The sequence below is a fragment of the Homo sapiens genome, chromosome 3 (genome assembly GCF_000001405.40).
Source record: "Homo sapiens chromosome 3, GRCh38.p14 Primary Assembly".
Taxonomy (NCBI): Eukaryota; Metazoa; Chordata; class Mammalia; order Primates; family Hominidae; genus Homo; species Homo sapiens.
Window position 1 is genome coordinate 11,106,983 of NC_000003.12, and position 1,142,224 is coordinate 12,249,206.

General features: G+C 43.5%; 6 protein-coding genes, 3 long non-coding RNA genes and 11 pseudogenes across 95 annotated transcripts, besides 56 other annotated features; 9 read left to right on the forward strand and 11 right to left on the reverse strand.

Moving 5' to 3' along the window:
- Window positions 29,621–30,820: an enhancer, noted in NCBI's record as "P300/CBP strongly-dependent group 1 enhancer chr3:11178289-11179488 (GRCh37/hg19 assembly coordinates)". NCBI's record gives its function as "activates an origin of replication core promoter dependent on BRD2, BRD4, P300/CBP, MED14 and CDK7 cofactors, with strong dependence on P300/CBP, by STARR-seq in HCT116 cells {active_cell/tissue: HCT116}" and the evidence as "EXISTENCE:reporter gene assay evidence [ECO:0000049][PMID:35650434]".
- On the forward strand, window positions 30,256–156,575 carry HRH1 (histamine receptor H1). 4 transcript variants are annotated; one of them, NM_000861.3, is made up of 3 exons: window positions 145,717–145,786; window positions 146,151–146,236; window positions 152,021–156,271. In NM_000861.3, the coding sequence occupies exon 3, from the start codon at window positions 152,056–152,058 to the stop codon at window positions 153,517–153,519; it is 1,464 nt and encodes a 487-aa protein (NP_000852.1). In that variant the 5' UTR covers window positions 145,717–145,786; window positions 146,151–146,236; window positions 152,021–152,055; the 3' UTR covers window positions 153,520–156,271. The 4 variants fall into 4 exon arrangements, with proteins under 4 accessions (NP_001091683.1, NP_001091682.1, NP_001091681.1 ...); NM_001098213.2 differs by lacking the exons at window positions 145,717–145,786; window positions 146,151–146,236 and adding an exon at window positions 30,256–30,417 and having other exon boundaries at window positions 152,021–156,575; NM_001098212.2 differs by lacking the exons at window positions 145,717–145,786; window positions 146,151–146,236 and adding an exon at window positions 47,511–47,572 and having other exon boundaries at window positions 152,021–156,575.
- Window positions 33,527–33,596: an enhancer, noted in NCBI's record as "active region_19425". NCBI's record gives its function as "activates an Ori minimal core promoter by ATAC-STARR-seq in GM12878 lymphoblastoid cells {active_cell/tissue: GM12878}" and the evidence as "EXISTENCE:reporter gene assay evidence [ECO:0000049][PMID:35858748]".
- Window positions 33,617–33,666: an enhancer, noted in NCBI's record as "active region_19426". NCBI's record gives its function as "activates an Ori minimal core promoter by ATAC-STARR-seq in GM12878 lymphoblastoid cells {active_cell/tissue: GM12878}" and the evidence as "EXISTENCE:reporter gene assay evidence [ECO:0000049][PMID:35858748]".
- On the reverse strand, window positions 34,390–47,418 carry LOC105376951 (uncharacterized). Of its 7 annotated transcripts, XR_940590.3 has the most exons (7): window positions 47,282–47,418; window positions 46,130–46,228; window positions 45,419–45,559; window positions 44,380–44,479; window positions 42,368–42,477; window positions 40,125–40,320; window positions 38,945–39,265 (listed from the first exon to the last, which is right to left on the reverse strand). It is a non-coding gene; the product is annotated as an uncharacterized LOC105376951 (long non-coding RNA). The 7 variants fall into 7 exon arrangements; XR_940589.2 differs by lacking the exons at window positions 45,419–45,559; window positions 46,130–46,228 and adding an exon at window positions 34,390–34,716 and having other exon boundaries at window positions 38,935–39,265; XR_940592.3 differs by lacking the exons at window positions 45,419–45,559; window positions 46,130–46,228 and having other exon boundaries at window positions 34,390–39,265; window positions 40,125–40,267.
- LOC124909345 (uncharacterized) lies at window positions 47,764–54,786 on the forward strand. The gene is made up of 2 exons (XR_007095817.1): window positions 47,764–48,149; window positions 51,956–54,786. It is a non-coding gene; the product is annotated as an uncharacterized LOC124909345 (long non-coding RNA).
- Window positions 59,778–60,278: an enhancer, noted in NCBI's record as "H3K4me1 hESC enhancer chr3:11208446-11208946 (GRCh37/hg19 assembly coordinates)". NCBI's record gives its function as "activates a minimal SCP1, AML or CMV promoter by ChIP-STARR-seq in naive and primed H9 embryonic stem cells {active_cell/tissue: H9 hESC(naive and primed)}" and the evidence as "EXISTENCE:reporter gene assay evidence [ECO:0000049][PMID:30033119]".
- Window positions 60,279–60,779: an enhancer, noted in NCBI's record as "H3K4me1 hESC enhancer chr3:11208947-11209447 (GRCh37/hg19 assembly coordinates)". NCBI's record gives its function as "activates a minimal SCP1, AML or CMV promoter by ChIP-STARR-seq in naive H9 embryonic stem cells {active_cell/tissue: H9 hESC(naive)}" and the evidence as "EXISTENCE:reporter gene assay evidence [ECO:0000049][PMID:30033119]".
- LOC102723663 (uncharacterized) lies at window positions 86,453–118,936 on the reverse strand. 3 transcript variants are annotated; one of them, XR_001740596.2, is made up of 4 exons: window positions 118,718–118,936; window positions 110,878–111,041; window positions 88,011–88,222; window positions 86,453–86,905 (listed from the first exon to the last, which is right to left on the reverse strand). It is a non-coding gene; the product is annotated as an uncharacterized LOC102723663 (long non-coding RNA). The 3 variants fall into 3 exon arrangements; XR_001740595.2 differs by lacking the exon at window positions 118,718–118,936 and having other exon boundaries at window positions 110,878–111,180; XR_001740598.2 differs by lacking the exons at window positions 110,878–111,041; window positions 118,718–118,936 and adding an exon at window positions 100,260–100,416.
- Window positions 118,821–119,115: an enhancer, noted in NCBI's record as "tiled region #13806; HepG2 Activating non-DNase unmatched - State 20:ReprD, and K562 Activating non-DNase unmatched - State 3:PromF". NCBI's record gives its function as "activates a minimal TATA promoter and a strong SV40 promoter by Sharpr-MPRA in HepG2 and K562 cells {active_cell/tissue: HepG2 | K562}" and the evidence as "EXISTENCE:reporter gene assay evidence [ECO:0000049][PMID:27701403]".
- On the reverse strand, window positions 127,074–127,795 carry CHCHD4P4 (coiled-coil-helix-coiled-coil-helix domain containing 4 pseudogene 4; annotated as a pseudogene).
- Window positions 151,184–151,527: a transcriptional cis regulatory region, noted in NCBI's record as "silencer region targeted for CRISPR/Cas9 deletion". NCBI's record gives its function as "negatively regulates HRH1 gene expression in K562 erythroleukemia cells {active_cell/tissue: K562}" and the evidence as "EXISTENCE:knockout evidence [ECO:0001091][PMID:32094911]".
- Window positions 151,257–151,458: a silencer, noted in NCBI's record as "fragment chr3:11299925-11300126 (GRCh37/hg19 assembly coordinates)". NCBI's record gives its function as "represses an EF-1alpha promoter that drives an FKBP-Casp9 reporter gene in an ReSE screen, or a PGK promoter in conventional reporter assays, in K562 erythroleukemia cells {active_cell/tissue: K562}" and the evidence as "EXISTENCE:reporter gene assay evidence [ECO:0000049][PMID:32094911]".
- Window positions 165,013–165,062: an enhancer, noted in NCBI's record as "active region_19427". NCBI's record gives its function as "activates an Ori minimal core promoter by ATAC-STARR-seq in GM12878 lymphoblastoid cells {active_cell/tissue: GM12878}" and the evidence as "EXISTENCE:reporter gene assay evidence [ECO:0000049][PMID:35858748]".
- Window positions 165,013–165,610: a biological region, named in NCBI's record as "H3K27ac hESC enhancer GRCh37_chr3:11313687-11314278".
- Window positions 165,019–165,610: an enhancer, noted in NCBI's record as "H3K27ac hESC enhancer chr3:11313687-11314278 (GRCh37/hg19 assembly coordinates)". NCBI's record gives its function as "activates a minimal SCP1, AML or CMV promoter by ChIP-STARR-seq in primed H9 embryonic stem cells {active_cell/tissue: H9 hESC(primed)}" and the evidence as "EXISTENCE:reporter gene assay evidence [ECO:0000049][PMID:30033119]".
- Window positions 165,333–165,462: an enhancer, noted in NCBI's record as "active region_19428". NCBI's record gives its function as "activates an Ori minimal core promoter by ATAC-STARR-seq in GM12878 lymphoblastoid cells {active_cell/tissue: GM12878}" and the evidence as "EXISTENCE:reporter gene assay evidence [ECO:0000049][PMID:35858748]".
- ATG7 (autophagy related 7) lies at window positions 165,415–469,371 on the forward strand. Of its 38 annotated transcripts, none has more exons than NM_001349232.2 (21): window positions 165,415–165,448; window positions 174,012–174,120; window positions 175,211–175,456; window positions 191,704–191,873; window positions 192,380–192,434; window positions 199,961–200,078; window positions 202,002–202,079; window positions 206,322–206,438; window positions 208,362–208,511; window positions 224,358–224,446; window positions 225,990–226,111; window positions 233,663–233,753; window positions 235,153–235,297; window positions 240,895–241,053; window positions 251,436–251,630; window positions 253,599–253,802; window positions 255,831–255,946; window positions 257,677–257,752; window positions 272,990–273,070; window positions 319,822–319,944; window positions 447,829–450,683. In NM_001349232.2, exons 4-21 carry the CDS (start codon window positions 191,714–191,716, stop codon window positions 447,859–447,861), a joined length of 2,112 nt encoding a protein of 703 aa, NP_001336161.1. In that variant the 5' UTR covers window positions 165,415–165,448; window positions 174,012–174,120; window positions 175,211–175,456; window positions 191,704–191,713; the 3' UTR covers window positions 447,862–450,683. The 38 variants fall into 38 exon arrangements, 36 of the variants coding, with proteins under 36 accessions (NP_001336161.1, XP_047303252.1, XP_011531579.1 ...); XM_047447296.1 differs by lacking the exon at window positions 447,829–450,683 and adding an exon at window positions 403,203–412,552 and having other exon boundaries at window positions 165,415–165,727; XM_011533277.4 differs by lacking the exon at window positions 447,829–450,683 and adding an exon at window positions 403,203–412,552.
- Window positions 165,611–166,200: an enhancer, noted in NCBI's record as "H3K27ac hESC enhancer chr3:11314279-11314868 (GRCh37/hg19 assembly coordinates)". NCBI's record gives its function as "activates a minimal SCP1, AML or CMV promoter by ChIP-STARR-seq in primed H9 embryonic stem cells {active_cell/tissue: H9 hESC(primed)}" and the evidence as "EXISTENCE:reporter gene assay evidence [ECO:0000049][PMID:30033119]".
- Window positions 179,645–179,777: a silencer, noted in NCBI's record as "fragment chr3:11328313-11328445 (GRCh37/hg19 assembly coordinates)". NCBI's record gives its function as "represses an EF-1alpha promoter that drives an FKBP-Casp9 reporter gene in an ReSE screen in phorbol 12-myristate 13-acetate-treated (for megakaryocytic differentiation) K562 erythroleukemia cells {active_cell/tissue: K562(+PMA)}" and the evidence as "EXISTENCE:reporter gene assay evidence [ECO:0000049][PMID:32094911]".
- Window positions 181,596–182,795: an enhancer, noted in NCBI's record as "BRD4-independent group 4 enhancer chr3:11330264-11331463 (GRCh37/hg19 assembly coordinates)". NCBI's record gives its function as "activates an origin of replication core promoter dependent on BRD2, P300/CBP, MED14 and CDK7 cofactors, and independent of BRD4, by STARR-seq in HCT116 cells {active_cell/tissue: HCT116}" and the evidence as "EXISTENCE:reporter gene assay evidence [ECO:0000049][PMID:35650434]".
- Window positions 183,055–183,104: a silencer, noted in NCBI's record as "silent region_14061". NCBI's record gives its function as "represses an Ori minimal core promoter by ATAC-STARR-seq in GM12878 lymphoblastoid cells {active_cell/tissue: GM12878}" and the evidence as "EXISTENCE:reporter gene assay evidence [ECO:0000049][PMID:35858748]".
- On the reverse strand, window positions 183,424–183,681 carry RPL13AP27 (ribosomal protein L13a pseudogene 27; annotated as a pseudogene).
- Window positions 184,300–184,429: an enhancer, noted in NCBI's record as "active region_19429". NCBI's record gives its function as "activates an Ori minimal core promoter by ATAC-STARR-seq in GM12878 lymphoblastoid cells {active_cell/tissue: GM12878}" and the evidence as "EXISTENCE:reporter gene assay evidence [ECO:0000049][PMID:35858748]".
- Window positions 257,299–258,498: an enhancer, noted in NCBI's record as "CDK7 strongly-dependent group 2 enhancer chr3:11405755-11406954 (GRCh37/hg19 assembly coordinates)". NCBI's record gives its function as "activates an origin of replication core promoter dependent on BRD2, BRD4, P300/CBP, MED14 and CDK7 cofactors, with strong dependence on CDK7, by STARR-seq in HCT116 cells {active_cell/tissue: HCT116}" and the evidence as "EXISTENCE:reporter gene assay evidence [ECO:0000049][PMID:35650434]".
- Window positions 373,442–374,047: an enhancer, noted in NCBI's record as "OCT4-NANOG hESC enhancer chr3:11521898-11522503 (GRCh37/hg19 assembly coordinates)". NCBI's record gives its function as "activates a minimal SCP1, AML or CMV promoter by ChIP-STARR-seq in primed H9 embryonic stem cells {active_cell/tissue: H9 hESC(primed)}" and the evidence as "EXISTENCE:reporter gene assay evidence [ECO:0000049][PMID:30033119]".
- CSTBP1 (CSTB pseudogene 1) lies at window positions 422,506–422,773 on the reverse strand (annotated as a pseudogene).
- Window positions 426,123–426,623: an enhancer, noted in NCBI's record as "H3K4me1 hESC enhancer chr3:11574579-11575079 (GRCh37/hg19 assembly coordinates)". NCBI's record gives its function as "activates a minimal SCP1, AML or CMV promoter by ChIP-STARR-seq in naive H9 embryonic stem cells {active_cell/tissue: H9 hESC(naive)}" and the evidence as "EXISTENCE:reporter gene assay evidence [ECO:0000049][PMID:30033119]".
- Window positions 438,027–438,594: an enhancer, noted in NCBI's record as "H3K27ac-H3K4me1 hESC enhancer chr3:11586483-11587050 (GRCh37/hg19 assembly coordinates)". NCBI's record gives its function as "activates a minimal SCP1, AML or CMV promoter by ChIP-STARR-seq in naive H9 embryonic stem cells {active_cell/tissue: H9 hESC(naive)}" and the evidence as "EXISTENCE:reporter gene assay evidence [ECO:0000049][PMID:30033119]".
- Window positions 439,371–439,872: an enhancer, noted in NCBI's record as "H3K4me1 hESC enhancer chr3:11587827-11588328 (GRCh37/hg19 assembly coordinates)". NCBI's record gives its function as "activates a minimal SCP1, AML or CMV promoter by ChIP-STARR-seq in naive H9 embryonic stem cells {active_cell/tissue: H9 hESC(naive)}" and the evidence as "EXISTENCE:reporter gene assay evidence [ECO:0000049][PMID:30033119]".
- Window positions 439,873–440,372: an enhancer, noted in NCBI's record as "H3K4me1 hESC enhancer chr3:11588329-11588828 (GRCh37/hg19 assembly coordinates)". NCBI's record gives its function as "activates a minimal SCP1, AML or CMV promoter by ChIP-STARR-seq in naive H9 embryonic stem cells {active_cell/tissue: H9 hESC(naive)}" and the evidence as "EXISTENCE:reporter gene assay evidence [ECO:0000049][PMID:30033119]".
- Window positions 449,085–614,833, reverse strand: VGLL4 (vestigial like family member 4). 15 transcript variants are annotated; one of them, NM_001284390.2, is made up of 7 exons: window positions 613,412–613,557; window positions 595,989–596,065; window positions 564,280–564,412; window positions 494,851–495,040; window positions 457,815–458,037; window positions 452,350–452,473; window positions 449,087–451,845 (listed from the first exon to the last, which is right to left on the reverse strand). In NM_001284390.2, exons 3-7 carry the CDS (start codon window positions 564,356–564,358, stop codon window positions 451,574–451,576), a joined length of 888 nt encoding a protein of 295 aa, NP_001271319.1. In that variant the 5' UTR covers window positions 564,359–564,412; window positions 595,989–596,065; window positions 613,412–613,557; the 3' UTR covers window positions 449,087–451,573. The 15 variants fall into 15 exon arrangements, with proteins under 15 accessions (XP_047305215.1, XP_024309603.1, XP_024309604.1 ...); XM_047449259.1 differs by lacking the exons at window positions 564,280–564,412; window positions 613,412–613,557 and adding an exon at window positions 614,817–614,833 and having other exon boundaries at window positions 449,085–451,845; XM_024453835.2 differs by lacking the exons at window positions 564,280–564,412; window positions 613,412–613,557 and adding an exon at window positions 612,435–612,547 and having other exon boundaries at window positions 449,085–451,845.
- Window positions 467,782–468,602: an enhancer, noted in NCBI's record as "H3K4me1 hESC enhancer chr3:11616238-11617058 (GRCh37/hg19 assembly coordinates)". NCBI's record gives its function as "activates a minimal SCP1, AML or CMV promoter by ChIP-STARR-seq in naive H9 embryonic stem cells {active_cell/tissue: H9 hESC(naive)}" and the evidence as "EXISTENCE:reporter gene assay evidence [ECO:0000049][PMID:30033119]".
- Window positions 476,437–477,275: an enhancer, noted in NCBI's record as "H3K27ac-H3K4me1 hESC enhancer chr3:11624893-11625731 (GRCh37/hg19 assembly coordinates)". NCBI's record gives its function as "activates a minimal SCP1, AML or CMV promoter by ChIP-STARR-seq in naive and primed H9 embryonic stem cells {active_cell/tissue: H9 hESC(naive and primed)}" and the evidence as "EXISTENCE:reporter gene assay evidence [ECO:0000049][PMID:30033119]".
- Window positions 486,235–486,766: an enhancer, noted in NCBI's record as "NANOG-H3K27ac-H3K4me1 hESC enhancer chr3:11634691-11635222 (GRCh37/hg19 assembly coordinates)". NCBI's record gives its function as "activates a minimal SCP1, AML or CMV promoter by ChIP-STARR-seq in naive H9 embryonic stem cells {active_cell/tissue: H9 hESC(naive)}" and the evidence as "EXISTENCE:reporter gene assay evidence [ECO:0000049][PMID:30033119]".
- Window positions 486,767–487,297: an enhancer, noted in NCBI's record as "NANOG-H3K27ac-H3K4me1 hESC enhancer chr3:11635223-11635753 (GRCh37/hg19 assembly coordinates)". NCBI's record gives its function as "activates a minimal SCP1, AML or CMV promoter by ChIP-STARR-seq in naive and primed H9 embryonic stem cells {active_cell/tissue: H9 hESC(naive and primed)}" and the evidence as "EXISTENCE:reporter gene assay evidence [ECO:0000049][PMID:30033119]".
- Window positions 493,613–493,907: a silencer, noted in NCBI's record as "tiled region #8254; K562 Repressive non-DNase unmatched - State 15:Elon". NCBI's record gives its function as "represses a minimal TATA promoter and a strong SV40 promoter by Sharpr-MPRA in K562 cells {active_cell/tissue: K562}" and the evidence as "EXISTENCE:reporter gene assay evidence [ECO:0000049][PMID:27701403]".
- Window positions 494,293–494,891: an enhancer, noted in NCBI's record as "H3K27ac-H3K4me1 hESC enhancer chr3:11642749-11643347 (GRCh37/hg19 assembly coordinates)". NCBI's record gives its function as "activates a minimal SCP1, AML or CMV promoter by ChIP-STARR-seq in primed H9 embryonic stem cells {active_cell/tissue: H9 hESC(primed)}" and the evidence as "EXISTENCE:reporter gene assay evidence [ECO:0000049][PMID:30033119]".
- Window positions 494,293–495,489: a biological region, named in NCBI's record as "H3K27ac-H3K4me1 hESC enhancers GRCh37_chr3:11642749-11643347 and GRCh37_chr3:11643348-11643945".
- Window positions 494,764–495,203: an enhancer, noted in NCBI's record as "active region_19430". NCBI's record gives its function as "activates an Ori minimal core promoter by ATAC-STARR-seq in GM12878 lymphoblastoid cells {active_cell/tissue: GM12878}" and the evidence as "EXISTENCE:reporter gene assay evidence [ECO:0000049][PMID:35858748]".
- Window positions 494,892–495,489: an enhancer, noted in NCBI's record as "H3K27ac-H3K4me1 hESC enhancer chr3:11643348-11643945 (GRCh37/hg19 assembly coordinates)". NCBI's record gives its function as "activates a minimal SCP1, AML or CMV promoter by ChIP-STARR-seq in primed H9 embryonic stem cells {active_cell/tissue: H9 hESC(primed)}" and the evidence as "EXISTENCE:reporter gene assay evidence [ECO:0000049][PMID:30033119]".
- Window positions 502,542–503,314: an enhancer, noted in NCBI's record as "H3K27ac-H3K4me1 hESC enhancer chr3:11650998-11651770 (GRCh37/hg19 assembly coordinates)". NCBI's record gives its function as "activates a minimal SCP1, AML or CMV promoter by ChIP-STARR-seq in naive H9 embryonic stem cells {active_cell/tissue: H9 hESC(naive)}" and the evidence as "EXISTENCE:reporter gene assay evidence [ECO:0000049][PMID:30033119]".
- Window positions 517,474–517,523: an enhancer, noted in NCBI's record as "active region_19431". NCBI's record gives its function as "activates an Ori minimal core promoter by ATAC-STARR-seq in GM12878 lymphoblastoid cells {active_cell/tissue: GM12878}" and the evidence as "EXISTENCE:reporter gene assay evidence [ECO:0000049][PMID:35858748]".
- Window positions 532,021–532,972: an enhancer, noted in NCBI's record as "H3K27ac-H3K4me1 hESC enhancer chr3:11680477-11681428 (GRCh37/hg19 assembly coordinates)". NCBI's record gives its function as "activates a minimal SCP1, AML or CMV promoter by ChIP-STARR-seq in naive H9 embryonic stem cells {active_cell/tissue: H9 hESC(naive)}" and the evidence as "EXISTENCE:reporter gene assay evidence [ECO:0000049][PMID:30033119]".
- Window positions 535,517–535,886: an enhancer, noted in NCBI's record as "active region_19432". NCBI's record gives its function as "activates an Ori minimal core promoter by ATAC-STARR-seq in GM12878 lymphoblastoid cells {active_cell/tissue: GM12878}" and the evidence as "EXISTENCE:reporter gene assay evidence [ECO:0000049][PMID:35858748]".
- Window positions 537,077–537,156: an enhancer, noted in NCBI's record as "active region_19433". NCBI's record gives its function as "activates an Ori minimal core promoter by ATAC-STARR-seq in GM12878 lymphoblastoid cells {active_cell/tissue: GM12878}" and the evidence as "EXISTENCE:reporter gene assay evidence [ECO:0000049][PMID:35858748]".
- Window positions 598,213–598,507: a silencer, noted in NCBI's record as "tiled region #9131; HepG2 Repressive non-DNase unmatched - State 23:Low, and K562 Repressive non-DNase unmatched - State 4:PromP". NCBI's record gives its function as "represses a minimal TATA promoter and a strong SV40 promoter by Sharpr-MPRA in HepG2 and K562 cells {active_cell/tissue: HepG2 | K562}" and the evidence as "EXISTENCE:reporter gene assay evidence [ECO:0000049][PMID:27701403]".
- Window positions 612,076–612,995: a silencer, noted in NCBI's record as "silent region_14062". NCBI's record gives its function as "represses an Ori minimal core promoter by ATAC-STARR-seq in GM12878 lymphoblastoid cells {active_cell/tissue: GM12878}" and the evidence as "EXISTENCE:reporter gene assay evidence [ECO:0000049][PMID:35858748]".
- Window positions 613,236–613,605: a silencer, noted in NCBI's record as "silent region_14063". NCBI's record gives its function as "represses an Ori minimal core promoter by ATAC-STARR-seq in GM12878 lymphoblastoid cells {active_cell/tissue: GM12878}" and the evidence as "EXISTENCE:reporter gene assay evidence [ECO:0000049][PMID:35858748]".
- An 80-nt stretch (window positions 614,834–614,913) lies between the features above and the next one.
- Window positions 614,914–739,903, reverse strand: TAMM41 (TAM41 mitochondrial translocator assembly and maintenance homolog). 20 transcript variants are annotated; one of them, NR_135609.2, is made up of 12 exons: window positions 739,520–739,903; window positions 737,909–738,114; window positions 737,047–737,229; window positions 732,240–732,332; window positions 726,021–726,169; window positions 723,740–723,892; window positions 722,732–722,882; window positions 710,210–710,355; window positions 702,535–702,700; window positions 701,353–701,601; window positions 700,851–700,913; window positions 683,460–683,599 (listed from the first exon to the last, which is right to left on the reverse strand). NR_135609.2 is itself a non-coding variant. In NM_001321295.2 (10 exons), exons 6-10 carry the CDS (start codon window positions 722,793–722,795, stop codon window positions 683,523–683,525), a joined length of 516 nt encoding a protein of 171 aa, NP_001308224.1. In that variant the 5' UTR covers window positions 722,796–722,882; window positions 726,021–726,169; window positions 732,240–732,332; window positions 737,047–737,229; window positions 737,909–738,114; window positions 739,520–739,903; the 3' UTR covers window positions 683,460–683,522. The 20 variants fall into 20 exon arrangements, 10 of the variants coding, with proteins under 10 accessions (XP_016861214.1, NP_001308224.1, NP_001308223.1 ...); NR_135610.2 differs by lacking the exons at window positions 701,353–701,601; window positions 723,740–723,892 and adding an exon at window positions 703,794–703,915; NR_104314.2 differs by lacking the exons at window positions 723,740–723,892; window positions 737,909–738,114 and having other exon boundaries at window positions 701,693–702,700.
- Window positions 617,767–617,816: an enhancer, noted in NCBI's record as "active region_19434". NCBI's record gives its function as "activates an Ori minimal core promoter by ATAC-STARR-seq in GM12878 lymphoblastoid cells {active_cell/tissue: GM12878}" and the evidence as "EXISTENCE:reporter gene assay evidence [ECO:0000049][PMID:35858748]".
- Window positions 667,373–667,667: an enhancer, noted in NCBI's record as "tiled region #5418; K562 Activating DNase matched - State 12:CtcfO". NCBI's record gives its function as "activates a minimal TATA promoter and a strong SV40 promoter by Sharpr-MPRA in K562 cells {active_cell/tissue: K562}" and the evidence as "EXISTENCE:reporter gene assay evidence [ECO:0000049][PMID:27701403]".
- Window positions 678,187–678,742: an enhancer, noted in NCBI's record as "H3K27ac-H3K4me1 hESC enhancer chr3:11826643-11827198 (GRCh37/hg19 assembly coordinates)". NCBI's record gives its function as "activates a minimal SCP1, AML or CMV promoter by ChIP-STARR-seq in primed H9 embryonic stem cells {active_cell/tissue: H9 hESC(primed)}" and the evidence as "EXISTENCE:reporter gene assay evidence [ECO:0000049][PMID:30033119]".
- FANCD2P2 (FANCD2 pseudogene 2) lies at window positions 764,313–784,215 on the forward strand (annotated as a pseudogene).
- On the reverse strand, window positions 771,535–772,206 carry CYCSP12 (CYCS pseudogene 12; annotated as a pseudogene).
- Window positions 792,053–792,554: an enhancer, noted in NCBI's record as "H3K27ac hESC enhancer chr3:11940509-11941010 (GRCh37/hg19 assembly coordinates)". NCBI's record gives its function as "activates a minimal SCP1, AML or CMV promoter by ChIP-STARR-seq in primed H9 embryonic stem cells {active_cell/tissue: H9 hESC(primed)}" and the evidence as "EXISTENCE:reporter gene assay evidence [ECO:0000049][PMID:30033119]".
- Window positions 793,022–794,262, forward strand: NUP210P2 (nucleoporin 210 pseudogene 2; annotated as a pseudogene).
- Window positions 798,199–799,324, forward strand: MARK2P20 (MARK2 pseudogene 20; annotated as a pseudogene).
- On the forward strand, window positions 799,590–806,447 carry MARK2P14 (MARK2 pseudogene 14; annotated as a pseudogene).
- On the reverse strand, window positions 845,806–846,103 carry RN7SL147P (RNA, 7SL, cytoplasmic 147, pseudogene; annotated as a pseudogene).
- Window positions 854,643–854,786: a silencer, noted in NCBI's record as "fragment chr3:12003099-12003242 (GRCh37/hg19 assembly coordinates)". NCBI's record gives its function as "represses an EF-1alpha promoter that drives an FKBP-Casp9 reporter gene in an ReSE screen in K562 erythroleukemia cells {active_cell/tissue: K562}" and the evidence as "EXISTENCE:reporter gene assay evidence [ECO:0000049][PMID:32094911]".
- Window positions 897,406–1,085,050, forward strand: SYN2 (synapsin II). 6 transcript variants are annotated; one of them, NM_133625.6, is made up of 13 exons: window positions 897,406–897,946; window positions 1,033,669–1,033,726; window positions 1,034,923–1,035,014; window positions 1,038,697–1,038,853; window positions 1,044,255–1,044,344; window positions 1,054,564–1,054,626; window positions 1,055,030–1,055,172; window positions 1,060,252–1,060,326; window positions 1,061,394–1,061,496; window positions 1,062,775–1,062,924; window positions 1,076,330–1,076,390; window positions 1,080,387–1,080,630; window positions 1,083,508–1,085,050. In NM_133625.6, exons 1-13 carry the CDS (start codon window positions 897,570–897,572, stop codon window positions 1,083,641–1,083,643), a joined length of 1,749 nt encoding a protein of 582 aa, NP_598328.1. In that variant the 5' UTR covers window positions 897,406–897,569; the 3' UTR covers window positions 1,083,644–1,085,050. The 6 variants fall into 6 exon arrangements, with proteins under 6 accessions (NP_598328.1, NP_003169.2, XP_006713374.1 ...); NM_003178.6 differs by lacking the exons at window positions 1,080,387–1,080,630; window positions 1,083,508–1,085,050 and having other exon boundaries at window positions 1,076,330–1,078,745; XM_006713311.4 differs by lacking the exons at window positions 1,076,330–1,076,390; window positions 1,080,387–1,080,630; window positions 1,083,508–1,085,050 and adding an exon at window positions 1,071,377–1,073,019.
- Window positions 898,105–898,605: an enhancer, noted in NCBI's record as "H3K4me1 hESC enhancer chr3:12046587-12047087 (GRCh37/hg19 assembly coordinates)". NCBI's record gives its function as "activates a minimal SCP1, AML or CMV promoter by ChIP-STARR-seq in naive and primed H9 embryonic stem cells {active_cell/tissue: H9 hESC(naive and primed)}" and the evidence as "EXISTENCE:reporter gene assay evidence [ECO:0000049][PMID:30033119]".
- Window positions 939,427–939,721: a silencer, noted in NCBI's record as "tiled region #7614; HepG2 Repressive non-DNase unmatched - State 13:Ctcf". NCBI's record gives its function as "represses a minimal TATA promoter and a strong SV40 promoter by Sharpr-MPRA in HepG2 cells {active_cell/tissue: HepG2}" and the evidence as "EXISTENCE:reporter gene assay evidence [ECO:0000049][PMID:27701403]".
- Window positions 952,139–952,640: an enhancer, noted in NCBI's record as "H3K4me1 hESC enhancer chr3:12100621-12101122 (GRCh37/hg19 assembly coordinates)". NCBI's record gives its function as "activates a minimal SCP1, AML or CMV promoter by ChIP-STARR-seq in primed H9 embryonic stem cells {active_cell/tissue: H9 hESC(primed)}" and the evidence as "EXISTENCE:reporter gene assay evidence [ECO:0000049][PMID:30033119]".
- ACTG1P12 (actin gamma 1 pseudogene 12) lies at window positions 963,173–964,578 on the forward strand (annotated as a pseudogene).
- Window positions 1,028,107–1,028,401: a silencer, noted in NCBI's record as "tiled region #15359; K562 Repressive non-DNase unmatched - State 12:CtcfO". NCBI's record gives its function as "represses a minimal TATA promoter and a strong SV40 promoter by Sharpr-MPRA in K562 cells {active_cell/tissue: K562}" and the evidence as "EXISTENCE:reporter gene assay evidence [ECO:0000049][PMID:27701403]".
- Window positions 1,031,117–1,031,226: an enhancer, noted in NCBI's record as "active region_19435". NCBI's record gives its function as "activates an Ori minimal core promoter by ATAC-STARR-seq in GM12878 lymphoblastoid cells {active_cell/tissue: GM12878}" and the evidence as "EXISTENCE:reporter gene assay evidence [ECO:0000049][PMID:35858748]".
- Window positions 1,046,086–1,051,930, reverse strand: TIMP4 (TIMP metallopeptidase inhibitor 4). Its single transcript, NM_003256.4, has 5 exons — window positions 1,051,720–1,051,930; window positions 1,050,403–1,050,500; window positions 1,049,838–1,049,952; window positions 1,047,345–1,047,469; window positions 1,046,086–1,046,730 (listed from the first exon to the last, which is right to left on the reverse strand). Exons 1-5 carry the CDS (start codon window positions 1,051,856–1,051,858, stop codon window positions 1,046,533–1,046,535), a joined length of 675 nt encoding a protein of 224 aa, NP_003247.1. The 5' UTR covers window positions 1,051,859–1,051,930; the 3' UTR covers window positions 1,046,086–1,046,532.
- Window positions 1,058,317–1,058,660, reverse strand: MTCO1P5 (MT-CO1 pseudogene 5; annotated as a pseudogene).
- Window positions 1,069,036–1,069,115: a silencer, noted in NCBI's record as "silent region_14064". NCBI's record gives its function as "represses an Ori minimal core promoter by ATAC-STARR-seq in GM12878 lymphoblastoid cells {active_cell/tissue: GM12878}" and the evidence as "EXISTENCE:reporter gene assay evidence [ECO:0000049][PMID:35858748]".
- Window positions 1,071,169–1,072,368: an enhancer, noted in NCBI's record as "BRD4-independent group 4 enhancer chr3:12219651-12220850 (GRCh37/hg19 assembly coordinates)". NCBI's record gives its function as "activates an origin of replication core promoter dependent on BRD2, P300/CBP, MED14 and CDK7 cofactors, and independent of BRD4, by STARR-seq in HCT116 cells {active_cell/tissue: HCT116}" and the evidence as "EXISTENCE:reporter gene assay evidence [ECO:0000049][PMID:35650434]".
- Window positions 1,080,395–1,080,504: an enhancer, noted in NCBI's record as "active region_19436". NCBI's record gives its function as "activates an Ori minimal core promoter by ATAC-STARR-seq in GM12878 lymphoblastoid cells {active_cell/tissue: GM12878}" and the evidence as "EXISTENCE:reporter gene assay evidence [ECO:0000049][PMID:35858748]".
- Window positions 1,080,705–1,080,844: an enhancer, noted in NCBI's record as "active region_19437". NCBI's record gives its function as "activates an Ori minimal core promoter by ATAC-STARR-seq in GM12878 lymphoblastoid cells {active_cell/tissue: GM12878}" and the evidence as "EXISTENCE:reporter gene assay evidence [ECO:0000049][PMID:35858748]".
- Window positions 1,087,859–1,087,908: an enhancer, noted in NCBI's record as "active region_19438". NCBI's record gives its function as "activates an Ori minimal core promoter by ATAC-STARR-seq in GM12878 lymphoblastoid cells {active_cell/tissue: GM12878}" and the evidence as "EXISTENCE:reporter gene assay evidence [ECO:0000049][PMID:35858748]".
- Window positions 1,117,053–1,117,781: an enhancer, noted in NCBI's record as "NANOG-H3K27ac-H3K4me1 hESC enhancer chr3:12265535-12266263 (GRCh37/hg19 assembly coordinates)". NCBI's record gives its function as "activates a minimal SCP1, AML or CMV promoter by ChIP-STARR-seq in primed H9 embryonic stem cells {active_cell/tissue: H9 hESC(primed)}" and the evidence as "EXISTENCE:reporter gene assay evidence [ECO:0000049][PMID:30033119]".

Below are 1,142,224 nucleotides of genomic sequence, written 5' to 3' on the forward strand. Positions count from 1 at the left end.
ATATGTTTATAATTGTTATGTCTTCTTGATGCATTGACTCTTTTACCTTTATAAAATGTCCTTCTTTGTCTCTAGATTTTTAAAGTCTACTTTCTCTCTAGTAGCTTTGTGATTTTAGCTTTACATATAGCTTGGTAAGTCATCTCAAATTACTTTTTCTGTATGGTGTGAGAGATTGAGGTTCACTTTTTCTGTAGGATTATCCAGTTGTTCCAACACTATTTTTAAGGTATCTTCTCCATTGACATTCCTTATCATCTGGTGTCAAAAATCAATTATCTTTATATGTGTGAGCCTATGTCTAGACTGTCTAGTCTATTTTATTAATTTGTTAGTCTGTCACTGTGCCAATACTACACTGTCTTGATGACAGACTTTATAGAAAGTCTTGAAATCAGGCAGTAAGAATCCTCTAATTACACTCTTTCAAGATTGTCTTGCTTATTCAAGACCTTTTGTATGTTCATATACATTTTGGAATCACTTTGTCAATTTATATACTTTTTAAAAGCCTGCTGAAATTTTTGATTGGTATTGCGTAAAATGCAGGAATCAATTTTGGGAGAATTGACATTTTAACACTACTGTTTCCTAGTTCATGAGCATGGTATTAGGTTCGTGCAAATGTAATTGCGGTTTTGCGGCAGTTAACCATTAACCATTAACCCATTAACCATTATTTTAATGGCAAAAACCACAATTACTTTTGCACCAATCTATTGTATCTGTTTTTTATATTTTATGGTTTTCAAGGTAGAGGTTTTACAAATCCTTTATTACATTTGTTCCTAAGGCCAGGTATGGTGACTCATGTCTGCAGTCTCAGAGATTTTGGAGGCTGAGGCAGGAGGATCACTTGAAGCCAGGAGTTTGAGACAGCCTGGGCAACAAAGCAAAACCCCATCTCTACAAAAAATAACATTTTTTAAAAATAGGCAGGAGTGGTGGTGTATGCCTTCAGTCCCAGCTACTCGGTAGGCTGAGGCAGGAGGATTGCTTGAGCCCAGGAGTTCAAGGCTACAGTGAGGTATGCACATCACTGCACTCCAACTTGAGTGACAGTGTGAAGCCCTGTCTCTAAAAATAAAACAAATTGTTCCTAAATATTTTAATCTTTTTGATGGTATTATAAATGATACTGCTTTTAATTTTTATTTTTCTATTTTTGCTAATATATTGAAGTATGATTGATTTGTATATATGAATGTTGTACTCTGCAAACTTGTTACATTCACTTAATATTTCTGATAGATTTTCAGTAATGTCCTTAGGATTTCTTCACAAACTATTACTTTTTCTGCAAACAGAAGTGGTCTTTTTTCTATCTAATATTTATGCTTTTGATTGCCTCTTCTTGCCTTATTACACTGACCAGAAAACCTCCAATACAATGTTAAATAAAAAAGGTAAGAGTGGACATCCTTGCCTTGTGCTTAATCTCCAGGGATAGTGTTCAGTATTTCACCATTAACTGTGATGTTAACTGTAGGTTTCTCATAGCTGTACCTATCAAATTGAGGAAACACTCATCTATTTCTAGTTTGCTGAGAGTTTTTAAAACAATGTGTAATGAATTTTGTCAGTGCTTTTTCTGCATCTGTTGAAATGATCATATTGTTTGTCTTTTTTATTTTGTTAATGTATAAATACACATTGATTTTTAAAGGCTAAATAAATCTTGCATCCCCTGGGACAAATCCCAGCACACCAAATAAATATATTATCCTTTTTCTATATTGCTGGATTCAATTTGTTAATATTTTGTTGAAGATTTCAAATCTTCAAACAAATATATTGTCCTTTTTCTATACTGCTAAATTCAGTTTGTTAATATTTTGTCAAAGATTTCTGTGTCTTGTTTGTATTGGATATTGGCCTCATAAAACAAGATAGAAAATATTCCTTCGTCTTCTAATCTCTGAGATCATTTGTATAAGGTTGATATTATTTCTTCTTTTAGATGATTAATGAAATTTACCTCTGAAAATATTTGGACCTGAGTTTGTTGTGGGAAGGTTTTTGAGGATCGATGCAATTTCTTTTATAGATATGGATTTTCTGTTGCTTCTTGAGAAAGTTTTATAAGTTGTATTTTTCTCAGTTTGTCAACTTTTTCTAAGTTCTCAAATGAATTGGAATAAAATTGTTCATAATGTTTCTACCTTATCTTTTTGATATCAGTAGGATCTCTAGTACTATCCCTTTCTTCATCCCTGACGTTAACAACTTTTGTTTTCTCTTTTTTCTTGATCAATCTTTCTAGAAGTTTATCAATTTTGTTAATATTTACAACAAACCAACTTTTGGCTCTGTTAATTTTCTCTTTGGTTTATCTGTTTTTTAAATCATTAAATTTATGTTGCACTTATGTTGTTATTTTCTCTTTCCTACTTGTTTCTGCTTATTTTTTCCTTTCTTCTACCTTCTTTGGGTTTAATTTTCTCTTTTTTGATAGCTTCTTAAAATGAAAACATTTTAATTTTTGTTTGCATAGTAAAATTTACTCTTTTTGAAGTTGTGAAACCACAATCACGATTAAGATATGCACAAAAAATTCCCTTTTGCTACCCTTTTGTAGTTAACACTTCTCCCCTTTCTCTAACTCCTAGCAACCATTGATCTATTCTCTGTCCCTTTAGTTTTGCCTTTTCCAAAATGTCATGTAAATGGAATCATACAGTATGTAAACTTTTAATTCTGACTTATTCAACTTACCATAATGCCTTTGCAATTCATTCATGTTGTATTAATATTTTGTTTCTTTTTTCTTGCTAAGTAATAATGCCCTGCATATGTGCCACAGATTGTTTATCTCTTTCCCATTTGAGGAACATTTAATTGCTTCTAGATTTTGGCAATAATGAATAAAGCCAATGTAAATATCCACAGGTAGATTTTTGTGTGAACATCAGTTTCCACTTCACTTAAGTAAATACCTAAGAGTAGGATGGCTGGGTCATATAGAAAGTGTATGTTTAGGCCGGGCGCGGTGGCTCACGCTTGTAATCCCAGCACTTTGGGAGGCCGAGGCGGGTGGATCACGAGGTCAGGAGATCGAGACCACGGTGAAACCCCGTCTCTACTAAAAATAAAAAAAAAATTAGCCGGGCGTGGTGGCGGGCGCCTGTAGTCCCAGCTACTTGGGAGGCTGAGGCAGGAGAATGGCGTGAACCCGGGAGGCGGAGCTTGCAGTGAGCCGAGATCCCGCCACTGCACTCCAGCCTGGGCGACAGAGCGAGACTCCGTCTCAAAAAAAAAAAAAAAAAAAAAGAAAGTGTATGTTTAATTGTATAAGACATTGCTGAACTATTTCCCGAAGTGGCTGTACCATTTTTTTATTCCCATGAGCAATGTATGACCATTTCAGTTGCTCTGCATCCTTGGCAGCACTTGTCAATTATTTTTATCTTAGCCATTCCTGTAAGTATGTAGTGGTATCTCATTGTGGTTTTAACTTACATTTCCCTAAAAACAGCTGATGTTGAGCATCTTTTCATATGCTTATTTATCACCTACATGTCTTCCTTGGTGAAGAGCTGTTCAAATTTTTTTCCATTTTTGAATTCAGTTGTTTCTTTTTTTATTGTTGAGTTTTGAGAGTTCTTTGTACATTCTGCTCACAAGTCCTCTGTGAGATTTGTGATTTGCAAATATTTTCTATCAGTCTATGGCATTACCTTTCATTATCTTACTAATGGTTTTCATGGAGCAAAAGTTTTTAATTTTAATGCAGTCTAGACAATCTTTTATTTTCATTTCTCATGTTTTTGGTGCCATAGCTGAGAACTCCTTGCCTAAACCAAAGACACAGCAGTTTTTTCTCCTGTGCTTTCTTCTCCAAATTCATGGGTTTTTTTCCCTGCTATGTTTTCTACAAAATTTAGGGTTTTATGTTTTCCATTTAGGTCTCTTTTCCATTTTGAGTTAATTTTTATATAAGCTATGATGTATAGACTGAAATTCACCATTTTGCGTATGGATATCCAATTGTTCCTACATCATCTGTTAAAAAAAAAAAAAGACTATCCTTTTCCATTGAATTGTATTTGCACCTCTGCCAAAAATCAGTTGCCCATGACTGTGGGTCTCTTTCTGGACTCTTTATTCTCTTTCATTCATCTATATATCTATCGTTTTGCAAATGTCTCATGGTGTTGATTTCTGTAGCTGTATAATCATTAAATCAGGTAATGTTAGTGTTCCAATTTAGTTCTTTTTCAAAATTGCCTATTCTGGTTCCTTTACCTTTCCATATAAATTCCAGAATCAACTTGTCAACATCTACCAAAAAAAAATCTTGCCGGCATTCTAATGAGAATTGCATGCAATCTATACAAAAAGTTACAGAAAATTGAAATCTTAACAATCGAGTCTTTTAATCCATGAACACAGCGTGTCTCTCCATTTTAGATTATTTATTCTAACCCTTTTTGTTTCCTAATATAAATACTTAAAGCTATAAATTTAAATATTTATAGTTGCAGCATATAAATTTTGATAATTTTGTGTATAAAAATTGCCATTTAGTTCAATAAATTTCCTGAGTTTCCTTGTGATTTCTCCTTTGACCATGGCTTATTTAGAATTCTTGTTTAATTCTGAGATTTATAAATTTTTCTAGTTTTACTTATTGTTAATCTTTTGAAATTTATCAAGACATTTTAAGGCTCATTTTATGGTCTATCTTGGTAAATGTTCTATGCACCTGGAAAGAATAGGTATTCTGCAGTTATTTTGTGTAGGTTCTATAAATGTCAATTAGATCAAGGTGATTGATAGTGTTCAAAGTTTCTATGTCTTTGCTGATTTTTGTCTGCTTTTTCATCAGTTACCGAGAGAGTTGTTAAATTGCCAAACATGATGGTAGATTTATCCATTTTTCCCTTAAGCACGGGGCTTTGCTTCATTTATCAAGAAATTATGTTATTAGGTGCATAATACATTGGGGATTGAACTGACTCTTTTATTCTTATGAAAAGTCTCTATCTCTGATAGTACTCTTTGTCTTAATGTCTGCTTTGTCTGATGTTTACAGAGTAACACCAGCTTTCTTTTGTTTTGTTTTTTGTTGTTGTTTTTGTTTTGTTTTGTTTTGTTTTTTGAGATGAAGTCTCACTCCGTCGCCCAAGCTGGAGCGCAGTGGCGCGATCTCAGCTCACTGCAACCTCCGCCTCCCAGGTTCAAGCAATTCTCCTGCCTCAGCCTCCCGAGTAGCTGGGATTACAGGCGCATGCCACCACGCCAGGCTAATTTTTGTACTTTTAGTAGAGATGGGGTTTCACCATGTTGGTCACGCTGGTCTCAAATTCCTGACCTCGTGATCCACCCCTCTCAGCCTCTCAGAGTGCTGGGATTACAGGTGCGAGCCACCGTGCCCGGCCAAGTAACATCAGCTTTCTTTGGCTTACAGTTTATGTAGTATATATTCTTTCATCCTTTGATTTCCAGCCTATCTGGAATACTACTTGTAACAGGATATAATTTGGTCTTACCTTTCTTTAATGTAGTTTGACCATCTCATCTTTTAACTGGAATGTTTAGTCCATTTACACACAATGTAATTATTGATACAGCCGAGTTTTAGTCTACCAATTTGCTATTATTTTACACTTTTCTGCTTTTTGTTCTTCTGTTCCTCCTTTCATACCTTCTTTTGGGTTAATCATATATTTTTCTATATCCCATTGTAGTTTATCCACTGTCTGCTGTACCTTTTTGTATTAGATTTTAATGGAACTATAATATGGGTCTTTAATTTATCACAGTCTACTTAGAATGTTGTATTATTTCATGTAAAATATAAGATCCTTTCAACAGTGTGTGTCGTCTTACAACAGTATGTGTATATGTATACAAATATGTATATGTATATAAATACACTATTCCATCCCTTGAAGGATTAGTGTTTTATATTTTACTTCTACATATATTATAATCCCATAATATAATCTTAATATTTTTGCATTTATCAGTTGCCTTCTAAAGAAACTAAGAGAATTTTTAAAAATTGTCTTTTATATTTACCCCCGCCCCTTTGTTAAAGTCCTAGGGCAGGGTTTTGAGTGATAGAGTGTGCTGGGCAGTAGTGGTGAGGAGGGGCTGGAAAGGGAGAAAGACATAGGCATGGGCAAGGACTTCATGTCTAAAACACCAAAAGCAATGGCAACAAAAGCCAAAATTGACAAATGGGATCTAATTAAACTAAAGAGCTTCTGCACAGCAAAAGAAACTACCATCAGAGTGAAAAGGCAACTTACAGAATGGGAGAAAATTTTTGCAATCTACTCATCTGACAAAGGGCTAATATCCAGAATCTACAAAGAACTCAAACAAATTTACAAGAAAAAGACAACCCCATCAACAAGTGGGTGAAGGATGTGAACAGAACTTCTCAAAAGAAGACATTTATGCAGCCAACAGACACATGAAAAAATGCTCATCATCACTGGCCATCAGAGAAATGCAAATCAAAACCACAGTGAGATACCATCTCACACCAGTTAGAATGGCAATCATTAAAAAGTCAGGTAACAACAGGTGCTGGAGAGGATGTGGAGAAATAGGAACGCTTTTACACTGTTGGTGGGACTGTAAACTAGTTCAACCATTGTGGAAGACAGTGTGGCAATTCCTCAAGGATCTAGAACTAGAAATACCATTTGACCCAACCATCCCATTACTGGGTATATACCCAAAGGATTATAAATCATGCTGCTATAAAGACACATGCACGCGTATGTTTACTGCAGCACTATTCACAATAGCAAAGACTTGGAACCAACCCAAATGTCCATCAATGATAGACTGGATTAAGAAAATGTGGCACATATACACCATGGAATACTATGCAGCCATAAAAAAGGATGAGTTCATGTCCTTTGCAGGGACATGGATGAAGCTGGAAACCATCATTCTCAGCAAACTACCGCAAGGACAGAAAACCAAACATTGCATGTTCTCACTCATAAGTGGGAATTGAACAATGAGAACACTTGGACACAGGATAGGGAACATCACACACCGGGGCCTGTCATGGGGTGGGAGGAAGCGGGAGGGATAACATTAGGAGATATACCTAATGTAAAGACAAGTTAATGGGTGCAGCACACCAACATGGTGCATGTATACATATGTAACAAACCTGCACGTTGTGCACATGTACCCTAGAACTTAAAATATAATTTTAAAAAAAAGAAAGAGCTGACTGGTCAGGACACTGTGGGCCTGTGCCTGGTACGGGAGATGAAGACGTGATATAGTGGATATTGAGAGGGAGGAAATAGGCTTTCCCAAGGAAGGATTGATGGGACAGGTTAGCCACCACCTCTGAGTGTCACATCCAGTTTTAGGTAGCACATTTTAAGATGTCTGTAAACGAGAGGTTGCATACTGCTGCCCAAAGGTTTTTGTTTGCCTGGATAGTGTTAACGCATATAGTTCTGTCTTCTTATTAATTAGCAATCAACTTAAATTATACGGGCATTTTAAATACAAATCTGAATTCCTTGTTTCTACTGGAAAGTGAGATCTGACAATGGTGAGTCCTCACTTCTGCATGGCAACAATTGGTTGAAACTCCTTTTGGCCACAGTCCCCACCCTCCCTGTTGTTATACTACACACACCAGTGATCTTGGTTCACTGCAACCTCCGCCTCCCAAGTTCAACTGATTCTCCCACCTCAACCTCCCGAGTAGCTGGGACTACAGGTACGCACCACCACATCTGGTTAATTTTTGCGTTTTTACTAGGGACAGGGTTTCATCATGTTGGCCAGGCTGGTCTCAAACTCCTGGCCTACAAGCGATCCTCCCATCTCCGCCTCCCAAAGTGCTGGATTACAGGCCTGAGCCACTATGCCCAGGTTTTTCCTGACACGTTCTGTCTTTTCCTACTAAAGTTTCAATTACATGCATATTGGACTGGTCACTGTGCCTCTGTTCATTTTCTTTTGCTATCTTGTTTTTATTCACTTTTTTTTTACTTATTTGTAATTGACAAATAATAATTGTGTATATTTATGGGGTACACTGTGATGTTTCGATCTATGTATACCCCGTAGGAAGATTCAATCAAGCTAACTAATATATTCTTTTTCTCCTGTTCTTCAGATTGGAAAATGTCTATTGATTTGTCTTCAAGCTCATTGACCCTTTCTCCTGCAGTCTCCAATATATTGTTAGATTCACCCAGTGAATTTCTTATTTCTTATATTGTATTTTCCAGTTCTAGAATTTCCATTTAATTCTCTTAGCTATTTTCCATTTCTTTACTGGATTTCTAATATGCCCTCTCTGAAGTTCATGTTTTCTTTTAGGTTTATGGACATATTGATAATAGCTATTTTAAGGTCTTTATCTGCTAATTCCAACATCCTGATCATTTGGGGATGTCTGTATCTCTTAACTGCTTTTTACTTTGATGTGGATCAGAATTTCCTGCTTTCTCACATGTCTAGTGATTTTATTTTATTCTTCACATTATTGATAATATTGTAGGAATTTTAGACGAGGTTTTCTTCCTTTAGAGAGTATTGAGTTTTGTTCTGACAGGAAGTTAAATTGCCAGCACATCCTCTTGGCCCTGTCAGGTTTGGTTTTGTTCTTGATTATGGCTAGAGTTTTTTGGTTTTGTCCTCTGTACTAGAAGGTGGACCTAATGCTTAATCCTTCTGCCTAACGTGTGGACTTTCTGAAGTCTCAACTCAATGTCCCAGCTATTCAGTGAGGCCTCTTCACTCTGGCTGCGATGAAGTTGCATCATGTGACCACCAGGATCTGCACTCAGCTCTCGGTGACAGCATTCACTGTCTGCAGGGCTTCATGGAGTCTCACCCTGTACATGTGCACACCAGCCCTTGACCAAGATCCTACTAGAAACCCCCCTGCAGACTTCTTCTCCTCCTGCCACCCTCCCCTGCATAACTCCCTCCTCCCTGGTATTCTGCCCTGCAGATGTCACCTGCTCCAGCAGCTTCAAACTCCAATCTCTCCCACCACCCCACACTGTCGTCTGGACAGTGTCTCCAGGCTAGACATCCGGGGACCTGGGGCTTCCCTCATGCCCTCAGGTGCCTCTCTTCTTTCAAAGGTCACTCCTCCATGAATGAAAGTAAAATTCCCAACATTATTTTTTAATTTCATAAATTAAAACACACAGTAAAAAAAATAAAAGTATACAGAAAGTTATACAGTGAAGAGTGTCTCAACCATCTTGACCCTAAATATTCTACTTCCTCTCCCCAGAGGCAACACCAGAATGTTATTTGTCCCTTCAGAGTTATTCTCTATATCCATATAAAGATCAATTCCTTGGTGAAGATGGAAATGGCAGTGCACCATAAGCACTGCATAACAGACACCAGCAAGGTCCCCCTCCCAGTCACCATTTCCATGAACACCAACCCTGCTTCAAACCCCAGTGCCTGAGATTCATTGCACCAAGGCAGTCTGAAGTGCCAGGAAGTTGGTGCTCCCCTTTAAGAGCCAATCTCAACCAGCGATTCGTGGGAGTTGGTATAATTGCACCGTTCTCCTGCCTTTCCTATTGGGACAACTTGGAGACACATCCTACACCACCTCCCAGCGCTCCCCGCAGGGATTGAGCCCAAGTTTTAAAAAGCAGTAACCTGCTCAATAACACACCTTTGCTGGCCTCCTTCTCTCCCTGTCTTCTGTCCCTCTCTCTTCCCAGTGCTTCCTGGGATAAACTGTTTTCATTCCTTTCCTCTCAAGGTCTGCTTCTGGGAAAATGTGGCCTAACACATTGTCCTTTACATCTTGATTTGTCGGTTTAACAGTATGACTCAGATCCTTCCACATCAGTTCATATTGATCTGCCTCATTCCTGTATCCAGTAGCCACCCACTTCTCACCACTACCATCTGGCGCAAGCCACCACCACCTCCATCTCCCACCAGGATGACTGCAGTGGCATCCTAACAGGCTTCCTGTCCCCCGCCTATCCCTGCCAGAGCAGGAGGGATCCTGATACCTCATTCAATGTCACTCCTCTGCTCAGAGATCCCCCAGTGGCTCCCCTCTTTCAATCTCAGAATGAAGGTGGAAGTTCTTCCTGGCTATCAGGGCCCCACCCTCTCATCCTTACTCACTTCATTCTGGCCACACCGGCCTCCTCACTGTTTCTGGAACAAGCCAAACACTCTTCATTCTTGGGCCTTTCAATTCACTGTTGCGTTTGCTTGGGGAGCTCTTTCCCAGGTATCCTCATAGCTCCTCCATCATTTCCTTCAAGACTATTGATATGGACTTTCCCGGCGAGGCCTCCCCTAGAAACAAGCTAAATTTCAACACCCCTCCCTCACCATTCCTGCCTTCCTTCCCTGCCTTACCATTTTTTTCTCTTTATCACATCTGACTAGGACACATGCCCTGGGATACTATGATCTCCTCACTAGCCAAATAGGAAACAATCCCAGTATGGTCTGTTTGTTAGTATCACCGTCACCGGCATCACCATCCCTGTTCAGATGTGGTTCATAACCTGGGCACGCCACACTGCAGTTATTCTCATGTCTGTCTTCTTCACAACACCAGGTCCTCCTCCCGGGGCTGGCGAAGAGCTGTTCCAGCTCCGTGTCCCCCTGCCCAGGACAGAGATTAACAAAACAAAGGCCCTCAGAGTGTTTGCTTAATGAAGCCAGGAGGCCCTTTTCTGGCGCCATAATGAGACAGGACTCAGATAACCAGACCAAAGATGAAACCGGAAGGAGAAAGCTTTCTTGGGACATCTGGGATTGACCTGGCTGCCCTCAGGCAGCAGGAGGAAGGCTCCGATTCCCCAGGCTTAGCTGGTGAAGTCCTGAGCACATACGTCAGGACTGCTGGGTGCCAAGGCAGACACAGGGCCAGGGACTCGAGGAGCTGGGTTTAAACCCAGATCTGAGCCCGGTGGTGCGACTGTGAACAAGTTTCCGTAGCATCGTTGCCTCATCTGTAAAGTGGGCATCATAATACTCACCTCAGAGTGGCTGTGTGCATGCGGGAGCCAGTGTGGCACCTGACACAAAACAGATGCTGAGCAAATGACGGTAAGGATGGGCAAAATTGAGCCCCTGCCATGCGCCAGGCACCACAAAACAGCACTGTACAAACATGGTCTCCTTTAATCCTCACAGTATCCTCGTCAGGGAGATGCAGTGTTATCCCTGATAAGGTTCTATTGTCATCCCCATTTCACAAATGAGGAAACCAAGGATCAAGGAGTAATGTGATTTTGCTGAGAGTGATGCAGCTGATTCATCACAGAGACTTGGAGCCCAAATCTGCCCAATGTTCTTAGCCAGCGCCACACTGATTAGTCAGCAAGCGCACCCTGTGACTCTCCTTACCCTCAGCCGCTCCACCACCACTCTCAGGATCCTCCTCCCCTCCTGCCCCTCGAGGAACAGAGGGCAGCACTGCCTCCTCTGCACCCCAGCTCTGTCACTTAACAGGTGTGTGGCCCTGGGCAAGCGACATGCCCATTCTGACCTTCAGTTTCTGTACGAGTCTCCCAGGGCTGCTGTGATTAATTACCACAGACTGGGTGGTTAAAACAACACAGGCTTGCTGTCGCCCAGTTCTGCTGGTCAGAGGCCCAGGGCATTCAGCCACGTACTGGACTGTAGGGCTGAGGTCCATTTTGCTGCCAGCTGTCAGCTGGGACCAGTCTTTGATTCCATGGCTGCCCACATTCCTCTTCTGCTTTCCATGTGCCCCATCCAACCACAATGGGTCAAATCTCTCTCAGGCTTTCAAAGTCTCCAACTTTTCCTTCTGCTTCATCTTTCTGACTCCAGTTGGAGAAACTTCTCTGCGTTTAGCAGCTCATGTAATTAGACTGGGGCCACCAGGATAACTTTTGTTAATCCCCTTATTTTAAGACACGTAAGTTTATATCTGCAAAGTCCCTTTGCCTTGTAACACAACATACTCACAAGTCATTGGGATTAGGGCATTGATATATTGGGGAGGCCATTCTGCCTATCACAGTATCTTTTCCTTTGCTCATTCTTTATTTCTTTTATTTTGTATTTATTTATTTATTTATTTATTTATTTATTTATTTATTTATTTTTTGAGATGGAGTCTCACTCTGTCGTCCAGGCTGGAGTGCAGTGGCGCAATCTCAGCTCACTGCAAGCTCCGCCTCCCAGGTTCACGCCATTCTCCTGCCTCAGCCTCCTGAGTAGCTGGGACTACAGGCACCCGCCACATGCCCGGCTAATTTTTTGTATTTTTAGTAGAGACGGGGTTTCACTGTGTTAGCCAGGATGGTCTCGATCTCCTGACCTCGTGATCCGCCCGCCTCGGCCTCCCAAAGTGCTGGGATTACAGGCGTGAGCCATCGCGCCCGGCCTCCTTTGCTCCATTCTTTCAACAAGTATCCATTAGCTTTGTAGCAGACACCATGGGTGCCCCACTACATGTCTCCCTCTGTGTCCTTCAGTGCTCACCCAGTTCCCCACTGCTGCACCCACATCACCTCGCCCAAGACTTTCTGACTTTGCAAAACCCATAGAGTCAGACAGAAGTGCTGGGGAACTCAGCCCCTTCTAAGAGCAAACCTCAACCTAAGACTGATGGGATTTGGTAGGTAAATACCCCAGCTCCATCACCCTTTCGGGGGGATAACTAGAGGTGTGTGCCTATACTGGCTCCTAGCAAACTTCCTCTCCAGGTGTTCATAGTAGCAACTCAATTCCTAAAGCACCCCTATTGGTGACCTTCCCTTCCTTACTTCAAATCACCCCAAACAAAATACTTACACTAGCATCCTTGCCTCAGGGACTGCTTCTGGGGTAACCAAGACAAGCACTTGCTCTATGACAGATACTACTCTGTGCTCTGTTATTATCTCCATTTTACAGATGAGGAAACTGAGGCACGGAAAAATTAAGTAACTTGCCTGTGTGGTTAGCATCTGGTAGAGCTAGGATTCAAACACATGCAGTCTGGATCCTGGGTTCCTGCTCTAAAATAAAATTATACCAGTTTTTTCCTTAGCTGCAATTTGAGAGTAATATTCCCTATTTCATAGTGTCACTGTGAGGATTAAATGAGATAGTGCTTGCAAAGGGTTATTTGGGATATGGTACACAGTGAGCATTCAATAAATAACAGCTTAAAACAACACTACAGCTACTATTACCCTAGTGCCAATGAGAGCTGAAACCAAACTCTGAGGCCAGAGGTTGGGCTAGTGGCCTGCCAGCTTAAGGGGACCGGTCACTTGGAAGGCAGATCCATTATCTAAGAGGGAACACACAGCTAAGTGCGGAAGAAGGTGGTGGGTGTTGTTATAGCAACTGGCGAGTCTTTTTGTGTCCTCATAGCCAAGAATGTGGTGGAGCAGGAAAGGAAGAAGCTCCTGCCAGCACCCAAAGGAAGTCAGCAGGAAGTTAAGCAGGGCTAAGACCCATGGGAGACCCCCTCCCAGCCAGACAAGCCCCGTCTCTCTGCCCTATCCTGGCCAGGGAGCCCCGACTTCCATACCCTGGGCTGGGAACAGCAGGGGGCCAGGCAGGTGCCTCCCCGCTGAGGCTGGGGGAGAGAGATGCTCAGAGGCCAGGCAAGGAGAGAGAACAGGGCAGGCCACAGCCCACAGATCTCAGCTGTGGGCAACCACAGGCAGTAAGCTTTGTGGGCCAAGGAAAGCACATTCCTTGCCCTGGGTGTAATGAGGGCTCCACAAGCACCGTCCAAGCCCAAGGTCTGGCAGCTCCACGAAGGAACAGCCTGGCCCTCGTGGACTCCGGGAGAAGAGCCTGCCAATGGCTAACAGCATAACCATCCAAGCTGAGAAACCAAGTCACCTCCCTTCTCTCTCTCCCTCTCTCTATCTTGTATGGTACTGATTTATATCTATGCATTGTCTTCCTCCGTGACTGTGATTTCCTCATCCAGCCAGCCAGCCAGCCAGCCATTGATTCATCCACCTTCCTATCCAACCTTCCATGCATCCTTTAATCCATCCATCTGTCCACCCATCCATCCATCCACCCATCCATCCATCTATCTATTGATTTGCCCATCTATCCATATATTGAGCTCTAATATATGCCAGGACCTAAGCTAGGCATGCAAGATTTGGCTGTAAGCAAGAGAATCATGATCTTGGCCCTCTCAAAGCTCATAGTCTTATGGGAAAAGCAAATAGGCAGACAGGCATTGACCACACTGAGAAGGAAGCACACGATGTCAATGGTAGGCTGAGAGTTTCAAACTGATGGCCTATGGGATAGATTCACCACAGACGTATTCTAATTTGGCCTTGATACTGATTGAAAATAAAGAAAACTTTACATAAATTTAAATCATGTACAAAAATTTACATAAAATTAAATTAAAATCATTTACATAAATTTAAATTTTCAGGTTTTCATGAAAACCCAGGATATCTGGCCACACTGAGCTTTCATTCTTAAATAGCAACAATCACTAGATCCTAACAGCAGAAACTCTCAAGTTCTTCCCATTCACCACCAGTCCCTATTGCCCTACACATGGCCCGATCCCTCCAGACATTTTAGCCAGCCTGTCTAGGAATAGGTTCAAGAGGACTTACTATGGCAAAAAAAGGACCTGAACCTCAAAGGTTTTTATTCAGAATGGCAAACAAGGCTGAGTCATGGTGGAAATCACAAGCCCTCAACTCTGGGGATGTCATGGATAGTGGTATGTAAGCTGGGATGGGAAATTGGACTGGAGTGTTCAGGTAGCATCAGCATACACACAGGCTCTGGGGCCCTCAGGATGAAACTACCAGGTATGGAGCCTCAGGAACATAAACCACCCCAGTTAAGCCTCCAACACAGGTGTCCTGGCTGCCTCTCCAAGGCCACATCCACCTCTCCAGCTTGCCTGACTCAGAGCATTCTCAGAGCTCACTTCTCCCCTAAGATGTTCTTGGCTCTCCTAGAACTCTGGGCTTGTCTTCTCAGACTTGGCATTAAATAATTAACTATTCAGTTTGTGGCTAAAGGTCTATGCTTCAGTTAAGGGTCTTAGGGTGCAAGCAACAGAAGTGGACTCAGGCTAATATTAATAGATGCCAAAGGGAACTTACTGGAGTCATACTAGGGGCTCATAACCAAGTGAAGACTAAAGAACCTGGCTGGAACCAAGGCAGGAAGCAAAGAAATGTCTGAGGGCTGGCTGACGGGCCATGGGTCAGCCCCTTCAGGGAAGAAGGAGGGTCCTAGGCTTTACTCCCATCAGCTGTAGCCAAAGAGTGGAGGTAAGCCCTCAAAGGGAAATTGTCAGGGAATTAATCTGGATGTGCCCTGGTATAGATTTCAGCTGGGAAGTATCCATCCAAGTATTTTATACAAATGTAAGACAAAACCAAAGTTTAAAAAAATACACTAAAAGTAAAAAGTAAAATGAAACAAACCTACAAAAACCAACCACACAAATCATTTTTTAAAAAAAAGAGTAATTTGATTATACATCCTTGGTAGGATATACCCTGAAATCCTTAAGAAGAAAAAAACTGCAAAAAAGGAGAAAGGTACTAAGTACCCACCATGCATCATGTCGCTGTAGATGCTATGAAATGGTGATAAATAAGCTAGGCATCTCTACCCTCCTCTCTACCCTCCACCATCCATATCCCTTTCCAATAGCATCCCAATTTCCTTAAAAACGTTATTATGGAAAACCTCAAACACATACAAAAGTAGACAGAATCGCATAACAAACACTCATGTATTCACCACTCAGCATCCCCCATTATCCATCTTACTTCATTTTACCCCACCCACTTTTCCCCTCCCATATAATTCCGAAGCAAATTCCAGATGATATAATTTCAGTATACCTTCATAAATATTTCAGTATGTCTCTCTAAATGATGACTTTAAAAAAAAAAACCAATACCATTACCACACCTAAAACAAATAAATCCTTAATATCATCAAATATTCAGTCAGCATTCAGATTTCCAATTATTTCATAAACATTATAAAATGTCTCACAGATGGTTTGTTTCAACCAGAAAACAAACAAGGTTCACACAGTGTGACTGCTTGATATGTGTCTGAAGACTCTATTAATTCATAGGTTCTCTCTCCAGTGCTTTCTCCACCTTATAAGGGATGCGTCAAAAAAAAAACAAAAAACAAAAGGCCAGGTGCAGTGGTTCTTGCCTGTAATTTCAGTACTTTGGGAGGCTGAAGTAGGAGGATTGCTGGAAGCCAGGAGTTCAAGACCAGCCTGAGCAACACAGTGAGATCCCACTCTACAAAAACTTAATTAGTTGGGCATGGTGGCACACACCTGTAGTCCTACCTACTTTGGAGGCTGAGGCAAGAGGATCGCTAGAGCCCAGGAGTTTGAGGCTGTGGTGAGATATCATGGCACTCCAGCATGGGCAACAGAGCAAGACCCTGTCTGGGAAAAAAAAAAAAAAAGCTGGCTTGATTTTCCTCTAGAGTTTCCCACAATCTAGATTTTGCTGATTGCATCCCTGTGGTGCTGTTTAACATGTTCCTCTGTCCTCTGAATTTCCCGGAAGCTGGTAGCTGATCTAGAGCTGTGCTGTGCAGTGCCATGGCCACCAGCCATATGAGGCTACTGAGCACTTGAAATGCAGTTGATCCAAATTGCAATGTGCTGGAATTGTAAAATACAGCCCAGGTTTAAAGACTTCATATGAGAAAAGAACAGAAGCTATTTCATTGATCACTTTTTCTACTGATTATATCCTGGAATGCTAATATTTTTGATATATTGAGTTAAATAAAATATATTATTAAAATCGACTTCACGTCTTTCTTTGTACTTTTACAAATGTGATTTCTAGAGAATTCCAAATTGCAGGCATGAAATGTGACTCCCACTGATGTGTTTCATTGGATAGTGCTGGGCTAGAGGCTTGATCAGATTTAAGTTCCATTTTCTGGCAAGACTCCCTTCAAGGTGATGCTGTGTTCTTCCACCAGGAGCCACAGAGTGTCTCCTGGCCTCTCCTTCTGTGAGGTTTGCAGTCACTGGTACCCAAAGCCTGGATCCATTAATCCAATGAGGATTGCAAAATTATGATATTCTCCTTCTACTATTTTATCTTTATTAGCACTTTTCTGTAAAGAACAACTTCTTGTGACCTTAAGGAAATTAAGTCGCTTCCTCAGAAATGTCTTCCCTGATGTCCCTGTTGAAGGGAATCCACAGTAGTTCCTTTCAGTGCACTATCTGTCTCCTTCATGGCCCTCTCTCCTATTGGCCATTATCAATGTATGTGCTTGCTTGCCTATTGACTGATGGCATCCTCCACTGTAGTGGAAGCCCCATAAGAGGAGGGTCTTCCTCTGGCTTGGTCATGCTTGAAGGCTTAGCCTCCCAGCCCGAGATGCCAGGGGTCTATGTGTGGAAGGGATAGAGGGATTCTGAAGCAGACAGAACCCCAGACCCTAACACGGGAAACCTGAGTTCTAATCTTGACTCTGCCATTTACTGAGGGACCCTGGGTCAGGCCCAACTTCTGTGGGCCTCGATTTCCTCAAATGGAGCAGGCAGGTGGGCAGTCTGGTTGCTGAAGCATGGTTGCAGCTCTGAGGGGCTCTCCCTCTGCAAGACTGGCCTTCTACTAGCTCATGCTTCTAGAGGCCTCTCTCCCACCAGGGCTGCACAGGGACCAGGTGGCAGATGATTAAAGAGACACCCTGCAGCTAAGAAATTCAAAAGCTAATTAACCCCAGCTCGGCCGACTCAAGAGAAGCCAGTCTGGTACTGAACTGATGGCGGGTGGCATTAATACCTAATGGTTCATAAATCGCCCTCCTTCCCGAAATTCCTCCTGCTTCCAAAAGCACTTTCAATCAAGCAAAAAGCATCCACAAAGTGCCTCTGAGCCCTGTCCCCTGGGAGAAAGAGGCCATGAAACAGAAAGCCACCCCATCAGGAGCTAATGAGGGAACTGAACAGGCAGGATTTAACATTCACACACGTGTCAAGCAGAGCAGGGTGAGGAGTTTGCTTGCCCCCATCTTGCAAAGTTGTTGGAAAAATTCAGGGAAATAAGGAATGTGAAAGCTTTAACACTCTGTCTGGAGCATTCTTACTGCTCACAATCAGTATTGGTCTCTCACAGTCCTGCAGGGTCATCTCAGTAGACAGGAATATCCCCACCTGGCCTTTTGGGAAACTGAGGCTCAAGATAAAAACTGACTTGACCAAGGTTATACAGCTACTGGGTGGCAGAGCCCAACTCATGCTGACTTATTCATTCACTAAGAAATACTTCCTGGGCATCTGCTGTGTGCTGGACCCTATGCCAGGCATTGAGGACACACAGGTGTGAGTCAGGGACTGAATTGGTCCCACTGAGAGGAAAAGAGGCAGGATTGGTATCCCATGTCAGTCACTGGCCACAGTTTGTCCTGGGTATGAAAGGTAGGAGCTCCCAAACAAGGGGTGTATTAGTCCATTTTCACACTGCTTTGATAAAGACATTACCTGAGACTGGGTAATTTATAAGGAAAAAGAGGTTTAATGGACTCACAGTTCCATGTGACTAGGGAAGCCTCACAATCATGGCGGGAGGTGCAAAGCACATCTTACATGGTGGCAGACAAGAGAAGAGCGCTTGTGCAGGGAAATTCCCCTTTATAAAATCATCAGATCTCTTGAGACTTATTCACTATCATGAGAACAGCACGGGAAAGACTCGCCCCCATGATTCAGTTACCTCCCACCAGGTCCCACCCACAGCACGTGGGAATTGTGAGAGCTACAATTCAAGATGAGATTTGGGTGGTGACACAGCCAAACCATATCTAGGGGGTTCCCATTTGGCTGAGGACAATTCTCAAAACAGGAGGGTCACCAATAGCACCCATCACAGATGATAAACAAGACAAGATGCAGCTTCTACCTCCAGGGGCCGCACAGTATCAAAAGAAACCCTCAGAAAACTCACTAAGGCTTCCTAATACCAATTTATCAAGGTTGTCCCTTTTTATGGGACGCAAGAGGGATTACCAGTCATTAAAAACAACTTTGTGAGAACGTACTGTGTGCCAAACACTGTTGTAAGCCCTTGAGAGACAGAAGTGACAACAGGGAAAAAGCAGAGCTTATATTCCAGTGGAGGGCAGGGCCACCCTGTTGTCCAACTCCAGGAGTTGCCATTGCTGCATTACGTTGAAGTCAATGTGAATGGTGACCTCTATGGCTGTACAGTGCACAGCCTGTGCAGCAGGACATGACTGTCCCAGTTGGGAGAGGCAAGTAACAAACAACATAGATAAGCATAAGATACCATGTTAGGTGGTGATAAATGTTGAAGAACACAAAGCAGGGACTCCAGAGAGGATATGGGCATGGGTAAGGGCGCTATTTTAGATAGGGTGACCAGGGACAGCTCGCTGTGAAGATCACCGCATCAGTCAGGGCGCAACAGAAAGTGGGTCGTTGGAGGAGAGTTAGCAAAGGGCCTATTTACAGCGATGTGGGCAGGATGGAGGGAAACTATAGGGAGAGTGGGGCTATTATCCCCTTGTGGCAGAAAGGGGAGGACACGTGACAGACCACAAAGAGAGAGGGCGGTATGGAGAGCCCACTTGACAGTTGCCTGGAGAGCAAGCCTGGGAATAAATGTCCTGGCTTAACCCCTCTCTTCCCTCAGTCAATCTTTACACAGTGCCCCCATGGGCCAAATCCAATGGAAGCCAGAGGGCCAAGAAGCATGTTGATTTCATCCTAGTCAACACCTGGGGACACAGCAGAGTGGACACCGGTATTGAGTGGATCCGGATGAATGGACCAAACACACTCCTACAGGACACTGAGCAAAGCCCCAAAGGAGGCAGGGAGCAGGCCAGTGACGCCTGCAGGAGAGAACTCCAGGCAGAGGGGCAGCATGGGTGGGTCAGTGGATGCCTGCAAGAGCGCACCCCGGGCAGAGGGGACACCCTGGGCGGGTCAGTGGACACCTGCAGGAGAGCGCCCCGGGTGGAGGGGACACCCTGGGCGGGTCAGTGATGCCTGCAGGAGAGCACCCCTGGCAGAGGGGATGGGCTTCGCCCTGAGGTGGAAGTGTGCCTGCTGCATCTACACAATAGCAATAGCGTACAGGCCTCTGTGGCCGTGGTAGAGTGAGAGGGGGTGGAGGAAATCAGAAGAGAGCAGGGTGCTGGGCGGGGCAGATTGTCTCGGCTTTTGAATGAGATGAAAAGCCCTGGAAGGATGCTGAGATGGGGAGGGGCATGGTCTAACAGGTTTTAGGGGCTCCCTCTGGCTGCGGTGCAGAGAACAGAGGGTACCAGGGCAGATGTGGAGGCAGGGAAGTCAGGCAGGAGGCTGTTGCAGAGGTCCAGGAGTGAGATGGTGGGGAGGTGCTGGAACAGGAGTGAGAGGAGTGAGGTGGTCACACATGGTTGGATAGTGATTCTACTTGAAAGTAGAGCAACGGGATTGGGCTGTAGGGTGTTGCTATGGTTTGAATGTTTGTCCCCCACAAAACTCACGGTGAAATTTCATCCCCATTGTGGCAGTATTGACAGGTGGGGCCTTTAAGAGGTGACTGGATCATGAGGGCTCTGACCTCATGAATGGATTAATTCATTCATGCATTAGTGAATTAATAGGTTAATGAATTAACGAGTTATCATGGGAGTGGGACTAGTGGCTTTATAAGAAAAAGAAGATAGACCAGAGCGGGCATGCTCAGCCCCCTCACCATGTGATGCCTTGAGCTGCCTCTGGACTCTGCAGAGAGTCCCCACCAGCAAGAAGGCCCTCACCAGATGCAACCCCGCAACCTTGGACTTCTCAGCCTCCATAACTGTGAGAAATAAATTCCTATTCTTTATAAATTACCCCATTTCAGCTATTCTTCTATAAGCAACAGAAAACAGACTAAGACAGGTGTGAAAGAAAAAGAAGTTGTGACTCCTGGCTGGCATCCTTAAGCAACTTATCCACAGCCTGTATATGCCCCTTTTCAGACATGGCTTGCTTGTCATTGGTGGAGAAGGAGAACCTATAATGTCTGCAAATTCCCTGTAAAGTCTCTGGAGATGACTGCTGGCTGCAGGTAGGGAAGGAGCATAATATTAGTGTTATGGTTCTGCTTAAAAGACGATGTCCTTGTCTTTTAGAGTTACATTCTGAAATACTTGCAGCTGAAATGATGAAAAGATATACTGCAAAACTATCTTTGCAATATATACTGCAAAATAGTTTGAGGGTAGGTGAGGCTATAGAGGAAACAAAATTGGACATGGAGAGTTTTGAAGTTGGGTGATGGTACATGGTTGCTTATTATACTATACTCTTTACTTTTGTGTAGTTTAAATTTTTCCAAATAAAAGTTTGGGCCAGGCGAGGTGGCTGGCCAGGCGCAGTGGCTCATGCCTGTAATCCTAGCACTTTGAGAGGCCAAGGCAGGTGGATCACCTGAGGTCAGGAGTTCGAGACCAGCCTGGCCAACATGGTGAAACCTCATCTCTACTAAAAATACAAAAATTAGCCAGGCGTGGTAATGGGCACCTGTAATCCCACCTGCTCTGGAGGCTGAGGCATGAGAATTGCTTGAACCCAGGAGGCAGAGGTTGCAGTGAGCTGAGATCGTGCCACTGCACTCCAGCCTGGGTGACAGAGCAAAACTCCGTCTCAAAAAAAAAAAAAAAAAAAGGTGGTTTTTTTAACCCTTTTTAGAGACCCATGTGATGGAATTGTTCTGTATTTTGACTGTGGTGGTGGTCACATGAATCTACATATGTGATGAAATTACAAACATTAATTATACACATGCATACACACACAAATGAGTGCATGTGAAACTGGCGAAATCTGAATAAGGTCAGTGGATTCCATCAATGCCAATATCCTTGGTGTGATATTGTACTATAGTGACATCAGATGTTAGCACTGGGGAAAAATGGTGGGAAAGGATATGGAACCTCTCTGTAGTCATTCTGACAAGTAGCTACATGTAAATCTATCATTATCTTAAAATTTTGTTTAAAAATTCCCAAAAGAATAGGGGAGAAAATAAAAAGTACTGGCAAGGTTGTGGAGAAATTGGAACTTTTGTAAATTGTCGGTGGGAATGTAAATGGTGCAGTGGCTGTGGAAAACAGGATGACATATCCTCAGAAACTTAAACATAGTATTACCATATGATCTGGCAATCCCATTTTGGGTTTATACACAAAAGAGTTGAAAGCAGGGACTCAAACAAATACTTGTACACCCATGTTCATAGCAGCATTACTCACAATAGCCAAAAGGCAGAAACCACCAAGGCTCTATCGAAGGATAAACTGATAAGCAAAATGTGGTCTCTCCATACAATGCAATATTACTCAGCCTTAAAAAGGAAGGAAATTCTGACCCATGCTACAACATGAATGAACCTTGAAGACATCGTGCTAAGTGAAATAACCCAGTCACAAAAAGACAAGTGCTATGATTCCATTTATAGGAGGTACCCAGTGTAGTCAGATTCATAGAGACAGAAAGCAGAATGGGGGGTGCCTGGGGTTGGAGGAGGAGAGGTGTGGGAGTGTAATGGGTGCAGAGTTTCGATTGAAGATGAACACGTTCTGGAGATGGATTGTGGTGATGCTTGCATAACGGTGTGAATGTACTTAATGCCACAGAACTTTACACCTAAGAATGGTTAAGATGGGCCGGGTATGGTGGCTCACCCCTGTAATGCCAGCACTTTGGGAGGCCAAGGCGGGCAGATCATCTGAGGTCAGGAGTTTGAGTCCAACCTGGCCAACATGGTGAAACTCCATCTCTACTAAAAATACAAAAATTAGCCAGGCATGGTGGTGATGGGCGCCTGTAATCCCAGCTACTCGGTAGGCTGAGGCATGAGAATCTATTGAACCTGGGAGGCAGAGGTTGCAGTGGGCCAAGGTTGCACCACTGCACTCCGGCCTGGGCAACAGAGCGAGACACTATCTCAAAGAAAAAAAAAGAATGGGTAAGACGGTAAATTTTATGTCACGTATATTTACCATTAAAAAATGATTAGGGGAAAACAGGTCCATCAGTTTCTCAAAAAAAGTAAAAGTGGGTTATAATTGGATGCCACCAGGGCCCCTTGTTTTCTGCCCTGAATGACATAATAAAAGGCAGAGGGAAAGCCTTTGACAGACTCTCTGGGTGCCCTGCATTTCCATTTCAGTGCCATATAAAGAATCCCAGACAGCGCTCTCTCAGACAAGGGCAACATCCCTGATGTGGGAGTCCCTACAACAGTGAGGAATCAATTGTCAGTCAGCCCACACCGTGGTGACAGCCCTCCAAGACAGGTCCCTCCGCTTTGAGAACACGTAGAGGGAGCCTGGGCAACCAGCTAACTGCTACACAGCCTCCAGATCCTAGCTCCAGTGGCCCTTTCTCAAGAACACCTGTGATTTTCAGAACCAGGTCATGTTTCTATATCTCAGGATCCCTATATATCCCAATTCTCCAGGAAAGTCTCAGTTTATGCCAGTGTCCAGGCATAATTATTAATGGCACCCACTTCCACTCTCAAAGCGTCCAGGCTTAGTAAGTAAATTATGTCGTCACCCCAGCTATTACCGACTTACAGAGCTGCTCATAATTGACTAAGTAAGAAGACGTAATGTCCGTCTCCCTGGGTCCTAGAGGGCAGGGACATGCCTGTCTTCTTCACTGTCATATGTGCAACGCCTAGCACAGAGCTTTGTGTACAGCACTACATGTACTATAGCATACAAGAGTTCTCCCCATAAATCCCCTGCACATCTGCTGTCTCAGTGTCTGTGTCTTAAAGGATCTGAACTGGCGCCCCAGCCATTGCAATAGCACTGTGAGCTGGGAACCCGAGTCTGTTTCTACCGTGCCATCCAAGGCGCCCTGCTTCCCACGGTAAGGAGGTGAGACCTTGCCCAGCCCCCTCCTCCAGTGCTCACAGCCAGCAGTGGAGAAATGCAGTCTCTGGCTAGTGCCCTTGTACCTTCACAGATTTTTCTTTTCCATTTCTCCACCTTGACCAGTTAACTCAAGAAAATATCATTCTCTCTCTCTCTCTCTCTCTCTCTCCCTCTCTCTCCCCCACCATCCCTCTGGGTCTCAACCTTTGAGAGTTTCTCGCCAACTCTTACGTCCTCCCCCTCACCCACATTTAACTCTCCCATCCAAAATCAGCCTTATAAACATGAGTTTCATCCATGGCATAAGCTAAATCGAGAAGAGATATAACAAGAATTACACGACATGTGAAGCTCTTGAATGTATCCAGACATTGTCATCTGCATCTTCACAAATGTCTGGCCTCCACTAATTAAATTTGCCTTTCTCCAGCTGCAATATTCAAGATCAATGAAATAGAAAAGGGCATTGATTAAACTGCTGTAGTTCTAGTGGTGCATAAGCCTGGCTGCACTTTAGAATCCCCAGGAAACTTCTAAAAAACAGCAATGCCCAGGCCCCACCCCAAGAGATTTAGATTTAATTGCTCAGAGGTGGGGCCTAGACATCAACTTCCCTGGGGTATGAGAGTGTGCGGCCAAGAACAACGGTTGCAAGAAGCTTTCTACATGCTTTAGCTAATTCTGTCAGGTGAGTGCTAGGATCTCATTTTGCAACATGAGAGAACTGGTGCCTAGCGACCTGGAAGGAAATAGAACTCAGATGTCCCAAGTCTGTGCCCAGTGCTAGCCAGAGGCAGCCTGGGAGCTAGGAAGAAAGCACCAAGGAAAGCATTTCCCCTCTCCCTCCCCAGTCCCCTCCACCCAGCGAATTATCCAGCTGTTGCTTAGGGCGCTATTCTTCACCTTAAGATGCCAGTCCCTGGGTTGGGTTGGGTTTTCTTATGCGAACATCCTGGAACAGCTATTTATCCAATTATACTGAGGGGAGAGAGAGACCCTCTCATATGGTTTTATATTGTTTTATACTCAGTACCTGTTTTAAGAAAAAACAACAAGGAAGTAAAACCAAAGACAGGCAGTCCGGCACCAGGCCCAAAACCAGGCCTAGGCCTGCCTGGCCTAAACCCAGTAGTTAAAAATCAACTCATAACTTAGAAACTGATGTTATTCATAGATTCCAGACATTGTAGAGAAGAACATTGTGAAACTCCCTGCCCTGTTCTTTTTCTCTCTGACCACCGGTGCATGCAGCCCCTGTCACATACCACCTGCTTATCAAATCAATCACGACTCTTTCATGTGAAATCTTTAGTGTTGTGAGCCCTTAAAAGGGACAGAAATTGTGCATTCGGGGAGCTCGGATTTTAAGGCAGTAGCTTGCCGATGCTCCCAGCTGAATAAAGCCCTTCCTTCTACAACTCGGTGTCTGAGAGGTTTTGTCTGCGGCTCGTCCTGCTATAATACTTTGTAAGATAGTGCTTAGTTGTCATGTCTGTCTTCCTCGTCCCAGAGATCTGGGTCTTACTGTCACGGATTTGACTGTAGAACCCAGCACAATGCTTGGCTCACAGTAGATGCTCCAAGAAGGTTTGTTAAAGATTGTTTGGGCACATGTGAAATGGGACAGAGCGTTAGATGGGCAGTCAGACAGGCAGGAACACATGGTTGGGTGGATGATAAACAGATGAATAGATGAATAGATATAAAGGAAGGCATGGCAATCAATTGGAAGAGTGGATGGGTGGATGAAAGAATGAATTTGTCTATGCCCTGGTTTGTGTCACAAAGGATTTGAGGTGCTTATAGTACAATTTAAAAATAAAATTTTAGCACTCTGTCTGTACCTGGCTCTGTTCTAGGCCCTTGGAATACATCAGTGAGCAAAAGATAAAGATTATTCCCCTTGCAAAGCTTATATTTTAGCTGCATGAGGTAGACAATGAACAATAACCATAATAAATAAGTAGATCATGAAATATGTTAGAAGGTTAAGGGCTAAGAAACAAGAGAAAAGTGCAAGGAAGTGAGAGTGGGAAAGGCAAGGAGGTGGAGGTGGGATGCAAGTCTAAATGGGGAGGTCAGGGAAGGCCTCGTTGAGAAGCTGAGCAAAGAATTGAAGGAGGTGAGGGAGGTGCCTGCAGAGAGCAGGGCTTGAACTGCCCAGGTGGAGGAAAGGCTCGGAGTAGACACGTGCTGCTGTGTCTGAGGGGCCATAGCAAAGGAGCCAGAGTGGCTGGAGGAGCAGAGAGTGAAGCGGGGAGTAGGAGGGGGCCAGAGGTCAGGGGGTGGCCAGGTCCCATAAGGCCTTGTAGGTGATGGTGAGGACTCTATGCCAAGTGATATGGGAGCCATAGAAGGGTGTTGAGCAGAGGAGGGCTATGATCTGGGGTATATTTTTAAAGGATCCCTCTGGCCACTCTGTTGCAAATCAGTAAATCATAGGAGGTCAGGGCAGAATTAGAAAGAGGCACACAAAATTTGTCCAGCTGAGAAGGGATGGTGGCTCTGACCAGGAGAGAAGGTGGTCAGAGTCTGGATATATTCTGAAGGTAGATCCAATCTTCATGGTGGCTTGGGTATGGGGTGTGAGAGAAAGAAGACAGTCAAGTTTAATGCCAGGGTTTTTGTTCTGTGCAACTGCAAGAAAGGAATTGTCATCAACTGAAACGAGAAAATCTGGGGTCAGGTCAAGGGGTAGAGAGGAATTGGGAGTTTAGTTTTGGACAGAAGGGGTTTAGGTGGGCATTGGCTACCCATTGGAGATGTCAAAAAACAGTCAGAAGCCAGGCGCAGTGGCTCACGCCTATAATCCCAGCACTTTGGGAGGCCAAGGTGGGCAGATCACTTGAGGTCAGGAGTTTGAGACCAGCCTGGCCAACATGGTGAAACCCCATCTATACTAAAACTACAGAAATTAGCTGGGCATGGTGGTGGGCACCTGTAATCCCACTTACTCGAGAGGCTGAGGCAGAAGAATCATAGTGAGCCACGATTGTGCCATTGCACTCCAGCCTGGGCGACAGAATGAGACTCCGTCTCAAAAAAACAATAAAAATAAAAACAATTGTATTATTAGTCAGAATTCAAGTGAGAGGACGAGGCTAGAGACGTAAATGTGAGAGCCACATGTAAATGATATTGCAAGCAATGAGACTGGGTGAAATTACCAAGAGAGTGAGCACAGATGGATAAGAGAAGAGGATGGAGAACTGAGCCTCGGGTCATCCCAACATTAAGAGGTTGGGGAGAGGAGAGAAAAGACAGACGGTGAGACCAGTGAGGTAGTAGGAAAACCAAGAGAGCATGAGGCCTGAAATCAAACAAAGCAAGGGCAGTCAACTGTGCCAAGCCCAGTAGGACAAGGACTGAGACTTGACCATGGATCTTGCCATGTGGAGGCCATTGGTGACCTGGATGAAGGGCACCAGTAGAGCAGTGGGAGCGAATGCCTGATTGGAATGTGTTTAAGAAAAATGGGAGGGAGGAACTGGAGAAACTGAGGACGGACAGCTCTTTGGAAGAGTTTTGCTGCAAAAGGGAGAGTGGTGGTTTGTGGCTTGGTGGCCCACAAAGAATCTCATCTCTTGGTATTCAAGTCCTTGTGCAGTTTCCTCCCCTTGAATCTGGGCTCTCCCTGTGATTTGCTTTAACCAATAGAATCTGGCAGAAGCAACACTGTGTCAGTTCTGACCTAAAACTTAACAAGGGTTTTTGTTGGTGGTATTGTTGTTGTTATTTCAAAGATGGGAGAAATAGTAGCATTGTGTACGCTTGATGAGAATGATCCAGAGGAGGTAAAAAATGATGCTGTGGCAAGAGGGACAATCGCTGGAGAGATGTCCTTGAGCAAATGAAAGGGGCAGGGTCTAGGGCACAAGTACAGATACATAAGTGCACCATCAATTCATCTCTAGTGAAGCGTGTGGGTGGAGATGCTGGTGGGCGGGGAGGTGTGTGGTGGGGTCTCAGGACATTCTGATTGCTTCCATTATCTCAGTGAATAGGAAGCAGACAGGACAGGAGAGGAGGCATTAAGGGTTTAGGGGAGGAGAGGAGTCAAACGGTCCCTAGCAGAGCTGGAGAGAGAATGACTAGGGAGGCAGAGTATAATTGCTAGGCAGCATTGAGAGTGCTCTCAACATTCAAGGTCATGACTCAAGTGAACACAGTCAAAATGGTTGTGAAACACCATGTGAAAAACATGGCTTTTCTCTAGGCATGTTCTGCTGCATGGGGGTAAGGCAGGGTTGGCAGAAAGTGGGATACATTATGACCAGAGTGGTGGCTTAGCCAAGCAAGTTGGAAAACATCGATAATAAATGAGGAAATAAAGAACCTGGGAACATGTAATTCAGATTAAAAGCTCAAGACCAGGGGCAAAATTAGAAAGCAGAGGGAGGGAGAAAGAAGGAGAGGGGGAGAGAGTAGAAGAAAAAAAAGAAGGAAATGTGGTCATGTTTTACATTGGTTTTTGTTTTGTTTTGTTTTGTTTTTGAGAGAGACAGAGATAGAGTTTCGCTCTTGTTGCCCAGGCTGGAGTGCAATGGTGCGATCTTTGCTCACCGCAGCCTCCGCCTCCTGGGTTCAAACAATCCTCCTGCCTCTGCCTTTGCCTCCTGAGTGGCTGGGATTACAGGCACCTGCCACCACGCCAGCTAATTTTTTGTATTTTTAGTAGAGGCGGGGTTTCACCATGTTGGCCAGGCTGGTCTAGAACTTCTGACCTCAGGTGAACGAGGCCTCCCAAAGTGCTGGGATTACAGGCCTCGTGAGCCACCATGCTCAGCCCTACATTGGTATGATTAGATAACTGTGCCTCAGTGTGCATGAGTTCCAGATCTTGTACAGAGAAAATGTTTTCATAGGAAGGGTAAGGAGGGGCCTGAAGCAGACATGGAGGTGACAACTGAAGCACCTCCCCCTGTCTCCACCCCACCCACAACAAAACCAGCTTTTTTTTTTTTTTTTTTTTTTTTTTTTTGAGACAGCGTCTGCTCTGTCACCAGGCTGGAGTGCAGTGGCATGATCTCGGCTCACTGCAACCTCCACCTCCTGGGTTCAAGCGATTCTCCTGCCTCAGCCTCCTGAGTAGCTGGGATTACAGGTGCCCACCACCACACCCGGCTAATTTTTTGTATTTTTAGTAGAGACGGGGTTTTGCCATGTTGGCCAGGCTGGTTGCAAACTCCTGACCTCAAGTGATCTGCCTGCCTTGGCCTCCCAAAGTGCTGGGATTATAGACGTGAGCCACTGTGCCCGGCCCTAAACCCAGCTCATTTTAAACATTGGTTTCAATTCCATTCACCCTATGATGGAGCATCCTGCCCCTCCCCGACAACTCCCATACACCACTGAGCCTCCCCTACCCCAGGTGCCTGCAAGCCCCTCAGAGACCAAGGCTGTGTGCCAGGGCTTTTCTCTCCCAGAACATCCTTGATAGCCACATTTAGAAAACAGTCGCCAGAATGGCCTCTGTATTGCCAGCAGTTTGGCAGTGGGAAAGCCAGCTTTTGGCTTCCAGACAGGAAAAGCAAGGCGTGCTGACCACACACAGCCTGCACCTCAGTGACCCTCTGGCCAGAGGCTGCCTTAGGATTCTGGGAGGAGAGCTAGACCTGGTTCCCTGCAGCAACACCTTGGGAGGTTAAAAAATACAGATGACTGGGTCTCTACCCCAACCCAGCAGTAGGATCCAGGGATCCTTATTTCTAACAAACTCCCCCGATGATTCCAACACACGTCAAGGCTGGAAGCAACCGATTCGTTTCTTTGGGCCTCAGTTTCCCCATCCAACTTAAAACTCACACAGGAGTCTAGATAATCTTCTTTGAGCCTCACGGCCATCTAAAAAAATGTCATTGTTCCCATTTTTGAGATGGGAAGAATGGAGGTTTATAGAGGCAAAGGGATGAAGGGGTGGGCCACATGGTCATTAGTCTTTTTCGGCGCTGGGGTTTGAAGATCCTAAGACGACCTAAGGAAGGCAGCTGAATCCGCCTTCCAAACCCCTGGGGTAGACTCAGGCTCTCACACACCCAGGAGAGTCATTTCTAGGCACATCTTCTCGGGTGACTCATGAGCACCAAGGCAGGCCTGTGTGTCCAAGCGCCTGCACAGGCAGAAGCGAGGCTCTTTCCCATAACCGGAACCCTTACCGTGCCCCTAGCAAACTCCCAGCTCCTGCCTGACAAGTTACTGCCTAACCCGTGACTTATTTCGGGAATCCCTGACGCATTTCTTTACCGTCCCTCATTTCAAAGCACACCATGCCGGCAGCACTTGGAGGTGGTATGTGCTGGGAAACTGACCAACAGTTTAGTCAGACTGAGTCACTTCAAGGAGGGGAGTGGAGACAGCAGTGGGTGCCAGATGACACGGAGCTGTCGGCTTCCGTGTGCATTTTCTTTTGATAGTAGCCGTAGAGAAGTTGTCCGCCAGGCAGCCCTCAATGGGATTTTTCATTTAAGAAAAATCACTCTGCTCGTGCACTGATGGAGAAATGAACTACAAGAAGCAAGCCCTGAGGTCTGGAGACAGGAAGCTACTGAAACCAGCCAGGTGAGAGGCAATTACCGCCTAGACTCCGCTGGGGCGTGGGGAAGAGAATGGAGGGGTGACGGGCTCTGGGGGCTGATTAGATGCTGGAATGATGGGGGACGAGTCACCAGGGACTGAGGTGGCTGATTGGATGCTGGAGTGATAGGGAGGAGTTACTGTGGGCTGTGGTGACTGATTGGATGGTGGCACAAGGTGGGAGGAGTCATCATGGGCTGTGATGGCTGATTGGATGGTGGAGTGATGGGGGAGGAGTCCAGTCAGCCCCCAGTGTTCTGGCTTGAGCGTCTGAGTTATTGATTGAGTCCTTCTTGAGGATGGGGAACAGCGACCGGAACGGACCCTGTTATCTTCAGATTCACATCCTCCACGCCTGGCACATAGCAGGCCATCTGTAAAGGTACTGAGGTACTAAGTTGTCCTCTTGAGTGAGGCCACTGATACACTTTCTTTTGTTATGGCGGGAGAGTATCTGGTGCTCTGGCTGAGGAACTAAGGTCCCTACCAGCCCAAAAGGAGCCCCAGTGTAAATTAGAAAAAGGCAGTACCCAGAGAATGGGAGAAAATATTTGCAACTCATATAGTACACCTGATACAGGTGTACTATCCAGAATACACAAGGAACTCTTTTTTTTTTGAGACGGAGTCTCCCTCTGTTGTCCAGGCTGGAGTGGAGTGTCGTGATCTCTGCTCACTGCAAGCTCCGTCTCCCAGGTTCACACCATTCTCCTGCCTCAGTCTCCCAAGTAGCTGGGACTACAGGCGCCCGCACCACGTTTGGCTATTTTTTTTTTTTTTTGTATTTTTAGTAGAGACGGGGTTTCACCGTGTTAGCCAGGATGGTCTCGATCTCCTGACCTTGTGATCTGCCCGCCTCGGCCTCCCAAAGTGCTAGGATTACAGGCGTGAGCCACCGCGCCCAGCCTAAACAAGGAACTCTTACAACTCAACACACACACACAAAAAACAACCCAGCCAAAAAATGGGTAAAGGACTTGAACAGACATTTCTCCAAAGATATACAGATGGCCAGCCACAATGAGGTACCACTTCACACTCACTAGGAGGGCTATAAGAAAATGGACAATAACAAATGTTGGCAAGGATGTGAAGACATTGGAGCCCTCAAACATTTCTAGATGGAATGTACCACGGTGCAGTTACTTTGGAAAACAGTTTGGCAAGTTCCTCAAAAAGTTAATCGTGGGATTACCATATGATCCAACAAGACCATCCCCTGGTATATACCCAGAAAAATGGAAAACATCTGTTCACACAAAAACTTGTACAAGAATGTTCATAGCTGAATTTTTTTTTTTTTTTTTTTGAGTGCAGTGGCATGATCACAGCTCACTGCAGCCTCCATCTCCCAGGCTCAAGCAATCCTCCCACCTCGGCCTCCCAAGTAGCTGGGACTACAAGTGTACACCACCATGTCCGCCCAAATTTTTCATTTTTTATAGAGACAGGGTTTTGCCATGTTGCCCAAGCTGGTGTCAAACTCCTGGGCTCAAACAATCCTCCCACCTCAGCCTCCCAAAGTGCTGGGATTACAGATGTGAGCCACTGTGCCTGGCCATAGCTGCATTGTTCTTTTTTTTTTTTTTTTAGAAAGAATTTTGCTCTTGTTGCCCAGGCTAGAGTGCAATGGTGCGATCTCGGCTCACTGCAGCCTCTGCCTCCCAGGTTCAAGTGATTCTCCTGCCTCAGCCTCCCAAGTAGCTGGGATTACAGGCATGCGCCACCATGCCCGGCTAATTTTGTATTTTTAGTAGAGATGAGGTTTCACCATGTTGGCCAGGCTGGTTTCGAACCCCTGACTTCAGGTGATCCACCTGCCTCAGCTTCCCAGAATACTGGGATTACAGGAACGAGCCGCCCGCCTTTTTTTTTTTTATTTTGAGGTGGAATCTTGCTCTGTTACCCAGGCTGGAGTGCAGTGGTGCAATCTCGGCTCACTGCGACCTCCGCCTCCCGGGTTCAAGCAATTCTCCTGCCTCAGCTTCCCGAGTAGCTGGGATTACAGGCGCCTGCCACCACGCCCAGCTAATTTTTATATATTTGGTAGAGACAAGGTTTCACCGTGTTGGCAAAGCTGATCTAGAACTCCTGACCTCAGGTGATCCGCCCACCTCAGCCTCCCAAAGTGCTGGGATTTCAGGCGTGAGCCACCGTGACCCGCCTGTTCTTAACAGCCAGTGGATATAACCCATATGTCCATCAACTCATGAAGGGATACACAAATTGTGGAATATTCACACAATGCGATATTATCGAGCCATAAAAAGGAATGAAGTACAGACACATACCACAACATGGGTAAAACTTGAAAAGTTTTAATGCCAAATGAAAGAAGACAGTCACAGAAGACAGCAAATTATAGAACTCCATTCATATGAAAGTTCAGATTCATGGTCGCCAAGAGATGGGGAAAGGGGGGGAATTAGGAGTTATGGAGTTGTTTTTTGGGATGATGGAAATGTTCCGAAAACTGCTAGTGGTGATGGTTGCACAACATTGTGACTATACTAAAAGCACTGAACTTTATACTTTAAAGTGGTTTAAATGGTAGATTCTATGTTATGTGAATTTTAGCTCATAAAAAAAATTTTTTTTTAAAGAAAAGAAATAGGAAGCATTCCTTCTGGGCAGGTGCAGCCTTGCAGGCACATGGCTTAGTAAACAAAGGGCCGTCCGGATTTCAGTCCCTTTTGGCCTAGTGCCCATGTACAGTGAACGACCCGCGCAGCTGTTCTTAGCTGCCCTGCGATGGGACATAAAAGCTTCTGCCCACATTTGGACCTCTATCCACCCCATCTGACAGAGAGAAGTAGTGAAGATTGAATGCATTTGCTAAGGCTGGATGAAACCCCGCCCCTCCCCCAAGGAGAACTAAATCACAGGAATGATTTTCACCCAAGAAGCAAAATAAGCGCCTTCCTCCCTCCTTAGGCGTGGCAGTTGACTTTGGCCCCAATACCAAGACCTCTCATTCTGCACACACCCTCCAGCTGCAATTCCACCTAACACACCAAGGCTCTTCCACACACCCAGGCTTTCTCATTCTTTCCACTCCAGCTATGTTCACCTCTTTGCCCTCGTACACCCTGGGAGCCCCTAGGGACTCACTCTGTTTCCTCTCAAACCCTCCCAGGCACCATCCTCTCCCCGAAGCCACTTCCCCATTCTCAGAACCCTGCTCGCGGGTGACCTCTTCCTGAAACCTCCCTCAGAGGAGCCCTGCCTACCTCCTGTCATACCCTTAGCACTTGTAAAACACCCAGTTACTGGGTTTTACCTGAACTCTGCCACTTCTAGGCTGCTTGGCTCTGCAAGAATCACACAACTTCCCTGACCTCAGTGTCCCCATCTGTAAAGTGTACAGGGCCACGCTTACCTGCCAGGTGTGATTCCATGGAATTAGGGATGTATAAGGCTTTGTAAGTGCAAAGTGCCAAGCCCTTAAGATGGGTTGTTGCTTTTCATTATTACTGTACAGGCCCGTGTGTGTTTCTGTGCAGAGAAATACCACACATTATGCATAAGCATCTGAACTTTCTCCCCTTGATTAAGCAGGTGCTCAAGGGCAGGGAAGGTGTTTGTTGCCTTTGGAGTGTACCCTCTGTCATCCCAAGCTATGAGGCCCAAGTAGAAGCCAGAATCCAAAATTCCTCTCCCCATCCTGGGATCCCAGGGCCATATTTTGCCTAGAGTCATAGGTTTTTGAGCTTCTGTCTCTCAGATCTGACCATAAAATCCTTAAGGTCAGGGACTCTGCAGGGAAGAGACTTCACTCATTCTGAACCTCAGTTTCTTTGTCTGTAAAATGGGGATAATAAACTTACCTATCTCACAGCATTACTGGAAGGGTTAAATGAAAAATCACACACTATGCTCCCAATAAACGTCAGTAATGAATACAAGGGTGATGTATTTATTATCTGTTGCTGCATAATGAATCACCCCAACATGTAGTGGCTTAAAACAACAATAATAATTTATTGTCTTTTATAATTTGGGGGGTCAGGATTTCAGGAGCAGCTTAGCTGGGCAGTTTTAGCCTGCTATCTCTCATGAGGCTGGGGCTTCAGTCATCTGAAGGCTTGACTTGGCTGGAGGATCCACTTCCAATTGGTTCACTCACATGTCCCAAGTTGATGCTGGCTGTTGGTGGGAGGCATTGGTTCTCCTTCAAAAGAGCCTCTCCACAGAGCTTCTTGAGTGTCCTCACAACATGGCAGCTGGCTTCCCCCAGTAGGTGATATAAGAGACCAAAGTGGAAGCCACACTATCTTTCATGATCTAGATAGAGAAGTCACATACTGTCACTTCTGCAGTATTCTATTGGTCATGGAAATCAGCCCTAATTCAGTGTGGGTTACCCAAGAACATGAATACCAGAAAGTGTCAGGGCCATCCTGGACACAAGCTATCCTAGATGATGCTATGTACATTCTTCATGTGTGATCACGTGTAGGGCAACTAGAAAGTGACATAGCCAAGATTTGAATTCATGTCTGCCTAGCTCCTGTTCCCAGCTCTTAACACTGCCCTGTGTTGGCACCCACTATCTTCATGCAAACAAAATCTTACTCTTTCAACAAGCCTTGTCTGAGCACCAACTGTACTAGATATGGGTAATGCCCTCTGCCCTCAAGGACCCCTTGGTCTACAAGGTATGTGGGTAGCAGAGCTAGACCAGGTCCCAAGTTCCCTGGCTTCTAGTTCACTGCTCTTTCTACCCTGGCATATGCAACAGAGGGAAAATCACCAAAGACTGGCAGCCCCTTTGGCAGAAACGGGTGGAAGAGAATTACAGAAAATGAACTGACCTTAGAGGCAGGAGTCCTGGAGCCTAGGTCTGTCTCTGACATTGATTTGTAGGACACCTTTGACAAGTCCCTTCTCTTCTCTGGGCCCAGCTGCCTTATTTGCAGAATTGCCTAAGGACCTTGCCTATGCAGATAGTTCATTCAATTACCATTCATTGAGGACCTACTCTGGGCCAGTTACTGCTCTAAGTGCTGGGGGTACAGTGAGGAAAAAGACAGAAACCCTGTGTTTGAGTCACTCACATTCAAATGGAGGCTTAGACACAATAAATAAGTAAACAAAGAAAAAAGACAATCAGAGATAGCAATGAGGACTAAGAAGGCCAAGTGATAAGCAGGAGCACTACCCTTACCCAGGAAAGTCTTCTCCAACGAGCCACAAGTGAGCAAAGACTGAATGATGAAGCCAGGCACAGTGGCTCACGCCTGTAATTCCAGCATTTTGGGAGGCCAAGACAGGCAGATCACGAGGTCAGGAGTTCAAGACCAGCTTGGCCAACACAGTGAAACCCTGTCTCTACCAAAAATACAAAAAATTAGCTGAGCATGGTGGCAGGTGCCTGTAATCCCACCTACCTGGGAGGCTGAGGCAGGAGAATTGCTTGTACCAGGTAGGTGGAGGTTGCAGTGTGCCAAGATCACGCCACTGCACTCCAGCCTGGGCAACAGAGCAAGACTCTGTTTTGGAAAAAAAAAAAAGATTGAATGATGATGAGGTGTCCGTGGCAAGATCTAAGGGATGAGTGTCCCAGGCATAGAGAACAGCGAGTGCAAAGGCCCCAAGACAGGACAAAAGCTTGCTGTGTTTGCAGGGCTGCAAAGAGCTGGAGGACAGTGGGCCCAGGGAACAGTGAAAGGAGGTGAGGACAGAGGGGACGCAGGGGTCAGATGATGTGAAGCCTTGTAGGCCAAAGGGAGGTGTGTGGAGTTGCTTCTAAGTGGGGTGTTTCTAAGTGGGGTGCTTCTAAGTTGCTTCTAAGTGGGGTGAGAAGCCTCTGGAGGGTTTTTAGTAAGAGTGATCTGATGTGTGTCCACAGGGCCCTCAACCTGCTGTGTGGAGAGTGGGCTGCAGAAGGCAAGGGTCTTGGTTCTTTTTGGTCAAGACCTCCAGATGTCCCAGCCTGAGAAGGCTTGTATGACTTGGGGCAGGAGAAGGGAGGGACATTACCACGCTGTATTACTGGGACAGTTCACCAGTCCCTGAGCTCACCATCTATCCAACTCCTGAGCAAGCTGATGGGAAAAACAACATGGAGCTCTGACCCTGGAAGCGATTCCTTAAATTCCCCACGAAGTTTTCCCAAACATCCCTGGAACTTCCAGATGCCTATTCTAGTCCGCAGGTTCATTGGTTGGGTTAATCCAAACTCACCCTGGCATTCCAGGCCTGCCTGGTCTAACCCCTCCAGTCTCCCTTGTAGAGTAGTAGATGAATGGTGACCCCTGGTCTGACCCCTGCAGATGAGTCTGCCTGGTAGACTCATCTCCCCCACATTCTCCAGTGTGGTCAGGCCAACCTGACTACCCACCATCCCCTGAGTGTTTCCTTTTCTTTCCTGCCTCCAAGGGTTTGCTCGTGCTGTTCTCTCCTCCTGAAACACATCCTCCCCCTTCAAGCCGGATCTTTTTTAGGTATCTTCAAGCTCCATCCCAAAATGCATGTCCTCCATGAAAAGACATTTTTCAAAAGATATACAAGTGGCCAAAAAAATATAAAAAAATGCTTAACATCACTAATCATCAGAGAAATGCAAATTGAAACTATAATGAGATGTCATCTTACACCAGTCAGAACGGCTATTGCTAAAAAGTCAAAAACCAACAGATGATGGTAGGGATGCAGAAAAAGGGGACCACTTACACAGTGTTGGTGGGAATGTAAATCAGTACAACCTCTATGGAAACCAGTATGGAGATTTCTCAAAGAACTAAAAATAGAACTACCCTTTGATCCAGCAATCTCACTACTGAGTATCTACTCAGAGGAAAATAAATTGTTGTATCAAAAAGACACCTGCACGCGTATGTTTATTGCAGCACTATTCACAACAACAAAATCATAGAATCAAACTAAGTGTCCATCAATGGAAAATTGGTCTAAAAATGTGATATGTATATGTGTGTGTGTGTGTGTGTGTGTGTATATATATGTCTATATGTGTATATATACATATAGACATACATCTATAGGTATATATACATATAGACATATAGACATACGTCTATAGGTATATATACATATAGACATATATATACACACACACACACGCCACACACATACATACACATCATGGAATACTACTCAGCCATGGCAAAGAATAAAATCGTGTCTTTTGCAGCAACTTCAAGCTGGAACCAGAAGCCATTATCATATGTCCTACAGCCCAGAGATGGGGTCATCACCACTTTAGCTACATAGCCTGAGAACAGGGAGGAGCAGGTCTTCCTGGGACAAACACAGTTCTGACTAAAGCAAAAGCAGAAGCAGGAGCCAAAGAGAGAAAAACAACATCTGGCCAACCACGACAACACTTATAAATGTAGCTCTTCCTGAATTGCTTGAACCCAGGAGGCAGAGGTTGCAGTGAGCCGAGATCACGCCACTGCACTCCAGCCTGGGTGACAGAGTGAGACTCCATCTCAAAAAATATATAATAAATAAATAAATAAATGTAGCTCTTCCTATCTTTTTCTCAGTAAATAGCTCCACCTTGCCATGAAAGGCAAGAACCCATGAGTTTCCTTAACGATTTCCTCTCCTGTCCCGCTATACTGCTGGTTACCAAAGTCTTCCTCCTAAGTATCTCTGGAAGCTCTTCTCCCAGCCCCAATCCCCATGGCCGCTGCGCTAGTTCAGGCCCCATACCCCATCTGTGGATTACTGCAACCACCTCTAAACCACCTTCCTCCCTTCCTCCAGAGTGGCCTCCTTAAAGTCCAACTCCAATCACAACTCTGCGGGGCCTCCCTTGGGCCTCCCTTTGGCTTGTGAGCTGTCAGATCTGACTCCCATTGACATCTGTGGCTTCGTCGTTTTGTCCCTTCCCCACACCCTCCTTCTCTCAGTCAACTTCTCTTGGGATGCTGTGAGTGCCCTTGCATGCTGTTTCCTTGAGCCTGGAATGCCCTTAGCCTTCTCTTTGTTTGACTTTCAGTACAGGTCCTTCAATGTTTAGCTGTCACCTCCCACAAGAAACCCTCCTTGAGTGTCTCTCTGTCCCTACTGCACCCCACACACAGTGTGTCTAATGCCTTTTCCAGGCTCTCATAGTGGGGCTGCCTGCTTGCCTCTATATCTCATCTAAGGTGAGATATTGTTTTTGAAATGTTTGCCTCTGTGTTTTTTTAAGGAAAATGAGATTTTTTAAATTGAGGGACAATTTGCATATGGTAAAATGTACAAATAATAAATGTAAAGTTCAATGAATTTTTGCCTGTCTATACATCTGTGTAACCATCCCAAAGATCAAAGTATAGAATTTTTCCAGAACTCCCTTCTCAGTCAGTAACAGTACCCCTCCTTCTCCTCCAGAGGTACCACTTCTAAAATCATAGATCAATTTTACTAATTATTTAGATAACTCTTCATATGAATAGAATGATATGTTTACTTTTTTGTGTTTATAATTATCAAAGTAGTGACTTTTACTTTCTTTCATGTTGTTGTAGGCAGTAATAGTTCATCTACCTCATTGCTGTAGAGTATCCCACAGTATGAATTTATTCAGGCTTCTATTGGTGAATATTTAGGTTGTTTCCAGTTTGGGCTATTATCAACAATGCTGTTCTGATTTATGTGCAGTCTTTTGTGGGTATATATTTTCATTGCTCTTGGAGACGTGACTCAGAGTGGAATTTCTGGATCATAGGGTAGATTTATGTTTATTAAAGTTGCCAAGGAGTTTTCCAAGGGATCGGTATCATTTTGCATTCCCATCAGTCACGTATGAGTTCCAGTGGTTCCACATCCTGTCCTACTTGACAACTTGATGTTGTCAGTCTTTCATATTTCATCCATTCTGGAGGAGACATGGAAGGAGGTCATTGGGGTTAATTTTCATTCTTGATGATTTCTGTTACCCAGGAGACTTACCTCCCCCTGTTTTAGGCTATTGTCTTGAGGCTACTGTCCTTTTCTGGCTTTGTAGAAAAAGAAAAACCAGAGTCTTTTCCAGGCTTTTGAGTTTCAAAAGTCTAGCATCTCAGGGGCAACAAGAAAAGGATCTTGTGCATTGATGAGATGGTCCCTATGGGGAAATGCAAGGGATTTAGGAGCAAGGCTGTGCCCCACTGAAACTAAAGAAGTGTTTCCAGACAAGAATGAGGGAGAGAGCTGGAGCATCCACAAGGGATGGGGGTAGGGTACAGGTCCCTGAGGTAGGAGGCACTTGAACCTGCTCCTTCTCTAGGCATGGTCCTGAGCTTGGAGACAGACACCAGAATTCCCAAAGGAGTCTGAAAAAATTAAATGTAGAAAGCACCTCAGCACTTCCTAGGCGGACACTCTAGAGGAGAAACGAATGGGTGTTTGGGGGTGGGCAGAAGAACCTCATATGTCTACCAGAATTCTCTGTGTCCTGGCAGCCATGGCAGCTAAGCAAAAGTTTCTGTGCACTTGAAAGGGGCTCTGGAAGAAGCTAAGAGAGGAAATGAGACTTAAGAACAAGGGACAACTCAGCAGTGACCTGTGTGGATGGGTGGCCCCTCCTCAGATAGGAATGAAGATGTGTCAACAAATGTCAGTGTGGATAAGTAATGATAAACCCCAAAGAAGTAGGAAAAACTTGACTTGCCAAAGGTTAAGATTTCCTCGCGTGTGATGGAAGATCTTAGCAGAGACTGAGTTCACTTACCAGGAAAGTTACCGTTCTCACTCACCTGAGTTTGCAGACTGAAATTTGACCACAGTCCCACTTTTCACACTGTACTATGCTTATTTGTTTTCCTTTCCTCTTCTTGAGACTCAAGGGCAGGGATAAGGTCTGATTCTTCCTGGAATCGGCAACCTCCTGACCCAGGGCCTGCCACAGAGTAGGGACTTGATGAAGATTTGTTAAATATTGTTTGTAAGCCCCTTAAAGAAAGGGAGAGAAAGAACCACATGGTTGAGCACCCACTACATCTAGAGTCCTGTACCTTTTAATACACATTGGCTGCTCTATGAGATAGGACTATGAACATCCCACTTTATAGATAAGCACATGACAGTCAGTATTTACTCATTTACTAAGCACCCACAATATGCCATGAAGAGGGCAAGGATCTGCCCTCAAGATATTCCAGTTGAGGAGAAAGATATCCAAATAAGCTACCTCAGCTATGATATGAGGTCAATACTAAAACAACGATGTGACAAGACTGTGATCCCATTCCAGTAGGTGTAGAAAAAAAAAAGACTGGTTTGCCTCTTAATAACCGTTCCCTCAATATCATTGTTCTAGGCACTTTACATGTATTAACTCGTAAGATCCTCACTACACCCAGATGAAGCTGATACTATTATTATCCCCATTTTACAGATGGAGAAATTGATGTGTAGAGTGGTGAAGTGACTTTCTAAATATCATGATGGACTTTAGGCCCAGGCTGTTTGATTCTAATGCCCATGTTCCTCATTCCAGCCCTGTTTCCACGCTCCCTGCCTGGTCCACTCTGTTTGAAACTCTCTTCTGGCTGGGTGTGGTGGCTCACGCCTGTAATCCCAGCACTTTGAGAGGCCAAGGTGGGTGGATCACAAAGTCAAGTGATCAAGACCATCCTGGCCAACATGGTGAAACTCTGTCTCTACTAAAAATACAAAAATTAGCTGGGCATGGTGGTGCACACCTGTAGTCCCAGCTACTCAAGAGGCTGAGGCAGGAGAAACGCTTGAACCCAGGAGGCGGAGGTTGCAGTGAGCTGAGATTGTGCCACTGCACTCCGGCCTAGCAACAGAGTGAGACTCTGTCAAACAAAAAAAAAAAAAAAAAAGAAAAGAAACTCTTCCTTCTCAATCCTGCCCATCTCACTGATTAACTCTTCACAACCTTCACATCACCTCTGACTTCCTCAATGCCCAAGAGTGGGAGATATTCACTCCTCCCTACCTTCACCACTGTTCCCATAGCATTTTATTTTTAGGATTCATATAAGTTAGGATCAGGTTTATCTGCATGTAAGAGAATATCCAAAACACCAGTAACATATGCAAGATAGAAGTGTCTTTATCATGTAAAAAAAAAGTATGGAAATAGACAACCCAGGGCTAATATAGCAGCTCCATGGTGTCAGCGACTGAGGTTATTTCATATTGCTGCTCCATCATCCCAGTACATGGTTCCTTTCCAAGGTGACACGAATGTGACTCAAAATGGCTACCGAAGCTCCAGGCATTACATCTACGTTCCAAGCAGCAGAAAAAAAGAAAGAAGAGTTTCCTTGTTCCGTTTACAGAGATTTCCCAGAAATCATCACAACACTTCCCCTCAGATCTCCTTGGCCAGAATTTGGTCACGTGGCTGCACCTTGCTACAAGGGAGGCTGGGAAATATAATATTTTAGTTGGATATTGAGAGAATAGTTATTAAGAGACAAACCACAGTCTTTTTTTTTTTTTTTTTTTTTTTTTGCTACACCAGCTGGAATGGGATCACAGTCTTGTCACATCATTATTTTAGCACTGATCTCATATCATAGCTGAGGTAGCTTATTTGAATCTCTTTCTCCTCAACTGGAATATCTTGAGGGCAGATGCTTGTCCTCTTCATCCTCATATCCCAAAGGCTAGCACAAGTTGTAGACACTTGAGATAGAGTGACTAGGTGTTATGTTGCTTTGCATGCTCTGTGGTCAATAGCACGGTTCTCTGCCCACAGCAGGCCTCCGCAAATTGTTCAACTGAAATAAATTTAAATGTTCTTGACCTCAGTTTCCCCATTTGTAACACAGGTATAAATGGCCACAAAGGTCAACCCCGTTTGGGTATTCTTAGTATCTATTATATAAAAGGTGCAATCTATAGATATATATTTTTAAAAACCAGCCAGAGATAGCCACTGTGTATAGCTTTTGCTCTTTCTCTATTTCTTCTGCATAAACATATATACATGCTTTGCATATAAATAGAAGCCCACTGTACATACCTTTTTATAATCAGCCATTTTCACTTAATAACACAGGAAGAGACTTTTGCTTTTGCCTATGAAAAAACTAGCTTGTGAAGATCAATCTTCTCCATAAACAATTAGAAAACCTGGGTAGAATTGTTCAAAGAAAATAAAAATCTGTTAGAAGGCACGAAAGAGCTATCCAGGAAGCCAGAACTTGAGGGATCAAGATCTCAGGGTGAAGAGAAATGAATGGAGCAGGGGCCTGACATTCTATGTGCTCTTTTCCATGAATTTGCCAATTCATAAAGAGCTAAACGGAGAGACTGAGAAGCTGAGAAGAAACCAAATGCTAAGAAGCAGAGAAGCTGAGCAGAACTTTCAGCAGTCTCACAGGACCGCAAAGACAAACAGAATTTATGCTGAACACATTTCTGAGCCATTACATGTTCTCCTACAGCGTATATGAACGTTCACTAAAGCTCAAAGACTGTATCCATACAGAGAATTCCTGGAAAGAACTCCAGAAATAATGAAACCAAACATCTAGCAATAGAAACCCAGAGACACTGAGTGACTTGCCTAGGACCACAGAGCCAATTGGTCCAGCCTCCTGGTCCAGTCTCCTGATCTAGCCTTCACTCACTGCAGTGCTCTGCAGCTGTGGCTTCTGCTCCCAGCATTCACCTCCCCATTCCTCCCCACACATCCTTGCCAGAGAGAAAGATCAACTTAATTTCACTTCTCATTGTGATCTTTTAATAAATGAAAGTGCCTTTCTGAAAGGAAATCAAACACAAATCCTTTTATAAAAATTACTGGTCATTTTTTCTAATTGCCAAAGTAATACAAATTTGCTAAAGAAATGTTAGAAAATACAGATAAGTAAAAGCAAGTGGAAACCACAGCTCTGGAGCTGAAATAGGGCCAAGTTGAAAATGGTCCATTTTGATCACTCTAAATAACATGCTGGCCCCTTGGCCACTTTGGTCCTGAAGGATGCACTTTGACTCTCACAAAGTAAGCAGGAAACAAATCAAGAGAAGGGCCATCCTGCCCACTTGGGGCGGCTGCATGAGAAAGAGCCATTTGGATTTCTCAGCACCCAGAGGGTGCAGTCCCCAGAGGAGACGGCTGACTCCATGATGCGATGGGTGGGGAGCTGGACCGGGCTCCCTGCCCGGACATCTCCGTCCACAGCTTGTTGCACAGCCTGGGAGCCCAACGTAGTGACACTCATTTCTTCTGGACCTTAAGGGCTTTGTGATTTTCCCATCTCCTCTGTGCAAATGCAAAGATGACTCCCTTGGTTAGTGGAGGATTTAAAGTTATCAGTGAAGACTTTAACTGGAACTTGTTTCAGAGTTGGGGGACATGGGTTCTGTGGCTAATTAACTGGGCAACTTGGGCAAGTAACTTCCTCTCCCCAGGCCTTCCTCTCCCCGGGCCTTCCTCGATTTCCCCATGTGAACAAGGAAGCAGTTGGGCTGGATTTGGTTAGCCACGATTCCTGTTTCCTAGAGGAGGGAAGAAGGAAGGGGATTTGGTTACCGAGCATCTACCAGAGCCAAGCACTGTGCTGAGCACTTTGCCTGCATGAGCTTATCTAATCCTGACAACAGCACTGTGAGGGAGAGGACATCTGTGTTCTTGCCTCTCCAGGACCCCTGTTATCCTGCTAATAGCACCTCGATTGTCTTTTAAGGAACCATCTCTCACCCACTCCTAGTTCCAGTGGCCTACAGCGGGCTGACTCTACTCCTTGACTTCAGATACAGGCATGTGACTCAGGCTTAGCCAACCAAAACAACTGTAACGGTTTCAGGACTGGGTATGTGATCCAGGCCAAGCCAATTGGAGTCAACCCTGGGATTTTTGCTGGAAATATTTGGAAAGACGTGATCTCTTTGCCTTGAGGTTGTTTAGCCATTTCCACCTCCCTATGGAAAGAGCCAGCCTGCTAATAAAAGTGGCACATATGTATAAAATAAAGCTGACAGAAAAGAAAACAGAGTCAAGACAGAGGGAGACAGATTTATGACAATTACCTTTGAGCCTCTGAAGCATCTGAATCCAGGCCTACTTCCTAAACGTTTTCATTCAAGAACACTTTATAGCCAAAGCCATTTATAATTGGGTTTAAGTTACCTGCAATCAAAAGAAACATCATGAAAATTCCTTTTTTGGGGGGGCGGTGGTGGTGGGTACAGGGTCTTGGTCTGTGGTCCAGGCTGAAATGAAGTGTTCAATCATAGCTCACTGCAGCCTTGATCCCCTGGGTTCAAGCAATCCTCCCTCCTGAGCCTCCTGAGTAGCTGGGACTACAGGCGCACACTGCCATGCCCAGCTAATTTATTTATTTTTTGTAGAGACAAGGTCTCCTCCCCGTGTTTCCCAGGCTAGTCTCAAACTCCTGAGCTCAAGTGATCCTCCCACCTTGGCCTCCCCAATCCTACCTGGGGATTACAGGGGCGAGCCACCATGCCCGGCCCATCACTAAAATTCTGGGTGTGACATAGGCATTACTATTCTTATTTTACATACAGATGAGGAAACTGAGGCTCAGAGAAGCAAAGTAAACACAGAGCTAGTAAGTGGCAGAGCAGGTATTTTTAATCTACTTATTTCTTCTCATTGCCTTCAGTCTCTACTCAGGCATTGAGGTTGTCCCTTTTTTCTGCTTCTTCCACAAAGCACAGAAGTAGGAGTGGGGCTGTGGGTCCAGACTGCTCCAGGCTCCAGATCTGGCTCAGCTGCTTCCCACCTGTCTGATCTTGGGAAGACTTACTAGCTGTATACTCTGAACAAACTCCTTCATCTCTTTGTTTTCTCATTTGCAAAACGGGATGACAACAGTACCTACCTCATGGGATTGTGAGGAATCGGTGCATTATTTATGTAAAGCTCTTAAATCAAGCCTGACACACAGTATGCAGTAAGCATGGGGCTGTTACTTTTCTGCTGCAGCCTGTATGTTGTTAGTAAGTTGATTGTGCCCTTCTGCTCCCCAACCCCTCATACAGCCTGGGGTACCTCCTGATCTGTCAGTTCCAAATGCCACAGCAAAACAACCCACACCCTGCTTACCAGGGGCTTGAAATCATGTCTAACATGTTGTTTCTAAGATGCTGATTTTTCTAAAAGTGCTGATCACCATGGGTTTAGCAGGCCTAAAACTAGCCCAGGAAGTGAAACTTTGGGGAGGAATTCCAAATAACCAAGCCTTTGCTGAAATGCAGAATGGAGAGAGGAGGGATGAAAGTGTGGACGCAGCCATTTCCCAGGCTTCCCCCACCCGCCCTGCCCCCATCCCCCCTCCCACCTCCATCCCCCCCTTACCTCCCTTAAGCCCCACAGCTATAGAGAGAGGAAATGTATTTCCTTTAGAATTTATAACAGTTGCTATCCTGAGTGCTAACTCGGTTCCAAAGGGTGCATTAGTCTGGTAAAGTGTAAAATATGGAGGCCCTGGAGAATCACCAGGGAGTGGGAGAGGGCTTTCGTGGATCCAGGGTGAGTCTTGGCTGTGGGGTTGTGCTAATGTGCAGAGGGCTGGCCAGAAAAACAAATGGGACATCCCTGACTTCTCGAATCCATAATGCCCAGGACAGTGACATGGCCTGCCATTATCTCAAGGCCAAAGTCTCATATCACTGGGCATCACAAAGTCCTTTAATCCCCACCTTGCAGATGGGATCAGTGATCTCTGAGCTACCATTTATGGAGCACTAAGCCCTTTATAGAAATGGCATCATGAAACTTTCCAACAGCCCCACGGAGATGAAGTTATAACAGCACCTTGGACCTTGGGGCCAGGCTGAGTAGGGTGGATGCTCAGTTCTCCTACATGTGACCTTGTGCAAGTTACTCAATCTCTCTGTGCCTTCATTTTCTCACCTGTAAAATAGGGATAATAATAGTTCCTACCTACTAGGACCTATTATTGTTGTGAGGATTAAATGAGTAAGCATCTGTAGCACTTAGAAAAGCATCTGACACAATGGCCCCTGTCTTTATGAACCCTTGTGTTACCGACATGGGCCCTGAGGCCAAGAAAAAGGACCATGGACCTACCATACACAGCTTGTGAAGCTGAGCCTCAGACCCAGCTCTGTGTGGTCCACAACCAGGGCTGGTGGGACTGCTGCTACTGGGAGGAGGCTAAAATACCCCTCTGACCCCCACCCCCACACCCCAACCCACCATGTCCCACCTCCTCAAACACCCTCCTCTCCCTGTGAGCTTAGGTGGTCCCTTCGAAACTGCTGGGGTAAAATCTGAAACCATAACTGTTCAAAGGTTCAAATGGAGTTTTCCCGGCGCTGAGAAGGCAGAAAAACCTCGACCTCTCTCTCCCAGCTCTGGAAATGAAGGCAGCCAGGAAGAATCCTCAAGCTCCCATTGCCAGGGACAGAGGTTCCCGGGGACCTGCAGAGGGGCCTCACCCCCACCCCACTCCTCCCCTTGCTGCTCGGGGTGGCACAGGTTGCTAATTAAAACACATCCTATTTTGAAATGTGGGCTCATTCATCAGGACGGGCTAGGGAGAAACAGAAGAGAGGTGTGAGGTTGTAGACCCTGGGGTCTCTTTAGTTCCCCGAAACCTCTAGGGGTAGGGTTCCTACTGTCAATCTTGTTCCACCTCTGTCTGACTTTGCCTTTTTCGATTTTGGCGCCCCTAGCAGGAATGAGGGGCGCAGGTATCACTATTTGTCTTTTTCAATCTATCTGTGATTGACTCTGCCAAACATCGTTTCATCTCTATTTCCATCTGTGCCTCTTTGTCTTGATTTATCTCTGTCTGTCGTTTTGTGTGCCCGCAGGTGCGTGGGTGGGGGTGGAGTTGTCTCACCAAGGTTCTGACCCTTCTGCCACCCCTCCTTCCAAACCCAAGGAGCAGTCCGCCTCGCAGAGCCCGAGCCCGGGTACCCAGCGGGAGCAGCTCCAAACCTGGGGCGCGAGCTGGGAGAGGGTGTCCGAGCGAGAGGCGCGCCCCTCGCGCCCCCTCTCTCCGCGGGGGCGGCCCTGGGCGCGTGGAACCGGGTGCGGGGGCGCTGCAGGCCCGCGGGGCCCGGGTCCCCGCCTTCCCCGCTGCTCGCGGGTGGGCCCCTCGGAGCGGCTCCTCCTCCGGCGCCCCGCTCCCCGAGAGCTCCCCGGCGCCCCCGCCGCCGCCCCCGCGACACCCAGCAGCCTGGCCGCCGCGGCCAACGCGCCACCAAACTTTCCCCGGAGCCGGCGCCGGTGAGTCGCAGCGGGGCGCGGGCTTGGGCGGGAGCGGGGCCGCCGCGGCTGGGCGAGGCTGCGCGCTGGCCAGGCTGGGTTCCGGGCATCCCGGCAGGGCGGCCGGGAACCCCGGAGCCGCCCGCTTGAGAAGAGCGCGCTTGGGTACCCTCGCGACGCGGGTGGCCTGGGGAGGGTGGCGGAGGGCGGCTCGCTCGGTGGCACCGCTCCCCTCTCCACACTGTGGCCTCAGCACTCGACGCGCAGACACCTTTAGCTTCCCCGGGCTTGGGCAGGGTGCGCGCCCTGAGCGTCCGTCTTTGAGCTCGGGCGAGCAGAGGGGGAGCCTCGTTTTCTTTGAGCCTCCCCAGGGTCTGAGTTCGCTGCTAACCGTAGTGCCAGCCCATTGGTTGAGTGCGTTCACTGTGCCAGGCTTTGGGCATCCATTATCTGTTGCAATATTGTTATACTCATTTTACAGAGGAGGAAACTGAGGCTCGGGGAGGGAAGTTGTGCCCAGGAGCATCAGCTGGTTAAGGGGAGAGAGTCAGGGTTTTGCTCGGAGTCATCCTGATCCAAATCACTTGAATACACTGAGGTAAGCCCCAGGCTCAGCGTCACCTGGAGTCGGGGGTGGGAACTGTCCGGACCACCACCCGCCCTTCCCCTGCAGTTCGGCTGCAGCTGGGGGTGTGGAGCAAGAGGCGGATCACCTCCTCCTCGTTGTACCGAGAGAGGAGGATGCTTTGGGAAAATGAGTGGATATTATGGCCAGGGAGTGGATTCTGGTGACAGAAAAGCATCGGGGCTGCTCTTTCAGAGATCAGATTCTAGAAGTTGCTCTCAGTTTTTCTCGAAGGAGCCCAGGAAGCCAGGAGCAGGAGCTGGAGTACAGCAGCTCCTCAAGGAAGTCACGTCTCCTGCTCTGTTACCCCACCCCCAGCCCCCAGTCCTCCATGAAGATCCCACCTCTTCCCTCCTGATTCCCTGATCCCTCTGAGGTGTCCGCTTGCCTGGCAGCTGATAGTGCAGAGATGTTCCAGGCAGAGTGGCTGTCCTCCGGCAGAGGGCTCCCGCCTCAGCCTGGAGCAGACAAGACGAGGCAGGCTGGGAGTCCTGGTGAACAAGGTTTTCAGGCTGGAAGGTGCCTGAATAACTCATTTCATGATTGCGGGGCCAGAAACCTGTGACAGGAGCACAGACGGAGTGTGTCCCTGGAGCATGAAGGAGAGGGGAATTGAGGGTCTTATAGGAAGAGTCTTGGAGGCAGCCAGAAACCAGCAGAGACTGGGAGAGAGGGAGGGTGTACACATGAGAGCATCATTATGCATTATCCCATCACAGCATTCTTGGAAGGTAAGTACTATTATTGAACAGATAGTCTACTGAGGCTCAGAGAGGTTAAGTAATTTGCTTGAGATTGCCCAGCTGGTCCATGACAGAATTGGGGTTTGAACACCCATGTTGCCTGACTCCCTCTAGATTATGAATGAAACTGAGGTGGCAGATGGGACCTTAGCTCCTTCTTTGCTTGTGTCTGGCAGCAGCAAAGGATGAATAGAGGAAAGCCAGGCAGCAGGTCCACTGCTCACAGGAATCCTGGACAACCCCATGTAAATCCTCGAGTGTGATTCAGGCATTTCTCCTGGTGTGGGGAGAATCTACGGAGAAGGGCAGGGGATGCCTGGCATTGTTTTCATTTTCAAATGTGACAGAGAATCCCGTGGAGGCAGGAGATGGACAGGTGCTGCCTGTCCATGATTTCAGGGCTGGGTGGAGGCCGGAGCAGCCTGCCAAGAGACCCTGCACCCCAGAGTGGTTTGGCCAATGCTGGGCTGGGAGTGGTCCTTCCTGACCCTCAGCTGAGTGTCCAAGGGAGGAGGGACTTATACATGAGCCTCCTCCTCTTCGACTCTCTCAGAATTCTGTGTTGGCACTTTCCTCTTCACAATGAAGGAGTGCCTGGCTTTTCCTTAGCAGAGAAAACACATAGCAAAGACATCAAAAGTGTGGGATTCTGGAGCTCACCTGTTGGGGTTCACATCTCAGCACTGTTGCTTATGAGTTTTGTGGCCTTGGTCAAGTTGCTACACGTCTCCGTTCCTTGGTTTCCCCATTTTTAGAATGGGGGTATTCCTGACACCTTCTTCACTGCGTTGGTAAGAGAATTAGGTGTGTTCATGTGCATAAAGCACTTCAGTGGTGCCATGTAATAGCTAAAAGTGTTAAGAGTCCATTGTTGTTGTTGCTATTAAGGCCAAACAATCCCAGCTCTGTATCCTTTCTCTGCCACCTGCAAATTGCCCAGCCTCTGCAGGCTTCTTGTTTTCTCATCTGTAAAGTGAGAGTAGGTCTGGTTAGATGTAATGTGTGCCCCAAAGTCTTACTGCAGTCTCAAGCTTTAAATAGTCTGAGACTTGAAGTCTCAGTGTGGACCTGTATAAACTTCTGATACTCTGCTAGACACTCAGCAAACGCTGGCCATTGCAACGAGTGTCACTAGTGTGGATGATATTGCTGCTACGCAGTGCAGCTTGAACTTTGTGCTCTGGCTTTGTTCTGACGAGCATGGATTTGGGACAGTTTTCAATCAGCTGTTTTCTAGAGGGACAGAAAGCTTAGGGTTGGAACCCCAGCTCTTGCCCTTAGAACCGAGAGACCCTGGGCATCGGCTTCCTTATCTGCAAAATGGCCATTCGTTCGATTTGCCAGTATCTGTTTCTCAGGATGAATGTCAGGATGGAAATGTGGAGAAAAGAAGGAAAAAAGCAGATGGTATAAATTGCAAAGAATTACATACAATTGTAAGTAATTCTCATTAGCATTCAGGCCGGGAATTAGCTATAATTGCTCCTGATCCAAGATGTTTTATCTGAAAGATGTACCTGGCAGAGGATCATTCAAGCCCCAGTCACCTGCTGCCCTCCCTTTCACAGTGACGCTGAGCATTTCTGAATCTCGGGATGTAATTATAATAAAGCTCCCATATCTCATTTATAAGTGACTCACTTCTGCCATTAATGGTTGTAGAGGACTAAGACGCATACTCTTCGGGAGCAATGCTGCTGATGCTGTCGGAGGGGGGGCCAGGATGCCTTGCCTCTTTTATGCATTCGTCCTCACTGCTGTAATTCTCCAGTGATAATGCAGGGGGATCACATGGGCCAGGATCGAAGCTGACAGCTCTCAATTTGTGCAACAGCTTGGATGGCAAGGGCCATTGAAACTTGTTGTTGCCAGCAGAATGCATGTTAGAAACTATCACATCCCAACAGAGGAATGAGCAGAAGAGGTTGAGGAAGCTGCCCCCAGGGAGTACTTAAAAGCACAGACTCCAATGTCCAACAGACATGAGTTTGAATCTTAGTTCTGCCAGTGTATTTGTTGAGGTGTGATTTCTGGCTGTCTTTCCAACCATAATATCAGCTCTAATAGAGCAGGCAGCACATTTGTTTTATTCACCAGGACATTCACAGCTCCTAGCACGTAGAAGGTATTCATGAATGTCTACGGAATGGATGAATATGTGAATGACAAATTGCTTAATTGGGCCTCAGCTTTCTTATCTGTAAAATGAGGCTAATATAGCACCCACCTTACAGGTTGCTGTGAGGTCTGAATGAAGAAATGTTATGAACAGAATAAACATTCAGCAATGCCCTTGATGATAAATAGATGGGCATAAGCAAGCAAGTTGGCTTAGTCTGGGACATTTAACTTTTCTCCCACCCTTGGACCAACAAGGGACAAAAATACTAGTTGTAAGAATCTCCTGTATTTATACAGCACTCTGCAAAGTGCTTTCTTATCCATTGACTTCTAACAAGTAGGCAGAAATTATTATCCATGTTTTATAAGAGAAGAAACAGGTTCAGAGGGGTTGGTGAAATAAGTTACAGAGTTTAGAAGCAGCAGAAATTGGAATATAAATCCAGGTTGCTCTGATTTCTAAATAGCAGCTGTTACACTGAGCTTTCCATTGCCTTCTAGAGAGTGGAAGGTGTAGTATTTAGTCTTCCATGAACATGGTATCTCTCTACTTATTTAGGATATTTTTAACATCTTTAATATCTCGTGACATGGCTTCCTAATGTTCATTTTGTGTTTTTTATATCTTTTGTTATATATATTTCTATTATTTGATAATTTGTATGCTATTATACATTTTTGATAGAAAAATTCATGTTCTGTTGGTTACTTGTTGGAGAAATATGCTTGGCTTTTGCATATTGATTTTGTATCCAGAAATCTTGTTAAACTCTCTTACTAATTCAAAAAAATGTATTTGTAGATTCTTTTGAAAACACCATATACAATTGTAAGAGGTACAAATAACAGTTTTGTTTCTTCCTCTCTAATCCTTGTATTCTTTCCTTTTTATTCTTGCCTTACTACCCTTCTAAGACCTTAGTACAATAATGAATTGAAGAATGGCCGGGCACAGTGACTCACACCTGTAATCCCAGCACTTTGGGAGGCCGAGGTGGGTGGATCACCTGAGGTCGGGAGTTTGAGACCAGCCTGGCCAACATGGCAAAACCTCATCTCCACTAAAACTACAAAAATTAGCCAGGCATGGTGGTGCATGCCTGTAGTCCCAGCTACTTGGGGGAATGAGGCAGGAGAATTGCTTGAACCTGGGAGGCAGAGGTTGCAGTGAGCTGAGATTGCACCACTGCACTCCAGCCTGGGTGACAGAGTGAGACTCTGTCTCAAAAAAACAAAACAAAAAGACAGTGGACATCTTGCCTTTTACAGCTCTTATGGAAGAGCTGTCCACATTTGATAATGAGGTATCATGTTTACTCTAGGTTTTTGGTAGATACTCTCTATCAGATTAAAGAAGTTCCTTTCTATTCCCAGTTTGCTGAGTGTTTCTTTTCTTTTTAGTTATAAATGGAAATAGAGTTTTAACAGATGCTTGTTCTGCATCTGCCCAGATGGTCACATGATTTTTCTTTTTCAACCCGTTAACATGATGCATGACATCGACTTCTGCATTTCTGGAATAAACCCAATTTGAGTCATCCTGTAGCATCTTTATTTCCAGCTTATATTTACAAACCCTTTTGTTTAGGATTTTAAAATCATGAGTTCATGAGTGCTGTTCACCAGTGATTTCGTTTCTCATGCTTACTTTTCAGGCTTTGGTATCAAGGTTATGCTGGCCTCACAAAATGATGTGGGCAAGAGTCCCACTTTTCTGTTCTCTGGAAGAGATTGCACAAGATGGGCGTTGTTCTTCCTTGAGTGTTCAATGCAACTCACCAGTGAGGCCCCCAGTGGATGGATGCTAACGTGGAGGGTAGGGAGGAAAGCCAGTTTTGAAGGAGGAACTTGCTACCAATCAGAGGCTCAGCCTGCCTCTGGTGGAAGTAAACAGAGACTGCGAACCTGTCTGTCCTGAGTACCATGGGGAGAGCCCAGCCTTGGACTCTGGATGAGAGTTCTTCTAACCAGACATCCAGATGAAGGGGACTCAGCCTAGGGTGAAACCTTAATATCTGCTGAAGTCTCCATCTGCTTCTACAATTGCAGCTGCTTCAGACAGTATACCTGTATATTGTTACTTCCTGGTGGCCACAGATTGAGGGACAGTCAGATTCCATTGACCATTCCTGTGCCAGTTTTTAGGCCAGGCTCTCCTTCTCTGTCATGTTATCAGTTTTTGTGGAATCTCCATATTATGACCTAAGGGCCATGCCCCTTTCTGCCAATTCACCTTTTCCCTACCCCCAGGATAACTAGGTTTGAGCAATTTTCTCGGCTGGAATCTTGCCTCAGTCCTCTTTTTAATAAAGTGCCAGGCACTGTCCTAACTTGAATTATCTCTCTTAACTCCCTTAACAATGCTATGAGGTAGTTACTGTTATTCCAATTATTCAGATAGGAAAACAAGGTTTCTCACTGTCGTTAGTTTAATGGTTTCATATTTTAGACTAAATTATCGCTCTCTAACCTATTTGGGTTTTGAAGAAAGATAAAAGTCTAAATTAATTTTCCTTCTCACATACTTAACCAAGGTCCTCATCCTGTTCCCCTTCCTGTTTATTAAATCTTTCTTCCTTTCTTCCCCACCTTTCTTTCCTACGTCACCTGCAGCAGCACTAAATTACAATATATCTTTGGAGGCAGAGCCACCAAATCACACTCAACTCCAGGGAACACCATTTGCACAGTTCTGTATCTTGGGCCTCAGGGCACGTAACCTGGAAACCCAGTCATTGACAGTAGATCTCTTTCTGAACTGTCTGTTCTGATCTGTTGAACCATCTGCCAATTCTAATAACTGACTATCAGACAGGGCCATGGCAAAAAACAGAGGGCACATCCCAACTGGGTGATTGAGAAAGGTTTTGATAAAGAGCCTGTTACCTTGTATAGACCTTTTGGTCTGGTGAGCTAACATGGGATAGTGCAGTACCCTAGAGTATCAATGGGAAGAGGAGAGTTGTTTCTGCCTCCAAGTTTGGAGGAGCAAGAGAAGGGAATAAACACTCAATGTCATTCTCCTCCTGCCCTGCCTGTGGCCAAACCCAAGAGAAGGGAATAAACACTAAATGTCATTCTCCTCCTGCCCTGCCTGTGGCCAAACCCAATCAGAAGTGGGTGGACAGCAAGAGAGCCTTTGATGTGGTTCAGGGGCACAGAGCACAGGAGGAGGACCGGAGATCTGTGCCATGCTGGTTTGATGATTGTTTGTATAGGTTGTATTTTAATAGCTAACAGAGGCATCTGCTTTCTCTTCTTTTTTCATTTCTTTCAAACTTTTCCAGGCAATTTTCACTTGGTTTGCTCTTTCAAGAGTGTTCCTTTTATTTACTTGCTAGCTTTTCTTTGTTCCTGGAGAGAATCACTAATCATCATTAAATAAGTACATCCTGCTGCCCCTTGCCCTCGGCCCAGGTGAGGCACAATTCCACCACCAGCCCACACCTGTGGTCTGGAGAGTCTGTGGACGTGATTGTTGATCCCAGGCTCATATGGGAAGCCTGGTTTTCTTTCCTCTGTCCTTGGTGTCTGACTACTTGAGTGGCGGGGCCACCCTGATGAGCCTAACATGGGCCTCTGGTAGGGTCTGCATTCATAACAGAGCGCCTGGCACTTCATGGTGCTCACAAACCTTTGAATGGAACGGCTTTCCAGGCATCTTGAAAGTGGTAAGAAACACTGGGCAAGGATAAGTTATTTTCCCTGTTGTATCAGGAGCTCAATAAATATTTTTCAGTTGTTTATTGATTGATTCTCACAGCAGCGGGTTTCACCAAGCCTTGAAAACCTCCATTAACAAGCCAGGAACTCAAGATGGAGTTTTCTCCCACTGGTCTCTCCTGTAGGGGGCGGTGGGAAGGGCCGATAAATAGCACTCCTCTGCCCAGCCTGAGCTCTGTACCAATCGAGAATGAAGACAAAAGGCAAGACAAGGCAGCTGGAGAACAAAATGTCATGGTTATTACTAATCAGAGTGACAGTGGAGCGTGTGGGCTCGCAAATGCTGAAGGCCAGGATGGGCTGAGTTGCCCACTCAGGTACAGGCAGTGCTGGGCTCTGCAGGAGGTGGCCCCTCCCTGTCCTTCCTGGGAGAGAGTGGAAAGGACGCATGCTCCCTGCAGGCACGCTGGCTCCCAAAAGAAGGGACTGAGTTATACTTACTTACCTATTTCATCTCTCAGATTCACTCATAGATACAGTCACCATGCAAGGAACCAGGGGAGGAGCCATTGAGGAGCTGGGGAGAGCCCTGGGTTATAAGGTGATGATGCTCCCATCGAGTGGCAGGATATATGATGAATGGGCAAGAAGCATTTTCCTCTCCTTGGTGGGGGAGTGCGGGCAAGGGGGTTGGGGCGATCCAGAGGTCCCTAGCACCTGCTATTATCTGGACCAGCAGGGTATGGGAGAAATAGCCCCTGACCTTTCTGACCCTCCTGTCCTGATGACTGATGAAAAGAAGTACTGTCTGTTGAGAAAGCACTCCAGGGCTTTCCATTTGTGATGTCACCCAGTCCTCAACAGCTCTACGAGATGCATATTCATGTGCCCATTTTATAGATGAGACAACTGAGGCTAGAGACATGGAGTAACTTATGCTAGAGTGTAACTGGGGAGACCAGTAACAAGGCTATTGCTGTCATCCAGATGGGAGAGGACAGCCCCTTGGACTGGCAGTGGCCAAGGAGAGAAACAGACAGATTGAGACTGGTGTGGAGTCCATGCTTAGGACTGGACAGGTGGCTATGTGTGGTGAGGCTGAATGAGCTGTTACTAGGAGGCAGGGTTAAAGCAGTGTCTTGGGTAATTTGTGGTTATTCTTGGGTTTTGTTTTGTTTTGTTTTGTTTTTTGTAAAATAGACATGACCCTCCTAGGCAAAGATTATTCAAAGAATTAAGAATTCCACAGGCACCACCACATCTGCACATCTTAGTGGAGCTGAAGCTGCTGCTCACTTGCTCTGAATTGGAAGTGCTAGCTGGAGCATGCTTAGGGGGAATTAAAATGTGCAGACCTGGAAGAGGTCTAGTTGGGAAGGAGATCCTGAGACAGCCTCCCCCACTGCCTTCTTGCCCTTCTGATCACCTTAGAGGTGGTCACTGCTGCATCCTGCTGCACCGCGTGTTTCCCGAGCTCCTCCCCACTGTGCATCACCCCATCCCAGCCTCAACGTAGGCCTCCTCCTCCTTCTGCACACCCAACACAGGCTTCTCTACCTCCAGGCAGCCCCCTTCTATCCCCAGAGGTCCCTTTCCGAGGGACATATCTGACCATTTCACTTTCCTGCTTAAAATCCAGTGACATCCTCTGCAGCCATTAAATAGAAGGAAACCTGAATTTTACCATCTGGAAAGATGTCCCTGATAAATGCATTGGACAAGAGCAAGTGGCAGAATGACCTGGCCAGCCTCAGAAGGCAGGGAACAGTGGTCAAAACATGGGCTTGGAGGCTGCAATGAGTTTGAACCCGAGCTCTACCACTTAGTCACTGTATGACCAGGAGCAAGTTCTGAATTTCTCTGTGCCTCAGCTTCCTCATCTGTGAAATGGGAATGATAATAGTCCTCTCCCCTATAAGGTTGTGAGGCCTCACCCCTATAAGGCTAATATGTCAAATGTGCTAGTCCAGTGCTGCTCCTAGTAGCATCCAATAAACACTAGTTATTACATTAGCATATAAGTACATGTGAACACATATAATCATAGGTCACATCGATGCCTAAGATTATATGTGTTCTCATGTATTTATATACACCTCTCTCTCTCTTTTCACCTCATTCTTCAGGACTCAGAGGTATTCTCTTCCAGGAAGTCTTCCCTGAATACCCCCCACCCCTAAGGCTGGATTAGGATCCTTCTCTGGCCTTACAACACCCCCAGACTCACATCTTCCATACATGTCCTTATTGTCACCATCGGTCCCCCCATGGCTGTGAGCAGCTTGAGGACATAGGCTGTAACTGATTTCCCTCCATATCCCTGGTACCCATCGACGTGCAAGGAACATAGTGCACTCTCTGGAGATACTTGTTGAATGAATGAATGAATGAATGAATGAGTGAGCAGGACTTTGAAACATAAGGGATCAATGGGTAAAGACATGGAGGGAGAACAGCCAGGTATAGGGGATGGCCTGAGCCAAGGCATAGAGGTAGAAAGGGATGCTCCAGAAAGAGCACACGGCCTGGGCTGGCCATGCCTTAGAGAGCGACAGGGAGGTTAACAGGAAGTAATTAAGATGCTCAAGGTGGGTAGGGGCCAAAGGAGTGTTCTGTGTAAAGAAGGGAAAGGAGATGTGATGGGGTGGGCGTGAAGAACGAAGGGAGGGATTGAGGGACAGTGTTGCTTCTTTCATTTAAATCCTTATCCCCCAGGCTGGTTTAGATGCTTCCATGACACTGTGCACTCATCAGGATGTAAAATAAATACCTGGTTTACCTGTTTCTACCGCCAGCCTGGAAACTCCTTGAGAGATGGAAATTGATGGTGTTTTGTTTTGTTTTGTTTTGTTTTGTTTTTCTAAAAATCTTGCACACAAAGATATTTCCTCCTCCATGCTTACTTTTTCTCTGCCACGTAGGGCTACAGATGTAGATGGTGTTGTGCATTCTGATAACTGGATATTAATAGAAGTTACTCCAGTTCTTGTGGGAATAGAAAATTTATAGCTTCTCCAATTCAATGGAACCCATTCTGTCAACCCTGCTTCCTTTATTGAGTCCTTGAATCAAGCTGGAAACAGAAACAGCAGTGCAGTTCACTCCTCGGTCAGATGCAGACGCAGGAATTTTGAGCAGTGACCCGCCAAAGAAAAAGTTCTCGCTGAATTTCTTGGTGCTGAACTGAATGAACTTGAACTGCTTGCCACACCCAACAGGGAAGAGTCCCAGCAGCAAGGTGCAGGAAGGTAAAACAGGAGTTGGAGTCTGTTCATGGTGATCATGTGCCTGCTGTACAGTGGGGATGCTGGGACAGACACGGCTGCTGCCCTTACAGGTGACAGAGTAAAGAAGACAGCTGCTAGGCCAGTAACAACAAAGCAGAATGTGACATTCTCATACGAGAAAGCACAGTGCTAAGACAGTCTCAGAGAGGCTAAGTGACTCGCATAAGCTCACACAGCTCATAAGTAACAAGGTTGAAATGGAGATCCTTGACTCCTTCACTGTGCTGCAAAGCCCCTCAAGGTATGATGCTTGCTGCCTGAAACATTTGGGGCAATAGCCCAGCACTTTGTAATCCTTCTCATTCTCCGCTTGGTATCTCACATTGCAATCATCCGTTAATTCCCTCCACCTATAAATATCAAAAGTGCCTATTTCTAGGTACTGGGCATATATCCTTTTTCCTGAGTTCCAGGCTGGATAACAGGAATAAGTCCCAAAACTAATCCTTGAGTTTCTGATATTAAGTGCTCCCCAATACCCAGAGATTTAGGGGGTTTTTTTCCTCTGTTACAGGGAAAACACACACACACGCAAGAAGAGAAGAAAAAGCAAATGAGCAATTAGCTCTGTAGATCGAAGCACAAACTTTGAGGAAGTTTCAGGGATTTGAACATTCAAGGTTTGGAACTGACATTGGGCCGGGTTGCTCCATCAGTGCCAAGAATCGTTACGGTGATCTCACTGTGCCAGTTCTGAATACAGAGGGCTTTCTCTGCATTGGTCACTAGGAGAAACGTCTCTCCGGAATCAAGCATTTTTCTGATGAATGCATTTTACTTCCTTTCATCCCAGACACAGAGCTGTGTGTCTATCTGTGCACTAAATGTTACTTTGAAAACACTGCAATTTGGAGCTGATCTCAGCTTCTGTGCTTATTAGTTTGTAATATTGCCCTCCCGAGTTTTCTTGGCATCACCTAACACGGAGTAAGGGAATAATGGTGTGTACTGAGCGTCTCCTGTGTATGGGGCTTTGTGCTGAGAACTTTATATTTGTCGTTTCGTTTGCTCCCCTAAACAACCTTGTGAGGTCAGGACTATGGTGATCTGCATCTTGGCCCTAAGCAGGACCCATAGGCTCTCTGCATCCTGGCCCCTCCACAGTGGGCAACCAGCCCTTCCCCAGACACATCTTGTGTATCCTCATCACTGCCCACATATGCTCCCACCTTCTCAGCCCACACAAACCCCATGGCCCCATTGAGTTGTAGACTTAAAACAAGTGAATTTTGGGGTATTTTTTAATTGTGATAAAATATACATAACAACATGAGTGAGTGCTAAAATATGTGAATTATTACCCCATGAAGCGTTGAAAAAGAAAGACAAGAAGGGGAGAAACGCTCTTCCCAAGTTCCCCGGTCCATGCACATACCAAATAACTCTCCTCTATTCTCCACTCCACCATTCATTCAACAACATCTATTGAGCACTTCCGGTGTATGAGGTGCTCCTCTAGGCACACGGGATTCCTGCAGAACAGAGCAGACAAGCATTCCTGCCCTGGTGAGGCCTACATTGTACTTTCCGGCTTCTCCAGGCCCGTGACATCTGCTGTCTCCTGCATTCTCCAGGCCCTGACATCTGCTGTCCCCTAGATTCTCCAGGCCCATGACATCTGCTGTCCCCTGGCTTCTCCAGGCCCATGACATCTGCTGTCCCCTGGCTTCTCCAGGCTGTGACATCTCCTGTCCCCTGGCTTCTCCAGGCCCGTGACATCTGCTGTCCCCTAGATTCTCCAGGCCCGTGACATCTGCTGTCCCCTGGCTTCTCCAGGCCCATGACATCTGCTGTCCCCTGGCTTCTCCAGGCCCATGACATCTCCTGTCCCCTGGCTTCTCCAGGCCCATGACATCTGCTGTCCCCTGGCTCCTCCAGACCCACGACATTTGCTGTCCCCTGGATTCTCCAGGCTGTGACATCTGCTGTCCCCTGGCTTCTCCAGGCCCGCAACATCTCCTTCCCCTGGCTTCTCCAGGCTAGTGACATCTGCTGCCCCCTGGCTTCTCCAGGCGCATGACATCTACTGTCCCTTGGCTTCTCCAGGCCCATGACATCTGCTGACCCCTGCATTCTCCAGACCAGTGACATCTGCTGGTCCCCTGCATTCTCCAGGCCTGTGACATCTGCTGTTCCCTGGATTCCCCAGGCCCGTGACATCTGCTGTCCCCTGTATTCTCCAGGCCCGTGACATCTGCTGTCCCCTGGCCTCTCCAGGCCCGTGACATCTGCTGTCCCCTGGCTTCTCCAGGCCCGTGACATCTGCTGTCCCCTGCATTCTCCAGGCCCGTGACATCTGCTGTCCCCTGCATTCTCCAGGCCCGTGACATCTGCTGTCCCCTGGCCTCTCCAGGCCCGTGACATCTGCTGTCCCCTGGCCTCTCCAGGCCCGTGACATCTGCTGTCCCCTGGCCTCTCCAGGCCCGTGACATCTGCTGTCCCCTGGCCTCTCCAGGCCCGTGACATCTGCTGTCCCCTGGCCTCTCCAGGCCCGTGACATCTGCTGTCCCCTGGCCTCTCCAGGCCCGTGACATCTGCTGTCCCCTGCATTCTCCAGGCCCGTGACATCTGCTGTCCCCTGGCTTCTCCAGGCCTGTGATATCTGTAGTTCATGGTTTGTGCAGCCTCATGGTTTTTGATTTCTGCCCCTGAGCGCAATCAATTGGTACCTCCCTGTATGTTTCACATTCAGCCTCCTAAGAGGAAATTTGTTTAGTTCAGTCAGCAGGTATCCACTTGGCTGGAAATGTTGCTGTAGGCTGCCCTGTAAATAGCCTGTGAATGATTGTGTTTGGGCAAGTGCTCATGGGTAGTCATGACATCACGTGCTCAGCTCTCCTGAGAGGGAGGCTTGGGGCCTGCCAGGCCTTGCCCATTCACTTGACAAATATTTTTCAACAGTTAATATTTTCTCTGCCCAATAGGTGTCAGGGATTGTTCTGGGTGCTGAGATACAAGGATGAACAAGGCGGGAGAACCTGCCTTCCTAGGGCTTCCATTCCAGCAGAGGGACATGCAGGAGAGGAACCAAGGTGTAAGGTGAAATGCAGTGGTGAAGATGAGTGAAGAGCATGTGGAAGAATGGAAGGGGTTCTTCTACGTAGGGTGGGATGGGCAATGTTCGAGTCAAGAGAGGATTGAAGCATGCATGCCCGTATCTCAGTGGAAAGCATTCTGGGCAAAGGGGACAGCAAGGCCTGGCTAGAAGGGGTTTGGAATGTTCCAGAAAGAGTGAGGAGGCTAGAGTGGCAGGGCACAGTGAGTGAGGGTGAGTGTAGGAGATGGAGTCAGAGGTCACAGGGCCAGACATGGAGGGCACTGCCGGCCACTAGGAGGACTCGGCTCTTGTTCAGAAGACACTGAGAGCCTGCAGGGTTCTCAGCCTGCAAGGATACAATGGGATGTGTGGATGACGCACAGAGGAAGCGGGGGACCCCACCGGAGGCCAGTGCTGTCCAAGCCAGGGTGGCAGGGGCCTAGGCCAGGGTACAATGTGGAGGCAGTGAGAAGCGAACAGCTTCCAGGTCTGTTTCGAAGGCAGGACTGAGCATAAGGGACATCTCTCTGATGCGCTCGCCCCAGTCACCCCGGTGGACTCAGGCACTGCCGCCGCACAATGCCACAGTTGGTTGCCTCATCTATAACATGAGCGTAATCGTTGTGCCTGCGTCCTGGGGCAACAGCGAGCATGCAGGGCCCTAGCAGGACTCCTGGCACAAAGCAGACACACAATGATGAGAGGTACTCCTGCTGTGAGGAACCCCAGGGCTGGGGGTGCGGGCTGTATGTAAAGAACTCCTCTAATATGGGGTTTACCCCATGGATTTGGGGCACCGCCTAGCAATGCCCCATCCAGGAACCCGGGAGTGATGTCTCTCTGGTTGGAGATGAAGGGAAAGACCCCTTTGCTGAGCTCCAACCAGGAGCCTGGGGTTTTCTCCAACTTATTTAAATCCCCATAGCCCCACAGAGCAGTGGGACTTCCAGTTCCTTTGCAGAGCCTGGGGGAATGAAGGGATTCACACACAGGCCTGCAGCAAGGAGCTGAGCTCTCGCCTGAACAGCTGACCCCTAGCCACAGGGCAGGGTGGTATAGTGATTAAAGGCCTGGGCTTGAGGTCTGCAGGAATCTGAGTTTGAATCACGGCTCTGCCACTGACTGGCTATGTGACTCGGAGCATGTCCCTTCTCTCTGTGCCTCAGTCTCCTCCTCTGTGGAATAGGACCATACTGGGCTCCTTGCCTGGTGGGGGTGAGGAGTAAGGGAGGTGACGGATGTAGCGTCAGACAGAACCCATATGTGGGTGTTTAACAGATAGGAGCTCCCTTCCCTCACCCCCAGGCCTGTGTCTCGGGCTCCTGCATGGCATCCCTGCCAGCAGTTTGAAGTAGACGCCTCATTGCCAGCTGCTGTCATGGAAACGAAGAGATGGGGGAAGTAGGAGAGGTCTGGAGGAGTGAGGAAGGACCATCATTCCATTGCTCACACCCCAGCCCACCTTATCCAGCTCACTATAACAGGGAGGGCTCAGAGCACAGAGTGGGGGCTGGAAGACAAAGTAATGGAGGGGACAAAGGCTGGCTGGGGCCTTTGTTCCTACAGGGAGTGTGGGGTAGGGAGCACCCCCTATGAGGTTTGGGCAGGCTGGGGCCCGGATGTGACTCATTCTAGAAATCCTCGTCCGTTGACCCTTCTCTCTGCACTCTTCAAGAGGCAATACATCCTATTTCCCTTTGATAAAGCTCCCCATCCCATCTCCATCAAGACGAAGCTGATGAGCCTTCTGGCTACTTTTGTGATTCAATATCCACGTGAGTTGCTAACTGTCTTGCAGACAAGAACTGCTCTGTTTGGGGTTTGGACCCAGTCTCCCTCATCCAGGTGTCCTTCAATAACTAGATCCCTTTTTGACACCTCATCCTTAGAAAAGGGTCCCATGCCCCTTCTCCATGCCCCAGCCCTCTGGGACACTGTCCCGCAACTCTCACTGTCTCCTCCTCCCCACAGTGTGCGACCCTTGTTAGGCCCACCTCCCTCGCTAGGAATGCAGATTCCAGCTTTGCAGTCCCCAGAACTCAACAGACGGTGCCTTGGAGCCACCCAGAGCTGAGTTGGAATCCCTGCTCTGCCACCACGAACGAGCTGTGTGACAGGTGAACGACCCCTCTGAGTCTCAGTGTTATGATCCGTTCAAGGGTTTGAAAGCTGGAGCTGCTTTCCATGAGTTAGCCCAGGCCAAGCTCCTGCAAACTGCATTATCATGATTGTCATTTCATGCCTTTTTAAAACTCAGGAACAAAGAAGGAAGCAGAAAAGCAAACCACAAACATGCTTTGTTTATAAAATTAAGTCGTTTCTCTTAGAGATGGAAAGAAGCTGCTGAACTCTTCCCTTGGAGGAGATGTCGCCAGCTTTGGATAAGCTCGCCACATGTTTATTTGTGCACCTACTGTGTGCCACACCCCACACTGGGCAGTGGGAAGATAAATGGGGACGAGGCATGCTCCATGATTTTGAACCGGCGGCCTGGTGGGGAAGGCAGACCCGGAACGGGCAGTATCCCATGGGCGAGGAGCCCACTATGATCCTATTCCACAGATAAGGAGACCGAGGCACGGAGAGGGGAAGGGACATGCTCGGAGTCACACAGCCGGTCAGTGGCAGAGCCAGGATTCAAGATCGGTATCATAGTCAGATGAACACAAGGGTTACGAGCACACAGAAGTCGGCAGGGAGCACTTATCTCAGCCTGAAGACCCTGGGAAAGCCCCCTGGAGGATGAGGTATGCCAGGAAAATTTCAAAGAGGAATAGGATTTAATTCAGCTAAGTAAGGTGAGAAGGGCTTTCAGGCAGGAGGTATAGCTGAGACGAGTACAGTGGTCTGAAATAGCATGGTGTGTGCAGGAGGCTGTGAGGAGATAGGTTAAAGTCAAGCATGAAGTCAAGGTTAAGGGCAGGGTTGTGGGAGACGAACAAACTAGAGAGATAAGCAGTGTCATATTGTTGGGAGACCTTTCATAATTAGGGATCGCCTCCCTCCCTGTCTTTTTCTAACCTAGAATCTCTTCATCAAAATGTGTCTGTTTAAGGGACACCAGGAGACCAAGAGGAGTTGCAGTTGCAGGGTTTTGGGGTTTTTTTTCTTTTCTTTTTTTTTTTTTGAGACAGTCTCACTCTGTTGCCCAGGCTGCAGTGCAGTGGCACAATCTCAGCTCAGTGTAACCTTCTATACCTGGGTTCGAGCAATTCTCATGTCTCAGCCTCCCAAGTAGCTGGGATTACAGGCATGCACCACCACACCCGGCTAATGTTGTATTTTTAGTAGAGACAAGGTTTCACCGCATTGGCCAGGCTGGTCTCAAACTCCTGACCTCAAGTGATCCACCTACCTTGGCCTCCCAAAGTGCTGGGATTACAGGCGTAAGCTACTGTGCCTGGCCAGGGTTGCAGGGTTTTGACTGCCCATTCATTCTCTGGGATCTTGCTCATCATGCAGTGGCCGCTGCTGCACCAATGTGACTCAGGAGCTTTTTTTAAGAAATGCAGAGTCCCAGGCTCCACCCCAGACCTGCAGAATCAGAATCTGCATTTTAACAAGCTCCCCGCATTACAGATTGAAATGCACTGGGCTAGCCCATGCAGTGCCAAGAAGCATTCAGACATCTGCCTCTGGCATCCTGGCAAAGATGAACTTCTCACTCTTCAAACAGTCCAGGACCCCTGAATAACCATGTGTCATTGGTCTTAGAGGACTAGAAGGGGACTCCCCCAACTCTGGGACCGCTCTCAAAAGATGTCTGAACCCCTTTTATTACTTCCCTGTGTTCCTTGGTGACATGTGTTCCTACCTCTGTTGTCTCATCTGAAGCAGGATGAAGTAGGATATCTAAACTCAACTTGCTTGCTTACTCAGTAAGGGGAAAACTTCTTTCTGTGTTCTGTGTTATGGTCTCCAGAGAAAATATATTTGTGCAGGAGATTTTGTAGGTGCTACTTGGTTTCTTCCATGAGCTGATTTATCTTCAAGGACAGGGCACCTAGACCTTGTGTTGTATCACTTGTATCACAGCCTATGTTTGTTCATTTGTGTTCTCTTGAGAAAGGGAAAATGATGACACAGTCTCCCCAATCTCCAAAGACCTTGAAAACCAGGCCAAGTGTTTTGGATTTTTTGCTGGGGCACTACAGAGCCATTGAAGAATTCTGAGGAAGGGAGTGTCAGGTTCAATGTTGTTTATTGAGACACCACTCTGCCAGCGGTGAGGGAGTGGCAATGAAAGTCTGGAGATCTCAGGGTGGAGGTGCAGGGGCCCAAGTGGGAAAGATGAGGCCTGGGTCCGGGCAGTAGCCCTGTTGGGTCACACTGCCCCAGCCCTCAGAGGGCCCCTGCTTTCTCCTACTAAGCAGGCAGTGGCTGCAGGAATTCTGAATTCATTTTCTATTTTGTCTGCTGAACACTCAAACAGCAGATAAGCTTAAAGCAACAATTTAGAACTGAGAATAGAAATTGGAACCCTCTATGGGTCATATATGACCGATGAAGTCATCTATTTAGATCTGAACAATTTAGGAGCTGCTTGCTAGAATCTCGACCTCTCCTGGGAACCCCTCCTCATGCTTACACCAGCCCCTGGGACCTGCTAAGGGACTCAGGACCCCCAGACCCAGCTGAGAAGGGAAAGAAAGAGAAGCAAAGCCTTGAAAATACTTTTGTGGCTTTTGGCGAATCTTTTTTTTTTTTTTTTGAGATGGAGTCTCGCTCTGTCCCCCAGGCTGAAGTGCAGTAGGCGATCTCGGCTCACTGCAAGCTCCGCCTCCCAGGTTCACGCCATTCTCCTGCCTCAGCCTCCTGAGTAGCTGGGACTACAGGTGCCCGCCTCCACGCCCAGCTAATTTTTTTGTATTTTTAGTAGAGACGGGGTTTCACCATGTTAGCCAGGATGGTCTTCCTGATCTTGTGATCCACCCGTCTCGGCCTCCCAAAGTGCTGGGATTACAGGCGTGAGCCACCGCGCCCGGCCAGCTTTTGGCGAACCTTCTAGGAGCAAACTAGAGCAGTGTTTCCCAAAGTCCCTCTGTGGGGCCCTGGATGAAGAGGTTCCCTGGCTGAATAAGCTTGGAAATGCTGAGTATCATATGCCCTTCTTAGGGGCTTGCCATACTTAGTAAAGGGTGGGGACTTTGGGTCAGAGACTACCTGGCTTTGAATCTCAGCTGCACCATTTACTTTATGATCTTGGAAAGTGACTTTTTCTTGGGTTGATTCATTTTTCTTGTCTGTAAAATGGAAATAATGATCATGCTGATGAAATAAAGTTATTATGATTACTGACATAATACATAGCACAGGTCTGGCACATTAGGAAATAGTCAAGAAAGGGTAGCTGTCAAATAATAATTATATATATATATGGGGTTTTTTTGTTTTGCTTTGTTTTGTTTTTTGAGATGGAGTCTCGCTCTGTCGCCCAGGCTGGAGTGCAGTGGCATGATCTCGGCTCACTGCAAGTTCCTCCTCCCGGGTTCATGCCATTCTCTTGCCTCAGCCTCCGAGTAGCTGGGACTACAGGCACCCGCCACCACACCCAGCTAATAATTATATTTTTGATATTTATTATTAGATTATCCTTTATAAAAATATATTTTAAATATATATAAATTAGTTTTTGTTTTACTCTTAAAGGCTCTGAGAAGTCCTGCAGTAAAATCTGCTTGACTTAACTCAATGTTTGTGAATTTATTTGATCTTGGAGTCTCTTTTTTCATATAACATAGAGGAATTTCCTGAGGAATTCATCTTCTGTGGGACTCACTTACAGAAATACTGATTTTGTGTTTTGGAAACAGTTTGGGGAGGCCAGTGTGTCTGAGCCAGGATTCAGTCCAAAGACAGACTCTGCCAGGTGTAAAGAGTTGTGTTTCAGCCTCAGTTCTTTCTTTATTTCCTCTTCCCGCAAGACTGCCACTCAGACATGGGATAACCATGCCAGAATTGTAGGGCTAGGGGTGAGGAGTAGGGCTTGAAGATCTAGCTCAGCCCTGGGAAAACTCCTACTCATCCTTCAATACCACATTCCAATTTTAACTTCTCAGAAGCCTTCACATCTTGCCCAGGCAAAATTAGTGGGCCATTCCTACAACCTCCAAGGCCCAAAATCTCCAGTAGAAACCTCACAATCAATATGTACCACATTGAACTGTAGTTGTCTGTTAGTGACTGTCTCCCCAGCTAGACTGTGAAGTTCTTTAGGGAAGCATCGTGTGTGTCATCTCAGTAATACCTGCTAGCACTTGATCAAGACCAGATTCCATGGCTCACCTTCTAGGGATTTCTAATAACTCAGCTGGGGCAGGAGGTATGAGGAGATAGCCCTGGGTCTTCTGAAGGTGGGAGAGGCCATCTCAGCGCTGACTCCCAGAGCCTTGAGGGAAGAATCAGAACTGATTCCCTCTGATGGCCAAAGGCGTGGCTCAAAGTCTTTCTGGGGTCTCTGAATGCAGGGACCCAGGGGGCAGGAGATGATGCCTATTGGGACTTCTTTTGACATGGACTTGTTTAGAGAAGAGAAAAACACAGCTTCTGTGGTGAAAAGGCAGAGAGAACCGCAAAGGAATGATGATTAGAAAAAAACAAATTCCCAATCTCCACTCCAAAGTTCATATGCCAGTGACAGTAAAACTGGTGGCGTGTTTAGAGTTAGGTCCATGGATGTTTAATCTTGGAGGAAGATAATTGTCTCCAGTGCTTTGAAGGCTGGGGGTGCCCCTCGTGTACAGGGGCTGGAACCTGGGAGGCTGCTCCCAGCTGGCCCCCACAGCCTCGGGATTCAGCTCCAGGCATGCCAGGGCCCCAGCAGTGCTGGTGAGAAGAAGCTGGAAGCCATTGTGGGGTCTGGGTAGCTGTTGGGCAATAGACTGCCCCTCCACCACTCCTGCCCCGGGCAACATTCAGTAAAGAAAGAATGGGTCCCGGATTCAGGCCTGGATCCAACAGGGTCCCACTTGGTGTGGCTTGGTTTCATGGTTCATGTGGACTAGGACCCCTCTCCCCATCAGTGTTTGGTGATACAGGATGCTGAGCTAGGATACAGTAGACAGGAAGTGGGAGGGCAAGGCTGGAGTTGGGATACTAAGGCTTGGTCAGGTCTCAGGGTCCCAGCTGGGGAGGATTCCTCAGAGAAATAACAACAAAAATAATCATGATAATAGCAGCTTCTGCTATTGAGCACTTAACTTGTGCCATTAAACCTTTGAAGTAGGTATTTATCCCCATTTTGCAGATGAGGAAGTTAAGGATCAGCAAGATTATTCAGACACCCCCAGGTCATTTAGCTGGTAAGCAATAGAGCTGGGTTTCAAATTTAGGTCTTTCTGACTCCCAAACTCCATCTCCTGACCATTAGGCCATCCTGCCTATATCCCAGGGGAAATGGGATGGGTTCCCAGTTGTATAGATTATGCTAGTGGGTCTGAATCCTTCAAACCCAGTGTCCCTTTTATAACAAATAGTTTGCAAAGCCCTCTTCAGCACCCTGAAATGCAGTTAATAGATTATATAATCCACCTACAAATACCAAAAGCAGTAGTAATAATACTAATATAGTAACCACACAGTAAAGGAGAAATAAAAGGAAAACCATTTGTAATAAAATAAAATAATAATACATATTTCACTACGTAAGTATTTGGGCTGCCTACACTGGAAGATTTTCTGAAGCAGTCAGATGCCTGTAACCACATCTAGAATCAGGTTAACAAAAATACAGATGGATACACACATATGTCGAATTGACAATTCAAACACCAACAAGGGACTCAACCCATGGTGAGGCCCTGAACAAAACCATGTATCATATTCCTTCAAGTTACATGATCAGAGCAATCTTAGAAAATTCAGAATAGGCGGGGCACATGGGCTCACGCCTGTAATCCTAGCACTTTGGGAGGCCAAGGCGGGCAGATTGTCTGAGCCCAGGAGTTCTAGACTAGCCTGGGCAACATGGCAAAACCCTGTCTCTCCAAAAAAAAATAAATAAATAAATACAAAATTAGCCAGGCATGGTGGTACACACCTGTAGTCCCAGCTACTCGGGAGGCTGAAGTAGAAGGATCACTTGGGCCCCGGGAGGTTGAGACTGCAGTGAGATCACACCACTGCACTCCAGCCTGGATAACAGAGTGAGAACCTGTCTCAAAAAAAAAAAAAAGAGAGAAATTCAGAGTAGATTAAAACTGTGTAATGAGTTTTTGCATTTACAGGTAAATAGAATGACGAACTCTGGTCTCAGATAATTATAAAAAGAGTTTCCCACCCACCTATAGTCCAGGGAACATTTGAAAAGTGGACAGGACAAAGGACAATTCTTCACCAGATGCCAGTTGTGCCCCCCATATCATTGTGATAATCCAAAACTCCCCCTCCCACTATTTCCAGATGCCTCATGGAAGGTGGTACACCCCGCCCCATTGTGCACTGTTCTCCTAGGCTAACGTGGGGTGGGGTGGGGTCTGAGGATTTGTGAAGCAGCTGGGTACCAATGGTACCCACCCCTCCAACACACACTGTGAACTCCAGGGCTCTGCCTACTGCTCCAGGTATGGCCTACTAGCGGACCTGAAGGTGCCCAGTGTTTCTGGTTGGCTCAGGAAATCGGCTAGCTAAGCTTAAAGCCAATCAGGATTAGGGAAGGGAGAGGAAAACTTAATGATTACTGCACATCTCCTCTCTGCCAGGCCCAAAGTCATGCTGCTAATAATAAAATAATAGAATTCGAACAGGACTATCTAACTCCAAATGAGATGCTTCATACTTTACTTTTAAAAATTAAGATAGTAGGCTGAGCATAGTGGCTCACGCCGGTAATCCCAGCACTTTGGGAGGCCAAGGCAGGTGGATCACTTGAGCTCAGGAGTTTGAGACCGGCCTGGCCAACATGATGAAACTCCGTCTCTATGAAAAATACAAAAATTAGTTGGGCGTGGTGGCACACGCCTGTAATCCCAACTACTGGGGAGGCTGTGGCATGAGAATCGCTTAAACCTGGGAAGCAGAGATTGTAGTGAGACAAGATTGCGCCACTGCACTCCAGCCTGAATGACGGAGTGAAACTCTTGTCTCAAAAAAAAAAAAAAATTAAGGTTGTAGCCAGGTGCAGTGGCTCACTCCTATAATCCCAGCATTCAGGGAGGCCAAGTAAGGTGGGAGGATTGCTTGAGGCCCAGGAGTTCAAGACCAGCCTGGACGACAGAGTGAGACCCTATCTCTAAAATAAATAAATTAAATAAATAAATAAATAAATAAATAAATAAAGTTAAGCTTGTAATTTTAGGGACTAATGGCATGGGAGTCTAGAGATAGCATCATGCAGTGTCCAGCGCATAACCAGGACTCAAGTACAACCCCAGACCTACTGCCCATCAACCAAGTAACCTTTGAAATGCACTTCCCTCATTCTTTTGCTGATGAACTCTTGTGCATCCCTTAAGACCCAACTCAAACATCACCTCATTCGTGAATTATCCCCATTTCCTCCAGGGGGAAGGAGTGTCCTCCACTCTGGGCTTCTGCGCTCACATTCATAACTCTCACCACAGCACTCGTCCCCCTGAGCTGTGATTCCTGCTGTGTCTATCTTCCCTGCTAGATGCTGAGCTCCTTGAGAGCAGAGACTTTGTCCAATTTATCTTAAGGCCCCCAGCCCCTTTCCCTCCAGTGCCCAACACAGTGCTGGCCTAGTACATCCCAGGCATTAATCAATGCAGAATGAATGAATGTTTGATGGAATGAATTCACTTTGCTTGCTAAGTTGCTCACGGAGCAGACCCTTTGTGCTGAGTGACTAAGTGGAGCAGGTCAGTCACCTGGGATTCACCAATTGTTGATGGCCTCTCTCCAAACAGCAGATTCTCACTTGGCACAAAGGCAGGAGTCAGAGTGTTCCTGCTGCCACCCCACCTCCCTCTGAAGAGATTTGTCCAAGAGTTCCATCGGTGGGGTTTCTTCTCAACATGCATGCAGCCTGCCATCATCTCTGTTATCTGGGTCCATCCACTCCCAAACCAGAGCTTCCAGCAGCAGAGAAGAGGTGGTGTGATGACATTTAGATCCAGGCCATGGAGGGAGAGTGCTGCTTGCCTGACCCTGTCATCGTCCTTCAGCTCCCATCACTCTTATCTCATGCATACTTTGTTCCTCTCTTGTCCCCTCTGGGGCCCAGGTTCAAGTCCCTCGCCAGCTTCTGACTGCTGGGCTCAGCCCTCCTTTCCTTCTGGTTCTAGCTCATCATCCTCTCCTCTGTGACACACACATTGGGAATTTCTGCCAAGATTAGCCTATGGATGATCCTTCTTGAAGAGGCTGGGGACTTGATGGGCTTTGGGGACAAATGTGGTTTCAAATCCCAGGCCCCTTATTTCCCCGTTGGGTGCCTGGAGGTGACAGTGTTAGTGTTCTGCCTAAATCCCCTTGGATCTCTTTACAGTTTCTGCGCAACCCTCTTCCAACCTGGCTGTACCTTTGCCTCCAAAGGCATGCGCCTGTGATCTTTCTGCAGCGGGGTGCTGTGAGGCTGGGAGCCATTTTGTCTACAAGTGCAGAGTCCAGAAATGCCCAAGAACTTCCACCTTCCACCCCACCCCCTGCGGCCTTTGACAGACGACTGTTGAGTCCAGGGGCATGAAATCCCACCTCCCTTGCCTTGGTTGGGCCAACTCCAAGGTGTGAGTTACACTTCAGGGTCCTCCTGTGGGATGACACAGGATTTTACCCACCACCCAGACCCTTTCTGCTTTCTCCGAGAGCCCTTCCTTCATACGTCCCTTGTCTCTGGGGTGGCGTCTGGGAAACCTGAGCTAAGACGGTGACTTGGGTAAATCACTTCACCTCTCGGAGTCTCAGCTTTCTCCCTTGTAACTGTGAGTTAGGAACTCATACTTTTTAGAGATGTTGGCAGGATTAAGTAAAATAGTGCCTGGCGTGGAGTAGGTCCACAGTTCCTTTAATGATCCCTCTTTTCAGAAGAAAGTCAGCCGGGGGGACACAGTGACTCATGCCTGTAATCCCAGCACTTTGGGAGGCCAAGGCAGACAGATCACCTGAGGTCAGAAGTTCAAGACCAGCCTGGCCAACATGGCAAAACCCCGTCTCTACTAAAAATACAAAAATTAGCTGGGCGTGGTGGCGCACGCCTATAATCCCAGCTACTTGGGAGGCCGAGGCAGGAGAATCGCTGGAACCCAGGAGGCAGAGATTGCAGTGAGCCAAGATCGCGCCACTGCACTCCAGCCTGGGCTACAGAGCGAAACTTCATCTTAAAAAAATAAATAAATAAAATTTAAAAAATTTAAAAAAGAAAGTCAGCCAGGGCCGGGCGCGGTGGCTCACGCCTGTAATGCTAGCACTTTGGGAGGCCGAGGTGGGTGGATCACGAGGTCAGGAGATCTAGAGCATCCCGGCTAACATGGTGAAACCCCGTCTCTACTAAAAATACAAAAAATTAGCTGGGCGTGGTGGCGGGCGCCTGTAGTCCCAGCTACTCGGGAGGCTGAGGCAGGAGAATGGCGTGAACTCGGGAGGCGGAGCTTGCAGTGAGCTGAGATTACGCCACTGCACTCCAGCCTGGGTGACAGAGCAAGACTCTGTCTCAAAAAAAAAAAAAGAAAGAAAGAAAGTCAGCCAGAAGGATATCGCCCTGGAAGTTAGGGGGCCTGACTTCAGTTCTGAACTCACTTATTTGAGTAAGTCTCTTTGCCTCCCTAGGCCTCAGTTTGTTGCTATTGTGCGTGTGTGTGTGGCTTTTTTTTTTTTTTTTATAGAGACAAGGTGTCACTCTGCCACCCAGGCTGGAGTGCAGTGGCAGGATCATGGTTCACTGCAGCCTCCATCCCCTGGGCTCAAGCAGTCCTCCCACTTCAGCCTCCTCAGTAGTTGGGACCACAGGCATGCGCCACCATGTCTGGCTAATTTTTTGTAGAGATGGGATCTCACTGTGTTGCCCAGGCTGGTCTCAAACTCCTGGGCTCAAGCAATCCTCCTGCCTTGGCCTCCCAAAGCGCTGGAATTACAGGCATGCACCACCACACCCGGCCCTCTTTTGTGTTTTAAATGGCCTTATTAAGATGTAATTCACATACCATATTATTCACCTGTCTAAACTGAATTTGGTGGTTTTTAGTATGTTCATGGAGATGTGCAACCATCACCACTATCTAATTTTAGGACTTTTTCATCACCTCAAAAAGAAAGCCTCCAGCCATTACACTCACTCTCCACTTCCTCCTACACCAGCAGTCCCCAACCTTTTTGGCACCAGGGACCAGTTTCATGGAAGACAATTTTTCCACGGACGGGGGTTGAAGGGGATGGTTTGAGGATGAAACTGTGCCACCTCAGATCAACAGGTATTAGTTAGATTCTCGTAAGGAGCGTGCAACCTAGATCCCTCACAATGCACAATTATCAATAAGGTTCGAGCTCCTATGGGAATCTAATGCCACTGCTGATCCGACAGGAGGCAGAGCTCAGGTGGTAATGCTTGCTTGCCTACCACCCATCTTCTGCTGTGTGGCCCGGTTCCTACAAGGCCACTGACCAGTACCGGTCCGCAGCCCAGGGGTTGGGTACCCCTGTCCTATACCACTCTCACCTCCAGCCCCTGGCAACCTCTATTCTACTTTCTGCCTCAATGGATTTGCCTGTTGTGGACATTTCATACAAATGGAATCCTACAATATGTAATGTCTGTGAGTGGTTTTTGTCACTTAGCATAATGTTTTTAAGGTTGATCTACACCGTAGCATGTGTTGGTACTTTACTTGTATTTATTGCTGAATAATATTTCATTGTATAGATAAACCACATTTTGGTTATTTATTCATCAGTTGACAGATATTTGGATTGTTTCTACTTTTTGGCTATTATAAATAATGCTGCTATGAACAAGTTTCTGTGTGGACATACACTTCTCTCAGGCATACACACACACACACACACACACACACACACACACACACACACACACACACACGGCCAGGCGCAGAGGTTCATGCCTGTAATCTCAGCACTTTGGGAGGCTGAGGCAGGAGGATAGCTTGAGCCCAGGAGTTCAAGACCAGCCTGGGCAATATGGCAAAATCCCATCTGTACAAAAAGTACAAAAATTAGCTAGGCCTAGTGGCATGTGCCTGTAGTCCCAGCCACTCAGGAGGCTGAGAGGCAGGAGGATCTCCTGATCCCGGGAGGTTGAGGCTGCTGTAAGCTGCTGTGAGCCACTGCACTCCAGCCTGGGTGACAGAGCGAGACCCTGTCTCCAAAAAATAGTAATAATAAAATATATATACACATACAATATATCATTCATGTATATATAATGTAGGAGTGGAATTTCTGAGTCATATTGAGGAATTTCCTGTTTTCCAGAGTGGCTGGACCATTTTACAATCCCACCAGCAAGGTGTGAAGATTCTGATTTCTCCACATCTTTGCCAACATTTGTTATTGTCTTTTTTATTTTAACGACCCTAGTGTGTAGGAAGTACTATCTCATTGTGGTTTTGATTTGCATTGATGGCTAATGATGTTGAGTGCCTTTTCATGGGCTTATTGACCATTTATATATCTTCTTTGAAGAAATATCTATTCAGATCCCTTGCTCTTTTTTTTTTTTTTTTTTTTTTGAGACGGAGTCTCGCTCCGTCGCCCAGGCTGGAGCGCAGTGGCGCGATCTTAGCTCACTGCAAGCTCTGCCTCCCGGGTTTACAACATTCTCCTGCCTCAGCCTCCCGAGTAGCCGGGACTACAGGCGCCCGCCACTGCGCCCAGCTAATTTTTTGTATTTTTAGTAGAGACAGGGTTTCACCATGTTAGCCAGGATGGTCTCGATCTCCTGACCTCGTGATCCTCCCGCCTTGGCTTCCCAAAGTGCTGGGATTACAGGCATGAGCCACCACGCCTGGCCCCCTTGCTCATTTTTAAATTAATTTGTCTTTCCATTGTTCATGCATAAAAATTCTTTCTTTTATGTTTCTGAGGCGGAGTCTTGCTCTGTCACCCAGGCTAGAGTGCAGTGACACAATCTCGGCTCACTGCAACCTCCGCCTCCCTGGTTCAAGCAATTCTCCTGCCTTAGCCTCCCTAGTAGCTGGGATTACAGGTGCCTGCCACCGCACCTGGCTAATTTTTGTATTTTTAGTAGAGACAGGGTTTCACCATCTTGGCCAGGCTGATCTCCAACTCCTGACCTTGTGATCCACCCCGCCTTGGCCTCCCAAAGTGCTGGGATTACAAGTGTGAGCCACCGCGCCCGGCCCGTAAAAATTCTTATATTTTCTGGATATTGCCCCTTATCAGATATATAGGGTCTCAGTTCCCTCATCTGTAACTTGCTGTGTTCCTAGATTAAATACAAAGTACGTAATGGGCCTGACATACATCAGGTGGCTGTTAGCTGTTACCATTAATAGAACATTCTTTTAATTCATGGAACTTCAGGGCCATATAAGCCTCCAGATATCATCCAGTCTGACCCTCCCCTATCTATCCATTTCATGGATGAAGGAACTCAGCCCAGGGAGGGAAAATTACTTCCTGCTCAGGCCTTCAGCAGTGGTTCTCAGCACATCTGGAATGAGCGCAGCTGCGTGCCTGTGGGCAGGTCATCTCAGTGTATGCATCTGTGAAATGGAGGGGAGGGAGGGTGCTGCAGCAAGCCTGTATGAAGCTTCTCCAGTGTGGTAAGCACTGCCCCAAAGCATCCTGCCCGTATCCTGTTCAGTCCTCCCAACTGCCCTGAGATGCTCCTATTTCACAGAGGTATAGAAACTGATACTCAGAGAGGTGAAGTTTCTTACCTAAGGGCTCATGTTTAGGAAGTGACAGAATCAGTATCAAACCCAGGATTTTCCAGGCCCAGTGCCTGTCCTCTCTTTTGCTGCCACACCTTGCCTCCTAGGATACTCCATCTCCTGGGACCCCTATAAAGCACTTTTCCCTTTTTTTCCTTTTCTGATATTTATTGTTATTATATCAGAAATGTTCTAATAACCACAGAGCAACCTCAGGAAAATGGAAGATGCACTCCTCCCGCCCCCTGGCCATCTCTGATGCTTTCATCATCTCTTAGACCCACTGGAGCTGAAACTTTCTAATGCAATCCAGGCTTAGCCCAGTCCCACCTTTTTAAAGTGGTGGCCTGAGGAGGCTTGGAATGTAACCATGTCCAAGGCCAACCTCAGCCTAGACAGTGCTGAGTTTGGGGGACAAGGATTCCTTGGGGCTGTCCTGTACGTCAGGCTGATCTGCTTCCTCACGGCGGCAGGGTCAGGTGGAGGTGTCCTTTGGCAGGAAACCTCAGATTCTAAAGCAGTTTTTGTTAGCCAGAGGTGGTCTTGACCCTAGGGACACTTGGCAATGTCTAGAGGCATTTTTGGCTGTCAGAACTCACAAAGGAGGGTGCTACTGGCAACGAGTAGGTAGGGGTCGGGGATGCTCCTAAACCTCCTACAGTGCACAGGGCAGCCCCCAACACAGAATTTTCCTGCCCCAAAGCGCCTGTAGTACAGAGGTTGAGAAATCCTGCTCTAGGCAAACACAGCTACAGAACTGGTCCTGCTCTCCCCGTGGGCCCTGCCGGGGCGGCGGCATGCATGTACATGAGGGTGAATCCCACAGCTAAGGAAGACCTTCTTTCCTTGATTTCCAGGGCATCTTTTTGTGCCGTTTGCCTTTCCATGTTCTAGGCTGGAAATTTCTTTTTTTTTTTTTAAGAAGGAGTCTCGCTCTGTCGCCCAGGCTGGAGTGCAGTGGTGCGATCTCGGCTCACTGCAAGCTTAGGCTGGAAATTTCAAATAAGCTTGTGATGAAACCCACAGTAGGAAAGCTTGCTTTTTTTTTTTTTTTTTTTTTTTTAAAGCACTGGCCATCTTATTCCCATGGCAGGTCCTTGCTGCTCAGAGAGGCAGGCCGTGTGACTGGTCCTTGGTGCTCAGAGAGGCAGGCGGTGTGATGGTTTTTGCCATTTCTCCATGCCTGGGACCTCCTAAGGTCAGGCATTGTGTCTCATTCACTGCTGCATCTCCAGTGCCCGGCACAGTAAATGAACAGAGCCAGTGCTCAGGCAGAGGGTGCCAAGTGAAAACAGGATTAAAAGTCCCCCAGTCTTGGCCATAGCTGGCCCCCACCTTCCACCTCCAACTCAAATCTTAACATAATGAGAGCAAATCATTACGTAAAACTTACTATATCTGACAGGCACGATTCTAAGTCCTTTACATATATTAACGCAGTTAATCTTCACACAACCTATGAGGCAGATGCTATTATTATCCCCGTTTTACAGATGAAGAAATAGAGACACGGAGAGGTTAAGTAACTTGCCTAAAATCGCACCACTCAGGAGTAGCAGCAGAAGCGGAATCTGAACGCAGGCGGTCCATCTCCAAGCTCTTCACCACTGAATGTCTTGCTTCCTCTCTTAGAATGGCCAGTGGAGCACAGCCTACCCTCTTTTGTGTCTGAGGTCGGCTTCCTCCCAGACAGGCATAAATTCTCAGAGCTTAAATTCTTCCCTGTCATGTCAGGCATTATCAGGAGTGGCAGAAGTGCTTTCCTAACACGCCGAGATAATGATTTCCAAGCACAAGGAAAAGAATCAGGCTAATCTTGGCCGGGCCCGATGACTCGCACCTGTAATCCAATAGTTTGGGAGGCCGAGGCGGGCGGATCACCTGAGGTCAGGAGTTCAAGACCAGCCTGGCCAACTTGGTGAAACCCCGTCTCTACTAAAAATACTAAAACTTAGCTGGGTGTGGTGGTGGGCACCTGTAGTCCCAGCTATTTGGGAGGCTGAGGCAGGAGAAATCACTTGAACCTGGGAGGCAGAGGTTGCAGTGAGCGGAGATCAGGCCACTGCACTCCAGCCTGGGCAACAGAGCCAGACTCCATTTCAAAAAAAAAAAAAAAAAAGAATCAGGCTAATTTTGATAGGCTCAGTGGACATGGGGTTTAGCCATCGGCTTTGTTTTTCCATTGCATTTAAAGTTTTTATTAAAATGAACAGTACTAATTTAAAAAAAAAAAAAACCCTGCCAGTAGCTTCCCATTGTATCATGGGCCCCAAATATACATCCTCAGGTAAAAACCTGGGGACTGTGAAAAAACATTTGAAGTGCCTGGGTCCTAGTGCTATAAATTCAGATTCAGAAAGTCTGGGGTAAGGCATCCCTGGAAATTCTAAAGGATAGCCAGAGAGGGCAGGAGCCTGGAGCATAGCGCTGAGGCTCAGGAACCTGCACTTTCACTCATTGAGGACTAAACTGCTTCTCACTGATGAAAACATCCTTCGAGTTCTGGCTCATAAGTCACCTCCTCTGGGAAGCCTTCCCTGAATTTTCAAAGTAGTAAGTCACTCCCCTGACCTCCCACAGCACTTTGTCTACCCATTAAATGTGGCACTGCAGGGTAATTATTTATTTGGTCCTTTTGAGCAAGAACTGTGTCTCACCTGCCTCTGTATACCCAGCACTCTCAGTGTTGAGGATGAAGTTGGCGCTCCATGAATGCTTATTGAGCAACTAGAGGACTAAACAGACACTCCACTTTGGCCCCTGTCAAGATTGCCTTGTGGTCTGGCCTTTAGACCAAGAAGACCTGAGTTGTAACTTTGCCACTTTCTCGGGTGAGCTGTGTCTGAGTCTTCATTTGCCTATCTGGAAAATGGGGATAATGACAGTCCCTCCCTCCTGGGGGAGCTCCGATGACACAGGCCAATAGTGGTGATGGTGTTTGTAAACCCTGCGGTGTCGTGTTGGTGCACATGTGTGGAGGAGGTGGGGTGGGGCCTGTTATTCCTGTCCTGGAATGTTGGCACTCAGACGTTGTTTACGGTAACTTCTGGGCTCTGTGCCTGACTTCCCAGGGCTCCGGCACTTGCTGGGGTAGATGGCAGTTCCACGTATGAGTATGTGATGCCTCCCAGCAATGGCATCACCAGATTTGTTAGGTGTTCTGTGGAAGCCCCGACCTCCAGCCCCCTCCAACCCCCTTCCAGATTTCCTGCTCTGCCGAGAATTCCCTTGCTCCTCCTGCCCACCTTGCAGAGCCTCCAGTGGGTTCCTGGGCCCCTCCCAAGCAAGATCGAGCCCTGTTTTAAGCCCTTTCAATGCTGGGCTCTGAGTCAGGTTTGGCATCCGGACAACTCCACCTTTTCCTGTTTCTAGGGACCTACCTGTAGGAGTTCTATACCTCTGGGATGTGGGCAGCCTGACCTCTAGATGTATTGAGCAGCTGTCATAAAGCTATGCCGCTTGCTCCCTGCTAAATTGCAGCCAAAGTGATGGGCATTATCTGCTTCAGAACAGGAGAGAGCTGTTCTGCCATCATGCCAGTGCCCTTATTCATCATCACCACAGCTTTTACCATTGCACCTTTGCCCAGTATCAGATGAGTGGATCCTTGCAGCATGGCATAGATATCATTATTATTATAACCATTTTGCAGAAGTGAAAACTGAGGCCCCAAGAGGTGAGCTAACTAACCCAAGAGTAATCTCCCCTTGAGCCACTCACTGTTGCATTTACTCACTGAATAAATGAAGAGGAAGGAAGAGCTGACTTTAATGCCTGGAGCTTCTCCCTGCCTTGGAGGTCGGGATCTGAGACCACTCTGATTCCTCTCACAGGGCTAAGGGACCATCATCACATAGTTATGGGTGTTCATGTAGCACAGGCTGGGGGACCTAATTTCTAGTCTGTTTTGTGCCACAGGTTGTTTTGGGCTAACACTTTTAGGTCTGAGAGTGCCTGGATCTGCTCTAGGTAATCAGGCAGACAGGCAGCACAGAAGACAGTTCAGAAACAGACCCAAATGCAGATAGGAATTTAGTATGTATGAAAGGTGGCATTACAAATCACTGGAGAAAAGATAGATTATTCAATAAATGGGCTTGGAGCAATTGAAGAACCACCTGGAAAATATTAAGTTGGATTGCAGCACACTCCTTTCTCCAGAATTAATTCCAGATGGATCCAAAATTTAAATTAAAAAAGATAAAAGTATGCAAGTACTGGAAGGTATGACGTTCTTAAAATAATCTCAGGGTTATACAATTCCAGACCTTCCCTTTCCCAAGCCTCAGAGGAGGCTGGGGCCAGAGGGGGTCCTCTGGCCTGGAATAACCCAACTTCAGGATCGTAAGTGTGAGCCCTACTTTCCACTACTGACAAAGATATCTTTTTCTCTGCTGAACAGAATTACTAATACTTAAGCAAAGAGTTTCAGTCTCCTGTGACACAAACACAGATATTTGTTAAAAGGGTATAGGAGGCTCCTAAGAAACTGGGATGGGCCATTTGGAAAGTCAGCTGAAAATCTGTCCGTAATTTTTTTTTCTTTTAACTACAAAGGTTATATAATAGAATTACAAAACATTTTGAAGAAGAGAAAAATAATATCTAAAAATATAATAATATATAAAAATAATAAAACACATGACCTTGCACAGACCACTCAACGTTACTGAGCCCATTCTGTAAAATGGGGGCAAAACCTACCCTGCTCACCCAGAGGGTTTCTGGGAAGGTCAGAAGAGATAACTGATGCAAATATACTTAGTTTCTAAGTCCTGCACATGCTGTAGCAAAGTCAGGTATGCATTATTTCATATTTGGCAAACTTATGCATGCAGGAACAGGAATGAGGACATTAAGTCTAATGATACTCCTGTCTTCAGGAAGCATCAATCCTCAATCCCAACCCTCAATCCCAACTCCTACGATGATTTGTATTTTTGTGTTGTTGTAAACATGTAAACGTGGTGTACATTCTGTTTTCTGTCCTGCTCTTCTTTCTTAAGGTGTTTTTCCACGTTGCTGAAGTCTCTGTAGCCTCCAGTTGTAATGGTTGCATAAGGTTACATCAACTGCTTTTGCCTCATTGACTTAACATTTCCCAATTGCTAAACATTTCAATTTCATCTCATTTTTCCTGTTATTAAAATGTGTGATGCAAAGCTTTCCTGTGTATAACATAGAAAATAATTCTTTAAGGGGATGTTGTTCAAGCCAAGTCAGCAAAGAGATACAAATGGACAGAAAATGTTTGGGGGAAAAATAGCCACCTTCATTAATAAGTAAATTAAAATTAGGATACACGTGAACTATCGTTGTTTAACTTTATCAAATTGGCATTCAATTTTTTTTAATTGACAATATCTAGCATTGGTAAGAATGCAATCAAAGCATAAAGCAGCATGGCTTTTAAGGAGAGCAGATTGATTATATGTAAAGACCTTTAAGAATATCCATGCCTTTTGATTCTGTAATTCCACTTGTAGGAAGTTATAAAGAATCAGGCCAGGTGAGGTGGCTGACACTTGTAATCTCAACACCTTGGGAAGCCGAGGCGGGTGGATCTCTTGAAGCCTGGAGTTCGAGACCAGCCTGGCCAACATGGCACAACCCCAGGCATGGTGGCACCTTAGAAGGCTGAAGCACGAGAATTACTTGAACCCAGGAAGTGGAGGCAGCAGTGAGCTGAGATTGCGCCACTGCACTGCAGCCTGGGTGACAGAGCAAAACCCTGTCTCAGAAAAGAAAAGAATGAATCAGATACACACCCAAAGATTTATATATAAGGACGTGCATTACAATTCTATTTATATTAAAAAATGAGAAACACTCTTGAATGTTCAACAATAAGTTAATGGTTAAGTAAATTATGGCAAATCTGTATGATAGAAATTTTAGGTAGCTATTAAAAGTCACGTTCTTGAAAAATATATGATGACACAGAAAAAAGCTCACAATGTCGTGTTTAGTGAAAAGTAGAGGATATAAAACCAAGACAGCCAAAACGGCATCATCCTAATTTTAGAAGAGACGTATGTTAACAGATCAGGTCCACAGAAAAAAGTAGGTGTCTGTTTTGCCCTTCTTCTTTAAGATCTGAAGTGCTTCCTGAAGACAGGAGTATCATTAGACTTAATTTCCTCATTCCTGTTCCTTCATGCATAAGTTTGCCAAATATGAAATAATGCATACCTAACTTTGCTACAGCGTGTGCAGGACTTAGAAACTAAGTATATTTGCATCAGTTATCTCTTCTGACCTTCCCAGAAACCCTCTGAGTGAGCAGGGAAGGTTTTGCCCCCATTTTACAGAATGGGCTCAGTAAGGTTGAGTGGTCTGTGCAAGGTCACGTGTCTCCTGTGTAGATGCAACCCCAGATTTCTGCATCCTCAGACTAATGTATTACCCTTCCGAGTCCAGGAGACACGCTCAGACTTATGTCATAGACCAGCTGAGTGGGTAGGGGAACGGCTCTGGATTCATAATCACCTTAGATTGAATCCAAGTATTCAATCCTTCTCTGACTCAGTTTCTTTGTCTGTAAAATTGGGAAGATAATAGACTTACCTCAAGAATTAAATAACCTAATACATAGAAAGCTCTTAGAATAGTGCAGGGGACATCATTAGTCCTCAGTCAGTAGTGGTCAGTATTATAACGAGATCCTTGGCATCTGTGGATGTAACAAGTTTCGCAATTCTCTAGGGACCCCTCTGGTCCATGACAGGTAATGGTTTGTTGTTTTGCTGAGACAAAAGTTAACTGCTCTCATGGAATGATATTATGACAATTTGAAAACACACACATACACTTCTTTGTGAAAAGTGGCCACTGGCTGGGCGTGGTGGCTCACACCTGTAATCCCAACACTTTGAGAGGCCAAAGGGGGTGGATCACTGGAGTTCGAGACCAGCCTGGCCAACATAGCGAAACCCCATCTCTACTAAAAAAATAAATAAATAAAATAAAAATAAAAATAAATAAATAGCCAGGCATCATGGCACACACCTGTAATCCCAGCTACTCGGGAGGCTGAGGCACAAGAATCGCTTCAACCCAGGAAACGAAAGTTGCAGCAAGCTGAGATCATGCCGCTGCACTCCAGCCTGGGTGACAGAGTGAGACTCTGTTTCAAAAAAAGAAAAATGGTCACTAAAAGAGCGAGTGTGGTAAAAATGCAGGAAATGTGGAGGAGAGGAATGCTATGCCTCTGAAAGACTGTGATCAGGAGAAGCCTAGCCTTTCTGGTGTGTTCTAGGGTGGCTTTGGGACACCCTGATGGATGTTTATACAAAGGTGTCATCAGGATGATGTTTAGCCAAGGACCCAGGAATGCCTAGTCCTGCCCTCGATCAGCTGTCCCAGCCCAGAATGTCCAAAGAGGGAATGTAAGTACCTAAAGAACACTGACTAGTCCGGGTGTGGTGGCTCACACCTGTAATCCCAGAACTTTGAGAGGCCAAGGCGGGAGGATTGTTTGAACCCAGGAGTTTAAGACCAGCCTGAGCAACATAGTGAGACTCTGTCTCTAGTAATATATATATATATATTTTTTAATTAATTAATTTATTTATTTATTTTGTAGAGATGGAGTATCACTCTGTCACCCAGGCTGGAGTGCTGGAGTGCAGTGGCGCGATCTTGGCTCACTGCAACCTCTGCCTCCCGAGTTCAAGCAATTCTCTTGCCTCAGCCTCCTGAGTAGCTGGGACTACAGGCGCATGCTGCCATGGCCAGCTAATTTCTTTTGTATTTTAGTAGAGACGGGGTTTCACCATGTTGCCCAGGCCAGTCTCAAACTCCTGAGCTCAGACAATCTGCCCACCTCAGTCTCCCAAAGTGCTGGGATTACAGGCGTGAGCCAGCGCAACCGGCTAAAAAAAAAAAATTTTAATTAGCTGGGTGTGGCCTATGGTCCCAGCTACTCGGGAGGCTGAGGTGGGAGGATCGCTTGAGCCGTGAGGTTGAGACTGCAGTGAACCCTGCTCACGTTGAGCAGCCAGTCGCTCTGAAATTGTGGCTCCAGAAACTCTCCTGGCCTCTAAGTGAGACAGGAAGATCCTCCTTCCTGGTCCGCATTTGGGCCTCAGTGCTTGCCACACATGCTGCCTCCGAGGCCACACTGACCTGAGCTTCTTGTTCAGGTCTCCCGAGGACAAGGTAGCAGGCCAACCATCACGTGGAAGGAAGAGTTCACAGTGCGCCCCCTTTCATCCCTTTTTCAGCACTGTGCAGCCTCCACCCTTGGCTCAGTGGCCAGCAACCTCCTTGGCCTTGGAATCTGGCATCCTTAGTAATACTTCCTCCCTCCTCAGTTGCTTTGTCTTGCTTAGGGAATCAAAGTTCAGGAATACTTAAGGAATTAGAATGTTGACATGTCGGACTGTGCTGACCAGGACCTAATTATCTGTAACGGGGTATACACTTGCAGTCAACATATCCTGCTACTAAAACCTGCAGTGAACAGAAGTGGGTGGGGAGCCATGAACAACCCTTTGATTGTCCATGTCAAGCATGTTAGTTTCTCAACACACCTGAAAGGGTCTTAGCGAAGGAAATGTCTGGTGGAAAAGGAGAGGTCAAAGACCCACCTCCCCCTCTTCCCATAGCACCAAAGAACCATATTCTAGGAGCTTCAGGTGTTAGTGGAAGGCTGAAGATGGGATTGGTTTGGCAAACCATATCTCTTAACTTGCCTGAGTGTCTATAGAAGCCAAGTAGAGAATCTGTAATTCCGAGCAACTGTCTGACCTTCATATGCACCCCCCACCTGACTGGGCTCTTTCTACGGGAAAGATAGTCAGTGCCAAAGTCCCCAGAACCTGGGGGCCAGCATGGAGACAGCCCCAGACTCAGTTACTACATCATTGCTAATAAACTAGAGGAATTAAGTATGTAAATCCAGCCAACCCTTGTGGTTTAACTCAGGGTTTCCTCACAAGAGCACAGTTGGCGTGTAGGGAGATAATTCTTCACCTAAGAAATGTGGGAGCCCCTGCACATTCCTGGCCCAGCCCATTAAATGCTATAGCAACCCTAGTCCCTAGGACCACAAAAATGACCCCATGTATTTCCAAACATCCCTATGGGGCTGGCATGGCCCCTGGCCTTGTTGAATTGAATGCAGTGCTAGACTCTTCTTATGGGGAAAAGAGGCCCATGGGTTTAAAAGATTGGGGTGGACAAAGATGGACATGGTTTGAGCCCCCTGTCCCCTTGGGTTTCATCCTGACTCCCACTGGCCAGACATTGTCCACTGGGCATGATGAGTCACCTATCCATGGACCTTTATTAGTAGCAGTGGTAGTAGCAGTACTTTTTATTGAACTATAATATACATGAAAGTATACACACGTTGTATGCACAGCTGGGTGAATTTTCACCAACTGAACACACCTGCGTAACCAGCGTCCCAGTGAAGAAAGAGAACATGACAAGCACCTTGAAGCCTCCTCATGCCCCCTTCCAGGGCAGCCACTATCCTGATTTTTAACAACATAGATGGCTTTTGCCCACTTTTATGCTGGTTTTTTTCGCTTTTAGCTCTACCTTATGTTTGTGATAGCCATCCATGTTGTTGTGTATAGCTGTAGTTCATTCATTGTCATTGCTGTGTCATATTCCACAGTGTAAATACACAGAAATGTATGCATCTACTGTTGAGGTAGGTGCAGGGTGCCCCATTTGGGGTGATGATAAATAGGGCTGTTGTGGACATTCTAGATCTTTTGGTGAACATATGCATGCATCTCTATTAGGTCACAGGCACTTGTTTTTGTTTGTTTGTTCAATAAGAGTAATCACTTGCAGTTCCAGCTACTCAGGAGGCTGAGGCAGGAGGATCACTTGAGCCCAGGTGTTTGAGACCAGCCTGGGCAACATAGCAAGACCCTGTCTCTAAAATAAAATTTTACAAAGACCATTCACAACAATTGAGTCAGGTCTCCAAGTATCATCATCTAAGCAGATAAGATGGGCACTCAACAGGCCACCCATCCTAGATGGAACCCAGTCTTCTTATAGTTCTCTGTCCCTTCATCCATCAGAGCTGGGCCTTGCCGTCTTGGGTTCATCTCTCCCAGGGCTATTAGAGGTATGGGCTAATCTCTTATTAACGTCATTCCCTCTTAGAGTCAGTCAGAGAAGCTATGGCTCAGTCATTATAGACTCAACTGCTTTATCATGTTTTAGGAGACCAAGTTTAGTAATAAATACAAGTTAAAGCATGTTTATTTTCTGGTTGGGCTGATCAGTACAAAATTATTTCTAACTCATCATATATTATAAGCCAGAACATCAACAACATCTAAATATAAGCATGGTTGTATAACTCACATTTTACTCTCCCTGAGGGCAAGCTAATCATAGCAAAATCCTTTCAGAAATATCCCATATGCAGGCTGATGCCTGCTCTTTTTCTCCTCTCCTAAGTTAAAATAATTGCAAACAGAACTTTTAAAAAATATCTGACTCAGTTGGCAAAATGAAGCTAGCAGTAAATTAAAAACTATTAATATCAGGCTAGCAGTTATCCTGCCTTATGGTTTTGAGGTACTGTCTTTTTAAGGTGGGTGTCTCAGTCCATTCAGGCTGCTATAACAAAGTATCATAAACTAGGTGGCTTATAAACGACAGAAATTTATTTCTCACAGTTCTGGAGGCTGGGAAGTCCAAGATCAAGGCACCAGCAGATTCAATGACTGGTGAGGGTCAGTTTTTGGTTCATAGACCGAACCTTCTCACTCTGTCTTCACATGGTGGGAAGGGTGTCTTAGTCCATTCAGGCTGCTATAACGAAATGTCATAAACTGGTTGTCTTATAAGCAACAGAAATTTATTTCTCACAGTTCTGGAGGCTGGGAAGTCCAAGCTCAAGGCGACAGCAGATTGAGTAAATGGTGACAGTCAACATTTTGGTTCATAGACTGAGCCTTCTCACTGTGTCTTCGCATGGTGGGAAGGGTGAGGAGTCTCTGTCAGGCCTCTCGTGTAAGAGCACTAATCCCATTCAGGAGAGGTTAGAATTTCAACACATGAATTGATGAGGAACAAATATTCAGACCTTAAGCAGCTGGATAGGGAGAAAAGGAAAAAAGATTTAGGGCAACTTCACAAGGTATCAGCTTACATATTTACTACAGTGATGAGTTGTTTTCTGCTTTGCAGAGGAGTGTTCTTTATCAGTTTTGTGGGGAAATAAAAATGATGTTGCTGGTCTTGAAGTTTGTTGGTTTGGTCATTGGTTTCCAAGCATAAATGCAAATGTATGTGTAGTATAAGCATGTGCGTAGGGATAAAATGGGCTGTGCCCCAGACCTGGGGCCTTTATGAGATGCTTGTATGAAGGACACCTGTTTTTTCTAGAAGAGAGAGAGGATACTTTCTTATTAAGGGTAGTACAGTGTAGTTGAAGAGTCAGAGAACTCAAAGCAAACAGACCTAGGGCACCTTCTGACTGTATGCATTTGAGCAAGTTTTTTCATTCCTGCAAGCCTAGCTTTTTCAACAGTGAAATAGGAATAACAATTCCCACCCTGTCTGTTGTGAGGATTAGAGATAATAAAGGCACTCATTAAACAGTGGTGTCACCTCAGGCTCCCACCCCGTCTCAGACTCTGCGCCAGACACTTACCCACGCTTCATCTCAATGTTACATAAATTTCACCTTTTGCCTCCTTCATATACCAACTGTACTATTATTTACTTAATAACTTTTAAAGTCAGCTCACAGCAGGGCATGTTGGCTCACGCCTGTAATCCCAGCACTTTGGGAGGCTGAGGTGGGTCAGGAGTTCGAGACCACCCTGGCCAACATGGCGAAACCCCGTCTGTACTAAAAATACAAACAATTAGCTGGACATGGTGGCGTGCACCTGTAATCCCAGCTACTTGGGAGGCCAAGGAAGGAGAATTGCTTGAACCCAGAAGGCAGAGGTTGCAGTGAGCTGAGATTGTGTCATTGCACTCCAGCTGGGGCGACAGAGCGCGACTCTGTCTCAAAAAATAAATAAATGAATAAAGTCAGCTCAGTTTTTAATTTAAGCCTCATCCTGAGCATTAAAAGCTGTGAAATTGCCAGTTTGATATTTTTTTTCTAATACGCCTTAAAATTGATGCATAATCCTTAAAACAACAGCTTCTTTGTGAGATACCGAAAACATCATCACTGTGCTTACCAATGTTTCTATGCATACCACACTTTGGGGTGCTCTAGATTCCCCAGAGACATCCTGGAAAGAGGAGCACTACCCCCTTCTTAGAGACACTGAAATGGGTTTCCCCATCAATATCACACATCCAGCCGAAACCTTTGAGAGTGCAGTTTGGCATCCCTCCAGGACATTTTCCTTTTAAGCAGTATCTCTCAGATTCTGAATCCTCTTGTTACCTGTAACCAAGAGGAGCAAAACATCGTCAAAAGTGGTTCCTTGGAAAACAGGCAGCTTCTGCAAAGTTGTTTTCCTTTTGAAAAGATTCAGTTTCCTCTTAGACCCTTGTAAATCAAACTCAAACTGCCAACGTGAGGAGAAACCATAAACAGCTGTGCCTGGGGCTAGGTGGACAGTCCCAGCTGCTGGCCTTGAAAGCCAACTGTGCTTCCAGCTGGCACCACATTGAGGCATATCTGCCATGTGGTTCCTCAATCCCCCACCACTGGAAGTTCCCTCCACTTCAGCGTACAGAGTGGGAATGACCTGGTGTGGCTGTGCTGAAGCTCGAGGGTCTACGTGTATTCAGCAGAACCAAGTGACTCTCATGACAGTATTGGATGAAATGAGCTATCTGGATAATCTCTTCCTGGTGTCCTGCTTCTTGCCCTTTTGAAAGCCTCAATTCAGGTGCGTTATCCAGGACTCTCTGGGTTGCCAGGGACATAAACCACCTCAAGGAGCTCCTCATAGGGATACAAAGCCGTCCCAAAGAAATCAAGGCAGAGCTGCAGATGAGCTTCAGGAAGGGCTGGAACCAGGGGCTGAAATGTGCAGACCACCCCCCATCCCATGCTTGTCCCCACCCCAAACACGCTGTCTCTCTTCCAGTTACTTCCTGTGTGTCTGATTCATTCTGTTCTTAGCAGACTGTCTGTCACTGTTTCCAGCATCCTGTGGCAGAAAGCAGCCAGCAACAGCTTTCGAGTTTTATGCCCCCCAGGAAGAGACTAAAATGCTTTCTGTCTCAAGCCTAGCTCCACCCTCCCAGGGAAGGGACTCCGCACTCTGGCCCCGCCAAGTCCATTCTCTTTCCTGCAGCCAGAGTGATCTCTTCAAAATGTAAATCTGGCTGTATTCCCTCCTCCCTCTTAAAGCTCCTCGGTGCCCCTGGTGTTCTTAGGCTGGAGGCAGAACTCTCCACACGATCTTGCATGATCCAGCCTCTGCCTAAGTCTCCAGCCTCATCCCTCCCTGGCCCTGCGCAGCAGCCTCACTGCAGTTGCCCGGCTCCTCAGCCGGGGCTTTGCTTGTGCCATTCCTTCATCCTGGAGCACCCTTTCCTCCCTCTTCAGCCTCCCTAAGCAGGTCACATCCCCATCTTACAGACATTCCTCACATTTGCCACAAACACACTGTTACATTTGTCCGTGTGATTCCTTGATTTTTTTTTTCTTTTGAGACAGCTTTGCTCTTGTAGCCCAGGCTGGAGTGCAGTGGCGTGATCTTGGCTCACTGCAACCTCTGCCTCCCAGGTTCAAGCAATTCTCCTTGATTTTTACTCATCTACTCCTCTTCAACTGCTCACTCCATTATGATAGGGACATGCCTGTTTACTCACCTAGCACATGGGAGTTGCCCTATACTGATGGTGAAACTTAATGCTTGCGCCCTTTGTTGAGTCATCTCTCAGAGCCCTTCAGCCCATATAAAATATTTGAGAAGCTGCCCTTTTGGAAACTGTGTATGATGCTGTCACAGGGTATTATATCCCCAGTCATATGTAGCTGTTCAGCTAAAGTGTGATCCATGGACTAGCAGCATCAGGATCACCTGGCAGCTTGTTAAAAATGCAGAATCTCGTCCGGGCACGGTAGCTCACGCCTGTAATCCCAGCACTTTGGGAGGCCGAGGTGGTCAGATCACGAGGTCGGGAGATCGAGACCATCCTGGCTAACATGGTGAAACCCCGTCTCTACTAAAAATACAAAAAAAAAAAAAAAAAAAAAATTAGCTGGGCATGGTGGTGGGCGCCTGTAGTCCCAGCTACTCAGGAGGCTGAGGCAGGAGAGTGGCGTGAACTCAGGAGGCGGAGCTTGTAGTGAGCTGAGATCGCGCCACTGCACTCTAGCCTGGGCTACAGAGCGAGACTCCATCTCAAAAAAAAAAAAAAAAGCAGAATCTCAGGCTGGCCCAGCCATATTCAACTGGAATCTGAAATATAACAAGATCCCCCGGTGATTCATGAGCATGTTAAATCTGAGCAGCATTGGGTTAGGAGACCCTTTTTTATGTTCCTATAACTTCCCTTGATTTCTTTCGATTTATAATTGCTTCTTTGTGTTTGACTTCTCTCCTGGGCTGTGAGCTTCCTGAGGGCTGGCACCCTGGATGTTTTGCCCAACTTTATAACTTCAGTGCCTGGTACAGGGCCTGGCATCTATAGGCAAAGATATTTCTTCCCCTAAAATTATCCCCCAGAAAAGGGGCCATACGGAGCCTTTTATATTGTAGGATGCTCTATAAATTACTTTGTTTTGAACAAAAGGTACTGTCTGGGAAAGGCACATTAATCTGAAAATGACCTCAGTGCCAATTTGGATGTTTATAGTGGCCACTCAATGAATTCAATAAAAAGTAGATAAAGTAATGCAATCCAATTTAGTAATCATTTCTGGAAAGTATGACTTCACAATTGTAATCACTGGTCATCGCTGTAAACATGCCTTTTAAAGACCATCTTTTAAAAGTATTACAGTAAATGATTACATTCTGGGGTCAGGACATACATCCATAAAACTAATTGAAGGAAAAAAACAGCTCATTGCAGGCTCCTCTGCTGTCTACACTGTTTGTAACCCTCCAGCATTAACTCTTGGGAACTGAGGAAAGACCACATTTGGCAGGTCTGTGATTGGGAATTCCTGCTCTGCCTTTTATTAGCTGGTAATTGGAGGTGTGTCTCTCAACTCCAATCTCATTCCCTGCCTGGGAAATGCGGAGGCTGCGCTCGACTCTGCTTGTTGTTCGGCATCATTTATTCTACTGTTTAGCTGAAGCCTCAGTTGCCTGGTTCTCCCTGGGCCCTCATTACTCGCCAGTACCCTCAGTCATCTACCTCCTTTCACTAGCTTTAGCATGGGGGTAGTGGAAGCTTCAGGCTCCGCATCTGCAAGGCTGTGAGGTTCTAACAGCTGCAGTTTGCTGTTTGCATCCTCATGTGTCCTGTCCTGGGACATCCCCTACCTTGCCCGCCGAGGAGTTCAGGCCCACGGTGCCTGCTCATTCCCCTGAGTGTCTGCCCTTCCCCACAAAGTCACATCCAAACCAGCTTCCATCCCCCATCCCCCCACATTCCAATTCCCGACGCTCTTAACATTCTCTCCCTCTGATCTGTATCATTTCCATTTTTCCTGCTGCCAGGATTTTATTTAACGAAGGGACAAGATGACAGTAGCAAATGAATGACTGAGAGACCCAGCTCTTATTATTATAATAATCGCTGCTGTTCATTGAATGTCTGTTTTTGCCTGGTTTCTGGATTAGAGGTGCAGGTAAATGGTAGTGCCATTCTCTGAGATGGAAAAAGGAGAGTGAGGACTTCCTGTCAAAATGCCTGACAGAGACTGGGCACGGTAGTTCACTCCCATAATCCCAGTGCTTTGGGAGACCAAGGCAGGAGGATCGCTTGAGCCCAGGAGTTCGAGGTTACAGTGAGCTATGATTGCATCACTGCACTCCAGCCTGAGTGACAGAGTGAGACCCTATCTGAAAAAAAAAAAAAAAATGGGCGGACTGTTTGAGCTGATAATCTTCATAATAACCATAAGAAGATAATTACAATAGTTAAGAATGTACACTGTGGTGAAAACTTCATAGATGTGAACTTTTTTGAACCCCACACCACCCTGTGTATTGTAAACTCTCTCTCTCTTTATACACACACACACACACACACACACATTTTTTTTTTTTTGAGACAGAGTCTCACTCCATCAGTCAGGCTGGAGTGCAGTGACACTATCTCAGTTCATTGCAGCCTCTGCCCCCCAGGTTCAAGCAACTCTCATACCTCATCCTCCCAAGTTGCTAGAATTACAGGTGCATTCCACCACATGTGGCTAATTTTTATATTTTTAGCAGAGGGTTTCACCGTGTTGGCCAGGCTGGTCTTGAACTCCTGGAGGCTGGTCTTGAACTCCTGGACTCAGCCTCCCAAAGTGCTGGGATTACAAGCTTGTAATCTCTATATTATAGGTGAAATAGTTCAGGGATAGAGAGGTTAAGCAGCTTGCCTGTGGTTGTATTTTCCATTAGTGGTGACCCCAGGATTTGAGCAACTCTCCTTAGAGTCTAGTGCTTACTTATGAAGCACACTGCCAGTCCCGGGAGCTGCCTTATTTGCCCTCACCTCAGGGCCTTTTCGCATGCTGTTCCCTCTGCCTGCAGTGTCCCACTATCTCCTTGCCTGGCTAATGCCCATTCTCCCCTCAGGCCCTGATTTTGACAATGCCTCCTCCAGGAAGCCTTTCCTGCACACATCCTTCCTGTCCTGGGCAGTGAGCTGCCTCCCCAGTGCTCTCACAGTCCCCACTTCCCTGCTGCAACACCTGTCCTGCATGTTGTAATTGCCTGCCTGCCTATCTGTTCCCCTCCTAGGCAGAGGACTGTGCCTCTCTGGCCCCTCCTAGTCCTCCCAGCACCTGGCCCAGAGCCCAGCACACATTAGGGACCCAGGCATATTTGTCGCCTGCTGTTGATGGATCTAAGAGCATGCTTGGCTGAAGAGATGTACAGTTGACCACGTTGCTGGCTCCATTTCAGGTGCTCCCCAGATGAGGAACCTGAGAAATGGTCATTTGGGTTGGTTCATATGATAGTCACAGTTGGCAGCCATTCCCCTGCCTCCTGGTTAATAGAAGCTTCATCTTGTTCAGGTAACTACCCTTCAGAGAAGGTGACCCCATTCTCAGCTCAGCCCATCATGGGAAACCTAATCCTGTTGCTGGTGATTTGTTCAGTAGTGGACATGACACATGTGGGAGGTTGGTGAGGCTGGGGTCCAGGTGCCTCTAGAAAAATTCTCCTTGATCTTAAGAAAGAGATGCAGAGAGAAAGATCCTTGGATATTGTTGTGTCTGGGTGTGACCTCCGGGGCTGTGGCAGCCATCTTGCAACCAGGAGGCAATCTGGTTTGAGGACACGACTGACAGATGCAGAGAATGGCAGAACCAAAGATGGAAAGGATAGGAGTCCCTGATGATGTCTTTAAGGTGTGAAACTAACCAGCCCTGGAGCTGCCCTAACTTGGGACTTCTCATTAGAGGGAGTATACATTTCCTTATTACATAAGCCAAGTGAGTTGGGGTTTTCTGTTACTCACAGCCTAGATCATCCTAATGACTACTCTATGCCATAGAGAGACCATATGGTCTGTGACTGTTTGGAGAATACAGCAGGGACATGGGCTCAGCTCTGCCGTTGAAGAGCCTGGGACATCCTTTGTGCACAGCTTGGATGCCACTTCTCCACAAAGCTTCCTAGAGGCCAGGCCAGGAAATCATTCCTCCCTCCTCTGTCTAGCTTCTCCATGATCCAGGCATTCATCTCTTCCTGCAGCTTGTGAGCTCTCCAAGAGCAGGAACTATGTGCTGTTCATTTCTGCATCCCCACACTTATACCTCGCACAGAGTAGAAACTTGAAAACTGATTAGGGAATACATGGAAGGGTGAGGAAATTAATATTAATATATGACCATTACCTAACCCTTACGCAGAAAGTCATTTCCCCTGATCATTCCATTTGGCTTACAAATGAGTAAGGCATTTCCCTGCTCTGGGGCTCAGCTCCTTCATCTGGGAAATGGGAAGGCTGGACTAGATCACCAGCTCAAAAAAACTCCATGACTTAATATCATTTTATAGTAATGGCCTACTATGTGCAGAGCTGTGAAATAGAGGAAAAGATTAGACATATCCCCTTCCATTAAGATGCTGAGGGTCTAGAGTAGAATTCTTTGTTTTTTAAGGGGGAATAGATCCCTTTGAGGGCCTCTCCTCAGAAAGATGCCCCTGCCCTCAAAATGCTGTGTGCAGTTTTCGGGGATCTATCAGTGGATTCGCTAGAGAAAGGTATCCAGAGGCCCGCTGCTGCTTACTGGCCCTGTCCAAACTGGAGCTCAAACAGAGGAAACATGCCATCTTTCTCAGAGGATCCCCTCAGTCTAGAAGGGGAAGCAGAGTGCACATAAACCAATTGCCCTACGGCCAGAGAGGGGCTGACAGAGGCAAGCCTCTGATGTGCAGGAGAAGGATTTGACTTGCCCTGCTTGTATGGAAGTTTGCCAGGTGCTCAGATGGAGGAAGCCCTTTCATAGGCAAAGGGGACAGCATGTGCACAAGCTCCAAAGTCTGAAAGGGCACGGGGTATTATGGGATGGTGAGTAATGGTGCAACCAGAGCAAAGCAGAGAGACTAGACTTGGGGGACGGTAGAGGGCAGTGGGAGGGGCAGAGAAAGACATGAGGGAGAGGAGCTAAGAGGAAGTCACTGTGTCCTGGATGCTTTGGGGTGTGTGCCTAACAGTGGGGATCAGAGTGAGGGAAACCTCTGCAGAGGTTCATAAGGACCTGAGGTTAAACATGGGGTTCCAAGAAACAGGCTGAAAAAACAGCATATCCTTAGACTAGTCGGAGAAGGGCTGTCTGAAAATTCCAGGTGTCACCAGGGCTGTTGCCACACCCTCAAGGGGGACATGCCCAGGAAGAAAGCTAGCCTGTCTGGGCCTTGCCAAGTGCCTGCTGAGTTGCTCACAGGAAGCATGTCCAGCTGGGAAAAATAAAAGCGGGGACCTTGCCCCTCTCTGTGAAGTCCAGGCTATTGTTAACTTTTCCGAGAAGTTAAAGGAAATCATTTGTCTGCCGCCCAGGCCTGTGGCAGTGTTGGGCAGTCTCTTGTTTTGCCAAATTGCCTGGGCTGGCTGTCTCCACATACTCCCCCCTCACCGGGGCAGGCACCAGGACTGAAGAGCTGGAGGTCTTGGGGTAATTCAGAGGTGGGGAAAATGGATTCTTCCTTAATACATACGGTTGAGTTTTGCGGTAGATAAAATTATTTCTAATTTCTAATAAAAGGAAAGATTAAAAGGAAACTTTGAGGCTGGCCGCTGTAGCTCACGCCTGTAATCCCAACACTTTGGGAGGCCAAGGGGGGCAGATCATGTGAGGTCAGGAGTTCATGACCAGCCTGGCCAACATGGCGAAACCCTGTCTCTACTAAAAATACAAAAATTGGCCCGGTGTGGTGGTGAGCGCCTTGTAATCCCAGCTACTCGGGAGGCTGAGGCAGGAGAATCACTTGAACCCAAGAGGCAGAGGTTGCAGTGAGCCAAGATCACACCACTGCACTCCAGCCTGGGTGACAGAGCAAGACTCCATCTCAATAAATAAATAAATAAATAAATAAATAAATAATTAATTAAAAATAAAGGGAACCTTTGTTTGGGAGCCACTTTAACTAGATGATTTCTAAGACTTCTTCCAGCTTTTAGCATCCTGACCCTATGTGGTATTGACCTCCTGGCCCCCACCCTCCTCCATCCCCTAGCCAAGATGTTTTGTTTTGTTTTAACGAAGACTTTATTTTTCTTCAAGCAGTCTTAGGGTCACAGCAAAATTCTGCTGAAGATATAGAGATTTACATGTACCCTCTGTCCTCACATATGCACAGTCCCCTGCACTGTCAACATCCCCACAGAGTGGTGCATTTGTTACCACGGATGAGCCTACATGACACATCATTGTCACCCAGAGCCACAGTTTCCATGAGGGCTCCCTCTTGATGTTGCACTTTCTGTGGGTTTGGACAAATGGATAATATGTATCCATCATTCTAATACCGTGCATTTTTTACTCTCCTAAAAATCATCTGTGATCTGCCTATTCATCCCTTCCCCTGCCCAAATCCTGCTAACCATTGATCTTTTTACTGTTTCCAAAGTTTTGCCTTTTCCAGGACGTCATACAGTTGGAACCATATAGTACGTAGCGTTTTCAGATGGGCTTCTTTCACTTAATAGTATGCATGTCAGTTTCCTCCATCTCTCCCCATGGCTTGATAGCTTATTTATTTTTAACATTGAATAGTATCTCATTATCTGGATGAACCATAGTTTACCCATTCACTTACCAAAGGACATCTTACTTGCCTCCAAGCTTTGGCAATTATAAATAAAAATAAAGCTGCTTTAAACACTCGTGCAGATTTTTGTGTAGACACAAGTTTTCAAGTCTTGGGTAAACACCAAGGAGTATAATTGCTGCATGGTATGGTAAGAGTATATTTAGTTTTGTGAGAAACGGCCAAACTGTCTTCCAAAATGGCTGTACCATTTTGCCTTCTGGCTTCTCAATTAATTATTTCTTTCAAGGAGCATGCCTTTGGTATTGTATCTAAAAAGTCATTGCCAACCCAAGGTCATCCAGGTTTTCTCCTGTGTTATCTTCTAGGAGTTTTATAATTTTGGTTTTATGCTTAGGCTTATGGTCCATTTTGAGTTACTTTGTCTGAAGGGTGTAAGGTCTGTATCTAGATGTACTTTTTTGCATGTGGATGTCCAGTTGTTCCAGCACCATTTGCTGAAAAGAATTTTTCTCCATTGTATTGACTTTGCCCTTTTGTCAAAAACAACTTGACTGTATTTATGTCGATTTATCTCTGGATTCTGGATTCTGTTCCATTACTCTGTTTATTGTTTCACCAATACCATATTAATTACTGTAGCTTTATAGTAAGTCTTAAAGTTGGGTAGTGTCAGTCTGCCAACTTTGCTCTTCTCCCTCAATATTGTGTTGGTTATTCTGGGTCTTTTGCTCTCCATATAAACTTCATAATCAGTTTGCTTATATCCACAAAATAACTTGCTGGAATTTTGATTGGGGTTGCATTAAATCTATAAATCAAGTTGGTAAAAACTGACATCTAGACAATATTGGGGGTTCCTATCCATGAACATGCTGTCCTTTAAGCTACCTATATGCCTGCTTCTAACTTTTCCTTAATTGAAAGGAATGGGAGAATAGGTATCTCATTCGTCAAACACCTACTGTGTGCCAAAAATCATTTAATGATTTCACAGCACCATAAGGATGAGATTATGGCTCCCACTTGACATTCGCTGAGGCTCAGTGGGATGTTCATATCCATCCATTAAACAGACATGAATGGGACCTACTATGTGATAAGCCCTGAACCAGGAGCTGGAGATGCAACAGAGAACACAATAGAAGTGTTCTCTGCACTCATGGAGCTTACTGTCTGTGGGAGAGAGAGGGACACATATTAAATAATCCCATAGATAAATGATGTTAGGAGAGTTTATTCTGGGGCTAGGGAAGGCTTCCTGGAGACAGTGCTGTTTGAGCTGAGATTGGAAGGATGAGTAGGTACTAACCAGGGGTCAGGTGTTCCAAGCAGAGGGAATAGCACTTGAAAAGCTCACAAGACAGGAAGGAGCTTAGAGCCTTCCCAGGACTCAGAAGTGTGTATGGCCAGAGCATGGAAGGGAGGATGAAATAAGCTGACGCTCACTGAATCACCGAAGGGGAAGGCCGGGATCAGCTCTGCACAACCTTGTAGGCCTCAAAAAGGGAGGGCATGGAGAAAGAGAACAAACTACGTGTTAGGTGCTTTACCAGGTGCTAACACACACGCGATCACCTTTGATCCCTGCAGCTACCCCATAGTAAATGTTATCACCATCTCCAATTTACAAATGAGAAAACAGAGGCTCAGAAAGGGTCAGTCCTCCACTGGTCAGAGGCAGAGGCAGGCTTCCCAAAGCTTGATTCCAAATCCCATGGTCTCCTCAGTTCAGGAGCCTGGATGTACCAGGTGCAGTCCCCGCTGGGTAGCGCCTGGCCCCTCCTTTCCCAGATGCGAGGTTTCCTGCAGGGAGAGCCCAACCAGGCTCCCTCCAGCCCCACGTTTTTGGCTTCTGGCCTGTCTCTGTGGCATCCTTGCTTGAAATCAGAGAGAGAAACGTGGGGTCTGGTAATTGTATTCCATTAAGCCTAATTAAGATGCAAATTTGCACAGTTAATGAAGAAGGCAATTTGGAAGCAATTTCGCCAGTGACACAGGACTCTCATCAGCGCGGCTGTTCTTGGTAGGTAGGTCTGAGGAGATGGGAATGTATGCACTGCCACCCACCAGGCTGCATCTGGCCAGTCTCCAGGGAGAAATTCTTCCTTCTGGAGAAGGACAACCCACCCTAAATAGAACGCATTGTACGGAAACTGCTTGCATCATGTGATCCCCTGTGTGTAGATCATCCAGCTCTGGACCCCTGGAGTCCCACCTGTAGGCTCTGCCCTGCCCTGGCCTCTTGATAGGGGCAGGAGGGCCTGAAGCAGTTCTCTGGAAACAGACTGCCTGGGTTCAAATCCCAGCTCCACCACTCACTAGCTGTATGTCCTTGGGCAAGTTTTTTAACTTCTCTGGGCCTCAGTTTACTCCTCTCTGAACTGGGATAACAACATCAACTGAGAAAGGCTGCCATGAGGCTGAAATTGAATTATGCATGGGAAGTACTCAGCAAGCGCATGGCACATGAATGATGTACATTTTCATGAGCTCTCCCAGCACCCCATGTTTCGCATGGGCAAGAGCTCTGTTCCCCAGCCCCCAGGTTCACAGGTTTTCTTTTTTTTTTTTTTTGAGACAGTCTCGTTCTGTTGCCCAGGCTGGAGTGCAGCGGCACTATCTCGGCTCACTGTAACCTCCGCCTCCCAGATTCAAGTGATTCTTCTGCCTCAGCCTCTTGAGTAGCTGGGACTACAGGCATGCGCCACCACACCCAGTTAATTTTTGTATTTTTAGTAGAGATGGGGTTTCACCATATTGGCCAAGCTGGTCTTGAACTCCTGACCTCGTGATCCGCCCGCCGCGGCCTCCCAAAGTGCTGAGATTACAGGCGTGAGCCACCGCGCCTGGCCCACAGGTTTTCTTTTGCTGCTATCAGATGGCTGCCATTTGGGGCTGGACCTTCCCCAGGCCCTGGATGTCTGAGGTCTGTCTGGCTTGAAGCTGGGGCACACCCGGCAGCTGGGCTCTTGCATGGATTGCCACCTGGTGGTTGGCTGTTTTCACATCTTTGTTTTTTTGTTTTGAGACAGGGTCTTGCTCTGTCACCCAGGCTGGAGTGCAATGGTGCAATCTCGGCCCACTGCAACTTCTGCCTCCCAGGTTCAAGTGATTCTCCTGCCTCAGCCTCCCGAGGAGTAGCCGGGACTACAGGCACACGCCAACACGCCTGGCTAATTTTTATATTTTTAGTAGAGACAGAGTTTCGCCATCTTGGCCAGGCTGGTCTGGAACTCCTGACCTCAGGTGATCTGCCTGCTTCGGCCTTCCGAAGTGCTGGGATTACAGGCGTGAGCCACCACGCCAAGCGTGTTTTCACATCTTTGTATACCAAAGTTGGCCTGCTGGCCTGGACTTCCTCCCAGCACTTGACTCCACTTCACTGGCCCTCCACTTCAGTGGCCAGTGTTGTTTCTAAGTGAGTTACTTAACTGACGTCATTGTTATTATAGCTAAGATTTGTGGACTGTTCACTGTGCCAGGTGCTTTACCTATAATTATGTAATTTCATCCTTACAGCAATTTATAGATGCAGGGACCAAGGCGCAGAAAGGAAGAGTGACTTGCCAGGGTCATACAGCTGGCAAGGGGTGCCCCCGGAAGTCAAACCCTCTGTGCCTGACTTCCAAACTCATTGTTAAGCCTTCTATTCAACCTCTTCTGTAGTTCCCAGGCACCTGTGCCTGGCACGTGGAGCAAAGGAGATGCAGAGACCACCGTCTGCACCCTCGAAGGGCACAAGGACCTGTGGAAAGGGACAGACAAGGGAAAGTCAATGACGGAATAGGGTGGGAGAGCTGAGGAGGGGGAAGCTGGAGGAGGAGTGTGGGGAGGTCTGAGGAGGGCTTTTGTCTTATCGGGGTGGAGTCAAGGAAGGAGGGATTACAGAGAAGGGCACACTCGGTCTGAGAGTTGAAGGACGGATGGAAGTCTCTGGAGGTTTGCAGTGGAATGGGCTTCAGGGAGGGCACAGCAGGTGCAGTGGCATGGAGGTGTGAGATACTGGGGTATATTGAAGTTTGGGGTCTGAGGGTTGATGGTGGGCAGGGGGCAGCAGTGGGAGGGGAAGGCGGGAAAGGTAGACAGAAGCCAGGTCATGCTCAGCCCTGAAGGCCAGGCTCAGGCAGAACTTACTAGAGGTTCAGAGTGATGGGTCCTAGAAACAGGCTGACCTGGGCTGGGCACGGTGTCCCACGCCTGTAATCCTAGCACTTTGGGAGGCCAAGGCGGGTGGATCACGAGGTCAGGAGATCCAGACGATCCTGGCTAACACGGTGAAACCCCGTCTCTACTTAAAAAAAAAATACAAAAAATTAGCCGGGTGTGGTGGCGGCGCCTGTAGTCCTAGCTGCTCAGGAGGCTGAGGCAGGAGAATGGCGTGAACCTGGGAGGCGGAGCTTGCAGTGAGCCGAGATCATGCCACTGCACTCCAGCCTGGGCGACAGAGCGAGACTCTGTCTCAAAAAAACAAAAGAAAGAGGCCGACCTGAACTGGAGCGTGAGGTCCTTCGCTTACTTGCTGTGTGATCTTGGACAAGACCCTTGACCTCTGTGAGCCTTAGTTTCTTTTTCAATAAAATGGGGTCATTCAAAAAGCTTCCCTCCTAGGGTGATTCTGAGAAGGTGTGCAAGAAATTTCAGCTCAGTCTTTGTACATAGTGACCCCTCCATCAACAGAACTACTCCCCCTACTTGGAGGCCCTAGGGAGCCACTGCAGGATCAAGGGAGAAGAGCGGGCATCCTTGTGTACCCAGCGGGCCTGTCTGGCCCATGCCCCAACATCTGTCAGGAAGGGCGGGCGTCATTGACCACCAAAACTGGGTCAATGGGTAAATAAAAGGAAGAGGTTTTCCCACTAAGATGTTTATCACTTAGAAGCAAGAGCAGACAGTCTTTCCACGCAAGAGCAGGATGAAGAATTTAAAACTGTGTTTGCCAAACTTTCACACTCCCCTTTGCCATTTTCTCACATCTCTTTCCTGCCTGTTCTATTATTTCCTCAACACTTTTCTTTAAAGCAATTTTAGATTGACTCCAGTTTTTTCTTTTTTTTTTTTTTTTTGAGACAGGCTCTCACTCTGTCACCCAGGCTGGAGTGCAGTGGTGCAATCTTGGCTCACTGTGACCTCTGCCTCCCAGGTTCAAGTGATTCTCATGACTCAGCCTCCCAAGTAGCTGAAATTCCAGACATGTACCACTGCGCCCAGCTAATTTTTGTATTTTTTTGTAGAGACAGTTTCGCCATGTTGGCCAGGCTGGTCTCCAACTTCTGAGCTCAAGCGATCTACCCGCCTTGGCCTCCCAAAGTGCTGGAATTACAGGCATGAGCCACCACTCCTGGCCACTCTAGTTTTTTGTTTTTTGAGGGTTTTTTTGCTTAGCTTCCTAACACAATACTATCTGTTAAATCAAAAGTTTGAAAAAATATCACTTGAAATCCTTCTACCAAGATAAAGCCACTGTGAACAATCCAGGGAATATTTTTGTAGACTTTTCTGCAAGCATACACACCCATACATACGATGTTACAGAAATATGATTATGTACCGTTTTGTCATCTTCTTAATTTGACAAACTATTATGGACACTTTCCCATGTCAGCAGAGAAAGCCACATGATTATTAATCGCTGTATACCATCCCGGTGTTCTTGTGTGCTAACATGGGACCAGTCCCGTAATGACTGCTGTTTATATTGTGTCCCACTTTCCAGTAATAAAAATAACACTATGGTGAACATCTTTTTGTACCCTGTGGGATGAAAGATTCTCAGAAGTAGAACTGCAGAGCCAAAGAATATGTACATTTTAAAGATTTTGAGTAAAAGCTACAAAACTGCCCACAGAGAGTAATAATTTGCATCACCCCAGCCATGAGATGCCAGTTTCCTTCACCCTCAACTGCCTTGTATTGCCCACGTAGATGCTAAAATCTAAACAGCCCAATCAAGAAATACTTATTAACAGAGAGATTTGAACATAATTGATTTGTGATGGTAATTTTTTTAAGAGTCTTGCTCTGCTGTCCAGGCTGGAGTGCAGTAGTATGATTATAGCTCACTGCAGTCTCAAATAACTGGGCTCAAGCAATCCTCCCACCTTAGCCTCCCAAGTAGTGGGGACTACAGGCTTATGCCACGATGCCTGACTAGTTTTTATATTTTTTGTAGAGGTAGGTTCTTGCTCTATTGCCCAGGCTGATCTTGAACTCCTGGCCTCAAGTGATCCTCCCGCCTCAGCCTCCCCAGTACTGGGAATCCTAAATACTGGGATTATGGGCATGAGCCACCGCACCTAGATTGTGATGCTAATTTTTAATTGCCTAGAGATTCTTGACTCTTTTCTTTGTACCTTTAGTTTGATAATAAAACTACTTTGGATCTGTGTAATGGAATTAAATGTATCGGTGGTTCACAGTGTTTGGCTAGTAGACCTGACTTCCAGAATCACTACTGTTTTAGTTCAGGCTGCTATATATAACAAAATGTCATGGACTAGGCAGCCTTAACAGCAAACATTGATTTCTCACAGGTCTGGTGGCTGGAAGTCTGAGATCAGGGTGCCACCATGGCCAGGCTCTGGTGTAGGGCCTCTTCTCGCTTGCAGGTGGCTGCCTTCTTGCTGTGTCCTCACATAGCAGAGGACTGATGACTTATGGCTCCATTATTTTGGTGAATTAGTACTCTATTTTACAGAGGAGGGAGCTGAGGCTCAGCTAGTACAGGATGAGGCTCGGATGTGGAGGTGAATTCTAATTGCTTGCTCATCCTTATTCTGCTGTGCTGCCGAGATAGACCCTGAACTTCTGGCATTAGGGACCTTGTCTTGCTTGTCTCTGGATCCTATCCCAGTGTCAACACAAGTTAGATCGCATCAAATGCAGTTGTCGTGAGACACAGTGAAGACCTTGGCATTAAATGACTTAAGTTTGAATTCCGCCTCTTCCCTTACTGGCTGGGTGACTTTGTCATTGGTTTTTATATCTCTTATGTGGAGTTAATAGGGCCACATGCAGTGGCTCATGCCTGTAATCCCAGCACTTTGGCAGGCTGAGGCAGGCAGATCACTTGAGCCCAGGAGTTCAGAGCAACCTGGGCAACATGGTGAAACCCTGTCTCTACCAAAAAAGATACAAAAATTAGCTGGGCATGGTGGTGAGTACCTGTGGTCTCAGCTACTCGGGATGCTGAGATGGGAGAGTTGCTTGAGCCCGGGAGGTCGAGGCTGCCGTGAACTATTGAACGTGCCAGTGTATCCAGCCTGGGTGACAAAACGAGACCCTGTCTCAAAAAAATAAATAAATAAATGGGGTTAATAATCCCGACCTTGCAAAACTACTCTGAGGATAAAATGAGATGGTGTGTACACCCAGTACATAGTAAGCACTAAATAAAACAGCTATTGGCTGGGTGCGGAGGCTCACACCCGTAATCCCAGCACTCTGGGAGCCCAAGGCAGGCGGATCATTTGAGCCCAGGTGTTTGAGGCCAGCCTGGGCAATGCGGTGAAACCCCATCTCTACCAAAAAATACAAAAATTAGTCAGGTGTGGTGGTGCGCATTCACAGTCCCAGCTACCGGGGAGGCCAAGGTGGGAGGATTGCTTGAGCTCGGGAGGCAGAGGTTGCAGTGAACCAAGATTGTGCCACTGCACTCCAGCCTATGCAACAGAGCAAGATCCTGTCTCAAAAGAAAAAAAAAAAAAAAGCAGCTGTTGTTATTTTTTGTGTATCTGCTTAGTCCGCAAAGACCACTGGATCCAATAAGTAGAGCATCATGCAGTTAGACATGACTCCAGGGCCCTCAGAACATTGTAACATTCATTCATTTATCATTGATTGATTCATTCAGCAACTATCAGTTGAGTGCCTGTTATGTGCAAGGCATCAAAATACAGTGTTGAACATGACAACGTCATAGCTCTTAAAGAACTTACCTTCTAGATGGATTAAGGCAGATGATAAAGTAGCAAGCAAATAAATCAATTTGTAATTCAAGTAGTGGTGGATGCTCTGAAGGAAAATAAAGTAGGCTAAGAGGTTAGAAATAACAAGAGAAGGGCACTGGGGAAGAGAGTCATTTAGACCAGTGGGTAAGGAAGATGGCATCTGAGCAGAGATCTCAACAAAGTGGAGTGCACCACAGGAAGATTTTAATTAGCAATGTTGGTGCCCAAAGCCAGCAACTGACAGGGCCCTCAGACCAGCTTTGTAATTCATGAGGAAGGGGTGTGAGCCAGGGCTGCATCTGGTGGCTCCTTATTCCAGTAAATTACAGTAATAATAGATGTAGGACCCTTTTGTTTCCACCTGCTAAGGCAGTACCTACTGTCAACATGTAACTTCAACAAATTAAGACGTGAAACAGTGTTTCATAATCACAATTAGGCATTTCTGTTATACTTCATGATCAGAGGCTTAGGCAAGGTCTGACCCCCTCTCCAGCTGTGGCTTGTATCCAAGACCCAGGGCAGCTCCATGCCTCAGCACCGGGGCCTTCCTGGCTATGACCCAGAGAGCAAATGCTCGGCAGAGTCCAGAAGCTCAAGTCAGGAAGATAAATGAAGAGAGTTGGAATGGACAGGGGCAAGGACTGGGATTTCAAGATTCTCCACCACTCTGATTTGGCCAGGAGCATTCTGACCTCTGCCAGGAGCTAAAATGTGCCTCCCTGTGGTCTGAGAAAGGATTGGAGTCACTTCATCCTTTAAGCATAGATGCAGAAGGCTAGGGCTACTGGGACTATTCCTGTGGTTTGGAGAAGCGTTTCTTAGACAGGCTGTATCAGAATCATTGGAGGTTCTCTATTTGAAGTGCAGTGTCCGGGCTTCCTCCCAGACCTCCTGAATCAGAGTTCCCAGAATCTGCATTTTAACGTACGCACTCCCAAGTCAGAATAGCTGGTTAGTTGGCAGTGGGGCTGGGGGAGGGGGGCAGCCAATCAGAAGAATATTTGCTATTGGGATTGTCCTGGGAATGCCAGGGCACACGCTTGCTGTCCTGCCGTGAAATGGCCACCTCCCCAGATATGATATCCTTTTGCCTCATAGAATTGCGACAGGAATAAGGACAGGAATTTCAGAAGTTTGCAGAGTAGATTTTCCTGCTGTGAGGCAGTGTATGTGAGAAGGCTCTGCCTTCCTTCAAATGAGAAGGAAAAAGAAAAGAAAAAGCTTTATATATATGTATATATATTTTGGAGGCAAATGTGTCACTTTCAGATGGGTTCTTTTCCAGTCTGGGCACAATTTTCATTTCTCTCTGGTGAGTCATTGCAGACGTTGGCTTTTTCTCACTGCCTCTTGTTAGCAAAGGACATATTTCATGGAAGGGCTGAGACCCATCTGGGGCAGGCCTGGAAAATCTACTCTGCAAATCCAGGTAGAGGACCCACTGGGGCTATCACGGGGCCCTACACAGTCCTGTGCTGTGGGAGCCTCAGAGACTCCCGGCAACCAAGGCAATGGGCACTTTTCCCCCTTCCTAATTAGCCCTCCTTGTTAACTCACATCTTGCCCTTCCATGCGTTGTTTCTAGACTCTCTGGGCCACCATCCTGCTGGTTTTAATGAGAAAAAGTCCACAAGTACCTTTCGGCATTCATTCACGTAATCCATCAGTAGTATAGCATAGCAATTAAGGACATGGGTTCTGGGAGTTGTCCTTTAGTGGCTCCCTGTTTCATCAAAGTCAAAACCGAAGTTCCTGCCATGACCACGAGGCCCTCCGTGATCTAACCCCTGTCACCTAAGTTTATCTCCCCTCACTCACTCAGCTCCAGCCACACTAAACTCCTCGCTGCCTCTCCAACATACCATAGATGTGCCCACCCCAGGGCCTTTGCATAGGCTGTTCCCACCTCCTGTGATGTTTTTTCCTGCAGATCTCTGCATGACTCATTTCCTTTAGATCTCCGCTCAAATGTTGCCAGATCACCTTGACCACCCTATATAAACAGCAGACCCACTTCAGCCATCACTAACCCTCTTTCTTCCCCATAGCATTTATCACCACCTGACACAGTATTTATTGACTTGTATTTTTCTTTAGGATATGTTTCTTCCGCTAGAATGGTAGCTCCTTGTGGACGAGCACTTTGACTTGATTACTGTTATTTTCCCAACATCTAGACTTTGACTAGCACATTATAGGCCTTTAATAAATAAGTAAAGATTGGTTGATTGAACGAATTAATGAATTCATTAATGAATGAATGCCTGGACCTGTTCCTTACTAGCTGTGTGACCTTGGGCTCCTTAGCATCTCTGAGCCTCAATAAAATGGACATGGCTATAGAGGTTTGCAAGATAAAGGAGATAATACAAGTCTGTTTGTAAGCTTTAATAAAATACCCGAGACTGGATAATTTATAAAGTACAGAAACTCATTTCCTCTGAAGCCTAGAAAGTCCAAGATCAAGGTGCCAGCAGGTTAAGTGTGTAGGGAGGGTTCCTTCCTCATAAATGGTGCCATCTAGGTGTCCTCCTGTGATGGAAGAGGTGGAAGGGACAATGTGTTCTCACATGACAGAAAAGACAGAAGAGCCAGGCAGCTCTCTGGAGCCTCCCTTATGAGGGCATTAATCCCATTCACGAGGGTGGAGCCCTCATAGCCTAATCACCTCCCAAAGCTCCAACATGAATTTTGGAGAGACACAAACATTCAAACCATAATGGCATGTAAGTCCTTTGCATGGTGACTGGCACACTCAAAGCTCTCGATAAACGGTGGCTGCCCTGGACTCTTACTGCTTTAGACCAGCAAAATAAGGTAGAATGTGCTAAATAAAATCGAAGGTGCTTCCAAAGGACTATCACGTAAAGAGATGGCAGGTTTTCTACCCAGGTGGTTGGAATGAGGGAAGGCTCCTTGGCGGGTGGCATCTGAGGTGGGCCTGGGGCCGGGCAAGGGTCTCAGGGGGTCAGCGTGGGGTTTGTGGAAGGGTGGTATGGGAAGATGGAACAGCGCGAACAAAGAGGCAGAAGGGAGAATGTTCAGGGACAGGTCAGATATGTTCCCTGAACTCCAGAGGCTGCAAACAGGAGGGGGAGGGGAAAGCAGAATAAGGAGATGGAAGCATTTTTTTCCTTTCTGGAAGAAGAGAGGCTGGTCGGTGCTTTCCAAAAGCTGTACAGCAGTGAAATAAAACAAGAAGTCTGATTTACAGCCCCCTTCCTGGGGCAGAGTGCTTCACAGTTAGTAACGCAGTCTTCTGGGAATCATTTTGTTGGCAAGTCACAGCCTTCCTGAAGAGAGGCAGAAGTTATTAGTTGTTTATGATTCTGGTATTGAGGTCACCTGCAAATAACTCTGAATGGGATATCACATCCAAAAGAAACCAGTCGGTAATGGTGGGATTTCTGGGCACTGTGGCCTTCTGCTGTCCTATAGACTGGGAGGAAATTCAGAGCACAGGTGTCAGGGGAAACTAAGAAGGATGATGCGAGGGAGAAAGACTGAATGGTGAGCTTTGGAAAGCAGGAGACCATGCATTGTCATTCATTCATTCATTCATTCATTCAATGAACACTGAATGCTTACCATGTATAAAACAGTATATTCAGTCCAGGGGCCCAGGGGCCAGGACTTTAGACACTTTGTATATGTTTAATTTTCTACCTGATTTTTTTAAAGCCTTCTGTAACCTGAGGAGGTTGGGGAGGCAGCATAGGTTTCATGTCACATGACATGTCATCCCCAGTTGATTTGTTGTGGCTAACCAGAGAGTTCTGATACTACAGTGTGGATTTAGCAGGATAAAATCTGGTGATGGGTTCATGATATCAGCCATGGGTTTAGGATGGGAGAATGGTAGGACAAATGCCACATATTTGCCACTGCAGGAATGAATTCTATAGATACCTATAATAGGCTGACCTGAAGGTTTGCAACAGAATAAAAATAGTCTCTTGACTCTACATAGTTGGTGACTATGACATGGCTGATCGCTTACCATGGAGAGCTGTGAAAATTCAGGACAATAAAGGTGAAAAGAATTGGCACTCTAGGTGATAACTCAGAAAGATAGTTCCCCTCCAAGAGGTGGTGTCCCAGGCTTTTACCCTTGTCTGATCCACCTGTAATTTAACACTTGTTTAAGGCATCTTCTCCAAATATTTGACTTTGCTCCCATGGAGACTTTTTGCACTCATATTTCACCTTATTGTGTCATGTGTAATTCATTCTTACCATATATAATACAACTAGAATAAACAAGTTTGGAAACAACTAACTTGGGACTAAGGTGACTCTTACTCATTGTACAACTGAATAGTTGGGAGCAGAAGGTGTAAAAACGAAAGCTATTGGGGCACTGTGTTTTTGGGTTTTTTTTGTTTTGTTTTTGATTTTTTTTGAGATAGAGTCTCGCTCTATCGCCCAGGCTGGAGTGCAGTGGCACGATCTCAGCTCACTGCAAGCTCTGCCTCCCAGGCTGACGCCATTCTCCTGCCTCAGCCTCCCAAGTAGCTGGGACCACAGGCGCCTGCCACTACACCTGGCTAATTTTTTGTATTTTTTAGTAGAGACAGGGTTTCACTGTGTTAGCCAGGATGGTCTTGATCTCCTGACCTCGTGATCCGCCCGCCTCGGCCTCTCAGAGTGCTGGGATTACAGGCGTGAGCCACCGCGCCCAGCCGGGTCACTGTGTTTTACAAGTGGCAGGGGTGAGGGACTTTGACTAATTCAGTGAATCAGTTAAGTGAAGGTCAGTTAAGACAGCTCTTCCTACTAATACACAGTTGTCTTTTTACTAAAACTATGGATTTACCCTACACATACACATTCTGTTTTGTAGCCTCCTTTTTTTTTTAACTTAAACAAGTATTAGAGACATCTTTTCATGTCATCAAATACTCTTCCCAACAATATTTTAAATGGCTACGTGGGATTCCATGTTAGGGATCTATGATTTAATGGATCCCCTGTTACTGGACTTGCATGTAGTTCCCAGTTTGGGACTATTAGAGGGAACATTACCTTTTGGATCCCAATATGGTTAGTCGAGGGCCCTGAACACTCCCTGAATGGTGAGTGGTGGAAATGAACATTAAAAGAGCATAAAGGATGAGAATCTAAAATGGTGCAGCCACTATGGAAAACAGTATGGCAGCTCCTCAAAAAATTAAACATAGAATTACCATGCCACCCAACAATTCCGTTTCTCAGTATATACCCGAAAGAATTGAAAGCAGGGTCTTGAAGAGACGTCTATATACACCCATGTTCATAGCAGCATTATTCACAGCAGCCGAAGAGTGGAAGCAGCCAGTGTCCATCAGAGGATGAATGGATACACAAAATGTGGCGTATTCATACAATAAAATATTATTCAGCATCCAAAAGAAAGGAAATCCTGTGATATGCTACAGCGTGGATGAAACCTGAGGACGTTATGCTAAGATAAATCAGCCAGTCACAAAAGGGCACGTAGTATATGAATCTGCCTATATGAGGTCCCTGGCGTACTCAAACTCATGGAGACAGAAAGTGGAGACCAGGTGCAGTGGCTCATGCCTGTAATCCAAGCACTTTGGGAGACCGAGGCAGGTGGATCTCTTGAGGTCAAGAGTTCAAGACCAGTCTGGGTAACATACTGAAATCCCGTCTGTACTAAAAATACAAAAACTTAGCTGGACATGCTGGCATGTGCCTGTGATCCCAGCTACTTGGGAGGCTGAGGCAGGAGAATCACTTGAAGCCAGGAGGTGGAGGTTGCAGGGAGCCGAGGTTGTACCACTGCACACCAGCCTGGGTGACAAAGCTAGATTCTGTCTCAAAAAAAAAAGACCAAAAAACAGGCCGGGTGTGGTGGCTCATGCCTGTAATCCCAGCACTTTGGGAGGCCGAGGCGGGCAGATTGCCTGAGCTCAGGAGTTCAAAAGCAGCCTGGGCAACACGGTGAAACTCCATCTCTACTAAAAATACAAAAAAATTAGCCAGGCTTGGTGAGGTACGCCTGTAGTCCCAGCTACTCAGGAGGCTGAGGCAGCAGAATTGCTTGAACCCAGGAGGCGGAGGTTACAGTGAGCCAAGATTGCGCCACTGCACCCCAGCCTGGGCAACAGAGGGAGAGTCCGTCTCCAAAAACAAACACACAAACAAACAAAACCAAAAAAAAAAAAACAGAAAGAAAAACAAAGTGGGGCCAGGCGCAGTGGCTCACACCTGTAATCCCAGCCCTTTGGAGGGCTGAGGCAGGCGGATCACCTGAGGTCAGGAGTTCAAGACCAGCCTGGCCAACATAGTGAAACCCTGTCTCTACAAAAATACAAAAATTATCCCGGCATGATGGCAGGTGCCTGTAATCTCAGCTACTCAGGAGGCTGAGGCAGGAGAATCACTTGAACCCGGCAGGCGGAGGTTGCAGTGAGCCGAGATGGCGCCATTGCACTCCAGCTTGGGTGACAGAGCGAGACTTGGTCTCAAAAAAAAAGAAAAAGGAAGTGGAATGGTGAGTGCCAGGGGTTGAGGGAGGGAGAAATGGAGAGTTGTTCAGTAAATATAGAGTTTCAGTTTTACAAGATAAAGAGAGTTCTGGAGATTGGTTGCACAACAATATGAATGTACTTAACATTGCTGATCTGTACACTTTAAAATGGTTAAAATGGTAAATTCTGTATTATATATATTTTACACAATTAGAATTTTTAAGAGAACAGAGGAATAGATATAGGTATTAAGTATAACAGCTGCTAAGATTATTAGAAAATGAGACAAACAGACATTATATACCACCTAGAGAAGCCAAGCCCCACCTGCAGTCTGACCAAAGGGATCAATCCTGAGCCTGAGCCAGTCTCTGGATTCAGCTGGCAATTCACAGGACGATCACAGGACAGAGCAGTGTGTTGAACAGAACCTCGAGTGTGCAGTCAGCAATGTCAGGCCAAGGGAGATGCAACAGTCAAACTTCCAGATTCTTTCAAGGAAAAAGTATAAGGAAATAAAAGGATGAATGAGGAACTCACAAATTTAAAAAGAATTAAAAGGCAGCAAATTTTTCAAATGATCAAGAATGTAGTATCTAGGTATGTACATTTGAGTAAGAAAACAATTTTAAGGCCAGGCGCGGTGGCTCACGCCTGTAATCCCAGCACTTTGGGAGGCCAAGGCGGGTGGATCACAAGGTCAGGAGTTCGAGACCAGCCTGGCCAATATGGTGAAACCCCGTCTCTGTTAAAAATACAAAAAAAATTAGCCAGGCGTGGTGGCAGGTGCCTGTAGTCCCAGCTACTCAGGAGGCTGAGGCAGGAGAATAGCTTGAACCCGGGAGGCGGAGCTTGCAGTGAGCTGAGATTGTGCTACCGCACTCCAACCTAGGCAACAGAGTGAGACTCCATCTCAAAAAAAAAAAAAAAAAAAATTAAAAGACACAAGAGTGATTCCTTAAAAGTCAGGACAGTGGTTTCTTGTGGGGGCCATGGGTGGGATGGGACACATATGAGGAGCACACAGCAAAGTTCTCTTTCTCATTTATTTATTTATTCTTGAGATGGAGGCTTGCTCTGTCGCCCAGACTGGAGTGCAGTGGCATGATCTCGGCTCACTGCAGCCTCCACCTCCCAAGTTCAAGTGATTCTCCTGCCTCAGTCTCCTGAGTAGCTGGGATTATAGCGTGGGCCACCACGCCCAGCTAATTTTTTGTATTTTTCATAGAGATGGGGTTTCACCATGTTGCCCAGGCTGGTCTCAAACTCCTGACCTCAGGTGATCTGCCCGCCTCGGCCTCCCAAAGTGCTGGGATTACAGGCGTGAGCCACTGTGCCCAGCCTTGTTTATTTACTTATTTATTTATTTATTTTTGGAGACAGAGTCTTGCTCTGTTGCCCAGGCTGGAGTGCCGTGGCGTGATCTCGGCTCACTGCAACCTCCACCTCCTAGGTTCAAGCAATTTTCCTGCCTCAGCCTCTGAGTAGCTGGGATTACAGGCATAAGCTACCATGCCCAGCTAATTTTTTGTATTTTTAGTAGAGACAGGGTTTCACTATGTTGGCCAGGCTGGTCTTGAACTCCTGACCTCGTGATCCACCCACCTCAGCCTCTTAAAGTGCTGGGATTACAGGAGTGAGCGACCGCGCCTGGCCTAAATTTTCTTATAAATTCATATTGCCATGTCTAAATACCTCAGGGAGCAGTGACTCCAGAAAACCATACAAACCTAGCACATGAATTAATGGATTATTATAAGAATTCTGGAGATGGATGGTGGCGATGAGTTCATGGTTGCGTGGTTGTGAATGTAGTTAGTATCATTGAACTGTGCATGTAAAATGGTTAAAGTGGTAAGTGTTTTAGTGTAGGTATTTTGCCACAGTTAAAAATAAATAGGCTGGGCACGGTGGCTCATGCCTGTAATCCCAGCACTTTGGGAGGCCGAGGCGGGCGGAGCACGAGGTCAGGAGTTCAAAACCAGCCTGGCCAACATAGTGAAACCCCCGTCTCTACTAAAAATACAAAAATTAGCTGGGAATGGTGGTGTGTGCCTGCAGTCCTAGCTACTTGGGAGGCTGAAGCAGGAGAATCGCTTGGACCCGGGAGGTGGAGCTTGCAGTGAACTGAGTTTATGCCACTGCACTCCAGCTCGGGCAATAAGAGTTGAGACTTCATCTCAAAAAAAAAAAAAAAAAAAAGGAAAGAAAATTTAATTTAATGTGTAACAATTCAATCAATGCACTGGTATCTGCTGCAAGACACGTCCATTCAGTCTACCCTGAATTCCCAGGAAGATTTCTTCCTAAGATGACCTTAAATTGACAAATCCTTTAATGTTAGACCTTGTCAAAATGCTTTAAGGAGCTGTTTAGTTTCTTTCTTATTTATTTTAATTGTGGTAACTTAATGTGTTGTTTTTTTTTTTTTTTTTTTTACAATAAATTTTTCTGAAAAAGGAAGGAAGTATTGGCTACAAACAGAGTAGTCACGCAGACCAAGGTTAAAATCCAGATTCTGCCTTTTGTTAGCTCCGTGACTTTTGGCAAATTACTTAAGCTCTCTAAGACTCAATTAGTAATCTGGAAAAGTAATTGTAATAGTAATTACCTCCTAGCATTGTGGTGGGACTTTAATAAAACAATACCTATCAATCCCCTAACACCACGCCTGGCCTGGGGTAACTGCTATATATGTTAGTTGTTTCGTTCCAAAAAGAATTGGACCTGGGTCTAAGAAACCCCAAGTGCCACTGTCAGCTCCAACCCTGACTTGCTGTATAGTCTTGGTAAAGCCGCCTGTCTCTGAGGCCGGTTACCTCATCACTGTCCTGAGAATCCCTGTCCTCTGTGAGAACAGTACTGCTGAGGTGCAGTGTCCTGTTTGTTGGTATGCAAGGGGCTTAGGAATGAGGCTGCCGGTGCTTGGGTTTCCTACAACCCAGTGCAGAGCCTGCAGCCACTCCAGCAGGCAACTAGCAAGAGGCGGTGTGGAGCTGCAGGGCTGCCCATGCACACCGGCAGGTGAAAATGCACCTTAGACACACAGCTGAGACGGTAAATTGGTTTCCGTCATCCTGTGCAGGGAAGATCATGCTGGTTTTACCCTTCTTGTTGGGCTGCCTCTTGTAAACCTTGTTTGCCCTCCTTTATCGGGCTGCGCTGAACTTAAAGAACAGACAAGTTGAGGTTCATTATAGCAACCCCAGGGAAGGGTGGCCTACCTCTCAAAGATTCACTTTTTCCCCCTGCATTTCTCTGTTTTATATAAGTAAAATAATAATGTACACATTATTTTGCTGCATTTCATGATTTTATGATTGTTCTATGTCAATAACAAAAAAAGAAAACCAATCACAGAGACAGTCAGTTTTATTCAGAATCCTGCTTCCCCAGGGGCATAAAAGAGACGAATCCCCAATTCTTTAACTGAGATGAGAAGGAGAAATCAAGTTCAATGTTAAATAGACTCTCTGGAGTCACTACCCCCAAAGTATCTGGGCGTGGGAATATGAGTTTATAAGAAAATTTGGTTTAAAGTGTAACAACTCAATCAATGCTGTCTACCACAAGACACCTCCATTCAGTCTACCATGAATTCCCAGGAGGATTTCTTCTTAAGATGCCCTTAAGTTGACAAATCCTTTAATGTTAGACCTTGTCAAAGTGCTTTAAGGAGCTGTTTAGTTTCTCATTTATTTATTTATTTTTAATTGTGGTAAAATATCTGTAACACGGGGCCAGGTGCAGTGGCTCATGCCTATAATCCTAGCACTTTGGGAGGCCGAGGTGGGTGGATTGCCTGGGCTCAGGAGTTTAAGACCAGCCTGGGCAACACGGTGAAACCCTGTCTCTACTAAAATACAAAAAAAATTAGCCGGCCATGGCAGCATGCACCTGTAATCCCAGCTACTTGGGAGGCTGAGGCAGGAGAATCGCTTGAACCCAGGAGGCAGAGGTTGCAGTGAGCCGAGATCACGCCATTGCACTCCAGCCTGGGCAACGGAGCGAGACTCCATCTCAAAAAAAAAAAAATGTATATATATATATCCATAATACTTACGAGTTTAACCATTTTATATGCACGGTTCAGTGACACTAACTACATTCACAACCATGCAATCATGTGCCCATCACCACCCATCACCACCATCCACCTCCAGAACTCTTCACTTTGCAAAACTGAAATTCTGTACCCATTAAACACTAACTCCCCTTTCCTCCTTCCCGCAGCCCCCGGCAGCCACCATTCCACTTTTTATCTCTATGAATTTGATGGCTCTAGGGACTTTATATAAGTGGAATCATGCAGTATTTCTCTTTCTCTGATTGGCATATTTTACTTAGCAGAATGTCCTCAAGGTTCATCCAGGTGATACCACGTGCCAGATGCCCTTCCTTTTTTAAGGCTTAAAAATATTCCATGGTATGTGAGGACCACATTCTGTTTCCCCATTCATCTGCTGATGGACATGTGGGTTGCTTCCACCTTCTGGTTATTGTGAATAATGCTGCTATGAACATGAGTATATCAGTTTCTCTTTAAAAGTGTCCAGTAATCCTTTATTCCAGTGATGGTGTAGTTGTTCAGATTGTACAGGGGAGCATCTCGGCTAGATACCAGTAGTCACTTAATAGCTCTCTTGAACACCCACAGTCAGGAACTGGGTAAATAGCAAGGTGGCAGGAGGCACAGGACGGGGTGGGAGTGAGGGTGGGTGCAGCCACAGCTGGAAGTGTGCACAGCTGGAACTTCCCAGCATTGAGCAGGTCCTCATGGGAACAATTTATGAAAACTATGATTATTTTTCCATTTCCTAGACTCTGTGATTGTTTTCACAAGAAGCTAAGTGGTTTCTGTGTGATTATATATCCCAGGTGTTGTGTGGAATTTTAACTCAAATACCAAAATCTAGGGCGATTTGCCTATCACGCATCCATTTATTCCACTTCCTCCAGCAAGTTCACAGCACTATGTAAAATGCTTAGAACCAGTGGAGGTTTTTGTGAGTTCTGGAAAACAAGAGGAGGGAAAAATCAATGGAGAAAAGCAGGAGTGAAGCAGATAGCCACTGAGAAGAAGAAGATGGCAGGCTGACGGGAAAGTACAGCGGCCGAGTGTCTGCTGGCGAGCTGTGCGTCAGGGCCCACTTGCACAAATAGTAAGGCAGAACTAGTGGCCCCCTAGACCCAGGGGGCGTTTAGAGGTCCTGGGAAACATAAACTCTCCATCCTAAGACAACACTACACCCTCCCACTCCTAATCAAGGCCCTTACATTCCACCATTCAAGCGCATTAAATAATAGTTGTCCAAATGTGTGGTAAAGGATTTTCTCTTTTCAGAGCCACTCTTTTAAAATGCAGACGCTCCAGCCGGGCGCGGTGGCTCACGCCTGTAATCCTAGCACTTTGGGAGGCCAAGGCAGGCGGATCATGAGGTCAAGAGATCAAGACTATCCTGGCCAACATGGTGAAACCCCACCTCTACTAAAAATACAAAAATTAGCTGGGCATGGTGGCGCGTGCCTGTAGTCCCAGCTACTCAGGAAGCTGCGGCAGGAGAATCGCTTGAATCCAGGAGGCAGAGGTTGCAGTGAGTCGAGATCGCACCATCACACTCCAGCCTGGCGACAAAGCGAGACTTCGTCTCAAAAAAAAAAAAAAAAAAAAAAAAAAAAGTCCAGGCACAGTGGCTCATGCCTGTAATCCCAGCACTTTGGGAGACTGAGGCAGGTGGACCACAAGGTTAGGAGATCGAGACCATCCTGGCTAACATGGTGAAACCCCATCTCTACTAAAAATACAAAAAAAAAAAATCAGCCGGGGGTGGTGGCGGGCGCCTGTAGTCCCAGCCACTCGAGAGGCTGAGGCAGGAGCATGGTGTGAACCCAGGAGGCGGAGCTTGCAGTGAGCAGAGATGGCGCCACTGCGCTCCAGCCTGGGCGACAGAGCGAGACTCCATCTCAAAAAAAAAAAATGTGGACGCTCCTTACAGAGCTCTCCGAATTTCAACACCCTTTAGAGTTCCTCCAGCTTGACTGTTCTCTAGCTGCTCTGAGGGGCCTCTGGGGAGTGTGGGGCAAAGAGGGGGAGTCAAGTAGACAGGGCTCTGGGTTCCCCCACTCCACTCCAGCTACAGCAGCAAGCTGCTTCTGTCTTATATAAATTGTTACATAAACCAGTAGTTGCGCTACCAAGAAAAGGGGGAAAGGGAAATGTTTGAAAAATCCCTAATCTTGAGCAACCCCCTTGTTTAACAGAGGAGGCCTGGAGAAGTTGAGAGAAGGGTTCAGCGTCACACAGCAAATTCATTCAACAAATATTTTCTACTGTGCCAAACACACAGTAAACAAAGATGAGCACACAAATCCTTGCCCTGAAGACTGGGCCCTTCTCTCCAGGATGACTCTTCCGCAGCCTTGAGGGGACACAGAGGGCACTGTCAGCAAGGAGGAGGATGGCCTTTCCCCATGACATGTTCCAGCCACATCATCCTGACACCCCAAATATGATTGAGGCCATCTCTCCTGTGCATGCAAAAGAGAACACACATTTGTTCTCTTTAGTGTATTGTGCCTCAACCATCTCATTTCACTCTTTCTGAAGCCGTGCAATGTGCATGCCTACCATGTGCCAAGCAGTTCTAGCATGTGAGGCTGAATAAGACGTGGCCTCTGCTCCCATGGATCTTCCAGCCAAACAGGGGAGAGAAAAGCTCTGCATAAATGATCACAGTACAGAGTCAGCTCTACACACTGATAGCTTATCAGCCTTGGAGTCTGGGTCAGGGAAAGAAGAGATACATCTAGCTAGGGGAGGAAGCATTAGAATAGGGCCTCACTTCTCTTTCCAAATTTCGGGTTAAGAAATTGGATGTTGGAGGGCCGGGCGCGGTGGCTCACGCCTGTAATCCCAGCACTTTGGGAGGCCGCGGCAGGCGGATCATGAGTTCAGGATATCGAGACCATCCTGGCTAACACGGTGAAACCCGGTCTCTACTAAAAAATACAAAAAAAATTAGCCGAGCATGGTGGTGGGCACCTGTAGTCCCAGCTACTCGGGAGGCTGAGGCAGGAGAATGGCGTGAACCCAGGAGGCGGAGCTTGCAGCGAGCCGAGTATGCGCCACTGCACTCCAGCCTGGGCGACTGAGCGAGACTCCATCTCAAAAAAAAAAAAAAAAAGAAATTGGATGTTGGAGTCAGGCAGCCCTTGCTTTCAAGCCCAGTGGGCCTCATAACTGTGAGGTTGGACCAGGGGCATAGGTTCCCAGAGCCTCATCTGAAAAATGGGGGTGATAATTACAGTTCCCACTTCCAAAGGTTGCTGTGGGGATTGAATGAGATAACACAGGTCCAATTCTTATCCTCGATAAATATGCCCCTTATTTAAGGACTTTAGGGATGAGGTGAAGATGAGACAGAAGCTCTTCAAAGGCTCTACCCAGGCAGGGAGAAGAGAGGGGAAAGTAGGCAACGTCAAAGTGGATGCTCCACTGCGGCTGCTAAGAGCCACTCACAGGAGGAGTGCTGGGAAGTGCCACAGGAAAGGGGGAGCAGGGCCAGGAGACCAAGGGACCCCTTCAAAGCCAAACTGAGGACTTGGGCCCCTGGAACTCATTTGTGAGTTCTAAAAATTTTCTTGTAGATTCCCCAGGATTTTCTACAAACAAGACCATGTTATCTTCAAATAGTTTCACTTCTTTCCTTCAAGTCTGGATGCCTTCATTTCCTTTTCTTGCCTAATCGCTTGGCTTCTTTTAACTCCTTTTATTTTTGACAATGTGAGAACCAGGCCTGGCCGGCTGGAGTCGGAGAGAGGGACAGACTGCTCTCTGGAAGGCTGGCCAGACACGGGAAGATATGTAGGCCTAGTCAGGCGACTGCCAGGGCAGATCTCTCAAACTCTGATCTGGCAGGCACTCCAGGTAGCCCCGAGGGATGATCAGGGAAGAGGAGACAGGTGAATGCCTCTTTGGAGCACTCAGTGACGGGAACATATTTCTGGAGCATTCAGTAACTTCATTAAGCACCTCCCCACTTCTTGGCTCTGAGGACACAGAGATGACTCAGACCCACATGTGACACCCACAGTCTAGTGAAAAAAGTCTGATCAGTAATTAAGGAATTACAACCTAGCTTTATTATTTATTTATTTACTTACTTACTTTTGAGACGGAGTCTCGCTCTGTCGCCCAGGCTGGAGTGCAGTGGCACGATCTCGGCTCACTTCAACCTCTGCCTCCCGGGTTCAGGCGACTCACATGCCTCAGTCTCCCAAGTGCTGGGATTACAGGCATGAGCCACCGCACCCGACCACAACCCAGCTTTATAAGGGTTGTAATTGAGGTCTGTGCAGAGTTCAGCGAAGCCCTGGAGAAGGAAGTGAATTAACCCAGCCCAGAGGGACGGATGAATGACTAAAAGGAAGTGACATCAGAACTGGGTTGTAAAGAACTAACTGAATGTCTTGCCAGGGTAAGAGGATGAGAACAGGCATTCCCGGCAGGAGAGCAGCATTTGTAAAGGTATGGGGTGTACACGAGCAGGGCCTATTTGGGGAGAGTGGAGAATCAGAGATGAGGCTGCACAGTAAGGTGAGACCAGGTGGAAAAAGCTCTGTGTGATGGGTCGAAGGTATTGACATATACTAGCCACTGCCCGGCACCCTCCCTCCGTTTCCGGAGTAGACCTGTTTGCTTATCTCGTGGGCATTTGCCAGGCTGATTAGAGTAATGAGTAAAGAAAAGAGGGCACTGGGAAAGCTAAGTTCATTTATATTAGAAATTACATGATACTCTTCCATAAATCAGAAAGATTGAAGAGTGGGTGAAAGAAGGGAAAAGGGAATTAAAGGGGAACCAAGGCAACCTGAAGTTTTTGAGAGAGAGAGCAGGAAGATTTGAGGATGAGCAGGTGATGCTGTAGCTGGCGCTATGTAGCGACAGATGGGAGAAGTTCTTTGTGATGGTTTTGCCTCTTTGAGAGTCTTCAGTAAAGGTTGAAGTTACTTTTCCATATCGTTTTATTTTCTGGATGTTGGACTTGAATTTCTTTTTAATGTGATCATGGGGCCAGGCGTGGTGACTTATGCCTGTAATCCCAGCACTTTGGGAGGCTGACGCGGGTGGATCACTTGAGGTCAGGAGTTGGAGACCAGCCTGGCCAACATGGTGAAACCCCGTCTCTACTAAAAATACAAAAAAATAGCCAGGTGTCATGGTGGGTGCCTGTAATCCCAGCTACTCAGGAGGCTGAGGCACGAGAATCACTTGAACCTGGGAGGCAGAGGTCGTAGTGAGCCGAGATGGCACCATTGCACTACAACCTGGGTGACAGAGCAAGACTCAGTCTAAAAAAAAAAAAAAAAAAGAAGATACCATGTGTAGACTTTATTTGGGTTGTTACCCTTGTATCACACATGTGGGGCCAGGGTGCTTCTGTATATCCTGACAACAGTGGCCAGCCATTAAAGAGTTTTGAGTAGGGGAACTGGATTTGTGGTTTTAGAAAGATCATTTGGCTTCTGTGTGAAAGAGGCCAAAACCAGGAGCAGAAAGACCAGTTAGGAAGCTGTGACAGCAGTTGAGAGACGATGTTGTCAAAGTCTGCAGCAGAACAGAACAGGGGTGACCCCACATGGACATCATCTCTGCTCTTCAGTCACCTGTAGTGCAGAGTTTTGAAGTAGGTCTGAGCATGGAACCGTAGTGGTTGGGAAGGAAATGCCATTTGCCTATGGGGTGATTAAGATCTTTTTTTTTTTTTTTCCTCAGGCGGAGTCTCGCTCTGTCCCCCAGGCTGGAGTGCCGTGACGTGATATCAGCTCACTGCAGCCTCCGCCTCCCTGGTTCAAGCAATTCTCCTGCCTCAGCCTCCCAAGTAACTGAGATTACAGGCGCCCGCCACCACGCCTGGCTAATTTTTGTATTTTTAGTGGAGACGAGGTTTCCCCATGTTGTCCAGGCTGGTCTCAAACTCCTGACCTAGGTGATCTGCCCACCTCAGCCTCCCAAAGTGCTGGGATTACAGACGTGAGCCACCACGCCCGGCCTTACCTTTTCATTATGTAAATACACACCCAGAAGGAGGCCTGTCTGAGCTGCACAGGACTCTGGTCTGCACCTGAGCATCTTCCTTTCACTTCTGGAGTGCTTGAAGAGATCTAGACAAGACCACTTTCTTTGTGGTTTCTTGACTTGCCCACACCCCCTAGGAACTTCCTCTCTCTGAGAGTGAATAGAGTCTGTCCTTAGATAGCACTTGCCTGAGGAAGCAGCCAGAAGTAAGATTTGCTATCAGTTACTAGGGAAATGATTGCTGTTGGAGCTGGCCAATTAATCAGCAGGACAGAAAGTTCTTGGATGAACTAGGACAGGCCCCAGCCATCCCTAAGGCATATCAAAAACGAGGGGAGAATTGGGAGTCTTATTCACATTTCCATCTCTAGTGGCTTGGCCTAGCATAATACCTGGTACCACATTATTGTTTAATTAATAGTTCCTGAATATATTAATGAATTAGCATAACATGAAACTCTGAATGTGGTCATGTTGGGTCAGAACTGTGGTGCGTTAAAGGCAGGATTCATCTACTTATTCATTCATCACTTACTGAACTCCTCCTACCATAATTCAGCTTTAGTTAGGAAAGTGATTCACAATATTGGTTGCATTGGAACCATCTGGAGAGTTTTAAAAATCCAGGCCAGGCACAGTGGCTCGTGCCTGTAATCCTAGTGCTTTAGGAGGCCAAGGCAGAATTGCTTGAGGGCAGGAGTTGAAGGTCACAGTGAGCTGTGCTCATGCCGCTGCACTCCAGCCTGGGCAACAGAACGAGAACCTGTCTCTAACAAAATTTTTTTTTTTAATCCTGAAACCCAGAGATACCCCAGACCAATTACACCAGAATCAAATCCAGGAGTGGTGAGTCCTCAGCATCAGTATTTTTTTTAAAGCTCTGTTCATGATTCCAATGTGCAGCCAAGTTTGAAAGCCACTGGGCTAGGTGCTGGAAATATAAGTGAATATCACAGTGCTCCTGCCCTTGTAGGGATCAAAGTCTACGTGAAGGACACCTGAATTCATTCTGTAGAATATAGTGGGCCGAGCACAGTGGCTCATGCCTGTAATTCCAATACTTTGGGAGGCCGAGATGGGTGGATCACCTGAGGAGTTTGAGACCAGCCCGGCCAACATGGCAAAACCCCATCTCTATTAAAAAAATACAAAAATTAGCCAGGCGTGGTGGTGCGTGCCTGTTGTCCCAGCTACTCGGGAGGCTGCGACAGGAGAATCGCTTGAACCCAGGAGGTGAAGTTTGCAGTGAGACGAGATCTTGTCATTGCACTCCATCCTGGGTGACAGAATGAGAGTATGTCAAAAAAAAAAAAAAAAAGAATATAGTGGTAAATGCCTTAATAGAGATATGGAAACAATACTGTGGGAACCCAGAAGAAGAAATGCTTAGATATGGCTAAGGGATACAGGAAAGCTTCAAAAAAGAAGGAACAGTTAAGATGGACGTCGTAGAATAAATAGAAGTTCATTGACATTTTCCTTCCCTCTGCCTCCCTCCCTTCCTTTTTCTTCCCATCTTCTTTATCAACCTTTCCACCTTTCCTTTGTCCTTTTCATTCTTCTCACCTACTTTGTTTCAGATGGGCTCTGAAATAGGCCCATAAGGAGACAATAGTAAACATAAATGAAATGCTAATCTGCAAGACACATCCTCTTCCTGGAGAAGAGAATACTGTGTGTAGAGCCCCCAAAAACTGAAAGAACCTGGGGTGTTTGGGGACAGCAAGTTCATTTTTGCTGGAGTGCTGTGGGTCAAAATATGGAGGAAATGTCATACCAACAGCCTAAGGAGTTTGAACTTTTCCTTCAAGGCATTTAGGAGCAAAACAATATATGACGAGATTTAAGACAGTGGTGTTTACCACATCTTGGGTGTTACCTGAAGTGACTGTAAATGGTACAGAGATGTACCATTAATTAAAATTGACTCTCACAGATTTTCAAGTCTTAACTTGTATATTTCAGTCCTGATTACCTCCAAGAGAGTCTCAATTTGGTGCTGGGAGGTTTTCAACCTCCCATATAAGATGGGTTTTTAACCCATCTTACTCTTGCTAAGGTTTCTCTTTAACAAAGCAAAGCCTTCCTCACAATATCTGGCTAGAATTAAATCACATTGTTTTATTGTCATCTTGTTTATGCCTATGGAAAGTTCTGTAGATAACAAAAAAAATGATAACTTGTTTTTCATACGTGGTAGTGAAATAAACTTAGGCAAAAAAGTGGATCCATTTAAATACATATATAAAGTAAATGGTGGTATAGGAAAGACATAGATCAGCAAGAATTATAATGGGAATAAGTTAGTAACTGAAGGAGAAAAATGTGGATTTAGAAAGATTGCTTGCAGTTGACATGGGTGGGGACTAGAGGGGGTGAGATTGGAAGCAGGCTGGCCAGATAGGGGGCTGTTGCAGTATCCCAGGTGAGAGCAAACTTGAGCTTAGACCAAGTCAGCCTCCAAAGGATGAACAAAAGGAGTAGGTGGCTGGCCTCTAGAAGGCCAGTGACGGACAGGAGACACCAGAGCATGTTCTAGGGAGGTGACACTGACTGAAGTCCACTGGGTAGGTTCAGGGGAAGATGAGAGAGACCAAGTCCCAGGGCCTGACTCCAGGTCTAAGGTAGTGAAAGTACTGGGCGTGAAGACAAGAACTTTAAATTCCATTACTGGCCTTGGGTGCCAAGATGAGCTCATACACAGAAGAATCAAGGAGCAAGAGGCAGCTTGCTGCTGGATCCCAAACCTGGCTGGGCACCACATTCACCAGGGGAGCTATTAAAAAACAGAGTCATCGGCACCAGTCCAGACCTACTGGATCCTACTGAATCGACTAAGCTGGATCCCAGTGTACGATATATTTCACAGTTCCTCTGATAATTCTTATGAACCCAACCTGGATGTAACCACAGTGTAAAAGCCCTTGCTACACAGTGAGGTTCGTGGGCCAACAGCATGAGCATCACCTGGGAGCTTGTTAGAGATGCAGAATCTCTGGCCCTACCTCAGACCTCCTGAGCCATTTTAATGAGACTCTCAGAAAACTTATTTGCATATGAAGGTTTAGGAAGCACTGGCCTAGACCACTGATTTGTTTAATCCTGGCTGCACACTGGATCACCTGGGGACCTTTAAACCATAGTGGCTGGGAATCTGGGAGTGCGGCCAAGGTATCAATATGAGTTTTTTTTTACATTAAGCCTTTTAGGAACACTCAGTTGTAGGAAATAATATAGAGGAATCCTGCATACACTTTACTCAATTTCCTCCAGTGGTAGCATATTACAAAACTGTAGTAAAATATCACAACCAACATATGGACATAAAGACAGTCGAGTACAGAAGAGTTCCGTCACCAATGTTGCCTTTCTATAGCCACATCCCCTTTCCTTCTCACCTCCCCCATCCCTAAACCCGGCAACCACTAATCTGTTCTCCATTTCTGTAATGGTGTCATTTCAGGAATGTTACATAAATGTCACACAGTTAGTAACCTTTTGGGACTGACTTCTTTCACTTCACATAATTCTCTGGAGACTCATCCAAGTTGATGGGAATAGGACTGGTGCATTTCTTTTTACTACTGTGTAGTATTCCACAGTTGGTTGGTTGCTCATTCACCCATCAAAGGGTAGCTGGTTGTTTCCAGCATTGAGCTATTATGAATAAAACTGCTATAAGCATTCATGTTCAGTTTTTTTTTCTGGGCAAATAAGTTTTAGTTTCTTTGAGATAAATGTCCACGAGTGCAATTACTCAAGTTTATGGTAGTTACATGTTTAGTATTTTAAGAAACTGCCATACTCTTCCAGAATGGTTGTATCATTTTACATTCCCATCAGAAATGTATGAGTGACACAGTTTCTCTGCAGTCTTCATCAGCATTTGGTGTTGCCACTGTCTTTTATTTTAGCCATTCTGATGGCTGTGCAGTGATATCTCGTTGTGGTTTTGACTTGCACTTCTCTGATGGCTAGTAATATTGAACATCTTTTCACATGCGGATGTGCCATCTGTATCATCTGTTTGATGAAATGTTTCCTCATATCATTTGCCCATTTTCTCATTGGATTGTCTGCTTTTTACTGTTGAGTTTTGAGAGTTCTTTATATATTCTGAATAGTAGTCCTTTCTTAGATATGTGGCTGGCAAATATTTTCTCCTTGTCTTTTTATCCTCTTAACAGGGTCTTTCACAGAACGAAAATTTTCCTTTTGATGGGGTCCAATTCATTGTTTTTTCTTTTTATGGATCATGTTTTAGTCACAAGTCTAATAACGTTTTGCTTAGCTGTGGATCCTGAAGATTTCCTCTAATGTGTTTTTCTACAAGTTTTGTAGTTTACATTTTACACTTAATGGTCTGTGGAGCATTTTGAGTTAATTTTTTTTTTTTTTTTTAGACTGAGTCTCGCTCTGTCACCAGGCTGGAGTGCAATGGTGCAATCTTGGCTCACTGCAACACCGCCTCCCGGGTTCAAGCGATTCTGCCTCAGCCTTCCAAGTAGCTGGGAATACAGGTGCGTGCCACCGTGCCCAGCTAATTTTTGTATTTTTAGTAGAGACAGGGTTTCACCATGTTGGCCAGGATGGTCTCAATCTCTTGACCTCATGATCCACTTGCCTCGGCCTCCCAAAGTGCTGGGATTACAGGCATGAGCCACGGTGCCCAGCCTGAGTTAATTTTTTTAAAAGACATATGGTTTAGGTTGTTCATTTTTTGCCTATGACGTCCAATTGTGCCAGCACCATTTGTTGAAAATGCTTTCTCTCCTCCATTAAATTAATTTTGCACCTTTGTCAAAAATCACCTGAGAATATTTGTGTGGTTCTATTTCTATTTCTTGCCTCTCTGTTCTATTCTATTGATTTATGTGTCTATTCCTTTGCCAATACCACAAAGTCTTGATTACTGTAGCTATTAATATATAGTAGTTTTGAAATTGGGTAGGTCGATTTCTCCCATTTTATTCTCTTTTTCTCAAAATTATTTGAGTTATTCTAGTTTCTCCACCTTTCCCTATACATTTTAGAAGAGTCTTGTCTATATCCGTAAGACATCTTGCTGATATTTTGATAAGAATTGTATTAAATCTGTACGTTAATTTGGGAAGAATTGACATATTTACTCTGTTGAGACTTCCGATCCATAAACACTCTCCATTTATTTACATCTTTGATTTATTTCATCAGCATGTTTTAGTTTTCAGCACACAGTCCTGTACAAGTTCGTCTGAGAATGTGTTGATTTCCCTTTATTCCTTATAGATATTTTCACTGAGTATAAGAGTCTGGGCTGACAGCTCTTTTCTTTCAGCATCTGAAAAATATAATGCCATTTTCTTCTTGTCTCTATGTTTTCTGTGGGAAATCTGCTATCATTCTCATTATGGTAAGGTGTTTTTCTCTGATACTTTCAAGTTTTTTTGTCTTTCATTTTCAAGAGTTTAATTATTATGTGCTTTGATGTATATTTGGGGGGCTTATCCTGTTTGGTTAACAGCTTCTTGATTCTATAGATTTAGGTCTCTTGCCAAATTTGGGACATTTTCAGCCATTATTTCTCAAAGCACATTATCATTGCCACCCTCTTTCTCATCTCCTTCTGGGACTATGATTATATGAATGTTAGATCTTTTGTTATAGTCCCACAGGACCCTGGAGTTCTGTTTGTTTGTTTGTTTATTATCTCTTTTCTCTCTGATGTTCAGATTTGGGAATTTCTATTGTTTTATCTTCCAGTTCACTGATTCTTTCCTCTGTTCCTACCCTCTTGCTTTTGAGTCCATCAATTGGGTTCTTTTTTGTTGTTGTTGTTGTTTTTCAGGTAGAAATCATGTTTCCTTTTAATTGAATACTTAGTTCACGTTTCCTCTCTTGCTGCTACTCTGGTAATAATTAGGTCCCCACCTCTCAAGAACATTGCACCTGACCAGACTGAGAGCCTGTGTGAACATGGGCCCCAAACCAGGGCTTTCAGAATAACAAGGAACAGCCAAGCCAGCCTCTCCCTTCACTTAGAAAGGAACTGTGAATGGGAGGGTCCAAATCTTCATCGTCCAAACACAGAAAACCAGGAGCTCAATGCCAACATGGAAACCAAAATGTATCGGGAATGAAGTACAGTACCCCTTCACATACTCGAGGTCAGGATGGGTTTGCAGAAATCGTATCTGACCATCTGGCCTCTGCTAGTAGAGGCCCCACCCCAGCATTTTTAGGAGAAGATGTTTTTGTTTCTATTACTTGTATTATTTCCCCAAGGGGCATAATATCTACTAAAAGGAATATAATGAATCAGAATAAATCAGCTCACTCACAAGAAACCTTCCTGGGTAATGGTTTTTAGTTGCTGAGCTTATTCAGCACATGATTTAAAAGTGGCAAAATTCAGGGCAATCTGAGAAGAGAATTCAAAAGTGGCGGCCACAGGTTTGGGTAGGACACACATACATACAACTCCCATTTTTTTTCAGTGTATGTGTCAAGAGGTCAAGACCCCTGATCATCAAAATAAGTTATTTTGTATATTACAGTGCACAGGACAACAGAGGGAAAGACACTTTCTTGGAAGGTGACAACAAGGTCTTTTGCAAAAGGTCCACTCCAAAAGGACTGGAGCCCAGTGCCTTGTGGCCTTCATTAACTTGACCCCACCTCTTCTTTGGTTGCAGTGGCCTCAGTGGGAGCTGTTTCTTCTGCTTGTTCTGCTGGCTTCTTCTCTCTTTCCTCTTCCTCATCCTCATCCTCTTGGGGATAGAGGTCTGGGTATTTCTGCAGGCATTCCTGCATGGCCCGGAACCGGTCTACACAGTCTGACCCCTTGATCTCCTCCGTGCTATAGTGGAAGCAGGAAAAGGCTGACTTGAACTGTTCCCCACAGGGGCCGCTGGCCATTCCCCCAAGGCATGGACGGTTCCAGTTAATGTCTTCATTGGTAGTATCAATCCATGCTCCTCGTATGGATCGTTGGGGTCATCAGCCACCAATTCTGCATTGCTTGGAGTTTCATGGTCTTCTTTGGTTATAAATATGATTCGATCCTTCCCTTCCTGCCGGCAGTAGGACATGGCTGCAGCCCTGCCCTGAGACCTTGCAGAAGTGGCGGTGGCAGCAGCTGTAGCTTCACGCCATGACCTCCCTCTCCTCAGGCAGGGCGGGCACCTCTGGGTTCTTATTTCAATTATTATTTCCATTCTAAATTTCCATTGCTGCTTCTTTATATTTTCTGTTTCTTTGCTGAGACTTATTTTTTTCATGTGTCTCAATTGTGTTCACATTTGCATGTTGAAGCATTTTTATGATGATTACTTTAAATGTTTTGGCCGGGTACGGTGGCTCACGCCTGTAATCCCAGCACTTTGGGAGGCTGAGGTGGGCGGATCACGAGGTCAGGAGATCGAGACCATCCTGGCTAACACAGTGAAACCCCATCTCTACTAAAAATGCAAAAAATTAGCTGGGCGTGGTGGCATGTGTCTGTAGTCCCAGCTACATGGGAGGCTGAGGCAGGAGAATAGCTTGAACCCAGGAGGCAGAGATTGCAGTGAGCCGAGATCACACCACTGCACTCCAGCCTGGGTGACAGAGTGAGACTCCATCTCAAAAAAAAAAAAATGCTATTAGAAATCCCTTCTCATTTTTTGATGTGAAAAATGATTTTCAATTGAAATATGGAAATTTTAGGTATTATAAGACCTAGGATCATATTTAAATCTCCTGATTTATCTGCTTTTGACTGACACTGCTGTAGCAGAGGAAGCCGGAGGACACACGGGGAGAGTATGCTGCCTCATTACTTCCAGGTGGAGGTAGACGTCCTGGCTCCCCACTTCGCTTCTCTTGACACTTGAAGGGCGTGGCTTCCTCACTGTTGCTGAGCAGATGTGGGAGCTCCATCTCCCCACTAGGCCTCTGCAGATAAGTCCCCAGCTGGGAGGGATGAGAGTGCCTCCTCACTGCTCCCCATGCACCCCTACTGACACCATGGGGGTGGGTGCAGGGCTTGTCACCACCTGACAGGATGCAAGTCCCGGCTCCCTGCTAGGAATGGCGGGGACGCCACCCCAGCAAGGGGAGTTGAGTCACTTCATTACAGCTTGACAAGGGTGGAAGTCTTGGCTGCCCTCCCCACTTCACCTCATCTGGCTAGGACAGGAGCGGGGCACAGTGTTTTTCTATGGTGTTTGGCTGAAATAGAGCAGGTGTTGTCTAAAAGTTTTCTACTTTGCTAGGCAGCCTCTTTCCCAGTCCTTTGGCTGGACACAGCAGGCTTTTGTTTTGCCTGTGCCGATTGCCATTTCTGAGCTGCCAGCTACTTCAGGTCAAAATCTCTGATGTATGTGGCCAAAAAAAAGCCCAGGGAATTCATCACTGTGTCGCTCATTGGGCCCCAATGTTCCTCACTGCTTTGCCTTTGCCTCTCCACCTGTCAGAGTCTTCTTGTGTTTGCTTTAAATATAACATCCAGAGTTTTAGTTGTACTAAGCAGAATAGAGAAAGTACCTCTACTCAATCTTCCTGAAAGAAGACATCTCAATATGTTTTAAAAGCTTTTGACACAGTGGCTCACGCCTGTAATCTCAGCACTTTGGGAGACTGAGGCAAGTGGATCGTTTGAGACCAGCCTGGCCAACATGGTGAAACACTGTCTACTAAATACGTAAAAATTAGCCAGATGTGGTGGCAGGTGCCTGTAATCCCAGCAACCTGGGAGGCTGAGGCAGGAGAATCACTTGAACCAAGGAGGCGGAGGTTGCGGTGAGCTGAGATCGTGCCATTGCACTCCAGTCTGGGAGACAGAGCGAGACTCCGTCTCAAAACAAAACAAAACAAAACAAAGCTCTCAGGCAGGCAGAGTTGAGAATTACTGGTATAGGCTGGCACCTCCATGAGAATAGGAACTGTGTTCATCCGGTGGCTATCATAATATCTGTACCTGGCAAGAATATTCATCAGTGAAGATTTTGTGGATGGTTTGATGGAAGGAAGGGAGAATGAATGGATAGATAGATGAATGAATAAATGAATCATCTGTGATTATCAGAATAGAACTAGGAACCAGATCGAGTCACACTCATCTATGCCCCTATATATAAATAACTTCTATATATAAATATATAAATAACCCCTGTATATAAATACCCTGGCCCCAGAACCAGCAAGAGGGCTTGACCAGCAGGTGGTGCTAAAGAGCCCCAGGTGTGGGATGAGGTGGCAGCTGCAGGCAGGTGTCCATCAGGTCACTTGACTGAAAGAGACAAAAGTTACAGGAACTGGTAATCACCTGGGAGCTCTCTCTTATAAATGCCGCATCTGCCTCTCTTTTTCTCCTGCCAGCTCTTTTATTTAGTTCAATATCATCAATCACTTTTTTTTTCCTCAAGAAGAGAACAGCCTGAATGACTTTGGTCTTTGAAAGTGTATTTCTCAGAGTTTAATCTCCAAGGATTCGGAACAAAATGAACACATTATTCATCCTATCCTGAAATGATACTTGTGTGTGTGCTGGGTGTGGTGGTGTAATCACTGTGTCCTTGTCTCATGTTAGCACGGATATCCATATTTTCGAATTCCTTGGAATCTTTATTTAAAGCGTTTGTTTATTTTCCTCTTTTCACAGTGAAAAAGAGGATGATGTATTCACTGTATCCTTTTCTCACGTTAGCACGGATGTCCATGTTTTCAATTCCCTGGAATCTTTATTTAAAGTGTTTATTTATTTCCCTCTCTTCACAATGGAAAAGAGGATGGAGTGGGGGGAGTATGTGAAGTTCACTGGAAGGTCTTAGCAGATGGGTGCCACCTGGGCCTTTAAGTGAAACTTGCTCTTCAGTCACTCTGGGATCTCTTAGTGCAGGCACCAAGCCCTAAAAACTCCAGAAGCCTCTCTTTCCACATCATTAAAATGGGAGGCTGGGGGCAGAATTATTTTGGTGAGGTTACCAGCACGGTAAACGATTAAGGATTAAACGATTGAGGATTAAACGATGCAATATGGAAACTCTCCCAGCCTGATGCAATCCTGAAAATATTTCTTTTCTTTTTCTTTTCCTTTTTTTTTTTTTTTTTTTTTTTTTTTTTGAGATGGAGTCTTGCTCTGTCAACCAGGCTGGAGTGCAGTGGCGTGATCTCAGCTCACTGCAACCTCTACCTCCCAGGTTCAAGCAATTCTCCTGCCTCAGCCTCCCGAGTAGCTGGGATTACAAGCATGCGCCACCACGCCCTGCTAATTTTTTTGTATTTTTAGTAGAGACGGAGTTTCACCATATTGGCCAGGGTGGTCTCGAACTCCTGACCTTGTGATCTGCCCACCTCAGCCTCCCAAAGTGCTGGGATTGTAGGCGTGAGCCACTGCGCCCAGCCTCTCCCTTGCTTTTTGAGGTCAGAAAGTAAGAGATAACTGAGCTGGGCTTTTAATGCTGCCTTTGTTTGTTTGTTTGTTTGTTTGTTTGTTTTGCCATTTAGTGATAATATCCTTCAGTTTCCCTTTCCTGCACTTAGCTTTAAAAATCCCAGCCTGTCACACCAGGGCTGGGGGTTGTGGGGAGCAGACAAACAATCAAACAAGTTCAATCTCTTAAACCAAATTATAAAATGAGAAAGATCACAGATGTGCGGGAGGAAAGGGTTTGATGTAGCTCAGTCATTCCTCTCCTTCCACTTCTGATGACTAATTTAGAAGTTACGCATAACATCTCACTGCCCCTTTCACAAGAAATCATGATATCTATTTTATCTAAATCTTGGTTCTGGCTAAAGCAGTTCTTCCGCTAAGCAACTAGTTTGTTTTCATTTAAATGAAACTGAAGAATCTTATAGCTGATCCTGTTTCCCAGCACTGGTGTAGTGAAATAGATTTTAAAAACAGACAGATCTGGAACCCAGAGCAGCCTCTTTCTTCATCCACTGAAAAATTTTAAAAACAACTTGATTGAGGTGTAATTTACCTATCATAAAATTCACCCATTCTAAGTGAATCATACAATTCAGTTATCGTTAGTAAATGTACAGAGTTGTATAAACATCATCAGAATCCAAGTTTAGAACATTTCTGTTTTTTCCAAAAGATCCCTTCCTGTCCCCCCCTCCACTACCAGGCAACCACTAATCTATTCTCTGTCTCTATAAATTTGCCAATTCTGGACGTTTCATATAAATGGAATCATTCAATGTGTTGCCTTTTGTGTCTGGCTTCATTCACCTAGCATGATGTTTTTCCAGTTCACCCATGGTGTAGCTTGGAACAGTACTGTGTTTCTTTTTATTGACAAATGGACCACATTTTAATCAAAATCCATTCACCAGTTGATGAACATTTGGTTTTTTTCCACTTTTTGGTGGTTATGAATAATGCTATGAGTATCTGCATACAAGTTTTTCTGTGGTCACACGATTAGTTCTCTTGGGTATATATCTAGGTGTGGAATCACTGAGTCATATGGTAACTATGTTTAACCATTTGAAGAACTATCAGATTGCTTTTCACAGTAGCTGCACCATTTGACATTTCCACCAGCAGTGTTTCAGAGTTCTTCTTTCTCCACATCTTCACCAACACTTGTTATTGTCCTTCTTTTTAAATTATAGTCATCCTAGTCCATGTGAAGTGGTATCTCACTGTGGTTTTGATTTTCATTTCCCTAATGACTAATGATGTTGAACATCCTTTCATGTGCTTTTGAGCCATTCCTCTATCTTATTTGGTGAAATGTCTATATAAATCCTTTGCCTATTTATAAATTGGGTTATTTATCTTCTTATGATTGAGTTGGAAGTGTTCTTTGTGTATTTTGGATACATCAGATATATGATATATCAGATATATGACCTATAAATATTTTCTTCCATTCCATAGCTTTTCATTTTCTTAGTGGTACCTCTTGAAACCCAAAAGTTTCTCATCTTGATGAAGTCCAATTTAGCAGTTTTTAAAAATTCCTTATGCCTTTGGTGCTGTGTCTCAGAAATCTTTGCCTAACTCAAGGTCACAAAAATTTAGCTCATACATTTAGGACTATCATCAATTATGAGTAATTTTTGTGTATGATATAAGGGAAAGGTCTAAATTCATCCTTCTGCTGGTAGATCTCGGTTGTTCCAGCATATGAATTATTGCATTTTGTCTGCTGCCTTCTTCTATCCCCTCCTCTATTTTAGCATTCCCAGAGGTGAGCAACACTCCTCCTCTTGCCCCCAGTGGCAGCCCCCCACCCCCACTTAACCCCACTTATAAAATCTGGAGATTTTGCATGAAATCTTTTAGTTTTTAAATGATGTCAATTATTCAATTGTTTCATTTGTCTTCTTGATACATCAGATATATGATATATCAGATATGTGAGACCAACAGACTGTCTTGATGGCACAACTCCAATTCCAGTGTTCCAGAAGAGAGAACTGGGCTGACTGGTTTGTTCTGGGTCAGAGATAACTTCTGGTTCAATCACGTGTGCCCAGGGGTCAGGGTTACATAGTATAACTGTGGCTGCCAGAGCCCACCCTAGGTGAAATGATGGTTCTCAGAGAGGAGGCTTGACTTGAGCTGGGAAAATACCCCAAAAGGTGTCCACTCCTGGGTCATTATCTCATATTCAGCATTCTGCATCCCCTATGAACCAGCTTGAGGTTTCTACCTGGGGGCTTACAAAATTTATTTTGTTTACCCTGTGTAGTGTTCAAGAAGACAAATGAAACAATTGAATAATTGACAGCATTTAAAAACTAAAATATTTCATGTAAAAACTCCAGATTTTGTGTTTCCTTTTAAAAACAGGCAGATCTGAGTCTGCAGCAGTTGGTAGAATGTGAGTGGCAGCTGCCCTCTTCAAGCAGAGGACAGGCTCTCCAGGTTGCCCCGATCCCTACCACTCCCTCTTGCTCCACACACAGTCCTCTGTTCTTAGTAGCTTTTCTTCTCTGACTCTGTAGCCTCTTTGCACATGTACCTCCACCCCTGGAAAACCCACTGGGGCCACTACCTGCCCGCAAGGTCATCTGCCTCTTGCATCTTACCCAGAGGCTGACTCTTAAGCCAGAACTCCTCCAGATTCTAAGTCAGTTAGGTTCCTGTAATACTAGGCCCATAATGGCATTTTGCTATTTGCAGTCTGCTCTGTTCATCACAACCAGTGGCACTGATAAGCCTGGGTGTTTCATGGAAATTATGACCTGGCCAGACTTAATGAGATTATGCAGTACTGGAGCACCCTCATGCATGACACCTCTTTCTCAGAATTAGATCAAAGAAATTAATGTTCTGACTTACTTGACTAGAATAACCAGCCTACAAATGATGAAGAGGATAGAGAAGTTTGGACTGGGGAGTAGCAGGTGAGGCAGTTTAGAATGAATCAAGAAAGGAATCCCAAACTCTCACTTTGTACTAGAGAAAATAAAAGATGTGCTAAGCATGTGGAAAACATTTCTTTATTTTTATTTTTTTATTGAAGGAATCTATATTTTGTTTTTTTCAAAATGAATGCAGTTAGCTCTTATTTTCCCTATTATAAAATAAAGACAATCTCATTGTTGAAATCCTGAGAAATACCAAATATAATAAGTATCATCCAGTACCCAGAGAAAACCATGGTTGATGTAACATAACAAAGATTCACCCTGGATAGAAGCCTGTTAGTTAACAGAATTGACATTGTCCTGTACAAACAAACCACGTACGTCTTCTATAAATTTCATCATAAGCATTTTACCACCTAATTGCTGGTGCTCTGTAATGATTATCAAGGACCCCATGATATTCTATTCTGTAGCCACTGAGAGTTGAAGCCAGCTGGACTCCCTGGGTGGAGTGGGAACTTGGAGAACTTTTCTGTCTTACAAGAGGATTGTAAAACGCACCAATCAGCACTCGGTAGCTAGGAGTGTAAAACGCACCAATCAGCACTCTGTAGCTAGCAATGGGATTATAAAATGCACCACTCAGGCTGGGCACGGTGGCTCACGCCTGTAATCCCAGCACTTTGGCAGGCCGAGGCGGGTGGATCACGAGGTCAGGAGATCGAAACCATCCTGGCTAACACAGTGAAACCTTGTCTCTACTGAAAATACAAAAAAAAATTAGCTGGGTGTGGTAGCGGGCGCCTGTGGTCCCAGCTACTCCGGAGGCTGAGCCAGGAGAATGGCGCAAACCTGGGAGGTGGAGCTTGCAGTGAGCCGAGATGGCGCCACTGCATTCCAGCCTGGGGGACAGAGCGAGACTCCGTTTCAAAAAAAAAAAAAAATGCACCAATCAGTGCTCTCTAAAACATAAAACACACCAATCAGCGCTCTGTAAAACGCACCAATCAGCACTCTGCAAAATGTACCAGTGGGCGCTCTCTAAAATGCACCAGTCAGCAGGAGTCTAAAAGTAGCCAATAGTGGGGACGACTGAAAAAAGGGCACTCTGATAGGACAAAAACGGAACATGGGAGGGGACAAATACGGGAATAAAAGCTAGTCACCCCAGCCAGCAGAGGCAATCCGCTTGGGTCACCTTCTAGGCTGTAGAAGGTTTCTTCTTTTGCTCTTCACAGTAAATGTTGCTGCTCACTCTTTGGGTCCTTGCCATCTTTAAGAGCTCTAACACTTGGCCGGGTGCGGTGGCTCATGCCTGTAATCCCAGCACTTTGGGAGGCCAAGGCAGGCGGATCAGGAGGTCAGGAGATCAAGACCATCCTGGCTAACATGGTGAAACCCCGTCTCTACTAAAAATTCAAAAAATTAGCCGGCCATGGTGGCGGGTGCCTGTACTCCCAGATATTCGGGGAGGCTGTGTCAGGAGAATGGTGTGAACCTGGAAGGCAGAGCTTGCAGTAGCCAAGATCATGCCACTGCACTCCAGCCTGGGCAACAGAGCCAGACTCCGTCTCAAAAAAAAAAAAAAAAAAAAAAAAAAAAAGCTGTAACACTCACTGCAAAGGTCTGCGTCGCCATTCTTGAAGTCAGCGACACCAGGAACCTGCCGGAAGGAACCAACTCCGGACACACTACCTCAAGATACATTTAGTTCCCAAATGCCAGCTCATTTCTCTTTATTTTCTATCATAAATAATGTTGCAGTGAGCGTCTTTGTGCATAAATCTTTATTTACATTTTAGATTACCATGAGATAAATTTTTAACTATAAAGTGTTCAGGGAAAAGTAGAAAAGTGGACCAAAAGGTATGGTACAATATTCGTCAATGGGATAAATCCTACCTCAAACTTCTTTAAGTCTGAACTTCTTTTGAAAATTATGCTTACACTTTCTGCACTTAGTACATCTCCCCTGGCTTCTGCTGTTCTGTATTGGTTTGGGTCTCTCTTTTTTTTTTCCTTTTTTTAGATGGAGTCTTGCTCTGTCACCAGGCTGGAGTGCAGTGGCATGATCTTGGCTCACTGCAACCTCTGCCTCCTGGGTTCAAGTGATTCTCCTGCCTCACCCTCCCCAGTAGCTGGGACTACAGGTGCCTGCCACCACGCCTGGCTAATTTTTGTATTTTTAGTGGAGACGGGGTTTCGCAATGCTGGCCAGGCTGGTCTCAAACTGCTGACCTCAGGCAATCCACCTGCTTTGGCCTCCCAAAGTGCTGGGATTACAGGTGTGAGCCCCTGCGCCCGACCCTGGGTCTTGTTTTTTCAGGGCTCATCCAGTAAACCTCTGTTGAGCACCTATCATGTGCCAGCCTGGTGCCAGGCTCAGGAGAAATGATGGCAAGCGAAAATGCAGGGTCCCTGCTGTCAGCGAATGGGATGTCCCCATGGTGTTGCACTTCAGAGACAGAAATAGTGGACATCCTCCATGCCCTGGAGTTGCTCCCCATTTAGTTGGAGGAGAATCAGCTAAAGAATGATAATCCCACAAGAAAGTTGATAAAAGAGGAGCATGTTAGAAGTTGAGGATACCAAGAGAAAGGAACAAGTAAGAGTTTCAAGGCAAAAGAATGTTCCAGGCAGGGAAATGGCATCAACGTGTAAAGAAGCTTACTTACACCTTGGCCCCAGCGTGTGCTTCCAGACTCATCGTTCTGTGCTCTAGGCACTTCCAATGACTCCTCCCAATTCCTCAAACTCAGCTGTGTACTTTGAGTCTTTCTTCTACTGAGCCTTAAATACCTCTTTCTTCCTGCTGGAGAAATTCCACCCATCCTTCAAAGCCTGGCTTGCATATCACTTCTTCTCTGATGTCCTTTCTGACGTCCGCATTTTGCCTTGAGAGAGGCAGTTCTTCCCTCTGCTGTCCAGCTACCTGCCTTGATCTTATACCAGTCACCACGTTTGTCCCAGCTGAATTCTAGGGTTTTTAATTTAATTGTTTTGATGCTGTTTATCTTGTGTATTTCTTCGCATGCTAATTTATCAACTCTTTGAAGTCAGGGACAGTGTATCAATTAGGATTCGAGTTGGCTGTATGTGATAGAAAACACTAGCTAACAATGGCTTCCATGAAATAGACGTGAGGTCCAGAGGTGGGCAGTCCTCGCTGATATGGCAGCCCCATGATCATCAGGGACCTCAAGTCTGTCCCGATGGCTGCTTCACTTTCCTAATTGTGTGGCTTTTCCTTATGGTCCCAAGATGGCTGCTTAAGCACTACTCATCATATCCACAATCCAGCCAGCTAGAAGAATGAAAGGCCAAAGAAAAGTACACACCTTTATTTTAAGGCTGTTTTCTGGAAGTTGCAAACAACACTTGCATTTACATTCCATTGGAATTTAGTCACATGGTCACACCCAGCTACAAAGGAGTCTGGGAAATGTAGTTTCTATTCCAGGCAGCTGTATACTCAGCTGAGAAGCAGAGTTCTAGTCTTAGACATGAGAGGAGACTATTAGCAGCTTCCACCACAGTGAAAAACAAGGAAAGGTCAAGGATGAGTCCTCTGATCCTGAATGGGCCAGGTACAGGATGGTGGTGCTCACCAAGAAATGGAAGAAAACACAACCACTGCTATTAATTGAGCACCTCATGTATGCCAGACACTGTACTAGGTGCTTTATCTAAAACCAACGTTGCTGAGCTTTATTTAGGTAAATAATTGCATTGCCCTTGAGGAAGTTTGGAGTATTTCTAATTTGGAATCAGATCCAGGTTGCCTCTTCTTTCATGCTTCCCATGTTGGGGAGCTTACTGTCTTTCTCAAGGTAACTTGTTGCATTGTTGGATAACATCTTTTTTAGAAAGTTCTGCCTTACTTCGAGCTGAAAGCTGCACTCTTGGGTGGGAATGGAGTGTAGTAGTTCAGGGTGCATGTTCTTCAGTTGGATCAGTGGTTCTATCCCCCAGGGGATACCTGGCAGTGTCTGGTAACATTTTGGGTTGTCATGACTGGGGGCTTGCAGCTACTGGCATCAAGTGAGTGGAGGCTAGGGATAATGGTAAATGTCATCACCCAGTACACACGACAGCTCCCCACAATGAAGAGTCATGCAGCCCAAATGTCAATGGTAGGACCAAGGTTAAGAAACCCTGAGTTAGGGCCAGGTGTGGTGGCTAATGCCTGTAATCCCAGCACTTTGGGAGACCGAGGCAGGCAGATCACTTGAGGCCTGGAGTTTCAGACCACCCTGGCCAACATAGCAAAACCCCGTCTCTACTAAAAATACAAAAATTAGCCGGGTATGGTGCTGCACACCTGTAGTCCCAGGCACTCAGGAGGCCGAGGCAGGGGAATCACTTGAACCCGGGAGGCAGAGGTTGCAGGGAGCTGAGATCATGCCACTGCACTCCAGCCTAGGTGACTGAACGAGACTTCATCTAAAAAAAAAAAATAGAGAAACCCTGAGTTAGATAGACCTACGTTCAAATCTTAACTTAGCAACCACTTCCCAGCTGCGTGACCTTGAGTAAGATGCTTCACCTCCTGAGCTTGAGCTGACCATTTCCTCCTCTCCGCCCAGATATGCCTCTTGGGCTTGCGGGCATTTAGTAACTGATGTGTGAGAAGCTTGGCTCCTTACTGTTTCAGCTGCCCCCATTGGTGTCGCAGGATGTGCAAGGAGCGCTGACTGGGTTGTTTGCTGGCACATGGGCCTGATGGGATTAGACTGTAATCACTCTAGTAAAAGCCCCTCCCCACCTAATGGTTTCAGAATGGAGTCATTGCCTTAATTCAAAAATGATGGTTTGCTTGTGCACTCTTAGAGAAGATGGGTCCATTTCTGCTTTTTACCAAGTAATCGCAGAGCTTTCCCACTTCCCTGTCTCAATTGATCCTCCCAATGGCCCAGGCAGGAGGGCTTACTAGTCTCCCTACTTTAAAGGTGAGTAAACTGGCACCCCGAACTGTTTACTCAAGGTGCACATGCTCTCACACACACACTCTTAGACACTCACACATACACACTCACACTCACTCATACATACTCATACACACACACTCATGTACTCAAAAACCACACACACACTTACACATACACACATACACTCACACTCATACACACACTCACACATTCACACACATACACACAGACTCTCACACACAATCACACACATTCACACTCACACACACAAACACACATGCACATACACATTCACTCACACATTCACACACACTCATACAGCCCAGCAAGCAGCGGAGCAAGGGTGAGGACTCAGCTCCTGCCTCTAGAGCTCTCCCTAGGCTGCTACTCTGAGGACACAGAGCTAGGGAGAACCTACAGGTGACTGCCTTCCTTGCAGACAAGCCCTCATCTCACATGGCTCCTTTAGCTTTTATTCTCTCTGCCCAGAGCACACCCTCTGTCCAGCACTGTTTCCATAGGCATGGCTTTATCCTCAGAGAGGGCACCTCAGACCCAGCGGGATCTCCTGAGTGGCGTGTAGTGACATGGGATCCATGTCCCCAAATATCTCCCACACTCTTGGCCATAGTATCTGACTTTTCTTTGGAATTTATGCAAGGAAAACCTCAGGGACCAGATTTTTCAAAATACAGGTCCCGAAGGGAGGGAAAAGCACCTTACATTAGTCATCTCACTGACGAGAACTATCCATTCAAGCTATTTTTTTATTCATTTCACAGTACATTGCAGACATTGTTAGATTTCACCCCTAAATGTTTAAAATGCTACAGTAATTTTTAGTTCAGTGATGACAATTCAATCATAACTTTTCTTTCTTTAAACAAAAAGGAAAAATACAGATTTTTTTAAATAAAAACAAATCATGGCTGGGCACGGTGACTCACCCACCTGTAATCCCAGCACTTTGGGAGGCTTAGGAGGGCAGATGGCTTGAGCCCAGGAGTTTGAGACCAGTCTGGGCAATACAGTGAGACCCTCTCTCTACAGAAAATACAAAAAATTACCCAGGCATGGTGGTGCGTGCCTGTGGTCCCTCCCAGCTACTCAGGAGGCTGAGGTGGGAGGATTGCTTGAATCATTTTCTGTCAAATATAATTGTTAGATGATAAATAGTATATACATAATTTTTAAAAAATGTTTTCTCTGATGGGCACAGTGGCTCATGCCTATAATCCTAGTACTTTGGGAGGCTGAGGCAGGTGGATCACTGAGGTCAGGAGTTCGAGACCAGCCTAACCAATATGGTGAAACACCATCTCTACTAAAAATACAAAATTGGCCAGGTGTGGTGGTGCATGCCTGTAATCCCAGCTACTTGGGAGGCCGAGGCAGGAGAATTGCTTGAACCCAGGAGACAGAGTGTTAGAAACAAGTGCCTGGTGCCGCAAAGAAAAACAGCACGTAGGCAGAAAATTCCTCAGCAAGGCAAATTTCCTTCTGCAGGAGGATGCAGCTTGCACCAGTCACGATCGCAAGAGCACACTGAGCAGGGTAGGGCAGGGGTTTTTATCCCTAATGCAGTTCCTAGCACTTCTGTGTCCTTTCCTCATTGGCTAAGGTTGGCCCTCCCAATCTAAGCTAATTCGATTGGCTAAGGTTTAAAATTGAATAGGGTCTATTAGGCGGGAAGGAAGAGGGACTGTCCCTTACTAGGTGGGAAGGCATATCTGGATTTGTCTGGACGTGGCAAAGGCGGGAAGGTTGTTTACCGAACAGGTAGCTAGGAGACAAGGAAGTATAAGGAAGTTGGTCTAAGAAACAAAGAACAGGGAACTAAAGCTTTTCGAAGAAGAATTTATCATCTCTGACAATTTCCCCCTCTTGATTTTATAGTTTTTCCTCTTCAAAATGCCTTAGCATATCTAGGCTCTGTTGTTGTTCTTGGGTGTCAAGAAGGAAGAGTTTATCTGAATAAGGTGGGGGGGAACTAAGGGAGGTTTTGGTGAGCGCTGTTTCTATAAGTCTTTGCACTAAACCGCAAATACAGGGTATGATACAGCATCCTACAAGAATGAGCACACCTATAACGATTATAAGGGAGGTGAATATTGAGGTCATAATTCCTTTCCATTTCCCGAACCATTTCTCCATGAGGGTTGTAAAGGGGTCATCTATTCTAGAATTTTTAGCTAACTCATTTATTTGATAAGGAGGTAAGGCCTTGTAAGGCTTTTGTTATTGTTCCATCGGGGGCGGTGTTATTAGGAATAAAAGTACAACATTGGACTCCAATCGTGACACAAACTCCGCCTTTTTCAGCTAATATCACGTCAAGGGCTATTCTGTTTTTCCCAGGCTATTTGGCTGGTAAGGCCTAATTGTTCAACTGTTCCTTTAATTGCATCTCTAGTAAAATTAACAAAGTGTTGTTGATTATAATAGATATAATTTATTCAAGCTACATTCTTGTTTACAGTTGACCACCAGAACAATATAAATTTGAAGCCTGCAGCTGTTTGATTTTGGGCTTTGAATTCATCTGGTACCCCTCATGGTACTCCGATAGCATCTATATAAACATGAGGATCAAAGGATCCAGGAGGGACGTGTCTCTTTTTACAATATTCTGTCTTCAGCTTTCTTGGTCGATGAAATGCCAAGGTGAGAGGGATAGCCAACTGAATTACAGCACAAGTGCTGCTCCAGGTACTTGGCAGAGTACCCAGCGATAGTCCCCCACAATATCACCACACATCTGCTCCGGAATGAACAAGGGCATACTGATTGGTAAGCTCTTGAAAAGGCTTGGTTTCACTGCACCCTGTTAGGTCTCCAAGGAATGCTAACTTCTCCCCCTGCCATGAAAGGCAAGAGGTGAAGTTAACATCAGGGGCTGCAGGCTGGATGGCCCTCAAGGGCTGACCCGCAGGGCTTTTGACTTCAGGGAACAGCAGTGGAAGAATCTTGCATGACTCATTACACCAGGCTGTGGGGTTCTGGAAGAGAGCTATCACACAGCTCATGCCTCGTTGGTCAGATGACCATCCAAGTGGGAAGGGGACAATTTGGGTTTCTGGCCTACCTGTCGCACAAGCCTAACAGTCGCTTTTATTTAGCTTGCGGATGGAATATTTAATCCCTTCCAACCAGGCATTTGGATCTTGATATCCTGTTTCAATAGCTAGAGTTTGCTTTAAATCTTTAACTTCTATAATGGTAACTTTAGTTTTATCATTGGGTATGAAGTGAGAAAAGGTTTGGTTAGAAGAGGGTTTAGGGCTGGGCGCGGTGGCTCATGCCTGTAATCCCAGCACTTTGGGAGGCCAAGGCAGGTGGATCACGAGGTCAGGAGATCCAGACCATCCTGGATAACACAGTGAAACCCCGTCTCTACTAAAAATAAAAAATAAAAAAAATTAGCTGGGCATGGTGGCAGGTGCCTGTAGTCCCAGCTACTCGGGAGGCTGAAGCAGGAGAATGGCGTGAACTCGGGAGGCAGAGCTTGCAGTGAGCCGAGATCGCGCCACTGCACTCCAGCCTGGGTGACAAAGTGAGACTCTGTCTCAAAAAAAAAAAAAAAAAAAAAAGAGGATTTAGGAGGAGAGGGAGAAGGGGGTGAAGGAGGTGGAGGAGCAATGAAGCACATTGTGAAATATCCTATAGGGTCTGTCCCTGAGACTTCTGCTCCTACCATAAAAATGGCTCAAGGAAGGGTAAGAACCTTGGGAAGCTGGGATAGTAATGGAAATTTGTACAGGATTACACTGGTTATATTGGCAATTGGGAGGAGTACTCCCTTTAGTGAAACAAATGTATGGTTTCAGGAATATACAACTATTCGTTGTGGCAGTCCATCCCTGGTTTTTGGTTGTCAATAGAACATTGGACCAACTGTGGCAGAGATGCTGAGGCTCTGCTTTAGGAGGACAAGTTTCCCAATTAACGGAATCTCCGTTAAAATCTTCCCAGACTAATTGATCCCGGTTAACAGATTTCCAGTCTGAGGAGAGCCAGGAAGGACAAAGATACTTTTCTGAAGTAGAGTTGTCTTTGACCCTGCAGATCTCCACAGGGTATAACAAGACAAGCATAGAAAGTGATAGTTTGAGGTGAGTTAGACTTAGTAACATTAATAATAAGATGTGGGGTAGCTGGGGTAAAGAGGAAAAGGAGGAAGAGGCAGATTAAGCTTTTCTCTTTTTTTTTTTTTTTTTTTTTTTTTTGAGACGGAGTCTCGCTCTGCCGCCCAGGCTGGAGTGCAGTGGCGCGATCTCCGCTCACTGCAGGCTCCGACTCCCGCGTTCACGCCATTCTCCTGCCTCAGCCTCCCGAGTAGCTGGGACTATAGGCGCCGCCACCACACCCGGCTAATTTTTTTTTTTTTTTTTTTTTTTTGTATTTTTAGTGGAGACGGGGTTTCACCATATTAGCCAGGATGGTCACGATCTCCTGACCTCGTGATCCGTCCGTCTCGGCCTCCCAAAGTGCTGGGATTACAGGCGTGAGCCACCGCGCCCGGCCGCTTTTCTCTTTAACGTTACATTTTCGGGGGTAGGTACTTTGGAGAGGGGTACCCGGGTATGATGCGTCCATCCTCTCTCAACGGTCCGGACTGCTGTCTCAGTTGTGAGGAGCACTAGGTATGGTCCTTCCCAAGTGGGTTCGAGCTTTCCCTCTTTCCAACTTCTGATAAGGATGTGATCTCCAGGCTGGTGTTGATGAACTGGTAATTCAATGGGTGGAGTTTGTGCTAGGAGGCCTTGAGTCCTGAGGGAGGAAAGGGTAGAAGATAGACCTAACACATAGTTTCTAAGAAACTGATCTTTTGTTTCGAATGTGGGAAGATCAGTAGTAGAATGTAGATAAGGCAATCTAAAAAGCATCTCATAAGGGGGTAGACCTATGTTTTTTCAGGGAGCAGTTCGGACTCTCAACAGGGCAATAGGCCTTTCGACTCTCCCTGATGAGGGTGGATGCACGGCATGTGGTACTCCCATTTTCTTTAGGTTGTTTGTTGGTTTTTCTGCGCACTCTGAAACGATCTGCAACTTGTCTAGCAAGGGTATAAATTCCTACGCATCCATAAACTCTGAGGACTGCATCACACATAGCTTGGGGGCCCCAGTGAGTTCCTTGATGTAGCTGTGACAATACCTCTCGCATGAAGGGCTTAGACAGCATTTCCTTCTTGTCTGGTTGTACCCATCTTCCCTCGTGACTTTCTTTGGCTCCTATTTCTTTTAACTTTTCTTTTTCTCTGGGGGAGAAAACAGGGACTGTAGCTGGAGGGGGAAGATAAGGGGTTAGGTGGAAAATGGGTGCTGCTTGAGAAGAGGCAACATGTTTAGCCACTTGGTCAGCTAGATTATTCCCTCAGCTCTCAAAGGAAAGATTCTTCTAGTGACCTGGAACATGAACAACTGCTGTCTCTTCTGGCGGCTGTAAGTTCTCTAGTACTTGGATTATCAAGTCTCTATGGACTAAGTTTTGGCCTTTACTGTTAATAAGGCCTCGCTCTGCCCAAATTTTCCCAAAGGTGTGGACTACTCCAAAGGCATACGTGGAGTCAGTATAAATAGTTCCTTCCTGGTTTTGCAGAAATTTTAAGGCTTGATTTAGTGTAAACAACTCACATGTTTGCTCAGACCAGTCATTAGGTAGGGTGTCTCCGTCTACTGCTGAGTACCTGTTATGCCTTTTCCCTTTTATTACTTGAGAAGAACCATCTACAAAAAGGTGTCTTCCGGTTTGAAAGGGAGTTTATCTAAACATCTATGCCCAAGTTCTTCTGGTCTGGGGCATGGGTTTTTTTCTGCGTTTGAATTTCCTGTTAAGAAGGCAGCAGGGTTAAGTGAATCATCTGTAGTTCGGATTAAATCATCTTTTTCTAACAAGATAGCCTTGTATTTTAAAATTCTTGAGTCAGTAAGCAACCTTTCTGCCTTCTGATTTAGGATAGTTCTGTTCTGGTGAGGTGTGCTCACAATGGGGTTTCCTCCAAAAGTTATTTTTCTACTTTCTTCTGTTAGCAAAGTAGTTGCCGCTACAGATTGAATGCATTTGGACCATCCATGGGTTACTGGGTTAAGAATTTTTGACAGGAAGCCTACGGGTTGGGAGTGGCCTCCGTGCTTTTGGGTAAGTACTCCCAAGGCTACGCCCTTGTTTACATTGACGAAAAGATGGAATGGCTGCTTAGGGAGGGTAAAGCTAGGACAGGGGCAGTTACTAATAGATGTTTTAACCTTTCTACCTTTTGGATTTCTGGTAATTGCCAAATGATGGGGTCTGGCTCGTCTTGTGTGAGCTTTTTGTATGAGAGTTCTGTTTCTAGGGCATAAGAGTCTATCCATAGACGGCAGTATCTGACTAATCCTCCTTCAATCCATTCAAGCCCAATTTTCCATTTGCCTTTGTAATTAAATGCCCTAAATATTTTACTTCAGGTTCTACAAATTGGAGTTTGTTTTTCGAGGCCGTTAACCCTTCATCCCACAGAAAATTTAAGACATGGGTTGAGAAAGCTGCTACTTCTTTTCTATCATCTCCTGAAATTAGAAGATCATCCATGTACTGGAGGGGACATATGCACGAGGGCAGGGAAAATTTCTCTAGGACTTGTTCTAATATTTGACTAAGTAAATATGGAGACTCCGTAAACCCCCGGGGTAAGACTGTCCATCAGTATTGCTGTTTTCAACCGGAGTGAGGGTCTTTCCACTCAAAGGCAAGTAGGTCCTGGCTGCCCTCTGCTAATGGACAAGCCCAGAAGGCATCATTTAAATCTATTACTGTACTATCTGATTAATAGCTCTAAGGTCTTGCACTAACCAGTATGACCTGTCTGGCTTCTTTAAAGGCAGTATTGGAGTGTTACAGGGAGACATACAGGATTTAAGAAGCCCATCATGGAGAAGACCTTCAATTACAGGTTTTAAATTTACCCTGGCTTCTAAAGGAATAGGGTATTGCTTTCTCTTTACTACTTCCCCAGGGGTTTTAAATTTAACATGAATCAGAGAAATCTGTAACTTTCCTTGATCCCATCTTTTGACCATACCTCGGGATAAATGTGTTCTTCGTCTGCGGTGGTGAGCAAGATTAGGGAGGGGAGGGGAGGAATTTTCCGTGATTGATTTGGAGGCCTAAGCCTAATTTTAGTATTAAATCACTTCCTAATAGATTTGTCCCTGCTTCTGGAATTAACAGAAATTTGCTGCTAGCTGATCAGTTTTCATATTTCACTTTTGTCTCCTCTAAGATTTTTGCTCTAAATCCTTCTCCTTTTACTCCAGAGATAAAAAGTTTTTCTTGTGAACAAGTTACACTAGATGGAAGATAACAGACTGAGGAGTGAGCTGCTTCTGACTCGATTAAAAAGGTAATAAGCTTAGGTTTAGGTCCCACTTCTAAATTTACCAAGGGCTGTTGGTGGGACTCAAGAGACAAAGATGGAGCCCCTGACCTCCCTAGTCTTCTTCAAAAGCTGTAAGTGGGATGACTTTTTCTTCTTTTTCCCATTTGGGACATTGTCTTTCAAAATGACCTATTTTTCCACATTTGAAACATTTGTTCTGTGATTTCTTAGTAATATCTCGCCAGCTATTGGTGACAAAGTGGAGCTTTAACATTCCTTGTCCGAGGGGGTCTTCTGATTCTAGGCCAGCGTATTTTTCTCATTTGCTCTTTAAGCCTTTCTAAAAATTCTGTCGGTCCCTCATCTTTTCCCTGTTTTATATTAAAGGCCTTGGTAAGATTTTGGGTGCGGGGCACTAATTCTCAAATTCCTTTTATTACCATCTCCCTAAGGTCTCTCATATTTCCTTGATGGGCTATATTGTTGTTATCTCATTGAGGATCCTGGGCTGGGAATTATGTTCAGCCGCTGGAACGTTCTGACCGGGAGGATGTTCACGTTCCCGAATGGTCATAGCAGCCCTTTGTATCATGCTCCTTTCTTCTCCTGAGAATAAGATGTCTAAGATAGACATTAACTCGTCTAAAGTATATATCTGGGGTCCTAAAACTGATCGATCTGATCTGCCACTCCATAAGGGTCATCTAAGAGTGGTTTAAGCTCCTTTTTTAGGTTTAGGGGAAGGGTCTGTGGTGGCAGCTGCTTGGGGGAGAGGAAGGTTCTTCAGTCCAAACAAAACAGCAGTTTTTTATCATTTGCTGCTTTTTCTTGTGTTTGGTCCTTCCATTATCCTTCCAATATTCTAACGTTAGGCCTAGGGGACTATCAGAGGGTATATTATCATGATCATGATATTTCCTATCTTTTGTCTTACTTGCTGTATTTCCCATCCTGGAGAAAGAGTTTTTCCCTGAGTCCATGGGGCTCAATCTCTCTTACTAGAGATTTCTTGCACCCTAGTGAGTCTGTGGGGCTCAACCTCTCCTACTAGAGATTTTTCACACTCTTCAGCTTTTGCTTTATCCTTCTCCATATGCTTCTCTTGCGGAAATTTTCAAGTCCCTCTTAGCATAGGCAGGTTGGTATAAACCCCACAACAGGCAAGCTGCCTTTAAGCCATATGAGGTGACTACAGAACCAGATCCGGACTCTGCACTTGCTCTGCACTCAATTGTGTGTCTTACTCACACACTTTCAACCTCCAGGATGTCCTGACCACCAAGGAAATACTTCACTGCCCCCAAGGTTTTTCTTACCTTGGTCTATGCACAGAGTTACCTGGTCGCCACAGTATCTGTCTGCCTTTTCTTCCCTCATTGCTAGAGTCCAGGTTTATTCATCACACCAGGTGGGTCTCGATCCCTTACCCTTGAGGCCACCGCAACAAAGCAGCGGGCTGCGTCTCCTCACGAGAAATGATCTGAGACCCTCCCCGGAGGAGAATGGGAATCCCAGATGAACCCCCAAGTTTGTTAGAAACAAGTGCCTGGTGCCACAAAGAAAAACAGCACATAGGCAGAAAATTCCTCAGCAAGGCAAATTTACTTCTGCAGAAGGGTGCAGCTTGTGCTAGTCACAATCGCAAGAGCACACCAAGCAGGGTAGGGCAGGGGTTTTTAATCCCTAATGCAGTTCCTAGCACTTCTGTGTCCTTTCCGCATTGGCTGGGGTTGGACTTCACAATCTAAGCTAATTCGATTGGCTAAGATTTAAAATTGAATAGGGTCTATTAGGTGGGAAGGAAGAGGAACTATCCGTTACTAGGTGGGAAGGCATATCTGGACTTGTCTGGGCCTGGCGAAGGCAGGAAGGCTGTTTACAGAACAGGTAGCTAGGAGACAAGGATGTACAAGGAAGTTGGTCTTAAGAAACAAAGAACAGAGAACTAAACCTTTTTGAAGAGGAATTTATCATCTCTGACAGGAGGCTGCAGTGAGCTGAGATCACGCCATTGCACTCCAGCTTGGGCAATGAGAGTGAAACTCCGTCTCAAATTAAAATTAAAATTAAAAAATAAAAAATAACGTAAAATAAAAAATGGTTTCTCTCCCCTCTATGTGCCAGACAATGAGGAAAAGAGAAAAAGGAGACACCTCTGGAGGCCAGGGAGCTGAGAGCCACCTTGAGAATGCCAAGCTGGGGAAGTGTTTAGGGGAACTACTTCCTGCTTCCTTCCGAGCAAAACAGTAAAAAATAAAAATCCCTGAGACAATACTTCCTTAGCCTTATGAACCCCGAAAATCTGAGATAGGTCTCAGTTAATTTGGAAAGTTTATTTTGCCAAGGTTGAGGACGCACACCCATGACACAGCAACAGGAGGTCCTGACGATGTGCCCAAAGTGGTCAGAGCACAGTTTGGTTTTATACATTCTAGGGAGACATGAGACATCAATCAATATATGCAAGATGAACATTCCTTAGGTCTGGGAAAGGCAGGACAACTGGAAGCCGGGAGGAGGCTTCCAGGTCTTAGGAAGATAAGAGACAGATGGTTGCATTCTTTTGAGTTTCTGATTAGCCTCTCCAAAAGAGGCAATCAGATATGCATTTATCTCAGTGAGCAGAGGTCTGACTTCGAACAGAATGGGAGGCGGGTTTGCCCTAAGCAGTTCCCAACTTGACTTTTCCCTTTACCTTAAGTGATTTTGGGGCCCCAAGTTATTTTCCTTTCACAGCCTACTTTCTTCCTTCCAGAAGTGACTGTGGACAATTCCACAGGGTTTGGACTTGATCAGGGCAGAAGGTGAAGCTGCAAGGTATTAGATGTGGGAATGGAGAAAAATACAGGCTGGAGCTGTGGGTTTGAGTGTTGTCCTCATAGGAGGTGATGGCTGAGGGGTAGGTAAGTGAGAGGATGAGATCCCCGAGGCCGACAGCACAGAGTGACAGGAGCATAGGGCAGGACTTTGGGTCACCCAAGGAGACAGTGATGCTTTTGAAGAAGTCAGAGGAGGCCCCATCAGCAATCAGAGGATTGCTCTGATTGGCACCTCAGAGCTGGAGGACATCAAAAAATACCGCTGTAAGAAAGAGACCTGGAAAAGTCTTTAGAGATTGTCTATCCCACCCTACCCATTTGACACATGAGAAGATGGAGGCCAAGAGATCACTGAGAAAATAAATGGTAGAGCTTGGGCAAAATCAGTGCTGCCCAAAATGGTGTTTTTCCAACAAAGACATTTAAAAGGTTCCTTCCACAAGGATCAAACACCTTGGGGTTTTGATTTTTATCTTAAAAAGTTATATAAATTTAGCCTTCTACAGGCCAGGCACGGTGGCTCACACCTATAATCCCAGCACTTTGGGAGGCTGAGGTGGGTGGATCATGAGGTCAGGAGATCAAAAGGATCCTGGCTGATATGGTGAAACCCCATCTCTACTAAAAATACAAAAATTAGCTGGGCGTGGTGGTGGGCGCATGTAATCCCAGCTACTCAGGAGGCTGAGGCAGGAGAATTACTTGAACCTGGGAGGCAGAGGTTGCAGTGAACCGAGATCGCGCCATTGCACTCCAGTCTGGCGACAGAGCGAGACTCCGTCTCTAAATAAATAAATAAATAAATTTAGCCTTCTACTCAAGAACTTATCTGGCTTTGTCTTAATGTAAAAATAATTTCTTTTTGCTAAATTATTGAGAGAAATTTACTATTTATTAGTGTTTATCAGTTTTCTTTAAACTCACCACTTTTTGATGAATATGAAAATCTAAAAACTTGGCCGGGCGCAGTGGCTCACACCTGTAATCTCAGCACTTTGGGAGGCCAAGGTGGGCGGATCATCTGAGGTCAGGAGTTCAAGATCAGCCTGACCAACATGGTGAAACCCCTTCTCTACTAAAAATACAAAAATTAGCTGGGCGTGGTGGTGGGTGCCTGTAATTGTAGCTACTCGGGAGGCTAAGGCATGAGAATCACTTGAACCCAGAAAGCAGAGGTTGCAGTGAGCTGAGATGGTGCCACTGCACTCCAGCCTGGGCGACAGAGTGAGACTCTGTCCTAAAAAAAAAAAAAAAAAAAATGGCTGGGCGTGGTGCCTCATGCCTGTAATCCCAGCACTTTGGGAGTCCAGCGTGGGTGGATCACCTGAGGTCAGGAGTTCAAGTCCAGCCTGACCAACATGGTGAAACCCCGTCTCTACTAAAAAAATACAAAAAAAATAGCCGGGTGTGGTGGCACACTCCTGTAATCCCAGCTACTCAGGAGGCTGAGGCAGGAGAATCACTTGAATTTGGGAGCTGGAGATTGTAGTGAGCCAAGATGGTGCCATTGCACTCCAGTCTGGGTGACAGAGTGAGACTCCATCTCAAAAAAAAAAAAAAAATCTTAAAAACTCCTTCCAGAAGATTTAATACTTACTTTCACCCAACCACCCGACTTGAGTATCACCAATAACAGAGGATACAGTCCGTTTTCAGTAGAGCCTTAGTAGCAAAGGGTTTTCATTTTTATTTTTCAGATACAGGATCTTGCCCTGTCACCCAAGCTGGAGTGCAGTGATGTGATCATAGCTGACTGCAGCCTCCTGAGTAGCTAGGACTATAGGTGTATTATAGGACAATTTTTAAAAAATTTCATTGTAAAGACAGGATTCCACTGTGTTGCCCAGGCTGCAAGTCTTGGCCTCAAGTGATCATTCCACCTTTAACTCTTGCCCTCAAGCAATCCTCCCACCTCAGACTCCCAAAATGCTGGGATTATGGGTGTGAGCCACCATTTCCAGCCTACTAGCAAGGGTCTTGTTACATATTACTTGGCATGATTTATGTAATTTAAAAAAATTGTTTGTTTTTCAAATAGAAAAGTAAAATAACGAATATGCTTTTCCAATAACATAATCCCCTTCTCACTTGAGAATTTTCCTCTAAAAAGATATGCTAGATTTATTTCATGCTTTATGTGCCTCTGGTGTGTCCCCTTATAACCTCCTCCATATCATTTAGGGATGGTCTCAGCTGCAAGTAAGAACTGCCACAACAGTGATGTAAGCCAAAAAAAAAAAAAAAAAAAAAAGCAAAGCCAAGCAAAACAAAGCCCATTTAATTATTTCCCATAATAATAAGTCTGGGAGAAGAAGATTCCAGAGTTGGCTCAGCAGCTTAGTGACAGCAAGGCCCTAGGCTGGCATTTTCTTGGCCTTCCCGATGGTCCCAAGATGACTCTCATGGCCTCAAACATCACTTCCTCACATCCTGTCAGGGAGAAAGAGGCAAGTGAGCAACAACAATTTTTGTTGTTTTGATCATTTGTCAGAGAGGAAGAACGTTCCTAAAAACTCCGCCTCTGCTGTTTGACATCCTCATCCTATTCCTTGGCCATGGTGGTATCTCATGGTCACTCCTCTATCTGCCACTGTAAAGAGGAACTGGATTGCTATATTCTGCTTAGACACATGAGGATGCAGCCCACCTTCCCAGAACATGTGCGGAATTAGATTTCTACAAACACATTTGTCTTGCTTCTGCCCAACTCTCTCACTAGAATGCACATTCCATAGGGGCAAACATTTTTGTCTATTTTGTTCACAGCTATATTCTCAACACCTAGAAGAGTGACAGAAATTCAATAAATAGTTGTTAAGTGAGCAAATGAATGCATGAATAAGGAAAAGGGTACATGGCTATTGAGTAGGTAACCAGCAGTGTTGATCACCCCCAACAGCATACAACTCCAGTCTGATGAACATCATGCTACTAAGTGGCCACTCATCACCCAAGTCTCTGACCTTACTTTTTCTCTCTTTTCTCCCAGGGAGTGAGCCATAACTGGTGGCTGCTCTTGCGCCAATGAGCCTCCCCAATTCCTCCTGCCTCTTAGAAGACAAGATGTGTGAGGGCAACAAGACCACTATGGCCAGCCCCCAGCTGATGCCCCTGGTGGTGGTCCTGAGCACTATCTGCTTGGTCACAGTAGGGCTCAACCTGCTGGTGCTGTATGCCGTACGGAGTGAGCGGAAGCTCCACACTGTGGGGAACCTGTACATCGTCAGCCTCTCGGTGGCGGACTTGATCGTGGGTGCCGTCGTCATGCCTATGAACATCCTCTACCTGCTCATGTCCAAGTGGTCACTGGGCCGTCCTCTCTGCCTCTTTTGGCTTTCCATGGACTATGTGGCCAGCACAGCGTCCATTTTCAGTGTCTTCATCCTGTGCATTGATCGCTACCGCTCTGTCCAGCAGCCCCTCAGGTACCTTAAGTATCGTACCAAGACCCGAGCCTCGGCCACCATTCTGGGGGCCTGGTTTCTCTCTTTTCTGTGGGTTATTCCCATTCTAGGCTGGAATCACTTCATGCAGCAGACCTCGGTGCGCCGAGAGGACAAGTGTGAGACAGACTTCTATGATGTCACCTGGTTCAAGGTCATGACTGCCATCATCAACTTCTACCTGCCCACCTTGCTCATGCTCTGGTTCTATGCCAAGATCTACAAGGCCGTACGACAACACTGCCAGCACCGGGAGCTCATCAATAGGTCCCTCCCTTCCTTCTCAGAAATTAAGCTGAGGCCAGAGAACCCCAAGGGGGATGCCAAGAAACCAGGGAAGGAGTCTCCCTGGGAGGTTCTGAAAAGGAAGCCAAAAGATGCTGGTGGTGGATCTGTCTTGAAGTCACCATCCCAAACCCCCAAGGAGATGAAATCCCCAGTTGTCTTCAGCCAAGAGGATGATAGAGAAGTAGACAAACTCTACTGCTTTCCACTTGATATTGTGCACATGCAGGCTGCGGCAGAGGGGAGTAGCAGGGACTATGTAGCCGTCAACCGGAGCCATGGCCAGCTCAAGACAGATGAGCAGGGCCTGAACACACATGGGGCCAGCGAGATATCAGAGGATCAGATGTTAGGTGATAGCCAATCCTTCTCTCGAACGGACTCAGATACCACCACAGAGACAGCACCAGGCAAAGGCAAATTGAGGAGTGGGTCTAACACAGGCCTGGATTACATCAAGTTTACTTGGAAGAGGCTCCGCTCGCATTCAAGACAGTATGTATCTGGGTTGCACATGAACCGCGAAAGGAAGGCCGCCAAACAGTTGGGTTTTATCATGGCAGCCTTCATCCTCTGCTGGATCCCTTATTTCATCTTCTTCATGGTCATTGCCTTCTGCAAGAACTGTTGCAATGAACATTTGCACATGTTCACCATCTGGCTGGGCTACATCAACTCCACACTGAACCCCCTCATCTACCCCTTGTGCAATGAGAACTTCAAGAAGACATTCAAGAGAATTCTGCATATTCGCTCCTAAGGGAGGCTCTGAGGGGATGCAACAAAATGATCCTTATGATGTCCAACAAGGAAATAGAGGACGAAGGCCTGTGTGTTGCCAGGCAGGCACCTGGGCTTTCTGGAATCCAAACCACAGTCTTAGGGGCTTGGTAGTTTGGAAAGTTCTTAGGCACCATAGAAGAACAGCAGATGGCGGTGATCAGCAGAGAGATTGAACTTTGAGGAGGAAGCAGAATCTTTGCAAGAAAGTCAGACCTGTTTCTTGTAACTGGGTTCAAAAAGAAAAAAATAATAAAAATAAAAGAGAGAGAGAATCAGACCTGGGTGGAACTCTCCTGCTCCTCAGGAACTATGGGAGCCTCAGACTCATTGTAATTCAAGCTTTCCGAGTCAAGTGATTGACAACTGAAGAGACACGTGGCTAGGGTTCCACTGGAGAATTGAAAAGGACTCTTGAGCCCTCCTGGAATGGAGCTGTATAACTGTGCAGAGACTTTATCCATGCCAATAGTTGCTGTCCCCTTCCAGGGGTCACCTTGAGAGGCATGACAGCTGTTCCACAGGGGCTATCCCTTCTCAGAAAACTTCTCTTCTGAGCCTCTTTAACAGCTTTCTCCAGAACCAGTGTCTGAACCACCCTGGAAATTCTGCCTTATTATTTCTTACTCAAACATGTTTAGAGTGGATAGAAAATTATGCAGCTTGCACACCCATCGTCTTTAACCCCAAATTTCCTTTGGCTATTAAAAAAGTGGTGGCAAAAGACATCCTCAAAAGAAAGAGAAATGAAATATTTTTGAATGGTTGCACGTTAAAAATTAAAAGAAGGAATGGGGGCAGAATGCCATATTTTTGAGGGCTGTACTAGGTTTATCTCATTTAAGCCCCACAACACCCCACAGGAGGGTAATTTTCTAACTCTAGTTTGCAGAGGAGCAAATTGAGGTTCAGCAAGGTGAGAGAGGTACCCAAGGTCACATAGCTAGTTATGTGAGAAAGTTAGAGTACAGATCCTCTGGGGTTTCAGCTTATTGTAGCATATTTTCTCCGAAAGGCAAAAATGTGCCCTTTTGGCCGGGCATGGTAGCTCAAGCCTATAATCCCAGCATGTTGAGAGGCTGAGGTGGGCAGATCATTTGAGGCCAGGAGTTCAAGACCAGTCTGGCCAATATGGAGAAACCTTGTCTCTACTAAAAACACAAAAATTATCTGGGCATGGTGGGGCATGCCTGTAGTCCCACTTACTTGGGAGGCCGAGGCACGAGAATTGCTTGAACCCGGGAGGTGGAGGTTGCCGTGAGCCAAGATCACGCCACTGCACTCCAGCCTGGGCAACAGAGCAAGACTCTGTCTCAAAAAAAAAAATACAATATTTTAACAATGTGCCCTCTTAAGTGTGCACAGATACACATACACGGTATTCCCAAGAGTGGTGGCAGCTCAAAATGATATGTTTGAGTAGACGAACAGCTGACATGGAGTTCCCGTGCACCTACGGAAGGGGACGCTTTGAAGGAACCAAGTGCATTTTTATCTGTGAGTTCTGTTGTGTTTGTCAAAAAGTCATTGTAATCTTTCATAGCCATACCTGGTAAGCAAAAACTAGTAAAGACATAGGAACATGTAGTTTTACTTGGTGTTTATGTTGCAATCTGGTTGTGATTTATATTTTAAAGCTTGGTGCTAAACCACAATATGTATAGCATATGGAGTGCCTGTACAAGCTGATGTTTTGTATTTTGTGTTCCTCTTTGCATGATCTGTCAAAGTGAGATATTTTTACCTGCCTAAAATATGATGTTTAAAAGCATACTCTATGTGATTTATTTATTTCTACCTTTCTGAGTCTCTTGGACTAAGAAGATGTTTTGAAATGTACCATCAAATGTTAACAGAGTTTGATATGGGCTTTCTCTTTGGTTTCTCATCACATTTGTAAATGTCTTTTCAAAAGGATTTACTTTTTGTAAAAAGCTTCATTCTCACTCTGCTTTGCATCCCCCAAACTTCTTGTTCAAAACGGGGGGAGTTTAGGAGACTTTAATCCCGGTTTCAGAAGCTGCAGCTGGTCTGTTTCCAGGTCAGAAACCATTGTTCAGAAGACCTCCCTGTGAGAGAGTTGCTCCTCAGGGTCCCTCAGGACCAAAGAACACTCGAAAAGAGCACTTCACACAGACAAGTGGCTAAGTGTCCATTATTTACCTTGAACAATCAAGGCAACTAGTGGAGAGAACTGATTGTGAGCTCTGCCTCTGGGTCAGAGAGACCTGGATTTGAGTCTGACAAGAACAAGAAATGGTCAATAAATATAAATTACCAGCGTCTAAGGAACAAGGTCTATGCATTATTGTATACAGTGTCTCTAGTGCTTGTATAGTGTCTGGTATACAGAGGGCACTCCTATGCATTTTTAAAACATGCTGAGCACATACCATGTGCCAGGCTTTGTGTTTTATCTAATGTTATCTAATGGTATTGGTGCCATTATGTAATGTTGCCTTTACAACAACCTCATGAGGGAGATTTCCATCTTTACAAATAGGCAAACTGAGGCCCAGAGAGATTGAGGAACTGCTCCGAGGTCTGATTCTGGAATGTGCTTCCTTTCCACTTTATCAATCTGCTCTTCGTACTCCTGTCTGAACGATGGAAATTAATTTTTGAATGTATAAAAGACAACAGACTATGATACAGAAATGTCAGCCCCAGCCCACTAAGAAAGCCCCAGCCCATCAGTGGCTAATGGCTTTAATAAATTGGTCATTTGGCTACTTGGCTTGTGGACAATCTCTGACCTCTTTTGAAGATGGGCACTGCATGGACTTCCAGGAGGTGGATTTAATAGTCTTAACTCAGCATGAAAAAGATGCTGGGATGCTCCTGGCTATTTATGCACCCTAAGTGCCATAGAGACATGCTGTTGGCAAGGCATGGTGGCTCATGCCTGTAATCCCAGCACACTGGGAGGCTGACGCGGGCAGATGGCTGGAGTCCAGGAGTTCGAGACAAGCCTGGGCACCATGGTGAAATCCTGTCTCTACTAAAAATAAAAAATTAGCCAGGGGCTGTGACGCACACCTGCAGTCCCAACTACTTGGGGGGCTGAGGCAGGAGGATCACTTGAGCCCAGAAAGTTGAGGCTGCAGTGAACCAAGATTGGGCCACTGCACTCCAGCCTGGGTGACAGAGAGAGACTCTGTCTTAAAATGAAATGAAATGAAATGAAATATAAAATAAAATAAAATATAGAAACATGCTGTTAAAGATCTTATTTGCCAATATTTATCATTCCACAATTTGTCAGGCTTTCAAAGCCTAGCTTGACGTGACATATAATTCTCATTGTGGGGAGCATGTACTCTTCTCAACTCAGATGCAAGACAAATGATGAAGGTGGATTGACCTGAATCACTGTAGCCTTGAATAAGTGTCACAGGGCCTCATGACCCTGCTGTGTCTGAGAACATTCTCTGCCTCTTTAAGTCTCCTGGGTCTGCATCTTTCTTAATGCTCCATGGTCTTGGAGCCCCAATGGTCTGCCTATCCCATTCCAGGCAGCAGAGGCAGGTCTTCTTCCTTAGCCTCACCCTATCTTCCTGCTAACAAGGAAGCCTCATTTGTCGTCTGAGCAATCATTAGCTCTGGTCCCCATATCTATTTTGGATTCCCAGACCTTATCTGTTAATTAACAAATATTTTTCCAGCACTTCTTATGTCTGGCCTGAGCCAGAAAGACATGATTTCAACCCTGTGGAGCTACTTCAGGTTTGCAAGTGACAGAAATCAACTTTGTGAATAGTTACTAGAGTATCTTAAGTCTGTTTTGTGCTCCTATAACAGAATATCACAGACTGGGTAATTTATAATGAATAGAAATTTATTGGCTCACAGTTCTGGAGGCTGGTAAGTCTAATATCAATGTGCTGGCATCTGGTGAGGACCTTCCTGATGCATCATGACATGATGGAAGAGCAAAGAGAGGGCAAGAGAGAGCAAAAGGGAGCAATCCCACTCCTGTAATAAAGAACTCACTCCCATGATAACAGCATTAGTGCATTCATGAGAGTGGAAACCCATGACCTAAACACTTCTTAAAGATCCCACTTCCCAATATGATCACAATGGCAATTAAATTTTAACATGAGTTTTGGAGAGGACAAATGTTCAAGCCACATAGCATGGCATGCTTTGTGGAATCTAGTGATACTTTGGATGACTTTGCCTTGAGGAGGGCTTGAGACAAGTCAGCCATAGGAATCTCAAGCTAAGAATTCAAGGAAACTCCCTCTCTAGGATACTGCCAATGATCTACATAAACTAATCCTATTCCCACTCTATGAACATCAGTTCAAAAGTCCCAAACTCAGGATAAAGAATCGTCCTGTGTCCACTTTACTCCAGTCAACTCTGGAGGGGGTGGAGGCTGGGGTGGCACAGGTGGTACAAACATAGCTGGAGAATCAGCAGTTCCCAGAGAAGCAAGGATTACTGTGAGTTCGGCAGAAGCTTTAAAAGGTGTTCATTATAAAATCACAAAACCCAGCAGTAGAGTCAAACTTATAAAGAACTAACTTTAACTTAGGCTCATATATGCTCAATAGAGTAAAGCCTAGAGGTGGTGGGTATAAGGCATGCCTTCATATAAGAGGTGACATCCCTACTGTTTGTTTTTAAAATCAGCCAGGTGCAGTGGCTCATGCTTGTAATCCCAGCACTTTGGGAGGCCGAAGAGGGGCAGATTACCTGAGGTCAGGAGTTTGAGACCAGCCTGGCCAACATGGTGAAACCCCATCTCTACTAAAAACACGAAAATTAGCCGGGTGTAGTGGCACATGCCTGTAATCCCGGCTACTTGGGAGGCTGAGGCAGGAGAATTGGTTGAGCCTGGGAGATGGAGGTTGCAGTGAGCCGAGATTGTGCCACTACACTCCAGCCTGGCCAACAGAGTGAGACTCTGTCTCAAATAAATAAATAAAAAATAAAATAAAATCAAGTTTGTTACACACAATACATACAATAAAATGCACCCATGTTAAAAGCAGAGTTTGATGAGTTTTGATGAATGTGTATACCTGTGTCAGCCCTACCTCATTTAAGCTGTAGAACATTTCTATCACCCCAGAAAGCTCCTCATGCCCATTTGTTGACCATGCCCCACTCTGCTCCTAGGAATGACTGATCTACTGATCTGACTTCTATCACTGTGTCAGAGGCATTTGAACCAGAGCAACTCCATGTCAAGTAGTGGCTGAGTAAAGTAAGGTTGAGACCTACTGGGCTGCACTCCCAGGAGGTCAGGCATTGTTGTTCACAGGATGAGGTAGGAGGTCGGCACAAGATAGAGGTTACACAGACCCTGCTGATAAAACAGGATGCAGTAAAGAAGCTGGCCAAAACCAAGGAGTGATGAAAGTGACTTCTTGGCTGGGCATGGTGGCTCACGCATGTAATCCCAGTACTTTGGGATGCAGAGGTGGGAGGGTCCCGTAAGCCCAGGAGTTTGAGAAAGCCTGGGCAATGTAGAGAGACCCTGTCTCAATTATTTTTTAAATAAATTAAAAAAAAAAAAACCTGACCTCTGGTCATCCTCACTGCTGATTATACGTTAATTATAATACATTGGCATACTAAAGAAAACTCCCACTAGTGCCATGACAGTTTACAAATGCCATAGCAACTTTGGGGAGTTACCCTATATAGTCTAAAAAGGGGGCCGAGCATGGTGGCTCACGCCTGTAATCCTAGCACTTTGAGAGGCTGAGGCAGGTGGATCACCTGAGGTCAGGAGTTCAAAACCAGCCTGGCCAACATGGCGAAACCCTATCTCTACTAAAAATACAAACATTAGCTGGGTGTGGTGGCGCATGCCTGTAATCCCAGCTACTTGGAAGGCTAAGGAAGGAGGATCGCTTCAGCTCCAGAGGTGGAGGTTGCAGTGAGCCGAGATCACGTCGCTGCACTCCAGCCTGCGCGACAGGAGCAAGACTCCATCTCAAAAAAAAAAAAAAAAAAAAAGTGGGGAGGAACCCTCAGTTCCACGAAATATCCACCCTTTTTTAGCATACAATCAAGAAATAACTGGCCAGGTAGGGTGGCTCACACCTGTAACCCCAGCATTTTGGGAGGTGGAGGCAGGCAGATCACTTGAGGCCAGGAGTTCAAGACCAGCCTGGGCAACATGGAGAAAACCCATCTGTACTAAAAATACAAAAATTAACCAGTTGTGGTGGTGTGCATCTGTAATTCCAGGTACCAGGATGGTTGAGGCATGAGAATCGCTTGAACTCAGGAGGCAGAGGTTGCAGTGAGCCAAGATCACACCACTGCACTCCAGCCTCGGTGACAGAGTGAGACTCTGTCTCAAAAAAAAAAAAAAAAAAACAAGTATAGGTATATTCAGTCAAATAGCCCATAACATTGCTCTGCCTATGTAGTAGTTATTATTTTTTATTCCTTTTTTTTTTTGAGACGGCGTCTTGTTCTGTCACCCAGGCTGAAGTGCAGTGGTGCAATCTTGGCTCACTGCAACCTCTGCCTCCTGGGTTCAAGCAATTCTCCTGCCTCAGCCTCCCGAGTAGCTGAGACTACAGGTGTAAGCCACCATGCCCGGTTAATTTTTTATGTTTTTGTATAGACGGGGTCTCACCATGTTGGCCAGGCTGATCCTGAACTCCTGATCTCAGGTGGCCTGCCCGCCTTGGCCTCTCAAAGTGCTGGGATTACAGGCGTGAGCCACTGCACCCAGCCCTATTCCTTTTCTTTCTTAATAAACTTGCTCTCATTTTACTCTACGGACTTGCCCAGAATTCTTTCTTGTGAGAGATCCAAGAACCCTCTCTTGGGTCTGGATCGGGACCTCTTTCCGGTAACAACTATAGCGATTAGTTTTGCTGATTTTAGAACTTTCTATCAGTAGAATTATTTAATATGTACTCCTTTTTTCCATCAACATTTTGTCTAAGATTCCCCCACACTTCAAATGGGTTGTGAAGACTGAGAAAGGCTTACACAAGCACAGCAAGTGTGAGAGCATTGCAGGGATGGAGATATAAAAGAGCAGTGTGTGCTTGACCAGAATTAGTTTAGTGTGACTCAAGCATGCAGTTTGAGAGGGCAACGGCAGGAGAGGAACCTGATATAGTCAAGAGTTGGCAGTGTTGAATTTTACTTGGACTTTTTGCTCTTGGAAAACAGTAATGTTACTGGAAAGGGGTCCTGGCTGGGTGCAGTGGCTCACATCTGTAATCCCAGCACTTTGGGAGGCTGAGATGGGCAGATCACTTGAGGTCAGGAGTTCGAGACTAGCCTGGCCAACACAGTGAAAACCCGTCTCTACTAAAAATACAAAAATTAGCTGGGTGTGGTGGCGCATGCCTGTAATCCCAGCTACTTGGCAGGCTCAGGCACGAGAATCACTTGAACCCAGGAGATGGAGGTTGCAGTAAGCCGAGATCGCGCTACTGCACTCCAGCCTGGGTGACAGAGTGAGACTCTGTCTCTCTCTCTCTCTCTCTCTCTCTCTCTCACACACACACACACACACACACACACACACACAAAAGAAAAAAAAAAGAAAAGAAAAGGGGTCCTGATCCAGACCCCAAGAGAGACTTCTTGGACCTCACACAAGAAAGAATTCTGGGACAGTCCATAAAGAGAAAGAAGGTTTATTAAGAAAGCAAAGGAGGCTGGGTGTGGTGGCTCACGCCTGGAACCCCAGCACTTTGGGAGGCCGAGGCGGGCGGGCCACCAGATGTCAGGAGTTCAAGATCAGCCTGGCCAACATAGTGAAACCCTGTCTCTACTAAAATATAAAAAAGTAACTGGGCTTGGTGGCTTGTGCCTGTAGTCCCAGCTACTCGGGAGGCTGAGGCAGGGGAATCGCTTGAACCCAAGAGGCGGAGGTTGCAGTGAGCCGAGATCACGCCACTGCACTCCAGCCCAGTGACAGAGCAAGACTCTGTCTTGGAAAAAAAAAAAAAAAAGAAAGAAACCCCATTTGTATTAAAAAAAAAATACAAAAATTAGCCAGGCATGGTGGTGTGTTCTTGTAATCCCAGCTTCTAGGGAGGCTGAGGCAGGAGAATTGCTCACCATATTCTAGGAAGGCTGAGGCAGGAGAATTGCTTGAAACCAGGAGGCAGAGGTTGCAGTGAGCAGAGATGCGCCATTGCATTCCAGCCTGGGCAACAGAGTGAGACTCCATCTCAAAAAAAAAAAAAAAGAAAAAAGAAAAAAAGGGAGTAAAAGAATGGCTACTCCATAGGCAGTGTGTGGTGGCATGGGCTGCTCAATTGATTATGCTAATAGTTACTTCTTGATTATATGCTAAACAAGGGGTGGATTATTCATGAGTTTTCTGGGAAAGGGGTGGGCAATTCCTGGGACTGAGGGTTCCTCCCCTTTTCAGACTGCATAAGGCAACTTTCTGACATTGCCTTGGCATCTGTAAAAGGTCATGGCAATGGTGGGAGTGTCTTTTAGCATGCTAATGCATTATAATTAGCGTATAATAAGCAATGAGGATGACCAGAGGTCACTCTCGTCACCATTTTGGTTTTGGTGGGTTTTGGCACGTTTCTTTAGCACAACCTTTATCAGCAAGGTCTTTGTGACCTCTGTCATACCCTGATCTCCAGTTTTATCCTGTGAGTAAGAATGCCCAACCTCCTGGGAATGCAGCCCAATAGGTCTCAGCCTTACTTTACTCAGCCCCTATTCAAGATGGAGTCATTCTGGTTCAAATGCCTCTGACAGTAAAGGTTAAGAAATCCTTCTTGGCCAGGTGCAGTGGCTCACGCCTGTAATCGCAGCGCTTTGGGAAGCCGAGGTGAGCAGATCACCTGAGGTCAGGAGTTTGAGATCAGGCGGGCTAACATGGTAAAACTCCGTTTCTACTAAAAATACAAAAAATTAGCCGGGTGTGGTGGCATGCACCTGTAATCCCAGCTACTTGGGAGGCTGAGGCAGAAGAATCGCTTGAACCCGGGCGGTGGAGGTTGCAGTGAGCCAAGATTGCGCCATTGCACTCCAGCTTGGGCAACAAGAGTGAAACTCCATCTCAAAAAAATAAATAAATAAAAAAAAAAGGCTGGGCGTGGTGGCTCACACCTGTAATCTCAGCACTTTGGGAGGCTGAGGCGGGTGGATCATGAGGTCAGGAGATCGAGTCCATCCTGGCTAACATGGTGAAACCCTGTCTCTACTAAAAATACAAAAAATTAGCCGGGCGAGGTGGTGGGCGCCTATAGTCCCAGCTACTTGGGAGGCTGAGGCAGGAGAATGTCATGGACCTGGGAGGCGGAGCTTGCAGTGAGCCAAGATTGTGCCACTGCACTCCAGCCTGGGTGACAGAGCGAGACTCCGTCTCAAAAAAAAAAAAAAAAAGGAAAAAGAAATCCTTGCTGGGCAAGGTGGCTCACACTTGTATTCCCAGCACTTTGTGAGGTGAAGGTGGGAGGATCACTTGAGTCCAGTAGTTCAAGACCAGCCCTGGCAACATAGCAAGACCCAGTCTCTACAAAAAATGAGAAAATTAGCCCGGCATGATGGCATGCACCTGTAGTCCCAGCTACTCAGGAGGCTGAGGTGGGAGGATCCCTGGAGCTCAGGAGGTTGAGTCTGCAGTGAGCTATGATCACTCCACTGTACTCTATCCTGGGTAACAGAGGGAGACCCCGTCTCAAAAAAAAAAAAAAAAAAAGATAAAGCAAAAAAGAGAAATCTTTCTTAACCTTTTTGTGCTTCAGAAAATGTTCACTACAAAGAAATACCCATTCTCATGTCACTTAAATGACTCCTGGTTGCCTCCCTTGTTTACTGTGGCAAGGTCAAACACAGTCCTTCTGAATTCCCATTCTTTGCCTCATAAATGATTACAGAGCTGCTTGTCTCCATTGACCAGTTGGAAAAAATGCTTATTAACCAAACTTGGGTTAAGCTTCTTTCCTTTCCCCAGGCTCCTTACTTTAACCTACTCTCAGCTTGAACTAGCATACTGTCTCATGTGTCCGTGTGAAGAGACTACCAAACAGGCTTTGTGTGAGCAACAAGGCTGTTTATTTCACCTGGGTGCAGGTGGGCTGAGTCCAAAAAGAGAGTCAGCAAAGGGTGGTGGGATTATCATTGGTTCTTATAGGTTTTGGGATAGGCGGTGGAGTTAAAAGCAATGTTTTGGGGGTAGGGGGTGGATCTCACAAAGTACATTCTCAAGGGTGGTGAGAATTACAAAGAAACTTCTTAAGGGTGGGGGAGACTATAAAAGAACCTTCTTAAGGGTGGGGGAGATTACAAAGTACATTGATCAGTTAGGGTGGGGCAGAAACAAATCACAATGGTGGAATGTCATCAGTTAAGGCTATTTTCACTTCTGCGGATCTTCAGTTGCTGCAAGCCATCTGGATGTATACGTGCAGGTCACTGGGGATATGATGGCTTAGCTTGGGCTCAGAGACTGACACACACAACCCCTACTGAGAATAGGTTGGCCTCAAGATAAAACATTCTCTAATCTACTATCTGATCAAGCCACCCCTTCATCCCACTTCCCATATTCGGTTGTTTCCAGCCTTGTTTACCTGCCTTTGGGGAGGGTGGGGGGTGGGGGAACCCTCTTTTTCCCTAACCATTGAAACATCTGCGGATGTTTTGGTCAGAGTGATCTCACTATTGCAATAGTCTCCCTCTGCTATTGCACGGTTCCTTCTCTCCCACCTCTCTCACTTCTTGCAGTAATCCTTTCTTTTTTTTTTTTTTTGAGACGGAGTCTCGCTCTGTCGCCCAGGCTGGAGTGCAGTGGTGGGATCTCGGCTCACTGCAAGCTCCGCCTCCCGGGTTCACGCCATTCTCCTGCCTCAGCCTCCCAAGTAGCTGGGACTACAGGCGCCCGCCACCACGCCCGGCTAATTTTTTTGTATTTTTAGTAGAGACGGGGTTTCACCGTTTTAGCCGGGATGGTCTCGATCTCCTGACCTCGTGATCCGCCCGCCTCGGCCTCCCAAAGTGCTGTGATTACAGGCGTGAGCCACCGCGCCGGGCCTGCAGTAATCCTTTCTAATAAGTATCCTTATTAGTCTGGATTTGTTTTCTTATTTGCCAGAATCAAACAAACTTCAGATTACGTTCCTGGCCCAAAAGCCCTTTAACTTTCAGCAAGCCACCTAACTTTTCTTAGATTCTGTTCTTTCATATATAACTTGGGGATATGTTTCAGGACTCTTGTGAGGATTAGAGATGTAAAACCCTGAAAACATGGTGGCTAGTTAATTAATAGCAGTCATCGCTCTTGTTGTTATGAGTCTAGAGTGGTATATCAGAGTTAATTTGTGAAAGGCCTTACAGGCCAGACAGAGAAACTTGTCATAATCACTGCTGTATCTTCAACACCTGTCCAGTGCTTTGCACGCGCAGAGTATCTAACCAAGTATTGAGAGGGAATAACTTTATCTCACTGACAGTGAGGAGCTGTGAGAATGATGGCTGGTTTAGAAAAGGCAGGTTGGTCACTGTCGACGTTCACTGGCCTTTTCCTACTAAAATTCTCATCTCCTGGCTCTCCACACCTGCCACCCTGATGGCCCCTGTGCTGCGTTTGATGCCGCCTCTCCTGGAGAATGACCATGGTGATCATTCCTGTCATCCTCTGAAATCAAAAGAGAGAACGTGGGCACTTTCTTAAAAGCCTGAAGGGAATGTAGACATTCCGACATCTGGTAAGGGAGACGCTCTCCATCGCTTCCCCCGGGGGCGTCACCGCCCCCTGATGCCCCGCCCTCCTCACGACTCAAGTTCCTCCCACTTAGCTCGGTGCTAGGGGCGCATTTCCCCGGCATGCCTCTGCTCCTTTGCGCACGCGCGCCGCTTCCCAGTGGCAAGCGCGGGCAGGACCGCGTTGCGTCATCGGGGCGCGCGCCTCAGAGAGAGCTGTGGTTGCCGGAAGTTGAGCGGCGGTAAGTGAGCCGCGGCGGGCGAGGGTGTAGTGGGGTCTTGCTGGGCCGGTTTTGGAGGCCTGGAGTCAAGGGGCGAGCTCGCCAGGGAGGGCGAGGGTCACAGCAAGTCTCAGGATCCTCCTCTGCCAGTTTCTGGGTGGTCCTTCCTCCTCCAGGGACTCACTGATTCCGGCTGGCGCCCTTCGTCTGTAGCCGCGTCCCCTCAGACTGGTTCAGTCCGGGGTCTTCTGACTTGGAAGCTCGTGCTGATTTCCTAAGTCAGCCCCTCCTGTCCTCTTGGTAGGCAGTGCTCAGAATCTTCAGTGTTGGAACACGGGAGATGGGACATTTGGATTCCCAGCCTGGCTGTGTCTGGATTTGCTGTCTCTGGCACGTTCCTTCCCCATCTAAGCTGCTTTTCCATCTGCAAAATGGGAATGATAATCCGCCATTTGTTTAAGTGAGGAGGTTAAATAAGTTTACTTTCTGAGAAAGAAGATTCTCGATTCCTTGGTTACAGGGTTAGAAACTAATGCACAATAAGAATCAATCCGGTAAGGTAAATATAGGTGTTAGAACATTTGTCAGAAATAGAGTCAAACTTCTAATTTTATAAGTACAGTACTAACGTACATGATGTTGGAGAAGTACAAGCCAAACCGTGTGTGTGTGCACGTGCGTGCAGTTTCCTGATTTTTAAACACTGGCGACTGATGCCATTTTTTAAAAATTGGCAAGTAATTCTGGCGTTTAAAAACATTGGCAACTCAGTTTTTACAAAACCCTGTTCAACTGTAACCAGTCATATCTGTGGCTGTCAGTTTGGGACCTCTGGATCCCAGACTCCCTTTTTCATTGACTACTTAGATTTTTTTCTCTGACACCTCTGCCCACTGGCCAGATTTCTTCAGTGACAGAAAGCTTTCTACTTCTGGTTGCTCCTGTTTGGTCCTCCCCCAGTTCTGACTCTTAGGTTGAGCTGAAAGCAGCTACTCGGTAATCTTAGCTCACTGTTCCTCCTTCAGGCTCTTGGAATCACCCCTGCATTTAATTGCCCTATACATCATTGAAAGCTGCTAGTTTGTCTTCCTCTTCTCACCTTTTCTTCTCTAGGCTAAGCATATTTAATGTATTTGCTCATAGTAAACTTAACAGTGACAGCAAATTTTGTCATGTTTTGTTATATCCCCAGCATATAGAGCAATGCCTAGCATATTATATATGCTCAATAAATATTTGTTGGATGAATGAATAAAACAAATATTTGCCTGTTATGTGCCTGGCATTATTGTGGGCACTGGTGATCTATCAGTAAAATAAGAAGAAAAAGAACCCTGTTTCATGGCACCTTCTAATAATAGTGGTGGTGGTGGCGGTGGCGGCATTGTCAGTAAGGGTTGGTAGGTGTTTCCGATTCTGAAACGTACAGGGTCATGGGATGGACAGTAATTGGGGGGAAGCATAAAAGCTAGCTAGTCAGGGATGGCTTCCCTGAGGAAGTGACCTAACACTTGAATAAAGAAAAGTCCAGTCTTGGAATGGCTCATGTTGCTAAACTGCTTTCCCATCCCCCAACGCTGCTCCAGTCTTGTTAAGCTGCTTGCAGGTGTGTGTCACCTATAGCCCTTTGCTTCTGCTGCTTCGAACATCTCCCCTTCCTCTTCCATTTATCTTGGCCAACTCCTTCCTGCCCTCATGTGACATGATTTTGAAATCCTTTAAGAGCTGAGTACTGGACTTTCCATTACTCAACCACAGGTTCCGTTTTTCGTTCCCAGCCAGCATCTCATTATAGAGAATAAACATTTATTGAGCTTCAGCTGTGTGTCTGGCACTGCGCTGCAAGCTGGGAATACAAAAATGAGTAAGATACACATCCCTGTCCTCAAAGAGTTTACTTTTTTTTTAAGCCAAGGAGATAGCAACGGTATGGCATGAAGCTATTGCGGAGGTTTGGTAGAGGAGGACTTAGGGTACGCATAAGTCAGGCTGACTCATCAGAGAAGGTTTCAGTGAGGAGGTGCTGCTTTAGCCAAGACCTGAAGGACGAACGAGATCTGACAGGTGAAGAGTGGTTCGAAGTGAGATGAGCAAAGGGCTAGAGGTGAGAATGCATGGCCTGCTTGTGGTTCACTGGAGTGCCAGTGTGGAGGTGTAGGATGAGAGGTGACTGGAAAGGTAAGCACTAGCCACATCGTGAAGGGCCCTGTGGACAATAGCATGTTACCCGCACATAGACTTTGGGATCCAAGATAGCTGCGTACCAATATTCCCATTGCCACTGAACTAGTTTTGTGACCCTGGGCAAGTCACTTCTTTCTAAGCTTCAGTTTCCTCATCTCTAAGAAGGGGAAATAAAAACTGTACGAGGTGATATGTTACTCACTTGACACTGGTAGATGATAAATACTCAATAAACAGTAGTCATTAATATTGCCAGGCCCAGAAGTTTGGACTCTAAAATGTGGGGGCGGGGGTGGAGAGCAGGACACTGAAGATTTTAAAACAGATGCGACATCCTCTCATCTGTTTTAAATTACCCAGGCAGCAATGTGGTGATTACACTGGACAGAAAAAGACAAGCAGGGGACCAGTTGGGTATAGTTGCAGTGATCCAGGTGACAGGATGAAGATCTGGATGAAGGCAGTGACAGTGGAGATGGAGAGGAGTGGGAGGAGTTGAGAGATTAAGGAGGTGGAATTTGCTGGACTTGGTAACTGATAGGATGAAACAGAAGAAGGGGACAAGAATCAGGATCCTGATGACGGGAGGGCAGAAATGAATTTGCTGTGTGGAATTGAGCAGTAACAAAATTCTTTGACTAGTGTCTCTAATAGATTAACCCTGACCTCTGATTTTATTTGGAATTCAGTTTGCCTCTGTCGTCCACTTCTACCCATGGAAATGACGTTCGCTAATGTCTTCCTCTCCTCTTTTTTTTTTTTTCTTTTTTTTTGAGATGGAGTCTCACTCTGTCGCCCAGGCTGGAGTGCAGTGGCACGATCTCGGCTCACTGCAAGCTCTGCCTCCTGGGTTCACTCCATACTCCTGCCTCAGCCTCCCCAGGAACTGGGACTACAGGTGCCCACCACCATGCCCGGCTAATTTTTTTTTTTTTTTTTTTTTTTTAGTAGAGATGGGGTTTCACTGTGCTAGCCAGGATGGTCTCCATCTCCTGACCTCGTGATCCGCCTGCCTCAGCCTCTCAAAGTGCTGAGATTACAGGCGTGAGCCACCGCTTCCTCTCCCCTTTCTATCTCCTGATCTCCCCACCCTTCTCCAGTGCGATTAAGGCCTGATTGTATAATCAAGGGACAATAAATACTGGAGGTGCTGCTCTGTTAATTGGTAGTCAGTAGGTATTACCATGATCTTGGCAGACTGAGGAATAGCCTATTCACTCCATCTCAGACCGGCTTCAGAATGATCACTTTTGGGATTTCCTCACACCTTCATCCCAGTTACCATCCTTGAACTTGCTCTGGTTTGTCAGCCTCTCTTTGAGTGTGTGGTACAGAAAGGAAATCCTCTTTCCTTGAGGACTCTAACCATGCAGAGCAAGACTGCACTTTTCTTGTGGTAACCTAAAGCCCTGCCAGCTCCATTATAGACACATTGTGCTTTTGACACTATTACACTAGTGTGCCACCAAATAGGCCCTCAGCGTGGCTCAGCCCTCCCCATATCCTCAGGCAGCTCTCTTGTCCATTTCCCTTTATGTCTTCCTCATATTCATTCCTCTCCTCAACCTCCTACCTTGACTTTTGCTCCACTAAGTTGCAGCCATTAATTAAGGCATCGCAGCTTCCTCTTCTATCCTTTACCAACTGATCTTTAGCTGACCCTATCCTTTTGCCTTTTATTCTAATTCTGTGAAAGAAATGGTGTTTTAAGACTAAGTCCTCTATTTGTGCTTGAGATCCCATCGCCTCCTTTGCCTCAAGGACTGGGTTCCATCATTTGTTCATTTTCTTTTCTGTTTCATCAACCCTTCTCATTTAAATATTCTCTGTTTACTCTCATTTTGGAAAAAACAAAAACCCTCCAATTAACCTATGCTGCACCCTGTCACACCTCTTTTACCCAGCCACCTTTCTTGGAAGAGTTATCTAGAGTTGCTTCCTGTACTTCCCTAAGTCATTGCTAAAATCCTGCTCTCGTCCCACCACTCCCCAAAGTCATCAGACCTCGACATTGCCAGAATACCTGACCACTTTTCCTTCTTATCTTTCTTGGCACATCTGACATTGCTGACCTTGCCCCTCACTTAGGAAAACCCAGTCCTACTTTGTATTATCTCTCTGGCCATTTGTCCCTCAATTTCCATTGTGGGCTCCTTTCTTCCCCTTTGTCCCTCACATGCCAATTTTTGCCAAGACTCTGCCCTCTACTATATTCTTTTCAACCGCAGCTTCAAACTTGTTTATATGCTCATGACCCCTGTTCTGTATCATAGCCCGAATCTCTCCTGAGTGCTACCCTCAAACTCAAACAAGTCTAAAACTAAGCTCCTCATCTTCCCTTTGAACCTGCCGTTCTTTCTCCATTCTTGAATCTTGCCAATTCCTCTCCTTTCATTTAGTCATCCAAAACAGAACCCTGAGAGTCATCTCAGACTCTTCCTCTGGTACTAGCCCTCCTTTCCATCTTCCAAGTCCAGGTAGTCATCAGAGTTCTATAGATTCGACTTTGTTGCTATCTCCTGACTCACATCTCCTCCATTTCCTCCCTTGCTCCCTCATTTCAGGCTCCCCTCCCTTTTTGCCTGTCTTTCTGCACAGCCTCCCAGCTGGTTGCCCTGCCTCAGCAGTCTGGTCCTCACTGCTGTGGATTGCCTTTACTAAAATAGAGATCTATGCAGAAATACAGTTGCATAGCTTTTCACATAAGGCTCTTCATGATATGGCCTTTGCCTGCTTTTATGGCATGGTCCATCTACTCTGCCCCATGTGCCTCTCCTTGCTGCCATACAGAACTCTATCAGGGGAACCTGCCCCCAATATTTCAAGGTATGTTCTTTCTATTTTCCATAAGTGTCAGCTGGCTGAGAAATAAAGAGAAAGAGTACAAAGAGAGGAATTTTACAGCTGGGCCTCTGGGGGTGACATCACATATTGGTAGGACTGTGATGCCGACCCGAGCTGCAAAACCAGCAGGTTTTTATTAAGGACTTCAAAAGGGGAGGGGGTGTGCGAACAGGGAGTGGGTCACAAAGATCACATGCTTCTGAGGAAACAGGACAAGGACAAAATCAGAAACTCCTGATAAGGGTCTATGTTCAGCAGTGTATGTATTGTCTTGATAAACATCTTAAACAACAGAAAACAGGGTTCGAGAGCAGAGAACTGGTCTGACCTCAAATTTACCAGGGTGGGGTTTCCCAATCCTAGTAAGCTTGAGGGTACTGCAGGAGAACAGGGCATATTTCAGTCCTTATCTCAACTGCGTAAGACAGACACTCCCAGAGCGGCCCTTTATAGACCCCCCCCCCCCCACCAGGAATGCATTCCTTTCCCAGGGTCTTAATTATTAATATTTCTTGCTAGGAAAAGAATTTAGTGATATCTTCCCTACTTGCACGTCTGTTTATAGGCTCTCTGCAAGAACAAAAATATGGCTGTATTCTGCCTGACCCTGTAGGCAGTCAGACCTTATGGTTGTCTTCCCTTGTTCCCTGAAAATCACTGTTATTCTGTTCTTTTTCAAGGTGCACTGATTTCATATTGTTTAAACACACATGTTTTACAATCAATTTGTACAGTTAACACAATAGTGGTCCTGAGGTGACTTACATTCTCAGCTTACAAAGATAACAGGATTAAGAGATTAAAGACAGGCATAAGAAATTATAAAAGTATTAATTTTTGGAACTGATAAATGTCCATATTAAAATGAAATCTTCACAATTTATGTTCAGAGATTGAAGTAAAGACAGGCATAAGAAATTATAAAAGTATTATTTGGGAACTGATATATGTCCATATTAAAATGAAATCTTCGCAATTTATGTTTCTCTGCTGCAGCTCCAGCCGGTCCCTCCGTTCAGGGTCCGTGACTTCCCGCAACAGAACTCATTTGTATTTTCTCAAACATACCATCCTGGTTTGTTCTTTCATTGTTTCAGTCATCAACAAGTATTTATTGGGCACCTGTGAGGTGCGAAGACTGGTGTTAGAAAAACAATGACGAATAGGGGAAAATGAGAAGCTGGCACGGTTCCTTTCTCATAGAATTTTTATTTATTCATTCTTTGTTTCAGTCATCAACAAGTATTTATTGGGCACCTATGAGGTGCTAAGTCAGGTGCTAGAAAAACAATGATGAATGGGGGAAAATGAGAAGCTGACATGGTTCCTTTCTCATAGAATTTTTATTCTACTGAGGAGGATAACTGCATACGTGCTATGAAGGTAAGGTAGTTGGTGCTCTTTGAGGACTAGAATACAGGAGGATCGACCTAATCCAGAGCTGAGGGAGTCAGGGAAGGCTTCCCTCAGAAGTGATGATTGAGCTGTGATTTGAAGTGAGCAAAGAAATTCACTAGATGATGGGTATGTGGAGGTGGCCAAGAAAATTCTAAGCTTATGCAGAGGCCATGGGGTGTTTCTGCAGCTGATGATGTGGAGCTGAGTCAGCTTCCTCCCTTTGCCTGGAGAGTCCCCACTCCCTACCTCTAGCCTCCTCATCCAGGGGTCCTTGCATGGGGCTAGTGCTGTCATCTAACCCTCCCTTTCTCAACCATCAGGGGTGGGTTTAGAAGTTTGTGGAGCTGTTTTATTTTGCTTTGTTTTGTGACATTGACCAGAGGGCATTACTGCATTTATTGAGAGAGAGCCAGAGATGCTCAACATTCTGCAGTGTGCAGGGATAGCTCTAAACAAAAAAGAATTGTTCCATCCAGCATGCCAGTAGGGCCCCTGTTGAGAATCTACTTGGATGTTCTTAAAACCTTGGGTTAAGGGTTTCTATAGGATATTCTTAAAACCTTGGCTTGGCTGGGTGTGGTGGCTCACGCCTGTAATCCCAGCACTTTGGGAGGCCGAGGCGGGTGGATCACAAGGTCAGGAGTTCGAGACCAACCTGACCAACATAGTGAAACCTTGTCTCTACTAAAAATACAAAAATTAGCCAGGCATGGTGGCGGGTGCCTGTAATCCCAGCTACTCAGGAGGCTAAGGCAGGAGAATCGCTTGAACCCGGGAGGCAGAGGTTGCAGTGAAGCCGAAATTGAGCCACCTCCCTCCAGCCTGGGTGACAGAGCAAGACTCTGTCTCAAGACTCCGTCTCAAAAAACAAAAAATAAAAAGCAAACAAACAAAAAAACCCCACCTTGGCTTAAGGGTTTCTATAGGAAACACTGTTGCCTCATCAGTCTAATTTAGATATCCCTCCTCCTATAACATTCTGTACAAACGCCAGGCTATACTGTATTTGTTTTACCTCCAAATTGCTATACTCCGATTCCTCTTCTGTTTTGTTGTCTGTTTTGGCTTCAAAATTGTTAGCTCTTTAAAGGTGGGGACCATAGTTTTTTTTTTTTTTGCCATTGAACCCTGAAATGTAGCACAGGGACAAGTATGTAACATAACTGTTTATTGAAGAAATAACTAATGGAAGCCCCAATTTCATTTCTTTTCTTTTCTTTTTTTTTTTTGAGACAGAGTCTTGCTGTGTCACCCAGGCTGGAGTGCAGTAGTGCTATCTCAGCTGACTGCAACCTGCGCCTCCCGGGTTCAAGCAATTCTCAAGCTTCAGCCTTCCGAGTAGCTGGGATTACAGGCGCCTGCCACCATGCCCGGCCCTTTTTTTGTATTTTTAGTAGAGACGGGATTTCGCCATGTTGGCCGGGCATGTTATTGGTAAACAATATGATATTAGTCCTGCTTTTTGAGTGTCTCCTATGGGCCAGATGTATGCATTTTCTAGTTGAATCTTCACACTAATTCTGCACAGTAGGTGGTATCCCCATCTAACAGAAGAGGAAACAGACTCGGAGAAGTTGAATGACTTGTCCAAGGTGGTGTGGCTAGAAAGTAGCAGAGACAGGATTTGAACTCAGGTCTCTCTGGCTCATGAACCTATGCCCTTTCCAGTCTAGCAGACCATCTGCCTTGTCCAGTTGTTTTCTTGAACTTAGATTTAGGGCCCTAGATTTACCTCTATGAAATTTCAAATCTTGTTAAAATAGGCCTGCCATTCCAGATGGTTGGAATCTTTTTTTATCCTGAATTTTAGTCACTTGTATTGCCTGTTTCTTCTTTTGTCATGAAATTGATAAGCAAATCTATATCATTATCCAAGTTATTGGTAAAATATGGTAATAAGAATACTTTATTGAATATGTTTATTTGCCTATTCCCCCTGCTCTTAGCCCCAGCACAGGGTTCAGTGCACATGAAATACTTAGTAAATGTTGATAAATATTCATTCATGTGGATAAATAAAATAAATTGGACAGGCCCAGAGACTAAGCCAAAGACGTACTGCTATTAGCTCCTTTCTAATTAACATTAATTAATTCAGTAACCAAGATCCTTTGAATAAGATTATTTTACCAGTTCTTAATCCCTCTAATTATGTCAGGATCCAATTCCTGTATCTTCACCTTGTCTACCGGGATTTCTAGAGCAGCCTTGTGAGAGACATTTCTGAGACCTGTATGTCCTGCGTCTATGATTCTTCCCTGATCAAGGTAGGAATGCAGTTACTCTGTCATGACTTTTTCTTAGAGAAACCATATTGGCCTCTTGTGATTACTTAGGGCTGCCTCATACAGTTATGCAGGCTGTGCACTGCACAAGAGGCCACATCAAAGGGGGTTCCATTTATATCATAGGTATCATGGGTGCATTTTTGTAATGACAGTGGCAGAGAAGGCTACCATGTCTTGAGCTAATCTAATCAGTATATTACAACATTTCTCTAACTAAAGGAAGTAAAATCTTGAAGCAGAGGTGTAATTTTCTGATTGTACAAAGGTGCTAAGTGGACTAGAGTGGCCCATATGGGCCTTTCCTGGGAGCAAAACTTCTGTCCAGTGGTCTTTAGAACCCATCTTTATTCTTATCTTTGAAAAATCAGGCCGGGTGTGGTGGCTCACGCCTATAATCCCAGTACTTTGGGAGGCTGAGGCAGGTGGATCACCTGAGGTCAGGAGTTCGAAACCAGCCTGGCCAATATAGTGAAACCCTATCTCTACTAAAAATACAAAAAATTACCTGGGCGTAGTGGCGGGCGCCCATAATCCCAGCTACTTGGGAGGCTGAGGCAGGAGAATTGCTTGAACGTGGGAGGCAGAGGTTGCAGTGAGCCGAGATCGTGCCATTGCACTCTAACCTGGGCAACAAGAGCGAAACTCCATCTCAAAAAAAAAAAAAAAAAGAGAAAAGAAACAAAGAAAAATCAAACATTTTGAAAATCGGAAATCAGGCCTTTGCTTGGCCCAGTTTTAAAGTACTTCTCCCGTTTCTCAGGATTCTTTAAACATACCAGAAATGAAAACCACAGAGATGTAATTATTTAGAAGCAAGCCTTCATAACTCAGCCAGCTTTTAGGAAACCATCATAGATTTTAGTTGTTGGTTGGCATAGGGCTCCACAGTGATTTAGACAAATCCAGGTGGGTGTCTCTCAGATGAACAGAGAAATGGGCAACACTGTTGATCAGTGGAGGTAACAAAAGGACTCAGAAGGAGGCACACTGCCCTCCATCTTCCTGGCATTATTGCTTCCTCTCTCCTCTTTCCCACATTTTCTCAGCTGTCACTGTCCCTCCCATGTAGGCTTCTCAAACCCCATAATGCTGGTATCCAGTGCATCCGTTCTCAAAAACTGAAGCTGATGGACACCAGATTGCATGTGAAGGTGAAGGATATTATAGCAGAAGGAAACCAAAATAAAAGAAAAACAGCTCCTGGAAGTAACCAATGAGAAGGACAGATAAGAGTTTGAAGACTGTGGATGTGACTGCTTGTTCCCTGGTTGACACACTGAAGAAGAAATCATGTTGATTCAGAGTTGGCTTGGAGGTGAGGAGGACAACTCACCCATCATAGCAATTTTCCTAACTGCCAGTGTGATCAGCTGTTACCACAGAAATCACCTGAAAGCACAGTCACAAACCAATTTGGCTGACTTGATGATTTGATGTCTTGTGGAGATGTTAGTTTTGCTCAGGGACATCTTGACTCTAATGCAACTTTTAAAAGGAAGTGAGGTTTCTGTACCCAGCTGGTTTCCCTGTAGGAGTCCTGAGTTCTCATCTTCCGGTAGAGCCTACTCTTTCTTCTAAGTTTAGAACTTTTTCCCTTCTTTTGGAAGAGAAGGCTTTAAACCTCCCTCTTTAACAGCCTTGCAGATTGTTTCTGAAACTCATGAGGTTGCAGAAGCATCATTTGTCTATAAAATGTGCATTGGCTCCATATGCCAAAGCAGCCCCCTCCCGACTCCTGGTGATCTCTACCTCCTTTTTACACATCAGCAGCTAAGAACATATGCTGTTTGTCAGCGGGACTTGGTCATGTGGTTTGGTGCTTATTTTAATGACTGCCAGAGCTTGCAGCCCTGCAGCTGGGAAAATGAGAATAGAAGCCTGCTCTGTGTGCTCCATTTTGGCCCAGAGAAGGCACTTCAGGGCCAAATTGCAGTTATTCTGGCACTTCTGCTAAGTGAATGGCCCCACATGGGCTCAGAGAAATCGGACACTGAGTGCTCGCTGCCCTTTAGAACTTGTTCTTTTGGACTTCTCGATGACCTGTAGTGGGAGACTGACCATTTCCTTTTAATTAAGCCTCTGTTGTGCTTGCAGAGCTCTTTTGAGGGAGGTAGGCTTTAAATGAGGCATGTTTTAGGCAGAGGAAATTTTCATAGTGAGCATGGGGAAGGGGAACCACATTAGTCAGGCATTGTTGGCTAATATGGGGCAGTGACAAGAAAAACTACCAGCAGCTACCATTTATTGACTGCTTGCTGTATGCCAGGCACTGTAGCAAGCACCTCACAAACATTTAGCCCTCCCAGCAAGTTCTAGAGTAGTTATACCTGTCCTTATCTTACACCTGAGTAAATCCAGGTGCAGGGGGGTGAAGGAACCTGCCCTAACCTGCCCTAGGCTTCTCAGCCAATAGGAGGTGGAGGTGGAATCCACACTCGGGTTCATCTGTATAAAGACCTGATTCCTGACTGCATTACATTACCTCTCCTTTTAGCATCCTTTCCCTGAACCATTAAAAACTCTCCTGCTTGTGGTGGACATGGTGGCTCACGCCTAGTAATCCTAGCACTTTGGGAGGCCAAGGCAGGTGGATCACCTGGGGTCAGGAGTTTGAGACCAGCCTGGCCAACAAAGCAAAACCCTACTAAAAATACAAATATTAGCTGGGCATGGTGGCGCATGCCTGTAATCCCAGCTATGTGGGAGGCCAAGGCAGGAGAATCGCTTGAACCCGGTAGACGGAGGTTGCAGTGAGCCGAGATCACGCCATTGCACTCCAGCCTGGACGACAGAACGAGACTCTGTCTCAAAGAAAAACAAACCAAAAAAACTCCCCTGCTCTCCTAAAGCAAACAGACAAAAAACTAAAACACACAGAAAAATCAGAGTGTGATAATTTTTAGCATTGTCAGGCTGGTTTATGGAAACTAGAGGCCTGTGTGTCTAGCTTCCCCTAAAGACAGGTTCTTTTTGTTTTTGTTTTTTTCTCTCCCTCTGTTTTTTATTTTCTACAATTACTTCTTCACTTTAAAGTGAATTACTTCTTCATTTAAAAAATCCTGTATTTCTTCATTAAAAAATATCCTACACTTCTTCATTTTAAAAAATCCTATACTGGCTTGATTATTTGCTGTGTCCAATCCTAGAGGGAGAATGGTTGGGCGGTCTCACTCCAGGAAGCACTCCTGCTTCAATTAATTCTATAAGCAGCCAAGCCAAAATAATTCCATCCTTAGCTTCTTTAGTCACAAAATGCCAGAAAACTTTATGGAAATGATTTCTCATTTAGGCTACTTATTTAGAGTAATGAATTGCTTTTTACCAAAGCTAAATTTAAGTAGGTCATCTGTTAACTGTTGGATGAATAAATGAAGGTTCTCTTCGTAGGACTGGTATGGTTTAAAGATAGGGGTTTTGTTCTACTTTTTTATTTTATTTTATTTTTTGAGACGGGGTCTTGCTCTGTTGCCCAGGCTGGAATACAGTGGTGCAGTCATGGCTCACTGCAGCTTGGATTGCCTGGGCTCAGGCGATCCTCCTGTCTCAGCCTCCTGAGTAGTCGGGACCACAGGCGTGCACCACCACTCCATAATAATTTTTTAAAATTATTTGTGGAGATGATATCTTACTATGTTGCCTAGAGTGGTCTTGTCTGGGCTCAAGTGATCATCCTGCTTTGGCCTCCCAAAGTGCTAGGATTACAAGTGTGAGCCACTGTGCCTGGCCTTTTTTTTTTTTTTTGAGACGGAGTCTTGCTCTGTCGCCCAGGCTGGAGTGCAGGTGCGCAATCTTGGCTCACTGCAAGCTCCGCCTCCCGGGTTCACGCCATTCTCCTGCCTCAGCCTCCCAAGTAGTTGGGACTATAGGCGCCCGCCACCATGCCCAGCTAATTTTTTTTTTGTATTTTCAGTAGAGACGGGGTTTCACCGTGTTAGCCAGGATGGTCTTGATCTCCTGACCTCATGATTTGCCCACCTCGGCCTCCCAGAGTGCTAGGATTACAGGTGTGAGCCACCTTTTTTTTTTTTTTTTTTTTAAAAGCCCGGCCTTTTTTTTTTTTTTAAATTCCTTCCTGTGACAGATTCTCACCCTGTCACGCAGGCTGGAGTTCAGTGGCACAATCACGGCTCACTGCAGACTCGACCTCCTGGGTTCAAGTGATCCTCCCACCTCCCACCTCAGCCTCCCAAGTAGCTGGGACTACAGGTGCCTGGCAATTTTTTTTTATTTTTTGTAGAGATGGGGGCCCACCGTGTTGCCCAGGCTGGTCTTGAACTCCTGGGCTCAAGCAGTCCTCCTTCAGCCTCCCAAAGTGTGGGGATTACAGGTGTGAGCCACTGCACCCAGCCCTATTTTACTTCTTTATTCATGGATAACATACATAAAGTGCACTGATAGCAAATGTTTAGCTTGTGGCTTTTTACATAGGTATATGCCTTGTAACCACCACCCAGCTCAAGATACAGAATATTTCCATCTCCCCAGGAGCCTTCCTCGTGGCCTTCTCAAGTCAGTAGCTCCACCTCACCCTGTAATCACCATTCTAACTTCTGTCAGGTTGATTGGTTTTGCCTGTTGAACAACGTATAAAGCTGTGTGTGACACACAGCTTTTATCTTAATAGTAAGATAAAATTATTCTTACTATTTTATTTTGGAACAGTTTCAAACTTACAGAAATTCTACAAGAATAAGACAGATACCTTCTATTTATCCATCTCCCAGAGACTCCCATTCAGTTTTTGTCCCAATAATGTCCTTTTATAGTGGAGCATCATCCCAGGATCACACGTGGTCCCCAGCTGTCACGTCTTTGTGGTCTCTTTCAGTCTGGGACAGCTCCTTGTCTCCCTTTGACTTTTAAGACCATGGCACTTCTGAAGACTATAATCCTGGTCATTTTGTAGAATGTTTTTCAACTTGGGTTTATCTGATGTTTCCTCCCATGAGATCCAGGTTGTGTATTTTCATCCAAACACCACAGATGCTGTGTTCTTTCCATGGCATTCTATCAGATAGCACACAGTGTCTGTTTGTCACGTTGCTGCTGGTGTTAACTTTAATCTCTTCATTAAAATGCTATATTAATGACCAGATATTGTCACTAGTAGCTACCAGAATGCTTTCAGAAAGAAACATTTATTCTTGACTACTTTCATATGCAGTTGCATAAGGTTTTATTTGCACTGATTTGTGCATGCATGTTTCCTGCCCGCTAAGGTCTTAGTCCTGAAAAAACAATAATAGGTTTAGGGACCTAAGTTATATGGCATATCGTCGTATGTTCTTCATGATTCCTTACTCCATATTCTGTGGTAATTGGCTTCTGGGGTTTGTTCTCATAGTCATAGAAGTTTGGGTTATTTCTTGCTTTTGTTTCTTTTCGGGAGGATATCTATAGAAAGTTCCTTGTTTTTGTTTTGTGTTTTTTTTTTTGTCTTTTCTTTTCTTTCTTTCTTTCTTTTTTTTTTTTTTTTTTTTTTTTTGAGACAGGGTCTGGCTCGATCACCTGGGCTGGAGTGCAGTGGTGCCATCTTGCCACCTTGGCTTACTGCAGCCTTAATCTCCCAGGCTTAAGCGATCCTCCACCTGAGTCTCCCAAGTAGCTGGGAACACAGGCGCATGCCACCGCCATGCCCAGCTAACTTTTTAAATATTTTTGGTAGAGACGGAATGTTGCCCATGTTGCCCAGGCTGGTCTCAAACTCCTGAGCTCAAGCTATCCTCCCGCCTCAGACCCCCAAAGTGCTGGGATTGCAGGTGTGAGCCACCGCACCCAACCTTTTTTTATTATTATTATTATTTTATTTTTAAATTAATTTTTTCTAGAAATGGTGTTCTGCTATGTTGCCCAGGCTGGTCATGAACTCCTGCCCCCAAGCAGTCCTCCTGCCTCAGCCTTCCGAAGTGCTGGGATGCAGGTGTGAGCCACTGTGCCTGGCTGATAAAAGGTTTCTAAAATTCATCCTAGTAATGTTTGAGAGCCACTCACAAGGGATTAGGGACATTGAAAGGAATATGAGCCAGGATCTGTATTTGTAGAGTTTACAATCAAGTTTGGTGGAGGCAAACAGGTAAGCAAAGAGTTGAAAAACAATACCAAATGTCTAGGTGGCTTAGAGCCAGGAGTGATTAAATATAGCTGCCAGGGGAGGAGTATGAGGGGAGTGAAGACAGGCGAGGCACCTCTGAGAAGGCTTTCCTGAGCAGGTCACCTCTGAGCTGCTCTGTGAATGCCAGGCAGTCACAGAAGCAAGGTGAGGGAGAACAGGGAACACTTTTCAGACAGAGGGGCTGTGAGTTCTAGGCCATGGGGGCCTGAGAGCGGCTGCTAAGGAGCATCAAGTCAGAGGTGAGGAGTGACAGGGCCGTGGGGTAGAACTAGAAAAGTCGGAAGGCAGCAGCGGCGGTCTGGGAGAAAGCATAAGGAAACCATCAGAGGTGTAGTCATATGCCTGCTTAAGATGTAGAATGCTGCTGATGCAGTCTTTCCGGAACGTTATGAGCCTTAATAAATATCAAATGAGCTTCGTCTTGGCTTAATGATGCTGAGAGATGTGTGAATGTTTTGAGTAGACTGTATTTACCAGTTCATAAAGAAGTATTTGCAGCATTACAAGGTGCCTATTGCAGGCCAGCAGATGTGGCCTTAGAATCTGGCCTTCGCCCTCAGCGCCCTCACTGATCTTTACTGCCCTTTAAAAAGATTATGCCAAAAATATCAGTCTTCCTCAAAACAAAATATACTATTGGCACCTTCAAAGAATCAAAAGATAACAGGTTTGGAAGATCATTTAGTCCAGGAGTCAGCAAACTATAGCCTGTGGATCAAGTCCTGCCCGAGGCCTTTTTTTGTGCAGTCCAGGAGCTAAGAATGGTTTTTGCATTTTTTTAAGGGTTGTAAAAAAAATAAAATACACAGCAGACTGTTTGAGGCCTGCAGTGCCTTAAAATATTTACTATCTGGCCTTCTTCAGGAAAAGCTTGCCAGACCCTGGTCTTGTCTGACTGCCTGATACAGCAATCCTTTGTGCAGTATTACGTGGCAAATAATCATCCAATATATGCTTGAACACTTCTGCTAATGGAGAACTCATTATCTCTCTGATCTATTTCCTGTTTGGACAATTCAAGCTATTAGTAATTTTTAAACTGCTGAAATTTATCTTACTATATAGCATCCATCCATTGGCCCTTTGTGCGAAAAGAGAGCTATTATTTCATTTCAACCTTTACTGAGCTCTTAATATGATCCAGGCACTGTGCTCAGTCCTGAAGAAAGATGAGTAAGACATGGTGCTTGTTTCAAGGATCTCCCAGCTATGATTTCTTGGAACCAAAGCAGTTGAGCTGCTAGTCTTTTATCTCTCTCTTTGTCTTCTTGCCATTGGGTTAGGACTTTTTTCTTTAATTATTTTAGTTATTTCTGTATTGTTTTATATACATAATACAAACTTTAAGAGGCAAAAAAGGTCATGCAGTGAAAATAAGTCTCCCCACACTCCTCTCTCCTCACCTCCTAGCAGCTTTCTTGGGAGGCAACCGCCACTGCACATTTCCTGTGGGGATTTGATCTTAAAAAACAAAAGATTTAGATCCATGTGGACAGAAACTTTTGGTAAGTACTCATTCAGTGACATTTTCTGAGCTCCTACTTGTGCTGAGTGTGACTGAGTTTTATTTTCATTAAAGTCTGAAATTTGCACCAAGTTTGGGTGGTAGACACAGCCCCGGGGGATTGTATTGGTTAACCACACACGCTGCTATTTCAGTTTAATCTTGACTGAACTTCTTGGCTACTGCAGGCTTTCTTACACCACTAGAGTTCTTGCTCATTACAGTGTTGAATCCCTATCAAAACCTTTCCTGTTTAATTGGCAGTGACACAATCCCATCTTGTGTAACTCAGGATGTTTCACATCCTGAAATAGTTTGAAATAAAATTGAAACACACTTACATTGATGCCTATGTTAATTTCTTTCCTTGACTGTGTCTGAATATAATGTTGAAGTGTGATAGAAACAATCCTTTATCTTTCTAAGCTAAGCAGAGGCCGAAGTTTCACTTGCACTGTCCAGGGTTATACAGGCAAGCCTTACTTTTTCAGGAAGTAGGTAATGTTTGGATTTAGATTAGTGACACATGAATAACTCTGTCTATGACTCACTTCCCCCCAAATTCCCCTCCGACCATTACTTCTTAAATCTTCCCTTCCAGCTTAAGCGCTGTAGTGATGTTACATAGACGTGTATGTTCCTAAGTGATACCTTTACCATAGATTGTCCTGTTTAGGTATTTCCAGAAGATTCCTCATCATGCTGATGTTGCTTAAGACTTTTCTGTTTTCAGCCTGTCATGGAACGGTTTCAGCAGCTCAACATCAACTATATCCTCTTATGAAATAGGCCCTTGGATTCTGTTCAGAATTTCCCTAAGGCCAAATAAGTCAGAAAATATTTGAAGGATGTGCCTCTTATGCAAATTACTTTTGTGCAATCATGGATCACTGCAGCCTCAACCTCCTGGTGGGCTCGAGCTATCTTCCTACCTCAGCTTCCCGAGTTGTTGGGACTACCGATGCGCCCTGCAATGCCCGGCAAATTTTAAAACTTTTTTTGTAGAAATGGGGTCTCACCATGTTGCCCAGGCTCGTCTCAAACTCCTGGGCTCAAGCGATCCTCCTGCCTCAGCCTCCCAAAGAGTTAGGATTATGGGCATGGACCACTGCACTGGGCCTTTTTTTTCTCTCTCTGTAAAAGTAGTTTATTTGTTCTGTTTACAAAGTACAGGGAAGGAATAAGGGCAATACCTGGAACCCCTTTGGTCGCACATCTTCCCAGTCTATGCTTCTATAAATAACGTTTGTACAACAGCAAACTCATATTGTCCCCATGTGTTTTCTCACATCCTGGTAGCTGCAGTCTATAGTATAGACCGGGTAGGAAATAGATGCCTGATTCACAGGGTAGGGCTCCCCTCCAATTAGTGTTCCAGCTCACTTTTGCTAATATTGAAACAGAAGTAACTAGTTGTTCTTAAAAACTCTCTCATGAACAAGTAGGTCATAAGCAAATTATGTCTGCACAACTCCTAGAATTGTTTCAAATAACTTTATAGAAAGGCAGTGACTAAGGCCCTTTCCTCTTTCCCATCTTTCTAAGTCCTAGGCTGCCTTCATTCAGCACCTGGACTGCCGCCTGGGTCCCCCACATCCCAGCGCGGTGATGGAGGAGGGGCAGGCCAGGCCAAGCATGAGGAATAAGCTGTCTTTACTGGGCTCAGACCAGGAGCCCATGGTCTTGAGGAACTCTGTATTTATCAGTTTTCTTCTCCACGTTCTCTTCCACCTGTTTCTGCAGCCTCATGGCCTGTTTTTACTTTTGGTAGTGGATCTTGGCCTTCTCCTTCCTCTTCTCCTCCAGGTAGCTGTCACTGCCTGGTACTTCCAGCCAACCTCATGAACCAGCCACCCCCAGGTAGGCAGACTTTATTTTAGGCTTCAGACGCACAACCTTGAAGGCACCAGGAACCACTATCTGCAATTAATATACAAAATGTCTGTTATCTTCTTTTTTTTTGAGATAGAGTTTCACCCTTGTCGCCCAGGCTGGAGTGCAATGGTGCGATCTCAGCTCACTGCAACCTCTGCCTCCCGGGTTCAAGCAGTTCTCCTGCCTCAGCCTCCTGAGTAGCTGGGATTATAGGCATGCACCACCATGCCCGGCTAATTTTTGTATTTTTAGTGGAGACGGGGTTTCGCCATGTTGGTCAGGCTGGTCTTGACCTCCTTACCAAGTGATCCACCCACCTCAGCCTCCAAAGTGCTGGGATTACAGGCGTGAGTCACTTCACCCGGCCATGTCTGTTATCTTTTAAGTAGTCATCCTTAGTCGCTTTTACCCAGCTACCGAAGTGCTGTAGAATAGAGTTTTCTTTTTTGTCTTTGTGATTCTCTGGCACTGGTAAAATTCCATCTTGATGTCCTTAGCAGGTCATCAAAATTATGATGAAAACAAGTTACATTTGTCCTTGAAGAGAAAGTTGTGGATGACTGACATATGTAGGGACTTGATGATCTGTCACACAGAGGATTTTAGATGAAATCCTTTTGTACCACTGTCTGCAACTGTGTTGATTTCCTTCCACATTGGATGATAGCTCTGGCCAGGGCCTTTTTGTTTTGACTGTTGGAGAGGAGGTTAGCTTGTGAATAATTGGTTATTTTTTAGCATGTGTGAGGCTGATGGGCAGTAGAAAGTTCCTGAAAAGAAGTTTCTTCCTTCAAGGCAGTGTAATATAGTGACGAGAACAGGGGCTTTGAAGCTAGCAGACCCGGGTTATCATCTCAGCTCTACCACTTCCTGTGTGACTCTGGGCAAGTTACTTAAGCTCCCAGTGTCTCAGTTTTCTCTTCAGTAAAGTAGGCATAATCTTACCACTGGGGTTGTCAAGGGAATAACATGTAAACTGTTTAGTGTAGTGCTTGGTACAGAATGAGCATTTAATAAGAACAGTTACTAATATGACATTACTACTGCTGTTATTTAAATAGTTTTTAACAGTATTATCAAAACAGCAAGCACAGTTCATGGTGGTAAATGCCCTAATGGAAGTGTTCATCTGTCACCATTGAGAAGGGAACTGTTAATATCCACTGACTGTTACTGACAGCTTCATAAGGACCTTGTGAGATGAGAAGTACTTTTCCTGGTAGAGAGGGGAAAGGTTTCCTAGGAACATCAGCCATGCAGAAGATCAGGAAACTAGCAGGCTAAGGCTGCAGCACCTTATTCTCTGTGTAGTAAGGCCAGTAAGCTTTCGTTTGTTTGTTTAAACAAGGGAGCCACCTGTGCAGATCATTCCTGGTGGCAGTTTGTCACCTTGTTTGGAGGAGATGGGCCAAAGGCAGTGACCCGTGAGTATATCACTGCAAGAGCCGAGGTGTGAGATGATGGAGCCTGGCACGTAGCAGTGGGAATGGAGAGAAGGCAGGCAGACCTAGACAGGAAGCATGAAGTTGCATGAGGAGCATGGGCTTCAGAGTGGCGTGAATCTGGAAGCTGAATCCTGGTTCCCCTACTTTCCTAGCTGTATAGCCTTGTGTGAATTTATTTTTTTCTTTCTTTCTTTCTTTTTTTTTTTTTTTTGGAGACAGAGTCTCGCTCTGTTGCCCAGGCTGGAGTGCAGTGGCACGATCTCCATCTTGGCTCACTGCAACCTCCGCCTCCTGGGTTCAAACAATTCTCCTGCGTCAGCCTCCCAAATAGCTGGGATTACAGGCGTGCACCACCACACCTGGGTAATTTTTGTATTTTTAGTAGAGATGGGGTTTCACCATGTTTGTCAGGCTGGTCTCGAGCTCTTGACCTCAGGTGATCTGCCCGCCTTGGCCTCCCAAAGTGCTAGGATTACAGGCGTGAGCCACCACACCCAGCCTCCTTGTGTGAATTTCTTACTTCTTGGAACCTCAGTTTCTTCCTCTATAAAATTGGAGCTATTCCTTAGGGCTTCTGAGAGAATTGAATTCCCACCACACCCAGCCTCCTTGTGTGAATTTCTTACTTCTTGGAACCTCAGTTTCTTCCTCTATAAAATTGGAGCTATTCCTTAGGGCTTCTGAGAGAATTGAATTCACACCACACCCAGCCTCCTTGTGTGAATTTCTTACTTCTTGGAACCTCAGTTTCTTCCTCTATAAAATTGGAGCTATTCCTTAGGGCTTCTGAGAGAATTGAATTCAATTGAACAACCCTTGCTGCTGTGCCTAGTTTTGGTCTGTGTTCAGTAACTGTTAACCTTCATCTCATTCCAGAGGACTGTTTAAGGTTGAGCTTCTAGGAATTAGTGCTTTATTGCGTTGAGAGAGAGAAAAATTGAAGATGACTTTGAAATTTCTTCCTTGAATTAAGGTGATACTATTAAGCAAACTAGGAAATACAGAGAAAGGGGCAGAATTTAGGGAAAATATATGTTGAATTTTGGATTTGTTGAATTTGAGATTCTGAGGAATCTAAGTCCTGGCTTTAAAGGACACTTAAATATATGTTTAGAGGTTAGAGCTAGAAGTACAGTCCTGAGATTCATTGGCATACAGACAGAACTTGTTGTAGAAAGTGAATGATTTGGCCGGGTGTGGTGGCTCACGCCTGTAATCCCAGCACTTTAGGAGGCCAAGGCGAGCAGATTGCTTGAGGTCAGGAGTTTGAGACCAGCCTGTCTAACATGGTGAAACCCCATCTCTCCCAAAAATATAAAAAATTAGCCGGGTGCGGTGGTGCATGCCTGTAATCCCAGCTACTCAAGAGGCTGAGGCAGGAGAATCACTTGAACCCGGGAGGTGAAAGTTGAAGTGAGCCGAGATCGTGCCACTACACTCCAGCCTGGATGACAGAATGAGACTCTGTCTCAAAAAAAAAAAAAAAAAGAAAGAAAGTGAATGACTGGCCGGGCGGGGTGGCTCACATCTGTAATCCCAGCACTTTGGTACATCAAGGCAGGCGGATCACTTGAGGTCAGGAGTTTGAGACTAGCCTGACCAATGTAGCGAAACCTGTCTCTACTAAAAAATACAAAACATTAGGGCCAGGCATGGTGGCTCACGCCTGTAATCCCAGCTACTTGGGAGTCTGAGGCAGGAGAATCACGTGAACCCAGGAGGCAGAGGTTTCAGTGAGCCGAGATCATGCCACTGCACTCCAGCCTGGGCAACAGAGCAAGACTCCGTATCGAGAGAAAAAAAAAAACATTAGCCGGGCATGGTGACACACACCTGTAGTCCCAGCTACTTGGGAGGCTGAGGCAGGAGAATCGCTTGAACCTGGGAGGCCGAGGTTGCTGTGAGCTGAAATTGCACCATTGCACTCCAGCCTGGGCGACAGAGCAGGACTCCGTCTCAAAAAAAAAAAAAAAAAGAAAAAGAAAGAAAGAAAATGAATGACTGAGGAGAGGGCTGAGCATGGAAGCCTTCAAAAACCAACAGTAGAAGAAAACGCTAGCTGCATTGTAGAGGAAAAGAGGGAAAGGGAGAGATTAGAGGCCCAGGAAACAACAGGAGGCTGTGAGAGTGTTTCTACACGTGTGCCTCAAATCCTCAAATCACCTGTTTTCTTTTTATTTTATTTTATTTTTTTTTGAAATGGAGTTTTGCTCTTGTTGCCCAGGCTGGAGTGCAACTGCAACCTCCGCCTCCCAGGTTCAAGAGATTCTCGTGCCTCAGCCTCCCAAGTAGCTGGGATTACAGGTGCACTCCACTACACCCGGCTAATTTTTTTTTATTTTTAGTAGAGATGGGGGTTTCACCATATTGGCTAGGCTGGTCCTGAACTCCTAACCTCAGGCGATCCCCCGCTTTGGCCTCCCAAAGTACTAGGATTACAGGCGTGAGCCACTGAGCCTGGCCAAATCACCTGTTTTCCATTGGGCAAAATTATAAAAATTCTTTCAAACAATTAAAAGCCAAAAAATATTTAATAGGAGTTGAGGGTGCATTCAAATACATTTGAGGTGATTTTGAGGTGGGGCCTCCAAAAATAAGTGCCAGTGACCTAGGCTTCAAAATAGCACCAAACCTACAGCAGCATCACCTGAGGCACTAGGCAAACTCCAGACTCCTGGCCTCCATCACTATCCCTTCTCTTATCGAATCTTCTTTCCTCCACAGGAAGTGGGAGTGAGACCCAGGCATCCTCATTTTTTAATAAGTGCTCAAAGGCCGGGAGCAGTGGCTCACACTTGTAATCTCAGCACTTTAGGAGGCCTGGGTGGGCAGATCACATGGTCAGGAGTTCGAGACCAGCCTGGCCAACATAGTGAAACCACATCTCTCCTAAAAAACAAAAATTAGCCGGGCATGGTGGTGCACACCTGTAGTCCCAGCTACTCAGGAGGCTTAGGCAGGAGAATTGCTTGAACCAAGGAGGTGGAGGTTGCAGTGAGCCGAGACTGTGGCACTGCACTCCAGCCTCGGCAACAGAGCAAGACTCTGTCTCAGAGAAAAAAATAAATAAATATGTGCTCAAGATGGTGAATGTTGGAAAACGCTTGGTCAGGCGCTATCTGGGGATGTGATGCTGCAAGCCACACTGAGGCAGTGGGGAATTTTAGGGACAGTGATGTGTTGTCTTTTGTGATCAATGAAGCTTATCAATTATATAGAAAAATAATTATTATAATTCCCACCTCATTCCTTCTGTTTGCTTTTCAGTTTTTTTAAGACCTTGTTGTGAGTCTTTCATTCATTCAAAATTGGATTTCTGTTGCCAAAACATCTTTTTAAATGTGGAAAGCATATTCAGCCTGTTGAAAAACAACAACAAACCACCCATTAGGAATCCAGTGGCAGACTAACCTGCCCCACTGGAACTTGCTACGGACACAGTCAGTTACTCCCCTCTGGTGATTCTGCCTTTTATAGCCTGTTCTCTTTTAAGCAATCTACAATGAAATTGCATTTTAGAAAGCCACCACCGCACTCCTTTTAAACATTAAATACAATGTTTAAATGACCAGTCATTTTCTTTGATTCCTAGTGTCCATTCATCATTACTCTTCTCAAAGTTTTTTTACTGCTTAGAGTTGGTAGATATATGTACTGTCCTGGTGTTCCAACTACAGCTTTCTTTGTTTTACTGGTTCTATTTCTTTCTTTCTTTTCTTTCTTTCTTTCTTTTTTTTTTTTTTTGAGATGGAGTTTCGCTCTTGTTGCCCAGGCTGGAGTGCAATGGCACAATCTCGGTTCACTGCAACCTCTGTCTCCTGCAGTTCTCCTGCCTCAGCCTCCCAAGTAGCTGGGATTACAGGCATGTGCCACCACACCCAGCTAATTTTGTATTTTTGGTAGAGACGGGGTTTCACCATTTTGGTCAGGCTGGTCTCAAACTCCTGACCTCAGGTGATCCACCCGCCTTGGCCTCCCAAAGTGCTGGGATTACAGGCATGAGCCACCGCGCCTGGCCTACTGGTTCTATTTCTTTTTACTCCCTAACTGCGGACATTCTCTAGGACTTTGTGGGGCTTTTTCTTTCTCTGAGTAACTTCTAAGAACTGATCATTGTCACCTGTGTTAGCTGTTCTCTCAGTATCCATGTCCAGTTTTCTTGGCTTATCTTTGCCCTGCTGTTGTCCACAGCTGAAAATGTCTTTCATTATTACTCTTCTGAAACTTGCTTTGCCTCTCAAGGGTCTTCTCTTTCACTCAAGCTGCCATTCTCCTAGCCATTTGTGGCTTGACACCCCAAGAGCTTTATTCTCTCTTTTCATTGCTTGAGTCCACCAAGATACCAAGTTAGGTCACCTTTTATTTTAAATCAGCCCCAACGAGGGTCCCCTCCTTTTCACTTTTACTCCTCTGCTCTAATCCAGGTCTTCATAAATTTTTGGGCTTTTAGCTGATTTCCCTGCCTGCCTCTTTCAAAGCCCTTTACCCACTGCGGAATCATATTTACCATGCAGGACTGCCACTGGCTTCCTCCTCCAAAATTCGTTAGCCTCACATTTGAGGCTTCTCCATAGGTGTTCACCCATGTCACCTGCTCAGCTCTGTGTGTGCTGCTCCTGCACAGCACAAACCCTCCACATGAGGACAGCTGGTTTCACGTGTCCCTATTTCTGCCATGAGTATTCCTCTGCTCTTCTTGTTCCTTCTGCCCTCCACCCATCTTCCCCCACCCCTTACCCATCCTTTTCAACATCACTCAGTGCCCATCTGCTTCACGGTGTCTTTCCCAGGGCTCTGCCCCACATTCATCCCATTCTTCTTGATTTGAATACCTTTTATGTAGGAGCACTAACTTTGTATTTCATTATACAGTTTCTATCAATCCAAAGCTCCTTATCTCTAATTCTAAATCCAACAAGTTTGGAAAACTGAAAGCTTTTTAATAGTCTTGGCACAAAACTCAAGCAAAACCTCCCTGAGTAGATATGAGCTGTTTTTAAAAAATATATCCCATTTGGCCAGGTGCAGTGGCTCATGCCTGTAATCGCAGCACTTTGGGAGACCAGGGTGGAAGGATCACAAATCCAAGAGCTCGAGACCAGCCTGGGTGACATGACAAGACCTGGTTTCTACTGAAAATACAGAAAAATTAGCCAGTCACGGTAGCCCATGCCTGTAGTCTCAGCCACTCGGGAGGCTGAGGTGGGAGGATTGTTTGAGCTTGGGAGGCTGAGGTTGCAGTGAGCTGAGATTGTGCCACTGTACTGTAGCCTGGGCAGCAGAGCGTGACCCTGTAAATGTATCCCATTTACAGTGACTGTTCATATGTTCTGCTGCAGAAATACTTGTATGTCTGGTTGTGGGGTAATTGGACAGAATGGAAAGTGAAGGGACCTTATCAATTTGCTTTTTGGAGCTGCCAGATTTCTTTAGTATTGTCCTTCTCAAACTGGGGTATGTTACCCCGGAGAGTATGGAGGGATTATAGAAAGTTACAGTATACGTATGCATGATTGCCAGGAAGGTCAAATTTATTAGATGATTCGAAGGGGGAAATGAAATAATAAAATATATATCATGGCACAAAATACAAAATTTCCATGCATTGAAAAGATAAAATATGAGATTTCAAAGAAATTTAGGCACTGTGGGAGGTGGGGAGAAGCATATCCTCATTATCTGCTTCAGCTAGAGGTGTTAAAGCACTGCTCTCAGACAGAATTCTGACAGTTTGGGTTGTTGCATTTCTGAGTGGCTGGATTTAGGATTTTGTACTTGCAGAGTTCTCCAGGACCACACAAGATGGCAAAAATTTCTGAGACAGTGTCTGTGTCGAAGAAGGAATAACAGTAGTGCATCAGTCAGACTGACTCAAGGAAGGAAGAAGCATAAACATTAAGGCCGCAAAGGTTACTTAGAAAAATCACTGTGTCATCGGTGAAACCCTGTCTCTACCAAAAATACAAAAAATTAGCTGGGCGTGGTGGCATGCGCCTGTAGTCCCAGCTACTTGGGAGGCTGAGGCAGGAGAATTGCTTGAACCCGGGAGGCGGAGGTTGTAGTGAGCCGAGATTGCACCACTGCACTCCAGTGCAACAGAGTGAGACTCCATCTCAATTAAAAAAAAAAAAAATCACTGTGTCATGAGGAGAATCAGCTTGACAACACAGGCCAATTAGGATGGTTTTCAAAGTTGTGTCTTAAGTGAAATAAGCCAGTCACAAAAACACAAATACTGTATGATGCCATTTACATGAAGTAGTCAAACCTGTATAGACAGAAAGTAGAATGGTGGGTGCAAGGTCCTGGGGGTAAGGAAATGGGGAGTTATTGTTTAAAGAGTATAGAGTTCCAGTTTTGCAAGATGAAAAAGTTCTGGAGATCTGTTTCACAACGTTGTGATTATACTTAATATCACCTAACTGTTTACCTCAAAATAATCAAGATGGTAAAGTATATGTTATGTGTTTCTTACCACAATCCAAAAAGAAGTTGTGTTTCAAGGTAGCCTGTAAACATCTCATTACTTTTTGTTTGTTTGAATTAAACTTTATTACAAATGTTCTTTCTCACCAGGTTTTGCATGGATATGTTATTTTGCTGTGTTCTGTTTTGTTTTTTAATAGGCAAGAAATAATGGCGGCAGCTACGGGGGATCCTGGACTCTCTAAACTGCAGTTTGCCCCTTTTAGTAGTGCCTTGGATGTTGGGTTTTGGCATGAGTTGACCCAGAAGAAGCTGAACGAGTATCGGCTGGATGAAGCTCCCAAGGACATTAAGGGTTATTACTACAATGGTAGGTGATTGTAAATTTCATTTTCCATCATCTTCTGTTATCCTCACGGTCCTCCAGTATAGTGTCAGCTTTCCTTTAGAAAGAGACAGCCTTGTCTTTTATAATCAGTGCTCTTCACTAGTTTCTATTTTACTTCCTGACTTTTTGATCCCAGTTCATTTTCATTTATTTTCTCTTGTTGTGGGGAAAAAGAAAGAGAGTAGTGAAACTCAAATTATTAATCCAAATAATACCCATTACTTAGCATTGCTGTGGGAAGAGATTGGAAATATTTTTTCCATTGAATCTTTTTTATATTCTTGGCGAATGTCTCATATTCACAAGAGCTCTGTCACATTCTGCCATTTATCTATCCATACATATATTATCTATGTAGCATAGATAATCAGAAATTGGATGGGGCGCCTTGGGCTCAACAAAGAGAAGAAAACTATTCATAAGCATTTTTGTTATGAACGCTGCTATTTCTGACTTGTCATTGAAAATGTGATAATGCTTCTGTCCAGGTGACTCTGCTGGGCTGCCAGCTCGCTTAACATTGGAGTTCAGTGCTTTTGACATGTGAGTATTTATTTGTTCAAAATCTGAAGTAAAGAATACTACTTTTGGCAAGGAATAAGCATGCTTGCCTCCCTCATAGGTGGACCACAGGAGGACTAGGGAAGTTCCCGGTGGGCAGAGTCAGCCCCCCTCATGATTCTCTTATACCTCCCATAGAGATGAGTGCTGGATACTTAGGTCTGCCTGGTTAATTTTTCACCACCTATTTATCAGAGTCAATTAGGTGCCAGGTGCCATCTAGATTGATTGAGACATAGATAATATCCCTCTTGATTTTGATTGTAGTTAATATTTTGTGTTCTTTTCTTGATACCTCTCTTGATTCACTCCTTTAGTCCATGGGCATTGTCCATGGGCATTGATCAATGAATGTTTATTAGTCTACTTCTGTATACAAGCCACTGTGCAAGGCATTATAGTGCTATATAAAGGAATATGATAGATATATCCTTGAAGAATTTTTTTAAATCTGCTTGGGAGCTGTGGGGAGTTGCTGGAGAGAAGAGACACACTTTTTTTTTTTTTTGAGACAGGATCTCACTCTGTCACCCAGGCTGGAGTGTAGTAGTACAATCTCAGCCCACTGCAACCTCTTCCTCCTGAGTTCAAGCTTTTCTCGTGCCTTAGCCTCCCAAGTAGCTGGGACTACAAGCTCACGCCATCATGCCTGGCTAATTTTTGTATTTTTTTGGTAGAGACAGTGTTTCACCATATTTGCCAGGCAGATCTTGAACTCCTGACTTCAAGTGATTCGCCTGCCTTGGCCTCCCAAAGTGCTGCTGGGATTACACGATCGAGCCACCACACCCAGCCAAGAGACACATTTATTGAGCACTTAATTAGGCATTTTCATAAACATCTGTTCTTTGAGACTCGCCAGGTGTGATTTTTCTCTCTTTTTTCAGATGAGGAAAGCATGGGATGAAAGGTAAAAATGGCTTGCCCAGGGTCACACCTGGCCAAATTTAGAAAGCAGGGGTGAGAGAAAAAAATGTATTTATAAATGTATTTCTGAAACACAGTATGAGTAGCTACAGGGATTTTGCTATCTTCTACAGAAATAGAGAAACCAGGAGGGGGATACAAATTTAGGAGGAGACAAGTTTGGTTTAGAATATGTTGAGTTTGAGATGACAGTGTCTGCTAGAAATGTCCAGGAGGAACTGGAGACGGGGAGAAAGGATCAGACTAGATTTGGGAGACATCCAGGTAGAGGAGAAAGAGAATAAAGATAGTCTCCAACTTATGGTGGTTTAATGACTTTTTGACTTTACGATGGTGAGAAAGCGATACACATTCAGTGGAAATTATACTTTGTGGACCCATACAGCCATTCGGTTTTTCACTTTCAGTACAGTATTCAATAAATTACCTGAGATATTCAACACTTTATTATGGAACAGGCTTTGTGTTAAGATGATTTTGCCCAACTCTAGGCTAATGTAAGTGTTCTGGGCACGTTTAAGGGAGGCTAGACTAAGCTATGTCTGGCAGGTTAGACGTATTAAATAGAGTTTTGATTTATGATATTTTTTTCAATTTATGATGAGTTTATCAGGACATGGTAAGTTGAGGAGCATCTGTATAGTATAAGAACAAAAGGCGCAAACAGTGAATGGCTCTAATTAGGGAGGTGAAAGATGATACAGAACTAGCGAAGGACACAGGGGTTGTCAGAGGAAAACCAGAAAAGTGTTAGAGAAACCAAAGAAGGCAATGCTTTCTGGAGGGAAAGAGAAACTAACAGTGTCAGAAGCACAGAGGTCAATGCGAGGGCCACTGTGTTTGTTGATTAAGTCATTGTGGTCCTTAAGAATTCAGTTTGAGAAAGAGGGTGGAGCTGAAACCAAGATGAGGGCCTTTAAGATTATTGAGAATTGAAAAAGGCTACAGTGTTTTTTCTGCTTTATTGTACCTCAGCAGTATCAAGATGGGGAATTTTAGGAAGGTGAAGAAGTCTTATAGGTCTTTCTGGCTTTTGAAAGTGGCAATGGTCAACTATTAGGATATTTAAAATAAAGTGTCCCTAGAATTTTTTTTAATCTCAGAAAATCAATACTTTTTTTCCCTTTATCTCAATCCAGTTGCAAAATTTGAAAGCACGATGTACATCCACAATGATTTTAGTATTTGTATCTTTAAAAATGTATGTGTTGGTGTTTCTTGTTCCCTTTGGAGCTTTCTTGCTCCATCGTAAACTGCTTGTGGTTACCTGTCAAAAGAAATAAAATCCTAATAATCTCTCTCTTGTTTTGGCAAACTAACTTATTTTGGAGCCAGTAAGATATGACGAGGAAACTACTGGAAATGTACAAGCATTAAATTGTCTGAAGATGGTACGGGGGAGCATCAACAGTCTGTTTTGTGTAATCTGGAGAGCCTCATATTTATCTCAGACTAACCTCACTCCTATCCTTATCCTTCTACTGGACTGTTTGTTTTATAAGGTTTTAATAATTTTATTCTTTAGAATAATTAATTAGAAAAATGCAGTTCACAGAAGTTAGGTTTGAACTTACTACAAAATGTGAGCATCTTAAACTTAATTAATCTAAAAATTTTGGTTGAAGGAGATAAGAAAATCTGTGATCCTGCAGCTATGACTTTCACACAAATTGCTCATTTTCACTCATCATATTTTTTCTTTAACCGTTGAATACCCTCAGTGTGCAAGGCACTGTGGTAGACAGTGGGATGTGAACAGAAATAAGATGTGGTCCCCATTGTGTGAAAATAGCCCTGGATTCGAAGTTTGAAGATTTGGAATCTATGGCTAATTAACTGTGCTACTTCAATAAGCTCTTTTAGTTTTCTCAGCTTTTGTTTCCTCATCTTTAAAATGGGTTCTTGCTTTCTAATGTTCTTTCCAGTTTTAAAAGTCTGTCACTTTCTGAGTCCCTATTAGGATGGCTGAGAAGTTTAATGAAAGTGCTTGGGACTTCTCAGAAGGCCTGATTTCTTTATTCCAAATTATTTCCTTTATTATTACCCCATTTTTGTTTTGATTGCTGTATATCTGCATGGGTTGGTAGAGAAAGTCTTTATGAATTTATTTATCAAAGAAGGAATATCTACAATGTGCAGATGTGTGTGTGTTAGGAATACAAAGACTTATGAAATATGTTCTCCAGAGCTCCTCTACTGTATGAGAGAGAGAAGTAGAAGGCAAATATTTGCATTATAGTGTGCTCAGTGCTGTAATAAGCATGGAGAGGTAATCATTATTTCAGGAAAACTTATTGATTGCTTCCTCTGTGTCTTGATAACAGAATGTGCTAGGTGCTGGGCATACAGACAGGAATGACATACAGTTGAATAGCTAACAATCCCAGTACTCACTTATAGATGTCAAGAGTATCTCAGCTTTGCATAGCACTGGATAAGTCTCTTCTACTCTGTGCCCCTGATAGTCTTATGGATCTCTAAGGATCCTGTTCTCTGAATTGTATTAGATGAATTGTCAGTCAAGTAGTATTTTATCAGGCACCAACTGTCTTAAACTGGAATATGCTGTCTTGAGTTAGGGTATCCTGCTGGATCAGACCCAAAAATGTAAGGGCCCAAACACTAAGAAGTTCATTTCTTGCTCATCAAATAGCCCAGGGCTGCTGGTCCAGTCTTCTTCCATGTTGTGGCTCCATTATCCCTGAGGACTTTGCATTGTGTGCTGATTAAGACAGTTGTCACTTTCAGGTAACAACAGATTAATGAGGAAAGACAGCCAAGGTGCAAACAGGTGGAAGAGACACACTTAGTCTCTTAAAGGCCCTGGAGGGAAGGGACATTTATCACTCCACTCAGATTCTACTGAGGAGAACTCGTGGCCTCACTTGTCTTGCAAAGAAGACTGGGAAGCGTGGAACCCAGCTAAAACGTTATGTGTGCTTTCTGTTTCTGTTGACAAGGAGGAAAATAGATTTTGATTGACAATCTCTATACCTATGTGAAGCTGAGAAAAAAAAAGAATTTTCCGCCAGGCGCGGTGGCTCACGCCTGTAATCCCAGCACTTTGGGAGGCCGAGGCAGGCGGATCACGAGGTCAGGAGATCAAGACCATCCTGGCTAACATGGTGAAACCCCGTCTCTACTAAAAACACAAAAAATTAGCCGGGCGTGGTGCCGGCGCCTGTAGTCCCAGCTGCTTGAGAGGCTGAGGCAGGAGAATGGTGTGAACCCGGGAGGCGGAGCTTGCAGTGAGCCGAGATCCTGCCACTGCACTCCGGCCTGGGCGACAGAGCGAGACTCCGTCTCTAAAAAAAAAAAAAGAATTTTCCTTTCTCTGGGCCTCAAATGATCAACATTTGAATGAAGAACATTTCTGTGGGTTTCTTTCCCTTGAGGAATATTTGTCTTTATTCATAAGAAATTTTCTTTTCGGCCGGGCGCGGTGGCTCACGCCTGTAATCCCAGCACTTTGGGAGGCCGAGGCGGGTGGGTCACGAGGTCAGGGATCGAGACCATCCTGGTTAACACGGTGAAACCCCGTCTCTACTAAAAATGCAAAAAAAAAAAAAAAAAAAAAAAATTAGCCGGGCGTGGTGGCGGGCGCCTGTAGTCCCAGCTACTCGGGAGGCTGAGGCAGGAGAAAGGCGTGAACCTGGGAGGCGGAGCTTGCAGTGAGCCGAGATCGCACGACTGCACTCCAGCCTGGGTGACAGAGTGAGACTCCGTCTCAAAAAGAAAAAAATGTTTTTCTTTTCTATGCCTCAAGTTGGACCTAATTAGAGAAATAGAAGGCATAATTCTTGCCCTCAAAGAACTGAAAAGGTAGTGAAGGAAGTAGGAGTCTTAGGCACACTCGTGTGTGGGGCAGAGGCTGTGTCTTTCTTATTCTCTGCTGTATCACCAGCACCCAACACAGATCTGGGGTGTACTATTTGCTCAATAACTGCCTAATTGAATTACAAGCGGTCTAAGCGCATGGCTGTCAAAATCACATGTGGTGTGGTTGATGGAAAGACACCAGTGGACTGTGTTAGAGGATGTTACAAACAGAAACTCTGCGATTGCTAGGGAAGTCAGGAGATGACAAAGAAGCATGACCCCCAACATGACCCCCAACTGACTGTGACTTTCTGGGTTCCCAGCGTTCCCTGTGGGCATGTGAAGCTGTGTGCGAAGTAGATTCCTCCAGGTATGATGAGCACAGGTGCTCTTCCAGAGGATTTATTCCGTTCTGACCACCTGCCTGCCTGTTGGCCAAGTGTAAATAACTGGTGCAACACAGCCCCAGCACTTTCCTGAGTCATCGCTGTGAGACTGAATGAAGTGAAGGCCAAGTGTCTAGCTGTAATGTCCCCAAAGCAGGCCCAGTCTTCCGGCCTTTGTGAGATCCATTTTTACTAGGTTAGTATACGCATTATCGCAAGTTCACTATTGGCCTTAGTATGTGGAGAAAATTTCTAATTTGAATTCTTTTTAGGAGCTATGTTGAGATATAATTCATATACCATAAAATTCACCCCTTAGTTTAAAGGGGTACGATTCAGTGGTTTTTAGTAGATTCATAGAGTTGTGCTGCCATTACTATTAATTCCAGAACATTTCCATCTCCCAAAAAAGACACCCTTAGCAATTACTCTCCATCCCCCCTCCTCCATACTCACCAGCCCTAGCCAACCATAACTCTACTTTCTGTCTCTGAGGATTTGCCTATTCTGCATATTTCATGTAAGTGGAACCATAGGAAACTAAACTAGGAAGTGTCAGAACCAAGATTTGAACTAAATTCTCTTGTCTCCAAGTCTCAGGCTCCTTCCCTCTCATTATCACTTTTTAAATTCATTTTCCTGCCACCTCCCATGGTGGAACTTTAGTCATGAAAGATGCTTCTCCTTTGAAGCTTCCGATTGTCCTGGCTAATTAACTTGCATAAGTGCTGATGCTCCTAGGAGCCTAGCCATCTTGCAGTTGCTTGAGTTCTTGGTATGCAGTTTTCTCCTTTCACAAAATGAGGCTTTGGTATGGCTCTCACACACCTGGGAAGTTTGGGAAGAAGGGTACCTTCCTCTTCTGTGCTTGTGTCCAAATTAGATCATGGCATTCTTCCTTCTGTTTCCACATCCTGTTTCAGCAGTAATTTCATAAAGCCAAGTCTGAATGTAGAAGGCCTAGTTTACCAACTGCTCTGCTTTCTTTGCCTTCCCTCTGGGCTTAATCTTTTCCCTTTGTGATTTCTCTCTCTTCAAGACCAGCTTGGATGTCCTCATCTCACCTGGATGAAAAATATTCTTTTATTGGAGGAGCATGGTGACAAACAACTTGTGATTTGCTGACTCATACCTCCCAAGAGAAGGTTCTGGCCATTGAAAGCTAGCTCTCCCTGAGGACTTGGCATTTGAGCCTGACAGACGGCATTTGACAGAGCCATGTCATTCATTGCACCCCTTCATACCTGTTCTAGGTTTAGATTTCTACTCTTTCAGCCCCATAAACCCAATTTTACATGGACTTTAAATGAAAAGACATAGGTTCTTCTAAACTATGCAGCTGTCATCAGTGCAGTCAGTGAAAAGGCATTCTGTCTGCATTAGCTGCGACAACATTAGTAGGCTACTAATGAAATGAATATTTTCATTTAACATCTGTAAACTCTGAAATGCAAGTTAATCATTTCAGAGAAGAGACCAGATTTGTCCACATCTGAATTCGTATTCAGAATCAACTCCTCTTCTCTTCTCCTGACTTTGCTTACTCTGAGGACTGTGAGGCCTTTGGGGGCAATGTAGAGTGTGTAAACCTGGTGGCACGACAGATTGACAGGTAGCCCAGGTGTGAGACATTTTGTCTGCAGACAACCGTCAGGGGCTTGCCCAGCAGCAGTTTTGTGCAGAGCCCTGTTTGGGGTGGGCTAGGTTGTGGGGCAGTCAGGAGAACACATACTTTCTATCCTCAAGGAGCTTAGTGTCCTCCAGCTGGGTGGGTATGACTGTAGTTCTTGAAAATGCTAGAAAATATTATGCTGAGTTTTATGTGCCAACTCTTAGCAGAGAAAGTGGAGATAGCTTTCCGGAAGAGGAGAGATTGATTAGAGCAGGACCTTGAAGCCTGGGAGGGTCTGAGAGGTGGCGTAGGCACAGCACAGTACCTTGGACTCAGCTAGTTCTGGTTTTAGATTCAAGCTCTGCCTATTATTATGTGACCTTAGGCAAGTTGCTTAAACCTTTAAATGGGGGAAAAGAGCTGTTATGAGAATTCAAACTGTGCACAGCTCAACAAACAATATTTCCCTCAGGTTAAAGGTGGGAAAGAAGAACAAATAGGAAATGAACTTCTCTTTGGGGGACAGTAGAACAGCATCCTGATAGGTTAGAGTATAGGGAATATATAGGCTTTTAGGGGGGAATGGTGCCTGTTTTTTAGTTCTTGAGTTATGATATTCATCTTTTTCCAAGAAAACATACAGTTAATCTTCTGTTTGCCCTGCAGAGCAATACCCTTTTTATCCCACTACAGTGGTGGTTGACTTGTCTCTCCCTGGCTGAGTCCCAGCTGTGCCTGACTAACCGTGTTTCTCTTGTATCTAGGAGTGCTCCCACCCCAGCCCGTTGCTGCCCAGCTATTGGAACACTGTATAACACCAACACACTCGAGTCTTTCAAGACTGCAGATAAGAAGCTCCTTTTGGAACAAGCAGCAAATGAGGTTAGCTGTGAAAACGTGATGTATGTGTCATATTTCCTGTGGTCCTGGCAGGTGCAGTGTTTGTGATCAGGCACATGGGTCTGCTGCAGAAACTGGCATATGAAGGGAACTTAAAGACACTTGTGGGCTTTGGTATATTTCTCCAGAGAGAATACTCCCAGCTGTCTCCTTCTGTATTGGCAGGAAGGTCAGGGAGAGGACATCCAGGCTCTCACCTGGGATAGGCTGGAAATAACATGGCAGGGCAGAGGTTAAGTAATCAGTTTGCTGCTCATCTCCAGCCAGCATTTTGAAGCAGCCAGACCTCTGAGAGTTGTGTTCCTGTGGCTGAATGCCTCTAGGCACTCTGTTTATTGTGCCTTGGAGAGGCTTGGCAATCCTGTGCACCATGGCGGTAGAGGAGATTATCATGTAGTCTCTGCAGTGTCTTCACTTATCTACTGCATCTGATTTTCAAGGCCTCTGTGGCCTGGCCCTGTTTTCCTCTTTTCCTTTCTGACCTCTTTACTCTTGCCCTTGCATTCTCTGAGTCTGTCATAGCAAATCACATGTAATTCCTTCTACCTACTTTCTGTTCTGTCCTCTCTCCTTGGGAATACAATATCCTCTCTGCCTGGAATGTCTTTCCTTTGCTTCTTTACATTGGAGTTAGTGAGAGGAATTAAAATGGGAGGTGGGGGCAGTTTATCCCAATCCTGTCTAACCGCTGTAATCAAGGAGTCTTTATACCAGTCTTTATCACGACATGAATCTTGTTGGTGTGGGTGCAGTGGTCAGGTCCTGAGGCAGGCTTCCTTCACATCCCTCGGGATGGACGCAGCTGTGACTCAGGAGAGGATGGTCGTTTTTCTTGACCTGTGGCTTGACTGCTCCTGGGCCTCCTGCTTTGGCTGCACATTTAAAAGGGAGTCTCCAAAGAATTGGGTCAGGCCTTAATCATCTTGGAAAAAAGCAGGCTCTGCCCCCACAGGAATATCCCACCCCTCAACTGGGGCCCAGAATTCTCCTAGCAGCTTCTGCCCCATGCCCCCTCGGCTTACCGGAAACTGGGGGCCTCTCTTCAGTGGTCCAGCTTCTCCAAGGCCAGTATGTCAGTAGCAGGAACTTACTTCTGCTTACTTATTTCCCTCTTCCACCCACACTTAGGGAATGATTCTTATTAGTGCAACTGTTTTGTCTTGCTTAGTAACACCAAGTTTAGCTACGAATCTTATCTACAAAAACATCTTGTGATCCACAGCTGCTGACCAGCACCAGCATTTGCTCCTAGTCTCAGTACTTGCTGAGTATACATAAATTTGAAGTTTGTTCTTCTTTCTTCATCTCTCAGGGCAAGATAATCTCAAATAAGACTTCAAGAAACCCCTATGTGTATTTCACAGCATTTCCTTTGAGAGCCCCTCCCAGGCTCTTTACTCTCCCCGTTCCCCAGCAGAGTCTGCAGAGGATTCCTCCCATAAATTCTACCTACTTCTGTGACAGCAAATCCTACATGGTGGTGAAGTTATACATTTACGCCAGTCTCTCTATCTAGACTGCGAGTGTCTTGAGGGTAGGGACTGACTGTGTCTTTTATTTCTGTAACCCTGATGTGCCTGGTATATAGTAGACAATAAGTAAATATTTGCTGAAGGAGATTGTGAAGGCATGAAAATGGCCTGGTTGCCCCCTCGGTGCTGAGATCTGCTGAGAGGAGGCGCCTGGGTTCCCTCACTTGGCTTAGATGTTGAAGGGAGTGTGGCTGGGAGAGAGGCAGTGTGAAGTCGGCAGAGTGAGGTAACAACCCACTTCATTGTTTGGGGTAAGTGGTGCTGGGCCTGTAGGAAAGAAGAGCCTGGTGCTTTTCAGCTCCACACTTCACCTGAGAGTGAGAAACTCAGAGATGCCTGGTAACCTGCCTTGATGCTTTTCTTCTTCTTGCAGATATGGGAATCCATAAAATCAGGCACTGCTCTTGAAAACCCTGTACTCCTCAACAAGTTCCTCCTCTTGACATTTGCAGTAAGTAAATGGGCTCTCGGTTGCACCGAGGTTGGTGAAATCCCCTGGCTTAGCCCAGTGTACCAGTAGAACAGTCTGCTCTTCTCTCCGAAGCTACTACCTTCTGTTACTTAAATAATAGCTGTTAACGAAACGCTCATTTGATTAGTGGCCAGATAGTGCTGGCACCTATTACCAATGCTAACTTAATTCACCCCTATGGATCATACTGGCAGTAATTGCATAGTTTATATAACACAGGGCATGATAAAGTCAGGTTCAGGGAATGTGGTTTCATTGTTGCTAACGCCTTTGTTAAATACCATCCTAAATACCATCTAAATAAAGGAAAGGTGCTTCTGGATTAGAGGAGATCACACTGCATAGCTTGACCACAAAATCGCTTGTTGATTTTTTTTTTTTGTTTTTTTAAAGACAGAAACATGTTTTCTGTAAGCGAAATCTAATTAAAATGAACGTTAAGGGCAGCCTTGAAAAGGAAATCGTATTAGGGTAACATGTGCTGCCCAGTGAAGAAGGGGTAGGATGTAGATGGAAGGACCTGGCCTTGGTGAGGGAAAAGTAGGGAAAAGGTAAGGGTCGATTATAGAGATACCAGCTATGCATGCATGCGCGTGTGTGCGTACACACACACACAGATACCAGTTATACACAGGCACGTGCACACACACAGCAACACACAGATGTGTGTATATATATCTGTGTATATAAAACTAATTTATATCCTTTATTATTATATTGACTATATAACATTCTGTCAAATGTATGTTTCATAGATTCCTGTTATATATTTAGGTGGTTTCTAATATTCACTGTTATAAAAAATGCTAGTCTGGGCACAGTGGCTCATGCTTGTAATACCAGCACTTTGGGAGGCTGAGGCAGGTGGATCACTTGAGGCCAAGAGTTTGAGACCAGCCTGGGCAACACCTTGTCACTTCAAAAAATATAAAAATTAGCTGGGTGTGGTGGCGCCTGCCTGTGGTTCCAGCTACTGGGGAGCTGAGGTGGGAGGATCATCTGAGCCTGGGAGATTGAGGCTGCAGCATGCCATGATTGCACCACTGCACTCCAGCCTGGACAACAGAGTGAGACCCTGTCTCAAAAAAAAAAAAATACTGTGGTATATTGAAAAATATATAATATTAGCCATATTGATCTTTTCTCCTGCTCATTTTACTTCTTTAGAATAAGTTCTTTGGAGCGGGCATATAAACACAGTAATGTTGCTGTGTATTAAGTGTGCTGTTTCACCACAGCATCATCAGCTTTGGACATTAATCCTCTTTCCCACTTCTTTTTTTGGCAAGTTTTCCTTCCCCGACCTCCCACCGTTCCTCCTAGATTCCTAGATGCAGGGGAGGCCTCTGATTTATTGCCCAAGGCAAAGGAGGGTATGATAGCAATCAAACAAGGCCAGTGGGTGGCTATCTACAAGGAACACATTTTCTAACAAGTTATAATGCTTTCTATGTAATAGTGGAGGAGAGAGAAAAATGTTTAAATTTTTTGTCTGATTACTTGGCTCAGTTTGGCATTAATAATCTGTCTATACGTTTGGGTAATTCTGTAGTTTTTTTTTTTTTTTTGAGACGGAGTCTCGCTCTGTCACCCAGGCTGGAGTGCAATGGTGCGATGTCGGCTCACTGCAAGCTCTGCCTCCCAGGTTCATGCCATTCTCCTGCCTCAGCCTCCTGAGTAGCCGGGACTACAGGCACCCACCACCACACCCGGCTAATTTTTTGTATTTTTAGTAGAGAGGGGGTTTCACCGTGTTAGCCAGGATGGTCTTGATCTCCTGACCTCGTGATCCGCCCGCCTCGGCCTCCCAAAGTGCTGGGATTACAGGCATGAGCCACCGCATGCAGCCTGTAGGCTCTTTACTGGGATAAATTGTAAGCATTGCTAGTTAAAGATTTCTAGTTACTTGAACGTCAGTACGCTTTCTGTACCAAGAATTCTCATAGTAGAACATGCTGACAGTTTGCATTTAATGAGAAAAATAACATTAGCTCTTACTTAAAGTTTTAAGGTTTGCCTAGAGTCAGTATGTGTGTTGGTCTTGCTGCCTTGTTTACTGAGCATTCTTAGCCTGACTTAAAAAAAATTGTAAGTATCTACTTTTTAAAATCTTCAGACACCAAGGACTTTATGTTTAATTTAATGGAGGTCATTTCTATCCTGAAAAGAATCCTAAGAAATGCAAGCTTTTTGACTTTTGAAAATGACCTGATAAAGTTTCTTAGAATTCGTGAGGTCCGGCCGGGTGCAGTGGTTCATGCCTGTAATTCTAGCGATTTGGGAGGCCGAGGTAGGCGGATTGCCTGAGCTCAGGAGTTTGAGACCAGCTTGGGCAACATAGTTAAACCCCGTATCTACTAAAATTAAAAAAAAAAATTAGCTGTGCATGGCAGCCTGTAGTCCCAACTACTCGGGAGGCTGAGGCAGAAGAATTGCTTGAACCTGGGAGGTGGAGGTTGCAGTGAGCTGAGATCGTCGTGCCGTTGCACTCCAGCCTGTGTGACAGAGCAAGACTGTCTCCAAAAAAAAAAAAAAAAAGATTTTGTGAGTTTCTTCATCTTGAATTGTTTAACCTTTTACTAAATATCGGTTATGACAAATCATTTAAGTACAAAGAAGAGAAAATAATCTCTGGAGGTGTTTTTGCTTTCCTTCTGCTGTTTTTTAGGACTCATAGGACTAGACAGTTCATTAATTTCAGCTTTGCAGTTCATTTTGCCATTGTGAAGAGGGAATTTTTTCTTAGTTGATCAATGAATAGCAGAATTAGAGACCGCAGAGATTACAATTATTAGACTTTCTCATCTGTACACATGATTACATATACATTTACATTTTAAAACTCATCTAGTATGATTTCATTTATATGAAAAGTCCAGACTAGGAAAATCCACAGAGACAGAAAATAGATTAGTGGTTGCCAGGGGATGAGAAGAGGGGGAATGGGGAGTCTCTGCTAATATGTATGAGATTTCTTTTTGGAGTGATGAAAATATTCTGGAATTAATAGTGATGATGGTACAACCATATCACTATACTAAAAAGAAACCACTAAATTGTATACTTTTTAACATGGTGAATTTTATGGAACGTAAATTATATCTCAATAAAAAGTCATCTAACAACCATCCAATTTTAATTCTTAGCAAGATTCAAGAAGAAATATTAATTAGCTACATAAACTGCATTCATATTCAGTGGTCACAGGCTTGTAGGCAAGCTGCCAAATACCCACATATGTCTGGAATGCTACCATGAATTTAATTAAGGCCCCAAAAGCTGTAAGAATTCTGAAGCAAGAGCCATTAGCGTGAGTGGGAACAGTGTCAAAGACAGCCTCACAAATCCTTTCCCCTGGATCTCCTACCCTGGTGGGGGATCGGTCAGATATACCCGTGAAGATGTAACCTCTTCTATTCACCCATCCAGCTTACTACTTAGAGCCTCTCCATGGCTCTAATCATGCACTCGCTTTATCTCTGCTCTGTCCACAAAGTGAGCTGCCTGGTGTCTGGGACTGGGGTTTATTCATCTTATTGTCAGTGTCTTATGTTTTGCCTTGTACATAGCAAGGGCTTGATAGTTGTTGACTTAAATCCACTAAGCCATTTACAAAAGCAATATTGTATTATTTCAGGCATGCATACATATGTGAATAGCACAGCTTCCTTAATAACATGTAATTTATTTGATTGTGAAGAGAATGGTAACTGTTTGGAAGTTGTGCTTCTGTAGATAGTACATTAAGTATCTATGGTCAGTGGAAAAAAGCTTAAGTTTTGGAAGCAGAGTTCTGATCTCTTCTCTGCCCCTTGCCATCTTTTTTGTTGTTGTTTAGGTTTTTTACCCCTTTGTAAGATTCAGTTTTCTGTTTATAAAATGGGATAATAGTAAATACCTCCCAGGGGGGTTTTGTAGGTTAAAGGATGATGATGATAATATCAATTACATATTGCACATTTTCTGTTAGCAAGTGGTCAATAAAGTATATTATGTTTGTCATCATATTATTAGTGGTGGTATATGAGACTATTTTGGGAATACAAAAGTCCTTTATTTGATCATGAGTTCTGTTGGGGATGAGGATATTTGATAAGCTGGACAGACTTTGTTTGCATAGCTTTGCTATCTTAATTGGCCTTGAGAAGCTACATTAATAGATGCATTTCACCTTAAGTTAATGGTGCTATTCTAATAACTTATTTATACTTTTTTTTCTAGGATCTAAAGAAGTACCACTTCTACTATTGGTTTTGCTATCCTGCCCTCTGTCTTCCAGAGAGTTTACCTCTCATTCAGGGGCCAGTGGGTTTGGATCAAAGGTTTTCACTAAAACAGGTATCAACAAATAACCAAAATGCACATAAAATTGGGTTGAATGTGCAAGAGTAGTTATGTAGTTCTTTCCAAAGACAAACAGGCACTTCTCTGGATGAAGACGTGGTAACTGAAATCCTCCAAAGGTGGTACTAGGAGCAGACTTATTTAGAAAATGTTTGTAAAGTCATTTTTTTGTATATATATTTATATATGTTTTGAGACTGGGTCTCACCCCCATTACGCAGGCTGGAGTGCAGTGGCACGATCACTGCTCACTGTAGCTTCAACTTCTCAGGCTCAGGTGATCCTCTCATCTCAGCCTCCTGAGCACCTGGGACTACAGGCATCCCATCACACCTGGCTAATGTTTGTCTTTTAATAGATATGGGGTTTTGCCATGTTGGCCAGGCTGGTCTTCAACACCTGGGCTCAAGCAATCTGTCCACCTCAGCCTCCCAAAGTGCTGGGATTACAGGCATGAGCCACCCTGCCTGGTCTGTAAAGTCATTTTGAAGATGTAGTGCACAGTAATTTTCCAGGTTTTCAGTGGTATTTGGTGAAATGCTAAGCCAGTAAGGGGGAATTATAGGAATATTTTGAAACACTGAAAGAATTTACCAAAATGTGGTCTTCATTTTCAATGTGGGGAAACATAAGGCAGTATAGTCTGGGAAAGAGTCTTTGAAACAAAACAGAAGGCATTCTCCTACCCTTGTACCAAGTTGCAGAACTTTTCTACCTGGAGCAGTACATGCAGAGTTAGTCGGTGACATTTGGGATAGATAATAAGTTCATTAGAGATGGTTCCCAGAAGAGCAGTTAAAATAATCAGGCTGGTATAACAGAGACCCTAAACTAGAGAATTCTTATTGTTGTTAAGGCAAAGATTATGTGTCAAGATGATTTGAATTCTTGAAACACATCAATCACTAAAGCCCTGAATACTGATGCCATCATTCAGGGAGCTCTCTTGGAGCTGTTCAGGGAGCAGCCATTATTGATTAAATTTTTTTTGTTGTTGTTCGTACAAATCCGAGGTTGTGGTTTTGTGGAACTAATTTCCCAAGAGGAAATATAAGTAAGGAAAAAGGATTTTGGCTGAGTATTGACTGCTGGCAGGTATGGGGTTTCTTTTATTGAGGACAAAAATGTTCTGTAATTATTGCTGTGGTGCTTGCATAACCCTGTGAACATACTAAAAAAACAAACAGCACATTGCATTATGTACTTTAAATGGGTGAATTGGGCCAGGCACGGTGGCTCACAACTATAGTGTAATTCCAGCACTTTGGAACGCAGAGGTGAGCATACCACTTGAGCTCAGGAGTTCAAGACCAGCCTGGGCAATATCGTGAAACCCCATCGCTATAAAAAATACCAAAAAAGTTAGCTGAGCCATGGTGGTGTGTGCCTGTGGTCCCAGCTACTCAGGAGGCTGAGGTAGGAGGATTGATTGAGCCCAGGAGGTCGAGGCTGCAGTGAGCTGTGATTGCCTGGGTGACAGAGCAAGACCCTGTCTCAAAAAGTAGTAAATGGGTGAGTTGTATGGTATGTTAGTCATGTCTCAGTAAAGCTGTTGAAGATTATGGAAAGGTTCGGGGTAAAATTCATCAGGGGTAGATTCATGTTGGGTTATCATAGGAGAGAAAGAATGTTTCGTTACCGCTCTAAAACTCTGATTGACAGCTTAGGGAACTACCATGTTGTAGTCCCTTTGTGCCCCTAAGACACACACCACCATGCCCCTGGAAAGTGTTATATAAAAGCTAAGTGGTATTATTTGGAGGCACTTCTATGTTCACTTGCTGTAATAGAGTAAGAGGAGTGTGATCAGTCATTTCTAGTCTTCTGGTTTTAAGGTACCTTTTTTTTGAGTTAGTTTTTAGCCCAGAACTAGAAATGTAATTTTCTAGAGAATAACAACGTGTTTTCTGTTTTCAGATTGAAGCACTAGAGTGTGCATATGATAATCTTTGTCAAACAGAAGGAGTCACAGCTCTTCCTTACTTCTTAATCAAGTATGATGAGAACATGGTGCTGGTTTCCTTGCTTAAACACTACAGTGATTTCTTCCAAGGTCAAAGGACGAAGGTCAGATAAACTTTGAGTATCATTTTATTATATAGTTTTTTAAAAAATCTGAAGTTCATGTTACAAGAGACCACTGCAAAATTCAAACTTGTTTAGATTTCCTTAGCCTTCAAAGGATGTTTAAGAACATTTCCTTATCTCTATCCTCTCCCACCCCTACAGTTATCGAATCAGCTCCTCTAGGTTTTTCTAGCTCTACTACAGCTCAGAATAATTTTGATACCTTACTCTTTTTTTTTGTTTGTTTGTTTGAGATGGAGTCTCGCACTGTTGCCTGGGCTGGAGCGCAGTGGCGCAATCTTGGCTTACTGCAACCTCTGCCTTCCTGGTTCAAGCGATTCTCCTGGTCAGCCTCCCGAGTAGCTGGGACTATAGGTGCCCGCCACCATGCCTGGCTAATTTTTTGTATTTTTAGTAGAGACAGAGACGAGGTTTCACTATGTTGGCCAGGTTGGTCTTGAATGCGTGACCTGCTTCGGCCTCCCAAACTGCTGGGATTATAGGTGTGAGCCACTGTGCCCAGCCAATACCTTACTCTCTATTAGTGCTAAAGTTATTTCCGTTTTCCCTCCTGATGTATTTTACCCTCTATGTTTTAATTTTTATTCCCAGAACTACCCTGTAGTTCAGGCCCCTCATATCACACTCCTGGACACTTAGAATCTTGTTTCCATGTTGTGCAACACTACTGTAGAAGAATCTCCCTTGAACTACCCACATTTAGTGTATCATTCATTGACCAAGAGCATAATGGTGTCTTCCTTCTGGCTCCAAGCTGCCTTTCCTGCCTTATCTTCCATTATTTTCCTCATAAAGCATTGCTCCAGCTAATCTTATCTATTTTTCTCCAGAATCTCCATCCCCTTCCCGTCAGATACATCTAAAACTTTTTTTGTATCTTTGTTTTTCCTCGTGTTGTATCATCTTCCTAAAACATGTTCTACTTGTGAAAACCCTAAGAAATTCTCTCTGTCTTATTGAAATTCTATCTCCACTGTGAAGCATTATCATGGTGTGGCCATATATGATCTATCCCTATCTGAAGTCACTGCATTTATTCCCTGATCCTCATTTGCAGGTCCAGTACCTTGTACAAGTTTCTTTTTGTGCCATATTAGACTGTAAGCTCCAAGAGGGCAGGGCCCAAGTCTTATGAATTTGTGTCTGCATAGTGTCTAGTACTTGTCTGAGGCCCTCAATAAAATTCTTTTGAGTGAATGAAAGAGTACCGTAAATGTCTTTTAGAAGTGATCAGATATATAGGAAGTTGTCTTAGCCATACAGGAGACTATGAATTAAAAATATCAAAGATTATGAGTGTTATGAAGTTCTGAAATCAAATGGAATCATCTCCATAGCCATGTGAATATATCAGAGCTGAAAAAAGGAAAGCCTTTAACTGACGGTCTGGTTATTCTTTAGCCTGAACTTAGGATGACTTTTTTTTTTAAAAGCACATTTTAAAATCAACTACATTTACATTTTATTTTTCAGAGGAAGCCCACCTCCCCTTTTTTGTTGTATTTTTATTAGAGATGGGGTTTCACCGTGTTAGCCAGGATGGTCTTGATCTCCTGGCCTTGTGATCCGCCCACCTCGGCCTCCCAAAGTGCTGAGATTACAGGCGTGAGCCACCACTCCTGGCCCAGAGGAAGCCCTTTTTAAATTGAGGACTGAAGATTGAATTTTTATTAAAATTCTTTCCCCCAGGTGATTTCACAGAACCACAGCTAAATTAGTATAGCAATAAGACCGTTAATAATTTAAAGTCCAATCTAGTGTGAAGTCCTCTTGTCATAGCAGGCAGGATTAAATGGCCTGTGTTTGGAAGCGACCGTAGGTCAGGTTGTATGTGGTAAATAAGTGGTCCTCCCCAAAGTGCAGCTCTGCCAAAATAATAACAGTTTGAACAGTGCTTTACAATTAATTTAAAAGGGACTTTCACATACTTGATCTTTTTATGATAAGTCTGTGAAACAAGCGTTAGTTACTACCTGTGGTTAGTTAATTAGTATCTGCATTTTCTGTTTGAGACTCAAAGTCACACGACCACATTGTCTGATTCCGAAGCCTATGCCCTTTCTTTCTTTCTTTTTTTTTTTTTTTTTTTTGTTTTTGAGGCAGAGTCTTGCTCTGTCGCCCAGGCTGAAGTACAGTGGCACGATCTCGGCTCACTGCAACCTCCGCCTCCTGGCTTCAAGTGATTCTCCTGCCTCAGCCTCCCAAGCAGCTGGGACTACAGGTGCGCACCATCATGCCCAGCTAATTTTTGTATTTTTAGTAGAGATGGGGTTTCACCATATTGGCCAGGCTAGTCTCAAACTCCTGACCTCGTGATCCTCCCGCCTCGCCCTCCCAAAGTGCTGGGATTACAGGCGTGAGCCACTGTGCCCGGCCACAAGCCTATGGCCTTTCTACCATTCCCTTGACCTTGGGGAAACTGCATAACTTTTCTTTGTATTAGTTTATCTGTTAAATGGTGGTAATGCCACCTCCTTATAAGGTTTTGTGAGGATTAAACATGATAATGTGAATAAAATGCTGAGCACATGGTAGATGCTCAATATGTATCCACTTCCTTTATGTTTCAACAGCAGTATATTTTGAAAGACAACAAATCTCTGGGGTCTCCTCTGAAGTGCTCTGAGGGATTCACCAGAAACCTGTCCCTGAGACTAACTGCCTGTCTGCTTGTCGGATTCAGGCACACTATCCTTCACTTGGTTAGGGTGGTATCTCAGGAAAGCCTGGAATTACTCAGCACACGTGATGAACACCTCCTTATGGGCCAGAAATTTTGAGATACAGTTGTACTTGTTCTCACACCACCTAAGGTCTTCTAGAGGAGATCAGACATTGACCTGTGGAAAATTAAGGAGAAATTCAAGTAATGGAAGATAAGTTCAGAGAATTGATACGGGTGATACTTTGGTTGGTCTTCTATGCCTTATCTTATTCTAGGAAAGATCACCAGAAGCCTTAGAGCATGATGGCCTCATAGGAGTTTTATAGCCTTCATGCTGCCTTTCCTACCTGTGGCCCTGAATGTTCCTGTCTCCCCTCCACACTGCTGTCCAAGTGCATTTTCTAACGTGTAAATTTGATCATGTAACTCTTCTACTTAAAACCCTTCTAAGGTTCCTGTTGACTTCGGGATAACGTTAAAACTACTTAGCTTGGCGTTTGAGGTCTCTTCAGTTCCAGTTCCTGTCCACCACTAGCCTCATTTAATATTTCCCAAGATACATCCTGTGCTCTGGCTACCCCTGTGCCCTCCAAATGCCGCAGCTTCCCCCATCTCTCTGCCTGCAGACATCTCTCTGTCTCCCTTCTGTCACCTGGCTGCTGCCTCACCTACCTTTCTGATTCATTACCCCAGGAAGCACTGGCTGATTGCTTGCGCCATTTCATTTCTCTCTTCTGTGTTCTGGTAGCAGCCTCCTTCCTAGCACTGACTAGTCTCCAAAGTAATTGTTGATTTGCTTTTCTGCCTGCCCCATATCCCCAGCCTGTGAGCAACTTTAGCACAGAATCTTGTTTGTCCCCACTCTGCGTCCTCAACATTTAGTGCAATGCTGGACACTTAAGAGACACATGATGTGAGAATGCTGAGAGGAAAGAGAGAGAATTGTGGACTGGTATGAAAATTAAAGAAGGCTTTTGCCGGGGGCAGGGCCGAACCCTAGAGAAATAATTTCTAGACATCATTTTCAGTGGTTCTTGCTTTTATTGCATTAACCTTGTTCACTCTCTTTAGCATGATTCCAGTTTCCCTTCGAGCCACGACATTTCCTTGAAGGTTTTCACCCTCTTTTTTCAAAAATAGGCATTCTTTTCAGTATGAAATCCTGCACTTGTGTTCTGGCTTCATGTTTTACTTGATTCTGCCCCCTCCTCCTCCTACCAGCACTTTGTTCCCTGAAAAGTCACTGCTGCTCTTTGAGCCCTGTGTCCTCATGTGTAGGATGGAGAAATGTTGGAATCCCTCTGAGTTTCTCTCTTCAACCTGTTTCTCTTCTGGGTTATCTCATTGTGCCTACAACTCCAGAAACCATTTCCTCCCAAGTAATTCAATTTTCTCTCACCGGCCTGAACCTCCCTCTGGACCCCGGGCCATATTATCCAGCCACCTGCTTGCCTCCTTCTGCACCTTACAATCTTTGCCCCAAGGCTGGTCCTTTTCTGGCTTCATTGGCTCAGAATGATGCTGCTTCTATCCAGTCACACAAGCCAGAAATCTGGTTATCCTACCGGACAGCTGTCTTCCCCCTACCACCCCTGTGTCTTGTGGATTTCATGTCCTGAATGTCTCTCAGCCTACCACCTTGCGTTTCTTCTGCCACCACCTCAATCTCTGCTATACTGCAGCAGCTTCCTAACAAGCCTCCTTGTATCTACTGTGGGCCTCTCCAGTTCATTCCCATATCATCCCCACAGTTTTCCTTAGAAAAGCAGATCTGATCGTGTCCCTATCATAATGAAACACCTGAATGTCTTCTTCCCTGTGCTCTAAGAGTAGGGGCTAAATTCTTTAATACGGCCTACAAGAGTCTGTGTGGCCTGGCCCCTGTGGGCATCCAGCCCCAAGTCATTCCGTGTTCCCTGCCACAGGGCTTTTGCATGCACCTTTTGCCTGGAACTCTCTTCTCTCTCTTTTCTTTACTTCTACCCCTCCCTCCCCCTACCTCCCCTTTGCTCCGTTAAGTGCTCACTCTTTCAAGGAAACCTTCCCTGACCTCTATAAAAAGGTTTATTCCTTCTGTTGCGAGCTCTCATAGCACTGTGCATCCCTTCTTCTTTTTTTTTTTTGAGATGGAGTTTCACTCTTTGTTGCCCAGGCTGGAGTACAATGGCATGATGTTGGCTCACTGCAACCTCCGCCTCCTGGGTCCAAGTGATTCCTCCTGCCTCAGCCTCCTGAGTAGCTGAGATTACAGGCATACGCCACCACACCTGGCTAATTTTTTTATCTTTAGTAGAGATGGGGTTTCGCCATGTTGGCCGGGCCAGTCTCGTACTCCTGACCTCAGGTGATCCACCCACCACAGCCTCCCAAAGTGCTGGGATTACAGGCGTGAACCACCACACCTGGTCCATAATTTTACATTTTCTTGAGTGATCTTTGATTAATATATTTTTCTCCCATTTAAATGTAAGCTCTACCAGGACAGGTACCCTATCTTTGATTTCCCACCATTGTGTCTGCATCCCATGGCATCATGCCTGGTGTGTAAAATGCAATGGAAGGATGAATTCATGCATAAATGAGTTGTGAAGACTGGAGATTGCTCATGGGAAGCACCTGGGTCAGTGCCTGGCACACAGTAGGCCTTCAGTGAGTAGAGGGTAGCTCTTATTATTAGTTCATTGTAAGTGTTCTCTTTAATGTGAGCATTCTGTTGTCTGGTTAAGGCCACGTATTTTACAAAGACTTTCCCAAATTGTCTGTACACCTCAATTTATGTCTAATGAGTTACACACATGGTTACTGGCGTGACAGGAGACAGAATACAGGGGAGGTATATGATCTGCATGGCTGATTCAGAGCAGGGGTTCTTAATTTGGAGTAGGGTGCAGATGCGTAATGTCTGGGAATGTTTTGGAAGTAATGGATCCTCACCCTAGAAAAATCCACATGTGCACACAGTTCTGCGTCTAATGTCAGAGACGCACAGAGTGCTGACATGCTTGGAGGAAGATGAAGGAAAAGACAGGAGTTAGCCTGCCTAGTGGGGAGCCTATGGATTGTTAAGGTCAGGAGGTGAATGAGTCCTCTTTGTTCCAAGTCAGAGTGGGAGCTTTGCATGTGGAGGTACTGTTCACTTGTGTGTGAAGCCTTGGCTGACTATGAGAGAGTGGGTACCTGCCCCTGAAGAGGACACATTGCCAGCCACCAACAGCTGGGACTGCCATGGTCTCAGTTTTGACCGTGACCAGCATGCAGCTGGTCACTCATACATGTTATCACTTATCCTTACATGCCCTGCAAAGTGAGAAGTGTTGTCTGCATTTTACAGATGAGATGAATGGAAAAGAGACTAGGGAATGGAAGCCTCTTCAAATGTGAATGATCTTACCTCCTACAGTGAGAATGCTTCCTATAGTGAAAAAGGAAGCAGCCATTTTTTTTCTGCTCAGCTCACAATGTGTTGGGGTAGAGTAGGAAGGCCAGACTTCAGTTCCCAACAGCTTAATGGGTCGAACCCTCTGAGCCTCAGTTTCCTCAGTGTGTATAAGCATACAGTAACAACACCCCCTTCCTTGTAGGTGGCTGTGAGAACTAAGAATCATTAAGTTTCACTCACATGTTCTAATTGTTCCCACTATATTTTCTTAGAATGTTTTTCAGTTTTCATTTTCAAAGGAAAATTTTCTTTGATTAACCCCAGTTTCCAGCTATTCCATAAAAATGGAGTTTTAAGGTCCCGAGTCACACAGCCAACTCTGCCTTTACCAAAGGAAGGCATAAGAGAAGCCCCTCCTGAGATTGGCAGGGTTGCCAGTTCAGCAGCCCCCGGGACATCCAAGAAAGTTTTACCAGTTCACTGATGGTATTGTCTTTAAATGAAAGCTCAAAAGCAAATGCGCCTGTGATTGGTTTCATCTCACTTCTTGGGTGATGTATGGTTGTTACTGTGATTGCTTAATGCTGGAGTTCTTTGTCATTTATAGTTAAAAATACCTGTTATAACCCAATACATGTCTTTGAATCTGCACCCACACATACACATAACAAAACAAGACTTTTGCAAAATAATGCTTTCCTTTTTCTGTTTTATCTTTTTGAAAAATTCTAGTTGTGACCCAGTAAATGATTTAAGAATCGCAAATAGCTCACCACCTGCAGTTTGAAAAATGCTTTGTGACCATTTTATGACCATTTTGGAAATACTGGCAAATAAATGAACTGTACTAGGTGAGGTTCCATTCATTAGTTTTACTTCCAGCTATATATCTCTGTTTTTAAAATGTCGCAAAGGTTTTCAGCTATTCTTTTACATTTTTAGGTTTTTTTAATATACAAACTTTTTGTATATTTCCTTTTAATCCTGTGCATTTTTTAAAACTAAGATTGTACAGTATTTTGTTTTATTGTAGCATTTTAGCATAATAGTATTATATTCTACACAACATCCTTTTTAATGGATGTATGATAGTATTTTTACCAAGGTTTTGACATTTATATTTCTCATAATTTTTTCACTATTAGGACTGCTTTGTGCATCAAATTTTTCCTCTTTTTCCTCTCCTTATCCCCTGTAGTTTTAATTATTTCCATAGAAAAGATGTCTAGATGCGGAATTACTGCGTTACAGAGTTTGAGGCTGAGCGTGGTGGCTCACGCCTGTAATCCCAGCACTCTGGGAGACCTAGGTGAGAGGATTGTTTGAGGCCAGGAGTTCAAGACCAGCATGGGCAACATAGCAGGGCTCTGTCTCTACAAAAAATTTAAAAATTAGCTAGGTGTGGTGGCACACACTTGTAGTCCAAGATACTCTGAAGGCTGAGGCAGGAAGATTCCTTGAGCCCAGGAATTTGAGTCTGCAGTGAACTGTGATCGTGCCACTGCACTCTAGCCTGGGCAACAGAATGAAACTGTCAAAAAAAAAAGTTAGAACATGTTAAGGTTCATAATCAGTGGTGTGCTGGTAAATGTTTAACAGCCAGCTCTTGTGAGGTAGGAATAGTCCTGTTTTTGTAGTGTTTTCTTACTTGTATGGTACCAGTACTACCACCATGGCCAATTGCAGGCTACCAGTGTGAAGTCCTGGAATGCCGAATTGAAAAGAGACATTAACAGTTGGCTCCCAGAAAAGCCTGTATGGGCCAACTCCAGCACAACACTGCTTATCATAAATGTTTCCCCAAGACCCTGCCAGCTTCCCTCCTACCAGCTGTGTACCCTTACCAGGATCAGATGTTGTAGTATTGTACACATGTGTTAGGTTGAAAATGGGCCTTAAGTTCTTCTCTCAATGAAATGTGGATTCCACAGTCGCACTCCATTGCTACAACAGATCACCATCTTTCAGGCCAGTTCTTGTGATTACATTAAAAATAGCTCATAACATTGTCCCATTACCAATCTTTTGGGGAAGGTTACTTGACTCTTCTACTTCATTCAGAGCAGTTATTGAAGATTGAATGTTTGGGAAATGTTGTGTAATTTCAACAACATTAGCCTTTAATTCTAGGGCTTTAAAATCTGTGGACAAGAGCAATAGCCAAGGAGCAACAATTTATATGCTGTTAGTTGGGCTCTTTCTTCACTTAGTGATCTCTCCGCATCTTGGCAGCTGTCTGTGACTTTGAAGTGCATTAGGTATTTCAGTTTTTTCCCCCATACTTTAAAAACGTGTAATCTCCTTTGTGCATTTCCTGTTATATCAAGTGTTTGAGTTCTAAAGACAGCCATTTGTTAGATTAGCATGTTTTATGGGATCATTGTGGAAAATGTTCTTGCTGAAGACAAGCAAGTTGGCAATTTTGCCCTCTTTTCTTTCTCACAGTGTACTTTTTCAGCAAATTGCTTGGCAGACTGATCATGACTGAATCATTTCAATGAATTGTATGCTCTCAGCCAAGTAGAAAGGAACATTTATTTCATAAAGCTTCTAAACAAAGTTTTTCTTCAGTTACGTTGAGCTTCTTTCTGCTGATTTGTATTACAAAAGGAAGTGATTTGCCCAAGTTCGCACAATTAATTTGTGGCAAAGCCAGTTCTAAAACCAGAACTCCTAGTCAGTGATTATTTATGAAAAATATTTTTTAAAAAATTCTGTTTAACCGTAGTATAAGCTGGCTTACCTAGCATTGTGCCAACTAATCATTCCTCCAATGATTAAGATAGATTCTGAGTTGATTCCTAAAGCACTTAAAGATTTTGGGGTCACTTTTGAATCATCAAAGAAAGATTAAATGATGTTCAGCTTAGTGTTAAATGGATTTTGTCATTTTCCTATTCGACGCCTGCCTTCTGCACTTATGCCTCATATGGGTAGGAAAGTTACCTTAAACCATTTTCAAGCTGACCTGCTTTTATGGGTAAGTGGTAGATTTTCCTCCTTAGCAGATCATTCCTGCTCTCTATAGCCCATGTTAGGTCAGGTTGCTCTAAGAAACTTATTCCTAGTCTTTTCTGCTCAAAAAAAGATTTTTTTTTCACTATTCTACCCCATTGCCTTTGTCCTTAGGGTAAGAAATATGCTTATTCTTTGAAATTAAGCATCCACTTGTAGCATCTAACATAATATTCTAGTTTATATAATTTAGATATCATTTAGTTCCAACTCTACATTTGCACATGATAAAGCCTAGACCCCGAGAATATTTGATAGACTAGAACTTATCCCTTTCTTTTCTTTGCCAGTTAAGAAAAAATAACCTTGAAACTGAAGACAGCTAACTATGTACAGTCACATGCCACATGATGTTTCAGTCAACAATGGACCACATATACGGCAGTGGTTCCATAAGATTATAATACTGTATTTTTACTATACCTTCTATGTGTTTAGATTTGTTCAGATACACAAATACCATTGTGTTACAGTTACCTACAGTATTAAGTATGGTCACATGCTCTCCAGGTTTCTAGCCTAGGAACAACAAGCTATACCAGGTAGCCCAGGTGTGGTGTAGTAGGCTATACAATCTAGGTTTGTGTAAGAACACTCTGTGATGTTGGTATGACGGTGAAATTGCCTAACGATGCATTTTTCAGAGTGCATCCCCATCGTTAAGCATGACTGTCATGGTGGTGGATTGGACTGAACAAAGAGGTCAATGAAGTTACTGCAAGACAGTGTATTTATGTTGCTTTTGTTGTTACTATTTGTTAAGCGCTGGCCTCATTCTCAGTTTCTGTGCTAAGTGCAGTTAAGAATTATCCTATAGGCCAGGCGTGGTGGCTCACGCCTGTAATCACAGCACTTTGGGAGGCCAAGGTGGGCAGATCACCTGAGGTCCGGAGTTCGTGACCAGCCTGACCAACATGGTGAAATTCTGTCTCTACTAAAAATACAAAATTAGCCGGGTGTGGTGGCGCATGCCTGTAATCCCAGCTACTCGGGAGGCTGAGGCAGGAGAATTGCTTGAACCCAGGAGGTGGAGGTTATGGTGAGCTGAGATCGTGCCATTGCATTCCAGCCTGGGCAACAGGGGCGAAACTACATCTCAAAAAAAAAAAAAAATTTTATCCTATAGATGAGAAAATTAAGGCATAGAGAAGTTAAGTAAATTGCTAAAGGTTACACAAGAGCAAGTGATCCAGAATGTTTGATTAAGGGCCCAGGTTTATGAAGTCATTTGCAAATTGTAACTCAGTGTCTCTGTAGGAACGGCATTTTCTAGATTGATACTGCCTAGGTTCTTCCTAAGTAACCCATTTAATAGCCTTTGTGTGTTTTTTGTTGTTGTTTTTCCTTTGCTGGTTTGAATACCCTTTAGATACTCTGTAAGATTGAGCTTTGATATAGTCTGTGTTGTTTTGTGACCTATAGGGTATTTTCTTCTTAAACATTCTCTAAAGTTCTATGATTCTGGAGCCTGAAGAAATCCTTTGAGATGAAAGGTTCAACCCCTTCATCTTGCAGGAGAGAAAGGAACTTCCCCCAATGTCTTAGGATCAGTTAGCTGCAGAATTAAAACACATACCTGCTTACTGTTAAGCAAGTGAGTTTTTCACTACATCAGGCCATTTTCTAATTGTAAGCTGTTTCAATGTTTTGGAAGTAGAAATGCTAGTTTCTCCCTTCTCCCCCTTTTTACACTTGATAGAGTTGTAAATGCTGTTTTTTTTTTGTTGTTGTTGTTTTGTTTTTGAGACAGAGTCTTGCTTTGTCACCCAGGCTGGAGTGCAGTGGCCCGATCTTGGCTCACTGCAACCTCCACCTCCCGGGTTCACACCATTCTCCTGCCTCAGTCTCCCGAGTAGCTGGGACTACAGGTGCCCGCCATCATGCCCGGCTAATTTTTTGTATTTTTAGTAGAGATGGGGTTTCACTGTGTTAGCCAGGATGGTCTTGATCTCCTGACCTTGTGATCCACCCGCCTCTGCCTTCCAGAGTGCTGGGATTACAGGCGTGAGCCACTGCACCCGGCCTAGAGTTGTAAATGCTTTTTATGAATAAAAGCAATGTGAAGTTGAAGCGACGATTGCTAAATAAATGTAGTTGTGTGGCAGACGCTATCTGTCATGATTGGCAGAGGGGAGCAAAATAAAAAGATGTCCCTGATGGAAGAGTAGCAGGTGGGGTGGCCACATGGACCAGAAGAGCTCAAGGAAGACAACTTCTTAATTCGGTGGAAGCCCTGGACTGGAAATCTTGTTCTCAGAGTTCTCTCACTTCTCATCCGAAGCCCTCTTTTTTTAAATCTTACTTTCACATTCTCACCTAGGAGAATCCCAGGGTTAAAATGCCATGAGACCCTGTAATGTTGAGAAAGGAAAGAAGGAAGGAAAAGGAACTTGCTGAGATGCTGCATCACAGTTTTGTATGGAAGCTTCAGGTCTGCGTCAGTCAGGCATCACTTTTCCTGCTCTAGCTGCCTCCCAGGATCCCTGCTCAAGATCTTTGCAGAGGGGGAGTCCGTGTATTGAAGCCTGGAGAAATGTACTAGTCTGTCATCTATTCAATAGATACTTGCTGACTCTCAGGCACTGTGCTTAGGTAACTAGAGATGGAAAGATGAATACAGTGCTCTTGCCTTCACAGAGAGTTATAAACCAGCAAGACATCAAATATAACATGCATCCTGTGTTTTCTTTATTCTAAAATGCTTGTTTCTCCATATTTTAATTTTTCTACAGTCAGGAATTTCTTACAATTGTGTATATTTATGCAGTGAACCCTCTTTTAAGCAAATATTTTCTTCTTTTGACTGTAGACAGCTAGTGCTAAGATGATAGTGTACATAAGAATCACATGCGGTATTCACTGGACATGCAGGTATTGGTGGTACCTAGAGAGGTCTGGGATCAGATTGAGTGTATGTATGTGTGTGGATAGGGTGTTGTGCAAGTTCATCAAGCTTCTAGGCAATTCTGATGCAGGTGGTCTCTGCTGGACCATACTTTGAGAAATTGCTGCAGACAATCAAGAAGTTTGTAACTTGCACATTAGAATCACCTGAGGATCTTTTAAAATGACCAGTACTCAAGCCAGACTCCAGATCGATTAAACCAGAACCTCTGGAGGTGGGACCCAGGCAGCAGTATTTTTGATAGCTCCCCAGGTGATACCCAAGCATCTTCAAGTTTGAGATCCACGGCCATTAGAAGGTTGAGGAGGAGCAGTGCTTCTGAAACTTCCATGGGTGTATGAATCACCTGGGTTCTTATTAAAATGCAAACTCTGATTCAGCAGGTCTGGGGAGGAGGCCGGGGATTCTGCATTTCTGAAGGCTCCCAGGGAAGGCTGATGGATGCATGCTGCTGGGGCATGGACCACATTTTGAGGAGTATGGGAAGATGTAGGGCCAATCCAGAGTTTTCAAGATAATGACAGTTCAGAGATGTTTTCTTTGGTCTGTAAGAGCACCCTCTCTAATACACCCCAAATTCAAGTCCATGGAGTGGACCAGCTGCATCAGAATTATTCAGGAGCCTGGTACAGATAAAGATACAGATTGCTGGGCTCACCACTGGAGATTCTGAGTCTATCACCAATAATGATATTAGTAGCTCTATGTATGTGCTGGACTTTTCATGTTTAGTATCAGCTCATTTAATCCTCACTACAGCTCTATGAAATAAGTAATATATTATTTCCTCCATGATTAAACTGTGGCTTGGAGGGTTGAGTACTTTTCCCTAGGCCTCATTTAGTAAGAGACTACTCAGCGTAGTAAGCTCTGTTTTTAAAAGTGCCCTAGATGCTGAAACCTTATCTCTGTGGGAAAGGAAATCTCAAATAAAAATATTTCCTGAAAGGATGACCATATCTATGAACCTGTTTGTATTAAATTAAATACGAATCTGTCTATTTGCGTTTAAGAAACGAACATGCATTTAGAAAAAAAATGCTTCAATTTTAGGAATAAGAAAATTTTATATAACGGAAAAGGTAGCAAATATTTTAAAGAGTGTCTTTGAAATAATACAGTAAATATCTGATAAGACCATAGTAAAATTCATTTTCAGAGATTGAGCAGATGAAGACTACTTAATTGTCCTTCAAAAGGAAATAGAAAAAATTTGGTACATCAATACAATGGAATGCCATTCAGCCATTACTCACAATGGTTATAGAACATTTACTAGCATAGAAGACAGTTCACAATACAATAAGAGATATGAAACAATATTTAGGCCAGGCGCAGTGGCTCATGCCTGTAATCCCAGAACTTTGGGAGGATGAGGCCAGTGGATTGCTTGAGGTCAGGCGTTCGAGACCAACCTGGCCAACATGGCGTAACCCCGTCTCTACTGAAAAAATACAAAAAATTAGCAGGGCGTGGTAACACATGCCTGTCTGTAGTCCCAGGAACTAGAGAGGCTGAGGCACTAGAATTGCTTGAATCCTATGAGGTGGAGGTTGCAGTGAGCCGAGATCGTGCCGCTGCACTCCAGCCTGGGTAATAACGGTAATAACGTGAGACTCTGTCTCAAAACAACAACAACAAAGACAGTATTTATAGCATGATCCCATGTTTGTTTCAAAGTCCTAGTAATTAAAATATATTTATGCAAAGAATAAGTTCATGGGCAGTTATACACCAAGATGTTAATAGTTCTCTCAGGATGGTGGGGTTATGGGTATTCTTCTGAATATTGGTTAAGCTCCTACTTTGTGGCTGATACTATACCAAGCATTGTGGGAAATAAAAGGGAGTGTTTAGGGTGATTCCATCCTTACAGAACTAACTGGATCTAGATTTAACAAAAATTTATCAGCCGTGTTTTCATTTAACCCATGCTATGCTTATGAAGGAAACCTATGGGTCAATTTATGGTTCTCTGCCAGCAATTTCCCTCCCTCACCCCTACTCACTCTACATCCTTCCTTTCTTTCTTCCACCCATTTATCCATCCATCTACTTTTTTATCATACAAAAAACATTCACCGAGTGTCTGCTCTGTATTTATGAAGGAGAGATGAAAAAGATACTTTCTGCTCTCCATATGCTCTTTGTCTTCCTTTTATTAAAATAAACTTTTTATTTTGGGATAATTTTAGATTTACAGAAGATAGTGGCAAAGACAGTACAGAGAATTCCCATGTACCTTCACCCAGTTTCAGTTTTTTCTAATGTTGTCACATTATATCACCACGGTTCATTTGTCAAAACTAAGAAGCCAGAATTCTTACATTACTATTAACTCAGCTCTAGACATTTCCGATTTCACCAGTTTTTTCCTGCAATACTCTCTGTTCAGGATCCAGTCCAGGATACTACATTGCAATTCGTTGTCATGTCTCCTCCTTAGTTTCCTCTGATCTGTAATTGCTTCTCAGGCTTTCTTTGATTTTTTTTGATGACCTTGACATTTTTGAGGAGTACTGATTAGTTATTTTTATAGAATGTCCCTTAATTTGCATTTGTCTGATGTTTTCTTGTGATTAGACTGGGGTTATGGGTTTTTGGAAAAAATACCACTGAGTGAAGTACCCTTATCACCTGATATCCACATGACATCCTTGGTAATGTTAAATTGATTGCTTGCTTAAGGTAATATTTGCCAGGTTTCTCCACTGTAAAAATACTATTTTTTCTTTGAAAGTAAATCAGTAATTCCAGCTACCTTTAAGGAGGGGAAGGTTTAAATTTTGCTTCTGAAGAGGCCAGTATTTGCTTATATAGTTTGGAAATTTTCTTTAAGGAAGACTTGTCCCTTCACATTTATTCCATTCTTTATTTATATCAGTGTGGACTCGTAGATACTTATTTTATACTTTGGGTTATAATTCAACATCATATTATTTATATTGTTGCACAAATTGTTCCAGCCTTGGCTATTGATAACTCTTACAGTTGGTGCCTGTATCACCTTGGCATGCCCCAATTCATTTGTTTTTTGAGTACCTCCTTCTTTCCTGATATTATAAGATGCTCCAAGCTTCTCTTGTATTTTCCCTGCCTGAGCCCTAGAATTAACCATGTGTCCAAGGAGCCCCGATTTATTTTCTTGGAGAATGGTATTTAGAAGTCAGTATCTGGGTGCTGGGTGCTCATTGTCTTTGAAAGGAAGGAGACAGAAAATGAAAAATGTTATATACAAGGTTCAAAGAGCTGTGAAAGCAGCAAGGACAGGCCAACTACTTCTGCCAGCAGAAGTCTTCACTGAAGAAACGGTATTTTAAATTGAGTAGAGTTTTCCAGATGAAGATCGGGATTGGAGTGGGATGGGAAAGGGGAGGGAGGAAATATATGTTAGCAAAATCAAGAGTAACTGGCTGTTTAACTTGATCTGACTGTACACTTACATTGGTAGTGGCCCTTCTTTGATTTTCTCATTGCATAAAAATGAGCAATTTTCACAGATTATATTTCTTTGTTTACAAGAGGATTTTCTCTACAAACTCTCTTGACTGTCCTCCTTCATTCCCCATCTTCCTTCCAGTCTTTTTTCCTTCTACGTGTATTTAGCTCCTACTTTCTGCCAGGCACAATGCAAGGCACAGGGGGTGCAGACAAGAATTTGATAGCCCCTGCTATCAAGAAGTTCTGTAGTGCAGTGTGAGATCCTGTGGCTTTCTTCTCCTCCCCTTAGCCCTTTACCAGATGTTTAATTTTTAAGGCTTTGCAGAAAGCATAAAAAAGCAAAGAGGAAGTATGAGCAATGTCTGTATTGTGAAGCTGACATGATACTCGACTTACTCAGAAAGTCTTTTTTGTTCACAGATAACAATTGGTGTATATGATCCCTGTAACTTAGCCCAGTACCCTGGATGGCCTTTGAGGAATTTTTTGGTCCTAGCAGCCCACAGATGGTATTTACAAGAGTGTGTGTTTGTCTGTCTGTCTGCCTTTGCCAGTATATGTTTTACAATGTGTCTGTTTCTATTTGTATCTCTGTTTTCCTAAATGCATTATTTTTTCATTTTGGGCATGGAAACCAGGTAATCAATAAATCAGTCATAACCCAATTTCCATACTAGTGAACCTTAAGCAGGTCTGTTAGGGACCTGCATACTCTGATCATTCTGTGCTAAAGATGTTTTAGTGTATGGTAGAGTTGGTAGCCAGAGGTCCTGACACAAATTCTGTAGCCCTCCCTTCTAGCTGTCTGGGTTTCTTTCAGATAGGATTTTCCTACTGCTGTCATTCTCCATTTTTCTTAACCCTAAAATAATTAAAACAGAGGATATCTTAAAAGCCAATATACATTTGAAAAGATGCCCAACATCATGTCATTAAGGAAATAAAAATTAAAACCATAATGAGATGCTACTACATATCCACCAAAAGTATTTAATAAAAATGTCTGTACCAAGTGTTGTCGAAGATGTGGAGCAAATACTGCTGGAAAAATGTTGGGCAGTATCTACCAAAATTAAAAATATCTATGGCTCAGCAATGTTACTCTCAAGTATATTACTCACTGAAATACCTACATAGATAGAAGCAAAACACATATACAAGAATGTTTACAGAAGCATTATTCTCAATAACCAAAAGCTGGGAATAGTTCACACGTTCTTCAATAATGAAATGAATAATAAATTTAAGTATATCCCTTATGATGAAATGTCATATACAATGAATCTGAGTGAACTATTAATACAGAGATCAGCATGGCTGAATTTTAAAAACATAATATTAAGTGAAATAAGTTGGACCTAAAATAATACATACTCCATGATTCCATTTATGTAAAGTTAAAATAGGCAAAACCAATGTATGGACTTAGAGTAGTTGTTACTTTTGAAGGCAGTGGTTAATGACTGAGAGAAGGCATAAGACAGCCTTCTTTATACTTGGGATTTGTGTAATGTGTCTGCTTTACTTAAATAAAAATGTTTATTTAAAAATATGAAGATAGATAAATTATAGATTGTTCTCTGAGGGAGACAATCTACAATTATCCAGGTGGTAAGTCTACACAGTGCAAATGGGCTTCCTAACTACTGACTGAGGTACTGCTGCTTAATATGGAAGTTCAGATGGGGAGAGCAGAGGGAACCAAAAGAACCCACGTCCTAGAGGATTTTTTCTAAATGTCTTGTGAGCATTTTTTCCGCATTTAAAAGATTTACTTGTCGGAATTATTTATGTGCAATATGATTGTAGAAAGAAATCACCTAGAAAGAAATCACAGCCAATTCATTTTTCAGCCTCTAAACACTTGGACAGAGGAGCCATATATGAATATGTTCAAAAGAGTTAAGGCCATCTCCTGTGGGTATCAGAGAGGCATAATTAGAATGCATTGAATTCTCTCCAACTGGTTTGCTGAAGCTCTTATGTGAGCTTTTTCTTTTCCTTCCTTTAAAAAAAAATAATAAATAAATAAAAATCCGGGCATGACAACAGGAGTAGCAGTTTCCAGTCTGTTGAAGTTGTTTGCTTCCGTGACCGTACCATGCAGGGGGCGAGAGACGTTGCCCACAGCATCATCTTCGAAGTGAAGCTTCCAGAAATGGCATTTAGCCCAGGTAATTTGCCGGTCTTTGAAAATGCATATAATTATCATTTATCAGAAACGGAACCAGGTTTACTTTCTTTTCATATCGTCACAATGGCAGAAGAAAGGAAGAGAAAAGTACAACTTGTACCTCTTTGCCAATGCAGACACCTACTTCGAACAGAGGGCATGCTCTGCTATTCAGACTGGAACAAAGGCAAAGATTGTGACCAGGAAATTTTCTCTAGGCAGTTTTTTCAGTCTTCAGGATTTGTTCCCCTCTGCTCCCCCCGTTTTCAATTTTACTTTTCTTTAACACAAAATCTTTATTCCTGTCCATTCTTAAAGGAAGGATGAAGTATTAATGCACTTAAATATTTATTTGTTATATACTTAAAGTTGTATGTGATCCTGTTCTTCATATAGTAAACCAGTCAGGAAAAATGCCATTTCTCCTTCCACATTTAATATCTTCATTTGATCCTTATGTGACAGTTATCAGCTTTTACCCCCATTTTATAAATTGAGAAACTTAGACTGAGAGACATTTTATCTATAGAGAGATATATGTGTGTGTGTGTGTATATATATATACACATATATATATTTACATATGTCACAGAGATTGAATACATATTCAAGTTTGAGTAAAATAAGGATATAATGCCCAGCTCCGGATATATTTCTTTTTTTTTTTTTTTTTGAGATGGAGTCTCACTCTGTCGCCCAGGCTAGAGTGCAGTGGCGTGATCTTGGCTCACTGCAAGCTCCGCCTCCCGGGTTCATGCCATTCTCCTGCCTCAGCCTCCTGAGTAGCTGGGACCACAGGCGCCCACTACCACGCCCGGATAATTTTTTGTATTTTTAGTAGAGACGGGGTTTCACCGTGTGTTATCCAGGATGGTCTCCATCTCCTGACCTTGTGATCCGCCCACCTCAGCCTCCCAAAGTGCTGGGATTACAGGCATGAGCCACCGCTCCCGGCCAGCTTCGGGAATATTTCTTACCCGGAATCCATGTCCTATGTCAAAGTCAGAGCACGATGTCTGGCACATCATAGGTGCTTAATAAATGTTATGTAAATTTCCTAGCTCACATAAAGCCCAGCACTTTTATACTTCTTGCCAGAATAATTCCTCATCTCTATGTGATTTATATGCTTTTCAGAGCACTTTCACAACATTTATTATTATTATTATTGAGGCAGAGTCTAGCTTTGTCACCCAGGCTGGAGTGCAGTGGCATGATCTCGACTCACTGCAACCTCCGCCTCCCAGGTTCAAGTGATTCTCCCTCCTCGGCCTCCCAAGAAGCTGGGATTACAGGAGCCCGCCACCATGCCCAGCTAATATTTGTATTTTTAGTAGAGACAGGTTTCACCATGTTGGTCAGGCCAGTCTTGAACTCCTGACCTCAAGTGATCCACCCACCTTGGCCTCCCAAAGTGCTGGGATTACAGGCATGAGTCACTGAGCCTGGCCTCATATATATTATTTAGCTTGTTCCTTATATCATCCTCATGGTTCCAAGGCACATTTCTTTCCTTATGCCATAGATATGCCTTAAAATGTGTGTGTGTGTGATGGGGGAGGTGGTGTCAAAATCTCTTCCAAGGCCAGGCGCCGTGGGTTATGCCTGTAATCCCAGCACTTTGGGAGGCCGAGGCGGGTGGATCACCTGAGGTCAGGAGTTCGAGATTGGCCTGGCCGATATGGCGAAACCCCGTCTCTACTAAAAATACAAAAATGAGCTACGTGTGGTGGCGGGCGTCTGTAATCCCAGCTCTCAGGAGGCTGAGGCAGAAGAATCGCTTGAACCTGGGAGGTGGAGGTGTAGTGAGCCGACTGCACTGCTGCACTCCAGCCTGGGTGACAGAGCAAGACTCTGTCTCAAAAAAAAAAAAAAAAAAAAAAATCTCTTCTGAGATATCTTTTCTAGAGTGCTACAGTCAGAAGGATTCAGGATTGGCCCACATGACATTTTTTCAGCGATTCTATGCTCTAACACAGATGTCTTTACACAATTCGCTGAAAGATTGACAGAGTACTTCTGCTTGATCAAAGGACGATGCTGCTTTTCAGTTTAGAGCCTTTGCCTTTCTGCTGTTTTTAGATATTTGCATTGGATGTAGCACCCTCTCCTGGCAAATTCTAAAATAGCTCCTGTGTAATGTTAACTTACATGCTATACCTTTGTTTTATTAAACCACACTTAAAGATAGTCGCAGGGGTGTCCAATCTTTTGGCTTCCTTGGGCCACACTGGAAGAAGAATTGTCTTGGACCACACATAAAATACACTAACACTAATGATAGCTGATGAGCTAAAAAACAAATGCAAAAAAACTCAATGTTTTAAGAAAGTTTATGAATTTGTGTTGGGCCACACTCAAAGCTGTCCTGGGCCATGGGTTGGACAAGCGTGGTCTTAGGGAATGAGGTGAGAGTTAGCTAAAAAGTAATGTGGGTCTGGTCTGTGTGTCTGACAAGCTGCCAGGCACCTTCCATGGGGTAATCACTTAATTCTGCCAACCACTCTGCAGAGAGGCAGTTTTCTTTCCACTTTTATGACAAAGTCACTGAGTTATTCTTACATCCTACTCTCTATGATAAGGCTCATGCTTGATGATGCTGACATTTTTTTTGCTTTTTTTGAGACAGAGTCTTGCCCTGTCGCTTGAGGCTCGAGTGCAATGGCACGATCTCGGCTCACTGCAACCTCCGCCTCCTGGGTTCAAGCGATTCTCCAGACTCAGCCTCCCGAGTGGCTGGGATTACAGTCGCGTGCCACCACGCCTTGCTAAGTTTTTGTATCTTTAGTAGAGTCGGGGTTTCACTGTGTTGGCCAGGCTGGTCTCGAACCCCTAATCTCATGATCCACCCGCCTCGGCCTCCCAAAGTGCAGGGATTACAGATCCACCCGCCTCGGCCTCCCAAAGTGCTGGGACTACAGGCATGAGCCACTGTGCCCGGTCATTTTTTTTTTTTTTTTTTTTTTTGAGACAGTCTCGCTCTGTTGCCCAGACTGGAGTGCAGTGGCAGGATCTCAGCTTACTGCAATCCTGGGTTCAAAAGCAATTCTTCTGCCTCAGCCTCCTGAGTAGCTGGGACTACAGGTACACGCCGCCACACATGGCTATTTTTTTTGTATTTTAGTAGAGACGGGGTTTCACCGTGTACCCAGGCTGGTCTTGAACTCCTGAGCTCGGGCAATCTGCCTGCCTCAGCCTCCCAAGGTGCTAGGATTACAGGCGTGAGTCACACGTCCAGCCGATGCTGACATTTAAACTCAGGAACCACACCGTACATTTCCATTTGAAAAAGGTTTTCTGTCGTCCACTAATGCCTTTAACACATCTTCTTAATGCCTGATATTAAATGTAGATTATTTAGCTTAGGAAAGGCAAATGAATTTCCTGTTTTTCATGTAAATTAATATGTTCCCTCTTAGCTGTAAATAAAACTTTATGGTAAATACAACTTCATAAAGAATTTTTCTATATCATAATGTAAACTGAAAATATAAGTATGGTTGTACTTTTCAATACTTCTAAGACATCCCATAGTTGCCATGGTAATGGTATAAGGAGTATTATTTTAAATTATTTTATTTTATTTTATTTTTTGAGACAGGGTCTTGACCTGTCACCCAGGCTGGAGTGAGTGCAGTGGCAAAATCATAGCTCACTGCAGCCTTGACCTCCCAGGCTCAAACCATCCCCCCAGCTTAGCTTCCCGAGTATCTGGGACTACAGGCATGTGCCACCACACCCAACTAATTTTTGTATTTTTTGCAGAGACAGGGTTTCACTATGTTGCCCAGGCTGGTCTTGAACTCCTGGGCTCAAGCAATCCTCTAGCCTCAGCCACCCAAAGTGCTGGGACTACAGGTGTGAGCTACCTTGCGCAGTCGAGGAGTATTATTTTAAATATCCTATGTCTTCTTTTGCTTCCTCATGGTGTGTTGTGTTACAGCTCTGGCACCTGGTGGAGGAAGATGGCAGACACTGCTGCGGGTAGAGATCCCATCTTAACTCTGTTTTTTCTTGTGCTGCTCCTGCTTGCCCACTATGGGAGACAGCACCTAATTTTTTCCTAAAAAATATTTTCTTGGCCAGGTGTGGTTGCTCATGCCTGTAATCCCAGCATTTTGGGAGGCCAAGGCAGGCGGATCATGAGGTCAGGAGATTGAGACCATCCTGGCCAACATGGTGAAACCCCGTCTCTACTAAAAATACAAAAATTAGCTGGGCATGGTGGTGCGCACCTGTAGTCGCAGCTACTCAGGAGGCTGAGGCAGGAGAATCGCTTGAACCTGGGAGGCGGAGGTTGCAGTGAGCCAAGATAAGTGCCACTGCACTCCAGCCTGGCGAGACAGCAAGACTCTGTCTGTCTCTCTGTCTTTCTAGCTCTCTCTCTCTCTCTCTCTATATATATATATATAATTTAATTTGGTGTATGTCTTATAGGTATAGATTATATGGATGCAGGTATGGTAAATTACATACTATTGCCATATGTGTTATTTTTTTCATTATTAAGTTTAAAGGGCATCTAATTTTCTTAGAAATGGCTATAGCCTTTATTATTATTATTATTTTTTGAGAGATGAGGTCTTCTTATGTTGCCCAGGCTGGCCTTGAACTCCTGGGCTAAATCCTTCCTCCTGCAATCTTTCCTCCTGCCTTAGCCTCCCAAGTAGCTGGGACTACAGACATGAGCCCAGCATCTGTAACCTTTTGAGTATAGAGAACTTTTAATTTGAAATTATGTCTTATTTTTGTCTAATAATTTCTTACCTGTATCAAGAGAAAACCTAGGCTGGAGTTATGGATTACAATACTAGGCTGTGATTCTGTAGTTCTTGTCAAGTTCCTTGCTATGTATCAAAGACACATTAAAAAAAAAACTTTTATTTTCGGTTCAGGGGTATATGTGGTTTGTTATATAAGTAAACTTGTTTCCCAGGGGTTTGTTGTACAGATTATTTGATCACCCAGGTACTAATACCTAGTACCTAGTATTTTTTCTGATCCTCTCCCTCCTCCCACCCTTCACCCTCAAGTAGGCCCCAGTGTCTGCTGTTCCCCTTTGTGTCCATGAGTTCTCATCATTTAGCTCCTACTTATAACTGAGAACATGTAGTATTTGGTTTTCTGTTCCTGCACTAGTTTGCTAAGGATAATGGCCTCCAGCTCCATCCATGTTCCTGCAAAAGACATGATCTCGTTCTTTTTTTATGGCTGCATAGTATTTCATGGTGTGTGTGTACCACATTTTCTTTATCCAGTCTGTCATTGATGGGCATTTAAGCAGATTCCATGTCTTTGATGTTAAGAGACACATTTTTAATTGAATCTAAGAGTAGTAATAAAATCAAACAAAATATCAATTAATGGCAGGTGGGAACTCTTTTTTTTCCCCACAGAAAAACAATTCTGAAGTCTTAACCTCTTTATGAAACTCAAATCTGACTGGGTATGGTGGCTCATGCCTGTAATCCTAGCTGCTCCGAAGGCTGAAGCTGGAGGATCACTTGAGCCCAGGAGTTCAAGACCAGCTTCAGCAACATAGCAAGACCCTGTCTCAAACAAGAAAACTCTATTATTTCAGTTTTAATTTTTCATGGCATTAAAAAATACCACATCAGAGTGCCCGATTTAAAAGGGGGAAGGACGTTTGTTTTCTGGCTTCTTGCTGTGAATGATACCCTCAGCCAAACTGGGGCCCAACTAGCTTTCAAGGATAATTGGTCCTATGGTTTCTCATTGACCGTCCTATCCCAGAAACAAAAGATCGTGTAAAGGAAATCAGTACCTTCTAGGTCCCGTAATTATATTGGGCAATACTATTTTTTTAAATGTCAACAGCTGAAAAGTTTCCCAAGGAAAGGAAAATTGTGATCTTGATAGAAATTCAAAAGTAGGAGAATGGACAAAGAAAACCAGTGTACAGGCCGGGCGTGGTAACTCATGCCTGTAATCCCACCACTTTGGGAGGCCAAGGCGGGTGGATCACGAGGTCAGGAGATCAAGACCATCCTGGCTAACACGGTAAAGCACCATCTCTACTGAAAATACAAAAAATTAGCCGGGCATGCTGGCGGGCGCGTGTACTCCCAGCTACTCGGGAGGCTGAGACAGGAGAATGGCGTGAACCCAGGAGGTGGAGCTTGCAGTGAGCCAAAATCGCGCCACTGCACTCCAGCCTGGGCGACAGAGCGAGACTCTGTTTCAAAAAAAAAAAAAAAAAAGAAAAGAAAAGAAAACCAGCGTATAATTAGAAACAAAATTAAAATTCCCCCAGTCCCATACATCTTAACTTCAAGTCAAGGAGTTTCTCTTCCTGCAGAGTCTGTTGCTTAAGGCAGACAGTGGAGGTGATGCTGGAAGTGTAGGCTGTGGTGGGGTGAATTTCTTGCTTAGTAGTTCAGGTTTTATTGTGAGCAGTGGGAATTCAATGAGAAAGGGGGAGTAGCAGAGGTCCTGAGATGTAGGGAGCGCAAGAGAGTGGGATCCACTAGCAAGATTTACAAGGCTGTGGTTCCACCAAGGCAAGCAAAGCTTTCATTAACATGAGAAGGTAGCAGGTGTGTTCTGCAAAGCAATTGAGATGTTTAAGAGAATTTTGCAACAGTAGAATACAGCAGTGTTTCCCTGAATGTGTCCCTTGAGATTGTAATTGGTATACAGGGAAATGAAGGGAGATATGGAGAGCCACGTAAGTGTGGGAAACACAAAGCCAAATCAAATCACGTGGGTTCTGTACTGCAGGTTTCTCAGAGCTTTTATCTCCCTCATGTGCAATGTGAATGGCCAGGTTTGAGTGGTAGTGGGGGCTGGATATAGAAGACAGATATAAGTATAGAAGCATTTCCAAAGTCTGTTTAGCTACAGGATCCTTATCCTCTGAGATTATTGAATAGGACACACTTTGGGAACTGCTAGAATTGGAGTTAATTGGAGTTACAGAGGCTCCCATAGCAGGGATTAAAAGAGGGCTGCGGGGAAGGGAGAAGTCAGGGAAGGGAAACTTCTGAATGGATAAAGATGAGCTTAAAGGAAAGGGCAGCTTAATCAAATGACAGTCACCTTGGACTGTGATCTGCTCACAGGTACAGAAGGGACATACTTAATTTAAGGTTCAAATCCCAATAGGAACCTCAGTGAAGGGGTGCTGCAGTTACATTGGCTTGGCTTGCTTAGATAGAGAAGCCTCAGTGGGGTTATACCTACCCCAGAAAAGATTGTCTTTTTTTTTTTTTCAGCAACTTCCAATAACAGTGAAAGTTGAGCCACCTTGGGCCAGAGTTGAGGGCTATTTCAGAAGCTCCTGTACAGGAAGATTGCTTGGGTTTGATGGTCCCTAAACAAGATTCCCAGTAGTTGGGAAAGATGGGGAGGCAACTGTGGCAAGTCTGTGGAAATTCAGGCCCTCAAGTCTCTTTTAGAAAGAAGCAAACCAAAAGCTTGTCAATGCATGGGCCATTATGAATGTCGATCTTTTTTATGTAAGGTCGTTGCTTGATCTGCTTGTTTTTATTCTTCCCTCCTTCATTAAACTTTGTGTTTTATTTGCCTTAAGATTGTCCTAAAGCAGTTGGATGGGAAAAGAACCAGAAAGGAGGCATGGGACCAAGGATGGTGAACCTCAGTGAATGTATGGACCCTAAAAGGTATATTTGGGAAGCTGTTTTCTCCAGTCGGGCTTTTTGTAACCAAGACACACACCAAGTTCTGTCAGGCCAACACAACATTGTGTAATTCAGCCCAGGGGGTGCCAGTCATGCTGCCGTGTGTTACTCTGCTCTTCAATTGAAGTTTGGTTGTGAGAATTAATATTAACAATGCATATCCTGAAGGGCACACTCTTCATCTGTTCTAGACATTCTAAATTTTGTTCTTGTTTAAAGCTCATGCTCTCAGACCACCAGCGTACCTGTACTGCCGTTCAGTCCTTTATGCATTGTCCTCTAGCTTGGTCCTATTGGCCCACTCCCCCGCCCCGTCCCCCACCCCGCCCCAGACAGAGTCTTGCACTGTGCAGGCTGGAATACAATGGCGCAATCTCTGCTCACTGCAACCTCTGCCTCCTGGGTTCAAGTGATTCTCCTGCCTCAGCCTCCTGAGTAGCTGGGATTACAGGCACGCGCCACCATGCCCTGCTAATTTTTTGTATTTTAGTAGAGACAGGGTTTCACTGTGTTGCCCAGGCTGGACTCGAACTCCTGACCTCGTGATCCACCTGCCTCGGCCTCCCAAAGTGCTGGGATTACAGGCATGAGCCACCACACCCAGCCCTTATTGGCCCACCTTGAAGGATATTAGAAGAATTATTTCATGGAAGCCAGTATTGTGTTTAAGGGCGAATCTCAGTGCACTCTTTTTTTTTTTTCTTTTTTTTTGAGACAGAGTTTCACTCCTGTTGCCCAAGCTGGAGTGCAGTGGCATGATCTTGGCTCACTGCAACCTCTGCTTCCCGGGTTCAAGTGAATCTCCTGCCTCAGCCTCCTGAGTAGCTGGGATTACAGGCGCCTGCCACCACACCTAGCTAATTTTTGTAATTTTAGTAGAGAGAGGGTTTTACCATGTTGGCTAGGCTGGTCTCGAACTCCTGACCTCAGGTGATCCGCCCGCTTTGGCCTCCCAAAGCGCTAGGATTACAGGCGTGAGCCGCTGTGCCTGGCCTGAGCGCAGGAGATATGGGAGGCCTTATTAAGGAGATATGGGAGAAATTTCTGTTTTCAGTACTAGGAAAAACTTTCCTCTTAATCAGATGGTGTGTTTTTATTCATGGACACCATGATTCCTATCACTGGTCATGCTCTTCCCTTTTCACCTTGGCTGCTGGAACTCAGTATCAAATCTGTGGCCCCCTCGTTGCAGAGGACTCCAACAGCATGCTGCTGGGTGGGAAGCTTTCTCCTCCCTGCTTACCCTCCAGTTTAATTTTCTTTTTCCTTTGATCCCAATTTCCTTATTATTTCTTATTTTCTTGCATAGCCACTTGAAATCTTTCAGAACAAGATTATTGCATAAAGGAGTGACTGAATAAGTAAATCTCTCCTTTTCTAGGTTAGCTGAGTCATCAGTGGATCTAAATCTCAAACTGATGTGTTGGAGATTGGTTCCTACTTTAGACTTGGACAAGGTTGTGTCTGTCAAATGTCTGCTGCTTGGAGCCGGCACCTTGGGTTGCAATGTAGCTAGGACGTTGATGGTAAGTCGGAGGTGGGGGGTGCAAATGGCACCTTTGAAGTTGTAGCTTCTCTTCTTGTTTTACTCTCATGATTGCCTTCCATCTCCCAGCTCCCCATCCCCTCCATCTCTCCCTCCCTTCCTTTTTCCTTTTCTTATCTTTTTAAGTGTAAAAGAAATACAACCTTTTATCATCAGATAGAAACAGAAAGTCCTCCACACCCATCGCAAGTCCCATTTCCTATTAAGCAGACTTTGTAGATTAGTATGCAGCCTTTTTCCCAGATGTTATTGTAGACATATCTAAATATAGAGAAATCAGTATCTTTGCTGATATTTATTTGTATTTATAAAGATTAGATCATAGCATACTATCTATAACAGGTTTTTATTTTTAACTAGATAGAAAAATGACTGTAGCTACCTTTCTGTGTTTCCATAGTATGTATGTGTAGTATTTTGTTGTATGACTATGTTCTTTATTTAATCAATTTCAGATTACTTTCTATTTTTTTCTATTAGATACTGTTCTCTATTAGAGAACATTCTTATACTTGTATGTTTATATATCCATAGGATTTTTTTTTTTAGGAAAAAAACCCTGGACATAGAATTACTGTGTTAGAGAGAGTATAGAATTTGAATGTCAATATTTTATATATTTGTTTGTCATTAATTTTTTTTTTTTTTGAGACAAAGTCTCACTCTGTCACCCAGGCTGGAGTGCAGTGGCATGATCTCAGCTCACTGCAACCTCCACCTCCTGAGTTCAGCGATTCTCCTGCCTCAACTTCCCGAGTAGCTGGGACTACAGGTGTGCACCATTACACTTGGCTAATTTTTGTATTTTTAGTAGAGACGGGGTTTCATCATGTTGTCCAGGCTGGTCTTGAACTCTTGCCCTCAAGTGATCCGCCTGCCTTGGCCTCCCAAAGTGCTGGGTTTACAGGTGTGAGCCACCACGCCTGGCCAAACATGTTTTTCAAACGAAATTGCCTTCCAAAAATGTTACACATATGAGACACAGAACTTTTTTCCACGCTCTTGCCAAAACTGGATATATCAACTTTTGAAATCTCAGTCAGTTAAGTAACATTTATTGTTTGAATTTGTGTTTCTTTAATTAGCAAGGGTGAGTTTAATTTTATTTCTTTTGTGAGTTTTATTTCTTTTATTCATGTTCTTTGGGTTGTGTCTTTTATTGATTTAGAGTTCTTTTTATTGGGGCAATTAACCTTTTTTCTGTAATATGATGCAAATATTTTTCTCAGTTTATCTAAGGTGTCTTTAGCCATATAAAAGTTTTTTTCAGCTTTATGTTATTATATGTGTCAGTCTTTTCCTTTGTGGGTTATGGAACTCTTGTTTTTATGTTAGAGCTTTATGAATGTGGAAATTTTTTGGTTACATGATAAGGGGTAAAGATCTAGCTACTTTTGCACAAAATGGATTGTTAGTTGTTTTAATGGCATTTATTCAGTAATCTAAATCATCATTTTTCTGTCTTTATCAAATGCTAAACCCCCTTATATACCTGAGTCTCTTTATGGATTCTCTATTTTGACTCATTGATCTATTTTTTTATTCCTATATTCATGCTCACTGTTTTAGTTGAAATTACAATGAATTTATAGATAAATTAGAAGGGATTGATGTATTTTTATGACATTAATCCTTAGTTCTGGGAGCATGGTGTATCTCTTAATTAGATCATCTTTGTTTTTCAGTAGCATTTTCTTTATATAGGCCTTCCATGTATCTAATTGGGTTTAAATATGGTATTTCTGCATATTTAATGATGTTTTTTCCTTTAGAGATATTTTCTCCCGTTAAACTTTCCAGTTGACTATTACTGGGATGTAGGAAAAATAGTGAATTTTGCATATTTGTCTTTGGCCATCTTTCTAAACTCTCTTAGTTCTAAGAGTTTTTTGATTCTTTTGTAGCTTAATAGTATTCCTCACCAACACTTATATCTTCCTTTTCCTTGTCTTATAAGATTGGCTAGAACTCCACAGTAATGTAGAAGAATGGCAGTGAGAGTTGATATCTTTGTTTTATTGCTGACTTTAATGAGAGTGCCTCTTGTTTTTATCTTTAATTTTGATGTTGGTTTCTGGTAAGTGTTCTTTATAATTTAAAGAAGCTGATTTCTGTTTCTGCACGTTTATATCAGAAATGTCGAGCTTTATCAACTACGTTTATCAAGACAAAGTATTCTAATGTTGAGCATTCCTAGAATAAACCCTATTTGTACGTGGTATCTTATTCTTCTCATATACTCTTGAATTCAATTAGTAATGTTTTGTTTTTAAATGTTACATTTTGGCCGGGCACGGTGGCTCACACCTGCAATCCCAGCAGTTTGGGAGGCCAAGGTGGGCGGATCGTTTGAGCTCAGGAGTTCGAGACCAGCCTGCACAACGTGGCGAAACTCCATCTCTACAAAAAAAATATAAAAATTAGCCAGGCTGTAGTGGCGCGTGCCTGTAGTTGCAGCTGCTCGGGAGCTGAGGTGGAAGGATTGCCTCAGACCAGGAGGTTGAGGCTGTAGTGAGCCAAGATCGTGCCACTGCTCTCCAGCCTGCGTGATAAAGCAAGACACTGTCTCAATCAACCGATCAATTAACCAATAAATTTTACATCTCACTTCATAAGTCAAATTGGTTTATAGTCATGTTATTCCTTGTTCTATCTTTGTATATTTTATAGCTACATTATGCTAGCTTTATAAAATAAACTTAAAACGTTCTGCCTTTTTCTAAGTTCCAGAACAATTTAAATAAATGAATTATCTGTTCTTTGATGGTTAGGTAAAATTCAGTTATAAATCCGTCTGGGCCTGATGCATTTAAGAATTTTGTTGGGCCGGGCACGGTGGCTCACGCCTGTAATCCCAGCACTTTGGGAGGCCGAGGCGGGCGGATCATGAGGTCAGGAGATCGAGACCATCCTGGAGAACACGGTTGAAACCCCGTCTCTACTAAAAATACAAAAAAAAATTAGCCGGGCATGGTGGCAGGCGCCTGTGGTCCCAGCTACTCGGGAGGCTGAGGCAGGAGAATGGCGTGAACCCAGGAGGTGGAGCTTGCAGTGAGCGGAGATAGCGCCACTGCACTCCAGCCTGGGTGACAGAGCAGGACTCTGTCTCAAAAATAAAATAAAAGAATTTTGTTGGTTGGGGTAGTAAGGGTGGTGGGAATCTTTGTAAACTTTTACAGATGTTTCTGTGTTGACTCACCTTTTTAGATTTTGTACTGCTTTTCTAGCTTTAAAAATTAATTGACATAAAATACATATGGTATTCTCTTTTAAATCTTCCTTTTATCTTTTAAAAAATCTTTTCATATTCCTAATGTTGTATATTTGTGTTTTCTCTTTTTTCCTCATATTAAGCCTTGCTAGAGAGGCTTGTCTATCAGTTTTTTTGGAGCATTACTTTATTTATTCTATAATTTTTGTTTCTGTCTCATTTTGCTTTCAGATTCGTAAATATCTACTTTTATCTTTATTAATTTTTTCCTCCTTCTGTGGAATTTATTTTACTGTCTTTTTCTAGGTTCTAGAATTTTTAGATGCTTAGATTTTCCTAACATTTTTCAAAATTTCAAAGTCAACATAAAGCCATTATAGAAAATATAAAAGTCATAAAGCAGGAAAGAAGACACTCATTTTCCTACCGCTTTTTCACTTGTCACATTTCAGTGTTTAATGTGTATTTTAACATTTTATTAGATATATAATAATGTCCTTTGCTCTTACCAATTAACATGTCATTAAAAATGATGCCTGTCTATGAGGCCTTTTTATTTTTTGGGACAGGTTCTGGCTTTGTTGCCCAGGCTGGACTGGACCTTGTGATGTTCCCACCTTGGCCTCCCGAGTAGTCAGGACTGCATGAGTTCACTGCAATGTCTGCTAAAGCTTTATGACTGTAGAATATGCCTTCTGATAGGATGAAACATAACTTACTGAACCCTTCTCCTAATGTTCAGCATTAACATTGTTTCCAGTTTTTTACAATTGTAAATTGTGCTGCAAAGAACATCTTTGTGACTGCATCTTGGTCAGTATGTCAGATTATTTCTTAGGATAAATTGCTGGAAATAGGTCATAGGATATGGGTATTCTTAAGATTCTAGAAACATACTGCCAAATTGCTTTCCAGGAAGATTAGACCACTTTAACATTCTCAATCAGTAGGATGATTTTCTCCCTACCACATCCTCACCAGCATTGAGTATTGTGATTTTCTTTAATCTTTGCAGATTAGCCATTTAAACTGTGTAGCATTCCAGGAAACCAAAAGTTAAGTGTGTGCAAATACACCTGCATGTGACTAACCTATGGCATGTTTGTAATGTATCTGGCTTTCTTCCCACTACCCAGCACGTTCCCAGAGTGCCTTCCTTGCTATCCACTCATCAGTTGCTTTAAGGAATGCAAAAATACTTCAGAAATAAACATTCCCAAAGCAAGCACAAGTGACTTTATTCTGCCTCCATGGTAGGTTGCTTAGATGATGAAAATAATTTACAAAACTGGGTGGGTAGACCAAAAGGTTACCAGTGGGCTTCAAAACAGTCAGTCTAACCTATGCTTATGAAAGGCAGATTCTGGCCTGTCGTTCTCGACACAGAAAACAAATCTTGGGTCCTTGTTGGCTGGATCTCTGAAACCTTCAATCTAATTGAGTCTCTCAGTTTCTAATGGAAAGATATTGAAATAAGAGAGAGCAGAATCTTAGCCTTGTAGCCAGTCATGGCAGGACATCTCTTAGGTCAGTATGCTTACTTATGATCTACTAAAATATACCCACTGTACCCTACCCCAAGAAGTAGGCAACTTCATTTGGTTGCACCTCTGGAGAGCTCATTCATTCCCACCATTAACCAGATGTATCTCTTAGGCAAATCACTTATCTTTCCTGGGCATCAGTTTCCATATCTGTAAAACAAAGTAATTGGACCAAGGATTTTAGAGATCCCATCTACCTTTAAAATCGTATGGTTTTATAAAACTGTTATAGGAGACATAATTGAAGTCTATAAAACCGTGAAAACTATTTCTAAGAATATAGACTTGTTCCCTAAATTCCAGATTATTAATAAGGCTTTGCCTCTTGAAGAAATGGTACAAAATGTTCTAAAATATCATACAGTGGGAAATAATTTGTGAGTCATTTTTTGGAGGAGTTCATTCAGGCTTTAAATGAGCTTCAAGAGTAGTTGTTATTTATACTTAATTATTCGTTAAGGGAAATCAAGGACATTTAGGGGCTATTGCTAATCTTTTTAAAACAACAACATAGACAATTCTTATGGGATTCACCTCCAAATCTTTGGTGACACTGTCAAAAATAATTATTAGTCTGTTCCACTTGACATTTTTTAGTCTTATTACAGGAAACCAGGCACTGAGTATATAATTATGTTGTTTTCTAAGGAAAGTCAACATTCTGTTTATCGTAACCTGAATTTGCACAATTCAGTTTCTGAAGTTTCTTGTGTTTTGAGGTTCCCAAGCTTCTCCAAACCAATATTCTTTTTGAGATTTCAAGAGACAGCACCCTGTGAAATGTTCATCAGAAACACACCATGATCTCCTGTTTCCACACAGGGTTGGGGCGTGAGACACATCACATTTGTGGACAATGCCAAGATCTCCTACTCCAATCCTGTGAGGCAGCCTCTCTATGAGTTTGAAGATTGCCTAGGGGGTGGTAAGCCCAAGGCTCTGGCAGCAGCGGACCGGCTCCAGAAAATATTCCCCGGTGTGGTATGTTGTTGCTTTTGCAGAGGTTTTCTGTTATATGTATAAATGTTTAAGTCTTGGGAAATGAGGCCTGTGGCATTGAAGAAAGAGAGTCAGATATCTGTCACTTTCTACCAGCCACTCGCTATGTGGCTGAACCTCTGTTTCCTCATCTCAGAGAGGGATAAAAAAACACAACCAGGTCAGGCATGGTGGCTCATACCTGCAATCCCAGTGTGTCTGGAGTTGGTTCCTTCAGTGCGTTCTTGGTCTTGCTGACTTCAAGAATGAAGCCGCGGACCTTCGCAGTGAGTGTTACAGCTCTTAAAGATGATGTGTCCAGAGTTTGTTCCTTCAGATGTGTCTGGAGTTTCTTCCTTCCAGTGGGTTCGTGGGGTTCCTTCCGGTGGGTTCTTGGTCTTGCTGACTTCAAGAATGAAGCTGCAGACCTTCGCAGTGAGTGTTACAGCTCTTAAAGATGATGTGTCTGGAGTTTGTTCCTTCAGATGTGTCTGGAGTTTGGTGGGTTCATAGTCTCGCTGACTTTAAGAATGAAGCCACGGACGTTCGCATGTTACAGCTCTTAAAGGTGGTGTGGACCCAAAGAGTGAGCAGCAGCAAGATTTATTGTGAAGAACAAAAGAACAAAGCTTCCACAGCGTGGAAGGGGACCCAAGTGGGTTGCTGCTGCTGGCTGGGGTGGCCAGTTTTTATTCCCTGATTTGTCCCCACCCACGTCCTACTGATTGGTCCATCTTACAGGGTGCTGATTGGTCAGTTTTACAGAGTGTTGATTGGTGCGTTTACAAACCTTTAGCTAGACACAGAGCGCTGACTGATGCCTTTTTACAGAGTTCTGACTGGTGCATTTACAATCCTTTAGCTAGACATAGAGCGCTGATTGGTATGTTTTTACAGAGTGCTGATTGGTGCGTTTACAATCCTCCAGCTAGACACAGTGCTGACTGGTGAGTTTTTACAGAGTGCTGATTGGTGTGTTTACAATCCTCTAGCTAGACACAGAGCGCTGATTGGTGTGTTTTTACAGAGTGCTGATTGGTGCGTTTACAGTCCTCTAGCTAGACACAGAGTGCTGATTGGTGTGTTTTTACAGAGTGCTGATTGGTGCATTTACAATCCTTTAGCTAGACACACAGCGCTGATTGGTGCGTTTCTACAGAGTGCTGACTGGTGCATTTACAATCCTCTAGCTAGACAGAAAAGTTCTCCCAAGTCCCCACTCAACCCAGGAAGTCCAGCTGGTTTCACCTCTCACTAGCACTTTGGGAGGCTAAGGCAGGAGGCTTACTTGAGCCCAGGAGTTTGGGACCAGCCTGGGAGACATAGTGAGACCCTATCTCTTTAAAATAAAATTAGCCAGGTGTGGTGGTGGTGTGCATCTGTAGTCCCAGCTACACTAGTGGCTGAAACAAAAGGATTGCTTGAGCCTAGGTGGTCAAGGCTGCAGATTTTGAGCTGTGATCATGCCATTTCACTCAAGCCTCGGTGACAAGGCAAAACACTGTCTATATAATAATAATAATAATAAATAATCCATCTCACATATTCTTGTGAAAACGAAAGGAATGTATGAATAAATGTTTTGTAAGTTGCACAGCATTATGAGTTTAAGTTGAGGAATTTAGGAGTGTATATATTTTTATATCCTGCCTGGTTCCAAAGAGGTTTACAGTGGCTCAGATCTAATGTGTTATTTTTCCTCCATCACCAGGATACTTGGTGGTTACTTAGTACAGGTTTATGAAATTAAATTGAATGCAAGTCTTCATGAAGAAGAAAGATTGGGCTGAAAGTTTAGCTTTTTGCTCTAGCTGCTTCTGGTTTTTGAGTTATATCATTAGAAATACCAGATAACAAGAGAAAAGTCATTCAGCTCCTTTCATTTAAAATCTTGACAGTTTTCTTTTTTTAAGGTCAACCAGCAAATGATATCCTGCCTCTTGAAAACTTAATCATTTTATCTGACAGGAGTTAGATTAGGTGTCTCCAGAGCATTTGCTTATACTTAAAGTGCCAGAAGAGGTTCTCAGTCCTAACAAAACAAACAAAAAAACCCACTTTCTCAAAGTTTCTCTCTTTAGTCACTTTGTATTAGATTCATCCATTTTAAAAATCTTTGCTTTAGAAGCATTGTTAATGTTTTTGTCCATTTCACTAGAGTCCCTGAGGAACATCATCTTGGGTTTAACAGTATTAATTGACCACCCACTGTGTAGCCAGCTATGTGCTAAATGCTGAAAAAAATAAGAATACGTTGCAACCCTGTCATTGAGGAGGCATATTAGTTAGATTTCTGCTGTGACAATATTGCATATCACACAATCCCAAAATCTCAGTGGCTTACAATTGCAAACATTTATTTCATGTTCATGGGTGTGCAGGTTGGCTGTGGTTCAGCTGTGTCACTAGGCTGAACTTACTCAATAAGCCACATAACTTCGAGTCAGGTTCCAGTCCATTGTATGTGTTATTTTCAAAATCTAGGCTAAAGGAGGAACAGTCATGTGGGTCCTACTCTTCCTATGGTGGAAGGTTTAAGCTTAAAAGGGTTGGTGATTATTATGCCTTAAAGTCTTAGCTCAACAGTGGTACAGTGCAATGTCTTCCATTTCTGTTACCAAAGCGAGTCACAGGACCAAGCCCAAAGTCAATGACATTAGTCAATGTACTCTTCCTGGTAGGAGGTCTTGCAAAGGTCATGTTGCAAAGAGTGAGGATATATAATATTACTAGAGGGAGGAGGTGCCTAATTGGGAAGAATAATCCAGTCTAGGCTGCGCACAGTGGCTGAAGCTTGGAAACCCAGTGCTTTGGGAGGCTGAAGTGGGAGGAGATCGCTTAAGGCCAGAAGTTCGAGACCAGCCTGGGCAACCTAGTTGAGACCCTAGCCCAAAAAAAAAAAAAAAAAAAAAAAAAGCAGTGATCCAATCTATCGTTGGAGAGTATTATGAACTCCCTTTAGGACCCAGACAGACCTGGCTTTGAACCTGAGCTCTGTCACTTATTAGATGCCTGAAATTTTTGTTTACTCAAATCCTAGTCATTGTCAGTGACCCAATACAATTCCCCCTTCCCACTGTTTATTTGTTTAGTTGCTCTATTACTTACTTGCGTGTCAGGTAGTGTATTTAAGACCTCCCGTGTTCCAGGGACAGGGGAACTAGACAGACATGTGGAGCTTAAAGTCTAGTGGGGGATGGTCATTAACAAATAATTTCACAAATACTTATCATTGTAATACATGCAGGAAGCAGGAGCTCAGTTGCCATGAGAATATATAACAGGTAGGCCTGACCTAGATGAGGGGTGGACTGGGAAGACTTGAGAAAACAAACCCCTGAAGGATGAGTGGGAGTTAGCTAGATTGAGGGTAGCAGAGCTGTCTGTGCAAATGCCTGAGGTAGGATGAGTGTGGTACTTTTGTGGAACTGAAAGAAAACCAGGGTGGCTGCAACATAGAGGTCAAAGAAGATGAGGAGGAAGAGAAGGCTGAGGTGGGAGCAAGGGACGCCATGCTGGGCCTGAGAGAGCAAGTCCAACTGTTCTTGGAAACAGCCCCCTGGCATCGAGCCTCTTCCTTCACACTTACATTGTGTTACTCTGTTTTCCCTGTTGGACTATTAAGTCCCCCAGGCCACGGTCCAAGTCTTTTATACTTTTATCCTTCATGCCTTATAAATAATAGGAGATAATATACACAACCCATCAAAGTACTGGTGTAATTCATCACGTTCATGAAAAATACTTGCGAAACTATTTAACTTATTGGTTAGCCAGCCTTAAGGGGCTTTCCTTATATGCTTGATTTAGTATAGTTTCTTTTTTTTTTTTTATTATACTTTAAGTTCTAGGGTACATGTGCACAACATGCAGGTTTGTTACATATGTATACATGTGCCATGTTGGTGTGCTGCACCCATCAACTCATCATTTACATTAGGTATATATCCTAATGCTATCCCTCCCCCCTCCCTCCACGCCACGACAGGCACTTGTGTGTGATGTTCCCCATCCTGTGTCCAAGTGTGCTCATTGTTCAATTCCCACATATGAGTGAGAACACGCGGTGTTTGGTTTTCTGTCTTTGTGATAATTTGCTCAGAATGATGATTTCCAGCTTCATCCATGTCCCTACAAAGGACATGAACTCATCCTTCTTTATGGTTGCATAGTATTCCATGGTGTATATGTGCCACATTTTCTTAATCCAGTCTATCATTGATGGACATTTGGGTTGGTTCCAAGTCTTTGCTATTGTGAATAGTGCCGCAATAAACATATGTGTGCATGTGTCTTTATAGCAGCATGATTTATAATTCTTTGGGTATATACCCAGTAATGGGATGGTTGGGTCAAATAGTATTTCTAGTTCTAGATCCTTGAGTAATCGCCACACTGTCTTGCACAATGGTTAAACTAGTTTACAGTCCCACCAACAGTGTAAAAGTGTTCCTATTTTTCCACATCCTCTCCAGCACCTGTTGTTTCCTGACTTTTTAATGATCACCATTCTAACTTGTGTTAGATGGTATCTCACTGGATTTAGTATAGTTTCTTCATTCAACAGATACTTATTCATCACCTTCCTTCTACCAGGCCACGGAGAAAAGGCTTGACCTAAGTAAACAAGACATGGTTCTGCCCTCATAGAGCTTATATTTTATTGAATTATAATTGAAATACTAAATGCTAAAAGGGATAAGTAGACATTGCTCAGGAAATATAGAAGAGCAGGACCTGGACAAGTGTGGGGCATGTGCCAGGGAAAGCCTTCTTAAGGAAGTAACATTTGGTCCAAGCTCTGAAGGAATTGATCAGAAGAGGTCTTGAGGAGGGAGGCAAGGACCAGAGAGTGGTGGGAAAGGCCAGTGGCCAGGAGGAGCATTCCAGGGAAGAAAATTGGCCTTTTGAAGGTAAGAACTGTGTTAAATGCAGACTTCCTAGATATTTGGTTACCTGGAAAAGTTAGAAAGATTGGTTTTATTAATGCAAGATTATCTAATTTGGGGTATTCCTTACTTGTTAAGTTATTGCAAGATTCTAATCTCAGTGCTTGAAGTCGAGTGACATTTGACTTGGAAAAGAAAAAAATAATGGGTGATAGCCCCTTTAAAAATGTTTAAATTTTGGGCCGGGCACAGTGGCTGATGCCTATAATCCCAGCACTTTGGGAGGCTGAGGCGGGTGGATCACGAGGTCAAGAGATCGAGACCATCCTGGCCAACATGGTGAAACCCTGTCTCTACTACTAAAAATACAAAAATTAGCTGAGTGTGGTGGCGTGCACCTGTAGTCCCAGCTACTCAGGAGGCTGAGGCAGGAGAATCATTTGAACTGAGAGGCGGAGGTTGCAGTAAGCTGAGATTGCACCACTGCACTCCAGCCTGGCGACAGAGTGAGACTCTGTCTCAAAAAAGAAAAAAGAAAAAGTTTAAATTTTGAAATAGTAAATTCATAGGAAATGATTTGATTTGGATGTTTGTCCTCTCCAAATCTCATGTTGAATTGTGATCCTCACTGTTGGAGGTGGGGCCTGGTGGGAGGTGTTTGGGTCATGGAGGTGGATCCCTCATGAATGGCTTGGTGCCCTCTCCACATTAATGAGTGAGTTCTCGACCTCTTAGTTCACGTGAGCGAGAGCTAGTTGTTTGAAAGAGCCTGGCATCTCTCTTTTTCCCTCCCTTGCCATGTGATGCATCTGATCCCCCTTCACCTTTCACCATGAGTGGAAGCTTCCCTCATCAGAAGCAGATGCCAGCACTGTACTTCTCATACAACCTGGAGAACCATAAGCCAAATAAACCTCTTTTCATTTAATTGCTTCAAATATTCCTTTATAGCAGTGTGAAATGGACTAACACAGGAAATACAAAGAAGTGTACCAGGAGGTCATGAGCACCCTTTACCCTGCTTCTTCTGGGTGACAGACTTCAAGGACAGGGTGGTTTCACTGGGTAGCTGGCCTGAAAAGCCTTAAACACTCCCTCAGAACTAGAGAGTTTGACATTTGTTTTTTGCTCTAAAATATATGTATCCCAGACTAACCGTATTCTGGCCCCAGACCTTCCAGTATGTCAAATGTCAGCTCATAAGAAACCCTTGCATTTTATCTGCATGGTATTCTTTCACTAATTCCTTCTCTTCTACTCCAGGACATAGGTGTCATATTGACCCTTTCCAGGTGCCTTTAAAAAAGCTATGATAAAATTACATGAAAAGAAGCGCTCTGCTACAGATACCACACCTGATCCTGGGGAAGAGTAAATTGAATAAGAAAACAACTGATCTTTTATAAATCATATAGCTATTTGAGGCAATAAGATGTCAGATTATGAGGCCGGGCGCAATTGCTCACGCCTGTAATCCCAGTGCTTTGGGAGGCTGAGGCGGGTGGATCACGAAGTCAAGAGATTGAGATCCATCCTGGCCAACATGGTGAAACCCCGTCTCTACTAAAAATACAAAAATTAGCTGGGCGTGGTGGCGCACACCTGTACTCTCAGCTACTTGGGAGGCTGAGGCAGGAGAATCGCTTGAACCCGGAAGTCAGAGGTTGCAGTGAGCCGAGATCACGCCACTGCACTCCAGTCTGGTCACAGAGTGAGACTCCATCTCACCAAAAAAAAAAAAAAAAAAAAAAAAAGATGTTGGATTATGGAGCCACACTTGAGGTTTTAAAACCCAAATCTGGACATCTGCTTCAACCCTAATGAGTAGTGGATACTGGACTAGCTCTGCCACCATAAACAATTACACGCTGGGACAAAATACGTAAAATTACTCTTTTCAGACAGTGAACAGTAGGTAGTGAAAGACTATGGTCATAGGTAGTGAAAGACTGTGGTCCCAGACAGAGGGAAGGAAAGATTTGTCCCAGCTTATAACATGAAGGCACTTTCTGGCCCATGCCATAGCCCGTGAGAGCCCAGGGAGATTCTCTTGGTCTCAGTGAGCTGAGGAAACAACCAGAATTCAGAGCAGCTGAGGTGGCTGGAATTTGCAGGACGTAGTACCAGAAATGAGGGAGCTGTGCACAGGAGTGCCTCGGTAGCACCTTGAGTCTTTGACTGAATAGCGAGCTGTGTGTACTCACAGCACGACTCTCGTCAGACCAGGCAAAAACACACTACCAGAGAGCTATGAGCAGAATGGAGATTCCAGAGTTCACACGAGCTGGGAGACACTGGAGTTCTGTATACGGAGTGGAGAGACCTCATTGAATACTCTGAGCCCTTATGTGATACCCAGAATGGCCCCTATAAAGTTTCGAGGGGAAAGCATCTTAGTGGTCTTGTGATAAAGATTTCTTAGGACCTAGTAAATACTATGAACAAAAAATGGTAACTTAGTTGACTTTATAAAAATTTAAAACTTCTGCTTCTCAAAAGATGCCTTTCAAAGAAGGGAAAAACTAGCCAAACTGAGAAGACATGTGCAGTCCTCTTATCCAGAACACGCAAGATGAACAACTCCTACCACTCAAGACACACAAAGCAACTTGTTTTTAAGGGGGAAAAAAGCTTGAACAGGTACTTAATTTATGGTGAAGATCTATGAATGGCCATTGAACACGTGAAAATGCTCAACGTCAATAGTCATCAGGGAAATACAAGTTAAAACCAGAGAGATATATCACTATACACCTACTAAAATGGCTAAGATTAAGAAGCCTGACAATGCTAAATGTTGTCAGGGTGTGGAGCAACCAAAACACTTATACATTGCTGGTAAAATAACTACTTTGGAAATCTGGCTGTTTCTCATGAAATTTAACATATGCCTACCTTGTGACCCAGAAATTGTACCTTTAGATCTTTACCTAAGAGAAATGAAAACATATATACATGAAAATACTTATACAAAAGTGTCCATAGCACCTTTATTCAAAACAGCCCAAATCACCATCAACAAGAGAATCGATAAATTGTAGTATAATTATACCACGAATGGAATGTATTATTGATACTTAACAATATAATGAACCTCAAAAGCAGTATGCTAAGCAAAAGAAGCCAAACACAAACAAGTATATACCCTAGCATATCATTTATGTGATATGTTCTAGAATAGTCTAATCTATGGCTTATGAAGTCAGATCAGTTGTCATCTGGGGGCAAGTGGGGACCGACTGAGGGGGAGCACAAGACCATGTTCTGGCGTCATGAAAATGTTCTATATCTTGATAGCTGTATGCAGTGGTTAATCTATCATTTGTCAGAATACATTGAACTGTGCATATGAGATCTGTGTATTTCACTTTATGTAAATTATACCTCAACTTGGCTACACCTTTGAATCATCAGGGGAGTTTTAGAAAATATTGGTGCCTGGGCTCATTCTTAGAGATTTCCATTTAAATGGTCTGGGGAAAAGCCTGGCCATTAAACTCTCTAGGTGGTTCTGATATACAGCCAAGTAGAAAACCACTGTGTTGAAAGTTGCTGAATTCCAGCCTCTTGGGTGTGGACATAACTGATGGGCTCTAACGTTAGCTTACTGGCTGAAATTTTAGCAAGTAGAGATTTATTTAGGTTAGCAAAGTTATTTTATTATTCAAAAGTTCAGAATTGGTATTGCATGATTATACTTCCATCTTGGTGTCATGAAAATATATACTTAATAGTTATTTGGATCAAGCTACCACCATTTAACATGCTTTGTCAATTGTAGTATGTCAGTAAGGTATTGCAGGTATTATTATTACTGTAGTTGTTGCTTTTATTATTGCTTATTACGGCATTTGGTACATAGTAGGTGCACAATACTTAATGGATTAATTAATGAGATCCTGATAGCTGTGCTAGTCTCATTATTAAAATAGATGTGTGCTGTGCTAGTCTCATTATTAAAATAGATGTGTTTTTGCACCTTTCTTCTTCCTGAAATCCTTTCTGCCTCAGGTCCTTTCCTGCTTTGCTTGCCACTCTTTTTTACATTCCTTTTGAAATTGTTGTTCTTCCTTTCTTGAATTCCAGAGATTAGGTTTAAAGTTGAAGATAATAAAAAAAATCCACAATCTACAAATTTGATATTTCTTTGTAAAAAGATCTGCTTGCTGTGTCCCTTGAGCTATTTTTCCAGTAGGTGAGGGGTTTTGGCAAATGAGTGAAAAAGCTGATGTTTTCAAACACTTCCCTATGGCCAGTGATATACAGGGGTTAAAGGTACAGTTTATGATTCTAGAACACATTTTTTGTGGAAAGTCAGTGTCCCTGGCTTCATTAGCACCCATATGTGACTCACTGTTAATGTGCCAAAATATTATGTGGTCATCAAGGGGCAGATGGTAAATTATAAAGCTGTTCTAAAGCCCATATAAAAAATCCCAATTCAGGGGAACTCAGGTTGATGGACAGCTTCTACTTTTGGACAGAGAGTGAAGCCTTACTCTGTCCCACACTCTGACATCACCCACCATAACTCCTGCCCCGATAAAAATATCTACATACTCCTAAGTAGATTTTTTGGCTCTAAGTTAGCAAGTAGAGTTTTTTGTATTTGAGGTTTTTTAAAATGCATATACCCCTGAAAGGATTAAGACAAGATCATCAGTCATTGTAACCTTATGTGAATGTATTAAATCAAATTATATTTGCTAGAACACTCCATATGGAGATGTTTAACACTGAGGAAACAGAAGGGAGGGCAATTTGGAAGCAAATAGGAAGAGATAGCCCAGTTGGAAAGAGGTACTTTGGCAGGGTACGGTGGCTCATGCCTGTAATTCCAGCACTTTGGAGGCCGAATCAGGAGGATTCCTTGAGCCAAGGAGTTCGAGAGCAGCCTGGGCAACATAGTGAGACCTATCTCTACTAAAAATTAAAAAATCAGCCAGGTGTGGTGACGTGTGCCTGTAGTCCCAGCTACTTGGGAAGCTGAGGTGGGAGGATCCCTTGAGCCCAAGAGGTCATGGTTTCCGTGAGCTATGATTGTGCTAGTGCCCTCTAGCCTGGGTGACAAAGTAAGACCTTGTCTCAAAAAAAAAAAAAAAGAAAAGAAAAGAAAAAAAAAGAGGTACTTGGGTAGGCAGAAGGTGCTGTGATAAAGTTTCTTGGCCTTGGATGGCTGGAAAGAGCCAAAGATACACAGTTTTCTCCAGTGTCCTTACCTCAGGTAGGATGTGCCCCCTCCACTTTGGAACTGAGATCCGTATGTCTCTGTTTGCTGCCCTGCCCTGCCTCAGGGCCCTGGGGTGATAGGTCAAGGTGTTCTAGGATGCAGAGGTGAAGAAGAGAGAGGGCGTGGGAAGGGTGCAGCATAATAGTGCACAGGGAGCTCTCATGTATGTGAACACAAGTAAGTGCAGGCAGCTGTGGGAAGTGTGGGCTCTGAGATATTACCTATACCATTGCTCCAGACATAACTACGTCCTGGTGTTTCCCTAGAATGCCAGAGGATTCAACATGAGCATACCTATGCCTGGGCATCCAGTGAACTTCTCCAGTGTCACTCTGGAGCAAGCCCGCAGAGATGTGGAGCAACTGGAGCAGCTCATCGAAAGCCATGATGTCGTCTTCCTATTGATGGACACCAGGGAGAGCCGGTGGCTTCCTGCCGTCATTGCTGCAAGCAAGAGAAAGGTAGGCCCTGTCTCTAATTATGATTTATGATTTAATGCACCACCACTCCAGAGGGAGGAGTGTCCCTAACCTTCCCTTCCCCAGGGCAGAGATGTGGTTTGTGTGACCTGGTAGCATAGTGCCAAAGGGCTTCTGCTTCAGACTCTGTCTTTGCCTCGCACACCATCACCCAATGTAATAAGTACCATTTACTGCTTAATTTTCATAATAATCTTTTGAGATACTCTACACTGAAAGATATACTGTACTTACATTAAAACGTAAGCTCCAAGAGGACAGAGACTTGGTCTTATTCACCACTACTTGGTCAATGACAACTTCAAGGGGCAACAATGTTGAATAGTGAACTAAATCATGGTGCATACCTATGATGGAATAGTATGCAGCCATTCACAGTTATGTTTTCAAAGGACTTTAATAAGATAGAAAATGCCACATTATATTAAATAAGGAAGATACAATATTGTATATATTTTATACCAATTATGTTTATATATAAACATTGATATGTATTTTCTTAAGTATCTACTTATCTGTCTATTGAGAGAGGAGAAAGAGGACAAGAAGAAGGGAGAAAGAGAGGGAGAGTATGGGAGAGAAAGGGAGAAAATAGTAGGTAAAAAATACACCAAACTATTAATAGTAATTTTTTGAGCTGCGGGTTGTGAGTGATTTTTGTTTTCTTTTGTAGTGTGTTTATTCTTATTTTTCAAACTTTCTATATAATCAGATATTTGGGATAATAAGTTAAATTAGAACTATGAAAAGTTGTTATAGTATAATGAAAAAACGGTTTCTTAAAAATTTATGTGTTGGGCTGGACATGGTGGCTCACATCTGTATCCTAGCACTTTGGGAGGATTGCTTGACCCAGGAGTTTGAGACTAGCCTGGGCAACATGGTGAGACTCTCTCTCTAGAAGAAAAACAAAAAATTAGCTAGGTGTGGTGATGCACACCCGTGCTCCCAGCTACTCAGGAGGGTGAGGCAGGAAGATCACTTGAGCCTGGGAGGTTGAGGCTGCAGTGAACCGAGATCACGCCATTGCATTCCAGCCTGGGCAACGGAGTGAGATCCTGTCTCAAAAAAACCCCAAAGAAACAAAAAAACAAAAAAAAACCAACTATGCGGAGCCAGGCATGGTGGCATGTGCCTGTAATTCCAGCTACTGGGATACCAAAAAAATTCTATGTGAAGGGTGAATTATATGGTATGTGAGTTATATCTCAATAAAGCTGTTATAAAAACAAATCTATGTGAACATGACAGTATAGCATAATGGTGGAAAGAATGTGTTTGAGAACTATGTAGACTTGGTTTTATATACCTACCTCTTGCCAGATAAGTGACCTTGGGCAAGTTATAGAACTAACTTCTCTGACTTTCAGTATCCTCATCTATAAATAAGAAATGTTTGTTATGAGTTTTTTTGTTTGCTTTTTTCTTTTTCAGAGATAGAATCTTGCTCTGTCACCCAGGCTGGAGTGCAGTGGCGGAATCTCGGCTCACTGCAAACTCCATCTCCCAGGTTCAAGCATTTCTCATGCCTCTGCCTCCTGAGTAGCTGCGACTACTGGCGCAAGCCATCATGCTCGGCTAATTTTTTGTATTTTTAATAGAGACAGGGTTTCGTCATGTTGCCAGGCTGGTCTCGAACTCCTGACCTCAGACAGTCTGCCCGCCTTGGCCTCCCAAAGTGCTGGGATTACAGGTTATGAGCCACTATACCTGGTCTGTTATGAGTTTCAAATGAAATTAAATGAGATAATTTATGTTCATCACTTATCAAGTCTTTTGTAATTAATAAGCCCTCAGTAGTGGGTAGATTTTATCATCATTAGCTTTTATAATCTAATTACACTTACATGCAAAAAATAAATTTTAAAAAGTTGAGCAAATATGGAATTAGCCACAGCTTGAAATATATGTGTCTTTTAACTCTGCTCTTTCATTCCTTGAAACCTGCAGCTGGTCATCAATGCTGCTTTGGGATTTGACACATTTGTTGTCATGAGACATGGTCTGAAGAAACCAAAGCAGCAAGGAGCTGGGGACTTGTGTCCAAACCACCCTGTGGCATCTGCTGACCTCCTGGGCTCATCGCTTTTTGCCAACATCCCTGGTTACAAGCTTGGCTGCTACTTCTGCAATGATGTGGTGGCCCCAGGAGATGTAAGTGGATTTCTCTATAGTTCCAAATATTTCCTATCACCAACTTGTACACTGAGGCAGACCGACTTGGCCCTTTCATTTATGACTATTTAAATATTATCTTTTAACAAAGAGAAGAATTCTCCAATTTGGGGAGGATGGCATTATCTCATTATGAACCTTGACTGGCGTCATCAACTGTACACCTGTTCCTTGTTCACCAATATAAACGCGGCTACAAACCATATTTTTGGAAAGCTTATTGAGGAAACCACAGCAGACTAGTCCCTGATAGCACTCCGTATTGTCTCCGGTGCTTCTCTTAGTCAAGATAACATTACAAATCAGGAGTCTAAAGACCAGATTCCATCAATGGCTTGACACTGCCTCCCAGGTAGTTCTAAAAAGTCTCTTAGGTTCCCTCTACCTTTGCAAAATAGGAGTGATGTGTAGGCTTGTCAGATTTAGTAAGTAAAAATATAGGATTCCCAGCTAACTTTGAATTTCAGTTAATAATGAATTCTTTTTTTTTTTTTTTTGAGACAGAGTTTCGCCCTGTCACCCAGGCTCGAGTGCAGTGGCACAATCTCGGCTCCCTGCAACCTCTGCCTCCTGGGTTCAAGTGATTCTCCTGCCTCAGCCTCCTGAGTAGCTGAGATTACAGGTGTGTGCCACCATGCCCAGCTAATTTTTGTATTTTTAGTAGAGACGGGGTTTCACCATGTTGGTCTGGCTGGTCTCGAACTCCTGACCTCGTGATCCACCTGCCTCAGTCTCCCAAAGTGCTGGGATTACAGGTGTGAGCCACCACGCTTAGCCAATAATGAATAATTTTTTGGTATATGTCCCATGCAATATTCAAGACCCACTTATACTAAAAATTTATTTATCTGAAATTCAAATTTAACTGAGTGTCTTGTATTCTCCCTAGCAATGCTAATAGAGGAGGGAAGAATACCTGCCCTGTCAACTCACAGTGCAAAGTGGGTCAAGTGCGACAGTGCTTTGAACAGCAAGACTACACTGTACAAATTAAGATTCTATGACTTTCAGAACTCCACACAAGTCAGTCTGTATGTAGGTCTGTTCCTTTATCAGAACAGATAACGATTTCCAGTGAAACAATGCAGAGATGTTTTCTGTAACCTCCCCTCTATTTTTCCTTTGTTTTAAAACTTTTCCCTTAATAACTCATATCTCTTTTGGATGACTGGCTTTTATGCCCTCCCAATATAAAGAAAAGAAGATGACCATTCTCTTTTATGGAGAAAGATGGCTTGATGATCTCTGTTATGGTGTTATAATATATAGCTGGTCTTGTTATTTAGTGATTGTCAACAAATACGATTAGTGGTCCCTTGCAGTAAAGTCCCATCTGCTCATAAGGTAAAATTTTTATAGAGTCAAAAATATCTCTAACAACCTCTTAATTTGCCCAGAGTTGGATGGTTAGACTCTCTTTGGTTGAACCAGCAAAGGCTTGTGCTTAGAGCCATGTTGTAGAAAAAAAAAATACTTGTAGTAAACCCTAGAATCACACAGAGAGGTGATGCCCATGTTGTGAGAGGCACATAGGAACTGAGGGCCGCAGGAATAGTAAATTGTTGCTCCCATCTCACGGTCACTTTGAGGTGTTAGCTCAGTTAAAATGGCAGGGCAGAATCATTTGCACTTTTCAAATCATTGTTCCTTTCTGTGTCTCTGTCACTTAACTACCAAGCACAGTAGAACTGAATTGAGTCACTTAAAGGAACACATGATGCAGTTCCATTATATGAGGCAGCTAAGCCCTCATTTTTGGTTAATATCCCCCAATCTGTTTAGGCTACTGATCCTTTTTAGCATATCACCTCATTTAGTTACCTAAATTGTATATTTTGTTTATCTTGATAATCTCAAGAAATGATGTACTTGAGGCTGGATGTTCTTTGCCAACAATGAGCATCTGGTTATAATTTAAAGCTTTGTCACAGAGGATTTCATACTTGAGACAGCTAGAGTTGAATGGAGTAGAACGTTCTGCACACACCAATGATTGTTTCTTTGCAGTCAACCAGAGACCGGACCTTGGACCAGCAGTGCACTGTGAGTCGTCCAGGACTGGCCGTGATTGCAGGAGCCCTGGCCGTGGAATTGATGGTATCTGTTTTGCAGCATCCAGAAGGGTGAGTTTGCTAGTAGGAGATGAGTATTTAAACAAAGCTTTTGTAGGCAGTTGTTCATCAGTGTCTCCCATGGCCTTTTCTCAGTCTGACTTTACAGAGAATTTCACTATTTCACCCTCAAAAAAACAAGACTAGAAAAAGCAGGTCTGGTTCTTTGGGCTGAGATAACTTGGCATGTTTCCTTTGTGGCCACATTTCTGCATCTTTCCGGACAAAGTCACTATGGTTTATTTTATTTTTCCAACGCTTATATAGGGCTTACTTTGTGCTAGGCACTGTTCTAAGCACCTTAGAAATTTTGCCTCCTTCAATCTTTTTTTTTTTTTTTAACGAGACGGAATTTCGCTCTTGTTGCCCAGGCTGGAGTGTAATGGCACGATTTTGGCTCACTGCAACCTCTGCCTTCTAGGTTCAAGTGATTCTCCTGCCTCAGCCTCCCAAGTAGCTGGAATTACAGGCATACGCCACCATGCCCGGCTGATTTTTGTATTTTTAGTAGAGATGGGGTTTTGCCATGTTGGTCAGGCTAGTCTTGAACCTCTGACCTCAGTGATCAGAAGTGATTCACCCACCTTATCCTCCCAAAGTGTTGGGATTACAGGCGTGAGCCATTGCACCCGGCCTCCTTTAATCTTCATAGCAAACATATTAGGAAAGAACTATTATTATTAGTCGCAGTTTTGATGGGGAAATCAAGGCATAGTGAGGATAAGTAAGTGGCCAAATTTACATAGTAAATGGAAAAGCCAGGGTTTAGCTCAACCAGTGTGGCTCCAGACTATGTTTAATGACTTTGTTATGCTGTTTGCAATACAGGCAGCAGAAAATCGAATTTTTGAAAGATTTATTTTTCCAGTTCTCAGAAAGTCAATATGCAAATTAACATGAATATTCTATTTCTTGTGTGACTCAAAGCTTTCCTCAGCAGTTGAAAATTGTGGTTGTATATGTAACTAGTATGGGTACTCTGAGATAAATGAAAAGCGGGGCTTTTTTGTCTTCCTCTTTGTCATCCACCTTAGCTATCTGTCATTTAAGTTTATTGCCACTCTCTGACAGGAAGTATTTGGGATAAAATCTTTGAGAGCTGACTTTATGCTTCCTTGACACTGAGCCTCTGTCTGCCACATTTGCCCTGGTCATAGTTTAAACACCAGGTCCTGTGTCACATCTTTTTGGTGCCACAAGTATCACTCCATTGTTCAGAGAGTAGTGTATTAGTTCTGCCCAATTCATTCTTCACTTTTATTTCTTCCATTTCATTAGCATTTATATCAGCTCAAGAAGTTAAGGTTAGAAAATTTTCCACTTCAAATTTTCAGTACAGAAATGTGCTGTGATGTTTGACAAGACTATTTCATAGTAAGTGAGTTAATGTTTATTGGCCTCTGATATGCCGAACATTGCACTCGGCAGTTGATGTAGTAGATTCCTCATTTATTAATCAGAGCTCCCTCATTCCTACTTTATAGATGATGGATCTGAAGCACAGAAAAGTTAAGCAACTTGCCTATGGTCACAAGCTCAGGTCTTTCTGACTCCAAACCATGCATGTTTAAATTACTCTTCTTGCCCTTTGTCCCAGGGAAATTAGTTTTTTGCTAACTTACACTGCCCAGCAAGGGGCATTTTAGTTATCCTTATGAATCTTATGTAGATTTCTGCTAGATCATCCTCCCATGTGTTAAACTTGGATTAAATGAGCAGCTCTGATTGTTTCCTGTCCTCAGGGGCTATGCCATTGCCAGCAGCAGTGACGATCGGATGAATGAGCCTCCAACCTCTCTTGGGCTTGTGCCTCACCAGGTTAGTGATGTGGAAGTGAAATCACAATTCTTTTGGTACAGGGGGAAAGCATGTGGGGTCTCTTTGCCATTCCATCTGCCCAGCCCACTTCATATCCACCCTACTTACCCTGCAGCTGGGATTTCAATGGGAGAGCTTTCTGACCACCTGGAAGGTATTCCATTCTGCGGGATAGTGATGGGAGGAAATCACGAACGAGAAGCATTGCCCAGAGTCTTTGATGCGTTTTGTAAACTGACTAGAGGCCTCATAATGCAATAGGAACAGAAAAAACAGGCTTTGGAATCAGTCATACAATGGTTTAAATCCCAGCCCTGCCGTTATAAAGATGGCCTTCTTTGGCCAAGTCACTAAACTTCTCTGAGGCTTAGTTTTCTTATCTGTAACATAGAGAAGGTAATGCTGACATCACCTGGTAGTTGTATGGATTATGGATGGTTGCTAGAAAGGGCTCAGCAACAGTGTATATCATAGGCCCTCAACAAACAATGCCTGCTGTTTCTTTACTGTTGCTTGTTATTATTATTGACTCTGAACCCAAATAGAAAACCTTTATAGGCAGGCATGAGAAAAACATTAGAAGCATGCAGGGTCACCAAAAAGTGGGGTGTCTTTTCAGAAAAAGAATCCAAAGCATCATGAGGAAGTTCCATCCCTTAGGGAGTAAAAAGAAAAAGGCAGTGGGATGATCTTTTAGAATTCATGTTGCCTCTTCAGTCATTTTCATTACTATATTTTTGGGAGATTGAAGAGGTTTTCCAGTCTTATTTGGAAATCATTTTTTTTTAGATTCCATGTATGTATCCTCTCCTGTAATGTGACTGCTGTTCCCATCAGTGAAATCGTGATGGTGCCCACCAGTCCTATCTGGTGATTTGCAAGGACAGACTCAGACGAGTGCAGAGAGCAGAGTGACTCAGCTCATGCTTGTCTCTCTCTTCCTCCTCGCCACCCACCTTCTGCCAGCTAGGGCGGCACTGTCATATTCAGTTTAGGATGAGAATCAGAAGAGGGGAAACGACTTCTTCATGGTCACAGAGACTTAGTGGATGAGCCACAATCCATACCTAAACTTGGCAGTCTGACAAATGTTCTTTCAAAGGTCTTGTGAGTTGAAAGATCCGTGGCCTGCATGTTGGGAGATTTTGCTTCCTGTTGGTACCCCAGCCCCCTTGCACAAAACCACCCATAATAGAACTTGTGGGCCGGGCGCGGTGACTCATGCCTGTAATTCCAGCACTTTGGGAGGCCGAGGCGGGTGGATCACGAGGAGAGGAGTTTGAGACCAGCCTGACCAACATGGTGAAACCCCGTCTCTACTAAAAATACAAAAATTAGCTGAGCGTGATAGTGTGCACCTGTAATCCCAGCTACTCAGGAGGCTGAGGCAGGAGAATCGCTTGAACCCGGGAGGTGGAGGGTTGCAGTGAGCTAAGATCGCGCCATTGCACTGTGGCCTGGGCGACAGAGTGAGACTCCATCTCAAAAAAAAAAAAAAAAAAAATAGAACTTGTAGAGTTCACTTAGCCTCCCAGAGTCTCAGTTTCCAAATCAAGAAAAGCAGGTGCTTTACTTTGTGTCCAGGATTACATCTGACACGGCCTTGAAAACCACAAAACACTATGAAAATGTGCCCCCCTCTGTCCCCCACACACAAGGTGGCATTTTTTTTTGACATGCATGTGTTAATCTTTTCTACAGAGACATTTCACGTAGGACCCAAAAGACGCGGTAATAACCATCTATCATAAGGAAGCTGATCTCCAGAGCCTACCTCTGCTATTTATGCTGTCGTATCTCATTTGAATCTTTCCCAAGTCTCCCGCCTTCTTCTGACCTTGAGATGTGCCCTCATCTCCTTTACAGACTTTATATTGAGAAGGGCCTTAATTAAATTTTCAGTCATGCCCCTGCACTGGTTTCCTTCTTTAAGTCCTTTATGTTAAATTACTGCAGTTGTAGTTTTCTCAGTGCTGAGGCCAGAGGGCAAAACAGTCTCTTTATAGAAGGGGCCCAGTGTCAAAATGCATGTGCCCATGTTTTTAAAGTACTATGGCAACTAATCCCTCTCGGTGTTATTTATCCCCATTGAGCCTCAGAATTATTTGTCATTCACCAACTCTTCTAGTTCTTTCTCCTCGTTTTCAAATGTCTGAAGGATTATTTTGGTTGTTGGCCATCTCTTCATTTGCCCTTTTCAAAGACTGAAGAATAACGCAGCCATATATGGGAAAAGCTGTGTGTGTGTGTGTGTGTGTGTGTGTGTGTGTGTGTGTGTGTTTACTTGCTTACATTGTTTCAAGTTTCAAGCCTTTATTTTTAGCTACTTTCTAAGAAAGAAAGTGGAGAAAGAACTTTAAAAATTAATCAGGGTTGTGTGGTCCCCATGTATAGGCTTTAAACAACTTTTTTCCCCCTAAGTGGAGTGAGTCCATTTATGCAACCATGTTTTGATTAGGGGACCATCGTTTCCACGTTTCCACAAAAACACTGGGCTGTGTTGCAATGCCCTGTTGCAAACTCAGCACTTCCCTCCTCCTCTTCCTGGCTCCTAGAGACAAATGATTTCCTGTTGGAGAGGAACTTGGTAAACTCCTTTGTGTACTTTGTATGCAAAGAAGACCAGTGAAGTTTACTGGGCTCATTTTTCTCAGTTCCCAAGAGGAGAAGTTTTATTAATTGGCCCCTGTGGAAGAGATGTAGTAGAAAAGTGATAGTCCTTGGACTGAGAATCACAAGGCCCCCCACCAGCAACTCATTGTGTAATTTGGAGAAAGTTCCTTAACTTTTCCTGTGCTCTCTGGGTCTCTGCTCTCCTCTGTGTCAGACCTAGGAGGCCTGAGGATTACTTAGTTGTTCTGTCTCTGGGTCCACAGGCAGAATTTGGCCCATCCAAAGACTGGCCAAGTGCCAAAAAAAGGCCTGATTAGGCCCTGAAATTCAGTGAAATTCTGCCTGAAGAAACCTCTTATTGAATTTGAAAACCATAAACCATTTCAGGTGAGCTTATGGGTTTGTTTTGGGTTTTTTTTTTTTTTTTTAAGTCTCTGGCCCAATGTACGTGGATTAGATTCTGCAAGCAGGCAGCAGTAAGTATAAGCTAATTTCTGTCTATAAAAAGAATGATTAAAAAAAATCATTTTGTTGATGTGTGGAATAGAGATTATCACACACATCATTAAGTGGTAATGTGATGAATGATCACAAAACGAACAGTCTTATACCCAGCACACAGATCAGAACAAAGTAACTATCAAGCACCTTCAATGCCCCCCTCATGCCTCTTCGGATTATTATTGCATCCTTCCTATAGAGAGGTAAGCACCTCTTGATTATCAGCACCATGGGAGATGTTTGTCTGATTTTGAACTTCTGTAAATGAAATCATATAGTATATACTCTTTGGAATCTGTTGTCTTTTGTAGAGGGAACTTTTTCATTATAAATCTTATAGTAGTGTTGTTCCTTCTTCCCATCAACAGTGTTCTTTTACTTAAAAAAAAAAAAAAAAAAAAAAAGAAGAAGAAGAAGAAGGAAAGAAACACTGCTTTTTCCCTCCCGGCTGGTGGCTGAGCTCTGCAAGGCCAGATCCTTTTTCTGGTTCTTTGGTAGGAGGCACAGTTCAGGATTTATAAAATGTACAGGCCACTCTTGATATCTCCAGGAAGTTGGTTTGCCGGCTGGCAAGAGATCCTGGATGTGACAGAAATTAACAGCCTGTTGGCCTGCTAATTCTTTGGCTGTACCTCCTCAAAGGATGATAATGAGGTGACAAGGCTAGGCACAGTGGCTCACCCCTGTAATCCCAGCACTTTGGGAGGCTGAGGTGGGAGAATTGCTTGAGCCCAGGGGTTCAAGACCAGCCTGAGTAACATAGGGAGACCCCGTCTCTACAAAAAATTAGCCAGGTGTGGTGGCACGCACCTGTGGGAGTTTGAGGCTGCAGTGAGCCAGTATCACACTACTGCATTCCAGCCTGGGTAAGAGAGGGAGTCCCTGTCTCAAAAAAAAAAAAAAAGGAATCAAGGTGACGCTACAACAGTTGTCCAAACACCAAGGTAATTGATGGGGCATTCCTGCTTTATCCCACTTGTGGACCAAGCAGTTCACATCTTTTGTCTTTAGGTGAATGAACTCTTGGTTCTAAAGTACTGATAAAAAAAGACCCTGAATGTGTATATGCCATTCTTCTGAGCTTGGAATTGCCAACCCCAGGGTTTTCTCAGCTTCATGAATTCTTTTAGCTTCAGAAAAGTAATACAAAGCCAAAACTAGGGCAGGACCCTGGGAGGGACCTGGCCTGGGAAAACTCTAATTGAGTCACATGCTGAGGTGGAGCTGGGATCTCTAGCCATATCTCGGGATATTTGGCCTTTCTGCACAGGCTGTGTCCCCCAAATCCTCAAGCCTTTAGATTTTGAAAAAATCTCTTTACTGTGTTCAGAAATACTTATCTCAGTGTGCTCCTAGGGACATGGACAGATGGACTGCTGAGGAGGGAAATCTTAGCAGATAAGCAATAAGAGCATATTTCCTGAGATGCAGCCCAGGAAAGGAGCCTCCTTTACCCCTCTGGTTCTAAACCTCTCTGGTTGATGATGATGGATATAGCAGAAAAAATGGGCAGGCCTCATGTTTCACTATATCAAGTGCTATCGTTTGTGACCTGTTCATCTTATTTCCCTCCCTCCAGCCATCCCCTCAACAGGTAATCTGACTCTGCCAAGTGCCAAGCACTATGAAGTTCAGGGAAGTTAAGTAACTGGCACAAGATCACCCAGTGTTGAGTTCCATTTGCGTTTGGGGTAATCTAAGGTGATGGATGTATCCCAAGCCATTTGGATGTAGTAGAGTCTGGTTCCAGTGGGGAGGCCTCTGAATACAAGGAAGGATCCGGGTATAGGTCTAACAATGTCTGGGCTTCCTCTGTGAGGTCCCAGAAGAAGAGTCAAGATTGCTGTTTCCCTGGAGGATAAATTATAATGTCAGCGTTCAGAAGCATCTCAGATTGCATCTCTTGTCCCAGGAGGAGTTGGGCCTAACCTTACAGGTTGAAGGATGTCACTTTGCCCCATGAGTTTTACCCACTGGATGAGGCTGTCCTGTTTAGGAGGTGCGTGTTTAGGAAGGCAGCCTGAAGGTTTTGTGATCATACAGATCTGATTAGAACCCCAGCTTTGTCTGTTAATTTCACATTCAGTATCTCATTTTACAAAACCAGTTGGGGCAGCTCTTAGCACTTGTCCCTGTTTGACCTTGGGCACGTTACGTATCTTCTCTGAACCTCATGTTTTATATCTGTAAAATGGGGATAATATAATAAGCTCTTGGAATTCATGGATGGATTAAGTCACACGTACTAAGCATTAGCACAGTTCTGGGCACATAAGAGACCCTTGTAAATATCGGTTTCATCTTTCACTTTTAATTAAAATGGAAACTTATCCACTCTCCTAAAAAGGAATTTATAAAGACTCTCATAAAGCTCTGAAAGCAATGAGTAGAGAGGGAGTGGTTGGGAAGATTTGCTCCATTCTGCAGTGTTTTTCTAAGGATAACACTGGCTCATGTCCAGCTTAGTTTTTCTGCCCCCTTGGTGACTCTAGCTTAATAGCGAGAGTTGGGTCAGTGGTGGGAGCTGAAGCTCTTAGCTGAAACAAAGACCATTCTGGTGTGCTTAGGGTTTTGCAATTGCTACACTCTCCATTTTGGCATTGAACTTGATTAAGACTCTTTTCAGCATCCAAGATCGATCTGGAGTTTGGAGTTAGTTTTTATTTATGCGAACTCCAAGCTTTAGAAATATTGCCAGGCCTGCTGGAAGCTAGTGTGAAGTTAAAGCAGCAAGTTCCAGTTGTGGCTGCAACTGTGCTTTCTCAGAATGGCTGTTTGTTGCTGGGCATTGGATCTTAGCCTCCCATCGAGGCCTGGGTCTGAAGCTAATTTTACTCAGCTTAGGTGAAAACACCACCAGGGGTGGGTGGCCCAGAAAGAAAGAGGAACCTTTCTATTCTTGATCTATTTATTTTGTGGCCAACTGGGCATAATTGACTAAAGATAATTGAATCCACCTGATAGGTGTTAAGCCCTCTAGGTGTTGAGTTTTTGTTCGGGAGTTTTGTTTTTTTTTTAATTCCTCTAGCCTCTTTCTTCCTTTCTACCTCTTTGCTTTTCAGCTTTATTCCTCAGGCTTTAGAGCCAGAAAGAACAAAATTCAGATTCCTGGCTTTGCCACTTGGTAGCTGTGGACCCTTGGGCAAGCCATGTCACTTTCCTGAGCCTCCTATGTTCCTATTTGGAGATCTGTGCCACAAGATGGTAGTGAGGCCAAAATGAGATGCAATGTATGAAAACACCCAGGAGCCCTGAACACAGGCATGGAATTCAGTAAATTTTAGTGCTCTCCTCCCTCCATTCTCTGGGGTATCATTTTCCACATTATTCAAGGACATGCCTTCCTGCCTGGCTTCTAGGATTAGGAGGGAACATTTGTTTATTTGAAAGGGAAAAGGAAGAGAAGTAAGTGCTTTAGCAGGGGGACGTAGAACAGGCAGAAACAATGGCTGGGAAAGGTGCTCAGCGAGTTTGAGGAAGGGAAAGGCCAGTTTACCTGCGAGACAGCGAGTAAAGGGGCACAGCGGAGAAGGCAGGAATGCAGGGGCCATTGGAAATGCCTGGACCTTCAACCCGGGGCCCTGGGAGGCCGTTGAACGCTGAGGTGTGATATGAGTAGATTTGGTTGCTGCATGGAGAATAGACTGGAGGTGATACGAGTGGCTCTGGGAATAGGATTTGAGTCGTTTGGTCTTAAATCAGAAGACAGCCTAATCCAGGGATTCCCATACCTGGCCTTCCATCAGAATCACCTAAGGAGCCATTTCAAAATACCCATTTCCCAGCCCATCCCAGAGCCACTGAGCGAAAACCTCCAGGGACATTAGGCATTTGAGAACCACTGCTTCTGTCCATGAAAACATGGCTTCTTGATAGCATCACCTGGGACAAAGTACTTAAGTCCTTAAGGTAGCACACCAAATCCTGCTTTTTGAATTTTGTGCTTCCACCAACACTAGTTGTGTTTCTAAAAGACCCTTGGCACCTTGTTCCCAGTGCACATCTGCAGCCCCAACAGGTGTTCCTGCCTGAGAGCCTTTGGAAGCTAATTAGACACGCACAGGTGTGCCTAATGAATTCCTGCCGGACCACACGCTGTCCAGCTGGGAACAGCCCGGGAGCGAGGCCAAACAACCATATAAAGCGAGGCCAAACGACCTATTCTGATGCTTTTTGCATGCTGTCTGCCGTGTTTTCATTCCCCACGGTGAGGACGGTGTGTCCTGTCTCCTAAGGCCCTGTGAGCCAAGCTCAGCTACAACCTGGTGCCCCACATCTGACAACAGGGATTTCCACTCAAAGTGCTTGGCCCTTTTGGGCCTGGGGGTGATGAGTGGGACTGGAGCCAAGAAACCACAGGTAATTGGGATTCTTCTAGGCTCTGTGATTCCCAGGTGGGTTTTTTAATATTCAGGGAGTAGCAAAGATACAAATATTGTAGAGCTAGTTTAGGCGTACAATTTTTTTTTTCTAGACGTTTCTATGGAACACTAATGTTGGTGATTATTTTGCAGGGAGAGGGAATGGAGGTAACAGGGACTTAGGGTTTTCATTTCGTACTTTTCTGCAGTGTTTTGAAAAATTAAGATTATAAGCCTTTTTTAAAATCACCTTTTTCAAGACATAACTGATATATAGTAAAATGAACCCATTTTAGTATGATTTGACAAGTGTATACACTCACATAACTATCACTTCCACAAATGAGATACAGAATTTTTCTGTCACCCCAAAAAGCTCCTTTGTGCCTTCTCCCAGTTCATCTCCCCACCCTCAGCCCCAGGCAACCACCAACCCAATTTCTATATGGACCATTTTTATTTTTTCTGTATATTTTACTGTACTAAGGGAAAAAAAATGTAATGGAAATCTTAAAATGTTCAGAGGGAGGCAAGGTTTGGTCACTCTGAGGAATCCCTCTTACTAGCTACAAAGTTGGTAGGTAAGGGCTGGGTGTGTGTGTGTGTGCGCGCGTGTGCGTGTGTGTGCGTGCGTGCGTGTGCGTGTGTGTGTGTGAAATCGGCCATGTTTTCCCCTTGTGGGGAGAGGGGAGAATGAGAAAACAATATTCAGGTGAGGCTGTTTAAAAGAAAGTTAAATGTTTAGATAATTTTTTAAAAAATAGGAAAATGGAAGTAAATATGTCATGGGAGTATGGGTTATTGTTTTGTTTGTTTTGTCATGTGTTTATCGTTTTTATTACAGAAAGAGTTAACTTTTTTTTTGAAAAGCTGTTTAATGCTTACCCTACTATAAGGAGAAACTGACAACAAATAGGAGAACAAGAGTTGAGAGTAAGCTGTGTGAGACTTACGTTATGACTAACTCCAAAAGGTAGAAAATTTACTTTCAGCAAGAGGCTTTAGTTTCCTGTGTGGATGGCAAAACACCTTTGATATCACTTTATAAAGCCTTTTAATTTAAATGTTAATTTAACATGAACTAAATTAGGTGGTGTGGTGGTACTATTTTTAGAAAATGCGCAAAGAATTAGAGGCTTGCTAAGTGCTTCCATCCGTTTTCTGACAGCTAACAGGTGATGCTGAGTGGTACAGAGCAAACCACGGGAGGGTGTAACTAAGGTTAGTAACAAAGCATCCTGTTTCCCTTGCTTGCCTGATGGGAACCACCTGGAGCTCTTGTTAAACCTGCAGATTCTCAGGCCTTTCCCCAGACCTTTTGAATCAAGTTCCAGGGGCTTCTTCTGATGAGGCAAGTTTAGAAAAACACTGAGCAACACTTTGCTTTATAGACTTTGCACACTTCTAAGTAGGAAGGTCACGGTGAATTTTTCTCCACCCAAGCAAAGGACAAATCTTTTTAACTTCTTTGGGAGTTGCGGCCTGGCCTCTCTCAATAGGTATGTGTATATTTATTAGGACCTTTGCATAAGGTACTTGGATTTTAGATTGCTCTGGGGTTTCTATGCATATGTAAGTAAGGTGCAACTTCTGCTCTTTAAATTTTATGCAGTTCTTATAAGATTGAGGAAGTGCAATGCAGAGCATATGAATGGTGGCAAGTCAGAGTTTTTCTTGTGGTTTGTGTGGGACCTATTTTCTCTGTATAGTCCAGATTTGAATAATTTTGTAAGCTTTGGGTTTTTGTTTACTTGTTTATTCATTTCATAATTTATTGTCTTACGAGCAAATCACTGTGCTATGAGTAAATACAAGTAAATACAAGTAGCTCAGCCTGTGTCTTGTCCTCTAAAAGCAAGAAAGATAAAAACATTTCTTAATTATAGTATTCAGACTGATCCTCAAATTCATATGGAAGTGCAAGGGACCCAGAATACCCAAAACGATCCTGGACGTGAAGAACAAAGTTGGAGGACTCATACTTTCCAGTTTCAAACTTAGTACAAATCTACTGTAATCAAGATAGTTAAGTACTCACATAGAGATAGAAATATAGATCAATGGAAAGAATTGAGAATCCAAAAATAAACCCTTAATGGCCAACCAATACAGTTCAATTGGGAAAGAATGCCGTTTTCAACAAATAGTATGGAGACAGCAGCATTCCACATGCAAAAGAATGAATTTAGACCTTTATTTCATACCATGTTAAAAAATTAACTCAAAATAGATCATAGTCCTAAATGTGAGAGCTAAAACTGTAAAATTCCTAGAAGAAAATATCATAAATCTTTATGAACTTGGATTAGACAATGGTTTCTTATGTAAGATACCAAAAGACCAAGCAATGTAAGAAAAAATGGTAAGTAGGACTGCACTAAAATAAACTGTTGTGCTTCAAGAAAGCACAAAAAGTCCATGTGTGGTGGCTCACGCCTGTAATCCCAGCACTTTGGGAGTCCGAGGCGGGCAGATCGTGAGGTCAGGAGATTGAGACCATCCTGGTTAACATGGTGAAACCCTGTCTCGACTAAAATTCAAAAAATTAGCCAGGCGTGGTGGCGGGTGCCTGTAGTCCCAGCTACTCGGGAGGCTGAGGCAGGAGAAGGGTGTGAACCCAGGAGGCGGAGCTTGCAGTGAGCTGAAATCGCTCCACTACACTCCAGCCTGGGCAACAGAGCTCAAAAAAAAAAAAAAAAAAAAAAAAAAAAAGTCTGGGCATGGTGGCTCATGCCTGAAATCCTAATGCTTGGGAGGCCAAGGTGGGAGGATCGCTTGAGCCCTGAGTCCAAGACCAGCATGGGCAACACAGCGAGACCTCATCTCTCTTAAAAAAAAAAAAAAAAATCAAAAGAATTAGCTGAGTGTGGTGGTGTGTTCCTGTAGTCCCAGCTACTGGAGAGGCTGAGGATCGCTTGAGCCCGGGAGTTCAAGGCTAGAGTAAGCCGAGATCACACTGCTGCACTCCAGTTTGGAGAACAGAGCAAGACACTCTATCAAAACAAACAAATGAACAAAAAAACCAGAATGGGAGAATATATTTGCAGATGATATATTTGATAAGAAACCTTTATCCAGAATATGTAACAAACTTACAATACAGCAATTTAAAAAATGTTTAAAACTTGGCAAATGATTTAAATAGACATTTCTCCAAAAAAGATAGACAAGTGGTCAAGAAGCACATGGAAAGATGCTTGACATTACCAGTCATTAGAGAAATGCAAGTCACAACCATAGTTAGATACCATTTCATACTCACTAGGATGGCTATAATCTACAAGAGACAACAACAGGTGTTGACAAGGACGTGAAGAAATTGGAGCCCTCACACTTTGCTAGTGAGATTTTTTTTTCCCCTTGCCCCCAAGATGGAGCCTTGCTCTGTCATCCAAGCTGGAGTGCAGTGGCACGATCGCAGCTCACTGCAACCTCTGCCTTCCGGTTTCAAGCAATTCTTCTGCCTCAGCCTCCCGAGGAGCTGGGATTACAGGCATGTACCACAACACCTGGCTAATTTTTATATTTTTACTAGAGATGGGGTTTCACCATGTTTGCCAGGCTGGTCTTGAATTCCCGACCTTGTGATCCGGCCGCCTCAGCTTCCCAAAGTGCTGGGATTCAGGCGTGAGCCACTGCGCCTGGCCAAGATTTTAATATGATGTGGTCACTTTGGAAAACAAGTTGGCAGTTCCTCAAAATGTTAAACAGTCGTCATATGACCCAGTAATTCTACTCCTAGGTATATTTCCAAGAGAAATGCTCATCTACTGATGAATTGCTAAATAAATGTATTATAGCAACACAATTGAATATTATTTGGCAGTAAAGAGGAATGAAATGCTGACATGTGATACAATGTGGATGAAAATATGCTAAGTGAAGCCAGTCATGTGTGATTTCATTTATAGTAAATAAGCAGAATAGGTAAAACAATAGAAGCAGAAAGTAGATTAGTGGTTGCCAGTGTCTGAGAGAGGGGAGAATGAGGACTAATTGCTGGGTTTCTTTTGGGGGTGATGAAAATGTTCTGAAATTAGATAGTGATGATGGTTGCAAAACTGTTCATATACTAAAAACCACTGAGCTGTACAGTTTAAAAGATGAATTTTATGGTATGTGAATTATATCTCAAACCCGTTATGAATTTTAAACTCCAAAACTATTCCTCAAGGTATTTTGGGCATAAAGATCAAAAGGATTTCAGAGGGTAGAGATACTATTTCTAGATTGGGTAGTAGATTGAGAATTTGTGAATGAGGTGTGTTTGAGCTGAGTGGTTTTTAAGGAAGGTGAACACTTAGATATGTAGCTGTCACCAAAAGGAAGAGTTTTGAGTCACAGAATTCAGCATGAGGCAAGCTCAGGAAATCAAGAATATCTTTGGGAGGGAAGTTGTAGTTCAGCTTAGCAGTTGTACAGAGTCTGTAAAAAAAAATTCAATCCAAAATTTAATTGGAAAGGTGGGTTGGGCCCAGAGCAGAGGGACCTTGGAGTGCAAGGAATTCTCTGCCTTATTTATTATTTATATTTTATTTTTATTTTTTGAGACGGAGTCTTGCTCTGTCACCCAGGCTGGAGTGCAGTGGCACCATCTCGGCTCACTGCAAGCTCCACCTCCCGGGTTCACGCCATTCTCCTGCCTCAGCCTCCCGAGTAGCTGGGACTACAGGTGCCGACTACCACGCCCAGCTAATTTTTTTGTATTTTTAGTAGAGACGGGGTTTCACCGTGTTAGCCAGGATGGTCTTGATCTCCTGACCTCATCATCCGCCCTCCTCGGCCTCCCAAAGTGCTGGGATTACAGGCGTGAGCCACCGCGCCCGGCCTTGTCTGCCGCCTTTTGTCAGCTATAGGGAGTGGGTAAAAAATGACAGGCCTCAGAGCTGTGTATTAGGAAAACTGACAGCTGAGCCTTTGCATTAGCTAGAAGGGAGGGAGCCCACCTGTGGAAGTACCCCCTTAGGAGTCTCTTGCAGTCGGTTGAGAAGAAGGGTTTCCTGTCTTGAATTATCTAAAACTGGAATTATTTTGGTTAAATTGTGGGCCTTCTGATACAAACTTGGTGAATTTGAAAGTCCTCACACACATATTATTCTACTTCATTTTCTGGGAAAATAAATCTGTTTCCTAGTAAAGAACTGTCTGGGCCTGCTGAACGGTGGTGTGTGGACCCTCATTCAACCAATACCGTGCACGGCATCTTCTTTTTCTTCTATTCCTCGCCACCTGTGGTGGTGTTGTTGTTTTTCTTCTCTATTTCCTCTCTCCCTTTCTACCCCAACTGGATCTACTTTCTCCCTGTCCCTCAGCTTTACCTGCCCACCTCCAATGATAAGACAGTATCAGAGAAAATTACCAGTATTTGTGCAACATAAAGTAAGTTTGATGAAAACCATATTAGAGAAAACAGCATGCAGAAACCTTTCCATGAAACATAGATGGACACATGACTTGTAGGCTGTGTTAAAAAACTTTAATGGAAAAATATGCTAAATGTGATGAAGTTCTTTTCTAAGTAAACTTAATATAAAAGTAATTGGGGTATAGAGGAGACTCACTGTGAGTATTCTCAAGCCTGTAACTTCCAGAGCTCGTGAAGATTTCAGCATTCCCATTTGTGACTTGCTATTAAACTCTTTTCTGCTATTTTGATGTCTCCTATTTTGACGTCCTGAATAGCAAACTTATGACCCTGATTATGCCTCAGGTCATGGATTATGAAATGGTTACCACATTCCTGAGATGTTAGGAACTAAAAGGTTGTCATATTTTCATATGTTTATGATGAGGCTATCTAACTTATACCAGTTACCAATTTTTTTTTTTTTTTTTTGAGATGGAGTCTTACTCTGTCACTCAGGCTGGATCTCAGCTCACTGCAACCTCTGCCTCCCAGGATCAAGTGATTCTCCTGCCTCAGCCTCCCGAGGAGCTGGGATTACATGGGTGCACCACCACACCCGGCTAATTATTTTGTATTTTTAGCAGAGGTGGGGGTTTTGCCATGTTGTCCAGGCTGGTCTCAAACTCCTGACCTCAGGTGATCTGCCCGCCTCAGCCTCCCAAAGTGCTAGGAGTACAGACGTGAGCCACTGTGCCCTGCCAAATTTTTAAAATGTCTTTATCAATATGCTATGTGTTTTTTAATGCAATCCGAGATCAAGTGTTTGATAGAAATGATAAATTCGGGCTGGGCGCGGTGGCTCACGCCCGTAACCCCAGCACTTTGGGAGGCTGAGGCAGGCAGGTCACCTGAGGCCAGGAGTTCAAGATCAGCCTGGACAACATGGCAAAACCCCATCTCTACTAAAAATAGAAAAAACTTAGCTGGGTGTGGTGGTGGGCGCCTGTAATTCCAGCTACTCGGGAGGCTGAGGCAGGAGAATCACTTGAACCCAGGAGGCAGAGGTTGCGGTGAGCTGAGATCACACCACTGTACTCCAGCCTGGGCGACAGAGTGAGACTCCATCTCCAAAAAAAAAAAAAAAAAAAAAAAATTGCTGTAGGCATGTTTTTCCAGGTTTGATTTTTTTCCAGAGAGAAGTATGCACAAACAGTTAACACTGTTACAGTGTGAGCATCAGGATGGAGTTATCCAAAACTCAAAAGAAGCCTTTTTCTTTAAATAGTTTGTCAAATTGTTTGTTTTTCGGGGGGTGGGGGATTTGAGGGAGAGGGCATGGTGTTAATAGGATGGCTAAACGGTGGTGGATCGGGTCTTCTGTTCTGTTCAAGTGAGAGTGTTAAAGTTGTGAGAAGACCTAGTGTTGAAGACAAACGCTGTGGTATTCTGAGAGGGAGGGAAGCAGAGAAGCTCAGGCCGGGGGCAGGTTCACATCAGGAGGTCCATTTTTGAGTCTTGGCTCCATTACTTACTGTTTACCTGAGCCAAGTTGCCATTCTTCCTGAGCCTGAGGTTTTTCAACATAAAATGGGGAATTTGAAAGGTCAAATAAATTAATTCATAATATTTGTGTTGTCTGGTTTATTATAAACGTTGAGTCCTATGGAGAGTTTAGAGATGTTACCATTCATATTTTTATGATATATAGAACAGCTTAAAGCTCCCCCTTTGGTGTAAGTATAGTATATACAGGTATAATGTTCTGAATAAATTACTTCAGTTATAGTTTGTGAAACCTGATTATAGCTGATACTCTGGAAATGTAACTCAGTTGTAGTCCAGAATTTTATGCTCAAGGTGGTGCTGTTTCCCCATAAATCTGATGATGTTTTACATTTTATCTCTATCTGTTCCAAATCAAGCAAATAACTGGATATATGTCTAGGGCCATTTCGGCCTTCCACAGTCCCCCAAGCCATCTTTCCTTGTGAGACCCCACCCAAAATCATGTCATAGAAATGTGTATTTACCCCATATTCACTAGAACACATGTGGGAGCTTAAGAGTTGAGTATACCAGTGGACCTGTTCAACATTTTGGAAGACATTTGTTAAAAAATACTTTAGATACTACAGCTTGCTTTTTGTATTTTAGAGTCAGTTTGTTTTTAGGTCAGAAATATTTGAAAAGCTTGTAAGCCCTGGCTCCTAATGGAATAAAGGACCTAATATAGTTCTTCTGCAAACTGATTACGTTACAAGGGAAAATACTCATTTCGAACTTATTTTTGCTCATAATCTCTTTCCGGGCCGCCATATTAATCATTTCCTACTTGTTGTCAGAAACCAGACGTGCATTTCATAGATGTGGTCGTTGTGTGTTTGATGTGAATTGTTTTGTTTTGTTTGTTTTTAGATCCGGGGATTTCTTTCACGGTTTGATAATGTCCTTCCCGTCAGCCTGGCATTTGACAAATGTACAGCTTGTTCTTCCAAAGTAAGTCATTTTGTATTGGAGGGACTTGTTTTTAAAAGTGAGCGGGTCAGCATTTGACCGCAGCCTCACCAGCTGGAGCCCTTGAAACCAACTAAGGGCTTTTTGTGGGGGAAGGGTGGGGTCTAAACCCTCAGAAAGGACTTTGTTTTCATGGATCTGTATTCATTCTCACAGTGGTTTAAAACCAGCCTGAGAAAATGTGTAGGGAGACTGAGTTAAAATATTTCAACTCTGTATCAATACTTGCATCATGCTAATTTTGTCTTGAATTTGAACTTTACTGCTCTTTGTTCCTCCCCAGAGGGTTCCCTCCTAGCCAGGACCCTCATAGAGCAATTTTTTAAAGCGTTACTCTGAGGGTGAGGCGGCCCTGGCTATGCATCTTCTGCAGATCCACATAATTACAAAGAAAAAGTAAACAGAGATTAGGGGCCTGGATGGGGAGCCACTAAAAGGGCCCCTTCAGCTTTGATCTTTCCAGAAGCTCTAAAAATAGAGCTGGTATGTTAGCCATCGTAATGTGAAACGGCTGATATATCTCAAAACTACAGTGATGGCATCTCGTGTTTTAATAGGCTTTCGGATACCATCTGAGTGATTTTTACATGCACACTGTATGTGATAGCTGATTTCCTTTCAAGTGTTCCTTTCAGCCTTCTGCTGCCCAGCGACTTGACCTGGGCTTTTAAGGCTCATGATTGCTGATAAGTAAAGATTTTCATGTTGAAGTGCTATACAAAATAATGTTGGTGACCACTAATCCCCAACTGTGGCTTCTCAGTTACAATTTGGAACTATTTTTCGTGTAGCCTTCGTCTGTCTGCCACTGTGGAAGAAAGAGAATTCTAGGGATGTATTTCTCTATTCTGAGTTGACAAGCTTCCTTTGAAAACTGTACTTGGGCTATATTTTATGGGAAGCACAATCCTGACCAGTTTCTCTAAAAATTGAATGTAGAATTGACAAGCAATGTTGATAAATTTGGTTACGTTTAGATGCTCAAAAATTGAGACTAATTATTTTCTTTTTGCTTCCGAAGTAAACTAAGCCTGTTTTATTATGCATCCCAAGTGCCTATGTTGAGATTTCAAGCTTAGACTTTGTCAGTAGTTACCCATGAGCCCATTCTTTCTGTAGTTTCCTTTAAGATATATCTGCTCAAGCCAGGACCTCAAGGATGTCTGCATGCACCCCCATCTTCAGAAATGCAAGTTTTAGGATTGTATACTACATCTTTAGTGGAGCAGATTTTTTTTTTCTTTGAATGGTTGAGCTAACTGGTCTCAAAATAACTTGGCAGTATTAATTTTCATACTGAAATCATTTGGCACAGGTGCCAGGTTTTCTATGGCTTTATGTTGGTCTGGCTAGTCAATGAAATAAAGATAATTGGGTTCTCTAAGTGAAATGCAAACACTCATTCATTCTTGTTCTATTTCTAATTAAATTAGCCTTTCAGATACTGTTTATAAAAGAATCACAAGCATACCATCTAACTGGGCGTTCCTTATACTTTAAAAGAGAATAGCTTAGCATTTTTCTTTCACACTTATTGTAAGCTTTTAATTAAATATAGGTATCACTTTTTTGTTAGCAAAATTATTTCCTCTTGGTGATCATTTTGAGAGTCCTGCTTTACATAAACATGTTGGACGATTTAATACAAACTGACTTGGATTTTAACAGCTGTGCTATTCCCATAGCGGTCACTTTTCATGTGGTCTGAGTATTAAATTTCTTTTGTCCTGGAAAGGTTGCTTCATTGGTGCACGTATTTCCTTACAGTAGAAACGCAGCATTTACTTACTTGGCTACCTTCTTTATTTGCTTAGGAGATTGTCATTCTCTATTATCTGCAAACCCAACATTAATACTTTAAAATGACAAATCCAATTACATTTTCATTTCTGTGTATTTGAATTTTTCTTAATGTATATTTAGTATAATACATGTTATACAGAGTCATGTCATAGTTGTTGTTTCAAAAGATTGGGGCTAAAAATTACTTTTAAAAATTTATCCTTTGACATTCATGAAGTAATTTTTTCCTTTGGTAGTTTTCAGTATGTTTCCTCCTCCCCACCAGGATCAAGGCCATGCTTGTGTCTTGATTTAACCACAAATAGAGACAGACTGGGGAAGTAGAATAAGTTTCTGCTGAATAGTGAAGCACTTGTTCATTATCTTATTTATTAAAAACAAACAAAGCAATACATTATATACACATATATATAGAGAGAGAGAGTGCGAGCACGCACGCACGCGAGCGAGAGCTTTTTATGTAGCCTGAGGTGGGGAAGAATACAGTGCTTTGCTTCTAAAGCAGGAAAGTTGGAACATTTATCCATAAATCATTTCTTATCCTATGTGATCTTAGGTTGGCACATAACGAGGTGAATTGTTCCATCTTAGGGGAAAAATATTGAAGGATGGTGGGGAGAGGTGGGTGGTGAGGAGTCACTTTCATTCCAGTTTCTACTTATTGTCTTGCAGAACTTTCTAAACAGATGGTATTTGTCAATGAAATTTCAAAAGACCTTATTTGACGTTTATATGAGTTGCTCTTTACTTCTACAAAGAAATTCCAAGCTAACTAGAGTATTGTGGTGTTACTACCAGAGGGAAAAGTATAATTTTTAAAATCAATATTCCTGAAAGAATTTCCTGTAGTGCATTAAATTACTTTGTTATTGTTAGACTTTCACCTAAATATTTTTTGGCAGAGTATTTTTGGGTAACTTTCTATTGATATAATTTTAAGCTTAACAGAAACATTGGAAGAATAGTACAAGGAACTCCGGTATACACTTTACCCACATTCATCCATTGTTAACATTTTGCCCCACGTATATTTGCTGTCGTCCTCCAATCCCTCCTTCTTCCCTTCCCCTACCCCATTTTTTTCTTGAAATTTTGAGAGTAAGTTGGAGACATTCTGATCCTTTAAAACTGAATGCTTCAATGTGAATTCCAAAGAACAAAGACATTCTCTTACCTAAACACAATATCCTTATCAAATTCAGGCAATTTAATGTTTGCACAATACTATTTTCTAATCCACAGTCTGTGTATTCAATGTTGTTGTTTATACCAGTTAATGTTCATTATAGGTTTTTTCCTTCCAGACCAGGATCCAGTTGAGGATCAAACATTGCATTTAGTTGTCGTGTCTCTGGCTCCCTTCAATCTGGAAAAGTTACTTCATCTTTCTTTATCTTTCTTAACTTCAGTGTTTTGATATTTTGCCAGTTATTTTTGTAGAATTTCCCTCCATGTGGATTTGTCTGATGTTTCCCTATGATTCGATTCAGGTTATGAATTTTTGGTGGAAATACCAAAGAAGTGATGCTGTCTCCTCATGTCAGGAGTTATATAATATATTATATACCTTTCGGTGATGCTAGTTTTCCCTTTTCCATATTTCTGACTACCTTCTCCAACAGTGAGAAACCTGCAATCTCGGCTCACTGCAACCTCCGCCTGCCTCCCAGGTTCAAGCGATTCTCCTGCCTCAGCCCCACAAATAGCTGGGACTACAGGCACTTGCCACCATGCCTGGCTAATTTTTTGTATTTTTAGTAGAGACAGGGTTTCACTCCATTGGCCAGGCTGGTCTCTAACTGCTGACCTCGTGATCCGCCCGCCTCAGCCTCCCAAAGTGCTGAGATTACAGGCGTGAGCCACCGCATCCAGCCGTATCCTGGATATATTTACTCACTTGCTGAAGTCTAGAATAATACAGGAAGTAGTTTCAAAATTGCTAGCCCATACTACTACAGAAAATAAACCTAGAACCTTCAGTTCCTATTTGTGCATAGTTCTTTTTTTCCTAGGTAAAATTTATATATGGTGAAATGTATGAATCTTAAAACAACTCCGTAAGTTTTAACAAATGTATACACCCATGTAACCCACACTCTTCCTATCAAGATATTAGTGTTTTTCCATCACTCCAGAAAGTTCCCAGGTACCCTTTCCCAGTCAATTCTGGGGGAAGGGGAAGTATGTTGTATATTATGACTAGTCCTTCTCTAAAAGGAGTAAAGCTAGGCAGCTTCAGGTGTTCTTTGCAATAATAACCTTGTTTCTGGTACCCAGAAGTTGACCAAAACCTTTTTTCAGACCTGCAGAGTCAGGAGCAGGACTGTGCAGGAGGAGACTGCGTGCAGAGTATTCTTGCTCTTGTTGCACAATTCTATTACTCACAACCTTCTTGATAGTGCAAGAACAGCCTGTTGTGAAGAATCAGGCTCCAAACTTGGTTTGCATACCATCTGGGACCTGCGCAGATGCAGCAAGATGTGCCCAGAAACCTGATCTTGAGATTTCAGTGATTAGCAACCTTAATAATACACTCATTCTGGTGTTGACTATGCAATAGGTTCTTCTGTTGATGGGTTATGATTAAACTCCTCAAAGTGACTTGCTATTAGCTTTCTGTGTGTATCTGGGCATATATCTTGAAGAGTGATAGGGTAAGGGTTAGGTAGGAATAATAAATGTCAGCTGGTAAATCGTACTTTGTTTTGGCCTTGGTTATAGCCAGCCTGTCCATTTATTTTTTTGATATTATATAATCCTACCTACCTTCTATCATGTTTTCTTGTTACTTATGAAGCATGAAAGGCTAGGCATGGTGGCTCACACCTGTAATCCCAGCACTTTGTGGGGGCTGAGGTGGGCAGATCACCTGAGCCTAAGAGTTTGAGACCAGCCTGGGTAACATGGTGAAATCCTGCCTCTACAAAGAATACAAAAATTGGCCAGGTGTGGTGGCCTATGCCTGTAGTCCCAGCTACTTGGGGGGCTGAGGTGGGAAGATCCTTGAGCCCAGAGGTTGAGATCATGCCATGGCACTATAGCCTGGGCGACAGAGCAAGACTCTGTCATGCCCATGCCCCAAAACCCCCGCCAGAAAGAAGCATGAAATAACAAAAAGTCAACTTAGCTGCTTAAATAGTGTTTTTGTTTGTTTGTTTGTTTGTTTGTTTGTTTTGGGACGGAGTCTTGCTCACTTGCGAGGCTGGAGTGCAGTGGCGTGATCTCAGCTCATTGCAGCCTCCGCCTCCTGGGTTCAAGTGATTCTCCTGCCTCAGCCTCCTGGGGAGCTGGGACTACAGGCGTGCGCCACCACACCCAGCTAATTTTTGTATTTTCAGTAGAGACGGGGTTTCACCATGTTGGCCAGGTTGGTCTCAATCTCTTGACCTTGTAATCTGCCCACCTCGACCTCCCAAAGTGCTGGGATTACAGGCGTGAGCCACTGCGCTCAGCCAGCTACTTAAATGTTTAAGAGAAACCTCTGTCCCAAAGCAACTTGTCACCTAAGGACTTTGCAAATGCACCACTTAGAAAGGCAAATCATAGATTTGAAAGGAATGGTTAAACTGTTATCTGTTAGCAGACATTCATTTAATTCAACTGACATTTGAGTCCCTGCTGTGTGCCAGAGATACAAAGATGATTACAATAGCCACTGTCTTCAAGGAACACTGCCTAGAGGGTGAGACAGACTCATAAGCCAATAATGATCTGTTCAGTTGTGAAATGCCCTACAGCAAGGTCTGTCCTCTTGTTACGGCATCCCAATACCAATTAATTTTGTAAATGTGGAGGACTAGGGAAGGCCTTGCAGAGGATGACTTCTGAGTTGATGTTAAAGGGTCAAGTAGGAGTTTCTAGAAACACCTAGGGGAGAGAACACAAGGAATTCCAGGCAGTGGAGAATTGCATGTATAATAGCCAGAGACAACAAAACATGGCAGTTATGAAGTTGTTTAGTAGAGCAGTTGTGGCTGAGCCTGGGACACCCAATTTTCTACAAATCGTCCTCTTGTCTTTGTGAGTGCCGTTTTAATTTTGGCCATCCTTGGAGTTGGAATCTGGTATACGTTGTCTAATGCTTAAAGCTGCTGTTTTGAATTTTACAATAACATGTAAAACTCTTGCTCACCTAGCACCGAGCTTTTTAGGGAGTTTCCTAGCCTAAGGAATCCAGCAGCTGCAGCAGGGTGGTGTGGAGGGCAGGAAGTCAGGGGATTTCCAGGGTCCTGGCTCTGCATCCCTTGCTGGACTGCCAAGTGACCACAAGCAAGGTGCTCCCCCACTCTGCCCGCCTTCATTTATTTTCTTCAGTGAGTCAGTTGAATGAGATAAGTTCTGGCTCTCTATTGACACTTTATTAGCTTTTATATTTTATATTTCCTTTATTTCACAAGCAATGGATTTTTAATTGCAGAAAAATCAGAAAATATATTTAAGAAAGAAAATAACCACGATCCAGCCATTTAGATCACTGTTAATTGGTGATGTCAACACTTCTTGACTTAAAATATATATGTATGTATATAGGTATACATAGACATCATTTTTCCCTGAACATTCCTACTATAAGGGATTTATGGTACTATATTGAGGATACTCCCTGCTTCTCAGATTTGATAGGGTTTTAAATCTCAATCATTTACAAGGACTGGCCAGAGCCCAGTCGGAAGAGCTCTCTGCAGCCTGTGCCAGGAATCTTTGCATACAGCTTCTCAGTGGCAAATATTACTCAAAACTGGGCTGCAGCCAGATTTTCCTTCTCCTTTCCAAAAGGGATATAAATCTCTGATTTGGAAAATGATGAGTAACCCCCAGGTTCTCTTTTCCTATCTCATTTACCCAGCAAGGCCTCAAATCTTCTATTTTAATGTATGATGGATTCCATATGTATGATTGTGTGGTATAAAATATATCCCACATCTTGTCCTTAGCAACTAGTGTTTTCTCCAATCTCCAGAACTGCTTGGTTCCCAAAAGGAGATGGAATATACAGCCAGAGCTGGTGAGGAGTATTTAGCTACAAGCCTTAACCTCAGAACTCTTGGCTCTTCACTGCCTTGAAAAACCTTGGACATTTCTCCCTTTGCTTCTATTTCCTCATCCATACAGTGGGGAAAATATTTTCTGTTTCCCAGGGAAATTGCAATGGCTGACGTGTATCCAGTTCCCTGTGGCCAAGTACCAAGGCCTTTGCCCACTCCTGGGACTGGTGTTGACATCAGAAATAAGAAAACAAAGACCCCTGTGATTGCATTAGGTCTCCTGAGATACATGCAGCCTTTTCTGGGCTCACTGTCCACACACAGGTATAATGGGAGGGATTGAATCAGGGATTTGAAGGCCAAGGCTGCCCTGGCTTTGAAAGGCTGCAGAAACCTTCCGTTCATGTCTCTTGACAATGACAGCCAAAACCTTTTCCATGATTCCAGAGAACACGGCCTTGCTTGTTACTTTTGACCTGTGGTTTTTAAGACTACCTAATTAGTAGTTAGAACTTGTGATGATTACTCCTTTCCCTGTCACCTGTGGTCACAAACACATCTAGTTTTCCCAGACAAATTTTTTCTTACAGGATCCCTTTTGCCACTCAGACCAGAAAGTTGAGGGCTGTGTTCTCCTTAGATGGTTCCATTGGCAGCCTGGCCCAAGCATAGTCTTCAGGGTATTGAAAAATTGGGTTCCTTTTAGTTTGGAATTAATCTCATTCACCTCTAGTCTTATCCCCAAGCCTATTCTTAAATTTTTTTGAGTCATGGATTGTGTTCAGACTGATGAAAGCAGTCACCACTGTTCCCCTTAAAAATGCAAAGCCAGCTGGGCGTGGTGGCGCACACCTGTAATCCCAGCACTTTGGGAGGCTGAGGCAGGCGGATCACGAGGTCAGGAGATTGAGACCATCCTGGCTAACACGGTGAAACACTGTCTCTACTAAAAAGGCAAAAAATTAGCCAGGCGTGGTGGCAGGTACCTGTAGTCCCAGCTACTCAGGAGGCTGAGGCAGGAGAATGGTGTGAACCTGGGAGGCAGAGTTTGCAGTGAACCAAGATCACGCCACTGCACTCCAGCCTGAGTGACAGAGCAAAAGAAAAAATGCAAAGCCACACAGTTTTACAGACAATTTCAGAGGCTTCATGAAGTCCCTGAAACATCTCTGTGGATCCTAGTAAAGCACCATTGCTCTATGAGTGTTTCTTTGGTACCATTCCCAAGCTCTCCTAGATGAGACACTAGGATATGAGAGTTGCAACCAGTCCCACCATGGCTGCCCCTATGGCTTTGGGAACTGACCATCTACCTCTGGGGACTCCTTTTCCTCAACTGTAGTAAAGGGAGATGCAGGGGCTGATTTACCACTAGTTTTTGTGTCTCTGAGATTGTGTAGTCTCTTGATCAACTATTTCATTTCTTTAGGCCCAGCTGTATCCAACTGGGTGATGGAGGACGGTACTAACTCTCCTCAGAGTTCAGACGGTTAGTTCTCCCTCTGCTAGCAGGGTGCATTGACTTGACTCCTGATGGGCAAAGGTCCCCAACTAGCCACTGCTCATGTTCCTTCTTTTTTTTTTTTTTTTTAAGGAGTCTTGCTCTGTTGCTCAGGCTGGAGTGCAGTGGCGCTATCTCAGCTCACTGCAAGCTCCGCCTCCCAGGTTCATGCCATTCTCCTGCCTCAGCGTCCCAAGTAGCTGGGACTACAGGTGCCTGCCACCACGCCTGGCTAATTCTTTGTACTTTTAGTAGAGACAGGGTTTCACCGTGTTAGCTAGGATGGTCTGGATCTCCTGACCTCATGATCCACCCACCTCGGCCTCCCAAAGTGCTGGGATTACAGGTGTGAGCCACTGCGCCAGGCCCCTTCTTTCTTTTTTTTATTCATATAGTACATTCATCTTCATCCTCTTGCCTATACCCTCAATAACTTTGTAAGATAGGGAGGGAGGAACATGGACTTGTAACTGCTACCCAGCTGCTGAAACAAGGGAGCCATCAGCTGGAACTGGGAAAGCTTTTATGGACATATATGGTCTTACACACACAGGCTTTATACAATGTATATATCACTACTTAGAGTATTTTAAGTACCTAAATATAGGCCTGGCATGGTGGTTCACACCTGTAATATCAGCACTGTGGGAGGCTGAGGGGGGCAGATCACCTGAGGTCAGGAGTTCAAGACCAGCCTGGCCAACATGGCGAAACCCTGTCTCTACTAAAAATACAAAAATTAGCCACACTTGTAATCCCAGCTACTTGGGAGGCTGAGGCAGAAGAATCTTTGAACCCAGGAGGTGGAGGTTGCAGTGAGTCGAGATGGTGCCACTGTGCTCCAGCCTGGGGAACAGAGAGAGACCCTGTCTCAAAAAAAAAAAAAAAAAAAAAAAAAGATGTGAAAGAACTGTTTGAGAATGTCTTATTCCTGAAGTTACCCTTATGACTTGTTCATATAACATGTTATACTGTATTTATGATAGTGATATGGATATGAACTTAATCATAGTTTTCTAGAGTGTCTGACCTTCTCTAGTTTTATATAATTCTTTCATTATGAAAGTTTTGTTAGTGCTTTTTTTTTTTTTTTTTTTAACACAGAATAAGCTACATGGTTCTCTTCTCTAGAATATCTAATGACTGGTTAAATCACATAGCAAAGTTAGACATCTTGAATTTACAGCCATCATACTAAAACGGGAAAATACCGCCTGTGTGGGCCTTAAGCTACTGCAAGTGTGCCAAATGTGAACAGTCAGTGGGAGAATACACATGAGCAAGTTTTGCAAATTAGAGGAGTCTTCTTGACAGTACACAAGGGTGTATTCAGCAGAGTCTTGAGTAAAGGCAGCATCATTGGAATATATGTGCAGCCTCCCACGAGGACTACTGTGGAGCATGTGTTGAATCGTAATCTGAACTCACCTGTCGTCATAAGTCTTGGCAGCTAAGGTGTCTTTGTAATTGACTCTGGATTCACTGAAGCATTTGGATATTTTAAAGAACTCTATTGACCTTCCAACTTGGGATAGAAATCCATGCAAAAGCATATTTTTGTGTTATGTGCGAAGGCCTGGGAAAAATTTGGATTTCTCTTAGTTCTCAGTTGTACTTTGCATTTTCCTTTCTTTATATGTCAGCTCTTCCACAAAGGACCTTGAAGGGAGAGGGTAACGAAAGTGGGGATTGAGGCAAGTGGTAATTACTCATTGTTGTGTTGAAACCTCCTACGTATCCCAAATGTGGAATGTGAGCTCAACATCGCTCTTTCTTAAAGAAGACTATTTATTTTGTTGCCTGAGTAAAACCTTCCATAAAATTGCTAATAGGCCTATGTACAATATTTTCGTTATTTCAGTTTGACTTGACTGATAAGGAAGATTGATTTTAATCATAAGGCACACAGATTTTTTAAAAAGTGAGTGCAAAATGACTTGCTAATAGACTAATGTCTGAGTAAGAAAACAAAAACATGTGTCTCCCAGCTCTATTGGAGGAGCAAGAGTTTCATTTAACAATATCTGCTGTCTTTGCCTAATCACTCACTAGTTGCTATTTTTGATAATATTCCAATAGGCGCTGAAAGTATACCTGGAAAATGAGACCTATGTCATCCTATCCCACTCAGCAGAAGGACTGCAGTCCCAACAAATGGACCCTTTCACAGTGCTCCCTGGAGGAGACTGTATGTTTCTGTTGGGCTGTGCTAGTTTGATCTGTTCTTCTTGGGAAATTGCTTTTACTCTCACAGTATTTTCCTCATAATAGCCTCAGCAGTGGTAACTTTTTGACCTTTGTGGGTGGGTTTGATTTTTTTTTTTTTCCAGAAAGTAATTTGAAGCTGTGTGTTGTGAATAAAGAGAATGAGCAATTTGCAGGAAATTTTTAAAAAACTGCAAGTTAAAGTACTGCAAGGCTTAAAATGGCACATGGGTGTGAACAAATGAGAACGTTAGAAGGGAATTCAAAAGTATCCTATCTTTTGAGCTAAGAGCTGGCAGGACATTTTGATATGACTAGTGCAGCAGCAGTGAGCACTGGCTTTATCTGCTACCCACTAACCATGTGACCTTGAGCAAGTATCTCAAACTTTGAGCTTCAGTTTCCTCAGGTATGATGTAGTTGCAGTACCATAGCCATGAAGTTGGAATAAGAGCTCGTGTGATGGGTGTCATGTAGTTGGCACTGTCAGTGTTTTCCGTTGATCTTTTGTCTGAACAGAGATCAGGTGCCGTTCCCATTTCCTTTCCTGAATATACTCATTTTTGTCATTTACAGCCATAAAAAACTTTCCATCTTTAGAAGTTGACAAAAAAGGAGGGGAACAAAAAAGGGCCTGGCCTCAAGATGTGAGCAAATACTAATGTGCAAGTTTTTAGATTCTTTTTCTTTTTCTTTCCTTTTCCCTTTTCTTTTCATGACAGCTGTAAATCTAGGAGCTTAATTATTAACCTAAATGAAGCTGAGGTTTAATGTTCCCCGGAGCATGCACTGATGGGGAAGGATGAATTCTCATTTCCTGGAGGCTGAAGATCTGTGCAGGTGTCTGTGGCCAATGTTAAGCCTACGACTTTAGATGAGCTGGCATAAATCTTGGGAGAGTTTTCTTGTCTGTGTTCCCTCTGAATTTCTCTGTGCTGTTAGAGGCAGGGACAGAAGAGAACCAGCATGGCAGTGCTGGGCTCAGGGTGATGCCTGCCTGCCAGCACAGCGGTTCTTGTCCCTGTCCCACATTGCTTCTTGGAAGCCTTTTTACAGCCTCAATCATCTTGCTTTTTCTACCGCAGCTATAAATGGGTTGGAAGCCAGTGCAACATGGGCAGGGAGGACTTGGTTTAATCTTTTCAAGTGCTACAGCATTTCTCTGTTCCTTTGGCATCGTTTTATGGATGTTTTCCCAGTATCCCTTTCCAGTGTCTTATGAATTGGCTAGCAAGAGCGCTTCCCAGTCTATCAGATGGAGAGAGCATTAGGCTCAGAGAAATTACATGAAAGTCCAGGATTTCCAACTTCTTGTTCACTTTTCTACCATATTAATCATCTCTCAGACAGTGATGTGGTAGGATTCATATGCATAGAATTCCATTGTACTTATTGGGGGGGGGGTAATTTCACTTTAAATTTTTAGCAGCTTCGAGGACTTAATTGGTTAGGCTCCTTCAGGCTGTCTTTGGAAATCTTGTCCTTTGAAAAGGGAATGCTGATACCCAGAGGAATGTATTTCTTATGGTCATGTTTCAGACTGTAGCATCTTGAAAGTCATGTGGGCTAGAGCAACTTCTAGGTGTCCTTTAGCACAGATGCAGGCTGGGGGTTGAGAGTTTAAAAGCTTTTTCTCAAACTGTTTATGACAAACATAGTTCATCTCCCATTTTGGTTAATTCTCAGCTTAAGTATTTTAAGAAACATTTGGAGGGCAGGGACATGCAGCTGCTAAGAATCCAAGACAGTGCTGTTTTGAAAATGCAAATATTTCTGGTTTGCATTTACTTGAAGTAGGGTAGCTTTCTCCCATATATTCCCTTGAATACAGATATTCTTTAAATGACATCATTTTGAGTAGAATACAGAGTCCAGGTGGTTTTGGGGAAATCATTAAAAAAACAAACAAAAAAAACAAAACAAAACAAAAAAACAAAAGCTTAGGTATCATTGCATTCTAGGGGCCAAGAAACAGAACGATGGTATTTTTGGCAGGCACCCAGGCCCAGCAAAACCCACACCCCAAGGCTGTCTCTGTAGCTTCCTGTGGTTTTCCCACTGAAGAGAAACAGCCTTTCTCTTGGAGGGCCTGGGATGGCAAATATGTATATCAGCTTGATCAGAATCATAATATTCCGGCTTTGAGGTTATGTCCCAACAGGCTTCATTTAGGAAATTTGATGCACCACAATTGTTGCAAACTGAGCTGAACTGATTTTGTGGCTCCTAATGGTGCAAGTTTTTTGTTTGTTTGGTAGAAACTGGTAACGTCCTATATTAGAAGTTATGCTACCAGGTGATCTGTAACAATAAAGTCAAGTCTCAGACTAAATTTTGCCACAGATAAGAACATTAGCAAGCAGGCACAAAAGTTAGTCATTCAGCATGTTCCTGTGGACTGGGAAAAGCCCCAACCTGTCCTTTGGGTATGTATCTCACGTCAAAGTTTAGGTAGAAACAGATGCAGAAAAATTCTCAATACAGGACACATCTAAACTTTTCATTGGCGCAGGTGATGGAATCCTCTGTTAAGTGTCCAGACCCAGGACCAGAGTGCCACTGCAGAAAGTGTTAGGCTGCCTGGTTTGCCAGATTCTTATAACCCACGTATATATGCAAGGTTAGAGATCCCTGTACAGTATTTCCAGCCAACACATATATATATTGAATTCTATTGTTTTCATCGGAAAAATTATTTCTACCATCCTTTATACTTGTGAGGAAATCCTCTAGTATAGATTTCAAAGCTGTAGCTGATGCTTTTGTAATAGCCACACCTGGGGTATGCACTCCTGATTAGGGTACCTCAGATACTAACTAGCTACCCATAAGAGGAAGGGAGGGAGGGAGGGAGAAAGGGTTTGTGTGTCTTCCCACATACTTGCATGCATTCATACTGTGTATTCAGAAATATTTAAAAATAAATTACAGATAATAGGTATCTCTTTATTTGACCCTGGAAATATTATGTCTTGTATAATGTTGCCAGCCATTCATGAGTGACTTGAAATGTCAACTGACCTTTGGCCTGCCATGGTGTTTTAGTCAGAGCCATTGATGAATGGCTCACCATGGGGCAGAGAAGAGAGAAGAGAATGATAATTTTTGATAGTTTTGTAGGTTTTTTTTTTCTTTTATCTCAGTCTCATTCGGTTGCCCAGGCTGGAGTGCAGAGGTGCGATCTTGGCTCACTGCAACCTCCACCTCCAAGGTTCAAGGGATTCTCGTGCCTCACCCTCGCAAGTAGCTGGGAATACTGGTGCATGCCACCACACCAGGCTAATTGTTGTATATTTTGTAGAGATAGGGATTCGCCATGTTGCCTAGGCTGGTCTCAGACTCCTGAGCTCAAGCAGTCCTCCTCCCTTGGCCTCCCAAAGTGCTGGGATTACAGGCATAAGCCACCATGCCCGGCCAGCTTTGTAGGCTTTTTCAAGCTTTTTTGCATTCTTTCATTTGATATTCTGGTATTGTGGAGATGTTGTATCCCCCACTCAATTTTATACACAAATCGTTGTCCAGGGTCATAGAATGAGTAAATTACAGGAACTATAACTTGAACGAACTCTCATCCTTTATAGTTCCTCTGTACTATAAGGGCAAGTTACTACCAAGAAGAGCTATTACTATTCTTCAAAGAATACCATAGAACTTTTTCACCTTGGGGCAGTTATTGCCAAGGTAAGACCATGTACTAAGGATATATTATATAACAGAATGCTGGGAGATTTCTGTCTTAACTAGTGATAGGACAGGTGATTTAAACCAGCTCTCTTACTGAAGTCACCTTAAGAAACTGGATCAGTTGCTTCTAAAAATCTTCTTAAACATCAAATCACTATTATAAGGAGATTCTGAGTTGAGCTTTGAGAGAGAATGTAAGCACAGAGGAGCAAAGCCGTAGTATTAGGGCAATTTTTTGTTTTATGGCCATTTGCTGATCAGGAAAAGGAAGTTGAGAGCGTGAGCCACACCTTTAGTGTCCTTTCAAGGTGAAGGAGATAAAACTTGTAGTCTGGGTGCTTTCAAGCCTGAGAACCCTTATAAATCATTCTTGACTTTGGGTTGGAACTCTATCAAGAGATACACCTAGGAGTAAGGGTGAAGTGGGTGTAAACCATCCCTCACATTGGCTGTAACAATTTCACATTATTTAAGTGGCCCGGAAACCGTAAGGCTTCCTTGCATTAAGATAATTCTATTTAGCTAATGCCCATAGTTGCCAGGTAAAAGCAATGAAATCTTAGAGGGAAATATGATCCTAGTCCTAAAATTATTTATATAGATAATTTTGCTGTTACAATATCCAGCCACAGAGGTAACCAGGCACACAAGAAGAGAAGGTACCATAAGTGAGAGTTGGCAGAAGCAAAGACAAAAGAAATACAGACATACAGAGATTCTAGATATTGTACTTATTAGACATACACTATGAAATACTATTCTTACAGCATTAAAGGAAGTAAAAGCCCAAATTTTAGTTGTATTGGGGACTGGAAACTCTAAAATACGGCTTTCCAGATTTAAAAAACTGAAATCTAGAACTGAAAATTCAAAAACAAAATGAATAGGTGTATAGGCAATTATATACATCTAAAGAGCAAATTAGTGAAATGGAAAATAGGTTAGAAGAAACTTCAGAGTGAAGCACTGTATACACAAAGATGGAAAATATAAAAAAGGTAGAAGATAGAGTGAGAAAGTCTAACAGTCATAATTGGAAATCTAGAAAAAAAGAAATAATGGTTCTATAGCAACATTGAATGGGATTATAGATAAACTTTTTTTGAAACAAATGAAAAACCTGAAGCCTCAAATCCAAGAAGCCCAACAAATTTATAACAGTACAAATAAAACTAAATCCACACCAAGACCCATCATAATCAAACTTCAGAAAATGGAATATAAAGACATCTTAAAAGCAGTGGGGGATGGGGAAAAGACATTAACTTCTGAAGAATGATGGTCAGGCTTACAGTTGACTTGCAGAGTGTGAGCCACATGACAATGGAAATAACTTCTTTAGTGTGCTGAAGGAAAGAAACGCATCCCACAATTTTAAACCCAGCAGATAATACCGTTCAAGAATGAAAGGGCTGGGTGCAGTGGCTCACGCCTGTAATCCCAGCACTTTGGGAGGCCGAAGCGGGCAGATCACGAGGTCAGGAGATCGAGACCATCCTGGCTAACACGGTGAAACCCCGTCTCTACTAAAAATACAAAAAATTAGCCGGGCGTGGTGGTGGGCGCCTGTAGTCCCAGCTACTCGGGAGGCTGAGGCAGGAGAATGGCGTGAACCGAGGAGGCGGAGCTCGCAGTGAGCGGAGGTCACACCACTATACTCCAGCCTGGGCGACAGAGCGAGACTCTGTCTCAAAAAAAAAAAAAAAAAAAAAAAAAAGGTAGGGGGGGAAGAGTAAAAGTGAAGGTATTAAAGGTATTTTGTATAGACAAGAACAGAGTCCACCACTAGCATGTTTACACAAAAGGACTTTTATTGGGTCTTCTCCAAATAGGAGGAAGGTGATCCAAAACGTTAAATCAGAAGTATAGGAAAAAAAAAAAAGTATAGAAAGTGGTTAAAGATGGGGATAACTCTAGGCCAGGCACAGTGGCTCATGCCTGTAATCCCAGCACTTTTGGAGGCTGAGGCAAGCGCATCACTTGAGGTCAAGAATTTGAGACCAGGCTTGCCAACACAGTGAAACCCCATCTTTACTAAAAATACAAAAATTAGCCAGACGCATGCCTGTAGTTCCAGCTACTTCAGGGGGTTGAGGTGAGAGGATTGCTTGAGCCCAGAAGTTTGAGGCTGTAGTGAGCTATGATTGTGCCCTGTACCCCAGCCTGAGCAACAGAGCGAGACTGTCCCAAAAGAAAAAAAAATGTGGGTAACTCTAAATGAACATTTGAACATTTACTGTATAAGAAAATACAATATTGAGTGGGATATTTTTTAAAAATAGAAATTTAAGGCCGAGGTGGGCGGATCACTCGAAGTCAGGAGTTTGAGACCAGCCTGGCCAACATAGTGAAACCCCACCTCTACAAAAAATACAAACTAAAGTTTAGCCGGGCATGGTGGCAGACACCTGTAATTCCAGCTACTCAGGAGGCTGAAGCAGGAGAATCACTTGAACCTGAGAGGTGAAAGTTGCAGTGAGCCGAGATGGCGCCACCGCACTCCAGCCTGGGCTACAGAGCAAGACTCTGTCTCCAAAAAAAAAAAAAAAGAAAAGAAAAGAAAAGTATTAAAACTTGGAGGAGGTAGGTGATTGGAATTAGTCTGTTCTAAGGTTCTTGCATTGTCTTGGAAGAGGTTAAAGATAGGAATTAATGCTTGACTGAGATAAGTCAAGGATATATGTTATAACTGATAGACTAAACAGTAAACAAATAGAAAAATTGTATAACTTCTGATTAAAAATGAAAAAATTGAAAAAGATGATTTAAAGGAAGAAAAAAACAAGTACAAGATACAAAGCACAAGAAGTCATGGTAAACTGAAACCCACATGTATCAGTAATTACATTAAACATAATTGGTTAAATGCTGGCGGTAGAAAGATTATCAAACCAGATTTTTAAATTTATATGCATTATACAAGCAATATATCTTAAACTTACAGAATGACTGAAAATAAGATATAAGAACATAATATTTTAGTATTGAATTTTCAAAAATCAGTTGAAAATAAACTTAAATACCACAAGAAAGCTGCTGTAGCTATATTAGTATCAGACAAAACAGATTTTAAGGCAAAAAGCATTAATTTGTAATACAATTACTTTATAATAATTGGTTTTAATTCACCAGGTAGAATTTCTAAATTTGTATGTATTTAATAACATGTCTATAAAATATATAAAAAATTTACAAGAACTACCAGAAATAAATGATTTTTCCCCCCTAAGATGGAGTCTTGCTCTGTCACCCAGGCTGGAGTGCAGTGGTACGATCTTGGGTCACTGTAGCCTCCATCTCCCAGGTTCAAATGATTCTCCTGCCTCAGCCTCCGAGTAACTGGGACTACAGGCACATGCCATCTTGCCTGGCTAATTTTTGTATTTTTAGTAGAGATGGGGTTTCACCATGTTGCCCAGGCTGATCTCGAACTCCTGACCTCAAGTGATCCGCCCACCTCGGCCTCCCAGAGTGCTGGGATTACAGGCGTGCACCCACGCCCAGCCCGGAAATAAATGATTTATAATCACAAGTAGAAAATTTTAATGAATCGGCTGGGCGCGGTGGCTCACACCTGTAATCCCGGCACTCTGGGAGCCTGAGGTGGGCGGATCACCTGAGGTCAGGAGTTTGAGATCAGCCTGGCCAGCATGGTGAAACCACATCTCTACTAAAAAATACAAAAATTAGCTGAGCATGGTGGCACATGCCTGTAGTCCCAGCTACTTGGGAGGCTAAGGCAGGAGAATTGCTGGAACCTGGGAGGTGGTGGTTGAAGTGAGTCGAGATCACACCACTGCACTCCAGCCTGGGGGACAGAGCAAGACTCTGTCTCCAAAAAAAAAAAAGGAAAATTTTAATGAATTATTCTCAGTAATTGATGAAAAAAGGATACCAAAAGAAATCGGGAAGGGTTATTGAACTTGGTTAACATGATTAATAAGCATATTCTAGTGAATACATATAGAATACTGCACCTAACTGAAATATAGAATACTGCACCTAATTTGAAAAGAAATACATATTCTTTTCAAGCACACACATAATATTTTACAAGAATTTGCTGGCATAGACGGGATAATTAAACAAGTTTCAACGAATTTCAGAGTGAAATTGTATAGATGTATACTGATTCCACTGTAATTATGCAAGAAATCAGTAATAAACAGATAACTAGAAAATCATCCCCATGTGTTTGGAAATTCAGATACATACTTATAAAACTCATTAATTAAGGATGACATAATGGAAATTAAGAACTATTTTAACTGAATGATTAAAAAAATTATACCAAAATTTGTAGGATATGGAGAAAGCAGTACTTAATAAAAATGTGGCTCATGCCTGTAATCTCAGCACTTTGGGGGGTCAAGGCAGGAGGATGGCTTGAAGCCAAGAGTTTGAGACCAGCCTGTGCAACATAGCAAGACCCCGTCTCTACAGAAAATTAAAAAATTGCCAGGTGTTATGGCACATGCCTGTAGTCCTAGCTACTTGGAGGCTGAGATAGGAGGATTGCTTAAGCCCGGGAGTTTGAGCTTATAGTGAGCTCTGATCATGCCACTGCACTCCAGTGTAGGTGACAGAGTGAGTTTGAGCCCTTGCTAAGAAAAGCCTTAAAACAGGCCCGAAATTAATGAGCAAATATTTGTATCAAGAAGTCAGTAAAAGCAACACAATAAATGCAAACAAGTAGAAGGTAGAAATTATTACAGAGAAGAACAGAAAGACCTGTAAAATTGCTAAACCTATGGTGAGGCTGAGCAAAAGGAAGATTAACATGTATCTTAGCATTGAATTTTTAAAAATCAGATGCAGGCTGGGCGCAGTGGCTCACGCCTGTAATCCCAGCACTTGGGGAGGCTGAGATAGGCGGATCACTTAAGGCCAGGCATTCAAGACCAGCCTGGCCAACATGGTGAAACTCCATTTCTACTAAAAATTAAAAAATTAGCTAGGTATGGTGGCCTGTACATATAGTCCCAGCTACTCAGGAGGCTGAGGCAGGAGAATCGCTTGAGCCCCAGAGGCAGAGGTTGCAGTGAGCTGAGATGGTGCCACTCTACTCCAGCCTGGGCAAAAGAGTGAGACACTGTCTCAAAAAATAGAAAAATATAAATCGGATGGAAAAGAATAAATTTATAGTTCAATGTTAAAAAACAAAATGAAGTGATATTATTAAGGAGGCAGGCAGATTTAGGTGAAAAATTATGAGGAAAAGTAGAGAAATTATTATATAAGTCGCTGGTTTTAAGAGGTAAGTAAGGAGTTGTAATGTAGAAGTGGCCTACCTTTCCTTCCTTCCTTTCCTCCCTCCCTTCCTTCCTTCCTTCTTTCCTTCCTTTTTTGACAGTCTCACTCTATCGCCCAGGCTAGAGTGCAGTGACACAATCTCGGCTCACTGCAACCTCCACTTCCCGGGCTCAGACGATTCTCCTGCCTCAGCCTCCCGAGTAGCCGGGATTATAGGCATAAGCCACCATGCCCAGCTAATTTTTTATTTTTAGTAGAGACAGAGCTTCACCATGTTGGTCAGGCTGGTCTTGAACTCCTGACCTCAGGTAATCTGCCCACCTCGGCCTCCCAAAGTGCTGGGATTACACGTGAGCCACAGTGCCTGGCGTGGAAGCGACTTTGTAGGGACTTCGGATGTAATGTGTTGATGTTCTTGACTGGGTTGTAGTTACACAGATGGTCACTCTACACTATGTATAGAGTATAATGTAGCCTATAGACTATATTTTACATTTCTGTTACTTCACAATGAAAAATGTTAAGAAAATAAATAGGTGTTCTGCATGTATGCTTCTGCTGGCATGCCCATCATTTACACTGTTCTTTATGCCAGACAGGAAGGTTCACAACCTGACACTGTGTCTTTCAGAGAATGCTCATCCCAGCTTGAAGGCTCTTAACACAAGAATTTCCAATTAGTAGAGGTAACCTGCTGGTAGATCATATAACTCATCAACCTTAGGCTGTAAGAGACTGAGTCCAATGTAAGTTTTCAATAATTTACCCACCCACACCATACTTAATTTAAGCCAGGGTATATGAACTTCCTGAAACTGAAACTGTTCCCTCTTATGCTGAGTACCCAGATAATAGGGGTAGGCCAATAAATCAATGAGCAGAGAAGGACTAGCTTGAAGACAACAGAAAATAAATAGGGACTGTGGCCAACTAGAGCTCAAGTTCTCTCCGTGGAGCAGCTGCAACCCAACTCTGGATGATTGTTACTTGCAGACTACTGGGAATAACGTTGCCATATTTTCTGATTTTTTTTCCTTCGAAGAGTAGATAGAAATGTGAATTTTAATGTGCAAGTACCTGATTTTTAAGTGTTGGTTCACACCGCACCCCCCACCCCAAAATACTGCTTGAGTCAAACCAAACCTGTACCTGGGATATGTCCAGTTAGTTTATGAGAATAACCTCAACAGCCATGCAGATTGGAGAGAGAGAATAATGTATAAAATAATGTACTATAACCTTCTTGATGGAACTTGCCTGCGAAGCATGTTCTTATATAATTCTCAACTTCAAAATTAAAAGAAACTCAACCAAAATTCATACATTACAAACGTCACTCAGGGTAATAATTTTCTTAGTGAAACCTGGCTCTCTCTGCAGGGGAATGAATTTTTTTACCGTAAGTAATTTATTAAAGGGATTGAGTAAAACTGCTAAATAGTGATATCACGCAAAGCAATTTCTTTTAGGAGAAATAGCTAAAGATGGACTTTAAAAATGTGCTGCTTAATGGGTTGAATCCCAAGATGTTGTGCTCCTGTTTAGATGTAGCAGGCATTTTCAAAGTGGTCCGAGCACCAGCAGCATCAGTGCCATTTGGGAACTTGCTAGAAATAAAAACTCTCAGACCCCGCCCCAGACCTAATTAATCAGAAACTGTGGGGTTGGGCCCAGCTACTTCTGTTTTAACAAGCCTTCCTGGGGATTCTGAAGCATGCTCAAGTTTTGATAAACCACTGCTATAGCTTTTGTGCTTTGTGACTTTTTTTGTAGAATGACTTTAGAAAGTTAAACTTTGTTATTTTAAGGTTTCAAGTGAATATTTTCTTCAATGTTGACATCTTCCAAGTATCCTTCAAATAATATCTTTGGTTTGGCTTATGTCAGTCAAGTATGTGTTGGTTTAAAAAGATGACCGAGAATAGAAAGTTGTATCTTCTAAAAATTCATTTTAAAGTGAGATTCGTATATAACAGCAGACACAATTTTATCCTCTTTCTGCCTTTCTTATCCACTACACTCATGGTATCCACTCACAGCCTCACTAAGGAAGTCAGTCCACTTCATGCTCAGCTTTTAACTTAGGGGTTTTTTAAATGTATGCATAGCATGTATCATGCACAGAATGCCATAGAATCCTTCTCTGACCCCTCCTTCTGTTTTATAAGCCATTCTGTGCATAAGGCCACAGTGACTTCACACTGGACTCTGGTTCTGCCTCCTACTAAATGGCAGAGTCCAGGAGGGTCCCACAACCTGTGTACTCCAGGCCTACAGACTATAAGCTCTAAGTAATGGATGCTCAGCAAATATTTTTTCTTTGCTCTAGGGTCTCAACTCTCAGCAGGATTAATAGCTGTTTAACCTACGGTGATCCTTTTATTAGTTTGTTACAGTAAGAAATGCATGTTTTAATTGGATTGGAAGCCTTGAACCTTTTCTTAAATAATAAACATTTTTATGTTGAGGTAAAACTTAAAAACAGTAAGTACACAGATGTTAAGTGTACAACTTGGTGGGTTTTTTTTCACATGTAAATACCCATGCAACTGAGACAGGAATAATAACAGGGTGGTCGCAGGAGAATAGAAAATTCCAGGCAGCAGTTTCACATGACTAGCAAAAGGAAACTGTTGAAATAGCTGCATAGACTGGGCGTGGTTGCTCACACCTGTAATCTCAGCATTTGGGAGGCCAAGGCAGGCAGATCACTTGAGGTCAGAAGTTCGAAACCAGCCTAGCCAACATGGTGAAACCCGGTTTCTACTAGAAATACAAAAATTAGCTGGGGTGTAGTGGCAGGCGCCTGTAATCCCAGCTACTCAGAAGGCTGAGGTGGGAGGATTGCTTGAATCCAGGAGGCAGAGGTTGCAGTGAGCCAAGATTGTGCCATTGCACTCCAGCCTGGGCAATAGAGTGAGACTCCGTCTCAAAAAATAAATTAAAAAAAGAAATACTGGATAAGCTAGGGGCTGATAAGACCCTGAAAAACCAGGGTGTGAACCAAGCTGGCTAAGAATGACTGCACCCAACATGGCTGTGGATTTGACCTAGGTTTCACCTAGAACCTCCTTATACATTCATTAACATATCACACATGCACCAGCCCCGTGAAAGTCAAGGCCAGCCTGGGCAACATAGTGAAACCCCAGCTCCAAAAATATAAAATCACAGAATAGAAGGAAAATCAACTGTCAGATGCTGCTGAGAGACTGAATGAGGATTATAAATGGCAAGATACAGGTCTTCAGTGGTCTTTTTATATTAATATAACACATTTTTTAACAATTTTTTTAATGGAGTCAGGGTCTCATAGCCACCACACCCAGTTTATTTAACAATCGACGTCAACAATTACCTGGTTACATAGACTTACCAGATTAATTTATCAATTTAGCAGTTAATCAAATTAGATTTCTCCTGTTTTAAAAATATTGAATATAAATTTCAATGCTTTTAAAGTCTTAATTAAAACCAGGAATCTATTCTCTTAAATGCTTAAAGTACATTAAGACATATCAAACAAACACTTTGCTGTAGTGATTACAACGTTGAATAGTACACTAACATACCATTTATAAATATGTTGATGCTATGGATCTAAATTTGTGTTTCTTAAAGATATTCAAGAGCTTTATTGAGATACAATTTACATACCAGAAAATCCACCCATTGTAAGACTAGAGTCTGATAATTCGTAGTAAATGTAAACTGACGTGCACCTATCAATCTGAGGAAGTCTTGACAAGAGTCTTTTGGAGTGCGGAGAGGAAGTCCTCATTGGAGTAAGTTAAAGAGAGAATGGAGAATAATATAGATGTTTCAAGGGTTTTCTTTTTTTTTTTTAATCTCTTAAGGGTATTGGGGGAAGGTAGTAAGGAGAAGGAGATTAAGAGGGATTATGTCTAAAATGGTAATTGTTTCATCTTGTTTGTGTTCAGAGAAAATCTGGAGGGATAGCTTGTCTGATTCCTTCTGTTTAGATAATAAAGGATGAAAAGACATCATTTAAGAAATGGAAACTAGCAAATGTAAACTTTTATGTAGTTTTTAAGGTTTTTTCTTCTGGTGAGTTACTTGCATTTCATTGGGAGAAAAATCTTCCTTTAAATGTTATTGATAATCAATTATTAAGTAGGTGAAGCAGTCTGGTTCCTTTTTCCTCACATTGCTTTAGAAATTAATACGAATGCTAATGAAAAGGCAAGGAATATAAAAACCAACAACATATTAATGACCCTGAGGTCGAAGTATGAATATCACAAGGGCAAAAATAGTTCTACACATTGGGCATTTCAGTGGATATTGGTTACTCCTTGACAAAAGATGGCACTCCTTATGCAGAAACACGCTGGATTTCCCAAAGAAGCGTATAAACTAGAGCAGGTTCTCTTAAATCTTTGAATGAATGCACTGAGTTAGTTTTGGCTGTTACTGCTCTTGGAATGTCTTTTTGTTTGCATTTTTCCAATTTACCTCCTTGTTGACATATCAATATTTAAAAGAAATCTCCCCCCCAGATTTTTGACCTACAATAGTATAATCTCAAATATTGGATTAATTGGTCAGAGCATCCATTTAAACATTTTGATTTTTATAATGTCCTGCTTATTAACCAGCTCAATTTTTTTTTTTTTTTTTTTTTTTTTGCGGTAGAGTCTTGCTCTGTCGCCCAGACCGGAGTGCAGTGGTGCGATCTTCTCGGCTCACTGCAACCTCCATCTCCCGGGTTCAAGTGATTGTCCTGCCTCAGCCTCCCGAGTAGCTGGGATTACAGGTGCTCGCCACCATGCCCGACTAATTTTTTTATTTTTAGTAGAGATGGCGTTTCACCATATTGGCCAGGCTGGTCATGAACTCCTGACTTCAAGTGATCTGCCCTGGTTGGCCTCCCAAAGTGCTGGGATACGGGCATGAGCCACCATGGCCGGCTCCAGCTCAAATTTTTTTAACCAGCCTTCAATGCTCAGCCAAGCCATTAATACCTCTGCCTTGCCTTTTATCTCCTGCTTGCATTCTTAAGGTCAGCTAGACTGAGTTTAGGGCCTTCTCAGATCTTCCCTGAGCAGGTGTGTGGTTTTGGGCATGTACCTAGCCTTGTGCCTGTGCCATGTTGTATTAGTCTTTCTCATGCTGCTCATAAAGACATACCTGAGACTGGGTAATTTATAAGGGAAAGAGGTTTAATGGACTTACAGTTCCACATGGCTGAGGAGGCCTCACAATCATGGTGGAAAGCAAAAGGGAAGCAAAGGCACATCTTATGTGGCAGCAGACAAGGGCTTGTGGAGGGGAACTCCCTTTATAAAACCATCAGATCTCGTGAGACTTATTCACTATCATGAGAACGGCATGAGAAAGACCCGCCCCCATGATTCAGTTACCTCCTATTGGGTCCCTCCCACAACACATGGGAATTATGGGAGCTACAATTCAAGATGAGATTTGGGTGGGGACACAGCCAAATCATATCACATATTTTCTAGATTCTTAAGAATATGCTTCAGCTTTTCAAAGCCTCCTTTAGTATTTTCCAGATTTTTTAAAGCTTTTTGTTGGCTTATTGTTACTTCAGCTGTTACATACCAAGTCAGGAGATCATGATGTTAAACAGTTGCCTCTGATAGTTTTCAACAGTTGGCCCTGGAAAAAAGGCTGGGTGAATTCTGAATCAGGTCAAATGAGGACATTTTGTCAGTGGATCTTCCTGACACCATACAGGTGACATTTTCTAAAAATGAAGATTTATAGAAGCTCTGACTCTAAACTCCACCCCCACCCCCTTGCCCCCACTGACTATTGGGCTGCCGGTTTTCACTGTGATTATGTGTTACTGATGTTCAAGGCTACTATGGAGCTTGAGGGGGTGAGGCGATGAGAATAGGAGAAGTTGAAATGCCAAAAAGCTTATTGTTTTACCAAGATTCAGTTTTTCTTGAATACACAGCCCCAGATTTTGTCAGCCTTCTCTTTCCCCTTATAGAAAGGATTTTCAGAGGTTCTTACTCCACTATTTTTGCTGACATTGCTATGTGTCATCTTGTCATGTATTTTCTGTGTTTATCAAGCCCTATTTGGCAATAATTATATTTTACAAGTAGTAAGTATGTAGCATTTCTTTTTTTTTATTATTTTTATTTTTGAGACAGGATCTCTCACTCTGTCGTCCAGGCTGGAGTGCAGTGTTGTGATCATGGCTCAGTGCAGCCTCAACTTCCCAGGCTCAGGTGATTCTCCCACTTCAGCCTCCCAAGTAGCTGGGACTACAAATGCATGTCACCACGCCTGGATAATTTTTTGTAGAGATGGGGTTTCGCTGTGTTTCCCAGGCTGGTCCTAAACTTCTGGGCTTAAGACATCCACCGCCTTGGCCTCCCAAAGTGCTAGGATTATAGGCATGATGCCTGTAATCCCACTGCACCTGGCCATGTGTAGCATTTCTCTTTCCTTCCTTTCCTTTTCTTCCTTCCTTCCTTGCTTTTTTTTGTTTTTGTTTTTGTTTTTTGTAGATGGAATCTCACTCTGTTACCCAGGCTGGAGTGTAGTGGCATGATCCCGGCTCACTGCAACCTCTGCCTCCCAGGCTCAAGCGATCCTCTCACCTCAGTCTCCCAAGTGGCTGGGACTATAGGCGCACATCCCCACGCCTGGCTAATTTTTGTATTTTTGGTAGAAATGGGGTTTCATCATATTGCCAAGGCTGGTCTCTAACTCCTGGACTCAAGTGATCTGCCCACCCCAGCCTCTCAAAGTGCTGGGATCACAGGCATGAGCCACCATACCCAGCCCATATGTAGCATTTCTATTGCCATGTTTTTTTGAGACAGTTTCTTGCCCCATCACCCAGGCTGGAGGGCAGTGGTGCAGTCATGGCTCACTGAAGCCTCCAATTCCTGGATTAAGTGATTCTCCTGCCTCAGTCCCCCACCAAGTTACTGAGATTACAAGCACCTGCTACTGTGCCCAGTTAACTTAAAAAAAAAATTTGTAGAGATGACATCTTGCTATATTGCCCAGGCTGGCCTTGAACTCATGGCTTCAAGCAGTCCTCTTGCCTCGGCCTCTGTATTAGTCCATTTTCATGCTGCTGATAAAGATATACCCAAGACTGGGCAGTTTACAAAAGAAGGAGGTTTATCAGACTTACAGTTCCACATGGCTGGGGAGGCCTCACAATCCTGGTGGAAGGTAAGGAGGAGCAAGTCACATCTTACGTGGATGGCAGCAGGAAAACAGAGCTTGTGCAGAGAAACTCCCATTCTTAAAACCATCAGATCTCATAAGACCCATTAACCATCACCAGAGCAGCATGGGAAAGACCCACCCCCATGATTCAATCATCTCCCACTGGGTCCCTCCCATAACATATGGGAATTATGGGAGCCACAAGATGAGATTTGGTTGGGGACACAGAGCCAAACCATATCATTCTGGCCCCGTCCCTCTCAAATTTCGTATCTTCACATTTCAAAACCAATCATGTCTTCCCAACAGTCCCCCAAAGTCTCAACTAATTTCAGCATTAACGCAGTAGTCCAAAGTCTCTTCTGAGACAAGGCAAGTCCCTTCTGCCTATGAGCCTATATAAATCAAAAGCAAGTTAGTTACTTCCTAGATATAATGGGGGTACAGGCATTGGGTACATACAGCCATTCCAAATTGGAGAAATTGACCAAAACAAAGGAGCTCAGGCTCCATACAAGTCTGAAATCCAGTGAGGCAGTCAAATCTTAAAGCTCCAAAATGATCTCCTTTGACTCCGTGTCTCACATCCAGGTCATGCTGATGCAAGAGGTGGGAAGGCATGATTGGTTCCCATGGTCTTGGGCAGCTCTGCCCCTGTGGCTTTGCAGGGTGCAGCCTCCCTCCTGGCTGCTTTCACAGACTGGCGTTGAGTGTCTGGCTCTTCCAGGCACACAGCACAGTTGTCAGTGGATCTATCATTCTGAGGTCTAGAGGACAGTGGCCCTCTTCTCACAGCTTCACTAGGCAGTGCCCCAGTAGGAACTCTGTGTGGGGGCTCTCACCCCACATTTTCCTTCCACACTGCCCTAGCAGAGGTTCTCCATGAGGACCCCACCCCTACAGCAAACTTCAGCCTGGGCATCCAGGTGTTTCCATACATCTTCTGAAATCTAGGCATAGGTTCCCAAACCTCAATTCTTGACTTCTGTGTACTTGCAGGCTCAAAACCACGTGGAAGCTGTCAAGTCTTGGGGCTTGCATTCTCTGAAGCCATGGCATGAACTCTGTGTTGGCCCCTTTCAGCCACAGCTGGAGTGTCTGGGATGCAGGGCACCAAGTCCTTAGGCTGTACACAGCACAGGGACCCTGGGCTCAGCCCTTGAAACCATTTTTTCCTCCTAGGCTTCAGGGCCTGTAGTGGGAGGGGCTGCCACAAAGTTCTCTGACATGCCCTGGAGGCATTTTCCCCATTGTCTTGGTGATTAACATTTTGGCTCCTAGTTACTTAAGCAAACTTCTGCAGCTGGCTTGAATTTCTCCTCAGAAAATGGGATTTTCTTTTCTATTGCATTGTCAGGCTGCAAACTTTCTAAACTTTTATGCTCTGTTTCCCTTTTGAAACTGAATGCCTTTGACAGAACCCAAGTTACCTCTTGAATGCTTTGCTGCTTAGAAATTTCTTCTGCCAGATACTCTAAATCATCTCTCAAGTTCAAAGTTCCACAAATCTCTAGGGCAGGACAAAATGACACCAGTCTCTTTGCTAAAACATAGCAAAAGCCACCTTTGTTCCAGTTCCCAACAAGTTCCTCATCTCCATTTGAGACCACCTTAGCCTGGACCTTGTTTATATCACTATCAGCATTTTTGTCAAAGCCATTCAGCAAGTCTCTAGGAAGTTCCAAACTTTCCCACATTTTGCTGTCTTCTTCTGAGCCCTCCAAACTGTTCCAACCTCTGCCTGTTACCCAGTTCCATATTTGCTTCCACATTTTGGGTATCTTTTCAGCAACACCCCATTCCTGGTACCAGATTACTGGATTAGTACATTTTTATGCTGTTGATAAAGACATACCCGAGACTGGGCAATTTACAAAATTAAGAGGTTTATTGGACTTACAGTTCCACATGGTTGGGGAGGCCTTACAATCCTGGTGGAAGGTAAGGAGGAGCAAGTCACATCTTACATGGATGGCAGCGGGCAAAGAGAGAGCTTGTACAGGGGAACGCCTCGTTAAAACTGCCATATCTTGTGTGACCCATTAACTATCATGAGAACAGCATGGGAAAGACCCACCCCCATGATTCAGTAGTCTCCCACTGGGTCCTTCCCATAACACATTGGAATTATGGGAGCTGCAAGATGAGATTTGGGTGGGGACACAGCAAATCCATATTAGTCTCCCAAAATGCTGGGATTACAGGTGTGAGCCATCTTGCTGGCCAGAGCATCTTTTCATATGCTTACTTGTATATCTTCTTTGGTGAGGTATCTGTTAAGATCTTTGGCTCATTTTTTAATTGGGTTGTTTGTATTTTTATTGTTGTGTTCTAAGAGTTCTTCATGTATTTTGGATAATAGTCCTTTATTAAATGTGTCTTTTGTAAATAGTTTCTCGTGGCCTGCAGCTGGTCTTTTCATCCTTCTGATAGTTTCTTTTTCAGAGCAGAAATGTTTAATTTTAATAAAGTCTAGCCTACCAGTTACAGATGGTCCTTGACTTATAATAGTTTGACTTACAATTTTTCAATTTACCATGGTGTGAGAGTAATAGGCATTCATTAGAAACATATTTCAAATTGTGAATTTTGATATTTTCCCAGGCTAGTGATGTAGTATGATATTCTCTTGAGATGCCATGCAGTGGCAGCAAGCTGCAGCTCCACTCAACCACACGATCGTGAGGGTAAACAACTATTGACTAGTACTCTATGTTGCACTGTGTTGCCAGACGATCTTGCCCAACTGCAGGCTGACATAAATGTTCTGAACACGTTTAAGGGAGGCTAGGGTAGGCTCAGCTATGATGTTCAGTAGTTAGGTGTAATAAATGCATTTTATATTTAGGGTGTTTTCAACTTATAGTTGGTGTATACCCCCATCATAAGTTGATGAGCATCTGTTTTTCTTTCATAGATCATGCCTTTGGTGTTGTATCTAAAAAGACATTGCCAAACCCAGAGTCATCTAGATTTTCTCCCATGTTATCCCATAGGAGGTTTATAGTTTTGTGTTTTATATGTAGGTAGGTCTGTGATACATTTTGAGTTATTTTTTGTGATGGGGTGTAAGGTGTGTGTCTAGATTCTTTTTTTTTTTTTTCCATGTGGTTGTCCAGTTGCTACAGCACGATTTGTTGAACAGATTATCTTTTCTGCATTGTGTTGCCTTTGCCCCATTGTCAAAGATCAGTTGACTAAGGTGGGTCTAATTCTGGGCTTTCTATTCTGTTCTGTGATATATTTTTTTATTCTTTCACCAACCACACTGTCTTGCTGACTGTAGCTGTACAGTTGGTCTAGAAGTTAGGTAGTGTCAATCCTCCAACTTTGTCCTTTAATATTATGTTGGCTTATCTGGGTCTTTTGCCTCCCTACAAAAACTTTACAATCAGCTTGTTTTATATCTACACAATACATTGCTGTGATTTTGATGTGATTGCATTGACTCTATAGGTCAAATTGGGAAAAACTTGACATCTCGACATATTAAGTCCTCCTATCCATGAACAAGAAATATCACTTTATTTTTAGATTGTCTCCAACTTCTCTCAGCAGTAGTTCTCCATATGTACATCTTGTACACATTTTGTTAGATTTGTACCTAGGTATTTTTGGGTGTTGCTAATGTGAATGATATTGTATTTTTTTTTAAATTAAAATTTGATAGTATTTGAACATCAATTCAGAAATTTGTCTTGTTGACAAATGTACTTTATTCATAGATTTTTCTTTCAATTTTTTATGTGATAGAATACATATAAAATTTGCCATTCTGTTTTTAAATGTACAGCTCAGTGGTATTAAATTCCTTCATAATATTGGCAGTTATCACCACCACTTACCTTCACAATTCTTTTCTTTTATAGAACTGAAACTCTATAACCATCAAACAATAACTCCCCATTTTCTTCTCTCTCCAGCCCTGCCAGCCACTTTTCTAAGTCCCTCATAAGTAGAGTCATACATTATTTGTCTTTTTGTGATTGGCTTATTCCATTTAGTATAATGCTCTCAAAGTTACTCCATGGTGTAGCATGTGTCAGAATTTCCTTCCTCTTTAAGGTTGAATAATATTTCATTGTATGTAGCATATACTACATTTTGTTTATCCATTCATCCATGGATGGACACTTGGATTGCATCCACATTTTAGCTATTGTGAATAATGCTGTTATGTACATGAGTGTACAACTATTTCTTCAGTTCCCTGCTTTTAATTCTTTTGGGTGTATAGCCAGAATTGAATTGCTGGATTCTTTTGGGTATATATCCAGAATTGAATTGCTGGATCTAATAATTCTCTTTTAATTTTTTTAAGTAACTGCCATGCTATTTTTTATGGTGGCTGCAGCATGTTACATTCCAATCAGCAATGTAGAAGTCTTTTTTTATCGTCACATGCTCATCAACACTTGTTATTTTTCTTTTTCGTTGTAAAATAGTAGCCATTCTAATGTATGTGAGGTGGGGTCTCACTGTTTTACTTGCAGTTCTCTAATTATCAGTGATGTTGAGCATCTTTTCGTGTGCTTATTGGCCATTTGTATATCTTTAGAGAAATGTCTGTTCACATCATCTGCCCATTTTTAAACTTGGTTGTTTGTTGTTGAGTTTTAGAATTACCTGTATGTTCTGTATATTAATTTCTTATCAGGGCTGGGCACGGTGGCTCATGCCTGTAATCCCAGCACTTTGGGAGCCCAAGGTGGGCGGATCATGAGGTCAAGAGATGGAGACCATCCTGGCCAACATGGTGAAACCCCGTCTCTAAAAATACAAAAATTAGCCAGGCATGGTGGTGTGTGCCTGAGTCTCAGCTACTCAGGAGCCTGAGGCAGGAGACTCACTTGAACCTGGGAGGTGGAGGTTGCAGTGAGCCGAGATCACGCCACTGCACTCCAGCCTGGTGACACAGCAAGACTCTGTCTCCAAAAAAAAAAAAAAAAAAAAAAAAAAAAATTCTTATCAGATATGATTTTCAGATTATTTTGTCCCATTCCAGAAGTTGCCTTTTTACTCTGTTGATGTTGTCCATCTATGAAATTCAGTCTATTTTTTTTGTTTCCTGTGCCTTTGATGTCATATTTAAGAAATCATTGCTAAATCCATTGTTGTGCAGCTTTTGCCCTGTGTTTTCTTCTAAAAGTTTTATAGTTTTAGGTCTTCCATTTAGGTCTTTGATCTATTTTGAGTTAATTTTTTAATATGGTGTTAGGTGAGAGTCCAATTTCCTTCTTTTGCCTGTGGATATCCAGTTTTCCCAGTATCATTCATTCAAAAGACTGTCCTTTTTTTTTTTACTGAAACACCAGGGTATTCTGTCTAGGTCCTGCTGCTGCTTGGTGCACAGAAAGCCAATCACTGAGACAAGTGTGGCCAAGAAACAAGGCTTTAAATCTGGTGCTGCAGCCAAGGAGATAGGAGCTCAGTCTCAAATCCATCTCCCTGACTGACTAAAACTAGGGCTTTATATAGCAGGGAGGAAACATAACAATATGTAAGAAAATAAAAACTAGAGAGGGGTAAGGAAGCATCTGGTGCTGTGATCTGATGAGTTCCAGTTATTTGATTCTTTTTTTTTTTTTTTTTAGTAGGCCTGAAGGTCCTTTCCTGAGGGAAGGAACTCAGATAAAACAAATATGAGTTTCAAGCTTTAACAGCAGAAGGGTCAATTTCCATGTTTATCCAAAAACAACTATCTGTGGGACTCTTGGGTTGGTTTCACTTTTTTTTGTTGGATGATCTTGGCACTCTTGTCAAAAATTGAGACTGTATCTGTGAGGATTGTTTCTGCGCTCTCTATTCTGTTTCGTTGGTCTATGAATATGTCTTGTCTTTATGCGGTACTATGCTGAACTTTGTAGCTTTGTACTATAGTAAATTTGATTACTGTAGCTTTGTAGTAAGTTTGGAAATCAGGAAGTGTGAGTCCTCCAGCTTTGCTCCTCTTCTTCAAGATTGTTTTGGCAATTAAGTGTCTCTTAAGATTACATATGAATTTTAGGATGGCTTTTTTTTTATTTCTGCAAAAAACACCGTTGGATTTGTATAGAGATCACAATGAATCTGTAGATTTCCTTGGGTAGGATCTTAACAATACTAATTCTTCCAATTCATGAATATGGGGTGTGTTTCCATTTATTTATGATGGGGTGTATTTCCATTTATTTATGATGTCTTTAATTTCAGCATTGTTTTATAATTTTTATTGTATAAGTCTTTCACCTGAAGTTAATTCCTAAGTATTATATTCTTTTTGATGCTATTGTAAATAAACTTATAGTTTCTTTTTTTAGATTGTTCATTATTAGTGCATAGAAACGTAACTGGTTTTTATGTTAACTTTGTATCCTGCTGCTTTGCTGAATTCAGTTTTTGTAGACTGTAGGGTTTTGTACATGTAAAATCATATCATTTGCAAGCAGAAATCGTTTTACTTCTTCCTTTTCAATTTGGATGCCTTTTATTTATTTTCCTTGACTGATTTCTCTGGCTAGAACTTCTAGTACTGTGTTGAATAGAAGTGGTGAAATTAGGCATCCTTGCCTTTTTCCTGATCTTAGAGAGAAAGCGTTCCTTCTTTCATCACTGTGTATATTTGCTGTGGGTTTTGTTGCATATGGCTTTTATTATGTTGAGGCAGTTTCCTTCTATTCCTAGTTTAAGTGTTTTTATCATGAAAGGGGTTGAATTTTGTCAAATGCTTTTTCTGCATCAATCGAGATGATTGTGTGGCTTCCCCCCCGCCCCACTTTCTTCAGTTTATATGGTGTGTTACATTGGTTTTTCGTCCTTGCATTCCAGGAATAAATCTCACTTGGTCATGTTGTATAATCCTTTTAATATAAGATATAATCTAATATGTAGAAAACTGTAAAGATGTCACACAAAAAACTGACTTAATAAATGAATTCAGCAAAGTAGCAGAATGCAAAGTCAACACAGTTTACTGTTATTTCATTGAGGATTTTTGCATTAATTTATAAGTGGTATTAGTCCATGGTTTTCTCATAGTGCCTTTGTCTAGCTTTGGTGTCAGGCTACTGCTGGCCTCATAGAATGACTTAGGAAGTGTTCCATCTTTAATTCTTTAGAAAAGTTTGAAAAGCAGTGGTACTAGTTCTTTAAATGTTTGATAGAACTCACCAGTGGAACCATCAGGTGCAGGGCTTTTGTTTGCCAGGAGATTTCTGATTACTGATTCAATCTCCTTATTGGTTATAGGTCTATTCAGATTTTCCATTTCCTTGTGATTTCATTCTGATGGGTTTTGTGTTTCTAGGAATTTGTCTGTTTCATCTAGGTTATGGTATTAGGTTTGTAATTTCAAATTCCACTTGTTCATTGCTGGTATACTGGAAAATAATGGAGTTTTTTGTTTTGTTTTGTTTTGTTTTTGACATGGAGTCTTGCTCTTGTTGCCCAGGCTGGAGTGCCATCTTGGCTCACTGTAACCTCCACCTCCTCCCAGGTTCAAGTGATTTTCCTGCTTCAGCTTCCTGAGTAGCTGGGATTCCAGGTGCACACCACCACACCTAGCTAATTTTTAAATTTTTAGTAGAGATGGAGTTTCATCTTGTTGGCCAGGCTGGTCTCAAAGTCCTGACTTCAGGTCATCCACCCACCTCGGCCTCCCACAGTACTGGGATTACAGGCATGAGCCACCGTGCCCAGCCTAGTCTTATTTATTGACTATGTATCCTGCACCCTATGTATCCTGCAGTGTTGCTGTGATTGCGTGTTAGTTCCAACAGTGTTTTTATTTATTTGGATTTTCTACGTGGGCAGGCATGTCATCTATGAACAGACAGTTTTATTTCTTCCTTCCCAATCAGAATACCCTTTATTTCTTTTTCTTGTCTTATTTCATTAGCTAGGCCTTCTATTATGATGTTGAAAAGGAGTGGTAAGGGGATTTTCTTGCCTTGTTCCTGTTTTCTTGCCTTCTTGCCTTCATGGAGAAACTTCTGGTTTTTCATCCACCATTAGTTAAATTCTTAGATGTAGAGATTTTGTGGATGTTCTTTATCAAGTTGAAGTTTCCCTCTGTTCCTAGTTTACTGAGAGTTTTTGTCATAAATGACTGTTCAATTTTGTAAAATGTTCTTTCTGCACCTATTGATATGATGTGATTTTCTTCTTTTGCCTATGGATGTGATGGTTTATATTGATTTTCAAATGTTGAACCAGGCTTGTGCACCTGGGATAAATCCTACATGATCGTGGCATATAATTCTTTTTATATACAGTCATGTGTTGCTAAACGATGGGGATACCTTCTGAGAAATGTGTTTGGTGATTTCATTGTTGTATGAATATCGTAAAGTGTCCTTATACAAACCGTGACAGCATAAGCCTACTGCACACCTAGGCTATATGGCATAGCTTGTTGCTCCTAGGCTGCAAGCCTGTACAGTATGTAACTGTAATGAACACTGTAGACAACTATAACACAACGGTAAGTACTTGTGTATCTCAATGTATCTCAATATAGAAAAAGTACAGTAAAAGTATGGTATAAAAGATTTTTTTAAAATGGTACACCTGTGCAGAATACTTACCATAAATGGAGTTTGTAGGGCTGGAAGTTGCTCTGGGTGAGTCAGTAGTGAGTGACTGTGAAGGTCTAGGACATTTTGTACACCACTGTAGCCTTGAAAAACAACACTAAACTTAAAAAATATTTTTCTGTCTTCAGTAATAAATTACCTTTAGCTTACTGTAACCTTTTTCACTTTATAAATGTTTTGATTAAAAACTTTTTTTACTCTTTTGTAACAACACCTAGCTTAAAACACAAATTGTACAGCCATACAAAAACATTTTTTCTTTATACCCTTATCCTATACATTTTTTCCTTTAAAAATTTTTATTTTATTATTTAAACATTTTTGTTAAAAACTAAGACACAACATACACATTAGCCTACGCCTACTCAGGGTCAGGATCATCAGTATCACTGCCTTCCACCTCTACATCGTGACCCACTGGAAGGTCTTCAGGGGCAATAACATGCATAGAGCTGTCATCTCTTATGATAGCAATGCCTTCTTCTGGAATGCAGTTAACTTTTTTTTTTTTTTTTAAATAAGTAGAGGGATTACACTTTGCTAAAATAATGCTAACATGTATAGTATAGTAAATATATAAACATAACATAGTTGATTATCAAGTATTATGTACTATATATAATTGTACGTGGTACACTTTTATGCTACGGGCAGCACAGTAGTTTATTTACACCAGCATCACCACAAACATGGAAGTAATGTTGTTGCACTATGACATTGTGATGGCTACAGCTTCACTAGGGATTAGGAATTTTTCGGCTCCATTATAATCTGTGGGACCACCCATTGTATATGCAGTTCCTCCTTGACTGAAATGTCATGTGGTGCATTACTGTATCATTGGATTCGATTTGCTAATATTTTAAGATTCTTACATCTATGTTCATGAGATATATTGGTCTGTAGTTTTCTAGTAATGTCTTTATCTGGCTTTGGTATTAGGGTGATGCTGGCCTTATAGAATGAATTAGGAAGTATTCCCTTTGCTTCTGTCTTCTGAAAGAGATTGTAGATGATTGGTATAATCTCTTTCTTAAATGTTTGGCAGAATTCCCCCAGTGAGCCCATCTGGGCCTGGTGCTTTCTATTTGGGAAGGTTATTAATTATTGATTCAATTTATTTTATAGAAATAGGCCTGTTTAGAATTTCCATTTTTTTCTTATTTGAGTTTTGGTGGATTCTGTCTTTAAATAATTGGTTCAATTCATTTAGTTTATCAAATTTCTAGATACGGAGTTGTTGATAGTATTCTTTTATTATCCTTTTCATCAATACAGATCTCATAGACATGAAAAGGATAATAAAGGAATACTATCACTAAAAAGTGATTCTCTCTTTTTATCTTAGTCTAATTGGAGGCTTATCAATTTACCTTGTCAAAGAACTAGCTTTTGGTTTTATTGATTGTTTGTTTCTCCATTGATTTTCTGTTTTCAGTGTCATTGATTTCTCCTCTAGTTTTTATTCTCTTTTCTTCTGCTTACTGTGGATTTAATTTGCTGCTCTTGTTACCTAAGGTGTAAGATCAGATGATTGATTTTAGGTCTTTCTTCTTTTCTAATATATTATTTCAGTGATACAGATTTCTGTCTCTAAGCATTTCTTTCCCTGCATCTCATGAATTTTGATACATTGTGTTTTCATTTCTATTTAGTTTAAATATTTTAAATTTATCTTGAGATTTTTTATTCATGTGTTATTGTTCAACCTTACATATATTGAGATATTCCAATTATCTTTCTGTTGTGAATTTCTGGGTTCCATTGTGGTCTGAGAGCAGACTCTTTATGATTTCTTTTCTTTTAAATTTGTTAAAGTATGTTTTATGGCCCAGAATGTTCTACCTTGGTGAATATTCCATGTGAATGTGAGAAGAATGTGTATTCTGTGGTTGTTGGATGAAAGAGAGAGGTGAATTCTATCCAGTTGATTAATAAATAGTGTTTTGAGTTCAAGTGCGTCCTTTTTAACCTTCTGTCTGCTGGATCTTTCTACTTCTGATAGAGCAGTATTGAAGTCTACAGCTACAAAAGTAGATTCGTCTATTTCTTCTTGCCGTACTGTTAGTTTTTACCTCATGTATTTTGATGCACTGTTGTTAAGTACATACGCATTAAGAACTGTGTCTTACTGGAGAATTGAGCCCTTTATTATTATGTAATGCCCTTCTTTATCTAATAACATTATTTGCTTTGAAGTCTGTTCTATCTGAAATTAATTCAGATACTTCTACTTACTTTTCATTAGTGTTAGCATGGCGTATTTTTTTCCATCTACGTTTAATGAATAAATGTCTTTATTTAAATTGATTTTCTTTTAGATACCATATAATTGGGTTTTATTTCTTGTTCCATTATAATAATCTGCCTTTTAATTGGTACATTCAGATCACTGATTATTGATATAATTGGATTAATATCTGCCATATTTGTAACTATTTTCCATTTGTCACCTTTGTTCTTTTTTGCTATATTTGTCTTCTAGTCCTTTTTCTTGCCTTTTGTGGTTTACCAGCATTTAAAAAATTATTATTATTATTATTTTATTTTATTTTATTTTTTTTTTTTTTGAGACAGAGTCTTGCTCTATCACCCAGGCTGGAGTGCAGTGGTGCATCTTGGCTCACTGAAAGCTCTGCCTTCTGGGTTCACGCCATTCTGCCTCAGCCTCCCGAGTAGCTGGGACTACAGGCACCCACCACCATTCTTGGCTGATTTTTTGTATTTTTTTTAGTAGAGACGGGGGTTTCACTGTGTTAGCCAGGATGGTCTCGATCTCCTAACCTCGTTATCCACCCGCCTCGGCCTCCCAAAGTGCTGGGATTACAGGCATGAGCCACAGCGCCTGGCCTGTATATTTTTTAAGGTAGGGTCTCACTCTGTTGTCCAGGCTGGAGTGCAATCGTGCGATCTCAGCTCACTGCAGCCTCAACCTCCCGGGTTTAAGCCATCCTCCCACCATAGTCTCCCAAGTAGCTGGGACTACAGGCATATGTCACCATACCTGGCTATTTTTTTTTTTTTTTATATTTTGTAGAGACCTGGTCTACAAAATGTTGCCCAGGCTGGCCTTGAACTCCTGGACTCAAGTGATCCTCCTATCTCAGCTCCCCCAAAGTGCTGGGGTTACAGGTGTGAGCCACTGTCCCCAACCAACATATTTCAATATGGCTTCTTTTATCTCCCTTTGCTGGAAGCAAAAGAGATTTTTCTCGAGTATTTACTGAGAGAACCTGGTTTAGCTCCTGTAAGTAAAACTCACAAAAGCATGGGGGCCTCCCTATAACTAGGTCCCCCTGGAGTTTTTATCACTGGGGCTTGTCCACACCTAGCAATTTTTGTCAGCTACAGTTTGTTTTTCTGCCCCTCTCCCAGTTTCTGTGGAGGTTTCTGCTCCAGCCTGTTGTGATTCTCTGTATCCACCTGACTGTCTCTCCAGTTCTGGGAGCAGTGGTGTCTTAGCCTGTTTTCACACTACTATCAAGAACTACCTGAAACTGGGTAATTTATAAAGAAAAGAGGTTTAATTGACTCACAGTTCCACATTGCTGGGGAGGCCTCAGGAAACTTACAATTATGGTGGAAGGGGAAGCAAGGCACTTCTTACATGGCGGCAGGAGAAAGAGAGCAAAGGGGGAAGTGCCACTTTTAAATCATCAGATCTCATGAGAACTCGCTATCGCAAGAACAGCATGGGAAACTGCCCCTCCCCCCCGATCCAGTCACCGCCCACCAGGTCCCTCCCCTGACATGGGATTACAATTTTAGATGAGATTTAGTGGGGACACAGAGCCAAAGCATATCAAGTGGTTTCTCCTGTGACCTCACTGAAGTTTTTGAGAAATACATGCACGTGTATTTTTTAAGTCATCAAGAGCAAGTAAGTATAATGCTAAACAAGAAGTTAATAAAAACTTCATGTTTCCTCCCCTCTTTGAAAATACATTAGCAATTGTTTTTAGATAGAGTGTACATTTCCTGGAGTCATTGTTTAAGAATAATAGACAAACAAGCTGGGCATGGTGGCTAACACCTGTAATCCCAGCACTTTGGGAGGCCGAGGTGGGTGGATCGCTTGAGGCCAGGAGTTCTGAGACGAGCCTGGGCAACATGGCAAAACCCCATCTCTACTAACAATACAAAAATTAGCCAGGAATGGTGGTGTGCGCCTGTAATCCCAGCTACTGGGGTGGCTAAGGCAGGAGAATTGCTTGAACCCAGGAGGCAGAGGCTGCAGTGAGCCAAGATCACGTCACTGTACTCCAGCCTGGGCAACAGAGTGAGACTCTTGTCTCAAAACAAACAAAAAAAAACACACTACAAACCCATTTTGCTTCTCATGAATTGAAAATCATTATATGGTGTTGTCAGGAGATCTTAGACTCTGTGAAAGGCATTTTCCAGAGAGTTGCCGAAAATTAGAAGGGTGTGGGGGCGCTGAAATGCCTAGGCAGAGAAGATAGGTTTGATATAGTAAAGAGTAAGGAGTCACCAAAGTGTCTTAGCAAGGCAATACTCTAAAAATCATGTTTTAAGAAGAGATTCTACCATCTTTGTCCAAGGTGTGTGTGTTCATAGAGAAAACCTAGCCTCCCAAAACAAGCAAGGAAAATCATGGATTATGAAAGGATCTTTCTACTAAAAGAGTCATTATTACTTCTCTATTTTGCAAACTCTCTCAGTACCTTCAGAATATTTACAGCCTTCCAAAATGTAATGTATACCCTTCTCAGGACTATGCATAATGCAGTTCACTTAAGAATTGTGCTATGTTTTACATAGACTGACAGGTTCTTGTTCAAATTCTTTGTGATAACATCTTTTCATTTTCTTTTCTTTTTTGGGTAGTTTTAAATACATTTTCCTTTTTAAGAAGGCTAGGATGTTTGGGGGGAAAAATCCTTGTACTTTTTGTAAGCCACTTATAACACAGATTAACTTCACAGCACATAAAAAGAATACTGGAGAACCCTTACATGATTAAATATGCCCCTAGAGGATTAAGTTTTTCCACATATTTTTAAGCCAGTGCTATTAATAATGTTCCAGCATTAAACTTTCTGTACATCCTCATTATGGAGGAGGCCTTTTTTTGTTTTTTTCATTCTGCCCTTGCTGTTAGTTTTTCCGTGGTCAGATATGTAGCACTATAAAATTATCTGTGGAAACATACAATCTGAATGTTTAACTGGAGTCTAACAAAGTATCATGTCTGGGGCTCTTCCAATTTTTATTCAAAGATGTTGTCAATTTTTCAAACTTAATTGTTCTTTTGTCTTACTGGAAACCTGGCAGAAGATGGCTATTTACAGGCATATCTTAGATTATGGGGCAGACCACCACAATGCAGCTAATATTGCAGTAAATCAAGTCTCACAATTCCTTTGGTTTCTCAGTGCATATAAAAGTTACATTTTTACTATACTGTAGTCTATTAAGTGTGCAATAGCATTATGTCTAAAAATACATGCATACCTTAAGTAATACAAAATACTTTTTTTTTTTTTTTTTTTTTGAGACAGAGTCTCACTTGTTGCCCAGGCTGGAGTGCAATGGCGCGATCTCGGCTCACTGCAAGCTCTGCTTCCTGGGTTCATGCCATTCTCCTGCCTCAGCCTCCTGAGTAGCTGGGACTACAGGTGTATGCCACCTTGTCCGGCTAATTTTTTGTATTTTTAGTAGAGATGGGGTTTCACCGTGTTAGCCAGGATGGTCTCAATCTCCTGACCTCGTGATCCGCCTGCCTCAGCCTCCCAAAGTGCTGGGATTACAGGCGTGAGCCACCACGCCTGGCCACAAAATACTTTTTTTTTGCTAAAAAATGCTAACAATATTGAGCTTTCAGCAAGTTGTAATCTTTTTGCTGGTGGAGGTTCTTGCATTGATATTGATGGTGGCCACCTGATCAGGGTGGTAGTTGCCAAAGGTTGGGGTGGCTGTGGCATTTTCTTAGAAAAAGACAAGTTTGTTGCAGCAGTTGGCTTTTCCTTTCAGAAGATATTCCTCTGTAGCATGCAGTGCTGTTTGATAGCATTTTACCCACAGCAGAACGTCTTTAAAAATTGGAGTTGTCCTCTCAAATGCTGCTGCCACTTTATCAACATGATGTTCTAAATCTTTAGTTGTCATTTCAACAATGTTCACAGCATCTTCATCAGGAATAGATTCCATCTAGAAACCACTCTCTTTGCTTACCTGTAAGAAGCAACTCCTCATCTGTTCAAGTTTGATCCTGAGATTGCAGCAATTCAGTCACATCTTCAGGCTCCACTTTTAGTTCCCTTGATTTTTTCACCACACCTACAGTGACTTCCTCTTGAACCCCTCAAAGTCATCCATGAGGGTTGGAATCAACTTCTTTCAAACTCCTTTTGATGTTGATATTTTGACCTCCTTCCATGAATCACGAATACTCGTATCTAGAATGGTGAATCCTTTCCAGAAGGTTTTTAATTTGCTTTGATCAGATCCATCAGAGAAATCACCCTGTATGGCAGCTATTGCCTTATTAAATGTATTTTTTAAATAATAAGACTTGGAAGTCAAAATTACTCCTTGGCACAAGGGCTGCAGAAATGGATATTGTCTTAGCATGCATGAAAACAACATTTATCTCTTTGTACATCTCCATCAGACCTCCTGGGTGACCAGGTGCATTGTCAGTGAGCAGTAATATTTTGAAAGGAACCTTTTTTTCTGAGCAGTAGGTCTCAACAGTGGGCTTAAGATATTCAGTAAACTGTGCCGTAAACAGATGTGCTGTTACCCAGATTTTGTTGTTTCGGTTATAGAGCACAGGCAGAGAAGATTTAGCATAATTTTTAAGGGCCCTAGGATTTTTAGAATGGTCAGTAAGCATTGGCTTCAACTTAAAAGTCACCAGCTGTTTTGGTCTTGACCAAGGGAGTCAGCCTATTTTTTGAAGCTTTAAAGCCAGGCATTGACTTCTCCTCTGTAGCTACGAAAGTCCTAGGTGGCATCTTCTTCCACTAGAAGACGGTTTCATCTATGTTAAAAATCTGTTGTTTAGCCACATTTCTCAATTTTCTGAGCTAGATCTCATAATAACATGTTGCAGCTTCTACATCAGTACTTGCTGCTTCGCCTCTCACTTTTATGTTATGGAGACAGCTTCTTTCCTTAAACCTCATTAGCCAACCTCTGCTAGCTTCCAGCTGTGCCTCTGTAGCCTCCTTACCTCTCTCAGCCTTCATAGAAGTAAAGGGACTTTTAGCTTTGCTCTGGATTGGGCTTTGCCTTAAGGGGATATTGTGGCTGGTTTGATCTTCCAGATCACTAAAACTTTCTCTGTAGCTCTTTTACTTTATTTTTGTGTGTTCATTGGAGTAGCACTTATAATTTCCTTCTAGAACTTTCCCTTGGCATTAACAACTTGGCTGTTTGGTGCAAGAGGTTTAGCTTTTTTTTAGCATGTCTCAGCTTTTGACATGCCTTCCTCACTATGCTTAATCATTTCTAGCTTTTTTTTTTTTTTTTTTTTTTTTTTTTTGGAGACAGAGTCTCACTCCGTTGCCCAGGCTGGAGTGCAGTGTGGCGCAATCTCAGCTCACTGCAACGTCCGCCTCCTGGGTTTAAGTGATTCTCTTGCCTCAGCTTCCCAGGTAGCTGGGATTACAGGCGTGCGCCACTATGCCCAGCTAATGTTTGTATTTTTAATAGAGACGGGGTTTCACCATGTTGGCCAGGCTGGTCTTGAACTTCTGACCTCAAGTGATCCACCCACCTTGGCCTCTCAAAGTGCTGGGATTACAAATAGGCATGAGCCACCGGGCTTGGCCTATTTCTAGCTCTCGATTTAAAGTGAGAAATGTGTGACTCTTCCTTTCACTTGGACACTTTGAGGCCGTTGTAATTGGCCTACATTCAGTATTGTTTTGTTGCAGGAAATAGGCCCAAAGAGAGGGAGAGAGATGGAGGAATGGCCAGTTGGTGAATCGGTCAGAACACATACTACATTTATCTATTAAGGTCGCCATCTTATATAGGTACAGTTTGTGGTGCCCCAAAACAATTACAATAGTAACATCAAAGACCACTGATCACAGATCACCACAACAGATATAATAATAATGAAAAAGTTTGAAATATTGTGAGAATTACCAAAATGTGACAGAGACACGAAGTGAGCACATGGTGTTGGAAAAATGGTATTGATTCCTTTGCTCAATGCGGGGTTGCCACAACTTTCAATTTTTTTTTCTTTTGTAATCACTAAACACATAGTACTCAACATTTCAAAAAAGATCACTTAATTTCAGTGGACATTTTTTCCTGACGTAACATTCTGGTTTATAAGGAATCTTGTTATTACTGAGGAATTGAGTTATTTATTAAATGCCTTTTTTTTTTCCAGGGGGTTAGGCTGTCAAATTAATTTCCCATGGCTAATCAGCCTGGGCTTGACTCTACGCACGTAATGGTCCTACACTCCCCCAGCTCTCTAGGACTTGCAGTCTCTCTGATCCTAACAGCCTGCAGGTCTTTTCTTACCAGCCAGGACTCTTTCCCAGTCCCTTCAGTGGTGCTCACCAGCCCCTCAGTTTCTCTGACCTTAACCTTTTGATCCTTATTCTGCCAGTCCCTTGGCTTAGATGGGTTCTTAATTTCTTTTCTCCCCAAATTTGTATTTTTCTGTCCTGACCAGAGGCGTCAGATTGTTCCACACTGTTTAAATGTGCCAGTCAACCTCTCTTCTCCGACTCTCTGCACAGCTGGGCCTCAGGGTCACCACTCTTCTCAAGCCCCATAGTCTAACCCTTCTCGGGTCACAGAGGACTTCCTGCCAGCTATCTAGACCCTAGAGCTCCCCTGCCTCCCGTCGCCTGGTCCTTTCGCTTTTCACTGCTGCAGCTTTGCTCAACCTTCCCTCCTCATTCCTGCCCCTGGGGGAGAGCTGCCCCTCCTTTCCAGTGCCAACCTCTTCATCAGTGCTTTAGAGTTCTGCCTCAGCACTAAACAAAAACAAAAACCAACTAAAGATTTTAGTATTTTTATATTAATATTTAAAATTGTCTAATTTTAATAAATGTTAAATAACATTTGGTTTTAAGAAATATTAAATATTCAATGTTAAATAATATTGTTTATTAACATTAAATAAAGGTGGGAGGATCACCTGAACCCAGGAGGTTGAGGCTGCAGTAAGCTGTAATTGTGCCATTGCACTCCAGCCTAGGTGACAGAGCGAGACTGTCACCAACAACAACAAAAAAAACACTGATTGCAGCAACAAAAGTTAGAAAGCACTACCCTTTAACAGAGAGCTGATTAAATTATGGTGTATTTATTATCGGTGGCAATTAAATAATTTTAATTTTAATAAATATTAATTTTTAATATTAAATATTTAAAAATCTTATTTTAATAAATATTGAATAATTATTAAGTAACACATGCACATGGATTTAAAAGTTAAAGTAGTATAAAATAATCTACAGAGGCTACTATTTGATGTCAGTTTGTGTGTATTTGCATTCTGCCAGAGATATTCTTCCATAGATGATACATGCATAAACAAGTATGTACATCCATGCATTTCTTCTTCTTCCTGTCTCCTCCTTCCACTCTTTTTGAACACAAATACTATCTATACACAGTCTAGATATTGCTTTTTAAATATATTGCTATGTTTTGGAAAACAATTTGTGTCAGTACTATAGACCTGCCTCATTCTTTTAATGGATGCAAAATATCCCTTTTTTTTGTTTTTGAAGACTCTGTCACCCAGGTTGGAGTGCAGTGGTGTGATCATAACTAGTTGCAGCCTCAACCTCCTGAGTTCAGGTGATCCTCCCACTTTAGCTTCCCAAGTAGCTGGAATTACAGGTGCACTCCACCATGCCTGGCTAATTTTTAAGTTTTTTTGTGGAGACAAGGTCTCACTATGTTGCCCAGGTTGGTCCTGAACTCCTAAGCTCAAGCAGTCCTCCTGCCTTGGCCACCCAAAATGCTAGGATTACAGGCATGAGCCATCGTGCCTGGCCCAAACAGTGTTTCAGTAAGCATCCTTACAACATAAGTCTTTGTGCCCATGTACAGCTTTATCATTATGAAGTCTTAAAAGTGGAATTGCTAGATTAAAGGGTGCCTGCATTTTCATCTTCTGAAAAGAAAAAAAATCTATTTCTTGTATAATTACTGTTCTGGTCTGTTTATGCATTGTTGATTTCTTAGATATGTCTTCAATGTCTGCTATCTTTTTAAAGCATTCATCTCTTTATTTCTTGTGAGTTCCCAGAGAATTTCTGAGGCATTCTGGTTCAGCGTTCTACGTTTCACAGTCCCTGTGATCACTGAATTCCTAAATGTGATACTCATTGTTTCTAAGAACTCTTTACTGTTCTCCTAGTCTCCTCTCAAGTGTATAGGCCTTTTATTTCTTAACTTTCTATGTAAGGATAACATATATCCAAAAAAAACACATAAGTCTTCTGTTCAACTTAATGAATTCTCAAGAAGTACACCTTATGTAACCAATGCTTAGATAAATAAATTATTGCCAGCACCTTGGAATGTCCCTTGTGCCCCTTACAGTCTCTCTGTGGGTAGCCACTATCTTTTCTCCTAACACCACAGATTCATGTTGCCTATTTCATTTTAATTTTATATAAATGTAATTGTACAGTACATACTGCTTCTTTCTTTTGTGTAACATTATGTTTGAAGGTAGTTTGTTCTCACTGATATATAGTATTCCATTGCATGACTATACCACAATCCATTTGTTCATTCTACTGTTGATGGTCACCTCAATGGTTTCTAGTTTTGGGCTATCATGAATAGCGCTGCTGTGGACACTTTTGTTTGTGTCTTCTGGTGCACATATGTACACATTTTTGTTGGGTGTATATACACATAGAGTAGAATTGCTGCATCATAGGGCATAGAGTCCTGGTTGTTCCACATCCTTGCCAGCACTTGGTATTTTCTTTGTCATTTTAGTCTTTTTGATAGGTGCAAAGTAGTGTTTCATTGTGGTTTCAGTTTTCATATCAACTACTCATGCCATGGAGCCCATTTTCATGTTTATTGGCTCTTTGGATATCCTCTTTTGTGAAGTACCTATTGAAATTTATTTTTCCATTTTAAAATTATTTTTAAAAATATATTTGGCTAGCTCGTATGTCACACTTTTTTGACAAAATCCTTTTTCTCCTCCCTTCTCATTTATCCTTTTAAATTTATTTTCTTGGCTTTTCTCTCACCTGTTCTTTTCTAACCACTGAACTTTAGAGCCACTAACTACTCCTAACTTTTCTAGAATTTTTAGTGAATTTGCATGAAACTTACTTTGAGAAAACATTGGTACTCAAACTGGAAGATAATGTTATTGTTATTCTAAGAAGGGAAAAGATGATAAATACTAAGCCGTACTAGTTTTTTGGCCACTAGATTGCATTATTATCCCCATGTTTAATTCTCATTTTAATTTTATTTTTGACAAGAGCTTGTTAGAAGTGAAAGTCTTTTAATTTGCATTTTAAGTCTGGAGACTCCTTTTTAAAAAATGTAAATGTTTTACAGGTTCTTGATCAATATGAACGAGAAGGATTTAACTTCCTAGCCAAGGTGTTTAATTCTTCACATTCCTTCTTAGAAGACTTGACTGGTCTTACATTGCTGCATCAAGAAACCCAAGCTGCTGAGGTAAGAACAAAACAAGCTTTCTGTAGTGAAGACTGACATGCTTAAAACTATTTGATATTCGCCATATGGAAAAGGAAGAAAGCAATTAATTTTAATTTTTGTAACTTAGAGCAAATATCACTAAATAAGTCTGCTAGTTACCAGAGAACGAATAACCCTCAGCAAGTGCTGGATACTGATGTGTGTAGGTTGCTGTCCAGTAGGTGCCTAATACACAAAATCAGTGTGATAAAGGAAGTATAGGTTGTAGATTTCCAGGCACCTCTTGTCCTTACTGAAGATCTGCATGTGTATGACCATTGGAGAGAGTTGGCTTTAATGTCCATATATCAAAATGTAAGTTGGTAAAGACATTGGACTCCAGCTATGTTCTTTAGAAAGAAGGTATTGGACTCTGGCCATGTTCTTCAGAAAGAACATGCCTGGCTTTTTCACGATTTGATCAGTCTTCTTAGACCCTGAACCCCACCATGAAATGGCTTCCCCAGACACAACCCGAGAGAGTTATGCTTTGTTTCTCAGCTAAAATATTTTGCAGATCTTAATTTCCTGGGTCATTGCATCATTTTTTTTTTTTTTTTAAAGACTGAGTTTAAGAAATAAATTATCGGCCGGGCGAGGTGGCTCATGCCTATAATCCAAGCACTTTGAGAGGCCAAGGTGGGTGGGTCACAAGGTCAGGAGTTTGAGACCAGCCTGGCCAACATAGTGAAACCGTGTCTTCACTAAAATAAAAAAATTAGGTGGGCATGGTGGCAGGCACGTGTAATCCCAGCCACTCGGGAGGCTGAGGCAGGAGAATTGCTTGAATCCTGGAGGCAGAGGTTGCAATGAGCCGAGATTGTGCCACTGCACTCCAGTCCGGGCGACGGTGCGAGACTCCGTCTCAAAAAAAAAAAAAAAAATTATTGTGTTTTTCCAAATGCTCGCTGTTCTTAGAAAAGGGAATGCTGTGTATGGTGGTAGAGCTATTTGGATCACTTGGCAAAATGTGCAATTCCTCAGAATTGATGAGTGAGATTAAATCAATCTTTTCCCCTTAGTTACCTGGATAAAGAAGCCATGAGGAGAAATGTAGCTTATGTTGTGTTTCCACAAACTATATAAGGAAAACCTTGACTTCCTGTGTCCTGCAGGGGTAGTGCACTTGCCATTAGTCCTTTTAAGTTGCAATTCTTCCCACCAGCTAAAGAGAAATATATAAATTATTTCTAGCTAGGTGGCAAAACTCCCCCAGCCATCTTGTCAAATGATTGCATGGGTGCAAAGATCTATAAATTCCTCCATAGGTTGCATATCCTCACCATTCAGGGAGGCCCCAAGTTGTCAATGAATAGATGGCCAGGCCCAATACTGGACCAGCCAGTGGTGAAAGGGCTGCTGTTTGGAGAGGTGGAGCTAGTGCTGAGTATAGGAAGACCATGTAGAAATACCAAAGTCAGACCCATTGGAGGTTTGAGCAGATTGTGAGATTTTTCAGGTACACCAGGGAGGCAAGATAGTACATCTCTAGTGCTGGACTTAAACTGAAGGCAGTCCTTCTTTAAATTGTTTTGGTGCCCTCTGGGCATTAAACAGATGCAGTCTTCCACTTATGGCCAATAGTTAGAGCCACAAAGAGTCTATTTCAAGTTTCAGGAGATGAATGGCATCTCTGCTGCTCTTTGAGAGACTTTAAGGTATTTTTCCCCTGAATTGTGATTGGGTTCCCAGGCAGGGTTCAGAACATTGTGTTTATTGTCTGCCGTATTATCTTTTAAGCAATGCTGTACTGCCTGATGGTATGGAAGAGGTAACATAGATGTTTGTAAACATACAGTCATTTGATGGCTAAGGAAGTTTTGCCACCCAGCTAGAAGTAACTTATGTATTGTTAGCTAGAAGAATTTCAACCTGAAATTGACCCAATTTTTCACTCTTTAAAACAGAGCAGTTGCTAGAATAGTGGGTAGGTTTCTAGATTTAACCTGGTTTATCTTACATTTTAGTTGGTCAAACCTTAATGGCTTTTTCAAAGACTTAGAGAAAGTTTAAAAGCAATAGTGACTAAATAGATGGTGGAGCAGAAGGGAGCATGGTTTCATCCACGAGCCTGAGTTTTCTTTTTGAATTTTCCTCTACTAAATTATATCTTTAGTTTTGGAATCATACGTCACATCAAATTTTAGATTAGAGATGGTAAACTGTTTGGCCTGTGAGCCAGATACGGCTTGCAGGTATGTATTTTTTGGCCTGCCCAGTTTGTTAAATTCTGAATAAAGCCATCATTTAAAAACCACAAGTTTTAGGCGGGGCGTGGTGGCTCACAGCTGTAATCCTAGCACTTTGGGAGGCCGAGGGGGGCAGATCACCTGAGGTCAGGAGTTTGAGACCAGCCTGGCCAACATGGTGAAACCCCGTCTCTACTAAAAATGCAAAAATTAGTCGGGCATGGTGGCACATGCCTGTAATCCCAGTTACTCGGGAGGCTGAGGCAGGAGAGTGACTTGAACCCGGGAAGCAAAGGTTGCAGTGAACCAAGATGGCGCCACTGCACTCCAGCCTGGGCGACAGAGCGAGACTCCATCTCAAAAAAAAAATCACAAGAGGGTCTGAATTTTCCCATTTCCAACTTTGAAAAATCAGATCTGGGAACTCCAGACATGCATCTCTTAATAGTGATGGTTAGCTAGAGCCAAGAAGCAAAGTTTATAGATAATGCACTTGATATAAAATTTAAAGGTATTACGAAATACTCTGGGCTGGGCATGGTGGCTCATGCCTCTAATCCTAGCACTTTGGGAGGCCAAGGCTGGTGGAGTGCCTGAGCTCAGGAGTTTGAGACCAGCCTGGGCAACACGGCGAAACCTCATCTCTACTAAAAATACAAAATCTAGCCCGGTGTGGCAATGTGCGCCTGTAGTCCCAGCTACTCTGGGATGAGGCAGGAAAATTGCTTGAACCAGGGAGGCAGAGGTTGCAGTGAGCTGAAATCGCGCGACTGAATTCCAGCCTGGGCGACAGAGCGAGACTCTGTCTCAGGAAAAAAAAAAAAAAAAAAAATTCTGTGAAAAGGATATCTTCCTTCTATACAGGTCCCTTAGCTCCTCAGTTCCTTTCCTGGAGACAAACACTGTTGTTACTTTCCTGCCCAGAGATATTCTTTAGGTTATATTCTTTATTTAGATGATGCCCTTTAGTAGGTGACCCTTAATAGGTATTTGAGCTTATAACCCGTCTTCAAAAAGGATCATTATTTTTCTTAACTCTGAATAGGACTGTGTTTTAAGATAAGGTTTGAAATATAGTACTTAGTAGAGGACCTCCTAGCAACAAAAATTACTGTTCTAACTACATCATTTTCTATTACTTTGAAAAATGTGTGTATGCGCATATAAGCAAAATATATAAATATATGTTAAAATATATATATACCTTTACGTATATCTGTGTAAAAGTAGTGTTTTGATTTACATACTTGATTCTCAATGCGTTTACAGGTGGTCAGTAATAAAAACACAGAATTCTGCATTCTACGTAGAAAGGTCTCCACTTATTTATTTTAGCAACACAATCAAGATGCTAAATTAATTCTCATTTTGGGTTAACTATTTACATCAATCAACATTGGAATTGCAAACGATTCAACTAGATAATTATATGTGACATTACCATTATATACTTTGTTTATAAAATACGTGTTTAAAAAATATACTGAACATCTTTTGAAAATCTGATACCAAGCACTGTGCTAGTAACTGAATACAGAAGTTAATGAGACACTGACCCTCAAGGGCTCATAGTCTAGTGTGAGAAGCTGACATGGAAATAGTGAGCTCTAATGCAATAAAAAATGTTTTAGTCATTTGTATATTAAGTGCTGAGAGAGCAGTTACTTCTGCCTAGGGGAATAGGATGTCAAGAAAAGCTTCACAGGAAGAGAACAAATATTTCACTTAGTTTTAAAGGATGAGTAGACTATTTTTAAAAATAAAAGTTGGATTTTGGCAGAGAAAGAGTAGAGAAGGGAAGGGCAAGAAGCCTAGGGCGTTCTAGACTGAATAAAGGTCTCCGAGGCCAAGTCTTTAGTATATTACTCAAAATCATGAGTAGTGTGATGTACTTGGAGCCACAGTTACCTGAAGTCAACATAATGTTTTTTAATAATAGCTTTATTGAGTTATAATTCACATACCATAAAACACACCATTTTGGCTGGGCGCAGTGGCTCACGCCTGTAATCCCAGCACTTTTGGGAGGCCGAGGTGGGTGGATCACTTGAGGTCAGGAGTTTGAGACCAGCCTAGCCAACATGGCGAAACCTTGTCTCTACTAAAAATACAAAATTAGCTGGGTGTGGTGGCATGTGCCTGTAATCCCAGCTACTCGGGAGGCTGAGGCAGGAGAATCACTTGAACCCGGGAGGTGGAGGCTGCAGTGAGCTGAGATTGTGCTGTTGCACTCCAGCCTGCAAGGGCGGGGGGAAAAAAACAACCACACACAACACACACACACCTTTTTAAAGTGTGCAGTTCAGTGGTTTTTAGTATATTCACAGAGTTGTGCAACCATTACCACTCTCTGTTTAGAAAATTTTCATCCCCCACACCCAAAACAAACTCTGAACCTATTAAAAGGTCACTCCCTGTTCCCTCCTCCTTCCAGCCCCTGGCAACCACTAATCTTCTTTCTGTCTGTAAGGATTTTTCTATTCTGGACACATCACATAAATGATCCTTTGTGTCTGGCATCTTCTATTTAGCACAATGTTTTTAAGGTTTATTCATGTTGTAGCAAGGTACGCAATTGTTTTTCATTTAAAGAAAAAGTCTCAATGCTATTACAATTTTCCATATTCTTTGCACCTGTGGTCTGTCTCCCTAAATATAGCCCCTTTATGAAGGAGGAATGCAAAGCTGATCCAACTAGAGACTACAAATTCCTTTATATTTATATAGAAAGGGGCACATAGTAATGAATTGGAAGCCATATCCAAGCTAGAATCATCTAGATTTAGTGAGATTGACTAGTGCAACCCAATTTTTTGCACTCATCCCCTGTCCATCAGGTACCTGGAAATGATTGCAATGATTTTGAACTAGGTTACTGGTATAATCATACTGCTGTTGAGATTAGCAGGCAAATTACCAAGTTAGTTTTTTATTGGAGGGGGAGAGGTCAATGTGTGAGGGTGCATAGTGGAGACTGGGGACCAGGCTGACAAAGATGAATTGTTTTAGGTAGTGATGACTTTGAGGTAATGGGATAAGTGAGTGAAAATGACTGGTTGGCGTTGGAGATGGGATGGAGATGGAGCTTGGAGAAAAAGAATAGCACTAGTAAATGGATTTAGCTAGACAAAGGAGATTTACCCTATTCCATTTAGCACAGTGAGGAGAGGCTAGACAGCTAGGATGCAATAAAAAAAATTTTAATGAGAAATGTGTGTGGTAGATTAATTTTATTAATCTCAAGTTATAGATTAAAAAATTTAAGTACCACATAAATGCCATTTGCCTTTGCTAATGTTACATTTTTATGAAGAAGGAGCCTTGCATAAGAATGATATAATGGACTTTTGGGACTTGAGGGAGAAGCTTGGGAGGGGGGGTAAAGGATAAAAGACATATTGGGTGCTGTGTGTACACTGCTTGGGTGACAAGTGGACTAAAATCTCAGAAATCACCACTAAAGAACTTATCTACATAACCAAAAATCACCTGTACCCCAGAAACTATTGAAATAAAAAAAAAGAAGGGGACTTGGACAGATAGCCGTATTCTTTGCCAAATTATAGTTACATTCTGCTCATGGGGGATTAGGAGGTTCAATGGAAGAAAGGCCCCACTCAGCTTTCTTCCCTCTTAAAATGTTGCCTTGTAAATTAGGGAATTTTGCATAAAGCTCTGACCTTTACTTCCAAGGCCTTTACTGAGAATGGGTTTGGATACTTGGAGATAGATCCTGACTCCCTATCCCTCCTAGATCTTTATTTATCCTATTTGGAACCCAGGGAAATGGCCTTAAAGCTGATGAACCACAGGGTGTCCAAGTCATGGAGCTATTGAGGTTCTCCCCAAGTATCTTTTAAATTGCTGCATTTGGGATGGGTACAGTGGCTTACACCTGAAATCCCAGCACTTTGGGAGGCTAAGTTGGGAGGATTGCTTGGGTCTGGGAGTTTAAGGCCAGCCTGGGCTAGATGGTGAGCCTCTGTCTCTATTTAAGAAAATTAGAAATTAGCCAGGCATGGTGACACACCAGCTACTTATAATGCTGAGGCAGGAGGATCACTTGAGCCCAGGAGTTTGCGGCAGACAGTGAGCTATGATTGTGCCACTGTACTCCAGCCTGGGTGACAGAGCAAGACCCTGTCTCTTATTTAAAAAAAAAAAAAAAAAAAAAAAAAAGCTGCGTTTGTTGAAGAAATGCTCAGTCTAAATCAAACATATGAACACCTTAGCCATGTTCCACAAAAATTTGCTGTGACTTACCTTCTTAGAGTTATTTCTCATCCTATGAGTAGAATAAGTATCAGTTCACATGTATTTATTTGTTCCAACTGTGGGTTCAACATCATACTATGAGAAATGCCAAAATATTTTCTAACTGAATGTAACTAGAGATAAGACTAATTTATAAGAGAGTTAATAGAACAAGCTATATTGGTATATCCCTGAGAAATTCAAATTCCTAAGTCCCTTTACCCAATTTCCCTGAAATACTTCATTCCTATTCATGAAAGTTTGCACGTTCCATGATTCCAGGATTAATTTTAGGCTGTTTTACTTCCTTGCCTTGACCATATTGTCAGTATTTGATGTTGTACCATGCAGTTATGATTTCAGGGTTGCAATTACAGTGCACCATTAATATAATTTGCATTTTGTCAAGGTTGTGCTAAATAGAACTTCCTTTCTGCAGATTTGGGGATTAATGAATGATCATCTAAAAAGAAAGCAACAACCATAACATAGGCTATAAAATCATAAACAGACCAGCAGAAATGAACAGGGCTGAGCTGATTAATTGGTTATGAATTAAAATGTAGATTGTGATTCATTCACTATAGAACTCAGAATTCTAGAAAATGCCCATTTCTCTCATAGCCAAAAAGTCATATGAAAAACATTACGGTCATGTGATATGACTTCATTGGCACAGCAATTTACTATTCAGCAAAGTAAATAACACAATTAACAAGTGTTTCTGCTGGGCCTTTTGCACTTACACTGAGATTTTGGCCTCTCCCCCACACAGCTGGTTTTGATTTGGTTCCTGTGGAATATTTTTGTTTTGTTTTGTTTTGCATTTAACAACAGTCAGATATTTATGTACAGCTTCATCAAGAGCCTCTGATGACAAATATGCCTTTGGAGGCCAGCAGAAGCTGTGGGAAACCCCCGTGTCAGCACTCAGACCTGTTTCCAATGGAGAGAAATCGCTCTGGGGACTGAACTAGCCTGCTCATGAATCCAGTTCCCTTTTCCCAGAGCCTTCTGCTAGCTCACTTCCAACCCATGCTGGCCATCCTGGGACTGTGCCCTGCCTTGATTTTTCCTTATGAAGCAATCCCTCAAGACACAGCCTTGGCCCTCTCTCCTGAGTGAGGGAGGAAAGGCAGAAACAGGCAGAAAGCCATTTACTTCTTAGATTGGAAACTAGAGCCTGGTTTTTGAAATAAAGCTTGGCAGTATCTCACTTATAACTTACTTTATAAAATGTGTACCTTTTATTTGCTGTCAGAGTTATCTACATGAATTTGAGATGTTTGGATAAATCGTTATTGGGGAAAGTTGCAATTGGAAAATAGACAATGAAGTCTGGGCAGAGTTCCCCACCCTTCGGAAAAGAGTCTCGGATGGTATAATCCGCTTGGAGAAGTCTAAGCGAGAAAGAAGGGGGGAAATCATAAATGCTGAAAGCAAAGCAAAGACAGCTAATATTAGGAAACAGAACATGGGAATCCAGTCCTTCTTACATTGTACTCCTGGTTCCGCCAGTGTTCTCATGAGTGACCTTGGATGAATCCTTCAGTGTCCTGTGCATGCTTCCCCACTTAAAATGAGAGGATTGAATCATGTGAAATTCTTTTTTTAAGCCTCCTTTCTAGAAAAAAATGAAATGCTTTTCAACTCTAATTTAGTGATTTTGATTCAAATATACCATGTATAACCAAAAAGGAAAAAGATGGATAATTTTTACATAAAAGTGTTTAAAAATATATCAAAGTACTTACTTTTTATACATTTTATAAATATTCTTTGGTATCTATTATATCTAGCTACCATTGCCAGAAACAACTTTTTGCAGATTTTGAGATTTACATCTACTTTGAGCCTTAATAGAACATTGCTTATACTTTGTATTGATGTGTGTCACTGTACGTATAAATCTAAAATGGTGTAATTCAGCCTAATAACTTACCTCCTTCACCAGACTCGGTGCCACTTTTGACTTCTTTATAAACTCAAATCCACCCTGGCCATAACTGGGTATGTTCATGAAACATGCTACTCACTACCCCTCAGTACAGCTTCCGAAGATGAGTTCCAAAGCCCTCTTACTTTAATAGCAGCATCCTTAGAATGCTGAATGTGTAATAACAGGAGAGTTACTTTAATAATCAGCCATATTACATTAGAATACTCATAAAGTGTATGAGTAACCCGAATCCTGGCCTGGTCAGAAGGTCTGAGTTCATACCTCAGCTCCCACACATAGCCAAGACTGCCATGTTCCTCTGTGTGGGCCGTGTCAGGCAGGACCGTGTGCAGCAGTCATGTGAGACCTTGGGTTATTTACTTCATTGACCTTCGTTTCCATCATTTTGTAGGATGTGATTAATAATTCCTACTCCTCACAATTACCATATTAAGTAAGAAGGCACCTTACAAAAGAAAAATACTGGACTCCATCAAAATTTTAAATTTTGTGCTTCAAAGGACATAAGAATACGAAAAAGTGGGCCACAGTATAAGAGAGAACAGCATTTTGCAAATCATACCTGATAAGGGTGTGGTATCTAGAATATAGAGGGAACTCTAAGCTGGGTGTGGTGGCATGTGCCTACAGTCCCAGCTGCTTGGGAGGCTGGGGTGAGTGTATCGTTTGAGCCCAGGAGCTGGAGACCAGCCTGGGCAGCACAGTGAGAACCCATCTCTAAAAACAACAACAAAACCCAGAATATATAGGGAACTCTTACAACTTAATAATATAAAGATACAGAACTCAATTAAAAATGGGCATTAGATTTAAAACAACATTTCTCCAAAGAAGATATACAGATAATCACATGATAGCATAATCAAATAAGATGCCCAACATCAATAGCCATTGGGACAATACAAATTGAAACTACTGTGAGATGGCATTCATACCCAGTAAGATGGCTATAATCAAAATGACAACATCCAATGTTTATGAAGATGTAGGGAAATTAGAAGCCTCCTACCTACTAGTGGGAGTGTCAAATTCTGCAGCCACTTTGGAAAACTGTTTAACAGTTCCTTGAAAAATTAAACATAGAATTACCATGTGACCCAGGGATTGTACCCCTAGATATATACCCAAGGCTACTCTGGACACCCTGCCTATAGGGTAGCCCTGTTCCACAAGGAACAGTACCAAAAATTGTATATGTGTGTGTGTGTATAAATATAGCCCAGAGAAATGAAAATGTGCACACAAAAAATGTACACAGTGTTCCTAACACTATTATTTATTCATAATTGTCAAAAAGTGGAAACAATGCAGATGTTCATTAGCTGATGAATGGATGGATAAAATGTCAGCTATTACGCTGGAATAATGGAGTATTCAGCAATAATAAGGAAGTACTAATACATGTTATAGTATGGATGAACATTGAAAATGTTACACTAATTGAAGAAGCCAGTCACAAAAGGACACATATTGTAGGATCTCATTTATGTGAAATGTCCAGAGTTTTAAAGTCCATATAGTCAAGAAAGTAGATTAATGGTTGTCAGCAGGTGGGGATGGGGGATTAAGGGAAAATCAGTGGCTACTTAAAATGTTTCCTTTCGAGGTGATGAAATGTTCTAATCTTAGATAGTGATGATGGTTGCACAACGGTGATTATACTAAAACCATTGAATTCTATACTCTGAATGGATGAATCATATGGTGTGTGAATTATCAATACAGATGTTTAAAAAGCAAGACAAAAAGTGCCCATAGTTGGGGCATTTTGTTTCTCCTTCCCTCTCTCCTTTCTCTGGTTCTCTCTGCATGCAATGTTGATTTTCTCTCTGTGACAGGCTGTCGTAGGATGTTAGCTCATTGTTTTTAGGAATGCGTTTTCTGTAGATTATGACAAGGATCTCTTCCATTTTTATTGTGCCTCAGTTTTCAAAGCCTTAGTCTCTGTGCACCTCCTTTAGCCTTTTCTTATGCTATGGATAGCCTGTAAACACTGAGGGAAGAGATGGAGGGGCCTACCAACCAAATGCCTCCCCTCTGTGCTTGCTGTGGGGAGAGAAAGCCACAGTTGGCTCCATCCATAGAAGACATCGCAGATAAAGGGGTTAGGGGAAGATGAGAGCACGTTGCTATCTGTTTGTGTAAGTTTAAGCAGGTGTTTAGAGGATCTAAATCCCAACCTGGATCTGAATTTTTAAAATTTCCCTGTTTACCACAGGATTTTTCCCCCAAGATTTTTTAGCTTGAAAATTCCCAAATATACCAGAAAGTTGAATGAAAAGTACAGTGAATACCCACATACTCCTACCTGGATCCAACAATTAACATTTTGCCACATGTGGTTTATCTCTCTGTGTACGTGCATGCACTCCCCCGACGTCTTATCACAGTTCGCATATATACTTGCTCGTTTTCTCTTTTAAACCATTTGAAAGCAAGTTTTATATACAGCGGCACCTCACCCCTAAATTTTAGCATGAATCTGCTAAGAATATAGACATTCTCTGATGTAAACAGAGTACCATCATCACAGAACAACAAAGAATAATTCCATAATACCACCTAAAATCCAGTACATGTCCGAATTTTCCCAGAAATGTACAGGATTTTAAACTATTGTTTGCTTTTTCCTCAAGCTGGTAATATTATACTTAGAGTTTTTTCCAATAATACTTAAGCACTGGTCATACATACCAAGTGATATCCACTTAAGCATATCTTTTTAATTCCCTTGACACCCTCACGCTCCTCTCTAAATGGGGAGACACAATTACCCTATTAGGCAACATGCCCCTGAGGTCCTGCTGCTCCAGCAGGCCTCTTCTAGGTGAGCGTCTTCTCTGGGTGTCACCAGGGCATCCTGGTCTGATTGAAGCAGCCCTGAGAGCCAACCAGCCCTGAGCAGTGGTTCCCACCCATCCTCCATCCAGGGTCCCCAATGGTGGAGGCTTTTAAGGAGGTAGGAATGGGACTATGAAGGCTATTTTCAATATTTTGAAAAGTCAAACAGGAGTAAAACATTTAGGACTTGAAAAGATTACATTGACCAACTGAACTATCAAGATTTTAGCCAGGCGTGGTGGCTTGTACCTGTAGTCCTAGCTACTTGGGAGGCTGAGGTGGGAGGATCGCTTGAACCCGGGAGGTGGAGGTTGCAGTGAGCCAAGATTGTACCACTGTACTCCAGCCTGGGAGACAGAGGGAGACCTTGTCTTAACTAAAACAAAACAAAAATAAAGATTTTTTTTCTTTTTAACCTAAATTCTGTTGTCTCAGAATGGAATGGCATACTGTTATCTGACCTGGCCAGAAGCTCTGATTGGTAGTTATGAATCCCTTTGAATTATTAAAAAAATTAGGCAAATTAGTGCATTTGCTGGGTAGGAGAGGTTTTTCAAGATCTAATATGTGAGAGAGAAAGTGAAAACTAAAGGAATTCTTGGAGATCAGGAAGTGGAGAATCTCTGGCCTGTGGCGCTGCTGAGCCTAACTTCCTGGCTTCACATCAGCAGTGGAGGCTTCCCTGGGAGGTGTTCTTGCAGTTTGCCCTGTGACCGCTATTCTAGGGGCTGTATTTTTACAGCTGACCCTTCTCACTTGCAAACATAACAGCTGCTATGTGTTGAATTTGGGGAGTTTCCATATTTTGAGACTGTAAAATTAAATTGATTTTTAGTTCTGAGCTCTTAGTCTTATTTTCTTTTTCTTTTCTTTCTTTCTTTTTTTTTTTTTTTTTGAGACAGAGTCTCACCCTGTTGCACAGGCTGGAATGCAGTGGCGTGATCTTGGCTCACTGCAACCTCCGTCTCCCAGGTTCAAGCGATTCTCCTGCCTCAGCCTCCCGAGTAGCAGGGACTACAGGCGCCCACCACCACGCCCGGCTATTTTTTGTAGTTTTAGTAGGGATGGGGTTTCGCCATGTTGGCCAGGCTGGTCTCGAACTCCTTACCTCAAATGATCTGCCCGTCTCAGCCTCAGAAAGTGCTGGGATTACAGGTGTGAGCCACTGCACCGGGCCTGAGCTCTTAGTCTTGATCCATCTTGCTTCTCAGCTGTAGGGGAGCAGGGAGGGAAGGGAATGTGAAATATCCTAAGGTGTGTGTTTTTTAAAATTAAATATTGTTGATCTTTTATCATGGCTTCTATCAGTCAACAGATATTTATTGACCCTTTGCTGAGTTCATGGTGTGGGAGTCAAAGAGGTACAAGCCAGGCTTTTAGGAGGCAGACGCAGTATAGTTGGGGAGATAGGACAGGAAAGTCACTAGGACTGCAAGGCAGTGGGTGTGCACGTGGTGCAGTAAGTTCTGCAGGGTTTCAGGAACATCAGGAGCAAGAGAGAGCTCCAGGGAAGAGTTAGGTTTTGAGGTGCGTCTTGAAGGTTGGAGCTCCAAGTGCAGGAGAGAAAAAGCTTTCCAGAAGGGCCTGTGGCATGACCACATCCAAGTCTCTGATGAAGAGTACCAAGAGAGGTATAGCAACTAATGTTAATTGCGTTATCTGTGATTTTCAGGGCGCTTTTGTACCTGCCCTTTTGATGCCCATAACAATCTTAGGAGGTGACTATTATCCCATTTTATGGATGAAGTTGTCAAGACTGTAGCTATGCTCAGGATTTATCTACATCTTGAGGTTTACAGTACACTTCATAAGGCTGGAATCAGAGAGGAAGAAGTGCATAGGGTGATGCAGAGGCATTCTGCTTTATAGAACATATCTCTACTTTCATATTGAGCAGTTTCCAAAAGCGGTTTTGCTTTTTGTCTGTGTCCTTACAACTACTTCTCAGATAGCATAGTTTCTTTCACTGTACCATCCTGGGGCCTTACTGTACTTTCTTACTCTTAAACTGGCTTCTAATAAAATCCGTGGGAATGAGATTTTACTTGTAGATGAACTTGCGACTCCAATCCCAACTTACCATTGGGAAAAGAGCAGGTAAGAGATAAGTCCTTTCTTTCTGGCCTTTACTCTTTTTTTTTTTTTTTTTTTGAGACGGAGTCTCGCTCTGTCGCCCAGGCTGGAGTGCAGTGGCGGGATCTCGGCTCACTGCAAGCTCCGCCTCCCGGGTTCACGCCATTCTCCTGCCTCAGCCTCCCAAGTAGCTGGGACTACAGGCGCCCGCCACTACGCCCGGCTAATTTTTTGTATTTTTAGTAGAGACGGGGTTTCACCGTTTTAGCCGGGATGGTCTCGATCTCCTGACCTCGTGATCCGCCCGCCTCGGCCTCCCAAAGTGCTGGGATTACAGGCGTGAGCCACCGCGCCCGGCCTTTACTCTTAATTTCCCTTTACAATTTAGGGAAGAGTTGGTCCCCATTTGCTTTTTTTTTTTTTTTTTTTTTTTTTTGAGACGGACTTTCGCTCTTGTCGCCCAGGCTGGAGTGCAATGGTGCAATCTTGGCTCACTGCAACCTTTGCCTCCCGGGTTTAAGCTATTCTCCTGCCTCAGCCTCCCAAGCAGCTGGGATTACAGGCATCTGCTACCATGCCTGGCTAGTTTTTGTATTTTTAGTAGAGATGGGGTTTTGCCATGCTGGTTAGGCTGGTCTCAAACTCCTGACCTCAGGTGATCCACCTGCCTCGGCCTCCCAAAGTGCTGAGATATAGGCATGAGCCACTGTGCCTGGCCCCCATTTGCTTTTATTCAGCTATCTGGTGAAAAAAATTCAGTATTAAACTAGAAATATTTATATCTTATTGTTGCAGGACAAAGTTGTTGAGTTTCTAATAACAAATATGTAAACTGCTGTGGGATATTTTTGTTTTGTTATAATTTGCTGCTAGCTTTCAAGCATCTGTGTTTATCCTACCTTAATCCTCTTTGAAAGAGGCCATACTTAATTTTACCCAATGCTTTATTAAAAGGAAAGAAAGTTGGATTTTTAAATTTTTTATTTATTAATTTTTTGAGATGGAGTCTCACTCTGTTGCCCAGGCTGGAGCGCAGTGACATGATCTCAGCTTACTGAAACCTCTGCCTCCAGGTCTAAGAAATTCTCTACCTCAACCTCCCGAATAGCTGGGATTACAGGTGCATGCCACCACACCCAGTTAATTTTTTTGTATTTTTAGTAGAGACAAGGTTTCAGCATCTTGGCCAGGCTGGTCTTGCACTCGTGACCTCATGATCCACCCACCTCGGCCTCCGAAAGTGCTGGGATTACAGGCGTGAGTCACCGCAACCAGCCTGCATTATGTTTTAAAGCACCAGTTTGGAACCAATCTTTTAGAGGTAACTGTTACAAGTTTCTGTACCCAAATATTGGTTTATCTGTACTCTGTTTCTTCCTTCCCCTTTCTCCTTTTTTTTTTTTTAATTTTTTTTTTTTTTGAGACAGAGTCTTGCTCTGTTGCCCAGGCTGGAGTGCAATGGCGTGATCTCAGCTCACTGCAACCTCTGCCTCCCGGGTTCAAGCAATTCTCCTGCCTCAGCCTCCCAAGAATCTGGGACTACAGGCGCCTGCCACCACACCTGGCTAATTTTCATATTTTTAGTAGACACAGGTTTCACCATGTTGGCCAAGCTGGTCTTGAACTCTTGACCTCAGGTGATCCACCCACCTTGGCCTCCCAAAGTGCTGGGATTACAGGCGTGAGCCACCGCGCCTGGCCCAATTTTTGTATTTTTTTATAAAGATGAGGTTTCACTATGTTGCCCAGGCTGGTCTTGAACTCCTGGCCTCAAGCCATTCACCTGCTTCGACTTCACAAAGTTCTGAGATTACAGGTGTGGGCCATCACACCCAGACTCTTCTCTTTCTTTCAACGGTAACCTGTGGAAATACAATGTTATCATCCAGTACCATGATCGCTAGGCTGAAGTAATAGTAAGCCAAGCTCTCTTCAGCCCTTAGCAGTGTGGGCCCAGAAACAGGGTGGTCTTATGGAAGGGAGCATAGGATGTGGGTCCTGAAGAGAAGGTGTTCACTCCTGGCCCCATCGCTAGTTGCATCACTTCATCTTGCCTGGATTTCATCTGTAAAATGGGATAATGCCTACTCCACAAAGTTGATGTGCTTTGAAATCTTTAATACAAACATTTGTTATTGGAAACTAAATACAAACGAACCAAATGGAAAACTAGATTTTTTTCATAAAAATGTTTCGGGATATATATCATAGGCCTTTGAACGTAAATATCTTGAACTTTAAACAATCATTAGCCATTAAAATTTTAATGTGTATTAAATGGATATTATTAGACTGTCAAAGTGATTAGCAATAGGTGGTTTCATTGTAGAATAACCTATTTTAAAGTATTTTAGGGCCAGGTGCGTGGGATTACATGCCTGTAATCTCAGCACTTTGGGAGTCTGAGGTGGGAGGATTGTGTGAGACTAGAAGTTGAAGACCAGCTTGGGCAGCATAGTGAGACTCCATCTCTACAAAAAAAAAAAAAAAAAAAAAAAAAAAAAAAATTAGCCAGGTTTGGTGGCACATGCCTGTAGTCCCAGCTACTTGGGAGGCTGAGATGGGAAGATTGCTAGAGCCCAGGAGTTCGAGGCTGCATTGAGCTAAGATTGTGCCACTTCACTCCAGCCTGGGCCACAAAGCAAGACCTTGGCTGTACAACAAACAAAACAAAAGGAAAAACAACTATTTGATTTTAGTCAGGGTGTAAGAATATGTATTATTGTTCCCAAAAAAATCTGTGTAAAAACTTCATAGTGTGAAACAGTGGCAACTGCTTGATTAAAACATCATTTAGAAAAGACACTCTTCCCTGTTTTGAAATTGACTCCTCAAAAGGACAGCTGAACATGGCCTCTTCTCCAGGTGTCGCCATGCACTCCCTCTGGGCCACCATACACACTTCTGTGTGGGGCGTGCTCCCACCTCCAGCCTGCTCAGCTGATCTTTTGTTCAGCAATGCCTGTCTACTTCCCCATGAGATCCACCTGGCACTCCTACTAGTCTTAAACCATTATCTCCCTTGAAAAATGAGTTCTGGCTCACTCCTTACTACTAAGGCTGAGGGGCAAAGGAGATTATATAAATGAAAGCACCATGCATGTTTGAGGTGGTTTCCTTTTCTTCGTTGTTGTTTTTTGAGACAGGGTCTCACCTTGTCACCCAGGCTGGAGTGCAGTGGCACAATCTTGGCTCACTGCAGCCTCAACCTTCCAAGCTCAAGTGATCCTCCCAACCTCATCCTCCTGAGTAGCTGGGGCCACAGGCATGTGTCACTATGTCTGGCTAATTTTTTGTATCTTAGTAGAGACAGGGTTTTGCCATGTTGCCCAGGCTGGTCTTGAACTCCTGGGCTCAAATGATCCACCTGCCTCAGCCTCCCAAAGTGTTGGGATTACAGGCCTGAGTGGGATTACAGGTCTGAGTCACTGCACCTGGCCGAGGAGGTTTGTATTATTACTTGTGAATGGAGGAATAACTTGAGCTTTAGAAAAGTTAAAGTGACAAAGATCAAGAAAATTTCCCCCCCTGCTTTTTTCTCTTATATTTTAATATTTCCAAATGAGCTATAACATATGCAGAAAAAAGCTTAAAACATTTTATATAGAGAACAAGTATGAATTAAACACCCAGGTCAAAAAATACTCTCGTTGCCCTTCACCCATCTCATATTTTACTTTCTGACCACAGGCCTAGAAGTAACTAGTAACTAGAAACAGTAAACTTTTCCTGTACAACTTCAGTCTGGTATATGGGTCTTAAACAATATAATTCTATTTGCCTGACTTTGAATTTTTCAAACAGAATTATGCTATAATATGTAGATTCTTTCGTGTCTTGTTTTGCCCAATATTGTAAAGGTTACCCATTTGCTGTGCGGCTAAAGTTCATTTTCGTTGCTATGTAGTGTTTCATAATTGGATATATTGAAATTTCTCCTCTACGGTAGCATTTCTAGTCTCAGATTATAATGAAGTGTGCTGTTTGGAGCATTCTGGTATATATCTCCTGGGGTTCATGTGCAGCATTTCTCTGGGTGTTTCTCAACCTTCTTTTCATTATCACTCCTCCTAGGGGGATAATTTAATGCCAACAGTTTAGAATTTAATTAATACTAAAGAATAGGGTTTGTCAGATAGGGCTGAGCTTTGGAGAGCCACTAAACACTGTCATATCTAAGATTTCTTTTGCCTGCCAAAGACCAATTTTTGCTCCTTTGGGGGTGATATCACCCTCTTTGTGAAGGCATACTGTAAGTTATTTATCTCATACTAGAATTGTTGGGTCGTAGAAAATATGCCTCTTCTGGACCATGGACTTAAATGTAAAACCCAAAACTATTAAAACCCTGGAAGACATCCAGACATCCTGGCCCTTACTTCTGGACATAGGAACAGGCAAAAATTTCATGATGATGCCAAAAACAATTGCAACAAAAGCAAAAATTGACAAATGGGATCTAATTAAACTAAAGAGCTTCTGCACAGCAAAAGAAACTATCAGTAAATAGATAATCTACAGAATGGGAGAAAATTTTCTCAAACTATGCATCTGACAAAGGTCTAATATCCAGCACTACAAGGAATTTAGACAAATTTACAAGGAAAAAACCCCATTAAAAAGTGGGCAAAGGACATAAACACACACTTCTAAAAGAAGACATACATGTGGCGAAAAAGCATATGTTAAAAAGCTCATCATCACTAGTCATTAGAGAAATACAAATCAAAACCACAGTGAAATACATCTCACACCAGTCAGAACGGCTATTATGAAAAAGTCAAACAATAGATGCTGGCGAGGTTGTGGTGAAAAAGGAACGCTTATACACTATTGGTGGAAGTGTAAATTAGTTAAATCGTTGTAGAAAGCAGTGTGGAGATTCTTCAAAGACCTATAAACAGAAATACCATTTGACCCAGCAATCCCATTACTGGGTATATACCCAAAGGAATATAAATCATTCTGCCATAAAGACACGTGCACACAGATGTTCACTGCAGCACTATTCACAATAGCGAAGACATAGAATCAACTTAAATGCCCATCAGTGGTAGACTGGATAAAGAAAATGTAGTACATATACACCATGGAATACTATGCAGCCATAAAAAAGAAGATCATGGATGGAGCTGGAGGCCTTTATCCTTACAAACTCATCGAGGAGCAGAAAACCTAATACCATATGTTATCACTTATAAGTGGGAGCTGAATCATGAGAACACATGGACACATGGGAACAACACACACTAGGGTCTGGTGGAGGATGGAGGGTGGGAGGAGGAAGAGGATCAGGAAAAATAACTAATGGGCACCAGGCCTAATACCTGGGTGATGAAATAATCTGTACGACAAGTCCCCATGTCATGGGTTTACCTATATAATAAGCCTGCACATATACCCCTGAACTTACAAGTTTCAAAAAAAGAAAATATGCATCTTCAATTTTATTAAATCATGACTGTTTTCCAAAGCAGTTCACTGACTTACATGAATACCAGTAGTATATGGTAGTTTCTGTGGTCCCTTATCCTTGCCAGAATCTTGGTACTGTCACATTTTAAAATTTTTGCCAATCTGTATAACAGTATCATATTAGGCTTTTACTTTGCATTTTCCTGATCACTGATGATGTTAAACGTCTTATGTATATTACTTATTTGGATTCTTCTTTTCTGATAGTTTCTCTACTTCAACTCCAAAAATTTTCATATGTTATGCTTGTGTAGCCCCTGTGAAAAGAAAGCACAGTAGGATGACCTAGTTATTCACTTGAAAAGTATGATGGAGCCCAGCGACCTTTGTTCTAATCCCAGATGTTTGACTTGGTCAGAGTCCCACACCTCTGGCCCTCAGCATCCTCATTTGCTAAATAAAAGTATTGGCTGGGTTAGAGCAGCAGTTCTGAACCTTGGCTGCCCATCAGAATTATCTAGGATGCTTTAAAAAAATGTTTAGACCACATCTGCACCAGAAAGCCTGATTAAATTGGATTAAAGGTTACTATATCCATTTCAACATTCTGTGATAACGATAGAATAAGTCTTTAACACCTAGATTTCATGGTTTCAATCATCTTCCTTGTCTGCACCCTGAATTAAGTATGCCAGAGACTCTTTATTTGTAAGACTATAATCTACTTTTGTAAATGCGTTATATAAAGGAGGAGACTCCTTAATTTAGTCCGTAGGGGAAACTTGGCGTCATCATTCAAAATACTTTATTGTATCTGGTTTACTTTTAGCACTAAGAAGATTTTCTTACATTGATACCTACTGTGACAAAACACACATCCAATGACAGTGTTAAAATGTCATAAATGAGCCTTTAAAAGAATGAGGCACATGATACATCATGGTACTTGAGCAGACTGCAAGCCTGACCAGACTGAATTCATGAATTCCTGACTTTTGACTTCTTCCTGTAAGATGCTACCCCACTGCCAGGGACTCAACCTCTAAATCCAGTCAAGGGGCTACTTGGGCCTGGAACCAAGGCACAGTCAAGGTGAACCAGCTATGCTCCAGGGGGAGGTGGTTGAAATCACTGGTCTCCTGGACTGGGCCATGAGTGATGGTTATTGGGGCTGGGGAGGTATGAGAGACATCGTGTTGTCCATCTACCTCTGTGTATCTTCAAAGGTCTCTGTAATAAAAAGTTTTCTGAAATTTACTGCCTGACATCAAGTCAGTGGTGTTTTTTAGTGTCCGTCTGTCACATGTAACCATATCACATGTGATCAGTATCTGACACTTGGGTGGCACCTTGTCTTTTTCAGAGGGCATTTACTTGCATTTACTCACTTGATCATCATAGCAGTCATTTTCAGTGAAAAACCTTTTGTAGCCATCCATACCCTGGTTACAAGTGATAGAAACCAAAAGCTTGAACTCTTTTTAGCATAAAAGAGTAATTTATTGGCTGGACACAGTGGCTTACGCCTGTAATCCCAGCACTTTGGGAGGCTGAGGCGGGTGGATCATGAGGTCAGGAATTCGAGACCAGCCTGGCCAACATGGTGAAACCCCATCTCTACTAAAAATATAGAAAAAATTAGCCTGGTGTGGTGGCAGGCATCTGTAATCCCAACTACTCAGGAGGCTGCAACAGGAGAATCACTTGAACCTGGGAGGTGGAGGTTGCAGTGAGCCGAGATCACACCATTGCACTCCAGCCCGGGCAACAGTGCAAGACTCCGTCTCAGGGAAAAAAAAAAAAAAAGTAATTTATTGCTTAATGAAACCAGGTCATGAAATCTGGGCTTCAAGGACTCTAGATGGGGGCATTTAGTGTCAAGACCATCTTAGTGTTCATCAGCTCTGTTCTTTGTTGGCTTTATTCTCTCTCACTACCAACAAGTTCTTTTCTTCCCCATATAGCAAGAAACATGGACTCGGGCAGTTCCAAAATCTCATTCTTACATTAAGAAATCTTTCCTAGTGGCTCCAAAAAGAAAATCCCAGATAAGGACTGTGATTGGCCAGGCCTGGGTCACATGCCATCTCTGGACAGCTGGCAGTAGAAAGGGAAGGGCTGCCATGATTGGCCAGCCTGGGCCAGGGGCAGGTCATACTGATTGGCAGCCTCCCTCAGAACTACACGGTTGGAGTGATGGGGGATGGTCCTCCTCAACAAACTGATGCAGATGGATGGGTGTTGGGCATATATGATAGAAGTCCATTGTAAGTTCAGTCTCCTCTTAGTTCTATTCCTGTGTCTGTTCCTGTCCCTTCCAAACAATGCTGCTTTTCTATCAGCAATTCATTATTAAGGAGTTGAGTGAAAGTCATGAAATTCCAGTCCCCAGATTTGTCCCCAAGCTTGACTCACTCTGCTTTCTGGATTTACCCCCATCTTCTCACCTAACCACAGATACCAGAAAAGAAGTCTTTATTCACTGAGGCTTTGAAAAAATTAGCTGCACAGTCTTCCTTACCACCACCTCCAAACAAAGAACTTTCTCTGAGATTGGAGCACAGTGCCTCCTCCTTTCTCCTTGCTACACAGAAGCCTCATTCTAGGCTTTTCCTCCTTCCAGGCTCCTCCATGCTCTCCTGAGGCCACCTCTTGGGGCGGGGAAGGGGAGTGCTCTCTCTGGCTGCTTCTGCTCACCCAGGGTGGACTCAGGAGCTGGAGCCCCTGAGGTCAGCATGAGGCTTCATCTCTCAGCCCAGATGGCCAGGCTCAGTGACAGCATCTCTGCTTCAGGACATGTGCCTTTAGTCTCCTCCATAGTCTAAAAACTTACTTGCCGTGCTGAAACTTGTTGATAAAACCAAATCTGTAATCAGGAACATAAACCAACACAATACAGGCCTTGCACAAATGAGCAGTTGTGGGGTATCATGGGCCCCTGTGGATTATTTGACTGAAGAGAATGATGGAGGCAAAGCTGGTTGTTGTTGAACAAATTGCTGCCAGATGTAGATTTCAATAAACACCACACTGTTGTTCCCCTGCCCGAAGGTGCTATGAATTTCTTGAGGCAACAGAGGCATCAGTAAACGGGGCAGTGGGGTGGGTAAGGGGGTCGCTGTTCCAATATGAATGGAGCCTCCTAGTGTTTTCTGTCCCTGGATGTTTGTCCACAGAATCCAAGGCAGGCCCTGGGGGTCTCTCTCCCCTGCCTGACATTTTACACCAGAGTAATATACTTAAACTGTAGCAACCAGACTCTGTGGAACCTAAAAGAAACCTGGAATTAGGGTAAAAATGTCACACAAAGTCTGTATTGAGGGTTAACTGTAAGACATGATGAACAAAGCACATCATCCTTCCCTTCATTGAACTTACAAATGGGAGGGAGATGAGTGCTAAAGCAGTAATTACAAATAAATAACAGACAAGCCTTCAAACATCCTGTGAAGGAATGCAGCGTGAGCTTGTAATGCAGAGGCCACTGTCTCTGCCTTCACCATCTGCTAACTAATAAGCTAGGTGGGCCAAAATATGAGCCTATTAGCTGGGCATGATGGCTCATGCCTGTAGTCCCAGCTATTCAGGAGGCTGGGGTGGGAGGATTGCTTGAGTCCAGAAGTTTGAGGCTGCAGTGAGCTATGATTGCCACTGCACTCCAGCCTGGGTGATGGAACAAGACCCCATCTCTTAAACCAACAACAACAAAAAACCCTGAGATTTGGGGCCTGTAAGGCCCCAGAGTCTTCACTACCCTTGGTGGCTGTACTTTTAAGGGAATGAAAAGGAGAGAGAGATTGAGATTGAGACTGAGAGGGTGAGAGAGAGTATGATTGGTTTTAGTTAGTATACAAAGAAGCTTCTCATGTTCCATACAATGGAGTGATTCTAGAGAGAATGATTTTCCCGACCCTTCCCTTGGGTTATGGCTCGCTAAATCAAGCATCAGATGAACGCTTGGCATAAATCTAACGTGTGTATTTGGATCACCAGAGAACTATGTGGTTTTCTAATCCCGTTGTCCCAGTTAGATGCAAAGCTTCTGGAGGACAAGGGCCACACCTTTCCCCCTTTGTGCCCTCAAACACTAACAGGCGCTTTGCCATAGTACTTGGAAAAATATATATTAGTTGAATGATAGGACAAAAAAGCGGTTGTAGATGGAAAACGCATTAACTGCTGAGAACACGTTTTCATTTTGAGTTGTCTATAAGAGTTTAAGGGGCAGGGAAGCCCTGGAGTTGAAGTAAATTCAACAGCATCAAGTTTTGTGTTTGGCCCTCAATAAACTAGTCTCTCTGTACCCCTGGCAGGGGGTGGGAGGAGTCCTGGGGGAGCTCCCTTCCAAATCTTACAGGGTGGTCTGTTTCTTCTTTGGATAATAATGATGTAATGGCTAGTCTCTTGAGAACTTGCTGTGTTCCATACATTGTACTAAGCATTTATTTGGATTATCTCATTAAATCTTCACAATCACTTTATTTAACAGATGGAGAAATTAAGGCACATGGAACCTAAGTGTTCAAGGTCATGGAGCCAGTAAGTGTTAGAGCCAAGTCGTTTGGCTCCAGAGCCTGTGTTCTTAACTACTACTTTGTAGTGTCTTTCTTACATATTAGTTGGGCCTGTGTATTGCTAGTTGAATTCCTCTTCCCAGTGGCAGGCCTTCACGTGTTTGACCATGGTTTTCATGTTCTCCAAACCTCAGTTCTCTAGATTTGTACTTTGGTAGGTCATCATTTTCCACAGATCCTACCTCTTTAGGTCAGAAAATCTTGCCAGTTTATAAAGATTCTCTGGGACTAACTCCCACAAAGCAAGGTCACAAGAGATCAATGTACAAATGAAGCAGTTCAGTGAGTTTTGTCTACCATTCTCCATAAGTACATGGGAGACAACTGATGATTGGAAGGTTTGGTGTTCACCTCATGGAGCTGTGATATCTCACTCACCACACAGATCTGCTCTTCTGAGGGACCATCTTGCCAATTTCCAGAGAGTTGCAGGGATATTAAATTTTTGCACATTAAGCTTCCTCTTTCCAAGCTGCACATGGGCCCTGCTACCGTTTGTGAACAGTCTTCTAGAGTGATATAGGTTCTAGCTTTCTTAGTTAAGATCGTATTTTCTGATACCACTCCCTTGTCACTTTGCCTGAAATGAGAAACTCCCAACCTCAACTGCTTTTCTAGTCTCTTCCAATGAATGCCTTCCAAAGGGCTGGTGTCCTCCAGGGTGTATTAGTTGTTACTAATTTCATCCTCCAAGGCTGATCTGATTTTCAAGATCTGTAGAGAGACCTTAGTATATTGCCTTGCCTGTACCAAATACAGTCATTATGGCACAGGAAAATCTCAAATACCTTATTGGAAACCCAGGACAAATATTTATTTGACCTTAATGAAATGAAAAAGACATTGGATGCATACATTTAAAGAAAACCCAAAACTTTGGAATCTTTACCAAGGAGGGTATCTTTTGAAAAGGACAGGCTGGAACAAGAACTTGATAAAATAGAAGTAAAGGTTGACACTTTTTTTTTTTTTTTTTTGAGATCTATATCACTCTGTCACCCAGGCTGGAGTGTAGTGGCATGATCTTGGCTCACTGAAACCTCGGCCTCCTGGGTACAAGTGATTCTCATGCCTCAGCCTCCTGAGTAGCTGGCACTATAGGCATATGCCACCATGCCCAGCTAATTTTTGTATTTTTAGTAGAGACAGGGTTTTACCATGTTGGCTAGCTGGTCCTGACCTCCTGGCCTCAAGTGATCCACCCGACTTGGCCTCCCAAAGTGAAAGTCGGCATTACTAGCCCTGTTCAGCACATGAGACAGGGCACTGGATGGTGTCTACCTAATGATTTTCAACCCAGGGGCCCTTGGCCCAAGCGTATCACTGGTATAAAGGGCCTCTGCCAGCTAATGTGAGGGTGAGTGTGGCTGTTGTGTCCATGAGAGAACTCCTGGGAGTTCTACACTCAGCAAACGTTTGTTGTTGGACTATGAAGGCGGACACAGATTTTATACGAATTTGTAATGCTAACATCTAGCATAAGAATTGGCAACCATAGAAAATATTACGTGTATATATATGTTTATAGTCTCAAAAAAAAAAAAAACAAATTAAAAAAACCCCAGGCTGCCCTGTCTCTCTCTATCTCTCTCTCTATATATATATACGCCTTTACATACACACACACACACAGACACACACACACACAGACACACACACACACACATATACATATCTCTTAAATGAGATTCTATTTTTGTGAAGTGTTCAGAATAGACAATCCATAGAAACATAAAAACAGATTCATGGTCACCAGGGACTTGGGGGGTTGGGGGGTTGTGGGAGGGAAATAGGGAGAGACTACTAATGGGTACTGGGCTTCTTTTTGGGATAATGAGAATGTTCTGGAGCCAGGTGTGGTGCCTCACATCTGTAATCCCAGTACTTTGAGAGGCTGAGGCAGGCAGATTACCCTGAGGTCAGGCATTCAAGACCAGCCTGGCCAACACAGTGAAACCCTGTCTGTACTAAAAATACAAAAACTAGCTGGGCATGGTGGCACATGCCTGTAATCCCAGCTACTTGGGAGGCTGAGGCAGGAGAATCACTTGAACCCAGGAGGTGGAGGTTGCAGTGAGCCATGATCACGCCACTACACCCCAGTCTGGGCGACAGAGCGAGAACCTGTCTCAAAAAAAAAAAAAAAAAAAAAAAAGGAAATGTTCTGGAATTAGATAGTGGTGATGGTTTACACAGCTGTGAACATATTAAAAGCCATTGAACTGTTAAATTGGTGAATTCATGCTACGTGAATTATATCTCAATAAAGCTGTTACTTTAAAAATGAACAAGAAAGTAAAACCCATAAAAAGGTCCTCTAGGCACTTCAGCAAACAGCGTGGTAGGGAAAAGACCAAGGAGTTCTTAGCCCTGGAGGAATGGAAAACCAGTTAACATGGTTTATTCACCCAGGCCTGAGATCCATAATGAAGGCCATTTTTAAAGTTGAGTCACCACAGGCTTGAAGACTGGTTAGGATTGGGGAACTGAGGGTTAGAGAGTAAAGTAGAAGGGATGGCACTTTTCTTGATAGGAGATAATTATTGCAGATATTAGTGTTAAGACCTATTCTTTTTAGTATTTTTTTAAACACAAAGTAACACCTCCATGTTACCAGCAATATTTCACATTTCACCAGTGTTCACTAAGCACCTATTGTGTGCCAGTTCCTATCTGCTGGAAGTGCACGATTCCGTGGGCTGTAGCGAGCACAGTAGCAGTCCATTGGGCCCAATTACTGCTGACCTGAGCAATCTGTTAAAACCCGGAAAGGGTATTGGAAGCAGACAGTCCTTCCTTTCTTACCAAGCCTGGAGAATCTACAGCTCTGTCCACCACGCCTTTAGAGAGGCACACCCAAATTGGAAGATTGTACAGTAAAAAGAGGGAATGTCCAGTTCAATGTTGAGGGGGCTGAGAGTTCTCTGGGTTCCCCAGGTGGAGAACAGACGGGGGGCGTGGGCCTTGCCATGTGGTCTGAGCACTGAATGTCCTGAAAGTGTGGAAAGGCCTGTCCCCAAGCTTTAGTAACTTTTTTTCCACCTAGAAGCAAGCCAAGTAGTTTCAGAGTAATTCTCAGGGTAATCCAGAGCCATCTTCATGAAAGATAATACTAGAAAACTCAGAGGGATAAAAGGATATGCTTGCTAAGAAGATTATTTCCCGCCGTGGCTGTCCCTGCAAGCCAACAATAGCACACCCTTCGTCAGGATGTAACGAGTGAGAGAGAACAGCTAGAAAAGGGTGGAGAAGTAGGCGGGAGGAAGCTATTTAAAAGACCCTAAAGTGCTGCAGCTGTTTTGGCTAATTTTTCTCATCTCAGTGATGTTCCAAGCTCTTTGTCTTCTATGTGGGGCGACATCATTTAGCTCTCTTATGAGTCATCCTTCCCACAAATAATCTCTCTTGGAGTAGCCCTTATGAAAACAGACAATTCACATTGCATTGTGTGAATTGGCAATTGTGTGTCCCTTCCCTGGGTGGGCCATCCTGCGTCTGCCTGCATCCACACATGTAGGACTTCTAAGGCCTGAGCAAACCCTCAGTGATGGGGGAGTGCAAGGGGTGGGGGGGACATCTGGAGCCTGAAGCAGGCATGGAAAGCCACCAACAGTGTGCCCTGGTCAGCTGACTGCTCCATCTTAAAGGTTTCTGGATACCGTAGTTGTTACCTTTCCTCACAAGGGTTTTATGAGAATTATCTAGGAAAAAGCAGACATCAGAGGAAATTCCGTGTAAATAAATGTGACTGCCACTTCAAACCTCAATCTTGCTAAACTGAGCTTTTCTTTTTAGATAGTCTTTTCTTCTGTCTGGCTAGCAGGTCTGACCAGCATTTTAATTAAGGCTTCCCTAGAGAGACACTGAGCTCTTTAAGATAGAAACTAGACTGGGTATCTGCTGGTTTTTCTGCCTAGGAAAATGTACTCTAATGGGTACCTTGATTTTTACCCAGAGAAGCCCAGGGTCTCACTCTCATCCCATGTTTTTCTGGTGGAGTTGACTCCGCCCTTGGCCCATGGTTGGGGCAAGGTAGTTGGGACCCCAGGCAATCAGCACATCGTGTTTCCCTGGCCAAAATGCTTGGGTCAGAAATGGGCACATGACCCAATCTTAACCAATGAGGTATGATGAAACTTTGGCTAAGAGGCTGCGATTAGAATTTGGAATTTGACGGCATGAGTCTGGGCTGGGGCAGCCTTCTAGTGATTGTGAGTGGAGAGCCAGTTTGAGTATGGAGACCACACATGGAAGAGAGCTGAGCCTGGCTGGGCTGAGAGAGCAAGAGGATGGTCATGGTATTGTTCTCTAAGCCCAGAACCAGGCTTCCCTGAAGGTACCATTATCCCGGTCTTTCTGGGCATATGAGGCCACATTTCCCTTTTAGCTTGAGTAAATAAAGGTTGAGATTTCTGTCCCTTGCAACCACAAGTTCTGACTTGTTCAGGGGCAGCGTTTCAATCTACCTAACATCTAGCAGAATGCCTGGCAGGTAGAAGGAAGCTCAGTGTGTGTTTACTGAATAGATTCTCATTGAGTTAAACAGATGTTCATCAAATGCTAATGAGGTTAATGGCTACCATATTGGATGATACAGATATAGAACACTTCCATCATTACAGAAAGGTCTATAGGATAGCACTACTATAGAGAGGACAAACTCAAACCCTGCCTCCCAGAAGCTCTATTTTTGAGGGTTTTTAAAATATTATCAAAACTAGATAGCATAACATATGGAAAGATAGCCTGACTTACTGATTTATAAAAGTTCAGCTTTATTTCTCTCGAGTACAGTTATTTACATATAAATTCTAATGAAGGAGTTTAACAACAATTACTATACAGATAGAGTCACACATTATACAAAGTAAGGTATGCCTAAATATTCTTTTACATATGAGGAACTGGAATTTACTGGGCCTAGAAACTAAAGCAGTGTAGAATGCCTTGTTGATTTTTTGCAGCCTTTTCATGAAGCAAGTTATTGATTTTAAGTAGAACTTAACTACAGTAGTAAAGTCCTAAAATTTCTCACAGAACCTATTCCATGTCCTTACCCAGTAAGACTAGCACTTGCCACCCAGAATGATGACAATTCTAGAATAATGTGGTTTAGAGTAGTCAGTTTCTGCAGGTGATTCCTGGACATCCCAGTGCACCTGTTCTGCTTTTGCTGGTCCACATTTGGTGGTCCACTCATACCTCCTTCAGAGTAGGGCATCTGAGCCTATTCTGGCCTCCAGCATACTCATTTTGTATAAAAGCCATCCCTGTGTACAATTCCTTCTTCCGGTGACATCCATTTTTCCTAAAAGTGATGTGAGAACAACTGATCGTGAGCTTGTCCATGTATTGTTCCTTGTTGGCCTGAAAACCAGGAGCACTTGTAAGGCTGAATGGATTCTGCCCAGACCGGGGCTGTCTTAACCCCTCAGAGTTAGCCCGAGCTGGCCACAACTACATCTTCAGCCTAATATCTTTAGTTCTACAGTTATGGATCCCACCTTAATCAAGCTGATTTACTCACTGTCCCAGAGCACCTCTGACCTTGGGCTCACACCCTTCCCTACTCATCAACCCCACAGATGGTTAATTACTTCTCAAAACTTACCTCAAATACCTAACCTGTCTTATGTTCTTTCAAACCATCTAAGCCAGAAATTCTGTATCCCTTCTTTGAACCCCGATGGCATTGTCTATATTCTTGTTTTGTTGTAGTAGCTTTATTTAGATGTAATTCATATGCCCTACAACTCACTCTTCAAAAATATACAGTTCAATAATTTTTTTTAATATTCAGAGTTGTGTAACCGTCATTGTCTGTTTAGAATATTTCATCACCCCCAAAGGAAACCCTGCTAAAGAGCAGTCATCTCTCAGTTCCCCTCACACCACCCTCTGGCCCCCTAACCCTGAGCGATGACTAATCTTTCGTCTCTTCGGATTTGCGTGTTCTGAACATCTCATATAAATGGAATCCTGTAATATATGGGCTCTTGTGACTGGCATCTTCCACTTAACATGCTTTCATGGTTCATGCATGTTGTAGCATTATCAGAACTTCATTCCTTTTTAAGGCCAAGTCATATTCCATTGTAGGATCTGCCACATATTGTTTATGGATTCATCAGTTGGTAGGCATCTGGATTGTTTCCACTTTTTTGCTGTTATGAATTATGCTGCTGTGAACATTCGTGTACAAGTTGTTGTATGAAGTACACGTTTTTGTTGTTTTGGGTATATGCCTAGGAGTGGAATTGCTGTATTGTGTCGTAACTTTTTTGTTCTATTCTTTTGGCAATATGATATATTCTGATACTTAAACCCATGGTGTTTCGCTTAACACTAATACACCTTGCCTCCCCTAGGAAATATAAACCCTTGAGAGCTGAAAAGAAGCCTTATTTCTTTCTACTCCCCCCACTACCGACCACTGTGTCTAACAAAAGCCACAATTACTGTTTGGACTCAAAAATGTGACGGAAAGAAGTAGACACTTGTGAAGTTTTTTTCCTCTCTTTCTACTTTAACCCTAAACTGTGTCACATTTTTTCGCGTTCACACTGTATGTGTACCCTTTTCTGAAAGTGCTTGTCCTCTCTGAGGCCCCAGTATTGGAGGCTACTGGATGTGTAAGTAGTTGGTATACAGCACCTCTCAGGTGTGACCATTCCAAGGGAGGAGATCAGCTTCCAGCATGTCTCCTCCAGACAACAATACACACTGTCCTCCTGCTGAACAGTCAGTTGTGGAGTAATAATGCACCTCTGCAAGGCTTTGCAGGGTTTTTACTCATGTATCACCAAGGATGAAAATGGGGCAGGACACAGTAGAAGCCGTTAAAAGGAAATTATGTCTTCTTGCCTTTTCTCCCTTGATCAGACCCTAAGAAAACAGCTTACCCAAATGAGCGGAAAGATGCCAGGTTTATAAAATGGAGTCTAGCAGCTGTCTTTGGTTCTACCTTGGGATGAGGTTAGAAGTATTGTTTCCCAAACTCTTGCGGCGGGAAGATCTGTACTAGGTGGGACTGCCGGTAAATCACTGGGGAGGAGAAGCAGCTGCTGTGAACTGAGTGGTGTGGCAACTCTGGCTTTTGATTCCCCAGCAGCAGATGGCAACTTTGAGTAATGACACACACAAGATAGAGGCTGTGCTTCCTTATCTGAAATGGGAATTTCAAGTGAAAGATAACTGGAGTCTCTTCTTGGGGCATAATTGATCTTTCATGAGCCATTATCCAGGGTTTTTACAGTACCTACAAAAATTGTTCTGTACCCAGGAGTTCAATAAACACTAAATGTGTGAAAGAATTTGCATTCTTTGCCTCCGGATCAGGGGGAAACATTTCCGGAACATACATTAAGAACTTCAAATTGCATAGCATTTAGTAGGCACAAAGTGACTATACTAGTTAAGGGGTGACAGATCAATTTCAATTTGTGTGCCCCTCGCTTATGGGTGTTTGGAGGGTTGTGTTGGGAAGGATTGCTGAGGCCAGTTAATAAATAAATTAATACATTGGTTATGTCTGTCATGAACACCTAAGAGACTGTGCAGTGGTAGCGCTTGTGTTGAATATTTTCCCTAGACCTTGAGCTCCTTGAAGGGCAAGGACTGTGTCTTAGATAATATACCCTCAGGACCGGACCTAGTGCATTGCCTGGTATGGAGGAAGTAACCGGTAAGTATATATTGGTTGAATGAATGATTTGATTTCCTAGTTTTTGGAATTGGCCCATGATTCTAAGTGAATGAGCTCACCTCAGATGCCTTAATAGTAAATGAAATTTTGCAGCAGAAATATTTTCTAAAATACATTGATTTTTATGGAACTAGTGTCTTGTTTTCAAAACAGCCCTCTGTTTTGCTACAACAAAACATTTCAAGAGTTTCAAATTTAAATTGGCTACTCAAAGCCAATTTCTTCATTTTTTTCCTATCTCAGTGGTCTAGAGGGGCATCTTGGTGTTTTAAGTGGAACACAGGCTTAGAAGTCAGACTTGGGTTTTTTTGTTTTGTTTTGTTTTGATGGGGTCTTGCTGTGTTGCCCAGGATGGAGTGCAGCGGCACCATCTCCGCTCACTGCAAGCTCCGCCTCCTGGGTTCACGCCATTCTCCTGCCTCAGCCTCCTGAGTAGCTGGGACTACAGGCGCCCACCACCACGCCCGGCTAATTTTTTGTATTTTTAGTAGAGACTGGGTTTCACCGTGTTAGCCAGGATGGTCTCAATCTCCTGACCTCGTGATCCGCCCGCCTCGGCATCCCAAAGTGCCGGGATTACAGGCATGAGCCACTGCGCCTGGCCTAGATTTGGGTTTTACTTACAGCCAGCTCAGCTATTAACACATTGTGTGACCATAGCTAGTTACTTCTCCATGCTGGAACTCAGTTCCCTCTAAAAAATTGGAGAACTGAAGCAAATGAGCTCTGTAATTCTATGAAAATAAACGCACAGGATAAAAAAAGAGAACTTGTTTCAACAAGATAATTCTCTGTCTTTGGCCTAGTTGAGGGGTCCCCAACCCCCAGGCCATGGACCAGTACTGGTCCGAGGCCTGTTAGGAACCCGATCGCGCAGCTGTAGGTGAGCGGGGCAAGCGAGCATTAACGCCTGTGCTCTGCCTCCTGTCAGATCAGCGGAGCATTAGATTCTCATAGGGGCGGGAACACAATTGTGAACTGTTCATGCGAGGGATCTGGGTTGCCCGCAGCTTATGAGATTCTAACACCTGATGATCTGAGGTAGGACAGTTTCATTCATCACCCCCCCATCTATGGAAAAATTGTCTTCCTCAAGACTGGTCCCTGGTGTCAGAAAAGTTTGGGACTGCTGGCCTAGGCGATCACTTCTCTCATTTCAGCTTCACTTTCTGACACAGGAGCAATAATCCTAAAGTGAGGAGGGGGAGTCACTTTAAAAAAAAAAAAAAAACAGCAAAAACATCAGTCATTATGGTGAAATGTCAACACAGTAAGTCTTTTCTAATATCTCTGCAGAATGCTACATGAGATTTGCCCTGATTCATAGATGGCTATGGTATGTGTAATACATAAAAATATAATGTATCATCTCAGACATATGTCTTGGCTGACATTCAGCACCAAGAATCTGACAAATGTTTTTATATTTATGTACATTCTGCCTGATTTCAAAAACAGATTTAAGATAGCTATACTCAACATCATAGAAATAATTAATTCTGGACGTCTTTAGAATGAGAATAAAAACAGGAGCCAAGTGTTTTTTTTTTTTTAAGTGATTATGTTAGGAAACTTAAACTCTGAGAGCTTCCAAAATTCAACATGAATTGTAACTTCATGGTTCCTGGAAGCCAGAGCCAACAGGGAAGTAATGGGCTGCCTAGCTCTTCTTGTCTGATAACAGCCAGAGTAATGGGCTTTGTGGGGAAAAGGAAATATACTGGCACAATTCTACCTCAGGCCTGTTCTGATAGCCTTTTGTCGAGGCAATAGCCATTCGTTCATAATGAAACCATTGAATTACAAACAAGAGTGGCAACATAGACCAAGCCTTATTTGTTTGTGGGGATTTTACTAGTTGTTTGGTAGACTTTAGCCAGGCCACGTATAGTAACAGTAGATGATGCTTAATGTGCCAGATGCTATTCTAACCGTATTAACATATTAAAAATCCTTACAAGAGCCCTGTGTGTTAGGAACAGTGCTTTGGGGTCTGTGCTCTTATCCACTGCACCATACTGCCTCTTACATGTCTCAAATCGTACAGAGATTTATCTTACTGCAGTCACACAGCTCAGCATCCCAACTCTGGGTGATCTCAGGAAAGAACATCTCATTTAAAGCAATAATAACCAGTTTAAATGTAGGCAGCCTCAGTGCTACATGACCAACCAGATGGATCAGCTGTTTACTTATTGAGTCCACTGGTTCTTTTGGCGTTGTTTTAAGGTGGCTTCTTGAATGTTAAAGGAACAATCTAGGCTCTATCTGAACCTCCTTTTGCATCTTTCATTGGTGACATGAGGAGCATACATAGGCCATGTGTCCTCTTGTCCTTCGGTATCTTATCTACCTTTGGGCTGCTAAATATGCCAAATCAGCTTCTCTTGTGTGCCAGCTCACTCAGCAGGGGTGGCTGCCTAGAAGACTGTGTTGAGAAGGGCTCTCAGGCCTGGCTCAGATGTCGTGAGAGAAGGGGTCATGACTGAGCAACAATGCCTGATGTGGGCAAGGGAGAGGGTAGCACCAGAGCGTTGCCTTTGCCAGCCATGGCCTAGTTCAAGATGAGGGCTTGCCTCTATGCTGCATGGCTTCTGAGGTTATTTTCCCTCAGAGTACTTCCCATTCAAGAGGAGAACAGAATGTAGCAATTCACAGAATTCATTCCATAAAAATGAATTCCCTCCCTGTACAAGACACACAATAGGAAGATTAATAAGTCAAAATCCCTGCCCCCTCCCAAATTTCATCCCAGTCAAGGACATATAAATTTTGACAAATAATATCTATACAGTGAGATAATGATTATTCTTATAAAGTACTGAGGGAACACAAACAAAAGAGTCACTGTCTATGCCTGGTAAGGGCAGACAGGTCAGGCTGCATGGAGAAGGTGCCAGTTGACCCTAACCCTGATTCCATCCATGTGTATGGAGCCCAGAGGGTGTGTGTTTTGAGAACCACCTGGTATGACCAACATCCTCAATATGTCTTTGCAACCTTCCTTTTCAGAATATATACAGTACCACCAGTAGTAAGTCATCTTTTTGGAGTCTTGATATAATGACACACATGAGAGAATGGATGAATCCAATCTACCACAATGGGTCAATATTTTAGAATTTTAGCTGTGGCAAAGACCTTTAGGGAAGGCAAAGGGTGGGGCAGGGTTTGTGGAAGCCATGGATATAGGGTGTCAGTGCTGGGCAGGTTGAATAGACTTTTCTAAAATGAAGTGGAAAAATAAGAAATGCAGAGACAGCCTGCACTGGCATTTTACCCAAGGCCATTCTGTGTCCCTTAGGAAATGTGTTCTTTACAGGGATTTGAAAACTATAGGGAATAGTGATTGGGGTCAGAAATGGCATCACTGGGGCTAAGAAACCAAAGATAAAGTCACTTTGGAGCTAACCTTTGTATTCAGAGAGCTTTGTCCTAATCCTGCTTAGAATTTCCACGGCGTCTTTTCTTCCCTTAAGAGAAATCAAAAGGCTTTCACTTTTCCCCTCTCTGCCCTGTGAAGACAGGCATTCAAAACCTCGTTTTGCAGGTTAAGGAAATTGAGTTCATGGTCTAAGATCACAGTGAATTGAACAGACTCAAAAGCAAGCATTTAATCTCTCTCACTCTCTCTCTTAAATGTAGTTCTTAGAATGAGAATTCTTAGTGGTTTTAAGAAAATGGTAATGTTTGTACTATAATTAACCCCCAGAAACAGAACATCAAAACCAAGACACTTTGGCAATCGTCTTATCCAATGTTCTCATTTTAAAGATGTGGACTCTGGGCCGGGCGCAGTGGCTCACACCTGTAATCCCAGCACTTTGGGAGGCCGAAGCGGGCGGATCACGAGGTCAGGAGATTGAGACCATCCTGGCTAAGACAGTGAAACCCTATCTTTACTAAAAATACAAAAAAAAAATTAGCTGGGCGTGGTGGCGGGCGCCTGTAGTCCCAGCTACTCAGGAGGCTGAGGCAGGAGAATGGTTATGAACCCGGGAGGCAGAGCTTGCAGTGAGCCGAGATCATGCCGCTGCACTCCAGCCTGGGTGACAGAGTGAGACTCTGTCTCCAAAAAAAAAGAAAGAAAGATGTGGACTCTGAATCTAAGGGACAACTCCAAATAACTCGAGGATATCTGGTCATTAAAACCTACTCGGCTCTCAAGGTTTCCATTTCTAACTGGAAGCCATTGCCTTCAAGAGCTGTTTAAGAGCGTCTGCCACCCTTCTAGAACTCAGTTTAAGGACTTCTGCTGGAGCCTTGGAAGGTTCAGGGCCCTCTCGTCACCATTGCTAAGGGCTGTTTTATGTTCTTTTATGAGATAGTCTGTTAGGTGCAGCCACAAGAAGGAGACACAGGAGAGGCTCAGGAAGACAAAGTTTATCGTGGTCACAAGTCCTAGAGGCAGGAGACATGGCACACCATGCAGGTCCACAGGGGAAAGACACCAGGGCAGTCAGGAGGCAGAAGACAGGAGCAAGGGGAAAGCATTAAGGTAAAGCCATGATGGGGGTTTCCTTGGAAAAGTCAAGGCAGGGCAGCGTGAACACTTTAGGGTTGGCTAGTTTGAATAATCTCAGGGGCCCTAAGCTATAGGAATGGTCCCTAGTTGACTGTACCTGGCCCTGGGATGATGAAAGCAGAGGAATTTTGCCTCTTCGGGTGTTGGGCCAGATAGAGGAGGTGTGGCTCTGAATTGGTTAGTTCGCATGTCAGAAGTGTACTCCTGGCTGGGCCCTTTGCTGGCTCTAAGAATTAACTATCCTCTCGCCACCCCCCCAGGGGCAGTCTTCCCAGCTAGAAAGGTTTTTTAAAAGATGTTCAAACATCGTAACATACATAAATATGTAACACAAGGGCCCTGGCTCCTCTCAGATATTTTTATTTATTTATTTATTTATTTATTTATTTATTTATTTATTTATTTATTTATTTATTTTTGAGACAGAGTTTTGCTCTTGTTGCCCAGGCTGGAGTGTAATGGTGCGATCTCTGCTCACTGCAACCTCTGCCTCCTGGGTTCAAGCGATTCTTCCACCTCAGCCTCCCAAGGAGCTGGGATGACAGGCATGTGCAATCATGCCCAGCTAATTTTGAATTTTTAGTAGAGATGGGGTTTTGCCATGTTGATCAGGCTGGTCTCAAACTCCTGATCTCAGGTGATCTGCCCTCCTCCGCCTCCCAAAGTGCTGGGATTACAGGCGTGAGCCACCATGCCCGGCCCCTCTCAGATATTTCTATCCATTGTCATACTCCCACTCTTTCCCTAACTACTACTGACTTCAGCTTGCAGCAGAAAATTCAGCCTTTGTAAGCTTGAGAGGACTCAGGTTGCTGACCAAAAGCAGAAGAGGCCTCCCTTCAAAATGTATGGAATGTTGCAAAAAGTAGACAGTGATCCTCAATAATCAGATACTTCCCTCAGAATGGTCTGCTAAACCTTCAGTCTTGTTGAACCAATTGGTTCAGTACTTTGTAACAGAACTTGGGAATTTCTCCACCCTGGATGGGATATTTCTTATGGCCTCCCATCCCAATTCATGTCAGCCCTTCCCGCATTTAGACTTGGTTACTTTCAACTCTTTACTCCTGGCATCATTTTTAAATGATTCAGGACTCTTGGTTTCAAGTGACATAAACCCACCTTGAATTATCATAGGTGGAGAGTGTTGGAGCATTGAACATAATGGAAAGAAAAGTTAGCTTTTTTCTACAGTTCTGATAGGAACAGGTTCTCTCCCTGCAGACTGGCGTCTTCTGCTAGACAGGAAGTGTGACTACTGGCAGCTCCAGAGCCTCATAATCCATAGCTTCAGTTGCCTGGCATGCACTGGCCCTGGACTTCTCACACCCCAAACTCTCATATGTGGGCCCAGCTGGCTCTCTTGCTCATTTTGGGACCAGTCAAGTTAGACTAGAGAGGCAGAGTCTGTAAAGGAACGTGGTTGGTGTGGGGGAAAAAGCAGTTTCCATAAGAAGGTGGTGGTCCCAGGAAGACAGGATGGTGGCAAAACCAAAGGTGTTTGTGACAAACCTGAGAGCATATCAGGAAGAGGAATGATTAAATCATTTAAGTGACAAGAGCAGGTTGAAAAACAACAGGTGTAGTATGCTTTTGTAAAAAAATTGGCCAGGCATAGTGGCTCATGCCTATAATCCCAGCACTTTGGGAGGCCAAGGCAGGCGGATCACTTGAGCCCAGGAGTTTGAGACTAGCCTGGGCAACATGGTGAAACCCCATCTCTACAAAAAATACAAAAATTGGCCAGGCATGGTGTTATGCACCTGAAGTCCCAGCTACTTGGGAGTCTGAGGTGGGAGGATTGCTTGAACCCAAGAGGTCGAGACTGCAGTGAGCCATGACTTGCACTACTGCGTTCCAGCCTGGGTGAACGAGCAAGACCCTGTCTCAAAATTAAAAATTAAAAAATTATGTATTCAGTAAATCTTTTCTAATTGACTTTCCATTAATGGAATGTCCCAGTTGGTTAACTCCGCACCCCCTCGGTAAAGTACGGGGGGAGGCTGAACATTCTTAGCTGGCAGCCTGGTTCCTAGGACACCAGCACACTTCTGCTCCCACCAGCTGAGGCCTGGGCTTTCCAAGAGTCATTCTTGTTTCTTGCCAAACCTGGGAATGCCAGATGGACTTGTTGTTTTAATTATACCATTTAATTAAATATCCCCCAAACGAAAGACAAATACAGAAAGTTATTTCTGTGAAAGTCATTGCGAGTAGCTAGAAGCAGTGGCTTTTTGCAGAGGGGACAGGGCTTTTACCTTTTATTGCCGAATAGGTTCTGGAGTCTGACCCCCTATTTTCAAATTATAGCTCTACTGCTTCTTTGCTGTGTGACACCTTGGGCAAGTTGCAGAGTCATCCTAGGACTTGGCCCCTTTACTATAAAATGGAAATAGCAACCTTGTTTGGGTACTGTTAGGATTAAGTAATATAATGTATTTGAAGCACTTTGCACAGTTCTTGGGCACATAGTAAACACTCAACAGATGCCACATCTATCATCATCGTCATCAACAATCACAGCCTTATTAAAGATGTAGAGAGAAGTCATTGGCTGTAAAGGAAAAATTTTTTTTCTTATCAAATCAATCTCTAAAAACCTAAAGTGTGTGTGTGTGTGTGTGTGTGTGTAAGGACACCTCCAGAGAGTTCTAGAGCTGAGTGAAAACCTGGTTTATTAAAATGAGCCTGGGCCGGGCACAGTGGCTCACACCTGTAATCCCAGCACTTTGGGAGGCCGAGGCGTGTGGATCCAGATCGAGACCATCCTGGCTAACACGGTGAAACCCCATCTCTACTAAAAATTCAAAAATTAGCTGTGCATGGTGGTGGGCACCTGTAGTCCCAGCTACTCGGGAGGCTGAGGCAGGAGAATGGCGTGAATCCAGGAGGCAAAGCTTGCAGTGAGCCAAGATCACGCCACTGCACTCCAGCCTGGGTGACAGAGAGAGACTCTGTCTCAAAAAAAAAAAAAAATGAGCCTGTAAGTCTGGGTGCACATCTGTAATCTCAACACTTTGGGAGGCCGAAGTGGGATGATTGCTTGAGGCTAGGAGTGTGAGACCAGCCTGGGCGTGAGTGAAACCCCATGTCTACAAAAAGTTAGTAAAAAATAATAATAAAAAATAAAAATTAGCTGGGCGTGGTGGCACACACCTGTAGTCCTAGCTACTTGGAGAACTGAGGGGGAAGGATTGCTTGAACCCAGGAGGTCGTGGCTGCAGTGAGCAGTGATTGCACCACTGCACACCAACCTGGGCGACAGCGAGACCCTGCTTCAAAAAAATAAAAATAAAAAAGCCTGTAGCCCCTCTTCCTTCCCTAATATATTTGGCTTCTATAAAAATTAAAAACCCAGGGATAAGAAGAAGGGGAGAGAATTGGAAAGCCCCTGGTTAGCTTTAAGGGCCTCTCAGTGCAGCAGAACCCATGCTGGCTCTATTCATAACTTTGCTCTCTGGATCAATATTCTGAAAGTTGGTACATTCTTTTCATTTGTGTCTTTCACAGAGGGCAGTAAAATTTAGCTCTAATTATATTTAGGGCATCTGGATTCTAGTCAGCATTTTCTGGCTCCGTTTTAGAACCTAAAGTCTGCGGCTTATTCCTAATGTGGAAAATGGAATAATCCCCCAGGCATGAGAAGAACTCCAGCATTGAGGCTGCTGTTCCTCTAGCGAGAAGCTGCTGCAGACATCACAAGACTTGTTATACAAGGAAACATGATTACAGTGGATTAAAGAAACTTGCCAGGGGCTTGAAGGATTTATTGCTTTTTGAATTCTGAATGAGACATAAATATGTTTTTCCCCTCTTAATTTTGGACCCCATACGGGTAAGGTGAGAAAATTCTTCAGCAAATTCTAGAATGCTTAGCTGCTAAAGATCAGTTGGTTTTGTGTCCACGTCATATTGCAAAGGGCATGAATACTTGCTTGGCAGAGACACAAAACAGTCACTCATTTCTTTCTGTTCTGCCAAGTTAGTTACTGCCTTGTCTCCCAGTGGGAGAAAAATGTAACTCCTTGGGGACTCTTCTGGAAGGCAGCATGGTGTAATGGAAAAAGCACTGTAGTCACAGGCACGAGGCCTAGACTACAGCGTCGGTGCTTATAAGTTCCATTATTTACAACAGGTTTCTTAAACTCTGTAAGCCTTTGTGCTCTTACTGCTCTTTTCGGAAAAAGCAGTTCTCAGAGGGTTGTATGAAGGATTATAGCACCTTTATGTTCAATATCATCTATAGAAACTCAACTGTTGGATGCATTAGCATCAGAATGACAGCTTGTAGTACACTCATTTGTGTTCACAGATCTCAGAAATTTTTATGTCCTAAATGGAGGGACTTTTAAAAATAATGATGGAGCTGGGCATGGTGGCACACACCTGTAATCCCAGCACTTTGGGAGGCCGAGGCGGGCAGATCACCTGAGGTCAGGAGTTTGAGATCAGCCTGACTAACATGGTGAAACCCCATCTCTACAAATACAAAAAATTAGGTGTGGTGGCGGGCGCCTGTAATCTCAGCTGCTTTGGAGGCTGAGGCAGGAGAATCACTTGAACCCGAGAGGCAGAGGTTGCAGTGAGCTGACATCATGCCATTGCACTTCAGCCTGGGCAACAAGAGTGAAACCCCATCTCAGAAAAAAACAAAAACAAACAAAAAAAACTGATGGCTTCTTAACCCTATCACTTCTGCAGATTCTTTGGTTTCTCAGGAAGCCAAAGAGATAGCATGGGGCAGTGGTTAGTAACAACTCTGGAGTCAGACCAACCTGAGTTTAAATTCACTACTTATTAGCTGGGAAGTCTTTGAACAACTCACCTAACCTGTTGTTCTCATTTTCCTAATCCGTAAAATGGACATAAAATATTACCTCAACCGTAATTTGTTTTGTTTCGTTTTGTTTTGAGATGGAGTCTCCCTGTGTCGCCCAGGCTGCAGTGCAATGGTGCGATCTCGGCTTACTGCAACCTCCGCCCCCCAGCTTCAAGCGATTCTTCTGCCTCAGCCTCCCGAGTAGCTGGATTATAGGCATCCACCATCGTGCCTGACTAATTTTTGTATTTTTAGTAGAGGCGGGGTTTCACCATGTTCGCCAGGCTGGTCTTGAACTCCTGACCTCAGGTAATCCACCTGCCTTGGCCTCCCAGAGTGCTGGGATTACAGGCGTGAGCCAATGCGCCTGGCCCTATTTTTTTATTCCTTTGTCCTGTTTCCTATGTGGGACTTATCACCGTTTGGCATTATTATTTATTTGTGTTCTGTCTACCACCCCAGCCCCACTCAAATATAATCCCCATAAAGGCAAAGACATTATATGTCTTATTTACTGCTTTATATGTCTTGCCTAACAAAGTAACTGGTACATTATTGTTACTTAATATTTTTACCTTTGAATTTTTTTGCCAAAATAATACAGAATTAGAAAGAATTCCTCCCCCAGTGTCATGGCTAAATTTATATACAGTAGCTGACTTGGAAACTGGGCAGAGTTGTTTTGCGTTTGGAAATACTGGTGTTCTTACAGTTGAGTTTCTATTTCCAAAAGATGCTTACTCAGCCTTTGATGGCACAGTTTGACTTGTGACATCAGAAGGTTGACAGGCAGAAGTCTGAGTCAGAAATTCAGCTATAGAAGAGCGTGACTTTCATCCCTGCTCGCCCTTTGAGGTATGGCTGGACACAGCTCAGAAAGGTCTTGGATTTCAATTTGTCTAGGAAGGTATTTAGCAAATTATTTTTACCATTTGGATTTTGGTACCAATCACCCGAGGAATCTGCAGTCTCTGCGTAAGTGAAGAATGAGAATGGAAGGGGTAAGTGGAGCTAGTGGGAGAGCACAGGCCAGCCCGCCACTTCCCTGGAAGAACTGATGGCTTTTTCCAAGGCCTGGATCATGCCTCGCCTATCCTCCTCCCCACTCCATGTCCCCAGTCCATCCTCTGACTTTTATTTACTTACCACCTTGGAAGTCATAAGATTCTGAAGTTTTCCACAGCTGCTGGGACTTAGGCACTGGGCCACTGAGGACAAGCTGACAGGTCAGTGTTTGGGCTCTGGATTTCACATCATTCATTAGCCCTCTCGATCCCCACAGAGAGGGACGTTCATGCTATGAACTGTGTCATGGAGAAAACACAGCCCTAGAAAGAGGAACTCTTGATCCCCCACTACTTCATTCTTTCAAGCCCTGTGACCTGTTCCTCTAAATGCCTGTGGGACCACAGGTGGGCTTGGGATGGGGATGCTTCCTGAATGCCCAGGGACTGTACGCAAAATGTTACGTGTGTGTATTATGGGCAGCCAGGGAGGCTCGGTTTCATCAGACTCTCAACAGATACCATCTTTGGTCTAAAATAGATTTGGAACCATGACCCTGAGTGGACCTAATGTATTTTTGTAATGTTTGTAGACTGCACATTTGCCCCTCTGGCCCTCCAGGCTGTGTGTGGGCAGATTGAGGATGGAAAAGCTGAAGCGGTGCACAGCTGCCCAATCTTGTTGGGTTGTTGCATGATGGCTCTCTCATCTCTTCTTGAGTTTGCTTATTTACACAATTAAGCTAGGCCCATTGTGAATCAAGTCCTGACCTGTCAACAGAAGATGAGATGGTTGAAGAGGGTAGCAGGCAATTCTGTGAACAAAATATAGCTATAGATCTGGCTTTAAGAGTAAAATAAGGCCGGGTGCAGTGGCTCATGCCTGTAATCCCAGCACTTTGGGAGGCCGAGGCAGGTGGATCACCTAAGGTCGGGAGTTCAAGACCAGCCTGACCAACATGGAGAAACCCCATCTCTACTAAGAATACAAAATTAGCCAGGCGTAGTGGCGCATGCCTGTGATCCCAGCTACTTGGGGGGCTGAGGCAGGATAATTGCTTGAACCCGGGAGGTGGAGGTTGCGGTGAGCTGAGATCGTGCCACTGCACTCCGGCCTGGGCAACAAGAGCAAAACTCCACCTCAAAAAAAAAAAAGTAAAATAAAATCATGCCACCAACAAACCTACCTATTAGTCCACTGATTTTCTTTCCTCTGTGACAAAATGTTCATCTCCATACTCTTAAAGGAGTGATGATACACTTGGCCTTTCACCTGAGGAAGTATAGGATGGGAGCTGCATGTCCCAGCTCAGGAGTATTGACGTTCCTCTTCTCAGTTAGCCCTGTCCACTGCAGCCCAGCTAATGTCTTACAGGCTATTAGAGATGGTGTACTGGGGCCAAGCATGGTGGCTCCTGTCTGTAATCCTAGCACTTTGGGAGGCTGAGGCGGGGTAGATCATTTGAGTTCAGGAGTTTGAGAACAGCCTGAACAACATGGTGAAATCCCATCTCCACTAAAAATACCAAAAAAAGTAGCCAGGCATGGTGGCATGTACCTGTAATCCCAGCTACTTGGAAGGCTGAGGCAGGAGAATCTCTTGAACCTGGGAGGCGGAGGTTGCAGTGAGTGAGATTGTGCCATTGCTCTCCAGCCTGGGTGACGGAACGAGACTCCATCTCAAAAAAAAAAAAAAAAAAAAAGAGAGAGAGAGATGGTGTACTGGGCTGTGCGTGCTTCAGCTACCCAACAAAGCACCTCTACCTTGTGCTTACAACGAAATTCAGTTAACTGTAAGATCTGGAAATCCCTGGCAAGTGAAAAGCTGCTGCCTGGTGTGAGTATGTCTTTGTTTTCTAGCAGTGCAAATTACTTCATCTTCAGCAGGAGTGTGGCACCTCTGTAGTCACACATCACTTAACGATGGGGATGCATTGTTAGGCGATTACATCAGTTGTCATAGAATGTCCTTACACACCCTTAGGTGGCATAGCCTGCTACATACTTAGGCTATATGGTCCAGCCTATTGCTGCTATGGTGGAAACCTGGATGGCTTGTGAGTGTACTGAACACTGTGGGCAACTGGAAAACAATAGTAAGGATTTGAGTATGGAAACATAGAAAAGGTACCACACAAATGTGGATTTTGTAATCTTATGGGGCCACCCTCATATGTGCAGTCCATTGTTGACCGAAACGTCATTATGTGGTGTGTCACTGCTTACTGAGTGCTGATAACATGCCAGGCTATGTGCAGGGTGCTCTACAAAATCTATCATGTTTCATCCTGTCCTTTTCCTGAAGTAAATGTCAGCATTCCCATTTTACAGATGGGGAAGTTGAGGCTCAGAGGTGTGTCAGTGAACAGGTCTAAGAAAATGTGTGGGCTGACATAATGTGAGGGCCACAGGGGCCACCAGAGGACATGGAGTAGAGGCCTTCCCTGAAGGGCCTCGGGAACTGAGCCGAGCCAGGAGAGGAGATGGGATTTAGGCTGAGGAGAGAACACTTGGGAGGAGCTCGGACTCCAAGTCTGAGGAAGGCACCGGCATTTATTACTTTCTTGCCGTATTACTCTCGTTCAGTCTTTCTCCTTTGAGGTGCAGATAGTCCCCTTCTCCAGAATTATTCTCCAGTCATCTGCATGGGATTTGTTTTCAGTGTTTTTTGAATTAGAACTGTAGACACTTCCCTCCTAGCCTGGCTTTTCTCCATCAAACTCCCCATAGCCATTTCTCATTGACTAGAGCAGGCCCTAGCGAGCCCAGCCCTTAGTCTCTGTCCCCTCCAGGCTACCCTCCATGGTAGCAACCAGGCGGCCCTTTTGGAAACACACATATGAATATGTTACTCAGGGACTTCCAAAGGCTGGCTAGCCTTTGCTTCAGAATGAGATCAGCTCTTCAGCATGGCAGCGGCAGACAGCTCCTACCGCTGGCCCCAGCTTCCTCTCAAGCTGGCCCTGGCGCTCTGGACTCCTCACACTTCTGCCTGGCAAACACCTACTTGGTCTTCAAGCCTTCATTCTTCATAGAGGCTACTTGGGTTCTGCCCCACACCTGTCACCTGAATTGTCATTATGTGTGAGCTCCTTGAGAAAAAATATATGACTTGGTCATCTTTATACCCTCAGTACCTAGCATAACACCTGGCATGTAGTCAGCACTTAGTAAAAACATTTAAAAAATTTTTACTGTCTCCATTTTGCAGATGAAAATAAGAAACTTTAAATGAATAAAATGTTTGACTCTTGGGGTCAAGGCCATAATAATTAGAAAGTCTCCTTTCACTGTGTGTTGTCTCATTTATATTCCCCAGGTGATGGTCAAATGGTATAAGAAATGCAGGTGGCTCCCCAGTCTCGGTGTCTCACATATTCCAACTCTTTTTTTTTTTAGAACTCAGAAAAGTACTTCATAGATTGGCTTTTTAGATTTCTTTTTTTTTTTTTTTTGAAATGTAGTCTCTATCGCCCAGGCTGGAGTGCAGTGGTACAGTCTCAGCTCACTGCAACCTCTGCCTCAGGTTCAAGCGATTCTCCTGCCTCAGCCTCCTGAGTAGCTGGGATTATAGGCGTGTGTCACCATGCACAGCTAGTTTTTGTATTTTTAGTAGAGATGGGGTTTCACCATGCTGGCCAGGCTGGTCTTGAACTCCTGACTTCAAGTGACCTGTCCACTTGGCCTCCCAAAGTGCTGGGATTACAGGCGTGAGCCACCACACCTAGCCTTTTTCAGATAATTTCTTCAAGATTAAACTCTACAAAATTATTATATTAGTCTCTTTTGTTTGGAGGTTAGACTCTCACACAGATTTAAGCAAACATGAGAATGTATTTGTTCTTAAACCTGAAAAATTCATGGAGAGTTCTAATGTAACCTCCACTAGATCCAAGTTTTTAAAAATGTCAATAGCAAACTTTCCATCTCCCCCTCTTGCCTGGGTTTTCCCTGTATCGCTTCATTTTTAGGCAGGCTCTTGCCTCCTGCTAGCAAGATGGCAATTGGTAGCTCCAGGCTTACGTCCCCAAGCTTAGTGACTCCTGTGGAAGGAGAGCGTTGTTCCCAATGGCACTAGCTAATGTCCTGCTTGACTCATCCACCAGTGACCCTGTCACTATGGTAGAGGAAGGGGGAACTGTAACTCTTTTTGGTCGGATCTGGGATATATTCTTATCTCTAGGGTTAGGGGTGGAATAGTCCCACCTAAGTCACATAATCTGAGAGCCAGGGAGAAATTGGTGAAAAATTAGAAAACCGGTGAGTTTATCAAAGGGCTGAGCAAGCAGAGCAACAGATGTCCACTGTGGTTATCTTACCTTTCTTTTTTGTTGCTAATACGTCTGTTATTTCCTAGAATGGTATGATAGACCCCAAGCAGGTGGCTTGTGTCGTCCTTTTTTGGTAAATGCCTACCTCCCAGGACTTTTGAAAATGGTTCAACTGCTGTCTTTGACTTTTTTACCCCAGCCTTTGTGATTGGTCTGATAGCTCCAGTGTTTGTGCTGGAGACTTGGAATGCCAAATGCGCTGATTTGCACACCGTTTTTCATGAAATCTTATTTTTCTTGATAAGATCAGGGAATCCTTAAAATTCCCAGTGGTTTTGAGCTAGAATCCTATTGTGAGTTCTCTGATATTACATAGATTTAAAGCAAATGCATTTTTCAGGAGCATACTTTCCTTTCACTTTTTTTTTGTAACTAATCAATGATTTCTGACATTCAGTGACTGCTTGCTTCTGCTATTAGGTGACTTTCTGATATTCAGCCCTGACTGCCACTTGTCCCTCTGACCTAGCCATAAAATACTAATATTTGCAGCTCCCTCTTATATGGTGAGGAATAATAAAACATTATAGCACTTTGGGCTTTGTTTCATTTCTTCCCATTGATAGCTTTTTTCCTGCCACTGTCAGCATAGCTATTTCCCAGCATGTTTTTCCCTCCAGTTCTGCAGCCACATAGTATTTTCTGACTGCTATCACCTACCCAGGAAGAAAATTGTCACTTACTGAGTACCTGTTTTCTGTTAAGTATACCAACAGGACTTTCCTGCAAATCATCCCATTTATTTTTCATAGCATCCCTTTGTGGGATGGATATCATTATCCCCACTTAAAAAGATGTGGAAAGTAAGGCTAAAGGGAGGATAAATAATTTGCCAAATGTTTTAGAACGGATGGAAAAACTCGGGATTCAGTTCTGAGTCTACTAACCCTGAAAGGCCGTTCTCCAAGAATAAGGCTAGAAGCTTTAAGATACTGGAAAAGTATGAGACCCCATTTCTGACCTAAAGGCAAGGATCAAGACTAACACATTTGAAACAATGAGAGTGAATTTAAGATAGAGTCACTTCTGAGTGCTGTGTGATATCATCTATTTGCAGTGCTGTTGAAATTCAGAAAACAGTTCTGCCTCCAGATTCTATTTATCTTTGAACCTGACTGGGAATATATATTAATATTAAATCAAGACTTTATTTTTAAATGTAACCCTAGTGCCAGTTTCATAATATACCAATTCACTATTTGGTTACTGTGCTGTGCTCAGACTTCTGTTGAACCCCAAAACATCAGCGAGCCCTCAATTTCTGTGCATACGTTCAAACCTCAGGTCCCCTGCTTTGTAGATCCCGTGAACTCCCTGATAAGCACAGGTCACATTTACCAACTCTTCATTATACATCTGATTTGGCAAGACAGTGGCCAGGGGAAGGTGTTAATCTGTGCCCAGGTTATATGCCACTTAGTTGAGTTCAGTTCAGACTTACCAAGTGTGTAGTAAGCCAAGTGCCACCACCTGGCAGGTGATTTGCAGGGCTCACTGGGGGATACGACATATTCATCCAGTGTCTTCTGAATGCTCAGCACTCTTCTAAGCACTGGGGACAGTGGCAAGACAGACAAGGCAGGGCCTCTGTTTTCATGGAGCCTACTTTTCTAGTTCTATAAATAAATGAAAAAAGTCACTTTCAGCTAGTGATGAGCACAGTGATTAAAATAAAACAGAGGCTGGTGCGGTGTTTCACACCTGTAATCCCAGCACCTTGAGAGGCCCGAGGTAGGTGGACCACTTGAAGTCAGGAGTTCGAGACCAGCCTGGGCAACATGGTGAGACTCTGGCTCTACAAAAAATACAAAAATTAGCTGGGCATGGTGGTGTGCGCCTGTGGTCCCAGCTACTCTGGAGGCTGAAGTAGAAGGCTCATCTGAGCACAGGACTTGGAGGTTGCAGTGAGCCAAGATCATACCACTATACTCCAACCTGGGTGACAGAGTAAGCCCCTATCTCCCCATCTCAAAAAAAGAAAGAAAGAAAACAGAGTGTTTGGATGAATTGGTGTGGAGGGTGGGAGTCGAGAATAGATGTCAGGAGTTAATATAAACTGGCAGGTTGTCAGTAAAGGTCCCTCAGAGTAAGTGGCTTCTGAGCTGAGCCCGGAATGCAAAGAAAGGAGCCAGACATGTGAGGAGCTGAGATGACCCTCGTCTAGGCGGAGGGAACATCCCATGTGAAGGCCTAAGCAGGGAATAAGCATGCTCAGTCTAAGGATGGGGTGGGAGTGGGGGGCCGGAGCCAGTATGGCAGCAGTGCAGTGAATTAGTGGGGAGTGGTAGGAAGTGAGGTTGGCAATAGAGGGAGCACGTGACACGGGCTCTTGCAGGCTGTGAGACCTAGCTTATGTTGTGTTTGAAGCAGGAGAGTAACAGGAGTGACTTAACTTTTTTTTTTTTTTAAATCCTGGCCACTGTGTGGGGAATGGATTGGGTTATAGAGGAGTAGAAATAAGAAGGTTTGGGGTGAATGCTGGGCAAGGTAGATTATATTGTTATTGTTATTGACATCATAGACCAGGCCAGGGAATTTGGATTTGCTCCTAAAGCTAATGATGTGTAACAATAATAGCTCCCATCTCTTGAATACCTACTGTGTTCCAGTCATGCGGGTTTATGTGCATTCCCTCCTCAAGTCCTTATACACACCCACAAAGCCCCTATCCACTGGGCTTATTATTAATGTCACTTCTTATAAAGGAGGAATCTGAGGTGGACAGAGCCTAGGTTCTGAGCATTCCTTAGTGAGGAAAGGGAACCAGAGCTGCATGATGGGCAGGGGGCTGGCGAGATGCGTCAGGATTCACATGGCAGGACCTGGAGTTTGGCAGGGACTTTGAGGTGCAAAAGAGAAGACCCCTGTTGGGAGCACACATCCCAGGGCGGCCTGCATGTAAACTGCTGGGAAAAGGGCTGCGGGGGAGGCTTAGATAAAACAGACGCGGATGCTACCCTCTGCAGTCTGCAGATCAGCAGGTGATCAGGTAGACCTCTCACCCAAAGCAGAACATGGCAAGCTCCTGAAGGAGAATTTGTTGATACTGTTAACTTAGCATGTCAGAAAAATGTCCCAGTGTCAGAATTGAATTCCTATACCTGCTAGGTCAGTTTTAAGCTAAAATGATCTTGCAAAACCTGTTGACCCATTGATACCCTGTACCCTAAGTAGGCAGTTGGTATTATTTCTTAACTTTGGTTCGTCTATGTCCATCTCTCTGTCTCTGAGACACACACACACACACACACACACACACACACACACACACCCCCTCCCAGAGTCCGAGCATTCTAGAGTTTCCTAACAGTGCAGTTGTCCTGTCTGAAATGTTTACATTGGGGAAAAAATGAACCCCTGCTGTGATTTTATTTCCCCACAGGCTCTAGGGGTCTTTTCATAGCCGCAAGGCATCATCACAGCTTCCCAAGGACTAGGGTGTTTATGTGTGCACAGAAACCACACTGCAAAGGGTCAGGTCCTCTCCTTTGTACCCTAAGGTGTAGAGAAAGCTGGACCTCAAAACTGATGTCACCTGTAAGAACAGTTTTTGCTTTGGTTCTGGCTTTTTCTTTTCCTTCTTCCTTGAGAGGGCTTACTATGTTGCTGTTAGTTTTCTCCCAGCATTCATTCACTCTAGCAAAATCTGGCTACATATCAGTTTGTAGAAAATGGGCACAATTCTAGGAATAGCTGTCCTAATGTGTTAGCTCAATGCCGTGGATGCGTCAACAATGGCTGGTAGCTGCCACCAGTTGACCTGAACTTTATGTGGTTTTTCTTTTTTTTTTTTTTTGGTTTTTCCTTAGATGAGAACTACTGTTTGCTAGAGCTGAGATAAAACCATTTCAATTAGAACCTTGTATCAGAATATAATTACTCCTCCCAGAGATAGAGTCCTGGCCTGAAAAGTGAGTACAAAAAATAAATAGGGACAAATAGAAGGAGAATGATTACTGGTACAAGGTAGATGGAATGGTAACTCACTTTATTCTCAATGATGTTATACAAATCAAATAAAACTCTATTCCCATTTATTTTATTTTAGCCGAGTATTCTTGTCCAAAATGAAAATCAGATGTTTTTCTTCTTTTTCATTTTTTTCCAAAGCAAATGGTTACAAACACTTACTTAATATAATTTACTGGAGCTTTTTTCTGAAAGAACATTTATGTTAACTTTCTTTTATGCATGTAGTAACTTTTGATCAAAACATGACTCCACTCCCTTGTTTAATGTTGAGCATCTGGATTAAAGGCTTCTTTTAATCTTAAATACAGATTATGGCCCTCTTTCCCTTTAAGCAAACTGCCATAAAACCCTGGCACCTTTCCAGTTTTCCTTATTAAAGCCCTCTTTATTACAGTGTTTTCCGATGGCAGTCATTAAATGATTGTTATGCACAATGGGCACTTGATTATAATTATTTAACTGGCAATCAGTTATTGCAGCAATTTGGTGGTGTAATTAAAAGGGAGCATGTTTGTACCTGCCAGCATCTTTGAGATCTTCGGCTCTGGATGAAGCAGGAGAGGCAGAACATAAACAAATGGACGGAAGAATCAAGCACTTCTGTGAATGGAATCTTTTATTCCTCGCCCATCTGATTCTTGGCTGCTTTGTTCCATAAGGTAGATGAACAATGATGATAAAATAAAATGTAAATAAGAATTTTTGTGCTACAAACTCCTGAATCGATAAATACGTTCAGTAATGAATGTAAGTTTCTCCATGTGCTGTGAAATGCTAAATGGATAGAAGTGTATTTATATAATTCTATTTCTTTTAAACACAAGCATCAGCATGTTTTCTCCCTCTAATTTATAAATGTCAGCACTTATTTCTTGATATATAAATTGATACAGGATGCCACAAACAAAAAGTTGCCGCAAAAGATAAGGGCGTTTGTTAGACACAGCTGGAAAGCTTTTTAGTCACTATAGAAGTTAGCAGGAATGTGATTCCAAAGTTAAGATGGCCCTCCTGAGTTATTCAGAACTCTTTCAGTTGTAAGTTGCAAATTTTAACCAACCTGAACAAGGGGGAATTTTTTTGCTTATGTAGTTGGAATGTTACTGGAACTACTCATAGGATTACAGGAAGAACTGCAGGAACCAGGACTCAGGGCTAGGAACTGGGAATCAGTACAGCCTAGACGCATTCTCTGTCCATGTCTCAGCTGAGCTTGCCTGTGTTTGGCTTCATTCTGAGAATAGTCTTACAGCTTATTTCTCCCTGTGGCAGGAAACAGGCCTGATATCAGTAGCCCCAGACTCCCATCTTCTTAGCTTAACTCCAGTGGAAAGCAGTCTCTATCTTCTACCTTTCATAAGTCAGTCTCGGGAAAGGATTCTGATTGCCCCTACTTGGCTCATATACCCATCCCTGGACTAATTCCTGTTGCCGAGTAAATAGCACAGTATGATTATCCTGCCTGGATCCCATGTAATACCTGTGGGTAGGGCAAGGAAGTTGGAGTCCTGTGACCGACAGTCTTGTTAGAGACATTATTAGTATGACCCCATCGGTGGTAGCTAATGACTGAGAAAAACATGGTGATTATTTTCAAAAATGAGTATGAAAATCTAAAGTATCCAAACTTAAAAAAAATTATTTAAATGTTTTCCCAGAATGAATCTCTATCTCTCTTTTAGAAACATCCCATTTTGTAAGACCAAGGTATGAAAGTATTCATCTGAGTTTCAAATGATTGCCTAATCTTACCTGTAATCATTATTGAGAACCAAACACCCATTAATGGTGTGGTCTAAGGACAAGGTCCTGAAGAGATGAGACTGGCGCATATTAAAGATGCCTGCTATGATGATGTGGCTGTCATGGCTACATTATCATGAGGGATTTGGAATCTGGGGTTCCAGAGAGCACGTTTTTAGCCACTATCTCTGACTATTAAATCACTTACAACAGCTTTGGATAATAAAATTCTCTGTTTCTCTCTTGGTTTGGTTCCATATTAGAATCTGCAAGTGCAAAGGCAAAACAGTCAGCAAAACAGCAGACTTAAATAGAAAAAAGCCCCAAAAGGAAAGGAAAACAATTGAAAATTTAAAAGAAAAACACCCCCACCCCCAAACATGATCTAATCAGTCTTCCTTATGGAGAAGTTATGAATCATCCTACTTAGCAAATAAGACAATTGAATGTGCAAGCCCAAACTTGAATTAAAGTTATTCTCAACTTCCTGTTTCTCTTATTAACATGCATTTATTATTTAATAAGTATTTATGTATATAATTGAGATATTTAAGCTCTGGGTAACTTAAGTGGCTGTAGAGTACTACCTGAACACACAAGGAGAAATAAACTTTGAATATGTGCCTGTATATTTACAACACACACACACACACACACACACACACACACACACACACACACACACACAATTTTTTACTTTGTGGATACTGGCCACCACTTGAAGAGTTTCTTGGGAATCTAATCTTCTCAATGGCAGGCTCCAGCATTGCCTTTGCCAGTAGTTTAGTTCATATGGACTTGATGCCAATTTTCTTTTCACATATATGAAATAACAGTTTGGCACATAGTAAATAAAACAGTGATTCCACAGAGAAGACTGGCACCTTTCAAAAAGTGAATTGGGCAGGTTCAGAGCTAATTTTTTCTTTAGGTGAACTGAGTTTAAATTAAATGTTGCAAGAGATTACCATATTTGTGTGAATTTCAAGAAGTCAAAGGCCGTGGCAATAAAGTATTTTCATTTTATAGAGTTTTTCTTGGAAAGGCCACACACCATATGACAGCAGAGTGCTTAAAACCCAGAGCCTGGTGCCAGCACAAAATCCAAACATCGTAAAGTTACTTCCAAAGCCCAGATATTGACCGATCCCCTCTCTTGGAGCAGTGCATCTTTCAACTAGTCCAAGTCCACCAGCCCAGAATCACCCTCCCAGCCTCAGATTTCAAGTTGGAAGCCCAAAGTAAGGCATGTTTTCTAAAAAGGAAAGGAAAAGCTATTGGATAGCAATTGTCAAGAGTCAAAAAATAAATAAATAAAAATAAGAATAAAATAAAATCATCCCCAATGGAGGAGCTTTAGCAAAAGAAAAGGGAGACATGCCATTGGTCACTGCTGCATGTATGCATTGTCCCTCGGTTGGTTTTTAATAAACCCAGCTAACCTCCCTCCACCAAATTGCCTGTATCTCTCCTTCTCCACTTAGGGCTGTGTACCATTACTAGAATATGAAATAGTGATTTGAAGGGGTCATTTGTTCAGGTTTTCCAGGCTTCTGCACTGCCTGCCCTGGAATCAATTTTTTTTTTTTTTTTGAGATGGAGTCTCCCTCTGTCGCCCAGGCTGGAGTGCAGTGGCACAATCTCGGCTTACTGCAAGTCCCGTCTCTGGGGTTCACGACATTCTCCTGCCTCAGCCTCCCAAGTAGCTGGGACTACAGGTGCCCGCCACCATGCTCAGCTAATTTTTTTTTTGTATTTTTAGTAGAGACGGGGTTTCACTGTGTTAGCCAGCATGGTCTCGATCTCCTGACCTCGAGATCCACCTGCCTTGGCCTCCCAAAGTGCTGGGATTACAGGCATGAGCCACCGCACCCGGCCTGGAATCAATTTTTAAAACCTGTCTGGGTGTGGGTGGCTTATGCCTGTAATGCCAGCACTTTGGGAGGCTGAGGTGGGAAGATCGCTTGAGGCCAGAAGGAGTTCAAGACCAGCTGGGCAACACAGCAAGACCCTGTCTCTACAAAAACATTTAAGATTGGCTGGGCGTGGTTGTGCATGCCTATAGTCCCAGGTATTTGGGAGGCTGAGGTGGGAGGATTGCTTGAGAGCATTATTGGGAGGGGGTGCGATGGTTTGCGGCAGGGGGCCGAGGCTGTAGTGAGCCATGATCACATGACTGCCCTCCAGCCTGGGCAACAAAGTATGAGACCCTGTTTCAAGAAACAGACAAAAAAACCTTACAATCTGTGCTCACTGGTTTCCTCGACTTCACCTAAAGGGTATCTGGGAAGGTTCTGCCTCCCCTCTGGGCTGGGAATGTATGCAGAAGACTTCTTTGAAAGCTTTGCTCACAAGGACTTGAAACCCAGGCTTCTCAGTGAATTTCCATAACAATTCACTGCCAAGTCACACAAATCTGTCAAGGAAGGCTTTCCTGGGAGAGCGAGGAGGGCCTATCCACTGGGTGACAGCTCGGCAAGTAGCCTCCAGTCCTGGCCGGCTGGGCCTCTCTTCTTCCCAGTCCAGCATTAGACTTCACTACCACCTGCTAATACATCTGAGGAGAGCAAGAGGTCCTGGTCACAGCAGATGATCAGAGTTGGTGCCAGGAGTGTAAACAAGTCATAAATTACTCTTAATTCTTCTAGGCAAGGGATACTATTAGTCTTCAGTTGTGGAAAAAATGTACTCCCTTTAATGTCTTATTTATGTAATAGTTGATCCTCTTGTATGACTATAAATTTGTTTTCTTCGGCAAGCATTTCCCAAGCATGTGCTTTGTGCAGAGCACTGTGTAAGCACCTACTGTTGAGAACAAATATAGGAGTTAGGGTTTAACCGGTACAAGGTTTCAGCTGGGGGCAGATAAGAAGTTCTGAGATGGATGGTGGTGACGGTTGCACAACAGTGTGAATGCACTTAACGCTACTGAACTGTGCAGTTAAAAATGGTTATAATTGTAGGTTTTGTTAGATATATTTTACGATGATAAAAAAATTTAGGGTTCTTACACTTTTTTAAAGTCAAGGTGAACTATGTATTTGCTGTAAGTTTTAAGTTTCACATATTTCCCCTAGCAAAATGTAAGTGTATGTGACTTACCACAAAGACCTAGAATTTCACATTTCTTATATTTTACGTGCAGGTGCTGAGGTCATTATTTCTCAGATTTGTCCTGTTATGAGAATATTACCTAAGATCTTATCTAAGTTAACAAATTATTATCCTTTGCATCAGAAATAAGAGCAGGATCTCCTCTAATGAATTGTATAACCTTTCCTGGGTTGGGCCTTGGACTTAATGTCAGCACCACCACAGTGCCAAGAATGACGAGAGCTTTGTTGAGCTTGGAGCACAGGGCTTCAGCTCCTATCTTGAGACTTGGTGAAGTGGATAAAGCCCTGAGCTTTAGGCTCTGGTTCCTGCCTCTGCCTTTGAGTAGGGGTGTGGCTGTGCACCAGTCATTTAATCTTTGTGGACCGCAGTTTATTTATCTGTAAGATGGGAGTGAAGGCCAAAGGCCTTTGGCCTGGCAAGAGTTGTCAGGCCCAAACACGGGAATGTTTGTGAGAGCACTTAGTGCTATGCTGGGGACCTAGCAGGTGGTAAGTCAGTGTCATGCCCCTTGCCCTTGAGGCTCCTCCTGTGACAAAGGGCTGTAATGAAATGGGGCTTCAAGGAGCCCTTAATTCTCCACGTGTGGGAGCTCATGAGCGGTCCTAAGAATCCTCTTCTCTCTCTCCTGATGCCCCGGTTCCTTCTCTCATCACTGCTTTCTGTGCTCCGCTCTGTCCCGCTTCCTTCCAACTGGAAAGTTCATGAGAGAAGTATATTGATGTTCTGTGAGAAGGGGAATGGCTCTCCCTGAGCCCTTGGCTGGGCGCCACAGCAGCTGTGGAAACACAACAGCGCTCAGCATCTCCTGGTGTTTGGGCTCCGAGCTCTTTCAAGAAACACCCCATGTCCTCACCATCTTACTCTTCAGACCCACCACCTTTCCCTTAGGTTGGAATCTCTTCCCTTGGCTTCTTCTGACCTCTTGTCCCTCAGTCTGTAGCCAGCAGCAAAGAAAGATGCTTATTACTACCGTATCTTTTTGGTGGGTACTTTGGCCTGCTGACTCCTTCAGTAGAATGGAAAGTTGTATCTGGGGGCTGTCACCCTTCCCTTCCTCCTTGTAGGTCCCCCTGCTCCACCTGGGTCTAGGGTACAGTTGGGCCTTACTGAGAGCTAGAATTCCATTTGTTGAAAGACTAGAGTACTTTGATAGGTGGTGTAATTGATCAGCCTCCCCGAATTTATAGTATCCTTGTATATCTTATAAACATCTGAGTGATAGAGAGCTGACCTCTTCCATACTAGCACCATGATTTATAGGGGATATCTAGTGCCAGGCTACTAATCCAGTGCTTTTCAACCCTTTTATTATCATTTTTGTACCTTTTTTTTTTTGAGGTTTATATCATTTGTATACAATTAAGTGCATATATCTTAAGTATACATCTCACTGAATTTTTGTTATCTATATACCTATGTAAATACCACCCAGATTGGGAGATAGAACATTTCCAGGACTTGAGAAGCCCCCCCTTGAGCCCCTTACAGTCAGTACCCCTAATGATAACTACAATTCTGACCTCTATCACCCTAGTTACTTGGGATTCTCAACGTTTTTCCACCTATACCCACCTCTAAGTCCCACCTCTCCTATTTAATATGTAAGAATGCAAAATTATCAGCTATTGTGGCAAAAAGAAACCAAAGTAGTGGTAAATTTAGAAATCCCTTTTCTGCTCTCCTTGCCCCTCACATTTTAATAAGCATTCTCCCCGTCCCCCTGCCCCTAACCCAGGTCATGGAGAGGTAAAGTGATATCCCCATCCTCTCTGGTCAGTCTTGGCATCACAGAAGCTTGACGAGAAGAGAAACAGACACCAGGGCAGCTTCATCCTATTTTCCAGCTGCCCAAAATCACCATATAGTCTTTCTAAGAAGAATCAGACTGTGGTTCTTAGAATTGTCAGATATCCACTGAGCTCCCAACACGCACAGATCTTGCTTTCCTTTTTCTGTCAAAGTAGGATTATCTTTCCCTTGATTATGTTTGAGTTTTCTTGGGGGTAGGGAATACATTTGAAGAGGAGTAACCACTGCACTCCCCTTCCGATGTGCGAATGTCAAGCATGTTGAATTGTCAGTGGCAAGGAATGTGATGAGCAGGTTATTTTACAGGAGGTACACAGAAAGCCCCCATTTTGGCTTCTTCTGCCATATTCAAATCCTTGTATATAGAAGTGGAGCTTAATCTGTTTATCCTAGAGTAAAAATATCTACAAGACACTATTATTATATTGACACTGGAGCCAAATAGGAAATCGGAGGACTCACAGATGTTATCTGCTTTAATGCAGTGGGTTTTGTACACAATGACCCTGCAGCCAATCAGGATGGACTCTACGGTAGAATTTAAAGAACATCTTATTGGCACAATGTTTATTCCTTGGGCTTCGTAGGCTACATTGTGTTCCCAGCATTCTGAGGGCAAGAAAGATGGAGAGAGAGAAAATGAACCTAGCAAGAAAGTATTGGGATAAATTCCATCATTACCCTAAAAATATAATTATAGCACTCTTTGATATAGGGTAGAATTTGGTATAATTTGACAATTACTTATGGGCATGTATTATATGGGTAGTATTGCACAAAGGATAGTTTGCAGCCTAAGAGGAAGGTGATAGGCCAAAACGGTTAAGTCTTCAGGCTGGGCACAGTGGCTCACACCTGTAATCCCAGCAATTTGGGAGGCCGAGGCAGGTGAATCACTGGAGGCCAGGAATTCGAGACCAGCCTGGCCAATACAGTAGAACCCCGTGTCTACCAAAAACACAAAAATCAGCCAGGTATGGTGGCGTGCACCTGTAATCCCAGCTCCTCAGGAGGCTGAGGCAGGAGAATTACTTGAACCCAGGAGGCGGAGGCTGCAGTGAGCCAAAATCATGCCACTGTACTCTAGCCCGGATGACAGGAGACTCCGTCTCAAAAAATGAAAAAACAAACAAACAAAAAAACCACAAAAACGACAAACCCAAAAGGGTTAAGTCTTCAAAGCTGTCTTTTTCAGCATTTTAATCCATAATTTAGGACAAAATTGGCACATCTAGCAGATTCTTGGTGATCCAGGATATTTTCTTTTTCTTTTATTTTATTATTATTATACTTTAAGTTTTAGGGTACATGTGCACAATGTGCAGGTTAGTTACATATGTATACATGTGCCATGCTGGTGTGCTGCACCCATTAACTCATCATTCAGCATTAGGTATATCTCCTAAAGCTATCCCTCCCCTGACCCCACGACAGTCCCCAGAGTGTGATGTTCCCCTTCCTGTGTCCATGTGTTGTCATTGTTCAATTCCCACCTATGAGTGAGAATATGCAGTGTTTGGTTTTTTGTTCTTGCGATAGTTTACTGAGAATGATGATTTCCAATTTCATCCATGTCCCTACAAAGGACATGAACTCATCATTTTTTATGGCTGCATAGTATTCCATGGTGTATATGTGCCACATTTTCTTAATCCAGTCTATCGTTGTTGGACAGTTGGGTTGGTTCCAAGTCTTTGCTGTTGTGAATAGTGCCGCAATAAACATACGTGTGCATGTGTCTTTATAGCAGCATGATTTATAGTCCTTTGGGTATATACCCAGTAATGGGATGGCTGGGTCAAATGGTATTTCTAGTTCTAGGTCCCTGAGGAATCACCACACTGACTTCCACAAGGGTTGAACTAGTTTGCAGCCCCACCACCAGTGTAAAAGTGTTCCTATTTCTCCACATCCTCTCCAGCACCTGTTGTTTCCTGACTTTTTAATGATTGCCATTCTAACTGGTGTGAGATATCTCATTGTGGTTTTGATTTGCATTTCTCTGATAGCCAGTGATGTTGAGCATTTTTTCATGTGTTTTTTGGCTGCATAAATGTCGTCTTTTGAGAAGTGTCTGTTCATATTCTTCGCCCACTTTTCGATGGGGTTGTTTGTTTTTTTCTTGTAAATTTGTTTGAGTTCATTGTAGATTCTGGACATTAGCCCTTCGTCAGATGAGTAGGTTGTGAAAATTTTCTCCCATTTTGTGGGTTGCCTGTTCACTCTGATGGTAGTTTCTTTTGCTGTGCAGAAGCTCTTTAGTTTAATTAGATCCCATTTGTCTATTTTGGCTTTTGTTGACATTGCTTTTGGTGTTTTAGACATGAAGTTCTTGCACATGCCTATGTCCTGAATGGTAATGCCTAGGTTTTCTTCTAGGGTTTTTATGGTTTTAGGTCTAACATTTAAGTCTTTAATCCATCTTGAATTAATTTTTGTATAAGGTGTAAGCAAGGGATCCAGTTTCAGCTTTCTACGTATGGCTAGCCAGTTTTCCCAGCACCATTTATTAAATAGGGAATCCTTTCCCCATTGCTTGCTTTTCTCAGTTTCGTCAAAGATCAGATAGTTGTAGATATGCGACGTTATTTCTGAGGGCTCTGTTCTGTTCCATTGATCTATATCTCTGTTTTGGTACCAGTACCATGCTGTTTTGGTTACTGTAGCCTTGTAGTATAGTTTGAAGTCAGGTAGCGTGATGCCTCCAGCTTTGCTCTTTTGGCTTAGGATTGACTTGGTGATGCGGGCTCTTTTTTGGTTCCATATGAACTTTTAAGTAGTTTTTTCCAATTCTGTGAAGAAGGTCCTTGGTAGCTTGATGGGGATGGCATTGAATCTATAAATTACCTTGGGCAGTATGGCCATTTTCATGATATTGATTCTTCCTACCCATGAGGATGGAATGTTCTTCCATTTGTTTGTGTCCTCTTTTATTTCATGAGCAGTGGTTTGTATTTCTCCTTGAAGAGGTCCTTCACTTCCCTTGTAAGTTGGATTCCTAGGTATTTTATTCTCTTTGAAGCAATTGTGAATGGGAGTTCACTCATGATTTGGCTGTTTGTCTGTTATTGCTGTATAAGAATGCTTGTGATTTTTGCACATTGATTTTGTATACTGAGACTTTGCTGAAGTTGCTTATCAGCATAAGGAGATTTTGGGCTGAGACAATGGGGATTTCTAGATATACAACCATGTCATCTGCAAACAGGGACAATTTGACTTCCTCTTTTCCTAATTGAATACCCTTTATTTCCTTCTCCTGCCTAATTACCCTGGCCAGAACTTCCAACACTATGTTGAATAGGAGTGGTGAGAGAGGGCATCCCTGTCTTGTGCCAGTTTTCAAAGGGAATGCTTCCAGTTTTTGCCCATTCAGTATGATATTGGCTGTGGGTCTGTCATAGATAGCTCTTATTATTTTGAGATATGTCCCATCAGTACCTAATTTATTGAGAGTTTTTAGTATGAAGGGTTGTTGAATTTTGTCAAAGGCCTTTTTTGCATCTATTGAGATAATCATGTGGTTTTTGTCTTTGGTTCTGTTTTTTTTTTTTTTTTTTTTAATTTATTTTTTTATTGATAATTCTTGGGTGTTTCTCACAGAGGGGGATTTGGCAGGGTCATGGGACAATAGTGGAGGGAAGGTCAGCAGATAAACAAGTGAACAAAGGTCTTTGGTTTTCCTAGGCAGAGGACCCTGCGGCCTTCCGCAGTGTTTGTGTCCCTGATTACTTGAGATGAGGGATTGGTGATGACTCTTAACGAGCATGCTGCCTTCAAGCATCTGTTTAACAAAGCACATCTTGCACCGCCCTTAATCCATTTAACCCTGAGTGGGCACAGCACATGTTTCAGAGAGCACAGGGTTGGGGGTAAGGTCACAGATCAACAGGATCCCAAGGCAGAGGAATTTTTCTTAGTGCAGAACAAAATGAAAAGTCTCCCATGTCTACTTCTTTCTACACAGACACGGCAACCATCCGATTTCTCAATCTTTTCCCCACCTTTCCCGCCTTTCTATTCCACAAAGCCGCCATTGTCATCCTGGCCCGTTCTCAATGAGCTGTTGGGCATACCTCCCAGACGGGGTGGTGGCCGGGCAGAGGGGCTCCTCACTTCCCAGTAGGGGCGGCCGGGCAGAGGCGCCCCTCACCTCCCGGACGGGGCGGCTGGCCGGGCGGGGGGCTGACCCCCCAACCTCCCTCCCGGACAGGGCGGCTGGCCGGGCAGAGGGGCTCCTCACTTCCCAGTAGGGGCGGCCGGGCAGAGGCGCCCCTCACCTCCCAGACGGGGCGGCTGGCCGGGCGGGGGGCTGACCCCCCCACCTCCCTCCCGGACGGCACGGCTGGCCAGGCGGGGGTCTGACCCCCCCACCTCCCTCCCGGATGGCACGGCTGGCCAGGCGGGGGGCTGACCCCCCCACCTCCCTCCCGGGATGGGGCGGCTGGCCGGGCGGGGGGCTGACCCCCCCCCAGCTCCCTCCCGGACGGGGTGGCTGCCGGGCGGAGACGCTCCTTACTTCCCAGATGGGGTGGCTGCCGGGTGGAGAGGCTCCTCACTTCTCAGACGGGGCAGCCTGCCGGGCGGAGGGGCATCCTCACTTCTCAGACGGGGTGGTTGCCAGGCAGAGGGTCTCCTCACTTCTCAAGACGGGGCAGCCGGGCAGAGACGCTCCTCACCTCCCAGACGGGGTCTCGGCCGGGCAGAGGCGCTCCTCACATCCCAGATGGGGCGGCGGGGCAGAGGTGCTCCCCACATCTCAGACGATGGGCGGCCGGGCAGAGACGCTCCTCACTTCCTAGATGTGATGGCGGCTGGGAAGAGGCGCTCCTCACTTCCTAGATGGGATGGCGGCCGGGCGGAGACGCTCCTCACTTTCCAGACTGGGCAGCCAGGCAGAGGGGCTCCTCACATCCCAGACGATGGGCGGCCAGGCAGAGACACTCCTCACTTCCCAGACGGGGTGGCGGCCGGGCAGAGGCTGCAATCTCGGCACTTTGGGAGGCCAAGGCAGGCGGCTGCTCCTTGCCCTCGGGCCCCGCGGGGTCCGTCCGCTCCTCCAGCCGCTGCCTCCCGGGCGGCACTCGCCGGCGCGGCGGCAAAGACTGAGACAGCTCCGCTGCCCGCTGAACTCCATCCTCCCGGCGGTCGGGCAGCGGCGGCTGCGGTCGGTCGCGGCAGCGGCTCCGCTTCATATCTGCAGCTGGGGCCCGCGGGTGTCAGCGCCGCGACTGTCCCGGCTCCGCACTGCCCCGGGCCGCAGCGCAGCGGCGCCAACCACCACCCGCGGCCACCATGGCCGGACGGGCTCCCTAAGCCACCGACCCCAGCCCGCGGGCCTTCGAGCCTTCTGGGGCCTCCGGCGCCGTGACCTCCTCTCAAGATGTGAATGATTCTTCTGGTTCTGTTTATATGCTAGGTTACATTTATTGATTTGCATATATTGAACCAGCCTTGCATCCCAGGGATGAAGCCCACTTGATCATGGTGGATAGGCTTTTTGATGTGCTGCTGGATTCGGTTTGCCAGTATTTTATTGAGGATTTTTGCATCAATGTTCATCAAGGATATTGGTCTAAAATTCTCTTTTTTGGTTGTGTCTCTGCCAGGCTTTGGTATCAGGATGATGCTGGCCTCATAAAATGAATTAGGGAGGATTCCCTCTTTTTCTATTGATTGGAATAGTTTCAGAAGGAATGGTACCAGTTCCTCCTTGTACCTCTGGTAGAATTCGGCTGTGAATCCATCTGGTCCTGGACTCTTTTTGGTTGGTAAGCTATTGATTATTGCCACAATTTCAGAGCCTGTTATTGGTCTATTCAGAAATTCAACTTCTTCCTGGTTTAGTCTTGGGAGGGTGTATGTGTCGAGGAATTTATCCATTTCTTCTAGATTTTCCCAGCTGTATGCTGGGAGAACCACTGCTCTCTTCAAAGCTGTCAGACAGGGACATTTAAGTCTGCAGAGGTTACTGCTGTCTTTTTGCGTAGAGGTGTTTGTAGTATTCTCTGATGGTATTTTGTATTTCTGTGGGATTGGTGGTGATATCCCCTTTATCATTTTTTATTGCGTCTATTTGATTCTTCTCTCTTTTCTTCTTTATTAGTCTTGCTAGTGGTCTATCAATTTTATTGATCCTTTCAAAAAAACCAGCTCCTGGATTCATTAATTTTTTGAAGGGTTTTTTGTGTCTCTATTTCCTTCAGTTCTGCTCTTTAGTTATTTCTTGCCTTCTGCTGGCTTTTGAATGTGTTTGTTCTTGCTTTTCTAGTTCTTTTAATTGTGATGTTAGGGTGTCAATTTTGGATCTTTCCTGCTTTCTCTTGTGGGCATTTAGTGCTATAAATTTCCCTCTACACACTGCTTTGAATGTGTCCCAGAGATTCTGGTATGTTGTGTCTTTGTTCTCGTTGGTTTCAAAGAACATCTTTATTTCTGCCTTCATTTCGTTATGTACCCAGTAGTCATTCAGGAGCAGGTTGTTCAGTTTCCATGTAGTTGAGCGGTTTTGAGTGAGTTTCTTAATCCTGAGTTCTAGTTTGATTGCACTGTGATCTGAGAGACAGTTTGTTATAATTTCTGATCTTTTACATTTGCTGAGGAGTGCTTTACTTCCAAGTATGTGGTCAATGTTGGAATAGGTGTGGTGTGGTGCTGAAAAAAATGTATATTCTATTGATTTGGGGTGGAGAGTTCTGTAGATGTCTATTAGGTCCGCTTGGTGCAGAGCTGAGTTCAATTCCTGGGTATCCTTGTTAACTTTCTGTCTCTTTGATCTGTCTAATGTTGACAGTGGGGTGTTAAAGTCTCCCATTATTATTGTGTGGGAGTCTAAGTCTCTTTGTAGGTCACTCAGGACTTGCTTTATGAATCTAGGTGCTCCTGTATTGGGTGCATATATATTTACGATAGTTAGCTCTTGTTGTTGAATTGATCCCTTTACAATTATGTAATGGCCTTGTCTCTTTTGATCTTTGTTGGTTTAAAGTCTTCTATCAGAGACTAGGATTGCAACCCCTGCCTTTTTTTGTTTTCCATTTGCTTGGTAGATCTTCCTCCATGCTTTTATTTTGAGCCTATGTGTGTCTCTGCACGTGACATGGGTTTCCTGAATACAGCACACTGATGAGTCTTGACTCTTTATCCAGTTTGCCAGTCTGTGTCTTTTAATTGGAGCATTTAGTCCATTTATATTTAAAGTTAATATTGTTATGTGTGAATTTGATCCTGTCATTATGATGTTAGCTGGTTATTTTGCTCGTTAGTTGATGCAGTTTCTTCCTAGCCTCCATGGTCTTTACAATTTGGCATGATTTTGCAGTGGCTGGTACCGGTTGTTCCTTTCCATGTTTAGTGGTTCCTTCAGGAGCTCTTTTAGGGCAGGCCTGGTGGTGACAAAATCTCTCAGCATTTGCTTGTCTGTAAAGTATTTTATTTCTCCTTCACTTATGAAGCTTAGTTTGCCTGGATATGAAATTCTGGGTTGAAAATTCTTTTCTTTAAGAATGTTGAATATTGGCCCCCACTCTCTTCTGGCTTGTAGAGTTTCTGCTGAGACATCAGCTGTTAGCCTGATGGGCTTCCCTTTGTGGGTAACCTGACCTTTCTCTCTGGCTGCCCTTAACATTTTTTCCTTCATTTCAACTTTGGTGAATCTGACAATTATGTGTCTTGGAGTTGCTCTTCTTGAGGAGTATCTTTGTGGTGTTCTCTGTATTTCCTGAATCTGAATGTTGGCCTACCTTGCTAGATTGGGGAATTTCTCCTGAATAATATCCTGCAGAGTGTTTTCCAGCTTGGTTCCATTTTCCCCGTCACTTTCAGGTACAGCAATCAAACGTAGATTTGGTCTTTTCACATAGTCCCATATTTCTTGGAGGCTTTGTTCGTTTCTTTTTATTCTTTTTTCTCTAAACTTCCCTTCTTGCTTCATTTCATTCATTTCATCTTCCATCACTGATACCCTTTCTTCCACTTGATTGCATTGGCTCCTGAGGCTTCTGCATTCTTCACGTAGTTCTCAAGCCTTGGCTTTCAGCTCCATCAGCTCCTTTAAGCACTTCTCTGTATTGGTTATTCTAGTTATACATTCGTCTAAATTTTTTTCAAAGTTTTCAACTTCTTTGCCTTTGGTTTGAATTTCCTCCTGTAGCTCAGAGTAGTTTGATCGTCAGAAGCCTTCTTCTCTCAACTCGTCAAAGTCATTCTCCGTCCAGCTTTGTTCCATTGCTGGTGAGGAGCTGCGTTCCTTTGGAGGAGGAGAGGCGCTCTGCTTTTTAGAGTTTCCAGTTTTTCTGCTCTGTTTTTTCCCCGTCTTTGTGGTTTTATCTACTTTTGGTCTTTGATGTTGGTGATGTACAGTTGGGTTTTTGGTGTGGATGTCCTTTCTGTTTGTTAGTTTTCCTTCTAACAGACAGGACCCTCAGCTGCAGGTCTGTTGGAGTTTGCTAGAGGTCCAGTCCAGACCCTGTTTGCCTGGGTACTAGCAGCGGTGTCTGCAGAATAGCGAATTTTTGTGAACCGTGAATGCTGCTGTCTGATCGTTCCTCTGGAAGTTTTGTCTCAGAGGAGTACCCGGCCGTGTGAGGTATCAGGACAGGGACATTTAAGTTTGCAGAGGTTACTGCTGTCTTTTTGTTTGTCTGTGCCCTGCCCCCAGAGGTGGAGCCTACAGAGGCAGGTAGGCCTCCTTGAGCTGTGGTGGGCTACACCAAGTTTGAGCTTCCCGGCTGCTTTGTTTACCTAAGCAAGCCTTGGCAATGGTGGGCGCCCCTCCCCCAGCCTCGCTGCCACCTTGCAGTTTGATCTCAGACTGCTGTGCTAGCAATCAGTGAGACTCCGTGGTCATAGGACCCTCCGAGCCAGGTGTGGAATACAATCTCCTGGTGCGCCGTTTTTAAAGCCCATCGGAAAGGCGCAGTATTAGGGTGGGAGTGACCCGATTTTCCAGTTGCCGTCTGTCACCCCTTTCTTTGACTAGGCAAGGGAACTCCCTGACCCCTTGCACTTCCCGAGTGAGGCAATGCCTCGCCCTGCTTCGGCTCGCACACGGTGCTCTGCATACACTGTCCTGCGCCCACTGTCTGGCACTCCCTAGTGAGATGAACCCAGTACCTCAGATGGAAATGCAGAAATCACCCGTCTTCTGTGTCACTCACGCTGGGAGCTGTAGACCAGAGCTGTTCCTATTCAGCCATCTTGGCTCCAGCCCCTCCAGGATATTTTCTTGACACCCTTTGCTGAGGGACTCGTGACAGGGGTTCCCTGTTTACTCAGTCCGTTGTGCTCAACTCCTCGCGGGAGGGAGCACGTGAATGAATAAGTTCAGGAACCAGCTGCTGCTTCGGGCACTGGCAGGAGCAAACTCCCTTAACTTGGGTCCACTCACTCCACCCTCACTGGAGGGAATGCATAGGTGAGCAAGTGCAGGAACTAGCCGGTCACTTTAGCACTGGCAGGACCAAACTCTTGTTTGCTCAGGCCCATCGCACTCCACCCCTTGCGGGAGGGAGCATGTAGGCCAGCAAGTGCAGGAACTGACTGGCCACTTTGGTGCTGGAAGGAACAAACTTTGTGCAGACCCCACGGCAGTGTCCAGGTGGGGGTGCCTGAAACTCCAAGGCCCCAGAGGGCATGTTACAATGCTCTCTTAGCTCCGCCGTCCATGGACAGCAGCGTGTTATCAGCTTAGTGGGCCCTTTGCCTTGTCACATGGGGCAGATGCCCTCCACCAGCAAGGGCAAAGGGCCAGTGTGACAGCCTTTTTGGGTACCCACACTTGGTGGATCCCAAATTGTTGTCCAATGCCAAAAAAGAATGAGGTCACGTAGACGAATTGAAGTTATGGTGAATGCAGACAATTTTATTGAGTGATGAGATCAGCTCTCAGTGGAGAGGGGAGCTGGAAAGGGGGTGGGAAGGCCAGGTCACTCTCCCCTGAAGTCAATTTGCCTCTCTGCCCCTCTTCTCCAAAGTCAAGTTGCCCCTCTCTTTGCCATCCAGCCACCATCTCTGAAGGCAAGTCGCCTCTCCCCAACATCCAGCTGCTTCTCCTCTCTGCCAGCTGAGCCTGGAGTCTTTATAGACACAGGATGGGGGGACAGGGCTGGCCATAGGTAGTTTTGCAAAAGGCAACATTCAATTGGTAAAAAGACATTATTCAGAAAGAATGACTCAGGAGAGAGCAGGCAAACAGGAGAATAGAAGTTCTCACCCTGGGCCAAGGGTTTCAGGCTACTTCTGGCTTGAAGGTGGGGTTTCCACTGGGGACCTGCCCCTGTCTGCCTAGAGTTTCTCTGCCTTCTGCCTCCCTCAATGGGTGATGCTAAACCAGGATGAGTAGTAAAATCAGGATCAGAGAGATCAGGACAGATAAGAGTCTAAGCCTAACCAGGTAAAACACAGCAGGCACAAGGTAGGTAAATACTTAGATACAAAAAACAAAAGTTTCCGTGATACAGCCTAGGGGAAACATGACTAAGTAGTCCTGTGAAGAAGAGGTTTTTGATGCTTGCAAGCACAATCTGGGGCATCACAAAGAGATTCGGTACCAAGTTAAACTTCTAGAAGTTGAATGGAGAGAACCCATGCCTAGAGGACTGACTTCACTGCAGATTACTACACTTAAAACTACTGAGGGGTATTGAGAACCATGACTGGAAACTGTGTTATAAGAAGCATTCTTAAATGTAAGGAGTAGTAGTTAGGTGAAAGAGAAAACCAAAGAGACACCAATATCCCATCCTCAAATGCAAGAAGGTGTTACCAAAATGCCAGGGATTCAGTCTGGGTCCTGCTGCTTGCCACACAGAAAGCCAATCACTGAGACAATGACTGTTGCCAGGGAAGAAGGCTTTAATCAGGCGCTGCAGCAGGCAAGATGGGAGATCAGTCTCAAATCCATCTCCCTGACTAAAATCAGGGGTTTATATGCCAGAGAAGAAATGAAACTACATGCAGGAAAACAGGAATTAGGGAGGGGTAAGGAAGAGGAGTTGGTCAACAGGAAGCAGGTGGTCACTTAGGCAATCATGATGGGTGAGGGGTCTGGTGTCTCATTGTCCAGCTGTAATTATCAGCTCCTTGATACCATCTGGGTAGGCCTGATGGTTGGTTTTCTGAGAAGGGAACTCAGATTAAGACAAATGTAACTTTAAGTTTGAAAACTGGGAGAGTCCATTTCTGTGTTAATTCAAAAGAAATCATAAACATCGGTTCTATGGGACAGCTGGGCCGGTTTCAATGGGCTGTTCTGTATGTGAGGCAGGTGCCCTAGAAGGCAAAGCTAGGATTAGGAAGAAGTTATAGGAAATAGTCTTTGGTTCCATTTGGCAAAGTCCTTTTTCATCACTTTAAGCTGTTGAGCAGAGCAGAATAGATCATCTCTTGATGGAACACAGATATGGAGGACTCACATTTATGGAGGTTGTGTCAGATACTAGTCATAGGGCTTTGGCAGCCATTTGTCAGAGGTGTTGAGGAGGGGACTCATGCACTCTGTAAAGGCTTGAACAGGCCAGGCATGGTGGCTCACACCAGTAATCCCAGCACTTTGAGAGGCCAAGGTGAGTGGATCACGAGGTCAGGAGTTCGAGACCAGCCTGACCAACATGGTGAAACCCCGTCTGTACTAAAAATACAAAAATTAGCTGGGCATGGTGGTGCACACCTGTAATCCCAGCTACTCGGGAGGCTGAGGCAGGAGAATCGCTTGAACCTGGGAGGTGGAGGTTGCAGTGAGCCGAGATTGCACCACTGCACTCCAGCCTGGGTGACAGAGCAAGAGCAAGGCTCCGTCTCAGAAAAAAAAAAGGCTTGAACAGATGTTCTCTAAGGCCCTGTCCAAACCTGACAGTCTATGACTGCTTATGTGCTCATGTAATCAAAGCAGACAGGGCAGGCTCAGTTGGGTACGTGGCTTAGACTCCCCAGGGAAGGAGGCAGGGATTGTCATGGACCTTGAAGTATGGACAGAATTAAGGATCATGGGATGAATGATGAATAAAAGCTGGACAGTAGGAAATGGAGATTGGGGCTTCCTGCTACAGGTAGTAGTGTACTGCTAAAGCTTTACCGGGTGAGGGATAAAGTGTCTCATCCTGAGGAGAGATGAGGCACTGAAATCCATGGACACCCTTGCTCTCAAGTGGTCTCATACAAGGAGACAGGCTGGCAGAGACCCCCAGACATCTTGATAATGCCAGCAACTCCCTGCGCTGTTGGTCAATAGAGAGAGGGTGCCCAGACCAAGCCACTGACTAGTTGTGCTCCAGAAGGGTGCAGGCAGTTTCCTAACGACTGGAAAAAGACAAACTGTTTAGGAGATGAGGAATTAGACTTAATGATCCACCTATGGCCGTATTTGAGGTTTCACATTTCTCCTAATGCTGTCTTTAAAACTCCTGAAGCTGTAAGTCAGTCATGACTGATGGCCATCATTCTAACAGCCGTGGATATCACCAAGTTTCTATTTTGCCGTGTTTCATAAATGTGGTTCTAGAGAACTCTAGCTTTGTTCTAGCCACTAGCACACATTTTCAAGTTTTATTTAACTTCCCACATTCTCCCTTTATTTTCTCTTAATGGAATGGCCAACAGCAAGATGCAAAATATATATAATGGATGTTAACGCAGTTCATGTGCACCGTAAGGACTTATACTATATTGTGTCATTTTCATAGGCGCGTCACGCTAGCATTTCCAGGCACTTTCCACATGGTAGCCCTATGACGTAAGTAAATTTGGGCATGCTCCCTGCATCACAGATGAGGAGGCTAAAGCAGGAGAGTTTAAGTGACACAGTGAGAGTGGGTACACAAGTACAGAGAATAGCCCATTCCGTGAGAGGAAAGGCCATTAAAAGGAGGACGTTATCGCTCTTTAACTAAAAAAAACATCCACAGAGAAAGGGTTTGGCATTGGCAAGGCCAAGTTAAACAGGATGCAGCATTCTCTCCAAGCGTTTCCACTGCTATGCAGCCTCTCCTCACACCGGTGCTTTTGGGTCACTTCCTAATCCCTGAATGGGTTCGCTGACCTGTAAGGAGCAGTGGGAGGTGGAGATTGCTTGCATAAACTCATTGAGGGAAGTGATCCTGCAAGTTTCCCAAGGATAAGAGAATGTTTTCCCTCCCTCCCTTCCTTTCTACTCTCCCTCCTCCCCTACTCTTGAAACAACCCTATCCCACCTACCATAGCACAAGCTGTAATACCAAGTTGCTCTTCTCTGAGGGCTGCTGAGGCTGGGACTTTGTGTCCTCGCTGGACCAGTGCATTAGGGACTATCAAAGAGATTACAATAGCCAAGGGCCATTTAAAGAAACCAGAGAATGCCTGCATGACTCTTCATGAAACCTTGACATTTAATAATCCCATCACAGGAGGGGTCCCAAATACTGTCTCATTTGATCTTGTTGTACCCTGTTTGAGTAAAGAATTGAGAGTGTTTTATGGGCTAATTCTGTGGGATGTATTATCATACTTTCTGAAGCTGGAAAAGAAAAATAAAGCTGTTAATACTTGGATCTAAAATAAACAAAAATCCATAGGCCTTTCCTTATGTCATGTCTTTTTATTATTTTTTATTTTATTTTATTTTTTGAGATGGAGTCTCGCTCTGTCACCCAGGCTGGAGTGCAGTGGTGTGATCTCGGCTCACTGCAACCTCTGTTTCAAGTGATTCTCCTGCCTCAGCCTCCTGAGGAGCTGGGATTACAGGCGTGCACCACCATGCCCAGCTAATTTTTGTATTTTAGTAGAGACGGGGTTTCACCGTGTTGGCCAGGCTGGTCTCAAACTCATCAACTCAAGTGATCCGCTTGCCTCGGCCTCCCAAAGTGCTGGGATTACAGGAGTGAGCCCCCACGCCCAGCCCCTAATGTCATTTCTGATGAAACCTTTATTGTATATTTCTCATGTTTGTAATTATTTCAGTTTCAAAATATGTTATTCTGGCCAGGCACAGTGGCTCATGCCTGTAATCCCAGTGCTTTGGGAGGCCAAGGTGGGTGGATCACTTGAGGTCAGGAGTTTGAGGCCAGCCTGGTCAACATAGTGAAACCCCGTCTGTACTAAAAATACTATATATATATATATATATATATATATATATATATTTAGCCAGGCATGGTGGTGGGTGCCTGTAATACCAGCTACTCAGGAGGCAGGAGAATTGCTTGAACCTGGGAGGTGGAGTTTGCAGTGAACCAAGATCACACCACTGCACTCCAGCCTGGGTGACAGAGCGAGACTCCACCAAAAAAAAAAAAAAAAAAAAAATTCTGTCCCCCTATTTCCCCTGATTTTCCGTAGTCTTTACCCTATCTCACTTGGATGTTATTCTATCTTAATGCAACTCGTACAGTGCTTGTCTAGTCCCTCGAGATACAAAGCAGATCAGTTACTTAATTTTCATTTTAAATGTTGTTTGTGAGCCGTTGTTGAAGGGCAACTTTGGTACACGAGGCTGGTTTTAGTTTCCCATGTCTCTGCCAATATTCCCATCTGCTGTATACATTCACTGCTATTATAATAATAATAGTTTACAGGAGCCCAGATTATGATATTTTAATAATATAGAGCCCTTTGTTGACATAAATGGTTCACGAAAGTTGAAATGAAATATTAAAGCCACAATTTTGGTTCTACTTATCATTGCATGGAAAAGACTGGACCTGACTCGTCGGGTAGACGTGAGCCTTCTTTGGAGATTTAATATTTCTTTGCATCACAAGTCATTGAGTCCTCATTTTAAGAGTGATGTTGAGGGCTAGGACCCTCTTTGGTGGTCAAATTAGAATTCAACCCCAGTTAAATCCTGACTCTCAATCCAGTATTCTTCCTCCTATTCCATGAAATCCCTGCATATATACACACATATACATACATACATACATATGTACATAACCCACCTCTTTCTCTAGAATTGAGGCTGTAGTCTCCAAACAGAATTTCCAAAAATTTGATTCCAGTGTGCCCCTATTAGAATTCCAAAACAGCAATCTTCCCAGCACAATCAAGGGACACAATTCCTGCTATCTGGGATGATATTTTTGGCAGCTTTGCAGTGCAGTCCCCTGTATGGCACTGCTGCTGAAGAAGCGGGCAGGCAGCTACTCTGTATTGTCATAGGCTTTTGCTGTGTTGGTGAATGGCTTTTTTCAGGTGCTATAATTTCCTTCACTTGCTATATGGGCCACCTGCCTCTACCTTCTCATTCCTCCAATCCATCCACCACCTCCACTAGGATTAATCTTCCAAAAACATTGGTTTTCACCGTGTCACTCCTGTGACCAAACCCCTCCCCACTGCTACCAGATTAAAGCTTCTAACGCCTCAGCTGGTGCTCCAAGACCTGCTGGCCAGACTGGTGAGGCCAGGTGTCCTCACTGACTCCAGAAGAGGCTGTGTTAATTCCCAATCCTCTTTTTCCTCTTTCCCCTTCTAATTGCTCTTTCTCCTTTCTGTAGGTCAGCCCTTCATACCACACAGGGGCCAGGCCCAACCCACTTGTTTGACTCTGTCCTAGGCTGGGCTCCAGGCCAACTGTGCTCCTTCTCTCTGAACTCCTGAAATGGCTGCCGATCCTAGGAGAGTGTATGAGCCAAACTGTTCACATCCTCATTGATCACTGCCATGACTTCTGGTCTCTGAGTTCAGCTATGAGCTCTTGCAGAACAAGTTCTCAAACCTGCTTGGTCCCTGGTGCTCCTAGAGTCTCAGGAATTACTCCACAGAGCCCTAAAAAGAAAAAACAGTCCATAGCAGTTCCATTTATTAAGTAGTTAGGACCAAACAATTTCATAGGTAATTATGTCCTAACAATTTAGTAGCCACTTGAAAAACTGCACATAAATTGAAAGAAAATATAATCATTTTATTCTGAAATAACCACAGTTATTTACTAATGGGCTGTGTGCTCCTGTTGGGGACTACACAGCTTCCCAAACCTTGAAGTCAGATGAGACATTGCCACATTCCTCTATCCTTTCCTGTTCTACATGGGTTTTCACACATACTTGCTCTTATGAAACGACTGCCAAAAACCCAGTTTTCCAAAGATATGAGATCATCAGAAGGAATGCAGATTGAACTAATGTTGAAGCTGTGACCCACCTTGATCTAGTGGTTTGTGCAGTGCCTGACAGATGTTAGTATCATGTTGCTTTCCTTGAAAATCTAAAATACGGCCAGGCGCAGTGGCTCACGCCTGCAATCCCAGCACTTTGGGAGGCCGAGGAGGGCGGATCACCTGAGGTCAGGAGTTCGAGACCAGCCTGGCTAATGTGGTGAAACCCTGTTTCTACTAAAAATACAAAAAATTAGACAGGTGTGGTGGTGCACACCTGTAGTCCCACCTACTCGGGAGGCTGAGGCAGGAGAATCGCTTGAACCGGGAAGGCAGAGGTTGCAGTGAGCCAAGATCATGCCATTGCACTCCAGACTGGACAACAAGAGCGAAACTCCATCTCAAAAAAAAAAAAAAAAGAAACAAAAAATCTAAAATATCCCATGGTGCAGATTCACTGCAGTGCCCAGGGCACCTCCACACGCAGTTTGGGAGCCACAGTGCTAGCTGTTACACAGGTGTAGTATCATACCAGTCTTGTGCATCCCCCAAGATGCATTGGGCAATGCAGTCCTCATAGTAGGTGGCCAACAAATATTTTATGAGCATCTTAATCCTTATTTCCTGATGGGCCACAAACGCCACAAGTTCAGGAGTGTTCTGAGTTCCCTGGTCCAGCAATAATTCAAATAAAATCCATTTTAACATCTTCTGGGGATGCTGTAAAGGATATATCTGTACTGAGTGGAGGTTGGCTTAGATGACCTTTTAATTCCCTTCCAGGGCTAATGCTCTTTAATTCAATAGCAGCAACGCGCAACATAAAGAACAATATGAACACAGTTGTATGGCAGTGGTGAGGATGTAATGTCTCAAACCCCCATGCCAAAATATTAAAAATTTGAATTCTAACATGTAGAATTTGGTTGGAGTAAGGAGGTGGAGACATAAAACTGCTGTTTAGTTAATATGATATTAATGTATTAATTGATGAACCTTCTTAGTTGCCACAAAAATTGATCATATCGAGTAGGACACCAAGAAAACCACAGTAAATGCCAAAAAAATAGAAGTAACAATAACATATCTGATCACTATGCAATACAACTAAAAAATACAAATTAAAAGACTAAAAACTAGAAAATAAAACTCCACCATTGGGAAATTTTAAAACTCCCCTTAGGTCAACAAGAAAATCAAAACCAAAATTCTAGGCCATGTAGAAAATGATGTGAAAGTTCTACACGTAAAATTTTTGAGTATAGATAATACAGTGCTTAGGAAAATTCTTCAACTTAAGGTTTTTTTGTTTGTTTGTCTGAGACGGAGTTTTGCTCTTGTTACCCAGGCCGGACGTCTCACTGCAACCTCCACCTCCCAGGTTCAAGCAATTCTCCTGCCTCAGCCTCCAGAGTAGCTGGGACTACAGGCGTGCGCCACCACACCCAGCTAATTTTTGTATTTTTACTAGAGACGGGGTTTCACCATGTTGGCCAAGATGTTCTCGATCTCCTGACCTTGTGATCTGCCCATCTTGGCCTCCCAAAGTGCTGGGATTACAGGCGTGAGCCACTGCACCGCCCAACCTAAGTTTTTGTATAAATAACAGAAATGAATGAAAATAATAGGGCCGGGCATGGTAGCTCACCCTGGTAATTTCAGCACTTTGGGAAGCCAAGGTGCGAGGATCACTTGAGGCCAGGAGTTCAAGACCAACCTGGGCAACATAGCAAAATGCTGTCTCTACTAAAAATAAAAAATTGGCCAGGTATGGTGATACGCACCTGTAGTCCCAGCTACCTGGGATGCTGAGGTGGGAGGATCACTTGATCCTGGGAAGTTGAGGCTGCAGTGAGCCATGATTGTGCTACTGCACTCAGCCTGGGCAACAGAGTAAGACCCTGTCTGAAAAGAAAAGAAAATCATAGAAATTTTGTATCATGCTTAGGGAGTTATAAGAGGAACAAGAAAATTAACCCAGGGATATCAGAAAACCTGAGAAAAGTGCCTAATATATAGAAAGCAGTTAGTAGATACTAGCTGTTATTATTTGTCAGAAGGACTGAGAAGTTTCTATTTCAGTGTTATTTTTGAGTGGTACAGAAAAATCTACAGTGTTACATTTAGAAAGTAAAGTTCATTTTTGAAACAGTTGAGGAAATTTAAGTACGGACTCCATATTATTAATAGATAATGATATTAATAGATAGGTGTGATAATGTTATTATGGTTGTATAGGAAAATGGTTACATAGTAAATTATGTATTATGGTTGTATAAGAAATTCCCTTTATTCTCAGGGAATATATGCTGATATATTCTGAGGTTAAGTATCATGATGTCTGCAATATACTTTTTATTTTTTAGACAGAGTCTCCCTCTGTTGCCCAGGCTGGAGTGCAGTGGTGCGATTGTGGCTCACTGCAGCCTTCGCCTCCCGGGTTCAAGTGATTCTCCTGCCTCAGCCTCCTGAGTAGCTGGGATTACAGGTGTGCGCCACCACATCCGGCTAATTTTTGCATTTTTAGCAGAGACGGGGTTTCACCATGTTGGCCAGGCTGGTCTAGAACTCCTGACCTCAGTTGATCCCCTGCCTCGGCCTCCCAAAGTGCTGGGATTACAGGCGTGATCCTGGGTTTACTTTTGATCCCTCTTGAAGCTTCCTAAAATGGTAGTAAACATATATACACACATACACACATATGTTTATATATATGTTTGCTGTCATGTAAAATAACAGTAACATATGTCATTTATGTGATATATGCAAAACTCTGAAGGATAATGAGAGAATAAAAGTACAAACAAGAGCAACAAAAATTTTGGATCCTGAAAAGATGGACAAGAACGTTAAATTCTTTTTTTTTTTAATTTTAATTTATTTTTTATTATTATTATACTTTAAGTTTTAGGGTACACGTGCACATTGTGCAGGTTAGTTACATACGTATACATGTGCCATGCTGGTGTGCTGCACCCACTAACTCGTCATCTAGCATTAGGTATATCTCCCAATGCTATCCCTCCCCCCTCCCCCCACCCCACAACAGTCCCCAGAGTGTGATGTTCCCCTTCCTGTGTCCATGTGATCTCATTGTTCAATTCCCACCTATGAGTGAGAATATGCGGTGTTTGGTTTTTTGTTCTTGCGATAGTTTACTGAGAATGATGGTTTCCAATTTCATCCATGTCCCTACAAAGGACGTGAACTCATCATTTTTTATGGCTGCATAGTATTCCATGGTGTATATGTGCCACATTTTCTTAATCCAGTCTATCATTGTTGGACATTTGGGTTGGTTCCAAGTCTTTGCTATTGTGAATTGTGGCATTATTCACAAGAATGTTAAATTCTAAGCCAACCAGTAGAGAAAGCCAGTATTTCCCATAGAGCCTCCTGAAGACTTGGATTTGGGACTATAGATGCATCTGAAAGTGTGAAGTATGGGGCTTAAATAGGAGAGTTGGTTGAACTTCCTAAGAAGCAATTAGATCCCCAGGCCCCCACCTTAGCTTTTGTGCAATAGGACAGACAACTGCCCTCTCTTATTCCATTTTGGAAACTGAAAGTTTGCTTTCTGTTAAGGGTAAAACAGGCTTTTGGATTAGGATACACCAGCCAGAGTTGAAAGTAGCGTGTATACCACTGAAAATATGGGATTAAATGAATGTTTACATACCAGATACAGGGGTATCCAAGCTTCTCCCCACACTAGGATCCAACAACACAGGTGGTCAGGCTCAAATACCTTCCAGGCAGGAGAGTGGGCAGTCCTTCTCCAGAGCCTCTGACCAGCTCAAAAGAGCAGTTGTCGGGGGCTCTTTGAATGACAGTCGGCCAGATGACCCTATACTGAAGGCCATAGTGGACTTCAGACAGCTTCTGAGTACCTTCTCCTTAAGTAGGAGCAGAAACCAAGTATTCCCAGATGTCTAACTCAAAAAAGACTAGACTAAATTTGAAGGAAAAAAGACAATGTAAGGAGATAAAAATGTTACATGTCCCAAAAAATTCTACTATCATTTATGTTCTCAGTAAGAACATATAATATGTACATATATCTTATCCCTCAGTGAAAGAGGTACTACATTCATGAAACAAAAAATGCTATTAACAAAAAAAAGGATATTCAGGCCGGGCGCAGTGGCTCACGCCTGTAATCCCAGCACTTTGGGAGGCTGAGGTGGGCAGATCACGAAGTCAGGAGGTCAAGACCAGCCTGACCAACATGATGAAACCCCATCTCTACTAAAATACAAAAATTAGCTGGGCATGGTGGCGCGTGCCTGTAATCCCAGCTACTCAGGAGGCTGAGGCAGGAGAATCGCCGGAACCCAGGAGGCGGAGGTTGCAGTGAGCCAAGATCACGCCATTGCACTCCAGCCTGGGCAACAGACCGAGACTCTGTCTCAAAAAAAAAAAAAAAAAAAAAAATCAAATGATTAAAAGTACTCTTAGAAATTAAATATATAAGTTTAAAATTCAGTAGAAGGATTAGACAGTGAAATTTAGACTATCTTCCAGAAACTAAGCAAAAAGACAAAGAAATGGAAAATAAGGGAGAAAAGATGAAAAGATGGATCAGGCTAGAAGCAATATTCAAATAATAGAGTTTGCGGAAAGGAAAACATAGAAAACAGGCCAGAAAAAATAAGGAAGAAATTAAAGGCAGTTACCCACAATTGAGAGAAACAAATGTCTCCATTGAGAGAGTCTACCAACTGCCCAGAACAGTAGATGAGACTAGACCAACACTAAGGTTCATCATAGTGAATTTCAAAACAGTGGGAACAAAAGACAGTCGAGAGGGGGAAAAAAGTTGATATACAAAGAATAAAAAATCAGAGTTGTTTTTGGACTTCTGAATAACTACACTGGAAACTGGAAATCAATGCAACAATGCTTTCAAACAATAAAGGGAAATTATATCTAATCTACAAGTCTGTATCAAGCCAAACCGCTCATTGAATATGAACATAGAATAGATACTTTCAGATACACAAGATCAGATAAACAAAACATTTGTCTCCTAGTCACCCTATGCAAACCATTGGAGGATGAACTCCAGAAAAGTAAGAGTAACCAAGAAAGGGAAAGAGATGGAATATAGGGAATGGGAGATCCCACAAAGGAGAGATTGAAAGGCATCCTCAAAACAGTAGCGAAGGGAAGCCTGGGGTGGCAGCTGGGCCTGAAGCACTGAGGATGACTAGAACAGACTGGATCCAGGCCAGAGGGCTCTAGGACAGATTGTGTTAAGATGAAATGGCTTGAATACCTAATGTGTCTGAACATATATTTAGGAGGTTTAGACAGTTGGCAGAGAGTTTGCGATTAAATTATTGATAAGTACATAGAGACAAAGTAGAACAACAGAAAAGACAGTTGTTAATTCCAGGGAAAACAATGTTGTACAAGAAAGAATAAGTAATCCTAGTATATTACATGGCTTACCTAGATACAGCAATTAAACAGTCAAAATAATGTCAACACTGGATGTAGATCTAACCAAAATTATAGTATAATTATGTTGAAATGGTGGAAAGATAGGGAGGCAAGAGTTTGCCATGACAGGGGTAAGGGGGCTCACAGCAGTGAAAGAGCCAAATCCTCATTTACCGAGCAAAATGGGAAATATATATAATGCCTAAACCTGAAAAGATCGAGAAGTCAAGAGGTGACAATATGAGCACGTTATTTTAACATACAGAGGTAACTAAAAGTATCAGGTAAGTCTCTACGGAGTATAGTATGGAAGCTGGGAGCCTGTTAATTTTCATAACAAGCCTTGGAATTATTTGGCTCTTTAAACTATGTTCATACATAATTTTACTCAAGTGAAAACGTTTTAAAAAGAACAAAAGTGCTATGAGAATGGGCAGACTGGGTTTTTAAAGGACGAGTAGGAGTTCTATAGGCCTAGGGAATGGAGGAGTGTTCGCGCAGGTAGAGAAAAGAAGACTAGCGGTAAGCCAGGTGTATCCTGGCTCTAAGGAAGCTTGGGATGTAGGATATAGTCACACTTAAGTATATGGGCTTTTCTCCCTTGGTGTCTGTGTTGTTTAGAATTGAAGACATGGACCTTTTGTTACTGATAAAATTATAACCTATTACTATTTTTGGTTATTGTTTTAACATAACATTATTCTTTGAATTGATCTCAAAGAGAGGAAAATGAGAGGTCACTGAAATGACCCTGGCAGTAAAATTTGCTGAAAAGCAGCGTCCTTTACAAGTCCTTACCTCCGACCGCAAAAGAGTCTTCTAAAGACCACTCTCAGCCCTCAAGGGTCCTTGCAAGTCAGTGACACCACAGGAAATGGGAACCTTGCCAAGAATTAGGGAAATTCAGGTGTCTGCAAGTCCCTAAACCCTAGGGCCAAAAAAAGGATTTGGCAGATGTTTGTGTGTCCTGGAGGCAGATGGATGAAAGTATCAGTAGGCTCCGTGGCTTAAGTGCTAGTCAGTGCTCGCCATTGGTCTTTTGCAGTCTTGTCACTTCTGTCTGGAGGCATTCAGAGAGCTGAAAGGTACACAGTGCAGTGGTAACATCTGGAATTGACCCCTGGCTCCACCATCTTCATGATTAGTAAAGTCACTAAGCCCCTTTGAGAGCAAGATCAAGGCAGTCACAGTCACAGGGGCATTATGAGTATCACGTAAAGTCATGTATTCATATATGGGAATGCTTTGTAAATAGAACATTTCTGTATAAATCTTGCTTTCAGTTAGTGAGTTTGTGTATTTTTTGAGTTGGTCTCTCTGTAAATGTGCCTTCTTTCCCTAGTACATTTATTATTACTGAGTCCAGGTACGTTTGTGTATTAGTTAAGGTATAGGCTAAGGTACTATAATAGACCCCAGAATATCACAGTTTAAACATGGTAGAAATTTGTTTCTCCATGTAACAGTCTAGAGCTGCACCATCCAGTGCGGTGGCCACTAAGCACATTTGATTATTTAAATGTAATTCGAGCAAAATAAAAAGTTAACTGCCTCAGTTGCACTGGCCGCATTTCAAGTGCTTAGTAGCCTCTTGGCTAGAGGTTACTGTATTGGACAGCACAGATAAAACATTTCCATCATTGGTTGGGTGTGGTCATCCTATGTGCTTATGCGTATCAGCACTTTGGGAGGCCAAGGTGGGCAGATCACTTGAGGTCAGGAGTTTGAGACCAGCCTGGTCAACATGGTGAAACCCCATCTCTACAAAAAAAAAAAAAAAAAAAAAAAAAAAAAACCCAAAAATTAGCTGGGAGTGGTGGCAGGTGCCTGTAATCCCAGCTACTCAGGAGGCTGAGGCAGGACAATCACTTGAACCCAGGAGGCAGAGGTTGTGGTGAGCTGAGATTGTGCCACTGCACTCCAGCCCGAGTGGCAGAGCGAGACTCTGTCTGAAAACAAAACAAAGCAAAAAAATGCTTCCATCATCACAGAAAGTTTAGTTGGGCAGCCCTGGTCTAGAGGAGTGGTCTAGAACTTGATGGGTGCTCTGCTGTACAAGGTCATCCACAGGCCTGAGTTCCCTAAATATTATTGCTCTGCCATTCCCTAGGTAAGGATTCATAGCATTTTTTGTGCCATGGATCACTTTACAGAGTGACAAAGGCTAGGGACCACTTCACAGACTAATGCTTTTAAATGTGCAAAATCAGGCTGGGCGCAGTGGCTCATGCCTGTAATCCCAGCACTTTGGGAGGCTGAGGCAGGCAGATCACTTGAGATCAGGAGTTTGAGAACAGCCAGGCCCAACATAGTGAAACCCCGCCTCTACTAAAAATACAAAAATTAGCCAGGTGAGGTGGCACGCACCTGTAGTGCCAGCTACTCAGGAGGCTGAGGCAGGAGAATCGCTTGAACCCAGGAGGCGGAAGTTTCAGTGAGCTAAGATCACACCACTGCACTCCAGCCTGGGAGACAGAGTGAGACTCCATCTCAAAATAAATAAATAAAAATTTTGTTTAAATGTGTAAAATAAAACACAGAGTTACAAAGGAAATTAATTATGTTGAAATACAATTATCAAAGTATTTTAAAAACCCAAAATTTATGACATAGTAATATGTACTTTATTAATACATCAAATAATGATCTAGTGTCAATTCTAAAGGCTATTTTTGTAATTCCAAAGTAGTGATGAGTATTTGTGATATTTCAAGACAATCCATAAGTATAATGTGATATGAAAATACCTATAATTTCTGTTATTGACAGAGTCATGGACACTGCTAATAATGTGGTTTGTTCCCTCCATTATAAGTGAAGGAAATGCTAAAGTTATGGGTGTTTTTTGTTTTTGTTTTTGTTTTTGTTTGTCCTTCCAAATTTAAAGACCAGTGAATTCTATTCATGGACTCCTTGAGGGTCTGAGGACCCCAGGGTTAAGAAGCCCTGCTGGGAATTATTAAAGCTAGCCCAGCAATTTTAAGTCCACACTCTAGATGTGGGAAGGAAGAGAGGAAATGGAAGGCAACCATTTCCTGCTTAAAGGACTGGACCTGGCAGTTGCTCACATCCCATCTCATTGGCCAACATTAGTCACATGGGGTGTAAGGCATGCTGGGAAACACAGTCTGTAGTTGGGCAACCCTGAACCTTGCTGGTAATTAAAAAAAAAACAAAAAAACAAAAAACAAAACAAAACTGGGAGAGTTCCATCAGTAAAAGGAAGAAGGGAAGAATGGCTAGTAGGATAAACAACAGCCTCTACCACAGCTTGGCTCATCTCTATGGAATTAAAACAAAAGTGTTTTTTCAAAAATGTGCTGTTTACTCTCCGACACTTTGTATACCTTCAGGTCTACAGCAGATGTCAACAGGAAGCATTTCACTCTTACTAGCTATGGACAGGCCCCTATGGTGGTGCCAGTTCGTGAGGCACACAGTGTCTAAGGTGGGGGGGTGTCCAATCTTTTGGCTTCCCTGAGCCACGTTGGAAGAATAATTACCTTGGGCCGCACATAAAATACACTAACGATAGCTGATGAGCTTAAAAAAAAAAAAAAAGAAAAAATTCATACTGTTTTAAGAAAGTTTACAAATTTGTGTTGGGCTGCATTCAAAGCCATCCTGGGCCACATGCGTTAGACAAGCTTGGTCTAAGGGATATAGCTTTATTTTTTAAATAAGAGACAGAGTCTTGCTCTGTGGCCCAGGCTGGAATGCAGTGGCCTGATCATAGCTCACTGCCTACCACAAATTCCTGGGCTCAGGTGATCCTCCTGCTTCAGCTTCCGAAGTAGCTGGTGTACCACCATGCCTGCTAATATTATTATTATTTTCTTGTAATAGAGACAGTGTCTCACCATCTTGCCCAGGCTGGTCTCCAACTCTTGGGCTCAAGTGATCCTCCTATCTTGCTTTCCCAAAGCGCTGAGATTACAGGTGTCAGCTACCATGCACAGCCCTATGTAGCCTATTTTGAACTAATAATCCTCAGTTCTGTGCCTGTAGTTGCTGACAGAGCCAACACTTCACAAGTGTTGGCTTCTGAAGTGTGTTTGTCTCTTGCTTAAAGCAAACTCGGTACAACGTGATCTGCACTTACAAAACTAATAACAAATTAATAACAAATTAGATCTCTGCTCCTGTTACCAATGACCAATATTCTATGTGCAAGAGAGCATAAGTAGAAGGAGACAGACTTTTTCCAAACAAACAGATCCCTTGAGCAAATGCCCTTTAAACTTTAAAATAACAACCCCCTTGGGTTGTGCAGGCCTTTAACTTTTCAGAGAGCTTTAAGTACCTTAACTCTTCTTATTTTATTAAAACACCCAGGTCATGGGTTGGTTTTTTTTCTTTCCAAGTTAGTTAAATAAATAAGCAATTATGACGCAGCGCCACATGGCCAACAGCTTTTAGCTTATAAACATAGAGTTTGAAAAGCAGTACTTAGAGGCCAACTTGGTTGGCTGCTGCCGGCAGGAGGGAGCCGAGCTGTTCCCGGCCCAGATAACACTTAAAGGGCCAGGCAGGCCCTCATGCATGCACATTTGTCTACATCCAGGGAGCTGTTTTTTTTCTGATGCAACATGAATTTCAGTGTGGTTTTTTTTTTTTTTAAGTGCCAAATTGTGAGCTCCTGATGGCCAGCCACTTGTGTCTTATAAGCCTCCACAAAGCCTGGTGCAACTCCTTGTATGTCACAGACATAGACATGTTTGCTGACAAATTGTTTGTATTTTATGAGCGTTTATAATGGCCTTTTAAGTAAGTGACGTTTTAGAGTTTGCTGAATGAAGAGTGATTTTTATTTAGTCTCAGAGGCACAGTTGTTTGGTGTGGTTGGTTTTTTTTGGCCACCCCTCCCCCAATCTATCTCTAATTTTAAGATGTGATTCACTAGGAAAATATGATTCTGTTAATTGAATTCATTTTATAGCCAACTTTTCAGGAACCTATCTATTTCTGTAAAGTGAGAGCCACTTGTAAATGTACCGTTTGGTGCCAGCACTCAAATTTTCCCTGACTCAGTTGCTCCAGTGGTGTTTAAATATCTTCCCATAAATCAGGCAGCCAGCGCTCCATACTTATTTACTGGGTCTTGTGATTCAGCCCAGGATCCTGATAGTGATCTTGGATGGGTGATATAAATAGACTAGGATTTGCCAATGGCTATTTTTATCAGGGAAGCTTTCTAAGTTGATTTCTTTGAACCCAGAACAACTTCCTCCCTCTGGCTTCCCCTGTTTTCCTCCAAGACTAGGGAGATCCTTTCTTTATTCTGCCCGCCCATCTTCTGCCCCTCCCCCAGCCAGCTGGTGTCTGCAGAAATTAGAAGGAAGGTACGTGCCTGACACAGAGTTGCCTGAAATCATATATCTTTACCCCCTTTCAGGATCATCTTTCTTTCATCCGGCCCAAGAATGGCACCTTCCCCGCCCATCAGGCCACCTGCACTCAGGAGTCGGCTGCCTGTCCTGAAATAGATCTCTACCAGCTCTCAAGCAGAACAATTCCTTGCATTCATACTTGAATGTATAATTTGTGTTATTACCTCTTATTTGTCTTTGTAAGTTTGTCCCTGCCCCAGTTTAAAAAAAAAAAAAAATCTGAGTTACTGCTACTGAACCAAAGGGCCTCATTCGAGGTCTTCTTTCTCCCCACCCCCTCCCCCATCCCAGTGATACAGATGCTGCCTTGTCTGGTCAGGCCTTCAGGGAGGATGTCCTGACCCCCTCAACCCCCCATCTCCAAAGCTGTCCCCTCGCTCTTTGTGCAACTCGCCGCCCACATCCAGCACAGTAAAAGCAGGCTGTCAGCTGGGAGAGGCTCGCCTTGGAGGACTGTCCTTTCTTTACATCCTCTTCCCAGGGCTTCATGCTGCAAAACAGCACATTCTCAACATGAAACAAAAATGGATTCTGTTTTCTTTTTCACCTAGTGTTTTTGGCCATACTGTTCTTGGCAGTCAGACTTCCAGGCTTGGGGTAGAATCGATAGCTTAAAAGATAAATGTTTACACTGGTCAGCAATGTGCCATTTGGAGCCTTGGTGCCCCTGGATAATTTGCCAGAGTCTGTGGCTTTGTGTCCGGAATTGGTGGGTTCTTGGTCTCACTGACTTCAAGAATGAAGCCGCGGACCCTCGCGGTGAGTGTTACAGCTCTTAAGGTGGCGCGTCTGGAGTCTGTCCCTTCTGATGTTCAGATGTGTTCGGAGTTTCTTCCTTCTGGTGGGTTCGTGGTCTCGCTGGCTCGGGAGTGAAGCTGCAGACCTTCGCGGTGAGTGTTACAGCTCATAAAAGCAGCGTGGACCCAAAGAGTGAGCAGTAGCAAGATTTATTGCAAAGAGCAAAAGAACAAAGCTTCCACAGCGTGGAAGGGGACCTGAGCGGGTTGCCAATGCTGGCTCAGGCAGCCTGCTTTTATTCTCTTATCTGGCCCCACCCACATCCTGCTGATTGGTAGAGCCGAGTGGCCTGTTTTGTCAGGGCGCTGATTGGTGCGTTTACAATCCCTGAGCTAGATACAAAGGTTCTCCATGTTCCCATCATATTAGTTAGATACAGAGTTTCGACACACAGGTTCTCCAAGGCCCCACCAGAGCAGCTAGATACAGAGTGTCGACTGGTGCATTCACAAACCTTGAGCTAAACACAGGGTGCTGATTGGTGTATTTGTAATCCCTGAGCTAGATATAAAGACTCTCCATGTCCCCACCAGACTCAGGAGCCCAGCTGGCTTCACCTAGTGGATCCTGCACTGGGGCTGCAGGTGGAGCTGCCTGCCAGTCCCGTACTGTGCGCTCACACTCCTCAGCCCTTGGGCGGTCGATGGGACTGGGCGCCGTGAGCAGGGGGTGGTGCTCGTCGGGGAGGCTCCGGCCGCACAGGAGCCCATGGCGGGGGTGGGAGGCTCAGGCATGGTGGGCTGCAGGTCCTGAGCCCTGCCCCGAGGGAAGGCAGCTAAGGCCCAGCGAGAAATCGAGCACAGCACCGGTGGGCTGGTACTGCTGGGGTACTCAGTACACCCTCCGCAGCCACTGGCCCAGGTGCTAAGTCCCCCACTGCCTGGGGCCAGCAGGGCTGGCTGGCTGCTCCGAATGCGGGGCCCACCAAGCCCACACCCACCCAGAACTCCAGCTGGCCTGCAAGCGCCGCATGCAGCCCTGGTTCCCGCTCGTGCCTCTCCCTCCACACCTCCCTGCAAGCTGAGGGAGTGGGCTCCAGCCTTGGCCAGCCCAGAAAGGGGCTCCCACAGTGCAGTGGGGGGCTGAAGGGCTCCTCAAATGCCACCAAAGTGGGAGCCCAGGCAGGGGAGGTGCCAAGAGCAAGCGAGGGCTCTGAGGACTGCCAGCATGCTGTCACCTCTCAGCTTCACCCACCCAGTGACCTTGAGTCTCCTTAACTTTCCAACTAGCCTACCTCCCAGAGGTCCCCCACACCCCTCTCCCCTCCTTCGGCCAGCCCTGAGGGCCAGGCCCTTTCTCACTTCCTGAACCAAGTACTGGAAGTAGAAGAAACTGTTGTCAGGCTCCGAGTTCCACCTCTGGGTCAAGGGCTCCAGAGCCTGGTGCTGCAGCTTGGCCAAGGGAACCCAAAAACCAGGTCAGCAGTACATCCACTCTCTGAGCTTTGGTTCTGTCATTGCACAGGATTAATGTTCCATCTCAGATTAACTCTGAAATCAAATGAGGTAATGTATTAGTACTTGTGTGTACAGAATTGGTGGGTTCTTGGTCTCACTGACTTCAAGAATGAAGCCATGGACCGTCGCAGTGAGTGTTAACAGTTCTTAAAGCGGCACGTCTGGAGTTATTTGTTCCTCCTGGTGGGTTCGTGGTCTCGCTGGCTTCAGGAGTGAAGCTGCAGACCTTCACGGTGAGTGTTACAGCTCATAAAAGCAGTGTGGACCCAAAGAGTGAGCAGTAGCAAGATTTATTGCAAAGAGCTAAAGAACAAAGCTTCCATAGTGTGGAAGGGGACCTGAGCGGGTTGCCATTGCTGGCTCGGGCAGCCTGCTTTTATTCTCTTACCTGGCCCCACCCACATCCTGCTGATTGGTCCATTTTACAGAGAGCTGATTGGTCCATTTTACAGAGAGCTGATTGGTGCGTTTACAATCCCTGAGCTAGACACAAAAGTTCTCCAAGTCCCCACTAGATTAGCTAGATACAGAGTGTGGACACAAAGGTTCTCCAAGTCCCCACCAGAGTAGCTAGATACAGAGTGTCAATTGGTGCATTCCCAAATCCTGAGCTAGACACAGGGTGCTGATTGGTGTGTTTACAAACCTTGAGCTAGATACAGAGTGCCGATTGGTGTATTTACAATCCCCTAGCTAGACATAAAGGTTCTCCAAGTCCCCACCAGACTCAGGAGCCCAGCTGGCTTCACCCAGTGGATCCCGCACCGGGGCTGCAGGTGGAGCTGCCTGCCAGTCCTGCGCCGTGCGTCTGCACTCCTCAGCCCTTGGGTGGTGGATGAGACTGGGCGCCGTGGAGCAGGGGGCGGTGCTCGTTGGGGAGGCTCGGGCTGCACAGGAGCCCACGGGAGGCAGAGGCTCAGGCATGGTGGGCTGCAGGTCCTGAGCCCTGCCCCGCGGGGAGGCAGCTAAGGCCCAGGGAGAAATTGAGCGCAGCACCAGTGGGCCAGCACTGCTGGGGGACCCAGCGCACCCTCTGCAGCCGCTGGCCTGGGTGCTAAGCCCCTCATTGCCTGGGGCTGGCAGGGCCAGCCGGCCGCTCCCAGTGCGGGGCCTGCCAAGCCCACGCCCACCCGGAACTCCAGCTGGCCCACAAGTGTGGCGTGCAGCCCCAGTTCCTGCTCCCGCCTCTCCCTCCACACCTCCCTGCAAGCTGAGGGAGCCAGCTCCAACCTTGGCCAGCCCAGAAAGGGGCTCCCACAGTGCAGCAGTGGGCTGAAGGGCCCCTCAAGTGCCGCCAAAGTGGGAGCCCAGGCAGAGGAGGCGCTGAGAGTGAGCGAGGGCTGCGAGGGCTGCCAGCATGCTGTCACCTCTCACTTGGAGTGCTTTATGAAACGTAGAGAGCATAACAACAGCAAGAATATCGTAGCTGCTGTCTTATGAACATCTACTGTGTACCAGGCACTGGGTTTCTTTTTTTGAGGCAGCATCTTGCTGTGTCACCACTATGCAGTCTTGATCTCCCACGCTCAAGCAGTCCTCTCACCTCAGCCTCCCAAGTAGCTAGAAGAACTACAGCTACTCATGTGCCACTATGCCAAGCTAATTTTTTTTTGGTTTTTTAGTAGAGACAAGGTCTCAGCCACTGTGTTTAGTTTAACACATGACTGTCTCATCTAATCCTGATAAATACCCTTGAAAATATTAACACCGCTCTTTTATAGGTAAGGAAAGTCAGGCTCAAAAAGATGAAGTAAGTGGCCCAGGATGACAAACGAAGGAAAGTGGTTGAGTCAAGATTGGAATCTGGCCAGTGTGACTTTTAGACCCATGTTCTCATCTACTAAGCAAACTGTTTTCCTTCCCATAATCAGGATTTGCAAGAGAAGCATAATTAACTTTGAAGATGGGCGTTTGCAATTCATTTTCTTGGGATGCCCATCTGACCTTCCCTTTTCAGATCAGCAGGCAGTTTCCTGTGCTTAGGACTCATTCCCCTCTGCAGAAGGAACTCTGGTGATTTTCCCACCGGGAGAGGGAGACATGAGATGTGGCTTCCTGTTCCAGGAAATACCGCCCAGTCTTTTTACCCACCCTCAGCCACCCCATGCACTATGTTAGTCATAGTCAGTGCATGGCGCTAGCCAGCTCTATGGTGATTCTGCCGGGTAAGCCACTAGCTGTTGAGATGACCAAAGCTCAGAAAGTGCTTGCTGCATTTCTGTTTCTGTTGTTGACAGTGGCCTGATATGCATAGCATACTTACATAGCTCCACTTTTCAGAGCCTCTGGCAGGTACAAATTAATCAATCCCCTGGCACAGCACAGTGCTAACCACAAGGAGAAAAGAAAGAGAAGTATGTTCCACGCAGGAGAAACTGCCAAGTTGCCAAGTGCATCTGGTCTAGGTTTTTTTTTTTTTTTTTGGAGAGAGAGTCTCGCTCTGTCACCCAGGCTGGAGTGCAGTGGCATGATCTCAGCTCACTGCAACCTCCACCTACCAGGTTCAAGTGATTCTCCTGCCTCAGCTTCCTGAGTAGCTGGGATTACAGGTGCGCACCACCACACCCAGCTAAATTTTGTGTTTTTAGTAGAGACAGGGTTTCACCATGTTGGTCAGGCTAGTCTCGACCTCCTTACCTGGTGATCTGCCCTCCTCAGCCTACCAAAGTGCTGGGATTACAGGCATGAGCCACCGCGCCTGGCCTAGGTTTTAAAATGCTTCGTTCCTGAGAAGATCTGATAGAAGTTGAATTTTAGTTTTAATTCAAGAAAAGGGACACTATAACACTTAGCCACTTTTCAGTGTGTTCATGTCTCAACTGAGAGGTGGTGTCGGTGTTTCTACTCACTGTGTCTCTTGCGCGTGTGTGTGTATGTATGTATTTTTGAGACAGAGTCTCGCTCTGTTGCCTAGGCTGGAGTGCAGTGGCACGATCTTGGCTCACTGCAACCTCCACCTCCCCGGTTCAAGCGATTGTCCTGCCTCAGCCACCTGAGTAGCTGGGATTACAGGCCCGTGCCACCACGCCCAGCAAATTTTTGTATTTTTAGTAGAGACGGGGTTTTGCTGTGTTGGCCAGGCTGGTCTTGAACTCCTGATTACAGGTGGGATTACAGGCAGGAACCACCCCGCCCAGCCTCAAGTGTATATTGACAAGACATTGTCCCAGGGGTAATGACAGAATTGAAAATGGTGACATGGGGCAGTGGGCTGCACGGCCACATGTATACATTAAGCCTCATAGAACTGTTCTCTCTTTCTCTCTCTCTCATACACATACACATCAGTTTTATCACATGTGAATTTTTAAAATATTTTAAGTAAGATGGACCCTTTTCCTCAAAGAGTGTAGGTACAGTTTAATGGGGGATAAGACAATGAATTCTCTTGCTGGGCTAAAGACAGTCTAAACCACAAGAGAAGTTGAAAAAAGCAGTGCTGTGGGGCTTGAAGCCAGCATGAGACACTGCTGGCCACGGGAAGTCTCAGCCTTGATGGTTGGGTAGTGTGTGCTGAAGATCAGAAAGTTTGTGGAAGGGCAGGGTAGAGGCATGGGGGAAGGACATACGTTTTGGGAACAGCTCACATTCCTTTTTAAAAAAAAAAAAAAACAAAAAAACATAGGACATAGTTCCTAAGCTGATGTTTGTTGAGCACCAACTCTGTACCAACTGCTATGTTAGTTTCTGGGGACTCTGAGATGGAAAGAATGCATCCCCAACTCATCAGGGAAGATATACAGATGGCAAATAAACACATGAAAAGATGTTCCAATAGCATTAGGAGATATACCTAATGCTAAATGACTAGTTAATGGGTGCAGCACACCAACATGGCACATGTATACATATGTAACAAACCTGCACGTTGTGCACATGTACCCTAAAACTTAAAGTATAATAATAATAAAATTAAAAAAAAAAAGATGTTCCACATCATATGCCCATTCAAATGACTAGATACCATGTAAACACCTACTAGAATGGCCAAAATGCAAAACACTGACAACACCGAATGGTAGTGAGAATGTGGAGCAACAGAAACTCTCATTCATTGCTGGTGGGAATGCAAAATGGCACAGCCACTTAAAACTAAACACACTCTTACTGTGTGATCCAGCAATTGCACTCCTTGAGATTTACCCGAATTAGTTGATAATAGGTCCACACAAAAACCTGCACTTGATGGTTATAGCAGCTTTATTCATAATTGCCAAAACTTAGAAGCAACCGAGATGTCCTTCAGTAGGTGAATGGAGAAATAAACTGTGGTCCATCCAGACAATGAAATATTCCATGATAAAAATAAATGAGCTATCAAGCCATTAAAGACATGGAGAAAGTTTAAATGCATATTACTAAATGAGGCTTGGCGCAGTGGCTCACACCTGTAATCGCAACACTTTGGGAGGCTGAGGCAGGTGGATCACTTGAGGTCAGGAATTCAACAACACCCTGGCCAACATGATGAAACCCCGTCTGTACTAAAAATCCACAAATTAGCCGGGTATGGTGGCACGTGCCTGTAGTCCCAGCTACTCGGGAGGCTGAGGCAGGAGAGTCACTTGAACCTGGGAGGTGGAGGTTTCAGTGAGCTAAGATCGCACCACCACACTCTAGCCTGGGCGACAGAGCAAGACCCTGTCTCAAAAAACAAACATATTACTAAGTGAAAGAAGCCAATCTGAAAAAGGCAGCATACTGAGTAATTCCACCTGTATGACATTCTAGAAAAGGCAAAATTATGGAGGCAAAAATTAGTTGGGGATGGTAGCGCATGCCTGTAATCCCAGCTACTGGGGAGGCTGAGGCAGGAGAATCGCTTGAACCCAGGAGATGGAGGTTGCAGTGAGTCGAGATCGCATCACTGCACTCCAGCCTGGGTGAAGAGCCAGACTCCACCTCAAAAAAAAAAAAGAAAAGAAAAGAAAAGAAAAAAACAATGATGGAGACAGTAAGATCACTGGTTCAGGTTAAGGGAGAGAAGAGGATGAATAGGTAATGCACAGAGGATTTTTGAGGCAGTGAATTAAAAGAAAAAAAACTCGATCCCTGTCCTTACGGATCTCTGGTCTAGTCGGAGTCAGCAGGCACACAGAGGCCTGCTGAGATGGAGAATCGATGCTCAGATTCTTCCTCTGTATCCAGAAGAAGCCAGAGGAGGGTACTGCCTGGCCCTGGGAGGCTTCACTAGAGGTTTTCGAGAGGAAGATGCACGTCTAAGGTGTGACGGGAAAGGGCCAGAAAGAGAATGAGGGAAGAACATTCCAAGCCACAGAAATGGCACATGGAAGAGAGCAGAGATGAGAGGAGAAACCATCTGTGACTTAGGTGGCTCAGCAGAGCTGGAGAGAGTCGGGCAATTGAGTTGAAGCACAGGCTGGGGCCGTGCCATGCAAGGCTTTGCCAGCTATACAAGGGCACCACATGCCGTGGGGAGAACCAGAGTGTTTTTAGCAGGGTGGTGTGATCAGATTCCTACTTCAGAAAGATGGGCACAGTGTGAGGGATGGATTGGGGTGATCAGGCTGGCTCAAGGAGTCCCAGTCAGAGAGGGCAGGCTAGAAAGAAGTAGACAATTGAATCGATGTTGAAAATATAGAATGTACAGGCTCTGGTGATTGGTTGGATGGTGAGTGGGAGAGAGGAAGGGGACCAAGGTGCTTCCCTGGGGTCTAGTTTAGATGGGTTGAGGGCGGGGCAATCAGAGAAAGACTAGTTGTAGAGAGAGGGAGCAGGAAAAGGGAAATAGAGCTAGAAAGTTAATTAGAACCATGCTGTGAGGATACTGAATGCCAAGGTCAAGACTGTATTGAAAAACCTGAGCCGAGGCTGGGCACAGTGGCTCACGCCTGTAATCCCAGGACTTTGGGAGGCCAAGGTGGGTGGATCACAAGGTCAAAGAGATCGAGACCAGCTTGGCCAACAATGGTGAAACCCTGTCTCTACTAAAAATACAAAAATTAGCTGGGCGTGGTGGCATGCGCCTATAGTCCCAGCTACTTGGGAGGCTGAGGCAGGAGAATCTCTTGAACCCAGAAGGTAGAGGTTGCAGTGGCCTGAGATCGTGCTACTGTACTCCAGCCTGTCAACAGAGCGAGACACCCTCTCAAAAAAAAAAAAGAAAAAAAAAACCTGAGACAAAACAATCTTAGTGCAGATCACTCTTTGTTACTCTGTTTCTTTGCTACATCAGACTTTGACCAGAACCTGAGATGGAGATGGACATCTGGGAGTTGCTGGATTCTAGAATAAACATTTGACAGCCTTTCCCAGAGTGGCCCATACCCAAATTGATAATCAGGATTGTGGAAGCATAGGGAAACACTTGATAGGAGCTGAAAAGCAGTGTACTTTTAAGAGAATAACTTTCACTGAATTCTAACAATTATTTCTGAAAGTATTGAATTCAACTGGTAAGATAAACAATCTTAATCTCCTATGACCCCAAGTTTCTCAGCTGGTAAATGAAGGAAAAAGACCTGTTGATCTCAGAATTCTCTTGCAGCTCTGCAATTCTAGCCTAATAAAAATTTTCATCAAGATTTAAAAAAAAAATCTTATATAAGTAAATATAGAGTCCAGTGCTATTTTTCATTGATCTTCAAACATTTTTTTCCCCAAATTTTAATGCTGAAACACCAACTTGCCAAATTTTCCAGAGTGCAAATCCCCTGCCCAGTGAGCTGTTATTATTTGAAAATATTGTGGCCTCTAAAGCTGACTTTATCTTTAAAAAACAATTTTTTTTTAACCAGCAAAAGGAATAAATTTCCATGTTTATACCAATGAGTTTCCTGAAACTAAGAAAAACTAACCATTATATTGTTTCATGTAAGGAACTTGGGTACTATCATAATCCCCATTTTAATGATGAGGAAATAAATAGGCGAAGGTAATTATTTCAGACTGTGTTTCCTTGACGCAGTATTTCTGGATGGTGAATCTTACTCAGATTTTGTTTTGATGCTATTCTTGGGATTGACTTGAGAAGCACCAGTGGCTGACTCTTTCTTTCTCAGTGCGGAGGGGTAAATTGGGAACAAGCTGTCTTGCTTTCATCATATTATTTGCTGTCATCATGAAAGGCAGGCAGTGAGAGGAGTTTTTTTTTTTTTTTTTTTTTTTTTTTTTTTTTTTTTTGAGACGGAGTCTCTCTCTGTCGCCCAGGCTGGAGTGCAGTGGGGCGATCTTGGCTCACTGCAAGCTCCCCCTCCCAGATTCACGCCATTCTCCTGCCTCAGCCTCCCGAGTAGCTGGGACCACAGGCGCCCGTCACCGCGCCCGGCTAATTTTTTTTGCATTTTTAGTAGAGACGGGGTTTCACAGTGTTATCCAGGATAATCTCGATCTCCTGACCTTGTGATCCGCCCACCTCGGCCTCCCAAAGTGCTGGGATTACAGGCGTGAGCCACCATGCCCAGCCGAGAGGAGTTTTTATACTACCTTAAGCATCTTTTGTTTCAAACCAAATCATCTTCACTTCCTCCTTCCCCTCCCCACTTGCAGATAATGACAGATTTTTTGGGATCTTACCACGGAAATAGCTTTGGGGCCACCTTCATACAGCTCAAGGCTGTGCTGATGTTGCAGGAGTGAGGGAAGGAGAGATCCCGTCCCATCCCCCAGATGGCAGCTGTGTGTTTGAGACTTTTGCACATGAATTTGTTTAATTTTCACCAAGGTCTTGTGAGACAAGGAAACTGAGGCTCAGAGAATGTCAGTAAACCCACCCAGAGTCACACAGCTAAAAGATGGCAGAGCCAGGATTCGAACCCACTTAGGCAGACCCCAGCTCATGCTCCACACCTCGATATGCTCCTCTACCATGAGTGGCAAGCCCTGGTTTATTAAAACTTTCCCAGCAGTGTTAGAGAACTCAAATGTCCGAAAGGCCATTCTCTTCCATTAGTTTATTCACTCAGTAAACAAGTGGAGCTGATACATCTACTTCCCTCCTATTTTGAGGGATATTTTGAGGATTAAAGAGCTATAATTCTGCTTATAGCTCAGCAGCGAGTGTGTGCTAACCAGTAGCTATTATGGCTACTGATGGTGGCTGCCGTGCCAGGCACCATACCGGATGGGCTGGGGACATGGGGATGAGGAAGATGCCGTGCTGGCCCTGGAGGAACACACACACAGGCAGCAGAGGAAATGGCCCCACAGCAAACAACAAGTGTGGGTGAAAGCAGGGCCTCAGCACACACATTCTACACTTCTGAGCTCGCCCTGTACCTCACAGCAGCCATTATGGCCACCTGACAAGCTTGGTCTCACAGTCATTCTGTGGATCTGGGCCTTGGCTTGTCAGTAACTGGCAATGTGTTTGGGAAGTGATTTCTCTTTCTTCATTATGTCAGCATTTAATAATAATAAAGAAAAAGTCAGCATTTAGTAGGAGCCACCCCACACCTCACCCGCCAGCATTCTTCCCTGAGAAGTAGGCACAGTTGGTTGTGAGTCTTCTCCATGGGGCCAACATTCTGCAAACAAGTGAGCATTTCCTTGCACTTAAGGCTGCCTATTAGCATCAGGGGAGTAGTAGTTGCTCCAGGCCCCACGCAGGAGCTTGAGAGGGAGAATAGCAGAGTGGACAGCTGTAGACCATTGGGTTCCCAGTTTCCCCTTCCATGATATGGGGAACATGGTAAAAATGCCTGTCTCGCAGCAATGCTGAGACATAGTTCCAACAGATGACAGATCATGAGATAATACATGTGCAGCATTTCAGATCAGTAGAGCCCTAGGCAGCCATTGGTTGCCATAGGCAGCCATGAGTTGAGAAGGCCAGTGCCACAGGAGCACAGGGGCCTAAGAACGCTGGCCATACGTGCTAGATGCTGACAAAGACCAGGGGAAAGCAGAGTGTGACTGGGACCGGCACAGGAAAGGGTGGCTAAGAGTCACAGAGGGTGACCTCACCTGGACTCATAAACCCAAAGATGAGGGAGGGGTATGTGGTGGTGGAGAAAAAGAGGTGACGTTTTAGACTGGGGAAAAGGCGCATCGCACAGCAGGGCACGGGGAAGGAGCAAGCCAAGCAAGGGATCTGCCCCTGGTCTGCTGCCAGGGCTGCCGTGGGAGCAGCATGGCCTGGCCAGCCCAGGAAGGGTTTTTTTGTTTTTTTTTTTTTAAGACGGAGTCTCGCTCTGTCACCCAGGCTGGAGCACAGTGGCGCGATATTGGCTCACTGCAAGTTCCACCTCCTGGGTTCACGCCATTCTTCTGCCTCAGCCTCCCGAGTAGCTGGGATTACAGGCGCCTGCCACCACGCCTGGCTAATTTTTTGTATTTTTAGTAGAGACGGGGTTTCACTGTGTTAGCCAGGATGGTCTCGATCTCCTGACCTTGTGATCCGCCTGCCTCAGCTTCCCAAAGTGCTGGGATTACAGGTGTGAGCCACCACGCCCGGCCCCAGCCCAGGAAGTTTTGTGGGGAATTTTCCTGACATGGAATGACTCTAGACTGCCGCCGCTGCCGACAACAATAACAAAGTAGATAAAGCCTACTGGTATGGCACTCAACTCTTTATGCCGTTGGTCCTCACTGCAGTCCTGACGTAGCTACCATTGTTATCTGCATTTTGTAGAAAGGGACACTAAGGGCCATAGAGTATTAAGGGACTTGCCCCTAGGTTATCAGCTAATAAGTGACCAAGCCAGGGTTCCGTTTCAGATCTGTCTATCCCTAGAACTCAAGCCCTTAACCCAAGCATTACAAGGTTATTCTTGGGAGGAGAATTGTATGCCTTCCAAGTGCATTCACCTCCTTTCAGCTAGCTGTGCCCTACTTGGGAACAGCCCTGTGGAAGAGGTAAGTCACCACGCAGAGGCTGGCAGATCATGTTGATGGAGTATCAGGGAACTCTGACACCCTGAAGCTGGGGAGAATCATGTATTTTTAGAACTGCCCACCTTTTGTGCCTTCATTCCTTTCTGCTAACTATAGGTGGGTTTACAGTAATTTGGAGATGATTCTGGGCTTGCTAGGGGACACTGGGGAATTCCGGAATAAGCTCACGATTTATTAGTGAGATGAGCGGATGAGCCTCATACTGTGCACAGTTCTGCAGGTCGGCTGAGTTAGTCACCAGGACTTAGGCAAGGCCACTGAGACACTCCTGTAAGAAGCTGGACAGAGCTGGGAGGGGCTTGAACCAGAAGGAATCGTGCCCCAAGGCAGCAGACATAATTATTCATAGAATTTAGACTAAAATTCTAGAGGTCATTTATACCAAAATGGTCTACCCAAAGCTTTCAGTGGGTAATTTCATATGACTGTGAACAGTAAATTCAAGTAAATCGTAACCTTCAAAATCGCCTGTCAAATGCCCACCCCAGGCCTAGACTGCTCTGAGCTTGTGGTACAGACTGTGAACATGCATGCTGTTTTGATTTAGTGTCTGAAGGCTTCCTTTCACAAATTAGTAGATAGCTCTGGATCTAGAACAAACGTATCTGAGGTCAGGTCCCAGCCCGCCACCTACCAGCCGCATGACCTCAAGCCACTTGCTTTTCCTCTCTCAGCCCTGTTTTCTCATCTGTAAAATGGACACAATGATACCTTTTAGGGCTTTTCAGAGGTGCCGATGAAATAGCCTGTACTTTATAAAGTATGTTGTAAATGTTGCTGACATAATTTTGTGTCCTGTAGGAAATGCTTCCTTGGGTGTTTGTATTATAGCCCAATCCAAGTCATCCCTGAGAACATCCCCAGGTTGTAAGGATTAGTCAGAAGTCATGATGACTGTTCTATATAAATATTTGGCCTATTAACTAAAATTAGTACCTTTCCATTTCTTCTCTTTCTTGGGCGGGGCAGCGGGGGAGTGCAGGGGAGGGGAAATAGGGAACGTTCAATTGTGTTTTAAGTAATGCTCATAAAATTCTTAGCCAAAGATGATCTTGCCCTCCACCTTGGTGACCCACCGCATACGGGGTACATCTATCTGGCCTGTCTCTAGGCCTAGACAGAAGAAACAGGGAGGATTATTGTTAACTTTTACCACATGTATGACTTGTTCCCGGACAACCCATTCTTCCTTTAGGCAGAGGTGATATGCACTGAAGTGTTTGATTTAGAGTGATGGAAAAGTCTGTGCTGCCATTCCTCAGGGAGTCCTAAACGTTGATTTGCCTTTGGGAGGGCCAGGCTTCACGAAAACCTGATTTACGGTGTTGCTCTGGGCCTGATTTCCTTTGCACACTCTGGAGGAAGTGCTCTGGTGATGTTGGCACTGAGCAAGCAACAAAGGTTTTAAAATGTCGGCCCTGGAAACAAAACTGTACCTTGTGATGTTAGAATAATTATACCACACTTGATCTCTGATTACGGCCAAAACAGCAGTTGCTAAATCCAGCTAACATGGAAAAACTAGAAAAAGTGAGGGGAAATCAGCCAAATGCATAGCAAGGGATGGGGAAAGCGGACCTGGACTGGACACAGAATCTTCTGTTTCCACTTGTCTGGTAATAACTGCAACACTTCATGGTCCCCAGCCCCAGCGCCCACCCCTTGTCTAGAGCCATTGCGCTCTGCATGTTGACACTAGCTGTGGGAACTCTGTGATTTAAAGTTGAGTTGAAAGAACTGCTTTTATCATTTCAAGTATGTAGCCCCAGGCCAAAACAGACAAAACAATTTTTTAAAGTCTCAGTTCAAAAGCAGCTTGAAATATTCTCTGTTCCATCAAAAGGAACCCCAAATCTCTCCACTGTTCTGTGGGCCCCTTTCCTCTGATTGTCTACCTGGCAGGCTCCCCTTCACTAGCTGTGCTGTGGCTTAGTTAAGCTGAAGTTGAAACACAGACAAAGGAAGGCATTGCTTTCCAGCCACAATGGAGAAGCCCATTCCCACTCTTGTCCCCACTGGGAAACTGGGTTAGAGTTCTGAGAAATGGGATTTTGGGGTTTCCCTTCAACTGTGAAATATTACAGAAATACACAAGTTCCATACACAACGGTGATAGCTGCTACATATTTCTCAGAAAAGCAGAATTCTAATAAAGAATGTATAGTCTGTTTTTTATGCTTTAATAAATACCAGGCACAGTGACTCATACCTATAATCCCAGCACTTTGAGAGGCCTAGGCAGGAGGATCACTTGAGCCCAGGAGTTCGAGACCAGCCTGGACATCATGGTGAAACCCCATCTCTCCTAAAAATAAAAATAATAATAATTAGTCAAGAATGGTAGTGCATTAGTCGAGAATGGTAGTGCATATCTGTAGTCCCAGCAGCTCGGGAGGCTGAGGTGGGAGGACCAGTTGAGCCCACAAGTTGGAGGCTGCAGTGAATTATGATCATGCCACTGTGCTCCAGCCTGGGCAACAGAGCAAAACCCTGTCATTTAAAACAAAAACAAAAACAAAAAAAAACAAAACAGGCATTCTGAGTCGATAGCAGATCCCCATTGTCCTGTCATCCTCCAGGTGAGGTTCTGTGTCTTACAGATTAAGAACATGACCCTAAATCAGCAGCAGATGTTTAAAATAACACAGAAACAAACCTCGTATATTCTATATTTTCCCTAGCCGCTTCAGAATTTGCTATGAAATTTAAGGGTATTTATTCCTCTGTCTGTGCAAATCTCACTTTATTTATTTATTTATTTATTTATTTTTGAGACTGGCTCTGTCACCTAGGCTGGAGTGCAGTGGCGCGATCTCAGCCCACTGCAACCTCCACCTTCTGGGCTCAAGTGATTGTCCTGCCTCAGCCTCAGCTGGGACCACAGGCGTGCACTACCACACCCAGCTAATTTTTTTATTTTTAGTAGAGATGTGGTTTTGCCATGTTGGCCAGGGTTGTCTCGGACTCCTGACCTCAGGTGATCTACCCGCCTTGACCTCCCAAAGTGCTAGGATTATAGGTATGAGCCACTGTACCCAGCCAGTGAAAGTAGAAATTATTTATTTATTTAACTATTCCTTGAAAAGAGGAAACAAAATGTTCCCTCTTTAGCCTGAATGATTAACTTTACTCATAAGAGGTTCACAGTAAGACATGTGATTTTTTTTTTTTTTTTTTTTTACTCCTTTGCCCTTGTATGTGACAGATGCTCATTTGTTTGTTGATTAACACCTTTTACACAGCCAACATTAATATCTAGTTATAGCCTTTTTTTTTTTTTTTTTAAACGGAGTCTTGCTCTGTCGCCCAGGCTGGAGTGCAGTGGCGTGATCTCGGCTCACTGTAAGCTCTGCCTCCTGGGTTCACACCATTCTCCTGCCTCAGCCTCCTGAGTAGCTGGAACTACAGGTACCCGCCACCACACCTGGCTAATTTTTTGTATTTTTAGTAGAGACGGGGTTTCACCGTGTTAGCCAGGATGGTCTCGATCTCCTGACGTTGTGATCTGCCCGCCTCGGCCTCCCAAAGTGCTGGGATTACAGGTGTGAGCCACTGCACCTCGCCAGTTATAGCCATTTTTAAATCAAAAGACCACTAGCAGCTGCTGAAAAGTTCTGTCACCTTTAATTCCTCATGTGTAGAGACTCTACCTCTCTCACAGGATTATTTTGAGAATTTAAAATGTTATTGTGATAGTTGACTAGGCTTGGTAAACTGTTCAGTGCTGTGCTGATATAAATGTGATAACTGCTGCTCTGTTTCCCAAATTCACAGGCAGAATATGAAATTCTGTAATCTTGAATCATAATCTTCATCAAGGGCCAGGCACCATGGTTCATGCCTGTAATCCCAGCACTTTGGGAAGCTGAGGTGGTCAGATCGCTTGAGCTCAGGAGTTCAAGACTAGCCTTGGCAACATGGCGAGACCCCATCTCTACAAAAAATACAAAAATTAGCCGGGCCTAGTGGTGCATGCCTGTAATCCCAGCTACTCAGGTGGCTGAGGCAAGAGAGTCACTTGAGCCCAGGGAGGCCGAGGCTTTAGTGAGCCGTGATCACTCCACTGCACTCCAGCCTAGGTGGCAGAGTGAGACTCAAGTCTCAAAAACAACAAAAAAACCCCCAGACAACAAGAAACATAATCTTCATCAAGAACTCTTACCATAATAGAATTTTGACTATTTTTTAAGATGCTAATTTATAAGCAATAGGATTATTAGCAATGTCCCTGATTCTACTACATTTTGTCAAAGTGGTTATTATTGGTGTATAGCAAAACTATTGATTTTTGTATGTTGATTATATTCCACCAGCATTGTTGACCTATCTTGTTAGTTGTAACAGTTTGAAAATTCTTTCAGATTTTCCACGTAGACAGTGGTATCTTTTGCAAATAACAATAGTTTATACTCTTGTTGTCTGTGTACCTCATTTCTTTTTCTTGTTTTACTGCATTCACTAAGGCTACAAAATAATGTTGAAATGAACTGCTTATGGAAGATTCCTGAAATTGTTCCTGACTTTGTTAAGAATGAATCTAAAGTTTTACCATTTACCATCATGTTTGCTGTAGATTTTATTAAGGAAGTTCCCTTTTGTTACTGATTTTCTGTTTTATTAAAATTGTGAGTGAAGGTAAAAAACTTTTTCTGCATCTTTTGAGATGTTTAATTTTTTGTCCTTTTATAAAAACTAATAGTGTGGTATATTAAATTACTATATATATAGTATATATATGTGTGTGTGTATATATGTGTGTGTGTGTGTGTGTGTGTGTGTGTGTATATATATATATATATATATACATACATATACATATACACACATTTTTTTGAGGTGGAGTCTCACTCTGTTGTCCAGGCTGGAGTACAGTAGCACGCTCTCGGCTCACTGCAACCTCTGCCTCCCAAGTTTGAGCAGTTCTCCTGCCTTAGCCTCCTGAGTAGCTGGGATTGCAGGCACATGCCACCACACCCAGCTAATTTTTGTATTTTTGGCAGAGATGGGGTTTCGCCATGTTGGCCAGGTTGAACTCCTGACCTCAGGTGATCCACTCACCTTGGCCTCCCAAAGTGCTGGGATTACAGGCATGAGCCACCACGCCTGGCCTTTTTTTCTTATATTGAACCATCCTTGTCTTCCTGAGATAATGTCATTCTCTTCTACCTGTCCCTGGGTAACTATTTAATACCATAGTTAAGAATTTGCATTCCTGGGAACTCATGGGATATCATCAGTGGCACTGAACTATTTTTCATGCTACATAAACACCTCAATTATCAGTATTATCAGGATTGCATGGGAAGGAATACAGAGATCTGTGGTCATAGGCATGAGAGTTACAATGTATGCCCCACAATCATATAGAAGGCAAACATATCAAAGTTTGAGAAAATTCTATCCTAGAAAGGATTTTAACTGCTTTAAGATTTGCCTGTAACAAATGGGTTATAGTTTAAAGAGGCTGAGTAACACTCTTAGTTTTAATTTAAAAACTCAAGTTACAGTTATATAAGGCCTTTCAGATGTCTTTTCTATTTCAGATGTTGTAACAGCCAACATAGGTAAGATTTTGTTCCAAAGCAGGTATTTTCATTTCCTTGTTTGTGACTACAAACACAGTAATGTGTTGCCCGTATCCATGCAGAAATGCAGGAGTGGGCTGATTTGTGATGCATCCTGCAGTCCTGCCTGTCATCTTGAATCATTAAATCTTCCCTGCTTTGCCTGTTACTTGAAGATCACCCACGTGTGGTCCCTTCTGCTTCAATTGTGGGCCTTCTGTTGCCTTCTCATGTTGGGGACCAACATGAGAAGTAAACGAACAACTTAATGAAGTAAAGTTCTGTTTACTCTTCTGGTTTGAAAGATAACCATTTCACGGGGCAAGGTTTTCTGCACTGAATCTTCTTTATAGCCTGCAACAATATTGACTTCATTCAACAAATATATCTTGAGCTGCTGTTATTAAATCAGCAAGGAGCAGCCCCTGCTTATGTGCCCAGGTTTATTGAAGTCATAATGGCACATACTTTAAAAAAACATAAGATAGCTATCTTACCTTCAGAGGAATCGCAGTCAGTCACTTACAGTCACCAATATCCGGGAAGTCAGATGGTCACGTACCTCCTATGTGTCAGCCATCATCAGAGACCTTGAGAAGCCTACAGAGAAAAATGCTTACCTCTGATATCACAGTCTGACATAGAGTCTACCAGAGGACACAATACAAAATGCATATAGAAAGTTAAAATAGTTTGGGCGCAGTGACTCATTCCTGTAATCCCAGCACTTTGGGAGGCTGAGGCAGGAAGATCCACAAGGTCAGGAGTTTGAGACCAGCCTGGCCAATATGGTGAAACCCCATCTCTACTAAAAATACAAAAATTAGCCGGGCATGGTGGTGCGCACCTGTAGTCCCAGCTACTCGGGAGGCTGAGGCAGGAGAATCACTTGAACCCAGGAGGCGGAGGTTGCAGTGAGCCGAGATGGTGCCATTGCACTCCAGCATGGGCGACAGAGCAAGACTCCATCTCAAAAAAAAAAAAAAAAAAAAAGTTAAAACAGCATTATGAGAATAAAATCACAATTCAGGGACACAGCAGAAGATAAGTCATAAATAAGATGTTGGACTCATGACTGCATATTCGGTCAGACTGTCAGCTGGAGGGAGAGAGGTACAGATAGGCTTTCTGCAGAATGGATGGGAACTGCAAAGGTGGGCCTGGAGGACATTTCAGGTAGAAGAAATACCATATGGAAGGCACTGTGGAAAAAAGGGGGCGGTACATTCAGGTGACAGTGGAAACTACACGTGTAGGTGGACAGGAGGGCATGGGAGGGGGACGGGGCAAGGAAGGCCTGGGAATGAAGAGGCTGAGGCTGACATCCTGGGGCACCTCCAAAGCCAGCCAGGTTGAAGAGTTGGGAGTTTGCTTTGTTTTTTAAGACTTAACAAATAAATATTTAAAGATAATATATAGCCCTTTTTGAAAGTAATTAAGATCATTGATTGGGAGGAAAAATCCAATAACATTTAGGAACCGTAACACAAGAGAAGCTGCTTGCCCCTCCTACCACAAGCAGTAAAGCCTATAGATGACATTGATTTTATGTTCCCAGATACGTGGCTTCAAACAGAGAATTGTTTTAAGTCTTAGTCATATGAATGAAGGGCCTTCTTCAAAATCAGGACTTAGAAATACAGCAGCTTGTCCTGTTGGCCTTGGGCTGGTAGTCAGATGAGGTCAAGGGCTTGTTTTCATGAGGGAGACTTGTTAAATACTTGGAAGTATACGATGTTATCAGCAACGTGAAGTTTGTCCCTGTGACCACCTGGCTCTTGAATACCACAGCCTTAAAAATAGGGAACTTCTTGATTTTTTTCTCATAATTGAGGCTTCACCTGGTTAGCAACGTCCTGGTCTCTTCAGTGGCAAGCATGGCAGGGGACACCCCACACGTCATCGTGGTAGCAGTGGGAGGGGACAGGGCAGAAAGGACCAGAGAGTTGATGTCTCTGCCCGAAGGTACCAAGGATGCTGAGATGGCTCTGTGCTCGTCAGCCCCTCAGGTGTTGGCTCTGTCACCTTTTGCTCCTTTGCCCTTTTCTTACTCACCCTAGCATGACCCATCTGCACCACCATCCTCTTGCCCAGGAGACAGGAGGGGCCCAGAGACTTCCTTCTCACTCCTTTTCTTTTGAAAGTGCATGTATGTGTTTTGGACAGAGGAGGACCTTCTACTTGGATCAGAGGTGTCGTTGGCTTTTTTGAGGACGCCTCTCGGTCTTGGCTGGAGGGTGGTGGTTGCAGGCAGGCCTGAGAACTGGATGACCCATGCAGAAAGAGCCAGCACAGATGTGTTATAATACCCTTCCCACCTCAGCAGACATGACTAAACAAACTCTGTCTGCTTTGAACAATTAAAGCATTTGTCAGAGCGGCTCCCAGAGAGAGCGAGGCCCTGCAAGCAGTGGCATGCTCTCAGAGGAAAGCAGTGTGTGTGCGGTGCGCGTGCAGTCCCTGTGCTGTTAGCAGGCTGCCTGGCCGTACTCCGAGAAGCACTCTGCATCGCCACCTTCTGCATTTAAACAGCCAGAATGACCTGAGCTTGGGTACAGGAGTGTAGCTTCCAGACTGTCTTTCATCAGTTTTGAGAAACTTGGATGCTGAATTGGGAAATGATGATTTGCTTTAAAGAAATGCAAGAAATGCAAAGATAAATACAAGAAAAACCCCAATTCTTTCCAGTCGGCACCCATTCCAGACTTGATGGTGAAATGAATCCCCTCCTCTGAGACCAACCGCTGTTGCCCTCCTGACCCCACCCTCCAGCAGTGACCCCCACTGAGCCAGTATCTTTCTCTCTTCAATCCTTCTTAATAATAAATAATAATTTCCACGTTCTACCTTTAAAATGAAGCCTGAGCCTGTAATCCCAGCACTTTGGGAGGCTGAGTCAGGCAGATCACTTGAGGTCAGGAGTTCGAGACCAGCCTGGTCAACATGGTGAAACCTTGTCTCTACTAAAAATACAAAAATTAGCCAGGCGTGATGGTGCACACCTGTAATCACAGCTACTTGGGAGGCTGAGGCAACGGTGTTGCTTGCCCCTGGGAGGCAGAGGTTGCAGTGAGCCAAGGTCACGCCACTGCACTCCAGCCTGGGTGACAGAGTGATACTCTATCTCGGAAAATAATAATAATAAAATGAAGACTGCCTTCCTCACTCACCGTGGTCCTGGCTAAGTGTCTGCTCACCACAGGACTATGGAGTCGGCAGAGCGGGCTTCTTGCCTCTCTGGCTGGTTGGCAGGGAAGGGCTGAGGCACAGAGAAGTTATTCTCCTGCCTGGTGCTGTCAGCAGTAGGTACAGAGTCAAGACTAAAACCCCGTTGTTCTGCCCCAGGTCTGGCAGTCTAGAAGAAGGGGGGGCTGTGCAGGGTACCCAGCCAAGGCAGAGTCCAGAGGAAGTCAAGGAAGAGTATGAATGTGAGTGTGGGGCAGGGAGCACTGTGCATTAGCCTGAGAGGTGGGGGGCACAGAGGAACAGGTCACTTAATGCTTGGCACTTAGGTCTGAGCCTGTTTATGAATGCACTGGGGTGCAACCCACCTGGCAAGGCAAAGCACCTTCCTGAGGTCCCACCACCCCCTGTGTGCCAGTCCATTACTGGCTGGCATTAGGGTGCTCACCTCTCTGTAGATTTCCTTAAGCCCAAGGGGCAATCACATGGTCCGCAAGTCTGCATATTGGTTTGCACTAAACTCTACCCTGACAACATACCATAAAAATGGTCTAGGCCAGGTGCAATGGCTCATGCCTATAATCCAGCACTTTGGGATGCCAAGGGAGTTGGATTGCCTGAGCCCAAGAGTTTGAGACCAGCCTGGGCAACATGGCAAAACCCTGTCTTTGCAAAAAATTAGCCAGGCATGATGGCACATGTCCGTAGTCCCAGCTACTCGGGAGGCTGAGGTGGGAGGATCACCTGAGCCCAGGAGGTTGAGGCTGCAGTGAGCCCAGATCCTACCACTGCACTTCAGCCTGGGTGACAAGAGTGAGACCCTGTCTCAGGAAAAAAAAAAAAAAAAAAAAAGTCTAATAACAGAGCAGCTAACATTTATTGAGTGCTTACTGTGTGCCAAGCACTGCGCTAAACACTTTGTTGGCATCATTTTATCAAATTTCTCCCAGAATCTTCTCTTAGAAAATGATTAGTTGTTTTGACTTAGAAACTAAAATATTGGATTTTATTCCTCCTCCTCCTCTTCCTCCTCTCCCCTCCGCCCCACACGCCACCCTGTAAGGGACTGTGGGGCGCTGCAGGGCTGGGGTTCTTGCCCCCAAGGTTCCTAAGAGTCAAAAGAAGATTTGCTCATTCAACAAGCGTGTATTGAGTATGATTTCTGATTTGTTGAGCATTTATTGATGCAATGCACCACATGAGATGCTGCAGACACAAAACTAATGCATACTCGCTGATCTCAAGGAGCCGGCACACATCATCTGCAAGGGACAAACCGGAAGTGTTGTGTGCTATGGCCCAAAACAGAGGAGGAAACGGAGGAGGACAGAGCTGAGTCTGGAAAGAGGAGGTGGAGGCAGAGAGAGGGAGATGGAATCAGTGGTGAGGAACACAGGCTTCTCAGGCTGGGTGCAGTGCCTCATGCCTGTAATCCCAGTGCTTTGGGAGGCCAAGGTAGGAGGATTGCTTGAGCCCAGGAGTTAGAGACCAGCCTGGGCAACATGGCAACGTCCTGTCCGTTCATAAAATTCAAAAATTAGCCAGGTGTGGTGGTGCGCACCTGTGGTTTCAGCTACTCAAGAGGCTGAGGCAGGAACACTGCTTGAGTCCCCAAGGCCGAGGCTACAGTGAGTCATGACTGTGCCACTGCACTCCAGTCTAGGTGACAGAGTGAGACCTGTCGTAAAAAACGAAACAACACCAGCTTCTCTCCCAAGAAATGAGGTTAACAATAACACCATCTCCCCTTGTGGCAAGGATGGGTCTAGATACTGCATGAGATGTCGTTAGCATGGTGCCTGAAATGCAATCAGCAGTTGGTAAAAATGAATTATTTTGTTGAGAGTTAAAAGTGCTTTGGAGGAGGACCTGAGTCTTGTTATCTTTGCACCACCCCAGCCCCCAGAGTCAGCACTGCCTCACATGAACACCGTGCCCCAGGATGCTAGCTAGTAAGGTGTCACAGACAGGGTGGCGAGGAGAAGCAAGCCCCAGCCTGAGCGGGAATGACTGGAGGAAAGGTCAGAGACAGAGCAGCCCGGAGGTGCGCTGGTGCGCAGAGCAGACAGTGGAGGGTTCAGTGGGCAGTGCTCTTCACCCCGGGTCTGAATAATGCCCGGGGCTTGGGAGGCCCCTTTGGCTGGGCACTTTCTCAGGGTGGCCATGCTGAGCTGCTGACCCCCAAGCCCTCCTCTCCAGCTCCCTTTCATCATCACCGTGAGTGTTCATTTAAACTCAGCAAGACCCATGCCAACAAAAACAAAGAAAATGATCTCTTAGTGGTTATTTATATGGTAAACCTCCTCTGGGGTGATTTTTTTTCCAGTCCAGCTTGCAATAATTTCTTAAGAAAGATAAAGTGATTTTTAAGTGTAATTTTAAGGAGCAGGCCCATACGTTAGCTTGCTTGCTGTTATTCTTCTGTTCATGTTGTTCACAACATGAACTTTGATTTGTCTTCTCCAGGTAGTTTGGGACCACAGAGAAAAATCCCCCTTCTGTTAAAAAAAAAAAAAAAAAGCCATTACACAAATACTTGAAAGCAGAAACTCTTCTCTGAAATCTTCTCTGAAATGACGAAAAACTCATTAAAAACTGCTTCCTGAGAAGGTAGAACAGATGCAAGGGAACACATGGAGCTGATTCTTTAAAGATGTTATTTTTTGAAGCCACAGTTGTTATTTCTTTTCTGTTAGCCAAAATGTAGCCTTACATTTTGAACTTAGCACCTCATATTTATCAGCAGAGAAACAGAAAAGAGTAAAACAAAAGAAACTAGAAGCAGAAAACTCTGAATTGTTTATAAAATGGGCTTTAAAAATACTTATTAAGAGAATGAACCATGCTTTCCTATTTTGCTCTTAAAAATTTAAGCACTTTCAAGTGATGGCTGATTAAAAAAACTTGGAGCGCATCTTGAGGCCCAGGTTTCCCACCATCAGAAATGTGCAGCCACAAAGGAAAAGTCCAGAATTTCAGCACTTGTGAGCCGTGCCACTGTCAGAGTTGGAAAAGTACTAGCCAGCAGAAAGCCTCCTCCTCCCCCCCCAGGGGAAAGCTGCCAGCCTATCCAGTTGGCACAGCCATGCCCCTTTGCCCAGGGCTTGTCACCTGCACACACAGATGAGGATGTTCAATCTGAATGAGAAAGGAACTGGAGATTCCAGCAGCACCCTAGGTCTAGGAGTGAAAAGCTCCCAGAGTCTTAGCACTGTGCCCTTCTGCCGCAAGCTGGACTGAGTCGATTCTGCGGCAGCAGGCAGATGCCCGTTCTGCAAAGGCATCTATATTTAGGTAGGGACACCAGCTTGCCAAGGTAAAGAAGGGCATGATGGGCGTCGCCTCAGAATGCTGTTGGTCTTGGAACAGAGGCCCTCAGCATCTGTCCTCACATCTTCTGCTCACAGGCAGGTCCTGTGTTGCCCTGTGGGTTAGACATGCTCATGGAGGAGAGGACACCTCCCCAGAGCCAAGGCGGTCTGGAACGCATCAGGGTTCTTCCTGAATGTGCGTCCTTCATGCCGGGTGGCTACGTGCCGCCAGGCAGGGACTGCATACTGCGGTTTCGTAGTCGCTGTGCTAAGGGGAGCTGCCACACGCCGTCTGTTAGCAGGACATGGAGTTGGGCCCCAAATGGCCCTAGTGGTGTCAAAAGCAGATGTCTTCAACCCACAGTGGGACGCTGCTCCCTCCCAGCGCAGCCTGGTAGGCCTCTTGACCACCTGGGGGGAGTCACTGTCTGCCTCGAGGCACCTGGCCACTTTGGGACTGCACAGCACCCCTTCTACCCTAGGGAGGAGTAGCTCAGCTCAGCTCTTCTTCCCCAGGCTCAGCCCAATGCGCTTCAGGCCCACGTAGGCGCAGCCCTGCTGCGGAGGCGCCTCTGCCTTTCCCTTTGTGACTTCCTGGCAGAAGCCTCCACTCCAGCTGCAATTCAGTGCTCATCTTGCACATTCTCATCCCAAGGTCTTTGCTCCCTTAATGGCCCCAGCTGTATGGTCCTATCCCTGCCCTTGCGGGTCACCTCCTCAGGAAATCTGTAAAGGCCCAGCGGATTCTTCCTAAGATGTGTTGCTTGGGGGCCCCCCTTGAGGCTGACATTTCTGCTGGAATATTTCATCCTTCGGGGCCTGGACCCGGGCCATGCCCTGCTGAGCCTTAGCTGAGTGCCCAGCCCTTTGCCCCCTCTAGCTCAGGCCAGTCTTTGCACCCCTTCATCAGACACCCTGCCTGGTGTCATCTGAGGTGTCCTTTACCTGCCTGGCTGGACTGAAGGCTCTCAGAGGGAAAGGCCATCTCGTGTTACTCATCTCTGTCTCCCAGTGGCACCCAGCATGGTGCCCAAGTCCCTGTGGAGGAACCCTGGCTTTTGTGATTCTCAAAGTCTTCTGCGTCGGCCCTCCCTGAGCAGGTTTGTATGGCAATCACAGGGGCCAGGCAGGTCTCAGAGCAGGCTCTCTTTGATGGATTAGGGGGAGGTGGTGACAGTGGGACAGTAGCCCTGCCTGGGGACTCTCAGGCCAGTGAACCGAGGGGACAGCTACAAGCCCTACAGGAGGACTCAGCTCTTCAGCAGTGGACTTGACTGATGATTGACAGATGAGGCACACAGGGTCCCTCTGAGGAGGGCTCGGCCCTCTCTCTTTTCAACCAGGCTCCTTGGTAAAGAAGCGGGGGCGTGCGCTGGGGGGAGAACCTTGTGTTCTCAGTCTTAGGAGAGCTGTTCTCAATTCCCGCCTTCCCAAGAGCCCTCTGGGGCATTTCAGAACTCCCGTGGACCTGCCAGCTTCGCACCCTTGCTTGAATGGTGAAGCATATCAGTCCTTTTTAAAGAGTGTCTGCAGATCCCCTAAAACAGGAGCCCCAAAGCTTATGCTCCTTAGCAGAGAAAAGATGATTCCATGTGGGATGACGCAGCGTTGCCTGCCAAACCAGCCATCAGGCCATCCAGTGCAGCTGTGGGCCCAGGAGCCCCCCAACTGCTGGGGCCTCCATCTCCATGGGTTCTAAAGGAAAGGGGCCTCATAACTGGCTAGTTGGGGCAAGGAGACCACCCTCCCAGCCCAGCCAGGCTGTTTTCTCAGGGCTGGTCTGTGAGGGGGAGGAATTAGAAAGGACTGCCCCCGGGCCAGGGGAGTGGGATTGGAGGAGAACCGAGAGGTTTTCAGTAGATTGAGAGGCTCATTAGGGGTGAACTAGGTAGCCAAAGAAACATCTTTAAGAACTGCAGTTACTGAATACAGCCCCTCATCAGCGCTGAGGTTGGTCCACTTAACCTTTGGTCCACTTAACCTTGCTATCAATGTGGGCTCAGGGAATGTGCCTGCCAGGACAGGAAGACAGCCTTGGGCTACCGGCTCCACCTGGCCAGCGCCCTGTTCCCACAGCAGGACCAGCTCCTTCCTAACTGCTTTTGTTTTGTCCTGGGACAGAGCCTGGATTTTGGGTTAAGTTTGTGCCTTCCAGGCTGGGGAAGAAGCCAAAACTTCTGTTTCCCATGCAAAACGCCACCACACACCTAGGGAGGATGTTTGTGTTCCACGGAGGTCGCCACCCATCTGTTTTCAGAGTAAACGTTTGTGTGAGCGCACTCTGGCGGGGAGTCCCGAGAGCGGACCCTCTTGCCACTGCACCCATAGGTGCGGAACGAACCTGCTGCCCCGACCCTGCGGCTCCGACCGGGGCCGAGCAGCGAAGGACCACCCTGGTCTGGTCACCTACGATTCTGGGTCCAGCTCAGCTGGTGACCTTGCTTAGGCCACACCCCTCTCTGAGCCTCCATCTTCCCTTCAGCAGCTGTGTAGGGTGAACTTAATGTTGTGCAAGATCATGTCCAGCTCTGGAATTTTAGGATTATGAGCTTATTTACGATCAGCCTGTTGATTCTACCTCTAAAATATAATCTGAACCCGTATACTCCCCTCCATGTCTCCTGGTACTCCATGATCTTGTCGCTTCCTGCCCGAGTTCTGCAGTTTAGAATAAACCCAGGCCCCTCTCCGCGGACCCTCTGATGGCAGACCTCCATCCCTCTGCACAGGGCCTCACCCACCCAGCCACGTGCTCTGCTGTCAGCCCCCCGGAGCCCCTGGGATCTTTGCACCTGCTGTTTTCTCCGTAGAGAGCTGCCCTCCCTCCACTCCTGGACGGGCTGGCTCCTTCCTTCCTTCCCATCTTTCAGAGCTCAGCTTCAAGTGTTGGCTCCACTGAGAGGCCTTACCCCCAAGTCCCTTTCTAAAAGAACTGTTCCTCCATCATTCCACCTCTCACCCCATTTTTTTCCTATATTTTGTAGCTCTTTCCTTGGGTGGATCTGGTTTTGTGTTAGTCTCTTGTCACCTCCACTAGGCAGGGACCTCCCAGGGCAGGGACGGACGCACCTGTCCCAGTCATGGCTGATCAGCGAGAGCCAAACATATCATAGCACATGGGGTACTGTAGGTGTTCAAAGGATGCTGGCTGAATGGATGGAGACTTCCTTCATAGAGCCCCATTTTCCTTCCTGATTTCTTAGTCTCAGTTCCCATTTTCTCTCAAAGATCCAGGGGTCACAATGAGAGTGATTATAAAACAAACTACACATGCAACACGAACTCCTCAGTCAATCCCAAGAGGGCTCTCACTCCACACTTCATCATCTGCCCTGTGACCTCAGATTAAAACTCAGGCTTAACATTTCCTGAGGCCCTGCTCGGTGCCAGGTTCTGGGTCTGTGCTTTCCAGTTGTTTTATGTATCCTTGATAACCTCTGTATGGTTGGTGGTAAAATGGAGAGATGTATTTTCCTGCGGGGAAACTGAGTCCTGAGAAACGAGCTAGCCCACAGAGAGCTGGTGGCTGGTAGAGCCCGGATCCAAAATTGGGAGCGTCTTGCCCCAAGTCCAGTGCTGTTTCCTTTATACCCAATGCCACAGAGCCAAAGTGGTACCTGGCCGAGATCTGGCCCTGAATGTAGAAGAGGCCAGGGAAAGGTGGAGGGAAGAGGGCATAGGTCCCAGTGTGGGATTCCAGATGACCCCTGTTGTCCAGCTGGCTAGGAGATATGTGGACCCCAGGGCTGACAGATGTTCCTGAGGGCCACAGGGAACCTGACGGAAGGTTGGTGGCATTTCTAGAGGCAAGTGGTCAGAGAGAGCATGGGGGTTTTGTGGGGACTGGGAATAACCGAGGGCCTCGTGGCAGGCTGGGTGGCACTGCCCTCTCAACGCTGACCTGTCAGCTGGTTCAGGAAGGCCTTTCTGAGGCCAGCACAGACTCTATCACACCATGGACCTTCAAGGGATAGCTCTCTTGGCAAAACACCCTTTTGCCAGACCTAATTGCCAGAAGCTGCAGTGGAAATGAGAACCCAGGACATGGGACGAGACAGACCTATGTGTGGATCTCAGCTCTGCCATTTGCTAGCTGTGTGGCCCTGACAGTCACCTGCCTTGTGAGCTCTGAGTTCCTTAAGTGTAAAAATGCCATGGTATGGTAGAGAGGAAAGAGACTCATATTTGAATATGACACAGAATAGGCCCTTAGTGCCAGCCTCAGGGGCTCACACCTGTAATCCCAGCACTTTGGGAGGCCAAGGCAGGCAGGTTGCTGAAGCCCAGGAGTTCGAGACCACCCTGGTCAGTGTGATGAAACTCCGTCTCTAAAAAAAAAAAAAAAAAAAAAAAAAAAAATTAGCCAAAAAAAAAAAAAAAGCCAGATGTGGTGGTGCAGGCCTGTGGTTGCAGCTACCCAGGAGGCTAAGATGGGAGGATCACCTGAGCCTGGGAAGGTCGAGGCTGCAGTGAGCTATGATTGTGCCACTGCACACATACTGGGCAACAGAGTGAGACTCTTGTCTCAAAAAAAAAGAAAAAGAAAAAGCCCTTAGTAATTCTTGAGAATGAGTGACTGAAGGAAGGAATGGACACCTACCTAAGATGTCCTCCTGGAAGAGAGCATGGAGAAGGGATCTGAGCTTCTTGCTATTTTCAATGTGAAAAGCTTTAATCTGGCTGTAATACAAGGTCGATTACCCACAGCTTCCAAGAACTTACCACAAAATGTTAATGATATCAACTGAGATTTTTTTTTTTCAGGTTGTAAAGTTGTGTTCTCCATCATTGTAAGCAAGTAACAACACAGATGATGTGTACCCTGCATCAGGTGCAGTTCTGAGCACTTTATGCCCACTAACTCATTTCATGGTCACAACAGCCCTACGAGGGAGACAGCATTTTTGTCCTCATTTCTCAGATGAGAACACAGAGGCACAAAGAGATTAAATAAATAGCCTGAGGTGACATAGCTAGTCAGTGGCAGAGCAGGACCCAATCCTGGAAGTCTGGCTTCAGAGACAGAGCTCTTAACTCCACCTGATAGTGATTAATGGCTATAGCAGAATCAGATCAGGGTAAGAGAAGGCATGGCACTGAGCCGGGGAGGCCAGGGAAGGTTGGGCTGGAAGGATTCTGTTCTCCTTAAAATGGTTGGGAAATAAGACCTCTAACTAAATGAGTGGGAGACTGCGTTGGTGCTTTAGGGGAAGTGGGCCTGCTGGCGGGGGGTCGCCCACTTTCCACCTTTGGTGGTTCTGAAAAAGACACGGTATTTCTCTTATGACATTTTTGGTAATTATTGTAAATATGTTTTTATATTGTGAAACTCCCCCCGTCTTAAGCTATATTCGTTTTCTCTTATGAATTTAAAAAATAAAATCTATTGATGCGCATACAATCAAATATATGTAAAAGTGCACATTTCTGAGCTTTGAGAAACGTACTCGCTTGTGGAACCAGCACAGTTCGGCGACATCGAGCAGGTCTGTCTGGCCTGTCCTGCCCTGCACAGCCGCCTGGAGGTTCACCTGCATCATTGCGTGTGTCAGCGCTTGGTGCCTTTCTGTCGCTGAGTAGCGTCTCGCTGTGTGAGTGTACCAGAATTGTTTACTCACTCACCTGGTGAGCTGTTCTTGGGTTGTTTCTAGTTTGGAGCTGTTATAAATGAAGCTCTGATGAGTGAGTGTGTTTTCACTTCTCTTGGGAGATTATCTAGGACTAGAATTGCTGGGTCCTATGGTGGAAGTGTATGTTTAACTTTTAAGAAACTGTTATTTTTCAAATTCACTGTGTCGTTTTTGCTGTTGCCACCAGCAGAGTTTGAGAGTTCTGGTTGTGCCATGTGCTTGTCAGCACTTGGAAGCTGGTAGTCCTTTTCATTCTGGCCATTTGAGTAGATATGCAAGTGGCATCTCATTATGGCTTTTATTGTAGTTCTCTGATGACAACATCTTTCCCGCATCTCTGATGGGGAACATCTTTTCATGTATTTATTTGCCACCTGTAGATCTTCTTATGTGACCCTTCTTTCAAATCTTTTGCCCATGTTTCCATCGGGTTGTTATATCTTATTGAACTGTAAGAGTTCTTCCACCCTGAGCAACATGGCAAGACCCTATCTCTATAAAAAATAAAAATAAATTCACTGGGCATGGTGGTGCGCACCTGTGGTCCCAGCTACTCAGGAGGCTGAGGTGGGAGGATCCCTTGAGACCAAGAGGTGAAGGCTGCAGTGAGCAGTGATCGCACCACTGTCCTCCAGCTAGGGCAACACAGTGACACCCCATCTCAAAAAAAAAAAGTCTTATATTTTCTAGACATGAGTTTTTTGGTCAGATATTGGTATTGCATATATTTTCTCAATGTCTTTGGCTTGCCTTTTCATTTTCTTGATGTTGTCTTTAAGAGAGGAAAAGTTTTGAATTCTGAAGTTCAGTTAATAATTTTTTTCTCTTACAGTTCCTGCTTTTAGTGTCCTAAGAAATCTTTGCCTATGTCCAAAGTCTTACTGATTTTTCTTTTTTTTTCCTAAAAAATTTATAGTTTTAGCTTTTTTTGGGGGGGGGAGGGGGGGAGTCTTGCTCTGTCGCCCAGGCTGGAGTGCAGTGGTGCAATCTTGGCTCACTGCAAGCTCCGCCTCCCAGGTTCACGCCATTCTCCTGCCTCAGCCTCCCAAGTAGCTGGGACTACAGGTGCCCACCACCACACCTGGCTAATTTTTTTGTATTTTTAGTAGAGACGGGGTTTCACCATGTTAGCCAGGATGGTCTCGATCTCCTGACTTCGTGATCCGCCCGCCTCGGCCTCCCAAAGTGCTGGGATTACAGGCGTGAGCCATCGCGCCCGGCTGGTTTTAGCTTTTACATATATGTTTGTGATTGATTTCAAGTTAATTTCATGTAGGGTATGAGTTAAGGGTGAAAGTTCATTTTTCTCTATGTGGTTATCTAATTGTTCCAGCAATGTTTGTTGAAAAGATTGTCCTTTCTCGTCAAATTACTGTGCCACCTTTGTTGAAAGTCACCTGCCCGTGTTTGTGGGTCTGTTTCTACCTCTGTATTCCTGGTTATCCTCATCTCAGTACCAAACTATCTGCTGCCTGAAGCTTTATAGAGTCAGTGGGTCAGTGTCTGCCTTGTTACTTGGTCTCCGATGGTCCGGCCCAGTGGCAGAGGATGTCACCTTGCCAGCACATGCCTCCCTAGGATTGGATCATGCCCCTCTCCTGAGAAGCCATGTCACCTGCATTTGCATTATTTGAAGGTGCAAGATGTCCCTTCTCACCAAGTGAAGTTGGTGTGTTTATATCCTGCGTCCTCCCCACCTCACCCTGGAACTCTGAGCTCTCCAGTTTTCCTCCTCCTCTTCTCCCTCTCTCTGATGTTGACCCCAAAAGCCCTTTGAGGTAGAGAACAAACATGTAAAAGTGCCTGCCTTTTTAAAGGGAAACTTTTCAAAAACTTTTCTAAGGAACTGGAAATAAGAACTACGTAACAGAAACCATTTCACAACCTTCAGCATGGCCATTTATCTCAATAACCATTTCGTTTAAAATGTGGGCCAAACATATAAATCATATCTTGAAAGAAAGCATGTGGGTGCCACAAAAATCACCCTGTATTCTTACCATCTAATTTTAAAAATGTGTTTCGAAGCCTGGAAAAAGGCAAACAAGCCTGGGGCCCGTGCCCTCCTCCCACAGGGCCAGGGATGCAGCGGAGAGGCTGGAGCACTGGACAGCATACCCCGTTGCTAGCCATTCGCGTCAGCGACAGGAGCCACTGCTCTTGAAACCTCCCTCCTCTGCATGTCACTTGGTAGATCAGGAGCTGAGAGCCCCAAAACCAGTCTGCTTCTAACCAGTGCTTGGACAAGCCCTTGCACTTAGGCAGTAAACACTCCAGGAGAGATCGTGTAGATATTGGTGCTTATTTAGCGACATCCCCAGAGGGAGGGTGCCAAATATAGCGGGACCCTGAGGTCCATTTTCCAGACTAATAAGAGGGGGAGACCTAGAGCAGCCTGTCGCTGTGGGCTGGGAATTCCAGAGTCTTCTGCCGGAAACCTCACTAAGGATTGCAAGGCTAAGATGTCAGCATTTCCTCTTGGCAGGTTTCATATTTGCTTCTTAGCACTTCCTGGGAGGGAAAAACAAAAGACACCGGCAGATGTACCTTGCCATGGGCCATGGCCCTTCCTGTGGCCCGTGTACCTCTCACCTGGGTCCCTGGAGACACCAGTATCCCCACTGCTACACTGACCCTTTTTTCTCATCTGGTCTTCCATATTTCCTCTTTCCCAGCCTAGTAGCTGCTCTCAACCACCCTCTGCTTCCCTCTTGCTCCTCCTTTAAGATGACAGTCCCCTGGGCATCCTCCCGGGCACCCCCTCCCGGGCGTCAGGTCTCTGTTTCCAGCCTGGGCTCTGTTCTTGGGAGTGAAGAAGGTGACGTTTGGAACGGCTGAGCATAACCTGTGCCTCAAGTGTAGCTCGGAGGTGCTGACCTTCCTCTGGGTCTAGGTTCTGAGGCATGAGACTGTTCCTTCAGACTCCTAGCTCCTTGTCAGTTGCAGCCCTGAGCATCTTTGTAGGGGGAGTGGGGAGGATTTGGGGGATGGAATGCCTCTGGAGGTGGCATGCCAGCCCACACGTGTGCACAGGCCTGGTCTGCTGCCCCCCTCCCTGGAGGTGCCTTTAATCAGCTGCACAGGCCACAGTTAGATGGCGGCGTCCTCCAACCGACCCCACGGTGCAGGAGCAGCCCCACCCTGCCAACATGAAACCTGTCGTTTTCTCCTTTTAATCTCCTCATCCCTGGCTGCCCGATGTTCCTTGTGTAAGTCACGCTTTACATCTTACCAGCCGCCTTGGCCATGACTGTCTTTGTAGTAGAACCTTAACCTTGTTCCTGGAACCCCGGAGCAGTGGGTGTCATGGGGCAGTGCACGTGCTCTCTGGACTGGCAGCAGGGGGCTGGGGTTGGAAAGGCTGGGAGAACTCCTCCCTCAGAAGACTAGAAGTAGCCCCCACAGTTCTGTTTCCTTCTTGCTCCCATCTTCCCCCCTGCCTCAGCCCTCAGCTGCCTGTGTCTGGAGAGCTGAGTTTGGGGCAATGGTTCCCTGAGAAGAGGGGTTTGGTCTTAATTCCTCTGCCAAGTCTGGTGCCCAGGCTCGAGGAGGCAGTGAGTGCTTAGAGTACAAGAGTGGGAAGGCAGGCGGGTGTCTTTCCAAAGGGAGGCACCGGGGTGGTGTGTTAGGAGGAGCACAAGGCTGGCCGCGGTGGCTCATGCCTGTACTCCCAGTGCTTTGGGAGACTGAGGTGGGCGGATCACCTGAGGTCAGGAGTTGGAGACCAGCCTGGCCAACATGGTGAAACCCCATCTCTACTAAAAATACCAAAAAATTAGCTAGGCGTGGTGGCGCACGCCTGTTATCCCGGCTACTCAGGAGGCTGAGGCACGAGAATTGCTTGAACCGCGGACCTCTGGGGACGGGAGGGGGAGGACCCATTTCATCTCTGCTGAAGGATGGTGACAGGCTGGGGATGGAGGGTGGGCAGGGGCAAGGGCTGGGGCTGCTGGCAGCAGACATCAAGGGCACCCAAGTCCCTACAGGGCATGAACCATCAGCCCCAGGCTGGCCTCACCATCTGCTCTGGCCTTCCCTGCTTTGTGCAGTCTGCCTGCTCCCTTCCCTCTTGGTTCACTCCTTCAGGCTGCTCATCTGCCCGCACCAGCAGTCTGAAGCAGTCACACCGGCCATCCTTGGCCCAGGGGTGAAGGGATCTGGGAGCTTTTGCTTCTGGATTCATTGTGAGAGTAGGCAGGGCTAATTCTGAGTTGCCCCAGGTCCCCATGCTGCGATGGGGCTCCGGGCAGGAATCTGGGAGCCAGGAAGTCAGACCCTGGGCCTTCACCCGGCAGCACTTCCCTGTGGCCCTCTCCAGGGCCCAGGTATGGCTGCAAAAGCAGACCTGGGTCCAGCAAGGGAAATGGTTAACCCGTGAGGCCCCCCATCTGCAGAGCCCCACAGCTACTGCCTTGCAGAGCACCCTTTTTCTGACCAGCCCCAATCCTGCCTGGGGCCTCTTAGAGTCCAGAAGCAAGAAGTACCCACCGCTGTGTGTCCCTGTGGCCTCTGGCCCAGAGCCAACCCACAGTGAGGCCAGGAAGGGGAATGAGGGCGTCAGTGGCCTGGGACCCAGACTTCCCTCAGAAAGCTGGCCTGCCACCCCAGCTGCTCCCGCCTGGGGATGCTCACAGTGCTTGCCCCCGCCCACCCCTGTCCTTCTGGGCCCTGGAGTCCAAGGGCCTGACGTGCTGGAGTCCTCAGAAGCCAGCTGGGCCGAGGGGCCCGCCCTTGACTGTGTGTGTCTCAGGTATTATGGTCACACCAAAAATCCCCCTTTCTTTTCTGCCCTATGGAATCATATCCAGAACAGATGGTTCTGAATCATTGTTCCTGCAAAGCCTCTCTACTAGACCAGGCTCTGAGCCGGGGCTGGGGATACAGTGGTGACCAGACAGACCAGGCCCTACCCTCACGCAGCACGCAGTCCCCTGGGGAAGTCAGATGCACAGACTACAAGGTGACAGCAAATTATGGTGGGGTCGCAGGAGGAACCAAGAGGGCTGAGAATAAGGTAGGCCAGCAGGGAAGTCGCTGCAGACCCAGCGGAGCCAGCTGTGTGGGAGGGGCTGCGGAGAGGAGCTTTCTAAGCCAAAGAAGCCTGTGAAAAGGCTGAGCAAGGGGAGAGCCAGGAGGCTGCGGCCGCTGGAATCTGGTGGGCCAGAGAGAGGGTGCCGGGGTGGGGAGCTTGGAGGGGTGTGCAGGGCCAGGGCTGGGGGCCTAGGGCCCTGAAGAGTTTGGACTTCACTCTCCCTCTGTGCAAGGGGAAGATTTTGAAGGCTGCAAAACTTGGGAAAGATGATGGGATTGTTTTTTTGAGAAATTCAGTCTGATGCCCTGTGGGTGGAACAGTGCCAGAGGCTTATGGACACCCCAGAAGAACCACGGTGACGGATACCTGTGGGGACAACAGATCCTTCTCTTGTGGGCATCGAGAGCCTGCGCAGTGACCCTGGAGCGAGCCCTGCCTCCCATCCTCGGCTCCCGGCTGGAGAGTCTCCACGGCCTGCAGCCGCTCCTTCCTCTCTGCTCTTTCCTGCCCCTGCCAGGCCACCTCCCTGTCTCTTCTTGTCCATAAACCTGACCTAGGACTTCACGGACCAAGCCCTAACCCACAGCCTTCTGGCCTTGGCAGCCCCGCCAGCCCTGTCCCCTCTCTGGGCCTCGGGGCTGTGCTTGGGCTCCGTGTCCCGAGCAGCCCTGCCAGGCCTAGCTCTCCTGGGCGTGTGTCTCTCTGTTGTCAGCCCCCCTGGCGGTTCTTCCTTGGAATCATCTTCTGGATGTCCCCTCTCCTTTTTCTCCTCTAGTCCCTGTAGCCACCCCCTGGCAGTGCTCAGTAAGGGCTAGCAAACTAGCAGCCTCCTGCAGAAGAAGTGGGGGTTAGCACCCCCATACCCCCATTGTTTCCCGGAGGCATTTTGGGAGGCCAAGCCAGAGGATTGCTTAAGCCTAGGAGTTTAAGACCAGCCTGGGCAACATAGGGAGACCCCATCTCCACAAAATATAAAAAATTAGCTGGTTGTGGTGGCATATGCCTGTAGTCCCAACTACTAAGGAGGCTGAGGTAGGAGGATTGCTTGAGCCTGGGAGGTCAAGGCTGCAGTGAGTTATAGATGGCACCACACTCCAGCCTGGGTGACAGAGTGAGGCCCTGTCTCAAAAAGTAAAGAAATGCCAAAACTGGATTTTTTTTTTTTTTTTTTTTTTTTTTTGAGATGGAGTCCTGCTCTGTCACCCAGGCTGGAGTGCAGTGGCGTAATCTCGGTTCACTGCAACCTCTTCCTTCCGGGTTCAAGCAATTTTCCTGCCTCAGCCTCCCGAGTAGCTGGGATTACAAGCACATGCCACCATGCCCAGCTAAGTTTTGTATTTTTAGTAGAGAGGGGGTTTTGCCATGTTGGCCAAGCTGGTCTCGAACTCCTGACCTCAGGTGATCCGCCTGACTTGGCTTCCCAAAATGTTGGGATTACAGGCGTGAGCCACTGCGCCCAGCCTTATTTTAAATGTTTACATTTAACAAATGAACGCTTTTAACGGACACACAGAAATATAATTGTGCCATTCCCAAGGTAATTACAGTGTTTATAAAAGAAGAACCTTAGTTCATGGCATGCTTCAGGCAGTGTGGTCCAGAAATGGGACCCAAGTTTGAAATTGGATGATGAGGGCTCCTTTCAAACTCGTCTGTCTCCTTTGGAGAGAGTTAAACCTCAAGGCCCTTTGGGTGTGTGTGGTCCAGGCTGAGCCTTCTCCCTCATTCCTTGTGATGGGCCCAATTGAAAGGTCCCTCTTCCCCTAATGCAGAGTGGCAGCCCATCCCTGCCCTCTTCCATTGCAGGGCAGCGGCCAGTGGGGAGCGCTGAGGTGCTCAGGTCAGGCTGACCAGAGGGGCTGAGCCCACCCTTGCCAGCGGAGAGCAGCACAGGCTGATGCCATCCTCTCCCTAACTGTCCAAGCCATGGGCTCTGCCTTCTGAACTGGGTCATACCAAGGTGGGGACTTGGGAGCCAGGTCAGGAGCTGGCCTGTCCTTTCGGCTGCCCAGGTTTATTCATGGTGCTGGTGGGTGTGTGCTGTTGCTCTTGGGCACCTATTGTGCATTTGCGTGACAGGCGGTGAATGGAAGAGTGTCTGGGGCCCAGAGGGCAGAATCAGAGACTGTCCTTAATCGTCTTTAGAGGGAATTATGTTTAACAGGAAGTAGTGAGAGAAAGTGGAAAAGGCCTCTTCCTTCGCCCTTGCTAGCTTGGTCTCCTTGACAAGTTCTGCTGTTTTCTCTGTGCTTCAGTCCCCTACTTTGTAAAATGGGGGCAAACATGTGACACCATTGTCCTCAGGGCTGCCGGGAAGAGAGTGGAGGCAGGGGTTTGAGTGACATTCCCCTGTGTGGACAGACCACGTTTCATTTATTCATCAGTTGGTGGAAACTGGATTGTTTCCACTCGTTTCCTATTATGAATTCCACGTTTAACTTTTATGAATACTTTCCTATGAATACTACTGTGTTTGTGTACAAGTTTTTATGTGGACACGTTGTCATTTCTCTTGGGCAGTTACCTAGGACTGGAATTGTTGTACCATATGGTAACTGTGTTTAATTTTTGGGGTAAACTGCCAGCTGTTTTTTATGAGGTGGCTGAACCATTTCACATTTCCAGCAGCAACGTATGAAGGTTCTAGTTTGTCCACATCCTTGTCAACACTTACTATGATCTGGCTTTTTCACTGCAGCCATCCTAGTGGGTGTGAAGTGGTAGCTTATGGTTTTGATTCACATTTTCCTGATGACTAATTATGTTTGAGTATCATTTCATGTGCTTCTTAGCAATTTGTGTCTTTTTCTGGAGAAATGTCTATCCAACATCTTTGCCCCTTTTTTTGTTTTGTTTTGTTTTTGAAACAGGGTCTTGCTGGAGTGTAAGTGGCATGGTCATGGCTCACTGTAGCCTTGACCTCCTGGGCTCAAGGGATCCTCCCACCTCAGCCTCCAGAGTAGCTGGGACTATAGGTGTGCACCACCACACCCAACTAGTTTTTAAATTTTTTTGATAGAGACAGGATTTCCCTGTGTTTTCCAGGCTGGTCTTGAACTCCTGGGCTCAAGTGACCTTCCCACCTTGGCCTCCCAAAGTGCTGAAATTACAGGCATGAGCCACCACGCTTGGACTTTTGCCACATTTTTAAATTGTGTTTTCTTTTTATTATTGCGTTGTAAATGGCCTTTGTATTTTTTCTTTAATTTCTTAAAGATGGGGTCTCACTATGTTGCCCAGGCTGGTCTCAAACTCCTGTCTTTATATATTCTAGATACAAGTCTCTTATCAGATACATGATGTGCAATTATTTTCTCTCATTCTGTGGCTATCTTTTCTCTTTCTTAATAGTGTCCTTGGAAGCACAAAAATTTTAAATTTTGACTAACTCCAGTTTACTTATTTTGTTGTTGCTTGTATTTTTGGTTTCCTTTTTTAGTCTTTAAAATATATAAGATATATGATTCAAAATTAAAAGGCATGCTCAGAGCAGTCTCGCCTTCATCCCCACCTGCCCTCTATAGGGAGGCATTTAAATTAATTTCTCCTTTTATCGTTCCTGTGTTTATATTTGCAAAATTAAAAACCTTTTTTTCTTAAACAAAGGTGGTATGCTACAGATACTCTGCATTTCTTTCTTCTTTTCTTTCACTAAAGAAATCCCGGAACTGAGCCCCCGTATCAGCCGATTGAACTCACTGTGTTTCAGGGCCACAGTAGTCCAGGTGTGGATGTGCATCAAATGGTTTAGTCAGCTGGTTCCCCGCTGAGGGCCTCTTGGGCCTGTTCCCAGTCTTTTCCTGTAAGAGATCATGCAGCAGGGGATAATATCCTTTCGTATAGTGGAGGTGTGTCTTCAGGACAGACTCCTAAAAGTGAGACGGCCGGGTCAAAAGTTAAGCCGTAGGAATCGTGGCTGTTGCCAGATTGTCCTCTGCAGGGGTTGGACTGCTCTGTGTGTCACCAGGGAGGTATGAGAGTGGTTCCACCACAGGCTCACAAACAGAACATATTGTGAAGCAGTGAGGTTCTTGCCAGCGTTATCTCAGTGCAGCTTTTTTTTTTTCAATCAGCTGTATTGTGTGATTTACATACAATGAAATACACCCACTTTAAGTGTCCAGTTTGTTGAGTTGTGACAAATTATCTACTTCCTGTCACCACAGATGGGTTTTTGCCCTTGTAGGATTTCATATAAATGAAATATGAAGTATGATGTCTTCTGTGTTAGGGTTGTTTTCTTAAAAACTGTATATATTCAAAGTGTGTAAGGTATCTTTATATCACATAGTGAAATGGTTACTACAGTCAAGGAAATTAACACATCTGTGAACTCCCATAGCATGTGGTGAGAGCACCTAAAATCTACTCTTAGCAAATTTCCAGTGTACAGTCCAGCATGATTAACAGTAGTCCTGTGCTGTATATCAGACCTCCAGACTATTCATACTACGTAACTGCCACCTTGTACCCCTCGTACCCTTCGACCCCATTCCCCACCCCTTCCAGTTGGGCTTCCTTGACCCAGGATAAAGACACTGAGATTCATATGTGTTGTCGCACCCATCAGTAGTTTAATGGCTTAGGAGTATCCACTGTACGGATACACCACAATTTCTCTGCTTTCCCGTTGATGATCATTTGTGTGGTTTCTAGTTTGTACCTATTCTGAGTAAGACTGCTGCGGACATTCTGGCTCAAGTTTTTCTGTGGACATGTGTTTTCGTTTCTTTGGAGTAAACAGGAGTGGAATGGCTGGATCACATGGTGAGCGCACACTTAAACAGTCACTAGACCTTCCTCCAAAGTGGTTTTGCCAGTTTCCATCCCCACTAGGAGCAGTGTGTGGGCCCTTCCTGCCCCACATCCTCACAGACATCGGGCATCGCTGGCCTTTAGCTTCAGCTCTCCGAGGAGGTGGGGTGCACTGTCTCTTTATGGTTTTGATTTGCATTTCCCTGAGGACTGCAAACTGCACGTCTTTTCTTATTTGCCATTATATTTCCTCTTTGGTGAAGTTTCTCTTCCAATCTTTTCCCCAAAAATCAAGTTTTTGTCTCTTTATTATTAAGTTGTAAGAGTTCTCTTTATTTTCTAAATACAAGTTCTTTTAATATAGAGATATTTTCTCCTAGTCTGCAACTTGCCTTTTCATTTTCTCAGTGGTATCCTTCCAAGATCAGAAATTTTAATTCTTGTGAAATGCAAACCCATTTTTTTTTCTGGTTAGTACTTTTTGTGTCTTAAGAAACCTTTGCATTTCCTTTATTATGAGTAGGGCTGTGCATCTTTTTTTTTCTGTTTAAGGGCCATTTGCTTATTTTTTCTGAGAACTGGCCGTGTCTTTGTCCACTTTTTAAAAATTTGGTCTATTGGTCTTTCTCTTCTTGAATTTTATTTATTTCTTTGAGACAGGGTCTCACTCTCTGTTGCCCAGGCTGGAGTGCAGTGGTGCAGTCACAGCTCACTGCGGCCTCTACCTCCCAAGCTCACACCATCCTCCTATCTCCTGAGTTGCTGGGACTACAGACACATGCCACTATGCCTGGCTCATTTTTAAAAAATTATTGTAGAGAAAGGGTCTCCTTATGTTGCCCAGGCTGGTCTTGAACTCCTGGGCTCAAGTGATCCTCCCGCCTCAGCCTCCCAAAGTGCTGGGATTATAGGCATGCCTGGCCTCTCTTCTTGATTTCTAAGAGCTCTTTGTCTATTACCGAGATGAGCCCTTTATGGTATGTTGTTATGTTTTCTCTCAGTTTGCCTTTTTGACTGTTTTCCCGTGCATATTGCATGCATGTGTTTTTGCAGAGTCCAGTGTATCCATTTTTTTATTGCTTATGGATTTGGGATCATAGGCCTTCCCTACTCCCAGGCTATAATGAGCTTACCCGTGTTTGTATCTAGTATTCTTATGGTTTCATTTTCTCTAACGTTTGGATTTTTATCCCATTTGGAGTTGATTCTAACATGCGGGGTAAGGCATGGAATCAATTTTATCTTTTTCCAAGTGACTCTCTACTTCTCTTCATATCAGTTTTTTAAAAAGTCTATCTTTTCGTAATGAGCCGAGATGGCACTCCCCAGGCCATTATCATTAAAATCCTTGATTTCCACATGTTCTTGGACATGGTCTTCTCGTTTCTGTACTCGTCGTGTCCTGCGGGCCGTCTGAGTGTTCCGTGCTGACGCACCCTCTCCTCCTCGGGGGTTTCATGGCGTCTCCCTCGGCCCATGGTGGGGGCTTCTCACCGCTCTTCTGTTCGGAGGGTTTCCTGGGTGTGTCTGCTTCCTGTTTTTCCACATAGCCTAGAACCAGCTCGCCCGGCTCCAGAAAACATTTGTTAACTTTGAAAATTGAGACTTTGTTAATGTATTCACTTTGAGAAAGCTGACATCTTTATGGATGTTGAATCGTCCTATGCAGAAACAAGGGGTGTGGCTCTATCTACTCCAGTTTACGTCTTTCCAGGAGAGATTCTTCTAGGACTGTCGCAGCTGTTTTAGAGGCTTCATATGGATTCTGTACATCCGATGTTAGGTTTATTCCCATGTGTTTAGCTTTTTCACTGCTTTTATAATTTTTTTTAAAGTTTTTATTTTTATAGAGAGAGGGTCTTGCTCTATTGTCCAGGCTGGTCTCAAACTCCTGGCCTCAAGCAGTCCACTCGCCTCAGCCTCCCAAAGTGCTGGGATTACAGGCACGAGCCGCTGTGCCCAGCCAATATAATGGGTTCTTTTCTTTTCTTTTTTTTTTCTCGAGGCAGGGTCTCACCCTGTCGCCCAGGCTGGAGTATAGTGGTGCGATCTCAGCTCACTACAACTTCTACCTCCTGAGTTCAAGCCATTCTCCTGCCTCAGCCTCCCAAGTAGCTGGGACTACAGGTGCCCACCACCACGCCTGGCTAATTTTTGGATTTTTAGTAGAGACGGGGTTTCACCATGTTGGCCAGGCTGGTCTCGAACTCCTGACCTCAAGTGATCCACCCGCCTTGGCCTCCCGAAGTGCTGGGATTACAGGCGTGCGCCACCACGCCCGGCCTCTTTCATTCTGTTTTGAACTAAACATTGTTTGCACTGCATGTGGTGGGTTATAATTGGTTGTTGTCAATTTTATATCTTGCTCTTACTAAATACTTTTTCATTTGTATTCTAAGGATATCTTAGCACTTATTTTATTGGGGTTTCCAGGTGTGCTTTGATATTACCTACAAAGAGATCATTTTTCCTTAGGGTTGAATGTTTTTAAAGGTTTGTATTACATATTGCCAAATCTTTTAAAAAATATGGTACCAATTTATACTTCTCTTGTGGCAGTGTTTTGCCATACCCTTGTCGGCACTGAGTATTGATATTTTTTAAAATGTGCCAGTTTACTATGATCTTCACTAAGAGGACATTCACTGTGCCCCTTCTCCACACCAGTTGCACTGCCAAGGACACAGCTGCGGTGAGGACACAGTAGAGCCTGCAGATCCCAGCCCCCAGTCCCACTCCAGTCCCTGTCCCTATCCCCAGGAGTCCCTGTTCTGGTTATTTCTTGAGGTTTCAAATGAAGATGGCTGCTGCCCTCTGAGCCCAGCCAATGGGACGAAGCCAGTGGAGAGCCCGTCCCTGCCCCAGAGATTCGCTCTGGAAAATCCCTGAGTGGTTTTGTAAAATGCATTTTACAAAATAATAATCCCCGCACAATAAGTCTTCTGGGTGTCTCGCAGGATCCCCTGCACAGCTCAGGCACTGCCAGCAGCCGCATCCCCTCGAGTGGCTCAATCTGTCCAGGAGCAAGGGGTCAGCCAGGCACCTTCCAGGGCCAGTCCCAGGCCACCCAGTCCCAGTGTGGCTGAGCACCTATGCCTCTTCCCCATAGCTAAAAACCCAGTAAAATGGATGATAAAATGGGTAACACCTCCCTGAAAGTTTCTACTTTCCTATAAAGCCCAGCCCCGGCCCAGGCCCGAGTCCTCTTATGAACAGAACAACCCCAACCACCCATTTGCAGAGGGCACTGCTGTTTGGTACTGACCCTGCCCTGCCCAGGCTGGCAGCCCTCCAAGGAGGCTGGGCAGGAGGTCCCGGAGGACACGGCCCACAATGCTCACCCTTTTCATTCTCCATCTTGCCCCATCACCTCCCACCTCGGCCCCTTCCTCCAGGCAGCCCGCCCCGCCCTTTTCCACACACCCCTGGTTCCCAGCACTGAAGCTTGCTTGCTGTGTGATCTCAGGCCAATTGCCTTACCTCTCTGGGCTTGTTTCCATCTTCACCTCACAGGTAGATGTGAGGTCACCTCACAGGTAGATGTGAGGAGTGAAAGAGGGAGTATTCGCAGCAGGTCTACACAGCGTGTGGCACAGAGCTGGCTACATGAATGTGTGTTCGTTGAATGGGAGAGTGAAAGAATGGATGGATTGTGCTGGCAAACCCTCCAGGGGCTCAGTTTCTTCCACTCGGACCATCAGAACCCAGAGATCAGATCCAGGAGCTCCTAAATGCAACCTTTGTTAGAAACACAGCTCCCCTGCCCTGCACTGCTCAGTCCCACCCTGGGGGAGTTTCCAGCCGCACTGAGGATGAGCTCGGTGGGGACCTGACCCAGAGATAGGGACACCTGGTCACTGGACCGCAGACCGGCCCATCCACAGCCTGGCTGGGCTGGCATCTAGACCTCGCTTGGCAGTCCCCTCCCAAGAGCTCAGATAGTTTGGCCTCGGGAGACAGGGGCAGTGAGAAGGCTGCCTCCCCTCAGCCTGGGAGCTGGGTCCTCAGGAGAGAGGAAATTTCCTTCTATTTATTTTCGACATCCTCGACTTTGAAAGCCAAGCTGGTGTTGATATTTACCTTGGCCAGGCCTCCCATCTCCCCGGGCCAGCCTCGTGTAAACATGCTGTTCCTTCTCTCAGCTCTGCTAGCACTGAGGTGGCCTTTTGCAACCAATTCTAGGAATTTGGAAGTCTGAAGGCGTAGGTTCAGGGACTGGCCCTCCAGGGAGCCCTGGGTGCCAGGGGCCCTGGGACCTGCTGTGCTGGCCTTGGGCTCTCTCCCTGGGGGCTGACACCAAGGACTGCAGGGAATGAATGGGCCTGGGCCCATGGGGGTGTCGGCCAGGGTGGCTCTTGCTGGGTCCCTCAGTTCTCCTCACAGCCACGTTGGGGCCTCCTGCTCCCCAGGTTCACTGCGAGGCTCAGACTCGGAGGACACGCATTGAGGGACTGTGGCAGGATCTGGCTGTCTCCACTGTCTTTGCTCCAGGCCACCTCCACCCTGGCTGGTGGGGAGGGCTTGCTCTTGAGCCAGCTCTCTAGTGTGAGTTGGGAGTGTGGGCAGCTGGACTACAGTTAGAGGGAACATGGAGCAGGTGCCCAGGGTGCAGCCTCCCAAGGCAGCACGTGCCCATGCCAGAATTCCTGCCCTCAGGGAGCTTGCCTTCCAGAGGGCAGGTGGACCACAAGGAGAACAAGCTGGCTTGGGGTGGGGGTGAGTGCTGCAGAAGCCAGGATGAGCAGAGGCTGGCTGGGTCAGGGACGGTCCCCCGAGGTGGACATGCAGGAGGTGAGCAGAGGCACATTCCCCAGTGCAAATCCCAGCCCTCCCCTGTTGGTTCCACCAGGTGGTTCACACACTAGTGACGCCTTGGCAAGTCTGAGATTTGGTTTCCTTGTACAGAAATGGGGTGACAGTCCCTCAGAAACAAGGGAGTGGTTCTGCAGGTGGGAGCTGCCATGACTGCTGCGGTTTTGAAGCATCTGTGTGCCCCCCACCGGGCAGTGGGACATCTCGGCTGAGCCTCTCCCCTTCTCCATGCAGATCTGGGACATGAGCGATGATGAGACCATCTGAGATGGCCCCGCTGTGGGGCTGACTTCTCCCCGGCCGCCTGCTGAGGAGCTCTCCATCGCCAGAGCAGGACTGCTGACCCCAGGCCTGGTGATTCTGGGCCCCTCCTCCATACCCCGAGGTCTGGGATTCCCCCCTCTGCTGCCCAGGAGTGGCCAGTGTTCGGCGTTGCTCGGGATTCAAGATACCACCAGTTCAGAGCTAAATAATAACCTTGGCCTTGGCCTTGCTATTGACCTGGGACTTGGTCCTCCATGCAGTTTTTATTTCTTGTCACAGTGACTGATAGCCATCCCCCAGGATCCTTTCCCCTTGGCCCTGAGGGGGTGACCCAACACAGACCAAATGGGGAAATGAGCAACCAGCTCCTGCCCAGAGCCACTGCGGGAGGTGGCACCCTCATCCCCGGAATGTGCTGCCCACCGCACCGCAGGCTCCTCCTGTGGGGGCCCTGGGCATGGGTGAGGGTGGGACCCCGTGAGCGCACTGCACCCTGGCCCTGGTGGAGCGGGAGGAGGAGGAGAGCCGAGCTGGGTACGAGACTAAAGGGCCCACATGACCCAGTGACGCCAGATTTCCACCAAGGACTGAGTGAGCTGCTCAGACATGGCTTTCTGCCTCCCAGCCTGTCCTCCACTGTGGGCATAGCATCTGTGCCTGCCTGCCTGCTTGAGGGAGAGGAGTTTCTGCTGCTGCCTTGAGCTGGGGGGAAGAGCCCAGGGGCAGATCCTGGCAGCTGCCTGGATGGGGCTCCTCCCTGCCCTTATGAGCAGGCCAGGCCCAGAAAGGCCGAGCCTGGGCTGCCTTCCTGCCCCAGCCGAGGGAGGGGTCAGACGGCTCTACCATGGGTAACTCAGGCAAGAGCTGGTTTTCCTCTTTATTCTGGGTGTGTGCAGCTGTGAGGCCCCAACCCAGGAGAGGCCATGGCCTAGGTACCTGTGACCACCCTGCCCCCGTGTAGAGGGCATCGTCTTTCCTGCTATTTTATTCTTTCAGCTTTTGTCTTAGGCCCAGAATCAAAGTGAAAATTGAGTCGAGCTGACCCTTACAACAGTAGGATTTAGTAGGGTAGATTTCAAATGAGGCTTCGCTTCTCCCAAAGTAGCCAGTCCAAGTTCCAGTGGCTGTCGTTCAGCTCATGGGAGCTTCATGGGGACACAGCCGGCACAGGTGCAGGGCCCGAGTCCGCCCACCCAGCCTGGCGCTGAAACTGCACACGTACACTATGTGGTTTAAGAGCACTTTATTATTGTTCTTAAGGCTACTTTTAAGTACAAAAAAAGATGGCCTGCCAAACCTTTTTTTTTCTTCTTCCAGGAAAAACAGGCCACAGAGAATGGTATATTACAGATTTACACACATGAAGAGAAGGTCAGAGCGCACTGCAGGCAGCGCGGCTCTGGGAAGAACTTCACGGAGCCCCTTCTTAGAGCAGGGAGGGGGCTTTCTCAGTGAAATGTTTGGTTTTCTGCTGCCTCCTCTGCCCCAGGCCCCCCTCCAGGGTACTGCCTATCCCAGATAGGTCAGTGCACCAGGGACCCGGCCGCCAGCACCGCCGACCCCTCCCAGAGTGACGCCCTTGTTCACTGACAAAGAGACCTGTCCCAGGAGTGTCCTCCACCGAGCCGGTCAGCTGTGGGTGGTTTTCCTGTTACGACGCTCAGTAGCCTGTAGCAATAACAAACTCGTGGCTATGAATGCAGATGCAGTGTTCTCATAGAATAACTGTTCCTGCACTTTTACAGACAAATCTACGACAAAAAAAAAGATCAACTTTTTTTTTCCGAACAACAAAAAAAATGAATGATTACAATAGGAAAGGGAAAAATTAAATAGCTACATATCATTAACAAATTAATGTTCTTCAAAAAATACCTACAAATTTCTCTGTACATTCTTTACGCACAGCGTAACGATGGTCTCAAAATCACCCATATAGAAAAGTGTTCTCAACGATTTTTCCTACAGAAAATATAGGGGCCTGAATGCCAAAGCTTGGAAGCCCAGTACAGTGGGAGTGAAATGTGTGCGGGGCAAGGAGAAGGGCTTTTCTTTCCTCCACTTTTCAAAGGCCTGCAGCCACTCTGTGACTACAAGAGCCAGTCCTCCGACCTTTTCACCCAGTGCCAATTTCCAAAATTCAACAGCTAAAAACTGTAAAACCGGGGGTCATACGGTGTGCAGAGTCCACAAAGCCTTGCAGGTGAGGTGACCACGCCCACGTCACCTGGTCAGGTGCCATCGTCGTGAGCCTCTGGTGGGCCAGGTGGGACACAGCACACCCCAGGGGGAGGGGATAGAAACGCTCATTGACCAAAAAGGAGCAGCTGTGACCTCCACAGCTGTGTCTGTCATGCTTGCTTCATCTAATTTCTAGTTAGTAGCTATTAATATAGCAAATAATAAATGCAGTAATAACAGTATAAAGTCAGAGGAATGTATACTGCCTTGGCCCCAGCGTACGAGGAAGCGTATAAAACACCATATCACAGATTGTCTGTCAGTAATCTGCTGTTCAGCCAAGAGAGTTCAAAGGGAGCAGTTTCTGCATGTAGGGAAGTTGGAAGACACAAACCCCACCTCCCCTGGGAGCTTGTAACAAAGCAGACAGGGATGCAAAAATAAATGATGTCAGCCTGCAGCCAAACTCCAGCATCCCACACCGCAGCTGACCCACTGCTCATCGCGAGGGCCTGCCAGGAGCTGGCCTCCCGCACTACTTGTGAGTAAAGTGAATATCAAATACCAATCTTAGAGTACAACTGTACCAGCAGTAAGTATATCTAGGACTGTAACTGACAAAAATAAACTAATTCTGAAAAGAAGATAGTAAGTATTAAGGTTTTTGTTTACTGTCTATATAATTAATAGAAACCAGCTATTTTTTCTCCATTAAAACATGCATCACGTTTAAAGCACTATGGAATCCTCCAACCTCAGCTCTAGTCTAACAAACTGCAGTGTTCAGAGAAGATAAAATGCCCGTGATTGGTAGAGTCTGCAGTCCAGTTGCAAGCACCTGAAATCTAGAGAGAGAAAGACCTATAACCTGTATGAGACTTCCCCTTCCAAAGCTGTATTGTCTACATTAAAAAAAACAAAAACAGTAACAACAACAAACACACAAATGGTCAGAAATGTCATCCTTAAACCCTTTGTTTTTCAGCAGTTTGCCCTCAGAGTTCTGGCATAACACATAAAGTTGTCAGGCAACTTTAGTCCTCCTCCAATAGTGCAAATCAGACACGACAGTTCTCTTCAAGTATACACACGCACACACATGGACCGAACCAAACACGCCGTGGAAGCTGAGCCACACACACCCCGGTCTCAAGAAGCAAAGGAAAAAGCACAAAGCGTCTGAGTCACCAATTCATCATGGCTTGTGACTGAGAAAGCGCTGTGGAGTCCTGGCCCCGTCGGGGCAGCAGACCTGCATCAGAGGTTTCTTTGGTAACTGAGGCAGGAAGTAAGGATGCTACATTAGACAGATGTTCCACGCGTAGTTCCTGCTATCATGTTTGAGGGCCCCCTTGTACGGATACCAAGCAAGTACAAAAACAGAACACAAATCCCAACAACATGGTTTTTGCAAATAAACCATCCCTTCCCTTCCCCCCACCCCACCCCCATGATTTTTTTTTTTTTAAGTACTGACTGTTCAAAGCTCAGGCAAACCATGCAGATCCACGTGTTGTTGGAGGAGGCGCTCCCTTCAGGAGACCACAGAGGGGGAGTGACTGTGGCTGACCATGTGGGCAGAGGGGCTGGCGGGCTGGCCCCTGCGAGAGGCGGACTCAGGGCTGCTGGATGCTCCGTCCTTGGCCGCTTTGATCTGGAGCCACGTGTCACCCAGAGCTTTGGCAAAGTGGTCGTCCACGGAGCCCGTGATGGACACGGAGTTGGGTGCCGGCTCGGGCTCCTTGTAATTCTTGCCCAGGCTCCTGCGGAAATGCTCCTCCACCACGGGGTCACAGGTGGTGGCAGCTGCAGGCAAGCAGGAAGGCAGGCAGTCAGACACAGGTGGCTGCAGACAGACAGGCACGGTTGCAGCACCCTCCCTCAGGCAGCCCAGAGCCGGACTGGCTGCCACGGTCAGCGTGGGCTCTGCAGACAGAACCCACCTCCCCCGGCTAAGTCAGGCACTTGGGCAGGTCACTTTTCTGTAAAATGGTGATGTACCAACTGCACTGGGCCAGAGTCCGAGTTCAGAAAGAGAATGTGGCATTAAATTTAAATAACAGTAGCCGCTGCCCTCCCTGCAACTAGGGCATGAGACCCTGGAACTGAGCGAGGCGGTGTGTTTCTCATGCCCTTCCCACCCAAGTCATGCGCAACGCTAGGCGCACACTGGACGTGCTCAAGAAATACTTTTTCAACCTCAGCAATAGATGGGCTCAGGGGCGAGAGGTTTCAGCCAACAGCATGACAGAGAAGGGCTCTGCTGCCACTAGCACAGCTGTGACAGGTGAGGAGGCCCGGGACACTCACCGCTCGGTGGCCTCCGGTAGCTGGCAGGCCCGGGCGCGGCACAGCCGCTGTGCGCGATGGGGCAGTGCGAGAGGTTGCAGTTGCGGGCGCCAGCCGAGGCACAGGTGATCACGGAGGGCCGGTTCTGCGGGGAGGAGGGGTGTCAGTATGTGGAGACCAGCTTCAGTACCGGGCACCACCCCTGGGGCCCTCCCCAGCACCCTTCAGGCTCTGTCCTGGTGCCCTTCCTGACCCAGTCTGCCACCTCCCACTTCAATACTGGAGTCCTGTTGCTAAACACAGCCAATCCACAGAGTGAGCGCAGCTCCAAGGGTGTGTGTAGTGGCCCTTGGTCGTGGCTGTTTGGATCAGTGAGGGTACAAAGGACAAAAGCTCAACTGTTGAGTTGGTCTGTCCCCATCTCTCAAATCTGTTAAGACAAACACCGGGCATCCTGTGGAGGACAGAGGGTTGCAGGAGGGACCTCGATTCTCCCGTTAACGTCCCCAGAGCCCTTCCCATCATGTCCACTGAGCCGCGGGTGTGCCTGGAGCCATCCAGGACACTTCAATACACGGCAATTAACTGGAAGCATTTTGCTTGAGCCAAAGCCAGCTCGAGTTGGCCTCAGTGATGACCTACAAATCGGGACAGAGAGGAAATGGAGGAAATATGCCTAAGTGTGGAACGGCACACATCCCACCCCAGCCCGATCTGCCCTGTGCACAGCCTCACTCTCTCCTTCACCCCCACCCCCACGCTGTCTGCCTGGCAAACTCCCCTTGTTCCTTCAAGCCCTGTTCAGATCTCTCTCTGAAGCCTTTCACTGGCCACCGCCCCACCACCACCGCTTTTCACTCCTGCTCCCCTAACCCACCAAGATTCAGCAAGTGCATCGGTCTGTCCAGGTGCTCCCGTAAGACCATGCACACCAGGCAGTATGTCTGGCCCCCCAGCTTTGGTGTGGAACCTGGGACAGAAAATATTTGTGAACTAAACAGAACTTCCTCAGGTTCCCCCAGGAAAAGTATCTTCCAATACCCCCGAGGACAAGGTGGTGGAGTATGTGGGCTAAGTTCCAGGACAGCCAGCAAGGAGCTGGTTGAAATCACCCCACAGGGACCAATGGTGACAGCAGTGTCAGCCAGAGGGACGCTGGGCCTTATCCTCCCCAGCCAGCCCTTTCCATTAAAGTTAGAGCAGTAGCTGGTATAAAGACACAAAAGGCTTGCATGCCAGACCTTCTCATGATAGACGACAGTGATTGGGAATGGTGAAAGTGGATTCTAGGATGAAAATGTGGATCCACAAGGATGAACTGGGATTGAACACAAGGACCTGTGCTTGGGTCTAACAAGAAGCGACACATGCCAGGGTAGGGGGGGATGTGGCTTAGCAACAGCAGACCAACCAAGAATTCAGGGTTTCTTAGTGGCCCGACACTTAGCAGCGGGACAGAGCTGCCCAGGGTTCGTACGGCCTCCATGGTGTGCACAGGTGGCAGCGCAGAGAGAACCCGGGCAGGTGGAGCTGGGCTGAATGTCCACGTTCTGCCTGTGGACAGGGCCTCGGGTGAGAGACTTCACAATGCTGAGCAGACAGGCTCGGAAAGGGGGTTGGGGACCGACAGATGAGGCCTGGAGCAGATCTCACACTGGCTGACCACAGGGGTCAAGCAGCAGCAAGAGAGCAGAATACCGAGACCTGGACACGCACAGAGCCAGGAGGAAGGAGGGCCCTGCCCCTGTCCAGCTCTCAGAGATGGCCAGGCCCTTCCTGAGCCTGGCTGCACCCATGACCTTGGGCTCTAGGAGACCCCCCCCCAGGGTCCTCCCAATAAAACTCCCTTTTGTGCTCAGCCGGCTTGTTCTTTGCAGCGAGCGTGTCCTGACCCACGCAAATGTGGGGAACTGGGGAGACATTTCGAGCACAGGGAGGGGGAATCAAGGAAGATGAAGAAATGAGCTCACTGTCCAGCCTTTATGTCAGTCTATCCAAGGCAGGAAAGGCCACTTCAGAAGAGACTCTCTAACAAGGGACCAGCAGGGCAGGCTGGCTGACTGGTATCAGACCACCTTCAGGGCATCTCCTGACCTGAGCTGGGGCGAATTGCCTTAACCGGTCACCTGCAGATGTGAAGATGTTCAGTGTCTGGGCATCCTCTCCTCCTCCCCACAACCCAGGCTGCAGGGTGGCCCGTGAGCCCTCGTGGGACTGGCTCCACCACCCCTCCTCCCCAGCTGGAGTCAGGCATCTTGCCCCTGCCTCTGTGGTTGAGTGCAGGCTGGGACTCGTCCACCTAGAACGGGCCCCAGGCCTCCAGATGGTGAGCGTTTATGGGATCCCGAGGCTCCCCTCCCCCACACCCTTATTTTCCAGATGGGGAAAATGAAGGCCAGAAACACCCTGTTGGAAGTTACGCTGCGGATTTGTGGCAGGGCCAGTATGAGCCCTGTCACTAACCCCTTCACCCGCTGTCCCACCCACCTGTGACTGTCCTCAGACAGAGGCTGCCCCGGGGGAGAGGGCTCCCACCACCTCTCCTATCTGAAAGCAACCCCCAAGGCTGGCTGCGCCAAACTTTTTTTTTTTTTTTTTTTTTTTTTAAAGACAAAGTCTCACTCTGTCGTCCAGGCTGGAGTGCAGTGACGCGATCTTGGCTCATTGCAAGCTCCGCCTTCCGGGTTCAAGCGATTCTCCTGTCAGCCTCCCGAGTAGCTGGGATTACAGGCACCCACCACCACGCCTGGCTAATTTTTGTACTTTTAGTAAAAACAGGGTTTCACCATGTTGGCCAGGCTGGTCTCGAAATCCTGGCCTCAAGTGATCCGCCGCCTCAACCCCCCAAAGGGCTGGGATTACAGGTGTGAGCCACTGTGCCCAGCCCTCAATGTGCGAAGCTTAACCCCATCTTGCCTCTCCTCACTGGCTGCTGCCCAAGGCCACCCTCTTGGTGTTTGTCTGTCCTGAGCTGCTATCACAAACATGAAATGGGGGGACACTTTCTGTAGCCTCCCCATACATGCCCCTCTGGGAACTTTCCTGTCCCAGTTCCCAGAGATCTGAGACACATTTTCTGCCACACAGAGGAAGGCTTCCACCGTGCCCACCCCACAGGGCTGCAGCATGCGTCCTGCCTGCCTGTGGACACAGAGCTTTGCTGTCACCCCAGGAAGCCCCCTCCCCACTGCCATTTCCCTGGCTCTGAGCTGCAGGATGACACCCAACAGACTTCCAGGAAGAGACCTCGGAGCTGCTGGAGCACAGGCAACGTGGCTGCTTGGTGTCCTCAGCAGGGCGCCCGAGCCCAGCTCGGATTGGTGTGCATGGCCTCAGCCCCGCCACGCTGCCGCAGGAAGGAGCCCCACGAATGGTTACGACATGAATGACATGTGCTGACAGCAGCCACGGCAAGGAGGGCAGGACTGACCAACCCCAGCCGAAAATGACAGCTCCGGTCAGGGCCACTGTGCCCTTCCCAGGAAAATGGGCAGCTTGGGGTACCCCGTGGCCCCTGGCTTTGTCCTCAGTCCAGGCCAGGATCCCATAAAGATATAGCTGGGGGGTCGAGGTTCTTCCTCCTAGGAAAGCTGCTCAGGAGCCCCAAGGCACAAGGAGGGGCCCTTGCCACGTGTGCCGTGGGCAGCCAGGCCCATTCCAGGCTGGGGAGAGGGAGACAGGGTAAAGAGAGTCAGGCCACTCTGTTCAGCAGTTCAGTTTTTGCAAAGCAACTGTGACCGAAAACCAACTGCAAGATTCTCAAGAGCCCTGAAGAGTCAAGGAAATAAATCATCCAAGAACACACTAAGCCCGCCAAGGGCCCACCCTGACCATGTGGGCAGAGATAGCTTGTAAGGCTCACAGTTATGTCCCCCAGGTCATCAAGGGCCAGAGGCTGGATGTGGGTGCTCCGAGATTACAGCTGAATCCTCCCCTCCATACCCGTGTCCTTCAGGGACTCCCCAACAGCAGTGGCAATGGCCAGAGAGCCAGGTTCTGCCTGCACGGTTCAGGCCATGGCTCATGGCAGCATTACAATGCCTGTTGAGCTTCCCAAAGCAGAAAGGTCCACTGCCCACCCCGGGGAGCAGTGAGCGGGTCCCTGTGGGTCGCACTGCGCACACGCCTCTGTTCCAGCCCCTGCTGCTGCCCAACAGCACAATCCTCTCTTCTCATGTCCATTTCCCCAATTAGACTGGGAGCTCCCTGTGGCCGTGACAGTGTCCACACACACGTCTCTGGCTGCCCACAGCTCTGCTCTGCAGAGGGCTGGGTAAATGGTGAGCGCTCGTAAAACGTTGAAATGAACAGCAGTGATAACTTGGCCTCGGGTTCCATCAGACACATCAGCGATCTCTCCTCCAGACTAAAACTGAGCGTGCTGAGAACAAAAACTGCATCTTGCTTGACTGGCTTCTGGTACCCCCTGGCACACAGCAGGGGTCTGTGCCATTTTGTTAAATGGATGAATCAAACAAACAGGATTACCATGTCAGGCTCTGAGGCAAGATGGGCAACTGTTCTCAGCTTCACCAGGATTCCCAAGCACCAGAACCACCTCTCCCAACTCCCAGGGCCTACCCCACCCACAGTTTCAACAGACCCCATCAGACACGGACACCAGGCAGTGCCACTTGGAGGGAAGCCCCGGTGAGGCCACAGGGACACAGAGGCTCTTGCAGCTGAATGCACAGAGCCCGGAGGCACCCCCTCGGGGCACGGCACCATCCTCTCTGTCAGTCTTAGCAAATGCTGACTACTGACTAAGGACCTATTAGGTCGCAGTCCCTGGAGATTCGGAGAGCTCAAGCAGTAATTTTGAGCCTCCTCAATGCTGCTGCCTTCTCCCATATATTTCCCCAGGAACCCCATTTTTAAAAAGATTTGTTTCTACCAAGCAAGCTGTGTTTATTAAGCAATCATTTAATTTCCTATTTTCCTTTCATAGAAAAAAATCCCTATGTACCAATCATAGGCTTCTGACCAGCATGGGCTCACAACCCTGTGACCATCAACTGTGCAGGACCCCAGCCCAAGGCAAAGCAACCTGACATTTCCCTTCATCCGCGTGACCGTCTAAAGGAGAAACGTAGGACCCCCCCACCCGAGGATGACTACATTCATCCTAAGAGAATCAGGCCTGCCACAGAAGACTGCTGGAGGAAACACCTCAGTACACCACCCCTGTACTGGGAGAGGAAAGAGATGAAGCCCCAGTGACATTCACCTTGCCCAAGGCCGTGAGTGCTAAGAGGCAAGGCCCGGGCAGGTCTGGGCAGGAAGTAAAAGCAGAAGAGGACTCCTGTTCTGCTGTCCCTTGTCCCAAGTGCACAACAGAGGCGAAGGGTGGCATCCCTCACCACCTCCCTCCCTCACCACCTCCCTCCCTCACCACCGCCCTCGGAGTCCTCTGCTCGGGGCTCTCCATCCAGCCCAGTCCCCCAGCCCCTGGACTCCCCACGCCACCCTCCCAGACAGAGGCCCACCTGCTGCCGCTCCCCCGGGGTCAGTGTGGGCGAGAGGCCGGCTGGCCTGCTGGCGTCCAGGCTGTTCTTGGTCAGTGCGAGGGGCTGCTCCAGGCCAAGGCTGGGGAGGGAGGTGTACAGGTGGCTGCCGTGCAGGCTCATGGTGGGGGCCACAGCGCGCTCGATGGGGCTGCGGCTCCGCTCCCGGGGGTCTCTGCGGCAGTCTCCATTGGCAGTCTTGTTCCTGAAAAAGAGGAATGGGCATTCAGGGGGCGTTTTCTCAAAGGCAAAGGGGACAGTGACTGTGCGCCAGGCACTCCGTGTTGCTTATTTAATTTTTTACCCTGAAGCTCAGGTCGTGTGGCTGGGCAGCACGATGAGGAGCCGGTTGCCAGCCCGGGTCAGCCGGACACCAAAGCCTCTGGGTGCCGGAGAAGCTGCTGCCAGCGGAGTCCAAAGTCAGCTCCATAGAAGATGGAGCCCCCGACTCAGTGGCGTCCTCTGCCTGACTCTGTGTTCACTTCTATAATAATCTCCACTCCCTGGGAGCCTGGGGAGCTGGAGGCCAAGCTGGTTCGATAAGGACCTGCCATTTGGACAGGACGGGGACGCTGACAACGATCCAGAGTCACTGGCTGCGTCCTACATGCAGGGCCCTATTCAAAGCCTCCACAGCACTGCTCAGCCCATCTTCCTCACAGTACTGCTCAGCCCGTCTTCCTAACAGCACTAAGCAGGCAATGCTGCCACCATCCCCTTTCCAGACCAGAACCCCAAGACTCAAGAGTGGTGGAATAATCAGCTCAGACTCCCAGCTGACATGTGGTGGCACGTGCTCTGGGGTTCCCGGGGTGCTGTAGGGAGCCGGCGCGCAGCTCTCTCGTCCAGGACACACGAGCAGGAGTGACCTGCGTCCAGAAGGTCCATCACTAGCCCTGGCCATGTGCTGAGCACCCAGGCGATGCCACGTGGAATCCAGGTGAGACAGTCAGCACCACCTCCATCTGATGTGTTAGTCTGAAGGCAGCGTTACGTGTTGCATCTATTAGACACCAACCCCACACAGGTAAGCCATGGCCAGCCCTGGTCCACCCTCCCTGCTTTATTCCAGGGGTCCCACAGTTCCATCTGCCTTGGGTCTTGCCCCTTCAATCCACCATATTATCCGCTGACAGAGTAACCTTTTTCCGTAACTCATGAGCTGGTCATTTAAAGAAAAAGGTGGTGAATTATGATTTGAGTGAATTTTAAGAAATACAAATTATTTTCAGAGTCTACAAGTAGTCACCTGTCTTAACTAGCAGAAAAGCCTAGGCCTGCCCTGGTGAAGCAGCAGCCACAGCCCCCGTCCCGGACTGGCTGAATATGTTACACACACAATGAATGTTACACACACAATGTTACGCATGCACACAGAATGTTACACACACACTGAATGTTACACACACGCACACCACACACACACACGCATGTGATAGGCGTACCTTTCTAAAACTGTAGATTAACTTCAGTTGTAAGAAACAACACACGGCCATCCCATGCACCCTTTACCTTGACTCCCGCGATGGTGACATCTTGTAAAACTACAGTACAATATCACAACCAGGATATCGACAATGAGACAACTACCAACCTTATTCAGATTTCGTGTTTTGCTTGTATCCATTCCAGAGCAATCTCTTTATAAGGCAAATCCAACCACATCCAGCCCTTAGTGAATGTTTTTAGCAGCTCAGCACGGGCCTTGGTAGCCTCTGGGCCTGACCACCTTCCCGTCCTCATCTCTGGCTTCACGCCTCCAAATGTTGTGTTCCGTAGTTCCAACCATCTACTTGCCATTCCTCAAATAAGATGCGGCCACTCTCTGCCTCTGTGGCTGTGTACACGCGGTGCCGCTCTAGCCTCCCTCCTCCCCGTCCTGCGCTGCCAACCACAGCTGCAGTGTAGAATCCCAAGGCGCCCCGTGCAAACCTTTAATACAGAATCCATCCCCCACCGTCAATGATCTCTTCGTCTACGCACCCGCCCCTCCTCACACACGGCAGCCTCTGAGGGCGTCGAGTCCCTCCTGTCTCATTACGCTTGCTACCAGGGGTGCACAGAGACTTAACGGGTGAATGAAGAGAAGCAGCATATGGGTGACCGTGTAAGAAAGGCAGGTATCGTGGAGTGGAACTGTGGGTGGGCAGAATCATGGAGAGCTGGAGGGCTGAGGAGTCAACTGGAGGCGCATTCAAGCCTTTAGATGGACCCTGCGGCCCAGTCGGTGAGCTGCTAAGGGCTGAGCAGGAGAAGCACCAGAGGGGGCCTGAGTGCAGCCTCGGCTGTGATGTTGTGATGTCATTCTGCGCCATCTCCAGCAGGGGCACGCGCTCAGCTTAGTGACCCGAGGCGTTCCGAGCCTCGGCGTCCCCATGTAACCATGTGGTCACAGTAAGATCCACCCAGAGGACTCTAAATGGGGGACAAACAGCACACAAACAAAAACAATCAGAGCGGCGCAGTGCAGCCCTCAGTGAGCGCCAAGAGAACCCTGTCAGCCCTAAACCGAGTATATTGATTATAGGGTGATTAGCTGTACAGGACCCAGTATTCGTTTATGGGGTTTTTTTCTTCCCCTTTATTTTCTGGCTGATGATACAGAATATCTTAAAAGCAATTAAGGATTAAATGTTCAGCCCATTAAGACAATCATGGAAGAGAATGTTCTGGCAGAGTCTAGATAGTAGGTTCCATCCACGCCACACACATCCTGGCGATTTTCAAAACGTTAAAATACTAAAAACCTTAATACTGAAACCAGCCTGTCCATAATGTCATCTGTCTGTGGCGATTCAGAAGACAGCACAGGTTTCTGCAATGAATGCCTCAAGGGTTATGATCCCAGACACCGATGTCACCAGAAGACCTTCCGCGGAACGGACGTCAGGCCAAGCAGTCCTGAGATCTGCTGGCTTCTACCTAAACGGGACTTGGTTCCTGAATACTCAGTTCATCAGTGTCACCACACATCCTCATCTTCAGTGTCCCGCTCCCTTCTAAATTCAGATAAAGATACAATTTTATTGTTAACAACATGAGTGAATGGCTTCTCTCCACCCCAGGTGATGCTTCCACGGGCCACTTCATGAAGTGCATAGACCTGGGGGCTCATGTCCCAGATTCAGGAGAGCCTCAGACACAGTCTGCCTCCGAATTTAGACGTCTGTTTACTCAACCAGCGCTAGTTAAGTCCCTGTTCTGTGGAGGTTCCAGAACTGCAGGGTTACAGCCCTGCCTTCTCATGGGCTTACAATCTAGCAGGGACAGAAAGGCCCGGGAGGGGCTGCAGCTCCCAAGTGACAGCTCTGGATCCGGGCAAGGATAAAGACACCCCCGGGTGGCATGGAGGAGCAGACTAAAGGTCAGGCGTCTGCCCATGTCCAAAGCCAAAGTCGTGGTACATAAGGCACTGCCCACCCCTCGCACCTTATGTCCTAGGGGCACGGCACAGTCACGCAGATGACTCAGCTGCGCCTTAGGAAATCCAAGCATGACTATGAGACCACATCACAGAGGAAAGGGGTGCCAGGGCCGCCAGCTGCCAGGGCAGAGGTAAGGACGGGGCAGCCCTGCACCTAAATCTGCCATCTATGCTCCCACAGCCCCACTGTGCGCCCACCCTACGCAGGGCAGCAGGGAGAAGGGGACTTCCAGGCCCACTAACTGGAAAGACAGTCCGTGGAACACAGCACAGTGGGCACTATGGGTCAGACAAAGACACTGAAAACAGCGAGAAAAGGCCTGGAGAACTGGCTGGTTAATTTTAGTAAAATTATACATTACTCACATTTCCAGCTCATTTTCCTGGTTCCCGGAGCTTCAAGACAGACATTGTTTTCCAGGCCCCGCTCGCCCGGATGAATCACCTCCCGGCCACTGCTTCCCAGGCGTCATGTGCTCCCGGGGACGGCAGAAAACCGCACGCATCCTGCCCGGGAGATGGAAGTCGCCTCCGCTCCTGGTCAGGACTGTGCCCGAGAGAGCCCACGGCATCCCCGCGAACACCCAAAGGACTCTGAGTGGCTCCGTGCCAGGCCTATCAGAGCCGCTGAGGCTGCACGGCACCCGGCCCCGCCCCGGGCCTCATCCCCATCCTAGGCGGGCACTTCCACTGCCAGCTGCCCACGGAGAGAAAGATGGAAAGAGGAGGGAGGGAAAGAGAGGCCTACAACACCATCATCCAGGACAGAGCTTTCTGAGTACTGAAAGCCACACGCTCTCTAAGCTAAGAAACCAAGAATGTCCATAACATCTGGGGAAAAGTAAACCAGATTCCAAGCAGTGACATTGAAAGAATCCATCACGTGAAAGAAGTGCACTGCGTCTATTTGATACTCATTAAAATGAGTTTCCCACCCTCCAACAAACGTGCTTTGGGATGCTTAGCCCTTAGCCCCATCACCTGACGTTCTGAGCCTGCGCTGGGCTTCATTCACCGTGGACTGCCACAAGCTACACTGATCTGAGTCTGAGTTCCTCTGCCTGGGGAGGGGGTATGGGTACAAGACATTTTGAGGATACATTCTGGGGTCCCCAAAGGCCCCTGAGCACCATGGCATGGCAGGTGCTCCCACCCAGTGAAAGAGATGAGGCCCAGGGCAGCCTTGGGCCCTGGCCTCCCAAAAACCAACATCCTGAGGCGGCAAAGCAGCCCGTCCCCATGCCAGGCGTTGCCTGGCAGGAGTAGAATGAAGGCTATGCAGAGACATCCCCCAAGCACCAGAGTCCAGGTGGAGACAAGAGATTCAAAGGAGGAGGGGCCGGCACAGGGCCAGTGAGTGGGCCGGGACACAGCCCCATCTCCAGCCCTTTCGTCCTCTCTCTCCCACCGCAGCAGTTACAGGAGAATCCGACATCTGAGAACTGGCAGGACAGCCAGTCGTTCACACAGTCTTAACACATCATAATGAGACTGCTGGCTGGGCATGGTGACGTGCACCTGTGGTCCCAGCTACTTGGAGGCTGAAGTGGGAGGATCACCTGGGCCCAGGAGGTGGAGGCTACAGTGAGCCATGGTCACGCCACTGCACTTTAGCCTGGGTGACAGAGCAAGACCCTGTCTTTAAATAAATAAGATTGCTAGCACATCTTTAATCTTAAAAAGCTTCCTCAGAAAACAGACTTAATGCCACTGAAGGGTGCCCTGAAACCTGGTTAAAGTGGTCAGCTGTATGCTCTGCTAATTTACTACAGCTTTTTAAATAATAAAATTTTACCTGAATAATATAGACAGAACTTCCTCCCAACCTTTACCTGCTGCCCCCTGGGGTTTCTGATGTGCACAGGGCAGGTCAGCACCATCCCAGTTTTACAGAAGAGATGACCAAGGTGGAGAAGATGAAGGCTTTGCCTAGACATGCTGCCCACCACAGACACCGGCCCTGTGGCATCAGCCGCTCAGGGTCGTCACACCAGGCCCACCAAGAGACTCTCCATCACCTCGCAGCTCCATCCCAAGCTGCCAGGAGGCCTTTCCGACCCACCAGCACCATTTCCACCCACCTTCCTGCCCCAACTGCAGAGACACAGGAAAGGAGCAGTGCGGAGATGCCGGCCACCAAGGTCTGTCCCCGGACAGTCCTGCCACGCTGGCTTTCTCAGTCAGTAAGCTTCTGAAGCACAGCTCCCAGGGGACCCCGGTCCCTGGCTGGACCGTGCACTCCCGGGAAGGCTGACACTGCAGCCCCCACGCCCTAATCTCCTTGGCTCCGCACGGGTGACCACATACCAGATGTTCTAATAACTGTCCATAGAGTAAATAAATCATTAAGGTACACATAGTATGTGTGAGTCCAGTTAACAGCGTTTGTGGCAAATGACAAGGGAGTTAAGGAGATTTCAGAGAAAATGACTGGTGGCAAAGACTTTTTTCTGAAAAAGCAAAATTTAAGGAACATTTAAATGTTGGGCATAAACAGTGGTGAGATGTCTTCTCCCTTTTAGTCCCTTCCTCCAACTTCTGTTGTCCTCCTCACCTCCTCCCTGCTTCTAAATGTCCCCGAGCTCATCCAAAGCACCCCACAACACACACACAGGAGTGAACTCATCACCGTGGCTTCTCTCCCCTTGTGAGTGGGAGAATTCACTGCTTCCCAGTGAGCAACAAGGTGCCTGGGTGTGTCCCCAAGACATCCTGGTCAAGCTGCGTCACTCCTCTGTGCCAATTTTAGACGGGAAGTGAGGGAAGTGGTTGCAAAGGAAGGCCTGGGTGAAGACGATGTTTGCCGAGGTGGCGGAGGCTGAGGCAGAGACACCCTCCTAAGTACAAATGGCAAGAAGTGTGTCGTGGGCAGGAAAAAGCTGGCAAAATACCGGCATTCGGACTGTCCCAAAGACAGAGATGACCCTGAGGCTCCTGGCTTCAATAGCGGGGTCCATCCTCGCTGGCAGGGACACAGGGCAGAGACTGTCTCTGCCTTCTATGCGTCAGCAACTACTGCCATAGCTTAACATTGCTTAATAATTGAAAAAAAGCCACCAAAAAGTCAAGGGAATGAAACCCGAGTGCGAATGCCGCCACAGCCAGCATCACTGCCACAACCATCCACCCACGTAATGTTTCCCCCATTAACTCTCCATAAAGGGGCCAGGTGCAGTGACTCACGCCTGTAATCCCAGCACTTTGGGAGGCCAACGTAGGTGGACTGCTTAGGCCCAGGAGTTCGAGACCAGCCTGGGCAACATGGCAAAACCCCGTCTCTACAAAAAATACAAAAATTAGCTGGGCATGGTAGCGCCTGTAATCCCAGCTACTCAGGAGGATGGCTGGAGCCCAGTAAGTTAAGGCTACAGTGAGCCATGACAGAGCCACTGCACTCCAGCCTGGGCAACAGGGTAAGACCCTGTCTCAGGAAATAAAAATAAAATACTCCCCACAAAGGTAGTGTCCCTCTTTTTGCTGGTTCAGATTTCAGAAATCAACTCCATGGACCCGGCAACACAGGACTCATTTGCTCCATCTATTGCGAGACAGCTGTGGCTTGCGGTCCCAGCGTGAGAAGCCTATTGGCCGGGCACAGTGGCTCACACCTGTAATCTCATCACTTTGGGAGGCCGAGGCCGGCAGATGGCTTTAGCCTAGGAATTCAAGACCAGCCTGGGAAACATGGCAAAACCCTGTCTCTACTAAAAATACAAAAATTATCTGGGCGTGGTGTCACGTACCTGCAGCCCCAGCTACTCTGGAGGCTGAGGTGGGAGGATCACCTGAGCCCAGGAGATGGAGGTTGCAGTGAGCTGAGATCTGCACCACTGTATTCCAGCCTGAGTGACAGAGTGAGACCCTGTCTCAAAAAAAAAGTTGGGGAATCTCTGAGTAAGTGATTGACGTTGAGTATCTTTATTATCATCAGCTCTCATTTATTGAAGGACATGCCCAATCATATGCTAGACCTCATCTTAGTAAATTCACTGCCCCACTGCAAAATAAGCATCATCTCCATTTTACAAATAAGTAAACTGAGCTTGAGAGAGGCTAAGTAACTTTTCTAAGTTTACAAAACTAGTACAACGATTCCAATATATATTGGACTGGCTCCAAAGCCTTTCCATTTTCCGGGAGGGAGGAAAATACAAAGACTCGTGTACCTACCACTCAGAACTAGCAAATGAAAATGTGCTCTCATATTTGCTTCGGGCCTTTTCTTTCCTCTGGCCATGATGAAAGCAGCAGAACATGCAGACGCATGAGGTCCCTGCTCCAGGCCCTCCTCAGTCCCATTCCCCTCTCTTCGTCCCCTGGGGCATCCTCTGTTTTGTATTTGGTGCCTCCTGCTACCTGACTGTCGTCCTCTTGCCACACGTGGATGTGTCCGGAAGCACACATCCGTCGCATGCTTCACACTCCAGCATGCCAGCACACTGTATGTCTTGTTGTACAACCGTGTCTTTCCCTCATGTTGGTCTTGGAGCTCTACCCATGTTCCAACACAGAGACCTGGCTTATCCATGTTATTTGCCTGCTCTGTGGTATTCTTCCATACGAATACACCACTGCATATGTACCCGTTCCTTTATGGACCGGCGCCTGGGCACTCTTTGGTTTTTCCTTCTGAAAATGACCCCCGTAGGCCAGGCGCAGTGGCTCACACCTGTAATTCCAGCACTTTGGGAGGCCGAGACAGGTGGATCACCTGAGGTCAGGAGTTTGAGACCGGCCTGACCAACATGGCGAATCCCCCTCTACTAAAAATACAAAAATTAGCTGGGCTTGGTGGTGGGCGCCTGTAATCCCAGCTACTCCAGAGGCTGAGGGAGGAGAATCGGCTGAACCCGGGAGGCGGAGGTTGCAGTGAGCCAAGATCGAGCCATTGCACTCCAACCTGGGTGACAGGGCAAGACTCCGTCTCAAGAAAGAAAGACAGACAGACAGACAGAAAGAAAGAAAAGAAGAGAGAGAGAGAAAGACAGACAGAAAGAAAAGAAATAGAGAAAGAAAGAAAGAAAGAAAGAAAGAAAGAAAGAAAGAAAGAAAGAAAGAAAGAAAGAAAGGAAGGAAGGAAGAAAGAAAGAAAGAAAGAAAGAAAGAAAGAAAGAAAGAAAGAAAGAAAGAAAGAAAGAAAGAAAGAAAGAAAGAAAGAAAATGGCCCCATAGTGCTTAAGTCCTCAGACATGTGTCCTGGTGCTGGGGACAGGGCTTCTGACATTCTCTCAGGTCAGTATTTGCAGGTCATCCACCTTCGACTTCAACACATGTGACCAGAAACCTTCCCAAGGCAGCCATCCACTTTGCTGTCCCTCCGACGGCCATGGCTGACCACTGCTGCTGCTGTGTATCCTCGGTGACATCTGGCCTTGGCAGCCTATGGATTTCTGCCATTCTCCTGGCATGAAATCACTCCTTCTTGTTGTTTTAATTTGCATTTCTTCAGTTACCAGCGCAGTTGAGCATCTTTTCATACACTTACTGACCATTCTACTTTATGCTGTGAACTGCCTTTAATTTCTGTAATGGGTTGAACTGTGTCCCCCTGAAAAGACATTGAAGTCCTAACCCCCTAGGTTCTCTGAATGTGAGCTTATCTGAAATAGGGTCTTTACCGAAGACCAAGTAAGCTGTGGTTATGAGGGCGTGCTCTAATCCAATGTGACTGGTGTCCTATTAGAAAACACTGGAAATCTGGATACAGTGACAGACACATACGGAGGGAAGAAGATGTGAAGACAGAGAGAAGACCGTCATCAACAAGCCATGGAATGCCAGAGGCCACCAGCAGCTGAGAGAAAGGCCTGCACAGACGCTCCCCACAGCCCTCAGAAGCAGCCAGCCCTGCTGACACCTTGATCTCAGGCACCAGGAACGGTGAGACAATACGTTTTTCTTACCCTAAGCCACCCCATCTGTGGCCCTGTGTTATGGCAGCCCTAGGAAACGAACACAATTCCCTAGGCCGTACCCACCCGCTGCCTTGCTTTACACGGCTTTAGATATTTGCCACACCCATGTTTCTTCTGCTTTATCTATGATCAACCTAAAAGTTTTTAAAGCTTCCTCTGGACATTTAAAGAGAGGTCCTGAGATCCACTGGGCCTCGGTCACCTGTCCTGTATGCCTGTCATCCTGAGGCACTGCACGAGCACCGCACAATGACAGTCCAAACAGAGACCAGAGCTGGGCAGGCCAAGTCAGCCCAGACCTGCCAGTAAGAAGCTGAGAGTTCCAGAGGCTGGGAAGGGTAGGGAGAAGGTAGGGGCTGGAGAGATTTGCTAAAGGATACAAAATTACAGCCAGGTAGGAAGAGTAAGTTCCAGCACTATGGTCACCTAGACCACTGTAGGGTGACTGCAGTTAACAATAATACACTACACAGTTTCAAACAACATCCATATATTGGATGTTCCCAGCACAAAGAAACGATTAATGTTTGATGGAGGCTAACCACCCTGAGCTCATCACTCTACATGACACATGTCGAAACTTCACTATGTACCCCATGAATATGTACAATTACTGTCAATTCAACTATATATGTGTGTGTGTGTGTGTGTGTGTGTGTGTGTGTGTGTGTGTGTGTGTGTGTGTATTTTAAAAGCTGGAGGGCTAGCTGCCCCCAAATATGGTTCAGGAAGCCAGGAAAAAGAGCCCCATCTTATGCGCCTACATACAAAAGGGAAGAAGCTTGTCGGCCGAGTTACCATCCAAAACCCTTTTGGCTTGGTAGTGTTTGGGGAGGATGAAAGAATAAAGCCGCAGATCTTTTCATTACTCCTGCATCTCCTCCTCTCTCTTCTTCAACGCTCGTGCCAACCCCCCATTCCCACTTTACACCGAGGAAAAGTGGATTGAGAGGTGGAGGGATCTGCCTGGGGCCATGTGGCTGGCAGGTGGCAGAGTAGGGACTTGGGTCCTTGCTCCCCTGCTGCCAATGCCCGGAGGGTTTCAAAAGCAGCTCAGGTCTGTGGTGCGAGAGGGAAGGCGGCCGCACTGAGTGCTGTCAGAGCAAACGGGCGTCCATTCTGCTGCTCTCCTGTCAGTGTGGACTCTGTCTCTCTAACTGCGCCAAGGGTTTCCAGTCACTGTGCTCTCAAGAGTGACAGTCATTAAATCAGCATAGCCAGCATCTCCACATGCTCCAGCCTTCGAGTTTCTTTTGACTCCCTCCAGCAGCTCAGCTGGAATGTGCATCGTGTGTGAGTCTGCCCCTCTCTCTCCTTGAGACTGGAAGGAGCTCCGAGGGCAAAGTGGGTCCCTCCTTTCCTTGGGCACAATCGGTCCTCAGATCTGTGCAAGGGACGGAAGACACTTGGGAAACCTGGCGGATCCGGAACCACAGTGTGCACTTACCCAGCGGCAGCCGCTTAAAGAAAGATCCCAGACACCAGCCTTAGGAGAGAAACTCTAAGTGATTTTAGTTAGAGACCTGTCGGAAACGCTGCTGCTGGAAGTCTCCATCTTTCCATTCTCCCTATGGTGGCCCAAAAAGCCAGGTGGCTGGTTTGGCTAGAATGAGGCGTAAAGTCAGAGCAAACAGGTTCTGAGTGAGTCTGGGGCCAACCCCTGCAACTTTCCCATATCCAATTCCAGCATTCAGAGACCCTCTTTGCTTGGCAATGTGTGCAGGCTTTCCAGACCCGTTGCCTCTAGAGAGGCGGGACTCACGGAAATGCTGGCCAGCAGCGCGGAGCCCGTCCAGGTTGCCCAGATCCTCAGGTCACGTTTCTGAATAGCTCAACTCTATGTAAATAAGGTACCAGTTTTCTTTAACCAGAACTGTCTACATGTGTTTTCCATTATTAGCTTTAGTTTTTTAAGAAAAACTGATGTTTGAGAAACAGGTCATGGCTGAGAACATGACCGGTAAAGCATCTCACCTGCCCCCACGTTAGCAACTGTTGCCAGGGAAGTAGTTGTGAGAGCACAGCCAGCAGTGGATGCCCACCTGCGGCCATGACCCCCAGAACTTAATTCAGATGGGGCAGGAATCCATGTGCATGCTAAGCACTGTTTACAGGCAAAACAGATGTGTCCCACATTAGAGTTTTCAAATGAATGGAGATGTTGCTGAGATTAATAAAATTGAAAAGAATTTAAAATTCCTACTGCTAATTTGTAGTTGTTTTTGTCATTATGTAATCTCTCAAGGAATATGTTAAAAATACAACCACTATCATATTTTTGACATTAAATAGAGTCCTTGTATCACAGAAGGGATGAAAAACACTCTATCTTTCCTTCCTCACTGAGCTGCAGTGTCTGAGGTGGACAAAACCCTGGGAGACACGGCGATCTCTGCACAGCAGCAGAGGCATCAGCATGTCGGCATCCTGCCTTGCCATCCTCCGGGGACTACTTGAGACAGCTGAGGCGAGGACTAGAGGGAGGGGTGAAGAAAAGGCATTTGACCACTAAGACCATCCAGTGCTAGTCAACCCAGACGTCCTGTTCTCCCTGCTGCTTCACTCCACCCCACACCCTCAATCTGACTCTGAGCTCCGCTGGAAAGGCCTTTCCTGTGCTGGAAAAGTGGAGGGCAGGACCCACTGCCTCCGATGCCCGCCTCAGGAAGGCAGAGGGTGGAGAGAGAGCCCATCCACCAACTCAAGACTAGGAGAGAAGACACATTCCCTCTAGACACCCCTGGAGGGAAACGGGAACAGTGTCTGCTCGGTAGGCTGCTCAGAAGTGTCTGCAAGTCACTGTCTAGAACAGGGCCTGGCACACAACTATTTTATGAATGAGCCAACCGAAAACTAAACAAATTCTCAGGAGAAACCAGCAGCAACAGGTTAGAGTCAGACAGAGGAGCTCATGAAGCTGGGTGACCCAGGGCTGGGCCATCCATGGCCCTGGGGCTCCTGGGGAAACCCAAGGAGAACAGCCCTGGCCAGCGCCAACCCCCTAGAAACGAGTGGTCTGAGGAGACCTTCTGCCATTCCCTCTCTCGTTCTTGCGACTGGCACTGTCATCTTTCAAAATTTCAAATTCTTTTGAAGGCTCACTCTTAGTTTTTACTCCATATTATGCAGCAAATTGCTGGAAAATATTATAAAACTGTTTAGTGGCCAGGTGTGGTGGCTCACGCCTGTAATCTCAACTTTGGGAGGCTGAGGCGGGCAGATCACTTGAGGCCAGGAGTTCAAGACCAGCCTGGCATGGTGAAACCCCGTCTTTACAAAAAATACAAAAATTAGCCAAGTGTGGTGGTGCATGCCTGTAGTCCCAGCTACTCGGGAGGCTGAGGCAAGAGAATCGCTGGAACGTGGGAGGCAGAGGCTGCAGTGAGCCGAGATCATGCCACTGCACTCCAGTCTGAACAACAGAGCAAGACCCCACCCCCCAAAAAAACTGTACACTGGAAAGATTGGATGCTTTGTCCAACTCAGGAGAACACTTCACACTAAAATGGTTTTAACAGGAGAGAGATGTGGAATCCCAGCCTCCCTCAAGGAGCACCACACAGCTGCTGCTTAAACACTATCCAGACAGCTGCCTACCTCCTTCCTAAAGGTTCTCCCTCCTAATGAATGAACTCTGCCTTCAAATACAATTCTTTGGTCCCAGGTCTGCCCTTTGGAAAAATTCAATGAATCTTATTTCCTCGTCCAACTACTGAAAAGGACTTCTATGTCAACCTTGCCATGCCCAGAATTCTCCTTCAAATTACTCTGACACAAGACTCCTTATCCAACCTGTCACCCACAGGGCACATGCCACAAGTGAACATTCATATTTAAGAGGGTCACACTCCAGAAGCAGCCTAAGGAAATAGGGCACACAGGCAAGGACTCACTCCCTTCCATTTATCGTAGCACGTTTCTGAACGAAACACCAGCGTAGACAGTCTAATAAAAACTAACCTAAAGCATCAGGATTATTCCAAGACCTGCAGTCACCAGTACTATCCTTTCATCAAAACAACCCAAGATGCCAGTAGGCACTTCCACACCCATGTTGCACAGTGTGGTCACATAAAAGTCTCCAATCCTTTTCTTCCCATTATTTCAGCTTTGTGACCCCATACTGGCTAAAGACCAGACATGAATGAGTGCGTGCAGGCATATGAGAGACAAATAATCAGACTTCCTTTCTGCGTCACGTGGTGTGTGGCAGTCTCCTCCTCCCCACACACCGGAGCATGGTCACAACTGCCTGAATGCCAGCCGCCTTCCCATGGTCCAGCCCTAAGGTTGGTAGGAACCAGTTCGAAATTATTTTGTGGACTTCTCCGTACTACAGGAAGACCTCTGGTTCAATAAATTTATTCAGCACTAAATAAAAATATCAAACCTGATTTTCCTCTTAAAGTTACCGATCTACCCTGACTGAACTCAGAAACTCTGCAAAAAAAAAAAAAGTAATAATAATAAATAAATAAACCCCAAAACTATTGAGCTAAATTATTATACACCCATTGAAAATTTGAGTATTGAGTATACGAAGTGATTAAATGCTCATCTAGTAAGAGATTTTGAGGCATCTACTGTATATTTTCTTTTTTTTTTTTTTTTTTTGAGATGGAGTCTCGCTCTGTCACCCAGGCTGGAGTGCAGTGGCGTGATCTCTGCTCATCGCAAGCTCCACCTCCCAGGTTCACGCCATTCTCCTGCCTCAGCCTCCCAAGTAGCTGGGACTACAAGCGCCCGCCACCACGCCCGGCTAATTTTTGTATTTTTAGTAGAGACGGGGTTTCATCGTGTTAGCCAGGATGGTCTCAATTTCCTGACCTCATGATCCGCCCGCCTCAGCCTCCCAAAGTGCTGGGATTACAGGCGTGAGCCACTGCACCTGGCCTCTACTGTATATTCTTTAAAGTACTAATAGACCGTAAGGACCTTCCTCCTGAGAGCCAATCATGTAGTGTGTTAATTCTCAACATGAACTGCCTCTGAGCATCCAGGTAGTCAGGGCTACGCTCCATCTTTCCAAAACTAGGGGGAAAGGGTTGGCCAAGCTAACTTTCTAAAAAAAAAAAAAAAAACCAGACTGCTTTACAGAAACAAGATTTACATTACTTAAAGAAAAAATTATTTTGAGGACCTCCAGGTACTTAGCAAGGCTACTGCTTTACTGACAATGGACACCCTAATGACAAATAAAGCAGAGTTCCCACGGGAAAAAAACAGTACTGAGAGCCTATTTCATTGATCTGAGTTATAAAACTGCATTTCTTTTAAAATAGTCTCATTTTCAAATTCTGCAAAAACTTCAGAACTAAGCTATCTCTGGAGCTTCACTGTAACATCACTCACATCTAGATGCAACCCCCTGGCTATAAAATCATATTTCACCCAGAAGTGTTCGTCTGTGGAGTGTGCAGTGTGGAAGACTGAAAAGAACGTGGGGGGAGTTCAATCATTCCATTCAACACTGAAGTGGCATCTCTTCCCCCAAACTCGTGAGTTGATGATTCAAATAATGCCTCCAGAGAATTCAGAAGCACCCTCCCCCCCAAGTTTCATGCACCCCAAGTTTCATGCACCTTTCCTTTGTACGAGGGCTTCCAAACCAGATGGTAATGGTGACTCTTCACTACTCTTTGAATTAAATTAAAATTACCACCCCCGGTGGTCATCACGCATCACATCTGTCGATTATTAGGCACCAAATACTGTATTCCTGGAGCTCGGTCTGCCCTCCAAGCTGCCTGACTCTCCTTCACAGCCTCAGTCACCCCAGATGAGTATGGAATATAAAGGATTCACACACAATGGACTCATTAATGTTTATTCAGTTGACCTGAAGTTGGTCATCACAGTTTTTCATATTTTTTTTACTATGGTAAAGTACTACATACATAAAATTCACCACTTTTCAGTGACAATAAGTACACTGGTATGTTGTGCCGCCAACCGCACCATCCGTCTCCAGAACTTTTTCCTCTTCCCAAACTCTGCACTCATTAAACACCAACCTCCCATTTCCTCCTTCTTGCAGCCGCTGGAACTACCATTCTACCTTCTAGGACTTTCACTACTCTAGGAACCTCATGTCAGTGGAATCATACAACATTTGTCTTTCCATGACTGGCTTACACAAGGTGCATCTGTGTGGTAGCATGGGTCCGAATCTCCTTCCTTTTTAAGGCTGAGTAATATTCCATTGTGTGTACAGACCACATTTGGTTTTTCCATTCATCCGGTGATGAGCACTTGGGTTGTTTCCAACTTTTGGCTATTGTGAATAATGCTGCTATGAACATGGGTGTGCAAGTATCCGTTCAAGTCTCTGCTTTCAGTTATTTCGTGTGTATACCTATAAGCAGAATTGCTGCATCATATGATAATTCTGTTTAATGTTCAACACATCATTGGTAGTAAAGGAGGTGGGAAGTATAGGATGCATTTTTCATTTAACGTTTGGCCCTCTCTACTAGAGAAAAATTAAAGGTTTCCAAAAGGATGGATCTTGTCCACAACAATAACTGAAATTGTAAGCCTTTGTGAAAACAGCCCAAGTGGTTCATGAGAGAAATGAATGTTCATCAATAATGTAAACACTGGACATAAAAGTTAAATCAACAAAGAATATTCACCACCCAGCTCACTAAATCCAGCAAACTTGGGCACACAAGGGGCCCACTGGAGTCAATGATGTTGTAATCAACAGTGAGCATTTCGGAGACTTATAAGCTACATATTTGTGGTTCTCATTTCTCACTGTGAACCTTTAAAAATTGTTTCAAGTCATCGGAGGATGGCTAATGTTAACAGCAATACATATTGACCATTTGTATAACATTGGTGTACAGTGTTACAAAGTGCTTTGCATATACATTATGTTAACAGATCCTCTTCAATCTGCAACTCCTTTTTTTTTTTTTTTAAAAAAAAAGATAACTCTTTCTCTGTCGCCCTGGCTGGCATGCAGTGGCACGATCTCAGCTCACTGCAACCTCTGCCTCCTGGGTTCAAGTGATTCTCCTGCCTCAGCCTCCCAAGTAGTTAGGATTACAGGCATGCACCACCACGCCTAGCTAATTTTTATATTTTTAGTAGAGACGGGGTTTCACCATGTTGATCAGGCTGGCCTCAAACTCCTGACCTCAGGTGATCTGCCTGCCTCGGCCTCCTGAAGTTCTGAGATTACAGACGTGAGCCACCGTGCCCAGCCATGCAACTTCTCTTTAATGGCCAGAAAGTGCATTTCTCGAATGATGAAACTAAAACCCGGAGGGTCCTCATCTGTGCAGGCAGGTGAGCATACCTAGACACCCGGCCCTCAAGCAGTCACTTACTCCACTCTCCATTTTCAACCCAGCTTCATTCGGAACAAGGAGGGGACAAAAGGGTGGGAGGAGAGGCTGCTCTGTGGAATGACCGTACAAGTTACTGAGAGATGAAACAAAAGCATTCATTTTCTATTAAATGTGAAAGATCTCTCAATCTCTAATTGGTCCTGCACTCTAAGGCAACTTAGCAGGGACTCAAGTACAATTTCCATGGAGAGAAGTGGTCAAATAGCTGAGGTCAAACCCTCCAGACTCCAACTGCAGCCAAGTGCTTTTATTTCCCTTGTAATTTTCTTTAAGAATAAATGTTAAACCTAAAACATACCCCCTTTTGGAGGCGATCTTGGCAGCTGGACTGAGTGGGAAGAAAAAGCACCTTGTACTCCCCGAATCAGCAGCCAAACTATGCACCATTGTCTAGAGGCGGTCACATGACAGCCATCACCTGAAACTTGGTTACTTCCAATCCATGAAGGAAACAATCACTAGTGTGCCTTAACCCTTCCAGCTACTGCAGGCAGCCATGCTGCAGCTGCTCTCAGCAGCCCTCTCTCCCATTCCAGTCCCCGCTTAGGAGAAACTGTGCATGGCACAAATCTGATTGGGACAAGGTGGCGTTTGGGGAGAAGGGAGGGACGAGAAGGAAAATCACTGCTGTCCCTTCTAAGCAAAGACTACTCTACCTCTCCCAGCACTTGCTGTCTCGCAGTTTAAATTAATTACAGCTGAAAATACAGGGTTGCCATCTGGTTTGAAAAAGCAAGGATAAGGGAATAAAATGAAAGGGTTCTTGGTACTAACCTCACTTTAATCATTGCCAAAGAGCATGAAGACAGCCCAGCGTCCTCCCACAAGAAAGCCTTGGGCCTCACAAACTTGGCAAGCAGTCTCAGGCACAAAACTGGATGGGCGGGCGCTTGTCAGAATAAAAGTCCTCCCTGAAAGGAGGGTTGCGAGGTAAGGGGCCTGCTTGCCCCCTGCACTGCAATAAAAGTTTCCTATGGGTCCTGGGGTAGGTCAGGAACTCCTGGGAGGGTTTATTTATAGAGGGTGCCTTGCCAAAACGCTACACGCATCATTACAGTTCCATTTGGTGAGAAAATAGATTTGCTGTCAGAATTACAGCACGCGATTTCCTCTTTCTTTGTTTCTCCATCTTCCATAACATAAGGCTTTTATAAAACTTCAAAATAAGGCTAAAGAAAACACAGGAGAGGAAGGTTGCTGCAGAAGTGGAGACGCTCCGAAGGCACGATGCATGCAACTCCACAGCAGGGCTGCAGCCGGCCCCTCAGAGAAGGAATGCCAGAAATCCCCTATTCTCTGCTGCAGCCGCAACTACAGTCTCACTCCTGCACTGTAGGAAGCAACTTCCTTCTGCCTCCCTTCCACCAGCAGAACCCTAGGTGAGAGGCTTTTCTCTTAGGACTCAGGCTGCCACAGATGGTGACTCCAGGCACTGGAGAAGCAAAGGTGCCACAGCCATCCTAGGTTTGTCTTGGTGAACTTACAGGTGGGTGCAAGAAGTTGCTAAGTCTGCAGATGTCTTAGCCATACGCCAGCATCAAGTAGCCCGGAGAAGTGAAGCAGAAGATTTTCAGCCCAATTTAAATTTCCACCTGCCCACTACCTGAGTTCTTTTACACCCAGGTCAGTTTTGCAAACAAGACCCTGATATACCCAAGCCCAGCTGCTTTCAGAAAGTAACACCAATTGAAGCACCACGGTATTTATCAGAGTAAACTCTGATCAACCAGATATAGTATTTTATAAACCAGAGGTTCTAATTATAAAAGACAAGATAAAAGCAGATTATGAAAATAGCATTTCTGTTCTGGTGAAAAACACATCTTCAACCCCAAAATGATGTGAAAATTGTCTTCCAAATCCTGCCCTGACAGAATCACTGTCTATAGCAACAGTGTCCATAACATTCCAAATCTCAGGAGTGTAACTTTCTAGTAAATGGTACATCTGTCAAGCCACAGGAAACATCTGGTAAAATGGTTAAATAAAAGCAGAATTTAAACTTTTCTGATTTCAGAGCTTACTAATGGTACTCAACAAGAGACTATCAAATACTCTAAAAGCTCAATGTGACAGTGAAAAATATCCTGGAGGGGACCAGGTGAGAAAAAGAGGACAAAAAAAGAAGACAACCCGGGAAGGAGTGGGCTGCAATCCCACTCTCGTCACGATGACGATGCTCCCATTCCAGGCCTGCCTCTGGGAGACAGTGGCCATAGCCCCCTCAGCTCCGCCAAGGATGGGCACATTCCTGCCCATCACCATGGCAGAAACCTTCTCTGGCCTAGTTAAGTTCCTCTCTACCCAGGGCTGACTCCCCCAAGCATACTCATATCTCCCCAACGCACCCAACCCAGGAGGCCCTCAGGAGAGGTTTGGGGGGATGGACTGACGAAGTGATGACACACAAACAATAAGCTTCCCTCCGCTCCACGGCAGACATGTGTATTAAACACATACAATCATTCTACCATCAAGACACACCCAGGCCAGGTGTTACACAATACATTTCAGTCCCTTCCAGAACATTTTACGAGGCTTTTCCATTAAATAAAAGATTTAATGATTTGGCCACATCCAAATTTTAAAAATCTATATTTCAAAAATACAGTAAATAATGCTGAAAAGCAAATAACATTACTTATTTTCCCCAACGCATTTGACAGAGCATCCTTAATATGAAGAGTCGTAACATATCAAGAGAAAGAAGATGAATACTCTAATTTACAAAAAAGACAAGGTATAAACAACATCATGGTCACAGAAGAAGAAATGCAAACGGCCAATAAGGATATGAAAACATCATTCAAGTTCTCTAGTAGCAGAAAACAAACAAACAAACAAAAAAACACACAATAACAATGTTTCTCCCCGAGAAACTTGCAAATATTATATAAATGAATAAATGGTAGCAGTCACCTGTGGGAAGATGCCGAGAGAGAGACAGATGCATACAGCTGCTGGTGGGAACAGATCAGTAAACCATATAGAGTGAAGCTGGCAGAACACACCAGCGAAAACAGACATGGAAGACCTCTGACCCAGAAATTCCACTTCTATAAAAGTGGGAATATATGAGATGGGAGGAAGGATGGAGATATTCGAAGTTCTGCAAATGACAGTAAAACAATGTAAACAACCCAAATATCTGTATTTGTTAAAAAGTTCTTTTGGTTACAAGCAACATAAAACAAACCTAGTTTAAGGAAAAAGGGGCAACTTACTGGAAAGATACTGTGATATTTCTTGGAAATGAAAAAATGCTGACCAACCAATCCTTGAAAAGAGAAAAAAAAAAAAAATGAGGTGGCCCCAGGGATCTGGGCTTCAGGAGGCGGAAGGCGCCCATGGTGGGTCCATGTGCAGCATCTCACCAGAGCCTGCCTTCTGCCCTCTCCCAGCACCCAGGGATCCACCACCACCACCACCACCACCACCGGCTCCAAGTGTCACAACTTGGTGACCTTCCTAGGTCCTATGTACATATCATCCTCCAATCACTGCTCCATTAAGGAGTTATTAACATCAAGTCAAAATCCCAAGAACACTTTTTATTATACATCAAATATGCTGCTAAAAACTAGAACATGCCCCAACACACACTTAAATGCTACCAGTTTTCACAGTCAAGAGACTTCACTGGGCTGGACACAGTGGCTCATGCCTGTTATCCTAGCACTTTGGGAGGCCGAGGCGGGCAGATCACTTGAGGTCAGGAGTTCGACACCACCCTGGCCAACATGGTGAAACCCAGTCTCTATTAAAAATACAAAAATTAGCCTCATGTGGTGGCGCATGCCTGTAGTCCCAGCTACTTAGGAGGCTGAGGCAGAACTGCTTGAACCTAGGAGGCAGAGGTTGCAGTGCACCGAGATTGCGCCACTGCACTCCAGCCTGGGTGGCAGATTGAGATTCCATCTTAAAAAAAAAAAAAAGAGAGAGAGAGAGGGAGAGAGACTTCAATGGAGCCTTGAATGAATTATTTATAAGTAAAAAATTGAGGGATCTCCCAAGAGAGAAATCTATTATGGTCTTGTTTCAGATTTGTAGGTTTAAGGAGAAAAAGGGACAGGGGAATGTTCCACCTCTGCCATGAATAAGATACTGGATTTTTTAAAAAAGTAAAACTGCTGGAATTGTTGGCTAGACAGAGATGAGCCTTTGGGGCAGGAAATCAAATATTATGAAAAGGTGATTTATCTTAGAGCAGGCATGAGGTGTTTAATTTATTCCATGTATCTCGCCATCTTGCATTCCAAATCTTCTGCCTCCTCCAACAGCTCTCTTGCTTCCCTTGTCCTCTTTCTGAATGCACACTTCCCACCACAGAGGAACCACACATATCCTAAATCCCTCCTTTATCATATACAACGTCACCCCTCCCAGTGCTGATGGACAGGCGACCCCCTGCCGTTGGTCCCTGGGTGTTTCAAAGAGAGGCCCTGAGGAGCTGACACTCCAGAGCAGTCTCTGGGTCCCCTCTTCCCATGAAAGCCCCCAACCCTTCCCCCTGCAAAGTGGGACAACTCCTAGATTAAAGATTGCTAGAAAATACAATGACTAAGTGTAGTGTGATTCATTACTGAATCTTGAATTAAAAAGAATGTAAAAGAATTTTTTAAAAAATCTTAAAGTATAAAGGGCATTACTGAATATGAAAAGATGATGTGAGATCATATCATTGTCTGCACACATATGAAAGAAAGATAAAGCAAATACGGGCAAATGTTAACAACCGATGAATGCAGGGAAGGGTATGTGAGTGTTCACTGTGCTAGTCCTTCAGCATTTCTGTAGGTCTGAACTTTCTCCAAAATAAAAAGTATCTATGGTGAGGAAACGGTGCAGGAAGGATAGAAAGAGGAGATTATCACCAAATTTGGCTGGAATATGTAGAATGATGTGATTTAAAGCACAGGTAATATGGTATACACTGCCCTCCATATCCTCAAGTTCTGCATCCACAGATTCAACCGATCATGGATGGAAAATGGAGTCAGGCCTCTGATGGTACAGACTTTTTTCTTGCTTAGGAATAATAATTCCCTAAACAATACAGTATAACAACCATTTCCACAGCATTTACATTGTATTAGGTATAAGTAAGCTAGAGGTGACTTAAGTATACGAGAGGATTTCCATAGGTTATCTGCAAATATTATGCCATTTTACACGAGGGACTTGAGCATCCTTAGATTTCTGTATCCTCGAGGGTCTTGGAACCAATCTCCCAAGGATATCCAGGGACGGCTGTATATGACAATCGCTTTGTCGGGAGCCCTCAAATAATCTTCCCCAAGAGTTGGCACAGGGATACCAGGAGGAGCCTGCGTGATGGAGAGAGGCCTGACATGCATGAAAAGATGCCACTGGCAACAAATATGTTAGTTTCAAATATTAGCCTCAAAATGAAAGTCACAAGGGAAGTTGGAGAATCCAAACTGCTTGCCCTGAATTGCACGAGACCTGCTTCTCACACAGACAACAAACTCTGTGTAGCTTGCCGAAAGTCGAGAAATAATAGCAGGGATTTAAATAAATTATTTTGAAATTAAACCATGGCTAGTGGCCAAAGAGACTTTCAAGGCAAGGCCAAGGAGGCCATCTTCTGAGTAATAATACTGGGAGAGGGAGTTTGGGAGCAGATCACAAAGTCCTTGATGGTCATCCTAAAGGAACTGTGTCTTATTTCACAGTCCAAAGGGGGCCAGAGCCACAATCCAGTGATAAACTCAGCAAAGTCCTCCAATGAGGTTCTAGAGGAATCCCTGCCGATGAAGGAGCTGCATGGCTCAGGCGCCTTTCAGCAATGCCTCCCCTACCAAGCGTAGCCATGGTAGACAGTCAGCTTCTAGGTGACATGGAGTGTCTGTGTTTCTATCACTGGACGTAACTTGCTCAAAAGCCAACGGCCTAAGACAAAATGATGTGGTGTCATTCAAAACCAACACACAGAGGATGACAGCTATTAGTGATACAAGCACAAATCTGTCACACAAAAATAAAATAAACGCAACAACAATCTACTAGAAAACAGCCGAAAAACACTTTGGCTTTGAGGACTTTTTGGAAAAATTTGAAAAATACCAGAACTGGTACATACTTGGGCCGAGATGTGTTTGCTTTTCTAGCAGAGTATGAGCAAATCTGCACTTTGGGTCAATTTCCACCCAAAAGAAATGTCTGGTCATCTCTCTGCCCTGTGAGACTCAACCCAAATGCACTGAATTCCTCACTTTCATATACCTCACTTTATGTTCACACTTGGACTGGAGCCAGATGCATAAGCAAGAAATACAGAGGAGTGAAAAAAATCATTTCATCCACACAAGAAACCTGGGGGGCTTCTTACTGAGAGTCAACACCGGGATGAGATCACGTGCCGTGAAAGAAGCATCACGGGCAGGGCTGGTGCTACCGACTGAACCTCGCGCATGTGTGCGTTTTCGTTTTCTGTTTTCAAGAGCTTAGCAGGGAAAGGAGAGCGGTGGCGCTCTGTTCTGGCACATGTGGAAGTAAACATCAAGGCTCTAAGGGAGAAAATGGAAGTATACTAAGTGGTGCCACTCAGGGTTTATGTGGGCTTAAAAGTGATTCTTAACATCTGTCCCAAAGGGAAGAGTGTTTCCACAGAGCTCTCCTCGTGGCTCCTTTTTCATTCACACATTTACTCAGCACCTGGTTGGTGTCAGGCACTGGGAGGGTATAGTGCTACAGACCTGAGCAAATTCAGCCCCTGGTCTGGTGGAACTTGTAGACCAGGGAAGGGGACAGACAGCTGGACACCCAACTGTAGCAGAGTGTCATCGTTTTACACAAAGTAGTATTCACCTTGAAGCAGGAGGAAGTGCCACTTGCCAGAGGAGGTGGCTTTCAGAACCACACTGGAGGATGAAGTGAGTGTGCAGGCCCCCAGTTGGGCTGCAGCCCAGGGGGTCCTACAGGCAGACGCCCATGGAGATGGGCCTTGGCAGTGTCACCCTGTGGTGGACTGGGAGCCGTGGAAGGATTCCAAGCAGAGATGAATACTTCAGAAACCACCTTCTGACACTCGAGCACCAGTAAGACCAGCCAGGAGGGCACTGCCGTGCAAACAGGGGGCTAAACTACAGCCCCAGCCAGGGCCTACTGGGAAGTTAGCAGGCTGATCCACAGGCAATGACAGGAGGAAGGAGGAGGCAACGTCCCAGACAAATGGAAAGAGAGTTGTATCAGTCATGAATAGGGGGACAGAAGGCAAGGAGTAGACTTGGTGAAGTGCTGGAAGAACAATGGAGCAGCTGATGGCAATTCCAGTGAGGCGGTGCTGAATTTAGGGCACACATACAACACCCAGTGAGAGGGTGGATCTATGGGGTGTGAAGGCTTGGTCTAGGCTAGAGGTAAAGATGTGGGACTCAACCTATTGTGGCAAGTCCAGCCACGGGTTCATGTGTGACTTGGTTATAAGGGTCTGTGCAGGCAGAATGCCAGAGCCCTGGAGAATACCAATAACAACGAGTCTCTGGAAGATCCTGAGGAGTGGCCACAGAGGTGGGAGGGGACCACAGAAAGCCAGAAAAGGGCCACAGGAAGCAGGGGAGGAGAGCCCTTCAGGGAAGAGGAAATCAAATAAGACAAGGGACTGCACTCTTTCCTGAACCTGGCAACCAGTAGGTCACTCCTGAATGCAGGGAGAGGATTCAACAGAATTGTTGGTATGGATAACAGCACTGGACTAGGGAGTGGATATAAAAGAACAGGTGATCTCTCTAGAAATAGCTATGGAGGCGGGGAGAGGTAGGGATGGAAGATAAGCAGGCACAGGGTCAAAGGAGGACAGAACCTCAAGTTTCCTCAATTTCTCTGGCCTCAGTGAATTTCTCTGAAAGCCCCAAGCATTAAAGATGGCACCCAGCAGCCCCAAGTCACGGAATTAAACACCATTTCATGTTCATACTTAAACTTTACAGCACCAGAGCCTTGCAAGTCTGAAGGTTTGTGATAAGAGAATTTTGGAACCAAATAAAATGCTCCTTTTGTTAGGCAATATTTATGGGGCAAGTATGCTCCAAGGAATATTAAAAATAGGTCTTATGAAAAGGGGATGAAGGATTCTGTCTTAGCTTGAGCTGCCATAACAAAATACTGTGGACTTCGTGACTTAAACAGACGTTTGTTTTCTCACAGTCCTGAAGGCTGGCAGTCTGAGATTCGGACGCCAGCATGGTTGGTGACTGGTGAGGGCGCTTTTCCCGGCCTAGAGACAGCCGCCTTCTTGCTGTGTCCTTATGTGGTGGGGAGAAAGCAAGCAAGATCGCTGTTTCTTCTTATAAGGGCACTAATCCTAACAGACCAGAGCCTGCCCTCATGACCTCATGAAACCCTCATCACCTCCCAAAGGCTTCATCTCTAAAGAGCATCACATCGGGGGTTGAGGCTTCCACACGAGAATTTTGAGGGGACACCACTCAGTCCATAACAGATTCAATGGCCAATTCCATTTGAGAAACTCGGCTAAACAGTGTTTCTGCGCATAAGACTTCTCAAAGCCTGAAAGGTGCTAACATGCAGGAGCAGACCTGGGAGACTGAGTTTGGGACCACCGAACTTTGACCAGGGAACACTTCCGTTTCCCTTAGAGCATCTTGAGAGAAGAGTGTTTTGAGACAGTCTGAGCAGTGGCGAGGGGTGTCACTCCAGTTGTCAGATGCAGCTGAGGAAATGACTCCTAACAAGCTAGAAAACTCATAACCATCCCTAGTTGGGTTCAATGACATGGAAATTTAGGGATGCAGCAAGATTTCAGTTCTCAGATGTGCTTCTACATTGACCTGACGTAATAGGAGTTGGTTTGTCCTTTCTACTTGGCCTTGACCCAGTTTCTGGAGCTTGTTTCTATGTAGATTCATTAGCTGCATTATTCTTAGGTCTCTTCAAGAAGAAAGGCAAGAGGTAGTATAAGAAGTTGGAGGAGAGGGCAGTAGCAACAGTTGCTTCCTTCTATTCTGCAGTATGTGTTGCCTCTGCTGGGGCTGGAAGGCTCGGATCCAGAACTCAGATCCCTTGTCTGGCACAGTTTCTAGCTACTGCCAGACCCAGAACATTACTGCAACATTAAGCCCTCTAATTATGTTTTGGAGACAATCTGTGAAGAAATTTCAAAATGAAGAGTGTGTGTGTGTGTGTGTGTGTGTGTGTGTGTGTGTGTGTGTGTGTGTTTTAACCCATAGAAACAGCAAAATGGAGAGAGAGCAAGACCTGCCATTTAACTAAAAACTACACCAGATACAGAATGTGGAGCTTGTAAACCACCTTGCTATGTTCCAGCTGCCATGTGACACAAGCAAATAATTGCTTTATCAGCAAGAAATTAGAGGAAAATAAAAGAACCATCAATAGCCACACCTAGCCAAATTTGTTAGCATTTCTCTTCCCAGTCTTCAATCAAATCTATTAATGTAGATTTGGGACAGCACTTCATATACATTCAGGACAAACTGGTTTTGTGTCACAGTAAGAGGTCTATGAAGGTCACAGGCAATGTCGAGGTTAATCCTCTAGCTACGGATAAAAAGAGCTGCTACATATGTGCCCAGAGCAGAAGCATCTTCGCGAAGACAGCATTCCAAAAAGCACACTCAGAGGATCAGGAAAACAGCAGAATCCTGGGTTGTTTTGTTTCCTTACATTTTGAATACACTTGCATCATGTTAAAAGGTGACTCTGCACAGACCAATGCACATTCTGTCACATACCCCAAACGTCCTCTAATAGGCGTTCCTCTTTGAGAAAAAAGTCCTTTCAAGGTTTTCGTCCCACTTTTATAAACTTCATGGCACAGATCAGAACCACAGAGGCTAAAGCCTAAGTCCCCAGTGCAGCCTGGAACAGCCTTTGTTCTGCTTCTCTGACTCCTGTCCCCCCTTGGCATTTCTTCATTCTGTGTCGTCGTTTGGCCAGAAAAAATGCCAGCAGCAAGATGGGGAACTGCCTTCCCAGCTCTCTGCGAAGACTCTTAAGGCAGAAGCGAGGCCTGCTGGGAGAAGGCTGATGTCAGCTCTTAAGAGCACAGCTCCCTGCTCGGATAAGGAGGCCTTTGTTTTCAGCTCAACTGTGAAAATGAGAAAATGCCTCTAGCCTGACAAACAAGAAACCCACACAACACAGGTCAGGCCTGTGACCTTTACTTAAAGGTACCACACTCCATTAGCAAAACACTTCCAGGGAATCTGCAGATCCAAGAGTGGCCCTCAGAGAAGAGCAGCTCTGCTTCCACCTCAGGAAGGCAGGTTACAACCCTGAAGCAAACCTCACAGAGAATCAGTTCCTCGGTGACGATCCTCCCTAATGGGAATGGAAACACACACAACTGACATACATGGGGCAAAGTGGGGGGATGCTAAAGAAACTAAAAATCCCGATGTAACAACAATATTGCAGTTTCCACATTAGTAATTTAGGACAACTACATTTATGACCATAAAATATCCTCTTAAATCCCCAGAATGCCTTTGGGAATACTTGTAAGATACAGTATGAAAGTAAAGAATATAGAATTTCAGCACTGACCCTACCAAGTTTAGACTATGCCAAGGAGGCGTGGCAGAAAGAAAGAGCAGATAGTTTGAAGGATTCCATTCCATAGGCTTTGATTTATGAAATCTAGAGGGAAAAAAAACACATGTCTTCAAATACTTAAAGTAAATTATAAAATGCTCCAGTTTGAATCTTTTAGGCTAAGGTTACTATTGGCTTGGGCCACTAACTTAAAATTGGGCCACAGATTTTAAACAAGAATTAAAACAATCTAAAAAGCAGCTTCCCAAGCGTAAAGAAAACCCTTGTTTGTTCCTGTGGGATTCTCACCTGTACAAAGACTCATTTCAGGCCTCTTGGGGGCAGCTGGACAGCACTCCCCCTTCCACAATCCCTGAGGGAACCCTGGTGAGGCTGTGGGGACCTGGAGTGTGCCGAACTACTAACGTCCCGGGGCCTCCACCCCTTTACTTCCCTCCATCCTCCTTTGTGTGTGCTAAAATGAACAGTCCCCACCTCCCAAATATCCTCAGTAGTGTGTGGTTTGAGAGTGCTTAGGCTGCATCGTCCCAAACTATCAGGCATTAGGGTCCAGTATCGAATGATTCATCGCAGTTGGATATGTGTGCTATTAGCATAAATATCCCATGGTGGCTGACAGCACTGGCTCTAGGATCACACAGCCTGAGTTTTGAATCCTGGCTCTGGTACTTACCAGAGTGTGTGACCCTGAACAAGTTACAGAACTCTCAGTGTTACCATCTGTAAAGGAGGGATAACGATAGTCTCCACCTCATAGAACTGTGAGGATAAAACGATCGTGCCCATGAAGCACGCAGCACAGTGCCAGCGCACAAGGGCTCACGAGTTGCTGTTACTAACAAGCCCTGGAAAAAAGCCCTCCCAATTCTCTGGATGCTGAGAATCAGGACCTATCATCATTCTCCATGATGAAAAGTTCACCTCTCTCTAAAGCTTGTGTAGACATGAACACAATAACTTGTTTTGCCTATAAATACACATTACTGTTTACGACGTCCCAGCTGCTAGCAGGGTCAAGGGACTAAAATAACCTCAGCTTTTCCATTTCCTCTGGGTTCACTTTTAACCTGAAATGAGGAATTGCTTCCTTCACTCTCATGGAATTTGTGAAATAGTCTCTTGGTAACTGGTCCATATACATCCAAACTAAAGGCTCTAAAGACATAGAAGCAACAGCTGCCAAAGAGGGTATGATCATGTTGCCAAAGATTTTACATCCAGATACCAAAAACTACAGATACTGCAGAACATTTGAGGTCTCATATATATAATCAACTCTTCTGCAAAAGATAAAGAAAATCCAGGGAAAACCCCCAATCCCATTTTAGCCAATCATCAATTTCTTCTTCTTACTGAGTTCCTATTATATGCCCAGCACCTGATTTCAAAGGCTTCCTCCAACCTTTTGTTAAGCTGAATGAATTCGTGGTTTTGAGTTTGTTTTTCCCTCTTTTTCTATTCACCCCTATGGTGAGAAAAGTGAAGTGACAGGGCCAGGAAAAAACAAAACAAAACAAAACACCAGATGAACAATGAAGGATGAAAGGACAATGCAAGCAAAGGAAGAGGGAGGGAAGAGGAGGAAGAGGAGCTGCAACAGGAACCGGAGAGCCCAAGCCTGGAATACACACTCAAGGGCACACCAGAATCGGGACATCGGGCTCCAGCAAACACTTCAAAGGAAGCGTCATAGAAGCAAAGACAACAAGGGGCCCATCTCACACCAGGACCGTGTTTCAAAGGCCCCCCATCAGCGAGGGGAGGCTGCGTTTTCTTTCACTGGGCCCTTCCTCGTTCATTATGGGTTGCTCAGTGGGTCTGTGGCAAACACAGCTGGATGGAGCACAAGGCTAGTGACCATGGCTTTGATCCCAGTGTGAGCCTAGGGGCTCTGCCCTATTCTGTGGCCGGGGGCAAATACACTGTAAATATATACTGCTGATCAAAGAGAGGATGCCTGCTCCAACGGGAACGTGGGCTCAAACAGCACTTCCCCTAGAGACAGGGTCCAATTCAAGTCAACATAAAATTATTTAGCACCTAACACATGCCAGACATTGGACTGGTCAAGTGTCATCTTAAATACATGATGTGCACCTCTAAAGCTGCATGTAATTCCCCAGGTGGGATGTAGCTATGGCATCATCAAATGATCACTGGTGTTGGTGTCACACACAGCAGGGTTAATCCCAGCTGCCAACAACTTAGACACATCATCCTCTCACAAACTCAATTTTTGCTTTTATAAAATCAATCTGATATAGACAAAAAGACAGAGATAGACAGATAGATGTAGAAATGTGCCTACCTAGTGTAAAGGGTCACAATTATTGTGAGAGTTAAATGAGATAATATATTTCAAGTGTCCAACACACGGCCAGTCTGAAGTAAGCACTCAATAAATGTTCCCTTCCTCACAGGTGACACATCCCACTCTAAGTCTACACACACACAGGTGACAACCTCTTCATTTCAGCACAGAGCCCTCTCAAGGTTCTACCCACGAAGCAGCCTAGAATGACTCTCACAACCGATATGAATTTACCATACTGTTACACTGCACCCACTGTTTGCCTTCAAGAGTTTTAATTCTATTACAAATACACAAGATATTAAAATGCACGAGGTCATCCATTGCAGCACTGTTAGTATTGTAAAGCACCTGAAATTGCCAAAATGTCCAAACACAGGGGACTGGTTGGATGAGCTTTGATGCATGCAGGTAATAGAGTGCCACGCAGCTGAAATCCAGAGTGAGGAGCTGGTAGGAAAAGATTTCCATGATGTGTCATTGAAAAACACGAAGGCGGCCAGGCACGGTGGCTCACGCCAGTAATCCCAGCACTTTGGGAGGCCGAGGCGGGCGGATCACCTGAGATCGGGAGTTCAAGACCAGCCTGACCAACATGGAGAAACCCCATCTCTACTAAAAATACAAAATTAGCCGGGCATGGTGGCGCATGCCTATAATCCTAGCTACTCGGGAGGCTGAGGCAGGAGAATCGCTGGAACCCAGGAGGTGGAGGTTGTGGTGAGCCGAGATTGCCTCATTGCACTCCAGCCTGGGCAACAAGAGTGAAACTCCATCTCAAACAAACAAACAAACAAACAAAATAAGAAAACACCAAGGCTGAAGTGAGTACACACAGTAGGCTATCGCACATGTAAGAAAGAAGGGGAAATGCAGAGAAATGCAAATCAAAACCACAATGAGATACCATCTCACACCAGTTAGAATGGCAATCATTAAAAAGTCAGGAAACAACAGGTGCTGGAGAGGATGTGGAGAAATAGGAACACTTTTACACTGTTGGTGGGACTGTAAACTAGTTCAACCACTGTGGAAGTCAGTGTGGTGATTCCTCAGGGATCTAGAACTAGAAATACCATTTGACCCAGCCATCCCATTACTGGGTATATACCCAAAGGACTATAAATCATGCTGCTATAAAGACACATGCACACGTATGTTTATTGCAGCACTATTCACAATAGCAAAGACTTGGAACCAACCCAAATGTCCAACAATGATAGACTGGATTAAGAAAATGTGGCACATATACATCATGGAATACTATGCAGCCATAAAAAATGATGAGTTTATGTCCTTTGTAGGGACATGGATGAAATTGGAAATCATCATTCCCAGTAAACTATCACAAGGACAAAAAACCAAACACCGCATGTTCTCACTCATAGGTGGGAATTGAACAATGAGAACACATGGACACAGGAAGGGGAACATCACACTCTGGGGACTGTTGTGGTGTGGGGGGGGCGGGGAATAGCATTAGGAGATATACCTAATGCTAAATGACAAGTTAATGGGTGCAGCACACCATCATGGCACATGTATACACATGTAACTAACCTGCACATTGTGCACATGTACCCTAAAACTTAAAGTATAATAATAATAAAATAAGATAAAATAAAAAAAAAGAAAGAAGGGGAAATGATAAAACATTCACATATTTGCTTGATTTACCAAAACAGAAACACAAGAAGGATGCTTTGCTTCCAGGGAAGGGAGTAAAAGGTGTGAACAAGACAGGGTAGGGAGTAACATTAAAAGCACACTTTTTAGTACAGTTTTAACTTTGGGGAGCATGTTCATATCTTACATACTCAAAAAATAAAATTTGAAAGGATGGAAAAAGTCTAAAACTGAATGCAAACAGAAATGAATGAACCTAACAATATATTTCAAATAATACAACAATACTGAGGAGAAAAGGGAAAGTAACTCTTCAAATTCATCCTGTGACTATTATACCCTCAGCATGGGAGAAGGAAAAACCATAAACAAATCCTGAACTCTTTTTAGTTTGTTTTTCAAAGTGGTATTGGCACCATGCTTCTGAAACTACCTGAAGTGCACTGCAGGAGTGGACCATGAGTACATGTGTGGATGTAGTTCTTACTGGTGAACCAGGGAGATAGAGTATGGAACGGGGAGGGCGAGGAGGAGCTCGGGAGAGTTGGGTTAGCCCTGGAGCATCGCCAGGAACTCATTATCTCCTAGCTCTTTCCATGGAAAGGATCTAGAAACAGCACTGTTCAATAGAACTTCTTGTGATGATAGAAATGTTCTGTATCTGTGCTGTCCGATATGGTAGCGAACGGCCACATGTGGCTACTAAGCTTGAAATGTGACTCCTGCAGCTGAGGAACTAGATTTTTAATTTTAATTTAAAATCAACACCTGTGGCTGGTGTCTGCTGTACTATTAGACAAATCAAGTCTAGAAGCAATGTGATCATAGTAACAATAAGTTACCATGAAAAACTATGTAATCCATAGTAACGATAACACCTAGCACCTGGATCTGGGCTTCTAAATCCTATTCCCCACTAAAAGGATCTGGAGTCCCCTGGAAAAACGGCTAATTCCATGGCTGGAGCAGGTAGGCTACAAGATGAGCCTAGAACAACTTGTAGGCCAGAAAATAAGAAAGTGCTCAACAACCACAAGGAAATAATGGAGGTTATGACAAGGACATAGGACCAGTGGACAGGGTTCTTGTTTGTCAACTCTGGGACAGCTACAATTCATTCAGTAAGACAGGAACCCCGGAGTCCATATGGATAATAAGTAGATAAATAGGCAGGCAGGCAGGAGAAAGGGGAAGAGCTCTTTCTTACCAGATTGCACTTGAATATCAAGGGCCATTAAAAAAAAAACTTACTGATTTTTCCACAAGATGAATCCCACTCCACCTCTTCCCATCCTTTAATCCACTCTTTCCAAACACAGAGTACTTTTCAACTTCCAAACAGACATTCATCTTCTTAAGACTTTTCTTAAGAAATAAACAGAAATAATGTATTTCTCAGGGTCACCGTATTGGAACCAACCCAACAGTGTCATGGATAGGTTAATGGATAAATGCAGAAATTGACCTTTCTAGTCTTAAAACTTAAAACTTACATTTGTTTTATCTGAGGTCTTTAAGAAAAGACCTTCAGTCCTCTCAAAAACAAAAAACAAGTGTCAAAGAACTGAAGCCCACCAGGTAACTACATCCAGACAAAGAGATGTGGGACCGTCCTTCATCATGATTGTGTCCTTGCTCCTCCCAAGTTCCTATTTGTTAAATCTTGTTTCATTTCTTCCCTGCTATATAAACCCCAGCTTTAGTCCATCAGGGAGATGGATTTGCCCCATCTCCTGGACTGTAGCACCCAATGAAAGCCTTCTTCCTTGGCAATACTCCTCATCCCAGTCATTGGCTTTCTGTGTGGTGAGCAGCAGGACCCAGACCAAACCCCTGGTGGTTCGGTAACAATATCAACAAAAAAATTAATAATGAGTTCAAATACACCAGGTCCTAAGAGGCTGGAATAAAATCCCAGGAATTCTAATTTTCAAAATTCTGAAGAAATCACTAAGGAAACCTCTCTTTTTTTCCCCTTCCCCTAAATCAAACTGGATAGAACTCAGTCTTACTCTCTGTTGCCTTTTTTTTTTATAAGACATCATCTCGCTCTGTTGCCCAGGCTAGTGCAACGGCATGATCTCGGCTCACTGCAACCTCTGCCACCTGGATTCAGGCAATTCTCCTGTCACAGCCTCCTGAGTAGCTGGGACTACAGGCGCACACCACCACACCCAGCTAATTTTTTTTGTATTTTTAGTACAGACAGGGTTTCACCATATTGATCAGTCTGGTCTCAAACTCCTGACCTCATGTGATCCGCCCACCCTGGCCTCCCAAAGTGCTAGGATTACAGGCACGAGCCACCTCGCCCGGCCTCTGCTGCTTCTTACTCTGGCTCAGAGCCACCTGATCTCTCCATCTTTCTACTAGAAAATGTCTCCATATGATGCTTATAATAAAATGCAGCCAAACCGTGCACCTTTCAGGCCTTGTTAGCTAGCTACCGAAACTATTTTTTCTTTCTTCCTCTCTCTCTCTCCCTTCCTTCCTTTTTTAGAGGCAGGGTCTCCCTTTTGTACCCTGGCTGGAGTGCAGTGGTGTGATCACACCTCACTGCAGTCTTAAACTCCTGGGCTAAAGCTATCCTCCCACCTCAGCCTCCCAAGTAGCTGGGAGCAAAGGAACACTCCACCAGGCCAAGCTAATTTTTAAAATTTTTTGTAGAGATGGGGGTCTTGCTATATTGCCCAGGCTGGTCTCAAACTCCTAGGCTCAAGCAATCTGCCTGCCTCAGCCTCCTAAAGTGCTGGAATTACAGGCATGAGCTAGCACACCCAGCCAAAACTCTTTTCCAATAACACTCCTTTCCCCAGAATTATTATGACTGCTTTAGTGATAAAATACATCACATTTTCATTACATGTTATTAACAAACTCTAAGAAGATAAAGCACAAAAACCATTTTGTAATCTCCTTAAAGAGATACACTAGGCTATTCCTTTTCAAATAATTATGAATCTGTCATTTATTGCAGATAACTTCTTAGGCATTAAATATAAAGGAGGGAGCATGCTATAGCCCAAATAGGAAACATTTCATCAAACAGCAGCACTAAATACCCTACAACACGAAGAAGTAAGACAGGCAGCATCTTTCCAATCTGCCTGTGAAATCTGTCATTAGGCTCTTAGAAAACACAGTACAAACAATGGTAATGTTACTAAAATAACTATCACACAGTAAACAAGTAACACTCAGAAGGACCTAACCACACGCCAATCGCCTTTCCTCCTTACACTGTACACTTAAGAAAATACATTTTATAATATATATATTTTTTACCACAATAAAAGAAAAATGAGGGGGGAGTCACCTGGCTGGTGTAAGGGAGTCTGAGAGAGGAGGTTACTCCTGTTTCTATTTTCCTAAAACTTTGCATAATAATGTCAATTGTGATTTGCACATAAAATTTGGCGATTCTATTATTTACACTTAAAATTATTTATAGTGTCATCACAGACCCGTACCTCAAAGTCTTATTTTTAGCCACCAAGAGAGCTACAAAATTATTTTCTTTTTTTTTTTTGAGACAGAGTCTCGCTCTGTCACCCAGGCTGAGTGCAGTGGCGCGATCTCGGCTCACTGCAAGCTCTGCCTCCAAGGTTCAAGTGATTCTCATGCCTCAGCCTCCCGAGTAGCTGGGATGACAGGCATGCACCACCACACCCAGCTAGTTTTTTGTAATTTTAGTAGAGACAGGGTTTTGCCATGTTGCCTAGGCTGGTCTCGAACTCCTGGCCTCAGGTGATCCACCCACCTTGGCCTCCCAAAGTGCCAGGATTACAGGTGTGTGAGCCACTGCGCCTAGCCACAAAATTATTTTCTGAACATTTTAATATTCTAATAATAATATTAACAATGACTAAAGCTGAGTACTTACTATCTGCCAGGCACCATTCTTAAGTCCTTACAATAATCCTATGAGGAAGGAATTAATATTATCTGTGATGAAAGATAAAGAAAGTGGGAATTGAACCCAGGCATTTTGATTAAAAGGCACATACTATCAAACATTAAATCCACCATATATACATATGTATATTTTCTTACTCTCTATCATCATAACCAGTATCTGAACAATGGAATAAAAATAACAACCCCCATCAACAAAGTGCTATACCATGCCAAGCTCTTTGCATATTTTAACTCTAGTCCTCGTAATAGCTCTATACATTAACTATTATCATTGTCATTGTCATTGTCCAATGACAAGGATATCACTGTCAAGGATACTGGGCCCAGCTAAATTAAGTGACTTGTCCAAAGCCTCACAGCTGTTGTGTGGCAGAATCAGGATTTAAATTAAGGCATGTTTGTCTGCAGGCTGCCTTCCCCTTTCTTACTTATGAAAAGAAAAAGAAAAAAAAAAAAAGACCAAATGTTCTTATTTGGGTTTGGGAAAAGCAGATGGGAAAGTATAAGAAATTCGTGGGAATAAAAGAATGAACTGCAAGAGCTGAGCACCCAGGAGTTAAGCTAGCCCTGCCTGCGGAGTGCACTGTTTGCAGGGCCTTCCTGCTGGATTCCTGATGGTAGCAAATTCCAGGGCTCCAGACTGCAGGCTCAGCCTCTGACTAACACTGCAGTGATTTATTTGAGGATAAATACCTCTGTCAGTGTCTTATGACTGAACACAACAGTCCAAGCTGACTGGAACGAGCGGAATGCGAGGACGCTGGAGCTGAGGCAGTAGAGGCGGGAGCTGGGCCACCTCTCTGCGGAAACTCTGCCTCCAAGGAGGAGCCCTCACAGGAAGGTATTCCTGTGGGGAAAAAGCAGTGCCCTCAGGAATTGGAGCATCTTGAATAATGAGGAAACACTGACTCATGCTAGAGTGAGCGCTTGGGAAGGGGGAAGGAGGAGGACCTCTGTACCTGCACACACAAAGCTACTCCCTCCAATACTCAGTGCAACCTTGCCAGGATTGGCAAGATAACTCCAAGAACACCAACCGCCCTCACCACTGTACCCGTAGACTCTCTGGGCAGCTGGTGGGGCGTCTCCAAGTCCTGAAAACTGGGGAGAAGCCTCTCCCTCTGCGAGGAGGGTGTGTGCCGAGAGGAGAGTGCAAAGGGGAGAAGCCGGGTGCACGGAAGCGGGAGGCTTTTCCAGTGGAAACATGGTGACGTTGCACAGATTCAGGGATCTGTGGTTTCAGCCCGTGTTTCACAAATAACAAAACTGAGGCCCAAAGAGTTGAAGCAATTCATGTCAAGAAGGTAGACAGTGTCAGTGGCAGATCAAGGACTGGCTGGATGTGGTGAGTGGCACCTTGTCATGAGCATAGGAAGCTGGCTTCCCTTTATGGGAAGGTCCCAAGTTTGTACCAGGGGCACATAAGGTGGGATGAACACTTCTTCGTGTGTACAATCCTAGACTCCTGAGTAAGAACTTTACAGACGTCTGCTTGGTCAAAAAGGTGCTGAGCTTCCCTTCTATTTGTCTGGTGCACAGTGACATTCACTAAATGTTGATTCTCCTAAAAACAATCAATATGTATGGGCAAAAAAAAGCGAAGCTTAGCAGATGACTACTCGACTGCTCGCAGAAGCTCTAAGGGGACATTAACTTCTATGGAGTTTAACATGCGGAAGGTCCTACAAGTAGGCTGGAGGGAAGCCAGACTTCCACCTCACCGCGAGTTATCAAAATGAGTTTACTACCTTCTTTTTGGCAGATGAATACTATTTTTCTTTTGTAAATAATATCCTTTTCAAATAAAGTATGCAAATGATAACATCAGAATTAGCACAAAGTTGCAAAACAAATAAGGCCCCAGCACGGAGCACCCTTAAGCCAAAATAAGAACAGAGGAACTCACAGATGGGGGTTGAAGATGCGACTCATTTTGGAGACGTGGTCGTTGTCACAGTCTAGGTCCTCGTCACCTGGCTCCATGCTGAACTTCCTCTTGCTGGGGCTGATTGGGGGAGGGCCGGTGCGGTGACTGCTGAGGGCAGAGGCCACCGGCAGGGTCTGTATTCTGGGTTCTCCCCTGAGAGCAGCTTCGCCTACGCAGAGAGAGATGATGTAGTCACTAAGCAGGAGAAAGGCCCCCATCTCAGTCCCCCAGGCTCCCCGCCCGCCCAGCCAGCCCCTTACAAAACTACTCCCAGTGGAAAGTTTTTGGCAATGGGACGGGGCCGCCTGCCATCCTCTGAACATGGTTTGAGTGTGGTTAGCTGCCAACCATGAGACATTTTACATCAACGTGGTTTTCTAGCACAGTCACTCTTTAGGGTAGAGTTTAAAATAAAAAGTTGCAATAAAATAGCAGGGGGGAGGCAAAAAGCATTTTCTGTAAACAATTTCAAAAGTTAATTTAAAACACCAAAGGTCTTTTCACGTGTGGGTATTCCACTCGATACAGATAGGAGAATGACCTCACTGCATTCATGAAACCACTATGCCCAACTCACTTTTCCTGCTTGTTCTGTTTTTTTTTTCTAATATAGTCTTGGTATTTAATTTCTTTTAAAAGAATGAGGAAAGTGTGTGGGCTAACAGTTCACACATTTGTACCGAAAGTTAAAAGAAATATAAATACATCGTTTAATGGGAAATAAATGTTTAATTCTTACAGTACGCTAAATATTGCACATTAAAATATTATCAGCACAAAGCTTCGGCATATAACTTATCGCAAGCATAATACGTGGGTAGGTGCAGTTCTGAAACATGTTTCGAAGTTAGGCAATCAAATTAGGGTCCACATTTCCATTTGATTTGACATCTTGGCGTTTTTCATTATTATTTTAAAAGGTTTTGTACTAGGCAATCACTTTGTGCCTCGCTGTGAATTAAAATAAGCATAGCCTTTCATAGTAATAAAGCTTGTGTACCTTCTAAACTTTATAAAGACGAATGATTACTTTAAGAGAAAACTTCAAACTTTCTAAGTCACATGGGGGGAGCACCTAAATTTTTCACAAATAATAACCCTTTTGTTGTGCTGTACATTTTGGTCTCTCGGACCTGACCAATTTTCTTTCCATTTGGTCACAATTTGAGAGTAATACGAGGATAAAGTCAACTTCATCCGAGGCCTTGTGGTACCTAAGAAAAGGAATCTTTGTTTGCCACCACTAATTTTCATATCATCACAGATGTGTGGACAGTGTTAACAGTCATTTACTTCATACACATATGACAAATATGATTTTGTTGGAGAAAGGAGTGAGGAAAAACCCTCTGAATATTTACCAGGAAAAATAAAAACTTGGCCAATTTACTCAGCAAGATATAAACTAGCAAATATACAGTGACCCATAATACACCTCCAGCCAGGATTTCTTTTAAGGATTCTGGCCCCAAAGCAAACTGGAACTTTCCATTTTAAATGAGATACCTAAAACACAGGCCTCACGCTGGCCTGCCACACTCAGAAATTCAGTATGATCTTGGTTGGCCTATACTCCCTATTTAGTAATTTTCATTTTAAAAAACAAAAAAAGCAGTGCTCATCTTTATACCTTCATAAATTAGAAAAATATCCTTTCTAATTATCTCCGTTATTTGTGATACTTCCTCCTCCACAAAGAGAGAAGAGGGTGTTTCCAAGGGAAAGCTTCAGAAGCCCAAGCCCAGCTAACTTTCTGGGAAGCCCTGATGATACCCCCAGGAACGCAGCAACTGCAAATCAAACCTCATCAAAATGGCACCAGCTGACCCTCCTCTCCACCCAGGGTTTCTCAACACCCCTGGCAGGATGCGAGGGGATGAGGAGTCCTCGGGCTTGGACCCCCGAACTGTGGTCATCATTTCATCAGATGCCAGCTGTGTAGCAACAAGAGTTGCTATGGAAAACAACCACTACAGCAACAGACTGAAATCACTCCAAAAAAGGAGCCGTCACTCATTCCACCAGCATACACTGTGACGCGGAAAGCAAAACCCTTGGGTTAAGAACAACATTCCCACTCCCCTCCCCAGTTTCCATCCTAGTAAAAATTCTCGTGCTTGTTTGCATTTTTAAGTTCATCCAACGGATGCAGTGCTTATCTTTAAGACTGAATCACTGATGTCTAACATCGAAAAAAATTCCACAAGAATCCTCAGAAAACACTGGAGATTTCTAACCCACGGGTGGGGGTGGGACCAGGGCTGGGGCTACAGGCCCCATGAAGGCACTCCAGGTGTCCTTCACCAGGGACTGTGACAGACGCCTCCACCAGGTCCCGGGGAGACGGTGGTAAATGCGTGCTGTAGTACTTCAGCATCTCAGCTTGCCGGCGCCGGAAGGAGCCCAGGAAGCACGGTTTGCCTCATTTGATGGATGACGAAGCTGTGCCCCAAAACATAGCGTGACTTACCCAAGATCCTCCAGTTAACAGGTTAGCTGGAGGCAAGAACCCATGGCCTCTGCAATCAGACAACGCCTCATCCTAAGACTGTGCAGCCTCACACAAGGCTTACAGCAAAGGAAAAGAATCCGCACATAAGGTCAGGGACAGGTCCGTTCAGTTATGTGCCTTTATGCATCTTTGGGGCCCCTCCCTAGATGGCCTTAACCCAACACTTGTATGTTAGACAAGAGTGGTAACTGTTGTATGTGTGGTGGGGTTAAAATTATTTTTGTAAAACTGAAGCAGACATTTGTTCTGGGAGATAAGACACTTGCATTGCAATCTTGACTCCTCCTTTATTTAGGATGGGGTGAATTTGGGCACGTGCTTCCCCTCTCTGGGCCTCCCTCCATACAACAAGGGGCTGGACTAGCTAATGTGTCATGTTCTTTCCAGCTCTTAGAATTACTGATGCAATTCTATGATCAACAAGTGACCAACCAACTAACCAACATTTACAAAGAAATTGCTACTTGTGTAATGGTGAACTAAGACAGCAAAACTCAAGGTATGTACCTCAGATGTTATTCATCGAAAAAAACAAGGGTGACCCTGGGGTCAAATAAATTTGGAAACCGTGAGATTGAACAACTTTTACAGGAGTTTAACTACAGGCCTTTCTGTCTTCTAATGCATCTCAGTCTCTGAGATGGAAACCCCGCAGGGCTGCTTTCCATCGCCCGCCACGCCCCCGCCCACCCCCAATCCTCCACAGCTCTGTGAATTCCATCTTCCAAAGCGCCCCCACGCCCACCCCCCACCCCCAATCCTCCACAGCTCTGTGAATTCCATCTTCCAAAGCGCCCCACGCCCCCGCCCACCCCCAATCCTCCACAGCTCTGTGAATTCCATCTTCCAAAGCGCCCCCACGCCCACCCCCCACCCCCAATCCTCCACAGCTCTGTGAATTCCATCTTCCAAAGCGCCCCCACGCCCACCCCCCACCCCCAATCCTCCACAGCTCTGTGAATTCCATCTTCCAAAGCGCCATTCTCAGCATGTTGGCCCATCCTCACCCCAGATATCCAGTGACTGCAGACTTCTTCTGCATTCGAAACCCCAACTGCCTTTCTCATTTTTATTCCTAGTATTCCTCTTTATGAGCCCTGAAAATTTCAGCCCAGTAAGTTAAACTAGACTCATCACCATTCCACAGAGAACTTGTTCTTCCCCCAATCTTCTCATTTAAGTTCATACATCCTGCAAAACCACTTAAAATGCCTCCTCCATCAGGCTGTCCTCCTTGATTCCTCCAGCTGAAGGTCATCTCCTCTTCCTCTGAACATCTATAGAAACTTATCACTCTGGTGCTTCCCTCCCTACTTTATTTTGTGCTCCTGGAAGCAGGTGGCATTTAATTCATTTAATAAACCTGACAGTGCAGAGCACAACTGACCTACTGAATCAATGAGGCAAGGTGACAGGGTGGGCAGTTTACAGAGCTTTAGGATATGTTAAAGATCAAAGATGTTATAGAATAAGGAGTGTTTAAAGATCTATTTAAAAATATAAGAACTCTTACAACAATTAAAAAGATAACAAAAAATAGAAAAGGATCTAAATAGGCATTTCCGAAGAGAAGATATGAAAATAGCCAATAAGCACATGGAAAGATGTTGTATTAGTCTGTTCTCACGTTGCTGATAAAGACATACCCGAGACTGGGTAATTTATAAAGAGAAAGAGGCTTGATGGATTCATAGTTCCACATGCCTGGGGAGGCCTCACAATCACGGAGGAAGCCGAAAGGCATGTCTTACATGATGACAGACGAGAGAATGAGAATGAGAGAAAGGGGTGTTCCCTTATAAAACCATCAGATCTTGTGAGACTTACTACCACGGGTACAGTATGGGGGGAAACCGCCCCCACGATTCAGTTATCTCCCACCAGGTCCCTCCCACAACACGTGGGAATTATGGGAGCTACAATTCAAGATGAGATTGGGTGGGGACACTGCCAAACCATATCAGATGTCCAACATCGTCAGCCATCAAGGAAATGCGAATCAATACCACAAAGAGATACCACTAACACCTGTTAGGATGGCTATGATCAAAAGACAATACAAAAGTGTTAGCAAGGATGTGGAGAAGCTGGAACACGTGTACGCTGCTGGTAGAATTGTAAAGTGGCATTGAGAGGTGAGGCCAGCTGGACTTGTAGGTTGGGTGAGGACTTAGAGAACTTTTCTGTCTTACAAGAGGATTGTAAAATGCACCATCAGCACCCTGTAGCTAGGATTGTAAAATGCACCCAATCAGTGCTCTGTGGCTAGCTAGAAGTTTGTAAAATGTGCCAATCAACACTCTGTAAAAACACATCAATCAGCTCTCTGTGGGTAGCTAAAGGTTTGTAAAATGGACCAATCAGCACTCTGTAAAATGGACCAATGAGCAGGACATAGGCAGGGACAAATAAGGGAATAAAAGCTGGCCACTCCAGCCAGCAGCAGCAACCCACTCAAGTCCCCTTCCACGCTGTGGAAGCTTTGTTCCTTTGCTCTTCACAATAAATCTTGCTGCTGCTCACTCTTTGTGTCCGTGCCACCTTTAAGAGCTGTAACACTCACCGCGAAGGTCCCCAGCTTCATTCTTGAAGTCAGCGAGACCAAGAACCCACCAGAAGGAACCAACTCCGGACACAGCATGGCCATGGTGGAAAACAGTCTGACAGCTCCTCAACTGATGAAACACAGAGTTACCACATAACCTAGCAATTCTAGTCCTGGGTACATAACCAAGAGAAATGAAAACAATGTCCACACAAAAGCTTGTACATGCATGTTCATAGCAGCATTATTAAAATAGCTAAATAGTGGAAACAACCAAAATGTCCATCAACTAACAGATGTAAAAAATGAAATATCCATGATGTAATATTATGCAGCTATAAAAAGGAGTAAGATACTGATTCATGCCATGACACAGATGAACCTACAAAACAGTATGCTGAGTGAAGGAAAGCAGACACAAAAGGCCACCTACTGTCTGATTCCACTTCTATGAAATGTCAGAAGAGGGAGGCTCACAGGCAGAAAGCAGGTGAGTCGGTGCTGGGGGCTGGGAGAAGGGGGAATGGGAGGTGACAGTTCACGGGTGGCAGGTTTCTTTGGGGGAATGACAAAAACCTTCTAAAATTGATTGTGATAAAAGTTGCATAACTCTAAATATGCTAAAAACCACTGAAGTGTATTGTAGACTTTAAATGGGTGAATTGTATAGTATGTGAATTATGTCTCAGTAGAAATGTTACCTCTTCCTCCTCCAAAATAAGAATATATTTATAAGCAGTATAAGGCTCCAATATCATTAGATTCTTTTTTCTCTCAGGCTTTTCACACTAAACTATTAAACAATTAAGAACAGGCATTTGTGAATTTCCCCAGAAATAAAAACAAACCTTTTGTTATTACAGTTACATCTCCCTAGAATATTAAAGTCAGATAATTTTTAAAACATTATTTATTAAGCTAAAAAAAGTCAAATCAGTGAAACACTTGAGGTGACTTAGGCTCTTGGATTCATCAGATCCTATAAAGCTGCAGCTCAGCTTTTAATCAGTGTGTCGAGTGCCTGTGACACACTGAAGGCTGTGCAAAGTACTGTCACAAAAATACATGATGAAATGTATACAGACCCTGACCACAAGGGTGGGAGGCAAAAGCACATACACCAAAAGGAACTTATCTTGGGAGTGCAAGAGGCTTTTCCCTCTTGTTCTAACATGTATTCGAAATTTCACAATGGTCTGGCAATTGAAAAAGGAGAAAAGATTATCTTTCTTTTTCAAGAATAAACAGAAGGAAGATTTGAGCTGAGTAACCCCGTATTTTAAGCTTTACAAGTTGGCTTAACTACAACTGTCAGTTTTACTTCTTTCAAATTCCCAATGACAACTAAAGAAGTTTTATTTTTTAAATGTATTTGGCCTTTTACATGAAGATAATTTTATCTAGGCACACGTTAGAAAAATGCCTAGATAAAATGAAGAAAAATGCCGAATATATACAAAATTAACTCCTGTGGTTTTTTGGCATGGTGGCAATTCTAACACATGGATCAATAATATTCCTTCAAATTTCCCCAAAGAAGATAAGCAAAGATTTTGGCCTAAGATTTCACAAGAATCAGCATGTTTATTTCAATGGCAGAGAAGTTTAACAGAGAGAAATGAAAAGAGAGAATCACCTCGCTTTATGCTGTGCTATAATATGATTTTGACAAAATATCACAAGAAAATTCTGCTTTCAAAGTCAAAATAGAAAGAGGGGAGGAGAACAGGGAGGAACCGTGGAAAATGTAACCCCACTGTAATCCTGTCATTACCATATCTCAAAGATTCTAAGACTATTTCCTACATTTTAATATTGCTAAGACTGAAGTTTATCTTACAAATAATTGGCATATATTAACAGCCAAGATTGCTTCTTTTTCAGTGGTACATAAAATAATGATTCACACAGAACCTAACTCCAGAGGCTTCAAAACAGCACTGGTCTCTTCAACCTCCATTTTTTTTTGGAGACGGAGTCTCACTCTGTCGCCCAGACTGGAGTGCAGTGGCGAGATCTTGGCTCACTGCAACCTCTGCCTCCTGGGTTCAAGTGATTCTCCTGCGTCAGCCTCCCGAGTGTAGCCGGGACTACAAGTGCTCGCCACCATGCCTGGCTAATTTTTCTCAAATTTTTTAGTAGAGATGGGGTTTTACCATGTTGGCCAGGGTAGTCTAGAACTCCTGATCTCAAGTTATCTACCCACCTTGGCCTCCCAAAGTGCTGGGATTACAGGCCTGAGCCACCGAGCCTGGCCTAACCTCTGTTTCTTTACTCACAAAATTAAGTGGTTTGATTAGATCATCTTGACAGCCTCCTTTTGGCTCTAATGGACTACATCTTCCATAAGAGATACATCTTCTAAAGTTAAGTTTCCTTTTACTGCTCATCAAGAAATACTTTCCAAACTTTTACAGAACACACTTTACATAGTGGTAGAAAAAGCAGATTCAACAAAGCAATCAACTAACAAAATTTTTTGAGATTAGCTAATTATTAGCATCTCATGATTAAGGGAGATTTCATTAAAAAACAAGGACTCTTCTAGTTCTCAAAGTTCCAGCAACATTCATTTATTCGAATACTACAAGAAAGTTGTAGCCAGCTGAAACCTGGACAAATAGAATCTGGTTCACCAAATGCAGATTCGATTTTCATAGAACAGAACAATCAAGGCCATGACCTTCAACACAGAGATGGGGCGAGTGATTGGGTTTCAGGGGGATTAATGGACTCTCCCAGGGATAAGGCGGCGTTAGCAATGGGAACCCGGGTCTCGGCCACATGGCCCCTCACCAACTGTGCAGGCCCATCGCCAGACTGGGGTGTGGGCTGCATGGGAGGCGATGGCATGGCTCTGAGCAATTAACCAAAATAATGGTATTTATGGGCATTTTCTGGAGATTAGACCAACAGCACAGGGTGAAATGAGAATGTCTTTATGGAGAAGGAGAGGGTAAACTACAGTCAAATGTATCTTGCTGTAACTTTTAAGGATAGATTTTTGACAAAGATCTCTATGCCGTGCCGAACAGAGAGTTTAAGTCCACAACTTAAATCTCCGCTGTGTCTAAGGCTTTACGTTCAGCCCCCCTCCCAGCCCCTTTATCATGTTTGAACCTAAATCAAAGAAGCAAAACCATAGCTCGGTCGGCCAAGCCAGCCGCGCTGCACTGATGTGTCTCCTTCAGGCTGACCACAGCCCATGGCAACCGACTGACATCATGTCCTGGCGAGAGGGCACCCTGGTAAGAGGACCCTGCTCCCAGATTCCACGCCCCTCTCACATCTCACCCTCTCATCACTGTGCAGGGCAGAAGCCCCCGGCAGCCAGGGCTTACTCACTTTCTTTCAAATAATACTTCTTTGTCTCACGGTCGAGCAGCTGGGGAGAAGACACCGTGAAGTCAATCTCCTTCAAATTGTTCAACTTGTGGCTAGCCCCATTCTGGCTCACTTTTTTCTTTTTTTATAGGACGCCCATTGCAATGCGAGCCGGCAGATAAAAGCCGTGACGTGCTGTCTGCCCAAGCGCAAGGATCGCCTGCAATCCCCCAGCCCTTGGGTGGCAACACAAAGCACCTCTCATACTATAATGCTCTGGGCGGCCCCAGGCTCAGCTCTAATCGTGCAGAGCCTGACCTCGCCTCGGGGGAGCCGGCTGGACTGGGAAGGGCTGTGCAGGGTCCACACCCTGGACTGGGCTTGGTTTGAGCAGCTCTACTCTTTTTGTTTAAGAGCAAAGATGAGATTGTGTTGAGAGAGTACAGCCTCTATCTTGGACTGCTAATAATATAGATAAGGATAACAACAGCACAATAAAACTGGTAGAAGTGAAGCATATGCCATCTTCACTAGAATTTCAAGGAATCTAAATCATTTCATACACACTATACTTTGTAGAAGCCTTCCTGTATCTTCTATGAGTGTGTTTTATTTTATAAGCGTATTACAACATGATCTATTGTTCTGACTTTTCTTAATGCAGCCCTGTGAGGGAGGCGGGGAAGAAGAGCTCCCGCCTTGCAGCCGGGGAAACTAGTGTTTCAAGAATTAAGTGAATTTCTCAAGGTCGCAAAGCTGATTAATGGAAGCACTGGAAGTAGAAACCTGGGATTTAGACTCCCCAACTTCCATCATCTTTCTAGGTGTGCAAGATGCTTCACTGGTTGAGGAAAATAAATGGGAGGAAGACAGTTGAGGAGGGAGGAAGGCGGAGAAGAGAGGGGGAGGGGGCGGGAGGAAGGGGAGCTTATTGGCTGAACCATGCCCACCCCTGGAATTAACACGTTAAAGTCCCAAACCCCAGTACTGCAGAGAACATGGCTGTATTTGAAGACAGAGACTTTAAAGAGGTAATTAAGGTGAAATGAGGTCATTAATCCAATCTGACTGTTGTCCCTATAACAAGAGATTAGGGCAAAGACACATTGCAGAAAGGCCACCATGCGAGGATATGGGAGAAGAGAAGGCGGCCATCTGCAAGCCAAGGAGAGAGCCTGCCGGAGAAATAAGCCCGCTGAGTCTTTGATCTCAGACTTCCAGCCTCCAGGACCAATGAGTTAATACATTTCTGTTGTTTAAACCACCCAGTCTGCGGAATTTTCTTCTGGCAGCCCCAGGAAACTAATCCAGAGAGGAAAGAAGAGAGGACGGGACTGAAACCTGGTTCTGACACCAAAGATGAACAGCTGCAACTGTCCCATCTGTCTGACCTAACATAGTGGGACTGAGATGAAAGCAACTGAACGTACAGATGCCGCTTCCAGACCAGAACCACCTGAGCACAGGAGGAAACAAACACATGGACTGGCAAGGGAGGAGAATGGGTTTCCTGGCTGGGCACTGGGCAAGTGGACAGCTGCGGCCTGCCCCTCTGACTTGGTGATCATCTGCCCTGCACTAGCCAGAGGAACCTCGACCTCCCAGGAATTCTTCTGCTTGCCTGTAAGAGAGGAGGACTAGGTTTGTGTTCACAAACCAGGCTGGGGCCTCCTTTGGATGGGGAGGCAGTGGGTCTGAGGTGGGACCTGCTCCCAGACATGTCGTACTGATGATACTGGTGCAGGAGGGATGGTGTCTGCTGGCGCCTCTGGTTTTAAGTATTAATAGCTATAATTTTACAGGGGCTGAAGGGAAAAAGATAAAAGAATGCCAAAGAAATTATGTCTATAATTCTCAACATCTATTGTGAATATACACTAGTTTTTTAATGAACTGCAGTTACTCTGAATACCAAAAAGCACTAAAAATACTTTAAATTAAAACTTGTTATCACATCCACACATTGTTATTCATTTAATTAGGAAGTTCTATACTGCTTAAAATCATTTTATTATCTTCAGGGCTAATAGAAGTCCCTGCTGTCTCATTTACCCTGTTGGATTTAGTTTACAACTGAACTGTATCTTGATAGACTATGTAACACTGCAACCTCCGTGGAATTGAGTAAGTGGGGTCAAACTAATGTCTTACTATACATATCATTTTGGCTTGAAGAAAACTCAGGTATGTAACACAACACAAACAGCCTGAAGATCATCAGATCTAGGTTTGAGGTTGGGTTTTAGCTTTGTAAATCATAAGATTCAAAAAGATCAAACACAAAACAAACAAAAAAGAATGAACACTCATCCACTTCCCTGGTTTCCCGATGCAGATTTAGTAACGACACCTACCTTCTATTCTTGGTCCTCCATTCCCTAGACTCTGGCTCTCAGGTAGCCTCAGAGGCCTCTGAGTAAACTAGGAAAGTGCAGTCCCCGCTTAGAGTGCGAGCTCCGCTGTGGCTGTGCTCGTGCAGGCTAAGGACTGGCATCTGCCTATTAGAACAGTGGTCCAAAGGGTCACATGCACTGACATGGCCCTGACACATCACCGGTGAACCCCAAGGAGACAAAGCCAGCTCAGAACCTTTAACACCAAGTGCACAGTCCTCCTTAATGGAAAAGGCTCTTAAAGCCTGGCAGAAATTCTGCACTATATTTACTTGCAAATCTACTTTTGTAACATTTTACTGTTAATGAGGAGGAGGAGAGTTATGAAAGTAAATTGTTAGCAGATGGTATTGGAATCAGGCACTTTGCTGGGGGCTCAATTTCCTCCCTGGTAGAGCTTATAAATGTTTAGAAGGAGTAGCTGGATGAGGGTAAGCAAAAAAAAAAAGAGGCTTGTTCAAACCTCTTCAGCAGTTGAGCCAAGCCTCCGGAGGGACCCTGGTTGCCACGAAACAGAGGGATTAAGCTGGTAATGGTATGATCTCTTCAAAATGTAAGTGTTTTGGTAAAAATACTCAAAAAACTTCTGTCTGCAAGCCCTGTACCATGTGACAGGTTAAGCACCGAAGGTCATATGCTACCATCTGCATTTTCAAGACATTCTTTAATTGGAGGGAGTTCCAGAGGGTACGACTGCCACAGGCCCTGAGATGGTTGAGTCCTGGAATCAGGCACTGATCACTAGAGGGGGAAAAAAGAGACACAGTCTTGCAAGTGCAGAGAGAGAACAGAAAACTAAACTTTCCCTCTTCTGATCTCCCGTAACACTCCGAGCCTCTAGAATGGCCCTGCCCACAGGCTGCCTAATGGAAGAATTCACCACGTGCTGCTCTTCTCTGTAATACCTCGCACGTGGTCCCGGGTACTGTTCTGGGAGGCACGGAGCAGCTCATTCATTTCTGTATCCCTGGCCACTCTACCAGTGACAGAGAAACATAGTAGAAAGTGGGCTGTGGAGTCAGAAAAATGTATGATCTTAGCAGTCTCTTCATCTCTCTTGAGCCTCTATCCAACTACCGTGAGGGATTTCTATGCGAATCAATGAGAATTCATATAAAGGTCCCAGCCCAGAACAGGCAATTTATTTATTACACTGTTTGTTGGATTCCATCTGTTGGTGCAATTCCCATTTGAAGGATAAGATGGCTGAACAAAGGGAACCTCTAACTGTCCTTCTCGCTACTCATGACAGGCCCCCGCCTCGAATACAGTCAGCCACTAGCCGATGGAAGGGGTCAGGAGACACAGTACCCAAGAGCCTGGGTGAGTGGGTGCTCCGAATCTGCTCCACCAGGAGCCGGCGACGTCATCTCAGAGCAGCTGCCTGACTTTCTATGACTGTTTCCACATGTGTGAAAATGGTAGTGTGAACCCACACACAGGCTCAGAGCGATACCCGGCACGGTGCCGCCTCCTCCCCACACACACTCTGGACTTACAGGCTTTCTTCCATGCACGTTTCTCCCTCCCTAGAATGTGTTCAGAAGCCCTCTCTGCCAATGCATACTCATCTGCACTTTCAAAACCCGACTTGAGTGCCTCTTGTCAGCCTCAGCCCCAAGAGCACCCCTTTTGGTGCCATCTACCTGGGCTGAGCTGCCTGGCAGCGTCCCTTGTGACGTGCTGCTGGCTCCAACTCAAAAACTACTCATTTCTCAGCAACACCATTGTGTGCTACCGCCAAACAGGCGATCTTGCTCTCTGCAGTAGGTTCCAGTCCAGACCCTGAGGAGTAAGATGGTGGTCCCGGAAACCAGTTCAAATTTCTCACTGGCATACAGAGTGCTGAAGGAAGGCTGTGTATAGGCCCCCCGATTCTGATCGTGAAATCTCATTATCAGTTCCAAGCCCCCCACGGAGCTGCAGTGGGCAGGTAGCTGGGACGAGACACATTCCCAAGTCAGATATCTCAGCCAGCCATCCAGGTTTCCCACGGAAATTCATTAACTCACTGTATTCCTTACTATTGCTAAATATGCTGGTTTCAGAAGCCACAGAGTGAATTTTCCAAGGATTAAAATAGGACACGAAGTTCAAAGATGTCTCAGTCCTGACACAGTGGAAGCAGCATTAGGGACTTGGGCACGCACACCATTCGAGAGCCTGACAACCCTGAAGACAAGTAAAGCGAGTAACTTAAAGTCAGCTTCAGTCAACCTTACTGCTGAAACAGCTACATGCCCAAGTAAATCATTTTAATTTTTCCAACTTTTAATTTCAAAAAATTTTAAAGCTACCCAAAAAGTTGAATGAGAACAAGAACATCCCATTCTCTTTACCTTGATTCACCTATCATAAGCATTTTTGTCAGTTTGTTTTAGCTACATGCATACACGTTTTCTTGCTGTGATTTTTGAAAGTATTAATAAGTGGGAGACATCTTATTTCACCCATAAATACTTAAGAACAGGGACATTCTCCTTCAGAGCCACAATACCATTATCATACCCAACAAAGTTAAAGTTGACGTATTGTCATTATCTAATATCCAGTTCACATTCCAACTTCCCGAACTGACCTGTCTCTTTTTTGGTGGCAGGGAGGGTTGGGGGAGGACTTCATTAATTAAGGGTCATATGCTGCTCAGTGAAGTTGTCATGTTTCTTTAATCTCCTTTCATCTAAAGGAATTCTTTTCTCTTTCGTGACACTGATGTTTTTAAATAATGCAGACCAATGAGCTGTCCCTACAAATTTTGGTGGCCTAATCATTTCTTTATGATTAGATCTGAGTTAAATCTTTTTGGCAAGAATACTACCCAGGTGATACTGTGTGCTCCCACCGCACTGCACCACACCGGAAGGACCTGGCGCCAGCCCATCCCATCACTGGGGAAGCAGAGCCTGCAGTACACACAGATTGCTCCTTGCTCTGTTAGAAACAAGTAAGCTCCTCCCTTTTGTAGTAATAGTTTGGGGGTGTGAATCCTGTCATTGTCACTCAATCACATACTCATTTTTTTGTTTGGGTTCTGTTTTTCTATTATTTTTATTTCCCATACTCATTTATTACACACCTTTAATTTGCAGTTTGAGAGTGCAGAGCTAAGCTGGATTAAAGACAGGGTCCCCAGATACAATTCAGCACAAGTCCAACTGGGGACACATTTTCATACAAAACACATTGAAAGAAAGACAGACAATACAATCAGGAGTAGCTTATACTCTGCCTGGAATAAAGCAGGTGCTTAGCAAATATTTGTTGAATAAGGGACCTGTATGGTTCAGGCAAATAAAAGCTATTAGGCCAATCTGCATCCTTTCCATTCTTCCTTCTCACATCACCTCACCCCTGGGGCTGAAAGGAAGTCTTCGAACGTGGCCACCCTGCCTCCCACCACGAGAGATCAGGATCCCTGACTGATTGGATTGCCGGAGTAAAGGCTCAACTGCCTCAACCTGATCAGCCCATCTCACCCTCTCTCTCCAGCCTTACCCATCTCTCTTTCTCTTCCCTCCCCCGCCCCTCAGACTCCACTGCTCCTGAGGTGTGGTCTGCACACGCAGGGGATGCCTCCCACCTCCCCTCCCACCTGCCTGGAACAGTCCCTCACTTTCAGGTCTGGTCTAGAGTGCAAGCCTCACCTTCTTCAAGCTCTTCCTCAGCAAGTAAGTGTTCCTTGGTCTTCAGTGTCTGAAAACATTTACAAGCATCCTGCGTTATGGCTCTTAATCCTATCGCCTAACGGTGGTACTATTTACAAACATTTTCACATGGCTAGGAAGCCTTCAGGCCACTTCCTAGACCCAGCTCATTCCCTAGGGCCTCCTTTCCTTTCCTAGAGCAGGCTCCAGGGATAAGCCCTGTCCTTGTCCTTTGCTATGTCCTTTCATAAAAGCTGCCACCCATGCTCTCTTATTGAGACAGTCCTCATCCCAAAACGATAGTGAAGTGGGACTTGTGTCCCTGCCACATCACCCCAAAAACTGACACATGGACATGGAACCTTTATTTAAAAGGCTAATTGTTGAATCCAGTCCTGTCTAAAGAATGTATACAATTTAGGACTGGCAGAAAAAAAATCAGAGGATGTGGTTCAGTGAAAGGCATTGTTGTGCCTGGGATGTTTGTAGGACTACTCCAGGAACTAAGGAAAACACACAGATGTTTGAGATCTGGTCTTTGCCTCGAAAATTTTAGTTCTAGTGGGAGTGATAAGTTATGGAGATAAAGAACTGTAAGGATGGAACATTATAAATGCCAAAATAAATCAGATGCTCTTGAAATGGGTGAATTGCATGGTATATTAGTTATATCTCAATAAAGCTGTTACCCCCAAAGAGCTTCTGGTTATGTAGGTTAATCTACTGACATTTATCATAGTAGGAATTAAAATGGGGAAGTTTTAAAATATTAATTAATTTGAAATAAAAAATAAAAAGAGATGCACTTTTTATTTTTTTAAAAAAAGAGAGCGATGCCACACACATTTTATATGAGGGAGACAATAATTCTAACTCTAACAGGAGTGGGATTTGAAAAACAGGCAGGATTTGGACACTTAGAAATGATGGGTATGAGCATTCCAGGCAGGTACAAGAGTATGAGGCAAGGCAGAGAGCAGGAATGATGCCATCTTTGTGCGAGAGCAATGGGACTAGAACAACGGGTTTGTTTCCTTAGACTTAAGGCTGGATACAGAGAGGTGGGTCAGATAATAAAGGGCTCTGAACACAGGTGAACGGCTGAGACCTGACGAGGCGGGTCACTGACAGGGAGCCACTGTAAGCACTGACACAGCTACAGGGAGGCTTCCGTGAGGGGTGCTCCAACACACCATGCCAGATGGGTGCACACACCTGAGTCAGGGAACAGGGCAGGGACGCAAGCGTTACGTGAGGAAGCTTCAACAATGTTCCTATCAGTGAGGATGGAGAAGAGGCAGGTTGAAGACACATTTTAAGGAAAGATCAGAGAGCTGGTATTCCAGCTAGTATTATACATTGACCTGATCTTTCCGAAACAGGCCACCCTCAGCTTCTTCCTAATAACTCTCTCAATGTTGACCCTTCCTTCGTATAAATTGAGAAACTATGAGATGAACAAGCCAGGAAGCTACACTTGTTCCCTAGCTTATCAATATGTAACAAGGAAGAGTGAGTTAGTGCTAGAACTCCATATTTTAAGTTCCACAGGTTGATCTAACAAAGTCTAATTAACCTCTCATATTTACATTTCAATCACTGTCAGGTGACGTTTTTATGTACTAATAAGATTCCATTTTTATTCTTGAAGAAAACTGTCAGTATACTCATTTTCTTTAAACAATTTAGATGTCCACTGTTTGATGGCAGGGGTTGTGCTAAGAGCTTCCATTTATCCATGATTAATCAACATTTATTCAACAGACATTTCCTAAAATCTGAGTTGTGAAGAACATCAAACAAATCAAATAATAATGCATACTTATAGAGGGAAAAATCTGAATACCGATGTTTAAAAACTGACTCCAATGAAATCTACCTATATTAAAATAAACCAATTCTAAAAAATCATCATCCTTCATTAGATTGGTGTCAGGCTAATATACAGATATGTTGGGTTTTTCACAGTATATGGTATATTCTGGAGTGCTTTTACAGATAAATTTTACTCAATAATTATAGTTTATGTAAGCTATTATTACAAGATGTCTGTATTATCCAATAAAAAAACTAAGAGGCTATTAGAACTGAAGTCAAAAGTATGTGACTAGCTTGAGAAAGTATTAAAATATTTATTGGAGAGTTACTGGAGAGTCAAACAGCTAATTTCATACATGGGTAAGTAATTAAATACCAAAATGTATTTATTTCTTAAGAAAAATGGCTTAATAATGGTGTTCAGCATAACCAAAGAATAGGTAAATCTGTAAAGCTGCTTTTTAAAGGTGCAATTGCAGACTTATTCCACAGATTTTAATGTTAATGGGAAATCGTAAGATCCTTATGCAAAAATTATACACAATCAAGGACTTTTGTTTCCTTACCAAGCTCCAAGAAAAGAGACTATTAAATAATAAAGTAAAAAAGTCATAGAATTTAACCTGAAAACAAATATTCCATTAGCATGTAAAATTTAATGTGTTTCCTAAACAAAATCATCCCCATGATGCCAAGAAGTTTTCTACTGGAGTGTGAAGGTGAAGGAGGTTTCCCCAAATTAATCAACCTAAAATATTGGGGGATGGGGATGTTGCTTACTTTTCATTTCTATTTCTTTCTATCCTCCCACCTCTCTCTCTTTTTACATTTACATTACCCAGTGAGCAAATTTTATCAATGAGAAGCCAGGAAGGGCTGACTCCCTTTGGTATATTTACTTAAGATATAAAGGCCAATCAACCATTGTGCTCAGAAAAGTTGTGGCCGTTTCTGGGCCTACTTCAGATCTCTCCTTAGCTCCAAGTGACTTATTATGAAGCCAAAGAAAGAGGAAAACTGAGCTGATCAAAGGCCAGGCTGTCATTAAGTGAAAATGATGGAAGATGAAAGGCTTGCCCTGCACTTCAAAGGTACAGCTGAGCTCGGGTGAGCTGACAGCAAGCGATCAGGGATCAGAGAGGCAGGCGGTAGCTTAATGGACTAGATGACATTCCTAGAGCCATTCATCTTTATACCAATCACGAAAAATAGAAACATAACGACAAACATGCATTTAAATGCTTTCCTACTGGATATAAAGAAGAGTGGGTAACCCAAAAATATAAAGTGACATACATCACATCTACACTTACAGAATATAAAATAATGAGGTCCAAGAACTGTTGAAGAAGTTGGCATCTCTAAGCAGTGCAGAATTACATGTTAACAGTTTTTCCTTATGCCCTAGGGTGTGTAATGCAATGAAGCTTAATTTTGAGAGACCATGGATGCAGCAGTCTCACTTCCCTGGTGGGCTAACGCAGAACACTTGGTGTGTTGACGCGGAAGGGCGGTCAAACTTGCTTAAGATTTTGGGGTTAGAGCTGGTCTAGAGCCACCATAGGGCTGGGGAAGGAAGGTTGGAAAAATCAGGCCGATTGATGATTACACAATATTCCCCTTATTCCACCCCATTCACCCCTGTACAGTGCCCTCCCACCCATACACAGAACCTCAGCAGACAGAGGCCCCTCTAGGCAGCAAAGATGTTACATTGTAAGAGGCCTCAAGGCATTAACTCGAGTCTCCTTTCTTTTCTTTTTCCTCTGTAGGAACCAACATGCATCTAATCTTCTAAGACTCCCTAGAATGACTTTAATACAATGGAACAATATTATCTGTACTTCTGGTCACACTGGAGACTTTTCAGGGAATTGACTGGGTTTCTCCTCCCTATAGTTTATTGTTAGTGGTGGCAGCACCTGCAAAGAGCAGAGAAAAAGAGGAGAGAGTGCCACCCCCCGGCAAATTAGTAATCAGGATGTTGGGTACTGAGAAGAGATGCTCTAGAAGCTTTATATATGTGAATTCATTTCGTACTCCTATTTACCTGTGAAGTAGGCACTATCATTAGTTTCATTTTCAGGAGGAAATGGTCACCAAAAGTGGCTCAGCAACTTGCCCAAGGTCACAGCTAGAAATAGGAAAGACTGGATTTACACCCAAAGGTCTGGCCCCAGGGACTATGTTTCCAACTCCTATACCACTCGGAGAGGTTTCACAGAGCAGATGGTGAAGGGTCAGCAGGAGTGGCCCAGTGAACAAAATCCTGCAAGGTCGGCACAGCCTGAGGGGGCAACAGCACAGCACCCCTGAGCCAGCAGGGTGAGGGCAAGGGTGAAGAGCAGCAAAAGGTGCCGGAGGGCAGGGTGAGCCTTGGTCATCCAAAGGCGTTAGCACCCCAGGGCCGCTAAAGTAAACATTGATCATACGTAAAACCTTTGCTTGCACCTCTTCCAATCAGACCTGCCACTACCAAAACTCTCCTTCTCTATGGAAATTCCAGAGCTACCTTTTCTACTGAGCCACGCTAAATAAAGAGCTGGGACTTACTTCGCGGAAAATTTGGGAGCCAATGACAACATTCAGGCTGGACAACAATAAATTCACAACTCCCCTTGGCCATCTCTGTCCTGGGCCCTTGCTGACCGGCTCCACCTGGAATTCCATCCCCTCCTTCCCTCTCACCCCCAGGACCCGACCGTCCCACCCTGTGTGCACATATCATGCTCTGTAAAGATCATCTGAATGTACACGTAGGATGTCAGTTTGCTTCTTGTAAGATAGCTAGTACTGATTATAAAGAAAACAACAATTCCAGATTGTCAGCTCCTCAAGAAGGGCCCTGGGTGGGGTGTCCAGAGAGCAGCAGTGAATGCCCCTTACCACCAGACACAAAGCCTGGCACTCAGGTGTTCTCTGAATGACCGATAGGTGCCATTAGTAAGATTTATAATTGAGCTAATACTTTGCACAATATTTTAATGTAAGCAAATGCACACACACAAAGAACTTTGCAAAGAATGGAATGAATGGAGCAACAATATTCTCCACATTAAGTCTCCAACTTTTATAATAGCTTTATTGACATATAATTCACATGCCATATAATTCACCCATTAAAGTGTCTGACTCAATGTGTTTATAATTGTGGGGCTGTGCAACAATCACCATGATCTAATTTTAGGACATTTCTTCACCCCGAAAAGAAACCCATACCCATTAGCAGTCACTCCCCATATTCTCCTCTCTCCAATGCCTAGCAACCACTAACCTACTTTCTGTCTCTATAGACTTGCCGATTCCAGACATCTCATATAAACTCAATCATATAATGATTTGGTGTCTTTTGTGTCTGGTTCTTTCACTCATAATGTTTTAAAAGTTCATCCATGTTGTAACGTATGTCAGTACTATATTTCTTCATATTGCCAAATAATATTTCATCGTATGGAGAAACCGCATTTTATCCATTCATCAGCTGATGGGTATTTGGATTGCTTCTACTTTTTGGCTATTATAAATAATACTTCTATGGACATTTGTGGACAGATTTTTACAGGGATGTTTTCAATTCTCCAGTATGTACCTAGGAGTAGAATTGCTGGGTCAAATGGTAACTCTATGTTTAACATTTCGAGCAACTGCAAAACTGTTTCCAAAACAGCTACACCATTTTACATTCCCACCAGCAACGTATGAGGCATTCCAATTTCTCCACATCCTCACCAACACTTGTTATTGTCTTTTTTATTTCAACCATCCATAGTAGGCAGACCTCACTGTGGTTTTGATTTTCATTTTCCTAATGATGTTGAGCATATTTTTCTGCAATTCTTGGCCATTTATCTTCTTTGGAGAATTGTCTATTCAAATCCTTTGCCCATTTTTAAATAAGATTATCTGCCTTTGTACTGTTGAGATGTAAGAGTTCTATACATCTCAATACAGGTCCCTTCTCAGACACATGATTTATAAAAATATTTTCCCATTCTATGAGTTGTCTTTTCCTTCAAATCTATTATTATAGTTACCTACAGCCTTCAGAGGTACCAACAAGAAACCTTTACAAAAACCTAACCTTCATCTTACATCTTTTACAAAGCTTACGAATTTGATTACAAATGTTCTTCTAAATGCCATTATCTTCCCATCCGGTTTCTTGATAAGCCAGCCTATGCTGAAGCCCCAGCCATTGCTAGATACCCACCACCGATAGCTGGGTAGCAAACTCCTGGATAATAAATAACAGTGATATTTACCACTGACATTCTGGCATTTCAGAAATTCAATCTGTCTTCCCAATGCCTTATTTTAATGGTTTTTACAAAAAAAAAAAAATCATACTATTACTAGATGGCAGAACCTAATGTGTGTTTGGCCAGCCTATTTTCTTTAAAGCCATGCTGACAATGATTGTTAAAACTGCTCCCATGCTAGAATGCTCCTCAATTGTTTCCGTCTTGACACAAGGTCAATGGGGACTAGAGTAATGAAGAAATAAAGCAAAACTGAAACATTTTAATTTGGGGTCTACAAGACTATATTAACTTCTAGCAAATTAAATGGATGAGTGGTTTGCAGCCACTGACATTTATATTTCACGATTAGTTCTCTAGGCCCCTTATTCTCTCTGCGCCATTAACCTTTAGGGTGTAGCTCTTTGTCAGTCTCACTTCAATTATGCTTTCGAGGGATTATAGAATTAGCAATTCCAGTTTTGATGGCACGAGCTCTGTCAAATCAGAGAGACAGATGTGAGCTCATGTAACTGAGAGGCTTCCATCTGTTGGACTGAGAACTGAAACCTGGAAAGGCTCTTGTATTTCCTTTCTTACGCTTCCTTGGGCTGTTCCAGCTTGGAATTACCCATTTACTTACATACTTGGTATTTGAGCAAATATCTTAAATAGCTGAGGTAGCAACCTTTCTTGCCAAAGGTGGATGGCTACTCACCATCCACCTTTTAGTTATGGATTCCAATGCTGGTGACAGAGGAGAAAGTGATGTCACCTCATACATATCCAAATCCTAGCATCCACAGGAACCCACACAGAATCAAAGCCCCTCACTAAGTTAACAGGTCATCCACTGGGATCACATCAAGGCTCTGTCGACTGGCTGGAAGGAACAGAAGGAAGAGCCCATGGAACAGAAGCAGCAAAGGATTTTATTTTCAGCAGAGTGAAAATTAGGTGTTGTATACTAAAGAGAAATTAGTCATCCTTTGGTATATATACTCAGGGGATTGGTTCCAGGAATCCCACCAATGGCAAAATCCACACATACCCAAGTCTCAAAGTCCACTCTGCAGAGCCCGCTTATAGGAGAAGCTGGGCCTCTACACACATGGGTTTCACATCCTGCAATATTTTCTGTCTGCAATTGGTTGAAAAAAAATCCTGAGTCGAAGTGGACCCTCGAAGTTCAGATGGTATTGTTCAAGGGTCAGCTGTGTATTCTTTCTGTCAGGGTTTTCTGTAAGTTGGGAATGCTGAAAATTTCTACAACTGTCTAGGTCTAACTGTCTGCAGGTGACAAATGTATTTCTGAAAATTAGATAGTAAATTAAACCTGATCGTGATTTAAAGGCTCTGCTGAGCTCATATGTAAAGCAAAAGTGGTTCTCAGTTTAATTTCACCAATCTGTGAAAATTTTCTTTTTTTTTTTTTGAGTCAGGATCTCTGTCACCTAGGTTGGAGTGCAGTGGTGCCATCATAATTCATTGCAGCCTCAACCTCCCAGGCTCAAGTGATCCTCCCACCTCAACCTCCCGAGCAGCTGGGACTACAAGTGCCCTCCACCACGCTTGGTTAATTTTTTGTATTTTTTGTAGAGATGGGGTTTTACCATGTTGCCCAGGCTGGTCTCGAACTCCTGGGCTCAAGTGATCCTCCCACCTCTGTCTCCCAAAGTGCTGGGATTACAGGCATGAGCCACAGCACCGGGGCAAATTTTCCTTATTGTTTTTCATCCAGCCACTCCTATTTCATGTCTAGTACAATGCTTTCCAAAGTGAGTTCCTGGATGACCTACGTCAGAATCACCTAAAAGACTTATTTAAAACACATATTCCTAGGTCTGGCTCCAGTCCTAATAAAAAGTTGTCCAGGGACCCCCACGATATGTCATTTTAGCGTGCCCCAAGAGGTGTCTCTTCTCATGCCTCTTCCACTTTCACAACTGATCAATACCAAGATCAGCCAACACCACATCAGACATTTCTAAGGACGTGTCAGCAGTGACGTGGCACATGGGAGAACTGATGATGTATCTCAGTACTCACATCCACTCAGGAAATGCCTGATGAACGAGTTTCAGAAAGCAAGATTTAGGCCGTCCTGGTTACCTCCTGCCAGCACTAACACGTGAAACAGCTCAAGACCAGCTTTAGGAGGGCTCACCTCTATTTTCAAATAATGACGTCTTTCTCTAATTTTTTTTTTAATGTTTGCCTCTTGAGAGATCAGGGACTTCATTAAGTAACCCTCCCATGCCTCAGTTTCCCCATATGGAAAATAGCTATACTATCTGCTGCCTTCTATTCCTATAAGGCATACAGTCATATACTTCCTATTTGTCTTTTGCACAACAAAACAACTCATTCCCCAAAAGCTTTGAATTAGGCTTGCAAACATAGTCCTTAACTACCAAACTGTAAATTTCTCAAAGTCTAGAAAAATGAGAGGGGCAAGGAAAGAAACAAAAAGAAACTTAGGCTTAACTGTACCAGCTAGTCTCAACTTGATCCGAAGGAACACTGCTAGCATTCTCTCAGCTAGCTTCTCACGATTACATTTAAAACCACCACAAAGCCACCACGATCACGCTCTGAGAGGCCGCCGCAGGTAAACAGAGGGATAGGGTAGGAACAGCCCAGCATAACTGACAATGCTCTTTAGGGGATCTGCAGATCTGCCTTCTCAAACATCTCATTTCACTTCATGAATATTTACAAAATATTTGCAAAAGAAGAACTAAGGCAATGAACATGTCCAGAAAGAACCACATGCTAACTTCTAAAGGTTTCTCTCTCCAAAAATTCAGTAGTGCCAGAGGCCTGTTCTTTTGTCCCAGGTTGTTTTTCAAGTGCTACCTCATGACAGAATGGATCACTCATAATAACTAGATGTTAGCATCTGTGTCACATAATTCATCTCTGGCAGTCCACTTCTTTTAAATCCTAATAGTAGGCCTCCTAAATAGGATTGCTAGCATTTGGCATCTCATTTGCCTCTATGACAACAAAACTCTAGAAGACGTAGTTTATAATACATTATGGTTTCAGCTGAATGACATTTGGTTCTAAGGTCTTTGAAAGTACAAGTTTGAAAATGCCAAATTTTATCTATATCCATATCTATAGCTCCATCTGAAATTAGACAGATTACCAAACAGAAAATGTCACTCAGATTCTAAAAATAAACCATGCTATTGCTCCAGACAGGTTACACCAGAGGGTTAGGACCATGACATTTTGCTGGGGTTCAAGTGCAAATCAGCAAACAAAATGGCATGTTTTTCTCTTCCTTTTTCACAGCTAAAGATTAGTGAAGGCAGCATTGTAGTCTGTGTAACTGCTCAACCCAACCTTTATCCAGGAGCTAGTATTGCTTCTTTAAAAACATTTTTTTTTTTTGTAAATAAAATGTGGTACAGCCATACAAGGAACTACTACTCAGCAATAAAAAGGAATGAAGTAACAAAAGACCAAATATTGTATTATTCCATTTATATGAAATGCCCAGAATAAGCAGATCTATATAGACAGAAAGTAGATCTGTGGCTGCCAGGGACCAGCAGGACGGGGGAATGGAGAGTGAAACGGGTCAAGGTTTCTTCCGGGAGTGATGAAAATGTTCTAAACTTTGATCCCAGTGATAACTGTACAACTCTGTGAATATATTAAATACCATTAAATTGTATAATTTAAACGAATGAATGGCATGGTGTACGAATTATATCTCAGCAAAGCTGTTAAAAATCTTAACTTAAAGAAACTATCATCTTTTAAAAGCTATAGCAGAAAGAGAGCCAGCACTGGAGAGAGTAAATATGGTGGCTTTTCACCTTTCCAAGAATCTCAATGAGCCCTGGGCATTGCAAAAATTAGTCAAGCAACTGTCACAACTGCAGTGGTAACCAAATACGGAAGCTGAATCAAATACGGAAAGGAAATTCTTTTGAACTCAAAGACACAACCTTTCCAAAAAAATACACTGCAAGCACACAAACAGACCACACAAAGTCAAAACAAAACAAGTACCTGTGTGGGTGGAAATGTATCCAAGTGCCACTCTTTTCTTCAAGTCTTTCATTCTCCTCTTATTACTTCAAAGATAAGCCCTGGATGGGCAGGAACTAAGTTGTTTTGGTTTTTTCTCATGACACAAAAGATCTGGCAGAGCTGGAGATTTCATTACCTTGAAAGGCAGTAATATTTGAAGGTACCATGACTATTCCCTGAACAGTGCTCTAAACACATTGTGGTGGCTAAGAGCTATGGTTATCCCACCTCTTCAATGAGAATGGGGCATTCATTCTACAGAAAGCCACTTACAGACAAAATGGGTATCACATCATCCATAAAATGAAGTAAAGAACAGTTGGCTGAAACTTCCCAAACAGCCCGTTACTCCATGTGATATAAATGGGTTTGCAAAGCTCAACAAAGGAAGACAAGCACTAGGAAGGCAAAGCCAGTCTTCCTAGCATGATAACCAAAAGTGTCTCAGCCCTCTAAAGAGCTCTAGGATCTCAAATCATGTGCACAATACAGAGAAGTGCTAATGGTGGAAGGGATGCACAAGAGATGGTAGATGTCTTGCCCTCAAGGAATTCATATTTTAGATAGGGTGGCTGGGGGTGGGGGTGGGGGGCAGTGAAACTGGATTATTTTTTGGCAAACATGCAAACGAGTGTTATCACTTAAATGTAGTCATACTAGAATGACTTGACCCTATTCCAAATAAAATTGCCACTGATTAAAAGACACTTGCAAACTCCACTTGTGGAACTGGCTTCAGAATGACAGAGAAAAAACTAGCTCTTCACTTTATAGGCATACTTATGTATAAGTATGGCAAGGAGTAAGCACTGTGTTTGTTTTATACACACACACACACACACACACACACACACTCTCTCTCTCTCTCTCTCTGTCGGTTTTTAAATTACTGGCCACTGGTGAGAAAACCATCAATGTGTCCAGGCGCAGTGGCTCACATCTGTAATCCCAGCACTTTGGGAGGCCGAGGCAGTTGGATCATCTAAGGTCAGGAGTTCGAGACCAGCCTGGCCAACATGGTGAAACCCCGTCTCTACTAAAAAAAAAGAAAAATTAGCTGGGCGTGGGTTAGCCGGGCGTGGTGGCAGGCGCCTGTAATCCCAGCTACCCAGGAGGCTGAGGGAAGTGAATCGCTTGAACCCAGGAGGCAGAGGTTCCAGTGAGCCAAGATCGTGCCATTGCACTCCAGCCTGAGTGACAAGAGTGAAACTTCATCTCAAAAAAAAAAAAAAAAAAAAAAATCAATGTTCTGAGAATAAGATCATCGCAGTATTACGTTAAATGTGTAATTTTCCAAGGTAACTATTACTTATTTAGATGTGTAGGTTGTTACATTTGTTTGCTTTTCATCAGTCACATTTACATTAAAGACAATAAAATACAAAGTGATATAACTGCCAAATGTATATTACAGACTATAAACTCAACAGAAATTCAAAAGAGGATGATATAAACATATCACACATTGAAAGAGGACAAAGCATCTTGCTAGGCACTGACATTTTAAAAGGTTAAAGTACAAAAGTTACTTTAGATAGGAGGAATAAATTCTGCTGCTCTAGTGCATAGGAGGATTACTATGGTTAACAGTAAAAGATTGCATATTCTAAAATAGCTACATGAGAGGCTTCTGAAGGCCCTCACAACAAATAAATGATAAGGTAATGAATACAAGAACTACACTGACTGGATCATTATACAACATAAATATGTATTAAAACATCAAATTGGCCCAGCATGGTGGCTCATGCCTATAATCCCAGCACTTTGGGAGGCCAAGGTGGGCAGATCACCTGAGTTCGGGAATTCGAGACCAGCCTGACCAACATGGAGAAACCCCATCTCTACTAAAAATACAAAATTAGCCAAGCATGGTGGTGCATGCCTGTGATTCCAGCTACTTGGGAGGCTGAAGCAGGAGAATGGCTTGAACCCGGGAGGCAGAGGTTGCGGTAAACCGAGATCGTGCCATTGCAAGCCAGCCTGGGCAACAAGAGTGAAACTCCGTCTCAAAAAACAAAAAAAAAAAAGAAAAGAAACATCGAATTGTACCCTAAAAATAGATACAATGTGTTGACTAAAAAATAAAATTTATCAAAAAAAGTTTAAATGTTTTCCCAAATATGAAAAATTAATAAGCATTTAAAAATTAATCAATCTCGGCCGGGCGCGGTGGCTCACGCCTGTAATCCCAGCACTTTGGGAGGCCAAGGCGGGCGGATCACGAGGTCAGGAGATTGAGACCATCCTAGCTAACACGGTGAAACCCCGTCTCTACTAAAAATACAAACATTTAGCCGGGCGTGGTGGCGGGCGCCTGTAATCCCAGCTATTCTGGAGGCTGAGGCAGAAGAATGGTGTGAACACGGGAGGCAGAGCTTGCAGTGAGCAGAGATCGCACCACTTCACTCCAGCCTGAGTGACAGAGCGAGACTCTGTCTCAAACAAAAACAAAAACAAAAAAATCAATCTCACTGCTAATAACTTTAAATTTAAATATGAGATACTACTTTGGACCAAACAATTGCCAAAGATTTTGGGGAAAGCATGCTGATTAGCATGCAGTAAAATAGGCACTTCCATAATCTATTAAGACCTTTCAAATATAGGAAATATCCTTAATGACCAACTACAGAGAGGTGTTTGCATAAATGATGCCATAGCTATAGGAAAAATAAGTAGACATTAATGATTTTTTGTAGAATTTCAAAACCAAAGCCAATTTTCACAATACTGAATGAAATAAAATTCAGAATATAAAATTTTAAACACACTATGATTTTGGTTGTGTTAAATTATATACACTCAGGAGAAAAGACTGAAATCAATAGTGCAATATGGTTGTTTCTGGGGTGTAGCCAATCTTTTCCTATTCTTTATACATGCCTGTGTTTTTAAAAGATTCTACAATTCTCTATATTTCTTTGGTATTCAAAAATAAAAGCAGACAATAAGAAGAAATATTCTTCCCAAAACATGTAGATTGAAAAAAAAAAAAGGTTAAGGTCCAATTCCTGCCTATAAGATCTTCCAGGTAAAATTTCATAAAACGAGGTTGGGCCACACCTTGAAAGATACATAGAATCCACATAGCTGGGGCTGGAACTGGGGGCTCACACCTGTAATCCCAGCACTTTGGGAGGCAGAGGCAGGTGGATCACCTGAGGTCAGGAGTTCAAGACCAGCCTGGCCAACACAGTGAAACTAAAAACACATAAAATTAGCCAGTTGTGGTGGCAAGCGCCTGTAATCCCACCTACTCGGGAGGCTGAGGTAGGAGAATCACTTGAACCCGGGAGGCAGAGGCGGAGGTTGCAGTGAGATGAGATCGCTGCACTCCAGCCTGGGCTACAGAGCGAGACGGGTCTCAAAAAAAAAAAAAAAAAAAAAGAATCCACGTAGCTGGAAAGGAGTAGAAAGGGCATTCCAAATGGGAGAAAAAACTCAAAGAATCTAAAGAGGGAATAGTTGGCAAACCAGAAGATAAATCAAATTGGAGTTACGAGAGCTTAATCCTTGAGCTTTATTTTAACAGGCCAGTGGTTGGATGAATCACTACCAAATAAGAAATAAAGCAAAGCTATACTAAGCTAAAGGAAAGTGTTCTCAAAAAAGAGTCTTCTGTGCCACGTTGGTGTTTTTTCACATCCCTCTATCTGGCTGCCTGCTGGTTTCCATGGCTTAGATTTACCCATTTGGAAAAACAACCCCTCCCCTGACAATACCAAAATCACTACCTCTGCCATGAAATTAGGCAAGAAATATACATACTCCAGCCTCTAATTTAGACAATAAACTTGCCAAAAGTACGGAATATATCTTTTTTTCACATAGTACCAATCAACAGTGTCATAATAGGCATTCCAATAAGTAATGAATTACAAGTTAACAATGAGCAACACCTTAATATTGTCCATAAATCCCCACCAGAACTGAAATTTTACAAGTTGGCAATATCAATTATTGGTAAAGATTTAGAGTTCCTGGCCGGGCGTGGTGGCTCACACCTGTAACCCCAGCACTTTGGGAGGCCGAGGCAGGTGGATCACCTGAGGTCAGGACTTCGAAACCAGCCTGTCCAACATGGTGTGACCCTGGCTCTACTAAACACACAAAAAATTAGATGGGCGTGGTGGCGGGCGCCTGTAATCCCAGCTACTGGGGAGGGTGAGAGAGGAGAATCACTTGAACCCAGGAGGCGGAGGTTGCAGTGAGCCAAGATCACGCCACTACACTCCAGCCTGGACAACAAGAGTGAAACTCCGTCTCAAAAATAAAAAATAAAAAAATAAATAAAGATGTAGAGTTCCTGAAATGCTTATACACTGCTGGTAGAAGAGTAAGATGCTATAACCACTTTGGAAAACAGTTGTGCAGTTGCTTAAAAAGTTAAACGTACCCAATAATCCGGCAATTCTACTAAGTATTTACCCAAAAGAAATGACCACATATGTCCACAAAAAGCTTGCATAAAAATGTTCGAACACTGTACAACAAAGTGTACCTCTTAAAATGGTTAAAATAATACGTTTTATGTTATATATATACTTGGCCACAGAATAAACAATTCTGAGCAAGTTCATTCATTATAGTTGAAAACCGGAAACTTAAAACATCATCCATCAAGTTTAGAAGAGATGAGCAAATTGTGGTATACGCATAAGACGACAATGCCAAAGAACAAACTACTCCAGGAGCATGCATGAATCTCAGAAACACTACGTTAGGCACAAGAAGCTGGATCCAAATTACTTTATACGACGTTCAAGACCAGGCCAACCTAATATATAACTGCAGAAGCCAAAACAGTGGTTCTCTTTGGGGGATGTGCGTACTGACTGGTAAGGAAGCTCGAGGAGGCTCAGGGGCGATGAGAATGCTCTCCCTCTTGATCTGGGTAGTCAGCCCCAATCAAAAAGACTATTAACAATAAATACAGAATAATGGAGGCCAAAGTTTAGACAGCCCAAGGCCAACCACTCATAACCAAAACTTAAGTCATCCTGATTTCCCCAAACACTAAACCTAAATATAAAAGAAACACAAATCTGAGTTTTTTGTCCTTATCAGCAGATAAGGACAAAAATAAGGTTTGATAAGGATCAAACCCATCAACTAACAACAAATCAGCTTAAACAGCTGTCTGCCTTAAGGATCTATACATGACAGCCATTCATGAAAAAGGTCAGGTCATTCCTCCTTTATGCTCTAAACTGCACCGTAACTGCTATAAAGTAAGACTGTGACATTTTTGGGTTTGAGGTCTCCCAGTCCATGAACTCTCCTCTTGTATGTATGAGAAACACTTAAAATTCTAACTTGATCTAATTTTATGTTTGACAAAACATGGGGGGAAAAATTTACAAAGCTATACCCTTAGGAGTTCATCATAATTAATTATGCCTCAATAAAAATAAAGGAAGAAAGAAAACAGAACAAGTGGAAAATCCCAGTCCATTATCCCAATTAAGCCCCAGGTTTGCATTTTATCTAGCCCTCACGAAGTACTCCACTATCATGAGGTCAGAGCTCATCATCAGAAATCCCCCTCGGAGTGCTGTAGTGTCTGTCCTATTCAAGGCAGCGTTAGGTCTGACCACAGTATTTTCAGAACATACAACTAATCCATCAATTTCTTAAGCCTTTTAAAATTCACTGAACTTGGCCGTGCGCAGTGGCTCACACCTGTCATCCCAGCACTTTGGGCAGGCAGATCGCCTGAGGTCAGGAGTTCAATTCCAGCCCAGACAACACAGTAAAACCCTGCCTTACTAAAAATACAAAAATTAGCCGTGTGTAATGGCACGCACCTGTAGTCCCAGCTACTTGGGAGGCTGAGGCGGGAGAATGGCTTGAACCCAGGAGGCAGAGGTTGCAATGAGCTGAGATCGTGCCACTGCACTCCAGCCTGGGTGACAGAGCAACACTCTGTCTCAAAAATAAAAAAAAAATAAAATAAAATTCACTGAATTTAAAAGTTCTACATATATTTCATTCCTATTAAGACCCAAGACGAACCATTTCATCTTTCTTTTTAAAAAAGGCTAATAATGCTTCAATAAATGCTAGTTCCCAGTATAGTGACAGATACAATGGAGTGAGGCAGTCTGACTCTGGCCATAGTTAACAGATCAAGGAAAAAAATCCCACACTCCTAAGATTCCAAAGAAATTTTCTGCAAGTTTCCTTAATGTACTTTAAAATCCTTCAGAAGACCATGGGGAAAATAAATCATCCTCTCAAATTCATATTCTGAAGTTTGAAAATAAAAGCAGTTCCTTTTCATGTTTGGATATAGTCACTCTGAACAGTAAATCAGCTAACAGACATCAACCTGGCATAAGACTCTTCATAACCTGTAATTATCTTCTTTATTTCCCTGTTGCTCATCTGTCTCCCCTGCTAGAACATACACTCCATAAAGTCAGGGATCTTGCTGTCTGTTTTGCTAGCAGCCATATCCCCAGCACATAAAACAGTTCCTGGCACATAATGGGTATTAAATATTTTCCCATCAGTGATCAGTTCGTTTAGCAGACTGTCCAAAGTCAAGTAACTAGAAAGCAAGACGAACAAGGGCAGCTATCTGTAATCAAGCAGCCAACTTCAAATGTTTTCCTACAGAAGCTAAGTCCTAAAGAGTTTTTCTTCTCTCTCTTCCCCTCTTATTAATATTCCTCCTTTTCCCAGCTATCTTTCCTGCCTCTAAGAACAGTATTCTAAGAATTAAGAAACTCACTTGTATCACCAACTCGCTGAGTATCCTTGGGCTAGTCAGGCAATTTCAATGCTTATCTTTAGTCAAAAGACACTGGAGTCATTCATAAGGAGACAACACTTGCCTGGTGTGAAGAACGAGTAGCTGCAAGACAAAATCCTAGCCCTCCCAGAAATTAGAGTAAGCCAGACAGAGGAGGGAGGTAACACAGCGAGATAAATTCCATGGCAGAAGTATGCACAGCATGCCATGAAAATACAAACACCTAATCCCTCCAAGAAGGCAGAGGAGGGCCAGGAGCGGTGGCTCACACCTGTAATCCCAGCACTTTGGGAGGCCAAGGCGGGCAAGATCACGAGGTCAAGAGATCAAGACCATCCTGGCCAACACTGTGAAACCCCGTCTCTACTAAAAATACAAAAAAATTAGCTGGGTGTGGTGGCACGCACCTGTAGTCCCAGCTACTCAGGAGGCTGAGGCAGAAGAATCGCTTGAACCTGGAAGGCGGAGGTTGCAGTGAGCCGAGATCGCACCACTGCACTCCAGCCTGGCGACAGAGCAAGACACCGTCTCAAAAAAACAAAAAAAAGATGAAGAAAAGAAGGCAGAGGAGAGGAGGGTCACTTTCCAGAAGAAGCCCTTGCCCTTGAGGGACTAATAGGAGCCACGAGAAAGGAACAGGGAGATTTCAGATAGAGGCAAAAGGGCTTACTCACAGGAAGCAGTTTCACGTTATGTGGACTGCAGGGTGTGAGCGAACATGGAAAGTAAGGCTGAAGAGGTAAGCCGGAATGATATTCTGGTAATATTACAGATGTAAACCTAGAAGAAGATGAGATTAGAGGCAGGGAGCAGTTTAGAGATTATTTTAGCAATTAACAGGAAAATTAATGGAGACCTCGTAAGAGAGGAGTTCCCAGGACCTCTTCAACCTATTCCACCCTTTGCCCCAGGTGACCACGCTCACTCAAAGCTTCAAGTATTCTCTATCCAAGTATCTCCAGCAGCAGCCTCTCCTGAGCTCTAGAACCATATACCCAACTTTCTATTATTTATCTCTTCTTCGAAATCTCAGAGCCTTTAAACTCAACGCAGCCGAAGCTAAGCCTATGAGCTCACCCCAGAACCTAGTCCTCTTCCTGTGTTTCCTGTCTCTGCAGATGGCAGCACCACCCATCCGCTTGTAGGAGCTGGAAACCTGGGAGGCACCCTTAGTGTCTCCTACGTCCTCTCCCTCATCCGCTGTTCAATCCATCACCAATCCCTGCCAGGCTCCTCCCCTAAGGATCTCATACGTCTATCCACTGCTTTCCTCTGTGGCCACCGTCAGAATTTGCCTTACCCCTATCTCTTGCCTAAGCCAGTGCACCAGGTTCACATCCTCTCCTATTACTATTTCATCTCTTATTCCCTTCCAGTCCATTCTCAAACTGTGACAAAAGTTTGTTTTTAGTGCTCATCAGCCTGCGTCACCCTTTTATGCCCGCCTACTCACCCCGAGGAGCTCCATCAAGCCCCTCTTCACTGGTGTTGCTCACCATATGTGCACCAGCACCTTATTTCTGAAGGAATGAGGACTCAGGTTTTTTTTTTTTCTTTTGAGACCGAGTCTCACTCTGTTGCCCAGGCCAGAGTGCGGTGGGATGATATTGGCTCACTGCAACCGCCGCCTCCCAGGTTCAAGTGATTCTCCTGCCTCACCCTCCCGAGTATCTGGGATCGCGCACCAGCATGCCTGGCTAATTTTTATATTTTTAGTAGAGGCGGCGTTTCACCACATTGGCCAGGCAGGTCTCAAACTCCTGAGCTCAAGCAATCTGCCTGCCTCAGTCTCCCAAAGTGCTGGGATTACAGGCGTGAGCAACCGCCCCTGGCCAGGACTCAGTATTTGAGCAAAGGGAGGCAAGAATTTTAAGAATTTGTAAAAAGTCAGTATTGCATGGCATAAAGAGACTAAGGTAAAGACTAAAAAAGACTGAACTTGCCACTAGGATATCATTTAGTGACCGTGTCTGGAACAAATTCAACAGAGTTGTGGGAGCAGAAATCAGAGGACAGCAGATTAAGAGGGAAAGGGCAGAAAGGGAGTAGAGGTGAGCTGGCCTTCTTCCAATAACGTGGATGGCAAGGACGATACAGTCTAATGGCTGGAACAAACACAAGATTTAGGGAAGGGTTTGTTTTTGTTTTAAAGTTGGGAGAGACTTGTATAGGAGCACATGATGAAGGGAAAGAAGCAGGAGAGGAAGAGGAGGGTATCAGAACAGAAAGAGATCTGTGAGCACCAACAGAACAATCTGCCTTCATTTCCCCTGAAGGAAGGAACATGAATGGTGATGAATTCAGAAGAGCTTGCAGGCAGGGAAGCAACATGTGGTTCTTTTATTTTCTCTAAGATATAGAGCAGATTCTTCCAGCTCCACAAGAAGGTCCTCTCCCACTCACTCTCTCTTTATTGGACAAAATATAGAACCAAATACTGTATGCACTGTATCAAACACCAAGAGCGCAATGCTTGATGTCCACTGTGAGTTCTGGAACTTTACCTTGTTCCCTACCAGTATCAGCCCTCTTTTATTGGTATGAAGCCTCTAATAGAAAAAAGCCTCCCAGCCTGGTCTCCAGAAACTGGTGTTAACTGCTCCGAATTTTGAATTCAGCAGAGCTGTGCTAGAAAACTGCACATAAGGTTTATACTGAGAATGACAGCTATTTTCCATTCCCTTTACTTTCTAGTCGGTAGAACTTAAAGCCTGGCACAGCTGCTATTACATATTCCTTAAACAGCGAACCAGATCATTCTCGTGGGTGATTTTAAGCATTAGAGAAGAGGTCATAACTTTTCAGCAGGAAAATAAAACAAAGGTTCTTTCTGGGGTCAGCCAATAGTTTATCAGTGGCTCATCAGAAAAACAATAGTTTAAAAGGACTTGCGTAGTTAAGAATGGAAGAACATGGGTAAAGAAAAAAACTGCTGACATTAAAATAGAATTTTAAATTAATCTCTTGTCGCGTTAATAGTACTGCCATATAATGGAAGATGCATTTATTTTCTAAGGGGAAAATGTCCAGAAACTTGCACTCATCACTCCCTTAACTGTTATCAGGGAAGAAGTGTAGAGTCTCCCAGCTGGATTATGGGTAGTGTAAACATCTTTGCTAAATTGCTTGGCAGAGTACATCTGCATCAAACCATTAGAGTCTGGAATTCACTCTATTAAAATCAAATCATTAGCCAAGAAGAATTAACAGGAAACTATTTTCATGCAAAACAGATATAAAATAAAAATCAAGAGCAATACATGAGTAATTCTTTTTCATTCACAATTTTAGATGGTGCATAATGCAGAGTATTGTTTTAGAAACGTGCTGCTCTCTAACAGCCATCTCTATACAATATAGGGTATTGTTTGGATACTGGAGCAATTTAAGCTTTTTCTATGTATCCAAAAGTCCCTGGATTAAGATCCAAAGAAACCTGGCACAGCAACAAAGTTGACTTGTAACACATCTCAGCCTTTAAGCAAATTGTTTATTAATGCAGCAGGAAAGTCGCTGTTCAGGCCCTAAGTAAGCTATGTATCTCCGGAAGTGTCCCCCATGTTGCATTCTCCAAAACTGTGCAGAATTTTCTCCTAGTTTTCCATTACACCAAGGATGGTGGGAGGGCTTCAACAGGTGATGAAGAATGTGAACAAAATACTAACTGAAAAAAAAGTTCTTCCCAAAGTATCACCAACTCTGTTTAATAAACAGTGGAGCTACAGATGAATGAGAAGGGAAGCTGGGACATATATTATCTGTATATAATGTCTGTATATCCCACAGCCAAGAGTTCTCACACTCAAAGAGACGCTGGCTTCACATGGAGAAAACAACCTCTCAGGATGTGTGCACTACTTTAAAAGATCTCACAAAAAAGATACAAAAGAAGGCATACAGGCATCTCCCTATACAGGGTAAAAAAAAAAAAAAAGCTAGAATTTGTTTAGAATTAGACACATGGTAGTAAAGGTATAAAGAAAAGCAAGTTACAACTGTGGTGAACTCTTGGGGCTGGGAGGGATCTGATCAAAAGATAATACCTGGAAGGGGCGATTTACTATTTCTTGACCTGGCCATAGTCACCGGGTTGTTCATTTCTCTAACCATAAAATACACATTTTTATACACTTTTCTGTATGTATATTTCATTATAAAACATGTTGAGAGATCGATCCCTAATACATTTCTTAGTAGAGTATAGGCATTCCATAAATGTTTAATAACAGAATGGATAACAAAATGGTACTAGTACTAAGTTTTCTCTAATCACTTACTAGATATATTTCAGTTTGTCATGTTTACAGACTTCTTTGCAAACAAAAGAGTGAAATATTAAGAGTTTGGAACGATCCTATGCATAGCAACACATTAAAGAGGACTTTTAAGAATAGATTCTCTATTTCATTTAGAGTAAATAAACATTCTTTCAACTAGTCATGATTCACATTGATAGGATTAAAACATTCTATACATAATACCTTGAAATTAAAACAATCAACAGAATTAAACAACAATGCAGAAAAGGCAAGACAGCAAAGCAAAGTGACAAAAATAATTCCTTCGAACTTACAGAACATGTAACATTCAGAAAGGAAAGGAGAGCAAATGAAGAAAGCAAAATCATTTTCAGGTCCTGCTTTTAAAAATAAGCAACCACGGTTAGGATTTTGTTGTGGAGTTGGGGGGTGGGAAATGACACATGAGTTCATTAAAAAATAAAAGACGGAGAGAAAACTGTTTTGGAATACAATGCAGAGCAAGTCTTAAAAAACAGTTGCCATGAGCTTCAATGTGCAATAATAAATACCACTAAATAGAAACCGCCACTGAATAAACGTCAGATACTTTGAGATGACAAAGATCGCCAGAAACATTCCCTGGTCCGACTGTTTTTATATATTTGTGTACATGCGTAAGTGCTAAATCTGGATCTAATTTCTTCCTGAAAAAATCCAGTTTTCTGCAACATCCTCACAGTCAGGGAGAACTAAGCTATATTGAGAAGTTTGGAATCTCCTCACGTGCCAAGGAGGATTGCTTTCTATCTTTACCGCATGTTTTAAAAAATCTTCACAGCAACACATCCAGGCACCCTAGGAATACAAGGCCACGCAGACAATAGGGAACGGAGGAAGGAGGGAGGAAGACAAACCTGGCCTCCAGAAGGAGCCAAGTGTAGGCTCCAAGAGATAAACAGCCAAGTACAATAATCTTTCGAGAAGCGGGCTGAGAAACAAGGGTGGGAGCTGGAAGGAAGGGTATAATCACACCTTCCTTCACAAACTGTAATTAGGAGAAAGACACCAGCCAGGCCAGCTCTCTCGCAGAGCTCCTGGGCTCACCTGGGCATGTTTTACTAACCAAGCTCCTCCTAGTTTCTTTCTCTCTCTCTCTGTCTCCCCCTTCCTCCCTAACCCCCACTGGCCCCCACTCCCTATCCTTTCCTGCAAGTAAAAAGCTAAAGTAAAATGACTTTCCACAGCAAAACAGTTACAGATGTTCTACCTCGGAATACATCCCAGATCAAGAGCTCGTCACTTGATATGCAGGGCTGGGGACCAGGAGAGGGTACGAAATGGCCCTGCGCTGTGGCCTTTTCACCTACCCAAGCCTCCTAAGTTTCCTGAAGGTTCTGAGCTCATTAGACAAAGAACAATGAAGCCAGGACTCCACTCAACCGCTGGTGGTTAGACTGGTGGAAAACAAAAGATCACAGGGTCTCACTGAACTCAGCAACTCTCCAGTGTGCGTCTTCCCTTCCATTCCAGAAAATTAATTTAAAAGTTGCCCGTGATGAAACAAGGGATAACTGTGCCTAAAACAATGAACCGTTCTAAAGCTTGAAGTCGGAATAATTCGCTCTTAAGCTTTGAGAGGATCACACTATGCAATGTATTCCTACTTTCTCCCAATATAAATCACGCTATTAAATTAAAAGGAGAGAATTCTTCCACCAAATTACACACTAATGGCTCTTAACCCATAATTAAAGTATCGCTACCAGCAGTGTAAAGCCCCAGCCAGCCAGGGCTCAGACCCAGGTCTCAGCCCCAGGGATGATGTCAGTGCAGCGACAGCGATCTTGAGGAAAGCCCGTGGTCTAACCTGTCCCTGTCCCTGCTCCCTGGGGACTGGCTCTGGAGCTGGCATCCACGCAGGCCTCCTCCTCTGCACAGGCAGACAAAAGGAAAGCAAGCCCAGTGCCAGAGCAGCACGAAGAGCACCTTCCAGCGAGGCCGGTCACTCAGAGGTGTCTCACCTACCCTTTCCCCAACATCACAACAGCCTCGGAATTTGGACCAGCAACTGGCTTCAGAGCAAGGAGAAGTGGGAGAGGCTCCACTGTGTGCTGTAATCCAGGGTGTTATCCCCGTGCTAGGCCGTGAGGGCACCCAGGACGGGGCATGACCCTAACATCACGGAGCTAATGAGGAGATAAGACATGAAATAAGCCCGGCGCGGTGGCTCACACCTGTAATCCCAGCACTTTGGAAGGCCAAGGCGGGCGGATTACCTGAGATCAGGAGTTTGAGACCAGCCTGGCCAACATGGTGAAACCCTACCTCTACCAAAAATACAAAAATTAGCTGGTCATGGTGCAGGGCACCTACTGTAATCCCAGCTACTAGTGAGGCTGAGGCAGGAAAATCACTTGAACCCGGGAGGCAGAGGTTGCAGTGAGTGGAGATGGCGCCACTGCACTCTAGTCTGGGCGACAGAGCAAGACTCCGTCTCAAAAGAAAAAAAAAAGACATGAAATAATTCTGGAGAGGCAGCACGGCATAGAAGATTCATAGAAGAGTCAAAACTCAATTCAATCCTGCCACAAACTTTCTAAATAAACTAAATCAACTCTCTGAAAAACAGAGTTTCCCTCTCTGAGCCTCACTTTCCTTGGTGAAAACAAGGCAAAGGTATTAGATGATGTCTGAGGCCCTGGATAGCTCTGCAATAATTAGATAGAGAATACAAGGCAGTATATAATCAAGTATTAAATTATACAGGAGCAACTACAGCTGCCATTGAGAGCTTGCACTGATTTTTTTTTGAGTCAGCCTTCATTCTAAACCACTTCCTGAAAGCCCACTCAGACCCTGTGCTAGGATTCAGGGATGCAGCGGTCACCAAGACAGAATGCTCTGCCTTCACGAGGCTTTCGCCAGTCTAGTAAGGTATTCTCAGGTGTTCAGAGGAGGGAAAAAATGAGGGCTGGGGTTGGCCTATGACCTTTGCATGGAGACAGAGGCAAAACTGGGCTTCAAGTGGGTATCATCTGAGCATTCAGTGGGGTGATGGACGCAGTGGTTAATTGCTGAGTACGGTAGTAATAAGCCATGAGGTTCTGAACACATAGCACAAGCCCAGTTCTACTAATCCGCTCATCATTAGTGAAGGGAATTAGTTAGCTTCCAGAAGTCAGCCAGACTTCGATTCTTCCGGCCCTCTCCCTAACGTCTCCTTCTCCCACCCCAAACCTGCTAATTGTGGTTAACTTTTTCCCTTTATTCTTTTCAGTTATTCTTGCAGACAACTATGGTGGAGGGCAGGAGCCAGGAAGCAGTTACCAAGGAGGGAGTCCACATCTAAGCAATATGGAGTCAGTCAGGAAGGAAGACCTTGTATGCTACAAGGTAAACGGCTAAAAAGATCGATTTGCGTATTAAGTCACAAGAGAGGTTTAAGAAAGACAGTACAGGCTGAGTGCGGTGGCTCATGCCTGTAATCCCAGCACTTTGGGAGGCTGAGGTGGGTGGATCACCTGAGGTCAGGAGTTTGAAACCAGCCTGCCCAACATGGTGAAACCCATCTCTATTAAAAATACAAAAATGGGCCGGGCATGGTGGCAGGCACCTGTAATCCCAGCTACTCAGGAGGCTGTGGCAGGAGAATGGCTTGAACCCGGGAGGCAGAGGTTGCAGTGAGCCAAGATCGCGCCATTGCACTCCAGCCTGGGGGACAAGAGCGAGACTTCATCACCAAAAAAAAAAAAAAAAAAAAGACCAGACACATGGTTTATTTTAGAGTAGAGCTATGTCTCATACAACTAAGGAATATGGTATAATTTAGCTGGTAAGAATAATTAACCATCCGCATCTTAATTTTTAAAACTAAAATGTCATAAAATTAATTTGTCCCTTATTCTTAAGGGGCATGAAACTTGACTGTGCCCTAAATGAAATCAAATGTTGCCTACCAACAGTACATTCCATTTTCCAAACAACTTCCCTGGAATGCTGGGGAGCTGATATGTTTAAAACGAATATTCTCCAAGTCCAAGTGTTGGATTTTAAAGAACCATAACCTTTCCAACTTTTCCTACAAAAAAATCCCGTGTGTGATTTATGCCCATCTTCAAAACACCCTCTGGAGTTCAGACCAGATGTGTGCAGTGTTTACACTGAGAAAACCACTAGGACATCAACAATTCACTATAAACACCACTCAAATTTTGCTGTGCTTTCCTTCATTTCCTCTGTATTTATTCTGGTGTTAAAATAATGTTAACTCTCATAATAAGGAAAATAGGAGCAGATGTTTAAACCAAACAGACTTCAGCCCATTATCCCATATAGCTACTCAATCTTCAAAATCAAAGTTTCTTCCTCCCAAATACCGAGAGAGAAGAGCAGAGCAGAGCACTCTAGTTTCCTGGGTGTTGCATGCTACACAACAACTCGACCTGGGCTCGCTGTCCGTAAGTTGGTCCTCACCAATCGGAGACAGGAAAAACTAATCTGGTATCAATTTCCTAACAATCTTATATTTCTCTCTTAGGCCATTATGTTTTGTTTTTAAAATATCGTATTACTTGTTGGCAAAGACAATACAACAGAAATTGCCTCAGAAGTTTTTCTTTCTTGTTGGGGGAAGCGGGGATGGTTAAAAAAAAAAAAAACAAGAAAAACAAAACCCTGACTACAATGTGTGAATGTCACGGGAAACAAGCCCAGCAATGGCTGCTTACGGCTTTCTAAAGTCGGCTGCCTTTTTTAAGTGAGTTCAGAAGCAAGATGTTACTTAACACATCAGATGCAAAGAAAGAAATTCACGAAAATTCTCATAGCAGGAACTAGTAGGAGTAAAGAAAAACAAATACTCTTTTTAAAAAACGTTAAATATGAGATCCTCATCCATAGAGTTTTAAAAAACAACGTGAATGAGGGTTGTTGTTGTTTTTTTTCCTTGAAGGGGAAAAATACTCTTGAAAGGGTGAGTTTTCAACTGATTAGGAAACAGGCCTGAAGTTTTTAGATTAAAAAAATACAAGTGAATCACCCTCCCAAGTTTTTGTAACTGTTTTCTTTTTCAAGAGAAATGTCCCGTGTATTATTGGAGAAAAAATGGAAACTGCTCCTGCTGAATGAGAAAGAGAAGAGTCCCGGATGTGTGTGTGGTTACAACAGAAAACACTCTTCCTGCCAGGCCGAACTCCCCCGGAGATGCCCTCGGCGGCAGACCCAGGGCCATTGCCACTTTTTCAAATCGCACGTAGAGGATGTCCGAGGGCTTAAGAAATAGATTTTTCTCTGACTGCTACCAGAGACAGTTGGAAATACAAGACAGTGGGGGAAGCACCTCGCGGGCAGTAGGAGGTAATAAATAACAGTTCGGCGCGGCTCTCTCTTTTTCAGGGCAGGCTGGGGGTCGGGGTGTTGTGTAATCGCTCCCACAGGGAGCGGAGCGCGAGGAACACCCCCCAGTGTCAGCGCTCCCCGGGCTGCACAGGAAGCGCCAGCGAGACAAAGAGCCCGCCTGTGCTCGCTGACACGGTGCCCTTCCGGCCCCACGCGGGAGAGGGACATTCTCCGCTGTTTGGGACGCTCACTCGCGAGCACAAAAACTCGCTGTAACTTTGGCTCCCCCTCCGTGAGCTGCAGGGCGCCGTGGCCCACAGCAGGGTACAGTAGACGGTGCAATCCTTACCAGCCCCTCCCCCAAAGAGGCTCAACTTTTACCGGCGTCCTACAAGTCCTTCCCCTAAAGACAATATTAACGGAAATCAAAAATACATACATTTTAAAGAGTTAAAAATGTGAGGCGCGAGTACGTTGCAAGCAACGAGCAAACTTTGAAGGGTTTCTACTTCACTGCCTCCCCGTCCAGCCCCCTCCACCGCCCCCCGCAGCCTGAGATCCGAACACACTCGGTGCCGAACCGAACCTAAGAAACGCCGGCCTTTCAAGTGCCCTACACCCCGGAGGAGGACAGCGGGCGCTTAGAAGGCAGGCACCCAGCACACTGAGGAGGAGTGGCCGGGACGAGCAACGGGCAGTAATTCTACAACGGGACATCTACCTTCGTAGCACAGAATGCCGATATTGTTGTTCATCTTGTCCAAGTACTGATAGTTCAACAGGTCCATCTTCATAAATAGCATTTATTGGGCTAGCAAAGAAAACCAGCTCTTTGCTTTTGCCCCAAAAGAGTTAAGTTTCAAAAATCAATTGTTGCTGAGTAGCTCCTGGCTCTTCAACTTCACAAAGGCAGAGGCCCAGCCTCAGACTATCAAAACAAAGTATGCAAAAGTTAAAAAAAAAAAAATCAGGCACAAAAAAATCGAGCTCACACGAAACCCTTCAAGGGCTTACTGGTAGACGGTGTATGTACTGTATCCCCGATCGAGTATGAAAACAGCGTTTCAGAAGTCCTTACAAGTCCTTCCTGGAAATGGAAAAGAGTGAAAAAGAGAAACGCGCAGCCCGTTTCCTAGGACAAAGCGGCGCCGGCCCCTCTCACAGCCCGCTGCAAGCCGGCAGCGCTGACATGAGGGCTATGCTTGGCATGACTCCTATGCCGCCGCTTCCTCTTCCCGCAGGAGGCCGAGCATGCTCACTGCGCCGCGCTGCCGAGGCAGGGAGGGCTTCTGCACAGGATCAGCCTCTCAATGTAGCAAGTGTTGGAAAGAAAGAGAAAGGGGAGGGGGAGAGACTCTAGAGACGGGGCCTTGGCAGAGTGGCTCTTGACAGGAAGCAGCCAAGCCGCTGCAAAACCGTAGGAGGAAAAAAGAAAACCCAGGAAGTTTCTTTTTCAGGAGCTAAGTACAAAGTAAAAAATCCATCATGGAAGCAAACTCCCATGGAATGCAACTTTCGTGAAACTTCATGTTGGGGTTTCGGAAACCCAAAGTGCTAGTGATGCATAAGCCATATATATATATATAGTGTCTTTGTTTCTTTTAAAGATTGTTTTATAATATCCATTTACACTTTAACTGGATATTTAAATTTCTGATGTTAATGTTACATATAGCTTCTTCCATAATCCCCATAACAACTGAGATGGACAGGGCAAGGAGGGTATCACCCTTTCACAGCAGAGGAAACAGGTTCAGATGGATTAAATGACTGGCCCACAGCCCCCAAAATAGTTGACAGAACTACTTTTAAAGTGTTTTTTCCCACCTAATGTTATAATTTTATTTAAAAAAACGAGGGGGCCGGGTGTAGTGGCTCACACCTGTAATCCTAGTCGAAGCAGGCGGATCACTTGAGGTCAAGAGTTCAAGACCAGCCTGGCCAGCATGGTGAAACCCCATCTCTACTAAAAATACATAAATTAGCCTGGTGTGGTAGCGCACGCCTGTAGTCCCAGCTACTCAGGAGGCTGAGGTGGGAGAATTGCTTGAACCTGAGAGGAGGAGGATGCAGTGAGCCAAGATCGTGACACTGCACTCCAGCCTGGGCAACAGAGTGAGACTTTGTCTCAAAAAAAAAAAAAAAAAAGAAAAGAAAAAAAGGAGACAAGGAGAGGAGAAGAGATGGAAGAGTGTTTAAGCAAATAGGGCTATAATATCAAAAATTAAAAGTGTACTTGAAATTATAGAGGGAAAGGGTAAAATTATTTTCATTTGGCATGTATGTCACCCACCTGTGTGTAAGAAGCTAGTGGCATGCAGCTGTACTATTTGCTATTGGAAGAACTTGGGGCTTAAACTTTGATTACCCAGTGCCTAGCACAACCAAGTTCAGGTGCCCAAAAACTGTTTACTGAACGAGTGAACCACTGAATGTTCAGTTTTCAGCACATCAAGAACGTGTTAACAAAATAGAAAAAAAAAAAACAAAAACTAAACATTTGAATTACTATTCTAAAAATATATTTTTAATATTCCAAAATAATATTTGAATAAATAATTTGAAGGAGTTGTATGTTAAAAATCCAGCAATAGGCCAGGCGCGGTGGCTCACGCCTGTAATCCCAGCACTTTGGGAGGCCGAGGCGGGTGGATCATGAGGTCAGGAGATCGAGACCATCCTGGCTAACACGGTGAAACCCCGTCTCTACTAAAAATACAGAAAATTAGCCGGGCGCGGTGGCGGGCGCCTGTAGTCCCAGCTACTCGGGAGGCTGAGGCAGGAGAATGGCGTGAACCCGGGAAGCGGAGCTTGCAGTGAGCCAAGATTGCGCCACTGCAGTCTGCAGTCCGCAGTCCGGCCTGGGCGACAGAGCGAGACTCCGTCTCAAAAAAAAAAAAAAATCCAGCAATAGTTGCATTGGGTTTATTAGGCACACTCATGGCAAGGTGTTCTAATGAAATCTTACTTGGGAGTCCGGATGCGGTGGCTCACGCGTGTAATCCCAGCACTCTGGGAGACTGAGACGGGCGGATCACTTGAGGTCAGGAGTTTGAGAACAGTCTGGCCAACATGGTGAAACCCTGTCTCTACTAAAAATACAAAAATTAGCCGGGCATAGTGGCATGTGTCTGTAATCCCAGCTACTAGGGAGGCTGAGGCAGGAGAATTGTTTGAACACGGGAGGCAGAGGCTGCAGTGAGCCAAGATTGTGCCACTGCACTCCAGCCTGGGTGACAGAACAAGACTCCGTCTCAAAAAACAAAACAAAACAAAAAAACTATATGACATCTAAATACTAAATACTGTTGCCGTCATTGCTGCAACAGTAATCACTGGGGTGACATCAGGGGAAGTAAGTAATAGGGGAATCAAGATTTCACAAGCTTTCATTTATAAGAATATTTATTGACACTATATTACATGTAATAAGCTATAGTGAAAGATATGTATCCTATCAATTGTAATTAAAATACTTAATGGTATTTGGTGGGGAGGGTTGAAGAAAACTCAAAACTCGTAACATCCAGTATACATGAGATCATTGCACTGAAAACAAACAATATCAGGTATCAGATTTAAATTTAACTGATAGTTTTGGAGTACTCTTACTGTGCTACGTTTTTACATAAATTCTCAATCAGAAAACTTTATCCATCATTGTCCCACATGGAAGAGAGGTGGCTGCACATTAGAACCAGGGGGGAGCTTTTAAAAATCTTGCTGCTGAGGTTGCATCCCCAACTCATCTGAGGTGGGAACCAGCAGCAGTAGCTTCTAAAGTCCCAGGTGATTCCAATATGCAGTCAAGGTTGAGAACCATTGCTTTCATCTAGGGAGGAAAAAAAAAAAAACCCTGCCTTAAGATATTTCATTTTATTCACTTATTTTGACATGAAGAATTTTTTTAATAGTAATTTAAGCAAATGATTCAAACAATACCATTGTAGAAAATGAATAAAATATTTGGTAACGTCCCTTAAGGGACTCAGCATCACTTAGAACAGCAGTTCTCAGCCTCCGGGTGGCAACCATTTTCGTGGACACCGTCTCACAGGTCTACCTTGACTATTGTAACATTCCCAGCCACAGCCACCACGTCTTTCCCGCTGATCCGGGAGGCTAGCACGGTGCTACCCAAGTGTGATCCAGAGGGGTTCGAGCACCAGGTGTTCCTAGTCCCCAAAAGCTAGATACAGAAACGGAGAATGAACATTTAAAACTTTTATAGCAATTCGATAGACTAATTTTATGTCTCTCAAATCTTAATATTAAAGAAATTTGAGGGCTGTAGTTTTCGTATTTCTAGTTATAGGGCTGCATTACATTTTATAAACTATCAGTCTGCAACAAAGTCTTGGGGAAAAATGAAACAAACCTGGTTTCACAGAGAAGCTTGTGCTCCAGAGGGGCCAGCTACAACAGCCCGCCTCTGCAGGCTGGGAGCGCCTCCTGGACCGGCTCTAGGCCTTTCCATCCCAGCTCCTGACAACTTTCACCTTAGTTTCAAGCACACTGGATGACCTGCAGTGAGTTATTCCACAAAGCACATCAGTATGCTTCTCGGTGTGCAGGACGTCTCTTCTTTCCCAACCTGTCTACTCAGCAAACATCCACTCTTCCTTGAGACTTGTCAGAAAGCCCCTCTTGTCCTGTGAAATCTCCCTACGATCCCATCCTACCATCTCCTCACACCCTACGCCAAGCTATCCTTTTACAGGGTAAGTAGTCCTTATCCAAAATACTTGGACCAGAAGTGTTTTGGATTTCGGACCTTCTTGGATTTTGGAATAGTTGCATTATACTTACCAGTTGAGCATCTCTAATTTTAAAGTCTGAAATCTGAAATGCTCCAATATGAGCATTTTCACCTGAATGTTGTGTCAGCACTCAACACTGTTCAGATTTTGGAGCATTTTTCATTTCAGATTTTTGGATTAGGACGCTCAACCCATACCTTATATGTGCTTCTTTCCTAGCCTAGATCTTCGGAGCAAGGACTATGCCTTCCTCACCTTTTCGAGGTCAGTCTGGCAGAAGTCTGGCAGAAGCCTGGCGCATGGTAGGCCATCAATAAATACCAGCTGAATAAAATCAGTAAACATCTAAACGGCAGATTCTTCATTTCCCCATCCCTACTTCCAGCACACTCTGGATTATCTTACTCGATGTCATTAGGTGGCTGTCAACATCTCTTGGAGACCACAGGTCCTTGCCTTTAAGAAACACCATGTAGATTCTGATTGTACTTCAGGGTACAATCAGCTCATCCATAAAAAAAAAAAAATACTAGAAAATATCAATCCTTCTCAGATTCATTCATAGGATAATATATTCATAATTAAAGTAGCAACAGGATAGTTTTGTAGGGAATTGGAAAGATGGGTCTAAATTTTATCCACACACACAAATGAGATGGGAAAAGCTAGTTCTTTTTCTACGAATGAATAAGTTTGATCTATCAAATATTTAAAACATAAAGCAAAGAATATATTTTGGAGTGTTACTGGGTAGAGACTAGGTAGGACCAGACAGATACTGTGGATATAGGAATCAGAAATCCAGGCCAATGGGGAAGAAGTGGATTACAAAACAAACATTACTGAGAAAAGAATCCAGATAGCACTTTGCCTTATACTGTACATCAAAATAAATCCCAAATGTTTTAAAGATTATTTAGATGCTTTTAAAGTAAGGTTTTTGCTGCAAAAACTTACAAAACTATAAGGATATGTTCAGACTATCTGATGTGGAATAGGAAAACATTTGCTAAGCCAGAAATAAAATTTTTAATCAAAGACAGAAGCCACCAAGGAAGATGTAGAATTTGATTGAGAATACAGATTTTATGCTTTTATACATCTAAAAACACCAAAACCAAGTAAAGGCAAAATACAAAACTGAAGAATATATTTGTGTCATATATTACAGTGAAGGATAAATGTTCTTGGTATTCAAAGAACATTTAAAAATAGAAAGAACAAAGGAAAAAATTGAAAAACCACTTGATCTGAATAACATTTTTTAAGAGCATGAGAAACAAATGGCCAACACATTTTTGAAAAACTATTCAACCTTACTAATAATCAAAGAAATATAAATTTTAAGTGATTTTCCAGCTACCAATTTAACAAAAAGACTTTTTCAATCTTATTTCTTGCTGGTGAAACAGGATGCCATTGGAATCTTTGCTCACTGCTAATGCAGTATAAACAGATAACGCCTGTGTATAAAGCAGGTTGGCACACACTAGACTGTTTTATGAAAAATGTCCATGCCTTTGTCCTTGCCTTGGACTCTACTTCTAGACTTCTGTCTTAAGAAAATAAGATTTGAAGAGTTTCATAAAGATGCTTATCATACAGCTATGTGTAAAATGAAAACCTGAAAACCTAAAGTCCAAATAAAAGGATGCATTAAAACCGTGGCTTATCGATGACAGACTATTACGCAGCCATTACAACACCTTCAATAATCTATAATGACATGAGGAAATGCTATGCTATATACTGTGTGACAGTACTACATTTGTTAACTGAAAACAATAAAAATCGGATATAAAACTAAAACACACATTATTCACCAACTGTGCTAATGTATTTATGAAAACATACATATATATATAGGAAAAAGTATACATTAAAAAGACTGGAAAGTATTCCAAAATGTTAATAGTGCCCATCTTTGAATGGTGGGCATTTTTTCCATTTTCCTGAATTTCTAACTAGCCTACAAATAGTTTATTCTTCCTATAATGAAGATGCGGATAAGGAAAGTTCTTGATTTTTAAAAAGCAGCAACACAATGAAATAATATTCCCTGGTGAGACATAAGCAATGGATATGTATATCTTATTATAGCTTACATATCTCATGATATCTCCTTTTGATTTGGGTTTAACAACTTAAAAATAATAAGAATCCAAACATTTCTTTAGAACTTTGGAACATTCAAAGATGTTTAAGATGGGGTATCTGTCTCAAAGAGCAAAATTGACAGAGACAGCTCTACACTTGCAGAGCTTATAGACATGTGTACGTGCTTTTTATCTTCTACTGCTTACTAATTATGTCATATGTCAGTACCAATTCCCCCAAACTAGACCATAAGCTTCTAGAGGGAAGGAAAGCTAAGCCTCAGTCCTTAGAGTAAAACTCCCCCACAGCACACAAGTGCTCTATTTGGTTTGGTTTGGTTTGGTTTGGTTTGGTTTGGTTTGGTTTGGTTTGGTTTGGTTTTTTTGAAACAGGGTCTCCCTCTATTGCCCAGGCTAGAGTGCAGTGGCTCAATCACAGCTCACTGCAGCCTTGACTTCCCAGGCTCAAGTGATCCTTCCAACTCAGCAGGACCACAGGTGCATGCCACCGTGTCTGGCTAACTTTTTTTTTTAATCATTTTTTGTAGAGACAGGTTCTCACTGTGTTACCCAGGCTGGTCTTGAACTCCTGGCCTTAAGCCATCCACCCGCCTCGGTCTCCCAAAGTGCTGGGATTACTGGCATGAGCCACCACGCCTGGCCCAATAAGTGCTTTATAAATGTTAATTATGGTTGTGCCTCAGCATCTTTGTGGAATAATGGCAATATGACGATAGAAGAAAGCCCAGGCTAATTACTAGGCTGATCTGTTTAATTAGCTAGAGGTTTGACTACCACTTTAGAATAGATCACCAAAACTGCGAGCTGTGTAATAAAAGCCAAATACTCTTCTATTTAATATCAGCCTGTGGAAAGAAAAGCCAAATGATCAAAATCACTCCCCAGACATTTATTTAAAATAAAATGCTTTCATTTGAGCACTTGAAGAGAGGGGAAAGTTTTAATGTTAAGTCTAACATAACATCTCCAAATACCACATTAGAAAATATGAGTAACCCTACTGCGCTATCTGTTTCCCCTACTGGGTTCCGCTGTGCTCTTCCTCCCAGGGTTTCAAGTAAGCTGGATATTTAGTTAATACTTTCATTTTAAAGTGCTTTTTTTCTCTTCTTGCTACACATAGAAAACACACACACACACACACACACACACAGACACACACTTTAACCTGATGTAAATAATATTCAAAACAGACCTTACTAATAACAAGAAAATAAGTTTGACTATTCCTTGAGCTAAAGCATCAGTTAAACAATAAGTTGGAGGTGCAAAACTGTCATGTTTCAGAGGATCTCTAGGTCCGTCGCAATTTACCAGCACATTCCTCAGTGTACTAAGAACAGTACCAATGATGATGATGATGGTGGTGTTTGTAAAACACTACACTGGTCAACACATTTTTGCTTCGTAATCTACTTAATTTAATTACTAAGACAAGGTTGTAAGAAGGAAAGCATAGAAAAGGGTTTAAGGGACCAGGCGCGGTGGCTCACGCCTGTAATCCCAGCACTTTGGGAGGGCGGGTGGATCACCTGAGGTCAGGAGTTCGGGACCAGCCTGACTAACATATTGAAAACCCATCTCTCCTAAATACAAAAAAATTAGCCAAGTGTGGTGGCAGGTGCCTATAATCCCAGCTACTTGGGAGGCTGAGGCAGGAGAACTGCTTGAACCCAGGAGGCGGAGGTTGTATTGAGCCAAGATTGTACCATTGCACTCCAGCCTAAGCGATAGAGTGAGACTCAAAAAAAAAAAAAGAAAGAAAGAAAAAGAAAGAAAAGGGTTTAAGGTAAAACCTAGCATTGAGTAATAAAAAAGGAAGACTTAAGAAACCAAACTTTCTTTTCTTTTAAACATTGTTTAGAATGCAAATTCCTTAAAGGCCTAGCTGAATTACCAACCCCCCGCCCCCACCAAGAACCATTAGCTAGGATTAATCTCTTCATCCTGCATTATTTTAGGTTTATTCTATACTTCATTCTAAAACAAAGCAGACTATAAGATAGTTTCTGTGTCTGTCCCCTACCATATTATAAAGACTGCTTTGTACACGGTAGGTCAACAACTAAGCTGCTGAGTTAAAGGAGAAACCAAAACAAAACAAACTTCAAATGCCTTAAATATCAATGACGTACAGTAAGTACCAGGGAGTAGCTGATTTAAAAAAAAAAAAAATCAGCGACATAAACCAAATATCTAATAAGCTCCCTTTGTTGTTACTTTCTTTTAAGAATTCCTAAATATATCATAAAATAGTGATTATTTATACAACTTGGGGCTGCTCAAGGATGATTTTTTTAAAAGGACAGTATTTTGTGGAATTTTTCACAAAAGCAAATATCATTAAACTATGTCTTAGATTTTATTATTTACAAAATACTACCATTTGTAAGTTAAAACACACTCAACTTCTATTAAGTAGCGACTGATCATTCTCTGTAATATAAGATTTTAACACAAATCTATGGACTTTTCAAAAACTTTAAATGGGTCTTCAGATCATATTTAAATTTTCAATACAACACCACCCTCTAGGGGTGAACTTTAAATTACAAAGACCATTTTGAAAAAGCAAACTGCAGAATTCGTGCTATTCTTGCCTGATGTGCATTATATTTCAAATACAAAAATAAACCTTATTTTATTTAATATTAAAATTCATAGAAAATATCTTTTAACAAATAGTTTAATTCTTACTAAACTCTGCAAAAGTTAAAACAAAATACAAAATCAATTAAATTGATGCCAAGTGATTAAATAGGAAATGTGCTTTCACATAAATTTAACCTTAATAATCCTAAAAAGTGCAGACTGGGAATGGTGTTTTTTGTTTTTTTGTTTTTTTGACATGGAGTCTAACTCTGTTGCCCAGGCTGGAGTGCAGTGGCGCGATGTCTGCTCACTGGCAACTTCTGCCCCCCGGGTTCAAGCGATTCTCCTGCCTCAGCCTCCAAAGTAGCTGGGATAACAGGCACGTGCCACCACGCCCGGGTAATTTTTGTATTTTTATTAGAGATGGGGTTTCACCATGTTGGACAGGTTGGTCTCGAACTCCTGACCTCAAGTGATCCGCCCATCTCAGCCTCCCAAAGTACTGGGACTACAGGCTAAGGAATGGTGTTTTAAATAAATCAGAATAAATCAGTGCGAGGGAAGGGAATTTAATTAGATTAGCATCCCCAAGAAAAGAGAAATCTCTTGCAAAACACTTTAACTTGTTAGTTTTACAACTACTGTCTTACATGTTTGACAATACAAATATTTTCTTGCATGTTTACATACATGATTATTTTAGTGATTTTCGCTACTACAACCAATTTAGGTTCAGTAAGTCCCATTCAAAGAACATTCACAATTAAAACGCTATTCTGATATTCACTTTGTACCAAGTCATAATTACTCATAGATGTATTCCTGCAAGATTGACTAGAACTGACTTCCATGGTAAAAATAGAAGAACTGGAGAAAATGTCCCAAATATTCAACAACTGAAGGGCTAAGTTCGCTGCTAGCCCCAATGTGTGACCCAACTTCATTTCACAGGTCAGTCTGCCTGCACAGTGCTTCATTCATTATGCAGCACGCTAAGCACCTCCACAGTCATCCTTCCAACCAGTTAGGGTGCCGTCCAGGAAAGAGAAATCATGGCTGTTATTTATATAGGGAGAATTTTAATGTATCCCACCTCCACCTATTCCTTCTTCCAGTAACTACCCCCATAGGGTAACTTACTATCCTAACCTTTAAGAACGTAGATCAGTTGTATAACACTTTATAGAAAGAGAATCGTATGATGCTAGCTACTCTTGTGGCTGGATTCCTTCACTCCACATATTTTATGAGTGGTAGCATTATTTTTATGTGCAGTTGCATAGCATTCATTTGCATTGCTGTCTAGTACTCCATTACTCCAATATATCGCAGATCCTTCATTCTACCACTGATGGGCATTTAGGTAGTTTCTACCTGGGGGTTATTATAAATAGTGCTGCTATGAATATTCTAGTGTGTGTCTCTTATCAGCCTCGGAATGCATTTCTGTCGCACATGTACTCAGAAGCAGATACGCAGAAAGTGTATGTTCAGCTTAAGTAAATATTGCCAAATAGTTTTCCACAGCAGTTGTACCCGTTTATACTCCTACCAGCAGGGTATGAGATTTCAAGTTGCTCCCCATCCTTGCCAACAGTTTTCCAACTCTTTCATTCCTGTTATTCTGGTAGGTCTGGAGCAGCCACACTACGACTTTACTTCGCACTTCTCTGATGGACAGTAAGAACTCTGTGACACTTGTAGCAGGCAGAGGGATAGAATTCACCCGAGACAACACAGAGGGAAGGGCCCCGGCCAGAGGCTCTCAACCAAGGAGATTCTGCCCTCCTCAGGAGACATCTGGCAATGTCTGGTTATTTCAAATTTGGGGGTGTTGTTAACATCTAGTGGTTAGGAGCCAGGGATGCTGCCAAACATCCTACAATGCATAGGACACCCCCCACCACCACCACCACAACAAAGCATTATTTGGCAAAAGTGACAATAATGCCACAAATCAAGAAACCCAAATCAAGCAAATCATTATTGGGCATTTTCTCCTTAGCCAAATCATCATTCTCTGATACAGCACAAGAGGTCAATGTCCTATTGTCTTAAAATGTTATTTTTCCTAGAGTTGAGGGGATAGAAAGACAACAAAGGATACTAAGTGCCACACTCCATGGCACAGTGCATATCTTCTGCATATCCTGTTTCTTTCTCAGTTCTCGCGACAATGCGGAGATGAGGAAACAGATACCAAGCAGGCTCCTTGGCTCCTCTAAACTCACGCAAAGAGCAGCAGAGCTGGGACCAGAAGCTGTGATTTTCCACTGCACCCAGGGTCTTACTTTTAACTAAAAATAAGGGGAGTTTTTAGAGTCCACAATTCCTGTTAACTTGCAAGGCATGAATTTTACCTTATTAGCTTTGCAAAAGGCAGGCAAATAAAACGAGGTATGAGAAAAAGATCATTTGCAATGTTAAGATTATTAACCTGCACCTGTAAGTATCTTAAAATATTTCAACAAATCCACCTTCCTCATCACACGGTGATCTCTTTGAAATGAAACCCATACCATATTTTTCTTTGTCTATGCCCAATACCTGTAAGAGCAGGCATTCAACAGTTAACATGTCCTGGATTAATTACTGGCCTGAAACCCCAGTGAGAGAAGACAGAATCTTTATAAAACAAGCAGGTGGTTTAGATTTTATTTCATCACCAACACAACTATATTTAGTAACATTAACTAGAATAAACGGTTTTTGTTGAAAAATATTCAATTAAGTCAAATAATGGCCAATACCACAAAATTCTTTTTGAAATGCAAACAATTCAATTTTTCCAAGGATGAGTTTGCCAGCATTACCTTATCCTCCTGTGGATCTTCTATTTGAGGCTTCTATTTGTGAGGCCATTGGCATTATTAGGGCCAACAGAAATCCACCCACTATTAGAGCAGTTTTGAACCGTGGCCATACATTACAATCACCCAGGAGGTTTTGAAAGCCATGGGTGTCCAGGAGGATAATTTGGTAAATCTGCAGTAGATGAATTTTGAATTTACACCCAGGAAATAACTACACTTAGCAGTATCGTTTGAAAATAGCTACCCACGTAATTTTTGCAAGCTCCCCTCCCCTTAGGGGTCAGGACCACTACCCTGGAGATTCTGAACTGAACTGAGGAGGGCACCTGGCTGCTTTTCATACCCACCAGAGTTCAACATCCCAATGAGTTAGTTGCTCGTGGGCAGGACTAGGGGGCGACGTGAGCCCACCTAACAAACAGCCTGGCTTCCTTCCCACAGGGATGGCACCACCTGGTCATTTGTATTTAAACAATTCCCATCTGCTTTACACAGAAGGGGCAAACCAAACCCACCACCCCCATTCTCAGCCTATCTTCTTAAATTATCAACACCCAGTAGCTGGAATAGGACTTGAAATGGATAAACCTACCAACACTTGACTGCAGTGAGCCCAGAAATGGACAAGGCAGGATTTCCTGTTTACCCCACATAGGGTGGGGAGTGCGGGGACTAAGGGGTCCTAAGAAGAGACAGCATTTGCCGGAGGAAACAGTGGGGTTTCCAGTTTGTGTCTGGTTCCGGCTGGTGGCGGGGGGTTTCTAGTGACTCGTCTCACTGCATAGGAGCCTGCCCTCAGAGGACGCAGGCAGGTGTCATTTCAGGCCTGTGTACTCCTCTGATGAACGGCCATCTCCCTCCCATTCACATCCGTGCTGTTTTGCCTTATCATTGTTTCCCCAGCACCTAACACAAAGCCTGACACTGGTGGGTGACCACTAAACATTTCTTGAAAGAACAAATGGGAAGGGAGAGCTCCAGAATCTAAGCTGGGAACAGAGGAAAGCGAGAAGCCTAAAAGAAGGAGCGAACTGAAGAATGAAGGAAGTCAGGAGGGAGCGCAGGTGCACAGCTTTGTGATGCTCTGCGTGGTTACAATAAAGAGATGATCAAAGTATGATTTCCTGAAGCACATGGTCTATTGCCATACAAAGGCTCATGATCCCTAAGGAGGGGAGAATAATGAGAACAGGCCTACCAGGGAGCACACACGACAGACGAGGTCCATTCACCACACAGGGAGTGCTTCCCAAATATTAAAGTCCAGTTGCTCACTTAGGATGGAAGCAGGCCTCTGTGGAAAGTGACATCTGATTAAGTTTGAGGTGTGCCTTTTATATGAGTGGTTCTCTCCAGAGATGGTGTCCAACACAGGGAGGGATCCACGGTGACATATAAGGCCCCCGGAGGCTAGAGGAGTTCCCAGGGGTGCTGGTGTTGGCAGGGCCTTTAGGCTGGAAGGCTAACAGGCTAGGAGCACCTGAGCTGGGGATCTTTGCAGAAGGGGCTGGCAGAGCTCAGCCTGCTGTGGCTAAGCCCTCAACGTATCTGTCAAACTCTAGAGCTGAGATGTCCACTGGGGTGCAGTAGCTGAGGTCAGTAACTCCTATAGGGTCTGACAGTGTGTGGTGTCGCATTCTCGAGGGGAGGGAGAGCACACCCCAAGTTCTCACCACAGCAAAGCAGGCCACTCGCATAGCAAGCCAGGTAAGCACTGGGAGTCACTTCAAAGCTCCATACCATGTGAGAACCAGGGATGGCTTTGAGAAAGAACTAGGTTTCTAGCCAGGCTCTGAGGACTAGCCACAATCCAGGCTCTCAGAGAAGCAAGATGACTGTGACCCCAGCAACAACGAAGCACGGCCCTGGTCAGGCATTCAGATGCCAGGAAAGAGAAGAGGGGGTCTGGAAAGGAAGGACTGACCCGAGGAGGAGAGGACTGTCCTAAGAGCGTCTGCAGGGAGGCTGGGAGTAGGCAGCAAGGAGGTAAGGAAGGCCAGCCTGGAGCTGAGAGCAGTGACGGGCCTCCCAAGCTGAGCCCTCTGTACTCTTCACACTGCTTTCTAGCAAAAAGAGCACTGGATACAGAGTCAGAAAAATCCAGTTCCCAGGCCATAACCTTTGCTAGCCATGCAATCTTCATCAAGTGATTCCACCTCTCTAAGCTTGGATGTCCATCTCGGCAGCCTCTGTGTTGTCTGCCCGAGCCCTAAAATCCAAGGACTCCGATCATTCCTCTTTTCCCTCTCCACTCTTCCCCACCCAACCACAGGCCGCCATTCACTGCAATCTCAAGACAGAATGTCATGTTTTATAGAATACACGACGGTAACTGGTATTTCTAGGAGGGTTGGCTCCTGGGTTTATGCTGTTTTTCTTACAAATGTGGCAAGCAAATGAGAGCTTCACCTCCCAAGACAAAAAAATAAAAAAGAGACATTTTAATCTTAACAATGGGCATGAAGAATACTGTTTGGCTCATTTTCCTGCTGGTATGAATTAACAATAACAATTACAGGGAACAATGGTGAGAGGATCTTAACTAACCCAAAGTTCTCTGTGTCTCTGGAGAGAACACTGAGGCAAAACAGCTGCTAACTAGGAGGAATCTGGCTTTCTCTTCCGTAAAATGAAGAGATCTAAAACTCCTGGCTGTCACTAGTTCTAGGTGAGTCTGGCTACTAGAGGGTTAAGGAGACTAACCCTTTCACCCATAAAAGTTTCAGGTGTAATCCTATTACTTTGGAATGGCTAGCAGTGTTCTACGAAACTATTCAAGGATTAAGGTTAGAGAATGCCTGTGCCCTATGGTACAGGCTGCCATAAAGAAAATTATGATCCTAGATGCAGTGATGCCAATTTACATGGTATCTACATAAATGATTCTTCCAGCTCCCTCTTCTCCATTTTCTCAGTAAAACAAGTTTTTTGTTAGTTTTTCTTCTTGAGACAGGGTCTTGCTCTGTTGCCCAGGCTGTAGTGCAGTGGTATGAACCCAGCTCACTGCAGCCTCAACCTCCGGGACTTTAAAAAAGGCGATCCTCCAACCTCTCAGTCTCCGGAGCAGCTGATACTACAAATGTGCACCACCACACCTGGCTAATTTTTGTATTTTTTTGTAGAGATTGTGTCTGGCCACGTTGCCCAGGCTGGACTGGAACTCCTGGGCTCAAGCGACCCACCTGCCTTGGCCTCCCAAAGTGCTGGGATTACAGACGTGAGCCACCATGCCCGGCTAAAACAAGTTTTTAAGAGGGAGAGAAATGAGCAAATACAGCATTGCACCTGCACGTTCAGGACTGTCTACTCCCCAAAGCAATAATCAAACTACCATATTTTATTTATAGCTGCTCTCAAGGCACAACTGCTTCCAAAGTACAAGCTAGAACATTTCTAGTTTGGTCTGGAACCACAAAGGAAAGGTACACCAACATGCTGTACCTTGGAAAGCTGACCTGTAAAACGGAAGCCTTCTTCGTAATATTTAACCAAACACAGGGCCTGACACCTTCCAGTCCTCTTCTGACAGATCACTGCAATATGTTTGCTGTTTTAATATCATGATTAATTAAAGAGCCAGCTGACAATTTTACAAACTAGGAAGGACACAGAGGAAACAGAATACGCGAACTATTCCTGGATCTTTCCTTTTATCCAGCCGGCATGTGGCACGCTATTCTTCATGAGTGAGAAAATCCATGCCCTAAATTCTCACTCATAAATGCATATTTAGTTAATATTGAACAAAAAGAAAATAGTCCAAATAATTTGTCAGATATGCACTTATAAAACGCACTGAGTCAATGAATGCAAAAATATTTTGAAGAGCCAAAAAGTGCTATCAGCTGCTAATAGAAGACACTAGACAAAGTACAGCATCTAGAATTGTTTTTATTGAGAGAAGAATTTTGCTGAGCCCAGAAGCAGAAACATCCAACATAGGTACCTAACACCACACACATACAGCACCTCCAGGCGTCAGGCACAACTATCCTGCCCAGAGTCATGATACAGGTGAACACCTAGAAGTTAAACCCAATATATATACAATTTCCATGCCTCTAAGAATTATTTACTTGTGTCTGGGACCCTAGACATACAGCAAGCAAGGCATTCAAACAACATGAATAGAGTGCCACGTTAACGAAGATCTCACTCCACTGGCCCAGAAGGGATTGGGATCCAAAGATGAGTAAGACACAGTCCCTGTCCTTGAAGAGTATATCACAGAGGGCAGAACATAAGACCTACAAACAAACAATAGAAGGCAGAGGGAGGACAAATCCTATTTTCTTTTTTTTTTTCTGTTTTCTTTTCTTTTTCTTTTTCTTTTTTTTTTTTTTTTTTTTTTGAGACAGAGTTTTGCTCTTATTGCCCAGGCTGGAGTGCAATGGTGTGATCTCGGCTCACCGCAACCTCCACCTCCCGGGTTCAAGCAATTCTCCTGCCTCAGCCTCCCGAGTAGCTGGGATTAGAGGCATGCACCACCACGCCCAGCTAATTTTGTATTTTTCAGTAGAGACGGGGTTTCTCCATGTTGGTCAGGCTGGTTCTTGAACTCCTGACCTTGGGTGATCCCCCCCGGCTCGGCCTCCCAAAGTGCTGGAACTACAGGCGTGAGCCACCACGCCCAGCTTCAAATCCTATTTTGAAGGGACTTGGGGATTTCATAAAAAAAGTGGCATTGGCATGGGCCCTTAAAAGAACAAGATCTCAAAGCAGGTTTGAGGAATGCGGCATTCTAAACACAGTACTTCAGTAGACACAAACAAAGTATTTGCTATAACCCATTGATTATTGCATGAGCAGATTAAGTGAATTTTAACTGATTACTAAGAACAAGAGTTCCGTAAACTGTAAAACTATTTAAAATTTCCCATCTTGGCCGGGCGCGGTGGCTCACGCCTATAATCCCAGCACTTTGGGAGGCCGAGACTAGTGGATCATGAGGTCAGGAGATTGAGACATCCTGGCTAACACGGTGAAACCCTGTCTCTACTAAAAAATATAAAGAATTAGCCGGGCGTGGTGGTGGGCACCTGTAGTCCCAGCTACTCAGGAGGCTGAGGCAGGAGAATGGTGTGAACCCGGGAGGCGGAGCTTGCAGTGAGTGGAGATCGCGCCACTGCACTCCAGCCTGGGCGACAGAGCGAGACTCCATCTCAAAAAAAAAAAAAAAATTTCCCATCCTGCCAGCCAGCAGTTAGCTAGAAGCAGGTTCTGATCTTGGTTCTGCCACAGACTGGCTGCGTGAGTTTAGGCGTGTTACAGAATCTCTCTGATCTACTTCTGCATCTTTGAAAAATTTGGATAATGATACAGCCTGACCATTCTCCTTTGATCATACCACTTTTCTCATGGCATTTAATATGGCCTACTATAATTACACATGGCTTTATCTCCCCTGTAGACCAAACCAAGAGCTCCTGAGGGCAAAGGCCTTTGCTTATTTACTCTGAAACGCAGCCCAGTGCTAGCTGTGCTAGCAGACACATTGTCAATGCCAGCTTCTACCCTTTCTGTTGGATTCCCACTTGCTATGAAAATCCTTTCCTTTGTTCTACAAAGTACACTGTTCTTCAAATCATGAAGTAACCCAGTTTCAAAATTTTAGTTTTACTTTGTAAGTTTCAGCATATCTCTATCCCAGTATGGTGGGGTTTCTTGTTGTTGTTGTTTTTGTTTTGTTTTGTTTTTAATATTGTAAATGTTATAGGTTTCAAAGATTATCTATTTGGGAACTTGGGCATAAACTCAACATATATACTTCTCATGCTTCCAAGTACTGGAAGCATGTGGAATCTGAGTGGAAAAATCATTTAAATTTAGCTTTAAAAATTAAAAAATTAAATAACGTTGGGATCCAAAGGAAAGACTCTTAAACTTTATGTTAACTGAACTTTCATTTCGGCCTTGTTTCCAATAGATTGAGAAAAAGATTGAATACCAAACAGCAACAAAAGCAGCCCATGATGCATTTCAGTGTCATCAGGGTGGCTGTGGGGCTGAATTGTAGGATTATGATAGCCAAAATTCTTTACAAAACTGAACACTACCCTGCTAGTTGATCGATTCAAACACAAAGTGTGAGCAGCAGTCAAAATTCCTTCTGTCCTAGAGAGAAGAAATGCCCTCAGGATGGAGGGCTGGAAAGAAAGCTCTCTGAGGCGGCTGACTGCAATGAAGGTTGCCAGTGCCCCCCGACTCCACCCCAGCTCCTCCCAGTCACAACCACTCAGCAGGCTGGTAACGCAGAAAGAACGATCCACATTGAAAACTGAGTCATCATGAGAAAGGCTCCATCACAGACAATGCAAATAAGGTACAGGACAAAGGAAGGAAAGGAATATTGCCAAGAAAAGGTCAATGAAGACACACCAGACAGCCAGAGAGATTATGCTGGAAAGAATTGGAAAGTTATGAACCAACATTTTTCCTTTTATTTATTTATTTATTTATTTATTTATCTATTTATTTATTTATTTATTTTTGAGAGGAAGTCTTATTCTATTGCCCAGGCTGGAGTGCAGTGGCATGATCCTGGCTCACTGCAACCTTTGCCTCCTGGGTTCAAGCGATTCTCCTGCCTCAGCCTCCTGGAGTAGCTGGGACTACAGGTGTCCACCACCACGCCCAGCTAATTTTTGTGTTTTTAGTAGAGATGGGGTTTTGCCGTGTTGGCCATGCTGGTCTCCAATCCCTGACCTCAGGTGATCTGCCCGCCTCGGCTTCCCAAAGTGCTGAGATTACAGGTGTGAGCCACTGCGCCCAGCCTGAACCAATATTTCTCTATGAGACTTTAAAAAATAGGCATAGCCTCCCTGAAACAGGAACTCAAATAAGAAACAGGACAACAAGGGGAGATTAAAAGATAGCAAAGTTCAGGGAAGAAATGAAGTTCAAGAAGAGTGAGGCAATCCCGGAAACGGATGCCGCACTAAACAGCAATAAAGGAAGTGGAGACACTGATGGAAACACAACCAAATATATGGAGGACACATTCCAGAAAATCCCAGTGATTGGCTCAAGAAGGAGCACATGACTCACAGACATTAGCTGCAGACTTTCTGGAACAAAGCCCAAGAAAGCTATCAGAAGAAACATTCTCCCTGGCTAACATTATGTCGCCAGCTGCTACCACGGTGGAAGTCAGCCCAAAGACAGGGCCACATAACAAGAAAACCCCAAGAGAAATGAAGGCAGAACCTGAGAACACCATGATCCTCTGAGTCAAACTGCACCCGAAGCCCACCAGACCTTCAGACTTTTCAGCTATGTGAATCACTAAATTCCTTTTATTTTAAAAAATTCATTAGAATAAGTTTTCCATTACTGGCAATTGAAAGCTTCTTGATACACTTAAGAACAGCTGAAATGAAAAAAGCAAAATGTTCGTAATTCTAAAACAATACATTGGGAAGGCAAACAACTGAAAAATTATTCAAAACAGGAGAATGTAGTAAGGTGGCTTATTATAAAATGGATTTATCAAAATCCAATATGAAAACAACATTTTATGTGCAGTAGGCACAATCCAATGGCCAACTCAAAATATACTCCCAATTCCCTTCTCCCACTGCCTCCACTAGAGGGACTGAGAAAGCTGAATGCTCTCTATTCCACAATTTCTCCTAACTAGGAGTGCCATGTAATACGGATCTGGCCAATGAGACAGGAACAGAAGTCTGCTTTGAGCTTCTGGGAAAGTTTTTGCTTTTCTTAATTAAAAAAGGCCAGATATGGCTCATGATATCTCATTTTCTCTCTCCTTGTCTTACTGCCTGGAATGCAAATGTGATGCCTGGAGATAAGGCAGCCATTTTGTGACTGTGACATGAAAAGCAGGAGAAGGCTACAAAATAAACAACAGTGATTACCTCAGAAAAACTAGGAACTTGAGATGGGAGGGACTTTCTTCACAAACCGAGTTTTCTTTTTTTAAAAAACACATTTTATAACATAAACTAGGAAATAAAATTATTTTGGAAATATAAAGGAAAGATTATTAGGGTTTGCTTGCAGTAGTTAGGAGGTTTCTGAGAGGGGAAGAGTAAAAGTTGGGAAAGCGAGGCAGCAGAGTAAAAGGTGATCAAGCTATGAAAACAACATGAGCCAGGAGTTTACTGAAGCAGAGTTTTTCAAAGTAGAAAGCAGTAGAATATACGAGTGAAAAGATAAAGGGGGCTGGAGGATGAGGATAAGCCAGACAGAAATCAGACCTGACTCTACAGTGATGGACACTCCTGAATAGTCCCTAGAGGTTCCTTTTTAGCAGGGCCGGGGAAGTGGTACAATAAAAACAAAGTTTGAAGTCCAGGATACAGAATAAGTTGGCGTTTAAAGCTAAAGAAAACAGAAGTGAAAATCAGAACAAATTCATCCAATTCAGTTCTCAAGATTTCAAGATTAAAACTGCAACATTTAACTGTAAGAATCCTAGGCAAGGCGCGGTGGCTCACGCCTGCGATACCAGCACTTAGGGAGGCCGAGGCAGGCAAATCACCTGAGGTCAGGAGTTTGAACCAGCCTGGCCAACATGGCAAAACCTTGTCTCTACTAAAAATACAAAAATTAGCCAGGCGTGGTGGTGGGCACCTGTAATCCCAGCTACTTGGGAGGCTGAGGCGGGAGAATAGCTTGAACCTGGAACACAGTGGTTGCAGTAAGCCGAGATCATGCCACTGCACTCCAGCCTGGGTGACAGAGCAAGGCTCCACCTCAAAATAAAAAAGTAAAATAAAATAAAGAAAGAATTTTATTGCTGTACACACTGAAGGGTTTGGACGGTTCTGTTATTACATACTTTCTTTACATATCCTTGTTTCTGAAGTAAGCAAAACAATGGAATTTAATTTCTCTATGCTGTAAGAAAACACATTTGTCATTTCTTTTTACATTTCATTAAAAGTAATGGCAAAAAACACAATTACTGTTGCACCAACCTAATACAATGTAATGTAAAAAGAAATGTAGGCTGGGCGCAGTGGCTCACAGCTGTAACCCCAGCATTTTGGGAGTCCAAGGCGGGAGGATCACCTGAGGTAAGGAGTTCCAGACCAGCCTGGCCAAATCTCTACTAAAAACACAAAAATTAGCCGGGCATGCTGGTGCACACCTATAATTCCAGCTACTTGGGAGGCTGAGGCAGGAGAATAGCTTGAACCCGGGAGGCGGAGGTTGCAGTGAGCCCAGATCGCACCACTGCACTCCAGCCTGGGCGACAGATCAAGAGTCCGTCTCAAAAAGAGAAAAATAAAAAAGAAATGCAGCTGCAAATAGAACAGAAGCTGGACACAGACTGGTCCCTGGAAGGAAGGCAACCAGAGTCCAGTGCACTACTTTTGGATAGGGAGGTAATCAAGAGAGCACTCTATGGGGAGTCCAAAGACCTGGACTCTGGTTTCAAGTCTACCTCTAGCTCCCATGTGGCCCTGGGCAATCACCTCTGCTTTCTGAAGCTCAGCATGCTCGTCTGTAAAATAAGGGAATTGGACCAAAAATTCGCTACAGTCCTTTTCAATTCTAAATTCTGTGAATAGTTTACTTCAGCCTTGGAGCTGGCAGGGACGGTGGCTGAGAGAAGAATCTGGGGACCAGGGCTGGAGAATCAGGGCTGAATAACGTGGGACTGTGCAGTAAGGGGTCACCCATGAAACCTGGAGTGTGTATCCATCTAATAACACCATTTACATTCTTGAATATTCCGGAAGTCCTACACTTAGGAAGAGGTACTACCAAATTCCCTATTTGCCCTGAATATGGGGACACATAAGAGCTATAGTAACTATAAAACATGTTTTATAGATCTTTTTTAAAATTGTGTAATTAGTGCCTTAATATGTATGACAAAGAGTAAAAATTCATCCAGCACGCCATGATCTTCAGCCAATTCATACCAGTAACTAGTGATCAGGCATCCCAATTTTCTTTTCTCTATTTTTTTTTTTGAGATAAGGTCTGGCTCTATCACCCAGGCTGGAGTGCAGCAGCAACTACTAGAGATTGTCTTAAATGTCTCTAGTTAATTTCTAAATCATTTTGATTAATTCCAAAATAAAGTTCCAAATGCTGTTCACCAAAATGAAAGCAATTTGAATATTTTTCTTTTTTTTTTTTTTTTTTTTTTTTTTTTTTGAGACGGAGTCTCGCTCTGTCACCCAGGCTGCAGTGCAGTGGCGCCATCTCGGCTCACTGCAAGCTCCGCCTCCTGGGTTCACGCCATTCTCCTGCCTCAGCCTCCCGAGTAGCTGGGACTACAGGCGCCTGCCACCACGCCTGGCTAATTTTTTGTATTTTTAGTAGAGACGGGGTTTCACCGTGTTAGCCAGGATGGTCTCGATCTCCTGACCTCGTGATCCGCCAGCCTCGGCCTCCCAAAGTGCTGGGATTACAGGCCTGAGCCACCGCGCCCGGCCAAACATCTTAATCCACTCTAAAAAGTCCCCCATATTGAAATCCCAACATGCCTTCATACACCTGCAGCTTCACCAAAGCAACTTCACACTGTGCTGCCAGCCACAGCCTGAGGCTGAGTGACTCCGGAGTGGCAGAAAGAGCCTGCTGAGCAGCTGTGGGGGAAGAGGGCATCCAGCATTGCTCCCTGCAAAGGAAGCCAAGTCCTGACCATGCCTGAAGGCGCCTGACAAAGTCTCCACAGAACACCACGGCCAGGAGAGGCTGTGACAGCACTCATTCATTCAGCATATATTTACTGATCACCTCCCAGGTGCCAGGCACTGTGCTAGGCACTGGAGATTCCACAGTCAACAAAATGAGACAAAACTCCCTCTTTTCGTGAGCTGCACATTCTAGTGTATGTGAAAGACAAATGAGAGAAATCAAAATAAAGCAGGAAAGTGCAAGCAAGGCACAGGTAGGGGCAAGAGACAAGGAAGGCTGCTCTGAGAAGGTGCCTCTGAGTGACGACAGGAAGGGAGGACACAATCCCCGAGGATTAGAAAGTTCATTCTGGGCCGGGCGCGGTGGCTCACGCCTGTAATCCCAACACTTTGGGAGGCCGAGGCGGGCGGATCACGAGGTCAGGAGATCGAGACCATCCTGGCTAACACAGTGAAACCCCGTCTCTACTAAAAATACAAAAAAAATTAGCCAGGCATGGTAGTGGGCGCCTGTAGTCCCAGCTACTTGGGAGGCTGAGGCAGGAGAGTGGCGTGAACCCGGGAGGCGGAGCTTGCAGTGAGCCGAGATGTGCCGCTGCACTCCAGCCTGGGTGAGAGCGAGACTGCGCCTCAAAAAAAAAAAAAAAAAGAAAGTTCATTCTGTGCTGCGGGAAAGCACATGCAAAGGCCCCGAGGCAGGAGGAGGCCAGCGTGACTTACAGGTCATGGAAGAGCCACAGTTCTTATCTCTGCATGAGATGGGAAGCTCCTGGAGGGCTTCCGAACAGAGCATGGCCAGAATCTGAGTTCCCATTTTAAAGGCCCACTCCAGCACCAGCGTGGAGAACAGAGAGAAAGGAGATGGAGTTAGAAACGGGAAAGCAGCTATCTGTGGACTAGGGTGCTAGTCACAGTGATGGCAAAAAGTGATCAGATGTGAGATATATCTGAAGGCAGAACAAACAGAATTTGCTAGCAGACAGTTTGAGATGTGAGAGAAACAGAATCGAGGATGACTGTAAACTTTCTGGGCTCCATAAAAGACAAATGCATATCTGGACATAATTACTACTCACACTGGACACAGGCTTGGAAATCCAGAGCCAAAGACATTCTGTAAACACCAAAAGGGCATCTCTAAGGACCTGAAAACCTACAGGCTTCTAAGGCTCCTTAAAACTCCAACCTTACAAAGAAATTCACTGTAATAAGTAGTTACTTACAAAACATGAATGCTACAACCCTCCTCTGTGCTCCCCTCCACTCCGGTGTGCATGCGCTCTCCTATCTGCGGCGCCTGCTCTCAGGTTCCCCCTCTCCAGCCTCCTTCCTGACTCCGCTTCCTCATTCCACACACCTTGATGCAGATCTTCTCCAAAGATCTAGCCTCATTTGCCCTTTCTTCTATCTCTACAGTCTTTCACTCAGCAATCTCAATCACTTCCAGCAACCATCTCTTCAAAGAAAAAGACCCCATAAATTTCTATCTCTGGCCTCTTTGCACCACAGGTTGAGAATTCAAATTACATCCTTGATGCTAGTAGTGCAGATGCCTGCCGCATCTCAAACTCACAAAGCCCTACACTGAGACTCCAATCTTCCCATCTCTTTGGCTAAAGCCAGGGGCTTATGACTGAGTGACAGGTTACAGAGCTTGGGCTTCATTCCATAGGTTAACATGGTGCAAAATACGATTGCTGAGCTTTGCAATGATCTGTCCTTATCTTTCCTTCTGAACGTTCATACATGTTATCTGTTTAACCTCTTTAGCATGTCACCTTCTACCTTTATATTACGTACCTTTATATTAGGTAAATTGTGACATATACTATTTACATATTGACATATAGTATATGCTATGATCATTTATCATATACCATTTATCTGCATGTTTTATCTTACCTATTAGGCTATATCACCATTTAGGACCTATTGGATTTACCTTTACATAACTTCTGTGTACTACCAGTGTACAGGTGCTGCCCATAGAAAGGCCTCAATAAACATTTGTTTGATACAAAACACATGTGTAGAAGACCATGGAAAGCGACCAAACATCAAAGCCATCTCATTACAAATTTCTTCAAAAGGTGCTTCCTTTAAAACTCCCCCAGTATCATTATCCCTTGGGTTACATTTTCTTTGTTCTACAATTAACAAACGTTCCTTACAAATAGAGAACCTTTCTGACTCATTTCATGAGGGTCTCAAATTTCTATCTTCTTCTTTTTTTTTTTTTTTTTTTTTTTTTTTTTGAGATGGTGTCTCACTCTGCTGCCCAGGCTAGAGTGAAGTGGCGTGATCTCAGCTCACTGTAACCTCCGCCTCCCGGGTTCAAGCATTTCTCCTGCCTCAGCCTCCCAAGTAGGTGGGATTACAGGCACACACCACCACGCCTGGCTAATTTTTGTATTTTTTTGTAGAGACCGGGTTTCACCATGTTGCCCAGGCTGGTCTTGAACTCCTAGCCTCAAGTGATCTGCCTGCCTTGGCCTCCCAAAGTGCTGGGATTACAGATGTGAGCCACAAATCCAGCCTCAAATTCCTATCTTCAAGCCACAGGAAACAACTCATTTCTTCAAGATATAAATAAATAAATAAATAAAGAGCAAACAAACCCCAAGACTAGTATTTTGGAGGGAGACAGAATTTCAAATGTCAAAACAACTTTGCTCTCATCTTCTGAGATGCCCTTTAGGGTAACCATTTTTTCTAAATGCATCATGCTTACTATTGCTTGTGGAAATTTGCTTATTCAAATGATCCAATCCCTTCTCCTTGCTACTAAAAGTGCAGCCACCTACCAGCAGCATCAGTGGCAGCTGGGAGCTTGTCACAAATGCAAACTAACGAGCCCTATCCCAGACATACTGAGTCAGACTCTTTGGGGCCCAGGAATCTTAATTTAACAAGATCTCTGGGTAAACGTTTGAGAAGGACAGGCCTATCCCATGGCCAGAGTTACCTTTCGAAAACCCATCTCAACGTGTCATCAGAAACCTTCAATGGCCACAGTATAAAGTCCAAGCCTCTGCAGAAAGTGAAGGATCTTATCATTTAATTGCCACAATCTTCCCATTAAGTCAATCAGCATGTGTTGACCACCTGCTCACACGCCAGGCTCTCTTGCACGTTTGGAGAAGATAGCAGTGAACTTGGCTGACAGCCCTGCTCTCATGGAACTTACCTTCTCAGAGGGAAACTGACCTCAGAACTCATCTCCCAACTAACCATCCCATTACCTGTGTTCTACTCACACTGCTGTCTTCACCCTTCTCCAAGTACATCCACACATTTTACATTTCATGCCAGGGTTCGTGCTGTTTCAAACTCAATACCAACCAGGCTGAAATCATCCTCCTTACTCTGGGCTTCTGCTCGTCCTCTAACACAGCAAAGGCTGCATCCCTAGACTGTGATTCATATTTAAATGTCTTTTTCTCCTCTGCTGGGCAGTGTGAGCCTCAGGGGCAGAACCATAGATCCTTCATCCTTGTATACGTGGCACCTAGCCACATGGCTTAGAATAAATAGCATTTAATTAAATATTCTTAAAAATACAACTCAGGGATAGAATTTTGGCAGTGTTCAAAATGCTTCCTTTGGAAATCTTTAAATTTTCCTCTAAAGCCGGTGTGGTGGTGAGAGCCTGTACTCCCAGCTCAGGAGAAAGCCAGGAGGATCCTTGAGCCCAGGAGTTCAAGGTTGTGATGAGCTGTGACGCCACTGCACTCCAGCCTGTGCGACAGAGTAAGACCCCGCCTCTAAAAAAAGAAGAAAGTTTTCCTCTAAAGTCTAAGACCTTCTTTTTTAATGATATTCATTTAAATAGTGGAAAATATCCTTTGACAGTATAATTACAATTTTGGCAATGGTCTAATAAATGGTGTAAGAGGGTGATGAAGATGGGCAATGCAACTGCTATTCTAAAACGAACTTTAAATATTAATAGAACTCATTATTTTGGTACATTTTATGACTGAAGGCAACTCCAAAAATGTCTTGCACAGTGACAGCCTCACTGTAATATTTTTATTCTAGAGTAAGGAATTAGAATAACTTTTTTTTTTTTCATTTTATAGACACAGGGTATCGCTCTATAGCCCAGGCTGGAGAACAATGGTGTGATCACAGCTCATTATAGCCTCGACCTCCTGGTCCCAAGAAATCCTCCCATCTCAGCCTCCTGAATAGCTGGGACTACAGGGCACACACCACCATGTACTGCTAATTTTTTAATTTTTTGTAGAGATAGGGCAAGATTCCTGGCCTCGAGTGATCTTCTTGCCTTGGCCTCCCAAAGTGCTAAGATTACAGGCTTGAGCCACCACACCCAGCTAGAATATCACTCTTTTCAATGTTTCAATTCTGCCATGCTTTGGTAAAACTAAACAGAATCCCTCTTCCAGCAGGTAAATCTTCTGTTAAGACAATCATTCATGTTTTCAAGAATGCATTATGTATGGGAGGAGGGTGCGGGGAACATGTCTGTTTCTAAAACAAAAAAAAAAAAAGCAAGAATATTCAGATGCGGATGGGCTACCGTAAGTCTTCCCTATCATCCTCCCTTTTTCTACGCCCCTCCCACAACTTGGCACTTGAGGCACCTCCAGTGTTCCCTGGAAGACATTCAAAAGCAAAATAAATAATGGAAAGAAAACTGAAGTCTACGTTGGAAAACCTTTGTCCTAATCCCAAACGTTATGACCTCAGGAAAGTACTTCTACTGTCTGCACCTCAGTTTCTTAAAAGGAAAGCTGAGGTTCCTTCCAGTTTAAAATGCTAGCACTTTCGAATGTTTTCGTCTCTAGAGATGAGAGAACATGCCAATTCACCTGCGTCCCAACAGCCCTTTTGGGAGGTATGCACGCAGCTCTACTTAAGATTTGATTGAATGAAGTCACACACCATTAAACATTTTCAACATTCCTATCCTAAATATGCCTTCATTTTTGCATTACATATAAGTAATATAACCAATAGCTATAGTAAACATTACTGAGGCTTTCTTTTTTTTAAGACAAAAATAAGTAAATGTCTATACTGACTTCCCATACTGTCTTTGGAACCCACTGATTGAGAGACCAGTATCCTGCCTGGATATTAATGGGCACCTGCCACATAAAAGAGAGAGTGGTGGGCCAGGCACAGTGACTCACGCCTGCAATCCCAGCACTTTGGGAGGCTGAGGCTGGCGGATCACCTGAGGTCAGGAGTTTGAGACCAGCCTGGCCAACATGATGAAACCCCACCTCTACTAAAAATACAAAATTAGCAAGGTGTGGTGGCGCATGCCTGTAATTGCAGCTACTCGGGAGGCTGAGGCAGAAGAATTGCTTGAACCCAGGAGGCAGAGGTTGCAGTGAGCTGAGATCGTGCCATTGCACTCCAGCCTGGACGACAGAGATTCCGTCTCAAAAATAAATTTTAAAAAGGAGAGGGTGGTGCATTAAGGAGAGTCGACAGCAGCTGCCCCCGTCCTTAAGACCACAGTCAGGACTCAAGCACAAAAAGTGTTTTCATGAAGTAATGAGGCTTTAGATAAACATACCACACTTTTCTTTGCAATACTATTTTGCAAATTAATTAATTTCAATTAAGAAATGTCAATTAAGAAAATGTGAAAATCAAAAGAACATTTTTACCATGGTGCAGACCTGGATGTCTCCAACTTTTGAGTGCACAGGACTCAGGGATTTTGTCAAAATGCGTATTCTCAGTCATCAGTTCCGCAGCGAGGACTACGATTCTGCATTTCTAACAAGTTCCCAGGTGACGCTGTGGGCCACATGTAAGTAACAAAGAGGTAGAAAACACAGTTGTCCCTCAGTATTCGCCGGGGATTGGTCCCAGGACCCCCAGGTGTACAAAAATCCATGCATACTCAAGTTTCGCAGTCTGCCCTGCAGAGCCCACCTGTATGAAAAGTCAAGGGTTCCACATCCCACAAATACTCTATTCTTGATCTGCTTTGAAAAACATTCCCATATGGGGTGGTGGACCCTCACAGATCAAACATGTTGCTCAAGGGTCAACTGTATATGCCAGGCAGCAATATGCTTCCTAAAGGGACTCATTCTGAAGATATGTGATCTAAAAATTCACTTTTTTTTTTTAAATAACTTCAACTGGGAAAATTCCACGAAGCCAGACCCTGGGCTCAAAGCCCAGGATCCCAGCCACACATCTCTTAAAAATAGGTTTTCAAAATGCCTTGCATTTTTTAAAAAAGAATAGCATATTTGCCTAAAATTCTAGCCAAAATGCTTGATATTCACCACTCTATTATTATTTTTTGACTAACTTCTTCCTTGTTCAGTTCTCACTTCCTCCTCGCCTGTCACTAAGCTGAGTCACAAAGCTGTCAACGCTCTGCTGCTTGCCAGGTAGATGCAACTCCTTTCTCCATTTGTTTATCTCCTGCAAAGCGGAATAATTTTTCTAAATTCACTCAGATTCCCAGTGGCACACAGTATCATGCAGAACAGTTGTGGAATTAGGAAACCAACAAGAAATTTTGTACTTCCTGAAATTTTGTGGTTACTTCAAATCATCATCCTGTAAAGATAACAAGGATGAGTCCCTTTGCAAAGCAAAAATGCTAGTTAACTACAAAACTGGAATTTAAGTACGGAAGGTCAATTTCAAATGAATTCACAATGCAAAAATCTTTCAGACACCTGAGAAGTAACTTGACTATTGAACACTGTACTCGTAGAGTTAAAATAGCTCAAGAAGAACGCATATGCTTCTATTTAGTGTTTTTTTTTAATCCTGTTGCAAATTCTACTATTCTAGTATTTTCTTATGTTTAAAAATATCTTAATTCTCATTTACTATCCCTGGAGCAATATCCCTGGCAAATTCTTCATAATTCCCCATGAGTCTTCCAGCACAGATGCAGCTTTCCAAGTCAAAATTTGTACAAACATCATCTGTCAAACTTCTGCAAGGTAATGACATACTCATCCTGAGCTGTCACCTCCCCTTGCAGAGACTTTGCTAAAATTCTTAGCATAGCAAGGACTTTCAAACAGCTTTCTCCAGCCCATTCACTGTACAGGTGAGGACACGGAGAACCGGTAACTTGCTTTACTTCTACAAAAATGCTACAATGCAAATTTATAATGCTACGGAAAAGATTATCCTGGCTTCTTCACTTATGCATTTTCTAATAATCTACAGAAGGCAGAGACAGCCAATGATGAGAAATAAAAGCTCTCTATTTATAAACACGTACCTAAGAAGCTACTAATAAAAAATTCTATAAAAGGAAAACGAGAACACTGAACTCTCTATCATATTTGAAAAAGAAAGGGCAGACATCGCACAATTCAAACCCAGCTTCCAGACTTCAGGGAGCTCTAGAAACCTGACCAGCCCACAACAAAAGACCCAGCCACCGGACTGGGGGTTCCACAAACAGTCAGCCCTCAGAGATCACCCAACATTGGGGCTCAGAATATAAGTTTTGCACATCCCCTTTTTTGAATTCAGGAATGTCTTCCCTGCCCTTAATCACAAGCAGACAACCAGATATCTGAGGAAAGCTACTAACGTGGAAGATAGAGACCAAGTTAAACCAGAAAAGCAAATCAGAGGACACAGAGACTATACAAGAAGAAAATTAAAATATATATATATACCAAGTACCTCAGAATTACAGTATCCATAAAACAGGGTGTGATTTTTTAAATAGTTCTAGAAAACAAAAAACACAATAGCAGAAGTTTTGAAAATACTGACAGAAGGATTAGAAAATAAAGTTGAGAAAAATCTTCCAAAAAGCAGAACGAGTCCGGAAGGGAGAAAGGGGGAAAGGGGGGGAAGTAGACTAGTCCGGGAGGTCCAAAAACTGAAAAGTACAATTGCCAGAAGAAGAAAAGAAAGGAAGCTGAGATATGAAAATATATCAGTGGAATCTAAGAAATATCCCCCAGGAATGAGTTTCTAGATTGAAGGGGTTTACTGAGTGCCCAATATAATAGTTGCTTTTTCTTCTAAACCCCCAAGTCATGGCATTTGAAATTTCAGAACACTAGGGACAAACAGAAGATCCCAACAGTTTCCAGAGAGAAAAAACTGGTCACACACCAGCAGATACAAAATCAGAATGGCCAGATGTGGTGGCTCACGCATGTAATCCTAGCACTTTGGGAGGCCAAGGTGGGTGGATCACTTGAGGTCAGGGGTTCGAAACCAGCCTGGGCAACATGGTGAAATCCTGTCTCTACTAAAAATACAAAATTAGCTGGGCGTGGTAGCGGCGCCTATAATCCCAGCAACTCAGGAGGCTGAGGCAGGAGAATCACTTGAACCCAGGAGGTGGAGGTTGCAGTGAGCTGAGATCGCGCCACTGCACTCCAGCCTGGGTGACAGAGCGAGACTTTGTCTCAAAAAAAAAAAAAAAAAAAAAAAAAAGAAATCAGAATGGTTTCACATTTCCCATTGGTAACACAAAGCCAGAAGGCAATGGAGCTCGCCTCCAAAACCCTGAAGAAAAATCTACAACTGGGAATGCTACACTCAATCTATCAATCCAATGAGAATGGAGAATAAAGATGTTTTCTGCAATATCTCAAAATTTATCTCCCACACACTCTTTGTCAGGATAAGCTCTTCCAGCATGGAAGAGTGACCCCGGAAAGAGGACCACATGAGACACAGCACATGGGAGAAAAGTGAAGGATTCCCCAGAACGAACGCGAAGAGGGATCCCAGCATGGCACTTGTGTGTCCCAGACACGGAACTGCGGCTAGAGAGCCAAGACACAATCCCCGAGAGTTACTCTGTGCAGTCACTGTGCTAAGCAGTGCACAGACAGCATCTCATTTAAATTCTACAATAAGCCTGGAGATCAGCAATTATTAGCTGCTATTATGGGAATTTTAAAGATGGGGAAAGAGTCAGCTAGGTTAATCTCCCCACTGTCACACAGCTTTACATGGCAGAGATGAAAATTCAAACCCAGGCCTGCCACCCTTTTACACCTACACACGTGTCCACTGCAGGATTCTGTGAGATAAAACAGAAACCTGGAAATGTGAAGGAAAGAAAGGAAACACGGATTAAAAAGGCAAAGAGGACAGACACAAGAAACGGGACACCCAGGAAGAGATGAGCGATGGGTGTTATGCTGTTCTGTATTTATTTCCTATTTTAATGATTTTTCCAAATTGAAAAAGGAAGGGGAGAAATATAAGTGAACAGGAGGAGAAGAAAGTAATAAGGGGGGGAAATGGAAAGACATAGGAAAAAGACATGAGACTAAGGAATACAACTGGAATGACACTCTTTGGCATTCAGAAAGTGTAGTCTTAAATAGCATATTCTCCCTCGATGATGTGAAGTGATACATCTCATTCATTACTAAATGTTCAAATCCAAGGGATTCCCAAATTCCTTCCAACCATCTTTTCGGTTTTAACCAAAATGCAACATAGGCTGGGCGCAGTGGCTCACGCCCGTAATCCCAACACTCTGGGAGGCCGAGGTGGGTGGATCACCTGAGGTCAGGAGTTCGAGACCAGCCTGGCCAACATGGCGAAAACCTGTCTCTACTAAAAATACAAAAATTAGCCAGTCGTAGTGGCAGGCGCCTGTAATCCCAGCTACTCAGGAGGCTGAGGCATGAGAATCACTTGAACCTGGGGAGCAGAGGGCGCAGTGAGCCGAGACTATGCCACTCACTGCACTCCAGCCTGGGGGACAGAGCAAGGCACTGTCTCAAAAAATAAAAAATAAAAAAATAAAAAAATGTAACATAGGCCAGAACAGGCATGAACTATGCGTGATGTGCTTACTACATTCAGGGGTTCTAGGGCAGTATGGGGCTTGTCTAACTCCATGGACTCCTCCACCCATAAACCAACTCAGATGTGTTTGTTCATATGCTTTTAAACAAATAAAATGTTTTACACAAATGTAAAACCCCACGGAGAAAGAAAAAATATAAAAGTGTAATATATAAGTTATCCATTCCATAGACCTTTACAGAAGCTCACCTTAACAATGCTGTTACTTAGATATGGAAAACTCATTTGCCTAACATCTGCAAAACTGCTCAGAGATAACAAACTTAATTCTTTTTAGATACCTTTCTTAAGAGATTAGGCAATAAACATCATTTAGTTAATAATTTTCAACTAAAGCAAATACATTATATAAGTTATACCCAATAGAGTTGAAATATCCAATTCAGTAAAACAAACTGTTCAGTTAACTAGATTAATGGTAGCCTCATTAACAGATGTTCTGACTTGATTTGCGTGTTTTTCTTACATTTTACTCTCATACAAAAATGTCTGCTTGCCTTACATAAAGATATACATTGCCTTCAACAGAACCTAATTTACTTTATCATGTTTTATTCTTTACTCTCACTTTATCTTAGTTACACACCATATGTGACCTTCAAAAACCACAGAGAGCCAAGGACTATGAGCAGTTCAGAAATCCCACGGATTTGTATAATTAAAAATAATTTTTGGCCGGGTGCAGTGGCTCACGCCTGTAATCCCAGCACTTTGGGAGGCTGAGGCGTGTGGATCACGAGGTCAGGATATCGAGACCATCCTGGCTAACACGGTGAAACCCCGTCTCTACTAAAAATACAAAAAATTAGCCGGGTGTGGTGGTGGGTGCCTGTAGTCCCAGCTACTCGGGAGGCTGAGGCAGAAGAATGGCGTGAACCCAGGAGGCGGAGCTTGCAGTGAGCCGAGATTGCACCACTGCATTCCAGCATTCCAGCCTGGGTGACAGAGCGAGACTCTGTCTCAAAAAAAAAAAAAAAATAAAATAATAATAATAATAATAATAATAATAATTTTACAACACCTATAGGCTATTGATCTGAGTTAATAATTAAAGAAATATAAAAGAACATGGTGCTGAAGTATAATATTTCATCTACTGAATCACAAATCTTGAAAAGAAAGGCCAATATCCAATACAGGTGAAATTAATACAACTGTAACTATTTTGTGGCATGATAAATTTATTACAAACCATTTAGAACAGTTTGAATATATTTGGATATAAATATAAAAGGTTTGCATATAAATATAAAAAACATCTAAGAAGTGTTGTTATTTTATTCAGCAATCTTCCTAGAATTAGGAAAAAACTGAAAAGAAAAAGAATATTAAAAAATAGTCCCTACAATAATTATTATAAGCAGCCTACTTAATAAAAAGGGTAACGGATTAATAAGTAAATTATATTACATCAACTCCACATATTATGCTGCCACAGTAGCACTGTAAAATGGTTTAAAGCATTTGATCACTTTGTATTTAATCTATTCATTAAATTTTTTTGATATAAAAAAATTTAAAAAATAAAAGTCATGCGTAATTCTACCATTAAGAGATAACTACAGCTAAAACTGTTACACTTTTTTTACTGTGCAACACATGCATTTATGGCAGAGTTACTATCATCCTATATATGTAGTTTTATTGTTAAATATTTTGGTTGTTTTCAGTATTTTACAACACTACAATAAATATCACTGTGCAAATCTCAGATGATTTTCTTAGCATACATTCCTAAAAGGAGAACTATTGAGTTAATGGTATGAGTAGTGTGCCAACTGGTACTCCCATAAGTGAGTGAGTGTGGGTATAATTTGTAATATTTTTTAAAAGAACAGACTGCAATTTTTTTTTTTTTTGACAGGGTCTCACGCTGTCGTCCAGGCTGGAGAGCAATGGTGTGATCATGGTTCACCATAGCCTCAACCTCCCAGACAAGTGATCCTCCCACTTCAGCCTCCTGAGTAGATGGAACTACAGGCAAGTGCCACCACACCCAGCTAATTTTTTTTGTATTTTTTGGGAAAACATGAGGTCTCGCTATGTTGCCCATGGTGGTCTCAAACTCCTGGGCCCAAGTGATCCACCCACCTTGGCCTCCCGAAGTCCTGAGACCACAGACATGAGCCACCGCACCCAGCCCAGATTGCAAATTTTTAGAAGTGCTATAGCGCGTATGAACAAAAACTAGAATATACAAGTAACCAAGTTTTAAAATTTCAGTTAGGCCAGGCACAGTGGCTCACACCTGTAATCCCAGCACTTTGGGAAGCTGAGGTGGGTGGATCATGGTAAAACCTAGTCTCTACTAAAAAACAAAAAATTAGCCAGGCGTGGTGGCATGCACCTGTAGTCCCAGCTACTTGAGAGGTTGAGGCAGGGGAATCGCTTGAACCCGGGAGGCGGAGGTTGCAGTGAGCTGAGATCGTGCCACTGTACTCCATCCAGCCTGGCGACAGAGCAAGACTTCGTCTTTCAAAAAAAAAAAAAAAAGGAAAAGAAAAAACATCAGTTAATGTGTAGCCATATTGCTTTACAGTCTAAATGAATAACTTCTGGGCTAGCTTCAACGGACGCCATCATTCTCAGATTTTAGCCCTCAAGAATAGAGGCTCCCTAGTTTGCTTTTTGTTTTTGAGGCAATAGAGTCTCACTCTGTCGCCCAGGCTAGAGTGCAGTAGCGCCATCTCAGCTCAATGCAACCTCCCACCTCCTGGGTTCAAGTGATTCTGGTGCCTCAGCCTCCCAAGTAGCTGGGACTACAGGCGTGCGCCACCACATCTGGCTAATTTTTTGTATTTTTAGTAGAGATGAGGTTTCACTATGTTGGCCAGGCTGGTCTCAAACTCCTGACCTAAAATGATGCATCCGCCTCAGCCTCCCAAAGTGCTGGGATTACAGGCGTGAGCCTCTGCACCCAGCCCAAGGCTCCCTAGTTTGATTCACACCACATAAAATGCCTCTCTGACCCACAGCTAAATTCTTAGTGTCATGGTATTTTCCCTCCAGAACACAGAGTAGTAATTCTGACTTAATGACCTTTCTGCAGGAACGCCACTCGTGGCAGCAACATTCCTTTCCTTTAAAGTGGCTTTTGCTTAGCTGTGACCTTAGCATTTCATCCTAACCCAGGTGAGGAATATAAAGTCATTCATTATAATATTCTCCCTCAATCACTTGAGTCCAGGAGGTCGAGGCTGCAGTGAGCCATGATCGCACCACGGCACTACAGCCTGGGCAACAGAGTGAGACCCTTAATATACATACATTCTCCCTCTTTGTTTATGTTGGAAATTTTTTATAATAAAAAAAATTTAAGTACATTAAGTTTTAAAACAACTCATAGCAAAGGAATGTTCCTAAGAAGTGCCATCTAATTTTGTAAGTACAGTCATGCCCTGCATAATGACGTTTCAGTCAATGACAGATGGCATATGCCACGGTGGTTCCATAAGGCTATAAAGAGCTAAAAAATTCCTACTGCCTACTGACATCATAGCCGTCATAATGTTGTGCAACGCCTTACGTGTTTGAGGTGATGCTGGTGTAAACACACCTGCGCTGCCAGTCATATAAAAGTTTGGCAGATACAATTACGTGCAGTATATAATAATAATGAGAATAAATGACCCTGTTATTGGTTTATGTATTTACTGTACTTTTTATCACTCCTTTAGGGTACACTCCTTCTACTTACATGTATTTTTTAAAGTTAACTGTAAAACAACCCCAGGCAGGTCCCTCAGGAGGTGTCCAGAAGAAGGCATTGTTATCACAGGAGGTAACAGCTTCATGCAGTTACTGCCCCTGAAGACCTTCCAGTGGGACAAAATGTGGAGGTGCAAGACAGTGATATTGAGAATCCTGACCCTTGTCTAGGATAATGCGTGTGTTTGTGCCTGAGTTTTTAACAAAAAAGTTTTAAAAGTAAAAATTGAAAAAAAAAAATTTAGTAGAAAAATGTTTACAGAGCTGGGCGCGGTAGCTCACGCCTGTAATTCCAGCACTTTGGGAGGCCGAGGCGGGCGGATCATGAGGTCAGGAGATCGAGACGAGCCTGGCCAGCATGGTGAAACCCCGTCTCTACTAAAAATACAAAACTTAGCCAGGCGTGGTAGCATGTGCCTGTAATCCCTGCTACTCGGGAGGCTGAGGCAGGAGAACTGCTTGAACCTGGGAGGCGGAGCTTGCAGTGAGCCGAGATTGCACCACTGTACTTCAGCCTGGGCGACAGAGCAACACTCTGGCTCAAAAAAAAGAAGAAACATGTTTATAGAATGAGAATATAAAGAAAGAAAGTATTTTTGTTCAGCTGTACAATGTGTTTGGTTTTAAGCTAAGTATTATTATGAGTCAAAAAGTTTTTTTAAAAAAAGTTTATCAAGTTAAAGGTACAGTAACCTAAGGTTAGTAATTTACTGAAGAGAGAAATATATTTTAAAAATAAAGTTAGTGTAGCCTTCATGTACAGTGTTTGCAGAGTCGTAGGACACACGACTGTCCTTGGCCCTCCCATTCACTCACCACTCACTACTCACCCAGTGCAACTTCCAGTCATGGTAAGTGCCCTATACAGGTATTTCAATGCTTATCTTTTATTCTGTATTTTTACTGTAACTTTTCTATGTTTAGATACACAAATACTCATCACTGTGTTCAAACTGCCCACAGTATCCTGTGCAGTTGCGTGCCACAGGGGTTTGTAGCCCAGATGCAACAGGTGATCCCACACAGCCTAGGTGTGCAGTGGGCTGAGTGCAGTGGGCTGTGAGCCTGGGTTCATCAAGCACGCTCTGCGATGTTCGCAGATGACACAATTGCCTAAGGACGCATTCTCAGGAGTATCCCTGCTATGCAAAGCCTGACTGTACTCCCTGTTATAACCATGAGCTGTTTTCCACAGCAGCATGGTCATCACTATCCCCAGACACCACCAAATTTACATCTACTCAGAGAAATAATTATATTCAATTTAAAATTTTAAATAAGTACTACACAAAGATACTCTGGAAGGTCAAAAGCCGCATCATCCTTGGCCTGAGGAAATCAAGATGATCACAGGGCTGTGCGGGAGACCAGTAGTGCCAAAACACAAGGTCCAGTAACACACTAAGACGAATCCCAGGAAGACAGCGGGAGGACATCGCACAACGTCTCAGTGCACACCATTCAGCCACTCTTTTCTCACCCACACACTGATGCCAACTTCCTGAGTAACATTCCGAGTAAAACGTGCACGACTCACTCCAGACAGTCCACTTAGTGTCCACCCACACTCACGTGGCATAATGGAAAGGACGCCTGCTAGGAAGTCAGCCAGGCCTGGTTTCCCATCCCATCTCTGCCACCGACTTGCTGTGAGACCACAGGCAAGCTGCGAGCCCTGCAAAGCAGAGATGACGCTTCTCACCTCAGCACTTAGTATGGCACCTGGTGTGGCACAGGCACGCGATGAGTATCTGTTGAGTGAATGGGAGGGTGGCGGAATCCCCGCCGTGAAGCTGCCTACACGATTTCAATGGGAGCCTCCCACTCCCCCGCCCCCACGCCTCCCTTCCCTTCTCTTTCTATGGGTCTCTGCCTTCCCTCCCTCAGAAACGTGCTAGTCCCATGGCGTTCATAATTGTTCTTTCTAAATACATTCCAAATCATATTTCTTTTTTTGTTTGTTTTGTTTTGTTTTGAGACGGAGTCTCGCTCTGCCGCCCAGGCTGGAGTGCAGTGGCGCGATCTCCGCTCACTGCAAGCTCCGCCTCCTGGGTTCACACCATTCTCCTGCCTCAGCCTCCCGAGTAGCTGGGACTACAGGTGCCCGCCACCACGCCCGGCTAATTTTTTGTATTTTTAGTAGAGACGGGGTTTCACCATGTTCGGCAAGATGGTCTCAAACTCCTGACCTTGTGATCCACCTGCCCCAGCCTCCCAAAGTGCTGGGATTACAATACCCAGTGTGCCTTTCTTCATTCATTCATTCAGGAGCCTGGCTGTGCTCTAGACACTGCGAACACAGCATTAAGTAGGCTCGGCGTTGGGAGCCCGCTGTGATACAGCCCGTCGGCTCATGGAGGAGCTGACCTTCCACCGGGCACCATGGGCACAGGGCCTTGGGCCCACAGCACTTTTGGGGCCCATGAAAATTGTTTGTTTCCACAATCTCAGAAGAAAAAACATGAACTATTAGGATGAAAAAAATGTTTTACTATATAGTATTAATATTTCATTTGCATACCAATGCAGTTGTAAAATATAATTTGTAATATCTTTTTAATGAAGGAAGGGGCCTACAGAGGCACAGATGCCTCAGGCTCATGAGTGTCAGATGCAGCCCAAGGAAACACATGCTAAGGATGGAATGCAAAGGAGCCAGCGAGTAAGATTCGAGAAGGGCGTTTCAGGCAGGGAGCATAGCTGCTGCACAGGTCCTGAAACAGGGCGACGGCCATAACAGTGCGAGGGAAACAGGTGACATGACAAAGGCCGGGTGTGGCCACATCTCCAAGGCATAAAGACAAAGTGGGACACAGTTAAAAATGATACGGGATTTAGGCCGGGCACAGTGGCTCACACCTGTAATCCCAGCACTTTGGGAGGCCAAGTGGGTGGATCACTTGAGGTCAGGAGTTCGAGACCAGTCTGGCCAACAAGGCGAAATGCTGTCTCTAATAAAATTACAAAAATTAGCCAGGTGTGGCCGGGTGCAGTGGCTCACGCCTGTAATCCTAGCACTTTGGGAGGCTGAGGCAGGTGGATCACTTGAGGTCAGGAGTTTGAGATCAGCCTGGCCAACATGGTGAAACCCCATCTCTACTACAAATACAAAAAATTATCTGGGCGTGGTGGTGGGCACCTGTAATCCCAGCTACTTGGGAGGCTGAGGCAGGAGAATAGCTTGAACCCGGGAGGTGGAGGTTGCAGTGAGCTGAGATCGCACCACTGCACTCCAGCCCGGGTGACAGTACAAGACCCTGTCTCAAAAAAAAAAAAAAAAAAAAAAAAATAGGCAGGTGTGGTGGTGGGCACCTGTAATCCCAGCTACTCAGGAGGCTGTGACACAAGAATCACTCGAGCCCAGGAGGTGGAAGCTGCAATGAGCCAAGATCTCACAATTGCACTCCAGCTTGTGTGACAGAGTGAGACTTTCTCCGATGAAGAATATAACTTTCTCTGATGCTATTGAAATGCCTCCTTTCAATAGCGATGGAAAGTGGAAGAGTACCAGGAGTAGTTACAAGGTGTAGATTTCCACATAATTGAACTTGTCCAACTCCTAAAACTGTTTAATAACGGACAGTTTAGTGAAGTAACAAACTTTCCATCTCTTACATCCAAGCAGAGGATAGAAGCCAAATGTCAGGAATCTTGCAAAGGGAACCCTGCATAAAAAGGAAGATTGAACAAGAGGACAATCAAGGTCCTATCCATTCCTACAGGCCTAAATTAGCATCTTCTGCATGGAAGTCTTCAAAGGGAAGCAGAGGTTTCCTGCAAGTGGGGCAAATTAAACTACACGAGAGGCCAGGCGCGGTGGTTCACACCTGTAATCCCAGAACTTTGGGAGGCCGAGGTGGGCAGATCACCTGAGGTCAGGAGTTCAAGACCAAATGGCCAACATGGTGAAATGCTGTCTCTACTAAAAATACAAAAACCAGCCGAGCGTGGTGGTGGGCACCTGTAATCCCAGCTACTCGGGAGGCTGAGGCAGGAGAATTGCTTGAACCTGGGAAGCGGAGGTTGCAGTGAGCCGAGATCACAACAGAGCGAGACTCTGTCTCAAAAAAATAAAAACAAACCACATGAGATATGACCTTACCCCAATCAGAATGGCCATTTATTAAAAAGTCAGGAAACAATAGATGTTGGCATAGACATGGTGAAAAGGGAACACTTAAATACTACTGGTGGGATAATAAATTAGTACAACCTCTATGGAAAGCAGTATAGAGATTTCTCAAAGAACTAAAAGTAGATCTGCCATTCAATCCAGCAATCCCACTACTGGGTATCTACCAAAAGGAAAAGAAGTCCTTATATTAAAAAGACACCTGCATGTGTACATTTGTTGCAACACAATTCACAATTGCAAAGATACTGAATCAACTTCAGTGCTCATCAATCGATGAGTGGATAAAGAAAATGCGATGTGATAACCTGAGGTCAAAAGTTCGAGACCAGCCTAGCCAACGAAACCCTGTGTCAACCAAAAATACAAAAATTAGCCAGGCATGGTAGTGCATGCCTGTAATCCCAGCTACTCCGGAGGCTGAGACAGGAGAATTGCTTCAACCCAGGAGGCAGAGTTTGCAGTGAGCCAAGATTAGACGACTGCACTCCAGCCTGGGTGACAGAGGAAAAAAAAAACCAAAAAACTCAACCTTGTAAAAATAACTCAACTCTTACCTTTGATTATGGCATCCTGTAATGAAAATTTTAAATCCTATATATTCTAAAGGTTTTACTTTTTAACTTCTGGATATTAGTCTTACTTAAGGACTTCCCAGACAGGTGTGATGGATCACACCTGTAATCCCAGAACTTTAGGAGGCCAAGGCGGGTGGATCACTTGAGGTTAGGAGTTCGAGGCCAGCCTGGCCAACATGGTAAAACCCCGTCTCTACTAAAAATGCAAAAATTAGCTGGGCCTGATGGCACTTACCTGTAGTCCCAGCTACTTGGGAGGCTGAGACAGGACAATTGCTTAAACCTAGGAGGTGGAGGTTGCAGTGAGCTGAAATCACACCACTGCACTCCAGTCAGGGTGAGAGTGAGACCCTGTCACAAAGAAAAAGGAAGGACTTCCCTACCACAAGTTTGTTATTATAATATATATGAAGAATATAAACTTTTAAATATATGGTTAAGTTCTTTAATCCATATGAAATTTATTTTGGATAGATTTTGGGATGGAAATTTATGCTAACAAATTTAGCATGAGGTAAAAAACTTTCCCTTTTTTTTTCTTTAAAAAAAAGACAGGGTCTTACTTTGTCACCCAGGCTGGAATGCAATGGCATGATCATGGCTCACTGCAGCCTTGAACTCCCAGGCTCAAGTGATCCTCCCACCTCAGCCTCACAAGTAGCTAGGACCACAGGCATGCACCACCATGCCCAGCTAATTTTTTTATTTTTTGCAGAGACAGGGTTTTGCTATTTTGCCCAGACTAGGCTCGAACTCCTGAGCTCAAGCTATTGGACCACCTCAGCCTCTCAAAGTGCTGGGATTACAGATGTGAGCCACCACGCCTGGTCCCTAACATAACTTTCTTCCAAATAACTGGCCAACTGTTTCAACCTTTTTCTGTGTGTGTGTGTGTGTGTGTGTGTGTAAACAGAAAAGTAAAATTTCTATTTTCATTTGCAATTCCTTTTGGTTTTCTTTTCCGTTTGTTTGCTTTTTGAGTTTTTTGTGATTTTTTTAAGTTCAGAAATAAATGTGCAGTTTTGTTTTATAGGTAAACTTGTGTCACAGGGTTTGTAGTACAGATTATTTTGTCACTCAGGTACTAAGCCAAGTACTCAATGGTTATTTTTTCTGATCCTCTCCCTCCACCTGCCTTCCATCCTCAAGTAGGCCCCAGTATCTGTTATTCCCCTCTTTGTGTCATGAGTTCTCATCATTTAGCTCCCACTTATAAGTGAGAATGTGAGGTATTTGGTTTTTTGTTCCTGCGTTAGTTTACTAAGGATGATAACCTCCAGCTCCATCTATGTTCCTGCAAAAGACATGATCTCGTGCTTTTTTGTAGCTGCATAGTATTCCATGGTGTTGTTTTTTTTTTTTTTTTGAGATGGAGTCTCGCTCTATTGCCCAGGCTGGAGTGCAGTGGTGCGATCTCAGCTTACTGCAACCTCTGCCTCCCAGGTTCAGGCAATTCTCATGCCTCAGCCTCCTGAGTAGCTGGGAATACAGGCGCGTGCCCCCACAGCTGGCTAATTTTTGTATTTTTAGTGGAGACGGGGTTTCATCATGTTGGTCAGGCTGGTCTTGAACTCCTGACCTTGTGATCTGCCTGCCTTGGCCTCCCAAAGTGCTGGGATTACAGGTGTGAGCCACCAGGCCTGGCCACATTTTCTTTATGTAATCTGTCACTGATGCACAGTTAGGCTGATTCCAAGTCTTTGTTATTGTGAACAGAGCTGTAATCAACATTCACATGTGTCTTTATGGTAAAATGATTTATATTCCTTTGGGTATATACCCAGAAATGTGAAAAGATAATCTACAAAATGGGAGAAAATATTTGCAAATCATTCATCTGATGAGAGTCTAGTAGCCAGAATAGATAAAGAATTGTTACAACTCAACAACAGAAAGACAACAACTCAACTCAAAAATGGGCAAAGCAAGAGGTCAAGGCGGTGGTGAGCTATGATCACACTGCTGCACTCTAGCTTGGGTGACAGAGCGAGACTCCATCTCAAAAAAAAAGCTTTTTTAAATGGGCAAAGCACTTAAACAGTCATTTTTCCAAATCAGCTATACAAATAGCCAACCGGCACATGCAAACATGCTCAACATCACTAATCATTAGGCAAATACAAATCAAAACAACGAGATACCACCTCACGCTTACTAGGATAGCTACTATTTAAAAAACAAAATAACAAATGTTGGTGAGGATGTGGAGAAATTGGAACCCTTGTGTATGGGAATGTAAAATGGTCCAGTCTCTATGGAAAACAGTAGGGCAGTTCCTCAAAAAATTTTTAAAAAATTTCCATATGATCCAGCAGCTCTGCTTCTGGGTATATACCGAAAAGAACTGAAAGCAGGCTCTCAGAAAAAATATTTGCACACTCATGTTCATAGCAGCATTATTCACTTGGGTCTGTTGATCTGTCCATCCACAGATAAATGAACAGTGGCCTATACATACAATGGAATATTATTTCGTCCTAAAAATGAAGGAAATCCTGATACATGCTACAATATGGATGAACCTTGAGGATATTATGGTAAATGAAGTCAGTCAGTCACAAAAAGTCAAATATCGTATGATTCCACATATATGAAGTACCCAGAATAGTCAAATTCCTAGAGACAGTGGAGCGGTGGTTGCCAGGGGCTGGTAAATGGGGAAATGGGGAGTTACGTGTTCAAAGGATGTAGACTTTCAGTTTTACACAATGAAAAGAGTTATGGATGGGTGGTGGTGATGGTTGCCCATCACATGTATTTAATACCACTGAACTGTACACTTAAAATGGTTAAGATGGTAAATTTCATGTTATGTGTATTTCATCACAATAAAAAACAATTTTTTAATCATTCTTCCTCCATGGATTTTAAATTTTGTCCCTATGACATATAAATTCCTATACCTCACGTGTATACATGTTTCTGAGCTCCATTCTGTTTCGTTTATTCTATCTCGGCATTTTTCAAACAATAAGGCACAATCCATTGGTGGTTCCTAAAATAGGTTGAATAGATTATAACCACCATTATTGTTGTTATCTTCTAATGAAGTAGAATAGGATAGAAAACAGAATACGTCTAACATAGTAAAGTATTAACCCATGAAATTTGTTTATATACATACATATGTATAGGTGGTGTTGGCTGAATTGTAAAATACATTTGTTACTATGGATTTGTAGCTCAAAGTTTAAGAAACACTGCTGTAATTATCCCTATGTCAGTATTATCCCATTCCAACTACTTCATAGCAATAAAATTTATAAAGTGTTTTAATGTCTGATATTAAAATAAGCAAGCAACTCCCTTCCCTCCCCACCTCTTATCTTTCAAAATTTTTCAGGTAAACTTAAGAATCAGCTTATCAATTAAAAATAATACTTTTGATATTCCAATTAGGATGTATTTAATGTACAGATTAATTTGAATGTAACTGACATCTTTGACTGAATTTTCCTATGTAGAAATATAGTATTTCCTTTTATTCAGAAAAGGAAATACATGCCATATTTCTATTTCAGTAGTTTTATGATTTATTCACAAAGGTCTTAACATGTATCTTGTTAGATATGTCCCTAAATAATTGAAGTCTATGGTTGATATGGGAATGAGTTTTGTTTTTGTTTTTGTTTTTTTGTTTAAGAGATATGGCTCTTGCTATGTTACCCAGGCTGGTGTCAAACTCCTGGCTTCAAGCAATCCTCCCACTTCAGCCTCCCACAGTGCTGGGATTACAGGTGTGAGGCACTGTACCCGGCCCTGAGACTTTTGAGATAATTTCTAACTGGTTATTTCAAGAGAACAAAGATAATATTGATTTTTACATATCACTCTTATAACCAGCTGCCTTAATTAAGTCTCTAATCAGTCCTAGGAGGTTTTCCCCCATTTATTGTTACGATTTTCTGGTAGGCTATTATGACATCTGAAAATTATAGTTTTTCCTATATCTTTTCAGTTTTTATATATCCCTTTTTTAAGAAAAATCACTAGCTAGAACGTCAAGTTCAATGCTACTTGAGTTGTGTCTTGCTCCTAACTTAATCTGTTCCACCATTAAACATATTCATTGTAAGTTTCTATCAGATATATTTTATCAATTAAAGACAGTTTCTTTTGATTTACATCTTATTGTTTTTATCACAAATAGGTGCCGAATTTCATGAAATACTTTTTTAGACTTCTGTCATAAATATATTAATTTTTCCTTTAATCTGTTAAAGTAATATAATTTATTACATTACAAAAGTTACTATTATTGAAACATCCTTGCATTCTTGTGATGCAAATGGCTTACTTCGACATGGGATATGTTACTCTTTCAATATAATTGCTAGCCTGAATTTTATTTAACTTTGTACTCTCATATCTATGTACTTGATTTTATATACATACAACTTTGTGTTTTATTTGGCTTTAGTATCATGTTATATTAGCCTCACAGAAAGAATTACAAAGTGCTCTATACTATAAAATAGTCTTATAACATAGGGAAATCTGTTTCTTTAGGATTTGGTAAAATTCACCTATAAAACCATATGGGCCTCACATCTCTGACTACTTGTTAAATTTTTACCATGATTATTGACCAATTTAGGTTTTTAACCTCTTTCTGATTCAAACAGAATCATCTATTTCATCTACATTTTCCATTTTTTGGTTACATGTGCATATATTTGTATAGTATTCTCATCTATATACATAGTAATATCCCTTTTCTTGTTTCATATATGTTCTATAATTATACATTTTGTTCTTTTTCTTAATGAATTCACCAAAGGTTTGTTTAATTTATTGATCTATTTTAGAAAACAGTTTTTGGTTGTCAGTTTTTGGTTGTATTTTTTAGGTTTATTGGCTTATCTTCATTTATAAAGATAAAAGTAGACTGGGCGTGGTGGCTCATGCCTGTAATCCCAGCACTTTGGGAGGCCGAGGCGGGTGGATCACCTGAGGTCAGGAGTTCAAGACCACCCTGGTCAACATGGTGAAACCCCGTCTCTACAAAAATACAAAAATTAGCCGGGCATGATGGTGGGTGCCTGTAATCCCAGCTACTCGGGAGGCTATGACAAGAGAATCGCTTGAACCCGGGAGCTGGAGGGAGGTTGCAGTGAGCCAGTATCGTGACACTACACTCTAGCCTGGGGACTGAGTGAGACTCCATCTCAAAAAAAAAAGAGAGAGAGAGATCAATTTTTTTTCTTTTGGAGGGATTGAGGAGATACTGGTTAAAAAATACAAAATTTCAGCACAATGAACAAATGTTCTTAACTGAAAACAGAGGAAAAAAGTTTTCTTCTTTCTGCTTTGGGTTTGTCTTGTAGTGGAGGGTGTTCCTTTGGCTCACTTACTTCCCATTTTTCTAATAAATGCATCTTCTTTTCAATGTTTCTTGGCCTCAGCCCACCAGAACATGCATCTGATGCATGTTAAGACTCTGGGGTTGACCTCCATGCCTGTTCCTTTCCTCGTCCCGCTTCCTATCTCTGACTTTTTGATCGTTCTGCAATGTTTTGCTCTCTATCTTCCAGACCGCTAATTTGGTCTTTAATTCTATTTGCTTCTCAAGCCAACCTAGTTAACCTTTTAAGTTCAATCACCACATTTTTAATGTCCATGAACTTTCTTGTTCTAAAAGATCTTTTTTCACAACAGGCTACTTAGATTCACTATACAGCAGCTCAAATCTCTTTGAAGATACCGACTAACATGTTTTTGGCTTCTGCTATGCGCCCCAAAGTCTGCTTACTCTGGGCTTTTTCTTTCATACTATTTATTCTCCTCAAATGTCTGGTGATCCTTTGATGTGCATTCACACTTTGGAATAAAAGACTGGGCCAATCAACAAGGGAAACCACTGCATGCTTCCAGTCTGGTATTAACGCTCTCCTGGGGAAGGCCAGCTACCTGCAGGCTCCGTGTAAGAGGACAGAAAGTGTCCAATGATGGGCTTTGCTTTAAGGTATACAAGTAAACAAGCACGGAGGCAGAGTGGGGGACAAACACCAAATCTGCCAAAACAGTCTCTCCTCCAGTGGCGAAGGACGTTCACAGATACCGCCTGCTAGAGGGCCTACATTTCCTTCCCAGGACCCCTGTTACTGCAGGAGCCCGCAGGGATCTGACACTCTGCTCGGCTTCTCTCTCAGGCCCCAACACCCCCTCAAGGATCCCTCCCCAGACACAGTTCTCAGTTTTTAGCCAGAGACCATTGTATAAATGTAATGCTTCGATTTCCTAAATATTACTCTAGGGCCCCTTCCTGTTGGTGGTTGTTAGTCACTGTAAACTCAGCTTTTAATCCCCCCCTTTTCTTTTGCACCTGTGTTTTGAGTTACAATTGTTTTGTTTTTGTTTTCCTTTTGTCAATATAATCCCATCTGTTTTCAGTCTTCCAGGAATTCTTCATAACTTTTAGTTTAATAGAGGTAGGCATCCTTTCAAATTTTCTAATACTATTACAGATGTTTTAAAATATTTACCTTTTGTTATTTAAAAAGATTTTTGGCAAGAGAGAAGCTGGATGCATGTGTTCAGTCTGCCATTTTACTCCTAAAAATCCAGATTGTCCTCCTGAATGCCTAAATACTTTTTTCTAATTTAAAATGCTTTATTCAAAGCACCCTAAACTAGTACTTCGCTAGGAAACTGAAAAATATTCCTCTTAATTCTGCTTGCTAGTGAACAGAACAGACTTTAGGCCTCTTGAATTCATTTTAAAAGTAACTACAGTCCAGTTAAACAAGGTAAGGTCCACAAAAGAAAAGACGTTTAAGCAACATTTTCCAAAGAGAGAAAAAAAAACACATATATGTAAGGTTTGATGAGACAGGCAGTCCTAGAAAAACAAATGGTACTTCACCAGATTTCAAATGTAAAGATTTATTCATTTACAAGGAATCAAAAGTTTGATCCAATAAAAAGGCAGTTACAATAAATCTAAAGCCAATGAGGATTAAGTTTGATTTTTTCAAGCTTGATTTGATTTCTATAAAAGTATAAACCCCAAATATATTGCTTCTACACATTATATGCACATCAGATGCCAAGTCAACGAGTATTTCATAAATGTATAACATAAATATTTAAGAAAGCAAAAGAGTATAAAGAAAAGATGTGGCCTTTGTCTTTTAAAAACAGAAAATCTGAATAGGAAAAAACTATACACGTATCTAAATCTCCACACAGAGATAATGATAGACGTAGAAGATGGTGTCATGTTACATCCCACTTTTTCAGCTCTTACAGAATTGCTACAGTAATTCACAAGTATGGTGAGGGAGGGAGAGTAGCTGAAACAGGTTGTTGTTGTTGTTGTTGTTTTTTATCTGTTATTTTAGGTTTTACTAATGGAAGTATTGAGACTAGAACAAAAAGCACATACTAGATAGATACTTACCTGACCAATCCTGGCAAGAGGACTATTGTCTCACTCACATGGAATTTTAAAAATCTGAAAGTCTTACATAAAAATCCAGGTTTCCAGTTTGTCTTGAGTAGTCAGAAAAGCTGACAAATCCAGCCCCACATTCCTATGGGAAATCATCAGCTGGTGTGCTGGTAAACGTTAACAACTGGCTCTCTATAGAAGAAAAACAAAAGCAAAAGCCCCTGATCTGTATAGCATTTGCCATGGTGTAAATACACCCATCATGGCTGATTTCAAGCTCCCAACGTGATGCCTGGAAATGACAGGCACAATCAGCTCATGGACAACAGTGGCCAGAGCTGAGTGGTGGCTGCCCCTTGGACAGGAGTTACGGGCCTTCCGTCCTCACTGCTCCCTATAGTCTTACAGTGGCTGCTACCTGCACTGGCACCAGCCCGCCCCACCCCTTTCTCTCTCTTCACCCCCAAGAATTCCTGAGCCAGATCCAAGCTGGTGGTAGTGCTGGGCACAATGTCCTCCTAATCCTCATCAGACCACATGGAAAAATCATTGCTTAGGTACCACATTTTAGGAGGGGCACTGCCAAGCCTGAGTAGGTAAAGACAGCAATGAGCTCAGAAGACATCTCCAACACAGGATGGCTGACAGCACTGGAGATGTTCACACCAGATACTGACCGGGGCAGTGACTCTCAAAGTGGAGAGAGAAGAGATGATGGGTAGGGAGAAGTGCACCAAATGAAAAAAAAAAAAAAAAAAGAACTACTTCATCCAAAAATTCTTGACTCTGATATGTTAAATTCAATTGCAAATGACATTAACCATCCACAACACTTTTATGTGTATTAAAGGAAAATATGGATCTCTAAGGATTGTGAAACATTTGTTTAAAGGAAACAGTCACCCTCCTCAAGTGTCTAAACAGCTATTCAGTGGAAGAATCTATTTTCAGCATCCATTATGCTAATTAACAAGGCATGTTATTTTCACCAGTGGATATCCAATTTCTAACATTTATTATGCTAATTTGATCTGATATAAAACTATAAAAATAGCAGAGACACTGGTAGTAGCTGTCTCTGGAGGGCAGCCCTTCTGATTAAAGGCCAGATGTCTAGCCCTGGATGCCCCCACTTAGAGAATGGCTTAAATAAGCACCTAATCCACCTGATGTTTTATGAAGCCTTTTGAATTAGAATAGACTACTGGGAGATGGTATTTTTTGATGTCATTGTTCACAAAAGGGAAGCAACTGAAAGCGCCGACTTTTAGAAAGAACAGAAACATCAGTGCTTATTTTAAACCTAATGGGAGCTTAGGAACATGGTCCAGTCAGAGGAGGAGCGCTCCCCTGTGGTGCCTGAAGCACTCGACTGTCCACAGCTGCCGACACTCACCTGGGAACTACTGTTCTGATGATCCCAGCAGCAACGCACAATTCAGTGCGCCAGCACCAAAGGAGGAAGGAAGACAGAGGTTTGTTTGGGTTGGTTTTTTTGAGGGGGGGTGGGGGGATGTTTATTTTACTTTAATCTTGAATTAGGCATCCAACTTCTCCTAATTTTTATTCTCTTAATTTTTTCTCTGATACCTCCCCCACCCAGTCTACTGCAAAGGCTCTTGCTATAAGAAGTAATGAAAATAGGCCAGGCGCAGGGTCTCATGCCTGTAATCCCAGCACTTTGGGAGGCTGAGACAGCGGAGTTGCTTGAGCACAGGAGTTCAAGACCAACCTGGGTGACGTGGTGACACCCTGTCTCTACCAAAAATACAAAAAATTAGCTGGGTGTGGTGGTGTGTACCTGTGGTCCCAGCTACTCGAGAGGCTGAGGTGGGAGGATCACTTGAGCCCCAGGGGGCGGAGCTTGCAGTGAGCCAAGATTGTGCCACTATACTCCAGTCTGGGCAACAGAGCAAGACCCTGTCTCAAAAAAAAAAAAAGTAAATGAAAATGTTTTGTAAACTACAAAGTATTATCAAATAGAAATAGTATTCCTTGGAATTTGTACATTATTAGTAGCAACAGTGATCTTTAAAATGAGTCATTTCTGCTAGTGTTTAATAAATTAATTCCTTAGAGATAAGCCTCCCTGCAGGGGCTACTTCATTACCAATAAATGTTTACTAAATGCCCACCATATGCACCAAATGGTAGACGATTGGAATACAAAAGCAGAAGGGAGCAGGATTCTCGTCCTCAACAGGCAAGGATCTGCTATAGACTCACACCATCCTTCAAGTCTGGCCACCCTCCCCATGACACTCCCTTCTATGTTGCCTCTGGGTTATCTTGTCTCTAATTAAACACTTTGGCAAAGTGGGATCTCGTTACCTGGGGAAGCAGCCCTTTTCCCCTGAATCAGTTCCTTTCCTTCAGTTAGCTGAGGTACTTACTGGGAAAGAAAACTCCATACATATGAAGGGGAGTCCTGTGGCAGCGTGCACCTGAGCCATCACACACACAAGAGGGCAGAGCCATGAACGGGGGATGAAGGACTGTCCCCGAGCACACGCTACCACACGTCCTGAACGTACGGCTGGTTACAGCTAGTTAATATTTTGGAAATGCTATTTTATTGGCTAGGAAGCCTTTTCCAAATGAAAATCTCTTTACTGATAGATTAGTGAAGGTAGTATAGAGGAGTTTTATTTTGTTTTTGTTTTTTTAATCAGCAGAAAAGTCTTTCCCGTCCTCTGGGCAGACAGATAGCAGAGAATTACGCGCTTAGGTTTCACAGCCAGGCTGCTTCCGTTCAATTCTCAGCACTGCCACAACCAGCTAAGTGTACCTGGGCAAACTACAGAAGCCCTATAAACCTCAGTTTCCTTATCTATAAAATGGGACTAATTATAGTACCTACTTAATAGGGGTGTTCTGAGAACTGAATGAGATGATACTGTAATCCTTCAACTGAGGTCCCCAGACAAATGCTCAGGAGTTCATGAGAAATTTTTACTTTTGTTATTTCATGGAGAATCTTTTTTAAAATTTGACATAAGCATCCTCTGAATCAGATGGCTAGGTGCTATGTCACCAAGTATTGCTGTAAGATTTCAGTGACTATGTTTGTATTTTTCTGGTCTAATGAAAAAAGGGGTCAGGCGCGGTGGCTCATGCCTGTAATCCCAGCACTTTGGGAGGCCAAGGCGGGTAGATCACTTGAGGTTAGGAGTTCAAGACCACCCTGGCCAACATGGTGAAACCCTGTCTTTACTAAAAAATACAAAAATTAGCTGGGCATGGTGGCCAGTGCCTATAATCCCAGCTACTGGGGAGGCTGAGTCAGGAGAATTGCTTGAATCTGTAGGGCAGAGGTTGCAGTAAGCCAAGATTGTGCCACTGTACTCCAGCCTGGGCAAGAGTGAGACACTGTCTCAAAAAAAAAAAAGAAAAAAGGACAGAGACAAACCCAATATATAACTGAGGCATTTGCACTAAGAAATAGTCAAATTATGTCACCACAACCTGTATGATGAAAAATTTTACAAGAGTTTGCAAGATGAAAGTGGAGGGGAAATTGCATTAGCCGGCAAGTGGCATGATAGGTAGACTAACATTACAGAACCAAATCCGGCAGACTGGCAGCATATGCCACAGTTGTGGAACAGAGGTTTGGTTGCAGCAGATCTTCATCTGTTGTGTCACGGCTAGCTTTTATTGGCTATATTTAGTTTATAAATGTGTATTCTAGTTATGAAGTTGTAAAGAAACTGCAAGCATAAGGGCCAGGCCCATTTTTATGCTTTATATATTCAAGTAACATAATAAAGATAATCATATTGTACTTACGTAAGGGAATGTTCTCATTCTTTTTTTTTTTTTTTTGAAATGGAGTCTCACTCTGTTGCCCAGGCTGGAGTGCAGTGGTGCAATCTCGGCTCACTGCAACCTCTGCCTCCCAGGTTCAAGCAATTCTCTGCCTCAGCCTCCCGAGTAGCTGGGATTACAGGCGCCTGCCACCACAGCTGGCTAATTTTTGCATTTTTAGTAGAGACGGGGTTTCACCATCTTGGCCAGGCTGGTCTCAAACTCCTGACCTCATGATCCACCTGCCTCAGCCTCCCAAAGTGCTGGGATTACAGGTGTGAGCCACCATGCCCGGCCCAGGAATGTTCTCATTCTTAAGAAATGCACACTGAATTCTTTAGGAGTAAGGAGGAATGATACTGGCCACTTACTCTCATATAGAAAAATAATACCCAACTATATATACATACCTATGTGTGTATATATATATAAAACATGTACCAAAAGACAGAGAGAACATGTGCATGATGAAGGAAATAGGGGTAGATAAAAACAACTGGTGAATCTGGTTAAAGGACATGTGGTAGCCAAAGAACTATAGCTTCTCATAACTAGAAGGAATGCACTTAAAAGTTCAGATCCAGAGTTCCCCTAGGAGGATCATTATTAGACCAGTGATTCGTGTGGGGAAAGGGACCTGATGTCAGATGCACCTGGGAAGGCTTTGTCAGAATGCCAGCAAGTACCCCGTCTCCTCTCTGAGGATCGCGGATAGCAGCGAGCCACTCTTATGGATGAAAATGCACGGCACACCCCTCTGGTATTTTAGGATATGAAAGTAAAAATCACTGATGCAGTGATCAGATAAGCCTCCAAACTATCCGAAATGATCACAGAAGGAAGTACTTAATGAACACTACAGAAGAGCTGGCAGAAAAACGATCCAAAGGCCATGTTATATTGAGCATTATTTTTAGACTTAACTTTTCTAAAGTGCAACTTTACAAAACCAGGAGTCCTCGAAATACATAGAGAAACAGACAGACATAGGCGACAAAACAACAACTGCATTTCCCGTTTGGGCTTTCCTGATGAAATTCTCCCACAGTTGCACACACAGTTGCTAGAAAGCAAGAGTACAGTGCTCTTTCCCTCACTAAGGGAAAACCAGACTCAACACCAAGACTCCAAGGGGAATGGGCAGGAATGACATCAGTATGTTGTTCTCTTTCCAGGGCACCAGAGGACTTGGCACTCTGATCACAAGTAAACACAACTACTCCATTAGAGGCAGTTCCTCCCTATTCTAAGCCTTTATTATTCCTGGGTTTTAGAGTCAGTACTCCAGAAAATGGTCACTCCCTTTGGTGAAACCTATTTGTCTCCCTCCTGTGCTCTGGGGCATGCCTGCCCCTTTGCTGTACCATGCCTCAATCGAGTCCACCTTGTAGATGCTGATCTACTCCGGCATGTCTGAATATTACCGGCTCCTTTTATTTTCATGGCCCACGTGGCAGTCAGATCATCCCAGTGCATACAACGGAGGAGCCAGGAGTAAAGTTTATCACACGAAGGAGATGTAAACCAAATCATGTTTTTTCAAACTGTCGGTTCCAATGTGTTAGTGGATCCTAAAATCAATGTAAGGAGCCATGACTCAACTTCTATTTAAATAGAGTGCAAAGACCAGAAAAGACACATCAAACTGCACTGTGCAAAGTAAGGGTAACCATTGTCTCCTCTTTTTATTTTTTTAAACATATTTTAGAGACAGGGTCTCAGTCGTCGCCCAGGCTGGAGTGCGGTGGCACCATCACAGTTCACTGCAGCCTAGTACTCCCAGGATCAGGTGATCCTCCCACCTCTGCCTCCCGAGTAGCTGGGACCCCGCCGGGTATGTGCCACCCATGCCCACCTAATTTTTAAATTTTTTGTAGAGATGGGGTCTCATTTTGTTGCCTACGCTGGTCTCAAACTCCTGGGCTCAAGTGACCATCCCACCTTGGTCTCCCAAAGTGCTGGGATTAGAGGTGTAAGCCACCACCTGAGCCAGTACTGTCTCTTAAAACTTTTGGATTGGTTATCTCAGTATATGTATATGAAGATCACAATATGAAATGGCTTTTTTGAGATGGGGTCTTGCTCTGTGGCCCAGGCCTGAGGGCAGTGGCGCAATCACAGCTCTCTGCAGCCTTTAACTCCTGGGCTCAAGCCATCCTCCTGCCTCAGCCTCTGGAGTAGATGGGACTGTAGGCACACACCACCACACCCAGCTAATTGTGGTTTTTTTTTTTTTTTGGAGGATGAGGTCTTCCTATTTTTCCCAGGCTAGTCTCAAACTCCTGGGCTCAAGCAATCCTCCCTCCTCAGCCTGCCAAAGTGCTGGCATTACAGGCATGAGCCACCATGCCCAGCCTAAAATGCTTTTTTACTGTGTGCCACAGTCAACCATATTCAAAAGCCACAGTATTAGATGCTGAGAGAAAAGGAGAGAGAAAGAGACAGAAAGATCAGGAGTGGGCCCAGCTGAACTAGTCACAGGAGCAAACCCCATAAGAGGTTCACTTGGCTGATGCAGAAGCCGACCAGAAGTCACCATGATCTTGAGGAAAGAAATCATAAGAGAAAAGAGTATATGAGTGCAACTAAACATTACGTTATCATTAAGCTGACCTGGTTTGCTTTCCTTTTTTTAAGGCAAATGTAGACTACAGCCTAGAAATATAAACATATTCCATACAAGAGGGCCATGTGTCCCCATTATAATAAAAGCTTGGGTTCTTAGGAATGCTTACTTGAAAGGAGTATGGTAATCAATGCTTCATCAATTAGTCAACCTTCAATAATCATCTCCAAACAAGGAGTTAGTGAATTTCTTGGGGCAGATGCAAACGCAACCCCTGCAAAAGCTGCTGTCCTTGCCACATCACTCACACCAGCCCCATCCAGCCTTGCTGATCATCTGCATATTCATTCAAAAGCACTATTCCCTCCACCAAAACCCTCAAAGTTTTAATTTAAAGTTATTTTAATCTAAGTGAGGAAGTCAGCGGATGCAATTAGATCTTAAAATTAGAAGATATGGTTACCAAACTTAACCATTTTGTAAACATTGCAATAAAATGGAATATCATGTTAAAGACATGCCAAGGTGTTGTTTTATACATTAGCACCAAGCACCTTGCCCTCCCATTTTCATCAATTTACCCTATGAAGAAACAGCTGGAGGCTGGCACAGTGGCTCACACCTGTAATCCTAGGTGTGAGGATTATTTTGGGAGGCCAAGGCGGGTGGATTGCCTGAGCTCAGGAGTTTGAGACCAGCTTGGGCAACATGGTGAAACCCCTCCTCTACTAAAATACAAAAAATTAGCTGGGCGTGGTGACACACGCCTGTAGTCCCAGTTACTCAGGAGGCTAAGGCACAAGAATCATTTGAACCCGGGAGGCAGAGATTGCAGTGAGCCGTGATCGCACCACTGCATTCCAGCCTGGGCGAATGAGCAAGACTCTGTCTCCAGAAAAAAACAGCTGGAAAAAAGCTGGGACTTCCCAGCACCAGTATTACCAATCACTGAAAGGAGAGGTTCCTCAAGCACAAGGAAGAACAGCAATCTCAAGTTGTATTTCCATTCAGTACCTTCCAGGGTTACCCTAGACACTGATTACATCAATGTCTCATGAGCAGTGGAATGATTATTTTAAGTAAATTTATCCCTTCCAGGCCATCCAGATAAGCAACTATTGTGTTACTACAAAACCACCATTTTACTATTTATTTTAGCTCTACAGTGTACTATTGAAATATTTCTTTTATTCTCCACTAGTAGACATACTGAAGCCTTAATACTATCAGGTATTATAGACTCAAGTCATAATAGGTACTGTTCCCTTCAAAATGCTGAAACAATAACATCCTCAAAAATCCCCAAGTTTTCAGTTCTCCAGGAGCAAAGGAAAAGAGAATCATTTAGGTCACCTTGATGAGCTGGGAAACTGATCTCAAGTAGTAGAACATTTTTCTGTTTGTAATAAGAGGCCCAAATCAGATTACATTCACAAGGCTTTTTTAAAGTGTTGAGGAGAACGTTAACCTCCCCTAAAGTCTGAGAGCAATTTACAACAAAAGCTAAAATAGAATTAATGTAGGGCAGAGAAAGCTGAGTCAGGCTGAATCAGCCCAAGTAAGTCTAAGAAATCCACTGAAAGACATCGAAACCTAATGTTCAACTTTGTCTATAAATTGTATGACTTTTCACACACTTACATAATAATACATAACTAATGAATTAGGTAACAGAAAATACAATGCCTGGTTTTCGAGCTCAGCATACTTGAGAGTGGTACACATAACACAAGAGTAAGAAAGGTTTCCCAAAAATGTTAATAATAATTGAAGACATCTTTGGACTTTTTTCCTCTCATTCAAATGTAAAAAATGATCCTAAGAAGCTGAAACCATGATACAGGGATTCTAGAATTATGCCAGCCCATCTCTAAAGCAACTGGAGTCATTTGAGTCAAAAGAATGTTCGGCTAGGCATGGTAGCTCACACCTGTAATCACAGCAGTTTGGGAGGCCAAGGCGGATGGACTGCTGGAGGCCAGGAGTTTGAGACCAGCCTGGGCAACATGATGAAACCCCATCTCTACAAAAAAAAGAAATAGAAAAATTAGCTAGGTGTGGTGGCACACGCCTGTAATCTCAGCTACTCAGGAGGCTGAAGCAGGAGGATTACTTGAGCCTGGGAGGCAGAGGTTGCAATGAGCTGAGATCATGCTATTGCACTCCAGCCTAAGTGACAGAGCAAGTTCTGTCTCAAAAAAAAAAAGGAGAATGATCTAGGATAAAGTCTACAGTCTATTTTCTGATTGTTAGAGCCTTATAAGCGAATTTATCCTCATTCTTCAAAAACACCAATGGGCTGTGTTCAACACAGAAGGAAAGTAAGAGTTCCTCTTTCCCTTAGCAGTATCGTTTTGTTTCTCCGAAAACAGCTCTCCCAAACCATAGGTTCCAAAGGGAGTCTTGCATCTACATTACCAGCTGTGCTTGTCCCCACTTCTATACATTTTACAGCCATAAGCGTCTGCACACAAACATATTCATGAGTCCCATGAAGGCAGGAACTGTCCCTTCTTTATCTTTATATGCCCCTTATATATAAGGGTTCAATCATCACTCACTAAATTGGAAACTAGGTAGGCCTCCAACTGGAACAGAATGATCAAAAGAGGAGACAAGAAAGTCTTTACTCTCCCCACTTAAAGACACAAAAGGTTACCCTGAGGTAATTATTTCTATTTTTCATTGTATAAACAGTATTTTGTTTTATTATTCCTAACTAAAGTTGGGCATTGTAAAAGAGAGAAATTCAAACTACTACCTTATATAAAAACTTCTAAACTGACTATATTGGCGCTCAACAAAGTCTGCAAATAGCTATTCAAATCAGCCACTTCTCCAGGGTCGTCACTGCTCCCTACAGTCTTACAGTGGCTGCTCCCTGCCCTGGCACCAGCCCGCCCCACCCCTTTTTCTCCCTTCACCCCCAAAAACTCCTGAGCTAGATCCAAGCTGGTGGTAGGCCTGACACGATGTCCTCCTAATCCTCATCAGATCACATAGAAAAATCATTGCTTAGGTACCACATTTTAGGAGGGGCACTGCCAAGCCTGGGTAGGTGAAGACACAGCAATGAGCTCAGAAGACATCCCCGACACAGGATGGCTGACAGCTCTGGAGAGAGGTGATATGCAATTGTAGAAAGTCATATTTCTTGCAATCTTAGAGGAATAAAGGAGTTTTGTTGTTGTTTAGGTAAAAAGCCTTCGGCCTGAGCTGCCTCTCCCGAGCTCCAATTCCTCAGATTCCCATTTAACATCCTTGAACTTCAATTTCTTTAGTAAGGAATAATTATACCTCACCATCAGGTGGTTATATCCTCACAACAATCAAAAGCTAAGTAAGTGTGAATTATACAAGAGGTTGAAAAAACCTTACTAGATACCTCACGCAATCACTGGTAGAATGATGATCTTGTAGGGGTGGTGGCAGGAGGGTGGGAAGACACAGACGCATGATGATAAGGTTTGGATATTTGTCTCCTCCAGATCTCATGTAAGAATGTGATCCCCAACGTTGGAAGCAAGGCCTAGTATGAGGTGTTTGGGTCATGGGGGTGGATCCCTCATGAATGGCACGGTGATGAGTGAGTTCTCACTCTACTAGTTCACTCAAGAGCTGGTTGTTTAACAGAGCCTGGCACCTCTTCCTCTTTCTTGCCCTTCCTCTCACATGTGACATGCCTGCTCTCCGTCACCTTCTGCCAGGAGTAAAAGCTCTCTGAGGCCTCTCCAGAAGCCAAGCAGACACTCATGCCATGCTTGTACAGCCTACAGCACCGTGAGCCAATTAAACTTCTTTTCTTAATAAATCACCCAGTCTCAGGTATTCCTTTACAACAATGTAAATGGACTAAGACACATGTTAATACAGAAGACTGGGAGAAGCCCTATCAGAAGCCAACAATGTGCCAGGAGAGAGGGCAAGGCAGTCCCAACCAGGAGTCAAAAGCTAATCAGTAAGCTCAGTACACACGACAGCCCGTTAATCCTCATCAACACTTTGTAGGTAGGTATTGTTGCTCCATGTTACTAATGAGAAAACTGAGGCTTAGAAAAATAAAAGTCTAACAGCCAGTAGAGAGGTAGACCTCAGATTTTAAGAACATACACTTGCTGTCTGCCAATCCAGGAAGGACTAAACTGGAAAGAGCTCATCTTCGAGAACTTATAATGTATAAAACGTCAACCTAAATTTTTTTGTTGTTATTAATATTTTAGTGCTTAGAAAAAGAACTGTTCCTACATGAAACAGTAATTCTTACAATATTGTTTAGCAAGTAATCTTAACTTTGAACAAGAACGTTTAAAAATAAATATATTGTTGGGTGAGCAGGAAAATCACTTTAAAATGTTGTAGAATAATCTTCCAATATTGTTCCTTTCACCCATCCCTCAAACTACACTAATGAACATTTTTTTTCTCCCAGTATTTGCTCTTTCTCAGCAATGCAAACATAATTTTCATGACTGTTTTCCATTATGACACATACTGTACATTTCCAACGACATAAATGACGTTCGATGATTTTTTTTCCCATCTCTAGCTCTCTGCTGGTCAATTAGTCTATCAACTAACACATATTTATCTCAACATCTGAGACACATAAGGAGTATCTTCATTCCAGATCACTGATAGTAACCTGAGAAGGAAAGAACGACCTACAATTAACGGTTCAAACTCTAGCATACAAAGTTAAAATACTGATTAAGGCCAGACGTGGCAGCTCCCGTGTGTAATCCCAGAATTTTGGGAGGCCGAGGTAGACGGATCATTTGAGGTCAGGAGTTTGAGACCAGCCTGGCCAACATGGTAAAACCCCGCCTCTACTAAAAATACAAAAAAAAAAAAAAAAAAAAAAAATTAGCTGGGCATTGTGGCAGGCACCTGTAATCCCAGCTACTTGGGAGGCTGAGGCAGCAGAATCACTTGAACCTGGGAGGTGGAGGTTGCAGTGAGCCGAGATTGCACCACTGCAATCCAGTCTGGGTGACAGAGTGAGACTCCATCTCAAATAAATAAATAAATTAAATTAAATACCAGTTAAATACCAGTACCCACACTTGAGTCCACGAGTTTGAAACCAGCCTGGGCAACACAGCATGATCCCATCTCAAAAAAAAAAAAACAAAAAAAAAAACAAACCAGTATCCATAGTTAAGTGCCAGTTAAAAGACTTACATGTTCTTGAAAATACAAATGAGGATGTGAAGCTGTTATCTCTAAGGAAAACCACCAAAATTAACAGCAAATAGCCAGAAAACCATGTAGAGAAGCATGTAATTTTGTTATGGAGCAGAAGACAAGGGATCATTAAAGCACTTAAGCTATTTTATAATAGACTCCTCACTTACGTTTTTCGTCATCAGCATGCACCAGAGATGCTGCCCTGGACAAAACATCCAATGGCGTCTCCATTCCTGGTTGGAGCCTAAGAGGAAAAAATAAAAGGGGAAAAAATAATTTAAACAGAATTCAAAAGACTCTTAGAATCCTAGTCATTAACAGAATGAGTCCTCAACCAAATGCAAATCATTCTTCTAAGGATGAAATTCTTCCCACATGAGGAAACAGAATGGGCTTGGTTCAGGGAGAGAGAAAAGGGTTAAACTCCATTTAGTCTACTAAGCTAAACTTTGCCAACTACAGGAAGCAGCTGATGTAGGAACTAAAAGAAGGGATATTGTGAATATTCATGCCCATGTTATTTGGTGCTTATGTTTATGTGCATGCATAACATGCCTGTATAAACATGCCCAATAAAAGAAAGGTTTTCAGAACAACGGCTGCTCTATGAACACAGCATCACTACCAGTGAGGTGGTGCAGCTTAACACACGCCACGTACTCATGGAAAGCTGTGTGAGAAACCCACTGGTAGGTTAATTGATATTTTAAGTCCAATAAGAATCTTTATGTTAAAACGTCATGTTTTGTATAATGGTATATTATATAATCACCACCTATCATCAATTTATCTAGCATCATGTTTTTTAATAAGACTGGATTTTTATTGTTGTTTCCTTAAATTACAGCATACTATAAAAGCTAAAACAGCAAAAGATTTAAAGCTCGAGGAAAGCCCTGGAAAACCAGAATGCTTTTTACCCAGTTTCCCTTTTCTGGGTTATTTAAACACACACACAGTTACTGGCACACACACCCTACTAGCTCACCAGCTGAGAAAAACAACTCCTTAACTGTACCACTTTACAGACACTTGGAATTTATTCAGCATTCTTCAACACTTATGGAGTACCTACTACGTATGCACCGGTCACAACATGTGGCAGACCAGCTTTTCTTTGTAATATTCATACCTCAGGCCTCCAAAGAAACACTGATCCACGAGGCATGGTAGCTCACGCCTGTAATCCCAGCACTTTGGGAGGCCAAGGCGGGCAGATCACTTGAGGTCAGGAGTTCAAGACTAGCCTGGCGAACATGGTGAAACCCCATCTCTATTAAAATTACAAAAAATTAGGTCGGGCGTGGTGGCTCACGCCTGTAATCCCAGCACTTTGGGAGGCCGAGGCGGGCAGGTAACCTGAGGTCGGGAGTTTGAGACCAGCCTGAACAACATGGAGAAAACCCATCTCTACTACAAATACAAAAAAATTAGCCGGGTATGGTGGCCCATGCTTGTAATCCCAGCTACTCAAGAGGCTCAGGCAGGAAGATCGCTTGTACCCGGGAGGCAGAGGTTGCGGTGAGCCGAGATCGAGCCATTGCACTCCAGCCTGGGCAACAAAAGGGAAACTCCGTCTCAAAAAAAAAAAAAAAAAAAAAAGAAAAAAAGAAAAGAAAAGAAAGAAACATAGATCCCTGATCATGCAATATGACTTCATTCAGTAAACGTTAAATATCTACAAGGAGCTCCAGGCGGGAAAAATAAACAAAGCCCAGTAGCTGCCTTCGAGGAGCTTTCAATCTGCACGGGAGGCAGGCCACCGAGACATCTAGTTTAAGGCAGCATTCTTCCAAAGCATTCTGCACTGGGTGTTCATATTTTGTAAGAAAAAAACGTTTTTCTATGGTAAATAAGTTTGAGGAAGCCTGGAGTAAACCAAGCTAAGCAGCGTATTTTCCTCCCCGTGCCTTTAATCTCCCGTTGTGGGGACAGAAAGCCCTGTACACGCGAAACCTCGTAGACGTCATGAGCCATTTTCAACCCAAAACGCATCTCAGGGAACATCTGGGGAAAATACTGGGTTAGGGCAAAATGTGCAAAGCGTCAAAACAGTGCTAGAAACAAAGTCCTACAGAAATAACAGATGAATTCTGAAAGGCTTTGTGAAGAAAACAGAACTTGAGCGGAGGCTTTGAAGAACGAATATAAAAGTTCCTCCCCCAGAAGGGAAGAACAGAAGCAGAATCGGTTTAACAACACGCTGCCCAAATCGCCTACAAGAGTAAAATGGGGACAGAAAGTAAGCGACAAGGTTGGAAATTTAGATTGGGACCACATCGTGAAAGGACTGAGGGCTTCGATGGGACCGCGGCTTGACACGCATTAAGGAGCCACTGAAAACTCCATCTAAGCAGAAAAGCGGCTTAGTCATCCATGCGTTCTGGGCAAGTTATCCTGGCCGCACCACGTGGAACGGAGTAGATAGAGCTCGGGAAGCTGAGCGCAGGGCGGACAACGGGAAGGCCAGAGCCGTGGGCAAGCACGCGGAGGGCAGCGAGGGGCACTGGCACCGGAGCCGCGGGGAGGCAGGAAAACGCAGAGGCGGAGCTCACTGAGCTTGGCAGGCAGAGAGAGGAGGGGAGGGCCACGGAAGACTAAGAGTGGCAGGGAGGCAACGACCTCCTAACACACGCACATGTCTTCTTTTTCAGAGAGGATGGGTAAAAGCAGCGGTCTAAGAGGGAAAACCTAACAGTGCTCACATTCCTGATCTTCTTTGTAAAAACAGAAAAGACCATCTCCTAAGAGGAAGGATTTGTGAACTTGTTCAACAATGGAGAAAACCAACAAGAACTTGGAACTGACTAACAGAAAAAAGTCTGCTGAACTCCCAAGAACTAGGTAATATTCTCTTCACCCAAGCCAGCTTCCTATTCAGGAAAGATCTGGGTTTAAAGTCTTGTGATTTGGTCGAGACCATCCTGGCTAACACAGTGAAACCCCGTCTCTACTAAAAACACAAAAAATTAGCCAGGCGCGGTGGCGGGCACCGTAGTCCCAGCTACTGGGGAGGCTGAGGCAGGAGAATGGCATGAACCCGCGAGGCGGAGCTTGCAGTGAGCTGAGATCGCGCCACTGCACTCCAGCCTGGGCGACAGAGCGAGACTCCGTCTCAAAAAAAAAAAAAAAAAGATCTTGTGATTTGGGGTAGTAACTGCTGATAAGCATCCTACTTTGCAATAATACAGCATTTAGACTCATAATTCTCTAAATTAATTTTACCCCATTAAGTTGAAGGACAATGCTTTCAAAATTCTAGACCTAAATAGATTAATACATACCTTAGGTTATATAAAGTATGCACAGAAACAAAATATCAAAGCATAAAAGTATCAAATGACATAAGGTAGACCCAGAATTCTAGCATAGCGGAATATTAGACATTTAAGTTTATACAGATGCTATGAAATCCTAAACCCCCAAGCAACTTACATTCAAAGTAGGTAGATAAGATAATGGGTATTAAAGGTTCATCCACAAGGCACCTGCCATCTGCTGCAACCTTATTAATGAAATCAACCAATGTTTATTACACAATTATTCTAAGCTCAGCAAAGTGCCCAGAAAAGGTTAAGGAGAAACAGAAGATAGATCTCTGCTTTCAAGGAGTCACGCTCTTGTTCGGAAACTAAATTTTATAAGATAGGATAATGACAGGCAAAATCAAAAAGAGGATAAACAAAGACTAAATATTATTTAAAACTAAAATGGGTACAGTGTCATAAAAGAGATCAATGTCAGCTAACGTGTTTGCCTTGTGCACATCTATTTTTTGTTTGGGGGTGGTTTGTGGATGCGTGTGTGTTTCAAAAAGCCACTTGGAAAATTTCCTTCCCCGGTTGCCCTGCCCCAGGCAGTCACTCTCCTCTCTGGCCTCCCTCACCTTCCTGGATCGCACTGTGTTTCTGTATACTTCCTAGGTGCAAGGACCCTGTCTTATCCCCAGTGCAGTCATCCTGAGTCAACAACAGTCTGAGAAAAGGCACAGGGGCAGGAATGAGCACCTGGGACAGGTGGCCAGACCTGACTAGCTAGAACTGAAAATCCACGTTAGGAAGCAGCAGAAGCTAAATTCAGGTGAGCCTGATGCGGGTGGCCTTAGGAAAGAGCTGACAGCTGGCCTTCAGGTTGATACTTAATGTCACAGGCAACAGGCAGTTGTCATCATCTGTCCCTGAGCTGGCCCGTGACATGATGTTCACACTATTTTAGTTTAGAAGTTCCATGCGTCTAGGCATGTGGCTCACGCCTATAGTCCCAGCACTTTAGGAGGCTGAAGCAGAATAATTGCTTGAGCTCAGCAGTTGGAGAACAGCCTGGGCAACATAGTGAGACCCCATTTCTAAAAAAAAAAAAAAATTTAAATAAAAAATGAGCTGGAAGTGGTGGCATGGGCCTATGGTCCCAGCTACTCAGGGAGCTGAGGTGGGAGGATCACTTGACCATGGAGGGTTGAGGCTGCAGTGAGCCGTAATTGCACCACTGCACTCCAGCCTGGGCAACAGAGCCAGACCCTGCCTCAAAAAAAAAAAAAAAAAAAAAAAAAGACGAAGAAGTTCTGTGTAGGATGGTTTGACTGGAGAGGGTGACTCCAGAAGTTACTGGAGGTGGATGAGTTAAGAGGCTTCTGTAGGAAGCAGGTGCAAGATAAGGACAATACAGCTGGGACATGAGGGACGGGGACCAAGCATTATCTAGCCATGGAAGAACAAAGCAAAGGTGGAAGATAACAGTTATTAAAAAAAAAAAAAATGGTCTTCCAGGTGGGTGTGGTGGCTCAGCCATGTAATCCCAGTGCTCTGAGAGGCCAAGGCAGGAGGATCGCTTGAGCCCGGGAGTTCCAGACCAGCCTGAGCAACACAGAAATTTGGAAATTTACTCATTTCTACAAAAGATTAAAAAATTAGCCGGGCATAGGGACGTATACCTATAGTCCCAGCTACTCGGGAGGCTGAGGTGGGAGGCTCCCTTGAAGCCAGGAGGTCGATGCTGCAGTGAGCTATGATCACACCACTGCACTCCAGCCTGAGTGACAGGGTGAGACCCCATCTGTAAAAAACAAACAAAAAGTCTTCTGCATTTTATGTCTTATATACATCCTATCCACAGCACTAAATAAACCCAATAAAACATATTGATAATGTGGGAGGAAAAACCATGGCTACAGTATTAGATGGAGGATCACACCACATTGACAGGCAAATCAGCATCATGATTATTTCAGCATCAAATTAGCATCAGGATTAATATGAATCCAGGTAAACCACTTCCAATCTATGTAACCCTGGGAAATGACAACCTCTGTGTGTCTATTTCCTCATCTGGAAAATGGAGATATTAATATTACCTCCCTCATACGGTTTTCTGAGAAGTGAATGGGCCTTATAGGTATTGAAATAATTATTTGCCAAAACTTATGCAAATATATTGAATAAATCACAAATGACAGTAAATGTACTGAAAATGACAGGGCACTGTCCACTACTTTAGCTAGCGTGGTCTGGGAAGATTTCGCTGAAGAGAAGAATGGAAGTTGAGACCTAAAGAATGAGAAGAATTAGACCCAGAAAGAGCAGGGAGGGTGGGAAAAGGTGGGAGACAGCAGCACATGCTGAGACCAACACACAAAAAAGCTGGGCAGGTGATGTGGGGGGCGGCCAGGGTGGCTGCCCTGAAGTCAGCAAAAGGGAGGCCTGAGGTGGGCAGCACAGGGCCAGGTCACGTGTGCCTGGAGGGCCTGCAACACCGATATTTTATTTTAAGTCCGTGAAAAGTCCTGGAATGGCCCGAAAAGCTTCAAGCAAGGAAGTGACAAGTTTATTTTATTTCCTTTATGAGCCACAAATTATCCTCTACCTTACACAAAAAATTATGCTGCATCTGAAAAACAAATCTAGGTCTATCCCAATAATGTCTTATTTCTGTGGTAGTTTTGCATTAGGATATAGTGATAACCAAAAATAATCCATTGAGGACCAGGCATGGTGGCTCACACCTGTAATCCCAGCACTTTGGGAGGCTGAGGTGGGCAGATCACTTGAGGGTGGGGGTTCGAGACTAGCCTGGACAACATGGTGAAACTCAGTCTCTACTAAAAACACAAAAACTAGCCAGGCATGGTGGTGATGGCACCGGTAATCCCAGCTACTCAGGAGGCTGAGGCAGAACTGCTTGAACCCGGGAGACGGGGGTTGCAGTGAGCCGAGATTGGGAAAGTGCACTCCAGCCTGGGCAACAGAGTAAGATTCCATCTCAAAAATAATAATAATAATAATCCATTGAAATGCTGACACCTGGAACATAACAACATTTAAGTGAGTGGAGTGTGGCTCTAGAAAAAGATACAGAGGGCCAGGTGCAGTGGCTCATGCCTGTAATCCCAGTACTTTGGGAGGCCAAGGTGGGCGGATCACAAGGTCAGGAGTTCAAGACGAGCCTGGCCAACATAGAGAAACCCCGTCTCTTCTAAAAATATAAGAAATTAGCCAGGCATGGTAGCAGGCACCTGTAATCCCAGCTACTCGGGAGGCTGAGGCAGGAGAATAGCTTGAACCTGAGAGGCGGAGGTTGCAGTGAGCCGAGATTGCACCATTGCACTCCAGCCCAGGGAACAGTGCAAGACTCCGTCTAAAAAAAAAAAAAAAAAAAAAAAAACAGATACAAAGTACACTGTGTGCTCCACTGCACTGCAAACCAGTTTCTGGTCTATCTATTCACCTTTTTCGTGGTTGTCAAATGTGAAGTTAATTCATCATGAATAGACATATATTTTGTTGTTGTGGATTTTTTTTTTTCAGGTAATGGTCATATATTTTCTCTGCCAGTCCACATGCCTTTCCTCACACTCCCTTAGCCTCAATTCATATGTTCTTCCAAATAACTAAAGGTTGAGAATTAGGGAACAAGAGGTATCGATTTTAAAGCTACAAAAACTTAGGGGCACTCAGTGCTAACGGCAAGCTCAGCTATAAATCTGACAGCCATTTTTTGGCCTTCCACAAAGAACTGTCCCTTTTTAGTCAACAAGGGGACATGAGTACCTATCTTGGTGTGTTAGTCCATTTTGTGTCACTATAAAGTAATACCTGAGGCTGCGTAATTTATAAGAAAAGAGGTTTAACTGGCTCACAGTAGACTGTATAAGCATGGTGCCAGCATCTGCTCAGCTTCTGGTGAGACCTCAGGAAGCTTCCAATCATAATGGAAGGCAAAGCAGAAGCCAGCACATGACATGGCAAGGGCAGGAGCAAAAGAGGCAAGAAGGTGCCACATTCTTTTCAACAACCAGATCTCCCATGAACTACCAGAGAACTCACGCATCACCAAGGGGATGGCACTAAACCATTCATGAGGGATCGCTCCCATGATCCAACCTCTCCCACCAGGACCCACCTCCAACATTGAGGATCACATTTCCACATAACATTTGGAGGGGACAAACATCCAAACCAAATCACTTGGGAACAGCACTGTGGGGTATATTAGATTATATTGTTTTTCAAGCAATGGAACACAACTCCAAAATATGTTATGGAAGTTTTCCAAGAAGATTTGCACAATAAAAGCTACAGCACCAGGCATGTTCACTCCATGTCTGTCCCATGGCAGTGGCTAGATATGATATACTTTAGGTAAGAGTACGAGAACATGGAGCAACTACCTTGTCTAGATGTGGAGGCCAGGGGGGTGAGCATCGGAGGAATCACATTCAAACTGCCAGGTGTTCCTGCCACACACAGTAACAGGGCCAAAAGTCAGAAACAGACAGACATCACTATCCTTAAACACCTGATGGCCTCTCCAACTTCCAGATGCACACAATAAAATACCCTAATTCCTGTTGGCCCTGTTCCTTCATGAGTCCAAACTCTGGCCTCCCCAGGACCACTCCCTGAGCTAAAACCAATTTGGTTTCAGCTAATAATATACAATGGTAGGACAAACCCAAAAGTATGAACTATCACACCATGGCATGGGGTGTACTTCTTGGCCATCAAGAATTTAGAGATGTGGCTGGGCACCGTGGCTCATGCATATAATTCCAGCACTTTGAGAGGCTGAGGCAGGCAGATCACTTGAGGTCAGGAGTTCGAAACCAGTCTGGCCAACATGGTGAAACCCCGTCTCTACTAAAAATACAAAAATTAGCTGGGCGTGGTGGTGAGCACCTGTAATCCCAGCTACTCAGGAGGCTGAGGCAGGAGAATCACTCGAACCCGGGAGGCGGAGTTTGCAGTAAGCTGAGATCGCACCATAGCACTCAGCCTGAGCAACAGAGTGAGACTCCATCTCAAAAAAAAAAAAGAATTTAGAGGTGGCTGGGCACAATGGCTCATGCCTGTAATTCCAGCACTTTGGGAGGCCGAGGTGGGCAGATTACCTGGGCCCAGGAGTTTGAGACCAGCCTGGGCAACATGGCAAAACCTCATCTCAACAAAAAATACAAAAATTGGCCAGTCGTGGTGGTTCACCCCTGTAATCCCAGCACTTTGGGAGGCTGAGGCGGGCAGATCACAAGGTAAGGAGATCGAGACCATCCCGGCTAACATGGTGAAACCCCATCCCGGCTAACATGGTGAAACCCCATCTCGACTAAAAGTACAAAAAATTAGCCAGGCATGGTGGCAGGCACCTGTGGTCCCAGCTACTCGGGAGGCTGAGGAGGCAGAAGAATGGCGTGAACCCGGGAGGCAGAGCTTGCAGTGAGCCGAGGTTGCGCCACTGCACCCTAGCCTGGGCTCCATCTCAAAAAAAAAAAAAATTAGCCAGGTATGGTGGCGTATGCCTGTAGTCCCAGCTACTTGGGAGGCTGAGGCAGAAGGATGGCTTGAGCCCAGGAAGCTGAAGCTGCAATGAGCTGAGATCACGCCACTGTACTCCAGCCTGGGTGACAGAGGGAGACCCTGTCTCAAAAAAAAAATAAAAAAGAATTTAGAGGTATTTACTGGGTATCTCCTCTATTAAAACACTGTATTTAGACGTTACAAAAAAGGAAAAGTAAACTCCCTGCCCTTGAGCACCGTACACCAAATATGGATGATACTGGGTGATACACTGGCTGTCAGGCTCAGTGAGAAGGAAAACTGAATGAGAATCAGACCAAATGTCACCAGATTCTGGTGGCGACATGCAAGCACAGTTTCACGGTTTTAAATCCTCCAGCTCTTTCTCCTCCCCAGAGTGTCCGGTGATGCCCCACCAACTTCGTGCAGCACATATTCTTCCTGTTAACATCCCATTCTCAAACCACCCCTCTCTGCTCTTCTTGCTAAAAATATCTCTCATTTGAGTAATCCTTTTTTCTTCTCGCACTTTACCATCTGTTAAGTCAACAGAGCCAGGACTTTAGCATCAGGAAGCCCAAGTTTGAGCCCTACTTTAAATCTTTCACTCATTCAGTCAACAATCCCTGAAAGCCTATTTTGCTCTAGGCTTTGCCCTAGATGTCTAACACTTAATTGTATGGGCCAGTCATTTACCCTCTCCAGGCCCTAGTTTCCTCCTTAAAGAAAAAAGTAAAAAACATTGCCTAACTAACTTCCTATGATCACAAGCTTATCACATAGATTAAACGATGTAACTGAGAATGTCTTACAAACTAAAGAGAGAAACAGATTTTATTAGTCTACCACCACCATCTTCCAGGTGTATAGCATACATGTTTTCAAAATACATTCACATAAATGACCTGATTGGATTCTCACAATCAAATTATTACTTAGGCCAAATGGCCAAATATGATTATTATTTTTCTTCTACAGATTAAAAAAAAAGAAAAATTGAGGCACCAAGAATGGAAGTGACTTCCTGAAGCAACTAAGACTAGAATTCAAGTCTCTCAATTCTCCCTCCAATGCTATTTTTACTACTCTTAAGTTGATCATGCTAAAGAGGTTTTAGTGACAAGCACAATTATTTAGCCTAGGTCAAAGCAAACCTTCCATTAGCAAGCACGACTTCTAGCCCTGTGCTCTTTCCTCTACACCTTGAGATACCTATCAGGCAATAATGTGACCGTTTCAACAGCGAGCAAGGGGAAGCAAGCCCTTACCCGTCAGGAACACGCAAACCATGGTATATTTGAAATTCTTCTAACAGAGGTAGGCATGGAGTCACATTAATAGTAACCAAGGCAGGTAAGAAAAGAAGACTGTCACACCAGGTCAATTGATGCTGAGACTGTGGCCAACAATGACACCGGCAACAAACTACCAAGACATAGCGATTTCTGGGGCCACAGCCACAGAGGAGTCAAGCTAAAACCCTGAGGACTTTGAGATCCACGAACAGGTACAGTAGTAGGAAGGATGGTGTCAACTTCACCATGCTCAGGAAGACCTGTGGTCAAGCTCCAACGGCTAACTGTTAAGGTTCAGTGAGAACATTTTTAAAATTTCACCTTGGTGCTCGAACTGCTCACAACCTTAAATTGTATGTTACCTTTCTAAATAGAAGCCAGCCCTTATTCAAAATATTCTCTCAATAGTCATATTATCAAAGAAAGAGCATGACCAGACGGATCATTTGCTATTCCAGCTTTCCTCACAGAGGCATGTCCCAAGCAGGTATAACTGACTCACGCTGCCGTAATTTGAAGCATCAATGCCAGAAGAACTTGGCTGCTTCTGCTTGCGTCAAATTCCTTACTTCTACACATGATCACTCCTGAAAATTCATTAGAAGGCCAAACGTTCTAATATTTGAACAATATATCTTCATGTTCTATATCTACCTCCTGAGAACTGTGTGTATATATATTATTTATATATATATATATATATATATCTGCATAAAATCCCTAATTAGGATTTTTTCAGGTACCTGCCAACCTCAAGTGTGAGCCCCAGATCACACCCTTTCCATAAGGCTTAGCACCCCTCCTGTGAAACCTCTGCAGGAGGGAGGTCTACAGGCTGGGCAGCTGTCAATCTCTTACCCTCCAATGTAGGCTGGAGGCTGTATAGCAGGAACAGGTAACCTTAGGTGCCTCCACCTCCCATGACCTCAACAGAAAGTGAGACCCCCATTAACTCAGACCAAATAAAGGGCTAACACTCTGGATGGAAACACTGAATGAATGCTCTGCTCAACCACTCAAGGTTTCCTGATGCTAACGTGGCTCAGGGCTTGAGTCTATAGGACTTCTCAGCCCTGCAGGAGGGCAGGGGTACGATACTTAGTCATCACAACTACCCTGGCAACAGGAGCTAGCAGATAGTGCCACCACACAGTGACAAAAATCCTCGGTTATTGTAATACAGTTTGGTATCAGTGTAAACTATACAAATGCACAGACTGTATGAAAGTTGATCATGTACCCGGTGAGGTACATCTATACAGGCTCTGGGCTGCAAAACCCAACTTACATTACAACACATTTCACGGCCCTATGCAATGCTGCCTGATGCTGGTGCAAAATTCTTACTGCTGGCTGAAGTCCACCCATCTCCCTAAAGTGTCCCATGGAAAGTGACTATATGGTGGGCCCACACTGAAACTACTGTTATCTAAGGGGGACAAATAAAAATCAAGTCTGAACTTTCTGAGCAGACTACCAATTCCCAACATTTTTCAACACTGTTGTCAGCACAAATAAAAATGAGGCCAGGCACGGTGGCTCACACCTGTAATCCCAGCACTTTGGGAGGCCAAGGCAGGTGGATCGCTTGAGGCCAGAGGTTCGAGTCCAGACTGGCCTACATGGTGAAATCCCATTTCTACTAAAAATACAAAAAATAAAATAAAATAAATAAATAAAAATACAAAAAAAAAAAGAAAAAAATGAACCATGTTTTTCTTTCTCATTTTAGGATATTATGAATCTCTCTCTCTTCATTTTCAAGACCGCAGCCTTATACAGCAAGGCATATGAAATAACAGAAACTCTTTGGCATTTTTAGTTTCCTCTGGATATGCTTGCTCTTGCATTTATTTGAAGACTTAAAATTTGAATACTTATGTGAATAGTTAGTATTTCCTATTCACAAGTGCTAAAGCGACACATATTCTTAGGGACCTATTACTCCCAAGAATAAAAGATGAATTTGGGCTGGGCGCAGTGGCTCACGCCTGTAACCCCAGCAGTTTGGGAGGCTGAGGCGGGCGGATCACGAGGTCAGGAGATCGAGACCATCCTGGCTAACACAGTGAAACCCCGTCTCTATTAAAAATACAAAAAATTAGCCAGGCACGGTGGCGGGCGCCTGTAGTCCCAGCTACTCGAGAGGCTGAGGCAGGAGAATGGCGTGAACTCGGGAGGCGGAGCTTGCAGTGAGCCGAGATCGCGCCGCTGCACTCCAGCCTGGGTGACAGAGCGAGACTCCGTCTCAAAAAAAAAAAAAAAAAAGATGAATTTGCATCACAGCCCAAGTTAGCAAGCTTCCCAGAACAGCCCAGGTCTAACTCTCCATTGTTCCAAAATAAAATCTCAGCCCTCAGCCTATTAAAGCCACATAAAGTCATCTAATTAATGACACAGTGCAACATTAGGTAGCACTGTAGTTATTACCATCAGTAAATATTATTGGTTCTTTTTTTTATTTTTTGAGATGGAGCCTTGATCTGTCGCCTAGGCTGGAGTGCAATGGTGCGATCTCAGCTCACTGCAACCTCCACTTTCCGGGTTCAAGCAATTCTCCTGATTCAGCCTCCCTAGTAGTTGGGATCACAGGTGCCCACCACCATGCCCAGCTAATTTTTGTATTTTTAGTAGAGACGGGGTTTCACCATGTTGGCCAGGCTGGTCTCAAACTCCTGACCTCAGGTGATCCACCTGCCTCGGCCTCCCAAAGTGCTGGGATTATAGGTGTGAGCCACCGGGCCCGGCCCAGTTCTTGTTATTCATAGTAGTTGTGTTCTGTAAAATCTCTGTGAACATTGAATTAGTGGATATTGAACCAGTGTTCCTAGGGGAAATGAGAGTGAGATTCCTTCCGGCTTCTGGTCACATTTTTGCAAACTGATCAATACACAACCTTGTTTTACGTATGTTTCTGTTTAAAGACACCTTATTTAATACCTATTGTTGATTCATTAATGTTGAACTCAAGGCCAACAGCACCGTAACTCAAGCCTGAATGAAGCTCATCTAACATGTATATTTTCTCCATGAGGCTCATCACAGCCTTCTTGGCTGAGGAACATTAGACAGCATTTTAGCACCATACTTACGGGCCACTGTAAATAGCAAAATCCCCAATAAAAAGCACAAAAATGGGCAGGGTGCAGTGGCTCACACCTGTAATCCCAGCACTTTGGGAGGCCGAGGCAGGCAGATCACGAGGTCAGGAGTTCAAGACCAGCTTGGCCAACATGGTGAAGCCCCGTATCTACTAAAAATACAAAAATTAGCCAGGTGTGGTGGTGGGTGCCTGTAATCCCAGCTACTCGGGAGGCTGAGGCAGGAGAATCACTTGAAACCGGAAGGTGGAAGTTGCAGTGAGCTGAGATCGCGCCACTGCACTCCAGCCTGGGCAACAAGAGTGAAACTCTGTCTCAAAAAAAAAAAAAAAAAAGCACAAAAATATATAAAAACATGTTACTAAATAGACTGCAAAAAGCACACTTGTTTACAGCATGAGAGCTCAAACAAGAAGGCAGGGTAGTGCCTTGTCTGAGCTCTACTGGGAACATGTGCATTGGGAGGCTCAAATTTTTCCCCATACTGCACATGTCCACAAATGTCGAAGAAAGTGTCAGAGGCATTGATTTGGGGCTTACAAATAAATTTTAGTGAGTAGACAAATTTATAAACATGGAACCACGAAAAATGAGGATCGACTATATCTGGCTATTAGACCTGAGGCATGAGACACAGAAAGTACATTCTACAAAGTTTTCTCTCTTTGCAAAAGTGCTATTATTCTGTATTTCAAGAAGGTATAATTGTTCTGGTTTTAGCACCTCCTACATTCCTTTTCCTACCTTGGCAGTTTGTATCTGCCAAATCTTGCATCAAGATTTTGCAATCTAGTTCTTATGATACTGGGTTTTTTTTTGCGGGGGGGTGGTTTATGTGGACAGATCCTAAATGCTACAGATTAGCAGCATTCACTTTACTCTTCTATTAAACACCCACCCATAGCTTCATTAACTTTAGGTGAGTTCCCTGAAAGAAGCACAAATGAGCCTCAGTTAACATACCTCGAAGAAATTTCTTAACTCACACACACAAAAAACTTTCTCTTTCACCAGGTTCTCATAGCTGCAACAGCTCATCTCACACAAGCAATAAGCAGACACATTGGTATGTTAAAATCACCACACCAAAACAAGAAGGCAATACCCTGCCTTCTTGTTTGAGCTCTCATGCTGTAAACAACTGTGCTTTTTGCAGTCTATTTAGTAACATGTTTTTATATATTTTTGTGCTTTTTTTTTTTTTGAGACGGAGTTTCACAATTTCAGTGACGTTAAAATTTTCCCGTGTATTTTATTTTTCCTTCCTGAGCTTACAACTTTTAGTACTTTTGTTAGGTCATGTTCAAAGTTACAAAACAACTTTTATTGTTAACCTACTCATTATTTTACTAAGGCAAATTAAAAGCTGCACAGCAAAACTCTCCAAGACAGATACCTAGAAGAGACACGAAATAAACTCTCCCTTTGGATTTGTTTTGGCAACCACCAGAGACTGGTAACAGGGCTGCCTCCATAAGGAGTTAAGAGGAATTTCCCACTACAGATTTTTTTTTTTTTTTTTTTTTTTTGGTACAGTTGGGAGCCGGGAGTCTCTCTGTTGTCCAGGCTGGTCTGGAACTCCTGGCCTCAAGCGATCCTCTTATCTCAGCCTCCCAAAGTTCTGGGATTACATAGGTGAAACACCGCGCCCGGCCCAGAACATTTAAAAGTGAAAGTTTTTACATAATTATCATGTCTGTAAGAAGTGTTAAAATCTTCAGATAAAGTCATAATTTTAAATCAGTTGGGGGATAGCAGTAACAACTGTGTTTATGTAGCTCTTTCAAAGCTTCAAAGAATTTATAAATAACACAAAATACTTTCAAAGCACATTATTCTCTGTAATTCCTGAAACTCTGTGATGTATTGGAACTAATATTACCACCCTTTTACAAAGGAAAATAAGATACAAAGTTTGAGTACGAGTAACATTTCTGGTCATAAATCTAGTCAGTGACACTGATAGGACTAGAACTCAAGTCTCCAGAAATAATAACCCAGAGCTGTTTTTACTACAACATTCACAGTTTTGGAATGTAGTCCATAGTTATTTATAGCAGAATTATCTTCTTAATTGTATTGTGTTTTGGTCAACATAAAAATTAGTTTGCATTCACTTCCAAATGGAAAGCAAAGGCAGGCTGCCCAGAAGTGTGAAAAAACGGTGGCCGGGGAAATTAGCCTGGGATTAAAATTTTGCCAAAGTTAAACAACGAATTGAAGGGTTTACATCATTTCCACCGTGGGGGAGATGACTTTTCAGGCCAGATGTAACAGGAAATACAAGAAAAAATTCAAAACTGTCTTGAGTGTAAGACAAGAAACTTCTGAATCAAGTATTTCTAAATCCTTTATTTAAATTGAGAGCATTGGGACTTAGAGATAATAAATAACTTGTCCCAAGATCACACCACAGGGACAGCTTTACTGCTCCGACCCCAAAGGTCTCCTTAAACTGCCCACTCTACTCCCTCCCAGTCATGCGCAGACTCTTCATTAGATGCAAGCAGGAAACAATGAACAGTACAAGTCCGTGGACTCAGCGAGTAGAGAAAGAGTTAAAGTTTGGTATGCTAACATGGTATGCAAAACTGACCTTCAAATCCTAATAGGCAAATTAATTTTTTTTTTGTCTTTGACTATTTAGAGGAAACAACTGCCAGACTCCTTCTGAGTAGAGGTAGGCTTGGGTATAGAACAAGATATTAAAACTCCACAAACTGGGAGACAGTGCCTTTCAAAGAGAGGGCAACCAGCTGTTGATAAAACCCAGCAGAACCGCCTCCACTTCCCCACACCCCTACCCTCCCGCGCCAGGCTGCTGGTTCTTATTAATCACAGAGAAGGGACTACAACTAGCAAACATACAGCACCGACGATCAAAGTGAAACCGATTTTTTAATCATCTAACTTAAACAGACGAACACATGCCAGCAACGTACATAAATACGAATAGCCCCAGCAAGCACTGTCTTCATAACCTAAGACAGTTAAATGTCTCAGGGTGATGAATCAAAGGAGACTTCAAGCAAAACAAAAAGCGAACAGCCCTGTGCTCTTCCGCGAGGCCTGCACTGGGTGCAGGGAGAGTGTGCAGTCCTGTTTTGGGGACCGGGCAGGAAGCACAGGAAGAGTACGGTGCCCCTTCCCGCAGTCCACATCACAGCCCTCCCTGAGGCCGGCGGGGACCGCGGGGTGCCAGGCGCGGGCCTCCTCGCCCGCCCCGAGCCTCCGACTCCCAGGACGTCCTCCGGGAGCCTAGGCGCTTCCGCTCCCACCGGCGCCTCCCGAGCGGCCCGGCAAGGACCCGCCACCTCCTCCCTCCCGCAGGGCATCCCGGTTCTGCTCCGACAGCCCACCCCAAGGCCCCTCTCAGGCCAGCCCTCGCCCAGCCCGGGTCCCGCCCCGCCGACCGGGTCAACCGCACTCACCGCCCGGCGGCTCTGGGCGCGCCCGCCTGGGGCCGGCCTGGCCCTGCGGGGGACCCAGGGGCGGGGACGGGACCTGGGCACGCGGGGCGCACCCCGAGGGCGCGCAGACGCACAGGCGGGCTCGCGCCCGAGCCCCCGCACGGGCCCCCGCCAAACACGCACACGCACACGCACGCGCGGACCGGGCCGGCGGACGGGAGCGCGGGAGCGCGAGGAATCCCTGGAATGAGGCACCGGCCAACCTGAGCCGGGCTCCGCCAGGCCAGCCAGGCCACGCCCTCGGTCACGCCCCTCACGGAGCAGGTGGGGGCTGAGCCAGGTGAGCCGGGAGGGAGATAGGGGCGAGGCCTCCCGCGGCAGGGAGAGGCCGCTTTCCCTCCCCCGCCAGCTGCGCGCCCGGTGCCAGCTCGCACCTCCCGGGCCGATGCCGGCGCGCTGGGGCAGTGAGGTTTGTCGGGGCGGGCGCTCCCGAGAGGCGCCAGCGGGCAGGGCGAGTGGACATGGCGCACACTGCTGTGGACACGGCATCTCGCACGCCCCCGCCCCCGAGGCCCCGCCAGGGGACACAGCGCCGTGCAAATGTACAAACACAAACGCACATTTCGTGCGCGCCCAGGTGCCCGCCGCGCTCCCCACGCGCGCACAGTAGGTCCCTGCTCCCGGGGGACAGCGCACGGGACGCCGACGTTCACAGTCCAACCAGACCCGTCCCGCGGACCTGCTGCCCTTCCCGCCACACACACCCCGCCAAGCGCCCGGAGTTCAGCCGAACCTGCGGCACCCACGCCGCCCTCCGCTTCCCCCGGCTCGCGAGCAGCCGGATAAGGGCGCACCACCCGCCCGCGCCGGTTCGCCGTCCACACCCGCTCACCCCCGGAACGCGGCGCACCTTCCGTCCCCCGCCTCCCGGGCCCCGTCGCCCCCTCTCGGCACCCGCATGCCCGAGCCGCGCTCCCCGACGGCCGACGGCCACGCACCTGAAGGGACAGGTCACACCGGCTGCGGGAGGGGCTGCTCGGCGCCACTGCGCTCAGAACGGCCGCGGCGGTCCCGGGCGCTCCGACGCCGCTGGGTTTCCTCCCATTACAGCATGTTGCACTCCAGCGCTGCACTTCACACTCGCACACGCGCACACGCACACGCGCACAACTCCAGGCGCTCGGCGGCGTCCTTCCCCCGCCTCGCCCGGAGGAGGAAGTCCTAGTAAATCAAAACAGGCTGGGAGGGAGGGAGATCGGAGTGGAAAGAGTCCCCTTCAGCCGCTCACACACCAGTGTTTGCTGTGTTTGGCAAACTCCTGGCGTCCACAACCCGGACTGCTCTGAAATGTGCCCGGGGAGGGGCAGGGAGGAGGAGGTAAAACGTTTCTAATTGGCGCAGGTTCTTATATTACAGCAGCAGGGCAGACATGTGACCACGAAAAGAAAAGGCCTGTCTTTAATTTTTTCCTGTCTTTCTCTGGGGATTTGGTGGTGGGGGGCCGGGGGATAGAGGCCTGATACCCGCCCCCCGCCATCCCCAGCAACCCTTGCCCTGTTGTTTTCTTGTACTGCCACAATTAAGAAAACATTTGCTTAACATATCCAGCGGCTAACTTCATAAAATAAATAGAGACTGGACTTCCTCTGGTTTGCTTTAAAAGGCTTCATGTTGCTTGCCTTCTGGCTGTTCTCAAACCTCAGTCATTATTAGGAGCCCCTACCGTAAGGGCTTTCCCTGGGAGAGGGCTCTGCTGAAAGGGAATGATAACAATGAAAACAAATACCAGCTTACATTCGTGCTGGAAAAAAAAAATGCTTTGCAGTTTTCAAACTGTTTTCCCATCTGTTGCCTCATCTGATCATATCAAGGAACAGCACGGTGTCTCACTGGATCTTAGCCCCTGTTGGATATGCAAAGACAGGTATGCGTAGTTCCATGTTTCAGTGAGATTAAATGGTTTACCTAAAGCAGGTGGAGGTGTTGCCCGAAACTTGGGGCCCCTTGTGAAATGTACTCTCCTCCAGTCCATACAGGGCCTCTGGAGATGGGACAACCCAACTTACAAGTCAACCTAGGAATAGGTCCCCTGGCTTTCCTGATTCCTGGATAAATATTCACAGATTAAAGCTCGGAAGGTTCCCAGTCTTCCCAAAGGTACTCTTACATAGACTCCGTTTTAGTCCATCAGTAGTCTCGGACTAGGAAAAGAGAAATCCTGAGAAAGACTGTAAATAGGAGATTCATCCTGCCAAACTCAGACAGGGAATGAGGAAGGAATGAGGACTGCCTGGGCAGATTCCAGGAAATATGGTAAGACAGAAAAAGGGTTTTAGATTCAGACAGAATTTGAATCCAAACTCCGCCTCTATTTGTTATAGGATTTGGGGCAAGTTATCAAACCTCAGTTTTCTCATCCGTAAAACAGAGATAATGCTTCTTCGAAGAGCCGGTGTGGGGTTACAGGCTTCGCAGAGACGTTTAATGAATACTCACATCTTCCTTCTCTTCTGACTTAAATCCAGTCCAGGTGGGCACCTTATGAACAGAGGAAAATGAAATGCCCAGACAACGCAAATGAATAATGATAACAATAATAGTGCAACTGCATATTTATAAAAATGGCCCAAGGTTTACAAAGTGTTCCCACGTATTATTATCTCATTTGATCTTTATGACAACATTGCCATTTGTTTGCTGCTAAATGATTTCCATTTTGGGTCAGTGCGGAGGTCCTAAAGCTGCCTCTTTAATTTCCATCACTGCTTGGAGCGAACCTTACTCTGCAAATAAATCATGGGGACAGAAGACCTTTTCTCATGGATGTGACCAGTCTTCGACCTTTGCAAGGATTAATCTCACTCTTTGCCTTACATCAGCATTAGCGTGACTTAGCTCTGGCAACATCTAAGCCTGGTCGTTTTAGTCTGGCTCTTTTAGTTGTGCAAAGGAGAGACACACTCAAGTTACTGTAAGAAAAAGGGGGGTTGTTGTAAAGGTCTAGGGGGACTGGAAGTGGAACGTGGCAGACACATAGAATATTATACAGTAACCTAAATTAAAATGACTTACAGTGACCTCAACAATACAGATGCATCTTGACAATGTTAACTGAAAAAATTAAGTCCCAAAAGATTACATACAGCATAATACTCTATTTGTAATGTTAAAAATAAAATTAAAAATAATTTTAGTGGTACATATATCTGCAATAAAATGATATAAAAAATAAGTCAGGGCCAGCCTGGCCAACATGGCAAAGCCCATCTCTAGTAAAAATACAAAAAAAAAATGGTCAGGCGTGGTGGCTCACACCTGTAATCCCAGCACTTTGGGAGGCCAAGGTGGGCGAATCACGAGGTCAGGAGTTCAAGTCCAGGCTGGCCAACATGGTGAAACCCCGTCTCTACTAAAAATACAAAAATTAGCCAGATGTGGTGGCACGCTGCTATAATCCCAGCTACTCAGCAGGCTGAGTCAGGAGAATTGTTTGAACCCGGGAGGCTGCAGTGAGCCGAGATCATGCCATTGCAGTCCAGTCTGGGTGACAGAGTGAGACTCCGTCTCAAAACAAAAAATTAGCTGGGGATGGTGGCTCACACCTGTAGTCCCAGCTACTCAGGAGGCTGAAGCAGGAGAATCACTTGAACCCGGGAGGCAGAGGTTGCAGTGAGTTGAGATGACACCACTGTACTCCAGCCTAGGCGACAGAGCTGAGTCTCAAAAATAAAATAAAATAAAAACAAAATAAAATAAAAATTGAGGGGATGATGATGCCAGGATTACCTGGGTGGGGGTGGGGGCAGGCATGGGATTGGATGGGAGAAAACCATTTGGTTAAACATTGTTGTCTAGGTCCTAGCTTGGTAGGTTCACAGGTTCTCTATTAAAATAACTACCTAGGCCAGGCGCAGTGGCTTATGCCTGTATTCCCAGCACTTTGGTAGGCCAAGGCGGGTGCATTGCTTTAGCTCAGGAGTTTGAGACCAGCCTGGGCAACACCGCGAAACCCCATCTCTACAAAAAATCCAAAAATTAGCTGGGCGTGGTGGCACATGCCTGTAAGTCCCAGCTACTTGGGAGGCTGACATGGTAGGATCACCTGAGTCCAGGAAGTTGAGGCTACAGTGATCTGTGTTGATACCACTACATTCCAGCCTGGGTGACAGAGTGAGACCCTGTCTCAAAAAAAAAAAAAAACAAAAACAAAAAAAAAACTTAAGTGATGGTTTTACAGTAGTGTGAATGTACTTAATGCCATACTGAACTAAACACTTCAAAATGGTTAAAGTGGTACATTTTGTATTATGTATATTTTACCACAAGTTTAAAAAATGTATAAGGAACATAACTGGGCAAATCAAAAAGAAAACAATACTGCTTAAGTAGCTAACAAATAAAGGTAGGCTGTACATAGACCACTGATGAGAATATATTTCAACCCAAGGATTTTATAAATGCGCCAGAAGTGTATTTTAAAAACAAAATAATCAAGGGGGTGACTGAGTGGAGGTAGCAAAGACACAAGATTGGCCCAGAGTTGATCGTTGTTGAAGCTGAGGATGGGTACAGAGGAGGGTGTTGAGGTAGCCCCTCAGTGGGGGATGGGGGGGGGTGACACTACTCTATCTGCTCTTACATGTTTGGATTGTTTCATAGCAAAAGATTTTATTTTATTTTATTTTATTTTTATATTTTTATTTATTTATTTATTTATTTTTTATTTTTGAGATGGAGTCTCACTCTTGCCCAGGCTGGAGTGCAGTGGCATGATCTCGGCTCACTGCAACCTCCACCTCCCAGGTTCAAGCGATTCTCCTGCCTCAGCCTCCTGAGTAGCTGGGATCACAGGCATGTGCCACCATGCCTGGCTAATTTTGTATTTTTAGTAGAGATGGGGTTTTACCATGTTACCCAGGCTAGTCTCAAACTCCTGACCTCAGGTGATCAACCTGCCTCGGGCTCCCAAAGTGCTGGGATTACAGGCATGAGCCACCGCACCTGGCCTATTTTTTATTTTTATTTTTATTTTTATTTTGAGACAGAGTCTCGCTCTCTCACCCAGGCTGGAGTGCAGTGGCATAATCTCAGCTCACTGCAACCTCCACCTCCTGGGTTCAAGCAATTCTCCTGCCTCAGCCTCCTGAGTAGCTAAGGTAGCAGGCGCCTGCCACCACGCCCAGCTAAGTTTTGTATTTTTAGTAGAGACGGGGTTTCGCCATGTTGACCAAGTTGGTCTCGAACTCCTGACCTCAAGTGATCCTCAGTCACCTCTGGGTGATTCTCCACTTCTGCCTCCCAATGTGCTGGGATTACAGGCATGAGCCACCGCACCCAGCCCTGTTTCATAGTAAAACATTGTAAAAAGGAAAATGAAAAAAAAGTGCAGAGTAGGAAGGACGCGTTGTGGCTGTGTTGTGCTCTCACCCATCGACTGCACAGCTTCTCAGTTTCCCTTTCGCTCTGTTTCTTTGTGCGTCCTCCCCAATCTAGTTCTTTCTCATCTCTCTGCCAAGGACTTTCCTCACAGCTTTGGCTCCCTTATTGCTATCTCTATTACCCCTTTTAGCTTTTGCCCCCATAGGTAACTGACTCCTTCCGTATCTTCATAGTTCAGATTGCTCAGAGAATCTGATTCTTCTCTTTCTTCTTCCTGTTCTTCTTCCTCTTCCTCTTTTTCCTCTTCTTCCTCTTCCTCTTACACTTCCTCCTCCTGCCCCTCCTCCCCCTCCTCTTCTCCTCTCTCCTCTTCTCCTTCCTCTTCTCCTCCCTCCTTGTTCTCTTCCCTCTTTTGCTCCCTCCTCCTTCTCCTCCTCCTTCTCCTCCCTCTCCTCCTTCTCCTTCTCCTCCCCCTCCTCCTTCTCCTTTTCTTCCTCCCTCTTCTCCTCCTTCTCCTTCTTCTCCTCCTCCTTTTTTTCTTCTCCTCCTCCTCCTTTTTTTCTTCTCCTCCTCCTCCTTTTTTTTCTTCTTCTCCTCCTCCTCTTCCTCCTCCTTCTTTTTCTTCTTCCTCTTCTTCTTCTTCTTCTTCTTTCCTCCTCCTCCTCCTCCTCCTCCTCCTCCTTCTTCTTCTTCTCATTCTGTCACCCAGGCTGGAGTGAAGTGGTACAATCTCAGCTCACTGCAGCCTTAACCTCCTAGGCTCAGGTGATTCTCCCACCTCAGCCTCCTGAGTAGCTGGGACTACAGGCATATACCACCATGCCCGGCTAACTTTTTGTATTTTTAGTAGCGATGGGGTTTCAGTGAGTTGCACAGGCTGGTCTTGAACTCCTGGGCTCAAGCAATCATCCCACCTCAGCTTCTTAAAGTGCTGGGACTACAGGCGTAAGCCACCATGCCCAGCCTGACTCTTCCCTTTCCACTAATCCATAGAAATGATTGCCGGCTGATCTCCCTGGAAGCCACACAGCCATGAGGGTCAGTGAAGTCAAGCACAGTCCAGTGATGAGAAACATGGTCCATGTGGGCGTGGGGTGGAATGGCTTTAAGATGGCCACAACCAATGACACGTGTGGAAGGGGCTAAGGAGTTCAGTTCATCAGTTAACAATTTCTTAAGGCTGTTCAATGGGTGAGTGTTATAAAAAAAGTTTTCCCTTCCACGCCAATTGCCAATAAGTAGTTTGTATTCCAGTTTGTCCTCCCATGTCATACTTCTAAGGGGCAAATAAGGGGAATATCAACGGCTGCCAATCTGAATTGCTCGTAGTACATATAGACATCTACTGTTCCCCTCATTGCACTAACCTGGCTGTGGAAAATGTGTTTTTCTAGTCTATATCCCTTTGCTTATGATGTACTTTCATGAATCTCTCCTGTTTTCTTCTCTTCACTCCGACTTGTTCCACAAAAAGCACTGAGGAATCTGAAGATGTGGGTTCTAGTTCACACTCCTCTCTAGGTGACAAAGTGAGTCATTCTATACCTCTGCATATTCCAAGTCTTCCCCTCTGTGGGGAGCTGAGACCAGATCAAGTTAGGCAAACAGGTTTCCTTTTGAGCACCTGCTCTGCCTGGAGCCCTCTTTTGAGAAGGGCTCTGGCAGCACAGTTGAGGCTTAGTGACAAAGTGTCGAGATTGATTATTAATGTATGCTATGGGCAGGGAATAAAAATGAGTGAACCTGGCCGGGTGCAGTGGCTCATGCCTGTAATCCCGGCACTTTGGGAGGCTGAGGTGGGTGGATCACTTGAGGTCAGGAGTTTGAGACCAGCCTGGGCCAACATGGTGAAACCCCGTCTCTACTAAAAGTACAAAAATTAGCCAGGTATTGTGGAATGTGCCTGTAATCCCAGCTACTTGGGAGGCTGAGGCAGGAGAATTGCTTGAACCTGGGAGGTGGAGTTTGCAGTGAGTTGAGATCGCGCTGCTGCACTCCAGCCTGGCAGCCTGGGCGACTCTGTCTCAAAAAAAAAAAAAAAAAAGAAAAAAGAAAAGAAAAGAATGAGTGAAGAGTGAACCAGATGTTTGCCATTTTTGGTGGAGGAGCGCTAAAAATCCCATCTAGTAATAACTTCTTTCTTTTCTCATAGTGTGAGAACAGGTGCATTTCTACTTTTCTGGGAACCAAAGAACTCAGTGGAAAAACCAAATGATCTTATTTCAGGGAGAGAGGAAAGAATAAGAAATAATCTAAAATAATAATAATAACTAATGTTTGAGGAGCACTCACTATGTTTCAGGCACCACTCTAAGTGCTTTACAACAAGTACCGAATTTTGGCCTCATAACAATTCTATTGTAAGGTAGGAACTGTAGGCATCCTCCTTATGCACACAAAGAAACTGAAACATGCAGACATTAAATTACTTGTCCAAGGTCTTAAAGACAGTAAGAATGCAACTAGAATTAAACCCTGGTGGTCCAATTCCGGAGTCCACCTGCTTATGCCCCTCACTCCTCAGGATTGCCTGCAGACTAATTGCATCCAGCATCCCCTGAGAGCCTGCTAGAAATGCAGGCTTGCAGGACCCACCCAGACCTGCTGAATTGGATCTGCATTTCAGCAAGCTTCCCAAGTGACTCATATTCACAGTGCACTGAGAAGCAACTGCTTGCTTACAGATGTTACTATTATTATTATTATTTCAGACAGGGTCTTGCTCTGTTGCCCAGACTGTGGTGTAGTGGTGCAATCTCTGCTCACTGCAGCCTCCACCGCCAGGGCTTCAGTGATCCTCACACCTCAGCCTCCTGAGGAGCTGAGACTACAAGCATGTGCCACCACAGTAGGCTAATTTTTGTATTTTTTTCTAGAGACAAAGTTTTGCCACGTTGCCCAGGCTGGTCTCAAACTTCTGGACTCAAGTGATCCTCCCGCCTTGGCCTCCCAAAGTGCTGGATTACAGACATAAGCCACTGTACCTGGCCTATTTCTTTTTTTTTCTAATTTAATTTTTTTTTTTTTTTTGAGACAGAGTCTAGCTCTGTTGCCCAGGCTGGAGTGCAATGGCGCGATCTCGGCTCACAGCAACCTCCGCCTCCCGGGTTCAAGTGATTCTCCTGCCTCAGCCTCCTGAGTAGCTGGGATTACAGGCATGCACCTCCACACCTGGCTAATTTTTCTGTTTTTAGTAGAGACAAGATTTCTCCATGTTGGTCAGGCTGGTCTCAAACTCCCAACCTCAGGTGATCCGCCCACCTTGACCTCCCAAAGCGCTGGGATTACAGGCGTGAGCCACCGTGCCCAGCCCCTGGCCTATTTCTTATAATCACATGTGAATCTGCAACTATTTCAAAAAAAAAGAAAGTGAAATTTTATGTAGGTTTTATTTTTCCTGCTTTTGTTGTTGAGGAAACAGAGCTTTGAAGAAGCTAAATAAGCAGCCCACTTGGTAATTCAACCTATGTATTGAGGCCCCACCTGCTGTGTGTAAGACACTGCTTTCCGCACTGAATTTCCAGCAGTGAACAAATCTTGCCCTCGTTGAGCTATCATTCTAGTGGGTACTCAGTTCAAACCCACATCTGGGTGCCAAGTCCTCTACTGCTCAGAAATATGGTCACAGATTCAGAGAGTAGTAAATAATAAAGCTACACAAGGTTCAAATATTTGCAAAATGTCTGTACAAGTATATATGAAAGCATTAACAGTGCTAGGTACACAGTAAGCACTCAATAAAAATTAATCCTCTTCCTTTCTTTCTTGCAGTTGCCTCAGAGCCTGGAAGGAAGCTCATCTCCACTGTGACCCAACTGGATGGGGTCCACGATGGGCCCATTGTGAGTAGCTGTGACCTGAGCTTCATGCCCCTCTGGCGATTAGTCGAAGAGCTGTGATTGAGGGCGATGTTCCAAGGTCTGGAGATGGACCCTTTTAAACCTGACAGGGAGGCCAGGCACGGTAACTCACGCCTGAAATCCCAGCACTTTGGGAGGCCGAGGCGGGCGGATCACCTGAGGTCGGGAGTTCGAGACCAGCCTGGCCAACATAGTGAAACCCCGTCGCCACTAAAAATACAAAAATAGCCAGGTGTGATGGCAGGTGCCTGTGATCCCAGCTACTTGAGAGGCTGAGGCAGGAGAATCGCTTGAACCCGGGAGGCGAAGGTTGCAGTGAGCCGAGATCGCGCCATTGCACTCCAGCCTGGGAGACAAGAGCAAGACTCTGTCTCAAAAAAAAAAAAAAATACAAAAACTTGCCAGGGAGTCGGTGATGTGTGTTCCTGTGAATGTCAGTTCTTTTCACAGCATGGTTCTGAGAAAGTGCCCTTAAGCAAGACCAAATTTATGGCCAGAAGGATTGCTCAGACCCAGACATCTGAGTGGCATCTAACACTATTCTAAAGATTGACTTTGTCCTCATGCAAGGAATTTTCCTTTAAATACTATAAGAACAATTCAACATGCAATATATTCTTGCTGTCTTTCCTATAAATAAATTTCACTGGGCTGGGACGGGAAATAAAAGCCTTTTTCAACACACTAAAAAATTGTTGCAGATGCTGGATTCAAGGCCAGTCAGAATTTGGCCGCTGCTGTCAGACAGAGAGTGGTTTGAATGAGGAAGCTTACCGAGAATGAATGTGTGTTTTCTTCTGTAGGTGGAATACAACAACACCCCAGAGTGAAATTCTTCCAACTGGGATTGCCCTGTTACCCTGTCTTTTTCTTTCTTTCTTTCTTTCTTTCTTTTCTTTCTTTCATTTTTTTTTTTTTTTTTTTTTTTTTTTTTTTTTTTTTATGAGACAGAGTCTCACTCCGTTGCCCAGGCTGGAGTCCAGTGGTGCCATCTCGGCTCACTGCAACCTCCACCTCCTGGTTCAAGCGATTCTCCTGCCTCAGCCTCCAAAGTAGCTGGGATTACAGGTGCATGCCACCACACCCGGCTAATTTTTGTATTTTTAGTAGAGACAGAGTTTCACCATGTTGCCCAAACTGGTCTCGAACTACTGACTGCAAGGAAGGAAGGAAGGAAGGAGGGAGGGAAGGAGGGAAGGAAGGAGAAAGGAAGGACAAGGTTATTGGGTGCCAAGTGTGTGCAGTGTTGAACATTCTCATTTAATGCAGTGTGATCCTATGAAGAAGATTGTCCCATTATGCAGATGAGAAAACAGGGGCTCAGAGAGGGTAGGACATTTGCACGGGCAGTGCAACACTAGGATGCAAACCAGCTGGTCCTACTTCTCATTGAACAATCTTTCAATAATACCACTAAATTCACCCAGAAAAGACCTTTGGAGAATCTCTAAATAAATAATTGCATTTGGCAGGGCGCAGTGGCTCAAGCCTATAATCCCAGCACTTTGGGGCACGATGGCTCAAGTTTGTAATCCCAGCACTTTGAGATGCCGATGTGGGTGGATCATCTGAGATCAGGAGTTCAAGACCAGCCTGACCAACATGGCAAAACCCCATCTCTACTAAAAATACAAAAATTAGCCAGGTGTGGTGGCACACACCTGTATTCCCAGCTGCTCTGGAGGCTGAGGCAGAGAATAGCTTGAACCTGGGAGGCAGGATGCAGTGAGCCAAGATCACACCACTGCACTCCAGCCTGGGCGACAGAGCAATACTTCATCTCAAAAAAAAAAAAAAAAGAAAAAGAAAAAAGAAATTGGCTGGGCGCGGTGGCTCACGCCTGTAATCCCAACATTTTGGGAGGCCAAGGCAGGTGGATCACGAGGTCAGGAGTTCAAGACCAGCCTGGCCAGCATAGTGAAACCCCATCTGTACTAAAAATACAAAAAATTAGCCGGGCGTGGCGGTGGGCGCCTGTAATCCCAGCTACTTGGGAGGCTGAGGCAAGAGAATCACTTGAACCTGGGAGGCGGAGGTTGCAGTGAGCTGAGATCACGCCATTGCACTCCAGCCTGGGCGACAGTGTGAGACTACATCTCAAAAAGAAAAAGAAAAATGAAAAACAAAAAGAAAAAAAATTGTATCTACCTTCTTACAAAACCGCTTCCATTCTGAAGGGAAACGTTTCCTCCTGGTTTCCCATCTTCTCTGCACCACCACATGGAGCTGGAATTTGCTGGGGTTCGAATGTGAGCACCATGTTTACCAAAGGATGGGAAACCCCTGGCAAAGGAAAGTTGCTGATACGTTGGTATTGGACGGACCTGAGTTCAAACCTGGGTCCTACCTGCTCAAGCCTCTATTTCCTCACCTATATGATGGGGATGACTCCTACTTAGAAAAGTGTGTGTATGCGTTAGAACAGCCACATAATCAGTAAAAGTGGGTCCCAGGTCAAAGTCATGTGAGCCCCTACTGCATGTAGTGCTGCTGGATTACCCAGCAAGCAGGCTATGTCTGTATTTAGGGCACCGCAATGTACAAAATGATTTTTGAAATAATTTGATATATATAACTAAATGACCAGATTAGTCATCTTGGGTAAAATCAGATCTTGTTTAGACTATTTTATAGTTTAATATCCTTCTAAATTACATATATAAGGAGACATCATCCTCTTTCCAGGACATAGAAGCGTTAAGAACTCGAATTCTGCAGGGCATAGTGGCATGTCCCTGTAGTCCCAGCTACTTGGGAGGCTGAGACAGGAGGATCATTTGAGCCCAGGAGGTTGAGGCTGCAGTGAGCCGTGATGGTGCCCCTGCATTCCAGCCTGGGTGACGGAGACCCTGTCTCTACAAAAATTAATAATAATAATAAAAGACTCAAAAAAGTGAAGTGCCCTGCTACTTTAGACCAAAAAGAAACCCTCTCCTCCTTAAAGCAGTAAGGGAAATGGGTTTGGGTCCCAAATAAATGAGATTTTAGTACAGACGGGGGAAAAGGAGAGCAAGGATGTGTTTGTTTTTATTTCCAGGGTGGGAGAGAGGCTTTCCAAAGACTAGCAAGCTGATGCCCCATGGCAGTGGATAATGTCATTTCTAGATCTTTGAGGCTGCTACAAAAGCCACAGTGATGCCCAGTCCAGCTTCCACGTGTCTCCCCTGCCTGCCCCTCCTCTCCCCAGGGACTTTATGTGAATCCTGGGGTTGCACTGTGAGGGGTCTCAATCTAATTAGGGCATTTTTTTTTTTTTTTGAGATGGAGTCTCACTCTGTTGCTCAGGCTGAAGCACAATCTCGGCTCACTGCAACCGCTGCCTCCTGGGTTCAAGCAATTCTCATGCCTCAGCCTCCCAAGTAGCTGGTATTACAAGCATGCATCACCATGCCGGGCTAATTTTTGTATTTTTAGTGGAGGCGTGGTTTCGCCATGTTGCCCAGTCTGGTCTCAAACTCCTGACCTCAGGTGATCCTCCTGCCTTGACCTCCCAAGGTGCTGGGATTACAGGTGTGAGCCACCACACTTGGCCCATTAGGGCAATTCTTCTTCCTTCCTCCATGTCTCCCTTTCTTCCTTCCTCTATTTCTTCGTTCATCCTTTTGCTCTCTTCTTTCCCTTTTTCCTTCCTTCCTCCCTCCCTCCCTGCCTTCCTCCCTTTCTTCTTTCTTTCCTCCCTCCCTTTTTCCCTCTCTCTCTCCCTCCCTGCCTTCCTTCCTTCTGTCTAGAGCACCATCTGTTTGCCATTTACATTCTAGATGTTGATGTTACAACTGTCAGTAAGACAAGCAAGGTTTCACTCTCATGGAGCTTCTCCTCTAACACGGAGGTGTTGGGGAAGAGGTGGGGAGAGAGATCATTAGCCAGGAAACATAATTTAAGTCATGTAAGTTAACATAAAAGAGATCATTCGAAATAGTGAAAAAAGACCGTTTAAAATAATGGCAAGTGCTATGAAGAAAATAAAACAGAGCAATGAAATACAGGGTGACGGGTTGTGACAGCAGAATAGCATCACTCCAGTAGGGTGATCAAGGAGGGCCTCTCTGAGGAGGTGACATTTGAGCTGAGGCCTGAATGATGACAAGGAGACAGCCGTGCCACAATCTAGGGGAAAAAGATTTCCAGGCAGAAAGAATAGCAAGCACAAAGACTCTGGGACAGGAACACAGTCACCATGATGGAAGGATGGAAGGAAGGCCTGGGTGGCTGGACCATAGGAAATAGGGGTTGGGGGGACAAATTCAAGAAAAACCTGGGAAGTGGTCTGGCTGTGGTAAGGAGCTCTGACTTTATTCTACATGCCAAGGGAAGCCACTTGAGGGAGTTTAGGGATTAGGGTAATATGATTTGAGTTTTTTTTTTGTTTGTTTGTTTGTTTTGAGATGGAGTCTTGCTCTGTCATCTAGGCTGGAGTGCAGTGGTACGATCTTGGCTCACTGCAACCTCCACCTCCTGGGTTCAGGCATTTCTCCTGCCACAGCCTCCGGAGTAGCTGGGACTACAGGCGCCTGCCACCATGCCCGGCTAATTTTTGTATTTTTGGTATAGGCAGGGTTTCACCATATTGGCCAGGCTGGTCTTGAACTCCTGACCTCAAATGATCTGCCCACCTTGGCCTCCCAAAGTGCTGGGATTACAGCCATGAGCCACCGCACCAAGCCTGTGTGAGTTCTTAAAAGAGCTCTCTGATGGCTGTGTGGAGAATAGACTGTCGGTGGGGCACAGATAGATGCCTGAGGCCTTTTACCCTTCTGCAGGGACCTGGCTGAGGCATAATGCTAGTAACAGCTATTCATCTGGAAGGGGGTGTTGCATGACTCAGCATCCAGGCCTTATAAGGAGTTTGGGGGTGTCCTGAGATTTTTTTTTTTTTGAGACGGAGTCTCGCTCTGTCACCCAGGCTGGAGTGCAGTGGCACCATCTCGGCTCACTGCAAACTCTGCCTCCCGGGTTCATGCCATTCTCCTGCCTCAGCCTCCTGAGTAGCTGGGACTACAGGTGCCCGCCACCACACCGGGCTCATTTTTTTTCGTATTTTTAGTAGAGACGGGGTTTCACCATGTTAGCCAGGATGGTCTCGATCTCCTGACCTCGTGATGCATCCGCCTCGGCCTCCTAAAGTGCTAGGATTACAGGCGTGAGCCACCACGCCCGGCCAGGGGGGTCCTGAGATTTTTAAATTTTCGTTTCCAAGTCCAAACAGGTATTCTGGAAGAACAAATGGCTCTCCTCCAAGTAGTGACTCAGGGACCCAAGATCCTTCTATCTTGTGCCTCTGCCAGCCTCTGGGGCCCCAGAGTTCATTGCATGACCCTCTTTAGCCAGCAAGCAGATGGAGAAAGAGCATGGAGAAGGCACACGTCCTTCCTCATTATGTGGGCCAGCACACAACACTTTATATTCCATTGGTGAGAACCAGTCACATGGCCTCACTGAATGAAGACGGGCTAGGAAATGTAGTTCCGGGGTGGGCAGCCACTTCCCATCACCGGCTCTGTGCAAAGAGAACCCGGGCCTTTGGTGGCCAGCTGGTCATCTCTGTCAGCAAACCTTCTGGGAGGAATGCGAGGCACCCGGGATGACAAGTTGGCTTTTGGCCTGAGAAGAGATGAAAGGTGATCCTTAACCAAAATGGGAAGCTGGGGGAGGAGTAGAATTATCCTTGGGGCAGAACCAAGAGTTCCATTTTGCACGTAGTGTGAGCTGTCTGAGAGACATCTGAAAGGAGACATTGGGAGGGAAACTGGATATATGAAACGGGCACAGAGGTGGCGTCCAGACTGAAGACTTAAATGTGCATTTTCCCCTTCACCCAGTGGCTTCTGATCCTGACAGCTCCTCTTACAGTCATATGGGCCCTTCACTGCCTTTGACCCTGAGTGCACTAATTACACTGGTGTAATTCACTCCTCTATTAGAAAGAATGTTTGTAATTCTCTTACTCACTAAATGATAGCTCTATTACATGCAGCTACTCATTCAACACATAGTTCATTGAGTGTCTACTATGTGCTGGGCACTCATGATTAGCAGGGAAGAAGATCTAGTCTCTGCCTAATGAAGACTGCATTCTAGTAGGAAAAGACAGATAATAAACAAATTAAAAAGCAAATATGGACCGGGCACGGTGGCTCACGCCTGTAATCCCAGCACTTTGAGAGGCCGAGGCGGGTGGATCACAAGGTCAGGAGATCAAGACCATGCTGGCTAACACGGTGAAACCCCGTCTCTACTAAAATACAAAAAAAAAAAAAAAAAAAAATTAGCCAGGTGTGGTGGCGGGCGCCTGTCGTCCCAGCTATTCGGGGGGCTGAGGCAGGAGAATTGCCTGAACCCGGGAGGCGGAGCTTGCAGTGAGCCAAAATCACGCCACTGCACTCCAGCCTGGGCAACAGAGCGAGACTCTGTCTCAAAAAAAAAAAAAACAAAAAGCAAATGTGACTCAGGCATGGTGGCTCACACCTATAATCCTAGCACTTTGGGAGGCTGAGAAGGGAGGATCACTTGAGCCAGGAGTTCAAGACCAGCTGGGCAACAAAGTGAGACCCTGTCTCTACAAAAAATAAAATAATCAGCCAGGCATGGTGGTGCATGCCTGTAGTCCCAGCTACTCTGGAGGCTGCAGCAGGAGGATCACTTGAGCCCAGGAATTTGAGGCTGCAGTGAGTTACGACTGCGCCACTGCATTCCAGCCTGGGTGACAGAGTGAGATCTTGTCTCTGAAAAAAATTTTAAAATTCTTTTAAAAAGTAAATATGGGCTGAGGCAGGCAGATCACTTGAGCTCAGGAGTTTGAGACCAACCTGGGCAACATGACGAAACCCCATCCCTACAAAAAGTACAAAAATTAGCCAGGTGTGGTGGCGGGCACCTATAGTCCCAGCTACTTGGGGGTGCTGAGGCGGGAGGATCACTTGAGCTTGGGAGGTGGAGACTGCAGTGAGCTGTGTTCATGTCATTGCACTCCAGCCTGGGTAACAAAGTGATACCTTATTTCAAAAAGGAAACAAAAAAGAAAGTAAATATGTAGTGAATCAGGTGCCCTAGAGAATAATGGAGAAAGTGCCTGGGAAGTCAAGGGTAGGATTAGTAGAAACAGAAAGACTTCTATAATAAGGCAACATTTGAGCAGGAACGTGAAGGAAGTTGAGGGAGCAAAGCACGTGTATATAATGAGGGAAGAATGTGATGTGCCAGGCGAGGGCGCAGCAGGTGCACAGGCTCAGAGGTAGGGGAGTACCCAGCATGTTTCCAAACCACGCAGGGCCCAGCGTGGCTGCAGTGGGGTTGGAATGAGAGATTCAAATGGGGTTAGGGGTTGAGATCAGAGAGGCAGGGGGTGAATAGATCATGCAGTAGCCAAAGCAAAGGGGTTTTCTCCAACACCTTCATGTAACTGGAGAAGGGAGAAAAACAAACCTATTTCCTCGTGCAGAAATCTCTCCAAAGAGAGCAATGTACAATATCAGGAACTTCCTGTGTAGTTTCCAAAATGAAACACCTTCAAAGTGGAGGATTTGCAGCCCAAATAAGAAAGGGTAACCGTCTCATAATGTGGAGTACAGAATACACCATCTCTCCTCGTGCAGCAGTTTTCTTCACAGTTAATTGCAGCCACATGTGCCCATGGAAAGGAAGCATTTTTAGCAAGTACTATCAGAGACCTGGGCAGGCGCTTCCCATCCCTCATGCTCAGAGCAAAACCAATCATGTGATTAGCTCAGGAGGATGGGAATGTAACAGTGCTATAATGATAAATACTCTGTTTTCTGAATTTCAATTCCAAAATCTGAGCAAGATGCCTTTTATTAGCTTGTTTTGATAAATGTCAGAAGCAGCAGGTTTAAATCAAGGAAGACACAGTTTCTCATGGTTTCTGTTAGGTTACCTTGGGCAGTTCCTCCTGATAGGCCCACTGTAGTGAGGGTCATGAAACAAAAATACCAAGGATGGCGTCTGGGTCTTTTATCGCTGCTCTTGATCACAGCGGGGCCTCAGCGCACCCTGCTTCAGCAATTACCACAAACGTGTGGGCAGGACTTCAGAGTGGCTGCTCGCCAGTTTATCTCATTTAATGCTGGCATCCCTGGGACTGGTCCCATTTTCTGTTCTATACAAGAGGGTATAGAGTGAATATTGGTGTGAGTTTGGCTCCCAAGTGTCTGGCCACTCTTCCTATTTAGGGGAAATTCTTCTGTAGACTTGGTCTACAGAAGCCAAAGGGAGCTGGATAATCCCTCCCTGGGGCTAAGACACAGGCTCAGCCAACTGGATGCACCTGCCCAGGACCAGAACTCTTCAGGGGATGATTCGAAGGCTTGGTGGTGGCAACATCAAGAGTCCAGGAATGGCAGTGCCCAGGCTGCAGTGCAGGGAGAGTCAGGAGTCCGTCTGCACCAGATGGCTCCCGGGGCAGCCCTGGCCACCTTCTCTAGCTCCTGACCACTTTCTCGGACTGATTCTCCAGCCTTCCCATCTGTTCTTCAGCCACCCAACACCCAGCCAGTGGGCTCCGTTTCTGCTTACCTTAACCAGAGACCACTCCTGTTGTCTATAACCCAGAACCCTGGCTTAATCTTAAGTAATTTCCAGACACCCACCCCCACCTGCCCCCCGCATTAAAGAACAGAAATTCCTGTTGGCTTACATTATTATTATTATTATTATTATTATTATTATTATTATTATCATTATTATTTTGAGACAGAGTTTCACTCTTGTTGCCCAGGCTGGAGTGCAATGGCACGATCTCGGCTCACTGCATCCTCCGCCTCCCAGGTTCAAGCGATTCTCCTTCCTCAGCCTCCAGAGTAGCTGGGATTACAGGCACCCACCACCACGCCCAGCTAATTTTGTATTTTTAGTAGAGATGGGGTTTCTCCATGTTGGTCAGGTTGGTCTCGAACTCCTGACCTCAGGTGATCCGCCCGCCTTGGCCTCCCAAAGTGCTGGGATTACAGGTGTGAGCCACCATGCCCAGCCAGCTTACATTATTTTTGTTATCATGTAACTCAAATATGTATATCATCAAACTAAATATAAACTCCTTAGAGGCTTGTAGCTTTTAAGCAGCTATAAAACACAAACACATTTGCAGGCAAAACACAAGCAATACCACAAAGTCAGCAAAGTTGAAATTAACAATATTAACTTGACATGACAGATGATACGATTTTGTGAAACTAAATAGCTGTTCCAAATGGAGATATGGAGCTGACTGGTCGCTGGGCTCCTGTGGTTTTCTTATTGCCATGGGCCGTTTGACAACGTAACTCTTCCACTTTTCTTCTCCATTCAAACCACTGTGCACACTTCATTCACACCACACGTTACTCACAAATGAAAACTGCTGCTGCTCTTATGTCATTTAGCTAGGACAATTAAAATTGTTCCAGGTGGCCCCAATGCCACTGTAAACACAAAGGCAAAAGCAGAGCTTGAAATTAGATGAAAAGGTCGTTCAGATGAGCCACGACTTGAACATGTCCATTTTTAAAAGAACATCAAAAATATTAACTTTTTAAACATCTCATAGAAAACCATAAATTCCTAAGAGTACCTTTGTAAACTCCAGTTTCAGAAATCATGAGAAAGTAATTAGGAGCATAAGCCGTGGAGTTAAAAAAAGAAAATCCTGGTTTTGAATCCCAACTCAACCCCTTTGCTCGTCTTAGAACCTTGAACAAGTTATTGAGTATCTCTGAGCCTTAATTTTCTTACCTGTGAAATGGAACAATAATACCCATCTTTTAGGAAAGTTGTATTAAACAAGATGATGTGTGTAACTGGTCAATACATGGTGCTAGTTATTGTTCCCGATGTCCTATTCAACTTTCAAATTGGCTAATGTTTTTGCCTGGTTCATACAGCCAGCTGGCCACAGAGACAGCGCTGGAACCAGAGCTCTAAGCCCTGGCCCTTAGGAGTACCCACCGACCTTTTAGGGCTGTGCTCAGAGGGAGTTGCTGTATCCGAGGGGTTTATACTCTGTAGACAATCACTCCATTCCTGGGTAATTCTGTGGATGATCCTCCCCAAAAAATGAATCCCACTTTCCCCTACTTGACAACTTCTGTCCATCCCCTATTCCTCATACCTGTGGTTCTCACAGTGGGGTTTCCTGACCAGCAGGAGACATGGCAGAAACGCAAATGCAGATTCTCAGGCCTCGTCCCACACATACTCAGTGGGTGGTGGCACCCAGCAGCCTGTGTTTCAGCAAACTCCCGCTTGACCCTGATGCAGGCTGAAGTTTGAGAATTACTGCATTCTAGGACCAAGTCCAAGTTCTTAGCACAGCATCCAGTGCTGCCTGTTCTGGGCCCAGCCCACCTTTTGGCCCCTTCACCCATCACTCCTGAAAGCACCTTCCACTCCAGCGACATTAGACTCTACTCTCTCATGTCTCCAACATGACAAGCCCTTTTGTGCCTCTATGCTTTGGTGTATGCAGGGCAGTTCCCTCTACTGGGCATTTCTTCAAAAGGTCTCCTTCTCTTTGAACCCTTCCCTGATTGCTTAAGGCTGAATCTGTGGCTCTCCAACTTTTCTGTCACCTTCTATTACTACCACAGTTACCAGGCTGTACTGTCACCAGAGTTACATTCTTGCCTCCTCCCCTAGATGATAAGGTCCTCGTGTTTGCAGCAGCTAGTGACCAATCCATATCCACTCTCCCCTTGCCCTAATCAGAGAATCTGGATTTCCCAGCTCCCTTGCAGACAGGAGTAGTCAAATGACTAAGTTCTGGGCAATGAGATGTGAGCAGAAGCTGATGGCTCCAGCTCCCAGGGGCTGGCTCTTCCCTCCTGCCTCCTTACAGTGAGTGGGCATGCTGTGGCCATCTTGCAACCATGCAGTGAACTTAAGGATAGAAGATGCGTTAAGGGCTGGGTGCGGTGGCTCACTCCGATAATCCCAGCTACTCGGGTGGCCGAGGAGGGAGAATTGCTTGGACCCGGGAGGTGGAGGTTGCAGTGAGCCAAGATAACACCACTGCACTCCAGCCTGGGCAACAGAACAAGACTCCATCTCAAAAAAAAAAAAAAAAAAAAAAAAAAGAGACATGTTAAGGATGGAGCAAAAAGATGAGTGAGGATACTGGATATTCAGGATGTTGTATGCTCACTGCACCAACTCTGGACCTTTATCCCCAGACTACAGGTTCCCAGAGACTCAAATAAATTCCTTTCTTATTGGAGCCATTGTTTCTTTCCCCCGGCTTCCAACAACGCAGTCTCAGGGGCAAGACTGTGTTTTATTCACTGCAGAATCCAGTGCCTGGCACAGAGCCTGACTCAGAGCAGATGCTTCACGCATGTTTTTGGAAGGAAGGAAAGAATGAATCCTTCCTTATTATTTCTGTTACAAGAGGAATCAGAGCTCATGTATTGGGCCTAAAATTACTTTTTTGGAGACTCTGGAAAACCACATAAGGCAAAAAACAAAACAAAACAAAAAAAACACCCCAGATCTTTTACATTTTATTTTAAATTAAAATGTCATAGTTTTAACTTAGACCAGAATAATATTATCCCACCATTGGACAGAAAATAGGTGTTAAATGAAGATGCGTGTCATTACTGCTGAAAATCCCTCAATAGTTGCTCACAGCCCTTAAAATAAAGTCCCAAATCCCTAGTGTTTTCTGGCTTCTCACTGCTTTTTCTTTCTTTTTTTAAGTGGATATAATTGCAGATTCATAGGTGTTTATAACAGATGATACAGAGGGGTCCCATGTATCCTCTGTATCATTTGCCCCAATGGAAACATCTTGCACAACTCTGGTGCAACATCACAAGCAGGATATTGCCATTGACACAATCCACCAATCTTGGTTTTCCCCAGTTTTACTTGAATTCATGTATGTGTATATGCATATTTGTGCATGTGTGTGTCCTAGTCCTTTTGTGCTGCTATGACAAAATACCTTAGATTGGTAATTTCTTTTTCTTTTTTTTTTGAGACGGAGTTTTGCTCTTGTTGCCCAGGCTAGAGTGCAATGGTGTGATCTTGGCTCACCACAACCTCCGCCTCCTGGGTTCAAGCCTCCCGAGTAGCTGGGATTAGGGGCGCCCGCCACCGCGCCCGGCTGATTTTTGTATTTTTAGTAGAGACAGGGTTGCACCATGTTGGCCAGGCTGGTCTCGAACTCCTGACCTCAGGTGATCCGGCTGTCTTGGCCTTCCAAAGTGCTGGGATTACAGGCGTGACGACTGTTCCCAGCCTGACCGGTAATTTCTAAGGAACACAAATTCATTTCTTACAGTTTTGGAGGCTGAAGTCAAATATCAGGGCTCCAGGCCGGGCGTGGTGGCTCACGCCTGTAATCCCAGCACTTTGGGAGGCTGAGGTGGATGGATTACGAGGTCAGGAGTTCGAGACCAGCCTGGCCAACATGGTGAAACCCCGCCTCTACTAAAAATACAAAAATTAGCCAGGCATGGTGGCGCATGCCTGTAATCTCAGCTACTCGGGAGGCTGAGGCAGGAGAATAGCTTGAACCTGGGAGGCAGAGGTTGCAGTGAGCTGAGATCACACCATTGCACTCCAGCCAGGTACAGAACAAGACACCGTCTCAAAAAAAAAAAAAAAAAAAAAAATCAGGGCTCTGGCACTGGTGTCTGGTGTGGGCTACTGTTTCCAAGATGGTGCCCTGTTGCTGCGTCCCCACACAGCAGAAGGTGGAAGGACAAGAGAGCTGAATTCACTCCTTTAAGCACGACCACAAGGGCACTGAATCCCATTCATGAAAGTGGACTCCTCATGACTCAGTCACCTCCTAAAGTCCCCACCTCTTAATACCATCACCTTGGGGACTAAGTTATCCCCTTATCCTCAGAGAATACATCCCAAGACCCCCAGAGGATGCCTGAAACCATGGCAATCAGAACACATTTCTCTTCATGTCTTCCACCCACTAACTAAGCACTTATCATTCACAGTGGCCATAACTTTTGCGGTTTGAAGTGCAACAGCAAAACCAGCACAAATTTCTTTTTCCTTGTCCCCAGTTTCATGGGGAGAAAATTTGTTTTTACCATAGATCTTGGCAACTTCAGCATATGATTTTTTTGTTCTTTCTTTCTTATGTTGGGAACTTTCACCTTGTCACTTAAGTGGCTTCTCTTTGGACTATCCCAATTGCCAGCGTCGCTACTCTGGTGCTTAAGGTCGTTATTAAGTAAAATAAGGGTTACTGGAACACAAGCACTGGGATACCTGACAGTCAATTGGATAACCCAGATGGCTGCTAGATGGCTAATGGGCAGGGAGCGTCTGCAGCATGGATATGCTGGACAAAGGGATTATTCACGTCCTGAGCAGAACGGCACAAAATTCCATCATGCTGCTCAGAACAGCAATCGGTTTAAAGGGTATGGGATTTTCCATTTAATATTGACCTTGGCAAATAAATAAGGGGGTCTACCGTATGCATTTTAGAGGAACACACACATTTAGACCCTAAGAGTGCATGTGTGTATTTAGTTCATGTGTGTAGGCCCATATATCCAATTCCACAGTCAAGACTCAGAACATTTCCATCACCACAAAAATCCCTTGGGGTGTTCCTTTGTAACCCCACTCCCCTCCCCTCCCACTGTGCCCTCTCTCCTCATCCCAGACCCCTGACGACCACCAATCTGTTTTCCATTCCTAAATTGTTGCCATTTCAAAATGTTATATGAGTGGAATCATACAGTATGCAACCTTATAGGACTGGCTTCTTTAGCTTGGCCTAATTCCTTGAAGATTCATCCCAGTTGTTACATGCATCAGTAGGCCTTTCCTTTTGTCGCGGAGGAATCCTCCATGGGATGGAAGAACCACAGTTTGTTTAACCACTCACGTGCTCACAGACACCGGCACCATTTCCACTTGCTGGCTGCTGCAAATCAAGCTGCTATGAACATTTGTGTATAAGCTTTTATGTGAACATGCCCATCGCTTGCTTTTTTTTTTTTTTTTCCTGAGACAGGGTCTTGCCCTGTTATGCTGGAGGGCAGTGGCATGATCATAGTTCACTGCAGCCTTTAACTCCTGGACTGAAGCAATCATCCTACCTCAGTCTCCTGAATAGCGGGGACTACAGGTGTGCACCACCACACCTGGCTAATTAAAACAATTTTTTTTTTTTGGTAGAGACAGGGGTCTCGCCATGTTGTCCAGGCTGGTCTCGAACTCCAGGACTCAAGCGATCTTCCTGCCTTGGCCTCCCAAAGTGCTGGGATTGCAGGCATGAGCCACTGTGCTCAGCGACCCAGTGCTTTTTGAACCCCTTCCTATGACTGGGGAGCTCTCTCCCTTATAAATGCTGCCTACTAAAGACTAAAGCCAGAAAAACTCATTTTCCCAACTTCTCTTACATCTGGGGAGTGTAGGCCCCCCCAACCAGACACAGCCACGCAAGATTTTACGCAGAAGTGAGCAGTGTGAGGAAGCAGGCACTCCAAAGAATCCATCTGAAGACAAGGATGAGAGCAGAGGCCACCAAAAACTTTTGGGGATCAGCAATAATGGAGGTTTGCGTGTCCATGTCGCTGAAGCCAGTGAGCTTCGGGGTCTATACCAGCAGAGTGGTGGCAGTGGAGTCTTTGCTGAAAGTCCTGTGGGGTGGTTTGGGCATTGTTTCTGGTCCCATGGTCCTCCAAACCCCATTCTCTGGCCCTTTCAGAGATGTAAACTACCTAATAATCTCTTTTTTTTTTTTTTTTAAGAGGAAGTCTCGCTCTGTTGCCCAGGCTGGAGTGCAGTCGCACAATCTTAGCTCACTACAACCTCTGCCTCCAGGGTTCAAATGATTCTTGTGCCTCAGCCTCCCAATTAGCTGGGATTATAGGCACCCACCACCATGCCGGGTCAATTTTTGTATTTTTAGCGGAGACGGGTTTCACCATGTTGGCCAGGCTGGTCTCGAACTCCTGACATCAAGTGATCCACCTGCCTCGACCTCTCAAAGTACTGGGATTACAGGCGTGAGCCACCCTGCCTGGCCCCTAATAATCTTCTGTAAATTTATTTTCTGCTTATATAAGTTGGAGTGGATTCTGTTGTTCACAGCTGAGAGCTCTAACCAGCCTCCCTCTGTCGCCTCACTTCTGGCCACTCTTACCCTCAGTGCTCCCACTATACAGCAGCGCTTTCAGTTTCCCGGAGGTACCTTAGGGCATCAGGTGCTTCCCGTGGCACAGTGGAGCCTCTTCACTTACCTGCCTCCCTCATGGAACTGCAGACCTAGTATCCCCAGCCTCTGTCACCCTTCCATTGCCCTCAGTATATGCTCAATCCATGCCCAAATGAACCAATCGCTCATCTTTATCATTGATGAGATAAGAACAAGCCAGTACAACCATAGCCAGTGCTATTATGGTTGCCTTCTCACTCTGCACTACAGTCCCCTCATCTATAAATGGAGTAACACTTAAAATTTTTTATTTTTTATTTTTTGAGATGGAGTTTTTGCTGTATTGCCCAGGTTGGAGTGCAATGGTGTGATCTCGGCTCACTGCAACCTCCGCCTCCTGGGTTCAAGTGATTCTCCTGCTTCAGCCTCTCAAGTAACTGGGATTATAGGTGCCCACCACCATGCCCAGCTAGTTTTTGTATTTTTAGTAGAGATGGGATTTCCCCATGTTGGCCAAGCTGGTCTCGAACTCCTGACCTCAGGTGATCCACCCATCTCGGCCTCCCAAAGAGCTAGGATTACAGGTGTGAGCCACCATGCCCGGCCAAGAATAACACTTCTAAGAGAAGCACGGTTTAAAAGTTAATGGCAGCCGGGCACAGTGGCTCACACCTGTAATCCCTGCACTTTGTGGGGGCCAAGGCTGGTGGATCACAGGATGTCAGGAGTTTGAGACCAGCCTGGCCAACATGGTGAAACCCCATTTCTACTAAAAAAAGAAAAATTAGCCAGGCATGGTGGCACGCACCTGTAACCGCAGCTACTCAGGAGGTTAAGGTATGAGATTCACTTAAACCCAGGAGGTGGAGGTTGCAGTGAGCTGAGATCCTGCCACTGCACTCCAGCCTAGGCGACAGAGCAAGACTTTGTCTCAGAAAAAAAAGAAAAGAAAAGAAACAGAAATAAAAGGGAAACAGAAAATAGATTGGGCATGGTGGCTCACTCCTGTAATCCCAACACTTCAGGAGGCCAAGGCAAGAGGATTCCTTGAGCCCAGAAGTTCAAGACCAGACTGAGCAACACTGCAAGACCTCATCTCTACAGGTAATTTTTTTTTTTTGAGATGGAGTCTTGCTCTGTTGCCCAGGCTGGAGTATAGTGGTGCGATCTCGACTCACTGCAACCTCCACCTCCCAGGTTCAAGCGATTCTCCCGCCTCAGCCGCCTGAGTACCTGGGATTACAGGTGCCCACCACCACACTCGGTTAATTTTGTATTTTTAGTAGAGATGGGGTTGCACCATGTTGGTCAGGCTGGTCTCCAACTCCTGAACTCAGGTGATCTGCCTGCCTCAGCCTGCCAAAGTGCTGGGATTACAGGCATGAGCCACCACACCCGGCCTACAAATAATTTTTTAAAATTAGCCAGGTGTGGTGGTGCACACCTGTAGTCCCAGCTACTTGGGAGGCTGAGGCTAGAGGATCACTTGAGCACAGGAGGCCTAGGGTGCAGTGAGCCGTGATCGTGCCACTGCACTCCAACTTGGACAACAGAGTGAGACCTTGTCTCAAAAAATAAATCAATAAAAGGGGAACTCAAAGAGATATTAGTATATCCATGCTCATAGAAGCATTATTCACAATAGCCAAAAGGTGGAAGCAAAGCAAATGCGCATTGATAAATGAATGGATAAAAAAACTGATCTATGCATACCACGGAATATTATTCTATCTTAAAAAGGAAGCGAATTCTGACACATGCTACAACATGGATGAACCTTGAGGACATTATGCTAAGTGAAATAAACTAGTCACAAAAAAACCAAATACTGTATATTTCCACATCTATGAGGTACCTAGAGTAGTCAAATTCATAGAGACAGAAAGTAGAATAGTGGTTGCCAGGAGCTGTGGGAAGAGGAAATGGGAAGTTATCATTTAATGGGTACAGAGTTTCAGATTTGCAAGATGAAGAAAGATCTGTGGATACATGGTGGTGATACGGGCATAGCTGTGTGAATGTATTTAATGCCACTGAACTGTACACTGAAAAATGATCAAGATGCTAAATTTGAAGTTATACCTATTTTATCAGAATTTTTTAAACATTAGTGGTAAACTACAGTTAATTACCACTTCATATTCACTGAAATGGCTAAAAGTAAAAAAGCCTGACAATACCAAGTGTTGGCAAAGATCTGAAGAAATTGGAACTCTCATATACCGTTTGGCACTTTTTATAAACATTTAAAAATTTAGGCCGGGCGCGGTCGCTCACGCCTGTAATCCAAGCACTTTGGGAGGCCGAGGCAGGTGGATCACGAGGTCAGGAGATCGAGACCATCCTGGCTAACACAGTGAAACCCCGTCTCTACTAAAAATACAAAAAAATTAGTCAGGAGTGGTGGTGGGCACCTGTAGTCCCAGCTACGCTGAAGGCTGAGGCAGGAGGAGAATGGCTTGAACCCAGGAGGCGGAGCTTGCAGTGAGCCGAGATCGCACCACTGCACTCCAGCCTGGGCGACAGAGTGAGACTCTCTCAAAAAAAAAAAAAAAAAAAATTTAAACATGCACTTACCATATGACGCCAGAAGTGTACAGTGAGCTGTTTACCCAAGAGAAATGTAATGTTACTAGAAGACTTGTGCACAAATGTCAGAGCAGCTTTACCAATAAGAGCCAAAAGCTGAAAATAAGTTAAATGTCCATCAACAGATGGACATCAAGAGATAAACAAATTGGGGAATATTCCTGCAATGAAATACTACTGAGCAATAAAAGAACTACTGATATACACAACATGGGTGAATCTTAGAAACATTATGCTGGGGGAAAAAAAACATATATCAGAGGCTATATATTCTAGGATTGCTATTTATTATTAATTAATTTATTTATTTATTTTTAAGGCAGAGTCTCTCTCTATTGCTCATGTTGGAGTGCAGTGGTACAATCACAGCTCACTGCAGCCTCAAATGATCCTCCTGCCTCAGCCTCCCGAGTAGCCGGGACTACAGGTGCACATCACCATGCCCAGCTAATTTTTTGTATTTTTTGTAGAGACAGGGTCTCAGTATGTTGCCTAGGCTGCTCTCAAACCCCTGGGCTCAAATGATCCTCCTGCCTCGACCTCCCAATGCACTGGGATTATAGGCATGAGCCACTATGCCAGACCCATGCTGTATGATTCCATCTATATCTAGAAATTCTAGAAAAGACAAATCTAATCTGTGGTGATAGATATTAGATCAGTGGTTACCTGGAATAGGGCTTAGGAGAGAAAGACTACAAAGACGTGTGGTAGAACTTTATTTATTTATAAGACGGAGCCTCCTTCTGTCACCCAGGCTGGAGTGTAGTGGTGTAATCTCGGCTCACTGTAGCCTCTGCTTCCCAGGTCCCAGCAATTCTCCTGCCTCAGCCTCCCGAGTAGCTGGGACTACAGGCGCACGCCACCATGCCTGGCTAATTTTTGTATTTTTAGTAGAGACGGGGTTTCGCCATGTTGGCCAGCTGGTCTCCAACTCCTGAACTCAGATGGTCCACCCACCTTGGCCTCCCAACGTGCTGGGATTACAGGCATGAGCCACCATGCCCGGCCAGTGTGATGGAACTTTCTAGACTGGTAGAAATAATTTATATATTGATTGGTGGTTACATAGGCATATGTGATTGTCAAAAGCCTTTGAACTGCACACTTAAAATATATCTAAATTATACTTCAAAGATGGGGCACGGTGACTCACACCTGTAATCCCAGAACTTCAGGAGGCCGAGGTGGGATGATTGCTTGAGCCCAGGAGTTCAAGACCCCTGGGCAATATAGCGAGACTCCATCCCTACATAAAATTCCAAAAAACTAGCTGGGTATGGTGGTGTGCGCCTGTAGTCCCAGCTACTCAGGAGGCTGTGGGAGGACTGCCTGAGCCCAGGAGGTTGAGGCTGCAGTGTGCTATTATTGTGCCACTGTACTCCAGCCTAGGTGACAGAATGAGACCCTGTCTCAAAAAAATTAAAAAATAAAAAATAAGTTATACTTCAATAAAGTTGAAAAATATTAGTGGGACGCAGATGAGAAGTGTCTATTCAAGTCTATTCAATATTTACTATTTATTTATTTATTTTTTTTTTTGAGACAGGGTCTTGCTCTATCCCCTAGGCTGGGGTGCAGTGGTTCAATCTCAGCTCACTGCAACCTCTGCCTCCTGGCCTCAAGAGATCCTCCCACCTCAGCCTCCCGAGTAGCTGGGACTACAGGCGCACACCACTACACCTGGCTAATTTTTGTATTTTTTGTAGAGATAAGGTTTCTCCATGTTGTCCAGGCTGGTCTCAAACTCCTGGACTCAAGCAATCCACCTGCCTTAGCCTCCCAAAGTGTTGGGATTACAGGCGGGAGCCACCACGCCCAGCCTCTATTCAGTATTTATGAATCAAACACGAGTATCTCCCTCTTCAGCCTCAAAGTAATTCACATGTCTCATATTAATATTAATATTTTCTGTACTCTTTTATTTATTTATTTATTTATTTATTTTTTGAGATGGAGTCTCGCTCTATCACCCAGGCTGGAGTGCAGTGGCATGATCTCGGCTCACTGCAGCCTCTGCCTCCCAGGTTCAAACAATTCTCATGCTTCAGCCTCCGAGTAGCTGGAACTACAGGCGGCTGCCACCACGTCTGGCTTTTTTTTTGTATTTTTAGTACAGTGCAGTGGTGTAATCCCTCCTACCTCACCCTCCCAAGTAGCCGGGACCACAGGCATGCACCGCCATGGCTGGCTAACTCTTTTATTTTTAGTAGAGACGGGGGTTCACCATGTTGCCCAGGCTGGTCTCAAACTCCTGACTTCAAGTGATCTGCCCCCCTCAGCCTCCCAAAGTGCTGGAATTACAGGCGTGAGCCACTGCACCTGGCCTGTTTTTTGTACTCTTAAATGCAGCAGTGAAATAACAGAGAAGGAAAAGGGACAGAAACTGACATTTTTGAGAGCTTTACTTTCTGTAGGCGCTATCAGAGGGGTCATGTGGATGGTGTGGTGGAGAATGTGAGATTTGTATCTGTGACAATGAGAGCCTGGAGGTCCCAGGGGTTCCTGCTTGGAACTTTCCCATGTGTTATCATTTAACCCTCAACACCCTGGGAAGTAGATTTTTTTTTTTTTTTTTTTGAGATGGAATCTCACTCTGTCACCCAGGGTGGAGTGCAGTGGTGCCATCTTGGCTCACTGCAACCTCTGCCTCCCGGGTTCAAGTGATTCTCCTGCCTCAGCCTCTCAAATAGCTGGGATTACAGGCATGCACCACCACACCTGGCTAATTTTTGTATTTTTAGTAGAGATGGGGTTTTGCTATGTTGGCCAGGCTGGTCTCGAACTCCTGACCTCAAGTGATCTGCCCACCTTGGCCTACCAAAGTGCTGGGATTACAGGCATGAGCCACTGCGCCCTGCTAGAAATGGATTTTTATTGCACTCGTGTTTACAGTTGAGCAAAGAGGCTCGGATTTGTTAAATTACTTCCTTGTCACATAGCCAGTAAGTGGTGGAACCAGGACTTGAACCTGAAGGTGTCTCTAGAGTCCATAATCATTTGACTACAAAACTGGACACTGGAATCTTGTATTCATAATCCTTGGGTCCTGGCCACCAAAGCCTGTTTCCTGTGCTTTACAGTGATCAGGGTCCCCAGGAGAGCCCTCGAATTCTGTGCAACGCCAACCTACATGAGTAAGACATGGAGAAGCCAGTCCATTGTTTAGTACTAGAGTTGCTCAGGCTCTGTTAACTGACCTTTCTTTCTGTTCTCTTTCTTTCCTTATTTGTTTTTATTTAGTTGTGTTCAACACAAATCAATTCCATACCATGAAGTTACTATGAATCAGAGCATAAATACACAAACACAACGTGCAATGAGAAACAGATGCAGGACACCCAGATATGAAGCGGAAGGGAGGGCTCATTCACACCCACAGTGCCTGGAGATCCGCTGGGTCTGCTTGTTCTCATGTTGGCTTCTAGGGATGGCAGAGCTGGCTTTGGTTAGTGAGACCCACTGTGGCCATTTGGATACCGGAAATCTCTGCATGCATGTGTACTCATGTGAACCAAAGGCTTCATGGAGTGTCAATTTCTTTTTCTTTCTTTTTTTTTTTTTTTTGACGGAGTCTTGCTCTGTTGCCCAGGCTGGAGTGCAGTGGCACGATCTGGGCTCACTGCAAGCTCCACCTCCCGGTTCATGTTATTCTCCTGCCTCAGCCTCCCGAGTAGCTGGGACTACAGGCGCCTGCCACCACGCCCGGCTAATTTTTTGTATTTTTAGTAGAGATGGGGTTTCACTGTGTTAGCCAGGATGGTCTCGATCTCCTGACCTCGTGATCCGCCCGCCTCGGCCTCCCAAAGTGCTTGGATTACAGGCGTGAGCCACTGTGCCCAGTCGGGAGTGTCTGTTTCTAAGAAGGTTTCTCTGGACTGGGGCCATTGTGAAAGATTAACTTTACAGAATTGAGCCTACTTTAGGCTCAAGACTAACCCTCTACAGTAACCCTCAGGTTCTAACCATTGAGGGACAGGGCCTTACTCTGTTGCCCAGGCTGAAGTGCAATGGTGTGATCATGGCTCACTGACTGTAGCCTCGAACTCCTGGGCTTAAGGGATCCTCCTGCCTAAGCTTCTTGAGTAGCAGGGACTACAGGCGCATACCACCATGTGCGGCTAATTTTTACATTTTTTTGTGGAGATAGGGCCTCACTATGTTGCCCAGGATGGTCTTGAACTCCTGGGCTCAAGCAATTCTCCTGCCTCAGCCTCCCCAAACTCTGGGATTACAGGTGTGAGCCACTGCGCCCAGCTTCCTCTGAAATATTGACTGCTACTGACAGATCTGGAGAATACTGACATCATTCTGGTGGCTGAAGTCTTGTGGCTTGGATTCACATCATAGCTCAATAAAATCTGTTTGAGAGCCTGGGTATCCACAAGCTAAAGTCCAGTCTATCCTCAACTCACCAGGTGCACAGGCTGACAACAGTTTTATTGGTCAGGACTCTTTTTCATTCATAAGGAGACTTTATTGATGCATGGAACTGGCATGTTCAGAGGGAACCTGCTCTAGATGGGGCTCGCTCCTGTCCCCAGGCCTCCATCCCTCTCTCCTTCTCTCTCCCTTCTGGAGGGCTTTATCTGGCAGTGCCAGGCTGGATAATGTCTAGCCTGGACAATAAGACATCGTCCAGGGAGCACAATGTCAACCACAGGTCCAGGGTGCACACTCTCATCCCACAATGCCCGGAGGAAGAGGAGGAGTCCTTTCCAGAAGCTTACAGATGATACTTTTTTTTTTTTTTTTTTTGGACACAGAGTCTCACTCTATTGCCCAGGCTGGAGCACAGTGGCGTGATCTCAAATCACTGCAACCTCTGCCTCCCGGGTTCAAGCAATTCTCCTGCCTCAGCCTCCTGAGTAGCTGGGATTACAGGCATGTGCCACCACACCTGGCTAATTTTTGTATTTTCAGTAGAGATGGGGTTTCACCATGTTGGCCAGTCTGGTCTCGAACTCCCGACCTCAAGTGATCTGCCCGCCTCGGCCCCCCAAAGAGCTGGGATTACAGGCATGAACCACCGCGCCTGGCCAAGACTTTTCCTTATGAGCCCAAGCAGCATCTTCTTGGACATCCTTAGCTCTGATTTGGCCCCACGAATAGCACTGAGCCAAATGCCTCGGGAGGTAACCCTGTTGTGTCCAGTCAGAGCCTGCCGTGCTGGGGCCAGGCCTACCGAACCTCATGGTTGAGAATGATAGAGAATGAATCTCTCTGAGGACAACCAGGGCACTGTTGGCAGAAGACAGGGCCAACCCTGGAGGGCCACCAGCGTATTTCCTCCAGAGCTGCATCCTCCTTACCTTGAACTGACCGGCTTACCCCCGAAGTGTGTCAAGTCTGGACACTGCTCAGGCCTTAGATTGTGAAACTCCCTGCCGCACTTGCCACTGCTGATCCTTCTTGAAATTCTCTACTTTAATGGTTCTTGACCCTGTCTGTCTTCTGACTACGTTAATGTGGAGAATTTTGCACTTATCGATAGCCAGGGGGTTCAGATATGCTGGGTATGAGACTGGGGTAGGGGTCAGGTGTCTGTTTGCTTACAGAGAGTCCTGGGTGACCTTGATGCAAGTAGCTCCAACTAGGAACCACTAGGCTTCTGTGGCATCACCCTCTCCTGGTCCACTGTGCAGGTATTTACTGAGTATGTGAGGGACACTCAGGCAGGTGCTAAGCATCAGAGATGAACAAAACAAGGTCATTGTGTGTCCGGAGTTGGTTCCTTCCGGTGGGTTTGTGGTCTCCCTGACTTCAAGAATGAAGCTGCGGACCTTCGCGGCGAGTGTTACAGCTCCTAAAGGTGGTGTGTCCGGAGTTTCTTCCTTCCAGTGGGTTCGTGGTCTTGCTGACTTCAAGAATGAAGCCATGGACCTCGGCGGTGAGTGTTACAGCTCTCAAAGGTGACAGGGGCCCAAAGAGTGAGCAGCAGCAAGATTTATTGTGAAGAGCAAAAGAACAAAGCTTCCACAGCATGGAAGGGGACCCGAGTGGGTTGCTGCTGCTGGTGGGGGGTGGCCAGCTTTTATTCCTTTATTTGTCCCTGCCCACATCCTGCTGATTGGTCCATTTTACAGAATGCTGATTGGTCCATTTTACAAACCTCTAGCTAGCCACTGAGCGCTGATTGGTGCGTTTTACAATCCTAGCTACAGAGTGCTGATTAGGGCATTTTACAATCCTCTTGTAAGACAGAAAAGTTCTCCAAGTCCCCACTCGACCCAGGAAGTCCAGCTGGCTTCACCTCTCAATTGTTCTTACAAAGCTTTTTTTTTTTTTTTTTTTTTTTTTTTTTTGAGACAGGGTCTTGCTCTCTATCACCCAGGCTTGAGTGCAGCTGTGCAGTCATAGCTCACTGCAGCCTCCAATTGCTGGGCTCAAGCGATCCTCCTGCCTGACCCTTCAGAGTAACTGGGACTACAGGTGCTATAGGCGCATGCCACCATGGCTGGTTAATTTTTATTTTTTAATTTTTTGTAGAGATAGGGTCTTGCTATGTTGCCCAGGCTGGTCTTGAACTCCTGGGCTCTAGCGATCGTCCTGCCTTAGCCTCCCAAACTGCTGAAATTGTAGGTGTTAGCCACCACGCCTGGCCCATATGAAGCTTATATCACAGTGGGGGATGTTGAGAGAGACAACTAAATGAGTACATGTCCGAAGGGGTTCAGATAGTGCTGTGAACTATCAGGATGAAGCTGATAGGAGGAATGAAGAAAGTCAATCAGGATGAAGTGATGGGGGAATGGAGAGCTGTCTTAGATAGGATGCTCAGCACTGGCTGCCCTGGCCAGCGCAGTGGCTCATACCTGCAATCCCAGCACTTTGGGAGTCAGAGGCGGGAGGATCACTTGAGCCCAGGAGTTCAAGACCAGCCTGGGCAACATGGTGAGACCCCCATCTCTACTAAAAATACAAAAAAAGAAAAAATAGTGGGGCATAGTGGTGTGGCTTGTAGTCCCAGCTACTTGGGAGGCTGAGGTGGGAAGATCATTTGAGCCTGGGAGGCAAAGGATGCAGTGAGCCAAGAATGCACCACTGCACCCCAGCCTGAGTGACATAGCAAGACTGTATCCAAAAAATATAGGCCAGGTGCAGTGGCTCACGCCTGTAATCTCAGCACTTTGGGAGGCCGAGGCATGTGGATCACAAGGTCAGGAGATTGAGACCATCCTGGCTAACATGGTGAAACCCTATCTCTACTAAAAATAAAAAAAAATAAAAAATAAAAAAAAGTGGGCGTGGTGGCGGGCGCCTGTAGTCCCAGCTACTCGGGAGGCTGAGACAGGAGAATGGCGTGGAGACAGGAGGCAGAGCTTGCAGTGAGCTGAGGTTGCGCCACTGCACTCCAGCCTGGGCGACAGAGCAAGACTCCGTCTCAAAAAAAAAAATAAAATAAACTGGCTGTCTTGGGAGGTGATGAACTCCAGGAGGAGCAGACCTAAAACAGGAGTGTGCTTGGTGCACCCCAATAAAGAAGGAGATTGTATGTCTGACGTGAAGAAGGAAGGGCAAGGGGCGAGGAGGCCGATGACAAGATAAAGGGGGCATGGCCAGATCCCACTGAGTGCTTCAGGATGCAGCAAGGAGACCAGATTCATTCTCAGTGCAAGGGGCGGCCTCGTGTTCTCCTCACATCCCTGTCCATCTCTGTTTTTTGCCAGCTGCTGTTTCTCCACCTGCTCCTAAGTGCTGCTGTTCTCCCAGCTCCTCTCATTCTACCTGCAGGAATCTTGGTTACTTTCACGTGGTAACCGAGACCCCCTGCTCCTCGGCTATGGACTCAGGTATCAAACACTGGCAGGACCCTCTGTCTGTATATCCTGTGGGTTCCTCAAAACTTGCGCAAAGCCACCTAGCATCATCTGTCAATCTCCTCCACTCCCTGTGTCTCCAGCTCAGCTACCAACATGACCCACTACCCAGGCATCTAATCTAGAAACCCAAGTGTCACTATGACTTCCCCCACTCCTCACCAACTACTGCCAATGCATTACCAATTCTTTTTAAAAATTTTTTCTTCTTATTATTTTTTTAGGCAGGGTCTCGCTCTATAACCCAGGCTGGAGTGCAGTGGTGCAATCATGGCTTACTGCAGCCTCGACCTCCTGGATTAAAGTGATTCTCCCACCTCAGCCTCTCGAGTAGCTGGTGCAGTCCATCACGTCTGGCTGATTTTTAAAAAAATTTTTTATAGAGAAGGGGTCTCTTTATGTTGCCCAGGTTGGTTTTGAACTCCTGGGCTTAAAAGATCCTCCTGCCTTGAACTCCCAAAAATGCTGGGATTACAAACATGAGCCACTACATCCAACCACTAACTCTTTTTAACCTCTGAAACATTTCTCAGATCTCTTTTTTTTTTTTTTTTTTTTTTTGAGACAGAGTCTTGCTCTGTCACCCACACTGGAGCGCACTGGCATGATCTTCTGCCTCCCTGGCTCAAGTGATTCTCCTGCCTCAGCCTGCCGAGTAAGTGGGATCACAGGCATGAGCCACCATGCCCGGCTAATTTTCTGTATTTTTAGTAGAGACAGGGTTTCACCATGTTGGCCAGGCTGGTCTCGAACTCCTGACCTCAGGTGATCCACCTGCCTCGGCCTCCCAAAGTGCTGGGATTACAGGTGTGAGTCACTGCACCTGGCCTCAGATCTCTCTTCTCCTCACTGTCCTTCCTTCTAGGATTCTGAACTGATGACCACAGCTCTTCCCTAGGGAGCTGCAGCAACCCCTAATCAGAGCCCCTGCCCTCAAATACAGGCCTCCCCTCCTCCCCTCATCCTGCTCTTCCTGACTTTGGCAGACAGCAAAGCCTGGATAACAAAGGGTGGACTCAGGGTAGAAGCAGAGAGGAGACTCGGCCTAACACACACAGGCTTTCTGCATCCAAGGCCACTATCTGGGCTTTGAGAAAAGTCTGTGACGTGTAGATGTCTCTCCCAGCCCCGCAGGCACTGGCATGGGACCCTCTCACAAGGGACCCAGGAAGAAACTAAGAAGAGTCGGCTTGTGGGGAAGGAATGCGGAAGGACTAAAGGGATTGAGGAAGGCCTGTTGCAGGAGAGAAAGAAGAGGTGATCAAGACCAGAGGCTTTGTTTCTGAGGGACCGTGGGAGGATGGTACGGTGCTTCAAGCACTGGAGTCAGAGAACACATTCCTGTTAAGGAGCTGGGGAAAGGAATTCACACGAGGAGAACTGCTGCCGAGCACTCTGAACATTCTGTGTATTGTCGGGCGGGGATGTCCAGCTTGAACCTAAAAAGAAGGGCATTTCACGTGCCCTTGGTCATGACCCACATGCACCGGATGGCCAGCACTAAGGCTGCCTGGCAATGTATCCCTCCCTCCAAGCTCACAGTGCCACAAAGGCCCTATCAGGCTCTGCTCTCCTCCCACACACCTCTCCAGCCTCACCCTCTCACCACTTCCAGAACCGGCTCTTACACTCCTTAGGGTCCACACATGCCATGCTGTTCTCACTGTCTGCAATAATTTCACCCCATGAAGCACTTCCTCCCTGAGCTTTCTCCTGCCTGCTGTCTGTTCGTCCCCTGACTGATGTTAGCATGGACGAGTATTATATAATGGGGGGCAAAACATGTTTGGACATCACACAGTCTTGGATTAGAATTCCAGCTTTCCTCTACACTCCCTGGATTAGAATTCCAGCTTTCCTCTGCACTCCCTTTAAGACCTTAGCAATCACTGTGTCCATCTTACCATGAGTGAAATGGAGTTTATTCCAGGACTATTTGCGGCTCAAATGACTTTTATAAAGTGCTCTGCACATAGTAGGTGCTCAATAAATGTTAGCGCCCCTTCTCTGCCCTTGAGGCACTCGATTAATGCTTTTCAATTCTAGAGTCACTGAACAGCTACCATTTGTTGGAAGCTACCAAGTGTCTGGTGGCACTGTCTTTTCTCCTTTTCCATGACCACTCTTACTTATCCTGAGTGTGATTCTCTTTTCTCATGCATTGGAACTGATGTGCTGGCCATGCAGAGGAATAGGCAGGACCTGTCATTTACTGAGGGTCCACTCTGTGCCTGACCTTCACGAGCTGTTTTCCAGACAGTCTCTCAGTTAATATTCACAATGACTCTTTGAGGTTTGTTGTATTAATCACTATCTTATATATGAGCAAATTGAGACTCTGGGAAGTTAAATAACCTTGCTGAGATTAAACAGCCAGGACTGATAGAGCCAAGACAGAAATCCGGTCTTCTGGGGCCAGGTGTGGTGGCTCATGCCTGTAATCTCAGCACTTTGGGAGGCCGAGGCGGGCAGATCACATGAGGTAGGGAGTTCGAGACCAGCCTGACCAACATGGAGAAACCCCGTCTCTACTAAACATACAAAATTAGCTGGGCGTGGTGGCACATGCCTGTAATCCCAGTTACTTGGGAGGCTGAGGCAGGGGAATTGCTTGAACCTGGGAGGCAGAGGTTGCGGTGAGCTGAGATTGCGCCACTGCACTCCAGCCTGGGCAACAAGAGCGAAATTCCGTCTCAAAAAAAAAAAAAAGAAAAAAGAAATCCAGTCTTCCAGATTCCAAAGCCCATGATCTTTCAAATGGACTCCATTTCCTGTCAGAAAGGATACTATATACTAGTAACAGTAATAAAAATAGTTAACACTTAGTGATTACATATGGACTGGGAACTATTCTAGCTGAGTACTTGTGTTAATTTAATTAACCTTTGCAAACATCCCATGCCATCGTTCCTATTATTATCCCATTGTACAGATAACTGAGGCACAGAGGGGTTAAACAACCTGCCCAGGTCACTGAGCTGAATCTGTGTGCATAGAAATTACAGTCTTCATTCTATTTTCTTCTTTCAAGGAGCACGGTAAGATCCATGTTCACATGAGAGAGAATAAGTGGAAACATTTTACACACTGTAAATGCTTGAGAGATGTTCGCTGTTATGTTGAAAGTTGAGTGAGGGGAAATTCTGAGTGGACTCAGAGTTTGAAAACCAGGGAACAAGAGCACTGTTCTGCTGGAACTCTCTTGAGAGTCCAGGGGCGGCCGTCTCCCCAGGAAAGCAGGGTAGCGTCCAAGAATCATGCAGCGGTCAGAGGAACTCAGAGACTGACATTTGTCACCTGTCCCTGGAGAGCTGCAGAACCATAAGCCTTACAAAGATGATTAGCAGCCCACGAGACCACAGACAGCTCTTCCAACCAGCAAACAGAGTTGGCACTCTTGCACAATCCCCTGGGAGTGCGTCACCATGATGTCACCTTGTTTATTCCTCGCGTGGATATCAGGCCCCAATGGGCCTGATGAACTGCCGGCCACAGACAGCAAAATGACAACGCTTTGTAACTTATCCTGGTGCTTTAATCTTTGCTCTGATTCTGCGATTTAGAAGCAATTCTGTGTCACTTCCCCTCAATCACTGGCCATGTCACCATACCAGTGCAGGGTGACAATCATTCATACAGAAAACATGTAGGCGCTGAGAGCCTCTTTCTAATCCTGCTCCCTGAGCAGCTGCTCAGGAGGCGTTGGTGAATGAGAATAGCAGGGTCCTCGTTGTTTAGGAACTGAGTCCAGCAGGGTAGGGGGACACTGAAGAAACCAAGTTGTACTGGGAGTTTTTATAAAGGAGAGTTACAGAGAGCCATGGAAGTGTAAGTCTGGGGCCCCCATTCAGTCTTGGGAGGGCAGAGGATGCCTCCCAGAGGAACTGATGTCTAAGCTGAGCCAGCAGGTTAAGTAGGAGTCAGTCGGGTGAAAGAAGGAAAGAACAGCACAAGTGGTGGCAGCAGACAGCAAAGCCCCAGGAATGGAGACGATCCCAGTTGTCTGGAGGTTAGAGAGCCCGCATCTCAAGGTAAGCGGGAGCTGCTAGGACACAATGCTGGAGGCCGAAGTGAGCTGTTAAGAGTTCTGGGACATTTTGTTTTTGAAGGGCAATGGAGACATTCCAGGATTTTAAGTTGGGAGCAACATGATCCGATCTGTGGGGTTTTTGTTTTGTATTGTTTTGTTTTGTTTTTTTGAGACGGAGTCTCGCTCTGTTGCCCAGGTTGGAGTGCAGTGGCATGATCTTGGCTCACTGCAATTTCCACCTCCCAGGTTCAAGCGATTCTCCTGCCTCAGCCTCCTGAGTAGCTGGGATTACATGCACGTGCCACCATGCCCAGCTAATTTTTGTATTTTTAGTAGAGACAGGGTTTCACCATGTTGGTCAGGCTGTCTCAAATTCCTGACCTCAGGTGATCCACCCACCTTGGCCTCCCAAAGTGCTGGGATTACCGGCGTGAGCCACTGCACCCGGCCAGATCTGTGTATTTTTAGTTTTTAATTCTGTTTTTGTTTTTGAGATGGAATCTTGCTGTGTTGCCCAGGCTAGAGTGCAGTGGTACTATCTCAGCTCACTGCAACCCCCGCCTCCCAGGTTCAAGTGATTCTCCCGCCTCAGCCTCCTGAGTAACTGGGATTACAGCCATGCACCACCACGCCCGGCTAATTTTTGTATTTTTAGTAGAGATGGAGTTTCGCCATGCTGGCCAGGCTGGTCTTGAACTCCTGACCTCGTGATCCACCTGCCTTGGCCTCCCAAAGTGCTGGGATTATAGGCGTGAGCCACCTTGCCCAGCCTGAGAAATATAATTTACCCTCATATTCTTTAATCTCCCCCAAATCCCATTAATTATTGCTCTTAAATAAAGAGCATTATATGCTTTAATCTCCCCAAATCCCATTAATTATTTAAGAGCAATAATTTTTAAGAGCAATTATTAATGGGATTTGGGGAGATTAAAGAATATAATGGTAAAAAATCAATTATTTTTCATCTTTGTCATTAAAAAAAAATTTGTCAGAGACCCACCTGCATTTGCTCGGCACTACTCAGCCCCACTCCGTACTGCTCACGTGGAGGGAGTGATCGCCATCTAAGAGCTTAGCGGGTGATCAACGGCACATCCATTCTTTCAGGAAACACCTAGATGCTTAATAGCAAGCATCTCTCATGTGCCAGGCACTGCACGAGGCCCTGTAAACGAGATGCCAACTCTGCTTGGAAGTGGTACGGTGGAAGGGGCATTGGGCCAGGCAGACATGGGCTCAAGCTCCTACCCCAGCACCTCCTGAGGGAACTCCTTCAACCTTTTAGGACCCTGATGTCCTCACGTGTAACACTGGAATAAAGACACCTGGCTTCCACAGCCCATGTATGGATGAATGGGAATGCATACGGAAAGCAATTGCTCAAATACATACCAATTCCTCCCACCCTACCCCAGTTCCTCCACCTTCCAGGTTTTAGCGTCTAGATGAAAACCAAATTCTATAAATCAGGTTTAAGAAAACATTCCTGGCTGGGCATGGTGGCTCACGCCTGTAATTCTAGCACTTTGGGAGGCTGAGGTGGGCAAATCACTTGACGTCAGGAGTCCGAGACTAGCCTGGCCAACATGGTGAAACTCCATCTCTACTAAAAATATGAAAATTAGCTGGGCGTGGTGGCACGCGCCTGTAATCCCAGCTATTTGGGAGGCTGAGGCAGGAGAATCGCTTGAACCCAGGAGGCAGAGGTTGCAGTGAGCCGAGATCGCGCCATTGCACTCCAGCCTGGGGGACAAGAATGAAACTCCATCTCAAAAAAAAAGAAAAAAGAAGAAGAAGAAGAAGAAAACGTTCCTGAGTAGAAAACCCACACAAAGTGGACAGACCTAATAATAATATTTCCAAAACACATCTATTGTCATCATTCTGGATGGGCAAGTAGCTGCCCTCTCAGTAAGCTTTTTTTCATTAAGGAAATATATTAGCTTACCTGTCAAACTTGTTTTCTTCCCTGTAATGCAAGCAATTGCCTATGCTTCCCAAAGCCTGGAGGCCAATCTACTGCCACTGCTGACATTGACCCAGTGGCCAGTTAGACTAATATTCAGGACTTGCCAAGGTGCTCTCTCCCTGGAGGCCTCCTAAAATCCTTAAAGCACTAACTCAACATTTCCTCTTGAGCTCTCTTCAAGCCGAATCAGTTGCTTCATTTTCACTTCTTCATAAACTTAGTTGTTAATAATTTTATTTTTCATTTTTAGCATTTGCTTGTTTTTCTAATTTCTTCCAATTTTAATTTTCTAATGTCTTGACCTTTTATAAAAGAAATGGATGATGATGCTATTCCTTCTTCTATTCCTTAGAGGACTGTAAGTACAATTTTTTGTTTTGTTTTGTTTTGTTTTGTTTTGTTTTTTGAGATAGGGTCTTGCTCTGTTGCCCAGGCTGGAGTGCAGTGGTGCAATCTTGGCTCACTGCAACCTCCACCTCCCGGGCTTAAGCGAGTCTCATGCCTCAGCCTCCTGAGAAGCTGGGACTATAGGGGCCCGCCACCATGCCTGGCTAGTTTTTGTATTTTTAGTAGGGATGGGGTTTCACCATGTTGGCCAGGCTGGTCTCAAACTCCTGGCCTCAAGTGATCCACCCGCTTTGGCCTCCCAAAGTGCTGGGATTACAGGTGTGAACCACCACGCTCGACCAAGTCATCTTAAAATCATTTTCAGGCCCAGGCGTGGTGGCTCACATCTGTAATCCCAGCACTTTGGGAGGCCGAGGTGGGCAGATCATGAGGTCAGGAGATCGAGACCATCCTGGCTAACACGGTGAAACCCCGTCTCTACTAAAAAGATACAAAAAATTAGCCAGGCATGGTGGCAGGCACCTGTAGTCCCAGCTACTCAGGAGGCTGAGGCAGGAGAATGGCGTGAACCTGGGAGGCAGAGCTTGCAGTGAGCCGAGATCGGGCCACTGCACTCCAGCTTGGGTGACAGCAAGACTCTGTCTCAAAAAAAAAAAAAAAATCATCTTCAGGTTGTTGTTTTATTTTCATTTTATCTGGAATGAATTCATCTCTTCTTGATTGCTGATTTTGTTTGGTTCTGTATCTTATTATCATTGATTTTCCTAATAGACTTTGGGATCTTGGTTTGCTCAGTCTTCTTGAGGGCACTTTTCCCCTCTTGATCACCCCAGTTTCTCTGCTGCGCTCCATCTTTCCTGTCTAGCAGTTTCTAGTTGCCTCTATCCAGCCCCTGTGGCTCCTAGTCCAGAATTGAGTCTCTGTTGGTGCCTGGGCTCTCCACTCATAGAGGAGAAATGCAGTTCCAGGCCCCAGGTCACTGCAAAGACTGGCCCAAGTCTTGGTTTCTCTGTCTCCTGAGAAACATAAGTTTATAAGCCATAGTTCCAAATAGCTGCCGACTGCAGATTTCTTAGCTTCCTTTCACAGATGCAAGGTATCTGTGCACGTGCATGTGCGTATTTGAATAAAGAGATCCTTCCCCTTCCGGGCGCGGTGGCTCACACCTGTAATCCCAGCACTTTGGGAGGCCGAGGCGGGTGGATCACCCGAGGTCAGGAGTTCAAGACCAGCCTGACCAACGTGGTGAAATCCTGTCTCTACTAAAAATACAAAAATTAGCCGTGCGTGGTGGCGAGCACCTGTAATCCCAGCTGCTTGGGAGGCTGAGGCAGGGGAATCACTTGAACCCAGAAGGTGGAGGTTGCAGTGAGCCAAGATCACGCCATCGCACTCCAGCCTGGGCAACAGAGCAAGACTCTGTCTCAAAAAAAAAAAAAAAAAAAAGAAAGAAAGAAAAGAAAAAAAGAAAAAAGAGACCCTTCCCCAGGCCCCAATTTGAAGCAGGAGGTCTGAGTTGTTCTTGCACTTTGCTTGGTGCCCTTGCCATGCCTGTCACTGAGTAAAAACCCAATTCCTGCTTCTCCACCCAGAGCCCTGCAGGCCCATTCGTCACTCATGTATCTTTGTTACTACTCCGCAGAAATATGTATTACATGTTTCAGTATAGTGGGTTTTTTTCTGTCTCTTTTTATCATTTATCTGTCATTTCATATATTTGGAAAAGGGAAACCCTCAAAGCACAATCTTAAGAAATTATCTTGACCTGAGCTCCCACACTGCCTGCACAGACCTTTGCTAGTGCACTTATTACATGGAATTATAACTGTCTACGTTGCTGACACCACCAGTTCCCCAAAGCCATGGGTCAAGTGGCAGAGCCAGGATTTGAACCTCAGTCTACTGACACCAAGTCCTCTTACCTAGTATGCCGATGGATGAATACAACCATTTACATCTTCCCATCCTGAGTGCCTTGCACAAGCTCTGGCATAAAATATGTGCTCCGTTATTATTTGTTGAGTAACTTAAACTTAGACTCCCACTACTGTCTTCTAGATTTATCATAATTCTCTTGTCCTTTTATTCCCCCTAAATCTAGCACAGTATCCCTCTATTTAGACATGCAAGGTAAGTGAACTCCTGACTCTCTCCCTATCCTGGCCTTCCTGTGCCCATAACAAACATCATGGCCAAAGAACTCTCTCTCTCATGGGTCTGACCCTTTCTGTACAACCTTTTAAGAAATTGATTGTGAGGCTGGGTACGTTGGCTCACTCCTGTAATCCCAGCACTTTGGGAGGCCAAGGCAGGTGGATCACCTGAGGTCAGGAGTTTGAGACCAGCCTGGCCAACATGGTGAAAACCCGTCTCTTCTAAAAATACAAAAAATTATCTGGGCAGTGGCGGATGCCTGGGGATGCAGGGGAATCACTTGAACCCAGAAGGCGGAGGTTGCAGTAAGCCAAGATGGCACCACTGCACTCTAGCCGGGGCAACAAGAGTGAAACTCTGTCTCAAAAAAAATAAATAAATAAAAGAAATTGATTTTGATAATCATTTGCCCTCCCAGTGTAGACACAGATTTCTCTTTTGCCAATTGGAAATCCTAAAGCCATCCTCCACCTTTTTGTTTTTTGAGACAGGGTCTACCTGTCACCCATGCTGCAGTGCAGTGGCCTGATCATGGCTCACTGCAGCCTTGACCCCTTGGGCTCAAGTGATCCTCTTGCCTCAGCCTACTGTGTGGCTGGTACTACAGGCATGTGCCACCATGCCCAGTTGATTTTTAAAAATTTATTTGTAGAGATGAGGTCTTACTATTTTGCCCAGGCTGGTCTTGAACTTGTGGGCTCAAGTGATCCTCCCACCTTGGCCTCCCAAAGTGCTGGGATTACAGGTGTGAGCCACCACACCCAGTCCCTTAAAGCTTTTGAAAGAAAAAAGATGGGAAAATTGATAAATTAAGCTCATGCAGTGGTCTGAAGGAGTGATCTGGAATTTTACTTCTCTCTTTAATTTTGGCCTAAAATGTGAAAAACAAACACATCTCGACATGATGCAATTCTGTGATCCTGGGTTATCTATAAGCAGCCTCCAACTAAGAAAATCACAGTAATTTCCCATAATATTACTTTATATTTCAATAACACTCATCTCAATTTCATACCAAACCAATTACGTGGGTGTTATCGTTCATGTTTTAACACATGATGAAACTGAAGCAGAGAGGTTAAGTGTCCTGGCGAAAGTCACACAATGGATAAAGGGCGGAGCCTGTACCCAAACCCAGATCTTTCTTTCCATTTCTAAGCCTTCTGTTGCCTAATACATCACTGCTATACACTAATTTTCAAGTGCCAGAAACATGAAGGTGACCTTCAGAGTCATTTTTGTTTCAATATTATCTTTGAATAATATATAAAGCATTCGCAGGTCACTGACTTTTATTTATTACGTGTCTCTCTGTCTTTTTGTTTTGTTACTTTTTTGGTTGTTGTTGAGACAGTGTCTAACTCTGTCGCCCAGGTTGGGGTGAAGTGGCGTGATCTCAGCTCACTGAAGGCTCTACCTCCCAGGCTCAAGCGATCCTCCCACCTCAGCCTCCCGAGTAGCTTGGACTACAGGTGCACGCCACCATGCCCGGCTAATTTTTTGTAGAGACAGGGTCTCACTATGTTGCCTAGGCTGGTTTTGAAGTCCTGGGCTCAAGTGATCCTCCTGCTTCAGCCTCCCAAAGTGCTGGGATTACAGGTGTGAGCCATGGCGCCCAGACCTGTTCTATTCAATTTTATAGGTGCAATGCTGTGTGTGCCTGGGGTCAGGGACTGCTTTGCGTTCCCAGTGGCTTGTGAAGTGCCAGACCCTGACACATGTTTGCAGAGCTCCCAGACCTTTATCCCGAAGGCCACACAACCTGAAGGCCCAGGGTAACCAGCAAGGTCCCAATGTCCCATAATCTTATTCTTTTTTTTTTTTTTTTTTTTTTTTGAGACAGAGTCTTGCTCTGTCTCCCAGGCTGGAGTTCAGTGGCGCGATCTCGGCTCACTGCAAGCTCCGCCTCCCACGTTCACGCCATTCTCCTGCCTCAGCCTCCTGAGCAGCTGGGACTACAGGTGCCCGCCACCACGCCTGGCTAATTTTTTGTATTTTTAGTAGAGACGGGGTTTCACCGTGTTAGCCAGGATGGTCTCGATCTCCTGACCTTGTGATCCGCCTGCCTCGGTCTCCCAAAGTGCTGGGATCACAGGCTTGAGCCACTGCACCCGGCCCATCTTACTCTTTTTCAATAAAGACAGCTAGGTAAATGTATAACCAAATTTGATGTAAGTTATATACAAACCTTTTCATATATAAAATACCACAAGTCACACATATTTTTACAATTGTTTTTGAAACTCAGTTTTCCTGCTTTAGCCAGAAAAATAGTCATTGTCAGATCATGATTTGTATAAAATGCTTTGTGACTCAGTCAACCACCAGCTGACCTCACGATACAAACCTTAGTTGGCCTCACCTTTCCTGTGGTTTTCCCACACTGTTTTTATAGCTTTCATTTAAAATAACATTCAGTTGAGCCTCCAATGAAACCAAGCCTTTGTTCTCTTCCTCCTGTTTTTCCTCCAAAAGAACTGACAATATAAGCCTTTTCTCTGGCTCTGGTTAAGTACAAACCCATGATCAAGTGGACCCAGGGACTTGCTGGGTTCCAGGCTCTTACTACCACCACCCTGACAGTCAACCACAAATACCCGTCACCGCCATCCTCGGTATTTCATCATCACAATCGCCACCACTAGCTGAGCTCTTACTATGAGGCAGGTACTTACTAAGCTTTCACATGAATCAGGAATTCATGTAATTTTAATTGCCACAACAACACTATGGAGTAAATACTACGATGTTCTTTTAATATATAATGAAATTGAGACTCAAATAAGTTAAGAAAACTTCTCCAAAGCCACAGAGCTACAAGCGTAAAGACAGGATTCAACACCAGGTCATTTCCAGTTTCAAATCCTCAGGATACCCCATATTAAATATGCAGTCTGTACATATAACACACACATACAGACATATGAGAATTGAGTTGCAGCTATTTGATATAAGACCATATTTTAGAGACATTTAAACATTTGTTAATGATGTTATTATGATTATCTTTTCACCTTCTGGAGTCAAAATTTTTTTTTTTTTTTTGAGATGGAGTCTCATTCTGTCGCCCAGGCTGGAGTGCAGTGGTGTGATCTCAGCTCACTGCAAGCTCTGCCTCCCAGGTTCAAGTGAGTCTCCTGCTTCAGTCTCCCGAGTAGCTGGGATTACAGATGTGTACCACCACACCCGGCTAATTTTTCTATTTTTAGTAGAGACTGGGTTTCGCCATGTTAGCCAGGCTGGTCTCGAACCCCTGGCCTCATGTGATCCACCCACCTCAGCCTTTAAAGTGCTGGGATTACAGGCGTGAGCAACCACACCCAGCCTGGAGTCAATAAAGATTTTTGCTCCATCCAAAACTTTGGTCAGCTCTTGAGAGACTCATAGAGTCCACAGGGTAGGCCTAGGATTCCTGACAAATAAAACAATGCCATCAAATAGCAACATCATTTAAAGAATACAGACATGCTACTGCTGGGAAATTCTTTTTTTGTTGTTGGTTTTTTTTGAGACAGGGTCTAACTATGTTACACAGGCTGGAGTGCGGAGTGAGGACCACGGCTCACTACAGCCTCAACCTCCCAGGCTCAGGTGATCCTCCCACCTCAGACTCCCAGGTAGCTGGGGCTACAGGCATGCACCACCATGCTCGGTGAATTTTCTGTATTTTTTTGTAGAGACGGGGGTCTTGCTATGTTGCCCAGGCTGGTCTTGAACTTCTGGACTCAATCAATCAGCCCATCTTGGCCTCCCAAAGTGCTGGGAATACAGGTGTGAGCCACCGTGCCTAGCTGGGAAATTCTTATTTTGGAAGGAGAAGTACAGAAAAGAGGTAGAGTATGTTTTTATTTTTATTTATTTATTTTATTTTATTATTTTCTTCAGGCCAGATGTTTTTATTTTTATTTTTTGAGACAGAGTTTCACTCTGTCACTCAGGCTGGAGTGTTGTGGGTACAAATGGCTCACTGCAGCCTTGACTTCCTGGGCTCAAGCAATTCTCCTGCCTCAGCCTCCCTTGTAGCTGGGACCAGGTGTGTGCACTACTACATCTGGCAAATTTTTTTTACTTTTTTGTAGAGATGAGGGTCTCACTTTGTTGCCCAGGCTGGTCTCAAACTCCTGGCCTGAGGGGACCTTTCTGCCTCGACCTCCTAAAGTGTGGGATTACAGGTGTGAGCCACTGCATCCGACCTAGAGTATGTTTTTAAATTAAGTTTTTTATTTTGAGATCGCTGTAGATTCACATGCAGTTGTAATAAATGATAGAGAGTGATCCCATGTAACCTTTACCCAGTTCCCCCCACTGGTAACATTTTGCAATGCTGTAATATTAATACAATTTCCCAACCAGGATATTGATAGATTCACTGATTTTAGCTCTTATTTGATGTAGAGTATCTTTTTTTCTTTGGGACAGAGTCTCACTATGTCACCCAGGCTGGAGTGCAGTGGCATGATCTCAGCTCACTGCAACCTCCGCCCTCTGGGTTCAAGCAATTCTCGTGCCTCAGCCTCCCGAGTAGCTGGCACTACAGGCGCGTGCCACCATGCCTGGCTAAATTTTGTGTTTTTAGTAGAGACGGGGTTTCACCATATTGGCCAGGCTGGTCTCGAACTCCTGACTTCAAGTGATCTGCCCGCCTCAGCCTCCCAAAGTGCTGGGATTACAGGCGTGAGTCACCAGGTCCAGCCAGGGTACTTATCTTGTTTCTACTATCTTGCTATTATGAATGATGTTGTGATGTTGCTATGGATATTGCTGCATGAGTTTTTGTGTGGATGCATGTTTTCATTTCTCTTGGATATATACCTAGAGGCAGAATTCTTGGGTCATATGATGACTACACGGAACTATCAAACTGTTTTCTGTAGTAGCTTTACTATGTTACATTCCCACCAGCAATGTACGAGGGTTCCACTTACTCCCCATCCTTGTCAACACGTTGTGCATTTTTTTTTTTTTTTTTGAGACAGAGTCTTGCTCTTTTGCCCAGGCTGGAGTGCAGTGGTGCAATCTAAGCTCACTGCAACCTCCGCCTCCCGGGTTCAAGCAATTCTCCTGCCTCAGCCACCTCAGTGCCTGGGATTACAGGCATGTGCCACCACACCTGGCTAATTTTTGAATTTTAGTAGAGATGGGGTTTCACCATGTTGCTCAGGCTGGCCTCGAACTCCTGACCTCGTGATCCGCCCGCCTCGGCCTCCCAAAGTGCTGGGATTACAGACGTGAGCCACCGCGCCTGGCCATCTGTCCTTTTGATTATAGATTTTGATTATAGATCAAAATGGGTGCAAATCAAAGCCACAGTAAGACACCACTTCACACCTGTGGGGGTGAATAGGTGTGAAGTGGCATCTTACTGTGGCTTTTATTTGCACTGCCCTGATGGCTAATGATATTGAACATCTTTTTATGTGCTTATTGGCCATTTGCATATCTTCTTTGGATGTAGGTGGAAAACTTTTTTGTTTTTTTTTTGAGATGGGGTTTCATTCTGTAGCCTGGCTGGAGTGTAGTGGCGTGACCTCAGGTCACTGCAACCTCTGCCTCCAGGGCTCAAGCAATCCTCTCACCTCTGTCTCCTGAGTAGCTGGGACTACATGCATGTGCCAGCATACTAGGCTAATTTTAAAAATTATTTGTAGAGATGGGGTCTCCCTATATTGCCCAGGCTGGTCTCAAACTCCTGGGTTCAAGTAATCCTCCTGCCTTAGCCTCCCAAAGTGTTTGGATTACAGGCGTGAGCCACTGCACCCAGCCAAATCCTTTTTAAAGTCGTGAATGTACTTGATGACAAAGTGAATGTGACAAGGTATTTCCCACAATTTTATGTTAGAATAGAAGAAAAACATATGTTTTATGCAATTACATACTCACTCATTCATTTTCCAAGTACCTATGCTATTCCAGACACCAGGAAATTTAGAGAAGAAGGAGAAACCAGTTAGTTGATTATCAGAAATGGCATAGACAAGATGTTATAGTCCTCCTGGCACTTTTGTAACAGTCTGCTTCTGACTTATCCAAATGGTTCAGCTCCATTCCTGGCAGGGCAGAAAAGGCAATGAGACAAGGTTCCTGATTTCCAGTAGCTCACTATCTAGTGGGAGAGAGAAACACATAAATATGTCATTGCGGTCGCAGATGGTTATCTACCCACAGAGCTTAGGAGCACAGTGGAGGGAGCAGGTAATTCTGCTAGGCACCTAGAAGGGGTGCAGGAGGAGGTGACATTTGAATTTGGTCTTAAGAGATATTCAGACATTTGACAGATGGTGAAAGGAGAAGGACATTCTAGCCATCAGGCACGGCCTGGTCAAGGGCATGGCTGAGGATGTGAGAGCCGAGGGTGAGCAGAGACAGAGGGTGGAGGGGAGGAGTGGAAGGGAGTGGACCACGTCATGAAGAGCCTCACTAAGGAGCATCCATCTACAAACAGTCTCACTCTGCGCCCAGGCTGGAGTGCTGTGGTGTGATCTTGGCTCACTGCAACCTCTAACCTGACGGGTTCAAGCGATTCTCCTGCGTCAGCCTCCTGAGTAGCTGGGATTACAGGTGTGTGCCACCACGCACAGCTAATTTTTGTATTTTTAGTAAAGATGGGGTTTCACCATGTTGGCCAGACTTGTCTTGAACTCCTAACCTCAAATAATCCATCTGCCTTGGCCTCCCAAGAGATTTTTTTTTTTTTTTTTTTTGTAAGCAGAAGAGTGGTGTGGTTCGATCTGAGGTTTAAGAGATCACTCACAGGCAGCCAGTTGGATGGATTAAGGGGTCAGCAGGCCAAAGGGTAAATATTTGTGGCCTTGTGGACCACACAGTCTTTGTTACAACTTCTCAACTCTGCTGCTGTAGTGTGAAAGCAGCCATAAGACAATACATTTAAGTATTTCATTTAAGAAAGAACCCGGCTGTGTTCTAATGCACATGTATTTACAAAGCCAGGAGGTATGGATCTGTCCTGAGGACCATCATTTACCAACTCCTATATTAGACTAAGGTGGGAATGAAGGCAAGGAGACCACTGACTATGTGGAAATTCTCTCATGAATGGAGAAAATCAGAATGGGGTGAGGGAAGTGCAACCAAGGCAGAGGGTATCTTTCAGCCTCAAGAGGAGTCAGGTCCTCTACCTCGGCTGTGCTGGAAAGTGTGACTACACGCCTCACGGCCCAGCTCGCATTTCCTACAAAGCAGGCAGAACACCTAGTTATGCAAAGAGCATCACTCACAGCCACTGCAGCCACCTGGGAGGTGTGGAGCTTCTATCTGTGACAAGCCTGCCAAGGAACTCACAGGCCCAGGCAAGGAGAAGCCTAGAAAACAAGGTAGAAAGTCTTGGAAAAGCCTCATTTGGTCTGCGATGTAAGAAAACTTGATTCCAGTTAATTGAGGTAAAGAAGAATTGGTTCAATCTCATAGAATCCACAGGGGAGATGTGTGATTGGTCCCGCACTCTAAGAGCTGGAGAGCGAGAAGCAGGTGCCTCTTCTGGCCTCTGTGGGGCTGCACAGACTCTGTCTCCGTCTCTTCTGCAAAATTGGCATCCATGTGTGGACTGCTCATCAGTCAGTGTGGGGTGGAGACACAGAGAAAGTTCAGGAGTACATAAGTGGCCCCATAAAAACATGCACCCTACCACTACCCTGGAGGGCAGCTGACCGGGGGTGTCTGGTCCAGCCTCTCTAACAACTCCTGCACCTCTCTGTCCAAGCCCCTTCCCCTTGCTGGGCAAAATAAAGGGGGCAGTTTCGATCACTGGCTCTCAACTGGGATTTCTCCCAAAGTAGTAATGAGGTCGACTTGCAAGCATTTTTGGCTTTCAAAAAGCCATTTAAAATGCTCTGCTTGCTGATGAAAGCTGTGGTTTCTTTGCTCTCGGCTACGATTCTGTCAACTCAGGGTAGTAACACTGCTGAGCGCGTGCTGATCTGAAGCTCTGATTGGCTGCTGGTGACATAATAGGAAGGTCAGGAACGATTGGCTGGCAGCTGAGACCGGCTGAGCCACATACCAGGAAGGTGTGTTGGGCGTGAACAGAGCACGCTTAGAGCAGGAACAGAAGTACGAGCGACAGCCTACCAACATCCTTCAAGCATGGGGGCAGGGGAGGCATGTGTTAAATAACAGAGTCTTCAAGATAGTGAAAACTATGCATCATTTCTAGGGTCCTCTTTTGTGTAGCTCCTGTCTCCCCCTAGTCCCAGGTGTCTCTCCCCAGAGGGCTGGAGGGCCAGGCCAGGCTCGCAGACAAGTGGGTACATGTACCCCCTTCACTCCCAGTTCCCTCCTCTCTGCCCAGACCTGCTCTCCGCAGCCCTGAGGCGGGCAGCTGGTCCACCCTTCTCCCCTGCAGTTCTCTCTAGGCTTAGGACCCAGGTCCCTCCCTGCTCTAGGTGGTCTGGATGTCAGCATCTCAAGCTGCGGCCTCAGGCAGCAACAGGCACGCCCTTTATGAATTATCTGAGCAGAGCACAGCCACAGTGGGAGGAATAAAAATAACAAGAAACACAAAAGGTGCCTCCTTGAACAGGAAGAGACACTAGGGATGGGGGACTGGCTCACCTGGTGAGTCACCCTGCGTTCCCTCTTCTTGGCTGGCTATCAAAAGAGAAGAGAACACAGGCAATAACCTGTGGCCTCCAGGGACGGGCTGGGCGTTTTAGAAAGGCCCTGGGTTTGCAGAAGAGAACAGCACGCATGGTGGGGAGGCTGCTGGAGGTTGGGATTCTACGTCTGGCTCATGGCAAACCTGATGGATGACTTTGGGCTCTTTTCAGAGTCTCTGTTGCCTCATTTGTTTGTTTGTTTTTGAGACGGATTATTTATTTATTTGAGTCGGAGTTTTGCTTTTTGTCGCCCAGGCTGGAGTACAGTGGCCAGATTTGTTTGTTTGTTTTTGAGATGGATTATTTATTTTTGAGACAGAGTTTAGCTCTTTGTTGCCCAGGCTGGAGTGCAGTGGTGTGATCTCTGCTCACTGCAACCTCCGCCTCCCAGGTTCAAGCGATTCTCCTGTCTCAGCCTCCCAAGTAGCTGGGATTACAGGCGCCCGCCACCACGCCCGGCTAATTTTTGTATTTTTAGTAGAGATGGGGTTTCACCATGTTTGCCAGGCTGGTATCAAACTCCTGACCTCAGGTGATCGACCCACCTCGGCCTCCCAAAGTGTTGGGATTACAGGCGTGAGCCACCACGCCCGGCCTGTTTATTTATTTTTAATTTTAAAAAGTTTATATATTTAAGGGGTACAGGTTCATTTTTCTTACATGTGTATATTGTGTAGTGGTGTACCCATCATCACCCAAATAGTGAACACTTTACCCAACAGGTGATTTTCCAACCCTCACCCCCTCCCACTTTTTATAGTCTCCAGTGTCTGTTTTTCTTTTTCTTTTTTTCTTTTTTTTTGAGACAGAATCGCTCTCTGTTGCCTAGGCTGGAGTGCAGTTGTGCAATCTCAGCTCACTGTAAACTCCACCTCCCAGGTTCATGCCATTCTCCTGCCTCAGCCTCCGGACTAGCTGGGACTACAGGCGCCTGCCACCACAGCTGGCTAATTTTTTTTTTTTTTTTTGTAGTTTTAGTAGAGACGGGCTTTCACCGTGTTAGCCAGGATGGTCTTCATCTCCTGACCTCGTGATCCGCCCTCCTTGGCCTCCCAAAGTGCTGGGATGGCAGGCGTGAGCCACCGTGCCCAGCCCAGTGTCTGTTTTTCTACTCTGTGTGTTCATATGTACCTATTGTTTAGCTGTCACAAGTGACAACAAGCGGTATCTAGCTGTTTCGGAGTTATTTCACTTAGGATAATGGCCTCCAGTTCCATGTTGCTGCAAAAGACGTGATTTCATTCTTTTTTTTAATGGCTGAGTATATCCATGGTGTGTGTATGTATCACATTTTCTTTATCTGATCCTTGGTTGATGGACAGTATATCTGTGCGATTGTGAACAGTGCTGTCATAAACACATGAGTGCATGCATCTTTTCCCTTTGGGTAGATACCCAGTAAAGGGATTGGAGTCTAATGGTAGTTCTATTTTTAGTTCTTTGAGAAATCCCCATAATGTTTTTCATAGAGTTGTCCTCCTTTATTAAGCCTCCTATTCAGGGTGAGGCACTGTGCCAGGGGCTCTACATACATTGATGCTAATCTTGAGAATCATCCTGCCAAGTAGGGTCTTTATCGTCTCCATCTTAAAGAACAGGAGGCAGTTCCGAGAGATTAAGTAACTTGCCTGCTGTCACACGGTATACTCTTGATTCAAACTCAGGTCTTTCTTTCTCTCTCTTTTTTTGGAATGGAGTCTAGCTCTGTTGCCCAGGTTGGAGTGCAGTGGTGCGATCACAGCTCACTGCAACCTTCGCCTCCCGGGTTCAAGCAATTCTCCTGCCTCATCCTCCCGAGTAGCTGGGATTACAGGCACACACCACCATGTCCAGCTAATTTTTATATTTTTAGTAGAGTTGGGGTTTCACCATATGGGACAGGCTGGTCTCAAACTCCTAACCTCAAGTGATTCACCTGCCTCAGCTTCCCAAAGTGCTGGGATTACAGGTGTGAGCCACCATCCCTGGCCAAACCCAGGTCTTTTTGATTCCAAAGCCCCCAAGTATTGCTTATTTTATTTTTGATTTGCTTAAAAAAAAAAAAGCTAGTTAATGACTAGCACTTTGTGAACTATTTTTCTCCCAACATTTTTAATTTTTTATAAAATTTAAAAAATAGAGGTGGGGTCTCGCTATTTTGGCCAGGTTGGTCTTGAACTCCTGGCCTCAAACAGTCCTCTTGCCTTGGCTTCCAAAAGTGCTAGGATTACAGGCGTGAGCCACCGTGCCCAGCCCCACCCCGACATTTTCTTTTTTGACTACCATCAAGTACTAGCAGAACATCCAGACCTGTTGGCAAACAAGCAGTAATGGAGACACTTGGAAACTTGACCCTGAGTAGCTCAACAGCTTGTTTTCTCCATGAGCCAGTAGGCTTCTAGCTGTGATTTCATTAATTTATAACAGTATGCACATTTAATTAAGCAGAATGTTTCTTGCCCAACCTAGATGCTAAATCCATCAATGTGTTATGAGCTAAATTGTGGTTCATACAATGAGAAATAGAAAAGTCAGTGTTGGGGGCCGGGTGCGGTGGCTCAGCCTGTAATCCCAGCACTTTGGGAAGCTGAGGTGGGTGGATCACCTGAGGTCAGGAGTTCAAGACCAGCCTGGCCAACATGGCGAAACCTCGTCTCTACTAAAAATACAAAAATTAGCAGGGCATGGTGGTGCATGCCTGTAATCCCAGTTACTTGGGAGGCTGAGGCAGGAGAATCACTTGAACCAGGAAGGAGAGGTTGCAGTGAGCCAAGATCATGCCACTGTACTCCAGCCTGGGAGACAGAGCAAGACTCCATCTCAAAAAAACCAAAACAAAACAAACAAAAAAGAAAAGTCAGTGTTTCATCATCTTATGCAAAGGAAGCTATAATTTCCAGGTGTTCTGCCACCTACAACAGGTTTGAGCACTCTTGTTCTCCGACTCTATGAACGCACACTTTGTGCACAGGAAAACTTCCTGGATAAAACAGAGCCAGGCAGAGCTCTCTCACCACTGTAGAATGAAAGTTGCTTTCTTTGCTTCCTTGGGAATCAGAAAGGTGCTCTGCCCCTTTCTATGTGCACCTGGAAAGTTCTCCATCAAACCAAGCTGACAGGGAGGCTCTCCAGCCTGCCAATAAGAGCAGTGACTGAGTGCCAGAGGGACTGTTACCTAGATGGCCAGGCTAGCCCAAGATGGACAGAAGAGGGAGCACTTTCCGTAAAACAGCCACATGTCACAGGCCCCAGCTGCCGCCTGCAATCCTCTGGCTCCCAAGACTGCCCAGGGCCCTACTGCTCTCCCTGGGAGGTTTGTCTTGGTCTATTTGGGTTGCTATAACAAAATGCCATAGACTGGGTGGCTTATAAACAACAGAAATGTATTTCTCAGTCTGCAGGCTGGGAAGTCTGAGATCAAGGCACTGGCAGATTCAGTGTCTAGTGAGGGCTTTCTGGTTCATAGATGGCCACTTCTCATTGCAACTTCACATAGAAGAAGGAAGAAAGGATCTCCCTGGGTCTTGCTGATAGTGTCCTAATCTGCCCTCATGACCTAATAAATTCCCAAATCCTCATCTCCTAATACCATCACATTGAAAGCATTTTTTTTTTTTTTTTGAGACGGAGTCTCGCTTTGTTACCCAGGCTGGAGTGCAGTGGTGCGATCTCGGCTTACCGCAATCTCCGCCCCCCAGGTTCAAGTGATTCTCCTGCCCTCAGCCTCCTGAGTAGCTGGGATTACAGGCGGCTGCCACCGTGCCCGGCTAATTTTTGTATTTTTAGTAGAGATGGCGTTTCACCATCTTGGCCAGGCTGGTTTGAACTCCTGACCTCGTGATCCACCCCCTCAGCCTCCCAAAGTGCTGGGATTACAGGCATGAGCCACCGCGCCTGGCCTTTTTTAATATTAAGATGCATTATTTTTGTACAGGCATTTTTTTTGGTTGGGGGACACACAAATTCAGACCATAGCAAGGTTCCAGCCATAAGCCAGAATACTTTCCTTATAACTATCACTGAAGGACCACTGGTCAGCCCCCACGTTTGCCAGGCTTTGGGGCCCTAGTCCCCCTCTTCCTGTCACATTCCCCGCCACCACCCTGGTGATTTCCGAAACCCATGTGAACAACTTACCCCTCGACTGTCTTTCAGGACAGTGTTACAATTTCACCAAGGTGGCCAGGACCTAGCCATTCTGCAGTCACATCTCCAACACTTGTGTGCAAATGGTTATAGATTTAGAGAGATGTGTGTGCTGAGTTTAAATAAAGTCACGCCACTGCACTGGTGGAAGTAACTTAACTCAGATTCAGATACAATCATTATTTACTGAGCTCCTAATGTGAGCTGGGTGTGACCATCTCTGTCGTCCCATTTGATCCTAAAGATAACCGTTTGCGCAGCATTATTCACAATAGCCAAGATATGGAAACAACCTAAGCGTCTGTTGACAGATGAACAGATCAAGAAAACGTGGGGTGTGTTTATGTATATATACAGCCATGCACTGCATGCCTGCCGATGTTTCAGTGATGGACCACAGACACAACAGTGGTCCCATAAGATTATAATACCGTATTCTTACTGAACTGTTTCTTTTTTAAGAGAAGTGTGTGTGTGTGAGATCAGAATTTCAGTGTCCCCATGAACTCAGTACATTCTACACTTGTCTTCCAGCTGTTTGCAAATGTTTTTCTTTTGGTTGGTAATTTTTTTAGAAATAGATCTTTTATTTTTTAATTAATTAATTTTTTTTTTTTTTTGAGATGGAGTCTCGCTCTGTTGCCCAGGCTAGAGTGCAGTGGCCTGATCTTGGCTCACTGCAAGCTCCGCCTCCCAGGTTCATGCCATTCTCCTGCCTCAGCCTCCCGAGTAGCTGGGACTACAGGCGCCCGCCACCACGCCCGGCTAATTTTTTGTATTTTTTTTTTAGTAGAGATGGGGTTTCACCGTGTTAGCCAGGATGGTCTTGATCTCCTGACCTCATGATCCGCCCACCTCGGCCTCCCAAAGTGTTGGGATTATAGGTGTGAGCCACCGCGCCCGGCCATTTAAAATTTTTTTTTTAGAGACAGGGTCTCACTATGTTGCTCAGGCTGGCTTTGAATTCATGAACTGAAGCAATCCTTCTGCTTCGGCCTCCAAAGTAGGTGGGACTACAGATGTGGACCACTGTGCCTGACTTACTGTACCTTTGCTATGTGTGGACATGTCTAGACACACAGTGCTCACCACTGTGTTAACAACTGCCTCGGTATTCAGCACAGTAACCTGCTGTACAGGTTTGTGGCCTCGGAGCAGTAGGCCATCCCATGTAGCCTAGGTGTGCAGTGGTAGGTTAAGCCATCTAGGTTTCTGTAAGTGCACTCTATGACGCTCACGAGAAGAAAATTGCCTGACAACGCATTTCTCAGAGGGTATCCCTGTCATTAAGTGACACGTGACTGCAGAGACAGACCATCCAGGACTTAACGCTCTTTCGACTTTACGATGAATTGATGGGGACGCAGCCCCATTGTAAGTCAAGGAGCCTGCAAACATTATTTCACCATAAAAGAGAAAGAAATCTTGCCATTTGCGACAACATGGATGAAACATTGGAGACATTATGCTTAGTAAAATAAACCAGATATGGAAAGACAAAGACTGTGTGATCTCACTTCTGTGTGGAATCTGAAAGCATCAAACTCATAAACACAGTAGAATCGTAGTTCCTAGGGGTCAGGTGGAATGGGAAGATTTTGGTGAAAGGGTACAAACATTCAGTTCTGGGGATCTAATCTACAGCATGGTGACTACATTTAAAAATAATGTATTGTCTACTTGAAATTTGCTAAGAGAGTAGCTCCTAAGTGTTCTCACCACACAGACAAAAATGGTAACTATGTGAGGATATGGGTATGCTAATTAACTTGATTGTGGTGATCTTTTCACAATGTATACATACATCAAATCATGAGATTGTATACCTTAAATACATATAATTTTTTTTGTCAACTATACTTCAATAAAGCCGGAAGAGGAAAAAAAGGTAACTATTTGAGCTTTTGCTTCTTCAATTAGAGCTAATCCAGCTAAAAAATGGTTTGGGCATTTCCAAAAAGGAGTTGAGGTACTACTAAATGACGTCAGGATTAATGTTTTAACCAACCAAGAAGCAGCATTGAAAAACTTTCTAACAGCTTCGTTGAGATATAATTTACATACCATAGAATTCAGCCATTTAAAGTGTACAGTTCAGCAGGCCGGGTGCGGTGGCTCACGCCTGTAATCCCAACACTTTGGGAGGCCTAGGCAGGTGGATCATTTGCGATCCAGAGTTCGAGACCAGCCTGGCCAACATGGTGAAACTCTGTCTCTACTAAAAATACAAAAATTAGCCGGGTGTGGCAGTGTGCACCTATAATCCCAGCTACTCGGGAGGCTGAGGCAGGAGAATCTCTTGAACCCGGGAGGCGGAGGCTGAAGTGAGCCAAGATCCTGCCACTGCACTCCAGCCTGGGTGAGGGAACGAGATTCCATCTCAAAAAAGAAAAAAAGTGTAAATTCAGCGTTTTTATTTATAGAGTTGTACCGCCATCATACAGTTTTAGAACATTCCCATTAACCTAAAAAGAAAACTTCCCAATTCTTAGCTTCACTCCTAAGCCCCCAAGCCCCCCATTACCCACTTCCGGCCCTCAGCAGCCACAAATCTACATCGTGTCTCGGTACATCTGGCTATCCTGGCATTTCATGTAAGTGACATCGTATAGTATGTGGTCTTTTGTGTGAGGCTTCTTCCATTTGGCATCATGTTTTCGAGGCTCATCCGTGTCACAGTCTGCATCAGTATTTCACTCTTTTTTATTGTCGGTTAACAGTCCACTGTCCAGTTTTTGTGTGGACATATATTTTCATTTCTCTTGGGTATATATACCTGGGAGTAGAATTTCTCGGTTATATGAGAACTCTATGTTTTTTTTTCCTTTTTAGAGACAGGGTCTCGTTCTGTCACCCAGGCTGGAGTGCAGTGGTGCGATCACAGCTCACAGCAAACCTCCAACTCCTAGGCTTGTCAAGTGATCCTCCTGCTTCAGCCTCTCAAGTAGCTGGGGCTACAGGCACACATACCAAACCCAGATAATTTTTAAATTTTTTGTAGACACAGGGTCTTGCTATGTTGCCCAGTCTCAAACTCCTGGGCTCAAGCAATGGCCCACCTCTGTGTCCCAGGAACTCTATATTTAACCACTTGAGGAACTGACAGTTTCCTCAGCAACTGCCCCACTTCACATTCCCATTAGCAGCCCATGAGGGCTCCACTGTCTTCATGTCTCTGTAAAATAACACTTGTTTTTTTGTCCTTTTTTTTTCTCCTTTAATCTCTTTTTTGGAAAAAACATCGGAAAATGACTATGTGTCTTTTTTATTTAGCCTTCCTAGTGGGTGTGAGGTGGTATCTCATTGTGATTTGATTTGCATTTCCCTGATGATGAGTGATGTTGGGCACCTTCTCGTGTTTATTGGCCATTCGTGTATCTTTTTTGGAGAAGTGTGTGTTCAGATCCTTTGCCTATTTTTAATAAGGTTGTCTTTATATCCTAGTTATAAGTGCCTTATCAGATACATGATTTACAAATATTTTTTTCCCATTCTTTAGGTTAGCCTTTCACTTTTTTGAGGGCGTCTGCTATGCTACGGTTTGGATGTCTGTCCCCTCCAAAGCTAATATTGAAATTTGATGCCCAACGTTGGAAATGGGGCCTAATAGGAGGTGTCTGGGTCATGGGGGCAGGTCCCTAATGAATAGATTAATGCCCTCCCTCAGTGGTGAGTTCTCACTCTGTTAGTTCCTGTGAGAGCAGGTTGTTCAAAAGAGCCTGGCACCCGCCTTTTCCAGCTCTCTCTCGGGCCATGTGACCTCTACACACTGGTTCCCCCTTCCCCATCTGCCATGAGTGGGGGCAGCGTGAGGCCCTCACCAGATGCAGATGCCCAATCTTGAACTTTCCAGCCATCAGAATCACGAGCCAAATAAACCTTTACTCTTTACAAATTAAAGGGAGAGCAAAGAGAGGAGGAGGAAGGTGCCAGGCTCCTTTTAATTGCCAGGTCGTGCAGGAACTATGAGTGAGAACTCACTCACTCCAGTGAGAATGGTAAAGCTTTTCATGAGAGAGCCAGCCCCATGACCAACACACCTCTTACCAGGCCCTACCTCCAACACCGAGGATCCAAGTTCAACATGAGATTTGGAGGGGACAAATGTCCGAACTATACAGTCACCATCCATCTCCTGTGACTTGACCCCTGCTCTCCGTGTTTTCCTCTGATTACCTCTCAGGTTTGTTTGTTCTCTTCATGCTGGTGTTTGTTGTTGGTGTGCCCTTGGGTCTCTTCTCTGTGCTCCACAGACTTCCTGAGAGATCCTCATTCACTCCCATGGTGTCTTTAGTCACTATCTATTAGCTGCCAATTCTCACATTTCCATTTCCAGCTCCAGACCTGGGGAGCCAACTGTTTACTCAACATCTTCCACAGACATTCCAAACGCAGCATGTTCAGACCCGAATTCATCACCATCCTCCTGCTATCCCCAAATGTGCCCCTCCTCCTGGATCCCCAGCTGAGGAAACAGGCATACCATTCTCCCATTTGTGCCAGCGGGAGCCTTGGCAAGCCCTTCTCCATAGTCAGTCATCAAGTTGTACTGAGTCCACTTCCTAGACATCACTTCAATCTGTCCCTTTTGGTCCATTCTCAGTGATCCTGCCCTGGACCACCATCATCTCTCAACTAGATGACTACAGTCTTCCCCTTTCTAGTCTATTCTCCATAGTGCAGCCACACTGATGTTTGTAAAATGCAAATCCACTTTTGACACTCTCTAGCTCAAAAATCCCTGGCTGGCTCTCCATTGCTCTGGGGATAACAATGAACAGACTAACAAGAATTTTAAGACCTTTCACGATCTGGCCTCAGTCATTTCTCCAGCCTCACTCCTGCACAGTATATGTCTGGCACTTTATTCATCTTGAACTAACTTTAGTTCCCTCAACACACTGTGTTCTCTTCATTTAGGGCTTTTGAATATCCATAGTCCTATGTCTGGAATACTCTTCCTTCTCCTCTGGCTAACCCCTACTTGTTCTTAAAGTAACAGGCTAGACATCACTTGCTGCTTCCCTCCAGATTGGGAGAACACCAAGTGACTGAAAGACAGTTTAGTCAAGAGGTTAAGAGGGAGGGCTTTGGAACCTGATGGCCCGGTTTGGGATCCAGGCTGTCCTGTTAGTTTTCTGTGCCTCTGTTTCCTCATGCATGTAATAGGGAATAATAAGAGTCCCTGTTACATAAGGCTGTGGTGAGCATTAAATGAATAAATATATAGAAAGTGCTTAGAAGAGTGCCTGGCACACTGTAATGGCTCAACCAGTTTCCTGTCACTTTGAGGTATCTCTATAGTTACCCTATAGTTACCCCTGTAATTAAGTACTTATCAGAGAAATCTAATTCACAATTTACTTTACTTTTCTGCATTGTAAGATCCTTAGAATTGGGACAACTCTCCAGGGCTCCAGCTCTTGGTATGCAGAGGGCATTTATGAAATTTTTGTTAAATACTTGACTAAATCAGTGAATGAATGAACTTCTGTTCACAGCATTGATCGCTTCTCACCTTGCATTATGAGAGTGGATTTTATCTTCTCTATTTGATTTACTGTAAGCTTACTGAGGCAGCACCACAGCACCGTCATCTTGGCATATCCCATCTCCTCCAACCAACACTGTCTGGGAACATTTTATTCCTGTAATTCAACTAATACCAGTTGAACTAAAGCCTCCTCTCTGGGAATAGGCTTTAGACTTCTCCTGCTTTTCATCTGCCACGTCCTGTCATCCTCTTCTATGTAACCCACTGCAACCTGGAATTTTAGGGACTTTCTTGTATCTGTAGCTCAGTTGTCACAGTAGGACAGTTATACAAGGAGTTGGGGACAGTGAAATTCAAGTTAGTTAGGAGCTAAATTTAGGCAGATGTCCTGTAGTGTTTGGAAAGAATGATGGGCTCAGACGTTTTGTTCTTCCTGATCTCAGAAATGCTACTGAAGCTCTTAGCCCTGTTATAATTTACCCATATGTGGGGTGGGTAGAACAGCATGCTGAAGCGAAAGGGGAATTAAGTAAAAAGTAAGAGACCCGGTCAGGTGCGGTGGCTCACACCTGTAATCCCAGCACTTTGGGAGGCCAAGGCTGGTGGATCACCTGAGGTCAGGAGTTCGAGAGCAGCCTGGCCAACATGGCAAAACCCCATCTCTACTAAAAATACGAAAATTAGCCAAGCATGGTGGTGCACATCTGGAATCCCAGCTACTCAGGAGGCTGAGGCAGGAGAATTGCTTGAACCTGGGAGGTGGAGGTTGCAGTGAGCCAAGATCATACCACTACACTCCAGCCTGGGTGAAAAAGTGGGACTCCATCTCAAAATAATAATAATAATAATAATAATAATAATAATAATAATAATAATCATACAAATAAGAGACCCAGGTTTTTGTCCCAGTCGTCAACAAATTGGTGTGACCTTGGAAGTCACAGCCTGCCTGGGTTGACTCATCCCACCGGTAAGGTGAAGGAGTTTAGATGGTTTTAAAGTTTCCTATTAATTCTGACATATCATGCATGTATCATCTCTTCTGATGTAGCTCATTCTAGGAAGGAATTTTCTATGGTCCCACTTCATCTCAGAAGGAACAGAGAAAAGAAAGCAATGACACCAGGTGTCTTTAGCTGCATGGCCAGTGATGGCTGAAAATAATCATGGGTCAGATCACCTGGATACACATGGAGAGAACAACCCACATCCTGCAGGCATGGCCCAAAGATGGGGTGTGATACTGGAAAGTGAATGCATTTTTGAGTCATACAGAACTGAATTCAAATCCCACTATGGGGCTAAATTAACCTCTGTAATCCTGTTTTCTTGGTTGTAAAATTTTTTTTTAAAAGTTGGGCTGGGTGTGGTGGCTCACACCTGTAGTCCTAGCACTTTAAGAGGCCAAGGTGGATGGATCACTTGAGCCCAGCAGCTCAAGACCAGCCTAGGCAACATGGTGAAACCCCATCTCTACTAAAAACACAAAAAATTAGCCAGGGGTGGTGGTGCGTGCCCATAGTCTCAGTTACTTGGGAGGCTAAGGTGGTAGGATGGCCTGAGCCCAGGAAGTCAGGGCTGCAGTAAGCTGAGATTGTGCCACTGCACTCCGGCCTGGGTGACAGAATGAGACCCTGTCTCAAAAAAAAAAAAAAAGAAAAAAAAAGTGGGATCGTATCTACGTTGTAGGAGTAGGATAAGGATTAAGTGAGGCTGTTTACATATTACACCTTCTATAAATCATAGGCCTTCCATAAACCTTAGGTTTTCTCCATTTTTATACAGTCCACTAGTTCAAAGTACTTTCACAGATAATGGCCTGTGCCTGTGAAACTTTAGTTTACTCCTTTATTCCTCCCCACACGGTTGGAGTTTGGGGCATGGACTTTTCTGTGGGTTCAAGCTCAGTGATTTTTTGGTGGGACAGAGTGCCTGAGTCAATGAGCATCTTCCCTTAGTTTAATGCAGCATCTGATGAGATTCAGTCCTGTGTGTCCTCTAGCTCACTGAGGGTGTTTTGGAGGGACAGGGCTCAGGTAGGACTCGGAGCTTGAAGACTCACTGCAATGGAGAGCCTCAAAGGAGTAAGGATCCATGATTCAGCTGGAGCTGCAGACCAGGCCTCTGGCCATGGAGACCCTCAGCAACCCCGAGGGTGCTGGACAAGAGCTTCTCCTTTCTAAAGTCCTGCTTATGTGCCAGAGTATAAAAGAATCTCACTGAGCACATGGCTATTTTGACTCTCATTTAGTGGTCACTTGGGCTCTGATATTATTGCACTTGTGGGCAGAGGCAGCTCATCAGTGCTGGGCTTTCTTGCATTTATGGTTTTGCCAAACCACTTTTTCTCCAGTCTCCCAGGGACTGATGATTTTGGAGCACAGTGAGGAAACTCAACCATCAGCTCCAAACATCACCTGGCTCAACCATAAAGCCCAACATCACCTGGCTAATCTGTGACAGAGCTGACCTGGGGGGTATGACTAGCCACCTTTGGTCACCAAATCCAAAGCTTTTCCCAGGATCACCTGGCTAATAAAGGGAAATGTTAGGATTAGAAGCCAGGGCAAGCAACCTGGAGACAAGCTCTCTTTTAGGAATCAGACTTTTCATGAGATAGTTGTAAATTCTGAAACAATGTTTTAAGGAATTCTAGCCACAAATCAGGACGATGTCATTTGCCAGGCATTGTTTAGTCAACTGGTTATTTTTATAAGTGAGTATAAGATTCATAACTCCAAGAGACAGTTATCAAATGGCAGTAATATCAACAATAACAGCTACCATTTACTGGGCACCTATTGTGTGCTTAGCTGTGGTATGGTATAGAGAAACACCTGCCCATGATGACTGAGCAGTGGTTAAGAGCACTGAGACCGGATTCAGACCATTCAAACATGGGCTTGAATCCTGGTTCTACCACTTAACTAGCTGTGTGACTTTAGGCAAGGTACTTAACCTCTTTGAGCCTGTTTCCTGATTTGTAAAGTTAGAATAATAGTATTTGCCTTATTGGGTTGTGTAAGGATGAATGAGTTAATACAAGAAACATTGCTCCAAATAGTAAGCACTATCAAATTCTCATTACTCAAAATGTAAAATGTGGAACCATGTTCAATAAAAGTTAAAGACTACAACAACCCGATACAGACAGGACCCATAGGGACAGCTCTTCAGTAGTGGAGATTTGGGCCCCAACCAGGTAAGGAACTCTGCCCAAATGAAGTACAGGCTGAGGGCAACAGGAACACAGAATGAGTAAAGGGAGAAAGATGCCGTATCTACTGTGATATCATAACCTTTTTAAAAAATGATGTGGTGGCTCATGCCTGTAATTCTGGCACTTTGGGAGGCCGAGGAGGGCAGATCACTTGAGTTCAGGAGTTTGAGACCAGCTGGTCAACATGGTGAAACCCTGTCTCTACTAACAATACAAAAAATTAGCCAGGTGTGGTGGTGTGAGCCTGTAATCCCAGCTACTCAGGAGGCTGAGGTGGGAGAATCACTTGAACCTGGGAGGTGGAGGTTGCAGTGAGCCAAGATCGTGCCACTGCACTCCAGCCTGGGCAACAGAGCAAGACTCTGTCTCAAAAAACAAAAGAAACCAAAACCAAAACAAAAAAGGTAGGCATATTTCCTTCCTTGCGTGGTAATGTGTATATACATACTCACGGACAGGCACACGGGTATTTTTAACCCCTTCCCTTCAACTATTTTCTATGAGGAGAGTGGGTGGTGGTTAATGTTATAGGCTAGTTTCTAAATTATACAAAATCCAGTTGGGATTCTAATTAAAAGAGGCATTAACATCACCCACAGATGAATACAGTAACTGTAGGGACTTTGTTTACTCTTTCCTGCCAGAAAAGTGAGAACACTTCTTTTCTTTTCTTTTTTTTTTTTTTTTTTTTTGAGGAGGAGGAGTCTCGCTCTGTCCCCCAGGGTGGAGTGCAGTGGCGCAATCGTGGCTCACTGCAACTTCCGCCTCCCGGGTTCAAGTGATTCTCCAGCCTCAGCCTCCCAAGTAGTTGGGACTACAGGTGCCCGCCACCACCCCTGGCTAATTTGAGAGCATTTTCTTTTGTACAAAGGATAGCTGCATCACGTTGGGTGGAAACAGGAAGCTGCTGCTGGTGTATGGAAATTTACATATGATTGAAGGGTGGATCTGGATGCTCAGTCACCACAGGGAGGTGTTTCTCTGGTGAGCTCGGCCATTCCTCTGTACTCCACTCTCTACTGCTGGGTAGGAGCCTGCAAACTATGTTGCCCAGGTTTCTCACCAGCTGGCTTTCTATTAGGTTTTGCTGATTGGAGACCGTGGTGTCAGATCAGAAGATAGGAGGAAGAGAAGTTCCTGGGTTTGTCTGCAACTGCAGCAGCAGTTACTGGTGGTTGTCAAGTGGCATCTGGTTTTTGTTTTTGTTTTGTTTTGTTTTGAGATGGAGTCTTGCTCTGTCACCAGGCTGGAGTGCAGTGGCGCAATCTTGGCTCACTGCAACCTCCACCTCCTGGGTTCAAGTGATTCTCCTGCCTCAGCCTCCTGAGTAGATGGGACTACAGGCACCCCCTACCATGCCCAGCTAAGTTTTGTATTTTTAGTAGAGATGGGGTTTCACCATGTTGGCCAGGATGGTCTTGATCTCTTGACCTCGTCATCCACCTACCTCGGCCTCCCAAAATGCTGGGATTACAGGTGTGAGCCACCGTGCCCAGCCTGTTTTTTTCAGTCAGAGTCTCGCTCTCTCACCCAGGCTGGCGTGCAGTGCCACGATCTCCGCTCACTGCAGCCTTGACCTCCCGGGGTTCAGGTGATTCTGCCATCTCTGCCTCCCAAGTAGCTGGGACCACGGGTGCGCACCACTGCTCCCAGCTAATTTTTTGTTTACTTTTTGTAGAGATGAGGTCTCACTATGTTGTCCAGGCGGGCCTCAAACTCCTGAGCTCAAGCAATCCACCCACCTTGGCCTCCCAAAGTGCTGGGATTACAGGTGTTAGCCACCGTGCCTGGCCCAAGTGGCATCTGGGCAGTGGTGGTGACTCTGGCAGCTCTAGCAGTGGCAAAGGCATAAGTTTTCAGAGGACTTGTATACAGTATCTAATGCTGTGTACAAGTCTTCTGAACTGTGTACAAGTCTTCTGAAAACTTAATGACTTTTTAATCTTTTTGAGAGACAGAGTCTCGCTCTGGTGCCCAGGCTGGTGTGGGCTTGTAGGTTCCAATACAGGGCTGTTAGCAGCTTCCTGATGTGCAGCTTCTCTGCACGTAATCCTTCCTTCTCCAGGGTACCCCTTCTTTTTTGTTTGCCAGCCCTCCCAACATCTTTGTAACAAAATCCCTACATTAAGTTCCATTTATTTATTTATTTATTTATTTAATTTTATTATTATTATTATTATTATTATTATTATTTTTTGAGATGGAATCTTGCTCTGTCACTTAGGCCGGAGTACAGTGGCACGATCTTGGCTCATCGCAACCTCCACCTCCCAGGTTCAAGCAATTCTCCTGCCTCAGCCTCCTGAGTAGCTGGGATTACAGGCATGAGCCACCACACCTGGCTAATTTTTGTATTTTTAGTAGAGATGGGGTTTCACCATGTTGGCCAGGCTGGTTTCGAACTCCTGACCTCGTGATCCACCCGCCTCAGCCTCCCAAAGTGCTGGGATTACAGGCGTGAGCCACTGCAGCCAGCCCCTTCTATTTATTATACTTAGGGTTGTTTTCATTTTTCTTGACTAGATTGTGCAGTGGCACAATCACAGCTCACTGCAGCCTCAACCTTCTAGGCTCAAGCAATCCTCCCACCTCAACCTCCTGAGTAGCTGGGGCTACAGGTGTGTGCTACCATATTTTAAAGTTTTTGTAGAGATGCGGAAGTCTCACTATGTTGCCTGGGCTGGTCTTGAACTCCTGGGCTCAAGCGATTTTCCCACCTCAGCCTCCCAAAGTGCTGGGATTACACGTGTGAGCCACCACGCCTGGACAACTCAATGACTTTAAATGACAATGATCATTTTCTTATTCTCCCTCACACTTCCAAAAGCTGACTGGGCTTGGCTAGGCAGGTCCTGCTTGGGCTCTCTTGTTCTGTCATAGTCACAGTGGCTGGGGCTGGAGTTAAAGGCTTGCTCACTCACTTGTCTGGCAATTGATGTTGGACATCAGCCAGAACACCTCCATGTGGCCTCTCCCAGTGGCTTGGGCACCCTCACAACATGGCGGCTGGGTTGCAAGCCAAGTGTCCTGAGAGAGAGCCGGAAGGAAGCTGTGTCACCTTTTAGGACCTAGCCTTGGAAGTCATAGAGCATCTCATCTGTTATATTCTACCTGTTAGAAGCAAGTCACTAAGGCCCACCGACATTCAAGGAGGGAAAATGAATGCTACTGCTAGGAGGTGGGCCAAAGAATTTGTGAACATATTTTGAAACCGCTACAGGGAGCATCTCCAGCAACACAGCAGCAGGTGTGGGCTTGTAAGTTCCAGTCCAGGGATGTTAGCAGCGTCCTGATGTGCAGATTCTCTCCACGTCATCCCTTCTTCCTCCTCCAGGATACCCCTTCTTTTTTGTTTCCCAGCCTCCCAACATCTTTCTAACAAATTCCCTATATTAAATTCCTTCTATTTGATATACTTAGGGTTGTTTCCATTTTCTTGACTAGACTGACTAATATATGAGGGACTATCCCATGCCATCTAAACTCACCATCTGAACTGGATAGCAGAGATACTATCATGATGTGCCAAGAACCACGTTAGGTAATTTACGTTATGTCATTTAATTCTAACACCAAACCTGACAGATGGGTATAAGAATACCTACATCATAGATATAGAAACTAAGGTTCAGAAGGGTTAAGCAACTTGACCAAGGACACAGCTGGAAAGAGTTGAGAACCAACTCCAGGTGTGACACCAAAGTACATTTATTTCTTGAGCCTTCTGGAATGAGAAGAGCTACTTACTCCCGAAGAGTTCCACTTCCCTCAGAGAAAGTCTTACCTCTCCTCCTTATATGGCTTTTTGATGAATCACCTTAGATTGAGGAAAAGGAAGAATACATCTGGGGCAGTGGAACACAAAGACACAAGTATTCATCATTTGTGAAAACTGCAGGCTGTGTGAGAAAAGGCACTACACTGGAGTCTGGAAGCCAGGGTTCAAGCCCCAGCAATGTTACTCACATATGTTGGGACCCCAGGCAGTCACTTCCTCTCCAGAGGCCTGATTCCATAGCTGGAGAGTGACCCTGGTGTTCTGTGCTCCAATGAGTATCTAGTTGGTAAAGTATCTACTTTGGGAATATAAAAAGCTCTATCAGATACAGAGGACAGAAGTTAAAGTAAAATAAAGCCAGATTATAGTGGGTCTTGAATAGGCTGAGGAAAAATTCGTATCGTATAAGCAGTGGAGAATCCATTTTGTCGCCCAGGCTGGAATACAGCGGCACAATCACAGATCACTGCAGCCTTGACCTCCTGGGCTCAAGTGGTCCTCCCTCCCAAGTGGCTGGGACCACAGGCATGTGCCACCACATCTAGCTAATTTGAAAAAAACTTTTTGTAGTGATGTGCTCTCGCTATGTTGCCCAAGCTGCTCTTGAATTCCTGGGCTCAAGCAACTCTCCAGCCTCAGCCTTCCAAAGTGCTGGGATTCCAAGCATGAGCCACCATGCCCAGTCTATTTTGGGTTCTGAAGGAAAAAACTTACACAAATAAACAAAAAGGCTTATAGAAGAAAATAATAGGCCAAGCACAGTGGCTCACGCCTGTAATCCCAGCACTTTGGGAGGCCGAGGTGGGTGGATCACCTGAGGTCAGGAGTTCAAGACCAGCCTGGCCAACATGATGAAACCCTGTTTCTACTAAAAATAGAAAAAATTAGCTGGGCGTGGTGGCAGCCACCTGTAATCCCAGCTACTCGGGACGCTGAAGCAGGAGAATTGCTTGAACCCAGGAGGTGGAGGTTGCAGTGAGCCAAGATCATGCCACTGCATTCCAGCCTGGGCAACAAGGGCGAAATTCCATCTTGAAAAAACAAAAAAGAAAAAAGAAAAAAAAGAAAGAAAGAAAAAGAAAAAGAAAATAATAACAAAACCAATAATACAAAGGAACCACAGCAGCAACAACCATTTGCTCAATGCTAGGCACAAGGTGCTACCCTAGGTGTTCTACAGGGGTGAGTGCACAGACCAGCACAACTCGAAGAGGTCTGTAATGTTATTTCCATCTCACAGACAGTGAAACTATTCAGAGGCTCGATAACTTGCCCAAAATCACATATCTGGTCAGTAGTGGCGATGAGATATAACTCAGTTTGGCTGAATCTGAAGTCTGCACTCTTCACTATGCTATGGGTTAGAATGAGCTGAACTCAATAGTAAACAAAAAATAAGTAGACAAGGAATTATTCAAATGTACAAGAGAGCCTACGGGTCTGCACTAGAATACTTGGCAATGCAAATACAGAGTGTGAGGTGGGACAAAGACGATTTGCAGGAAAAAAAGACAAGCTGAGGTTCAATCAAATAGATTCATATAGCTTGTTAGGTGGATGAGGTGGGAGGAGGTGGTTGCTTCCCAACAGCTCTTTCTCCTCAATTCCCATTTAAGTGTCTACTCCTTCTCTGAAGCCTGTGAGCCTGAGGGGAGGGAAGTTACCTCTTGGGCTGGGGCTGGTGGCTCAGGCCTGAGCCTATCAGCTTAGTTCCATCCTTTGTCCATTTACTGGCTCTGGGATGGGCATGGCACCCAATCAGCATCCGTGAAACCAGACAGAGGCTTGCTAGGGGCTGTTGGGAAGGTTTCTTGCTTTTCTAAGAGGCCATCTGAAAGGAGTCTTCTCTGTGGCTCCCAGTTGTGATTTGGAAGCCCACAGCCCTTGAAGCTGCTGCCAGCAGTCTCATGACAGAGCAAAGCCAGCCTCAGCACGATGCTAACACTGCAGAGGGCAGAGAGATGGAGAGAAACTGGGGTACATGATTCTGTCCTTTGTTGTTCAAGGCACTCTGCAGTGGGTTTCCTGTTGCCCAAACACGTCCTAACTGTTACAATAAGGCAGGCTCTGCAAGGTGTCTGTTCCAGGCTCCTAACCCAAAAGTCACTGCCATACACTTTAGTGGAGAACAAAGAAACACACGAAAAGCCTAGATCCAGGGAAATGTTGACGTGACACTTGCGAGCCCCTGCTGGAAAAAAAACAAGTGAACAGGATGGAGACTAGAGACATAACAAGCCAGGCAGAGAAAGTCAAGCTTCCACACCCTGTAAGTTTCCTGGGCTACGTGTTGACAGCATACAAGAAATTTGTCATGTCTGACTCTCACGTACCTACAGAATGCAGGACAGGCAAAGCTATTCTGCAGGACCCACATGACTTTGTACATGGAGAGGGTTCTTTTCTTCTGATGCTAAGCCCTCTAATATATTTGGGTCCCAACTGGATAAATGTCTGATGCATACATTTAAAAAACCAAGTATTATGCAAACCAGGGTATCTTTGAATTCAAGCAATGGGTCAAAGTAACAAACACTGTTCTGTCAAAAAGGATCAAACACTTTATTCATCTACACATAACATATATAAAAGCAAGCAAAATCAGGATGTTTTCCTCAGCCACCCTTTCCACATTTTGTGCAGTTTTAGTGAACTATAAATCACTGACTTCTTCAGGCCTAAAAGAGAAAAGATGAGAAAGTAAGAAGATGGAGGCTTGTTGAGTGGATGCTCAGAGTTTCAGTGACATTCTGAGCAGACTTGTCTTTGGAGGAGGGCAGTGAGGGGCTGACCCGTGGCTCTAGGAGACCAGGGAGCTGAAGGTGATTAAAGGTCACTGTGATCAATGTAGGGGGAAATGATTCTGATTTCGGCATTTTCCGATTTAGGGCTATGGATGCCAACGGTTCCTAAGTTATTGGGATAAGTGATCCTTTTGAGTTATGAACATATTGGCAGCCTCTGAATTTAGCTCTTTCAAAAAGGTAGGACAAGGATAAGACTCTGTATGCCACTGGGTCCCCGTTCTCTCAGGCCTAAATTCCAACCCCACCTCACTGTCTCTATGTCACTGTGAAAGGCACCTGTCTGACTATGACAAATGCTGTTCCCATCACTTTCTGCCTCGTTGACTTGGAATCCCTGTTTGGATTTCTTCTCTAGGAAGTGCTTCCCTGGACCCACAGGGTGGCCCCACAGCATCTGTGCTCACTCAACACACTGTGCAGTACGTGTGGGCCGATTCACCCACGCCTCTGCCTGGACTGGGAGCTTCCTGAGGACAGGGACCTTGCCCTGTTCACCTAGGTGGCCCTGTCACCTAGTACAGGACCCAGAACACAGCAGGTGCTCTGTGAAAGCTTTTGAAATGACAAGACAAATGTGCCTCATTCGGAGAGCTGGCCCCCTAGCACCCCCATCTACTTAGTCAGGAGTGTGTGATGAAACTGGAGAAAGGCTCTCCGGGGGCTTAGGGGAAAGAAGAAAAAGGGAATAAAATAAATGGGTGTTATTTGTCAGATCTAAGAGTATCCTATCTGTGGATGCGATTATGGACTCAACTTCCTTTGTGTTGAGGGTGGGATCATTCAGTTTGTGTTTCAGGGTGTGGCCCAAAGATATGAACAGTCTTTTTCACTGTGAGACACAAACTGTGATCTGTGCTATGAGTGTAAAGTGCACACCCCTGGCAGTGCACTTTGGTGAGCATGCCGACAAGGTAACAGGTTTCGCTCTGGACATGCCTAGCACTGGGGTTTGAGTGATGGCTTGAAAATATCTGGCCCTGTTACCTGTAAACTGCTTAGTCCACTTAGAGCCTTGGAAAAGACCACTGCAGACAGTGGCAGGGGAGCAGTAAAATCATTAATGAATACTTCCAGACACTCTGGCTTCGTTTGTCTACCAGCTGACTACTTGCAAACCAACATAACCTAGTCAACAAACTCAGAGTTCCTTTCCCTGCCTCCACCCCTTTTAATTTTCTCCCTGGAGCAACCACTCTGGTAAACCCCACCCACTTCAGCATTGAGACTAGAAGCTTATTATATAAGGTGGTTTTTAAAATTCCAGCCAGAACCAACCAAAAGACCAAGCCGAATACAGGTAGTTATACATGGAAAGGTTCATATAGCAACCCCAGGGCACTGAGTCACAGCTAGAGGAGGATGCATGGGCCATGATAATTCCCAGCTCAACTTCAAAAAGCAGTTCCTGGATCTTAAACATTTAAGGTAAATACATAAAGTAGAAGAGTGTCACCATGTAGCCATTTTTTTTTTTTGTTGCTGCTAGTGGACAGAAATCTCCCTTGACTAAAACATTCTCCCTTTCATGGTTCTGCCAGTGAGACATTTTCAGAAAGACTGCAGCAGGGAAATCTGTTAGAAAGAGCACTAGAATCGGAGTCAAGAGACCTGGACTCTAGTTCCAGGTGGGCCACAAACTAACAGTGGCCTTTCCCTGGGCCTCAATTTCCTTATCTGTAAAATGACTGGGTTGGAATAGATGAGGGGTTCTCTAACAAGGGGTCCACAGATTAAGTCTGAGTGTCTGTGAACTCCCTAACACTGCAGGAAAATCTACTGTGTGTGTGCGTAGGTGCACTTCTGTGCAGGGCGTCCAGAGTTCTAGTCAGATTTTCACAGGGATCCTGGACTTGCAAAAGGCTAAGAACCAACAGATCAGAATGAAGAGTCTTTTCTGCCTTAATATTATAATTTCAACAGAGGTGGAGAACTTAAATTTCATGATTTTGGAATAGGCAAAAATTTTCTAAACAGGACACAAAAAACTGCTAAACATATAGAAAACAAAATGGATAAACTGGACTACATGAAATTATGAACTTCTTTTCACCAAAAGACACCATTAAGAGAGTGAAATGACATGGCTTACAGCCATAATCCCAACACTTAGGGAGGCCGAGGCGGGCAGACCATGAGGTCAGGAGATCAAGACCAACCTGGCCAACATGGTGAAACCCCGTCTCTACTAAAAATACAAAAAATTAGCCAGGCGTGGTGGCATGTGCCTGTAGTCCCAGCTACTTAGGAGGCTGGGACAGGGGAATCGCTTGAGCCCGGGAAGCGGAGGTTGCAATGAGCCGAGATCACGCCACTGCACTCCAGCCTGGCCACAGAGCAAGGCCCCATCTCAAAAAAAAAAAAAAAAAAAAAAAAAGAGAGTGAAATGACAAGCCACGGAGTGGGGGATTTTGACATCACATGTATCCAACAATGGAGTTGTGCCCCGACTACAGAGAGAATTCAGTAAGCAAAAGAGACAACTCAGTAGGAAAATGAGCAGAAGACTAGAATAGACGCTTCACAAAAGAGCATATCCAAATAAACAAATGAAAAATGCTCAACTTCCTCAGTCATGAGGAAAATGTAAATTAAAAGATCAATATGGTACCACTAGTCACCCACTAGAGTGCCTAAAATGAAAAAGACCTAAACAGGCATTCAGGGAGGTGCTGCAACAGAAGCTCTGCTAGTGCAAGTATAAATGTGGACGATTGTTTAGCAGTTTCTACTAAAGCTGAACAGTCACATGCTTTATCATCCAGGTATTCTACCCCTCAGTACATACCTGACAGGAATGCATACACCCACCCACCAAAAGACAGGTACAAAAATATTCACAGCAGCACTACTTCTAATAGTCCCAAGCGGGAACAACCCAAGTATCCATCAATAGTAGAATGGATACATTGCGGTATATTCACACAGCAGAATACTGCACTGGGCAGAAATGAACCACTGCTACTCCCAACACGATGAATCTCCCTATGTTATAAATGAACAGGGAAAGGCACAAAAGAGGACATGCTTATACATGGTTAAAAAATGGGTAAAACAGAACCGTGGCACTGGGAGTCAGGCTGGAGCTTACTCTCGGAGAAGCAATGCCTGTGACGGGCATGAGGGGTACTGGGGACTGGAATGACTGTATTTCTTTACCTGGGCACTAGGTCTATGAGGTGTTCCCTTTGTGGAAATTCATCAGATTTATGATTTTTGCACTTTTCTATCTATATGGAGATATTTCCTACTACCAGAAAATTTAGAATCTTTCATTTATTTGGTCACACATAGAACAAATATTTATTGAGCACCTGTATAAGCAAGACACTGAACTAGTTGCTAGGGATACTGGTACAGATAACAGCTATGGTCTCTGCCCTCACAGAGTCCACAATCCATAGACTTCTACTTGGTCTACACTAAGCTTACTTTCTTCAATTTTTTTTTTTTTTTTTTTACTCTGTCGCCCAGGTTGGAGTGCAGTGGCATAATCAAAGCTCACTGGAGCCTCGATCTTCTGGGCTCAAGAGATCCTCTCTCCTCATCTTCCTGAGTAGCTGGGGCTACAGGTACATGCCACCACGCCCGGCTAATTTTATTTTATTTTTGTAGAGATGGGGTCTTGCTTTGTTGCCCAGGCTGGTCTTGAACCCTTGGCCTCAAGCCATCCTCCCACCTTAGCCTCCCAAAGTGCTAGGATTACAGGTGTGAGCCTCTGTGCCCAGATTACATTAAGCTTACTCTTTCTACAGGAAAGGATGATGATTTAGGAATTCTGCTCACTCCTTCCCCAGTGGATAAAAATGCAACATCTCTTTAGATGCATTCCCTGTAGAGAGATCCTTATTTACCTAAAGCTAGTCATTATGAATTCTGGTTAGAATCTAAAGTCAGGATTTTGTTTTAGAAGCATGCAGAAAGCTATGTCACTATATGGCTCCTTAGGTTTCTCTTCTGATTTCCAGCTTGTTTCACATGACCTACAGCGAAGTTAATACACACGTAAGACTATGAACTCCCCGTGTGATCTTAAAACAGATGGGCTACTGACAGACAAACTCTCCAGGAAACAATGTGAGGTAGAAATATGGCTAGGCTGTGAAAGATCTCTATCTTTCCATAATCTTACGTTTCAGACCTTTGATAAAATTAGTATCCCCAAAACATCCTTCCAGTTCATTTCCAACCATAAGCAGATATATCGACAAAGAAAATCTCTTCTGAGGCAAAAGTACAACTTATTTTAAGAACTCACAGGCTTAAGTGATAAGCAAATCAGCAACAGAGCACCAGTGTTCTTCTAATTTAAATATATAGATACCAACAAATGGAAGAAATGCTTCAGTTTTAAGAAATCAGAAGCAGAGGATAATGACTAATCCATTCTACTGTGTTCCCGGAAAAGGCTGGTAAGGATCAACTGAGGCATGCCTTTTAGGAGCAAGACTGAACCTGTCTTGTTAATTTAGTTTAGTTGAATCTTTTGAAGCTAGAGAGGTAAACAGGTATTTGTCCCCAGAGTTAATTCTGATTGACCACAAAGTCAGGTGGGAAAAAATAGGATTTAAAAATTAAACTCATCATCCTCGCCCAACCTCCCCCTCTGCTCAGGGAATGAATGGCTCTACTGCTTCCCAGGCCAAAAACCTGGGAGTTAGTTCTGACTCCTCCTTCATGTCCCATATCCCTTTAGTCACCAAGACCCAGTCGTTCCCTTCTAAACACGGCAAATCTTTCCTGTCTGAACTGCAATGACCTGAGTTCAGGCTGCTGTAACTCCTCAGCTGACTGGCTGTAGCCATATCTATTTGGTCTCCCTCGCAATAGGTTTACTGCCCTTCCATTTGATCTCTATGCTCTAACTACGGTAGTCTTTCGGCAGTCCTATGGTGACTTCCCTCTGCCCTCAAAAGAAACCCTGAACTCCTTAACATGGCTTTTAAAGTCTTTGTTTGGCCCCTGCTTATCTCTCCATCTGATCACTAAACTCCCCCATTTCTCATCTACCTATTCCCACACCAGAGTACTCAGACAGTTCCCCTTCTCTCCACTCGCGTTAGAAACTTTATAAAAGGCTGCTGCTCGAATATGCAGTTGCTTAGCTGGTCTTTTGTTGCCAGTTTGAGATGTGAGGTCATCTGCTGCTACCATGAAAGGAAGAGCAGGCAAATTTTAGGAGGCTAAATAGTCTTTTGGTACTCCTAAGCCAGCTGGCTTCAGTTGCTGATCTGATGAGAATGATGTTATTCTACTAGCAGCACAGTCTAAGGGAAATTAAAACGATTTGCTAAATAATCAACTCCCAGGCTAAAGGAAAAGGAAAACAGTGTTTGGTTTTGGAAGCAATTCTCTAATCACATTTGAACATGAGTGTATGTGATGGTCAGGGAATTTCAAGGGAACTAATAAAGACAAAGCATCAGTGAGACTGCATTGAGGACATACTGCCATGTTATCCAACAGTGTTTACTAGGAAGGGCAGTCCTCCGAGCTGGTTATAGATGCCTGGCTTCCATCTTTTGTAGGAGTAGAGTGAAATTTAGATCTACATTCATCTAAATTTATAAAGCACCTCTGGATAACACCCTGGACGCTCTCATGTAAGCCTCAGAACACCTTGTGAGTTGGGTATTAGTATTCCCACCACCTCACAGAAGAGAGAATAACATACCATAGTCATAGAGTGAAGAAATGAATAATTCAGAACCCCAAAACCCTATCCTCTGACCCCAAGCTTAGCTCCTTCACTAAGCGGATTCCCGGAATTTAACTGAATTTGACCTTTGTATTGGCTGGCTAAGGGGAAGACCAAATCTTCCTTTTTATCCCATTTATGAGTAGGAGGTTGCACAGGGGAGGAGGGGTAATGGCTACAAAAGAATAAAAAGTAAACCAAATATGCTAGGGTTTTCTCATCCTACAGATGACATACGAGCTGGCTGAAAAACTGAACAGAGGCAGAACTTGAGAAATTTTGGGGAGAAGGACCTAAAAAAGTAAGGCAGAACAACAACAGCTATGATGACAACAAAAGGACTCATAAAGAACAAGGTGGATCTCAGCTCAAAAGCTCCTTCAGCTGATAAACAACTTCAGTAAAGTCTCAGGATACAAAAATCAATGTGCAAAAATCACCAGCATTCCAATACAACAACAACAGTCAAGCCAAGAGCCAATTAAGAACGCAACCCCATTCACAACTGCCATAAAAAGGAATACATCTAACCAGGGAGGTGAAAGATCTCTACAAGGAGAACTACAAAACACTGCTCAAAGAAATCAGAGATGACACAAACAAATGGAAAACTTTCCCATGTTCATAGATAGAAAGAACCAATACTGTTAAAATGGTCATAGTGCCTAAAGCAATTTATATATTCAAGGCTATTCCTATTAAACTACCAATGACATTCTTCACAGAACTAGAAAAAAACTATTTTAAAATTCATATGGAACCAAAAGAGCCCGAATAGCCAAGGCAACACTAAGCAAAAAGAACAAAGCTGGAGGCCTCATGCTACCCGACTTCAAACTATAAATACAGGGCTACAGTAACCAAAACAGCATGGTGCTGGTACAAAAACAGACACATAGACCAATGGAACAGAACAGAGAACCCGGAAATAAGGCTGCACACCTACAACTATCTGATCTTTGACAAAGTAGGCAGAAACAAGCAATGGGGAAAGAACTCCCTATTCAATAAATGGTGCTGGGAAAACTGGTTAGCCATATGCTGAAGATCGAAACTGGACCCTTCCTCATACCATATACAAAAATTAAGTCAAGATGGATTAAAGACTTAATTGCAAAGCTATAAAAACCCTGGAAGACAACTTAGGCAATACCATTCTGGACATAAGAATGGGCAAACATTTCCTGACAAAGATGCCAAAAGCAATTACAACAAAAGCAAAAATTTTAAATGGGATCTAATTAAACTAAAGAGCTTCTGCGCAGCAAAAGAACAAGACAGTGAAGAACAGAGTGAACAGACAACCTAGGAAATGGGAGAAAATTTTGCAAACTAGGCATCTGACAAAGGCTTTATGTCCAGCATCTATAAAGAACCTAAACAAATTTACAAGAAAAAAAACAAACAGCCCCATTACAAAGTGGGCAAAGGACATGAACAGACACTTTTCAAAGGAAGACATACATGCAGCCAACAATCAAAGGAAAAAAAGCTCAACATGACTGACTGATAATTAGAGGAATGCAAATCAAAATCACAATGAGATTCCATCTCACAGCAGTCAGAATGGTTGTCATTAAGTCAAGAAACAACAGAAGCTGGTGAGGTTGTGGAGAAAAAGGAACATTTATACACTGCTGGCAGGGGTGTAAATTAGTTCAACCACTGTGGAAGACAATGTGCCGATTCCTCAAAAACCTAAAAAGAGAACTGCCATTTGACCCAGCAAGCCTATTACTGGAGTACATACCCAAAGGAATATAATTCATTATATCACAAGGACACATGCATATGTATACTCATTGCAGCATTATTCACAATAGCAAAGACATGGAATCAACCTAAATGCCCATCAATCGTAGACTGCATAAAGAAAACGTGGTACATATACACCATGGAATACTATGCAGCCATAATAAAAAAGAGACCATGTCCTTTGCAGGGATATAGATGGAGCTGGAGGCCATTATCCTCAGCAAACTAACACAGCAACAGAAAACCAAATGCTGCATATTCTCACTTACAAGTAGGAGTTAAATGATGAGAACACACAGGACACATAGAAGGGAACAACAGACACTGGGGCATACTGATGGGTGAAGGATGGGAGGGGTGAGAGGATCAGGAAAAATAACTAATGGGTTCTAACTAGGCTTAATAAATAGGTGACAAAATAATCTGTGTAACAAACTTCTATGGCACAAGTTTACCTGCATAACAAACTTGCACATGTACCCCAAACTTAAAATAAAAGTTAAAAAAAAAGAACAAGGTGGAGAAGGATAGAGGTTCTGAAACTTACTGTGAGGATGAGGAAAGAGAAACAGGCAAACCAGTCACTCGGTGCCTGTCACTGTTAGTTTACTCCAGCTGGAGACCTGGGCCAGGGGCTAACACTATTCAAATATGACATTGTAAAGAGGCTTGTTTTAAAGAGAGGTCAGGAAACTTTTAGGTAATGATACCAAAAGAAGAAAAACCAGACACAATGCTAGATGCCTTAATATATCTTAAAATATAATCTCCTGGCCAGGTGCAGTGGCTTAACCCTATAATTCCAGCACTTTGGGAGGCTGAGGTGGGAGGATCACTTGAGCCCAGGAGTTTGAAACAAGCCTGGGCAACATAGTGGGACTCCATCTCTACAAAAAACAAAAACAAAACAAAAAAACAGCCAGGTGTGGTATTGCATCCTTTAGACCCAGGTACTTGGGAGGCTAAAGTGGGAGGATCACATCATTGTACTCTAGCCTGGGCTAGAACCTGTCTCCAAAAAAACAAAACAAAAACAAAAAAACAAACGTAAAATACACCATTGCACTCTGGCCTGAGCTAGAACCTGTCTCCAAAAAAACAAAACCCAAAACAAACAAAAAACCAAACATAATCTTCACAACCTGGTGAGGCAGGCATAATTATTCCTATGAAGTTAAAACTCAGAAAAATTAGGTAACTTGCCCAAGTCACACTGGTTAGGTTGTAATTTGAGCTCTAGTCTCTGCGGCTCACAAACCTCTGCCCTCAGCACTATGCTAGGAAACCTTTGTCACAGCCCTTGGCCATAATAAACAGAGCAGCCAGAGCATAAGGCCATTTAACCCACAGAATCTGAAGGGGTGCTCATCACTTTCCATGCTTTATGTCACCTCAGTGTGAGGTAACATACATTCTGTCACTCTGGACTTCCACAATGCAATGTGGCATCATTAGAAGTGAAGAAAAGGCTGTGCAGGAAGAGAGGTTAAAATGTTTAGAAAAATTTATTTAAGGAAATAATCAATGAAAGCTTCCCAAGTCTAGCAAGTGTGTCAGATATCCAGATACAAGAGACCCAATGACCCCCAGGTGAATACACTGCAAAAAGGACTTCAACATAGCATACTATAATCAGAAGGTCTAAAGTGAAAGTAAAAGAAACAATTTTAAAATAAGCAAGAGAAAAGCATCTAGTCACCCATAAAGGAAACCTCATCAGACTAACAGTGGACTTTTCAGCAGAAACCTTAAAGGCCAGAAGAGAATGGGATAGCATTTTTAAAGTGCTGAAGGAAAAAAACCCTGTCACCCAAGAATTTTATATCCTGCTAGAATAAGCTTCATAAATGAAAGAGACTAGTCTTTCCTAGACAAATACTAATGGAATCTGTCACCACTAGACCAGCCCTATAGGAAATGCTCAAAGGAGTCTTAAACATGGAAACAAAACGCTGATATTCACCATCACAAAAATACCCAGAAATATAAAACTCACAGTTCTTATAAAACAATCTCACAAAAGAGGAAAAGAAAGAAATCAAATTACAGAATTTCATCAAAACACAAGGACAAAAAGAGAAAAAGAAAGAAAACAAAGAATTTATAAAATAACTTGAAAATAACCATGTGACAGAAACAAAACCTCACATATCAATATTAACTTTAAATGTAAATGCATTAAATGCTTCATTTAAAAGATACAGACTGGCAGAATGGATTAAAAAAACATAATCCACCTATATGCTACCTACAAGAAACTCACCTTACCTGTGAAGACACAAATAGACTGAAAGTAAAGGGGTGGAAAAAGATATTCCATCCAAAAAGAAATCAAAAGGAGAACTATATATATGTCAAATAAAACAGACTCTAAATCAAAAACAGTTAAAAAAAAAAAAAAAGACTAAGAAGGTCATTATATAATGATAAAGGGATCAGTTCACCAAAAGGGTACAGCAAATCCTAAATATATATGCACCCAACATAGGACCACCCAAATTCACAAAACAAATATTACTAGCTCTAAAGAAAGAGATAGATAGCAACACAATAACAGTGGGGGACTTCGACATTCTACTCACAGCACTATACAGACCATCGAGGCAAAAAATTAACAAAGAAACACTGGACTTTAGACCAAATAGACTTAACAGACATTTACAGAACATTCTTCCCAACATCTACAGAATATATGTTCTTTTCATCAGCACATAAAACATTCTTCAAGCATGGGCTACATAGGGAGACTTTGTCTCTACAAAAAATAAGATTAAAAATAAATGTAGCCAGGCATGGTGGTATGTGCCTGTGGTCCCAGCTACTCAGGAGGCTGAGGTGAGAGGACTGCTTAACCTTAGGAGGTCAAGGCTACAGTAAGCCATGATCACACCACTGCACTCCACCCTGGGCAACAGAGCAAGACCCTGTCTCAAGAAAGAAAAAAAAAAAAAAGGAAGAAGAAACATTCTTAAAGATAGATCACACATCACACATTAGGCTACAAAACAAGTCTTAACAAATTTTAAAAAATCAAAATCAAGTATCTTCTCAGACAATAGTAGAATAAAGCTAGAAATCAACATAAGAGGAACTTCAGAAATGATACAAGTACATGGAAATTAAACAGCATGCCCCTAAATAATCACTTAATCACTGGGTTAATGAAGATTTTTTTCCCCTGAGACCCCTGAGACAGGGTCTTACTGTGTCACCCAGGCTGTGGTGTAATCATGGCTCACCGTAGCCTCAAACTCCTTTGGCTCAAGTGAGACTCCTGCCTCAGCCTCCTGAGTAGCTGGGACTACAGGCACATACCACCATGCACAGCTGCACAGCTAATTTTTTTGTAGAAATGGGGTTTTTCCACGTTGCCCAGGCTGGTTTCAAACTCCTAGGCTCAAGCAATCCACCCACCTCAGACTCCCAAAGTGCTGGGATTACAGGCATGAGCCACCATGCCTGACCTTAAAAATTTTTGGAAACAAATAAAAATGAAAACACAACATACCAAAGCCTGTGGGATGCAGCAAAAGCAGTGCTAAGAGGGCATTACTAATGTTTACAGCATTACATGTCTACATAAAAAAGTAGGAAGATCACAAATTAACAACCTAATGCCATACCTCAAGGCATTGAAAAATATAACGAAAACTATAACAAGAAAAAAAATAACTAAACTCAAAGTTAGCAGAAGAAAAGAAATAACAAAGATCAGAGCAGAACTAAATAAAATGGAGACCAAAAAACAATACAAAGTATCAACAAAATGAAAAGTTGGGACTAGGTGCAGTGGCTCATGCCTGTAATCCCTGCACTTTGGGAGGCTGAGGCTGGCGGATCGAGATTCTAGGAGTTCAAGACCAGCCAGGGCAATGTGGCAAAATCTCACCTTGACAAAAAATACAAAAGTTAGCCAGGCATGGTAGTGTGCACTGTAGTCCCACCTACTTGAAAGGCTGAGGTGGGAGGATTGCTTAAGCCTGGGAGGCAAATATTCTAGTAAGCCATGATTGTGCCACTGCACCGTGTAGCCTGAGTGATAGAGCCAGACCCTGACTCAAAAAACAAAAAAGAAAAGTTGGTTCTTTGAAAGATACACAAAATTGATAAACCACTAGCTAAGACTAAGAAGACAAGAGAGATACAAATAAACAAGATACAAGACAAGAAGAGATACAAATAAACACAATCAGAAATGAAAAAGGAGACATTACAACTGATACCACAGACATACAGAAGATCATCAGAGACTATTATAAACAACTAGATGTCCACAAACTAGAAAACCCAGAGGAAACTGATAAATTCATGGAAACATAATCTTCAAGATTGAACCAGGAAGAAACAGAGTATCTGAAAAGATCAGTAATGTAGTAGCAAGACTGAATCACTAATAAAAATCTCCCAAGAACAAAAAGAAGCCCAGGACCTGATGGAGTCACAGCTGAACTCTACCAAACACAGAAAGAATGAATACCAATCCTTCTGAAACTATTCTAAAAAGATCAAGGAGGGAATTCTCCCTAACTCATTCTATGAGGCCGCTATCACCTTGGTACCAAACAGACAAGGACACAACACCACCAAAAAAGAAAATTATAGACCAATATCCCTGATGAACACAGACACAAAAATCCTCAACAAAATACTAGCAAATTAAATCCAACAGCACATCAAAAAGAGAATACATTATGATCAGGTGGGATTTATCCCAGGGATGCAAGGATGGTTCAATATATACAAATCAATAAATGTGATACATCACATAAACAGAATTAAGGACAAAAACCACATGATTGTCTAAATAGATGCAGAAAAAGCATTCAATAGCCTGGGCACAGTGACTTATACCTGTAATCCCAGCACTTTGGGAGGCCAAGGTGGGCAGATCACTTGAGATCAGGAATTCAAGGCCAGCCTGGCCAACATGGTGAAACTCCGATTTTACTAAAAATACAAAAATTAGCCAGGCATGGTGATGCATGCCTGTAGTCCCAGCTACTCGGGAGGCTGAGGCAGTAGAATTGCTTGAACCCAGGAGGCAGAGGTTGCTGCGAGCTGAGATTGCACCACTGCACTCTAGCCTGGGTGACAGAGATTCCGTCTCCAGCTACTCAGGAGGCTGAAGGGGGAGAATCGCTTGAAACCAGGAGGTGGAGGTTGCAGTGAGGTGAGATCGCGCCACTATACTCCAGCCTGAGCAACAGAGTGAGGCAGTTGCTCTGTCTCACAAAAAAAAACAAAAAACAAAAAACAGATGTTGGTGCAGATGTGGAGAAAAGGGAATGCTTATACACTGTTGAAGGGAATCTAAATTAGTATAGCCTTTATGGGAAACAGTATGGAGATTTCTTAAAGACCTAAAAATAGAATTAACCTTTGATCTAGCAATCCCATTACTATGTATACATCCAAAAGGAAAGAAATCATTATATCAAAAACAAAAACAAAAAAAACCACTCGTATGTTTACTGCAGCACTAGTCACAATAGCAATGATATGGAATTAACCAAAGTGTCCATCAATGGAGGACTGGATAACAAAAATGTGTATATATCTACATCTATATCTCACCTTGAATACTACTTAGCCATAACAAAGAATGAAATAATGTCTTTTGCAGCAAGATGGATAGAACTGGAGGCCACGTGTATAAGTGAAATAACTCAGAAACAGAAATTCAAGTATCACATGTTCTCACTTTAAGTGGGAGCTAAACAATGTGTATGCATGAGCATACAGAATAGAATGACACTGGTGACTATAAAAAGTGTGAGGGTGGGAGGAGATGAGGGTTGGAAAATTACCTATTGGGTACAATATTCACTATTTGGGTGATGATGGGTACACTAAAAGCCCAGACTTCACCATGTAAGAAAAATGCACTTGTATTCCTTAAACGTTTTAAAAATTAAAAAGAAAAAAAAGTGAAGGGGAAGCAAGCAGTAAGCACTCAGGGGAAGCAGCATCAGCACTCCAGGGCCACAAGGACAGCTGAGCTGTGGGTTCTGTGATCAACTGCCCTCTGCTGGTGAGTAGAAATAATGAGTGGAAAGAGGACCAAAGGCTCATTTCAGGTTGAAGGTGTCAAGAAGATCTTTTTCAGCCTTTTATTAGAGAAAAATTCAAACTTAAATAACAGACAGAAGAGTATAAAACAGCCCCATGCATCTTTACCTAGCTTTGACAATATATCAGCTCATGGCCAATCTTGTGTCATCTACCCATTACCCACTGCCCTCTGCCATGTTTTATTTTGAAGCAAATCCCAGACAACATATCATTGCATCTGGAATTATTTTAGTATGCATCTCTAAAAGAAAGGGAATTTTTTAAAAAGCTCCATAACACCACCATTGTCACAACTGAAAAATAATTAACAATAATTCTAATAATTCCAATAATTCCTTATAGCATGGGACGCCAACAACAAAACAAATCATTAAGCCTCACCCAAGGAGGATCATGGCAAGGGAAAGGCAATCATGCAAAATTCAGATTAACAGCATGAATCACCCAAACAAACAAAAGTACCTCATCTTCAGTCTTGCCAGAGTAAACTAGCAGGAACATAGATTAAATGAATATCTTAACTGGAAATGCAAAGCCATGCACCCAAATGGTAGGAAAATCTTTAGTTCAGCAGATGTGACACAAGTGCTACTAAGTCTTTGTTGAAACTTTTATACAATGTTTTTATTATTATAATTTTTTTTTTTTTTGAGACAGGGTCTCACTCTGTCACCCAGACTGAAGTGCAGTGGTGCGTTCTTAGCTCAATGCCGCCTCGACTTCCTGGGCTCAGGACTACGGGCGCGCACCACCACGCCCAGCCCTTTTTTTTTTTTTTTTTTTTTTTTTTTTGAGACGAAGTCTCACTCTCGCCCAGGCCAGAGGCAGTGGCACAATCTTGGCTCACTGCAACTTCCGCCTCCCAGGTTCAAGCAATTCTCCTGCCTCAGCCGCTCAAAGGTGGGACTACAGGCATGTGCCACCACGCCCAGCTAATTTTTTGTATTTTAGTAGAGACGGGGTTTCACCATGTTGCCCAGGCTGGTCTCAAACCCCTGAGCTCGGGCAATCTGCCTGTCTCGGCCTCCCAAAGTACTAGGATTACAGGCATGAGTCACCACATCCAGCCTATTTTTTCTATTTTTTTAGAGACAGGGTTCCACCATGTTGCCCAGGCTGATCTCAAACTCCAGGACTCAAGTGATCCTCCTGCCTTGGCCTCCCAAAGTGCTGGGATTATAGGTGTGAGCCACCGCATCTGGCCTATTTTTGTTATTTTTAAAGAGACAGGGTCTTGCTGTGTTGCCCAGACTGGTCTTGAACTCTTGAGCCCAAGCAATCCTCCCGCCCTGGCCTCCCAAAGTGCTGGGATTATAAGTGTGAGCCACCATGCCTGGCCTTGTTGAATCTTTCCAGTGATTCAGGAGGGCAACACGGTCCTTGAGGGCCAAATGCTCAGAGGAGTATCCAAGCAGCTGGGCTATGAGACACTGAGAGGTGTGACCATACCAGCTCCCCAGCAATCTCAAACCCAGGGATTAGAATTAGGTTGAAAGATCACTCCCCTTTTTGGGCTACCTCTGTGCTATTTCTCCCTCTCTTGCAAATTTCTGTTAGCATGTCTCTTTTCCCTTCTAAATTATACGCCTCTGCAAGTCAGTATAGCATTTGATATGGTTTGGCTCTGTGTTCCCACCCAAATCTTACCCTGAATTGTAATAATCCCCACGTCGTGGGAGGGACCTGGTGGGAGGTAATTGAATCACGAAGGCAGGTCTTTCCTGTGCTGTTTTCATAATAGTGAATAAGTGTTACGAGATCTGATGGTTCTATAAAAGGGAGCTCCCCTGCACATGCTCTCTTGCCTGCCGCCATGTAAGACATGATTTTGCTCCTCATTCACCTTCCGCCATGATTCTGAGACACCCCCAGCCATGTGGAACTGCTAATCAATTAAACCTCTTTCCTTTATAAATTACCCAGTCTGAGGTATGTCTTTATTAGCAGCATGAGAACAGACTAACGCAGCGTTGTGTTCACTTTTGTATCCCGAGCAGCTGGCACATGAGAGATGCTCAATGGATGCTTGCATGAAGAAAGCCTGAACTAGAAAAGTCTATCACTTGATGATGCCAAATGTTGGAAAAAATGGGAAGAAAAGAGTATTCTCCTACTCTGCTTGTGGGACGATGAACTGATACAGCCACTTTGTCCTCCAAAGAGATGTCAAATATTTAGGCCATAAAACAAGAATAGGATGCAAAAAACAGGAGCATTCAGAGAACAGCAAGAAAAGAGAGAGTTCCTGGAAATTATAAACACTCAACAGAAGGGTTGGAAGCTAAAGTTGAGAAATTCGAGAAAATCTTCCAAAGCAGAGCAAAAGAAAAACAGATAAAAAATAGAAGACAAAAGAAAGAAAACCAAAGACTAATCTAGGGGGTGCAATATCTGAATAAAAGGAGTTCCAGAAAGAGAACAGAGAAAACAGATGGGACAAAATTAAAGAAAAAATTTAAAACATTTTTCTTATATGCTTATATTCTGAGTTTCCCAACAGAAAGGGCAATGAATTCCCGGTAAAACAGATAAAACAGATAAAAACAGACTCACATCAAAGCACATCACTGAGAGAATTCAGAGCACTGGGGAAAAATAAAGACCTAACATGCTTCCAGAAATAACATACACAAAGGATTAAGAATCAGATTGGCTTTAGACATAGACAACAATCCTAGAAGTAAAAGATAAATGCAGCAATGATCTCAAAATTTTAAAGGAAAGTGATTTCTAATCAATACCCAGCCTAAGTATTAACTATGGGTGAAGACAGACAAAAAAGACTTTCAGACATACGTGGTCTCCAAATGTGCCTTCCATGTTCCCCTTCTCAGGAAATTACTGGAAAATGTGCTTCACCAAAATGAGAGTGTGCACCAAGCAAGTGAAAGACATGAGATACAGTAAATGGGGGACCCCCTAGAGGGGACAGCGAAGACACTCTCCATGAGAGAAGAACATTATGCAGGGAAGGAAAGGTGTACTCTGTGGCTCACCATACCATCAAACTGAAAACTAATTAGCCAAAACCACCAGACAACTATATTAGGAGGACAGAGGGATGGGAGGGTGCGTACATTTGATGAGGGTGGGTGCCAGAGTTGACTTCTAACCTCCCATAGAGAGAAGTCAATAGATGATACCTAAAGTTGAAACGTAGAGAAGGAGCAACGAAAACTTACCATTTAGAGAAATGGCAGTAACAACAAAAATAACCCACTAAGACAGATGGAAGCAGTTGTCTCAGAGAAGGGGAAGAGGAGGGGGAGCACAGATGCTGCTGTTTTTGCAATCCTATGCATCTGTAACTTTGATAAATAAAACAATATGAGGGAAAAACCCTGCACACAGGAAGTGTCTCAGAAAATTCAGAAGGGCAGTAAAGCTTCCAACAGCACTGCCAATGGTCTGACATTGTTCGACCACCAGGTTCTGCTGCTGTTATGCCTGTTTGTACCTTACTGCAATATCCCAGTTTATGGCCATCAAAGCTCAGCATTTCACAAGCACCTAAAAGATACAAAGCTTTACACTGTAACCAAGAGTGTGGAAGCCACTCAGTCAGCAGGTATGTTACACACGGATTTCCAAAGCTCTTACCAGCAGTAAAAATGCCTTTCGTGCTCTGTCTTATACTAGACGGTCTCACGATTGCTGAAAGCCCTGCGAGAAAAAAACCAAAAAGGAGACCAAAAAAACCCAAAACAGATGTTAGTCATCTTAACAGTTTTAAAACTTGAAACTAAATATTCTTTCTAGTCAGCCAATCAAACCACCAAATCTATCTCTGTCCTGCTGTCACAGTGACAATGAAAAGGGCAGTGGGATTGAGGGCCAGGAGACCAGAGCAGCCAGCCGTGGCGCCACCCGGCTGTGTGAGTCCAAGCCGATGACCGAACAGCTCTGTGCCTCTTCCCCTTAAAACAAGGGGATGGGTTAGCTGACCCTCAAAGGGCATTTTATGACTTAAATCTGCTTGAGATTTCTGGTTCTCAATTCCATAACATGAAAAGATAAAAACCAAATGATTACATCTACGAGAAAAACTTTCATTCTGAAAACACACATACGGATTCCACAGTGAGGAACAAGTTTCACTCACCTCAAAGAGACGGCCCAGATCACACTGTTGCCAGGATCATGTTCAAACAAACAACAGTGTGCCTCGTACAGAGCTATCTTCAGGATGGGGAGCTGGTGACCTAAACACACACTCTGCAAACCTAGTGCAGGCCCAGGAGGAGAGTGGGCGTGGAGCGCCTGCTGCAGCTCATCCACTGCAGTGCGATGGTCTTTGCAAAGCATTACTGGAAATTCTATCTGGCACGCGGAGGAGCTCAGTAAATATTTACTGAATGAAAACAGGAGAATGCACTCAATTGACAGAGGGACTCATTCTCAATTTCATAAATATTTCTTGATTGACTGATCTCATAAATTACCTTTAGCACCTTAAAGGGAAGTTAGTCTCTGAAGATAAGGTTCAGGCTCTTTTTTTTGTTTGTTTTTTAAGAGATACGGGCTGCTCTATCACCAAGCCTGGAGTGTAGTGGTGCGATCCTAGCTCATTGCAGCCTCCAACTGCTCAAGCGATCCTCCCACCTCAGACTCCCAAGTTAGCTGAGATTATAGGCATGTGCCACCATGCCCAGCTACTTTTGTAATTTTTGCAGAGACAGGGTCTTGCTCTGTTGCCCAAGCTGGTCTCAAACTCCTGGCCTCAAGTGATTCTCCCTCCTGGACTTCCTAAAGTGTTGGGAGTACAGGCGTGAGCCACTGCACCTGGCCTGGGTTCAGAGTTTTGGATAAACATCAGGGCAGTGCTGGGGAAAATGCTGTGGAACGTGGGCCATGTCTGAGGGAATGTACTCAACAATGTATGAGACACATCAAATGGAGTTGATTGAGGAAAGCTGTGTTCTCGATGTTATAAAAGCACAAAAAAATGCCACCAATCTCTTTTCTCAGACCACCACAAAACACAGACACATCTTTTAAATAAATTCTAGAAGTTGTGCTCTAGGAACCAAAAGAAACATTGTTTCTCCCTTTGACAGTGATTTAGGATCCAGGAATTTAAAAACAGAAGTATTTTCACCATCTTACTTCAAACAAATAAAAATGCAGATTTAGAAAACCCTCAAATTTTTAGTGCTTTCTTCTTCTGAGAGGCAATCTCTCTATCTCGCTAAACAAAAAGGAAGAAATAATACATTCCAATCACAAACAAAGTCTGCTTTTCCCCATGGCTGGCATTTCCTCAACATCAAATTCATAAACGTACCTAGTCGCACCACATCTCCACAGTCGGGATCATGAGCCACTTGGAATAAAGTTTCTTCCACATCTCTGTTTTTTCCAGGAGGGTCCATAATATGATTTATCTGTTGCTGTAAGGTTTTGGGCAATGTCATCAGCTGAGTGAACTGTCCTTCTGGGCTTTTATCTATCTGAAGGGAGGAAAAAAAAGACGACGTCTATGGAAGTGCTTTAAATCCTACAAATACTCCAAAACTCAGGGCTTCTCTTTAAAAATCACACAAACATATATGCACCCACACCCCTGGCGAGGCAGCAAGCTAAGGAAACTCTCTTTTTCTGAAACTGAATGGGTAAGTGTTCAGGAGTCTAAGTCCCTTCAAAAAGGACAATTCTTGTCCTATAATATTCCATTTCTACCTGAGAAAAGAATAGAAGCCACTCTCAAGGATCAATTTCTGACTTTTGGTTTTAAAATTTATATTTGTCTTAAATCCAGCAGTCAAAGGAAGTGGTGCTGCAGTTGACACTCGTGGAGGCCGCGTCAAATCCAGGCACTGAGATGACCCCTCCCATTTCAAACACAGGGAGACTGGCGTGCCCTGATCACATCACCAATGAGAGTAAGTGGGATCTGAATTGTGTCTCCTGCCTGTAGGGCCTTTTAGTATGCTGTATTTCACAAACTGTAGGAATACACTGATGACAGAAACTAATCTTACTTACTTTTAATCCCCAGCACACAGTAGGTACTCAAAAAACAATAAGGAAATGAGTAACTGAATCAATACAACTTAGTTGTCCTAAAGCTACTATGCCAGCGGCTTCGGTTCCCAAAGTATTCTAAAACATACTAAGGTGCTGAAGATAAATATATAAATAAAACATGTAAAACTATGTGTCAGACTTTACTCAGAAACCCTTGAATCAAAAGTTAGCCACAGAGCTGAGGCCAGACCTAGCTTTCCTAACTCCAAGTTTCATACACTGTGCCTCGTGGAATGAATTTTTAAAAATCTTGTAAACATTGATTTCCTGCCAAGTGCAGAACCAGTAACACTGCCCTCAACAGCCCATCACATTATTTCCCAAGGAAGAATCTGTCTTGTATCCTTTTAACAAATATTTAGGTTTTAACTTCAACTAAGAGAAGAGTAAGAAAAAATCAGATCAATGTATTACATTTTAGGCTTAGAGTTTACAGATAGGACGAACTTTCTTAATAATTAGAATCCACTCATTCTACCATTTTTTAAATTGAATAAATATTTATTAAGTACATACCAAATGGGCCAGGAGCACAGGTTCACACCTGTAATCCCAACAGTTTGGGAGGCTGAGGCAGGAGAATTGCTTGAGCACAAAAATTCAACATCAGCCCTAGCAAAAGAGTGAGATATCCGGCTCTACGAAAAAAAAAAAGAAAACAAAAAAAAGCCAGACATGGTGGTGCAAGCCTACAGTTCTGTCTACTTGGGAGGCTGAGGTGGGAGGATCACTTGAGCCTGGGAAGTTGAGGCTACGATGAGTGGTGATTGTGCCACTGCACTACAGCCTGGGTGACAAGACCAAGATGGTATCAAAAAAAACAAAAAAGTATATACCAAATACCTGAATTTTCTAGTTTTGTCTATAAACTCTATGAAGAGAAGGAGAAAAATGTTATTATTTAATGGCTCCATAAAGCTAGAGGGGTAAATATTTAGGTTTTTATCTAAATATTTGATATTTATCACTAGGATGGTTCTAAATTCACAGGCCCCATCCTCTACTTAGCTTTGGCTACAAAAATGACAACAAATTTGAGTATTTATGTAAAATAATCTTAGAAATGACATTTATGGACTTATGTTTTGAGGCCACATATTGGGATTAGTTAGAATAAACTTATATTTAAGTTATGCTTTACCTATGAAGCTTCCAACGGCTTGAGTGACATATAAAAAAATTAGAAAGTACTTATCTGCCACTGCTTTCTCTTGAGGAAAATAATGCACTGGAATTTTCACTTGAAAGCATGAGTGTAAAGATAAAATACCAGGTGACATGATTTAAAAATTTGGTAAATTCTCATTTTCCTTACACTAACTCTCATTAAAATAACGAAAGTGAAAGCATTCAGCTAAACTGTGAAAGTCAAATTGCATTTTAAAAGCGGACATGGATACAATTATTATATGTCAACTTAAGAAAAAAGCAGATATGGAAAAAACTTTATATGATTCCATGCATATGAACTGTCCAGAACAGAAAAATTACAGAGACAGAAGTGGATTAGTGGTTGCCTGGGTGAGGGGAGAGCTGGGGACGGCTAAAGGGTATGGAGTGACAGAAATATTCTAAAATTACATTGTGGTGATGGCTGTGCAGCTCTGTGACTATACTATAAACACTAGCTTTTATGGTGTATGAGGTATTCATCAATAAAGCTAATATTTTGTTATTATTATTTTTGAGACAGAGTCTCGCTCTGTTGCCCAGGCTGGAGTGCAGTGGCGCGATCTCAGCTCGCTGCAACCTCCATCTCCTAGGCTCAAGTGATTCTCATGCCTCAGCCTCCCGAGTAGCTGGGATTACAGGCGCACACCACCATGCCTGGCTAATTTTTGTATTTTTAGTAGAGATGGGGTTTCACCATGTTGGCCAGGCTAGTTTTGAACTCCTGGCCTCAACTGATCCACCCACCTCAGCCTCCCAAAGTGCTGGGATTAAAGGCATGAAGCTGCCATTCTCTCCCCCTGGCCAAAAGAGTAAAGAAAAAATAAAACCATATCCCAGGACGAATGGCAGAGATGAGCACCACCTGTAGACCTAAAAGATGCAAGGGTAAGGCAGATAATTTTATGTGTCAACTCAGAGCAGTGGCACAGCCTGAAGACACTGTCCTGCGAGGATGAGTTGTGCTACACATCCTGAATCAATCACCATTACGCTGTACTATATTCCCAACTGGCAGAAGACATGGGCCTGGGGACCAAGGGTAGAAAGAGAAGTGACCTTGCTTATCGTCATTCCCAGGGACCCACTTGGGAACACTTTGCTTCCTATCACTACAGCTCTAGATCTGTGGGTCTAGAGGTCCCAGTTCCCAGAGAAGGGATGCTTCTACCAGAGGACATAGTAAGCATCCCATTAACTTTAAGTTACGACTGCCACCCAATTAATTTAGAATCCCATGCCGTAAGTCCAGCAGACAAGGCAATGAGTCACTACACTGGCAGAAGCAATCGGCCCTGGTCATCAGGAGCTGGGGTGCTGATACACGTCTCTTAGAGTACCCCTTGCCCAATTTTGATGGTTAGTGGACAAGTGCGGTAGCCAGGGTCCTCCAGACTCCTCCGAGATGAGGGTCTGGGCCACCCTGTCTAGATAAGCAGAAGTGATAGATGAGGGTGAAGGGAATCTGGAGGAGTAGCAGAGATGGGAGAAGATGAGTCTCAGTTGCAGCCTCAAGGCCAGATACAGCACTGGGAGCTGTAGCTCAGTCCCCCAGTCTTATTCTTGTAAGTTTCCTGGGAAAAGAAACTGATGCGAAACTAGATCATGCAGGCTTTTATAGGCCATAGGGAGGATTCTGGATACCTTTATTTTTATAGTTAGAGAAAATTCCTAGCCCTTTTCCCTTGTTCAGTTTCTAGAAAGTTGGTAGACAGACACATTATACTTCCCTGTCCTCTAGCCAGAGAATAGAAGATCTCTGGAGAAATTCTACAGACACTGATATTTGAGATCCTCCAATAAAACAGCTAGGTCCTTGGCCAGGTGCAGTGGCTCACACCAGTAATCCCAGCACTTTGGGAGGCTGAAGCGGGCAGATTACTTGAGGTCAGGAGTTCAAGACTAGCTTGGCCAATATGGTGAAACCTCATCTCTACTAAAAATACAAAAATTAGCTGGGTGTGATGGTGCATGCCTGTAGTTCCAGCTATTTGGGAGGCTGAGGCACAAGAATCGCTTGAACTTGGGAGGCGGAGGTTGCAGTGAGCCGAGATTGCGCCACTGCACTCCAGCCTGGGCAACAAAGAAAGACTCCATCTCAAAAAAACAAAACAAAACAAAATAGCTAGGTCTTTGCCTCATAATCCTATAGTCAAGCCCACCAGTTGACAAGCCTGATATATCACAAAGAACTTCCAGCCTGTATTTTAGTGCCTCATTCTTTAAAAACAGGCCAGAGCCAGGAACGGTGGCTCTTGCCTGTAATCCCAGTACTTTGGGAGGCCAAGGCAGGAGGATCGCTTGAGCCCAGGAGTTCGAGACCAGCCAGGGCCAACAAAGTGGGACCCTGTCTCTACAAAAAAAAATTTAATGTCTCAGATCATATGGGTACAAATATATGTGTGTGTGTGTGTGTGTGTGTGTGTGTATGTATGTATATATATGTATATATGTATATATGTGTATATATGTATATATGTGTGTATATATGTATATATGTGTGTATATATGTGTATATATATGTATATATACATATACACACATACACACACACCTGTGTATACACACACACACACACACACACACACACATAAAAAAATCAGCTGGGCATAGTGGCATGGGCCTGTAGTCGCAGCTCCTCAAGAGGCTGAGGTGAGAGGATCACTTGAGTGCAAGAGTTCAAGGCTGCAGTGAGCTATGATCATGCCACTATACTGTAGCCTAGGTGACAGAGTGAAATCCCCTCTCAAATTGATTAATTCATTAATTAATTTAAAAAATCAGGCCAGGAAGGAAACTCAGACATTTGAAAAAAGCTTCTAACATAACAGACTAGAGTAAAAACAGACAAGAGGAACTAAGAGAAAGAAAACAGTGTGAGAGAACAAGACAAAATCTTCAAAAGTTATAATAAAGATCATTAAAGAGATTAGGAGAAAATAATGCATCCATAATACAAGAATAGGAAGCTATAAGAAAGAACATTTTGGGAAAATTAAAAATTTAGTAGAAGTGTTAGAAAACCAATCAGAAATATTCTCCCATAAAGCTAAATTTAATAAACGAAGAGACGAGAGAGAGAGAGAGAGAGAAAGGAAAAAAGGTTAAACCAGGAGGTCTAGCAACCACCTAACAGGAATCCCAGGAAGAACAAACTAAGAAAATGGGTATGAAGAAATAATTACAGAAATAATAAAAAAAATTCCTTAGAATTGAAGCTTATAAAATTCCAGATAGAAAAGGCCCACTGAGGCTGGGCGCTGTGGCTCACACCAGTTAACCCAATACTTTGGAAGACCAAGGTGGGAGGATGGCTTGAGCCCAGGAGTTTGAGACCAGCCTGGGCAATATGGTGAAACTGTTTCTACTAAAAACACAAAAACCAGCCAGGCGTGGTGGCGCGTGCCTGTAGTCCCAGTAGTTACTCAGGAGGTTGAGGTGGGAGAGTCACTTGAGCTTGGGAGTTTGAGGTCGCAGTGAGCTGGGATTACGCCTCTGCACTCTAGCCAGGGCAACTGAGCAAGGCCCTGTCAAAAAAGAGAAAGAAAGAAAAGAAAGAAAGAAAGAGCCCACCAAGTGACTGAATAATGAATGGAAAACAGACATAAATAAAGAAGGAAAATTATCTCCACCCTAGAATTTGATATCTAGCCAATACTATCTATCAAAGGGAGGGTAGAATTTTCAGAGGTATATAGTCTCAAAAACTTGCCTCCCTCACACCCTTTAAGAAGGTAATAAAAGACAAACTTCACTAATATCAGAGTATAAACCGTGGAAGAGGAAAATGCAAGACCCACAAAACCAAAAACTAGCACGGGGGAGGCAAAGGGAATTCTCAGGGTGATAATGAAGGGAAGGTGGAGGAGTGCGGCTGTGCAGTGAGCTAGAAAACAACCAGTTGAGAAAGGAACAGGGCAGGGGGCTCCAGGAAAAACATTCCTGTGAGAAACAAGAAACAGAAAATACCCAATAAATCTGTCTATAATGGGAAGAGTTTTACGGATCTGTCAAGAGTTTGAGGATGACTGACCTAAGCAACTGAAAAAATAAGACAACTATTAACTCCAGGAGAAACAAAGTTGTACAGGAAAAGGAACTTCATAATGCCACAGCTCATCAATAAAGAAAAGGCTGTCACAATAAAATAAACATTGAATATTAAGCTAACAAAAAATATGAAGTAACTTTATGTGAAGCATGAGGGCGTGAGGTAGAAGGGGAAGAGAATGTGTGTGCTAAGTGCATGTGTGTGAGTGTGTAATTGGTATAAGAATTGATGGGGTAGTGTAAGACGGTAAAAAAAATCCCCTTCTTCCAGGATGGCAAAAATAAAGTGTAAGATTGAAAAAAAATCAAGAAATAATAGTCGAAGCATATTATTTAGAACATGGAGGTGAATATCAGAAGAATCAGCTATAGAGACGAAAGCAGCTGCCTCTGGTAAGCAGGGCTGAGAATGTGGGAACGTATGCAGCACGGAACTGCTCTTTTTGTTATAAACTTGAGGTATCATTTGGCTTTTAAATCATGTACATGCATAAAACAAAAAACCTCAACCTGAACCAAATGTGGCAAAATCTGTTAAACTGAGTGGTGGGTATTCTCGCATTTCATATGTCACTCTCTATTCTTTTCTTGTTTTAAAATAATTCCTATTTTTTTAAATTCCCTTTTTAGCTCTAGAAATTCCATTAATCTATTACTCATTACAATGTTAGTTGCCCCTACTATGTGGATGGAGAAGAGCATAAATGAAGAAAAATACAGTGTTCTTTACATTAAAGGAAAAAAAAAAAAACCTTTGGCCCGGCCTGGTTTTTATTTTCAAACAAACACTTAATATTAATTGAAACAATACCTTGATAAGAAAGTTTTATTTGATATATCAAAAAGAAAAATTCCCAGACATAATAAACAAAACAAGTGGGGAAAGAAGAGAATTTTGAATATGTATGAGCCCATTAATGTATAACAAAACCAAACCTCTTCCTATATGCATACAAACATATACAAAAGTACACGTGAAAAGATCTGGAAGAACAGACAGCAGGCTGGGTGCAGTGGCTCATCCCTATAATCCCAGTACTTTTGGACGCTGGGGCGGGCAGACTGCTTGAGCTCAAGAGTTTGAGACCAGCCTGTGCAACATGGCAAAACCCTGTCTCTACAAAAAAAATACAAAAATTGGCCAGGTGTGGTGGCATGCACCTGTAGTCCCAGCTACTCAGGAGGCTGAGGTGGGAGGATGGCTTGATCCCAGGCTGGGGGGTGTTGAGGCTGCAGTAAGCCGAGATCGTGCCACTGCACTCTAGCCTGGGAACAGAGTCAGACCCTGTCCCCCCAAAAAAAGAAAAAAAAACAACAACAACCAGACACCAAACTGTCAGTACAGTTACCTCTGGGGAGCTAAATGGGTCTGGGGATGGAATGAGAGTGATCTAAAAGTTTATTTTCACTTGTTTTGATTGGTAATTGATAGACATGGTAATAATTTCCAATGGCAAAAAAGATATACATGGTCAAAACAAGTCCCTCTCCCACTTCTGCCCCTAGTTCCCTTCTCCAAAGGCAGCCTCTTATTACTAGTCTGTTACCTTTTAGCATTATTCCAGATACACAGAAGCCTATGTTTACATACAGTACTTACTTTTTAAACTATAAATGTTCTCACACCAGTCATGCTGTTCTACCCCTGACTTTCTTCCTGCAAATAGCCTTTGTCTTAGAAACAATACAAGCTATTTTCCACATACAGTTACCTCCAGCCAGCCTTGCTGGCTTTTATACACCACTTGAGGATTTTCCTGTAGTATGCTGCCATAGAGCTCTCGAAAGTGGGCTATATTGGGCTTCACAATATTCAACACTTTTGTTTTATCTTCTCCAACCACCATCCGAAAGTCACCTAGTTAAAACAAAGAGATAAACACATCTTCCATTAAGAATCCACACTCTCGACCTATGAACGACGCTCCCCACACTGATACCGCACGGGTTCACTCTGGCAGGATCCCTCATCAGAACACTTGCTTTTCCTCCTCAAAACCTGGACACTTTACCCCAAGAAATGTGAGCACTTGTTTGGAGGAAAAGAGGGTCTCTCAAATCACAAAGCCCTTTATGCCAGTTAAATTATAGTTACCTAGTTACACAAGGTAATCACAAGCGAGTAGCTAACTTGTTTTAGCTTTTCCAATGCAGAAGCTTCTGTACCTACAAAGTCTTGTCTTATGGGCCAAATTCTGCCTGTGGCCAATGAAGGAGATAGGAGCTGTGCACCATCACTGTAGACTTGTCCTTGCCATTGCTTCCTCATCGTTGACCTGTCTGTTTATGAGGGCTTTTGAGGCACTTGATGAATATAATCTTATCATATTTTACAAAGGCAAAATAAGGCTTAAAAGTTCTGTAAGAGGAGGTTTGCATTTAAGATGAAATTGAAAACAGATATAACTTTTTAAATTGCAAGTGATGAGAAATGAGGAATGTTACATTTGCCTATGGGATGAATTGAGCTGAAAAACACCTAATTCTGAAAGACAAAAGCATTTCTGAATCAAATGAAAAGTGCCCTGCCAATGCCACTGACAACCATCGGCAAGATGGAGGAGAAAGGAATGGGAAAGTGGACACACTTAAGTGCATGCCTACTGGGCTAATGTGAAATCACAAGAGGCTGGACACACGCAGAACCTTCTGAGTCAAGCGTGGTGAAAGCAATGTGGCTGAATCCTTTGTTGGAGAGGGAGCAAATTGTCAGGGGGAGTAGAGAGGTGGCAAGTGTAGGCAGATAACCCAGCTGCTGAGGAATCCCCTGGGGCTAGGATGACAATATAATTTATCATCCAAACTAGGTCACTTCTGAGGGTGAAGGGATCGCTATAAATAATCACACTACGACAAGTATAAACTGAGCAAACCAGGACATATGGTTACCCTCGCCAATTTCTTTTTTCTGGAGAGGGGAAGGGATCATAGAGGTCATTATTTGCCACAATGGATTTTCCTAGTGCAAACTGTTGGCTTGTTTTAGAAAAAGTAAAAATACAAGGAAGACCAACAATATGTACTTCATTGAGTAAGGAATAAAATATGCTAGGTTTTAAGCTTCAAAGGACCAACTTACACTACAATTTGGTGGAATGCAACTGGGGACTGCAAGCTTAGAAAAACAGACTTCCAGGCTGGGCGCGGTGGCTCACACCTGTAATCCCAGCACTTTGGGAAGCCGAGGCAGGCGGATCACGAGGTCAGGAGATCCAGACCATCCTGGCTAACACAGTGAAATCCCGTCTCTACTAAAAAATACAAAAAAATTAGCCAGACGTGGTGGCAGGCGCCTGTAGTCCCAGCTACTTGGGGGGGGGCCGCAGGAGAATGGCGTGAACCCAGGAGGCAGAGCTTGCAGTGAGCCGAGATCGCGCCACTGCACTCCAGCCTGGGTGATGAAGCAAGACTCCATCTCAAAAAAAAAAAAAAAAGACTTCTAAAGAGCCTCTGGAACCCGATCTTGGTGTACAGGGGGTCTGACTGTTCAGGTGAGTGAGCAGAAGCGAGTCCCAGTCCTAAAAATCTGCTCAAATATGGATGAACTTGTTTTTGTCACTATTATTTTGAAGGGAAAGAGAGTTAGATAGTTAAAACCTGGGATCACTGCTAATGAGGAGGTTGAGAAATCAGTCCTTTCACATATTGCTGTTGACTGCATAAACTGCTAAAATTCTTCTGGAAAGCACTGAAGCAAGAAACCCCATCTCTGGAGCAAGCTTAAAGAAATAAGCCAGAAACACAGAGTAAGACAGAAACACACAGGTAACGTTTACCGAGCATCTGGTAAATACCAGCCACTGTGCCAAGTGTGTTGTGGTATTGCTTCATTTAATACACACAGCTCTCCTCTCAGGTAGATAGGATTCTATCCCCATTCATACACAAGGGAACAAAGACAGTGATTAAGAAACTTGCGTAAGGTTTCCAGGAAGTAAAAATATACTACATATATAAAATTGCTCACTGAAGCACTACTTATAATACTGAAAGCATCCCAAATGTCCAACAACAGGGGAAAGAATGCACTATGATGGCATATGGTTACTATCACAGACAGTAATCACACACAACAAGATGGAAAGTGATCATTTAATATGCAGTAAGAAACAAAGAGATACAAAAGTATAACAGGCTGGGCATGGTGGCTCACATCTATAGTCCTAGCACTTTGTGAGGCCAAGGCCGGGGGAATGTTTGAGCTCAGGAGTTCGAGACCAGCCTGGGCAACATAGCGAGACTCTGTCTCTATGTAATTTTTTTTTTAAGCATACCAAAACAAAAAAAACTTCATAAAAAATGAGAAAAACAAGACAAAGAGACTATATAAAAATGCTTATTTTTGCTCTAATAAAATACATTTATTGTGGGTTTTTGCATGTGTGCTTTAATTTGCTATCTCATTTGGTCATGGCAAAGCTCCATAAAATAAGTACTATTATTCTTAATTTTACAGATGAGGAGATGGACGTGCAAAGACAACATGCCCCAGGTCCAACTGCCTCTCGGTATTAGGGTAGTGAAATTTTAGGTGATGATTTTACTCTATAATTTCCCCCCATTTCCCTCACTTCTATAATGCTGGCATATTACTTTCTAGCATTTTAAAACACATTTATGGGATACACAGATGATGACGTGACAAATGTGAATGGAGTGGTGGCTGAGTTAACTTCCAACTGTGTAAATCCTTACACGTATAAAAATGGATTCCATTAATCTTTGAAGAGATGAAATGTCATCAAATTCTGACTCTAACAAGGCTGGCCCTGAAGTGAAAGATCAGTTTCTAAAACTGTTGAATTCTAAATATTTGTGTCATTCCTTCTTTCTGTACATTCCACAAACAAAAAGTTCCTCAATTTTAGACAGTCACTTTCTGAGAGAAGGATTTACCATTTTAAAATATCAAGGATTATGTTTTACAATCCAAATCTTCCCCCTAAAAGAACAATTGCATGCCATGATTAAAGGACCTAGAAAACACTCCAGGCTCTCGGAGAACAAGGACCGGGGCTTATTTATGTCTGCATCCTTAGCTCCTTGTGCACTGCCTGGCACAGGGAACACATACATCAATAAATGTGTGCAGAACTGAATTTCTCTCACTGGTGTGCAGCTGAACTAGCTCAACCGCAGGGGATAGGAAGCAAATGGGCTTATGACTCATTTCTTCAGAACAAAATGAATAACATCATGGGCACAGCACGAACCAGCATCTGATCATAACAATCAATTTTTCTTACCTTGGGAGATTTGTTTTCAACAAAACTACAGCAATGGATTAAAACTGACTGCTGACTTTATTTTATGCCTCTAGAACTGCCAGTACAATAGGCATCCAAAAGGATTTCTCCTTGACCTTGAAATGATACAAACTCCAAGGCCTGCAAGCCACCTGTAGGTGGCCTTCCCTGTGATTCAGGCATGCAGCCAGCAGTCAGGGACCTCATTACAAGTATGCAGATGTGAAGGGCTGCACAGTACAGCGGCAAGGCCCTGGCTTTCAAGTCTGGCAATGTCCCAGGGTGACTGAGGTCAAGTTACTTAAACCTTCTGAGTCCTTCACTGTAAAATGGCTTAATCACACTAACCTTACAAAGTTGCTTTCAGATTTAAGGAGTTAGGGCAGCAGTCCCCAAACTTTCTGGCACCAGGAAGAGGTTTTGTGGAAGACAATTTTTCCATGGATGTGGGTCCAGGGGACAGTGGTTTCAGGATGATTCAAGCACATTACATTTATTGTGCACTTCATTTGTTATTATTACATTGTAATATATAATGAAAGAATTATACAACTCACCATAATGTAGAATCAGTGGGAGTCCTGAGATTATTTTCCTGCAACTAGACAGTCCCTCTGGGGGTGATGGGAGACAGTGACAGATCAGGCATTTGATTCTCATAAAAAGCCTGCAACCTAGATTCCTCATATATGCAGTTCAAATAGGTATTGCGCTCCTATAAGAATCCAACGCAGCTGCTGATCTGACAGGAGGCGGAGCTCAGGCAGTAATGCAAGTGATGGAGATTGGCTGTCAATACAAATGAAGCTCGCCCACCACTCACCTCCCGCTGTGCGTCCTGGTTCCTAACAGGGTTCCCAAGGGTTGGGGAACCCAGAGTTAAGGTATTAGAGAATGCTTTGTAAGTAGTAAAGCAGATACTACTTATGATATGTATATAGCATAGTCGAAGGATGGAGGGTAGAGGAAGCGCTGGGTCTTGGAGATAATAATTACCGGCTAACTTTTCTCCCTTTAAACGAATTGCAAGACTGCTGTCATTTCAGTTCAGTGAATATCTGAGTGGCTACAAAGTACCAGGAGCTGTGCTAGGCAATGGAGATCCAGGTTGGGCAACCCTAATCTGAACACCGAAAATGCAAAATACCCCCAAACCTGGAAACCTTTTGAGCACTGGCAGGACACCACAAGTGGAAAATTCCACACCTGACCTCATGCAGTGAGTCGCACATATTATTAAAAATATCATATAAAATCACTTTCAGGCGATGTGTATGAGGTGTATATGAAACATAAATGAACTTCGTGTTTAGACCTGGGCCGTCCCCAGGATATCTCATTATATATGTGCAAACATACCAAAATCTGAAAAATTCCAAAATCTAAAATACTTCTGGCCCCAAGTATTTCAGATAAGGGATACTCAGCCTGTCCAGATATAGGCTCTACCTCAGGCAGCAAACAGTATGAAAAAAAGATCATTTCAGTGCAGTTTTTTATGTGGTAGTGTTTAAGGACTGCAGCCCAAACTGGATATTGATATGGCAAAATAATATTCATTTTCATGACTGTTTTTCAGATATAATTCACATACCATGTAATTCATCCATTTAAAGTAAATAATTCAGTATTTTTAATTCTGTTTACAGAGTTGTACAATCATCTCTCCAATCTAATACTAGAATATTCCAGCCTCCCTACAAGAAACCCCATACTCCTAAGTGATCACTCCCCAACTCCCTTCATTCCCCATCCCCAGCCTGAATTTAAACATTGCTGTCATTTTGGTTCAGTGAATATTTGGCTGGCTACAAAGTACCAGGAGCTGTGCTAGACAATGGAGATCCAGGTTGGATCTAATCTACTTTCTTGCCACAGATTTGCCTATTCTGGACATTTTATACACATTGAATTATACACTATCTGGAGTTATTTTTACGACCTTAGCAAAATGTTTTCAAGGGTCATCACACTGTAGCATTTATCAGTACTTCACTCCTGCTTATGGTTAAATAATAGTCCATCGTACAGATGCACCAATTTTATTTATCCATTTCTCAGTTGATGAACATTTGTGCTGTTTCCACTTTTGGGCGATTCATTATGAATAATGCTGCTACGTACAAGTTTTTGTGTGGACATATGTTTCATTTCTCATAGGTAGATATATAGGAGTAGAACTGCTGGGTCATATGGTAGCTATGTTTAACATTTGGAGGAACTGCCAGGCTTTTTTCCAAAGCAGCTGTACCACTTTACAATCTAATCAGCAATGTATGAGGGTCCCAATTTCTCCACATTCTCAACACTTGTTCTTGCCTTTCTTTTTTATCACAGCCATTGTAGCAGGTATAGAATGGCGTCTCTGTGATTTGTATTGATGTTTCCATTTCCCTAATACCTATGATGTTTAACAACTTTTCATGTGCTTACTGGCCATTTGAATACCTTTTCTGAAGAAATGGCTATTCAAATCCTTCTCTTGTTTTTAAACTGGATTGTCTTTTCATTGTTTTGTTGTTGTTGTTGTTTTTTTTTTTTTTTTTTTGAGACAGAGTCCTGCTCTGTTGCCCAGGCTGGAGTGCAGTGGCATGATCTTGGCTCACTGCAACCTCCGCCTCCTGGGGTCAAGCTATTCTCCTGCCTCAGCTTCCCAAGTAACTGGGATTACAGGTGCACACCACCACGTCCAACTAATTTTTTGTATTTTCAGTAGAGACAGGGTTTCACCATGTTGGCCAGACTGGTCTTGAACCCCTGACCTCAAGTGATCCACCAGCCTTGGCCTCCCAAAGTGTTGGGATTACAGGCGTGAGCCACTGCGCCCGGCCTTTCCATTGTGTTTTAAAAATTCTTTATATATTCTGGATACTAGTCCCTTATCAGATGCATGATTTGTAAACATTTTCTTCCATTTTGTTAGCTGCCTTTTTACTTTTTTTTTTTTTTTTTTTAGACAGAGTCTCACTCTGTCACCCAGGCTAGAGTGCAGTGGCATGATCTCAGCTCACTGCAACCTCTGCTTCCTGGGTTCAAGCTGTTCTCCTGCCTCAGCCTCCCTAGTAGCTGGGACTACAGGTCAGGTGTGTACCACCATGCCCGGCTTTTTTTTTTTTTTTGAGACAGAGTCTTACTCGGTCGCCAGGCTGGAGTGCAGTGGCATGATCTCGGCTCACTGCAACCTCCGAATCCTGGGGTCAAGCTAGTCTCCTGCCTCAGCTTCCCAAGTAACTGGGATTACAGGTGCACACCACCACATCCAACTAATTTTTTGTATTTTCAATAGAGACAGGGTTTCACCATGTTGGCCAGACTGGTCTGGAACCCCTGACCTCAAGTGATCTACCAGCCTTGGCCTCCCAAAGTGTTGGGATTACAGGCGTGAGCCACTGCGCCCGGCCTATCCATTGTATTTTAAAAATTCTTTATATATTCTGGATACTAGTCCCTTATCAGATGCATGATTTGTAAATATTTTTTTTTTAGACAGAGTCTCACTCTGTCACCCAGGCTAGAGTGCAGTGGCATGATCTCAGCTCACTGCAACCTCTGCTTCCTGGGTTCAAGCTATTCTCCTGCCTCAGCCTCCCTAGTAGCTGGGACTACAGGTGTGTGCCACCATGCCTGGCTAATTTTTTTTTTTTTTTTTTTTTTGTGACAAAGTCTCGCTCTGTTGTCAGGCTGGAGTGCAGTGGCACCATCTCAGCTCACTGCAACCTTCGCCCGCCCGGCTAATTTCTGTATTTTTAGTAGAGATGGGGTTTCATCATGTTGGCCAGGTTGGTCTCGAACTCCTGACCTTGAGTGATCCATCCGCCTCCACCTCCCAAAGTGCTGGGATTACAGGCGTAAGCCACCATGCCTGGCCTTCCTTTTGTATACATTAGAAAATACAAAAGTAGGAAGTAATAGGGAGGACTCAGGTTCACTATATTGGTTCAGGAAGGAAGCAGTATAATCCACTCATCAAATATTTACTGAGCACCTAGTACATGTCACATACTATTGGAAGCATCCAAACAGAAGGAGCAAAACAAGACAACAATTCCTTCCCTCCACATCCTCAGTGGTGGAACAAAGACCAAAGATCAGCCAGCCAACCAACAATAAGATACAGTGTAGCCGACTGTGGAAAGTGCTATGGGGAAAACACAAACAGGGAAAGACATAGGGAGTGGTGGAGTTGCAGTAGCAGTCAGGGAAGGCCTCCATGATAAGCCAGAACTGAGGCCCACTGGGGTGGGTGTGGGGAGGGGAGGTGTGACCCAGTGGGTCCTGGGGAAGGAGTGACCTAAGTGTGAACCAGGAGTGACGCCCACCACCAAAGACCTTTCATAGAACAGTGAAGTGTTAAGAGCAAGCATTCCAGGAAGAAGACTGCCTGGGTTCAAATGCTAGCTCGGCATTTACAAGCTATGTGACCCAGGGCAAGCCACTTAACTTATCTGGGCATCAGTATCCTCAAATGAAAAAGGGGAGCAATAACTAGTTTGTACATTTCAGGGACTGAATGAATGTTACAATACCTGACACACAGTACTAGTCTAAAAAGTTTGGGTATTGTTCATGCTTTCTATCCCTTCAGGAGTGCTGCGTTCTCAGAAATTAGCAAATGACTACTGAGTAACCTGAGTTCCGGCTGAGGCACAGAGAAGCAGGCTTCCAAAGTCCTGAGGCAGTCAGCTCCCATATGCTGATACAACCACACTGCTTGTAAGGTTTCAGATGGCTTCATCACCACAGAATAAATCTTACTAGCTTCCACTCCAGAGAAAACGTTTCTTTACTGGCTTCTACCAGAATCCAGAATCCACACTTTAGAGAGCTGGCACTGAATGCTAATTTTTTTCCCCAAGAATCACTCAACTGGCAACTTCCTCACTGCTTCGTCTTATTCCTAGAAGTAGCTGAGGCTGTGTTCAGACAATCTGGCAATTAAAGAAACCCATTCTCTCTCTCATAGGAGAGTGCCCGAAAGTGTTTTTCATTCCATGAGGACCTTAACCGGCCAGATGAAATGGGGCTGTCATGTTTCAATCCATCTGATCTAAGTACTCAGCTAATTTTTTTTTTTTTTAATTTAAGAAACAGGGTCTGGCTCTGTTGCCCAGGCTGGAGTGCAGTGGTGTGATCATAGTTCACTGCAGCCTGGAAGTTGGGATTACAGGTGTGAGCCACAGCACCCTGCAAATTTTGACAGGCATTGTTTGTCAATATGTAACAAGTTTTATAATTTTTATAGCTGACAACATAATTCCACTTTGGAGAACACATCCAAGGAAGTCAGTGCCTCCTTTGCCCCTTTCCCAACGAAAGTAATCTGTACAAAGTGATTCACAGCAGTGTTGCTAATAAAACAGTGAGAAATGGAGCTAATATAAGTGTCCATCAATCACTGGATGATTGAGCAAATAACAGTTTCTCAACCTGAGGAAAACCCATCTGACCAACAATAATACATAAAAATAATAATAACAGCAATCATTTTCTGAACACTGACTATTAATGAGATAAGATGCTGGAGGCAGCCAGGCGCAGTGGCCCACACCTATAATCCCAGCACTCGGGGAGGCCGAGGCGGGAGGATCGTTTGAGCTCAGGAATTCGAGACCAGCAGAAGCACACAGCGAGCCCCTGTCGCTACACAAACGAAATTAGCCAGCCGTGGTGGCGTGTGCCTGTGGTCCCAGCTACTTGGGAGTCTGAGGTGGGAGGGTTGCTTGGGCCCGGGAGGTCGAGGCTGCAGTGAGCTATGATCTCACCACTGCACTCTAGCTTGGGCGACAGAGTGAGACCTTGTCTCTCAAAAAAAAAAAAAAAAAAAAAAAGATGTTGGAAGCTATTATACGTATTATCTCATTGATAATTTCTTTGTGAGATAGTTATTTGTTTTACAAATAAGAAAACTGGGGGCTCAGAAAGGTTCAAGCTTGTGTTTCAGGAAATAAAATAATGAAAAACAAATAAAACAAAAAAGAAAGGTTCAAGATACCTTTAGAAAGCTGGTATTCAAACTAGTCCACCATGTACCAGATGAGTGACCTTAGACAGGGAACCATTCTGGGCCTCAGTTTTCTCATCTGTAAAATGGGGCAATGATACAGCACCCAAATCAAAAGGTTAATGTGAGGATTAAACTAGTTACCAAATTTAAAGTATTGAGAGTAGTCCTTGGCACCCAATAATAAAGGCTATTTTCCCTGCCATTAAGCCACAGACTTCAGTCACATCAGTCTACTGCTTTCCTCCTAAACACATCATGTTCTTTCACATCCTTCTTGCCTTTTTCACACGTGTTGTTTTTCAAGTCTACCACTGACTCACTGTGACTGCATGTTATTAATGTGAAGCTCCTTAGAGCAGAAATTCCATCTGCAGTTCTTCAGGGTATGGAATGCTAATTTGCTTGATAAATATTAAACCAAGGACCATTGCCTAAAATTAGTCATTTTAATAGTTGTACTGACATAACAAAGTTCAAGGTGACTCTTTAAAATGCATTTGGTGCTCCTTTCCTGTTCATTTAAATGCTGACTTCTAAGAAAAACTAGAGTTAGAAAGCTTTCTTTCTTTCTTTTCTTTTCTTTTTTTTTTTTTGAGACACAAGACAGTCTCACTGTGTCATCCAGGCTGGAGTGCACTGGCATGATCTTGGCTCACTGCAACCTCCACCTCGCCGGTTCAAGTGATTCTCCTGCCTCAACCTCGCAAGTAGCTGGGATTACAGGCATGCACCACCACGCCTGACTAATTTTTGTATTTTAGTAGAGATGGAGTTTTGCCATGTTGGCCAGGCTGGTCTTGAACTCCTGACCTCAAGTGATCTGCCTGCCTTGGCCTCTCAAATTGCTGGGATTACAGGGCCACCACAGCTGGCTGGGTTAGAAAGCTGTCTTAAAACAGAAAAGAGGAAAAAAAAAAAAAAAAAAAGGAGGGGGGTGGAGGAAAAATAATAAAAATAAAAAATAAAAAAAGATAAAGCTTTCTCCTTCCCAGTTTGCAGCCTCTCATCCTCCACCTACTCTCTTCTCACCCATAATTTATAATAATACTGACCTCAGGGCAGTCAAAGTAATCCTAAAATACTATATAAAATGTAAAGGATTGTTATTGCTACAAATAATACCAATCTCGCCTCTGCCTAAGTAATTACTGGCAGGAACTTGTCCAACAACATGGACAGACATGGTTTTTCTGTTCCTTCTCCTGCCCACTCCCAGGAAAAATACTGAACTTCACAGATTAGGGACCATATATAATCTCACAACTGGAAAAAGATGGACAATGCAAAGTTATAAATAAAAATGAGATTAGTAGACAATATGAATTTTGGCATATTCTCAGGGCTTCGGAGATTTGGGTGGTTTGCCAAGGGATAGAAACCAATCAATTCTACAACACTGGGTTCTCAGAAGCCTACAAAAGTCAGGAGGAAAATGTGCCTTTCAACACTTTGCCTGGGGTAGGTCTCATACCTATGAAAGAGATCTACCTACAGAGCCTATGTCATTTTCTACCTTCATTACTCTCTTCTTGTTCCAGCAAAAATCAGCTAAACTTGGTAGCAGCTTGAAGGCTAAATTAAAAGTCTTCAAAGAGGTGAAAGCAGCTATGTCATTTGGTAAATTTCCTTAGTAATATTCAGAATTTAGAAGGAACTCCCAGAATCCATCCAATGCTACGAAGATGTTGACTAGAAGGGAAGAAATGGAGGACTGGTAGTGGTAGGGGCAGAGTAGAGATCAGTCCTGCATCTTCTCCCACCAAGTCAGCTTTCATAAAAGGCTTCCGTTCCATCATTTTTCACAGGGGAGTATGGAAAGGTAATCACTCTAATAAAGTGACTTCCTTTGCTCACACAGTGTGCATGTGACCTGCTCATTCCAGCACAGGGCCACGCCACTCTTTGCCCCTATGTCTTTTGTTGGAAGGCAGGGAGGCTGCCAGGTGAAGCTGGAAGCACCCAGAGACCAAGGTTGCTTCAACGCCTTTCTCTACAGTGTTGCAAATACAGCCGTAGTCATGGTAGATGAATTTTGGGAAGATGGAAGAACAAAACCTCTAAGGTCTCTTACAGCATTAAATTTCCATGAAATCTTACCTGTCTGTACTGGGATTTGGAGGCTAAGTAAACTGCTTTTCCAATGTTCTGAGCATAAAGTTCTTTGACTCATACTCAAAAATCGGGAAAGATGATTTTTTTTAAGATGGTGGTTTTCAAACTTTTTAAAAAGCGGCAGAGCACTTGTTTTGTAAATGAAATCTTAAACGGAACCTTACTATAGTAAAAAGATAGATGGGGGCTCCTCTGGTTGCAGCGAGGGTGAGTGGCCAGGGGCTCTACCCTCTCAGTTGTCTCAGTTTGGGACATAATATGTGTGACCTACCCTCAAACAGTTTAGAAAATAAATATATATATAGTATGTTTACACATACAGAGAAAACAGTGGTTCTCAAAGTGGGATCCCTGGAGGGGCATCAGCATCACTTGGGAACTTGTTTCTAAAAATAAAAATTATTGGGCCCTACCTCAAACCTATTAAATCAACTGTCTGGGGTAGGGCCCACGAGTCTGTGTTTTAACCTGAGACTTCCTAGTTGTTCAGACACAGGCTAAAGTTTGAAAACCACTGATACAGAAACAATGAGAAAACAAATATGGTGCAATGTTAAAATTGGCGAATCTGGGAAAAGGGCATAGGGAGTTTTCTGTATTATTCTTGAAACTTTTCTGTAAGTTTGAAATTACTTCAAAATAAAAATTAACAAAAACAACAAAATTACCCTGGGACAATAAGCATGGAGATGTGGAGAGGGGACCCAGGAGGTAGGGAGGCAAATCACGAGGTTAGTGCAGGAACCACTCAAGAGTGACGTGATTTACAACTAAGACTGTAGCAGCTCCAGGGCCGAGTGAGAACAGGATATCCGCAGTCTTCAAATATAAATCTCTCCCTTGTAGAACATCTGGGCAGCAACCATACTAACCTGAATAGGAGAGACCGGCAATCTCTATGAAGAGGTCTTCTTCAGAAAAGCTTTCGGGGAGCATGAGGAAAGCAGCGGTCACAGCACTCTTCAGATTTCTATCGAGGGCTGATCTAAGAGTGACATCCTCGTTCACTGAGATAATTTTCACCTGAAAGAAGCAGAACATTGGGAAGAAAAATTCCAGAAGTGGAGTATTGCTCAAGCATGGGTTACAAATGCACTGGAACTATCTCAAACTCTCTTCCCACTGAAGATCTTGGAATACTGGTTCAGGTGACACAAAATTGTTCCTCTAATAAGTAATCCCAGAATCTCCTTGTTTTATGCCAAGGTCAAAGAAATCATGACACAGGAAAGGATCAAAATGCCAAAGAAAACAAATATTCTTCTTAAATGAGGAAATGCAGCATAGGTTTAGAAAAAGAGCAAAAGTCCTTTGGAAACTTTAATATTTTTAAATTTTATAATCTCACTGTCGTCACTTAATTTTTTAGTCGACAGAGGCATTTTACCTCTTTATTTAGACCTCATCTGTAATCTTGGACCATATCTAACATAGGAAGTTCATGCTCTATTTCGCACTTTCTAGATACATCGATTTTGAACTTGACTAAGGAAAAATGAAAGAAAACTAGCTACAGTAGAAAAAGAACGGGTTTTAGAGATAGGTATGGGCTCAAGTCCAGGTACTTACTAGCTATGTGAGTTTGGGCAAATGATTTGCATCAAAGAATCGTCACAAAGATTGACTATAATAATAAATGTAAAGTGCCTAGAATACTAGCAACTGCTTCGCTCAGAAAGAATTTTTCTCCTCAATACAGAGTAGAAGCTTCCATCTGAGACTTTCTGCAAATCCATTAAAATACAAAGAGTGACTGGGTGTGGTGGCTCACATCTGTAATCTCAGCACTTTGGGAGGCCAAAGCAGGGGGATCATGAGACCAGCCTGGGCAACATAGTGAGACCCCATCTCTATAAAACAAAAACAAAAAAAACAAACACCTAGCCAGGCACAGTGATGCACATGTGTGGTCCCAGATACTCAGGAGGTTGAGGTAGGAAGACAGCTTCAGTCCAGGTGGTTGAGGCTGCAGTGGGTTGCAGTGAGCCATGATCATGACACTACACTCCAGCCTGAAAGACACAGTTGAGACCCTGTCTCAAAAAAAAAAAAAAATACTAAGAGCTTCAGTCTGTTCTGAGATTCTTACTTTTAAAGATTGCACTGCAGTTAAGAGATGTGTTCAAATGCCAACTCCATCTCTTACTAGCTCTGTGACTATGGGCATAATTCCTTATCAGTAAAATGGAGTAAATAACAGAATCAAGCTCATAAGGCTGCTAGAAAGATCAAGTGAGTTACTGCACACAAACCCTTCAGTGAAATGAGCTTCCTTGTGTGTGCTTCTCAGTGCACAAGGCAAGAGCTTCTCTGGGCCAGCGGTTCTCATCTTTAGCTAGCATTAGCTTCACCTGGAGAACTCGTTAAAATGTGTATTATCGGATGCAACTCCCAGAGTTCTGTTTCAGGAGGCCTCGGTGAGGGCTGAAAAATGTACATTTCTAACAAGTTCTTAAGCAATGCCCAGGGACCACATTTTGAGAATTACTGCTCTAAGGTGCATACTTAGCACTGTCAAATTGCTCTTCAGAGTGGTTATGCCAATTTACACTCGTACCATGATCTTTTAAAAACATCATACTGTTTCTGATTGACTTTCTATACAAAGTAAAGGGTCTAGAAGTCCCTTAATAAGGACTCTCATATGTCTAAAATATATCTACCATCTCTAAATCTTTTGGTACTATCGACACATTTTCTACCTATTCTAGAAAACAGGGCATAAGTTGCCTTTTATTTGTCAAATACAGATAATTTCTGACAAAATTAAGATAGCACATAAAAGACACACTATGAGAAACTCCAAAATAAATATTAGAAAGCAAGGAAAGAGGAGAATGCTGCAGTATTCCAAGGCATAGCTTCTTCTCTTCTAATTGTAAAAAACAGTATTATAAAACATATAACTATTATTTTATAAATCAGGCTTCAGAATCTGAATTCTTTTACCTTTTTTCCCTACTTTTTTCTAAGGGAGTATTTGTAACATACAAACATCATATATGGTAGGTAAGCCACTTGATTCAATAACACCCCCTCCTCCCTTACAATTCTGAGGACTTAATGGACCTTAATTAAGCCTTTCAGCACTTAGGTGAGTTTAGTATTACTGCAATCATCTGCAGAGAGTAACCCATGACCAGCCAGGAACATGACTTGCCTACAGTTGCATAATGAGTTGACAACAAAAATCAGGATCACATTCTTTTACTTGGCAAATTCAGCTCTAAATATTCTGAATTATTCTCATGCATTCATTTAGGGTTATATTCTGGTTAACTTATCTTGAAAGATGATTAAAACAAATTTTAAGGTCCTATAAAAACACCTATGCTTATTCCTTGAATAACTTTCCTAAACCTTATAGAGTTGGCTCTTCGTATCTGTGGGTTCTGCACCCATGGGATTCAACCAATCACAGATGGGAAACATTCAGAAAAACAAAAAAAAAAAATCCACAAAGTTCCAAAAAGCAAATGTTGAATTTGCTGCCACATGCCAATTACTACGTTGAAGGCAGGCGAATGATGTGAAGTGTAAGCACGGTATTAGGTATTAACAGTCATCCAGAGATGATCTAAAATATAAAGGAGGATGTGCATAAGTTATATGCTAATACTAGGCCATTTTATATCAGAGACGTGAATTCTGAGGGTGGGTGCAGGTCCTAAAACCAATCCCCATGGACACCAAGGGATGACAGTATTCCATACTGAATGATTAATCTAGGAGGGCAACTGCTTCATCTTACTGACAGAAAACTTAGGCCTGGAGGGGTTAAAGGGGTTAAAAGATTTCTCCAAGAGAAGTAGTGGCGAACTGGACCGGGATCCAGTCCCAGGATTCACCCAGTGCTCTTTCCACAACTCTGTGATGTCTCTCTACTTCCACATTCCCGTTCTTCATCCCCATTCATCACACATCCTTCTCAATAATTCTTCACCTCTCTGTTTTTGATGGCTTTTACAGAAGCCCAGTGAAATTAGAAGCTATTTTGAGATGCTAACAATTCAAAGATGCAAAGAAAAGACTAAGTCTTGGGAAATTTTCCCAGTTAACAAAATACCACTTGTTCTCCAAGGAAGTTGTTCTACATAGGCTGTAAGAAAGCAGTCTGTTTGCTATTTAAGATTAAGAGGATGAAAATAAAAGCATCCTTACTCAAAGGAAAAATGTCAGTTCGGAAGATTCTGCTACTGTGCTGATCTGGTTCTTCAATGAAAGGTGAACTAGGAACTTGTCTCAGCAGCACTGTTATTTGTTGTTCAGAGTGAAAAGCCAGTGAACTCTTGGGACACTGCCAGAGAGGCCTGGGAAAAAAAGAAAGTGCTCAGATTTGTGAATAGCTGTTTGTATCTTACTGGGAATGCCCCGACCTGAACTGCATAGATAACATTAGCACGACTGCCAGGGAGGAAAATCTTTACTGTAGAGAAAGGGGCATTGGCTTAAAGGGACTTTCAAAGGAGATATTTGTGAGTACCTTTCAAGACAGGAAAAAAGAGAAACTCACATGTGGGCTCCTCTAAAACTGTCACAAGGAGAGACTACTTGAATTGCAGAGTGAAATTTTAATCACAAAGACCACAGCCCTACCTACTGTTCAAATACTCAACCGCCCACCAGAACTTTTCCATTCCAAACGACCAGGAGGTTTAACTCTTCTAAATAGTCACTGCTTAAGGATGAAGAAGAAACGCTGAACATTAGAGCTGGATGAAACCTTACTCAATATCTACCTGCTGGACTCTGGGCTCTTCGAGGACAAGCAACATGATATCATTTTTAAAAATTCCTTTGGCATACACAGAGAAGAAACAGTTGTCTTTTGAATAAAGAAATGAATGACTCAATCTGTGCATTTCAAACGCTAGCGGCCCAAACATTTGCTTATAGTAGGGCAGAGCCAAAACTAGTAAGCCAGGTTTTCCAACTCCCAGTTTAGGGATCTTTTATAGCACTGGGGGTTTTTCTATCCACACAAAAAATTAATCAACAAAGCTGCAATATGGTGATAGTTGAACTCTGAATATAGTAAAAATCATTGAATTGTACTCTTTAAATGGTTGAGCTGTGTGGTATGCGAATTTTATCTCAATAAAGCTGTTATTAAAAAATAGGCCAGACAAGGGGGCTCATGCCTGTAATCCTAGCACTTTGAGAGGTTGAGGCAGGTGGATCCCTTCAGCCCAGGAGTTCAAGACCAGTCTGGGCAACATGGCAAAACCCCATCTTCACAAAAAAATACAAAAATTAGCTGGGCATGGTGGCACGTGCCTATAGTTCCGGCTACTCAGGAGGCTGAGATGGGAGGATTGGTTGAGCCCGGGAGGTCGAGTAAATTGTGTTCATGCCACTCCACTTCAGCCTGGGTGACAAAGCAACACTCTGTCTCAAAAATAAAATTAAAATAAAATAAAGCTACATTACTAAAAGGCAAAATATATTGCAATGAATACATTAAATCAAAATCCTCTTAACAAGGTGGCAAAAAAACCACTGCATGTCAATATAAATGTCTTAAAAACTCAAGCACAATTATTTATACACTAAAAACAATGTAAAATACAAAAATCCAAAATTATGTTAACTAAGGAAATAACTATTAATTATTACTTTAGAGGTTTCTTGGCTTAAAAAAAGTTTGGTCACAATGCTATATTAAACACTTTAAATTCCATGATTTTTTACTTGGGAAAATATTAGTAAACTCAGAAACTTAAGGTTGTACTGGAAATAAAAATAGGGTATTCCATCAATTATGAGATAAGTTAATGGTAAAGTATGATAAAAATTTAATTTACACTCAACTTTTCCCAGAAAGTCCATCTTTTTAAGCAAGATACTCAAATATATATATTTGGAGACATGGTCTTGCTCTGTCATCCAGCTTGGAGTGCAGTGGCATGATCTTGACTCACTGCAACCTCCACCTCCTGGGTTCAAGTGATTCTCCTGCCTCAGCCTCCCTAGTAGCTGGGATTACAGGTGCGCACCACCTCGCCTGGCTAATTTTTGCATTTTTTAGTAGAGACGGGGTTTCACCATGTTGGCCAGGCTGGTCTCGAACTCCTGACCTCAGGTGATCCCCCTACCTCAGCCTCCCAAAGTGCTAGGATTATAGGCATGAGCCACCGCACTCGGCCTATATCCCTTTTAAAGACTTGAATTACTAGTGATTGAGGAATTCTATTTCAATTTGCAAGATGCAAGACAATTCTGGGGCTTTAGACAATGTAATTTAATGTGATTCCTTTTAAAACACAAAGATAAAGAATTCATACTCATATTCTCATAATTCTTTCTTAAGATATTTACCCAACTTTCTTGTCCAAGATACTACCACCCTCTTTTCATTAGATTTGTTCAAGTCTGATTAATATTTGCTGCCACCTAGAGGCACAGATAGTTTGTTTAAAAATCATCATTCTGGTTAACAGTGATTTCCACATGTTGAAAATTGGGAGCAAGGTAGAAGAGAGAGTTAATTTGCCCATTTATCATTCTCAATTAAAAAAAAAATATGTTCATCACTTTCAAATGACTTTATGATACCCTAATTTTCTTGTGCTAGAAGCATTAAAAGCCTTAGAAAATAATCATTGCTATCAGTAACATTTTCTTCTCCAAGTCAGCTGAGAAATGCAGAGTTTTGCATGAAATGAGCATGGGTGCTACTACTTGTCTTGAATTGCTGTTTTTGTTTTATAAGGATATAACAGTTAGATAAAACCTGAGCTCATTTCCAGTGCTTACATTCTGAGATTTCATGGCATTTCAGCTTTCTAAAGCCTTTTTTAAAATTTTGAAACATTCTAAGCATAAAGTATAATACAAAGAACAATACAACATTTTAACATTCAATTTCATTTCTATCTCAAAATAACTGAGATAAGCAAAGGCACAGAGAGAAGGCAAAGACCATTTTCTGAGTGTCTACTAAGTACCAGGCATTTCAGAACCCTCTGAGGTCAGCGCCATCAGACTCATCTACAGATGAAAACACCCCGAGGCTTAGGGAGACTGTCAGTGGTGCAGGGTCACAACATTAGGAAGCATCAGAGCTGGGATTCTAACCCTACATCTGTTAGATTCTGAAACACTGAGTTCTTCCCAGCAGTACTACTCTGCTTCCAATATTCCTTTTCCTTTTTTTTTTTTTTTTTGAGACTGGGTCTCGCTGCGTCACCTAGGCTGGAGTGCGGAGTGCAATGGCACGATCTTGGCTCACCTCTGCCTCCCAAGTTCCAGCGATTCTCCTGCCTCAGCCTCCCGAGTAGCTGGGATTACAGGTGCATGCCGCAACGCCCAGTTAATTATTGTATTTTTAGTAGAGATGGGGTTTTGCCATGTTGTCCAGGCTGTTCTCGAACTCTTGGCCTCAAGTGATCTGTCTGCCTCAGCCTCCCAAAGTGCTGGGATTACAGGCATGAGTCACTGCACCCAGCCCTGCTTCCAATTTTCAATACCTTTGTGGACCTTTATTCTACAGATAACTGAAGTTCAGAAAGATAAAACAAGATGCCTAAGTTTATGTAACAGCTAATAGGTGGCAGGACTGAATATGACTCAAGGCTTCTAATTTCATGTCCACTATTCTTCCCATCAAGCTATATATTATGTTTTTGTTTGTTTGTTTTGAGACAGAGTCTCGCTTTGTCACCCAGGCTGGAGTGCAGTAGCGCAATCTCGGCTCACTGCAACCTCCACTTTCTGGGTTCAAGTGGTTCTCCTGCCTCAGCCTCCCGAATGGCTGGGATTACTGGCGTGTGCCACCACGCCTGGCTAATTTTTGTATGTTCAGAAGATCTGGGGTTTCACTATGATGGCCAGGCTGGTCTCGAACTCCTGACCTCAAGTGATCCACCCGCCTCAGCCTCCCAAAGTGCTGAGATTACAGGCGTGAGCCACAGTGCCTGGCCCATCTTTTGTATATTTAAAACAAACAAACAAAACAAAAAACAAAACAAAAAACCCTTGGAAATAAAATATTTACAAATTTCCAACTGCTCAGTTATGAGCTTTACTAGTCATCCAACTTAGAAATGAGAAATGTATCTGTATAGACATGAAATTTCAGTAAGCCTATCATTTCTGGACTTTAAAAAATGTTTTTAATTAAAGTAAAAGTTACAGTGAAGTGCACACATCTTAAGGGTACAGTTTGATAAATTTGTCCATGTGTATACCTGTGTAACCCCTGCCCGGATCGAGTATTTCTGGACATTTTAAGGAGCTACACTATGAAATTGTAAGCCCAGGTGCAAAGCAGGAGAATCCAGACAGCCCATGCACATCAATAAAGAGATGTTTATGACACAAACCAGTGAGCTAAGGCTATGGAAATCTGTCATTTTTCCCATAGATAGCTACAGAAGCAGCACATCACTGTTGGGGGAGACACTCGAGAACAATCTATCGGCCTCTTGTGGAGCCTGGGACCCTCTCACGCACAGTGAAAATCTTCCTTATAGTAGGAAGTGTGAGATTAGCAACTGTAAATATTTAACACAGTCCTCAAACTATGGAAAGACCCTTTCTCAGAGCACAGACTGATTATCTGGAAAAAAAAAAAGAAGAAAGAAAAGTGACATTGCAAATACTTGTTAAAAGTTTAAGTTCTCTCCCACTTTTTTTTTTTCCTGTTTTGTGTTTGTTTCCTGTTTCTACTAAAGCCCAGGGAGAAGCCGACTCCCCACAGCCTCCTCTAGCTGTGTCCCAAAAGAGCTAAGACAATAGAGAAAGCATCACCACTGGCCTGAGAAAGAGAATAAAAGGGATGGGAACACCAGTCCCTTGGAATGACTACTTGGTGCATTCATTTATTCAATGGTTACTGAAGGATCCCACGACTCAGGCACTGCCCTTGGGACGCATCAGTGGACAAACGGTGCCTCCATGATACATGTCCTAGCAGACAAGGTGACTGGGTGGTGCTAAGGGAGGCTCCACTGAGGCACCAGGCACCTCCTCTGCCACCCTTCCCCCAAATGGGTCAACTTGGAGCCCGATCCAGTCATTGGAGAATCTTGAGGGGGAGGGCAGCAGGAGGGAGAGTGGACTGTGACCCGGCTTCTACTCCCAGCACTTCTGACACCAAATGTGGGTGTCACACCAACCAATTCTCCAGCCCTCCAGACACCAACTGAGTGTCCTACAACTGAATTCGATTCTGACCCTAGCTACCTGGAGTCAGAGTCAGATCCCACAGGTTATGGGCTCAGTTCCACAAGCCTCCCCCACTTCAGACACCAATCACAAGTCCAGGCTGCCTGTACTCTGATCGTTCACTTGAAAGGGATGGGGGCTACTTCCCCTCTCCTCTGGTTTCATAATTTGCTAGAATGGCTCACAGAGCTCAGGAAGGCAGTTTTTTGTTGCTGTTGTTTTTAAGACGGAGTCTCACTCTGTCGCCCAGGCTGGGGTGCGGTGGTGTGATCTCGGCTCATTGCAATTTCCATCTCCCAGATTCACGCGATTCTCCTGCCTCAGCCTCCCCCAGTAGCTGGGATTGCAGGCATGTGCCACCACGCCCAGGTACCTTTTTTGTATTTTTAGTAGAGACGGGGTTTCACCACTTTGGCTAGGCTGGTCTTGAACTCCTGACCTCAAATGATCCGCCCACCTTGGCCTACCAAAGTCCTGGGATTACAGGTGTGAGCCACCACACCCAGCCGGGAAGGCACTTTTCTTGCATGTACTTGGTTATTATGAAGGACACAACTGAGGAACCGCCAAATGGAAGAAATGCTTGGCAAGATATGGGGTAGCAGAAGGGTGTGGAGCGCCACGACTTCTCCGGGCATGTCACCCTCCCAGCACCTTGATGTGCTTACCAACCCAGAAGTTCTCAGAACCCCCTTTTTTTTATGGAGGTTCCACTGCCTATGCACAACTGATTAAATCATTGGCCGTTGGTGATTGGCCCAATCTCCAGCCCTTTTCCCCTCTGTGAAGGTGGGAGTGGGGGGCCTGAAAGGTCCAGCCTCTTATCACACGGCTGGCTCCCTGGCAACCAGCCCTATCCTGAATCTATCTAGGGGCCCATCAAGAGTCACTTTATTAGTATAAACTCAGGTACGACTGAAAGGAACTTGTTATGAATAATAAAAGACCCTCTCATCCCTAACACTCAGATATTCCAAAGATTTTAGGACCTCTGAACCAGGAGCCCAAGGAAAAAAACCAAATACATATTTCTTCTTATATCACAATAGAATATGTGGATATTATTTGGCAATAAATTTTATAGGGAATAGGAAGAGTCAGAAACTCATTTCTATTTCCAGAGTTCCATCTCATTGCAATCACAATGATCAAAGTAAGGTTAGGCTCAGAGAGGAAAGGCATCCTTAACTGTGCAGCCTATAAAACACTCACCGGTTTTTGGAGTCGTCCAGCAATGTATAAGTTATTCCAGTTGAGGAGATCTTCAATCAGAACGTTAGTGCTAATAACTCCATATTTGATAAGCTGAAGGAAAAAAGAAATGGCACAAAACGGAGTAAAATACCATGTTATTGCTTATACAAGTATAAAATATAAGGAAACAGATAAAATTCTTGACCAGAGCAGTACCTTGATTCCAAAGCCACTCAAAACACCTGACTTGTGAAAACACACATCTCCACCAAAACTTTTGAGAGGTTAAGTGTCCAAGACTGATTTAGCCCCTAGGGTATGTAAGGGGAGGTTGCAACTGTCTTCACAAGATTATAACAGAGAAGTCTAGCATGGCTGACTCCATCTTGCTGCCAGCCTCACAGGCTGGCTATCCAAGCTCATGCCTGGGCGTAGGTCAAGCCAACCAAGGAGGAGGAATATAGTTTATAGTTTAATTTTAAAGCAAGGATGATAATAGTCCCTCCCTAAAACTGTTCCCCTCCCCAGTCCAGAGCTGAAATCCCCTTTGTAAAACTAATGAAAGTCCACAAGATTAGGGTTATGGGAAGGGCCTGAATTCTGCTAAAATGTTGGGATAGTTTCTATGATGTCTTACTGCTCAGGAGACATGTGTCCAGAGGTCACAAGACTTGTGAGTTCTCCAATTAATCCTATAGATAACATCACTACTGTAGAACCTAAGGTTGGTCTTTTGAGATGTTTTCAGACTTTTGCATTCCAGCAACTGACTGACCCCACCCAGAACCATGACTCAACACTCAATTGGTCCTGTTGCCCCTCCCTCAGCAAAAGGCCCACTCAGCCCATGAGGACTGTTTTCCACACCTGTATGATTGCATCCCCAACCAATCAGCAGCACCCATTCCCTAGTCCCCTGTTCACCAAACTATCCTTCAAAAACCCTAACTGCCGAGCTTTCAGGGAGAGTGATTTGAGTGACAACACCAGTTCTCCTGTGTGCCCAGCCTCACGTTAATGTTAATTAAACTCATTTTTTTTTTTTTTAAGATGGAGTCTCACTCTGTCACCCAGGCTGGAGTGCACTGGCGCAATCTCAGCTCACCACAACCTCCGCCTCCTGGGTTCAAGCCATTCTTGCACCTCAGCCTCCTGAGTAGCTGGGATTACAGGCACGCGGTACCACATCTGGCTAATTTTTTGCTATTTTTAGTACAGACAGGATTTCATCCTGTTGGCCAGGCTGGTCTCAAACTCCTGACCTCAGGTGATCCACTCGCCTCGGCCTCCAAAAGTGTTGGGATTACAGGTGTGAGCTACCATGCCCGGCCTGATTAAACTCTTTACAGCAATACCACAGTCACAGTGAACCGATTTTGTCCATGCGACAGGCAGGAAGAACCCACCAGGCAATTACAAGGTGACCACTATTTCAACTTAGGTCCATGTGATGTTAAAGGTGGAATGGCTCTTAGATGCTATCTAGTATTGGTCCTCAGTGGATTGGGAGTAAAAAAAACTTGTCCTTCCCCAAAGACAGTTTGAGAAGTGATAATTTAGTTCATGTTCCTCATTTGAGAAATAAAAAACCTAAAGCTCAGAGACAACAAATGACATGCTCAAGGTGGCACCAGTAGTAGCAGAGTCAAAACTAGGTCCCAGAATTTCAGTCTGGTCTTCCAATGCTCTTTTCATTACAAAGTACAAGAAATTTTCCTTTAATTAGAAGTTTTCACTGACATGCTTTACATAGTGAATTTCTCTTTTGCTACTGACTATTTCAAACACTTTTGTAATTACAAAGCAATATCCAAAAATAAAACTTCTTTATTCATGCTAAAAAAAGAAATTATAGTTCAGCCCATTTCTATTTTTTTTTTTTTTTTTTTTTTTTTTTGAGACAGAGTCTTACTCTGTTGCCCATGCTGGAGTGCAGTGGCATGATTTTGGCTCACTACAGCCCTAACTCCCTGGGCTCCAGTGATCCTCCCACCTCAGTCTCCAGAGTAGCTGGAACCACAGGCATGCACCATCACACCTGACTAATTTTTGTATTTTTTGTAGAGACAGGGTTTCACCATGTTGCCCAGGCTGGTCTTGAACTCCTGGGCTCAAGCAATCCATCCACCTTGGCCTCCCAAAGTGCTAGGATTACAGGCATGAGCTGCCGTGCCCGGACAGTTAAGCCTATTTCAATAATAATTTGTATAAATCCTGTAGATTTCCCAGGTTACAAAGTCCCATTTGCATAAACAAGTATCTTCAGACCCACTTTGCTGAACCTCAGTATCCAAACAGCCTTCTCAGGCTGCAAATATATAAAAAGCAGTTAAAAATTATCAATTAAAAAGTAGTCTTTTGGCATATAATTATGCCCAAACATTTGGTTACTGGAACTTATAATATTCTTTGAAAATTACTAATTACAGGTAGGTTTGGCATAATATTAACTGTGGAGAAAGAACAAAGCTAAGTGTCCTGCATGACTCAAGTGGATGCAGAAGGCTGTGCTGAGTGTCAGCCTTTTCCCCCCAACTCCAGCAGCAGCACTGCAGAAAGCCCTTCTAGCTGCAGGCAAGTAACCACTGGGAGGTAACAGAAACACCACGGGCCTGGAAGTCAGGGGACCTGTTGCAAACTAGCTGCACAACCTTATGGAAGTCATTTCCTCTCTCTGAACTTCAGTTTCCTCAACTGCAAAATACAGGTGAAGCAAGGTTGGATCTCAACCGGAAAAGCAAATATATGGCCCAAGGGGTATGCAGACGTCACCAGTCAATCACAACACTCACTCCTTAGCCAAGTTCAGACAGACCTTCAAATCCTTCTCAAGTCAGTACTCCAACCTCCTGCCCTTTAAAGCGTGGGCCTTTGACCAATGGCATTGGCATCACTTGGGAGCTTATAACAAATGCAGAATTACGCCTGTAATCCTAGCACTTTGGGAGGCCGAGACGGGTGGATCACCTGAGGTCAGGAGTTCGTGACCAGCCTGGCCAACATGGTGAAACCCCACTCTACTAAAAACACAAAAAATTAGCTGGACATGATTACAGTAGTGGGCTCTGTAATCCCAGCTACTCGGGAGGCTGAGGCAGGAGAATCGCTTGAACCTGGGAGGCGGAGGTTGCAGTGAGCAGAGATCGCACCATTGCACTCCAGCCTGGGCAACAAGAACAAAACTCCATCTCAAAAAAAAAAAAAAAAAAAGCAGAACCTTGGTGGGGCATGGTGGCTCACACCTGTAAATCCCAGTACTTTGGGAGGACTGTTTGGGGTCAGGAGTTCAAGACCAGCCTGGGCAACATGGCAAAACCCTGTCTCTACAAAAAATACAACAATTAGCCAGGCGTGGTGGTATGTGCCTGTAGCCCCAGCTACTTGGGAGGCTGAGACAGGTAGATGGCTTGAGCCCGGGAGGCAGAGATTGCAATGAGCGGAGATGGTGCCACTGCATTCTAGCCTGGGTGACAGAGCCAGACCCTGTTTCAAAAAAAGAAAAAGAAAAAAAAAAGGCAGAATCTCAGGTTCCATCTCAGACCAACTGAGTCAGGATCTGCACTGAAATGGGATCTCCAGGTGGCTCGATGCCGGCCAAAGCCTGACCGCCTTGAACAATGAGTGGCAGAGCTGGCACAGCAAGTGAAACCCATATGTCATCCCTGGCCCAGGGAAGCTCTAGGAAGCATCTGATTTAGACCCCTACTGATCCTTGCAGGCTGGGGTTCTGCCTAGGTCTTGACAGCTCTCTTGGAGACTGCGATGCTTCAGCTGAAAGACAGTTCAGCAAAGTTCCTGCTGTCAGATGAACCACCAGCAGGAATCCATGCAACTTACCTGCTCTCCAACAGCCCACTGTCAAATTCCACGCGTCTCCTGGCACCAAGAGGTTCCCGTCTATCACCTGACACACATGCTCTCAATCACCTGTGATATCCTCTTCACTTCCAACTTCTTCCTGGGGGTGTCTGCCCCTCCTTCTAGATAAAATCAATCTCCAACCTGACCCAAAATTGGCCTGCCTATTCCTCCCACTGACCAGACCAATGGTTCTAGACCAGCAGCTTCAGCACTGTTTGGAAGTGTGTTAAGAGATGCAAATCTTCAATCCCTACCCCAGACCTAGTGATCAGAACTCTGGGGGTGGGGCCCAGCAATCTGTGTGTCCAATGGACACACAACCTAGGGGATTCTGATGCACACTAAAACTTGAGAACCACTTGGCCAAAGACAAAAAAATAAAGTCAGTGTGGCCGGGCTCAGTGGCTCACGCCTGTAATCCCAGCACTTTGGGAGGCTGAGGCGGGCAGATCACCTGAGGTCAGGAGTTCGAGACCAGCCTGGCCAACATGGTGAAACCCTGTCTCTCCTACAAGGTGGCACACGCCTGTAATCCCAGCTAACTGGGAGGCTGAGGCGGGAGAATCACTTGAACCCGTGAGGCGGAGGTTGCAGTGAGCTGCGATCACACCACTGCACTCCAGCCTGGGCAACAAGAGCAAAACTCCGTCTCAAAAAAATAAAAAAAATAAAATAAGTCAGTCACACCCAACCACCTCCTCACACTGCAATGACAGTTAATGGGACATGAGGAAGGACTCCAGTCCCTGCTCTGTCCCCAAGTTCAAGACGTCTGGCAGGAGTGTGAATGTTTCCTGACTATAAGAATATACATACTATAAAAACATACATATTTCCCGACTATAACAACGTCCAGCAGGAGTGTGAATGTTTCCTGACCACAAGAACATACATATTTAGCTGGCACTCTAATAACCCAGGTAAATAACCAGCCAAGTTAAGACAAAGGCCAGCAGTCACTTACCCTACCATTACACATGATCAATGAATTGTAGTAAACTCCAGCGCCATAGTTATTCTGGATGGACGTGATAATCTTGGGCCCTAAAACTTTTAGGAAAGAGTAGTGACTCCAATTTTTCTTCAGGTTCTTTGAATGCCATGCGACAGGGTCATCTACTGTGAACACAAAGTCCAGCATAGCATTCTGTGGAGTGAAGAAAAGAGAATAATTTCAGTATTAATTCCTAGAAAGGCAGCAAGAGAGCATGGAAAAGCTCTAACATACTACGCAATTATGATCAATAGTCAGAAGGCCTGGTGCTGTCATCAGAAATGTGAGCGAGTCTCTGGAACAAATATGAGCTTTGTTTTCATCAATGTAATAATAGCAAACACTTCTTTAACATGTATTGTTGTGCCAGCACTCTTTAAACACTTTATGGGTAACATACGCAGTCACTCCATTTATCCTCAGCACAACCCTACAAGGTAGCTACTGCTATTATCTCAATTTTATAAGAAACCAAGGCACAGGGGATGCTCTTTGCCCAAGGACACAGAGCTTGTGAGTGGCAGACCTAAGAGGTCTGGCTCCAAACTGTGTGTGCTGAACCACTGCACTACACTGCCTTTCACAAATGTAGCTAAATGTGCTCCGCTTTTCTTCTGGATCAAATTAGCACCACCTGGATAAACTCTACAAAATACTATATAAAAGGAAGTCAGTTATTTTATCTCTTACCTATTCACCAACCACTTATTGAGTACATAAGTAATGAACTCTGACAGGCCCTAGGGTAGAAGTATAGAGCTCAGAGTCTACTGGAGAGAATAAACAAATTATCACTACATTGACTTGATAGAGGAATGCAAAATGTACTAACTGCACTCAGCATAGGGATCAGATCAGGGGCACAGGAGGGAGAAATTCTCCTAGAGATGACAAATCTGAGTCTTGAAGGACACGTGAGTTAAACAGACTTGCTGGAAGCACTGGGGGAAGCACAGGGAAGGGTAGGGAGCCGTGTTGGAGGAAAGTGCTCTGTGGATATGGGAGCCAGCATGTTCTGGAAGCTGCCGTCAGATATGACTGAAATAGAACACATTTATGCGGTGGGAGATGAGATCAGAGAGGGAGGCTGTTTGCCATGCTAGAAAATTTTCCTGCAGAAGAGCTGACTGGAGAGAAGAGGGACTAAGGGGGTGGGGGAATTAGATCTGAAGCCATGGCAAGATTCCAGGGGAGAAATGAAATTATATTAGCTAAGGCGCTAAGGATGGGGACTGATGTGAGAAAGATGTAGGTGTTGGAATCTACAACTTGTTCACTTGAATGTAAGGAATCAAAAGTGAGGGAATGGGAAGGAAGGACCTTTTCTTGCAGGGAATTCCAGGTCTATTCAAAGGAAAACCTCCATGGAAGAATGAAGAGGTGGCCATCAGGAGGCTAACGCCTGCTCTGTAGAGTGTGACTCTACAGACCACTGGGGACACTTGAGATTTGGTGGCGAGGCAGGTATGGAATAAACATGTTTTTTAAAAATGTGTAATTATGTTAAGGTAAATTCGGGAAAAATAACTAGCCTATAATAACCTATAATTTCTCATATGCTGCCAATTTAAAGAAAAATATTAAATAGTAGTGTAAGTGGGAAACAGAGGAAATCCAAGCAACAGCATAGATGGCCTCACCAGGAAGTGAACAGGCAGGATGTTAATCAGAAGACAGACTACAGTCAGGTATCCAGACGCAGGGGGCCCCATTAAAACCTGCACACTGAATTCTGCAAATTACAAGGAAAACTGTACCCTTACTGAGGCTGTGCTGAGCCAACTCTGAAAAGTAACAATGCCTAGTCTCAAACAGACCGTTGTTAAAAGTGCTGAGCGAGGGTAAATACACTGGTCACGCACTAACTTTTGATGTTAGTTACTTTCACTGCACCTGCCCTGGCCCTACAACCAGTCCGCCAACTTCCTGAAGTCAGAAGATCATTTTGCATTTTCTCCTACATTTATAGAGGTGACTCTCAACAAACTTGGCTGCGCATTAGAATCACCTGGGACGTTTCTTAAATTCCTGAAGCCCAGGCCTCATCCCAAACCAATTAAATCAGAATCTCCATCGGCGGAAGCCGAGCATTAGGATTTTCTTAAAAGCTCCCCAGAAAATTCCGATGTCCAGCCGACTAAAACACTGAAAGAACCTGATAACGATTTCTTTTCCTTTCTTCCATTTGCCCCTGCAGCAGTTTTTCCTTCTGCCTAACTGCTTCTCCTGCTCTAGACCCACGTGGATTCCTAAGTATCCTTCAACACCGTCGCTTCAACTCGCGCTGTCGTTATACTAGGAAGGCAGGCCTATGGTTCACTCTGCTAGTGGACACGTGGAGTGTGCAGAGCGGACAGGCAGCTCTCCGACTCTGAAGGAATCGAGGGCAAAACGGGACTCGTGAGAACAGACAGTTCCCCGTCGTGGGGCTGCCCGGGCTCACCTTCTGGTCTGAACTCGGCCCTGCCTGGCGGTACACCCCGGAGCCGTAGACGAAAGCCAGACTCAGCTCCTCGGGGAAGTGAGACAGGATCTTGCGGAAGGTCACCCACGAGCTCTGCAGCGTCTGCAGCGCCATGGGGTCGAGGCTAACAGGGGACACTCAGCGCAGCAGGGCGAGGACAACCGGGCGGGGAACAGACACCGGGTAGGCGGTTTAGGGTGGGAAATGGAAGTCGGAGACTGGATCGAGGGACACAAGGCTGAGTGTGGGGTGGGACTGCAAGCACACGCAAGGATTGGGGCGTTGGGCCACGAAGAGCAGCGGCGAGAAGACGCAGCCCAGATAGGCTCGGGTGGGCGGCGGTCGCACAGGCAGAGCTTCCGTCCCTTGCTACGCCCCACGCACGCACAGGCGCTTCCAAGACGCAAGAGGCGGTGCTCGCCTTAGTGTGGGGAACGCGAGGCTTTGCATTGTCCCCTCGTGGTCGGAGGAGTGCCCTACAGGCTGGCGGCTAGGTTGCGACTTGGACAAATCGGCGGAGGCGAGCGTCACCCGACTCCGCGGGCCCTGAGCCTTGATAGCCTCTGTACTTCTCTCTTCAAACTACGGTTTAAAGAATGACTATAAAATCGGGAGCGTATTGAAGGTTTTTAAGTGAGGCGACACTCACATAATATGGAACTAGCCGTTCTGAAATGGACAGTGTAGTAGCATGTAGTGCCTTCACAATATTGTGCCCCCATCATCGCTCTAGTTCCAAAATTGCAGATTTCGAAGATTTGGAAAAACACAAAATTAAAATGATGCCCAATCCCGCCATGTAGAGAATACCACCGTCAAGATTTGACGGAGACTTCTTCACGCTAAAGCCCTTTTCAAATACAAGGGTGGATATGGGAGTGCACAGACGTTCTCTGATACTTGCATTTAATTTCAAGGGTGGATCACAGTTTTTGCCCCCTTGCCTTGTGGAATGGTCTCACAAAGGGTGCTTCAAATGCAGTTTCTGGAGGAAACAGGACCCTAGGAGTAGAAAAATCTTACAGCTCTCCTCTTTGTATAACTGGAGAAACTTGCTGAAGATTACCATTCAGGAGGTGGTTTGACTTCCAGGACAGAAACTTTTTCAACTACCCTCTCCTTCCTCCCCAAAATACACTACCTCTCAAAAATAATAGAAATAGTAATAGCTAACATTCAGGTAATGTTGACACATTTTCACATGCACTTCTCACTGAGCACCCTCTAGTGCCCTGTGGCAGGAGGGCCTTGGTTTTACTGATGGCCAAGCTAAGGCTTAGAGAGGTAAAGCCAGGTGATAGGATCACATCAGCCTGTGGCAAAACTAGAGCTAAACCCAGGTCTGGCTCCAACTCTGGGATTTTTTCGGAAATTCTGCTCTGTCCTTGAAGGGTTTTGAGCAAGGACTTATGTAATTCACATGTTAGCCTGAATTGTGGGGGACTGATTAGACAGTTGTTATCATAGTTCCCCCATGAACTGGAAACGGCTAGGCCAAGGTCTTAGGAGCAGGGATGGGATTAAATCAATTGGAAAAATGATTACTTGCACTCACACTCTGGGCCTGCACTGAGATGAAGAGATCTGAGCTGCCTGCTGCCCTGCAGGAGCTAGGGGTCTGTAGAGGAGAGGAGACAGAACTGCAAATCAGAGTAGAATTTGGGTAATGCAGCCAGGTACCCAGCACAGTGCCGGAATGTAATGTCCCTCCAATGGGAACGTCAGTCAGTTCTGGGTGTTGGGGAAAGGGACCAGAAGAGGTTTCACAATGATGGCATTTTGAGCCAGGCCTGGAAGCTGGGTAGGAGTTTATCAGGTAGAAGATAGATGGGAAAATTCAACCAAGAAAGAATTGAAAGGACTCGGTGACAATAATACTAATAATAGGTGTCATTATTAAGCACTTAGTATGCCCAGGCACTTTTTAGACTTCTTTGGGGCTTTTCTGTTTTTGTTTTTTTTTTGAGACCGAGTCTTGCTCTGTTGCCCAGGCTGGAGTGCAGTGGCACGATCTCAGCTCACTGTGACCTCTGCCTCCTGGGTTCAAGCAAGCATGCCTGGCTAATTGTTGTATTTTTAGTAGAGATGGGGTTTCACTGTGTTGGCCAGGCTGGTCTCGAAATCCTGACCTCTAGTGATTTGCCCACCTCAGCCTCCCAAAGTGCTGGAATTACAGGCGTGAGCCACTGCACCCAGGCTTTTTATACTTGTTTCTTTTCATCACTCCAGAGATCCTATGAGGCAGGTTCTCTAAGATGATGATATTTTTCATACGAGGAAACAGAGGTCCTAAGAGGAGCAGTAAATGTTCCAAAGTCACACAGGAAAGTGGTGAAGTCGGGGTTTGAACCTAGGGCTACCTACCTCTAAAGGCCAAGGTCTTTACCACCATGTTTAAGTGTCCTCTACAGCGGCTTGCAGGGTGAGAGAAGGAAATGGGAAGAAAGCAGGCACTCAGGCATCAGCCAAGAGTCAGGAGCAGCAGCAGTAGCCGCAGCAACAAGCAGGAGACCAGGGCAAGGGAGCGGAGAGAGGCCGTTTGTCTGCGGCCCCTGGTGTGGGCATGGTCACTTCCGTTCATTTTTACTACATATCGCCCTTGCCCAGGGTGCCGGAATCAGAGTGCACTCACCGTGGAATTACACTGAAGCCTCTCACCCAAAGACAGTGAATAAATCTCATTACCAGCCGGTTCCTTTTTTATTTCCTTCCTTCCCTTGGGGAAATAATTCAACGTCATTGGATTTTTCCTGTTTGCAAAAGTAATCCATGTTCATAAAAATGTAAACATTATGAAATACATACATCATGCCCCAGAAATAGCCACGGTAATCTTTGGCACATATTCCTTCCAATATTTTTCTATGAATATATTAACATTAAAAACAATTTTAAGTGGATTCCTAGGATAGATACTATTTTGCAATTTGCTTTTTTTGCACTTAGCGTATCAGGGACAATGTTCTGTGTCAGAATATATAGATTTCCCTCATTCCATGTATTAGTAGCAAATTATTCTAAGATATGGATATGCCATAATTTTGTTTAAAATTTTTTGTTTAAAAGAAAGTGTTTAAACATTTTCTTTCTCTTTCTTTCTTTCTTCTTTTCTTTTGTTTCTTTCTTTTTTTTTTTTTTTTTTTGAGAGCGAGTCTTGCTCTGTCACCCAGGCTGGAGTGCAGTGGCACAATCTAGGCTCCCTGCAACCTCCACCATCCGGGTTGAAGTGATTCTCCTGCCTCAGCCTCCTGAGTAGCTGGGATTACAGGTGCCCGCCACCACATCTGGCTAAGTTTTGTATTTTTCGTAGAGACAGGGGTTTCACTATGTTGGCCAGGCTGGTCTCGAACTCCTGACCTCAAGTGATCCACCCGCCTCGGCCTCCCAAAGTGCTGGGGTTACAGGCATCCTGGCCTGTTTAAACATTTTATTGTTGATGGATGTAGGTTATTTCTAGTTTTCACACCTGCAAACAATGCTATCATGAGCATCCTTGTACATTTTATGTGCATGAACAAGTATTGCTATAAGACAGATTCCTAGAAGGGGAATTGCTGGGTCAGAGTGTCAGCACGCTGCTAAATTCCCCTCCAAAAGATGGTGCCAATTCACACACCCACCAGCAGAGTTCAGCCCTTGATAGAAATAAAGATGCTGCAATGTTTCTCCATTTGTCTCCCTTACAGGCGTTCACACCCAATTATCAGCAATTTTCATGTTCACAAACACTTTTCTTCCTGCAATGCAAAACCACCAGCTGGAAGGTTCCATCACATTCCTGTGTGCATTTTGCCTTTCCCCAGAAAGAGGCAGAAGCAACGTAGCCACGAACACATTTGTATTCTTCAGCAGAAATCTCCCTGCTCCTGGCCCTTCATCCACCCACTCTCTTTTAAATTACCATGGCTTGTGAAATTAGAGGCTATTAGGAAGACCCAGTGTTCTATATAATCGCTTTAGGGTTCTGTTGGAAAGCTTATACCAATGAAATAAACATGTTAGAGAGCCACTTACAAATATAGATAAATGCCTGGTGACTCGAGTGAATATTGGGCCTCATTCTTCTGATTTATCTAGCAGTTGTCTTTGTATTCCTTAATAATGACCTTGTCAGGCTTTCACTAGGAGAAGGTTCATCGAATCCATGTAATCCATTTTTTTTAAAGCCCTGTAAAAAAACATCTATGGCTTTAATGCTTTTTTTTTTTTTTTCTAATCAGTGTTTAAGTACAGGAGAGAAAAATGTTTGGGGAAGAATAAAAATCCAGGCTCAGTGGTTCTTACAATTAGCCACATGTTCAATTGGTCTGCTGATGGAGGGGAAGGAGAGGGGTCTTGATCTCCATCTTGTCAGAGGTGGGTCACCCTGTCCCATTTGTCCATTCTCGGCTGATTGATGGTTAGAACTGGGACAGACTGGGAGCATTTTTTCGTTTTTTCTTTTCTTTTCTTTCTTTTCTTTTCTTTTTTTCTTTTCTTTTCTTTTTTTTTTTTTTTTTTTTTTGAGACAGGGTTTCACTCTGTCACCCAGGCTGGAGTGCAGTGGCACGATCTCGGCTCACTGTAACCTCTGCCTCCCAGGCTCGAGTGATCCTCCCACCTCAGCCTCCTGAGTAGCTGGGATTACAGGCATGTACTACCACACCAGGCTAATTTTTGTATTTTTGTAGAGAATGGGGTTTCACCATGTTGTCCAGGCTGGTCTTGAACCCTTGAGCTCGAACAATCCACCCACCTAGGCCTCCCAAAGTGCTGGAATTACAGGCGTGAGCCACTATGCCCAGCCAACTGAGAGCATCTTAATACATCTTTAGTGTCTGATCAGGGGCTTGAAGGTACCACCTGGGTTGGAATCCAGGCCCCAGGATTTAATAGCTGTGTGACCTTGGACAAGAAGACTTAGCCTCTCTGTGCTTTCCTTTCCTCATCTGCAGCCTGGGGAGAGTAATGACACCTCACTCACAGGGTTGTTGTGACAGCAAATGAAACAGTATCTAGAAAGTACATAGAATAGTGCCTGGAGTAAGCTTTCAATAAACGGAGGACATCCTCCTGAATTCTTAAGAGACAATGTACAAAAGGAATTAAGAAGCATAATTATACCTACATCTTTATGGCGTTTAGCATTTTACACAAAGCACTTTGCAGACATGATTTTATTTAGCTCTTAAAACAAATCCTGGGAAATTAGTAGCTACTATTTCAGTTTTACAGATGGATAAACTGAAGCTTAGAAAAAAGAATTGATGTGCCTGAAGTCACAGGGCTAATGGCAGCTGCTAATACAGCCTCCAAGTCCAATCCCTTTCCTCTTGCACGAGAAAAATAACACGGGGTGTTCATTTCACCAAGGGACCCATTCATTCATTGATTCATTCTCCCATTGAAACCTTCCTCATCCTTTAGTCCCAGCTCAGCTATCAAAGTGTTCTGTTCTCTGTGCCTTCCTAACCCTTTGCTTTTAGCTCTCTAGCTCTTGTCTTAAATATCAGATATGTCCATCAAGTACAATTATAAAAGGCTTAGGGGCCCTTTGAGGTCAGGAACCATATCTTATTAATCTTTCTGTCCTTTAGTGCCTAGTACAGTGCCTGAAACAAAATTTCTGCATTTGCAAATGTTATAGTCTGGTGGCAAAAAATTCACATGCATGCAAAAAAAAATACACTATGGAGAGTATAAACCAGATCTATACCACCGCAATGGTAAGACAGCAGGGGTTACTTTTTCTTCAGGGTTTCTGGGAAAGCTTCTTAGAGGGATGACATTTGGATTAGACCTTGGAAGATGACCAGCAGTTCACCAGAGAGTACACCGTGAAAAAATTCTAAGAAGAAAGAATTGCCTCCATACTGGGTCTTAGAATCCTCCTTCTAGGGGGACACTGAGTTTTCCAGTGGAGTTCAGGAAGACCATGGACTTTTACAGTACCAAAGAAATGAATAAATAATGGTGGAATTCCAAAGAACAGAGCAGGTATCTCATCTGAGAGGCAGAATGTGGAATCTGGATTGAGACTGCTTGGTTTCAATTCTCAGCCACTGATGATCTGTGTGACCTGGTGCAAGTTGGCTCTGTGTCTCAGTTTCCACAAGTATAAAATGGGGATAATAAGAGCGTCTACCTCCCAGAGTTGTCATGACAACTAAGCTGGTTAGATCAATCTCTGACATGTAGTGAGTACTACGTATGTGTTTACCCTTCTGATTCTCCACTATCCCTGAAATTCAAGCTGGTCAGCAGCTGCCCACTTTATCTCTCTGTAGAACTGGCCCTGAATTTTGGGAGAAACTGAATTGGCAAAGAACTGAGTTAGAAGAGAAAGAATTAGTTACCATATACCAAGTCTGTCTCTGGCATGAACCCCTGCGATCTGGGTTTGGTGTAAAGCAGCTTGTCCCAAGGAGGGTTATTTGATAAAAAATTCTATCAGCTAAGTTTGGGAAATTCTGGATTAAACAGAGGCAAATCGAGATCTTTGATGTGGGATTCCTCCGAGCATTAATATATTAATAAGCATTGTGAATCTCCAAGAGAGAAGCAGAACATGTAGCATTTTCCAATCTCCCAGACTAGGTTTTCCTCCATCCTCTGCTCCCTCCACCTTCTCTCTCAGTGTCTTCTGGGATTCATATTCTGTGGCATAAATTTAGGAAGCGCTGGTGCCAAGCACTCCCTTGCTGTCCCAGAATCATCTCAGTGTCCCAAACCAATCAAGACTAATTTTCACGGACCTCTTTTGCCTGAAGGCACCAGGGGATCCTATAGCCTAAGAGAGAGATTGGGGAATTTCTCAACACATGAATTACGGTTATAACTTGTGGGTGTAAAAAGCCAAGAATTTCTACGCTTTGGACTCTGAGGATGTCTTTGTTCAGACCCAGAACTGACAAAACTCTAGGTACAATCTTCCTAGACTTACTTCCTACAAAGCGTTTAGAATGACACTTTCCAAACCTCCAGGGTAACCCTTTTGTGAAGTCCTAATTAGAGAAAAGGAGTTAGGCTGGTGAGAGCACGGGAAAGCAAAGAAAGAAAGAAAGCAGATAAGCTATGAGTCTGCCTTTCTTTGTGGTCCAGGACACGTAGCCCTCCTGTGCCCAACTTATCACTAGACACCTGTACAGCTCGCTGTAACCTTGGCGTTATCAATACTGCACAAAGCTCTTTTCAGTACACAGCAAAGAACCATCCTATAAAATCTCCAGCAAGCCTTTGTTTCCTTGCAGTCAGCTTCTCTCTTGCTGATTCTGCCTGTTGCTCCTTTGCAATGTACTTTCATACTTTCTCTACTAAATCTGCCTTTCTTTACCTACAACTGTCTTGGTAAAGCCTTCTTACCCCCACGCCACCAGCTCAGATAGTTGCCACTTACCAATGACACCTTTCACCTGGGTAAATTCCTCTCTTTTTGGGGTCCCAAAATATCTTGAGCTTCCTGGGCCTGTTAGGAAGTGATATTCTTTACTTACCACAGGTCAGGAATCTTGTAAAGAAACTATGTAGACAAGGTACCAGGCAATCTTTTGTTTGTTTGTTTGTTTTGAGACAGGGCCTCCCTCTGTAACACAGGCTGAGTGCAGTGGTAATCATAGCTCACTGCAGCCTTGAACTCCTAGGCTCAAGCATTCCTCTGCCTCAATCTCTCAAGTAGGTAGGACTAAACATGTATGCCACCACTCCTGGCTTTTATTTATTTTTTTTTGGTAGAGACAAGGTCTTGCCACGTTGCCCAGGCTGGTCTTGAACACCTGGCCTCAAGTGATCCTACGGCTTCGGCCTTTCAAAGTGCTGGGATTATGGGGGTGAGCTGCCATGCCTAGCCTAGGCCAATCTCTTCAAGGGGCTTTTTATTAGCACTGTAAAGTCGATGTCAATTCCTCAACATAGTCTGGTCATATCTGAAAATAGGTCATTCCAGTCAAAGCCTTGGTAACATAACCAGTTTCTCTAATTGTGTCATGTTACAAAAGAAAACAGATTCTTACTGAACTTATGTAAATAACTATATTGTCATAAATTAAGAATACTCACAAATAGTTTCTAAATTCCAAATAAACCAGGTAAAGAGAAAGATATCTGTTTTAAATTTTGCTGACAAAAGTATACTTTACCCATTTGTTATAAGCTACGAATAGCTGAAACAAAAAAGTTTTTTGACTCTGAAAACAAAACATTAAAAGGACTGGCAATGTTTTTTAAAAAAGAGGCTGTGAAAAAATCAGTTTAGTCTTTTATTAGTTTAGTTCAATGTAATTAACCTTGTTCTGCTTGATGTTGAGTTAGCTATCTTCATAAACACATCAGCCTTTTAGTTAGAGTCCTAGAAGTTCTTTCCTAGTCTAATGGTATGATAGCTAAAGTTATCAGAAACCTGTATTTAAAAGTCTGTGGCAGAGCCTTTTCTATGATTTTTTTTAAAAGAAGCAGATTTTGGGCTGTAGCTGATCATAAACCACTTTTTGAGAATAACCAAAGTAAAACAGTAATTGTCTGTGGTTAGGAAAGGCAATATTCATGGTTAAAGACACAATTGTCAAGGAAATTTGATTGTTTTTGTGGCATACTGCAATTAAGCATAATAATCAGAATTATTCCTGATGACAAATACTAAGACATATCAGAATTTAAGGAATCTTACACAATTTTGGAACATATATTAATAGCACACGTATGTAAATATAACCCAGAGAAAGTTAAACAGCAGTTTTTTTTTGTTTGTTTTTTTGTTTGTTTTTGAGACAGAGTCTTGCTCTGTCACCTAGGCTAGAGTGCAGTGGCGTGATCTTGGCTCACTGCAACCTCCACCTCCCAGGTGCAAGCAATTCTCCTGCCTCAGCCTCCCCCGTAGGTTGGATTACATGCCTGGCTAATTTTTGTATTTTTAGTAGAGATGGGGTTTCGGCATGTTCGTCAGGCTGGTCTCAAACTCCTGACCCCAAGTGATCCACCCACCTTGGCCTCCCAAAATGCTGGGATTACAGGCATGAGCCACTACGCCTGGCCAGCATTTCTTATTTGATAATGTTTTTTGTCTGATTTTAACATACGAAATGAGCTTAATATGTCTCTCTTGGACTTCCAGGGACCCTAATATCCAAAAAGTTAGTTTGAGGTCAAAAAGACCAAATTTAGAATTCACTGCTGCAAGGGAGGTGGGGCTGGAGATTATGCTCTAATAAAACTCTTGAACAACAGATTTGATTAGCTTCTAGGTTGGCGAACACATCAAGGTGCTGGAAGGGTGGTGTGCCAGGTCAGGGCATGTAAGCCTCACCTTCCTTTCTCATACTTTGCACTGTGTACCTCTTCATCTTGCTGGTAAGTGTTGTTTCCTTGAGTTCTGTGAGCTGTTATTGCAAAATATTAAGCTGGAGGAGAGGGTCATGGGAACCCTTGATTTGTAGCCAAATTAGACAGAAGAGTGGATAACCTGGAGACCCACTGTTTGCAATTGGCATCTAAAGTTGGGGAGGTGCAGTTTTGTGAGACTGAGCCCTTAACCTGAGGGGTCTGTGCTAACTCCAAGTAGTAAGCATCAGAATTGAAATAAATTGTAGAATATTCAGCTGGTGTCTGCGGAATTGGAGAATTGTTGGTTGGCATTGGAAAACACCCTAGACACCTGTCTGTTAGTAGCTTCTATTTATGAAACACCAAAGTCCTATGAGAGAAGTACCGTTATTATAATATTATTTTTGCTTTTAAATTATGTAGCAAAATAGACTTTCTGTTGATGTATATAGTTCTGTGAATTTTAATACATGTAGATTCATGTGAATACCACTATAATCAGGGTATAAAACAATTCCTTCACCCCCCTTCCCCAAAACCTCCCTGTGTTATCCTTTTGTAGTCCTGTCCTCCCTCCCATGCCCCAACTCCAGGCAACCATTGATCTTGTCACTATAGTTTTGTCCTTTGTGGAATATCATAGAATATGTAACCTTTTGAGTCTGGCTTTTGTCATTCAACATAATGCTTTTGAGATTCATTTAAGTTGCTACATGCATCAATAGTTTATACATTTTTATTGCTGCATAGTATTCCATTGTATTGCTGTACCAGTTTGCCTATCTGTTCACTTGCTAAAGGACATTTGGGTTGTTTCCCATTTTTGGTGGTTATGAATAGGGTCGCTATAAACATTCGTGGATTTTGTTTGTTTGTTTTGTGTTTTGTTTTTTGAGATAGAGTCTTGCTCTGTTGCCCAGGCTGGAGTGCAGTTCAGCTCACTGCAACCTCGGCCTCCCGGATTCAAGCAATTCTCCTGCCTCAGCCTCCTGAGTAGAGTACCTGGGACTACAGGTGTGTGCCACCACGCCCAGCTAATTTTTGTATTTTTTTTTTTTTTTTTTTTTTTAGTAGAGATGGGGGATGGGGTTTCACCATGTTAGCCAGGCTGGTCTCAAACTCCTGACCTCAAGTGATCCAGCTACCTCGGCCTCCCAAAGTGTTGAGATTACAGACATGAGTCACCGTGCCTGGCTGAATGGTTTTTATTTTTTATTTTTTTTCTGATACAGAGTCTTGTTCTGTCACCCAGGCTGGAGTGTAGTTGCACAATCTTAGCTCTCTGCAACCTCCACCTCCCAGGTTCAAGCGATTCTCTTGCCTCAGCCTCCTGAGTAGCTGGGATTACAGGCACGCACCACACCCAGCTAATTTTTGTATTTTTAGTAGAGATGGGGTTTCACCATGTTGGTCAGGCTGGTCTCGAACTCCTGACCTCATGATCCACCCGCTTCAGCCTCCCAAAGTGCTGGGATTACAGGCATGAGCCACTGTGCCTGGCCACTAAATGATTTTTTAATAAACATAAGATTTCATTTCTCCAGGGTAAATATCTAGGATTTGGGTGCGGGACCATTTGGCACATACTTAATTTTATGAGAAACCAACAAACTGCTTTCTGGCATGGCTGACCTTTTTGCATTTCCAGCAGCAGTAGCTGAGCATTCTAGTTGCCCTGCAGCCTCCCCAGTATTTGCCTTTGTCAGTTATTTTAGCCATTCTAATAGGTGTGCAGTGGAATCTCACAGTGGCTTTAACTTGCATTCCTTAATAGTTGCTAATGTTGAACATCTTTTTCATGTGCTTATTCGCTATCTGTATATTCACCTTGGTGAAGTGTCTGTTCACATTTTTTGCTCATTTTGTTGTTGCCAGTCAGGATTGTTTGTTTTCTTGATGTTGAGTTTTGAGAGTTTTTTATTCTTGATACCAATTCTTTGGCAGATATGTTGTTTACAAATACTTTCTCCCACTCTGTAGCCAATCTTTTCATTCTCTTGACAATGTCTGTCACAGAGCAAACATGCGTTTTTAATTTTCAATAGGTCCAATTTATCAACAGGAGATAAATTTTCCTGCTATGATCATGCTTTTGGTGTCATCTCTATGCACTCTCTGCCCAACTGTAGATCACAAAAGTTTTTCTCCCATATGTTCTTCTTAAAACTTCATAATTTTACGTTTTGCAAACTAACCTATGATCCATTTTGAATTAATTTTGTATAGGCTGTGTAGTTTAGGTTGTAGTATAAGTTGTGTAGTTTAGGTTGAGGCTCATTTTTTTTTTGCAAATGGATAATTTTTCCAGCACCATTTATTGAAAAGTTTATCATTCTCCATTGAATTGCCTTCATACCTTTGTGAGAAATCAATTGGTCTTATGTTGTGTGGGTGTGTTTCTGGACTCTCTATTCTGTTCCATTGATTTATATTTCTGTCCCCCAACCAGTACTACACCATCTAGATTAATAGAGATTTATAATATCTTAAAATTGAGTAGTCTTAAAATTGGTGTTCCTTCTATTTTATTCTTTTTCAAAATTATTTTGTATTCATGTTCCTTTGCCTTTCCCATATTTCATTTTATTTTAATGATGTTATAATTTTTTTATGCATTTTATTTTTTTAGAGATGAGGTCTTGCTCTGTTGCTTAGGCTGGAATGCAGAGGTGTGATCGTAGCTCACAGCAATCTCGAACTCCAGGGCTCAAGTGATCCTCTTGCTTCAGCCTCCCTTCGCCCCCGCCTTTTTTTTTTTTTTTTAAGGAATCAGCTTGTATATATTATCAATAATCCCTCTGAGATTTTTACTGGAATAATGTTAAATCTATACATAAATATGAAGAGAATTGACTTCTTTACTATGTTGGGCCTTCTAATCCATAAAGATGGTATATCAGTCTCTCCATCTATTTAGATTTCTTTTGAAGTTGCTTTCTTTTAACACTTTAAATCCCTCACTCCACTTTCTTCTTGTTTGCCTAATTTCTGACAAGATATCAGCTATAATTTTATCCTTGTTCCTCTATAGTTAGGCATTCTCCCACCCACTCCCCAGCTTCTTTCAAGAGTTTTCTGTCATTGGATTGTTGTCTGTCATTAGTTTTGGAAGATTCTCAGCCATTATTATAATACTTCAAATATTTCTTCTTCATCTCTTTTTCTTCCTCTCTCTTTATTCTTCTAGAATTTTAATTGTTTTACTTCGCTGATGTATTTCTTCTTCACGCATACACACGCACACACACACACACACACACACACACACACACACAGTTTAAAATCTAAGCCAGATTTTAAAGACTGTATAACTCATAATAATTTTCTAAATGAATTTTTTTAATTTACAAAAATAGAAACAAAAATTTTTAAGACATATGATTCTATTTACATGACATTTTAGAAAAGTCCATTACATGACTATAAAGGGACAGATGGCAGCTTTTCGGTTTGCCAGAAATGGTGGTTACATAACTGTATAAATTTGCCAAAACTTATTGAAAGACATACTTGTAAATAATACATTTTATTGTATATAAATTATGTCGATAAACTTAATGTTTTCAAAATATCAGTTATTGAAATGATGTGCACAGGCCAGGCATGATGGTTCACACCTGTAATCCCAGCACCTTGGGAATCCAAGGCACTTTGGGAAGCCGAAGCAGGCGGATCTCTTGAGGCCAGGAGTTCGAGACCAGCATGGCCGACATGGTGAAACCCCATCTGTACTAAAAATACAAACATTAGCCAGGCATTGGTGGCACACGCCTGTAGTCCCAGCTACTCAGGAGTCTGAGGCACGAGAATCTCTTGAGCCTGAGAGGCGGAGGTTGCAGTGAGCCGAGATCATGCCACTGAGCTTCAGGAGAAGTTGGATCTGCAACATTATGTTTTGCCATCACGGTTGCAGGCTTCCTAAGTAAATTTGAAAAGTAAAGGACGAGCAAGGTAAAGAGTTCATGGAAAATTGCCACCCTTTTTCTCACATAGGATGTCACAATTTTCTGACATCCCACAGTCAGAGTTGGAGCTTAATACTTACAACTACAAATAATGGTACTATTATGACACTTACATCTGGTATTGTATAGTGTTTCAAATTACATATATGTATGTGAGTATGTATGTGTTTATATATTTTCTTAGCCATTCAGATAGATCCCAGACAGACTGCAGTGCACGTTTATTAGCCATCTTATACATGAGGTTGTCATTTGCTCCAGGGTACATGGCTACTAAGCAGAAGCTCAGATCTTGTAAGTTCTTTTCTGGTAGGTAGAAGAGTAACTTTTTCCACTCTGCTACTTGTAGTTCCTCAGGAAATCAAGAAAGCAGCATCAGAGCTGTATTAGTCTCCTCTTCGATGTAATAAAGTCAGCTATTAGATATGAGAAAACCATTTCAGAAGCCTGGATTAAGGTGAGATCTTTGGAACTTTGATTATCAAGGAGGAAATGAGTGGCAATTAGTGACAGATGTATAACTAAGGTAGATTGAAATAAAAATCTCAAAAGTCATTCAAGGGGAAATGATAGCTGATGGTTGCCATATGGACACATTGGCTCTTAGATGAGATAACAGGGCATGCTGAATAAGGTGAAATGTGTTTTGCTGATGTGTCATAATATTTTTGTGACTCTCTCCTGTTTTTTCAGGCAATTGAAAACACTGCCTCAGTGTCTGAACACGAGGTAATGTTCATGTACTATGCATTTTCAGTATTGCAGACTTAAAAGTAATGACATTGGCTAGCTTGCCTTCCCACTTTCTTTCTTTCTCCTCCCTCCAGTCACTCTTCTCTCTCTTCCCTAGTTGCTCTAATAAACATTAGCTGTCTGGGGAAGATAATCTGAGGTGGCGACTGGCCAGATAGCCTGCCCCTACTCACTCTGGCTGTAAAATAAGCCTACAGTATCCACAAGGGGAAATACTAACAGTGTAAACAAGCACATCAAGGTGCAGTCAAAGAAGCCAGGTCCCCACCGATGAGATGAAGAAAATAACCACCTAAGTCTCAGGTCCCTATATCTGCCTAATTGCCCTTCCTTCCACCCAGCACCACTGTCAAGATAATGGCATTCCATGTTTTACTTTACTTTGCTCATGTAGACCTGACTGGAGTAAATCAGTCTGTCCACCGTCAAGGCAGTGGTACTGGATCTTATGTCCCTATTAATTCTAGAAATACCTTCCATCAAAAAGCCAGATGATTGGCCTGGCGTGGTGGCTCACGCCTATAATCCCAGCACTTTGGAGGCTGAGGCAGGCGGATCATCTGAGGTCAGGAGTTTGAGACCAGCCTGGCCAATGTAGCAAAACCCCGTCTCTACTAAAAATACAAAAAATAATTAGCCTGGCCTGGTGGCACACGCCACTGCACTCCAGCCTGGGTGACAGTGCAAGACTCCATCTCAAAAGATAAAAAGCCAGATGATTGAGTTCCTTAGGTGCTGATTGGTTGCCTTTAAAGATTTTTCTTTGGTTGGAATCTGTTTTGTGGGATTTTTGTCAGTTGTGTTAGCCAATTTTTGGATGACCATCTTAAAAGCTTTCATGATGCTGAATAAAGCAATGAAAATTCAAATTTTTTTGTGCTGAAAAATATCAAAGTACTCCAACACACTGTTTTTGGTTTTGGATAAACATAAATTTACCACCTTGGCTGCCTGCATACCTATTTTTACATATTTGTAATCATTGTATAAATATAATTTGTATTCTTTTTTCTCAACATTTTTTCTCCATGTGCTTCTGCGTTGTCTTCACTGTTATCTTTAATGACTGTATTCTGGTCTAATGACTCTCAATTTTGGTGTCCTAAGGAGTGGGGCATTCAGTTAAGAGAAGTAGTAAAATTTGTTTTGTTTTTTCTTTTTTGTCCTGCTTACCTTTTTTTTTTTTTGACAAGAGAAAACCACAGATGAATATTTATGCAAACACAGGCTAAGAAAATCATTTTTTTAAATATAAAAGAAAGAAATTATGTTAGAGAATGTTGATGAATATGACCATATAAAATTTATGGTTACAAAGATGAGTTGAATTGACCAATTTGCTTCTCGGAAAATATGAAAATTTGAATGCTTCTTGAAGGCACTAGAAGAAGGTCTGTTCTATGATCTATTTTTTCAAGTGATCAAGTGAATTCCCAGGATAAAAGGGATATAGTTTTTTTTTTAATTATTATACTTTAAGTTCTAGGGTACATGTGCACAACATGCTGGTTTGATATATAGCTATGCATGTGCCATTTTGGTTTGCTGCATCCATTAACTCGTCATTCACATTAGGTATTTCTCCTAATGCTATCTCTCCCCCAGCCCCCTACCCACCGACAGGCCCCAGTGTGTGATGTTCCCCGTCCTGTGTCCTAGTGTTCTCATTGTTTAATTCCCACCTATGAGTGAGAACATGTGGTGTTTGATTTTCTGTCCTTGCGATAGTTTGCTGAGAATGATGGATTCCAGCTTCATCCATGTCCTTACAAAGGACACGAACTCATCCTTTTTTATGGCTGCATAGTACTCCATGGTGTATATGTGCCACATTTTCTTAATCCAGTCTATCATTGATGGACATTTGGGTTGGTTCCAAGTCTTTGCTATTGTGAATAGTGCCGCAATAAACATACGTGTGCATGTGTCTTTATAGTAGCATGATTTATAATCCTTTAGGTATATACCCAGTAATGGGATCCCTGGGTCAAATGGTATTTCTAGTTCTAGATCCTTGAGGAATCGCCACACTGTCTTCCACAATGGTTGAACTAATTTACACTCCCTCCAACAGTGTAAAAGCGTTCCTATTTCTCCACATCCTCTCCAGCACCTGTTGTTTCCTGACTTTTTAATGATTGCCACTGTAACTGGTGTGAGATGGTAGCTCATTGTGGTTTTGATTTGCATTTCCCTGATGACCAGTGATGATGAGCATTTTTTCATGTGTCTGTTGGCTGCATAAATGTCTTCTTTTGAGAAGTGTCTGTTCATATCTTTTGCCCATTTTTTGATGGGGCTGTTTTTTTCTTGTAAATTTGTTTAAGTTCTTTGTAGATTCTGGATATTAGCCCTTTGTCAGATGGGTAGATTGCAAAAATTTTCTCCCATTCTGTAGGTTGCCTGTTCACTCTGATGGTAGTTTCTTTTCCGTGCAGAAGCTCTTTAGTTTAATTACATCCCATTTGTCAATTTTGGCTTTTGTTGCCATCGCTTTTGGCGTTTTAGTCATAAAGTCCTTGCCCATGCCTATGTCCTGAATGGTATTGCCTAAGTTTTCTTCTAGGGTTTTTATGGTTTTAGATCTAATATTTAAGTCTTTAATCCATCTTGAATTAATTTTTGTATAAGGTGTAAGGAAGGGATCCAGTTTCAGCTTTCTACATATGGCTAGCCTGTTTTCGAGCACCATTTATTAAATAGAGAATCCTTTCCCCATTTCTTGTTTTTGTCAGGTTTGTCAAAGATCAGATGGTTGTAGATGTGTGGTGTTATTTCTGAGGTCTCTGTTCTGTTCCATTGGTCTATATCTCTGTTTTGGTACCAGTACTATGCTGTTTTGGTTACTGTAGCCTTGCAGTGTAGTTTGAAGTCAGGTAGCATGATGCCTCTAGCTTTGTTCTTTTTGCTTAGGATTGTCTTGGCAATGTGGGCTCCTTTTTGGTTCCATATGAACTTTAAAGTAGTTTTTTCCAATTCTGTGAAGAAAGTCATTGGTAGCTTGATGGGGATGGCATTGAATCTGTAAATTACCTTGGGCAGTATGGCCATCTTCACAACATTGATTCTTCCTATCCATGAGCATGGAATGTTCTTCCATTTGTTTGTGTCCTTTTTGATTTCTTTGAGCAGTGGTTTGTAGTTCTCCTTGAAGAGGTCCTTCACATTCCTTGTAAGTTGGATTCCCAGGTATTTTATTCTCTTTATAGCAATTGTGAATGGGAGTTCACTCATGATTTGGCTCTGTTTGTCTGTTATTGGTGTATAGGAATGCTTGGGATTTTTGCACATTGATTTTGTATCCTGAGATTTTGCTGAAGTTGCTTATAAACTTAAGGAGATTTCGGGCTGAGACTATGGGGTTTTCTAGACATGCAATCATATCATCTGCAAAGAGGGACAATTTGACTTCCTCTTTTCCTAATTGACTACCCTTTTTTTCTTTCTCTTGCCTGATTGCCCTGGCCAGAACTTCCAACACTATATTGAATAGGAGTGGTGAGAGAGGGCATCCCTCTCTTGTGCCAGTTTTCAAAGGGAATGCTTCCAGTTTTTGGCCATTCAGTATGATATTGGCTGTGGGTTTGTCATAAATAGCTCTTATTATTTTGAGATACGTTCCATCAATACATAGTTTATTGAGAGTTTTTAGCATGAAGGGCTGTTGAATTTTGTTGAAGGCCTTTTCTGCATCTATTGAGATAATCATGTGGTTTTTGTCATTAGTTCTGTTTATGTGATGGATTATGTTTATTGATTTGCATATGTTGAACCAGCCTTGCATCCCAGGGATGAAGCTGACTTGATCATGGTGGATAAGCTTTTTGATGTGCTGCTGGATTCAGTTTGCCAGTATTTTATTGAGGATTTTTGCAATGATGTTCATCAGGAATATTGGTCTAAAATTCTCTTTTTTGGTTGTGTCTCTGCCAGGCTTTGGTATTAGAATGATGTTGGCCTCATAAAATGAATTAGGAAAGAGTCCCTCTTTTTCTATTGATTGGAATAGTTTCAGAAGGAATGGTACCAGCTCCTCTTTGTACCTCTGGTAGAATTCGGCTGTGAATCCGTCTGGTCCTGGACTTTTTTTGGTTGGTAGGCTATTAATTATTGCCTCAATTTCAGAGCCTTTTGGTCTATTCAGAGATTCACCCTCATCCTGGGTTAGTCTTGGGAGGGTGTATGTGTCCAGGAATTTATCCATTTCTTCTAGATTTTCTAGTTTATTTGCATGAGGTGTTTATAGTATTCTCTGATGGTAGTTTGTATTTCTGTGGGATCGGTGGTGATATCCCCTTTATCATTTTTTATTGCATCTATTTGATTCTTCTCTCTTTTCTTCTCTATTAGTCTTGCTAGCAGTCTATCAATTTTGTTAATCTTTTCAAAAATCCAGCTCCTGGATTCATTGATTGTTTGAAGAGGTTTTGTGTCTCTATCTCCTTCAGTTCTTCCCTGATCTCAGTTATTTCTTGCCTTCTGCTAGCATTTGAATTTGTTTGCTCTTGCTTCTCTAGTTCTTTTAATTGTGATATTAGGGTGTCTATTTTAGACCTTTTCTGCTTTCTCTTGTGGGCATTTAGTGCTATAAATGTCCCTCTACACACTGCTTTAAATGTGTCCCAGAGATTCTGGTACATTGTGTCTTTGTTCTCATTGGTTTCAAAGAATATCTTTATTTCTGCCTTCATTTCGTTTTTTATCCAGTAGTCATTCAGGAGCAGGTTGTTCAGTTTCCAGGTAGTTGTATGGTTTTGAGTGAGTTTCTTAATCTTGAGTTCTAACTTGATTGCACTGTGGTCTGAGAGACAGTTTATTGTGATTTCTGTTCTTTTACATTTGCTGAGGAGTGTTTTACTACCAATTATGTGGTCAATTTTAGAGTAAGTGCTATGTGGTGCTGAGAAGAATGTATACTCTGTTGATTTTGGGGTGGAGAGTTCTGTAGATGTCTATTAGGTCTGCTTGGTGCAGAGCTGAGTTCAAGTCGTGGATATCCTTGTTAACTTTCTGTCTCATTGATCTGTCTAATGTTGACAGTGGGGTGTTAAAGTCTCCCATTATTATTGTATGGGAGTCTAAGTCTCTTTGTAGGTCTCTAAGGACTTGCTTTATGAATCTGGGTGCTCCTGTATTGGGTTCATATATATTTAGGATAGTTAGCTCTTCTTGTTGAATTGATCCCTTTACCATTATGCAATGGCCTTCTGTGTCTCTTTTGATCTTTGATGGTTTAAAGTCTATTTTATCAGAGACTAGGATTGCAACCCCTCCTTCTTTTTGTTTTCCATTTGCCTGGTAGATCTTCCTCCATCCCTTTCTTTTGAGCCTATGTGTGTCTCTGCACGTGAGATGGGTCTCCTGAATACAGCACACTGATGGGTCTTGACTTTTTATCCAATTTGCCAGTCTGTGTCTTTTAATTGGGGCATTTAGCCCATTTACATTTAAGGTTAATATTGTTATGTGTGAATTAGATCCTGTCATTATGATGTTAGCTGGTTATTTTGCCCATTAATTGATGCAGTTTCTTCATAGCATGGATGGTCTTTACAATTTGGCATGTTTTTGCAGTGGCTGGTACCAGTTGTTCCTTTCCATGTTTAGTGCTTCCTTCAGGAGCTCTTGTAAGGCAGGCCTGTTGGTGACAAAATCTCTCAGCATTTGCTTGTCTGTAAAGGATTTTATTTCTCCTTCACTTATGAAGCTTAGTTTGGCTGGATATGAAGTTCTGGGTTGAAAACTCTTCTCTTTAAGAATGTTGAGTATTGACCCCCACTGTCTTCTGGCTTGTACAGTTTCTGCCAAGAGATCTGCTGTTAGTCTAATGGGCTTCCCTTTGTGGGTAACCTGACCTTTCTCTCTGGCTGCCCTTAACATTTTTTCCTTCATTTCAACCTCGGTGAATCTGACAATTATGTGTCTTGGAGTTGTTCTTCTGGAGGAGAATTTTTGTGGCGTTCTCTATATTTCCTGAATTTGAGTGTTGGCCTGCCTTGCTAGGTTGTGGAAGTTCTCCTGGATAATATCCCGAACAGTGTTTTCCAACTTGGTTCCATTCTCCATGTCACTTTCAGGTACACCAATCAAATGTAGATTTGGTCTTTTCACATAGTCCCATACTTCTTAGAGGCTTTGTTCATTTCTTTTTACTCTATTTTCTCTATTCTTGTCTTCTTGCTTTATTTCATTCATTTGATCTTCAATCACTGATACCCTTTCTTCCACTTGATCACATTGGCTATTGAAGCTTGTGCATGCATCACAAAGTTCTCATGCCATGGTTTTCCATCAGGTCATTTAAGGCCTTCTCTACACGGTTTATTCTAGTTAGCAATTCGTCTAACCTTTTTTCAAGGTTTTTAGCTTTCTTTGGATGGGTTCGAACATCCTCCTTTAGCTCGGAGAAGTTCGTTATTACCGATCTTCTGAAGCCTACTTCTGTCAACTCATCAAAGTCATTCTCCATCCAGCTTTGTTCCGTTGCTGGTGAGGAGCTGAGATCCTTTGGAGGAGAAGAGGCACTCTCGTTTTTAGAATTTTCAGCTTTTCTGCTTTGGTTTCTCCCCATCTTTGTGGTTTTATCTACCTTTGGTCTTTGATGTTGGTGACCTACAGATGGGGTTTTGGTGTAGATGTCCTTTTTGTTGACGTTGATGCTATTCCTTTCTGTTTGTTAGTTTTCCTTCTAACAGTCAGGTCCCTCAGCTGCGGATCTGTTGGAGTTTCCTGGAGGTCCACTCCAGATGCTGTTTGCCTGGTTATCACCAGTGGAGGCTGCAGAACAGCAAATATTGCAGAACAGCAAATATTGCTGCCTGATCCTTCCTCTAGAACCTTCGTCCCAGAGGGGCACCCAGCTATATGAGGTGTCTGTTGGCCCCTACTGGGAGGTGTCTCCCAGTTAGGCTACACAGGGGTCAGGGACCCACTTGAGGAGGCAGTCTGTCTGTTCTCAGAGCTCATACGCCATGCTGGGAGAACCACTGCTCTCTTCAGAGCTGTCAGACAGGGATGTTTAAGTCTGCAGAAGTTGTCTGCTGCCTTTTGTTCAGCTATGCCCTGCCCACAGAGATGGAGACTATAGAGGCCTAGGCCTTGCTGAGCTGTGGTGGGCTCCACCCAGTTCAAGCTTCCCAGCCGCTTTACCTACTCAAGCCTCAGCAATAGCGGACACCCCTCCCCGAGCCTGGCTGCCGCCTCGCTGGTCAATCTCAGACTGCTGCACTAGCAGTGAGCAAGGCTCCGTGGGCGTGGGACCTGCTGAGCCAGGTGAAGGAGAGAATCTCTTTGTCTGCTGGTTGCTAAGACCTTGGGAAAAGCACAGTATTTGGTTGTGAGTTTCCTCATATTCCAGGTACAGTTTGTCACGGCTTCCCTTGGCTATAAAGGGAAATCCTCCGCCCCCTTGTGCTTCCTGGGTGAGGCAATGCCCCACCCTGCTTTGGCTCACCCTCCGTGGGCTGCACCCACCGTCCAACCAGTCCCCATGAGATGAACCAGGTACCTCAGTTGGAAATGCAGAAATCACCCGTCTTCTGTGTCAGTCATGCTGGGAGCTGCAGACAGGAGCTGTTCCTATTCAGCCATTTTGGATAAAAGGCCCTGCTTGCCTTTTTAACTCTTTTTGTTTGTTTTTGTTTGTTTGTTTTTCCTAGAAGCATAGACTCAAGTTGCCCTGAATATACTCCCAACGTTTTCTATTTTTTTGTTTTGTTTTGTTTTTTAAGAGACCAGGTCTTGCACTGTCGCCCAAGTTGGAGTGCAGTGGCAGCACCATAGCTCACTGCAGCCTCAGACTCCTGGGTTCAAGTGATCCTCCCACCTCAATCTTCAGAGTAACTGGGACTACAGGCAAGCACAACCAGGCCTGGCTAATTCAATTTTTTTTTTTTCCTGAGACAGAATTTTGCTCTTTCGCCCAGGCTGGCACAATCTCAGCTCACTGCAACCTCTGCCCCCTGGTTTGAAGCAGTTCTCCTGCTTCGGCCTCCCTCGTAGCTGGGATCACAGGTGCCCACCACCACACCCAGCTAATTTTTGTATTCTTAGTAGAGACAGGATTTCACCATGTTGGCCAGGCTGGTCTCGAACTGCTGACCTCAAGTGATCCACCTGCCTCAGCCTCTCAAAGTGCTAGGATTACAGGTGTGAGCCACCACACCCAGCCAATTCTTTTATTTTTTATAGAGATGAGGTCTTGCTGTGTTTCCCAGGCTGGTCTCAAATTTTTAGCTTCAAGTGATCCTCCTGCTTGGACCTCCCAAAGTGCTGGGATTATAGGCATGAGCCACTTCACCCAGTCCTCATATTTTTCTTTTTTAAATGTAGATAAACAAGCTAATTGTGGAGAAAAACCCACAAGGAATCTACAGATGTAAAAAATACAGTTTTTCTCCATTCTCTGTCCCATTCCTCAGGGATAATCATCCTTCCAAATTTTTTCTGTTCATATACGAGCTGTAATTGTGTGCAAGTACAGGTATACTCTTATGCCTACACATATGTATGTTTATATATTGTTTTTACAAAAGCAGAATCTTAACTATGATTATGGGTGGTGGTGGTGTTGTTTAAAGAGACAGGGTCTCACTCTGTCACCAGGCTGGAGTGCAGTGTCACAATCATAGCTCACTGTTGCCTCCACCTCCTGGGCTCAATGATCCTCCCTCCTCAGCCTCCCAAAGCAGTGGGATTATAGGCATGAGCCTTCATGCCCAGCCTGATTATCCTTTTGCAGGCTGCTGATTTTTCCACTTCATGTCAGGAATGTCTTTTCTCTGTCAAAAAATAGAGTATGGCTCAGCAGTCCCTAACCTTTTTGGCACCAGGGACTGGTTTCATGGAAGACAGTTTTTCCACAGACCGTCTCGGGGCCTGATTTCAGGATGAAACTGTTCAACCTTAGATCATCAGGCACTACTTAGATTCTCATAAGGAACGTGCAGCCTAGATCCTGCGCATGTGCAGTTCACAATAGGGTTCGCGCTCCCGTGAGAATCTAATGCAGCCGCTAATCTGACAGGAGGCGGATCTCAGTGGTAATGACCACTTGACCACCCCTCACCTCCTGCTGTGCAGCTTGGTTCCTAGCAGACCACGGACTCCATGGTCCAGGAGTTGGGGACCCCTAGTCTAGCTTATTCTTTTTTTTTTTTAATTTTGTAATTAAAAAGTCTTTTTTAGACAGAGTCTCGCTGTGTCACCCAGGCTGGAGTGCAGTGGCACGATCTCGGCTCATTGCAACCTCCACCTCCCGGGTTCGAGTCATTGACCTGCCTCAGCCTCCCGAGTAGCTGGGATTGCAGGCAGTTGCCACCACGACTGGCCAATTTTTTTTTTGTATTTTTTAGTAGAAATGGGGTTTCACCGTGTTGGCCAGGCTGGTCTCGAACTCCTAACCTCAGGTGATATGTATACCTCAGCCTCCCAAAGTACTGGGATTACGGGTGTGAGCCCCCACGCCCAGCCTGGCTTATCCTTTTTGATGACTATAATATTTCAAAAATTAAAATTACTCCATCATAATTTACTGAACCCTTTCCAGATTGATGGGCATTTATAGTCTTTCCAACTTTTCACAAAGTAATTTTCCTAGTAATAGTGAAAATACATACTGGAGTTGGCAAGTGATTGAATCTTTTAATAAATGTGAAGATGTTCAAAGTTACTTCTGTAGTAGTATCACTTTCATGTATATTGCAATGTATTCTTAAGAGATACCAGTGGCTAATAGTTGTGGCACTTTATTTCTCTGAAAAAAATTTCTGGGTTTTGTGAAAAGTGTAGATAAGCCTAAGGGAGTATGTGGAACGAATGAGTATCATCCATTCTGTGTTTTAATCGGGAAAAGCTGCTGTTTCATTGTAGCAAATGTACTGATTGGTTAACTGTTTTTCTATTATTGCATATTTATTGACAATAGGTTTTTGACCTGGACTTCAGCCTCCCAAAGTGCTGGGATTATAGGCGTGAGCCATCGGGCCTGGCTGAGACACATTTTAATAGCATATATCCAGAGAGGGAGGACTGTATTTGTGGAAAATGTTTATGAAAGCAGGTAAAGAACAGTGTCTTATTTTGTATTTTTACATATATTCTTCCTCTTATTAACAATGTTAAAACGCATTTGAATGGAACTTTTAAAATGAAGATTTGTAAAAATTTTTTTTTTTAATTTAAAGTAGAGCAATAGTTGCGGCTGACATGAGGTAGCTGTTGCAGTTGAGAATATAATTCTGTTATGGCTATGGTGGAGTGACAGTATAAAGGGAGAATGGCATCTAAGACATTTTTGAATCCTCTTAATGTCTTAGAGACACTGTCATGATCCATGTTTGCTTGGAAACATGCAAGTCTAGCCTGTACTATATGGAGAAAACCTTTAAAGCTTTTAGCTCCTTGAGTGCCATCTTTTTGAGGAATTTCAACTGATCTTGTACAACCTCAACCTAAAGGGTAAAATTTAACCCATATGGGAAAAAGAAAGAGGAAAACTACGCCAAGGAGCAAAATCAGGAGGGCTTAGGTAGAGCTCACTGATAAACTGTGGGAAATAGGTCAAGACGGGATGGTCAAGTTACACTGGCATATTCCTAAATCTCCTGAAGCCAGCATTAATGAAAACTAGATAATAGATGATGGGATTGGGTTGATTGTGATTTTAACAAAGAAGAGATTGGAGAGGCCTTGGGGGTGAATCCCTTTAGAATGGCCATCCATATTTTGTTTTACACTGTCCTGTTGACTCTCCCCTGTATAGGAAGTGGTTGGTGCCTTAGTGACCCACATCTGCAGTGGGAATGAAGCTGAAGTTGATACTGCCTTAGATGTCCTTCTAGAGTTGGTAGTGTTAAATCCATCTGCTATGATGATGAATGCTGTCTTTGTAAAGGTATCTTATTGGCTTCTTGTACTTTAGATATTGAATACTATAATTGGTGGGAGGTGGTGGGAAGGAGGTGAGATGATGGGCAAGTAATATAAATAAAAAGTGACTATTCTATCTATGTGTTAATTGATTCAGCAAACATTTCTTTATATCTAACCCACAGACTAAGCTCTATTCTGGGTGCTGTGAATGTAAAGTAGGTCCTTGCCTTTGATGTTAAAGACAAAGACACATAAGCAAGTCACTATAAATACAACATGGTGAATTCTCTGGTAAAGTACTATAGATACAACAGAGCAAGAATAATTAAAGTTAGCCTGGGAAGCTGGAGAGTTCTTCAAAGAGGTGATTTGAGTGATTGCTGAAGGATGGGAATGACTGACAAGAGAAAGTATGGGAAGTGCGTTCTAGGCAGAGAAGAGTTTGAGCAGAAGCAAACTGGTGCCCAAGTCAGTGGTGTGACTGAGGAATGAGAAGCAAACAAGCATGACTGGAGAATAGGATATATATGGAGAGGAGTGATGGGAGGCAAGGCTGGTAAGACATAGGACAGGCCCGTGTTGCAAAGAGTTTCAAATAACATGCTAAAGAGTTTCAATTTTATTTTCTAGACAATAGGGAGCTATTAGCAGTTTTTACATAGAGTTGACCTAATCTACTCAGCGTTGAGAGATAACTCAGTAGGCTATATGATGGGTGGATTGGAGACCACTGAAATGGTCTAAGGGAGTGAGAGTAAGGGCCAGATTTTGGTCACAGGAATGTAGAAGAAATGATGGTTTAAGAGACAATTTGGTGTTAGAATTAACATGACTTGGTGACTGTTAATATGTGGCAGTGAGAAACAGAAAAACTAGGTCCGAGTTTTTTCATCTTAGGAAACTAGATAAATAGTCGTGCCATTTTCTGAGACCAGGAGGGGCGTGCATCTTCTGTAGGAAGTATGATGAGTTCACTATGGGATAGCCACGTGTAGGTGGTTAGTGGATAGTTGGAAATTCTGGTTTGGAACCCTGTGGGGCACCCTTTGGTGGAAGATTTAGTTTGGGTGTTCAGAACCGTATAAATGTGAGCTCAACTGAGGCAATTTTGAGGCAGAAGACCGTAGAAGCTTAGAAGAGCACAGACATTTTGAGACAGTTAAAGTTTAAGTGGCAGACGGAAGCAAATGTCCGCAGAAGGAAAATGAGAAAACTAGAAGATGAATAATGTGAGCTTGAAGGATGTCAGGTAGCAAAAGCCCAGGAATGAGTTTCAAGAGTGAGGGATTTATCTCCAGTGATGGATACTGTAGAGGTTGAAGATGGAGCAGAGGCTATTGGCTTTGGCAATTAGGATACCCCTGGTAACCTCTGAGAGAACAATGTTAATTGAATTATAAGGGTGGAAGCCAGAGAGCAGTAACTTGAAGACTTGGGGAATACAGTCAATGTCAAGAAGCATCAAGGAGGAGAGAATAAGAAAAGTAGCTTGAGAGAGAAGCTGGTTGCGAGGGAGATATTTTTTAGATGAGGAGGTTTGAGATTGCTTGTAGGCTGACAGAAAGGATTCAATAGAGAGGCAGAAATGGAAAATTTTAAAAATTGTTAGAAGTTTACAAAGCTGTTTTACTACTTTATCCTCAGACAAACCATGAAAGGTAGTATAGCTATTATTATCGCCCTGTTACAGACGAGAAAAGCTGAGACATTTCCCAAGGTCACAAAGTAAATAGTTTCCTTGTGACTCCTTCCAGATCTGTAGAGAAAGGAGAAATAATTTATGGAGTAGAAGCTGGGGAGGGATGATACGGCAAGGAATAGTAAAGACATAACTTTTTATAGCATATTGTTTTCACTGAAAAAAAGGGAAAGGTGGAGGTAAAGAATACGGAGAACTGGGAGGTGCATTAGAATGACTAAGCAGTAGATGATTAAAGCCCAGGATTGTGGTTCAGAGTGAAGAGGATAAAGAAAACTTTATCTTTCCTGATAGTTAGTTCCTAGTCGCTGTTAATAAGACATTTAGAAAGTTGTAAGAGTTTTCTCAGTTTATATCCAGCCTATCAAACCTCTGGGCTCTGAGCATAGCTTTTGGAACTTAAGCTTTTAAGAGAGCTAAAAAGTTTAGATACCTGGCTATCTATGTATGCCTCTCTTACAGGGATTTTAATTTTTTGATTTTTAAGGGAAAAAATGTTAGCTGCCAGCCTCACTGTTGGCATCATTTTTTCTGCAGGGCATTTTAGATTATCTGGATAATATATCCCCTCAGCAAATACGAAAACTCTTCAATGTTCTCAGCACACTGGCATTTAGTAAACAGAATGAAGCCAGCAGCCACATCCAGGTAAGAGGCAATATGTTGGGAAAGATTTTTTTTTTTTTTTTTGATGGAATCTCCCTCTGTTGCCCAGGCTAGAGTGCAGTGCATGATCTCGGCTCACTGCAACCTCCATCTCCTGGGTTGACACAATTGTCTTGCCTCAGCCTCCCGAGTAGCTGGGACTACAGGCGTGCGCCACCACACCCAGCTAATTATTTTGTATTTTTAGTAGAGAAGGGGTTTCACCATGTTAGCCAGGATGGTCTCGATCTCCTGACCTCGGGATCCGCCCACCTTGGCCTCTCAAAGTGTTGGGATTACAGACGTGAGCCACTGAGCCTGGCCTTTTTTTTTTTTTTTTTTTTTTTTTTTTTTTTGTGACACGGAGTCTAGCTCTGTCACCCACACTGGAGTGCAGTGGCATGATCTCAGCTCCTGGGTTCAAGCAATTCTCCTGCCTCAGCCTCCCAAGTAGCTGGGACTACAGGCACATGCCACTGCACCTAGCTAATTTTAGTATTTTTAGTGTTTTGTATTTTTAAACCTCTTTACTTGAAATTTGCTGGAAAAAAATAAGCAAATGATAGATTTGCTAGTGTGTATTAGTGGAAATGGAGTACACAGCCATAGTTCCAGCATTTTTTTAATTCTTACCACAAACATTAAGTGCCTATTCTGTGCCAGGCACTGATATATTAGATCCTCTGCCCTCAAAAAGCTTTGTCTATTAGGGTAGAGATGGGTCTGGGATCAGCTAACCATGAAACTGTTCAGGTTCTGAGTGCAGTGGGGACACAGAATTGCCTTGTTTTCTAAGAAACATCTCCATCTAATGTGAACTTCACATGGGCTTGTTTTTGGTTTGTGGACACCATTCGCTGAAAAAGCCAGGCTGTAATCCCAGCACTTTGGGAGGCCAAGGCAGGCGAATCACATGTGCCAGGAGTTTGAGACCAACCTGGGCACCATGGTGAAACCCTGTCTCTACAAAAACATACAAAAATTAGCCAGGTGTGGTGGCACACACCTGTAATCCTAGCTACTCAGGAGGCGGAGGTGGGAGGATCCATTGAGCCCAGGGAGTTGAGGCTACAGTGAGCCATGATTGTGCCACTGCTCTCCAGCCTGGGCAACAGAATGAGACTCTATCTCAAAATAAATAAATAAATAAATAAATAAATAAATAAATAAATAAATAAATAAATAAAATAAAATAAAACAAAAGGAAGAGATTAGATTGGAATCATAACTTGTAACTCATTTGTATCTTTAGTGCTACCTTATGGCAGTAATTCATACTGGACTGTGACTTTGAACAACCAGCATATTTTTTTATCTCCCCTCCCACCCCTTTCTTGGATCCCCAATCAACACATTTTTTTAATTAAAAAATTTTTGGACTAGGTAATATACATGTGTCATACAAAATTCAAAACATATAGAAGGGTATCCAGTGAAAAATAACTCTCACTTCTTCTCAGTCCTCTAGGCACCTGGTTTGTCTCCTACAGGGGCAATCACTTTATAAGCTTCTGAGATGTTCTGAGAATTTACAAATTTGTATTTACCTGTAGTTTCCTTTCCCCTCTTGTTCTACATCTTACCTTCTGCATTTAGCAGTTTATTTGGGAGATTGCTTCTAATCAGTAATATAAAGCTACTTCATTATTTTATTTTATTTTTGAATTTTGATAAAATACACATAACATAAAATATACCATTTAAATTGTTTTTAAGGGTACAATTTAGTAGCAGTAAGTATATTCACAATGTTATACAACCATTACCACTATCCATTTCTAGAACTTTCTGATCATCCCAAACAAACTTTGTACCCATTAGGCAATAATTTGCCATCTTCCTCTCCCGACCTCCTGATAATCACTAATCACATTCTGTCTATGGATTTGTTCATTCTAGATGCTTCATATAAATGGAATCATACAATATGTATCTTTTTGTGCCTTGCTTATTTCACTTTAGCATAATATTTTCAAGGTTCATGTATGTTGTGGCATGCATCAGAACTTTATTCCGTATTACAGCTGTAATAATTCCATTCTTTGTTTTTGTTGTTGTTGTGTTTTGTTTTGTTTTGCTTTGTTGAGTCGGAGTCTCACTCTGTCGCCCAGGCTGGAGTGCATTGTCGTGATCTCAGCTCACTGCAACCTCTGCCTCCTGGGTTCAAGCAATTCTCTATCCTCAGCCTCCTGAGTAGCTGGGATTACAGGTGTGCACCATCACGCCTAGCTAATTTTTGTATTTTTAGTAGAGATGTGGTTTCACCATTTTGGCCAGGCTGGTCTCCTGACCTCAGGTGATCCACCTGCCTCGGCCTCCCAAAGTGCTAGGACTACAGGCGTGAGCCACTGCGCCCGGCCCCCATTCTTTGTTTATACCACATTTTGTTTATCCATTCATCCACTGATGGACACTTGAGTTGTTTCCACCTTTTGGTCATTTGAATAATGTTGCTGTGATCATTGGTTTACAAATATTTGTTTGAGTCCCTGTTTTCAGTTCTTTAGGGTATATATCTTAAGCATGGAATTGCTGGATCATATGATGACCATATATTTACCATTTTGAGAAACCACCAAACTGCTTTCCATAGCAGCTGCATAATTTTACATTCCCACCAACAATGTTTGTAGGTTCCAATTTCTCCATATCCTTGCCAACATTTATTTTCCATTCTTAAAAAATTTTGTTTTAATTTTAATTAATTAATTTATTTCTTAATAAATAAAAAATTATTTTTTTTAGATAGGGTCTTGCTCTGTCACCCAGGCTGCAGTGCAGTGGTGCGATCATAGTTCACTGCAGCCTCAAACTCCTGGGCTCAAGCAGTCTTCCTGCCTCAGCCTCCTGAGTACCTGGGACTACAGGTACCTGCCACCTCTCCTGGCCCTATTTTTTAATTATAATCATCCTGATGAGTACAAAGTGGTATCTTATTGTGGTTTGATTTGCATTTCCTAATGACTAATGATGTTAAGCATCTTTTCATGTACTTCTTGGCCATTTCTATATTTTTGTAGAAATGTCTATTCAAGTCCTTTACCCATTTTTTTTTGTTTGTTTGTTTTTGAGATGGGGTCTCACTCTGTCACACATGTTGGAGTGCAGTGGTGTGATCTTGGCTTACTGCAACCTCCACCTCCCAGGCTTAAGCGATCCTCCCACGTCAGCCTCCTGAGTAGCTGGGACCACAGGTGTGCACCACCATACTCAGCTAATTTTTTGTATTTTTGGTAGACATGAGGTTTCGTCATGTTACCCAGGCTGGTCTTGAACTCTTGAACTCAGGAGATCCACCCACCTCTGCCTCCCAAAGTGCTGGCATTACAGGTATGAGCCACTGTGCTCAGCCCTTTGCCCATTTTTAAACTGGGTTTTTGTCATTGTTGAGGTATAGGAGTTATTTATATATTCTGGATATTAATCCCTTATCAGATATATGATTTGCAAATATTTTCTCCCATTCTATGGGTTTTCACTCCCTTGATAGTGTCCTTTGATGCACTAAAGTATTTAGTTTCAATAAAGTCAAATTTATCTACTTTTTTTTTTTTTTTTTTTTGTGATGGAGTCTTGCTCTGTCACCAGGCTGGAGTGCAGTGGTGCGATCTCAGCTCACTGCAACCTCCACCTCCTGAGTTCAAGCGATTCTCCTGCCGCAGCCTACTGAGTAGCTGGGACTACGGGCGTGCACCACAACGCCCAGCTAATTTTTATATTTTTAGTAGAGATGGGGTTTCACCATGTTGGCCAAGATGGTCTTGATCTCTTGGCCTCACGATCTGCCTGCCTCGGCCTCCCAAAGTGCTGTGATTACAGATGTGAGCCACCACACCTGGCCTTATCTATTTTTTTTTTCATCTGTGGTTTTCTTTTTAATTATCTTAAGTCTTATGATCACACATAATGTTAAAATTTGTGTATATCTCCTCTACTTTAATCCTTTTAAGTTGGCAAAAGCACTATTTTCAATCACAAATACACAGCAGTTTCAGTTTTATGTTTCTGAATGGCTCCTTTAAAGACAATTCTAAATTATAACTTAGTTTGAGTTAGATCGTAAAGAATTCAAGAGTGAAGTTTAACTTGCTACTATTTTAAAAGCATGTGACTTTATAGATCATCTATAAAATGTGAGAAGTGTTAAATAATCTTTGACATTACACATAAACCACACTAAAATGCCTTTCAGTAAGTTAAAGAGACCATTTTAAATACAGGGAATTCTAATTAGATTGGCATAGTTAAGGCCAAAAATATAAACTAGACATTGCTCCCTTATTTATCTTCCACCCTTACCTTTAAGAGGCAAATGAACACAAAACACAGGTGAATCTTGCTTGGTTCTGAGACAATGAAGGAATTTCCTCAGTATTTAAATATATTCACATAACGAGTTATATAAATCTACATATAAAATCAGTCCTCATTAAGTTTTTGGTTTTGTTTTGTTTTGTTTTATTTTGTTTGTTTTGAGATGGGGTCTTGCTCTGTCGCCCAGGCTAGAGTGCAGTGGCACAATCTCAGCTCACTGCAAACTCTGCCTTCTGGGTTCAAGCAATTCTCCTGTCTCAGCATCCCTAGTAGCTGGGATTACAGGTGCCCGCCACCATGCCCAGCTAATTTTTGTATTTTTAGTAGAGACAGAGTTTCACCTGATGTTGGCCAGGCCAGTCCCGAACTCTTGACCTCAAGTGATCTGCCCACCTCGGCCTCCCAAAATGCTGGGATTACAGGTGTGAGCTACTGCACCTGGCCTCCATTAAGTTTTAAGATAGCACTCACCATCTTTGTGAAAAGTTGAACATTACTAAGGAAGTCTAATCTTATCTTTAGAAGGGGTAAACAATGATAGCATTTACTGAATTGGAATTACTATTAAAATTCAAAAACAACATATTCATTTAACAACAAGCCAGTCTTAGTTTTAAATCATGAGTACCCAACAAAATATTCTGTCAGTCATTCATGATCTGAATTCCTGTGTATGAGATCTATTAAAGTATGGAACACATAAAAAAGTCATGAGACATTTGTTTTGTAATAAATAAGGCAGTGGCCAATCATTACTCATTAGTAGCTTTTTTTTAGATAAGCTATAAAGTCTGCCCTGTCTGCCTTCTTAATGCTGGCAAAGATCAGTTTTCTTCCAGGGATGTACTTCTTGGGATTCTCCAAATCCTCCATCAGTGAGTGTATCCTCTCCCCAGGTGATGCCTTTGTTCTTCTTGGCGTCTGTGTAAGAGAATCCAATGGCCCAAAGAGACCATGGAGATTAGGCCCAGTCTTGTGCTTGCCTCTCTTTTCCACCGTGTGGCACTGGGCACACTTCTGAACAAAAATCTTCTTGCCTTTCTCAGCATCACCCATATTTAATTCTCTTTTTCATCGCTGGCGCCACAAAGGTTGCCACTCCAAAGCTGTACGACCCACTCTCTATCAATTTGTTTTCTTGTGTTGCTTGTCCTTTTGGTTGTCATGCTTAAGATACCGTTGCTGAATTCAAGGTCATGAAGATTTTCTTTTATTTTCTTCTAAGAGAAAGTTTTAGCTCTTAAATTTAGGTCTTTGATCCACTTTTTGTTAATTTTTGTGTATAGTGTATTGTAAGGATTTAACTTCATTCTTTTGCACATGGATATCCAGTTTTTCCAGTGCCATTTGTTGAAAAGATGGTCCTTTCACCATTGAAATGATTTTGGAACCCTTGTCAAAAATCAATTTGTCACATATATGAAGGCTTATCTTTGAACTCTGTATTCTATTTCATTTGTCCATATGTCTGTCCTTCTGCCATCACCACACTGTTTTGACTACTGTAGCTTTGTATTAATATTGAAATCAGGAAGTGTGAGCCCTCCAACTTTGTTCTTTTTCAAGGTTTTGGCAATTTGGGGTCCCTTGAAATTCCATGTGAATTTTGGTATGAATCTTTCTATTTCTGCAAAACATGTTGTGGGACTTTGATAAGGATTGCATTGAATTACTTTGAATGGTATTTTCATCTTAACAATACTGAGTGTCTTCCAATCCACCAAGACAATAGCTCTTTCCATTTACTTATGTATTTAAAGTTTTTCAGCAATGTTTATTTTATTTTATTTTATTTTATTTTATTTTATTTTATTTTATTTTATTTTATTTTATTTTATTTTATTTCGAGACAGTGTCTGGCTCTGTCACCCAGGCTAGAGTACAGTGATGGGATCTTGGCTCACTGTATTCTTGACTTCCCAGGCTCAGGTGATCCTCTCACCCCAGCCTTCCGCGTAGCCGGGACCACAGGCATGCACAAGCACAGCTGGCTAATTTTTGTATTTTCTATAGAGATGAGGTTTTGCCATGTTACCCAGGCTGGTCTTGAACTCCTGGGTTCAAGCAATCTACCCGCCTCAGCCTCCCAAAGTGTTAGGGTGACAGGCATGAGCCACCACGGTTAGCCTTGCCTCCATGTTTAAATCTGTACCTAAGTATTTTATTCTAATTCATTATTTTAGCTGAGCAGTCATCAACATTATGATAATTTTCATATCCTTATAGAAATAATAACAATTAAAGCTATTATTATTGAATGTCTATCATGTGCCAGGCACTGTTCTAGAAGTTTTTTATAATTTATCTCTAATCCTTAAAACAACTTTCCGCATTTCACAGATGTAAAAATTAAAACTTGGAGAGATGAAATGACTTGCTAAAGACACACAGGGCTGGGTGTGGTGGCTCACACCTGTAATCCCAGCACTTTGGAAGGCCAAGGTGGGTGGATCACCTGAGGTCAGGAGTTCAAGACCAGCCTGGCTACCATAGTGAAACCCCGTCTCTACTAAAAATACAAAGTTAGCCAGGTGTGGTGCCAGGCACCTATAATCCCAGCTACCTGGGAGGCTGAGGGAGAATTGCCTGAACGCAGGAGGTGGAGGTTGCAGTGAGCTGAGATTGCGCCATTGCACTCTAGCCTGGACAATAAGAGCTAAACTCTGTCTCAAAACAAACAAACAAACAAACAAACAAACAAAAAACAGTAAATGATAGAACCCTTTATAGTCTGGCTGTGTGGCTCAATATCCATACCTTCTTTTGCTGTGCAATTCCAGCGTTACCATCTTTCTTCATTATCTCATTGCAGGATGACATGCACTTGGTGATAAGAAAGCAGCTCTCTAGCACCATATTCAAGTACAAACTCATTGGGATTTTTGGTGCTGTCACCATGGCTGGCATCATGGTGGCAGACAGGTACACATGGAGATTCTGACTTCTGTGGTTTAAGATCAGTTAATCTTGCCAACTAACAGTGTTACATCGCATAGACATCATTTTAACAGTAGACGTTACAACTGTAAGAGAAATGAGCAGGCCAGGCTCGGTGGCTCACACCTGTAATCCCAGCACTTTGTGAGGCCGAGGTGGGCGGATCGCCTGAGGTCGGGAGTTTGGGACCAGCCTGACCAACATGGAGAAACCCTGTCTCTACTAAAAATACAAAATTAGTTGGGTGTGGTGGCGCATGCCTGTAATCCCAGCTACTCGGGAGGCTGAGGCAGGAGAATCACTTGAACCTGGGAGATGGAGGTTGCGGTGAGCCGAGATTGCGCCATTGCACTCCAGCCTGGGCAACAAGAGCGAAACTCAAAAAAAAAGTAAGAAAAAAGAGAAAATAAAAATATGTATAACAATCTTTTGCTCTAATCTGTATTTTGTATGGACAAAATAAATACTCTTCTCTGCCTTCATGTACCTTTATCTTTACCCTACCCTAGGGAAGTCAGAATTCTTAAACTTATTGGAAATTGTTACAAAATATTACAAAAGTGAAATTAAAATTCTTTGTTTTTAGAAGTGGATCATCTAGTTTGACCCAAGAGGTAGCCAACCTGAGTGATGAGCAGTGCACACATGTGAGTTCTTCTCTAAATATACAAAAAAAAGTTAGCCAGGCGTGGTGGCAGCCACCTGTAATCCTAGCTACTTGGGAGGCTGAGGCAGAGGATTGCTTGAACTTGGGAGGCAGAGGTTGCAGTGAGCCGAGATCATGCCACTGCACTCCAGCCTGGGCAACAAAGCGAGACTCCATCTCAAGAAAAGGCAAAAAAAAAAAAAAAAAAAAAGAAGAAGAAGAAAAAGAAGTTTTACTGAACTCCTGTCTTTGTGGTTTTCTGATACTTGGAAACTACTGGCTTGGGTTGCATTTTTTTTTTTTGAGATGGAGTCTCAACTCTGCCACCCAGGCTGGAGTGCAGGGGTGCCTCCCAGGTTCAAGCGATTCTGCCGCCTCAGCCTTCCAAGTAGCTGGGATCACAGGCATGCACCATCACGCCCAGCTAATTTCTGTGTTTTTGGTAGAGACGGGGTTTCACCATGTAGGGGTTTCGCCATGTTGCCCAGGCTGGTCTCAGACTCCTGATCTCAGGTGATCCGCCCCCCTCAGCCTCCCAAAGCACTGGGATTACGTATGTGAGCCACCATGCCCGGGCCGGTTGCATTTATTTCTATATCCATTCAATCTCTCCAATTAAATTATAAAGTCTTAGCAAGAAAGGTATGCCATATTTATGGCATAACACTTTGGTTGAAGCATGGGGACAAATAAGTGTATAACTGGAAAGTGGGACATAAAGCTAGTTCAGGCAGGGCACGGTGGCTCACGCCTGTAATCCCAGCACTTTGGGAGGCTGAGGCAGGAGGATCACTTGAGGTAAAGAGTTTGAGACCAGCCTGGCCAACAGGGTGAAATCTCATCTCTAATGAAAGTACAAAAAAATTACCCATGCATGGTGGCAGGCGCCTGTAGTCCCAGCTACTCAGGAGGCTGGGGCAAGAGAATTTATTGAATCCGGGAAGCGGCGGTTGCAGTGAGCCAAGATCGCTCCACTATACTCAGCCTGGATGACAGAGCGAGACTCTATCTCAAAAGGAAAAAAGAAAAAGCTAGTTGAGAGAGAAAACAGAGAGCCTTGCATGTAAAGCAATACATTTTTATTTCATTCTTTAGGCAGAGGTATTCCTTAAGGGTTTCTTAGCATGGAAATGGCAAAATCGAAGCTTTACTTTAGAAAAATTAATCTGGCTGCAGTGTCTGGCAGATTGGAAAAGGGATGATATCAGAAAGAGACAGACGGGTCAGAACATTCAGGAAAACTTCAAGTGAGACATAGAGCTTTGCCAGTAAAATCAGAAAGTGAAAAAACAGTCTTGAATGGGGCGAGTGGAGTTTGGGAAAGATTGGCCGCCCAAGGTTTAAACCATTCTTCCTCTTTGCTCCAGGTGACCTCCTTGTTGCAGTTGGTTCATTCCTGCAGTGAGCAGTCTCCTCAGGCCTCTGCACTTTACTATGATGAATTTGCCAACCTGATCCAACATGAAAAGCTGGATCCAAAAGCCCTGGTAAAGGCCAATTGTCTTTTCTTAAAGCAATAAAGCATGAGAGCTGCTTTACTACACTCTTCAAGTCTTCTGTTGCAGTGTGAAAATAGATCATCCTGTGACCTCTCCTAAATTCTAACTGGGAAAGGCTTTTCTGCCCTACCCTGCCTCACGGCTCTTCTCTGAGGCCTCCTTCACTTAATAACAATCATAATAGTAAAGAAGAGATGGACTTTGTTAATGATGATGGCTATTATCTGTCTGAGAGCCCTGTTCTGTGCTAGGCCTTGTGATAAGTGCTTTTCGTGCACTCTCTCTTTTCTACTTCACAATAGTGAGATATTTATTATTACTTTCTTTTTAGAAATGAGGGAACTGAGACTTAGAAAGGTTAAGAGTAATTTATCTAGGGCTGTACAGCAAGTACACTCTGCACTGCCCTTTTTGTTTGTTTGCTTCCTGAAGGAATGGGTTGGGCATACCATCTGTAATGATTTCCAGGATGCCTTCGTAGTGGACTCCTGTGTTGTTCCGGAAGGGTAGGTATTTTTTACCTGCTGGCTTGGTTGTACTGGTGAAGTTACATCAATTCTGTCAGTAGCTGATACAAACTTCAGAATACCCTTCACCTCAGCCACGGCTGCCCAGTCCCACAGCTTCTTTCCTTCCAACCCCAGCACCCCTGCACCCTTAGCTCCAAAATTCCTAAAAGGTTCACTGTTTGTTCTTCTAATTTCTCCCCATGATGTTGTGTTTGAAATTGGTTTGCTTTAGTGGTTTTCCCTGTAGCCCTGCATATTCCTGAGCTGCAGCATCAGATTCTGGTTTTTCTCTGCAGTGACTTTCCATTTCCTGTGAAAGCACTGTACGGACTGGAAGAATACGACACTCAGGATGGGATCGCCATAAACCTCCTGCCGCTGCTGTTTTCTCAGGACTTTGCAAAAGATGGGGGTCTGGTGACCTCACAGGAATCAGGCCAAAAGTCAGTATAGTTTTTCTTTTCTAAACCTGTTAGTGTTCTGAATGTTCACGGGGAATTCCACAGTTCTTGGTGGGGAAGTTGAGTCAAAAAAGTTTCTCTCGGGACAAACGGTATTTGGAGAGGTTAGGGAGAATGGGGCAGATTCCTTGTTTTTTCTTGGATCCTTGGCTTGAGATTTATATTGCCTTGTGTGAGCCAACAGATATTCTAAGACTACTTTCTCTTCTGTTCCTTATTTTTTCCCTCCCTTGAACATCCTTTGCTACCTCTGTGTCTCTTACCTTCTCTTTCTATCTTATTTCTGGTTCTCCTAACACGTGGACTTTCACTCCTGATACCTCTGCCTTCCTACAATTCAGCTCATTATATTTATTTTCTTAATGGAGCATCCATTAAGTTCCTTGCCATTTTTTTCTTAAAAGTAGACATTTGTTTTGAGGAAAATTCTTAATAAGTTGGTGGCCGGGCATGGTGGCTCATGCCTGTAATGCCAGCACTTTGGGAGGCTGAGGCGGGTGGATCACTTGAGGCCAGGATTTGAGACCAGCCTGGCCAACATGGGAAAACCCTGTCTCTACTAAAAGTACAAAAATTAGCTGGGCATGGTGGCATGCGCCTGTAATCCCAGCTACTCAGGAGTCTGAGGCAGGAGAATCGCTTGAACCTGGGACGCAGAGGTTGCAGTGAGCCGAGATCGTGCCACTGCACTCCAGCCTGGGTGACAGAGCAAGACTGTCTCAAAAAAAGAAGTTGTGCTCCCTGTGTATGTGGAGTAATATCTCCCTATGTATGTGGAGTAATACACCTATGAAGTGTGGTCTAGAAATTTATTTTTCCTTCTCAGATTGGTATCTCCACTGTGCCTGGCTCCGTATTTCCAGTTACTGAGACTTTATGTGGAGAGACAGCATAATGGAAACTTGGAGGAGATTGACAGTCTACTAGGTATGGGATGAAGTCATCAGATCCTTTCTTCTTTATACTCTTCCTTTGGTAAACTTAGGGAAAGGGCAGATCAGTACATGGTATATATGGGGAGGAATTTTCTAACTTCAGCAGAATAGTTTATCATTGGAATTCCAAAGACAAAATAGTACAAACAGAATCCCATTATGTTAACAAATCAATTGTTGCAAAAACTTTCTAATTATATTTGTTGATTGCTATATGATATGCAAATATTTTAATCAGATCTTGGCCTTCAAATATGAGTTAAAGGGGAAAGTAAGTAGCAAGGAGAGCTAGCTCCAGAGGAAACCTCCAGGTTTTATTGGCTTGCACTAAAGGTAGTTGGAAATGTTTGTTCTCTCTCAGATTGTCCTATATTCCTAACTGACCTGGAGCCTGGAGAGAGGTTGGAGTCCATGTCTGCTAAAGAGCGTTCATTCATGTGTTCTCTCATATTTCTTATTCTCAGCTGGTTCCGAGAGGTGAGCAGAGTTAATAGGATATTTCACTTATTGTGCATAGTTTTTCTCAAAACTATTTTCTTAGTTCCCAGAAGACTCCCTAGAAGTCCTCACCAAGCACTAACCCCCGTGTGCTTCTCTAGCTGTTATGTCCCACCACTCCCCAGTTATATGAACCTCCGTAGGTAGCCAAATGAGAATACTTAGAATTCACTTCACATTGCCCATGCTTTATTTTCTCCAAGCTGCCTTCTGCCTAGAATGACCTTCTCACCTTCTTCACTGTGGAACTACTGTTCGTCCTGGCACAGGCATATGCCTACTGTCTTGATTCAGTGAGTGGTGGTAGTTTCCCTCCCATTAGAATGTATTTGTGTTTGGTGATAATGACAATGATGGCAACATCTTATATCTCTACCTCACTGTCTTCCTCTCACATATTATTTCAGGAATGTTTGTGCACTTGAATGAGCTTATTTGATTACCACATCTCTATTATGATGTGGGCAGGATAGGGATTGTCCTCATTTTACACATACTGAATTTCAAGTACAGGGAGTTCAAAGTCAATGAAAAAACTTTAAGTACTTACACTGTACCAAGTGCTGGACTCATTTCTTTATGTAGAAATACTTAGAAAGATTAAAGACTCAGCCAAGGTCACACAGTAAGTAGCAGTATAGAACTTGTTTCACCAAAGTATGTGCTCTCTGGCTATTCCGCCTTGTAACATAACTAGTAATAAGCAAAACTAGGATCAAAAGTCAAATCTCCTATTTTTTTCTTTTCTTTTTCTTTGAGACAGAGTCTTGCTCTGTCACCCAGGCTAGAGTGCAGTGGCCCAATCTCGGCTCACTGTAACCTCCGCCTCCCAGGTTCAAGCAATTCTCTCCTGCCCCAGCCTGTCCAGTAGCTGGCAGTACAGACATGTGCCACCATGCCCAGTTAATTTTTATATTTTTGGTAAAGATGGGCTTTCTCCATATTGGCCAGACTGGTCTCAAACTCCTGGCCTCAAGTGATCCTCCTGCCTCAGCCTCCCAAAGTGCTAGGATTACAGGCGTGAGCCACTGTGCCTGGCTGAATCTCCTATATTTTGGCCCAGAGATTTTTTTTCTCTACACCACCTTGCTGAGGACACTTCTATTATAGACTAAACTTAAAGATCCTGCTGTTCATAGACATCTCTCAGCTCTGGATAAATAATACAAACAAGGTTAAAATCTGAACATTTGAAAGTATGAGAATGTAATTGTACTTTGCAGATTGTGAATGCCTTCTGCCATGAAACATCACCTGAGATGAAGGGGAAGGTGCTCACCCGGTTAAAGCACATTGTAGAACTGCAAATAATCCTGGAAAAGTACTTGACAGATGAGGGAAGTGTCCTATACTGGTAGTCCTACTAGGACAGTAGTGAGGTGATAAAGCACTCAGCTTTCCCTGATAACCAGAACCAGACAAAGACACATCAAAAAAAGAAAATAGAAGCCAATATCCCTGATGAACATTGATACAAAAATCTTAACAAAATACTAGCAAACCTAATTCAGCAACACATTAAAAAGATTAGCCGGGCGCAGTGGCTCACACCTATAATCCCAGCACTTTGGGAGGCCAAGGCGGATGGATCACTTGAGATCAGGAGTTTGAGACCAGCCTGGCCAACATGGTGAAACCCCGTCTGTACTAAAAACACAAAAATTAGCTGGGCATTGTGGCACGCGGCTGTAGTCCCAGCTACTCAGGAGGCTGAGACAGGAGAATCACTTGAACCTGGGAGGCAGAGGTTGCGGTGAGCCAAGATCGCACCACTGAACTCCAGCCTGGGCGACAGAGCGAGATTCCTATCTCAAAAAAAAAAAAAAAATTATTCCTCATGACCAAATGGGATGATTTATCCTAGGGATGCAAGGATTGTTCAACATACGTTAATCAATGTGATACATCATATCAGCAAAATGAAGGACAAAAACCACATGATATTTAAATTGATGCTAAATTTTTTTTAATAAAACTCAACATCCCTTCATCAAAACTGGGTATAGAAGGAACACACCTCAACACTCTAAAAACCATATATGACAGACCCATAGCTACTATTAAATGGAACAGAGAAAAACTGAAAGGCTTTCCTCTAAGATCTGGAACTAGAAAGGATACCCACTTATATAATACCACTATTATACAACATAGTGTTGAAAGTCCTAGCTAGAACAATTAGACAAGAGAAAGAAAGGGCATCCAAATTGGAAAGGAAGATGTTAAATTATCCTTGTTTGCAGATGACATGATCTGATATTTGGAAAAGCCTAAAGACTCCACCAAAAAACTATTAGATAAACTCAGTAAAGTTGCAAGATACAAAGTCCTCATATAAAAACGAGTAGCATTTCTGTATGCCAACAACTAACAATCTGAAAAAGAAATCAAGAAAGTAATCCACTTACAATAGCTGCAAATAAAATAAACAATAGTTACAAATAAAATATCTAGGAATAAACTTAACCAAAGAAGTGAAAGATCTCTACAATGAAAACTCTGAAACATTGATGCAAGAAATTGAAGGGCACACAAAAAAAGGAAAGATACTTCATGTTTATGGATCAGATGAATTATTATTAAGATTTCCATACTACCCAATGCAATCTACAGATTCAAGGGCAATCCCCATCAAAATACCAATGACATTCTTCACAGAAATAGAAAAAAACTTAAAATTTATACAGAACCACAGAAGACCCAGAATAGCCAAAGCTGTCCTGAGTAAAATGAATGAAACTGGAGGGATCACATTACCTGACTTCAAATTATACTACAGAGCTATAGTAACCAAAACAGCATGGTGCTGGCATAAAAACAGATGCATAGACCAATGGAACAGAAGAGAGCCCAGAAATAAATCCACACACCTACAATGAACTCATTCTCAGCAAAGGTGCCAAGAATATACATTGGGGAAAGTTGCTTTCTTCAATAAATGGTGTGGGGAAAACTGGATATCCATATGCAGAAGAATGAAACTAGACCCCTATCTCTTGCCATATACAAAAATCAAAATGGATTATGGACTTAAATCTAAGACTTCAAATTATGAAACTACTAACAACAATAACAAAAAACATTCAGAAAACTCTTCAGGACATTAGAGTGGGCAGGACATTAGAGTGGGCAAAGATTTCTTGAGGAATATCCTACAAGCACAGGCAACCAAAGCAAAAAATGGACAAATGGGATCACGTTAAGTTAAAAAGTTAAGTTTCCTTCGTCTGCATAGCAAAGGAAACACCAAAGTGAAGAGACAACCCACAGAATGGGAGAAAATATTTGCAAACTACGTATCTGACAAGGGATTAATAACTGGAATATATAAGGACAGGAAAAAAATTTTATTCGGATTGAAAAATGGGTAAAAGGTCTGAATAGACATTTCTCAAAAGAAGACATACAAACGGTGGATATATGAAAAGGTGCTCAACATCACTGAGCATCAGAGAAATGCAAATCAAAACTGCCATGTGATGTCATCTCACCCTAGTTAAGATGGCTTTTATCCAAAAGACAGGCAATAACAGATGCTGGTGAGAATATGGAGAAAAGAGAACCTTTGTACACTGTTGGTGGGAATGTCAATTAGTACAAACACTGTGGAGAACAGTTAGGATGTTCCTCAAAAAATGAAAAATAGAACCACCATATGATCCAATGCCACTGGTAGGTATATACCCAAAGAAAGGAAATCAGTATACCAAGGAGATATCTGCACTCCCATGTTTATTGCAGCACTATTCACAATAGTCAAGATTTGGAAGCAACCTATGTGCCCATCAGCGGGTGAATGGATAAAATGTGGTCCATATACACAATGGAGTACTATTCAGCCATAAAAAAGAATGAGATCCTGTTGTTTGCAACAATACAGATGGAACTGGAGGACATTATGTTAAGTGAAATAGGCCAGGCACAACATATTTTCACATATTTGCGGGAGCTGAAAATTAAAACAATATAACTCACGAATATAGAGTAGAAGGATGGTTACCAGAGGCTGGGGAGGGTAATGGTGGTTGGGGGACTGGGAGAAATGGGGGTGGTTAATGGGTTCAAAAGTATAGTTAGATAGAATGAATAAGATCTAGTTGTTTTTGTTTTTTTGAGATGGAGTCTCGCTCTGTCACCCAGGCTGGAGTGCAGTGGCACAATCTCGGCTTACTGCAACTTTCGCTCCCCAGGTTCAAGCAATTCTCCTGCCTCAGCCTCCCGAGTAGCTGGGACTGGAGGCTGCACCACCACATCTGGCTAATTTTTGTACTTTTAGTAGAGATGGGATTTCACCATGCTGGCCAGGCTGGTCTCGAACTCCTGACCTCCAGTGAGCCACCTGCCTCAACCTCCCAAAGTGCTGGGATTACAGGCATGAGCCAGCGCACCCAGCCAAGACCTAGTTTTTGATAGCACAACAGGGTGACTACAGTCAACAATAACTTACTGTACATTTTAAAATAACTAAAATAGCATAATTATATTGTTTGTAACACAAAGGATAAATGCTTGAGGTGATGGATACCCCATTTACCGATGTGATTATTATGCATTGTGTGCCTGTATCAAAATATCTCATATACTCCATAAATATATACACCTTTCCTTTTTTTTTTTTTTTTTTTCGAGACAGGGTCTTGCTTTGTCGCCCAGGCTGGAGTGCGGTGGTGCAATCTCTGCTCACTACAACCTCTGCCTCCCAGGTTCAAGCAATTCTCCTGCCTCAGCCTACCTAGTAGCTGGCATTACAGATGCCTGCCACCGCACTTGGCTAATTTTTGTATTTCTGGTAGAGGCAGGGTTTCACCGTGTTGGCCAGGCTGGTCTCGAACTCCTGACCTCAGGTGATCCACGTGCTTCGACCTCCCAAAGTGCTTGGGATTACAGGTGTGAGCCACCCCGCCTAGACACAATTTAGATTTTAAATGTCTGTTTTAGTCCTTATCTGTGTGTTAGTTATATATGATTATTTACAGTGGTTTTATGATAATTGATCATACTTAATATGATATTTCTATGTTATCTCTGGCCATTTTGCTATGGCAAAACAATGTCAGATGGCTCGAATATGTCTTTTTTTTCTCTCTCTCTCTCTTTTGAGACAGAGTCTCACTCTGTTGCCCAGGCTGGAATGCAGTGGCACGATCTTGGCTCACTTCAAGCTTCGCCTCCCGGGTTCACACCATTCTCCTGCCTCAGCCTCTCGAGTAGCTGGGACTACAGGCGACTGCCACCATGCCTGGCTAATCTTTTTTTTTTTTACTTTTATTTTTTATTTTTAGTAGAGACGGGGTTTCACTGTGTTAGCCAGGATGGTCTCGATCTCCTGACCTTGTGATCCACCTGCCTCGGCCTCCCAAAGTGCTGGGATTACAGGTGTGGGCCACTGCGCCTGGCGACTTGAATATGTCTTATAAGCATTCAGCCACACTTGGTAATTTTGGAAACCAGTTTTTAGCCAATTGAGTGATTGAATTTCAAGTCTAATGGTGGTGTGTAATTGGTACACATTGAGCTTCAGCCTGCTGTTTGTTTCAGTCGCCCCAGACTATGTCCCTCCTCTTGGAAACTTCGATGTGGAAACTTTAGATATAACACTTCATACTGTTACTGCTATTTCAGCAAAAATCAGAAAGAGAGGAAAAATAAGCAAGTATGTTATTTTCCTCTTGTCTTCTGTCTCCAAATGAACTGCATTGAATTAACCTAAAAGTTATGTGTATCATGGCATCAGTAATTGGAGCAATTGTATAACTGAACCCTTTCTTTATTAGATTTATAAATACACTGTAATTTAGGGTTATAAAATTACCTCTTCTACTGCTAAGCAGTTTCCAACAGGTTGTTTTCTGAGGGCAATGATATTTGGCAAACATGATTATTAATTACTTGAGTCACTTTTCTCTTTTTAATATAAAAGAAAGGAACCAAAAAACAGATGGCAGCAAGACATCCTCCTCTGACACACTTTCAGAAGAGAAAAATTCAGAATGTGACCCTACGCCATCTCATAGAGGCCAGATGAACAAGGTACTGGAAAGATGGGTATCCATGAAGGTTTGTGACATCCAAATGAGTTTAACAGAAACCCAGCTTTATTCTCTGCATTTTACAAAGAAAAAAAAAATAGGAAACAGTGAGTCAAAACTCTCTTAGGCCTTGGAGTAATCTCCTTAGTAGCAAAGTTCAGATTAGACTTTAGGTCCTTATTCCTGCCACACACTGGTTGACTGGTTTTTTCTAATTATTTTCTTGACTATTTTACTCCCTTTTTGGTATCCCAGCAGTACATTGAATTCTCTCTTGAGGTACTTGATTATCAGTAGTTCCCTTTTACTTTACATTTGTACTGTTCGCAGAATGAGTTTCATGTGTTTGAAATTGCCTGGACCACATGGATCCCAATTATTTCTGTTGATCAGCCACCATTTATTGTATATTTATTAGGTATAGTTTCTGTAAGAGCCCAAGTTTCATATTAATACTACATTTAATAAAGGAGGAAACTAAGACCCAGGGAGGGCAAGTGACTTGCCCAAAGTCACACAGTTAATAAATGCTGGAGCTGGGGTTTGAAGCCAGATCATTCTGGCCCCTAAGCTCATAGTTTTCTATACTAGACGTTAATGCCTTGATTTGCCTAATAGATCATCCCTAAATAGAAACCAGCTAAGGGTCTTGATGTGTGACTTGTATCCCCATCTTTTTTTTTTTTATACTTTAAGTTCTAGGGTACATGTGCACAATGTGCAGGTTTGTTACATATGTATACATGTGCCATGTTGGTGTGCTGCACCTGTTAACTCGTCATTTACATTAGGTATTTCTCCTAATGCTACCCCTCCCCCCTTCCCCCACCCCACGACAGGCCCTGGTGTGTGATGTTCCCCACCCTATGTCCAAGTGTTCTCATTGTTCAATTCCCACGTATGAGTGAGAACATGCGGTGTTTGGTTTTCTGCCCTTGCAATAGTTTGATGAGAATGATGGTTTCCAGCTTCATCCATGTCCCTACAAAGGACATGAACTCATCATTTTTTATGGTGGCATAGTATTCCATGGTCTATATGTGCCACATTTTCTTAATCCAGTCTATCATTGATGGACATTTGGGTTGGTTCCAAGTCTTTGCTATTGAGAATAGTGCCACAATAAACATACATGTTCATGTGTCTTTATAGTAGCATGATTTATAATCCTTTGGGTATATACCCAGTAATGGGATCCCTGGGTCAAATGGTATTTCTAGTTCTAGATCCTTGAGGAATCGCCACACTGTCTTCCACAATGGTTGAACTAGTTTACACTCCCACCAACAGTGTAAAATTGTTCCTATTTCTCCACATCCTCTCCAGCACCTGTTATTTCCTGACTTTTTAATGATTACCATTCTAACTGGTGTGAGATGGTATCTCACTGTGGTTTTGATTTGCATTCTCTGATGGCCAGTGATGATGAGCATTTTTTCATGTGTCTGTTGGCTGCGTAAATGTCTTCTTTTGAGAAGGTCTGTTCATATCCTTCGCCCACTTTTTGATGGGGTTGATTTTTTCTTGTAAATTTGTTTAAGTTCTTTGTAGATTCTGGATATTAGCCCTTTGTCAGATGGGTAGATTGCAAAAATTGTCTCCCATTCTGTAGGTTGACTGTTCACTCTGATGGTAGTTTCTTTTGCTGTGCAGAAGCTCTTTGGTTTAATTAGATCCCATTTGTCTATTTTGGTTTTTGTTGCCATTGCTTTTGGTATTTTAGTCATGAAGTCCTTTCCCATGCCTGTGTCCTGAATGGTATTGCCTAGGTTTTCTTCTAGGGTTTTTACGGATTTAGGTCTAACATTTAAGTCTTTAATCCATGTTGAATTAATTTTTTTCCAAGATGTAAGGAAGGGATCCAGTTTCAGCTTTCTACATATGGCTAGCCAGTTTTTGAGCATCATTTATTAAATAGGGAATCTTTCCCCATTTCTTGTTTTTGTCAGGTTTGTCAAAGATCGGATGGTTGTAGATGTGTGGTATTATTTCTGAGGTCTCTGTTCAGTTCCATTGGTCTATATCTCTGTTTTGGTACCAGTACCATGCTGTTTTGGTTACTGTAGCCTTGTAGTATAGTTTGAAGTCAGGTAGCATGATGCCTCTAGCTTTGTTCTTTTTGCTTAGGATTGTCTTGGCAATGCAGGCTCTTTTTTGGTTCTATATGAACTTTAAAGTAGTTTTTTCGAATTCTGTGAAGAAAGTCATTCATAGCTTGATGGGGATGGCATTGAGTCTATAAATTACCTTGGGCAGTATGGTCATTTTCACGATATTGATTCTTCCTACCCATGAGCATGGAATGTTCTTCCATTTGTTTGTGTCGTCTTTTATTTCATTGAGCACTGGTTTGTAGTTCTCCTTGAAGAGGTCCTTCACATCCCGTGTAAGTTGGATTCCTAGGTATTTTATTCTTTTTGTAGCAATTGTGAATGGGAGTTCACTCATGATTTGGCTCTCTGTTTGTCTGTTATGGGTCTATAGGAATGCTTGGGAGTTTTGCACATTGATTTTGTATCCTGAGATTTTGCTGAAGTTGCTTATAAACTTAAGGAGATTTTGGGCTGAGACGATGGGGTTTTCTAAATATACAATCATGTCATCTGCAAAGAGGGATAAATTGACTTCCTCTTTTCCTATTGAATTAGGAATTCCTAATTGAATACCCTTTACTTCCTTCTCCTGCCTGATTGCCCTGGCCAGAACTTCCAATACTGTGTTGAATAGGAGTGGTGAGAGAGGACATCCCTGTCTTGTACCAGTTTTCAAAGGGAATGCTTCCAGTTTTTGCTCAGTCAGTATGTATTGTCTGTGGGTTTGTCATAGATAGCTCTTATTATTTTGAGATACGTCCCATCCACACCTAGTTTATGGAGAGTTTTTAGCATGAAGGGCTGTTGAATTTTGTCAAAGGCCTTTTCTGCATCTATTGAGATAATCATGTGGTTTTTGTCTTTGGTTCTGTTTATATCATGGATTACATTTATTGATTTGTGTATGTTGAACCAGGTTTGCATCCCAAGGATGAAGCCAACTTGATCGTGGTGGATAAGCTTTTTTGATGTGCTGCTGGATTCGGTTTGCCAGTATTTTAGTGAGGATTTTTGCATTGATGTTCATCAGGGATATTGGTCTAAAATTCTCTTTTTGTTGTTGTTGTGTTTCTGCCAGGCTTTGGTATCAGGATGATGTTGACCTCATAAAATGAGTTAGGGAGGACTCCTTCTTTTTCTATTGATTGGAATAGTTTCAGAAGGAATGGTACCAGCTCCTCTTTGTACCTCTGGTAGAATTTGGCCGTGACTCCCAGTAGGGGCCAACTGACACCTCATAAAGCTGGGTGCCCCTGAGAGACGAAGCTTCCAGAGGAAGGATCAGGCGGCAACATTTGCTGTTCTGCAATATTTGCTGTTCTGCAGCCTCCACTGGTGATACCCAGGAAAACAATGTCTGGAGTGGACCTCCAGCAAACTCCAACAGACCCGCAGCTGAGGGACCTCACTGTTAGAAGGAAAACTAACAAACAGAAAGGAATAGCATCAACAGCAACAAAAGGACATACACACCAAAACCCTATCTGCAGGTCACCATCATCAAAGACCAAAGGTAGATAAAACCACAAAGATAGGGAGAAATCAGAACAGAAAAGCTGAAAATTCTAAAAACCCCAGAGCGCCTCTTCTCCTCCAAAGGATCGCAGCTCCTCGCCAGCAACAGAACAAAGCTGGACGGAGAATGACTTTGACGAGTTGACAGAAGTAGGCTTCAGAAGGTCGGTAATAACAAACTTCTCCAAGCTAAAGGAGGATGTTGAACCCATTGCAAGGAAGCTAAAAACCTTGAAAAAAGACTAGAAGAATGGCTAACTAGAATAAACAGCATAGAGAAGGCCTTAAATGACCTGATGGAGCTGAAAACCATGTCACGAGAACTACGTGACACATGCACAAGCTTCAGTAGCCGATTTGATCAAGTGGAAGAAAGGGTATCAGTGATTGAAGATCAAATGAATGAATGAAGCAAGAAGAGAAGTTTAGAGAGAAAAGAGTAAAAAGAAACAAACAAAGCCTCCAAGAAATGTGGGACTATGTGAAAAGACCAAATCTACATCTGATTGGTGTACCTGAAAGTGACAGGGAGAATGGAACCAAGCTGGAAAACACTCTTCAGGATATTATCCAGGAGAACTTCCCCAACCTAGCAAGGCAGGCCAACATTCAAATTCAGGAAATACAGAGAACACCACAAAGATACTCCTCGAGAAGAGCAACCCCAAACACATAATTGTCGGATTCACCAAGGTTGAAATGAAGGAAAAAATGTTAAGGGCAGCCAGAGAGAAAGGTCAGTTTCCAGCAAAGGGAAGCCCATCAGACTAACAGCAGAAACTCTACAAGCCAGAAGAGAGTGGGATCTCTCAGCAGAAACTCTACAAACCAGAAGAGAGTGGGGGCTGATATTCAACATTCTTAAAGAAAAGAATTTTCAACCCAGAATTTCATATCCAGCCAAACTAAGCTTCATAAGTGAAGGAGAAATAAAATCCTTTACAGACAAGCAAATGCTGAGAGATTTTGTCACCACCAGGCCTGCCTTACAGGAGCTCCTGAAGGAAGCACTAAACATGGAAAGGAACAATTGGTATCAGCCACTGCAAAAACATGCCAAATTGTAAAGACCATCAATGCTAGGAAGAAACTACATCAACTAACGAGCAAAATAACCAGCTAACATCATAATGACAGGATCTAATTCACACATAACAATATTAACCTTGAATGTAAATGGACTAAATGCCCCAATTAAAAGACACAGACTGGCAAGTTGGATAAAGAGTCAAGACCCATCAGTGTGCTGTATTCAGGAGACCCATCTCACGTGCAGAGACACACATAGGCTCAAAAGAAAGGGATGGAGGAAGATCTACCAGGCAAATGGAAAACAAAAAAAAAAGCAGGGATTGCAATCCTAGTCTCTGATAAAACAGACTTTAAACCAACAAAGATCAAAAGAGACACAGAAGGCCATTGCATAATGGTAAAGGGATCAATTCAACAGGAAGAGCTAACTATCCTAAATATATATGCACCCAATACAGGAGCACCCAGATTCATAAAGCAAGTCCTTAGAGACCTACAAAGAGACTTAGACTCCCATACAATAATAATGGGAGACTTTAACACCCCACTGTCAACATTAGACAGATCAATGAGACAGAAAGTTAACAAGGATATCCACGACTTGAACTCAGCTCTCACCAAGCAGACCTAATAGATATCTACAGAACTCTCCACCCCAAATCAACAGAATATACATTCTTCTCAGCACTACATCACACTTACTCCAAAATTGAGCACATAGTTGGAAGTAAAGCACTCCTCAGCAAATATAAAAGAACAGAAATCACAATAAACTGTCTCTCAGACCACAGTGCAATCAAATTAGAACTCAGGATTAAGAAACTCACTCAAAACCGTACAACTACATGGAAACTGAACAACCTGCTCCTGAATGACTACTAGGTACATAACAAAATGAAGGCAGAAATAAAGATGTTCTTTGAAACCAATGAGAACAAAGACATAATGTACCAGAATCTCTGGGACACATTTAAAGCAGTGTGTAGAGGGACATTTATAGCACTAAATGCCCACAAGAGAAAGCAGGAAAGGTCTAAAATTGACACCCTAACATCACAATTAAAAGAACTAGAGAAGCAAGAGCAAACACATTCAAAAGCTAGCAGAAGGCAAGAAATAACTAAGATCAGGGAGGAACTGAAGGAGATAGAGACACAAAAAGCCCTTCAAAAATCAATGAATCCAGGAGCTGGTTTTTTGAAAAGATCAACAAAATAGACTGTTAGCAAGATTAATAAAGAAGAAAAGAGAGAAGAATCAAATAGATGCAATAAAAAATGATAAAGGGGTATCACCACCGATCCCACAGAAATACAAACTACTGTCAGGGAATACTATAAACACCTCTACACAAATAAACTTGAAAATCTAGAAGAAATGGATAAATTCCTGGACACATACACCCTCCCAAGATTAAACCAGGAAGAAGTTGAATCCCCGAATAGAACAATAACAGGCTCTGAAATTGAGGCAATAATTAATAGCCTACCAACCGAAAAAAGTCCAGGACCAGATGGATTCACAGCTGAATTGTATCCCCATCTTAAATTAGGTGCTCTGTCTTGGGAATATTTAGGGACTTTGGCTAGAGGAAGTTGTTGTTATAATGAAAATGTAATCTTTTGCATTAAAGAAATGCATATTTGCCCCCGCCCCCGCCACATCATGAACCTCCCCACCAGAGTGTGCACCTGTTACGCTCTGGAAGCCTGCAGGACACCTCAGTATCACCCAGAGTCCCCAGTTTCCACGCGGGCTCACTCTTGCTGTTGCACAGTCTGTGGGTTTGGACAGATTCATAATGACCCTTAGCCACCATTACAGCATCACACAGAATAGTGTCACTGCCCTATAAGTCCTCTGTGCTCTGCCTGTTCAGCCCTCTCTCCCCCAGTCTTTCTTTTTTTAATTGTAAATTTTGGGATAATTTTAGATTTATGGGACAATTTCAGAGCTAATATGGAAGGGTTCCTGTAAACCATCAGGCAGCCTCCCCTAATACCGGCATCGCAGGTAACCAGGTGTATTTGTCACAGTAAGAGGTTACCATTGGTACCTGACTACGCACTAAACTCTAGACGATTTCAGCTTCACCGGTTTTTCCACGAAGGTCCTTTTTCTGTCCCCAGATGGAATCCAGGACCCTGCGTTTTATGGATTTGTCGAGCCTCGTTAGTCTCCTCTGCCGCATGTGACTTTTCTAATTTGTCCTTGTTTCCACATTCTGTTTTGTGTGCTTGTGTGTGGGAAGTTTAACGCCCTACAAAAAACACCACAGGGCTCTGGTACTGCCAACAGTTGGACACAGTGTTTCCAGCGGGTATGGGCCGTGTTCACAGGCACCTGCTTCCCGTCTCCCGTGTGCGCTTGTGCCTGCTTTGCTGTCTTCTGGGAGTCTGTGCCGTGCTATTTTCTTGGAAGAAATCCACGAGGGGCCACAGACGCACTTCTCTGGGCATAGATTGCTTTCCTTCACTGATTTTCCATGAACTTCCAGTAGAGGTGGTCCAGGCTATAAGGTCCGTCTGCAGGCCACGCGTGGCCGGGCGGTGTTGGAGTAGTCGGCGTGCTCAGGTGTGTTGGAGGGCTGGCCCCCTGTGCCAGCCTGGCCTGGAGAGACACTTGGCATCCAGCCAGAAGGTGGAACGTCTGTCTGGTTGTGTTCCACACCATTGCTTTTTGACACCAGGCAGTTTCTGAAAAGTCTCCTTCAGAATACCCCAGGCTGTGTATGTGCCAGTGAATTTAGGCAAAGTTGAGGAGGATGAGGAAACCCTGGAGTGTCTGCTCTGTGTCAGGTGCTATGCTGGGTGCGGCCCGAGAGACAAGCACCAGGCACTGCTCAGTGGCTCCTCCTGGGGCCTTGGTCACACTGTAAGCTGAGTGCAGCAGGGCCGGCCGCTTCCTATGGCCCTGCCTCACCCCAGGTCCTGCATTCCCTGGGAGGCTTCATACTCCACCTTTGCGCCAGGCCTGAGTGCCCATCTGCAGACAGCATGTACTAGCTGGGAACGCTCAGTGTGGAGTCTGCTGTCCTCTGCCGCTCATCCCCCTCTCATCTGGGCCTGGGGCTGTTATCCCAGTCCATGCCTAAGAAATCAAGGCACTGACACCAGATAGCTACCCGCCCCCACCACCCCAAACACACACGCATACACACACTTCGCTTCCTCCTGTAATCCCCACTAGGGAAATTGGCTCACAGACTGTCCAGGCTCATTTGCGGATGTGTTTATTTGCCTGTGTCCCCACCATAGCTATAATGTGTGCTCCGCAGGTGCTGAGAGCTCGTGCTCTCATTACAGGCAGTGATTTCCAGGATTAGTAGAACCTGTTGGGGTTGGAAGCGGACACCTGGAGCTTGCTGTGTGCCTGGCCTGGGTTAGAGGTCGGCCAAGATGCCTGTGCCCCCTCCCTGTGCCACGTGTCCCCTCACGGGATCCCTTGAGCAGCTTTCCTGCTGGTACTGAACGACTCCCACATCTGCAGGAGTCTTGGACGGTGGCCATCTGTTGAGCCTTGAGGTCATTTCCAGGTGTGAGGTCTCCTGTTTGATTTGCTCCATGGGAACTGTGTGCACAGGCCTGGAGCCCTCACCTTGTGGAGGTCTTAACTGGAGAGGCCTCGGCAGGGCCCCACGTCTCCTCTGGGTTTGAAGCTGGTGTTAGGCGGCCCACCTCACTTCTGTCTTTGGGTCCAGCACTGTGCCCTAGACGGGAGCTACAGCCTGGTGTCTGGACCCCACTGTGCCTTGCAGTGCAGCTCCAGAGAGTAAATGCTGTCTTCTTCCACTGCAGGTTGTCCACCCGGCCGGAGGTGGCCAGCATCGAGTCGCTGGGCCTGGACGAGCAGCAGTGCTCCCAGAAGGCGGTGGTGCAGGCCCACCTGACCCAGCCTGCCCGACTCACCAGCATCATCTTTGCAGAGGACATCAGTAAGGGCTGACTGCCCTTACAGGCATAAGCCACCTCGCTCAGCCTATTTGTAAGGCTTTTGATACATGGGACTTATTGCTTTCCAACAAAACAATCTTAACAATGCATAAGTACCTGGAGAAGAGTCAGAAAAATGTTGTATCCTGCTGCTATCCTTACATTTGAGAATTCCCCGGGTAATGCCATTCATGTACCTTTTTTATGGAGCAAGTAAAAACCATCTGTATGAGTGTCCATGTGCCCCTTCTACATTATACTTGATAATCATATAAATACACCATCATAGGCCAGGCGCAATGTCTCACACCTGTAATCCTAGCACTTTGGGAGGCCAAGGCAGGAGGATTACTTGAGCTTAGGAGTATAAGACCAGCCTATGCCACAAAGCAAGACCTTAACTCTATAAAAAAGTTTTTAAAAATTAGCCAGGCATGGTGATGTATGCATGCTTGTGGTCCCAGATACTAGGGAGGCCAAGGCAGGAGAATCAGTTGACTCCGGGAGCCACTGCACTCCAGCCTGGGCAACAAATTGAGACCCTGTCGCAAAAGAAACAAAAATAAACAAAATCACCAGTGTAATTCCTAATCTCAGTGGAGGGACAGGGCTCTCATCTTTGGGACGGGAACTCATCCATATTGTAGCACTTGTCACTTCACTGAATGGTTACACCCTGAACAAAATGAAGTTTTCCTGGAGTTTTCTTTGCCCACAGCTTTAAATGCTGATTCCCCGCTGGAAAAGCCAGACCAGGTGGTGACAAGGCCCCCACAGCCCTTCCTTTCTGGTAGTCCCTGTTAACTTTCAGTGGGGCCACGTGCGAGGCAGCTGCTTGGCTTCTGAGGGTGAGGCTGGTGGTCGCTGTGGTCTTTGCCAAAGTGTAAGTCTGCAAGGCTTGGAGGTGGCGCCAGGGGCAGCTGCTGTCTTCAGTGCTGACTTCTCCCTGGGGTTCCTCCAGCCACAGACCAGGTCCTGCACTGTGACGCCACCGTGGACCTCATCCCCGGCATCCAGATCGTCTCCACCACCCGCAAGCTCAACCTGGAGGACTCCCCCCTGGAGCTGAAGATCCAGGCCCTGGACTCTGAGGGTGAGGACGTCCCCCTGCCTGTTTGTCCTCTGCAGCCCATGCTGGATTGTCCCTCTCCTCTGAACCTGGCCTCTCTGTGTTCCCCACTCCTCTGGCATCCAACCCTGCAGGTCCCCTAGAGGGCAGCTTCAGTCAGGGAGGTGAAGGTGCTGCTGGCGGAGGTGCTGAAGAGGCAGAACCCACCTGTGAGGTGGGCCCCAAGCCCTGGGTAGAATCGAGCCTGGCGCTCAGGGGCCCCTGCAGCAGGGTCTGTGTGCTCAGAGCTGTGGCGGACCCTGGAGCCAGACCCTGCTGGTCACAGCGCTGGTCCTTGGTGCAGCACATCTTGGGGAAGCCAACATTCTCAGCCATGATGAGAGGCTAGGAGAGGCTGGCTGGGGCCATGCCTCCTGCTCCGGCTTTCGGGGCAGGTTTTGCTTCCTGGTCCAGACCTTAGAGCCAGTGTGCCAGGCAGGGAAGGTCCTTTTATTCTGGAGGAGACTGAAGCATGGAGTGGGGTGAGATTCAGGGTGTACAGGTCCCTGCCTGTCAGCATGGGATTCACCTTTTTTCTCTAAGCAGAGGGAAGCTGAGGAAAGGGTGGGTGCAGAAGGTGATGGGATCCTGTCTGCAGGGTTTATGGGGAGTATAAGCTGTTCTTGGGAGCAGAATGAGCAAAGTTTGAGTCCACCTTGCGGCCAGGCATTCCTACGGGCACTTCACACACCCTAGCTCATTTCCCGTATGGCGACTGGACGATGCATAGAGAATGAACACACCCACACGCTCACCCGAGTGTGCACACACAGAACCCACACGCTCGCCAGAGTGTGCACACACACAGAGAACCCACACGCTCACCCGAGTGTGCACACACAGAGAACCCACACGCTCGCCAGAGTGTGCACACAGAGAACCCACACGCTCGCCAGAGTGTGCACACACACAGAGAACCCACACGCTCACCCGAGTGTGCACACACAGAACCCACACGCTCACCCGAGTGTGCACACACAGAGAACCCACACGCTCACCCGAGTGTGCACACACAGAACCCACACGCTCACCCGAGTGTGCACACACAGAGAACCCACACGCTCACCCGAGTGTGCACACACAGAACCCACACGCTCACCCGAGTGTGCACACACAGAGAACCCACACGCTCACCCGAGTGTGCACACACAGAACCCACACGCTCACCCGAGTGTGCACACACAGAGAACCCACACGCTCGCCAGAGTGTGCACACACACAGAGAACCCACACGCTCACCCGAGTGTGCACACACAGAGAACCCACACGCTCGCCAGAGTGTGCACACACACAGAACAGATGTGGAGCTAATATGCAGCCGAGCCTGGCCCCAGAGTTTACCCTCCTAGGCAGGGGGTGGCAAACTTCTGTGGAGGGCTGGATGTAAATATTGTGGGCTTTCCTGGCCACATGGTGTCTGTGGCAACTCAGCTCTGCCATTGTCCCACTACAGCAGCCTTAGATGATGTGGAAATGAATGGGCATGGCTATGTTCTAATAAAACTTTATTTATAGAAATAGGGGGCTAGATTTGCCCCAGGAGCTGTAGTTTGCACTTCCTGTTCATGACTACTCTGTTCTGTTTCCTGCCTAAGTCACTTTTTAAAAAATAGGTATTTATTTTTATCAACATTTGTATCACATGAAATTCACCCATTTTAAGGATACTATTCAGCATTTTTTGGTAGATTCATACAGCTGTGCAACCATCACCAATATCCAATTTCAGAACATTTTCATCACCCCAAAAGGAAGCTCCATACTCACTGCAGTCACTCCCTCTTCTCTCCTCTCTCCAGCCCCTGATAACCACGAATCTGCTTTCTGTCTCTTTGCATTTGCCTGTTCTGGACGTTTCATGGGAATAGAATCGCACAGTGCATGCAGCCATATACATCCATGCGTACAGTGTTTGGTGACTTGTTTCTCTCACTGAGCACGTTTTCAAAGTTCATCTGTGTTGTTGCGTGTGTCCACGCTTTGTTCCTTTGTGTTGCCACATAACTTTCCATTGCAGGGATCAACTGCGTTTTGCTTCGCTGTTCATCCTTTGATGGACTCGGGTTGTTCTTACATTTTGGTGGTTATGAGTAATGGTGCTGTGAGCATTCACATGTGGATGTGTGTTTTCCGGTCTCTTGGGTAGACATGGAGGAGTGGAACTGCTGGGGCGTAGGAAAACTCTGTGTTTAACTGTTCGGGAGCTGCCAGGTGGTTTCCCAAGTGGCTGCCCCTTTTCAGATTCCCAGGGGCAGTGTGTGAAGGTGCCACCATCTCCATGTCCTGGCCAGCACTTGCTATGGCTCATTCTCGTGGTTCTAGTTAAGCCCATTTAAAGTCACTTCTTTCCTGAGTGTGCATCTGTTCTCCCCAGGCGGGTGGTGGGGATGTCAGGACTGGGGAGGCGCCTGCTCTGGGCCTTCCCTGGCCACCATCATGCCACGACGTCCCAGCAACCCTGGTGGTTTTCTCTTACACTCCCCCCACTCCTGAAGGGTTGATGGCACCTGCATCCAGTTCCAGAGTAGGATGTCATCTGGTCTCCAAAGACTAGCTCATTTACCAGCAGCCCATCTCAAGGCCCCACCTTTGCAGCAAGGAAATGGTTAACTCCCTTGTTTGCCCACTATGAGGGTGTCATGCTTTCTACTTGGTCCTCCTTGCCCCGAAATACTTTGATGAGTATTTTTGTCATCCCTTTTGCCTTTTTTTTCTGAGCCTGCAACCTCTTTTCTGGTCAGAGTCTCCATTGTGAAGATGAACTTGACCCTTGGAAGCTTTTAGAGTCTGGCAGTCCCAGAAAGGATGTGCCTTATCTAGATTGATGAGTGTCAAGAAAGAGAATTGCTGAATAAACTGTGGTAGGTGGCTGCCCCTGGGTGTCGGGAAGTGTGCTATTCCCTTAGTAAGTACAGTGTCTTATTGTGCTTATAAATGGTCTGATGCCCACTATATAGATGAGGAAGCTGAGGCCCAGAGAGCTTCAGTAACTTGCCCACGGTCACACAGCTCATGGGTGGCTGAGCAGGGGCTGGGATCCAGGATGTCTGACTCTGTCGCCTGAGCTCTTTCCCACTGGATGCACTGCCTGTCTCCTACTGCTGCATTTTCCTGGGCATTGGGGGCCCTCCCCACGTGGCTGGGATCTGCCTTTTTGGCCAGAAGCCACCTGCAGAGTGCCTGCCTCCAGTCAGTGTTGTCATAGCTATTTCCTGGCCCACCCATGGCTCTTGTATCAGCAGAACTGGACTAGCTCAGGGTCTCTAAAGATGCGCCTTCCTCACCTTTCCTTTTGCCACCTCTTCTGCCTGGAGCACCTTCCCCTCCTGAACTCTGCTTTCAGAAGCCATGCTTCCTCTGGCATTGCCTCTCAGGTGTCCCCTCCTCCAGGGAGCCCTCCTTGGCTGCCCAAGGTGGGACTTGTTCTTCCCTTCGATGTCCCTCAGCTTTGCAGTGGCCCCTGCCCTAGGGTACAAGGACATTTTCTACTGTGGCTTGTCAAGGTCAGCACTAGGAGGACAGAACTAGGATCAGTAAATTCTTTTGGACCCTTCTGTGTCTCACACTGGATTTTGGGCCCAGCCGGCATTGGGTAAATGTTTGCTAGGTTGAATTACCTAACATTTTCCTTCAGCTCTCCTGCAGGACAGGGGAGGTGGATCCTCTGGAGACTGGACCCCTGGCTTTCCTGGATAATATCTAAACTTGACTGTGAGGCTTTAAGGTCTAGGGCTCTGTCTGTTGCACATACTAGGTACTGATAGCTTCTTCTAGGGTGGAAAAAGCAAACTTTGGGCAGAGGTTTCCTGAGAGCTTTACCTGTCCCCTTGTCTCTCTTAGGGGCACTCACCTGCAGCAGGCCTGGGAAGGCAAACTCCTTGCCTTGATTTCCCCAGAGCCCACGCAGGCAGGTAACATTAAGGATGGTAACATTAAGATCACGAACTTTGGCTTCGGTACCACATTCCATGAGGAACAGCTGATAGCCCTTTATGGCACCTACCACTACATGGCCCTGAACTCTTCCTGGGCCAGGGCTCCCAATGCCCCGCCATGAATGTTTGGAGCCTTGGAATAACGTTATATCACATGGTGGGCAAAGTTCTGCCCTTCTGCTCAGGCAGCGTTACGGTCTTCACGGCAAAAATTTAAAATGGAAGATATTTTTCCCCATTGTATTTTTCCCAAGGTCTCAAAAGCCTCAATAATAAACTATTAAGAGTAGACCCCAGGAAGCAGACAGCACTAGAAGAAGTGATGAGGGACCTGTGGGTGAACAGTGGCCAGGAGTTGCCTCTGACAACATATGAAGAACAAATCCTGGACCACTTATACCCCAAAACAACCCAGCTCTTGGTGGCCATGGGATTCCAGGCCGAGAACCTATCCATGGCAATCAAAGAAGAATTGTTCAGTTTTCCCATGGCCTCCTACATTATTTTGGAAGAAACAAAACGAAAGAAGCAGTTTACTATCAGACCACAGTCCCTTCCTTTTGGGGTTCCCAACTGTTTTTCCCTATCCATTGAAGTTTCCACCTTTTTTCTCCCACTGAAGTGGACTCATAGCATTCAGCAGAAGAGCCCCTTTCTGGCCAGTGCACCTGCTGGCGTGCAGAGAAGCCAGAGAGCTTTAATCAAGCCCCCCCAGTGTGATCCTGTGGCGTCTCTTTTCATTCAGCGCACCAGCAGCAGTGGTGGAGACCCAGAAATATTCCTGGCTTAACAAGCCCCCCAGCATGACCCTGTGGCCTTTCCCTTCACCCAGAGCACCAGCAGCAGTGGTGCAGACCCAGAAACTACCCAGGCTTAACAAGGGCCCCAGCATGACCCTGTGGGCTTCCCCTTCACCCAGAACACCAGCAGCAGTGGTGGAGACCCAGAAACGTCCCTGGCTCAACAAGCCTTCCAGTATCAGCCTGTGGCCTTCTTCTCCACCCAGAGCACCAGTAGCAGTGGCGGAGACCCAGAAACGTCCCTGACACAGCAACAACCATCCCAGGACGCCAGCGTCATTCAAGCTGGGCAGGCTGAGGCTGTGATGTCAGCCTCGCCAACAAGAAGCTGGCACTCACCACAGGGCTGCCAGGATATCGCATTTCCATTATTTTAAAATGTTTTTGCCTGTGTCCACCACAGAAAAGGAGGAACTAGATGACCCCAACATAGTTGCATGGCTGAAGACAAAAATCAAGTAGGTAGGGTCAGTATTGTGAGCATAGTCACTACACTTAGAGTAGTTTTATAGTCAGTGTAGAGCGGTGGTACCAGGGAGCAGGGATCCGCCTCCACTCCACCTGACCAGGAGCTCCAGAATTGTAAAATCCTGGACACCATCGGCTGTGGCACGTTCAGTGAGGTCAAACTGACTCCTCACGTGCTGACTGGGACCCAGGTGGCCATCGAAATCATACCTAAGGCTGGCTCCCCCGGCATCACTCTCTAGAGAGAGAGAGAAGTATTTTGAAGTCTCTCTGCCACTTCAGTATTGTACAATGATATCAACTGATTGACACCTCCATCATGCGTTATTTATTTAGTAACAGAGTGTGCAAGAGGAGAAGACCTGCACAACCGATACACCACCGCGGCCTCATGAGGGAGGAGAAGGCCTGGACCGTGTTCAGGCCGATTCTGTTGGCCATGTAGTACAGCCATAGCAAATAAATTTCACACAGAGAGAGACCTGAACCTGGAAATTATTGTCCTTGATGAGGACGGTAACATTAAGATCGCAGACTTCAGCTTCCGTACCACATTCCATGAGAAACAGAAGCTGATAGCCCTTTGTGGCACCTACCCCTGCATGGCCCTGGAACTCTTCCTGGGCCAGGGCTACCAGTGCCCTGCCATGAATGTTTGGAGCCTCGGAGTAATGTTATATCACATGGTGGGTGAAGTTCTGCCCTTCTGCTCACGCAGTGTTAGGGTCTTCACGGGAAAAATTTAAAATGGAAGATGATTTTCCCCAGTATACTTTTCCCGAGGTCTCAAAAGCCTCAATAATAAACTATTAAGAGTAGACCCCAGGGAGCAGACAGCACTAGAAGAAGTGATGAGGGGCCCATGGGTGAACAATTGCCTCTGACAACATATGAAGATCAAATTCTGGACCACTTAAACCCCAAAACAACCCAGCTGTTTGTGGCCATGGGATTCCAGGCTGAGAACCTATCCATGGCAATCAAAGAATTATTCAATTTTCCCATGGCCTCCCACATTATTTTGGAAGAAACAAAATGAAAGAAGCAGTTTACTGTCAGACCACAGTCCCTTCCTTTTGGGGTTCCCAACTGTTTTTCCCTATCCGTTGAAGTTTCCACCTTTTTTCTCCCACTGAAGTGGACTCATAGCATTCAGCAGAAGAGCCCCTTTCTGGCCAGTGCACCTGCCGGCCTGCAGAGAAAGCCAGAGAGCTTCAATCAGGCCCCCCAGTGTGATCCTGTGGCCTCTCTCTCCACCCAGAGCATCAGCAGCAGTAGTGGAGACCCAGAAATATCCCTGGCTCAACAAGCCACCCAGCATGACCCCATGGCCTCCCCTTCCACCCAGAGTACCGCAGCAGTGGTGGAGTCCCAGAAATGTCCCTGGCTCAACAAGCCCTTCAGCGTGACCCTGTGGCCTCCCCCTCCACCCAGAGCAACAGCAGCAGTGGTGGAGTCCCAGAAACGTCGCTGGCTCAACAAGCTCCCTAGCATAACCCTGTGGCCTTTCCTTCCATCCAGAGCACCAGCAGCAGTAGTTCAGAATCAAAAACCTCCCTGGCTCTCCAATCCTTCCAGTATGACACTCTGGTCTCCTTCTCTATCCAGTGCACCAGCAGCAGTGGTGGAGAGCCAGAAACCTTCCTGGCTCACCAAGCCTCCCAGCGTGACCCTGTGGCCTCCCGCTCCACCCAGAGCACCAGCAGCAGTGGCGGTGATGCAGAAACATCCTTGGCTCAGCAAGCCTTCCCCGTGACTCTGTGGCTTCCCCCTCCACCCTGAGCACCAGCAGCAGCAGTGGTGTTCCGTAACAAGGCTCCAGCATGACCCTGTGGCTTCACCCTCTACCCAGAGCACCAGCAGCAGTTGTGCAGACCCAGAAACATCTCTGGCTAAACAAGCCCCCCAGCATGACCCTGTGGCCTCCCCCTTCACCCAGAGCACCAGCAGCAGTGGTAGAGACACAGAAACGTTTCTGCCTCAACAACCATTGCAGAAAGCCAGTGTCTTCCAAGCTGGGCAGCCGAGGCTATGACGTCATCCAAGCCAGCAAGAAGCTGGTGCTGCTGCAGAGCTGCCAGGATATGCCTTTTCATTCAGTTAAAACGTTTTTGCCTGTGTCCAGCAAAGAAAAGGAGGAATAAGATTGCCCCAACATAGTTGCATGACTGAAGACAAAAATCAAGTAGGTGGGGCGGTCAGGCCACACTTCTTGCATTTTACTATATTTATTCTGTCTTTATTAGCATTATTTTAATTGGAAAATCATGCTTGTATTCATTCATGGGGTACAATGTGAGGATTCGATAGATATGTGCACCGTGGAATGAGGAAATCCCGCTACTTAGCATCTCCACCACCTCAGAGAGACCAATTCCACATGATGTCCTGGAAGTGTTGATCTAAAAACGTCGACCCCATAGAAGTAGCAAGTAGATCGATGGTGACCAGGGGTCAGAGAGTGGCAGAGGGAGGGAATGGGGGGTTGTCAGTCAAAGGACCAAAGTCTGGACAGGAGGAAGAGGTTTTGACATCTAGTGCACAGCAGGGTGACCAGATCAATGAGAATGTATTGCATTTTGCAAAACACCTGAGAGAGTCCATGTCAAATGTCTCCCTGCATTTAGATTGGAGAGGACGAAGGCCCTGAGGTCCAAGAACATTGAAACCTGACAGTGGACGTCAATGGCTGCAGGGAGGAGCCTGGCGAGACGCCCACGCTGCCACGTGCCCAGCAACGTTGGAGCCTGTAGCACTTCTCCCCTGCCCTGCTCTATTTTATCTTTTTTAATAAAGATGGCTCCTGATAAATGACTATCTCTTCCAAATCTTGTAGCAGCATCGGAAAGGTGGCAGGTGGGTCACAGACACTCTACTGCTTTGCGCCCTCCCTGCGCAGAACGGGGGCTGTGCACGCCCTAGTTTAGGCGGCATGCAGTCATGTGGTTCTCGCTGTTACTCAGAAAAACTGAAAGGAAACGAAACCTCAGAGAAGAATCGGGGTGACCCCACCCACAGCAAATCATTATTAGTGGCTCTGAAGGGCTGAGGCTCTGAGTGGGTGCAGAGTCCCACATATTGCGCATGGCCTCCCCACACTCACACTGCCTGATGAGCATTTTCAGAACGACCAGCAGCCCCTTCAGGTCCCGTCTGCCTGTGTTAATCCTTCTGAGAGGTTCCCAGGAGGATCCCGAAGCCCTGGGAACCGGGCTGTGCTGGGGTCAGTGGCGGGGTGTGGTCCCCAAAGCACCTTAAGGGGCCACTTGTGCTGCTGGGCTCCTGGCTGTCTAGTGTGGCATTTGCCTTTCTGCTGCGATGGTTTCCCCTTTTGCTAAAAGTGGCAAGGAGCCTTCCCCCTCAGAGGTCTGATGGAGGAGTGAGCCTTCATCCAGGCCCAGGTTGTAGGGGTGCTTCTAGGCAAGGCAGGTGTCCTGTGGGTCAGAAGAGGGTTGACGGCAAGACACAGGAGCAGCCCCGAGGGATGGAGGGGGTGGTGGGAATGAGGCCTTTCATAAGGCAGGTTCCAGCTTCCCAGGAACCTGGTGTTTCCGTGTCAGGCAGTGAATCTATGGGTGCAGATGCCCCATCAACACCCATCAGGGAGCTGCCTTGTGGGTTCCTAAGGACCCTGAGGAAGGTCCAGAAGGCACCACCCTTGTGCATGGCCGGCATCTCAGTGTGCCCAGCCTTGAGCATGCGGTGATCCTGCCCACTGTTGAGTCAGGTAAGATTCTCCTTCTCCAATAAAGAGCAGGACCAGGAAGCAAGAAGCAGGCTCAGGAGAGGGTGGGAGTGTTATAGGGCTCCTTGTCTCCCCAGTGAGCTGCTGTCCTTTAAATCCACATTGGGGGTGAAGGTCCCTCAGGTGTCAACACTGAATCTCCCTCCACCCAATGCCAATTTGTACCCCCAGAAAGCGGGCCACTGTGGATTCTGCTTGAGCTCCCCAAGGGCCCATCAGAGTCTGTCCCTCCACCTTGCTGCTGTGCCCCCTCTGGAAGTGCTGTCCTGTGAGAAGGCACCTTCCCCAGGCCCGGCTTTTACTATCATTGGACAAGGCCAGAATTCTTTCTGGCTGTGACCTGTGGTAGAGCTTGACATCTCCTCTTCAGAAGCCAGGGCTTCCAGCCCATACAGCTGGGCTGCATCAAGGGACTATAGGGAAGGGGCTCCAGGCACCAGGGCAAAAACCCACAAAGAGAGAAACTCCTTTCAAGTGTCCACCTGGGCCAGCATGCAGGCCGGGCAACCTTGGCTTGTTCATCTCCCTTTGCTGCCAGCAGCCTCCATATGGCAGACATTCTTCTCCTGGGGGGCTGACAGCCATGGAGGGTGGGGAGCAGGCCTGAGCAGGGCGGGTTCCCGAAAGACAGCCCAGAAAGCAGGGTCAGATAGTGGGGGGTGGGTTCAGCTCCACTGTCCAGGTGAGGAAACTGAGGCTGAAGAGAGATCAGGTAGCATCCCCAATGAAATCTGGCCAGGAACAGATGGCAAAGATTTGCTGTTTACCCCGTCCCAGGCTGCCCCGCACCCACCCAGCCACTTCCCAGTACTCTGCTTTGTCCCCATTCTCGGGTTCTGAAGTCATCCTGTTTTACACCCATAAGGAACAGGGACCTTGCCTCCCTGGCAGCCACACAGCCCTGGCACCCAGGAGGCCCTCAGTCAATATTTGTGGAATCAGTGAAACCCTGGGATTCAAGCCCGAGGTGTGTCTGCAGAGCATTGGAAATGCAGCCCTGAGTCCGTCCCCAAGGTCGCCTGATAGAGCAGGCCTGGGGACCGGCAGGGGAAGCGGATGCCTACCGTGACTCTCGGGAAGACTGGTGGGACTGTCACTAAGCTTATTTGCCTGTCCAATCTTGGGGATCCTGAGCTCCCTACTGGGCAAGCTCGTAGGGGTTCGGCTCCGCTTACGGGTCTCTGGCTCTGCCTCCCAGTCCCGGCTCCGACTCAGCCCAGCCTGGGTGGGGCCGTTGGCCGTTGGGAGCAATGCCCCCGCATTGCATCACTGCCACCTGGCCCTGCCCCCATCTCCATGGAGACCTGAGGCCGCTGGACCAGATGTCAGAAGCTGCTCCAGAGCCTGGTGCATATATATCTTCCATATACTTGCTAGTATCTGTCCCCTTTTCCCCCAGACCTCCTCCTGTGCAACATGGAATGATGAAAATCTAGACACAGGAATCTCACTCCCGGCCTAGCCACGACTCAGGTTTTGTGAAGGGGTATGAGGCGGGAGGAAAAGCAAACCCCATGAAACCAACACCTAGTCTAGAGCCTGATCAAAGTGCCACTCAAAGCACGATTCCTCCCTTTACTTTCCTATAACCTGAGAATTCTTCCTGAAAATGGTGGCCCTTGAGAACCATCTAAAAGCATCATGGGGTGGAGGGGCAAGGGTCCTGAGAGCTGCTCTTGCCATCCCTTGTCCCAGTTTTCTTGAAGCCGAGCTCCAGAGAAGAGGCGGGGCCCGTGGGGCCTTTGGATTACACTCCAAGTCCAATTCCCAGTCCAGCAATCCTGCCCTCAGAGGCTCCCTTCATCTGTCCACTTGGCAAAGGAAGGGGCGGGTCGGCCCACGCCCCCTGTCTGGCTGCAGACGACAACCATCAGAAGGGTGTCTGTGTAGCCGGGGCCCCAGAACCATGTCTGCATGGAAAGGGCCCAAGGAGCTGGAGCCCTGTAGCCTCAAGAAGAGCGTGAGGGACCCAGCTCCGTTCTGAAACCTAAACTGCATTCTGGCCTGTGCCCTAGAAGGTTGTGAAGGCCTCTAAGTGGGTCCTCCTGCTTCCCCATCTTCTGAGGCCCAGGCCTTTCTCAGAGCCTCTGTAGGTCCCACCCCTGGTCCCTTCCCGCCTCAGGCTATGTGACAGTATGACTCCCCACCTATTTATTCATTTCTACGGGAAACACTAGTAAAACAATTCCTCAGCCTTGACCCCAGGGAGCAGCCCCCACTAAACCAGCTGACGTGGCACCCCTGGGTCAATGCCGGCCAGAAGACACTGCTGACACCATACAGAGACCCTGGACACCTATGCCCCCTACAACCCTGGTAATGGTGGCCATGGGATTCCAAGCAGCACACATCTCGGAATCAATATTCTCCCCCACAAAAAATACGTATGTGATTATCCCATGGCCACGTACCTAATCCCGGGGTAGAGAAAAGTACAGAGGAGGAAGCGTTCCATCATTGGAGCACAGCCCTTCCTCCTGGGGGTCCCACCTGTTCTTCCCCATCTGACAAAGTCTGCCTTCCTTGTGGAACCAAAGAGGGCTCAAAGTGAGCCAGCTGTTCCCACTTTTAATTTTCAGCTGCCTGAGGAGGGTCAGAAGTGAGGGCAAAAGACCACCATTCCTGCTCAGAACTCTTCCTGGGCTGGGGTACCAGTGCCCTGCCATGGACATATGGGGCCTCGGTGTCATACTCTACCATACAGTGTCTGGGACCCTGCCCTTCTATTCAGGGAACACGATGGACCTTGAGAATACAATTCTCACAGGAAGCTACCATGCCCCACCATTTTTTCCCCCTTCAACTTGAAAGACTCATTCAAAAGTTACTAACACGAGAACCCAGGGAGTGGCCCCCACTGAAACAAGTTATGAGGAACTGGTGGGTGAACTGTGGCCAGGAGATGCCACAGACAACATACAAAGAGCCACTACTGGACCACCTGAACCCCAAACCACCCAGCTCATGGTGGCCATGGGATTCCAGGCCAAGAACATCTCTGTGCCAATCAAAGAAAAAGCGTTTCACTATCCTATGGCCACCTACCTCATTTTAGAACAAACAAAAGCAGCAGTCCACCATCAGACCATGGTCCCTTCCTCCTGGGGTTCCCACCTGTCCTTCTCTATCCACTGAACTTTCCACCATCCCTCTCCCACTGAAGCAGGCTCACAGCGAGCCAGCTTGTCCCATGTTCAGCATTCAGAAGAAGACCACCATTCCTGCCAGTGCACCTGCCGGCCTGCAGAGGAAGCCGCACAGTTTTAGTAAAGCCCCCCAGCATGACCCTGTGGCTTCCCCCTCCATCCACACCACCAGCAGCAGTGGCAGAGACCCAGAACCTCCCTTGCCCAGCGACAACCATCGTAGGAAGTCAGCGTTGTCTAAGCTGGGCAGCCCGAGGCTGTGACGTCAGCCTCGCCAACAAAAAGCTGGGGCTGCCGCAGGGCTGCCAGACGATGCACCTTTCAATTCTGTTAAGATTTTGTTGCACGCGTCCACCGAAGGAAAGGAGTAATAAGATCACCTCAACATAGTCGCATGACTGAAGACAAAAATCGAGTAGGTGGGGAGGTGAAGCCACACTTCTTGTATTTTACTATATTCATTCTGTCTTTATTACTATTATTTTAATTGGCAAATCATGCTTGTATTCATTCATGGGGTACAATGTGAGGATTAGATAGATGTGTGCACCGTGGAATGAGGAAATCCCGCTACTTAGCATCTCCACCACCTCAGAGAGACCAATTCCACCTGATGTCCTGGAAGTGCTGATCTAAAAACGTTGACCCCATAGTAGTAGCAAATAGATGGATGGTGAACAGGGGCCGGAGAGCGGTAGAGGGAGGGGATGGGGGGTTGTCGGTCAAAGGACCAAAGTCTGGACAGGAGGAAGAGGTTTTGACATCTAGTGCACAGCAGGGTGACCAGAGTCAATGAGAATGTCTTGCATTTTGCAAAATACCTGAGAGAGTCCATGTCAAATGTCTCCCTGCATTTAGATTGGAGAGGACGAAGGCCCTGAGGTCCAAGAACATTGACAGTGGACACCAACGGCTTTGGGGAGGAGCCGGGCGAGATGCCCACGCTGCAGTGTGCCCAGCAAAGTGGGAGTCTGCAGCACTTCTCCCCTGCCCTGCTCTACTTTATCTTTTTTAATAAAGATGGTTCCTGATAAACGACGGTTTCTTGAAAATCTTGTAGTAGCACTGGAAAGGTGGCAGGTGGGTCACACTCTGCTGCTTTGCGCCCTCCTTGCCAACGCAGGCTGTGCAAACCCTAGTTTAGGCGGCATGCAGTCATATGATCCTCTCAGTTTCTCAGAAAAACTGAAAGGAAAAGAGACCTCAGGGAAGTATCAGGATGACCCCACCCACAGCAAATCATTACCAGTGGCTCTGAAGGGCTGAGGCTCTGAGTGGGTGCAGGGCAGAGTCCCACACATTGCGCATGGTCTCCCCACACTCACACTGCCTGGTGAGCATTTTCAGGAGGACCGATGGCCCCTTCAGGTCCCATCTGCCTGTGTTAATCATGCTAAGAGGTGCCCATTGGGAACAGGCTCCAGGAACCAGGGCAAAACCCACAGAGAAAGCCCCTTCCAGGGTCCACCCAGGCCGGGCCTCAGGAGCCATGGGGCCCTAGGTACAGGCCGGGCAACCTTGGGTCGTTCATCTCCCTCTGCGGCCAGCGGCCTCCTTTTCGGGGGACATTTTCAGGAGGGACTGACAGCCATGGAGACGGGGAGCAGGCCTGAGCAGGGCAGGCTTCCTAGAGGCAGCCCAGAGAGCAGGGTCCGGGAGTGGGGGGGCTCCAGCTCCACTGTAAAGGTGAGGAAACTGAGGCTGAAGAGAGATCAGGTAGCATCCCCAATGATATCTGGCCAGGAACAGATGGCAAAGATTCACTGTTTCCACCATCCCAGGCTGCCCCGCGCTCACCCACGTCCCAGTACTCTGCTTTGTCCCCCTTACCAGGTTCTGAAGTCGTCCTATTTTACACCTGTCACTCCCACTGCAGCAGGGACCTTGCCTCCCTCACAGCCACAGAGGCCTCACACCCAGGAGGCCACAAATCAGTTATTTGTGGAATCAGTGAGATGGGATTCAAGCCCTAGGTGTGTCTGCAGAGCATTGGAAGTACAGTACTGGGTCCCCAAGGCCACAGGCAGAGGGGTCCTGGGGACCCGCAGGGGCAGTGGACGCCTACTATGAGTTTCCAGAAGGCTGGTGTGACTGTCACTAAGTTTATTTGCTGGTCCAATTTTTTGGAATCCTGAAATTTCCACTGGGAGAAGCCAGAGTTTCCCACTTCAGCAGGTGCGGTGACCACCTGGCCCAGGGCATCATCTCTTCCTCCTGTCTGGCCCCTGCTTCCCCTCTCCTGCCATCTCCCCATGCCTCCCTGCCCAGGGGTGGGCAGTAGGGCAGGGTGGGGTGGGAATCTGTTGTAACCAGGAAGGGAATTGCCCCCAGGCCAAGAGAGTTTGTAGCCTGGGGTACCGTCACCAACAGCCCGGGACCTGGCAGCTGGGCCCTGCCCTAGAGTCCTTCTGCAGCAGGGCTCTCCTCCCGAGGGGCTGTGAATGTTTCCCCAGGGTGCGGCTAAGCCAGAGCCCAGAGGTTTGCCCCTAGGTCATGGATTCCCCAGGTCACTCGCCTCCTATAGGCTTTAGTGAAGGAGGCACTGAGGGGAGGATGGCTCTTCCCCTGCAAGGAAACGAGCCCCAGGGAAGGCATTCCTGCTCTGGGGACTGCCTCCCTCCCCCACATGAGAGCCAGCCACTGCAGAAGCTTGACCAAGCTGACCTTGATCTCTGCCAGAGAGGCTGAAAGAACATCCAGCCCCACCTGTGGTCCCCTCCCGCCTCAGGCTAGGCTACATCTAGGCCTGCCAGGGAGACTGGTCTCCTCACGAGCCCCCTCGCACAGATGTCTAGATGTCCAGAGTCACAACAGAACACACACAGGGTTAAAAACTATATACTGAAGCAGGCCAAGCTGAAAGCTGGTGCCTCCCCAGGACACGACCCAGCCATGGGGAGCAGGCTTAGGTTCATTTTTGCTGAGTCTGCAATCAAATCAAGAAGCCTCATTTCTTTGGCTTTGTGGTCTCAGCACCAAGCACTTAGGAGGTGCGTTTGTGGAACCTCCTGTCTGGCCTCTAATTCTGGCATGGGTCTGTGCTTGTCATTCAATCCTACTGGCTGGCTAGACCACCTTGCCTTGGCCCCTCCTGTTAGGAATCAGATTGACTGTCTCATCAGAATATTGTTGAATCGGGGAGAGTCTCATACCCCAGGTAGTAGGCAGTGACCTCTGCATGGTACAGTCCTTGTCAGGACCTTTGTCCTCCTTGGCCAGGCTCCAGCTCTGAGCTGGCATTTTCACTATCTCAGGTGCTGGTGTGTAAACACTGTGGTTTCCTTCTGGGTCCTCTTCTCAAGGTTTTCCTCTGCATCTTGCTGGTCGGGAATTGCAGCAACACTTAAAATATTCCTGAGTGTGAAGGTTCTTTCAGCAAACACTATTCATTCATTTATTCAATAAATATTTATTGAGCTTCTACTCCATGTGTCAAGCACTGTTCGAGTTGCTGAACAGTTACTACAGTGCACAAAACAAGAAAATTCCTGTCTTCAGGGTTCCGATTTCAGTGAGGAAAGCCAGACAATAATGGTGATAAATAGAGATCATATGTTGTGTGTTCTATTGGAAATGTGCTCAGGAGAAAGATCGAGCTGGGGTGGGTGGTGTTGGCATGTTAGGTAGAGTGGAAGCAAAGGCTTAAAAGAAGTGGGTGAGTGAGCTGTGTGTGCAACTGGGAACAGCCGGCCTGGCCCTAGGGCTCAGCCAGTGCAAAGACCTGGAGGTCTGCAGGTGCCTGGCTCATTGGGGGAATGGCGAGGAGGCTGGCGTGGCTGAGGGGGAGCCGGCGGAGGGTAAGAGGAGGCAAGGACTCAGAGGTCAAGAGAGCAGGAGTTCGCACAGGGCTCTGGAGTACTCCGCTTTTTACACCGGCAGGGAAGCCTCTTCTGAGCAGAAGAAGAATGCAATCGGGGACCTGAAGCCCTCTGGATGCTGCATGGGCCAGGGACCCAGGAGCGGGTAGGTGGAGGGAGGGAGCCCAGAGAGGCCACTGCAAGGATCCAGGCCAGTGATGACAGTGGCAGGACCAGAGGGGTTGCAGCAGGGGTGGGGGGAAGGGCTGGGTTCCGGACGTCCCTTGAAAGTGGGGCCAACGGCACTTGCTGACAATTATCCATTAGACATCACCATGGCACTGCTGTTCCCATGGCTGTCACATCAGGTCCCCACGTTTGTCCTAGCAGCTGTCATTTCACACAGGGTCGGTGCTTTCTGTGTGTGTGGCCGAGCCTCAGCCGTCTTGCCCACTTGGTTCCTACCACCCCCGGAGCCAACTAATGAAAGGCCCCCTGAACTCTGCTCAGAATTCAGTTAAATGGTTACCAGTCATTATTCTGGAGGTCACAAGATTTACAACTTTCCCAATTCACTATTATAGAACCTAAGACTGGCCTTTTGAGATGCAACCCTTTCATTTCAACCAAAAATCCTTTCAGATTTTTGCATTTCTGACAACCGGATGGTCCCACCTGGACCCCTGACTGTTGGCTCAACCAGTCCTGTGGCCCCACCAGGAAGCAGATTCAGTGCAAAAAGAGCATTTCTCACACCCCTATGACTGCATCCCCAACCGGTCAGCAGCACCCATTCCTCTAGCCCCCGCCCACCAAACCACCCTGGAAAAACCCCAACCTCCACATTTTCAGGGAGATTGATTTGAGCAGCAACTCCATCTCCCAGGTGGCATGGTCAGCCTCACATCAGTTGAACTCTTTATTGCAATGCCACAGTGTCAATGAATTGGTTTTGTCTGTGCAGTGGGCAGGAAGACCCCATCAGGCAATTACAAACCTATGAAGGAAGGTCAAGGTGAGAGGTGAAGCCAGCTGGACTTCCTGGGTCGAGTGGGGACTTGCAGAACTTTTCTGTCTAGTTAGAGGATTGTAAAAACGCACCAATCAGCGCTCTGTGTCTAGCTAAAGGTTTGTAGATGCACCAATCAGCACTCTGTAGAAACACACCAATCAGCGCTCTGTGTCTAGCTAAAAGCTTGTAGACGCACCAATCAGCACTCTGTAAAAACGCACCAATCAGTGCTCTGTGTCTAGCTAAAGGTTTGTAAACGCACCAATCAGCACTCTGTAAAATGGACCAATCAGCACTCTGTAAAATGGACCAATCAGCAGGATGTGGGTGGGGCCAGATAAGGGAATAACAGCTGGCCACCTGAGCCAGTAGAGGCACCCTGCTGGGGTTGCCTTCTACACTGTGGAATCTTTGTTCTTTCACTCTTCACGATAAATCTTGCTGCTGCTTACTCTTTGGGTCCACACTACCTTTATGAGCTGTAACTCTCACTGCGAGGGTCTGTGGCTTCACTCCTGAAGTCAGCGAGACCACGAACCCACTGGAAGGAACAAACAACTCGGGACGCGCCACCTTTAAGAGCTGTAACACTCACTGTGAAGGTCTGCGGCTTCACTCCTGAAGTCAGCGAGACTATGAACCCGCTGGAAGGAACAAACAACTCCGGACCTCCACCTTTAAGAGCTGTAACACTCACTGTGAAGGTCTGCAGCTTCACTCCTGAAGTCAGTGAGACCATGAACCCACCGAAAGGAAGAAACTCCGGACACATCTGAACATCTGAAGTAACAAACTCCGGACACACCATCTTTAAGAACTGTAACACTCACCGCGAGGGTCTGAGGCTTCATTCTTGAAGTCAGCCAGACTGAGAACCCACCGGAAGGAACCAATTCCAGACACAAAGGTTTTCTGATTACCATTCTGATGCTTACCAGCCTCCCAACTTAAAAAAACAAACAAACAAAAACAAAACAAAAAAAACCAACCAGTATGCACAATTTTGCAAGGCAAAGTGGGAAGAAAAAATAATTCCATACCCTTTGGCCCAGTAAAACTGCTTCGAAAACCAAGGAGAAAAAGGCCAGGGGTAGAAAGGGGTTCACTATAGCATTGTTTGCCAATGCAAAGATAAAATGAGTCTCAAAATGGGAAACATAAATTGTCCTGTGGTGAGCTCTACGGGAGAAATCAATTTAAGACATCATCGCTCAGTCACCCAACATTTTTTGAATGCTAATTCTATGGCAGGCCCTGGCATCTGTGTGGCGGAAACACAGATCGACAAGACTCAGGCCCCTCCCCTGCAAAAAGGTCACCGAATTGTCAGAATTAGGCTAAGTGTCAGAGTTAGACTACAGCATCACAAACTGTCTTGCAAAATGCTGCTGGGGAGGTGCAGAGAGAGAAGAGCCAGTAACGGAGGCGCAGTCTGGGAAAGCTCCCAGCAGGGGTCTGATTGATGGGTGGTGAAGAACTAATGAAATTCCCCAGGAGGAACAGGTGTGTAGGGGGGCGCCGGCAGAAAAGGAGGGGAAAAGCAACAAAGAGAAACAAGATGTGAAGTGGGAAAAAGGCAAAGAACAAACAGTTCCAACCTACAATGACAACTGTAGAGAAGTTCCATGCAATCTCTGTATTGTTTTATTTGCCAAGAGCACTATAACTTTCGATTCATGGTTTGCATTAGCAAAATACTGTCAATACATCTAAATCCATCAGAGGAGTGGCTAACTCAGCTCTAGCACATCTGTACTATGGAGCCACTGAGGGAAGAATGCATAGTTCTATAGGAGCTCATGTGAATTGATCTCCAGAATATATTAAATCAAGAGGAAAGTAAAGGACAGTGTGACTAGAATAAGCATATGTGTATGTGATTGATGTCTATTTCTTTTTTTTTTTTTTTCTTGAGATGGAGTTTTGCTCTTGTTGCCCAGGCTAGAGTGCAATAGTGCAATTTCTGCTCACCGCAATTTCCACCTCCTGGGTTCAAGCGATTCTCTTGCCTCAGCCTTCCGAGTAGCTGAGATTACAGGCATGCACCACCAGGCCCGGCTAATTTTGTATTTTTAGTAGAGACAGGGTTTCTGCATGTTGGTCAGACTGGTCTCAAACTCCTGACCTCAGGTGATCCACCCACCTAGGCCTCCCAAAGTGCTAGGATTACAGGTGTGAGCCACCGCGCCCAGCCTGTAATGGGTGTCTATTTCTTAGTTTTACTTACATCCTTCTGTGTTTCTGAAAGTACACACAAAAACAAGATGGTGTTTGCTCCTGAAGGAATCAGATGGGGTTAGATGAATGATTATGTTTACCCTTTGGAACCGCTTATTCTTCTAGAATTTTAATTGTGCATATATTTCACCTGCTGAAATTGATCCACAGTTCTTGAAACTTTTGTTCTTTGTTTAGTTCCCTTTCTTTTTTCTCTTTGCATTTCGGTTTGGTATGTTTCTGTTCACCTACATTCAAGGTCACTGATGCTTTCCTTGGTTGTGTTCAGTCTACAGGTGAGCCCTATCAAAGGCAACTTCATCTCTGTTAGTGTTTTTCATTCCCAGCATTTTCTTTTTATTCCTTTTTAGAGTTTCTATCCCTCTGCTTGCATTACCCATCTGTTCTTGTCTGTTGTCTACATTTTCCGTTAGAGGCCTTCACGTATTAATCATACTTCTTTTAAATTTCCTATCTGGTAATTCCAACATCTGTGTTGAGTCTGGTTCTAATGATTGTTCTTCAGACTGTGTTTTTCGCTTGCCTTTTAGCTTGCCTTGTAACATTTTGGTCAAAGTAGGGCATATTGTGTCAGAAAATGGGAACTAAGGCATATAGGCCTTTAGAGTGAGGTTTTTATGTTAATTTAGCTCGCAGTTGGGCTGTGTTTAATTTCTGCTGTAGCTGCAGCTGCCAGAGGCTTCACATGCTTCTTGGTTCTCTCTTCTCTGTTGTCTTTGGGCTTTGCTAGGCACCCTGCCCGCTTCAGATCAAGTCTGTATCTTGCACCTTTTTGGATGTAATTCACGATTATTATCCTGAAGCACTGTTAGTATGCTGGTTAGGTGTGGGAGAGGGGAAGTGTTCTACAATCTCATGATCAAATTTCAGTCTTTTTTTTTTTTTTTTGTGAGACGGAGTCTTGCTGTGTCACCCAGCCTGGAGTGCAGTGGGGAGATTTCAGCTCACTGCAACCTCTGCCTCCCAGGTTCAAATGATTCTCCTGCCTCAGCCTCCGGAGTAGCTGGGACTATAGGTGCCTGCCACCACGCCTGGCTAATTTTTTGTATTTTTAGTAGAAATGGGGTTTCACCATGTTAGCCAGGATGGTCTCCATCTCCTGACCCCGTGATCTGCCCACCTCCCAAAGTGCTGGGATTACAAGCGTGAGCCACTGCACCCGGACCCTCGAATCTCAGTCTTTTAGTGGGCCTGTGTGCCTAGGCTGTGACCTTCACACGTGTTTCTCCCTCTACTCTTTTAGGTGAGACAGGAAGGGTGAGGCAGCTAGAGTCAGAGAGCTGCACTTCCTCCAGGTGGAATAAGGCTCTGAATGGCCCCTGGAGAGTAAGCCTTTGCCATACACAATGCTCTGGGCAATTTTACTATGGTTACTCTTCTCCTTCCCCTGCCAAAGCAAAGAGGAAATCTTTCCTGGCTCTTCACCATGAGAACCTGGTAAGTAAAACCCACTCTAAGACTGTGGCCCTGAGGAGCTTCTCAACCCCGTGCTAGTCCACACTTGGCCTTTAGCAATTCATCAGAATTACTGTTTCAACATCTCTACCACCTTATAGCTCCAGCAGCTTCTGTTCCAGGGAAGCAGATCTCAGGTGTGACTCTGTATTCATCTATCTCTACAGATTTCGGGCAGCAGGTACAGTTTGTCCTGAGATTTCAGTTCTTTAATGGGCTTAAGAAAAGTCACTGGTTTTTGGTTTGCTGAGCCTCTTCTTGTTGTATGGACAGCAGCGATGACTTCCAGGCTCTTCACGCAGTGGAGCTAAGGCTGAAATTCTGTTTTGTAGTTTTCAGCATACATATCTTGGACATGTTATGTTAGATTTCTACCTAAGAGTTTTGTTCGTTTTGTTTTTTAAACTCTTGTAAATGGCATTGTCTTTAAATTTTCATTTTCTGATTGTTCACTGCTAGTATGTAGAGATAAATTTGATTTTTGTATGTTGATCTGGTATCCTATAACCATGCTAAGCTCACTCATCAGTTCCAAGAGTTTTTGTAGCTTCCTGGTGATTTTTCTTTTTCATTTCATTTCTTTTCTTTTCTTTTTTTTCTTTTTGAGACAGGGTCTCACTCTGTTGCCCAGGCTGGCGTGCAGTAGTGCCCTCACAGCTCATTGTAGCCTTGACCTTCTAGGCTCAACCGATCCTCCCATCTCAGCCTCCCCAGTAGCTGGGACTATAGACAAGCACCATCATGCTCTTTTAATTTTTTGTAGAGATGGGGTCTCACTATGTTGCCCAGGCTGGTCTTGAACTCCTGGGCTCAAGCAATCTTCCTGCCTTAGCTTCCCAAAGTGCTGGTATTACAGGTGTGAGCCACCACTTCCAGTAACTTTATTTTCTATGTAGAAAAATCACTAAGAGGCCAAGCGTGTGGTTCATGCCTGTAACCCCAGCACTTTGGGAAGCTGAGGCAGGAAGACTGCTCAAACCCAGGAGTTTGAGACCAGCCTGAGCAACATAGTAAGACCCCATCTCCACAAAAAAATTTAAAAATTAATTGAGTGTGGTGTGTGCTGTAGTCCCAGCTACTTGGGATGATCGCTTGAGCCTAGAAGATTGTGGCTACAGTAAGCTGTGATGGCACCACTGTACTCTAGCCTGGGTGACACAGTGAAATCCTGTCTCAAAGAAAAGAAAAGAAAAATCAAATAATCTGTGAATGGGTCCAATTTTATTTCTTCCTTTCCAACATCTGTGACTTATATTTCTTTCCCTGTCTTATTATACTGTCTAGGACTTCCAGTATAAAGTTGAATAGAAGTAGTGAGAGTGGGCATTCTTGCCTTATTCTGGATCTTAGGGGGAAAGCTTTCAGTCTCCCTAAACCTTATGTGTGATGTCAGTTGTAGGCTTTTTTGTAGATGTCCATTATCAGGTTGGGGAAACTGCACATTTTAGTTGTGAATGGATATTGCGTTTCGTCCAATTCGTTTTCTGCATAAACTGGTATGATCATGTGGTTTCTCTTCCTTTATTCCTGATGTCTCAGTTTTCCTACTGGTGTGATTCCCTTCTGTCTGAAGAAATTCCTTAAGCAATTCTCTTAGACCAGGTTTTCTGGCAATGAATTCTCTTTGTGTTATTTGAGAATGTCTTTATCTCATCTTAATTTCTGAGAGTTATTTTTACTGGGTAAAGAATTCAAGATTGACAGTTTTTTCTTCCAGGACTTTAAGTATGATGAGACTCTGGTCTCATGTATTGAATGTAACCCCATTTCTTCATGTGTAGAATCCATAAAGTAAGAGTAAGGTCACAGGGCTAGCAGACAAAGTATTTCTGTTCCCACCCTTATACTTTAAGAAATGTGTCCATTTGGTGACTTTCTGCTACACATAAGAGATCTGGACTCAATGTAACTTCATATAAACTCAGAAGTAAAGTAGGCTTCTGAGGACTGCATTTTGAAAAATGTTCAGGGCTCTGGTTCCATTTTTCTATTCATCTGTAGATTCTACCCTCCTCTGGCTTAGCTTCTTGGTCTCAAGATGGTTGCTGGTGGCAACTGAAGCAGCATGTGTCCTCACCCAAGTCCAGTAGGATAGAACAAAGCTCCCTCCACCCTCCTGATTGCCTTCAGCCTGATTGGGTCACATGCACACCCCTGGACCAATAATAGTTGACAAGAGAATGACATGCACTGATTGGCTTGAACTTGGGTACTTGAACCAATCAATGGCAAGGTGGACTGTCTTAGTCTAATAGACCCTCTCCTAGAGCTTACCCTGCTATTGGCTTACCCCGTCTGCATGGGACAGGTGGAGTAAATCCCTTGGACAAAAGCAAGATTTGCTAGTAAGGAGGAAGCAAGGAACAGTGGTGGAAATGGATAGTGGGTTGGTGGGTCAGAGATAATGTGTGTTTACCGCACTATTTTCTTCTTTCTGGGTACCCAGGAAGACTACATTTCCCAGTTAGGTTGGGACCCTGTGATTAAGATCTGACCAAGAGGGATGGGGAGAGGTGATGTAAACCTCTTCTGGGCATCACTTTTAAAAACATCTTGTGTTCTTTTCCAGCACTCTTTTTCTGTGGAGTAAGAGAGTTCTTACTCTTCCACAGTTAAGTTGGCATAGGTTCAGTATGGGGGAAGATTATCTGAGCTGCATGGAACTGAGATGTGAGTGAGAAATAAACTTTTATGACATTAAGCCTCTGAGATTTGGAAGTTTATTTATTACTGTAGCAAAGCACCGCTTATCTGGATCAATACAGTACAGCAGTGGTTTTCAAAATGTAGTACTCAAACCAGCTGCATCAGGCCTTGCCTGGGACCATTTACATGCAAATCCTCTTATTCCCACCACAGACAGTTGAAATGGAATCTCTAGGGGTGGGGCCTGGCACTCTGCAAGCCCTGCAGGCAATTCTGAAACATGCTAAAGTTTGAGAACCACTAATTTAGGGAATCAACAGTGTTGGGAATCACTTTCTGGTCTTCTCAGGTGCTGTGGAGTGAGTGCCATGTTCCTCTTCTCCTCTTCCCTCTGTTGAGCCCAGCGCTGGTTGTTGCAGAACCTGGAAGCCTGACTGCATCAGCCAAGATGCCGTTTCTGCCCCTACCACAAATACCTGTGCCCATACAGCTATGACGTGCTTTACTTCTTGTCCGGCTGCAGCTTCTGCAGCCCACGTTCAAACTGCTCTCCCCTTTGCCGGCTCTGATGTGCTTCTCCAGTGAGCCTATGTGGCCGAGGTCCCCTCCCCACCACCAGTAGTAGCTGTTACATAAGTGGCTTGAACCCATCCCTCCCCTCTCTATAAAAATTGTAACTAATAACCTGTGAGTCCACCCTGAGGTCCTATAATTCCTGTCTACAGCAGAGAAGCCTGATGTTTTTTATTGCTCTGGGAAGGCTTTTGGAAGGTAAGATAATGAGTTTTATTAGGAAATATTGCAAGTAATCAGAGAATTTTAAAAATTGTGTTTGGCATCTGCCGGGGTCCTGAGACTCCGAGCTAGGAGGAGTACTGGATCCAGTCCTACCCATCCTCAACCCCAAGATGAAACCACTGAGGTACAGGGGGTGTGTGGGCCTCCCACTTCCTCTAAACTTAGCACCAGTGACTTTCACAGTATTTGACCTTTAATGATCAACATGCTATCTTTTTTTAATGATGTGGTAAGTTTAGGCAATTACAAACATTCTTTTATTTATCATTATGGTAAGAATATACATAACATAAAATTTACCATTTTAACCGTTTAAAAAATATATTTTTCGCCAGGCATGATGGCTCATACCTGTAATCCCAGCACTTTGGAAGGGTGAAGCTAGCGGATTGCTTGAGCTCAGGAGTTCAAGACCAGCCTGGGTAACATGGCAAAACCCTGTCTCTACAAAAAATACAAAAATTAGCCAGGCACGGTCGTGCACGCCTGTGGTCCCAGCTACTCAGGAGGCTGAGGTAGGAGGATTGCACCACTGCACTTCAGCCTGGGAAAGAGAGGAAGACCCTGTCTCAGAAATTTTTTTTAATGTATTTAATTAATTAATTGATTGATTGTAGAAACAGGTCTCACTTTGTTGCCCAGCTTGGTCTTAAACTCCTAGGCTCAATGAGTCTTCCACCTCAGCCTCCCAAAGTGCTGGGATTATGGGCATGAGCCAATATGCTTGGCCTTTTTTAAGAGAAGAGTTCAGTCTATGTTGCTCAGGCTGGCCTTGAACTCCTTGGCTCGAGCAATCCTCCTATCTCAGCCTCCAGAGTAGCTAGGACTACAGGCATGCCCCACTGCACCCAGCTCATTTTAACCATTTTTACGTGTACAGTTCAGTGGCATTAAGTATATTCACAGTATTGTACAACCATCATCATCCATCTCCAGTACTTTTTTATCTTCCCAAACTGCAATTCTGTACTCATGAAACACCAACTCACTATTCCCGGCTCTCCCCAGCCCTGGGTGACCACTATTCTAACTTTCTGCCTCTATGAATCTGAGTACTCTGGGTACACAAATAAGTGGAATCATACAATATTTGTTCTTCTGTGACTGGTTTATTTCACTTAGCATAATGTCATCAAAGTTCATCTGTGTTGTAGCATGGGTCGGAATTTCTTTCTGTTTTAAGGCTGAATCGTGTTCCATTGTATGCAGAGACCACATTTTGTTTATCCATTCATCTGTGAATGGACACCTGGCTTGCTTCTACCTTTTGGCAATTGTGAATAATGTTGCTGTGAATATAGGTATACAAATATCCTTTTGGCTTTTAGTTTTTTTAAATATACATACCCCCCAGCAGTGGAGTTGCTGGATCATATGGTAATTGCATATTTACTTTTTTGAGGAAACACCGTACTTACTATCTGTCTTTTTAATAGTAGCCATAATAGTGGGTGTGATGTTGTATCTCATTGTGGCTTTAATTTGCATTTCTCCATTGGCAAAGGGTTTTTAATTTTATCCAGAATTTTTATCTAAGAGTTTTATAGTTTTAGCTCTTACATTTTGGACTTTGATCCATTTTGGGGTAATTTTTGTATATCGTAAGGTAGAGTCTCAACTTCGTTCTTCTGCAAGTAGATAGCTAGTTGCCCTAGCAACATTTATTGAAAAGACTATTCTTCATTGAATTACTCTGGCACCATTGTCAAAAACAATTGGCCTTAGATGTAAGAGTTTATTTCTGGACTGTCAATTCTTTTCCATTGATCTATATGTCCGTCCTTATGCCAGTACCACACTGCCTTGATTTCTGTACCTTTGTCTATTCTGGCTTACCTGAATTTCCATATGAATTTTAGGATCAACTTTTCAATTTCTACAAAGAAGCCAGCTTGAAATTCGATAGAGATTTCATTGAATCCGTAGATGAATTGAGGGAGTCCTGATTATTTAGTCCAGTTTATGTTGTGGTTGAAGCAGGCACAGAAAGAATGAGGAAGACTTCCCTGAGTCTCCGAGGCGACTCTTGAGACACCTCTGTCAAATAGACACTTTCTATTTGAAGCACAAATAGAAGTTAGTTAGGAGAAGGGCAGGGGAAGAGAGGAACATTCAAGCCCGATGAATAAGATTGTATGGAGCCTGGGGTGGGTGAGTGTGCTTGAGTGAGATGCAGAGTTAGACTAAGAGATGAGGGACATAGAAAGAGATGAGGAACAGAGAGACAGACCAGGGGACCCCACATGCAGGGAGAGATTTAGGGGGGTGGTGGGAGAGAGGGATATGGGAGAGAGATAGAAGAGGGATAAGGGAGACGAGACACAAGGCAGAGAGAGGCCTAGTCCATTTGCGTTGCTATAAAGGAAGACCTGAGGCTGGGTAATTTATAAAGAACAAAGGTTAATTTGGCTCACAGCTCTTCAGGCTGTACAAGAAGCATGGCGCCAGCATCTGCTTCTGGCAGGGGCCTCAGGCTGCTTCCACTCATGGCAGAAGGGGAAGGGGAGCTGGTGTGTACAGATCACCTGGTGAGAAAGGAACACAGAGAGGCTCTTCAACAACCAGTTCTCACGGAACTAAGATCAAACACTCACACCCTCCAGTGAGGATGGCACCAAGCCATTCATGAGGGATCTGCCCCATGATCCCAACACCTCCTACCAGGCCCCACGTCCAACACAGGGGGTCAAATTTAACATGAGCCTTGGTGGGGGCCAAACAAACCACATCCAAACCCTAGCACACAGAGAGAGACTGAGGGAAAGAATGGGGCTGAGGCCCTAAGGAAATGCAAATAGCTCAGTTCTGTGGAGTAAGTGGCAAGAGATGAGGGAAAAACTGGATCCTGAAGGACTTCTGAAAACAGAAGAAGTCATTTTCCCAGTTTCTGGAGTCAGGACTCCATTTGTTACCCTGTCTCCATGTGCCCCCACTCTAACAGGGGAGGCTGACACTTCATTTAACAATGTCAGCTCAGACCTTCTAATGGTCCTCAAAATATGTGTGCATTCACTTTTCCCCAGAGAACAGTTACCAGAGTAAGTGGTCACAAGTCCCTTTAGGGGAGGGCTGAGGGCGTCATTGCCATGTATGCTGGCCATGGGCTTGCCAGGCTCCTTCCTCCTGGGGACCCAGCCTCCTTTTAAAACAGTTGAATTCTAGGTCCAAAAACTGGCCGCAGTGTAGAACTGAGCAAGGGATTATGCTCATTCTTGGGACAATTGCCTTGAGCCTCCAGCTCATCCCTCCTTCGTTTCCTTTGATGGTACCAGCTGCCCATCTATTTTGCCCTGGGCCATTGTGCACTATTAACCAGCTCTGTGGGTCAAGCCCTCTTGGCTGCCACTCCAACTGCTGTTCATTATGATAATTGTCTCCACCTGCCTTCTGGTGAGCACGTGCCACCACCACCTGGCCTCTATTGTTTTGGGGTCCTGTCATCTCCACTGCTATCCCTGAGCCTAGTGCTTTTTTTTTTTTGAGATGGAGTCTCACTGTGTTGCCCAGGCTGGAGTGCAGGGGTGTGAACTCAGCTCACTGCAACCATTGCCTCCCGGGTTCAAGTGATTCTCGGGCCTCAGCCTCCCGAGTAGCTGGGACTATAGGTGTGGGCCACCATGCCTGGGTAATTTTTTTATTTTTAGTAGAGACAAGATTTCACCATGTTGGCCAGGCTAGTCTCAAACTCCTGACCTCAAATGATCTGCCCACCTCGGCCTCCCAAAGCACTGGGATTATACACATGAGCCACCATGCCTGGCCTGAGCCTAGTTCTTGCTGGCCTCTTCCTCCTGTCAGTCCCTGCTACAGAGGAGAGCCATCGCTGAATTTTTAGTGATGCCAATGCCCCTCTTACTATCCCATTCTTTATGGCCTTAGCAGACGGTGTATCTTCCAGGCTGTCCCATGGAACATAATCCTCTGGTGGATCTTTTTGTCCCACCTTTGGAGTCAAACTGAAATATTGACCCTTCCTGGGTCTCAAGCCTGCTGGCTTTCGGATTCCACGACACCATTGGCCCTCCTGGGTCTCCAGCTTGCCGACTGCGGATCTTAGGACTTGACAGCTACCGTGGTCACATAAGCCAATTCTGTATAATTAGTCGATCTCTGTCTCTCCATATACATATTCTCAAACACAAACACACCCACACATCCTATTGGTTCTGTTTCTCTGGAGAACCCTGGCTAATATAGTTCCACCTCTTAGAGCGTTTCAGTCACTTCCTCTATGATCTTCAGTGGCAGTTGCAGCTTCACCTAGCATGGGCCACCACTTTTCCCATGCTTTTAGGAACCACCCTAGGGTAGACTTTGCACCATCTCCTGGTGTTCTTTGCCAGGGTGTTAACTCCTGTGTCTTGGGAGTGTGCTCAGAAATCAATCAGCTCTCCCGAGTGCAATCTTATGTTCTTGGTCATAAGCTCCCTTGATCAAGCATCCTCCGAATCCAGTCCTACTGTGTCCCCGGCTCCTGCAGACACATGCTCTCCAGGTCTTAGAGTCTTTGGCGGTACAGTCCCTTTTCTTCCTGCCTAGGCCCAGCATTTCACCTAGTTAGAGGCCTAGTGGCCAGTAGAGGAGGTGGGGACAGATCCTGAGGACAGCATCTGTTGTCTTGGGGAGAAGTCTCTCTATTATTTTCTTTTGTACTTTTTTTTTTTTTTGAGACAGAGTTTCACTTTTGTTACCCAGGCTGGAGTGCAGTAGCGTGATCTCGGCTCACTGCAATCTTTGCCTCCTGGGTTCAAGCGATTCTCCTGCCTCAGCCTCCTGAGTAGCTGGGATTACAGGCATGTGCCACCACACCCGGCTAATTTTGTATTTTTAGTAGAGAGGGTTTCACCGTGTTGGCGAGGCTGGTCTCGAACTCCTGATCTTTTGATCCGCCTGCCTCAGCCTCCCAAAGTGCTGGGATTATAGGCGTGAGCCACTGTGCCTGGCCATCTCCATTATTTTCAAGCAAGAAGGGGAGTGTTGGTTCTTAATAAGGAGGGCTGGGCTACTTCTGCTGATTCAGGGCTTCTTCGGGAGTTCTGGACAGCATATCCCCGTCCTGTGTCAGGGACCCATTTTTTAACCGGGACCTGACCTTGGCATTCAGATCTAGCTTGATTGAAGACTTAATCTTCTCTGGAGCTTGGCCACTCTGACTGTGACGTCTGGGTCTGGTCCTAGGCTCCCTGCCTCCTGCCAAGTTGATGAGAGCCTCTTTTGTATTTTTGGGAGGTTCTTTGGCTTTGTTTGTGGGCTTTAATTGCCTATTGATCCAGCAGCTTTTCATGATCTTTCCCTAAGGCGTCAATGGCATTACGCAGTAACCATCTGTAGTGGGCTGAATGGTGGCGCCCCAAGAGATGTCTACCCAAAGCCTCAGAATGTGACCTTACTTGGAAAAGGGGTCTTTGCAGATGTAATTAAGCTAAGGAACTCAAGTTCATCCTGGATTAGAGTATGCCCTGAATCCAATTATTGGTGTCATTATAAGAGAAAGGGGAGAGAGATTTGAGAGAGAGACACAGAGATAAGACAGGAAGACAGAGGCAGAGACTGGAGATTGAAGTCCCAAGGGTTGCCAGCAGCCATGAGGAGAGGCATAGAACAGATTCCCCTTCAGAGCACCCAAAGGAACTAAACCTGCTGACACCTTGACCTTGGACTTCTGGCCTCCAGAATGTATTTCCATTTCTTTAAGCTGCCAAGTTTATGGTACTTTGTTAGAGCAACCTTAGAAAACTGACACTCCCCCCAATCCCATTGCTTTCTTTTTTTTGAGATGGAGTCTCGGTTTGTCACCCAGGCTGGAGTGCAATGGCACGATCTTGCTTCAGTGCAACCTCCCCCTCCCGGGTTCAAGCGATTCTTCTGCCTCAGCCTCTCGAGTAGCTGGGACTACAGGTGCGCACTACCATGCCCGGCTAATTTTTGTGTTTTTAGTAGAGACAGAGTTTCACCATATTGGCCAGGCTGGTCTCAAACTCCTGACCTTGTGATCCGCCTGCCTCAGCCTCCCAAAGTGTTGGGATTACATGCGTGAGCCACCGCACCCTGCCCTGTTATAAATCTTTAAGAAAGAAAGAACTAAGATGGAGAGCAACTACGGGCCAGGCACTTTAGGAAATTTCTTGTTGGTTAAGTTAGAACAACCCTAAAAGCCCTTCATTACTTTTTCTAATTTTAGAAAGGAGGAAACTAAAGCTCAGAGGAATGAAACATTTTGCCTAAAGTCAACAGCGTTAGTAAGAAATGGAAGCCAGTTATAGTGGCTCACCCTTGTAGTCCCAGCACTTTGGGAGGCCAAGGTGGGTGGAGTGCTTGAGCTCAGGAGTTCAAGACCAGCCTGGGCAACATAGTGAGACCCCATCTCTACACAAAATACAAAAATTATCTGGGTGTGGTGGTGTGCGCCTATGGTCCCAGCTACTCAAGAGGCTAAGGTGGGAGGATGGCTTCAGCCTTGACTGCAGTCAAGGCTGCAGTGAGCCGTGATTGTGCTACTGTATTCCAGCCTGGGCAACAGAGCAAGACCCTATCTCGAAAAAAAAAAATAATACAATAAATGAAAATAGCCAGAATTTAAGCCTAGTCTATGTGACCCTATAATCCTTTAAGAAGAAGCCAGGACCATCACAGAAATGCAAATCAAAACCACAATGAGATAGCATCTTACAGCAGTTAGAATGGCAATCATTAAAAAGTCAGGAAACAACAGGTGCTGAAGAGGATGTGGAGAAATAGGAACAATTTTACACTGGTGGTGGGACTGTAAACTAGTTCAACCCTTGTGGAAGACAGTGTGGTGATTCCTCAGGGATCTAGAACTAGGAATACCATTTGACCCAGCCATCCCATTACTGGGTATATACCCAAAGAAATATAAATCATGCTGCTATAAAGACACATGCACACGTATGTTTATTGTGGCACTACTCACGATAGCAAAGACTTGGAACCAACCCAAATGTCCAACAATGATAGACTGGATTAAGAAAATATGGCACATATACACCATGGAATACTACGCAGCCATAAAAAATGATGAGTTCATGTCCTTTGTAGGGACATGGATGAAGCTGGAACCCATCATTCTGAGCAAACTATCACAAGGACAAAAAACCAAACACCGCATGTTCTCACTCATAGGTAGGAATTGAACAATGAGAACACCTGGACACAGGATGGGGACCATCACACACCGGGGCCTGTTGTGGGGTGGGGGGAGGGGGGAGGGATAGCATTAGGAGATATACCTAATGCTAAATGACGAGTTAATGGGGGCAGCACACCAACATGGCACATGTATACATATGTAACAAACATGCACATTGTGCACATGTACCCTAGAACTTAAAGTATAAAAAAAAAGCCTCAAATGTAACCTTGTCACCTGCAAATAAGTAAATAAGTAAGTAAGTAAATAAATAAATAAAAAGCCAGGAAGGGAACATTGCCTCTCGTGTACATGTAGCCAACTCAGAGAAGAGAGGATTGCAATTAGCGAGAGCTCATCTGTTACCTAGTGAAAGGCAGAATGTGTTTGTAGTCTTTATTTAGAAAAACATGATTGCAGGCAAAATCTGAACCAGAGATATCATCTGGCAGCTTTGCAGGAGGTCCCTTGTTAGAAGGTTTGACTCCTTCTTGGGTGATATGGCATAGGATAAATGGTTAGTCACAACGTATGACCAAAAAAAAAAAAAAAAAAGACTGGATTATTAAAAAAAAAAAACTGGAAAAAAGGGGCTTCTAAAAAAGCACTGATAGTTTGTTATGAGAGAATTCTCATGTTGGAGTCAGAAAGCCTTAGGTTACTAATTTTTTTCTAATGCATGTTTATTAGCGAGAATACTGAACAGCAAATAGAAGAGAATCACAATCATTTACAGCCCTACCACACAGAGATAATCATGGCTCACATTTTGACGCTGAGCCTTCTAGTCTTTTTCTTGTGAATAAATGACTATTGATAGATCAAATATATTTATGTAAAAATATATTTATTTGTATACAATTACATGTTTTATGGATTTTATTTTACCAATATGGAACCATAATGTACAGATTGGCTTTCTAAAAAATAGCAATTTTTTTCTAATTAAAAAGTAACATATGTTCGTGGAGAGATTCAGAAAATGAAGAAAAATATGAAGAAGAAAATAAAAGTCACCTGCAAGGCTACTGCATTAGTCTGTTGTTGTGTTGCTATAAAGAAATACCTGAGGCTGGGTCATTTATAAAGAAAAGAGGTTTAATCGGCTCAGAGTTCTGGAGGCTGTACAGGAAGCATGGCACTGGAATCCGCTCAGCTTCTCGGGAGGCCTCAGGGAGATTTTACTCGTGGCAGAAGGTGAAGGGGGAGCAGGCAGTTTCCATGACCAGAGCAGGAGCCAGAGAGGGCGAGCAAGGTGCCACATACTTTCAGTAATCAGATCTTGTGAGAACTCTCTCTATCACGAGGACAGTACCAAGCCGTGAGGGACCCGCCCTCATGACCCAAACGCCTCCCACCAGGTCCCACCTCCATCACTGGGAATTACATCTCAACATGAGATTTGCAGGGAACATCCAAACTCTATCAGTTACTTTCCATAAGATTGACTGTTTTGTAACTTGATGTTTTATTTATTTTTATGTTTTCAATTTTTAAATTATTTACATTTATTTATTTATTTTTGAGACAGGGTCTTGCTGCGTTGCTCAGGCTGGAGTGCAGTGGTGTGATCATGGCTCACTGCAGCTTCAACCTCCCAGCCTCAAGCCATCCTCCCGCCTTAGCCCCCTGAGTAGCTGGGACTATAGGTGCACACCACCACATCTGGCTAATTTTTTTACTTTTTTGTAGAGACTGGGGTCTCTATGTTACCCAGGATGGTCTCGAACTCCTGACCTCAGGTGATCCACCTGCCTCAGCCTCCCAAAGTGCTGGCATTACAGGCGTGAGCCACAGGGCTTGGCCATGTAACTTGATTTTTTAAAAGCCAGTGCTAAAATGGAACTCTTGAATCAGGTTTATGAGATTCCAATGTTAACACCACGGCTTTCTGTGTAACCAAAGGCAAATTCCTAATCCTCTCTCCAGAAACCCTGAGTTTCCTCACCTGGAACGTGGGGATTATGAGAGTTTCTTGACCATTGCAGGTCAAGCACTTGGTTTAATACATGGTACATAGCAAGCAGTCACATATGCTTGCTCATAGAATATATTAAACTATGAGTTGCTCTTACAACAGGAAAATTTATTTAAAATAACTATTTTTGTTACCCTTTGCATTTTTTTCTTTGTTGTTGTTTTTTTTTTTTTTTTTTTTTTTGAGACAGGATCTCACCCTGTCACCCAGGCTGGAGTGCAGTGGCGTGATCTCAGCTTACTACAGCCTCAACCTCCCAGGTTCAAGTGATCCTCCCACCTCAGCCTCCTGAGTAGCTGGGACTACAGATGCACACTGCCATGCCTGGCTAATTTTTTATTTTTATTTTTCATTGAGACAGAGTCTCGGTCTGTCGCCCAGGCTGGAGTGCAGTGATGTGATCTCGGCTCATGCAACCTCCACCTCCTGGGTTCAAGCAATTCTTGTGTCTCAGCCTGCCAGGTAGTTGGAATTACAAGCTTGAGCCAACATGCTTGGCTAATTTTTGTATTTTTGGTAGAGATGATGTTTCACCATGTTGGCCAGGCTGGTTTCGAACTCCTGGCCTCATATGATTTACCCGCCTCAGCCTCCCAAAGTGCTGGGATTACAGGCATGAGCCACCGTGCCTGGCCCTGGCTAATTTTTTGTATTTTTAGGAGAGATGGGGGTTCCACTATGTTGCACAGGCTGGTTTCGAACTGCTGGGCTCAAGCCACCCACCGGCCTCAGCCTCCCAAATTGCTGGGATTACAGGCATGAGCCACTGTGCCCAGCCCTACTCTTGGTATTTTCCATTCCTCCTTGAACCTTTCTCAACCCATCCCCCTTCACCACTCAGTCATCAGCTGAGTAGTAGTTTTAAGTAACCCTGGAGGGCTGGTTAAAATACATTGCTGAGTCTCATTTGCATTTGTAACAAATTCCCGGGTGACACAGTTGCTGCTAGTCCAGGAACCATGCTTTGATAACCACTTTGCTAGATTATTCTGAGACAAATTATCCTAGAAAAGGGATGTGTTGGCAGCGGAAAGGGCGCTGCTTCTGGCTTTGAGTTTCTTAAGCCTGGGCTTCCAAGGGAATGAATAGAACTCAGGGCATATTTAATATATTTGGGAGAAAAATTTGAGGACTCAGATAAAATCTGCTTGTCCTTAGAACTACAAAATGATTCTTTGCACTAGAGTGGAGGAGACAGACAGAGACGGCATGAGGAGGTGGAGAGTTTGTGGGTTTGGATCTAAAGGGATCACCTGGACTGGAGCTGAGCTAGCTTCTGCACACCAGCCAGCTTCTACCTGTGTTAATACCGTCCCCACCTGCAACAGGGAGCATTTGGGAAAGGAGTCCATGTCTGGGGGCTTCCTAGCCTCCATTTTAAGGGCTGTGCTGTCTCCTCTTGCTGGTGAGCAGTGAGGACTTCCTCCAACAGCACCCAGCAAAGTCCTTCAGGAGCAATGCTTATCTATGCTCTCCGACGGCTCAGTGCCTATCCAGCAACACGGTCCAGGGCACAGGGTAACTAACTACACCTAACCACTCCTCTTTCTATATTCAGGGACACTTCCAATCCTTCTGAGATGGAGGTGGGGTCTTGATCTGAGCGCCCAAGCTTCTCATGTAACACTGTAAACTTTTCTCTTTAGAATTATTCTCCCCAGCCTCTGACTTGAACACAGACAGGTGTAAGATTTAGTCCAGTCACCTCAACAGGTGTTGTTGATTGGAGCGTCCCTTTGCACATAATGGGGGCTGTAAATATGACTACCTGCTCACAGGTGGACTGAGCCTTAGGAAAGTAAGTGCTATGAAAGGGAGGGGAGATAAAGGTTACATTTTATTGAGCATCTACTATGGCCCATCCTTGCGCTAGGTGCTTTTGCATGCATATCTCATTAAATACCCACCTCAGCTCCTACAGGCATGTGTAAGAAACACCGAGGCTCAGAAGGTGGAAGTAGCAGGTTCAAAGTCACACTCCAAACACTAGAGAAACCTACATGGGTATGAAGATTCTTTACCTGTCAGGAGGCTTTTTTAAATTTTTTTTAATTTTTTTTCTTTGAGAGAGAGGGTCTCTCTCTGTGGTCCAGGGTAGAATGCAGTGGTGTGATCATAGCTCACTACAGCCTCAAACTCCTGTGCTCAAGTGATCTTCCTGCCTCAGCCTCCTGAATAGCTGGGACTACAGGGGTGCGCCACCATGTCTGGCTAGTTTTTTAATATTTTGTAGAAGTGGGGTCTCACCATGTTGACCAGACTGGTCTTGAACTCCCGGCCTCAAGCGATCCCACTGCCTCGGCATCAGGATGCTTTTAAACTCCAGCTGCCTCTACCCCTCAGCGCAGTGATAGAACCTCCTCTTATGTGCGCTGACATCCTGTGTGCTCCTGTACATCACGCACAGCCCAGATTTTGCGTTGGCAAAAGAGGGTACATGCCATGCTTGGCATCTTGACCTGGACCAGCTAGCAGTGACTACACTCGACTGGAGCTGTACAAGTAAGTCACTAGCTTTGTGTGTCATTGGGCAAGGGACAATCCCTCAGTTTCTGTAACTCTAAAATAGGAATAAGACTTCATGCCTCGTAGGATTGTTATGAGGGCCAAAGGGGATGACACTGGAAAGACGGTTTCCGACACCTGAGGAAGGAGTGGATGGACTGAGAAAATTTTGCATCTTGTTGACTCCTTTTCCTGGCTGTGCAACCTGATATTTCGTTTTTTGTTTTTTGTTTGCTTTTTTTTTTTTTCCAGACAGGGTCTCATTCTGTTGCCCAGGCTGGAGTGCAGTGGCATGATCATGGCTCACTACAGCCTTTACCCAGCACAAGTGATCCTTCCACTTCAGCCCTCCCAAGTAGCTGGGACTACAAGCATGTGCCACCATGCCTGGCTAATATTTAGAAATTATTTTTTGTAGAGATGGGGTCTTTCTACATTGCCCAGGCTGGCCCTGAACTGCTGGGCTCGAGTGATCCTCTCCCTTTGGCCTCCTAAAGTGCTAGGATAACAGGCATGAACCACTATGCTTGGCCTGATATTTTTGAATTTTAGTTTCTTCATGGGGTTGGGAAGATTGAATAAGAAACTTTAAATAAAAGTGTTTGCCATGGTACCAGTAGACATTTAACACAGTGAGTTGGTCACTGTGAATCCCTATGTGATCAGTAGAGAATGGCTGGGTGGCTGGCTGAATGAAATGGCACTATGCAAACACTACAGCTTCTCCCAGGACACTGTGCCTTCCTTTACTTACGTTATCTTTTTTAGCATTCACGCATTTCTGAGAGATGAGTATCATTATCCCCAGTCTACAGATAAGGAAACCCGGAAACTGAGACTCAGTGAGGTTGAGTGATTTGTCCAGGATTCAGCTGGGAATTGGCAAAGCAAGTTCAACATCCAAGTCTGTTTTAGTTTGAGAGAAAGGAAGGATAAAGAGAGAACAGTCAAAAAAGCAAGGAAAAACTGACATTTTTCAGTGGATTTCCAGAGGTATAAAACAAAAAGAAACAAACAGAACTGGATTTGTCATGCGTTACCTTCTGCATGCTTCCCATTTACATTGTTAATGACTTCTTCATAGTACGACCTTCTCATTTTTCAAATTAAAGTATAATTTACATGTAGTAAAGCACATCCTATTTAGTGCATAGTTCTACAAGTTTTGACAAATGTATGCAATTGTGTACCTACCACCACAATCAAGATGTAGAACAGTTCTGTCTTTCCCCCAAATTTCCCAACCCCTCAACCCCTGGCAACTTATTATCTGTTTTCTGATCTTATAGTTTTGCCTTTTTAAAAATGTCATATAAATCAAAGGCCAATATCATATCATAAAATGATATTTGGCCTTTTGAATCTGGCTTCTTTCACTTGGCATATCTGTACAGTGTATCTTCAAATGTTTGCTAGGCACAGACTCTTGGCTATTATTCTTGTAAAGTTTTTTTTTTCCTGTTTAGGATGCAGAGAAAAAAATCTCTGTAATTTTCCAAAGGCAATTTTCTCTTTAAATAGTGTTCAAAAGGGGATGAGGGGAAAGAAAGGAAATTTAAGCTATTTTCTCTTCAAATCTTCTGTGCCCTGGGAAACACAGTAGAGTCTGGTCAACTTTTCATGATGTCAAAGATGAAAATTTGTATCATCCTAGGTGATCAGTCGTTCCTGATCAAATCTTCAGGGGACTCTTAGGAGTTGGCGCAGCAGTTAAAGGGAAATGAGTCTTGATTTTAAGCAATATAAAGACTCACTCCCGGTTGGGTGCAGTGGCTCACACCTGTAACCCCAGCACTTTGGGAGGCCAAGGTGTGCGGATCACCTGAGGTGGGGAGTTCGAGACCAGCCTGACCAACATGGAGAAACCCCATCTCTACTAAAAATACAAAATTAGCTGGGCGTGGTGGCACATGCCTGTAATCCCAGCTACTCGGGAGGCTGAGGCAGGGGAATCGCTTGAACCCAGAAGGCGGAGGTTGCGGTGAGTCGAAATCGTGCCATTTCACTCCAGCCTGGGCAACAAGAGTGAAAGTGAAACTCTGTCTCAAAAAAAAAAAAAAAAAAAAAAAAGATTAAGCCCCAGACATAAGGCATTTGCTTGGAAGATAGGGGAGGCGGTGAATTGATTAGAGATGAGCAGATCGGAGATGACAGGGATAATGAAGGGTGTGCACTCTTGTTGGCCGGAAGACATGGAGACCAAGGAGAAAGTTCTGTATCCATCCATCCATGTATTTAACAAATGTTTTCTGAGCACATATGTTATACAAGAGTGAACAAGATATAGTCCTCCTGCTCTTCAAAGGGGTCACAGTTAGGGCTTCCACGTGTAGTTGTGTAGGGTGTACACTGGATAACTCCAGGGGCCACCCTTTACAGCTCTTGTGAGTTGTGCATGTATAACCCATGCAGCTATGCCACAGTCTAGAGAGGAAGACAAGGCAGGTAAACATGCAATTATGGTACACTATTTAAGTTAAGTAAAAAGGGAGATTGTTCAAGCTCTTGGATGTGAGGGTGGATTTCAGATAAGGCTTCCCCGAGGAAGCGATACCTAAGCTGAGCCTTGTGGATAAATAGGAGTTAGCCAGGTGAATATGTGGGGGTTGGTGGGGGGAGTTCCAGGCAGAGAAAATAGCATTTGAAAAGCCCTGGGGGCAAGAACAAGGGATCTGCGAGCAGTCATGTGGTTGGAGTGAGGAAGGAAGGCAAGTGAGGACTAAGACAGATGAGTCTAGATAAGTCGGCAGGGGTCCCATCATAAAGGGTCTTGCAGGCTGAGGAGCGTGGACTTTATCCTGAGGCCAGTGAAGACACATTGAAGGGTCTTGAGGGATGTGACATGGTCAGAGCCACTCTTTAGAAAGATCGCTTAGCCAGCTCTGCGGAAGATGGGTTGGCAAAGGGACTAGACAGAAAGCATGGAGTTTAGTCAGGAGGCTGGGACAATAACACAGGTGCAAGATGAGAGTGGCTCAGAGTAAGGTCGTGGCAGTTGGTGTGGAAAGAAGGGGCTGGAGATGAACTATATTAGAACAGTAGAATCGTCAAGGTTTGGTGATGGGTTAAATGCTACAGGGGATAGAAAGGCCAGGACGAAGGGTGACCCTCAGGTTGCTGGCTGATCGTTGGATATACAGTGGGCCTGTTTACGGAGCTGAACTAGGGAGGTGAGGCTTGTGGGTACAGCGATGAGCTCTATTTGGGATGTGTTGAGTTTGAGGTGCCTGGGGACCCACAGGTGGAGATGACGGTAGCTTATATAGCTCTGATGCTCAGAGGGTGATATGGGGGTCCACATATACCCACAGTTACTGGAGATGATCACCCAGGGACCTTGTGAGAAGTCAGAGGAAGAAAAGACCTGGAATAGAACCCCAGGAAGCACCCACACTATGGGACGGACTAAAGCCAATGAGAGGAGATGAAGAAGGAGAGCTACACCACATCCTCCCTCTTCCTGTGACTTCCTGGGTGGCCAAGTTTGGCCTTGGCCAAAATGAAACAGGGTCAGGTTGATCTATGAGCTCTTAAAATATTCATCTTGGCACCCTCAGCTATTGGCATAGAGCCTGGCAAATAGGGGTACTCATCAGATGTTGGCTGAAAAAAAAAAAGGATTAAGTGAATAAATGTAAAAGTGTGGCTATAAAGCACTGAGCCTTTAAAAGCAATACACCAGTGTTCATACAACATATCCAAAAACATGTTGCTCTCTGCAAAGCAGTTGCCTTAGTGAATATTGATCTCCGTGTGAGAAAGGCCTTTAAAAGTATACAAGCAAAGACAGATCTGTAGAGAAAGAGATTTATATATCCAACTACAATGAAAGTAAAAAAATATAATTTAAAAAACCATTAAAGATTGAAAAGCAAATGACAAATGAGAGAAGGCAAAATATATAACATACAAAGGTTAGGTTTCTTTAGTACATAAGCAGTCCTCACACAAACATTTAAAAGATAAATACTTCAATATGAAAATAAGCAAAAGTCATGAACAGGCAACCCATAAAAGAATAAATACAAAAAACAAATAAGTATATTAAAAAGTTCCATCTGGTGGGGTGTGGTGGCTCACACCTGTAATCTCAGCACTTTGGGAAGCCAAGGCAGATGGATCACTTGAGGTCAGGAGTTCGAGACCAGCCTGGCCAATATGGTAAAACCCCATCTCTACTAAAAATACAAAAATTAACTGGGCATGGTGGTGGGCGCCGGTAATCCCAGCTACTCCAGAGGCTAAGTTTGGAGAATCGCTTGAGTCGGAGAGGTGGAGGTTACAGTGAGTGGAGATCTTGCCACTGCACTCCAGCCTGGGCAACAGAGTGAGATTCCATCTCAAAAAAAAAAAAAAAAGTTTCATCTTATTAATAATCAAAACATTCACCTTAAAATAACATTTTTCACTTACTAACTTGGCAAAGAATTTTTTTTCTGGGCATATTTTACCTCCAATGGCAATGAATTTTTTTTTTTTTCACTCTGTCTCCCAGGCTACAGCTCAGGGGCACCATCACAGCTCACTGCAGCCTCCACCTGCCAGGGTAAGGTGATCCTCCCACCTAAGCCTCCCAGGTAGCTGGGACTACAGGCATGTGCCATCACACCCAGCTAATTTTTTGTAGTCTTAGTAGAGATGGGGTTTCGCCATGTTGCTCAGGCTGGTCTTGAACTCTGGGCTCAAGCGATCCACCCACCTCAGCCTCCCAAAGTGCAGGGGTTACAAGCATGAGCCACTGCAACTGGCCTGCAATGAAGTTTTAAAGTTTTTAAGATATACATACTTTTTGACCCAGAAATTCTATTTCTCAAAATTTGTATTAGCAAATAATCAGAGGTATACAAAAAATATCTAAATACAAAATATTCATTGCAGCATAATTTTAATAGCAACAAAACTGGAAACAACAAAAACAATCACATTGCAAATAATTCATGTTCTTGTTTTTTTTTTATCTTTTCTGTTTTCTACTTTCTACAGTAAAGATAAATGGTCTTTGCAATTCAGAAAACAAACAAGAGCTGCTTTTTTGGAAAAGAAAAAAATCACCTTAACTACAAATATCCTTTTGGAGGGTTGCCATTGTTCAAAATCACCAGAGCCCCCTCTTTAGCAGTCTGAAGAGCTAGTTGCTGAGGCACACAGGAAATTGCTCTCCTTATTCCGTTGTCATCATTTCATTTTACATAAACACAGCTATGGATAGCCCACCTTTCTCATCTGCCTCTATACCAAAATGACTTCGGGGTCTTGTGAAAAATCACTCTCTCAAAGAATGAAAATTTTCTTTTCACTAAAGAAATGCAAAGGAATGGTGTTTGGATTTTCGGTATATATTTAGGATTTTAGGTATATATATTTAGGATTTTCGGTATATATATTTAGGATTTTCGGTGTATATATTTAGGATTTTCGGTGTATATATTTAGGATTTTCGGTGTATATATTTAGGATTTTCGGTGTATATATTTAGGATTTTCGGTGTATATATTTAGGATTTTCGGTGTATATATTTAGGATTTTCGGTGTATATATTTAGGATTTTCGGTGTATATATTTAGGATTTTCGGTGTATATATTTAGGATTTTCGGTATATATTTAGGATTTTCGGTATATATATTTAGGATTTTCGGTATATATATTTAGGATTTTCGGTATATATTTAGGATTTTCGGTATATATATTTAGGATTTTCGGTATATATATTTAGGATTTTCGGTATATATTTAGGATTTTCGGTATATATATTTAGGATTTTCGGTATATATATTTAGGATTTTCGGTATATATATTTAGGATTTTCGGTATATATATTTAGGATTTTCGGTATATATATTTAGGATTTTCGGTATATATATTTAGGACTTTCGGTATATATATTTAGGATTTTCGGTATATATTTAGGATTTTCGGTATATATATTTAGGATTTTCGGTATATATATTTAGGACTTTCGGTATATATATTTAGGACTTTCGGTATATATATTTAGGACTTTCGGTATATATTTAGGACTTTCAGTATATATATTTAGGACTTTCGGTATATATATTTAGGACTTTCGGTATATATATTTAGGACTTTCGGTATATATATTTAGGACTTTCGGTATATATATTTAGGACTTTCGGTATATATATTTAGGACTTTCGGTATATGTATTTAGGACTTTCGGTATATGTATTTAGGACTTTCGGTATATATATTTAGGACTTTCGGTATATATATTTAGGACTTTCGGTATATATATTTAGGACTTTCGGTATATATTTAGGACTTTCGGTATATATATTTAGGATTTTCGGTATATATGTTTAGGATTTTCGGTATATATGTTTAGGATTTTCGGTATATATGTTTAGGATTTTCGGTATATATGTTTAGGATTTTCGGTATCTATATTTAGAACTTTCGGTATCTATATTTAGGACTTTCGGTATCTATATTTAGGATTTTCGGTATCTATATTTAGGATCTCCGGTATCTATATTTAGGACTTTCGGTATCTATACTTAGACTTTCGTATCTATATTTAGGATTTTCGGTATCTATATTTAGGATTTTCGGTATCTATATTTAGGATTTTCGGTATCTATTTAGGATTTTCGGTATCTATTTAGGATTTTCGGTATATATATTTAGGATTCTCGGTATATATATTTAGGATTTTCGGTATATATTTAGGATTTTCGGTATATATACTTAGGATTTTCGGTATATATATTTAGGATTTTCGGTATATATATAGGATTTTCTGTATATATTTAGGATTTTCGGTATATATATTTAGGATTTTCGGTATATATATTTAGGATTTTCGGTATATATATTTAGGATTTTAGGTATATATATTTAGGATTTTAGGTATATATGTATACTGTTTATCATGGTGCTTAGCATATGCAGCTCAGTAAATAGTAGCAGTTGTTATTCTCATTTTCTTATTTGGTTTTATTTATTTCTGCAGTTGTCTAGGAGGCCAGATTGCTAAGGCCAGTTGGGTGAATTCTCCAGCCAATGCTTTTGATAAAATAGTAACTCATTCCATCAGTTATTTTGGGTTCATTCTGTAGCCTACTACCTTAAAATGTCAAGATTCCAAGACCTAGAGAGGCAAATACATACTGGCAATGAAATGCCTTAGCAACACTCAGGGACTGTGGGAATGGACATTATAATTCCTCAGTGCACATTAACGTGTGATCTTAAGGCAAAGACTTAGGGCTGAACTCTGGTCTGCCCTTCACTGCCATTTAGCCATGGGGAAGGGAAGTGCTGCCTCCTTTGCCTGGTACCGCGGTACCGTTTGAAGAAGACTGGATTGCACAGTGTCACCTCTAGAGGGAGCTTAAGCTTGTCTTCCCAATTCCAAAGTTGGGTCTGGATGGAGGTGAGAGATGATAAAGTGGATTAAAGGACAGACTGGGTTTGTTTTTCCCCACAAAAAAACTATCTTTGTTGTTTTATTTTCATATTATTCATTAATTTTAAAAAAACCCACCATTTATGTTGGAACTACTCATTCATCAGTTACAACTCTAAGTTGACTATGAATACGAGAATTTGGAAAAAGCCAATACAAATATTCTTTCTTTTTTATTTTTATTTATTTATTTAGAGACGGAGTTTCACTCTTGTTGCTCAGTCTGGAGTGCAATGATGTGATCTCGGTTCACTGCAACCTCTGCCTTCCAGGTTCAAGTGATTCTCCTGCCTCAGCCTCCCAAGTTGCTGGGACTACAGGCACACACCACCATGCCCAGCTAATTTGTATTTTCAGTAGAGACGGGGGTTTCTCCATGTTGGTCAGGCTGGTCTCGAGCTCCTGACCTCAGGTGATCTGCCCGCCTCGACCTCCCAAAGTGTTGGGATTACAGGCGTGAGCCACTGTGCCTGGCCTCTTTGTTTCTTCTTTTTCAACTTTTATTTTAGGCTTAGGGGATATACATGCAGGTTTTTTGCATGGGTAAATTGTGTGTCACTGGGGTTTGGAGCACAAATAATTTCATCACCCAGGTAGTGAGCATAGTGCTCACTAGGTAGCTTTTTGATTCTCACCCTCCTCCCACCCTCTACTCTCAAGTAAGCTCCAGTGTCTATGATTCCCTTGTTTGTGTCTATCCGTACTCAATGTTTAGCTCCACTTGGAAGTGAGAACATGTGGTATTTGGTTTTCTTTTCCTGCATTAATTTGCTTAGGATAATTGCCTCTAGCTGCATCCATGTTGCTGCAAAGGACAGGATTTTGTTCTTTTTTATGGCCATGTAGTATTCTATGGTCTATATGTACCACATTTTCTTTATCCAGTCCACTGTTGATGGGCATCTAGGTTGATTCTATGTCATTGCTATTGTGAATAGTGTTGCAATCAACATGAGTGCATGTGTCTTTTTGGTAGAACGATTTATATTCCTTTGGATATATACCCAGTAATGGAACTGCTGGGTTGATTAATAGTTCTGTATTAAGTTCTTTGAGAAATCTCCAAATTGCTTTCCACAGTGGCTGAACTAATTTACATTCCCTCCAACAGCATATAAGCATTCCCTTTGCTCTGCAACCTTGCCAACATCCGTTATTTTCTGACTTTTTAACAATGGCCATTGTGACTGGTGTGAGATGGCATCTCATTATGGTTTTGATTTGCGTTTCTCTAATGATTAATAATGTTGAGCATTTTTTTCATATGTTTGTTGGCCGCGTGTATGTCTTCTTTTGAGATGTGTCAAAGGACAGACTTTGGAAACGTGACAGATCTCCTTTTGAATTCAAGCTCTATCACTCACGACTGCATAAGCTTGAGCAGTCATTTTCCCTCTTTGAGTTTCATCCATTGTTGAAATGGGGTTATAAAAATGGCTATTTCATAGAGGTGTTATGTGACGAATTGAGATAGCAAAAATAATCACTGTAAATAAAGCCTAGTACATTGCAGGTGCTCTACAGATGGTATCTCTACTAAAAGATTCAAAGCACACAATTAGGCCATACCGCTAGAGGGGTACAAAGAGATCATAAGTAGAACTAGATGGGGAGGGGAACTCTACTGGCCTTTTCCTTCCTTGAAATTTCGGGGTTGCACTTCTCTCTCTTACCTCCAATGAACCCAATGCCAGGGCTGCCTCCCTGACTCACGGGCTCTAGCCCTTTGGGCTCTACCCAAATTGGATAGAGTAGAAAGGAGGGGTAGAGTGGATGGTCGTGACAGCAGCTCTGCAGTGTTTGAAGAACCAAGATTAGAGTGTGGGGCTGAACAAAAGGAACCAGGGATAATAGTTTTCATTTGCATGCCTAGTCTGAGTTTGGGAGTGGAGGCATGTGCTGAGGAGGAATCTGGGGCCGCATTCAAGACTAAATGTTCTGATCAATTAGCATGGCCTGCTGTGGTTGTGGGATAGGTTGTGGGGTAGTATGCACATATACCACACATTTGCCTTCTGTGGCCTGGCAAAGTGCTATTTCATCATGTGCTGTGGACCAGTGCTTGCCAGTAAACTATTTGAAACTGGCCTGCAACAAGGTAAAAAGTGAAATTGAGGTGGTTTAGACATTAAAAAAAATTTTTTTTTATTATACTTTAAGTTCTAGGGTACATGTGCACAACGTGCAGGTTTGTTACATATGTATACATGTGCCATGTTGGTGTGCTGCACCCATTAACTTGTCATTTGCATTAGGTATATCTCCTAATGCTATCCCTCCCCCTCCCCCCACCCCACGACAGGCCCCGGTGTGTGATGTTCCCCTTCTGTGTCCAAGTGTTCTCATTGTTCAATTCCCACCTATGATGAGAACATGTAGTGTTTGGTTTTTTGTCCTTGCGATAGTTTGCTGAGAATGATGGTTTCCAGCTTCATCCAATTTCCTACAAAGGACATGAACTCATCTTTTTTATGGCTGCATAGTATTTCATGGTGTATATGTGCCACATTTTCTTAATCCAGTCTATCATTGTGGACATTTGGGTTGGTTCCAAGTCTTTGCTATTGTGAATAGTGCCGCAATAAACATGCGTGTGCATGTGTCTTTATAGCAGCATGATTTATAATCCTTTGGGTATATACCTAGTAATGGGATGGCTGAGTCAAATGGTATTTCTAGTTCTAGGTCCTTGAGGAATTGCCACACTGTCTTCCACAATGGTTGAACTAGTTTACAGTCCCACCACCAGTGTAAAAGTGTTCCTATTTCTCCACATCCTCTTCAGCACCTGTTGTTTCCTGACTTTTTAATGATCGCCATTCAAACTGGTGTGAGATGGTATCTCATTGTGGTTTTGATTTGCATTTCTCTGATGGCCAGTGATGATGAGCATTTTTTCATGTGTCTGTTGGCTGCATAAATGTCTTCTTTTGAGAAGTGTCTGTTCATATCCTTCGCCCACTTTTTGATGGGGTTGTTTGTTTTTTTCTTGTAAATCTGTTTGAGTTCTTTGTAGATTCTGGATATTAGCCCTTTGTCAGATAAGCAGATTGCAAAAATTTTCTCACATTCTGTAGGCTGCCTGTTCACTCTGATGATAGTTTCTTTTGCTGTGCAGAAGCCCTTTAGTTTAATTGGATCCCATTTGTCAATTTTGGCTTTTGTTGCCATTGCTTTTGGTGTTTTAGACATGAAGTCCTTAACCAAGCCTATGTCCTGAATGGTATTGCCTAGGTTTTCTTCTAGGGTTTTTATGGCTTTAGGGGTTTAGACATTTTTATAGCAGTTTGACACAGTAATTTTATGTCTATTGAATCTAATAAAACATTTCGGCTTTGACTTTGTATGTCGTTTTTTCTTTTTTCAAGTAATTCATTTTTATTGTATTTTTATAGAAGTATCAAAAAAAATTGCCCTTTACTAAAGACTAAGGAACACTGGCTGAAAGGTTAGGCAAGAGGGGTAAAAGGAGTTCTTTCTGCTCCAATATAAACCACCAAGCTTATTTGAATAGGAGATGACAAAGTAGTAAGGGGTAGGCATTGCCTGGATTTCTGCAAATCTCCCTCAGGAACCTGCAGCAGTGAATGGCGCGGGGAGAGGTCAGCAATTTGGGATCCTGGCTGCCTTTGCCTCAGAGGATGGCCCATAAACCAAATACTCCCACTTGTTTTTTGCCATTTGTCCTCTCAAAGGTTGAGTGTTTGGGGGAAAACTGAGGCAGCTCAGCAAATAAGATGTAAGTTCTCACAAAAAGGTTGCAAGGTGCAGCTGTTAGAATGTGCACATGGCCTCCCTTGGAGACCCTGCAAAGAGAATGCACCGACTTGGGTCTATGTATAAGCCTCCTGAGTAGCAGCCCTGAGATCCACCGCCAAATGAGTGACGTGGATACAAACGTGGCGGGCTGCTTTCCTTCTCGGTTCTGGATGCTTACAGGTAAGAGTATTTGTATTTCCTCTATTGGATTCAGCTGTAGATTTGAGCAATCAGATTTCTATAGCAGGCCGAACAGGTCTAGGGAATGACGATTCCTGGTAAATTGTTTATATTGAAATCATAAAATATGAAGCCCATAACAGGGAAAGGCAGGGCAAAAATGAGTGCTTAGCAGAATAGGGGAATCTTGCAGACAGATGGCTGGGTGGGTGGATGACAGCCCTTCCCTCACCTGGGAGCTCTTTCCACTCCACCCACAAGCAGGAGCATCTTCTCTGCAGCTGAGGCTTTGCACAGCTGGCTCCAGAGGCACCATTCTCAGGAAGTGTGGGGACTAGTATTGGTAGAGGCCACGTGTTACTTATGGTGATCTACAGCCTGAGACAGAGTCAGACAGACCTGGGTTCAAATCCTGGGCAAGTTGCTTTATGTTTCTCAGTTTCCTCATCTTTGATGGCGGGGTGGGGGTGGGGGTGGGCGGTGATCTTAGGACCTCCTGCTATGATACTCAGGATCTGAGCTGACGAATACTGAGGGACAAATCCTGAATGCCCTTGCATGTTCTCATGGGGTGGGTTCTAAAAAGAGTTGAGGTGGGCTGAACATGAGAGGCCATATGGTCCAAGTCTTTTATGGTTTCAGATAGAGAACATGAGGCCCAGTGAAGGGAATGAAATTTCCTAACAATAATTAGCCAATGAGTGCCAGGATTGGGTCTAAACTCTAGGTTTCTTGATTTGCCAGCTAGCTAAAAAAATTCAAAACTGCTGTGTCATTCAAGGTCTAAAGTGCTCTGAAGCCAAAATGGTTTCCTAGTTTGGGGCTTACTTATGTGTGTAGCCAGGGTCCCAGGTTGAGCCTGAGTGGGGCTTCAGATCAGAATCCTGGCTCACTATAGCACTAGTACCTAACTGGGCAAGAAGTCATCTTGAGGAAAGGTGGCACCTAGCATAGCCAGCTTGACTCAGTCATAAATTCTGGTCCTCAATGGGGGCAGTGTGTGCAGTGTGGAGGTTCTTGCTTGACTCTGGGCTCAGCCCCTGACACTGGTGTCCTACCAAAGAAGAGAGCTGTGAAGTGAACTGTTTTACCAAAAAAATCTTTAATGTTTTGGGCACAAGTGGCACTACTATGTGACAATTCTAACAGAGGGTAGCGTGAAAGGAGACAAGAAGCATTTGTTCAATTTGGCAGCTACATCGCAGGGCAGATTGACCACCTGGAGGCTCCTCCAACTGTAGCAGAAAGTGGTTTTGTTCAGGGGGGACAGGGTACCCAGTGGATGCAAGAGAGAGCAGGCAGAAGCCTGTTGTGTTGTCGTAGGCCCTGCTAGCTGCCTACCCAGTACCACTCTCCCTTCTTTGCTAACTGAACTGCCATTTTGTGCAAAGAAGCACTGTGTCTGGCCCAAATTATGGATCTCTGAGTCAATTGGGATAATTCCATATCCCACTTTTCCGGGATCCCTTGAAATTAGCAGAGACCACATGACAAGAACTAGGGTTCTTGCCCGCTTTCTTCTCCTCTGTGCCTTGAATATAGATGTGATGTCTGGAACTGCAGCAGCCATTTATGTAGACTCTCCTGTAGGTAACTCCCTAAGCAAACAACAACAAACAAATGGAAATTTTCTATTTGTTTATGCCACTATAGTCAGGTTTTCTGTCCTTTGGGCGAGAAAGCCTTTGATAATGAACACGTGTAAAGAATACCTGCTGTAGGATCCTAAGAACTGTCGGATTTGGGAGGGAAGAGGGCTCTACAGAGAACTCTGGTGTTCTGCATAGCAATTTTGATGGCAGCATAGTAGTTAAGAAATGAGCTCCAAAGCAAGAAATATTAATAAGAGGCCTCATCATCAGAAAGGAAGCAACAAATATGTCATCAATTGTTGATATTGTATAATGATTGTGTACGTAAACCATCCAAAAGAATATATACAAAAACTATTAAATTAATAAGTGAATTTAGCAAGGTCACTGGATACAAGGTCAGTATACAGAAATTTTTTGATTTCTCAATACTGGCAACAAACCAAAAAATAAAAAATAAAAAAATCTATTTATAATGGTATAAAAGACATCAAATTTCTAGGACTAAATCAAATGAAACATGTATAAGACCTAAAAAAAAATAAAAAAGAAAAAACCTACAAAAATTATTTAGAGGAATTAAAGAATATCTAAAAAACAAGAAAGATATTTCATTTGGAAGACCATCTATTATAAAGATGACTATTCTCACCAAATTTATTCATAATCTTAATGCAATCTCAATTTAAAAAAAATCCCAACAGATATTTTGGTGGAGATTGGTAGGCCTGGAAAAGAGCTAAGAATAGCCAAAGCAAGCCTGAAGAAGAACAAAGCTGGTGGAATTCCACTGTCAGACGAAGATGTAAATAAAGATGTAACATAAAGCTATAGTAGCTAAGAGAGTGTGGTATTTGTCTAAGGATAGGCAGACCAACAGAGTAGCATAGCGAGGCCAGCAACACACCTTTGTATATATAGTCACCTGATTTACTTTCAGTACATGATGATGAGTCAACTTGATATTCACAAAGGCAATTCCAAGTGGATTGTAGATCTCAATGTGAGAGGTAAAACAATAATAGTTTTATAAGAAAACTGAGGGGAATATCTTCATGACCTTGGAGTGTGCAAATATTTCTTAAATAGCTCACACAATGTACAAACTATAAGGGAAAAATGGATGAATCAGACTACATTAAAATTTAAAAACTGCTACAGTGAGCAGATTAGTGATTGCATAGGGTGGGAGGGATGGGTTGGAGGGAAAATGGAAAGTGACTGCTAGTGGGAATGGAGGTTCTTTTTTGGAGTGATGAAAATATTCTAAAATTGATTGTGGTGATGATTGTACAACTCCGTGAATACACTAAAGCCACTGAGTTGTACATTTTCCGTGGGTAAATTGGTACATAAATTATATCTCAATACAGCTGTTAAAAAACACTTCTGTTCTATTAAAATCTATTAAGAGAGTGATGAGGAAATCCACAAAGTAGGATATAGTTGCAATACATATGTCTAATGAAGGACTTACATCCAGAATACTAAAAGAGTTTCTACAAATCAACAACAGAAAGCATGAAACTCAACAGGAAAATGAGCCAAAAGATAGAACAAGAACTTTACCAAAGAAGATATCAAAATGGGTAATAACCTCAAGAGAATGGGCTCAACTTCACTAGTCTTTGGGGGAATGAAGTTAAAACTACAATATGATATTATTATACACCCACCTGCATGGCTCAAATAAAAACAGCAGACACCTAAGAGTTGGCAAAGATGTGGAGCAACTGGAACCCTTAGATTCTTCTGGTGAAAAGTGTTTGGAACTATTTATGAAAGTTGAACATACCACATGAACCAGCAATTCTGCTCCCAGATAGATGCCCAATGGAAATGCGCACATATATGCATGAAAAGACAAATCACAGCACTATTTGAAATGGTGCCTAGCAGAAAATAACCCAAATGTCCACCAAAAGTAGAATGGAAAAATTGTGGGATAGTCATTCAATGAAATACTACATAGCAATAAAAATGAGTGCATTATTGCCCCCTTGGAACTGCATGGGTGAATCGCATGAAGATTATGAGGAAAGAAGATAGACACAAAAGGGTTCATATTGTAGGATTAGATTTATATAAAGTTTAGAAATAGCCAAGTGAGCTGTGGTCAGTCAGGACTGGCAGCGCCAGGGCTCATGCCTGTAATCCCAGTGCTCTGGGAGGCCAAGGCAGGAAGATGACTTGAACCCAGTAGTTCAAGGCTGCAGTGAGCTGATTGCACCACTGCATTCCAGCCTGGGTGATACAGTGAGACCATGTCTCTAAAAAGTAATAAGTCAGGATGGTTCTCCAGGTGAGGAGCTAGGGAACTGAGCAGGAGGGACTTCTGGGGTCTGATACTGTTCTTTTTCTTGATCCTCATGAGCCTTTGTACTGGGTTATATTCACTTTGTGAAAATACTTTGAACTGTACACTTATGAGTTGTACATTTTTCTGTATGTTTGTTATTCTTCCATAAAATGTTCACAATTAAAATGTAAAGAGAGTATGGACTCTGGAATCGGACTGCCTGGGTTCAAATCCTGAGTTGGCTTCTTCTTGTCTGTGTCCTTGGACAAGCTACCTACCATCTGTGTCTCAGTTTCTTAATATGCAAATTGGGGAGGTAAATAATACCTGCTTCATAGAACTGTAGCAAACAGTAAATGAGATAATACATGTAAAACCCTTGAAACTGAGCCTGGCAAATGGTAAATACTCTGTCAAGGTTGGCTCTTATTATTTCTATTACGTGACCATTTTGCAACCCAATCCTGGTGAGAAACAAAGGGAGGGAAAGAACTGAGAAGAGTTTTTTATTATTAATGTTTGGGTTTTGTAGCCAAAATGATTTTTTTTAAATCAAGATGATCTCTCAAACAACTTATTTGTTTTTTTTGTTTGCTTTTAGAGACAGGGTCTCGCTATGTTGCCCAGGCTGGAGTGGACTGGCTATTCACAAGGCGATGCCACTACAGATCAGCATGGAAGTTTTGGCCTGCTCTGTTTCCCACCTGGGCTGGTTCACCCCTCCTTAGGCAACCTGGTGGTCCCCTGCTCCTGAGAGGTCACCATATCAATGTCAAACTTAGTGTGGACACCCAATTGCCATAGCGCCCTACAGCCTAGAACTCCTGGGCCCAAGTGATCCTCCCACCTCAGCCTCCTGAGTAGCTGGTACTACAGGCACAAGCCATTGCACCCAGCCAAACAATTTGTAAGCTTGCTAGCAAAATAGTTTCCAAATCAAAACGAATCCAAGCCAACCAAAGAGCTCGAAATGCACAATGGTGCCCAGTTAGTCCCTAGCTTGTGATTAGCTTTGAATTTGAGGGAAGAGATTTTCTCATTAGCTTGCAGGTTTAAAAAAAAAAGGAAAAATATTCCTGGCTCACCAATATGTTAGCAAGCTAAAAGCCTGAAACTGAAGACTTCTCCCAGCTTTTTGCTTACTGTTGCCCTTGCCACGACCTTCCTAGTTGTGAGCTGCTAAAGGACCGACTCAGGATTCCTGATAATTCTAGCTCTTTGCTGTCTGATGGGCCGGAAAGACCTCACCTTGCCTTCGTGGTGGCTCTTGGCCTTGAAGCCTCATCTCTAATTATGGCATGAAACCTTTTGTCCTCCCTGAAAGGGTTTTCAGGCTTCAGAGATCAGATGGGGGATGTAGATAATGTTGGATCCTGGGAGTCACCTTGGTAGAGGACACAGAACCATGCCATGCCCTGGGGTGGAGGGATGAAATAAGAGCTAATAACAGTCCTGCTCTTTAGAACAAAACCCTGCCGGCTGGTTCAAAATGTCACCTGGCCCTTTTTTTTTTTTTAAAGCTAGGCAATTAAATGGCTACACCTGTAGTTGTTTCTGCATGAATCCTTTGGAACAGAGGGATTGTTGTTCCAGATCCCCAGGGCAAATGAAAACTGCATAAAGCTCTGATGAAAAACCAAAGACACCAGACATCCAGAGACAGACAAACACATTCCAGCCAGCTCAGAGCAACCTCACTCTGTGGTGCTGGCACCCTTCAAAGCCGAGCATATTCATTAGTTTCTCTCTTCGGGTCCCTCCAGCCATCTCAAAATCAGTCCCTTTCATGGCTGCAGAGCGCGAACTTGCAGAGATGGATGTAGGGACGGAGAAACAACTGGGCTCTGTTTCTCCTTGGCTCAGCAGGAACGATTATTACACTCCACAGTCAGTGGAAGAATATTTCTTCCTTTGTTTAAAGGCCAAGGCAGGCAGTGATATATGAGGCTCAGCCACACAGAGTGAGAAGCAAAATACAAAGTATTTTAAAAGGTGGGGTTGAGTTCAAACCCCAGCTCTGCCACTTCCTAGCTGTGTGATCTTTGTACTTGTGAACTTGAACTTGAATCCCCTCCCCTATTCCAAGGGGCCAGGAGTACCTACTTCACGGGGTGCTGATGAGGATTAAATGAGATAGTGCATGGAGTCTGGCACAGGGCAGGCCGTTGATACATAATAGCTTTTATTTTTATTATCTGTGTCAGGTGGTGCCTGTTATGGCTTCTGAAATTACAGCCAGTCTTCTTTGACATCCCTTCTCCACTTTGAGTCTTCCAACTGAATTTTGTGGTTGGAATGTGTTTGTCTGTCTCTGGAGGTCTGGTGTTCTACTGAATCAGGCCACAGACTTCATTCCTTGGAGACACAGCGCTAGGATAATTGCTAAGAAATTGAGTTAGGGGCTGCTGTAGCTTTCTCAAGGTTGTCCAATTGTGCCTCTCTCATTTTGGGGCTGGGACTGCCTGGCTTTTTTCTCTATCTTCAAAAAGCTATGAGTGTGGGTGTGAGGTGAGTGCAGGGCTCGGCAGCTGCTCATGCCATTTGGAGAGGAGCCAGCGAGTGACGGGAGTGGCGCACACCCACGTTTGCCTGCTTTTGTCTGCCTACAGCTGCGAGAAGGAGCAGGGATCTCTCTCCTCAACTGTACCCTATTTGTACTGGTGGCCCAGCCCAGCTTGTGATAGTGACTTCCAGATCCTGACCCCAGCTTGATGTTCTTTGGCCTTATTTATTTACTTATTTATTTATTGAGATGGACTCTCGCTCTGTCGCCAGGCTGGAGTGCAGTGGTGCGATCTTGGCTTACTGCAAACTCTGCCTCCTGGGCTCAAGTGATTCTCCTGTCTCAGCCTCCCAAGTAGCTGGGACTACAGGCGCGCACCACCACGTCCAGCTAATTCTTGTATTTTTAGTAGAGACGGGGTTTCATCTTGTTGGCCAGGATGGTCTCGATCTCTTAACCTCGTGATCTGCCCGCCTCGGCCTCCCAAAGTGCTGGGATTACAAGCGTAAGCACCTGGCTTTTGGCCTTATTTTTGAGGTCTCCCTCTTTCCTCCAATAATGAAAACACTAGTAATAATATCAGGTCCCATTTTGTTTACTCTCTCACAAGATACTCGGCTATGGGGTCGGATAGACATAGGTTCATATGGCAGTGTGGCCATTTATTGGCTCTATGAATTTGACCCACATGATTCTGGCCTAAACCAGTGGTTTGCAAACTTTCCTATATAGTAGAATCACCTGGGGATGTTTTAAAAAGTCCTCCGCCCAGGCCATGCCCCTAATTACATCAGAATCTCTGGGATAGGACCTAGGCATTGGCATTTTTGCCTGCCACCAATGTGCAAGTGCCTGAGGATGGGTGAGCTGGCTCTCTAGGGTAGCCCCTGTGGCTCCGTGTGGGCCTCAGGCTAGCTGCATCAACACCACCTGGGAGCTTGTCAGAAATCCTTGACCTCAGGCCCCCCCACAGACCTACTGGATCCGAAGACCCAGGTGACTCCCCAGCATGTTAACATGTGTGCGAGAAGCGCTGGTCAGAGCGTCACTCTCCTTATCAATAAAGTGGGGGTCATAATGGTGCCCAAACCTGCCTGCTCATAGCAGTCACCTGGAATGCCTGATACACTATAGATTTATGAGGCCTCACCCCAGTCTTGCTGAATCAGAATGCCAGGGTGAGGGGCTGGGGATGTGTATTTGTACCATGTTCCCTGAGGTGATTCTTATAATCAGGCAAGTTTGAGAAATGCTGAGTTATAAGCCTCAAAGGATTACTGTCAGGATTAAATGATAAAATAGAGCTCTTGTTTTTGTTATTATTGTCACGTCTGGAGGATTTACTATCAAATGACACAATGCTAGCTGCTTTGTGCACGCTCTGAATGAGATAAATGTTATTGCCTCCATTTTGCGGAGAAAGAAACTGAACTTCAGAGGAGGAAAGTGACTTTCTGTAGGTCACACAGCTGAGGTATGACAGAACCAGCCCGACTCCGAAGTCTGTGCTCTTACCACTCCCTGCTACTGTGGAAATTTAGTTCATGCTTTTCTTTTCCTTGAGAAGAAAGTTCAGCTTTCAGCCAGGTATTAACATTGCAGATTCATCTTTCAGTTCACATACACACTCACTTGTTTTATTCATCAAATATTTACTGAGTAGCTATGATGGGTCAGATGCCACCTAAGCAGTGAGGGTACAGCAGTGAAAAAGACAAGTCCTGTTCATAGGAGCCTGCAGTCCAGTGAGGGAGACGGATGACACATGAGCTATCTCACTAGTGGTTGATTAGTTACAGTTGAGATGCAGGCTAGACAGACAGCACATTAGAAAAGCACAAGATGAGGGACCCTAACTTGCCTGTGGAGCCAGGGCAGGCTTCTCTGAGGAAGTGACTTGGATGCTGAGATGCAAAGGATGAGAAGGGGTGACCAGGTCTGAGGTGAGGGAAGTGAGCACCAGGCAGAGGGACTCTCTGGCTGATAGGAGCTGGAGTTTGCACGGACTGATAGGCTCAAGCTACCCACCTGACCCAGAGTTTTACTTACATGAATCTGGTCTTTATGCTGGTGCCAGAATGATCTAAAATACACATATTCCTGCTCCAGCTCTCTGACAACAATCCCTCAAAACTGCTTTCTCTGGCTGGATCAAGTCCCAGCACCTCGGCTGGGAATTCAAGGCCTGATATAGTTTGGATATGTTCCCCATCCATATCTCATGTTGAATTGTAATCTCCAGTGCTGGAGGTGGGGCCTGGTGGGAGGTGTTTGGATCGCGGGGGCAGCTCCTTCATGGCTTGGTGCTGTCTTCACGATAGTGAGTTCTCACAAGATCTGGTTACTTAAAAGCGTGTGGCACCTCCCCTCTCACTCTCTCTTTCTCTTGCTCCTGTTTTCACCATGTGAGACGCCTCGCTCCCCCTTTGCCTTTCACCATGATTGGAAGCTTCCTGAGGCCTCCCCAGCAGGAAGCTGCCATGTTTCCTGTACAGCCTGCAGAATTGTGAGCCAATAAAACCCCTTTTCTTATAAATTACCCAGTCTCAGGTATTTCTTCATAGAAATGGAAGAATATCCTAACATAAAGCCCTTTCTTGCCTCACCACTTCTATCTTGGATGATATATATCTCATACTTTAGCCATGTCCAACTAGGTAGAGTTTCGGCTATATTCTTTCGATGAGTCCGTGTCCTGTCATAAGCTATCCATACTGTCTGTCTGTCTGTCCACTTATCCGTCCATCTATCTATCCATCCATGCATGCATCCATTTCTGAGGAGGAGAGAGCTATTCTGCTTATTATTCGATACAGAGCTCAGATGTTACTTCTTCCACCATTCACCGGGCAGAGTTAGTTGACCCCTGATCTCTACTCCCATAGTACTATATTTTCAGTATAGCCAAGGCTGACTACGGACATACAGGCACCTGGGGCAGTATTTATCTAAGATAGACCAGATTATGCTGCAATATTACCACATTAGCCCTAAAACCTCAAAGGTTGAACACAACAAAAACTTGTTTCTTTTTTTTAAAAAACTATACTAGATAAACAACTACACTAGATAAAATTCATGTATAATAGTCACCCGTTTAAATTGTACTATCCAATGGCTTTTCGTATATTCACAGAGTTGTACCCCCATCACCACTATCTAATTTTAGACCATTTTTATCACCCCAAAAAGACACCTCTGTACTGGTTAACAGTCACTCCCTATTACCTCTCCCAGCATGGCCCTAGGCAATCACTGATCTACGTTCTGTCTCTGTCCTTGCCTATTGCGGACATTTCATATAATTGAAATTATAGATTATGTGGCCTTTTGTGTCCGGCTTCTTTTGCTGAGTGTAATGTTCTCAAGGTTCATTTATGTTGTAGCATGTATCAGTAGTTCTTTCCTTTTTATTGCTGAATAATACTCATTGTATGGATATACCATATTTTATTTATTTATCAATTGATGGATATTTGGGTTGTTTCACTTTGGGGCTATTATAAAAAATTTTATTTCTTGAGTGGTTGAAGTACACTGAGACCCCATCCAACACCCCAGGGCAGCTGTCTCCACGTGCTGACACTCAGGGCTCCCAGGTGGCTTCAGTTTTGTGGCTGTACCATCTCGACCTCTGCCTTCACTACAGCAGGGGAAGAGAGAAGCAACAGGAACCCACATTGCTCTTGGATGCTTAGGCCTGGAAGTGAAATGTGTCACCTCTGCTTACCACTGGCTAGATGGTCACATAGCCTTATATAAGCACCAGAGGGCTGGGCAGTGTACTCTTCCTATGTGCTGACAAAGAGGAAAAGGAGAAACGAACATGAGTGAGCACAAGTATTGATAATTATCCCAGGCAGGCTAATGATTTGGCATCCTTTCAAACCACTATTCTTCAAATGTTTGTTAATAGAGTATTTGGAGAAGGGGCTGAACATTGTGGGGTGTTAAGAACAGAAACAAATAGGACTCTTGGGACTCTTTGCAGTATTTAGTCTTTCTGTTGTCCAAGCAAAACACCTCTATATTAAAACTTACATCTCCATTCAGCAAACAAAAGGCCTACAGTTAATCTGAATGCTCCTTCCTAAAAGATGAGTTTTAGGGTCAGGAGCAGTGGCTCACACCTCTAGTCCCAGCAATTTGGGAGGCTGAGGCTGGTGTATCACTCGAGCCCAGGGGTTCAAAACCAACATGGGGCCAACATGGTGAAACCCCATCTCTACGAAAAATACAAAACTTAGCCAGGCGTGGTGGCACACACTTGTAGTCCCAGCTACTTGGGAGGCTGAGAAGGGAGGGTTAATTGAGCCCAGGAGATTGAGGCAGAGGTGAGCCTTGGTAGTGCCAATATACTCCAGGCTGGGTGAAGAGCAAGAACCTGTCTCAAAAAAAAAAAAAAAAAAAAAAGATTAATTTTAGAGTTCCATAAATCTCGGACCATTCTTCTTGGATGTTTTATCACCTACCTAAGTTCCTCAAAGAATTCTTCTCAACCACGTGCAGCATTCTCCTCAGAAGGAACTTCAGGAATGGTGTAGTACAGATAGCTAGCTGCCTACCCAACATTTATTCTCCTTTTCTATTTTACCCCTAATTTTAATTTAAAACTTTAAAGATAATTTAAAACTTTAGAGATGGGGTCTTGCTATACTGTCCAGGCTGGACTCAAACTCCTGTGCTCAAGTGATTTTCCCACCTCAGCCTCCTAAGTAACTGGGACTATAGGCATGTACCACCACACCTGGCCTTTCCTTTTCTTCTTTCTGAAAGTAGTACAGTACCAATAGCTAGCTGATTACTCAGTAACCATTCTCCTTCTTTTCCTTAATACCAGGACTCTGTTTTGGTTGAAAGTAATGATGTACCCATATGAAAAACTTTATTTCTTAGTCTTCCCTGAAGATAAGTGGCCAAATGACAGTACTTGATTGGGGCTTCCAGGAAAGATCTTTAAATGGCATTGACTATGCAGAGTCATCTCTTGTAATCTTGCTCATTCCTACTACTTGGAATATAGATGTGATGGCTAGCAGTACAGCATCAATCTTGTCACCATGAGGTGATTTTGAGAATGGAAGCCATGAGTTCAGCAAGACCGCCTGATGATGGAGCTACCACATCTGCCCTGAACTACTCACCTCCAGACTTCTTTTATGTAAGAGAAAGAGAAGAAAAATAAAAATATGTTTAAGGCACTGCAGTTGGGTCTCTGATACAACCAGTGTTATAGGCAGTCTTCAGCTCCAGGCTCATGGCAGAGGGAACAAGATAGAGAAGGGAAAGTAAAGATAAAGGATGGCAAGAATGGACAGGGACAAGACAAAGACCTGCATGCCAGGAACATGAAGGAAGAGTTGGACTGTGAAGGAAAGAGGAAGGAGGTAGGTAAAGATGGTGAATGAAGGCAGGTTAGTGGTTGGGGTGCTGATTCAGAATCCGATAGTGGTGAGTTTAACTCCTGGCTTCACCCATAACTAGCTTCATGTCCTTGGGCACATAGCAGGTGTTCAGTATAATAATAACAACAACAGCAAAGAGGTATGTAACATGTTTGATGCATCAGGGATTGTTCGAAGTGTTTTTCATATATTAACTCATTGAATCTGCACAACCCTATAGTACTCTTATCCCCATTTTCTAAATATCAAACTGTGATACAGAGACTTTAAGTAACTTGACCAAGATCACAGCTAGTAAGTGTCAGAGCCATGATTCAACCATCTGTGCTTGAAGCGACACACTATTATAAACTTTGCAAACTGATTGGAAACTCAAAGTTTGCTCATAAATCCACTTGGTTTAAGTCCACAGTGACACCATACAAGTGACTGCTTTGATTGACAGAGAACAGAGTTGTGACCTTGTGCACTGGCTTATTGCTGGCCTGAGTTCACAATAATGCAATAATAATAATGCATAATAATGGAGACTGACATTTCAAAAGTTGTTGAGCTTCTGTATCATGACAATTACTGTTACCGTGATTGAGCACATACTAAGCATTGAAAACCATGTGAGAAGCTTTGACATATGCTGCTGTGTAAATTATTAAATTAGTCCTATGACATAAGTAATAATGTTTTCATTGAACAGATGAAGGGTTTGAGGCCCAGAAAGTTGACACAACTTGCTGAAGGTATCATGGGTAGTAAGTGGTAGAATCAGAATCAGACTCTGGTGTAAATGAAGATAAAGCTGGAGCTCTTTCCACTGAGTGACACCTTGCCGTGGGTGGCAAGAAGGAAGGGCCGGGCAGAGAATGTGGGGGGAAGGACAGAGAACGGAGGAGGCAGGAGGGACATGGAGAGGGACGGGCAGTCAGTACCAGCTTAATGCACCTGACTCAATAGGGCTTGAAATGTGGGAAATGGGCCTTTTGTGCTTGTGCTTAATTAATTTTCCTAGCCTCTCTATCAACTTAACTGTGAAGTTTCATTTATAAGCTTCCTGATAGTTAACAGCAAATTGGTATCCTCCATCAGGTGATGGAATCTGGATACCTGCATTCTTTGTTGAGCATTGCCAATAATTTGCAGGTGCCTTGGAAAAGTCATTTGACATATGAGCCTTACCTTCTCCTAATATGAGGGCAAGATTATACAGAGGGCAAGGAGTTGGGAGAATCAAATGAGGCCGTATATTTCATTTCTGAATATTATTTATTAGTATTTAATTACATATAGCACTTACAAACACAATACTTGTCAATGGTGGAAAAATTAGCCTTGGCACAGTGGCTTGCACCTCTAATCCTAGCACTTTAGGAGGCCAAGACGTGAGGATCACTTGAGGACAGGAGTTCGAGGCTACAGTGAGCTATGATCTATGATTCTATGATCATGTTACTGCACTCCAGTCTAGACAACAGATGAGACCCTGTCTCTAAAAAAATAAACGATTTTGTAAGTGGAAAAATTTGGGATGTAGTAGTTCACGCCTATAATCCTAGCATTTTTGGGAGGTCAAGGCAGGAGGATCACCTGAGGCCAGGAGTTCCAGACCAGCCGGGGCAAGATAGTGAGACCCTATCTCTAAAAGAAAAAAAATTTAGCTGGGTTTGGTGGCTCATGTCTGTAGTCCTAGCTACTTGGGAGGCTGAGGTGAGAGGATCACTTGAGGCCAAGAGTTAGAGGCTGCAGAAAGCTACAATTGTGCCATTGCACTCCAGCCTGGGTGGCAGAACAAGACTCTGTCTCTAAAAACAAAAATAAAGTAGAAAATGAGAAGATACAGAGAAACAAGAAAAGCAATGTAAATATCCTTTGCGCTAGGTGTGGTTGACCGGCTAACCCAATGCCAACCTGCCCCTGGTTTTCCCAGCCTACCTTGCAGCTGGGGTGACCATGTGACCTAGTGTTGGCCAATAAGATAAAAATGTAAGGCCTTTGCTTTTCTAGTTCAAAAGAACAGATGGGGTTGGTGCCATCCCTTCCGCCTTGAATGTGAGATTTAACATGTTGAGTGGCAACCATCTTGAGACCTCGGGGAAAGGCCAAGGGAACCGCAAAGATGCTGGCCCTGACAATGTTGCGTTGCTGAGCCAATGCCAGCAGCTGCCTACCTCCAGACTTACTGTGCCAGAAGAATAAACTCTTGTTATTTTAAGCCACTGCTAGTTGGGTTCTCTGTAATTTCCACCATAACTGTTACCTTAATATACTCCCAGCATCCCAAGATCATAACTGCTGACACCTCATCATGTATCTTTTCAGATCTTTTCCACTGCACAGGCAGAAGGAAAATATTTTGAATTATTAAGAGGTTATTTCCTTCTAACACATGTTACCTTGTATCTTTTGTGTTTTACACCCACCATTCGGGCCTTTTAAGGTACTGCCCATAAGGACAATAAAGAGTCTAGAAAAACAAAAGGCCAAATTCTTAGTTACTCATAAAATGACTTGAAAACCTATAGCATGGGCATAAGTTTGGAAGCCAAAGTACTTCTTATTCACAAAAGCCAGGATTTTTTTTGACAGAAATTGTTTATCTCCAGATTTGCAACAGCCTGACTTGGTACAGAAAAGAGCAAACGTGGAAAACTTAGAGCACAGCGTTTGTAAGATAAACCCCAGAATGAAAAAGAAAGAAAAAAAAGACAGAGAGAGAGATAAGAGTAGGAACGTCTGGAGAGGAAAGGCAGAATTAGACAGATGAGACCACAGCTGACGCATTGCCTAGGTTCTGAAAAGGGGCTCGGAGCACTGCCCCACACCTGAGAGTGGGAGTGGACACTGGGCGTCCTAAGCAGGTTTAGCGAGAATACAAAAGCAGAAGGAACTTGAACCTTTCTTCCCAGGATGCAAGTTCATTAAAGTTGCTCCATGTCAAATCTGGTACACTGAAGGGCAAAATAGCCATTGATTGGGCAAGGCTGAAGGCATACTTTCAGATGTGGAAAAGCATCTAAAAATTTCTCATGGACCCCTACGATGGATACCAAACAAGCTGAGAATAAATTGTGACAAGGTAAATCAGGAGCGCATAGACATCTCAACTGGCAGCCAGGGCAGGACCACAGATATTAGCAGCAGATGCCAGTGCTTCATGGTGGGAACCAGGTAAGATAATGTGTAGAGGCCAGGGAAGAACAGGCAGCAGCACAGGCACCAGATGCTGCTTCTCTGGATTCTAGGATGATGCATCTGTCCACCGAAGAGCTAAAATCACCCAGAGAAGGATTAGAAAATGGGAGGATTATGAACTGATCTTTTATTGATTGATTGATTGATTGTTTTGAGACGGGGTCTCGCTCTGTTGCCCAGGCCAGAGTGCAGTGGCACAATCTCAGCTCACGGCAGCCTCAATCTCCCGGGTTCAAGCCATCCTCCCACCTCAGCCTCCCAAGTAGCTGGGACTACAGGCATGCACCACCACGCCCGGCTAATTTTTGTATTTTTTTGTTAGAGATGGGGTTTCACCATGTTGCCCAAGCTGGTCTTGAACTCCTGAGTTCAAGCAATCCGCCTGGCCTCCCAAAGTGCTAGGATTACAGGCGTGTGCCACCATGCCTGGCCTGAACTGATCACTTTAAGTCAGGAAACGTCTGAATTTACTTTAAGCTGCAAATTTGTTTTCTACAATCATCAGGAATGTGATATAGTAGCCTAAGATAAGTTCAATTTAAATTAATAAATAAAGCTATTTTTTGGACACCCAAGTGTGCATTCTGTGTATTTTAGCCCACTACCATGCATGCTTACATTGATAACATATATGCAATTTTTCCAATATGGAAGAATGGTGTACATACTCTTTTATAAATTTCTGTTCCCTCAAAATATTGTGAACATCTTTCTATGTTTACAAATAGTAATTTTAATACAGATCGAGTATCTCTTATACCAAATGCCTGGGACCAAACATGTTTTGGATTTTTTTATTTTTTTTCAAATTTTGGAATATTTGCATTATACCTACCAGCTGAGCATCCCAAGTCCAAAAGCCTCCAATGAGCATTTCCTTTCAGCATCATGTCAGTGCTCAGAATATTTAGGATTTTGGAGCATTTCAGGTTTTGGGTTTTCTGACTTGTGATGCTCAACCTGTAGTGATTCTTCAACTTTCTTGAAACCCCTTTGAGAGTCTGATAAACATTATATTCTCAGAAAAAGGCACATATACACCCACAGAAAAATGTCTGTAGGTACTTGTTTAAGAACGCAAGTTTAAGAAGTGCTTGTCTGCAATGCAGTTTTCAATAATTGAATAGTATACAATATATGGCCACCCTATAATTTATTTCATCAACCTCCTTTTGTGCACATTTAGACTGTTTCCAGTTTTTCCCCATTATAGGTAATCTCTATGATAAACTTCTAGAACTAGAATTGTTAATTATATTAGCATGTTTCCACTGTAGGTAACAGGATGCCCAAGTAACAGTAGTTTATATTTCTCACATAACAAAAGATTCAGAGGAAGCAGCCCAGTGCAGACTCAATAATACCATTGAGAACTCATACTTTTGCTGTCTTTCTGCTCTGCTGTGCTTAGTTTTTTGTCTTGTCACCTCATAACTACAAAATAGCTGCTGCAGCACCATGTATCACATCTTTTCTCAAGGCAGGATGAAGTGGGGAAAGACAATACTTTTTATCAAGAAAGCAGACTTTTGCATAAATCTCAATAGCCAGAACTAGGTCACGTCTTGAGGCAGCAAAAGTAAATATTTTTTTCGAGCTTTTTTTTTTTTTTTAATTGAGATGGAGTCTCACTCACTCTGTCACCCAGGCTGGAGTGCAGTGGCACAATCTCGGCTCACTGCAACCTCCACCTCCAGGTCCAAGGGATTCTCCTGCCTTAGCCTCTCGAGTAGATGGGACTACAGGCACATGCCACCATGCCTGGCTAATTTTTCATATTTTTAGTAGAGATGGGGGTTTCACCATGTTGGTCAGACTGGTCTCAAACTCCTGACCTCAAGTGATCCGCCCACCTCGGCCTCCCAAAGTCCTGGGATTACAGGCATGAGCCACCACGCCTGGCCTTTTCCAGGCTATTTTAATATAGGCAGTGAAGGGAAAAGAGTACTGGTGGTGGGTTTTTGGTTAATCAGTCTGTTACATAGGGCCCGACTTTCTAAGCATTTTAAGGGAGTCTATCTGCAGAGGCAACAGACTTGAAAGGGCTTTAAAAACCAAAAAATTCTGTGCAAATGTGAGCTATATAATCTCCTGGAAATAATGCTGTGTTTTCTCAGCACATTGAATATGTAGTGTAACTGCTGATCCCCGGGCGACTGCCTTCCTAATTGACCACCTCTGTTCAGAGGTGGTTAAAACACTCTTTTTACAAAAACAGTTTCTCCATACCCAGTGACCAAATTGCTTGTTTAGACCCTGTTGTGACATTCCAGTCACCTCCTACAGGGTGTCAGGGAAACAACATTAAGCATGGGGTCCAAAGACCTGAGCTTATTTCTTAGCTCTGCCACCTGACCACAAGGAAGGCATTTATCTAGGCCTTGGATTCCTTACCTGTAGGATGTGAGTAATAACTTCTACTTTACAGCATTGCTGGAGGGACAAGATGAGATTATGGATGAGAAAGTGCCAGGAAGTGAAATATAGATGTTGGTGGTTGTTGTTGTTTAACAGTCATTCTAGTTTGTTGTTGAGTTTTTTTTTTTTTTTTTTTTTTTTTTTTTTTTTGAGACAGGGTGTCACTCTTGCCTAGGCTGGAGTACAGTGGCACTATCACAGCTACAGCTCACCGCAGCCTCCAACTCCTGGGCTCAAGTGATACTCCCACCTCAGCCTCCCAAGTAGCTAAGACTACAGGTAAGCACAGCCACACTTGGCTGAATTCTAAATTTTTTGTAGAGACAGGGTCTTGCTATGTTGCCCAGCCTGGTCTGGAACACTTGGCCTCAAGCAATCCTCCTGCCTTAGCCTCCCAAAGTATTGAGATTATAGACATGAGTCACCACCCCTGGCCAGCAGTCATTCTTGCTGGACGTTTTGGGACCTATTGAATCAAGGTCAGGACCTGTGATTTGCTGGTAAACTGATTCTCCAAGGAGGAAAATGTGCCTTGATCTGTGGCATTTCATGATATCCGTGGGATAAATATTCTGACCATGGCTGATATCCAGCTACCGACGGTTTAACAACCAGTCATGAAATTCCCAAATATTTAACACTTCATCTCGTTAGCTAATATAAGTCAGTTCTAACACACCCAGAGCACAAAATCAACCACCCTCTACTGAAGTGTCCTGAATCGGTTTATTGGCTTATCTAACCAAGACATTCAGGACTAGTTCTGGCTTCATGCAAGCCTGAATCCAGGTGCTCACACAATGTAACCAGGAACTCAGGCACGTTTTCCCCTCAAGGTGGCAAAATGGCCAGTAGCAGTTCCAGTTTAGCAACCCTGGTGGAAAAAAAAGCACTTCTTTCTCTCTCTCTTTTTTTTTTGGGGGGGGGACAGAGTTTTGTTCTGTCACTGAGGCTGGAGTGCAGTGGCATGATCTCAGCTCACTGCAACCTCCGCCTCCTGGGTTCAAGCGATTCTTGTGCCGCAGCCTCCCGAGTAGCTGGGATTACAAGCGCATGTGCCACCATGCCTGGCTAATTTTTTGTGTTTTTAGTGGAGACGGGGTTTCACCCTGTTGGCCAGGCTGGTCTCAAACTCCTGACCTCAGGTGATCTGCCTGCCTTGGCCTCCCAAATTGCTGGAATTACAGGTGTGAGACATTGTGCCTGGCCTTCATTCTTCATAGTCCCAGTAAAGTTCCTATGAATCACTCAGATTGCCAGCTGCAGTCATGTGCTAATCACTGAACCAACCATGGTAAACCAGAGAATATGGTACAGGCAATGGCCGGATCTGAGCCATGTGCTCATTCCTGGAGCTTGAGATGTGGCCCACCCATCCAAACTACATAAGCCAAGAATGAATGAGGCTGGTTCCCCAAAGGAAAAGTGTAATTCTATTACCAGAAGCAGCGAGGATTGTGGCGGTTAATTTTATGCGTCAACTTGTCTGGGATAATGGATGCCCGGATATCTGGTAAGACATTATTTCTAGGTGTGTCTGTGAGGGTGTCAATGGAAGATATTATTTAAATTGGTAGACTGAGTAAGAAGATCACCCTCACCAATATGGGTGGGTGTCATCTAATCTAGTGAGGGCTTGGATAGAACGAAAAGGCAGAGAAAGCGTGATTTTGCCCTCTCTCTCTCTCTCTGAGATAGCAATCTTCCCCAGCCTTTGGGCATCGGTGCTCCTGGTTCTTGGCTTTCAGACTCAGACCAGGGCTTCCACCATTGGATCCCCACTCTCAGGCCCTCAGGCTTGGACTGAATTACGCCACCAGCTTTGTTGGTTCTCCAGCTTGGAGACAGCAGTTCGTGGGACTTCTCAGCCTCCATAACTGCATGAACCAATTCCTATAATAAATCTCCTATTCTATCTATCTATCTATCTATCTATCTATCTATCTATCTATCTGACTATCATCTATCTATCCTATTGGTTCTGGTTCTGTGGAGTGCCCTGACTAATGCAGGGCAGATGTTCACTCCAACTCTGATGTGTTCCCATTGTCCTGGGGAGGTGTGTCTGTCATGAACAACAGGAGATCCAAATATAGCTCAAGCATCCCTCGGCTTCATCAGCAGGTGGTTCCCAAGGAGGTCATGTTCACATTCATACACAGATTTTCTTCATTATGAAACACTGCTTTTCAAGATGGCCCCTGTGCTAATTCTGAAGGTCCCTCCAGGACACATCCACACAGCCTCGCAAATCAGTCTGGGCTACTGCTTCCAACAAAACTGCTCAACCCATGCCCTGGTGTTCAATGCTACGTTCCAGGGCCATGAGATGAAAAAGCCATAGGCCCTGCTTCCTGGAGCCCACAGTTGAGCTGGAAGATGAGACGGGTGGTAAATACTGTATATTAAACACTTACTATATACCAGGCATTTTACGGGTCTTTTCTCCTTTAAACTTTGCAATCACCTTTGGAGGTATGGATTATGACATGCACTTTACACATGACAGAACTGGTGGCTAAAAATACTGTCCAGGCTAGCGTGGCTGGGAAGTGGTAGACCCATGGTTCCATGATCAGCTCTTCTGATGTTCAGTCGAGGAGTCTAGTTCTCATCTCCCTCTCTACCTCCTGACCAGAGTCAAATCGAATTCAGTTTAGTACTAGTCCCAAGCCTAAAACAGTGCTCCCCTCACAAGAGGTGTTCCATTCAAGTCAATCGAGTCTAAGATTTAGTCTGTACCTGTTCCTCAGAGGGCCACTGGTCTCAAGGGGTCAAATTCATTCACCTAGACCAGTGTTACGGGTTGAATTGAGTTCTCCCAAAATTCACATGTAGAAGTCCTAATCCCCATACTGCAGAATGTGGCTCAAGCCTGTAATCCCAGCACTTTGGGAGGCCGAGGCGGGTGGATCACAAGGTCAGGAGTTCAAGACCAGCCTGATCAACATGGTGAAACCTTGTCTCTACTAAAAATACAAAAATTAGCCGGGTGTGGTGGTGCACGCCTGTAATCCCAACTACTCAGGAGGCTGAGGCAGGAGAATCACTTGAACCCGGGAGGCAGAGGTTGCAGTGAGCCGAGGTTGCGCCACTGCACTCCAGTCTGGGTGACAGAGCGAGACTCCGTCTCAAAAAAAAAAAAAAAAAACAAAAAAAGAATGAGACTGTGTTTTGAGATGGGGCCTGTAAATAGGTAACTAAGTTAAAATGAGGTCATTAGGGTGGACCCTAATTCACTGGGACTGGTGTCCTAATAAGAAGAGAAAATCTGGACACAGACACAAGTGGGGAAGACCACGTGGAGACCAGGAGAAGATGGCATCTACAAGCCAAGGAGAGAGGCTTCATAAGGAACCAACCCCGCCGAATTTGATCTTGGACGTTTTGTCTCCAAAACTGTGAGATACCGTTCAAGCCACTCAGGCTGTGATTCTTTGTTATGGCAGCCTAGCAAACAAATACAGTCAGGAAGTTTTGGGAAGAAGAATGTCTTTTTGATTATTTTTTCTTTTTTTATAGAGACTGGGTCTCCCTATGTTGCTTTGGCTGGTCTTGAACTTCTGGGCTCAAGTGATCCACCCGCCTTGGCCTTGGCCTCCCAAAGTGCTGGGATTACAGGAATGAGCCACCATGCCCGGCCTATTGATTTTTTAGAAGTTGAGGTGTTTGAGGCCAGCCTGGGCAACATAGCAAGAACTTGCCTCTACAAACAATTAAAAAATTAGCTGGATGTGGTGGGGCATGCCTGTGGCCCTAGCTGCTCTGAAGGCTGAGGCAGGAAGATGGCTTGAGCCTGGGAGGGTGAAGCTGCAGTGAGCCGAGGCCACACCACTGCACTCCAGCCTGTGTGACAGAGAGAGACTTTGTCTCATAAATAAATAAATAAATAAAATAAACAATTGAGTAGGTAACACACATACATTCAAAAGGCATAAAGCCTCCGTCCTGCCTATGCTCTACCCCCACTCAGAGTACCTCCTGCGACACAAGTGGTTACCAGTCTCTCATGTCTTCTTCCAGAAATATTTATTCTTTCTTTCTTCACAAACACACATGTATGCTTAAATTATTTTTTCTCACCCCATACACACAGTTCTGTACCTCGTGTTTTTGTTTAATAAAACATCCTGAAGATCCTGCAAGAATGACTTTAACGAAGCAGGTTTGGAAAGTTGGAGAAAGAAATACCCTGGTGAATCACCAACACGACTGAAAAATACAAGCAATGCATTAAGACAATACAGCCAGCCTGCTCAGGTTTTTCAGCCTGCTGCATTCTGAGGAGCAGGGAGGAGAGGTGTCAGAAGGAGGTGGATGGGTACTGCCTAAATCTTTAGCAGGCTGGGGAGGAGCCTGGGTCTCTCAGGAGGGCAAACCTTTGGTTTCTCACTCCCTTCTTACTGCTCCACTCTGCCCTCCTCTCCCCCACACACAAAGTAGGTCAGCGTGAGAGATGCTGCCTCCAGCGAGCAAGAGGGAGATGGTCCATGCTGAGTGGGAGGGCACGATTCGGGGCCCATATTGGGATGCCATCTGTAATTGTAGACTCTCAGAGCTGGAGGAAATCTTAAAGATCATCCTGTGTAATTCCCTCCTTTTGCAGATGGAGAAGCTGAGCCCAGAGGGAAAAAAGAACTTTCCTTAGGTCACATAGCCAGGTGGGGACAGAGCAGGGACTACAGCATGGGTGTCCTACCTTTTGGCCAGTGCTCCTTTTATGTCATCACAGTGCCTCTGCTGGTTCTGAAATCTTTGTCAAGATGCCCAGCTTTTACTTTGCCTCCTTTGTCATCCCCTCTGCAATTACAAATAAGAGAATAGACCACGAAGTCAGGCAGCCTGGGTTTCAGTACTGGTTCCACTCACTAGCTGTGTGATGTGGAGAAGTTAATTAGCCTTTCTGTGCCTCAGTTTCCTCTTCTACAAAGTGAAGAGTATGAGAATATCTACCCCTTAGAATTGTTGACAGGGCAGCCATGTTGCACAGGTCCAAGGGCCAGCATTCACAGTACTGTCCATAATATAGACAATATATTGTGGTGCCCCCTGGAATTGTGCAGTGCACAGCTTGGGAGGCTGTATAGAGTAGTTCTGACTGAAGAGAGTTAAATGAGATCATGCTTGTCAATTCATTTGCATACTAAGAGCTCATTAAATGTTGGCTATTATCATCATCATTTTATTGTCATCACAAAGAACCAATTGTTTTGTCTTCAGAAGCAGCAAAGAATAGGAGATGTGAGAAGAAAAGTCCTATTTTCTTGTTTCATTTGTCTAATTTAAGGTAATAAGCATTCGGTACAGAAAACCTGGAAAATGTCTAAAAGAACAGACAACAAAAATCACAATCCCACCAACCGGAAATAATCTCTTTGACATATGGTATATGTTTTTCTAGACTTTTTTCTCTGCCTGCTTTTTTCACTTACTGATACATTGGAAACACTTTCCCAGTCAGTAAATTTTCTGGCCAGGCGCGGTGGCTCATTCCTGTAATCCCAGCACTTTGGGAGGCTGATGCAGGAGGATTGCCTGAGCTCAGGAAGTTTGAGACCAGCCTGAGCAACATAGTGAGACCTCATCTCTACTAAAAATGAAAAAAATCAGCCTACTCTGGAGACTGAGGCTGGAGTATCACTTGAGCCCTGGATGTAGAGGCTGCAGTGAGCTATGAAGGTGCCACTACACTCCAGCCTGGGTGACAGTGCCAGACCCTGTCTCAAAAATTGTTTTTTCATTTACAACATCAGTTTCAATGAAAGGACTGCAGCATAGTGATTAAGAACATAGATGCTGTGTCCAGGTGGCCTAGTTTCAAATGTCAGCTCTTCTGCTTACCAGCTGTGTGATCTTGGGCACGAGAGTTAACCTGTGTTTCAGTTTCCTCACCTATAAAGTGTGTCTATAATATTTACCCTGTGGGATTGTTGTGACAATTAAGTGAGTTAACATATGTAAAGTTCCTAGAGAAGTACTTGGTAGAGTGACATGTTATTGTTATTAGATTCATTTTTTGGATATCCTACCATTTGTGAATCTGGTCTCCTACTGTTGGTCTTTTAGGTCATTTCGTTTTCACTGCCACAAATAATGTGGCCACAGATATTCTCAGCCATGTGTCTTTGAGCACACCCATGATTATTTTATAAAAATAAATTCCTAGAAAATGGAATTACTGGCTAATATAAAATATATGTACCAAAATATTCAAAATTTGTGCCAATTTACATTCTGGCAACATTTGAAGGGACAGGAGAGCATCATGAGTCCCTGGGGTCTTGAGAAGCAGAACAGGGACACAGTTTGTGACTAGGAAATGTGTTTTAGTTGGTGGGGGATCCACGTAGTTCCCTGGAGATGATATTCACATCTTTGTCCTTTGTAGCCCAATACATTGTTTCCCAAATTTCAATTGTTTGAGTACCATCTTCATGATTTTTTTTGTTTCCAAAAACCATCTATACCATAATATATTTAATATTTTAAAATACATCTGCTTTTTAAAAAAACATGAATACATTTACTTTAAAAGAACATTTTCAATTACTAGTATAAATGGAAAACCAGAATCACCTGCCATAAAAGGAAGTAACTGTGAGAATAAATACAACGCAAGCAAAATGTTATTAAATTGTAGCTAGACACTGTTGCTCGGCAAGGCTCTGAGCTCCAGGCCATGGACTTTGCATTGTTAGAGAGGTAGAGAAGGGAATTAGTAAATGAGCAAGAGCTACAGGGGTGTTAAAGACTTACTAGCACCAAGCTGTCGCTTTCTCTTTGGTATAGTCGAAAGAATCAACAGAGAATTGAAGAGAGATTTAATTTTATTTGATTTGTCTTTGCAGAGTGGGGAAGATGGGGTGGCAGGGGCATGTGGTTTTATGTTGAAGGACCTGTGAATTTTCCTACTAAAATTATCTCTATAACTATCATTTTCCTTACTTTAAGAAACATCAGCCAATATTGCCTCACTGAAAAACAGCTTCCTAGGTTTGAAAGAACTCTTTACGGCACAAGTTCATGTAATCTTCACAATAACCTGATCAAAAAGGTGCTGTAATTATCACCTCCATTTTACAGATGAGAAAATGAAAGCATAATAGAGTTAATTAACATGCCCAAGGTTGGTACAGCTAATCAGTAGCACAGCTGAGATTTGAAACGCAGGTATTCCGGCTCCAGAGTCCAAATGGCTCCTGATTTCTGTATTACACTGTCAATGGGTGGGGCCATGACCAGATATTGGCTGCATCCCTCATCCTTCACTCTCATAGCTATAAGCTATATTTAGACAATGAGACTCTCCTTGGACTCCCTTAACCCTGCCTGATAATCGGTTTCTCACGTTGCCAGTTTGACTCTACTTTGACCTTGACCTTATTTTGTTACCTGGAATTGGTGACTCTGAGACACTGAAACCCTCTGCTGGTACTGATGGCTGAAGGTCTTCTTGCACCAAGGATGCTTGGGTCTAGAGATATTATATTTGCATGAGCCTTATGGGGGCTAGGGTGGAGGGGTAAGTGACTTTGCCAAGTGTTACAGAGTGAGTTACTGTCAAAGCTTGGACTAAAATCCAGATCTGCTGACTCCTCCTTGAGTGTCCTATTCACCACACCTTTGGCTTTCTTAAGTTACATGAACAGTTTACCTTCATAACCATTGTCTTGTTTATTTTTCCCTGCAATTTGGGAGATAGATAGGTATTATTGTGAGTGCTTTATAAATGAGGAATCTGAGGCTATGTTCAAGGTCATGTAGCTAATAAGTGGCAGAGCCTCTTGCATACATTAGAGGACATTCTGTCAGAGAGGGGCATGATTAGGACTAGAACCCAGTCCTGTCTGGCTTTAAGTCCAGATCTCTTCCCACAAAGTGCCCCAACATCCACTTTCGCCCTTTAGTGCCCTAGGTCCTGACACTATCTCCAATTTTCTAAGATTTTAAACCTTATCTCTTTTCTAAAAGGGATGGGGGAGTAGTGCCAAGTATGAGTGACTCATACTAAAGTGTGAACGACTACCTGGCCTCATATGTTTCCCCATCTGGGTCTGCTGGCACTTAGAGAGGTTGTTCTCTAGTGCAACCAAGGAATTCACTCCTGCATTAGTAATCTACTGCTACACAACAAATCAACCCCAAAACTTAGTGGGTTGAAATAACAATAATCCATTTCTTATAATCCATTTATTATAATCTCACAGTTTCTATAAGACTAATGCAGAAAAGGCAGAGAGAAGGCATGACTGTACTTCACAATGTCTCAGTCCTCAGCTGGGGGCAGGAATCACCTGAAGGTTCACTCACTCACACATTTCTGCCTCATCTCACTGGTTGAGGCAGTGCCAAAGGTCCAGCAAGTTTAGAGGGAAGGAACATAGGCCCCACTTCTCAATGGAGAGATGTTGATGTCATCCTATAAGAAGAACTTGAGGCTGGGAGCGGTGGCTCATGCCTGTAATCCCAGCCCTTTGGGAAAATGAGGCAGGCTGATCACAAGTTCAGGAGTTTGAAACCAGCCTGGGCAACATGGTGAAACCCCGTCTCTACTAAAAATACAAAAATTAGCCCTGCATGGTGGCGGGCAGCTGTAATCCCAGCTACTCAGGAGGCTGAGGCAGAATTGCTTGAACCCAGGAGGCAGAGGTTGCAGAGAGCCGAAATCGCACCACTCCACTCCAGCCTGGGCGACAGAGCAAGGTCCCATCTAGAAAACAAAAAACAAAAAGCAAAACAACAAACTGTGAGGTTGATATTTGTGCAGCCGTCTTTGGAAAATACAATCTGGCACAACTCTCTAATGATGGGATTTCATGCACAAGTCATGAACAGATTTTTGGGCAGTGGGGGCTCCTCTTGATGTGGCCCCGATGAGACCCCATTTGGGGTTGTTCTCCAGCTGCCTGCATTCAGAATTCTGCTTTTCTCTGCATTTATGCTGCAATTGTTCTGTAATCCATTTTTCTCAGAAGGCTCAGACAGCCCTCACTGCTGATAGGCAGGGGTGTGATCCTGCTGCCAAGAGGACCCGACATTGACAATAAACAGCAATAAAAGTGCCGGTCTGCTTCTGTGCCGTCAGATGGAGCCCAGCCAGTCATGACTAGAAAGTTTCGTATTTTGAAGTAGGACTTCCCTGTGCCCATGAGGAGCCTAAAGACTGAAGGTGGGTCAGATCCTGGGTGAGGGAGTGTATGTGCTGCTGGTGAGGGATATCAAGATCTGTCCAGCGATCTAGAATTTCTCTATGGGGGCTTTAGAAGCAGCAATCTGGCTGGAAGAAGGAATTAGAAGTTCCATTTGCATAACACTTGACATATGCTTGAGAAAGCATTTGTTGTTGGTTTCAAAGATCCAGGAGTGAAGGCTTACTTGGTTTGGATCTGACCAGAAGAGGACTCTGAGACAAAGACTTGGGGATGGGAAAGTGACACAAGTAAGGGAAAGCAGGCATCAAGGGTACAACATCAAGCTAGCTACCACCGTGGGAGAGAGAAGCTTATCCCTCTGGGGAAACTACGGAAGTCAGTGTAAAACCCTTGCCTCAGAGTTATCCCACCCAACAGTTGAAAAAGCTGGGGTATTCGTCAGCACTTTGGGAGGCCGAGGCAGGCGGATCACAAGGTCAGGAGATCGAGACCATCATGGCTAACAGAGTGAAACCCCGTCTCTACTAAAAATACAAAAAAATTAGCTGGGCGTGGTGGCGGGCGCCTGTAGACCCAGCTACTCGGGAGGCTGAGGCAGGAGAATGGCGTGAACCCGGGAGGCGGAGCTTGCACTGAGCCGAGATCGCGCCATTGCACTCCAGCCTGGGCGACAGTGTGAGACTCCGTCTCAAAAAAAAAAAGCTGGGGTATTCGTACTCCTGTTGCTATGAGGGATGTGCCAGTAAAGCAGGGTTAATCCCAGCCTGCTGTTCTGAGTAGAGTAGGCTCCCATGGCTTTGGAGAAAGCCCAGAGACACAGAGAAGCAGGTACTGGTAGCAGGAAGGTGGAACACACCCAGTGGCAAGGAAGGTTGACAATGTGTGCTCCAGATGACAACTGTCTCAGTGTGCCCCATACCAAGGGGCTTCCTGGGATGCGGGACTTTCCGTTTTAAAACCAGGAATGTCCCAGACAGACCAAGATGAGGCAGTCACCCTAGCTACAAGGGCAAAGCAGCATGGGGAACTAAAGCCCATCCATCACCCAACCTACTGTCTGAAAGGAAGGATCAAAAAAGGACTTAAAAATGATAAAAGTGTTCCGGACTTAGACAGTGATGATGGTTGCATGTTGTACAATTTTGTGAATATACTAAAAACCACTGACTTACATACTTTAAAAGGATGAATTTTATGGTATGTGAATTATATCTCAATAAAAATGATTCACATAAAGACGGACATGCAGATCAATAGAACAGAATTGGGAATCCAGAAATAAACCCTTATTTTTATGGTCAATTGATTTTGATATGTCATTGGATTTAGACTCCACTGGTTAATCCAGGATGATCTTATCCTAAGTTCCTTAACTTAATTACATCTGTGAAGACCCCTTTTTCAAATAAGATCACATTCATAGGTTCTGGGGATTAGGACATGGACATATATTTTTTTGGGGCCACCATGCAATCCACTACAACTCCTGTTTTACAGGTAAGGAAACCGAGTCACTTGCTAAGGCAATACAACTAGTGATAGCAGGTAGAGATGTGAACCTAGGCAGTCTGTCTCCAAAGCCCGTGTTCTTAACCACCCAGAAATGAAGGGACAAGACCACATAAGATTTCTCCAGCTGATGGTAAAAGATGGACGGGCTCTGACCACAGCCTGGAGGCCAACTCCTTAAATCCAGCCCCTGCCTCCTTTCCTGAACTTACCTCCTTTGTCCAATTTCCCCTCAATTACCCTCTGCTCCATCAGGCGGTCTGTGGCCTGTAACATTTGTTGGAGAAGTGAGAAATGAAAATGGTCATGACAGTAGTAGATTTTTGCTTAGCAGGGGAGACTGACAGGTGAATCTTGAGACTGTAAAATCAGGCATGGCTCAATGAAAGAACATGGGATTGGAGTCCAACAGATCTCGGTTCACATTGTGGCTTTGCCACTTACTTGCTCTGAGACCTCAGCCAAGTTACTTAATCCTTTTGAGCCTCTGTGTTCTCATTTCTTAAAGAGAGAGAGAGAGAAGACCTATTTCAGGGTGCTGTTGCAAAGATTCAATGCTTCCAGTTCTACCATCATGAGTTTTTCTGAATTCTTCACTCTGCTCACCAGTGTAGACAAGCCTAAGGAAAACAAAATGATGGGGCTGAGCTGATTGAGAATTTCTCTGAAGATAGCAACATCAGTTTGGGAGAAAAGAGCTTATTTCAATGAGCCTCCATTAGCCAGAAGGAGGAATGTTTTGGCTGAATATCAAACATTCTCTCTTGCTCTTTCAGCACACACAGAGCTGCTCCTGGGTGGAATCCTGTATCACTGCCATCACCTGCCTGGCTTCCTGCCTTCAGATCCTTCTCATACCCACAGCTGAGATCCCTGTCACCCATCCCCTGCAGGCTCAAAGCCACCCCTGCAATCAGGCAGAATTTAAGGAGACCGAGGACAGAGAAGTACCATGGTTACCAATGAAATACCATTTCACGGCTTACATTTGTTGTTTATTTACTACACACCAGATATGTTAAGAGTTTCATATGCACATTCTCATTCACTCCTCCCCGCAAACTTATAAGGTAGGTACTATTATTATTCTCATTTTCCTGATAATAAAACTGAGACCCGAGAAAGTTATATAAATTGCCAAAGCCCCCTAAGCCATAGCTGAATGGATCAAGATTGGACAGCTGACCTGAGGTGGACCACTCAGATTCTCTCTCCAAGAAATTTGGAATTGTATTTGAGAGACAGATAGTCTCTGCTGGTCACTCAAAATGAAGACATAAACTAGGCAGCTGTGGGGTGGTTATTAATGGTATACACATAGCAGAAAAGCCATTCTGTAGGTGTAGAGAGAAGGAATTAGGCAGATGGAGAAAGAAACAGAAAAATGGGCCCTTGGAGAAAGAGTGTGAGCAAAGGACTGGCTCTCTGGATTCCCTGGTTATACTTCTTGCCTCTATTAGTTAAGACTCCAGGAAATAAGTGATAGAAATATAACTTCTATTGGCTTAAATGAAAAGGAATCCACAGACACTAAAAATAACAGCTTCAGCCATAGCTGGATCCGATGTTCAGTGTTGTCGGGAACCCGTCTCTATTTCTTGGATCTACTTCCTTCTGCGTTGGCGTCAGCTTCAGGCAGGCTCTTTCTTCAAGATAGAAATATGGCTGCTGGAGGCCCCACACATAGATTCTTACACTTTCATGCCAGGCAGAGAGTCTAGAAGTTCCAAGGAAGGTCTCACCATTGAGCCACTGGTTGGATTGGGTCACATTCCCAAATCTAAGGCTATTACTGTGTTTGAGGAGATGGAATGCTTGATTGGCCAGATGTGATTCAGGGGTTGGGATTGATTCCACCTGAATCACATGAACTGAGAGCAGGGAAAGGTGGCTCCCCAAAGGACAACCATAGTGCTATCATCAGAGAAAGGAGGACTGGCCATAGGACAATAAATACCACGGGTGTTTATACACGCTGTTCTATTCTTATAAAACATTTCTTTCCTTTTCTTTGGCTGGCTTACAATGGTTTTGAGGAGGATTCTGTTATTTGTAACTTAAAGCAGGCTTGATTGACAGAGCTAGATTTCTACCATATGCTTTCAGCTGTCTTGCCCTACAATCTGGCACCATTCTCCCAGCCACAGCCCCAATGACCTGTCGTACCTGCCTTTATACCTAATTATAGTCACAGCTAAAGACTGCTATATTCTTTCTGTTCATACCAGCGTGGTGCAGACCAGCATCATGGAGGCTTGGTGGAGAGGGAAGAGCCTCAACATTGAAAGAGCTTGGGTTCTTGAGCCACCACTTACAGGACGACCTAGCAATCAGAAATACACACATTGGGCTAAATGTACACAAGAAGGAATCTGTTGTGTTAAGCTTCTGAGATGTGAGAGTTGATATATTTCAGCAGATACTATAACCTTAACTAACATAAAAATAAAGAAGGGGCCGGGTGCAGTGGCTCACGCTTGTAATCCCAGCACTTTGGGAGGCCAAGGTCAGGAGTTCAAGACTAGCCTGGCCAACACAGTGAAACCTGTCTCTACTAAAAATACAAAAATTAGCTGGGCATGGCGGTGGGTGCCTGTAATCCCAGCTACTCAGGAGGCTGAGGCAGGAGAATTGCTTGAACCCGGGAGGTGGAGGTTGCAGTGAGCTGAGATCGCGCCACTGCACTCCAGCCTGGGAGACAGAGCTAGACTCGGTCTTGAAAAAAATAAATAAAATAAAGTAAAATAAAATAAAATAAAGAAGGGCTTCAAAAGCCAATTTAAGGAGTTTCAACTTGATTTTCATGGATAGCTAGCTTTACCAATCAGGGATCTTAGTTGCAAGCAACAGAAACCAACTCTGGATTACATAAGCAAGAAGGGAATTAATTGAAAGTACATTTGAATCCCAGCACTTTGGGAGGAGGGCGAGGCGGGCAGATCACTTGAGGTCAGGAGTTCGACACAAGCCTGGCCAACATGGTGAAACCCCATCTCTACTAAAAATACAGAAATCAGCCAGGCATGGTGGTGGGCACCTGTAATCCCAGCTACTTGGGAGGCTGAGGCAGGAGAATTGCTTGAAACCTGGGAGGTAGAGGCTGCAGTGAGCTGAGCTTGTGCCACTGCACTCCAGTCTGGCCAACAGAGCAAGACTCTGTCTCAAAACAACTAAAAAGAAAGTACATAAGTACATTGGGTAGCTCACTGAGTTGCCACCAAGAGTAGGGAACCAGGGTTAGAAAATGGGCAGGAAGAAAGGGAAGGTGAACAGCCAGAACCACAGGTAAAAACCAACCTCAGAACTAGACTGTCGAGGATACTGCCACTCTCACTGCTGCACACTGGATATTCTGGTTTAGATGGCCTACACACTGCATACCTCTGTCACTTCCACGCCTAGAAATTGGGTCAACACCCAATTTGGGTGTTGGACTGCTCCTCTGTGTTTGTTTCTTTTCATCATCAACTCCAGATTCAAAATCCCAAGAGGATGCAGCAGCTTGGCCAAACCAAGGGCAAGTATTCAGGCTCTGATTGCCAGAGGGTCTGACAAAGAGAGCATCTCTGGGCTTTTCAGCTCCTGTGTTGGAGGAGGCCACCTTTGCCTTCCATCAAGAGTCGGACAGTGAGGCATTTCCTGAACTTGGAAGGATGTCAACCAAACCACCACTCCAAAGCAAGGAAAACTCAAATCAACAGCAACAAAAACAAAAACTACCATTATTACTACTAGTGAAACAAATGTCCACTCCAGGGACTGCTGAAGAGTTTTAAGCTGGAAAGTAATGTTGTCAAATACACTTTAGAAAGATTCTTTTGTTGGCAAACTATTGATTGGATTGGAAGAAGGCCAGGCTGTAAGGAGGAAAATAAATGAGGAGAGCCGCATTGGTCATCACCTGGGAGCTTGTTAGAACTGCACAGTGTGGGTCCCCACCCCGACCTGGTTTAAGGCAGCATATTTCCAATTTTAAGGTGCATATGAATCGCCCCCAGAAAACTTGATAAAACATAAATTCTGATTCAGTATGTCTGGGAAAGAGCCTGCAACTTTGCATTTCTAACAAGTTATCAGTTAATGTCAATGCTGCTGGCCCATGGATCACATTTTAAGGAGCAAGGATCTAGGTGAGACAGGAGAAGGGCTTGACTTAGGTTAGGGGGCCATGGGATGGAGAGATTTCAGATTCCAGTGTTACTAAGGAAGTGGAATCAACAAGACTTAGGTGATTGTTCCAATGTGATCTGATTTGCGAGAAGTCAAGGATGCCTTCTAGGCATCTGGTTTTTTGGGTAAGTAGATGGCAGAGTTTGGGGGATATTTTTTTCTTTTTGCTGATCTATATTTCTGATAAAGAATCGGCATTTACTTGTACACTAAAGAAAGGAGATGCAAAAGAAATCAATGACACTGCAAGGAGCTCAGGTGAGTAAAGGGATGTTTCAAAATATGATAAACATTTTAACTTTTGGTGAACAAAACACACCATTTTTATATAGTTTCTTGGATGTACTTCACACCAACTGTGAGGGGGACTGGAATTGCCACTAACTATTGCATGGCTAGAATCCAACTTTATTACCAAGAAGGCTTAGTAAAATGTGATATTTTTTCTCTTTAATTTCAGAACTAATCATGTTATAATGCTGACCAGGTGTGACATACTGATTTCTCTTTAAAAATACTTTCCAGGGAGCTGATTATGAAAACTACAGCAGGATAATATGTTTCTTTCAATACTGAACCCAATTAATTTCAGTGACTCATAAATGCTAGGGTGAAAATTAGAATATTAAAGCTCCATTTGTTTAAGAAAGAAATCATTTTGCTTCTTCATAATAGACTTCCTATTGTTTTGGACATAAATTTCTCTCTGAAGTTAGGTTAGAGAATCAGTAACACTAACGAAAGTTTCATTCCCCCACTTTATTGAAACAATTTTCACCCAACAGATGACAGGCTGCAGCTTGAGGAAGAGCTGATCACCTTTTAACTGAAGGTGATGATTATGACTAATACTTATTAAGCCCTTTCATGCAACATACATCTTGTTGAATTTCTCACAACACTCCAAGGTAGGCACTTTTAATCCCCATTATACAGATGAGGAAGATAAGGCTTGTGAGGGTCAGTAACTCGCCAAGTTCTCTGTCAAGGGCAAATGAGTGACAGAAAAGGCATCCCAGTCCAGGTCTGATTGCTTGCAGGTCATCACCCGCAAAAATCCACCACTGAATTCTACCAATGTTAAGTGTGAGACCATAAGGTACAACCTCCAATACTTACGCATGAGAAAAACAAAGTTCAGATGATTCCTGGGCCAGTGTGGTTTCTGATGCACTGTACTGCCTCTTACTGAAACTGGCCCAAATCTATAAAGTTGGTTAAATTGATCTAATTTGTAATATATATAGATGGTTCCTTGTTGGAATGAATTTGGGTGCCCTGGGAAGACTGTTTTATTAAGATATCCTTTTCAACATTAGATAGTTTCTAAAGTTCTACCATTAAATATTAATTCCTCTAACTTAGGCCATTCATATCTCTTTGTTAAAATGCAGTTGCTCAAGCATTTCAATGTGGATATAAGCAACCTTTTCTGAAAATAGGTTTTAATTGGAGAGAGGGAATGAGGCCAGAGAACAGAAGCAGGTTGAGATGAGTCTTAGGGCAAGAGGAAGAGGAAAAAGGTAAAACAAAAAAGCGGGGGCGGGGGCAGGGTGGAATCTAAGGACCTCAATGATAAATCATCTCTTTAACTACTTTGCTGAGGAACTGATTTAGACTAAGGGAGACTCTTAGGGTTAATGACAAACTTTTGTTTTGAATTGAGTAAAAGATGACATCAAGTAGGCCTGATTTTTCTCCTTCAGATCATCTACAAATACAATATAGATTTGGAGAACAGCTACAAACAGCTTGGAGAATAAGCCCTGAATCTGTCACCTCCTTGTTCTGTGACCTCAAGCAAGTCACCTTTCCCCCCACTGAGCCTTAGCTTTTAACATAAACTGCTATCAGATGGGCAAGACAGGAAGAGCCAGAACTAAGAATCGACTTGGTTGCTGGGCAGATGATATTTTTGAAATGCTCTGAGTCTGTTCTAACATTAAATCATCCTAGAGCTTATCTGTGCTGGACATGCTTCAAACCAGTTGACATTAAATGTCTTTCCAGAGACATCTCAACCTCCAGTGGCTTCTCTGATTCATATCTTCTCTTGTTAGTCATTACAGGATGGTCATTAGTGAGCCGACTCAGTTGTCCTTCTTAGCATTCTTGTTTGGCAAGAGAGGTCTCTGCCACACTCCTTCTCCTTAAAGGGTCCTTTCCCACTTCTGGATGAAGCAGAAGGAGAAAGAAACAGTTTACATAATGGTGTGATTGCACCAATGCCTCAAACTCATTTTTCCTCCAATTACCACATTTTCTGACAGCTAGCTTAGAAGTTGTTACCAATTTTTTTTCAGCCAGAGAGCTTCATTTATAGATCCAAGCTTATCAGAGGATAACTTTAAAGAACACATTTAAACAGAACTTCAGGTTTTAAAACAGAGATGAACGAGTGCTTTTTCACTGATGACATAGATTGGGAAGAGGGCAATTCCTCCTCTGTGAAAACTAGTCAAAGAGGTTAATGTTTGGGAATTTCCCCAATTAATCCTATGGATGAAATCCTTCTTAAAGCAACTTACTTAGATTGCAGCTGGGCTTGGGAAGCAGCAACAGACCTATTTACTCAGGCGATCATAGAGAAAAACCTGAGAAAACGGGAAGGGCCCTGACCACTAGCAGGCATTTGTGTGGTTGGTAAAACCTAGGGTTTGACACAATCCCTCAAACTTTGGAGACAGCCCCTTCTCATTTTATGACCATGATGGGCTAGAAGAATAAGTTGATTAAAATAAAAACTAGAAAAATGCAGTCTTCTGCTATGAGAAGAAAATGGGTTTAAGAGTCAAAAACACCCGGGCAGGTGCATATATCAAATGCTTTCTTCCTGGGCCTGAGAAACTGAAACATAGGAGTTAGGTGCATCTTAAAGGGATCACAGAATCCATCATTTCAGACCTGCTCTGTGTGAATAAGCTAGGAAAGGTGATGCAGCAGAGGCAGGACTGTGAAGAAATGTCAACTTGGAGTCAATGGGACCTTCAGGGACCTGTGTCCTATAGAGTCAGAAATAGGAATCAGAATTTCTAAAGTGGAATTCAGGCTTGAGAAGTTCATCCACCCAGCATGGATGAACATATAGAAATGGTCAGTAATAAAGGGAACATGTAAAAAAAAAAAAAAAGAAAAAGAAATAAAGAAAAGAAAAGAAACACCTGGGTTAGATTTCTTGCTTTGCTACTAACTAGCTAAATGGCCTTAAGCAAGACCCTACGCTTCTCTGAGCTTCAGAATCCCCATGTGTCTGGTGGGATTGCATACAGGAAGAATGGATAAGAAGAATCCAAAGGAAATGCTGAACACAGGGCTGGGTGCAGAACAAGTCCTCAATATGTGGGTGTGAGAGTGGCTTAGAAGACCATTTCCTGGCATCTACCCCCGTCTCATTCCTGATGGACTTGGCCTCTCCCATCCAATGTTGTCATGTTGCTCTGGCCATACCTGAGCTCACTTCTGAGACTGCATAGCAGAGAGATGGAGAAAGGGGTGGTAGGTGCAGTGTCACCTGAGAGTGTCACACAGATCTTAAATGGCTCCCCATTGCCTCAGAAGCACCCTGGCTGTGGAATTAGCCAGGCCCAGATTTGAATCCCAGTTCTGTCCTAACCTTCTTTGACTTTGGTGAAGCCACTCCCCTAGCTGAGCATCTGCATTTTCTAGCTGTAGAAAAGGGACTATAATAGTGCCTATTTCATACGATCATTGAAGGATTAAATGAGATGATGCATGGGAAGTTTTCAGGACAGGACCTGGTATACATCAAGCACGTGATTAATGTTTGCTATTGTTGATACTATTTATTATTCTTTTATCAATATTTATCACCACCTGGTTCCCACTTGTTTGTTGCCTTGCCTCCCTCCATCTGTCTTCACACACCACCATGCTTCAGCTACTTTGAAATACTATTCTTAAAATGTATTGAGCACCTACTGTGTTCCAGGGCCTTCCTAAGTATTGGAAACCCACTAACGAATAAGACTTAGTTTATATGACACAGGAGCTTGTGGTCTAGACAAATTCTCTTTGCTGTTTCTAAAACTTTCTCATACTTTTATGCCATTATGTCTTTTTAGATGCTTTCTGCTGCTTAGAAAGGCATTTTTGCCTTCTCTCATTGCTGTAGTCTTATTTATTACTTATAGTCCAGTTTGATGGTAAAATATTTTCTGATCCCTCAAGGAAGAATTAAATAATCCTTGTTCTTCAATTCCATAGCATCTTGCATAAAATTCTATTATGGCACTTACTGTAGTGGGGTTTTAATTTTTAATTTTTCTTCCTTTTCTTTTTTTTGGAGACAGGGTCTCTCTCACTCTGTCACCCAGGCTGGAGTGCAGTAGTGCGATCATGACTCACTGCAGCATCAATCTCCTGGGCTCAAGGGATCCTCCCATCTCAGCCTCCTGAGTAGCTGGAATCACAGGCATGCACCAACCACTACACCTGGCTAACTGTTTTTTTTTTAAATTTAATTTTGTAGAGATGGGATCTCACTATGTTGCTCAGGCTGGTCTCAAATGATCCTCCCTCCTTGGCCCCCTAAAGCATTAGGATTACAGGCGTGTATTTTTATATGTCTGTTTCCACTTCTAGCAGTGGAAACAGACATATAAAAAAAATGTATGGGAGCTCATTGAGGGCAGAGACTCCCTCTCATTTATCCAATAACTATTTATTGAGACTTATGTGCTAGGGGTCACTATACATGCTGGAGATATGAGAGATACAATACATGGTTCCGACTCAAATAATTCAAAGTTTAGTAAAGAAGCAGCCATTTATCTATCACATTCAATTTAAATTGACAATTGGGTTTTGTTTTTGTTTTTGTTTTGAGTTGGAGTCTTACTGTGTCACCCAGGCTGGAGTGCAGTGGCACAATCATAACTCACTGCAGCTTCAAACTCCTGGGCTTAAGCAATCCTCCAGCCTCAGCCTCCCAAGTAGCTGGGACTACAGGTATGCACCACCATGCCTAGCTAATTTTTAAATATTTTGGAGAGGCGGGGTCTTGCTTTGTTGTTCAGGCTGGTCTCGCACTCCTAACTTCAAGTGATCCTTCCACCTCAGCCTCCCAAAGTGTTAGGGTTATAGGCATGAGCCACTGTGCGTGGCCTCAGTTGATAATTGTTGTAGGGAACACCTACATCAGTCTCATTTGTCTGTGTATTCCTAGTACCTAGGTCCTGTTAGTGGACATGATTTGAATTCCGTAACCAAAAATATTTCCCCTAATGGCTGGTCACAATGCTAAAATTTCACAATTCAAATTTGTTTCCTTTAGGTCTATATTTATCAGGATTCTTTTGATGGCAAATGACAGAGACCCAACTTTAATTAGTGTGAGCGAAAAGAGGAATTTATCGGCTCAGCAAGGAAAATATGAACAGCTAAACAATGCAACAGGCAGGCAGAACTGGATTTCAGGAAGAAGTGGTATTCAGGGCTTGGTGCCGGATTCTCTCTCTATCCTCTTGCTCAGTATGTTGATGTCATTCTCGTGGCAGGCTAGCTTTCTCTCTGCGTGGTGGTGTTGGAGGCTATGTAAATGCATCACTCAGGTCTCCTTGAGGTGGCCATGAGAATGTGCCTGAGGGAACTGCAGCTACCGAGAGTTTCATGGACCTCCCTCCCCAGCTGCTGAAATTCATTGCCTGTTTTTGTGCTGAGATGATGCTTTCCATGTGCTGCTCCCAGCCAGTGACTGTGTGTGTCAGAAATAGGAAGGCAGGCCCATTCCTGGAAGACCTGGAACCCCCTCAAGACCCATTTTGGCTTGAGGACTTCCCAGCAACATTGTCAGGCCTTCCTTGGACCACATGGTAGTTCAGGATGCTCCTTCTCACTCCCTTTCAGCTGGGGTTTAACTTGCACTGCAGTCCAGCGGTTCTCCCATCCTTCCCTGGCTCCCTTCCCCATTTCCTCTCCACCTAATAGCATCTTTGCACACTGAATTCTGTCTTGGTGTCTGCTTCTTGGATGACTGGACCACTAGACTCCTTTAAGAGAGCCTCTGTGGGGAGCAGAGAGGGCTGAAAGGCCTAGTTGTACCCCTCTGGATTCAGAATAGCATTTTGCTGAGGACACATTTCCCTCACACTGTTTCTGGCCAATGACTGAACATGTTGTGGGTCTGTTGCTGGTCTAGTTCTCTAACGCGCATTTTTTTTTAAAGATGGGTCTTGCTATGTTGCTCAGGCTAGTCTTGAACTCCTGGGCTCGGGTGATCCTCCTGTCTCAGCCTCCCAAGTAGCTGGGACCACAGGGACATACCACCAAGCCTGACTCACTGGGCAACTTTGGCTTAGCAATTCTCCAAGACCTGGCCAAAGCTTTCTTAAAACTGTGCTGTAGTCTGAGGCTCTTCCTAACCAATCTTCCTTCCTTCCCCCTCTCATTTCAGGTGTCAGAGCTGCCTCACAGTCTGAGGCTCTCTCTCCCTGCCTTTCTCTTGCTTCTTCCCCTTTACCCTTTAAAGGTGTTTCCCTAAGAAATCTCTTCTGTGTCTAATACCATCTTGGCACCTGCTCCTCTAAAGACCTGAACTAGCTGGGCACAGTGGCTCATGCCTGTAATCCTAACACTTTGGGAGGCCGAGGCAGGAAGATTGCTTGAGCCCAGGAGTTTGAAACCAGTCTGGGCAATATAGTAAGATCCCATCGCTACAAAAAAAAAAAAAAATTAGCTGGGCGTGGTGGCGCACATCTGTGGTCCCAGCTACTTGAGAGGCTGAGGCATTGAGATCACTTGAGCCTGGGAGGTTAAGGCTACAGTGAGCCATGATTGTGCCACTGCACTATAGTCTGAGTGACAGAGCAAGACCTTGTCTCAAAACAAGTAAGAAATTAATAAAGTAAAAATTAAAAAAGAAAGAGTCATGACCCAGCTGAGATGGAGGCAAAGAAAACCAAATAATAAAACAAAGACCTGAACTGACACAGGTGGTAAAAAGGGTTGTGAATAAGTCTTGTGTTTTTACCTTATAGCTCCCCTAACCATAACAACTAATTATTATTCTCTATTTTAGTTTTTTTGTTTTTTGTTTTTTTTAAACATTCTCAAGGAAAGACTGACTGGGTTGGGCTGGGTCAGGTGAACCAACTAACTGTTATCAAGACAGTGAGTCACATCAAAACATGGCAGCTGGCCTGGCGCCGTGGCTCACGCCTGTAATCCCAGCACTTTGGGAGGCCCAGGTGGGAGGATCACTTGAGCCCAGGAGTTTGAGACTGGGGTGAGTAACACAGACTCTCTCTCTACAAAAAATGCAAAAATTAGCTGGGCATGGTTGTGCCTGCCTGTAGTCCCAGCTACTCAGGAGGGTGAGATGGGAGGATCAGTTGAACCCAGGATGTTGAGTATGCAGTGAGCTGAGATCACACCACTGCACTTAGCCCTGGGTGACAGAGTGAGACTCTGTCTTAAAAAACAAAAGGCAAAAAAAAAAACAAAAAACAAAAAAACACAAAAACAAAAAACAAAAAACACAGCAGCCATGTGGATGGAGTATAACAGAAACTACCCAAGAAAAGGTTGGGGAAGGGGATGCTAGACAATACAATAAAAAATTTCCACAAGGTCTTGCAGGCATTGCTGGTTCTCGGAACTTCTTGGAAAACCCACAGCCTTATGAGGATGGGGGGAATCATTCTTAAACCTTCTCAGTTGGTGTCTTAAGGGTAATGGTGATTGTCAACTCAGAGCAAAGCATTGTAAGTAGTGCCAGGTGGGGCAGAAGCATCAACTCTGGATTAGGGGCCCTGAAATGAGAATGGGAAAGCAGTAGAGGCAAACTTGTATCTTCATCACAATTCTGTTGGGGACAAACCTTATCTGAGTCCTCCTTAATGGGGAGCAAAGATAAAATGCCTAACTTCTACAATGGTTATGCAAATCAAAAATTATTCAGGAGCCCTGAGATCCAAATGTCAAGAGGAAAGACAAGATACAAAAATTTAGAAGGGGACAGAGGTAGGGATCAAAGTCAGGGAATGGAGTCAGGAGTTCAGACCAGAGAGACAGGATCGATTGGGGTAGGTTAGGATCAGATAGCAGCGGCGATCCACTGTCCTTGAGGGATCTCCCAGGGTATCAGCTACCATTTATAATTGGCTTTCAAGGTCTGGCAGGAATTTGATGAGTGGGTGGAACGGCCTTGTTGACAGGACTACGGGTGGAACAGCCATGGCAGAGTGCAACATGCACACACTGAACTCTTACTGCAAGCTGAATTGAGCCACAATTATAGATTAGTATATTTGGAACTTTAATGGAATTTTCCAAGAGAAGTCAGGGTGGGAGAGCCCTGTGCTAGTCAACAAAAATCTGTTAATTTTTTGGTAGCAGAGGCTTTGGGAAATAAAGAGAATGACGGCAAAAGAGGATTTAAAGTGTCTATTTCTTACGGATCTTCTGAGCTAAAGAAGGTGGCTTTGTCACTGCCAGACAGGAGGTGCAGATGCAGCCTCACAGTCAAGCTGGGGAAGTCAGAGGTCGAGGACTCTGTATCTATCCTGCATAGCCACTAAGCTACCATGCCCACTCGCTTCTGAACACATTCAAGGTGCCCTTCATGTGCTTACTATATGCCAAAAATTGTGCTAAGCACTTTTCATGCATCACTTCGTTCGACCTCAGATATCCCTATGAAGTCATTACAATGATCATTCCCATTTCACAGGTAAGTACATTGACGATCACAGAAGTGAAAGCAATTACCAAGGTCACACAGCTAGCACAAAGTGGATCTGGAATTTGAACCCAAAGCCTGTGTGAATGATTACCCCATTGACATGCTCCCTTAACCTGGTTTTAACTCTTTTAACTCCCTCAGTTACCATCTTTTATTACTTGCTTTTCCACATATGCCCTAGATGCCCACAGCTGTCATTTCAGATAGTACCCTGAATTTTACTATTATTAAAAATCAGTTTTGTTCTTTTTTATCGAGCTTGTGTGTGTGTGTGTTTTAAACTGGGTAGTGTAAGCAAGTGGTACAACATTTAGAAATACGAAAGAGCATATGGAAATTTCCCTTAGTCATCCCGTTCTCTTATTATGTGTGATTTAGAAGCCATTTGTATTTCCTTTCTTTCATGTCCATTATCTATTTTGCTATAACATTGTTGGTATTCAGTTTAGCCTAAAGCTGCCTTCTTACATATTCTAAGTGTGGCCTAAAGGTTTCTCCATACATAGGGAACTGCAACCTAACGTGATGTGTAAACAGACTGGAACCTACTATTGGAACAAGTGGCCCAGTCTCAGCCAATCAAAGCGGCCGAGCTTCAGCCAATCACAGGCAGCTAAATGTTCAACTCGACTTCAAATAAGGCAAACGCCCAGCTGTAACCAATCTAGCCGTTTCTGTACCTCGCTTCTCTTTGCTTGTACTCATTCACATTCCTTTTTCTGTTCATAAGTATTATCTGACCAGTGGCATCCCCGGAGTCACTCTGAACCTATTCTGGTTCTAGGTGCTACCCAATTTGCCAATCATTCTTTGTTCAATTAAACTCTGTTTAATTTGTCTAACTTTAATTTGTTAACCTTTCATTTAACTCTGCTAAAGTTAACTCGTCTTTCATTTTGTTTTCTTTTAACATTGTTTTTCCTTTTTATCGAAATGTAGATGCTTTTAATATATCGAGGATGTATTTTAAAATATATCATTTGTCCTATGCCTATGGTATGGATTGCAAATACTTTTCCCATTTTGTCTTTTGCCTTTTGGATTTGTGAAGGTGTTTTCCACGGAGAAACATGCTAGTCGAATTGATAAATTTTTAAATTTCATGAATTCTGTGACATGTCATTCTTAGACAGCTATTCTTTATTCCGAGATGATAAAACAAAATTCCTCTATTTTCCTCTATTATTTTCCTCCATTATTTTCAGATCCATCTGGAATTTTTTTAATGCAATGTGTGAGATATGGACCTAACAAGTTTTTCCCAAGGTAACTATCAATTATTCCAACGTTTATTGAATAATTTTGTACCCCACTGATTTGAAATGCCACATTTATTCTATAGTAGATTTCTGGATACATTTAGTTTTATTTCTGAGCTTTTCACTTATTGATCTGTTTCTTGATGCACAAGTACGCTTTAAATTACTGCAGCTTAATACCAGTTTTAATACTGGTGGAGCCAGTTCCTCTCTTTCTACTGTTCCTTTTCAGATTCTCCTTGGTATTTCTAGTTGTTTATTTTTCTGTATGGATTTCAGAGTCAGTTTGTCTAGTTTTCCCCAACCCCTGTCCCCCCAAAAAATCTGTTGTTTTTTTCTATTTAAATTGCATTACATTTCCAGATTAATTTAGGGAGAAATAACATCTTTATGATATTGTCTTCCTATCCAAGAACATGATATACCTTTTTTTGTTCATTTTCCTTGGTGTCCTTTAGTAATGTTAATTTTTTCCAAAAGAATTTGCACACATCTTGTTAAGTTTATTGATGGATAATTCATCTTTTAAAATTGCTATTATAAATAATTTTTTTCTCTCCCTCATATTTCCTAATTGGATGTTGTTCTGGCGAGAAATTTACGGTCTTCATTCTGGCTGTGTTGCCTCGGGCTATCTTGGGAAACTTCACATCTGATTTGACTTGGGTTTCAGTTCCTGGCCCCAGCTTGCATGCAAAGACCAGACCCTTTGAGACAGAGATGCCCTATCCATTATACCAGGGCACCTCTAAGATGGTGCCATGGATACTAAGACAGGTTGCTGATGTTATGTATATTATAAACAACTACAAATCTGTATGCATCTAATGCCTTTTCATCCACTCCGAAATGTCCATAGCAGGGCAGAAGACAGCATATTAAAGCTTATGTTGCTTCAATCTGAGACTCTTTGGATAGACTTATCTTTGATGTCCCGACCATTGACCACCTCGAGGAAATTCAGGTAGCATTCAGTATTATGCTTTCTAAAGATGTCACACTATTTTCTCCTCAATTCATGAAAGGTAATGAGATATATCAATGTCTTCGCAGAAAAATGGGATCTTGCCCCCCGCCCCAAGAAAACCCCTCTAACTGCTTCTACAGCTAGTACTGGGATTAGTTAATGTTTGTTAGCATTCTCAACCATCGCTTATATTTAATGAGCACCTGCTATCTATGTGCCACCCTGTGCTGGGAGCTAGGACGCAAAAATGATAAGTCATACTTCCTGCCCTAGAGGAGCTCATGGTCCAGTGAGGCAGACAGAAAGTCTCTATAATGTACTAGGATAGAATTGTGTTCCACATGCTCTGGGAATGCAGAGAAGGGGGCTGTGTAATTTGTTTGGGATTAGAAGTAATGACTTTTGAGCTGGGCCTTAAATGATGGGGGGAAGCTAGCTAGATTAGCAAGAGTAGCAGATGGTACTAATGCCCTGTAACTCTCTAATTGAGAACTTGATGTGGTGCAGGGATGTGCCTGGCTCTTGCACAGAGCAGCTGCTGGGGGAGTTAATGCTCCTAAGAGCACTTCTCAAGCAATTTTGAATGGGATTTGGTGGATAAATGCCTTAGCTTACTCATCCCTTGTTGGGCTAGCTCCAAAATGTGTCCTACAATATCTACCAAGGTTCTCAGTGGGATTGGACCCCAATTGCCCAGCGTGGTCACCAGCTCACTAAGGCACCTTTTCCTGGCTTCCTTTCCTTCCCTGTCTCACCTGTCCATGCTCCCAGTGGCATTTTCTGGGATTTGCCTCTTAAGTAAACAATAGGCATATCTCCAAGATATTGTGGGTTCTGTTCCAGACCACTGAAATAAAGCGAGTCACATGAATATTTTGGTTCCCAGTGTATATAAAAGTTATGTTTACATTATACTGTAGTCTATTAAGGTGCAATAGAATTATGTCTAAAAAATGTATATACTTTAATTTTAAAATGTTGCTAAAAAATGTTAATGATTATCTGAGCTTTCAGCAAGTTGTAATCTCTTTGGGGTGGAGGGTCTTGTCTCCATGTTGATGGCTGCTGACTAATCAGGGTGGTGGTTCCTGAAGGTTGAGGTGGCTGTGGCAATTACTAGAAATAAGGCAACAATGACGTTTGGCACATCAATTGACTCTTCTTTCACAAAAGATTTCTCTGTAGCACGTGATGCTGTTTGATAGCATTTTACCCACAGTAGAACTTCTTTCAAAATTGGAAACTATCTTCTCAAACCCTGCTTTATCAAGTAAGTTTATGTAATATTCTAAATCCTTTGTGATAATTTCAACAATGTTCACAGCTTTTTCACCAGTAGATTCCATTTCAAGAAACCACTCTCTTTGCTCATCCGTAAAAAGCAACTCCCCATCCATTCAAGTTTGATCACGAGATTGCAGCAATTCACTCACATCTTCAGGCTCTACTTCTAATTCTAGCTCTCTTGGTATTTCCACCACATCTGCAGTTACTTCCTCCACTGAAGCCTTGAATCCCTCAAAGTCATCCATGAAGACTGGAATCAACTTCTTCCAAACTCCTGTTAATGTTGACATTTTGACCTCCCATTGATCATAAATGTTTTTAATGGCATCCAGAATGATGAATACTTTCCAGAAGGTGTTCAATTTACTTTGCCCAGGTCCATCAGAGTAGTCACTATCTATAGCAGGTATAGTCTTACAAAATGTATTTCTTAAATAATAAGACTTGAAAGTAAAAATTACTCCTTGATCCATGGACTGCAGAATGGATATTGTGTTAACAGGTGTGAAAACAACATTAATCTCCTTGTACATCTCCATCATAGCTCTTGTGTGGCCAGGTGCATTGTCAATGAGCAGTAGTATTTTGAAAGAAATCATATTTTTATTTTTCTGAGTGGTAGGTCTCAACAGTGGGCTTAAAATATTCAGCACCTCATGCTGTAAACAAATGTGCTATCATCCAGGCTTTGTTGTTCCATTTGTAGAGCACAGAGAGAGAGTATATTTAGCATAATTATTAAGGGCCCTGGGATTTTTTGGAATGGTCAATGAACATTGGCTTTAACTTAACGTCACCAGCTGCATTTGTCCTGGACACAAGAGTCAACCTGTCCTTTGAAACTTTGGAGCCAGGCATGGACTTCTGTCTAACTATGAAAGTACTAGATGGCATCTTCTTCCCGTAGAATGCTGTTTTGTCTACATTAAAAATCTTTTATTTAGTGTGGCCACTTCTATCAATTATCTTAGCTGGTGCGTTTAGATAACTTGCTGTAGCTTCTACATCAAAATTTGCCACTTCACTTTACACTTTTATATCCTGGAGTTGGCTTCTTTCCTTAAATCTCATGAACTAACCTCTGCTAGCTTCCAACTTATCTTCTGCTGCTTCCTCACCTCTCTCGGACTTCATAGAATTGAAGATAGGATTTTACTCTGGACTAGGCTTTGGCTTAAGGAAATGTTGTTACTGGTTTGATCTTCTATCCAGATCACCCAAACTTTCTTCATATCAACAATAAAGCTGTCTCACTTTCTTATCATTCTTGTGTTCATGGGAGTAGCACTTTAATTTCCTTCTAGAACTTTTCCTTTGCATTAATAACTTGGCTGTTTGGCACAAGAAGTCTAGCTTTTGACATGTCTCAGCTTTTGACACACCATCTTCACTAAACCTAATCATTTCTAGCTTTTGATTTAAAGTGAGAGATTTATGCTCCTTCTTTCACTTCAACACTTAGAGACCACTGTAGGGTTATTTATCAGCCTAATTTCAATATTGCTGTGTCTCAGGGAATAGAGAGGCCCAAGGAGAGGGAGAAAGATGGGCTAAGAAGGAGTGGTTAGTGGAGCAGTCAGAAGACACACATTTGTCAATTAAATTAATCATCTTATATGAGTGCGGTTTGTGGTGCCCCAAAACAACTGTAATAGTAACATCAAAGATCACTGATGGGGGCACATGTTCTCAGGACCTCCTGAACTGTGTAATGTATAAAAAAAAGATCACAGATGGTGGCCACAGATCACCATAACAGATATAATAACAATGAAAAAGTTTGAAATATTGTGAGACTTACAAAAATGTGACACAGAGACATGAAGTGAGCACATGCTGTTGGAAAAATGGCACCAATAGATTTGGTCAACACAGGGTTGCCATAAAACCTTCAGTTCATAAAAAATGTGATATCTGCAAAGCACAATACAGCGAAGCACATAAAACAAGGTATGTTTGTGTTTGCACTCAAATCCTGGTCTCAGTCTGCTTCTGGGAAACTGAATCTGACACAGCAGGGCATGGACACAGTACATGCCAGGAAGAGGGAACAGCATCTGCGAAGGCATAGATGTCTGACAGAGGATGCGTTGTTTGGGGGATAGAAATAAGTCGAGTATGGCTGAAGAGCAGTTCAAGGAAGGCCAGAGGATGAGCTAGAAAGGTAGTATGGAGAATCATGAATGCCTTGCTAAGAAGTGGCATTATTCTCTGTGGAGGTTGGTGGGATTAGAATGGACTTTTTAAGAAGTCCCTCATATGGTTCAGTAGTGGCAGGAGTACTGTCTGGAGAGTCAGGAGAAAGAAGACCTTCTTTCACCTGCTGCTTTTGACCAAGGCTTGGAGCTCCAAGTTCCAGCTCTGTGGAGCTCTGGGGCTCAGGCCCCCACCTTGGCGAGCTACCTGCCTTCCTGCTGTGTCTGCAGCTGCCTTGTCAGCTGCCAGGCTCAGCTGTTACTGGGGCTGCAGTTGCAGTTGCTGGAGGTGGGCGGAGCTCGTTCAGCCAACAGCCTGTATACACTCTTACCAGCCCTGGGGCTGCACTCTATCCCCATCAGCTGCACAGATGGAATTTTCCTTTCTGCAGCTGTGCCTTACCACTCATCACTTGCCTGTCCCCATGCGGGGTGTGGGGCTCATCTGAGGCTTCCTATTCAGGCGGTCATTGATATTCCTGTCTTGTCAGCTCCTGTCATTGGAGAAATTGGGAGGTGTTTGCAGAGGAAGATGGGCAAAGACCAGGTGCTTTTCTGTCTGCCTGGATACAGAGAGGTGATATTTTTTTGGAGCAGGTTTTCCTGTGTCTTGTTTTTTTTCCTTCCTCCTTTTCTTTTTTTTAACTTTTATTCTTTCTTCTCCTTTTCTTTTCTTTCTCTCTTTCTTCCTCCTGCCATACCCTGGACTAGGCAGTCAAGATTCAGGGGTGACTCAGACAAAATCTTTGCCCTCAGAAAGAGCCCAGTCTAATGGGGGAAATGGAACATGACCCAACAGTCACAACATTGCATGCTGAGTACTATGATTGAGTTGTTGTTTATGTTGAATGAAGAAAGAAAAAAATGAATGAATATTAGGGCGCAGAAGAGGGAGGCAGTCAGGAGGACTTCCCAGAGGTAATGGTGTCTGAGCTGCATTTGGGAGGATGGGTTAAAATCATGAGCGTCTGCTAATTGTCAGGCACCAGGCTAGGTCCTTTGAGCTCAAATCCTCATGCCAACACTGTGAAGTGGATAGCCCTCTTTTACAGAGGAGGAAAAAAAAACCTTAGGGAAATGAGATGCATTGCCTGAGATTATAAAGCTGTGGGTGATACAATCAGGATTCCAAAACAGCTCTGTTGTTTTTCCATTGCACCATGCTGCAAGGCAGGGGAAGGTTACCCCAAGCAGAAGGAAGAGCCTGGGCAAAGGTGTGGAGGTACACTAGCGATGACACAGGGGCTGATTTTCTGGAACCCTTGGCTGCCATGCTCTGTAATCCCCAGCATGTTCCAAGTGCTCACTATGGCCTGTTGGAAAAGCAAGTGGCCAGTGAGTGTTCAACTTTTCCTCTTAAACTCGAAAATTAGAGTTTGAATCTCAGCTCTTCTGTCATTGGATGTGTGGCCTTGGGGGAGCCTCTTCCCCTCTTTGAGCTTCTGTTTCCTCATTTGTTTAAATGACAGTGTGATCCCTACCTTGTATAAATGATGTAAGAATTCAAGGCAATATATGCATTCATCATTATTATTGATCTGTTCAAGGTGACTTTAGGATTCCCAGGACGGGTTCATGATGGAGGGGTTGGCTGAATCATTAAGCAAGGAGACTTTTAGATAATTGGATGGGGGATGCCTTCTATCCGCCAAGAAATGAGGGTGCTGGCAGACAGCCTACAGCCAGCCTGCTTCAAATGGACCAGATGCTATTTTGGAGATGAAAAAAGACTTTCTCTTGACACTGGCAGTGCAGGGAGAAGATAAAAATCAGGAGATAGGAATACTGACTCACTTCTGATGAGAGGGCAGGAACAGAGGGCAGGCAAGCCAGCCAGGTATCTTCAGCACTCCTGCATGCTGGCAGATCCTGCAAACATGCACATGAAGGGGAAGGGATGGGGAGAAAGTGCTCATAGGCTCCCTGGCAGAATCCTACTCACTGAGACAACAGTCAAGTGTGAGACCTTGGACTATGACTCTGTTTTCTGAGATTCCTGGAGCTGGCTGTTTTCAAGAGAAGAAATGGGGCCATCTGCACAAAGCTAGCCCTGGTACTAAGGAAACTTTTTCTGGGGACACCTGTGTAGGAACTCATACAATGTGGTTTCGTGGGGGTGGTGGTGAGGAAAATTTCTTCTCAATGTACAGATACGATAAGGGCAAGGTTAGGATTTGTTCATTTTTATTTTTCAACTTACTAACAAGTTTTCCATCCTTCTTTACTGCAAATTTGGGAAAATGATGCCCAAGTCATAGGGCTGTTGCCAGGATTAGATGAGAGACCGAATGTGTAGCATGTGCCAGTGCTTAGCACATAGAGGATGCTTAATAATAGTGGTGATTACCATGATCTTATGCCATCTCACCAGTAAAGAGGAGGGCACCTCTTTCTTTTCTTTTTAAAACAAATCCTCAGATTCCCAGGAGAGATGCTATACCTATACCTTCACCTATACCTTCACAACAAAATCTTCACATAGAATCTCATAGGTCATCCTAACCTCTTTTTTTTTTTTCTGAGGTCTCACTTTTGTCACCCAGGCTGGAGTGCAGTGGCATGATCACAGCTCACTGCAGCCTTGACCTCTCAGGCTCAAGTGATCCTCCCACCTCAGCCTCCTGAGTAGCTGGGACCAACCTCTTCATTTTATATGTGAGGAAACAGACTCAAAATAAAATATTCTCCAGAATGTTACATATTAGGCTATTAAGTGATAAACCAGCGATTCAGACATATCTGTTTCCAAATCAGAACCTGTTTCATTATCTTTCTTTAAAGTAACTGCTCTCATGAATATGTACCAGAAGCATACTGCCAGACTCTGTATTGGGCACTATTTATATATCATCTCATTTAATTTTCTTCAACAACTCTGCAAAGAATGACTAATTTCAATTAACAGATAAATAAACTGAGTCTCATTAAAGAAATTGCATGAGATTGCTAAGTGGCTGAGGCAGGAGATAAACCCACATGGGTCTAACTCTACAAATCTAATTGGTCCACAATCCAGGAGTGGCCAGGCAGGACTGAAGGGTCGGGGGCCGCACAGTGCCTGTAAACACAGCAGCTCATTCACTGACCTCCTGTAAGTATCTCTTTCTACCACCTGGAAGATACCTCCGTTGAACAGAAACTGTACCAGCAGTAGAGGGAAGAGGTTGCCTTCTGCATGGACTTTGTACAGAGGCCCAGCACTGTCTCTGGGGTGGATTGAATACTAAGTGAAAGGGCTGCTCTTTCATTCATCCTTGAAGCGGTTGAAAGATGCTGCTGAAAAACAACCTCTGATGAGTCTTCTGAGTTTCCCAGGTGGGGGAAACCCACTCTGCGCTGCTCACGTGTGCATAACAGAGATGCTCCTCCATCACCATGGCAACACCGAATACACCCGCATCCCACAAGAGGCCAGAGCTTCTCTGTGGGGAGCTGTGGTCCTAGCTGGGTGGGAGTAGGAGTGGGGTATACTGCGGGGGAGGGGTGTCTCATCAGCTAGATTATTTTTGCTAGAGGTTAGCTTGTTTCTTGGGCAGAAATGTGTACACAAGGTCCTTGCTATATCAAGCCGCTGATGACCGCAGGACTCTGGGCAGAGGGAGATGGCTGGAACGCTTACAAGGAGGTCATGTTATTTCTCCTACAGCTTCTGATAAATGCATTTATTAGGCAAGCTGATGATGAATGGCAACTTTCTTAGCGGTCCATCAGTACATCCTAATACAAAATCTCATGGGCTTTGCAGACAGCCAGACCTGCCTTTTAGCTCTGCAAATTTTTAGTTCTAAAATCTTATGTTAGTTCGTGTAACCTCTCTGAGCCTATATTGCTTCACTGGTAAAAAGGGGATATGTAACATCTCCCTCATGGGGGATTAAATCAGATAGCACATGGGCAGTTTCCGGCATGTGGTCAGCATCTAATCAGTTGCAGTTCTTACTGTGTCTCAACAATGTCGGAAAAATAGTGACTTGGTAAGGGGACCATTTCTAACTCCCTTTAGTCAGGGTAGACTTGGAATTAGAATTCACGTCGCCCATGCTTCTCTTGGGCACGCCTGTTTCTCTCTCTCTCTCTCTCCAAAACCATCTGCCAGTGTTCAGTGTTTGTTCCACAGAGGCTGCCCCTGTATTCCCTGGTTCAGCCTGGTGATATCAGGTGCTGTTTTCTCCCTGGGGGGCTCCGCCCAGAGAATCTGGCAACACTAGACCTTGGGGATCACCTAGCTCATCTCCCTCTGCTTCATTTTCCAGGCCAGATAATGGAAGCTGGGAGAGAAAAGTAAAGTGCCTTGTTCAAGGTCACCCAGGAAGGTAGAGGCCATTCATTGAACTGGTTGTTGCATTTATTTTAGCAAGTACGACTAAGCCTGAGAGTCCCTGCAAGAAGGTCAAACTCACGCCTGTCTCAATTCTTTTGGGTGTTTAGTGTTGGGATAAGTGTGTGTGGGGAGAATCCTTTTTTCTATTTTAGTTGTAGTGGTAGTGAGCTCTGTGGTTCCCTGCGAGTCAGAAATATTAATAGCTAACATTTGCACAGGCCTTTACAACTTATAAAATACACTCATATACTTGGTCTTCTTTAGTACAATAGTCCTTCAAGATAGTTATGATAATTATCATCATTCTTTTACAAATGAGGAAACTAAGGCTAAAAATGACTCACTCAAAGTCACACAGTTAACATGAGGAAGATTTATGGGGAATTGAACTTATATTTGTGTGATTTCTAATTTTAGCAAACTGGCCCAGCTGACATGGTCACCTTTTGAGAATTAATGTCAGGGCATAGTTGTCCTCTGCTGACTCTATACCGAGGTAGAAGAAGGTATCCACAGGCTGCTAGCAGCATTGTCAAGAAGGACCATCTAAATGGAGATGACAAACTCTCATCATTGGGGTCTCCAAAATGACAGGTAACAAGATGGTGTAGAAGGCAATAATGATGCCTCTTCTGGTACAGCTTTGTCCCTTTCAAAGTGCTTTCCAGATTATTTTATGAGAGGCCCAAGTCAGGCAGACACTTTCATTCTCCATTTGCATATGAGGCCCAGAGACCAGAGCAACTTGTGTAAAATTGCAATGCCAACTAGTGATGGAGCAGGACTAGGATGTACAATTTCTGAGTTCCAGATTCTTTCTACTTTCCTCTACAGCAGGCGAGTCTAAATGGGGTCCCTGACCCTGGGTAGTGAGCAGGAGCCAAGGATGTCATGGTTTCCTTTCTTATTTGGGAGGAAACCCAGACAACAAGCATTTTGCCAAGTGGCTCCATGCACCAGGCTTTCCTTTAAGCTAGGTTTCTGAGCTCTGCCCTACAGAGACAAAATTGCTCCTCAGTCATGTACCCAGCCTCTCTCTCTGTGAGCTATCTCAGCTGCACTGTTGCTCAAGGGAAGAGAGAAATCAGGCGATAAAGCATTTAAATTGGTGCTTGATTTTAGCAGGATTCTTTCATCTGCAGTTGCCAGATGCTTAATTGTGTTCAAAATTCAGTGGGAAGATAAAGATTACAAAGGAAGGATCTCAAAGAGTCCTGGGCTTCTAGAACTGGAAGAGACCTCTGAGATTCTCACAGTGAGAATCTCAGTGGCTAAGTCAGACACTGAGGGATGAAGAAAGGTGGGAGAGACCCCCTACACCGATTGCTGTGGGAGAAATGCCTTCTACCTGGAGATGACGGGAAAATGCTGGTTGGTCTTAAGAGGGAGATAGGTAGAAAATTTCATATTTTATAGACATTCCTGAGTCCAAATCCAGTTATCCTTTCATATTCCAGGTAAAAGGTAGGCGACAGAGTAATAGTGCTATGTTCTACCTGTATCGGGAACCCAGATCCACAGGTAAGGATAAGGGAAATATTGTCATTACAGCCCATTTATAATAAGACACGATGCACTGCATGTTTCTGCAGCATGCAAAAACACTTCTTGGCAAGGACTCACTGCAAGCCGGAAGATACTGATTTAAGCAGATGTGATTTACAGTTGTACTAACTAATGAAAACTTCTGATCATACACAACTGATCAATGACCACTTATGCCCAATTATATGAAAACAGTCTGTTCCTCCACAAGAATAATATTCTTATTAAAACCTACCAGAAAACAATGTAATAAATTAATGGAATATTTGATAAACATTTTTAAATGATCTTGTAGGCCTCCATGGTTTCTATGAAGGGCTCTAAAATAACATTTTAGAGAACATTCTGATCTAGCTCCCACAACTGGGTCACTTACTATGTGTTAGAGGCTTTGTAGATCATTCTGAGAAAATCAGAAGACAGAATCCCTCACCTTGAGGGGCTTGCAATCTAAAAAGAGAAGCTGGACAGACACTAGCAACATAAACATATGCATAAGTACAGCCTCTCAGAGCCACCCCTACAAACACTAGAATGCATATGCCAGTGCCATGAAAAGCTCAAGAAAGACAGTGAGAAACAACACAGACAAGGTTTTTGCCTTCAAGGAGGAGATTCAAGAAGTTCAAAGGGATAGCCTTTGCTCTGGCTATCCTTTTTACCTTGGCTGCCTTCTCCATCCACTCTTTCCTGCCTGTCAGAATTCCGCCCATTTTATAAGGCCTGAGCCTTTCTTTCTCTGTGAAAATTCCTGTCCCTGAGATCTCTTCTTCCTCTGGCTCCTTTAACACTCACTGCCTGCTCTACTTTCAGGTCACTCACAGGCTGCTCTGCTATTGCTAGTTATGTGTTCACATGTTTATGAGCTGTCTTCTTAAGAACTTGGGTTTCATTCATCCCTGAATCTCCTTTACCCTCCTGTCCCTAGCATAATGGCTTGCATGTATTAGGCATGAAAACACGTCTGTTAATTGGTTGATTTTAAAAATATATGCATATACTATAAGCTTAACGGTTGGGGAAATTACTTACTGAAATATTATTTTAAAAAACCTATCACCCCCAAAATTGAAGTGACACAGTGTCTGAAATCCCTTCATTAGAGATACATGCCTTTGATGGCCGGACGTGGTGGCTCATGCCTGTAATCCCAGCACTTCGGGAGGCTGAGGCGGGCAGATCACCTGAGGTCGGGAGTTTGAGACCAGCCTGACCAACATGGAGAAACCCCATCTCTACTAAAAATACAAAATTAGCTGGGCATGGTGGTGCATGCATGTAATCCCAGCTACTCAGGAGGCTGAGGCAGGAGAAATGCTTGAACCCGGGAGGCGGAGGCTGTGGTGAGCTGAGATCGTGCCATTGCACTCCAGCCTGGGCAATAAGAGCGAAACTCCATCTCAAAAAAAAAATTTTTTTTTAAGAAGGGCAATAATTAAGTTTATTTAATTATGTTATTAGTGACTTATCAGTTTTATTCTCCAATAAACACAAAAACCGAGTTGGGTAAGATTACAGTTCAATTCTCAAACAACTGAGTCCTTATTACATGCCAGGTCCTGTGTTTGGTGTGAAGCCCAAAGATAACTAAGACATAATCCTGTCCTAGAAAAGCTTACATTCTAGTCACCAGAATATTGTATGATAGTTTCTTTGGGGTCTATGACAAAGCCAAGCACAGGATATGGAACACTTAGCCCGCCCTGGAGGATTGACGAAAGGCTTCCTGGAGGAACCATCAACTTACATACCTTCTCCATGCCTTCTCTGGCTGCCTGCCTGCCTGCCTTCTTCACTTTTCTACTGGTAAACATAGCTGCCTCAAGATCCACCTCAAATGTCACCTCCTCTGAGAGGCCTTCCTAAGTCTCAGAGGCAGAATGAGTCCCTCCCTCCTTAGGCCTCCTAACCCTCTTTGCCCAACTGTATGATAGCATTTCTCACATCTTATGTGGTTCCTGTGTCTATCCTCCCTCCATCCCCCAGCCCACATAGATCATGAACTTGCAATAGACAAGAGCCACTTCCCATTCATTTCAGCCTTTCCAGCTCTTACCACTGTGCCAAGCATGTAGTAGATAGGAAGACCACTGTGTTATTATAGTTGACTGGAGACTTCTCTGATAGCACCGGCTCAGAGCTGGATTGTGTATCTCTAGGCCCTGAGTTGAGTGCCAGCTGGGATACAGGAAGCAAGAACTGCCCACCAACATTAGTGACAAGCCACTCCCTGACTCCATTCAGCCCAGTACATACTTACTGAGAACCAATTGAAAAAAGAATTCAGGCATCACTACTGGAATACCTACTGCTGTGTACCAGATGCTTTACATACATGATCTCATTTACTCCATGTAACAACTCTGGAAAGGGTTACTTATTCCTTTTTATCAGCTAAGGAGAGAGGCTCACAGGGGTTATTGATCCAGGGTCACATATCACCCGGGGTAGTCTGCTGTAAAGCCTATCTGCTGTGTCCTGCTCCATTACAACACAAGGGAAAGTATATCTAATGAGAGATGAAAACTAAAGGTCCAAGAGTCACGCAAGATTTAGAGAGTGCACATGGGAAGGTGGCCATCAGAAATGTCTTCACAGAGGTCAAGGCAACGAATAAAATGGAAAAAACAAGTAGAAAGATCTTGAAGAGATGTCCTTCTTGGTATAGCACTGGATGCATCAATGCATGCTAGGAAAGAAACACGGTGGGGTTGGGGGATCCTTAGATATCCCTCTTGGGGTGGAGACCATGTCTCCAGTCTTCTCTTGGTTTTCTCTCACTGGTCAGTGAGGAGGGGGAGAGAAGTACATACTGTTGTTGTCCCTAGAAGTGCAGGAGTGAAAACACACCCCACCCCTCCTTCCATGACAGAGTAGAGAGGATCTGTTTCTCCCCTTTCCTCTCCCTCGCCTTGGAGTAAGGAGGCTGCCTTCCTCCCTAGAAGAGGTATTTCTTTTTTGTCTCACCATAGGGTGTGTGTGTGTGTGTGTGTGTGTGTGTGTGTGTGTGTGCGCGCGCGCGCGCGCGTGTGTGTGTGTGTGTGTTAGTAACAGCGGATTATTCCCTTCCCCCTCTTCTGGGGGCTGGGGAGATGACATCTTTCTCCCCAGCGTTGGGAAAGGAGGTGGTTCTTTTCCTCCTCACTACAGGGTGTTCGTGCTTGTGTGCGTGTGTGCGCGCGTGATTGGGATGACTCCTTTCGTTCTCACCTCCGCATAGGGAGGCTGACACCTCTTATCCTTCCAAAAGGAGTGGGGTCGGTTTCCTTCGCCTCCATTTCAGCTGGGACACGGCTCTTTTTCTCTCCAACCAAAAAGATGGTGGGGCCTCTGGTTCCTTTTCCTTCCCCTGGGGAGAAGGCCTGGCTCCCACGCCCTCCCCGCATAGTCACGCTCAGGTTGCTGGAGGCCTGGGTCGCCCCCTCCTGCAAGCCCCGAGAGTCGCCAGACGCGCGGCTAGGTGCCCTCCGTGAGCGGGGCGGGGCCGCCTCTGCGGCGCGGGGCGGGGGCTATCTCTGGCCCCGCCCCTGCCCCGCCCGCTCCCTCTCCGCGAGCCTCGCGCCGCGCGGGTTGCCTGGCCCAGACCGCCGCTGCTGTCTGCGGGGTCTGGTGCCGGGGCCTGAGTCTCTGCTGGCTAAGCCGCCGCCTCAGCCGCCTCAGTCGCCTCAATCTCGCCTTCCGCCCTCGCTCTCCCTCCGCGCCACCAGACCCCGTAGCCCCGCGCGCCCCCAGCCCTTTAAGCCAGATGATGAACTTCCTGCGGCGCCGGCTGTCGGACAGCAGCTTCATCGCCAACCTGCCCAACGGCTACATGACCGACCTGCAGCGGCCCGAGCCCCAGCAGCCGCCGCCGCCGCCGCCCCCCGGTCCGGGCGCCGCCTCGGCCTCGGCGGCGCCCCCGACCGCCTCGCCGGGCCCGGAGCGGAGGCCGCCGCCCGCCTCGGCGCCCGCGCCGCAGCCCGCGCCGACGCCGTCGGTGGGCAGCAGCTTCTTCAGCTCGCTGTCCCAAGCCGTGAAGCAGACGGCCGCCTCGGCTGGCCTGGTGGACGCGCCCGCTCCCGCGCCCGCAGCCGCCAGGAAGGCCAAGGTGCTGCTGGTGGTCGACGAGCCGCACGCCGACTGGTAGGTGCCGGGCGCCGCCGCCCTCGGGGGTCGGGGTCCGCCGGCAGCCGCAGGCCAGGAGAGGACGGTCCCAGGTCGCCGAGGAAACGTTTCAGACCAATAAAAAGGAGGGTCCCCGAGGTCCCGCTGGGAGGAGGTGCGGGCTGAGCGCGCGCGCGTTTGCGGGGTGAGGGAGGGCATCCATCAGCCCGGAAAGGCGAACCCAAAGCTAAAATACCCCTCAATTGCCCCAGGTCCCCCAGGTCCCATACAAGAAGGAGCTACTTTATGCAACAGGAAAGGCCCTTAGGAAATAGTTTTTTTGGGGGTAGAGGAGGGGACACACTTGTTAGCTTAGACACATAAAATCTGAAGTGAAATAGTCCCAGGAGGCCGAAGGAACATTTAGGGCCAGTAAAAAAGGTTTAACTTCATGAAGCACGGAGTGAATTTGGAATGGAAATTGGTATTTTGGAGGGAGAAGGTGGTGGTGGGTTTTTTTTAACCAGGACCCATGAAGGCTGATATCAAGTATTGACATCAGGTTGATGAAATCACACATGTAGTGGCCCAGGTGTACACGGGCTTGTTCCCCGGAGCATGGCTGAAGTCTCTTTATGAATAATAAAATTGTTGTATTTTGTGCAGCAGGGAGGGGACGTGTGGAATTTTTTTTTTTTTTTTTTGATTGCTTGTTTTTCTGAAATGTGCGTGGTGGGGGGCGGGGCGTGGAAGTGAATGGTAGCTTTTTCTAGCTGAAAGATGAAGACCTTGGTAAAATATACTGGATCATTAAAGGGGTACAAATAAAAGGAGACCTGCCTTAATGTAGTAGATGGGAAACTTCAATAATTTTTTTTTTCTTCTAAAGAGATAGGTAGCATGTTTCCAACTTAGAATGGTGAAGGCTGCTGCTTGGTAAAAGTACGAATGAGGTCCACTGAAGACAAATTAGTTAAAAGCGGCTCTATTTTATAGTTAACCTAGGGAATGGTGGGATGGTGAAATTGATAGGTGAAGGGCTTGGAGAAATGAAGAGGCCGAGAATCTGGGGGTGCCTTTTCTCCAGGAATGTGAGCAAGGGTTTTGTTTTTTTTTTTTTCTCATAGGGGTTGAGGTTGGAGACTGGACCTGAGTGTTCTTCCCAGGAGGGGTGCACAGAGAGACCACAGAGCTATTTCTCTCCATTTCCTCTTTTGGCTGCTTCACTGCTTTCTCTCTCTAGCATTCTCTCTTTGGGAGACCCAGAGGGAGGGAGTGCTGGCGTGTGGGTGTGGTGGAAATGAGATGCAGATGTGGAGATGCCCTCCTGCTGGCTGCTAATGTCACCATTCTGAATAGTCCTTTGGGTGACTTATGTGGTTGGCCTTTTCAAGAGAGTAGAGTAGAAAATCCGAAAGGACTTTTGCCAGGAAATGACAAAGGCACATGGAAGAGGGTAATGGGGAAAGTGTAATGCATATGATAGTGCCACTGGCAGCCCTCCTTAGAATTACTCTGACTCAGTTCATATCAACAAGTGCTTATTACGGAGGAAGGGAAGGTAACCAAGCTAGTAAAGGTGCTCAGTCAGAGCATCCATTATATGCCAAATGCTGTACTCTCAGCATGATATCTCATTGCATTTTCTTCACAAAACTGAGGCTTAGGAAAGGTAAGTAATATGTTTACAATCATGTAGCCAGCAAGTGGTAGAAGCAGGATTTGAACTTAGGCCTGTTTGACTCCACTGCTTTCATTCCACTGTGTTATATTGCCTCACTATTATTATTAGCAATATTAATAACAAGCTCCCTCTAGGCAGTGTGGGGGCCTTTTAAGAGAACTCACTCAAATTGGGACACAAAGTGGATACATGAAACAGTTAAAAAGAAATCTAGAATTATTGGTTGAGACTAGTGTTTCAGGCAGTCAACAAATGGAGTGGTTAGTGAGAGCCAGAGTTATTGGAGAAAGCTTCACAAAAGATGAATCTTGAAGAAAGGCCAAGAAAAGGAAGAGGAGAAATGAGAATGACATTCGTGCTTTATTTTTCTGTGCAGGAATTTGACCCTTCTGTACCTTGTCCTGATTTCTTATCCTATTAAATGCACTTGTTTTGAGTCTTATTGCCAGTTAGGTATCTATAGATAGGTACTGATACTTATTTGTATGGGTATGATGAAGCTGCTGCAGATTTCTGTTTAGTTATAAATGCTTCTGTAGCTTAAGATTTGAAACTCTCTTTGGATAGTATTCTCTAGGAAGCCTATTTGGCATAAACTAGAGAATTTGCCTTGCCCTGGAGACTAGAAGCCTCTGATGGAAGTCATAGAAGCCACTTTCCCGTGGGCTGACTCCCAACTGTTTTCCTATTTTCTCTGAAGTAATAACATTGATTTATTAAAACTCATAAGCCCAGTTCAAGTCTAGTTCTTGACAACAGTTTTTTGCTCCTGTGTTTCTGTGCTTAATAGCAGTTCCCAGAATTGCTCTTCTAATATGGGCCTAAATTTGTCAAAAAATCTCAGTTAAAAATTGATGAGTGGTTTTATTGAAAAGTCTCTATGAGTTAAGGAGCAGGTGCTTGCCGTGACAAGCGCAGTGACTTACACAGGTGATTTTTGCACTGAAGACTGATTTTAGTAAAATTGTCTCACAGTTTAAGCTACCTAGATAGTATTCAATGAGTGATATCGTATATGCCCTATATTATTTTTCTGGTGCTGGAATAGGAAGTCAGAGTGTAGACTCATTAGAACTTAAGAATATTGGTCCCCTCTGAATTATATAATGCTAAAATAAAAAGAGTCTGAACAAGCATTTAAATAGCAAGAGATGTAAAAGAAGGGCTTAAAATAAGCAGCCTCTCAGAGCATCCTTAATACAACAGCAGTTTCCTTTGAATTTCTGTCATTGTAATTGTGGGCAATTGGAGACCCCACCACTGACCAGGTTGATGGGAAAATTGGAAGATGTTTTTCTTTTGCTGGAAATGTTTTCATTGGTTGTTTGAGATCTTTAGATTAATCGCACACTAAAAGATCGTTGAAAAATTTATCTGTGCCATTAAAAATTGAAATCAAGCTCTTTATATACCTTATTATTTATTATTAGTATTTTGTAAATATTGTCAGAAAATGTCCTCTTTTAAGGTTCATGGCTAAATTTGAAATGCAATTAAGATTGCACTTTAATGATCGTGCTTAAACAAGGAACAGGTGTTTATGTTGTTTCTTCTGTGTGTTATACTCTCACCAGCGAAGAGATACGTTTTCTCTCAGATTCTGTCCTGCCTTTGTTCCGGAGATTCTGACCCCAGTGATCAAGTGAGCTTTTCATCCTGGCATGATGTTTCAGTGTTTGATTCAGTATAGCACAGGTACTCTTGAGTGTCCAGACTGCAGATATAAGGCAACAGATATTTATGAAGCACCTTCTCTGTATAGGGGATATTTACTAAGAAAAATGAGACACAGTATCTGCCATCTAAGAGCTTGCTGTCCAGATAGGTAGATAAGATAAATACTTTTGAAAAAAAATTTACTAAAAAGTAGGGCCTTTGGATCAACAGCATTGGCATCAACCAGGAGCATTTTGAACTGCAGAATCTCCAGTCCCACCTCACACCTACTAAGTCAGAATTTGCATTTGAATAAGATCCCCAGGTGATTCATAATCACATTAAATTTTAGATGCACTTAGCTGAAGGATATGCCATTAGTGCTAAGGGTATGGCAATAACACCAACTACTGTCATTTATTGAACAACATATGCCAGATTTACTAAGCTTTGTACCAATCTCATTTACTCTTTACATAGCAGTGTAATACTGCAGAAGTTTAGAAGAGTTAAGAGATGGATCTGGGCTAGAGTGGGAATGGAAGGTTTCTCGGAACAAGTGAGGTTTTAACTGAGCTCGAAGAATTGGAATCAAAAGAGATAGGTTTGTCTCAGTCCAGACAGTGGATAGCATAAGGAAAGTACAACTGCAGAAAAGAGGGGGACAACGAAGAGACTAGATTGATGCGTTATCTAGGCGGTACCTGTCTCCATTCTTTTCTAGCCAGCCTTTGAGCATTTCATCAAGAATAGAGGAATTCAAAGTACTGCAGTCTGCTTGAACCAGTGCTTGTGAGTGGCTCTAAAAAATACTTGAATTTGAACTTGAAAGAACACTCAAATAAGGTTTGGGGCTTCTCTTTGTTTAATACTTTAAGCGTCTTATTTCTAACATAAATATACTGATTGCACAGAATTTGATTGTTCATAGCAGCAGTTGCCTGTACTTTAGAATTCTCAGATATTAGAGCTGAAAGATCATCTGAGTTACTTTATAAATGGGGAAATCTCGATCTCGAGAGGGGATGTGGCTTGTTCAAGGTTACTCACTTAGCTAATGGCAGAACCAGAACTAGAATCTAGAACTTTAATCTCTCTACCATGTTTTTTTTTTTCCCAACTCTACCACAGTATCCCTCCATTTTTACTATTTTCTACCTTTAACTTTTATATTTTTCCATCCCTTACTATCTCAAGGACTGGTGGGGACTTTTAGTCTCATAATGATAGCATTTAAACCTGAGGGAACCTGAATCATCATCTAGCCTAGAGAAATGGAACATTTTGCCCAAGGTCAAATGAGAAGTTAGTGAAAGAATGGGAACTAAAACTCACATCTGACTCCATTTCAAGTTTCTTTTTACTCTTAAGTCGCTCTTTGAGATTTCTCAAATTCTTTTTCTCCTGAAAAATACTGTTTGTGTCGGCTTCTTTTAAAGACTCATCATGGAGCTGTTAGTAAGTGCTTAAAAAGACCATGTAAGCACGCTCTCACACTATTAGTGACACCAGCAATTACACTATTCCTTGTTTGTGTTCATTTATGTTATTGTTGTTTCAGCAAAGTTCATTCTAAAATGGTTGAAGAAGGTTGGGCGCGGTGGCTCACGCCTGTAATCCTAGCACTTTGGGAGGCCGAGGTAGGCAGGTTGCCTGAGCTCAGGAGTTCAAGACCAGCAACACGGTGAAACCCCGTCTCTACTAAAATACAAAAAATTAGTTGGTTGTTGCGGTGTGTGCCTGTAGTCCCAGCTATTCGGGAGACTGAGGCAGGAGAATTTCTTGAACCCGAGAGATAGAGGTTATGGTGAGCCGAGATCGCACCACTGCACTGTAGCCTGGGCGACAGAGCAAGACTCCATCTCCAAAAAAATAAATAAAATAAAATGGTTGAAGAAGACTCTTGGAGACCTAGTCGTCAAAATCCAGCAATCTAATAAAGTTAGTAGGACTGTGCCGTAATGCTGACCTTCCCTTCAGGAACCCATTTTTAAGTTAGCGTTCCTATCTACCTAAGGTTGCTTACTGTCTTTCTGTACCCAAGTTCAGATCTGTAATAACCTTGTTCTTTTTAATATCTTCCTAAGGAAAAAGGAATGGAGGCCTAAATAGGAAGTTTTCCAGATGTGCATACCTCCTCAAATTTACAAGGGATATAAGGATTAAACACAGGCCATGTCTATTGGAATCGTCCAGTCCAATGGGAGAGGACAGGCATTTAAAGAGGATTTTAATATTGTATGGTAATTAGTATGCATAGGATGCTATGGGAACACAGAGATAAGTTATCCTGGGGAATGAAGATCTTGTACTTAGAAATGTTCCATTAAAATGTGCCACCATGTATTCTTAGATAAACCACTTCGCATCTTTGGACTTTGATTTTCTAAAATTTGTCAAATGAGAGGATTGAAATATATTCTCCAAGATCCTTTCCAGTACTGTATTATTTCCGTGGTTCAGTTTTTGTGCCATTTTCTTTTAAAAGCATTAGCTCTAATTTTTTTCTATATGGTAATGCCTGTAAATCTTTGGAAGCAGAGACATACGTCAATAAATGACTAAACATTTCCCGGAATGAAAAGCTCACCTTTGAATGGTCTTAATTCAGTACCTCCTTGTTACATTATTGCTACCATATGTTATCGTGAAAAAAGAGGCTAATCCTGTGATGCCTGCTGTGTATATTTCCTCATCAATGATGGGAATTGGGACTTGTGGCTAAATCTATGTGGGAATCTAAAACAAAAGATGACAATGCCACCTGATAAGCTTGCAGAAGTTCTTACAAGATTTACAGGTGTACACATAGTGGGAGTGCCACTAAACACACAGAAAAACCAAGATACAACTCTGTCTTGAGGCTACTGCATTTAACCATGACTTCACTCTAGGTGGTGGATATGATCCTGAAAAAGCTGTGTATATTGAGTTTTTGTAAATTGAATAATTTCAAAAACAGTGGGGCACTCACTATTTAAATGAATTGTGGAAAATCTTTTGCAAGAGAAATTGCCTTTTTTATAAGAAAAAAATTGTTACCTAATTTTTTTTAGCTTCCCACATAGAAGCAATTGGGTATCATAAAGCTACAATATCTCTTTAGAGAAAGGAGAGGATGATCTAGAAGGCTTTTCTGTTCTGCAGACACTGCTTCAATACAGCAGGAAGACGTAGTTTTTAGTAGGGCAGTGACCTGTGGAGAGAATAAAGTGAGCAGATACCACAGGTGCCTGAACTCTAAGGATGTCCATGCTGCATGACTAAGAATAGGAGGATGTATATGGGCCTTGGTGTTTGTTGCTTGACAGCAGGCATTTCAGAAATTTTAACCAGTTCATGTAAGATTGTAAAATAGATTAGATTCAGTCACCCTGCCCTTCTTTCCTTTTCAGCAGCATGAAACAATGTGAGATACAGGATTGAGGGTCAAAAGACTTCGAATTGAGATCTGGCTCCACTGTTAGCCTTATGGCCTTATCAGGTTTACATAATCTCCTTGAGCCTTTCTCCCATCTATTTGACAGATTTCCGCTGGAGGTCTACTATATATCAGGCACTGTTCAAGGTTCTAGAATAACAGACAAAAATTAGTTTCATTACCTGTAAAGTGGAGATAACATTATGTATTTCTGATACCACTGTTGTGATAATTAAATAAAATAAGGTACCATAAAAGCATTTTGTAAAAGCTAAAGAGCCATACTAGTAGTTAGTGTTACATCTTTCCCTGTTTCCAGCCGCAGGTATCTGATCTACCTTGGTTCCTTTTTTGAGTTCCCAAAATTTTGTTATGTAAGTGATTGTTTATTTTGCACACTTCTGGGATGAGGAATCTTCTTTTTGTTGTTGTTATTTAGTTGAGGGCCACCGACTCAAGACAATATCATCAAAGGCTTTCTTTTGTGTTTTTCAAAAGGCAATATAACTTAGTTTTTTTTTTTAATGACAAAAACATTACCCATTAACTCAGCTATATTTAATAATTAGGGGCAGAACCACATAAATCTTAATTTTATTTAATAAGTGAATTCTAAAATAGCTCTCCTTCAGTTTTACTTGTAACTAATTAAGGAAGGATGGCTACAGAGGAAAATGAAGGAAGAGAGAAATACACAGAAGGCCTTTAAAAGGTAGTGCTTGTATTTGTTTCCCTATCCAATCAAAGCCTAGAACATTGCTTTCAGAATATTTTTAAGCAAAACAAAAGCATTCACGGATCTTAGAAAGTTAGCTTCTTTCTTAACATTCTTCCCTAACACGTAGTTGCTCATTGTGCTTATTCACAGTTTGCCTCCAGCTTTTCAGACTCATTTCTCACTGTCCCCTCAATCCTGAATTTTGCTGTACTCTGGATTACCCTCTCCCTGCACACATGCTGGACTTTTAAGACCTGGTGCTATTATTGCACAGCTGCCTTTGTTTGGAATGCTCTTGTCCTGGTTCTCTTACCTTAACGTTGATTTTCTTTATTTCATTCTCCGAGGATAAAGGCATTGCCTATTGTTGAAAAAGACTCATCTCTTGTCTTCTGCATGACCTTGCTTAAGATTTCATCTCTCTTTTTCCTTCTGTTCATATTCTCATTTTCTACTGATTGCTCTTTCTATGGGTTGCTCCATTCTTGTAAATAAAGTAACAAATGAAAAACTCATCCTCACCTTCCTAATCACTCTTCCAAACATGAAAGATAAATCTCACTCGTTACTTATCCAGTTATTTGCCCTTTTCCACTGACACTGGCCTTCTGCCTTCTCTGTAATATTGATACTGTTCTTGCTAGGGAACCTAATTGCTAAATCCAGAGGAAGGTGTCAAATGTTCACTGATGTGTTTGACACTGTATATCTTCCCTTTGGAAGTCGCTTGGCTTCAGGACACTGCATTCTTTGTTCCTTTTTAAAATTTTTAAATAGTTTTGTAAAGACAAGATCTTGCTATGTTGCCTAGGCTAGTCCCGAAGTCTTGGCCCCAAGTGATCCTCCTGCCTCAGCCTCCCAAAGTGTCAAGATTACAGGCATGAGCCACCACCCCCAGCCTCTTTGTTCTCTTCATACTTGTTTTATCGAAGTTTCTTTTCACTCTTCTTGTTCTTTCCCTTTGTCTACCTCATTAAATGTAGATGTTCCTCCGGGCCCCCTTTTCCTGCCCACTTCTTTTTTTATACTGCATATTCTCCCTGGTCCATCTACTCTCAAGGTGTCAGTTACCTCTTAAGTACAATCAGTTCCCTAATCATTACCTTTAGTCCAAAACTTTGTCCTCATCTTTAGACATATGTGCAGCTGCCTGCTGGACATCTCCATCTGGGTGGTTAAGAGTCGTTTGATCCAATATTGAAATCCATGTTTTTCCTTCCTATTCCAGCTCTTCTATTCTGTATTTTAAGTGGGACACCGATGGTCACCTATTTCAAGTTCTCATTAACTTTCACCTAGAACTTCTGCAAGTCTCATCATGATTTCCATTTAGTAACCTGAATGAACTATTTAAAATGCAAATTTGACCTTTTTACTCCTTTGCTTAAAGTTTTTCAGGAGCTTCTTACATCCTATAGGTAGTTTATGGCCCTCCTGTGATTTGACCCCTGCTTTCTTCTCCTGCCGTCTCTAATTATTTCCATGTCCAGACTTCCTTTTCCAGCAATACTGAACTGTTTGCACTTCCATACACACATTGTTGCATTCCTCCTCCTTGTCTTTACTGTCTGCTACTACAGTTTCCCTTCCTCCCCTTTCCTTTTCTTGATTAAATTCATATTCATCTTTTGAGACTGAGTATTTCCTTTTCCAGAAACTCTTCTCTAACTCTCTAGATTGTATTGAGCGTCTATGCCCCCTCCATGCCCTCTTTCAATACTGCAAGTATCTTTATCTCTGGACACAACACAATGGTCTGTTTATGTGTCTGCTTCCCCACTAGATAGTGGGTTCTCTGAGGACAGACAGGCTGAATGTTTCATTCCTTTTTGCATCCTTAGCATCCAGCATAGGGCTTGACACATAGATTGAGGACAGTAAATCTTTGCCATATTGAATTGAGCAGCAAGAGAGTCAAAGGATGAGATAAGGGATAGAAGGTAACAATGAAGAGAGGGAAGTATCCTAGGATTAGAAGTATATGTTAATATGTTGGAAGTCATCCTTACTGTCTTCAAATATAAGCTTTAGAATGCTTTCACTCTTATGTCCTATGAAATATAAATTAATTACTAATTTTCAACCATACCACATCATAAATCTTTAGAGATTTAGCTCTGAATGAGAGAGCCATAGCAGCCCACAATACTGGAAAGTATTATCTAGTCCATGGCAGCTCTGAGCAGAGCAAAGGCAAATGGAATAAAATTGAGGACCAAGTTTCTCTTACCATATATTGACACTTGGCTCTCAAGGAACCATTTTTCTGAAAATTCGGTCTTCTTTTTTCCTCAGTGTGAAACTCCAACCTCAGGCCACCCAAGCTGTGTGTTTCTTTCTCTTTAGTGAAAAAGTTCCTTTGGGCTATTGCTTTGTCTATACCTTTATGAGTTTTGTGTGCCTTCTTCCACACAGCTTTTTTGGCTTCCTGTTTTTTCAACTGCAAAGTGGGATTGTGGGAATGGTTTAACTTCCCCATTCTAAGGGCTCTTCAGAACTATCACAAACAATATATTTGTTTTCTTGAAAACAGCTTTAATTGTAAACAGTTTACTAATGGTAGAATAGAGATTTGGAGAACCAAAACATCATTGTGATTGGAAAATGTTGAAAGTACACAGCAAGCATTCATGATCTGACTGCTTACTTCTCCTGCCTTGCCTTTCTTTGATTTGCCACATACTTTGATGTAACCATGAGACACTACATAGAGTTAATTGAATGTGCCGTGCCCCTGTGTCTTTATTTGTACTACTTGTGCTTCCTGAAAGGCTTTCTTCTCCTGTGTCTTTACCTGGATAATCTTCAAGACTCAACTCAGTTGTTGCATCGTCTAGCATCAGGACTTAATCCTTCCTTAAATTATTTCCATTTGTGTTAGAAACCACAATACCATTGATTACCTGTCATAGCAGTTAGCCCACTGTATTATAATCAGGGTTTGTCTGTCTTCCCCAACACCTCACTTTCGACAACACTGAGATCCCCTTGAAGGCAGTGACTATAACTTTTATTTCAGTATCTCCAGGACAAAGAAAGTTTTCAGTACTTATTTGTTGAACTTATCAGTGACTTATGAAAAAAATTATGAAAATATCAATGATGAGCAAAAGCAACTCGTTGGTTCCCTGTAAATATAAACAAATGACAGCTGCATTAACCGAAGTAACTAGTCAGCAAGTAGTGGTATATATAAAATCTTTTTATAAAGTGTAAAGTGCTATAGAAGCATTAATTATTGTTACTGGATTAGAATTTCCTACACCTTCCGTTACATAAGGCTGATTACGTACCTGCTCGCACCTCTCCCTCATTCACCCTTGTCTGATGTTCCTAAACACCCCATGCTTGTTTTTTTCTGAAGAACAGCTGTTGTGCTCTCTGCTTCTCCTCTCTCAGCCTAGGCATTAAACTGCCTTTGTTTCCTTGAGCTTTTCTCAAGTTCTAGGGTTTGTTCGTTCTTTTCTTCTTTCTATCTAGGACTGTTCTTCCATTCCTGTCCTCCCAAGCACAACTATAATCCCTTTTCCAGGATATATACCTCTTATCTCTTTCTCTGTTCAGGGGGCCTGACAACTTCGTACAATAATTTCAGCCTGATTTAATCCTGTACAAAGAGGCTTGGGCTTCGTGAGAGGAAATTGAGATCCCCTTTCTCTATCATGGACTGAATCTTTGAAGGCCCTCAATAACACAACTGAAAACTGTTTCTTTTATATTTCTAGATTCCAGTGATATAGTGTGAATCCTTTTTTGTTGTACCTTGTAATGCAACTGTAGCAATACATATGAATATATATTTCCCTCTTCTGTCCCTCTCTTCCCCTGATGAATAGCTAATGGTGAGAATTTAAGTTCTAGAGTCCTGTGTTCACTAACATTTTAACTGTTAGATAAAAGGGCACCAATGAAAGATTGATGAAATAATTAGCAAACTGCTACTAACTTGAATGTGTTAGTTGCCATGAAGGCTACGAAACCAGTGAAATACTTGAAATCAAATAATTATAGAATATATGCTTTCAGTCTTGTAGGACTTATAGAGAATCTCAAGGAAGACAGAATTAGGATAGTGTAATGGAAAGAGCATTGCAAACACTTAAAACACCTGGGTTCAAGTCTGTACTCTGCCAACTAACTTTTTGTGTCACCATAGGCAGTTTAACTGTTCAAGTCTCAATTTCTGTTTCAAAAATTAGGGATGTAGGCCAGGCGTGGTGGCTCACGCCTGTAATCCCAGCTCTTTGGGAAGCTGAGGCGGGCAGATCACTTAAGGTCAGGAGTTTGAGACCAGCCTGGCCAATATGGTGAACCCCATCTCTACTAAAAATACAAAAATTAGCTGGGTGTGGTGGTGGGCACTTGTAATCCCAGCTACTCGGGAGGCTGAGGCAGGAGAATTGCTTGAACTTGGAAGGTGGTGGTTGCTGTGAGCTGAGATCGCGCCACTGCACTCCAGCCTGGGTGACAGAGACTCCATCTCAACAACAACAACAAAATTATGGATATAGGCTAAATCATCGATCTTCAGAGGCCCTTATGAAATCAAGTGATCTGTAGAAATCAAGTGGTTTCTAAAGGTTGGACTGTTTGACTATATAAAGAACTCTTTATATAGTCAAACAATATCACAGTCTCAGTGGACTGTAGAAGTCAAAATGTTTCACAGAAGTCACAGATCTGAGCTGGGTTTTGATGGAAGAATGGGATTTAGATTAGTGAGGTGGGAGAGAGGCATTTCAGTTAAGAGTAAGAGAAAGAGCCAAAGCATAACATCAGTAATGAGTAAGATGTGTGTAGTGCAGATGTAGGCTAGTTGGCATAAAGGTTTCAAGGCAGGGAAAAGAGGGAAAGGCTTGGATAAACAAGGTGGGAAAAATGATAATACATAATGTATTGGGCATGTATTTTGTGACAGGCAGGCACTGTTCTAAGTAGATGTATTAACTCATTTACTAGGATATCAAGTAGATTACTACTATTAACCTAATTTTACAAATGAGGAAACTATAGCTCACAGTGAATTCGGAATTTGTACCCAGGGAGTCCAGCTCCAGAGTTCATGCTTCCATGCTCCTAACCATCATGCTCTGTGATTAATGGATAACAATTTGTTCCATATTTCTCCTTTCCACTGAACACCTTGGTATTTCTTTTTCTCAGTGACACAGATACATGTTTGACCTTGAACAATTTCTTATTCTCTCTGAACTTTCTTCATCTAAAAAGAGGAGATAAAGTATATCTCAAACTAATTGAAATAAACCTTGAAAATGTCTAACAATATGATTGACACTTGACAGATGTTCAGTGAATGTTCCACCATGACAAGCAGATTTTCATAGCAGCTTTAAGACAACAGCTTACTACATGAGTATTTATAGGAGCCTTCAAGTGAGGATAGGAGCCTGTCATTTGTGAACAGATTTTCATGACACTAAAAAATGATTTAGAAAAATAGAACAAACCTAGATGAATATTCCTTCATTTTGGTTCGAGCAATTTGTTGTACATGGTTTGGAAAACATTGATTAGCACTGTTTTGAAACAGTCTCTGGGGAAGATGTTTTTAAGCTGACTTATATGTGGAAACTTCATACTTTGAGCACTATCACATTCATGTCTCATTTAATCCTCCACACAATAGAATCTGTGGTGCAGTACTAATACTATTCTCATTTTACATATGAAGGAATTAAGGTCTAAGTAGGTTAAGATGATTACCCAAGCTCAAATAGCCAGGAAGTGATAGAGTCGGGACTAGAACCCAGATTTGTGGGTTCTATAGGTTCTGTGGCCTGGAAAAGAGAATGTTCTACAGAAGGGACAAATCTGAGCTGAGCTTTGAAAGATGAGTGGGATTTAGATTAGTGAGGAAGGAAAGAGGCATTTCAGTAAAAAGGAAGAGATAGTAAAAATATAGTAACAGTAATGGGAAAGAAGTGTGTAGAGCAGATGTAGGCTAGTTGGCATAAAGGTTTCAGGGCAGGGAAAGGAAGAAGTTTGGATAAGCAGCGTGACTTTGGATCCTGTGTGTATTTCTTGAGGCTTCCTAGACTGAGTGCCAGGTGCCATAGAGCCAGGTGGTTAGCTAATCTGGTTGGAAATTTTGTGGGCAAAAATATCAGTTCTTCCAACCATTTAATAGACTTGTTTTCCAAGGGCATTTAGCTTAATGATTTCCCTTTGGTGCTAGCTTGGAATTCTCTTGCAGAAACATCTAGATTCTGATACAAAAGGCCAATGAACAGCGCCATGAAGAGTAGTGATGGGAGGATTGAGACTAGTTTAATTCATGCCGTAACAATTTGCTATTCTTCTCTGAATCTCAGTTTCCTCATCCTTAAAATTGGAATAATTTTACTTGTCCTAATTTCTTCATGAGATAATGTCTATGGGAGGACTTTGCAAACTGTAACAAAAACAACAGATTTCAATATGTATTGTCTGAAACTCTAGTAACTGGTGGGATTGAGAGTAGGTAGATATGAGGAAGAGTTCCCCACTTAGTTTCCTTTTAGGTATGGTCATGGGCACTTTTTCTAGTTATGAGAGTAAGAACTTAGGGGAGGAAATAGGTTTTCTCAAGTATCAGGGCTGTTGAGTCTAGTTAGAACTGTGTAGGTAGTGAATTTTGTTTTCTTACTTTTTGGTGCCTTCTCTCTCCAATGATGCCTCTTATTCTCTGTCTGTGGACATATATCTTATGACCTGGGACTCATTCCAGATGTGAACGTGTTTTCTGAATCAAAATTGGGACATGAAGTCTTATTTGCCAGTGCAAGAAATAGTCTGGGAGATTTTTAGATGCTGAAATGGGGGAATTTGGAGGGAATTTTGGTGGTTGGAGACTACAAGACTGAAAATGTGAAATCAGCAGGTTCTTGGGACATTTAAGGCAAATTGTTGTTGGCATCCCTATTTCCTAGCCCTTAGTATTCAGTAGAGTGAGCCCGTGAGCTAACCATGTTAGCTCAACTATGAGTTGCTAATGGTTACTGGCAACCCTTTTTCAGGTTTCTGCATTTTCATAGAAGGAGCTGGGAAACAGAAAAACTTCTCTGACACTAAGTCATGAATAGTGGAATTTCAGCACTATGATCAGAGGAAAAGGAAAAGTATTCTTTATTGCCACCCACCTACATGAAAAGTCTACTCTTTGAAAGAATAAAACATCAGTTAACTTGGCAAAATGGGATGAGACTAATTTTCCTGTAGCCTCCAGATAACTTATGCAGTCAGGTTTGTTTGAAAAAAATGCACTCAACTTAACTGTGACCCTTGGAAGGAAATTGTAGTATTTCTGATTCCTTATTAAGGTCATATATTTAAGTAAAACTTTACAATTTATGTACTTTGACTTGTATGTACCATTGCACTTAATTGTCACCTTGACCTTGTGAGGTAAATTGGTATAATTTCCTGCTTAGATTAGGAATCCAAGGCTCAGAGAGCTTGCGATTTTGCTTAAAGTTATAACACCGAAATAAAGCTGTGTCTAAAATCAATACTCTTCTCACTCTGTACCCTTTCTCTGTGCGGCTAAGCTCCTTTCTGATCTCTGCATTAGTCAATTGATGATGCTTTTGCTTAGAAGCACCAGGGATAGATAAAAAAATTGCTTAAGATGGCAAGAGCCTGTATGGTTTGTGACAGATGTTGCGTAGGTTGGATGAAAATAATTTAAAGATCGTCTCCTTTCCCTATATGTTTTTGTTAATGCTTATAATACTTCTATGACTTAGAGTTCTTCTGGTATATTTCAGACTGATTCTGAGTTGTCAGGAAAGAGGATTTTCACTCCAGAGCTCAGTTCTTTTAAAGCTTCTTATTTTTCTTTGTACCTGGAAATTTATTTCTTAGCCAGAACTCAGAGTGGCATCAGACTTAAACTTAAGTTCCTACTAAAAAGACTGTTCTCTGCTGGTCTGTTTTTTTTCCTGTCCTCTTCCCCCCCACCCTGGCCCCCCACATAATTAGTCCCTCTTGCAACATCCTCCTCTTCTTCTGTCCCCCCAGTTGATTCCAGCTGTAGTGATATGGAAGGTTCCTGGAGTAGAAGGGCAGTGGGTTTTGGAGTAGGGAAAGGATTTGAAGCACCTGGCCCTCTGACTCGGGATACCCCCTGAAAGTTTTGGGAGGTTCCCTGCTGCTATGCCCACTTCCCAGGATCCTGTGCTTTCCCCCAGACCCTTAGGAGAAAGATCTAGGTAGCAGCTTTGAAGGAAGAAGGACTCTCCAGAGATTCTTCAGTGCTGATTTAGTTTTTCCCCTAGATGTATCTTAGAAACAGGCACCTAGATATAAACTTTTTGTTTGACTTTAATGATTTACCTCCTCTCCCCTTCTTGGGGGTATTTATTTTGAGGTTTCCCATGTACTTCATATATTCTTTCATGAATTATTCAGTAGGAATTGGTGCTGTAACGCGAGCACAAGAAACATTGCCCTGTCTTCACAAAGCCTATAGTTTAGTGGAGGAGACAAGCTATTAAACAAGCAATGTAATAAAGTATGATTTATTATATCAGTATGATTAAAGGATGTTTTAAATAGAAAACATTTATCTCATAATTTTACCATAGCAGTAGAGGAGCTGCTTTCACATTTTTTGTATTCTCTTCTAATATTTGTTCATATACACACATTTTTACATAATTGTGGTTGTACTCTAGCTATAACTTCATATTTTTTTCACTTATAAATAATTTTGACATATGCCAGTCTTAAAAATTGTATTTTTTCATGGCTAATGTACCATGATTTCTTCAATTTATAATTCTGTTAAAGAACTGTATTGACTTCCAATTTTTCACCATTATGACATAGTACAACCATAGGCATTCTCAATTTTCAGGAGACCAACTACTTGATCAAAGATTATTATATCTGTAACTCTTGGTAATGTTACTATATTGCAATATCTGAAAAGATTCTATGAAAGGTTTTTTTCTATTATATTTGCAGTCTATCAACCATTTTTACCTCACTTTGCAGCACATGGTATTATCTTTTTTAGTGTTAATATCCATAAAGCAGTATTTGCCCATTTTAACATGTATTTCTATGAGTATACCAGGTAAGATTAAATGTTTTCCCCAATGTTTGTTTAAAAATATGTGAAATGTCATGCTACTTTGGAGGCTGAGGTGGGTGGACCACTTGAGCCCTGTGACCAGCCTGGGCAGCATAGCAACATCTTGTTTCTACAAATAAATAAATAAATTTTTAAAAATGTGAAACGTCAGTTCTTGTCTTTTGGCAGTTTGTTTGTTTACTTGGTGGTTTGATTTTAAATGGGCTATTCACTGTTAAAGATGAGGAATGGGTAGCAGCAGCTAGAATGGCTTCTTGGGTGTTCGTTCCAACTTGGCAGAAAACATCAGTGATTGTGAAGATAAGAATCAGATTCTTGGCTGGGCGCGGTGGCTCATGCCTGTAATCCCAGCACTTTGGGAGGCCGAGGTGGGCAGATGACCCAAGCTCAGGAGCTCGAGACCAGCCTGGCCAGCGTAACGAAACCCCGTCTCTATTAAAAATATGAAAAACAAATCAGCTGAGTGTGGTGGTGTGCACCTGTAATCTCAGCTACTTTGGAGGTTGAGGCACAAGAATCCCTTGAGCCCAGGAGTAAGAGGTTGCAGTGAGCTGAGATCACACTGCCTCACTCCAGCCTGGGTGACAGAGTAAGATTGCAAGGCTCTGTGTCAAAAAAAAAAAAAAAAGAGGTTCTTTCAGCTAAAATCAGTACTACATACAGGACTGACACCTGTGGGGTCTATACTAGGCTGTGAGTTCCATCAGGGCAAAGGCCATGCTTTATTCTTTGCCTCAGCCTTTAGCAGCCTGGCTGATGGTAGGCCTCAAAAAAAATGTTGAAGAAATTTCAAGTTCTTGGGACACTGGATAGTCTCCTCCAAATATCACTTCCGCATCTTCTTATATTGCCTAAAGTTTCACCATTTAAGTTTCATTTCATTCTTTGGATTTTAAAGAATGAAAATCTAATCTTGGAGACCTCTAGGAAGTTATTATTATTATTATTATTATTAGTTTTTGAGACGGAGTCTTGCTCTTTTGCCAGGCTGGAGTGCAGTGGCGCGATCTCGGCTCACTGCAACCTTTGCCTCTCGGATTCAAGTGATTCTCCTGCCTTAGCCTCCCGAGTAGCTGGGACTACAGGTGCACGCCACCATGCCTGGCTAATTTTTGTATTTTTTTAGTAGAGACAGGGTTTCACCATATTTACCAAGATGGTCTCGATCTCTTGACCTCGTGATCTACCTGCCTCAGCCTCCCAAAATGCTGGGATTACAGGTGTGAGCCACTGTGCCTGGCCTATTCTTTAAATTTTTTTTTTGTAGAGACAGAGTCTTGTTATGTTGCTCAGGCTGCTCTCAAACTCCTGGTCTCAAGCGATCCTCCTGCCTTAGCCTCCCAAAGTGCTGGGATGACAGGTATGAGCCACCGTGCCTGGCCAAGAAAATTATTAATGCCTATAGGAGGATGAATATGGTGGTCTCAGGTAACATACTGGAGATTATAGCTGCAATATGAGAGCAACACCCTGCAGAGATAGAATGTAGAATGCACACCCGGTGGTGGAGGAGTAGAGAAATGCTTACAAGAGTAGTAGGAAGTTGTCAGAAATAACAGCTACATTTATTGACCAGAATCCCAGGAATACGAGAACTGGCAAGTAATCTTAGTGTTTACCTGAGCCTTGGTGTCCTTATATGTTAAATGTGGATGAGAATGCCTATTTTCCAGGGTTATTGTGCCACTTAAAGTGGGTTATGAAAGTGCTCTGTAAATTCAAAAGTGCTTTATAAATAAAAAAAAAAATCATTGTCATCACCATCATGTAGGAAGCTAGGGAATACAGGGATAAAATTTCTTTTTATTATTTTTTCAGGAGCTAGGTTTATTCTTCATATTTTTAGCTAATCTTTATCATTTGAAGGTGAAATTGAAGTTTATAAAGTAGTATTTTCCCCCCCCACCCCCAAAGAAACAGTGAAGAAGTAGAGAGGATAGGGAGGTAGCTTTGGGGAGTGTAAGACTTCTTTAGCTTTTCATCATGTTAAATGAATAGCTTCTTTCTGCCCAAGTCTTTTTCTGAGAGGATGGTGAAAAGAGGAAGGCACACTGTGGACCATGTTCAGAGTCAGTATTTTACTTGATTGAAGCAGTGGGACAAGATGAGGAGGAATTATGAGTTAATCTTTGAATAGTAGGATGGAATCTGCTAAGGAGAACCTTGAATACAAAGCTCACATATTTTTTCTTTATCTTGTAGTCAGTAGAAAGTTGTGAAGGTTTTGATCAGGGGAGTGAGTTGATAAGTGCTGTACTTAAGAAGGTTTATCTGAAGACAGTGTAGAAAATGGGCTGTGGGGGGCATGGGTGGAGAACTTGTGCAGTCCTGGAGACCAACTAGGAGCATGTTTTGGTTGTCCGTCTGTGAGGTACTGGATGTTTGAACTAGAACCGTAGCAGTGGAAAAGAAGGAGTGGATACAGGGGTGTCTTGAGAGTGTAGTCCTGGGGTAAAGGAGCTTTGGGGACCTTATGACCCTCAATCTGTTATTGCTTCCAAAGGTTTGTTTTCTCTGTAGACTTTTAAAAAATCAAAGTATAAAACTGACATACATAAACGTGCAGAAATAGTAAGTTTGTAACTCATTGAGTTTTTAGTATAAAATTATAAAGTATGACCCAAGATGAGATATGCATGCAACATTACCAGCGCCTGCTAAGCCTTCTGTCCATCATTACTTCCTTTTTTTTTTTTTTTTTTTTTTTTTGAGACAGAGTCTCACTCTGTCGCCCAGGCTGGAGTGCAGTGGTGTGATCTCAGCTCACTGCAACATCCACCTCCAGGGTTCAAGCGATTCTCCTGCCTCAGTCTCCTAAGTAGCTGGGATTACAGGTGCATGCCAACACGCCCAGCTAATTTTTTTTGTATTTTTAGTGGAGATGGGGTTTCACCATGTTGGCCAGACTGGTCTCCAACTCCTGACCTCGTGATCCGCCCATCTCGGCCTCCCAAAGTGCATTACTTCTTTCAATCTTGACTTCTTCTCCCTGAACAGATAACCACTATTTTGCTTCCTTCAGCATATGTTAATTTTGCCTACTTTTGAGCTTTATATAAACGAAATCCTACAGTAGAAACTCTTTTTGTGTCTGGTTTCTTTTGTTTAACATAATATTCATGAGATGCATTTGTTTTCTTGTAGATAGCATTAGTTCATTCTTTGACATTGCTGATTTGTATTTCATTCTCTGAATATATCACAGTTTATGCATTCTGCTATAATGGATACTTAAGTTGTTCCCAGTTTGGGGCTACTGTGAATAATGGTGATAAGAACAATTTTTGTACATGATGTTGGTGATTATAAGCTCTTATTCCTGCTGGGTGTGTACCCAGGAGTGGCATTTGCTGGGTTATAGGGCATATGTATATTCAGCTTTTAGTAGTTTTACAGTTTTACAGAATGATTGTACCAGTTTACACTCCCACCAGCAGTATATGAGAGTTCCTCACCAAAACTGTGTCTTGTCAGCTCAGGCTGCTGTAACAAAGACCTTAGACTGGGAGGCTTAAACAACAGAAATTTATTTCTCACAGTTCTGGAGGCTGAATGTCTGAGATCAGGGTGCCAGCGTGATTGGGTTCTGGTGAGGGCCCTCTTTCTGGCTTGTAGACGGCACCTTCTTGCTATGCCCCTACATGGTGAAGGGAGAGAGCCTTGGTCTCTTCATCCCTTTATAAGGACACCATTCCCATCATGGGGGGGGAGGGGCTCTCTTCTCTTGACTTCATCTACACTAATTACTCCCAAAGGTTCCACCTCCAAACGTCATCACAATGGGGGATTAGGGCTTTAATATATGTGTTTGGGAGTGACACAAACATTCAGTCCATAGCAACGTGGTATTGTCAGTATTTTAAATTTCAAAGGCTTTTATGTTATAGGAAACTTGACTAGAGAAGGCTGTACCTAACATAAAGGAAGAAAGGGATTATTGGTTATTGAATGCCTGCTGTGTATGAGATACTGCCTAAGTGCTTTTCCTAATATTGTCTCATTTAATCAAGGTAATCTCATGTAGATTTTGAGATCAGTGTTGTGTTGATTTTACAAGCCAGAAAACTGACGCTACAGGTTAGTCAGCTTGTAATTGCCATCCAGAATCCAGCCTAGATCTGCTGGAGTCTAAACCAATCACATTACATAGAAACTACAGTAGTCAGTGAGGTGTGTGGTTTTTTTTTGTTTTTGTTTTGGTGGATGGGGGGGCTTTTCCTGATGACCCTGAAAGTCCGTCATATAAGTGGTCCCCTTCTGATACATAGTGCCTAGCTGGCCCTGCAAACAGCAGCCACCCAACCAGGCACCTCCCCCTACCCTGTGCCTTCTCTGCTGCCTCACTGAATCTCTTAGCAGCCAGTCATTCAGACTGTCTCAAGGTAGATATTATACTGACACATCCTCTCCTCCAGCTGGCAAGCTCACGGAAGAAGCTTCCATTGAATTTTAAAGACTAGCCAAGCCTCTTGTTTCTTTCACCAGTTTTTTTCATGTAGCTTTTTTCCCCCTAAGAATGGGAAGGCAGGAATGCCATGTGATAGAAAGAGCTTATAGGTGCTATTATTAAATTGTTGTATGACCTTGAATACCACATTTTCCTTGTCTTGGCCCAGATTTCCTAATTCATAAGAGAGTGTTGGGTTGGGGTCAGTGGTTCCATGGACCCTCCTCATGGCCTACAGTGGGAAGAGCCAAGTGGGAAATACTTTGGATCCTCTGGATATTATTACAACCAGTGTAGCTCTGGTTTCATTTATTGAATATGCACTGAGCTTTCTCCTGAGAATTTGGTTAAAGCAAATAATTATATGACAAATATATGCTTGAAATCCACTATAATAGATGATACTAGATGATCTCTACTAAGGGCCCTATCAACTTCGTGAAAGATCATGAGTGGCAAAACTGAAATGAGCAAAATTTCTACCCTTAACCTTTAAAAAAATATATATACAAGGCCTTCATGCTACCCTCTGATCACTATGAGAAAATAGAAGGGGCTATAATTAATTTGCCTAGAATAGGAGGCTGGGGAAGGATTAACAACAAAGGCGGCATCTGAGTTGGACTTAAAGGAAGAATAGAAGTTCACTAGATGGAGTAGGAGATTAGGGGAGTAAGGCCTCTCAGGTAGAGGAGTGAGGCAGAAGATATGAAAAGACATTGCTCTTTAGGAAACATTGTGTTCTTGGTGCGGATATTGTGTGTGATGAAAAGGGCAAGAATGAGGAATGCTAGGAGACGTGGCTGGGAGGATCACTGAGCCACTTTGTAAAGAGACTTGAATAGTACAGTGGTGGGGACTAATGAAAAATGTTAAATATTGTTTGGGTTAGCACTGCATAGTTGCTAATCTGCAACTGCATGTTAAGCTCCTCTCAACTCAGGACCCTGATCCACACAGCAGTGTTTGGATGTTAACTAATGCAGTGGCAGTGCCCACAAACTCAGAAGTGATTCCAGTTAGAGCCTTGGTGACTTGGGGTTTACACTAATTTCTTCTTCTTAATTGTCTCAGGGTGTTGGATATACGCGTAATGCTTGTATAAAATAAAAGGGTAGGAGAGTGGGGGGAGGCTCTGCTGATAGGCAGCAAGTCTCAGACTGCAATAAACTCAGTGGTGTCCTTGCCATTCTAAACTCATCATCAGAGGTGAATGTGGCAAGATTGTAATTTTGCCTCCTGTGTGAAAAATTAGAGTCAGCTTCATGGCTCAGCCTTCCCAGCTCTTCTCCATAAAGGATCTCCTCATTCTGTCTCCGGAAACATATGTTTATTTGTAATGCATTTCGTTTGTGGTAATTGGAGCAGCGTGCCTTTTCATTCTCTTGTCAAACACCCATCTCCCTGCCTAGAGAGCTTCGGAGCCTGATATAATGAGCCTGTGAATTACATTAGGTTGGAAATCAGGTTTCTAATTAAACACATATGAAAGATGTCGTACCCATTGTCCCCCTTTTTATCATTTGTGATCTTGAGATGTCCCTAGATCCTATGAGATTCCTGTCCTGGTTGATGAAAGATTTCAGATTGGAGCACAGTACCTGATCAGTTGGGGCTAATGTCAGCTTCATCCATTTTACAAAACACTGAGAAGAGTGAGTATATTGACATTAGTTGAAACATTGCTGTGACTAGGCACTTTACATATATTATCTCATTGAATCCTTATGTCTTCAAAGAGATATTATCTCCGTTTAGCATATGAGCAGATGGTTAAGTAACTTCCCCAAAGATGCATACAGTTAGAAAGTGGTGAATGAGGATTTGAATTTTTGTCTGAATTCAAAACCCATGTTTCTTTCAATTCATGCCTCTGAGAGCAGAATGATTGTGCTATTAATATTTCATGGCCCAGTGGAAAAAAGTTTAGAGGGAGGACCTTAGGCATCAATGTCAGGAAAGGGGCTTTGGAGAATCAACATTTAATCAGAAGAGTAACTTTCATGACTTACATAGAGGAAAGAGGTTATAAGTAATTCTTTTTTTTTTTTTTACTGTGCTCTACTTCTTTTTTTTATTTTTTTATTTTTTTATTTTTATTTTTTCTTTCCCTCCCCCCTCCCCACCACAGTCCCCAGAGTGTGATATTCCCCTTCCTGTGTCCATGTGATCTCATTGTTCAATTCCCACCTATGAGTGAGAATATGCGGTGTTTGGTTTTTTGTTCTTGGCGATAGTTTACTGAGAATGATGGTTTCCAATTTCATCCATGTCCCTACAAAGGACATGAACTCATCATTTTTTATGGCTGCTTAGTATTCCATGGTGTATATGTGCCACATTGTCTTAATCCAGTCTATCATCGTTGGACATTTCGGTTGGTTCCAAGTCTTTGCTATTGTGAATAATGCCGCAATAAACATACGTGTGCATGTGTCTTTATAGCAGCATGATTTATAGTCATTTGGGTATATACCCAGTAATGGGATGGCTGGGTCAAATGGTATTTCTAGTTCTAGATCCCTGAGGAATCGCCACACTGACTTCCACAATGGTTGAACTAGTTTACAGTCCCACCAACAGTGTAAAAGTGTTCCTATTTCTCCTCATCCTCTCCAGCACCTGTTGTTTCCTGACTTTTTAATGATTGCCATTCTAACTGGTGTGAGATGATATCTCATAGTGGTTTTGATTTGCATTTCTCTGATGGCCAGTGATGATAAGCATTTTTTCATGTGTTTTTTGGCTGCATAAATGTCTTCTTTTGAGAAGTGTCTGTTCATGTCCTTCGCCCACTTTTTGATGGGGTTGTTTGTTTTTTTCTTGTAAATTTGTTTGAGTTCTTTGTAGATTCTGGATATTAGCCCTTTGTCAGATGAGTAGGTTGCGAAAATTTTCTTCCATGTTGTAGGTTGCCTGTTCACTCTGATGGTAGTTTCTTTTGCTGTGCAGAAGCTCTTTAGTTTAATTAGATCCCATTTGTCAATTTTGGCTTTTGTTGCCATTGCTTTTGGTGTTTTGGACATGAAGTCCTTGCCCACGCCTATGTCCTGAATGGTAATGCCTAGGTTTTCTTCTAGGGTTTTTATGGTTTTAGGTCTAACGTTTAAATCTTTAATCCATCTTGAATTGATTTTTGTATAAGGTGTAAGGAAGGGATCCAGTTTCAGCTTTCTACATATGGCTAGCCAGTTTTCCCAGCACCATTTATTAAATAGGGAATCCTTTCCCCATTGCTTGTTTTTCTCAGGTTTGTCAAAGATCAGATAGTTGTAGGTATGCGGCGTTATTTCTGAGGGCTCTGTTCTGTTCCATTCATCTATATCTCTGTTTTGGTACCAGTACCATGCTGTTTTGGTTACTGTAGCCTTGTAGTATAGTTTGAAGTCAGGTAGTGTGATGCCTCCAGCTTTGTTCTTTTGGCTTAGGATTGACTTGGTGATGCGGGCTCTTTTTTGCTTCCATATGAACTTTAAAGTAGTTTTTTCCAATTCTGTGAAGAAAGTCATTGGTAGCTTGATGGGGATGGCATTGAATCTGTAAATTACCTTGGGCAGTATGGCCATTTTCACGATATTGATTCTTCCTACCCTTGAGCATGGAATGTTCTTCCATTTGTTTGTATCCTCTTTTATTTCCTTGAGCAGTGGTTTGTAGTTCTCCTTGAAGAGGTCCTTCACATCCCTTGTAAGTTGGATTCCTAGGTATTTTCTTCTCTTTGAAGCAATTGTGAATGGGAGTTCACTCATGATTTGGCTCTCTGTTTGTCTGTTGTTGGTGTATAGGAATGCTTGTGATTTTTGTACATTGATTTTGTATCCTGAGACTTTGCTGAAGTTGCTTATCAGCTTAAGGAGATTTTGGGCTGAGACGATGGGGTTTTCTAGATAAACAATCATGTCGTCTGCAAACAGGGACAATTTGACTTCCTCTTTTCCTAATTGAATACCCTTTATTTCTTTCTCTTGCCTGATTGCCCTGGCCAGAACTTCCAACACTATGTTGAATAGGAGTGGTGAGAGAGGGCATCCCTGTCTTGTGCCAGTTTTCAAAGGGAATGCTTCCAGTTTTTGCCCATTCAGTATGATATTGGCTGTGGGTTTGTCATAGATAGCTCTTATTATTTTGAAATACGTCCCATCAATACCTAATTTATTGAGAGTTTTTAGCATGAAGGGTTGTTGAATTTTGTCAAAGGCTTTTTCTGCATCTATTGAGATAATCATGTGGTTTTTGTCTTTGGCTCTGTTTATATGCTGGATTACATTTATTGATTTGCGTATATTGAACCAGCCTCGCATCCCAGGGATGAAGCCCACTTGATCATGGTGGATAAGCTTTTTGATGTGCTGCTGGATTCGGTTTCCCAGTATTTTATTGAGGATTTTTGCATCAATGTTCATCAAGAATATTGGTCTAAAATTCTCTTTTTTGGTTGTGTCTCTACCCGGCTTTGGTATCAGAATGATGCTGGCCTCATAAAATGAGTTAGGGAGGATTCCCTCTTTTTCTATTGATTGGAATAGTTTCAGAAGGAATGGTACCAGTTCCTCCTTGTACCTCTGGTAGAATTCGGCTGTGAATCCATCTGGTCCTTGACTCTTTTTGGTTGGTAAACTATTGATTATTGCCACAATTTCAGCTCCTGTTATTGGTCTGTTCAGAGATTCAACTTCTTCCTGGTTTAGTCTTGGGAGAGTGTATGTGTCGAGGAATGTATCCATTTCTTCTAGATTTTCTAGTTTATTTGTGTAGAGGTGTTTGTAGTATTCTCTGATGGTAGTTTGTATTTCTGTGGGATTGGTGGTGATATCCCCTTTATCATTTTTTATTGTGTCTATTTGATTCTTCTCTCTTTTTTTCTTTATTAGTCTTGCTAGCGGTCTATCAATTTTGTTGATCCTTTCAAAAAACCAGCTCCTGGATTCATTGATTTTTTGAAGGGTTTTTTGTGTCTCTATTTCCTTCAGTTCTTCTCTGATTTTAGTTATTTCTTGCCTTCTGCTAGCTTTTGAATGTGTTTGCTCTTGCTTTTCTAGTTCTTTTAATTGTGATGTTAGGTTGTCAATTTTGGATCTTTCCTGCTTTCTCTTGTGGGCATTTAGTGCTATAAATTTCCCTCTACACACTGCTTTGAATGCGTCCCAGAGATTCTGGTATGTTGTGTCTTTGTTCTCGTTGGTTTCAAAGAACATCTTTATTTCTGCCTTCATTTCGTTATGTACCCAGTAGTCATTCAGGAGCAGGTTGTTCAGTTTCCATGTAGTTGAGCGGCTTTGAGTGAGATTCTTAATCCTGAGTTCTAGTTTGATTGCACTGTGGTCTGAGAGATAGTTTGTTATAATTTCTGTTCTTTTACATTTGCTGAGGAGAGCTTTACTTCCAAGTATGTGGTCAATTTTGGAATAGGTGTGGTGTGGTGCTGAAAAAAAATGTATATTCTGTTGATTTGGGGTGGAGAGTTCTGTAGATGTCTATTAGGTCCGCTTGGTGCAGAGCTGAGTTCAATTCCTGGGTATCCTTGTTGACTTTCTGTCTCGTTGATCTGTCTAATGTTGACAGTGGGGTGTTAAAGTCTCCCATTATTAATGTGTGGGAGTCTAAGTCTCTTTGTAGGTCACTCAGGACTTGCTTTATGAATCTGGGTGCTCCTGTATTGGGTGCATATATATTTAGGATAGTTAGCTCCTCTTGTTGAATTGATCCCTTTACCATTATGTAATGGCCTTCTTTGTCTCTTTTGATCTTTGTTGGTTTAAAGTCTGTTTTATCAGAGACTAGGATTGCAACCCCTGCCTTTTTTTGTTTTCCATTTGCTTGGTAGATCTTCCTCCATCCTTTTATTTTGAGCCTATGTGTGTCTCTGCACGTGAGATGGGTTTCCTGAATACAGCACACTGATGGGTCTTGACTCTTTATCCAACTTGCCAGTCTGTGTCTTTTAATTGGAGAATTTAGTCCATTTACATTTAAAGTTAATATTGTTATGTGTGAATTTGATCCTGTCATTATGATGTTAGCTGGTGATTTTGCTCGTTAGTTGATGCAGTTTCTTCCTAGTCTCAATGGTCTTTACAATTTGGCATGATTTTGCAGCGGCTGGTACCGGTTGTTCCTTTCCATGTTTAGCGCTTCCTTGAGGAGCTCTTTTAGGGCAGGCCTGGTGGTGACAAAATCGGTCAGCATTTGCTTGTCTGTAAAGTATTTTATTTCTCCTTCACTTATGAAGCTTAGTTTGGCTGGATATGAAATTCTGGGTTGAAAATTCTTTTCTTTAAGAATGTTGAATATTGGCCCCCACTCTCTTCTGGCTTGTAGGGTTTCTGCCGAGAGATCCGCTGTTAGTCTGATGGGCTTCCCTTTGAGGGTAACCCGACCTTTCTCTCTGGCTGCCCTTAACATTTTTTCCTTCATTTCAACTTTGGTGAATCTGACAATTATGTGTCTTGGAGTTGCTCTTCTCGAGGAGTATCTTTGTGGCGTTCTCTGTATTTCCTGAATCTGAACGTTGGCCTGCCTTGCTAGATTGGGGAAGTTCTCCTGGATGATATCCTGCAGAGTGTTTTCCAACTTGGTTCCATTCTCCGCATCACTTTCAGGTACACCAATCAGACGTAGATTTGGTCTTTTCACATAGTCCCATATTTCTTGGAGGCTTTGCTCATTTCTTTTTATTCTTTTTTCTCTAAACTTCCCTTCTCGCTTCATTTCATTCATTTCATCTTCCATTGCTGATACCCTTTCTTCCAGTTGATCGCATCGGCTCCTGAGGCTTCTGCATTCTTCACGTAGTTCTCGAGCCTTGGTTTTCAGCTCCATCAGCTCCTTTAAGCACTTCTCTGTATTGGTTATTCTAGTTATACATTCTTCTAAATTTTTTTCAAAGTTTTCAACTTCTTTGCCTTTGGTTTGAATGTCCTCCCGTAGCTCAGAGTAATTTGATCGTCTGAAGCCTTCTTCTCTCAGCTCGTCAAAATCATTCTCTATCCAGCTTTGTTCCGTTGCTGGTGAGGAACTGCGTTCCTTTGGAGGAGGAGAGGCGCTCTGCGTTTTAGAGTTTCCAGTTTTTCTGTTCTGTTTTTTCCCCATCTTTGTGGTTTTATCTACTTTTGGTCTTTGATGATGGTGATGTACAGATGGGTTTTCGGTGTGGATGTCCTTTCTGTTTGTTAGTTTTCCTTCTAACAGACAGGACCCTCAGCTGCAGGTCTGTTGGAATACCGTGCCGTGTGAGGTGTCAGTGTGCCCCTGCTGGGGGGTGCCTCCCAGTTAGGCTGCTCGGGGGTCAGGGGTCAGGGACCCACTTGAGGAGGCAGTCTGCCTGTTCTCAGATCTCCAGCTGCGTGCTGGGAGAACCACTGCTCTCTTCAAAGCTCAGATGGAAATGCAGAAATCACCCGTCTTCTGCGTTGCTCACGCTGGGAGCTGTAGACCGGAGCTGTTCCTATTCGGCTGGTTATAAGTAATTCTTGTGCTTTCTTTACTTTGGGAATGAAACAGACTGTGCTGTGACCAGTGGTAAGCTTAGATAATTTCCAGGTGTGAGGCAGACTAGGGTACGAGAGACTAATACAATATGTAGCTGGGACTCTCTTTTTTCCCAAATTGAGATATTATTTGCATACCATAAAATTCACCCCTTTAAAATATACAATTCGTTGGTTTTAGTATATTCACAAGATTATATAACCACCACCACTTATTTCAGAACATCTTAATCACCCCAAAAACCATATACATGTTAGCAGTATTTCCCATTCCTCCCTTAAGCAGCCCCAGGCAACCACTAATTTACCTTCTGTTTCCGTGGACTTGCTTATTATAAGCATTTCATATAAATGGAACCATACAATATGTGGCCTTTTGTGTCCAGCTTTTTTCATCTTAGCATAATGTTTTCAGGATTCATCCACATTGTATCATGTGTCAGTGCTTCATTCCTTTTTATGGAATTTTATTCCTACACACAATATTTCCTTTATAGATATACTGCATTTTACTTGTCTATTTACTTATCAGTTGATGGACATTTGGGTTGTTTTCACTTCTGTGTAATTATAAATAAAGCTGTTATGAATATTTATGTACAAGTTGTTGTGTGAACATACGCTTTCAGTTCTTTTAGGTATATCCCTAGGAGTGGAAGTGCTGGGTTATATAGTAATTTTATTTTTAACTTTTTGAGGTACTGCCAGACTGTTTTCCAAAGTGGTTGCACTATTTTATATTACCACCAGCAATTTATGGTTCCACTTTCTTCACATCCTCAGTGACAGTAGTTATTGTCTGGTTTTTTTATGTTATTATTATAGTCATCCTACTCTTTGTGAAGTAGTATCTCATTGTGGTTTTGGTTTGCATTTCCCTAATGATTAATGATGTCAGCTATCTTTCCATGTGCTTATTAGCTATTTGTGTATCTTCTTTGGAGAAATGTCTATGCAATTCCTTTTCCCACTTTTTGATTGGGCTAATTTAATTGAGTCTTTCTGTTGTTGAGTTGTAAGCATTCTTTATATGTTCTAGATAAAAATACTGTCTTAGTCTGTTTTGTGTTGCTATAACAGAATATTACAGACTGAGGAATTTATAAAGAAAAAAAACATGTTTCTCACAGTTGTGGAGGCTAGGAAGTCTAAGATCAAGGGACCGTATCTGATGAGGGCCTTTTGGCTGCATCATAACATGGGGGAAGGCATGACATGGCATTACATTGCACAAGAGTGAGGGTTAGAGGGCCAAACTTATCCATTATCAGGAACCTACTACTGCAGCAACTAACTCACTCCCAGGATAACAGCATTTGTCCATTCACGAAGGCAGAGCTTTCATTAGGCCCACCTCATAACACTGTTGCATTGGGGATTAAGTTTCCAACACATGAATTTTGGGAGACACACTCAAACCACAGCATTCCACTCCAGCACCAGCCCCCTTCTCACATGCAAAATATATTTATTCAGTGCCGATGGCCTTCAAAGTTTTAACTTGTTCCACATCAACTCAAAAGTCCAAAGCCCAAAGTCTCATCTAAATCAGATATGGGTGAGACTCAAGGCACAGTTCATCCCGAGGTAAGTTTCTTCCAGCCGTGAGCCTGTGAAATCGAAACAGGTTGTTTATTTCCAAAATATAATGGTGGGACAGGCATAGGATAGACGTTCCTATTACAAAAGGGAGAAATAGGCAAGAAAAAGGGGTGACAGGTCCCAAGTAAGTCCAAAACCCAACATCATGAATAACGTTAAATCTTAAAGCTCCAGAATAATCTTCCTTGATTCCATGTCCCCATCTTCGGGTCACTCTGGGTCAGGGACTGGGCCCACAAGGCCTCAAGCAGCCCTGCCCCCTTGGCTTTGCTGGGCTCAGTCCATGCAGCAGCTCTCACAGGTTGGAGTCTCGTACCTGCAGCTCTCTCAGGCCAGAGTTGCACACTGGTAGTTCTGCAGTTCTGTGGTGTTAGGGGGCTTATTACTGAACCAAACTTGGGTCCATCAACCTGGCATAGCAAAGCCAAACACTGGCATTGAGATTTGCAGCGAGAGAAGGTGAGGCATTTATTGCAGGGCACCAAGCAATGAGAATTGACAGCTAATGTGTAATACCTGAACTCCCCAATGGCTTACATGTAAGGGTTTTTAAAGGTGGGAGGCAGAGGTTACAGGCAAAGCCATACATTGATATACGGAGGCTATCATAAATTGATTTGACCGGAAAAGGTGGGGCATCTCAAGAGTGGGGGCCTGCAAGTCATAGGTAGATTCAAAGATGTTCTAGTTTGTAATCGGATAAGAAAATAAAGCTTTGTCTGAAAACTTGGGGTCAGTAGAAAGGAGTGCTAATCTCTGGTTTGTGAGTGTGGACTTCCTCCAGGCCTCTCAGCAAGAAATTTAGAACAAAGAATGGTGGAAGACAGAGTTCAGTCCTCATTTCCTCTTTGTCTGAGGTCTGCATGCAAGAGGATGGCATTTTCTGTTGGTGAGGGTCCAGGTTTTTTTGAAAACAACTAAGGACATATGTTAAGATATTATCTTTAGTTTCAATAGGGAACCAAACATTTTATGGCTCTAACTTCCTTGCTATTGTTTTAAGCTATTACTGCCTTCTTGTTTATCAGATGGCTCTTTGGTTTTTAAAGCCAGCTAGGTGCCTGGAATTTTTCTTGAAGGAACTAAAGATTTTACTTCATTTCCATGCTTGGAGTGGGGCCCAGCAGACCCCTAAGAGGGGTACCTGCTCCATCTTAGGCTGACCCACTCACATGGCTCCACTAGGCATTGCTGTAGTGGAGACTCTCTGTGGTGGCCTCATTCCTATGGCTTAGCTAGGCATTGCCCTAATTGTAGGGGAGGGGTGCGGCACACTAGCTGTGGTGGCTCTGGCTCTGTTCCTGTGACAAGTCTCTGCGTTGGCCCCCAGGACATCTGCAACATCCTTTGAAATCTAGGAGGAGATTGCCATGGCTCCACATTTCTTGTATTCTGCATATTAGCAGAGTCAGCACCCTGTGGATACCACCAAGGTTTACCATTTATGCCCTATGGAGCTACAGCCTGAGCCACACCCAGGACCATTTGAACCACAGCTGGGGAGTCTGAGGAACACTGTACTGGCATGCAGGGAGCAGTGTCCTAATGAAACCCGAGGCAGTAAGTCCACTGAGGGTGTGCCAGGCATAGTGAGGAAACCATTCTGCCCTCCTAGAGCTCTGGGCCTGTGATGGGAGGGTGAAAATCTCAAAGATCTCTGAAATGCCTTCCGGGTCATTCTCTCATTGTCTTGATGAATAGCACCTGGCTTCCTTCTAGCTGTACTACTCTGTTTAACAAACTGTCAATTGGCTACATCCTTAGTATTCTCTCCTGAATACACTTTTTTATTCTTTGCCTTTCCAGGCTGAGAGTTTTCCACATCTTTCCTTCTCCTTCCCTTTTCATTGTAAATTATGTCTAAGTCATTTCTCTTTTCCTTCACTTTACTATAAGGGGCCAAAGGAAGTAATGAAGCATCTTGAACACTTTGCTGCTTAGATGTTCCTCCTACCAGATATCCTAGTTTATCACTGTTAAGTTCTGCATTCCACAAAGTCCTAGGACATGAAGACAATTCCACTAAGTTCTTTGCAACTGTGTAACGAGAATAGACTTTACTCCAGTTTCTAATACCTTGTTCCTCATTTCCATCTGAGACCTCATCATCAGAATTGCCTTTACTGTCCATATTTCTACCTACATTCTGATTATGGCCACTTAAGTAATCCCTAAAAAGATTTAGGCTCTTCCTACAGCTCTCATCTTTTTCTGACCCCTCACCAGAATTGTCCTTAAGACTCTATTAATGGCAGTCTAGCCTTTTTCTAGCCTGCTTCTCCAGATTCTTCTAGTCTCTACCTATTATCCATTTTTAAAGCTACATCCACATTTTCAGGTATTTGTTATAGCAACAGCCCCACTTCTTTGCACCAATTTTTATCTCACTCTGTTTTGTATTGCTGTAACAGAATACCACAGACTGGATAATAGATACAAACATTTATTTATTATAGTTCTGAAGGCTAGGAAGTCCAAGATCAAGGGGCTGTATCTGGTGAGGGCCTCCTTGCTACATCATAACATGGAGTAAAACATCACATGGTGTGTGAGAGAGAGTGTGAGCACAAGAGCAAGTGAGAGCAAGAACTAGAGAGTGAGCAGGCTCAAGTGGAAGGGGGTTGAACTCATCCTTTTATCAAGAACCTACTCCTGAAATAACTAACCTGCTCCCATGATAACAGCATTAATCCATTCATGAGGCCTCACGACCTAATTGCTGTTAAAGGTCCCACCTCATAACACTGTTGCAATGGGGATTAAGTTTCCAACATAAGAACTTTGGGGGACACACTCAAACCATAGCAAATACCTTACCATATATATGATTTGCAAATATTTTCTCCCATTCTGTGGCTTATCTTTTCACTTTGGTAGTGTTCTTTGGAGCACATGTTTTTAATTTTGATGAAGCCCAATTTTTCTGTTTTTTCTTTTGTTGCTTGTGTTTTTTGTGTATATCTAAAGAAACTGTTGCCTAATCCAAGATCACAAAGACTTACACCTATATTTTCTTCTAATAGTTTTATAGTTTTATCTCTTACACTTAGATCTTTGAATCCATTTTGCCTTAATTTTTGTATATGCTGTGAAGAGTCCAAATTCATTCCTTAGCATGTGGATACCTATTTTTCCCAGCACCATTTGTTGAAAAGACTCTTTTTCCTCTATTGAATTGTCTTGACACCCTTGTCAAAATCAACTCACCATAGAATTGTGGGTTCATTTTTGAATTCTAAGTTCTATTCCATTGATGCAATAGATTGCAATGATGCATTATTTGTTCTTATATCAATATCATATTATCTTCATTACTGTAGCTTTGTAGCAAGTTTTGAAATTGGAAAGTGTGAGTCATCTAACTTTGTTGTTTTTTAAAAAAAAACTTTTTTTTGGCTATACTTTGAGTCCTTTGAATTGCCATATGGATTTTAGGATCAACTTGTGAATTTCTGCAAAAAAGGCAGCTGAAATTTTGATAGGGATTTAATTGATAGATTAATTTGGAGATATTGGCATTTATTAAATATTACAATCCATGAACACAGATTTTTTTCATTTATTTTGTTCTTCAATTTCTTTCAACAGTGTTTTCTAATTTTTAGTCTATAAGTCTTGTACTTATTTTAAAATTCTTATTCCCAACAATTTTATTCTTTTTGATGCTGTTGTAAATTGAATTGGTCCCTTTATTTCATTTTTGGATTGTTTATTGCTAGTATATAGAAATACAATTGATTTTTGTATATTGATTGTGTATCCTGCAACCTTGCTGAACTCATTTATTAGCTCTAAGAGTGTGTGTTCATGTTTGTGTGTATTCCTTAGAATTTTCTATGTATAAGATCATCTGCAAATAAAAATTTTACTTCTTCTTTTCCAATTCGGATGCCTTTAATTTCTTTCTCCTGGCTAATTGTCCTGGCTAGGACCTTCAGTATAATGTTGAGTAGAAGTTGAGAGAATGGATATCCTTGTTTTATTCCTCATTTTTGGGGAAAGCTTTCAGCCTTTCACTATTATAATGTTAACTGTGGTTTTTTATAGATGCTCTTTATTAGGTTGAGGAAGTTTCCTTTGATTTCTAGGTTGTTGAGTGTTTTTATCATGAAAGGGTGTTGGATTTTGTGAAATGCTTTTTCTGTGTCTATTGATACGATTATTTAGTTTCTTTTTTTATTCTATTAATATATATTACATTGACTAATGTTCATATGTTGAACCAACATTGTATTCCTGGAATAAATCTCACTTAGTCGTGTTATATAATCCTTTATCTATTGCTAGGTTTGGTTTGCTAACATTTTGCTTGTAGCTGGGGCTTTCCACAAAGTGTGTTTAGTAGATTTTCTGACATTGTACAGAGGGAAATACAAGGTCCCTCATGTTATTTCACCAGCTGCTATGTGCTACCACCATGCCACAGGCCTTACATACATTATCTTGTTTAAACTCTACCTTTGTGCTAGGTAGAGGTCACTTCAGTTTTCACTGTATTCTTGATGGTGATGTTCCTATCCTGCAGATGAGAAAACAAAGAAGCAAAGATTTTTTTTTTTTTTTTTTTTTTTTGTCATTCAGCATTTATCCTGTCTTTTTTGGGATTAATGCTGCAAGAAGTGAGACAGAGCCAAATAAAGCAATGGATTTTTTTTGAAGGTGTGCCATGAGTTATTTCTGATAAAGGTAGCTTTATGTATGTAGTAACAGAATTGGTCCTCTCATGGATATGATCATAGACAAGAGATCTTGTATCAGATCAGGTATTAAGGATCGGGAGGAAGAAACTAAACTTTTTCCTAAAAGAAGGATGTTGCCACCCTTTTTCTGAGATCAGATAAGATCAGGTCTTAATTCCTAAATCAGAATCCTTTTATGACATGTTTCCTGCCTTTAAGTAGTTGATAGTCTAGTATGAATGAAATGCAAGTTGTACAGTGAGGTTCTGGGCCTCTACCAATGGCCCACTTTAGTCATGTGGGCATTGGTGTTGGGGGAGCCTGGAATACTCATTATTTACTTAGCAATTATAAAGTATAGAATGATTAAAGTACAAAGTATGCTGATTTGGGACATAAATTGGTGATTTGGGAGATTTGTGTCCATGTTTGAGGAGGAGAGACTACATGGATTTTCAGCACTTGTTGGATTTTCATTAACTAGGATTTGGTGAGGATTTGTCTTCCCAAAGATAATTGTAATCTGGTGGAAGATGGGCTGGCAACTGTGTAGTTGCAGACAGAAAGGGCAGTGAAAGTGGATTTCAGAGTGGTAATAGGAGGCAGGAGGTCTTTGGATTAATCTGCCTCTGATGAACAGGAGAGAATGTTAAACACAAAATCCTGCATAGTGATTACTTCTGATGGAAGCCAGAGTGAGGCAGGAGGGTATTGGTAGACAGCATCAACGGTATTGGCAAGTTCTGTTTCTTTTTTTTTTTTTTTTTTTTGAGACGGAGTTTCGCTGTGTCGCTCAGGCTGGAGTGCGGTGGCGTGATCTCGGCTCACTGCAAGCTCTGCCTCCCGGGTTCAAGCCATTCTCCTGCCTCAGCCTCCCGAGTAGCTGGGACTACAGACGCCCGCCACCACACCCGGCTAATTTTTTGTATTTTTAGTAGAGACGGGGTTTCACCATGTTCTGTTTCTTAAAATGAGTTGTAAGGCCATGAGTGTTCTTTTTATTACTAGGCTTTATAACTTTCATATATATCACATTTTAAAAATATATCCAATATTTGATTCAAAAAAGAGGATAAAAGAAAGATGGAAGGATAGTGGAAGAGGACTAAGTCTCAGTGAGGAACTAAGGTGTTGATAGAAAAGTCAGGCAGCCTTTGCTTAATGTAGATTGTATTATAGTTTTCTTGCCCATTTGGAGTTATTAGGGGAATATGTGCTTCTCTCTTCTCTTCTATAACCTTTAACTGAGAGGTACTTTCTTAGAGCTGGAGCTTGGGAAGAGGAGAAAAGATGAAGCTTTGAAACAGATTTTGTTTCTACTTCTCAGAGAATAAAGGGGTGGGTGTAGGAGTGAGAGCTTATGTGTCCAGGCATCAAACTTGGCAGACAACTCCCTCAGAGCAGATGGAGTGAGGATTTCATTGCTTGACAGACTGACTCAGACCTGCCTCCCTGCAGCCAGCCACTACTGGGTATGGCTTGAATCTCTGTTGAAAGCTGCCGGATCATGGTATCCCTACTTCTACTCTAGCAATGATGAACTCCAGCCTTCCCAGAGGAAGAGCTGTCCAAGGAGCTGATGTGTTTGACCCTTATTGCTTGCTGGGATGGTGGCTTTGGTGAAATGGACATTTCTTAGACTGCAGTGTTTTTTCAGAGATTGTATAACTCCCCCAATCTATGTTGCTTTAGAGAGGATTTTTACATTGGAATAGAGCTTGCCTCTGTGTCCTCCAAGCTGTTTTTCTGCCATGAGAAATATGAACTGGAAGATTCTACACAATTGGGTGATTGGTTTAGTGAGGTCAACACAGGAAAAAACCCTAAGATGTAGAATTCTTGTTTAAGAAGTAAGCAGCTTTCCAGAAACTTCAGATTTCTCTGCCAGTCATGATTTTAGCAACCAGTGAAGATGAGCATGTTTTGGATTAGAGCCACAGCCTTCTAGTTCGTGTCCTTGCCTTTAGTCTCCCTCCTGCCAGTCTAAGGTGTAAATGCTGCCAGGCTTTTTTCCATAAAGCCCTGCTTTCATCATGGCATTCTCCATTCAGATAACCTCTAGTTGCCACTCCTGTGCATCAGGTCTAGGCATACTGTTTAGCTTTGAAATTTGTTATATCCGGCGTTATGTCTGATATTCCTCCCCAGCATTCACCATCTGCACCTGACAGGCTGGTTTTCTCTCAGTCCTCCAGATATAATATTCATTTCCACTTATATCCCTCGCTCAAAACGTTCCTTTCTTCTCTAGCTAAATCCTGCCTGTCCTTCTAAGACAGCTCATTTCTTCTTCCTTCAATGCTAGCATTGGTCACAGCCTGCTCTGCTCTGCCAACATATATAGTAGTTTCCAAATAATTTAGTGACAAGTTGTTTTCTATTTTTTGTATATTAGCGTTGGTCTGTAAGCCTTTTGAAGTCTTGGAACATGTTTGCTTCTCTTATTTCCCCATGGAATTTAAGATGGTACCTGGCATGTATCAGTATATTTGGTTAAATAATTAAACATTGCAAGTTTTGTAAATAATGACTAGTATTTGTATATCATGTTAAAGTTCACAAAATGCTCTCACATTTATTATATTTCTTAATTCTCCCCCAAATTTTGTGATACTTCTATTTAAAGTTGAAGAAATTGCATCTTAAAGAGTTGAAATAATTTGCCCAAGGTCTCACAGTTGATAACTGCTCTAGATAGGACTAGAGCCCAAGCTTCAGGTCTGTTAAAAATGCTGACTTGCCTTGTGTTTTCTTGAAATCCCAGTTTTCTTTAAGGGATTTGTAGATATTGTTGTTTAATACTATGGAATTATCCTGGGAGCTCAATGGAAAGGTAATGTCTTCCTGTGAACTAGACAGTTATAGGAGACCTGAGAATGTTTCAGCTGCAAGTGGATCTAAAGAAGGAGGGTGTAGTGGGTTGAATAGTGTTCCTTTCTGCCTGGCCCTCCCCATCCCCCAATTCAGGTCCACCTCAAAATGTGACTTATTTGGAAACAGTGTCTTTGCAGCTAAGGATCTTGAGATGAAATCATTCCAGATATAAGGTAGATCCTAAATCCAATGGCTGGTGTCCTTATAAGAAGAAGAGAAGATACAGAGAGCAGCACAGAGAGGAGAAGCCCATGTGAAGATGGAGGCAGAGATTGCAGCTAGGCAACTACAAGCTAGGGAATGGCAAGGATTGCTTGTAACCACTAGAGGCTGGAAGAGGCAAGGATTGGATGGGCCCTACAGCCTTCGGAGGGAACATAGCCCGGCCAACACACCTTGATTTTAGACTTCTGGCTTCTAAAACCGTGAGAATAAATCCCCCCACACCTTTTTTTTCCTTCTCTTTTCTCTTTTTTTTTTTTTTGTGAGACAGCATCTTGCTCTGACACCCAGGCTGGAGTGCGATGGGGTGATCACAGCTCATTGCAGCCTTAAATTCCTGGACTCAGGCGATCCTCCCACCTCGGCCTCCCAAGTAGGTGGGACTACTAGTGAGCATCACCATGCCCAGCTAATTTTTAAAAAATTTCATAGAGATGGAGTCTCACTGTGTTCCCCAGGCTGGTCTCGAGCGCCTGACTTCAAGCAATCCTCCTGGAAAACAAACCTCTCAAAGCACTGGGTTTACAGGTGTGAACTACTGGTGCCCAGCTGCTTTTTTTTCCTCTCCTAATTTCACTTTTTTAAAGCCACCAAATTAGTGGTAATTTGTTATGACAGCCTTAGGATACTAATCTAAAAGAGAAGAAAAATAAGCATTTACTGCAGGGTCTCCTATATAACCCGGTATATTTTAGGCACTTTAATGTGTTATTTTATCTCCCAACAACTTTGTGTGGTAGGCATTATTTATCCATATTTTACAAATCAGAAAAATAAGGCTCAGAAAGATAAGCTTGTGTTTTAGGAATATTCTGTCATTTTGTTTTCAGCTGTCTACTTTCTTCTGTTGATTGCCTGAGGAATTTATTATGTGGCCCTCAGAATGACTGGGCATAAAACTGTGATGTCCATTCTACTGGGTTGGTTAAAGAAATGCACCGTGGATTAGTCAAAGGAGGGCCAGACATATCATATGACCTTTCCTATGGAAAAGTCTCAGCATCTGTCTTCCCCCACGTCTGTACCTATTTCTCACCTACTATATAGTCAAATCTCCATCATGAAACTTCCCTAGATTTCTTTACCTAATATTTTATCTGTTTCTCTCTCTCAACTGAACCTCCATAGCAGTTTATCTACTTCAATTTTATTGTACATACTGCATTCTACCTTGTATTATATGATTTCTGCCTTGTGCCATTTGTCCAGGTATATTGTAGGTCTCATGAGGATGGAGATCTTGTCTTGTTCATTTTTATATCTTCCATATTACCTACCAGAAATTCTTACCCATAACATGTTAATTAATTGTTGAATTTCTGTTTTCCTCTTCTCCTTCTTCCCCACTTTCCAGGTTCTAGTGTCAACCTTTAGAAGGCAAAGTTCTCTCTCTCTCTCTCTCTCTCACACACACACACACACACACACACACACACACACACACACAGGTGTGAGGAGGATTCAAGTGAGGAGAGGGCAGTAAGACATGAACATGAATAGCATGAGCAAAAGCAAAAAAGAATGAAATGCTTCCATAGTAGTCAAACTGGTAGAATATCATATTCATTTTGTCTTTCCCATTTCATGAGTAATCAGGATATTGAAAGATTTGAAATGAGATCCTTCTGAAAAAGCAAAGGGTTCCAGAAATATGACTGAAAACTTAGTAACTGTCTAAAATTATTTTGCTCTGTGATCAAAATAATTATGAGCAACCATTCTTTTAGAGGAAAGAACCAGGATAATGGGTATAAGATATTTAGAATCTGATGAAGACATTTGATGAAACAATTAGAACCCCTGAAAATAGGAGGAATCCTTTTATGTTGAGTCTTGGTCATTTACTTTTATAGGGGTGTATGGAGGCACTATTTTTAGACAAGCAGTTAGCATCCCTCTTCATTATAAGTCTACATGGTAAGTCTACATGTGCTGTGAACTATAGTACATTCTTGCTATTGGGGAATAAGAAAAATACCTATAGTACAGGTTTTTTATTGTGCTCTATGGCATTGGGTTTATAGAATCATAGGACTTCAGAACCAGAGAGATAAGAGTAAGATATCAAATATTTATTGAGTACAATTGTGTGCTACATACTGTGCTAATCTCTTTATATATATTTAAATTTCACAATTACCTGAAATAATAGGTACACTTATCTCTATTTTATGAATGAGAAAATTGAAGATTAGAGAGGTTGGGAAATATACCCAAGGTCATGCAGCTAAGAAGTGGTGGAGATGGAATCATTAGAAAATCTGATTATATGCCTTAAAGATGATGTGATCCAGAGGTTCCTATCCTGGGCCCTCCAGGCATCTAGTAATCTAGTTAAGTTCCAACCCTGTCTCATTCTACTGTACCACCACCAGAGAGCTGTACATGTGGTATACCATAAAAATGATGTTTAAAGGGGGGTTTACTGCATTTAGTATTTTGGTGTTTTTTTTTAAACTTCAGCAACTGCTTAATGACTGAGATGTGATTATAATACATGAGAACTGTCAGACTTTTGAAGTTTTTCTGATGCAGTAAAAAGGAGTAGATAAAAAGTGAAATGGATTGTTCTTTGCTGCAAGCGGAGTTTTGTTTGTAAAATGTAGAAAGAGTTAAAATGAGATGGTAAGAATGAATGAGGAGAAATGCATTTCAGTTTTTTTCTGGGTTAAATAAGTAAATGTCTCTACTGTTTTCCAATTTGAATAGATGTTTTTCCCCCTTTGGAGGATGGGGGATTCCGTTACTTAGAGAGACTACCACCACTATTGCTATCACTAATAACAATCATTTGATTAGTGCTTTACATTTTACAAAGTACTTTCACTATGCTGTAGCCCGTAGACAATTAATCTTCCCATATCTTGCATTCCCATAGTCCTTTGCACATACCCTGCATTGTACTGAATCCCTTTGCCCCTACAATCTCCACCTCAGTGCTCATGGCGAACTGATTTGTGTGCCCTGTGGAGTGGGAGTACTGCAACATTGAGTAGTGGGGGGCTCAGGAATACCTCCCAGAAGCACAGGAGAGTACTATATAGAATTTGAATCTGGCGGAGTTAAGAAGAAAAAAGTTAAAATCAGTTATGCTTTTAAAAAATGAGGCTTGAATTTACAGCATAGTGTAGTGGGTGAGAAGCATGGGATTTGGAGTCAGCAGAACTGAATTTGAATAACTTGCTTCTTTCATTTACCAGACATTTATTCATTCTCAAAGGAACCCATATTTCTCCTTTATAGTACTTACTACAACTCTAACTAAATATTTGTTTAATGATTATACTTTCTACTAGGATATAAGTTTAATTAGGAAAGAGACTGTCAGTATTGTTCAGTTTTATTCTCTGTACCTAGTACAGCTACTAGTGTGGTTTAGTTGTTCAGTCAACATTTGTTGACTGAATAAAATGAATGAATGTCTGGTAAATTGGGTGGGTGAAACTGACCAAATCTGAGGAGTTGGGAAAGGTTTTGGTGAGTATATTACATTTAAAATGAGACCTGAAGGATGAATAGGAGTTGGCTAGGTAAATAAGGAGAGCAACATCCTGGGAGAAAGAACATGAAGCTTGTGAAAGGGAAAGAGCATAGTTAGTTTAAAGAAAGACATTTCTTTGTGACTGGAATGTAGAGAGGGGGAGAATGTGTGAGATGAGGCTAGAGTAAACAGAGGTTCATGCAGAGGCTTATAGGCTTTGCTAAGGATTTTGCACTTTATTCTCCTACTGTAGAAATAGGAAGCTATCTAACAGTTTTGATGGAAGAGAGACATGATTAGATGTTCCTTTTGATATTTTGAAATGACTGCTCTGGCTGCCATCTAGTGGAGACTGGATTGGAGGAAGGGAAGAGTGGATGTTCGGAAATTATTAAAAGGCTATTGCAAAAAACTAGGTGAGAGAAGATGGTGGCCTGGACAAAAGTAGCAAACGTGGAGATGAAGAGAGTTGGAATAATATAAGAAATATTTAATAGATCATCAAGACTTGATGATTGATTAGATAAGAAATGAAGGAGAGGTCAAAGTATGACGACTAGGTTTCTGACTGCACAGCTGGGTGGATGGAGGTTGCCATTTACTGATACGAGGAACATTGAAGGAACCTGAAGGACAGATTTTAGGGGGAGATGATGAATGTTGTTTTAGATATGTTGTAATTGAAGTGCCAATGAGACAATAAAGAGAATGATTATGGGAAGTTGGGTGTATGGGTTTGAACTTCAGGAAAACATATTGTACTCCATGACTGTTCCATATCAAGATGGAAAGCACTACCTTGTTTTTTTCATGACTGAATGGTATTTCATTGTATATATTAATGTTCCAATTATGTGCCATAATTAAGGGAAAGGCAAATTGTATGGAAAGAGAAGAATACTTAATAGTGTGAGTTTCCTTTAAGAGGAGGAGGAAATGAGATCTGGCTCACAGGTGTTTTTGGTCTTAGATAAGAGGAGAGACACCTGATCTATTATTTTAACAGAAGGGATGGAGGAGAATATGGGTGAAGATACAGAAGGGTGTGTAGATTGGATGGTGGGAAGTTGAGGATGTATCCATCTGGTGGCTTCTATTTTCTCTGTTAAGTAGGAGGCTAGGTCATCTACTGAGAAGAAGGAAGGATGATGGAAGGGGTACTATTTGAAGGAAATGAATAAGATTTTAAATCATCATATTTTGACCAGACAAACTCATGATTTAGTGAGAGTTGAAGGCCTTGTTGAGGTGACAATCTGTTCTGTTGTGTTATTTCTTTCTGGCATTCTTCAGCAGCTTGGGGACACAGAAAGTGGATACTTGAGCTCATTAAGGGTTTTTGAGGTTTTTGTCAGATGGAGACGATGAAAGGGAAAGGAAGTTTAAGTTATTGAAATACTAGATCATGGCATCTAAGTTGGATAGAGAGGCGAGTGATGGATTGGGGACAGTGATTCTCAAACTTTAGTATATATTAACATTATCTGAAGGGTTTGTTAAAACAGAGATCACTTCCATTTGTAAAACAGGAAGCAGTGTTCTGATGCTTTTCTCATTAGTTGTTGGAGTTGTAAGGTGGCAGCATGTGATGTTCTGTTTAATTTGAAGAAAGCATTTAACCTGTTTTTTGCTGTAAACCATTCAGATTTAAGATGGTTCAATAAATCAGCAGTTAACTCTGGGTATGAGAGTACTTTGGTTTCCTTGGTACCTGATTGTGAGACCCTCTACAAGTTACGTACGTTGTGTATTCCAACCTTTTACTTCTGACTTACAGATAAAATGCCCATTGTTTGTTTCTAGGGTTTTGAGCATTTTCTGTAACCCTAAGTGAAAGATTTAGCCTTTTTATGCCTTTTTAAGATGAGACAATTCGTGTTTGCTACATTTTACTTTCCCAAGGGCTTATTATGAGATTTTGTTTTATTATTTTTTGAGACAGGGTCTTGCTCTATCACCCAGGCTGGAGTGCAGTGGTATGATCACGGCTCACTGCAGCCATCGGACTCAAGCGATCCTCCCACCTCAGCCTCCCGAGTAGCTGGGACGACGGGTGTGCACCACCATGCCCAGCTAATTTTTGTATTTTTTGTAGAGACAGGGTTTTGCCATGTTGGCCAGGCTGGTCTTGAACTCGTGAGCTCAAGTGATCCACCTGCTTTGGCCTCCCAAAGGCCTCCTGGAGTGGTGGGATTCTAGGGGTGACCCACTGTGCCAGGCTGAGATTTTATTTTAACTACAAAATTCTTTTAAGACTGTTTGCCATATAAAAAGTCTACATTTTAATTGTAGAACCCAGTGATTTATTGTAAAGATGATGATGATAGCTAACATTCATTGAACGCTTATTGTGTGCCAGGTATTGTGATAGGTAGATAGTGGATAAGACAATCTAAGGAGTGCCTACTTAGTTAAGTGTTTTAATATAGTATCTCATTTCATCCTCTCAGCAGTTTTATGAGGGTATATACTATATTTCCCCCACTTAAAAAGTATGTGAATTGAGGCACAGGAAAGATAATATGCCCAAGTCATGCAGCAGTAAATGGTAGCTCGGGTTCAAATCTAAGTTTGTCCAATTCTGGACCCCTGCTGATAATCACTGTACTGGAATTGCAGCAGTCGGTAGTGACTATTTTATTCATTATATCGTTGGTTTATGGATTTTACAATCACTTGCAGACCTAAACCGTGGGAACCTATATGTCAGTCTTTTCAGTTCTGTGTAAGATGAGATTGTCAGAGTTTTGTGAATATGTAGGTGAGATGTGAAATTAGAAGCCCTTGAAGTTTGGGAATGTACATGGACCCTTCTTTCTCATTCATTGAGCACATGCTTATCGAACACTTAGGGTATGTCAGGCCATTGTGCTATGTGTAGTAAGATAGTCTGAATGCTTACTAGTTTAGCATAACTTTGGGAAAGTTAACATTGGGCCCAAAAGAGCAGCTGAGAGGAGTTGTAGGAAGAACATTAGAGCCCTGGCTCGGTGGCTCATGCCCATAATCCTAGCACTTTGGGAGGCTGAGGCAGGTGGATCACCTGAGGTCAGGAGTTCAAGACCAGCCTGGTCAACATGGTGAAACTCGTCTCTACTAAAAATACAAAAATTAGCCTGGTGTGGTGACAAGTGCCTGTAATCCCAGCCACCTGGGAGGGCTGAGGCAGGAGAATCACTGGAACCCGGGAGGCGGAGGCTGCAGTGAGCCAACATTGTGCCACTGCATTGCAGCCAGGGTGACAGAGTGAGACTCCGTCTCAAAAAAAAAAAAATAATAAAAAATAAAAAAACTGAAAGATGAGGGAACTGAGTACTAGTTTAGTATCAGAGTGCTATAGATGGCTTGGGAGTTATATAGGAAATGATACAGTAAGTTCCTATAAAGTGACTGGTACATGTTGAATGAAAAACAGGGTTTGGAACTCATTTTGTTTTGCAGTCTTGTGATGTTTTCTGCTATGACATTCTTCTCTTTTATTCATTTATATATCCACTGGACGATACATTATGTTTGTGCCACATCTGCCTGGGTGGTTGACAGATTTGGAAACATGGCTTATATTTAGAAGAGTGGAAAAGCAGAAACTTTCCAGAGATAAAATCAGTACCTTGGAGAGCTCTAAGCAGGCACCAGAACTGTGCAACACAAAGCAATCTCGACAGTTTTTGTTTGTTTTCTTTTTGTTTTGTTTGTTTTTGTTTTTGAGGGGGCTCACTGCAACCTCCACCTCCAGGATTCAAGCGATTCTCCTGCCCCAGCGTCCCAAGTAGCTGGGATTACAGGCACCTGCCACCACGCCCGGCTAATTTTTTGTATTTTTAGTAAAGACAGGGTTTCACTATGTTGGTCAGGCTGGTCTCGAACTCATGACCTCAGGCGATTCACCCGCCTCGGCCTCCCAAAGTGCTGGGATTACAGGCATGAGCCACCGAACCCAGCCTCGACAGTTCTTAGACTGTTAATGGTTATAATTCTCTGCAAGATTCTTGAAATGTTAGAGTTTATTAGAGTAAATCCGTAAGTTACACCTTTCATTTAATGTTGATTCTTTGACCCAGGAATGGCTCCAGTTTGGAATGATTTTTTTTTTTTTTTTTTTTTTGGAGATAGAGTTTTGCTCTGTCCCCCAGGCTGGAGTGCAGTGGTACGATCTTGGCTCACTGCAACCTCTGCCTCCCAGGTTCAAGTGATTCTTCTGCCTCCGCCTCCCAAGTAGCTGGGACTATAGGTGTGTGCCACCATGCCCAGCTAATTTTTGTATTATTAGTAGACATGGGGTTTCACCATATTGGCTAGGCTGGTCTTGCACTCCTGACCTCGTGATCTGTCGGCCTCAGTCTCCCAAAGTGCTGGGATTACAGGCGTGAGCCACTTTGCCTAGCCTGGAGTGATTTTTTAGGTTTGTAGACTTGTAAAGATCTTTGGAATAATCTCATCTTTCTTCTCTTCTCTTTTTTTTTTTTTTTTTTTTTTTTTTTTTTTTTTTGAGACGGAGTCTCGCTCTGTCGCCCAGGCCGGACTGTGGACTGCAGTGGCGCGATCTCGGCTCACTGCAAGCTCCGCTTCCCGGGTTCACGCCATTCTCCTGCCTCAGCCTCCCGAGTAGCTGGGACTACAGGCGCCCGCCACCGCGCCCGGCTACTTTTTTGTATTTTTAGTAGAGACGGGGTTTCACCTTGTTAGCCAGGATGGTCTCGATCTCCTGACCTCATGATCCACCCGCCTCGGCCTCCCAAAGTGCTGGGATTACAGGCGTGAGCCACCGCGCCCGGCCTCTTTTTTTTATTTCTATATAGATAAAACAGAGACCCAAAAATAGAATAGCAAAAGGATTAATGTCTTGTTGACAGAAAGTCATTAGAAAATTCTGGATAAGAATCCTAGTCTTTTGACTTCCAGACAGATGCTTAGTATGTAACAATGGACCTATTATGAGGATAAAATAATAAGTTCTACACAATGTTTTTATCAAAAAATTATAGCTTTCTAAACAGGATTTTAAGATGACCTTATAAAACTGTGGCAAGGGGAAATGTGTCAATTTCTTCAAGTTCCCTGGTGGCTTTTTTTTTTGAAATGTAAAGCAGAGAGTATTTTGCTTAGATATGAGCTGCTACATTGTTCTACATCTCTGGCAGAGGCACAGAGCTACTGCTGGTCTTCTAGTTTTGTCCTCCAGAGCTACTGCTGGTCTTCTAGTTTTGGGTCGTAGTGGTCTGTTTCTCAAATTGCTGCTGCCCCAGTGCTGCCCCTGAAGTTTTTATTTCTTTTAGTACATATGAATCCTCAAATGTAAGAACTGAAAGGTCTTAGAGATCCTATAGTCTGCCGCCTTCATTTTATGATTTTCTTTTAGTTCTGTGCTAATCTCTAAACTTCAAGTAGATCTCAGGTCTCTGAAACTGAACATGCAGGCTTATTTCTGGATCAGCCCACTTGGAAATAGCTTATCAGAGATCTTCTCTGGACCAGAGGAAATATTCCTTAAATGGGTCAGTTGTCAAGAATGTTCTTTGGAACACATTGTATAACAACATCTGCTTCAAGGCCTTGTGTATGCCTGAGGTGTTAGGATCTCATTCCTTCATATGGAAGGTTTCTCAGGAATTTATTCAGCTTCTCCAAGAAGGAAGCTTTTCAGAGGTTAGAAATCTTACTAAATTCACCGTGTATTTCCCATGTGGGCTGTTGCCTCTTAGTTGGCTCCCTGCTGGTTTTCTTTTTCATTCAGTTTATTTTGTATTTTTTAATGATAATAATTATTCACCTTTGACAAATGTTTTGGTTTTAGAGCATTTTTGACACATCTTTCTTTAGCCCTAGCAGCAATCATATGGGATCGATATTCACATTTTAGTATTTATATTCAGGAAACATTTATTGAATGCTAGCTACATGCTAGGCGTTGTGCTAGACTGTATGCTATATATCATTTTAAAAGTCTCACAGTATCTGTAAAGTATTATTCAGATTTTGCAGAAGAGAAACTAGAATTTTAAAGAGGTTAAGTAAGTAACCTCTGTTCTATTCATTTCTTTTTTTCTTCTTTTTTTTTTTGCACCTACTGCCTGATAGGAGCTGTGCTTAGCACTTAGGAGAGACATGTTTGCTGTTCTCCAGAATTAATGCAGTGCCTGAGGAACTCAAGATTTATAAAGTTACATTAGAATTTAATCAACTGTTAAGACTTAATTGTTGGCTATACTTTCAAGAAAAAAATTAAATTGACTGTTAGAATTGGGCAAGAAGAATCAAAATTTGTGTGGACCAGGGAAATAAATACAAATTTATGGAGAAGGAATAGAACCTAAATTGAAGAATGTGGCACCATTGTAGATCCCTGATCTCTGGATAACATGATAAAGAGTTAGGTTAGGAGTGTTAAGGTATCTGGATGGATTGGTAGGAGGAGAGACTAGAGGCGAGAAAACAAGTCAGGAGGTTGTTGTAATCAAGATTACCCATAGGAGCCAGCCTTGGTCATGTCTCCTTTCTTTCCAGAAAGAGAAAAACAGTTTTTTTTAGGCCAAAGCATCATAACATTCTTGAAACTCTTAGCATTGCCCTTGCAGTTTAGCTGTCAGAGAAATGCTAAGTTAGGAGATTTGAACTCACATCCTACTTATCTTCCTTTGACCCAAACATGCTACTTTGAGCTTGCTGCTGGTTCCCATATCTCTTCTGAAGATGACCTTTTTGTTTTTTGACATAATTTCCATACATGTTGTTTCATTTTACCTTTACAACAACCCTACAGCAAAAGGCATGGTAGATATTATTCCCATTTGATAAATGAAGAAACTGAAACAAAGGTAAATTAACTCATCCAAGATCATACATTGAATTACTTTAGAGCTGGAAATAAGATTCTGATTGATCCGGCCAGGCACGGTGGCTCATGCCTGTAATCCCAGCACTTTGGGAGGCCGAGGTGGGTGGATCACGAGGTTAGGAGTTCGAGACTAGCCTCACCAACATGGTGAAACCCCGTCTCTACTAAAAATGCAAAAATTAGCCAGGCATGGTGGTGGGTGCCTGTAGTCCCAGCTACTCAGGAGGCTGAGGCAGGAGAATTGCTTGAACCTGGGAGGCGGAGGTTGCAGTGAGCCGAGATCACACCACTGCACTCCAGCCTGGGCAACAGTGCGAGACTTTGTCTCAAAAAACAAAAAACAAAACAAAACAAAACAAAAAAATATATATAGATATGATTCTGATTGATCCTTCTTTCTCATTATCTGATAAATGTACACTTAGGTCTCACAGCCCCCCTCTACACTCCATCTATCAAACATAATTATTCTGTAATTTGTATTTATATCAGTGTTTACATTATTCTCATATATGTTTCTTTCTGCAGAGCTAGGTGGCATACTTACTATGATTACAATGTTTACCATACAGGACTTTTCCCCCCTAGAGTTAATAGTATTCTCATGTTTTTTACATGAAAATTTTTATAACTCTCAAATTGAGAATAATTTTTGTAAACCTCAATTAAAATTTTTGTATGCCTCAAGTAATTAACTTAAAATAAGTTAAATTAAAAAATTAAGTTTTTTGTAAACCTCGAATAATTAAAAATATAATTAAAATGATAAGTTTTGCAAACCTCAATTAAAAATTTTCATATTATTTTATCAGAATCCATCATATACCTGTGACTTGGTCCATGTTCCTTAGATAACAGAGCTTGAGGCAAACATTAAATGCGAATCCTTTACTGGGAGGTGCAATCCCAGGGCAGCAAGAATGATAGTAGGGGGAGTGAGGCAGGAAGGACAGGAAGCAAATGCAAGGTAATGCCTTATCACACTTGCCGCTGCTTTACAACAGGCAGTGAAGAGATAACAACTGGTCATTTGGCAGGTACACCAGTCTGCCCACTCAGGACATTTCCATGTGGGCTATCCTGAAAACTGTTAGAGTAGTCCATGAGAAAGAGGGAAAGGGGCTCTATCTGTTGATTCCCCCTTATGTTCTGTCTCCCACTGGTTAAAAATTGCCCATGAAGAATAACCCTCCTCCCCATGCTTCCTGGTTGCATCATCAGATTTGTCCTTTGCAATTTTGGGGGAAGCAAGATCCTACATAGTGGCACTTCATCTGAATCTGGGAGTTGTAGGAGGAGCCAGAGACTTGGGGTGTATAGCCGGTTGACACAGAAGGTTTAACTACATGAGTCCATCTAGAATCACTCTGGTGGCCCCTGAAGGCAGAGTGAGTAAAGCCAAGAGAATCTGGGGAGGAGCAAAAGATTTGTCTGATTCAACCAATTACTTACATTATCTGAAAAATCTACCAATTCTCCCCTCTCTGATCCCCTGCCCAGAGGTCTCCCTTTGTAACCCTCTATCCTATTTTAATCTGGACAATTTGGTATCTAGGATTATTGCATCCTGGGACTTTTTTTTTTTTTTTAACACTACTGTCTCCTGGGGAGTAGTTCCAGTTTCTTGGATCCCACTTTTTCTTTTTTGCTTAGCTTTACTTCCTCATTCTACAGGAACATCTTTTCCAGGAGTTTTTAAAGAAAGGGTGCCTAAGAGATGAATCTTCTGAGAAATTAGATATTCAAAAATGAAATTATTAACCCATACATTTGATAGTTTAGTAGAATATAGAATTCTGGGTCAAAAATAATTTTTCTTCAAAATTTAGAAAAGTACTGCTTTTGTTTTCTAGCATCCTTTATTAGTGTTGATAAATTTAATATTGATTGGTCAAGAAGACAGAAAGTGAACAGTATAGGAGATCTGAATGCCAAAATTAAAAAGCTTGATACTTGACCTTTTGGACATATAGATTTTTATATTTAACAATTTAAGAACACACAGTTTCTCAAATATTCATGGAACATTCATAAAAATTAATATGAATAAAGCAGAGAACACATCAACACATTTCAAAAAGATATAGAATGATCTTTGACTATAATGAAATTAGAAGTTAATATAAAAAGATGAAAATCTTAAAAATTCCCCATGTATTTTGAAAATTTGAAAACACCACTAAATAATTAATGTAAATTAAAAATACCTAGAAGGTAATGACAATGAAAACACTACATAACGATATTTAAGAGATGCAGCAAAGGCAGTATTTTGAAGAAAACTTTTATTTTAAATATATTAGACAAGAAAGCTTTAAAAATGAATGAGCTCCATTTTGTGAAGTTATCAAATGAAGAGAATAAACTTAAAGGAAAAAAGAAATATGAAAAATAATGGATTTCCTTGCATACAGGAAAGATCTGGGATTTTGTGATTGTGTTGATTCTGTGGTTCAATTTTTGGAGAAATTATATATTTGCAGTTATGAATTTTTAGAACATGAACATGGTATATCCCACCAACTGTTTGAGGCTTTAAAAACTCTCAAATTATGCTTTGTGGTTTTTAAAGGCAGAAGTCTTTTACATATTTAGTTGCCTTTCTCTCTGGGTATTTGGTGGTTCTTTTGATGCTATTATAAATGGTATTACTCTTTGAATTTCATTTTCTATTTATTGGCTGTTGGCACATGGGAATAAAATGAATTTTTGCATAAAAATGATAAAATTAGAGTATTACCGTTTTGCAACTCCCATTGAATTAATGCATCTAGGTATTGAACATCAACAGCTGTTAATATCACAGAAAGGCAGACTTTATGAGCTCCTGATAAAAGGAATCTAACAGGAGTCTGATCAAGCCTCTGCGTCCAGCTGCCAATTTGTGGGAAACACAAAGAATGGAGAAAGACGATCTTCCTGGTGAGAGTGTAATCAGCAAAACTGCTACTATGGGAAATTCTACATATGGATCAAGATGCTCCAGGCTCTTGAACAGATCAACTCTAAGGAAAATAAAGGGATGCACAGGGAAACCTGTGGATTAAAAGAGATTTGGAAGACAAAGTTGTGTTTTGTTTTTTTTTTTTTAAATAGGCAACTGTAAACTGTAGTGTTTAAGAATATACACTTGAATACAAGCATAAGGAAGTAATTCCATAAAAGTCAAGAGAGTGGTTACCTTTGCGGGGAAGGAGGGGGTCAAGACTGGGACTGGGTATTGAAGTTGCTCCTGGGGTGGCTGTCAAAATTGGTTTATTAACCTGGATGGTGGATACATGAGTGTTTGCCTTATAACAACTCATTAAACTCATTAAGCAATACTCTTTTTTTTTAATTTTGATGTGGCTTTCTGTATCTTTGTTTTATTTTACAACATAAAGTTTAAAGAAAAAAATGTTTTCTGTTGTATGAACAAGAGCAAGAGGATTAGTGGGCAGAGAGGAGAAAAGAAGGGCACCTATATATTAAAAATATTTTTGCCTAAGGTATACTAGACTTTGTACTAGAGCATTTCACACCTGTTATCTTGACATTCAAAATGGATTATTCTTATTTGGCAGAGTCTCAGAAGTTAAATAATTTCCTCATGGTAATGAGTAGGGGGCAGGAGTTCAAGCCCAAATTTGATTGATTCCAAAGCAGACTTTCTACTTCCCTCATTTACTGATGTTGGCAAATAGAAGTGTGGGTGGTATACCAATGTCTCTCTAAACCTAGTGTCTATAGTATCTAGCCTTCAGTTAGTCACCCTCCTAAAAAGTTGTGTCCTTTGTGTATATTAAAAATTATATGGAAACATGTATATTCTCACCCTCTCAACTAATCTGTTATATAAAAGACTGGTTATATTACTTGTTCTAACAGAACAAAAATGATAATTCTAAGACAAGATATGAAAATATAGTGACATCTGGGCCAGGTGTGGTGGCTCACGCCTGTAATCCCAGCACCTTTGGGAGGCTGAGGCAAGCGGATCACTTGAGGTCAGGAGTTCAAGACCAACTTGGCCAACGTGGTGAAAACCCATCTCTACTAAAAATACAAAAATTAGCTGGGCGTGGTGGCATGCGCCTGTAATCCCAGCTATTCGGGAGGCTGAGGCAGGAGAATTGCTTGAACCCAGGAGGCAGAGGTTTCAGTGAGCCAAGATCGTGCCACTGCACTCCAACCTGGGCGACAAGGCAAGACTGTCTGTGTGTGTGTGTGTGTGTGTGTGTGTGTGTGTGTGTATACTTTTTGACATCTTTAAATCCCTTATTTTTAGGGGAATTGTTTTTCTAGTGAAACATGAACAAAGATATTTGAAATGAGTTTCAAATATAGTCCAGCAGCTGAGAAGTCCTAGAACAATCTTAAACATATAAAAATTAGGCTACAGGAAGGGATTTTATTTTCAGTCCTCTTATGTGATATGACTTTAGCCATGAACATTGTATAAATTTGGATTAGACATGCCTGTAGGATGACTAAGATTCAAACTTATTTCTTTGGTTACAGTTTGATTTTAGAAAGTTGGCTTTATATTTTGTAGTTTTGATTTTGATTATTGATTTCTCAGCATTTGATTCAGTCTGATAACTTTGGGCTCTTAATTTATGGATAACTGGTTTCCAATCTCTATAGCTTTCTGCTTTTCCACTCCCGTGACATGCTTTTACTGTTACTATGAGACAATCAGGGAAGATTTTATGAAAAAATATAGTGGAAATACTTAAAAATAAACATGTAAGTAGAATTGGTTCTATAATTTTAGAAGAACATTAAAACTGAAACATATAAACATACTCGAAACATAGTCTTTATTTTGATCCTTTTAGAGCATAGTATTTCATCGTGTGGTCCTCTATCTGCATCAAAATCACCTGGGATGCCTACTTTAAAAATATATTCTGTGGTCCCATTCCCCAACCCTTCTCCATCAGAATCTACATTTTTTAACAAATGCACATACCTAGAATTTGATCCCTGTCCTTTTCAAATGTCCATATTTATTTCTTCACTTTAAGTTTCTTACCTACAATGTCTATAAGGACACTGTAGATAAGTAGGCCATCTGGAGGTTGATTTGGTAGACCATTTGCATGTTTTTGAAACAATAGATTTCTGATGTAAGTTGATTATCTTAACAGTTTAGCATAAATATGTTTTCTTTCCCACAAATTAATGATCCCTTTAATGACGGTAGATGATTTCTGAATGATTCCCAGCTGTATTGTTAAAGACATTAAATTAAGATATGCTATTATGCTGTGTGTATATATAGGACTACTAAAGGAATCAGAACTCAGAATTTTTTTTAGAATGAGTTATTCCAGTCATTAACCTTTGTATGTTTGTGTGATATAAGACAACAGTAATTTACTTCTTTTCCTGACAAATGATTATTCTATCTCTGAAGCAAACTGTTCCTTCCAGTGCTGGACAATTTGCCTCAATTATTTCCACTTACTCTAGTATCAGCTCTTCTGATAATAATTAAGCACTAGCATGTCTAAGTGGACCCAGTGAATAAATCAAGATAAAATCACTGGGGAAGGGGAATATGAAAGCAGTGCTGGAACAGGGGGAGAGGGATGGGCAGAGAAAAACCCAGAAAGGGAGCATGGGTACTAGAGATGTATTTGATATTTTGCTTTTCCTGACCTAGTCAAAAGATTCTGTTAGAGTGTCATATCAGTGCTGAGAATGGCTTCTAAAAGCAGCAGTTACCTTTATCATTCCCTCTTTCCTCATCTCCTGAGAGTCCCTTCTCATTACAGTTTAATGCTGGTTCCAGCTGTTTTCTCTTATAAACCCAACTTCTAGGGATAGCACTTGAGTCCCACATTCCCACCAGTTTGGATGAGAGAGTTTTAGTATTTGACCAAGAGCTGGATTCCACCACTGAAGTGTATCTAAATCTACCTGTCTGGTTATATGCATCCAAGTCATGTGTTGCCAAAGTAGTTCTGTTATAGAACTGAACTGGGGTCTACTTGCCTGGCACAGTAAGACCAGATATCCACACCAAGGTTTTGCAGTGGTAGAAAGGAAAACGTTAATTTGCAAGGCACCAAGCAAGGAGGACCAGGCAGCTAATGCTTAAATCCTGACCTTTCCTATGGTGTATAGGTAAGGGTTTTTATAGGCAGGAGTAAATTTCAGGAAAGCAGAAGTACAAGGAAAATCATAAATCAATACATAGAGGTTACACATTGGTTTTGGCCTAAAAGGGTGGGACATCTTGAAGCAGACGGGATAAGTGGGTGGTGGGCCCACAGGTCATAGGTGGATTCAAACATTTTCTGATTTGCAGTTGCTTAAGGAAGAGAAGCTTTGTTTTAAAAGCTGGAATCAGTAGAAAAGAATGTTAACTCTGGCTCCTGGGTGTTACTCCCTCCAGGCCCCTCAGGAAGAAATTTAAAACAAAGAACGGTGGTCAGAATTCAGTCTTCATTGCCCTTTATCTGAGGTCTGTGTGCCAGTGGATCTGCTTGGTGGAGGTCTGGGTTTCTGAAAAACAACTCAGGGACATACGTTAAGATGTTATCTTTAGCTTCTACAGGGGAATCAAACATCTCCTGACAGTAACTTCCTTGGCTATTGTTTTAAGTTACTGTTACCTTCTTGCTGTAAAGTTGCTTATTTACTTCTCAGGGCTAGCTAGGCGCCTGGAATTTTTCTTGAAGGAACTCAAGATTTTCCTTTATTTCCATGCTTGGCGGGGGGCCCACAGGCTCCTCTAAAGGGGGTCCCTGCTCTGTCTCAATTCCTCAAGACACCAATTCATTAAACTGTAAGGATGAAAATGAAAGCAGCGGGTATCAGCTCTGACATTTATAGAGCATGGAAATCATCATACCTAGCCTTGCTCAAGAAACAGCTGAACAAAATGAAAATCAGAACTTTTCTTGCATCTATCAGAGAAATGAGATTGCAGAGCAAAGTGCTGCCCTAAAATATGGAAAGACAAGCCAATCTAGGAAGTCTCAGTTGAGATCTGCATACTTGGAGCAGAAGCTGCTGGAGTCTTAAACTGGTAGGAACACTTCAATGGTAATTTTGACAAATTGCTGAAGGTTGTTTATGGGCTAGCTGGAGATTGAGAAACTCCTGGGTCTGTAGTCTTAACAGTGGCATCACATTTTTATAGATTTTACTTTTAGGAACCCCACAGGTTTGTACAGTGTAGAGCCAAGAAAAATCTCATATTGGTTCTGGCAGGAAGAAAGGGAGAGTAACCATTGTGAAATACACCCGGAGCCTTCTCCATAACAAAGACCTACTCTCCAGAGGAAAAGACTACCAGAGTCTTATCCCACCTGGGAGAAGGGCATTTCTCTGACTCCAGCCCCCTCTAGTTTTACTATCTCACCTAAGGGGGAAGGGGAAAGAAACTGAGAAATACTCGTGAAGGTGACAGGCCCACTGAATGACTGAGATTTAATCGTAAGATAGCAGAATGCTTCCTTTCCCCCAACATCTTACCACCACACCAACAGGGCTACAGTGTAACTGCTGGGTTACAGCCAAATGAGTTATAACACACAGACTCTATCTGAGGGGGAGTTCTCAGGGAAGCCCAAAGACAACAGAGGACATACAAACAGGGACACTGGAGGAATTTGAAGCCTCTGGCACTTACCACTGCAGCATGTATTAAACACAGCCAAACTCCTAGCTAGATTAACATAAAACTTCACACTAAAGGCCTATTTAGACCAGTTCCTATTCCCAATACATCATGTCTGGCTTACAAAAAAATTACAAGTCATGCTAAAGGGAATAAATAACACAGCCTGAAGTGTCTTCAAACCAAGCATCAGAACCAGCCTCAGATATGACACATATCTTGGAATTAACAAGCAGGACATTTAAAGTAACTACGATTAATATGGTAAACGCTCTGATGGAAAAAGTAGATAACATGAAAGAACAGATGGATAATGTAAGCAGAGAGATGGAAACTGTAGGAATGAATGAAAAGCAAATGCTATAAGTAAAAACTGCAACAAAAATGAAGAATGCCTTTGATGGGCTATTCTGGACACAGCCAAGGAAAGAAGCTTGAAAATACATATGTCAGTGAAACTTCTCAGAAAGGCAAAGAGAAAAATAGAGTTTAAAACAGCAACAGAACATTTAAGAATGTGAGATATTTTCAATAGGTATAAGATGTGCAATTATATGAGAAGGCAAAGAAAGAACAGAAGAAATATATGGTAAGATATTTGAAGGCTAGGAATTGATGCTTAAAAAGCCTCTGACAAAATGCAACGTTGATTCATGATAAACATTCTCAGCAAACTAGGCATAAAGGTGAATTTCCTCAACTTATTAAAGAACATCTTACAAAAAAAGCCTATATTGTACTTAATGGTAAGAAACCATACTTTCTCCCTAAGATTGAGAATGAGGTAAAGATGTCTTCTGTCACCACTATTAGTCAACATCATATTGGATAACTTAGTGAAATAAGACAAGAAAAGGAAATTAAAGCTATATATTTTGTGAAGTAAGAAATAAAACTGTCTTTGTTCACAGGTGACATGATTGTCTATGTAGAAAATTGCTAGGAAATGATAAACCTCCTGGAACATAAACAAGTAGAGCAAGGTTCCAGGACACAAGGTGAGTATATATAATTAGTTATTTTCCTGTATACCACAATGAAAAATTAAAAAAACACTACCATTTACAACAGCACCACAAAAAAAGAAAAAAGTACTTAGGCATAAATCTAACAAAATAAATTCAAGACGTATAAGCAGAACACTGCAAAACTTTGATGAAAGAAATCGAAGATCTAAATAAACAGATTCTATATTTATAGATTGGAAGACTCAATATTGTTAAGATGTCAAGTCTTCCCAACTTGATCTGTAGATGCAGTGGAATCCCAATCAAAATCCCAGAAAGCAATTTTTGTAGAGATTAACAAGTTGATTCTGAAGTTTATATGGAAAGCCTAGAAACCCAGAATAGCCGACATAATACTGAAGAGGAATAAAGTTGAAGGATTCACACAACTTGATTTCAAGACTTTTTATTACATTGTAGTTATCCATGCAGTATGATGATGATGATGATATGAAACAATAGATCTATTTCAATCAATGGAACAGAGAGCCCAGAAATAGACTCACACAGATAATAATCAAATGATCTTTGACAAAGGAGCAAAGAATTAAATGGGGAAAGGACAGTCTTTTCAACAAATTTACATTCATATGCAGGGTAGTGAACCTAGACACAAATCTTATACTTTTGACAAAAATTAAAATGGACCATAAACCGAAATCTGAAATTTAAAACTAGAAATCTTCTGGAAGAAAACACAGGAGGAACTCTAGGTGACCTTGGGTTTGGCTGTGAGTTTTTAGATACAGCACCAAAAACATAATCTGTGAAAGAAAAAAACTGATAAGTTGGACTTTATTAAAGTTGAAAATTTCTGCTCTATAGAAGACATTGTTAAGAGAATTGAAAGACAAGCCACAGACTGGGAGAAAATATTTGCAAAATATGTACCTAATAAAGGAATTGTATCCAAATATACCAATAACTCTAAGACTCAATAAGAAGCGTAGACAGTTTGGCAGTTTCTTACAAAACTAAACATAGTCTTACCATACGATCCAGCATTCATGCTCCTAGGTATTTACCCAAATGATTTGAAAACCATATGCCAAGACAAAAACCTGCATGCAAATGTTTATAACAACTTTATTCATAATCAGCAAAAACTGGAAGCAACCAAGATGTCCTTCAGTAGGTGAATGGGTAAACTATGGAACATCCAGACAGTAGAATATTATTCAGTGATAAAAATAAATGAGCTATCAAGCTACAAAAAGACATGGATGAATCTTAAATGCATATTGCTAAGGTAAATAAGCCAATTTCAAAAGGCTACAGGCTACATGAGTCCAATTATATGCCATTTTGGAAAAGGCAAAACTATAGTAACAGCAAAAGGATTGGTGTTTGCCGGGGGGAAGGATGGGAGGGGAGGACTTAAATACAGTGAAACACAGGAGATTTGGGGGGTGGTGAAACTATTCTATATGATACTGAAATGGAGGAATACATGACACTATGCAAAATCTATGGAATTCAACAACACAAAAGGTGAACCATAATGTTTGCAAAATTTTAAAAAATCACTTAGGGGATTGGGTGATCCCAGGATAGAATGCAGAATGTGATAAAATTACAAATGTGTAAAATAACTCACTGAAATGAATGAGGGAAAAAGGTGCTGATTTAATTGACTATGGAAATGAGTAGAGTCTGTAAGATTAAAGGCAAAAGAATCTAAACGTAAGAACTGTAGTTGATAATGTATCCCATGAGTGTGTGGATTAACAATTCTGATAATGCTATACATGTATACTGAAATTGAACAATTAAGTAAATGGATGGAAGATGGAGTCAACCAGGTTTCTCACTGTCGGAGTGGAAGTTCACAGATAAACATGGGAAAAGGCTAGAATAATCCATGTAATAATGGATTAAAGTTGGAGACATCATTATGAACTCATGTTTAGTTTAATATAGGCACATACAGTTTCATATAGAAATATTTATGGATATTTTTAAAAACACATGGAAGGGGGCTGTGTCAAAAGAGCCTGAAGCCCAATTGAAAGGGTTACCAATGGCTAAAGCTGGAATAGTTTGAGCAAGAAAATACAGTATTGGGTTATAATCCAAAATAATAAATATCCATAGGTCCATACTGATGCAAATAAATGATTAAAGGGAGAAGAGGAAAAAAAATCTACCATGCAGGATAATTTCCAATTTATGTAGATATTCTGCATCAAGAAGGTGGAATATAACTTCCCACCCCTTAAGTGTGAGCTGTGCATAGTGCCATCCTTTCAAAGAGTACAGTAGGGAAAGTAGGAAAAAAGATTACATTGGAGAAACCTGACAAACACTCCCTCAGTCAGGTGATCAAAGTCATCATCAACAGTGATAAGTAATGTTGGTAGTGTATACCCTTGACATGTGACTAAAATGGTACTTGATCTCTGTGGTCTTTTTTCCTCAAACCCATAACTCTAACTTTGAGAAAAACATTAGATAAAGACCAGTTGAGGGGCAGTCTACAAAACACTTGGCCAATACTTATTAAAACTGTCAAAATTATCAAAAACATGGAAAGTCTGAGAAACTGTCAAGAGGAGAACTTAAGGAGACATGGTGATTAATGTGGTATCCTGTATGGGATCCTGGACCAGAAGATGTCATTAGGTTAGAAACTAAGGAAATCTACACTTAAAAACAAACAAACAAAGAAAATATAAATAAATTGAACTTCATCAAAATTTAAAACTTGTGCTTCAAATGATACTATAAATACAATGAATTCACAGAATCGGGGGGAAAGTAAATAATGTAGCTAAGAGAGTTCTAGTATCCAGAATATATAGAGTTCTTATAATTCAACAATAAAGAGACAACCCATATTTTAAAGGGGCAAAGGATTTGAATAGACATTTCTCCAAAGAACATATACAAAAGGTCAATAGTGCATGAAAAGATGCTCAACCTCATTAGTTCTAACGGAAGTGTGTCACAAAGCCACAATGAGATATAACTTTACACTCCATAGGACAACTATAATAAAAAAGACAGAGAATAACAAGTGTTGGTGAGGATGTGGAGAAATTGGAACCCTTATACATGGATGGTGGAAATGTGAAATGGTGCACTTGGAAAAACAGTTTGTCAGTTCCTCAGAAGTTAAATGTAGAGTTACCATATGAGCCAGCAATTTCACTCATAGGTATACCTGAGAGGATTTAAAACACGTGTTCACCCAACAACTTGTACACAGATGTTCATAGCGTTATTCATATAGCCAAAAAGTGAAAACCCAAATGTCTGTCAACTGTTAAATGGGTAAACAAAATGTGGTATAGCTCTACAATGGAATGTCGTTCAGCAGTAAAATGGAATTAAGTACTGATACATGCTACAACATGGATGCACCTTGGAAACGTTATGCTAAGTGAAAGACGCCAGTAACAATCATCAAATAAATGCAAATAAAAATTTCAATAAGGTACCATCTCACACTATTCAGAATGGCTATTAAGAAAAGTCAAAAAACAACAGATGCTGGTGAGGCTGCAGAGTAAAGGGAACACCTACACACCTAGACACTGCTGGTGGGAATGTAAATTAGTCACCGTGGAAAACAGTTTGGAGAGTTCTCAAAGAACTTAAAACAGAACTACTATTGAACCCAGCAATCCCATTATTGGGTATATACTCAAAAGAAAATAAATTGTTCTACCAAAAAAACACATGCACTTATATGTTTGTCGTAGCACTATTCACAGTAGTAAAGATGGAATCAACATAGGTGCTCAACAGTGGATTGGATAAAGAAAAGGTGGTACATATATACTATGAAATACTATACAGCCATAAAAAGGAATGAAATTATGTCCTTTTCAGCAAAATGTATGCAGCTGGAGGCCATTATCCTAAATGAATTAATAACAGGAACAGAAAACCAAATACTGCATGTTCTCACTTAACAAGTGGGAGCTAAACATTGGGTACTCGTAGACATAAAGAGGGCAACAGTAGACACTGGGGACTACTTGAGGTGGGAAGGAGGGTGGGGGCAAGGGTTGGAAAAACTAACTGTTGAGTACTATGCTCACTACCTGGGTGACGGAATCAATCATAAACCAAACCTCAGCATCATGCAATATACTCATGTAACAAACCTGCACATGTACTCCCTGAATCTAAAATAAAAGTTGAAATTATTTAAAAAGCCAGTAACAAGAGACCACATGTTGTATGATTCCATTTATATGAAGAGTCCAGAATAGGCAACTCTGTAGAGACAGAAAGCAGATTAGTGGTTACCTAGGGCTACAAGTGGGGATGAGGCATTAGGAGGTGACTGGTAATGGGTACATGGTTTCTGTTTTGGGTAACAAAAATACTCTAGAATTAGATAGTGGTAAATATACTAAACCCTACTGAATTGCACACTTTAAAAGGATGAATTGTATGGTATGTGGATGATATCCGGGTAAAGATTAAAACTAAGGAAATCTGGATAAAGTATGCACTTCAGTTAATAATAATGAATCAATATTGGCTTGTTAATTATAACAAATATACCATACTGATGTAAAATGATAGTATGGAAAGCTAGGCTTGGGGATTGTGGGAACTCTGGGCTATCTTAATAGTTTTTTTGGTAAATCTAAAACCATTCTGAAAAATAAAATTAAAAAAATGAAAGCAGCTGTTTCAATGTCAGAAGTGAAAACACACAAAGTCCTACTTATGAAAACAGAAGGATATTTGGAGGCAGTTGTTTTAGAAAAAAGACTCAAGGTTGGGGGGAGTCTTATTAAATTGTAAGGCATGAATTGAATATATTCACCAAAACTCTTGGCGGCATTGGTAGAAAATCTGGCTGGCTTTTATGCAAACTGAATATTTGCATGGCTACTAAGTTTTTCAGCCCAAATAATTCACCTTCCTTACCCTTACATTTGTGTACTTATATCAGAATATTTATCATGTAGGATATGAAAAAAAATATGCTGGAGTTCCAGCATCACAGAAGGTGGCATGGTACTCACATTCAGAACATAGAGCAGTTCTGTTCAAGAACCTCTTTACAAGTGTATTAGTCCGTTCTCACACTGCTATAAAGAACTACCCAAGACTGGGTGATTTATAAAGGAAAGAAGTTTAATTGTTGCACAATTTCACATGGCTGGGGGGGGCCTCAGGAAGCTTACAATGATGGCAGAAGGGTATCACTTCTCGGCCTTTTGACTAAGATCAAGTGTAGAATCATGGCAGAAGTGAAAGCAAACATGTCCTTCTTCACATGGTGGCAGGAGAGTGAGTTCCAAGCAAAGGGGGAAAAGCCCCTTATATAAACTATCAGATCTCATGAGAACTCACTCTCACAAGAACAGCATGGGGGTAACTGCCCCCATGATGCAAGTACCTTTCACTGGGTCCCTCCCACGACATGTGGGGATTATGGGAACTACAAGATGAGATTTGCGTGGGGATACAGCCAAACCATATCAACAAGATTTGTTAAATTATATTTCACATCTCCCTAGGGGAGAAAAGACAAATGCAGATTTTAGCATGGGAAAAGAAACAGAATGAGTCATATCAAGGTTTTAATCCAAGTCATTCAGTGATTTAAAAAAAAAGAAAAAAGGGATGTTTTTTCCCTTATTGTTTCAACTCTATATGAGAGGTAAACCTTTCCTTTCCTTGTAAAATTCTTTTCAGCCTTCAAGGCCAAGTCTTCTATGAAACTTCACTTTCTCCCTGGTCCCTACTGTATTCCTTTGTTGAACTCCTCTAATTAATATGCATGGCATCACAACATCAATTCATAAATAAGAGACTGTTAGAATGTTTATTAATTGGCCGGGTGTGGTGGCTCATGCCATGTGCAGTTTCTCCTTCTCTGTTAAATCATTTTCATCTGCATATTACAAGCTCCAGACTCTCTTATCTTAACCAGAAAAAAAAAAAAAAGGAAAGAAAGAAAGGGAAAGCTTCCTTGACACTTTCTGAACTTTCCTGGTTCATTTCCTAGAAATATTTCTCAAATTCTATCTCTCTGTCTTCAGGTCTTCACTTCTTAAGCATTCTATAAATTTTTAAAATTAAAATTTGAACTCAGGCCAGGCACGGTGGGCCCATGCCTGTAATGGCAGCACTTTGGAAGGCTGAGATGATAGGACAACTTGAGCCTAGGAGTTTGATACCAGCATGGGCAATGTGGCAAAACCCTGTCTCTACAAAAAGAAAAATTAGGCAGGTGTGGTGGTGCATGCCTATAGTCCCAGCTACTTGGGAGGCTGAAGTGGGAGGATCACCTGAGCCTTGGGAGGTCAAAGATGCAGTGAGCTGTGATTACATCACTGCACTACAGCCTGGGTGACAGAGTGAGACCTTGTCTCGAATGAATGAATGAATGAATGAATAAATAAAAATTTGAACTCAAATGTAATAAGTGTATTTGATATATATCTACCACTTGATATCGCTCTTTTTTTATAGAAACATTTAAAGCTCAACCTTTTATGTCTGAAAAAAGCTCAACCTTTCATGTCTGAAAATATCTTTATACTACCTTGTACTTATTGATAGTTTGCTGGCTTTAGAATTTTAGGTCAGAAGTCATTTTTCCTTAGAATGTTGAAGGCATTGCTCAGTTATCTTCCAGCTTCCAGTATTGCTCCTGGGAAGTTTGCAGCCACTTTGATTCCTAATCTTTTGGATGTTGATCTGTTCCCACCCTCTTCCCTGAAAGCATTTGGAATTTTCTCTTTGGCTTGCTTTTCCGAAATTTATGATGGTGAATCTTGGTGAGAATCTATTTGCATTTGTTTTGCTTGACTCTCTGGAGCCCTTTCAGTCTGGGTAACAAGCCTTTCAATTCTGAGATATTTTCTTGAATTCCTTCATTGTTGATTTCCAATCCATATTTTTCTATGCTCTCTTTTTAGAACTATTATTTGGTTGTTGACCTTCCGAATTTATCAGTAGATTTAAATTTTTTTCTCTTCTGTTTTTCATTTCTGAGTTTTTTTTTCTGTATTTTTAGGAAGATTTCCTTGACTTTTCTTCCAGCCTTCCTAATGAGTTCTCTTCCTGTGATATTGTTTTCTCTCTTTAAAAATATTTCCCACTTAAAGTGTGCAATCCAATGGTTTTTAGTACATCTGCAGGGTTGTGCAACTACCACACATCACTATCAATTTTAGAACATTTTCATTAACCAGAAATAAAGCTCTATACCCATTGGTAGTCACACCCCTATTTCTCCACACCTTCTCAGCCTTAGGTCACCACTTATCTGCTTTCTGCCTCTACAGAGTTGCCTGTTCTGAACACTTCATATAAATGGAGTCATATAATATATGGTCTCCTGTCATTGGCTTTTTTCACTTAGCGTAATGTTTTCAAGGTCCATCCATGTTGTAGCATGTGTCAGTACTTCATTCCATTTTATTGCTGACTGACATTCCGTCATGTCTGTACCACATTTTGTTTATTCATCAGTTGATGGACATTTGGGTTGTTTCCACTTTTTGGCCGTATGAATAACGCTGCCATGAACATTTGTGTACAAATTGTATGACCTTTTTTTTTTTTTTTGGAGACGGAGTCTCGCCCTTGCCCTGTCACCCAGGCTGGAGTGCAGTGGCACAATCTCAGCTCACTGCAACCTCCGCCTCCCGGGTTCAAGCTGTTCTCCTGCCTCAGCCTCCTGAGCAGCTGGGATTACAGGCACATGCCACCACGTGTGGCTAATTTTTGTATTTTTAGTAGAGACGGGGTTTCACCATGTTGGTCAGGCTGGTCTCAAATTACTGACCTCGTGATCTGCCCGCCTCAGCCTCCCAAAGTGCTGGGATTACAGGTGTGAGCCACTGCGCCCGGCCGTGGACACATGTGTTTTAAACTCCTTTGGGTATACCTAAGGAGTGAAATTGCTGGCTGCTATGATAATTCTCTTTAATGTTTTGAGGAACTGCCAAACTGTATTTCCAAGTGTACCCATTTTACATTTCCACCAGCAGTTTGTGAAGGTTCCAGTTTCTCCACATCACATCCTCATCAACATTTATTATTGTCCATCTTGTTAATTATATTTATCCTACTGGGTGTGATTTGGTACCTCGGTTTTGTTTATTTGTTTTGTTTTGGGTTTTTTTTTTTTGAGACAGAGTCTCTTTCTGTCTCCCAGGATGGAGTGTAGTGGCATGGTCATAGCTCAGTACAGTCTCAACCTCCCAGGCTCAGTCAATCCTCCCACCTCAGCCTCCTGAGTAGCTGGGACCACAGGCACACACCACCACGCCTGGCTAATTTTTAGTAGATATGAGGTCTTGCAGTGTTGCCCAGGTTGGTCTCGAATTCCTCAAACTCAAGTGATCCTCCCGCCTTGGCCTCCCAAAGTGCTGAGATGATAGGCATAAGCCACTATGCCTGTCTGGTACTCCAGTTTTGATATGCATTTTCCTGATGGTTAATGACGTTGAGTATCACACAGTCGCTGCCGCCAGCCCGTGCACCATGTCCTCCTACTGCTCTGCCGCCCTGCTCCTCCGCCTGTCACAATGGAAGAAGAGATTGCCATGCTGGTCATTGACAGTGTCTCCGGCATGTACAAAGCTGGATTTGCTGGGGACGACGCCCCCTGAGCCGTGTTCCCCTCCATCCTTAGGCGCCCCTGGCACCAGGGCACGATGGTGGGCATGGGTCAGAAGGACTCCTACGTGGGTGATGAGGCCCAGAGCAAGCATGGCATCCTGACGCTGAAGATTGGGACTCTGACCCCATTGAGCGTGGCATCGTCATCAACTGGGATGACATGAAGAAGATTTGGCACCACACCTTCTACAGTGAGTTGCGTGTGGCCCCGGAGGAGCACCTGGTGCTGCTGACGGAGGCCCTTGTGAACCCCAAGGCCAACAGAGAGAAGATGACCCAGATCATGTTTGAGACCTTCAACACCCTGTCCATGTACGTGGCCATCCAGGCCATGCTGTCCCTCTATGCCTCTGGATGCACCACTGGCATTGTTAATGGACCCTGGAGATGGGGTCACTCATACAGTGCCCATCTACGAGGCCTAAGCCCTCCCCCATGCCGTCCTGCATCTGGACCTGGCTGGTGGGGACCTGACTGACTACCTCATGAAGATCCTCACCGAGCACAGCTACAGCTTCAACACCATGGCTGAGTGGGAGATCTTGGGTGACATCAAGGAGAAGCCGTGCTATGTTGCCCTGGACTTCGAACAGGAGATGGCCACCGCCGCATCCTCCTCCTCTCTGGAGAAGAGCTAGGAGCTGCCTGACAGCCTGGTCATCACCATTGGCAACAAGTGGTCCTGGTGTCTGGAGGCGCTGTTATAGCTTTCCTTCCTGGGCATGGAATCTTGTGGCATCCATGAGACCACCTTCAACTCCATCATGAAGTGTGATGTGGACATCTGCAAAGACCTACATGCCAACAAGGTGCTGTCCAGCGGCACTACCATGTACCCGGGCATCACCAACAGGATGCAGAAGGCAATCACTGCCCTGGCACCCAGCACCATGAAGATCAAGATCATCGTGCCCCCAGAGCGCAAGTACTCTGTGTGGATCTGCAGCTCCATCCTGGCCTCACTGTCCATCTTCCAGCAGATGTGGATTAACAAGCAGGAGTACAACAAGTTGGCCCCTCCATCGTCCACCGCAAATGCTTCTAAATGGACCGTAAGCAGATGTGTAGCATTTGCTGCATGGGTTAATTCAGAAGTATAAATTGCCCCTGGCAAATGCATACACTTCATGCTAGCCTCATGAAACTGGAATAAGCCTTCAAAAAGAAATTGTCCTTGAAGCTTGTATCTGATATCAGCACTTGATTGTAGAACTTGTTGCTGATTTTGACCTTGTATTCAAGTTAACTTTTACCCCTTGGTATTTGTAGAATGCCTATACATATCTTTGATTTCTTAGTACAAGTGGCTTGGTCACTTTGTGGCTGTTGTAAGAACGTGCTTGTGGAAGACAAGTCTGTGGCTTGGTGAGTCTGTGTGGCCAGCAGTATCCGATCTGTGCAGGGTATTACTGTGTCAGGACTTAGTGTTCTGGAATTTCTCTAGAGGCTGGTAAGGGCTCCTGAACCAGTGGTTTCTGTCCTGCTGGTCTGTCAGGGTTGGAAAAGTCCAAGCCATAGGACCCAGTTTCCTTTCTTAGCTGATGTTTTCCTGCCAGAACACCGAGGGCTGTTAACTTGCCTTGAGTTGGAAGTGGTTTGTATTGATACCTGTAAATGTATTAATCCTTTTAATTTATGTAAGGTTTTTTTGTATGCAATTCTCAATTCTTCAAAGAGATGACAACAAATTTTGGTTTTCTACTGTTATGTGAGAACATTAGGCCCCAGCAGCACATCATTGTGTAAGGAAAAATAAAAATGCTGCCGTTAAAAAAAAACAAAAACCTTTTTATGTGATTTTGGCTATTTGTATATGTTCTTTGCAGAAATATCTATTTAAATCTTTTGACTGTTTTAGAATTCGGTTGTCTTTTTATTATTGAAATATAAGAGTACTTTATATATTCTGGATACCAAACCCTTATCAGATATATGATTAGCAAATATTTTCTCCTGTTCTATGAGTTGAATTTTTACTCTATTGATAGTATCTTTTGAAACACAAGAAATTTTGTTAAAGTCCAAATGTGTTTATTTTTTCCTTTGTTGGTTGTGGTTTTGAGGTCATATCTGTTATCTAGTCCGAAGTCACAAAGATTTATGGCTATATTTTCTTTTCAGAATTTTATAGATTTAGCTCTTACATTTAAGCCCTTCATCCATTCTGAGTTAATTTCTGTATGTAGTATGAAATAGTGGTCTAAATTCATTATTTTGGATATCGATATATGGTTGTCCCAGCACCATTTGATGAAAATATTCTTTTTTCTCCATTGACTTGTCTTGGTACCCTCACCAAAAGTAAATTGACCATAAATGTGAAGGTCTATTTCTGGGTTTCTCCTATTTATGTTTTTAGCTTCCAAGAGCTCTTTGTTTTTCTCCAATTGCTTCCATATTCATCCTGTTTTTCTATCATGGGTCCATTATCTTTGTGAAGATATTAATAATGGCTTTTAAAGCTTTCATTTCTCTGTATAGTCTCTGTTTCTCCAGGTTACCTTTTTCTCTGCCCACGGGCTTGATCTCTGTGTTTTATTCCATAGTGTCTATTAAAATATGTATTGTTCTCAATTGTCTGCTCAAGTTTAAAGACAGAGCACTAAAGGCTAGTTGAAAGCTCTGTGCGTTTAAGTAGAGCCTACCAGCTGTGGGCCTCACTGTCAGATGATCTAGTAGACTTTATCAATGTGGCAATATCTAAATTGTTTTTCTTAAACAACTTAGAAAGCTCTCTCTTACTCTTCATGGAAGGGTATAATCATGGCTCCCAACATTCTACAGTTTCAATGTGGAGTGGACTGGGTTTTTTCAACTGTTAGAAAGTAAGTTTTCCCTTAGTTCTACATGTTTTCAGTAAAGCATCTGCATCTTCAAAAGTGTCTAGTGGCCCCTAGGGCAAAACCCCTGCTTTTTAACTTCTTCAGAGAATAAATTCTGGTTTCCTGTATGGATTAAGGGGCGCCAAGGTGATGAGTCACCCAGCGAGGTATAATAGTGGAGATGACATAGAGGCCTAAGTGCTTCTTAAAAATCAGCTCACCTGTATGTATAACACCACTTCCAGAGACTTTTGGAGGTTCCATGGTATAAACCAGGCTGCTTTTTCCCACTGCTGGCTTAGGACTCAGTTTTCTCAAATCTGCAGTCAGTTACCACTCCCTCCATTCTCCAGTATCCACAGTTTTGTTGCTGCAATTTCTTCTTCCATTCTCTTCATCCTTGTGGGTTTATAACTAAAAAGAAAACCAAAAATAAAGCAACCCTTTACATTTATTGTAGTTGGATTTCTGGAGGTAAAAAGTTAACTATTTGTGTTCATTCTGTCATCTTTAACCACAAGACAGAATATTAAACAATATTTTTGCTATTGGTTTGTAATTTATGTTATAAGTGCATTGGAGCCAAAGATAAAATCTTTGAAATTTGTTGAGGGTGACTTTATGAGCCTTGGATCGATTAATTTTTATAAATGTTTCATATGTGCTTAAGAAGAATGTACTCTATAATTGTTGGTATCTAAATCATTTGTTGGATCAAACTTGCTAATTATTATATAAAATATTCACATACTTGGTAATTTTCTTATTCTTAATCTATCAATTATCTAGAGAGGTTTGTTAAAATCTACCACTTCAATTGTAGACTCATCAGTTTCTCCTTGTAAATCTGTCAACTTTTGCTTCATATATTTAGAAGCTATGAATTAGGGCCATACATGTTCCAGAGTAGTTCTATCTTCTTGCTAGATTACTCCTGTTAATCATATATAATAGGCCTCTTTATTTCTCCATCAATGCTTTTTGCCATTAGTTCTGTTTTATCTATCATATAGTTTTGTCTAATTTTAGCCTGGTACATCTTTTTCTATCCCTTTACTTTCAGCCTTTCTATGTTTATGTATTTTAGGTGTATCTCTTGCAAAACAGCCTATAAATGAATTTTCAAAATCAATCTGACAGTATTTGTCTTAACTTGAAATTTTACATTTATTATAATTACTGATGTTAGATTTATTTCTACTGTTTGTATAATGCTCACTACTGTGTTTTTACTGTTTATCGTTGTCTTTTTCTTTCCTGCCTTCTACCAGATTGCAAGCCCTCCCACTCTTTTTTCAGTCCATTAATTTGGAAGTTATATATTCTGTTTGTATTATGTTAGTGAATACTCTTAAAATTTTAAAGTTGCAGTTGACTTAAAGTCCAAATTCAGTCAAATTCTTTATTCTTCTCCAAAACAACTCCGCAGTCTTGTTCTGATTATGTGTTATTATTGTCCAGTTTTTATACTTGTTTTTGTATTCAAATTTGTTCTTTTTTGTTGTTCTGTGGCTTGGATTTATACAGGAGTCTTAATTCTGCCTTATGCAGACTCTTCCTACTCCCTATATTTAGTTGATTGGACCAGGGGTAGACCCTGGATCTAAGTCAGGCTAACCCCTGGAAACCTGAAACTGGGCCCAAGAGACACTAGTTGGAACTAGTGAAAAGCCAGAGATGAGAGAGAGGGAAAATTTTGTTCCTGATGACTTTGCAGTTTCTGATTCCAGTTTCTCAAGAGGTGCAGCTTTGGAGTTCTCTGAGATATCCCTGTATCCTTGCAATAAATTCTCCTGTTTTGTTAAAGTAATTTATAGTGGGTTTCTTTCTTGTTATCAAAGGAACTTGAAAATGCCATTCTCCTTCCCAGAATTACTAATTTTAAATTAATTATATCATTGCACATCTGTTTAATACTTCATAGCTTACTAAATATGTACTGTCATTAATCTATTCTCCTTACAACAATGTGAATATTAGTGGTTTTTCAACTAGATAAATGAGGAAACTGAGGCCCAGACTCATGAAATGATTGGCCCAAGTTCTTAAAGATATGGTTGATCAGCTTATATGAAAACCCAGGTGTTATTTTTAGCCCAGTGGCTTCCTATGCACCATTGCATTCTAAATTGTCCTAAGGTTGTCACAAAGGTTGTTTTCATAACATAGAGCTTCATTTTCTCCAAAGAAATAGAATTGAGATTACAGGGAAAAGCTTTTATATTAAATGCTTAGATAATATAATGAGAAATCTGTTATTCTATTTGGAGGAAAATTACTTTGAGTACAATTGATATGATGTCAATTGCTATGATACATGGTTTTTAATAACCAACACAGGTGGAGGCTTATAATAAAAGGATGCCTTGCTATTATAGTAGAAGAATGAAATAACCTGCAGTCCACATTTATCTGTGAATGCTACTCAGTTTTCTTTCTTCTTAGCCTTGCAGTTTTCTTTAAATTAGAAAATTAAATCTTCAGGGTCATTATTTTAAAAGATATTCTATTCCTCTTCCCTGATAATAAATTCCTTATATATTAAGAATTACTGGAACAATATTTTTATCCTGTATATGACCAGTGATTTAAAGGATGCTTTCCATTTCTGAAATTGCATTAGGAGTACATAAATGCTTTTTAAAAATTGTTCAGTAAAGCAAGTGTGATACCTATTTGCAACACTAGGCCACATGTGGGATTTTTAAAACAATGAATTAGTCACTGTCTTTAAAGAGCATATAGCTGATAATATTACCAGCCAATATTCCTTGAATGCTTACTATTTGCCAGTCACTGTTGTAAATATTTTAGATCATATGTTAATTCACTTAATCTTCACGACAATCCTGTGAGGTATATACTATTATTATCACCATTTTATAGATGAGAATATTGAGGTGCCTTTACAGAGAAGGGTAGAGTAACAAGCTCAAGTCACATAGCTAGTAAGTTGTAAAGTCAGGACTAGAATATATGCCTGACTCGCTGCAAAGTTCATGCTTTTTCTTCTTATGCCATGCTGCCTTTAAGCGCTGGGGAAAAGCAGTCTAGTGGGGAGGCTAATGAAATAATACCAGTGTGAGGTAATAAGTTCCTGGAATAAGTGCAGTCATATTACCACATTTCTTGAATTTTCTCAGTAGTGATTTCAGATACTCTGCTTGTCCCTGTGAGCCATGAAAATGTTAGGCAAAATCTTGTTTTAGTACATAAAGTAATTGTTTTTTGAACCTAGAAGTAATTATATTTCTTTTCTCAGGCTGTGTACAAATTTTTGATTACGGTAACATGATCACCACGGGAAGTGAGGATGGAGAAAAAAATCATTTCAAGGGAATCATACTAATAATACATATTCACCTTTTTATCCGTCATTACTAGATAACATGATGACCATGGGAAGTGAGAATGGAAAAAAAAAATGATTTCAAGGGAATCACTGATAATACCTACGTTTTTATCAGTCATTACTAGGTGTTAGACACTATGCTAAGTGTTTTACCCGTTTTAATTTAACCTCACAGCAATTCTGTTAGGTAAGTATTATTACTCACCAAAGCTAAGAAAGGTTAAGTAAGTTGTACAGTCTCACATGGCTCATTAGTGATAGAACTGTGTTTTGAACACAGGTCTATCCCATTACAGACCTCTTTGAAACTGTTTCTGGAAACAAATTTGATGTCACTCAAATAGCCCAGGGATGCTAAGATTACAACATGTCAAATGCCTCTGTAGTGACAGATGGTTTGGATAACAAGATTGATTGAAGTTAACTTTAACCTGAGAAATTGTGTGGTTTTAGATGGAAGAAGAGGTGTTGAAGGAAGACTGAGCCAGCTGCTGATCAATGGGATAGAATTTGAGAGGGAGAAGTGTTGGAAGTGGAGTTACAGTTTCCTCCCTGATTTTTTCCTGATTAACTTTACTACTCAGTGCAGGTTTGCGATGGGGCAATCTTGCTACAGTATCTCCTCTGTGAACTAGTCTCCACACCTAGTTAAGTTAATATGGTTAGTTAGGTTAATATGTAAAGTTAAGCATTGAGCTTGGTATCAGTGACCCAATTAAGATGGTTTCACTCCCAAGAAAATTCATATAAGAATAACTCTAAGCATGGCCATAGATTTTAATCAAACCTTGCATAGAATTTTTTTCCTTTTTTTTTAAAAAAAAATTATTTTTCTTTTAAGTTCCAGGGCACATGTGCAGGATGTGCAGGTTTGTTACATAGGTAAACATGTGCCATGGTAGTTTGCCGCACCTATCAACCCATCACCTAGGTGATAAGCCCAGCATGCATTAGCTATTTTTCCTAATGATCTCCCTTCCCCCACCCAAATCCTGATAGGCCCCAGTGTGGTGTTCCCCTCCCTGTGTCCATATGTTCTCATTGTTCAGCTTCTACTTACAAGTGAGAATATGCGGTGTTTGGTTTTCTGTTCCTGTGTTAGCTTGCTGAGGATAATGGCTTCCAGCTCCATCCATGTCCCTGCAAAGGACATGATTTTATTCCTTTCTATGCTTGCATAGTATTCCATGGTGTATACGTACCACATTTTCTTTATCTGGTCTATCCTTGATGGGCATTTGGGTTGATTTCATGTCTTTGCTATTGTGAATAGTGTTGCAATGAACATACATGTGCATGTATCTTTGTAATAGAATGATTTATATTCCTTTGGGTATATACCCAGTAATGGGATTGCTGGGTCAAATGGTATTTCTGGTTCTAGGTCTTTGTGGAATTGGCATACCATCTTCCACAATGGTTGAACTAATTTACATTCTCACCAACAGTGTAAAAGTGTTTTTATTTCTCTGCAACCTTGCCAGCATCTGTTGTTTCTTGACTTTTTAATAATCGCCATTCTGACTGGTGTGAGATGGTATCTCATTGTGGTTTTGATTTGCATTCTCTAATGATCAGTGATGTTGAGCTTTTTTTCATGTTTGCTGGCCGTATGAATGTCTTCTTTTGAGAAGTGTCTGTTCATATCTTTTGCCCACTTTTTAATGGGGTTGTTATTTTCTTGTAAATTTGTTTAAACTCTTTGTAGATTCTGGATATTAGGCCTTTGTCAGATGGATAGATCACAAAAATTTTCTCCCATTCTGTAGGTTGCCTGTTCACAGTGATTATAGTTTTTTGCTGTGCAGAAGCTCTTTAGTTTAATTATATCCCATTTGTCAATTTTTGCTTTTGTTGCAATTGCTTTCATCATGACATCTTTGTCTGTGCCTATGTCCTAAATGGTATTCCCTAAATTTTCTTCCAGGGATTTTATAGTTTTGGATTTTACATTTAACTGTTTAATCCATCTTGAGTTAGTTTTTGTATAATGTGTAAGGAAGGGGTCCAGTTTCAATTTTCTGCATATGGCTAGCTAGTTCTTCCAGCACCATTTATTAAATAGGAAATCCTTTCCCCATTGCTTGTTTTTGTGAGCTTTGTCGAAGATCAGGTGGTTGTAGATGTGCAGTCTTATTTCTGAGTTCTCTGTTCTGTTCCATTGGCCTATGTGTCTGTTTTTGTACCATTACCATGCTGTTTTGGTTACTGTAGCCTTTTAATGTAGCTTGAAGTCCAGTAGTGTGATGCCTCCAACTTTGTTCTTTTTGCTTAGGATTGTCTTGGCTATACAAGCTCTTGTTTGGTTTCATATGAATTTTAAAATACTTTCTTCTAATTCTGTGAAGAATGTCAACGGTAGTTTAATGGGAATAGCATTGAATCTATAAATTACTTTGGGGAGTATGGCTATTTTCACCATATTGATTCTTCCTGTCCGTGAACATGGGATGTTTTTCCATTTGTTTGTGTCCTCTCTGATTTTCTTGAGCCGTGGTTTGTAGTTCTTCTCGAAGAGGTCCTTCACTTCCCTTGTTAGCTGTATTCCTAGGTATTTTATTCTTTTTAGCAATCGTGAACAGGAGTTCATTCATACTTTGGCTCTCTGCTAGCCTGTTGTTGGTGTATAGGAATGCTTGAGACTTTTGCACATTGATTTTGTATCCTGAGACTTTGCTGAAGTTGCTTATCAGCTTAAGAAGCTTTTGGGCTGAGATGATGGGATTTTCTAGATATAGGATCATGTCATCTGTAAACAAAGACAATTTGAGTTCCTCTCTTCCCGTTTGAATATCCTTTTTTCTTTCTCTTGCCTGATTGCCCTGGCCAGAACTTTCAATATTATGTTGAATAGGAGTGGTGAGAGAGGGCATCCTTGTCTTGTGCTGGTTTTCAAGGGGAATGCTTACAGCTTTTGCCCATTCAGTATGATATCGACTGTGGGTTTGTCATAAATGGCTCTTATTATTTTGAGATATGTTACTTCAGTACCTAGTTTATTGAGAGTTTTTAACGTGAAGGTATGTTGAATGTTATCGAAGGACTTTTCTGCATCTATTGAGATAATCATGTGGTTTTTGTCTTTAGTTCTGTTTATGTGATGAATTACATTTACTGATTTGTGTATGTTGAACCAGACTTGCATCCCAGGAATGAAGCCAATTTGATTGTGGTGAATAAGGTTTTTTGGTGTGCTGCTGTATTCAGTTTGCCAGTATTTTATTGAGAATTTTTGCATCGATGTTTATCAGGGATATTGGCCTGAAGTTTTCTTTTTTTGTTGTTTCTCTGCCAGGTTTTGATATAAGGTGATGCTGGCCTCATAAAATGAGTTAAGGAAGAGTCCCTCCTTTTCAATTGTTTGGAATAGTTTCAGAAGAAAGGGTATCAGCTCTTTTTTTTACCTCTGTTAGAATTCAGCTGTATATCCGTCTGGTCCTGGGCTTTTTTTGGTTGGTAGGCAGTTTATTAATGTCTCAGTTTCAGAACTTGTTATTGGTCTTTTCAGGGATTCAGTTTCTTCCTGGTTCAGTCTTGGGATGGTGTATGTGTCCAGGAATTTATCAATTTCTTCTAGATTTTCTAGTTTATTTGCATAGAGGTGTTTATAGCATTCTCTGATGGTTGTTTGTATTTCTGTGGGGTCAGTGGTGATATCCCCATTATCATTTTTTATTGTCTATTTGATTCTTCTCTCTTTTCTTCTTTACTAGTCTAGCTAGCAGTCTATTTTATGAATTTTTTCAAAACAACAGCTCCCGGATTCATTGATTTTTTTTTTTTGAAGGGTTTTTTGTGTCTCTGTCTTCTTCAGTCCCACTCTGAGCTTGGTTATTTCTTGTCTTCTGCTAGCTTTGGGGTTTGTTTGCTCTTGGTTCTCTAGTTCTGTTAGTTGTGATGTTAGGTTGTCGATTTGAGATCTTTCTAGCTTTTTGATGTGGGCATTAATGCTATAAATTCGCCTTTTAACCCTGTTTTAACTGTGTCCCAGAGATTCTGGTACATTGTCACTTTGTTCTCGTTGGCTTCAAAGAGCTTCTTGATTTCTGCCTTAATTTTATTATTTACCCAGGAGTCTATTCAGGAGCAGGTTGCTCAGTTTCCATGTAGTTGTGTGGTTTTGAGTGAATTTCTTAATCTTGAGTTCTAATTTGATTGTGCTGTGGTCTGAGAGACTTTTTGTTATGATTTCAGTTCTTTTGCATTTGCTGAGGACTGGTTTACTTCTAATTATGTGATCAATTTTAGAGTAAGTGCCATGTGGCACTGAGAAGAATGTGTATTCTGTTGTTTTGGGGTGGAGAGTTCTGTAGATATCTATCAGGTCCACTTGATCCAGAGCTGAGTCCAAGTCCTGAATATCTTTGTTAATTTTCTGTCTCAATTATCTAATATTGATAGATCCCACTGGAATTTTTTAGGGTACTTGCTGTTCCAATTGTGGTGAAAGAAAAGTGTTAACAATCTGAAGGCTGATAGTTCAGAAAAAAATATAATTAATTAGTTATCTTTTTTAACAGCATCACCTGTTAATGTATTTTCACTGATGAGAGGATTTTATCACATCTGAATTTTAGATTTTAGTGCTTTTTAAAGACAGTAAACAACAATGTTTAGTCAAAGGGTTATCTGCACTATTAACCTCGTATAGTGCTGGGCATATAAATGCATGAAAAATGCTCATTGAATAAACAAGTGAAAATCTGCCTTTTATTTATGCATGCACTATTGCTTTTCCTAATGCATTGCTGTAAGAATGTCCATAATATCAAGTCACAAAAAGAGCAACTTAAAAGGAAAATGAAATACTTAATATTACCTTCTGTTGACTTCTGAAGGAATGAGCTATTGTTCCAGATATTTTGTATTTCCAAAATAAAAAGGTAACTGAAAGACAATTTGCTTTTTTGGCATTCCTTATTTTTGTGCACATTATTAGATTGCTCATTTTAGATATTTGAGCTTTTAGCTCCTTCCCTTAATTTACTTTTTTTTTTGTTATCAATGCAAATTGCAAATGTTCTGAAATAATATTTAAGAAGGCCATTCAGACAGTGATCAGTCCTTTGTAATAGACCCAAATAATATGTTTTGTATGTTTCTGGGGTTAGGAAACTTCTGTAAGTGAACTGATGATTTCTAACAGTGCTTGAAAATTAGAGAATTAGAATCCCAGAAGTATTTTTCTCAGTAGCCATCTAATCCGTCATTCTTCCACCACATATGCCCCCTCTTCCACCAATCCTCAGGTTTTCCCTGTGTTCATACTGCTTACTTGAATATCTATATTGATTTGTAATCTCTTTTCCCACTTATCTATATGCCACTCTTACTTCAAGGCCCAACTCAAGTATTATTTCCTCTGGTGAGCTTTCCTATAGCTCACATTGTTCGTTCTTTGTGTGCTTATTGGTTTGTCATTAACTTTAATATTTGTTCTAAGGGGTAGAACTGAAGGACCAATGGGCGGAAACTAAGGAAGACAGAATTAGGATCAGCATGTGTGTTGGGGATCCCCAGAACCACCCCCATTTTGATGATTCACTAGGGGAACACCCAGGGCTCAGCATATAGTCACATCTAAGATATATTACTGTGAAAGAATACAAAGCAAAATCAGCAAAGGGAAAATGAGCATTGGGCAAAGTCTAGAGGAAATCAAACATGAGCTTTCAAGGGTCTTCCTCTGGTGGAGTCACATAGGATGTATTTAATTCCTCCTAAGTTGTGACAAGGGTGATATGTCTACCAGGAAAGTTCATTAGACTCAGTGCCCAAACTTTTTACTTGGGCCTGGTCACATGGACACCCTCTGCCTAGCACATACCAAAATTACAGACCCGCAGGAGTAAAGCAGGTATTCAGCATAAAGCACATTGCATAAACAGTTTAGGCACAGTGAACCACTCTTATGAGTCCTGAGAATTGTATTATCCCTCCTGAAATCCAAGTTCTCAGATGCCGGCCAAAGGCCAAATTTGCGAACAGGCTTTTGTAAGGATAGCAGTCTAAAGCTTGCTATATTAACTCTTTTCTGCAAAGTTTGGTATTAGGAAGGCCTTTCCAAAGTGCTAACTTCAGAACTAGGCTGACTTAAGAAGTAAGTATTACCTTTTTACTAAAAGGCATTTACAAATAAATTGTGTGAGAAGTTTTAGAGGATGTATATCCATTGCTCACTGAAAACTCACTGTTATTCAAATCTGGGGCTTTTATAATCCCTTGATATATATTATAGTTTCTTTTTTTAAAAACTGTGTTACTCTTTTATTATACAGGAGAATGGCTTTGAGTTAGAAGTCAGGATACTTGAGTTTTGATGTAGTGTTGTCACTCTTCACCTATCTCCTTAATATCTCTTACCTATTTATAAAGGATTTGAACTTTTTTATTTCAGAGTTTTCTTCCTAGCTCATATTTCTGCCCCTTGAGAGAGTCCATTGGATTTCTTTGATTTTTAAAAAGTTCTTAATGATACCTAGTAGAAAAACCTACTTTCCCGTAATATTTAACCATTCTTCTTCTTATTTTTTCCCCGAGACTGAGTCTCACTCTGTTGCCCAGACTGGAGTGCACTGGTGTGATCTTGGCTCACTGCAACATCCACCTCCTGGATTCAAGCGATTGTCCTGCCTCAGCCTCCTGAGTAGCTGGGATTACAGGTGCATACCACCACACCTGGCTAATTTTTGTATTTTTCGTAGAGACAGGGTTTCACTATGTTGGCTAGGCTGGTCTAGAACTCCTGACCTCAGGTGATCTGCCCACCTCAGCCTCCCAAAGTGTTGGGATTACAGGCGTGAGCCACTGCGCCCAGCCTGTTGTTTTTAATTAGATCTTTTGGAGACAGCTCTATTTTTTACCTAGGATGTCTGTGAATAATAGTTCTGTCTCTCTCTGTATTGGTGGTAACAAATCTTGCAGACTAAAATTTGAGTTTAGCTTCCTACCTAGGGTTGGTGGAACTGCAGTGGTGAGGAATGGGAAAACTCAAGGAGAGAGCTAGGGACAATAGGAATGTTTATTCCTTCCTCCCAAAGTTTCTCCTTAGACTTGGAAAGTCTTCAGGGTTAGGAAAATCCTTAGAAAATACTGGAAGTGCTAATGTTCCTGAAATTCCTATGTCATTATAACTTCTGTTTTTGTGGACTGTCATGATTCTCTGAGTATAAAGAGCCTATGTGTGGGCTGCTGCTCCCACTGAAGATGGCACTTCATCATCTGTTCTACCTAGTGGTCTCTGGTGAGAATGATGGAGCCTAACCATCTGCTAGTTTTAATCTGTCTGGAAACAGGAGCCCTCTGAGATTGAGGAAAACCTAGTTTCTCCATCTACCTAGCAGAATTACCACAATATCTCCATTCAATCCCATATGCTGCCAGCACTCTACCAAGTAAGAAATGACCAAAGTTAGGAACAGAGAAATCCTTAGAGACCATATAATGTGTTTCATGGGTTGGGATAGGGAGAGGAGAATGCTGGAATAGTCCCCTTGTTCAGACATGTCTCTCCCCATTCTTATAATTTAGAAACCCTGTTTATGGCATCTCTGTTAGGTAGCCATCTAAGGTTTAATTAAAACTCTTCATTGATCAGGAATTTATTTCTGCCCCTTGAGTTAAGCCATTTAATCACTTTGAATGTATTTTTTATAATGTTAAGATGAAAACTGCCTCCCTATAATATCTAACCATTTCTAATTTTCTTAATTATGTCTTTTGATATCACTCAGACTACTCCATTTTTTTTTCCTGAGGAGCCCTTCAAAATAATAGAGAGTTTTATTCTCTTTTTATTAATTGGTATTGTCTTATACCCTGCAGATGCTCTTGGGAAATGTAATCTATTAAATTAATATTCAAATTAATTAAACAGATTCTTTCCTCCTGGACAGTGGCTCAGATAATAATCTAGAAGGAATATTATGCCCAGAAATCTTGTTCTTCAAAAATGAAGGGGAGATAAAAATCTTTCTCAGACAAAAACTGAGGGAATTTATCACCACTAGACTTGGCTTATACAAAATGCTAAAGGGAGTCCTTCAAGCTGAAGGAAAATGTTACTAAGCAGTAACACAAAAACATGAAAGTACAAAACTCACTGGTAAAAGTAATCACAGAGTAAAATTCAAAATATTCTAGTACTGTGATGACAGTGGAAAATCAATTACATCTCTTATATGAAGGTTGAAATATTATATAGCTGCAATAATCTGTTAAGGGATACACATTATAAAAAGATGTTAGATGTGATACCAAACACATAAAATGGAAGAAGGAGTAAAAGTTTAGAGTTTGTGTAAGTGATCAAAGCTGTTACCAACTTAAAATAGCCTGTTACAAGATGTTTTATGTAAGCCTTACGGTAACCATGAGGCAAAAACCCCTAGTAGATACACAAAAGATAAAAAGAAAGGATTCAAAGTATACCACTGCAGGAAATCATTAAATCACAACGGAGGACAGCAAGAGAAAAGAGGAACAAAGGGTCTACAAATTAACTAGGAAAAAAAAAATCAGCAAATTGGCTGTAGTAAGTCCTTACCTAATAATAATTATTTTGAATTTAAATGGATTAAAGTTTCTAATCAAACGGCATTGAATGGCTGACTGGGTAAAAAAAAAAAAAAAATATGTTGCCTACAAGAGACTCACTTCACTGTTAAGGACACATGTAGACTCAAAATGAAGGGATGGGAAAAGATATGCCATGCAAAGGAGCAGGAATAGCTATACTTACATCAGACAAAATAGACTTTAATTCAAAAACTGTAAAAAAAGACAAAGAAGGTCATTATGTAAAGAGGTCAACTCATCAAGAAGACATAATAATCATATATATATATGATTGTTATGGAATACACACACACACACACACACACACACACGCACGCACGCACGCACTCGATGTCAGAGCACCTAAATATATGTGGTGAATATTAAAAGATCTGAAGGGAGAGACAGACTGCAATACAATAATAGTAAGGTACTTCAATACCCCATTTTCAACAATGGGCAGATTATCTAGACAGAAAATCAGTAAGGAAACAGAAGTCATATTGCGTATCTTTTCCAACTACAGTGGTATGAAACTAGAAATTAATAACGGCATCTTGGAAAATTAACACGTATGTGGAAATTAAACAGTATGCCCTAGAACAACCAATGGATCAAAGAAGAAATTAAAAGGGAAAATAAAAAATATTTTAAGACAAGCAAAAATGGAAACACAGCATACCAAAACTTATGGGATGCAGCAAAAGCAGTCCTGAGAGGGGAAATTATAGCAATAAATGCCTATATCAAAAAAGAAAAATCTCAAACAACCTTACATCATACCTCAAAGGAACTAGAAAAAGAACAGAGTAATCCCAAACTTAGCAGAAGGAAGGAAATAACAAAAATCAGAGCAGAAATAGATAAAATAGAGACTGGAAAAACAATAGAAAATATCAATAAAACTAAAAGTTGGGTTTTTGAAAAGATAAACAATATTGACAGTATTTTAGCTAGACTAACAAAGAAAAAGAGAAGATGCAAATAAACCCAGAAATGGAAGAGTGGACATTATACCTGATACCACAGAAATACAAAGTAGCACAAGAGACTTCTATGTAACAAATTGCATAAGCAGAAGAAATAAATTCCTAAAAACCTAGAACCTATTAAGATGAATCAAGAAGAAATAGAAAATCTGAACAGGCAATAATGAGTAAGGAGATTGAATAAGTAATAAAAAGTCTCCCATCAATGAAAACCCAAGACCTGATGGTTTCACTGCTGATTCTACCAGATATTTAAAGAACTAATACCAATCCTTCTCAAACTCTTCCAAAAAATGGAAGAGGAGGGAATACTTCCAAACTCGTTTTACAAGACCAGCATTACCCTGATGCCAAATACAGACAAGGACACTACAAAGAAACAAAACTACAGGACAATATCTTTGATGAACATAGACGCAAAAATCCTCAACAAAATACTAGCAGACCAAACTCAACAACATATTTAAAAGATCATTCACCGTGATCAAGTGAGATTTATCCCTGGGATCCTAGGATGTTTTGACATATGTAGATCAATAAATGTGATACAGCATATTAACAAAATGAGGGACAAAACCCACATCATCATCTCGATAGATGCAAAAAAGCATTTGACAAAATTCAACTTCCTTTCTTGATAAAAACTTTCAACAAATTAGCTATAGAAAGAATGCAGTTCAATACAATAAAGGCCATATATGACAAGCCCACAGCTGACATACTAAATGGTGAAAAGTTGAAAGCTTTTTCTCTAAGATCAGGAATAAGACCAGGATGCTACTCTTGCCACTTCTATTTATCATAATACTAGAATTCCTAGCTAGAGCAATTAGGCAAGAAATAGAAATAAAAAGTATCTAAATAGAAAAGGAGGAAGGGAAATTGTTTCTGCTGATGATATTATATATTTTTTAAAAATCCTAAAGACTCCACCAAAAAACTATTCGAACTGATAAATGAATTTAGTTAAGTTTAAAGCTGTAGGATACAAAATCAGCATACAAAAATAGCATTTCCATATACTAACAATGAACTATCTGAAAAAGAAATTAAGAAAACAGTCCCACTTACAATAACATCAAAAAATAAATAAAATATCTCATAGTAAATTTAACCAAAGAGGTGAAAGATCTGTATATCAAAAATTATAAAACATTGCTAAAAGAAATTGAAGATGACACAATAAATGGAAAGATATCTTGTGTTCATGGATTGGAGACATTAATGTTGTTAAAATATCTGTATTACCCAAAGTGTTCTACAGATTCAGTGTAATCCCTATTGAAATTCCAATGTCATTTTTCATAGAAATAGCAAAAAAATCCTAAAATTTGTAAGAAACCGTAAAAGACTACAAATATCTAAAGCAATCCTGAGCAAGAAGAACAAAACTGGAGGCATCACACTCCTTGATTTCAAAATACATTTTAAAGCTATCTTAATGAAAACAGCATGGTACCAGCATAAAAACAGACATGTCAACCAATGGAACAGAATAGAAATCCCAGAAATACCAGCCTGGGCAACATGGTGAGACCCTGCCTCTACAAAAAAGGAAAAAAAAAATAGCTAGGAGTGGTGGTACACACCTGTAGCCCCGGCTGCTTGGGGAGGTTGAGGCGGGAGGATCACTTGAGCCCAGGAGGTTGAGGCTGCAGTGAGCTGTGTTCATGCTACTGCACTTCAGCCTAGGTGACACAGTGAGGCCCTGTCTCAGAAAAATCCCAAAAAGTAACCCATGCGTTTATGATCAATTGATTTTCAACAAAGGTGCTAAGAACAGACAATGGGGAAAGGACAGTCTCTTCAATAAATGGTGTTGGGAAAACTGGATATCTACATGCAAAAGAATGAAATTGGACCTTTATCTCACATCATATAAAAAAAAAACCCCTCAAAATGAATTAAAACATAAGACCTGAAATGGTAAAACTCCTAAAAGAAAGCATAAGAGAAAACCATAGGTTGAGCAATGACTTCTTGGACAGGACCCCAGAAGCGCAGGCAACAAAAGCAAAAATACACAATGAGATTGAATCTAACGAAAAAGCTACTGCACAGCAAAGAAAACAACAGAGTGAAGAGACAACCACGGATTGGGAGAAAATATTTGCAAACCGTACATCTGATAAGCGGTTAATATCCAAAATATATAAGGAACTCAAACAACTCAATAACAAGAAAACAACCCAATTTTTTTAAATGGGCAAAGGACTTGAACAGACATTTTTAGAAAGAATGCATATGAATGGCCAATAGATATATGAATAAATGCTCAATATCTCTAATCATCAGGGAAACGCAAATAAAAACCACAGTGAGATAACATCTCATACCTTTTAGAATCACTATTACCAAAAAGACAAAAGATAAGTATTGGGGGGGTTGTGAAGAAAAAGGGTGCACTATTGGTGGGAAGGTAAATTAGTATAGCCATTTTGGAAAACGCTATGGAGGTTCCTCAAAAAATATAATTACTGTACAATCCAGCTGTCCCACTTCTGGATATATATCCAAAGGATTTGCAATCAGTATGTCGAAGAGATATTTGCACTATGGTCATTTCAGCATTACAGTAACCAAGATATGGAAACAATCTAAGTGTTTGTTAACCAATGGACGGATAAACAAAAATGTAGTATATATACACAATGGAATACTATACAGCATTTACAAAGAAGGAATTTCAGTCATTTGCAACAACATAGATGAACCTGGAGGACGCTGTGTTATGTGAAAGAAGCCAGACTCATGGAAAACAAATCATCTCACTTTTATGTGGAATCTTAAAAAGTTGAACCCATAGAAGGAAAGAGTAGAATGATGACTAGGGGAAGTGGTGGAAGGGGAAAGGAGAACTGTTAGTTAAAGGGTGCAGAGTTTCAGTTAGACAAGAGGAATAAGTTATAGTGATCTATTGCATAGCATGGTGACCATAGTTAATGATGTATTGTCTACCTCAAAATTGCTAAAAGAATAGATTTTAAATGTTTTCACCACAAAAAACAATAGGTAAAATGGTGAATAAATTAGCTTGATTTAATCTTTCTGCAACATATACACATATCAAGACATCACATTGTATTCCATAAATATATACGTATTCGTCTGTTCTTATGTTGCTAATAAAGACATATCTGAGACTGAAAAAGAGGTTTAATGGACTTACAGTTCCACATGGCTGGGGAGGCCTCACAATCATGGTGGAAGGCAAAGGAGGAGCAAAGGCACATCTTACATGGCTGCAGGCAAGAGAGAACTTGTATAGGGGAACTCCCATATATAAAACCATCAGATCTCATGAGACTTATTCACTATCATGAGAATAGCATGGGAAAGGCCTGCCCCTCATGATTCAGTTACTTCCCACTGGGTCCCTCCCAGGACACATGGGAATTATGGGAGCTACAATTCAAGATGAGATTTGGGTGGGGACACAGCCAAACCATATCAATGCGCAATCATTATTTCTCAAACATTTAAAGAAAAAAGCTGGGTACAGCAGCATGTGCCTGTAGTCCTAGCTACTTGGGAAGCCAAGGCAGGGGGATTACTTGAGCCCAGTAGTTTGATGCCAGCTTGGGCAACATAGTGAGATATTATATTTAAATTTTTTCTTTTTTAAGAAAAGAATCTAGCAGGAATAGTTAATTTGGAGGAATCCTGGGTTATTTGTGTTATAGCAGCCTCTAGGGAGCCTGAAGGCATTGTCTAGGGGGAGTCAAGGGAAGATAATTGGGGAGTCAGAGAGAGTACAGAAATGTAGGCACGATGTCATAGAGGTTGGCTATTACCCAAGGTTTGTGGGTGTAGGGGGAAATCCTGAGCTGGATTCAAGACTATTGAGATTTAGTCTTGTCCTTGTTCCCAGAGTTCTGTAATTCTGGACAGTCACTTGTAGTGCTTCATTTTCTTATCTACAACAAGAAGGAGTTAGATTAGAGAATTCAATGAGCACTAGGTAGCCCTGAAAGCACTCTAGGCTGTGATTACCAAGAAATAGACTAAAAGCATTTTAAGAGAATTTCTGCCTAGATATCTGACTTGGCCTCCAGGAGACACATTTCTCTGAGACTAGCAAATTTAATTTTGAACTTTTTTTTCTTTTGATAGCTAATTGGCCCTTATGAATTATTAAATCAGCAGCTCCTTAAGAAATCCACACCCAGAGCTGATGAAGAGAGGAAGTCTCTGGGGCTGTGGTCTTCAGAAAGCTTAAGCCATTTTCTGCAAATATTTTATTTATAAATGACTATGAGGAAACTCTAGCCTGTCTCTGACTTTATGAATGTATAAACGAAACAGGTCATACCTAGGATCCCATGGGAGCATCAAACACAAACACTAAGTTAATGTAACTTAGAGTAGCCCCCATAAAGAGATGACACAATGTAGTGGAAGGAATGCTAAGCTGAAGAGTCTGAAGACCCAAGTTTAAATTTCTGGCTCTGCCACTTTCTTGCCAGTAAGACCTTGAGCTAATGAGTTCACTCCTCTGTGCTTCAGGGTCTTCAGCTATAAAATAAGACAGTTGGACTAACTTTCAACTTTTAGTAACTGAGGCTTGGCAACTTAGAAGTAAGAGAATGGAGCTAGAAGCCCATGAACAGGAAGTCATCTGTAATGACATCAAGGATAGCAGGTTATTCCTGGCCAAGAGCTTGATGTGAAACTCTACTTCCTATTGTTCCTTGGCCTAATTGATGTCGTGATGCTTTATCTGATTGTGTCACTGACAGACTGGCTAGGGAGTGATTTTCTAACTTTTCCTCCACAGTTACCCCAAATGATAGAGAAAAGTGAATCCCATGGTTTTGCAGGAGAGGACAGCATAGCACTAAATGGTTTGCTTTGAGTGATAGATGTATTTAAAATGTTATAAGACAAACTCATGTAAATTTGGCATTCTATTCCATAATATTGTGTTCCATAATGTAGTTAGTTTTAATATCAGCATGTTTTAAATTGTTTTTAGGGAAATGGAAATTCAAAACTTCCTTCTTCTATCTCTTCCCCTCATAATCTTGGTAGATGGAGGGCTTAAGTCTAGAAGAATGATCAACACTAAACTGTTTATAATAGTTTGCTTTCAGAGGTGGGATTGTAGAGAAATTTAAGTTTATGTTTTTATATTCCTTGGGCTCATTACAACTATATACTAAGAACAATCATTGTGTAAAATTGGTACTACAAAAAGAATCTCTATGGGTATTCTGTGAGGATATGTATTTTTTTTCTCATTACTCTTATTTAAGGAGCATGGAGCTATAAGAAGATAACCTTGCTCTAATATTTTCTCAGAAATATTTTGATAGTTTATAAGCTAAATGATAGCTTGTAATGTTAGCATTTGCCAAACTGTTTGCTGTGATCTATATGGGAAAATTTAATTAATCAGCTATGGAGAGATGGAGAAGTAGACTGATTATTATAGCCTTTTTAAAAGGTAACAGATCCTCACAGCTCAAGTAATTCTTATAAGTGAGACCCAGAGACAGAAAGTGACTTATTTGAGATCACATCCAATATTAGCAGAAGAGCTAGGATTTGAAGCCAGGTATTTTGCCTTGTCTCAGAGCTGTTAGCATTTACTTAATTTGGGGTATTTTTAAAATTTAAGTTGGATTATGGGTATTATTTATGCTAGTAATTTGCTTCTGTCAAAATAGTTAAGCCTCAAGACTTAGTGGGAACACTAACAGTGGTCTACCCCCTGTATTTTGTTCCACACTCAACATCTCTGCAGGCTGTCTATTGGAATAGAGGGTTTGACCACCAAATAAATGTAAGCAGCCTATGTACAACTGTTTTCTATAAAGACTTACTTGGATATTGAGAGGCAGGTGTGTTTATTGCAAAATGAATGTTAAATCTTCTAATAACTTCTGGATTTGAGTTCAGAACTACTTTGGCCAACTGACAAAATAATTGCACAAAATGTAGATAAACTATCAATGGAGGAAGATGTCACTAAAACAGGTAATTCAGGCAGATCACTACAGATCAATCCATTCTTCTTTTTGCAAAGAAAATTCATTTTTTTAAAAAAGTGTGTTTTTCACCCAAATATGCTTTCTTTAACTCTTCTTGCACATTTAAGGCCGATTATCAGAGGATACTTGGAATCTGAACTTTTTTTAGACTGTATGTGAGGAAATAATGGAAAATATTTTAATTCCTTCACTATTAAATGGAGCACCAAACGTTCAAACTTTCCTCGCTATACTTTTAAGCATAATTTCTAAAGATAATTAGGATTTAGATTTAAGTATAGAAAAATCTATATGTTGCTCTTTCTTTAAGAGGTGGTTAAGACACAATCATTGCTTTCCACGAGCTCATTCTAGTAGGGAATACAAATGAGAGCAATTAACCTCTCATCTGTGAGAGAAAGGCTTGTATAGAGAGGTATGGGGAGCATAGAGGAAGAAGTAAGTTAGTTTACCTGGAGGGGTCATATCTGAATGGCTTTGAAGAGAGTAAAATTTCTCCAGACAAAGGAACTATTATTCCAAGCAGATCTTTCTGAGCTTCTGTGAATTCAAAACACTTATTAGCTATACCACTTATTTGGCATCCCTGGACCACTCATATTATTTCATTTCTCATGCCTTATGTCTTCAGCCAGATTCTAGGCTTCCTGGGGGTCAAAGACTGTGTTTCATATGTCATTGCATTGTTTCAGCACTGACTCTAGTGTTTCAAAATGTTTTGTATAGTTGGTACACAATTAATGTTTGTTGATTGACCACCTTAACATTTGAGAGGTGGAAGAAGGGCCTGTTGAGCCAGAGTTTGAGGTGACTTTGGAATAATTTTTTAGGTTTCTTGATCAGTATTAAAGACCCATTGGATCTCTGAGAATAGCTTTATCTATAACATTTTCCCTTTTTCCCCATTTTCATTACTACCCTCACTGGGGGTTCTCTGTGACTTCTCCCAGGGCCTGTTAGCCATCCTGATTACTTTTCCTCTCCCACAGGGTGCCTTTGACCTTAAAGTTATTATTTTTCCTCTTTGGGCATCTGTTTTCTCATCAGTAAAATAACATGAAAGTAATCTTTAAGTTTCTTTCTAGCTCCAATATTCTGTGATGCCATTGTCCAGAATCTCTACTGAATGGGGGAGCAAATTATGTATCACATTTTTTGTTATAAAAATCAAATTGGTTTATTGAACAGATTCTGGAGAATAAAACCTTCATTCAAGCCTCAGCCTTAGTGGTCATATTAGTATTGTGGTCTCTGTGGGTTTTTAATCAAAGAAAACTGTGGACATAGGAATGGTATCATTTGTCAGTGTAAGCTGCAATGAAGAAATGCAAGGTAGAAAAAGATGACTGACATCATTAGACCCACTTTGACAAGTGTGATATTATTCTCAAAGTACTCCCGGGCATGTGAGTTATTTTTGTCTCCTGTGGGTCAGAGTCTGGGGCTTGTTCTCCTCCCCTGGTAAGATAGCTAGTTTAATGATGGCTCTGCCATCACTGAAGTACATTTGGTCTTAATAATGGGCTTAAATTTTTCTTGGTTCTGTTGGGAACTTCAGCTGTAACAAGGAAACTTAGTAGTAACGATACTTTGATGTGGGAAAAACTAAGCACCTTTTGCTGAAATCAGTTGCTCTCATCACTGACTTTGAGCATGTTATTTTCCTTTCCACATTAGCGTCTTTTTTCTAGGTGTCCTGCTGTTCTTTGCTGATATCCTTACTCTATATCCTAACTGTTCTAATGGTTACTTTTCAAAAGTACATCTCTATCCCCTGACTGCCTTTTCTCCTTTCTCTAAAAGTCTTATAAGAAGGCTCTGCCCTGCAATTTTTTTTTTTTTTTGAGATGGAGTCTTGCTCTGTTGCCCAGGCTAGAGTGCAGTGGCATAATCTTGGTTCACTGCAACCTGTGCCTCTTGGGTTCAAGAGATTCTTCTGCCTCAGCCTCCTAAGTAGCTGGGACTACAGGCACATGCCACCACGCCCAGAATTTTGTGTATTTTTAGTAGAGATGGGATTTCACATGTTGGCCAGGCTGGTCTTGAACTCCTGACCTCAGGTGATCCGCCCACCTCAATCTCCCAAAGTGCTAGGATTACAGGCATGAGCCACCGTGCCTGGCCCCTGCAATTTAATATTTAGTTCTCTACTGTCTAATATTATTAATCTGTTTTGTGTGTGTTCATTTTGTCTCCTTAAATAGATTATTTGCTTCTTGAAGGCAAGGAGTAATCTTTGTTGATTTCGTAATCCTAGTATCATTGGGTTGGCCCCAGAAACAGGATGGAGGAAGGAGTGAAAGAGTGTAAAAGACAACATTTATTGAATTCATACCCTTTACTAGGCACTGTGATATGTACCTTATATTTTATAAAAAAAATTTATAACAGCCTAAAGATAGGAAATATCAGTTCCATCTCAGTCCTGAGGAGACTTGGCCTCAGAAAGGCTAGGTGGGGTGCCAGAGGCAGTGTGGATTCAGGCATATTTGGTATTAAGTCACCTCCATCTATGCCATTTACTTTTTGTGTAACCACAGTAAGTAACTTAGCCATTCTGAGTCTCAGTTTCAAGATGAGGGGGTGAGTGTAATACCTACTCTGTTGGGTTCTTGTGAACCTTAGTAAGAAAGATAAGGTATTTAAGGGGCCTTTGAGTGCCTAGCACATAGAATATCTCTAAACAATACATATTTGACAATAGAATGGACAGGATTTGCTACTGGATTGGTTATGATGCACAAGGAGAGAAGAGTAAAGCATGACTCCCAGGTGTCATCTTGAACACTTGAGAAGAGTATATAATTCACAGAGAATATGGAATGCTAGAAGAAAAACAGGTATGGAAGGGAAATATTGAGTTTAATTATATGTTGAATAGGCAACTGAATTTATAAGTCTGGAGCTCAGAGGAGAGATCTGAAACAAAGATACAGTGTAAATCTTGGAGTTGTTGGCCTACGTGTGGTGACTGATGTTCTTAGATAGAAGAGAGAGAAAAGGCAAAGTAAGATGGCCTAAGTTCTGAAGAACTTCAACACCAGCAGACAGGTTGAAGAACCAGGAAACTAGTTTGACGAAAGCCAAAGGAAGAAAACATTTCAAGACAGAATCATCTACACATGATGTCACTTTGTTCTCACCTTCCACTTACTCTTCAGCTCACTACAGTCTGGCTTCCGTACCATTCCCCTCAATTACACTAAAATAGCTCTTTTTTAAAGGACCGTCAGGCTGGGAGCAGTGACTAAAGCCCGTAATCCTAGCACATTGGGAGGCCGAGGCAGGTGGATCACAAGGTCAGGAGATCATCGAGACCATCCTGGCTAACACAGTGAAACCTCGTCTCTACTAAAAAATACAAAAAATTAGCTGGGCATGGTGGCGGGCACCTGTAGTCCTAGCTACTCGGGAGACTGAGGCAGGAGAATGGTGTGAACCCGGGAGTCAGAGCTTTCAGTGAGCCGAGATGGCGCCACTGCACTCCAGCCTGGGCGACAAAGCGAGACTCCGTCTCAAAAAAAAAAAAAAAAAAAAAAAAAAGGACCATCATCCCCCAGTTGGACAGATTTGGTGGGTATTTCTCTATCTTCATTGAACTTGTTCTGTCGCCATCATTCAACAAAGTTGACCATTCCTTCTTCTTTCCCCCTACTTGGTGGCTGCTCTTTTTTAGTATCTTTTCATCATCATTCCCCCAGTACCAGATCTCTAAGTGTTGGGATTTCTCAGGGCTCAAAACAGAGCCCTTAGTTGTTCTCTTTCTGTAAATTATTTTCTTGGGTGATTGCAGCCATCACCATAGATTTCATACCATCTTGGTCTTAATGACTTCCCAATTTTTACCTCCAGTAAGACCTATCCTTGAACTTCAAATATCTGCATGACATCCCCACTTGCAGTTCTTATGTACGCATCCAAAACTGAACTCTTGAATTTTTCCTCCTTCAAACTCATCTCCTTCCCAGCACTTCCTTTCCATCTCAATAAATAGTACAACCATCAACCCAATCAAGCTAGAACCTTGGGGTCACTTTTGATACCTTCCCCTGCCATTCATGACATCTAACTTGACACTATGTCAAATCTGTTATACCTTTAGAATTTATCTCATGTCATCCATTTCTCCTAGGCCAGGTCACCATCAGTGTGACCTACAGTCTTGAAATTACTTCCTATCTTAAAGCTTTCAGCCTTGCTTTCCTATAAATCTTTCTCTATACAGCAGGGAAAGAGATCTCCTAAAAATGTAAACTTGATAGGGCATGTATGAGTGGAAGATAAAATTAAGCATTTTCACATTAAAAGACAGATTCTTGTTGGCTCCTTCAGAGTATTACAGCAGGTCAGGGGGTGGCTTAGAAGAGAACCCAGGTGTTCTGAGAACCAGTCCAGAGCTCCAGAAGGACATCCTCACTAATAGGATTCCAAGTGACATTTTCACAAAGTTAAATGAGAATAAAGCACATGGCTTTTCTGTTATTCTGTTAGTTATAAGACTTTTGCTACTAGATTATATTATAAAATTCATTTGTGATCATCAGCTTCTGCTTGTTTGTGATTTTAATTCACTACGTAAAATACATTCATATAACTAAAGGAAACTATATCTAAAAAACTAAAGGAAATATGAGAATGATGTCTCCCCAAATAAGGAGAGAGAGTGAATGAGAATGAGTGTGTGTGTGTAACTCTCTCCATATATAGTAGAAGTTTTGCAGTTTAAAAGTTAGTAACAAATGAAAAATTTACTAGAGAGGTTAAATAGATTTAAGCAGGAAAAAAAATGAACTTGAAAATAGATCAGTTGAGATTATACAATCTGGGGAACAGAAAGAAAAAAATGTACAGAGCCTCAAGGACCTGTAGAGCACCATCAAGTATACCAACATAAACAATGAGAGTCCCAGAAGGAGAAAGGAAAATAGGAGCAGAGAGAATATTTGAAGAAACAATGACAGGAACCTCCCCACACTGATGAAATACAAGAATTTATTCATCCAGAGGTGGAGAAATAGGAACACTTTTACACTGTTGGTGGGACTGTAAACTAGTTCAACCATTGTGGAAGACAGTGTGGCGATTCCTCAAGGATCTAGAACTAGAAGTACCATTTGACTCAGCCATCCCATTACTGGGTATATACCCAAAGGATTATAAATCATGCTGCTATAAAGACACATGCACACGTATGTTTATTGCGGCACTATTCACAATAGCAAAGACTTGGAACCTTGGAACCAGCCCAAATGTCCATCAATGATAGACTGGATTAAGAAAATGTGGCACATAATGGCCGGGTGCGGTGGCTAATGCTTGTAATCCCAGCACTTTGGGAGGCCAAGATGGGTGGATAACGAGGTCAGGAGATCAAGACCATCCTGGCTAACACGGTGAAACCCCTTCTCTACTAAAAATACAAAAAATTGGCCGGGTGTGGTGGCGCACGCCTGTAGTCCTAGCTACTCGGGAGGCTGAGGCAGGAGAATGGTGTGAACCCACAAGGCGGAGCTTGCAGTGAGCCAAGATCACACCACTGCACTCCAGCCTGGGCGACAGAGCGAGACTCCATCTCAACAAAAAAAAAAAAAAGAAAGAAAAAAGAAAATGTGTCACATATACACCATGGAATACTATGCAGCCATAAAAAAGGATGAGTTCATGTCCTTTGTAGGGACATGGATGAAGCTGGAAACCATCATTCTCAGCAAACTCTCGCAAGGACAGAAAACCAAACCCCACATGTTCTCACTCATAGGTGGGAATTGAACAATGAGAACACTTGGACACAGAGTGGGGAACATCACACACCAGGGCCTGTTGTGGGGTGGAGGAAGTGGGGAGGGATAGCATTAGGAGATATACCTAATGTAAATGACCCATGTAATGGGTGCAGCATACCAGCATGGCACATGTATACATATGTAACAAACCGGCATGTTGTGCACATGTACCCTAGAACTTAGAAAGTATAATTAAAAAAAAAGAATTTATTCATCTGAGAAGATCAATGAACTCTAAGTAGGATACATTTTTGAAAGTTTGAACACACCATAATCAAACTGTTGAAAGCCAAACCCAAAGTCAGTCTTGAAAGTAGCAAAAGAGAAGTGAGTCATCATGTAGAAGAGATCTTAAAAAGATTAACAGCTTATTCTCATCAGAAACCATGGAGACCAGAGGCAGTGGGATGACACATTCAAAATGCTAAGAGAAAAAGACTATCAGCAAAGAATTCTGTTTCTAACAACATTTTTCTTCAAAAGTGAAGGAGAAATTAAAACATTCCTAGATGTACAAAAAAATGAGAGATTGTTGCTAGCAGTAGTTATAAATTTGTGTCAGTGGGCATACAATATATAAAAATACTTATATGATAATAGCACAAAGGATGTAGGGTGAGGAGGGAATGGAACTATATAGGAAGAAAATTTTTGTAAACTATTGTAATTGGTATCAATCCAAACAAGTTTGTTACAAATTAATATGTTAATTGTAATTCCCTAGACAACCACTAAGAAAGTAACTTTTTAAAAAAAGTAAATAAATGACAAAGGTATTTAAATGGTATAGTAGAAAATGCAAATTTAGCACAAAAGAGATTAATGGAGGAATAGGGGAATAAAAAATTAAGATATAGGGAAAACAAGCAACAAAATGTCAGATGTAATTCCTACCTTAATAATTACATTAAATGAAATTAGATTAAACACTTAAAAAACAGAATGACAGAATGTATTTTAAAAGAACATGATTCAACTATATGCTGTCTACAAGAGTTACACATTAAAGTCATTAAAGTCACAAATAGGTTAAAAGCAAAAGCATATATATATATATATATATATATAATGCAAATAGTAACCAAAAGAGAGTTGGAATGACTGTGCCAATATTAGACAAAATAGACATTAGATAAAAATTGCTACCAGAGACAAAGAAGAGCATGATATATTGATAAAAGATCACTCTATCAAGAAGATGTAACAATTATGATCATATACGCACCTAATAACAGAGCTTCAACATACATGAAGTAAAAATGGACAGAATTGAAGGGAAAAATTGACAATTCAACAATAACACTTTAAGACTTCAGTACTTCACCTTCAATTATGGATAGATTATCTAGACAGAATATCAACAAGGAAATAGAGGATTTGAACAACACCAAAGCCAACTAGACCTAAGAAATATCTATAGAACACCCAACAATAGTAGAATGCCTATTCTTCTCAAGGGCACATGGAACATTCTTTAAGATGGATCATATGTTGGTCCATAAAGCAAATCTCAATAGATTTTAAAGGATTGAAATCATACAAAATATGTTCTCCAACTGCAATAGGATGAAATTAGAAATGAGTAACAGAAGGAAATTTGAGAAATTCACAAATATATGGAAATTAAACAACACTCTTACACAACCAATGAGTCAAAGCAGGGAAGTTTGAAAATACTCTGAAATTAATGAAAACAAACATACCATATTGAAATCTGTGCTATAGGTAAAAGCATTGCCTAGAGGGAAATTTATAGCTATACTTGCCTATATTGAAAAAGAAGGAAGATTTGAAAATTAATAACCTAACTCTCCATCTTAAAAAAAAATAAGAGAAAACTAAATTCAAAGCAATCAATGAAAAAAGGTAGGCTGGGCGCAATGGCTCACGCCTGTAATCCCAGCACTTTGGGAGGCCGAAATGGGCGGATCACGAGGTCAGGAGATCGAGACCATCCTGGCTAACACGGTGAAACCCCATCTCTACTAAAAATACAAAAAACTTAGCCGGGCGTAGTGGCGGGCGCCTGTAGTCCCAGCTACTTGGGAGGCTGAGGCAGGAGAATGGCGTGAACCCGGGAGGCGGAGCTTGCAGTGAGCCGAGATCGCACCACTGCACTCCAGACTGAGCGACAGAGTGAGACTCTGTCTCAAAAAAAAAAGAAAAAAAAAAAGAAGTGCCTACAGTGGAAACTACAAAATTGTTGAAAGAATAAGATCTAAATAAGTGGAAAGACATTGTTAAGATAGCAATCTATGTCAAAGTGGATTTGATATGGATTACATTGAACCTGTGCAGTTTTTTATTGCAGAAATTGACAAGCTAATTTTAAAATCATATGGAAATCCTAGGGATCCAGAATAGCCAGAACAATCTGAAAAAGGACAACTGGAGAATTCCCATTTCCTGATTTCAAGTTACTACAAAGCTTGATAATAAAGTGATCAAAATGGTATAGTACTGGCATAAGGATAGACATATAGATTAAAGAAATAGAATTGACAGTCCAGAAATAAACCCATAATGTACGGCCAATTTATATTTGACAAGAGTGCCAAAATAATTCGATGAAGGAACAAGAGTCAACAAAAGGTGCTGGGGCAACTGCATATTCACATGCAAAAGAATGAGATTGGAACCCTATCTCATACTATATACAAAAATTAAAATGGATTTACAAACTAAGTGTAAGAACTAAAACTGTAAGAAACCTGAAGAACATATTAAATCTTAGTGACCTTGGATTAGATAATAGTTTCTTAGATATGATACCAAAAGCACAAGCAATAAAAGAAAAATAGAAATATTAAATTTCATCAAGATTGAAATTATGTTCTTCATGGGATACTATCAGTAAAGTGAAAAGACAACCCACAAAATGGGAAAAAATATTTGCAAATCATATATCTGATATATGTAAATAGTAGACAGAATATATAAAGAGCTCTTATAACTCAACCACAACAAAAAACCCATGAAAAAATGACATGGGATTTAAATAGACATTTCTCTAAAGAACTTGTACAAATGGCCATGAACATCTACGTGTCAAGTAGATGAAAAGATACTCAGCATCATTTACCATCAGGATGATGCAAATCAAAACCACTACGAGATACTATTTCACACCCCTTGTCATTGTTATAATAAAAAAGATGGACAATAACAAGTGTTGGTGAAGAAGTGAAGAAATGGGAATCCTCATACACCACTACTGGGAATGCAAAATGTTGAAGCCACTTTAGAAACCAGTTTGTCAATTCCTTAGAAGATTAAATCTAGAGTTACCATATGATCCAGACATTTTGCTCTTCAGTGTATAACCAAGAGAACTGAAGATATATATCCACGCAAAAACTTGTACGTGAAAAATTCTCATGACAGCATGGTTCATATTAGTCTAAAGTGGAACAAACCCAAGTGTCCACTAACTGATCAATGTATAAATAAAATATGGTATATCTATGCAATGGAATATTAGTATTCAACCAGAAAAAGGAATGAAGTATTGACACAGGACACAACATAGATAAACCTTTAAAACATTATGCTAAGTGAGAGAACCCGGGCACAAAAGACCACACATTGAATGATTTCATTTATATGAAATGTCCAGAATAGGCAAATTTACAGAGACAAAATAAATTAGTGATTGTCGGAGGCTGGGTAAAGGAGGGATATGCTATGACTGCTGTTGGGCACTTGGTTTCTATTTGGGATGATTAAAATTTCTAGAATTAGATAGTGGTGACAATTACACAACTTGTGAATATCCAAACACTGATTCTCACATTTTAAAAAGGTTAATTTTATAGTATGTGAATTCTATCTTAATGTCTTTAAAAAAGGGATACAAGGAAGAAAAGTATAGAGATCTGAGAAGAAAATGGAGGTAAATTACTTCTATGGCCCTTAAGCATGTTAGACTATAGTGTAAACATCCCTCATAGAGGAATATTTACAGAGGTGAGACTGAATTGGAGGTGTTATTGGGACAGTATATTTGTGGAGATGTATCCAGTTCCTTTTAGGATGTTGGCAAAATCACTAGGAAGGCATTTAACAGCAATGTCCAGTTGCCTGGGGGATACAGGGATTAGTCAGACACAGTCTCTGCAATTTAGCCTAGCAACTAGTTGTTAAGATAGAATGCTACAAGGCAGAGTGTGATCAGAGTTATCGAATGATGCAAGTGATAAGAGGTAAAGGAAAAATGAGAAATCATGTATGATTGGACAGTCAGAGAAAGTGTTTTAAAGGAGGACATGAGGATTCTATTTTAACCTTGAAGGATAGAGCAGAATTTGGTGCATGAAATTTGGTGCATTTTGGTACATGAAAATGGTGCAGAAATGGGCTTTTTAAAAGACCAGGTAAAGTGATGGTTTTGTTTTAGAAATACTACCAGCAAGCCAAATACCCAGCCACAGTTCCAAACCTGCTTAAAGCCTATCATTGCTAATTCATTTGCCATTCTTAGGTCTCTTAAGAATAATAAATATTATTCAGATATGTCGGTTTTGTTCAGTGTAGTTTTTGCAGGGATCTGGAAACTCCATGGACACTTTATGTTTTCAATGAGTCAGGCAATAACAGAATAACTGAATGAATATGTGGGTAAATGGTGACAATGTGTCATGAAACAAGGATTATTATGATCCGATTTTGTGCATTGCCCATTAAAACATGGAATAAAAAGAGAATGGCAATAAATCTCATTCTCTTTTGATTGCCCCCAACTAAAGCTGATCTTCATTTCTGTCATTTATTCCTCATTTTTAGCCTCCCTTTCTTTTCCAGATTAGGCCCTGAACCATTGTTTTGCTATATCTTAACGCATGGTCTTCAGAATAATGTGATATAATCAGGCCATATTCCTTCAATTTATTGTTTCTTCTTCATAAAGTAGATGACTGAGAGTTGTTTTCTTTGAGATGTTTTTAAATGAGCAAGTCATGGAACTCAGATGGCTTTATGCTTAGTTTTTTGTTAAACCACAGAGATTTAAAAGATCGTTTGTTACTGGATCATAACAGCCTATTCTGATTGATACAGACATATAATGAACTACTCAATAACAATAGTAGGAGCCAGAAGGACTGAAATGGTATTTCCAAAGTGATGAGATAAAATAACTGACAACCCAGAATTATATCATAGTAATTATGAACACTTATTTAGAATTTACAGTGTGCCAGATACAGTTCTACAAGCTTTACCTATGTATTTGGTTAATCTCCACAGCAACCCTCTAAGATAGGTACTATAATTGTCCTCATTTTATAGATGAAAAAACAGAAGACTAGAGAAGTTCTGTGAACTTCTAAGGTCCACAGTTAGTACCTGGCAGAACTGGAATTCAAACTCAGGCAGTCTGCCCCAGACCACTAATGTAAAACAGTCTTTCAAGAATCAGGATGAAATAAAATTTATTATATAACAGAGCTTTGTTTAAGGAACTTAAGGAATAAGGAAGATAATCCCAGAAGGAAAATCTAAGATGTAAAAAAGAAAGGCAAGCAAAGAAGTGAGTGAGCTTTTCTGTATGTCAAGATGAACATTGTTTGTATGAAATAATAATACATAATTATGGAATTTAAAAAGACAATTAAAATTCTGGATTTTAGCAATAGATGTCAGTCTAAAGGGGGATGATTGCAGTAAAGTATTCCAAAGCCTTGCATCTCAGTAGCATTGTATTACTTGAGACTTAGTGATGCAAAATGTCAGGATCGCCCCATTACTTACTAATTGAAATCTGCATTTGAACACATTTCCCAGGTGATTCATATTTACATTAAAGATTGAGAAACCCGCTTCCAAGGTCCTGGAATTGTTTGGGATGGGAATTGTGATATCAGTTAACTTCAAGCTTGGTCACAGTCAACAATATAATTTCAAGAATAACCCCTGAAAGAAAAGAAATAGCATGTATAAAACTTCCAAATCAGTCCAAGGCAAAACTGGACTCAAAATATTAACAAATAAAAAAAGAAGTGGCCAGGAAAAGAAAGAAGTTCAGGGCAAATGAAAAAAGCACAGTCGAGTTCAGGCATAACAAAATTCCAATAAGTGTGAGTAGCCAAAATTTGCCAGTTAAAAGAGATTGTCAAATGGAATTTTAAAATAATCCAATTATATGATTTTTAGAAATAACATATAAAACACAGAGCATGAAAGTGAAAATATCTAAACAAGATATATCAGGCAAACACTAAACATAAGGATGTTGGGGTAACAATAATACTTAAATAAAGCTTGGAAAAAAGAATGCTAGAGTAGTTACATTACTGTCAGACTACAGATAATTTTTTAAATTTTATTTATTTATGTTTTAGAGACAGAGTCTTACACCATCACCCAAGCTGGAGTACAGTGGCATGATCATAGATCACTGCAGCCTCAAAATCCTGGGCTCAGGCAATGCCCCTGACTCAGCTGCCTAGCTGGGACTCAGACAAAATATGTGTAAGGCAAAAAGGTTAAACTTAGGCTTAATTTTAAAATAGCCTCAAAATAAATAAAGCAAAATTGATAGGCCTACAGGGAGAAATTTGCAAATGCTATATATTTGCTAGATGTCAGTACATTCTTTCTTATTTGAAGGCCAAGCATCAAAAAATCAGTAAAGATATAGGACATTTGAGCAATGTGATTAATATGTATGATCTAGTGGGCACATATACAGGGCTGTACCCAACAATTAGAGAACATACCTCCGTTTTAAGTACATGTGAAACATTTTTCTTTTCTTTTCTTTTTTTTTTTTTTTTTTTTTTGAGACTGAGTCTCACTCTGTTGCCCAGGCTGGAGTGCGGTGGAGCGATCTTGGCTCACTGCACCCTCCACCTCAGCCTGAGTGATTCTCCTGCCTCAGCCTCTCAAGTAGCTGGAATTACAGGCACCTGCCACTATGCCTGGTGAATTATTTTTGTATTTTTAGTAGAGATGGAGTTTCACCATGTTGGCTAGGCTGGTCTCCTGACCTCAGGTGATCTACCCGCCTTGGCCTCCGAAAGTGCTGAGATTACAGGCGTGAGCCACCGCACCTGGCCCATGTGAAACATTTTTCAAAACAAAATAACAAAACTTAGCGAAGAGGGAAGAGATGGTGGTGATTAGATGAGCATTAACTTGATTCTTTTTGACAATCTTTTCTTGAGCATTAGTAGCGCTAAGTGAGCACAATACATGTAATCACTGTTTCTGAAGCCTTAATCATCCCTTTGAAACCCATCCATTTTTTCCACTTGCAGACCATGCCATGAGTTGAGAGGGAACTGCCTGTGTCTTTGACAATATAACTGAATGTACGAGCAATCTGATTTCACCTGTTCATCAACTCTAAATTAGAAGAATGTCAACTCATGCAGTGGCTACAGTATTAGACAAGGACTTTGCATCTAGTCACTGGAGTAGGAGGAATAGAGATTTTTGAATTCTGGGCAGAACCTTTTCTTCAGCATTTTTGAGCCTGCTGAACTCATTTTTGGCCTTTCCAAATATATCTTACCCTTACATGGCGAGAAGTAACCTTGATCTCCTCTAAGTCACTATAGTCTTTTATCTATGCGCCATGGTTGGCACATAGTGGACATCTAACAAATGTTTGAATGATGGAATAGGAAGAAAAGATTTTCTTTCCTTTTCAGGGGCTACCTAGGACAAACACCACTAGAAGGTATGGATCTTCTAGTGGTGTTTGTCCTAGGTAGCCCCTGAAAAGGAAAGAAAACCTGACATCAGAAGACAACCATGCTCTAGGGCAACTCCGGTGCTTTGTAAAGAAGGAGAACATCAGAAACAATGTATAATATTCTCAAAGACCCTTAGCTGCAGAATTCATATGGTGTCACTTGAAGATTTTTCTCTCTTAAGATTTCAGGAGAACACAGGCAGTTCCAGGAGACACAGGCAGTTCCCTCTCAATTCACGGCAAGGTCTGCAGGAGAACACATAGACTCTGTTGTACTTGAGGGAAGATTTTTCTAGCCTAGCCTGAAGGGAGGCCACATGTTATCCCAGACCCACCTTGCCACCTTAGTAGACACTATAAACTCATACAACTCCTAGAGTGTAACACTGGAAATGATTTGTTGTATTAGTTTTCTATTGCTACATAACAACACCTATTTATTAACTCACAGTTCCATAGGTCAGTAATCTACACAGGGATCTTCTTAGAATCTCACAAGGGTAGGAATCAAGGTGTCAGCTGGGCTGAGTTCTTATCTGGAGACACTGGGGAAAAAAATCTGTTTCCAAGCTCATTCTTGTTGGCAGAATTGGGTTTCTTGTGGTTATAGGACTAAGATCCCTGTTTCCGTGATAGCTTTTAGCCAGGGGCCACTCCCAGTTCCTCCAGGCTGCCTGCATTCTTTGACATGTGGCCTTCTCAATCTTTAACCCAGCAATGGTACATCAAATCCTTCTCATGCTTCAGATCTCTTCCTCTTCCGTCTCCAGCTGGAGAAAACTCTCTGCTTTTAAAGGGCTGTGTAATTAGATGAGGCCCACCTGGATAATCTCCCTATTTTATAGTCAAATCTGTCTTGTAATAACTTATTCATGAGAATAAAATCCATTATATTCAACAATCCTGGGATTGTGGGGGTGGGGGAATCTGGGACCATTTTGAAACTCTGCCTATCACATTTGTTTATAAGTTTTATCTCATTTACTGGATCCTAAGAGTCTTGAGAACAGGTTAGTGCCTGCCACATCATAACGTTTAGTAAATACTGACATTTACATTATCTGTGACTAAAAATTAATGTGTTGGGAGTTATGTATGAGGTTTACAATCTTATTCATGTTTAAATCCCTAGTCTCTAGCATAGTATATCATTGATAGTATGTATCATTGATAGTATGTCTAAATGTTTTAGAAAACATTTAGCTAAATAAATGAAAGAATAATTATATAATTCAGGGCTGTGGCTACTATGCTGATTATTATATAGCATATTTTTTCAAAAATCATGTGTAATTTAGTTTTCAAATTTTTTGTAGTTTTAATAACATGATAGAGAACAGATAGGGTCTTCTAGTGTTTTTTTTAACAGCTGCTTTAAAAGTGGAATTTTGCGAATTGCTGATTTACATCAATATCTTCAGTATTTTTTCCTCGTATAAAGAAAGGATCACTAGACTAGGAGATAAAAGTTGGATTCAGATCTTGGCAGAGGGGTCTGTATGTTTGTGTGTGTGTGTGTGTGTGTGTTTGAGGGGTGAGGACTAGTTGGATTAATCTTTTACATTCCAGTGTCCTGTGCTGCTATTTCCTATACTGTTCAACTGTTCAAGCATACTATTTCATATAATCATGTGCCTTATACATTTTGATTTCAGATATCCAGCAGAAGTATTCCAGCTAAAGGAAAAAATACTTGAAATTGGGCATCAGAGAGATTAGCCATTTCCTCCAGATATCCAGACGGATACCAACAGTTGCTGCCAAGACAAATTTATCTTTGGAATTGAAAGTCTGTTACCCTGGGACTATCTAATGCTAATGTTTTTCTTCCTGTTTGAGTAGATTTTTAACCTGTAGTTATGAGTGATGGATGTCGTTGCAGTATAATAACATTTGCTCGGTCCTTATTGATGATCTGCTCAAAAAATAGATTAGTAGATACTTAACCCATCAGAGAGCTTGTCGGTGTAATAATGTCACTGTAATCAGGCTGCATAATGTAATTCTCTGCTTAGTTCAGTTGCTAATGGTCATCCGGAGAGGTCATTCCCATCCGAGATGACTCATGTGGAGGCTTCTGGAATATGGTACTGTACTTTAAAGAATGCTGGCCAGTGAGTGCGGTGGCTCACGCCTGTAATTCTAGCACTTTGGGAAGTGAAGGTGGGCAGATTGCTTGAGCTCAGGAGTTCAAGACTAGCCTGGGCAACATAGTGAGATCCCATCTGTATTTTAAAAATGCTATATAAGAGGAGCAATATGACTTACTCATCATCTCTGACTTTTCAGTGCAGGATGGGGTTTTAACCCAACATTTCCTAAAATCATGTGACTATAGAAGTCCTATAGAACATTCAACAAATCTCCTAGAATACAGTTTGGGAAAGGCTCATTTCTTCTGATTTAAGAAAGTAAGGCCAGCCGTGCATGGTGGTTTATGCCTGTAATCCCAGCACTTTGAAAGGTTGAGGTAGGAGGATCACTTGTGCTCAGGAGTTTGAGACCAGCCTGGGCAACGTGGTGAGACCCTGTCTCTACAAAAAATAAAACATTAGCTGGGCATGGTGGCATGTGCCTGTGGTCCCAGTTACTCAGGAGGCTGAGGTGGGAGAATTGCCTGAGCCCAAGAGGTCCAGGCTGCAGTGAGCCATGATCACACCACTGCACTCGAGCCTGTCTCAAAAAATAAATAAATAAAATAAAAAGAGAACAAAAAGAAGTAAGACCAACTCTTAGGAGCATCAGAGTGTTTTTATTAGAAGTAGCTTATGACAATTGGAGAATCTGAGGCCCTTGGGGATTGAAGAGTTGCCCAGTATAGTGAGTTGGTGGCAAAGCGTGGATGAAAATAACGCAGATATCCCTCACTTCTGTGCTTTTCTCACTATAATACGGTTCTTAACAAACTGATAAAAAATCTCCTAGCTGCTATAAGCCATAAACCCTTTTTTGTAGAAGGTGGCTGTAACTTTGACATTGACTAGGTTTCAGTTCGGAGATAGGAGTGGGAAGAGGGCTTTGACTTAAGGTATATGCTGGTTCTTTGTTTAATGAATGTCACAAGATAGTTGCTTTTTCCACCTCCGGTTCCATTCTTTTTAAATACAGAGTCCCTCTTTTTTGTAAAGGCCTTTTAATTCTTTACCCTCAGGAGTACAGCTGTTACTAAGTCATCAGATTCCACGGTGAACTAATTCAACCATCTTCTTTTCTAAAATCTGTACTATAGGAATGGGCATTGCAGTGGGGTCCTAAATCTTTCATAAATTATTTAGTCTCTTTGTTTGTTGGTTGGGTTTAAAAAAAAAAAAACATATAATCAGTTTAGGAGCCAGTTTTTTTTTTTTTCCAGTTTTTCTTGACCATCATCTGCTTAAAAGAGAGGGAAGGAAATAGATGAAAAACTCAAATATCCATTCTGAATGTCCAATTTTTTAAAAATGTGGTCATAAAGACTGAAGTTTGCAGTTGCCCTGGCTGACACCCTCTAATTTCATTCCTAAATAACTGTTCCTTTACATTTTGAAGTTTTTTCATTCTTGCTTTCTCTTACCAGAAAGTACCATTATCATGAATCATTTTAAGGGAGTATTTTATAGAAAATTGGAATAGGGTGGACTCAAGATAGGAACACAGTCAGGGGCCTGGGGACATGGAGAGGTGTGCAAGAAACAGAAACAGACACAGATGACACAGTGCTAAAGGCACAGTAGTGGAGATCACTGGAACTCTAAAGTCAGCAGACTTCCTGATTTTGAGCTATGTTGTATTGGACAAGATACTTAATCTCGCTGTGCTCATTATCTGGTCTCTAAAATGAGAATAATACCCCTATCTTCAGGGTTATGAAGATTACAAAAGTCAAAGTATGGGTGTTTATTATAATATTGCATTCATCCAGCTGGTTAGAGTTTGCCTTTGGGATGTGATTGAGAAAGTTTTTTTACCTTCTCCTTTTTGTTTGAAATGGTTATACTAGTTATGTAGTATCAGAAACCAGTAAAACATATTTTTGCTTTAATATAAAAAGGGAATATGTGAACAGCCTGCCATTTAGTTAGCGCTCAGTAAATGTGAGTTCTCTTTTCATCTTTCCTTCCTTCCCCAACACACCTTCCACCTCCAAATTTCCTTGATTTTTTTCTTGACACCAGCCTTTTCCTCTGTAAGGAAGGGAATAAGACCCAGCTATATCTATAACTCTTCTGGGTTTGGGGTAGATACAGGATGATTGGAGGGAAGTCTGCCCGTGCAAGAGGCAATAGAGTATATAAAGACTCGGACTTGGGAGAAATTCAGATCTAAGTTTGTATCCTTACCCCTACCATTTAAAAGCTAAGTAACCTAAGACAAGTTTTTAAATAAAACCTCTGTATTTTCTTTTTTAAAATAGTGATATACTGGGCACAGTGGCTCATGCCTGTAATCCCAACTCTCCAAGGCCAAGATGGGAGGATCGCTTGAGCCTGGGAGTTTGAGACCAACCTAGGCAACATAGCAAGACCCCATCTCTACAAAAAATTTAAAAGATTAGCTGGGTGTAGTGATGTGTACCTGTAGTCCCAGCTACTGGGGAGGCTGAGACAAGAGGGTTGCTTGAGCCCAGGGTTCAAGTGTACAGTGAGCTGTGATTGTGCCACTGTATTCCATCCTGGGCAACAGAGGGAGACCCTGTCTAAAAACATAAAATGGTAATAATTGTAATACTTACTCTTAAAACTCCAAAATGATCCTTTGACTCCATGTCTCACATCCGGATCACATGGAGGCAAAAGGTGGGTTCCCATGGTCTTGGGCAGCTCTGTACCTGTGACTTTGCAGGGGTATAGCCTTCTTCCTGGTTGCTTTCACTGGCTGGCATTGAGTGCCTGAAGCTTTTCCGGGCACTTGGTGCAAGCTGTTGGTGGATCTGCCATTATGGGGTCGGAGGACAGTGGCCCTCTTCTCACAGCTCCACTAGGTGATGCCCCAGTAGGGACTCTGGGAGAGCTCTGATCCCACATTTCACTTCTGCACTGCTGTAGCAGAGGTTCTCTGTGAGAGCCCTGCCCCTGCAGCAGACTTCTTCCTGGACATCTAGGCATTTCTATACATCCTCCGAAATCTAGGCAGAGGTTCCCAAACCCCAATTCTTGACTTCTGTGCACTTGTACAGCACAGGGACTCTGGCCCGGCCCATGAAACTATTTTTTCCTCCTAGGCCTCTGGGCCTGTGATGGGAGGAGCTGCTGTGAAGACCTCTGACTACCCTGCTGTATTTCAGACTTGCATGGGGCCTGCAGCCCCTTTGTTTTGGCCAATTTCTCCCATTTGGAAAGGCTGTATTTACCCATTGCCTGTACCCCCATTGTATCTGGGAAGTAACTAACTTGCTTTTGATTTTATAGGCTCCTAGCCAGAAGGGACTTGCCTTGTCTTGGATGAGACTTTGGACTGGACTTTTGAGTTAATGCTGAAATGAGTTAAGACTTCAGGGGACTGTTGGGAAGGCATGGTTGGTTTTGAAATGTGAGGACATGAGGTTTGGGAGGAGCCAGGGGTGGAATGATATGGTTTGGCTGTGTCCCCACCCCAATCTCATCTTCCCATGTGTTGTGGGAGGGACCCAGTAGGAAATAATTGAATCAGGGGGGCAGATCTTTCCTGTGCTGTTCTCATGATAGTGAATAAGTCTCATGAGATCTGATGGGTTTAAAAAGGAGAGTTCCCCTGCGGAAGTTCTTTGCCTGCTGCCATCCATGTAAGACATGACTTGCTCCTCCTTGCCTTCTGCCATGATTGTGAGGCCTCCCCAGCCACTTGGAGCTGTAAGTCCATTAAGCCTTTCTCCTGTATGAATTACCCAGTCTCGGGTATGTCTTTATTAGCAGTGTGTAAATGGACTAATACACTTACCTAATGGGGTTGTGGTCTGTATATACTTAGCATGGTATCTGTCATTTTGACCCTCAATAAAGGTTGTTATTATTTTCATCATCAGGATTATCATAATCTCATCCTATTCAGATCCTTTTCAGGTCCTTCGGCAACCCTAAAGAACTAGAAATTCCTAAGCACTCCTATTTGATGGTTTGGAGGAAGCGTTTTCATCTTTTAGCAGATCTTACTTTTTAGACCTTCCTCTATATCTTAAGTGGGACTTCTGACTCAAAAGCTTTGAATTTACTTTTAATGTCAATATATTACCCACTCTACTGGCTTACCGAGTGGTTCTGGTTAGTAGGCTGTTTTTTAAGAAAAACAGATCCAAACTCCTTGCTCATCAGTTCACTGCTTTGGGCCATTCATTCCTAGGGATATTGACTACTGTTCCACGTTGACAAATTAGAGAATCCTTGGCTAGTGTAGTGTGATGTATTATTTTGGGATGCCCACGCATTAAGGGGCTGGGAGAAGGAATCCTGGTGTCTGATAAAATGAAATAGAATCTGGGTCATGGCATCATTGTTGTATCCAGCAGGCTTCTGGGAAGGCAACTTTCAGAAACTTCTTAGGACATTGGCAGAAACTCTGAGGTGAGACCCCTGGGTGAATTGGTATGGTTTGTTTCCCTAGAATCTCTGCTAAGAGGGGGAGCAGTGTTTGTCACTGAAAAACATGAGTGTGGTGTAACCTAAGGAGAGGCTTATCAGAAGTGCTCTGAGTCTAGAAGAGCCTTCTGCTTGGGATCTGAAAGCAAAGCACTGGTGTACAAGTAAAATATCATGCTACAGTTTGACTGTCTGCTATCCCCTGCCCCATTGTTCCACTTCTTTGATCAGCTCTATTTTCTTTGAGGGTATTCCTGGCAACTTCACAGTCAGATTCAATGAATTAATTTTATTTTTTAATTCAGCATTGATTAATTGCCCCTGTCAAATGAACGGTGACATGGGCCACTTAGGTTTGGTTCACTATTTGGGGTGCCTATCCTGTACTCAAACCCAGCTTATAGCTGTGGAAGACAAAGACCTCCACAGCTATAGGGTATGCTTTCAAAAATTTTGCAGTGGAGTTACAAGTCTGTTAACCCATTAAAATATAAAAGTACTAAGAATCTCTCACATTATGTAGTATTTGGCAGTGTGCAAAATATTGCACATAATTCTCTAGGTTATCACAGTGACCCCTATAAACCTTGTTAATTATTATATAGATTTTCTAGATGAGGGCTCTAAAACCAAAAGAGGAGAAAGTATTCAACCAAGGTCATAGCAAATTAATAGTGATTGGCAGACTAAAACATAAACCTATTTCTTCTGCCTCCACGTGAAAGTTCATTATACTATACCACAGCTGCTTCCATGGATATCTTGCAGTGCACTTTTAAAAAAAATAAATACCCCAGGAGTTAAGTCATATCCGGTTAGCATATGGTATATAATTGTGGTACAAGTAGTAAATTCTATGATAGTCCAGAGAGGAATGATCATCATGGGCTGTAAAGACCAGGGAATGCTTTGTAGAGTAGGTAAGACTTGAGTTGAACCTTACATGAATGAAGGAACTGTCAAGAAGGTATTTAGTGCCTGTTCTTTTGAGTGACAGAGCTTTCTTGTGCAGAGGGCTTTGTGCACGTTCTAGGCCCCGTGGTGGTCTTAGTCTGTCTGTTATCATCCTAAAGAAGCATTTCATTCTCTTCTCTGTTCTGTGCTCTAGGGATATTTGTGGTCCAGATCAGCATCCTAGTTCTTGTACCAATATCTTCATGCAATATTTTTTTCCACCAAAGTATTCCTAAGGAGAAGAGTGTACGTATGTAACCCAATAGTTGCTGCCCTTCACTTGAAATATTTTGAAATCTTGTTTTGATTCTAATATGTTATATATGATTTACATTTTCTCCATAATATTTGTAATTATTTAATGTAAAAGCCCTTAAAAAAGGAGGGGAAAAAACTCTGAGTAAAAGTTATGCTTCGAGAAAATTAGCTATATTTACCCCTCCCCATTTAAAAAATTGAGGTACTATTCACAAAATATAAGATTCATCATTTTAACCATTTTAAGGTGTACAATCCGGTGCCATTAAGTGCATTCACAGTGTTGTACAATCCTCACCACTATCTAATCCAGAAATTTCTCATCGCCCCAAAAGGAAACCCTGTGCCCATTCTTCATTTCCCTTTCCCTCAACCCTGGTAACCACTAATCTACTTTCTGTTTTATGGATTAACTTATTCTAATATTTAATAAAAATGAAATCACACAATGTACTAGTTTTGGTGTTCGATTTCTTTGACTTAGTGTAATCTTTTCAAGTTTAATTCATGTTGTAGTGTCAGTACTTCATTCCTCTTTATGGCTGAATAATATTTCATTATATTGATATACCATGTTTTGTTTATCCATTCATCAGTTGATGGACATTTTGGGCTATTTTCACCTTTTCCCTATTGTAAATAGTGTTGCTATGAACATTCATGTACAAGTTTTCATTTGAACACCTGTTTTCAGTTCCCAGAATGGAATTGTTGGATCATGGTAACTCTATGTTTAACTTCCTGAGAAACTACCAGACTGTTCTCTATAATGCTGCACCGTTTTATATTCCCACCAAGAGTGTATGAAAGTTTCCATTTTTCCACAAGCTTGCCACCACTTGTTGGCAATAGACAATAGTCCATCTTTTTTTTTTTTTATTGTAGCTATACTAGTGGTGTGAAGTGATATCTCATTGTGGTTTTGATTTGCATTCCCTTAATGACGAATGATGTTGAGCATCTTTTTATGTGCTTCTTGGCTAGTTGGATGTGTTCTTTGGAGAACTATCTATTCAAGTCCTTTGCCCAATTTTTAATTCTGTCATCTTTTATTGTTGAGTTGTAAGGGCTGTTTATATATTCTGGGTAAATAAACTGTTATGAGATATATGATTTGCAAATATTTTCTCCCATTATGTAAATTATTTTCATTTTCTTGGTAGTGTCCCTTGATGCCCAGAGTTTTTACTCTTGATGAAAGCCAATTTGTTTTTTCTTTGGTTACTTGTGCTTTTGGTGTATATCTTAAAAATCTTGCTTACTCTAAGATCATGAAGATTTATCTCTATGTTTTCTTCTAACAGTTTTATAGTTTTATCCTTTGGACTTTGACCCATTTGAGTTAATTTTTGTGTAGTGTTATAATGTTAATGGTAGAATCTAGGTGGGGGGTTCTCTGTAAAATCCCTTCAACTCTCAACTTCACCATATGTTTGAAATTTTTCATAAAAAAATATTGAAGGGAGAAGGAAACCAAATTTAGAAACTTATTATTTAGAAATGTACTATTTCTTCTTTGAGCATCCCCTCTTCCCCACCTTCTCCACAGCTTCAGAAGAGAACCGTAATGTAGGTTAAAGGCAGTTGCTGGACAAGGAGAACGTAGCAGTGCACTCACCAGGCTCCAAGCTAACATGAGAGCTTTCTATTAACCACAACTCCTCTGTTAGCCTGTAACTTTCTGTTCTGTCACCCCGAATCTTTCCTCCACAATATGCCCCCAAGAAACTTGCCTTTCCATCCCCAATGTTATCCCCAGTTGCTGTTTCTGTTAGATAAATGCCTTATTACCCTGAAATGACTTCACCTTTGTCATTTCAAAGAATGATCTAATTTTCATCTGAACAAAGGCATTTTTGCAGAAAGAAAACTCCATTGAGAATCAGCAAACATGTGTTCTAGAGTAGACTCAGTCAGGTAAGTGACTTGTGCAAGGTCAAATAATTGATAAATGGTAGAAACAGAGTTTGGGTCCAGAACACCTTATTCCGGTTTATCATTAGTACTGCTCTTTAGGACCTAAAGGAATGCATGGTGGAGTTTCAGAAAGCAAGGATATATTTCATCACTCAGATTCTGCTGCATGGACAACTACCTACTTTAGAATCTAGCTCTGTAAGTAAAATCAACTTTTGAGGGAAGAATGTCCACAGCCAGTTTTCAGTGGCTGCATAAGAACAGTTTCAACCCTCGTATCTTGTACTTTACCTACAAAAAAGTGCCAAGAAAGTTGGCTGTGAAAAGCGTGAATTTTTGTGCCATATATCAGATGAAACCTTCTAGGATTCAGGTTTCTCCTTTAAACTTTTATTCATTCCGTATTTTTAATAAGCTATCATAGGGTTCTTCTGAAACCAGTTCCTTAGAAAAGGTGTGCAAGGGACCCAGAATTCCAATTTACATAGGAACTTAAATCCCAAGGGGTTCTGGCTGATGGTCTTTGATTTTTGCCTCCCTAAATTTACATTAGGGTAAAAGATTATGTTTTGGGAGTGCTGTCTTGCTCCCCAGAATATAACTATATTTTCCCCCAGCACTCAGTACACTATGTAGCATATAGTAGGCATTCTGTGAACTTCTGATGAATTGTTGGCTTCCTCACAGCAGGGTCTGGAATTGTTCATCTCTGTACACCCATCTCCTAGTACAGCACCTCCTAGCATATAATAGGTTTTCAAAAATTAATTGCATTGATATTGTTACTTCACTTTTAGGTAAGTGCCTATCCTTTTAACTAGGCGTTTCTCAGTCAAGACTGTCAGAGCCCTGAATGAGTCATTGAGTCAGGATTAGAGGGTTAATGATAGCCCAGAAAAGATAGGCACCACTTGTTAGCTGATTCATGGGGCTAATGTCAGCTCTTTTAGGGGACGTGGCCTAGATAAATCAAAGTCTGGCAATAATGAACCCATAGCCCGCAGACAGCAAAAATTATGGACCTTTCTGAACTCCTGCAAAGGAAATGAAAAACTCTTTAATCAGATTTCTGGACTTGAAACTAGGGATTTTTGTAAGGATGCTGTATTTCAGATTGCCAACATGGAATTGGGGAGCATGATCAGAGAAAGGTTGGAAGAAGAGGGGAAGATAATAGGGACTTAGCTGGAAGAAGGAAAAGGAAAAGGTTGCCCGGAAAGCAGAGAGAAAGATGACCTGAAACAAGAGTAACCATGGTCTCACCTTGGTTTTGTGATCGGTCAATGATCTGGTGGCAAACGAACTTTTTGCTAGAGAGCTATATCCTCAGAGTGGCCAGAATATCCACTGTCTTAGGTTTGACTTCAGTAGTTATCATTCTCACAACCCTTTTCTAGTCATATGAGATGGGATCCAAAGTAAGCTTTATGTGTTTTGTGGAGAACGAGGGGAAGAGGCATTAAACAGTCTCCTCCTCTACAGTAAAGATTCTCAGAGGCATTTATCATATTTTGGAGAGGGTTCCCCTTTGTTGATTACAAATGTGGCTGTGAGCTCTAAAATCTAGGGCATACTTTATTTATTTATTTTTGTTTTTTTGAGACAGGGTCTCCATTCTCTTGCCCAAGCTAGAATATAGTGGCAGGATCATAGCTCCCTGTAGCCTCACCTTCCTGGGCTGAAGTGATCCCCCTGCCTCAGCCTCACGAGTAGGTGGGACTACAGGCATGCACACCATGCCCAGCTAATTTTTTATTTTTTTTGTAGAGACAGGGTCTCACTATGTTACCCAGGCTGGTCTCGAACTCCTCAGCTTAAGCAATCTTCCTGCCTTAGCCTTTCAAAATATGGAGATTATAGGCATTCACCACCACACCCAGCCCGTCTAAGGCATTCTTGATTGGAGTCTAACCTCAGGAGGAAACAAACGTCATTGTAGTGTCAATATTACCCAATAATTTTCTGTCCTTTGGAAGTTACATAAAATCAGTGCAGTTGGTTACAACCCCATGTCCTTTTCCCCACCTTCATGGATTTATAAAAAGATGTACCATCACTGTGATCTCTCCTTGTTCACATGAGCTTAAATATGGGATCACTGGATCCAGTTGTTATTCTTAGAGAAAACAACAAGGCACTTTCTTCCAGTGATCTCTACTGAATCATTCAGCATTTACGTTTTGAGTGACAACTTTCTTAGGTACTTGGGATTCAATGTTGAGATAGACAGATTTAGTCCCTAATTGTACCTTACCAATGTACAATCCTTAGAAGAAATATCCTATCTTATTTAAATCTGTTCTCTAAATCAAGTGCTGGAAATTACTTCAGATATATTGCTCTGAATTTTGTGCCTGTGTAAGAGCTCATCATTCATTGTTTAGAGAGGAACCAGGAGACAGAGAACTAACTCTATCCCAACTCACCCTCCCAAATAACATCAGGAACTGGAACCAACAGCATTCTGGATGGTATGAGTGGGAAGTGCCAGAATCTGTTACATAACCTGTGAAAAATTCTGCCTTGGGGTTGCAGTTAGAGTTGTCAAGTTTTAAATCTTCTCCTCTGTGTCTGCTGTCTGCTTTTGCCCTTCTGGGAAAGGATAGAGCTTCCTGCCCTGAAGTTGGCAGCATCTTCCCCATAGACAGGAGTCAGCCTTCCTGGAGCAAATTTGGAAACAGATTCCCATATCTTCCTATCTTGGCCCTCTGTGCCACACTCCACTTAGTCTTGAGTCTGAGTTCCTACTACCTGGAGGGTGTTAGATGATATGACAGTTACAGAGATGCATGTGATAGGCATGTTGCACTCAGAATTTAGTGAGGTTAGGGAGATGGAATATATACAGTAAAAACTAAAAAGGAAGATGAGTGATGTTTGTGCAGTGCGAAGTAGCATGACAACAGAAACAGCAGTGACCCTTTAGTTAGAAGATCCAGGTTCAAAGTCTAAGTTTTATGTTCATGAGCAAATGTACCTCTTTTGGCTTAGTTTACTCACCTATAAAATGGGGATAATCATTTTGATCCTGCCTAACTTTCAGGGCTGGAGTGAGACTCAAGTGAGATAATATATGAGAAACTTTGAGTAATGCAAATTAAAATACAAACACAGGCTTGGTGCAGTGACTCATGCCTATAATCCCAGCACTTCAAGAGGCTGAGGCAGGAGGATTGCTAGAGCCCAGAGTTTGAAACCAGCCTGGGTAACATAGCGAGACCCTGTCTCTAAAAATACGTGAATGAATGAATAAATTACAAACACATGTGGAAAGAAGTCTTATTCCATTTTACAGATGAGGAAACAGGCCCAGAGAGATGGAAAAGCTTACTGAAAGTACCCTGTTTTGTGATGAAACAGTTATTTATGGTTTAAGCACAAAGTAGAATAACTTTTCTTCTTTTTCTTCCTCCTTCATAGACTTTGTCTGCCCCAGGACTGTTAAGTAGCCCAGAATGCTGTTGACCTCATATAAGTTGTATTTTGGTAGAGTATGAAGAAGTTTAGGGGGTCCATATTTTACCTTAAGGATATTTGTTATAGCATTATACCATCACCTTATTTATTGGGCTTGGCAAAAGTTTAACACAGTACTATCTGATAAAAATATAATGCAAATTGCAAATGTGAAATTTTAAGTTTTGTAGTAGCCAAAGCAAAAAAACAAAAGAAGTGAAAGGATACAGGTAAAATTAATGATGTATTTTATTTAACACACTGTATCCATAATATTCTCATTTCAGCATGTACTCATTATAAAACAAATTGTTAATGAACTATTTTACATTCTTTTTTCATACCAAATCTTAGAAATTGGGCACGTGTTTCCCCTCACATCTCACATCTCATTTGCACTTGTGGTTGATGCCACTGTATTGGAAAGTGCAGCCTTTCACAAACTCCATTTTTCCTGCTTTTCAGTTCTGGCTTTCTAACCTTCATTCCTGTCCTCACTATATTATTTTAATAGATCTGCCTATCTTCTTTTTCTTTGGTCCTTAGAGAAGCAGGCTTCTTTTCTGCCTAAGTGTCAGCTATCCTTCCTTGGTTAGGTTAAAAAAAAAACAATAACAACTCTTCTGGCCACTATTTGAAATCAGCTAGTGCTGCCTGAACTATGCCTTTCCTTCCCTGTGAACATTCAGCTCTTTTGAACTGAGCTTCCCATCTCACTTTATTTATGTGTCTGCCTCTTCTGCTAAATTTTGTGCTCCTTGAGGACAAGGATAGTGTTTTATTCATTTCTGCAATCGTAGCAACCTAACACAGCTTTTGGCCCCTAGTAGAAATTTGTTAAATTGTTAATAAGTGAAGAGAGAGGCTTCTCCTGAATACCTTGCCAGCTCCTTTTTCCCCCCTAACAGCTGTTTTTCTCTCTTTTCTCTCTAATAACAGTTTTTGCATCAGTGCTGTGGTTTGGCACATACAGGCAACTTTTGTTATTTGTGGTTTTATTTGCAGGAAAGCATGTAGCCATATTCCATAATTCTTTCCAGAAACCCTTTCTTTTAGTCACCTTTCAGGTTGTCTGATTTTACCTATGTCAGGAAAGCTTTTGGGATCTATTTGGAAGCTTTGCTCCTTAGCTGCCTATTTCTTGATTCCTTATGTCTTTCCCAGGTTCGTTTCCTCCTCTCTCCTTCATACCTGCCTTTGCTGTCTCTATCTGGACCTTCCCTTCACCTTGAGTTTTTTATACAGTGTCAACCCCAATGATCTCAAGGTAGAAGCTTTCAATAGCAACTTATGGAACCACAAAATCATAGACCCCTGAAGCTAGAAAGTGTCTTAGAGATTTAAGTTCAAAGGTTTTCACAGTTTAAAAAACATCTGAATTTTTTTTCTAACAAAGATTTAGGCAGAACCCTATATATAAAGCTGGTTAAAAAAAAAATGGAGCTCCTTTGGTTGAAATGAGGTTGGAGGTTCCCAGAGATACCAGGGCTCCATAGAACATGGTTTGAGAACCACTAGTCTAGTTCAAATCCCTGACAATACAAATGGGGAAACAGAGGCCTAGGAAGTTAAACACCTTGCCTAATTCACACAGCAAGCTAGTGACAGGATCTGGACTAGAACCCAGGTTTCCTTTCCAGGTCAGCGCTTTTTTAACCACAGTTTTTTTTTTAGAGCTTTATTTCCCAAGGGGAGGAAACAGTAACAATGAGTCTTTTATTTTATTGCCCTTGATGAGATCTGACAGAGTCTACCTCTCCTTCCCCACTAGTAAGTCAGGTTGGCCCCCTCTTGTTATTGTTTTTCTCTAGGACCCAGGCTGGGGCTTGCCTTAGCCTTTGTTCTGTTCCCAGTTTTTGTGGTGCCAAGAAGGATAGGGAGAGAGCGGATTCAGGCAGGTCATGGTGGCACAGATGTTTCCTGTCCCTTAGCCAGTCTGGCTGTGTCTTTCAGAGAAAGCCAAATGCCATGGCCAGGTGTGGTTTTGGGGCCTTCCAAGCCCTTGGAGGTGGTAGTTGTTTATAACCGCAATTTCCTCATTAGCTTCTGTTTTTCACAGGCCTCTAGCCACTACCTGAGGGAATACATCTCAACCTCTATCCTAGGAGTCATCAATCATTCAGAGCTCTTTGTGGTCTGGCCATGACCTACCTCTATATTTTATTTCCCAGTGTCTCCTTCATGTGTCCTATATTTTCTCCCAGAATGCTGTGAATTTCTCCCCCTTCCTTCTCATCTTCGCCTGTTAAAATTTTACTTATCTTTCCAGATCAAGCTTAAATGACACCTTCTTCAAGAAGCCTTTCTGAATTTCCAACCTTGCGCAATCCCCCTCTGTTATAGTATCATAACTTTTTAGTCTCATCGGCCATCATTCCTTGCCTTATATTTTAGGTACAGTAACTTTACACATACCATAGTGTTTCTCACTTTCATGCCTTTGCTTATGCTATTTGCCCAGAATTCCCTCTCCTAACCTTTACTTCACTTTTGCCTGGCTAGCTCCTACTTAAATTTAGGATAGGCTCAGGCATCACTTCTTTTAGGATGTCTTCTCTGACCCCTCCAACCTGGGTTAAGTTCTTCTCATCCTAGAGTGTACCTGTCTCTTTCTGCTTACACATTATATTTTATCTGTTTGTAGCCGAGTCTCGTACTAGACAGCATTCCTAGAACATCTGTGCCTCTTCCTAGTTCTAGCATCTAGCAGCATCTCACTTATGGTGGATGTTTAATAAATATTTATGGAATGAATGAGTAAATAATTGTTATGCTATTGTAATGTTTTGAGTTATTTCTGCATTTTTTATAGTTATTTGTTTACCACTAGACTACAGACTCTGTGAGGACAGGGAAAGGGATTGCTCTTTACTTGTTTTTTGTTTTTTTTGTTTTGCTGTACATAAGGCCTTATTCATAGTAAATATATCAGTCAATGTTCTCCAGTGAAACAGAAACAATAAGAGGGAAAGAAAGAAAAGGAAGGAAGGGAGGAAAGGAGGAAAGAAAGAAAGGGAAGGTAAGGGGAAGGGAAGGAGAAAGGAAGGGAAGGAGAAAGGAAGGGAAGGGGAGGGCAGGGAGGAGGGAGGAAGGGAGGGAGGAAGGAAGGAATGAAGGAAAGAAGGAAGGAGAGAGAAAGAGATAGAAAAATAGAGACTTATTTTTAAGGAATTGGCTCAGATGATTGTGGGGGCTGGCAGGTCCAAAATCTGTAGGGCAGGCTACAGGCTGGAAACTTGGGCAAGAGCTGATACTGCAGACTTGAGTCTGAAATTGGTAAGACGGGGCAGCAGGCTGGGTTTCTGTATTACAGTCTTGAGGCAGAATTCCTTCTTCTCTGCAAAACCTCAGTTTTTACTCTTCAGGCCTTGAACCGATTAGCCAAGACCCACACACATTTTCTAGGGTAACCTCCTTCATTTAAAGTCAACTGATTATAGATATTATCACATCTACACAGTATCTTCATAGCAACATCTAGATGAATGACCGAACAACTGGGTACCATAGCCTAGCCAAGTTTGCATATAAAATTTAATCATCACAGTAGGTGACGAATAAACATTTGCTGAATTGGAGTATGCTTTTGAACTTCTTGTCTAAAGCTCAGAAAAAAGAGAACAATTTTCTTTTTTTTCCCAGAAGTAATTTGAACTCAAATCTTAAAATCCTCAACTCTGAACAAAAAATAACAACATTCTTTGAAATACACTGAATTTTCAAGAATTAAGAGACTCTCGAGGCTGAAAATAAAAGCAGACTGAGTAGTAAGCCTATAAGAAGATGTTGTATCAGGCCTCTTGGGATATCTGTCTTGGTAACGCTGGGGCTTTGATTGTAATACCAACACAGCAAAAGGAGATGATAATTTGAGTCTTCACAAGACAGAGTTAAAGCTGAGACCCACAAGTGAGGCTGGGACCCTCAGTAAAGTGGCAGATAGGAAAAAAATCTCATCTGTACATGGAGGACAACAAGTTGTCCATCTCAGCCTATGTGCTGGACAGAAAAAAATGCTTCCTTTGAGAATTCATAACTACAGGCCTGTCTTCACTTGGACTTATACTACATGGATAATCTGAGGCCCCATAAGTCAATTAATATAAAATTATGCCCAGCCACTGATACCTTGGAGTGCTTATCAGAAGAAAACATAAACCCTCTTAAGCTGTTAAAAAATCTAAAGTTATAAAATGGTAAAAAGATCTCTACTGTAAAATTAATAGATTTAAAATTGTAGGAACAAGAAAGACTTAAAAAAAAACAAGAAAGAACATGATACTATGAATAAAATAAGGCAGATATGACAAATAGAATTTCTAGAAATAAAAAATAAAAGCATTGCCAATGGCCATATAAACAGTAGATCAGACATTGCCAAAGAGAAAGCCAGTGAACTGGAAGGTAAAGCTGAAATTACCCATGATGCCTCTCAAAGAGACAAAGAGAAGAACATGCAAGCAAAGTGAAGAGACATGGAGGATACAATGAGAAGATTCAATATGTGTCTAGCAATAGTTATAGAAGGAAGGAATAGAGAGGATGGAAAAGAGGCAATATACAGAGGTAATAGTTGAAGTTTTTCCATAATTGATAAAAGACATCAATTGGGAAGCACATCAAAGTTCCAGAAAAATAAAGCCAGATCTAGACACGTCGTAGTGAAGTTGCAGAGCATCAAAGACAAAAAGTAGGTCTTAAGAGCATCCAAAGATAAAAGAGATATCCTACGAGGAATCACAACTGGACTGAGAGCAGGGGCAAAATAGGCAAAGGAATATTGTCCTCAAAAGCTGAGAGGAAAAAACAAAACAATCTAGAATTTTCTACTTAGTTAAGCCTTTATTCAAGAGTGAGAGTAAAGCTGGGTATGGTGGCATGCCACTGTAGTCTTAGCCACTTGAGAGGCTGTGGCAGGAAGATCACTTGAGCTTGGGAGTTCAAGGCCAACCTAGGCAATGTAGTGAGACCCTGTGTCTAAAGAAAAACACAAACACACACACACACGAGGATAAGATGGAGACAATTATAGACAAGTTTAGGCCAGGCACAGTGGCTCATGCCTGTAATCCTAGCACTTTGGGAGTTCAAGGCGAGTGGATAGCTTGAGCTCAGGAGTTTGATGCCTGTAATCCCAGCACTTTGGGAGGTCAAGGCAAATGGGTCTTGATCTCAGGAGTTCAAGACCAGCCTGGGCAACATGGCAAAACCCCGTCTCTACAAAAAATACAAAAAAATCAGCCAAGTGTGGTGGTGTGTGCCTGTAGTCCCAACTACTCAGTAGGCTAAGGTGGGAGGATCTCTTGAGCCCGGGAGGTTGAGGCTGCAGTGAGCCATGATCACACCACTACACTCCAGCCTGGCAGACAGAGCAAGACCCTGTCTCAAAGAAAAAAGAAAAAAAGACAAGTTTACATCTCAGAGATCGCTTCTGAAAGGACTACAAAAAGTAGATATTCTTCAGGAAACAGGAAATTGAATCCAAAAGGAAGTAGTGACGTGAAAAAATCAAAATTGAGCAAAAAATGTTGGTAAACCTATGGGTAAATCTAAAGCAAAACAAAATAAAAATAGAAAAAACTTGACTGTACAAAGTAATAAAAACTGACGAATTCAGGGAATATAAAAATGAGGTGAAATTAAAACATTGCCTAATAATATGTGACATAGGAGGAGAGTAAAGAGAGAAGGGGAATGACCAGTCCTAAAGTATACTAAAACTAGGGAGGAGAGTAGAGCTACTGATTAAAGTTATGTTTAGGTAAGTAAAGTATGTCCTTTTTTTAGAAAAGAAGTTAAGGCTAACCACAAAAAGAATAGAAATAAAATGTGTAATTACTAGAAAATTAAAGAGAAATGACTTGTGCAAGGGACCCCTGTACAAGAAAGATGAACTCAGCATTACTTGCAATAAGAAATTTCAGAGTAAACTAAATGTCCATCATAACAGATAAATAAATTGTGATGTATTCAAGTAATAAAAATAAATAGGCCAGGGTTTTGTATATTACCATGAATACATGTCAGAAATATAACACCGAGTGGGAAAAATGCAGGTCGTAGGCAGATAGATATAAAATAGCATCACTTATATTAAGCCCCAAACAAGCAAAACAGTACTATATTCAGTCTACGGATATATACACATGTAGTAAAACTATATAAAAACACATACAGGAATAATGAATGTTAATTCAGAGTAGTTATCCCTGGGGAAGGGATGTAGAGGAATAGGATTGGGGAGGAATATGCAAGCGATTTCAACAGTGTATATTAATATAGAAAAATATTAAGATCAATTAGCAAATAAACAAGTATGTTATATTCTTTAAATATAGCTGTATGACAAATAATGAAATTAAGTTTGGAGAAATGTATACAGCTGCTGAGGATTTTTCTTTTTTTTTTGAGATGGAGTCTCACCCTGTCGCCCAGGCTGGAGTGCAATGGCACAATCTTGGCTCACTGCAACCTCCGCCTCCCGGGTTCAAGTGATTCTCCTGCCTCAGCCTCCCAAGTAGCTGGGATTACAGGCGTGTGCCACCATGCTTGGCTAATTTTTTGTATCTTTTTCACCATGTTGGCCAGGGTGGTCTCAAACTCCTGACCTCGTGATCCACCCACCTCAGGCTCCCAAAGTGCTGGGACTACAGGCGTGAGCCACCACGCCCAGCCAGCTGCTGAGGATTCTAAGTTTATTTTTTCCACAGTAAGGCATAATATAAAGTGACGGAACAAATTTAATACTGCTGGGTCTGATTAAAATTTATAACTTTGAAGAAATAAACAGATTTGCATTTCTCCAAGATTATGTTTTCCCTAAGTGGTAGTTTGTCAACAGAAAGCTACACTCAATAAAATCTCAGAGATATCCAACTTCCAATACTTGCTGCTTTATTCAGGTCTGATCTGACCATCTGGAAGAATTTCATTAGGTTTTAATTATCATGCACTAAGAACATAAGCAGAGCATTTTCAAAGAGGAGCCTTCATTTCATGCTGAGTCTGAAAACCTTATCATAGGAGGAATGTTTGAGAGAATAGGGGTAGTATAGCCTGAAGAAGTGGTCTCAAGGGGCCCTGTTCACTGTCCCAGACAGGATGGACATGGACAAGAAAGAAGCAGACCAGTTTTATGTGGACAGAGCCAGAATCAAACAGCAAGCTTCAAAATGGCAAATGTCAGCCCAGCTTGAAAAAATGAATTGTCTAAAAGTGAAAAAAAAAAAAAAACCCACAAAACACACAAAAAAACTGAGAAATTTCTCTGATGTCCCCTTGTTATAAATATTACAGAGGAGATTTTTGCATTGGGGTATGAGGTAGGATATGATGATGTCATTTTAAGTTTCCTACACATGAATGACAGAGACAGACTAGAGTCTTTAAGTCACTCAAGTGAAGATAGTCATATACCAAAATTGTTTACACATAAGGGGAAAGCTACTCTTGGCCTCAGGCTTTTAGCTGTATTTTAGGAAACTCTCTAAAGCACAGAATCTGGAAACTGGGGAAACAATATTTAAGTAGAAATCTCGCTTCTAGAGAGTACTGTCAAGGTTTCTGCTTCATCATTCCCCAAATTCCAAATGATGTGCTTCATAGATCGGCAGAAGTCCCTCTCCTGGCCATTGGCAAACCAAGAAGCAAGGAACTGGCTTTATCCTACTTTATCCCTGTTGCCCTGGCACTTCCTGTCTGCCATATGTATATTCTGTATTATACGATAACTGCACCACCACTGGGCAGTGATTTGTGAATTTCACTTTCATGCTGTACTACCTTTGTTAAAGTCACTTGAAATGCCCTTTCCACATCACATATTGAAATCCTACTGTTTAATTTCTACACTGTCAGACCCTGAAAATATTAGAAGCCCTGTGGGTAAATCCCCTCCCAAATGAAGAAAAAACAATTCAGATGAATTCCTAATGTACAAAAATTTTTGAATAATGCCATATTTTAGTTGTAGTATGAAGTGGTTAATCTGCTCTGGAGTCAGTTTTCCTAGTTTCAAATCCTGAATCTTCCACCCAGTAGTTGTATGACCTTGAACAAGTTACTTAATCTCTTTGTGCCTTAGTTATCTGTAAATTTGGGAGATAATGCTATCTACCTTATATAATTCATTATGAGGATTAATTCATAAGGTGTATAAAGTGGTTAGCACAGGTACTAGTGCTTAATAGATATTAGTTGATATTAATTTCATTGCAGTTATAATTTTGGTGCTTGTACTTTAGATAACAATCTACGGTACTTCTCTCGAACACTAATTTATTTTTATTCTTCTTTGTTTTAGAGCAGGGTAAAGTCTTTCCTTCCCCTTCCCCCTACCAAGTGCCTTTCATATAGGTGAACAAATAATAGGTGCCTAATCTAATGAATCTTTGTTGCATGAGTAAATTAATTAGAATTACAATATTTTGAAAGGCTTATAGAATATATTTCATTACAACAGCACTACATAATGAACGTCTTTTCAAAGGAATGTGTCCAAACACTAGGGGTAAAAATGAACTAGGTTTTCAGGCTAACCAGCTTGAGTTGGTTTTTAAAACTACTTTTTAGAGCTTTTGAATGTGAAGTGTATTTCAATGGATCATTAGAGGTGGCTGAAAGGATGGACAAATTCACTGAGAAAAGAGCAAGAACAGCACTATCTGTCTTCATATTTCTCTATTAAGGCATGAGCTTATACTCTGGGCTAACCTTGATCTAACAAAAAGGACATTGTATTGAGAAGACATCAGCTTTCCCACCGTGTGATCTTGGTCAACTTTCTGTCTTTAAGCCTCTGTTTCTTTGCCTATGAGAGGATAGCATCTAAGGTCCATTTCTCCATTCAGAGCCTGTGTGGTTCCATGTTGCTAAACTCAAGTGCATCTGGGAACCTGTGGCATGACTCTTCCAGAACAGTGCCAGTTCTCCCAGCCTGCCAAAATTCAGTTGTTAGTGTCTGTTCTGGTGAATAATATCCCCACTGAACTGGCACCAGTTGGAAAATTGTAGAATGGAATGTGCCACCTGGGTTTGGATTTGGAAATCCAAAGTATTGTTGCCTTGAGGTATGAGGATGTTTCTGCTGCGCCATGGTGGTGAGTAGGCTGATAATGCCAGCCATGTCAGTTTGCACTTGGACCAGGAAAAGAGGATCAAGTCTCCTTTGCTAACAAAAGCAGAATGTGAGGAGATCTCTTTTATTTCCTTGCAGCAATTTGCTCTACGAACTGTGTACTGATGATGTGGTATTACAAACAGAATCAATGCATCAGCAAAATGATAAAAATAAAACTCCCTTGTGCTTCTATAATACTAAGCTGTTTACATTTTTTTTTTCAGACAGCATCTCACTCTGTTGCCCAGGCTGGAGTGCAGTGGTGTGAACATGGCTCACTGCAGCCTCAACATCCCAGGCTGAAGCGATCCTCCCACCTCAGCTCCTAAGTAGCTGGGACCACAGACACTAGCCACCATGCCAGACTAATTTTTTATTTTTTTGTAGAGACAGAATCTCATTATGTTGCCCAGGCTGGTTTCGAACTCCTGGACTCAAGTAATCCTCCCGCCTCAGTCTCCACAAGTGCTGGGATTACAGGTGTGAGCTACCACGCCCAGCCAATTATTTACATTCTTTATGATACTTGATCTCACAAGCGCTCTGAGTGGAAATCGGGTCCTCAGTTTCTACATCCTGTTATATCACTTAGGGATTTCTATGTGTTGAATTCCAGTCTTCTTCAATTTGGAGGAGAGTTACCTTTCTTGCTCTAAGGAGGCAGCATGGTGGAATGGAAAGGGAACATGGCCTGCCTCAAACTGTTGTTTGATCTTGAACTTGTCAAATTTCCCTTCTTCAGGCTTCTGTTTCTTCACAAGTAAAATAAGTAAAAGATCTCTAAGCAAAATTTTCCCTCTCAGAAGGCTGAGGGAATATTATCTTGTTAATTTTTCATATTATCATGTGAATAAAATGTATAAATACTTCAGTAATTGTTGACTTATACCTAAAATAGAACATTAAGGTGGAAGATGGTCCCATCATACGTTGGAAAAAACATGTATTTGTCTATATTTATAAATGCCTGACCAGCATTAAAAGAATGAATTCATTTTGTTGAAATGCTCTCCATTTCAAAGAACTCACGCAGGAAAGTTTTTTTTAACCCAGTGGTTTTTACATAAAAAGAGGAGGAAAAAAACCCCTGAAATGTGTGGCTGTGGTGCACTTGATACTTTACATTCTCATTTACTCATTCAACAAACATTAGAGCACTAACATGTACCAGGCATTGTAACAGAGCTGGGCATGAGATTGATACAGTGGCTACCACCACAAGGTCGCTATTCTCATGGAGCTTACATTTTGGTTGGGCAGATGGATAATAAGTAGTTGAAAAAATTTCAAAATAGAAATAACGAAGAATAATAAAATGAATCATAAAAAATTTCAAAATAGAAATAAGAATAAAATGAATAATAAAAGATTTCAAAATAGAAATAATGAATATTATGAAGATAATATAGAGAATGATGGAGGGGGCACAGAGGAAACTACTTTTGTTCAGATAGTCAGTAGAAACATAGGAGGGAATATGTGAGCTGAGACTTACACATTAAAAAAGAAGCAGGACATGCAAAAATCTGAGGGAAAGTCGTACAAAAGCCCAAGAGGACAGATAATGTTTCAGGAATACATTAAAGGCAGAGTCATTTAATTCTAACAAACTTTGGAAATGGGTACTGTCCTTACCTTATAGATGAAGAAACAAGGAAGTAAAAGAGCCCAAGTTCAGACAGCAAGTAGAGGACCTGAGATTTAAACCCAGATTAGTCTAGCTCTAAAATTCACACTCTTTCCACTGTGCCACTCAGCAGTTGATGAAAATGCAAAATTTCGTGCAAAATGAGAAGGCATAAAGAATTTTTTCTGTGTAACATGGTGGGGAGGGCACTCTTCCTTCTTTTTGATTCAGGGAGTGTGTATACCCCAGCCAGAAGATGTAAATGGCTATTTGTTTTTGTCATCTGATAAACATATGGTATTGTGTATTTTTGTGTGATATTGTTTTGTGTATTATGGTTCCTTGTTCCCTTAAGTCCCAGGTGGGCAGGTGTCTTCTGCTGGGAATCAAGAAATAGGTCTTTACTGAGAGTGTTGTTATGGGCTGAATGTTTGTGTCCCCCAAATTTATATGTTGAAGCCCTAACCTCTAATATGATGGTATTTGGAGGTGGGGCCTTTGGGAGGTGATTAGGTTGAGATGAGGTCATGAGAGCGGGGCCCTCACGATGGTGTTAGTGTCCTCATAAGAAGAGAGACCACGGCTTGCTCACTGTCCTTCACATGTGAGGACACAGAGAAGGCAGCTGCAAACCAGGAAGAGTGCCCTCACCAGGAACTGAATCTGCTGGCACCTTGATCTGGACTTTCTAGCCTCCAGATCTGTGAGAAATAAATGTTGTTTAAGCCAGCCAGTCTATGGCATTTTGATATAGCAGCCCAAGTGTGTGTGTGTGTGTGTACATATATATATGTGTGTGTGAGTATACATAGGTATATGTGTGTCTGTACATATATACACAGAGAGATGTGTATGCATCTCTGTGTGCGTGTGTGTGTGTGTGCATGTGTGTGTGTTATAAAGAATTGGCTTTCACAGTTATGAGGCTGAGAAGTCCCAAGATCTGCAGTGGGCAAATGGGAAACCCAGGAGAGCTAATGATAGTTCCAGTCCAAGTCTGAAGGTCTGAGAACTGGGAGAGCCAATGGTATAAGTTTCAATCTGAGTCCAAAGGCAGGAGAAAAGCTATGTCCTTGCTTGAAGACAGGGAGAAAGAGCAAATTCTCCTGTACTCCACATTTTTGTTCTAATCAGACCTTCAGTGGGTTAAATGATGTCCATCCTCAGTGGGGAGGGCAATCTGCTTGACTCAGTCTACTCATTCAAATGTTAATCTCATCCAGCAACACCCTCACAAACACATTTAGAAATAATGTTTAAACAAATATCTGGGCACCTGTGGCCTAATCAAGTTAACACATAAAATTAACTGTCATAGATGTGCTTTGTATAAGGCAGTGGTGAGTGTGAGGTTGAGTTGTTGGAGAATAGGAAGGATGTATAAGACAGTATGCACTATCAGGGGGCTTCTGATACAGAGGAGAAAAGAGACACAAATTAAAAATCAGCTGATGATACTAGACTGTCTGTTTAAAGTGACAAATCAACAGGTTTCATTCGGACTAGGCTTCCAGAAGGAGGAGAAACTACTGCAGGAGAGGAGGTCAGGGAAGATTTCCTAAGGAGGCAGAACTTGTTTTGGACCTTGAAGAATTATGGCAGGGGTGATTTCACAGTGGTCCAAGGCACAGGGGCTGGGAAACTGTCTGAATTATAGAAGGAGTAGGGCAGGGCTCCTGCATATGCTTATGCAGGTTGTTCACTGTACAAGGACATCTATCTGAGGAGACAAGTAGGGGCTGGGATGCAGCCCCACATTCCACTCACCAATCCAAGTGCCCTGGTGCAGGAGTGTGTCCTGCAGGCATCCTGAGGAAGAGGTGCCTTTTTCTAATTCCTATGGAGACACTGAAGCAGACTTAAAAGAAGAGATACTAGTTGCAAACAGAAGGGTGAGACCAAATCATGGAGGACATTTCCTTGTATCTAGACTGCTACCAAAGGATGGGAACCTGCAGCTCTGGTGACAGCGGTGACTGTGGGTGTGATTCGTGACCGTACAGTGGAGGTAGACCTGCAGTATTCAAGATGCTAGGAGCCTTACATATCTGGCATAAAATAAAGCCAAATCTTCAAAATTATATTTGCCTGCTCTTCAAAGCAAACTTGATAACTGACCCACTTTGCTCCAATATCAAATCAGCCTGATTTAATTTTATAAGTCAGTCATGGAAAGAAAATCTGTCCCATGACTCCAAAGCATTCTGTTCTGTAGCTCCACTATAATTACAGACAAATGCATCTAATCTTCCCGTCATGTGTTCTCCTGAGTTACAGGATTCTTTTTTTTTTTCCTGTATTTGATAATCTTGTTATCTTGTGATACTGCATCATTTAATTATTCCCCAAAATAGAGATCTTCAGAAAATCTATTCAGAAAAAGTGATTTGCTGTTCCCAACTGAAATCACAGCTGGGATGTTTACACAGAAATTAGTTATTTTCAGATCTTTGGGATTGCTGCTTTTCTTAAGAGATCTCATCTGCCACATAAGGCTGTTGAAGCCTCCCACAGATCACCTGATGAAATTTCATAAACTCCAGAGAAGGCATTCACAGAGGTCTTCAAGCCTAGGACTCTGTATTAGATTGAGCCTGGTTGCTCTCTCTGATTTTTTTCTTTTTCTTTTTCTTTTTTTTCCTTTCTTTTCTTTTTCTTTTTTTTCTTTTTTTTTCTTTTTTTTTTTGAGACAGGGTTTCACCATGTTGGCCAGGCTGCACTCGAACTCCTGGGCTCAAGTGATCCTCCAGCCTCAGCCTCCCAGGTAGTTTGGACTGCAGGCACATGCCATAGCACTCAGCTGTCCTCTGATATTAACCTTCAGATATCTAGCTGTGTTCAGTAACTCTATAAACATTTCATGTGTCAAACAGTAGGACAGGCTTTGGTAACACAAAATGAGTAGAGCAGAGTCCTCACCTAAGGAAGTATATGGTCTCTAAACTTGATCATCAAAAGAGTTGGAATTTAATTTGACTAGCTCTGCCACCTTCTAACTGCTACCTTTAAGCAAGTCAGTTAATTCATCTGAGCCTCATTTTTCTATAAAACCAGTAACATTAAGATGACATTCTTGTAAGAGGCATATTGTGAGGATTAATTTGGGTGATCTGAGATGAGTGATTTGATTTGTGTAGGGTCACTCAGTGTTTGTTTTTTCTTTCCCTCCTCCTCCACACCCATGTGTTGCCTTTGTATCTTTACAGACTGAAGACGACTCATTATTTTAGCTTTACTAAAATCAGAGTCATTTCATTTTGTTCTGTTTTTCTCTGGACCATTTCTACTTTCATCATGTCACTTTTGTCCAGATAAGTGGACCTAATATGCTGTATCATAAATAGGAAAGCATTACAGCTTGTACAAGATGGGGTTAGGGCATGAGTAGCCCTTTATGTTGGGTTTCCATAAGCTTTCTAGTGATAACTAACATTTTTTTACCTTTCATTCTATCTTTTTGGTTTTTGCCTGTTACAGCTCACAGGACTGTCTTCAGGAAACAATTTTCTGTCATTCCAGGTTCCTTTACCAGATTGTAGTTGAGCATTCCAGTTCATGATCCTCTGATAAGATTATTTCCCCTGAATGTGTTTTCTTACACTTAGGCACATTAAAACTCCTCTGCCACTTTTCTGCCCACGTCCACATCTTCTTTCAGTTTACCCCTAATCATCTTGGCATTTTAATCCCTGGAAGAGCTGAATGCCATCTGTAACCTTGGCAATTTCCCCATGCACTCTCTTCCACATCATTTATATGAATGTTAACTAAGACACCATGCAGCTTGCTCTCTATCTAAGAAGTGCCTTACTTGCAGAGCATTTGATATAACAATTTAATCAGTGAATTAATATCAAGGACCAGCCACAGAATGTTGCCTTTATCTGGGAAAGTATTCATGTCTTCCTGTTCTTTGTTTCTTATTCTGAACCAAACCAATGATCCATAACAGAAATTTCTCCAGGTACTGAAAGTTTTATGGTCCATAAATTAGATAACAAATCCAAATTTGAGTTGAGAACCCCTTCAATGTAAAGCCTGACTGTTTGAGGTCTTATTTATGTCTCTGTTCCAGAACATCTACAGTGGGAGTTCTATAAAGTGTTATGTCATTTCATTAAATCTGATTTTTTAAATGTCGTTGTCATTTCCCAGCTAGCTACTAAGCTCCTAGACCTAATCAATCAAGTGATTAATTGAATTGTCAGGTGAATGCTGTGCAATAGGTATTGGCCTGCCAAGTGCCAGTAAAATAGAAAATTCTGAAGTCTAATTACTACACTGGCTTCTGAAATGATCTTAAGCACTGATTCATTCCCTTCAGTCTTCTCCACATTCCAGAGAAAGCAGCCTCTCAGATCTTAGGCATATCTGACTGTATGATCTCTCTGCTTAAAATCTTTCAGTATTTTCTGAGACAGTTGGGAAAACTTGAATACAGACTCAGTAAAGATGTTAATAAAATTAATTTTGTTTGGTGAGACAATGGCATGGCACTTATATTTTAAAAGTCATTATCCTAGAATATTGGCAAATTAATACAGATGAAGTAGATTAGAGATTACCTGGGACTGAGGGGAGAGGGGAATGGGCACTTATTGCTTATTGGCTACAGAGTTTTTGTTTGGGATGATGAAAAGTTTTGAAAAATAGATAGTGGTGGTGGTTGCACGACATTGTGAATACCATTGAAGTGTATACGTAAAAGTGGTTAAAATGGAAAATGTTGTTATGTCTGTTTTGCCACTGTAAATCATAAAAATAACAGTCATTAACAGAATGCTTAAAAATTGACAGGATAAATGACATGATGTTTGGGACTTACTTTAAAATACTCAAACCGTAGTCTCAACAACAAAAACAGTGAGGGTAATAGATGAAAAAGATTGGTAAAATGTTGATGATTATTGTGGATATTTCTGCAGTGAAAAGTTGTAAAAAATCATTTGGAGATTAGCCCTCAAGTTCCAGAGACTCCACCTGACATTTAAAGCCCTTTGCTCTGCCACTTCCCTGCCTTGGGAACCTCTGGTCTTCACTGTTCAGCCAGCAGTGTGCTGGGCCCCTGTAGTGCCCAGAGCCTCACCCAAGCTTCTGTGCGTTTGCCCTTACATTTCAATTCTGCATCTTCCTTCCTATGTGGCTAATTCCTACTCATTCTTTAAGACTCAGTTCAGTCTCTTTGGAGCATTCATGGACTTCTCCAGGCAGGGAGAATGGCTCCCTCCTTTGGGTTCCCATAATGCTGTGCTTGTATGTCTACTGCAGTTGATACCCTGAATTATAATCTTTTATTTTTGTTTCTGTCTCTCCACTGACTTATGAGGTAGAGGAAACTTGCTTTCCACTGTACATCCTCCTGGACTATATGAAACTTTTATTATTGTTTTAGTTGTGTGCTTAAATTTTTTTTTAAAGGAAAAGATTAAAAGGTAGAAATGTGAGTGCTAGATGTAAATCTGAAGAGTTGAGTGGGAACTTAGCAGTGACCCCCATGTAGATATTGGCGTCCTTTTGTAGACTCTGCTTTCTGTACTTTGTTATCACTAATGGTTGCCAATTTTTATAGTTCCAGCACCTACCACTGGATGCTCAGTAAATTTTTGCTGAATTTAGTGACAAACCACGGCGTTTCTTTCTACAAGTTGCAAAAGCCAGCTATCCAGCTTCTTTGAGGGAGGGAAGTGGATGCATACTTGTTAGAAGAGACAGTTAATGTTTGGGTATGGTTTTTCAGAGCAGCAAATAAGCAGCTGGAGGGATACCCCTGTGCCAGTAGAGTCTGTGGCTATTCAGCCAGTGCAGTGAGTGGTGAGCTGTGACTGCAATCAGCTGCAGTACTCATCTTGCCAGTGGGTGGCGGCCGGCGCTCACAAACTTGCACCAGGACAGGAAGGCATGATTTTTACCCTAACAGTGTAGGTGGGGAAATAGGAATCTCCTACTATTTCTAGTTTATTTTCTAACTTCTTGAAGCCTTCAGATGTTTGGTTGAAAGAACAAGGCCTGAGTCAGAGTCAGTAAGAGCTAGAAACTAGCACCTTGTTAAAGGTAAATGTCTAGACCAGTGCTAGATATTTACTAGGTGCTGGACTGTTTACAGAGCTCTGGGAAGTCTTTTCCTCCCTAAATGCCTTCTGGAGTATGTGAATCCATCTTCAGTGCTGTCATCTTCTAGCCTGAGATTTGATCCTTATGCAAATTCCAGTCATCCTGGGAGGATTTATACTCTAGGCTCTTTCAGGTCCATTAGCTCCAATATAGACAGAGATTGAAAACAGATTTTCATGTGGAGGAGGAGAGGAAGGAAAGAACTTGACCCTCAGGATTGACACATGTGAGAAGAAGATGGCAGGGCCTGCAGAAATAGGCTCTGTCCTGAGGGTGCTGTCTTCTGGTTTTCTCCAGTGGTCCAGCCCAAACCACCACTCCTAACATCCCAGTCAATAAGCAAGTCCTGATTGTGAGGCCACTAAGTCACAGCTCTGTGAAGGATTTGGAAATTTATGGATATAATGATTATATTTGTACAGGCCTAGAGCATATAATCAAACAATAAGACATAATCAGTATTTAAAATCAAAAATTTTCTGAAAAATCCAAGACTCACATATGGATCATCCCTGCTCTGAAGCATTGTTACATAATCTAGTGGTCTGAGGCGTAGGTGGGGGAGCAGTGTCTGATTATTAGACAACCGACTTTGAAAGGTGGTATCAGATGATGATGCTGTGAGCCAAATATCATGAGCAGACAATAAATGTGATGAAAGTTCAGAAAAGGAAGAAGCCATGTTGGCTGTAGTCATATTAAAATAGCATAAATGTTTGCTGCTTTTTGCTAACAGTGCTTCATATTTGCATAAATTTCAGCATTTCCAAAACTTTCATGTCATCTGATTTCATTAAATCTTCACAACCACCTGTGAGCCAAACATTATTAAATGAGGTAAAATACATAAAACACTTAGAATAGTGCCTAGTACATCACAGGTGTTCACTATTAAGATCACCATTAGCCCTATTTTATAAATGACACAACTAAGACTCAGAGACGCATTATTTGCCCAAAGTCACACAGCTGAAAAGTGGTAGAAGTAGGCCTGAACCTAGCTTCCCTGGCTTCTATTTCTAGAACTCTTTCTCCATTATCCAATGCATAAAAGAGGGCGTATTTAAGCTAGGCTTGCCTGGGTTGGGCCAAGTTTTGTGGGGGCGTTAGGAGAGAAGTCTCTGAAATCATATTCCTCAGCCTCACAAGCCCTAGTTGTTAGGTGGATGGGAATTGATGAAGGTATTCACTTCCTTGAGTAACAAGAGTTAAATCTAGAAGCTTCTGCTCATTTTAGCAATAAGGGGAGATGGTTCATTACCTGGTCCATCAAGGAAGCTGCAAGCCATTAAACTTACATAGATCCTCAGCTGCTAGGCTTGTTAAGAAAAATGTTACAATAGGGGGAAATTGACAACACAGGCACTACAGATATTTTTAGTCTGTGTTTCAAGGATGTACATGTTGGGTTCTGTTTAGGATTGAGCACAAGGGGATGAATTTAGATTTATGTGACAAGACTGCCAATCAGAAAGTTCATATTGGTGGGGCATGGTGACTCACTCCTATCATCCCAGCACTTTCAGAGTCCAAGGCAGGAGGATTGCTTGAGCCCAGGGGTTCAAGAACAGCCTGGACAACATAGTGAAACCTTGTCTGTACAAAAAAAATTTAAAAATTAGCCTGGCGTGGTGGCATGTGCCTGTAGTTCCAGTTACTCTGGAGGCTGAGGCAGGAGGATCACTGGAGCTCAGGCAGTCGAGGCTACAGTGAGCTATGATTGCACCACTGCACTCTAGCCCGCGCAACAGAGCAAGATCCTGTCTCAAAAAAAAAAAAAAAAAAGTCCGTACTGGGCATCTTATCTGTTCCTATCTTATGCAAGGGACTGTGTGGGAAAACTAAGGGAAGTAGAGTAGTTTTCCCAGACTTTCAAATGCTGGTAAGAGTGGTATCATCTTTTTCTTGGGTGGGGGACAGTTTGGGAATATTAGTAAAAACCGTAACTGTGTCTGTTCCTTGTACCAGCACTTCTGTCATAAATTATTCATCCTGTGGATATATTTTTAAATGTAAGCCATTGTAGCACTGTTTGTAATACCAAAAGCAAGAAACTAGAAATCTAATGTGCTCACCAATATATAATGCCAATGCCAATACATGTTTACCAATAAAATACTGTATGTCCTTCAAATGGAATTTCATGCAACTATTAAAAAGGAAGAGGCCCATCAATATGTGCTGAAAGCATATCACTAAGATATATTTTTAAGTGCAAAAAACAAAAGTTTAAAAAAATTTATGTAGCATGCCATATGTATGTGTTTGAAGCATATATGTATGCAGGTATAGCCACACATTTTTTCCCCTCCACTGGAAGTATATGCTTATAATTGATAATGGGAAGTATATGTGATAAGAGAGGAATGGGAAAAAAGAACATTTTACTTTTTGTTTTATCCTTTTATATAATTTTAAAGATAGATTGATTGATTGGTTTAACCACATGATATACTATTTTTAAAAAATTTAAGCCTCCCTAAGGTCATACAACCAGGAAAGGGTACAGCTAGAATTCACACCCCAGATTGTGATTCCAGAGCCCATCCTCTGGATTCTAGCACACTGCCCTGTACTAGTGTTCTCTTAGTATCAGGAAAGACTTCTATCATTTGCTAGCAAGTTACACAATTTTTCATGAAAATACCTAGAATCAAAATGTCCAAGAGCCTGGAGCTGCAAGAATGTGCTCATTCTCCAGAAGAGGGCTCTGTGCCCCATCTGCCGGCCATCTTGGCTCCTTTTCTATAAGGTTGTGGCTCAGCCAAGACAGGTCAGTGACCCTGGGCCAGGAAACACACACTAAGATTTCCAACAGGACAAATTACCTTAAGGAAAAGGCATTAGGATAGCTAGAGAGGTGGGGGTGGAGGGAAGGCATGAAAACAGTTCATTAGCCAACTTGGTCAATGGGCAGGTGCAGGAAGTGGCAGATAAACCCAGCCAGAGTCTATAAATATATTTCAATATCAGTGTTCAAAACCCACAAAATAAATGAGTGAATTAAGAAACTTGGCAGCATGTAAGCACCTAGATGTAAACTCTTAGTTCTAGCCTTAACTCCCATGAACTTTTCTTTCTGATTTGGGCATGTTATTTAATTGTCCTGGGCTTCAGTTTCCCCATCAGCCAAATGGACCACATTATCTCTCTTGGCTCCTTCACAGAGTTGTGAGGAACAACTAGGGCAAGGAACATGCTTTGCAAATGCAAGGCATCATACGAAATGCGAGGTTATTGTTAATGTCTCTGAGATTTACCTCACAGAAGGAGAGCTATTTTGAGACAGGAAAATAGGAGGAAGCATCAGAAAAGCATTGCTGATAACAAGGTAGACATACCTCACCAATGAAAGAAAGGGATCTCATGGGTCATTCACTCCAGTTCCTTCTTTTTATAGTCATGGACAAAAACCTGCAGAGTCCAAGGTCTGCAGAGAAGTGATAGTGCCATACTAGACTCTATTAGTTAAACCTGTAAATAAAATGGAATAGTAGCCAAAGAAAGGGAATATACTACCGGGCCCCTGCCTGAGGGGCTCGCTGAGCTGTGAATGTTGATCAGGGTCCTGGAAACAAGCTGGTGTGAAGCTTAATAAGAAATTGGGGCAGAGGTGGGGGGTGGACTTAAGTGGTCCAGCTCCAGGATGGCTGAGTGCCTCAGAGGAGCAATTTGAGGGTGGCCAGGGACTTGGATAGGACAAATGACAACTTCCTAGAACGGGGTGTTCCAGAACCCATAGAGAAAAGGAAACAGCCTGGCCTCGTCCCGGGTAGTTGACAGGAACCAGGGTAGGAAGTATTTGTAGTGGGACTAATGCTCACATCATTAAGTCCCTTGTGAGTGGAAGAAGGAAAATGGGAATAAATGCAATGCGGCACACACAGGGCAAGTCCGTTTTTGTAGTGGTGTGAGCAGAGATGGAGAGAATAGATCACCAGGGGGAGACAGTGCCTGCAGTGTGAAGGGCAGTGGTCTCAGAGTGCCACAGACTTAGATGTGAATACTGGCTCTGCCACTAACTTGCTATAGGGCCTTGAATACACCATTTTCAATTCTGAATCTTGGTTTCCTTGTCTCTGAAATGAAGCCCTTTCTCTGTATCTTATACGTTGTTAGGACTAAATGAGATGTTCTTGAAAACAACTTGCATGTAATTCCTAGAACATGATGCCCAATAAATATTGGTTTATTCCTTCATTTTGGGGACAAACTCCCAAAAAATCTCCAATGAAATATTACAGTTGGAAATTTCAAGCACTGGAAAAGCAAGCTCAACTTACCTAACAGGTAGAGTATGGAAAGGCCCTTTTGACAAATGGAGAACCAGCCTAAAAGGACAGATAAGGAAATCTAATGTGGGGAGGGCAGGTTAGAAGCAAAGTAGGAATTAATATAAATATAAGCATAAAAATATCTGCTTATAAGGGATTAATTACTTATTACAGGGGATTAATTAATGCATTAATGTGAGGTTCCTCTAGATCTGTGACAAACTGGGAAGATACTATGTACTGTGTAACTCACCTTGACCCATTTTCTTGACTGCTCAGAAATGTGGGCTAAGTTTTGTGTTCAAATGCAATGGCTTCCCTCAGTCTTTTCCCGCTACCTTCTATTTTGGTCTAATTAATTTCCTCTCATTCATTGATTGTTCTTTAATCCTTATTTTGTTGGTTATATTTTTAAATTACTAATTGCCTCAGGTCCTCTTTGTATGGGTATGAAGAAGTAAAGTGATAATAACAGTTTCTTTAAAAACTAAAAATCCAAGGGTGGATACCAAATAGAAAACCATAGTAAAACGAAGGATCAAGGAAAATAAGGAAACTGCAGAGATGTATAAAGCTGATCTAGCCTTTATGAAGAATAAAACTGGGGAAATTCCTATTTCTAGATGCGTTTTATAGCCAAAAGACCAGAGATGTTATAACAAAACCTGATAATGAAGGGATGTTTTGGATTATTTTATAGATGGGTAAATTGAGGTTAAAAGAGAGGAAATGGTTTGTCTTGTGGTGATCTCATAGCAGAATGTGGATCAGAACCCAGGTCTCTTGACCCTCATTCTGGAGATCTGTCTGCTGTGGTCCTCTTCTTTGTAATAGTAAATGTCTGACTTTAAATACTTGCACAAAACTAATTTGTGTGGGTTTATTCTTTTCTCCAGGGCCAAGTGCTTTCGGGGCAAAAAAGTCCTTGGAGATTATGATATCAAGGTGGAACAGGTAATCAGCCTGAAGCCCAGAGCTGCATCCCCGTCATCACAGTTTCCTCTTGACATGCCAGAGTGAACCATCTCGTTCTGCTGAGTGGAATACTGTGTCCATCATTGGGTTCTGGACTCTGCATCTCCTCTCTCTCCTATCCTTTCCCCAGGACCTTTCTGTCTGTGAGGCATGGTCCTGGAGTCTGCATCTTTTCATTTCTCTGATTCCTTTTTATGGCTCTAGTGTCTGTAGATGAGCAAGCAGTTTGGTTCTTAGCACCCTCTTGCAGTGTAAGGTTCCCAGACTGAGGAAAACTTTAGAGGGCTTCCCAGAATATTGCACGTTACCTCCGTATTGTTGGTGGCAAGATATTTCTCGGTAGGCACATGTCTGCCTTTCAGGTATGCTGCCCCGAGTGATGGCTCCTTTGGGCCTGAGGCTATACTTTAGAGGAAACTTAGAAAAGAACACTTCCTTGTTTTAATACAGTGAATCACTGAAAGTCCAATTTTTTTTTTTTTTTTAACCTTCCTCCATCCTTTGCTTCATAATAAATAGTGATTGGGTCCATTTGGGGAAGAGGAGGACGTTCAGTTTCAACAATGCATGTATTTCCTATGTGATAAAAGAAGTTTCTCATCATTCATTATACAGTGTGTTATGACTTACTGACTGTTTTCAAACAACTTGTTACATAGGCAAGATTGATAAAAATTATTCCCATTTTGTAGATCAGGGAAATGGAAACCTAGAGAGTACAAGTAACTTGCTTAATGTTTTATGCAGCTAGGTAAGGGGAAAGCAGAACTAAAAACTAGTTACCTAAATTTAGACCTAGTGCTTTTATGTTGAAACTGATAAAAAGACATTTGTCTCAGTCCACATTCTCGCTCTGTAGAGAGGCAGCACAAAGGATGCTGGGCTGGGAGTTAGAGGACCTGAGTTTTGCTCCTTTCTCTGCCAATGATAAGTTTTGTTTGTCCTGAAAAGTTACTTAACTGCTCTGAGCCTCAATTTCCTCCTTTGGTAAATGGGGATAATTATCTCTGTCCCACCTTCATCACAGTGTTGCTATTAGAATTAGACTAACTCAGTATGTGAACATGTTTTGAAAACTGTATATAAATGTTTGGTGGTAGGGATGTTGCTGCTGCTATGTAGAGGACTTGGTGAAGTCAGGATTGTGAACTTATTCCCCTGTTATTATTTTCCAGGCAGAATTTTCAGAGCTCAACCTGGTGGCCCATGCAGATGGCACCTATGCTGTGGATATGCAGGTTCTCCGGAATGGCACAAAGGTTGTCCGGTAAGGGTCTTTCTGTCCTCAGGATCATTGTGACTGTCTCCAGAGTTACTACCTCTGGCCCAAAGAGGTGGTTTCTAAGTCAGGTGTTGGAGTGAGATAGCAGTGCTATGTATGGTATACAGAATTTAATGATGTGAGTTGTGCAGAAATAGTAGAAAAGAGAGAGAAAGCCAGCTTCTCGCTGAGCTTAGTCCAGTGGTAGAGAAAACAACCTGAAGCTTCACAGACTGAGAGCTCACTTAGACATAACTGGATTCCTTATAGGATTATTTCCCCCAACCCCTTCAGCCAGTGCAGCTCTGTGCTTTTATCCTGCATACATTTCCCTTGGAAAACAGAGTTCCATTGCTTTAAAACAAACAAACAGACTTGAAAATGTCTGATGTAGTTCAGCCTTCCATTTTACATTGATTTGCTTAGATTCCCCTAGTGAGTTGTGGCAGAGCCCTGTCTTCTATGTGAGATCACTTGACTCTCCATCCTGTATTCTTTCTATATTCCTCATTCCTGGGAACTCCTAAGTCTGATAGAAAAACCTAGGGCTGGAAGAGACATGGTGGGTGGAAGAAAATTAGCAATTATTGAGCACTTACATGCCAGGTGGTATGCTCGATGCCTCATAGATGTGATGTTGTCATACTCACAGAATTTTGTGAGAGAGGTAATGAGAATTCCAGACTGGAAAGTGGCGGAGCTGGGAGAGGGGGCGGCGGGAAATGGTTTCAACAAGTGTTATTCTTCCCAGGAGCTCATTATGGCTTCAGGTTTTCAGACATCAGTCTTGTTCCAAGAAGAGTCTTCACCTCACTCTCTTCTCCACCTCAATCTACAGTAACCTGACAGGCTTCCAGTGTCCAACAGGAACTGGATTGGTGACAGGAAAGGCCAGACTGGAGGTGTCTGGGACCTAACAACAGGAAATACGAGCTTGTCCATTCTGAAGATCAAGAAAGAAGACAGAAAAAGAGATGTCCATCCGGGTGGGGAGTGAGCTTAGGTAGCCCCTACAAGAGAAAATGGATGGGCTCCTCCAGCTGTAGGTAGAGAGGGTAATGGGGATACATGAACGCAAGCAGGTGGTGACAGAGAGGCCCAAAAGCAGGGCAAGAATAAAGGCAGGCCCTTCTGGGTACCAGGGTAGGAACTCAGGGGCTGGCCACAGTGTACAGCTCAATTCCTGTAACTGGGGTGCAGGATTGGAGTTGTATTTCAGGCATACAGCTGGTGCCAGCTTCCCAGAACTGGGACACAAGAAGGTCAGAGCAGCTCTAACAGATGCCATATTTCTGTTTGTTTGTTTAATAGATTGAGGGGATTCATGTACAGATTTGTTACACGAATTATGTACATTATGTAATGGTGAAGTTTGGGGTTCTAGTGTTCCATCGCCAAAATAATGAGCATCATATCCAATAGGTAATTTTTCAGCCCTCATCCCCCTCTCATCCTCCCCTCTTTTGGAGTCTCCAGTGTCTATTGTTTCCATCTTTATGTCTATGTGTACCCATTATTTGGCTCCCACTTATAAGTGACAAATGCAGTATTTGATTTTCTGTTTCTGAGTTACTTCAGTTAGGATAATGGCCTCCAGCTCCATCTTTGTTGCTGCAAAAGACATGATTTTATTTTTTTAATGACTGCGTTGTATTCCATGGTGTATGCTATATATATTTTCTTCATCCAGTCATCCACTGATGGATACTTAGGTTGATTCCATGACTTTGCTACTCTGAGTAGTGCTGCAATAAACATATGAGTACGGGTGTCTTTTAATATGATGATTTATTTTCCTTTGAGTAGATACTCAGTAATGGTATTGCTGGGTCATATGGTAGTTCTACTTTTAGTTCTTTGAGAAATCTTTATATTGTTTTCTGTAGAAGTTGTACTAATTTACATTCCCACCAACGATGTAAAAGCTTAAGTCCTCGAGTGGCCAAGGAAGGCTCCTTCAACCCTCACTTTAAAAGACTAATCTCAGCCTGGGTGCAGCTGGGGCTGGAGGTGGTGGGCGGATGGCTGCCTGGGCAGAGAACCAAGTAGGTCATTGTATATCATATGACTCTGCTGAGGCTTAGTGCCTTGGGAGTAGATGCTGCCACAGAACTGATTCTCTGGGAAGGTGGGGTTTCTCTGAAGCTCAGACATAAAAACAGGGGCCGTGGTCCTCTGGAATAGCGGTGGCTAGAAGCTTTGCTGGCTAGAGGGGAAACGCAGGAGCTTTCCCATGCATGGGAACATTCTGTACTCTCAGGGCTTCCTGTAGCCATTGCTCAACCTCAGTTCTGCGAAAAATATTTGTACCCCTCCCTAGCCTCCGCTTTGGAAGAATAACATTGGGAAGTCTGGCATCTGTCCTCAACCAGCCTGGCCCCTTGCTCTCCTGGGGGCCTGATGAGGGCATTGCCTATTTTAAGGAGCAGCTTTAAGGAGTCAGAAAAGAACACTGAGATCATGGACCTCTGTGGCAGTGTGGTGAAGGGAGCCAAGTACTGTCTGTTGTCTTCAGTTTTCCAGGACTTGCTTTGAGCTCCAACTCGAAAGCCACAAGGAGCTTCAGGCTCTTATACAGCCTCATGAAGTCAAGGAAAAATATTTTTCACTTAAGATGTGAGAGTCTAAAAGTGTTTCTTCCCTCCTAAGGGTATTTGTACCTTAGAAAAAGGTAGTGCTTAGCCCAGAGGAGAGAGGAAATGTCAGAATTCTGTTCCTCAAATCTCCTTTGGAAAGTACCATAATATTGGCCAGGCGTGGTGGCTCGCACCTGTAATCCCAGCACTTTGGGAGGCCAAGGCGGGCAGATCACTTGAGGCCAGGAGTTCAAGACCAGCTTGTCCAACATGGCGAACATGGCAAAACCCCATCTCTACTAAAACTACAAAAAATTATCTGAGCATATTGGTGTGTGCCTGTAATTCCAGCTACTTAGGAGGCTGAGGCACAAGAATCTCTTGAACCTGGGAGGCGGAGGTTGCAATGAGCTGAGATCGCGCCACTGCACTCTAGCCTGGGCAACGGAGCAAGACTTGTCTCAAAAAAACAAAAAATACAAAAACCAAACAAACAAAAAAGGAGAGTACCATAATATCCCATTTCCCAGTCCAGAAAGGAATAATAATAATAAAATTACAACCGTTGCTCATGCATGCACTCCCAGCACTTTGGGTGACTGACGTAGGAGAATCACTTGAGCCTAGGAGTTTGAGATCAGCCTGAGCAACATAGTGAGACCTCATCTCTCCAAACAATGAAAAAATTAGCCAGGGGTCATGGCACTTGCCTATAGTCCTAGCTACTTGAGACGCTGAGGCGAGAGGATCACTTGAGCCCAGGAGTTCAAGAAAAGCCTGGGCAACAAAGTAAGACCCTGTCTCTCCAAAACATAAAGAATTAGCTGGGCATGGTGATGTGTGCCTGTAGTACTACTTACTTAGCAGGCTAAGGCAGGAGGATCACCTGAACCCAGGAGTTTGAGGTTACAGTGAGCTATGGTTGTGCCACTGCACTTCAGCCTGGGCAACAGAGTAAGACCTGTCTCTAAAATAACAACAGTAAAATGAGGGGCTTGGACTAGGTGGTTCCTAAGCCCTCTTCTTTATCTTGGGTTTTGGAAATGGGAACCAAAATGATGTATGGCCTGAAGTGCTGGTTAATGGCAAACCTGCCTCTACCTTCTCACCAGGTCCTTCCGGCCAGACTTCGTGCTCATCCGGCAGCATGCATTTGGCATGGCGGAGAATGAGGACTTCCGCCACCTGATCATTGGTATGCAGTATGCAGGCCTCCCCAGCATCAACTCACTGGAATCCATATACAACTTCTGTGACAAGCCATGGGTGGTGAGTGAGGCCCCCTTCCCCCAAGTAAAAGGGTAGGATTCAGGCCCTACATCTCCCAGGTCCCTAGCAGGGACTCAAGATGCAGTAGGCCCCAGCCCCAGGAGGGTCCCTACATCTTCCAGGCCCCTAGGAGGGTCCTCAAGATGCAGTTGGCCCCAGCTAAGAGGATGTGAGAGGAGCTTCCCCTGGGACATGGGGGAGGGCTGGCCATCAGAATAGCACAGCATCACCTGTCACAGGCTCAGCACCTTTGCTGCGGAGTGGACCTTTGGCCTCACAACAAAGTCGCACAAAGATACCGTGAAGAAGCCCTTATAGGTCTGTAGGCTCTGCCCTTGGCCATAGGCTGCAATGATAAAAATGTCTGTTTCTTGCCTCCTAGAATGATTAAACTTTTGGAAAGGCCTGAGCCCAGTGACAACCAAGGGAATAGTCCAACTCAGGTAGTGACAGAGTCCTACCAAGTGGTTCAGCAACCTGAAAATGAAATTTATCCTCATGCATGTGAATCAAATACTTATGAGCTAGAAGTGTCTTGGAGATCATCAAAGCCTAACCCTAATTCTGACCTTAACCTTTCATGATAGAGATATGAAAATTAAAGAAGGAAAGTAAGGTGTAGAAAACTACTTACTATAGGATGCCAGTTTCTGAGATTTTTCTGTTAATTTCATTTAATCCTCACCTTACAAGGAAGATATCATTATTGTCACTTTTTACAGAGAAACAAAACCCAAAAAGGATTAAGTAACTTGCCAAAGTTACAGTGCCAGGATTTCTCTACATCCCACTGCCTCTCCCATAGATTGAGGCTCCTATATAAGGAGGAAACTGTTCTGGTTTTCTCTTCCTTGGCCAATTTGGAAATCTAGGAGGGCAGTGGAAACTTTTAGGCAGATAGAAAAAGTGGGGCTAGGAGGGAGAGTGACTTATGATGGCTTTGGGGGCACTCTGGCTTCCCCTCCGACCACTGAGGGGACCCAGCTCCTCTGCTGGCTCTGCTACTTCAGGCTGGCCCTCTCAGAAGGTAACACCTACCCCTAATCACATCCTCATTGGCTTGCAGTATGCAGGCCTCCCCTGCATCAACTCACTGGAATCCATTTATAACTTCTGTGACAAGCCATGGGTGGAAAGTGAGGCCCCCTTCCCCCAGGTAAAAGGCTAGGATCCAGACCCTGCATCTTCCAGGCCCCTAGGAGGGACTTCTGGACCCCAAGATGCAGTAAGCCCTTCTTGTTTTGTAAAAATGAAATTTCAGCTGTCACACGCCCTGGATTGCCAAGGTTCCTGGAACTTGTGTCTAATTGTGAAGTTTCCACGCCTTTACACCACTCAGAGAGCTGAAGAGGGGTGTGTGTGTGTGTGTATGTGTGTGTGTATGTGTGTGTGTTAACCAAACAGATCTGTCACTTCTGATCTTGATCTTTTTTTTCACCCTGGAACTAACAGCTTTCTTTTTCCTTTTGAAGCCAGGGAGAGCTTGGAGTGTAAGAAAAAGATCAATGGACAAGTAGTCAGGAGGGCTGGGAGCTGCCATGGTTAAGGAGGGGGTTGGGTTCCCAAGCTCCACTTGTTCAGCCTTTCCTTCTGCGTGGCCTGAGGCATCTGGAATCCTAGATTCTGCAGAAACACGCTAACAGAGTGTGATTTTAGTATGTTGCCAATCACAGAAGAGCATATGTGAGACCTTTACCAAGTGTCTTTTTTGTGGACCTCCCCTTTCTCCTCAGTCACATGTCCTTCCTACGGCACACGTGTCCTAACCCACGTGCACCCCCGGTACTTGTCAGAATTTGACTCTCTCCTAGCCACACAGGGTGATCCTGCTATTAGCAGCTTTTTCTGGGTGATTTCACTGCTTATCAACTCTCTGACCGAACCTGTGCCCCAGTTTCTTCATCTACAAACTGGGAATAATAGTAGCACCTGCCACCACTTTGACAGCCTGGTTGTTACAGGCTCCTAGTGTATGGGTTCTCTTAAAGAAATTTGTGGCCAGACGTGGTGGCTCACGCCTGTAATCCCAGCACTTTGGGAGGCTGAGGCAGGCACATCACGAGGTCAGGAGATCAAGACCATCCTAACTAACACAGAGAAACCCGTCTCTACTAAAAATACAAAAAAAATTAGCCGGGTGTGGTGGCAGGTGCCTGTAGTCCCAGCAACTTAGGTGGCTGAGGCGGGAGAATGGCGTGAACCCGGGAGGCGGAGCTTGCAATGAGCCAAGATCGCACCACTGTACTCCAGCCTGGGCGACAGAGCGAGACTCTGTCTCAAAAAAAAAAAAGAAATGTGTTCCCTGTTTTCTTTTCCTAAACTGTGCCAGAGGCCAGGGCAGGAAGAATGGGGAGAGCCTGTGGCTAGGGCTTTGCTCCTCCCGGGATCTGGGATCTGGTGAGGGGTCACACTCTCACCCATTCACAATCTGAGCACATTGCCTTGGGCCCTGCATGAGGAGAACAGCAGGGCTCCCTGGCCAGACCCCAAGTTCTCCCTTCAGTTTCACAAAGCAGCTGCCACATGAATGACGTTTTACATATTGTTCTCTGCTAGTTCATGGGAGTGGACAAATTTGGTGACTGTGAGGGGAGGGTCCCTTTCAGCTGATGACTTTGGGTTGTGTTTCTCAATATCTTTACTATGACTGCTGTTGGTGTGAGGAGATACTTTGATTGGGTTGGAAAAGGCTCTGCCTTGCACAGCTGTGTCTCTGAGCACATTGCTGTCTCTGAAGTTGGTCAGGGCAAGCCACTGGGATTTGGGGAGCAGAAGTGGACCTGTCAATGAAAGCAGCATTCCAGACAAAGCAAGAATGGCACCACCGTTTATTGCTGCCAGTCTATCTGAAATTCCGTGAGTCTTTCTGGGTTTTTGGAGATAAGTGCACCAGAGTTAAATTAAATCATTTAATTTCCAGGAGTGATAGGCATAGGGACACATTACTCAAATGGATCTGGAATCCCATTTTTTTCCAAGAAATCTTTCTTGATTCATTGGATGAGTGGCTATAATGGACATATCTTCCTATTAATTGCCAACAGCACCCCCAGCTCCCAAATTCATTCTTTTGTCTATGTGTAGAGGTAACAGCCCTTATCAGATGTTACATTTGTTTAATTGGTGACTGTGTGGCTGTGATTTAATCTAAGTTTCCAGGGAGCTATGGGTTAGATGCCAAGCTCACTACCTTGAGCAGACAGGGACTGCTGGAGAGGAGGGTGGGGTGAGCTCCCTGAGACCCAACGAGAGCCTGGGAACTGGCTGCCATTATTGTGTTGGCTGTCCCAGGGCTCTGGGAGTCTGCCACAGGCTGTCCTGGCATCTGTGTGGTGTCTGTGTAACTCCCCCACATGCTGGAAAGGTAGGGCCCCACATGTCTTGGTGCCATGCCAGAGCGTGGGCTGCAGCAGGACAGAGGTCGTTTGGCAGAGCTGGCATTAACTCCCTAGGGATGCTGGAGAGCCTTAGGAGCACAGGCAGGTGTCCAGAGGCAGAGCAGAAGTCCAGCCAGGCCCAGATGGGCAGGCAGGACGTAAAGGTCAGATGAGCAGGTGTGGAGAATCAGAGAAGGCAGGAAAGGTCTGAGGGTTCGTTCTTGACAGTTAAAGCAAATTGAAGGACCAAAGTCGGTGAGGACAGCAGGGTACAATGGTGAATGCACCCAGCAAGGAGAAGAGACCTGAGTGCTCTTGCAGTGCAGCCCTGACTCCAGGATGTGATCCGGGAGCCTGCACTTTCCTTTGCTCTCCAGCCTCAATCTCAATTTGTCAAATCAGAGGGCTGGCCTAGAGACTCTATAAAGTCCCTTTTGACAATGGTATCTTAGGGGCTTGAGGGTCCATGAATCATCCTTTCAGTCCTGGAGGAGGCCCTAGAGCTCTAGAGTCACCAATTGTTTGTCACTAAAGGGAGGGACCTAGGAATTCCAGTGTTTTCCAGCATTTCAAAAATAACAAAATCATATCTATACCTACAAAAGGACCACAACAGATGATCACTTAAACTACAGTTTGATAGCAGAGTTTGGGAGGAAATATAATAAAGAGATATTCTTTATGGTACAAAGTTTGAGGAACTGATCAAATTTAACCATCTCATTTTATATATGAAGAAAATGAGATCCAGAGAGGAAAACTCATTTGCCCAAGGACACCTAGGAAGTTAACAGAACAAGAATCAGAAGATTCCAGTTTTCTAACAACCCAGTTCCGAGCTTTTACTGCCCCAACCTCGTCTCCCCTCCCTGGCTTATGTGCCAGTATCGCTTGTAGAGAACAGGACCTGAGCTGTTGAAAAATGTTCTAGCCTTCCTTTCTCTGATAAATAGATTTCATCTAGCAGCTTTCCCTTCTAGCCATGCCAGATACCAGTGGCTTCGAGTGTGAACTAATCCAGTAGCCCTAGAGAGATGTGTTTCCTCTGCTGCTGATGCACTGGGGATGGGAGTGTAGGTGTGTATGTGACTGGATTGAGCAGGAAAGTCCTGTATTTCCTGTGGAAAGGGCATAGTTTCTACAGAGCCTGAAAGGCAGCTACTTGCAGGAATAAGGAGAGTTATGGATTGGAAATGAAGGGGCCTTGCTGTGAACCTGGCTCAACTACTGTGTGACTTTGGGCAAGTGACCTCTCTGGGCCTCAGCTTCTTCATTTATAAGATGGAGCGGGGTGGGGGAGCCCAGGTGTGCACTAAGAAAGCCTTTCAACCCTGACACTGTAAGTATGTGTACTTTGCCCCTTCCCCATGGAGCTATTCCAGTTTCTCATATGTAGGCAAAGGGTCCAGTAAGTTCAGTCCCTCGTTAGGTAGTAAGTCCCAGAAAGACTGGGCCTGTCTATCCCACATACCATGACCATTCTAATCTTCCTGAAGAACAGCTTCATTTTATGATGCCTCCTGCTCAAATTCTTGGTGATTCCATACTGCTTACTGGAAAAATCCATCATTCCTTTGCCTGACGTTTGAACTTCCAAGACTTGGCCCATGTCACCTATCCAGCTTCATGCCTTGCGATCACTCAGAGATGCAGGTGTGGAAAGTCAGAGACCCAATTTTTGATCCCAGCTTCACCTTGCAGTTCTGTGACTATAGGCAAGTTTTGTATCCTCTCTGGGCCCCATATGTAAAATGAATATGATAAAATACTAGTTCATCAATTTGATTTGAAACATCATTACAATTGAGAAAGGTAATTGAATTTTAGCTCACTCTCTTTCCCTTCCCCAACTAATGCGTATCATATCCTTGGAAATAGGAATTGTACACTTCTTTTATATCCTCACAATGCTTAGCATAAAGTCCTCCACAGAGCAAATGCTCAATAAATATTTGATGAGTTGATGTTTCATCTGTTTCAGAAGTTATCTAAGATAAGCTGTAACATTTGCTTTTCTTTTGCAGTTTGCCCAGCTGGTCGCTATCTATAAGACACTGGGAGGAGAAAAGTTCCCTCTCATTGAACAGACATACTACCCCAACCACAAAGAGATGGTAAGTGGCTCAGTGGGGACATTAGTCTTTCTGCTGTTTTCATTTTGCACTTAGCCACCTGGTTATTGTGGGGCTCTGAAAAGGGCCTCAGCATCTCAACCCCAAAGACTCCACTGGGGTTGAACTATAGAGCTTATGCGGCTGGAATAACTAGATTTTAGCTGACAGCCTCTTGTCAAATTCTGGAGATAGAATAGGGAAAAACAGGAGTAAGGGCAGTTTAATCAAGCTGAGAGAATAACAAACTTCTGGACCAACAATCAGATCTCACTGCTTTTGAGTCCCAGCCCTGGCTCTGCCACTTGTCATTGAACAAGCTGCATTTCCTCACTGTGTGCAGTTTCCAATAAGACGGTCAAGTGGGCATATTTATCCCTGCACAGGATATTCTAATATGGTACAGACACAATTTAAGTGAGATTCATTAAGTAATAGCTTCTGGGAAAGTGTGAAGCATCTACTAGATGTAAGGCATTGCTCCTACTATTATTAATCCCCTGACTCTCCCATTCCCCTGGCGCTTCCACAACTGTGATAAGGCTGGGTTAACACTGTGCCTTCTCTGAGGCCATCCTAGTAAGTCAGAAGGAGCAGAGAGATGGGACGGTTGGTTGGTAAGGAGGCTATTGCCAATGTTTTTCCCGTGCAGGGACCTGGAGCTCAAACTCCCTTCTTCTTCCCTGTCCCCACACCCTCTGCCCCAGGCTGGTGTGATCAATTGGTGATCGTGCTTAACCCACCAATGGAGACTCCCTGCGAAGCATTCCAAGTGGAACAGAGATTATGTTTGTGCCCGCCTCCCCACTTCCTTGGCCAAAAGGGGTCTCCATTTACACCATTTCTGCAAATCAAGAGCCTTCTGACACATTGTGCATGGCCCTGCTCACCAGCAGACCACATATCAAAAAACAACCTTGGGCATTGAAAAGAACCATCTCTGTCATCTTTGCCAGAGCTTCCCCAGGGAGAAGCTCTGAAACTCTAAGCTCTTGTCCTTAATAAATCCTAGAGGCCAATATCAGGACTTTTCCTTTCAGGGCAAGCCAGGAAGCCTTGCAGAGGCTGAGGAGCCCTGAGGGTCCTTTGGTTGGGGAATCTCAGGGAGCCCAAGGCACAATGGTGAGAGTACTCAGCTGAAGGGTACAGGGGGCTCTCTGGGGATCAAAACTGGCTTTTTCCTGCTGTAGCATCTAGCAGGGCTGGCTGCTGGAAAAAAACTGCCTTAATTGCCAGGTATATTCCCTACCTACCGTGCTTTTCCCTCAAGGGCCTTTGTGTTATTTCTCTCCGGTGCTCTATCCTGAAATTTGCCCTCAAGAGAGGACCACCTCTCTGTGGTGTAAAAAGCCAACAAAGGGGGATTTCAGCTCTGTAAGAAAAAGGCTTTGTGGCTTTTAAAAAGTTCTGAAATAGGAATGAAGATGTTAGTAATTTAAAAGAGACAGAAGAGAAGCCTTATGGACATCAGTTGAGGGCATTAAGGATAGTTAACTTGGAGAGGTAGTACCTATTCTGAGACAGTAAGTGCATTCTTATTCAAAGAGGTGTGCTAACCAGGTGGGACCCTCTGCCAGAAATGGTATAGAGGGGATAACAGCATTGGAAGGCAGGTTAGTCCATTCTGGCTCTCACATTGAGTGATTCTGTGTCTCCCAAATGACTCCCCCAAACAGATGAAAGTGTATCAGAGGATTAGGATGAGTTGAGACAGGGGAAGTAGAGGATACACAGCCACAGTATGTTCTTGTTTTCATTCCTGCCAGTCAGCCTGTTTATGATGCTGTCAAACCACCTTCTGATACTGTACATCGCAAGGATATACCATCTCATGTGTATGACATTCGCCATTTCTCCCCTACCAGATCGATTAAGACAAAGGAAAACACATATTCCTGGGGAGGAAAGGGAATAGTCCTGGCTTTAGAAAACAGACTAAGCCAGAAGAAACACTTGCAGTAACAGCTACAAGGCTAGACTAATGGGGTTTGGGAGGCAGGGGCAACAGGCTGAGGGCAGGGCAGAAAAGTCATGGCCCCTTCCCTGCCTTGACAGTGGCCAGACTGTCCACTTGGCACTTCTTATTAGCTGGCAGCAAGAGGTCAGGTGGTAATGGCCAAAGCTCTGCAGGGAAGGAGAACTGGCTTGATCTTCAGGACTCTTGAAGGGATGTGATGGTCACTGGTCCCTACTAGGGCTGAACGATGTCAACAAACTCCTTCCTGAGAGGCAGGTGGCCCCGGTACCAGCTGCAGGTGCCGTCAACATGCTTCATACAGACATAATGCTGAGCCTGGTAACCATAGAGCTTTCGTTCCAACAGCCAGTCTGTCCAGAGGCACTCGTTAGGGGCCGAGATGGTACAGGGTACTGTGTAGCAGGTGGTGATCTAGAGTCATGGCCACACAACATTAAAGTGAGTAGGGTGTCCTTCTTTTTCCATTGCTGCCTTTCAGATTCCTACGTACCTTTCCAGCCCATCTCAAATGCCCCCTATCTTATCAAGCCTTTCCCAGTCCCCAGTCTTCTCCTGGATTCTCCTTCCCCAAGGTTCCCCATATTCAATATTGCCACTTAGTGGCATCTCTGGAGTCAGACAGCTCTGAGGGTCCTTACTCTACCACTGACCTTGAGCACTTCACTTGCCAGAGCTTTCATTTCTTCACCTTAAAATGGAAATCTTAATTCTTCATAAATATGTTTTGGAGACTAAATTAAACATTTACAGTAAATTTACTATTACAGTGGCTGGCAAAGAATAGACTCTCTTTAAAGGGTAGCTGTGTTACAGTTATCTCAGTCTGCCTCCTGTGATGGCCACCTTCCCAGCCAAAGTGTAAGTACTTTGAGATCAGGGCCTATAGACTGTATTGCTTTCTCATCCCCAACTTCATACAGTGCAGATCTCAAGTATAGTCTAGTAAGTGAATAAATTCATGCATGAATGAAGGCTCAGAACCCTTCCCCCATCCCTAAAGACTTTGGAAATGGACATTCCCTTACTTGGCAGCCACAGTTCAGATGGTAGTGATGATTCAGACTTTCCCTCTGCACCAAGGACAGGTCCTCCCAGGGCTCGATGTAGTTGCACAGATGGATGAAGACTTTTCCATCACTGAGGACCTGACCTTCAAGGGGAGATGGAGGAGAGTCAAGCATCAGGATTCTTCTCCTGGAGCCCCAGGGGCCCAGGTCCTTGAAAAGCCCAGAATTGCAGCCTCCCCAATGACTTTGGTGGCAGTGGTGGCATGGGGCTCAGTGAAGGGACCAATAAATAAAACTACTATAATCTTTCTAGCAAAAAGATAAGCAGATTATGTTTGTACGAGGCAGAGTTGTGGGATCTGGTGAAGGCCTTTTCGTTTAGCATGGTACAGAGAGAAGAATGTGGTCTTTAAAGTCAAAGTCTGTGTGGGATCCCCCTTTCTTTTCTGTCATTTACTAGCTGAATGATCTTAAGGAAGTTGTATAACCTCTCAGCTGGAAGATGAAAATTATAAAGTTGTCAGATTAAATGAGAGATTGTCTATAAAGTTCCCAGCACAGTTGTGGTCCCACAGAAGATATTCAATAAATAATAGGTCCCTTCCCCTTTCCAGCCCTTCCCAGTATCTGCACAGGCCAGGCTCCTGCTCTAGATTGGTGAGTCTTTTACCTTCCCCATAGGAAATTTCCCCCTTTTTACCTATGAAGCTCCTTTTCACCTTTCAGACGAGATCGGGCGCGTTCAGGGTGGTATGGCCGTAGATTCCTTTTCACCTTTCAAAGACCCTTTCAGTGCCACCTCAAAGCCATCTCTGACCACCTAGCTAGCCCATGCCTCTTTTAGAACCTCAGTCGCTCAATCATTTACTCACTGAGTGACTGCTGTGATCTAGTACCAGGAATACAGATATAAAAATGACAGGATCTCTGCTCCCAAGGAGCTTAGAAATGAGTAGGGTAGATGGATAAGTAGGGAAAAATTACACTATTGTGTGGTTCTATACAAAGTGCAGTATAAGAACAAAGGAACATACAATTATTTCCATCTATGGAAGGAGTGTGGGGCAAAGAAGGTGTCTCAGAGAAGACTGTGCTTGCATTGGGCCTTGAAGGGATGAGTGGGAGTCTGCCTACCAAACAGGTTGGGGGAAGGGCTTCCTGTCATTGCCACTATCCTGTGCAGAGGCAGGGAGACACAGCCTGGCAGCATACCTTCTGCAACCACAGGTAGCTGAGTTCAGTTCTTGGGAAAGTGAGGGGCTGGGAACTGATATTGACAAAGCTAGAGAGGGCAGCAGTGTTCTGGTCACAAAGAGCTTTCAACACCAGGCAAAGGAGCTTGTGCCTTCTCCTGTAGGACCTGGGCACCATTGATAACTTTTCTTAGACTATTTTTTGTCATTTCTCCCCACCCTCAGTTAGACTTGACCTCCCTGAAGGCAGGGAACATGTTTCCTCATTTCCCCTGCTGTACCTCCATGCCTAGCAGCGGGCTAGACACACAGAGGGCAGGTGCTTAGGAAGGAGGTGCGATAATAGAGTTTGAAAGGGCCTGGTCTGCTAGACCTGGGAACTGCAGGGCTCAGTGGTGTGTCCTGCCTCTGCCTCTTCCATCCAGGAGCTCCTCAGTTCTGTACAATTCCACATCCTCAGAGCTAGGAAGCCCTTATCATTGTAGCCTCCAGTGCCTATGACTCATCAAGAGCCATGTCTGGACAGTGAACTCTTTTAAGGACTGTGCCTTGTTACTGAATCTCCACTCTCCTGGCCAAGGCATGGCAGTGACTAAGTGGTCATTCATTGCTGAATGTGTGGATAGATCGTGGAATCCCTTCACCTGTTCCCTCCCCCACTGCTGTGCTTTTTCTTTCCCTTGCTTTCTTTCTAAATATTGTTTTATGTTTTCAGGCCAGTTTAGATCCCACCTACACAATGAAGCTTCCCTGATAGTTCACAACTACCAAATAGTTCCGTTCTCTGAACTCCAAAATAATTTAATGTTGCATTCATTTATGGAGTCATATTTTTGTGTGATTCTTTAACTGTTCTATCCCAGCCAATTCAGTATGGAGGAATCCTGCCTGGGCCCAAGTTCACAGAGACAGAACTATGTTAGACTCAAGCTCCTGTTAAGTCCTGTGCAAAAGGCAGAGTTGACCTGCAAGGAGCAGTTTTAGAGAGGAGACTTCGACTCAAGTTGCCAAAAATCTTATACTAATTTAAACTATTTGAAAAACGGAAGCAGCTGCCCTACACTGGGTGAGCAGCCTGTCCTTAAAATAGTGAAACGGTGGCCAGGGTCACTGTACTAAGAACTCTTACATTTAAAGGGAGGTTACAAGGCTCCTCCTAACCCAGAGGTTGTCTGTCACTAACACAGCTCTGTTTTATGCCCAAGAAAATGCCACCTGGCTCAGCCTACTGCCCAAGGAAGACCCTGGCTCCTTTCTCACTACCTCCCCTAGGGCAGAATCTATTATATTAAGGCCAGTTGTTGGTCTTTTAACTTACCAGTCAAGAGATACTGCTTCTGGCTGTTGGCTTCTAGTTTCACACCACAGAGGGAAGAGTCAAAAGGCGTATAGATATACTGAACATCCTTGACTTTCTCAAACCCTTTGAACATCTGACAGGCAATTACAAAAAAAGGCAATATTGGGTCAGTGAGTGTACTGTATATATTAACAGACAAAAACCTCTCACTTCTCAGCCTAAAAATGTAAGCAAAAGTCTAGTTGAGGATTTTGTGTCCTCAGATGTCCCTACTGGGTTATTTTCTCTCTTAAAACAAAACAACAACAACAAAAAACACCTAAACCTTGGTTTATTCCAGTAGGTACCTGTAGTGGCACCATACACCAGCAGCTGTGGGACCAGATGGATGCTGAGGCCCTCCCTGGCAATATCCCTGGGATTCTATGGGCTCTGCCTCCAAATCTCATCCAGTTCCACTTCAGTATCTAGACCCAAGGATTACTGAGCCAGGCCACCTGAAAGCTACCAGCCCTCCCAGAACACAGACTCCACTTTCTCCATCAGCCTTAGGGGCTACACATCCCAGCCTGCCCCCATGTACCTTTATCTGTTTGATTTCATACCGGAGCATTTTTTCAGTGTCAGCAGGGTCTGCACTGGCCGGAACTACCTTCTCACTGGAGATTTTGGCCCGAATCACTGCATAGGAAGAGAAAAGAGGGAACCTTCAGCAGCTGGTGGGGGCAATACACCTGAGGTCTGGATGATCCAGGGTCCATGAAGAAGTCTATAGGGCAGTTCTTGGTTTTGGTGTGGCTGGGTTGTGAGCAACGTGATGTGTGAGAAGGGGGACCTGGAAACACCTCCCCTGCAGTCACTGGAAGTTCCAAACCCCTCAGGCTTATTAGGTCCTATAACCGCTAAGCTGTTTCTGCCTTTTGAACCAGTTAGTCTGGAGAGCTCTAGTTCTCCATAGCCGTTTGTGCAGTGGGGCACAGGGTAGGAGTCAGAGTAGAGAAGGGAGGAGGAGCCCCTTCAGGGCAGTCGGTGTGAAGTTTATCTATTGCTGTGGTCAAGGCCTCTCATCCCGCCTACAGTTGATATTAGTAAATGTTTATTGAATTCATAAATGTTCTGACCCTGCACTGAGGTATTGCATCTCTTGCCATTTGAGCATTAATAACCAAAAACTGTTGATGATGTTCTTCCTCTGTGCCTGGCCTTGCACTAGGCACTAGGCCCATAGATGTGATTAAGACAGGGTCCCCATCCTGCCGAGCTCTTGATCTAGTGGAGTGCACACGTGTAAAGAACAACAGCACAGCATAGTAGGAGCGCTAAGACGGTTAGAGATGCTGAGGCGGCACCAAGGAGCCCGGGAGCCTGCAGAGAAGGGGAGAGACCTAAGTTAGCCCTTGAAGGATGAGTAGGAGTCTGCCAGGAATTTAAGGGTGTGAGGGAGGGCATTCCAGGCAGAGGGAAGAGAAAGGACAGAACGTGTGTGTTGCCATAGGGGCTTGGTGGCAACCTCAGTTATAGGCCTGGACAGACACGGGTAGTTACAATGCAAGCCCTCTCCCCTCCCCTTTCTGTCCCCAGTCTAGTAGTTCAGAATAATCATCAGATAGCTCCGGTGACACCTTGTGTAATGACACTCCATAATTGCAGTATGGCCGGAGTGAGGGAGGTCGCTATGGAAGTCCCTGATGAAATCTTCATTTCCTTATGAATCAGTCAGGTTCTGGGCTTGCAAGGTTGCTATGGCGCCTGGTCCTTCTCCACCCATCAGCCTCAGCAAGAGACAACCGGTAAGAATTTGAGCTCCTCCCTTTTCCTCTGGACTCCTGGTGTACTGCTGGCCAGATACTAATCCCCCACAACCACCCCCTGCTGTGGACCTCGCGGACCTCGGACTCACCAAGTGCCGAGTGGCAGATGTGCTGCTGAGGGTGCGCCGGGGCGCAGCTGCATGCCTCACCCAGCCCCGGGGGCCGCAGCAACGCCAGCAGCCGCAGCAACAGCACCCAGCTTGGCGCGGGCCGAGGGCTCCCAGGCATGACACTGCAGATCCGCGACTGAGCCTGTGAGGTCTGGGGGACTGGACGGCCCCAGCAGGGCTCCTTCCCAAGGCCGTTGTGCCCCTCGCCCCAGGCTTTATGAGGTGGCCCTAAGGGCCAATCCCGCCCCGACGGGCTCCGCCTTCCTTTGGCTCTAGGCCACCCGCGGAGGCAGGACCCGAGGCTCTTCCGACCTGCATACTCAGTAAGATGCAGAGGGAAGCCTGGAAGGAGGCCCTGACCTCTGTTTCCCTGCCTAAGTCATGAAGCGATCTGGAAGCAGAGGGGAAGCACTGGGAGAGGGGATGGTGTCAAGGGCAGAAAGACGGAAAGAGCCACAAAGACAAATGCATGAGGACAGAAAAACTGAGGGCTGTGATTCAGGCAGAAAGAACAAGAGTGAGGAGAGGCACAGACAGAAAGAGTGAGACAGGCAGAGTCCCAGAGAGGCAGACAGAATTACAACAGGCAAAAGAGACAGTGACAGAGAAGGACGGACCCCTTGCTGAGCTGCACGCTGGGAATGAGACGAGCTACTCAGGGCTTCTTTCAGCTGCAGGAAGTGCTTTCAATGCCCTATTTATGAGGCTCCAAAGCAACAGCAAACAGTAATAGAACAGGACAGAGAAAGTTGGGGTGTGTGTGTCTTGGCTCTGTTGCCTGGGGGGTGGGGAGAGATGTCAAAGAAGCAGCCAGTGCTTTAGAAACCCTTTCTCACTCCCAGAGCCTCAGACTCTCCAGATAGCTGGAGACAGCGCTCTTGGTGTACAAAACACAAAGTGTCCCATCACTTAGGGCAAACCTTGGACCTCAAAGCCCTCTCGAGGCCCTAGACTACATTGATTTTTATTGCATGTCCCTTCTCACTGGAGACTCTGTCATGTTCTAGAAGGTGGGACAGCTTAGAAAACAAAGAAGCAGGCTGGGCGTGGTGGCTCACGCCTGTAATCTCAGCACTTTGGGAAGCCAAGGCGGGTTGATCACCTGAGGTCAGGAGTTCGAGATCACCCTAGCCATCATGATGAAACTCCGTCCCTACTAAAAATACAAAAGTTAGCCGGGCGTGGTGGCCTACACCTGTAGTCCCAGGTACTCAGGAGGCTGAGGCAAGAGAATGGCTTGAACCCAGGAGGCGGAGGTTGAAGTGAGCTGAGACTGTGCCACTGCACTCCAGTCTGGGCGACAGAGTGAGACTCCGTCTCAAAAAAAAAAAAAAAAAAAAAAAAGTAAAAGAAAAAACAAAGAAGCAGGGGACTTGGGGGTGACTGTGACCAGAGCCTTGTCTGCTGTTTGGGCACAGTGTTGCAAGCCTCCAAATCCCAAATCTCCATGGGATTATTGCTGTGGGATGTTTCCACATGGTGCTGGACTGGATAGTGGGAGGCTGGGTTCCAATTCTGACTGTCACTGTAGCTTTGTGACTTTTGCCTCTCTGGGCCTCAGTTTTTTCTTCATAAAGTAGAGTTGAACTACGTGATTTCTAAAGCCCTTTGAAGTTCTTCTTCCCATCCTTGGCTGGCCTCAACCAGGAATGCTGAGATCCTCAGGCCAGATACCCCCAGTATCTGTTCAAATCTTAGTTCCCATAGGAGTCTGACTTTTCATCAGGGTCAACATTATTTCCTTCAAAGGATACCTTTTCATTTTGATGGTGTTAGTGATATTTGAAAAGAAGGGAATTGAAAGAGAGCTGAGTCTGACTGAAAGATGAAATGCCCGGGTTAGCATCCAGGCTGGTTCTTCATACAATGTTCAGACCAAGATAGAGGCTGATGTACTATTTGAAGGGAGCTCAGAAAGCATCCCATCTGATCTCTTCATTGGACAGATGTGAAGGCTGAGGCCCAGTGAGATACAGTGACTTGTAGAAAGTCCGTGGCAGAAGAGGACTAGAGTACTCGTCTCCTGACATCTAGCCCAGTGCTCCTTCCACTCCACAATATTACTTCTTACATCACCATTTTGTAGCAGCTTGAAATCTTGCCCTTAGAGGATAATCCTTCTTTTAAGGTTTTGTTGCTCCTCTGTTAAAGTATGGCTACCTCAGTGTAGAGTTCGCTCCCCTAAGGATCTCTCTGCATTTATAAACATACTGAATTCTTCTACCGGCTCTCTTTCAAACCCCAAGCTGGGAAGAAATGGGCCTTCACATGCAAAGCCTTGTTTGGTGGTGAGATTGGGGTATTGGTGAGCAGTGAAGAGTGTGAAAGAGGGAGAAAACAACCAGGATCATTACAGGAAAGCTGGGCCTTTGAAGGTTGTAGGTACCAAGAGGGTACATGCTGACAGGGACATCAAGATGCCAAAGATGTGTTTTTAAAATAAAAATACAGGTTTATTAAAGTACATCTACATATAGTAAAGTTCACTCTTTCAGAGATACTTTCTTTTTTTAATTCTCTTTGTCTGAGGGCCAGTCCTGCCCAGGTTTTGTCTAATGCAGAGAAAATTGACAGTGCATTTTAAAGATGTAGGGTATACCAAATAAGAGTACAGGGTTCTTGTAGCACTGCCACTAATATGCTCTGTGACCCTGGGAACTCACTGTCATTCCATGGGTCTCAGTTTTTTAATCTGTAAAGCAAGTAGATTGGACTAGTTCTTTAAAGAACCCTCCCAAGGGTATTCCCAAGAAAAATATGTGTAGGATTCCACGGAGAGATGGGCACACTCTGACAGTTTATTCATTTCTCTTCTGATTTCAGCTGACACTGCCCACGTTCCCTGTGGTGGTGAAGATTGGCCACGCTCACTCAGGCATGGGCAAGGTGAGGCAGAGAGGCCTGCTGTGCTTCAGGGTTGAACCAAGAAGGGCAGTTTTCAGAGCGCCCATTTGTGAACTGCTATTCTCCCTCTGTCACTGATGAATTCTTTCCAAAGAGAAGATGATTTGCCACCTCTAAAGCCATGAGTGTCACCCAACCAGACCTCTTTCAGTAAGCAGAATGCAAGCCACCTGCTTGGTCCTCTGGGTCCTTTGCAGCAAGTGTGGCCCTTGAGTTCTGGGAAGGGAAGCTAGGGAGAAGGGGCCTCCTGGGGAGATGTGGCACCCAGATTAGTGTCTGGATCGGATACATATTGGTGGGTTTGGAGGCTCAGGGCCCTTGTGACTTCTCAGTGTGTGTATGTGTGTGTCTCCCTTTCCCCCTTTCTGCCCTGCTCTAACATTAGGTCAAAGTGGAAAACCACTACGACTTCCAGGACATTGCCAGCGTGGTGGCTCTCACCCAGACCTATGCCACTGCAGAGCCTTTCATTGACTCCAAGTATGACATCCGGGTCCAGAAGATTGGCAACAACTACAAGGCTTACATGTGAGTAAGAGTGGGGTATGTTTTCTCCTCAGTGATGATGGAAAAGCTGAGCCTCCACATTGCAGCCAACTCTCAGATAACAGAGAGGGTGCCACTTAAGTCAGAGATTTTTTTACCTGGGTTCCTTTTAAGTCAGAGGAGGGGTCTGTGGACTAAGATGAGAAAATATATTAATATTCATTTTCACTTGCCTCTAAGGGAAATTTAGCTTTCTCTTCATTTTGAACAGAGACGACAGACTACATTAGTTACCTGTACATAGGAGTTTGTCACTAAAGGTGATTACTGATTTTCTTAGATCTTAGATCTTATAGTTGAGACACATATCTCTATGGATTATTCTCATTCCTACTTTAAAATAATGGTACTTGTTAGGCTTGCCACTACCTCCTGTTACTTAGAAACACATATTTTACTAATCACAGATTTGTTTAATATTTTTGATAACTCTAATTGGGTAGCTCTGGGATCCCATGTACTCTATCTTATACAGTTACACATCTTATATATTGTGTTCATTGGAAGGAATCCATAGGCTTCCCCAGACTGCCACAGCACAAAGTTAAAAAGTTCCTGGTATAAATATCCAGCACTGAAAAATGCTACAGAACATTAAAAGCCCAGTGCATGACTTCTCTGTAACTGTGTCCATTTGCCAGGATGGAAAGTTAAAAATTTCCTGCATTAGAATTTAGTAAAGGAAAAGATTTCAAAACTACCTGACTTTCCATAATACGCATAAAATGCAGGTGGCTTATAATTCCAATTTTGGAAATATTAATCCCCCACTTAAAGTTTACAGTGGGCCAGGCGCGGTGGCTCATGCCTGTAATCCCAGCACTTTGGGAGGCCGAGGCGGGCGGATCACGAGGTCAGGAGATCAAGACCATCCTGGCTAACATGGTGAAACCCCATCTCTACTAAAAAATACAAAGAAATTAGCCAGACGTGGTGGTGGGCGCCTCTAGTCCCAGCTACTCAGGAGGCTGAGGCAGGAGAATGGCATGAACCCGGAAGGCAGAGCTTGCAATGAGCCGAGATCGCGCCACTGCACTCCAGCCTGGGCGACAGTGCAAGACTCTGTCTCAAAAAAAAAAAAAAAAAGAGAAAAAGTTTACAGTGGTGTTTTCTTTACAAAGAAAGAACATTATTAATATATAGATTTGATCTTGGTCACTCAGGACTTCAGCAGACTTCAAGGTTGAGCAGCCTTCCCTTTCTCTTCCCCACCTGTGTCTGTTTTTCTTCTCTTACCCCCCCTTTTCACTACTTACACTCCCCACCCCTTGAGTGAGTTAGGCCCCCTCCCTGCACTCCTGTCCCATACCACCCTTCACACACCTCTTGGTTAGCACTTGCCACACATGTGTTTTGTGTCACCCTCCTCCTCCAGACTCTGAGTTCCTTGTGAACAAGAATGATGGAATCATCTCTGCATCTCCATTACCATGTATAGCAGCAGAAACATTAATAGGCACCCAATAAGTATTCAGGGAAGAACCTTTATGGAAAACTGAGGCATAGAATTTTTTTTTACCTTTATTGTCTAGATTTGTACTTTTTTAGTTTACAATTTTATATTTATAATCTTCCTGCTTCCAGAAAATAATTTAGGATTGCTTTAGAAATATGCGCAATGTGGCCAGGTGTGGTGGCTCACATCTGTAATCCCAGCAGTTTGGGAGGCCGAGGCAGGCAGATTGCTTGAGCCTAGGAGTTCAAGACCAACCTGGGAAACATGGTGAGACCCCATCTCTACAAAAAATACAAAAATTAGCTGGATGTGGTGCTTGCCTATAGTCCTAGCTACTTAGGAGTCTGAGGTGGGAGGATCACTTGAGCCTGGGAGATCGGGCTGCAGTGAGCTGTGATTGCACCACTCCAGCCTGAGTGACATGGGACCCTGTCTCAAAAAAAGAAAAGAAATATGCACAATCTAAGACAGAATAATTTAAAAACCATTATAAAAACTTGCTAAAAGAAGCAAAAAAATATATACCTTCAGGCACCTAGGAAAGCAGATTACCTATCTTTTAATTTTAAAATCCCCTAAATAAACACAAAACATTAATGACAACAGTGGAGTAAAAGTGTCTTGATCCTTAAAAGAAGACACCTAAATTTTAAGGGTTAAGGTTTCAAAAAACAACTTAAACTGAAGCATAAAAAAAGAGACTTCTAAAACATTGATGAAGGCTGGGTGACCAGAGAAGCTTTAGATAACATTTATTTACTTTTTTGGTGTGCAAGGGACCGTCAGTTATTGGAGAAATGTTTAGGCCCTCTTAGCTTCTCCTCACCACACTTCTTCCCCAAACTTGTGGCTATATTCCTGCTCTCAGAAGAAGGAATTTACTTAGCAGTAGCCAAGATTAGGCTTGGGATTCTTTTCGTCTACCCCAGCAATCACCGTGGAGATCCAGAGACAGCCACTTTGGTGTGAAGAAGGTACCATTCCTGCCTCCATCTGCAGTAGGCAATAATGTGGGTCAGCTGTGGAGGTCATATGATTTTTGGGTCTAGAGAATGGCCTCTCAGTGTCCCCTTTGCTCCCACATGCCCCAGGTAGCCTGTATGGATCTATGCCCTGCATCCCATTGTTAGAGAATGGTGTGAAGTGTTGGGGAGCTTTGCAAACTTTAAAGTGCCATGAAAATGTAAGGATGATGTTATTTTCCACTCAAAAAGGATTTTAACCTATAAATCAACAGGGTTATATAATATTTTTTCTAATATCTTAAATATTGAAAAAGTCATAGAGGTCATAGAGGTTATGGGACTGGCTTGAAACCAATTATATGAGGTTCAGTTTCTTCCTTTTTTTCTTTTCTTTTTTTTTTTTTTTTTTTTTGAGACAGAGTCTCGCTCTGCCACCAGGCTGGAATGCAGTGGTGCAATCTCAGCTCACTGCAACCTCCGCCTCCCTGGTTCAAGCAATTCCCCTCTCTCAGCCTCCTGAGTAGCTGGGACTACAGGCACCCACCACCATGCCTGGCTAATTTTTTGTATTTTAGTAGAGACGAGGTTTCACCATGTTGACCAGGATGGTCTCGATCTCCCGACCTCGTGATCCACCTGCCTTGGCCTCCCAAAGTGCTGGGATTACAGGCGTGAGCCTCCGGCCCTAACTTCCCGATTTTCAGTATTTATGTAAGTGGGTCCTTCAAATGTATGATATGGTGATGGGCAGCCATGAAGTCATTCAAAATTTGTGATTGAAAGGTTCTACTACTGAGACTTCTCATTTTGAAGTGAAGCCTTCTCAGATTATGAAAATTATTAAAATTACTATTAATGAAATAAATGAGCCTATAGATGAAACAGTGTTTCACATTGTATATGCATCAGGGCAGTAGGAATATCCTGATAAACCAAGGAAACATCGTGGGAAGAAAGTTAACACCTACAGACAGAATTGTAAAATGAATTTTGGCTCAGGTTGAGTTGGGTATGCAACCTGAAAATAGTGGGAGTCAGTGTACAAATCCAAAGTTTGTGAGACTCTATTATGTGCCATGGCTCTGTGCTGGGGACATGGAAGTGAGTGACTCTCTGCCCCTGCCTTGAGCAGTCTGGTCACAGGGACACATTTGTAAACCATGAATGTTAAGAAGACAGTTATTTTTATTATGATTCTGTCTTCGTGTTTCTACTCAGGTTTTGCCAGCCACTCAGTAGTTTGTTTCTTTGCCTTTCCTGAATTAGGTAGTGGAGTGTAGGGAAAAGCACATCATGTGAGGAAACCAGGATTCCTGGACTTTTATCTCATACCTGTTTGGACTAGATATATAATCTCGGACAAGTCCTCTAACCTTTCTGAGTCTTACTCTTATCTGTCAAGCAGGGGCAAGAATTTCAGCCTGCTCACAACAGGGGGTTTGAAATGAGGGGTTTGGTGAGGAGGCACCTTAGAAAGCAGTCAGTACTGTCCAAGCATAAGGACTGTTGTGACCCTGTTCGTTAACTCATGGGGCCACCTCGTGGTTCTGAAAAATGAGCCATATATCTAGGTTCCTCAGTGTCTGAAATCAGATCTCTGGGGAGGACACTCTCTAACAGTATTGAATGATAAGGGCAGCATATGAGGGGCTCTGTCGACAGTGTAAGCAGGACTCTTCTGTCCCCTAGGCTATCTCCTTCCTCTTGACTGTGTCTGGATGAAGGCTGATAATTAAAAAGACATATTTTGGGTGTTTATAGTTAATTTAAACCTGTATCAATTGGTCTTTCTGACAGCCCTGTGTTAACAGATAACAGGCTCAGAGGGGTGAAATGACTCTCTGAAGGTCACCCAGCCCATCAAGAGCAAATCCAGAACCAGAAACCAAGTAATCCACCTCCTATTTAGTCTAAGACTAGTTGACACCAACACATATTCATGGATGGAGGGTGCCGTGGGCACAGCAGAGAAGAAGCTGATGGCTTGATGCCATCGGCTCCATTTGACAGACAAGGCAACTTAACCCTGAAGAGTTAATTGACTTCCCCAGAGTCACATTGCTAATATTATAGTGGCCTTCAGAAGTTAATAATGAATGAGTGAGTGAGCCAGTAAAGAAGATATTGGAAGATATTCATAAAGAACCCTGCGGGAGTTTCAGGATTGATGGAATTCAGTTTGTATGTATCAAGTCAGTATAGATACTGAATGGGTAGGCGTCTGGGAACACAAGACACGATATGTACCTTCAAGTGGTTTTCAGGCTTGTGGAAAAATCTAAGCTTAAGACTCAGATCAAATAACTAAAATAAAAAGTAGATTTAAGATTGAAAATCAGGCAGAAGCAAAGTCCTGTAGAAGTTCTAAGGACAGTGAAAGGTCATCCGGTTGAGAGATCAGGGCAGGCTCTGTGGAGCCAGAGCTGTCTGGGCAAGACCCTTGTAGAGAGGAGGAGGGCATTGCAGGTGGGGATTTGGCAGAGGCACCCAGGCTCTAGGCTCAGCAGACAGACCCCTGGGCTACTTGTGGGAGAAGCAGGTGTGGAAAGCAACAGTGAACTAAAATTCTGGAAAGTTGCATGCCCTCCTCTTGCTGGTGTGGCTCACTGCCTGTCCTATCCTGGTGGGATCTTGTTGCAGGAGGACATCGATCTCAGGGAACTGGAAGACGAACACTGGCTCTGCGATGCTGGAGCAGATTGCCATGTCAGACAGGTGAGTTGAGAGAAGGAGTCCAGTTTCCAGCCCAGTGAGAGGGAGGCTTCCTTAGATGAAGAAGTTTAGGAATTAAGCTCTGTCCAAAGGGAGTCATGGAGCAAACCGGACAGATAAAACACAAAAGGCCCAAGTAGCCCATTTAGCAAGATCAGGCAGGACTGATGATAGAGAAAGATGATAGAGTTAAAGACTGCACATACCATAGGTAAAAGCTTCCTGAGGCCTCACCAGAAGCAGATGCTGGCACCATGCTTTTTGTACAGTCTGCAGAACCATGAGCCAAAATAAACCTTTTTTTTTTTTATAATTACCTAGCCTCAAGTATTCCTTTATAGCAACACAAAACAGACTAATCAAGGAGTGAGGTGTTGCTATAAAGATAGTTGAAAATGTGGAATTGGCTTTGGAACTGGGTAAGAGGCAGAGGTTAGAAGAGTTTGAAGGGCTCAGAAGAAGACAGGAAGCCAAGGGAAAGTTCAGAACTTCTTAGAGACTGGTTAAGTGGTTGTGACCAAAATGCTGATAAAAATATGGACGGAGAAGGCCAGGCTAACAGGTCTCAGATGGAAATAAGGAACTTGTTGGGAACTGAAGCAAAGGTCACCCTTGCCACTCCATAGCAAAGAACTTGGCCGCATTGTGTCCGTGCCCTGGGGATTTATGGAAGGCTGAATTTAGGATTGATGGCCTAGAGTACCTGGTGGAAGAAGTTTCTAAGCAGCAAGTGGTCAAGAAGTAGCATGGCTTCTTCTAACAGCCTATGGGAAAAGACTGTACATACCATAGAAGCTCCAAGAAAGGAGTAATTGGCATGGGCTGGAATAGCCAAGGAGGCCTTCTAGATATGGTGAGAACTGCTTTGGGCCTGCAAAAATGGGTAGAATCTGGAAAACAGATAGAGGAGGGCACTGTAAATAAGGGTATGTGCTTGATACGGGTAGATGGAGGGAGCAGTGGGAATGGGAGGTGGGAGAGATGGAGGCAGCAAGGAGAGCCTGACTGGCAAGCAAGCTTTGTGGTGAGCGAATTGCCCCAGCTTCAGGACACCTTCCCATCACCTCCAGGTACAAACTGTGGGTGGACACCTGCTCTGAGATGTTTGGCGGCCTGGACATCTGTGCTGTCAAAGCTGTACATGGCAAAGATGGGAAAGACTACATTTTTGAGGTAAGTCTGGACCAAGCAGTAAGAGGTAACTCCTAAGGCTTAAGAACTATGTGGGCAGCTCAGACTGCCTTTAATTTGGAGTCTCCTGAACCATGGAAATGTTCCAGCAAGATCAGTGGGTAGCTATTGTTTCTAACCTGCTAGGCTGACCCACGCCATGGGTAAAAGATGTTGAATACGGGTTGATGGGATCCTAGCCATTCCTCTGGGAAGACTGTGGTGATGTTACCATTCTCTGTCTCAGAAAGCCACCCTTGGGAGTCATTCTGTCCAACCTGCTCATTTTACAGGTGAGGAAACTGAGGCCTAACACCATGAGCATGTGCCCAAGACCACAGGGTGAATCAGTGTCTCAGCTGGGCACCAGATGCAGGAGATTTCTTCTTAGTGTCTCTCTGAGCCTTGGAGACACTACTCAGCCTGGTCCTCTAACACAACTTTGCTGACTCCCTTTTACCTGTTGTAAAGGAAAGCCAGTGGCAGTATGAATCCTTCACACACATTCCTACCCAATCTGGCTGGGAGCAGGAAAGGCTCCTTACTAGGAGTTGGTGGTATTTCCAGGATATTGGTGTCAGGAGCCCAAAGTAGGCTTCAAATTCAGAATCTATCTCATTTCCTGCATGGTCTATAACCTTCTAAATGGTCACACCTCTCCTCGCTAGGTGGGCCTCTGTTTTCTCATCCATAATTGAGAAAGTTGGACTATGGAGTCTGTGAGGCATACACTTTCTAAAGGAGGAAAACATTGATCTGAGCCTTGAGGTACAGGAAGAATCAGGATTGGTGGTAAAAAGGGAGGGCAACCCAGTTCAGGTACAAAGGGATGAACCTGGTCATTTAGTGAGCAGAGAGTGCTTGGAGACAGAGATTCTGTGGGTGAAAAGTAACAGAGATGAAAAGCACATGCTCCTAATCAGAGATTTAAGGGGATGCCTTTCACATCTACGTGCTCCCCTGCCTGCAAACTTTTGCGCCCTGAGGCTTTACCCTCTCCTTGCTTTCTACCTCTTCTGGCTACCTTCATCCAGCAATTTTTGGTCTCACTGAGCCCTGGCACGGGTAAAGCTTGGGGAAAAGACCTGAGGCAAAGGTTTGTAGAAGGAAGGGACAAAGATCCTATTTCTGCAAATGATCACACTTCCAGCTGAAGAGAAGAACTCCTGCTTCATCTCCAGTCCATCTCTGCTGGCTTAATTCCTACCCATTCTGAAAGATTGTACCAGGCCATTTATGTTTCCAGACCCCTTTCCTCACCTGGGACACATCTCCCACCAGGTCATGGACTGTAGCATGCCACTGATTGGGGAACATCAGGTGGAGGACAGGCAACTCATCACCGAACTAGTCATCAGCAAGATGAACCAGCTGCTGTCCAGGACTCCTGCCCTGTCTCCTCAGAGACCCCTAACAACCCAGCAGCCACAGGTAAGCAGCTAGGAAGAGACATAGCAGAGCCAAGAACCATTCCCAAGCCCACTCCTCTAGATGTTGATGGCTAAAGAATGGAGTACAGGCCAGATGCCCACAGGCCTAAATGGGATCTAAGGAGACATCTCCCTCTTCCTTCCCTTCCCTTTACCCTGGAGTCCTGATTATCTTCTACCACCCCTTATAGGGGCCTTCTCAGCAATCTGCAATATCAATTATATAATTAACCAGAGGAGCACTGGTTCCCTTTCCTCTGAACCTGAAGTCTCCAGGGAACCAGAGCCAGTTTCTCCTGGGACTCAGGATGCTCCCATTTTTAAACTGAGAGGTATTTGAGGAAGAGCTGGGTCACATCACTTACTGTCTATTCACTGCTTCACTGTGTTGAGCCTGCTATCTTCGTAAATAAGGAAGTCTCTTTCTGAGAAATGTGCTGGTCTGGAAAGGGGAGAGTCAGGTCCCTCATTCTGGGAGAGAGTGACAAGGCAAAACTCAAATTAGAAATCTTTCTTTCCTAAGAGAGAAGTGGCCTTCTTCAGTTGGCTGTAGTGCATGACTCATGGCCAATCACACTCATGGCAACAGCATTCCAGCTGCGGGTCTAGTGGGAAATCCACACTAAAGTTTTGTGAAACATCAGGCCCTGTGGCAGGGAAAGGTCTTTATTCCCATGCAAGAGGTATCTCATCTTTCAAAAGTATCCCCAAAGTCCACTAAATGTTTATATTATGAAATGGGAAGAACTTGGGACAATGAATCAAAAGCTGAACCTTAAGTCTAGCTCTTCCTCTAAATAGCTGTGTAAGTTTGCAGGGAAATGACTAGCCTTTCTTGGTCTCAAGTTTTTTTATTTATTAATGAGAATTCTCTCGGCTATCTTTCCATCAAAATCCAACTTTAAACAGGGAGGTAGAATAGAATAGTGATTCAGAGTGTGGGCTTTGAAGTGAGAACTACCCAAATTTGAATCCTAGACTCTCCATTTATTAGCTTCGTGACCAGCACATAAAACAGTGTAACAATTGATAAGTCAGTTCCTTCTCTGGATCTCAAGTTTCCCCACTGATATCTAGAGACCTTTTGTGCTCTGAAAATTTCTTTGAGTAGAATACTTCCGTCTTCACTGATCCTGATAAATGGGAACTTCTGGGCTAATAAATGTGGACCCTGACTCTTTCTGGGTATCTGAGTTGAGAATAGCCCTGTATGGTGGGATGTTATATATTAGCTCTTATGAGTGTTTTAGTTACTAGAGAATCACAGTAGGGTAACTAGGAAAATGAAAGTTAATTGCCTGTTAGAGATACAAACCCACTATTTAATTACTATATTTAACTAGAGATGATAAAAAGATTTTTATGGTTAAAAAAATATCAGGCCTATGGTGAGATTTTATGATTTTGTAAATGTGATGGAATCAAGATATTTGAATCCTAGTTCTGCCTTTTAGTCCACACTAGATTATGAGAGAGAATCTGTGAACCAGGTTACTGCTTGTCCCTGCTCTAGCAGAAGAGTGACAAGTAGTCCCTTCTTCCCTTTAATACTGAGAAAAACAGAGAACATCTGGTAGTATCTTAAAGAATTTATGACAGGGTAAGAGAACCTGACATTACCCAGACAGAATGGGCTGCTCTGGGATTCTGTGAAGGGCCCTTAAGTACTTATAAAAGTGTAAACTTTCATGGCCTTCTACAAGGAAAGTCATTCTGAACTAAAGTAAAGGCCGTGCTAAGAGTCAGGAGACCTGCATTTAGCCCTGTCCTTGCCACTGCTTCACCAGGTGACCTTGGGTAGGTTTATTCCCATTTCTGTGCCTCAGCATCTTTGTGTGTAAAGTTAAAGGTTGAACACACTAAGACACTTTTAGCAAGACAATCCATATTATACAAAAATGGTATCTAAAGTATAAAAGTTAAGCAAAGAGATAATTTATAGAACAAAATTTTCTACCCCACAAAAAGCATTAGCCCTTCTTTGGTATAAGCCCCTTATTTTATAAACATTAAGTGTTGTAGCTTAAACATTTTGTAAGAGAAATCTACAATGTGTCAGAGTCAAGGCAGAAAACAGCAAGGAATAAGCTCCCTAAATATAGCATCTCTTGCAGAAATTCCTTGTAGCAAAGTCAGTTTGACTCAAGGATAAGGTTGAGCTTTTCTTTGCTCAACCTTACATTCATATCCAAAGGATATTGTGGAATGCATACCATGCTGGGAGTCAGGACACACAAGGGCTAATCCTCACTCTGCTATAACATTATGTGACCTTGGGCAAGTTACTTCCCATCTCTAGACCTCTGTTTCCTCACCTATAAAATGGAGTTGAATTAGATGATGTCTAGATCCCTTTCAATTCTAAGGCCACATAATACCTGGAGTTAGCCAAACTGCAAAGTCTGAAAGCACAATTCTCCATAAGACCCTCACTCCTAACATCACCTGAAAGTTCAGGAAGTTCCTAAAACCACTCTCAAGTTTGACAGTTCTCTGGAAGAACTCACAGAACTCACTGAAAGCTATTATACTCACAGTTACAGTATATTATGGGGAACGGATACAGATCAAAACTAAGCCAAAGGAAGATGTGTAGAGCAGAATTTGGGAGGGTTTCAAACACAAAACTTCGATTAGTTAGGACTCATGACTCATTCCCCTCCTGGCTTTGATATGTGACAATATGCATAGAGGATTAACAACGAGGAAAGCTCCTCTGAGCTTCAGTGTTCACAGTTTTTATTGGGGCTTCATGATGTAGGCATGACTGGTTGATCACCTGGTTGAACTCAGCCTCTGGCTTCTCCCTCCTTGGAGGTCAGAATAATACCATGTGGCCTGAGGGGCCCACTGTGAGTGACAAAGACACTCCTATCACTCCAGAAACTCCAAGAGTGTAGTGGTTACTTCTGAGGAGCCAAAGATGAAGGCCAGAATTCTCTTAGGGAAAAGCCAAATTCTTTACTATACACATGATTAAGTTAATATAGTAAATGTTTCTCAAATACTTTCAGCCCATGTGGGCAAGGACTGTGCCTTATTGATCTGCATTTCCATTGACTAACATGGAAATGCAGAGTGTGTGCTTAAAATTAGTTAATAGCCTTAGGACTTAAAGTTGCTGTCCAAAAGATTTATATTCTAAATTGAAATAATGATTGAATTCACAGAGGTCATCACCATTTCTCAGATGGTATCTTCTGGTAACCTCTATTAGCTTCCTTCTGAGCCTTGTGCCTTCACCTCAGGCCACCCAGAAGGCAGAAGACACCCAATAGTTGGCCACACTTGTCAAAATGCCACAACTTGAGCTTAAAGCCATGACTGTACTGGTCATATTCCCACCTCCCATTTCTTCTAGATAATAGCACATTTTCTTTGGTTAAATTTGAGCAGACATTTCAGCCATCATGAGACCAGGACTATGGAGCTGTCAAACTAGATTACCTTTGTGTCCCTGCTATCACATCCACCCACTTATCTGCACCTCCACCCACATGAATCTGCTCTAAGGCTCACCCTCCACTTGTGACCTAGATTCCATCTCCTTTTTGTTTTCAAGTATCTGCTTTCTTCTCCACCATCAATTTCTCTTTTTCCAAAAGATTATTGGAAAGTTGTTTTAGCCACCGTCTCCCTTTTACCACATTTTCTCTCCTATCCTCTCTAGTCAGCATCCCGCTCCAACCATCCCACTGAAATGGCCCTTGTCAAAGTCACCTCCATGAGGCCAGACGCAGTGACTCACGCCTGTAATCCCAGCACTTTAGGAGGCCGAGGCAGGTAGATCACGAGGTCAGGAGTTCGAGACCAGCCTGGCCAATATGGTGAAACCCCGTCTCTACTAAAAATACAAAAATTAGCTGGGCATGGTGGCAGGTGTCTGTAATCCCAGCTACTTGGGAGGCCGAGGCAGGAGAATCACCTGAACCCGGGAAGCAGAGGTTGCAGTGAGCCGAGATCGTACCAGTGCACCTGGGTGACAGAGCAGGACTGTGTCTCAAAAAGAAAAAGTCATCTCCATGTCACTGAGTCCAGTGGTCACTTTTGTTCTTATCTTACAGACTTTTCAGTAGCATTTGACACAGCTGACTACTCCCTCCTCTAAACACTATTTTCTAGGCCCCTGAGGCCCCCCCGCCCATCGCTTGGTTTTCATTCTACATCATTGGCTTCCCCTTCTTGGCCTCCTTTGCTGATTCTTCCACTTCTGCTGAGTGTCTAAACATCAGTGCCCCAGAACTTGGTCAACGTACATTTGTTGGTGGTCTTGGCCAGCCTGTATCTATCTCCTGCCCTGACCACCCCTTCAAACTCCAGACTCACATTTCTAACTCTTGCTTGACATCCTTACTTTGCATATCTTAAAGGCACCCTAAATATAACACAGCCAAAGCAGAACTCTAGTTTTTCCCCTTAGTCCTGTCCCCCCAACATTGTTTTTCCCTAGCAATTTATGTAGGCCCCTACCTGCCTCTTTCCCTTGTACTATCCTAACTGTTGCTCACTGTGCCCTAGCCACACTGGTAAGGGCCTTTGTATTAGGCTGTGCTCTCTCTCTGAAATGCTCTTTCTTCTTAGTTTTGCATTTTTTTTGAGACAGAGTCTTGCTCTGTCACCAGGCTGGAGTGTGGTGGTGCATCTCAGCTCACTGCCACCACCGCCTCCCGGGTTCAAGCGATTCCCCTGCCTCAGCTTCCCGAATAGCTGGGATTACAGGCACGCGCCACCACGCCCGGCTAATTTTTTGTATTTTAGTAGAGACGGGATTTCACCATGTTGGCCAAGATGGTCTCGATCTCCTGACCTCATGATCCGCCCACCTTGGCCTCCCAAAATGTTGGGATTACAGGCATGAGCCACCGCGCCCAGCCATAACTGACTTTTCCTTAACAGTATAACTGATACTTCCTCAACTATCCAATCCAAAGCTGCCACCTACTCACTGGCTACCACCTCTCCCTTCTTTAATTTTCTGCATAGCACTCACTATCAGTTGAGATTATTCTTGTCTATTTAATTGTCTGTTCTACTAAAATGTAAGGTTCTCAAGAGTACAGACTTGTTTATGGCTATATCTCTAGGGCCACTGTATCTAGCACCTAGTAGCCATTTAAATACATCAAGGGTGTACCAAGGGGAGACAGGTGAGAGTGGTTTGCCCAGGTGCAATCAGTTGGCTATAGAAAATTTTTAAAATAGCAAAACTAAGTTGGCCTGCTTTTTATTATCAACATATGATAGCAATTCTATACAAATGACATTGATAAAATACTCTTCCCACCAAGCAAACCACTCCTGCCCCACTCCCTTTGATGTGCCATTGTAATACATATTTGTTGAGTGAGTTCACCATTTGGAAGAGGCATCTTTAATAGCCCTATCAGCCTATTGGATTGATGTCAGGATCCTTTGGATGATCTTGGCAGTGTGCAAGTGGAAAGGATGTGAACCGAGGAACATTACCTGCATCCAAGCCAGGACTTTGCATAGCCAGCTCAGCCCTTAGGTGTTGTCACTGACTTGCTCACAGGCATTGTCACCATTCCTCACAGGCACCTCTTGCTGGCCTCTTTCTTCTGTGGCTGTGGAAGCTCAGGCTGAAAGAGCTTCTGGTCTGAGTCATAAGCCCTAGGAGCTGCTCCTGCCCAGAATTCTAGACCAAGACCAGGACAGACCTGTGGCTAGCCACTTGTCTACCCTTCTCTGTTTCTCCTTCTCTATCGTTGTCCTTAGCTCCACCATGAGTGCTTTCATTTATTTGATTCTAGAGGAACACCTAAAATGGGGACAGGGAGCTGGGGCTTGGGGTGAGGATGGTGATTAGAGGGCACACCTTACCTCTAGCCTGGGATGGATTAATTATAGAACGCAAAGAGCAAAGACATGGTGGTGGGCCCAAGCCAGCTGCAGTACACATTTCAAAGGAATAGAGGAAGGGGCATAAGAAGCACTGGCCATGTCACCAAGAGCAGGGAGGTGAGTGGTAAAGCCTGATCTGGTTGATGACAGCTTGGCCTCAGGCCTGGACAGACTGCCAGCTTGCGGGCTGCTGTGAGGGTCAGCAGCAGCAACTGACCCTCTGTACATGGACTCTGAAATGCTTTAGGGAGACTGTTCTCGAGGTGGCAGTGACACCTGGTGGTCACTCATGGCCAAAGCCTCCAGGCTCTATACCTGCAGAGTCTCTTCCCTGTACCACTGCCTTCCCACCACCCCTCCTACACATTCACTGACTTTAGGGGTCTCTTGTCTAGGATCTGAGCTGGGCCTTGCATCCTAGGGCTCTGATGAGGTGTGGGCTGCTCCTCAGACTCCCAGGAAACAGGGAGAGAACTTCAGGGGGACAGAGCTTTCAGGCCATGCCAGTAAAGATGGCATCTGGTCCTCTCCTTCATGTGGCTAATGTTTTTTTCATTTCTCATTATACTGGTTCCACTCTTTTTATTTTCCTGTAAAATTCTCCAGAGCCAGAAGGCTGAATTGCTCATGCAGGAATTTCAGACACTGACGGGCTGAGGTGGGAACTGGTCTCTCTTCAGTGCCCCTCATTTATGCCACAGAGCTGGCTTCCCGTTTGGCTGGTGGGTTAGACCCATGGGGAATGATTCTAAGACTTATTCTTTGGAAGCATTCATATACATTTGGTGTCCAGAATGAAAATGAACCTCTTCTCCTACCCTGAGCTGATCAGAGCACATCTGAAATGTTTCCAGTCTGAGGGTCACAGTATAACAAGGACAAACTCTAACTCCGATCAGAATGTGCTCAGAGGAGAGAAACCAGGAGGTTGAGGCATTTGGCAAATCTATGTTATGAGTAAAAGTTAAAGGAATTGCAGTTGAATAGCAGACATCTCAATGAGTGCATTAATTAATATCTTTAGCTCTCTGATGCCGCCATGGAGTAGAACTGATTCCAAAAGGCAAATCTGTTAGCAGACAGGTTTTGACCCAGTGTAGGGAGTAAACTCTCTAACACTCAGAAACGGCATGCGGCTGCCACATTGTTGCTGATGTTCAAGCAGGAGCAGGATGAGCAGCTTGTAAGGCACATGGTGAAAGGGGAGGGCTGGGGACTGGGGCTGTTGGAGCAGGTAACTTATAAAATCTCCTTCCAAGCCTGACATGCTGAGATCCAGACTGTGTGCAGCCATGGGACCTGGAAAAGGCTGTGATGAGAATTCAGAATTGAAGGACTGAGGCTGAATAACCTCTGGTGTCTGGTGGGACATTCTACCAGTCCTTTTTTGTACTGGTTCTCTGGTATGAAGAGAAACAGAACACATTTCCAGCTAGGTTTTTCCAGCCACAAAGGCTCTGAAACAAGCTTGTCTAACCTGCAGCCCAGGATGGCTTTGAATGCGTCCCAACACAAATTCATAAACTTCCTTAAAACATTATGAGATATTTTGCAATTTTTTTAGCTTATCAGCCATTGTTAGTGTTAGTGTATGTGTGGCCCAAGACAGTTCTTCTCCCAGTGTGGCCCATGAAAGCCAAAAGATTAGCCACCCGTGTTCTAAAATATGAGGTCTCCTGAGTGCAAGAAGACCAAGCCTAAGAAGGGGTTTCTTCACTCTGAGAAGTGGAGTCTAAAGGGCTGTCCAGTTAGGGAGGGGTCTCTGATCCCCGGCATGGGACTAACAGGGCTTCACTTGAGCTCAGAAGAGGTAAATTTAGGACAAATGAAAGGCCTTCCTGCTTCCCACAGCAGGAATGGCTTTAGCAAATTTCTTCCCCAGTGAGTATAAGCTGAGAATGTGAGGAGATTTGGGGCAGGTTCAGATAAAGCCACTAGTGACTAGATCCCTTAACAGACTATTAAGAGAAACTAACTATTCTGGGACTGTCTTAACTTTTCAGGGACATCTTTAATCATTTGAAGCTGACATTCTGACCTTGAGTGACCTGCCCCTCAGTGCCCCCAGAAGACTCAGGGACTGCCCCCATGGGATATTTCTTGGGTTCTAGGTTATGGGAGGGCCCCACTCCAGGAGATGAGCTCTGCAAGCAGAGAAGCAACTCCCCCCAGGAGGGAAGGAGAAGCGGCTCATCCCTGGGCACCTTTTAGAACCTTTTGGAGGAAGGAAGGTGGGCGCTGGTGACTGCAGGGGCAAGCCCAGAAAGATCCCAAGGTGCCTCAAAACATGCGGTCCCCTTTGCACCGACTAAACCTACAACCTCCTGACCACATTCTTTCCCGCTGCCTCATTCTCCCTGGGGTCCTAGACCAGGGAGCGGGGCCTGGGGGAGCTGATCAGAATAGTTCTGTGGCGTGTCCGGCAAGGAGCTTGGCCTGGCCTCTTTCCTGGGGCCAGACCCTGGGACCCTTTCCCAATTTCCTGTCTCAGATATGCTGAGCAAGCACAGGCCTTCCTCCTTGGTTGGGGCAGCTGGTCTCAGGCCAACAGCTCACAAGTGTTGAGTCACTCAATGTCTTTCCTTCCTCAGCTTTCCATCCTGCTGGGACTTCAGGAGCTCCTTTCTCCAGCTTGTCTGCCGAAAGCCACAGGATGGCATTTTAAAGTTACCTTTGACAAAAACCCACAAACCCTCATCCATGGGCTTGGTTTCTGTCACAGGCCAGTGATTTCCTTTCCAATCATCTCAAGAGCTAATATTTACCATTTCTGCAAGGACCTTGCTGGAACTAAGCAATATACAGAAGGCATGGTATAACCCAGACCAGAATTCCCTGCACATGAAACTGCTATGCATCAGGTGACAGGAAACCACACAACAATATCTTCTCCACTGATGCACGAAATTCTAACATTAGACCTCCCTTCCTTTGGATTGATATTTATTTTTTAAATAGTAGTAGGATGCTCACTTACATTGCCTAACACTTTACAGTTTACAAAGCACACTCTTTAGTTTAAGCCTAACAATCCTTATTTAAGATGTCTTGGGCTGGCAAATGTATCTTTGTTTCACATATCAGCAAAGAGAAGGCAACTGCCTTGCCCAAGGTCACACAGCTGCTAAGCAGGAGAGCTGGATCTTCTGGGCCCCAATTCAGGGAGTTCTCCACAATACTGTGCACCATGCCCTTTTGGTGCTCCCACATCAGCAGAGGCGAAGGTAAGAATGGAATGAGCTGGGCATTTGTGACTCTATATCTCTACGTAAGGAAAATCCTTGCATTCCTCCCTTAACAAGTGGTGGACCTACCAACCTGGAGGAGTCTTGAGCTTCACCAGCTCTCTCCTTCCTCCCTGGCTTCTCTGATCACTAAGCCCAGTAGATTCAGCGTAGCAGGATACCAGCCCAATTAGCTTTGATGGAAGCGGCACACTCTCCTTGCCAAGCTCCTGAAAGCCTATACCTGCAAGACATCTCTGCACAGGTCCAATAACCCTAGGGGTCTTGCTGAGTTTAAGACTCTGTAGCTGGTCCAGGCTGGTCTGGAACTCTGTAGCTAAGAAGGGATTGTCTCAGTTCTCACACACCGGAAGAACTGAAAGAAAAAAAAAAAAAAAAAAAAAAAGCATAAACGAATTCATGGAAGCCTAGAGCCAGAAGGGCCTGTAGAAGTCATGTGCCTGCAGCTACATGAGCCCCCCTAACCAAAGTTTGTCCAAGCACTGCTGAAATACCTCTCATGCCAGGAAGCTCACTACTACCCAAGCCAGCCCTTGACACTATTCAGATTTATATTTGACTAATTTCAATCTTCTACTAAGCCCTAGGTGCTTCCATGGTTACCTCATTTATACCATTTGGGAAACTGTGACTCAGGATAAGTAACTTGCCCAAAGTCACATGTGTAAAGTTGTCATTTCGAGACTTCTAACCATCCTATTTGCTCCATGTACCCATGTTTTTCTGCTAGCATCACCCTTAAGAGGTGGCCAGAACTGGTTGCAGTGCTCTCTCATGAGGCTTGATCAGCCAAAAGAACAGTGGTCCTATCACTTCCCCTTGTCAAGACATAGACATACCTCCAGCTGCATCCAATTTTTGGCAGCATCATTACAGACTGACACCCTTTGAGCCTGTCGTCACTCTGTAAACCCAAAGTTGGTTGGGGTTTATTATTTATTTATATATTTTTTTGAGACGGGGTCTCACTCTGTTGCCTAGGCTGGAATGCAGTGGCGTGATCCTGGCTCACTGCAGCATCCACCTCCCAGGCTCAAGCTATCCTCTTGCCACAGCCCTCTGGGTAGCTGGGACTATAAGCACATGCCACCATGCCCACCTAATTTTTGTATTTTTTGTAGAGACAGCGTTTCATCATGTTATCCAGGCTGGTCTCAAACTCCTGGGCTCAAGTGATCCACGCACCTCGGCCTCCCACAGTGTTGGGATTACAGGCGTGAGCCGCACCCAGCTGGGTTTTTTTTTTTTTATGCTACTATAAGGTCATTTATTCCCCTTCCGTTTTGTGTACAGCTAGGCACAAGCACTGCACTTCACATTCTTACCTGTTTGAATCAATCCAACTTCCTGAGGAAAGCTCTGCCTCTCAGTCTGGCCATGAGTTCCTGCTGTGGGCTGGCTCCAGGCCAGCCTTTGGCAGTGACGCCAGAGTGGCCAGACTTCTGTGGAATTCGGCATCCCAGGATGCTCTGGGTGACTGGAAACAGATCCCATGGTAGCCAAGCCCCACAGGGAATAGGCCCGGAGCCCCTAGTAGACAGCAGGCTTGTAGGTGGAGCCAGGGTGTCTCAGCCTGGCAAGGGACAGTCCTTGGGAATTCTCCTCCCCGCCTCCCGTAGCCCCTGAGAAGTCTTCCATACACAATCTCAGTGGAGCCGGGGCCAAGAGAAGCTTCCTAGGCGCCATCAAGGGTGGCCAAAGCATATTCCCAGGCTGCAGCCCAAAGGACTGCCTCCGGGAGCTCTTCCTCTCAAGCCTGGAAAAGGGCACTTCTGGGCTTAGTTCATCCGTGGGTGTCTTACATGTATATTCCTATGGCTGAGGAAAGACAAGGCCAGCCTACATGGTGTGATCACCCCTGTGAGCTCATCCTGTGTCTGGAGTTCTACCATTAAAGCTTAATCTATGGGATTTAAAACGTTTTCTTGGAATCATAGTTTCACTGGATTGGAAGGAACCTTAGCATTCATCCAGTCAATCTCATGTTTAAAAAAGGAATATTATCTATGATGTCTTTGTCAGGTCATTCACTACCCACTATGTGAACACATACGTCTACCTCCCAAAACAGCCTATCTCACTATTTTTACAAAAGAAAGTTCTACTTGTAGGTGAAAGTCTGCCCAGAGCTTTTGTGCCCACTGGCCCTGGTTCTGCTCTTATGCCACATAGTCTTCTGTAACCCTCTCTGGGAATACCAATTCTCTGGGAGGAGAACATCGTAAGCTGCTCTTGGCCAACATTTGAGATGATGCATTGGGACCCTTCAGTGGTACTGGGCATGAGGCCCTGGGGGAGAGACCAGCGAGAGCCAGTCCGGTAGCTTCACAAACTGGGACTTTTTCTGTCCTTCACCTAAGTATCTGTCTCTGACCATGAGAGGCTGTGGTGTTGAAGGCATGGGCCAGACTAGAGAATGAACAGTAGAGGATCAGGCCTGGACTGAGCAGCTGTTTATGACATAAAGGAGGGAGAAGGCTAGAAAGGGCAAGCCCAGCCATGCTGAAGCAACCAGGAGTGCTGATGATACCTCATACGGTACTGTGAGGTACAGGGAGATAGTGCACAATAGTGCATCCATGTTACTTGGAACACAGTAAGCACGCCATAAATGTCAGCTCTAGGTGATTTAGAGAAGTTAAGAGACACAACTAGAAAAAAGGTTTAGGAGGTTAATAGGTAGCCCCAGAGAAGATAGATTGGAAAGAAAAAGATGAAAGAATTAGGAGACTATTCTAGCAAGAAATGATAAAGGCCTGACCAAAGTTAGTCCAGGGAAGATGGTGACTCAGATACCAGGAGGGAAAAGTGGAGGAGTCCTGAAGGCTGATGGGATGGAGTGGTTTCCAGCTGGCTTCCCGGGTATGGGTATTGCAGTGTCAGGCTCAGACTGTGCCTTATGGATCCCAAGAAGGTCCCCAGAGGAAGGGAAAGGAAGTAGTGTTCTCACTGTGACTTGTGGGGGTTGAGGGTTATGGTAGAATGGGCACTCTGATGTGGTGGCACTGAGGACATTTCAAAGGCCCCCCTCCCAGCTGCTCTCCCAAATCCTCTCAGTAGAACAGTTCCGAGTAATGAGGTTAAAAGACTGTGATACTGAGAAGGTAACACTTCCTGGCAGTGGAGCTGAAAACAGGCCATAATGGGCAGGGAGATAAATGGCCAGAATGGGATGTCCAAGGGAAATGGGGAGCAGGAGGAGAAGCAGCTTTATGTGGGAGTAGGGCTGAGGGGCACATCAAGAGGGGAGAGGAGCACTGATGGTGAAGCGAGTGCTCACTGAGGACATGCTTGTTTTTAGCCACCGCCTTGCCTTGGAAGCCCCTCATTGACATCACCGTTGGCACACTTGGCAGACTTTAGGCTTCACAGAACATTTCCCTTGTGCTGAACTCAGACTCCAAACGTTCACTGCCTCTAATACAAGCATTAGACAAACTAAGTCGCACAGGTCTTTAATCCCGTCAGGGCATAATCAGAATCACGGCTGGGAGAGGGAGCATGGGATCGGAGCCATGCTGTTGGGTTAAGTGTAGTCATGCTGTTTGGGAGGGAAAAGCAGCCTGGCCTTGAGCGCTGTTACAAACATTAATGTCTTACTCTTTCCCTCTAAGGTAAGGAGGGTTCTGAGAAACAAATGACGACCCCTTTCTTTAAGTCCCTCCCTTTGGGAGTTCCCAGCCGAGTCCAAAGAGTGGATCTGATCTCCTGAGTCAGGCCTAGAACTGATCCCACTCCGGAGTTAACTCCAGATGAGAAGTGAGCCAAGCCTAGGCTAGTCACTAGGTCCGGCTGGGCGCAGGCATGCGCACACATACACTCCTCCCCTGCCCTCCTGCTCACCTGCCCCTAGAGCCACCTATAGTCCAACCCTGTCTCTGGGGTTTGGCGTTGGCCCTCCCTTTCCTTTAGACAGCCAGGCCTGTACGTAGAAGTGGGAGCTGGACTTGGACAGGCATCAGAAAACCAGAAAAGAAACCAGGTGGTGCTAGAGGACGCAAAGCTTCTAGAAAGAATGAGTCTAAATGGAGGAAAATGAAAAAGGGGTTGAAGAGGTCTCAGGCATTGTTACCAGAGTGGCTCCAAGCCCCAGACTGCCCACACTGCCCCAACAACACCCGAGGCTGAGGGTCCCCTTTAAAGTGTTTCTGGAGCAGCAGAAGCCTATGGCCAGATCCCACTGGATCCCACCAGGTCCCACCGGATTCCACTGCGGCCTTGCCATGGAGCCACGTGGTTTCTCTTTGGAATTCAGTGGCTTGGAGTTTTGTTTTTATCTCTTACATTTTTGTCTTCCAGAGCGGAACACTTAAGGATCCGGACTCAAGCAAGACCCCACCTCAGCGGCCACCCCCTCAAGGTTGTTTACAGTATATTCTCGACTGTAATGGCATTGCAGTAGGGCCAAAACAAGTCCAAGCTTCTTAAAATGATTGGTGGTTAATTTTTCAAAGCAGAAATTTTAAGCCAAAAACAAACGAAAGGAAAGCGGGGAGGGGAAAACAGACCCTCCCACTGGTGCCGTTGCTGCGTTCTTTCAATGCTGACTGGACTGTGTTTTTCCTATGCAGTGTCAGCTCCTCTGTCTGGTTGTTTACCTGTTCCTGTTCGTGCTTGTAATGCTCACTTATGTTTTCTCTGTATAACTTGTGATTCCAGGGCTGTTTGTCAACAGTATACAAAAGAATTGTGCCTCTCCCAAGTCCAGTGTGACTTTATCTTCTGGGTGGTTTGATAGTGTTTTTAAAAGTAATATATAATGTGGGGTGAAATGGGAGTAGGGGGGTGGACAGGGGAGAAACGAAAACCACAAAAAGAAAACCCAACTCCTCTCCTCCCCCCAAGCTCAGTTAAATCCCCCACCTCCAACTTTCCCTCCACCAGTGTGCTTGGGATCTTCAATGAACTGTGCTTTTCGCTTTCTTTCTGCATGACTATTGTAACTAGATAGAACATTAAGAGATTTTCAAGATCAAACTTCCATAGCTTCATCCACTGAATTTGAAGGCATCCACCTTTTTCTCCATTTGCTAAAATTTGGTGCAGTTTGAGTTTATGTGAATAGGCTGGCTGTGCCTGTAGAGCTCTTGTGTTTTTAGTGATGACATGAAATACAAAGAACAAGCTATTTCCAGGAATGTGTTCTGTATTTTACATCCCAGTGTACCCTTTATTTTATTATTAACTAATTAACTATGAGATTTTTAAAAAATGGGGCCGCTGATGTGCAATATCAAAGTGAACTTGTGAGTATTTTGTGTGTGTTGATCTCAGTTGTTTCTTCATTGTTGCTGTTTCTGGATCCAGCCATGTGTGCGCTTGTGTGGACCTGAGGCTGCTTTCTGTTCCCAAAGCTTGACCTGTGTACAGAGATAATTCCTTGGCAATGTTGGACATAGAATGCAGGGAGCTACTGAAGGTCTGTCAGGGATTTGTCCATTCTGCTCTTGGCCTCTCCTGAGGCCTCATAATGGGAGACCAAATCAAAAATGTCCCATGTCACTTGAGTGGGTACACTGCCTACAGAACCTTGAGGTTGACTCCTGCTTCAGTTCTCAGCTGTTTACCACAGCCCTCCAGGGTCCAAAGATTGAGGAGCTTTCTCTTTCCTGGGAGGAACTGTCTCAGATTTAGCTTGTGTGTGTTTTGGACAGAGGCTCCACAGCGGTGGCTCTTGAGGAATCCTCACCAGTTTGTTCTCTTCCCTCTGACAAGCAGCACCTGAGCAGATGCTGAGGCAGTTCATTAAACCAGGCCTCAGCTTCAGTGCCTCATCTTGCCATCTCCCGGCCAGGCTGGGAACGGGCACCAAGCAGCCGCCTCTAACAAACACCATGGTCCGTGGAAGTTCATGCCAGCAGCTTGCCTTTGAGAAGAAATGCTGCTGGCTCTATTTTTACATTCCCTTCCACCTCTATACTGTCATGTCACCGTTCTGAACTCCCAGATCTGAGAAGGAACTAGTGTTGGTGGTATGTAACAAGAGTTACGTATCCAGGGGCTTGTGCCTTGGTTTCTCCTTTGATTGCTGGTAAATTCTGAGGCCACAGAGAAATGCATTGAGTGTGAATGTTGTCATCTGTAATCCCTCCCTCAGCTGATAATGGTAGTTGATCTGTTGTAAATATATACATATATGCATATTTGCACTTCCAGATGGGTTGCATAAGAATCAGGTCCTTAAATACCTCCCAATCTGATGAAACGATAGAATAAAGTAACATTTCCCAGAATGGAGGAATACATTATTTTATCGTATATTTTTGTCCAAGCGATGAGCTGACGGTGGTATTGCTTCTCTGCATGTTATCAGTGTGTACATCTGGTGCTTTTCATGTGTCATTTGTGAGCCACAAATGCAAAGTTGCCATTTGAATTCAGTCAGGCTACAGGGTGGTGTCAGTCAAGGTCTTTCAGGTGGGGGAGAAATTGGTTAGGGCTCCCACTGCCAAATGCAAGCAGATAGCATAACCTGACTGTTATGTGCCCTCAGGCAGCATGCTTAGGGACAACTCTGTGGCCTGGGGGACATCTGTGTCACAGTATAGGATTGCCATTCAGGTGTTTTGTACCTATTTCTTTCCTGACGTTGTCCCCTTTTTTTGTACTGATCCAACTGGGAGAACCTCAGCCAATGCTGGAAGTATGATTGAAGTACCTCTCTTTTGTGACTCTTGTACAGCTTAATGTGCAATAAAGGAAAAGTTATATCTGTCTTCAGTGTTAAGTTGTAACGTTTCTGGCTATCCAAGTATCTGCACAAATGGGAAAGCACTCAGGTTTCTGGTGCAAGAGACTGAGCTATTAACCTGTATTACCTTACAGGAGAATGCTAATGCAAATGATGCCAAACTTTGGAAGTGGCAAAAGCTGGTTAATGTGAAATAATCTGCTAATCTATCATCTTCACTAGTTATTTGATTTGAATTTGGAGCTTCTTAAACCTGCAGAATTCCATTGATTTATGTATGTGTTTATTTCTCTGTAACTAACTCTGGTATTATTTGGTTAGATGATAAAGGGTATTCTGTGCCCTATAGTGGGGAACTGAGCGGATAGTCATGGGTGCACAGTGGCATAGACATACAGTTCTGCCTCTCCAGAGGGTGCAGATGTTCTGGTGTTTCTTAAAAACTAAGTGATAATACAACTAGCTGGTGCTGAGTTTCTGTAAGTCCACTCCCTCCAGCAGGCCCGTGGATGTGGACTGTGGGATTGAGGCTGAGAGACTGGACCTCCCAGGGCAGTCGTGCATCATTTCCACTAGTCAGTAGGTGCTAATGGGGATGGCTTTTGATTTCTAAGCGTTGGGACCCTCCTCAGCAAACTCTAGGCAATCTGGTACCACCTTAATGCCTGTCAACTCCCAGAGGAAGGAGGACCTTTTTCCTCTCCAGGCCACCAGATGGTTTAGTGTTTCATGCTGGGAGGAGGGTGTGCTGTTCCTTTTTAGGGGGGCTTTCATTTGCCAAATGGCACCCACAACATCCCCAGGGGAGAGTGGGGTTTGGATGTCTTGAGAATTCTACCACACATGGCTGAGAGGTTCATCCTGCTAGAACCCCTTGAGGATATTACTGAGAGGCAAAACAGTGCCTAGGAAGAATGGATTTCTCCTGGTTGTGGGCATGAGTTAATGCTAAAATGAAGCCCTGGTGGGGCATGGTGGGCCTGGCAATCAGACCCACGCAGGCTTGGAGCAGGACCAAGGGCAGCTCCATAAAACAGCATATGTCAGTGACCATCGAGGTGATCATAAGGTACGGAATACTTTTTGAAGAACTTGCTCAACCCTATTATCTTTGAAACACTACCCCTTAAAAGACAACTAAGACCAGGGCTTACACTTTTTAAAGTTTTATGTTTGGGAAAACCAAGGCCCAGGGAAGTTTGGTGACTTGCTCAGGGAGTCACTGGTAGACTATTTCTGAGATCCAGTGCTCTCTCCACCACACTCTCCTGCATCTGCCATGTGGAACTTGAGACTTCCCAATAAACCCTGGAGCAGGGTGGTCTGTGCCTGAGACACCTCTAGAGAGGAGGGGAGAGGACCCTGCATTCTAGGGCCCTCTGTGAGAGAGTGCGCCTCTGACGGGGCCGCTCGTCCCTGGTTCCTCCTTGTCCTGCTGACTGCTGCTGTGGCTGAGTTGCTCCGTTTCTGAGGAGAAGCACTTAGTGGCTATATACAAGGATAGCTAACCAAGGACCCCCTTTAGGGCCCTTCAGAGACTCCAGCTTCTTGGAATAGAGCTTATCCTTTGGGTAATTAACTAACCACACCCTTTGAGGCATAAATTCTAATAAGGAAACATTTTTATATGGTTAAATTATGAAGTTTTTCTTGTACTGAACCTAGGGGGCCCTGGGCAACCCCAAGGAATGCAGCCCCCAGGCAAGGTGCTGCCTCCACGCCGGCTCCCCCCTGGACCATCACTGCCACCTTCCTCCTCTTCCTCCTCTTCTTCCTCCTCCTCGGCTCCTCAGCGGCCGGGCGGCCCCACCACCCACGGAGATGCACCCTCCAGCAGCAGCTCCCTGGCAGAGGCCCAGCCACCCCTGGCTGCTCCACCACAGAAGCCCCAGCCTCACCCACAGCTCAAGTAAGAGACAACTCAGCAGCTCCTCCCTCCCCTCCTCCTACCCTTCCTGTGGGCCTTGGGCTCCAGAGCTGCTAGAAATCACCTTCAATCAGGTCTCCTCCTACAGATATTTTGTGATGGGATTTGGTTTTTTTTTGTTAGTTTGTTTTTGGTTTTTGTGTGTGTGTGTGTGTGTGTGTTTGGTTAAAGGAGTGGTTAGGGTTCACTGGAGAAGGGAGGAAAGAGGGAAGTGAAAGTCTAAAGTTTAGCTAGAAATTCAACCCCCTTCCCTTTCTTCCTGGGAAGTGGCACTACGGCAGAGTCACTGTCCCTTCTCTAGTCTTGTACTAGCTTAAGGTTTTGGTTTGTTTATTTTAAACCCTGTCTCCCACTCTTTTTTCCATTCCTTTTCTTTGTGTGTGTTTCTTTCTTTGTAAAAAAAAATTTTTAATCTTTCTGCCTCTGACTCACAGTTCAGAGTATGCAATCAGTAAGGCTGCCCAGAATGAAAAGAGGGAAGTAGTTAAATCCATTTCAACATTTTACCTTCAGCTCTGTCCAAAGGAGGTCAGTTTCTGGTGTGGGCAGCAGAGGAGTTCCCAGGCAGAGACGCTGAGGAACTCCATCCTCTTGGGTTCCCCCACACCCAGCAATCAACCCTAGAAGCCCCTCCACACTGCCCCACTGCACAGACCCCTGCAAGCAGCAGAGCTGTCTTTGGGAGGGACAGCACCTGGATGTGGACGATGGTCAGTTCTGCCCTCTCTCCCACAGAGGCCTCTGATTGCTTGTGCAGTGTCCCCAGCAGACTTCTGTCACCACCTTCAGCACAGACAGCCGTAGCCTTAGGGGGATGGTAAGGGGATGGTAGTGATACACCCCTGCTTCTCAGAGTGAGGTGACGGGCAACAAATGACTCTTCAGGGAGGGAGAAAAGGGGGCTGGAGAATTCTGGAGTTGAAATGAGCCACTAGGAGATCATGTAGTCATTGCAGATGAGAAAAACTTTGCTCAAAGAAAAATTTTTTTTTTTCTCAAAGCCGAGCTACTCCTCTAATTAGTGGCAGAGCCAAGGTTGCGGGGCTCAGGTGTCCAGATGGTCACTTTCTCTGGGTCTTCCAGTCCCGTGTGATGGGAGGGGCATCACCCACTCTTGCTCCCCAGCTCGGGCCAGTGGCACCTCTTGCCTCTTGCCTGCCACATAATGTCCCTTCAGCCCAGCTGTTTCCTGCCTGCTGACTTTTTTTTAATCCCTCCTGCCTTCCCACTAGCCAACTCTAGCCCCCGCGTGAGGGCAGATCCTTGGATTGTCACTGCCTCTGGGCTGAAGCTGTTGAATAGAGCCAACCTCTGATGAGAAGCTGGAGGCTCATCCCCAGTACTCTGCCTGTGCGGGCTGAGGAGTGCCCCCACTCCCAGAGGCCAGCGTGTTGGGTCTCGTTCCCAGCCCTAATGAAAGGCAGGGTGTCTGTTCACAGTCACTGCAGGCAGAGAGAGACTGCTCACAGTTCTGTAGAAGGGAGTTTCTCCTGAGCTGCACCCAGCATTTAAGGGAGGGCTGAGAGTCCCAAGACACCAGGAGAAGAGTTCTGGAGCCAGAAAGCAGCAGGAGTGAGTAGGAGTCAAGAAGGAGAAAAGCTGGGCCGCTGGAGAAGCCAGACCTCATGTCCTCTCCTGGAGTACAGGCTGGGCCTCCCCATGGCCTTGTGCTTCATGGTTTTTCTCTGTGAACCACTAGTCTCTCAAGGGGAGAATAGGCCCCTAAAATGTTGTAGTTTGGATTTTCTCATTAGAAAACTCCCTAAGAAACTTGTAAAGGCCTGATATATATCTCTTTTGCCACTGGACACCCTGAACCCCATAGACCTCATATTAGCGCTCTTCTGAGGAGGGTTACAAGGGTGGTTACTACATCCATTTTAAGAACAGGGAAATTGCCGGGTGCGGTGGCTCACGCCTCTAATCCCAGCACTTTAGGAGGCAGAGGCGGACGGATCATGAGGTCAGGAGTTCAGGACCAGCCTGGCCAAGTGAAACCCCATCTCTACTAAAAATACAAAAATTAGCTGGGCATGGTGGCAACCATCTGTAGTCCCAGCTACTTGGGAGGCTGAGGCAGTAGAATCGCTTGAACCGGGAGGCGGAGGTTGCAGTGAGCAGAGATCGCACCACTGCACTCCAGCCTTTGCGACAGAGATTCTGTCTCAAAAAAAAACAAAACAAAACAAACAAAAAGAGAACAGGGAAATTGAAGTGTTAGAGTTTTGAGCCAAGCCAATATATTCTTTTGGAATCAGAGAAGAGATCAGAATAGAAAGAGCCAAAAGTGCCTAGAGATCTTCATTTTACCAAACTTGACAGATGAGAACCCAAAGAGAGGCACGTGGCTTGCCTCCAGTTAGGAGGGAGTGAGTGGCAAAACGAGACTTTGGCCCAGGTCTTCTCATCTGGCTCCACCAGTTGACAGTTGATAGAGAAGACAATGCCAGCATCACAGGCCCATTGTGACTTCTTTTCATCAGAAAAGTAATGTGAGATTCCTAGGTTAGTTCTTACCAAGTTGGGATCTGTGAAATTTAGCCCTTGGGCATTTCAGATTAAATTAAAGAAGCGGCCTTTGAGTCGCCTCTTCCTCCTCTTTCCCTTCTTTATTTTTTTCCTTCTCCCTTGTTCCCACACTGTCCCCACCCTTTCTATTCTAGTAGCACCAAAGTTGAGGAAGTAGCGTAGGAGTCTCCCAGGGTCTTGGTAGCATGGCCACTTCTGGCATTATCCTCCATCACCTTGGTTTCCCAGGGAGGGAGTGGGGGTTCTAGCTGTGTATCCTCACGTCACCGTCCTTCCCTGCCTTGCTGGGAACACCACCCTCTCACATTCTCTCTGGTTTTTATCTTCAAGCAAGTCGCAGTCCCTGACAAATGCCTTCAGCTTCTCTGAGTCCTCCTTCTTCCGGTCTTCAGCCAATGAGGATGAAGCCAAAGCAGAGACCATCCGGAGCTTGAGGAAGTCCTTTGCCAGCCTCTTTTCAGATTAGCTCTTCAGACACACGGGGCACCCAGCCCAACCGGGAAAGGCATCTAAGACATTCACCAACAACAGTCAGCCAGCTTGGTGGTTATGTCCCATGACCTTGACGTGTGTGGTCCCTTCCTCTGCTCTGTTGTACTAAGTGATGTTGTGCAGCCCAGAAAGGACCATTTGACAGTCTCAGGGCAGGTGCCTACCCAGCAAGGGGTACCTGGCATCAGAGAGGAAAGAGCTGCTTCCCTGTAGTCATGAGAGCTTCCTTCTGAAGTCATCGTTCGCTGTGAGTTTAGTGGCCTTATTGTGACAGTGCCATCATGTCTTATTCTTCCCTGTGAAACCAGGATTAATCGTGGACTCCTGGCAGCTTAACCTAGCTCAGTTGCAGTGCTAAGCATGCCCCGCCCCCATTCAGTGATACCTGTTTGGGAAGTATATACTTCCCCAAAAGTACTCTTGGCCCTAAGTTTTAGGAACTTTCCCCGACCTGGATCCCTTGTCATACCTGTGTTACTGTTTAAAGCACACCCACCCAACTTACAAGATCTTAGGCTGCTGTGGTGGTGAAGCACCTTGAGTCTGCTGATATTCGGGAGAACAAGGATCTGCAGTTTCCCCTTTTCTCCCCTCTGAAGAGTGGTTCTTATGTGCAATCTGCAGTAACCTTGAACTCCAGAGCTGCACTATAGAGGAGAATGCATGCCACTATGACAGCAGTATGCCAAGCTTTGTGTTCATCTCCTAATAAACGTTAAGACCTTTGGTGTAATAAAAGCAGCAGCATTCACCAACATTTGATTCAGCCATGAGGTCTTGACCCCTTGGCCACCCTTTAGGCTGAGAGAGTGTCCATGAGGGGTGTGTGTGTGTGTGTGCTTGAGTGTAGGGAGTGAAAAATCTAGGTGTGTGAAGCTGTTTGTGTCAGTTTGTGTGTGTGACTGCAGGTGTACATGTGTTTGCAAGTGTTTGAGAATGTGTCTGTCCTTTACATACCACTTCTGGGCCTCCTCGCACCTCCCCAGTGAATCTGTCTCCTCCAAGACACCTAGCCTTCCTTCAGCAACTCAGCGTTTCTACCTATATTACGGACTTTGTAACCTTTCAAATAAGCACAGAACCCTTGCTCCCGGAGGAGTCAATTTAGACTCACTTGCCTGGTCTATCATCAAGCTCCTCAGCTGAGGCCCACATGGTGGTGCCAATGAGGCTGGACCAACCTGCTCTGACAACCAGGCTCCCACAGATCTCAACGAAGGCATCCTAAAGAGGCCTGCAATTGAGGGTGGGCTCTGAGGGATTTCACTCTGGCTGCTTCATGACTCCCTGATACTCAAGTATATTTTCCCAAAGACCACGGATGCTGTGAAGATAAACACTACATCTGCACCAATAAAAAATCCATATATTAAAATGTTAATATCTGAATGTTAATAAGTATCTAGATAATTTCCTACACATGACACCCATCCTACTAACTCAACAAGATAACCTCCTCCAAATGCCACTATCTTAACTTCTCTTCACGGGCAGTAGATGCTGCAAGGTCAGAGAATGAATTTCTCCGAGAACCAGGGTCTCCTTTCTTACTCATTCTCTGTTTTCACAGTTCAAGGATTGAGCACCGTACCCTCTTCTTACACTTAGAAAACAGGAAGTAGAACCTCCCATTGAGTGACCCCTGGGGGGTGAGAGCCCTCCTCCCACAACACACATAACTAAGGAACAAACCAACCAAACCAATGCGTGGGGTACCTGGGCGCAAGGCAATTGACCTTTAGAGTTCCTTCTGTTTCCAGCTGTAGGGGAGGCAGATGTCCTCTTAACGTTCTGTGGCTGGGCCTGAAAATTAAGCATACATAAGACAGATGAACAGGACAAACGTATACACATTTTATTTAATATTTTTATGCGTACGTGGGAATCTTCATAAGGAAAATGAAGACCCAAGCTGTTAAGCCCAAAACTTGTATACCATTTTAAACAAAGAATGATAAATTGTGACGATATGACAAAACAAAGGCGTCTGGGCTAGTCAGCCAGTAAATTGTGGGAAAGTAGGAAATATATGGGAGAAACTAATGGGAGAGAAGGGTTACAAGTTTTAGTAAGGTTTTGTCTGTGGAGATTCATCTCAGTGTCAACTCCCTGTCTCTGGTGATAAGAATGTTTGTTCCCTTCTTCCTTCTGGGGGAGAGGCACCCTTCCCACAAGAAGTTTTAGTCCTGCTTCAGACAGGAAGGGGGAAGTCGGAAAACCTTTCCTGCATCTGTTGTTGTTCTGTTGCCTTCAGCTCAACATAAACAATATGCCAAAGTGGCATATTTTGAGGTAGCATACTCTGACCCCCTTCACAAACCAAGAGTCTGCCACTAGCCATTGCTTCTATCCCCGATTCCAAATATGTTTTAAGAGAAGTCATTCATTTAGTCAAAACATTTATTGAGCACTTACGATAAACATAAACATTGTGATGGATTCATAGGAATATTTGCTGACACTTCCATAGTCAGGCACTATTCTAAATACTTAATGCTCATCAACTTATGTGTTCCTTATAATAAGCCTATATGGTAGGTGCTGTTATTATTTTATAAATGAGAAATGGAGGCACATCAAGGTCAATAACTCACTCAGGGTCACTCAGCTGGGCAAGTGGCAGAGCTGGGATTTGAACCAACCTAAGCAGTGCAGCAGCAGAACTCATGGCCTGAGCTACTTTGCCATATTACTTTTATTTAATCTAGCAAAGTCAACAAGACAATTGTATTAAATTTTACACAGTGTGATAAGAGGTGCACACAAAAATTTACAGCATATCCACCTCTTTACATTCTCTCTCCATCCCCTGACCCCAGGGAAAGAAGGACTGGGAGAAAGTTAGGACATCTGTGACCAGTGTTGACCCCTTGTCCTAAAACCATGAGTAACATACACAATGTTTCTTATTCTGATAGAATATAATTCTGGTTCTTAAAAAATTACTCATTCTTCCACATGTGATGTCAGACCAAAAACCACAAGTGGCTTATTTAGAAAATGAGTCAGCCTGGAAATGCTGCAGTGACAAAAAGGAGAGGCATTTACCATAGGTCAGGCAGCACCCTGGTCTGAAGGACATATGGATTCTCTCCAGCCCTTAGTAATGGGGTGGGGCTGGGGGTGGGGAAGTTCCATTCAGAAACAGCCTTCTTGCTACTTAAAAAAGACAGCCCCAGAGACTGGGAAGTTGGCTATTCAACAACCATCAATAAATATTCAGTGAATACTGTGATAAAAATTATCTACAGCTAAGATCTCTGAAAGATTGGTTGCAGTCTTCTACAGATCTTGAAGCCTTGTCTGTAGGCCAGCTTTGACCACTGTGCAACCACCTCTGCAGTTTATGGGGATTCCCTACCTATGTCTTCACCCCAGATTAGTAAAGGTAGAAAGCCTCATCCCTGCCCACATGGAACTCATCATCATCTTGGGTCAAGATAAATTAATTCTGTATTTTATTGATTTGTTCACAACCCCTTATTTTATTTAGCGCCATAAATTTTATGAGAGGAATATAAAAATGAATTAAGCAAGGATTCGGCCCTTACAAAGTTTATAGCCCAGTAGGGAAGATGTGTAAATATAAAGAAGAAAATGTAATGCATTAAGTCAAATGCAGTCAAAATGTTAGTTTGGAAAAAAAAAATAAGCTTGATAGGTATTGGTGAGGATATGAGAAGCAGAAGGAAGTCTTACACGTTGCTAATGGGGGTGCATGTTGGTACTGCCATTTCAGGGAACAATTTGGCAATCATGCGTAAACCCTATGACTCAGCAATTCCATTTCTGAACATTTACTCTAGAGAATCTCTTGCACATGTACATAAGAAACCAAGTAAAAGAATATTGGTCACAGCACTCTTTGTGCAAAGACTGGAAATAACCACCTCTCGTGGGGAATTAAAATATATGGTTTATTCATAAATTGGAATACTGTGTAGGAGTTAAATAAAATATATGAGGAATGCAGATGAGTTCAGGTAAGATATGAAAGGAGAATGAATAAGATGAGCCAGGCAAGTGTAAAATGGACCACAAGCAGCATATGCTGTTGCAGTGGGGCAAGCTTCTAGCTCAGGAGCTCAGAGAAGACCGCACCCTGGAGGTGAGCTGTGCACAGCCCACAGGACAGGAGGCACGCCACCTGCCGGGACTGGGCTGGGTGCACAGAATTCAGTCACTGAGTTTTACAGCTGGAAGTTGCATCTAGTTGCATCAAGGCCCAGGCAACTTAAGGAGTTTGCCAAGGTTACAAAGGGAGTTAGTAATAGAAGCAAATGAGTCTCAACACTAAGTGTCTGGTGGGCCACTGGGAACATTGCCTTTCCTGAAATAAATGAAATGGGTTTCATATTTGGGGGCCCTCCAGGGTGAGAGAGACTTATGGAATCATTTCACAGAGGCCAGGAGGCAAAGGGAAGAGATAGTGTTGGCTAGTGGAAAGAGCCTGGGTTTTGGAATCAAATTGAGTTTAAATCCAGGCTCTGCTAGTTATTAGCTAATTGATTATGTAGTTTAACTTTTCTGTGTCTCAAATTTTCTCATCTATAAAATGAGAACAATGCTACCTTTCCAAGGAGGTTGTCTTAAGAATTAAACAAGCTGATAGAGTCTGTTCCTAACAGTGGTTAGCATGCGAGATCACAAGAAACCATCTCTGTCACATAGAAAACCTGTATGAGTAAGTCCCAAACCCCCTTTCCCCAGGACTCCTCCAGGAGCAGCCAAACGAATGCCAAACATGCCTTTCTCCTGCTCCTGCAACCAGGGGAACCTCTAGGGCAATTTCAGCCCATCCAATGTCTTTTCCTAGGGCTATGGCTCCTTTTAGTTGTATTAGCTAAACTGAGCTGAGGGTGGACACTTGGGGAGGCCTGTGCTGTGCCAAGGCATTCCAATAGCAGTAAACACACGGCAGACACATACATACGTACACACATGCACACAAAGTAAAAACTGCAGCTACAGAAATAACAACGCAAACCCCAGGTGATCACAATGGATGCTTTTTTAAACACTGAGACCATACCATCATTCCTACAATGGTATGGTTCCCTTCAAAGCAATTCCTTTGGGAGATTATTTATTCCTACAAGGCTGCTGCTTATGTTCAGAACATAATTGCCTTCAGATCTGTAGTACATTATTTGAATTTCTGTAACTCTTGGAAGATCAGGAATTCTTTACCTGGAATCCAGGTATTCTCATGCATGTATTGTGCATTTCGGCAGGCCCTCAACACACATAAAATATCAAGAATCGTTGCTTTAGGGAGTAAATTTTGATATAAACAAATTTAATTCTTTTGGAGTCAAATCTAGTGATTAAGCTAGATAATATATACAGTCCAAAATGCAATGTGACTATAAGTTAATGAGATAACGTTCTGTGGCTTACAAACTAGTTCTGAAGTAAATTAATCCCAGAAAGGGGTCTCAGATCCATTTTGAATAGTTTCTCTCTGAAATAAATGTATAGACCCATCAAGGTTATCAGGTTTGAAAGAGAAGTTGCATTCCAACAAGCAAATTCTGTTGTTTGTGGAAAATAAACAATTTATTACTGTCTAATTTGCAGGTTACAGGCTACATTTAGAATAATGTTTTCTCCTCAAATAATCATAACATTATTCCTTACATTTGTATTTTACAGTTTATGTAGCACCTTGCAGTTTAAAGGCACTTTACAGTTTACAAACACTGATTCATCTGTCATTTTGTGGAATTCTCACAATAGCCCCATGAAGCTATCCCTCATCGTAGGTGACTTCTGAGTGTCTGAACTGTGGGCTCACACTTGAGTGGTACTTTTCCTCCTGTGGTACAAGTTTCCTTGGACTTTAAGCCTGTTGATTGTAAACATGTAGAAAAATAATGCAACTAGTCATTCTCTCTGATTTATCCACCTCTTATTCAACACCCAGATACTCTGAGAACTTGCTTTCTATCTTGCTTGGATATTAATACAGTTAGACACACACACTTGTGCTTGCCCACTGGTCTATATTTTCAGGACTCTTGTTTCATGGGCCCTACTCCCTAGCCTGCTACCTTTATCGAGGAGATAACCTTCCAGAAAGGGGAAGAGGGAACACCAGAGATAACCTGAGAGGGGAGGAGAGCTGGTACCTGGCCCCACCTCATGTGTAAATGAATGCTCCCCAGGGAACCGCACCCCTTGGTCATTTTCAGCCACCTCCATATCCACATACATCTCTTCTGATAAGAATCTCCACCCTTCAGCTAACTCCTCCAGGCAGTTCACAGCAGAAAGCAGAAAGCTACAGCCACCTGGGTGGATCAGGTTAAGTTCAGCAACCGCCTAACCCTACTTGTTTTAGATTCAGTCCTGAGGAAGGGAGATTAGCTCTATTGGATTAGTGAAGGGACAATACAGGTTTAGACTTCTTGGATCCACTCTGGAACTCACTGGTAATGATAGAAAATTGCAAGACTAGGCCCAGAGGGGCTCAGCAAATCCTAATCTGTATATACCCTGAAGACCTCAAACCACCCCTGGGACCTGAGTGTTGTAGGGAATGGACTAGAATGAATTTGGGATGCTCATTTACCTTTGGAGTTTCCCTTGGGCTCTAAAGACAGTTTGGTTTGCATATTTCACATCAAAGCAGTGGTCCATTTCAATTTAAGATTAGTAGACAAGGCCAGTAGATTATTTCTTCTTAAGAACTATTCCTTTATTCTATCCCCATAGCTATTATTCTGGATTAGGGCCTTTATTCACACCTCTTATTGTGATAGCCTGCTAACTGGGCTCCCTGGCTTCATTCCCTTGCTTATTTCTGCCAGGTACACTTCTAAAATCTCTGATCACATCATTCCCCTGGTCACAATCTTGCAGGGGATCTCCAGGCTTAACAAGTGAAACCTAAACTCTTTAACTTGGTATTTAAAGCCCTCTAGAGTCTAGCCTCAATTTACCATGGACTGGTTAAGTGTAAAGGCTTTGGGTTAGTTTCAGTACCAGTTCTATCACTTGCTAGCTGTGTGACCTTGGCAAATGACTAAACTCTAAACCTCAGTTTCTCTCCTATGAATGGGTTAATGATTTCATAGTTTCATTTCCAAGTTTGTTCTGTTGGGATCCATTTTACCATTCTAAGGTGAGGAAATGGGTCCACAGCTGGTCTCAAGATGAGGAAGTAACTCAGAGATTTATCAAGGTTCTAGGCATGATTTTTAGGCTTCTGAAACTGGAGTTTGGCCATTAAACTAAGTTAATGGATCTACTGAGCATATACCCAACAGGATCCTTTTCCCTAAGACTGCCATTTCAAAGGGCATAACTATATCTAAAGAGACTAGATTTCTTATTTCTTTTTTTAAATTTATTTTACATTTAGTCAATAGACCATTAGTAGATAAGCCTTAAAACTTGTTGAACGAAAGGATGTCATCAACGGGAAAGATTGCGAGTAGTTGTATTATTGTTCCTAATTCCTCACTCTCCTCCTTTCTTATAAGTGGATGATACCTCCCCACCCATTGCCAAGTGACCTGCCTCTCTGTCCCAAAGACGCTGGGCTTAGTTATAGAACCTGCTTTGGCCAATGGCATGGAAACCAACAGAATTTACTCCATGAACGCCAACTCATTTGGTTCTCCCATTGACCTCAGAATGGTTAAACTGAGTCTCAGAATGGAGACAAGCACAACAGAACTGCAGGCAGTTGCAGCCGCTGGCATCTTAATGTGAGCAATAAATACATGTTTACGTTGTAAGAAATTAGCATTTTGGAGTTGTTTTCATAGCGCAGCTGACTGATACATATCAACAAAAAATGTATTAAGAATAGGCCCTTCCTGGAGTTTTGCCTAGAGTGAGTGAGTCAGAAAACTAATTTTTAAACTAGCTGTTGCAACACTGCAGGAAGATGGTTGAAAATTAAGGAGACATTCAAGTGAATGAGGGTAGTATGGAAAGAGGTGTAAAGTCTGTACTAGGAAGAGGAAATGGTGTTTCTTCGACTTTAAAATCTTTTGTATTAGTTTGTTACATTCTTCTCGGGCTTCCTAGACTATCTTTTTAAACCTTGGAGTTTGATTTCTCCCAGAAAAGGCACAGCCTGTGAACTGATTTACAGTATTATTGGAAGACGAGGTTGCTTCTAATAATTGATAAAGTTCTCTCAAGCACCCTACTTGAAAATAAGCCTTCCTGTCAAAAAACTGTTTAGTGACGTGGAAACCAGTAGGCTTTCCTGATTGTATCTGAAAATGTGGCTATAAATCCTTATACAATAAAACTACATAAAGAGCGGCCACAGAAGAACATCTGCCTGTGGAATGATAGCATAGCCCAGCAGTGTTTTTTGTTTGTTTGTTTGCTTTTTTTTGGTTTTTTGGTTTTTTTGTTTTACAAGACCTACTGAACCTGTAGGGGGGTAACTAAAATGTAATAGGAATGGACATGAGAGTATTTTAACACAAACAAAATCCCAAAATCCCAAAACCTGCATTTCTAACTTCTTGTAAACTGAGTCATTACTGCAGACCCTTTGATGCTGTTGTTTTCAAAAGCAAATATTGCTTTTGTTTGCATCCGTTAACTATATCCTCATGATGTTATTGCTGCTCCCAGATCTGCATCCCCAATTCTTTCCAAAAAGTTAGGCCAGATAAAGCCTAAAGACACTTTCATCATGGCACATCTCTAACTCGCATAACCAGAATAGCTCCTGCTGCCTAGAGCCTAAAAGCCAATCTATAGCTTTATTGTCAAGGCATCTGCAAAGAAAACCAAATGTATGGTCTTAGCTGCCTACTGTATCAATTCTCTTCTCCAGACTAGTGATCTACTCACAATTTCCCATATGTAACTTGTGCTTTCCTGCCTACTTGCCTCTGCTCATGAGGTTAGAGATGTGTTCTTTCTTTCTCTTCTAAGAGCTTGTCCAAATTTTCCACCTTTTAAGCCCCCACTCTCAAGTTTCTCCTGTGAAGCTTTCTCTGACCACAAAAGTACAAGGGATTAGGGTCCCATTGCTACCATAATGAACATGGGACAGCACAGGCTTTTTGGAACCCAATACTGCCTGACTTAAAGAAATCAAAGAACTAGCTGGGTGCACTGGGTCACACCTGTAGTCCCAGCACCTTTGGTAGGTTGAAGCAGGAGGATCCCTTGAGGCCAGGAATTTGAGGCCAGCCTGGGCAACATAGCAAGAGACCCTGTCTCTACCAAAAACAAAAAAATGTATTTTAAAGAAGTCAAAGACCATAATTTATTATAACTTCTTAGGGGCTAAATAGATTGAGCAGAAGGCAAAAACTAAAGTATTCTATAAAGCCAGATTCTGCTTCCAAAGTGCTAAGCTGTCATTAATTTCATTAGAATCTAGGGACAAATACAAACAACAAAATCGCCTTTCTAAAGTAATGGCCATTGCTGAAGCAATTCTTTCAGAACCCGGAGACCCATTAAAGATTTTGAGTTCTCAAGACATATGGAGAGTAAATCTTGCAAGGCAGGGGAATCCGTGCATTCCAGGAAATCTATAAACCATAAATACTATTTTTAGCCCAGTAGTTTTAAAACTTTTCATTTTATTTTATTTTTTGAGACAGACCGTTGCTCTGTCGCCAGACTGGAGTGCAGTGGGGCGATCTCGGCTCACTGCAACCTCTGCCTCCCGGGTTCAAGTGATTCTCCTGTCTCAGCCTCCCGAGTAGCTGAGTCTACAGGCGCGTGCCACCATGCTCAGCTAATTTTTGTATTTTTAGTAGAGATGGGCTTTTACCATGTTGGCCAGGGTGGTCTTGATCTCTTGACCTCATGATCTGTCCGCCTCAGCCTCCCAAAGTGCTGGGATTACAGGTGTGTTTTTTGTAATTAAACACTATTTTTTCAAAAAAATCTTTCTACATGGAAACTTAACATGAAATGCAGGTTGTAGTCAATTTATTCCGGTTAAATTGGGGCAACAGGTCAGGCACATGATTGGGTTAGTCTCTGTGATCCCTCTACCACACCTGATCCTTGCATCCCTTGAATGGGAAGCTGAGTCTCTCACAAACAATTTATTGCTGGACTACTCCAAAGCTCCTACTCAGTCTACATCGCTGATGATTGTTTACCCAGGCTGTCTTTAAATGGAACCTTTCGGACTTCCTGCCTAGCTGAATCTGAGCTAAGGTTGCATTATAGCCATTACCAAAATGGAGAAGTCACTGCTCAGGCTCACCTGGGATGCACAGGGTAGGAACTCTGAACAGATAGGAGCATATGCCATGCATGCCTAAATTCCCAGCAAAGAGGGGAGAGGCTCCGTGTCAGCCTCTGGATCAGAGCCCACTGCCTCCAGCCCGGTGAAGGCAGGCAGGAGGAGTTCCACAGAGAGCACCTTGGAAAATGGGATTGGGCTCGTTGGCAGTATCTTTATTCCCTACAATTGCTTCAAGCCTCAGGGCTGCTGGCTGCTTGAGCTATCATTTTAATTAAAACATTTACCCTAAGTGACAGGATCAAGCTTATGAAAGGTTACAAAGACTAAGAGTAGAGAATATTAAGAATGTGTTTCAAGGCTGGGTGCAGTGGCTTACGTCTGTAATCCCAGCACTTTGGGAGGCCGAGGCGGGTGGATCACCTGAGGTCAGAAGTTCAAGACCAGCCTGGCCAACATGGTGAAACCCTGTCTACACTAAAAATACAAAAATTAGCAGGGCGTGGTGGTTGGTGCCTGTAATTCCAGCTACTCGGGAGGCTGAGGCAGGAGAATTGCTTGAACCCAGGAGGGGGAAGTTGCATTGAGCCGAGATTGCGCCATTGCACTGCAGCCTGAGCGACAGAGAGAGACTCCGTCAAAAAAAAAAAAAAAAGAATTTGTTTCATATGTGGCCATTTTATAGTCATCAGCACCCCTTCTAGGTCTCTCTTCTACCATGAAGTCCAAGATTTCAACAGATGAGATTATCTAGGATCACAAAATACATGTATTGTTCCTTGCATGAAAAAAGGAGCTTAGAAATCACAGTAAGATACCATCTCACACCAGTCAAAATGGCTGTTATTAGAGAGTCAAGAAATAACAGATGCTGGTGAGGCTGCAGAATAAAGGGAATGCTTATACATTGTTGGTGGGGATGTAAATTAGTTCAGCCACTGTGGAAAGCAGTTTGGAGAATTCCCAGAGAATTTAAAACAGAACTACCATTCAACCCAGCAATCCCATTACTGGATATGTACCCAAAGGACTATAAATCATTCTACTAAAAAGACACATGCATTTGCATGTTCATTGCTGTGCTATTTGCAATAGCAAAGACATGGAACCAGCCAAGGTGCCCATCATTAGTGGATTGGATAAAGAAAATGCGGAGCATATACACCATGGAATACTATGCAGCCATAAAAAAGAATGAAATCATGTCTTTTGCAGCATCGTGGATAAAGTTGGAGCCCATTATCCTCAGTGAATGAACACAGGAACAGAAAACCAAATACCACATGTACTCACTTATAAGTGGGATCTAAACACTGAGCACACAGGGACATAAATATGGGAACAATAAACACTGTGGGCTACTAGACAGGGGAGTGAGGAAGTGGGGCATGGATTGAAAAAGTACCCATCAGGTACTATGCCCACTACCTAAGTGATAGGATTCATACAAACCTCAGTATCACGCAATATGCCCACATAACAAACCTGGACATGTACCCCCTGTATCTAAAATAAAAGTTGAAATTTTTAAAAGGAAAGAAAAGAGAGCTTAGAAGTGAATAAGCATTTAAATGGCAATGTGGGATGAAAGATTCCTCATGCCAGCTTCCACATCCAAATGAACTGAGGAAAAGTACTGTATGACAGATAATCATGGATGAACCTAACGGGAAAACGTAATTTCCTGCTAGTGGTTTTCCAGAGCCTGTTGGTGTAAGCACAGGTAGAGCTAAAGGAACCCCTTAATCTAGGTTAGGTATTATTGAGTTAGGTATTATTGCCTTCCAACGAGCCCCCGAGACCCCAGGACTGTGAGATAGAGGGATAGAGAGGAAGGCACAATCCTACGTGAAAGAAAGTGATTCATTAAAAAACAGTTTGTATTTAAATACAATATGAAAGGAAATATAAGACTTTACAGTCTATTGTGAGTCAGGGTGTGGCTACTGGAGCCAACTTAGGAAAAAACAAAACAACTAAAATCGTTTTTTATACACATGTACCAGCCCGTGGGTAAAACACCAAAGGTGCCTGATGGGAGTGGGCATGTCAGAGCTAAGCACAGAAAAGAAGAGAACTCCTGAGAAAACCCCTGCAGACCCTCACAACACAGAATCCTGCTGATCAAACTGAACCGTAAAACAAACACATCAACAGAAGACCACTTTGCTTCCTCTGAATTATGCTGAAAGTGTAGCGCTGTTCCGAATATAGATGGTTTGTTATTTAATGGGTAGCAGCAAGGTGCTCGCCTAGGTGGTTTCATGTTGTCAATGTATGAATCGAGTCATTTGCGCTCCTTGCTGCACAGTTACTCTCGCTGGATGTCAGCGGTGTATGACTTCTGCCCCCAGTAGAATACAATGTAATGTGCCTCGAGGGGGATGAAGGGACACCAGGTGATGGCCCTGAAAGCAGGGGGCTCTGGTTGGTGACAGCCAGAACTGTATTCAGTCTCCCTCACTTTTGCCACCTCCGCTGTATCCCAAACTCACATCCTTTAAGAAGTTTTCTACCCAATTGGCTGAAGTCACTTCAATCTGCCCTGCAGTCAGTCCAGGTGCAAGGCACAGAGTGAAGATGTGTGTTTCCTCTGAGAGCTGTAAAATATTTCCTAAGAGAGAAACAACCATTAATTTTTTTTTCTGATTTGCATGTATATTTAGAATAACGGAATCATAGAACTGGAAGGAATTTCAGAAGGCATCTAGCCCACACCCACCTATCACAAACTTGGCATGGAGCTGTGCATGAGGCTTGCAAGGTACCTTCAGATAAACAGTAAAACTTCATGCCTTCAAATCCTATTCTTTCAAATTTTATAATATTGCATAAGAGGCACAGAAGGATAAAAAGAATAAGCCCATGTTATGTATTATATTAAAAGTATATAATCAAAGATCTCTGGGATCAAAGGAGAAATGCTAAATGATATTGCAGAATTCCTAGAAAATTCCAATATTGAACACAGACACGTCAGACTCTCGGGTAAACAGTGCTCAAAGGCAATTAATAGTATTAAATATCTATGTTAAGAAATGTTAACATAAATGAATTAAATGTGCAACTAAAAAGGGAAATAACATAAACGGGAGAAATTAAAAAATTGATAAAAGCAGAAAATAATGAGATTTTAAAACTGACAATAAATCAAAACTTGTTTGTTGAAAAAGTTAACCAAAAATAAACAATTCAATAGCCAACTTAGTTTGTTAAGAGGCAGAAAGCCCAAACATATCAAGTGAGAAATGTCAAGGGGAAAGTCATTATCAAAAGAGAACGAATTTTAAAAACGACAACTCTGTACAAATACATTTAAAAACCTACATACAGTAAATAATTTGGGAGGATAGTGGCTCTCAAGCTTTTTGGGCTCTTGAACATTACTGGAGACTCAAAAGAGCTTTCATGTATGTGGATTATATCTGCTAGTATTTACCATGTTAGATAATAAATTCATTACATGTTGACATAAATAACAATTTTGTGAAAAATAATTAGATTTTCCTAAACAAAAACATGCAGAGAGGAGTGGCTTATTTACTTATGAAGATCTCTTGAATGTCTGGCTTAATAGGAGACAGCTGGATTCTCACCTGCTTCTGCATTTGATTTGTTGTGATGTCTCACATACTGCAGGATCACTCTCCTGTAGTTTTTTTTTTCTCTTTTGAGAGAGTCTCACTCTGTTGCCCAGGCTGGAGTGCAGTGGTGCCATCTTGGCTCACTGCAACCTCCGCCTCCCAGGCTGAAGTGATTCTCATGCCTCAGCCTCCCAAGTAGCTGGGACCACAGGTGCATGCCACCATGCCCAGCTAATTTTTGTATTTTTAGTAGAGACAGGGTTTCACCATGTTGGCTGAGCTGGTCTTGAACTACTGGGCCCAAGCGATCTGCCTGCCTTGGTCTCCCAAAGTGTTGAGATCACAGGTGTGAGCTACCGCGCCCAGCTGCCCCTGTATATTTGTGAAGGAATCTGAATGAAAGAAGTAACAACTCAACATTATTACGAAAATAAATTTAATCTTAACCCCTTAAGAGGATCTTGGGAAGAGGGGATCCTAGGACCACACTTAGACTTGATGTTCTAGGAAAATACAATTTACAAAAAATATATAATTTGTCAACAAAAAAACTTCAGACCAATTTTACTTTATGAATGCAAAATTTTTAAATAAAATGACCAATAGCATATTAAGCAAACAACATGATCAAGCAAGACTCATTCCAGAATGCAAGAATCCTTCAATATTAGGAAATCTGTTGATGTATTTCATCATATTAATAGATCTAAGCATCTGACAAAATAAAAACCCATTCCTGACAGAAACACTGAATAAAATAGGAATCAATTGATACTTTCTTAAAATAATACAATACAAAAATTACCATGTTATTTCCTTCACATGAATTTATGTACATACGTTTTATATATCATGTATAGATCTTAGCCCCTAGACCAGCATCTTATTTAGTGAGAACACTAAAGGCTAAACTAAAATCAGATATCGGACAAGGGTGACCACAATTACCGTTATCATTTAATGTGATATCGGAGGGGTTAGTCAATGCTATTAGGCAAGAGAAAGCCACTAGATGCATAAGAATTGAAACAGAGATAAAACTCTCTCTATTTGGGAAAATCCAGTAGAATTGATGGGAAAACAAATAATTAGAGAATTTAAGAAGCAGGAAATTAGATATTTTCTCCCCCTTATTTGGCCTGCCACATTTCTCTTTGCTTTTTGTTTTATCTCATTAGCCCGTTTTTCTATTTGTAAAGCAGTATCACAGTTTTAATTACTATAACTTTACAGTATGTTTTGATTGTGTTAGGAAAATTTTCTTCCTTTTCAAAGTTGTGGATTATTTTCTAATGCACATTTTCTCTTCCATATAAAGCTTAGGACTAAATTGTCAAGTTCCTTTAATACAAGCCTTTTGAGATTTTGATTAAGAAGACATTAATTTACATACTTATCTGCCAGGAGAATTGACCTATGCAATATAAGAATTCCCACTGTATAGCATACATTGTCCTCCTAGACAAGGCCTTCCCTAACCACCTATTTTAAACTGCATCCTCTCCAGCACTCACTCTTCCCCTCCTGGCTTTATTTTTCTCCACAGCACTTGTCTCCATCTAACACACTTTGTATATTACTTATTTATTTTGTTTACTGTCTGCCTCTCTTTATCAGCAATGAGTACCTTTGTCTGTTTTGTTTATCACTATAAATAGCCCCAAAACCTAGGACAGTGCCTGAGACTTAATAGGTACTCAACAAATATTTGCTGATGAACTATTAATATATTTGGGTCTTCTTTCATTCCTTAAATAACATTTGATGATTTATTTAATATAAGATTGGCTAATGTCTTTTTTTTCTTTCTTTCTTTTTTTCTTTTTTTTTTTTGTTTTGAGACAGTCTCACTCTGTCGCTGAGGTGCAATGGCACAATCTTGGCTTACTGCAACCTCCACCTCCTGGGTTCAAGCGATTCTCCTGCCTCAGCCTCCTGAGTAACTGGGATTACAGGCGCCATGCCCACCTACTTTTTGTATTTTTAGTAGAGACTGGGTTTCACCATGTTAGCCAGGCTGTTCTTGAACTTCTGACCTCAGATGATCCACTCCCCTAGGCCTCCAAGAGTGCTGGGATTACAGGTGTGAGCCACTGCTCCAGGCCTAAGATTTGCTAATTTCAACCCCCTCCCACCAAGACGGAGTCTCGCTCTGTTGCCCAGGCTGGAGTGTAATGGTGTGATCTCTACTCACTGCAGTCTCTGCCTCCCAAGTTCAAGTGATTCTCCTGCCTCAGCCTCCTGAGTAGCTGGGACTACAGGCACGTGCCACCATGCCCGGCTAATTTTTGTATTTTTAGTAGAGATGGGGGTTTCCCTGTGTTGTCCAGGCTGGTCTCGAATTCCTGACCTCGTGATCCTCCTGCCTCGGCCTTCCAAAGTGCTGGGATTACAGGTGTGAGCCACCACACCCGGCCGGCCGATTTGCTAATTTCTTAGTGATTTGTTCCTACTTAGGTTTGTTGGTGGTGCTATTGCTAAGAGAACTTTTTCCATTTAATTTTGTAATTGATTGGAAATTAGAAAATTGTAATAATTTTTCACTTGAGTTTCTTGGATTTTTCTAGATAGACAGTTACATAATTTGTAAATATTGTGTTTTTCTTTCAATATTTATACCTGAAATCTTTCCTTGTCTTGAATTTTCATTGGCTGGAACCTCCAGCAAAATGTTGAAAATTACATTAAGAAGGATTCTTGTTTTCCTTCTAACTTTTGGGAAATGCTTGTCATACTGAATTATTAACTATTACTAAATACGGTAGATACATATTATCTGGTTAAGGATATTTCCTTTTGTCCTTAGAAAACAGGAAGCACAAAAGTTTTAAATGTTAATGTACTCAAAGTATTAATATTTTTCTCTATGGTTTATATATTTTTTTGTTTTGTTTGAAGAAGACTTTCTTACCGCAAGATCATAAAGATACTTTCTTCTATAAATTTGCCGCTACTATTTAGGGCTCTAATGTACCTGGAATTGATCATTGTTGTTGTGAAAAAGGAATACAGTTTCATTTCTTCCTATGTGGACCACCAGTGATCTCCACATAGCTTCTGGAAGAGTCTCTTTTTGCCTCAGTGACCTGCAGGGGTATTTTTGTCATACATCATTGCTTGGGTCTGTTTCTGGCTTCTCAGATTTGTTCCATTAATCTAGTCATCTCTCCTCGCACAAATACTGTACTCTCTCACAATAGTTATATAATACATCTTCATATCTGACTGGGAAAGTCCCTCACCAAGTTCACCTTCAAAATTATCTCTGTGACTCTTGGCTCTCAGCCCCTCCAAAAGAATTTTAGAGTTTTTATTGTAACTGTATTAAATGTATATATTAATTTGAGGGAGAATTGCCATTTTCGTAATACTTAGTTTTTTGGTCCATAAATGTAATATATCTCTCAATTTATTTAGGACTTCTTTTATGTTATTCAATGATGCTTCCCCCAACCCCGCCCCCTTTTTTAAGAGACGGGGACTTGCTATATTGCCCAGGCTGGACTCAAACTCCTGGGTTCAAGTGATCCTCCCACTTCAGCCTCCCAAGTAGTTGAGACTGCAGGCACTGGCCACTGTGCCTGGCTTAATGATGCTTTTAAAATTATCTTCACACAATTATCTTACATGGGTTTTCTTAGATTTATTCCTACATAGCTTATAGTTTTCATTATTATGATAGGGATCCTTTTATTTTCTAATTGATATATTATTGGTGCATAGGAATGCTCTTGATTTTTTTTTAATGTTGATCTTCTCTTCAGGAACCTCACTGAATTCTCTCATTAGCAATCTGTTTAGAAATTTGGGGGGTTTCTGTGTAGACATTCATATTACCTGCCAAGAAGGACTGCTTTGTGTCTTCTTTTACAATTCCTTAGCTTCTTGTTTTCTTCTTTGCTGATGAACAGAAGTTCTTAATTTTAATTAAGTCCTAATTGTCTATCTTTTCCTTCATTGTTATAGCTTTCTGTTACTGTTCAAGAAATTGTTACTTATTTCCCTGTTATCTTCTAAAAGCATTATTGCTTTTCCTTTCATATTGAGATCTACAAATCATCTAGAATTGATTGGTGTGTATGGTGGGAGGTAGGAGTTGGGATTTATTTATTCTTCATTATAGATATCAAACTGATCCAGCACCATTAACTGAAAAGACCATTTATTACTTATGAAATTACAGTGACAACTTTGTCATCAAAATCTGGCAGTCTGTTTCTGAACTCTCTATTATGTTCTACTGAGTTCTATCTCTCTTGTGTTCTATATAGTCTATATCTACATACCATGTTGCCTGAATTATTGTAGCTTTATAACAAGCCTTGTTATCAAATAGTTTTGCCCTTCAACATTTGTCTTTATCAGGATTATCTTTGCTATTCACCAGCTAGCTTGTCATTCTTGTTTAGGATTGCATTTAATCTAAAGATCAATTTGGGAAGATTTGGCATCTTTGCAATATTGAGCTTATCAATCCATGAATATGGCCTATACCATTTATTTGGGTCTTTTAAAATTCATTTAAGTAATGTTTGTAGTTTTCTGTGCAGAGATCTTCTACATCTTTTGCTAGATTTTTTTCTTGGGTATTTAATTTTTTTCTATTGTAAATACTATCATTTAAAAATGTGTATTGTTTTGTTTATTTCTGGCATGTAGAAATCAAGTTGATGTTTTTGTATGTTGTCCTGAGATCTAGCAATCTTGCTAAATTCACCTGTTTTTAAAAAAATAAATTGCATTATGTATATTTGAGGTTTATAACATGATGCTACAGGGTATATAGAGAAAATAGAATGGTTGTGAAGCAGATTAACATATCTATCATCTCATATTGTTACTGTTTTTTGTGACAAGAACAGCTAAAATCTACTTATTTAACAAAATTCATAATGCAATACAATTTTATTAACTTTAGTCCTCATGTTGTACATCAGATCTCTAGGCTTGTTCATTCTATATGTCCACTATTTTGTATCTTTTTACCTCTATCTCCTCATTTCCTCTCCCCCACCTCTACCTGTGGTAACCACTGCTTCATTCCTTCTTTTGTCTTTTTTTGAGACAGGATCTCACTCTTGCCCAGGTTGGACTGCAGTGGTGCAATCACAGCTCACTGCAACCTTTACCTCCCAGGCCCAAGCGATCCTCCCACCTCAGCCTCCTGAGACCACAGGTATGCACCACCACACCCAGCTAATTTTATTTTAATTTTTTTTATACAGACAGGGTTTCACTATGTTACCCAGGCTGGTCTTGAACTCCTGGTCTCAAGCAATCCTCCAGCCTCAGCCTCCCAAAGTGCTGGGATTGCAGGTGTGAGCCACGACACCAGGCCTGTTTCATTCCTCTTGAGAATGAGAAAGAGTTTTATAATTTTACTTCTTAAAATTAGGTCTTTGATCTATTTTGGGTTCATTGTTGTATATGGTGTGAGGTAAGGATTGAATCTCATTCTTTGCATGTGGTTATTCAGTTGTCCCAGAATGATTTATTGAAAGCGCTATTCTTTTTCCATTGAATTATTTTGGCACACTTGTCAAAACTCAGCTGAGTATAGATATAAGGACCTTTTGGGGTTTTGCTTTTTACATTTTACAGTCATTTCTCTATATTTGCAACAGATAGGGTACATGAAAGTGTGAACTTGTGTTGACATCTTAATGGAAAGGTATTACTTCACACTCTTCCATTAGCTCAGGAATTAATCTCTTTGCTGAGTTTGATGCTTCCATATCATGCTGTTGATTTTTCTCAAATGTTTGTTATTCTTTTTTGTGTGCTCATCTATGCTTGAGATTCCTTATTTGGATGCTTTTTTCCGTTTGCCATTATCTAATTCAGGTGCTAAATCGGGGAGAACAGATATTATGCTAAATGGGGTTGTCGGTGATCTCGTTTTTGGGCTGTGAAGACTCTGTGGAGACAACCCTTCTTGTGTTTGGCTCTTACTGAAGTATTGGCCTATTTTTCTTACTCCCACATTCAGTGCTTTAATCTGGATGTAGTTGTTGTAAACCATGCTGAGAACAAGTGGGAATGGGGAAGACCCAGCTGGCCTAATGGCTCCAAATGCATCCTCCCAATTAGTAACCCTGATGAATGCTCCAACCCCCTCCCCACCATCCCCAACTTAAATTTCCTGATTCTGTGCTTAGAACCACTCTAAACTGCTTACGCTTTTTCAACAATTTTCTCTTGTACATGCTTTGATTATGGTTTCCTCTGATTTTTTTTTTTCTATGCATTTGGTCAGATCTTCTGTTTTTCAAATATTCCACAAAATTCTGGTCTGGTCATTTTTTTTTCTTGCTTTATTACTATTTATTCTTTATACATTTATGTCTTTTTATAATCTCATATGATTTTGGATGGGAAAAAATTAAGGATTTGTTTCATATTTATTTCACTATCTTAATTTAATCTGCACATTTCAATAATAACTTGGTATGATGGCTAGTTTTATGTGTGAACTTGACTGAACCATGAGATGCCCAGATATTTGGTCAAACGTTATTTTAGGTGTGTCTGTGAAGGTGTTTTTGGAGGAGATTATCATTTGAATTGGTCCACTGAGCAAAGCAGATTGCACCTCCCCAGTGTGGGTGACCCTCACCCCACCAGTTGAAGGCCTGAATAGAACAAAAAGGCTAAACCTTTTGGTAATAGGGAACTTCTCCTGACTGACTGCTTGAGCTGGAACATTAGTCTTTCCCTGGCTTTGGACTCAAATGAGACTCTTAGTGGGTCTCAAGCCTGCTGGATTTCAGACTGGACCCTGCACCATTAGCTCTCCTTGTTCTGAGAACTTCAGACTCAGACAAGACTACACTATCAGCTCTCCTGGGTCAGCAGCTTATTAACTGCAGATCTTAGGACTCCTTAGCCTCTGTAATTGTATGATCTAATTCCTTATAATAAATCCATATTATAAGGAGCATATAACATATATATAATATATAATCCTTAAAATATATTTGTGTGTGTGTGTGTGTGTGTGTGTAAATCCTGTTGATTCTGTTTCTCTAGAGAACACTAACTAATATACAAGAGTTTTATCAAGAAATGGTTGATAAAGAGAATAAGATACTGTAGAGAATACCATCATACACTTCAGAAGCATCCAGTTATAAATAATTGATATTACTAACTGCGAATCGTTAATCTTAGGACCCAGCATAGTGCTTTGACATAACTGAAATACATTACATATGTAATGAATTGGTAAATATAAATGATTGATAAACAGGAATACATTTTCATAGGGCAAACATCCCCAAACTTGGTGGTGCATTAGAATCATCTGGATTCCAGGGCCTCACTATCAGAAATTTTAGATTCAGTAGTTCTATCTAGATAGAATGTGACCTAGGATCTGGTTTTTGCAAGCACTTCTCTAGTAATTTTGCTAGGCAGCCAGGTTTGGGAACTACTGTTTTAGGCCAGTCCTAGGAGTCTGAATTTTACAGCTGAATTTTTTAAAGCTACAGCAAGTTTCTACTTATGTTTCTGTCTGTTTATAATAATAATCAGAATTGATTGGCTAGGTGCAGAGGCTCAAGCCTGTAATCCCACACTTGGGACACCGAGGTAGGAGGATGGCTTGAGGCCAGGAGTTCAAGACCAGCTTCGGTAACATAGCAAGACTCTGTCTCTATTTAGAAAAAAAAAAAAAGAACCTACTTTGTGTTTTATTGTGTGCAAAGGGCTTTTATTAATTCTCTCATATGATCCTCACAAAGTCCTATTTTATACATGTTATAAACAAAATCTAAAAAGCTAAGATTTATTGTATTACTTCCAAATACTATGCTAAGTGATTTAACTAAAATAATCTCATGTAATCTTTATAACAGTGCTCCATAAGTAATTCTGGCCCTATAAACAGAAATATGAAGCTCAAAGACCTTAAATTACTTGCCAAAGGACACACAGCTTTGTATTTCCTGCCTGGCATTTAGTAAAAAGTGGTATTGCATTAAATCAATATGTACTGTTAACTGAATTAGTTACTATAACCTCCTTTTAAAAACTTTTCAAAATAAACTTGAGTATAATTTACCTGCAATAAAATGTACCCATTTTTAAGAAGTACAGGGTGAGTTGGGGCAAATGTATATACCCATGTAACCACCCTCCTATCAAGATAAAGGACATTTCTCTCAACAGGGAAAGTTCCCTCATGCCATTTGCAATCAATTCCTGCACTTCTCCACTCACCCACCTGTCCTAGGCTTTAGCCAACTACTGATCTGATTTCTGTCACTATAGATTAGTTTTACTTGTTCTAGAATTTCATTTAAATGGAATCACACAGCATGTACCCTTCTCTGGCTTCTTTTGCTCAACCTAATGAGTTTGGGAATCATCCATGTGTCATGTATCAGTAGTTCCTTCCTTTTTACTGCTGAGTGGTAGTCCATTATTGATCTTATTGGGAATCCCTTGTATGTGGATGAGTTGCTTCTCTCTTGCTGCTTTCAAGATTCTCTCTTTGTCTTTATTTTCCAACAATTTGACTACAATGTGTCTTGGTGTGCATTTCTTCGGGTTTATCCTGCTTTGTGTATGATGATTAGATTCATATCTCATCAAATTTGCAAAGTTTTGGCTATAATTTCTTCAAAAATTTTTTGTCTCTTTGTCTCTCTTCTCCGTCTGGGACTCCTAAGATGCATATGTTGATGAATTTGATGGCATTCCACAGCTCCATCAAGTTTTGCTCAGTTTTCTTTATTCTGTTTCTGCTCTGCAAACTGATTATTTCAATTGCTTTATCTTCATATTTGCTGATTCTGTCTTTTACTTGCTTAAATATGTTATTCAACCTATTTTAATTTTTAAAATTTTTAGTTATTGTACTTTTCAGCACCAGAATTACTATTTGGTTCCTTTTAATAATTTCTATCTTTTTATTGACACTCCCTATTTGCTAATACATCATTCTCCTAATTTCCTTTATTTCTTTGTCCATGGTTTCCTTTAGCTCATCAAGCGTATTTAAGACAGTTGAATCAATGTATTTGAGTATTAATTCAAATTTCTGGACTTACCTGGGAGTAGGTTTTGTCACATTTTTTTCTTGTGAGTGAGCCATATTTCCCCATATCTTTGTGTGCCTTTTGCTTTTTGTTGATACATGAACATTTTGAATATTTTTTTGAGACAGAGTCTTGCTCTGTCACCCAGGCTGTAGTGCAGTGGCACAATCTTGGCTCACTGCAACCTCTGCCTCGCAGGCTGAAGCAATTCTTGTGCCTCAGCCTCCCGAGTAGCTGGGACTACAGATGTGTGCCACCACATCTGGCTAATTTTTGTATTTTTAGTAGAGATGGGGTTTCGCCGTGCCAGCCAGGCTGGTCGTGAACTGGCCTCAAGTGATCCGCCCACCTCTGCCTCCCAAAGTGCTGGGATTACAGGCAGGAACCACCATGCCTGGCCAACATTTTGAATATTGTAATGTGATAATTCTATACATCAGATTCTCTCCTTACTCTGGAATTGCTATTGAGGAATGCAGTTGTCTGTATGGTGACTTTTCCAAACTGTTTTGGCAAAGTCTGTATTCCTTGTTTTGTGTGATTACTGAAGTTTCTGTTCTGTTGTCTCTGAGGTCAGCCTGTGTCTCTGAGGTCAGTCTCAATTTTTTTAAGTGTTTTACCTTTTAAAACCTTCAGATAGATGATATTAGGTTGGTGCAAAAGTAATTGCACCAAAACCGTTCAGCTCCCACTGGCTATAGTGGCTTCCCTGGCATCTATTAGGTTGGTGCAAAAGTAATTGTGATTTAAACCTAATAGATGCCAGGGAAGCCACTATAGCCAGTGGGAGCTGAAACAGATGCAAATGTCTGTGCAAGTTCCTCAGGGAACCACCAGACTGAGCAAAATGCACCACCTCAAATTTTAGAAGACAAGAAATTTAGAAGACAGATCCTTACCATCATAAGCCAGCCACTCTAGGAATGCAGGCATTGGCCCCACAGTAGAGGAGGGGCTGAGAAATGGGGGATAATAACTGGTTCCTACATGCCAGTGTCTTACCAAGGTTGAGTAGCCTCTCTCTTCACTAAATGCTCCCTTGGCTGCTGTAAATGTTTGATCAGCTTTCAGAGTTCTCAAATAGTTGATTCTGATAGTTTTTTCAGCTTCATGTTTTTTTTGTTTGTTTGTTTTGTTCTGTTTTTTGAGACGGAGTCTCTCTCTGTTGCCCAGGCTGGAGTGCAGTGGCGCAATCTCGGCTCACTGCGAGCTCCACCTCACGCCATTCTCCTGCCTCAGCCTCCCGAGTAGCTGGGCCTACAGGCACCCACCACCATGCCCGGCTAATTTTTTGTATTTTTAGTAGAGACGGGGTTTCACTGTGTTAGCCAGGATGGTCTCAATCTCCTGACCTCGTGATCCGCCCGCCTCGGCCTCCCAAAGTGCTGGGATTACAGGCGTGAGCCACCGTGCCCAGCTGCTTCATGTTTGTTTTGGTGAGGGTCTAACCCCTGAAGCTTTCTACTCCACCATTTTCTATGACCAGCAAGTGTGTTATTTTAAGATCTTACATTACATGTGAAAGGTGTAATATTATGTGGCTGTGACAATATAAGACGTATATTGCAAACTCAAAGCAGTCACAAAAAGTAACACAAAGATTTATACTCAGTATTTCAATCAAGCATACAAAATGTATTCTAAGAATGTTGAATTAATCCACAGAATTCAGGAAAAGAGCAAAAAAGGAACAAAGAACAGCAGGGACAAATAAAAAACAAGTAGCAAGACAATAGATCTGAACTTGACCATATCTGTAAATATTATTACATGTAAATAGTCTAAACACTCCAATTAAAGTGAAGACAATTTTGTTCTTTTTTTTTAATCCAAGCTATATGCTGTTTACAAAAGGTGCATTTTGTTTTTTTATATTTAATTTTAATTTTAATTTTTTTGAGATGGAGTTTTGCTTTTGTCATCCAGGCTGGAGTGCAATGGCGTGATCTCAGCTCACTGTAACCTCAGCCTCCTGGGTTCAAGTGATTCTCCTGCCCCAGCCTCCCAAGTAGCTGGGATTACAGGCATACGCCATCACACCTGGCTAATTTTTTTGTATTTTCAGTAGAGACGAGGTTGTACCATGTTGCTCAGTCTGGTGTTGATCTTCCTACCTCAGGTGATCCACCCACCTCGGCCTCCCAAAGTGCTGGGATTACAGGTGTGAGCCACCGCACCCAGCCCAAAAAGTACATTTTATTTTATTATTTTTTTTGAGACAGAGTCTCGCTCTGTTGCCCAGGCTGGAGTGCAATGGCGTGATCTCAACTTATTATAGCCTCCACTTCACGGGTTCAAGCTATTCTCCTGCCTCAGCCTCCTAAGTAGCTGGGATTACAGGCACTTGCCATCACGCCAGGCTAATTTTTATATTTTTAGTAGAGATGGGGTTTCACTGTGTTAGCCAGGCGGGTCTCGAACTCCTGGCCTCAAGTGATCTGCCTGCCTCAGCCTCCCAAAGTGCTAGGATTACAGGTGTTAACCACCACTCCCAGTCCAAAAAGTACATTTTAAATATAAAGATGCAGATAAGTTAAAAGTGTCACACCTAAAATATGTAAAGCACCCTAATAACTAAGTAATAAAAAGACAACCCAATTTAAAAATAGGCAAAGTGTCTGAATAGACATTTCTCCAAATAAAATATACAAATGGTCAGTAAGGACATAAAAAGATGCTTAAAGTCATTAGCCATCAGAAAATGCAAATCAAAATCACAATGAGATACTACCTGATACTCACTAGTGTGGTTATAAACAAAAAAGACAGATAGTAACAACTGTTGGTAAGGATGTGGAAAAAGTAAAACTCATATTCTGCTAAGTGAAATTAGCAGGATCACAAGTTAGAAGGTTAATATACAGTAGTCCCCTTATTCACAGTTTTGCTTTCTGCACTTTTAGTTACCTGCAGTCAACTAGTGTCCACAAATAGGTGAGTGCAGTACAATAAGATATTTAGAGAGAGAGCACATTAACATAGCTTGTATTATAGTATATGATCATATTGTTCATTTTATTATTAGATATTTTTGTTTCTTAGTGTGTCAAATTTATCATAGGTATGTATGTATAGAAAAAATAGTATACATAGGGTTTGGTACTATCTATGGTTTGAGGCATTCACTGGGGATCTTGGAAGATATCCTCATGGATAAGAGGGGATTACTGTACAAAAATCAATTGTATCTCTACATATTAGCAAGGAACAATTGGAAAGTTAAAATTTATTTATAGTAACATTCCAAAACATAAATTACCTAGGGAAAAATTTAACAAAATATGTGCAAGAGCTACAAACATGGCTAAAACAAACTAAAGAAGACCAAAAGAGATGAAGAGCTAAGCCATGTTTATGCAGTAAAAGACTCAGTTGTTCTCAGATTGATCTATAGCTTCAACACAACACAAATCAAAACAGCCTTTTAAAAAAGAAAACTTGTCAGTGAAATCTAAGAATTATATAGAAACAAAAAGGATCTGGACTAGCCAAAATCGATTTGAAAAAGAAGAATGAATTAGAGAAGTTATATTATCTGACTTCAATACTTAGTATAAAGCTATAATAATCAAGACTGTGTGGTATTGGCATATGGACATACCTATAAATCAATGGAATCTAAAAGTGAGTCCAGAAATAAACTCATATACATACATACATATGTTGTGAATTTATATTCAATAAAAACTCCACGGTAATTCAATGGGGATAGAAAAGTGTTTTCAACTAATGGTGCTAGAACAACTGGACGTCCATATGGGAAAAATGTGGAAGACATGAGCCTTGATCTTCACCTCACAAAACTAGCTCAAAATGGATGATAGTCGCATACATAAAATAAAAAACTATAAAGAAGCTTCTAGTAGAAAACAGAAAAATTTTACAACCTTGGGTTAAACATTTCTTTTTTTTTTTTTTTTTGAGATGGAATCTTGCTCTGTCACCCAGGCTGGAGTGCAGTGGCGTGATCTCGGCTCACTGCAACCTCCGCCTCCCAGGTTCAAGTGATTCTCCTGCCTCAGCCTCCCAAGTAGCTGGGACTACAGGCGCATGCCACAATGCCCAGCTAATTTTTTGTATTTTTAGTAGAGACGGGGTTTCACTGTGTTAGCCAGGATGGTCTCGATTCCCTGACCTCGTGATCTGCCCGCCTTGGCCTCCCAAAGTGCTGGGATTACAGGCGTGAGCCACCATGCCTGGCCAAACAAACATTTCTTAGCTAAGATGAGAGAAGAACTAACCACAAGAGAAAGATAAAGATAAATTTAACTTCATCAAAATTATAATCTTCTGCTCTCAGAAGGACACCACAAGAGAAATGAAAAGGCAAGCCACAGACTGGAAAAAATATTCATAATACATGTACCTGACAAGGCACTTGTATCTAGATAATCTAAAGAACCCACAGATTGGGCAAAAATATTTGTAAATCACATAAATGATAAGCATTTAATATCCAGAATATATAAAGAACCCCTACAACTCAACAACAAAAAGACAACCAATGAAAAACTGGGCAAGGGACTAGTATAGATATTTCTCCAAAGAAGATATACAAGTGGCAAATAGTACATGAAAAGATTATCATCTTCATTAGTCATTAGGGAAATGCAAATCAAAACCAGAATGAGATCCTACTTTACTGATGGCTGTCATCAAAAAACAGAGAGAGAGAAATTACAAGTGTTGGTGAGGATGTGGAGACATTGGAACCCAGGTACACTGCTGGTGGAAATGTAAAATGGTGTGGCCGCTTTGGAAAATGGTTTGGCAGTTTCTTCAAAAACAAAACATAGTGTTGCCATATGACCCAGTATTTCCACTACTAGATATAACCAAAAGAATTAAAAACAGAGACTCCAACAGATACTTGTTCACAGCAGTGCTATTCACAATAGCCAAAAGGTGGAAACAATCCAAGTATGCATCAACAGATGAATGGATAAACACAAAATGGTATTTCCACACAATGGAATATTACTCAGCCATAAAAAGAAATGGAGTTCTGACATACACTACAACATGGGCGAACCTTGAAAACAGTGTACTATGTGAATTAAGCCATACACAAAAGAACAAATATTGTGTGATCCCACTTTTATGAAATAATTGGAATGGGCAAATTCTTAGAGACAGAAAGTAGAATAGAAGTAACCATGGCTGGGGTTGGATGTGGATGATAGGGAGTTACTGTTAAATGGGCTGAGTTTTTGTTTGGAATGACAACAAAATTAGGAAATAGAGATGACTGATGGTTGCACAGCACTGTGGATTACTTAATGCCACTGAATTGCACACATAAAATGGTTAAATTAGCTAATTTTGTGTTATTATATATTTGCCACATTTTAATTGTAAAATGAAAATGCAAAAAAGCCTATTTCTCCCTCTTGTTTTTGTTATTGTTGTATACTTTTAAATTGTATACATGTCTGGCGGGGCACGGTGGCTCACGACTGTAATCCCAACACTTTGGGAGGCCGAGGCAGGCAGGATCACCTGAGGCCAGGAGGTCGAGACCAGCCTGGCCAACATGGCAAAACCCTGCCTCTACTAAAAATACCAAAATTAGCTGGGCATGTATGCATGTTATAAACCTCTCAATACATTGTTATTTTTGCTTCAAACTTTAAACTGTCTTTTAAAGATTATCTATAAATTATCTTTTTTTTTTTTGAAGACGGAGTCTTGCTCCGTCCCAGGCTGGAGTGCAGTGGCGCGATCTCGGCTCACTAGCAAGCTCCGCCTCCTGGGTTCAAGCGATTCTCCTGCCTCAGCCTCCCGAGTAGCTGGGACTACAGGCGCCCGCTACCAAACCCGGCTAATTTTTTTGTTATTAAGACGGGGTTTCACCATGTTAGCCAGGATGATCTCAGTCTCCTGAGCTCGTGCCTGACCTCGTGATCCGCCCGCCTCTGCCTCCCAAAGGTGCTGGGATTACAGGCGTGAGCCACTTTGCCCGGCCTATAAATTATCTTTTTTTTTTTTTTTTTTTTTGAGACGGAGTCTCGCTCTGTCGCGCAGGCTGGAGTGCAGTGGCGCGATCTCCGCTCACTACAAGCTGCGCCTCCCGGGTTCACGCCATTCTCCTGCCTCAGCCTCCCGAGTGGCTGGGACTACAGGCGCCCGCCACCACGCCCGACTAATTTTTTGTATTTTTAGTAGAGATGGGGTTACACCGTGTTAGCCAGGATGGTCTCGATCTCATGACCTCGTGATCCACCCGCCTCGGCCTCCCAAAGTGCTGGGGTTACAGGCGTGAGCCACCGTGCCCGGCTAAATTATCTTTTAAAGTTATTTTTAAAAAGAAAAATTTAGTAGATCCAAATTTCAATCTGAATTCCTTATCCTTTAGCCTGAATAACTTCCTGTACCATTTCTTGCAGTGCTAGTTGGCTGCTGATGAATTCTCCTAGTGTTTTCTATTAATGTTTTTCTTTCACCTTCATTTTTTAGAGATATTTTCACTGGATATTTTTTTCTTTCATCATTTAAAAATCATTTGGTTTGCATGGTTTCTGAAGAGGGCAGACATCATTCTTATCTGTGTTTCCTCAGTATTATAATGTATCTTTTTTCTCTAGCTGCTTCTAAGAGACTCTCTATAATTTGTTTTCAGCCAATCCATTATGATGTGCTTTGATATAGTTTCCTTTGTGTTTATCTTGCTTGGGATTCACTGAGCTTCTTGAATTTATAGGTTTATAAGTTGGTGGAGTTTTTTTTTTCTTCAAATTTTGGGGGATATTGTCCTTTATTTCTTCATTTTTTTTTCTGTCTCTTCTCCTTCTTGGGCATTAGACCACTTAATATTCATTTTAGGCCCCTTAATGGTCACACAAATTACAAAGTTTCTCTTTTTTTCCAGTTTTTTTTCTTCTCTGTTTAAACTATATAGTTTCTACAGCTATGGCCTCAAGTTCCCTGATCTTATTTTGCATTTTTGCATTGTCTAAAATGCTGTTAATCTCATCTGGTGAAATTTTTATTTCAGATATTGTATTTTTCAGCTCTCAAATGTCCATTCAGCTTTTACATATCTTCAATTTAATTTCCATTTGTATTCACATTTTAACTTAAATCCTTGAATACATTTGCGGTAGCTTTTTAAGTTCTTGTCTGATAATTCCGCCATCTGTGGCATGTTAGGGCCGCCTAAAATAGCTACAGGTCACTTTTTTTTTTCTTTTTTGCTTCTTCACAAGTCTTACCATTTTATATTGTATACTAGATATTGTGATGTTTTGTGTTGGTGTATGTTGTTATCTTCTTTCAAAGGGTATTGTGGGCTTTTTGGCAGGCAGCTAAAATACTTGGGGATCAGTTTGGTCCTTTTAAGGCTTCTTTTTAAGTTTGCTATGTAGATACAGAATCACCTAAGACTATAGTTAGTTGAGCCCTCCTTCTAAGGCTTGATCTTTCTGGGACCTCTACTGAATGTGCCAGGTGTTTAAAGAGGTCTGTCCTTGAATGCCTCCTAGCATTGTGTGAGCTCCAGGAATTGCTTCTAGCATCCTGATAGTTATGTTTGCCCCTGTTATTAGCCCTGCCTTGTGTAGTCTCATTCTGTGGGTGCTCAGCTTAGTATTCAGCCACAGGCTGAAGGAGAACTCATGCAAATTTCTGGAGCTTTTGCTCTGTGCAGCTCCTTTCTCACCATTACTCCATCCCAAACACTTTGTCTCCTCAGCCTCCCAGAACTTTAATCTCGGCCTCCTCAATCACCAGACCCCCATATACTGCCTGAGTTCCCCCTCCCTGGACTGTAGTCCAGATAGTGCCTTCAGCAGAAAGCTGGGGTGAGCAGAGGGCAACCTTGTTTGTCTCTCTTCTCTCTTTTTTTTTTTTTTTTTTTTTTTGAGGCGAAGTCTCGCTCTGTCGCCCAGGCTGGAGTGCAATGGCGCGATCTCGGCTCACTGCAAGCTCCGCCTCCCGGGTTCACGCCATTCTCCTGTCTCAGCCTCCCAAGTAGCTGGGACTTGTCTCTCTTCTCTTAAGGATCATGGTCCTGTGCTCTCCTTTGTCTAATATCTGAAAACTGTTGTTTCATACATTTTGTCCAGCTTTCTGGTTGTCTCCAGCGGGGAGAAAAACTCTGGTACCGGTTATTCCATCATGCCTGGAAGCAGAAGAGCTAGAATCTGCTCTCTGGTTTCATGGAACAATGATGGCTTATGTGTTCCCACTCTAGGTAATGTAAGGATGAATGAATGAATATGAATGTAATATAGTAAAATAAATTACCAGTGATGTAATCAGATCTCCTATAGCTTAAAGAAGCTTTAACTTCTCACCTTAAACAAGATTACTTTGTCATGTTGCCAGTTTAATTTAAGGTCCGTTCTTCCTCCTAGGCCATGCATATTCCAGATGCTATCCCTTTACAATGGGCCTTTAGTTACTCATTAACCCCACTGGAATGCCACCTTTAATGACATTAGCTATCTTCTGTGATTCTCTGCAACATAAGGGTAGGAGCATCAAATACACCTTATTTCCCTGAGGTACAAATAGTAATCTCCAGCTTGCTCCACTGATGTTGGAAATAAGTCATCCAACCATGTTTTTAAGGTCAGGCACGCTAATTTTTGTCTATCTTTCCATGGAGAAAATAAGGTTCTCTTTATATGATATAAAAGTGTAAGTTCTGCTATGGAGATGATGGCCAATCTCACTCAATTTGTGTTTGGGGTATGGATTTTGTTAATCATGGGGGACATGGTGAATCGAAGTGGGTCTCCCATATTTTTATGTATATTTTCTGACAGTCTACTCTTCAAGGCTTGTAACATATTAAATAATTTATATGAGTGAGAAATTAATCATTACATGAAGTCAAATCTCTTAGGTATAAAAATCTACGGTTTATATTAATTTGCGTTTTGCCTGGTGTGCACTACACAAGATATTAAGCAACTAAATGCAAAAAGGTAAGTAAAGGAGACACAATTATTTTCACGATTTAATGTTTATTCAAGTGCTCACAGCCTTCCTGGTGCTGCACTGAAAATACAATATAAGCAAAACTGGAAAACAGGTGGATTTCATTAGCAGAGAGGTTGTCCAGGTATACAGTGGGTTTCACCTTCCACACTATGAAAATACAGCAGTCTATGTGCATGTCAAAAGTGCCACATGAGCCAGGAGGCTTGACTGAGACAAAAAAATGTTTGGTGAGGGGAGGAGAGAGGCAGATTTGTATGCTTTTAAGATTAGAGGATTCCTAATTGTTTTCATGGCATAAGGATCTTATAGGAGTTGTTAAAAAGAGTTTAAGGTAAGAAAGAAAAATTCCAGTCCTTTAATGACTTACAGGTTTTCAGCACATCCTAGTTCTTTGACTTTATGAATGGGAAAAGGTAGCATGTATCCACTGGCTTAATCTAAGTTGTCAACAAGCCTTCTCTGAAGTTATTGAAATAAGAGGAGTGCCCACAGTTACTAAAGATCTTCCGGTGATAAAAGAGGAATTGCATAAACTTCTGGCTGCGTGCATTAGAATGATTCAGTGTTTCACAAAAAAATTTACTCCCGTTGACTCTCCAGTTAAGTAAAATTTCAGGAATACTTTCTCCTCATATTTGGTTGAGTCAGTCCAAAGACAAGAACTGCTCGCTCCTGCAGCAGTCATGGTTTCTGAAAGCTGGTCAGAGAGTTGCTTTCATTGCACCTTCTTCATCTCCATTTTTCCCCAAATACTCACTTTTGACTGAATGAATGAGCAGGATTCTATCATACCTGCAAGCAGAAAGTTTTTCTAAACCAGGTTAGCAAGGGCAAGATGGCTGGTGGGCTAAGAGCATGCTCTGAACTCCTTGCAATTGAGTTGCTTAATTCACCTGAAAAACCTGCTCCTCTTCTCTTGCTTATCAAGCATGTGCGTAGGGGACCTGATTAAGGAAGGATAGAAATAGGATATAAAGGCACTGCCACAAATCTGCAATGTGAACATCTACCTAATAAACCCTTTGTTGAAGGCCCATTAACCTTTAACTTCCGGGTCTATGCATACTGTCAACACTTGACTCTACAGAACTTTCAGAGAATGGCGTGCAGTTTGGATAGCCCAGTTTTCTGGATGGCTGTGAATAAGCAGTCAAGCTTTTAAAAAATTAACTGTTCTGGAAGGAAATCATCTGAAATTTGTTTTTCCCTTATAAACAAAATGTATAGAATACCATTTTCTTGAAGACATAATCATTATTATTCATTCATTTATTTATTTATTTTTAGATATGGAGTCTCACTCTGTCGCCCAGGCTGGAGTGCAGTGGTGCAATCATAGCTCACTGTGGCCTTGATCTCCTGGGCTCAAGCGATCCTCCCTCCTCAGCTTCCCTAGTAGCTGGGACTACAGGTGTGCACCACCACACCCAACTAATTCTTTCTATTTTGTGTAGAGATGGGGCCTCATGATGTTGCCCAGGCTGGTCTTGAACTCCTGGGTTCAAGCTGTCCTCCCGCTTCAGCCTCCCAGAGTGCTGGGATCACAGGTGTGAGCCACCATACCTGGAACCACTTTTAATTTGTTATTTTTAACTGGATATGGGCATAGGAATTATTATTGCCTGGTTTCTTGTGCAGAGACTCCCATATGAATAAAGTTCATTGACTGTGGTGCATAGACTTGGTGACATATATTTCATCTGCTCAAAGACATGTTTTACTGTCTTTTTTGGAAGATGTGTTCCAAATAGATGGGGCTGCTTGGGTTTCATTACTATATTATATAGTTTTGAATACACTGAGGAATTAATTCCCATACTACCAAATGAAATAGCAGATGCTGTGGTGCAGGGCCCCAAATTCCCCCTTCAGGACTAAGGCCTTCTTTGCCCAAGCAGCACATATTGACTGCTCAAAGCTCACAGCTTAGTTTCTCTGTGGGAGTCTCCGTCAGCCACAGAGAGCTTCCCCCAAGGTTATGTGCCCTCCCTGGGTGCAGCTCATATCCAGTGATCAGTCAGTGTGGGTATTCAAAGGCCCAGCCTCCCTGCCTTGACCGGAGACAACTTTGAAAGGCCACCCCAGCTCCAGAACTTTCTGTGGGACCAGTGGAGGCCTCTGTTGCAACCGTATTGCTTCCCTCACTCCTTTCCACTCCTTTATTCACTGAGAGCAGTCCCAGCGAGCCTCCTGCAAGCAGATCTCCATCTCAGAGTCTGTTCCTCAGGGAACCCACCCTAAGCACGGCAGCACAGTGAGTAAGGAGTTCCCAGGCTGACGTTAGCCAGCCAGTCCTTCACACTCCCATGATGTGAACATTTTGCTTTATGGTGGTACAGCAGGTCCCTGAATCACATAGTCAGTTCATTCTAAGTTTGATGAGAAAAAAACCTATCCCTGGCCGGGGCCACTGCCTGTGTGGAGTTCGCTCGTTCTTCCCATATCTGCAGGGGTTCTCTCAGGGCACTCCGCTTTCCTCCCACATTCCAGAGATTATGCACATTAGGTTCTTTGGCGTATCCCAGTGTGAGTAAGCGTGGGTGTGTGTGAGTGCGCCCTGCCATGGGATGTGAGTGTGGTTGGTGTGGGTGTGTGTGAGTGCGTCCTGGCTGGGGCTGGCTCCTGCCTTCTGAGCTGCCTGGCTGGACTTTGGCCACCTGAAACCCTGAATTGTTATAATTGGGTAACTCTTCTTATTTGTTTTTATTTATCTTTTTAAATGTATGTGTAGCTCACATTTATTTCAATGTTTACTGTTAGAAGTGTTTTGGTCTTTATTTAGAAGTTTGGTGGGTTTTGAGACCAGAAATATGCCATAGGAACTTAACTCTTGTTTACATTGGTCTATGGTAAAATTGGTTTCTTCAATGAAATCCCTATCAAAATACCAATGACATTCTTCACAAAAATGAAAAAAAAAATCCTAAAATTTATATGGAATCACAAGAGATCCCAAATAGCCAAAGCAATCCTAAGCAAAAAGAACAAAGCTGGAGATGTCACACTACCTGACTTCAAAATTTACTACAAAGCTATAGTGACCAAAACAGCATGATTTTGGCATAAAAACAGACACATAGACCAATGGAACAGAACAGAGAACTCAGATATAATTCCACACAATTACAGCCACCCCATCTTCAATAAAGATCCCAAGAACATACACTACGGAAAGGACAGTCTTTTTAATAAATGGTGCTGGGAAAACTGGATAGCTATAAACAGAAGAATGAAACAAGACCTCTATTCCTTACCATACACAAATATCAAATCAAAATGGCTTAAACACTTAACTCTAAGACCTGAAAAATGAAAGTACCAGAAGAAAACATGGGAAAATGCTCCAGGTCTGGGGAAAATTTTTTATATAAGACCTCAAAAGCACAGATAAATCAAAGCAAAAATAGACAAAGAGGATTACATCAAGCTAAAAAGCTTCTGCACAGCAAAGGAAACAATCAACAAAGTGAAAAGACAACTCGCAGAATGGGAGAAAATATTTGCAAACTATCCATCTGACAAGGGATTAATAACCAGAATATACAAGGAGCTCAAACTGCTCAATAGCAACAAATCAAATAATCTGATTAAGAAAGTGGGCAAAAGATCTGAACAGACATTTCTCAAAAGAAGACATACAAATGGCCAACAGGTACATGAAAAACTGCTCAACATCACTAACCATCAGAGAAATGCAAATCAAAACTACAATGAAATGTCATCTCACCCCAGTTCAAATAGCTTGTATTAAAAAGACAGGCAATGATAGACGGTAGTGAGGATGTGGAGGAAGGGGAACCTTCATACACTGCTAGTGGGAATGTAAGTTAGCATAACCATTATGGAGAAGTTTGAAGGTTCCTCAAAAAACTAAAAATAAAACTTCCATATGATCCAGCAACTACACTACTAGGTATATATTCGAAAGAAAGGAAATAAATATATTGAAGAGATACTTGCACTCCCATGTCTATTTCAGTGCTATTCACAATAGCCAAAATATGGAATCAACCTAAGTGCCCATCAATGGATGGATGAATAAAGAAAATGTAATATATATACACAATAGAATATTATTCAGCCATAAAAAAAGAATTAAATGCTGTCATTTGCAGCAATATGGATGGAACTGGAGGCCGTTATGTTAAATGAAATTAGTCAAGCACAGAAAGACAAACACTGAATGTTCTCACTCATATATGAAAGCTAAAAAGTAGCTCTCATGAAGGTAGAGAGTAGAATAGTGGTTACCAGAGGCCAGGAAGGGTAGGAGGAAGCAAGGCGGAATGGAAGGGAAAAAAGAAAATAAATGTATTTATTACCACTGAACTGTGCACTCAAAAATGGTAAAGATAGTAAACATATATATTTTTACCTCAATAAAAAATAAATAAAATTTTAAAAATTGGTTTTATTATACGTTGTTTTGCTTAAAGTTGCAATTTCCAAGAACCTATTGAAGACACTGAGTGAGGACCTCTGCCTTGATCTTCTTCTACTTCCACTTCTTGATTTCCGTATTTTCTAGAGAATTCCTTCGAGTGAAGATTTTATAGTTTACTAGTTGAGATCATGAAAATCAGGTTTCCAAACATAGATTATAGATTATAGACTATAGACTAACATTTACTGCATTATTATCATTATTATTATTTTGAGACAGGTCTCACTCTGTTGCCCAGGCTGGAGTGCAGTGGCACCATCTCAGCTCACCGCAGACTTGATCCCCTGGCTGAAGCGATCCTCCCACCTCAGCCTCCCAAGTAGCTAGGACTACAGGTGCACACCACCACACCCAGCTAATTTATTTTTGCATTTTTTGCAGAGGTGGGGTTTCTCCATGCAGGCTGTACTGCATGGCCTTTATTGAAGAGGTTTTATGTCTTTGCTTCTAGCCTATGAAGTGTCCGGAATTTTTCTTATAATTTTATTTTTTAAATGTTAGAAATGTTTATTTTGACTGTCTTCTGTTTTCTTTCTTCTTTTATACCAAAGTTTATGCTCCAAAAGAAAAAAATGTTTATGAACACACATTTTCCTGTCTTGGCCTTCTTCAGATTCCGTTGCTCTGATATTCTTGCTGCAAAAATTTAGACAAGTGTTGTATACCTTCATTCTTTGCTTTGACGTAAGGTCTCCATCCTAGTATTTTGACAGTTCGCTCTGATAATCTCTCTACTGCATTAGTTCCACCTGGAAGTTTCTAGTCCTAAAATACTGAAGTAGCCTGGTTAACCAAGTTACATTCAGGGATTAGAAAAAGCATTGGAAAAAACTTTAGTGTTCCAATGTAGTGCAAATGTTAATTTAGTTAAATCACTTATGAGCAAAAAAAGTATCACTGATCAAAACAAGCACACTCTAAACTAATGTAACTCATTTCACAGACTATCTGTCGTCGAAGGGATCTTAGAGATCACCTGATCTAAGTCCCTGATACCACAGATGAAGCCCGGAGAGGAGAAGTGAATTCCCCAGAGTCACAGAGCTGGGTAATAGTGACAAAAGCTGGAACTTGAAGCTAGGTCTCTTGATTCAGAAAGCTTGGTACTCTGCCACATAACCACTGAATTCCTTTTACTTTCTCTCCAAATCACTCCATGAACCAAGAGAATTTTCTTGACTCAGTACTTTGGTGACCACAGTTATTTTAACTTCATTGCTCTGTCAACCTCAAGTGGGTTTCTGGCATTCCCAGTTCCTAATTCGGTTATGCAATCCATCAGCAAAATTTGACCAACGCAATTTAGCTTGGGTGAGAAAATGTTTAGGCACTTTCATCAATAGTTTTTTTTTTTTTAAGCTTGATGAGACCATTTGATCTGCTGCAGGTGAACCCAATGTACTAAAATAATTGTTAGGACATGTGCACGTTCCTTTTATAAAATGCCTCACATAACATACATCTCTGTGTGAATTTTAGCCTCGCTTTGTGGTAGGATGAACCTCTTTTTCTGACCAAAAAGTACATGCAAATTGGTTCACTTCCCATAAACTTGGGTTCCATCTAAACAAATTGGTTAATTAAATAAGTAACAAATGAATATCCAATTATACAAATATTCATCAGGGAGGGCCATCAGGGTGAGCTTTCGACGTGAATAAGCGTCTTAGAATTACTCAAAAAAGATAAGAGTGGTGCCAAGCTGGGGGATTCTATTTCACAAATATTTCCCTTTCATATCTCTGGTCTTTGTCAATCTCTTTGGAGTCACCAAGGCAGACAAGCAATTGACAGTTTCTTGCAGTAAATTATTTTGCCTGGAAATCCTGCATAGCAGGTATTGCCTGACTTAGCTGGAAATGATAAACTAGCAATGTTGCTATTCGAGTTGGGAGGACCTGAAGGAGCATAAAGCTACCTGCTGTGTTTTCATATCTCCTAAAGGGAGTGATAAAGAACTTCAGTTTAATGGAGGGGGTTGGGGACGGGGTGAAGAGAGCAAGAAGAACCAGACTTCTCCAAAGCCTTCCCTTTGGGTTAAACTACCCAGAGAAAAAGCCAAACCCAGCCTTGATCACAACTCCATTCTGCAGCAACATCTCCAAAGATATCACAGATCTACAAAGATCTGAGTTATAAAAATCTTTCCCTGGCTTCTCCTGGAATGTTCTGAACTGGCTTCTTAAGAAGTGTTCTCCTGTGTCTGGTGTGGGTGAATCTGACGTGGCTTCTTGTATTTGCCAGAGGTGAATGGACTGTGCCAAAATGACCCACATCCTTCCCAGGGGTTTGGTGGGTGCTGATACCTAAGGTACTGCAGGTATTTTAGTGTCCTGCTGCCTGTCTGGAGCCAGGTGGCCTCATTTAAAAATTCTTGAGCCTCATTCTGCACTAGCCCCCACCACCACCATCACCGCCACTAACCTCCTGGCATTCTTCCCTAGGGCACTGGGATTCAGGCTGAGACCTGCTTTCTTACAGAGATGTTTCCTTCCTATCTGGCATATCCAGGTAGAAATCACGTTTCATAATGTTTTTCTCCTTTTGTTCTCAGATGTTCTAAGTCGGCTCCCTGCAGCACATGTCAACATTAGAACACCTGGGGCAGAGCTGGCTCCCAGAACAAAAGGACACTGCCAACAAGCTTGCTTAGTGTTTCTCTGCAGTGGAAATCTTGGGACTGCGGCCTGCTTAGAAATACCCGAGATAATGCAGGGGAGAAAAAAAGTGCAAGGCTTCCTATTAGAACAAGATAGAAAACCACATAGATCGTTTTAAGGAAGCTGAGCTTTTGACTGGACATGAGGGGAAATGGCGTAGGGAAGGTGGCCTGTCACTGCCCCGCTTTTGTTGAGTGTACTTTGGGCTTTATTTCGTTGGTCACGATTGCAGCAGGTTCTGCTGCTGACCTTCTATCAAGATGGTCCCTGGGTAATGTGGGGTCCAGCATCAGCTCTTGAGGAAAGTGGAAAGGCTGCTGAGTGTATGCGCCACAAGAAGCCCCTCCCTCAGCTCTGTCTCTCAATCACTAAGAATGTTGATTCACTAAAGTCCAAACTTGCGCTGGCGCCATCTTGGCCTCTCATGCCCTCCCTGGTCTCTCTCCGTCACCTCCATAAAAAGCTACAAGTGAGTCAGCTGCAACGGGAAAAAGGAAAGAGGTGTGTTTCTGGCTCCCATACATATGACTCTGAGCAGAGAACAACTGCAAACAAAGCCTTAAACCTGAAACTCTAAAGGGCAGGGTGTGGGAAGGTTTGCGGCCCGGTGCGGGCAAGGTTGAAGTGGCATGTTCAGCAGGTTGGACATGTGTACTTTCCTTCCATTTAATAATTAGAAAGGAATGAACTCTCCCCACTGAACTGCGGCCCAGCTCTGGTGCTCCTCGTGGAAAATACCACTTAAGACAACACCAAGCTTCAAAGCCCTTGCATTTCCTGGCCAAGGATAAAGGGTTCCCTCTTTCCCTGCAGTGAGTCCTACCCCTCTGAACCCAGCGCCAGTTACTCATGTTCTAGAATGTTTATTAATTAAGTTTGGCTTCTCTGGTTGATTTTGCAGAAAGATTTTTTTTTTCACACTTTGAAATCAAGCATCTGCACATGGGTTGGTTGGCAGTCTGTTTGCAGACAAGGATGCAGAAAGAAAAGTCCTTGGACTCCATGCCGTGTTGTGTGGCTGCAGAACGCTGCCTCTAGTGCCATTCCTCAAGGTCTGCATAACTAGAAGAAGTTATCTGTGTTGTTAACAGGAGACAATATCACCCTGTCGTACCTCTGTGGAATGTTGCTAGGTAAGAAATGAGAATTGTTCATCCAGGCCTGCAGAGGCCTCTCATGAAGGACCGGCAGATATTTTGCAGGAATCCTGGATTGTTTCCCTTGATATGAGGCTTAAACATCTAGAAAAACATTATGAAATGTGATTTCAATCCACCTGGCAGTAAGGGACCCTGTGGTGTTAGGTTTTTAAAAACTCACACACACTTATAACCATGGAGACAAGTTTTAGCCTGTACCTTGGAGCCCCTAGTTAAATCCCAGGAGACAACGCAACAGAGAATGTGTAGGGTGGGATTCAGTGGACTCGAGTCAGACCACCCAGGTTCCAATCCCAGCTCCTTCACTTATTAATGCTAAGTAGGAGACAGCGACAAATTACTGAACCTCTTTGTGCTGTGGTTTCCTCATCCTTAAAAGGGGAACAATAGTAGTCCCTACCTCGCAGAGTTGCTACGAGGATTAAATTATATTTGTAAAGTGCTTAGAAGTGTGTCTGACACATAGTAAGCTCTATATAAGTGTTTGCTAAATAAATAAAGGTGTATGTTGCAATTGTATTAGTTTGTGAGGGCTTCTATAAGAAAGTACCACAGGCTGGGTGGCTAAAACAACAACAATTGATTGTCTCACAGTTCTCGAGGCTGGAAGTTCGAGATCAGGGTGTTGGCAGGGTTGGTTTCTCCTGCAGTCTCTCTCCTTGGCTTGTAGACGGCCACCTTCTCCCTGTGTCCTCACGTGGTCTTCCCTCTGTAGCTGTCTGTGTCCAAATTTCCTGTTCATAGAAGGACACCAGTAATATCAGATTAGGCCCTGCCGGAATGACCTCATTTTAATTTAATCACTCCTCTAAAGGCCCTATCTCCAAATACAGCCACATTCCGAAGTACTAGGGGGTAGGACTTCGACATAGGCATTTTGGGGGGTGGGTAATGCAATTCAGCCCATAGCAACACTTTTAACATGAGCTCCTCTGGCTCCAGGGGGACTGTGTGCAGCTGAGATAGACATGTGTAATGGCAACTACCAAACCACATGCAAGGAGGCTCTTCGATCTGTGTGAATCATCTTTCAGCCCTGGTATGTTCATCCATCAAACTCTTATTTTATACTATACTCACAGGCTGGGCCTCTTCTGGGGACTTTAGGAGCACATTTCTTTAATTGGTCAAGTCTTTCATTTTCAAGCTCTATTGGATTCTCCCTAGTCCCGGCGTCCTTTTGCTAAAATCTGTCTTTGATAGACTTTGAGTATGTTGCTCATCAATCAATCCTTCATCTTTCCAGAGTGTCTTGATTCTTTAAGACTGCTTGCACACAGACTCAACCTGTTCTGTTTTTTAACTAATTTGATAGTTTTGTTTCTAATTCTTCATGGCGTGCCTTAATGGGTGGGACAGAATGCTCTGTATCTCACCACGCATGCAAGAGTGTTAGCTTATGAACAACTGGCTTGTTCTGATGGGGAAGGAAGCCCAAAGAAATACCATAGGAGTCATTAATTTTAGAAGTAGTAATGAAGATAAAATCCAAGTGTAAGTTTGAATAAAAAAAGGAAATTTAAAAATCAAGAATCCCCCCAAACCTGAAGACACAGTGGATTAGGCTTTGAGCTTCAGAAGAGCAGTTTACTCTTGGTTGTCTAGTACTCTTGTTTTTTTTTTTCTTTAATTCTCCATGGTGACTAATGTAATTTTGAACATATATAAGTGCTCAATGAATATTTGTGCATTAAAAGCATTTGATTGAGGCTAAAGTTTAAAAGAGACTATCTTAGGGCTTATCTGCAGAAAATTTATTAAATTCATTAATATGTAAAAGTACAAGTAAATGACTCAAAGGGGGTTTGAAAATATAAATGACTCAAAAGAGACTCAGAAGTAGAGGGCGTTTCTCATATAGGACCATTTACTCAAAGGGAAAAATATCAAAAATATTCTCATACAAAGAGGAACAATCTACTTAATTTGAGATAACAGTTTAACTCTCCTGCTTTAAACTTAAGAAGAGAAACAAGAAATCATAGATGATAGAAGAAGGACATTTGCCTAGTTCATTTAAACCAAATCCCTCAACAGAGGCTCGGAGAGATGAATTAACTTGTCCAAGATCATACTGGATACCAAGCTGCTAACCTGATTCCCATATCCTATGCTTCCTCCTTTCTCCTGGTGATCTGGTGATTTATTTAGTACATAAATAATTTTTAATAGGCTTCAGTTTCAGAAAGCATGCACAGTAGTCAAGAAATGGGTGCAACCCACCTGTTCATTGACAGATGAGTGGATAAAGCAAGATGTGGTCTCTCTTACAGTGGGATGTTACTCAGCCTTAAAAAGGAGTGAGTGTCTGACACATGCTACACTATTGATAGTCCTGTGTCAAATGGAATAAACCTGTCATGAAGGAACAAATACTGTAGGAATCCACTTATATGAGGTTTCTTATGTAGTCACATTCGTAGAAACAGAAAGTAAATGGTGGCTGCCAGGGGCTGGACGAGTGAGAAATAGGGAGTTGTTTAATGGGAGCAGAGTTTCAGTTTTGCAAGATGAAAAGAGTTTTGCGTGGTCACACAACAGTATGAATATACTTAACATTACTGGACTGGATTCTTAGAAATGGCTAAGAGGGTAAGTTTTATGTTAGGTAGTTTTTTGCCACAATTAAAACAAACAAACAAACAAACAAATAAATAATAAATAACGGCTGGGTGCAGTGGCTCACACCTATAATCCTTCAGAGGCCAAGGTGGGAGGATCACTTGAGCCCAGTAGTTTTGAGACCAGCCTGGAGTTTGAGACCAGCCTGGACAACATAGAGAGACCCTGTCTCTACAAAAAATTAGAAAATTAGCCAGGCGTGGTGATGTGTGCCTGTAGTCCCAGCTACTCAGGAGACTGAGATGGGAGGATCCATTGAGCCCAGGAATTTGAGGCTACAGTGAGCTGTCATCACACCACTGCCCTCTAGCATGGGCAACAGAGTGAGACCCTATCTCTAAAATAAATAAATAAGAGAGAGAGAGAAAGAGAGAGAGAGAGAGAGAGATAGGGAAAGTATGGGAGACAAAACACACACACACACACACACACACACACACAAAATGATGAGAGGAAAAAAGGGGCAGAATACCAAAGAGAGAGAGGGAAAAGCAAAGATGCATCCAGCTTTTTGCAGCCACGGAGCTCCCATCGCTGCCCCCTCCCCACATCCAGACTTCTGCTCTGATTCTCACTTCCACTCACCACACGTACCCATCTGTTCACCAAAATCACACTGCTGTTCACACCAGAAGTCCCTCCTCTACGATCAGATTCCTAATCCCAATTTCTACTCACACACCTCGTGGGAGGCCAACACCTTCTTCTGGTTCTTCATTCTCTTCCTCCCCAGGGCTGACCATCACCAAAGCCAAACAGCTCTGCCATACTTTCTACTCTCTAGGTAGCCAAGGAGCAGAACTAAACACAAGTGTGAAGATGAAATTTATTTCAGGATCCCTTGTGCAGCTCCTGGGCAGGCAAGGGGTTCTCACTGTGCTCAGCCCACAGGCTCTCCATCTTCTCAGGCCAGCTGCCCTTTCTTTGCACAGCCTTCTCTACTTAGTTCCTGCACCATCTCCTTCCCTCCCTCCATCTCCAAGCACCCTACCCCGCAATCACATCACCACCTCTCCTACACACGATTCTAATTGGCTCTCAGGCGATGGTCATGCTAAAAATAGAATTAGACTACAGAAATGATACCGGAGCAATATGGAAAGATGATGACTTATTTTCATGTGTTAATCTCTCAGGGACTATTTGCATTGTAGTGGGTGATACAACTCACATGACCATCTCCTGAATGGGAAAATGTTAGCCATCAGAGGCGGGTCTTTGGGAGAACCATCTTAGGATGGTGAGACCTTTGAGGTACTCACCCAAAAGCCATGTAGCTCTGCCTCCTTTTCCCTCTTTTCTGCTCCCTGAGCCTGGTATGTGTTGGTGGCTTGTCCACCTAATCACCCTGAACTCCTGAGAAGTCTGCCCCTGTCTCTGTGACAGTGTCACCTTAGAGGGAAACAAAATTTGAAGTGTTGTGCTTGGCTCCATAGGCAGAGATTCCAAAGTCCCTACTTTCGAGTAGCTAATAATCCACATCTACTGCCTCAGTTGGGTGGCCAATTCAGAAAAATTATCATTGGGAGACTTCAAAAGAATGGCCAGTTGAAGCATATTTCTTAAATTCCTGGTAAATCAGGTTTCATCCTCTTCCTAATGGAAGCTTTCCCCAAACCTGCTGCTTTTAGATAACATCAAATTCTTGTCTGAGCTTCATCTTTTAAAATGTCTTCTTTACTTGGTTGGAAAGGCTAGGGAACAATGACATGGTCAGAAATTGCTAGGGAAGGTGGGAGAGAAACGGAGAGTGTGAATCTTATGAAAGTATCAGCTCCTTATTTTACTGGGTGCTGACTTGGCAGAAGTGATTTAAAAAAATGTGTTTCTAATGTGACTAGGTACACATGGATTATGGAGGTGAGCCCTTGAAAATAAGTTCTTCACTGAAAAGCATTTTAATGAATGGCACATATGTCCTTCTAAATTACCAAAAATGTTCAAGCACTGGGGTCAGTTCATAGCTGGCGTTATGGTTGATGAGGAGATTTGTTAGTCATTCTGAATGCAGTGATACAAAGATATGCAGCTCTCTGTATGCCTTTTTAGTGATAGCTCATCTGTTGTTCATAAGCAAGACACCCAAATATCTAAGTGTCAGTCTCTGTACTAATGAATGGACTTTCTGTTCTCACTCACCTTGAATTGTGAGAATGAAAGATCACATAGTGTTAATTGTTTTCAATTGCACTTGGCAATTGATCAGGGATCTCTGTAGCCCTCATCATGTCTTTTATTGCTCCCTCCTTGAAGTGGCATGCCAAATAAAGCAAGAATCTCTTGTGGCATATTTAAAGCCACCCCCAGTTTTTGTAGCACCAGTATGAAGAAGGAGAAAGTTCAAAATGAGAATTTGTTTTCCAAGGAAGAATGGTACAAATAAATCAGCTCTCTCGCACAGACTGCTATCAAACCAACAAACCGATGCAGCTGCCTAGCCAGGGTAGCTGTTAGGGTGATTTGTAGCTGGGATTTCTTCAAAAGGCAAATCCACAATTCTATAAGAAGAGGAGTTAAGCTAACGCTCCTAGGTAATCCAGTAAAGCTTCCAGTAATTCTGCTTTTTCTCTCCTCTCAGTCATTTTATTTTTGTCCTTTGTTTATCATTTGGAATGATGACTCATATTGGCTATTGGGCAGCTCTTTGGCTCTCAACTTTCATTTTAGACATAAGGCACGCTGCACCCTTTTGAATCGTATGGAATTCCTTTTCTAGTTGAACATGTTATGGCAAATCCTAGAGACCATAAACCTAAGTAAGTCTTATTTACAAACAAGTTATCTCCTTTTATCTCCTAATTTTTTTTCTTTTAAATACACTTTAAAAAGGAAGAAATACTACAGTCTTCCCAAGGGCTAAACTTTTAGCCTCTATCTCAACTCTTCTTTTATCCACTTGAATTTCAATATTTTTTTGAATGGACTAGGTTAAACCTGGATATTAGGGGCCAGGAAAGAAAGATGCCTCCCTTGGGTTTCCCTTAAAATTAATTAACTAGCACTTTGGTTAGGAATTGACCCTAAAGAGCCTTAATTAATTTTCTTCTGCCGGAACCAATGCTTTAATGTTGGTATTTGAAAGCAGAGTAAAACAAAACCAAAATAAATAAATGAAATAAAGAGGTTTCTGTAAAGATTTTTAAATGCCAGGCATTAGAATGTCAACGTTTGCACTATATTTTGTAATTGTTGTCATCAGATTGAAAAGTCCTTATTAAGCCATTAAGTCTGCATGGTGCTGTGGTAAGCAATGCATAAAGAGAACTACATAGAGATAATTCCCATTTTGATGGGTAGAAAAGGGAAGCTAAGACAGGCACACCACGAAGATTATAGATTTGTTCCAGTGGGTAAGGAATAATGAAGATTAAGAAACATATGGGGGATTTGTTTGTTTTCACAGTTAAATTTGTTAAAAAGCAGAATAACCATACAACTATAGAAATAGAGGGGCTTTAAGGATCACCCAGTCCAACCCTCTAATTTTATAGATTAGCAAACTGATCCTAGAGCTGCAAAGTGAGTTGCCTAAAGTTATAGAAAATTAAAAGAAACACTCGGCTCGGCGCAGTGGCTCACACCTGTAATCCCAGCACTTTGGGAGGCCGAGGCAGGCGGATCACGAGGTCAGGAGATTGAGATCATCCTGGCTAACATGGTGAAACCCTGTCTCTACTAAAAATACAAAAAATTAGCCAGGCGTGGTGGCAGGCACCTGTAGTCCCAGCTACTCAGGAGGCTGAGGCAGGAGAATCGCTTGAACCAGGGAGGCAGAAGTTGCAGTGAGCAGAGATCGCACCACTGCGCTCCAGCCTGGCGACAGAGCAAGACTCTGTCAAAAACAAAAAAACAAAAAAACAAAAAAAAAAACAGGATTACAAACTAGGTTTCCTAAATCCAAATTAAATATTATTTCCATTGCATGATTTTGCCTTCATGTTTTCTAAAACACATCAGTAAGTTGTGTATAGATGCTGTGTCAGCAGAGATTCAAATTTTCTCAGGTTAGAAATGGCAGGATTCATTTAAGAGGAGGAAAGGAAAAGATGAGAGGCAAGGGAAGAGCACATCTGAAGGAAAGACACGGTAAAGAGGCAAGTGGAGAAGAGGAAGGAGCTGCAAGTTGACACTTAGTCCCTCTTACCAAAGAGGAATAGTGAGATGTCTGGACAGCAGCGGGGAACACCGCACTGGGAAACAGGATGCCTGGGTTCCGCCTCTCATTGGCTCTGGACAATGGATCAGTTACTTAACACCTCTGTATCTTAATGCCTTAGTGGATGAAATACAGAGTTGAACTGAATTCACTCTGTGGTGTCTTTTCCTGCTTTCTCATGTTATGATTCTGTTATTTGATGGGCACCAAAACATTGGGTAGTGCTGGAAAGAGAATCCTGTGTTGTTACGGAAGAACGTGTAAGCTTCCCCCAGGGCCACGTGTGAAAATACAGTTAGTAGCCGTGCGCCAGGAGAAATTATCTCTTTCACTAAAGATCATAGCAACACAAAAAATTCGGAAGTTTTCCTGTTTATTTCAGTCTTAGTTTCTTCTTTACCATATAGGATGGTTTGGGTTTGGTATTTATTCACTTATGTATTAGAACTATGAGAGCCAGGTTTTTTGTTGTTGGTTTCTAGGTCCATAAATATGTATGTAAACATATATATTAATAACTTTAGGCATTATTGATAAGAGGAGTGTTTCTTTTTTTTCACTCGTTTGGTTAAATTCTTCCTCCTTGCCTAAGTTCCAAATTTGGGGTGGTGTAAAGAAAATGTGAGACACACACACACACAATGGAATACTATTCAGCTATGAAAAAGAATGAAATCATGTCTTTTGCAACAACAGGGATGGAACCGGAGACCACTATCTTAAGTGAAACAACTCAGAAACAGAAAGTCAAAACTGCATGTTTGGGGTGAGGGATGAGAAATTACCTAAAAGGTACAATGTACACTATTAGGGTGATGGTTACACTTCACCACTAGGCGATACATCCATGTAACAAAACTGCACTTGTACCCCTTAAATTTATACACTTTTTTTTTAAATGGGGGTAATGGATGAGTTTAGGGGAATGTTCCTCTAGTATGGAGTGGGTGAGGAAGCTGCGCTTTTCGGCTCACTCTGTGATCTCTCCAGGGGAATGCTGTGGTTATAAAGTGTACGCATTCTTGTACTGGATACTCATTCTTGCATTGTCCTCAGTTTTTAAAAAAATGACAACTAGATCACACTGGTTGGCTGCTTTCTATTATGCTAAAAATGCAGCTAACAGGTATCTACTAGAGACAAAGCTGACTATTAAAATAAATTTAACAATTCCTGATCCCAGTTTGGAAACCTAAGGGTACAAAGCTTTTTTTTTTCCCATAATGTGCTAAATAAAACTTTCAAACTTATGCATATAATTATGAAGGCAAAGAGTCAGAATTATAACCCATCTCAGCAAAAGGCAAGCCCGCTTAAGGCATATTTAAACAAAGCCCATTTGCTGAGGCCTGAGATAAGTGCAGTGTGCATCTAGCCATACCATCCCAAATATTTGGCCCCAACGTGCCAGGTTCTACCAACTGTCGGTGTGTTTTGGGTTATGCCGTTTGGATGTTTTGTCTGCATGGCACTGTGTATCTAGATGTTTGAAAACATCCAGATGATAGACTTTAAAATTTTTGTTTTGATGGGATATTTAACATTATAATCAAGAAGCATTTCCAATCAATACATGGGCATCATCAGCTTTCAAAAAAGCTTAGGCTTTATTTTATTTTAGATTAACATGAGAGAGTAAAAACGTTTATAACTATTATATTTTAACTCAATTTTGCATATTGACTTTACATTTGCAAGAATTACAGTCTGAAACAACATAACCAAAAAGCAATTAAACCGTCCCTAAAGTATTTAGAACATTCTCACTCGTTGTCTGCTTGTCTTTTTTTTTTTTTTTTTTTTTGACATTAAAATTTGATCTTTGCCTTATTGGAACTATGAAGAAATCTAAATCTGAATAGCCCTTTTTATAATACACAGCCATTGTTTGTACTTGCAAAACTGGATTAAGAAATCACTGGTATTCTTACACGTTTTTTAATTGCCAAAGAAAATTCAGCATATTTCTGCTTAGCCTTGAAATTTCCACCAACCAGACGGAGAGATTGTGCACCACCCACACCCTTCTCCTTGGCTTTCCCAAGTCCCCAGGGAAATCTCAGCTGGAAGCCCGAATGACATGTCCACACTCCTCTGTGCCTTGCTGTGTTACAGCTGTCCTGCAGGTGAAACGATTCCCCTGCTGAACCCACGAGGAGGTTGAGCACTTCATTTGTTCAAATCAAACAAACATCTTCCCTATGCTTCCCCCATTTCCATCCTGTCCTGTATTGAAAACTACAGGCAACAACCTCTCTTGGGGAGAACACTTTTCCGTGTGCTTCTCCTCCTTAGTTTTAGACATCACACTGCACTGGGGTCATAACAATATTCTTTTTTTTTTTTTTTTTTTTTTTTTTTTGAGACGGAGTCTCACTCTGTCGCCCAGGCTGGAGTGCAGTGGTGCGAGGTCGGCTCACAGCAAGCTCCGCCTTCCTGGTTCACGCCATTCTCCTGCCTCAGCCTCCCAAGTAGCTGGGACTACAGGCGCCCACCACCACACCTGGCATTTTTTTTTGTATTTTTAGTAGAGACGGGGTTTCACCGTGTTAGCCAGGATGGTCTCGATCTCCTGACCTCATGATCCGCCTGCCTCGGCCTCCCAAAGTGCTGGGATTACAGGCGTGAGCCACTGTGCCTGGCCAACAATATTCTTAAGCAGAAGCACATTGCAACACATGTAATGAGTACAGCCTCCTTTAGTTCTGCAAATGCCTGTTATTCAAGCCCCAATCCCTGCCTTTCCCTCTCCCTCTCAAAACCAGCACACACACACACACACACACACGCACCACACACCACACTCACAGTTTTTAAAAACTGGCATAAGAAACTAAATTCCCCCAAACCACCATCCCTGCATTCTGCTTCTCAGATACATCTTAATGATTTTCACCTCTTTCTTCTACTGTGTCTTCTGTTTCTTCTGATATTTCTTTCCATACTTCTAAATGCTATGCTTATATTGCCTTTTTTTTTTTTTTTTTTGAGATGGAGTGTCACACTGTTGCCCAGGCTGTAGTACAGTGGCATGGTCTCTGCTCACTGCAACCTCCGCCTCCCGGGTTCAAGTGATTCTCCTGCCTCAGCCTCCCAAGTAGCTGGGATTACAGGCACCCACCACCATGTCTGGCTAATTTTGTTTATTTTTAGTAGAGATGGGGTTTCGCCATGTTGGCCAGGCTGGTCTCAAACTCCTCACCTCAGGTTATCCGCCTACCTCGGCCTCCCAAAGTGCTGGGATTATAGGCGTGAGCCATCGCACCTGGCCTACGTTGCCTTTTTAATAGCCTCAGGAATCTCCCAACTTGAAGCTACAGAAGCTGTTAATTTAGTACGCTTACTCTCCACCCGCCACCTTCTTTCCTTTCCTTTATTCTTCTCTTTCTTTCAATATAGTTTGTGCGTGTGTGTGTGTGTGTGTGTGTGTGTGTCTGAGACAGGGTCTTGCACTGTCACTGAGGCTGGGGTGCAGTGGCACGATTATGGCTCACTGCAGCTGCAAACCCCTATTTTCAGATGATCCTCCCACCTCAGCCTCCTGAGTAGCTGGGACCACAGGTACACCCCATGATGCCTGGCTTGTGTGTGTGTGTGTGTGTGTGTGTGTGTGTGTGTGTGTGTGGTGTAGGGATGGGGTCCCACTATGTTGCCTAGGCTGCTCTTGAATATCTGGACTCAAGCAATCCTTCTGCCTTGGCCTCCCAAAGTGCTGGGATTACAGGTTATAAGCCATTATGCTGGGCCTCCCAATATAGTTTTATCATAATTTTTGGAAAAATGAATGTTCTGTGTTTACATTATTATTATTATTTTAGAGGAGGGTCTTGCTCTGTTGCCAGGCTGGAATACAGTGGTATAACCATGGCTTGCTGCAACCTTGACCTCCTGGGCTCAAATGATCCTCCCACCTCAACCTTCCAAAGCCCCCGGATTACAGGCATGAGTCACTGTGCCTAGCCATTTTTACATTATTATTACCACGTAAATATTGTTCATGAGCAAGCCACATAGTACATTATATGTATATTCCTTTTTTTGTACAAGTTAATTTTTCTCGAGTTAATAATTGCCTCCCACTTACTTTTTTTGTACAAGTTAATTTTTCTCGAGTTACTAATTGCCTCATTTTTGCTCATTTGTTTGTTTTTACTACCACCAATTCTTCCCAAATTCTCTAAAGAACTGTAAAACTCAGTTCAACACAGACACATCGGATAGGTAACCTATAGATATAATTTCGGGGGTGACATCTCTCTGGGAACCCTTCTATCCTTCCACTCCAGGTGGGACTAGTTGCCCTTTTTGGCCTCCTACCCTGTGTCAACCTTGCCTCTACTGTCATCCTGAGAATTGCCCTCCCTTTCTCTGGTGTTGGTTCCCCTGGTTCCTGGATTCTTGCCTTCTTCGTAATTAGTTTACTCCGCCGTTTTGTTGGAGCACATTCTGTAGTAACCTCCTAAGAAAAAGTAAGTGGGAAGCAATTTTTTAAACTTCCTAAGAAAAAGTAAGTGGGAGGCAATTTTTAAAAAAACCTTTTTATTTGTGAATAATGTCAAAATTACAGAAGAACTGCAAGAATATCACATGGTACACTCATACAATCTCCACCCAGATTCTCTTTTCTATTCTGTTTGCTTTATACACACACACACACACACACACACACACATGAGAGACAGAGACAGAAAGAGAGAGAGTCTATGTATATATTTTTTGGGCCAAGTGTTCTATCTAATCTACCATCCATATTCCAATTTTGTCAACTGATCCAAAAATGGTTTTTGGGTATATCTTTCTCTCTAGAACAGGATCCAGTCTAGTGTCAGAAATTGCTTTTAGTTGTCATGTCTCTTTAGCCTACTTTAGTTGGAAATTTCCACTTCTGTCTTTTTCCTTCTTTACACATTTTTTAAAAAGAATAAAGTCCTCTCCCTTTTATTTTAAATAGAATGCTCTTCATTTTTATTTCCTGATGATTCGGGTTATGCATTTTTCTAGTCAGAATACCACCTCAATGTGTCATTTTTTAGGACATCACATGTAAGAGACACCTACTGCCCATTTGCCCCTCACTGGTGATGTTAATTTTGGTCACCTGGTCAAGGTGCTATTCAATTTCTCCATGTATAGTTGTTTTTCCCCCTGCAATAAGCAATCTGTGGGAAGACATTTTAAGACCATGCTATTATCCTCTAATTATTGAAAATTTGCCCTGAACCAGAATCCATTAATGATTCTTGCCTGAACCAATCTTTACTATGATGGTTGCAAATGACAATGTAATTCCTGCACTCCCTTCACATTCACCAGTAAGCCCTCAGCATTCTACTGAAAGAGCCTTCCCTTCTCTTCCCAGCCACCCATCCATCTACCCTTGCATCCACCCTCCCATCCAAAATCTGTCCATCCATCCATCCATCTATCCATCCATCCGCCCTCCCACTCAATAGCTAGCCATCCATCCATCCATCCATCCATCCATCCATCCATCCATCTCTTCATCTATTCATCCAATCTATTTATCCACCTATTCATCCATCTATCCATCTATTTATCCATATATCCATCTATCTATCCATCCATCCGTCTATTATCTCCCTTTCCTTGGTATGGACTCAGATTTCTGGTATTTTTTCCCAATGGTTTATCATTCCCTGTCTCTACACTGTATTTCTAGAATTCCTATTTTAAAAATTCTAGCACAGTCCTCTAGTTGTCTTATCTTTCCTCTCTGTTTTTCACCTGCTGGCCTTTTAGTTCTACTTCCTGGGACTGTTTCTCAACTTCATTTTCTAATACATGTATTGACTACTTTTATCTTTTTGGTTTTCAAGAGCTCTTGCTTGTTTGTGATTGTTCTTATTTGATGGGTACAATGTATTCTTTGTCTCCCAGAATATTGTTGCACCTGTTTTCTGCTTCTGGCATTATTTTCACTGAATTCTCTTTTTTTCAGATTATTTGCTTTGATTTTTTAATTATTTGTGTCCCTTTCATTGTGGAGGTGTTTCTCAAAAGTTTGTTGATATTTGACAGTTTATTTTTAAGAGTGAGGCATGATCAGTGTTTGTTGAATGGTGGACTTTGCTGTGATGTGATTCAGTAAGGCCCATTCATTCCATTGAGATGCCCCTAAATGTCATTAACTATAAATATTTTTTCTCCTAAAGTAGTTTCTCCAGGAGAGAATCATGCAATCTTCCGTTGGGGAGAAAGCATACTGGGGGTTAGGAGGGCTGTAGGGATGGTTGGGGAAAGTGAGGGTTATAAGGTTGGATGCCAGAGAACAGAGGAGGGACTCGTGTCACAGTGCTCACCTGTACCCTCCATTATGCCTACAGTTCTTGTGCCAGAACCTCTCTTCCTCTTTCTATTTCTCCAAAGAATAAACCTCCATTCTTTTGTAGGGTAATGGAGGCATAGTGACTTCACTGGATGAAGGAATGGAATAGACGTGGAAATGTTCTTGATACAGGTTTTCAGGCAGTTTTCAATTCTCCTCATCCAAGGTTCACCTGATACATCCAATTCCTGAACTTTCTAGGGTTCTGTAGAATGAATCAACCCTCTTCTCATTGCTCTCTGCATTGGTAGACCTGGATTTTTGCTTCCTCCACTTTACTAAGCAAGTTACCACTGGTCCTTCTACTTCCCACCTTCTAAAAATGTGGACAATCTTCCATCCATTGTTGTCTCCTCTTTGATTCCCTTTGTACTGGTGAGTTCGTGCCATGATAAATTCCTATTTTGTTATTTTGATGTTTCAAAGGGGAACAGAGGGAAAGATATGCATTGGATCCACTTTGTTTAACTGGAATGTGAACAAAAATTTGAATCTGGATGAGAGAAGCAAAGTCCAAGATTGTAATTAGCATTCCAGCTTCCTGCCCTTATTCCTTTCCAGACCACACGTAAATGGCTCCTGGGTCTGAGTGCTGTGCACCTAAGTTTGTTTTGTAATCGGGAGAAAGACATGATCCTAAAGGAATAGTGTATGGGAAAATGTGAGGTAGCTGCTCGGGGGAGGGTGTGAAGAGAAGCGATTCATATCCCATTTCTTTATATAATATGTAATATTATATCTCATCTGCACCACCCCACATGCCTTTGCAAGATGGATCTACAAAAATGGAACAACTTCAAGTAGACCCAGTAACAGAGATTGCCATATGGATTGGCTACAAATGACCTCCATTTCACCACTGAAAATCATAATTCAGGTACAACATAAGATACAAGGATGAATTTAATAGAAAATTCAGTCAGAAAACAGAAGTTAGTTTTCATATGTTCAGCAAGTCATGTTCAACACCTATTAGATGCCAGACACCATTCTAAACACTTATTTCTTAGGTTTTTCCTGCTAAGTTATCATTGACAACCTCAACAGGAGAATATGTGTTTTTGACAGAAATGCAGACAAACCCAAGCTACAATGACGAAGTAGGGACCTGTGGTTGACTTTCCACAGTAATAGAACTGAAGGGTGACTGTGAAGTATAATCTACCTAGGTTGTAATTGACTTATCTCACAGGGATTTACTAGTTTTACCATGTTTGCATGATAAAATATTACTTAGATATATAATAGAATTATATTTTATCATTCTATAACTAACTGGAAATTAATCAATTTGTCCAAATTAACAGTTTATTTATCACTGTTCACTTTGTGTGTGTGAAACCATAGCCAGAGTGCTGGTAAAGTTTATTTCTCTTCTCAAGCAGTGATGTAGTAGAAAAGGAAGACCCACTAGAGGATCCACGAGACCAAAGGGAAGAGAATTCATATATCACCCAGTACTCCAGTAAACCTCGATGGAGTTTTAGTTCAATACTGTGATACAGGAAGAGAGGAATATTTTCAATACAACTCCTTCACAGAGTTTATTGATGGTGGGAGGTAAGAGGGAAAGGGGATTGTGGAGGCCTCCGCAATGTATCATTGAGTAAATGAAGGACGTTGTGGTGTGTCTATGGTAAGATCCAGTCCGTGTTTGCAATGGGGGAAACGTTCACGTATTTATAGAGGGAGTCCAGCAGTACTTACACAAATGGTTAAGAGAAGTGATGGCAAATTTGCAGAATACCTTAGACCACTTGGTGATCACCTTCATTCCACCAAATATCAGAGAGGGCAATGATATGGAGCAAAAACTAAAATACTGCTCATGGCAGTGAAAGTTGGTACAACCATTTTGGAGGGCCATTTGGAGCTTCGCCTCAGAATAATGCAAATTAAAACAGTGAGGAGGTACCATTTTGTGTCCATCAGGTTGGAAACAATTTTAAAATCTTGGAATACTAAGTGTTGACAAGCATGCGGGAAAGTGGAAATGATACAGTGGAAATCCAGACGACCACTTTGAGGAGCATTTGGGCAACAGCTAGACTTTGTAGAAATGGTCTGCTTCCAGAATCCTTGCCTCTGTGAGGCTGCCTGTTGTTGCCTGTACCAGTGAATGACATTGAGCATAGAACTTTTCAGGCATGTGCTTTTCACTCAAAACGTTTAGACCTCGCTTCACTGTTTTAGGCGAATGTTCCTGTGCAGAAGTCTCGAGCCCACCTAATGAATTCCTTTTCCCTGCGCAGGTGGCTTGATGCTCTCTTTTGGGATACTTGTAGGAATTTTCTTTATCTTCAGCAGCTTCACTAGTATTCTTCCTGATATTGATTATTTTCTATATATTCCCAAGACTCTTTGATGTGCAAATTGAAGTAATCATTGCGGTAATGTTTCCTCCTGTCACTGAATATGTCTTTGACTTGGTTTTCCATGTTTGTTCTGTGCTTTTTTACTCCTGACACATTTTTTTTTTTTTGTTCTGGGACTGTGTTGTTTTCTCCTCAGTTTCTTTCCTCAACATTTCCAGCTCTTTGGGGGCCTTATTCTTTAGTTTTGTTATCTCATCTTCCCTTTAATCTCTCAAGAGTGTGAAGGATATGGTATCTAAGCATTTCTTCTCTTTCCGGGGTAAGTTTAGATTCTTTACCAGTTCTGCACAGTTGCTTTTTGTTTTTTCCTTTTGGGGGGCTTGTAGAGGGGAGAGTAACAAATTTCCGCATGGTCCTGCATCCAACTTGTTTTGCCTACCCATCTTTGACAAAGCAGTCCTATCCTGGACTATTTGCCCCCAAGATAGTGTAGGCAAATTCTCCTTGACTCCAAGGAGTTTATCTGGGTAATATTTGGATCCACCCCTTAGAACATGTGTTGAAGGGCGGATGTGAATGGGGTGTGGTTTTGCTCCATCCCTCACTTGCCTGTAGAGAGCAGGAAGGAATGAGAAGAGAGAGTTGGGGCTTGTTGCAGATGAGTTAATGAAGCTTTGTCACCAATCTTTGTAATGAGCTCTGAATCAAAAGGGCATTCTATTGAGTTAGGGGGAAAAGGGTCTGTCCCTGTAGACAAAGAGTTGAGGCAACGAGGCCCTCTTGAGTTTCAAAGTGTTCCCCTGTTTCAGAGTAAACCATCGAGCTGGTGCACTTAGTGTGAAAGCGTTGGGTGTTTCAACTTTTAGTGTGATGTGGTCTAGTGTTCCTCCCTCCACGCAGAGATTTCATTTGCTGCTTTAAACAACAAACAAAAACTCTCTTTCACTTTCCACCTGGACAAAAGGAAAAAGGGGTAAATTCTGTGAGTTGTTCAAAATGAGGCTTATGATCTATTTATCTAAGGAGGGAGAGGCTTGAAGATAGTTTTCTGCATTTTGTTTGTCACCTAAATATACAATCTTTATACCAAAACCTCAGTGAAATTTTCACTCAATACTGATTGCTCCACTGCATTTCCTTCTGAGAGAAAGTCAAGAGCCTGTTCCTTGTAGCTCTTTTAGTTGGATAAAATTTGTGTTATATCTGACAATAGTTTTTGAAGTTTGTGGAATGAAATGGAGACCTTCACATGGTTTCAACATTGATTGTATGTTCTTTTCTCTTTTCACTTAATTTGGTACATTTGGCTCAATTTGGGGAAGAAAATTCTTTTGTAATCCTACATTCTAGCTGCCGTCTAAAGGTCTTTCCAAATTCATGTTGTATATGTCTTCTCTGTTGCAAATGTGGTTGGTTGAGATTATTTGCATTGAAATTCTTTATGGCAAATCATGCCTTCAGATCTTTATTGGAATGTTTTCACCTGGTCTTAAAAAAGATCTTTCGTGGTCATCATTATTTCTATATACTCACTCCTACCAGCAGCCCACAGCCCCAAAGAAGACGGAAGATATAATCTTTTAAACAAAATACACTTGATTGTTTTAACTCTCGTGGAAAGAGTAAATATAATAGTAACATACTTAGACAATTCTACCCAGGTTAATGAGTAGCATTATCTCACAGGCTGTCTGTCCATTTGTAGTGTAACTGTGATTTGGTAAGTAGAGTATGAACAAAGGTGAAGAAATTTAATAACTTCCATGATCTTCTTAAGTTTTTTATTTTTTTCTTTTGAGATGGAGTCTCGCTCTGTCCCCCAGGCTGGAGTGCAGTGGCGTGATCTCGGCTCACTGCAACCTCCGCTTCCCAGGTTCACGCCATTCCCCTGCCTCAGCCTCCTGAGTAGCTGGGACTACAGGCACCTGCCACCACGCCCAGCTAATTTTTTGTATTTTTAGTAGAGACGGGGTTTCACCATGTTAGCCAGGGTGGTCCTGATCTCCTGACCTCGTGATCCGCCCACCTCAGCCTCCCAAAGTGCTGAGATTACAGGCGTGAGCTACCACTCCCGGCCGATCTTCTTAAGTTTTAACAGAGTGCTTTTTTAATCATCTGCTTAGGTATACCCAACTTAAGCCCATACATAAAAATGGCCACTTGGGCACTTTTATTAATGGTCAAACACTAAAATTGTAATAAGGAAATCAGAAAAGGTCATTAACAAATGATTTAAAGAAAAAAATACAAACAGCCATTTTAAATAATGTTTACCTCACTAGCTATCAAATATATTTAAATAAAAAGATACCATTCCATTAAAAAAAAAAAAAAAAAAAAAAAAGCCCAAGCCAGGTGTAGAGGTGCACATTTGTAATCCCAGGTGCTCGGAGGCTGATGCAGGAGGATTGCATGAACCCAGGAGTTTAACACCAGCCTGAGCAACATAGCAAGACCCTATATCTAAAAAGAAAAAAAAATTAAGTCCAGAACTGGATGGCTTCACAACTGAACTCTACCAAACATTTAAAGAAGAACTGATGCTAATTGTTCTCAAACTCTTCCAAAAACATTGAAGAGGAGGAAACACTTCCAAATGCATGTTATGAGACCATCATTATCCTGATAGCAAAACCAGACAAGCATGCTACAAGACAAGAAAATTACAGACCAATATCCCTGATGAACATAGATGCACAAATCTTCAACAAAATAATAGAAAACCCAATTCCTGCCACTGCACTCCAGCCTGGGTGGCAGAGAGAGACTCTGTCTCAATTTAAAAAAAAAAAAAAGCATTTGACAAAATTCAATATCCTTTCATGATGTTAGGTATAGAAGGAATGTACCTCAACACAGTAAAGACCATATATGAAAAGCCCACAGCTAACATCATACTCAATGATGAAAAGTCAAAAACTGTTCTAAGATCAGGAACAAGACGAGGATGGTCACTCTAGTCAAGATAGTACTGGAAGTCCTAGCCAGAGCAATAAGGCGAGAGAAGGAAATAAAGGACATCCAAATTAGGAAGAAAAGAATGAAATTATCTATTTGTTGATGACCTAATCTGATATATAGAAAATCTAAAGACT

Bases quoted from the DNA above. Each gene is read 5' to 3' on its own strand.
- ATG7 (XM_047447296.1), top strand. From the start codon at position 191,714: ATGGCGGCAGCTACGGGGGATCCTGGACTCTCTAAACTGCAGTTTGCC. The intron at 202,080-206,321 runs GTAAGTAAATGG...TTTTTTTTCTAG, and splicing joins TCCTCCTCTTGACATTTGCA to GATCTAAAGAAGTACCACTT. The intron at 253,803-255,830 runs GTAAGTGGATTT...GTTTCTTTGCAG, and splicing joins ATGTGGTGGCCCCAGGAGAT to TCAACCAGAGACCGGACCTT.
- HRH1 (NM_001098213.2), top strand. From the start codon at position 152,056: ATGAGCCTCCCCAATTCCTCCTGCCTCTTAGAAGACAAGATGTGTGAG.
- TAMM41 (NM_001394474.1), bottom strand. From the start codon at position 739,654: ATGGCGCTGCAGACGCTGCAGAGCTCGTGGGTGACCTTCCGCAAGATC. The intron at 732,333-737,046 runs GTAAGTGACTGC...TTTTTCCTTCAG, and splicing joins TGATCATGTGTAATGGTAGG to CTTATCAAATATGGAGTTAT. The intron at 702,701-710,209 runs GTAACTGTATGT...TCCTCCCTTCAG, and splicing joins GCCAGCAAGGCTGGCTGGAG to ATAGATAAAAGCCCAGAAGG.
- SYN2 (NM_133625.6), top strand. From the start codon at position 897,570: ATGATGAACTTCCTGCGGCGCCGGCTGTCGGACAGCAGCTTCATCGCC. The intron at 1,035,015-1,038,696 runs GTAAGGGTCTTT...CCTTCTCACCAG, and splicing joins AATGGCACAAAGGTTGTCCG to GTCCTTCCGGCCAGACTTCG. The intron at 1,061,497-1,062,774 runs GTAAGTCTGGAC...ATCTCCCACCAG, and splicing joins GGAAAGACTACATTTTTGAG to GTCATGGACTGTAGCATGCC.
- VGLL4 (XM_047449259.1), bottom strand. The intron at 495,041-595,988 runs GTAAGTGAGGAG...CTCTCTGCGTAG, and splicing joins GCATGCTGATGACGAAAAAC to GCGAAGCTGCTCTCAGGGGA. The intron at 451,846-452,349 runs GTGAGTGTCCCG...GCTTGCCTGCAG, and splicing joins CTACCGGAGGCCACCGAGCG to CTGCCACCACCTGTGACCCC.
- TIMP4 (NM_003256.4), bottom strand. From the start codon at position 1,051,858: ATGCCTGGGAGCCCTCGGCCCGCGCCAAGCTGGGTGCTGTTGCTGCGG. The intron at 1,049,953-1,050,402 runs GTACATGGGGGC...ATTGCCTGTCAG, and splicing joins ATGAAATCAAACAGATAAAG to ATGTTCAAAGGGTTTGAGAA. The intron at 1,047,470-1,049,837 runs GTAAGTTAAAAG...CTCCCCTTGAAG, and splicing joins GAAGCAGTATCTCTTGACTG to GTCAGGTCCTCAGTGATGGA.